General features: G+C 37.5%; 1 protein-coding gene, 1 non-coding gene and 1 pseudogene across 2 annotated transcripts; 2 read left to right on the top strand and 1 right to left on the bottom strand.

Moving 5' to 3' along the window:
• Positions 1-195,558: 195,558 nt before the first annotated feature.
• Positions 195,559-195,634, top strand: TRNAD-GUC (transfer RNA aspartic acid (anticodon GUC)). The gene has a single exon. It is a non-coding gene; the product is annotated as a tRNA-Asp (tRNA).
• A 33,283-nt stretch (positions 195,635-228,917) lies between these two features.
• Positions 228,918-1,120,199, bottom strand: THSD7B (thrombospondin type 1 domain containing 7B). The gene is made up of 27 exons (XM_066346150.1): positions 1,120,032-1,120,199; positions 910,010-910,820; positions 864,125-864,373; positions 816,240-816,409; positions 772,635-772,790; positions 762,908-763,105; positions 685,847-686,038; positions 683,598-683,832; positions 665,727-665,842; positions 634,051-634,180; positions 630,115-630,218; positions 510,572-510,766; positions 502,993-503,256; positions 461,739-461,917; positions 338,716-338,849; positions 335,085-335,235; positions 288,764-288,905; positions 284,579-284,694; positions 282,365-282,482; positions 266,861-267,006; positions 251,339-251,498; positions 249,667-249,840; positions 249,471-249,566; positions 247,142-247,224; positions 245,384-245,576; positions 241,886-241,973; positions 228,918-229,983 (listed from the first exon to the last, which is right to left on the bottom strand). The coding sequence occupies exons 1-27, from the start codon at positions 1,120,168-1,120,170 to the stop codon at positions 229,902-229,904; spliced, it is 4,821 nt and encodes a 1,606-aa protein (XP_066202247.1). The 5' UTR covers positions 1,120,171-1,120,199; the 3' UTR covers positions 228,918-229,901.
• Positions 1,005,217-1,006,511, top strand: LOC136378659 (procathepsin L pseudogene; annotated as a pseudogene).
• Positions 1,120,200-1,153,433: the final 33,234 nt, after the last annotated feature.

Below are 1,153,433 nucleotides of genomic sequence, written 5' to 3'. Positions count from 1 at the left end.
ATTCTCAACAAAATATTAGCAAACCAGATCCAACAATATATGGAAAAAATCATACACCATTATCAAGTGGGATTTATTCTGGGGAGGCAAGGCTGGTACAATATTTGCAAATCAATCAATGTGATTCATCACATAAACAAAAGGAAGGAGAAAAAACCACATGATAATTTCAATAGATGCAGAAAAAGCATTTGATAAAATCCAGCACCCATTCATGATCAAAACTCTCAACAACTGGGAATATAGGGAACATACCTCAACATGATAAAAGCCATCTATGACAAACCCGAGCCAACATCATACTCAATGGGCAAAAATTAAAAGCAATCCTCTTAAGATCAGGCACAAGGCAGGGGTGCCCCCTTTCACCACTCTTATTCAACATAGTCCTGGAAGTCCTAGCCACAGCAATCAGACAACAAGAAGAAATAAAAGCCATTCAAGTTGGAAAAGAGAATTAACACTATCATTATTTGCAGATGATATGATATTGTATATAGAAAACCCTAAAGTCTCAGTCCAAAACCTACTGGACCTAATTAATAAATTCAGCAAAATGGCAGGATATAAAATTAATACTCAGAAATCAGAGGCATTTTTATTCACAAGCAATGAAGAGTCAGACAGAGAAATTAAGGAAACAATCCTCTTCATTATTACAACCAAAATAATAAAGTACCTAAGAGTAAATTTAACCAAGGAGACTAAAGACTTGTACTCAGAATATTATAAAACATTGATAAAAGAAATCAAGAAAGATACAAACAAGTGGAAGCATATACCGTGTTCATGGTTAGGAAGAATAAACATCATTAAAATGTCTATATTACCCAAAGCAATTATAAATTCAATGCAATACCAATTAAAATACCAATGACATACTTTAAAGATATAGATCACATATTCCAAAAATTTATATGGAACAAAAAGAGAACATGAATAGCCTTAGCAATCTTAAAAAAGAAAAATAAAGGGGGAGGTATCACACTTCCTGATATCAAGTTACACTACAAGGCCATTGTACTCTAAACAGCCTAGTACTGGCATAAGAACAGGCATGTAGATTAATGGAACAGAACAGAAAACCCAGAAATAAATCCACAGCTCTATGGACAACTGATATTTGACAAAGGAAGTAAGGGCATACAATGGAGTAAAGACAGCCCCTTAATAAATGGTGTTGGGAAAACTAGACAGCTACCTGCAACAAAATGAAACTAGAGCAACAAATTACACCATTCACAAAAATAAACTCAAAATGGATAAAAGACTTAAATGTAAGCTGTGAAACCATAAGCATCTTAGAAGAAAACACAGTCAGTAAGCTCTTTGACATCTCTCACAGTGATATATTTGCTGATTTATCTCTACGGGCAAGTGAAATAAAAGACAGGATAAACAAATGAGACTATATCAAACTAAGAAGCTTTTGCACAGCTAAAGACAATAAGAACAGAATAAAAAGACAAACTACACAATGGGAGAACATATTTGACAGTTCGTCTGATAAGGAGTTAATAACCAAAATTTATAAAGAACTTGTAAATCTCAACACCAGAAAGAAAAATAATCTAATCAAAAAATGGGCAAAAGAAATGAATAGACACTTCTCCAAAGAGAACATACAGATGGCCAATAGGCATATGAAAAAATGCTCATCACTAATCATTAGAGAAATGCAAATTAAAACCATAATGAGATATCACCTCACACTGGTCAGAATGGCACTCATCAACAAAACAACACAGAATAAGTGCTGGGGAGGATGTGGAGAAAAGGGAACCCTCCTGCACTACTGGTGGGAAATCAGACTGGGGTAGCCTCTGTGGAAAACAGTATGGAGATTCCTCAAAAAATTGAAAATCGGGCCCTGGCCAGTTGGCTCAGCGGTAGAGCGTCCACAGGACGTGTGGGGGAACCGGGTTCGATTCCCGGCCAGGGAACATAAGAGAAGCGCCCATTTGCTTCTCCACACCCCCTCCTTCCTCTCTGTCTCTCTCTTCCTCTCCCGCAGCCAAGGCTCCACTGGAGCAAAGATGGCCCGGGCGCTGGGGATGGCTCCTTGGCCTCTGCCCCAGGCGCTGGAGTGGCTCTGGTCGCAGCAGAGCGACGCCCCAGAGGGGCAGAGCATCGCCTCCTGGTGGGCAGAGCCTCGCCCCTGGTGGGCGTGCCGGGTGGATCCCGGTCGGGTGCATGCGGGAGTCTGTCTGACTGTCTCTCCCTGTTTCCAGCTTCAGAAAAAATACCAAAAAAAAAAAAATGAAAATCGAACTGCCTTTTGACCCAGCTATCCTACTTTTAGGAATATACCCCAAGAACACCATAGAACTGTTTCAGAAAGATCCCCATGTTTATGGCAGCATTATTCACAATAGCGAAGATCTGGAAACAGCCCAAGTGTCTGTCAGAGGATGAGTGGATTAAAAAGCTTTGGTCCATATATACTATGGAATACTACTCAGCCATAGAAATGATGACATCCGATCATTTACAATAACATTGATGGACCTTGATAATATTATATGGAGTGAAAAAATTAAATCAGAAAAAAACTAAGAACTATATGAACCCATACATAGATGGGACATAAAAATGGAACTCAGAGACATGGACAAGAATGTAATGTTAACAGGGGGTGGGTTGGGGGGGTGGGGAGGGGGTGAGGAAGGAGAGAGAGGTGGTGTGGGGAGGGGAGGGGCACAAAGAAAACCAGATAGAAGGTGACAAAAGACAATTTGACTTTGGGTGAGGGGTATGCAACATAATCAAATGTCAAAGTAATCTGGAGATGTTTTCTTGGAACATATTTACCCTGATTTATCAATGTCATGCATTAAAATTAATAAAAATAATATAAAAGAAAGAAAAGTGGTACATATATGATATATATGATGGAATACTATTCAGCTATAAAAAATGATGCTATATTGTCATTTATGACAACTTGGATGGACCTTGAGAACATTATGCGAGGAAAATAAGTAAGTCAGAGAAAGCTAAGAAGTATATGATTTCACACATAGGTGGGATATAAAACTAAGACCCATGGACAGATACAAAAATAAAGTGGTTACGAGAGAGAGGAGGGTGGGGAAGAGGGGAGTCAAGAGGATTATTATATGGTGATGGAAATGATTTGACTTTGGGTGATGGGGGCACAATGCAAGGTACAGTTCAAAGGTTATAGAGATGTTTACCTGAAACTTAACTGTTTTTATGGACCAATGTCACCCAATTAAATTTAACTCCTAAATAACAATAATAATAATAAATAAATGATACAAATCTTGGCAACTGTGAAAGGCCTCATTTATTCCTTTGTACTTAGTAACTCTTTCTATTCAGTTAATCTTATAAGAAATTTTATTATTAAAACATTGAATATCTGAAAACGCACTGAGCTTTGAATAACTGATAAGTTATTTGGTATTTCTTTTTGTTTTTAAGTTTTGGATACAAATGTCTAGAATTCACACTTTGCTGTTGGTGTTTCTGGGTTAGGACTGTCCTCGAGACAATGCATTTTATTGCCCTAAGGAGTAAGAGGAGTAATTCAGCAAGGCTTGTAACTGATATATATCAATGTGCTAAAATTCCCATCACATACTAAAAGCAATTTACATGTCCAGGAATTGGTGAGAGTCATTATGTGTCCTCTAAATCACACATTTTTTTAACTTTCCTGAATATTTGAAAATTTGTCAAATGTAAAAACATGGGCCATTGGGGAAGGAGGAAAGAGTTCACAAAAGTGAGGGTGTTTGTTGAATGTCTACTGTATGCCAGGTGGCATGCTAGAAAATCTGTCCAAATTAAATGCAAACCTACATGGGCCAGGCGGCTATTGGCCTTTCAGGCAGGAAGAGAAGATTACCTTTACTTTTCACAGGCATGTTATCAGCTATGTTATTATAGATGCAAAGACAACAGACAGGCTCAATTAAGGTAAGCATGGACTTTGTTTAGAGAAAAATACCTTCCTAGGACATGACTACCCACCATGAAATGCTTTTACTTAGAAAGATTTTAGTTTAAACCATCTTGTGTGGTTACTTTAGGTCTCTGAGTTTGCAAGGCCATTGTTGAGCAAATGAATTTGTAAAATTTGTATTTTTTGAGTTGTTCACTTCTACTGTTAAAAAATGGCACTGGGCAGCCATGTGTGTGTTCGCCCTCAGGTCAGGGCAGTTGATTGCAAGTTGCAAATTACCTTCCTGCTTGGGAAGGGACATTGTTTTGCTACTGTTTGCTGGAGGAGGAAGTTTTGTGGGCCCAGGCAGTTTTGCAGGGAGAGCAGAGAGATTGCAGAATGCTGAGGAAGAATTCAAATAGAAGCAGAAGGAGAAGCATTGTGCAGAGGAGGCTTAGGGAGCCTTATTGAGGTTTTGGGGGCCTTTGATTCTAGGAGGAACCAGAGAAGATTCTCCTGGTTGTAGAACCAGAAAATGCATCAGGGTTTTGGGAGCCACTGAGTGAGAGCTAAGAGGTCTTCCCTGCCTGTTTGCTTGTCAGCTGGTATGAGACTTTAATAAAGGAATGGCCAATCATTTTTGGCTCTACTGTCTCTTTTCTGTCTGTCTGCTTTATCCTATACAAGACTTGGAACAAAGTATGTGCAGAAGCAAATGGCCTTTGTCAAACAACAACTATGTGACTTGTCTTGTGAAGCCTCAGCCTGGACCAAATTCCAGATGGCTGCAACTAAAATAGGAACACCTTTCTACCTCTCCTAAAGAGGATAACAGATGTATTTTAACACTGAAATAAAATGTTTTTCTAAACTGTTTCTAATTCTACCTATAATATCCAACTGTAAATAATACTAACCTCCAGAAGATACATTAATGTTAATATGAACTCATAACTTATACTCTACCATTTACGTTCAGAAGTGTCACTTGGAAAGTAGTACGTTTTAAGTTTGTGGAAAAGAGAACATATTTTGCCTAAAACAACCAATATCACTTGAAAATTGTACACTGCACATAAATCTGCTCTTAATGATGTGTATAATGATTAGTTTTAGGTGCCTTGTAAATATTCATCCCATTTTTTCTTTCACACTTTACAGGTGTAAATCCAAAGGTCCAGTTTATGGTGTACCCCAAACTGTGCTGTGCTTCCATTATGTATAAATAAAGTATACTGAAGTTCATTTAGATTGTTTCCCTGTTATACTTAGTTAAGAAAGAACAGCCAGTCACATGAGATAAATTCTTTGTAAAATTGCCGGATAACAATGTTAAAGTATTGACAAACATTGCTTTTCCTGAATAGCAGACCACTATGTAACACTAGCACGTACTCCAAAAATATAGTAACTTATGAGGAGTGATTTTTGTGCATTCTGTAAAGAGAGAAATGAAACAGTTTGACCTATATTGTGACTTATAAAACTCTGCATACTGTTGGTCTTGAGAAAATCCTAAAACCTACGGAATGTTTTGAAGATATGTTAAACTTTCTCTCTTTATTAATGGCTGAAATGACATGGTTGATCTCTTCCTTATCGTACTAACACTGACGCATGCTCCGCCTGCTAAGTGCCCTGCAGAATGCTGAACATATACCAACGAGAAAAGATGTGTATGAATTGAACGTTTGAAATGGCATCTGAATGGAAGCACAGCAAGATTTGGGATACACCAGAAACTGGACCTTTGGATTTACACCTGTAAAGCGTGAAAATAAAAATGGGATGAATATTTACAATGCACCTAAAACTAATCATTATACGCATCATTATGAGTACATTTATGTGCAGTATACAATTTTTGAGTGACATTGGTGTGTTTTAGGCAAAATATATTTGGTTTCCACCCATTTAATAGGTACTACTTTCCAAGTGACCTGCATGATATTCTGAAACTCCTGATCGGGAATGATAGAGCACGAGGTATGAGTTTACACTAACATTAGTATATCTTCCGGAGGATAGTATTATTTACATTTGACATTAAGGTAGATTGAGGCCCCAGGTGCAGAAGAAAAAGACTGGCCCTTTAAAAAAAAAAAAGAGAGATAGGGAAAATTAAAATACATGTTAACCATACTTTAAAATAAATGTAAAATATTATGCACTATAATGTTAAATTTGCACATATGAAACCAAACTTGGTGTCATTAGAAATAGTGTAAAAGTGGGGTTTTGAGGGGTCCTTCAGAAGTCAGGGTGCAGTGTGCGCATCCTGTGTGCCCATCATTAAATCTACCTCTTTTGTTTTGCCACTAGCATAAAAAAATCTTCATATCCAAAATTTTATTTTTACTTACTTGATTTTACAAAATAGATTTAAGAGTTTATTTATTTTAATTGATAGTATTAAAGTGAGGTGATAAATAATTATGTTTTATGTAACTATAATTCTTTGACTTTTAATTATTGATTCAATTCTTAACCATGAGGCAAATTCCACAGCCATTTTTTTTGCAATTTAATATAGACTCATTAATTTTTGTACTTATTTGTTGTAAACACTCCAAATTTTTATTACTTAGAAACTGCAGCACCTTAGTTTGATAGTTAAGTTTGAGAGAGGGACACTATTTAGGTGTGAAGCTTTTTATGCCAGCATAAAAAATTATGACTTACTTCTACTTGAGGCTATTGGAGTTATGATAGGTTAGGGAAACAGCATGAGATCATAAAGCACATCATGTATTTATGTGTTCCACATTTATACTCATTCAGGAGTAAAAAATATTATGTCATTACAAGTTATTTTAAGATATTGAGTATGCTATTAGTTTCAAACTTTTCATGATTACATTTTAGAGATAAAACAGGGAGAATATAATGATACTATTAAACACATACCCTCTTTTCTAATATCTGTAGCTTAATGAAAAGAAAATTTTTTAAATCATCACACGTAGCCTGAAATGTAGTTAAATGAAGTGTTCTTGCTTTAACAGAAATGAGAATCAAAATCTAGTTAGGGAATTAACATCTTTGGTTTTGCTCCACTCTATACGCCATCACTTTGACACCATATCTTTCTCTCCGAGTAGATGCATATGAGAAGCTAGATCTAAGAAGCTGATAAACTGGATTTTTTCCCCACAAATCAAAAACTGTAGAAGACATACCAATATTCTATAGATGTATCTTCTTGCCTAATCTTTCTTAGAACACTGTCGGCAAGACTTTGGGGCATATTCTCCCTCCTGACTTTTTATCTGTGCCTTTCCCGTTCTTCTCTCCCTATCTTCCCACCACAGTTGTGCCTCTCCTAAACTCTAAGTGTCTCCACAAGACTTGCAACCAGAGGAGCAATGGGCAATGGAAGCTCATCTTGGGCTAACCCTCTGAACCTGCCGCCAACTCCTCCTTTTTTCTGACTTCCCAGTGTAGTCTCATTCCCTTTCCATACAGTTTCTAGAGAGCCAAGGTTCTCTCCTGTTGCTTCTTCTACTCTAGGCCTTCCCTTGTTTTACTGTCTCCAGTTTTAATAAACTTACTCTTAGAAAACAAACAAAAAAGGCAAAAATTACCTTGGAGTATTTGTAATTTTGTTCATGTAGAAATGCTGGTAGACCTACATCTCTGTATAGTACTGTTCTAGTGTAGCAGGCTCCTTGCACACCTCTGGAGTGGGGAAAAATCATTCTGAAGAACACCCTATAAACAGAGTGGAGTAGAGATTTGCCATTGTTTGGTTCAGAGTAAACTTAGAGGACCTGCCTCAAAGACACATTCGTCTATACCTTTTAGACTAAATTTGTCTCCGTTTATCAAATAAGTGAAATAATTGCATAACTCCTAATTTTTGTGTATAGAACAATATTTTACTACAGAAAAAGTGAGCATCAAAGTAATTAACCAAATCTCAATAAGTTACATAAAATTAAAAGACCCACTTTTTCTTTAATTATCTAGGCATCAAGGCTTTTTATTTGTTCATTTTGCTTAAATTCTTCACATACCTGCTAATATTTTCTCTTTATTGTGTTATTTTTCCCTAACTCTATTAGTTAATATTAAAAATAAATGGTTTTATTTATTTGTTAAGAAATACTGAAAATAAATGCATAATTTGAGGAATAAAATTTGAAATTATAAAAATCAATTTTAAAACTTTAATAATTATATTCACATGTGAATAAATGCATTGTGCAGAATCAATAAAGATTAAGTAGATAAGTAAATAAGAATGATAATCATTTTATAGACATACCTTGGGGCTATTTCAGGTTTGATTTTAGACTACCACAATAAAGTGAGTCACACATTTTTTTGTTTTGTTTTCCAGTGCACATAAAAATTATGTTTACACTATATTGTAGTTTATAAAGTGTACAATACAGCATTATATCTAAAAAAAAAGTGTATATATTTTATTGCTAAAAATTGCTAACTATCAAGTGAGCCTTTATTTTATTTATTATTTTATTTTATTTTATTTTTCTGAAGCTGGAAACGGAGAGGCAGTCAGACAGAGTCCTGCATGTGCCCGACCAGGATCCACCCGGCACGCCCACCAGAGGGAGATGCTCTGCCCATCCGGGGCATTGCTCTGTCGCAACCAAAGCCACTCTAGCACCTGGGGCAGAGGGCAAGGAGCCATCCCCATTGCCCAGGCCATCTTTTTGCTCCAATGGAGCCTCGGCTGTGGGAGGGGAAGAGAGAGACAGAGAGGAAGGAGGGGGGTAGAGAAGCAGATGGGCGCTTCTCCTGTGCGCCCTGGCTGAGAATCGAACCCGGGACTCCTGCACGCCAGGCCGACGCTCTACCACTGAGCCAACCAGCCAGGGCCAAGTGAGCCTTTAATAAGTCATAATCCTTTTGCTGGTAGAGAGTCTTACCCATTGTTGATGGCTGCTAACTACTTAGGATTACAATTACTGAAGGTTGTGGTGATTATGGTCATTTCTTAAAACAACAGAAAAGTTTGCCATATCAATTGACTTATACTTTCATAAGCAAATTCTCTGTAGCATGCAATGCTCTTTGACAAAATTTTAGGATGTGAGGGCGATCTGGCTGTGACACCTGTCACCCCATTGATCACCAGGGTTGATTCGGCTGATCTGGCTGGCTAGGCGGGTGTCCCCTTCCTCCCTTACCCCTCCATGTGCGTCCCTCCCGAAGCTGCGCGCTCGGTCAAAGAGGAAGACGTTCCCCGCTAGAGGAGAGGACCATTCTTCGGTCAAGGGTATATGAGTAGCTGCGCTCCCCTGCTAGAACCTCCAAACATTTTAACAATAGAACTTTCAAAATTGGAATCAATCCTCTCAAACTCTGCTTCTGCTTTATCAACTAAATTTCCATAATATTCAAAATGCTTTGTTGTCATTTCAACAGTATTCACAGCGTCTTTACCAGAAATAGATTTCATCTGAAGAAACAACTTTTTTTCCCCACCCATAAAAAAAAACTTTTTATCTGCTACAGTATTATTATGAAATTATAGCAATTCAGTCACTTCTTCAGGATCTATTTATAATTCTTGTTTTCTTGCTATTTGCATCACATTCAAAGCCTGGAACTTCTCAAAATCACCCATGAGTGTCGCGGTCCAGCCATGACAAGTATATACCGGAGTCCTGAATGGGAAAAGGTATGGAATTAAAATAAATGATAGACAGGGACTTAAAGATACACACACACACACACACACACACACACACACACACAGGTTCAGGAGGATGCCACAGCAAATAGTTTCTACTGTTCCTGAGCCATAACACAACTGCTCCCAAAAGCACATCTGCCTTTATTCATGGGAAACATGTGGTCTATCAGCAATTCAATTAAGTTTCCAAGGCAACTCAAAGACAACCCACCCCATATCATTCAAAACCAACTTTACACTAATAAGAAATGAACTTCTAGCCTCTTTCGGAGAACATGGGTGAGACAAACGAGAATTAGGTGTAGTTCTTTGTTAAGTAGGCAGGTGAGGTGGGTGTTGGGCCCAGCACCTCTGTCCAGATTGCAAAAATACCCTGTTTATTTATTCGGTCCCCAATACATGAGGGTTGGAATCAATGTTTTTAAAACTCTTATTAATGTTGATATTTTTATTTTTTCCCATAAATCACAAATTTTCATAATAATATCTATAATAGTGAATCTTTTCCAGAAGGTTTTTAATTAACTTTGTTCATACCTGTCAGAAGAATCACTATTTATGACAGTTATAGCATTATGAAATGTATTTTTTAAAATAATATGACTTGAAAGTAAAAAAAAAATATTTTTTGATCTAGTAGTTGCAGAATGGGTGTTGAATTAGCTGGCATAAAAATATTAATTTCACTGTACATATCCATAACAGCTTTTGAGTGACCAGATACGTTGTCAATGAGCAGTAATATTTTGAAAGAAATTTTTTCTGAGTAGGTCTCAAGTATAAGCTTAAAATATTCAATAAACCATGTTGAAAACAGATGTGCTATCATCTAGACTTTGTTGTCCCATTTAGAGAACACAGGCAGAGTAGATTTAATATAATTCTTAAGAGCTCTAAGATTTTCAGAATGTTAACTAAGCATTGGCTTCAGCTTAAAGTCACCAGCGTCATTAGCTACTAAGAAGACGGTCAGCCTGTCATTTGAAGGCAGGCTTTGATCTTTTCTCTTTAGTTAGTTTCATCTTTTTTCTATATAAGGCTTCTCCATCCATATTAAAACTATGTTGTTCAGTGTAGGCACTTCTATTAATTATTTAGCTGGATTTGGATAACTTGCTTCAACTTCTACATCAGTACTTGCTGATGCTTCACCTTGTACTTTCATGTTATATAGGAGTCTTCTTTCTTTTTTCTGAGAGAGATAGATAGATAGATAGATAGATAGATAGATAGATAGATAGATAGATAGATAGATAGATAGAGACAGGAAGGGAGAGAGATGAGAAACATCAACTTATAGTTGTGGCACCTTAGTTTTTCATTGATTGCTATCTCAAATGTGCCTTGACTGGGGGTCTAGAGCCAAGCCAGTGCCCCCTTGCTCAAACCAGCAAACTTTGGGTTCAAGTCAGTGACCATAGTGTCATGTCTATGATGCCATGCTCAAGCTGGTGAGCTCACATTCAAGCCAGAGACTTGGGAGTTTTAAACGTTATCATTAGCATCTCAGGCCAATGTTCTATCCACTGCACCACCACCTGGTCAGGCAGAGATGTTTTTTCTTCTTAAAAAAAAAAGTAGATATTAACTTCAAATAAATATTCTAAGCTTTTTTTTTCACAGAGACTGAGAGTCAGATAGAGGGACAGATAAGGACAGACAGACAGGAACAGAGAGGAATAAGAAGTATCAATTCTTCATTGCAGCACTTTAGTTGTTCATGATTGCTTTCTCACATGTGCTTTGACTGGGAGACTACAGCAGAGCGAGAGACCCCTTGCTCATGAAAGCAACCTTTGGGCTCAAGTCAGCAACCATTGGGTTATGTCTATGATCCCATGCTCAAGCCAGCGACCCCATGCTCAAGCTGATAAGACTTTGCTCAAGTTGGATGAGCCTACACTCAAGCCGGAGACCTCGGAGTTTTGAACCTGGGCCCTCTGTGTCTCAGTCCTATGCTCCATCCATTGTGCCACTGCCTGATCAGGGCTTTCTAAGAAACTATTTCTATTCAAGGCAGTTTGAGAAAAACAACCAGTGCAAATTTTACTATGTCAGCATAAGAAACTTCCAACCCTATAACAGTATTTTATGAGTTTATTTCAGCCATAGTATCAACAATTGCTGGCAAACAGTCTCAACAGATTAAGGAAGTACTCTGGAAAATGGCAGTTTCACTACATTTTATACATCAGAATCAAAGGGGAAGAGGAAAGGGGGTTATACGAAATTGATTGGTGATTGTTGGGCAAATGAGTTTGTAAAATTTGTATTTTCTGAGTTTGCTCACTTTTGCTGTTATAAAATGGCGCTGTGCAGCCTCCTGTGTGCTTGCCCTCAGAGCAAGACAGTTGATTGTAAATTGCAGATTGCATTCCTGCTTGGGAGGGGCCATTGTTTTGCTAATGTTTGCTGGAGGAGAGGTCTTTGTAGGCCCCAGGCAGATTTGCAGGAAGAGTGGAGAGAATGCGGAGTGTCAAAGAAGAAGCCAGTTTTGCAAAAAGAGAGGAGTGTAGATGTGGAACAAGAGCTGTGAGGGGCTTTGTGAGCTCTGCTGAGACTGGTGGGGCTTTGATTCGAGTATAAACAGAGAAGATTCTCCTGGTTGTGGAACTGGAGAATGCATCAGGGCTTTGGGATCCCTGAATGTAAGGGAAGTGTTTTGCTTGTGTTTGCTCATTGGCCTGTACAAGACTTTAATAATGAAATGGCCCATTATTTTTTGGTGACACTGTTTCTTTACGATCTGCCCAAATCCAAAAAGTACCTGCTTGACCACAACGGTGGCAGCCACTGGACATACAGTGATGAATTAAGAAGGCACGAGAAAGCAAAGCAGGCAAAATCTCTGGGATTGGATAAAAATTAAAAATGTACATGTTGAAACATTGAGTAGTCAAATTTTAGTAATTTTAAATTGCAATTGGATTTATATAAACATATACAATTTATCTTTATTTTTAGCTCTTTTTTTCACCAAAGAAGAATGCCCTATTCTGCTCTTCAGGAAGTGTAAGGCCAATTGCTTTACTACCACTCTTTTTTGGGGTCAAGAGGGAAAGGCAAGTAGGAATTCTTCACTCTATATCTTGACTTTCACTTAACTCCATGCTATTTGCTTAATATTTTTACCCAATTATGTTTAGATGTATTGTTGTTCAAATAAGTTTGTAAATATGATGTGTATGTTTGTTCACTTTGGGTGTGGGAAACAGGTTGTAAGCCAGCAAAGTCATTATAGGCTAAGGCTTAGTTTTAAGACTAAGCCTTTCCCTCCCTTTTAATACTAAGATTTTCTCAACACTAAACTTTTCCCCACACTCTTGACTGTTGCATGATGTGGGGTGGTGCACTCTTATGAGGAATCCCATATATGCCTCAGAAAAGTGACTTTGTATCAGAGACTTCCTTATTTGTATTGATATATTGGATGAAAGGTTTTGATTTCTACACTATAAAATGGGACAGACCAGGGGCTCGCGCTCTCTTTTGGTTCCTGATATTAGCATTGCATAGGAGAGGCAGTCAAGATGGCAGAGTGCTGAAGGAGAAGCTAGTTTGTGCAGTTTGTGCAGGAGAAGGAAATGGGGAACAGAGGTGAATAAGGCTGGTGATTCTAGGAAACTCTGATGAGTCAGTGGTTTTGGGAGCCCTGCATAGAAAGGGAAGTGTTCTCCCACTGTGTGTATTTCATGCCCACCGGTGCAAGCTAGGATTAAAGCTAATGGCCCACCAGTTCTTGGCTCCATTGTTTCATTACTGTCTGTCCGAATCAAATGCGAACCTGCATGGGCCAGGTGGCTGTGATGGTGGCTGCGGCTACTGGCTTTACATGTAAATACACATTCACACACCTCTTCCTACTGTCAAATCTGGTCTTCTCTCTATATATTGAATATATTTATATGAATGAAAGATTACATAAAGATGGGAAAAAGCAGAGAGAAGCAAGATGGGGAAGGAATGATAAGATAGTTAAAATTACATTCTCTCTTGCATGATTTCGAAGAAGGGGGACCAGGTATTAGAAGGAGTCATCTGAAAGAGAACATTTCAAAAGTGTGTTAACCTAGATGTTGACCAACAAACACTGTTGGTCAAATAAGTTTTAAAATATGATATATATGTTTGCTCACTTATAGTTTGCATTGGGTGGGGGAGACAGGCTGTAAGCTGGCAAAGTCATTATAGCCTAAGGCTTGGTTTTAAGACTAAGACTTTCCCACCCTTTTAATATTAAGATCTTTTCAAAACTAAGCTTTTCCCCACACCCTTGACTGTTACATGATATGGGGTGGTACACTCTTATGAGGAATCCCATTTATGCCTCAGATAAGTGACTTTGTATCAGAGACTTCCTTGTTTGTATATTGGATTAAAGGTTTTGATTTCTACACTATAAAATGGGGCAGAGGAGTCCATGCTGGAGGAGTGCAGAGAAAGGCCACATGGAGCAGAGGAGAAGCAGTCTAGATGGCGGAGTATTGAAGGAGAAGCCAATTTGTACAGGGAGGAGATGGGGAACAGAGGTAAATAAGGCTGGTGAGGTAGAAACCTTTGATTCTGGGAAACTTGGATAAGTCAGAGGCTTTGGGAGCCCTGAATGGAAAGGGAAGTGTATTTCCATTGTGTGTATTTCTTGCCTGCTGGGTGCAAGCTAGGATTAAAGCTAATGGCCCACCAGTTCTTGGATCCATTGTTTCATTACTGTCTGTTCGAATCAAATGTGAACCTGCATGGGCTAGGTGGCTGTGATGGTGGCCACAGCTACTGACTTTAGAGTGTTCTGTTAATATAAGTGTTCCATCACTACATAAAATGTATATACCATTGTCTTAACTAGCGTTTATTTTTCTTATTTGGTCTATAACACTTTTTATTTCTTTTGTAGTACTTTCTTGATTTCTTTTGAGTTTTAATGATGTTTTGTTTTTGTTTACTTTGTGGATAAAAAGAAGAAAGAAATATGGAGCCACAGACTAAATCAGACAATCATAGGTGAGCCCTGCACAATGGCTGTATGGTCAGAGGCTGCCACAGTCATGCCCATGCAGGTTCTCATTGAATTTGGACAAACAGAAAAAAAAAACAGTGGAGCCAAAAAATGGTGGGCCATTCCTTTATTAAAGTCTCGCACCAGCTGATGAGCAAACAGGCAGGGAAGACCTTATCTCTCTCATTCAGTAGCTCCCAAAGCCCTGACACATTCTTTGGTTCCACAACCAGGAGAATCTTCTCTGGTTCCTCCTAGAACCAAAGGCCCCCAAAGCCTCCTCTGCACAATGCCTCTCCTTCTGCTTCTTTTTGGATTCTTCCTTAGCATTCTACATTCTATCTGCTCTCCCTGCAAAACTGCCTGGGCCCACAAAACTTCCTCCTCCAGCAAACAGTAGCAAAACAATGTCCCCTCCCAAGCAGGAAGGTAATTTGCAATTTGCAATCAACTGCCCTGACCTGAGGGCAAACACACACATGGCTGCCCAGTGCCATTTTTTAACAGTAGAAGTGAGAAAACTCAAAAAATACAAATTTTACAAACACATTTGACCAACAATGGCCTTTGCATACTCAGAGACCTAAAGTAACCACACAAAATGGTTTAAAATAAAAACTTCCTAAGTAAAAGCATTTCATGGTGGGTAGTCATGTCCTAGGGAGGTCTTTTTCTCTAAATAAAGTCCATGCTCACCTTAATTGAGCCTACTTGTAGTCTTTTGCATCTATAATAACATAGCTGATAACATGCCTGTGAAAAGTAAAGGTTGGCCCTGGCTGGTTAGCTCAGTGGCAGAGCATCGTCATGGCGTGCAGGAGTCCTGGGTTTGATTCCCGGCCAGGGCACACAAGAGAAGCGCCCATCTGCTACTCCACCCCTCCCCCTCTCCTTCCTCTCTGTCTCTCTCTTCCCCTCCCGCAGCCAAGGCTCCATTGGAGCAAAAGTTTGCCCGGGCACTGAGGATGGCTCTGTGGCCTCTGCGTCAGGTGCTAGAATGGCTCTGATTGAGGCAGAGCGATGCCCCAGATGGGCAGAGCATCGCCCCCTGGTGGGCATGCTGGGTGGATCCCGGTTGGGCGCATGCAGGAGTCTGACTGCCTGGCTGCCTCCCCGTTTCCAACTTCAGAAAAATGCAAAAAAAAAAAAAAAAGAAAAGTAAAGGTAATCTTCTCTTCCTGCCTGTAAGGTCAGTAACCACAGCCACCATCAAAGCTGCCTGGCCCATGTAAGTTTGCATTTAATTTGGACAGATCGTAGAGAAACAATTAAGCCAATAACTGGTGGTCCATTTTCCTTTATTCTAGACTGGCACTTGGCAAGCGAGTAAAAACACAAAGTGGGCAAACACTTCCCTTCCATTCAGGGCTCCCAAAATCCACTGACTCATCTGAGTTTTCCTAGAATCAAAGGCTTCCACCTCACCAATCTTATTCACCTCTGTTCTCCATCTCCTTCTCCACAAACTGACTTCTCCTTCCCCCATTTCACCATTTTGGTTGCCTCCTCCATTAGCCTTCCTGGCTTGCCTCAAAATGGGCCCTTCCTCTATACAAGAACATGGTCATTCTCTCTAAAATGGCCTCTTAGCTCCTTGTTTTAAAACTTTTTGGTGGGACAACCCCTTCCTTCAGCACACATTAGCATAACCAAGCCCCTTCCCATGCAAGAAGGGCAATTAGCTGTATCACGTGAGGGCAGCAGCCATCTTTAACAATAAGAGTGAGAAACAATAACCTATCTGCCCAACACCCCCCTCCCCAAACCAGGACAGGCATCCTACCAGAGCAGGAACCAATAGAACTCCTCATGCTGTTATTATCATGTTAATTAATTATTAACAATCTTATTCTTGCCTATGTAAAAGAAGTTTCAGTACACATATTTTTACTTTCTATCGAATCCCAGAGAACTCCCTTTGCTTTCTTCTGTCTCCCTAATTCAGGGGTTGGGAAACTTTTTGGCTGAGAGAGACATGAATGCTACATATTTTAAAATGTAATTCCATGAGAGCCATACAACAACCTGTGTATGTTACGTATTATCCAATAAAAATTTGGTGTTGTCCTAGAGGACAGCTGTGATTGACTCCAGCCACTCGCAACCATGAACATGAGCGGTAGGAAATGAATGGATTGTAATACATGAGAATGTTTTATATTTTTAACGTTATTATTTTTTTATTAAAGATTTGTCTGCAAGCCAGATGCAGCCATCAAAAGAGCCACTTCTGGCTCGTGAGCCATAGATTCCTGACCCCTGCCCTAATCTATTACCAATCAATTTTATGTAACCTCTTTATATCTTCTCTTTTGATTCTAATGTATAAAGTATGTGGAAAAACTGCCATTTTCTGGAGCACTTTCTCAGTAAGTTGAGACTTTGCTTCCCTATAACTATTGACAAGCTGGCTCAAATAACTCAAAAACTTTTTACAGGTTCAAAGGTTTCTTACATCAACACCTTCAATCTATTTTTTACCTTTACTAATTTTAAAGTTATAAACTGTATTTATATACTTTTTTTTGAGATTGTAGTAGCCCTAAGCTTTATCTCCCAGTTTTCATGCTCTTGAGGTCAAGTAAATTCCAGACTCTACCTCAGATTTAGAGGATTCCTTCAGGGAAGATATTTGTTTGGGTGTTCTCTTGAATCTTTGCAATTTACTTCTTTATCTCCTCAACCTTTCAATTGTTTTTCTAAGGCATGTTTTGAGAAGGTATTTTAAAATTTAACACATAATTTGTGTATATTTTTAACTGAGAATATACTCTTTATATACTTTACCAAGTCATTAAAAATAGAAAATTAATTATTATTTTTTTTATTAATTTTAATAGAGTGACATTGATAAAACAGGGTACATATATTCAGAGAAAACATCTCCAGGTTATTTTGACATTTGATTATGTTGCATATTCCTCACCCGAAGTCAAATTGTCTTCTGTCACCTTCTATCTGGTTTTCTTTGTGCCACTCTCTGTCTCCCCCTTCTCCCTCCCCCATAACTGCCACACTCTTGTCTATGTCTCTGAGTCTCATATTTTATCCCATCTATGTACGGAATCATATAGTTCTTAGTTTTTTCTGGTTTACTTATTTTGCTCAGTATAATGTTATCAAGGTCCAGCCACGTTGTTGTAAATGACCCAATGTCATCATTTCTTATGGCTTACATAGTATATATGTACCAAAGCTTTTTAATCCACTCATCCACTAACGGACACTTAAGCTGTTTTCAGATCTTTGCTATTGTGAACAATGCTGCCATAAACATGGGGTGCATTTCTTCTTTTGGAACAGTGCTATGGTGTTCTTGGGGTATATTCCTAAAAGTGGGATAGCTGGGTCAAAAGGCAGTTCCATTTTTAATTATTTGAGAAATCCCCATACTGCTTTCCACAGTGGCTGCACCAGTCTGCATTCCCACCAGCAGTGCAGGAGGGTTCCCCTTTCTCCAAATTCTGGCCAGCACTTATTCTGTGTTGTTTTGTTGATGAGGGCCATTCTGACCGGTGTAAGGTGATATCTCATTATGGTTTTAATTTACATTTCTCTAATGATTAGTGATGTTGAGCATTTTTTCATATGCTTATTGGCCATCTGTATGTCCTCTTTGGAGAAGTGTCTATGCATTCCTTTTGCCCATTTTTTGATTGGATTTTTGTCTTCCTAGTGTTGAGTTTTAGAAGTTCTTTATAAATTTTGGTTATTAACCCCTTATCAAACATATTGTCAAATATGTTCTCCCATTGTATGGCTTGTCTATTTATTCTGTTCTTACTGTCTTTAGCTGTGCAAAACCTTTTTAGTTTGATATAGCCCCATTTGTCTATCCTGTTTTTTATTTCACTTGCCCGTGGAGATAAATAGGTAAATATATTGCTACGAGAGATGTCAGAGAGATTACTATGTTTTCTTCTAAAATACTTATGGTTTCGTGGCTTGTATATAAGTCTTTTATCCATTTTGATTTTATTTTTGTGGATAGTGTAAGTTGGTGGTCTAATTTCAGTTTTTTGCAGGTAGATGTCCAATTTTCCCAACACCATTTATTTAAGAGGCTTTCTTTACTCCATTGTATGCTCTTACCTCCTTTGTCAAATATCAGTTGTCCATAATGCTGTGGGTTTATTTCTGGGTTCTCTGTTCTGTTCCATTGATCTATATAACTGTTCATATGCCAGTACCAGGCTGTTTTGAGTACAATGGCCTTGTAATATAACTTGATATCTGGAAGTGTGATACCTCCTGCTTTATTCTTTCTTTTCAAGATAGCTGAGCCTATTTGTGTTCTTTTTTGGTTCCATATAAATTTTTGGAATACATGTGCTATATCTTTGACGTATGTCATTGGTATTTTAATTGGTATTACATTGAATTTATAAATTGCTTTGGGTAACATAGACATTTTAATGATGTTTATTCTTCCTAACCATGAGCATGGTATATGCTTCCACTTGTTTGTCTTCCTTGATTTCTTTTATCAATGTTTTATAATTTTCCGAGTACAAGTCTTTAATCTCCTTGGTTAAATTTACTCCTAGGTACTTTATTTTTTTGGTTGTAATAGTGAAGGGGATTGTTTTCTTAGTTTCTCTTTCTGACAGTTCATTTTTGGTGTATAAAAATGCCTCTTATTTCTGAGTATTAATTTTATATCCTGTAACCTTGCTGAATTTATTTATCAGATCTAATAGTTTTTTGACTGAGACTTTAGGGTTTTCTATCAATATATACAATATCATATCATCTGCAAATAATGATAGTTTTACTTATTTTTTTCCAATTTAGATGCCTTTTATTTCTTCTTCTTGTCTGATTGCTGTTGCTACGACTTCCAGAACTATATTGAATAAGAGTGGTGAAAGGGGGCACCCCTGGCTTCTTCCTGATCTTAAGGGGATTGCTTTTCATTTTTGCCCATTGAGTATGATGTTGGCTGTGAGTTTGTCATAGATGGCCTTTATCATGTTGAGGTATGTTCCCTGTATTCCTAATTTGCTGAGAGTTTTGATCATGAATGGGTGTGGATTTTATCAAATGCTTTTTCTGCATCTATTGAAATGAACATGTGGTTTTTCTCCTTCCTTTTGTTTATGTGATGAATCACATTGATTGGTTGCAAATATTGTACCAGACTTGCCTCCCCAGAATAAATCCCACTTGATCATGGCATATGATATTTTTCAAATATTGCTGGATTTGGTTTGCTAATTTTTTTGGTGGATTTTAGCATCTATATTCATCAGAGATATTGGCCTATAATTTTTTTTCTTTGTGTTGTCTTTGCCTGGTTTTGGAATCAGGAGCTTGAGAGTCTTTCTTCCTTCCTCTTGAATTTTTTGAAATAGCTTGAGAAGGATAGGAGTTATTTCTTCTTTGAATATTTGGTAGAATTTACTTGTGAATCCATCAGGCCCAGGACTTTTCTTTGTTGGAAGTTTTTTGATAACTGTTTCGATTGCATTTGTTGTAATCAGTCTGTTTAGGTTATCTGATTCTTCCAGATTGATTTTTGAAAGATTGTATGTTTCACGGAATTTTTCCATTACTTCTAGGTTGTCTAGTTTTTTGGCATACAGTTTTTCATAGTATTTTCTTACAATATTTTGTATTTCTGTTGTGTCAGTATTTATTTGAATCCTCTCCTTTTTTTTTTCTTGATGAATCTAGTTAATGGTTCATTGATCTTGTTTACCTTTTCAAAGTACCAGCTCCTGGTTTCATTGATTTTCTGTATTGTTTCTTTAACCTCTATGTCATTTACTTCCACTCTGATCTTTATTATTTTCTTCCTTCTACTGCTTCTGGGCTTTACTTGCTGTTCTTTTTCTAGTTCTTTTAGATGCAGGGTTAAGTTATTTATTTGAGCTTTTTCTAGCTTCTTAAAGTATGCCTGTAGTGATATAAACTTCCGTCTCAGTACTGCTTTCGCTGTGTCCCATTAATTTTGAGTTGATGTATGCTCTTTATCATTAGTTTCTAGGAATTTTTTATTTCTTTCTTGATTTTATTGTTAATTCATTTGTTATTTAATAACCTGCTATTTAGTTTCCATGTGCTTGAGAATTTTGAGTTTTTCTGTTGTGGTTGATTTCTAGTTTTATAACATTGTGATCAGAGAAAATGCTTGATATAATTTCAATCTTCTTAAACTTGTTGAGGCTGCTTTTGTGCCCTAACATGTTGTCTATCAGGGGAATGTACCATGAGTACTTGAAAAAAATGTATATTCTGCTGCTTTAGGGTGAAAGGTTCTGATGATATCTATCAAATCCAGTTGATCTAGTGCAGGGTTCCCCAAACTATGGCCTGTGGGCCGCATGTGGCACCCTGAGGCCATTTATCCGGCCCCCACCGCACTTCTGGAAGGGGTACCTCTTTCATTGGTGGTCAGTGAGAGGAGCACATTGACTTTCTATCTCATTAGTCATAGGCTATAAGGACCCTGCCTGCTTACAGCCTGTCCCCCACACCCAATGTAAACTATAAGTGAGCAAACATATATATCATATTTATAAACTTATTTGACCAAGAGTGTATGTTCCCTGACTGGGGATCAAAGTGGCAACCTCTGTGCGTTGGGATGATTCTCTAACCAACCAAACCATCTAGCCAGGGCTTATGTGGTTATTTTAGGTCTCTGAGTTTGTAAGGCCACCAAGCAGGCCTCACCTGAGCTTGTCAAGTTTAGTATGTGACCCCTTCTTTTCATTTTTTTTTCTACACCTATTTTGGGAAGCCCACCTTTTATGAGCTATACACAATAGGCTACTCCAGAAGTTATATAGTATGTATATAACCTGGCATAGTATCTTACTTACAAGAGGCATTTTAAAATATTTTTTAAATAAATAAAAAAATAATTACTGATAACTATTATTATTGAATTTAAATACATATATTTAAATTGTGATAAGATGTCAAAAATTGCATAAATTAACTAGTATTTTAGAAGGAAGAGTCAGGCTTCTTGCCCCCTTCTTTCTGTGTAGAATGGAGGGAGAAGAATGTGAGAGCTTCCTGGCTTACAAGGACTTACTATGTACTGAGTTAAGAAACCCCCTTTTACTAAGAGGCTTAAAAGGCATTTTATGATTTAGGCCAAGTGTTCAGAGAGATTTTGTAAATATGATTTTTATATTTGTGTGTGATTTACATCAGCTCAAGATAGCTGAACACATTCCTGCTTAGGAAGGGCCATTATATTCTAAATAGAGAGGTTTTAGTATTAGCTTTTGAATGGAAGGAGGAAGGAGATTTGGACCTCCTCTCTTCCCCACACCTGTGAGGAAGAAAGTAAACAGCCAGCCAGGAATGTGGGAGAGGGAAAAAAAATTTAAGTAGCCCTTTCCTCTCCCCTTTTTTTCTCCTTAATGGGCGATTTACAAACACTTATTCTCTGACATCTTGTAAGCCCCTCCTATCCTGAAATCATGTAATTGATGTGTATACCTCTAGACAAAGGGATTGAGACCACTCCCCCTTGCTTGAAAAACCTGCATTCTGTAACATTTTATATGCTTTCTAATAGTCATCCCTCTTAAAATCCTTTATATGTATAAAAACTTGTATACTAGACAAGCGAGGACTAGCTTAGATTTCCAAGGGTGTTTTCATTTGGCCTTTCTCCTTGTCCTTGGCTGGCCATTTCTCTGTGGTGGCAGGGATGGGGGGTAGACATGAGAAGATTTGGGAATGACTTTTGATATGTAAAACAACATTTATCGCTACTGTGTTTGTAAGGTCGGTGGATAATGGGGGATGGTCACGTGGAGAACTCAGATCCACAGACTTTGGCTAGAACCACCCACAACCAAGCACGCCAAAAGAAACTTTGCAGGAGCCTTTTGGAAAAAAAGTAACCGTCTTCCAGCCAGTGAGATTTCACCACATCATATTAGCTCGACTTCCCTAGAGGGACCCCTTTAAATATCTCCCACGTGGTTTAATCCTGGCGACTTCCCTGGCCTTCATCTTTCCATGGGGACAGGGAACCTTACCAGGTGGGATGCATGCTCTGTACTCAATAGAGCCTTTTGTTATTCCACACTTGGTGGCTCAAACCCCCTTCCTTCCTTCTCGGTGGGGAAAAATACCTTACAGTAGTGTTTCCCAACCTTTTTTGTGCCAGGCCTCGCCTTAACCTTTCTAAAATTTTTATGTCCCCCCCTATGTAACATACATAATTTTTAACATTAAAAAATTGATTTGTTCACTTAATAAACATAAATGATAGGTTCTAGGAAGAAATCACTATGAAATTGTTAACAAAACACAGTAAGTAAAATTTCAAAACATATAATGAAAAACAGAAATTTAAATTCCAAATAATTTTAATACAGATTTTTCTATATTAATTTATTATTTTAATTTAGTGTGATCCTTGCGCTTGATGCTTGCTGCACAGAGATTTTATATTAGGTTCCAATTTGGTTAGCTTTAATCTCAAGTCTCCACGTTGTGTTATATCCAGCCGATTTCTTTTTTTTACCAGTAAATCATTTACAGCACTAAATCCACATTCAGCTAAAAATGAAGATGGAAATGGTAGCAATAGTTTTCTTGCACATTTGGTTGAATTTGGGTATTTGATTTCTGTTTCCTCACAAAGCCATGCCATCGCTTCTTTGATACTAAATAAAGCTTTAACTGACTCATCATTTTGCAATTCTGCAAGTTCTTCTTGATACTGCATATTTGATATATCAGACAAATCCACTAACATTGGCTGCATCATCCATGTTGGGAAATCAATTTGTTTTAAATCAGAAAATCTTTCTTTTAAATCAGCCGATAGAATATTCAAATGATTGACAATAACAAGTAAAGCAGTATCAGTTACTTCACATTTTTGGAGCCAATGAAACTGTTTAAAGTTTTTGTTGTTAATATGTTTCTGACATAACTCAATATTGGTAATGAAACCAAATATCTTTGCTTTTGCATCGACAAGAGTTTTATTTGTTCCTTGAAGTTGCTTATTTAATATATTTAGTTTTTCAAAGATATCAGCTAAATAACTCACAAATGCTTTACCATCTATTGTTAACAGATACTTCATTTCAGGTTTGTCGCTTAAAAAATCACTAAGAGTATCAAACAGTTTCATAAATCTTTTCAAACAGTTTCCTTTAGATAGCCATCTGACTTCAGTATGAAGTAAAAGTCTCACATGGTCTTCATTTTGTTCTTCACAAAATAGCTTGAAAAAACGCTCTCATTTGGCACTAGCTTTAATAGCATTAACACACTTTATTACTGTATGTAATACTTCATTCAGAACAGGCGAGATGTTTTTAGCTACCAAGTTTTCCCTATGAATAACACAATGCACAAGAATCATTTCTGGATTCGCATCTTTCATCAATTTTAAGCAGCCATTTTTCTTGCCCATCATATTGGGAACACCATCTGCAGCACAAGATGTTATATTTTTCATTGGTATATCATTGACCTCTAAGTAGTTTTTTAGCTTATTATATATATCTTTGGAGGTAGTGGTGCTTTCTAATCTTTTACAGAACAACATTTCTTCAGCAAAATGTCCTTTATCAATATATCTTACGTAAGTTATCAAGACTGCCTCATTGTCTCTCAAAGTTGATTCATCCATTTGCAAGGAGAATTTTCTTGTTTTCAGCTTTTCAATAAGTTGTTTTTCAATATCCTCACTCATTTCATCTATTCTTCTGCTAACAGAATTGTTACTGAGTGGCATAGCTTTTACATCTTTGTCATCTTTTTCAAGAACCGTTTTAAGAAATGCTGATATTGACGGTTTTATTAAATTCTCTCCTATAGTGTGATTTTCTCCAGTTTTAGTGATGAATAAAGAAATTTGATAACTAGCCTCAAGAACACGATTATTAGTTGAAGTATGAGCAGTAGAGACTTTAATGTTGTTCTTTTTTCAAAATTTTTCTTTAAAGTTTTAAAGTAACTCAAATCTGAATTAATATGAGCACTATGTTTCGCCTTCAAATGCGCCTCAAGATGACCTCATTTCATTGATTCGTTGGTCAAGCATTGCTGGCATAAAAGACAAAAAGGAATCCACTCATCGTGAATAGCAGGTATGAACCCAAATTTTAAATATGCTTCCAAATATTGATGAGTTTTTTTCTTGCTTGCACCACTCATTTTACTATGAGCTATAATAAAAATAAGATCAATTAAAAACTAATATTAAAATATGTGTTAAAATATATTCAATGTGACATAGAGTAAATGTATACTAAAAATTCATATTTATTTAAATGTATATAACACATTTACTACACTACCACCGCAAATCAAAAGGTGTCTATATTTTTTTCACTTGACAAAATTTTCTGGAAAGTTATGCTTCTAAAATTAAAATTGTTGTGCATGCACTAATATAGCCCCAATAATATTTATAAAATATTAGTGCTTTCTAGCTCCGATGCAAGAAGTACTTAATAAAGAGTTTAATATTGATAAAAATGAAATCAAATACTTACCAATTATATCTATACAATATATATATGTATATTTATTAAATCAACAAGCTTTTACAACAGTTTTGACTGACACTTATTTCAAATTAACACCAACTGAATGATGTGAAACACTACAGAAGTTGCGATGGGCCAATTAGGTGAGAATAACTGCGTTGTTTAGCGAGTTTTTAAAACGTCCAGGGTTCCCTGTGGCAGATGGCATGCTCCACGGTGATCCCAGGACGAAGTTTACTTGACGACGCCAATCACCCAGTTGATATTTTGGTCTCATCAAATGAAATTATACTTAATAATTATTTACCGCAATTATTTAAGAATTGCATTTTTTGTTAAATTTGGCACCGATATCTAGCATTGCATTTAAATGGCCCGGGGCGAAAGAGTTAAAGTCGTGTTGAGTCCATTTTCAAATTGCCCCCCTTAACTATCGAATTGCCCCCCTGTGGGGCGTGGGCCCCATGTTGGGAAACACCGCCTTACAGTGTTGATATGTAAAATGCCTTTTTTTACTGTTATGTTACCTTGTATGTTTTTTCCTTTCAATAGGTCCTGTAAATGAATGTTGCAAACTTGTTAGTAATTAACTATTGTGTCATGCTCCCTCAACCTGTATGTGATCATGTTTATTTAATTAGCCTCAGAGCTATGTTCCTCAGAGGGGAAGATACTTTACAGTGGCCATGCAGGTTTTCATTTAATTCAGACAGACAGTAAAGAAACAAACAGTAGAGCTAAAAATTGGTGGGCCATTCCATTTATTAAAGTCTCTCATCGGCCAATGAGCAAACAGGCAGGGGAAACACTTTCCTTTCATTTAGGACTCCCAAAGCCCTGATGCATTCTCTGGTTCCACAACCAGAAGAATCATCTCTGGTTCCTCCTAGAATCAAAGGTCCCACCAATCTCAGTGGAGCTTGTAAGGTATTTTTCCCCGTCAAGAAGGAAGGAACGGGCTAGAGCCGCAAAGTGTGGAATAATAAACGGCTTTATTGAGTACAGAGCACATATCCCGCCCGGCAAGTTCCCTGGCCCTGAGGAAAGAAAGATGGAGGCTAGGGAAGTTGCACGGATTAAACCACGTGGGAGATATTTAAAGGGTCCCTCTAGGGAAGTGGAGCTACTATGACATGGTGAAATTTCACTGGCTGGCAGACGATCGCTTCTTTCCAAATGGTTCCTGGGAAGCTTCCTTTGGCGGGCTTGATTATGGGCGGTCCTGGCCAAGGTGGGCAGGTCTGAGTTACCCACATGACCATGCCTCATTATCCACCAACCTTACATTCTGACCTTTTGTGTTAAATAGAAAAAGGGGCACCGTTTATTCGTCTGGCTACTTCCTGCTGAATAGGGGCGTCGTGGGGAGGGGGAGATCAGAAGGTGGTGGCTGTGACTGGAGAAACTTCACAGATGCGGTCCTGTAAGGATTTTTTAAAAAAAGAGAGGAGTAATAGGGGAATTTGCAGGGTCCAGCCTTTTGGTGAGCTGGAGATGGATGGAGTCTAGTGGTTCCGACTGCCAGAGGTTCTATAAGGAGGCAAGCTTGAGGCAAAACTGCATGTCAGGAGTGGCGTAAAAAGGGGAAAGGAAGAGGGTCCCATCCATTCCCATAACCGAAACCTGTGAGGGAACTAGAGGTCCAGAGTATGAAGGCAAAAACAGAGAAGGCAGCCCCCATGTCCACAAGAAATGAGATGGACTGACTTACCCACTTGTTGCAGAACCCTGGGTTCTCCAAGTCCAGGCTGTGTCCTAGGATTTCGAGTGATGCACCCACCTGGCTGGATTGGCCTTCCATTTGGGCGGCTTGTCCTCCACATAGAGGCGCTGAGGAAAAAACCTGTTGCCCAAAGGGGCAATCACTCTGCCAGTGACTGGGCTGCTTGCAGTCAGGGCAGGTCTCAGTGGGCAGCCACCAGCAGGGGCCCTGCCAGGACCAGTGGTCCTGCTTGCCACACTTAAAGCAAGATGCTGGTGGCTCTGCTGGTCTCAAGGTTGCCACAAGAGCTGGGGTTTGGAGCGTTACCATCTGCTGCATGCGGGGCCTGGCGGAACAGCTTTGGCATGTATTAGTTGGGACCATTAAAAACTTTAAATGCCATGTTCATAGGTTCCAGATAGGGGTTTGGGGGATTGGAAATAAGAGGAGGGAGCCCAGAACCCAGATCCTGCAGGAAACGCTGAAGCCAAAGGCAGGACAGGGCAGGAACTTCCTGCAAGAAAATTGGGGTTGGACTTCCTGAAAACCGGTGTAAGAGCCAATGCCAGGCTGAGAAAGGCCTGATGGAGGCGGGACTAGAGAACACAGTGAAGGGAGGGGCCCCTGGCCAGCAGGGGAGGAGAAAGAGAAGGTAGTAGATGGCGAATAAGAAACAGGTTTTTGCGAAGGGAGGGGAAAGAGAGTTTGGAGTCCGCGGAGAAGGAAAGATTAGGAGTAGAGGTTTTAGGTGAGGTTTCTCTGGCCAGAAAAATGCCTGTGTGGTGGAACAGGCAGCACAGAGATTAAGGACAGTTGCACAAATAATTAGGAGCCGTGAATGTAAGAGATCTCCAATCAGTTCCCAGCTTTTTTGGCGATAGTTAAATTGGTGAGGGTGTTAACACCGAAAGTCCCTTCAGGAGGCTAATTGAGTGGGTTCTGTGGCCTGGCCACAGCGGAGAAGAAGAACAGTTTCTTCTTCCTTAGGGAGGGAGATTCCTGTGCGCTTACAGCTGCCCTCAGTTCTCGGAGTGGTCAGACCTGAGCATTACGCTAATCCTAAAAACTCAAGGTTCAGCCACTGACGAAAGTGGATGTGCTTGGGGACAAGCACACGCACTCAGACGGAAAAGACTTCCCTGATGTAGCTACGGTTTCGGACAGGGAGTCTCGGAGGAAAGAACTGAGAGGAAAGCTGGAGGCAGGGGACTTACCGCACCGTGCGCCAAAGTGGGTTGGAGATCGGAGATCCTGGTTCTTTCTCGGAGGGGAGGAGAAAGGAGTGGTCCTTGCAGACTTCTAACTCCTCCCGGGTTTCGGCACCAAAATGTAAGGTATTTTTCCCCACCGAGAAGGAAGGAATGGGCTAGAGCCACAAAGTGTGGAATAATAAATGGCTTTATTGAGTACAGAGCACATATCCCACCCGGCAAGGTTCCCTGGCCCCGAGGAAAGAAAGATGGAGGCTAGGGAAGTTGCACGGATTAAACCATGTGGGAGATATTTAAAGGGTCCCTCTAGGGAAGTGGAGCTACTATGACGTGGTGAAATTTCACTGGCTGGCAGATGATCGCTTCTTTCCAAATGGTTCCTGGGAAGCTTCCTTTGGCGGGCTTGATTGTGGGCGGTCCTAGCCAAAGTGGGCGGGCCTGAGTTCCCCACGTGACTATCCCTCTATCCACCGACCTTACATTCTGACCCTTTGTGTTAAATAGAAAAAGGGGTGCCGTTTATTCATCTGGCTACTTCCTGCTGAATAGGGGCATCGTGGGGAGGGGGAGATCAGAAGGTGGTGGCTTTGAAGGGTGTCAGGAGGAACATCTGTGTGGCTGTGACGATCCCTCTATCCACCAACCTTACAGAGCTCACATAGGCCCTCAGCTCTGGTTCCCCATCTGTTGTGGACCATTAATGGCAAAAAGCCATTATAGATTCGAGGCTTGGCAGGGGGCTAAGTTCTCCCCCCTCCATCTCCATATTTGGCTTTGATGCTGAGTGTTTGCACCCACTCCACTTCCTTCCTTGGGTTGCAGGAAGCAATATACATGCCCTTCCTCTGACTCTTTGTTTCAGATGTTTATAAATTTCACTAATGTATCCTGTTTTTGCCTTGGGAAAGTTCCTGTCTTAGCCTTTGATGTGCAACTTTGTATCAGGGTCCTTGATTTGCATAGGTCTATATAATAAAGCGAACTGGGGCTGTGGGGCACTCAGATGCTGCCAGGCAGTTTGAGGAGTTCTCCCGGTCCCATCGGTTTTGTTCTGACAAAGTGTGTTTCCTTAATTCCGCACTGTTATTTGGAGCTGCGCTGGTCCGTGGCACCCATCTGCACACCATTTCTCTCTTTGCAAAAACTTGCTTCTTCTTCAGCATTCTGCATTCTCTTCGCTCTCCCTGCAAAACTGGCTAGTCCCACAAAGACTCCTCTTCCAGAAAACAGCAAAACAATGGCCCTCCCAAGCAGGAACGCAATCCACAACTTGCAATCACCTGCCCTGCTCTGAGGGAAAGCATACACATGTCTTCCCAATGCCATTTCTTAACAATAACAGTTGTTGCAAAGTACCGTACCTCACTTCTGTGGGTTTACATAGAGATACCACGTCCAGATAAATTTTGAAGGGTTTTATTAAAGGGAGGAGATTTATTAAATATGCTGGCCACATATGACTAACATGGGACATTGCAGACCCAAATCGTGCATGCCAAATACATCTCAGAGGCTGGTTATATACCCTTGACAACGCACAGGTTGGGGGGAGCATGACATCATGACACAATTATTAGCAAGCTTACAACATTTGTTTAGAAGATTCAAAAAAACATTAAAACTTTCAAAGTAATACAATCAAAGATATTTACAAACTTTTCAGTGTCTATCTCCCCTCCTTTGCCTAGAGGTATGTTACTCTTAAGATTCCAGGAAGGGAGGGAGGGCCAAAATCAGTGAAGGGTGGTATGTAAATTCTGTCTTTTACTGAAAGAGAAAAGAAGTTCCCCAGAAACCTTTATTTTTTTATTATTTTTTTACTTCTTTTTTTTAATTAATTTTAATGGGGTGACATTGATAAATCAGGGTACATATGTTCAGAGAGAACATCTCCAGGTTATTTTGACATTTGATTATGCTGCATTCCCATCACCCAAAGTCAAATTGTCTTCCATCACCTGTCACCTTCTATCTGTTTTTCTTTGTGCCCCTCTCTTCCCCTAACCCCCTCCCTCTCCTCCCATCCACCCCTAAAAAACCTCGAATCATTTACAACAACATGGATTGACCTTGACAACATTATATTGAGCGAAATAAGTAAATCAGAAAAAATTAAGAACTATATGATTCCATACATAGGTGGGACATAAAAATGAGACTCAGAGACATGGACAACCTTTATTTTTTAGTTAAAACTAAATGACTCATTGTCCTTGCAAGCCAGAAACTTCTACATTCTTCTCCCTCCCCTCCCCAAAGGAAGGACGAGACAGGAAAGCCTGACTTTTCCTCCTAGAATATCAATATTAATTTTGCAACTTTTTGGTACCTTACCACAAAGTGAGCAAACTCAAAAAATACAAATTTTATAAACTTATTTGTCCAACAAGGGGAAAAACTTCTATTACCTGTGGTGGTTAAACCACAGGGAAGGGAGGATGGTGCTGACTAGGTAAAGAGTGTTCAGAAAAATGATGGGAGATGACTAATTGTTAGAATGCCCCAGGGGTGGGTAGAGGTAATATATCAATTAGAGAGTCTCAGGATTACTGGAACTGCGCTGGCACGGGCCACTTAAAGTTTCACCTCATGAGGTTTTTGGTAGGGGTCCTGGACCTGGACCTAACACTAAGTCTCCAATTACTATTTTTTTATACAGTTTCAGAGACATGTTATCTATCACTAGTTTCAACAACTAGTAGCCACCACTCTATGATCCTGTATAGTTTTGTCAAATTTTTGTTTAAATGAAAAAAAGAATACCCTAACTTTTATAGTTTTTACAGTACAGTTTTGAATAAGTAGATGTAACCCATGTATTATATAATCTGATAGATTCTAATAGTTATTAATGTTTTAGTATTGTAGTATTCAAAATGTTTAAATAATGTCAGTATTTAAACAGGCAGAGTAAGGCCACATGGAGGAGAGGAGAGGCAGACCAGATGGAGGAATGCTGAAGAAGCCTGTTTGTGAAGAGTTTGTACAGAGAGAAGGAGATGGGGAACAGAGGTGAATAAGGCTAGTGAGCTTGAAACCTTTGATTCTAGGAAACTCAGATAAGTCAGTAGCTTTGTGAGGACTGAATGAGTGGGTTTTGGAGCCCAGTGTGTGTTTTTACTTGCCTGCTGGGTGCAAGCTAGGATTAAAGGTAATGGCTCACCAGTTTTTGGCTCCATTGTTTCATTACTGTCTGTCTGAATCTAATGCAAACCTGCATGGGCCAGGTGGCTCTGATGGTGGCTGTGCCTACTGGCTTTACATAAGGTATGTTCAAAATGCATACTTATTACACACATAAGGTTTAGCTGAATAGCTAGATTTTCTTTTTTACTCATGTTTTTTTTAAATATCCTACAATCACATAAAATAATAGAAATAATAAGCATAAAAATATATTTCTGGAAATGTATTCCAATGCTTAAAAACTATTGGATTTTGTTACTCTCAAATATTATTAAAGCATGCCACCACTTTTGAATGGAGAAAAAATTTAAAGTGAGTACTTTTGAAAATTATGTGTAGGTTTAGCATTTATTTACTTTATCAAAGAATCTTGCACATTTTTGAATATTTAGTTATGGTATTATCACTAAAAATTATTTTTTCCACAATAAGATAATTAGTAATACAAGTCTACTTATTGTGTTTACATTTGATAGAACATTGGTACAGTTTATTTTTTCTAGAACCTCACTGTATATTCTCCTGGATAAGGTATCTTTTGCAATCTTGAAAAGGCTTACTGTTCACCAAAATGCATTTGCAATACATATATTTTTTCCACTGTTGTTAAAAACAATAAGAAAACTTTTAGACATTCTTCAATAATTAAATTAAATTAAATTCAGTTTATAGAAACTTTTTCATCTTCCTCAGGCTTAAACACATTGAATTAAATGATTTTATAAAAATATCTTTTAGAATGACTGCTATATTGTGTTATAATTATTTGAAAATGATCCTGAGTACTCATAGAAGTAGATACAACTTAATTCTGGTATGTACCTTTCAGTAATTATCACAATGTCTCATGTACTTGGTGGTCAATAAATATTTGTTGAATAAATAAATAATTCAGTGAAAGAAAGGAAATAGAATATAATTAAAATTGATAAAGGGTTATAACTTAAATATTGCTAACTGAAGAAATAAATGAAGATATTTCTAGACAATTCAAAAGAGATAAAAGCACATAATTTATACATTTATTTTTATTTTAGGAAACTTAGATATCTTAGATGTAATTGTACTACTACACATATTATATAATCATATTATTACATAGAAAATACTATATATTATACATAATTATACTAGTGTGTTGTATAATGTACAACATAATATAGTATAAAGTATTACATAAAATAATATTTAATTTTGAGATTTGTTTCTCAGAATCACCTCCTATATTAAAGTTAAAATAACATTCCTGGCCAGTTGGCTCAGCAGTTCAGCACCAGCCCAGGGAGTGGAAGTCCTAGGTTGGATTCCCAGTCAGGGCACACAGGAGATGTGACCATCACTTCTTCATCCCTCCCTCTCCCATCTCCTTCTCTCTCTCTTTTTTTCCTCCTGCAGCCATGTCTTGGTTATATATATATTTATAAAACTTGGTTATATATATATAAAACTTCATTATCTAGTACAAATTAACTCATACTACAGTATAATTCCTTTTAGTATATTTTCTTTTTTTAAAATTTTTAATTCATTTTAGAGAGGAGAGAGAAAGGGAGAGAGAGAGACAGAGAGGAGAGAGACAGAGAGAGAAGGTGGAGAGGAGCTGGAAGCATCAACTCCCATATGTGCCTTGACCAGGCAAGCCCAGGGCTTCAAACCGGCGACCTCAGCATTTCCAGGTCAACACTTTATCCACTGCGCCACCACAGGTCAGGCTAGAAAGTATTTTTTTTTAATTTTTTTAATTCATTTTTTTTTAATTTTTATTTATTTATTCATTTTAGAGGAGAGAGAGAGAGGAGCAGGAAGCATCAACTCCCATATATGTCTTGACCGGCAAGCCCAGGGTTTTGTTTTTGTTTTTGTTTTTGTTTTTAATAATTTTATTTTTAATGGGGCAAAATCAATAAATCAGGATACATATATTCAAAGATAACAACTCCAGGTTATCTTGTTGTTCACTTATGTTGCATACCCATCACCCAAAGTCAGATTGTCCTCTGTCACCTTCTATCTAGTTTTCTTTGTGCTCCCCCTCCCCCTTTCCCTCTCCCTCTCCCCCCTCCCCCCATAACCACCACACTCTTATCAATGTCTCTTAGTTTCACTTTTATGTCCCACCTACGTATGGAATAATGCAGTTCCTGTTTTTTTCTGATTTACTTATTTCACTTCGTATAATGTTATCAAGATCCCACCATTTTGCTGTAAATGATCCGATGTCATCATTTCTTATGGCTGAGTAGTATTCCATAGTGTATATGTGCCACATCTTCTTTATCCAGTCATCTATTGACGGGCTTTTTGGTTGTTTCCATGTCCTGGCCACTGTGAACAATGCTGCAATGAACATGGGGCTGCATGTGTCTTTACGTATCAATGTTTCTGAGTTTTTGGGGTATATACCCAGTAGAGGGATTGCTGGGTCATAAGGTAATTCTATTTTCAGTTTTTTGAGGAACCACCATACTTTCTTCCATAATGGTTGTACTACTTTACATTCCCACCAACAGTGGATGAGGGTTCCTTTTTCTCCACAGCCTCTCCAACATTTGCTATTACCTGCCTTGTTAATAATAGCTAATCTAACAGGTGTGAGGTGGTATCTCATTGCAGTTTTGATTTGCATTTCTCTAATAACTAATGAAGATGAGCATCTTTTCATATATCTGTTGGCCATTTGTATTTCTTCCTGGGAGAAGTGTCTGTTTATGTCCTCTTCCCATTTTCTTATTAGATTGTTTGTTTGTTGTTGAGTTTTATGAGTTCTTTGTATATTTTGGATATTAGGCCCGTATCTGAGCTGTTGTTTGAAAATATCATTTCCCATTTAGTTGGCTGTCTGTTTATTTTTTTATTAGTTTCTCTTGCTGAGCAAAAACTTCTTAGTCTGATGTAGTCCCATTCATTAATTTTTGCCTTCACTTCTCTTGCCATTGGAGTCAAATTCATAAAATGCTTTTTAAAACCCAGGTCCATGAGTTTAGTACCTATGTCTTCTTCTATGCATTTAATTGTTTCAGGTCTTATGTTTAGATCTTTGATCCATTTTGAGTTAATTTTAGTACAGGGGGACAGACTGTAGTCCAGTTTTATTCTTTTGCATGTAAGCCCAGGGTTTTGAACCGGCGACCTCAGCGTTCCAGGTAGAAGCTTGATCCACTGCGCCACCACAGGTCAGTCTTTTCTATACACATTAATATAGAGGATATCAAATAGTACATACATTCTTGAATCTTGCCTTTATTTGACATTATCTCATAATATTTTCCAGTCTCATTCAAAACACTTTATAACATTATTTTAATGATTGTACAATATTTTCTTGTATGAATATTCACAATTACTAACAATTCCCTAATAATGGAAAATTTTAAAACTTTGAAACATTTTATTTTTAAGTGTCTTATAAGTAAAAAGTTATAAAGTAGTTAAAATTTAATTTATTTTTTAGATTATAAATTTAATACATGCTACTGTGGAAAATTTGGAAAATAAAGAAAATATAGCAAATTGAGAACAAATTTATCTCCACTTCTTTTCTTCCTAAGTAATCACATAACATTTTAGTTAATTTTACTCCAGATTGCAGACACAATCACACAAGAGCAAACTTAGTAAAATCTGGACTGTCTGTTTAGATATTCCTAGGTCTAAAATGCTAACATCTTGAGTTGGTACTTCTTAACAAGCCTAGGAGTAATTAGTTGTCTCTAAAACATTTGAACTAATTTATGCCTTTAAATGGATCACATTTTTCTCTGCTACACTTCGCCATTTTCCTCCGAGCATCTATCTTCCTTTGAATGCCTGCCACTTCTTTGTCTCAGGAAAGCTTAAATTTATTTCCAGTCGATTCTCTAACATTCACATGAAAAACACACATCTGCTTGTGTGTGATTCTTTATTCTCACATCTCACACTCTGCTTGCATTTTCCTGATGATTTATGGAAAAGTAAATATAGTTTTCAGTGCTATTCACCCCATGTAAATTTCTAATGATCCCAAATGCGAGGGTATGAGGGTGCCTATAACAATGAGGCCTTGGTAAAAAGCCAGCTGCTCTTTTCATTTGAGCAATAGTTTGGTATTATTCAGCTCACTGAGTGAACTTGCTTGTTACAACAGCTGTTGACTTCATTTCCCTCTCAATGGATGAAAAAAAAAGAGAAAAAAAGGAAATTCTTCCCTCCTCATTCCTTGCTTTGCTAACTTTTGGTAGGGTTCTTTACTAGATGGTAGACTTATCCATTGTTACAACCAGGATATTTGGGGCTAGAAGGAGTCGAATAAATTATAACTGTCAAGCACCCTCTTTGTGAAGTAGTTTTACAGTTGTTATGGCAAGTGTAATTAACCTCTTTTGGTCAGATAAGAAAATTGAGGCCAAAATCAGTAAGTAGCTAAGTGAGAATTTGAGTCATTCCTCTCATTCTCTCTCTTACAGAACTGTAAAGGCTAATGAACTTACTCAACTTAAGGTCTAATAACAAATAAAAGCCATAAAATAAATCTCTCATTAGCGGTCTATGCTTACATTTGTACATTTTGTTGCAATCCTCAAACAAGAAGCTACTGCCCTCTAGCAAGAGGATGTGAGCCCTTCTGCAGGCCCAGAGGATTCAGGGGTCCTGTGGTTCAAGCTTGTCAAGGGGTATATATGACATTCTCCAACTTGAAGTCTCAAGCTCTCATTCCTTCCTCATCAATGTCCTGACTGCTGCCTAGGAGACCTGCTGAGCTTGCAAACTCAGCTTCTCTTTAGGCCAACAATGCTCATAGTTGGTCCTGGTCTTCTGAATGTGCCATCTCTGGCTGTAGGAGGTTTGTTTTAAAAACTGTGAAAGGGTTTTCTGACATTCTCACTGTTTCTGAAGTTGACCAACTTGAGCCTTTCATTTTCTCTTTTCAGTGTATTGTGGAACCCATGCATAGTTCGTCCAAAATCAAGGGATCAACAAGGCTGTTTCTGAGGGCTGTGAGGGGGAATCTGTTCCTTGACTCTTACAGCTCCTAGCTGCTTCAGGTGTTCCTCGGCCTCCCTTCTCCTCCTCCTCTTCCTCCTCCTTCTCCTCCTCCTCCTCTTCGTCCTCCTTCTTCTCCTTCTCCTTCTCCTTCTTCCTTCTTCCTTTTCCTTTTTCTTTTTCTTCTTCTTCTTCCTTCTTCTTCTTCTTCTTCTTTTCTTCTTCTTCTCCTCCTCCTCCTCCTCCTCCTCCTCCTCCTCCTCCTCCTCCTTCTCCTTCTCCTTCTCCTTCTTCTTCTTCTTCTTCATGAGAGGAGGGGAAACAGTGAAGCAGACTCTCACATGTGTTCCAACTGCCATCCACCTGGCAACCCTGTCTGAGGCTGCTCCAGTACTGAGCTATTTTTAGCACCTGAGACTGACTGCTCAGAGTAACCGAGCTATCATCAGTGCCTGGGGATGATCCTGAAACTAATTGAGCCACTAGCTGTGGGAGGGGAAGAGGTAGAGAAGGGAGAGAGGGAGGGAGGAAGAAGCAGATGGTCATTTCTCCTGTGTGCCCTGATCAGAGTTGAACCTGAGACATTCATACACATGTACAATGCTCTATCTACTGAAATGCTGGCCACAGCCACACTTTTTCTTTTTAATGCTAGATAGATGTGGTAGTCTTTTGTTAAGGAAAAATCATCTTACTTTCTCTACACTGGTACAAAAAATTCACAAGACTCATAAGAAAGACTCAGTGGATGGAAAGTAACATAAAGAAATAGATTAAGTTGAAAAATAGTAAAAGAAATCAGAAAGGAGCAGAAAGAATTTGGAATTTACTTGAAAGTAAGTAGATCAGTGATATAAGAGAAAAGATTACATAAATTTTTCTCTTTGAAGTAGTAAGTATGCAGGAAAGGAAAAAACAGCAGTCAAAATGCTCCATGCAAAAGACTTAGGTATTCCTTAGGAATGAAGTCTTGGGCTGTAAATTAAATATATTTAAGAAAGCTGAGATTCCAAGGGGTAAATTAATTTTTCTCATAATTACACAGCTGAGGATTTTTCATCTGAAAAAAAAAGTGAAAAAAACCTAATAACAAATATAAATGAGAAATATGTGGTTTTTTTGGTAAAAGCATATTCTATGGCTAAATGTAGATTTAGGTTCTTATAATCCCAAACAGTGCTCAACTTCCTGCCACCTCCACTTGCCCATTCTTATTAGTAGTCCTTGTAAATCAAGCATTTTAATAAGATTTCTCTGGTGTATTTATCCAACACTAGCAAACAACTGCCATTTGAATTGCTTAGGCAAATTAGCATTAGTTATGCTACATCTGGGTAAATGTCCCTCCAATATCTGAGTTTTTAGCTCTAGAGTACTTGATGGAATGTGTCTTACATTTTGCAGCACTTTTGTCACTTATATCCTGTTAGGAGAGAATTGTGACCACTGACATGGGTCACAGCTTTCTCAGGGAGGCATTCAGGTGTGAGCCTGCTAACTTTGGAGCAGGTAAATTCTGGACTTGTGATTGGGATTGCTCAAAACTGCTGAAATAAAATTTATAACTTTTTTTTAACACGTGTGAATTTTACATCCTTAGAACCAAGACTAATATGCTTCAATGTAATACTTAAACCACAGAAAGCAGAGCAATTTAGGTCAAGATTGTGTTTGTCACTTTTCTGTTGTTTTTAAGAGACTCATCGGCGATTTTGTCTCATTGGATGAGGGCGCCCTCTCGTGGCCAAAAATCCCACTGGCTCAGTAATGAAGGTTGCAGGCTTTTCAGAAACTGAAGGTTAGACCCCAAAATATCATAAATCCTTTTACTATCTCTTCACACTTCGATTGCTGGAGCAGCTAACCTTACATTTTAACTTAAGCAAGATTGTGTTTTTTATACAATATTTCTTCAAGGACAGTTTTCATTATATTTTGACTAAGTTACATTGGAAAAAGACTGGCAAATGTTTGCTTTGGAGTGTTACCTGAAATACTGCTCCAAAGCTGACCATCGCTTGCCTGTGCCATGACCCTCACTTCATGACAAGGAGGGCAGTAAAGCTCATGTTCTATAAAAGTCAAGATTAGGTTGGCCTTTAATGAGAGTGGTTCCTGTATTTTGAAGTGTCAGCATTGATCAAATCATATTCACTTCCAAGTTTTATTCCTTTCTGCACTGTTTCTAAACAAGAATATTATTTTACAATTTATTTAAGTTATATTGTATTTCAAGATATTGGAATATGAAAAAAATCGAACCACTACAATCTCATCATCTACCGGCACTATTATAATTAAAATGTATTTAAAAAATTATTTTATTCAATATATGCATATATGTATATTCTTATAACACATTAAAAATTTATGATTATATACCTTATGTTACAATTATATACAATATATTATTTCATTATTGATAGCTTTTTGGTAATGTGGATCAATTATTACCTGAGTAAATAATATTCAGAGAATATGCTATTAAAAGCTTAATGTAATGCTAGTGGCACACAGGAGAAGTGACCATCTGCTTCTTCCCCTCTCTTTCTCTTCCTTCTCTCCCTCTTCCCCTCCCACAAACAGTGGTTCGATTGGTTCAAGCATGGCCTCAGGCACTGAGGATAGCTCAGTTGGAGTGCATCAGTCGCAGACACTAAAAATAGCTCAGCACTCGAGTATTGGCCCCATATGCAGGTTGCTAGGTGGATCCCAGTCAGGGTGCATGTGGTAGTCTGCTCTCACTATCCACTGAGCCATTGGCCAGGGCCCACCCTAAGGATATTAAAGTCTATTTTGGCCAACTGAGCAGCCCTCGGCAATTTGGGAACTACAGGACATTAAAAATCTCTGAAATTACTTCATATGCTGGAGGCAGAACCCTCTCCTGAGCAGGCTGGCTCCTTAGGGCAGCCCCAGAAGACACAAGGTAGGGCTGTTCTGTTTCTATCCTCTCCTCTCCATAAGAGAATGTAATGTTTTACACATCCGTTCTCAGTAGAGTACGTAAGCGTGTCAAAATATTGACATTGGTCACAAAGGTAAAGATAGATCATCTTCGGTTGGCTCAGTGGTAGAGTGTCAGCCTGGCATGCAGGAGTCCTGGGTTTGATTCCTGGCCAGGGCACACAGGAGAAGCGCCCATCTGCTTCTCCACCCCTCCCTCTCTCCTTTCTCTCTGTCTCTCTCTTCCCCTCCCGCAGCCAAGGCTCCATTGGAGCAAAGTTGGACAGGATGCTGAGGATGGCTCTGTGGCCTCTGCCTCAGGTGCTAGAATGGCCCTGGTTGCAACAAAGTGACCCCCTAGATGGACAGAGCATCGCCCCCTGGTGGGCGTGCTGGATGGATCCCGGTTGGGCACATGTGGGAGTCTGTCTGACTGCCTCCCTGTTTCCAACTTCAGAAAAATACAGGAGTGAAGTCACGGAAATGGCGCCGTGAGCAGCGCGTCCAACAGCTCTCCCCTAAATCACAACAAATTTATCAACTAGAAACAGAAAAATTTATCCTCGGAGCATTCCGGAATTCCACACAAACTGAAAGCGAAAGGACTGTTATCACTTGAATCTGAGAGACGAGGGTGTGGAGGAAGCTACCGCAGGGACGTTCATTCAAGCCGCGAGGAAGTGCGCCTGTGGTGAGTCAGCCCACACTCGGGAGCCGCGAGCAGCCGCGAGCCGCCGCGAGCCGCCGGGCGCGCGCCCGGTCCGGTTGCAGAGCGAGCACCGCTTACGTTCCCAGCGGCCCGCACACTACGAGTGAGAGTCGCCAGCCACCGGTGCCTGGAGCACCCCATTCGCGCGCGTGCCCTGGGCATTCCATACATCCAGAGCGCCCTACTAGCCCGCACACCCAGGGTGCACCATTATCCTGCACCTGGTGCGATCCAGCTGCCAGCGGCAGGGCGAGCGGGAGAGGCTTGGGAGATTCTCTCCGTGGGCGGGGCACCTCACCCAACCATTCAAGCTAACAATCAAGCGTTGGGGGAGGGGCGCGCAGGCAGCCTAAAATACCTTCGGGAGCACAGCTGCGACCCAATCACTGAAATTAGCTTAACCCATGAAATCTGCGCACCCTCGGTTCTAATTGATAAGATCTCTCTCAGTTCAGCGATCCAAGACAAGAGGCGTGATATTTTTTAGTGCCTCTCGCTAAGGGGCGGGGGCAACTTCTGATTGATAGAGCCTCCATATTCAGGGATAAACGCTAACAAGAAGGACTTGGCAGATAATAACATCTATACTACACTAGTCGCAAGCAGAGACTAGTGCCTCTTCTTCCCAGCAAAAACAGGCTACAAAGTGTGGAAAGCCTGGGTTGAGAGGTCCAACTGAATAATAGGCGCTGAACAGTCACCTTGACAACAATTGACTCCCACCCCCGCCTGATTGCACTGGAGGCCCTGACTGTCAGAGCCTTTCCCAAAGCCTTGCACTGAGTGGGGATAGAGTGGGGATTTCCCAGCTCTTTGAGCCTCTTACTCCCCAGGCAGAAGCAGTTGCAGCCTTATAGCTGGATCACCAGGCTGCTAATTCAGAAAGGGGGGACTAGGAGAGAGAATCCAGGAAAGCAAACTCTCTCATCGTTGGACCCTGCAAACGCCAACAAGCCTTGACTACCAGCAAGACTAAAGCCAATTATATGACATTGCCATAGAATCCCATCAACTGCAAATCCCTACCTAAGTGTGACACAGGGGCAGAGCCTGGGGTACAGAGTCACCGACCAGGAAGAGGGAGAAAAAAGAAAAAGGAAGAAGTTAACCTCTCAAAATCAAGAAAAATCCACAGACTTTACAACTTGTTTCACTAATTTTTTTTTTTGTTGTTGTTGTTTGTTTCTTCTATCTTATTGCCTTTATTTCCTCCACCTCGGTCCTTCTATTCTCTGCCCATCTTATGCTTCCCTTTTCTTGAACTACACTACCCATGAGTGTTACATTTTATTTCTCTTCTTCATCCTCACCCTCCTTTAAGGTTATACTCCAAAACACTTAACTCTCACTCTCTCCTCTTTTGTTTCTTTTTTGTCTGATTTATTTTGTTTTTTTCTCTTCCTATTTTATTTCTTCCTTTGTTTTTCTCTTTTTCTTATTTTTTCCTTTCTATTCGTTTTTTCATTTCTCATTTTACTTTCCGCCCATTTAATCCTCAATCACAAACAAATTAATTTGGGACTCAAGGCTTTTTTTGGCTTTATTTTTCTTTTTTGCTTTTGTTTTTATTTTTTTTCTTGTTTGTTTATTTTTGTGGCATTTTGGGTCCTCCCAACCCAAGGTCTCCATTGTATTTAGTCTTCGCTCCACTTAATACAACAGATTTTTACTTATTATTTTTATTTTTTTCTTCTTTATTATTCTTTTTTGGTCCTTTTTTCTGGTTCCCTTTTATCCCTCTCATTATATCTCTTAGTTGACCATCACTTACAAGCAAATCATCTTATGCTTGTCTAAGATTTTCTTTCTTTTTTTTTTTTTTTTTGCATTTAGTAGGTCCCTACTCCCTTTTTTTGCCCCTTGAACTCTTCACCCCAAATCAGGCCCTCCATTATAGGCATGATATTTCCCTGAGGAGGGGAGAGGAGGGAAAGAGAAGAAAGAAAAAGGGGGAAATAATAAATTATTACTGTTTTTTTTTGTGGGGTGTTTTACCTTTTTTTTTTTTTTTTTTTACTTTTTACTCTTTATTAATTCTAATTAGTGCTATCAACAAGACCACCCTCAGATGCCGATAAGAAAGAGGAAATCGAATATTATGGATACAAAAGAAAAAGAGGTAACACAAATAGAGGTGGAAAAATCTATGGAGAAAAGACTTAACATATTGGAAGCCTTGGAGCTAAATGACAGAGAATTTAAAATAGAAATCTTAAAAATACTCAGAGATATACAAGAAAACACAGAAAGGCAATATAGGGAGATCAGAAAACAACTCAATGAACACAAAGAATATATTACCAAGGAAATTGAAACTATAAAAACAAATCAAACAGAAATGAAAAACTCAATTCACGAGCTGAAAAACGAGGTAACAAGCTTAGCTAACAGAACAGCCCAGATTGAAGATAGGATTAGTGAAATAGAAGACAAACAACTTGAGGCACAACAGAGAGAAGAAGAAAGAGACTCAAAAATAATAAAAAACGAGAAAGCTCTACAGGAATTGTCTGACTCCATCAGAAAGAATAACATAAGAATAATAGGTATATCAGAGGGAGAAGAAAAAGAAAATGGAATGGAGAATATACTCAAACAAATAATAGATGAGAACTTCCCAAGCCTGTGGAAAGAACTAAAGCCTCAAATTCAAGAAGCAAACAGAACACCGAGTTTTCTTAACCCCAACAAACCCACTCCAAGGCACATCATAATAAAGATGACACAAACCAATGACAAAGAAAAAATTTTCAAGGCAGCCAGGGAAAAGAAGAGTACAACATATAAAGGAAGGCCTATTAGATTATCATCAGATTTCTCAGCAGAAACTCTACAAGCTAGAAGAGAGTGGACCCCAATATTTAAAGCCCTGAAAGTGAGGAACATTCAGCCAAGAATACTATACCCATCAAAGCTATCCTTCAAGTATGAAGGAGATATAAAAACATTCACAAATTCAGAAAAGATGAGAGAATTTATCAACAGAAAGCCCCCACTCCAGGAAATACTAAAGGGGGTTTTCCAACCAGATTCAAAGAACAAAAGAAAACAACACCACAAGTAACAGCTCCACCAAGAACACAATAAAACCAAACTTAAACTGTGACAACAAAGGAAAAAAAGGGGGGAGAGGATGGAGATTAACAGTAGCAAAGGACGATGAAGTGCAGAAATACTTATAAGATAGGGTACTACAATAAATATGGTAGGTACCTTTTTCATTACTTAGTGGTAACCACCCTTGAAAAAACCACCACAAAAACACTTGACTTAAAAGAGGTAGCAACAGAGGAAAGAAGAATGGAACACAAACAAACAAAAACAAATGATAGAAAAACAAAAGAGAAGAATCAAACTAGATACAAAACTAACAGAAAGCAATTTATAAAATGGCAGTAGGGAACCCACAAGTGTCAATAATTACACTAAATATAAATGGAATAAACTTACCAATAAAAAGACACAGAGTAGCAGAATGGATTAAAAAAGAAAATCCAACTATATGCTGCCTACAAGAAACACATCTAAGCAACAAGGATAAAAACAAATTCAAAGTGAAAGGCTGGAAAACAATACTCCAACCAAACAACACCCAAAAAAAAGCAGGTGTAGCAATACTCATATCTGATAATGCTGACTACAAGACAGAAAAAGTACTCAGAGACAAAAATGGTCATTTCATAATGATTAAGGGGAAGTTGAATCAAGAAGACATAACAATCCTTAATATATATGCACCAAACCAAAGAGCACCAAGATATATAAGACAGCTACTTATTGACCTTAAAACAAAAACTAACAAAAATACAATCATACTTGGAGACCTCAATACACCGCTGATGGCTCTAGATCGGTCATCCAAACATAGAATCAACAAAGACATAGTGGCCTTAAACGAAATACTAGAACACCTGGATATGATAGACATCTACAGGACACTTCATCCCAAAGCGACAGAGTATACATTTTTCTCTAGTGTACATGGAACATTCTCAAGAATTGACCATATGTTGGGCCACAAAGACAATATCAGCAAATTTAGAAAAATTGAAATTGTACCAAGCATATTTTCTGATCATAAAGCCTTGAAACTAGAATTCAACTGCAAAAAAGAGGGGGAAAAACCCACAAAAATGTGGAAACTAAACAACATACTTCTAAAAAATGAATGGGTCAAAGAAGAAATAAGCGCAGAGATCAAAAGATATATACAGACTAATGAAAATGAAAATACGACATATCAGAATCTCTGGGATGCAGCAAAAGCAGTAATAAGAGGAAAGTTCATATCACTTCAGGCCTATATGAACAAACAAGAGAGAGCCGAAGTAAACCACTTAACTTCACACCTTAAGGACCTAGAAAAAGAAGAACAAAGACAACCCAAAACCAGCCGAAGAAAGGAGATAATAAAAATCAGAGCAGAAATAAATGAAATAGAGAACAGAAAAACTATAGAAAAAATCAATAAAACAAGGAGCTGGTTCTTTGAAAAGATCAACAAAATTGACAAACCCTTGGCAAGACTCACCAAGGAAAAAAGGCACAGGACTCAAATAAATAAAATCCAAAATGAAAGAGGAGAGATCACCACAGACATCATAGATATACAAAGAATTATTGTAGAATACTATGAAAAATTATATGCCACCAAATACAACAATCTAGAAGAAATGGATAAATTCCTAGAAAAATACAACCTTCCTAGACTGAGTCATGAAGAAGCAGAAAGCCTAAACAGACCAATCAGCAGGGAGGAAATAGAAAAAACTATTAAAAACCTCCCCAAAAATAAAAGTCCAGGCCCAGACGGTTATACTAGTGAATTCTTTCAAACATTCAAAGAAGACTTGGTTCCTATTCTACTCAAAGTCTTCCAAAAAATTGAAGAAGAAGCAATACTTCCAAACACATTTTATGAGGCCAACATAACCCTCATACCAAAACCTGGCAAGGATGGCACAAAGAAAGAAAACTACAGACCAATATCTCTAATGAATACAGATGCTAAAATACTAAACAAAATACTGGCAAACAGAATACAACAACATGTTAAAAAAATAATACATCATGATCAAGTGGGATTCATCCCAGAATCTCAAGGATGGTTCAACATACGCAAAACGGTTAACGTAATACACCATATCAACAAAACAAAGAACAAAAACCACATGATCTTATCAATAGATGCAGAAAAGGCTTTTGATAAAATACAACACAATTTTATGTTTAAGACTCTCAACAAAATGGGTATAGAAGGAAAATATATCAACATGATAAAGGCCATATATGATAAACCATCAGCCAACATCCTATTAAACGGCATAAAACTGAGGACTTTCTACCTTAAATCAGGAACAAGACAGGGTTGTCCACTCTCTCCACTCTTATTTAATGTAGTACTAGAGGTTCTAGCCAGAGCAATCAGACAAGACAAAGAAATAAAAGGCATTCATATCAGAAAAGAAGAAGTAAAGGTATCACTTTTTGCTGATGATATGATCCTACACATCGAAAACCCGAAGGACTCCACAAAAAGATTATTAGAAACAATAAACCAATACAGTAAGGTCGCAGGATACAAAATTAACATACAAAAGTCCATAGCCTTTCTATATGCCAACAATGAAATATTAGAAAACGAACTCAAAAAAATAATCCCCTTCTCGATTGCAACAAAAAAAATAAAATACCTAGGAATAAACATAACAAAGAACGTAAAGGACCTATATAATGAAAATTACAAAGCATTGTTAAGAGAAATCGAAAAAGATACAATGAGATGGAAAAATATTCCTTGTTCTTGGATAGGAAGAATAAATATAATCAAAATGGCCATATTACCCAAAGCAATATACAAATTTAATGCAATTCCCATCAAAATCCCTATGAGATTTTTTAAAGAAATGGAACAAAAAATCATCAGATTTATATGGAACTATAAAAAACCCTAAATAGCCAAAACAATCCTAAGGAAAAAGAATGAAGCTGGGGGCATTACAATACCTGACTTTAAACTATATTATAGGGCCACGATAATCAAAACAGCATGGTATTGGCAGAAAAATAGACACTCAGACCAATGGAACAGAATAGAAAGCCCAGAAATAAAACCACATATATATGGTCAAATAATCTTTGATAAAGGGGCCAACAACACACAATGGAGAAAAGAAAGCCTCTTCAACAAATGGTGTTGGGAAAACTGGAAAGCCACATGCAAAAGAATGAAACTCGACTACAGCCTGTCCCCGTGTACTAAAATTAATTCAAAATGGATCAAAGACCTAAATATAAGACCTGAAACAATAAAGTACATAGAAGAAGACATAGGTACTAAAATCATGGACCTGGGTTTTAAAGAACATTTTATGAACTTGACTCTAATGGCAAGAGAAGTGAAGGCAAAGATAAATGAATGGGACTACATCAGAATAAAAAGTTTTTGCTCAGCAAGAGAAACTGATATAAAAATAAACAGACAGCCAACTAAATGGGAAATGATATTTTCAAACAACAGCTCAGATAAGGGCCTAATATCCAAAATATACAAAGAACTCATAAAACTCAACAACAAACAAACAAACAATCCAATAAAAAAATGGGAAGAGGACATGAACAGACACTTCTCCCAGGAAGAGATACAAATGGCCAACAGATATTTGAAAAGATGCTCAGCTTCATTAGTTATTAGAGAAATGCAAATCAAAACTACAATGAGATACCACCTCACTCCTGTTAGATTAGCTATTATCAACAAGACGGGTAATAGCAAATGTTGGAGAGGCTGTGGAGAAAAAGGAACCCTCATTCACTGTTGGTGGGACTGTAAAGTAGTACAACCATTATGGAGGAAAGTATGGTGGTTCCTCAAAAAACTGCAAATAGAACTACCTTATGACCCAGCAATCCCTCTACTGGGTATATACCTCAAAACCTCAGAAACATTGATACGTGAAGACACATGTACCCCATGTTCATTGCAGCACTGTTCACAGTGGCCAAGACATGGAAACAACCAAAAAGCCCTTCAATAGAAGACTGGATAAAGAAGACGTGGCACATATACACTATGGAATACTACTCAGCCATAAGAAATGATGACATCAGATCATTTACAGCAAAATGGTGGGATCTTGATAACATTATAAGGAGTGAAATAAGTAAATCAGAAAAAAACAAGAACTACATGATTCCATACATTGGTGGAACATAAAAATGAGACTAAGAGACATGGACAAGAGTGTGGTGGTTACCAAGGGTGGGGGGAGGGAGGACATGGGAGGGAGGGAGGGAGAGAGTTAGGGGGAGGGGGAGGGGCACAGAGAACTAGATAGAGGGTGGTGGAGGACAGTCTGACTTTGGGCGAGGGGTTTGCAACATAATTTAATGACAAAATAAGCTAGACATGTTTTCTTTGAATATATGTACCCTGATTTATTAATGTCATCCCATTACCATTAATAAAAAATTTATTATAAAAAAAAAAAGTAAAAAAACAAAACGGGAACAAATACAATATTTAAAATAAAGAACAAGTAAATTAAAAAAGAAAAATAGAAAAAAAAAAAAAAAAAAAGATAGATCATCTTGAACAAAATAGGCTCAGAGTCCCAATCAGCAGCAGAAATTACAGGAATTTCCTCATTACCTGGCACCCTTACTGTCAACTAGCAATGGGGAGTCTTTACTGGGACCTCTTCTGAAAGTGCATATACAAAAATGATTATTTCTGTATGGCTGAAAGTGTTTTTTTCTTTCTTTTGTTTCATGGAGAATATTATATTTTTTCCTCCCTCCAGAATTTTATAATTACTGTGGATGAAAGAAAAACTAAATGATGCTGAATTTGCTCAGTGCAAATCTTTCAAAATGTCACAGGTAAAGTTACCACAGAAACAGTTTCCCAATGTTTTTTTTCCCACCATTTTAATGAAAGAATTAACTGAAGACGTGCTGTCTGATGTGAAATTATGCTATTCTCAGAACCTCTTTCTCTCTGTGGTTAAAATTTATAATCCTTGTGTCCTAATTTAGTTTTATTACCTGCTATCTCTAAAATATATTTAAGCTAATGTGAATTTCCTTTCCCTATCTCATTTTCCTATTAAGATCTTTAATTGCTCTCATTTACTGAAACAAGTTTAAAAGTGGAATACACACGAGAGAACCATTAAGGAAATATCACAGTCATCATTGTATTATAACCAAACACTGTTTATGGAGCAATTACTAATTGCCAAGCTTTGTGTTAGGTGCTTGACATGCCTTCTTCATCTATTTATCCTAACACTCTATGAGCTAAGGATGAGGAGATACTTGTTTTGCTGGTGGGGAAACAGATCTAGAAAGCTCACTTATTCTTCTAACATCACTGTCCTGGATGTAGTGACCTATTAAAATTCAGTTCTGTGACTTCATATCCTGAGAGCTTAATCAATACCCTTTGCTGCCACCTGCATTCCATGTGAACAAGAGAGACAAGGCTCCAGATTCCTGTGTGCCTCCTCCTTGGTACTGCATGGTGAATGGCCTCTGGTTTGCCTTCCTCATTTATTCTGATCCACTCTGAACTGCCTAGCTTTTGGAATCCTGAGAGTTCTCTAAATCCACATTCCTCCAGATAATTCCATCCAATCTCATAGTTTTAAATATTAACCAAATGCTGATTATTTCCAAATTAACACATTCAGCCATGACTCCTCAAATTCCAGCTTTAGATATCTAACTACAAAATTACGACCTTCACTGGATGTTGAATAGACATCTAGATTTCATGTCCAAACAGAAATCTTGATTCCACCTGTCCCAAATCTAATGCTTCCCCTCACAATCTTAATAAATGCACCTCTAAGTACTCTTTTGCTCAGGCCCAAGATCTAAGAGTCAGCCTGGATTCCGTATTCCTCACATACCCCATGTCCAGGCTATTAGCCAAGCCCATTAGTTTCATTTTTACAATGCATCCTAAATCGAGTTCTCTCTTCCATAGCTACCATGCCAGGCCACACTTCCATTCCCTCTCTCCTAAATTACTAGGATAATTTCTGACATGTCTCTGTACTTCTATTATTTTTTTTTACCACCCCAATCCCAGGCTATTTTTCAAACAGCAGCCATACTGATTTTAAAAAAAAACACTTATCAGATCACATTTTCAGCTCAAATTTTATAATGTATTTCCATCACATGTAGAACAAATCCAGAGTCTTCACCAGTATCTGCTGGGCCCCAGGTAACCCAGGTCCTGGTTACCTTGGGCTTATGACATACACTTTAATCACTCTCCCATGTTTGTACTACTTTTATTTCTAGCTGTTGAACTATCCTAGTTCTTGGTACCTTTGGGTTTCTCATTGGCTATCTCTTATTTCCCCAGATATTGGTGTCTGTCTTTTGTTTCTTCCTTCATCTGTGAGCCATCTCTCTATGATACTGTCCACCACACAAGCATATGCCACTCTGTCTTCAACCAGACTTTACTTTTTCCACATAGGCCATACCACAACCTTCCCCTAAACCATATATTTCTTTTTGAACTTATTTACTCTCAATTTGCTTCATCAGAATAAAAATTCCACAAGAGTAGAGATTTTGCCTGCTTTTTTAATTCTTTATCTCAAATGTTTTAAAGTGTGCTTTGCACATATAGTTATTAAAAATAAATGATGAGGATTCCAAGATGGTGAAGGAGTATGCAGATGTTCCAACTGCCACCTCCCAAGACCAAATTGGATTACAACTTAATTTAAGAACAATCATCTTGAAAAACGAACTTTGGACTAAACAAAGAGGAGTTGATAACCAAGATCACAGAAAAAGCCACACTGAGACTTGTAGGAAGGGTACAGACGTGGAAAGGGCTGCCCTACACCTGGGAGTGAGCAGTGGCTGAGGGTCTTGAGGGACTCTCACTGTGAAGAGGGTTGCCCTGAGAAGTGTGGGTCCTCAGCCCCAAGCCTGGAGCCCCAGCCTAGAACCCCAAAGTCTAAAAGAGGCACCCACATAGCATTTGGCAGTGAAAAGAGCCAGGTTTCTGTCTGTGAGAAAGAGATGGAACTCTTGAGGCTCCATCTTAAAGAGGCCATGCAAAAAATCTCATTCACAGGCACTTACCCGGGGCTTCGTGGAGGGAGAGCTGAGAGAACTGGAGCTGCATGAGGAAAGTGTAAAGTTGGAGGCTCAGGGAAAGACACTGTGGGGGATGGCCACCAGAACCCCTGTGCTGAGTCATTCTTCAATACTGCAGTCACCATCTTTCTTAGGTGGAGTAGTACCCTCTGAGTGGCATTAGCCTAGAGAAAAGCAACTGCTCTACCCTCAGGAGTCTCTCTTTCTCCAGTCAGGGCAAAGGGTCATTCTGAGAAGCCAGGAAGCAGGGGACTGTCAGTGATTCAGTTTTTTGGTGCTGAAGCTGGAGCTACCCACAGCTGCCTGAACCCAACAAGCATGCAACCTGTAGAGGGTTTGGTTGGATGAGGCCAGTCTGAGCCCACACTACAGTCTTACTACAGAAGACTTTGTGGGAAGACCAGGCAGTTTCCAGAGGAGGTGGAGCAGCTGAAAAGCAGAGGAAATCTTACAGAGCTTGGGGCTTTTATGAAGCTGCTGTCATTTCTAGGCAGGAGAAAGCTAATCCTTATATGAAAGTTGGCCCCTCCCACACTACTCAGGCACAGAAAATGCAGACACATACAGTGAAAAGTACAATAGCTAAAGACAGGTAGCCCACAGTAGGCTACAAACAACAGCTGATGCCAACTGAAGAAGATCTAGAGCCAACACAACTGGTAGTGGGCGGCAGACAGCACTAATCCTAGACTTAGCTACATACACAAGCAGCACATCCAAAGGTGGAGTTTAGCGGGAACCAGACAATGTGGAGAATAAATATGCCCAACAGGACAGACATTGCACAGTGTATAATACACATAATCAAGGCTGACCCTTAGAGCCAGCCAGCCTAAAGGGATAACCATGCCCACGAAAGGGACAACTGCATCTAATACATACAACAAGAGGAAAAATAGTACTGTCAAGAAGCATTTCTAGAACAAGGAAAACACATGGCCTGAAGGTCAGTACCACCAAGCACATCTTCTTCTTCATAAAGAAATCATAGCTGAAAACTTCCCTATACTGATGAAGGAAGAAGTCACACAAGTTCAAGAAGCACAGAAAGTCTCATTAAAGAGGTACCCAAGGAGGCCTACACCAAGACAAATCATAATTAAAGTGCCAAAGTTAAGAGACAGAAAAAGAATACTAAAAGTTGCAAGAGAAAAGCAGTTAATTACCTACAGAGGAACCCCCATAAGGATGACATCCAACTTCTCAACAGAAACACTTGAGGACAGAAGCGATTTGGCAAAAAATATTCAGTGATGGAAAACAAGAACATACAATGAAGATTTCTTTATCTAGCAAGGTAATCATTTACAATTGAAAGAGAAATATAAAGCTTTCCAGACAAAAACAAACAAACAAACAAAAAAACACTCAAGGAATTTATTTCAACCAAACCAGTACTGCAAGAAATGTTAAAAGGCCTGCTGTAAAAAAAGCAAAGAAAAATTAAAATCTAAAAAAAGAAGATAGTACATTTAAAGAGTAAAATGGCAATAAATAAGTACATGTCAATAATAACCTTAAATGTAAATGGATTAAGTGATCCAATCTAAAGACATAGGGTAGGTGCATGGATAAGAAAACAAGACCTGTACATATGTTGTCTACAGGAGACCCACCTCAGAACAAAAGTTACACATAGACTGTAAGTGAAGAGATGGAAAAAAGTATTTCAAGCAAATGGAAATGAAAAAAAAGCTGGGGTGGCAATACTTATATCTGAAAAAATAGCCTTTAAAACAAAGGCTATAGTAAGGGACAAAGAAAGTCACTACATAATGATAAAGGGAGCAATCCAACATGAGGATATAACCATTGTAATTATTTATGGGCCTATTATAGGAGTACCTAAATATATAAAGCAGATTTTGATGGCCATAAAGGGTGAAATCAACAGCAATACTATAATAGTAGGGGATTTTAATACCCCACTAACATCAATGGATAGATCCTCCAGACAGAAAATTAACAAAGAAACAGCTGCCTTAAATGACATACTAGATGAACTGGATTTAATAGATATGTTCAGAACCTTTCACCCCAAAGCAGCAGAATATACATTCTTTTCAAGTGCACATGGTACATTCTCTAGATAGACCACATGTTAGGACACAAAGCAAGTCTCAACAAATTTAAGAAGATTAAAATCATATCAAGCATTTTTCCTAATCACAATGGCATGAGACTAGAAATCCAACTACAATAGAAAAACTGAAAAACATTCAAATACTTGGAGGCTAAATAGCATGTTATTAAGTAACAAATGGGTTAATAACAAGTTTAATAAAGAAATAAAAAATTTTCTTGAAACAAATGAAATGAATATACAACAACTCAAAATTTATGGGACACAGCAAAAGCATTCTTGAGAGGGAAGTTCATAGCATTACAGGCATACCTTAAGAAGGAAGAAAAAGCTCAAATAAACAACTGAACCCTGCATCTAAAAGAACAACAAATAAAGCCCAGGAGAAGGAGAAGGAAGTAAATAATAAAGATCAGAGCAGAAATAAATGACATAGAGGCTAAAAAAACAATACAAACAATCAATGAAACCAAGAGCTGATTCTTTGAAAAGGTAAACAAGATTGATTAACCTTTAACCAGACTTATCAAGAGAAAAAGAGAGAGGACTCAAATAAATAAAATTAGAAATGAAAAAGGAAAAGAAACTGACACCACAGAAATACAATGGATTATAAGAAAATACTATGAAGATCTGTATGCCAAAAAATTACACAAAGTAGGAGAAATGGATAAATTCCTAGAAATATACAATCTTCCAAGACTCAATCTGGAAGAATCAGAAAACCTAAACAGACTGATTACAACAAATGAAATTTAAACAGTTATCAAAAAATTCCCAACATACAAAAGTCCTGGACCAGATGGCTTCACAGGCAAGTTTTACCAAATATTCAAAGAGGAACTAACACCTATCCTTCTCAAACTATTTCAAAAAATTCAAAAAGAGGGAAGACTTCCAAGCTCCTTTTATGAGGCAAGCATTGTCTTCATTACAAAATGAGGTAAAGACACTACAAAGGAAGATAACTGTAGACCAATATCCTTGGTGAACATAGATGCTAAAATTCTCAACAAAATATTAGCAAACCAGATCCAGCAATACATTAAAAAGTCATACATTATGATCAAGTGGGATTATTCCAGGGAGGAAAGGCTGGTACAATATTTGCAAATCAATCAATGTGATTCATCACATAAACAAAAAGAAGGATAAAAATCACATGATTATATCAATAGATGCAGAAAAAGCATTTGATAAAATCCAGCACCCATTTATGATCAAAACTATCAGCAAAGTGGGAACACAGGGAACATACCTCAACATGATAAAGGCCATATATGACAAACTCACAGCCAACATTATACTCAATGGGCAAAAATTAAAAGCAATTCCCTAAAGATCAGGAACAAGGCTGGGATGCCCCCTTTTACCATAGTTATTCAACATAGTCTGGACGTCCTAGCCACAGCAATCAGACAAGAAAAAGAAATAAAAGGCATCCAAATTGGAAAAGAAATACAACTATCTTTATTTGCTGATGACATGATATTGTACATAGAAAACCCTAAAGTTACAGTAAAAAAACTGCTGATGTGATAAATAAGTTTAGCAAGGTGACAGGATATAAAATTAATATTTAGAAATCAGTGATATTTGTATACACCAACAATGAACTGTCTGAAAGAGAAATTAAGGAAAAAATCCCCTTCACTATTACAAAAAATAATAAATAAATAAAGTACCTAGAAGTAAAGTTAACCAAGGAGGTAAAGGACTTGTACTCGGAAAATTATAAGATATTGAAAAAAGAAATCAAGGAAGATACAAACAAGTGAAAGCATATACTGTGTTCATGGATAAAAAGAATAAACATCATTAAAATGTCTATATTACCCAAAGCAATGTATAGATTCAATACAATTCCTATTAAAATAACGATGTCATTATTGGTATTCCAAAAATTTATATGAAACCAAATATTCCAAAATTTTATATGGAATATTTCAAATATTTATATGGAACCAAAAAAATATCTATAGCCTCAGCAATCTTGAAAATAAAGAAGAAAGTGGGAGGTATCACACTTCCTGATATCAAGTTATACTACAAGGCCATAGTAATCAAAACAGCTTGGTATTGGTACAAGAACAGGCATACAGATCAATGGAACAGAACAGAGAACCCAAAAATAAACCCACACCTTTATGGTCAATTGATATTTGACAAAGGAGGTAAGAGCATACAGTGGAGTAAAGATAGTCTCTTTAATAAGTGGTGTTGGGAAAATTGGACAACTACCCGCAAAAAAATGAAACTAGATCACCAACTTACACCATTCACAAAAATAAACTCAAAATGGATAAAAGACTTAAATGTAAGTCGTGAAACTATAAATATCCTGGAAGAAAACATAGACAGTAAACTCTAATGTCTCTTATAGCAATATTTTTGCCAATTTATCTCCATGGGCAAGTGAAATAAAGGACAAAATAAACAAATGAGAGTTTATCAAACTAAAAAACTTTTGCACAGCAAAGGACACTATTAATAAAATTAAAAGACAACCCACACAATGGGAGAACATATTTGCCAATAAGTCTGATAAGGGGTTAATAACCAAAATTAATAAAGAACTTGTAAAACTCAACACCAGGAAGGTAAACAATTCAATTAAAAAATGGGCAAAATAAATGAATAGATACTTCTTTAAAGAGGACATACAGATGGCCAATTGGCATATGAAAAAATGCTCAACATCACTCATCATCAGAGAAATGCAAATTAAAACCACAATGAGATACTACCTCACACCCGTCAGAATGGTGCTTATTAACAAAACAACACAGAATAAGTGCTGGCATGATGTGGAGAAAAAGGAACCCTCCTGCACTGCTGGTGGGAATGCAGACTTGTGCAGCCACTATGAAAACAGTATGGAGATTCCTCCAGAAATTAAAAATTGAACTGCCTTTTGACCCAGCTATTCCACTTTTAGGAGTATGTCCTAAGAATACCAAATCACTGATTCAAAAAAAGATATGCACCCCCATGTTTATTGCAGCATTTTTTACAATAGCCAAGGTCTGGAAACAGCCCAAGTGTCCATCAGTGGGCGAGTGGATTAAAAAATTTGGTACATATACACAATGGAATACTCCACAGCCATGAAAAAGAAGGAAATCTTACCTTTTGCAATGGCATGGAAGGCTTGGGGATTATTATGCTAAGTGAGATAAGCCAGGCAGAGAAAGACAAATATCATATGATCTCACTTATATGTGAAATCTAAAGAACAAAGTGAACTGAGGAAAGGAATAGAGGCAGAGGCGGGGCCACAGGGAGCAGAGGGACAGCTGTCAGAAGGAAGGGGGATGAGGGGATGGGATCAGAGAAGGTGAAGCGGTTAGTGAAATTATATATACATAACACATAGATACAGATAACAGTACAACCAATCTCAAAGGGAAGGGGGATGGCATTAGCAGGAGACGGGCAAAGGAGGGGGTAATGGAGGCCAAGGGGGTGGGGGTCAGGGAGTTATATTGAGTGGGACACTTGAATTCATGTTAACACAATAGATTAAAATTAATAAAAATTAAAAAAAAATAAATGGTGACTAGTTCCTGGCTGGTTGGGTCAGTGAGTAGAGTGTTGGCCTATTGTGCAGAAATCTTGAATTTGATCCCTGGACAGGGCACACAAGAGAAGCAACCATCTGCTCCTCTTCCCTTCCTGGAGCCAGTGCTCGATTGGTTTGAGTGTCAACACTGGGCGCGGAAGATAACTCAGTGCATTTGAGCATCGGCACCTGCTGAGGCTTGTCGGGGCCCATGCAGGAGTCTGTCTCTCTATCTCCCCTCCTCTCACTTCAAAAAATAAATTAAATTAAATAAAGAAATAAACAAATGAACAAATAAATGATTAATAAAATTATTTAGACTTTTTCTCTAAGTTAAGCTTTTATATTTTCTATTCTTAGAACATGCTGAGCTCAACTGGTTTCTTTAAGGTTTTGTTAGAAATGCAGGTTGTGCCCATCTGTTAGAAAGTACACTTTGGACGCAGAAGTCTGATAGAGCGCATGGGAGGCTGGAGCTGACTATGGTCTGAGACATTGTGTTGAACATCTATGTAACAGCCATGTAACAGCCATGTAACAGGCTTTCCCACCATGTGTTAAGCCACTGCTAATTATGCTCTCCATATTTTTCTTCTACAATATATCCCTTTTTCCTTCCTTTCCTTTCTTCTTATTGAATACCTATTTGCAACTCAAAATGCAGTTAAATTTGACCCTTATCAGAACTCACATTGTAATTTTTCTTCTTCTTCTTTATATGATATATATAGTTACTTATATACAAATTTCCTATGGGATTTATTATATTATTGTAATTTGTTTATTAAATTCTCTGGACTTGGGGTACAAGCAAAAAGTAGCTACTTGATTCATTCACTAACTTTCAAATTCTACTTCTTTCCTTGTTTCTCCACATGTGGAGGGTAGGAAAACTGGCAGGATCTAATGTGTAATGTCACATTAAATGTGTATGGCCCAGTAAATCTGTTAGGTAGGTACCTGAGAGGAACAGGTGTACAAATATGTTCACAGCAGTTTTATTGATAATAATTATGGCCTGGAAACAATACATCATGAACAGTAGAATGGATAAACAAAGGGTGGTATGTTTACACAGTGTAAATCTATGCCACAGTAAGAGAGCAGTACCAACACCACCCCAGGGGAAACCCATAGACACAATTTTGAGGCAAAGATGGTTAAACACACAAAATATCATATTGTATAATTCTAGTTATGTAAAGTTCAAGATAACCATCTAAAGTGAAAGAGGTAAAGATAGTAGTTGTTAACTCAAAAGATCTGCCTGGTGGTTACACAAGTAGAGATATATAAAAGGTTATCGAGTAGTATGCTTAGAATTGTTCATGTTATATAAACAATTTATTCAAAAGAAGAAGAAAGAGCCAGCCAAGGCTGGTATAAAATACATTTCCAACTCCCTGTGCCCACCTTCCCCACCCGATCCTCGGAGCTTGATCTGAATCTTCCAGACTTGCAGAGTGGTAGGTTTCTTCTTTCTTATTTTTCATCCTCACCCACTCACTACTGGCACTCTTTAAAGTCTTGCATGGGAATGAGGAGGATTCGCAGAAAACTCCAAGTCTTCTTTGGTTGGGGCTTGTGTGACAGATGTATGCATTCTGTCCCTTTGTCTTTGTTGGGATGTGTGACAGGGGAATAAAAAACACTTGGCCAGCGTCTCACCCAGCAGTTTCCTAGCGGTCAGACTCCACGGTTCCCTGTCAGGCTCTTTACGATGGTTTTCAGGTGCAACTTTCACTGGTCTTTATATGGTAAGAGAGGCAGTTTGAGGCAAAGGAAAAGAATGCAATTTACTAACAATCATCTTAAAGGAAAACCTCATCATTCTCCTCTCCCCAAATTTCTGGCCTTCTCTTTACAAATACTTTTGTTTGGGGGTACAGAAAAAGCTAAGGTTTGCAGGTCCAGCTCGGGGCCCATCATAGGGGAGCCTGTTAGATGGTCTATCCTCTGCACCTTTCATCCTTATTGTTAAATCCTAGGAAAATATCAGAGACCACTGGAAAAAAATGCACTTAATATCTGTTATATTTTGATTTATTTATTTTAGGCATACCTATAATACTTTCCTCCTCTTCCCATATTCTCTACAGACTGAGAACAGAGACTAAAATGCTACATAACCATTGTAGATTTATAAGGGGGGTTTGCACGTCATAATCACGTGGGGTTCGGGCTGATGGCAGCTTTATTTCTATGCTTCCATGATCACAGACATAGGGAAAAAGGAAGCAAAATATGAATACTTACTGGTTTTGATTCTGCTTAGAAAACACATGCTAATTTCCCTAACATTTCATTGACCAAAGCAAATTGCAAGGTGTAGATAGATGTTGACAAGATAAAAAAGTCTAATTCTTTGCAAGAGAAGGGCACTAAATATTTGTGAACAGCATCACAATAAACCTATGGGATTAGTATTGCTATTGTCAGAATTTTAAAGTGGAGAAAAAGAATTTCTAAGCAGTTAGGTAGTTTGCCAAAACCACACAGCTAGAGGAAGACCAATGCTAGTTGCAGAGACTATACCTTAATCTCTAACTTTCTATGTATTTATCTATTTGAAACATACTATGTGATTACTATAGATAATTCTATATAGTATATAGTATATGTCTATGTAAGTGTTTAATATATGCCTCTTTTAAATTTAGAAGATTATAAAATGTTGCAATACTTTTTCTAGATTTCTGTCTTCATCTGGATCACACCTTGTCAGCATTATGAACTTGTTTCTTCCACTCAACATTATATTTTGAGCTATATTATTTGTTGATACATACACACCTAGTTTATTCAGTTGACTCATTCTTTTAATCACACCTTGAAGTTACTGGATCATATACTTGACTTCTCAACAGTCAAAAATTTTTATTTTTTTAATTTTGCTTACATTTTTTTGGTCTAAATTTTTTAGGGAGCATATTACATACACTCTATTCATATTTTCCTTTGGTTTAAATTATTTTCAAATGATTGGAGGATATATGTTAAAGTCATTTCCTAAGAATGCCTTTTGCTTTATATATAGTAATGATATGCTTAATATGCATAAATGTTTGTAGTGTAAACATACAAGTATCCATAATAAATCTTTTTATTCAATTTAATTATTTGGGTTTTAAGTTCTTTATTATACATACATTAATAATGATGCTCACTCATTTCTATTGATGCGTGTATGTGCCCATCCCTTCCTCCTCCACACTGACCTATAAAATCAGAGGGCCAAATTATGGCTTCCTAAGAATACGTAAAACGAAACGGTTGTATGGATGTGAGTAGCTACTTTTATCACTATAAGCAATGCTACTCTATTATGGTGAGAAGTTTGTAAGGAACCAAGTAAGAGGAGTTAATTACACATAATAGTATTCTGTTAAGAGAGGTAATTTATCTGCCTTCATGGTGACTGATTCAAAAAAGAAAAAATTGTTAAAGTTTTAAAGTTGAAGTTCTCTTTCCTTTTTTACCCCTTTGTGTTTAATTTTCTCTAATCATATTAAGAATTTGAGTCTTATATATAACATACTATAGGTTTCTGACCCAATGCAAAACAGATTCCTGAGGGATTGACTGCAGAACCCCGTTCCCTGTGTCCGAGGACTGAACCCCTGAATTACGAGGATGAAGTACCAGCTTCCGTTGGCCAGAAAACAGGACAGTTCTCAATGCCTGTTCCAACCAGAACCCCTCACATTCTTTTTCTTTCTTTCTTTCTTTCTTTCTTTCTTTCTTTCTTTCTTTCTTTCTTTCTTTCTTTCTTTCTTTCTTTCTTTCTTTCTTTCTTTCTTTCTTTCTTTCTGAATAAAGAATTTAAATTTTTTATTTTAATAATTATTTTGCGCTTTTTCCAAAACTGATTACACCTACATAAAATTTCTTGTTTTAGGTGGCACAATATGTTCATGTTTATGGTTATGATATGGTTCCTATCAGACTTCCTTGAATCCTAATATTTAAACACTTGGGTCCTAGAAAATCAGAGAATGGAAACATGTAGATTATAGTATTGTGAAATCAAATGACAAATTCATTTTTCTGTGATCCGTAAAAAATGAGACTTGATTGGAGGAAGCCTGTGGCATTGTACTGAAGTCATCCTATCCATGCTGGTTGTTGCAAACCAGAGTACCTGCAGTACTGCTTTTCTTCTGTAAGATCAGGGATGGCCTGGCCGGCACCTTCCCCCATTCCAGACAGACATACATACCCACATACAGCACGGAGTCCTGCGTCCCACAGTGAGGGCAAGCCCGAAGTGCAGCCATGGCTGGCATTCTGTGCACCAGCGCTGGAATACTACTTCAGAAGAACTGCAGAGGCTCATGTTTAACTCTCGCCTATTGCCCTTGCCCCTAGGCACCTATCTGCTGAACTGGGCGCATTACTCTCTACTGGGTATGTATTGGACTTTGACTTTCTCATGATGTTGTACCTGTTGATCATCCAACTGTTTCCTCATTCTAGCTCACCTGTACTGGATTTTTCAGCATCCACAAAATTTCCAGTATGTAGCTGGCACTTTTCCTTTATTTCCAATGTAGTATAAATATCACCTTATGGTTTTATAAATATCTCCTTATGGTTTTGAACCAGCTGGAAAGATGGTGGGTAGAGGAATTAAACGTACAAAGATCATTTGTCCTGTTATATTGAAATATGTCACTTAATTAATTTAGATGTTTAATTACCACATCAACCTTTTAATGAATATTGCTATATAGTTATAGGTGTATTGGGCTGAGACTAAGGACAGATAAACCTGTTAATAAGGTACCACATGATCTTACAAAAGCTACTTAATAGACCTGGGCTGCAGGTTTCTTACCTGAAATATGAGTTAAAAACTGCTGATCTCGAAACTCCTCTCGCTTCTCTTATTTCATGGCTGTAGATTTTCGCAGTGCACTTAACTTTAGCATTTTACTACAACTGTAGTTCAGCAGTCTGACTTTATGAGTTAACCTTCACATTTATATAAAAGTCCATTTCTAAATAAAAAGGAAGTGTCATGCCCTCTGAAATTTGAGTAGACTTCAGCAATAAAAACCAGCCTATGTGTGCCCACTTTATCTATTACATGTAATTGTTCATTCACAGTATTTTATGCTGTAGATATTTTAAGGATAGTTTCTCCTGGATGTTCTTGATGAAAAAATGTTATGCTTCATTACTTAACATTTAGAACTAATGCCTATTAGTCTAGCGTGTTGTCAGCCCGCTCTCACTTATATCTTAAAACTTATGATGACAGCCTGACCTGTGGTAGTGCAGTGGATAAAGCGTCGACCCGGAAATGCTGAGGTTGCCGGTTCGAAACCCTGGGCTTGCCTGGTCAAGGCACATATGGGAGTTGATGCTTCCAGCTCCTCCCCCTTTCTCTCTATCCCTCTCTCTCTCCTCTCTAAAAATGAATAAATTAAAAAAAATACCTTAAAAAAAAACTTATGATGACAAAAACATTTTTTGAAATCTTTTGAAAGATGTAAGGGTCAAGAAATTTCAGGTTCATGAAGTCTTTGTTCCCTGTCAATTTGTCAACAAAATATTTAGTTGCATCCCAGCTGATAAAGGGAGAAATGCTTGTAGTGAAGTGCTATTCACTAAGGAGAGAGCAAACAGGACTACCGCCTCTGAAAGGGAGGCAGTGCTCATTCTAACAGTCCACCCATCCACCCATTCATCCACTGCTTCCTGTCATGACAACTCATGCAAAATGTTCAGATGCAGAAAATGTTCTTTATGATTGGTATAGAAGATCAACTGTATGAACTAAATTGACAAACTAAGTTTTTCAAACACCTTAATTTTCTCATATCCCAAGTACTTTTTAAAAATAGTGGTTTGAAACACATTTGCCTACTGGAAGGGATCATCGATGTTACCTGAACACCTTCCTGGCCAGTACAGTCATGCAGCCCCACAGGGGCCTCTGGCCTTTGTTGAACATGTCTCATTTCAAAAAAACCTCTATTATCAACATAGGTATTTCTGTTTTTGAACAAGTTTTTTAAAAGTTAGATTTACTGCCCTAGCCGGGTAGCTCAGTTGGTTAGAGCATCATTCCAAAGTGCAGAGGTTGCTGGTTTGATTCCTGGTCAAGACACATACGGAACAGACCAATGTTCCTGTCTGTCTGTCTCTCTTATTCTCTCACTAAAAGTCAATAAATTTAAAAAAAATAATTAAGTTAGGCTTACTAATTTCCTCTTGGCTCAACCAATTGGTCCTGGTTTTTCACCTATACCCTCGCCCCACCCTGCCTCCTTACCTTTCACCTCATGCCTGCATAGAGCAAAAAAAGGTATTCTTCCTTCATTCATGCATGTGATCATCTAATAAGTCAATTAATGTATATATGAAGTTTATGTGTGTTCATGTGTGTGTTTCTATATTTCATACTAGGCTCCATGCCACACAGAAGAATAAAATAGTGTGCAAAGTAAAAATTGCAGCAGCCCTCAGAGAATTTTCTGGCTAGGAGAAACATGGACAAACAAACTGTTCATTTTATTATATGGTCAGTGCTTCAAATCTTTGTATACAAGTTTCAGGAAATAACTGTGCATCTAATAACCTTAGATGTGTTTTACCCTCTTCATCCCCATCCCCAAATTAGTAAGTTACAAATATATGTTACATTTGTAAAGTACTTATAATATTGCCTTGTATTTGCCATACTAATTACAACCCTTCTTAATAATAATCGAGAGTGTCATTTAGTAGTACTTTGATGTGTATTGTTATCTTGACTTTACTTTTAAGTTTAAGGAGACTGAGATTCATCCAGGTGACTTGTTCAATGGCACAGAATAATGGAGTAGAAGAACTAGACATAAAATCCAGTTCTCCAAATCATAGGCCTCTGCTGAGTATAAGTTATAGCAAGAAATCTTCCCTTTTGCATAGGTAAGAGGCATTTTTTACTTTTGAATCAGTCCTATAAAGTGTCACTAAACAGGACAAATGGCAAGCAGCCCCAACAGTAAAGTGGACATTTAGAAAGGACATGTATATATGAATCTTTATAAGAAAAGTGGTTTCAATTGATGCTCAGAGAATAGTGATAAATGATGATTAGAAACACAGCATTGCAGTTTTATATCTGAATAATTTTAAGTATGTTTATAAGAAATGAAGACAATTAATTAAATAGTGCTGGGAAGAAATATTGAGACTATCTACATTTACTGTCTCCATGAATTTCAGGCCTAGTCCAGTCAGTTAAGTCTACTATAAATAAACTGCAAGGACAGCTATAAAATAAATCTTTGTAATTTTCAGAGTATTATATTGACTTATTTTGAGAGTGAGTGATATCTGGTAAATACATATCATTGTGAACTGTTGTTAACGGCCAGAAGCAGCAAGGGCAAGTCAGTTAGTCCTAGGACATTCTACTGTACAGAGAGCTCTTCATCAAATTGTTTCTGTTAATGCAGACATGTGACCCAGAGGATGTTTTTAAGAAGTATATATATATTTATATAGACTGTTTTTCTGTAGAACCTCAGGAATAAAGGCATTTAAGATTTTTTTCTTAGACAGAGCTTACCAATAGCAGGCAGAATTCGTATTTAAATGTAACCCTTAATCATTATTTGTAGTTAATTTTAATTTATAAAATTTATGAAACATATGCACATATTAAATGACTTTGCAATTCTGAAAGTTAGAAAAAAAATCACAGAACTCCCTGAACATATTCATGGATTCATTGATTCTTTAAAGTTCACGTCTGCAGGTTCATTAAAATTTAGAGATGACTATAAAAAATCATAGAAAAGCACATTATTTTCCCCCAAAGACTTATTTTGAATATGTTATACAATGAATAGTATCATGATAGTTAAAGCAGCAACTTCAGAAAATTTGAGAGCAATAATTTACACAGTACTTACCTACATAATTCATTCACTCTGTATGATTCAGCAGAGACTATTTTGACTTACAGGGAAAAAATCCCAGTTTCTTTCCCTGTAAGTCAAGCAAATGCATCTGATTTCCTTTACTTCTCCTTTACATAATTCTGACTCTAAAACTGAGGATAGAAGGATGAGGAAGCTAGTCATGGTTGGAGACTTGATGCGTCTGTCTCTTTATTTAAAAACGTGATAAAATATAAAGTAATGAGTAGTTTATTTTTCTTATTTTATTGGATGTAGAGGACATGTTACACTATCTTGCATATTGTAAATCCTTTCTTTATTTATCAAAAGAATAACCTTCATTTTTTATCTTTTGGAGCTAAAGAATACATATCATCTATTAGTTACAGATAGTTCCAAAATGTATTCATTTAATATTGTGCTTCAACATGATTCATTTGACACTGACTGAGCAATTACTCTTCTACTTTCAAATTTCTGTAATCATAAAGTATAGGCATCAATAAGTCATTGTTATTTGTGATCTTTGAATGGAAAATGCTATATAGGGCCTAGAAAATAGAACTATCATATACCATATTACCCGATATATAAGATGTACTGTTTTTTGTAAAATTTGGGGTCTAAAAACCAGATGAGTCTTATACAGTGGTTGTAGTTTTTTTAATTTGCTTTTCCCGCTTTTTCGTGCTTGTTTTCTTTGCACTCACTGTTTTGCACTTGTTACCAGTATATATTATGGTAGATTACGTTTTGCCACGTTCTGCCCAGAAATGGCTCAGAAAAGATTTTGTACAGTGCTGAATTCAAGTTAAAAGTGATCCAGTTTGCAAAAGTGAATGGAAATCGTGCTGCTGAATGTAGGTTTGGTCCTCCTCCAACTGAGAAATCAATCCAAGACTGGCTATGGGAAGAAGAAATCCCACTGAAAACTCCATGGCAGAAGAAGGCCAGGAGAGGCAGCTCATCAAAATTGCCTGATTTAGAGAGGGAATTGAAGATATGGATTTAAGAACACAGGAACTTCCTAGGAAAATCAAGCCAGAAACAAAGACTACTTTATATATGAAGTTGACTAAAAGATAAGAAATGCCTTGGCCAGTTGGCTCAGTGGTAGAAAGTCAGCCTGGCATGTGAATGTCCCAGGTTTGATTCCAAGTCAGGGCACACAGGAGAAGCACCCATCTGCTTCTCCAGTCCTTTCTCTTCCCCTTTTCTCTTTATCTCTCTTCTCCTCCCACAGCCATGGCTTGATTTGTTGGAGCTAGTTGGTCCTGGGTGCTGTGGATATTTTTAGTGCCTGGGTGCTTGGCCTCAGGCACTAAAAATAACTCAGTTGTGATCATGGCCCCAGGAGGGAAGAGCATCCTCCGTAGATGGGGTTTGCTGAGTGGATCCCGAAAGAATCACATGTGGGAGTCTGTCTCTCTATCTCCCCTCCTCTCACTTGGAAAAAGAAGAAAAAGGAAAAAAATAAGAAATAACACAGCTTTAAGTTTGAAAGGCATTATTAACATTCTCTCAGTCTCTTACAAATCTAGACAATCAATAAAACAAAAAATCAAGCCCTAATTGTTCATGTTTGCCAATTCCTGTTGTATAAATTCTCTTGCCACTGGGAATTTTGAACTATCAGTGTGTCATCTTTTAACAGAGATTTGGAAAGAGAGTCACAGAGTTTATTGTTATATTTATAATATAGAAATATGAAATTTAAGTAACCTCAAGGATTGATAACAGTAAAATGTAGTAAAATAATTAAGGAATGATGAGTTTTTAATATTTCTTTTTGTTTTTAATATATTTTTGCTTAAAATTGTCTATTAATGTTTAATAATGACCATGGTTAAAACCAGCTTCAACAATTAGCTTCAGTGAGGAATTGTAAACTAAATTCCACACATTCCACTGCACCTTAAGAAATTTACTCCTGCCAATAACACTTTTCAGATTATTCTTCCCTCATTATTTTTAATATGTTGCTCAATTACCATTTCTTTATGAAATTTACTCTGCTCACACTGTTTAATGCTGTAGTTTGCTCCCCTCTTCTTTGTATACTCTGTTCTACTTACTGTACTACATTTATTTTTCTGTATAATTTCTCACCTTAACAAGATGATTTTACTTCTTTTCAATGTGGATATGTTTTATTTCTTTTTTTGCCTAGAACTTATAATGTTAAATAAAAGTGGCGAGAAAAGGGGCATTCTTACAATGTTCCTGATTGTAGAAGAAAGCTTTCAGTCTTTCACCATGAAATATGATTCTGGCTGTGAGATTATCATAGATGCCTTGTATTGATAGGTGGCTGAGTTTTTTTTTTATTATTATTGTTATTGTTATTATTATTATTATTACTATGAAAAGTGGTTGGATTTCCCCCCCATACTTTTCTGCATCTGTTAAAATTATTTTGTTCTTTTTTTTTTCTTTTAAACGAGAGAGAGAGGGAGAGAGAAAGAGAGGGACAGAGAGGCACAGACAGATAGGAAGGGAGAGAGATGAGAAGTATCAACGTGTTGCGGCACTTCAATTGTTCACTGATTGCTTTCTCATATGTGCCTTGACCAAGGGGCTCCAGCTGAACCACTGACCCCTTGCTCAAGCCAGCAACCTTGGGTCAAGCCAGCAACCCTGAGCTTCAAACCAGCAAGCTTTGGGCTCAGGCCAGAAACCATGGGATCAATAATGAGCCCATGCTCAAGCTGGTGAGCCCATGCTCATGCCCAGTACTGTTCAAATTCTTAGAAAAGACCTGAGAAGGCCCTAGCCTCTCGCTTCTGGCTGAACTTGAGGCTTTGCACAAGCAGGAGGTGAACACTAAAGTAGAGTTATGAACTGGCTGGCTTGGTGTTAAAGGCAAGACTGAACACATATACAAAATTCTTGGCAAAGACTGGGAGACATAGTGATTCCAGCTTAGTGGTAAGCTAATGATTGGATATTTTATTAAATGCCTAGTTGTTCTATCTATTATGAAAAGTAGATATTGTAGTTTCCACAGAGGCAAATTAAGGTTAGTTGAGGCCCTAGGCACAGAAGAAATATTTGGGCCCCTTACATTAGAAAAAAGTGTAAAGTTGGGGTTTTGCAGGGCCCCTTTGAAGTCAGGGCCCAGGGTGTGCACCTCGTGCACCCACCATTAAATCCGCCTCTGAGTTTCCAACTATTATTGTTGAAGTCTCCAACTATTATTGCCCTCACCAATGTGGGGAAGTGAAGACCTGAGTGGGGGCGTCAGAGGATTAAGGAAAACACAGAGACATAGATAAAGTCTGGGCCAGGTGGGACAGTGAGCTCTGATGGAGACACACTGCCTCCAAGCCTGTTTACAGGCTGGTGAACTCTTGGGGCTTCGAAACTGGGTCCTTTGTCATCCCAGTCTGACATTCTATCTACTGTGTCACCGCTGGCCCTGCTTTTGGAGTCAATGCCATGAAGAGCCTTCAAGTTGTTTTAGTGACCTGACCTGCCACGTCAAACAAGGCGGAGCAGGGCCCTTGCTCTGCGCTCAGCTGCACGTAGGCCAGAGACACTCAGATGCAATGGCTCTCTACAATTACAGTTGAATTGTCTATTTCTCCTTTCAGTCTGATAGTTTTTCTTCATAAATCTTAGGGCACCTTTATTAAACACATAATTATAATTGTTATGTCATAATTGCTGTGTCATATAAATTTGCCTCTTTATTATAAAATATACTCCTTTGTGTTTAAAAATAATTTGTCTTAAAGTCTATTTTGTCTGATATTAATATAGCACTATAGCTCTCTTTTATTTACTGTTTTCATGTTATATCTTTTTCCTTTCAAATTGCTTCTGTTTTTGTATATAAAGTATGCCTCTCTCTTATAGTTAATGTACACTTAGATCATATTTTGATCCATATCAAGATATGCCTTTTAATTGGAGTATTTAACTTACATATAATATAATTCATAATGTGGAATTCACACCTATCCAACTTTCTGTTTTCTGTACATTTAATGTCTTCCATTTCCTCTATTACTTATTTTTTTCTGTAATAAATAGACATGTTCTAAAGTACCATTTTAATTCCCTTGATATATATATATATATATATATATATATATATATAAAGTTTATTTTTATAATGGTGATCCTGATGATTATAATCTTTATCTTAATTTGTAACCATCTATTTTGGATTAATACCAATTGAATTCAATAATATACAAAAATGTTGCCCCTATATATCTTCTTTCCCTCCTGCATCTTTGTGCTGTAATTGTCATGCAATTTCCATCTTTATATATTGTGCATCCATCAACACATATTTATAATAATCACTTTTTCAGTTACCTTTTAAATTCAATTAAAGATAAAAGTGTTACAAAGAAAAATATGCAATTTTTTATATTTACATATGTAGTTAAGCTTCCTAGTGCTCTATATTTATATGTTATTTCTTTTTCTGGTCTGAGTGTATAATATTTGCATTTTCTTCTTTAATCCTTACCCATTGTTGAGTCTTAAATATAAAAATAAATATTCAGTGCTTTTTACCAATGGCTTTACCAAGTGTCCCCAATCACCTCATAAATGAAAAAAGTTTATCCACTAGTAACTTCTACAAAAAAATGCCTGAGAAAATAGTCATAGATTCTTAATGATTTGTAACTATTTTTATTCCTATAGCCTGATATTTCAAATAAAACTACATGCAATATAAAATTATTACATAATTTTTATTGAGTTTCTTGATTATAGTTCTTTATTGTAGTACTTATTTCCATGGTTTTCTTGATAAGTCTAATTTCTTTTTTCTTTTTTGACAGACACAGAGTGAGAGACAGAAGGACAGAGAAGGACAGACAGATAGGAAGGGAGAGAGTTGAGAAGCATCAATTCTTTGTTGAGGCACCGTAGTTGTTGATTACTTTCTCATATGTGCCTTAACTGGGCGGGAGCTCTACAGCAGAGCCAGTGACCCCTTGTTCAAGCCAAGGTTGTGACCTTGGGCTCAAGTCAGCAACCACAGGGTCATGTCTATGATCCCATGCTCAAGCCAGTGACCTCACGCTCAAGCCAGTGACCCCATGCTCAAGCTGGTGAGCCTGCGCTCAAGCCAGCAATCTTGGGGTTTCGAACCTGAGTCTTCTTGCATCCCAGACTGATGCTCTATCCACTGGGTCACCACTTGGTCAGGCTTGATGAGTCTAATTTCAACATAGTTTTTTTTTGTTTGTTTGTTTGTTTTGTAAGTGATTTTGTTCATTTGTCTGAATTCCACAGAATTTTTTATTTATCTTTAACATCCAATAATTCAGTTAGGAAACATTTAAGAGTTGATTATTCAGGTTTTCTATCAGGAACCTTTTTTGAATTATAGTTTTAACTATAGGTTCTCTTCCTATATATTTTTTTTCATAGACTCTAATATATAATGCTAAAATCTTCTTTTGCTTCTTTATCACTCTCACTGGAGTCTTTTAAATTTTTTTATTTATTTTGGTTTTCTTTTCTTTGCTCTTTTTATTTCTGTTATCTATAATACTCCTATTGAAATGTCAGTTGTACCTATTCCCTTGAGTATCTTATAACCCTTTTTCTTCTGATATGATCTTATTTCTTAGTTTATTTACCTATTTATCTACTTATTTATTTTAGATTCAGCCTTTATTTCAAATCTCCAGGATCCTGAGTTTTCAGATTTATGATTTGTGACTCTTATCCTTTTTCTATTGGTTGCTAGAAATAGTCATATTTTGGAGGCCTCTCTTCAGGTGCTTCCTACATTTTTTTTTTATCATTTGATCAAGGAAAACATTGCCTACAGCATTTCCCAAACCCAGAAATGATTTTCCCCAGGCTATCCACTCAAGTCCCTCATCCACTGGAACAGTTCTTCTTTCCCCTCCCCTCCAGTCGTCAGTGCTCTCACCACAAGGATTAAGGCCTAGTTTCAGATTTATCCACTCACTGGATTTCTTTGCTTATAAGGGTCGATCCTAATTGATTTGAGCTGTATTCTCTATGGGAACCCCATGCTTCATTTGTCTTTTGTGCAATTCACACCTGATTTGCCACAAATGCATGGACTCCATATCTAGCTCTAATGGTGTTATCTGTGCACTTAGAAATAACTTGAAGTTCTAGTATACTCTGTCTTCTAGTTATATGTGGGTGTGCACTCTGGGATATTTTATAGTTTTTCTGTATGATATTTTTGAAAATATGTGGTAAGATTTGAAATTAGGAGTCCACCATTTTTTCAAAATCTTTCTTCATGAGGAGGTTTTAAGATAATGAGGATATTTAGTTTAATTATTTTGTTCATTATAGGCCCTGGCCGGTTGGCTCAGTGGTAGAGCGTCAGCCTGGCGTGCAGGAGTCCTGGGTTTGATTCCTGGCCAGGGGACACAAGAGAAGTGCCCATCTGCTTCTCCACCGCTCCTCCTCTCCTTCCTCTCTGTCTCTCTCTTTCCCTTTCGCAGCCAAGGCTCCATTGGAGCAAAGTTTGCCCGGGCACTGAGGATGGCTCTGTGGCCTCTGCCTCAGGCGCTAGAATGGCTCTGATTGCGGCAGAACAACGCCCCAAGATGGGCAGAGTATCGCCCCCTGGTGAGCATGCCGGGTGGATCCCGGTTGGGCGCATGCGGGAGTCTGTCTGACTGCCTCCCCATTTCCAACTTCGGAAAAATACAAAAAAAAAAAATAATAAAAAAAATAAAATACATTTCTTTAATTATTTTGTTCATTATATTAAATTCTGAATTGGTGATTAAATTGAGTTAATAGTATAATAATAATGATAATGATGATGACGATAACAAGAAAATAGATAAAGCTTTATCTTTAAATTTTCCACAATGCTTTAAGACATTCTTTCCATTTTTTTACTTGTATTTTGTGTTCTTTCTTTTTCCAAGTGAGAGGAGGTGTGATAGAGAGACAGATTCCCACATGCACCTTGACTAGGATCCACCGGCAACCCTCTCCCCCCTACCCCCCAGCTAGGGCCAATGCTCTGCCCATCTGGGGCCATGCTCACATCTGAGCTAATTTTAGTGCCTGAAACAGAGGCTCCATGAAGCCATCCTCAGCACCCAGGGCCAATACACTGGAATCAGTGGAGCCATAGCTGCAGGAGCAAGAGAGAGAAAAGGAAGAGGAGGGGTGGAGAAGCAGATGGTGGCTTCTCCTTTGTGCCTTGATTGGGAATCGAACCCAGGACATCCACATACCAGGCTGATGCTCTAACACTGAGCCAACCAGCCAGGGCCTACATGCATTTTTATTTTTTTGGCAAATAGGAATTTAAAAAGTCTGAGAGGTAATGCTATTGTCATGATTCCCAAGCTTCAAATAAAGTCAGTAGAATCAATAATATACTCTATGATCTAACCTAATATGGTCCATTAGGCATGTTAAACAGCACATTAGCTTGTCAGAGAAAATAAAAAGAGAAGGAAAAGTAAGCCTTGCCAGTCAGGCTTTATAAAAATTTTTTGAGGTTGTATTTGAATTGCCATTTCATCTAATTTCAATTTTTTGGTTGAATAATTTATCATAGTTTTGATACTTCTCAGTCTCTTTGTCAATACCATTTTACAAGATGTTCACATCTAGTAATATTGGCAAATGCATCTGTAATTATCATTCCAAAGGTATGGAATTTAGATGATCAAGATGTAATTCAATACTGCCTTTTCAACAAAAATAAAAAAACTCAGATTTAAGAAATATAGGTAAAGCTCTCCTGTAGAGATTGGTACTTTCAATAACAGTGATCAGCTCATTTCTCCTTATTGTTACATAGACATGTACTATTAATTTTAAACATTTTATATGGAAGGAGTTAGTAATCCAAAACTTTGAGGAATATAATAACTAACCAAAGGAAAAATATTTAAAATTTACATTCAGCCCTGGCTGGAGAGCTTGCTTGGTTAGAGCATTGTCCTGAAGCACAGAGGTTGTCAGTTCCCTCCCTGGTCAGAGAACATACACGATCAGACCTATGTTGCTATATCTCTCTCCCTTCCTCTCTTGCTAAAATCAATTATTTTTTTAAAAAAATATACATTCAAATTTACTCTGACGCCTATGCAAAGTATTAGATGTCAGCCATATCTCAGATCCGTGAAGGGTAATAGTTTGAATCCACTGATAATTGGATATAAACAACATTAAATTTAATCTCTCAAAACCCAAGAATTGAAGAAACCCAATTAGAATGTTCTCATTTGTTACAATTATTGTTTAAAGTTAAAAAAAAAAGTATCAGGATGTACAGAAAATAATAAGGAAAATATTTACTAAACTGAAATCTATTCCTGAGAAAGCTAATGACTTTTGACCAAGGTTGTATTCCCTTTACCTCTGGTTAATTGTAACATGATTGGTAAAGTTGTTCATCTAACTGCAAGCTTCCCCCGTGTTTTTTTATTTAATTCAGTGATTTTAATCAGAAGAGTGTATTACCATTACTATAAAGATTTAAAAAATATATACAGCAACTAGAAAAATTGTTTGAAAAGCAATGTCACTGTCAAAATACAAATCGTACATGCCCTAGAACAGGCATGGCCAACATATGGCCTACGGGCTGGATCCGGCCCGCGTAATGAGTTTATGCAGCCTGTGATTAAATTTTTAATATTCTTCGCTACTTTAAAATCTCAGCTACTCAGAAGCAGAAGTGTCTTTGATTATTGGAAATTGAAATATTTAAGAAGACAGTGATATGCGGAAAAGAATTCCGCATGTGACTAATCTAGGGTTAACTTCCAAAAATTGGTTGAAGGGATTCATGACAGTTCTTTATTTCTTTAAAAAAAATCCATGATAAAGATTTACAACTTTTGTACTTGTCTGTACTCAATATAAACTGTTTGACGTTTAGCGGCAATATGAAATCCTCATTCTTTTAGGCGGAGTTTGCCAGTGCACACCCAAGGTCAAACAATTCGTTATTTTTGTGGTCAAGTGTGCTGAATCAGGTGACATTGTAGCATAGACAATAGCTGCAGTTGATAACTGAAAACATGTCTGGCTGTTTGTAAAATGAAATAATTGTTTTATTTGCGATATAACCCCTTCAAGCTCATTCTATTAATTAAATAGTTTCGATTGATTGTGATACAGTTTGGATATTTATACAGTATGTAATTATATTTTTATTAAAATATATTTTTATTAAAATAATATTGTATATTCAAATTTTTTCACTCACATTTATTTATAAACAAATTACATAATAAAATTTTGTTTACTTAAATGAGACATTTTTGTATTTAACATTTTTTAATTTTAATATTTCGTCCAGCCCATGAAAAAAGTTTTCTTTCTAATCTGGCCCAGGGGCAAAAACTGTTGGCCATGCCTGCCCTAGAAGGTAGCAGTTCTATTTCTACAAATTTGCTGACAGATATACTTGTAGACACGCACAGGTTTATGTGTAGAAATGTATCTAGAAACTAAAAAAATAGCTGTGAATAATAAATTGGTTAAATGCATAATAGCATAGATATGTTAAGGAATACTGTGCAGCTTTGAGAAAGTGGAAGAACCAACATAAAAACTCAATTTATATGCTGTAATTTCACTTATGTAAATATATATGTATGTAAATATACATATATGTGTATATATACATACACATATATGCATAAAATATATGGAAGTATACACATAAAATAGTAATAGAGCCTGACCAGGATGTGGTGCAGTGGATAGAGCATTGGACTGGGACGTGGAGGACCCAGGTTCCAAACCCTGAGGTCACCAGCTTGAGCACGGGCTTATCTGGCTAAAGGACTCACCAGCTGAAGTGCAGAGTTGCTAGCTTGAGTGTGGGATCAAAGACATGACCCCATGGTCACTGGCTTGAGCCCAACTCATTGGTTTCAAGCCCAAGGTCACTGGCTTGAGCCCGAGGTCGCTGGCTTGAGCAAGTGGTCACTCGCTTTGCTGTAGCCCCCCCCCTCCCCAGTCAAGGCACATATGAGAAAGCAATCAATGAACAACTAAGAGATTAAGGAGCTGCAGCAAAGAATTGATGCTTATTATCTCTCTCCCTTCCTGACTGTCTGTCCCTCTCTACCTCTCTCTCTGTCTCTCTGACTCTGTCACACACACACACACAGAAAGTAACAGAATGGTTATATGAGTTCAGAAAATTTATTTTGTATCTCATGTTATGCTTTTATAAAACAACATATATATCTTCTCTAATATTGATAACAATATTTAATACAAATACTTGAGCTCAATACCCAGAAATTCTATTGTGGTTCAATAACCTGAGGTATGGCCCATACACTTCTACAATTTTAGGACCTTCACAGCTGGATTTTATGCATACTACCCTTATTTTTTGAGCATCAATTATTTGATGAGAACCACACTAGCACTGAGTATACAAATGTTGATCAAAAACAGATATAACATGCACACATGAAGCTAATAAACTAAGGGAGTGTATTATTCAATTTCTCTGCAGTAAAACTTCCACCCCTAAATATTTCTGATTTACAACAATAAGAAGTTACAACAATCAGTAGGTCAGCTCGGGACCCAGTCTGACAACAGCTATCTGAAGTCTACTCTTCTCATGACAGTTGTCAGCAGTTTAAGTGAAAACAAGCGGATTCAGGAAAGATCTCTTGAAACATCTCCTCATTTTCACCCAGAATAAAAACCAAAGTTTTCCCATCAGCTAACAAGACCTTAAATGATTTGTTAAACAGATACATTATTGTCTGTGTATCTCCCTCTTACTCCTTCTACTGTACTTTCTCTAGTTCTTGGCTTTTAGTCAAATTTTCCATAAATGGTCATTTCTTGCAACTCTACAGTTACTATTCTTCTATTTGAGGCAATTACTCATTTTTTGCAAAAGAAATTCAAATTGAGAGAAGAATCTTTTATTCTCTGTTATTTTATATTAAAGTCATATAGGATGATATTTGGATTTATAACAAAATGAGTGCTTTTGAAAGTTAATCAAAATAAAATAATTTTCAAAATTTCACTTTCTCAAATCCAAAGAAAATTACAGTCACATAGTATCTTCCTAACTGATATTTAGGATTCCTGAAGAGTGCCTATTGGTTTATTCTACAGACATCATTTGAACTTTAAATCTAGTAATAATGTCTTTTACCCTCTAAAAATAGAAACAAAAACTAAAATAACCCTTGCAAAGCACAGCTATGGTTCACATATTATCTTCTTTATAAAGAGGAATAATGGGATAGCTGAAAATTGTTTCAGCCTCATGACAAAAATAGGAAAATTTTTTATGGTTTCCAACTATACTAGCTAAACAGACATGTGCATTCTCCTTGAGATATTCTAGTTTTTATAGAGCCTTTGCTTACAGTCTTTAAACACATAGTTAAGTCCACCTCATTTTGCATTTTGTTTCCTATGATATTTACATTACAATAGCAAAGTAAGATACAGCCAGAATACAAAGCAATGTTCTCAAATATCAGTTCATTTTAAAAGCACAGGTATCTAATAATTAAAGTATGCAATAGTGTTGGTCAGTGATTATCCCCTCAACCCTTTAATCCAACACTTGAATCATTTGCCCTTTGGATATGGGTTGTTGTCTGCAAGGGGGAGAAGCCCCTCCCTCTACCCTTCGTTACTCCATATGCTTAGACTAACAGTAACGTAATAAAACTGACACAAGACTAGATTAATGAGAAAAATCCCAATTTAATAATGTGTATGGGAGCCTGACCAGGTGGTGGTGCAGTGGATAGAGCGTCAGACTGGGACGCGGAAGACCCAGGTTCTAAACCTCGAAGTCACCAGCTTGAGCGTGGGCTCATCTGGTTTGAGCAAATCTCACCAGTTTGAGCCCAAGGTCGCTGGCTTGAGCAAGGGGTTGCTCGCTCTGCTGTAGCCCCCTGGTCAAGGCACATGTGAGAAAGCAATCAGTGAACAACTAAGGCGCCACAACAAAGAATTGATACTTCTCCTCTCTCTACTTTCCTGTCTGTCCCTATGTGTACCTTTCTCTGTTTCACTCTGTCTCTGTCACACACGCGCACACGCACACACACACACACACACACACACACACACACACACACACACAAAATGTGCATGGGAGAATCACAATGCAACGCTCAGATCATATAATGAGGCTCAAAGAAATGATGGAACTAGGCACCATTGAATGCGTTTTAGTCAAAGAAACAATAAATTTATGAGAAACTGACAGATCAAAAAATGTTAGTGTTCATTTGAAAGGAATGTAAACAAGGTTTAGGCTTAGGTAGCGAATTAGTGAAGGCTTTACAAGGTTTGGTTTCTACAGGCTTTCTAGACTCTGGTTTTATAGCTCTTGTGATTAGAGTGTCTCTCAGCCCTCAGAAGTAGGGAGGGCAACATCACACTGAGACCTCTTTTCTATCTTTAGAGAGACATAGAAGAGTCAGAGAGCTCCTCCTGCTCCTGCTGCTTCTCAAGTAATTTTACTTTTATTTATTTATTTTTATTTTCTTTAAATTTAGTGAGAGGAGGAAAGGCAGCGACAAGACTCCTGCATGTGCCTGGACAGGGATCTGCCTAGCAAGCCCACTAGGAGGCAATGCTCTGCCCATCTGGGACATTGCTTTTTTGCCACGGGAGCCATTTTTTAGCACCTGAGGTGGAGGCCACAGAGCCATTGTCACTGTGCGGAGCCAACTTGCTCCAATCGAACCATGGCTGCAGGAGGGGAGAAGAAGAGAGAGAGAGACACACACACACAGAGAGACAGAGAGACAGAGAGAAGCGAGAAGGGGAGGGGTGGAGGAGCAGATGGGCACTTCCCCTATGTGCTCTGACTGGGAATCTAACCGGGGACATCTACTTGCCAAGGCTGACACTCTACCACTGAACCAACGGGCTAGGGCTCAAGGGATTTTACTTTTAAATAATCAACCTACCATCCTGGGAATTCTTTTTTTTTTTTTTTTTTTTTTTTGTATTTTTCTGAAGCTGGAAATGGGGAGGCAATCAGACAGACTCCCACATGCGCCAACCAGGATCCACCCGGCACGCCCACCAGGGGGCGATGCTCTGCCCATCTAGCCACTCTAGCGTCTGGGGCAGAGGCCAAGGAGCCATCCCCAGTGCCCGGGCCATCTTTTGCTCCAATGGAGCCTTGGCTGCAGGAGGGGAAGAGAGAGACAGAGAGGAAGGAGAGGGGGAGGGGTGGAGAAGCAGATGGGCGCTTCTCCTGTGTGCCCTGGCCAGGAATCGAACCCGGGACTTCCGCATGCTAGGCCGACGCTCTACCACTGAGACAACCTGCCAGGGCCATCCTGGAATTTTTGGTACATCCTGTCCTGAGCCCTGACAGGCCAAAAGAGGGCATTGGTAAACCATGAGAGGTAGAAGGAGAAAGAGTTCTGTAACTTCAGGTTGCCTCTCACAGTTCAGCAAAGTCAGAGCTCCTGTTGGGCCCTTTCTTACAACTGCAGCTCCCACAAATTCTGGTAACCACTTATCCGCTCCCTTCAGGCCTTGGAGTGGTAATGGCTTCAGACTGCTGTATGCCTCTGTGCCTCAGCTCTCCTTGTTGGTTTCCTAGACTTGGCCTCCAGCTTTCTTTCTTTCTTTCTTTCTTTCTTTCTTTCTTTCTTTCTTTCTTTCTTTCTTTCTTTCTTTCTTTCTTTCTTTCTTTCTTTCTTTCTTTCTTTCTTTCTCTTTTTGTGTGTGTGTGACAGAGAGAAAGAGAGAGGGACAGACAGACAGGAAGGGAGAGAGATGAGAAGCATCAATTCTCTGTTGTGGCACCTTAGTTGTTCATTGATTGATTTCTCATATGTGCCTTGACCAGGGGCCTACAGCAGAGTGAGCAACCCCTTGCTCAAGACAGAGATCTTGGGTTTAAGACAGCAACTTTGGTTTCAAGCTGGTGAGCTGTGCTCAAACCAAATGAGTCTGCGCTCAAGCTGACGACGTCAGGGTTTCAAACCTGTTCGATGCTCTATCCACTGTGCCACCACCTGGTCAGGCAGCCTCGAGCTTTCTAGACAGTCCCCTCATTAAATTTCTATACCAAACTTGCTCCCCACACCATGTCTTTTCTCTCAGAGGTCATGACCCAACATTTATCATGCACTGTGTCCTACAATGGTTTCAAAATGAAAATGGTAAAGATGAGAATAAGTTATAGTTTTCCAACTATATATGGCATGTCTCTTTTAAATCATAAAAATGATATTCAACTAATCTAGCCTCTCTTTCTAGGAGACTTGTCCCCCATATTCTTCTGAAAACTGGGTGACATTAGTCTTGTTAATCCTCTTCCTCAATCTAGATCCCCAACCTTTCAGCTCCCCAGACTCCTCGGGACTGATGTGCACTGAGAGAAGCCATATGACTTATCTGCTTGTTCTTTTGTTTGTTTGTTTTTAGCATATTGGGATAATCTATAGTTTTTCAAAAAATCCTTCTGTATAGGTAAAGTATTTTTGCTGTGGCTATTTAAGAATACTAAGCCCCCTTTCAAATGATAAGAGTACTACATAGATATATTATTATTTTACAATAATATGAAAATACTATTTCAAATATTATAAAAGCTAGAAAGTGGAAATGTTGGAAGCCCTCTTTATTACCTCTCAATCTTCAGTCTTCAGAAATAATTGTTCTTTGACAATCAGCTAACATGCACAGACAAGCATGGAGAGTTTTCTGTCTGTCTGTTTGTTTGTTTTTTTAAGATTTTATTTATTGATTTTATAGAGAGAAGAGAGAAAGGGGGAGGAGGAATGAGAAGCATCAACTTGTAGTAGTTGCTTTTTGTATGCGCCTTGACCAGGCAGGCCTGGCATTTTGAATAGATGACCTCAACACTCCAAGTTGACACTATTCACTGAGCCACCACAGTTCAAGCAGCATAGGATAGTTAACAGTCAACAACACAATCATAATAACCATGAGGGGATTTGTGGTCTCTGCTCCGGTGGGGTGGTTGTGCACTGAGGGGGCTGGAAAAGATTGCTCTTACATTTTAAAGGTATGCTATCAGGTACTTTATTGTAGATGAAAAAAGACAACAGACAGGCTCAATTAAGGTAATCATGAACCTATGTTAAAGATAAATGCTGCCCTAGGACATGGCTACCCACCAAGAACTGTTTTTATTTAGAAAGTTTTCATTTCAGACCATCCTCAGGTCTCTGAGTCTGTAAGGCTGCCATGCAGGCCTCCCCTGAGCTTGTCAGGTTCAGTATGTGGCCCCTTTTTTGCCTACACTTTCTCCTTTTGGTCACAAGTCAATCCGAAAGATGCATTCATAACCAACTTTTTGGTTGGAAAATGTGGTCCCACAGTGCTAGGAATGCTCATTCCTAGGAAGTCTTAGTGTCAGCCTTTTCTTAAGGAATGACCATTGGAGATGAAGCAAAACCATAACTTTGGATGGAAGTCAAGGCCAAAAAATTATTAAAAGTGAAAGGGAGGCAGTCAGGTCCCATGTGCCTTCATTAGAAAAATATTTGGACCATTCTTTAATCTTTAAACTATTATGATCCAAGTTTTGCTGTCCTTTCACTTTTCTTTGAAAGTTTCTCATTCTTATTTTTTTATTAATTGATTTTAGAGAGAGATGAAAGGAGAGATCAAGACAGAAATATCACTCTGTTTCTCTATGTGCCCTGACCAGGGATCAAACTGGCAACCTCCGTGCATCAGGATGATGCTCTAACCAACTGAGCAATCTAGCAAGGGTTGTTCCACTTTTTTGTATTTTGCATCTAGCATAACATTTACTTATAATTTGAGAGCACGCTATACATCTCTTTAGTTTTTATGATTTGATGATAAGTTTCCATATACTATGTCCTTTTCACTTCCATTGGAAGGACTCAAGTGCTGTTATTAATCAGATTTCTGCTTGCTGTGCAACTGGAAACTGTGACTTTAAGTTTAAATTAGAACCTAAGCTATAATAAGAACACAATATTATAAATTACTATTACCATCTAAAAATTTCAGAAGCCAGGAGTACAGTAAGAGTTTCATAAGTAAATTTCCTGTGCCTTACTGGTAGCTATAGAAGGTCTTTTTAGGCCCTGGCCAGTTGGCTCAGTGGTAGAGCATCGGCCTGCCGTGCAGGAGTCCCGGGTTTGATTCCCCACCAGGGCACACAGGAGAAGCGCCCATCTGCTTCTCCACCCCTCCCCCTCTCCTTCCTCTCTGTCTTTCTGTTCCCCTCCCACAGCCAAGGCTCCATTGGAGCAAAGTTGGCCTGGGCGCTGAGGATGGCTCTGTGGCCTCTGCCTCAGGCGCTAGAATGGCTCTGGTTGCAACAGAGCGACGCCCTGGATGGGCAGAGCATCGCCCCCTGGTGGGCATGCCGAGTGGATCCCGGTTGGGTGCATGCGGGAGTCTGTCTGACTGCCTCCCCGTTTCCAACTTCAGAAAAATACAAAAAAAAAAAAGTCTTTTTAAAAAGCTACTTTAAGAAGCTGTAATTTTAATCCTCATCTCCTAATTCCATATCTAGATTTTTATATCACAGCTACAAAGATTGGAAGATATAAAAGAAATTCACTTCATAGATTATCCATAACAAGTGACTTTCAATGAACTGTGACTGCTTCATGAGAATTTTATTTAAACCTATTGTACCTCTAAAGATTGCCTAGGAGGCACGTTGGTGAGCCCAGTAACATATGGTGCCTCAGCGATACCTACTAGAATCATATAATACATTCTAAGGTTTCTCAAGGAGTTCATAGAGCTACATTTTCTTTAATCACTGAAGACTTCTACATTTATAATTTGTGATAAAGAAAATCGCTTTAAACCAAAACTATGTCCTTTATTGCTGTTACAGTCATAGCTATTCACTGATTTTCATAAAAATTACTGGCATTATTTAAAGTTTCATGTCAGAAGATCTCAGCCCACCAGCATTCATCTAAATACATGTTTAAAATAAATACTATCAACAAAAGACGTTAAAAATAATGACTTCTAATGTCGATAATTCTAGTTTTATAAATTCAATATCTTATGGACTCTCTGAGGTAGTAATCAACATTATTTTTTCTTAATTAGTATTTTATTTCTTATTCTTTGATTAACTATCAATACTTTATCTGGCCATCCAACTTTCCTTGCTTTTTTACTTTCATTTTTCCTTCTTTCCTTTGTATTTTATGTTTATGTTTTTTTCTTTTGTATTCAAAATGTCAACTTTTCTTGCACACTTTACAGATTTGTGGTTTTCTGTTTATATATTAAGAAAAGTTGGTGGGAATGTGGATTGTTACTTGATAAGAATAACTGAGGGAGCCTGACCAGGCAGTGGCATGGTGGATTAAGCGTTGGACTGAGACGTGGAGGACCCAGGATTGAAACTCCGAGGTTGCAGGCTTGAGCACGTGCTCACCAGCTAGAGTGCAGGGTCACTCACTAGCTTGGGTGTAGGGTCATAGACATAATCCCATGGTTGCTCGCTTGAGCCCAAAGGTCGCTGGCTTGAACCCAAGGGCACTGGGTTGAGCAGGCGGTCACTTGCTGTGCTGTAGCCCCTCGGTTAAGGCACATATGAGAAAGCAATCAATGAACAAACAATTGAGACTAAGGAGCCTCAACAAAGAATTGATGCTTCTCATCACTCTCCCTTTCTGTCTGTCTGTCCCTATCTGTCCCTCTCTCTGTCGCTATCTCTGTCTCTGTCACACACACAAAATAAAGAATCACTGAGGGAGAAGTATGTAGATACATTATCTCATTTGGGGAGGAAATTTTATTTATTTTTGTTCTCACATCTTTTTCACGCAGCACCTAATGCCCTTTCCCTCTAATAGCTGTCAATCTGTTCTCTTTATCTATGGGTCTGTTTCTCTTTTGTTAGTTTATTTTGTTCATTATATTCCACATAGGAGTGAAATAATATATTACTGGTCTTTCTCTGGCTGGCTTGTTTACTTAGCATAATAATCTCCAGGTCTGTCCAAGCTGTTGCAAAAGAAAATTTTAAATGATTAAAGTTAGATATATTTGAGCCAGGGCACCAATGTCCATAGTAGTTGAGCTACTTCACCAAATGGTATGTTTTAGTTACTGCTGTGTATTCTTATTTTAGAAACAAGAGAAGATAAGCATGTGATCAAACCACCATTTAGGAACACCTAATTTAACCCTTTTTGACACTATTTTGGGAATTGCTTTACTCAGGGGATATAATTACAAAACTTGGGCTTTGGTCTAAAATAAGCCCATGTTGTTTTATTTTTGTTAAACCAAAACTAACTTTTTCACTGGAGGACAACATGCTCTCTGGTTTTTACTGTTTCTCTTAGTGGTGGTACTGCTCCCTTACATCCCATTTTCAAACTCTCCTAGTTGCTCTTGTACACTCACCTATCTTCTAGAATTCAATTTCGTTTTATCTTGCATCGGTCCCTCATTTCCATTTCCCCTGGAGCCACTCTTTGATTGGACACCTAAAAGTTCTTTTAATAAATAAATCATGTTTGTCATAAATGTGTCCACACTTGAAGAAGATATAGTATATATAATCTAGAGCCAGGTAAAACCGGGTTCAAATCCTAACTTTGTCACTTATAACATGAATAAAATATGGAACTTATCCTCTGTAAACTGCTGTTTCCTTTTCTATAAAGTTGGGGCACTCATATCTCCTACCATAAAGGGTTTTGTGGGAGGTTGAATGAAATTAAAAAACACCTTACCCAGTGCTGAGATATATTAAGTACTAAAAAGTGTTACTTATGGTTATTTTTAAATTTTATTATCTGTTTATTTATTAAATAAAAAACTTTTATTTATTTATTTTTAAATTTTTATTTATTGATTTTAGTGAGAGAGGAAGGGAGAGAGAGAGAGAGAGAGAGAGAGAGAACATCGATCTGTTTCTGTATGTGCCCTGACCAACCGGGATCCAACTGGCAACCTCTGCATAATGGGATGATGCTCTAACCAATGGAGCTATCCAGCCAGGGCTTATTTGTTAATTTTTAAACATTATATTTAATCTAACATTCTTAACACATAAAGTAAGAATTACAGTTATTTCTTTCAGGTATTTTCTCTTTTGCATAGCATAGCCCCTCTAGATTCTTAATGACAAATCAATGGCTTTCAGCATTTTGCTCTATTTTTAACCTCTTGCAATCCACGCCTCACTTACAATCTAAAAATCCCAGATTTCTATAGTGGTTTTTTGCATGGCAACCTCATTCTGAGAAATCTTGATTTTTCTCCCAATTACCTGGATCATACAGCCGAGATGTCTTAGCTCATTTTCAATGTACTTTTATGTCTGGTCTCTATCTACTTTTGATTTTCCATTAATGTCCCATTATTTCTCTTCACTGCAATAAAAATCATCTGCTTATTATCTGCAAGTACACTAGTATGAATTCCTGTCCTTCTCCTTTTTCTAATAAAATGACCTAAATTATTCCTTGAATTCCTAATTCTAGTTTTCTATCCCGAATTGAAGTGTGAAATTTTGTTTTTTTACTTTTTTGACATGCTATGTAGTACTTTTATTAATTTTTTTTACAAATACAAGAAATATCTAAACCTAAAATTAGCCTGCCATATGGTGGTGCAGTGGATCGAGTGTCGACCTAGCATGCTGAGGTTGCTGGTTTGAAATCCTGGGCTTGCCTGGTCAAGGCTCATATGAGAAGCATCTACTATGAAGTGGTGCTTCCCACTCCTCCTCCATCCTTTCTCTCTCTCTCTTTCTCTTCTACTACTACTACTACTAATAATAATAATAAACTTAAAGTTAGGTACCAGGGCACCATTATCAATACATAGATGGCAAATAAGGTGAAGAGGACTATTTGTTACCGGGTGTTTAAAAAATTCACCCGTTTGGTGCAGCCATTCCAGTTGGCGAAATCTAGAGGGAAGAATTACCCCAAATGCAGAAAGTGTTATGCAGACAGATGTTCATGATGTTTGTTTACAGTTGCAAAAATTTCAAAATAACCTAAATGTCCAATTATAACAAGATCATTAATACATCATATTGCATTCATTTGGTGAAAAATACATACTGTTCAAAATTAGGCTGTACTCTAGCTGAAAAACATAGAAAAATACTATTTACATTTCTTACCATTTATCAAGTACTTACTCTATGCCAGAATTGGGTTAAGAGGTTACATATATTCATTAATTTCATTTTCTCTAAATCACCTGATGAAACTGGTATTCCTATGCTTTTTCTATTAATCTATTTACAGCAATGTTCTGCTCCCATGTTGTTGCCAACGTAGGTGTTCTAGTTTTTTCTAAGGACAATCACCTATTTGTAGAGCAGGTGATCTTCATAATGTTTAGAAACTAATACAGGATGGACCTTGAACAATAAGAATGGATACCACCCTAGCTAAGCAATAGACCATAGCTGTGCATAGTAGGTGAATGTCTGCCCTGGCAACGGGATTGGAAAGTTACTTGTGCAACTCTGTTCCTTTTCAGTCACTTTACAGGCAGACTCAAAACTATTAAATTCTTAGGAATCCACTTGTACTTCCCTGGGTGGCTGAGCAAAGCTTCAGTGAGACAGTCCTTTAGCACATTGAAAGCAGTTTTCTCACAAATCCCAGTAACCAAGATAAGTAAGGTTTCCAATAAGTTATATTGAGAATCTGTACAGAGTTCTTAATGAAGTAGCAAAGATAATTACAGACTTCTAATTGACTATTTAATTACTTTGAATTAGTAAATATCCCAGCTTGGATACTCTGTTTCTGTATGAATCTCAGTTTTGTGGTTGTCAAAATATATTCTTTCCAACTTTCTTTTCTATTATTCTTTCAGTGTGATTAACCATTTCCTTGTACCAGTGACCTCTTCTGAGAGACATTTAATTATTGTTAATCCTTACCCCTTGTTTTTAATTACCCAAAAATATAATGACTTTAGCAGCAATAAGCACCTTAGTTAGAACTGGGTCCATGTAAATTATAGAACATGGAGTTATGTGACCTTGAGACCAATGTAGCCTATTTTTTAAATAGATGAAAAACCATGCCAAACATCTAGTACTAGTGAAAAGAAAACAATAATTAATGCTTTATGACACTTTCTGAGATTTTTTATATGTTCATGCCTTTCTCCTCATCATCACCTTCTCATTATAGGAGACAAAAATTGCATCATAATGAGATAACTGAACTTCATCTTTAACCATGCTAATGAAGAGGAAAGCATTATGAATCTACCACAAAACAATCTTCTTTATTTACTGGAATTATTCACAGAAGCTTGGTATAAAGACCCACTGATACCTTTCTGCTAGTGCAGGAATGAATTATAAACAAAATTTTAATTCAATATGTTGATGAAAGAAATACATTCTTTTATAATTAATATATGACATGTAATATAAATGATCATATAGTTGTCCTTTCTTAATCTTATGGGTAGAATACATTATTCCATTTTCTCTTACTCTCTTCCACTGGTTATTTTGAACAATTATTGTATTTATTTCTTTATCTATCCTTTTATTGTTTTCCTTAATAAAATGTTCTTTATTACCTGGATGATCTAATTCAGAACAAAGGGGAAAGACAAGTCCCTAACCCATTACAAATACTTCTCTTATTAGACAATGCTAGGACTTTATAAAGCCTTTCTTTTTTAAACTCACATAAATTCTAATCTGCAAACAACCCACAAAGAGAACATTACATGCATTTTACAAATGAGGATAGTAAGGTTCAAGAAAGCGGCCCTGACCCTGGTGACAGGAACAGAGAACAAAGTAACAACTCTCTCACGGCAAATGTGAAAAAGAGAGAGGAAGCAGGTTTCTTCTCTCTGCTTCTCTTATTATTTTACTTAATAAAACTTTCTTTATTACATGGATGATCTAATTCAGAACAAAGGGGAAAGGCAAGTCCCTAACCCATTACATAACTCCTGTTAACAGTTCATCTGATGAGCAATCCAAAAGTGACCACTTTCTGAGTCACTTTCTACAACCTAACTGGGAGGGTCAGGAGGTGACCAAAGTTAGAAAAGGGACAAAGATGAACTGTATTTGAGAAGACTGACTAGTTGAATAAAAATTAGAAAAGTCCATCAAATATGTTTAAGACGTACCTGTTTGTTAACATATAGTTGGCTACTGTGTTCTTATGTACACAGAAAACAATCAAAGAGGTTAGCGATACAGGGGACTACCAACATTCTTCTTTACCTTCTATGTGAATTTGGGAAAGTCACTTGATTTCTTTAGGCCTCAGTTTGTCAGTGATTAATTCTTATAGTGTGGTTAATAAATAATGCATATATATTTCTTAGTAAGGTGCTTGCCGTTAAATATTAAATAAATACACTGCTCACAAAAATTAGGGGATATTTCAAAATGAATATGAAGTGATAAAATATCCCCTAATTTTTGTGAGCAGTATATTACCAACCAGTCCAATCTAAGTACTGAATTCACCTAGCTGCTTCCTTATAAAAGTTAAATTCTACATAATTTCAGTTTTCAGAAGGTTCCCAGTGAGTCACAAAGTAACAAAATATGATGAATTTTTGGGAAAACCCTTCCTAGGATGACTGACTGGGCTCTCTAACTCTTAGGCTTGTTTGTTTTGTTTTTGTTTTTTGTTTTTTGGGTGTTTTTTTTTTTTGACAGCGACAGAGAGAGAGTCAGAGAGAGGGAAGATAGGGGCAGACAGACAGGAACAGAGATAAGAAACATCAATTCTTTGTTGCGGCTGCTTAGTTTTTCACTGATTGCTTTTTCATATGTGACTTGACTGGGGGGCTACAGCAGAGCCAGTGGTCCCTTGCTCAAGCCAGCAACTTTGGGCTCAAGCCAGTGACCTTGGGCTTCAAGCTAGCAAACTTTGGGCTCAAGCTAGTGACCATGGGGTCACATCTATGATCCCACCCTCAAGCCAGCAACCCCGTGCTGAAGCTGGTGAGCCCTGCTCAAGCCGGGGACCTCAGGGTTTCTAACCTGGATCCTCCACATCCCAGTCCAATGTTCTATCCACTGCATCACCACCTGGTCAGGATCCCGGGCTCTTCCTGAATGTGGCCTTAGCTACCTCCACATGGACAGAGCTGTCTGTTACCCTGGCCTTGGCACTTACACTGAGCCAAGGATTAAAGACTTCTTGAATATAAAGCTCTGTAAATTTCTCTGAGAGAGGTGCTTGGAATTTACAACACCAACACACAATGTTCTTTCCAAAATACAGTGTCGCATAATTGACAATTTTCTCATTACCCAAGCTATGACCTCCTCCCCACCAAGTCAGTTTCAGCTTTTGCTGCATCAACTCAGATGGAAGTTGGGTTTCTCAGGCTGCCTTTGATGTTGTCATGTGGAAGTCCCTGGGATATAATGAAAGTTAAGCTTGTGCAAATCTGAGAGGTATAATCTTGATGCAAATTTCAGGTTCTCCAGTCATCACCTGAGGATCACAAAGATGCCCTCAGGAGTAGAGCTATAGCCATATCCAGAGTGTAGTGGCCCTTCTCAATGCTACCAGCTAAGTATGAAGGCTGGCAGAACCCAGGAAGGGCTAGTCATGGCCAGATCCTCCCCCTTTGCTCCAAGAGTGCCGAATAAGCTTGGAGGAAAGTGTTCTGTTGTCTGATGTTGGGGGAAACAAAAAGACCATAGAATAAAAGTAAAACTTAGATCTTCAACGTCCTTTTTATATTTTTAATGTACAAAAGAGCATTTCACTTCATAGTTTTTATGCTTAAAAAATTCATATGGCCCTGCCTGGTTGGATCAGTGGATAGAGTGTCAGCTTGGCATGTGGACAACCTGGGTTCGTCCCTGATCAAGACACACATGAGAAGCCACCATCTGCTTCTCTCCCCCTCTCCCTTTTCTCTCTCTTCCCCTCTCACAGCCTGTGGCTCGACTGGTTCGAGAATTGGCTCCAGGTGCTGAGGATACTTGGGTCTATTGACCATTGGCCCCAGATGGGGTTGCTGGGTGGATCTTGGTCAGGACGCATGCGGCAGTCTATCTCCCCTCCTCTCACTTAAAAAAAAAAAAAATTTATGCATTACAATCATAAAAGTTATGAAAAGTCCAAAATAAAATATACATTCAAAACATATCAGATGACACAAATTCAGAATTTTTTCAATAGCTGCAGAAATTACCTTCTCAGTGAGCATATTCTTAAATAAATTTGTTATTAAAGCAAGATTATAAGGCCTGCTTAAAAGCATAATTTTTTATAACTTAAATTTGTTGTTTATGGGTAGTTTATAACCAATGAACTTTTTTCATTCATTATTTTAGAACTTTTGCTTGAGAATAAATTTTAGTATCATAAGGAGTTTTTAAAAAAAATAGTTTTATTGCCAAAAATGTATTTCTTACCAGGGTTAAAGTAGGTTTTAGGTAACTCAATGGTATATACATATGGCAGCAATATACACACATGCATATCTGTGATTTATTATCTCATTTAACTTTAGGAAGCAAGTCAGAATGACTATTTTTTTTAATGTATACTCCTATACAATATATATTCACTTAGCTATTGACATAGGTATTCATGTTCTAGAAAATAAAGACTAGGAAAGAGTGAAGGGAACATTGCCTTTCTCTTCTGTGTTGTCTTTAAATGCACCCACACCTAAAGGTGTCTGACTGGGCAAATTCTCTCCGTATGTCAAAGGCACAATGGACGCCTGCCTGTCCACTTGAGAAGAGGGGTCTCACAGCAAAGCGTGCTGTGTCTATAATTTCACATATGAAATTTTATCTCATCCACTGGAAGTTAACTCAGTAAAGATGTCCCTTCCTTGCTCCCCAAGAATATACTGAAATTTTTAGTTAGGTGTTTAATTAATCTCTTTTTAAAGATCAAATGGAAAAATTCTCATTCCTAGAACTTGTTCTTTCAGACCATCTGGGATCCTCATGACATGTGTACTCTGCTAAGTGCTGTTTGGACTCTCTTTTATTTAACCCTACAACAGTACATGACGAAGATGTTATGCCCATTTTAAGAATGAAGAAAATGAGCTTAGAAATGTTGAGTAATATTCTCAGGTTTTTATATCTAGGGATGAATCTGTAATTTAAAGTTAATTTGTCTAAATCTATGCTCTTATCTACTATTAGATTTGACTAGCAGAAGTGAAGATAGAACCTCACAGGGATGTGTCCTCATGCACGGTCACAAGGCTTCTTGCTGTTTACAAAGGTGAGGAGTGGAGAGGAGTGGGGAGGAGTGGAAAGAAAGAACTCTGGGTGGGACTGGCTCTCTCTGTGCCACCACGACCAACATGTAACACTCCAGTTCAGATTGCCCTGCTCTTGGATGTTAAGGAAATGGAGTAATACCCCCCCCCCAATATTCATGTCTCAATCCTCGGAACCTCTGACATATATGTCACAATAGATGGCCAAGGGTATTCAGGTAGTAGATGAAACTAAGGGAATTAAGCAGATGAAATTAAGGTTACTAATCAGCTGTGCTTAAAGTTTAGACACTGGTTATCAACCTAGATCAATGGTATTCCACCTTTTCACACTTGGGGACCGATGAAAATAGAATTATTTATGGACTGCTAAGGCAGAAATTACCCTAAGCATAAACATATTTGACTAAGATCATTGAGTCTATAATCTTCACACAATATCAGCATGGTTAACCTTTTCAGTGGGTCAGCATGAAATTTCTGATGGACCAGCACCAGTCAACAAACCAGTTGAGAAGACTGCCTGAGGTTATCATAATGGGTCCAATGTTACCAGAAATTGCTGTTAAAATAGAAAAGGAATAAAAGAGAAAACAAAACAAAACAGTGAGATGTCCATGTGAGTCAGCCTGGGACCAATACTGCTGGATTTGAAGATGGAAGAAGGGGTCCAAGACTACAGGCTGTGTCAAGAAGCTGGATAGGCTGGAGATGCTTCTCCCCTGGAGCCTCCAGCAGGAATGCAGACCTGCTCACATCTTGAGTTTAGCCCATTGAGACCCACGGCAGAGGTCTGATTTCTAGCAATACCAGGATCATAAATGTGTTGTTTGAAGCCACTAAATTTGTGAGAATCTTTTACAGAAGCAATAGGAGATTAATAATACTCATAGATGTCTGAGACGCCTCAGAATGTATGATTTATAATGGGGTGACTCTTAGCTGTCTGTACCTTTCCTTTCCACAGTCACACAGACGCACTCAGCACTGAATAACTGAAGAGTGGTCTTAACTCCGGCAGTCAGCTCACACCTTTGTGCCCTGGGTTTAGAACCAGAACCAGCTCTGCCATGAACTTAACATAAAAGCCGCCTTGGATGGGATAGCAAGTTGTGCTTTTAGGTATGAACAATGATTAAAAGCAAGCTTATTAGTAATTTTTGTCTAAATTTCTCCCTAAAATTTTTGTCAAATTAAGGAATGCCAAAGGGGCACAGTTTCACTGAAAGGAGCTAGGAAAAGCTGTTTTCACGTGTGATTTTATCCAGTGCACGTTTGCAGTCATAGTTCAAGTGCTAATGGTACACCTAACTCTCTAATTTCTCTGCTACACGAAAGATGGCCAGGTAGGGTACATGTATGTCAGATAGGTGTACAGGAAGAGTATACACAGAATATGTTGGTGGGAGCAGGAAACTTATGTGGGTTTTGATAAGCTCACTATTTTAAAAGCAAATGTTAAATACCAGTTAATTACCAATACTCAAAAATTTTGACTCCAGAAATGTTCATTTCTATCATTAATTATTTTCCCACTAGATGGCAATATAGTGTAAGCAAAAAGAAAATCAAGCTCCTTGGCTTTGGGCTTGTCTTGCTGCTGGTAAAGGATGCTTTATTGCTGTCTTTAGAGGAGAGGAACATCAACCAGGTCAAAGCAATCAACTCAGGGGAGTAGGGCTTTTCTAGCCCGATTCTAAAGCAGTGGAGGCCGAGAGAGAGCGCCGGCCTTGCAGGGTCACAGCACCTGTGATCCCTAGCTCTGGGGGGGAGAGAGAGCACCGGCCTTGTGGGGTCACAGCACCTGTGATCCCTAGCTCAGGGGGGAGAGAGAGCACCGGCCTTGCAGGGTCACAGCACCTGTGATCCCTAGCTCTGGGGGGGAGAGAGAGCACCGGCCTTGTGGGGTCACAGCACCTGTGATCCCTAGCTCTGGGGCACAGCCACGCTGCTTAACGTCTCAGAGCCTCAGTTTTCACATTTGCACAATGGGTGGCAATATCAATGTCTTCCTTATAGGGCTATTATGAAAATAAAATGATATATATTAAAATATTCAGACATAATAGGCACTCAATTTTTAATAGTTTGCTCTGTCTTCTGGACCTTAAACTCATATAATCTCTAGGTATAATTGTGATAAAAAGAAGGGTCTTAAGAAGTAAGGAGAAATGACTCATTCTCTGCTCCACTTCAGTTTGCTAAAACTTTTCAAAAAGCAATGGCATAACCCTTGTGCATGCCCTCAAATGCAGTTGTTCTCTTTCTCATCCCTCCATTACAGTGAAAGTTCATCTTCCATGAGATCTGTCATGCTAGGCAGCCATTCATGGCCTTGACGTAGGCAGGCGATCAGAGTAGAATGCCAATGCTCAGCACTTCCTGCTTCATACAACCTGCAGCAGGTTGGCCTTCAGTTTGTGTGTGCACCAGGATGTTGCCTGTAGCAGAATCTGATGATGTACTGAATTGAATGGTGACCCCAAAAGATAAGATCACTTGTGGCTCTGGCTGGTGGCTCAGTAGTAGAGCATCAGCCCGGCATGTGGAAGTCCCGGGTTCAGTTCCCGGCCAGGGCACACAGGAGACGCACCCATCTGCTTCTCCACCCTTTCCCCTCTCCTTTCTCTCTCTACCTCTTGCTTCCCCTCCCGCAGCCAAGGCTCCATTGGAGCAAAGTTGGCCCTAACACTGAAGATGGCTTCATGGCCTCCACTTCAGATGCTAGAATGGTTCTGATGGCTCTGGTTGCAAAGGAGCAATAGCCCAGATGGGCAGATCATTGCCCCCTAGTGGGCATACCGGGTGTATCTTGGTATGCCCTCCCTCTCATGAGGGAGTCTATCTCTGCTTCCCCATTTCTCACTTCAGAAAAAATACTAAAAAAAATAAAAATAAAAATAAAATAGATAAGACCACCTGTAACCTGTGCATGTGATTTTCTTTAGATATAGGGTCTTTGCAGATGTAATTAAGAATCTGGAGGTGGATCATCTTGGATTATCCAGGTGGACCATAAATTCACTAACTGTCCTTAGAAAGGCAGGGGGAGATTTGAGATGTGTGAGATGGAAGCAGACTGGAATGATACAACCACACACGAAGGAATGCTGGAACCACCACACGCTGGGAGAAGCATGATGGATTCCTCGGAGCATTCAGAGGGAGTGTGGTTCTGTCCAAACCTCGATTGCAGACTCTGGTCTTCACAACTGTGGGAAAATAAATTTTGTTGTAGCAAGCCACCGGATTGTGGTAATTTGTTACTGCAACCCTAGGAAACTAATAATCAAGAACACATCTGTCCCCAAAATATTTCCAGGTTTTCTAGAAAATAAAATATATAAGGTCCTTGGGAAAGGTAATATATTTCAGAGAATTATTTTTGTACATAATATCTCCTGTGAATGCATGGTTTGGATTTGTAGAAAAGCACTGGGAATGCACTTGGAAGGAAGGAATTCTAAAGAGGTGAAGAGATTTGGCTTTAAAAGACCAGCTTGACTTACAAAGCAACTTATCTGGCATTTGGCCTAGTTAACTCTCATTATTTCAAAGGTCCTCAGTGAGAGAAGCCAAGATTTGGAGAAATCTCAAGCAGTATTGCCATCAAAGAAGACCCCACTCTGGACTAATTTCAGTGTGCCTTCGTTATGAGATATGGCATCCAGGAGGCCAATGAAAACATGTCTACAAAACTAGTACCTACCCTTCTCACACCATGATGCAGGCACCCAGAATTCCTTGCCCAATTCGTCCCAAGACCTTTTCCAAGTCTTCCTTTCCAGGTCTACCCTACCCCAGGTAGACCACACCAGCAGTGTGCACACTCCTAGGCTCGAGTGGTTAACATGGGAGGTGCTGACCAGCACAAATGGAGCACGGAGTGGAGAGAAGAGGCTTCTGGGGACCCAGGACTCATCTCTTTGGGTGCCTCCATGCTTGGGGCAAGAGTTTTAATGGTTCAGTACTCAGATATGGTCTTCCTGGACTTTATAAAGATATATTTGTCAAGGTGGAAGGATCAAACATATTTATTAAACAGTTTGTTAGTGAGGTATATAAATTAACTATTTAGACAAATGAATGTGAGTCTGCATCTATGTTGTTTTCCCTGAGCCCAGCAGAAGCTAGGGGGTGCTGAAAAGCACAGCACTTTAATAACACCCTGAAGGTGCAGTAGCAAGCCAACAGCAGTCCGTAGAAAGGACAGAAAGGCAGAATCACAGTGCTGGAAGTGCCCCGAGAGGAAGATGAAAGGAATGGGTGGTAGAACTTAAGAACTGCATCAGGCTTCCCCATTGCTTAGTTGTTCGATTTAGAAGAGATACTAAAAGTCTTTGAACTGCAATTTCTCCAAATAGAAAATTGAGATAATTAAGCTTATGCTAGAAGGTGACAAACAGAATTCAGAAAGGAGTAAACTAAAGTCATTGCTTTAAGTTAGGAAACATACAGAGGGCCATATTAATTGTAACTACCCTTGTGATGACAACTGACAATTTCTCTCATGATATTATAAGGACTTCCTAGATGAGAACAGACATGATGGATACAGCTTTGGAGAGCACACCTTACTCAAAACATCAAATGTCTTGGGAAAAGAGGCAAAACGGTCACCTGAACCTTAGTTGGCCCGAGCATCTAGCTAGGTATGGTGAAGGCGAGCTGCCTGACAGAACCTGTGAAGGGTTCCTTATCTGGTCTGTCCATTCTAAGCCCAGAGTAATAAATGTGAATCTTAACTGTGATTTCCAGTTTGCATTAGCTCAGACCAGATATTTCTTTGACATGATACAGAGGGAGAGTTATTATAATTAATCTTTAATAATAGGGTTTGTTCTAATTTATGACAAAATAGATGGGCTATTAAAAATAAAACTCTATGTTGGCCCTAGCCAGCTAGCTTAGCGGTACAGCATCAGCCTGGCATGTGAAAGTCCTGGGTGCAATTCCTGGCCAAGGCTCACAGAAGAAGCGCCCATCTGCTTCTCCACCCCTCCCCCTCTCCTTCCTTCCTGTCTCTCTCTTCCCTTCCCGCAGCCAGGGCTCCATTGGAGCAAGTTGTCCTGGGCGCTGAGGATGGCTCCATGGCCTCTGCCTCAGGCACTAGAATGGCTCCGGTTGCAATGGAGCAATGCCCTGGATGGTCAGAGCATAGCCCCCTAGTGGGCATGCTGGGTGGATCCTGGTCTGGCACATGCAGGAGTCTGACTGCCTCCTTGCTTCTCACTTCAGAAAAGTACAAAAAACAAAAACAAAAAAGGAAACAAAAAACTATATGTTATTTATTAAAAACAACTTCAGAATAATTACATATAATAAAAGTTATCAATAGCCCACACTTAAATTTCACTCTTTCTTTACTAATAACTGAGTCATAAGTCAGCTGGGAATACAACAGCAATGGCTTTTGTTTTGTGTTAGCTCAGAGTTCTTTACTTCTTTCTCTTAGCTGAACTTAATTTCCTTTGTGGCTGCATCTCTCTAGGTTGTTCCCAGATGGCTGGGATGATTGCTTCCTTGTATCAAGGTCTTTACTGTAATTTCAGAGATTTTCACTTTCTATAGCTACAGCCACTGAAAGTTCAGAGTTTAAGTAACAAAACCTTTACCAGGGGTTCCTAAGAGGGGACTTTTCCTCCACCATAGTCTGCAAAAAGCCAGCCTACGTTCTAGGGGTATTCAAGACTAGGAAATAATGGCTTCTCTCTCTGCTGTTTTGGGTCAGAATCCTTCCTCTGTCTTGGCCTCATGTATTTGCTCTGTCTGCCCACTTGATTCCATGTTGTTCTTAAAGCAGTGCCAGTGGTAGGATTTTAAGATTCATTGCATTTTTTTCTTTCTGTGTGCAAAAAGGAACTTTCCAATTAAATCATAGCTAAAAATTGATTCTCCATTAAGTGAAAGCATAAATAACATTTTATTTCTTGTGTAACACCACTAAACATCTTCCTTGGCTGCAGCAGGCCAAGTTTTATGATTTTTACTATTTCTTAACCAGTCAGTAGTTGTTTGGCTGCTGAAGCACCCGGAATAGGGCAAGGTGAGAACAAGAGAAGAGAATAGCTGATATTATACTGCTAGGCAAGAACACTGTAGCGGTGAAGGCAACCTCAATGTTAATTTTTAGGCACCATCCAGTAAGATCTTTCTTGGGAGCTTCTCATAGCTTAGTGATGTGAAAAGCTAAAAGATGGAGCTAATACACGTAAAGTCAGAAATCAGGAGATAATAATGATGAGCAGAAACCAACAATGTCAAATGCAGGATTGGTAAATGTAAATTTCTGCACTGAAGTTGGAAAACTCACCATCTGGTGCAGGCAGAAAGAGTTTGCCAGAGGCTCATTCTTTTTTTTTTTTTTTTTTTTTTTTGTATTTTTCTGAAGTTGGAAACGGGGAGGCAGTCAGACTCCCGCATGCGCCCGACTGGGGTCCACCCGGCATGCCCACCAGGGGGCGATGCTCTGCCTATCTGGGGCATTGCTCTGTTGCAACCAGGGCCATTCTAGCGCCTGAGGCAGAGGCCATAGAGCCATCCTCAGCACCCAGGCCATCTTTGCTCCAATGGAGCCTCGGCTGCGGGAGAGGAAGAGAGAGACAGAGAGGAAGGAGAGGGGGAAGGGTGGAGAAGCAGATGGGCACTTCTCCTGTGTGCCCTGACCGGAAATCGAACCCGGGACTCCTGCACGCCAGGCCGACGCTCTACCACTGAGCCAACCGACCAGGGCCACAGAGGCTCATTCTTTACACCAGCATTAGAGGTTGATGTGGCCATCAAAGTACTTCACACTGTGGCCTTTACCTCTCTGTCTAGCCTTATACGTGATGGCATTTTCCTCCAACCCAATAACTCTACACAGGGAGTTAAAATTTAGCTCAATATAAGGAAGAATTTTCTAACAACATAGCTGTCCAGAAATAAAATGAACTTTCTCCAGGAGCAACCAGTTCCCCCTGCAATAACAGGGGTTCCAGCTGAGGCTTAATAACCTTTTGTAAGGTAATTGGAAGGGGGATTGAAACAGTGTAACTAAGAAAATAGACTTTGAAATTAAAAAAAGTTCTCAAAGACTCTCCTTAAATAAATGCATTATTTTGGGTGAAATGTTAGTTTCTGGAGCTCAATGGCCGGGTGTTCAATGCCAATTACTAACAGTGTGACCTTGGCATGTCATTAAATTCTTGTGGCCTGAACTGTCTCATCTATGAAAGGTGGACAACAATAGTACCTTCCTCACAAATGCTATCCTTAGCATTACGTGAGGATTAAGCAAATAAACATATGTAAAACTCTTAAAACAATATCTGGCATACAGTATTGAAAATGTATTAATAGAAGTTAATAATAATTATATATAACTATTTAAACCTATGCTTTCTTTTTGTTAAAATTAAGATAATATTTACCTCTTAATGTTTTTTGAAAAGGAAATGAAGTATGATTAATATAATGTTTAACACATTAAACAGCTATGATTAGTAGTAATGAAATGTTTTATAGTATATCGTATCTAATATTTCTTATAAACCTGAGATGCTATGATTAAATGACTCTCCAATGGCCAGATAGCAGGGGAAATTTCCTGGCATGCACTGTGGGGGCAGATACCTATAACTTGTATATGGAAACAGAAAATTCTTCATTATATCCAATTTAATGTGTTAATGATGTGGGTGTGTGGGAAGGAAAAGGATGTAGGAGAAAGAAATAAAGAAAACAAAAAGTTAAAGATAAGAATTCTGACTTCCAATATTTCATGAATCACCCTATGCACAATTAGGTACCAAAAGAGAGATGAAAAAGAAAACTACACTGGAATCATACCCTTTCTGATAGGCAATGTAATTGTTAGTCCTCATTGTCATTGTATTTTAATTGAGTTTAAAAAATATTCATTTTTCAGGTTGAAGAATGAAAATCCCTACATAATTTTCCACTATATTCTAAAAACTATGAATTCCTTTTCAGTTTAATCACCTACAGTGAACTGTCAAGACATGTGAATTGTGTTTCTCCACGAATAATAATTTTTAAATATATTTCTTTAAATTGTGCATTTAATGATATCTCTACTACCCATCTTTTAACTTGTCTCTTCTATTCCAGTATTAAAATGTGGAAGCCAGTAGACACTTATTCTCAAAGTTTCAACACTCCTATGAATTAGAATTGAGCTCTCCCTTTAGCTGCTTTTATTGTAGTTTTCTGATTAGTTTATTTATACCTCTATGTACTAAATTGAGCCCTACAGAAAATACGAAGGAAGGATAAGCTTTCATCCCAGATTTTTAGGTTAATATACTGTAGTTGGGGTGGAGGAAGAAGGAGAAAGTAAGAAATTTATCTACAAAATAGTTAACCATTAGCACAAATAGCTGTTTACAAGGTGGATACTATCAATACTTTTGGGTTCAGAAATGTCTCTGGACTGACATGGGGGAGTTATTTATAAACGGTGCTGCTCCCAGGTGAGAACAAACCCTGGCTCCTGATGTCTCCACCCTGTGACAATGGGCAGAATAACCTCACTGAGCCTCGGGTTCCTCATCCTCAGAATGAGCATAATGATGCCTTTTCCCTTGCCGGATGGAAGAACTAAAGGTAACACTGGGGAACAGCTTTTTTCATTTTCTGTTGCATGAGGTTTTAGAACTGTTTCTATATATTTCTGCATCGTTGATTCCAAATCTAAAATCCATTTTTTGGTGCATGCTCTAGTTTTTATGCAATTTTAATTCATTTTTGTTACAGTTAATGCATTGGTTTTTAAATTGGAGTTAAAGGGCAACGACTCTTGGATTGAACATAAGCACAAGGCAATTAATGTTTTACAAACATCACTTTTACATAATTGTAATTGTTTTTAAATGTAAAAAATTATTATCTAATAAAAGCACCCTCTTATTTTGTTTTGAGATTGAATCATGGCTTCTTTGAGTAGGTGTAAATGTAAGAATAGTCCTGACACCTTCTGTTATATATGTGGCTGTTACACACTTCAACGTCAAAGGCGCAATATTCCACCATTTGTGACACATGCATATATTGCCTATTTTCAAGTTCCCCTTGGCGATCAACACAAGAATTGGGCTCCTCATATTGTGTGTCATAATTGTGAGGAAATGCTTTGTGACTGGACAAAAGGAAAACGCAAAGGAATGCCTTTTGGTATTCCCATGGTTTGGCATGAACCTAAAGACCACAGCAGTGACTGTTATTTCTGTCTGATCCATACAAAAGGCGTCGGCAAGAAAAAATGGCATATGATTGCATATCCTAATATTCCTTCAGCAATACGACCTATCCCACACTCTGAGATACTCCCGGCTCCAGTTTTCAATGGTTTTATTTCTTCTAAGGATGAAGAAAGTGAACATGGTGATCAAGTGTATTTTGATAAGATGCATGAGGAAATGGTTGTAGAATCTGAAGGGACTTCTTCTGATGCCAAGCAGTCATTAACTCCTCAGAAGTTTAGCCAACCCGAATTGAATGACTTAGTAAGAATGACATAAAAATTGTCCTCAATTTTCTGAAGTATGAGAAGCAAAACTGGATTATTTGTTTGGATCTTAAAATGGTAAATTTCTTGCTAGGACAACAGAGAAGTTTCACGAAGTCTCCTTGCTTTTTGTGTTTGTGGGACAGCTGAGCTTGGGAGAAACATTGGACACAGAAGGAGTGGCCAAAACGTGAATCTCTGGAAGTAGTGATGCAAAATATTGTGAATGAACCTGAAGTTAATCGAGACAGGGTCATTTTCCCCCCACTTCACATCAAACTTGCCTTAATGAAGCAGTTTGTTCAGTCTTTGAATAGAAAAAGTGAATGCTTACAACATATTCTTTCTGCTTTTCCTGCCTTGTCTTTCGAGAAGATAAATGCAGGTGTATTCGATGGACCTCAAATTTGAACCCTCATACATGATGAAGAATTTTCCAGGAAGATGAATGAGGAGGAGAAAACAGCATGAAGTCTTTTATGGCAGTTACAAAAAACTTCCTTGGCAACAAAAAAGCAGAAAACTATGAACTTCTGGTTCAAAGGATGCTGTTGGCTTTCTGCGACATTGGATGTAACATGAGCATTAAGATTCACTTCCTGAACAGTTACCTTGATAAGTTTCCTGAAAATCTTAGAGCTGTTAGTGATGAGCAGACTACTGCTGGAGCATCAAATGAGATTGCCATCAACAAGTACACAAACACAAGAGCTACAAATCAAATTTTTGCCTGAATAGAATTTAAATGTTTTGCGCAAATTTTATGATTAAAATAAGTGTTTTAATATGTTCTATTTTGAAATTGTAGATAAATTCTGATGCAATCATATCTTTTATTGTATTAGTGTATTTACTGCATTATATAAATTATTATATTTTCACAAAGCTGATGCCCCAGAAGACATTCTACTTCACTATGTTAAACTAAATATTGAAATTTTTACAATAAAATAAAAACCTAAAATCTTGAATTGCAAAAAATCTGTAGCTTACAGAGAAAAACTAATGTCAGATTTAAGATCAGCACACTTGAATTAGGTAAGAACAAGTGTTTTTGTGGATGCAACAAAAACTTTGTTCCCTAGTGTAATGTATGGATGGTTTCTATCATATGAAAATAATAAATAACTGTGAGATTGTTATCTTTACCTTGATGTGTAATGCAGCTAGCGTTCAAAAGGATAAATAGAATTTAGAAACACACAGAACTTGCGTGTCTGAGTATGTATGACACATTCAGAAGAAAAGGAGTAAACAAGAGTTGAAGTTTGATGCTGACAATGTTTGGGGGTTGGGAAACTTTGGGGAAAACATGAGCAGCCCAGAACAGAGAGCATTAAATTCCAAATAGCTGTATTTTTGTTTTTAAATATAAGCAGAGGTAGATCTATTTTTAAAAATGGAAACTTACATAATTGAGTGTTTTCATAAGAATTTTCACCCAAAATTAGGTACAAAAATGAGTGTTTATTTCAAATGAGAAAATAAGTCACAACATATTACAAATTTTTTTTTTAATAATTTTATTTTTTTAATGGGGTGACATCAATAAATCAGGATACATATATTCAAAGATAACAAGTCCAGGTTATCTTGTCGTTCAATTATGTTGCATACCCACCACCCAAAGTCAGATTGTCCTCTGTCACCTTCCATCTTGTTTTCTTTGTGCCCCTCCCCACCCCCTTTCCCTCTCCCATTCCCCCCTCCCCCCCGTAACCATCACACTCTTATCAATGTCTCTTAGTTTCACTATTATGTCCCACCTACGTATGGAATAATACAGTTCCTGTTTTTTTCTGATTTACTTATTTCGCTTCGTATCATGTTATCAAGATCCCACCATTTTGCTGTAAATGTTCCGATGTCATCATTTCTTATGGCTGAGTAGTATTCCATAGTGTATATGTGCCACATCTTCTTTATCCAGTCATCTATTGATGGGCTTTTTGGTTGTTTCCATGTCCTGGCCACTGTGAACAATGCTGCAATAAACATGGGGCTGCATGTGTCTTTAGGTATCAATGTTACTGAGTTTTTGGGATATATACCCAGTAGAGGGATTGCTGGGTCATAAGGTAGTTCTATTTTCAGTTTTTTGAGGAACCACCATACTTTCTTCCATAATGGTTGTACTACTTTACATTCCCACCAACAGTGGATGAGGGTTCCTTTTTCTCCACAGCCTCTCCAACATTTGCTATTACCTGTCTTGCTAATAACAGCTAATCGAAGAGGTGTGAGGTGGTATCTCATTGCCGTTTTGATTTGCATTTCTCTAATAGCTAAAGAAGATGAGCATCTTTTCATATATCTGTTGGCCATTTGTATTTCTTCCTGGGAGAAGTGTCTATTGATATCCTCTTCTCATTTTTTATTGGATTGTTTGTTTGTTTGTTGTTGAGTTTTATGAGTTCTTTGTATATTTTGGATATTAGGCCCTTATCTGAGCTGTTGTTTGAAAATATCATTTCCCATTTAGTTGGCTTTCTGTTTATTTTGTTATCAGTTTCTCCTGCTGAGCAAAAACTTCTTAGTCTGATGTAGTCCCATTCATTAATTTTTGCCTTCACTTCTCTTGCCATTGGAGTCAAATTCATAAAATGCTCTTTAAAACCCAGGTCCCTGAGTTGAGTACCTATGTCTTCTTCTATGTACTTAATTGTTTCAGGTCTTATGTTTAGATCTTTGATCCATTTTGAGTTAATTTTAGTACAGGGGGACAAACTGTAGTCCAGTTTCATTCTTTTGCATGTGGCTTTCCAGTTTTCCCAGCACCATTTATTGAAGAGGCTTTCTTTTCTCCATTGTGTGTTGTTGGCCCCTTTATCAAAAATTATTTGACTATATATATGTGGTTTTATTTCTGGACTTTCTATTCTGTTCCATTGGTCTGAGTGTCTATTTTTCTGCCAATACCATGCTGTTTTGATTGTCGTGGCCCTATAATATAGTTTGAAGTCAGGTATTGTAATGCCCCCAGCTTCATTCTTTTTCTTTAGGATTGCTTTGGCTATTCGGGGTTTTTTATAGTTCCATATAAATCTGATGATTTTTTGCTCCATTTCTTTAAAAAATGTCATTGGAAGTTTGATGAGAATTGCATTAAATTTGTATATTGCTTTGGGTAATATAGCCATCTTGATTATATTTATTTTTCCTAGCCAAGAACAAGGTATATTCTTCCATCTCATTATATCTTTTTCGATTTCCCTTAACAATGGTTTATAGTTTTCATTATATAAGTCCCTTACATTCTTTGTTATGTTTATTCCTAAATATTTTATTTTTTTTGTTGCAATCGTGAAGGGGATTATTCTTTTGAGTTCCTTCTCAGTTGTTTCATTGTTGGCATATAGAAAGGCTATTGACTTCTGTATGTTAATTTTGTATCCTGCGACCTTACTGTATTGGCTTATTGTTTCTAGTAGTCTTTTTGTGGATTCTTTGGGGTTTTCGATGTATAGGATCATATCATCTGCAAAAAGTGATACCTTTACTTCTTCTTTTCCGATATGGATGCCTTTTATTTCTTTGTCTTGTCTGATTGCTCTGGCTAGAACCTCTAGTACCACATTAAATAAGAGTGGAGAGAGTGGACAACCCTGTCTTGTTCCTGATTTAAGGGGGAAAGCGTTCAGTTTTGTGCCATTTAATATGATGTTAGCTGATGGTTTATCATATATGGCCTTTATCATGTTGAGATATTTTCCTTCTATACCCATTTTGTTGAGAGTCTTAAACATAAAATTGTGTTGTATTTTATCGAAAGCCTTTTCTGCGTCTATTGATAAGATCATGTGGTTTTTGTTCTTTGTTTTGTTGATATGGTGTATTACGTTAACCGTTTTACGTATGTTGAACCATCCTTGATATTCTGGGATGAATCCCACTTGATTATGATGTATTATTTTTTTAATATGTTGTTGTATTCAATTTGCTAGTATTTTGTTTAGTATTTTAGCATCTGTATTCATTAGAGATATTGGTCTGTAGTTTTCTTTTTTTGTGCCATCCTTGCCTGGTTTTGGTATGAGGGTTATGTTGGCCTCATAAAATGTGTTTGGAAGTATTGCTACTTCTTCAATTTTTTGGAAGACTTTGAGTAGAATAGGAACCAAGTCTTCTTTGAATGTTTGATAAAATTCGCTTGTATAACCGTCAGGGCCTGGACTTTTATTTTTGGGGAGGTTTTTAATGTTTTTTTCTATTTCTTCTTTACTGATAGGTCTGTTTAGGCTTTCTGCTTCTTCTTGACTCAGTCTAGGAAGGTTGTATTGTTCTAGGAATTTATCCATTTCTTCTAGGTTGTTGAATTTAGTGGCATAAAGTTTTTCATAGTATTCTACAATAATTCTTTGTATATCTACGGTGTCCGTGGTGATTTCTCCTCTTTCATTTTGGATTTTGTTTATATGAGTTCTTTCTCTTTTTTCCTTGGTAAGTCTTGCCAAGGGTTTGTCAATTTTGTTGATCTTTTCAAAGAACCAGCTCCTTGTTCTATTAATTTTTTCTATAGTTTTTCTGTTCTCTAATTCATTTATTTCTGCTCTGATTTTTATTATCTCCTTTCTTCGGCTGTTTTTGGGTTGTCTTTGTTCTTCTTTTTCTAGTTCCTTAAGGTGGGAATTTAAATGGTTCACTTGGGCTCTCTCTTGTTTGTTCATATATGCCTGAAGTGATATGAACATCCCTCTTATTACTGCTTTTGCTGCATCCCATAGATTCTGATATGTCATATTGTCATTTTCATTAGTCTGTATATATCTTTTGATCTCTGCACTTATTTCTTCTTTGACCCATTCATTTTTTAAAAGTATGTTGTTTAGTTTCCACATTTTTGTGGGATTTTTTTTTTCTTTTTTGCAGTTGAATTCTAGTTTCAAGGCTTTATGACCAGAAAATATGCTTGGTACAACTTCAATTTTTCTGAATTTGCTGATGTTGTTTTTGTGGCCCAACATATGGTCAATTCTTGAGAATGATCCATGTACACTTGAGAAAAATGTATACTCGGTCACTTTGGGATGAAATGTCCTGTAGATGTCTATCATATCCAGGTGTTCTAGTGTTTTGTTTAAGGCCACTATGTCTTTGTTGATTCTCTGTTTGGATGACCATTCTAGAGCCATCAGCGGTGTATTGAGGTCTCCAAGTATGATTGTGTTTTTGTCAGGTTTTGTTTTAGGGTCAATAAGTAGCTGTCTTATATATTTTGGTGCTCCTTGGTTTGGTGCATATATATTAAGAATTGTTATGTCTTCTTGATTCAGTGTCCCCTTAGCCATTATGAAATGGCCATTTTTGTCTCTGAGTACTTTTCCTGTCTTGTAGTCAGTATTATCCGATATGAGTATTGCTACACCTGCTTTTTTTTTTATGTTATTTGCTTGGAGTATTGTTTTCCAGCCTTTCACTTTGAATTTGTTTTTATCCTTGTTACTTAGATGAGTTTCCTGTAGGCAGCATACAGTTGGATTTTCTTTTTTAATCCATTCTGCTACTCTGTGCCTTTTTATTGGTGAGTTTAATCTGTTTACATTTAGTGTAATTATTGATACTTGTGAGTTCCCTATTGCCATTTTATATCTTGCTTTCTGTTAGTTTTGTGTCTTGTTTGATCCTTCTCTTTCGTTTTTCTATCTTTTGTTTTTATTTGGTTGTATTCCATACATTTTTCCTCTGTTGCTATCTTTTTTATCTCATGTGCTTCTGTGGTGGTTTTTTCAATGGTGGTTACCTTTGAGTAATGAAAAGGGTCCCTACCCTGTACTATTTTGTGAGTACTTTTGCACTCCATCGTCCTTTGCTACTGTTAATCTCCATCTTCTCCCCCTCTTTCTTTTTGTTGTTGTCACAGTTTAAATTTGGTTTTATTGTGTTCTTCTTGGAGCTTTTACTTGTGGCTCTGTTTTTTTTTTTTTTTCTTTGTATCTGATTGGAGAACCCCCTTTAGTAATTCCTGGAGTGGGGGTTTTCTGATGATAAATTCCCTCATCTTTTCTGTATCTGTGAATGTTTTTATTTCTCCTTCATATTTGAAGGATAGCTTTGATGGGTATAGTATTCGTGGCTGAAAGTTCCTCTCTTTCAGGACTTTAAATATTGGGGTCCACTCTCTTCTAGCTTGTAGAGTTTCTGCTGAGAAATCTGATGATAATCTAATGGGCCTTCCTTTAATGTTGTATTCTTCTTTTCCCTGGCTGCCTTGAGAATTTTTTCTTTGCTGTTGGTTTGTGTCAATTTCATTATGATATGCCTTGGAGTAGGTTTGTTGGGGTTAAGAAAACTCGGAGTTCTGTTTGCTTCTTGAACTTGAGGCTTTAGTTCTTTCCACAGGCTTGGGAAGTTCTCATCTATTATTTGTTTGAGTATGTTCTCCATTCCATTTTCTCTCTCTTCTCCCTTTGATATACCTATTATTCTTATGTTATTCTTTTTGATGGAGTCAGATCATTCCTGTAGGGCTATCTCATTTTTTTTAATTTTTGAGTCTCTTTCTTCTTCTCTCTGTTGTGCCTCAAGTTGCTTGTCTTCTATTTCACTAATCTTCTCTTCTATCTGACCTGTTCTATTAGCTAAGCTTGTTACTTCCTTTTTCAGCTCGTGAATTGAGTTTTTCATCTCTGTTTGATTTGTTTTTATAGTTTCAATTTCCTTGGACATATATTCTTTGTGTTCATTGAGTTGTTTTCTGAGCTCCCTAAATTGCCTTTCTGTGTTTTCTTGTATATCTCGGAGGATTTTTAGGATTTCTATCTTGAATTCTCTGTCATTTAGCTCCAAGGTTTCCAATATATTAAATTTTTTCTCCATTGATTTTTCCTCATCTAGCTGTGTTACCTCTCTTTCTTTTGTATCCATGATATTCGATTTTCTCTTCCTTAATGGCATCTGAGGGTGGTTTTGTTGATAGTATTAATGAGATTTAAGAAAGAATAAAAATTTAAAAAAATAATAAAAAAAATAAAAAATTGAAAAGAGTTGTTTTTTTTTAAAAAAAATTAATAATGAAATAAAGAAAAATAAAATAAAATAAAAATTTTTTAAAAAGGAAATTATTCCCCCTTTCCTTTTTTCCTCTCCTCTCCTCTCCCCTCTTTCTTGAGAAAATCTTGTGGTGAACTGTGAATTATAACAAACAATGCCTGTGATGGAGGGCCTGAATTGGGGAAAAGTAATAAAGGGGCAAGAAAAAACAAACAAACAAAAAAAGAGCGTATGGACCCACAAAAAGCAAATAAGGAAAAAATTTGGGTCAAGAATAAAATGATTTGCTTTTAGGTGTTGGTTGTCTAAGAGTTATGATGAGAAGAATAAGAGGAAAACGGAAAAATGGGGGGACAAATTAAAAAATTACTATTGTATTTAGTGGAACAAGAACTAGATAAAATGGAGAGCCAGGGATGGGAGTTAGTGAGTTAAAAAGGTGAAGTAAAAACCCCCCAAAATACCACAAACATAAGTTTGAGTCCCAGATAAGATAATTTGTTTGTTATTGAGGTTTGAATGAGAGGAGATGTAAAGGAGAAAGGAAGAAACTAATATAGAGGGAGAAAAGAAAGAGAGAGAGAGAAAAAAAAAGAGGGAACCACTAAAAGAAGAAAAAAGAAAGGAGAGAGAGAGAAAGAGAGTTAAGGGTTTTGGAGTGCAACCCTCATAGAGAGAAAGGAAGAGAAGAGAAAAGATAATGGGAGATGTAACACTTATGGGTAGTGTAGTTCAAGGAGAGGAGAGAGTAAGACTGGCAGAGAGTTAATCGGCCAAATTGGAGGAGGAAAAAAAGTATCAAGAATGAAGATAAGAGAAACAAACAAACAAATATAATAAAATGGGATAGGCTATAAAGTCTGCAGATTATTCTTGATTTTGAGAGGTTATCTTCTTGCTTTTTCTTTTCTCTCCCTCTTCCTGCTCGGTGACTCTGTACCCTGAGTTCTGCCCCTTTGGCACGCTCAGGTAGAGGTTTGCAGTTGATAAGTCTCTATGGCAATGTCATGTATTGTGCTTTAGTCTCGTTGGCAGTCGAGGCTCATTAGCATTTATAGGCTCCGACAGTGAGAGAGTGCGTCTTCCTGGAGCCTTTCTCCTAGTCTTTCCTTCCTCAATTAGTAGCCTGATAATCCAGCTATGGGGTTGCTGCTGCCTCTGCCTGGATAGTAAGAGGCTCAAAGAGCTGGCAACTCCCCACTCTATTTCCACTCAGCACAGGGCTCTGGGTAAGGCTCAGTCAGTCAGAGCTGCTAGCATAATCAGGCGGGCTTTCCGCCCACTCAAAGACCTCTGGCTCTGCCACTCTGTCCGGTAACCCAGGCGGGCGCCCACTTCCGGGGCGCTTGGAGGAAACTCTCACTCACTGGCTGCACGCGCAGACCAGGATATCCGGCCAGCAGTCTCACGCTCTGAGTGAAACCCCCAACCACAGGGAAAAGTTGCAGCGTTGGAATTGAGTCTCGCTCCGTCCCTGTGCACGGCTTTTGCAAGGCGCTGGGGCGGCCCGAGATTCCGCTTTGGCCCACACAAAGGCCCCTGACTCTGCCCCTCTGTGCGATAACACGGGCGCGCACTGCCGAGGCACTCGGAGGAATCTCTCATTCACTATCTGCACGCGCAAACCAGGATATGAGGCCGGCCACGTTACCCTCTGAGTGAAACCCCCTCCAGCACGGAAAATCTCCACCGTTGGAATTAGTTCTCACTCCCTCCCGTGCGTGGCTTTCCCAGGGCGCTGGGGCTGCCCAGAGACTCTGCCCTCGGCCCACAGAAAGGCGTCTGAACCTGCCTCTCCGTGGGGCAACACGGGCACCCACTCTCGGGGTCTAGGAAGAAATCTCTCGCCCACTAACTGCGCGCACGCCGACCAGGAGACCGGGTAAAATGGCCGCCCCGCTTGTCTTTCTTTGTTTGGGTTTGGCATGAGTGTTAGCTTGTATTGCCCGGGTTGCCACAGGATCAGTTTTTCCTTGGCTTGGATCTCCGTGCCACAGCCTGGTTCGGCCGTTTGTGCTGCGGCCTGGATCTATTCACCCCCTTTGCCCACCTCAGTTTCTATATTCACAGTTACCAGAGAAAGCTGCCCTGTTTAGGTTAGTGAGGAAGGCGGAGCATTTCTTACTCCCTATTTCCTTCAGGGTTTGGTTATATATTTAGCCTATTTTTCACTCGACCATACCTTTGGGTGTATTGCGAAGCATCTGGAGGCTCCAAGTATAGGTTTTTCTGTTTCTGGTTGAAGATCTTGTTGAGTTTTGGGGGAGATTTATCGGTATCGCTTCCTACCCCGCCATTACTCTACAAATTTTTAAAAACTGATAGATTCCAAAAACATCACAAAATTTAGGAAAATAGCATAACATGATTGCAAACCAAAAGGGATATATACCACTAAATTTAAAAAAAAAAAATGTATTCTCAACTAAAATTACTGTTACACAGATCCAAAATCAAAATGGCAAGACATGGCAATCTGAACTAATTTGGGTTACATAGCACACTTTTGTTGATTTTACAACAGCATATGACCACATGAACATTATGTGATCCTTCTTAATTCTGTGCAAACCTACCTCTGCAATGGAGGAACTAAGGGAAGTTGTAAGGCCAGTGGCTGCCACCGTCGTGGCCACGCAGGTTTACATTGTATTGGAGCAGACGGTAAAGGAACTGTGGAGCTTGAAAATGGAGAGCCATTCCATTTACCAAAGTGTCCTAATGGCAGATAAACAAACAGGCAGGGAAGATTGCTTCCCTTTCTCCCATCTCAGGACCCCCATCAGTCTCAGCACTCCCCAGCCAAACAGGCCGGTGGAAATTAGGACTCCTAAGCCCAACTTGACTCGGGTCTCCAATTCCACAACCCGGACTCATTCTCTGGACTCACGGGCCACCACCAGCCTCAGCACTCTCCAGCCAAACAGTCTGGGTGGAAATACCCTTTCTCTAGCGAACAATAGCAAACACTCGCCCCTCCCCAGGCAGCAGGCAGTCAGCAATTTGCAATCTGCCACCTTGAAGGCAAGCAGCAGCCTTCCACAGACTGTACACACATGGCACTGCCCCAATACAAGCGAGCAAACATAAAAATACTTGATACAAACTTATTTTCCCAACAGAAGTCATTGGAACTCTTGTTCTAGGAAGAGAATCTAGCGTTATCATAGCTAGAAAAGAACCTGAATGTGAGACCAGCACCTGGAAGTCAGAAAGTGGGAGACATCCGAGAGAGTATCAGCATTTATTAGATGACTAACAAGATATGGACAATGGCAGAGGTGGGTATGCCAAAGTGACAAGAATCTTGACCTCATATGACTGCGAAAATACAGGGCGGAGCAAAAGTAACTTTACAATGGTTTGTATGGAAAATAATACAAGAATTAATAAATAATAATACAGGAATAAACTCTGTTTCATGTACTCACAACTGTAAACCTACTTTTGCATAACCTTGAACACACTAGATGCTTTAGCTAGGAAACAGCTACTGTCTGTGAGAAAGTCTGTCTACCTCATATAGGCCATGGATATTAGGACGTGAGTACATCATGCGGTTTTGGAGAAAGGAAAGGGTCTCTTTCCAGCCTGACTGACCACATCAAACACAGAAATAGAAGGAATAATTTATTCCAGGGCTGATGGCGGTTAGGAATCAGAGAGAGATGGGGTTCCCCTAAGGCAGGACTGTAACCAGAGTCTAGGGATACCCAACTTAACTTAGATGCTCATAGCAAATAGAAGCCCATTGTTCTTGGTTTTTCTGGGGGTTCTCTGCAAGTCCCCAGTGGGAACTGTGGTAATGTGGGAGCCACTTTGTGAAGAACTCATGTTGCTCTGGTTAAAAGTCTTCTCCTTAAGCCTGACCAGGAGGTGGTGCAGTGGATAGAGCCTCAGATTGGGATGTGGAGGACCCAGGTTTGAAACTCCGAGGTCGCTGGCTTGAGCGCGGGCTCATGTGGTTTGAGCAAAGCTCATCAGCTTGAACCCAAGGTTGCTGGCTCAAACAAGCTCAGTCTGCTGTAGACCCTAGATCAAGGCACACATGAGAAAGCAATCAATGAACAACTAAGGTGATGCAACGAAGAACTGATGCTTCTCATCTCTCTCCCTTCCTGTCTGTCTGTCCCTATCTGTCCCTCTCCCTGTCTCTGTCACAAAAAAAAGAAAAAGTCTTCTCCTTAAATCCAATCCTGAATCCCAATCCCAGCCATAATGGGGAAGTGGAAGCAGACATACAGCAAGTGAGAGCGTGTTTGCCTACAGTGCCTCTACTGGGCTGGCCTGTGCAGGAGCCTGGGTACTAGCCTCACCTGATTTCCAGGTGAGACAGAGAATGAGCACCTAAATTAAGAGGGGGTAGCTGGCCAAACTCAGGTAAGAAGACCATTTCAGCCATGGAAAAGAGAAACAAGAAGGAAACCACATCCATATTCCATCTTCAGTAGGCAACTAGACTCAACCCACATCCTCCTGGACACTGACCTGGGGAATGAGTCCAATTCCTTCGCAGCAATTTACCTTCTTATTTTCTCATCTCATTCGATAACAGGCAAGCACTGTCCTTGACTTGACAGGTGACCCAGTGGACTGCAAATGTAGCTACTTCATGCAAAACTACATGGCTATAAAGCAAGGGCCAAGCCTGTAATAACGATACATAAGAGTATTTAAGTAGTTTGACTACGTTAGCTCATTCAATCATTGCCACAACCCCATAAGGTACTGCAGTTATTACTATCCCCAGTTTACAGAGAGGCCACTGGGTGTCTTGGTGAGGTCACACAACTTATAAGTGATGAAGCTGGAACTGAACAAGGACAATTACGTTCTAAAATGTATGACACTAACCATGTGCTGTTCCGCTTCAGCATTTCAAACTATGACTTCTGACTCTACCCGCAGTCATCCCTCTTCAGTTCACTGCACCACCCTGACCTTTACTTACAGCTGGATCCCCCTCACAGTCAGAGGATGACTCCATTTCAAATGCCGGGGGACAAATGAGGAGGAAGAAGCCATCGGGAACAGTGAGCAGTCCGTTATTAGATACACTAATAGAGGTTTGGGGATGTCCCCAAGGAAAGGAGCCTGCAGCGCCTTGTCCTAGAAACGTAGATTTGAGAGCCAGCAGCAGGAGGTAATAGTCAGAGCCATGAAATAGGATCTATTCATGTATAATTATGTAATTAAAATAATGATACCTTAGAGTCATTTAGTACTTTATAATTTCCAAAACACTTTTACATATACTATTACATTTAATCATATGCAATACTAAACTTGCTGCATATTATACAAATGTTTATTCCAGAGATAAAAGGACAAGATGGTAGAGGAAGGCAAGGTACCTGGAATTTACTGACCTCATGCTGTGTGCCCAGAAATGTGCGAAATGTTTAAGACATCATTTTACTTAATCCAACAACAGATTTTGAGAGCATATCACATCCCAACTTTGCAGACAGAAAAATAAAGCTCCGAAAGTTTATGTAAATTGCCCAGGGTCACACAACTAGCAGGTATTCAGGCCAGGTTCTCCCAGGAGTTTGTTCCCTTAAGCAATGCTACAAAGTGCTTCTTTTGCAAAGCCTTTCCACACGAGCGATGCCCCACGTGTCATCCAGCGGATGACACTGCCCAAATATATATTTTTAGTTTTCATGTTTTATGGTATTCACTTATTCAGTTCTGTTTGTTTTGGACACAGGTCACTCACATATTTATACAAAATGAATAAGTAGACTGAAGACTACAAAATCTGTGTGTCAACACATCCTCCCATGACCACCAAACTCCTACTCCTGCTTTGAGCCAGTTATCTGGTAGCAGTTTCCTTCTACATGAACAGCCTTTGTGTCAAAATCAAAGTGTATCCCCATTGATGTGATTATTTCTCATACATTTAGTTAAATTTGCTAAATTAACAGATTTTCTCTGCCTTCTCCATTCCTCTGGTCTTATTTACTGTCCACCTACTAGAACCTTTTAAACTCATAGTTTTGTTGTTGTTGTTTTGTGACAGAGAGAGGGACAGATAGGGACAGACAGACAGGAAGGGAGAGAGATGAGAAGCATCAATTCTTCATTGCAGCTCCTTTGTTGTTCATTGATTGCTTTCTCATATGTGCCTTAATGAGGGGGGGCTACAGCAGAGCTAGTGACCCCTTGAACAAGCCAGTGACCTTGGGCTCAAGAGAGCGACCATGGGGTCATGTCTATGATTCCAGGATCAAGGCAGAGACCCCACGCTCAAGCTGGTGAGCCTGCACTCAAGTCAGATGAGCCCATGCTCAAGCCAGTGACCTTGAGGTTTCGAAACTGGGTCCTCTGTGTCCCAGTCCAATGCTCTATCCACTGTGCGCCACCGCCTGGTCGGGCTAAACTCATAGATTTTAACACTGACAACTGCTATCTATGTCTTCTCTACTCAATCCCTAGCTGACCAAGCCTGACTGTTGGCTACTTTCCTGAGAGATTCAGGGGTCAGGGAGGCCATTTAGACAGCATGGCATACCAGATAAAGACAAACAGCCCAGCGTGCCAGTTTCCCTGGGAAGGCCCAGGTACACATTTACAGCTACTGTTCAAGCCTCTAGAATAGAGGTCTCGGTGAAGGGCAGTAGTGTGCCCTTGTTAAGACGGACTGGTTTGGGGTAAATATTGTGTTCGGATTCTGCCCCCGATCTTTATTTGTCTTATAAGTTTGAACCATGTTTTCGGGCCCTGGCCAGATGGCTCAGTGGTAGAGCACAGGCCTGGAGTGTGGAAGTCCTGGGTTCGATTCTAGGTCAGGGCACACAGCCCCATAAGGGGCTTACTGGGTGGATCCTGGTCATGCACATGTGGGAGTCTGTCACTGCCTCCCTGCCTCTCAGTTACATTAAAAAAATTAAAAAGAGCCCTGGCCGGTTGGCTCAGCGGTAGAGGGTCGGCCTAGCGTGTGGAGGACCCGGGTTCAATTCCTGGCCAGGGCACATAGGAGAAGCGCCCATTTGCTTCTCCACCCCTCCTCCGCGCCTTCCTCTCTGTCTCTCTCTTCCCCTCCCGCAGCCAAGGTTCCATTGGAGCAAAGATGGCCCGGGCGCTGGGGATGGCTCTGTGGCCTCTGCCCCAGGCGCTAGAGTGGCTCTGGTCGCAACATGGCGACACCCAGGATGGTCGCAACATGGCGACGCCCAGGATGGGCAGAGCAGCGCCCCCTGGTGGGCAGAGCGTCGCCCCATGGTGGGCGTGCAGGTGGATCCTGGTCGGGCGCATGCGGGAGTCTGTCTGTCTCTCCCTGTTTCCAGCTTCAGAAAAATGCAAAAAAAAAAAAAAAAAATTAAAAAGAACTATGCTTTCTAAGATATTTGAGATTCAGATCCCCTAGAAAATTGAAGAATACAGCGTACCTCAGGGTTGTTAATCAATTAATGAATAAAAACATTTGTTACCTAAGGAATACTCAATGGTGCTACTGCTACTATTAATAAATATTTTTATCAGTTAAGATTAAGCGTTATAAGAATAATATTTTTGAGATAAGAGTGAAATGAAAAGTAGCTTAGGGTAGAGGCAGCAAACTTTAGTGTGAACAAACTTACCTCACTAGCAAAAGGCAGTGAATTGAAAGGGTGAGTTCCTCAGTTCACAGAAGATCAACTGGAGGGACTAATGGAAGAAAACAGTGGAGAAAGGAGCTGGCCACAGGACTAGAAAGAGCCTTCCAGGACAGGCTAACAGGTTGTCCTAGCAAGGTGGACCACTTCTGGATTCTCATCTGCAATAAGCCAGGGAAGGCACAAAGTTTACCACTTCACAGGGTATGAATTAAGAAACTGGATTTATTAGTGAACCTTAAACAGACCAAAGATAAGCAAGGAAAAAGAAGCAACGGGAGCCCTGATTCATCCTTCATTCCACAGAGAAGCGTGCTGTGGTCAAGGCACAGTGCTGGGCTTGCCAAGCCATAACCAACAGTGCACTTTTCCTGTGAACTCCGGGTGGCACAGCCACCGGGAGCCTGTGCCGAACCATTCTCTAGTACCACAATCGCCACACAGGAACCGCTCGCTATTCCTATCTCTACGTCTCTCTCTTCCTCCCTCTCTCTTAAAAATAAATACATAAGTAAATAAATAAAAAGAAAAGAGAAAAGGAAGAATGATCAGAGCTCTCTCCATGTGCAGACACAGCAGGAAGGCAGCAGTCATCTGCAAGCCAGAAAGAACATCCTTACCATGAACCAGATCTAGCAGCATCTGATCTTGCAAGTCTCATCTTAAGCTATGAGAAATAAGTGTCTGTTGTTTAAGCTACCCAATCTATGCTATTTTTGTTGTAGCAGACCAAGGTGATTAAGATGGCTTCCTGTTTTAAACTATTAAAAATAATATAAATATACAAAGCAATAGTTTTTAGACATTAAATATCAATGATCTCCTAGAGAAAAGAAACAGACAAAATCAATCCTATTGTTGTCCCTACTGACTGAGTAGAATTTTGGGGTAACAATGTAAGGAGAGCAATCATAAACGGAGCTGGTAGCCTACCTGATTCAAGGAAAACACATTCGGATTCCAGGGAGACAAAGGAAACTAGACTTTGTGGGGCCTAGTCCTAGAGACAACAGAGCTTCACAAAGGAAGTTCCAAAGATCTTCAGAGAGTTTAGCTTTCCGTGTTTAGCTGAAAACTGATCAGTACACATGAACTAACCTCTGATACCTAGCAAAGAGCCATAAAAAATGCAGAAAGAATACTACCAGACACTCACACAGGCCAGGAACAGTTTCTATTTCCATCCACCAATGAGGAAATGTCTCTCTATATATGTGCATGAAGTGGAGCCTTCAAAAGGATACCACCTTATGCATACCTTGTAAAGAGGAAAAAGTAGCTTCCAAATAAATGCTGCTCTATCCCCAAACCAGCAAGTTTTAGAAACAAGCCTCAAAAGGGTAAAACTAGTGATTTAACTGCATCCCAGAACAAAGTTTCAAAATACTTAATGAAATTAAAAAGAAACAAAAATGCCAGCACCCACCAACATAAAATTTACAGTTTTGGGCATACACTGTGTCACATGTACCCTAGTTCTTTGGGGAAGGAAGAAACTTCTCTTTGAATGAATGAGGAGAGTGCTAGGTAGCTGTCCTTTTCTAATATTTTATTTAGTGAGGAGGACACAGCAAGGGAGCACTGAGTCTGTGAGCACAAATGCACAGCATCTATTGTTTTAGCCTTGATTTGACCTTGAAAAACACTAATATTTACATCTTTGTCACTTTTTATGAATAATCTATGGAGAGGGAAAATATATATATTTATAATCATTGTTTGAATTTCAATGAAAGGCAGGAACACAATATAACCAGTGGTGGAATTGAAATAATCTAATAGTCACTTCTCTGCCCTAACGACGGTTTTAAATATAGAAAAATAGTATACTGTAAGATAGTTTATTATTTCATGCATTTAATACTTACATAAGAACAATAAAAGAGGTACATAAAACTAGATTATAAGAAAGAGTTTTAAAATATTAATGAAAAAATATTAAATAATATCTGACAAAAACAATAAAACTGTTATTTAATATATTTCCAAAGACAGCTTGTCACCCCCTGATTGTTTGGCACATTTTTCTTTTTCTTTTTCTTTTTAAATTTATTTATTTATTTATTTACAGAGACAGAGAGAGAGTCAGAGAGAGGGATAGATAGGGACAGACAGACAGGAACAGAGAGAGATGAGAAGCATCAATCATCAGTTTTTCGTTGCGACACCTTAGTTGTTCATTAATTGCTTTTTCATATGTGCCTTGACCGTGGGCCTTCAGCAGACCAAGTAACCCCTTGCTTGAGCCAGCGACCTCAGGTCCAAGCTGGTGAGCTTTGCTTAAATCAGATGAGCCGGCGCTCAAGCTAGCGACCTTGGGGCCTCGAACTTGGGTACTCCGCATCCCAGTCTGACGCTCTGTCCACTGCGCCACCGCCTGGCTGGCACTTTTTTCTTTACGTTACATGTTTGAGTAGTGAAGTAATGAACATGAAGGAATTAAAATGTAGTATTTCATCATAGGTATAAGTTTTATGAAATGAATAAATAAATATTATAAGCATAGTTCCATCAAAAAAAATTTTTTTTACCTATGGGTGGAATGAACATTACTACAGGTGCTTAGAATATGCTGTTGCACAGATAAATGTTAAAAAGTACTAAGAAGTCCTGCCTGGTTGGCTCAGCAGTAGAACAAGTGTGTGGAAGTCCTGGGTTTGATTCTTAGTCAGGGCACACAGGAGAAGTGACCATCTGCTTTGCCATCTCTCCCCCTTCCCCTTTTTCTCTGTCTCTCTCTCTTCCTCTCCTGTATCCATGGCTTGAATAGTTCAAGCAAGTTGGCCCTGGGTGCTGAGGATAGCTCCTTGGCCTTTTGTCAGGTGCTAAAAGAGCTCTGTTGCCGAGCAATGGGGCAATGGCCCCAGATGGGCAGAGCAGTGCCCTGTAGGGGGCTAGCTGAATGGATCCTGGTTGGGGCATATGCAGGAGTCTTTCTGTCTGCCTCCGTGCCTCTCACTTAATTAGAAAAAAAGTAAGAAATGTAAATTTGTGATTTCCACATAGGGTGGTAGCCCAGGCACCCACCTTATAGAGAACCCTGATTACAAGTGCCCTTTTAACAAGTAGTTTGCCAAACTCAACAAAAATCTAGGTATTGGTTCTGTTGAACTGGTGCAAACTGGCTGAATCCCATCTCTGATTGTAACCCACTATTTATGCCACCAATAAGATACATTGAAAAATCTTTCCTGTAAATAAGATTTGTATGAATGTGTAAAATTCAAGTAAGATCTACTATTTCTTGTGCTGTTCTCTTATTTAAAAAAAAATACAAAACCCAAACAGCCAACCTGGTTTGTCTTGGCGCAGTGTATAGAGCATCAGTCTGGAATGCTGAGAGTGAAGCAACTATGAGTTGATACTTCTCACTCCCCACTCCTCCCTCTTCAAAAGCAATCAATAAAATCTAAAATAAAATAAAATAAAATTCAAACAACACACAATGCTACAGTATCCAGCTTCTGCCATTCGTTTAACATGCTATAAAGGAACTAGCAGGTGGTTTGAAGTGAGACACATCCAGAGTTGGTTCTAGTATTTATTATTCCTATGACTGCATGGTTTAAACTCCCTGAGCCTCCATTTATAAAATGGAGATTTTGATACCTCAGGATTTTGGTAAAGATTAAATTAAGTCATGAAAATAAGGAACTTCTCTCACTCAGACCCTGGTACTCAATAGGTGATCAACAGAAGTTAGTCATCTTTTCACCTCAAATATTATTATTGCCTAAATATCTTACTATAATTTAAAATTTTAATATAATAATGAGCATATTTATTCATAAAATAAATTTGCTTCCTGATCAAGATGGCAGGTAGAGACACATGCATGCTGAAATATCATTAAAATTAAAGTATGCAAGTACAAAAAGGAATTACTCCTTAATGGCACCAAGAATGGGAAGAATGATGCAATAAATAAGATATTTTGGGAAAGTGGATGGGATCACATTGACATATAAGCCAGAATACAGGAAAAAGTCAAAAGAAGGCTACATTAGAAATATGAGTTGTGCTTCCTTACAGATCCCTGGAGGACCACCAGCTCATAATCATTAAGCAGGAAAAGCAGATAGGGTTTTGGGATAATAAACTAATTTATTTAGAGACTGTCTATATAAAAACAAAATCAATTGACCCTTTCAATTCAAGTATACCTATGTACACCAAGAATCAATAAGCAGCGGAGTTTGCTTCCCTAATTAAATCATAAATAGTTTTCCGAAGATCTTGAACATTGTCTTTGTAAGGTTGAATTCTTACAAGAGTATGTGTACCTAACAGCAAAGAGCCTGGAAACCTCACAACAGCACATCCTGCCCAGTAACCCAGGACTTGTAGACTTGGGTCAGCCTTTCGATTTTTTTTTTTTTTTTAGCCCTTCAATTTTAAGTAGGGTTTTTGTTTGTTTGGTTTTGGCTTGGTTGTTTTAAGAACTAAGAGTCAAATTGTCAAAAGAAGCTTAGATCAACAATCCAATTATCTATGGTCATCTATCTCACTGATTGCTAATAAATATGAGAGAAAATAAAGACAGCTAGGCATATGAGGAAAACAAATGGCTTGATATAAGAGTACAAAAATGAATGCACAGCCTGACCTGTGGTGGCACAGTGGGGCAAAGCGTCAACCTAGAATGCTGAGGTCGCCAGTTCAAAACCCTGGGCTTGCCTGGTCAAGGCACATATGAGAGTTGATGCTTCCTGTTCCTTCCCCCTTTTCTCTCTCTCTCTCTCTGTCTTTCTCTCTCTCCTCTCTAAAAATTGAATAAAGTCTTTAAAAAATAAATAAACAGATTAACCAATTTAGAGAAAAATAGGTATAATACAGTAAAGATGAAATAACGTTAAAAATGCAAAGTTTTATCTTAAAAAGAATTGAGAAGGTATATATTTTCATTATAATAAAACTATTAGAAAAAAATGGCACTGAGAGAACAGAAAGTAATTGAACTTAAAATGTAATTGAAAAAAACAAAAAGATAAGAAATGAAGAAGAGTAAATCACACCGAACCTACACACTGTAGGCACTTAGGATTTGGACAGTTTATTTACACTATCATTTATTTATTTTCCAGTTAAAACTATGTGAGTCAAATTAAAGATATAATATATATATATAATAAAATCCAATATTATGAGTTATATAGCCTGCAAGGTTTAAGTTCAGACTGAAATGTAGGAAGGAGGAAGAAGAAGTAATTAAGAGGAAGAGAAGAACTAGAGAAAGCTGGAGGTGTGTCAGAACAGGCTCTGTAATACTAAGGTAGCAAATGACTTCACATGCTTAAGTTACATGCCCATCATGGTTTTACTATAGCTCTGTTCCACAATGTCTATACCACAGGACCCAGTCCCATCTCTAGATTATCACTGTTAGGTGATAAAAAATAAAAAAAGAAAAAGATAAAGAAAAGAATATATTACCCTGGCCACATAGCTTAGTTGGTTAAAATTTTGTCTCGAAGCATAGAAGTTGCCGGTTCAATCCCTGCTCAGGGTACCTACAGGAACAGATCAATGTTCCTGTCACCCCCCACCCTCTCCCTTCCTCTCTCTAAAATCAATAAAATAAACAATAACTTTTTTTCTAAAAAAAGAGTGTACCAAGAAGAATGTCTGAAGGATGAAAGTGGCCCTATTCATCCGGTATTATGACTTAAAAACCAGAAGATCTATTAATACACATCCACAAAATTATCTTTATATAGTTATTTTCTCAATTTATAAATCTTATCCTAGTTTTTCAATAGCCTTTATTGCAGTCTGATGTAACTCCTCTCAGGCCCTAGAGGAAATCATACTGCTTTTGACTATCATTTCTTTGGTCATTTTTCTGAAACAATTGACAAGGTGATGTCCCATTTAACTAGAGTATTATTTTTTATCAAACATCCCTTTCATTTAACCACATGATAATATTTGGTGAACCTGTTATGTGCCAGGCCTCATTCTAGGGACTAGTGATGGGTTCATTCCCACAGATGGCTATCAAAGACATACTGCCTTTGAGGGCTTACAGGCTCTCGGGGAGGAGGCAATTTCAGGACATTGTGGTAACTTTTTTTTTTTTTTTTTTTTTTTTCTTTTTCATTTTTCTGAAGCTGGAAACAGGGAGAGACAGTCAGACAGACTCCCGCATGCGCCCGACCGGGATCCACCCGGCACACCCACCAGGGGCGGTGCTCTGCCCCCCAGGGGGCGATGCTCTGCCCATCCTGGGCGTCGCCATATTGCGACCAGAGCCACTCTAGCGCCTGAGGCAGAGGCCACAGAGCCATGCCCAGCGCCCGGGCCATCTTTGCTCCAATGGAGCCTTGGCTGCGGGAGGGGAAGAGAGAGACAGAGAGGAAAGCGCGGCGGAGGGGTGGAGAAGCAAATGGGCGCTTCTCCTATGTGCCCTGGCCGGGAATCGAACCCGGGTCCTCCGCACGCTAGGCCGACGCTCTACCGCTGAGCCAACCGGCCAGGGCTGACATTGTGGTAACTTTAAGACAAAGATAAGTGAAGATATATTAACAGTACCAAAAAATATTTCTTAATCCAGCCAAGTGGGTTCTAAGAGGTGTCCCAGAGAAGTCATGTTTGAATTGCTTTTTAATGGCTAGCAATTGGTGGTCCAAATAGAGTGAAGAATTAGATTCAACTTTCTAGGTAGAGGGAGTACCAGGTGCAAATCATGGAGACAACAAACCAGACGGAGTTTCAGGGTAAAACTAAGTAGTATGTGTGCCTGGCCCAGAAGTTTTATGTGAGGGAGTGGAGGAGGATTAAGCCAGAGATGGACTTAGGGCAATCATAGAAGAGTTTATTTAGGAGCTACTGTTTCTGAGACCTTTCTATTCAGAGTCTTATTCAGGTTGTCTTTCCCTCATCCCAAATGGCATGCATTTCGTTGTTCCTGACTGAGACTCTGTGGTCCAGGAGATGGGGCTGTGGTTTGTTTGTATCTCCCATAGATGTTAACATTGTTCCTGGTATGCAGTGGTGCTAAATATATAGTTGTTGCATAAAAATGTTTAGCCACATATATATTAGATAAAGTGTGATAAATCTTTGAATCTAATTGTTAATATGTCAGCTAAATGGATAAACATGGTATCATTGTAGAGATATTTATTTCTTCCATATGAATTTTTGCAAATATGATTTTAGAATATTTTCTTTCTGAGGTTGCTGGGATTGAATGAGAAATGCAAATGAAATGCTATACTACTAACATCTTAATTTATTTTCATAATCCAGACTTTCCCAAGTTTAAAAAGGAAATGCCTTCTTTCATCAGAATAGGCCTACATATTTAAGAATAACATTCAAGAATAAAATGAATGTTAAAAATGGCATTTTTTATGTCAGTTTAGGCTAACAAAGTATTGTGGCATTTTTAGCATAGTCTAGATTCTCATTTTCAAATAAGGGCTTGATTTATCCTCTAAATTCTGTGCTATGTATCAGCTAGACACCTCATTAAAACCTGGGTTTATTAAAATCAAGACCATAGCAACTTCTAGCATTGCTTCTGTAATGTGTACTATCTATAACAAAGCCGACAAATAAAACTGGAATGACTATAAAGTAAGAAAATAAGTAATTAGTGAGATTCATTATTATGAAATAAAAAAGTTAGAAAATACAACATGAATAGTACAAGGCCAAAATATTTTGTAAATAATTACATGGAGACTCTAGGAAAATATCACACTAGTTTTAAATAATGTAAAGCATTGTGTTTCCCATGAGAGAACAGAGAAATGACTTTATCACTTTTGATTTAATTAACTCCTTTTACGATACAGTAAATTAAGTTATCAGTTATTTATTTATTTAATGAGTCTATTGGAATGATATTGATTAATAAAATTATAAAAGGTTTCAGATATACAGTTCTCTAATCATCTGTATAATTGCATTGTGTGCTCACCACTAGTTATTTTATTATGCAAAACAATCTTACTCTATGTCCTCATTTCTACGGTCTAGACCATATACTTGGCACATAGTATGTGTTTAGTAAATGTTTGTTTCAGCTTTTCTTAAAACAAAAGATGGGAAAGTCAAGTCAGAATAAATTATATCTTTTATTTTTAAATATTTACCTCCCTGCTGCCTACCTCATCCTTTTCAGGGCTGCTGTGCACCCGTATCTGTTACCTTTTCTGAGTAGCATCTCAGGTTCATATGGTTTCATAAGCTGAATTATAATGTGCCCTGACTATCCCCACTACAAACATTTTCTTTCTCAGTTTTCTCTGAAGAAGTTGTCCAACTAGGCACTCATTGCAATTATGATCTGTGGTCACCATCCTTAACCAGACTGTCCTTTCTATGTTTCTCTACTCAATTCTCTTCCATTTTCTTTAATCCTTCAACACTTACATCTGTAAGACTCACAACAGAAAATCCATCTGGTCTTCCATTTCTTGGAGTAAGCAAATGCTAAAAGAAGCAAACTATTTCACCTTTTTGTTATGAAAACCTCAAATCTTCCTGCCCTTGAACACACTCACTCCGCCTTGTCTCCTGTGGAAATGAAAGTAGCCCCACCTCCAGTCTGAAGCTCGTCTTCCTACCACTCTGAGGGCCATCTCAAAACTCAGGTTCTTTTAACTTCTTTCTTTTCTTTCAACCTCTCTTTCTCTATCAACTTGCATACACTAGCTTTTCAATAGTGTATGCTCCTGACTTCCCTATAAAAACAAACAAAAACCCCACTTACCCTACTTTTACTTCCAGCTACTACACTCCCTTTGCTCCCCTTTTTAAACAAGTCTCCTTACATTTGCTTTCTGGCTCTCTTTAGTTCGTTATCCTTTGTCTAACCCTCAGCCTATGACAAGCTAGCTTAGTCTGTCCTATGCATTTGTCCTACTTTAGGCTGTCACCAATAATTGTCACATTTAATCAGACTCTTTAGTCCTCTTTACCTTTAATACTCATAAACAGCATGTTACACTTCGACACTGTGAAAAAGAGACCAAAAAGCAGATCTGACTGCTTTTCCTTAAAAAGGCATGCTTGTAAGTTTGGCCCTTGGGAGGCATCTGAGGATGCAGATTTCAGGGTTCCTCCTATTTCCAGAAATAATAAGACAGGTTCCCTACACCCAAACTACCTGTGCAAACACAGGGTTTAAGCTGAACACTTGCTTTCTTTGGGGAATCTGGAATTTCTACACGTGGCAGGCAGAAACTGCTTGTACTGCAGCAGGAATAAACCCGACAGAGGTAAGACACTCAGATAACTTCATCAATGAAGGAAGGAGAATTGATTAAAAACCAGTGGAACATGTGGGCCTAGTAGCTCCAAAGACACATGTTCTTCAAGATTGATTTTTTTACAGGTTATATGTGTCCATGCAAGGGGCTCATGATTCCTTTGTCTAGAGGTATATGCCACTCTCATGACTCCAGGAGGGGAGGGGAGTTTTGGTGGGGTCAGCAAAGAGGAAGGGGGTTCCAGACCACTGGTCTCAGCTATGTACAAGTCCTGTCTTTCTTGCTTTGTGTCGAAACCGGCTCCAGGCAACCTTTCAGAGAACTATAGGAAGTAGTTAATCTATAACTGACTGACTCAGTTGCCCCTGCAAGCTACTTTCCCTTGCATTCTTTTTTTTTTAATTTTTTTAATTTTAAGATTTTTTAAATTTATTTATTCATTATAGAGGGGGGAGAGAGAGAGAGAGAGAGAGAGAGAGAGAGGGAGGGAGAGAAGTGTGGGAGGAGCAGGAAGCATCAACTCCCATATGTGCCTTGACCAGGTAAGCCCAGGGTTTTGAACCAGCAACTTCAGCATTTCCAGGTTGACTCTTTATCCACTGCACCACCACAGGTCAGGCCTCTCTTGAATTCTTTTCATTTTTTCCTTCTCAGGGAAGAGGGGGCCTGCTCCTCTTTCCTCAGTATGACCAGTAAAAACTCTGGCCACTGAGTCTTTAATGAGCTTCCCTAGTTGATAAGTGGTTTACTTATATTGTCACAACTTGCTGCTGGGCAGAGTAAAAGTGTCCTGTGTGACTCCCCCTAGGAGATTACACTTGGAAACTGGTGTCTAGTTTTCCTAAAACTTAACTCATGTGTCTTTTCTTTGCTGATTTTGCTTTGCATCCTCTCACTGTAATAACACATGGTCCTGAGTACAACTAAATGCTGAATTCTATTAGTCCTCCTAGACAATCATGGAACCTGGGGGTGGTCTTGGGGACTCTAACACAAACAACCATTCATTTCTAAAACCTGTCTCCAACTCCGGCAATACATTTTATCGGTTTTATTCCTGCCTTTCTGTCTCTTAATTCAATTTTTAGATGTCCTTTTATCCACCTGTCCATTAAATGTTAATGTACAATGGGCTTTTTCCTCTTGGTGCTACGTCATTCATTACAGCATCTCCAGTGACAGTTATAACCTCTGAATATTTCTTGACACTAGCTAGCATTATTTGTTCCAAGGCACAATTATAATCCTAGCATACCTGTGTTTCCATTTCTGTTCTTGATGTATGATCTTGTTATGGATTGAATTGTTTTCCCCAACAGTTGATATGTTGAAGTACTAATACCCATTGTGACTATATTTGGAGATGGAATTTTATGGATATCATTAAAGGTAAATGAACCCATGAAGGTGGGGACCTGATCCAATAAGACTAGCATACTTGTAAGAAGGGAAAGAGATACCAGATCTCTTGCTCTCTCTCTGTACATTCACAAAGAAGGACACGTGAAGACACAGTGAGAAGATGCCCATCCACATGCCAGGAAGAGAAGGTGTTAATCTTGCTGGTATCTTGATCTTGGACTTCCACCCTCTAGAAGTGTGAGAAAAATAGATGTCTTTTTTTTTTTTTTTCGTATTTTTCTGAAGCTGGAAACGGGGAGGCAGTCAGACAGACTCCCGCATGCGCCCCACCGGGATCCACCCGGCACGCCCACCAGGGGGCGATGCTCTGCCCATCCGGGGCGTCGCTCTGTAGCGACCAGAGCCACTCTAGCGCCTGGGGCAGAGGCCAAGGAGCCATCCCCAGTGCCCGGGCCATCTTTTGCTCCAGTGGAGCCTCGGCTGCGGGAGGAGAAGAGAGAGACAGAGAGGAAGGAGAGGGGGAGGGGTGGAGAAGCAGATCGGCGCCTCTCCTGTGTGCCCTGGCGAACCCGGGACTTCCGCACGCCAGGCCGACGCTCTACCACTGAGCCAACCGGCCAGGGCCAAAAATAGATGTCTTTTTAAGCACCCTAGTCTGTAATGTTTTGTTATGGTGACCTAAGCTGAGTAGTGCAAATCTATTCTCCATAAAATAATTAGAATAATCCTTAAAACTCTAATGCCTAAATATGTAATATCAGAACATATTACTTCCTATTTAAACTTTCAATGACATATTAGTGCTCAAATGAAATCCAAACTCTTTACTATTGCCTAGCAAGCCATGTGTGGTAAACCTCTCTATCTTGGATCATTCTCCCCTACCTTTTATACCTCAACCACTATGACTGTCTTTCATTTCCTCCAGTGTCTCAAGAGATTTTTCTTCTCTAGCCTTTACCCATCCTGTTCCCTTGGCTGGAATCTTCTTCATCCCATTCTTCACATGGCAGCCTTCTTCTTATCCTTCATGTATCAGCATAAGTTACAGTTCCTTAAAGAAGTCTCTCATATGACCTTATGTAGGTGTGTTAACATCTATTATACTCTGTCACTGTAAGAAAGTTGTCTTCTTCACTGAACTGATAAACTGTGTTGCATATTTGTTTCTTTGTCATATCCATTCCTCCACCTTCTGTATAAATTCACAACAGTAACCATGTCTAGTTTATTCTGTAACATAAAGCTAATTCTTGTTACTGTGCTTACCACATAATGAACATTTGATAAATATTTGTTAAATAATCAGAGAGCTGGATAGATGAATGGATGGATAGGTGGATAGATGGATACTTATCTTAAAGAAACTTCAAACACCAACTCTAAATTCCTTAAAACAACTTATAGGACCCTCTAAAATTTGACTCTTTGTAGCTAATTAGTGGACTTCAGTGCAAGAATATCTATATCTAATTAAAAGAACACCAATCAGATCTTAGAAACATTAACTGATTAATTTTTAATAAGTAATTATACTAGTTTTTGTGCTAGCTCTATCCATCCACAGTCTCTACTTACCCCTCTATTATGCTCAAATCATAATGAACACATTGTAATTCCACCAGGGGGTCAGTGCTCCCTTTCTCTTGCATTATTTTTCATATATACTGTTCTTGTTGCCCAAAATACTCTCTACAGATACTTTAATTTGGCTAATTCTATTTATCCCTCTGATTTTGCTTTAAACATCCATGTGGAAAGGAAGACCTTCTCTGCCTCTAGATTAGTCAGGCTTCTTGCTGTAATTTTCTTTATCTCTCTGAATTTTTTCATCATTACTTTCCTTCACAATGTCATCATTATTTTTCTAAACTGTTTTTCTTCCTATTAGATTATCAGCTCTATGATGTTATGAAATATGACACACTTGGGCACCATTGTATCTATAGGAGCTAACACAGTAGTGAGCTAATAAATGCCTGTTGGATTGGATTGGTATTATCTAAATTAATAAGGACAGATTCCAACTACAGGGCTTTCTGCTCAAACCTCTACTCACTGGTGGTTGTAAATATGAGGTTCCTACTTACCTAATTAACTTCAGAACTAATAGGTATTTATATCATGCTTTAAAAAAAGTCACAATATATTTTGTGAGAGGAGCAGTCTTCCTACCAAACGTACTTGATTTTCTAATCTTCATTCAATCCCTCCTTAAATTGATGGTTCTACTTCAGAGGCAATGGTCCTCTAACAGCCAAGAGATTTTATGAATGCTTAAATGAACACAAATCAGAATAGTCCCCATTTTCCTCAGTTTTTAAAATCTTTTGGCTCTTTACATAGCATTTAAATAAGCTAAGTGTTTTCTTAAGAAAGCAGACTTCTGTAGGCTCTGAAATTTTGCAAATTATTTCAATGTTAAATCAGACTGGTTGTTATGTTATCCCTGTAGCAGAATAAATATTTCACTAGTAAACCAAAGTTGCACTGAGGCTGGCTGATGGAAATTAACATTAAAGAGTATAAACTCAAGAGGCAGAGACTTTAGCTACTGGATACTAGTTGACTAAGACAACCCACAAGGAAGAATAACACAATGCAAAGCAGCTGGAACAACCTAATACATTTGGAGCCTTTATTGGCTTAAGACATCAGAAAGAATGCCTGGACTTAAGGAAGAGCTGTAGAACCAAGTCTCACCTTACAGAATAACACCAGGATTCAAATCCCACTACTGTTTCTATTGAATTCTCACTTTCAAGACATTTTCTCTAAATGGATAGAAGACATTTTCCAACAGTTTTAGATTTATATCACCAGTTTATTAATCCCAGTGGAAAGATGGCTTTATTCTCTTATATCTGCATATCAAAAATTAAAAAAAATGATTAAAAGCTAAATGTCAACAACAACAACAAACTAATAGAATATAACAAGTGGCAAGACTTGGGACATATGCCTACTCCTATATTGGGAGGAAAATAGATTAAGGACAGATGGTCATCTAGAGGGCATGGGGGAGACCAAAAATGGGTATACATTCTGATGTGCTGAAATAATACTGAGATAGGAAAGAGCTACTGACTTAGCCAATAACTAGCTGAATGGCTTACTCTCCTGCTTCTCAGTGTTTTTTTTTCTCTTCTTACCCAATAGATTTATGGTACTAAGTATAATGACCAAAGAGAGACAAACTAATTGAAAACTTTTAGAATATTAACATAATTAGAATATTAACATCCAAATTTTGTTTGTTGACTTTTAGCTTTTGATTGCTATTTTCTCCTTTGTCAAATAGGAGAACTTCTGCTATGTTGTTGTAACAGATTGTTGTATCACAAATATCATTAAGTAGTCCTGGAAGAATGCCACCCTTGCCTGTCCCAGGAGAGAGCTGAAGCCTGGTCATTTGCTCCTGTCTGTCAGAATGGTGACTGACTAGTCTCAGTTACCTTCTCTTAAGTGTGAGAAGTACTTTGCATCCTGGGATCCATAGCAGACTGGGCATAGCAACCAATATTCCATAAAGCAAGTACATCAAGACACCAATCGATACAAGATGACACAGATTGAAATCTGAGGGTTACATTAGTCAGATATCAAAGCAGAAAGCCAAGGAAGTTCAGAGAACGTATTAGAGGGCATAATATTCTTGCTTCTCTTCCTTACTTGTTTTTACACAATAATCTAACTTTAGATACATTCACTTATCCACACTTTTATGGCATTTTTTAGGTTCTTTATGGTTGTAAGTAGGATGTATAAACATGTTGCATCTGCTAACATATCTGTTTCAAAGACACTCAGAAATGTATGATTGCAAAGAAGTTCACTGTCTCATCCAGATGATTGTGGAGGCTTCCAGTACTCTAAGACCAGATGTATGGCAGGTTTATGGGAAACTAGAGAAATGTCTCAGGATTCTTCAGAAGTCACACTATAGGAATATGTGTTGCCTTCTCTCTGCACCCAAAAGTTTATTTCCACAAAAGCAAAACTGATATATTCTTTGGCCTCTATGCAAAAGAGCAACCCTACAGGGTAGAATTTTGTCCCAAGATATTTAGAGGTTCCTTTTCCTTCAAGTACTAATCTGTGACCAAAAGATTTAAGACTAAGAGAAAAGGTTTGCCATTATTTAATACATTGCCACAGTTGTTTACACAAGTTATTTTTTCTGCAAAAGTAACTAGGTTTATGGAAGAAATATGAGGATTCATAGTTCAGTGAATATCTTTTCTCTAATCCAGAAACCCAGATGTAATTTTCAAAGGGAATCAACCCAATATTTTATGCAGCCAATCACTCATTACTCCATGAATGAATATGACTTAAACATGCTAAGTACTGTTATATTTTAAAAATTGTAACAACAACAAACTAATATATTTAGATCTGCAAGCTTATAATCAGTGGAAGAAATAGATATATAGATTTTTATTATAATTTAATATGTTAACTGCTGTAAGAGATGCATAAATAGAATCTTGTAAAAATACAGAAGGAATGCAACTCCCTCTAGATGGACTCGAGTAGTCCAGTTATCTGTCTCCTGGAAAATCATTATAGAGCAAGTGAGGTACTATTTAGAACTATTAGCTCAAAACTAAATCTTGAAATAAAGCAAAATTTTTGGCAGTTTGGATGAGTCCAACAATAATGTATCTTGATATCTAATAAATAGATGACTATCTAATGTGTATTTAAGCTGAGAAAATTTTAAAAGGCAAATGAATTTTTTTTTAAATTACTGTATTTGTCACACTATAAGATGAATCTGACCAAGCCCTGGCCAGTTGGCTCAGTGGTAGAGCGTCGGCCTGGCGTGCAGGAGTCCCAGGTTCGATTCCCGGCCAGGGCACACAGGAGAAGCACCCATCTGCTTCTCCACCCCTCCCCCTCTCCTTCCTCTCTTTCTCTCTCTTCCCCTCCTGCAGCCAAGGCTCCACTGGAGCAAAGTTGGCCCGGGCGCTGAGGATGGATCTGTGGCCTCTGCCTCAGGTGCTAGAATGGCTCTGATTGCGGCAGAGCAACGCCCCAAATGAGCAGAGCATTGCCCCCTGGTGGGCATGCCTGGTGGATCCCGGTCGGGCGCATGCGGGAGTCTGTCTGACTGCCTCCTCGTTTCCAGCTTTGAAAAAATAATAATAAAAAAAGATGCATCTGACCATAAGACACACCTAGGGTTTTAAGGAGGAAAATTAGAAAAAAAAATTCTGAACCAAATGATGTATTAAAATATTTATGGCCTGGTGTGCAGGAGTCCCAGGTTTGATTCCTGGCCAGGACACACAGGAGAAGTGCTCATCTGCTTCTCCACCCCTCCCCCTTCCCTTCCTCTCTGTCTCTCTCTTCCCTTCCTGCAGCCAAGGCTCCATTGGAGCAAAGTTGGCCCGGGCACTGAGGATGGCTCTAGAGTGACTCTGGTTGCAATAGAGTGATGCCCCAGATGGGCAGAGCATTGTCTCCTGGTGGGCATACTGGGTGGATCCCAGTTGGGTACACGTGGGAGTCTGTCTGACTGCCTCCCCGTTTCCAACTTCAGAAAAATACAAAAAAGAAAAATTTAACAAAATACCTTATTTTTCACTCCATAAGACACACAGGCATTTTCCCCTCCACTTTTTGGGGGCAAAGTGCATCTTATGGAGCGAAAAATATGGTACTCAAAGATAGCAAGCTTGTCTTGAGGTATCTTCCCCCAGTTGCAGACTTGAAAAGAAGTCATTTATTTGGGGAGTTATCCCAGGAAGTGGGAGAATGAAGGTCTAATGCAAGGACATGAGGAAAGCCAATAATAGATACATGTCAAGTCAGTTACAACTATGGTCAACTGGGGCTCAATCTCACTGAGAAACTGTGAAACTCAGTCAATACATCAGAACTATCCTCCAAGGAGAAAGGAAGCTGGATTGTCTATTCTTCAACTTCCATCATTCATCGCTGGAGCTCCACTTCCAGAGGCATAAATAACTATACACTTCTGGCTTGCCTCTTTTTTGAGCCAAGAAAATGCCCTTATAGAGAAAGTCCCAAGTACTTTCCCTAGGACACTTTAGACATGAACTTGGACGTGATGCCAAGGTGAAAACCAGTAGCATCTGCTATAAGATGTTAACTAAGACCATCCCCCACAAACTGGGACATATGATCTCCTTGCAGATTTGGTACATGTTTGCGCATCGGTCTTTGAGTTGACTATGAATCTGAAAATTTCAGAATAATTAAATTTTAGGAAGGCAAATAAAACTTTCATCATTAGATTTCTGTTAAAATTTTTTTTTAATATCTGGCTTATACAATTCCACAACTACATAAAAGCTCACTGGGTTGCTGTGTTCCTTCATTCAATTACATTTGATCCATCTGTACTTGCTTGTGAAAACTCTCTAATTACCAAGTACACACTTAATTAAGCACCTTTATAGTCACTTAGCATAAAGCTGTGAAAGTTGTAAGAGTGAGAATTAGTTGTGTGAGACAAATAGCAAAAATATAATAGACCCACCTGTTTAAAATTGGTATAATAAAACTAATGTCTAGAGGATTAAATATTCTGAGGAACAACTTCTACTTTATTATTTTGCAAAATGCCTTTCAAGTCATCACTAATGCTCTCAGTAATTAATGAACACCAGATGAAATATGAAACAGGGCCACATCTATCAGGAGATGTTTTCTCAGAGTTAAATGAGCTAGAGCTTGGAAATTTTTCGTCACCTTTAGTCTTGGTTCAAAGATCCATTTTTACACTTTGAAGAAAATCTGGATGCAGGCTTTGATCTCTCTGATACCAGATATGAGTTACAGCACTTCTTTCTACTCACCTATTTCTAATACAAGATTCTGTGATCTGAACCGAAATGTTTTTGAGCAATCTTCCTTCTTCCCCACTAGGTAAAAAAAAAAATTGAGAATCTAAATAATGGGCAGAAAGAAGAGAAAGACAATTTATATCATGCCATGTGGCTAAATCACGAAAATGAATGAAACAGTAGTTACTCCGTGGGTCTCTGCTTGGGAAATGAGGTGCATATTTACAGCTGAAGCATGTCATCAGTAATCAGTACTTACACATAGTAATAAAAACAGATGTTCTGAGGTTTTCTAAGGTCCTGAAGGACAGGAAACTGGCATCAAATCTAAGGAACTTGAACATGCAAGAAGACAATTGAAGATCAGGGATTATGCGATAGGTGGTAAGAAGCAATAACTGTGTTCTGTGTTACAAGAGTGGAAAGATTATTTGTTCTTTAAATTTTTCCATAACTTTCTTTGTAACAGAAACTTCAGGAATTCTCAAAGGGAATGGAATAAATTCCTTAGTCTAGCAATGAAATTTCATTGGAAAAATAGCTTGTGAGGAAGCTAGAGGAAAAGAGAAGATCAATCAGAGGTTGTGATCAGAGATGAAGCAAAGGAGGGAAGCTCTACTAAAAAGTAACTAACACATAAATGCATGTGAATAGGTCTTGAATTCGATTCTTATCCAAACCAGTCAGAAAGTTGGAAATTGACATTTCACAAGTTAATTTTTTTTTTAATTTAGGCGTTAAATTTAATGGGTTGACATTAGTCCATAAGAACATATAGGTTTCAGGTAAATATATCCATAGCATTTGAACTGTTGATTAATGAACAAATTCTACCATTTGAAACTGCTGATATACTGAGACAAATTTAAAATTTGTCTATGGATTAGAGAGAGAGAGAGAGTGAGAGAGAGAGAGAGAGAGAGAGGGAGAGAAATCAACTTATTGTTTTTAGTTATTGCATTTAGCTGTGTACTCATTGGTTGCTTCTCATATGTGCCCTGACCGGGGTTTGAACCCACAACTTTGATGTGCTTGGTTGATGCTCTATTCATCGAACAATCCAGCCAGGGCCTTAATCCATTTTCTTAGTTGACCTTACTGTATTCACTTTCAAATCTGAGTTCCTGGTCATATAGGTCCCATTAACTAAATCAGCATTGCCTTTTGCCTTTGTTCTTTAATTCATTTTAATAAATGATTTTCAGCCTTTTTCATCTCATGGCACACAGAAACTAATCACTTCTGAAGCACACCAAAAATATATGTATTTTGCCAATCTAACAAAAAGAATTAGTATAATTTTGATGCATTTACACTGGATGGCTATTGCTGTATTGGCTGTTTTCATGTTTTTATTTGACAGTTTAAGGAGAAAAAATGTCAGTGCTTGACTAAATAGTCAGGTACTGCATATTTTAAAAACTCTTGCAGCACACCAGTGTGCCATGGCACACAGGTTGGAAATCGCTGATCTACAGTACTTACATTAAACCTAAGTATAACCCTCTCTAGGGAGATTTTATTTATCCTTTGAATTCACACTAATCTCTCTCTCTTCTGAAATATTTTAATAATCATGATCTGTTTCACCCAAAATGTCTGTTTCATGATTAAAATATAGTTGTTCTATAATGCATGCTATTATCTCATATATATAGCTTTATATGTCCAACTGGACTGACTATGGTTTCCTGCAGTCATAACTGTGACTTATACTTCTGTATAGCCATGACATTGAGCATAAAGTAACATGGATTCACAGACTGTTTGAGCTAGAATATATATTTTATTTAAAATCTCAGATTTAAGGATAAGACAACTGAGACTCAAAAAAGGAAAATAATATGCCCAACTCCTTTTGAGAGTTATTTACAGTGTCAAAACTGGGATATAAAATATCTTTTTTAAAAATTTATTTTAGGAAGAGAGAGGAAGAGAGAGAATGAGAGCGAAATATTCACTTGGTGTTTCACTTATTTATGTATTCATTGATTGCTCCTTGTATGTATCTTGGCAGGGGATCAAACATGCAAAGTTGGCAGGTAGGGATGATGGTCCAACCAACTGAGGTACTTGACCAAGAGGATATAAAATTTCTGACCCAAGTCTCATATTTTTTATTATGCCAATAACTGGCAAGATCTGATGGGTGACGGGACACATTTAATTACTTTAAAGTTCTGGGAATTCTTATGAATGCTCTAAAAAATACAAGGATCAGAGAACCAAGATGGCAGTGGAGTAGGCTTACACCACCAAACTGGATCACAAATTAATTTAGGAACAATCAGTGTGAAAAACCAACTTTGAATGAAAAGAACAGGTTTCAAAAACTAAGGAGCAAAGAAGAAGCCACACTGAGCCTGGTAGGGAGTACCAAAGAGCAGTAGGTCTTCCCTGCTTCCAGGAATAAAAGTGGGGTGAGACTGAGAGCCCAGAAGGGCTCTCCTTACAAGGAGAAGAACAGAGAATATTGCTCACAGCCACTTGCCTGGGGACCTGGGAATGAGGTGAGCTGAGAGGGGGGCTGGCTTGTCTTCCAAAAGGAAAATGGAGGAGAGAGAGAGACAGATGGTGACAGGCAGAGAACTGCATGTGATGACCTGAGAAACTGAATTATTCAGTGCGGAGGTAGCCATAGCTGGGGGAGGGGTTGAACCCTTAACAAAGCACAAACCTAAAATGGTTCTAGGTGACCCAACTCCAGAAAGCTCTCCAGCTTCAATCAGAGCAATAAAACACAGCTGAAAACAGGAAGTAGAGAGGAGGGGCAGTAACTCAGGTCTCCATGGAGATCTGAGATACATCTCCCCCTACTGAAATGGAGAAAGCACCCCATCCCCGGAGAGAAGCTGGTAGATCAGGACTTCAGAGTCTCAAGTTACACCCACTGCATTTCTGGATACATCTCCAAATAAGCCCCATGCTGAGATCAGTAAACAAGACTACCACTGAGTTTAAAAAAACTGAGAAGAAAACAAACAAATCAAGACTTCAAAGAGGCTCTACTAGGTAAGGATATCACAGCTAGAAGAAGCCTACAAGTCATAGAGAACAATGGGTAGGCAGAGAAGCATAAGTCATATGCTTCAAAATGATAAATCTTCTGATAAAGTCTTGCACGAATTGGAAGTAATCAAATGACCAGATGCAGAGTATAAAATAATGATTTTTAGGATGCTTAAAGATCTCAAAGTTACAATGGATGGATTTAATGAGCACTTCAGTAAAAAAATCGAAAGCATTACAAAGGACACAGAAATCATAAAGAAGAACCAGACAGAAATGACAATATCAGATGAAGACTACACTGAAAGGAATTAAAAGCAGGCTGCATGAAGCAGAGGAGCGAATCAGTGACTTAGAGGACAAGATAAATGAAAGCATGGAAGCAGAGCAGCAAAAAGAAGAGACTGAAAAAATCTGAGGAAACTCTGAGAGAGCTCTGTGACAACCTAAAGAGAAACAACATCCACATCATAGGGGTTCCTCAAGAAGAAGAGAAAGAACAAGGGTTAGAAACCTTGTTTAATGAAATCATAGCTGAAAACTTCCCTGTATTGATGCAGAAAAAAGTCACACAAATTCAAGAAGCACAGAGAATTCCATTAAAAAGAAACCCAAAATAATATATACCAGGACACATTATAATTAAAATACCAAAGCTAAGAGATAAAGAGAAAATATTAAAAGCTGCTAGAGAAAAAAAGTCTATTACCTACAAAGGAGCCCCCATAAGGATAACATCTGATTTCTCAACAGCAACACTTGAGGCCAGAAGGGACTGTCAAGACATATTCAAATTAATGCAGAACAAGAGCCTACAACCCAGACTTCTTTATCCAGCAAGGCTATTGTTTAAAATAGAAAGAGAAATAAAAAGCTCCCCAGATTAAAAAAACTTAAGAAATTTATTACAACCAAACCAATGCTGCAAGAAATGTTAAGGGGCCTGTTGTAAACAGAACAAAGGGGGAAAATAATATAGTAAAAAAGGAATATAACTTTAAAGAATAAAATGGCAATAAACAACTACATATCAATAATAACCTTAAATGTAAACAGATTAAATGCTCCAATCAAAAGACATAAGGTAGCTGAATGGATAAGAAAACAGGACCCATACATATGCTGTCTATAGGAGACGCACCTCAAAACAAAAGATACACATAGATTGAAAGTAAAAGAATAGAAAAAAAAATATTTCATGCAAATGGAAATAAAAAAAAGCTAGGGTAGCAATACTTATATCTGACAAAATAGACTTTAAAACAAAGACTATAGTAAGGGATAAAGAAGGTCACTACATAATGATAAAGGGAGCAATCCAACAGGAAGAGATAACCATTATAAATATATATGCACCTAATATAGAAGCACCTAAATATATAAAGCAGATTTTGATGAACATAAAAGGAGAGATCAACAGCAATACTATAATAGTAGGGGATTTCAATACCCCACTAACATCAATGGTAGATCCTCAGAAAGAAAATTAACAAAGAAACAACCGAATTAAGGGATACACTAGATCAACTGGATTTAATAGATATTTTCAGAACCTTCCATCCTAAAGCAGCAGAACATACATTCTTTTCAAGTGCTCATGGAATATTCTCTAGGATAGACCACATATTAGGACATAAAATGAGTATCAACAAATTTAAGAAGATTGAAACCATATCAAGCATCTTCTCTGACCACATTGGCATGAAACTAGAAATTAACTACAATAGGAAAACTGAGAAACACTCAAACAATTGGAAACTAAACAGCATGTTATTAAACAGTGACTGGGTCAACAATGAGATCAAAGAAGAAATAAACAATTTCCTTGAAACAAATAAAAATGAGCAAACAACAACTCAAAATCTGTGGGACACAGCAAAAGCAGTCCTGAGAGGGAAGTTCATAGCATTATAGGCATACCTTAAGAAACTAGAAAAAGCTCAAAATAACAACTTAATCCTGCAACTAAAAGCACTAGAAGAAGAACAGCAAATAAAGCCTAGAGGAAGTCAAAGGAAGAAAACAGTAAAGATCAGAGCAGAAATAAATGACATAGAGACTAAAAAAACAATGCAGAAGATCAATGAAACCAAGAGCTGGTTCTTTAAAAAAGTAAACAAGATCAATGAATGCTTAGCCATATTCATCAAGAAAAAAAAGAGAATGGACTCAAATAAATAAAATTAGAAATGAGGGTAAAGAAGTAACAATGGACACAGCAGAAATACAAAGGATTGTAAGAAAATACTATGAAGAACTGTATACCAAGAAATTAGACAACATAGGTGAAATGGACAAATTCCTTGAAAATGTAATCCTTTAAAAATCAATCTGGAAAAATCAGAAAACCTAAATAGACCCATTACAACAAATGAGATCAAAACAGTTATCATTAAACTCCCAACAAACAAAAGCCCTGGGCCAGATGGCTTCACAGGCGAATTCTACCAAACATTCAAAAAGAACTAATGCCTATTCTTCTCAAGCTATTTCAAAACATTCAAGAGGAGGGAAAACTTCTTAGCTCCTTTTATGAGATGAGCATAATTCTGATTCTAAAACCAGGCAAAGACTACACAAAGAAATAAAACTATAGGCCAAATATCCCTCATGAATTTAGATACTAAAATTCTCAATAAAATATTAGCAAATCGAATACAGCAATACATGAAAAAATTATACACCATGATCAAATGAGATTTATTTTGGGGAGGCAAGGCTGGTACAATATTTGCAAATCAATCAATGTGATTCATCACATAAACAAAAGGAAGGACAAAAACCACGTAATAATATTAATGGATGCAGAAAAAGCATTTGATAAAATTCAGCACACATTTATGATCAAAACTCTCAGCAATGTTGGAATACAGGGAACATACCTCAACATGATAAAAGCCATCTATGACAAACCCACAGCCAACATCATACTCAATGGGCAAAAGTTAGAAGCAATCCTTTTTAGATCAGGAACAAGGCAGGGGTGCTCCCTTTTACCACTCTTATTCAATATAATTCTGGAAGTCCTAGCCACATCAATCAGACCAGAAGAAGAAATAAAAGGCATCCAAATTGGAAAAGAAGAAGTAAAACTATCATTATTTGCTGATTGTATAATACTGTTCCTAGAAAACCCTAAAGTCGCAGTCAAAAAACTATTGGACATGATAAATGAATTCAGCAAGGTGGCAAGATACAAAATTAATACTCAGAAATCAGAGGCATTTTTATACACTAGCAATGAACTGTCAGAAAGAGAAATTAAGGAAACAATCTCCTTCACTATTGCAACCAAAAAAATAAAGTTACTAGGAGTAAATTTAACCAAAGAGGTTAAAGAATTGTACTTGGAAAATTATAAAACATTGACAAAAGAAATCAAGAAAGATACAAACAAATGGAAGAATATACCCTGTTCATGGATAGGAAGAATAAACATCATTAAAGTGTCTATATTACCCAAAGCAATCTATAAATTCAATGCAATCCTATTAAAATATCAAGGACATACTTCAAAGATATAGAACAAATACTCCAGGTGGTATCACACTTCCAGACATCAAGTTATACTACAAGGCCATTGTACTCAAAACAGCTTGGTACTGGCATAAGAACAGGCATATAGATCAATGGAACAGAACAGAGAACCCAGAAATAAACCCACACCTTTATAAACAATTGATATTTGCCCAGGGTGGTGATAGCATACAATGGAGTAAAGACAGTTTCTTTAACAAATGGAGTTGGGAAAATTGGACAGCTACCTGCAAAAAAATGAAACTAGACCACCAACTCACACCATTCACAAAAATAAACTCAAAATGGATAAAGGATTTAAATGTAAGTCTTGACAACATAAGCATCCTAGAGGAAAACATAGGCAATAAGCTCTCCTACATCACTCGCAGCAATATATTTGCTGGTTTATCTCCACGGACAAGGGAAATAAAGGACAGGATAAACAAATGGGACTATATCAAACTAAAAAGCTTTTATACAGATAAGACAATATGAACAGAATAAAAAGACAAACCACACAATGGGAGAACATATTCGACAATATGTCTGATAAGGGATTAATAACCAAAATCTATAAAGAACTTGTAAAACTCAACAGCAGGAAGACAAATAATCCAATCAAAAAATGGGCAAAAGAAATGAATAGAAAGTTCTCCAAAAAAGAACATACGGATGGCCAATAGACAGATAAAAAAATGTTCAACATCACTAATCATTAGAGAAATGCAAATTAAAACCACAATGAGATATCACCTCATACCAGTAAGAATGGCGCTCATCAACAAAACAACACAGAGTAAGTGCTGGTGAGGATGTAGAGAAAAGGGAACCTTCCTGCACTGCTAGTGGGAATGCAGACTTTTGCAGTCACTGTGGAAAACAGTATGGAGATTCCTCAAAAAATTAAAAATTAAACTGCCTTTTGACCCAGCCTTCCCACATTTAGGAATATACCCCAAGAATACACACATTTGAAAAGAAGAAATGCACCCCCATGTTTATGGCAGCATTGTTTACAATAGCCAAGATCTGTAAACAGCCCAAGTGTCCGTCAGTGGATGACTGGATTAAAAAGCTGTGGTATCTATACACAATGGAATACTATGGGGCCATGATAAAGAAGGAAATATTATTTTTTTGCGACAACATGGGTGGAACTGGAAACTATCATGTTAAGTGAAATAAACCAGGCAGAGAAAGAAAAATATCATATGACCTCACTCATATGAGGAATCTGATGAACAATATGAACTGGAGAGTGGAATAGAGACAGAAGTGGGATCAAAGGATCCAGAAGGAAAGCGGACAGAGGAAAAGGGGATGATAGGCTGATAGGATGGGACAAGAGCAGAAAAGCAAATCCTGGAGGGAAGGGGGGAGGGTTTTACTGGGCGGGAGAAAGGGGGATGTACTGGGGAACACGGGTGACATTAGAAAGTATGTAAACACAATAAATTTTAAAAAATACAAGGATCAGACCCACTACTTTTTAGGGGAGGGGATGCCCTTTAGAAGTTGGCAAATTGAAGTGTTTCCCACATGCAAAATAAGCATTTAACCTGTTTTCCTGGAGCAGAGAGCTTTAGTTTTTCTTACCACTGTTCCTGCTTATGGGTTCTACCAAATTATCCATAAGTAATGTCAAGTAAGACACTCTTTCTGACTTTAACATCATCTTTCTGTCTTCTTGAGCAGTTAGGAAGTCTATAAATTTGGTAACAAGTGCCAAGTGGAAAAGGTTTAGCTACGATTGGAGACTTCATCAAAATCTGTCTGTTCCTTATAGCAACAGATCACTCAGCATTTTCCCAGTAGCTCATAAACTTTCTTCCAAAGAAAAAGGAACAAACACACAGTGAGAGAAGGGAAAGGGCAGACCAAAACACCAAGGGACATGACATAGCAGTAAAGTCTCTCTTTTGCAAAGCTTATACTGCTTGGTATCCAAACTTGATGCCCAACCTCTGCCCAAGGTAAGGATGTGAGAACTGCCAGTCTACAGACACAGGTATGAGTTGAGGAAAATGAACACCTGTATTTCTTAAAATATGACAGCAAATATTAGCTTGAATGAGCTTTATGGGGACAGTGCTCATGGAGAATAGGGACAGAATCTGCTTGAAAATAGGAACAACGAGGACACACATGAGTGCTGTGAAATTAACAGTCAGTATACATTTTCCTTGAATCCTGAGCAAATAACACAGCATTAATCTTGGTAAAGGTTGGCTTGTTCTAGAATTGAAAACTTGTAGTTTTCCTAATCAACTTCTTGTTTTTAAAATTAGTCTGGATTTTTTCTCTCTCTGCTGGGCTAGGGATTTGTCAGAGCTGACTTAAAACACTCTCTCACATTTCTCTTTAAAAATGCGTTCAGAAAGTGGGTTTTCTGAAATGTCCTTACTTCTAAAAATTAATGGCCAAAGGTGAGAGAACACAAGGTATCTTTCATGTTTTGAATATCTCAGAAAGATAATTGAGACTATGCTAGACAACTAAAGGAAGCTGAAAAAAATTTCGATTTATGTCTCTTTAAAAACCACTTCTTCAACATACCCATAATTTCCCCCCTATTATGTTAAACCAAAAAGATTCCTGGAACCAAAGATGATAAAGAAATGTCCTACATGGTGCTCTCCTTTATAAAGAAAACATGTCTGACCCTATAGTTATGAAGAGACTTTTTTTGTGAATTGCTTCTTTCTGATTTGGGGGATAAATTTGAATGATTCCATCTATTCTCAGGCATCACTATTTGTGTTAGTAAAGGTAGTATGCATATGAGAGGGTGAGACTGATATTTATTAAAGATCTTATATATAATCAATCCTCTATTTAGCTCTTTATGTCATTTTTATTTTATACTCATACATTTGATGATGCCCTATATTTTTCAGAACTCTTCTGGTTACAGGTGACAGAAATACAGCTCAAAATGATTTAAGCCAAAAAGTGGTTTATAGGACAGGCTCCTATAACCACAACGGCAGGAGTAGGCTAGTTGCAGGCATAGGTGAAGCCAGAGACTCAGACACTATCATCCATACACAATACTATCTCCAACTCTGAGGTCTTGTTGTCCTGCTTAAGTTCTCCAACAGCTTCTCTAGTCATATTAACAAAATAGCTGCCCGCAGCTCTGGTCTCAGTTCTGTAGCTCATCAGTCCTGACTGAAAGTAAATTCATCCCTCAGAGTTGCTCCATAGTATCTTAGAATTGGTTCAAACTGGCTCACTGTGGGCACATGACCAACTTTGAGGAAGAAATAGTGACAAAGTGAGTATGGTGCTCGATTGCCCAAACCTGCATTCTATCACCTGTTTAGTGCTAAGTCTAGAGAAACCCTACCTGAAACATGTGGGCTTACTTTTGGAGAGTGTTGGTTTCCAAGAGGAAATGAGGACTTATCAGAGAACAGGAAGGTAGAATAAGCATAGAGTTGTTGGATAAAATATAAAATTTTTATTTAAAGTACAATTTTACATAAATGATATATATAATTTTAGTATAATTATGTCCCAAATATTGAAAAACTTTTAATATAAATATGCCTCATGCATTATTTGAGACACACATGCAATAAGAAATTATTCATTGTTAATTTGAAATTTAAATATGATGGGTGTCCTCTATTTTTTTTTTTAAGATTTTATTGATTTTACAGAGAGAGGACAGGGGCAGGGGAGCAAGAAGTATAGTTGCTTCACTTTAGTTGTTTATTACTTGCTTGTCACCTGTTGTTTGTGTCTTGATAGGTGCTGGGCAAACAAGGTTGTAAAGTGTGTTTAGGTTTGCTCGCTTGTAGTTAGCATTGTCACAGGTAGCACCACGTGTGTGTGGTCTGTGGAAGACTGCCTGTGCTTGCTCTCAGCGTGGCAGAGTGCAAACTGGGAAGTGTCTGCCTGCTTGGGAGGGGCCATTGTTTGCTGAAGAAGGGGTATTTTGGGGCCTGGCAGGTTTGGCTGGGAAGTGCTGAGGCTGGTGGGACCTGTGAGTCCAGGGAGTCTGGAGAATGGGTCCGGTGAGTCTGGAGTGCTGAGGGGCTTGGGAGCCCCGAGAGAAAGGGAAGTGGTCTTCCCTGCCTGTTTGCTCATCTGTCATTATGGGACTTTAATAAACGGAATGGCCCACCATTTTCTGACTCCACTGTTCCTTTACCATCTGCCCGAATCCAATGAGAACCTGCATGGCCATGGCAGTGGCCACTGGCCTTACAATGGGGCAAGCCCAGGGTTTAGCACTGACGACCTCAGCATTCCAGATCAACACTCTATCCACATGCCACCACAGGCCGGCGATTGTCCTTTATTTTTACTTGCTATGTCTGGTACTTAAATAAGAATAAATAGCAAGGATCCATTACAGAGGTCCTATTATTTACATTTTTCACATGAGGATGATTTAACCTGTAGAAACTGCACACCAAGCCCCAAATTACATATAGATTAAATATCTTGACAGGAGTTAAAGCCATGGCTATCTAATTATAAAATCTCTATTTATTCTATTTTCAACCTTCCTTATCCCATGCTCCTTGAAATAAGAGGTTTCAAGTGTTCACTAGAACTAAGAAACTGAACTTGGCTTTCAACTTGAAATTTAGCTGGGATGAATTGAAATGACCTCTTGACTCATCAATACTAACCTCAGTGGGATCAGCAAACATTTGAAGCTTCTAGTAATTCGAATAATTCAATTTAGCCAATAGTCTTTAAAATGTGCATTTTCCCACCAGGTTCTTTCTTAATCACCCAGCTCATTGAAGAAAGTTTTCCAAAACAGACTGAAAGGTGACCTGGGAAGGGACGCAGAGATTACACAGAAATTAACCTCTGGCACACAGTTCACCAATAAATAAATACAAAAGAGGTTTGGTAGTGCCTGGAGCCAGTGTGTTTATAGTGACAAGGAGAACTGACAACTTGTGCTCAGTCGAGGAAAAGGAAGTTAAAAACTTCACAGAAGATTTGCTTTTGTCTTCTCTGTCTGACTTAACAGAAATTTAAAGAGAACAAAATTCTGGTTTCATTGGCTTTAAGTACATAAAGCAAACAGCAATTTTAGACTTAGTGCTATCCCACCAGTGTTACCTGCTTTCTTGTCATTGCAAGAAGAAAAATGCAACTGGATTCATTTGATTTCCTGATACAATGTATTTACAATTTTTTATCACCTCACAAAAATTAGTATGTTAAGGCTAACTGAATCTTCTCTTTAAATTACCTACCTCTTGCTCTGCTTACAAAATTTCCTCTGAAGACAAACTACAGAGAATTTAAGAGCAGAGATGATGAAAGAGCCAAGAGCCTGCCCGTTACACCGACTTACTGGCTGTTAGGATGGAACAGCCCTTGTCCCTCATGGAAAATTGTCTAGATCCAACAACACCAAGTTGACATGACCAGTAACCGTGACAACTCTTATTTTACATTTTCAATGATGAAGGCAATAAATACTTGTATTTGCTTATTTAAAATTTACAACAATTACATCAGGTATTTATCTTCACATTTGGCATTTCAGGAGACAGTGATTCTAAGATAGATAATTGAACTTGTTTAGTGACATAGCTAGGGTTTCAACATGAATCTATTCAGTTTCTAAATCTATGACATTAACCACTGCATTATACTGCCTCTGTCAGCTGCATAATAGGCATAAAAGCAAGGTCTTTCCCCGAGTACTGAGAGAATAATTCAATCTGGTAAATAGTATAATAATTAAGAGATTCATTGAGTGGCCAGCGCTCTCCTGAGTCTAACATATACACTGGTCAAGCAATATTATGGTTAAATACCATATTTTTTCTTTTCATGGGTTCATAAGCATAGGTCCATCAATTAGTCAAATATGTTCATAACCATAAACCAAAAACTGAAAACCAGAAAGTCAAAACTGAAAACCAGACACCAGAACTTGAGAGATACCTCTAACTGTTATGCAAATAATTATAACCCCAGAAAAGAAAGTGCTTAACCAGACCAGAAAAGACACTCCATCAAAATGCAGTTCTGATGAGGAATGCCAAGGATGGAGTTGGACAAGTTCTCTGAATGAATGCACTCAGCAGCTGCTAGGGAAATTCCAGGTCCAATTCCAAGGGGCCCCTTTCTGGACAATTAACAGGACCGCCACCAGAAACTTACTCGAGAGCCTGCAATTTGTCCTATCTGGCTTGCTGGAAGAATGTTTTCAGAACAAGGCGGAATTTGAGTTGCTCATTGCCGTGAGTCCAGTTAGTTAGAAAAACAGGGATGAGTGGCATAAGACTGTTTTTTAATCAAGTTGCCAGCAACTTGAGAAGACAGGGAGCCCGCTATTCATTCCAATCCTGCCTTAGCAGTTTTGGCCGACTGACCAGTTTATATACCTTGGAGGAATCTTAATGATTCATTAAAGAGCATGCAGTTAGTCACAGAGCAGTGCACAGGAGGTAGGAGTCCAGTTTTCAGGAAGGTCTCCTTGGTGAATTCTTCTGATGTTAGTTAGCACAATTCCAATTAGCACAGGTCTGTCTGGCATCCTTGCTGCTGTCTCGGGCCAGCCAGGGCCTGGTGCCTCTGGGAGCCATTTGTGTCTCTGAGAACCACCTGCAAAAGAGACTCCCTGCTCTCCCTGGGAGACAAGATTTAAGATTTGTGAACTAAGTCCTAGTTATCTATTGGGCCTTAACTCCTTATAGAAAGGTTTGTGACCAAGCCCTTACGAGAAGCTACTGTCGTTTATCCTCCTTTCCTATTCTTTGGCTCCTCCTAGATGATTGCTTTTAAAGAGGCTTCCCAGGCCCTCGTGCAAAGATAAACTTCTTACTGCATTTCAAAGGGGAAAGCCAAGGAGCCACTTAGAAAGAATAGCAGGCAAAGTAACTATTTTTAACCCTTATTTATTATAATTAAAAGCTGCAATTACTGAAGCTGAATTTCTAACTTTTGTCCTTGCCCACGTTTTCTTTCCTTTCCTCTGCCTGTTCAACTCTGCTGCCTCCCTGTGGGGTCCTGCTTGGCTGTCTTGAGAACTGTAACAAACTTTTTTCAATCATAGCCATCTCCTGATCTGTTAACTTTACTGTAGTTAAATATATATATATATATATATATATATATATATATATATATATATATATATATATATATATATATATATATAATATTGTTGATCATGTTTCTTTATGAAAAAGTGCCTGACAGGTTCAGCACAAGGGCCAGGCTTATAGTAATAATGCAACAACTGATAATATTGTTGATATCTTTAATCAGGGAATCATTATTATCATGTAGTACATGTCTGGAAAGCGCAAACCAAACCTGATTCACCTCTGCATCTCTAGTGGCTGGCGTTCAAAGAAATGTTTGTTTAATTTCAAATCTTAAGGCATTTATTTTTCTGTGTCCTCTATGACTGATGTTAAAGATCTAATTGAGCTAACTTTCCTTTTTGACCAAGTTCTTTAAATTATCAGTATCTGTACAGAATGGCTGAGCAAAATTCTTAGTTCTTGGGTATGTGTCTGTTGACCTATTTATTTTCTAGGTAATTATATGAACATAATAGTCTGTTACATATAAAAAATAAATAAAAACTAGTCTTATAAATGTAGTTTTCTCTGTCCTGCCCTATACACTATTAAGAATTTGAAGCTTGGCGCCCCGGAAGTGGGCGCCCGCTTGTGTTACCGGACAGAGTGGCAGAGCCAGAGGTCTTTGAATGGCCGGAAAGCCCTCCTGATTATGCTAGCAGCTCTGACTGACTGAGCCTTACCCAGAGCCCTGTGCTGAGTGGGAATAGAGTGGGGAGTTGCCAGCTCTTTGAGCCTCTTACTATCCAGGCAGAGGCAGCAGCAACCCCATAGCTGGATTATCAGGCTACTAATTGAGGAAGGAAAGACTAGGAGAAAGGCTCCAGGAACACGGACTCTCTCGCTGTCGGAGCCTATAAATGCTAATAGCCTCGACTGCCAATGAGACTAAAGCACAATACATGACATTGCCATAGAGACTTATCAACTGCAAACCTCCACCTGAGCGTGGCAAAGGGGCAAAACCCGGGGTACAGAGTCACCGACCAGGAAGAGGGAGAGAAAAGAAAAAGCAAGAAGATAACCTCTCAAAATCAAGAATAATCTGCAGACTTTATAACCTATCCCATTTTATTATATTTGTTCGTTTGTTTCTCTTATCTTCATTCTTGATACTTTTTTTTTCCTCCTCCAATTTGGCCGATTAACTCTCTACCGGTCTTACTCTCTCCTCTCCTTGAACTACACTACCCATAAGTGTTACATCTCCCATTATCTTTTCTCTTCTCTTCCTTTCTCTCTATGAGGGTTGCACTCCAAAACCCTTAACTCTCTCTCTCTCTCTCTCTCTCTCTCCTTTCTTTTTTCTTCTTTTAGTGGTTCCCTCTTTTTTTTTCTCTCTCTCTCTTTCTTTTCTCCCTCTATATTAGTTTCTTCCTTTCTCCTTTACATCTCCTCTCATTCAAACCTCAATAACAAACAAATTATCTTATCTGGGACTCAAACTCATGTTTGTGGCATTTTGGGGGGTTTTTACTTCACCTTTTTAACTCACTAGCAGTGCTCCCATCCCTGGCTCTCCATATTATCTAGTTCTTGTTCCACTAAATACAATAGTAATTTTTTAATTTGTCCCCCCATTTTTCCGTTTTCCTCTTAATCCTCTCATCATAACTCTTAGACAACCAACACCTAAAAGCAAATCATTTTATTCTTGACCCAAATTTTTTCCTTATTTGCTTTTTGTGGGTCCATATGCTCTTTTTTTTTTCTTTTTTCTTTCTTTCTTTTTTTCTTTTTTTTTTTTTTTTTTTTTTGCCCCTTTATTACTTTTCCCCAATTCAGGCCCTCCATCACAGGCATTGTTTGTTATAATTCACAGTCCACCACAAGATTTTATCAAGAAAGAAGGGAGAGGAGAGGAGAGGAAAAAAGGAGGGGGGGAATAATTTCCTTTTTTTTTTTTTTTAAATTTTTATTTTATTTTATTTTTCTTTATTTCATTATTAATTTTTTTTAAAAAAACAACTCTTTTCGATTTTTTTAAATTATTTTTTAAACTTTTTATTCTTTATTAAATCTCATTAATACTATCAACAAAACCACCCTCAGATGCCATTAAGGAAGAGAAAATCGAATATCATGGATACAAAAGAAAGAGAGGTAACACAGCTAGATGAGGAAAAATCTATGGAGAAAAAATTTAATATATTGGAAACCTTGGAGCTAAATGACAGAGAATTCAAGATAGAAATCCTAAAAATACTCAGAGATATACAAGAAAACACAGAAAGGCAATTTAGGGAGCTCAGAAAACAAACTCAATGAACACAAAGAATATATGTCCAAGGAAATTGAAACTATAAAAACAAATCAAACAGAGATGAAAAACTCAATTCACGAACTGAAAAATGAAGTAACAAGCTTAGCTAATAGAACAGGTCAGATAGAAGAGAGGATTAGTGAAATAGAAGACAAGCAACTTGAGGCACAACAGAGAGAAGAAGAAAGAGACTCAAAAATTAAAAAAAATGAGATAGCCCTACAAGAATGATCTGACTCCATCAAAAAGAATAACATAAGAATAATAGGTATATCAGAGGGAGAAGAGAGAGAAAATGGAATGGAGAACATACTCAAACAAATAATAGATGAGAACTTCCCAAGCCTGTGGAAAGAACTAAAGCCTCAAGTTCAAGAAGCAAACAGAACTCCAAGTTTTCTTAACCCCAACAAACCTACTCCAAGGCATATCATAATGAAATTGACACAAACCAACAGCAAAGAAAAAATTCTCAAGGCAGCCAGGGAAAAGAAGAATACAACATATAAAGGAAGGCCCATTAGATTATCATCAGATTTCTCAGCAGAAACTCTACAAGCTAGAAGAGAGTGCACCCCAATATTTAAAGTCCTGAAAGAGAGGAACTTTCAGCCACGAATACTATACCCATCAAAGCTATCCTTCAAATATGAAGGAGAAATAAAAACATTCACAGATACAGAAAAGATGAGGGAATTTATCATCAGAAAACCCCCACTCCAGGAATTACTAAAGGGGGTTCTCCAATCAGATACAAAGAACAAAAAAAAAAACAGAGCCACAAGTAAAAGCTCCAAGAAGAACACAATAAAACCAAATTTAAACTGTGACAACAACAAAAAGAAAGAGGGGGAGAAGATGGAGATTAACAGTAGCAAAGGACGATGGAGTGCAAAAGTACTCACAAAATATTTCGCTACAATGAACAAGGTAGGGACCCTTTTCATTATTCAAAGGTAACCACCATTGAAAAAACCACCACAGAAGCACATGAGATAAAAAAAGATAGCAACAGTGGAAAGATGTATGGAATACAACCAAATAAAAACAAAAGATAGAAAAACAAAAGAGAAGGATCAAACAAGACACAAAACTAACAGAAAGCAAGATATAAAATGGCAATAGGGAACTCACAAGTATCAATAATTACACTAAATGTAAACGGATTAAACTCACCAATAAAAAGTCACAGAGTAGCAGAATGGATTAAAAAAGAAAATCCAACTGTATGCTGCCTACAGGAAACTCATCTAAGTAACAAGGATAAAAACAAATTCAAAGTGAAAGGCTGGAAAACAATACTCCAAGCAAATAACATCCAAAAAAAAGCAGGTGTAGCAATACTCATATTGGATAATGCTGACTACAAGACAGGAAAAGTACTCAGAGACAAAAATGGCCATTTCATAATGGCTAAGGGGACACTGAATCAAGAAGACATAACAATTCTTAATATATATACACCAAACCAAGGAGCACCAAAATATATAAGACAGCTACTTATTGATCTTAAAACAAAAACTGACAAAAACACAATCATACTTGGAGACCTCAATACACCGCTGACGGCTTTAGATCGGTCATCCAAACAGAGAATCAACAAAGACATAGTGGCCCTAAACAAAACACTAGAGCACCTGGATATGATAGACATCTACAGGACATTTCATCCCAAAGTGACTGAGTATACATTTTTCTCCAGTGTACATGGATCATTCTCAAGAATTGACCATATGTTGGGCCACAAAAACAACATCAGCAAATTCAGAAAAATTGAAGTTGTTCCAAGCATATTTTCTGATCATAAAGCCTTGAAACTAGAATTCAACTGCAAAAAAGAGGAAAAAAATCCCACAAAAATGTGGAAACTAAACAACATACTTTTAAAAAATGAATGGGTCAAAGAAGAAATAAGTGCAGAGATCAAAAGATATATACAGACTAATGAAAATGACAATACGACATATCAGAATCTATGGGATGCAGCAAAAGCAGTGATAAGAGGGAAGTTCATATCACTTCAGGCATATATGAACAAACAAGAGAGAGCCCAAGTGAACCACTTAACTTCACACCTTAAGGAACTAGAAAAAGAAGAACAAAGACAACCCAAAACCAGCCGAAGAAAGGAGATAATAAAAATCAGAGCAGAAATAAATGAATTAGAGAACAGAAAAACTATAGAAAAAATTAATAGAACAAGGAGCTGGTTCTTTGAAAAGATCAACAAAATTGACAAACCCTTGGCAAGACTTACCAAGGAAAAAAGAGAAAGAACTCATATAAACAAAATCCAAAATGAAAGAGGAGAAATCACCACGGACACCGTAGATATACAAAGAATTATTGTAGAATACTATGAAAAACTTTATGCCACTAAATTCAACAACCTAGAAGAAATGGATAAATTCCTAGAAAAATACAACCTTCCTAGACTGAGTCAAGAAGAAGCAGAAAGCCTAAACAGACCTATCAGTAGAGAAGAAATAGAAAAAACCATTAAAAACCTCCCCAAAAATAAAAGTCCAGGTCCTGACGGCTATACCAGCGAATTTTATCAAACATTCAAAGAAGATTTGGTTCCTATTCTACTCAAAGTCTTCCAAAAAATTGAAGAAGAAGCAATACTTCCAAACACATTTTACGAAGCCAACATAACCCTCATACCAAAACCAGGCAAGGATGGCACAAAAAAAGAAAACTACAGACCAATATCTCTAATGAATACAGATGCTAAAATACTAAACAAAATACTAGCAAATCGAATACAACAACATATTAAAAAAATAATACATCATGATCAAGTGGGATTCATCCCAGAATCTCAAGGATGGTTCAACATACGTAAAAAGGTTAATGTAATACACCATATCAACAAAACAAAGAACAAAAACCACATGATCTTATCAATAGACGCAGAAAAGGCTTTCGATAAAATACAACACAATTTTATGTTTAAGACTCTCAACAAAATGGGTATAGAAGGAAAATATTTCAACATGATAAAGGCCATATATGATAAACCATCAGCTAACATCATATTAAATGGCACTAAACTGAAGGCTTTCCCCCTAAAATCAGGAACAAGACAGGGTTGTCCACTCTCTCCACTCTTATTTAATGTGGTACTAGAGGTTCTAGCCAGAGCAATCAGACAAGACAAAGAAATAAAAGGCATCCATATCGGAAAAGAAGAAGTAAAGGTATCACTTTTTGCAGATGATATGATCCTATACATAGAAAACCCCAAAGAATCCACAAAAAGACTACTAGAAACAATAAGCCAATACAGTAAGGTCGCAGGATACAAAATTAACATACAGAAGTCAATAGCCTTTCTATATGCCAACAATGAAACAACTGAGAAGGAACTCAAAAGAATAATCCCCTTCACGATTGCAACAAAAAAAAATAAAATACTTAGGAATAAACATAACAAAGAATGTAAAGGACTTATATAATGAAAACTATATACCATTGTTAAGGGAAATCGAAAAAGATATAATGAGATGGAAGAATATACCTTGTTCTTGGCTAGGAAGAATAAATATAATCAAGATGGCTATATTACCCAAAGCAATATACAAATTTAATGCAATTCCCATCAAACTTCCAATGACATTTTTTAAAGAAATGGAGCAAAAAATCATCAGATTTATATGGAACTATAAAAAACCCCGAATAGCCAAAGCAATCCTAAAGAAAAAGAATGAAGCGGGGGGCATTTCAATACCTGACTTCAAACTCTATTATAGGGCCACGACAATCAAACCAGCATGGTATTGGCAGAAAAATAGACACTCAGACCAATGGAACAGAATAGAAAGTCCAGAAATAAAACCACATATATATAGTCAAATAATTTTTGATAAAGGGGCCAACAACACACAATGGAGAAAAGAAAGCCTCTTCAATAAATGGTGCTGGGAAAACTGGAAAGCCACATGCAAAAGAATGAAACTGGACTACAGTCTCTCCCCCTGTACAAAAATTAACTCAAAATGGATCAAAGATCTAAACATAAGACCTGAAACAATTAAGTACATAGAAGAAGACATAGGTACTCAACTCATGGACCTGGGTTTTAAAGAGCATTTTATGAATTTGACTCCACAGGCAAGAGAAGTGAAGGCAAAAATTAATGAATGGGACTACATCAGACTAAGAAGTTTTTGCTCAGCAAGAGAAACTGATAACAAAATAAACGGAAAGCCAACTAAATGGGAAATGATTTTTTCAAACGACAGCTCAGATAAGGGCCTAATATCCAAAATATACAAAGAACTCATAAAACTCAACAACAAACAAACAAACAATCCAATAAAAAAATGGGAAGAGGATATGAATAGACACTTCTCCCAGGAAGAAATACAAATGGCCAACAGATATATGAAAAGATGCTCATCTTCTTTAGCTATTAGAGAAATGCAAATCAAAAAGGCAATGAGATACCACCTCACACCTGTTCGATTAGCTGTTATTAGCAAGTCAGGTAACAGCAAATGTTGGAGAGGCTGTGGAGAAAAAGGAACCCTCATACACTGTTGGTGGGAATGTAAAGTAGTACAACCATTATGGAAGAAAGTATGGTGGTTCCTCAAAAAACTGAAAATAGAACTACCTTATGACCCAGCAATCCCTCTACTGGGTATATATCCCAAAAACTCAGAAACATTGATACGTAAAGACACATGCAGCCCCATGTTTATTGCAGCATTGTTCACAGTGGCCAGGACATGGAAACAACCAAAAAGCCCATCAATAGATGACTGGATAAAGAAGATGTGGCACATATACACTATGGAATACTACTCAGCCATAAGAAATTATGACATCGGAACATTTACAGCAAAATGGTGGGATCTTGATAACATGATACGAAGCGAAATAAGTAAATCAGAAAAAACCAGGAACTGTATTATTCCATACGTAGGTGGGACATAATAGTGGAACTAAGAGACATTGATAAGAGTGTGGTGGTTACGGGGGGGGAGGGGGGAATGGGAGAGGGATAGGGGGTGGGGAGGGGCACAAAGAAAACAAGATAGAAGGTGACAGAGGACAATCTGACTTTGGGTGGTGGGTATGCAACATAATTGAACAACAAGATAACCTGGACTTGTTATCTTTGAATATATGTATCCTGATTTATTGATGTCACCCCATTAAAAAAATAAAATTAAAAAAAAAAAAAAAAAGAATTTGAAGCTTGGGCCTGACTAGGCAGTGGTGCAGTGAATAGAGTGTTGGGCTGGGACTCAGAGGACCCAGGTTCGAAACCCAAGGTCGCCGGCTTGAGCATGGGCTCATTTGACTTGAGTGCAGGCTCACCAGCTTAAGTGTAGGATCACTGGCTTGAGTTTGGGATCATAGACATGACCAAAAGGTCATTGATTTGAAGCCCAAGGTCACTCGCTTGAGCAAGGGGTCACTCACTCTGCTATAGCTTCCTGGCCAAGGCACATATGAGAAAGCAATCAATGAACAACTAAGGTGCTGCAATGAAGAATTGATGCTTTTAATCTGTCTCCCTTCCTGTCTATCTCTATCTGTCCTTCTCTCTGTCTCTCTTTTTCTCTTGGAAAAAAAAAAAATTTGAAGCTTGGGATATAGTCTTTGAGGAAAAAAAATTTACATATTATTTTAAAATTAAACAAATAATAAATGGTCTTTCCTCGTAACATGGGTTTGCTGGGGACAAATGATTGCCATATTAAGTGAAAACAGCATGCACATCATAGCACAAAACCCTGGGGAAAGAGCAGAGCCACTCTCAGGAAGGCCTTGGACTCAAATGACAATTAGTGAGAAATGAGACGATCTGAATTTTTGTCCCATATGTGCAGGCTTTGATCTACCTCCAACATGTCATTGCCTCTGTTGGGGATACACTAGCACATGCACCAAGCAGGAAGGGTTGGTCTTAAAGCAGATGCTGTTGTGTCTGGACAAAAATTTCTCAGAAACCAAAATTCTCTGTAATAATTTCAAATTTTATGGAAGCTATGGGAGAAGAAACTATAGAGAGAAGAAATATGGTGCTCTAAAAAATATTTTAAATACGGTTAGCACTGATTCTGACTGACAAATGCCCTACATTGTGTAAGCCACAGAATACCCAGGATGGCCCCATCTCCCAGTCTTACCTCGCCAGCCCAGTCTGTGGGTTGATGTGACTGGTTTAGGAAGGAACTTTAGTTTTCCTCTTTCTAATCAGTCTTCTTCTTTTCTTGGTGGTTTGTCTTTTCATTGGTGTTGCAACATTTATTCTTTATTGGGAAAATCAATATCAATAACACAGGCCTCTTAATAATTTATGTATTGTTATGTGCTTTTAAGCCTGCTGATGTTACTTAGCTAAAATTTAATGGCCTGAAAAAATTCTATAAATAATATTTAAATCATCATTAATTGTGTACCTGTGCCAAATGTATTGCACTCTTTATCTATAATCCTTACAGAAATTCTCTAGGCTAGACATACTCATTTTACAAATGTAGAACCTGAGACTCTAACAGGTGAAATTGGGCAGCAAAGTCACTCAAATGTAAGTGGTGGCCTCGGAATCCAACAGTTCATATATTTTTCTGCAATAGCTTGTGCTTAAAATTACTATTCATTTTCAGTGAATTGCCAGTTTTACAAAATATTTATTTGATTTTTTTAACATAGAGTCCACATTATATTTGTTCTTTTTATATACATATATGTATATTCAGCGAGAGGACGGGAGGCAGAGAGACAGACTCCCACATGTGCCCTGACCAGAATCCACCCCACAAGCCCACTAGGGGACGATGCTCTGCCCATCTGGGGTGTTGCTTCATTGCTCAGCAACTGAGCTCTTCTTAGCACCTGAGGTGGAGGCCATGGAGCCATCCTCAGTGCTGGGGGCCAACTCACTCCAATCAAGCCATGGCTGCAGGAGGGGAAGAGAGAGAGAGAGAGAAGCAAGAGGGGGAAGGGAGAGAAGCAGATGGAAGCTTCTCTTGTGTGCCCTGACTGGAAATCAAACCTGGGACATCCACACACAGGGCTGATGTCTACCATAGAGTCATCAGGCCAGTGCCTATATCTGTTCTTGACCAGATTAAGAAACAAAGAGTAGGCCCTGGCCAGTTGGCTCAGTGGTAGAACGTCGGCCTGGCGTGCAGGAGTCCCGGGTTTGATTCCCAGCTAGGGTATACAGGAGAAGCACCCATCTGCTTCTCCACCCCTCCCCCTCTCCTTCCTCTCTGTCTCTCTCTTCCCCTCCCACAGCCAAGGCTCCATTGGAGCAAAGTTGGCCCGGGCACTGAGGATGACTCCGTGGCCTCTGCCTCAGGAGCTAGAGTGGCCCTGGTTGCAGCAAAGCGACACCCCAGATGGGCAGAGCAACACCCCCTGATGGGTGTGCCAGGTGGATCCTGGTCGGGCGCATGTGGGAGTCTACCTGCCTGCCTCCCGTTTCCAACTTTAGAAAAATACAAAAAAACAAACAAAGAGTAGATTTTTCAGGTTGATTCAGGTTTGTCTGATTCTGTAATATTTCTGTGGAATGTTGATCTTTTAGTCTTTGTCCAGCTTCCAAACTGGATGTCTGACTCTATGCTTTTTCCTTTCTTTCTTTTCTTTTCTTTTTTTTTAAGTGAGAGGAGGAGAGATAGAAAGACAGACTCCTGCATGTGCCCCAACTAGGATCCACCTGGCAACCCCACATCTGGGATTGATGCTTGAATAAACCAAACAATCTTCAGTGCCTGGGCTGACACTTGAACCAATCGAGACACTGGCAAGACAGGAGGAGAAAGAGAAGGCGGAGAGAGTGGGAAAGAGAAGCAGATGGTCACTTCTGTGTGCCATGACGGGGGACTGAACCTGGGATGTCTGCACACAGGCCAATGCTCTATCCACTGAACCCACTGGCCAGGAATGTTTTTTTCTTTATTTTGAGGAGTCCCAGGCACACACCAGACCCCCTCCTGATGTCACATTCCCCAAAGCTGAGCTAGGATGGCAGATGTTACCAGATTTCATGAAGACCTGGGATTAAGTGGGCCTTTTGAGGAGGCATTGTATTTGGACAGAAAAGCACTGCCGGGTTGTTGATAATGCCTCGGGCAGAGGATTATAATCATCTGATGTTGGAATGTTTGTTCTGTCCCGCTAAAGTGATTTCTTCAGCTTAGCATATAAAACAAGAATTATCAAACAGAAAGCTGCTTGAATGCCTGCAAAACAAGCACCCAGGACACAAGCTAAGTATAAAAAGTTTAATGAGTGTCACCCACTAAGAACTTCTCATAGGGACAAACAATGAAATCCAGGGCAGGGAGAGGTCCCCTCCCTAGGAGCCAGCAGACTAAAGGGCCCCAGCTGCCCGGTAACTCCTTTATCAGCGTCCCACACTGACCAATAAGTATTGTGGCTGTCCGACTCCCCTTTCTCTCTTTTCTCCTCTTTTTTCTTCATGGTTTAAGTCTTCGAGCAGACGGTGATTTTTATTTGTTTTTCCCCCGGCCTTATTGTAAGCGATAATGCTGAGAAGTTAGAAATCTCAGCACTCCTGTTCCTCAGTCGCCTCGACTGTTTGGGGGTGACAGCTGCTCTGTTGTGCTGCACATTGCAGACTTCACAGGAGAATTTCACTAGTTTAGAACTTGGCTCCTATGATTGCCCTTGTGTTTCTGTTGCTCCTGGGAAATAGGAAACAAAAAATAGAAGCAGATTGCTGTGGGAAAGAAGAAATGGAAATAGAGCAAATTGCTGAGCAGGAGGGACAGTTTGGCAATGAAGATTTGCTAGGGTTAGAAGAAGAGGAAGCCAAGGCCATGCAAACACATCTCGTGTTGGGTATGAGTGGCCTCAAGGTGCCAGGTCAAAGGGTTTGTTTTGTCCCCTGAGTTCTGAGACAACATCATCCAGAATGAAGAGAAAGCCAGGAAATCCAGGGTTAAAATGAATCATTTCATTAATTAATATAGTATAGTTTGTTATTAAATATAATAAATTTTAGAATCAGTGCCAGGCTGAGTAGGTTAAATAAAATTACCTAGACACTTTTTTCTTAATTTGAGAATCACAAATAAAAAAATGCGAAAGAAAAAAATCATATTTCTTAATGCAAATTAAACTGTTAAATTTTGACACATTTACTTTGAGCTACTTTTTTTCCCATTTAAAGTAAACATTTTTCAATTGTTTTTATAAAAATGGAAAAAAAAAACTCTCACAAAATTTTGAAACAAAGAAGCATGAAGGGCATATGAAAAGATGCTCCACGTCGCATGTCATCAGAGAAACATAAATTAAAGCAGTAATGAGACACCTCTACCCAGTTATTAGAATGGCCGAAATCTGGAACATGGATACCGCCAAGTGCTGGTGAAGACACGAGCAGCAGGACCTCTCATGTCACACTGGGGGGCCTGGGGGGTGCAAAGTGATACAGCCACTTTGGAAATTAGTTTTGTTGTGAAGCTAGAATTGCTCTAAAAACTAAGTCTTTTAAACCCCCTCCACACACACACAAATGTGAAGTGTTTTTAAAAAGAAACATAACTTTTACTTTGTACTTGACCTGTGCTGGTGCAGTGAATAAAAAGCATTGACCTGAAATGCTGAGGTTGCCAGTTCGAGGACCAGGGCTTGCCAGTCAAGGCATATTTGAGAATCAACTGTGGGTTGATGCTTACTGCTCCTCCACTCCCCTGCCTTTCTCTCTGTCTCTCTCTCTAAAATCAATAAATAAAATCTTAAGAAAAAAAGAAACATAACTCCCACAATCCATATACTTTTATTATCAACATAATTGGATATTATTCTCTAGATATCCAGATAGATGAATAATTTGTGAATAGATGAAGAATGATACACATAAATACTTGTATAAAATGAATGTATAAATTACATATTTTAATAAAAAGGTGTTGACTATTCCAGGTCTTTTGCATCTTCATATAAACTTTAGAATCAGTTTGTAGATATTAATGAAAGAAATTGCTGTTCACTTTGATTGGGATTGCATTGAATCTATATATCTAGTTGGAAACAACTGACACCTTGATGATATTAAGACTTCCTATTCATAAGCATAGAATATCACTTTATTTAGTTCTTTGATTTTGTTTATTAAAGTTTTGTGATTTTTTATATCAATCTTACATATAATTTGTTAGAGTTGTATCTAAGTATTTCATTTTGAGAGGTGCTAATATAAAGGGTATTATGTTTTTAATTTTAAATTCTACTTATTCATTGCTGGTATGTAGGAAAGCAATTGACTTTTTTAAGAAAGAAAGAGAAAGGGGTGCAGGGAGGGAAAGAGATGAGAAGCATCAACTTATAGTTGTGACACCTTAGCTGTTTATTGATTGCTTTCTCATATGTGCCGTGACCACTGGACTCCAACTGAGCCACTAACCCCTTGATCAAGCCAGCAACATTGGGCTCAAGCCTGTGACCTTGGACTTCAAGCCAGTGACCATAGGATCATGTCTATGATCCAACGCTCAAGCCAGATTCCATGCTCCAGCTGGTGAGCCTGTGCTCAAGCCAGATGAGTCCATTCTCAAGCTGGAGAATTCAGGATTTTAAACATGGGACTCCAGCATTCCAGGTCAATGCTCTATCCACTGCGCCACCACTGGTTAGGCAGAAATTGACTTTTGTACATTATTTTTGAATCCTGAAACTTTGATATAATAGCTTATTAGTTCTGGAAGTTTTGGGTCAATTCTTTTAGATTTTTTTCCCTAGACAATTACAACATCCATAAATAAAAACAGTTTTATTTTTTCCTTCCCAATCTGTATCTCTGATTTATTTTCTTGTCTTACTGCATTCGGCTATCACTTCCAGTACAATGTAGAAAAGGAGTGGTGAGAGAGGACATTCTTGTCTTGTTTCTAATCTTAGTGGGAAAACTTATAGTTACTTACCATTAAGTGTGTTTGCTACAGGTTTTTGAAAAGGTACTTTATCAAATTGAGGAAGTTCCCATTTATTCTAAGTTTGCTGAGAGTTTTTATCAAGAATGTGTGTTAAATGCTTTGTCATCTTTTGAACTAATGATACAATGTTATTATTAATTAAAATCCATATATTGTGTTTTCTATAATTACTATTTTTAATGCTACTTTGTTTCTGATTTAATCTCACCCTAGAGATTAATTTTTGCTTCTGTCTCATGGTTAGGTTAAGCAAATTAACTTGTGTTAATGTGAGGTTGGACTTCTGTGAAAACTACCTATTTCCAATTTACCTTTAGTTTAAGTGTGTGGCACTCTTAGGAGCTTCCAGTATGTGGTCCACTGGAATTGATTGCAACTAGAAATCTGGGATATATACCAATTCTCTTTCTCTTTGATCTCTAATTTTTGTCATTCATTTCTGTGAAATAGCTCAAATTCCTCTTCAGATTCTCAATTTCTTTACTTCTATTCAGATTCTCAGATTCTGTGCTACAACTTTGAAACAGCAAAGTCTGAAGTGGAAAAGTGGCATAAATATAAGCTTCACTTCTTTAAAATTCTCTTTCCTCTATGCTCAGCTCTGAGCTCAACTTTGGGCTTTGTTTTATCTCCAATAGATTTAAATATAATATACACTTAATAATGTATCTGTTTTGTTCATTTTTTCTATTACAGAAGGAGAGGGCGATTTTTGTTTTCTTTATTTTTGAATAACATTTTGGTTAGGTAATTTTTTTTGGACTCTAATTTTTTACTCAAACTTTGAAGTCATTGCTATTCTCTATGACATTGAATAATGATTAGAGAACTTTCAATCTCATCTTGATGATGATTAAGTCTTCTGCATGAATATCTAAATATAATTTTTATTTGTTCTTGGTTCTTTTTTCTGATATTTTACATATTAACTAGAGAATGTTTGAAAAAGCTTTTAGCAAAAAGATTTCTTTAAAAAATAAAATGATCTTTTAATAAGATTTCTTTTGTAATATTTAGAAATTAGAAATTCCCTTGTATTATATTTTAAATGTTTTATTTTTCTATTTTACTTGTGGTATTCTCTACTAACTAAAATTACAGTGTATTGTTTGTTGAATTTCTTTAACTTATTTTTACTATTTTTGTTTTTTTCTGTATTTACTGTGTTTTATTATGCTTTTTATCTATGTCAGTTATTTGAAAAACAGAAATGTTTATCCTCATAGTTTCTGTTTCTAACTTAATTCCATAATAGTGTTTTGGGTTTTCTAGGTAACTTTGTAGTTCTCTTTTAATATATCATTTTTTATCATGTTATTTTTGAGTTCCTGTAGCACTAAAATTTTTATTTAATTAATTGTGTTTACATAGATTCTAGGGTCACCCCAAATACATCCTCCCTCCCGCAAATTCCTCTCAATATCTCCCTTGCCCTCCTCCCCACAGCGCCCTTCCCCCTTCCCAGGTTTATCCCATCCTATCATTCCCTTTCCCTCTGTCCTCTTTTCCTCTGATCCCTTTGATCCCTCCTCTGTCTCAATTCTGTTCCTCAGTTCTCACTGTTCTTTGGATTCCTCAAATGAGTGGGGTCATATGATATTTTTCTTTCTCTGCCTGGCTTATTTCACTCAACATAATAGTTTCCAGGTCCAACCATGTTGTTGCAAAAGGTAATATTTCCTTCTTTTTCATGGCCCCATAGTATTCCATTGTATATATGTACCGCTGCTTTTTAATCCACTCGTCCACTGATGAACACTTGGGTTGTTTCCAGATCTTTGCTATTGTGAATAATGCTGCCATTAACATGGGGGTGCATTTTTTTTTTCATTCAGTGATATGGTGTTCTTGGGATACATCCCTAAAAGTGGGATGGCTGGGTCAAAATGCAGTTTAATTTTTAATTTTTTGAGGAATCTACATACTGTTTTCCACAGTGGCTGCATCAGTCTGCATTCCCACCAGCAGTGCAGGAAGGTTCCCTTTTCTCTACATCCTCACCAGCACTTACTCTGTGTTGTTTTGTTGATGAGTGCCATTATGACTGGTGTGAGATGATATCTCATTGTGGTTTTAATTTGCATTTCTCTAATGATTAGTGATGTTGAACATTGTTTCATTTGTCTATTGGCCATCTGTATGTTCTTTTTTGGAGAACTTTCTATTCATTTCTTTTGCCCATTTTTTGATTGGATTATTTGTCTTCTTGGTGTTGAGTTTTACAAATTCTTTATAGATTTTGGTTATTAACCCCTTATCAGACATACTGTCAAATATGTTCTCCCATTGTGTGAGTTGTCTTTTTATTCTTTTCATATTGTCTTTAGCTGTACAAAAGCTATTAAGTTTGATATAGTCCTATTTGTTTATCCTGTCTTCTTTTTCACTTGCCCATGGAAATAGATCAGTAAATATATTGCTGCGAGAGATGTAGGTGAGTTTACTGCCTATGTTTACTTCTAAGATGCTTATGGTTTCACGGCTTACATTTAAATCTTTTATCCATTTTGAGTTTATTTTTATGAATGGTGTAAATTGGTGTTTTAGTTTCATTTTTTTGCAGGTAGCTGTTCAATTTTTCCAACATCATTTGTTAAAGAGACTATCTTTACTCCATTGTATGTTCTTACCTTCTTTGTCAAATATCAATTGTCCATAAAGGTGTGGTTTTATTTCTGGGTTCTCTGTTATGTTCCATTGATCTATATGCCTGTTCTTATGCCAGTACCAAGCTGTTTTGAGTACAATGGCCTTGTAGTATAACTTGATATCAGGAAGTGTGATACCTCCCACTTTATTGTTCTTTTTCAAGATTGCTGAAGTTATTCGTGGGTTTTTTTTGGTTCCATATAAATTTCTGGAATATGTGTTCTATATCTTTGAAGTATGTCATTAGTATTTTAATTGGTATTGCATTGAATTTATAAATTGCTTTGGATAACATAGACATTTTAATGATATTTATTTTTCCTAACCACAAACATGATATATGCTTCCACTTGTTTTTATCTTCCTTGATCTTTTTTATTAATGTTTTATAATTTTCTGAGAACAGGTCTTTAACCTCCTTGGTTAAGTTTACTCCTAGGAACTTTATTATTATTTATTTGCAATATTGAAGGGAATTGTTTCCTTAATTTCTCTTTCTGACAGTTCATTGTTGGTGTATAAAAATGCCTCTGATTTCTGTGTATTAATTTTATACGCTGCCACTTTGCTGAATTCATTTATCAGGTTGAAGAGTTTTTTGACTAAGACTTTAGGGTTTTCTAGGTATAGTATCATATCATCAGCAAATAATGATATTTTTACTTCTTCTTTTCTAATTTGGATGCCTTTTATTTCTTCTTCTTGTCTGATTGCTGTGGCTAGGACTTCCAGTACTATGTTGAATAAGAGTGGTGAAAGAGGGCACCCCTGCCTTGTTCCTGATCTTAAGAGGAGTGCTTTTAATTTTTGCTAATTGAGTATGATGTTGGCAGTGGGTTTGTCATAGATGGCCTTTATTATGTTGAGGTATATTCCCTGTATTCCCACTTGGCTGAGAGTTTTGATCATAAATGGGTGCTGAATTTTATCAAATGCTTTTTCTGAATCTATTGAAATGATCATGTGGTTTTTGTCCTTCCTTTTGTTTATGTGATGAATCACATTTATTAATTTACAAATATTGTACCATCCTTGTCTCCTCAGAATGAATCCCACTTGATCATGATGTATGATTTTTTTCATGTATTGCTGGATCTGGTTTGCTAATATTTTGTTGAGGATTTTATTATCTAAGTTCATCAGGGATATAGACCTATAATTTTTTTTTCTTTATGTTTTTATTGCCTGGTTTTGGAATCAGAATTATGCTCACCTCATAAAAGGAGCCAAGAAGTCTTCCTTCCTCTTGAATTTTTTGAAATAGTTTGAGAAGGATAAGAGTTAATTGTTCTTTGAATATTTGGTAGAATTCCCCTGTGTAGCCATCCAGTCCAGGGTTTTTGTTTTTTAGGAATTTATTATAACTGTTTCAATCTCATTTGTTGTAATCAGTCTGTTTAGGTTTTTTGATTCTTCCAGATTGATTTTTGAAAGATTATATATTTCAAGAAATTTTTCCATTTCACCTAGATTGTCTAATTTTTTGTCATACAATTCTTCATAATATTTTCTTACAATATTTTGCATATCTGTTGTGTCAATTGTTATTTCTTCACTCTCATTTTTAATTTTATTTATTTGAGTTCTCTCCCTTTTTTTTGGTGAGTCTGGTTAAGGGTTTATTGACTTGTTTACACTTTCAATAGCAGCTCTTGGTTTCATTGATCCTCTGTATTGTTTTTCTAGTCTCTATGTCATTTATTTCTGCTCTGATCTTTATTATTTTCTTCCTTCTACTACCTCTGGGCTTTACTTGCTGTACTTTTTCTAGTATTTTTAGATGCAGAATTAAGTTGTTTATTTGAGCTTTTTCTAGCTTCTTAAAGTATGCCTGTAGTGCTATGAACTTCCCTCTCAGTACTGCTTTTGCTGTGTCCCATAAATTTTGAGTTGTTGTATGCTCATTATCATTTGTTTCTAGGAATTTTTTTATTTCTTCTTTGATCTCATTGTTAATGCATTCATTATTTAACAACCTGCTATTTAGTTTCCATTTGTTTGAGAATTTTTTAGTTTTTCTGTTGTAGTTGATTTCTAGTCTTATGCCATTTTGATCACAGAAAATGCTCGATATGATTTCAATCTTCTTAAATTTGTTGAGACCACTTTTGTGCCCTAACATGAGGTCTATCCTAGATAATGTACCATGAACACTTGAAAAGATTTATATTCTGCTGCTTTAGTGTGAAAGGTTCTGAAGATATCTACTAAATCCAGTTGATCTAGTGTGTTTTTTAAGTCTGCTGTTTCTTTGTTAATTTTCTTTCTTGAGGATCTATCCAGTGATGTTAGTGGGGTATTAAAATCCCCTACTATTATAGTATTGCTGTTGATCTCGCCCTTTATATCCATCAAAGTTTGCTTTATATATTTAGGTGCTCCTATATTAGGTGCATAGATATTTATAATGGTTATATCTTTCTGTTGGATTGCTCCCATTATCATTATGTAGTGACCTTCTTTATCTCTTACGATAGCCATTGTTTTAAAGTCCATTTTGTATATAAGTATTTCTACTCCAGCTTTTTTTCATTTCCATTTGCATGAAACATTTTTTTCCATTCTTTTATCTTTATTCTTTGTGCATCTTTTGTTTTAAGGTGTGTCTCTTGTAGACAGCGTATGTATGGGTCCTGTTTTCTTATCCACAAAGCTACCCTATGTCTTTTAATTGGATCATTTAATCCATTTACATTTAAGGTTATTATTGACATGTAGTTGTTTATTGCCATTTTATTCTTTAAAGCTGTATTCTTCTTTTGCTATATTCTTTTCCCACTTTGATCTGTTTACAACAGGCCCCTTAACATTTCCTGCAGCATTGGTTTGCTTGTAATGAATTCCTTGAGTTTTTTTTTTTCTTCTGGGAAGCTTTTTATTTCTCCTTCAATTTTAAATGATAGCCTTGCTGGATAAAGTAGTCTTGGTTGTAGGCTCTTGTTCTGCATTACTTTGAATATTTTTTTGCCATTCCCTTCTGGCCTCAAGAGTCTCTATTGAGAAGTTGGATGTCATCTTTATGAGGTCTTCTTTGTAGGTGATAGTCTTTTTTTCTCTAGCAGCTTTTAATATTTTCTCTATCACTTAGCTTTGATATTTTAATTATCATGTGTTTTGGTGTAGGTTTCTTTTGGTTTCTCTTTAATGGAGTTCTCTGTGCTTCTTGAACTTGTGAGAGTTTCTCCTGCATCAATTTAGGGAAGTTTTCAGCTATGATATGATTGAATAAAGTCTCTATCCCTTGCTCTTTCTCTTCTTCTTCTTCAGGAACCCCTATAATGAGGATGTTATTTCTTTTCATGTTTTCACAGAGCTCTCTTAGAGTTTCCTCAGACTTTTTTATTCTGTTTTCTTTTTTCTGTTCTCTTCCATGCTTTAGTTCATCTTGTCCTCTAACTTGCTGATTCAATCCTCAGCTTCATCCATCTGCTTTTAGTTCTTTCCACTGTGTTATTCATTTCTGATATTGTGTTTGTCATCTCTGACCAATTCTTTTTTAATATTTCAATGTCCTCTTTTATACTTGCAATCTCTTTATTTAGGTGTTTGTAATGACCATCCAGTGTTGTTCTAAGATCCCTAAGCATACTAACAATCTTTATTTTAAACTCTGTATCTAGAAGTTTGGTTATGTCCATATCACTCAGTTCATTTTCTGAAGGTTTCATTTGGATTGCACTTCTCTGTCTTTTCATTATGTCTTTGTGTTAGGGTGTGTTTGTATAGCTGGTTGAGTCTAGGCTTGGTATTGTCTGCCTCCAATTTTCAGTTGTGTTATTTCTAGGTCTTCTTGGGTTGGCATCAGCTGTTATTTGCAATCCACTGTCAGATTTGGCTTTTTTAGTAGAGCCGCTTTGAAGTCTTGATTTGTTTGTTTTTTTTCTCAGTTTTCTTAACAGGGTGGTAGTCCTGTTTACTGATCTCAGCAGGGGGTTTACTTGAAACTGTATCCAGGAATGCAGTGGCTGTAACCTGAGACTTTGAAGGCCTTATTTTCCAGTTACTCTTTTTGGGGGTGGGGTGCTTTCTCTACTTTTGTAGGGTTACGTGTATCTCAGATCTCCATGGTGACCTGAGTTACTGCCCCTCCTCCCCACTTTCTGTTTTTAGCTGTTTCTTGTTGCTCTGATTGGAGCTGGAGAGATGTCTGGAGATGGGTCACCTGGAACCACTTTAATCTTGTATTGTGTGGAAGGATCAACCCCTCCCCCAGCTATGGCCACCTCCAGCACTGGATGAGTCAGCTTCTCAGGTCCTTTCATGCATTCCTCTGCCAGTCACTGTCTCTCTCTCTCTCTCCACTTTCCTTTCGGAAGACAAGCCAGCCTTTCAACACACCTAGTTTCTATGTTCCCAGGCAATTGGCTGTGAGTGATATTTTCTGCTCTTTTCCTTGAAATGAGAGCCCTTCTGGGCTCTCAGCCTCCCCCCCCCCCTGTTCCTGTAAGTAGGGAGAACCACTACTCCTCAGCACTCCCTACCAGGCTCACTGTGGCTTCTTCTTTTCTCTTTGTTTTTTGAGAGCTGTTCTTGTAGTACAGAATTGGTTTTTCACACTGATTTTTCCTAAATTAATTTTTAATCTAGTTTGGTGGTGTGAGCTGGGAGTCTGTGCATCTGCCTACTCCACTGCCATCTTCAGGTCTCTTGCACTAAGATTTTATAATATGAAACAATTGAGATAAGTTTTCTTCTAATCCTTGATTTATAGTTTCATCTATCATGATCTCGTTTTCTGCATTTGCATGCATAGTCCATTTGTTATGGTAATGCTGGCTGCCCTGATAAAGACATAGAAGTTTCTCTCTTATATATATATGTTCCTGAGAGTAAGCAGCTCTCTGCCAAGTTTCTTTTCTAAGAATCCAAGCTCTTTATAGCTTGTGGCTCCACCATTTTCAATACTTAACTTTTAAAGTCAACATATTTGTTTGTATCAAGTTGGTAAAAGAGAAACAACCATATTGTGTTTCATGTGGAATGTAAAATTTTTTGATGGGTCACTTCTCTCTTTCTCCCTTTTCTTTCTTTCTTTCTTATTTAATTATTTTTAAGTTGGCCTAGTTTTTTCTTTTCTTTTCTTTTCTTTTTATTTTTGAGAGGAGAAAGTCTTAACCTACACATTCTATTTGACCTGATAAATTATAGTTAACTTTATGACTCTCTCCCTAGAAGTATATTGTTCCTTCTTTCTTTCTTTTTTCATTACAAGCTATAATGAGAGCTGGATACTTTATATTAATGTCCTTTTTCTACAGCCTGAGGAAATAGCAGAGAAATGGGTAAGACTCAGTTGAGGTGGTGTGTATGTTTAGTTGGAATAGTTCAAATCTGTTCTCTCTCCTGAGACTTTTGAGAGGGTAATGAAGTAATAAAAGTTATTACTCCTCACTGTGGTTAAGGTGAGCTGTTACATAGCATTTCGATAGGAACAGACCAGAGGGAATAGTTTTCCCAGAGTCATTGCACTTAATAAGGTGGGGAAGGATGGAAGACACTATTCTTTTGGCAACACACCTTAAACTTTAGCTCATATTTTTGACTTTATTGTATTGACCTCAAGACCTTATATTTCTCCAAGAAAGTCAGTTCTCTACTTTATTGTTTTTTAATTTCCTATTATAAGGAAATTTTACAGAATTCTTCCCAGTATTTTGCTATCATAATCCAGAATTACCAAAGTGTTCTCAATTATTCAATTGTACAGTCACATGAAGCAAAATAAACATGTCACCTGGTGTTCCCTCACTATAAATGGGCAACAAATAATAGGCTTCTGAAGATAAGAAACTACCTTCTTTTAAAAATAAATAAATAAATGTGCCACCAACATCCCTAACCAGGAAAAGTGATTTTTCAATCATCTATTGGAAATTTAAGTTTCTTGTTTGTTTGTTTTAACCAAAACCACATAGAAAACTTAGGACTTCCCCAATGAAAAATTGCCTTAGATGAATTGAATCAAACCTCTGATTAAGGGAGAATTTTTACCTCAAAGCTCCCTTTTTGGCAACTAATATTTAAGGATAAGACACTTATCACTCAATCAGATGTTTAATGAAAACAGCAATCACGTTCCCAGAGAAACAATTATTTAAGCAATGCTATTATTGATCATGGGAGATCATTAAGCTTAAAAAAAAATTAAATCATTGTAATTGACATAATAAAAACTATGATAAAATGTCTTAATGAATCTCTCAAACCTACAAGGTCAAATATAGTATCTATATTCTTCACCATTTTATCCTCATGTCTATTACAGTGTCTGGACTGAAGAAGCAAATAAATGAAAGGATAGATATGACTACTTTCCTGTAAGAAAATAGAGATAAAGTGGTAAATGCTCAAGTTTAATCAATTCCAATATACTACCATTTCCAAATAGAGGTCTGCATTTAAAAGACACAATATAAGATACTACACACTGGCTTATTTTTTCCCCAATGGAATTTAAAGTTTTTGAGTCTTCTTAATAAATTCAAGACTTTTAAAAATCTATAAAGGAATAGATGTTACATTGAAATTCTACCAAGTTCTAAGCAGCCATATTCTTTTTCCTTAGTTTAGCTCTTAATTACAATAAAATTTTAGCAAGTAGTTCACACATCGAAAATCCTGTGCTTTACTCCTCACTGATTCCCAGGATCCTTTAATCATCTCAGTACTGTCAGCTGTATGAACACAGAACATGGGAGGAATACCAGAGCCAATAAGAAATGGAATTGGCTAGCGCTGCTTTCATTCAAGCCTGAGTAGCAGACAGGATACAAAGTAAAGCATAGCCACAAAGCTTAGGTATCTTTTTCAAACATCTACTAAGATCTAGTGGAGGGGAAGGTTTTTATTAAGCTGAAGAATCAGAGAAGCTCCCAAAAATGTCTGAGACATTTTACTTTTAGAGGAGTCAGGACAGAGTACTTTTGAAACCAAAGGATGTTTAGGGCTTTGACTACATGGTCAGGTTTTTATTATTTTTTTTAACAGAGTCAGATAGAGAATCAGACAGAGACAGACAGACAGATAGGAAGAGAGAGAGACGACAAGCAACATTTCTTTATTGCAGCTCCTTAGTTGTTCATTGATTGCTTTCTCATATGTGCCTTGATGGGTGGGTGGGTGGGGGTGCTACAGCAGGGTGAGTGACCCCTTGCTCAAGCCAGCAACCTTTGACTCAAGCCAGTGATCTTGGGCTTCAAGCCAGAAACCTTTGGGCTCAAGCCAGCAACTGTGGGGTCATGTCTACGGTCCCATGCTCAAGCCAGTAACCCCATGCTCAAGTTGGTGAGCCTGCACTCAAGTCAGATGAGCCCATGTTTAATCTGGGAACCTTGGGGTATTGAACCTGGCTCCTCTGCATCCTAGTCCGATGCTCTATCCACTGTGCCATCACTTTGTCAGGCATATGGTCAGGTATTTTTAAAGTACCTATCCTGCAAAGATTCCTGTAAGATTACAAAGAGGGAGATAGAGAGACTCCTGCATGTCCCCCAACCACAATCCACTTGGCCACCTCTGTCTGGGGCCAGTGCTCAAATTATCTGAGCTATCCTCAGTACCTGAAGCCAATACTCAAACCAGTTTAGTTTTATTGACTGTGAGAGGGAAAGAGAGAGAGAAGTGGGAGAGGGAGAGTAAGAACAACAGATGATTGCTTCTCATGTATGCCCTGACTGAGAATCAAACCCAACAATCTGTACACAGGGCCAACAATCTATCCATTGAGCCAACTGGCCAGGGCCCATCTCAGTTGTTTTATATTAGCATACAAACTTTTATTGTACTATTTTATTTAATTATTTACTTGTGTGTGTGTTTCTGTAAGATTTGTCATAATGTATTCTCACTTATTTCTTCTTTTTCTTTATCTTTTTATTTTATTTTATTTTATTTTACAGAGACAGAGAGAGTCAGAGAGAGGGATAGATAGGGACAGACAGACAGGAACTGAGAGAGAGATGAGAAGCATCAATCATCAGTTTTTCGTTGTGACACTTTAGCTGTTCATTGATTGCTTTCTCATATGTGCCTTGACCATGGGCCTTCAGCAGACCGAGTAACCCCTTGCTGGAGCCAGTGACTTTGGGTCCAAGCTGATGAACTTTTTGCTCAAGCCAGATAAGTCCGTGCTCAAGTTGGCGACCTCGGGGTTTCGAACCTGGGTCCTCCATATCTCAGTCCGATGCTCTATCCACTGCACCACCACCTGGTCAGGCCTTCTTATCTTTTTTATTCAGTGAGAGGAGGGGAGGCAGAGACAAACTCCTGCATGTGGCCTGACCGGGGTCCACATAGCAAGCCCACTAGGGGTGATGTTCTGCCTATTTGGGGCATTGCTTCATTGCTCTGCAACCAAGCTTTTCTTAGCACCTAAGGCAGAGGCCATGGAGTCATCCTCAGTGCCTGGAGCCGACTTGCTCCAATCAAGCCATGCTTACAGGATGGGGAGAGAGAGAGAGAGAAACAGAGAGAGAAGTGAGTGGGCAGTGTGTGGAGAAGCAGATGGTCACTTCTTCTGTGTGTCCTGACCGAGAATCAAGTCTGGGACATCCACACACAGGGCTGACACTCTACCACTGGGCCAACTGGCCAGGGCCCTTATATATTTCTAATTCTAGTAATTTTAGTTTTCTATTCCCCCCCACCCCTTTAGTCAATCTAGCTAAAGGTCTGGGAATTTTGATAATCTTTTCAAAGAACCTGTTACTGATTTTATTAATTTTCTATATTACTATGCTTTTCTCTACTTCATTAATAAATAATGTTTATTACTTACTTCTTTCTGCTTGGTATAGGTTTAGACTTTTCTTTTATACTCAGTTGCTAACTTGAAGGTTCAGGTTATTAGTTGAGATGTTTCTTATTATTTAAACATAATTTTTCTCTAAGTACTGATTTAGCTGCCTCCCATACGTCTTAGTATGGTATGTCTTCATTTTCATTAATCTCAAAGTATTTTTTTAATTTATCTTTTTATTCCCATGACGGAATGCTTATTTAGGAGTGTGTGTTTTATTTCCCTAGTTTGATTGCCAGATTACTTTCTGTTATTTCTACATTTGTTATATATATATATTACCATAAGAAAGTAGATAGACAAATAGAATAAAATGCTGAAAGATACTGTATTAACTGAAAGTAGACAGCAGTAATGAAATAGTAATGTGGTAGACTTAAGAATCTATCATAGCAATAAATAAATTAAATATAAATGAACAAAATACTTCTATTAAGGCAGATGCTATCATACCAGATAAAAAGCAAAATACATCAACCCCCCAAATTAAAGACAGGGCAAAAAGGAAAATAGACAATTCCACAGATATATTTAGATATTTTAACACTTCTTGTTAATTGACTTTAAGAAAGCTGAAAAATAATTAAGTGTACAGAAGATTATAGTAACATTTGGGTTGTTCTATCTATTTGTTCCTAAGAAACAAATTTAGAGATGGATATTTTGCACAGGAATTTAATGAAGAATACTTCTGTGAACTTTAAAGTAATAAAAGCAGAACTGAACTGAAGGACAATTGAACTGCTTAAGTATAAAATTACATAATTTCAGTAAATATGAGAGTACAGAAATGATTAGAACATACTCAGTCAATAGATATTTGACATGATGCCAAGAGAATTTGAGAAAAAGACAGTCTTGTCAACAAATGTGACTTGAAAAACTGGTTATTTATGTAAAACAAATAGACACATACAGTTAGATATAGTATGGTAGATATAAAAATATGATATATAAACAACGATTTTTATATGTACATGAAAAATGTTTTTAGTCCAGAATATACAAATAACTCCTATGACTCAATTAAAAAAAATCAATCTAATTTAAAATGAAAAATTTTTAAAGAGGTTGAGGAGCTCAGTGTGGCTCTGGGACCCTATGCTCCTTGGGGATAACCTTTGAAGCTGAGATAGCCTCCTGATTTTTAATTGCCACACCATAGTTTTGAGACCTGTTTATTTTGTGTCACTGTACCTTCTCTCAGTCTCTACATGGCTTCTTTAGCTATAGGAATTCTTATCAGCTAGTCCTCAGATGTTTGTCAATGATGGCTGCTCTACAATTTAGCTGTAATTTTTGAAGTGATCTTGGGAGGAAGTGAGTGTCGAGTTTACCTACTCTGCCACCTTGACTAGAGGTGTGAAGTGTGTTGATAATGAAAACATTAAGGAAGAATATTACACATAGTGGTTGCTTCATAAATGGTTTCAAATCCTATACAGAGTTTTTTCTATAAGGTATAAGAACAGTGGAAAAGAGACACCAACAAAGGCAAGGATACACAATCTTACAAAAAGTGAATGAGTAAGAGAGAAAGCTAATAGCTTTCAAGGTTCAGAACTCATAAATAACTCATGTATTTTTCTGGAGCAAGAAGTGGGGAGGCAAACAGACTCCTGTGTGCACCCAACCAGGATCCGCCCGGCAAGCCCACTAGGGGGCAATGCTCTGCCCATCTGGAGCATTGTTCTATTGCAAACGGAGCCATTCTAGTGCCTGAGGTGCAGGCCATGGAGCTCCAAGCCAACTTTGCTCCAATGAAGCCTTGGCTGTGGAAGGAGAAAAGAGAGAGAGAAAGGAAAAAGGGAAGGGTGGAGAAGCAGGTGGGTGCTTCTCTTGTGTGCCCTGGCAGGGAATTAAACCCGGACTTCCACAGGCTGGGCTAACGCTCTACCAATGAGCCAACTGGCTAGGGCCAGAAGTCATATTTTTCTTCAAATGTATGGACTTTGTGGTTCTTTCAGTTTAACAATGTGTTCTTTGTTAATTTTATCAAACTTTTATGATGACAAATTACATTCTATATTGCCCCTTTCTATTATCCCTGTGTCGCACATCTCTGGTTAAATTCAGCTGCAGTATCAAATAATCCCCTAAATCTCAGTGACTTCAACAGAATTTTAGTTTTTGCTGTGTTGCACGTCCATCATGGATTGAATGCAACTTACCTTTATTCCAGGAAACAGGATAAATGAACAACCCCTATTTGGGACTTTTCCAGTCTTGTGGCAGGAAAAAAGGAAACAATGGAAGAAAGACATGATGGCTCTAAAAGTTTCTACTCATCAAGGGCATACATGATCCCTGCTCATATTATTGGTCAAAATTAGTTATGCTTATGACTGAAAGTAATAAATTTGAGTGTACAGTGGTCCCTCGTCTATCACAGGGGTTAGGTTCCAGAACCCCCACTATAGATGAAAATCCACCAAGTACAATCTTATATTTATTTTATTATTTATATATATTTTAAGGCTCTATAAACCCTCCCCACACTCTTATAAACCTTTCCCACACTGTTATTAACATTTCCCACACTCATAAACACTTCCAATGCTCTTAAATGCTTTCTACACTCTTAAACCTATGTAATTTTAACAACATATAAAATTCTATATGGGTACTTACCAGTAATACTAATATGTTTTAATTAATATTTTTATATTGTTTTCAAATTTTTAGTCTATAAAATGCTTATTTTACCACAAAAATAATTAAAATAATAAATATATAAAAATACCTATATATTGCAAAATCCTGCAACATAGCAAAAAATTCATGATATGAAATGAGATATGTACAAATTAAAAATCCATGCTACAGTGAGGCCGCGAAAAGTGAACCGCGATATGGTGAGGGACAACTGTATAATCCTCCCACAGGAAAGGGTAGAGATTATTTTGCATTATAATATAGAATAGGCTCCATTCTTTCCTCCTCTTCCATAAAAATCTCATGGATTAAATAAGTACTAAAATATTACAGAGAAAGTAAATACATATGTTACTCTGATTTTTGTTAGTAGTAAATTCCAGTATCTTTTTATTGTCAGGTATAATGTAAACAAATAGAATGCCAAGCATCTAGCTGATGCATCCAGATTCATAAAGGCTTCAACATTGCTGTTATTATGCTATCAAAATATTATCTTTAGTGGACATGGTTTCTTATGCTACCAATATTTGGATAACTATTGAAACCTAATTCTAAGGAGAATTTCTGAAGTCTAAAGCATGTAAGAGTTATGAAAAGAATTGAGAAAACTAGCCTCATTGGCTCAGCAGAATCATTGCTGACATCTACTAGATGGAAAATACTTACCCCCAAGATTAGCTTGGGAGAGCATGTGTTGCATTAAAAAAGCTTTCAGAACTAGCTATTAATTTTGTTAGCCATCCAATTATACATAAAATCATTAAAAATAAGATTTTATGATCATTGTTATATGACAGACTAATAGTAATATTTTACTGAAAGCTTTGAGCAATCTCTGTCAGTATATATTAAGCATCTACTATATGCTGAGCATTGTGACATAATGGGAAGTGAAATCTCACAGCTTCCAATATTAAGGTTATTCATGGTACAATAAACTACATTAACGGCTTATGTGTAATGTTACACCTTATCCTACTATCAAGAATTCTGAAGGTTCTGTGATTTTGCTCTTCATACAAGCTAACAAGTTATCCTGCCAGTTTCACAGATGCTGGTAGATTACATGATGCTCTTAGTTCATTTTTTAGTGTGTCCCAAGTTCCAATTCCCATGCAGCTATGTGAAAAGGACCAGAAAGCACTTACACATACTGTGAGTTGTGTTAGAAAAGAGGAACACTGTGATTCGAATCCTAATATTTCATAAGAGGCAATATGCCTGACTGTCTTTTGCTCCATAAGGAAATGTTATCTTTATTGTATTTGACAGCAGTAATATTTGCTTTCTGCTCTAGAGGGAAGCACTGTCTCTGTGTTCCAAGGCTGTACTTCTCTAACAAACATCCTTAAAAAGATAGTAAAAAAATAGAAGGAAGTAACTGTTTTCCTTAAATGATATACAAAAACATGAGAGAGCCCAACACTATCTGCCCATACTGCTACTGTCTGGACTTCTGGTGCATTTCCTCATGAGTATACCATTCTGCCGGAGCCTAAAAACCCCAAATAAAAAGCAGAAATTATCATCTACATAAAAAGTAAGACTCAACTATTTACTTCTCACTTGTGCTTGATATTCTCTTTGACTAGGCACACTATCTTAGGTAAACTTAAGTCTTCAATTAGTAGTCTGCCAATGTTCAGCAATAAAAAGTGTCAAGACCGAGATGAAGTCAGACAAGAATGCATTATTGTTGTTGATACTATTATTCTTATCACAAGAGTGCAGTTCTGAGTCCTAAAAAAGTGGAATTGGTAACAAATTGGATAGAAAATGGGCTGAAAGGGTAAAAAATGACTTTTGACTTATTACAGAGGCATTTTTAAATTTAACATTTTACTGAGAGACTTTTTTGTTAATTCAGTGGTTGTCATAAAGGAAGGACACATAGTTCTGTGTGTTTGATTTCCTTCGTTTTTCCCATTTGACTTCAATTAGGGACAAATGTGTTCCAGAATCAGAAAGAACATTAAATTATGAGACATGGTGGAACCTAATAAATTCATGATAGAAGAGTAATTGAGTTCCTAACAATTTTGTTCATAAAGTTTTTTTTAAGCTAAATTTCCCCTTCTGATACTATCAAAATGCTCAGCTGTCTCTTCCTACTTTTAAATCTTACTAGTTCTTACATGTGCTCTTATATGTAATGAAAAAGCTTTTCTTGCTGAGGGAGTAAAATTCCAGACACATAATTGAGTTATAGTACAAAGAGCCCATAGCGTTTCTGCCATCTCAACCCAATATACAGAGATGGCCAGGTTACTATATTATGAGAATCCAGAGTAAATTCCACACATATCAACTTCTGTTTCTCTTGCTTATTATTACATGATACCTAAAATCAAAGCTGCCTTGTTTTTTCCACAAAGAGAAATGTTTATCTTTAAAATCACTTTAGGAATCTGCCCAGATTGGGAGCACGCTGTTTCATTACCTTTACTTGTCTTTTTATTAGCTTGTTTTTAGTCAAGCTTCCTGGGAATATTTTCTGAACCGATTTTTCTTTAATGTCTATGGTGCTCCCACGTGTCAATTAGCTTTATAAACTCATAGCAGAACAAGAATTAGCCTCAAGGGGACAATATTCATGAAAAAAAGGCATAATCCAAATAAATCCCAACTGTCTTGAGGCAATAAGATATGAAGATATGAGTCGAAAGCTGAATGAAGATTGAACAAGTGACATCAAGTACACAAAAGACTACTCTAAGAAAGAAATACCCCCATTCTCCATCTGAGTACACGCAGTTTTAGACACTGAGGTAGTGATATACTAGAGCAGACACTGAAAGGGTGATAGGGTTACTGTATCTTCTGACAAGACACATTTTAAGTTTCAAAACATATATTGCACTGTAAAGTTAGCATGAAATAAAGTAATTTTATAATTATCCCCCCTTTCTAATCCTGCGAGATGTCCTCAGCTAAAGCAAAGGGACTTCACGTTCAGTGGTAAATATAAAATATTTTGAAAGGTCAATTTTTTCCTATAGAGTTTAAAAATACAGACTTATGTAAACTATATATTTTGAATAGTTACTGATTTTGTTTCTTCGGCTATGTTATTCTTCATTTGGGTGGAGTCTACAAGGACAGAATTAGCTTCATTAAGACTATATTCTATACATGTAGCTGCTTACCTGTTTAAAACCTTCAAAGCACCAGAATGTTGACTCAAATTATATTTGATGGTTTTCACTTATCTCCCAGCAATAATGAAGGGCTCTTTACCTAGGAAATGTATGAGAAAACCAAAGGAAGGCAATAAGAGCTATATAATATTGCATTTAAACACATAGTATAATGAACTCTAAAGTAATTCAGTGGGTTTTGATGTTATTTGCAATTCTAATTACCACAGAGCTAATAAAAATCATGTCTAAGGTCTGATCTTCATTGGGCTTTCTTTGGGTGTCCTCTGATGTCTGCTACTGTCTCTGGGTTGTAATGATTTATTTTGTTTTCACTTTTGCTTATGAGACAGGCTTTATCAATTGATTTCATAGAAGCTGCATTTTACTTCCACAGGTTCTGCTCAATGCTAGCTACCTGTTTTTTATATTATCAGAAACACTGCGGCCTCTTGCGTACCTCTCCTCTCTACCTGAGTCTTGCGGCTGTACTCTGTCACCTGCACCCTTTCTGTGAAACCAGTTATCCCAGTCAGGGCATTTCAGAACCACCTCATTGAGAATAGTTACAGAAAGGACAGAAAGGCAAAAAGCCCATCTCATTCCTAACCTAATCTCCTGACATAATTTTGAGTCTGTTTTACAGACATGGAGGAACCAGCTAAGCCACCTCCAGCTTGAGAGATACTTGCCATCACTAAAGATAATTTTACAACCTGCTGCAGCTGGCTAACTAAAGACACACACCATCCTCCCATGCCCAGCTGTTTAACAACAAAAACCACATCGCCCTTGATAAAGCTCAATGAACGCGAACTCCCCTCCTCCCTCAGGGCCGGAACACTCCTCCTGGTGTCTGGCCTTTTCTTCTCCAGGAAGTGAATCAACTTTTCTATTTCAGCCTTTTCCGTCTTTCTAAATTCTTTTACAAATCCACATCTCTGGCCAAACTAACAGTTATTTTCTGCCCAGACTTTTTAGAAAATGTTCTGCAATCTAGTTAAGCTAATGTCATATAGTTGTTCACAATTATCAAGTTCTTTCTGATAGATCCTGGAAAGCTCCAGTAGTTTAGAGGTAGTTGAGACTAATAGGTGTCTCCCTTAAAGTCTCTTTAGCAAGTAGAAGGTTACAATGAAAACAATTTCGTAACAGTAATCCCTCGCCATATTGTGGTTCACTTTTCACAGTCTCACTGTATTGTGGATTTTTAAATTGTATAATCTAATTTTGTATCATGAATTTTTCTCTATATCACAGGATTTTGCAGTATATAGGTATTTTTATATTTATTATTTTAATTATTTTTGAGGTAAAATAAGCATTTCCTAACCTAAAAAATTGAAAACAATATAAAAAATATCAATTAAAACATACTAAAAGAATATTACTCTATATTCACTGGTGAGAACCCATATAGAATTTTATATGTTGTTAAAATTACATAGGTTTGAGAGTAGAAAGTGTTTAAGAGCATAGAAAGTGTTTATAAGATTGTGGGAAAGATTAATAATAGTGTGGGAAAAGTTTATAAGAGTGTGGGGAGGGTTTATAGAGCTTTAAAATATATATAAATAATAAAAAAATATAAGGTTGCTAATTTGTGGATTTTCACCTACCGCAGAGGTTCTGGAAACTAACCTCGTGACAGACAGGGGACCACTGTATATGTGTCAAGGTTACTATCAAGCCCCAAAATAATTATTGGGCATGTTCACTTATATTAATGCAGTCCCAGCTCTGTCCATTTCATTGTTCCAACATCACATGATCATTGCAGACAAATGTAACAATAGTCTAGAGACAGCAGTGACTTAGTACCCATATTTCCCCATGAATAAGTTGCACCCTTTTTCAAAAAATTTGAGGTCTAAAAACTGGGTGCATCTTATACAGTGGTTGTGGATTTTTTTACTTGCATTTCCTACTTTTTTGTACTTGTCTTTGCGCTCATTGTTTCGCACTTGCTATTGGTATATTATGGCAGGTTACGTTTTGTCACATTCTGCCCAAAAATGGCTCAGAAAAGGTTTTCGTACAGTGCTGAATTCAAGTTAAAAGTGATTCTGTTCGCAAAAGTGAATGGAAATTGTGCTGCTGAACCTAAGTTTGGTCCTCCTCCAACTGAGAAATCAATCCGAGACTGGCTGCAGGAAGAAGAAACCCTACTGAAAACACCACAGCAGAAGAAGGCCAGGAGAGGCAAGTTAGCACAATGGCCTGATTTAGAGAGGGAATTGAAGATGTGGATAGAAGAGCAAAGGACAACTGGAATTCCTGTGTCCACAAAGGTGGTTCAGCACGAGGCAAGAAGAATTGCTGATGAAAAAGTAGTTACTGATTTCAAAGGAGGGCACAACTGGTGCTTCAGGTTCAAGAAACAGAATGGACTAAGCATGTGTACATGTACCAGACTTTCCCAAAAGATGCTTGAAAGCTATGAGCAGAAGGTCCTTGAAATTCATTGTTTTGTCATTCAATGTCAGAAGACACATCAGTTTGAGTTGGGACAGATTGCAAATATGGATGAAGTCCCCCTTCAATTTGATTTCCCAAGTAACAGAACTGTTGATAAGAAAGGGAGTGGAAACTGTAACTTGGAAGACAAGTGAACATAAGAAAAGCCATCATACAGTTCTTCTAGCTTGTTGTGCTGACGGAACCAAGCTGCCTCCTATGTTGATTTTCAAACACAAAACAATGCCAAAAGAAGACATTCCTCAAGGAATGATTGTCCACATTCATGACAAGGGTTGGACCGATCAGGATGGGATAAAGATCTGGTTTGAGAAAGTTTGCAGAAGGAGACCAGGTGGGCTCTTATGCAAACATGCCCTATTGGTGCTTAATCAGTTCAGGGCACACATAACAAAAAACACAAAGAAGATTGCTGCAGAGCAAAAAACAGAACTTGTGTAATACCTGGAGGCTTGACATCCCAGCTCCAACCACTTGATGTCAGCATTAACAAACCCTTCAAAGCTGCCATGAGAGATGAATGGAACCAATGAATGAAGTCTTCTGGGGACAATCTGACACCATCAGGAAGAGGGAAGAAACCAACTATAGGAGAAGTTTGTACCTGGGTAGAAAGATCCTGGGATAATACCAAGACTGAGATCCTTGTCAAGTCATTTAAGCTGTGTGGCATTTCAAATGCCATAGATGGAACTGAGGACGAGGCAATATAGGAAGACAGTGATTCGTCATCAGACACAGATGGGACAAACTAGTGGATGGGACAGTGATGAGGAGTTGTATGAATTTTATGATGAATAAAACTTGAGTTCAGTAACTTTAAGTAATACATTTTTTTTTCAAATTTCAGGCCCAAAATTAAGGTGCATTTTATACATGGGGAAATACAGTAAGTTGGAACAAATGTCAACATTTTTTGATAGATGCTTTTGATGTTTAATTTTATGTGCCAACTTTACTGGGCTTTGGGTGACCAGATACATAATGGTCAATCATTATTTTGAGTGTTTTTTTGAGGGTGTTTTCAGATTAGTTTAACATTTAAATCAATAGACTGAATAAAGCAGACTCCTCTTCATAACAACAGTTGAAAGTCAAACTAGAACAAAAAGGTTGGCCTTCCTCAAAATATGAGGAAATTCTTCCATCTAACTGCCTCTGAGCTGAGACATTTGTTTTGTACTGACTTTGGATATGAACTGAAACATTAGTTTTAGTTTTTCTTAGGTCTCAGGCCTGCTGGCTTTCAAACTAGGACTTACAGCAGGTGCTCTCCTGAGTCTCCAGCTTGAGTCTTGCAGATGTTAGCTCTTGTTCTCTTCTGTAGTTGCTTTAGCTTATTCCTTATAATAATTAAATATTATAACTTCTATTGGTTCTGCTTTTCTGGAGAATGCTAATACTGTGGTAAAATGCAAATCTAATTTCAGAATTCTAAATTAAATGGCACTCAGTTTACTGATGAAAATGCATTCTTTCATTCTGTATGTTTACTTTCAAGGACTCTGTTGATTGGAGATAAAGACAATTAATGCTTCTAGATTGGAGGCTTACAGTATTATAAACTGGTGTATTCCCAGTGAAGAAACTCACTCAGTGCCCCTAGGTTATAAAAATAACACATACTAATGTTGTCTGTCCTGGGATATTCTAAATTCAAGTACAGACAATATAACAAAACAGGCCCCTTACTGCAGGTACAGGGTAGCAAAAACCCTTTCTATGTAAACCAGTAATTTTCTTTCAAGAGAAGTAATTTGAAGCCTATTTTATTATTCTATATCCTATATTAGGGGCTATCCCAGAAAGATGACACTTTATATTTTGTTTAAGACCAAAACTTCAGATTCAGTTTCTATTATTAACACTTTGCAAAGTAATTAGAGACATATCTTTATGGCATAGTCTAACAGGCTTGGATTCAGAATCTCAATTCAAAAGCATTTCTGAAGATATACCATTTCATTGCCCAAGTATTAATGCATCTTGCAACATTTCCTAAAAGAAAATTTCATGGCTTCTGGGTTCCTTTGAATATATAAATTCACAGACACAAAACACAGTGTTCCATATTATCCCATATCTCTCGGTTGGATTGTTCTTTCTTGAAAACAATCTCAAATACTAAACACTCTTCTTCATATTCATATGTATTCCTTTGGGTAAGCAAGTAATAAATAATTCTCAGTCTTTTTCATTGTTTAAAAAATAGCACAGAGCACAGGGCTGGTGCCCATTGCCTCCTGATGGGATCATCTAGAAATAAAATCTTTTCCCTTTGATAATAGCCTTTGTGTTTTAATAGCCATTACTGGTCTTAATCCAAGGGGGACTCAGTTTAGCAATGCCATCAAGGCACTTAATTTGATTATTGCTAACCACTCGCTTTCTATGCTGGTTTTCAGTATCAAATGCAATGGTCAATTTTAAATTACAAACATAAGAAAAATACTATGTCAAAACAAAGAGCATATCCAAATGAATCTCTCCTATCAAGTTGGCTGTCAACACAAGACCGTGACCAATGAAGGGAACGTTCGAGTCTAACCAGAGTGCTGCTTGGGAACCGTTCTCCCTGCGTCCTTCCTGAGTCACCTCAGTTCATCAGGAGAGCTTCAGTTTCACTCTTAATGTGAACGTGTAATAACAATACACTTCTTAATTTAGATCGAAGCTTATTATTTGGGCAAAATTTGGGCCTTTTCACCTAAACACAGTCCAAAGTGGGAGCATTGAGCACCTGGTCCCCAGGCTCAGTCAACTAATGTGCAAAAATAGTTTTCATTTCTTAATAAGAGGCTAATTAGCTTAAAGCAACAAGCCAATCAGTTATTCAACTAAAATACCCTGTTACCTGATTGAATTTAGCAGCCTGTTTCTTAAAACAAGTATTCTAGAGATAAATTAAGTGGGAACCCTCCTAGTATATTAGAATCTACTGGTATCTCCATGGCCTGAGTAGATGACCATAGCACTTTCTAAATTTGATGAAACAAACAATGGAAAAGAAAACAGTGATCTTATGATTAATTTTGCTTTTGTGTTTTGCTTTCTCCAGAGTGATTTTGGAAAACTATGCCAAGTCCAAGAGACTACTAAAGGCTGTGAACACTAAATAGTTTTGTTGGGCAAGTTTTGGTTTTGTTCCCGTGGCCTGAAAGCCTAGAGGGTAAGGGGAGAAGCAGGCTACACTTTCAGATTGCTTTTACAACTGGGGCAAAATATGTATCTGGAAGCAAGATTTCTAGGGGAAAGGGGGAAGTGAGCATATTGGAACATCATGTGGGTAATAGGCAAAAATTTACCGGCAGAAGACAAAGAACACAATGACCTTGGGTTACTAGGTGTCATGCCAGTCACCCCCCAAAAATGACAGGGCTGAACTGGGTAGAAGAGATCAGAGCACCTGCCAGACAGGAGCCTCCAGCAGGGTGAGGCTCCCTTTTAATATCAGGTCAGCTGCTGCCTGTGCACTGTGATAAGGAAATGCTAATGCGACAGATTTAAGTGAGAGAATGATCTCGTCAACTGCCAAGTTCTAGTTGTCCTGTAAGCCTGGAGAGGATCAGCCTTTTAAGGAATACACTTCTGAAAATGCCAAGCAGAAATCTCAGGCCTCTCAGGCCGCTGAGAAATCTGTGTGCCCTTTCTGTATCTCCCACTTAAAGGAGCACTCAGCCTTGCAGTGGTCTGCTGGTGTTCAAGTGACCTAGCTGAACAAATGGGGCATAGCACGCTGAATTTCCAGGTCAGCACTTCGGAAGCCATAGTTGTATAAGTACCGCACGCTAACTGATTGCACCACTGGAGCTCCGGAAGCCATAGTTAAGACGTGTTTCATTTTGTTTTTCCCTTAAAGTCGCATTAATAACTGTTCAGAGGAGTTCTGGAGTTATATAGTATAGAGTCACATTCTATCTCAGATACCCACTAGTGACGCTGAGTAGCTTAATTTCTCTGCCTTGTGTTTACTCAACCTATAAAATGAAAGGACTAATGTTTCTGAGAGGATAAAGCATGTGATGAGTATGGAGGGCTTAGACCAGCACTTGGCCAGATGACTAATTCATCAACAAATGTTTGTCATAATTTCTCATGGCTCCCACATGCTGGTGTATGCCTCCACAGAAAGAAAAGCCTTTAAAATGGTGTGTTTTTGGCCCTGTCCTTTGGCTCAGTGGCAGTGTCTGTCCGGCATGTGGATGTCCTGGTTTGATCCCCAGCCAGGGCACACAGGAGATGAGACCATTTGCTTCTCCACCCTTCCCCTTCTGTCTCTCTCTTCCCCTCCTGCAGCCATCGGCCCCAGAAGGGTTTGAGGTGAGGCACACGTGGGAGTCTGTCTTTCTATCTCTCCTCTTCTCATTTGGAAAAGTAAGAAAAAATGTGCTTTCTTTTGACGATGAGAATGTACATGATTGCATGGTCTTTTCCACGTGCCTCTTTGAGTGAGGAATTGCGGTGGTTACTATAGGAAGGAAGACAACAAAGTGACTTCCAGGGAATGGTGACACCCACAGAAGGCCATTCACAAGAGAGTGAGGACTCCCTCATGGACAGGGTGGGAGACTGTTGCTCTTTCTGTCTTCTTTTCTTTCTATATTTAACTGAAGAAACAAAGATTATTGATGTCTACTCCTGGCGTTTTCATCACATGACTTTAGCGAGTTCCAGGTTTCACAACAGATTAATTTGGTGGTGCTAACATATTTCAAGAAATCTGTTTAAAAATGGCTTTTGAAGGAAAGAGGCTAAGCTTCTCAAACAACTAAAAACTGTTACAGGTGTTCTGAGAGGCATCAAAATCTTTTGCTAAATTAATGAAGTAACCAATTCGCCACGCGCAGCAGACATTGCCCTGTCAGGTTAGTTCACTTCCTTGCCTATTATTTTCCCTTCAGAATGCAAGTCTGCTGGAACTGAACTTCATCTCTTTTTGTTGAGGCACTTGCTTTATATTCATTCACTGCTTGGCATTTTTATGTCAAGAAAACCACATTTGATATCATGAAATAACCCTAAGGTAATAAACCATGAATTACCTTTAAAACCTGGAAAAAGACTTTGAAGTTATAAACAAGTTATAAAATAATTTGCAAGCACTGTTATTTCCCCACCGGATTTACCTAAAGAGTCTATTTTATGACAAGGTCAATTTTTTACTTATATCATGGTAAAGATGGCAAATGGCTATTTCTTTCTTTTTTTCTTTGCAAAAGAAAGGGAGAGGAAGAGAGAGAGACAGGAAAGGAGAGAAAAATCAACTCATAGTTGCATCGTCGCTTTAGTTGTTCATTGATTACTTCTCAGCAGTGCCTGGACTGGAGGGCTGCAGCCGAGCCAGTGACCCCTGCTCACGCTGGCAAGCTGTGCTTAAGCTGACAACCTCAGCGTTTCAAACGTGGGATCTCAGTGTTCCAGGTCGACGCTCTACCCACTGTGCCAACACCAGTAAGGCTGTTTCCGTTTTTATTTACTTTCAACTTGGGAAAAAACTATTGGTGGAAGGTATGGGGGAAGCTCTAATATCAAGTTCACTGAAAAAACTAGAGAAATAATTTTAAAGTAAGCAAGCACTTTCAAGACCTCACATATGTTTTATATAAGTATAAAGGTGGGAAAATTTGCTTTAAATCTGGTATGAATAAAATGTTGAAACTTTATACTTATGTATACACAGTAACATTTCATATCAGCAAGTATATACTATGAAAATCTTTAGCATCAAAGATGTTCCAAGAGGGTGTTTTTTCTCTGCCGGTAATAGGTGTTTATACTATTTTGTAACAAAACATTCTCTAAAGAACACTGATCAGTGCATCTAATGTATGTGTGTATACATTTATATGTGAATATATGTATATATATAGATGGGTGTGTGCATACATATATATCCAGTTCACTGGCACTATTAGTCATTTCATTTGCCTGCTAAACTGTTAACTTGCCTCTTCTGTATTGATAGTTTTTAATTTCAGAAACTCAAGTATTTGGGACATTTGAGAGAAGAACAGTTAATGCACTGTTTTTTTCTTTTTTAAGCTGAGCCGTTTATTGCTGTTTACAAAATTGGGATGTCACTACAGAAGGAGGTATGAGCGGTAGATAGGCACTTATCTTTGAATTACACAAATTAAAAATACTGAAGTTAAAATAACAGATGTAACCAGACTCTTTTTTGAGAGCGAGGAAGAGATGGAGTGTTGGGGATGGGGGAGAGAGAGAGGGCATCAACTCATTTTTCCACTTAGTTATTCCATTTTTGTTGTGCGCTCATTGGTTGCTTTTCCTATGTATTCTGACTGGGATCAAATGTGTGACCTCAGCACACCAGGACAATACTCTATCCACTGAGTATTCCTTTTGAAATACTCCCCAAAACACTAAGAAAAGTTGAAAAATTGACTTAACTGTAAATGAACACTTTACATGAATAAAATCTACTTGAATAAAAACTATAAAAGCCTTTGTATCAATGGTGTGGATATCCATAAATCTCTAGAAATACTTAGGAATCATTTGTAAGCAAAATCCCTTTTTTAAAAAAATAATATTTGGCCTGACCAGATGGTGGCACAGTGGATAGAGCATTGGACTTGGATGCCGAGGACCCAGGTTCGAGACCTCGAGATCGCCAGCTTGAGCATGGGCTCATCTGGTTTGAGCAAAGCTTGGACCCAAGGTTGCTGGCTCGAGCAAGGGGTTACTTGGTCTGCTGAAGGCCCGTGATCAAGGCACATATAAGAAAGAAATCAATGAACAACTAAGGTGTCACAATGCGCAACGGAAAACTAATGATTGATGCTTCTCATCTCTCAATTCCTGTCTCTCTGTCCCTGTCTATCCTTCTCTCTGACTCTCTCTCTGTCTCTGAAAAAAAAAAAAAGAATAATAATATTTGGCAGTATATAAAGGGGTATTATAATTATATGTTAAAATTAGTATGGCTTCATAAAAGAAAAATCCAAAATAACAGATAAAAACTTAAAACATAAGTATTTTTATTATTTTGTAACAAGTTCTCTTCAAAGAACACTGACCTACAAATAGATGTGTGTGTATATGTGTGTGTGTGTGTGTGTGTGAGTATATGTATGTATATGATTATTTGATGCATTACTCAGCAACCTAACTTCTAGTTTTATGTTCAAATATCTTTTCCACCGAGCTTTTATTTTCAAGGTTGCTTCATGGAAAAAGATGATTTCTGGGGTTTAAGCCATCTTAACTTCAATCAGGCAGTAAGAAAGGAGAATGAAAGACAAGGCTGTGGAGTTCAGACAATCCCCTTAAGCAATTCTCCTGAAAGTCCCATACAACACTCCTGCATACATCTTATGAGCAGTAATGAATTCACATGCCCACCCTTTTTTGAAAGGAAGGCTGTAAAAAGCAGTGGAAAGTTGATTATATTATGACTCTAAATAAAAATTGAGTTCTGTTTTTATGGAAGAAGTAGAGAATGGATATTGGGTGGCAATTTGCAGTATCTGCCACAGTGAGTTAAAACTATTCTACTTCCAGCAGTTATAAGGGTTCTTGACAGTCAATCAATAAATAGGGAAATGGCCATCCAGAGCAATACATGATTACAAATAGCAGCTTCATGGCACATAAAACACAGTAGTAAAAACAAAGACAAATGCTTTGGGTCACATGCTGGAACGTGCAGAACTTACAGCCTCTGCCCTTGTCTTATACTCATGTTCTGGCTGGCTTAGCATTTATTCAGCTGCCCTGACCCCCATCCTAACCCTAAATATCCACGTTTAAAAGATTTGCCGAATAATGCAGATATCAATGAAGTTTCGTGCGGGGTAAAAGATGATCACTTTGCACATGATGCAGGTAATGCCCCTGCACGCAACTTTAACCCACTTGGTCTTTCTTCATGAGTTTTCTCGTTCCGGATCCACATCTCTTCCCACTCTTTCAATCCCTTCTTCAGAAACTTCTCCTGACTTCTGTTTGAACAAAACCCTCACTCAATTTTCCAAAGCTTTCTTATCTCATCCACAGTAATACCTACAACAGTCCCAGAAGTCCTTCACATGAAGACCACATAGTATCTCTTATTTAATCTCAGTATCTATTGAATCTTGCCTATTACGTGTTATACAAATATTAAGTGTTTGCTATTAGCTATAACAAAGTTCTCGATTCTTAGCAGAGTACAAATGATATAAGGTACTCTCATGGGGCTTCAGGAATTCAATCTAGTGTAATATAATGTAGGAAGTATAAACACCGTGAGATCAGACTTGTTCTGCTTGTTTACCAGTGATTGCTCTGACCATCAGTGCAAACAATCATGGATAAGTCTCACGTCTATTTCTGTGAGGGCCCCACATACTTTCTTTGCAGCTGAGTGCTCCCTCCTTGTTGGCTTCTTTCAACAAATACCAATCTGGAGTCATTTTGCTCACAATTTTCTGACTGCTTTTTAATGAACATTAGAAACATAAACGTGGCTAATTTTTTTTGCATAAGTAGCAAAAAGTTTGCTCCCCACAGGGCTAATAAAAACAATTAACATTACCTTAACTTTCTGTGTACCAAGCACAGTACTAAGGGTCTTATGGATATTCATTTCATCCTCTAACTTGTTCTTTGAGCTAAGTATCTTAAACAGAATATAACTAAAATATTTGGGTAGACAGGGGACTAGAATACCCTAACTGAAATTTTGTAGTATTTTTACTCATACAAATAAAATAAAACCATAAATTATGTTTCACAATTTTAGATTAATTTTTATTTTGATAATTTTATTATAGTTTTGATGGTTAAAATACTTCCTACCTAATCTCTGGCCTGCCTCTTTTTCTAAAAAAATTAAATTTAGTGGAGTAATACTGATCAATATAAGTACATAGGTTTCAGGTGAACATCTCTATAGCATTTGAACTGTTGATTGAGTTGTGTATCCATCACCCAAAGTCAAATTATTTCCCATCACAGTATATTTGCCCATCTTTACACTACTCCTCCTAACCCCTTCCGTGATAACCATTTCATTTTTATGTCTGTCCATGAGTCTCAGTTCTGTATTTCACCTATGTGTTCTTAGCTTTTTCTGATTTATTCATTTCACTCACTACAATGTTCTCAAGGTCCATCCATGTTGTCATAATGGCAATATGTCATCATTTCTTATGGCTGAGTAGTATTCCATTGTATATGTGTACCATATCTTCTTTATTCAATTCTCTATCATGGGACATTTTGGTTGTTTCCATGTCTTGGCCACTGTGGATATTGCTGTGAAGAATAAGTGGGTGCATGTGTCTTTGTGTACCATTGTTTTAGAGTTTTGGGGGTAGATACTCAGTAGAGGGATTGCTGGGTCATATAGTAATTCTATTATTAACTTTTTGGGGTGTCTCCATACTGTCTTCCATAATGACTGTACCAGTTTACATTCCCACCAGAAGTTAATGAGGGCTCCTTTCTCTTCACAGCCTCTTCAATAGTTGTTATTACCTGTCTTGTTGATAACAGTCAATCTAACAGGTGTGAGGTGATGGTTTTGATTTGCATTTCTCTAAGCTAGCAAAGGTGAGCATCTTTTCATATATCTGTTGGCCATTTGTATGTCTTCTTGGGAGAAGTGTCTGTTCAGGTCCTCTCCTCATTTTTAATTGAATTATTTGCTTGTTTGTTGTTGAGTTTTATGAATTCTTTATATATTTTGGATATTAACCACCTATTGGAGCTGTTGTTTGTGAATATCAACTCCCATTTGGTTGGCTGCTTTTATGTTTTGTTGTCAGTTTCTTTTGCTGTGCAGAAGCTTTTTAGTTTGATACAGCCCCAGTCATTTATTGTTGCCTTTAGTTTCTTTGCCTTTGGGGTCAATTTCACAATGTTCTCTATGGCCAAGGTCCATAAGACCTGACTCTGAGAGCTTGAGAGCAGGTACCCCACTCTGTTCTCTGGTCAGCTGTACCTTACTTAAGATAATTTGTGAATTCTCAGAGAAGAAGGTGGATTTGCCCAATGTTAGGTAATTAGCAGGAAAACAGGAATTTAAAGTAAGAACTGATCAACCACAAAATCCATTTTCCTAATCATTATGCTGTTCAGTCTTTCAGATTCTTAATATTAGGAGAGTCTTTCCCATAAAAGAAGGATTAAAAACTCTTTGGGTTCTAACTTGGAATGACTATTCTAGTCATTAAAAAATATTCTAGTCTATTCATTAAAAAGACTGTGCTAGTAAATGTTTTAGAGCTAGTTTTCACCGACCCCCCCCCCAAAAAAAAAGCTCTAACTTTTAACATTTGCTGATTTATAAATGTTCCCTCCATAGCTTATTTCAAGTCACCAGTGCAGTACCATCAAAAAAGGCACTGAAAGAGATGAAGATGTGAGCAAAAGGCTCACTTCACCAGTATGAGCCTGCACATCACTGATTCTGTGATCATTAGTAACAATATCAGAGCCCTGCATTAACAATTAGTTAGATAATGAACCAATTTGTGTATTGAATAAGACAGCATGATTCGTGGGAGAAGACATATTTTCTAGCCAGTTCAATCAGAACTGAATCCTGGCCATACTGCTAAATAACTACATGGCCACGTGATTATAGACAACCTGTCTTCCCCTGAACTTCTGTTACTTTATCTCTTACATGGTGATAATGCCACTTATCTTAAGAGATTAATTGAATATTTAATGTAAAACTTGAAAACTGCCTGGAACAGGGTGTTAAGTATATTTAGTTCACAATTATTTTCATTCATTTTATTGGTAAGCATTTAATGATTAATAGACAAAAGAATAATTTTTGCTGGCTTCACAAAGTATATCTTTCTTAGATATAAAAAGCCATTTTATTTTACCTTTTATTTTCCAACTTTTCAGAGATTTTAATATAAGATTTAATATAAGAAATATTTTAATTTTCTTAATATTATCATTAGAGGAAAAATATTAAAAAAGAAAACTAGCCAATTAGTGACTATTACTTTGGTCTTGGGGAGGCATTAGGGAATGGTGGGGTCTGCCTCATCTAAATAGAGCAGCAGTTACTTAGCTCCTGCCAGTTACTATGAGACAACCTGCAAGCTCAGTATTGCCAGGTTATTCCATTTTTCTGAGAATCATAAATCTGAATCTTGTTGTGAAACCTCATTTTTATTTATTTATATTTTATAACTGAGAGTTTGTACCTTTAAATCATGTTAACTCATTCTGCCCACTCTCCCATCTCAGTTCTGGCAACACCAATCTGTTCTCTACCTATGAATTTGTTGTTTTATGTTTTTAGATTCCACATATAAGTGAGATCATATGGTAGTTTTTTTATGTTTGACTTATTTCATTAGCACAATACCCTTAACTTTCATCCATTTTATTGTAAATGTCAGGATTTCTGTCTTTGTATAACTGAAAAATATTTCATTATATAGACACACCACATTTTCTTTATTCATTTATCCATTAATGCATATTTAGCTGATTTACATGTCTTAGCTATTATAAATGATGCTGCAGGAAAAATATCTTTTTGAGTGATGTTTTAATTTTTTTTCAGATAAACACCCAGAAGTGGCTACATACATGGCGATTCTGCTGTTATGTTTCTGAAGAGCCTCGTACTGATTTCCATCGCGGCTGCACCAACTTATATTCCTACCCACAGTGCACAATGGCTCTCTTTACTTTCATCTTTGCCAACACTTATTTCTCGACTTTTTAAATAATAGCTAATGTAACAAGTGTGATGTGATATCTCCTTGTGATTTTATTTTGCATTTCTCTGATGACTACTGATGTTGAGCACCTTATCATATGCCTGTTGCCCATATTTATGCCTCTTATGAAAAATGTCTGTTCAGATCCTCAGCCCATTTTTAAAGTTTTGGGTGGTATGACTTACTTATATATTTTGGATATTAATCCTTTATTAGATAAAATTTGCAAATATTTCCTGCCGTTTGGTATTGTTGGGAAAACAGCTATGTTAGGCTTGCTTCTTGTACTTTACCTGATTAGTGCGTTAGCAAGTGGCAGCACCATGTGTGTATAGTCCATGTAAGGGTACAGGTGCTTGTCCTCAGGGTGGACGGCAGATCGATTGCTCACCTCTGCGAGGGGTCATTTTTGCTATTCGTTCACCTGCTTGCCGTGAGAAGTGGTTTTACCTGCTTGTTTGCTCCTCTGCTGTTTGAGACTCTACTAAACGGAATGGCCCACCACTTTTTGACTCCACAATTCCTCTACCATCTGTCCAAATCCAATGTGAACAGGGTGTTACATGCCTCGGCCACCAGCATTCCAGGTAAGTTGTCATTTTGTTAATGGTTTCCTTTACTGTACAGAAGATTTTTAGTTTGATGTAGACTTGCTTGTTCATTTTTTACTTTTACTTCCAATGCTTTTGGTTTTAAATCCAAAGAAATCACCAACAAGACCAATGTTAAGGAGCTCGTATATCTTATTCTAGGAATGTTATGGTGTTAGGTTTTATCTTCAAGTCTTTCATCCATTTGAGTTGATTTTTTGTACATGGCTCAATTTTGTTCTAATTTTTAAAGCCCTGGCCGGATAGTTCAGTGGATTGGAGCATTGTCTTGATACTCAAAGGTTGTGAGTTTGATCCTGGACAGGGCACATTCTGGAACAGATTGATATTTTTGTCTCCCTCTCTCCTCCCCTCTCTCTAAAAATCAATACATAAAAATTAAGAAAGAAATATAAGAGTAATCTTCTTTAAAAAAATAAAAATTTAATTTTTAAATGTCTTCTTTTAAAACATCATAAACATGTCAGAGCTGGATAGGCCAGCTCCGACAAATCTGTTACCAGTATGCAGCTTCTGAATTAATGCATGAGGGACTCGAGGGCAGCAAGAACAGTGAGGCGGAGAGCCTGAACAAGGTACAGAGGCAGGTGGTGTAGCGTAATTATCTGGTAATAGTTGAAGATAAATCTGAGACTGAAAAGAAGTGCATGTAAGTGTTTGAGAGTCCCATCCTCCGTCAGGCTTCCTGAGTTTGCTTCTGGCTCACCACTTGAGGATTGTTACTGTGGAAAAGACATTGTATCTCTCTAGGTCTCATGATAATAAGATTGTTGAGAGGATTTAATGAGTTACTGATTATTACATGTTCAAGTACTACCTAGTACATAAAAAACATTCAAAGCAATGTTAGCTTTTATTTAAATACTGTAAGTGTTTAAATAAAAGAAATGAATGGCAGACACATTAAGAGGTCACTATAAAATGCAGATGCAAATTGTTCAATGAAAGAATCAAAGCCATTGATGGCTTTGAAAAGAGAAGAAAAGAAAAATTTAAAAGTAAAGACTAAGTATTTTTTTTAAACTTGGCTAATAAAAAATGTCCTACCTTGACAAAAATAAGGAATTTTAAATGAGGAAACTTGCGATCAGGGATAGATGCAGTCAACTTTATTTTTTTATTTTATTTTTTTTCTGTATTTTTCTGAAGCTGGAAACGGGGAGAGACAGTCAGACTCCTGCATGCGCCCGACCGGGATCCACCCGGCACGCCCACCAGGGGGCGACGCTCTGCCCACCAGGGGGCGATGCTCTGCCCCTCCCGGGCCGAGGAGACATCCCCAGCACCCGGGCCATCTTTGCTCCAGTAGAGCCTCGGCTGCAGGAGGGGAAGAGAGAGACAGAGAGGAAGGAGAGGGGGAAGGGTGGAGAAGCAGATGGGCGCTTCTCCTGTGTGCCCTGGCCGGGAATTGAACCCGGGACTTCTGCACGCCAGGCCGACACTCTACCACTGAGCCAACCGGCCAGGGCCTGAAGTCAACTTTAAATGTAAGTAGGAATCGAAATAAAAAAAAAAAAGTGCTGTTAGCAGTTGAAAATGTAGAGCAAGAGGTAGATTGTAATTTAAATACATTTACTGAATAATGAACAATGCACAGTACCTTGTGTTTAGTGCATTAGAAGAAAAAGATATGTAAAACAATCTATGCCCTTCATTAAACAATATGCAGTTTATTTAACAAGGGAAATTTGACAAAGACACAAATGATTATTCTACCAGGTAAACATTAAACGTGGTGGCAACAAATACTCTGAGTGTTTACAAGAGAGAAGATCAAGGATGAGGATAGTTTAGCTGGAGTGTGGAGGTTCTTTGGTTATATTGTTGAAGTAGGAAAGATCAGTTAGGGGTATGTTAAAGACGGCCTTACTGTCAGGATAAGGACTTTTAATTCTTTTAATACATAAGATGAAGAGTGTGCACTGAGCATTTTGGCAGTGCAGTAATATAAGCAATTCCTGCTTTTGAAAATTAAGACTAAATAGACAGAGAAGGCAAGGAGTTACGTGAGGTACAGCCTGTATGATTTAGTACTGTGAAGGCAGTTAGCGCAAAGGAGACTAGAGGTGCCTTTAAAAGAAGCAGCATCTAAGTTATGCAAAACAGGTGGTGCCTGGGATAACATTTATAATTCAGAAAAGAGACTGGGTTTTAAATTCCAAATTTAACAATCGCCTAGAGATCATTGTTGGAACCAGAAAATAAATATGATTGTTAAAGGAACAAATTCACAAGGAAAGAATGGTTCTGTGTTAGAATCTCGGTGATACGTAGAAGGAGTGGGAGGAATGGACAGACAGAGAAAGGGGTAATTGAAGTAGAGGAGGAGCTAAAATAGTGTCCTGTCATGGAAAACAAAGACACATTACACATTATGTGGCAGCAGAGAGCCAAAATAATGACTGGGGATGACCTCCTGGAACTCCCTTGCTCTTCTCCTTCAAAGAAAAGAGAGTCTGTGGGAAAGGGTGAGTGTCCACTGAGCTCTGTTCTCCACTATAGGGGGCAGAATAAGACTAGCCAGAAAACATTGAGGAGTCCAAAGAATTCCAAATTACAACTAAAAGTGCAATGGAATTTCTTCAAAATTCATCTATATGACACGTGCCTATATAAATTGCTTAGATGTTTCAAAATTTGCCTACTTTTTTGTTGTTGTTGTGTGTGAGAGAGAAAAAAATCATCAACTTATAGCTGCATCACTTTAGTTATTTATTGATTGCTTCTCATATGTGCTTGATGGGGGTGGTTGGGAGGGGCTCAAGCTGAGCCAGTGACCCTTTGTTCAAGCCAGCTACTTTGAGCTTCCAGCCAGTAAATTTTGGGCACAAGCCAGTGACCACTGGGTTGTCTATGATTCCACCCTCAAGCTGGCAACCCCTGCTCAATCTGGTGAGCCTGCGCTCAAATTGGCAACCCTAGGGTTTCAAAACTAGGACCTCAGCATCCCAGCTGGATTTCTATCCACTGAGTCACCACCAGTCAGGCAAAATTTGCTTACATTGAACAGAAATGTCTGGTTCTACGTAGGCATATCTCGATAATGTAATTCTGAGAAACCATTCTGTAGCTCAAGATTTATCAACCTGGACACTACTGAGATTTTGGACTGTATATTTTGTTGTAGACTTGTAGGATGTTTAGTGGTATCCCTTTCCTTTATCTAGTAGATGCCAGTACCATTTTTCAACAGGACAAAAGTTTTGTAGGCAGCAAGTATCCTTTGGGGGGCAATATTTCCCCCTTCCCCTTCATTGAGAACCACTACTAAAGTTTAATAGTAGTGAGAGTAAATTTTTCTTTATTTTCTGCAAAAGGAAAGAAAATATACCTAGGCAATGAAGTTCCTTAAGTAATAAAATTATAGTTACCAGTTCTGTGACTTAAAGGTATGACACATATACCTATAAATATATATAGATTTCCAGAAAGAAAGAGAGAAATGTTATGTTTTAAGTATCTAACAAATAGAAACAGCTGAAGTTATAAAACCACAGATAAATTAAGCATTATATCTAAACAAATATGCCAGAGGGTAGTATTTTCATTTAGTGGCAAATACAATTAAACAGATATTTAGTTTCAAGCATATAAAGTCTTCCATATATCTGGTGGCATCTTTACACTGATATAAATTGCAGTGAGAAGCAATTTGAATAAATCACTATTATACTACAGAGAATGATATATATATATATAGCCCAAACAAATCTAATGTGACAGATGTTATAAATGTCATCATTATGGTTTTTCATTTCAATTCAAACAGTTCATAGACTTCCTCTGATTATAGAGTTTTTCTTGTCAAAGACAACAGCCTTGTCACATAGAAAATTTGCTCACCCAAGTTGAGCTCTTTTTGCTTTCCTGTGGATAAAATGGACTCCATGATATTGTTTTCAAAACAAATAACTTGCAGTAGGAACAGGCTTAGAATCTATCTGAAATCACAGATTAAGAAAAGCAAGAATTTTGTCAGTATGTAACCAATTTTAGATAAATCTCTATAGAAGAATGAATTTTACACTTTTTAAAATATTACTAAATATTAAAATGCACACTACAGGGGCATAGCAATGGTTCGAAAGGTCGCAATTTTCATATGCAGAGGCCATAAGAGCTGTCTTATAGCAGAAGCTTGCAATTACTTTCTATTCCTTTAAATGCAATGGATGATGTAGAGCAGAATTTATCTCTCTGTAGGTGTATGTCAACAAGGCTATTTATGAGAAATATTATTTCCACTTAAAATCTAGATCTTAGAAAAAAATCTAGATCTTCCCTAAAATAACAATATATTGCTATGTAACCTTAACGCCAAAATACAAACTTTATTTTGAGATCCATTTCAGAATCTTAACTAATACTTATATACATGAATATGTATATAAATAGTATATAATAATTTTATGTGTATGATCTACATAGAAGTAGCCCATGTGAAGTGACATTGAGAAAGAGGCCCTCTGTGAGCCAAGGAGAAAGACCTCATAAAATATCAAATCTGTCAATACTTTGATCTTGGGACTTATAGCCTCTAGAACTATGAGAAAATAAATTTCTTGTTTTTTATGCTACCTGGTTTGTGATTTTGATATTTCATTACGACAGCCTGAGCAGCTAAGTACACTAGAGGAGGTCATCTTTGCCTGAATTTCCCCAAACTTCTGCTCACTGCTACCATCTCTTAGACTTGTAAGAACAGATGGGCACTGAAAGATTCTGCCTCTGCAAAGAGCTCCAAAATTCTCTAGGAATGCATATGTGTTTCTGTCCACAACTCACAATTTGGTAAGACTTACTGTTCTTTCCCAGTGGAACAGCAATGGGCTTGTCAGAAAGGGCTCTAACCATTGGTTTTAAGGTTAATTGCCTAAAAATGTTGGGGCTACTGCCATCTTGGTCATTAGTCCTTGACAATAGTCATATAAAATCTGAAGAACTAAAAATAAATAAATAAATAAATAAATAAATAAATAAATAAATAAATAAATAAATAAATAATTCTGAAGAACTACTTGTTTTGAAGAAGCCCGGAACATTTACAGCTTCTATCATATTCCAGATGTCATTTGTACAGAAAAGAATAGAGCTATTCCCAATACCTATGTGGTAGTTGTTGAACACAGATCTAAAAGCAGCAAGGACAAAGCACCTGTCAGTATGGATCTCGTGATCTAGTGAGAAAACAGAAACTAATTATTTTGTCATGAAATGAGAGAATTTTTATGCAATTGAAGTATCTAACCTATTCTTGTAGGTTGGGGAGAGTTCTTGGTTCTTGGAAGAGCTGACGCAAGAATGATGAGTTACATCAACTACTTGAACAGTTAAGCGATGAACAGTGTTAGAGAGGACCTGAGGAAGCACAGAGGTGAAGGAACCCAGATGAGAGAATGCCTACAGGAAGTACTGAGTATGCACAATGGGGCTACAAAGGCAGGTGGGAGAAAACGTTGATAAGAATACACGCTAAGGAAGGAGAGTAGGAGACCTGATGCAACATGATGTCTTTAAACCACATTTTGTGTCTGGCAAGAGGGAAAAGAAAAATCTACTTTGTAATGCTTCCAGGTGATTAATTTTACTATATCAAATAATTATAAAACTAATTATCTTTAAGTGATGATTTAATATGTGTGTTGAAAGTAATTGAGCAGTCAGGTGAGATTAATTCAGTTGATTATAGAGAATATATATTTTTTGGAGCTGGTGGGAGGACTGACTGTTTTGGATCTGTTGCTTGAAATGTACACCTGTGGGAAGTAATTAAGTTGTTTCCAATGGAGCTAGAGATTCTGTCTGATATATGTAAAGTAATTCCTGATAAAAGTCTCCAATTGCTCAGAAGAGAATCAGTCTTAGTCTGTTGCAGCCCAAAGGTCAGCTGCCTAAAAATTATCAATCTTGAAACAAATTCTTTGCCAAAGCAGAGAGTTGCCCAGCGTTTCAGATTGCTGGGACCGGAACTTCCCACTGCTGCCGTATGCTGCACCATCAGCAGGAAGGCGAGAGTGTGTGTTTCTGCTTGTTAAAAGCCCATGTAGTCTTAGATATAAGAATTATATCTCTGATGGCAGGTCAACTAGAAAGTACAGTATATCCTAGCTTTACTTTATTATTAAGGAAATAATCATTTGTGTCAAAGTAACTTTTCAAAGTGTTAAACAGCTGGCACTTCAGCCACCATCTATATATTATAACCCAGGCTGATAATTTCAGCAAATGGGTCTTAAATGCAAATTGCTCGACAATGCTTTAAGCCTATAATTTATATCTAAGACACTTATTATTGTCTACCCCAGAGCTCTTGAAATTGCTTAAGATAGAAAAAATAGAAATGTATTTTAAAAAGGTAAGCTATGTAATTAGGGATGTCCTTCAAAACACCCCCTTCCCCAAGTAATCACTGGATTTATAAAGCAGAGATAATTGGTGAAATGAGACTGCTTTAAGTTTTTATTGTTGTTGAGCTACTTGGTAGTTCTGACAGCACAGATTTAAACATTGTAGATAAAACTAGTCTTGGTTTACCCCAATTTTAATCTCACCTATTTTCCTCCCAACTCTGCACTGAACTTTTGAACTTTAAAAAAAAAGAAAATGGGCCCTGGCCAGTTGGCTCAGTGGTAGAGCGTTGGCCTGTCATGCAGGAGTCCCGGGTTCGATTCCCAGCCAGGGCACACAGGAGAAGCGCCCATCTGCTTCTCCACCCCTCCTCCTTTCCTTCTTCTCTGTCTCGCTCTTCCCCTCCCACAGCCAAGGCTCTATTGGAGCAAAGTTTGCCCGGGCACTGAGGATGGCTCTGTGGCCTCTGCCTCAGGCGCTAGAATGGCTCTGATTGCGGCAGAGCAACGCCCCAGATGGGCAGAGCATCGCCCCCTGGTGGGCATGCCGGGTGGATCCCGGTCGGGCACATGCAGGAGTCTGACTGCCTCCCCGTTTCCAACTTCGGAAAAAATAAAAAAGAAAATAAAAAAGAAAATGAATGGCTTCTGGACTGCAAGCATAGTGCACCCTTCAGCAATTTATTAGTGAGCACCAAGTGTATATAAAACACGTACCAGGGGCTGACTGGGCCCCAGGGAGAAGACAAAGATGAATAAGAGAAACATTTCTGTCTCCAAGGGAATACTATTTAATGGAAGAGAGAGTAATATATCTTAATAAATGTATTACCAACTACGAACTGACAGGTGCCAGCAGTAAAAAATGAGAGAGGACATCAGTCTTTAGTGCCAGCAGATTGTGAAAAACAAGGAAAATGTAAAGCGATTAAAAAAAAAAAAAGCTAAATATATTTAATTGAAAAACCTGAACCTAATTCTAAGATAAAGGTCTTTCTTGATTTTTTTTTTTTTGAGATGAAGATAATTTTTTATATTATGAAAAGAGATGGTATCGATTGTAAGGTGGGATTTCCCATGATGGACTCAGACTCTCTACTAGCTGACAAGAAAACCTCAATTTGGAGATCTAGCATTCTGAGAACTAAGGAGGAGCAGTCAGTAGCTGTGGTTAAGGATGTCTTCATGAAGGAGGTGGCTGTGAGGCAAGTCTGCCTGGAATGGACTGCTCAGTCTTCTGATTTTGTTCTCCACTGCCCATAACAATCACTAAAGTATTAATCACAAAGTATTATTGATAGAAGAACACATTTAAGGATATTATTCTAACCACCTTAATATTCAAATAATACTGTAAGGAAATAATATAAGTCAAGGAAAACTGTAAACACTAAATACAAGAACCCATGAGTGTCCCCTAGAACCCAGAGGCAGGAGTACAACTATAACTAGGACTCAATGAAAAAACAAAAAAAGAAAGAAAGAAAGAAAGAAAGAAAGAAAGAAAGAAAGAAAGAAAGAAAGAAGGAAGGAAGGAAGGAAGGAAGGAAGGAAGGAAGGAAGGAAGGAAGGAAGGAAGGAAGGAAGAAAGAAAGAAAGAAAGAAAGAAAGAAAGAAAGAAAGAAAGAAAGAAAGAAAGAAAGAAAGAAAGAAAGAAAGAAAGAAAGAAAGAAAGAAAAAGAAAGAAAGAAAGAAAGAAAGAAAGGCCCTGGTCAGTTGGCTCAGTGGATAGAGCATTGACCCAGTGTGCAGACATCCCAAATTCGATCCCCGGTTGGGGCACACATGAGAAGTGAATATCTGATCTCTTTTCCTCTCTCTCCCCCTTGTCTGCCTCTTTTCTTCCCGCAGCCAGTGGCTCTATTGGTTTGAGCATCAGCCCAGGGCGCTGAGGATAGTTCTGTTGGTATGACCATTGGCAGGGGTGCTGAGGATAGCTCAGCTGATTTGAGCATCAGCCCCAGACGAGGGTTGTCGGGTGGATCCAGGCCAGGGTACATGCATGAGTCTGTCTCACTATTTGCCCTCCTCTCACTTAAAAAAAAGAAAGAAAAGAAAAGAAAAGAAAGCTGGAAGGCATAGTTACACCACAACTTTCAAATTTACTTTTACAATTCAAATGATCAATACGTAGAAACTAATATGACCTCTCACTGTTAATGCCATATTCCCAAAGAAGTGATCTGTTTGATGCAGCTGAAACAAGTGTCTACCTTGGTTAAATTCTATCCTGGTTTGAAAAGAAGAAAATGAACCCATGGAATTAGGTAATGTAATAATCACATGTCAGGTACTATTTTAAAAGCAGTACTTGGATCAGTATAGTATTCTTTAGTTGTATTGTAGTATTAGCATTGTACTTATTATTTAATCCACCTGGCAATTCAACAAGGAAGTATTAAAATTATCCTAAATTTGGAGGTGAGAAAACTAAGACCTACTGAGGCTAAGATCTTTGCTCAAGGTCCTACAACACTAAGTAGAAGAATTTTATGTAAACTCATGTAATTACGCTTTGTAACTCAAACTCTGTCATGTGACTGGATTAACGTGCTTGTGGAAAGGGGCATCATTATGACCGAGACAATATCTATAAAATATACAGAAGGCATTCTAACTGTAATCACCGGAAGTTGTAATCATCCAAATTTCAGGAAGAGTTTTTTTCCAGGACAACTTCAAATGAAAATTTAATTTTTAGAATATGCAATTAAAATATCCTATCCAGCATGTTAACAAACATGCTCTCATTTTGATCTAGTTATTCAAATATGTTCTACCTGACAGTAAAAGCAACAATTACTCAATAACCAAATAGGGGTAAGATAATTGTCATTGTGAATTATTTCTCATTGCAATAATACTTTATAATCTTTATTATCAAAAGGTAAAGATAATAACAACTTATAAAGATTTTAATATCTACATTTTAATAAAAACTGCTATTTTAGAAACTGGAATATATCTTTACCATATACCAGTTATAAAGATAAAATCATCTTAAATAACAAAAGACAATTAATATAGGTTATTGTAATTATAAATAACATCCAAGATGATCTGGGAAACTATAGAATTATTTTACAATATAAATTGGCATAAATAGATATTGCTTAGTAAATAATTCTGATCATGGAAAATAAGCTGACAAAGTTGAATTAGCTATAAAAAATGATGATGTACCTCAATAATCTAAATGAATATTGAAAGAAAAATAATTAATGAATGAACTATAAAGTAAAAGGAGTCAATTATTTCCTTTATAGAACCAAAAGTAGATTAAAAAGTAAGTTAAATATATAGAATAATATCAAACATTATTTTTATTATAAAATATTTGCCTCCCAAAAGAAAGAATAATAAAATATTCATAAGGAAGATAACATCAATATTAGAAAAGAGTGCGTATATCTTTTTGAATCAGTGTTTTAGATTTGTATATCAATATATACACACACCCAGAGGTGGAATTTCTGTATCATAAAGCAGTTCCATTTTTTTTCCTTTTTTAGAGAGAGTCAGGGAGTGAGAGACAGAGAGACAGAAACACTGAGCTCTACCCCTACATGCCCTGACTGGTGATCAAACCGGCAACCTCATCAGTTCGAAACCACCCTCCAAACAACCAGCATTTTTTATTTTTTCAGAAAACTTCATACTGGTTTTTATAGTGGCTGCACTAACCTGTATTCTCACCAACAGTACATGAGAACTCCCTTTTCTCCACATCTTCACTAACACCTACTCTTTGTTGGCTATTAATGATAGCCATTCTGACAGGTGTGAGGTAATACCTCACTGTCGTTTTAATTTGCATCTCTCTGATGATTAGTGATGTTTAGCATCTGTTCAAGTGTCTGTTGAACATCTCCATGTCCTCTTTGTCAAAGTGTTTATTCAAGTTATCTGTTCATTATTTAATTGTTTTTGCTTGATGTTAAGTTATATCAGTTCCAGATTGTAATAACTTGTGAAATTTTATTATTCTCCTAAAGTCAAGATTTCATCCAATAAATGGAACTCTTATGGTTGATTATTTCCTCTATGCTGAACATTACATCCCCATGAGTTATTTGTTTTATAACTGGAAGTTTGTGCCTTTTATTTCCCTTCACCTTTATCACCCAGCCACCTAAGCTTTTTCCCCTCTGTCAAGTTTGTTTGCCTTGTTTTGTTTTTTAAATTCCACATTTAAGTGAAATTGTATTTGTCTTCCTCTGTCTAATTTTATTTAGCATAATACCCTTTATACTCCTCCATGTTGTCACATTATATACATCTGCACACACACACACATATATATTTATATATATATATACACACACACATGCATACACATATATATTTATACATACATACATACCACATCCTTATTATCTGTTTATCTATTTTTGGACACCAAGGTTGCCTCCTTACCTTGGCTATTGTAAATGATGTTGCAGTGAACATAAGGGTGCATATATCCTTTTGAATTAGTGTTTTTAAGTGTCCAGAAATAGATTTCTGGTCATTATGGTAGTTCTATTTTAAATTTTTCAGGAAGGTTTGTAATCTGTTCCATAGTGTCTACCCAGTTTACCATCTTGCCAACAGTTCTTTATTCTCCACATTCTCTCCAAAACTTGCTATTTGTTGATTTTGTAATAATAGCCACTCTGACAGTGTCAAGTGATAACTCTTTAGGCTTTGATTTGCATTTCCATGATGATCAGTGTTGTTAAGCATCTTTTTACATTTGTTGCCGTTCAGGATGTCTTCTTTGGAGAAATGTTTATTTAGGTTCTCTACCCATTTTTTAAAAATCAGATCTATTTTTTTGGTATTAAATTTTATGAAGACTTTATATATTTTGAATATTAACCCCTTACTGGATATATCATTTTCAAATATCTTTTTTGCATTAAGCTGTCTTTTTATTTTGTTGATGGTTTTCTTCACTGTGTAAAAGCTCTTTAGTTTAATGTAGTCCCATGTATACATTTTTGCATGAGTCCCTTGCATGAAGAAATATATACAAAAAAAATTGCTAACAACTGTCAGTTTGCTGCTTATGATCTTTCCAGTAGTGTTATGGCTTCAGGTATTAAATCTTATACTTTAATACATTTTAAAATTTATTTTTCTATAGGGTACAAGAAAGTGGTCACAGTTTATTATTTTTTTTTCAAGAATATGTCTAGTTTTCCCAACACCATTTATTGAAAAGATTGTCTTTTTCCCATTTTATATTTCTGACTACTTTGTCACACATAGATTGACCATATAAGTGTGAGTTTATTTCTGGGGTCTCTATTCTGCTCCATTGAGATATGTGTCTGTTTTTGTGCCAGTACCGTACTGTTTACATTACTAGAGCGTTGTAGTACTGTTTGAAATTAGGAAGCATGATTCCTCCATCTTTGTTCTTCATTCTCAAATTTGTTTTGGCTATTCAAAGTCATTTTTGCTTCCATATAAATTTTAAAATTACTACTTCTAGCTTAGTGAAAAAGGCTTTAGGTATTTTGATAGGAATTGCATTGAATCCATAGATTTCTTTGGGTTATATGGACACTTTAATGATACCAGGTTTTTCAATCCATGAGCACAGTATATTCTTTCATTTATCATGTCATCTTTAATTTCTTTCATTAATGTTTTATAATTTCTAGAATATAGGTCTTCTACCTTCTTTGTTAAATTTTTCCTAGATTTTATTAAGTGAGAGAAGCAGGGGACATATGGACAGACAGACAGGAAGAGAGAGAAATGAGAAATATCAACTTGTAGTTGTGACACTTTAGTTGTTCATTAATTTTTTTCCTAGATTTTTTTAATGCAGTTGTTTTCGTAATTTCTCTTTCTGATAGTTATTGATGTAGAAACCCGTGATTTCTACATATATATTTTGTATTCTGAAACTAATAAATAGAATTTTTGGTGGAATCTTTAGGGTTTTTTATATATACTATCTTGTTACCAGTAAATAGTGAAAATTTTTACTTCTTTCTTTCCAATCTAGATACCTTTTTTTTTCCTTCTTTGGTTGCTTTGGCTAGATCTTCTAGTACTCTGTTGGGTAACTGAGCATGGGCATCCTTGTTTCTGATCTTAGAGAAAAAGCTTTTTAGATTTTACTGTTGAATATGATGTTAGTTTTGGGTCTGGCGCCTGGCCTTTATTGTGTTGAGATTTGTTCCCTCTATTCACACTTTGTTGAAAATGTTTATCATAAATAGATGCTGTATTTGTCAAATGATTTTCCATTGTTTATTGAGATCATAATTTTTATTTTTGTTTTGTTAATGTGATATACTATGATGATTGATTTGTGGATATTGATCCATCCCTGTACCCATAGAATAAATCCAATTGATAATGCGTATGACCTTTTTAATGTATTGTTGAATTTGGTTTGCTAACATGTTGTAGAGAATTTTTTCTTCTTTGTTCATTAGGGTTATTGAATTGTAACTTTTTGTAGTGTCTTTGTCTGGTTTTGGTATCAGAATAATGTTGCTTCATAGAATGAGTTTGGAAGCATTACTTTCTCTTCAATGTTATTGGGATAGTTTGAAAAAGATACGTATTCTCTTTATTTTTTATTTATTTATTGTTTTGGCATTACTTTTATTTAAATGTTTGATAGAATTACCTGTGAAGTAATATAGTCTTGTATTTTTGTTTTTTGGGTGCTTTTTTTATTATTAATTCAATTCTTTTTACTAGCTATTATCTTTTTAGATTTTCTGTTTCTTCCTATTCAGTCTCAGAAGATATTATGTTTCTAAGAATTTATTCATTTTTTCTATGCTGTTGAATTTTGTTCGTGTAGTGTTGTGTTGTTCATAGTATTTTCTTATGATCCTTTGTATTTTTGTGGTGTCAGTTGTAACTTCTCCTTTTTCATTTCTGATTTTATTTATTGAGATCCTCTCTCTTTTTTTCTTGATGATTCTGGCTAAGGATGATTAAATTTGTATATGTTTTCAAAGAACTAGCTTTTTATTTCATTGATATATTAGTCTCTTTTTTAATTATTCTGCTCTGATCTTTATGATTTTCATCATTCTATTAATTTTGTGCTTTGTTTGTTGTTTTTTTTATGTCTTTTAGGTATAAGTTTAGATTGTTTATTGAAATTTTTTTTATGTCTTGAAGTAATCTTGTATCACTATAAACTTCACTCAACATTTTCTTTGCTGTGTCCCATAGATTTTAAATGTACTTCCGTGTTTTTCTATCAATATATATTTTTTATTTTTACTTTTATTTCTTTTTTTAATCCATTGATTATTTAGTAGTATGTTGTTTAGCTTCTAGGTATTTGGTTTCTTCCATTTTTTTCCTTTGTAATTGATTTCTTTTTTTTTTACTGCTGGTGTTAGAAAAACTGTATGATAGTACTTTATTATTTTAAAATTGATTGAGAATTGTTTTTGTGGTTTAAAATGAGCTATACTGGAAGATTTATTCTTCTGTTTTTGGATTGAATGTTATATAAATATTTATTTAAGTATTCATCTCATTTGATGTTTAGAACCAATGTTTTCTTGGTCCGGATGATATATCCTATGATATAAGTCCATTTCTCTCTTTCCACTTGTTAATCTTTGCTTTATGCATTAGGTTTTTCTATTTTTGGAACATGGATGTTTATATATGTTATATCCTTCTGTTAGATCGATCCCTTTATCATTGTGTAATGGCCTTGTTTCTCACTTGTTACAGCGTTGCTTTAAAAACTATTCTAAGTATGGCTCTTATCTTTCTTTTTATTTTTTAAAATGTAGTATTTTTTCTATCCCTTCACTTTCAGTCTCTGTGTGTCTTTAAATGTTAACTGAGTCTCTTGTAAGCAGCATATGTGTGAGTCCTGCTTTTCTATTTTTATTCCATTTATCTACCCTATAGCTTTTGATTTGATCACTTAGTGCATTTGCATTTAAATATAAGCGTGTGTTTATTACCAGAAAGGTTTTTGCTGAAATTTTGCTGATAATTTTATGAGTATTTCCTTATATATAATTAGCTGCTTTTGTTTTGCAGTTTTTAAAATTCTCCCTTTACTTTTAACTTTTGGCATTGTAACTATGATGTGTCTTAGGGTAGGTTTCTTTGAGTTTATTTCCTTTGGACTCTGTACTTCCTGAATGTGGATCTATTTCCTTCAGCAGGTTAGGTAAGTATTCAGCCATTATTTCTTCAAATAGATTTTCTGTCTCTTTTTTCTCACTCTCTTTTCCATTGGGTACCCCTATTATGTGAATGTTAGTACATTTGACGCTATCTTAAAGTTCCATTATACGATCCTTTTCTTTCACCTTATTTTTTTCTCATTCCAATTAGGTTATTTTTAGTACCTTATCTTCTAGATAATGTATTCATTATTCTTCATTATGTAATATGCTATTTATTCCCTTTGGTGTAGTTGTCATGTTAGTTACTATTTTCTTCAGGTTAGATTAGATATTTATTTATTTATTTATTTAGAGATAGGGAAGGGAGACAGATGAGAAGCATCAGCCTGTGGTTGCAGCATTTTAGTTGTCCACTGACTGCTTCTCATACATGCCTTGACCAGGGGGCTCCAGCTGAGCCAGCAACCCCTTGCTCAAGCCAGTAACATTGGGCTTTAAGCCAGCGACCATAAGATCATGTTTATGATCCCATGCTAAGCTGATGAGCCTACACTCAATCCGGATGAGCCTGTGCTCATGCCAGTGACCTCAGGATTTCAAACCTGAGACCTCAGTATCCTACACCAATGCTCTATCCACTGCACCACCACCTGTTGAACTGATTAGATCTTTATTGTGCGTGTGTGGTTTCTATATCTCATGAAGTTCTCACTAAGTTCACTCATTCTTCTCTCATATTCATTGAGCATCTTTTTTTTTTTTTTTTTTTAATTTTTCTGAAGCTGGAAACAGGGAGAGACAGTCAGACAGACTCCCGCATGCACCCGACCGGGATCCACCCGGCACGCCCACCAGGGGCGACGCTCTGCCCACCAGGGGGCGATGCTCTGCCCATCCTGGGCGTCGCCATGTTGCGACCAGAGCCATTCTAGCGCCTGAGGCAGAGGCCACAGAGCCATCCCCAGCGCCCGGGCCATCTTTGCTCCAATGGAGCCTTGGCTGCGGGAGGGGAAGGGAGAGACAGAGAGGAAAGCGCGGCGGAGGGGTGGAGAAGCAAATGGGTGCTTCTCCTGTGTGCCCTGGCCGGGAATCGAACCCGGGTCCTCCGCACGCTAGGCCGACGCTCTACCGCTGAGCCAACCGGCCAGGGCTCATTGAGCATCTTTATAACTATTGCTTTATACTTTTTATTTTGTGTAAAGTGAACAACCAAACCACTGGAAAGACATGCCATCACTACTTTCTTTCCTTTTTCTCCATTTCTTCCTGGTTGTCTCTTTCACAATCAAATATTGTTTTTTCTTTACATTAATTGCTCATATAGTACTTTCTCTGAGGCCATATATAAGACGAGGAAGAGATAGTGAAGCAGCAGGAGCAGGCATTGAGGTCAGAACCACTTTGTGTGGTTTACCCTGCACTCTGGACCTGCTAGTGCTGAACTGCATGTTATTTCTACTTTGTAAAACAATGGCTACTGAAAAATGTTCTAATTTTATGATTTGGCAAATTAGATAACAAGTATATAACTGGAAATTTATATTGCAGAGCTACTTGGTACCCCATAGTTATATGTTCAGTTTCTTGTAGTGCCCAGTCTAGCGAGCCAGAAGCTTCTTTTCAAATGAAGTATATTTGTCAGATAAAGAGGGCAAAGAAATGTAACCCCATTCCAATGCCCTCAGGGTCGGCACTATGGTTCTTCTATCAAGGCTTACTAGATGTTTCATTCATCATCTCTCCAGAACAGTTATGTCCAAAACAGTATGTCTGTGGGCCATAAGTCCCAAATGACAGGCAGGCAACTTGCATTGAAGCCTGTAATTGCTGCAGAGAGTTTTTGCTTCAAAGCCCCATTCAAAATCAGAGGGCTTGTAGTTAACCCAGTAAACATCTTGAAGTAGCATGTGTGAATAAATTACACTTAACCCCAAATCTAAAATATCACTGTTACTGGGTCTCTTGCTTAATTGGTGAGCAGGGCAAAGAGTAGCAATTTTTTATTTGTTTGTTTGTTTACTTCCTAAAAGATACCCCAACATGTTACACATCAGTGGGTGCAGAAACGCTGATGTGGCAGGCCTCTGGAAGTTCATAGCCTCTGGCACATGCGTTACTTTCTACTCAGTAGGTACAATGAGGAAACTGTTATCAATATATGAACCAGCATAATGTTTTGTGGGCTATCAGGAAAATCAAGCTCCCTTTGGCTTACATTATGGACAGAGAGTCAGAAGGCTAATATAGTGTGCTGACAAGAACATAATAGTATACTGTTTTTCCTAATAGTAGGATAAAAGACTTCTAATTTTGCTGTTTGAAAAAAAAAAGAAAAAATATTCAAATTAATATTTGTATACTAGGTGCTAAGGGCTGTGGGCTGTGTTGTTTTGCTCCAGAAAAATACCACACCTAGAAAGATAGCTTTAATTGACATCACTATCTATGTTTGTACTGATATATACTAGAAGGTATCTGGTTTTTCTGCAGCTCAGAAAAAATAAAAGAAAATGAAAATCCCCCATTCTATAAATTTAAAGACTATAATTTCAGGATCACTGATCTAGAACACCCTGGTTACTTGAACCAATTGAATAAGGTTTTCAAATTATAATCCTCAGACTAAAAGCATTACTATCACAGTATCTTCCAGTGATTTTCAACCTTTGTTTCTCACGCACTCATAAACTAATTACTAAAGAAAAAGGGGCCCTAACCTCTTCTTCCTTAGTAACTAATTTATTTGTGCCATGAGATGAAAATGGTTGTATTTAGTCAGGGGCACTGACCTTAGTAATTAGTGTGTGCTTGTGCCATGAAAAAAAAAAAAAAGGTTGAAAATCATAGAATTGGTGGACTCCATCGGAGACCTATTAAAGCAGAGGTTTTGGACGTGGCACTTGTGTGTTTTAAAAATCTTCCAGGTGACTCTGGTATATGATATGGTTTGAAAAGCTCTGTGTTTTTTTTGTTTTGTTTTTGTTTTGCTTGTTTGTTTTACTTATGCCTAGTCTTGATTCTTGGGTAGGGTAAATCACCACAGGATATGTTTGAGCTTTCTCTGGACTCATTGTGAAATGGATTGGAGTAAGTGGTAAGTGGTTTATCTATCATCTGACTTCCATAAGTCTCCCTTTTTTTTGTATTTTTCTGAAGTTGGAAACAGGAAGGCAGTCAGACAGACTCCTGCATGCTCCCGATTGGGATCCACCCGGCATGCCCACTAGGGGGCGATGCTCTGCCCATCTGGGGCATTGCTCTGTTGCAACCAGAGCCATCCTAGCACCTGAGGCAGAGGCCATAGAGCCATCCTCAGCGCCTGGGCAAACTTTGCTCCAATGGAGCCTTGGCTGCGGGAGGGGAAGAGAGAGACAGAGAAGAAGGAGAGGGGGAGGGGTGGAGAAGCAGATGGGTGCTTCTCCTGTGTGCTCTGACTGGGAATCGAACCCGGGACTCCTGCACGCCAGGCCGACGCTTTACCACTGAGCCAACCGGCCAGGGCCCCATACGTCCCCTTTTTGATGTGTGAAACATTAATATTTTTAGTACCTAGGCATTAGGATTAATAAATAGCCAGTACCTAATTATGTCCAAAAGTTCTGTGTATTTCCTATTTTATGGTGCACAAAGGTGATGAGAAATGGCCACAGGTATCTTTGGAGAGTCTTATTTATAGTCATATTGCTCCTTTTTCTATGAAGGGACACTAGATCCATAAACTAACTTAGTTAGGTCTTAGTATTATGTAAGGGGCCAAATTTTCTACCATGGTGAGCCAGAACTTTGGGAACTGGTTACTGATTAGCAGTTACCACAGATCCCTATGGGTTAAAGTACTGAGATTACCACCATCTCTGTGAACTTTTGTTACAATTATTTCTAATTTTAGTTGCTATTTTTAAGTACAGCAACCTGATTTTTGTCATGTAGGATCTTAAAATTTTTATTAAAAACAAGGAACCCAATTCCAATTTAGCATCCTCCACCATCATCTCTGACCTACATAAGTCCCCCAAATCAGCCAAAGAGAATTTACCAAGAAAGCTGGTTCTTGTCAATGCATTTCTTTAAAATTTTTTTATTGTGATATAATTGACATACAGCACTGTAAAATTTATGTACAGCATAATGACTGATCTATTACAAAATGATTACCACAATAAAGTTGTTAACATCCAGTATCTCATACAGTTACAAAAATATTTTTTTTTATCTCCTTGTGATGAACACTTTCATGATTTACTCTTTAGCAACTTCAAATATACAATACAACAGGGTTCACTATACTCATTATGTTATAATAACCTTATACCTGAAAATTTATGCCTTTAACTACCTTCATCCAATTCTCCCACTCACCCTTTTGGTAACCAAAAATCTGATCTTTTCCTATGAGTTTGCTTTGTTTAAGATTTTATATATAAGTGAGATTAGATAATATTTGTTTTTCTTTGTCTTATTTTACTTAGCATAATCCCCCATATTGTTGCAAATGGCAGGAATTCCTTTTTATTAAATGCTTAATCGTGTTTTATCATGTGCACATGTATTTCTCTGCATATACCGATATATTTTATTTATTCATCTGGTGATAGACATGTCTTAGCTATTATAAATAATGCTGCAATAAACATGGGGGTACAGATATCTGTTTTTATATTTTTCAGTTTCAAGTCTATTTTTTATGATACAACTTTAGCTGTATCTGCATTTTTTGGTTTCCACACATTTTTTCCATCCTTCCACTCAGCAAGTGCTTTTAAAGCTAAAGTAAGTTTCTTATAGGCAGCATGTCATTGGATCTCTTTTTATTTTATTTTATTTTATTTTATTTTATTTTATTTTATGTTATTTTATTTTATTTTATTTTATTTTATTTTTGTATTTTTCTGAAGCTGGAAACGGGGAGAGACAGTGAGACAGACTCCCGCATGCGTCTGACCTGGATCCATCCATCCACCAGGGGGCGATGCTCTGCCGTGACCAGAGCCACTCTAGCGCCTGGGGCAGAGGCCAAGGAGCCATCCCCAGTGCCCGGGCTATCTTTGCTCCAATGGAGCCTTGGCTGCGGGAGGGGAAGAGAGAGACAGAGAGAAAGGAGGGGAGCGGGGGCTGGAGAAGCAAATGGGCGCTTCTCTTATGTGCCCTGGCCGGGAATCGAACCCGGGTCCCCTGCACGCCAGGCCGACACTCTACCGCTGAGCCAACCGGCCAGGGCCGGATCTCTTATTTTAAATCCATTCAGCTATTCCATGTTTTTGACAAGAATTTAATCCATTTACATTTAAAATAACTATTGATAGATAAGAACTTACTATTGCCATTTTGTTAATTGTTTATTGCTGCTTTGTATGTTGTCCCTTGTTTCTTATTCTGCTGTCTTTTTAGTTATTTGATTACTTTGTTACCAGCTTGACTTCTTTATCACATTTTTATATCATAAAATCATAATACCCTATTAAGAAAACCACTGATTGGGACTCTTACTTAAGCACTCCAAATAAGAACTCTGTCTGACAAGATCCGAGAGCGGTTGCTGCAGGTTCCTCCTTCCTTCTTTGTCACAGACTGATTCTCAGTGGTCAAGTCCTGTAGATTTCCCATGATATACATGAGGTGAAACCAAAGTGGGACTCCTGAAAAGTGACCCACAACACTGATGAGCTGGATATCTACACTCATGTCTCTTTTTTCACACTGGAGGACCCAGGGGGGCCTTTCAACTCAGTGCTATGCCAGCCTGGGAAAGGGACAATGAGGTCAACATCAGCCACTCCTCTTACCCTTCAAAATAAACCCTTCTCAGTCTCTGGGAGATAGGAAGTTGTTTCAGCTTCACCCTTGTTTTTGGATTTTCACAGTAGTGTCTTGTACATAAATAGTTGTTGGCTGTTCTTGTGAGGGAAAACATGGTCAGGGGTAATTTATTTGGAAGTTTGGGTGACATTACTCTCAATTTTCCAATGCATTTCTTTTAAATTTTTTTTAATAATTTTATTTTTAATGGGGCGACATCAATAAATCAGGATACATATATTCAAAGATAACAACTCCAGGTTATCTTGTCGTTCACTTATGTTGCATACCCATCACCCAAAGTCAGATTGTCCTCTGTCACCTTCTATCTAGTTTTCTTTGTGCCCCTCCCCCTCCCCCTTTCCCTCTCCCTCTCCCCCCTCCCCCCGTAACCACCACACTCTTATCAATGTCTCTTAGTTTCACTTTTATGTCCCACCTACGTATGGAATAATGCAGTTCCTGTTTTTTTCTGATTTACTTATTTCACTTCGTATAATTCTATCAAGATCCCACCATTTTGCTGTAAATGAACCGATGTCATCATTTCTTATGGCTGAGTAGTATTCTATAGAGTATATGTGCCACATCTTCTTTATCCAGTCATCTATTGACGGGTTTTTGGTTGTTCACATGTCCTGGCCACTGTGAACAATGCTGCAATGAACATGGGGCTGCATGTGTCTTTACATATCAATGTTTCTGAGTTTTGAGGGTATATACCCAGTAGAGGGATTGCTGGGTCATAAGGTAGTTCTATTTTCAGTTTTTTGAGGAACCACCATACTTTCTTCCATAATGGTTGTACTACTTTACATTCCCACCAACAGTGTATGAGGGTTCCTTTTTCTCCACAGCCTCTCCAACATTTGCTATTACCTGTCTTGTTAATAATAGCTAATCTAACAGGTGTGAGGTGGTATCTCATTGCAGTTTTGATTTGCATTCTCTAATAACTAATGAAGTTGAGCATCTTTTCATATATCTGTTGGACATTTGTATTTCTTCCTGGGAGAAGTGTCTGTTCATGTCCTCTTCCCATTTTTTTATTGGATTGTTTGTTTGTTTGTTGCTGAGTTTTATGAGTTTTTTGTATATTTTGGATATTAGGCCCTTATCTGAGCTGTTGTTTGAAAATATCATTTCCCATTTAGTTGGCTGTCTGTTTATTTTGTTATCAGTTTCTCTTGCTGAGCAAAAACTTCTTAGTCTGATGTAGTCCCATTCATTACTTTTGCCTTTACTTCTCTTGCCATTGGAGTCAAATTCATAAAATGCTCTTTAAAACCCAGGTCCATGAGTTTAGTACCTATGTCTTCTTCTATGCACTTAATTGTTTCAAGTCTTATGTTTAGATCTTTGATCCATTTTGAGTTAATTTTAGTACAGGGGGACAGACTGTAGTCCAGTTTCATTCTTTTGCATGTGGCTTTCCAGTTTTCCCAGCACCATTTATTGAAGAGGCTTTCTTTTCATCATTGTGTGTTCTTGGCCCCTTTATCAAAAATTATTTGACTATGTATATGTGGTTTTATTTCTGGGTTTTCTATTCTGATCCATTGGTCTGAGTGTCTATTTTTCTGCCAATACCATGCTGTTTTGATTGTCATGGCCCTATAATAGAGTTTGAAGTCAGGTATTGTAATGCCCCCAGCTTCATTCTTTTTCTTTAGGATTGCTTTGGCTATTCGGGGTTTTTTATAGTTCCATATAAATCTGATGATTTTTTGCTCCATTTCTTTAAAAAATGTCCTTGGAATTTTGATGGGAATTGCATTAAATTTGTATATTGCTTTGGGTAATATAGCCATCTTGATTATATTTATTCTTCCTAACCAAGAACAAGGTATATTCTTCCATCTCATTATATCTTTTTCGATTTCCCTTAACAATGGTTTATAGTTTTCATTTTATAAGTCCTTTACATTCTTTGTTATGTTTATTCCTAAGTATTTTATTTTTTTTTGTTGCAGTCGTGAAGGGGATTATTCTTTTGAGTTCATTCTCAAATGTTTCATTGTTGGCATATAGAAAGGCTATTGACTTCTGTATGTTAATTTTGTATCCTGCGACCTTACTGTATTGGCTTACTGTTTCTAGTAGTCTTTTTGTGGATTCTTTGGGATTTTCGATGTATAGGATCATATCATCTGCAAAAAGTGATCCCTTTACTTCTTCTTTTCTGATATGGATGCCTTTTATTTCTTTGTCTTGTCTGATTGCTCTGGCTAGAACCTCTAGTACCACATTAAATAAGAGTGGAGAGAGTGGACAACCTGTCTTGTTCCTGATTTAAGGGGGAAAGCCTTCAGTTTAATGCCACTTAATATGATGTTAGCTGATGGTTTATCATAGATGGCCTTTATCATGTTGAGATATTTTCCTTCTATACCCATTTTGTTGAGAGTCTTAAACATAAATTTGTGTTGTATTTTATCGAAAGCCTTTTCTGCGTCTATTGATAAGATCATGTGGTTTTTGTTCTTTGTTTTGTTGATATGATGTATTACGTTAACCGTTTTACGTATGTTGAACCATCCTTGATATTCTGGGATGAATCCTACTTGATCATGATGTATTATTTTTTTAATATGTTGTTGTATTCGATTTGCTAGTATTTTGTTTAGTATTTTAGCATCTGTATTCATTAGAGATATTGGTCTGTAGTTTTCTTTTTATGTGCAGTCCTTGCCTGGTTTTGGTATGAGGGTTATGTTGGTCTCATAAAATGTGTGTGGAAGTATTGCTTCTTCTTCAATTTTTTGGAAGGCTTTCAGTAGAATTGGAACCAAGTCTTCTTTGAATGTTTGATAAAATTCACTGGTATAGCCATCAGGGCCTGGACTTTTTTTGGGGGGGGGAGGTTTTTAATGTTTTTTTCTATTTCTTCTCTACTAATAGGCCTGTTTGGGCTTTCTGCTTCTTCTTGACTCAGTCTAGGAAGGTTGTATTGTTCTAGGAATTTATCCATTTCTTCTAGGTTGTTGAATTTAGTGGCATAAAGTTTTTCATAGTATTCTACAATAATTCTTTGTATATCTACGGTGTCTGTGATTTCTCCTCTTTCATTTTGGATTTTGTTTATATAAGTTCTTTCTCTTTTTTCCTTGGTAAGTCTTGCCAAGGGTTTGTCAATTTTTTTGATCCTTTCAAAGAACCAGCTCCTTGTTCTATTAATTTTTTCTATACTTTTTCTGTTCTCTATTTCATTTATTTCTGCTCTGATTTTTATTATCTCCTTTCTTCGGCTGGTTTTGGGTTGTCTTTGTTCTTCTTTTTCTAGTTCCTTAAGATGTGAAGTTAAGTGTTTCACTTGGGCTCTCTCTTGTTTGTTCATATATGCCTGAAGTGATATGAACTTCCCTCTTATCACTGCTTTTGCTGCATCCCATAGATTCTGATATGTCGTATTGTCATTTTCATTAGTCTGTATATATCTTTTGATCTCTGCACTTATTTCTTCTTTGACCCATTCATTTTTTAAAAGTATGTTGTTTAGTTTCCACATTTTTGTGGGATTTTTTTCCTCTTTTTTGCAGTTGAATTCTAGTTTCAAGGCTTTAGGATCAGAAAATATGCTTGGTACAACTTCGATTTTTCTAAATTTGCTGATGTTGTTTTTGTGGCCCAACATATGGTCAATTCTTGAGAATGATCCATGTATACTGGAGAAAAATGTATACTCAGTCACTTTGGGATGAAATGTCCTATAGATGTCTATCATATCCAGGTGCTCTAGTGTTTTGTTTAAGGCCACTATATCTTTGTTGATTCTCTGTTTGGATGACCGATCTAGAGCCATCAGCGGTGTATTGAGGTCTCCAAGTATGATTGTATTTTTGTCAGTTTTTGTTTTAAGGTCAATAAGTAGCTGTCTTATATATTTTGGTGCTCCTTGGTTTGGTGCATATATATTAAGAATTGTTATGTCTTCTTGATTCAGTGTCCCCTTAGCCATTATGAAATGGCCATTTTTGTCTCTGAGTACTTTTCCTGTCTTGTAGTCAGCATTATCCGATATGAGTATTGCTACACCTGCTTTTTTTTTTATGTTATTTGCTTGGAGTATTGTTTTCCAGCCTTTCACTTTGAATTTGTTTTTATCCTTGTTACTTAGATGAGTTTCTTGTAGGCAGCATACAGTTGGATTTTCTTTTTTAATCCATTCTGCTACTCTGTGCCTTTTTATTGGTGAATTTAATCAGTTTACATTTAGTGTAATTATTGACATTAGTGAGTTCCCTATTGCCATTTTATAGATTGCTTTCTGTTAGTTTTGTGTCTTGTTTGATCCTTCTCTTTCATTTTTTTATCTTTTCTTTTTATTTGGTTGTATTCCATACATCTTTCCTCTGTTGCTATCTTTTTTATCTCATGTGCTTCTGTGGTGGTTTTCTCAATGGTGGTTACCTTTAAGTAATGAAAGGGTTCCTACCCTTTTCATTGTAGCGAATTATTTGGTGAGTACTTTTGCACTCCATCGTCCTTTGCTACTGTTAATCTCCATCCTCTCCCCCCTTTCTTTTTGTTGTTGTCACAGTTTAAATTTGGTTTTATTGTGTTCTTCTTGGAGCTTTTACTTGTGGTTTTGTTGTTTTTTGTTCTTTGTATCTGATTGGAGAACCCCCTTTAGTAATTCCTGGAGTGGGGTTTTTTTGATGATAAATTCCCTCATCTTTTCTGTATCTGTGAATGTTTTTATTTCTCCTTCATATTTAAAGGATAGCTTTGATGGGTATAGTATTCGTGGCTGAAAGTTCCTCTCTTTCAGGACTTTAAATATTGGGGTCCACTCTCTTCTAGCTTGTAGAGTTTCTGTTGAGAAATCTGATGATAATCTAATGGGCCTTCCTTTATATGTTGTATTCTTATTTTCCCTGGCTGCCTTGTGAATTTTTTCTTTGCCGTTGGTTTGTGTCAATTTCATTATGATATGCCTTGGAGTAGGTTTGTTGGGGTTAAGAAAACTCGGAGTTCTGTTTGCTTCTTGAATTTGAGGCTTTAGTTCTTTCCACAGGCTTGGGAAGTTCTCATCTATTATTTGTTTGAGTATGTTCTCCATTCCATTTTCTCTCTCTTCTCCCTCTGATATACCTATTATTCTTATGTTATTCTTTTTGATGGAGTCAGATAGTTCCTGTAGGGCTATCTCATTTTTTTAAATTTTTGGGTCTCTTTCTTCTTCTCTCTGTTGTGCCTCAAGTTGCTTGTCTTCTATTTCACTAATCCTCTCTTCTATCTGGCCTGTTGTATTAGCTAAGCTTGTTACCTCGTTTTTCAGCTCGTGAATTGAGTTTTTCATCTCTGTTTGATTTGTTTTTATAGTTTCAATTTCCTTGGAAATATATTCTTTGTGTTCATTGAGTTGTTTTCTGAGCTCCCTAAATTGCCTTTCTGTGTTTTCTTGTATATCTCTGAGTATTTTTAGGATTTCTATCTTGAATTCTTTGTCATTTAGCTCCAAGGTTTCCAATATATTAAATTTTTTTTCTATAGATTTTTCCTCATCTAGCTGTGTTACCTCTCTTTCTTTTGTATCTATGATATTCGATTTTCTCTTCCTTAATGGCATCTGAGGGTGGTTTTGTTGATAGTATTGAGATTTAATAAAGAATAAAAAGTTAAAAGAAATAAAAAATTGAAAAGAGTTGTTTTTTAAAAAAAATTAATAATGAAATAAAGAAAAATAAAATAAAATAAAAAATTTTTGAAAGGAAATTATTCCCCCCCTCCTTTTTTCCTCTCCTCTCCTCTCCCCTCTTTCTTGAGAAAATCTTGTGGTGAACTGTGAATTATATTGTACTAAATAGAACAAACAATGTCTTTAATGGAGGGCCTGAATTGGAGAGAAGTAATAAAGGGGCAAAAAAAAAAAAAAAAAAAAGAAAAAAAAAGGGCGTATGGACCCACAAAAAGCAAATAAGAAAAAAAAATTGGGTCAAGAATAAAATGATTTGCTTTTAGGTGTTGGTTGACTAAGAGTTATAATGAGAGGAATAAGTGGGAAAGAGGAAAATGGGGGGACAAATTAAAAAATTACTATTGTATTTAGTGGAACAAGAACTAGATAAAATGGATAGCCAGGGATGGGAGCACTGCTAGTGTGTTAAAAAGGTTAAGTAAAAACCCCCCAAAATGCCACAAACATAAGTTTGAGTCCCAGATAAGATATTGTTCGTTATTGAGATTTTGAATGAGAGGAGACGTAAATGAGAAAGGAAGAAACTAATGTAGAGGGAGAAAAGAAAGAGAGAGAGAGAGAAAAAAGAGGGAACCTCTAAAAGAAGAAAAAAGAGGACAGAGAGAGAGAGAGAGAGAGAGAGAGTTAAAGGTTTTGGAGTGCAACCCTCATAGAGAGAAAGGAAGAGGAAAGAAAAGATAATGGGAGATGTAACACTTATGGGTAGTGTAGTTCAAGGAGAGGAAAGAGTAAGACTGGCAGAGAGTTAAACGACCAATTTGGAGGAGGAGTAAAAAATATCAAGAGTGAAGATAAGAGAAACAAACGAACAAATATAATAAAATGGGATAGGCTATAAAGTCTGCGTATTATTCTTGATTTTGAGAGGTTATCTTCTTGCTTTTTCTTTTCTCTCCCTCTTTCTGGTCAGTGACTCTGTACCTCGGGTTCTGCCCCTTTGGCATGCTCAGGTAGAGGTTTGCAGTTGATAAGTCTCTATGGCGATGTCGTGTATTGTGCTTCAGTCTCGTTGGCAGTCGAGGCTCATTAGCATTTATAGGCTCCGCCCATGAGAGAGTCTGTGTTCCTGGAGCCTTTCTCCTAGTCTTTCCTTTCTCAATTAGTAGCCTGATAATCCAGCAGTGGGGTTGCTGCTGCCTCTGCCTGGATAGTAAGAGGCTCAAAGAGCTGGCAACTCCCCACTCTATTCCCACTCAGCACAGGGCTCTGGGTAAGGCTCAGTCAGTCAGAGCTGCTAGCATAATCAGGTGGGGCTTCCGCCCACTCAAAGACTTCTGGCTCTGCCACTCTGTGGGATAACACGGATGCGCACTGCCGAGGCACTTGGAGGAATCTCTCTCCTACTATCTGCGTGCGCAGACCAGGATATCAGGCTAGCTGCCTCTCACTCCGAGTGAAACCCCCGCCCGCATGGAAAAGTTGCAGCCTTGGAATTGGCTCTTGCTCCGTCCCCCAGTGTGGCTTTTTCAAGGCGCTGGGGCGCCCCGAGATTCCGCTTTTTGGCCCACACAAAGGCCCCTGACTCTGCCCCTCTGTGGGATAACACAGGCGGGCACTGACGAGGCACTTGGAGGAATCTCTTGCTCACTGTCCATGCGCCGACCAGGATATCAGGCCAGCAGTCTCACCTGAGTGAAACTCCCACCCGCACGGAAAAGTTGCAGCGTTGGAATTGGCTCTCGCTTCTTCCCCGGGTGCAGCTTTCCCAGGGCTCTGGGGCAGCCTGGAGATTCCGCTTTCGGCCCACACAAAGGCCTCTGACTCTGCCTCTCTGTGGGATAACATGGGCGCACACTCCCGGGGTGTTGGAAGGAATCTCTAGCCCACTATCTGCCCGTGCCAACCCGGAGATCAGGGAAAATGGCTGCCCTGTTTGTCTTTCTCTGTCTGGGTTTGGCGCGAGTGTTAGCTTGTATTGCCCAGGTTGCCACAGGAACAGTTTTTCCTCGGCTTGGGTCTCCGTGACACAGCCTGGTTTGGCCATTTGTGCCGTGGCCTGGATCTATTCACCCCCTTTGCCCACCTCAGTTTCTATATTGTCAGATCCCAGTGAAAGCCGCCCTGTTTAGGTTAGTGAGGAAGGCGGAGCATTTCTTACTCCCTATTTCCTTCAGGGTTTGATTATATATTTAGCCAATTTTTCGCTTGACCATACCTTCGGGTGTATTGCGAAACATCTGGAGGCTCCAAGGATAGGTTTTTCTGTTTCTGGTTGAAGATCTTGTTGAGTTTTGGGGGAGATTTATCGGTATCGCTTCCTACCGCGCCATTACTCTGATGGCCCTCCAATGCATTTTTAATGCCTTGGTGAAGTCACTCTCCTTTAAGCCTTTCAAGAGTTCAAAGATAGTGAGTGACTGAGTAGGTTCAAAGAAAGTCCATTTAAACATCTTCATCTTCTTAACCTTCTTTTCTCTTTTCCCAGAGCATTTCCAATCCACCATTGAGTCCAGCATTAAATTAGCCAAACTTGATACTTATTAATATAACTCCTAGATGCTCAAGGCAGCAATTAAATCATGAATTCTAAGTGACTATATTTATGTGAATAAACTCAGGTTAATTGGTCTTGTATTGTTTTCCTTTTATTCTAACAGTCTTAGAATCTACTCAGATGATTGCTACTCAGATTCCTACCTAAACAAATTGGTAAATATTTTCATTGTTCTCAACAGACCTATACTTCAAATTGTGATCTAATTATTCTATAAGTCTACAGAAATAAGTATTGATGGTAGTTGATCTTGAGGAGAGATTGTATCTACTGTGATACAATTTTCTGAAGTTGGCTGGTTTGTTTGTTTTTTGAGAAAGGCAGGGAGAGAGAGACACGAATATCAAACTCCTCCTTTATGTGCCCTGACCGCAGAATCAAACCGGCAACCTCAGCACTCTGGATGATACTCCAACTAACTGAGCTGTCAAGGGCTTAAATTTTTTATTGATTGATTGAATTTTAGAGAGACAGAGAAACAAAGGGAGAGAAAGGGGAGGGAGAAGGGAAGCATTCATTTGTTGTTCCACTCAGTTGTGCATTCACTGGTTGTTTCCTGTGTGTGCCTTGAACAGGGTCGTTTCAAGATGACGCTCTTAACCAACTGAGCTAACTGGCTAGGGCCTTCAGAAGTTATTAGGCAAGAAAATTGCTAATTTCTTTAAAAAGGGGAGAAAGTATACCTAGGTTGGCCAAGGAATTCCAGAAGTGTTTGCTGGTTTAAGGTTTGCAGGATTATTTTTGTGTGTTCAAATGTCCTGTTCCATATCTTACAGTACCTCTACTTTCATACCAGTGGCTTTATTTTACTTTAAGATCCCTGCAGTACATTCACACCTTGGACTAATATTTCACTTATGATTGTCCTGAGACACTAGCTGCCATACAAATACTTTTCACCCCTGTTCTGAGTTGGCGTTTGGGGCCTTTAAATTATCCTTTGCTGGTTCATGCTGTCCTGAATTATTATAAATCTGTTTGTCATCAAGACCATAAGCAATCTTTCAATGTCTGGATCTGTTTGCATTCTATAACATTCTGCCACCTGTGTTAGTCTGGGTAATTGTGAATTCAGTGCATGCTATCAATGACTGGGGTAAGAAAGTAATTTCTTAGGGTCAATCTGGTATACATTACTTTAACAACGTGAGTTTAAGCAGCAAAATAGTGGCTTACTCAAACAGTTGATTTATTTGAGTTTGATAATGTATTTTTAAATAAATGTGCAAAATTAAGGAAAATCAACAGTCATAGGCAAGCATACCTTTTATGCACAGAGTGACAAAGGAAGAGAGACAGAGAGTAGGTACTGGAGGCCAGAGGGAACCTCCAGCTTTATAATACAAGAGAGCCATTTGACAGAAGCCATGGTCTTTATTAGAGAGGAATAATGAACGTATGACAATCCAGCAGGGAGGAAGTTGTTTGAATAAATATTTTTCTTTTGCCCTCTGATTGCCTGCCAATAGCTCTCACGGGCTGATGCCTACCAGAATCCAGAGTTCAAGGGGGGCTCATTGAAGTAATCCTGTTTTACTATTTTTCCAAAAATTTTCAACTGTCTATGCCATTTTGTCTTTGTAATTTACTTACAATTATGGTTGTACATGTTTTATCTATGCATGGAAACAACATACTTTTCAGAAAATACTCTTCTTCAAAGAAAGACTTGAATGCATCGTTTGGGAGATGGTTGTGGAAACACAAGCAAAGTCATGCTGGTCTAAAAGAGAGTGAGTTTGTAATCAGTTCACCCCAGAAAGCTTGATGGCTATCTGCGGGACAGGTACCAACAATAGAACCAGAATGAACAATAGTTGAGAAATATCTCAAGATTTGAGAACTGGATACAATGATGAGTGAGCATGTTCTGGAATGACGGCCTGAAACCCAGAGGATTTTTGATGCATTGTTTATATGGGATAGTCATTGCTTGCTATGTGTATTGAGCTGACATGTAAGTTTAGCAGCACTGAGACACACTGGGTTTTGTCTCTTGAGCTGCAGACCCGTGGTTTACTAGTGAACAGAATGGTGAAAGAGTCTGATGACAATTTTCAGCTTAAATGAAAAATAAAACTGGATTGACCTGTGTTGGCACAGTGGGTAAAGAGTCAACCTGGAATGCTGAGGTCGCCAGTTCAAAACCCTGAGCTTGCCCAGTCAAGGCACATAGGGGAGTTAATGCTTCCTGCTCCTCCCCCTTTTTCTCTCTCTCTCTCTCCTCCCCTCCTTCTAAAATGAGTAGTCTTAAAAAAATAAAATTCAAAAAAGAAAGATCTTAACTTAGAAAAATAAAACTAACCATTTATAGCAATGTAAACTCATACATATGGGAAGATCATAGCTATGAAAAAAATCTGTCAGGTGAAGCAGTTGTAGAGTCTTGGTGAGCATCAGCAAGAGACAATATTTGATGAAAGCCACATTTCTATTGCATTAAAACATCCATATTTATTTTGAAAAGCATAACTTTCTTTAATTTTTAAATGTGTTATTACAACATGTCACTTTACAACATGTAGCGAAATACCATTTTTGACTGACTGCTCTTGAATTTTGTATCACTAAATGACTTTCTGAAATTACATACACTAGGCCCTAGCTGTGTTGATCAGTGGATAAAGTACCATCCTGGTGCACCAAGGTTGCAGGTCTCATCATGCGTAAGGGTACATCAAAGAAGCAATCATTAAGTGTACAACTAAGTGGAACAATGAGTTGATAATTCTTTCTCTCTCCATTCCCATCTTCCTTCTCTTTCCCTCCCCACCTCTCAAATAAATGGAAAAAATTTAAAAATGTTTAAAATACATATAATAATATCTTCTTTGCTCACCAGCTCCCAGGGAAAAGTCTGCTTTAATTAACATACACATTACACAAATATCTTCTCATCTTAGTTTTCTATATAAGAGGGATTGAAATTTGTTCCACCAAAGAAGCAAATCAACACATTGAGAGGTTGGATGCAGGATATTAACATTTCAGAGGCGGAAGTGTCATACTGGCTTAACTAAACAAAGCTATAATGTACATTTCAGAAAACTGCCAGATAGGAAAACCAACTTTGTGTTTAAATTAAATCCAAATAAGCTCAGTACCATGAATTGGTACTATGCATATCCCTGCTAGGATTTTTACAAATTATTTGCAATCAAATTCTCAAACTTGCTTGAAAAGGGGCATGAATTTGTCTTCTTTTTTTTTTTTTTTTTTGAAGCTGTAATCGGGGAGAGACAGTCAGACAGACTCCCGCATACGCCCGACCGAGATCCACCCTGCACGCCCACCAGGGGCGACGCTCTGCCCACCAGGGGGCGATGCTCTGCCCCTCCAGGGCTTCGCTCTGCCGTGACCAGAGCCACTCTAGCGCCTGGGGCAGAGGCCAAGGAGCCATCCCCAGTGCCCGGGCATCTTTGCTCCAATGGAGCCTTGTCTGTGGGAGGGGAAGAGAGAGACAGAGAGGAAGGAGGGGTAGGGGTGGAGAAGCAAATGGGTGCTTCTCCTATGTGCCCTGGCCGAGAATCGAACCCGGGTCCCCTGCACGCCAGGCCGATGCTCTGCCGCTGAGTCAACCGGCCAGGGCATTTTTTTAAAAACTGAATGTTTTATCCTTACAGATTTATGGAAATATTTTGTCTTTAAAAATGATTAATGAAGCCCTGGCTGGTTGGTTCAGTAGCGGAGCATCGGCCCTGCATGTGGATGTCCTGGGTTTGATTTTCAGTCAGAGCACGCAGAAGTGACCATCTGCTTCTCTACGTCTCTGCCTCCCCTTTTTCTCTTTTCTGCCATCCTGCAGCCAGTGGCTCAACTGCTTTGAGTGAATCGTTCCTGGATGCTGAGGATGGCTCCATGGAGCCCTCCCTTCAGATGCTGAGGATAGCTTGGTTGATTGAACATTGACCCCAGACCATGGTTGCTAGGTGGATTCCAGTCGGGGTGCATGCGAGAGTCTGTCTATCTCCCCTCCTCTCACTTGAAAAAGAAAAAAAAAACAACTAATGTTGACCTGCTATTTTTTCAATTCCTATCTAGGTGTACTTACTAACATTTTAAACTTTAATTATGAGTTTACTCATTTTGGGGGGTGAGAAGGACTAAATGAATAGGTAGTGATCTATAATACCTAGAGTCAGATAAATCAATGGTAGTGAAGAAAACACACCAAATATTGAGTCACGTGCACATTTTATGTTTTCATAAGTTGATAGAATAGAATATTAGTCTTTTTAGGGACATCTAGGAAGCTAAGGATCTAGGGTTACTTACCATTTAGTAGTTAAAAGTTTTTTTTCATGTGTTTTGAATCTTAGGATGAGACAAGATGTTGGTGTGGTGTCATAGTATTTGAAAGATATATACTACAGAAGAAAAGGTGACAAATTTAAGATCTTAAAGTCATTCTATTTAAAGAATGGAATTAATAAAATATAGTTTTTCAGGTGAAAATCAATTTCCAGGACCTACTTTTTGCTGTTTGAGTCAAGCCTCTGTTTATTTGGTGTTCTAGCTTCAGTGTAAAATATACTCTTTGTTTAAAATATAAACTGTGATAAATTTTTCTTAGAAAATTCTAAAATTAGAGGCAATTATTCCAAATTATCAAACAAACTATGAATACCTTCAGGACTACACAGCATTGTAACTTCAGTTGGAAACAGTCACTTAGACAATATTGAAAATGGCAACCACCATTGTGCAACTAATAATGAACAGAGCTCCATGGCTAGGCAGTTCCTACTCTGCAGCCTCCAAAGAAGGCTGTGAAAGTTTCTTATCCTTTTTTCCTCTTTTAGTGTTTTTATTATTTTTCTCCTTTGGTGATGTCAATTGTGACTATTCCAAGAGAATGTTAGATTGCTTAACAAGAATAGTATTCATTTACTGATCACATGTACAATATTAGTTTCAGCATAAGAGTTAATTAAAATTTCATTCCAACTTCAGGATGCAAAAGAAACATTTAAAAACTTGTTTATCATTACGGGTAGCTGTGTACCCATTCACTCAAATGCACAAAGAGGAGAACTTGAAGCTTCACTTGATCTCTTCCTCTCTCTTCCTCTCTCCTTCACTCTATTGACAGCTCTTTAAATTTTCTTCTCCATTAATGGTATCTTCTCCATTCCTTTGGAAGTGATAGCCTTTTTGGCTTGTCCTGTCCTTCTAAGTTAAGATACAGTACAGACCATTAAGAAGGAATATCTCATTTTGTTAAAGATGAAAGAATCTGAGAGTAATTCTTAGGATTCTTCAGTGACCCTGTGTGGTACATAGCTACATGTTCATGTTTGACATCAGGAACAAATCTGTATAAAGATCTTAGTTTACAATATGATACCAAGTCATTCTTAACATCGGTTAAGTGGCAAGATGGCAAGCCAAAATCTGCCTGTTGGTTAAAAGATTACCGTAATTGCAGGCCTATTCTAATGAAATATCACTTACTGATGGAATAATAATCTCTTAAAGAATCTAACCTAATCTTTAAACAAAGGATAATAATTTATTTCTTGCCTACTATGAGTATCAATATATTAACTCTTAAGTGGTTTCAAATTTACTGTTGTTGGTCTTAACTTTGCATTACTTGAGGATATGTTTACAAATATATACACACAGTGCATGCACACACTTACATATGTGTATATGTATATACATACACATAATATATACTCAGACAATTCTACAGTCAGGAAAAAAACTTTCATAAATTTCTTTTTATGACAATGGCTTTGGGCCCTTTCAACTAATGATGTGATAATCAGTAGCTGAATATTTCTCTCTTTTTTACTCCTTTCTTTCCATTGTTTTGTAACCTTTTGCCATCTATTAGCTCTTGTTCCAGTTGCCTGTTCCTTGGTTATGATTTTCTAGTATATAAATTTGGTTATGTTGAATAAGTGTTAATGAGAGGTGTTTAGATGAAGGGCCTGGTCATAGAAGACTTAGTGGGGAACACCTATTACTTTATTTTAAAGGAATCCTCTGTAAAATAATATCTGTACAGAACATATTTGCTAGGGGTGAGTGGTCACACAGAAAGTCCATGACTACTCTCCTTGTGCTTTGAAATATGTAACGAAACGATAGTGTTTTATAGAACAATATTTGGAAATCTGAGAAATAAATTGAAACTGTATTTTTATGAACTAAAAAAACAACAAAAAATGAGACTCAAGTGGTTATTCATCCTTGAAATGACAAACAAGCTCATGGAAAACAGCCATGGGTATCTAAAACTCTATTTTAGTCATGGCCCTTCAGAAACACAATTCTAATTTACTGTATATCAAAAGTCTCTTTGGGATTATATTCACCAGGTATTAAATTTACAAGGAAAACACAGCAAAATGCAGTATCTGTCAGATATGATATGAACTACTATTTGAGGTACTTCATATTTCAACATAGACTGTACAACTTTTTTTTTATGATGTCACATTTTTTAAAGCCAAATTTTCATTGATTTTTGTGATCAAAATGAATGGTGCATAAAAATCAATATGGAATAGGAAATAAAGGTGACTAATCTGATTCCAAGGTTTAAGAAGTCCCACAAGCACAAATTTACTTAGTATATAACTGTGGCTAATTAAAATTTTAAAAATCTTTAAATTTATGTGTACTTTTTTTTAAATTTTATTTATTTATTTATTTTTTACAGAGACAATGAGTCAGACAGAGGGATAGACAGGGACAGACAGACAGGAACGGAGAGAGATGAGAAGCATCAATCATTAGTTTTTCATTGTGCATTGCAACACCTTAGTTGTTCATTGATTGCTTTCTCATACGTGCCTTGACCGCGGGCCTTCAGCAGACCGAGTAACCCCTTGCTGGAGCCAGCAACCTTGGGTTAAAGCTGGTGGGCTTTTGCTCAAACAGATGAGCCTGCGCTCAAGCTGGTGACCTTGGGGTCTTGAACCTGGGTCGTCCGCTTCCCAGTCCAATGCTCTATCCACTGCGCTATCCCCTGGTCAGGCAAATTTATGTGTATTTAAAAAAAATATTACTAAGTAAAGCACAAATTACTAAGTTGTTTGAGCCTAACTACTTCATAAACAGAAGGGTTAGATATTGCTCTGGCTATTGACCACATGAAAAAATTAAGTGAGAACCTAAGGGTCCTGTAAACTAAGAAGGTTTAGGAATCTCTGAATTACAGAGTTTCGTTGTTTGACACTGTTGAACTTTTTTAATCTGTTGACTTTTCTTTGAGAAATAATCAAGAAAGGCCAAGTGACATTCTAGGACAGGTTTTTGTTTTGTTTGTTTGTTTTGTGTGTGTGTGTGTGTGTGTGTGTGTGTGCATGTATGAGATTCTTAAAGAGTGCTAAATATTTCCAGGTCTCCAGTCTCTACCACGGTATTGAGGGGGAGTTTTCTTAATGAGGTATCTGAGTAGTATGGTCTGCTTTACACAATTCCTAATTCTGGTGTGAGATTGATGAGGCTATTCCATGCTAGACATGGGATAGCAGCCCTTTAGTAGGAAGACTCTTAGAGATTCAGCCCAACCATAAGGAGGTATAAATAAAAAAAACCTTTCATACTATTTGATGAAGGAATGGATATATCTCACTTGAGACTGATTCATTCTGGGACCAACCCAAGAATGTGAAAATTATCCTCACCTTGGTCTTACTCCAAAGAAAGGGAAATTTTTCTTAAATCTTTGAGGCAGCAATGCTGAGCCAATTGGCAGTCACCTTTCCCTCTACCCATCAAAAAGTGGGTAGCTCAAATTTGTTTCTTTTTCTTAGCTCTTCCTTAATTCCTCAAATGATATTTGCTAAGTCTTTATATGCACCAATTATATCAGTGTTCCTTATTGTTTATATGTGCTTCACTAAAAAAGAAATATTAAATCCTATTTCTCATTAAAAATAAAAATTTATTAAACATAGAAATATACTCAAGAAACCTTTATAAAATTGTCTTAATGAGCCTCAAAATTTTAGCTTCGATTTACCATTACCATATTTTTAAATATGAAAATTTTTAAATGACTTGTGGCAACTTTTAAACATATAACACGTCATTATTAACTATCATCACCATGCTGTACATTACAGCCCCAGGACTTATTTCAGAAAGTGTGTACCTTTTGACTGCTCATCCTTTTTGGCCACTCCTACCCCCACCTCTTGCCATACCAATGTGTTCTCTGTATGGGCTTGGTTTTTGTTTTAGGTTTCACATAAGTGAAATCATACGGTACTTTTCTTTCTCTGTATGACTTATTTAAATTAGCATAAGGGCCTTAAAGTCCATCCATGTTGTTCCAGTTTTCCCAACACTATTTATTGAAGAGACCGTCATTTACCCATTGTATATTCCTGCCTCTTGTTGTAGATTTACCGTATAAGTGTGAGGTTATTTTTCGGTTCTCTGTTCCATTAATATACTTGTGGTTCCATATACATTTTAGAATAATTTATTCTAGTCCTATGAAAAACGCATTCATATTTTGATAAAGATTACATTAAATCTGTATATTGCTTTGGGTATTATGAGTATTTTAATTATATTAATCTTTCAAATCCGTAAGTACAGTATATCCTGACATTTGTGTCACATTCAATTCTTTCATTAATATTGTATAGTTTTCAGAATACAGGATTTTACCTCCTAGACTAAATTTATTTCCAGGTAATTTATTCTTTTTGATGCAAATATAAATTAGATTGTTTTTTAAATTTCTCTTTCTAATCCTTCATTATTGGTATACAGATACACAATAGATTATTGTATATTAATTTTCTATCCTGAAAGCTTATTGAATTCAATTATTAGTTCTGGCAGTGTTTTGGAAGAGCCTTTATATTTTCTGCATACAGTATCATGTCATCTGCAAACAGTGACAGTTTTACTTCTTCCTTTGCAATTTGGATGCCTTTTCTTCCCTCCTTCCTTCCTTCCTTCCTTCCTTCCTTCCTTCCTTCCTTCCTTCCTTCCTTCCTTCCTTCCTTCCTTCTTTCTTTCTTTTTTCCTTTCCTTTCCTTTCCTTTCCTTTCCTTTCCTTTCCTTTCCTTTCCTTTCCTTTCCTTTCCTTTCCTTTCCTTTCCTTTCCTTTCCTTTCCTTTCCTTTCCTTTCTTTCCTTTCCTTTTCTTTCATAGAGTTTTTTTCTGGTTTTGTTATCAGTACAATGATGGCCTCATAAAATGAGTTGGAAGTGTTGCTTTCTCATAAGTTGTTTAGAATAGTTTTAAAAGAGTAGGTATCATTCATCTTTAAATGTTGGATAGAATTCACTTATGAAGCCATCTTCTCCTAGATTCTTTGTTTGTTGGGAGTTGTTGTTTTTTTAAATTCTGATTTAATTTTGTTATTAATAATTGGCCTATACTGAATTTGTGTTTTTCCTGGTTCATTTTGAAGGTTTATGTTTCTAGAAATTTATTTCTTTTAGGTTGACCAATTTGTCAGTACATAATTATTATTGAATAGTAGTATTCTTTCATGATACTTTGTATTTTTGTAGTATCAGTTGTAACTTCTCATTCATTTTTGATTATTTATTTGGGCCTTTTCTTTTTTTCTTGATGAGTTTGGTTAAAGGTTTACCAAGTCTATTTATCTTTCCAAAGAGTGAGCTCTCAGTTTCTTGATTCTTTTGCTATTGGACACACAATCGCAGGTATGGCTGCCTGCTGCAACAAAAGTTCAACTTACAAGGTAATTGCTGCAGCAAATGGAAAGGGGTTTATCCAGGTGATGTGACCTGGAGAGGATGGTGAATTCCTGTCTTAAAGACTATCTTGTTTTCCTGCTCCAACCCAGGATTCTTATAGGAACAGGGAGGAAAAGGCATTAATTTATTACTAGCCATTCGTCTTTCTCACGTTCCATGTGCTCAGCCCTATCCACTTACATGTCTAGCTTTTGGTGCACTCAGTGTATGAATCTTCCCTGCAGCCACCAGGGTCAATGTGGGAGGCTCCTCGGTGCTCCCTATCTACCTTAACACTTTTTATTGTTATTTTCGTTCCTACTTCATTTCTACTAGGATATTTATTATTTCCTTCCTCCTAATTATTTTGGGGTTTGTTCTAATTTTTCCAGTTCCCTAAGTTGTAGTTAGGTTGTTCATTGAGATTTTCCTTGTGTCTTGAGGTAGGCCAGTATTGCTATGAACTTCCTTCCCTCTTGGAATTACTTTTGCTGCATCCTCTAGATTTTGGAAAGTTGTGTTTTCATTTTCATTTGTCTAATTATATATACAGGGGGTCTTCGGGTTACGACACAGTTCTGTTCCTGCGGCAGTGACATAACTCGAATTTTGGTATAAGCCAAAACACACCCTAGCCTGTCACTTACCTATCCTAATACAGGTGTAAAATCATAATTAAGAACATAAAAACATAACTAAGCCACAGAAAAAGGAAAAAGACATAAATATACTATACTGTTCTGTAGTAACAGAAAAAATTACAAAGAATTAGTATAAAAAAGTCCTTTATCTTTATTTCTGTGGTTGGCTTGCACACTGGAAGGGGCATTGCAAAGTGGGAGAGAGTGACCTATTGGGAGGAGGAAGCTGGAGGGCAGAGAACCTTCAGAAAGTGCTGGAGATATGGGGTCAGGTGAATCAGGATTGCCTGAGGAACATGCAGGAGACCCTGGAGATGATTCTACCTGTGCTACAGGTGTCTCATCTTGGAAGCAGCTGATGTAGAGGGCTGCAGGCCTCTCTGTCTTCTTAAAGAATTGTTCCAGGCTAGTCTGGAATGATGATGACTTCTTCTCTTCCAAAGTCTGCATATAGCATTGTGAGGCATACATAACAGCTCTATAGACCTTACTGAATCTGTCATTGTGGGAGTCCTCAGCCTGAAATTTTGCCAACCCATCCTCTACCATAGAAAAATCTCTTTAACTACTGCAAACAGTGTTGAAACTTTAGCTAAAGTGGAAAAACAAAAGGACAGATCTAGGAGTTGTTTCCTCAACCACTATTCACAGAAGATACTATCATTTTCTCTTTTGTGTTAACCATTTAAGTGTTAAATGGTTAACAGAAGCCACAATATAAACACAAACATCTTCTCTCTGGCTCATTGCATCACATTTCTAACATTTCTATTTTCTGAGGTCTCTCAGATCATTTATATATCATCAGTTGCCTTATAGATGTTTGTTCTAATATTGACTGAGCTTTAAATACTCCTTAAAAGCTATGACATGTAATGATGGCTGACTCTATTCCATAGTATACTACTTAGTGTTGAGAATGTGGGGGAAGGTGTCTTTTTTCTGTCAATGTTTTCAATTGTCAACCTCTAAAACAGTGACACTGGGAAATGGTTATTAAAACTCTTTTGTCAAAGCAAGGGCACTTCAGAGATAAATAAATCTAGAACAGTCCATTTCTCAGTCTCTTGAACACTTTATTTGTTATAAATACAAGTCAATACCACAAGATGGCACCTTCTTACTTTCCACATCTACGATTACAAACAATTATCTTCATAAAATGGTTTCAGCTTTTGAATGTGGTTTAGATATTATTGAAACCTTATAAAAGCAAAACTTGCTATAAACAGGATTGGAATTTGATGTGTATTAAATAAGGTCAGATAATTAAATTCAAAAAAAGAATTTATAAATATTCAGATAAGAAAATTGAAATTACAAAAGCAGAGTTTGTCATCATTAAACTGAATTACAACTGTGTGATTAATTCTATATCCACATTGATAAGTTTTTGTTAAAATACAGTTTTAGTAATGAAATAAAAGACCTCATTCTCCAATATAACCACCTATTTCATTTGTACTCCTAACATTCAGTACATATTCCATTTAGAAAGCACCTAGCTTTTATCTAGTTCATCAATTATGCACACTCCATTTTTTTCAAAAGATGCAATCCACGAATTCCATCATCCCCTGGCTACAAAACAAAATACATTATTTAAAGGTAAAAACTCAGAGTTTCTGACATGGCAACCCATTCTCTCTCTCTCTCTGCGTTCATGAAAATAGGTGATCCAATTTGAGTCTCTGAACTAATGTAAACCCTAGAAGACTCAGTGCTGAAATATGAGAAGAATAAAGACTTGCACTAATATAGTGCATAACAATTCAGTGTCAGACTCGTCATTTACAGTGAATGCCTGGATTGGACTTTGCTCCAGATTGTCATCATGCTGCTGAAGAGAAAGTTTACTCAAGTCTGTGAGAATTTCATCATGTTTTCTTCCTCCCATTTCCAAACAGGAGGAGCAAGGTTTTCAGGTCCCTTAGGAAAATCAAAAAATTAAACACTCACACCCACAAACAACTTGAAATCAATATGGCAGACCAAATAATATTTGACTCCATGTCCAAATGAAGTTGAGGCAATATTACTTTTGCAATATTTGTATTCTGCCTGATATATCACACTGTGAGATTCCTCAAAAAACTGAGAAGTCTGGGAGCTACAAAAGAGAAAGCAGTTAAGGCAGTTGATGTCTACATTTGGATTTCTTTTTCAGGTTACATGTCTAAGTCTCCATCGTAGGCTAAGGTCAGAGGCTTCTGTTGGGGAGGTGTGCTTTTATGTGGTTTTGGCTTCTTGCTGCAAAGGGAAAAGAATTCCTGAGATGAATAAAGTTCACAAACTCTATTTCATCTGCCAAAGACAATTGTAAGGTTTAGACATTCAAGCGGTTTAATGACAAAGATTATTTTCTCTGAACTTGTGGTTTTCTTACTTGCATACTTTAATGCTATTTTTAGGAGATGCCATTGTGCTTTCAAAATGTTAAAATGGTTTAGTGGAAACAATGAATTTGTAGAGGGCTACTTTCCTTTCTTGTTCTTGTTTATAACTTAGTAATGTGAGCATCTACTCCTCACTAATTCCTAAGCTACTGCAACCTTCACATCACAGATGTTTGACATCAGAAGCCGCTAGAGTAGCTAGATTCTGGTGCCTTACCGTGGTCTTGTTTTTAAGTAAACACACTCTGCTCTAGCCTGAAACCTGAATTTGAGCTGCCAAGTCACCAGAATATGTCAGGAAAATTAAACTGAGTCTACCCTATGCAAAGTTATTTTTACTTGGTCTGTTTTTTGCTTTTTTAGATTTTATTAAATAATTTATTTTAGAGAGAGAGGAAGGGAGAGAGAGAGAGAGAGAGAGAGAGAGAGAGAGAGAGAAAGAAAGACAGGAACATGGATCTGTTTCTGTATGTGCCCTGACTGGAGATAAATCCAACAACCTCAGTGCTTCAGTACAATGTTCCAACCAACAGAGCTATCAGGCCAGGGCTCACCTGGTCTGTTTTACTTGAGCCTAACAAGTTGCCAGGTCAGGGAGGGTTAATATACTTTCTCACAGATAGAGAAGCTAAAAATCTGTATTCCCAGAACTGGGGCAAAATATCCTCCCTTACACTCTTTGATCCTTAGTAGATTAAATCTCAATTCATGTTTATGAATATTTATAGTTTAAATTATGCCACACGCTGTCCCACCATCCTGCCTCCCTTCCTCGCCAATGTCTTTGTTTCGCTCTGCCTCTAGAGTCCAGCTCTCTTTTGAGTTATCCTCCCTAACAGGGAGCCAGCTCACTCACTGCCTTCAAATTTCTATACTATTTATTTTACAATAATACCTATTATTAATTAGATGCATATTTAGTGCCAAGTTCTTTGATGGGCATTTTACATAATATTTCAATAAATCCCAGAACAACCCTGAGAGGTAGGCATTAGAATAATTGCTACTTTATAGAGCAGGATGAGAGAGGTTATTATCCTCCCCCAAGCTGCTGAGGGAGTGGCAGTGCCAGGATTCTAAGCAGGTCTAACAGCCAGACCCATGTGTTTAACCTCTTCAGCACTTCCCGTGCCTCTTCGCATGCCAGTAGTTAGGCACTTGGTAGAAACAACTTTCTTGTTCATCTATATGAATTAACTTTTATAGTCTGAGTGAATTTAAATTAAAAAACATTTTAATGTGTATAATTTAGTGACATTTAGGACATTCACAATGCAGTGTAAACATCCACACCCATCTAGTCCAAGAATATTTTCATCACCTCAAAGGGAATCTTTGCCCACTAAGCAGTCTCTCCCATTCCCTGCCCCGCCTGCCCAGCAACCACTCACCAGCTCTCTGCCTCTATGGGTTTGCTGCTGTGGATATTTCACACAAATGGAATTACACTGTATGTGGACTTCTGTGATGGTTAAAATGGAGAATTTTATATGTGAACTTCACCACAGTTTAAAAATGTTAGATAAAATTAAAATAGTTGTAGGGAGAATGTCCTAGTATAAAATGTTCATGTTCAAATTTTAAAAAAAATATATTTTTTAGGTTTGATGTATAAAGCAAATTATAGGAGCTAAAGAGGTAAATTAGAATGATTAAAAGTAGACTATAAAAGGAACCATGGCCCTATCACTGCCCCCACCCTGGCATGCAATGGGTGCTCAGTGACCTCTCCTCTTTTTTTTTCAATTACAGTTGACATACAGTATTACTCAGTTTCAACTGTACAACATAATGATAAGGTATTTCTATAACTTGCAAATCAATCTCCCTGATAACTCTAGTACTCATTTGACACCATACATAGTTGTTATGATATCATTGACTATATTTCCTATGCTGTACTTTATATCCCTGGGACTATTTTCATAACTGCCAATTTGTACCTCTTAATCACTTCACTTTTGTCAGCCTCCATGTGTTTGTTTCTATGTATTAGGTAGAGTCAGAGGTGGATTAAGGTCAGTTGAGATCCCAGGTACAGAAGAAAACATTGGGCCTCTCTGATTCTTTTGCAGATCTCAAAATGGCAGCCCAAGGTCTTCGAGAGGCCCTGATGGGCTGATGTCATAAACCAGCACGGCTAGTAATTCCAGGTCCCAGAAAAGAGGATGGGATCGGAAGGCATCTGCAATGCTGATGGCAAGATCAGAGCTGAACATTACTTTTAAAGTCTATTTTATCTGATATAAACATTACTATCACTGCTTTTATAAAATTTCCATTTGCATAAAATATATTTTTCTATCTCTTTACTTTCATCTGATGTTTATTTTTTTTATCTGAAATGGGTCTCTTGTAGGCAGTCTATATATAGATATTGTTCTTTTTTTTTTTTTTTTTTCCTGAAGCTGGAAATGGGGAGAGACAGTCAGACAGACTCCCGCATGCACCCAACCGGGATCCACCTGGCACGCCCACCAGGGGCGACGCTCTGCCCACCAGGGGGCGATGCTCTGTCCCTCCGGGGCGTCACTCTGCCGCGACCAGAGCCACTCTAGCGCCTGGGTCAGAGGCCAAGGAGCCATCCCCAGCGCCCGGGCCATCTTTGCTCCAATGGAGCCTTGGCTGTGGGAGGGGAGGAGAGAGCCAGAGAGGAAGGAAGGGGGGGGTGGAGAAGCAAATGGGCGCTTCTCCTCTGTGCCCTGGCCGGGAATCGAACCCGGGTCCCCCGCACGCCAGGCCGACGCTCTACCGCTGAGCCAACCGGCCAGGGCCTAGATATTGTTCTTTATGCATTGAGTCACTCTATGTCTTTTCATTGGAGCATTTAGTCTATTTACATTTAAATTAATTATTGGTAGGTATGTGATTACTGACATTGTTTTATGATTGATTTTGTAGTTCTTCTCTGTTGCTTTCTCATTCTCATGCTTTCTTCTTTAGTATGTCAATGACTTCCTAAGTGTTTTGTTTTTGGTTTTTTTCTTGTGAGTTAGTTGTAAATTTTTGATTTATGGTCACGGTATGCCTCATATATACTGGTCTCTTAAGTTCAAACATATTCTAAAATTTCTACAATTTTTCTCAACCTCTTCTATCTTTGTTTTTATCATTATTTGTTTTGTGGTGTGTTTGTTTTTGTATATCCCTTAATTTATTATTGTAATTTTATATGGTCTTCCTATTTTTTCCTTTTAACATTTGTATTTGTTTTATAGTTGGTTGATCCACTGCTTTTATCAATCATTTGCCTCTTACGTGCAAATTTTTTCTTTTCTATTTTCTTACTAATATTTTTTATTTTTTTATTTATTTTTTAAAATATATATTTTTTTATTTATTCATTTTAGAGAGGAGAGAAAGATAGACAGACAGAAAGGAGGAGCAGGAAGCATTAACTCCCATATGTGCCTTGATCAGGCAAACCCAGGGTTTTGAACGGGCGACCTCAGTGTTTCCAGGTCAACACTTTATCCACTGCGCCACCACAGATCAGGCTTTATTTTCTTTTTAAAGGAGTCTCTTTATCATTTCTTTTTTAAAAAATATTTATTTTATTGATCTTTGAGAGAGGAAAAGATAGAGCAGAAAAGAGAGAAGAGCATCTGTTCCTGTATGTGGCCTGACTGGGGATAGAACTGGCAACCTCTATACTTTGGGATGATGCTCTAACCAACCTAGCTATCTGGTCAGGGTTTATCATTTCTTATAGTACTGGGTTAGTGGTGATGAACTTCTTTGTCTTTTACTTGTCTGGAACATTCTCTTTTTCCCCTTCAAATCTAAATGATAGCCTTGCTGAGCAGAGTGACGTTGGTTCTAGGTCTTTGCCTTTCATCACTGAATATTTTATGCCAATTCCTTGGGGCCGCAAAGTTTCTGTTGAGAAATAAGCTGATATTCTATGAGATCTCCCTTGTCCATGACTGACTGCTGTTCTCTTGCTGCTTTTAAGTTTTTCTCTGTTTTTAACCATTGACATTTTAATTATGATGTGTCTTTGTTTAGGCCTCTTTGGATTCATCTTGTTTGGGACTCTTTCACTTCCTGAACTTATAGGTATGTTTTTTTTTGCCAGGTTAGGAAAGTTCCAGTCATTATAATTTTAAATAGATTTTTAATCTGGTACTCCATGATGTGAATGCTGGCATGTTGGTGGTGTCCCAGAGGTCCTTTAAACTCTTTTAACTTTTAAAAAAATTGTTTTTGCTGTTCTGATTGGGTACTTTATACTGTCTTATCTTACAAATCCCTGATTTAATCCTCTGCTTCATCTAATCTGCTGTTAACTCCTTCTAAGGTAGTCTTCATTTCAGTTATTGTACTTTTCATTCCTGACTCATTCTTCTTTTATGTTTTCTATATCTTTGTTAAAGTTTTTATTGAGTTTATCTATTCCCCCTCAGTTTATTAAGCATACTTACAACCAGTGCTTTGAATTCTGTATCTGATAGGTTGCTTGACTCCATTTTATTTAGGGTATTTTTTTTTAGTTTTATCCCATTCTTTATTTAATTTTTTATTTATAAAATTAAATTTAATCGGGTGACATTGACCAATAGGAGTACATAGGATTCAAGTAAATATTTCTATTGCATTTGAACTGTTGATTGTGTTGTGTGCCCATCACTCAAAGTCAAATTTTCTGTCACTGTATACTTATCCCTTTTTACTTCCCTCCTCCCCAGCCTCCACCATCAGTAATCACTCTCAGTTTTATATCCCACCTATGTGTGAAATCATATAGTTCTTAATTTTTTCTGATTTACTTATTTCACTTAGTATAATGCTATTAAGGTCCATCCATGTTGTCATAAGTGGCAATATGGCATGATTTCTTATGGCTGAGTAGTATTCCATTGTATCTATGTACCACATCTTCTGTCCTATTCTTTATTTTGAGACATGTTTGTCTCACCACTTTGTCTGCCTCTTTGTGTTTATTTCTATGTGTTAGGTATATCGGCTACATCTCCCAGTCTTGGCAGAGTGATAGTAGGTGTCCTGTGGATGCCAGTGCTGCATTCTTGGTCACCGGAGTCTGGTGTTCCAGGATTATCCCTTGTGTGTACTTTTCCATGGTAGTGGAGACTTGACTGCTGCTAACATGTTAATGGGTGGGATTGAGGACTGACTGAACTATAGTGAACAAGATGCTGTGTGAAGGTGACACCATTCAGATGGGTCTGCTCTAGCAGGGCTCTGATTTCTGCTGAGTCCACACTGGGGACTCGACACCAGGTATGTTGGTACTGGGCTTTCTTAAGAGGTACTCTGGTTTAGGCCATAATCAGCCATGGTATGTGCCCAGCCTGGGTCTATGTAGTAGAAGTTAAAAGGTCATCTGCGGTTGGTTGCCACCTATCCTGGGTTTGGAGGTGCTTGGGAGATGCTATTCTGTGAACCAAGGCAGGTTGCCACTAGTGCTAGTGTTGAGTCCACTTCACAAGAGGTACAGTACATGCCCAGGCCAACTGCAGCTTGTCTGGAGGTTTTGGACCTTTGAGAGATTTTAGGAAAGTCAGCAGCACAAGCTGAGACAGTCCACTTGTGTGAAAAAGCCCTTAAAAGTGGTGCAGGCCAGCCTTGATGTGCTTCCTCTGTATATCTTTAGTTATAGGACATTTGTTCAGTTACTTTTCAGATGATTCTCAATGATAGTTGTTCTATAATTTAGTTGTAATTCTAACGTGGTTGTGGCATGATGTGAGCACAGTATTTACCTATTCTGACATCTTTTTTATTTATTTTTTTATTTTTTCGAACTGGAAACGGGGAGGCAGTCAGACAGACTCCCGCATGCGCCCGACCGGGATCCACCCGGCATGCTCACCAGGGGGAGATGTTCTGCCCCTCTGGGGTGTCGCTCTGTTGCATCCAGAGACACTCTAGCACCTGAGGCAGAGGCCACAGAGCCATCCCCAGTGCCCGGGCCATCTTTGCTCCAATGGAGCCTTGGCTGCAGGAGGGGAAGAGAGAGACAGAGAGGAAGGAGAGGGGGAAGGGTGGAGAAGCAGATGGGCGCTTCTCCTGTGTGCCCTGGCCGGGAATTGAACCCGGGACTCCTGCACGCCAGGCCAACACTCTGCCGCTGAGCCAACCGGCCACGGCCTATTCTGACATCTTAACCCCAAATCTGCAGAAGATTTGTCTTTAGAGGCCCCTGCTCCCTTTCATTTCTCCCTTACAGATATTCATTATTCCTTTAAAATTAAATTTTTTATACATATTTTACCTCAGTTTTGGTATCAGAAAAGGTATGTTTACCTCACTCACTACATTAGGACCCACAAATGCCTAGTACATAGGCCACCACTGATCCTCTAATTCATCACACAACCTTAGCTGTGAGAGATAATAGACTGACACACTTAAAGTGACCTCTCTCATGATCATTTGCATCTTAGCAAAATATAAAGGTATTCAGCCAGAAAAGTGATCTCATTATGAACTGACAGGCAAGATGCTAGCACTTCTTAGCACTACTGAATTCAAGCCACAAAAAACTCATCACCAGGCCAGTGGAGATTAAATAGTTTGATGAAAGCCAGAAAATGTCATTTGTTTAAGCAGTTATTCCTGAACACTGACCCTCTGGTAGTGGGGACACCACTCTCAAACTTTGGCAGAATAAGAGTCAATTTACTGAGTTGTGCTGAGCAAGGAAGAATGGATGTCATTATCTGGAGTAACTTGCAGATACTATATCTAGATTAACTACAAGCTCATCTAGTGGTCATCCCCATTAATTGCCTCATGGATCTTTATTGCCAGGGAAGCTGGGACATCAGCAATATTTCAAAACCTTCAAACACTAACAGCAGAGGTACAGAGTAGTATCTGAATGAAGTACTCTTTAGAAAGACTATTTTTCTATATTTTCACAAAACCATTTCTAAATTTTATAAAGTACACACCTAAGACTTGACATATTGTTGCAGTTGTCTTGTTCTAAGCTTTTATTTTGGAGAGAAAATATAAAATCTTTCAAACTGTCCCCCTTTAACTCTTTTGTAAGCTATTTAATAGAAGTAACTGCTGTGATAGTATCTATTTGGGTTCTTAGGTAGCTCATAGCTAAGGTTATATGCTATTTGTTTTGATATCAATTTGATCTTTTCTCAGGTCTGCAGCTTAATTTGCTTGGAAAACAAGGAGCCTCTAAACAATATTAAAGTGGTAGACACTGCATTCTTCCTAAAGAGAATTTAGGATTACTCAATGGAATGAAACTATGGAGACAGAAAACCAGTAGAAAGAGCATACACTCTGAGGCTAGGCAAACCTGGAGTAGATTTTACCAGGCTGATGACTTCAGGTGTATTATTTAACTTTTCTGAGGATGATAATAACAACATCTCTTTAGATTATTGTGAGGACTGAATAAGGCAATTTATATTGACATATAAATATTAGACATTTTCCTGACATTTGTCCTTAAAAATAATGGGAAATGCATTATTTGTTTTACATAACTACTAGTTTATCCATCTACTTACTCATTTGTACAATACAGAATTACCAAACTTATACTCTGAAAAATATGTCAATAAAATATAGTTATTACACCTTTTCCTCTCCCTCCCACAGTGTCCTTGGTTGGTAGAGGAGGAACATGTTTACACAAGTAACTACAATACCAGCATGGACAAGTTATTTGAGATTGTTTGATAAGGAAATATTGACATTTGAGATTTACTGGGAAAAACTTGAGGAATGTCAATAGCTAATAATGAAATAATTCATTCTAGATTAGTGAGATATAATGTATAAGCCATGAAAGCAGAAAAAGCCTCCTTGTGAAATTAGAAGGTACTATCCTAAGTGCTCTAAATAAGTTACTTGTCCCCCCCCCAAATTATCCTACAAAAAGAAGCTGTAGCCTTATATTCAGCCCTTTTAAATCTTTCATATTATGAGGAACTGTCTTTATAACACAGAAAGTTGTTTTTTAAATGGTTACTATTTACATACATATGTACATACAGGGGTCCTCTGGTTATGACAGTCTCGACATACAACATTTTGAGTTTATAATACTCACTCCCATAAAAAAGTAAAAAAAATTTGCCCTGGCCGGTTGGCTCAGTGGTAGAGCTTTGGCCCAGTGTCTGGAAGTCCCAGGTTCAATTCCTGGCCAGGGCACACAGGAGAAGTGCCCATCTGCTTCTCCACCCTTCCCCCTCTCCTTCCTCTCTGTCTCTCTCTTCCCCTCCCGCAGCCAAAGATCCATTGGAGCAAAGTTGGCCCTGGTGCTGAGGATGGCTCCATGGCCTCCACCTCAGATGCTAGAATGGCTTCGGTTTCAAAGGAGCAATGCCCCAGATGGGCAGAGCATCACCCCTAGTGGGCTTGCCTGGTGGATCCCAATCAGGCACATGCAGGAGTCTGTCTCTCTGCCTCCCCGCTTCTCACTTCAGAAACATACAAAAAAAAAAAAACCTTAAGAAAATTGAGACATGAGTGTTTTGGCTTACAACATTAGCATCATACTTACAGATATGTGGGCAAACTAGTTTGGTTGTACGTGGCCAAAGAATACACAGTACAGTGTACAGAACAGTATATTTATATTCTTTTCCTTTTTCTGTGAGTCAGTTGTGTTTTTATATCCTAGATTATGATTTTACACCTGTGTTAGGATAGGTAAGTGATTTAGGCTAGGGAGTGTTTCAACTTACATCAAAATTTGGGTTATGTCAATGTCGTAAGAACAGAACAGTGTTGTAACCCAAGGACCCCTGTATATACAAACACACACATACACACAGACACATACACACATTTGCACAGTACAAATAAAATGGCCATATTCCCTAATATATGTGAATAGGTACTTGGGTCTTGGGATTAAACTTCTGAGATAACAACACAAACTGAAAGGAGTGCTATATCTCAAACCATCTGAATGAAAAGAAATACACTCAACTTGAAAAACTGAATTTGACTATGGAATGGGAAACTACAATAATGATGAAGTGTCTGATTGGAAAGATATATGCTAACTTTAAATAAAAGTTATGAAATTAGATAAAATTATATTTTAATAAAAATGAAATAATATATAATGTAGGATTATTGATGCAAAGTTATAACTAAGTACATTGGTTAAATACTATAGTAGAAAATTTACTATGTCATCAAAATAAAAAGTTTATTAATTAAATATTTTTCTTTTGTAAATAAATTTTCTTCAATAATAAAACAAGGACTTAAGTATATTTGAGAATATACAGTCCATCAGACTTTCCAGAGCATAGGATAATAGTAGAAGATAAAATTGAAAGAGTGGTTTGGGCTCAAATTGTGGAAGATTTGGTTGACTGGCTTGATAAGCCAAATCATAACATTCATTTTGCTTTCATGGGAAGTCACAGTTGGTGTCTGAGTAGGAGAGAGGCTGACCACCTCACTAAATTTTAGGAACATTAATCTGGCTGCAGACTGGAGAAAGGAGAATTTGTAATGGGTCTAAATATGGTGATACTGTGTTACTTCCCAAAGAGGGATGATCAAGACCAGGCACTGAAGATGAAAAAAAAATAGATATGAAAAATAGTGAATATAAATATTTATGTAATTTTATCACTGAAAATTGAAAGAAAATTCCACTGATATTTTTTATGTTAAACATCTCCAGAAAATTGTTTGTTATTGGAATTCAGTGATGTACCTGATTAATCCCCACAACCTACAGTCATGGAGGCAAGGACTCAGTAAATATTTATTTATTTTTTATTTATTTTATTTTATTTTATTTTTTTGTATTTTTCTGAAGCTGGAAACAGGGAGAGACAGACAGACTCCCGCATGTGCCCGACCGGGATCCACCCGGCACGCCCACCAGGAGGCGACGCTCTGCCCACCAGGGGGCGATGCTCTGCCCCTCCGGGCGTCGCTCTGCCGCAACCAGAGCCACTCTAGCGCCTGGGGCAGAGGCCAAGGAGCCATCCCCAGCACCCGGGCCATCTCTGCTCCAGTGGAGCCTCGCTGCAGGAGGGGAAGAGAGACAGAGAGGAAGGAGAGGGGGAGAGGTGGAGAGGCAGATGGGCGCCTCTCCTGTGTGCCCTGGCTGGGAATCGAACCCGGGACCACTGGACTCCAGGCCAATGCTCTACCACTGAGCCAACCGGCCAGGGCCCAGTAAATATTTATAACTGAAGAAATGGATTAAGGGTACAGTTTTAAGTTGGAGGAAATGAAGAAACATAAAAAGGCAAACTATGAGCATTACTAAATGTTAATTTTAGATCTCCTAAATATTCGAGGGAAGTAGGAGCCATAGAATCTGGAATTGTAAATGTAGCTATTAATAACTAGAACACATTCAAGCTTTCAAAGACTAGTAGATTGTCTAATTATTTTATACTTTATTAGTCCATTGCTTGAAGAGCAATTTCTTATTTGTCAAACCTCCTGTTTTTTTTTTGTTGTTGTTTTTTGCTGCAATTTAAAACTCGCCTCTTTTTCTAATCTTTTCTGAGGGTGAATACTTGCTATCACTGAACTTCATATAAGGCTTTCAACTTCACCTTTGTTCATTAAAACAGAATCTAGGAAATACTTACAAAATTTATCAATTCAAATATTTATAACTAGCTAAATAATTAAATTATAGTGTGAATGATTAACATAGGGAATTACTTTTTACTACAACCCTATGAAAGGAAAAATAAGTTGAAGAGGAATCCAATTTCTAGAAATTCAATTTCTATCACTATAGGTAGTAAAAAAAAATTAAAGTCATCTTTTTTCTTCTCTTACTTTTGCTGACCAAGAGCAAAGGTGTAAGAAGATGGAGAGCCCTGGAAACCAAATTTGAGGCTAAATTACAAAAGCTGGACTTGAATTGAGAATGAAACTGAGATGGAAATTTTCAAGGAAATGGTGTATGAATCAGCTGATGATTCTCAATTTGGAGAAAAAAGTAAAGTGACACTGATCTCATGAAAATAATAAAAATAAACCTTTAAAAATTATGCTTAGAAAACTAATAAAATATTTACTTGAAAATATCTATTTACTTCTACCTAGTTTCAAGAGAAGCTCATCAACTAAAATATATTTTATACAAAAATTTGATCATCCTTTTCTGAGAATAAATTTTCAGGAACTAGTAACTTACAAAGTGGGGTTCCTGGAATTGACAAATTCTCTCAAATAGTTTATTGATATAAATACTGGGATCTACAATTAAAAGGTACCAACAGGTTGTTTGAACTAACTGGTCCCTCTAACCTAACTGGTAAAAATAGAAAAATGTAAGAACAATACTTAAGAACTAGAATTATCTAGAGTAATTGTTCTCAGATTTAGCTGCATATTAGTATTACTTGGGGTACTTTTATACACATAGATGACCTGGCTACACATAAACCTAATGAAAGAAAAATCTCTGGGACTGGGACCCACACAGCAGTCCCCTGGAGGTGTCAGGAGATGAAAGTTAAAACAGCTGCCAGCTGAAACTGACTGATTCAAATCAAAATGCTAAAATGAGAAAGTCCTGAACAATGCTCGCTCTCATGTACTTTCTGATGTTATTTGAAAATCAAATAAAAGAATGTTATTTCAAAAGAGAACAGTAAAGATAATGATCTCTCATTCCAACTACCAGTATTCAACAATTTTACTGTTTGTGATCATTTGTGGGTTCAAGTGTCCTATTATAAAGGCCATTGATCCTGACATGTTTCTTTTTAGGATAACACAATACATATAAAAACATGGAGCAAGAACTAATAATTAGTACTTACCAAACAAGGTAGGAAGTAAAGACTAGCAAAATCATGATAAGAAAACCACCACCTGAAACACCATAAACCCACATTTTTACTCGGCCATCTGTTTAAAATAGAGATAAAACAACAAGCTTAGCATACAACATCTTTATTTTCTCATCTGAATTTATTTATTACTTATTTCTTATCTGAACTCTGAGTCTTCCATAAGTCATAAACAGAAATACTCCATTGTGACAGCTATCAAATATATGTTAGTCTATCAGAAATTTCACAGTGCTAAACAAACACTGACAATCACTACTTCATAAAATCTAACAGCTGGCCAAGCTCTCTTGATTTATTTTTGTGTATTATCTTACACATGTAATACAAAAGTATTGTAATACATGCTTTACCACATAAATAAACAAGGAAACAAACTATAGTTAAGAAACAACCCTGCATGCAAAGAAAATTATCATGATAATTTTTGTTGATTTTTCTTAAAGAATGTTGAGTGATAAAAAACTTAGTGACTAAATAAACTAATCTATTTACCAAATTACTGTAAAATTATAACCATGTGTGTAAAAATACACATTATTTTGGATTTGATATTTACTAGAGTTAAAGGAAAATATATTAGCTCAATAGTCTGATTAATTTTGTGACTTCTATTGTATTAGGAATAACTTGAGTGCATACATGTTTTTTCTTTATATGATAGAAATTTGACTTGTTTATTTAACTCCAGTGGTTTTTGCTTTATTTCTTGTGAGCATATAGTTAATTAAACTTAGAATTGGATGACAAAGGAACTTTATTTTTTTCGAAAGATACACACAGAAGGTTCACTATACTACATGAACGTAATTAACTGCAAGTCTAATAAACAGATATTAGCATCTTATTTTAAATGTTTTCATGGGATAAAAGAATCAGAATATGTTGTAAACAATATGTCTTTGGAATAAAATCATAATTACATTCAATTATATTATAATCACCTATAATAGTTTTTGTTTACAAGGCACTTTCAAGCCTCAGTCAGGTTTTAGAATGAGGTTTCAAAGTAGCAATGATATTTTTCTATGGTCAAAATCTTTTCAAAAAGTTTTGATTCTGATCTCTTTGAAACACTAATGATGAAATCCCCTAGGATGAGTTTTTTACATTGATAATTTTAAAAAGTCTCCCTGGGGTGAAAATGTCCCTTTAATCTTACTACCCCTAAATCTAACAGAGTTGAAGTTTTGGGAGAGTCCAGTGCCTTGAAAACTCCAGCAGAGAGGTATGTGACCTATGACTTTTAAGTATGTTAATTAAAAAAAAGGATATAACTTTTAATAATAACATAATGGATAAGGCCAAACTTCAAACTATAAAAAGGTATATACAAGTGGTGAAAAATACGTCTTCCTGCCACCCTCTCTCAGTCCCTGCCCCAGGAGCTATTATTACTCCTACCAGTTTCCTTGTGAATCAGTTCACACTTGTTTTTGCATATGCAAGCAAAATAAATATGGAGGCATATTTGTATGTACACACAAATATATACACAGCTTTTAAAAGACACAAATGATGCATATCATTTCCTTTCATTTGTACTCCTTTTCACTTAAAAATATATGTTAGAAAAATTTCAATTGTGGTTCATAAATGCCTATTTTATTTTTAAAAAATGTATCTATGATATACTGAATAATTGCATCATTTTTGTTTTCTCATTATTCTATTTATACACATTCATGTTGTTTCCACTCCTCTGCTATATAACCACAATCATGTAAGAAAAGCATTTATATATTTATTTTAGTATATGTGTATATATTTATATGATGAATTGCTAGGATAGAGATTTTAGGTCACAGTGTATGTTCTATATTACCTAAATGTTCTCCTAGAGGTTGATCGAATTTATACTCTCATCATGAAGACAAAAGTTATAACCTCTTTTCCTAGATTAATACAATACTGTGTGAATATATGTATGTATGTATATATATATATATATATACACATTTGTATATATACATATGCCTAGACACACATACATACACACATACCTAGACACAAACATTTATATTTATTTACATACATATTATTTATGCTTTACCTAGAACCCCAAAGGTTAAAGACATCAATTATGGATCTGAAGACTCATTTCTTTGGAAACTCATCCTAATTCTCTTCTGAAATATGGTCTACAAGCAACAAGTGAGCCTGGCTACATATCATTTATCCTTCAAAGTTAAATAAACTGCCAACTTAGTCACAACCTGAATAAGAGGTTTTTAAACAATTATGGCATACCCAGACCTATAGGGGAATCAAAAGTGAGTTAAGATATTGTGGTCATCCTTAAAGGTTTTGTGAGAAGTGTACATCAGGTTTCTCTCACCAGATAGGGTTCTTTGGGGTGGGGATCTGATTTTGCTTATTTAAGCACATCATCAAGGCACTTTTATTCTGGAAAAAGCTTAGAGTCTGTAAGGAAGTTCCCAGGGTATATATTGCTTGAGCGCTGTCTGTGTCTTCCCTCTCCCTGCCCCATCAGTTATGCCACTTTGCTCAGTCATTAGTAGCATTTCATTTCTTAGAAGAGGTATGTGTGATAGGCAGGGTATCTTGCTTTTATTTTCTGCCCACTTCACTAGGTGGGATGCAGAGACCAATGTTATGTAAAGGCTGTAATGACCTTCCTTTCAAACCTGGCTGTCACTTACTAGTTGTGTGACTTTGTTAAAATTCATTTGCATGGTAAATTTCAGACTCCTCATCTCTAAAATGAGAATAATAGCATCTCATTGGGTGGCAAGAACATAATGAGAAGATGCATGCAATATAAACAGCACAAAACCAAGAGATTAAAAGGATGCATTTAATAAATGTTTATTCCTGTGCTTAATAAGCACCAATTCCTGAGCCCTGCAGGCCTGACATGGGACTAATACCCAGACAGCCTGCAGGGTAGGTGACTCTACATTGATCTCACAGACGAGGAAACAGGTCCAGAGAGGTGAAGAACTTATACTCAATCACAAAACAGGCACATTCTGAGCCATGATGCGAACAGGGTCTGTCTGCCTTTGAAACTGATGCTCCCTATTGTTTCACCAGTGTTTCTCAAACCAGATAGGGTAAACGGACATGTCCTAAGGTATCTGCATGTTCCTGTGAACCTAGTCTACATTTTGCTCTTAATTTAAATTATGTACAAAATTCATAGTTGTAAAAGCATACACTGGTGCAGAAATAATTTACAATTATAAGATATTTTTAAAGGTTAACATTTTTGTTACTATAGTGTCTCGTAGACTAGGGTTGACAGACTTATCCTTAGCAATACATTGAAAAAAGATCGTACATTATCCAACACTCAAATTTGAGAAATCCTGAACTCGAAATAGTGCATCTTCACTTCTTTTTCCTTTCTTCCCTGCATCTTTGCAGCCATGAACATTGTTCACAATACGAACCCTAGTTCCCCATAAGAAAATTTACATTTCTTAACACATTACTGAAACACACCTGGATCAAGGGGTTGAAGAGACCATTCTTTAAAAATATCATGTATTTTTGAATTCACAGGTCTGTTTTTCCCAGCAAGATTTTTCACATGAGCTTTTTTATCCTCTGAGCCAGGTACTTTCATGCAGTAATCCAGAAAACCATTTGATCTCATTATCTCTGTATAACCCTTCTCACAACCACAGACTCCGCCCTACAACATAAAAATATATTTTTATGGCTACACAATGAATACTGCAGATAAGAAAATAATTTAAATGTTGGAATCACTTGATATTTGCTTATGTCATGGCAATTGAGGGATTTTCAGCAACTGACTTCCCAAAGACATGAGAATCCAGTAAGTAGTCCATCTTTCTGACTTCCAAAGTCAACCTTAAATAAATCACCAACTTTTTCTAATGGCTTACAATTCTTACACCTTCCAAATATCAATTACAATCATTTTGTCAATAGTGGGTGTTAACCACATCCTTTTCTCTCTCACAGAGATGTTTAAGGTATTTAATCAAATTATCCTTAACTTTTCCTCCCAGCTATTTCAGATTTCTGCCCTTGACAATGAGAAGCCAAGCAACAGGAATGAGGTACGTGTTTTCTCTGAGTTCTGTGTTCTTTGAGCTTTGTTGCTGCCCCAGATGCTGAATGCCTCTCTTCCCTGCTACTATTGATCAATAACTAGAATGACCTACTTTTCTGCTTGTAAACTTGGTTCTTCACTCAAGGAGGGCAACCCAAGGGGCAAAAAATAATGACTTCACCAAAAGTGCCCATGGAAAAGAAGAAAGCTGTTTAAGGAACATGACATAACTTTTTTAAAAACTACATTATCAGTGCCACTGATTAGAATACATTGCACATTTTGCATTATTTCCTGAGCTGTGGCAGATTGCATTAAGGGAGAAAAGGGAGAGAGAGTTCTGCTTAAAAATTTTATATGTGGGCCCTGGCCGGTTGGCTCAGTGGTAGAGCGTCAGCCTGGCATGCGGGAGTCCCGGGTTCGATTCCCCACCAGGGCACACAGGAGAAGTGCCCATCTGCTTCTCCACCCCTCCCCCTCTCCTTCCTCTCTGTCTCTCTCTTCCCCTCCGAGGCTCCATTCTGGGCGCTGAGGATGGCTCTGTGGCCTCTGCGTCAGGTGCTAGAATGGCTCTGGTTGCTGCAGAGAGATGCCCCAGATGGCCAGAGCATCCCCATTGCCCCCTGGTGGGCGTGCCGGGTAGATCCCGGTCAGGCGCATGCGGGAGTCTGTCTGACTGCCTCCCCGTTTCCAACTTATGAAAAATACAAAAAAAAAATTATATGTGTTTTTGTGTATACATAAATATATAATTTTTTATTTATAGGCATTTACTTAACTTATTTAAAGTGAACAAAAACTTACACTATAGTATTTGTAGTGCAGTTAATTTTACTAAATGACATTTAGCAAATATAAAAGTGCATTTATAATTTCAAAAATGTTCAGGTAGATGAAAGAGTAAATCAATGGAATATTTATTTATAACTAGAGCTCATATAAATTAGCTACCTGAAAAAATGATTTGCCTATAAACAGGTTTACAGAAAAAAAAAGACTGCTTGCCTTAATACCTGTCCCTGCAAAGAAATTCTTACTGTGATTATTCCTGCAAATGCCTCTAGATGGTATCGTGGGCACAGGGAACTGCCGCTGGGCTCTAGCAGACTAGAAAACATCCAACAGCATATGCGTAACAGTAATTAAAATACTGTAGGCGTCTTCGGCTAGTGACTCACCTGTGTACAGTAGGAGAAAGGTTTTCTGCAGGCCGGGTTACACTGTCGGATAGCAGCAGGACGTGCCTGAGGGGAGCAGCCTCCTACAAAGAAAATCCCACCATTGTTTGCAGATTTTTCTATGATGAACATTAAAAAACAGTTTTTTCCCCTCTCTGGTACTGGCCACTTTGTAATAATATTATTATTATTTTTTAAATCTATTTGCTGACCTGTGGCCCAGTCTTATTTTATTGATTACTCCAGGTGAATTGTTTGAGACAGGAGGCTCTGCCAACAGAAGCTATTTATAGTAGATTTTTTTATACCTGCTACTGACAATATGATTCTACCACATGGCTACGCTTGAGGGCAAAGTCTGTGAGTGCCAGCATCAGTAAAGGAATCTGTGAAATCTCAATTTAAGCTCAGGAGCATAAAATATATCTGCTCAAGACATTCTACATATAATTTCTTCCAGTTCTGGAATACCCCAACAGGCACCACACCAATTCCCAACAACCAAGTACTAAAAAAAGGCCATTAATCAATTTATAGGGCCAGAATATCCACTTTGGTAACATATTTCTATCAGGACACACACACACACACTGACCCCCACATATATTTTAAGAACAATGTAGAACCTCCAGGAGGGGCAATCATACACCTGACATGGTACTTATAGTACTTGACACAGTATTTAACAAATATGTTTGAGTTAGTGGATGAAATAATGCATCCACTATATGTTCTAAAAATCACTTACTTGCTTCCTGGATTCTAAGTAGTAAGCAAAGAAGTTGCATAATATTCAAGGGCAGTAGTAGTTAAACCTTATTTATAGTATTGGTTGCATTTATAGACTGTAGTCTTTGCCTTAATATAATTATTAACCAGTTACAATTTGATTTTGTAGCTAGCAAAAAGCTTTGTGCGTAAGGAAGTGTAGACTGAGAACAGTCAGATCTACACTCTTCCTGAAGATGAACCAGCCAAGTCCTCAGTTACTTGGAATAAAAAATCACACACACACACACACACACACACACACACACACACTCTAGAATTAGCACGTTGGTGTGAAGTTATTAATTTGGGCATTAGTGGCAATAACCATACTTTCCTGTTGCTACCAATTGTGTTTTTCACTTTCTAAACCAGTGATGTTCTAAGTGCAGTGTGTGGACCCCTGCAGGAGAGGATCTCTTGGGAACTGAGAAGAAAATATTTGAATGCACAGAGTTTATACAACATTTTTGTTTAAATTTTAAGAATGGAATGAAGCTCTAATAACAGTTAGCAGGTGGTAGTAGTAACCTGAGCTCATTCACCAGATGTCCACGAGTATTTTATGCATGAAGTACTCCATGCAGAGAATTTGATAGGGTAACCCACACCACTTTAACTCTCATATCGCAGAGTATACATGATGCTTTCTGTGTTCCTTGTCAGGTTGATTTACCATATATTTTGTTTTAACAACTTACAAAATGTACAATAAGCTTAAAATAAATTATTTTATGACTAAACTATGGATTAGAGGGAATAGCAATGATGCAAAAACAAACACACAAGGAGAAGACAAAGTTGACAATTCTGGTCCTATGGAAGAATAGAAATTCTTCCTAAAATGAGTTATTTGTTAGACCAGTAATAAGTTAAAAGAATAGCAATTTAATTTCCTCCAATAAAAGGCATAAAATCCTTTAAAATTATTGAGCTTATTTGTAAATCGAATTGTAACCACCATCATAACAAAGAACATTTTTCTCAGTTTATATTTAGATATTAAATAATAATCACGACTAGCACAATCTTCAAAAACTAGGCTTCTATTGAATAAATATAAGCAACTATAATTTGCATCAAATTTTTGAAGCATTAACAAATATCCAAATATTTTGTATATCCTAATAAACTCTTTTATTTCTATTTCTCTGTTTTATTATAATATAATATATAAGCATATAATATGGTATCTAAGTATGTATATATGTTGAGTTAAGCCCTCAAAAACTTTTCACTAAGAAGGTACATAATTTAAAATTTCAGAGACCATTGTTTTAAGCCGGAATCTGTCTTTTTCAATCTTTTTCTCAGTTTATGATATTTAAGAAAATTTTATTGTGTTTCAGGTTATTTCTTTAAGTTGTCTGATCTATTTGATCTTGAAATAAAATTGTTTGCTTTCTGAGATGCAAAGGTTTAATGACAATTTGACAAGAAGATCATCTAAAGCCATCTGTCCAGTTTTTCCTTGCTTATAATTCGTAAGCTAATTCTCCTTATAAACAGCAACATTCTGAGATCGTTTGCAAGTACCCACATGAAACTTAGGTAGGCATACCTGTTACATTAATGCCATCTGAACGTTGGCACCATACGGTTCGTTCATTATTGTTCCAAAGACTTGCTTTCCATGTGTACTGATAACATTTGCCTCCTGCAAGCAAATATGATAACAAGCAGTTCTATTACACCTGACACAAAATGAGAATAGGTTTAATCAATCAAAGGTGAGAGTTGAATAGTGCTCTTGGTACCTGTACAAGGACGTGTTTCCAGAATCTGCTGGGGGCAGCTGTCTTGGTTTTCAAAAGACTGAATTATAAATGTCCTTGACCTAGATTGGCGGCCCATAGTCTCAAAGCTTCTTCCATGGATGCAGGTTAATTCACATGTGCTCCATTCTGACCATTCCGTTAAGTGACAGTCTCCTGGATGATTGGACAGCACAAAGGGGGAAACAACATGGAAACTGGTACCTGACAACATTTTCACAGACAGCGTTCACATGAAATCTGTGGTGGTGGCACAGGGAGGGGGGTGGGTTCTAGATGCCATACATTCTATGTACCAATTTTCCAATTAGAAAGTACTCAGTACGATGAATTAATTTATGGTTTAATCTAGTTCAGGAAGAGAGTGCCAAAATGAGACTGGCATCACTTTGCTTCATTCATACCCATATCTAGAGAATGCTATGTGTCTACTAGTGATAATAAACTTTTTAAAAGGGAGATGAAAGAATGAAAGGAAGTTTTCAAAGAGTAGCATGATATCATAAAACTAATGTTCACAGAAACTATATAAAGAGAATAAGTTGGTCATTCAAATGGAATATCACTGAGCCTAAAGAATGTTGAATTTAATAAACTAAACACATATTTTTGTGTGTATATGTACATATGTATGTATATGTTTATTTACATGCACTTATATTTTACATGCCATACATAAGGATATATTAAAGTCACCTTAAACTTATGTCATAAACCCTAAATTATTAGAATTAAAATAAAGTCAAACATGTTATTTAACTAATAATGACCTTCACAATTATATACATAGAACATGACTGTTTGAAAGAGTGCTTTTTATAAACATACAGCCTTATTTGTCCACACCATGCCATCCCCCAGGTTCATCCACTCATGAATTCAGTCAACATTTTTTGAGTGCTGGCCAGTGTGCTGGGTGCTATCAGGTGAAGTATTAGTCATAGATTAACCATTGCACAAAGGGGTTAGACCATATGCCCTGGGTAAACCACCAGGGAAGTGATAGAGACAAGATTCTAACTTAGCTCTTTCATTTTCAAGTCTAGTATATATATTTTTTGTTGTTTGTTTGTTTTTTGTCTTGGCTACAGTGCCTCCATTGAAGCTGTAGATACATTTCAAATTTTTAACCACAATTAAAATAAATAAAAGTTAATTTAAAACTTCAGGTTTTTTGTTTGTTTGTTTGTTTTTGTATTTTTCCAAAGTTAGAAGCAGGGATACAGTCAGACTCCTGCATGTGCTGACCAGGATCCACCTGGCATGCCCACCAGGGGGCGATGCTCTGCCCATCTGGGGCATTGCTCCATTGTGGTCAGAGCCATTCTAGCGCCTGAGGTGGAGGCCATGGAGCCATCCTCAGCACCCGGGCCAACTTTGCTCCAATGGAGCCTTGGCTGTGGGAGGGGAAGAGAGAGATAGAGAGGAAAAAGGGGGAAGGGGGAAGAAGCAGATGTGTGCCTCTCCTGTATGCCCGAGCCTGGAATCGAACCCAGGACTTCCACACGCCAGGCCAATGCTCTACCGCTGAGCCAACCGGCCAGGGCCTAAAACTTCAGTTTTGATGAGATAGAGCTAATTTAGAAAAAATGAGGATACAAAATAAACAAGAAGATCACTGCAGAAAGCACTCCCAATGTTCAAAGTTGCATACCTGGGCAGGGCACAGAACACAGCTGTTTCAGGATGCTGTCCTGCAGGGGCATGTCTCTACACTGTGTATCATCTACACGCACAGCAGAGGTAGAGATGGAACCATTGTGGACCACACAGGAGAGGCTGCGGACCTGGACTCCTTCCCCACAGTCTCCACCCTGTGACAGGAAAGGATACTGTCAGAATTACCCAAGTAATTAGTGTCTCAGAGTTTTGATTCCTGTTACTTTTTGCTAAAATAAATAAGTAAGTAAGTAAATAAATAAATAAAGCCTAGTTGTATATTTCAGCAGCTTCCTCCTCTTGGGAGTTCTCTTTCAATTGTTGACAATAAAGCATCACTAAGCGATTCTCTGAGAGCTAACAGAGAAGCTGAAAAAGAAATGCAAATTTACGCCATGAATTTCTGTTCTCAGAATAGGACTGTCCGTTTTGAAACTCAGCCAGAACTGACTGAAAAAGGAAAACAATACATAATTTGTCTAGGTGTATGGGATAAAATGGCTTAATCTGTAATCACTCCCCCCAGGGAGCGTGTACAGCCACAGGACATAAATTTTTCTTTTATGTTGCTTGTTTTTCTCTCACAGTGAATTCAGTATTTTCTCATGTGGAATTTCCAGTGCAACCCTGATTTTCTCTATTGCCATGAGTCGTTTTCCCAGCATGCCTTCTAGGATGAATAATGTTCCTTGGAGATCTTTTTTCCTATTCAGATTATTCTTGAAAAAAAAAATGTGTAGTGTCTCACAGAAACAGAAGGTTTGAATTGAAAGGCTCTTGGTGGTTATCTGGCCCAGGCATTTGCCTGATGAAAGGTTTCCTACTATAATATTTTTGTCAGATACACATGAGATGAGTATTCTTTCCTCCCTTTTAGGTGCTCTTACTTCAAAAAAAGTCCATTGGATATTTTAATAACTTTGGACGATATCTTGGTTTTTGCATAAATATGTTAAAAAAAAAAAGAGCCTAAGGTAAGCATTTCCACTAAGGTGTTGAAATCCCAGGAAGGCAAAAGTGAAGGTGTATGAACTGAAGCAGGAATGGAAGGAAAGTGAATATAAGGTAGTGTTACCAAGCTGCTTCAACTTCCAAAGTCAACACAGCTGCGGTCCAGGTCACTTATCACATCTCTGGACAGGCCACGGGGCAATGCCATGCCTCAGTAGCATCCATGATGCGGCAAGAGGGGAAGAAGGGAGAAGCGTATGAGTGCCAGTTCCTCCTTGAATCTACCTCTCATTGATCAACTTTCATCCCACAGAGTGTTAAGTGCTCTGTGCAGCCAAGGTGTGATCCTCACTACCCACTAAGTTCACAAATTGGTGGAAAAGCTAGAGCCTTTATAACTACTGCTGATATGATTGAGGGAGGGGCAGGAGAGGGAGGGGGTAAGGGGAGGAAGGGGGGAGAGGGAGGAGGGCATAGCCTTTGCTCCTGCAGTCAGGAATGCTACCTGTTGCAGCCACTGATCCAGTCTTAGGTAACAGTGTGGTCACTGCTCTGCACTGGAAACTTGGGTTCACCTTCTTATCCCTTATCTACTGGAGGACTCGTAGACTGCATTGGCTAGGCCTTGGAGCTACGGTGTCTTTTGCAATGGCAGGAGTTAAAAAGGTCAAAGTGGTCAGCTAAAGCAGTCAGGACAGTGTTCCGGGACATGGATAAGGTGGGCCAGGGGTTGATGGATCTGCTGAGCACCACCCAGGTCAAGGCACAGTCGCAGCAGCTACTTGGTATCAAGTGCAGCTTGTAGACAGACCACTGGAGGGGCAGGATGGTAGACAGCGGCTGCTGAGAAAATTCTTTACATCAGGAAGTTAGGACTCAAGGACCTATTGGCAAGAAGGTGCGATGTGAAGGAGGTCCGAGGTATAGGCACTTAAAGACTAAAGAATCTGAGGAGGCTCATAAGTTGGGGCCACCAGATCCTCTTCTAGAGGTGTTTTAACAAGAACGATTTATTTGTCTAGCAGGGCACTTTCCACACTTGATTTATAAATACATTATAATTGCTCTTATCATTTCTCCAGCTTTTGTGAAATTGTCAAAAATGCACGCCAGTTCTGAACTTAAGTGCATTTTTTTTAAGATAAGAGGAAGTTCAAAACAGTTCACAGCAGATTCACTCAAAGCAAATGCTGTAGTAAATGTTACTTCCTGAAGTAGAAAACAACTAGTGTTAAGTTCAGTTTCCTTTCAGGGGAGGATTCTGTCTCTTATAACATTATTTTAGAGAGGGATCTAGGACTTGTCTCTAGTATCTATTTCCCTATATAGTTTCCAACTTTGTGAACTTGGAGAAAACAGACTGGAGATCCTCCACAGCATGTATGGAAGTTGAAAACACTGCCATCTGTAACCTCAGTAACAGAAGAGGCAATGGATTAGAGTTTTGTTTGACATTGTAGGAGATGGAGGATAAGGAAATGGCAGGAAACAAATTTACATCAGGGGCCACTTTATAAACCAAGACAAACTATAATATGCTCCTAGTATGTGTCCATTTTCAACCCTAATCTCTCATTCCTTTGACAACAACAGCTACAATATGAAAATAAACCAACAGACAAAACTAGTATTTGGTCTGTTTCACTCCTGAGACTTTATCCACTAGGGCCTGAGAACAGAGCCTGGCTTCTTAGAGCAAAATTGTTAACAACAAGAATTCTCTCATTAACTCTCCACTGTCCAGATCATTAATGGGCTTTTTGCATACTCTTATTTGGCATCACCAGATGTAGATAGGCAGATGGTGCTAATAATCATAATTATAGTTTTAATCAAAATTATAATAGCAATTATAATTTATGAGCTCTTTTTTCTGGAGGGGGGGGGCAGGTACTATGCTTAGTATTGTATATGAATTGTCTAATGCCTACCAAAAATCTCCAGCAAAATTTGTGCTATTGCTATTCCCATGATATAGATTAAAAAACAGAGGCTTGGAGAGTTTAGAGACTTTGTAAAAACTGAAGAGCTAGGAACTGGCAGAACGTTAATCAAAATTAGGCCTGCTAGACTAAGGAGTCTGAGCATCTAAAACAGATGGACCAATGTATGTGTGGATACATGGTATCAGCTGAGGAACTTGGAAAGAAAAAGTTAGAAAAACACTTAAAAAAAATGAAGAGCACCCTGACCAGGTGGTGACGCAGTGAATAGAGCATTGTACTGGGACGCGGAGGACCCAGGTTTGAAACCCCGAGGTCGCCCGCTTGAACGCAAGCTCATTTGGTTTGAGCAAAGCTCACCAGCTTGAACCTAAGGTCGCTGGCTTGAGCAAGGGATCACTCGATCTACGGTAGCCTCCCGGTCAGGGCACATATGAGAAAGCAATCAATGAACAACTAAGGTGCCGCAACAAGGAATTGATGCTTCTCGTCTCCCTTCCTGTCTGTCTGTCCCTATCTATCCCTCTCTCTCTGTCACACACACACACACACACACACACACACACAAATGAAGAGTGATGATAAATATTTCCTTTGCTAATCTCTTTCCATACAAGATAAGAGCTATTGTGTTTTCTGCAGAGAGCTCACAATTAGGCTTAAGAAAAAGCAGAAATTCAGTTTGAACTCAGGAAAAAGTCAAGTCAAATATCATCATGATTCCTTTTCTCTGTTTGCCTCTACTTTTTGTGGGTATGTTACCTTCTTGATTTTTTCTTGCTTCTGAGTGACTGGCTTTACCTACAAAGTGAGATAATGTGGCAGCCAACAGTTCCTGATACAGTATCTTTGAACAACTTCAATTCCATTCCAAATTCATAGAGAAGAATGCTGATTGGACTGGTATGAATAAGGTGTCAGAACAATTAACTACAGACTTGTTTCTTGAGAGCTTTGCCCAGATAAGGTTTAACTCTAAAGTTTTCTCCTAATGGAACATGTCAGTTACTGGAAATAACCTCATCTAAAAAACTGAGGATTTCTGAAGTTTCTGGATACACCTGTCTTATGGTCTCTGGGGCCTCTAAGTCTGGGTAATGCTGAAAGATGTCATAACCCCACATTTCTCACCAGCACTGCTACAGAGAATACTCACAACCCACCACTCTTGCCCCTATAGTTTATAGTTCTGCCAAAAGTTCAATGGGTAACAAACAACAAAATGAAAAATTACATTTGGCATTTCCCTATATAATCTTCCTATGGGAAAAGTTGGCAAACTTGTCTATTTAAAAAAAGAAAAAGAAAGCCTCCTGACCCCTGAGATGATAAAAGGGAAAGTACAAAAGAACTAGTAAGGCACAGAGAGTCCGGTGTGGCTGCAGAATTGATGAAAGCTACTACACTCACACTCTCTGGCCCCCAACCACATTTTCAGCTGAAACACAGAGCCCTCCACCTGAATAATCAACTGAAGGGTAGCTGAACTGAAATATTATAACCAGGATTCAGAAAAAGCAACATAGAGACTAGAAAAGGCTAGCCCCTGCACCCACGTTTGGTAGCTGAGAAGCAGGAGGGACATGTGCAGTGGAACTTCCTCTGCCCAGGCACGTGGAGTCTCAACCTCATGCAGGGATCTCCAACCCAGAACAGAGATGGGAAGAGGAGCCCTCATAGCATCTAGGGGTGAAAAATTGGTGGGGATTCAGTTGACTAGGAGAACAGATGCCACCTGCATAGGGACTGGCACTGCTATTATTGTAGCCATGCCAAGTCCTAGTAGTGCCTTCGGGGTATTCTCTTTCTGGGGAGGATTTTGGTGGAAACCCAAACAGTGACTAAACTGTGTGGCTCTGGATAAAGAACCGGTCTTTTCCAATTTAAGTACAGGGCTGGTGCCTCTGTCTCCACCTGTTGAATCACTTGATCAGGCCCCAAACTGCTGAATATAGCCACCCAGGGTGTTTGGAGTATAGCATAGAACCAGGACACATATGGTGTGTCACCAGAGAGCTTTTGTTCAGGAATCAAATGAGTGGGAGCTGGGGCAAGTGGTTGCTTTGTGAGTGGAGGGCAACTCTGTCTTCTCAGTGAGCTCAGCCCCCACTGCCCCCAGAAAGGGAAGAGGTGCCAGTTCCCTTCCAACAAGCTTGACGTCACCACCCCAACAGGAGTCTGCAGGGCCTTGGAAAGAGGGCAGCTGTTCCCACCTCTAGTGTACAGCCGCTCTCCTCCCTCCATGTGTTGTTGATTCATGTGGATGGGCCCTGAACTGTTGAATCCACCCAAGCAGGCTGATCTGAGTGCCTCACAGAGCCTCGACTCTTAGATCACATTTCTGGAGAGGCTTTTGTCCAGGAACCCATCAGCCAGGAGCTGGGGTCTGTGGCTGTACTGTGTGCGGGCGAATCCTGTCTCCTTAATGAGCTCAACCTGCACTACCTCAGGAAAGGGAAGAAGTGCCTGCCTCCCTCCTCAGGCCTTCGGGCTTCATCCTGCCCAACTGGCTTGTAGTTCTGATAGCCTAAGTACCAGTCCCTCAGAGGCTGTTGTCAGGGAACGAGAGGAAGTGCTTAGCCTCCTTCTGTGGGTTGGGCGGACATCACTCCCAATGGAAGACTCTTTTGATCTGTCCCCCTGAGACCAGTATCTCTGCCCAGCTGAAACTGCTCCTGCAGAACAAATGGCGGGCTATACCGAAGCTGAAGCTGTGGCTCACCACTCCTGGGGGGAACTGGAGTGGGAGACTCTGGCAGTAATTGATTGATTTGGCTGTGGAGTAGGGGCCTCCTTCTCCTTACTGAGTGCCTGACCACCACCCCCCCCCAAGGAGGGTACCCACTAGCCCTGTGCCACCCTCCCTGGTTGCCATACATTACTGAACTTACAACCTATGGAAATGTCTGTGGATCGAGACCACTCTGGGACCACTCTACAGTCTTTCTTCGGAAAACTCTGGTGGTTGATTGGGCAACCCAAGGGAAGGCAGACGTCAGGGAGCCTGAATCCTCTTACAAATATGTCCCCAGATCTGAGCTGGAAGATGTCAACCCTTATACACAGGTTGACACCTCCAACACACACCCAGGCACAGATGCAACCACAAACAGTGAACACAGAGGTAACTCCATATAGGCAGTCCAAGGCTGGCTACAAACGATGTTTGACATCAACTTGTACCTCAACCCCACCCAAGTAGACCAAAAATCAATACAGCCAATGGTAGACTTTAGTCCATACCAGGGCTAGGCCCAACTAGCCACATAAGCAGCATACTCAAAAGGATGTCCAGCAGGCACCAGACTCTGCTGAAAACAACCTGCTCTGGGTGACAGCCATTGCACAGCATCTCATACATACTGATTGAGGTTTACCTTTGAAGTCAGCCAGCCTACCCATGATAGGGCCAACAGCATTCATTATTCAAATACAACAGGAGGGTGCATATAACCCATAAGAAAATAAATATTCCTGGAGCAGAAGTTTAGATGATCTGGAAGTATGTGCCACTGAGCCCAGCAAGACACCCTCATCATCAAGACATAACATGTTTGGGAGTCATAGCAGATCTACATAATACACAGAGACAAAATGGGGATACAATGAAATATGTCCCAAATGAAAGAACAAGAGAAATCCCCAGAAAAATAATTAAAAGAAATACCAGATGCAGAGTTTAAAACAATAGTTATAAGGATACTCAATATCTTAGGGGAAGAACGGATGATCTTAGAACTTGAGCAAAGAGATAGTAAGCATTAAAAAGGATATGAAAACCATAACAAAAAACCAGTCAGAAATGATGAATACAATATCTGAAATGAAGAATACATTAGAAAGAATCAGTAGCAGGCTAGATGAAGCCTAGGATTAAATCAGCAATTTAGAAGACAAGATAAGAGTAAGCACCCAAGCAAAGCAGAAATAAAAAAGAAAACTAAGGAAAGTCTAAGAGATCTTTGGGACAATATCAAGCATAACAACATCTGGATCATAGTGGCACAGAAAACAAAGACAGTGAACAAGATATATTGAACCTGTTTAAAGAAATCATAGCTGAAAACGTCCTTAACCAGGTGATGGAAAAAGTCACAGAGGTTCAGGAAGCACAGAGAGTCCCAACCAAGATAAACCAAAAGACACCCACGCTAAGGCACATCATTATTAAAATGTCAATTAAACACAAAGAGATAATCTTAAAAGATGCAAGAGAAATGCAATTAGTTACATAAAAGGGAGCCCTCATAGGCCTGTCAGCTAAGTTCTCAACAGAAACACTACAGGCCAGAAGGAATTGGCAAGAAATATTCAAAGTAATGAAAAGCAAGGACCTACAACTAAGACTGCTTTATCCAGCAAGTCCATCATTTAAAATTGAAGGAGAAATAAAAAGTTGTTCAGACAAAAAATAAAAGAAAAGCTAAAGAATTTATTACCATCAAATTAATATTGCAAGAAATCTGAAAGGGCCTGCTTTAAGAAGAAAAAAGGAAAAAAAAATAAAAGAGGGTTATAAGTATAAAGAATAAAATGGCAATAAATAAATACATATTTATAATAACCACAAGTATAAATAGATTAAATTCTCCAATCAAAACAGGGTGGCTGAATGAATAAGAAAACATGACCCATGTATATGTACTCTAAAATAGACCCACTTCAGAACAAAACTGAAAGTAAAGAGATGGAAACACTATTCCATGCAAATGGAAACAAACATAAAAAGCTGGGGTAGCGTAGTTATATCTGACAAAATAGATTTCAAAACAAAGGCCATAACAAGAGACAAAGAAGGTCACAACACTAAAGGAATTGATTCATCAATAGGATATAACCCTTGTAAACATATATGCACTGACCACAGGAATGCCTAATTACATAAAGAAAATCTTGATAAACATGAGGAGAGATAGCAATACGGTCACAGTCACAATAGAGGATTTTTAACACCCTCCTTACATCAATGGCTAAATCTCCCAGACAAAAAAAAAAAAAAAAAAAAAAAAAAAAAAAAGAGGCCAAAATATAATATATACTTCTTACATTTAAAGATGTACCAAAAAGTTTTGGAAAAAACACTCTAAAGTGATAACTGTTTAATTTCTTTGAAGTTAGAAAACAGGTAACCTTTTTTCTTATGTACTGTTTAATTTTTAAGAAGCATATAAAAAACATATAATAAATTTAGAAACTCATAATCAGCAATATAAAGACTTTTTAATTTGGCAAAAAGAAAAAATAAACAAGGCAACAGCAGCCTTAAATGAGACACTGGGTCAGATGGATTTAATTGATATTTATAGTATACTTCATCCCAAAGCAGAATATACATTCTTCTCAAGGGCACATGGAACATTCTCAAAGATACATCACATGTTAGGACACAAAGTAAGTATTAATAAATACAGGAAGACTGAAATCATATCAAGTATCTTTTCTGACCACAATGGTATGAAACTAGAAATCAACTACAATAAAAAACCCCAGAAAAACATTCAAATGCATGGAGGTTAAATAGCATGTTATTAACCAATTTGGTTAACGATATCAAGAAAGAAATAAAAAAATTAACTGTAAACAAATTTTAAAAACACAATAAAAAAATCCATTGGACACAGCAAAGCAGTCCTGAGAGAGTAGTTTATAGCATTAGAGGCCTATCACAAGAAGCAAGAAAAATCTCAAATAATTTAACTCAGCACCTAAAAGAGCTAGAAAGAGGACAACAAGCAAAACCCAGAGTAAGTAGAAGAAAAGAAATAATAAATATTACAGTGGAAATAAATGAAAATGATACTAAAAAACAATACTAAAGATGAAATAAAACCAAGAGCTTGATCTTTGAAAAGACAAACATGAAAGATGAACCTTTAACTGGACTTGTTAAGGAAAAAAAGAGAGAGGACCCAAATAAATAAAATCAAGTAGGAAAAAAGAGTAAGTAACAACTGACATCAAAGAAATACAAAGGACTGTAAGAAAATGTTATGAACAATTATATAACAATAAATTGGGCTACCTGGAAGAAATGGATCAATTCTTTGAAACATACAATCTTCTAAACCTGAATCAGAAAGAATCAGAGAATCAGAATAGACAGATCACAGCTAGTGAAATTGAAGCAGAAATGAAAAAAAAACTCCAAGTAAATAAAAGTCCTGAACCAGATGGCTTCATAGGCTAATTTAACCAAACATTCAAAGAAGAACTGACACCCATACTTATTAAACTAATCCAAAAAATTCAAGAGGAGTGAAGATTTCCAAGCTCATTTTACAAGGTCAGCATTATTCTAACTTTAAAACCAGATAAAGACACTACAATAAAAAAAAAATATAGGCAATATCCCTGATGAACATAGATGCTAAAATCCTCAAAAAAATATTAGCAAACCAGACCCAGCAATACATTAAATAAAAAGAGCATACCTCGAGGACCTGAGGATGGTAGCGGAGAAGGCAGATGCACAGACTCCCAGCTCACACTACCAAACTGGATTATAAACTAATTTAGGAACAATCAGCGTGAAAAACCAACTCTGGACTACAACAAAAGCTCTCAAAAACCAAGGAGCAAAGAAGAAGCCACAACAAACCTGGTAGGGAGTGCCTGAATCTTCCCTGCTTACAGGAACAGAGTGGGGCAGTGAGGCTGAGAGCTCAGAAGGGCTCTCACTCCAAGGAAAGGAGCAGAAAATACTGTTCACAGTCACTTGCCTGGCAACCAGGGAATGAGATGTGTTGAAAGGGCCGGCTTGTCATCCAAAAAGAAAGGGGAGAGAGAGAGAGAGACAAATGGTGAGGGGCAGAGGAATGCAGGGGATGACCTAAGAAGCTGACTCATCCAGTGCTGGAGGCAGCCATAGCTGGGGGAGGGGCTAATCCTTCCACAAAACAAAAAACTAAAGTGCTTCCAGGTCACAGATCTCCTGACATCTCTCCAGTTCCAATCAGCACAACAAGACACAGCTGAAAACAAGAAGTGGGGAGGAGGGGCAGTAACTCAGGTCTCCATGGAGATCTGAGATACACATCTCCCTACTGAAGCTGAGAAAACACCCAGCCCCCAGAGAGAAAAACTGGCAGAAGAGGACTTCAGAGTCTCAGGTTATACCCACCACATTCCTGGATACAGTTTCAAATAAGCACCCTGCTGAGATCAGTTAACAAGACAATCACCTGGTAAGAAAACAAACAAATCAATACATCAAAGCGGCCCAAATCCGAAAGTGGATTACAAATAATAGCTGATGCCAACCCAAGAAGACCTAGAAATAACACAATTGAAAATTGGAGGCAGACAACACCAAGCCTAGACTCAACTGCTCTACAAACAACACACCCAAACACACATAGACATAATGAGAAGACAAAGAAGAGCAATCCAAATGAAACCACAAGAGAAATCTCCAGGAAATGAACTGAGTGATATGAAAATAACCAAATTTCCAGATGTGACATTCAAAATAATGATTGTAAGGATGCTTAGGGATCTTAGACAACAATGGATGGTCATTAGGACACCTAAATAAAGAAATAGCAAGTATAAAAAAAATTGAATATTAAAAAAGAATCAGTCAGAAATGACAAATACAATATCAGAAATGAAGACCACAATGGAAGGAATGAAAAACAGGATGGATGGAGCTGAGGATTGAATCAGCGAGTTGAAGGACAAGTTGAATGACTCATGAAAGCAGAAAGAAAAAAATAAAAGAGACTCAAGAAGTCTGAGGAAACTCTTAGAGAGCTCTGTGACAACATAAAGAGAAATAACATCCGCATCATAGGGATTCCTGAAGAAGAAAAGAAAGAACAAGGGAGAGAGACTTTGTTCAATCATATCATAGCTGAAAACTTCCCTAAATTAATGCAGAAGAAACTCTCACAAGTTCAAGAAACACAGAGAAACCATTAAGGAGAAACCCAAAGACACCTACACCAAGACACATCATAATTAAAATACCAAAAGGGTATGCAACATAATCAAATGTCAAAATAATCTGGAGATGTTTTCTCTGAACATATGTACCCTGATTTATCAATGTCATTGCATTAAAATTAATAATAAAAGATATAAAAATATATAAAATAAATAAAAAAATAAAAAATAAAAAGAGCATACCTCATGATTAAGTGGGATTCATTGCGGAGATGCAAGTTTTTACAATATTCACACATCAGTAAATATGATACATCACATAAACAAAATGAATAAAAATTGCATGATCATATCAATAGATTGAGAAAAAGCAATTGATAAAATCCAGCATCCATTTGTGATAAAAATTTCCAGCAAAGTGGGATTAGAGGGATCATACCTCAAGGCCATATTTGACAAACCTACAGATAAGATCATACTCATGGGCAATAACTGAACGTGTTTCCTTTAAAATCAGAAACAATGCAGAAATGTCCACTTTTACCACTCTTATTCAAAAAAGTACTGGAGGTCCTAGCTACAGCAATTGGACAAGAAGAAAAAATAAAAGGCATCCAAATTGGACAGGAGGAAATAAAACTGTCATTATTCACTGATGACTCAATATTGTACATAGAAAAACTTAAAGACTCCACCAAAATACCATTAAACCTTATAAATGAATTTAGGAAAGTAGCAGGATACAAAAGTAATATTTAGAAATCAGTGGCATTTTTATATACCAATAATGAACTATCAGAAAGAAAAATTAAGGAAACAACCCCATTTATTATTGCAACCAAAACAATAAGAAACCTAAAGATAATTTAACCAAGGAGGAAGAAAACCTGTACTCAAAAAATTATACGACATTGAAGAAAGAAATTGAGGATGATACAAATAAGTGGAAGCATATACTGTGTTTATGGGTTGGAAGAATTAACATCATTAAAATATCTGTACTACCCAAAGTAATCTATAGATTCAACACAATTCTTATTAAAATACCAATAGCATGTTTTACAGATCTAGAACAAATATTCCAAAAATTTATATGGAACCAAAAAGGATCTTAAATACCCCAAAAATCTTGAGAAAGAAGAATGAAGTTGAAGGTATCACACATACTACCTGATATCAGACTATACTACAAGATTCAACACAATTCTTATTAAAATACCAATAGCATGTTTTACAGATCTAGAACAAATATTCCAAAAATTTATATGGAACCAAAAAGGATCTTAAATACCCCAAAAATCTTGAGAAAGAAGAATGAAGTTGAAGGTATCACACTATACTACCTGATATCAGACTATACTACAAGGCCACTGTAATCAAAACAGCCTGGTACTGGCATAAGAACAGACATATAGATCAACAGAACAGAACAGAGAGCCCAGAAATAAACCCATACATTTTGTCAATTAATATTTGACAAAAGAGGTGGGAGCATAGAATGGTTTAATGACAGTCAATTCAATAAATGGTGTTGGGGCCCTGGCCAGTGGCTCAGTGGCTATAGCATAAGCCCAGCATATGGATATCCTGGGTTTGATTTCCAGTCAGGGCACACAGGAAAAGTGACCATCTGCTTCTCTCCCCTTCCTTGTCCCCCTTCTCTCCCTCTTTTCCTCCTACAGCCAATGGCTTGACTGGTTTGAGCATGGCCCTGGGCCTTGTGGATAACTCGGTGGGTGCATGACAGCCTCAGATGCTAAAAAATAGCTTGGTATTTGAGCATCAGCCCCAGATGGGATTGCCAAGTAGATCCTTGTCAGGGCACATGTGGGAGTCTGCCTCACTCTATCCCCTCCTCTGATCTAAAATACATACACACATATGTACATACATAAATGGTGTTGGGAAAACTGGACAGATATATGCAAAGAAATAGACCATCTTATACCATACAGAAGAATAAACTCAAAATGGTTAAAATACTTAAATATAAGTCACAAAACCACAAACTCTGTAGAAGAAAACATAGACAGTAAAATCTCAGACATTTCTCATAGCAGTATTTTTGGTGATATATATCTCCTAGGGCAAGAGAAACAAAGCAAAAAATAAACAAATGGGACTACAACCAACTAAAAAGCTTTTGCACAGCAAAGGAAACCATCAGCAAAATGAAAAGACATTCCACTGAATGGGAGAACGTATTCACTGATACATCTGATTGGGGTTAATATCCTACATTTATAAATAACTTGTAAACTCTATACCAGAGAGACAGACCATTCAATAAAAAATAGACAAAAGACCTGAACAGACACTTCTCCAAAGAGGAGATACAGGTGGCCAAACACATATGAAAAAATGTCCAATGCCACTTATCAGAGAAATAAATATTAAAACCTTACACCTTTCAGAATGGCTATAGTCAACAAATCAACAAACAAGTGTTGGAGAAGTTGTAGAGAAAAAAACACTTGTGCACTGTTGGTGGAAATACAGACTCCTACAGTCACTGTGGAAACAGTAAGATGCTTCCTCAAAAAAAAAAATGGATCTGCCCTTTGACTCAGTGATTCCACTTTCTGCAATATATACTAAGAATCCCAAAACATTAATTCAGGCATCCCCAAACTATGGTCTGCAGGCTGAATGCAGCCCCCTGAGGCTATTTTTCTGGCCCCCGCCGCACTTCCGGAAGGGGTACGTACCTCTTCATTGGTGGTCAGTGAGAGGAGCACTGCATGTGGCGGCCCTCCAATGGTCTGAGGGACAGTGAAATGCCCCCCTATGTAAAAAGTTTGGGGACCCCTGCACTAATTCAAAGGAATATATGCACCCTTATGTTCACTGCAGCATTATTTATAGTAGCCAAATCTGGAAATAGCCCAAGTGCCCATGAGTGGATGAGTGCATAAAAATGCTGTGTGTACGTTTATACAATGTAATTCTATACTGCTATAAAAAGAAGAAAATCTTACCTTTTGCAACAGCATGGATGGACCTACAGATATATGATCTCACTTATATGTGAAATCTAATGCACAAAATAGAAATAGTCATGGACACATGGAACAGATGAACAGCTGTTCGGGGGTGGTGGTGAGGGGACTGGATGAAAAAAGGTGAAGGGATTAGCCAAAAAACATATACATAACTAACTGACACAGACAACAGTGTGGCCATACCCAGAGGCAAAGGTGGGTGGGCGAGGTTGAGATGGGCCTGGGGTGGGGACAAGGGGGGTAAAGAGAGATTTTACTTGGGGTGGAGGGTGTACAATGTGGTATGCAGATGATGTTGTATTGAGAAGTACACTTGAAACTTGCATGGTTTTGCGAAGTAATGTTATTCTAATAAATTAAATTAATAAAAAATTAAATTAAATTAAAAGAGAGTGGAAACAAAAAGAACTAGTAAGGTATAGTAAGTGTTGTTCACCGCTCACAAAAATTAGAGGATATTTTATTGCCTCATATTCACTTTGAAATATCTTCTAATTCTGCTCACAAAAATTAGGGAATATTTTATAGCTTCATGTTTATTTTGAAATATCCCCTAAATTTTGTGAGCAGTATATGTCTGCTAAGATCTGGAGCATGGAGTTTGTCCGTCCTCCCTCACTCCCTCCCTCCTTTCTTCCTAAATTTCTTTTCTCTCTTTTCCCCAGCTATGGGTTCCTGAAGTTTTTGAGCTATTTTCTTCTACTCTGTCAACATTTATTGCAATTATAAGGAGAAATATTTCTTTCATTTTCTTAGCTGTAAGTGATTCCAAGCATTGTTTAAAAATTGCTGAAAGTTTAGGAAAGAGGATTTTAGACTAGTAGACAAAATATTCATATTTAAAGCCATTCATTTGGTGTTGAATTACTTAGCACAGTTACCTTATTTTTTTGTAAAAAGGAGACATAACAAATGTACCACATTTTTATTTCTCTGGGACTTATTACAATACATGGGCATTTAACTTCTGAAAGATAATGCAACGTCATCTGACAGGAACACTGAACATCTTTATTAGGATATGCTGTAGATTTCTTAATGTATAATCAAAATTATTCTTATCTAATTAAAATAAGCTTTGGAAAGTGACCTGAAGGTTAAACTAGTAAAGTAATAAAATAGGAAAAAGTGATGTGCTTTTCTATATAAGAAGGCAGAGAGAAAATGCAGTAGAGGATCTTTGCTGACCCAGCAACAGCTCTGGATATGTGATATATTATGATGTTTCCAGACATTGGTATTTCAGGCCAATAAGAAAGTAATCACTGAGGAAAATGTAGTAACCTTGGTCTGTGTAATACTGTTAAAATATAACTTTCATACACTTTTGGTTTTCTGCCCATATGCAAGATTTTGTCTCAGCCTACCTGTGCCTCTTTAAGAAATATAGTCTACAGCAAACAGTGCATTTCCGTAGCATCAGGTTTTGCCTAATTAAATAATATTTTGTTATTTTCAACAAGCCGGGAAGATAACAGAAAATTTTGCAGGATGCCAAGGAGATCAAAAGTCCTATGACCCAGCCTAATATAATCAGTACCTAATGAATGGCTATGTATTTCCCTAGTGGCATTACTCTGCTTGAGTCATTTGATTGTATTTTTCCATGTACTCCTTTGCATAAAAATATGTTGTGCCACCTCCCTACTTCTGTGAAATTTATTCCATCAGTTTGACTAAACAAGTGCTTTTTGACACATTAAAAAGCATTTCTGTAAGTGTCAATGCAAGACCTACCTCCAATTTACATGCAGACCAGTTGCTGAGGACCCAGCTGTAGCAGGGGGTCACTGGGCAAGTTTTCTGCTGCAGAAGCTCTGTGGGGCACGGCCGTCCTTCTCCTTGGGTTGGCAGCATGATAAATCGAGTCCGGCTCATTCGACCTAAAATGTTAAGGAAGGTGTCAGTTTTTCAGGTAGAATTTGGCTTAGAAGGAGAATTAAAGGATAGAATGGTGCCTTACACATACAAATCTTTATTAAAACACACTAAATGTGTCATGCCCAGCTTTCAGTATTTTTGCCATTTTAATTCAGGTTCCAAAAGAGACACACAGGTTATATAAGGTCTGCATAATTTTTAGGGACTGAAATTGTCTGTCTGCTACTTCTTCAGCATTCCCAAGTATAAACTCTGTACTGCTGCCAAATACACCAATCCTATAGATACTTGCAGAATGTTAATTCATTCAACAAATATGTATTTGCTAAGCTGCAGTATCATCCAGGTGTCCTGCTATGTGCTAGGGATACAGTAATGAAATTGCCAGATGTATCTTCGGTCAATACAAATTACCCTAGAAAATTCCTTTAAGAAAATGCTACCCTGAGGCCCAAATAGTTTTTCTCAATTAATTCAACATGGCTAATTCTTCTAAAGTTTAAAACTATTTTTCCCTCACTGATCACAAGATAAAGTTGTTGCCTTATCTGAAGGAGCCATGATGTTTAAAAAACATGTTCAAATCCTGGTATTCCATTTGATAATGAAAGAAAATTGGTTAATAAGAAAAACTGATGAAATAGAGCAGGGCTCCCTCCTATGTCAACTTATACCTACTCCTAGGCATCAAGTCATAAGCTCATTAAGTGCAATAGTGGAGGGAACTTAAGTGTCTGTGTTTCCTCCTCTTGATATCTCTCCCACTCACACTTTTCTTGACTCTTCTTTTACTTATAAGGTACTATGTGCATATACTTTCTTTTTATGTGTGTGTGTGTAATAGAGACACAGACAGAGAGACAGAAAGGGACAGACAGATGGAGGGAGAGAGATGAGAAGCATCAATTCTTTGTTGTGGCTCCTTAGTTGTTCATTGATTGCCTTCTCATATGTGCCTTGACTGAGGGGCTACAGCAGACAAGTAACCCCTTGCTCAAGTCAGTGACCTCATGATTTTGAACCTGGGTCCTCTGTGTTCCAGTCTGATGCTCTATCCACTGTGCCACCACCTGGTCAGGCCATATAGTTTCATTACTGTTATATCTGTGAATATAAGGCTCTCCCATTGTTATAAAATTAATTATATAATTATATTTGTGATAAAACATTCAAAAAAAAACGAGGGTTCTATCAGAGAATGTTATAGGGTTGCAGACCATTCTGGGATGGAATCAGAAAACATTTCCATAAGCAGTTAAACTTTAAGCAGAAATCTTACTAGTGCAAGCTAAACATGATATATAGTGTCCCATGCAGAAGAAAGAGCATGTGATGCGGTCACAAGATGAGAAGGAGTAGAACATCTTTGAGGTCTGGACAAAAAGCCAGTGTGGCTAGAACAGGGAGAGTCAGAAAAACAATAGGTTGAGGCAATGTTGGTAAAGGTATTAAAAATGGGGTCTTCAGTTCCAAAATTCTACATTTGCATCTTAAGAGAACTGGAAAGCTAGTGATGATTTCATTTTTATGTAGAATTCAGGCCCAGGGTAGGAACAATTCTCAGATGCTCTCAAGTGCAGAGACAAGCAAGGGTGAGTCACCCTTTCAGTGGACTAGACGTAATATTGGCCACTGGAATATGATTATAGATTTGGTGATAAACTAATGCTTTCTGAGAAGACCTTTGAAGAAAAAGCAGGAAGTCTAACCACCAAATTCTAAATTCCCTGAGGTTTGGGTTTCTGTCTGTAACATGGTATTTCCTATATATTAAGCATTAATTGAATATTTGATTAATTCACATATTCATGAATTATCTACATGCTATTATTTGGTATCAGAAAATATGTGATAATATAATACTACCAATACAATTACTGATCAGGTACCATATGCTAGGCAATATTCTAAGTACTTTATAGATACTGATTCATTTAATAATAACAATCATAGAGGGAACTTCTATCATATTTTCATATTATAGATGAAGGAACTAAGGCACCAGAGTTTAAATCACTTGTCTAAGGTTAAAAACTAGCCAGTTGCATAACAGAATTCAAACTCAAACTTTTGATTTCAGAGGATGCTGTATTAGTCATGTTGCTGGGTAGACACAGGAAAGACAGCAAGGATAGCACCAAAAAGATATAAACAAAAATTTGGATGATTTTGTAAAAGATAAGATGGCTTTGCTGAACAATAGTACCCACCCATTGTGCATCCTTGGGCTCTGAGAGGAATATAACATGTTTGGACAGATGTTCTTCCCAGCATCACTCAAATCGAATTATATAGGTCAAATATCACCTCGTTTATATGAAATGTTATTCCCGTTTGATGAACACAATTGGCTCAAGATATTATATGAATATTGCTTCTATACTATTCAGTATTATAATAGTCTTTGTGTTTGATTTCTTGATCTAAATATTCATTACCATAATGTCATTATAATTGCATTCTGTTTTAGATTCATCTTTGTAAGAATAATGATAATGTAGTGTTGCCTTTATTACAGCCAAAGAGGTTCTATTTCATTATAACCAAATAATTTCAAGCTTGGTCTTCAATTGATGGCAATTATTTTAGAACTAGTTTATTTATTTCCATTAAAGTGACATATCTTTTCCGGGACATAGGGGTGGAGAACACCCACCTACTGGATTCAATAGGGAAAAAAATGATGCTATTACTTTTTTGAAATAATGTAGTCTTAAAACCATTTGTTGAGCTCTGGCCAGTTGGCTCAGTGGTAGAGCATCAGCCTGGCATGCAGAAGTCCCAGGTTCGATTCCCGGCCAGGGCACACAGGAGAAGCACCCATCTGCTTCTCCACCCCTCCCCCTCTCCTTCCTCTCTGTCTCTCTCTTCCCCTCCCGCAGCGAGGCTCCATTGGAGCAAAGATGGCCCGGGTGCTGGGGATGGCTCCTTGGCCTCTGCCCCAGGCGCTAGAGTGGCTCTGGTCGCAGCAGAGCAACGCCCCAGAGGGGCAGAGCATCGCCCCCTGGTGGGCGTGCCAGGTGGATCCCGGTCGGGCGCATGCGGGAGTCTGACTGTCTCTCCCCATTTCCAGCTTCAGAAAAATACAAAAAAACAAACAAACAAAAAAACAAAAAAAAACCATTTGTTGAGAGCAGCACAGCCATATGATTTCTCTATCTTTTACCATTTAATCACAAAGATAAGATTTTCAAACAATGCCAATTACTATCATGAACATATTTTTAAAAACAAAAAGCATATAATAACTCTAAACTTTAAAGTACATTGTCATATTTAATTGTCTAATATTAAAGTTCAGTTAAAGATTGCTAATAGAAGCACAAGAGTCTAAAAGGTAACTCCTGGTCCTGATGTTTCTGTGGGGTACTTGATATCTTTTAATATGTTTCTTTTTTATTTAGTATGTCTGATTGTATAAATTAAAATCAGAGCTTGTACTTCTCAAATTAGGTGTTCATTTACAGGTTCTGAAACTGTAACTATAAAATCTAGCTATATACAACATGGATGGTATAACCAGGAGGCCTGCCATCTCCACTGATAGTGATCAAATCCTACCTGGGATTCCAGACATCAGACTGGATGAAATAGTCAACCAAGCTATCTCAGCAATAGTTACTTTAAAAGGGACCATAATGGCAAGAGCATGCAGGAATTGTTCTGGTGATAGTAAATTTTCATGTAAGGGGTGGGGAGAATAGTGGAGGTTGTTGTTAAATTAAAAAATTTTTTAAATATGATATAATATAGAGTTTAAAAGGAAGATAATTTTAAAATAGTTGATGTGTGGTAAAAAGAAATCTGGCCTTGACATTAAAATTCTCTAATTTGAAACAGTTCTCTCAAATTAACAGCTAGTAAATGATGTGACTGATTGAAAGTATTTTAATGCCTCTGAGCATAAATTTTCTTTTCTGTAAAATAAAATTAAGCATACAGAAAGTCCTTACCATCTGAGGATAATTCATGCTGGAGAAAATGCCACTTAAAAGTGAATCTATTTAAAATGGAATTAAATTATTTTAATTAATAATAAAAATGTCTAAATGGGACATTTTCTGGAACTAAAGAGTAGGCAACAGGTTTATTTGATCTAATATCAATTACCATGCAGATTATAATTGCAACTATGCACACATTATTAGGAAAAAAGAATAAACTAGCTATTGATACTTCTTAAATAATTTTATGATTATCCCATAAAAGATCCACTGTTTCATGACTGGTTTGAACAGTCTTATTATAACATTTTTGGTCTTTGAGTCACTTTTCATTAATTTTCTCAAGAGCTCCCTTTATTTATTTTTATATATTTACTTTTTCAGGGAAAGAGAGAGTGTAATAGAAAGGAGAGAAATGAGAAGCATCAACACATAGTTGCATCACTTAATTGTTCACTGATTTTTTCTGATATGTGCCTTGATTGGGGGGCTCCCGTCAAGCCAGTGACCCCTTGTTCAAGCCAGCAACCTTGGGCTTCAAGCCAGTGACCTTTGGGCTCAAGCCTGCAACCATGATATCATGTCAATGACTCCACACTCAAGCCAGATGAGCCCAGGCTCGACCTTGAGGTTTCGAACCTGGGACCTCAGCATCCTAGGTCATAGCTCTACTCCTGTGCCATCATCAGTCAGGTTCAAGAGCTTCCTTAATCTCTGGTGTGCAGATCACTCTATTTTGTACTCCTTTTGCAACTAAAGATTGACTAACAAATACCCTGATGGAGTATGCCCGTTGACTGAGGGATGGCTTTATGAGGGGTCAGTTCATTAGTGAATAGTTTGATATTTTGAGAGGTTTTGCTTTCTACAGGACTTACAATTATGATGATCCAGGTGAATAAACCTGAGATGGTATGGACTCCTTACACTTATCTCATACTGATTATATAATTAAAAAAATTATGAAGTACCTTATATCATACCTACAATATATTGTAGTAGGTGCTTGTTAAAATTTCTAATATTTTTAATTATTTATTTTAACAACTACTATTTCATACCAATTCCTAGAGCAAGCCTATGATGGATATAAAAGACTATACCTTTATTCTATTTGGTTTATAATGGTAAAAGCAAACAACTAAGAAATCCATAGTGATTCAGCCACTTTTAATCCACCAAATTTCTTATACCTTAGTCTTACTGCTTTTGCCCTCAAAGTAAGAGTAAAAGTTGTTGCCATAGATACCATCATGTTTCCAACCTGACGGTTTCCAACCTGGACACTGTCTAAACTTCTTGTGTTTGTGTTTATGTCTTTCAATAAAAATATAACATATAGGTCTATTTGGAGCCTGAATTCGATAATTGATATACATAATCTGTTTAATGAGTAATACCAGTGATTTGTAGAAAGAGAAATAGACTCTTTATTCATCTACTCTTTGGGCTATAAAAGAGAGAAGCACTTACTACAAAATATGTTTTCATTTAATAAAAACCCAAACTATGATAGGGTAAGTCTGTTACCAATTCTTCCTGAGCCTTTTTCTTTCCTCCTTTGGGAAATATTTGCAACTTATTATTAGCAACACTGATATTGGGCCTACTATTAAATTTGCGATAATTACTTACAAGAAAGGAAAAAGGATTGCTTGGTAAGACCTCCACTAAAAAAGAAAATAGACTGTGAGGCATACAAGTTGTAATACTCTCTCTCTCTCTCAAACAAAATTCAAAGAGAGGCCAATAGGTTTTAGCCTGCATATATATTTAAAGCATATTGGCTCAGATCACATTCCCATTGAACTCAGCTGTAGTCAGATTTCACACTGAGGCCTCAGTGACAGCAGGGACTTGGGAAATTTTAAGCAATAAAAAAATCGCAAAACTTGTTAAATACAAGTCAGTTTCTACAGTCAAGTAGCCAGCCACCATGCACCTTTACAGGGCCATGGTTTAAGCAATTGTTCTTCTGAGGGCCTGACAGATGATCAGTTGAATTAACTAAAAACTATGGTTTTGATAGCTCTGGACAATTTGACTATGACTCTGGCAAACAATGTCAAGTACGTATGTAGAAGAAAATACAAAAGGAATACAATAATAATAGACTAAAGAAGAACATACCTGTTCAGCCTTAAATAGTTCACTAAATAAATTGAAGGTACCTATAAACTTTAATGCACCATAGACACAAATATGATAATAGTATATGAATTGACTTTGAGCTTATAGCATGTTATTTAAATATTATTAATGGTTTTCTTTTTACCTAGGCATTATTTCTTCTGAATATGAGTTAAATTTTTAAGGTATATACACAATTGTTGGCCAGGAATAGCCTTCCAGAGCCGACATCTATCAGGGGTTGGTGATAGGGGTTGTACAATAAAGGATTGGGTTCAATATCACTAGCCTCATGTTGATGGTGGTCCTTCCTGATGTGCAACACAGAATCAGGTTATTGAATAAAATGTTTTAATTTAAAAATATTTCTTCTTTGCATTTATTCTTAAGCACTTGGTACCTGCTACCAAATATTTATCTGTAGAAAATACTAGACAAAAAAATAAGTGAAAAAGAAGCAAGGGAAACTAACAAAAATTAATTAATAGTTGGTCATGTCAATGTATTAATCAATTTTAATAACATATGTCTCTGTGGTTAAGGGAATTTATTGCATAACACCTTTTGTCATTCTAAAAGTATTTTCCATATGGAAGAATGAACTAAATTAATTGAGTGAATATAATTTACAATGATAATGAGATGATACAGGATATTCTTGCTAAATTCTTTTCTCTTTTTTATCTTGCCATTGGTCTCTTTCCTGAGAGTACCTGCTATGCCCATGCCTTTCAAATAAATCACTTCAATATGAATCCTGGTCACAGACTCTGATTTAGACACAGTTATTAATATTCTCATTTAATTAGTGATAAAATGAAGCTCCTAAAATAAAAAAATATTTGCAAACTCACACAGAAAATGGATTGGAACAAAGATTTGTCTTATTCTAAAAGCATGTGCTTTTCATAGACTTCAATCTCATTTGGTGAAATTAGGTATCAGATACTATGCTGCAGCTATTAGAGACTTGAACAATTTTGAGAAATTCACTTAAGACTACCTCTACAATAAATGTATTACCTATATTGACAGATTTTGTATTTACCTTTAGTAAATGTAATTAAAAATATTGTGCCAACAGCTTCTCTCTGTGATAAATCTTGGTTTGCTTTTAGGTACTTGTTAGAGAAACTTTCTGAAAGTACTAAAAAGCTTGATTTTTTAAAATAAAAAAGTTAATTTCATGTAGATTTTATGCAGGGTATTTTCTTTGTTACTTAAAAATTATATGTAATGGGATGACATAGATCAATAGGAGTACATTGGTTTTGTGTGACCATCTCTATAGTATTTGAGATGTTGATTGCATTGTGTGTTCATCTACCAAAGTCAAATAATTTTCCATCACCAGATATTTGTCTTTCTTTACACCTCTCCTCCCTTAGCTTCTCTCTCTTTAACTTCTGCATTGTTATCTGTGTCCATGAGTCTCAGTTTTATATCTCCCCTATGTGTAAAACCATATAGTTCTTAATATTTTACTGACTTAGTTATTTCACTCAATATAATATTCTGAAGGTCCATCCATGTTGTCATAAATGGCACTATGTCATCATTTCTTATGGCTGAGTAGTATTCCATTGTATATATGTATCACGTCTTCTTTATCCAATCCTCTATTGAGGGACACTTTGGTTGTTTCCATGTCTTGGCCACCATGAATAACACTGTGATGAGCATGGGACTGCATGTGTCTTTGTGTACCAATGTTTTTGAGTTTTTTGGGTAGGTATCTAATAGAGGAATTGCTGGGTCAAATGGTAGTTTTATTCTAAATTTTTTGAGAAACCACCATACAGTCTTCTATAATGACTGTACCAGTTTACATTCCATCAGCAGTGAATGAGGGTTCCTTTTTCTCCACAGCCTCTCCAACATTTGTTATTACTTGTCTTGTTGATAACAGCCAATCTAATAGGTATGAGGCGACATCTCATTGTAGTTTTGATTTGTGTTTCTCCAATAGCTAGTAAAAATAAGCATCTTTTTATTTATCTATTTATTGTTGTATATCTTCATAGGAAAAGTGTCTGTTCATGTCCTTTCCCCATTTTTAGTTGGATTGTTTGCTCCTGAATTTTTGAATTATTTATCTATCTTGGATATTAATCCTAAATCAGGGCTGTGGTTTGTGAGTATCACTTCCCATTTGGATGGCTGCCTCTTTGTTTTGTTTTGTTGTTAGTTTCTTTTGCTGTGCAGAAGCTTTGTATCTGATATAGTCCCATTCTTTTATTTTTGCCTTTACTCCCCTTGCCTTTGGGGTCAAGTTAATAAAATGCCCTCTACAGCCAAAGTCCATAAATTTAGTACCTATGTTTTCTTCTATGTAATTTATTGATTCAGATCTTATATTTAGGTCGATACATTTTGAATTAATTTTTTGCATGGGGCCAAACTGTAGGCAAGTTTCATTTGTTTGCATGTGGCTTTCTAATTTTCTTAGTACCATTTATATAAAGAGGCTTTCTTTTTCTATTGTGTGTTTTTGGCTCCTTTGTTAAAGATTATTTGTTCATATATATGTGGTTTTATTTCTGGCTCTTGATTCAGTTCCATTGGTCTGTATTTCTGTCCTTTTTTTTTTTTTTTTTTTTTGCGAGAGAGTGACAGACTGACAGAAACAGAGAGGCAGGAAGGGAGAGAGATGAGAAGCATCAGCTCATGGTTGTGGCACCTTAGTTGTTCATTGATTGCTTTCTCATATGTGCCTTGACCAAGGGGCTCCAGTTTAACCAGTGACCCCTTGCTCAAGCCAGAGACCTTTGCATTCAAGCCAGCAACTACAAGGTTTCAAACCTGGGTCCTCACCTGGTCAGGCAGAGGGACTTCTTAAAGCACCCCTACCTTTTGTGTTTCAATATGAGATTTATTTCTTTTGCCTATTATTAAATATACCTATGAACTCTCAGAATTTCTATAAAGTGATATAGCATCCAACCCAGGTCCATGCAAACACCAGGCATTTACATGTACTGAGTGCAGTAAAAGGGACCTATTGGAACAAATGGGGCTTAGAAATACTGAACCTGGGTTCAGTCCTCCACTACTTAAAAGCTATATGACCTTAAGCAGGTTTCTTAATTGCTTATCACCTCACCTGTAAAATTATAGCTATAGTTCATAGTACTCTTGTCAAAAATTACTAAAATACTTGTGGCATTAACGATTGTGCCTTTGACTAACAGATATTTTTTTAAATTCTAATATTTTATTATTTTACAGTTTTAAAAATAGTGCTAGTGAGTTCTGCAAAAACTAGCTCAAAGTCTTGCAACTTGAATTGGAAAAGCCAGCTCTAAAACACAAATATTCTCGTTTCTTGTCTATTCTCTTTTTTCTCCATTCTACCATTTACCTTCTTGTTCTCCCATCATAGAAACTCATTTATTAATACAGTAAATAAATTCGAACTGTTATAACTATTGAATTGTGCCTGATCAAGAACACCAGACTTATCACATTTTATACAGACACTAAAACTAAAGGTGACTGGCTCGTCACTGAAATCTAAAGTAGAATAAAAATAAATAAAAGCTGGAAATTTCAAAGTCGTGATGCTTCATAGTTAATATCAGATTATTTTTTCATTATGGGCTATAGTTGTCGAAAAATTATATGCCATCTTGGAATTCTAAGAGGCAGGCTGAGTTATATGGCAAAGAAAAATATGATAAATTCATATACTTTGAATTAAAAATAAAAAATAGGAGAAAAATCATAGTCTGATATTAAGAACATTTTTAGAATGTTAGTGGTTAAATAATATTTTTTAATAATTCATTCCATGCTACATTCTACTGAAGTTATGAAAATTTATCAGACAATAATATGACTAATCCAAGCTTTGATTTTTGAAATCTACCTAGAAAGACCCCTTAGTGGAAGCTTAGAATCAGTCTTTCTCTAACATAAAATAAATTGAATTCAAACTATTCTAACCTTAAAATCTTTAAAACAATTATAAAGAATATACAGTGGTACCTTGAAATATGAATTTAATTTGTTCTGTAACTGAGCTTGTAAGTCAGTCAACTTGTATATCAAACTGCCAATACTGGACCCATATGCCAATGTGCCAACTAGCAGCAGCTTGCTGAATCATGACTCATATCTTGGAATTTTGCTCTTATCTCGAACAAAAATATGGACCAAGGAGCAGCTAGTATTTTAAAAAAAAATTGTATGTTGGTCTGTTCGTATCTCAAGGTACTGCTGTATGTATGTATGTATGTATGTATGTATGTATATATATTATACACACACACACACACACACACATATATATAATATATGCTGAGTGTCAGGTATACATTAAAGAGGCAACCCAGATGATTAGAAAGTAAGTGAGAATTCATTTCAATATGTCCCCTCAGATCAATGTAGTTCTGCAGGTTTGAAGATGAAGTGTGGCACCTGGGGAGATATATCCAGAGAGTATCCAGCACACCAGGCTTTGCCAGACCACCCAGGGAATCCATAAACAGAGACATCAAGTGAGCTTTGATCTCCAATAAAGAAGTCAGCTGAGAGTCACAGTGCCACAGTCAGCTCCCATGCAATTTGCTTGCCCACTTTAATGTGACTCAGTAAACTCTACCTTCTCTTGGGGTCTCTGCTCCATTGCTACAACCGGGTGAAGGAAAGAAGGCAGCTGGTACAACAAGGCAGCTGCTGGCAGACTGTCTTTGAAGCAACAAGCTGCAGATGTTTCCTCATGATAGTTTCCAACCTTTTGAGCTCCAATTCTGGTCTCTTTTAAGAGACAAGTTCATCTGTGTCATACATTTCTGCTTTTGATTATCTCTTGTTTTAGGTTGTACTGTGTGAAGATTAGGGTAACACCACTATCTCCTAAGGGGCTGGTTATTGGAGAAGTGATGTTAGAAGATTGGAGCTGGAAGGCTAGGGGAGAAGTTTGGGGTTGGTAAAGGATAATATAATATTCTACAGAGGATATTTCAGCACAGTCCTGAGGGTAGATGCTTAAAATTTCAAAGGCCATCTGTCCTATTCTTTTTAATATTAAGGTTGGACACAAATGTAACTAGAAAAATACTCATTTTTATGTTTACGTCTGTAGGTCCTATCATAGAAACTTGAATGCTATAGATCATCAGGAATTCTTGTGAGATTGATCCCTGAACAGTTAGCAAAGCAAACAACAGTTATAAGAGCTACTGACCTTGTCATTCCATTTTGACATACATATCACCTCCTCGGCAGCCTTTCTTCTTGCATCCCTCAGTTCCCTGAAAGATACTTGTTCTACTCCATCACATAATCTGTTTTCATTCCATCATAACACTCATCAGTATCTGTTATCTCTGTGTTTATTTACTTGTTGATTTGCTATCTCTGTCTTGTCATCACCATCTAATTTTCCACTATAATATTACATTTATGACGTGAGGGAACTTAGTTCCATATACAGTATATCCTCAGTTCCTGTCACTCAGAAGCATCCAATGATTATTTACGAGATAAATTTCCTTTACAGTTCTGTCTTCATGAATGGAATCATTTATGACATTTCCACTCTTGACAATGAAAGGAGACACCATTAGGTGCTTAGATGTTAACTTTATAAATCTTTGTTGAATAAATAAAGAAAAAAACCCAGAATACATTGACATTTAAAGCAGAGCACTGGAGGGTTTGTCAGATATCAGAATTAAGGAATATCTTTTTAAAGGGCATTATTATATCTGATAACTAAGGAGATCAAGGCATCCAAGAGTCAAGAAAGGATCCCCAAGCAGTTATCCTACTAGAACATTAGAAATTAACTGGAAGTGATTTATAACTATGTCTTATCTATGTGCCAATGAATACTATTTTGATAATTTCCAAGTGTTTTATATAACCTAATTTCTCCAATGGTTAACATTTCTTCCCTCGTTCATGCATTGACTTTCACTAGGAAATCTTGGTTTTATTGTTCATTTTTTAGTATATATATATATATATATATATATAGATATATATATATAGATAGATAGATAGATATATATAGATATATATAGATATAGATATATACTAAAAAATATATATATATATTTAAGGCTTTATTTATTGATTTTAGAGACAGGAGAGAGAGAAAAAGATGGGGTACGTGCAGGAAGCATCAACTAGTAGTCGTTGCTTCTCATATGTGCCTTGACCAAGCAAGCTGGGTTTTCGAACAAGTGAAGTCAGCATTCCAGGTCAAGGCTCTATCACAGGTCAGGCTGATTGTCTATTTTTTTTTTATTTTAAAGATTAGAAAAGGTGAATTTAAATTCAAACTCTAATTGCCTAGAATTCTCCAATAGTGGGATCCAGATCTGAAAACTTGTTTTTTATTTTTCCAAAAGACAAATGGGGTCTGGTGAGTCCACATCACTAATAGAATTGTTTGAAACATTAAAGTAATATTTTAATATTAAACTTCCAATTTGGGATATAATCTTTAAACATGATTTGTTAGCATAAAATGGCATTCTGTCACCTTTCACTGATTTAGCACAGTGGCAGAATTTGAACTTTCAGGAAAATAATGACAGATTTTGTCTCTCCTTGCACTGGACACATTCTTATGTGATGGTGCTAAGACAGATGAGTTTGGTTTGGGGAAGAGGAAGACAGCACTGGCAGGGGCTGGCTGCTTTGGGACTTGTGATTCAGTCTGCAAGCTCTCATCCTCAGGATTTCTCCTAGAGTCCAGAATCACCTGTGCAATGACAAATATTAACAGAAATTTCTCCACTGTGCCAGGTCCTGCTCTTCATGGGACCTGGGGGATTTCACCCATAAAGAAACCAAACAGTGTGTTTGGCCCCTTAGACAGATAACCATTAAAATTTAACTCATGCAATGATAAAAGTAGTAAGAGGCAGTAGTGGGATTGATGGGGAGATGTTCCACGCAGGGAAAGGTGCTGAGCTGTAAGGGTGTACCCATTCAGGGATGTTACTGCAGTATGCGATAGTGGGGCACAGAGAGCCAGCTGGACAGTGGAAGGTAATGGGGACAGAGACAGGGATGGGTGAGATTCTGTAAATCCTGTGGACCATGCTGACAACACAGATATCATCCTTTCTCTACTTTTCCATCCTTTTCTTTACAACTGTGAGAGTCACACATCCCAGCAGAGGCCTATGCACACAAGACTACTGCGTTTATGGCTGTGGGAAAAGCAGGGTGGGTCACCATAGGGCAAGAGGGAGACTGGACCTTCTGATGAGAGACGTCACCAAGGTAAATAATACCTCTCACTTGTCTGAATCTTCAGTGAACTCATCAACAAACACTATTACCTATTTATTTAATTACCATTTTCTCTTGACTAGATTGTAAGCTCCCTGAGAAAAGGTAAATATCATTTATTCCTCTACTGCAGCAACCTCAACACATCAACCTTGAACTGGCACATAGATATCTGCTTAAAAGATAAGTAAATTGATGAATGACTCTGAAGTCAACAGGAAAACAAGCGTTCAGATTTGCGTTTTTAAAATTTATCTTAGGCTATGACTATAGCATATAGATTTTTGGTGAGGTAACAGGATAAGATGTGAGTGTGAGATGAGAGTGACTGAGTCTGTCAAAGAATTCTTAAAAGATACTAGAGAGCTTCTGACAATCCTTTCTACTACTGGTGTTTCGGAAGATGGAAATGGAACTTACCATGTGCTAAATTAACTTACTTGAGGTACTTTCATGTGCTTCACGTCGTTTAGTTCTTAAACCAAAAACAGTGCATAGATTTCATTTTATGGATGAAGAAGCTAAGACTCAGAAAACTTAAGTAATTGGCTTAAACAGCTGCAATATAAACCTAAATCTGCCCAACTTTAAACTGGGTGCCCCAAAGGAAATTATGCCACACTGCCAATCAGAAAATTTGAGGAACAATTTGAGGTCAATCCCAGAAATCTTGGTCCTAAACTTACCATTTGGTTTTCTGGGGTTCTTTGCAGGCTCCAAGTTGTGCAGAAAATGGCATATTTTTAGTAGATATTGTGTTCTTACATTTTCATTTTGAGTAATGCTCTTTGCAGAAATAGTTTCCTATTTCCTTATCCACATTTTCCTAATACATGTTCTTGCTACTGTTTTCAGCTCTGTGTTTTCCAGAATCTTCAGCTGAGTTCACAGATGAGCCTTTTTCCATGCTGCATTCTGTCTTTATTTTTTCAGATGATTGCAACCAAGGCAGAGAATTACCAACAGCCCCAGAACAATCATTTGTGCGTAGCTCAGAAATGAGCTCCTATTCTGGTGCCGGTGAGCCAAGTCACAGATTTTCAGACAACAGCTTCCAAATATCTTTGACAACTAGTACCAGGTCTTGCAGCCCCTCATTTTTCCCCAAGTCTATGATCCCTTGCAGTTCTTCTTCCCTTCCTCTCCCTTGCTTAGTGTCCGGCCATATAAGAGGGTTTCTCTCTAGGTCCCTAATGCACATTCCTGACATTTATTTGTGACAATTACTACTCTCCTCCAGGACTAGAGTTCTATCTAAATCCAGTTCTGTGTGTTCCTGTTGCATTCTTGTTGCACTCTGTTGCATGGGCACATGTTTTGGTCTCCTCTTTAGCCTGGTGGCTGGAGTGCTGTCTATGCTTCTGTCTGCGTAGTTTCTGAGTATTGATTGCCTTAAGAATTTCTTGTCATATGGAAACTGCATTTCCGGCCCTACCATCCTGCACTGAGCTGAGGACATGGGACTAAATTTTGTCTGGTAGAATATAGATGGGAGCGAGGTATGCTACTTCCAAACTGGTCCATAAAAATCTCCACAGTACAAAATGAATATAACCCTCCAGAGAAACTAGGTTATTTTAAAGTGGTACAGCCTCCATCAACCTGTATCTTTGATTGACATTGTGACACAGAAACTACTCCACCCTTTCTGTGAGTGAAAAAGTCTTAGTCTGCAAGTTTAAGACACTTCGATATGAGTGCTGGCTGACACAGCAGCCAGATTTACTTATATACAACATACTTCTTCCAATGACAACAAAGGCCAGTATTTCTATAATTGGTTGAGTTTATGACCTTTTATGTAAACACTGTCTCACATGGTCAGCAGCTCTTCTGGTATTGCCATTGTTACTAAGTCAGTTCTTCAATCTCTGGCTAATCACAAAGCACTGATGTGAGGTCAGGACCTTTCTTGTCTCCCCTGTGTCACCCTCATGTTGCCTCCAGCTTTCTACCCATTTGTCAAGCCACAGCATACTGAATGATATTTAAAACTAACATGTTCAGTGGGAACAATCATAGAGGACCCTCATACCTCCGTGGCCACAAGTCTGTGAACACTGCGTCCATGCCGTCCACTCCGAGAGCTGACAGTTGACCACACATTCCACCAGGCAGTGAGTGCTCATCCTCTGGGGCTTCTCCAAGTGTCTCTGCAGACGGAAATGAAATAAGGTTTTACTGGAGAATTCATGTCACCATCAAATCAAAACAGCCTTTTATGGGAAAGATTTCCCTTTATTCTATGGTGATAATATGTTTACATTTTTGTGTGGGAAGATACCCTTTCTATATAAATTGGTGGCAAATGTAGAAAATGGTTGCTCTTACTTCACAAAATCAAAACTTGTCAGCCAAAATTTCTTTTTATAAACTTTAGAATAGGCCTGCAATTAGGGTACTGGGAAAATAGGTGGTAACATGACAGAGAGATCAGCCTTGTCATTCAGCTGGCAGGGAACCAGGAGGATGCTCTAGTGCTAAATTCAAACACCTTGCACTTCCAGTGAGCCAATAGTACATAGAGAGCTCAAAAGAGCTAGCTAGGCTAAAACATAAATTAAAAAAATAAAATAAAGCCAAAATCAATAACCCATCTAAAGTTTATTTTAAAAGATCAATTACGTTAAAAAAACTTAATAATGGGCTTAATCATGGGAAAACTTGGTGATACAGTTCATTTTCCTCTTTTCCTCTCTGAAACCCACATCTAAGCAAAATTTATAAATTTTAAAATGATCAAGGTAGAAGAGGTCTAAGTGAAAGAATAAATCATCTAAGAAACACAAAGAATAATAAAATATTCTGTTTTATGAATCATACACTGTGTGCTTATTTAGAAAAACTGTGACATTCGACATGTTAAATGTTAGCAATGTCCATAGCAAAGTTAAAATTAATCATTATAGTACAATTACTTGACAAGTGGGCAAAATGGTAATTACCATATGAAATCTATGATTGACACAAGATACATGGATAGTCTAGTTAGGTCAATAATTTGGGACTTTTTTAATATTTTAAAAAATATTTGTTGGACATATGGTATTCAGAGAGCAGAGAAACTGGTTTTTCTATTAATAAAAACTTTATATATTTATTTGTATCAAAAGAAAATATTTATTATACATACTGAATGTAAGATTTTTCACTTATTTGGAGTTGTTGTAGGGATGTAGATTGTTGATTTATTTTTCTTGAGGCTGACAACTTCTTGAGAGGCAGATGAAATGAGATAAAATGTTAAAATAAACCACTGACTCTTGGTAGACAGAACTCTGCAATGTATTAACCAGTTTCTGAATTTTACCAAATAGGACATACAGTTTCAGATAGATGGTCTGGTCTTAGAGTTGGTGTTGGTCTACAGATATACTTTTGGTTTAGAGCATGGTGGTGTGACCGTACTTAACATGGTTAAATCAGGATAGATGAGGGGGTTTTGTTTTGATTTTAATTTCCACTTGTGGACTTCACCTACATTAGGAGAAATGGGACTTTTATTTTGCCAGTTTGTTAAAAAAGTTTCTGTAAAGATCTGAGTTAACTGGCCCCATAATTTCAATTTATCCCAAATAATGTTTAGTGATTTTCATAGTGTGGCATCATATGGTCATATTTATTTCTATTAAATTTTCCCCATAGTGCTTTTCACTTGTACATTGGGAAGGCGACACCAATTTTTTTGGAACAGCTTTTATCCAAATTCCATATAATTTGTCACAGGAAAAAAAGGGGAAAAAATTCTTAACTTACTAAATTTGAAATTTGGCAAGGAGGCATTTTAACTTTGTTAAAGCAAATAAATACAACTGTGCTAATTATCTAGCAATCAAACACTAAGAAAGTCAGGAGAGTGTTTTAATAGCAAGGGTCAGTATTCATCTTATGTTCAAGGCACAGTGTTTATCACAAATCCACGAATTACCTACCCAGTACAAAGAGTCATGTCTAAATATAGAGTCACCTGATATCAATAGTTTGTTGGCTAGCAAGTACATCTAAATATGTTCTTAAAAATCATAATATATGTGTATTTAATGAACTCATGACTCTGTGAAAAATGACCTTTCCCAGTTATTGTGACCAGGTTCAAACTAGTGAGATATAACTGTACTATACTAGTTAGTACCAATTGTTCTAACTGAGCATGAACTGTGATGAGAAATCAGTCTTTCATTTATATCAGGTATCCTGAGGGGAATGAAAACAAAGCCTTGGATGTGAAATACGAATATGAACAAATTACCTGCTCACATTGGTCCATGATGACTGGCTTGCCGTCACTGCGCACGCAGCTCAGAAGGCGGGTTCTGACCCCTTGCCCACAGGTTGCATTTTCATTCAGCTGGCATGTGCTCCATTCTGCAGGCATAGGATAACCAAAAAATGTTTCAAAATTGTGGTCATGTGAGCAAAATATAGCAAACCTTTGATCATCTGCATTGGTGGAGGAGGATAGTGTGCACATAATCTTAGACCCATTTCCAGTCGGCCTCAAAATCATCATGCAATTCTTTTAAAGAAAAGCAAGCAATCAAATTAATCAGAGTGAATTGCCCTCCTAAGTTTGTTTTCTCGAGATAAAAAGCCAAATATTTGTTAGAAACTATCTCACAGTTTCACAGTTGGCTGGGAGGAAAGGAAAGACACTAACCAGGATGACAAAGGAAAACAAGTTTGGCATCAGCTATTTGCTGGGGATAATTAAGAGAGAAAATAACCTAGAAATGAAGCTAGTCTTTGATGTAAACTTGAAAACGTTTTCAAGGAATAAATATAATTATCAAAACAATTTGGTATATTTGGTACAGTGAAGCCAAAAGAGGTAGCCAAGAAAGTAAAGAATTCAACATATTCACAACCATATGGACTGTCCCTAAAACTCTAATTTTTAAAATTCTTTTCTTATCAAAGACAGTTTTATAGATTTGGCTAGTTGCATTATAAAGCAGACAACGGGGAGTCAAAATAAATTCTCCCATAATAGATGCATAAATAAGTGGAATAGCAAATTGACATTTATCTCTCCTCTTTATCTCTCTCTAAAATCAATCAGTAAATAAAATTAAAAAAAAGAAAATAGAAAAATGTTTTAAAAATTCTTATTGTTAGCCTGACCAGGCAGTGGCACAGTGGATAGAACATCAGACTGGGATGCGGAAGACCCAGGTTCGAGACCCTGAGGTCGCCAGCTTGAGTGCGGGCTCATCTGGTTTGAGCAAAGTTCACCAGCTTGGACCCAAGGTCTCTGGCTAAAGCAAGGGTAATTCGGTCTGCTGAAGGCCCACGGTCAAGGCACATATGAGAAAGCAATCAATGAACAACTAAGGTGTTGCAATGAAAAACTAATGATTGATGCTTCTCATCTCTCTCCGTTCCTGTCTGTCCCTCTCTGTCCTTCTCTGTGACTCTCTCTGTCTCTGTAAAAAAAAAAATTCTTATTGTTAGTGTGGGTATAAAGGAAGATTCTTGATCAAATGCAGTGAGAACACTTTTAAGGAGATTTTCCATATTTGGTAGATGATCTAAAGAGTTTAATAGAAATAGCAAACTTATATAAATGAAATCAGTGTTTAAAAGAAATGTTCTTCCAGTAAAGCAAATTTAATTGTATTTCTGAAAAAAACACTATGAAATCCAAGGACCTGAAGCACCTTTAAATAAAGAAAAAGAACAGGAGATCATCTTTTACTTGTACAGACCATCGTTTACTACAAAGTTTTCTACATAAGAAATCTCAACATAATAGTTTCCAGGTTCATCCATGTTGTTGCAAAAGGTAAGATTTTCTTCTTTTTCATGGTCCCATAGTATTCCATTGTATGTACATACAACAGCTTTTTAATCCACTCACCCACTGACAAACAATTGGGCTATTTCCAGATCTTGGCTATTATAAACAATGCTGCCATAAACATAGGGGTGTATTTCTTCTTTTGAATCAGTGATTTGGTGTTCTTAGGATATATTCCTAAAAGTGGGATGGCTGTGTCAAAAGGCAGTTCCATTTCTAATTTTTTGAGGAATCTCCATACTGTTTTCCACAGAGGCTGCACCAGTCTGCATTCCCACCAGCAGTGCAGGAGGGTTCCCTTTTCTCCACACCCTCGCCAGCACTTATTATGTGTTGTTTTGTTAATATTGAATAAGTGCCATTCTGACTGGTGTGAGGTGATATCTCATTGTGGTTTTAATTTGCATTTCTCTAATGATTAGTGATGTTGAGCATTTTTTCATCTGCCTGTGGCCATCTGTATGTCCTTTTTGGAGAAGTGTCTATTTCTTTTGCCCATTTTTTGATTGGATTGTTTATCTTCCTGGTGTTGAGTTTTACAAGTTCTTTATAAATTTTGGTTATTTTTTTTTTTTTTTTTTTTTTTTTTTTTTTTTTTTCATTTTTCTGAAGCTGGAAACGGGGAGAGACAGTCAGATAGACTCCCGCATGCGCCCGACCGGGATCCACCCGGCACGCCCACCAGGGGGCGATGCTCTGCCCATCCTGGGCGTCGCCATATTGCGACCAGAGCCACTCTAGCGCCTGAGGCAGAGGCCACAGAGCCATCCCCAGCGCCCGGGCCATCTTTGCTCCAATGGAGCCTTGGCTGCGGGAGGGGAAGAGAGAGACAGAGAGGAAAGCGCGGCGGAGGGGTGGAGAAGCAAATGGGCGCTTCTCCTATGTGCCCTGGCCGGGAATCGAACCCGGGTCCTCCGCACGCTAGGCCGACGCTCTACCGCTGAGCCAACCGGCCAGGGCTAAATTTTGGTTATTAACCCCTTATCAGACATACTGTCGAATATGTTCTCCCATTGTGTGGTTTGTCTTTTTATTTTGTTCATATTGTCTTTAGCTGTGCAAAATCTTTTTAGTTTGATATAGTCCCATTTGTTTATCCTGTCTTTTATTTCACTTGCCCGTGGAGGTAAATCAGCAAATATATTGCCGCGAGAGATGTCGGAGAGCTTACTGCTTATTATGTTAAGTGAAATAAGCCAAGCAGAGAAAGAAAAATATTATATGATCTCACTCATTTGAGAAATCTAAAGAACAATGTGAACTGAGGAACAGAATAGAGGCAGAGGCGGGATCAAAGGGACCAGAGGGAAAGGGGATGAGAGGATGGGATCAGAGAAGGGAAAGAGATTGGTGAAATTATATATATATAAAACACAGCGTTATAGAGAGCAGGAAAGCAAATCCTGGAGGGAAGGGGGGAGGGCGTTCGGGAGAGGGGGGCAAGGGGGATGTTGAGGGGATCACAAGGGGTTGGGGGGATGTATTCGGTGGGACACTTGAATCTATGTAAACACAATAAATTTACATCAATTAAAAATAATAAACCACAGAACAGAGCAAAAAAAAAAAATCTCAGCAGTGCCCCTGTTATTTCAGTGAGGAATTTGTTTCAGAAAACAATACAGTTTGGCTCTGTAGGCATATGGCAGTATGGTTGTCAGTATTGAAGTCAATACTGAGATTTAACATGGTTCCACATTTTCTGGCATTTTGTATACCTGCTACTGCAGGAAATAGTGGGTAGCAGATCAATGTAACTAAACCGTCTTTAGTCTTAGACACTGAGCAGTGGCTGAATAATGAGGCTGTTATCATTCCAGTGCCTCTCAGAACTCCATGTCCAGGCAGGCCTACCATCCATCCTTATTAAGACCTATAGAGCAAGTACATCACAAGCTTGAATTTCTCAAAATAATAGACACTATTAAAAGGCTAAATTCTATGACAGAATGATTATATTCTTTCCTAAATGGTAAAATATCCTGACTTATTTTTTTTTAACAGAGACAGAGAGACTCAGAGAAAGGGACAGAGAGATAGGAAGGGAGAGAGATGAGAAGCATCAATTCTTCATTGTGGCACCTTAGTTGTTCATTGATTGCTTTCTCATATGTGCCTTGATGGGGGTTGAGGGGGGCTCCAGCTGAGCCAGCAACCTTGGGCTCAAGTCAGCACCCTTGGGCTTCCAGCCAGTGACCTTTGGGCTCAAGCCAGCGACCATGGTGTTAGGTCTATGATCCCATGCTCAAGTCAGCGACTTCATGCTCAAGCCAGCAACCTTGAAACCCTGGGTCCTGCATGTCTCAGCCTTAGGCTCTATCCACTGTGCCACTGCCTGGTCAGGCTCCCCTGATACGTTTTATTGTTTCAGTTTATCATGGCTTCATTCAGCTTTATTATTAAATTTCGCCAAATCTTTGAATTCAGAGATTCCAGGTGGTGTTGCCAATTCTACATGCTAAGAGTGGGCATTTCTTCTCGTAAAGAGGCTATAGAAATGTGAAACCCTCAGCCTGTTGTGCAATATATCCACACCTTCTATTGTCAGTCCTTAATCTGTATTATGAAAATACATGCAAACCTTCTTCTGTTATCAATGTTAAGGGAAAAGGTCATGGCTGCGGATTACAACTCTACCTGTCAGGTTGTAGTGGAACTGGAAGCAGTTTTCATTGAGGAGGCAAGGGCGCACCTGGGAGTCTTCAGCACATGTCCTTGAGCTCAGCGAGGGCCGTAGCAGATGGCGGGTCCTTCTCTGCATTGTGTGGGGATCACATGACTATGAAATTCAAAGGACAGGCAGAGTTAGAAAAGATCCAGAGTTGGCTGACACATTGTGACTACCTGTATACATTTAGAGATGCATACCATAACTACAGGCAAGAAATTGTTAAAAATGTTAAATATAATGTTTAGAATATAAAACCATCATATGATTCAATGTAAATAGTTTTTGGTTTTGTCACTTGACGATTATTTCTTTTTCTATGTTATGGTAGAACCTACATTTTTAATCTTCCATGTTTAATTAGGCACATGGAGAGTATTTTCATCAATTAAATGTATTCTGTATTCTCAAATACTCTGTCCCTTAGTAAGAGAATAATGCAGTTTGAATGTTTACATGAATGAAAAAAGGAAGACACTGTCTTTGTGTCCCTGTCTAGCCCAATAGAAATAATCACATAGAAAATTTTAATGAGAAAACTATTTTTTAAACCCTCAATGAAAAAAATTTTAATTTTTAAAATTATATTTTTAATACATAAAGAATTATGAAATCAGTATTGCCAATAGATCAGAACTTTCCTCTTATTTGGGAGGTCCACTAAGCCACTGAAGATGAGCCACTGTGTGCCACGGCTTCTTCAGCAGAAATGGAAATATCACTTTCCCTTGAGTCCACATGTTCTCTAATAGCTCATAGACGTCCATGAGCCAAGTAAACCTGCCTGCCATATCCTCTCCCACGGCGTTACCCATGGTAGACTTTCCACCAACTGTTCTACATCCTATCCTTCCCTTTCTCATATTCAGGCCTTCATCACTGACAGTCTATCTTTTACTAATGATAAATTCTTCTCCTCTTTCCACCCATGCTCAGAAATTACTCTACAGGACTTGCTCCTAAACATGTATACATACACATACATTTACATATTACACCAACCCTTATAATAATATTATTCTATATTAACATGACTTCTTCCTTTCTTTATAAACTCTTCGAGGGCTTGATCGACCATGGATTCTACCCTGATCACTCCCTGAAAGCCTGGTATATATTTTCCACAATGGTTTTTCAATAAATATCATTACATTTGGTCACAACAACACAATTCTAGACCCAGAAATCTAAAGTGGCACAGAGATCCTTAAACCACAGGAGAAATAAATATCTCTGACTTAAGGTCACCAAATTATTATTTCTATATTTGGTGTTTTTTTGGCAAGAAAGAGAGAGGTACAGACTGGACAGACAGACAGGAAGGGAGAGAGATGAGAAGCATCAATTCTTCATTGTGGCTCCTTAGTTGTTCATTGATTGTTCTCTCATGTGCTTTGCTGAAGGGCTCCGGCAGAAAGAGTGACCCCTTGCTCATGCCAGTGACCTTGGGCTCAAACCATCAAGCTTGGGCTTCAAACCAGTGACCTTTTGGCTCAAACCAGTGACCATGGCATCATGTCTATAATCCCACACTCAAGCCGGCAACCCTGTGTTCAAGCTGGTAAACCAGTGCTCAAGCCAGCAACCTTGGGGCCTCAAACCTGGGTCCTCAGCATCCTAGTCTGATGCTCTATTCAGTGCACCACCACCTGGTCAGGCTTATTTCTTTTCTATTTCTTTTAATTTTTAGATATTGTAACAAGAGCACAACCTGTAAACTGAATCTTCACCGTCAATCAAAATGATAATGTTCGATTGTGCTGAACTATGCAGAGAAACACCACACATTTATCTAATTTTAAGTGTTTGGAACCATTGAATGACATTTACTATTCATGTGATTTTATAGTTGGATAATTTGTCAATACTTGTAAGTTTATAATTTAATTGTATTGAGTGGTCAAGAAGGCACATTAAAACCAGTAATTATTCTTAATTATCTGCAAATAAATCCCATGTTAAATGCCTACCAATAGTTTATATTAGTTCACTAATTAATTTGCTTGTCCACATGAGAAGGAAAAATAACTTTAAAAATTTGCCAATGAAAGAAAATTAAGTTTTCCTGATAAATACTCCTGATTACTTTTTTTCTATCATATAAAAAACCAATATCTGAAGCAAGTGAATATGTGTAAAGACTTAAGTACCAGCTTACTAAGCCATCAAATAAAGCAAAAGAGAAAATAACATACAAATGGAATTTCTAAGTAACCTGAACAACTGACTTATGTACTCTGTATCTTATTTCCTCATCTAAACCAAGGTGAGAAAAGATATAATTTGATAACATTTAAGAATTTCTTCACAGTATATGAGTCTAGAGTCTCTAAGATGGGTGGATATGATTTTAAAATATTCTTTTGAACCTAACTTATTATTCATAACCATGTAGACATTGATAATCACTTTCTAGAAATTAACATGTTGGAAACCAACACTGTAGCTAATTCTCCTACTAACACTTTTTCCTAGAAATAGGCAAAGAGGGGAGCATGAGTAACTAAAATCTACAAACATAATCCAACCTAATCTTAGGCAACAGTTTCACATTCTGCCTTATAAAACCTGTTCTAGCACTGCTTACAAGCAATAAATGGGTTAGTGTTTCTCCTTATTTTTTTCATTCTGTTAGCCACTGACAGATAAAATGGCTATTCAGCTGCCATCCCGAGAACAATTCAGGCCCTAAAGAGGAAGAAGGGCACGAAACAGAACATTCTCATATCCCACTGTAAAATTGGTTAATTTTCTTGCTATTCTTTCTTAAGGGCTTCCTGGCCTCCGCTTTGAAATGCAGCAAGATGTTTGTCTTCACAGCAGAATCTGGGAAGTGTCCTTGGGAACAAACATTTGGGAGGAACCTGACCTTAAGGTTAGAAAATGAGACAGCCAGTCTTGAAAGGGGCTAAATCATGAATCTTAAAATCTTTATTTTGTATCGAAAGGAAAACAGAGAGTCTGTGTGCAAAATTTCACAGACAATTCTCTGAGGTGCCAGGACTCAGCTTTTCTTGGGAAATACCTGACCTTGGCTGTCTTGAAATTCACCAAGGACACCAGATAAGTGTATGCTGATTAGGCCTGTGCTACATCAGGCCTGTGCTATCATCTTCTCTGCAAGAAGAACTTGCGGAGAAGATGATAGTGCAGCTGAATCACTTACCTCCTGCTCATTGTCAAATCAGTAACCAAGGCCATAATCCAGGATATCCTAATCCTCCCCAGCCCCTATATCTACTGCTCCCTCCTATAGCTTGGGGCTGACACCCTTTGCTGGTCTCAGACCACTTGCACCTAGGCATTTTTAAAATAAATTTTCCTTTTGGAACATATTAGCCTTCTGTTTTTGGTTTGGCCCATGGTTTCTGCCTTTCAGCCACTTATAGGAAGTTCATAAAATAATGAATTGGTAAAGGGCTATGGGGATGGTGCTAAGAAAAAGAATAATAAAGGAGGCTCATTTCAGATAATTTCTTTAATGAACCAAAACTCCTCAGATATAAACCTGGATTTCCTGTTTTCTAGAACATTTATATAAAGACATGTTGCCAACCTTATAAATAAAAAAGTGAGAAAACAATGTGTGGATTGCTAACTTAAAGTCAACTCTGGACCAGTTTCATTATAAAGATAAATATAATATAGGTCAAGTTTATTTGCTAGGAAAAGAGATGGCCCCAAAGTACAAGAGTAGTGATGCTGGCAATCTGGATATGCCAAAGATATTTCTTTAAGTATAAAGGTATGTATACATAGAAATAAAAGATGGTTTATATAAGGTTCAGTATTATCTATGTTTTCAGGCATCCACTGGAGGTCTTGGAATATATCCTCTGCAGAAAAGAAATGACTACTATAATCATAGTGGTTTCAACCACTCTGTGGACCAGTGCTGGTCAGCCAGAAATTTGGTGACAGTCTACAGAAGAGTTAATCACTCTGATCTAGGCCTTCACCCTTAGTCCTAACCTGAATATTTGCATTCATCTATCAAAATTACATCACAGATCCCCTTTGTGATCCTCTATTGGCTTTCCTGCATCCCTATATAAGGAATTACCTCATCTGGTACATATATCCACTGCACTTGTATGTGTATTAATGTGTATAAATTTCTCCCTGTGGGTTACTTAAAGAAAGAGTCCATGCCTTAATTTTCTTGGACATTGAGAGCCTAGTTCTAGGTGTGGCATACAGTATGCAAAGAATAAATATTTGTTGTGTAGAATACTTTGGTTCTTTTGAGCAACATGACTGGATTTTTGAAAGCAGGCATTAATAGACAAATGGATTATGATCATTTTACCTGAATGAAAGGACTCCTTGTAGGTCTGTATACCTGAGGGAATAGAACCATTTCTCTATTCTCTTGAATTTTCTATAGACTCTAGGTGACAGCTTCAGAATAACAAAGTCAATCATTAAATTAATATTAAACTAATAAAGATTTTAATAAATCAACTTTATCCATAAAAATCACAGATAATTTAGATATTTTAAATAAATTCAAATAAGAAAGTACAATTTGATATTTTTCTCATTAACACTGAACTATTAACAATCACAATTTAATAAAAACCTGGCATAATTCCATGTACTGGTGTATTTAAGTCACTCTGAAAATTGCTTGTCTGGAGATGAGCATGACTCCAAGACCTGACCTTGTTGGCTTCCATCAGATGTGGGCACTCAATGCCTTTATTATATTACAAGGCTCATCTGATCATTCTGAGATGGTCCCTCCCTCATCTTGCTGATTAGCCTTCCTCTCAGTAACTCTGCTAGTTTTCTCTATATCTTTCATAAGGCAACAATGGATATATGCTATAAACTTTTCTTAGTTGGAAAAAATGGGTAAAACAATTCACAAAACACAATTGCATTCTTTGTAAGGAAATTTTCAATGAAATTGAACTCCTGTTTTCAAGGCTGACAAAGGATGAGAAAACATCTAGGATTGAAAATCGGAACATGAAGAATTGTTAGTCATACTCTCATATTTAAAATTTTTCTCAGATTTTCTGAGGGGATAATTACAGAAGTAAAAAAAAGTCCTTTGTACATTACATTGCAACAAGGACAGCAATGTAAAAATTTTATAGACAATATGCTGAGTAAAATTAAGTGACGAATTATCTCTACAAAACTCACACTATGAACAGTTGAAGCCAATGACTGAAGTTACAGCACTTCTGTGATATCAGCATCCAATAGGAGAAAGCAGAAGGTAAAAAAAAAAGGGGGAAAAAATAGATATCTGACATACTCCAGAACAAGGGTAGTCAACCTTTTCATACCCACTGCCCACTTTTGTATCTCTGTTAGTAGTAAAATTTTCTAACTGCCCACTGGTTCCACAGTAATGGTAATTTATAAAATAGGAAAGTAACTTTATAAAATTTATAAAGCAGAGTTACAGCAACTTAAAACATATAATAATAATTACCAAGTACTTTATGTCGGATTTTTGCTAAGTTTGGCAGAATAAATCTTTATAAAACAACTTACTATAGTTAAATCTATTGTTTTATTTATACTTTAGATGCTCTACTACTGTCCACCATGAAAGCTGGAACACCCACTAGTGGGCAGTAGGGACCAGGTTGACTACCACTGCTCCAGAACATCAAAATGGAAAATTACACCTGAGAGTCAAGAGCTTTTTAATACTTCCAAAATGGGTGAATATAAAGGTTCCATGGAGAGGTTTTGGGAGCTGATGCAGTCTGTGTCCAATGAACCTTTAACGTTAATAAGCCAAAGCTCCCTTCCAGGAAGACTTCCTGCAAAGAAACTAATGGGAAGAGTTTCCAATCTGAGCAAAACACGAAAACTAGCAATGAAGGAAAAGGAGGGGCCATTAAACAAAGCAGAGAAGGAAGAAATATCCAGTAAAATCTCACAAAATAAACTGGTATTTTTGGATAATGAGAGTGAGATAAAGAGAAAGAGAGACAGAGAGAACACTCTAGATCATGAAAATAAATGTAGGAAAAAAGAATTCTCAACTATATCTAAAAGTTCACAAAATTTGATTTTGCAGAGAAGTAAGCAAAGCAAGGGATCAAATCCAAATCCCGCAAAATAGTACTATGAGGAAAAGAGAATAAAGGCAGGAAATAACATCCCCAGAGATTAGAATCACAGAAAAAAGATGTACATGAAACTACTATTTCAAAATAAGCTAACAGTTATTTAGGAAATGAAACAAGATAAAAAAGATCAACATAAATAAGAATTACAAAAACCCAGAACTCAAGGGATAAGACTCAGGAAATAAAAAGAAAAGAAAAATCATTTTCAAAAGAAATAAAGATAAAATTAGAAAAAAACAGAAGAAAAAATACAACAAAATCATGCTTTCAGAAAATAACAAATAAAGAAAAAATTGAAATCAAGCAAATCTTTTTAAAAAAATTTTGAGAAAAACTGGTGAGTAGGAAATTGAGGCAAAACAATGCCACATGCATATAATAAGATTTTATGAGAAAGAAAACCTAAGAGAATAGAACACAAAAAAAGTTTCAAGACAATTTTTAAAAAGCCTGAAACTACATCAGAATCACTAATACCAAGACATAACCTAGTAAAATTAAGCTTTAAAGAAAAAAATACTCTGAGATGTTTTACAAAAGCAAAAGTAAGAATATGAGATGTTTTACAAAAGCAAAAGAAAATCAGATTATTATTAGACTTCTTGACAGGAAACCCTTATACCAGAAAAAAATGCATAACTATAATAAAGATACATAAAGAAAAAAGAACTATTCATGACCTAAGAATTTTATGTAGAGCAAAGATGACTATGAATAATATGACCACAGATAGACTGTTAACCACATACAAGAACTTAAGGAAAATCACTTCCATGAGTTCTAGGAATTCCCCAGGAATTCCCAGGATACTGGCAGAAAAGTGTGGTGGGCCAAGTTTACACATAGAATTTATATAATGGCTGTATACTCTAAATACACTAATAAAATACAAATGCAAAAGAATGACAAGGGTCTATGAAAAAAACTACAATATTTTTAAGTGCTTAGGATAGTGGTAGTATAGGTATTGTTATTCTGAGAACGTTTTCTGTATTATGTGGAATAAAGCAAATGTGTAATTATAATATATTGTATTTTTTAATCTCCCAGCCTTGACAAAATTGATTCTTATTATAGAAAAAAGAAGATATAGATGTAAGATTATAAATTCATGAAACAGTTGATCTTCAAAAGGAGAAAAACAATAGTATATATTTCAAAGCTCTGCCTACTGAAGTGTCCTAGAAATTGTGGAACCTAGTTGGCATGGACATCTCTACAGTTCTTCCTGTGGCATTAAAGAGCCCTTCTACTAATAGAGGCCAGCGCCTTTTAGAGAAACAAAGAAAATGTGCAAGAATAGCCTGACACATCTTATCATATCTGATACCAGGGAAGCTAACAACAACCACCAAAGTTTTTATTAAAATGTTTGTGGAACAAATAATCTGAGCATTAATACAGATGATAACTGAAAAACATTAAAACACATAAACTTTATTTAAATGTATGATTTCATAACTATACGAAAGTAGTCACATGCAGTGAAAGATACTAGGGAAACAACTCCTTGTTTTGAAAACTGGTAAATAAAGTACATGTCTCTTCTATACAGAATGGGTCAGTAATTAATTCAACAGCTCTTGGGGTAAAATTTCTCCTTATAGAAGTAGTTCCACAAGTAAGTGAGGAAGGATACAATTTTTTTTGTATTTCTTACATGATAAAGAGTCAAGGAACTGACCACCAGTGATAGTTAAACTCACAAAAAGAGATAGCCATACATTGTTTGCCTTCTGAGAAAGAGCCCATTTCTTATGGAGCCTTGGCCAAAGTAATGAAATCTGAATCGATTAGTCGCCTGTATCCAACGCCCAATTTACAGAAATTCAGGAACAGAGGAACATACTAAGCTTCACATGGGGATGAAATTTACTAGACTGACTGGTTACTTCTATAGGAAGGATTGCCTATTTTCTTTACCAATAAATTACTAGGAAGAAAAAAGACAGAAATGAGAGGAAAACTAGATAAAAAGATATTTTAAAACATTCTAAACCTAAGAAGAACTAAGCTAGTATGTCTAACCACTTGGGGTGTGTAGTTCTAAAGAAAAAGATTATCACAGAAGTCAATACAGAGTTTACTTTTGAGGGAAGTAAGGACCTTCTCATTAGGAAGATCCCATGAAGCTCTTTGTGGACAGCTGACAAGAATGGGTGTTCGATGACTAAACTGAACATTTGTTTCTTCTGTTTTTTCCATATGTGTTAAAATCAGTATTTTAAAAAGTTAAAATTTTTTCTCTTGTCATCCTTGGTTTCTTTACATTATGTGATTTGCTAGTCTCCCATTAACAAACTTTTCCAAAGAATGTTGGTTTCTACAGTGTGTTAATAGATCCCAAGGGAGAAGAGGGTTCCAAAACAAATGTATTTAGGAAATATTGAGATAAACAGTTCAAGACAAGGATTTTCACATAGCTTTTTACTATATTTGACAGTCTTCTATTAAGTCATTAAAATTCATTTTCTCCTTTCTTCTTGGCTATAGAATCGACCACATATCCCAGCCTTCCTTGCAGTTGGTGTAACCATGCAACTGAGTTCTGACAAATGAAAGGGAAGTGGGAATCTATGTTTGACACTCTGCTCCTGACCCTACAGTCTTGCTCATGTCTTCATTTCTTCTCCGCACCTTCTCCAGTGAGCTGGAATATGACAACTGGGATGACTCTGGATGCCAAGCCTAAAGATGGCAGACTCTCCCATTAGCCTGGGTCCCAGAATGTCTACATAAAGCAGCTTGTACTTTTCCCTTTGAGAAAACCTGTTTAGGACTGTTTTGTAGAAGACAAATAAAATTACACTCTATTTGAACCATTATAATTTTGGGTTATATGGTTTTGAAGATAATCTTCAACTACTACAATGTACATTATGACTCTGTAAGGGTCTCATTTTTATATATCAATTTAGAATTCCACATGACACATTTGGGAAATAATAGACTTACAGATTTAAAGATAAAAATGAATATGAAATCCTTTGTAAGTTATAAAGTGGTTAAATTATTATCTATGTGAATCAATTGCTCTCCTTGAAAACTCTTCTGGTAAGGTTTCCAAACAGTTTAAATAAGTAGTATTTTTTTTTGGAATACATTAAATGCAAGTCACTGCAGCAATGAATAAAACATTATCTCAGGGAGGATTTTCCTTTCATACTTTGTATTTTCAAGAGATCATACCTTATCTTTCCAAAAGACTTATAATTACATTTTAAAAGAACATGTTAAAAATTTCAAAAGAACATGTTAAGGGTTTAAAAATTTAAAAGGAATATTTCATCTTCCCTATAAAATAAAAGTATTTACTGAATTTGTCTTTGAGGAAGTTAAGTTTAATATACTAATTTCTGTGTGCTGGAAGGTTAGGTGACACATGAATGAGGTTGGTATTAGTCCTCCAAAGAAGTATATTTTTCAAATATCAAGTTGTGACATTATATCAATAACTAGTACTTTGATAATGCTTACTATGTGCCAGTCATTATTTTACATTCTATCAATGAACTCATTTAATTAAATGAGGTAGGTCTATTATTTCCTCCATGTTACAAATGGCACAGAGAACTTAAGTAATTTCATCAAGATCACACAGCTAGAAAAGGGAAGAGTCAAGATGCCAACTGCCAACTCCATCAGTTTTATGAGACTATGTTCTTTTTTTTTTTTTTTTTTTGTATTTCTCTGAAGCTGGAAACGGGGAGAGAGAGTCAGACAGACTCCCGCATGCGCCCAACAGGGATCCACCCGGCACGCCCACGCGAGGGGCAATGCTCTGCCCACCAGGGGGCGATGCTCTGCCCCTCCGGGGGGCGTTGCTCTGCCGAGGCCAGAGCCACTCTAGCGCCTGGGGCAGAGGCCAAGAAGCCATCCCCAGCGCCAGGGCCATCTTTGCTCCAATGGAGCCCTGGCTGCGGGAGGGGAAGAGAGAGACAGAGAGGAAGGAAGGGGGGATGGTGAAGCAGATGGGCGCTTCTCCTATGTGCCCTGGCCGGGAATCGAACCCGGGTCCCCCACACGCCAGGCTGATGCTCTACTGCTGACCCAATCGGCCAGGGCTGAGACTATGTTCTTAACTATGCTATCTTGGTTTTCAGTTTAGTGGGTAAAAAAACAGCACTTTTAAAACTGATAGAGCATAACATAGAAAATATCTATCTTATACTCAGAGTGAGAATATGTCCTGATATATATCCACAAGTAAATAACAGAGTATGTGCTCATTTGTGATATAAAATGTATTTCCTACAGTGCATCATGGTCAAAAATATTTAACAGCCACCAATCTAATAAAAAATGGTTATCAAAAGGATTTTTCCATTAGATAGACTGTCATGATGATAATTGCAAAACTGTTTTTATTATAAATATAAATTAGGTTTGTATTTTATTTTAGAAGCATAAACTGTAATTTTTTTAAAAAGGGTGGATGTTCATTTATTTAATTGAGTTTATTGGGTGACACTGGTTAACAAAATTATTCAGATTTATAGGTTTCAGGTGCACAATTCTACAACACAGCATCTGTGCACTATCTCGTGTGTTTGCCACCCCAAGTCAAGTTTCTGTGCATCACCATTCATCTCTATGCCCTCTTCCACCTCCTCCGGCAATCATCGCACTGTTTGTTGTCCATGTTCATGAGTTTTTTTGTGTCTTGTTATTTCCCCTTTTTTTCACTCAGTCCTCACCCAGACACCACTTCCTGCAAAGGCTGTCAGCCTTCGTTCTATTTTGAATTTGTCTGTATTTTTCTTGTTTGTTCATTAGATTCCACATATGAGTAAAATCATATGGTACTTGTCTTTTTCTGACTGGCTTATTTCATTTAGCTTAATACATTCCAAGTCCATCCATGCTGCTGCAAAAGGTAAGATTTCCTTTTTTTTTATTGCCAAGTATATTCCATTGTGTAAACATACAACTTTTTTTATTCATTCATCTACTGATGCACATTTGGGCTGCTCCCAAATCTTGGCTATTGTAAATAATACTGCAATGAACATAAGGTGCATATATTCTTTTGAATTAGTGTTTTAGGATTCTTTCTACAGTGGCTGCACCAATATAAATTCCCAATAGTGCATGAGGATTGCCTTTTCTTCATATCTTCACCAACACATGTTGTTTGTTGACTTATTGATGATAGTCATTTTAATAGGCATGAGGTGATATATCATTGTGGTTTTTATTTGCATTTCTCTAATGATTAGTGACACTGAACATCTTTAACATTTGTGTATTGGCTATCTCTATATCCTCTTTGGAGAAGTCTTTATTCAGGTCTTTTGCCCATTTTTTAATTGGATTGTTTGTATCTTTTTTTTTGGTGTTGAGTTTTATAAATTCCTCATACATTTTGGATATTAAGCTCTTATAAGTTGTATCAGTGAATATGTTATCTTATTCAGTGGGTTGTCTTTTCATTTTGTTGATAGTTTTATTGGTTATGCAAAAATCTTTCAGTTTGATGTAGTCTCATTCATTTATTTTTCTTTTGTTTTTCTTGCCCAAGGTGATATATTATAAAAAAATATTATCAAGAACAATGTCAGAGATTTAACTGCCTATGTTTTCTTCTAGGATTTTTATAGTTTTTAATTTAATATTTGTGTCTTTAATCCATTTTGAATTTATTCTTGTGTATGGTATAAGAAGGTGATCTAGTTTCATTTTGTTTGCATGTATGTATCCCATTTTCTCAACACAATTTATTGAATAGACTCTCTTTGCCCCATTGTGTGTTTTTGCCTTCTTTCTCAGATATGAATTGACTATAAAGGCATCGGTTTATTTCTGGGCTCTTTATTCTGTTCCCTTTATCTATATGTCTGTTTATATCCCAGTACCATGTTGTTTTAATTACTATGGCCTTGTAGTATAGTTTGCTATCAGGTAGCATGATTCCCCCAACTTTTTTCTTCTTTTTCAAGAAGTCTGAGGCTAATCAGGGTTTTGTGTTTCCATATAAGTTTTGGGGTATTGTTCTAGTTCTCTGAAATATGCCAATGGTATCTGATAGAAATTGCATTGAATTATAGAATGCTTTGGGTAGTATGAACATTTTAATAATGTTAATTCTTCCTATCTATGAACATGGTTATAGGCTTCCATTTATTTACATCTTCTTCAATTTCTTTCTTCAGTGCCTTATAACTTTCTGAGTTCAGGGTTGTTTATTCTTATTCTTATTAGACTATTTCTCTCTACCATGAAAACTATTTGTGTCTTTAAATATCAGGATTAATTTCAGAACAAAATAATTATTAAATTAAGTATGTACCTAGAAAATTCACATTTATTTTCAATACATTTTTTTAAGAATATACCTGTAAGAAAAATTAATCTCTTAAGTGCCTCTCTCCCCATAGGAAATGAATATGGGTATAGGTTGGTACCTGTATCCTATCTAGATAAATTGGGCCTAGCCAGAGGGGACACCAACAGAGGGGACCCTGTGTCAATTCTTCATGTATTGGAAGAACAATAACATTCAGAATATTTCCTTCCTCAGGGTTCTTCATGACAGAATAGGAAATAAAATCAAAATTCAAAAGCAGTGCTCACCATGTAGGCATGGGCTAATACACACCTACAAGTAGAAGACAGGGTGCCAAAAGGGGTACTCCAGCAGCATGGTACAGGAAACACTTCAGTATCTATGTTCGAACTCCTCTCATCTAATGATAAAGGCAGTCTCTTTACCCTAGCCAGCCTCTTCTATTGATACACCTAATACTTGAATAGCAGTTCTTCAAGTGTGGTCCCAGGGCTAGCAGCATAAACATCATCTGGAAACTTGATAAAAATGAAAATTATTGTCCCTCATATCAGACTCAGTGAATCAAAAACTCTGGTTAGAAAAAACCCACTGGGGTGGGATTGAGCAATGTATGATGTAATGAGTCCTCCAGGTGATTCTGATATACAAACTAGTTTTGGAACCACTGTCCTCAAACTATTGCTTCAACTTATATGTACAACAAAAAACTCCTAATCTTCCATCCCAAGAATCCTTTTAGTCTTTCCTAACTCTGTTAATGGCAACTTTAGCCATCCAGCTCTCAAGGAAATAACTTTGAAGCCATCATTGACCACTTTATTTTTCTCACACCTTACAACCATAACCTAAGCAAGTCCTTTCAGCTCTAACGTCAAAATGAACTTGATGATCTATCTACTTCTCACCATTTGTACCAGTCCTACCTTGATCAAAGTTATTGATCTTTCGCTTAGATTATAGCAATAACCTCATAACTGATTCTGCTCTTTCCTTCCTATGAATTATGTTGAACTCTAGGGCTAGAATTAACATTCTAAATAATGAAAATTAAATCACTTAACTCCCTTCTTCCATACTTCAGTGGTTTCCCAACATAGTGTGAATCTCAAGTTCGATCCTATGGCCCACAAAGTCCCACACAATCTGGTTCTGCACTATGTATGAATCTCACGGCCTTCTGTTGTCCTGCTTGCTCACTGCTCCACTCACCACTCTGGCCTCCTAGGTGTTCTTAGAGAACTTTAAGCATTTCCTTGTCTCTGGCTTTTGTTTTTGCTGTTCCCTCTGTCTGCAGTGCTTTTCTTCCAGGACCTGCATGATCTGCTCCCTTACTTCTTTCAGTCACTGCACCCTATTAGAGAGGCCTTCTTCGATCATGCGATTTAAAATATCAGTAACTCCTCCACGTCACTTTCTGTTCCTCTCCATTATTTCTTCTCCATATAACTTAATGCCAACTGACATTTTATATATTAAATTAATGCTTTTTTGAGATGTTTATTTGTTCAAAATTATGTATCTTTCTTCTGAGAATTAAGATTCATGAGGGCTAGAACTTGGTCTTGTTGATATTCCCAGTCCCTGAAATAGGCTCAGGCCCATAAAACATACTTTGATATATAGATTTCAACAGACAGTATATTAGTGAGGGACAACCCAAGAATTGCCAGTGTACTCTAGCCTTCTCATTAGCTCGGACAGAGAAAACAATGATCAGATAACACCCTGAAGACTTTGGGATTGCTAATGAGTTTAATGAGGGTAATAAATATAAGTACTCTCACTTTCTGGGAGTTTGGGATTTTATAAGTACAGTGAGTTTTTATTATTAAAGTATTTTGCACAGCTAAGAAGATAGCATATAATAAAGTAATATTACTATGATGTCATAGCAAATCTGATCAGAAGTGAATACAGTGAAAACTAAAGTGACTAGTGAATCAGAAATATGAGAGGTTAGATTCCTGAGTCCTATAGTGATAGGCTCTATTTCTTTCTACATTTTACCCTAGATTTGAGGCATCCGACAATTATGTATAAAAGTGTAGGTTCTTAGAGCTTCTGATTGTCATTTGAGAGTTTGAATGGATAATAACAATGGAAACTGAAAGCATATTCTGGATTCTGTCCTATATCCCGAATAATAACAACAAGCAACATTTTAGAGTATAAACGCATGCCTAGTATTGTAATGAACATTCTATTGGGATCATCTCATAAAGCCCTTGTCTCTTAATCTAACCTCCCAATAACCTAGCTGTATTTTTAACATTCTTGGTATTACATATGATGAAATTTATGCTTAAAGAATATACAGCTTTACAGTAGGTGCTCAAGTCAGAATTTAAACTTGGGAGCATTAATTTGCTCCTAAATATCTACAATTGTAGTGGTACTTGTGGAATATTTTGTGGTAGTCACAGTGGGTAAAACAATGCATGACAAAGCTATATTATGAGTGATATTTTACCTGGAAAGCACTTAGTATGGATAATGGTAATTAGAGATGGAACAGGAGAAAAAGAGAGCAGATGTAAGGAACTATGGCTTATTAACTAACCAAAAAGCAAGATAAATCACAGACTGCAGGACAGGAGAGTGAGCTTTGGACAGAGCAGTGAACGGACCTGCTGCCTGCCTTTGAGGAGCCCGCAGATGTTCCCAGTCTAGGGTCTGGCTTGTCAGGTTTAGGGAGTTAATTGAAAGCAGAAGTGCCAGCACATGTCTCAGTATAATGAGACTGACAAGAGCAGGGACATAAGCTATGATATCATCAAAATGATAAAATGTTTCTCATAAGGCTGTGCTGGCCTATTACTAAGAGGAAGTTAGGATGATGCATAAATGTCAGGAGACTGTTGCTCATCTAAGATGTTTGGGTTGAGATTTTATAATGGTCACAGACATCTCCACATACTCCTTCTGGTTGGTATTTTATGACACAAAGAGGGGATAAATGATAATGGAAGGAGACTTGACATGGAGTGGTGAACATACGATTCAGTATATAGATAATGTGTAATAGAATTATGCACCTGAAACCTATATACGTTTATTAATATTGGTCACCCCAATAAATTTAATATAAAGAAAAAGAAAAAAAGAAAAGAAGTGTAAAGGTACATATTTATAACCCAATCAGAGGTCTTGGAATGGATGAATGATGTATGGCATATCTGGTGAAAGAATTGGAGGTTGTCACCTCTTTATATTATTGTTGGGAATTGGGAAAGATAAAAGGACCCAAATAGAGGTCATAATACTGGCCTTAATTCTACAAAAATGTCAGAGTAATAAAAGAGAAAGGAAGACTGAAAAGACTAAAGAGATATGATCATTAAATGCAATGTGGTCTGGATCCTGCAATCAAAGGAATATGAATGCTGTAAAGGGCATTATTGGGACCATTGGGAACATGGGCATATGGCCTATAAATTAGCTGTGAGTATTGTATTAATGTTATATTTCCTGAATTTAACTGTGCTGTGATTATATCAGAAAATATCCTTGAACTTAGTAAATGTATATTGAATTATTAGTATTAAGGGTGAAAGAGTATGATGCTTTCAACATATACCCAAATGGTTCAGAAATAATAACAGTGTATGTAAATGTACACACATATACATTCTTTGTGTGTATGAGTGACTGTGTATGAGACTGTGTGTGACTGTGTGTGAGAGAGATGGTGTACATGTGTGTGACTGTGCGTAGATGGGGGCAGAAAGAGCTGATCAAGTACATGTGACAAACTTAAAAATTCAGTGAGCAAATGTTCTGTAAGTTTAAACTATTTTGAAATGTTTTCCTCAATAAGAGAGAACTGGAAATGGCACAGGCACAATGACATTCAGGAGACACTAATAAATGAGAAGAATGAAGTATGCATTCGTAACTATGTGCTACTCAAAGAATTCTTATGTGGCAATGCTTATTAAACTGCGAACACACTAACTTTTTAAATTATCGATACATTTATTGGGATGACACTGGTAATAAAATTATATATTTCTCAAGTATACATTTTATGATATATCAGATATATCATCTGTATATTGCATTGTGTGCCCACCATTGAAACTGAATCTCATTCCATCACAACAGATTTGACCCTTTCAACCTTTTACGACTCCTTCTACGCTCCCTTCCATCTGGTAACCACCATATGTTGTCTACGTCTATGAGCTTTTGTTTGTTTTTCTTGTTTGTTCACTTGTTCCTTTCAATTTTATATCCCACATATGAGTGAAATCACATGGTTCTTGGCTTTTTTTTTTTTGTCTGACTTATTTCACTAAACACACTAACTCTTAATTTCAGTCTTTCCCACTCTGTTCTTCTCTTTCTCTTGCTCCTTCTTCTATGTCTTTTACTTTACATGAGATGCTTACATTTCTTTCTTCACTCTAATTCCCAACCATTCAAGGACCAAATAAAAAGTCAAACCAAATAAGCAATACACTGCACTGGGGCCACCGCCTGTGCTGAGTCCCAAAATGCTGTCTGAAAAGAGGATCCTAGGACAAAAGTCCCACTCTCTATCAGCCATGTAGGGGTGCTGGGCCCCTCTTCAGACCTTAGAAAACTAAGAGTGTCACTTCTGTGATATTCTTTTTTTATTGTTTGTGCCTCTTCATATTCCTAATCCCCACCATAAACACTGCATCTAGAACGTCTTTGGGCTTTCACTCACCTTTTGCCTTTCCTTTCCCACCACAGATTATTGGGCCCCTTTTCACTCAGAAGAATCTCACTTGGGTTAGCCCTAGAGAAAGAAGTCTGATTAAGTTCTATTCCCAGGGTCTAACAATACAGAAAGTGCCCCAGGGTTCTCAGTTCTATGTTTATTCTTTCTACTCATACCATTGTTCTAGGCTCCCATTTCAATCTTTTTCTTTCTTTCTTTCTTTCTTTCTTTCTTTCTTTCTTTCTTTCTTTCTTTCTTTCTTTCTTTCTTTCTTTCTTTCTTTCTTTCTTTCCTCCCTCCCTTCCTTCCTTCCTTCCTTCCTTCCTTCCTTCCTTCCTTCCTTCCTTCCTTCCTTCCTTCCTTCCTTCTCTCTCTATTTCTTTCTTTCTTTCTTTCTTTCTTTCTTTCTTTCTTCTTTTTCTTTTCCCCCATCCCTTCCTTCCCTCCCTTCCTTCCTCCCTCCCTCCCTCCCTCCCTCCCTGCTTCCTCTCCTCTCCTCTCCTCTCCTCTCCTCTCCTCTCCTCTCCTCTCCTCTCCTCTCTTCTCCTCTCCTCTCCTCTCCTTTAATTTTTCTCCTTCCTCATTACTCCCCTACTCTTGCCTCCTCCAAGGGTTGAGAAAATGTGCCAATATATGCTCTCATGATACCCTGTGCTTTTTCCCTTTTAACATCTTCTGCTCTGATGAAATTTATTAGGAATTTTATATACTTTTCATAAAATTAGGTAGGTTTCTTCAGGACAAGAAATGTTCATTATCATAGCCCCAGTATCTAACATAGCATTTGTCACATAATAAGCACTAAATACTTGTTGAATAAAAAATATTTACTATTAACTTCTGTGCTTATGAGCTAGTCACTATGCTAAATGACTTATACATATCAATCTCTGCTTGAACTTCTGAGTTGTGCACTATTTTCCAAATTTTCTGAATTACTGAGGTTTTAGTAACTTGCCTAAAGTACCAGTGATAAGAAAGCAGACAGAAGAAAGAGAATGCAATCCGTTTTGGCTACTTATTTCTTTCTTTTTAAAATTTTACCTATTCACTTTAGAGAGAGAAGAAGGGAAAGAGAGAGAGAGAAAGACAGAAACATCAATCTCTTCCTGTATGTGCCCTGAGCAGGGATCGAATCCAGCCAGCTTTGCATATCAGGACAATGCTGTAACCAACTGAACTATCCAGCCAGAGCACATTTGGACTATTTTGAAATCTCAATATTATTTCCTTTAATTTTTACTCAGCATCACTACAAACCTAACAGTTACCTTTTAGCATGAAAAGTAGCATCTAGAAAATAAGCTGTGTAATTCAATTGCATTTTATCTGAGGGCTTTCTAGAACAGGAAAAATAATATGAGGAATAAGAATATAATCTCTATAAAATCTATAATTATAAACTAATTTGAAGTTAAAAACACCCATAGTATTTGTATTTGCAATTTCAAAACAATATTTGTCTATTAGTACCATTTAAAACTGAAAAATAAACCCTACTGATAAATATGAAAAACTAGGAAATATTAGTAGAATATAATAAATCTAATATAGTAAAATATATTACATTTTTCTTTAAGAAACTACAGTTTATGGAAAATTATTCATAGATATTTTTCAAGGTAATATGTATGATATAACCTAAATGGAAAGGAGGTTAAGAGTGTTAGAGGAACACATAAATTTTAAAAAGTTGAAGTGCGTACAACAAACAGCAAGAGACCTCACTGACTATTTTGACCCACCTGTCATGCCATTTTGTGGAGACTTTCCTTGGCAATCAATGTTATAAAGCACCATTTGCGTAAATGCATTTTTACATTATTTTTTCATACAGCCAACTTGAGGAATGAAAATGTTGCAACAAAGGACTAACTTTAAGTACTGTAAACATGTCTAAAAATAAAACTGAGGCCCTGGTCCATGGTCTAGTGGATATAGTGTCAGCCCAGTATATGGATGTCCCAGGCTTGATTCCTGGTGAGGGCACACAGGAGAAGTGACCATCTGCTTCTCCCCTCTCCCTGTCTTCATTCTCTCTCTCTTCCCCTCTCACAGCCAGTGCCTCGAGTGATTCAAATGTGGCCTGAGGCACTGAGGATAGTTCCATTGGAGCTCATCACCCTCAGGCACTAAAAATAGCTCCGCTCCAGATGGGGTTGCCAGGCAGATCCCAGTTGGGCACATGTGAGAGTTCCTCACTATCAACCCTCCTCTCACATAATAAGAAATAATAATAAAAAAGTAATAATGAGTAAAAAAGTAAAAATTTGGCCTTTTCTTCTTGGACATGAAATATATAATTGGGATGAAATAGAAATCACAAATAAAAGAGGATATAGACCACAAGGCTGAGTTCAAAGCTTAATATTTAGTAGTTTGATACTAACATTTTAAAAATAGCTATTGTAATAATGAAATATCATTGACAGTAAAGACAGAGCTCACAGAGATCAAAGAGAAATTAAATCATTTCCAAAAATTAAATTTTATATTTCACTATTAAAAGGTTGAAGTAGTCAGTTCTTTTATAACCCTTGTAGAACACTTTGTATCTCTTTTCTTAAAGCTATGAGCAATGAGAAACATTTATTATAAGTGAATTTAGGTTCACTCTCTGCTGTCTTATAATTTTCAGTATTACTCATTTATGTTTTATACATTTGTAGCTAAGAACTGCATAAAGTACTGTTTTTATATACCTGCTTTATAAGTAATGTTTTATCAATATTAATTCACTAGCAAGAAGAATAACTTTATTATTATAACAGTGGCTAATTAGTTTTCATTCCCCATTCTAAATTGTATGGGTGAGTAAAACCTTATAAATATACTAGGCAGTGATTTGGATGTTCTTATGTTAAAATTATCTTATAAGAATAATTACAGATTTCAAGAATCTATTTTAGCACATTGTGATTATGAAGGAGGCACTGACAGAAATCAATTTCCTTAAAAAACTAACGTCATTGCATCTAGAAATAAAAGTCATTTCTCTATGTCTCTGTTTCTTCACTAATAGATTTGCCCTACACAATTCACAGTGAAGACAATGGAATGAAATCAGTTTGAGATCACTTTGAAGAACAAAAAACATTTTATAAAAAACAAAGTGGTGTTGTTCATACTGTGATTACGGGGCATCAGGAGAGGGAAGGAGTTAATGCTGGACTGTGCCATGAGAGAGCAGTTCATCAAAGCGTCGTCCAAATGAAAACTAGGAGTCATCCAGTCTAACTCATCACCAATTACGCAAAGGTTGGAGCCACTCAGTCAAGTGCCACCAGAAACAAATTGAAAATTGGTGGAGCACAAAATAGATACCAGATTCTGGAATGCGAGTCACTGAGCCTGAGGAGGGCTAATGACCTGTGTAGCATCCCATTGCTATGGTTTTCCACTTCCTATTGACATGGACTCAGAAATAAATAATCTGTGTAAAAAAGAATTGGAAGGATATTCTGTTAAGAAGCATGGTGTGTTCCCTTAGCCTGGAGGCTCAGTGAGAATAAGCAGAGGCAAAAGAAAGCAATGGGCAAATGTGGACACTCCAACAGTTAATAGAGGCAAAATTTCATAGCATTCTATTGAAGAGACATGATGATGTTCCGTAAGATTAGAATAGTTTGCCACAGTTATGAATAAATAAGTCAAGCTAAAAGTATAGGATTGCTATCTTTTAAATTAGACATAATTTCAAATTCAAACCCTGCAATGTCAGGCATTATAAGTCTGAATAGTTATTTCACTTCAGTGTCTTTCACTTTCCTCACTAATAAAAAAGGGCTACTAATGCCATATGAATATCAAATATATAATACATACAAAATGCCTTACACAGAGAAACAAATGTTTGTTTGTTTTTTTAATTGGCTTTCACTTCTTCCAAAGGTGAATGTGTCTCTAATATGTCTTGAATGCTAATGAAATTGATGGTATTAGGAGTAGACAAAATGTGTCTGCTGTGTTCATATTTGATTTTGTGTATTGGTGGGAGAGTGGGGGAGAAGGAAGAAGAGAAAGAGGAGGAGGAGAAGGGAAAAGAGGAAAAAAGAACACAAGGGGGACATAAAGACATTGGAAAATAGTAATTTCTTGTATCCACAAACTAGAAGGCAAGTTCTGAGTCTTCCAGGAAGGACTGGTCAGTAGGGAAAGTGCTAAAAAATTCATAAGTGAAGAGCCAATTATGAGCAGTGAAGATCATCCATCTGCTTCTGGTAGAGTCCTTCTTGTTATTCATTAAATTATCTAGCTTCTAATGAATAGCAAAGCTTTATAAAAATATTCAAAATGAATTTCTTTGAGCTAGATGTTTGTTGACATCATAAGAGAAGAGAGGAATAAAAAACAAGAAAGAAACCTCTAAATTTGTCTTTAGAGGGTTGTAAATCATTGAATTATGAGATACACAGATATTCACAAGCTTGGCCTACATAGAGTATAGTAATCTATAAATGCTGTTCAAGTGATTTATGGCACAACTGTTCTAACACATTAACAATAGCAGGAAATGGATTTAATTTATTCTCAGGGATGCACATTTACATTATTCACGACAAGCCATTTATGGGGAAATGTTCAGCCCTTAAACTAAAGTGAATGCATCTCTAGTGGGTTTTGAACAGTTATAACTGTCTAATAAATGCTCGTATCATAACTTACTGTACAAGGCAATGTAAATGTTCACTAGCTATCCTGTAAGTACTTTATTCTGTAAGTTAGTGAACAGCTCAGGAATGCATGGCAGAACCTGTAGACTTAAGTTGTTTGAATCCTGGATGATAAAGAATTACGTACCTTGCTGAAATTTTGCAAGAGCATGAAAAAAAATCATCTTTTATTCCTGATCCTATATTCCAGATTTGTCAGATGTAGCAGGGTGATGATTTAAGGTGCTGAGGAACTCTTAGCATTTTTGGCTAGTGCTGGAAAAATGAACCACCTGGCAGACTACTGTCATTGGTCAAATTGCATTCTACCTGGATCAAGATAAAAATAATATTTTGGGCCTTTTTGGGTTCTTTATTAAAAAATACACATGTATACAGCTTGGAGACTGAAGTAAAGAAGAATGATAAAAGGAGAGACAGGAACAGGGATGAGAAGGAGGGAGAAAGTAGAGTAAGCCATGTAGGAACAGGGAGTCCCATGCTAAATTGCCAATGGTTTTATATCATTTATTTCTTTTGGGAACCCCTTGCGATATAGTTACCTAAATAACTATGTTATATGTGTGAAAGTTAGGGCTATTTCTCTAGTAGAATTGCAATTTGAATAGTCTATCTCTTACCAATAAACAGTGTATCCCCAATTTAAAATAATTAAACCAGAACTGCCCAAATGGTGCACCCTTTGTAGGTCCTAGCTGAGAAAACTCAGTGAACAAAATACTGTTCTTTTATAAATGTAGACATCTGTTTTATAAATTAGAATTTCATTATGTGTTTGAAACATAATATACTTCACTGACTTTGGATACTTTGTCCTTGATGTTGCCTTCCGTTTCTCTAACTTTATGCTCTCTCTCGGCTATTGGGCAGGTCATTCTTTGTGACTGTGCTGATTTAAGTGAATTAGAAGCCTGACAAATTATACTGTACTGTAATGATATCTACAAACAACCAACATCTTTTAAAAAACAACATTTTCCCCCTCTTTTGCACATTGGATCTTCCTGGGTTAGAAAATGACTTTGACAACTAGCTCACACAGCTAATGCAATTGTTTTAGTATCTATCCATCTACCTACTCATTTACTTACTTATTTTTGCTAAGTGAAATAAGCCAGTCAGAGAAAGACAAGTACCATATGATTTCACTTATTTGTGGAATCTAATAAAATTAATCTTAGCAAACAAAATAGAAAAAGACTCCTAAATATAGAGAACAGACTGACAGCTGTCAGAGGGGAAGGGAATTGGGGGCCAGATGAAAAAGGTGAAGGAATTAAGAAAAGTAAAAAAAAAGCTCATAGACACAGACAACAGTATGGTGATTACAGGGGGGAAAGTGGTAGAAGAGGTTAAGGAGGGAGACATGGTGGTGGGAGGAGACTTGCCTTGGGGCCGTGGACACACAATGCAATGTTCAGATGATGTATTATAGAATGGTTAATAAAATTATATAGGTTTCAGGTGTACCAATGTCACCCCAGTAAATTCAATTAAAAAAAAACTAGCTGGTGCCTTTCAAGCACACACTCAAAAAAACTGTTTTCAAGCACTGAAAGACCATACTCAGGCCCAATAGACACTGGAGAGATTCATGGTATAAAACTGGTTGAAAGCCAAGGAATCATAGTTTAATTTTACCAGGTTTTGATTATATAGACAGAATTCCATTATTCTAAATGCCATTATGACAGATTATCACACAGCACAATCTATTTCCATATACCATTCAGCTGTCCATGACATCAGTAATTTGTTGTATTAATTACAATGATGTTCTATTGCAAGAAATTTTAACAACAGTGTCAGCCCACTTCTTTCAAACTAAGGGTTATTCTCAATGAGAATAAAAATCAAGTGAATTTAGTAACAAAGTAATTCTTTTTACTCTTGCTTGGGAAAGGTAAAAGTCTGAGTAGGGAAGAGCAGAGAAAAGGTCAAAGAGTTTTATAAAAAATTAAAGTGCTATATGGCATTTTATTTAAAAGTTTTACCTTAATTTTTAAAATAACTCTTTAGAAGAAGGAAAAAAGTTAGTTTTGGTAATTGACTAGACCATTGATAGCTGTAGTACTCTACGAATAACTACTTAGCCCAGTATCCTCACCTACAATATGGGCATGATTATATCCGTACTAAATCCTTCATAGTATGGTTGTGAGATCATATATGTGAAGCTCTGCAAGTATAACAAGTATTTCTGTCACTTTGGATTTCCTCAGCATTCATCAGTGCATTCTGAAGAACCTAGTTTTTTTCTGTTTTTATATTTTCTCTGGTGACTGTATGTATGTATACATGTATAATAATCAGAGGGAAGAGACATTTATATAATTGGGTCATAGATTTTACCCTGTTTATATAATTCTCACTACCTCTAACCTTTTCAAAGTTGTGCTGAGATTTATTCTTAAATCACCCCTAACATTAACTATATCAAATGTAGCAATTTTCATTCTAATAAAATTTCAAAGCCTCATCCTACATAACCTCATACCCATGATTTTGGAACCTGGGCTACCATAACTTTTAGTTTCAAAATATTTTTTTGTGTGTGAAATACCACACAATAACTTAAATATTTATAAAACTAATGAACAAAAGTTATTGTGTCCTTATATTCTCTTGTTTCTATAGCAATATACACTCTCTAGCATCTCTCAAATTTACATATAATCTTGTTTTGTTATCTCATTTTAAACCTTTAAAAGTAATGTGAAATCTATAGTAACAGAAAAGTAAATGTACTTATCCATCTACTGTTACTGGACCATAGAAAGTAGTATTATTAATTTTGAAAGGGAATAAAGGAGAAGGAAGAGGAGGAATAGTAGAAAGAGTAAAAGGAGGGAAAAAAAGGGGAGAGAAAATGGTTGTTGTCATGTCTTGGCCACTGCAAATAATGCTGTGATGAACATGGGAGTGCAAGTGTCTTTGTGTACCAATGTTTTTGACTTTTGGGGGTAGATACCCAATAGAGGTATCTACCTAAACAACCACAGAGTCCCTTGATAGAGGATTGGATAAAGAATATATGGTTCATATATACAATAGAATACTACTCAGCCAAAAAAAATGATGACATACTGCCACCATATTGTCTTCCATAATGGCTGTACCAGTTTACATTTCTACCAGCTGTGGATGAAGGCTCCTTTTATTCTGCAGCCTCTCCAACACTTTTTATTACCTGTCAATTTTTTTCTTTGAGTGAGAAGGAGAGAGAGAAAGGAAGGAAGAAAGATGAGAAGCATCAACTCATAGTTGTGGCACCTTAGTTGCTCACTGATTGCTTCTCATACATGCCGTGACTAGAGGGCTCCAGCCAAGCCAGTGCCCTTGACCTTGGCCTTCAGCCAGTGACCATGGGATCGTGTCAATGATCTCACACTCAAGCCGGAGACCCTGTGCTCAAGCTGATGAACCTGTGCTCAAGCCAATAACCTCGGGGTTTCAAACCTGGGACCTCAACATTGCAGGTTGATACTCCATACACTGCACCACCACCAGTCAGGCATTATTACCTGTCTTGTTGATAACAGCCAGTCTAACAGGTGTGAAGTAGTATCTTTTTGGAGCCTTTATTTGCATTTTTCTAATAGCTAGCAAAGATGAACATCTTCTCAGATATATGTTGGTCATTTTTATACCTTCTTGGAGAAGTGTCTGTTCAGGTCCTCTCCCCATTTTTCAATTGGACTGTTTGCTTGTTTGTTGCTGAGCTTTGTGAGTTCTTTACATATTTTTGACATTTCTTTAATATTTCATTCGCATTGAATTTTTTCCTCGGGATCCAACTTGGAAGAACCTAACTGAAAACACTCTAAATCACATGACACATGCAAATTATGTGAGATGGAATATACAAATAAATGTGAAAACTAAACATATTAGAAGAAAATATAAGAAAATGTTCTTATATCCTTGAATTAGGCCAAGATTTCTTACAGGAAAAAAATAGATATTTATAATAAAAGAATAAATAGACATCATCAAAAGTAGAAGCCTTTGCTAAAACAAAACAACCCACTATAAAAGAGATAAAAAAGATAAGCTAATGGTTGAGAGAAGGTGTTCACAATGCATATACCTGTCAAAAGGATTAACATCCAGAATATATAAAGAACATATTTAAAACAAATTAAAAATAGGAGAGTGACATCAATAAGATGGCAGAATAGTTGGTTCTTAAGTTTAGTGCCCCCACAGAAAGACCCCAGCAACTGTAAAGAGGCAAGATGGCTTTGTGAAAACCCCTTCAACCAGGAAGTAAGACTGACACACCCTCTTGGTCCACAAAATCTAAGAAAAATTACATTAGAAGGGCAAGAGGAAGGTTTTATTTTGACTGCATTGCCGCTCCGCTAGGATGGCATGGTGCTGCATCCAAAGGGTGCCCCTGGGCCTATTTCTACAGTGGGTGAATAAAAAGAGCCCAAGATGAGCATCCAGCTTCCTCCATGTTATAGGGTGCTTCCCAGAGGCCTGCTTAGGTTTCACCTCCAGGGAGATGATCCGGAGAATCAGTGAGCGAGACTACTGGGAATCAGCTAGAAAAGGAGAAGGGGGTGGCACCTAGAGCAACCAGTGTGTAAAGTTGGCAGACCATGTTTCTGCTGCTGGTGGCACATAGCGGAGGTGTCAACCAGCAGCTCTGCCCATCTGCATAAGTGAGCTGGTTGCCCCATCCACCCAGGTAACTTGATCAGTAATTCTGCCCAGTCCTTGGTTGGGTCCCCAGCCAATGAGCCACCCAGGTTTATTTACAAACCCAACCTGAGAGTAAAGCAAGTCATCAGCCCTGACCAATTGCTGAGCATAGATACCAACCTATTGAATCAGAAATTCCTACCAGAAACCCTTGTCAGCCACAGTGCCTTATCCAATGGTCAGCCTAGAGCAAGTACCATGCCAGCAGTTCTGCATAATGATTGAGCAGAGCCTCCAGTCTTTCCTGGCCAAGCAGCCCAGCCACAGACCATAGGAAACTATGGAGGTCATCCTTCTACCATGTTTAGACAGGAAACCTAGCCAGCAGCTTTGCCCAAATGCTGAGCAAAACCTCTGACCCTGCCTGACTATGGAACCCAACAGTGACCATGAGCAGACTGGGAGCCAATCTATATTACCATCCTACTGTGGAGCTCAGCATATAGCCCCAACTGGCAACAGAATCCATCCTGTGACCCTGCCCAATTGCTGAGCACAGCTTGTGGCCTTCTCCAGACAAAATACCTGCCAACAATCCTTCCCAGCCTGAAACCCAACAAGTTACACTGCCTTTTGATGAAATACAGCCTATAATGCTATTCAAGCAGAGACCTCACTTGAATGTGGAGATCAGACAATAGCCCCTCAACTTCAGAGAATGAGCAACAGCTCTGCCCATCTAGAGACCAAAACAGTAAGCCTCACCTGCCTTCAGACATTATCAGCTGACCTGTCCATGACCCCAAACTGAACCGACTGGTAGTTTTTCCTTGCTGTAGGGAATCTCTAAAGGCTGGAAGAGGAGGTCAATTCCCCAAATGTAATGATACCAATGCTAAGATAATAAGATCACAGAGAATGTAGTCAATACCTGATTCTGAAGAAATGGAAATCTATAAACTGTCTGAAAATTTATTTAAGATAATCTTCTTAAAATGTTTAGAAGGTGCACAGATAAACAACTAAACAAAATTTGGCAAACAATGCATGAACAAATTTAGAAGTGCAACAAACCCATCTGAAAACCAAACAACAACCAAAATAAACAAAACTGCACAAATCCTAGAACAGAAGAATACACCAATGGAACTGAAAAATTCAACAGACAACTCTAACAGGAGACTCCACAGAACAGAAGAATAATCAAGAAGATGCAACTGCTATTAACTATTTATGCACTCAACATTGGAACACCTAAATATATAAAGCAATTGCCTACAGAAATAAAAGTAGAAATATAAAGCAATGTAATAATAGTAAGGGGCTTAATACCTCACTATAAACAAATGATAGATCATGCAGACAGGAAGTCAATAAAGAAACAGTGAATTTGAACAACCCTATAAACAAAATAAACCCAACAGATGTATAAAGAACATTCCTTCCAGAACTAGAAAACAGATTATTCTCAAGTGCACACAGAAAATTCTCCAGGATAGATCACATGTGTCAGTCCACAAAATAAATTTAAAAAAAAATTCAAGGATATTGAAATTATATCAAGTATTTTTTCCGACCATAGTAGTATGAAACTAGATACTAATAACAGGAGGAAAATTACAAAATGACAAATATCTAGAAATGAAACAACAACCACTCTTGAATGACCAATGGGTCAAGTAAGAAATCAAAAAAGAAATTAAAAGAAAACTTGAGACAAATGAAAATAGAAACAACATACCAAAGTTTATGGAATTCAACAAAAGTAATCTGTAGCTCTAAAAGTTCACATTACAAATGTATATATATCTCAAACATGTAACTCAACATTATGCCACAAGGAACTACAAAAAAGTTATTAACAAAATAAGTCCAAAGTTAACTGAAGGAAGAAAAAAATAAAGATTAGGGCAGAAATAAATAAAATAGAGCATATAAAAGCAATTGAAAATATCTACAAAAAATACGATTTGATTATTGAAAAGATAAAAATAATTACAAACCATTAGCTAGACTCACCAAGGGAAAAAAAGAGAGGACTAAAATAAGTTACAAATAAAAGAGAGGATAACAACTAATAGCACAGAAATACAGAGAATCATAATGGATTATGATGAACAATTACATGCCAATGAACTGGACACTTAAAAAAATGGATATATTCTTAGAAATAGACAAACTAATAAAAGTGAATCAAGAAGAAATAGAAATCTAAACAGACTAATAATTAGTAAAAAGATAGAAGCAGTAATCAGAAACCTTCCAACATAGAAACCCTCCAAACCAGATAGCTTTACCAGGAAGTCCTATCATTTCAAAAAGAATTACCACAGAGAAATGCAAATTAAAACCACAATGAGATACCACCTCACAACTGTCAGAATGACTCTCAATAACAAAACAACACATAATAAGTGCTGGCGAGGATGTGGAGAAAAGGGAATTCTCCTACACTGCTGGTGGGAATGCAGGCTGGTGCAACCACTGTGGAGAACTGTATCGAATTTCTTCAAAAAATTAAAAATGGAACTGCCTTTGACCCAGCTATCTTACTTTTAGGAATATATCCTAAGAATACCAAATCACTGATTCAAAAGAATATATGCACCCCCATATTTACTGCAGCATTGTTTACAATAGCCGAGATCTGGAAACAGCCCAAGTGTCTGGCAGTGGATGAATGGACTAAAAGTGTGGTACATATACACAATGGAATATGACACGGCTGTGAAAAAAAAGAAAATCTTACCTTTTGTGACAGCATGGATGGACCTGGAGATTATTATGCTAAGTGAAATAAGCGAGGCAGAGAAAGACAAATATCATATGATCTCACATATATGTAGAATCTAATGAACAAAGTGAACTGAGGAACAGAATAGAGGCAGAGAAGGAGTCACAGGACCAGAGAGACAGCAGTCAGAGGGAAGGGGGATGAGTGGATGGGGTTAGAGAAGGTGAAGGGGTTAGTGAAACTATATATATATAACAGAGATACAGATAACAGGATAGCAAATTCTAGAGGGAAGGGGGGAGGGAGTTAAGAGAAGGATGGCAAAGAGGGTACAAAAAGGTACACAGGGTAGGGGTGAAGAAGTTATATTCAGTGGGACACTTGAATTCATATAAACAGAATAAATTAAAAATGAATAAAAACTAATTAAAAGAATTATCACAAATTCTTCTTAAACTCTTACTAAAAATAGAAGAGGGAATACTTCCAACCATTTTACAAGTTAAGTAATACTTTGATGCTAAACAGAGTATAGCAGAAAAAGCCATTAAATTTAAAGGGCAACCCATAGAACAGAAGAAAATATTGTCTAACTATATATCTAATAAGGAGTTTATACAAACTTATGTAAAGAAACCCCAAAACATTCTATGAATGTGACCCTAAGGCAAGGGAAGTAAAGCCAAAAATAAATGAATGGGACTATATCAAACTAAAAAGCTTCTGCACAACAAAAGACACTAACAACAAAATAAAAAGGCATCCTACCAATGATGATATTTACAAACAACAGCTCTCATAAGGGGTTAATATCCAAAATATATAAAGAACTCACAAAGCTCATCAACAAAAAGCAAACAACCCAATTAAAAAATGAGAAGAGGACCTGAACAGACATTTCTTTCATGAAGACATACAAACAACAAATAGATATATGAAAAGATGCTCATCTTTGCTAGCTATTAGAGAAATGCAAATCAAAACTATAATGAAATACCATCACACACTTGTAAGACTGGCTATTATCAACAAGATAGGTAATAACAAGTGTTGGGCAGGCTGTGGAGAAAAAAACAACCCTCATTTACTGCTGGTGAGAATGTAAACTGGTACAGCCATTATGGAAGAAAGTATGGTGGTTCCTCAAAAAATTAAGAATATAGCCACCATACGACCTAGCAATCCCTCTATTGGGTTTCTACCCAAAAAACTTGAAACCACTGGTACACAAAGACACATGTACCCAATGTTCATTGCAGCATTATTCACAGTGGCCAAGACATGGAAACAACCAAAGTGTCCTTCGATAGAAGATTGGATAAAGAAGGTGTGGTACATATATACAGTGGAATACTACTCAGCCATAGAAAATGATGGCATATTGCCATTTACAACAACATGAATGGAGCCTGAGGACATTATAGTGAGTGAAACAAGTAAATCAGAAGAAGCTAAGAACATAGGTGGGATTTAAAACTGAGACTCACAGACATAGATAAAAGTGAAGTGGTTCTCAGGGGGAAAGGGATGTGGAGAAGGGGATGGGGGAGGAGAGTCTAGAGGGACAAATATATGGTGATAGAAAATGATTTGACCTTGGGTGATGGGTACATAACACAATCAACAGTCCAAATGCTATAGAAATGTTTACCTGAAACTTATGTACTCTTATTGATTAATGTCAACTAATTAAATATAATTTTCTAAATAAAATTATTTCAAAAACCCAAATAATCCAATTAAAATGGGCAAAAGACTAGACTTAAATAGACATTTTCTCCAATGACAATACACAAATGGTCAACAGGTACATGAAAAAATGCTCAACATTTCTAATCATTAAGGAAATGCAAATCAAAACCACAATGAGATATCACTTAACACTTGTTAGAATGGCCATCATCAAAAAGACAGATAAATATTGGCAAGGATGTTGAGAAAACCATTTTGTACTATTAGTGGTTTTATAAATTGGTACAGCCATTATGGAAAACAGTATGGAGATATCTCAAAACATTAAAACTAGTACTACCATAAGATTTAGCAATCCCACACCTGAATATATATTCAATGGATATGAAATAACTACCTTGAAGAGATATTTGTGCTCCCATGTTCATTGCCACATTATTCTCTACAGCCAAGATATGGAAACAGCCTAAGTATCTGATACATATATATGTAGTATACACACACACAAACACATATATAAATACTATAGAAATTATGCATCCATATAAAGAAAAAAATCCTGCCATTTGCAACAAAATAGATGAACCTTGAGGGCATTATGCCAAGTGAAACAAGTCAGATAGAGAAAGGCAAATACGTGTCACTTTTATGTGGCATCTAAAAAATTTGAATTCATAAACTATATTAGAATAGTGGTTGTCATAGCTGGGAGGTGGGGAAAATATGGGGATGTTGGACAAAAAATCAAAACTTTCAATTATAAAATGAATAATTTTTCACCGTGTAATGTACAGCATGTTAACTACAGTTAAAGATGCTGTATTGTATACTTGAAATCTGCTAAGAGAATAGATACTATATATTCTCACCAAACACATACAAAAGGTGAGGTGATCAATAGGTTACCTAATCTTATTGGGGTTATCATTCCACAATATATGTGAGCATCAAATTATCTCATTGTACACCTTTAAACTTTTGACTCTGCTATGCTCTTTTTTCTAGCATGTCTTATTTGTTTTACTTTTCTTTTTTTTTTTTTTTTTTGACAGAGACAGAGAAAGAGTCAGAGAGAGGGACAGATAGGGACAGACAGTAAGGGAAAGAGATGAGAAGCATCAATTCTTCATTGCAGCACCTTAATCTCCTTTGTTGTTCAGTGATTGCTTTCTCATATGTGCCTTGACCAGGGCGGGGGGGGGGGCGGCTACAGTAAAGCGAGTGGCCCCTTGCTCAAGCCAGTGACCTTGGGCTTCAAGCCAGCAACCTTTGGGCTTCAAGCCAGTGACCTTTGTGCTCAAGCCAGCATCCATGGGGTCATTCATGTCTATGATCCCATGCTCAAGCCAGAGACCCCTTGCTCAAGCTGGTGGACCCATGCTCAAACTGGTGACCTCAAGGTCAATAATTCTGGGTAAAAAAAAGAACACTCTTCTAAATAAATCCATGCAATTAAAAATTAAACAGGAAAAAGGCTTATATAGATTCTGTACAAATAATGGCCCATAGAAAATGAAAATTATTTAATATTATTAGTCATCAGGAAAGTGCAAATTAAAATCACAATGAGCCAGATCAGTGTTGGTAGAGTGGATAGAGCATGTCGACCTGGTATCTGAGGTCTCAGGTTTGAAACCCTGAGGTCGCCAGCTGGAGAGTGGGCTCACCCAGCTTAAGTGCAGGCTCACTAGCTTGAGTACAGGGTTGCCAGCTTAAGCATGAGATCATCAACATGATTCCGTGATCGCTGGCTGAAACCCAAAGTTGTTGGCTTAAACCCACAGTGACTAGCTTGAGTAAGGTGTCACAGGCTCAGCTGAAATCCCCCTCTCCCCACTCCATCTAGGCACATATGAGAAGCAATCAATGAACAACTAAAGTGGTACAATTTTGCATTGATGCTTCTCATCTTTCTCCCTTCCTGCCTCTCTCTTTCTCTCACAAAAACAAAACAAAACAAAACAAAAAAACACACAAGATATTACACGCCCTATTACATGCCCAATGGAATAGCTAATATTTGAAAATAACCCCCCAAACTTGAAAATATTAAATGTGAATGAGGAAGTATTAGAATCGGAATTCTCATATATTGCTGGAAATTATGCAAAATGGATCTACAACTTCGAAAATTATTTGAAAGTTTCTAATAATAAATGTATATCTAGCCTGTGACCTAGCTATTCCATATCTAAATATGTACTCAAAAGAAAGAAATAAGTGCAAATATCCAAAAAACAATTCACAAAATGGTCATGATAGTTATAGTCATAAGAGAACTAAAGTTAGAAATGACCCAAAAGTATACTAATAAGAGAATACATAAATAAGTAATGCTTTATTTCTACAATGATATGATATGTAGCAACATAAATGAACAAACTAATGACCTCAGCAACTCTCATAAATCTCAAAAACATTATATTTAGCAAAATCAGCTAGACACAAAAGAATATATACTCTGATTCCATTTATATAAATGTACAAGATAATATTAAGCTAATGAGATCAGACACAAAAGGATACAGGCATACTGTATTATTTCAATTACATAAAGCTCAAGTTCAAGGCAGGCAAAATGAACAGATATGATAAATATAAGACTAGTTGCTAACTTGAGTGAGAAAACTATCTGTATAAGCTGCAAAGTGATATCAAGGTACCTGTAGGTTGCTGAAATTGGCCTATATTTTGATCTGTTTGGTGGTTAATCAGATGTATAAAAGTACAAATGAATCAAGCTGTACCTTTAAGATCTGTGCATTTTAATGCATGAAATGTATATCTCATCAGACTATTGAATTTCCTAGAATTGGAAAGAGAAAATATACATATGATACTCTAAACCATAATACAGTGGTTAATCAAAAAAATTCAGGTTCTGGCTGGTTTGCTCAGTGGATAGAGTGTCTGCTTATTGTGTGGGCATTCCAGGTTTGATATCGGTTAAGGCATACATAAAAAGCAGTTGATCTCTCCTCTCTCCCTCTTTTCTCTCTATTCCTCTCTCACAGCCAGTAGCTTGGTTGGTTCCAGGGTCAGCCTCAGGCATTGAGGGTAGCTGGATTGATTCAAGCATTGGCCCCAGATAGAGATTTCCAGTGGATCCTGGTTGGGATGCATGAGGGAGTCTCTTTCTCTCTATCTCCTCTTCTTTCACTTCAAAAAATTCAATAAGAATAAGGATACATCCAATAATAGAAGATAATCAGAGGTGGTATAAAAATAATTATTATAGTATTAGAATATGCAAAAGCACTTGAATTTGCAATTTTGTCATAAGGAAGTAAACAAAGTCAAGGTGTCTTTACAACTTGCTGAGGTGGTATTTTCCAACTACAATATAGCAAATAAAGAGTACCATGTTCTTTTTTTTTTTTTCATTTTTTGAAGCTGGAAACAGGGAGAGACAGTCAGACAGACTCCCGCATGCGCCCAACCGGGATCCACCCGGCACGCCCACCAGGGGCGATGCTCTGCCCACCAGGGGGCAATGCTCTGCCCATCCTGGGCGTCGCCATGTTGCGACCAGAGCCACTCTAGCGCCTGAGGCAGAGGCCACAGAGCCATCCCCAGCGCCCGGGCCATCTTTGCTCCAATGGAGCCTTGGCTGCGGGAGGGGAAGAGAGAGACAGAGAGGAAAGCGCGGCGGAGGGGAGGAGAAGCAAATGGGCACTTCTCCTGTGTGCCCTGGCTGGGAATCAAACCCGGGTCCTCTGCACGCTAGGCCGACGCTCTACCGCTGAGCCAACCGGCCAGGGCAAGAGTACCATGTTCTTAATAGCAAAAAATGGTTTAAAAGAAAAAGAAAAAAGGTAACATTTTCTATGGAAATCTACACATAATATAAGATTGTGCAAGATAGAGAAGCTGACAAAAATAACCATGGTTAATATTTTCAAGCTATATTGGCAGAGATAGGAAGTTTAGAAGCTAAATGAAGCAAGCTAAATACCCCTGATATATAGTGTCCATATTTTAATGTTTTGTTTAGAAGTTTATAATAGAAAAAATATATGTTCAAGACTTTTTTTTTATAAAAATTAAAGATAATCAGTAGTAATATTAAATCACTCAAATGCATAGAAAACTACAAGGCATATTCCATAAAGCTATATAAAATAATAGAAATTTCAAGGATCCTTTTTTTAAAAAACATATAATCGATGCTAAGTATAAAAATTAAGATACATTTTAAATACTTCTATGAAAAGACAAAAACATTAATGTAGACTTGTAAAAACAAGTCTTTTTTTAAAGAAATATAGTGGGGAAAAATGAGTGAAGATAAAAATACACAAAAAAGAAAGTGAAGCAGACAGATCTGCATCAGACAAAACAGAATAAAATAGCAAAATTTTAATGAATAATGATCAACTAAAAATCACTGAAGCCTGACCAGGTGGTGGAGCAGTGGATAGAGTGACAGACTGGGATGCAGAGGACCCAGGTTTGAAACTCTAAGGTAGCTGGCTTGAGCGCAGGCTCATCTGGTTTGAGCACAGCTCACCAGCTTGGACCCAAGGTCACTGGCTTGAGCAAGGGGTCACTCAGTCTGCTGTAGCCCCTGAGCAGCCTTGAGAAAGCAGTCAATGAACAACTAAGGTGCCATAATGAAGAGTTGATGCCTCTCATCTCTCCTTCCCTTCCTGTTTGTCTGTCTCTATCTGTCCCTCTCTCTGTCCCTCTCTGTCCCTGTTACAAAAAAAGAACAACAACAAAAAAACCCCACCAGAATCATTGAAGCAAATATTTCTGCAGCTTATTGTGCAGAACAACATGGTATCAATTTATAGAAATTAATTATGATTAAAAAAGCAATGAGAATTTGACAGAAATACAATCATAATAGCATATTCTAGTAGACTGGTGGCAGAGTATCATTTTTCAAGTTGGCTAATGACAAATGTGGACAAAAATATTAAAATATATAATAAATAGAGATGAATTTTTCTATATATGTAAGATGAATTCTAAGAAAAAATAACTCTTTTTTCCGAATCATAGTGGAACGTTAACAAATATTGATCATACACCAATCTCTTAGCAAACCTTAATACACTTTAAAGAGCAAATTAAATTAATAAATAAAAAAGAGATTAAATAATTAAGAAATATTTGAAATTCAAAAACCTATATATACTTTGTAAAATAAATATTTAGGACACACTTGAAGTAGCCTGATGCCTGCCTTCCATAACTCTAGCTAAAGACTAAAACTTTCTTTTTTTTAAAGGGGAAAACAAACTTTCTGCTTTGGGGACACTAGGCACAGCTGAGCATTGAGCTACCATTTTGAAAAATAAAGAAATTAAAGTGAAAGACTTTAGATAGTAAACATAGAGACCTCTAGCATTTTTATTTCCTTTATTGTTCTTAGAATATTGTCAACCAGGATTATATAATCTCAGAAAATATTCTGAGGACTACAGCCAGAAATAAAATAATTTTAGCCACTACTTCTTTAAATATTTTTCTGTCCATTCTCCACTTCCCTGAAAGGACTCCAATTATGTTTATATTAAACCACATAATGTTCCACAGATCATTTAGTCTCTTCATTTTCTTTCAGTCTTTTTTTTTTTATTTGCCTTAGTGTAACTTCTATTACTATATCTTAAAGTTCACTTATCTTTTATTTTGCATGGTATAATGTTCTATTACTTCAATTGGTATATTTTACATCTCAGACATTGTATTTTATATCTTTAAAAGTTATAAGTGATTCTTTTTCCATATTTTCTACTTTACTCTTTATGTTCATATTTTTCTTTAATTCCAGAGCATACTTAAATATTTATGATAGCTGTTTTTAAGTTCCTTATCTTCTGTTTCTGCTTCTAGTGACTAGTATTCCTCTCGCTTATGGATTAGAGTCTGTTGCCTATTTAGACATACAAGTAATTGGGTATACTATACATATAGAAAAATATACATGTAATATTCAGGACTTTGCACAATGTGGAAACATTTATATAACTTGACCAGAACTCAAGAGTAAAAATATTACCAGAACTACCTAAGCTCCTAATATGTCTTTTAGTCACTCCTAGACATTGTGACTACACATTTATAAAATTTTTGTGTTTTCATGTCTTCTACTAAATGTGTTGAAGTTCATTTTGACAGAAAATAAGGTTAACTGTAGATCAGGTTGATTCTTCCAAGGTTTGTCTTTAATTTTTATTAGGAAAACTCTAGAATAGACATTTCTCTAGGACTTCCTAAGGAATAACCTTTTTGGTCATTATTAGATGGCCTGAGGGCTTGAAGAAGTATCTCTGTATTAGCTAAATGGAATTAAAATGTCTCCAAGGCCAGGCTGAACTTTGGAATGTTTATAACTAGCAGCAATCCAGAGGTCATTCTCTGCCTCTACCTGGAGTTTCACTCCATACATGTATAGATTAGAATGTGGATAAGAGCTTAAAGAAACTTTTATTTAGATATCTAGATTTTTTTCTTTGCCTAGCCTTACCTCTTCAGTATTTCACCCTTCATAGTTCAGCTTCCTCTTTTTTAGATCTCTGATCTCTGTCTCTTCCCTATGTTTTTGTCAGAACAAAACATCATCCTTTCCTGTTACCATCATCCAGAAAGTATCTCCATCTAGAAACCATGCTGATTATTAAGGCTCACTTTACTTGGTTTTTCTTCCCTAAGGATCATAGCTCCATGCTACCTGTTGTTCAATGTCTGAAAACTTGTTCAATATATTCTGCTCAATTTTTAGTGTTTACAATGAGAGTGTAAATCAGTCCAATCCAATCCAAATAAATCCAATAAAATTTCATTATTTCTTAAAGTGAAAATTCTCTGCCCTTTCCAATCTCATTGGACTATCCTTGCAATCATGCTGGTTTAATCATTAGTAAGTTAATTAATTTTGACATTTTATACGAGTCATATTTTTATTTTTTTGAATATTAAACTCCTACAAGGTATAAGAGTATTGTGGTTATGTTTTGCTGTAGCTGTGATTAGTCATTATCATTTAAGAAGTTATGTAGAAGTATTCATAGATACGATGATATGGTGAAGTGTGGGTATACTATACAGTCATCTATAGGAGAAGGAGTGAAACGTGGGGAAGAAGAAATACATAAAATTGTCTTATGTAGATAATTGCTGAAACTGGTGGTCCATGTTAAACTGGCTGATCAATTTATGAATTTTTTGAGAGGATTTCTACTATAAAGTAGAGATAAAGAAAGGTAGAAAGAGAGAGAAAAAGACAGAGTGAGGTTAAGAACAACGGAACCCTTAATTTATACTTCAAATAGGTCATAGTGAGATTCAAAGAAATTATGCTTCTTTTCTTTTTTGTATTTTTCCAAAGTTAGAAGTGGGGAGGTAGTCAGACAGACTCCTGCATGTGCCCGACCAGGATCCACCCAGTATGCCCACTAGGGGGCGACATTCTGCTCATCTGGGGGTGCTGCTCCATTGTGGCCAGAGTCATTCCAGTGCCCGAGGCAGAGGCCATGGAGCTGTCCTCAGTGCGGGGCCAACTTTTGCTCAAACGGAGCCTTGTCTGTGGGAGGGGATGAGAGAGATAGAGAGAAAGGAGAGGGGGAAGGGTGGAGAAGCAGATGGATGCTTCTCTTATGTGCCCTGTCCAGGAATCAAACCCGGGACTTCCACATGCTGGGCCAATGCTCTACCACTGAGCAAAATGGCCAGAGTTGAAATCATACTTCTTAAGAATGTTAACATATTGAATTTTAAAAATGGAAACAGTCCGACTGCTTTCTTCTGATTGTCATTTGCTGCCGTACTGTATAAAATGAGGCACCATTTCTGCAGGGCTCAACTCGCAAGTTCTAATTGGTTCTGGAAATATTAATAGAGCTAAGTGATATTAAACCTTACTGCACACAGGGATAAAACACTCCACAAGCCCTTGAACAATGAATTATTGGCTTCTGACAAGAACCAACATCAATTTAACAGAAACAACCGAAATTTTCAGTTCAGAATATAAAACATTTTAATCGTTCTCCTCTGGCTTTTAGTTGTTAGCCATAGAAAAGCACTAGACAGCTTGAGAGTCATGACCATTAGACATGCCCTCCAGAAACAAATACAGGTTGTCATCTGCATGCTCCAGACTGTGAGGATAGGTTGATGAAGAGACTGCAGCTGAGTACTAGTAACAGACATGAGGTTAATTTGCTTCCTCAGAAACATAACTTTCAGAGACAGCATTAAGGTGCTGAAAAACTGAGTCATCATTAATGAAATGTCTTTGTTGATGGCATTTACCAAAAATTGCACTGGATTTCCTTCATTTTGTAACAGTATGGATGGGCCTGGAGGTTATTATGCTCAGCAAAATAAGCCAAATACTATAAGACAAACACCATATGATTTCATTTATAGTGAAATCGAATGAACACGATAAACTGATGAACAAAATAGAAACAAAGGCTTGGACACACGGAGCAAACTGGTATGTCAGAGAGGAGAGGTTGGAGGGACTGGATGGAATAGGGGAAAGGGACTGCAAACAACATATATCCGTAACACGTAGATATACTCAACAGTGTGGTGACGGCCAGGGGCAAGAGGGTAGGGGCTAGGTGGAGGCGGCAGGTGTGGAAAAAATGGGGACAAAAAAGACATGGCTGGGGCAGAGGGCACACGATGCAGTGGGCAAAGAGTGGTTTGCTGAGTTGCACACTTGACACCTGTATGGTTTTTGTAAAGCAATATTATCCCCATAAATTCAATAAAATAAATAACACTGGAACACTAAGAAAAAAAGTATCTTTCTTAACCTCAAATTCTGGAGCACACATCAGAAAACTGGAGTGCATTTCTCTTTCTCTTTTAAAAAAGTGTCATTACTTGCAAGAGTAAAGGCAGTGTATATCTGCTGATATATACCCACATTGGCTTTCACTAGAGTATTCTGCTCTCACTCAAAAGAATTGGAATAAAATATAGAAATCAGATGTATTTTGGAAGCACAATATTAACTGCATGATAAAATTCATATTTTTTTATTCTTAAGCCATATGAAGTCTTCCTTTGTGATCCTTCTTCAGAGGTTGTCCTGGTGATAATGCAGAGATTTCAGTAAAGGTTTGACCATGAGGTTGCACTTGAACCACTGTGCATTGGATCTCCACTTTGAATGCAAGGCATTCAAAGTTCTAGGCAGCATTTGATGCATTCAGCTTGAAGTGAATCAGTAAAGTTGAAGGTTTTTTTGCTAAACTTGAGTCATCTTTCTGGAGAGGAATTACAAAAGCTTCCTTCTGTAAAGTATATTTCAGTTTGGAAATTCCTCTCCAAGACCCTCTTTGCTTTTTCCTATAAATATTATTGATTAAGAAATTTCTTTGTCAAACCTCCAAGGAGAGTCAGAAATAGATAATCTGTATTACTTAATGAAAATTTTCTATAGGAATTGCTGCCATAAATAAAGAGAACCATGTATTTGTTCAGATATGTCATGGGCTGGGCAGTGTCTGAATTCAGAAAATTATAAACCTCTCTTAAAGAATATATAATTCTATGGATTCTCACTAGTATCATATAATTTTTAAGTATAAAGAATAAACATAAAAACTCTAAAAATTAGATATATAAAAGAGTTACAGATAACAAATTATTAAATATATAAATAGTTGTACATGAGTTATGTTATATATACACATGTATATTTATACATACATATATCTTTTAAGAATGAACTCTGTTACAAGGGTTTTTATATGTATAATTCTATAAGTTTCTTTTTACATTAAAGCATGCTAGAGCCTGACCAGGCTGTGGCACTGTGGATAGAGCGTTGGACTGGAATGCGGAAGACCCAGGTCCGAAACCCCGAGGTCGCCAGCTTGAGCATGGGCTCACCAGCTCGAGCAAGGGGTCTCTGGCTTGAGCATAGGATCATAGACATGAATGACCCCATGGATGCTGGCTTGAGCACAAAGGTAGCTGGCTTGAAGCCCAAACGTTGCTAGCTTGAAGCCTAAGGTTGCTGGCTTGCGTCAAGGTCACTGGCTTGAGCAAGGGGTCACTTGCTTTATTGTAGCCCCCCCCCCCCGTCAAGGCACATATGAGAAAGCAATCACTGAAAAATAAAGGAGACTAAAGTGCCGCAATGAAGAATCAATGCTTCTCATCTCTTTCCCTTCCTGTCTGTCCCTATCTGTCCCTCTCTCTCTTTCTCTGTCTCTATCAAAAAAAAAAAAAAGTAAAACAAATAAAACATGCTAGAAAGGGAGCATAGCAGAGTCAAAAAGAAAATTTTACATACCCTGTATGTATATATATTATGAAAACAAGAAAAAATAAGTACATGAAAATAAGTGATACACATGTCTTTCCATTTTCTTCAAATTCTGCTGTGAATTTTGTTTGTTTTTGACTGATCCATTTAGTCTCCAGTTCTTCCCAATACAGTTAAAATAGCCCCAGTACAATTTTTAGTGTCTTTGTCTTGTTTGCTCTTTGGTATGTCTTGCAATTAGCAATTACTATAATGTCAGTAGCCTATTCAGTTAGCTTTCTGGTGTCTTATCTTGGAGGACTAGTCTTAAAGTAGGCAGAAGACATTTTTTAGCAAAGGAGGTGACATTTTATTATTGTAAGCACAAGTAGAAACTCGTTTTGTGTGGGGGAAAGGATCTCTCCTATAGGCTTAGAAACTGCATGGCACCTCTCAGCTGTTTCCCAACCACGTGCAAACAAGTACGGCGGATCTTTGATTTGTAGCTGTTTTTTATCTTATTTTTTTTTAACAAACCTGTATTAAATTATATTCTATGCTATTCATTTTATATGTATTGTATCAATCATTAAAAAATCTGAAAACACAGCTGTCATTGTCCTTATTTTCCTGGAAAGGAAACTGTAGCTCAGAAATTGAAGTAACTTGGCCGTGATCGCAGAGCCGAGGCGTTTGGCCAGGGCATTAGACTGCACCTTTTCAAGACTCCTTTCCTTTCCTTCTTTGGCAAGCTATTCGAATGAGGGAGGTTATTCAATTTTGAAAAATTTAACTTCACAAATCCATAACTAATGGAAAGCAGAAAGGAAACAACAGAGTTGACAATCTAATATTCTTGAGGACAGAAAGCATGGCTTCTATTTCTTTTATAGACTACCCGGGTTTAAATAGTCAATGTGCCTTTTTATTAGTACAACAAACTGCAGGTTAGTCCTGGCTGGGTAGCTCAGTTGGTTAGAGCATTGTCCGGATATGTCAAGCTTGCAGGTCCAATCTCCAGTCAGGGCACATATAAGAATCAACTTATTTAGCTAAATAAGTGGAACAACAAATATATTTCTCTCCCCTAGTCTTTCTATCTCTAAAAAAAATCAATTTAAAAGAAACCCAGCAAGCTACTAACCTCTCTGAAACTCAGTTTATTAATATATACATCGGAGCAATAACATTATTTAATAGTGGCATTCTACAGATTATGTGGGATAATAAATATAAATGCTAAATATATTGTCTGGTACATGAAAAGTATCTACCAATATAAGCTAAGTTTCCACATGACAAGTTGAGATTGAGAAAGAACATGAGTTGAATATAATGACCAAGAGCCTTATGACCCAAAGAGTATTCCCCAGAACAGCTGAATCCAAATCACCTGTAAACTTGTTAGAAAATGGAAATTCATGGCCCTAACCCAGATCTACTGAACTGCAATGTCTGGGATGGGACATAAGAGCTGTGTGTTAACACACATTCTAGATGATTCTTATATGTGCTAATGTGAAAATTGTTGCCCCAGAAGTTAGGGAGTTTACTTTTAATAATTTAAGATGGTGTCACTACGTTACTAGTGAACATTGTATGAACTATAAACACTGCTACTCAGCTAGTGAATCTTCTATACCTATGCAATATGTTTGTACAAAGATACTGAGGACTGTGTGCTCCTCAGTGGTCATGATACTCTGTTTTGCCTCTGAGCACAGGGCATATATTGGGAATTAAAAAACTAATCTTAATTGATTATTTTGTTTTGCTAAGCTTCTTTTAAGTAACTAACATATCTGCTTTTTTCAACATGTCTAAAAACAGATTAAGATGATTCACAGTAAATATAGATTTTATAATTAAATCCAAGTATTTTAGAGTATTTTTTAGGTATGTAAAACAAATAAAAATATGTTTTTGTCTCAGAAAAATTCTTAATTTTTAGTTATTTTTTATTTAGAAATCAAATTTAATGAGGTGGCATTGGTCAATAAAATACATAGGTTTCAGCCCTGGCCGGTTGGCTCAGTGGTAGAGTGTCGGCCTGGTGTGCAGGAGTCCCGGGTTCGATTCCTGGCCAGGGAACACAGGAGAAGTGCCCATCTGCTTCTCCACCTCTCCCCCCCTCCTTCCTCTCTGTCTCTCTCTTCCCCTCCTGCAGCTGAGGCTCCATTGGAGCAAAATTGGCCTGGGCGCTGAGGATGGCTCTGTGGCCTCTGCCTCAGGTGCTAGACTAGCTCTGGTTGCAACAGAGCGACGCCCCAGATGGGCAGAGCATCGCCCCCTGGTGGGCATGCCAGGTGGATCCCGGTCGGGCGCATGCGGGAGTCTGTCTGACTGCCTCCCCGTTTCCAACTTTAGAGAAATACAAAACAAACAAACAAACAAACTACATAGGTTTCAGGTAAACATTTCTATAGCATTTATACTGTTGATTGCATTGTATACCCATCACTGAAAGTCAAATCATTTTCCATCACCATATATCTGTTCTTCTTTACTACTCTCCCCTTCCACCTCCCCCCTGCTAACCATTTTACATTTGTCTATGTCCCCAAGTCTCAGTTTTATATCCCACCTATGTGTGAAATCATACAGTTCTTAACTTTTTCTGATTTACTTATTTTACTTAGCATAATATCCTTAAGGTCCATCCATGCTGTCATAAATGGCAGTTTATCATCTTTTCTTATGGCTGAGTAGCATTCCATTGTATACATGTATTATTATAGTTTACTTTTTGTTATGTTTGTTTCCTTGTCTACATGTTTGACTTTAGAGAACTGCCCTGGGTAAGAAAGAAGGAATTAAAAAAAACATAGTGAATTGGTTCCATTAACTTATGTCCCACTGAAAACTATCATAGGAGAATTTGGTAAAATAATGCCCAATATTATACTTTGATTCAACAGAGAATATAGAGAACAATTATACAATAATTGTTTCTTTTATCCCCAGAAAATGCTCATGAATGTGCTAATTAAACTTGAGGCACAAAGATCCAGCTTGTTAACTTCGCCATTATCATGATCATGATCATTGTCAAGTACTGTTTAAGCATCTATGATGCTAATGCATTACGCTAAAATCTTACATTTTTAAAAAATTATGCAACATACCTAAAGATAGAAAAAAATATAAGTTGTAAGCACTAACTAGCATTTTTTTCCCAATTTAAAGTCTTTATTTATACCATAGAACAGCATAAGGTCTGAGGAAGAACAAGGTCATCATGTTCGGGCAGACCTGAGTGACTATGGTTAATGTTTATCATAATATAGTGTTGTTATAAAACTCCAGCACAATGTTGGCTACCTAAGATATGCTCAATGAAAGTTATTATTGTTATTGTCATAGTTATTAGTATTGTTGCTATTATATTATTATGTAAATTAGAAAGTAGACAAGCAGTTGCAGGACAATCCTCTCAACTTCATGGTGACAAGCGAGTAACTATGTCACCCTCCAGACACATAAAAGAAGGTTCAAGTATTTTTTTATGTCTAATTTCAATAGACACTCCAAAAAATAGAGTGACTATTGTATTTTTCCTATGTCTAACTTATAAACAATTCAAAAACAGAATGACCATTTTTAGAAAAGCAAACTTTGAAGAAAACTATCTCTTAGAAACCTAAAGAAGCAAGCACAGGATGATAGTCATCCCAACCTTATATAAAATGCTCCCACAATAAACATTTTAGCTCAGTAGTCAGATAGTTTGACATAAGAGGGTAAAATTTTCATTGCAAAGTGATTACAACTTAATGGAGTCTGCTGTGAACAAATTAGAAAAAAAAGGAGTGAGAGAGATCATGACCTCTACATTTAATTAAACTTCTTCAGGTTGTTAATTCTTCTGCAAGTTGACTAATAAAGAGTGTACGCTACCACACTTCCTAACGTGTGAATACATGTCCTCAGTCATGGAATAATCATAGTAATTATTATAACTTACTAAAAATAACTCACTTTGTTCTTAAAATAAATGCTGCTCGTTGAAGAAAAAGAAATATTGAGTCCAAATGTACCCTAAGTCTTCCAACACAAGTGAACCAAGGATGTAAGAGCAATGACTCTGCCTGCATCGACAGAATAAGGTTCATTCCTAGTCTCTTCACTTAACCACTGTGGAACTTTGTGTGAGCTACTGAGCCTGCCGGAGCGTCAGTGTCTTCATCAGTACAGTGAAACTGATGACAGTATGTGCTTAGTAGGCTTGGTGCAAGGACTAAAGGGAATAATTCTTACATATGCCCTGTACACAGTAAATGCTCAATACATGTTAATATTCATTACATTTAAGTTACACACAAAATAAAGAACAGTCATAATGAGACAAACATTCTACATTTCTACAGATTACCCTAACTGATACCTCTTCATCTTATTGTGATATTATGTTGTCCTATCCCCAGCATCTCAACAAATAAAAAATAACAAGGGATTTCTTTTTTAGGAATATAATTATAGAAATGTGAAAGATAAGATTGCAATAATTATTAAAGAATCAATTGTTCAAATATAGGATATTAACTGATTTCAAACATATTTTCCATTTTCATGTAAAGATTTTACACAATCTTTCCACAAATGGTCAGTATCATTGAATTCAATGTATCCTAATTCTTTCCTTCTTAATGTTTGGTCCCATATAATATGTTTCTTATCCTAATTTTATTTTTTAGATCTTGAAATAGAAATACAAGTCTAAAACATCAAAATATATCTTCTGAGAAAAGGTGAGCCACACTACTTGAAGAACATTTATGTTGGCACATTTGGTTATGTTTTCATTTTTTTAGGAAAAAAACATGGCCTGAGAACACCTCATCATTAAAAACACAGCAAAAGATAAAAACAGATCATCGCTAACAGAAGCTAAATTACACAGTGGAATTAGGCTAGTAAGATAAAATTGACTCTGCCACGATAAAAATAGAAAGAACCAAGAGATTACAATGAAAATCATTTGGGTACGCAAGAGACTCCTTCTATAACAGGAGTGCCTTCGAATCCTAGTGTCATTACAGGCTCATTTTCCTTACTTGGTTCCCAGGATAAAGGCCTAAGAAAGAAGCACTGACATTTTAAATTGCTCAGTCTCAATAGCTGAATTTTATTTTCTTTCTTAGGTAAAAATATTTTCCCATATTACTAGATGAATGTTTTGAGTCTAGAGAACAACCATGGAAGCAGCATTGGAGGATTAGGGCATTGACAAGGGAGGAGAGATTACCTGTGGGCAGCTGCTCCAAGGTCCCCACTCGGACATGACGCATTCACTGGGGCACAGAAGAGAGCAGGGTCGTGTTGCCGCGTGCATTTCTGCCTGGTCACAGAGGCTGTTATTCACTACTCGACCTTCACTATCGGCAGTGTTCACACACCTGGAAGGCAAGATCACAAGATATTTTGATTATTATAACAGTAGAGAGTAAATTCAAAATAGTTATGATGTATCATAGTTCCTCACTCCTCAAATATAAACATAAGACCCAGGGAAACCAGAAAAAAAAATCCAGTTAGCCTTTATTGAGTGATAACTTTTTGAAGAACCTTTTATTCCACAGAGAAGCATAGAACAATGGGGACTAGAAACAACTATTGTCCCTGAATAACTCTCAATCTATAAAGCTACCTACAATATGTTTGCTCAGGTCCAGCACAGAGTAAATTTTTTTATTGTAGCTAATTGTGAAGACTCTCCTTCTCTGAATGAACCCCTTACTTCAAAATAGCTAGAGCCTTCAGAGTTCCTGAGATTCAAACAGACTTTTCCTGGACTTTTATCTCATTTCATAGCATCTAAATCCCCCTAATCTTTGTCTAACACATTTAGGTCATGACAACGTAAAGTGAAAATTAATTAATTAAACATTTTTTTTTCTTTTGGGTGTTTTCTGCATTTTGTGAAAGAGTTTTGGTATCATAAGCCAAAGGGCAAGGACCAAGCATTTTCACATAGCTGTTGAGCATGTGGTATAGACACACAGGTTACAGCTGTTTGGAGACCGGTGTCAGGCTTTGAGATAAGTGCTGGTGAGGGCTGGATAAATGACATGCCACTGATTCCATGGAATAAAATAAAGTCTTATACCACTATCTATACCCACCAGAATGGCTTAAATAAAAACATGAAAAATATCAATGGTTGGCAAGAATGTGGAAATAATAACCCTTCCTACTCTGTTGGGTGGAGCACAAACTCTTTGCTAAACTAGTTAGCAGTATTACTAAAATTAAACTATACATACTGTATAGCCTAGCAATCCCACTTCTGTATTCATCTGCCAAAGAAATGTGGAAAGAAGTGCACCAAAAAATAAAAGATAAAAATAAAAAATGACTGAACATGTTCATGGCATCACTATTCATAATCAACCAAACTAGAAACAGTTTGTCTCTAGAATATCTACCTAGCAACAGAGAAATAAATATGTTATGGTAAATTAGTCAAATTAAATGCTATAAAATGGTGAAAATGAATAAACTACTGTTACATAGAAGAACATGGGTAAATCTTACAAATACAATGTAGAACTAAAGAAGTTAGACACAAAAGAACATTTACTTTATAATTCTATTCATATAAAGTTAAGAAAGAGACAGTACACATCAATGGTCTCAGAAATCAGAATTCAGATTAACCTTGGGGGAAAGGTTATTGCCTGGTAGGGGCTTAAGTAATCCTGCTAGTATTTGGTTTCTTGGTTTCTGGGCAGTTACACAGGTATGATCACATTGTGAAAATTCCCTAAGCTGCATCCCTATGTAGTGAGTCATTTTCAATATTTTAATGTGGAATCATGTGAGCAACTATGTTATTATATTGCTTTATATAAAAATAACATAATATACTCATAACCAATTTGCTTTTCAGCTTATTTTAGAACTTAAAAGATGTTAATGACATATTTATTACTCACAGATCCATGTGTATGTTTCTACATATCTCAAAATTTGAGCAAAAAGAAAACATATTGCTAGCATATATTTTTAATATGCAGTACATAAAATGTCTCCATAAGTTATGTATTTACTTTGTATTTGGTACATGGGGGTAATAGTGAATTAGGTATTATATACACTTTATAATAAAATATAGAAAAGTTGTATGACACAAACACATCTCAAATATGCTTCCTCTTTTCTTAGAACACCTGTATTTTGCTGTCTTCTCAAAGACCAGATGAGAAAAAAAAGTACATTGCCCAGGAATCACATCAATGATGTTTTTCAAAGAGTGTAACTTCTAGTTGGTTATAAAATGCTACTCTGTTCACAAGACATAAAAGGGATTGCTGTATACTATTTAATAGCCACCAACGGCTTCTCAAAATAGATGTACTGCTGTTAGAACCCTGGTTCTCATTAATCCTCTGTCTATACACTTCACATTCATTTGGGTCTCTCCTCAAGTATTCTGCTGATCAACATCCCCTAACTAGTATCCTTCATCATTCTGACCCAATTTTATGTTTTTTCCTAAAATTTCATAGCAAAAACTGTTCAATATATTTATTTATATGTTTATTTATTTTTTCCTCTGTTACTGAACTGTAAGTTCTTTGAAGACAGGAATGTTTTTTTTTACTTGTTTCATCTCTAGTTCCTAGAACAGTGACAGTAATAGAAGGCAAACATTCAAAGATATTTCTTAAATAAATAAGTGATAGCAGTCATAGATGAACCAGAAAGATGTCCTCCAGTGTGTAGGTTTTAAGAAAGAGAACAGAGCCTGATTAGGAGGTGGCACAGTGGATAGAGTATTGGACTGGGACATGGAGGACCCAGGTTCAAAATTCCAAGGTTGCCGGTTTCAGTGTGAGCTCATCTGGCTTAAGCGCGGGCTCATCTAGCTTGAGTGCGGGTTCACCACCTTGAATACGGGCTTGCTGGCTTGAGTGTAGGATCACAGCCATGACCCCATGGTCACTGTCTTGAGCCTAAGGTCACTATCATGAAGCCTGAGGTCGCTGGCTTGAGCTAGGGGTCACTCGCTCTGCTGTAGTTCCCCGGGTCAAGGCACATATGAGAACACAATCAATGAACAACTAAGGAGATGCAACAAAGAATTGATGCTTCTCATCTCTCTCCCTTCCTGTTTGTCTGTCCCTATCAGTCCCTCTCTCTGACTCTCTTTGTCTCTGTCAAAAAAAAAAAAAAAAAAAAAAAAGAAAGAAAGAAGGAGAACAGATATGCTATTTCATTTATTATAACAGCATGCTATTAAAATCAATAGTGGTTTGGAATGTTAGATGCCTGGAAAATCTGCTTACGTATTTAAATGTGATTATACACATAAATCAGATAACACAGTGAGTATGTATGATTTAGCTAGTAATGTCACATCAAAATGCTACATGTTGTGTTGCCTAAACAACAGAAATTTATTTTCTCACACTTCTAGAAGTCTGAGACCAAGTTGTTGGTAGAATAGTTTTTTCCTGAGGTCTCTCTCCTTGGATTGTGGATGTCCATCTTCCTGTGTCTTCACATGTTTTTCCCTCTCTGGGTGTGTCTGTGTCCCATTCCCCTCTTCTTATAAGAAACATGGCAACACAATCAAATCTCCTAGTTCACAGGGATGGCTATGGGTCAGTAAAAGGATCCAGTCTGCTCCATGCAGTTGCCTTTCCCACCGAAGTCATTTGCAGGAAACAGAAAGGACTGTAGCTTCATTGCAGCGGAAATCCCACTATACCTATGGCAATTCAGGGCACATATGCTCCATGGATATTTAAAGATGAGCAAAAACTGGAGTGTATTGTATGAAAATCAATGTATGTGGATAAATGACACTGTTGTCTTTACAAAAATATATTAAGTTCCACTGTCCCATTCCCCAAATGTCTCTTGCCACACACCTGATTTTCCTAGACTGTGTTCCTCCTCCACAGCGCAGAGACCTCAACTCATTGTGGATTTTGCATGGAGTCCAGTGCTCTGCAACCCAGGCATACTGATTGCACTCATTGTAACATGGGACTGCCTCATGCACCTGTGAAGAACAGAGAAGAAAAATTATGTTAAACTATCCAAGTTATAGAAAAATTGCTTATCTTTTTGTAATGCCTGCTGAAATAACCTGAGAAATACACTCAGGTCCAAACAGTCAAATTGCATCCCCCAAAGCAAGATATATTTGGCTTCTCTGAAATTACTGACTTGCCTAAAGAAACATACAGGAGAAATCAACTAAAATGTGATGGTATGCCTTCACAGGAGAGAACAAAGGACAGTCATTTCCTATCAAGGAGAACAGGAATCCCATTACCATTTCATTTCCTCAAAGAGCTCACACAGCATTTATTAGATGGTTCAGCTCTCAATTATATACTATATTGTATTCTCAGATGTACTTTAAGATGTCAATTGAAGCAAATACATGTAAAGAAAATTTACTCTTGGACATAAGAGATTTTTAGAATGCATAAGAAACGTGATATTTTTGCACTGAAAATTTTGTTATGCCCCCAAATGCTCAACAGGCAATCATTTAGCCTCCTGGGTATTGTGGCTTCATATTTAGCTATTTGTAGGATGTTTTCAGAGCATAGATAAAATACACAGTGACACACACACACACACACACACCAAATACGGTTTGTGCATGATTATGGACTGTGAATATTTATAAGAATGCCATATATGAATTCTTAGGTTACTTCTTATGAATTTATTTGTGATAATTTTCCCCCTGAAATTGTGTCCCAGTGAGTAGTCATTTGAGTTTGTTTGCTTCTTTGAGATTGAATTTAAAATGCATTAGTCCTCAATACAGTGCAATATAGAGAATAATACGGTGCTCTCTCTTGGTAAAAAGATTAAAAAAAAACAAACCAAAATAAAATAAAACAAAAAACTGTTCCATTGCATGATATGTTACTCCAGACTACAATGATGTATAGTATAACACACTGATAAAGAGTGGTTCAAACTATACATTACCAACAGTTAATTAATGCCTTTTCCCCTTAAAAGGGAAATTAGGCCTGGGTCCTTTCCTCTCTTGCCTTTCTAATTCCATAAAATGGTAAATGATGAGTAGGCAGTGCTGTCCAAATAGAACCATTACTTCCAAGTTTCTAGTAAATGCAAGGGAAAGCACTTTGTAATGGGATAATCAGAAAACAAGATTGGAGCACTGTCAGCATGTTAGATGGAAATCAAATGAGAAAAGGTTATTTGCAAGACTACATCTTTGGAATCACAAATAATGCCAGAAACTATTTTTAACTGCGGGGTTCTATCTGGCTCTCATGTGGAGTGCTCAAGGATAAAGGAAAACCACGAAGTGAAAACTACGTGAGGGCAAAATGAAAGGAGATGGAAAATAGAAGTGGAAATAGGTGTAAGGAAAGTAGGGAATTAAGTAATAAAAGAATCACATTTCATACTGTGACTGCTTATAAGAATGAAATGAAAGGGTCAGAAGCAGTGCCTACATTAGAATAACCTGTAAGGGAGAAAAGTGCTGAAAAAATGTATAGGATACTAGAGGTAAGAGAAAAATCTATAAAAATGAAAAGAAATGACCCCAACTGAACAGACACTAGAAAACTAAGTTGATGACAGCTGACGGGTTGGCTGACCCAACTGTACCATGGAAATGAAGTTTCCACTAAATTAATAGATTTGTTCTATAAACTCTTTAATATGTGGCAAACAATTCAAAGAAAGTTCATTGGCTTGCAAATGAGATACAATAAAATCTGTCAAACCACTTTGCACAAAAAGGGGATAGAATAAAAAAAAAACTAAAAACATAATTTTTTCCACACCTCATGATGCATAAGTCTGTAAGCAAATGGATGAGATAGCTTAGTGAGATGAATCTATTTTTCTAAAGCTATCAATACTAAGCAGAGCTTATATTTCTACCCTCCCTACCATATAGAGCCCCAAGATCAGTTGAAAAATGAAAGACTGCTTAGTTGAATGTCCCTCTTATATAAACATTTGAATCCTTGATGCTATATTGGTTTAAGATTTATTCTTTGTACTTCAGTGATCTCCACCTGTGGCAGAATAGCTCACCTCAATGACAAGCTATTGGAAGGTAGGGAGCAGGTCTATATAGGAAGATATTGACCCACTTTCTTGATTAGTGGTGTAAAAATAGCACCTCCTAGAGAAGACTCTTCGATCACACGGATTTACTTGATTTCCCACCATATGTGTCTGCTATTTAATAGTGTTTACACTGTCACTTCTAGTTAATAAATCTCTAGCTCTCCTTCAAAGCACAGTAAATCACCACTGTGATTTACCACTTCCATGAGGCTTTCCCCACATTTCCAGTTGGTATGTCTTTGGCACTCAGTGACAGTCTCAGTTTTAAATAGACTTGTAGTAGCTACATTATAATGTCAAGATGCACACGTGTAGGATTGGAACAGTGGTGGTGGTTAAGCGCCACATGGTAGGTTGCTGGGGGGATCAAACACGCTTGAAAAAGTCATCACTTCGATTCCTCTATACGTCTCCTATCCTCTCATACTAATTTAGCCCTTTTATCATAAGTAATATTGAGAGGATATGCTCAGAGAAATAGAATTTGTACTTTTCATATCTACATATACTTCTGGTCAGCATATTTAACAGAAGTCAGATCTGTACCATCAATGTTTATTTATGTGTCTACTTAAACAAAAACATGAGTCTTAGGCAGGCAGGAACAACATTTCCATGGTGTTTGTATTTTACAGGACATAAGAGGAGGGTAATAATTTGTTGAATTAAAACTAATTTTTGAATGTGCCCAGGTTGCTAAATGGCTCTGAGTTAATTCTCTAGAAAAAACAGGTTCACTAAATGGACCATGTGAGAGGTAGTTTTACAAAGCTCAAAGGACAATAAGAAGGAATAAAAATGAAACTGTTTCTCTCCTTTAGGGGGCTTTGGTGAAGAATAGCAATCACTATGTTATCAAGAGGCACTGCTTGATCATTTTGTTATGGGGAAAAAAATCTGTCCCTTAAAAATTTTGAGAATTGTCTCCTTAGAGTTCTTGTCCATCAGATGAGGAATCTTACCTGGAGGAACAAAAACACCTGGAAGAGGCAAAACGGCAGCAGGCGCTCAGGAACAAAAATTAACTCCTCAGGAGCCCAGTTTCTTCTCTCGCCAGTCCTTTATGTTCTGCCTATTGCGTGTCGCTGTTCAGTTGGTGCTTATTATAGTTTTATAATGGAAATGTGTTAAAGCATGGACTTTATCAGGGAATCATATACAAATATTTTGAAGGAGAAAAATGAGCTACGGGAAAATTAAATGAAAATCATTTTTAATGGCACAAATTAGGAAGAAAATAGCAGAGGGTCATCGATGCTAAAAAAAATGCCATTGAAAAGCCAGAATTCTCTGAGAGGTAACATTACATTTCCTGGTAATGAGCCCTATTTATTACTTTTTCATTGGGGAGCTAAGTTTTTATAGTTTTGTTAGTTCTGAAGTCATATCACAAATGGATTCATGGAGTCAATCCTTTAGTATTTATTTAATAAGCTACTGCTCATGTTAATTGATCAAATTAATTAAGTATTGTTTTCTGATACCACTCTCCATTTGCAGACTGTCTCCCTTTAAAAAAAACCTGGAATCTATTTGGGCATCCGTGAATGTCATTATTACTATCAGAGTCTTAGGGTTCAAGGGCTCAAATAAAGCAAACAATCCAAAAATAACCAAAATAAAAACAAAGACAAATAAGAAAAATTGATAGTCTCCAATTTTATATAGTAATAGCCATTTGCTCCAGCAAAGCTGCCAATCAAGACAGAGGTAGAAAGCTTCAGGACTGAGCCCAAATCCTGAGCACTGTGGCTACTTTGTTCAAACTTGGAAGTTGGACCATTTTCAGAGGTTGTCCCATTGGAATGTGAAAAGAATCTATCTCCAGGAGTGGTGAAATCAACAAAGCATTAAGGATTCTCCTCTTCTTCCACCTAAGATGTATAAATTTGCCTCTGATTAGGTCTCGAGTCCTCATCCCCTATCCATGTATCCTCTCTTTTCTCCTCCAGGCCTCGCACTTAGCCTTCAGAAGGATCTTCTAAGCTATCGAACTTACCAAACTTACCAAAGTTCAGAAGGATCTTCTAAGCTACCAAACGTACCAAAGTTACCCCTCTTCTTATTCAATCAACAACTAAGTTATACTCTCCTCCATTAGGGTCTGTCTGACTGACTGGGAATGTATCACATTTACACAACTACACAATAACCTTCTGCTTACATTTTTTATTAATCATGCATTTATATCTGTCCATAGTGTAACATATGCAATTCACATGCTTTGCAATGTGCACATCAGCAGCAGTCCCTGGTCACCTCAATAATGTCTTATAAAAAGCTATATCTTCTATAAGACATTCTATGTCTTAGGTCTTGATAATCACAATCACTTGAATTAGACAAGATTGGTATGATCTCTGCTGACAGGTAAAATGCAACATTTGAAGGAGCTGAGTCAGTCTTTCATGGCTGGTACCAAAAACGAAAGCGAGACTCCCAACTGGGGATGCTCACTGTGCACAGGCTGCAGGCTCAGCTGGTGTGGCACAGCCTATGGTCCAGGAGACAAGCAATAACTTTTCAGCAGTGAAGATAACATTAATATTTCTAAATTCCCGAGGGGAAACCAAAACCAAGAGCAGAATTTTCAGAGATGTCTATGTAGTAGATGGTACCTATTACTTTATATAGTAAAAACAGTGCTTAGCAATGCATTCCTGGTGTTTGAATATAGAACTTGACTCTTCTTTCACAATTTCAAAAACCCAATAAAGTAGCTCATAAAACTAACTTCCATGTTTAAAGCAAGGGTAGGCCTATCTGATTACAATCCTTTGTGTGAAGATGGCAGGTTAAAATTTATACACAAGATTTTTATGTTGGTACTGTATTTCCCCATGTATAAGACATACCCTTTTTCAAGGAATTTGGGGTCTAAAACCTGGGTGCATCTTAGACAGTGGTTGTGCCATTTCAAATGCCATGGATGGAACTGAGGATGGGGCAGTATATGAAGACAGTGATTCGTCATCAGATACAGATGAGGACAAGTTAATGGATGGGAGTTTTGACAGTGATGAGGAGTTGTATGAATTTTATGATGAATAAAACTTGAGTTCAATAACTTTATGTAATACATTTCTTTTTTCAAATTTCGGCCTCCAAATTAAGGTGCATCTTATACATGAGGAAATGTGGTTTCTGTAGGAAAACGTTTATGCCTGTCATTGTGTGTATAGGTTGCCCAAGACTGTAGCATTTGGGGTAATGGTTTTTCTGGAGATCTTGGAGTCCAGTGATCCACACTCAAGGGTGTGAATAACTCAAGTTTCGCCCAGACACTCAAGTCTGAGGCCCTATGGCTGCCTTCCTTTCCCAGGCACTGTCACACACCAGCTGCTTAACACAGTGAACTACAGACCTCCTCAGAACTCTCTGAGCTCCTCTGTGTGGCTTCTTTGTGAAATTCATTAGTTTTATATATGCACTATATATTTTCTTTTCAATTTTGAGGTTAAAAATCTAAATTCAACCTAATAATACTGAGTCAGCTTTATCTTCAAAATTTATTGATAGGTAAATTGTTGAACTTTAGCCAATAAAACATTTATTAGAATAATCACGGTGGAAGATCCTTCTTCGTTTCTTACAACCTGCACTTTCAATGGAACGAAGTAGAGTAACAAAACAAATTTATGCTTCGCTTTCTCACTCCCTTCCCCTCTCTCCCTCCCTTCCTTTCTTTCCCTTCCTAAATATCACTATGATCTTTGAAACACAGAGTCCTCAAAATCAAAACCAACATCCAAGCACAGTGAAACCATCTGCATTACCCACATAGTCCTCCCTATTTTCCTCCCCATGATGGGAAAGGGAAGCGGGAGGCAGTGCTGAGATGGAACAGGACTACAAGCAATGCAAGTGCTACTTCCCCCTTCCCCATGTTTACTGCCTTCTTGAAGGCCATCACACAGCCTACCCACCATAGAAGGTATTTAATGGAGGGGAGCCCAAAGCCCTCATGGTTAAAGCTCTGTTATCTGTGCTCATATACTTTAGATTATTTACAGAGGCAAATGAATAAAAATGCCCTAGCTAAAGCATAATTTATTTTTCCTTATGGCAGATTTACACTACTTATAATGTGTTAAGTGACTATGAAACTAAACTATGGTCTTAAGTGCACTGCATCACTGCATAGTAAGGGACTCTCAGCAAGTTTGCTGATTCTATAAGTGTATGGAATTCTATAGTAAAGTTCTAATGAACAAATGTGAGCACACATGCACACAGGTACCGATTGGTCCCCTTTGTGCCTGGTATTACTACAAAACTGAGTGAACATACTGACACAGGCAACTTGGGGCAAGATGAACTGCACGGCCCACACTCAGCAACACAGCACTATGTAAACAATCATAACAAAACAGAAGGAGAGAAGGAAACTCAGTCCAGAATCTGGACTGCCTTTTCCAACACCCTAGGAGACACCACCCACTGGCATGCTGTGTCATGGCAAGACATCAGATGGAATTTTGGATAATGCTCAAAGCAGGCCATGGACTACTGCCATGTTCTTTGGATTCTCATAGAACAGGTCGCAGTTATCAGACAAGGTAAAGTACAAAAGTGCAACACTATGTCAATTATAATTAATGCTTCCAGAAAACTTTGGAAGAATTGAGCCCATAGTTCTTTAGAAAAGAGATTATAGGCCTGACCTGTGGTGGCGCAATGAATAAAGCATGGATCTGTGACACTGAGGTTGCTGGTTCAAAACCCTGCACTTGTTTGGTCAAGGCACATATGGGAGTTGATGCTTCCTGCTCCTTCCCCCCACCCACCCCCATTCTCTCTCTCTCTCTCTCTCTCTCTCTCTCTCTCTCTCTCCTATCTAAAATGAATAAATAAAAAGAAAAAAATGTTTAAGAAAAGAGATTATAGATGAGCCTCAAGGACATCATGCTAAGTAAAATAAGGCAGTCACAGAAGTACAAATACTACATGAATCCACTTCCATGAGGATATCAAACAGTCAAACTTACTGAAGCAAAGAATAGAATGGTGGTTGCCTGGTGCTGGGGAAATGGGCAAAGAAGGAGATGCTAATCGATGGGTGTAAAATTTCAGTTATGCAAGGTTAATAAGTTCTAGAGGTCTGTGGTACAACATTGCACCAAGAGATAGGAATGCTTTATTATACACTAAAGCCTGTTAAGTGTTTTTACCACAGTAAAATTTTAAAAAAATTTAAAAGAGGTATATGTCTCAAAGAGAGTTGGACTGCACCAGGGAAATGTCATGGAATGGGTGGGAATATCTGCCCTACCATCTAAGAGAAACCGTATTGGAGACTCGGCAAATATTAGATAGATAGGCAGTCTCCAGGTTACAAACGAGATAGGTTCTGTAGGTTTGTTCTTAAGTTGAATTCGTAAGTTGAAACAGGTACATTTACCTAAATACAATTTAGACTGATGTTTTTCTTAATATAGTATTTTTTTTACCATTCTGTACATATAAATACTTAAACAATTTCAAACCTAAAGAACTTATCTTGTTTGTAACCCGGAGACTTCCCATAGATAGATAGAGACTGGACGCCAAGATGTGACCACCAGAAAACAGGAAGTTTTCTTTCTCTGTTTCAGTAAAAAGGAGAATATGAAATGAAGACTATTCTTCCTTCTGGTAGATAAAAAATATTTTGTAAGTTATAGGCATAAGATGGGATGAAAGCAGAACTTAACAGATCCAAGTTCTAAGAAACAGATACCTGAAGGGTAAATAAATCAGAAAGGTCTATGGTACTACTAGGGGTTTGTTAAGAAATGGAGGAGAAGGGATACAAGCCTGAGGTTTGTAACACGTTATGTAAGTGTCAAACAGAATTGAAAGCTTTGGGGAAAACCTTTACTCTCCTTGTTGGCCTTTGCTAAGAGAGCTGTTGTATGGCTCCCACTTATTCTCAGTGGTTGAGAACAGCCATGTTATCCCTATATTCTAGGAAACATGCAACTCTCTCATCACTCAGTAAAAGCTAGAAACCTGTGGCTTCAAAAAGATATGTTTCGCAATCATGCCTAGAGAATCAATATAATTTGGATTATAAAAAAATGTATTTGTATAAAGAAGCACTATACCTTAAATCAAATACTTCTTAGATAGAGAAATCCTATGTCTGTGTGGCTAAACTATTAAATACAAATGCATAACTATGAGTAGCCCTTGTTAGGATTGATCTTACGTGAACTACTTTAGATGAGAGACTTGTCAATCAATCAAGCAAACAAAGCAAGATCTAAATCTGAATCTCATAAACTGTACACAAGGTCCCTGTGTGTACAGCATGAGGCCTGGAGACAGAGCTACCTGGGGTAAGAAGATGGGTAATTTGATGAGGTAGAATGTTATTTGTAGACAGTGGAAGCCACTAAGACTTATGAGATTTATATGAAGAAGATATGACAAATAAATTTGGGGAACCATCAGTCATACTGAATGTGAAGGGGATGAGAGTGTGTGAGTGTGCTAAGAAAGGCAGAAAGAGCAAAGGACTCGGTGTGAGGTTATGGTTATGAAATAATAATCAACTGCTATTTTCACAAAGCTTCCAACAGAACAATGAAGAAGAGATGCCAAGATTTGGTGGTGAAAACGAAAGAGCTAACCTTTTGGAATCATTTAAGATTATTATATTCTAGAACCTGGGGACATTAAAGTTTTCTCTTTTTTACCAGCAGAATTTTGAAGAAAAAAGCAAGGCATCAGCTTGCCAAGTGCCCTGAACTCCAAGGAGGTTTGCTAATGAGCAGATCAGCAGAAACTCTTGGGTATTTGCCAAGAAAACTTTTTCATAAGATATTTACCATCCCTTTTCATCTTACACTGGCTCATTCAGGATAAATTGGATGATGTGTGTGACTTAAAAAGCTGTCTAGTCTTTGGAAGGTTTGCTCAGAGCTTACCAAAATTCTCAGTAAGCAAGCACAGAACTGGCTTCCAGGACCACATCCAAAGGAAAGCCCATAATTGGTTAAAAAAAATTCCTTTTCACATGATCCTTATGTGAGGAGAGCTCTGGACTCACCATGCTCTTACTCGTTCCCACAGACAAACCTTTTGTACCCTGAACTGCATCAGAGGTCTCATGTATCATTCATTCCACAGTATTATAAAGTTTTAGGAAGTTAAAGAGGACAGACCGAAAGAAGGAGCCATGAAATATGGCCAGTATTCTTTCTAGTAGGACCAATATAAAAAGAAGGAGAAATATAAGAATTGTAGTCTGCAAACTTCATTCATAATTTGGCTAATTTTAATTGATACTATCATAACAAGCAGGAGGAAAGGGGGAGGTCACCATCTCTTTTTATCCAAGAAAAAAACAGATGTAATGATTAATTCTTTATAGTTTGGGGCAAAAGAGAAAATAAAATGTATTACCATAAAATATCCCTAAAGAGACTATTTGCCAAATACGTTATGTGTTACACACATACATGCAGACATAGTGATCTTTTTCTTCTTCTCTGGATAAATTTATGAGAAAGCAACTCATATGCTGCTTTGTGCTCTGGCACAGCACAGTGTGGCTTTATAAAATGTGACCTCTTGGTGTGAGTTCTCCCATAACCTGATATGTCCCGGTCTAAGTTAAAGTGAAATACAGAGCCACAGGTGATGTTTTATAACCAAGGATGACACAGCTTGAACTTTGCTAAAACATGTGGGAAGATTGATTGGATAATGGAATCCCTGCCATTCACTTACATGGTGATAAATTGGGATCTTGGCACTAATTTCCACCCTAGTTTCATCAGTTGGAGACTCTTGTTAGGGACTAATTGAAAACTGTTGCAATACGGAATAAAGAGTATTTTGTTGAAAACATACTTCCTCTGAAGTAGACAGTGAAGAAGAGACAAGGACTGACATAGACCTTCACAAAATAAAGACAGATGATGATTACGGAAGGAAAATGATAGTTAAGGTATACCTATACCTGGCCTTCATTTTTTTTTAAATTTATTCATTTTAGAGAGGAGGGAGGGAGGGAGGGAGGGAGGGAGGGAGGGAGAGAGAGAGAGAGAGAGAGAGAGAGAGAGAGAAAGGGGGGAGGAGCAGGAAGCATCAACTCCCATATATGCCTTGACCAGACAAGTGCAGGGTTTTGAACTGGCAACCTCAGTGTTCCCAGGTCGACGCTTTATCCACTGCAGCACCAGAGGTCAGGCATACCTGGCCTTCATTTTAAAAACCTTATATTGACCAAAGGAAAGACAGTTGATGGTAAGGTAGAAGTCATGTTTAACAAGAACAAATATTACTATAAGCAACATAAATAATAAACTATTCCTGGGTCTAACACAGGTTATTTGAATAATTTGACAATAAAGGAAAGCCTTAAAATGTGTTACAGAATGATCAGTCAACCCACTTCTACAAACTCAGCCTCGATGAAAAGTTAACACATAAAAATATGTGTGCATGTGCAACCAACAGCCTTCCTGAGATATTAAAGACTGAAAATTTCAGAAATCATATTTTCAGCAAACAGCCTTCCCCCCTACCAAGCAAAAGAAAGGGACTTTATACACCATGTCCCTGGTTTATACTCTGTGTTCAACAGATGTATATGGTCATAAATAATAGATAAATGACCGCAGAGATATTTTTTGCATATGTTTCCTAAAAAGCATACTTAGACCAAACCATAATGCTAGTATTACAGGAAGCTAAAAGTTTTGCCCTCTTTACAATTAATTTTTCAGGGATTTTAGTATCATGGGACAATAATTCAAATCCAACCACTTGTAATTATGCTCTAGTCCCAATAATTTATTTATTTATTTATTTATTTTATTTTTCAGCTGGAAATGGGGAGAAACAGTCAGACTCCCGTATGCGCCCAACCGGGATCCACCCGGCACGCCCACCAGGGGCGACGCTCTGCCCCTCTGGGGCGTCGCTCTGCCGCGACCAGAGCCACTCTAGCGCCTGGGGCAGAGGCCAAGGAGCCATCCCCAGCGCCCGGGCCATCTTTGCTCCAATGGAGCCTTGGCTGCAGGAGGGGAAGAGAAAGACAGAGAGGAAGGGGGGGGTAGGGGTGGAGAAGCAAATGGGTGCTTCTCCTATGTGCCCTGGCCGGGAATCGAACCCGGGTCCCCCGCACACCAGGCCGACGCTCTACCGCTGAGCCAACCGGCCAGGGCTGGTACAATAATTTAAATGTGGATATCCAAATGAATTCAGAGTCTTTCTGATATTTCTTAGATTTATGTAAATTCAAAATTTTCTCATTTCTTTTTTTTTGTTTGTTTGTTTGTTTTTGTATTTTTTCTGAAGCTGGAAATGGGGAGAGACAGACAGACTCCCGCACGCACCTGACCGGGATCCACCCGGCACGCCCACCAGGGGGCGACGTTCTGCCCACCAGGGGGTAATGCTCTGCCCCTCCGGGGCCTGCGACGAGAGCCACTCTAGCACCTGGGGCAGAGGCCAAGGAGCCATCCCCAGCTCCCGGGCCATCTTTACTCCAATGGAGCCTCGCTGGGGGAGGGGAAGAGAGAGACAGAGAGGAAGGAGAGGGGGAGGGGTGGAGAAGCAGATGGGTGCTTCTCCTGTGTGCCCTGGCCAGGAATCGAACCTGGGACTTCTGCACGCCAGGCCGACGCTCTACCACTGAGCCAACCGGCCAGGGCCAAAATTTTCTCATTTCTGATTCTCCCATAACAAACCATCAGAATATAGATGGCAATAGTACTTTATTTCCTTATCACAATTATGGACACCTTGAAGGCAGGTAGTATTCAAGGTGGTCAGTATTCACCATGCCTAAGTAAAGGCTGACCCTGCTGGCATGAAGAAGTCAGGCCCACAGTGACAACAAATCTCTCAGAAGATAGGGACCATATTTCTTATGTTGTATATAGCATCTGACATAGAGTGGGCCCATGACAGACTCATAATAAATGAACATCAAACTTACCTAAAATCTAGAAAGTATAGGGATAATGGTACTAGATCTGAGCTTACACCTCACTTAGTGGGGTTGTAAGTCTGTTCAAATAGTCCTCCTTAGCAGTAATCAGCACTGCTCTGGAGGAAATGGTGCCTGTAGTGTAATTTAGGAGATGGGCACCACCAAGTACTCTATGTGTATTGGATTTCTGCCCTCCATTATTGGACTCTTTGGTTGGATCCATTAAATAGATAATGTGGTCCTCTAAGGGGTGGCTTCATTTCAGTGATGGGTTAAGGGATCCTTTCTACTGTGTGAAAGATTATCTGTGGTCTAGTGAGCAGGGAAGTATGAAGGAAGCTGTGAAAAAGGGGTTTTGTGTCAGGTTCCGCCATTAATTTCCTGGCAGCTCACTTAAGGGACTCTTGGGGTCTAGTTTTTCTTTTTATAACCTGACATTAACACTGATTTTCAGAAGAAGTACACTATGGTACATGAGCTTTAAATACTCTAAAAGAGTATACTGTAATAATCAATATTTGTTTTGAATAAGGTTAGCATTGAGGCACGGAGTTGAAGAAATTTTGGAACTGGCAGTAAAATATATATGGTCATCTATTTCAATAACATAATTTTCATCAACATTATACCTCCACTTCCATGTAACTTAACCTAATAGACTATGAAAAATTGCTAACATTGCACCCAAACCTGGGAGCGGTGACAGTTTAAAAGAGACAAACAAATGCTTTGATGTTTTCACTGCTTTCTAATTTTCCAGAGCACCTACTGCATCGCTGAGAAAAAGAGATGCATCATCAGTCCTAGCTGAGCCAGCCAAGCAACCAGCGTCCCTAAAAATAGCCCTATTACTTCTGATAAAGACATAAAGGAATATTAACAAATTCCGTAGTCATGTCAGTCTTTGACATTCCCCTTGAGCAGAAAATGATTAGAAAAAGTCTCTCCTTTTATAGCTGAGACATAGAAAGTGCCCGGTGCTGAAAGACTTAATTAAAAACATTATTAATTTAGGAATAACTGACCACATACATGGTAGAGTATAAGATAATGGTAAGGAATAGAAAGAAAAGAGTGAACATCATAAAAATTATTCTTCATTAAAGATAACAACAGTTACAGATCTTTTAACAATTGGAGCTTTAACAGTTGCGGCTATATCTCTTATACTTACTAATTTACTCATGCATCAATTCCTGAGACAACTACTACCCTCCGCTATGTAAGACTCATAATCTCCTTAGATGCTAGACAAATAAAGATGACACATGGCCTTTTCTTTTGTGTAGATGTTGGCAAACAAGGGCCCATGGGACAAATTTGACCTTATACTTATTTCTCTGTTTGTTTGTTTTTTTGTTGTTTAAAATTGGGATATGATTTACATATCAAGTTCACTCTTGAAAGTATACCATTCAGTGCTTTTTAATATATTTGCTAAGTTGTGCAACCATCACCACTATTTTGAATTCATAGTATTTTCAAAGCCCCCTCCCCCCATAATGTTTCATTTAGCAGTCACTACCCATTCTCTCTTTGCCATGGCCCCTGGCAATCAACCACTAATCTATACAGTTTCTATGGATTTGCCTTTTCTAGATACTCAATAGAAACTAAACTATACAATACATGGTCTTTTGAGTCTGGTTACTTTTACTTAGCACATATTTTCTAAGCTTATCCATGCTGTACCATAAATAAGTACTATTATTTATGGTTGAGTAACATTCAGTTGTTTGATATCATATTTGTTTATACATTCTTCAGGTTGGTAGGCATTTGATTAGTTTCCAGCTTTTGGCTCTTATAAATAATGCTGCTGTGAACATCTGTGTATAAGTTCTTTGTATAAATACACATCTTGAGACTGTCACATGTTCTAATATATGACCTATCATGGGAAATGTTCCATGTACAATTGAGAAGAAGGTATGTTCTGCTGTTCTTGGATGGAGGTAACAACTAATGTTGTTACCTTTACTGGTACTCTCTATTTTCTCATATATATCTAAATTACTGTCTACTGCCCTTTCATTCATTGTGAAAGACTCCCTTTAGTATTTTGTGTCGGGCTGCTAGCAGTGTAGTCTTTCAGTTTTAGTTTATTTTTATTTGTGAGTTTCTTAATTTCTCCTTAATTTTTGAAGAATGTTTTTCTCTGTATATACAATTCTTTTTTATTTTTATTTTTATTTATTTATTTTTTTACCGAAACAGAGAGAGAGTCAGAGAGAGGGATAGAGAGGGACAGACAGACAGGAACAGAGAGATGAGAAGCAACAATTATTAGTTTTTCGTTGCGCATTGCGACACCTTAGTTGTTCATTGATTGCTTTCTCATATGTGCCTTGACCGCGGGCCTTCAGCAGACCGAGTAACCCCTTGCTCGAGCCAGTGACCTTGGGTCCAAGCTGGTGAGCTTTGCTCAAACCAGATGAGCCGCACTTAAGCTGACAACCTCGGGGTCTCGAACCTGGGTCCTTAGCATCCCATTCTGACGCTCTATCCACTGCGCCACTGCCTGGTCAGGCTGTATATACAATTCTTGGTTGAATCCTCTTTCTCAGCACTTTGAATGTCTCACTGCTGCCTTCTGTCCTCAAAGGTAACTGATGAGCACTCAGCTGTTAATACTGATGTTAATAATCACTTGTAAATTATAAGTCACTTCTCTTTTGCTGTTTTCAATGGTTATTTTAAATGCTTAACTTTTGAGTTAGTCCTATATGGAATTTGCTGAGCTTTTGAATATGTCAATTAATATATTTTTACCAAATTTGGGAAGTTTTGGTCCTTATTTCTTCAAAACTGTTTCTACCTCTTTTTGTGTTTCTTCTTTTACTGAGACCTCCATTACGTACATGCCTTTATGCTTGATAGAGCCTCACAGATTTCGTACACTCTATTTCTTTTTCGTCATTATTTTCACTCTTTTATCACTTTGTTCCTCAGATTATATCATCTCAATTGATATATCTTCAACTTTACTGTTTCTTTTTTAAAAAAATTTGCCACCCAAATCAACTGTAGGACCCCTAGCAAATTTTTAATTTTAGTGTTTATATTTTTTAACAATAGGATACCCATTTGGTTCTTTATTGTAATTTCTACCTCATTATTGATATTCTCTATTTGATTGACATCATTCTTATATTTCTCTTTAGTTTTTTGAACATACTTAAAATAGCTGATCAAAAATCTTTGCCTCGTAAGTGTAACACCTCAGCTTCCTCAAAAAGTTTCTATTGACTGCTGCCTGTTACAACCCATATTTTTTATTTGTACGACTTAGAATTTTTCCTTGAAAATTGGACATATAAAGTACTACAATATAGTAACTCAAGAGACCAGCTTCTTTCCTTCCTATAGTGTTTGTTGTCATTTCTAGTTGCTATTATTGTTGTTGCTTAATTTGTTTAGTGACTTTGGGAACATATACTGTGAAGTCTGTGTTATTTGTCCTGTCTAATGATGTATGACAGAGAGGCCCTTGAATGCTTGGCACCAGTGAGTCTTCCAGTCTTTGATAAGGGGCTCCATGTGTTTGTGTTTTTTTGTGTGTACTTCATTCAGCATTCAGCCAGCCAATGTACACTCTGCCTTTGTCTTTCCTTTCTGCTTGCACAGAGCCTCAGGTTCACCTGAGGTGCTTTCCTAAGGATGTGCAAGCCTTGGATTTGTGAATGGCCTTTTCATTCCCAAGAATATGGCAGAGTTTTCAAAAACTACTATGGACATCTCACTCCCTAAAGTTTTCCTTTTAGGCTTTTTGTTTTCCTGCTCTTTGCTCCAATTGTTAGCTATTATCTCGGGTAACCAAAAGTTAAATAATTGTCTCTACTTATTCTTTAACAAAAAGGAAAGTATTATTAATAGCAAATGGAAACCTTAGACCTAAAAAATACAACATCAGTATTAAGAATATTAGGAATAAAAATATCACGGGTGATTATGAGGTGATAATGGAGAACATCAGTGAATTTAAAGATCAATGTAAATGATTCTAAAGAAGAAAGTGAAAAAATATTTAACCAAAGCAAAGGGCAAAGCCTTTGGATGACAATGTCAAAAGGTCTTCACTAGAATCATTTTAACTGAATTTAATTTAGACTAATGTCTCCAAGGAAAAAGCTGTTCCTACTGGGCCAATTTGGAGTCTGGTCAAACAAAATCAGCCTTATGAGTGGGGTCTTCCAGGGAGCTACCAGACAGTTGAATAATGACAATTCTTTAAGAATAGGACTTTGAAGAAACTCCAACCCTGATCATACCTCTTTAATGGCTGCCAGGCTGATTACTGTTATTATTATTATTATTTACCATGATGTGGGCAGTGCCCTTCAAGGCTTCTATGAAACTGGGATTTGGGACATAGAATAAGCCTAGGTACAATGCAATAAAACTTTCCTTTTTAAGATTCAGCCACTTTTCTTTTCTTTTTTTTTTTTTTGGATTTTTCTGAAGCTGGAAATGGGGAGAGACAGTCAGACAGACTCCCGCATGCGCCCGACCGGGATCCACCCAGCACGCCCACCAGGGGCGATGCTCTGCCCCTCTGGGGCGTCGCTCTGCTGCGACCAGAGCCACTCTAGCGCCTGGGGCAGAGGCCAAGGAGCCATCCCCAGCGCCCGGGTCATCTTTGCTCCAATGGAGCCTCAGCTGCGGGAGGGGAAGAGAGAGACAGAGAGGCAGGAGGGGGGGGGGGAGAAGCAAATGGGCGCTTCTCCTATGTGCCCTGGCCGGGAATCGAACCCGGGTCCCCCGCACGCCAGGCCGACACTCTACCGCTGAGCCAACCGGCCAGGGCCCAGCCACTTTTCTTGAGTACATACTCCCCACATTGTTGCAGTCTTTGATTAATTTATACATTCTGAGAAACCTGATTTGGACTAATTTTGTCAGTGTCCTTTTTGCTTCTATGCAGGAAAGGATTTGGGAATGTACTTTTGCTACTATTTTCCCTGACATTGACTATTATTTAAAATCAACACTTACTGAGTCACAACTATGCTCATTCATGTATATATTACCTATGACTGCTTTTGTGATACTAGGACAGAACTGAGATGTAAAAGACATCTTATTGCCCGCAAATTTATATTTGCTTAACGTTTCTCTGCATTTCACAGTCCATTCTATGCATGACATCATAACTTTTTTAAATTAATTGTTTAGTTTTAATATTGTATGACCATATTGGAGAAGAAAATCTTAAATGGGATCTTTTTTGGTGTGAAGTTAAATTAAAAAATATATATACTGGCCTTGGCTAGTTGGCTCAGTGGTAGAGCATCGGCCTGGCATGCAGAAGTCTCAGGTTCGATTCCTGGCCAGGGCACACAGGAGAAGCGCCCATCTGCTTCTCCACCCCTCCCCCTCTCCTTCCTCTCTGTCTCTCTCTTCCTCTCCCACAGTGAGGCTCCATTGGAGCAAAGTTGGCCCGGGCGCTAGGGATGGCTCCTTGGCCTCTGCCCCAGGAGCTGGAGTGGCTCTGGTCGCAACAGAGCAACGCCCCGAAGGGGCAGAGCATTGCCCCCTGGTGGGCGTGCTGGGTGGATCCCGGTCGGGCACATGCGGAAGTCTGTCTGTCTCTCCCCGTTTCCAGCCTCAGGAAAAAAAAAAAAAAAAATATATATATATATATACACACACACACACACACACACACACACTAATGAATAAGAGAAAGGATTGATTCTTCAGAAAAAAATATGTCATAAACTGGAAGAAAAAATGTCTATGACCTCCCATCTAAAATAAGAAAATGTCTTGTAGGGTTAAAAGCTAAAATAATTCACCAACTCGTATATATCATGCAGTGTGTTATATACCCTTTTTAGCTAAAATTCATTATTCTTACTCAGAGAAGTTTCTTTAGGACTCTAGTAATTCATCTTCAGAAATTATTATAATAATCTTGAAATTTAAATATGACAATGTGAAGTGAACACTTAATTTTTATCAAATGCATCCTTTACCTAAACTGTTTATATATATATAAACATATATATATGTTTGGAGATATATATATCTCCAAAGCATGAAATGAGAAACAACTCTAACAGGTCATAATTTTATATACTGTCTGATGAAAAAAAGCTAACTCAAGCATGTAGGTGAAGGTTGGATACAAGGAAGTATGACACCATAAAATTCTTTAGATTTGAAAGTCCGCTACTTAACCCCCAATCAAAAGAAGTCTGGGTAGGTGTGGAGTTGTACATTTTATAGCCTCCCTAATGTATGGTATCCAAACTACCTAGGTTTTGTTAGTCCTTGTAAATCCTTGCACATAAAAAAACCCCCGATGCTCCTGTGACTAAACTCACTTTAGCTGTACTTAGCTTCGGGCCCTTTAGACACCATAAACATCATCTACTCTCCTATTCAGGGAGCCTCTAAAAATATTACTGATGTTTTCATTCATTATATGACCAACAATATTTCAAACAAAAATTGGGCTAGTCAGATAGCATGTGAATTTATTAAAACTATAAAACTGAAGAACTGAGGCTAATATGAGACATCGAAGTAATCTTGAAGAAAGATTAATGCCTTTAAAAAATAAGAAAGAGAGACAGAGAAAACTATTGATATTCTGAATGTCATTTGATAAGAATAGGAACCTGTGTACGGAATTCTCAATACTTAGTTTAGAGCTACAGAGATCACGCACAATGCCATCTAATATACTCTGAAAGTAGGGAGCAGACTTATTATCAAAAACATTTTCAGAGCCTGGTACATTCTGAAATCTCAGAGTATTGTTTATTTCATATCATAAAATAAGCCAGGCATGGCAAATTTAATCAATTTTCTTGGTTTCTGAAATTGTCATTTTGCTGATGCAAAGCAATTCAATCAATAACACCATATAAGAAACTGACTCTCCTCTGTGACTATTTCTTTCTTCCATGTGTGAACAATGTTTTGATCAGGATTTACAAAGAGAAAAAAAGCTGATTGGTGAAGTAAAACATCAAAGCTTCTTTTCACTAAATGAAAACAATAAGGATCAAAACAGATTGCAACACCAACCTGAGCCTTTGTAGAAGTCCATGTTGGCAGTGCATGACAAGCAAAAGGAAAGAAAATTATATATTCATTAGTTGAGCTGCTATTATAATGCAAAACTGAAAATAAAGTAGAAATCCTTTCCCCTGTTTATTCAAAATTAGTGGCTTACATTTCAGCTAGAAATTGAATGTTTCTTTCCCAATTCTTAATCAAAATACCCCTGTAAGTGGATATCAAATATATGACTCTGTTGGAATAAAGAATATATATGGATCTGAGAAAGTTGAGCTGATTTTCTCTGGCTGCCTTCTGGCTATGAGAGCTTATTTCTAAAACCAAGACTGAAGGAAATGTAATAGATCTCTGAAGCTTAACTCAAACTACCTAAAACGTCTGACAGTTGGAACTGATTAATCTTGGTCAAAAAAAAAAAAAAAAAAAAGACACAAGAAGTATTGTTCTTGAAGAATACAGCACATAAGAACAGACTAACTCTTAAAATTCCATGGCACTTGTTCTGTCCACTCCCACCGGCTGCCCATGTATCTTTACACCTTAGTCTTACCACACCTTTAATTTTGAACTTATCTGCCTTCTTACTTAGTTATTGTCATCTCTACTACTAGACTATGCTCCCTGAGAACAGCACTGCTATCATTTTGTTGTTGTTGTTGCTGTTGTTCATCATTATATTCTCAATAGTTATCTAGTGCATGGGATAAAAGAAATACTTCAAAAAATATTTGTGAAAAGATAAAAAATGTAGTTACAAGGAAATTTATAGTACAAATATTTAGATATATCTGAAAAATTATAACCCAAATCCAAATTCCATTTCAATTTCATTTCAAGTTTTACTCTTTTATGTAACATCAGAAATATTAACTTACAGAATAATAGACCCAAAGAAAATAAGCTGGGTTGGTCATTTAAACATCCATATTGCTGGCATTTTGGGAATTCTAATCACATTTCAATCAACCTTACATAACCATAACTTACAAATAATGATTGTTTGTAATCAGAAGTCACTGAGCCCATAGGGCTTTACAAACTAAGCAGGGTGACCAGACTTACTATCACTGTTTCAAAAATATTACTAAAATTGATACATTTTTCAGCTAAAATTATGTAGGTTAACCAAAAGAAGAACATCGTCAGCTTTAATTAAAGTATAAAAACATTAAAAATGTTTAATGATAAGAAACACGAGGAAATTTAGGATATTAGAGTCATATCTGTTTCATGATCACTGCTACATATAATTAACTGGGAGTTAAGTGATCAATGAACAATGTTCACATGACTTTATTGTACATTATTAAATCTTTGGAAATGATTTATTCTCAGGTTTAATATTACTATAAAATCTTGATGATTACTGTTCATGGTTTAAATTTAGATTAACAAACATTGAATTTGGGTATATCACTCTTTTTACCCCAGTTCTTGTGAAAACACTCCATGTTTTTGCCTTGTCCAGAGCTTAGAGGTAATAGGGTATTAGGAATATAGCTTCATCATTCAAGCGTTGCTAAAACTATATAATTTTCTTGAACTTCTACAAGAAATACGGACAGATATGTTTAAATATTGAAAGCATTATTAATATAAGTGAACAAAAATCCCTTCAATAAATAATAATGGGTAATTTTTAAATATAAGTGGTTAAATAAATTTCTATGAGGAAATAAATAGAAGCAATCAAAAAAACCTCTTTGCTATTCCTCATTAGATACTGAAGAAATTTTCTGAATCATTAATAATCTTATTAGATAAGAGAAATTGATGGTATTTTGATGAACTAAGTTGTTTGTTTCTTGAAATTACACGCATTATTTTTTCATTTTTGAAAGTCTTGGTGTCACAATTAATCTCTGGTTAAATATATACTTTTTGGATAACATTAATCTTCTATTCTTCTGCCTCAAAATACAGATATTTCAACCCCTTTTACCTATAATATGCAGTTTTCATTTTTTTTTCCTTGGCTTTAGTCAAACTTTTGTCTATTTCCATTTTAAAATGCTGCTGTTGTCAATAATTCACTAAATCTTTTTAAAATTTTTTAAATTTATTGTGTTGACATGATTTCAAGTGTCCCATTCAATATAACAGCCTCTCCCCCCACACATCGGGCCCCTCCATGCCCCATGCAGTCTCTTCCCACTCCCATATCACCTCACTTGTTACCCTCCTCTTACCTCCACCCCCTATTTCTGCCTATTGCCACCTTGTTGTCTGTATATATGTTTATATATATATATATATATATGATTTTGACTAATCTCTGCACCTTTTATGATCCTATCCCCTCTTGGTCTTCTCTCTGACAGCTGTCCATCTGTGCCCGGTGACCTGCCTCTGTTTTTGTTTTGTTTCTCAGTTTATTGTGTTCATTAGATTCCACAAATAAGTGAGATTATATGATATTTGTCTTTCTCTGCCTGGCTTATTTCACTTAGCATAATACTCTCCAGACCCATCTGTGTTGTCACTAAAGATAAGATTTCTTTCTTTTTTTTATGGCCATGTTGTTTTCCATTGTATAAATGTACCACAGCTTTTTTTATCCACTTGTATACTGACGGACACTTGGGCTGTTTCCAGATCTTGGCTATTGCAAACATCTCTGTGATGAATGTGAGGGTGCATATCTTCTTTTGAATTAATTTTTTGGGATTCTTAGGGCATATTCCTAGAATTGGGATAGCTGGGTCATAAGGCAGTTTCATTTTTAATTCTTTGAGGAAACACCATACTGTTTTCCACAGTGGCTTCACCAGTCTGCATTCCCACCAGCAGTGCAGGAGGGTTCCTTTTTCTCCACATCATCACCAGCACTTGTTTGTTGATTTGCTAATGAAAGCCATTTCATTAGCAATGAGGTGTGAGGTGGTATCTCTTTGTGTATTTAATTTGCATTTCTCTGAAGATTAATAATGTTGAGTATTTTTTCATGTGCCTATTGGCCATCTTATGTCCTCTTTGGAGAAGTGTCTATTAAGGTCCTTTGGTCATTTTTAATTAGATTGTTTGTCTTCCTGATACTGTTTTATTAGTTCTTTATAAATTTATTAACCCTTTATCAGATATATTAACAAATATGTTCTTCCATAGAGTGGGTTTTCTTTTTATTTTGTTAATGGTGTCATTTGTTGTGCAAAAGCTTTTTAGTTTGATAGAGTCCCATTTGTTAGTATTGCCTTCTATTTCTCTTGCCTGAGGAGATATATTGGCAAAAATATTGCTATGAGAGATGTCTGAGAGTCTACTGTCTGTGTTTTCTTCTAGGATTTTTATGGTTTTGTGATTTATATTAAAGTCTTTAATCCATTTTGAGTCTGTTTTTGTAAATGGTATAAGTTGGTGGTCGTTTCATTGCTTTTCATGTATATGTGTAATTTTTCCAACACCATTTATTAAAGAGACTGTCTTTACTCTATTGTATTCTCTTGCATCCTTTGTCAAATATCAATTGTTCATAAAGGTGTGGGTTTATTTCTGGGTTCTCTGTTCTGTTTCATTGATCTGTATGCTTGTTGTTATGCCAGTACCAGGCTGTTTTGATTACAATGGCCTTGTAATATAGCTCAATATCAGGATAAGGATAAGTGTGATACCTCTCACTTTGTTCTTCATTTTCAAGATTGCTAAGTCTATTCAGGTTATTGTTTCTGGCTCCATATAAATTTTTGGAATATATGTTCTAGATCTGTGAAGCATGCCATTGGTATTTTAATAGGAATTGCATTGAATCTATGGATTGCTTTGAGTAGTATGGACATTTTAATAATGTTAATTCTTCCTATCTAGCAGCATGGTATATACTTCCACTTGTTTTATCTTCCTCAATTTTTTTTAATGACTTACAATTATCAGAGTACAAGTCTTTTACCTCCTGCATTAAATGTATTACTAGATACTTTATTTTTGTTGTTGTTGTTGCAATAGTAAATAAAATTGTTTCCTTAATTTCTCTTTCTGACAGTTCATTATTGATGTATAAAAATGCCACTAATTCCTGAATATTAATTTTATATTCAGCCACTTTGCCTATTTCATTTATCATGTCTAATAGTTCTTAGGTGGAGACTTTAGGCTGAGACTTTAGGGTTTTCTATGTACAGTATTATGTCATCAGTAAATAATGACAGTTTCACTTCTTCCTTTCCAATTTGAATGCCTTTTATTTCTTCTTATTGTCTGATTGCTGTGGCTAGGACTTCTAGTACTATATTGAACAAGAGTGATGAAAGGGGACATCCCTGTCTTGTTCCTGATCTTAACAGGATTGTTTTTCATTTTTGCCTATTGAGTATAATGTTTGATGTTGGTTTGTCTTATATGTTTTTTATTATATTGAGGTTTGTTCCCTGTATTCCCACCTTGCTGAGAGTTTTTATCATTAATGGGTGTAGAGTTTTACAAAATGCCTTTTCTGTATCAATTGATATGATCATGTAATTTTTATCCTCCATTTTGTTTATGTGATGAATCACGTGTTTTTTTGTTTGTTTGTTTTTTTTGTATTTTTCCAAAGCTGGAAACAGGGAGGCAGTCAGACAGACTGCCGAATACACCCAACCAGGATCCACTGGCATACCCACCAGGGGGGCGATGCTCTGCCCGTCTTGGGGCGTCGCTCTGCCAAAACCAGAGCCATTCTAGCACCTGAGGCAGAGGCCACAGAGCCATCCTCAGCGCCGGGCAAACTTTGCTACAGTGGAGCCTTGGCTGCGAGAGGGGAAGAGAGAGACAGAGAGGAAAGAGGGGGGGAGGGGTGGAGAAGCAGATGGGCGCTTCTTCTATGTGCCCTGGCCGGGAATCGAACCCGGGACTCCTGCATGCCAGGCCGACGCTCTACCACTGATCTAACTGGCCAGGGCCAAGTTTTTTGATTTACAAGTATTGAACTAGCGTTGCCTCTCCAGAAAAATATGCCACTGGATCATGGTGTAGGACTGTATGGCTAGGGGCCACTGACATCACAGCCATACACACAGAAGTTCTCATTGGATTTTGGCAGACAGTAAAGAAACAGTGGAGTGGCCTGACCAGATGGTGGCGCAGTGGATAGAGTGACGGACTGGGATGCCGAGGACCCAGGTTCTAGACCCTAAGGTTGCCAGCTTGAGCGCAGGCTCATCTGGTTTGAACACAGGCTCACCAGCTTGGACCCAAGGTCGCTGGCTCCAGCAAGGGGTTTCTCAGTCTGCTGAAGACCTGTGGCCAAGACACATATGAGAAAGCAATCAATGAACAACTAAGGTGTTGCAATGCGCAACGAAAAACTAATGATTGATGCTTCTCATCTCTCCGTTCCTGTCTGTCTGTCCCTGTCTACCCCTCTCTCTGACTCTCTCTCTGTCTCTGTAAAAAATAAATAAATAAATAAAAATAAAATAAAAAAATCTTATCCTTTAGAAACAGTGGAGCCAAAAAATGGTGGGCCATTCCTTTAGTTAAGTCTCACACCGGTGGATGAGCTGACAGGTAGCAAAAACCCTTCCCTTTCACTGAGGGCTCCCAAAGCCACTGACACATTCTCTGTTTCCACAACCAGGAGAATCTTCTCCGGTTTCTCCTAGAATCAAAGGCCCACCAGTCTTAGAGGAGCTCGCAAAGCCCCTCACCTCTGGTTCCCCATCTGCACACCTTCTTTTTTCCTGCCAACATGGCTTCTTCTTCAGCACTCTGCATTCTTTCTACTCTCACTGCAAACATGGCTTCTTTTTCAATCACTCTGCATTTGCTCTGCTCTTCCTGCAAAATATGGCTTCTTTATGCCTCTTCTCCTTCCTCCCTCTTTCCTTTTCAAAACTTTCTGGTGCAGAAACCTCTCCCCCAGAAAACATTAGCAAAACAATGGCCCTTCCCAAGCAGGAAGGTAATTGGCAATTTCACAGACCATATATACCTGCTGCTGCCCAGCCCCCAATGCAATCTATAAGCGTGAAAACATAAAAATCATCTTTTACAAACTTATTTGACCAACAAGGACCTTTTGCTACTTTTAATATTTGATGTGCTAATATGTTGTTGAGAATATTAGCATCTATGTTCATCGGGGATATTGCCCTATAGTCTCTTTCTTTGCAGTGTCTTTATCCAGGCTTTGGAATTAAGATGATACATGTCTCAAAGTGTTCCCTCCTCTTGGATTTTTGAAATATTTGAGAAGAATAGGTGTTAATTTTTTCTTTGAATGTTTGGTAAAACTTGCCTGTGAAGCCATCTGGTCCAGGACTTACGTTTGCTGGAAATTTTTAAATAACTGTTTCAACTTTATTTGTTGTAACCAGTCTACTCAGGTTTTCTGATTCTTCCAGATTCAGTTTGGGAAAATTGCATGTTTCTAGGAATTTATTCATATTGTCTAGGTTGTCTAAGTTTTTGGCATATAGTTCTTCATAGTACTTGCAATCTTTTGTATTTCTGTGATGTCAAATATCCCTTCTCCTTTTTCATTTCTAATTTTATTTACTTGGGTCCTCTTTTATTCTTGATGAATCTCATTAAAGACATGTCAATCTTGTTTACCTTTTCAAAGAACCAGCTCTTGATTTCATTTATCTTTGTAGGTTTATTTAGCCTCTATATCATGAATGGAGAAAAATAATATAGACTTATACAGGGTGGGACAAAGTAGGTTTACAGGTGTTTATATAAAAAATAATTAATAATAGCCTGACCAGGTGGTGGTGCAGTGGATAGTGTTGGAAAGTCCTAGGTTGCTGGCTTGAACATAGGCTCATTCGGCTTGAGTGCAGGCTCACCAGCTTGAGTGTAAGGTCACTGGCTTGAGCGTGGGATCACAGATATAAAACTCTTTGGTTGCTGGATTGAGCCCAAACGTTACTGGCTTGAGCCCAACATCGCTGGCTTGAGCAAGCAGTCACTCACTCTGCTATAGACTAGTCAGGCACATACGAGAAAGCAATCAATGAACATCTAAGGAGCCACAACTATGAGTTGATAATTCTCATCTCTCTCCCTTCCTGTCTGCCTGTCCTTATCTGTCCCCCTCTCTGACTCTCTTGTCTCTGTCAAAAAAAATAATAGTAATGTAAGAATAAACTCTGTGTCTTGTGTACTCACAACTGTAAACCTACATTTTGCACCACTCTGAAGAAATTTGAATTCTTACTGAGGTAAATGTAAATCTGAAATATTAACTATAACCAAAAATGAACAGAATTGTTATCAACTCTTACATATTATTGTCTATAGTATTGCCTGTAATCATAACTTTTAATACAACCAAATACCATAAAGATAAATAAAATACTAAAGAATATATAAAATCCTCCTTAGAAAAAAATTAGAGAATAGGAATTTTTATGAATAAATAAGAAAGATTCAATAGACAAAAGCGAATTTCAGTCTGGAATACATAAATTGAATGTTTATTTTTTGAAACATTATAATTAAACCAAGACATGTCATGTGTAGTTATTTTCACTACTTTAATGTGGAATCATGTAAGCAACTATGTTATTATATTGCTTTATATAAAAATAATATGATATGCTCATAACCAATTTGCTTTTCAGCTTATTTTAGAGCTTAAAAGATGTTAATGACATATTTATTACTCACAGATCCATGTGTATGTTTCTACATATCTCAAAATTTGAGGTAAAAAGAAAATATATTGCTAGCATATATTTTTAATATGCAGTACATAAAATGTCTCCATAAGTTATGTATTTACTTTGTATCTGCACATGGGGGTAATAACGAATTAGATATTATATACACATTATAATAAAAGATAGAAAAGTTGTATGACACAAACACATCTCAAATATGCTTCCTCTTTTCTTAGAACACCTGTATTTTGCTGTCTTCTCAAAGACTGGATGAGAAAAAAAAGTACATTGCCCAGGAATCACATCAATGATGTTTTTCAAAGAGTGTAGCTTCTAGTTGGTCATAAAATGCTACTCTGTTCACAAGACATAAAAGGGATTGCTGTATACTTTTTAATAGCCACCAACAGCTTCTCAAAATAGATGTACTGCTGTTAGAACCCTGGTTCTCATTAATCCTCTGAAATCTCCCAAAATTAGTTAAGAAGGCAGAAAAATAAATGACTCTATTTTATGGTATGAAAACTAAAACTAGAGGATGAAAACAGAATCAAAAGCAAAAGGGGAAATGAAAAAATTAGGAAAAAAATCAGTGCTTCAAATTGTAAATTATAAAATTTAGAACAAAACAAACTTCTTTTCTAATATGACTGTGTGTTTGTGTGTGCATGCTTGTGCAGTAACATGGACCCATGTTTAATCATGTGTGCATAAGTAGAATTATTTTATGCTTTCCTTTAGATATTTGAATAAACACGAGTGATATTGGAGAGGGAAAGATCCTAAAATTGGATCTGCCAAATCAAGTGATTAAAGTTTTTTTTATCCTTCCCTTCATGTAAGAGAATCAACCAGGCAGTCAAACAACATCATCAGAGGAAAACTGCTGTTTCAGAGAGTCCCTTAATTATATGCAATTTTCTGAAATCTTAATGACCTAGAAGTCCCAGTGGCAGCCCATGCTAAGACCATTCATGCTTAGACTACATTGAAATACATATAATCATCTAACTAGAGAGTCATTACTGTTTCTTTCTTTTTATTAATTTTAATGGGGTGACATTAATCAATCAGGGTACATAGGTTCAGAGAAAACATCTCCAGGTTATTTTGACATTTGATTATGTTGCATACCCATCACCCAAAGTCATATATTCTTCCATCACCTTCTATCTGGTTTTCTTTGTGCCCCTCCCCTCCCCCACCCCCTCCCTTCCCCTCCTCAACCCCAGTAATCACCACACTCTTGTCCAAGTCAGTCCCTGAGTCTCATTTTTATGTTCCACCTATGTATGAAATCATATAATTCTTAGTTTTTTCTGATTTACTTATTTCACTCAGTATAATGTTATCAAGGTCCATCCATGCTGTTGTAAATGATCTGATGTCATCATTTCTTATGGCTGAGTAGTATTCCATAGTATATATGTACCACTGTTTCTTTTGCAGAGAGCTATTTACATAACATTTACAATACACTGCTTTGCATATCACTAGACTAGGTCCCTAAATAATGCCTTTGTTTAAATAGAAAGTTTAAAACAAGCAAACATGGCAATATTCTAAAGTAATAACTAACAACAATGATGTCTAAAGCTCTGGCTGCTTTTTTTAACTTCCTGGTATATGTCAGAATCACAACAATTTTAATTTTAAGTAGGGTGTTGAGATAACGAACAAGTAATCAACTGAGTTAGTGAATTAAGGTAAATCTGAAAGTTATAAAAAAATGACAAAAAGTTGTTTTTCATGTGGATACAGAGAGAAGAGGTAGATTTATGTAGTTTAGGAATGATAAGTTTTACACTGTATTATCCTTGTTTCCTCTGGAGAATCAGAGCATTCCTAATAGAAGAGGCCTAAGAATAATGTATTCTGGAGAAATTAAATCAGCAATAAGGAGTCATTTACACCTAAAAGCAATTTGGTGTGTTAAATAAAACAAGTATATTTTATCTTTTCAATCTAATTTTTTTAAGTAATGCTGTTAATAAAATAAGCTATTTCATTGTAATTAGTTGCATTATTATGTATTTACTTATAAATACTGTTATATGTATATTATAGAAAAAAATTACATAGAAATATATGTGCATAAATATGAATGTCAGATATAAATATACACCATAGATATACTAGATATCTATATCATGTATCTTTCTGAGCAAACATTATGTGGGTCAGATATATACTTCCACATTTGATATTTTAATATGTATGAATTAAATTCTTATATCAAAACCATGACTTACCTACTATTTTGATTTATCATTTGTCACTAGAATTATTTATCCTAATGACTCTGATTTTATCTTGATAGTCAATACATAACTAATTTACAGATCTTTTTCACAATTATCATAAATTTTATAAATTTCTCATTGTTAAAAAACACAAGGAAGAACATAAAACCCTGCTGATAAGAGCATAGTCTGAATAAGAAAAACAAACAAAGATGCAAGGAGTAAGCCAACCATACTCTGCATCTAGAGATAAACTCTGAAGGATATTTACATTATTTTGTCTCTATTCCCTCAACAAATAGTTTGTTTATAGTAAATTATTTAATTTCTAGCACTCCTAATAGGAAATCTTACCTCATAGATGTTTATTTTCCCTCAGGGGTTGTGATTCCAGCAAACTAAATCTAAATTATATGGCTATTTTTGTTTGGGGTTTTTTTTTTTTTAGAAATTTATTGTTATAAAACAGAAACAGAATCAATCTTTCTCAATCTAAAAGTTTTGCCTTTTCTGTAATTAGATTATCTCTGGTTTATTCAGTGATTAGTAATATCAAAGATCCAGAATTTCTTTTTTAGCAGCTGATTCAGAAATGGCTTTATGTGTTTTAAAAAATCCTATATTGGCATTTAAATGCAGAGACACCAGCAAATGCATTTGATCAAGACGGTGCTAATGCTATCCCAAGATGCAAATTTAAAATGATCCTAAAGTAATCATAAGGTGTGTTCATTCATCCACCAAACATTTATTGAACACCTACTGTGTTCTCGATATTATTCAATGTAATTAATTTGGTGAACCAGAGCCCCTAACTCACTTCTTTAAGATTCAACTCCAAAAATACAATTAAAATGACACTGTCTCTGTTTATTTTATAGGAGTCTAATCATCTCTGTTTGGCTGTGAGTCCTATAATGGCTCTCATTTCCCTGCCTGTGAGCAGAGTACCACAACCCACCCAAAGTCTCCACGTCGCTCAGGCAGGACATGTTCACTACTCAGAACTTAAAGCGATGCTGAATGAAGTATAAGGCACTAGGCAGTGGTATATTATCAATCACAAGAGTATTAAGGGAAAGTAGTCACAGAAGCTCTTTTGTCTTAAGTCGACCTTTAGCTCTTACAATTACCTGCAGGTGTACAGAATTGCATGCAGGTATAATTGCAACTGAAAGAGCTGACCGCAGCTGTAACTGGTCAGTTGCACTCTCTCCCAAGGGGGGCCTTGGTTAATTATACCAATTATTTAGGTAATTACTGGTATAATGATATAAATTTTGATGCAATTTTATTGCTTAAAAAAACTCTAATAAGATACAAACATATGTGTTCGAGAAATTTTCATTAAGTGAGAGTGTTTCTTGATGTAAAGCGCTTAAGAACTGAATCTTACGCTATCCGTTCGTAGCCTGGGTGCCTGCCTCTGGACTGAATCATTGTTTACTTGAACCGTACCTGTACCGTACTTTTTCTTTTTTTTTTTCTTTCTGAAGCTGGAAACGGGGAGAGACAGTCACACAGACTCCCGCATGCGCCCGACGGGATCCACCCGGCACGCCCACCAGGGGCAACGCTCTGCCCACCAGGGAGCAATGCTCTGCCCCTCCGGGGTGTTGCTCTGCCGTGACCAGAGCCACTCTAGTGCCTGGGGCAGAGGCCAAGGAGCCATCCTCAGCGCCCGGGCCATCTTTGCTCCAATGGAGCCTTGGCTGCGGGAGGGGAAGAGAGAGACAGAGAGGAAGGAGGGGGGGTGGAGAAGCAAATGGGCGCTTCTCCTATGTGCCTTGGCCGGGAATCGAACCCGGGTCCCCCGCACGCCAGGCTGACGCTCTACCGCTGAGCCAACCGGCCAGGGCCTGTACTTTTTCAAACAAAGTGACAAAGTGATGTGGCAAAGGTACATCTGTGTTAGGATATATATTTGGGTTCAGTATTAGGTCTAAATGGCATCACTATCTATAGAAAACATTTTACTTAGATAAGACTCTATTTCTGTTCTTCAGAGTCCAAGCTATATAAACTTTGTATAGTCCAAGATGGTTTTAGAGGACAGTGGGGAGGGGGGCTCACCAGGTGCATTGGATGATGCATAGGATGCCTATATTCCCCTAGTAAAATAAGTTTGCTTACTTTAATTTTATTTTATTTTCTGGCTGTGAAAATAATGAATTTGCAATCTATAAACCCACCATTTAACAAGAAGTTTCAGGCTACAAAAATTCTTTGTACTGAAAAACAAAAAGAGCAAATATGGCATGTTTGAACATTTGAGAAGTGATGAATCTTGCTGGTTATGTCAAAATCCAAGACTCGGGGTGCTTGCCCTCCTCAGTATCCTGATTCCAATAACTAAGCTCCTGCCATATTCCTGGGGGTGAAGCCCTGTCTCGTCGCAGTCCCCACAATAGGCCCCGCTCTTGCTCACATATACTTAGTCTGTTCTGTGCTTTGCAGACCTTGCCCGCTCTTTCCAGGCCTCCTGACGTCCTCTTCTGCATCCTGGCGCCTGAGATCAGGCCTGAAAGTGGGTCCCCAGTCCTCCCCTTCGTGTGGTCTCTTTGGATTTCTAATTTTACCTGCAGCCTTGTAGCTCATATTTCTGTCTTGATAAATAAAAGGAAAGAGCCTAGTGCTAAAACAGGTAACTCTCCAAGCAAGATCAATGACCAAGCTGACTTAAAGCTCTATCTTGTTGCTGTAAGGGTCACCTGACAAATTCATGAAGTATCATTTATTTAGTCATAGTTCAGCAGGTCACATAACCCTGTCCAGCAATATCCTATGCAAATCTCACAAATGGTTTAAGAGACCATATTGCAACATCTTCGTGGAGAAAAAAGAAAAAAGACTGAGAAAGACTGAAAATCTGTGAAATGCTCAACTTTTAAAGTTTTTTAATCAAACGTATTTATGAAACATTGTATTATATGTCTCAGTGTACATGTGTATATCTCCCCTTTCTTTCATAATGCACATTTAAATATCAGAAATTCTGAGACTTACAAGTATGTTTAATTTATTAAAATTAATTTATGTTTTTAAAACAGTTTAACTTGAAACGCTTTGGGAGCAGGATATGTGAAAACAGCCTATATACTCTCCATGGAACCAGCTCGAGGGAACACTGTTCAGAAGTTCCATTTGTACACATGGCTTACTCGTTTTGGATTCCTAGAACTTCATTATCTATCAATCAACAATTGACTATTGGAAAGGGTGGAAGGATGGGCACATACATGTCTATAGCTGACTACAAGAGTATTAGTGGGATGCTGATGTTTTTCTACAGATCTTCACAGCTTGTAGACTCTAATTGTTCCAGGTGCACAACAGGACATGTTGTTCTACTAACAGTAACTGTTTTTCAATTAACCATCAATATTTAGAGGGAGAAGTAAAAAGAAAAGATTTAAAGACTTCTTCCTACTTAATTTTTCCCACACACTCCTTGGAAGGCACATTCTTTCCTTTTTCAGGTTAATTGAAGCATCATCCACTTGTCACTAAAATTTCACATATGTGGTAGGACACTCCTGAGTGCTGCAGATAGTTAGGTGGCCACACCATAAATCCAGGTGTCGCTAGTCTCACCCCTCACCTCAAGCAAAGGAAAAGAACTGTGATATTTTTAAAAATATCCATCTCTAAAAGCTTAAACTTTAATTTGAATTTCGGAAGTTTCCTATGGTTTCTATAAAAACAGGTGCACTGTAGATGTCTATTTATTTTTATTTTTTGGATTACAAATCCCTTAAAATATCCAGCTTCCTTGAAGAATCTATACTACACTTGCCTGTCAAATGCTTGTGTATTCTTATTGAAGGCTCAACTCTTACCTTACATTCAATGAAATTATTTTGCCCTTCTTTTTTTGGACATCATTATTCCCTTACACATGCAGGCTTATGTTATTAAATAAATTTTAGCTGAAAGAGCTTATTCCTTAATTATATTGAAAATCCCCTCTTGCCTACACTCTATGTCATTGTATTCCTAATGCCTGTCACAATAAATCATTGATTCTTTCATTTAGTCAACAAACATCTATAGAATACCTCATTAAATAGTAATAATCATATCTGAATTGCTTATAGTCCAACGGAGGAAGTGAGGGAAGAAGGCAGGTGACAGTCATGTAAAACAAACAATCCACTATTGAAAGTGTCTTAGAAAAAAGGAATAACTCTACTTGGAGATGTGGAAGAATCCCAGAAGATTTCACCTAATCTTTATCACAGGAGATAAGTAGGAATTTCTTAAAAGGTGAAGAGAAAGATTTTCTGGTAAAAATAATTGCATGTAATGAAATTTTTAATGACTAAAGATAATTATATGCTTAAGGAATGCCAAGAATTTTTGGCATGGCTGGAACTTAGAGGGTGGAGGAAGGGCTAAATGGCAGAAAAATGAGTCTGAAAAGTCCCAGACCGTCAAGTACTTTGTGCGCCATCCCAGCCAGTGTGGTCTCTGTGCTGTAGACCAGGTCACAGACTTCAGCACGGACTTCGGAAACTCCTAAGGATTCTTATGAAGTAGGTCTACAGTGGAGTCCAGGAACATGTAATGTCTCTGGTGCTTCTGATATCAAAAGCCCTCAAATGAAATTTTGAGAAATGCCATGTGCATGCAGTGAGAACCCTACGGAGGTTATTAAATAGGCAACGTAGAGGCTGGATTAAACTAAGAAATCAATCCTCCACTTCCAGATGCTTTAGCACTAGATCAAGCAAGGAGTATCAATGATTATAAACAGCTTCCTTTGGTTAGTGAGTTGCATTGCTACAATTCTTGCATAAAACAAGACTGTATATGAATGATCCATAAGTACACTGAGAAGTAAAGCACTGTCATTAATGACACTGAAATGCCTTTTGATTCACAACATTCCAGCAGATATCCCTCTTCTTTTGTTACACAACCTATCATGCCAATTAAGCCTCAAAAATACTATGAGGTAGTCATTACTATTTCTACCATTGGGAGAAACAAGGGTTCAGAGAGTTGAAATGACATGCTCAATGTTATACACCATAAATATATCTGATTCTTTATTCTATACCATGCTGCCTGTGTGAATAACTACAAAGTAACTTCCAAAGTATGCAGTGAAATACAACATACTAATTTTTTGTACAACAGAGTTGAACAAGTATTTGATATTATTGAAAGTTAAAATTACAGATATCCACCTGACCAGACAGTGTCTCAAGGGATAGAGTATTGGACTAGGATACTAAGAACCCAAGTATGAAACTTCAAGGTTGTCCTCTTGACCATGGGCTCATCTGGATTGAGTGCAGGCTCACTAGCTTGAGCACAGATCACTAGCTTGAGTGTGAGATCATAGACATGACCCAATGATCACTGGCTTGAGCCCAAGGTCGCTGGCTCTAAGCAAGGGGTAACTGGCGTGGCTGGATCCCCACAGTCAAGGCAAATATGAAAAAGCAATCAATGAATAACTAAGGCACTGCAACTGTAAGTTGATGTTTCTCATCTCTCTTTTCTTGTCTGTCTGTCCCTGTCTTTCTCTCTCTCAAATAAGCAAAACAAAACAAAACAAAAATATACAAAGAAATACATGTATCTAATTAGCTTAAATCAGGATATTTTTAATGCAAATGACAAATATAAGCCCTAATGTTTAAAAGAAAATGGAAATGTATTGATTCTTATGGCTGAAAAGTCCGTAGTTGACTCTAGGTATCACTTGATTCTCAGAACTAAAAATGACCTTAGAAACCAGTCGTGCCCTCCCTAATTATTTGTTATCTCCAATTTTAGTTCCACCAGTACTGGCAAGATGGCTTCCTCCAGAGCTCCAGCCTCATATCCTCCAAACTTCACATATAATAAAACAGAGTACTTTTCCCTCCAGCAATCTCTGCTTAAAGATCATTTGCAGTTTTTACTGGGTCATGCCTATTTCTGAGTCAACCTGCAACCAGAGCTACTAGGTCCTCTGATTCTCTGTGTGGGAGTCTAATGTTAGCTTTGGATCTAGCATAGGGTCAGCATCACCTAAACATCACAGACTACTAGTGGGGGAAAAATAGTCTTTCAAAATAAAATTGAGTTAATGGTACCAAAACAGGGGGTTCAACTTAGAGACAGCCACTCTAGCAAATATACATTGTGTTTTGCTAAAGAAAACAGCAGGATAATTAGGCATGGCTTTAAATTATTATGGCAGACTATGTACAGTGCCAGGTGGGTTCTGGAAATATAGGTGGAACACATTGAAAGCATATGATTGCCTAACCACTATATTGTGCACCAGAAACTAATATAAAATAATATTGAGTAAAAGATAAAAATTGATGTTACTGGGAAAAAAAAATTATGACAAAATAAATTCAACTCACAGATGAATTAGATAATACTTTCTTCTAAATTTCCTTACTTCTTTATGATTACACATAACTAAAATATGAAAATTTATTTTAACCAGGAATATGTTTTGAGATGGTTTCTACACACATACAGACATACACAAACATACGGACTCTGATTCTACAAGACTACTTTGTTAATAATGATTGAATCTACACAAATTAGGTTATCCTGTAAACAACTGACTGAATTCTGTTATTTTGTTTTCAGAATAACCCATTTTTCAGTCAAATTCAAGCCCTTTAAAAAACAAAAGAAATTTAAACTAACTTGTGTGCACACATAGCTACAACAGTTCTTCAGCCAAAGTATATGAGTTGGTTCTTTTAATTCTTTAATCAATACTTCCTCCCAGCAGTTCCTATTTTTGTATTCCCTTTACAAAATCATTCCTTTTTCTGAGAAAGTGGAAGGTTTTCCAGACCTGTCACTTTGTGATTTCTTTCAAATTGGAGAAGCAGTACAAAGTTCCTGGGAATTTTCCTCTTTGGTGATATGTTATATTCTTTTGAGTGGATGTGTTCATTTTCACTCTGCTGATTGTTCAAACTATATTTCAAGCTTTTAAGACACCTGTCCTCTATGTTCCAAGAGCCTCTTATTCAAAACATTTATCACAATGTACCACGATTATTATAGTATTAATACTATAATAATAAGTTTTATTAGTTACAGGCAAAAACAGTAATTAATTAAACTAAAACAATTAGTTTCTTCCTTCATAAAGCAAAAACTCATTGAGGTCACAATGACTTGCAAATAATAACTGTTGGAAAAAAATAATAACTATTGGTTAAATAAATGAATGTATTATAAGCAGTCATATATGTGGTAAGTGAATATTTTATATATTCAAAATGTTGACTTTGCTCCACTCTTCTGGATGAAATGGTTAAGAAGGGAACATACCTGGTAGCCAGCTGTTCTGTTCCTGCCTGGCAGAGTCTGCAGGCAGGCAGCAAGCTACCCCTTTTTCCTTCTGACAGTAAGTATACTAGAAGAGGAAGGAGAAGGGAAGCAGAGAAAAGGCCAGATGGATGTCAGAGTGGGAGGAGCTGGTTATGTGCAAGTCCTGAAGCTGAAGTGTCAGAACTGGGAAACAAAGACCCAGGGTCAAGAGAAAGGGACAGATTAAGGAGGGGAGAGACTGGCTGGTGCACCAACTGCAGCTGAGCTGGTGAAGCTGGCTTTTATGTGACTCCAAATAGAGATGGATAACTATATTAAGAGCTAGGAACAGAAGGAATAAATTGGCTACATAGACACTTACTTACCCAGACCCCTCTGACTCATTAAATACTTATAAATGTGTCAACTCCCCATCAGGTCTCTGCTTACCAGCTTTATTCCCATTAGTTGCTACACTTTCTGACTATATTATTTTCATTTGTAAGCATGGTACATTATGAAATTTTGGTATTTATGACATTTAAACAAATTAAACTGTTCTATTATGTTTGCAAAGTGTGGCACACATTGATCAACGCCACAAATTACAGAAGTGAAGCACTACTTAAGCTGCATAATGACAGCATATTTTAACATTTATCCCTGGGTACCGGTTAGAAGTTTCAAGAGAAGAGAGAAAAACTGTACATGTCTGGAAAATGGATAAATAAATATAGTAACTAGTTCTTGAAAGAGAGCTTGCCTAATAAACGTGCCCCAAAGACACGCTAATAAGTTGCCTATAGAAGTATGGAAATGTTCATGCTACCAAGAAACTGGAAATCCACCCCTCACCTGTTATGGGGGTAGTGGTTCTCTTTTTTGATGTTAAGAGTTAGAATGAACTGAGATTTCTGGGGTCAGTAAGAGAAAGTACTAGAAGTTGTATGTAGTCTGTGTCTTTTATTTTCTCTTGGGCAGTCTGTGTTCGAACATTATCCCATGGAAATACATGGCTCATGTGAACATAACAGTCACGTGTGGTCCCGCTACCCTGGTACTCTGGATCTCCAAACTGAACAACAAATATTAATTGTATACTATCTTAGTGCTAAGCATATGGGGAAAGTAAATCAAACTCAATCCAATAAACAAACACTAAATGACAAGCCAACAACAAACTCACAAAACACAAAACATGAACTCTTCTCCTTGTCTTCAATATAGTTGCTGACATACATGAAAAGAAAGTAAGTGGCAAATTACCAAAGAGCGCTGTCCAACATTTAGGTGAAGATACATTTTAGAGCAGTGATGGTATTCAAAATATTTAACAACCTATATGACTGTGTGACATAATCAAAATATCTATTTGGTCTCTGTCCTTAGTTCCTGACATAAACAAGGACACTGCTACCATCTATTAGAATTATAGATGTTTCTATTATAGACTGTGAGGGAAGGTGATGAGGCACCTGCTACTACTCTAAAATAGCTTGGACCCAAAACTAGTAGTAAGCAGGAAAAAAAGAAAAGTTAACAGTGAGCTCTAACAAGAATGGGCCCCATACTTTGCCAGCCAAGCAGCAATTCCAGGGCCCAAGGCAAGGACAGAAAGATGGCAATTCCACATGAACTTTTTCATGGTTGGAAAACGTCTCTTAGTTGAACTGCAAAGCGTCTCCAAGCTGGGTTGGAATTTTCCAATGGATTATTGAATATCCTATTAGTATCTCAAGGCATTTTACTAAGAGATTCTGATGCCAAATTTTCTGACATTTTGACAGGCTACAAAACTCAAAGCAGCAGGACTCTCTGTTGTAGCTGTTGTTCAGGTTTCAGTATAGTAAACACATATGCACTTTCACTTAGTAGACTGTAAATAGGGTTGAATGAAATCCAGAAATTGATTAGTCTACTTTAATGAGAAAAATCCATAAAAAAACCTTGACTTGAAATGAAATCTCCTCTACCAATATATTTTTCTATACTAAGAGGCATGTGCTGAGAACTTACTTGTACAGAATATTCTATAGCAGTGGTTTTCAACCTAACATTTGGAATCATATAATGATCTTTAAAAAAAATAATGATGCTTGAGTCCCAACCTACAGCTTAAGAAAACAAAGTACCCCAGAAGTCCACAAGTAGACACTGTAAGAGCTAAGTCACAGACTGAGTGAAACAACACAGTGGAAAAACCATGTCCAGCTTAGCACCATCATGATAAACTCAGTGGAACAGGAGGTATAATTGACTGAACACATTGGGTTCTATGAGCATGAAAAAAGGAACGGAAGGAAGAATGGCTATTGGGTAGGCAGCTGTGTCTTCCGTCTACTCCCAGAATCTCAAATCATTCTGAGAAATTTTCTGAGTAAGATGGGAAACTTACCAGAGCATAGTTTGAAAATGATAGTATTTACCCTATCAATTTTTCTGGTACCCTTCCTGTTCTGTATGAGCACACAAAAGTAATTGACAATGGCTCAGGAAAATGTGGAACTGGATTAAATTTCTAAGCTTCTTCTTACCTCTTAAAGCCCATAATTCAAGACAATAAAATTGATATGGCAAAAATGAACTTTGAATTAATGATAAACAACACTATGAACAAAACAACAACTGACACCTGTAATCAGAGAACTGAACATTTGCATAGTCCAATTCTACATCTGTGAATCTGAAATAATATTTATGCTATAACATCAATCTAAGGAAACTGTACATTACTCCTTATAGCTCTTTGGGACTGCGGCATTTACAATTTCAAACACTAAACTTCCAGCGCATTTATTCAAAATACACATCAGTTTAGTAGCTGCTGTGTGGAGGGAGCATCCACTGCCATATGTTAGAAATATTTAAAGATGAATGAGATGCCATCAGACAGGTAAACAACTAGTTTGAATGCAATCATCCAGCTCAACCAGCAATAACAGAGTCTTAAATGCTGAACTGATCTATCTGGAATAAGTGCATTTTGTGTCAAAACATATCATTCTGAGTGCATATGTGTCACAACATATAATTCTAAACGCTCTGTTCTGCTGAGAGATTTCTAATCAAAATTTGCTTTGTTCTCACTCAAGTAGTAGATATTATTGCTATAAAAGTTTATCCTATGGAGCTGGTTTATAACAATGTCAATGAAATAATACAAATGACTGGAATGTCCTGAACAAAAGGAGATGCAACTAAGGTTCCTAACTGCTAATGGATTCTACCATTGCCTCTGCCTTTTTCTTTCTCTCCATTAACTTTAAAACAAACAAACAAATAACAACAACAAAAAAACCAGTTGAAATTGCTTTCTTTTCCTCACCAGCAATTCCTTCAACAAATATTCATCAGTCACTTATGTGGCAAGAAATATGCTAAACACAGAGGAAATAATCAAGTATGCAGGGCACACAGGTCTGGAATTTCTGGGTTGTCATCATTTTGTTTTTGAGATGAACTAATTGAGACGCAGTAATTTACTTAGTCATGTTACAAAAATATGTAAACAGTTAGAAATTAAGGATGGATCTTTTACATTGAAATGCTGTTCATACAAGGCACCCATGGGGGTGTCCTGGTTATAGCAAGGAGAGAGGTTTATCTGAGCTGGTCCAAACCTCAAGAGAAAATAGCCCCGATCATACAGTCTTCAGTCTGAGTTCAGAAGAAAGGCAGTTTGCCTTCATTAAGGAGGCTGTCTAGGTTTATTAAGTTCAGGGCCAAGCAAGACTTGTGGGATTGTGCTTCATGACCCCATGGGGAGAGATTTTTAGTATCTTGTGTTTGAAGATAACACAGAGCCTGGAGTGAGGTTAGCCCACATCTCAGGGCACATACCAGCAGAGCCTGCCCTGCTGTTTGAGTGTCCTATCACTGACAGGACCTCCTGTGCTCTACTGTGTGGCACAGTGGCCATATGCTGAAGAGCACCCCTGCTCTAATGGGAGCAAGATTGTTAGAGAATCCTCAAAAACCACACAGATGCTAGCATCCCGTCTACTGTTCCTGATCTACCAGAATCAGCCTTGCCAGATGGCATGCCTACCCCCTCCCAGCATACTCTGATCACAGAAAACAAACGGCTGAAACACTAATGATGCTGTCTCCTGAATCAGTAGAGCTCTGCCAGTAGACATGAATTAATGGGCAAGGGAAGAAGTCCAAAGAGAAGGCAGATAGGCAGGGAGTGAGAGTGACTGCTCCTTCCTCCAGGCTTCATTTCCTGATGCAAGCTTGCATTACATTCTGCATGGCCTATTATACTTTATCTACTGAGTAATCTCTCTATTCAGTAGACTTTCATGGTCACAGTTCCTATGTGGCACAAGAGTTGTATCAACAAATATCTGCTTTGCTATTTTTAAGAGCAATGCTATAGCCTGACCAGGCAGTGGCACAGTAGATAGAGCATCAGAATGAGACAGGAAGGACCCAGGTTCGAAACCCTGAGGTCGCTGATATGAGCGCGGGCTCATTCAGCTTGAGTGTGGGGTTGCTAGCTTGAGCATGAGATCATAGATGTGACCTCACAGTCTCTGGCTTGAGCCCGAAGGTCTCTGGCTTGAAGCCCAAGGTCACTGGCTTGAGCAAGGGGTCATTTGCTCTACTGTAGCCACCCAATCAAGGTACATATGAGAAAGCAATCAATGAACAACAAAGGAGACTAAGGAGCTGCAGTGAAGAATTGGTGCTTCTCATCTCCCTCCCTTCCTGTCTGTCTGTCCCTATCTGTCCCTTTCTCTGTCTCCTTGTCTCTGTCACACACACACACACACACACACACACACACACACACACGAGCAATGCTATAATAATTAAATGGGCTAGAATACCTATGAAATAAAGACTAAAATTTCTATATAATGAGGTCTTGAGATCCCAGCAACAGCTCCTTCTCACACAGGAATTTATATAAACTACACATCACCCATGGGCAATACCCAAATGGCTCTTCGCCTCTGTAGCAATTTTCCCTCATGGCTGCTCTACTGTCAGGTATCAGAGAAAACAACCTCAACTCCAGGCCCAAGGCAGAGGAATTACTAGAAATAAAGGGAGGACTAGTATTTTATTTCCATCTGACCACAGAGTTCATCCCCAATAGTTCACATGACATAATTTTCAAACAATTTGAAGATGGTAATAAAGTCCAAGTGCTGATGATTTCTCAGGACTAATCATACCCATCAAGCATATTATATTATCAAATGTAATTCTGTATAAATTTCACCATCCCCCCAGCACTATGAAAGCAATAATATATTATTGTGATTTAATAGGAAGCACTGCCATGTTTGTTTGTTTCCTACCACTCCACAAAGATGCTGAAAATAAAAGTTTCTTATACCAAAGAATAGCATACTGGTAAAATGAAATCAAACAATAAATGAACTTAGAATTTTACAAGTGCTCCTGCTCTAACAGTGTGTACCAAGGAGTCTACAGACATAAAATGTATCCAGTATTACATAAAATGTATCCAGTATTTAGATATTTCTTATACCGTTAATGCTTTTAATCGTGAGTTGACAATTACTTTTAGTTCAGAGTTCAGCTACCCTCACATAAGCAAGTCACAGGTTCACTTCTACCTAAATTACTCCTTTGCTAAGTAAGTATACGTCACACATTAACAATGATTATTGTGTATCTACAGCATTATTATCCAAGTCTCAAGCAAATCTTTAGCTTTCAAAACAATTAGATTTTATTAGTTATAGAAGATATTGCCATCATCATTATCATCCTTATCATTTTTAGATGGTATAAGCACAATAAAGCTAGATGAGATCTTGTATGATTTAACTAATTCAAACTCTCCTTTTTCTCTCCAGAAAAAAGAAGACACACTATGCTAACCAATGTAGCACCAAAGTCACCTGAACAATTTGAGAGAAAAATGAAAACAGGAATGCATCCTAACTCTAAGTCTAGAGTAAGTAAACTAGTAAGTAATATAAAATGTAGGCTAGGTTGTCGAGGGCATTGAAACAGGGCTATTTATTTCTTGGTGTCTCTGTTGCCAAGCTCCTGTGCCAACACTTCTCCTATCTCAGGGCTCCCTGTCACAAAGGAAGTGGGGATAAGCATTGAAAACTTTTCATATCCTTTTCCCAACATTCACTCATTCTCTGAGATATGTTTCCTTTAAAAAGTTGTAGTGACAAATAGTTTTTAAAAATATTTTAAACATTTATAAACATTTTAACATTTTTATTACATTTATTAGAGTGACATTGGTTAAAAAGATTATATAGGTTTGAAGTGTACATTTCTATGACACATGATCTATATATTGCATTGTGTGCCCACTACGCAAAGTCAAAGCATCTTCCATCACTACATTTCTGTCCTTCTTAACCCTTTGCTACTTTCTACCCCTTTTCCTCTGGTAATCACAAAACCATTGTCTGTGTGTATGAGTTTCAGTTTCATGTCTCACATATAAGAGAAATCATAAGATTTTTATCTTTTTCTGAGTTATTTTGCTTATCATAATATTCTCAAGGTCTAAACAAGTCACAAATAACAGGATTTCATCATTTCTTATGTCTGAGTAGTAGCCCGATTGTATATATGTACCACATCTTCTTTATCCAGTCCTAACAAAGAACCCTGTGGTCGTCTCCATGTACTGGTAACTGTGAATAATGCTGCAGTGAACATAGGGGCACATATATCTTTGTAAATAAATGTTTCTGAGTTTTTTGGATAGATACACAAAGAGGGATTATGGTCATACAATAAATCTATTCTTAATTTTTTGAGGAACCACCATACTGTTTGCCATAGTCATGGTACCAGTTTACATTCCCACCAGCAGTGAATGAGGGTTCCTTTTCATCCACAGCCTCTCCAACACTTATTACCTGTTATGTTGATAACAGCCAGTCTAACAGGTGTGAGGTCATATCTCATGGTAGTTTTGATTTGCATTTCTCTAATAGCTAGTGAAGCTGAATATCTCTTCATATATCTGTTGGCCATTTGTATGTTCTCTTGGGAGAAGTGTTTGTTCAGGTCTTCTCTCCATTTTTTAATTGGATTTTTTGCTTGTTCGTTGCTGAGTTTTATGAGTTCTTCATATATTTTGGCTATTAACTCCCTGTTGGGGCTGTTGTTTGCAAATATCATCTCCCATTTGGTTGACTGACTTTTTGTTTTTTTGTTAGTTTATTTTACTGTGCAGAGCTTTTTAGTTTAATATAGTCACATTCAGTTATTTTTGCCTTTATTTCCATTGCCTTTAGGGTAAAATTCATAAAATGTTTTCTATGACCAAGAACCATAATTTTCATACCTATGTTTTTTTTGTGTGTGTAATTTATTGTTTCAGAACTTATATTTAGGTCTTCTATCCATTTTGACTAATATATGTAAATATTCCTTTGCATGTGGCTTTCCAATTATCCTGGCACCATTTATTGAAGAGGCTTTCTTTCTCCATTGTGTGTTTTTGGCTCCTTTGTCAAAAATTATTTGTCGTTACACATGCAGTTTTATTTCTGGGCTCTCAATTCTGTTCCAGTGGTCTTTTTTCTACCAGTACCATGCTGTTTTGATTATCATGGCTCTGTAGTATAATTTGAAGTCAGGTAGTGTGATATCTCTGGCTTTTTCCTTTTTTTAAAATTAGAATTAATTTGGCTATTGGGATCTTTTGTGATTCTAGACATATCTGATTTTTTTCTTGTTCTATTTCTCTAAAAAATGACATTGGAATTTTCAGGGTATTGCATGTAATCTTCATATTGCTTTAGGTAATATGGCCATTTTAACTAAGTTGATTCTTTCAATTTATGAACATGGAATATCTTTACATTTCATTGTGTCTTTTTCACTCTCTTTTAATAAGGCTTTGTAGTTTTCAGTATATAGGTCTTTCACATGCTTTGTTAAGTTTATTCTCAGGTATTTTGTTCTTTTGTTTGCAATTGCAAAAGGAATTCCTTTTCTGAAATTTCATTGTTAGTATGCAAGAAAGCAATAAACTTTTGTACATTGATTTTGTATCTGGAATCTTACTGTATTTGTTTATTTCTGATAGTTTTTGGTGTCGTTTTTAGGGTCTTTAAAACTATTTCAAGAAGGCATTTTTCAGTAGATTTGAAAAACTGTAAGAAGGTCCAATTGTATAAAAATAGATTCCTAACTTATGACAGATGCTTTATTTTTGTTTCTTTTTAATATGTTTGACATTTACCTATTGAGTTTGAGGCCCAAATATGACCTTTACATTTACCTTCAAACTTCTGGGGTTACAACGCTGCTAACTAGAATTTTTAAGCCTCCGTGCTAGCAAGTCAGTGGTTGTATTCTGTTATTTAGAAGAATTTATACCAAATGGAAATCAGTAAAGATATTATGCTTCTGGAAAACCCTTTTGTAGTGGCAACAGCAGCAGCCTAGTGCACATACCATGCCATTAAGATGCTCAAATCAAAGTATCTCACTTTAGGTAAGCAGCAGCCCAAGATCTAATAATGAGGCATTTTAAAAGCAGCAGCTAGCAGTTCCATCAAACACAGAGACAAGAGCTCATGCTCACAGCCACCAGCCGTGGTTTCAGTGGCACTGAAGATGACTGCTCTAATAATCTTAGTTGCAAGATTGCTTTTATGGGTAATCAGCCCCAAAGATGGTAGCATCTTCCTGATGTCTGATTGTCTTCTTCCCCTTTTCTTCTACAGTTCTTCTAACACTTCTCTAAACTCTTCTACCAAAAATTTTTTTCTGACTAAAACCCAACTGATGCTGATTTTTCTACTGGACAATGACTGACAGATAAATTTTACAATGACTCTTCAAGCTGTGTTGTTATTTCCATGTTATAGATGAGGAACAAGAAAAGTCAAGTGACATGCTCAGGGAAATTTTCCATCAAATAAAAGAGCTAGACTTGGAGCCTTGATTACTCTATGTTGAGATCTCTCTATTTAAGCGTGTTGTAAAAAATTTAAATGCATTTGATTCTAATTTTAAAACAATACATGGCAAATTTATAAAGCTTGGAAAAATACAGGAAACAAACACTGCCTTTTAAGTCTCCAGATGAACTGAGCAGCATTCTGATCATTCCCTGTGGACTTTAATTGATACGACATATAATACGGAATAGGTCACCTCTCCTGTCTTATGTATGTCAGTAGTGGAAAGCGGGGATGCAAAGTCAACTGGGAGACACTTCCCCATTATCAGTTTCCAGTTGATGTCTGGTGGGAAAATACTCTCAATAATAAAAAGAGATAGACAGCCACAGAAAGGGGAAGAAAAAGGAATATACTTATATTATGAGGCAAAAAGATAGAAAGCAACTAACTGGCCACTTTGAGATGTAAATTGTATTTTACAAAGATAAAAGAAAATGATATAGTCAAATCTGTGTCTGACCCTGGTGCTGTCCCCTCACATTGCCTCTGGAGAACAGCTGTCTCCCAGTGCTCCAGCTTTGCCCACACAGATTCCCACCTCCCACCCTGGCCTCATCTGCAAACCCTGCTCCTTGTCTGGACAATCTCTGATTATGTGTCAGGCTGCACAACAGCCCTCTGCACGCTTCCTCTAGCTTTCCCTCTGGATCTGTTTTCTAGGATATATTGAATAAAACAGATGGCAAAGAAAAATCATTCTTAATGAAATATTTATCTATATTAAATTATTTGGGGTCAAATTTATATACTACAGGAGTTTTGTTATGTTTAACATGCGACTATATACTTTATAAGTTTGAAATGATCAATTTATAAATACATAACATATACCATAAATACATTTATATATTTCGGATATATAATTTTGGATCATAATTTTCCTAGAGAATGTTATCATTGCTTTCTCACTCTGTTGGTCAACCCTGATTTTTTTTTTTTTACAAAGACAGAGAGAGGCAGAGAGAAGGACAGATAGGGATAAACAGACATGAAGAAAGAGAAATGAGAAGCATCAATTCTCCATTGCAGCACCTTGGTTGTTCATTGATTGCTTTCTCATATGTGCCTTGACTGGGGGGCTGCAGCAGAGCAAGTGACCCCTTGCTTAAGTTAGTGACCTTAGACTCAAGCTAGTGGCCTTGGGCTTCAAGCTAGCGACCTTTGGGCTCAAGCCTACAACCATGGGGTCATGTCTATGATCTCATGCTCAAGTCAGTGACCCAGTGCTCAAGCTGGTGAGCTCGCACTCAAGCCGGATGAGCCTGCACTCAAGCTGGTGACCTCAGGATTTTGAATCTTGGTCCTCTGTATCCCAGTCTGATGTTCTAGCTACTGCACTATGCCCGGTAACCCTAGATTTTTATGTCATGCTGAATCCTGCACCTTCCATTTCCACCACATCCAATTAAAACATCAATCCTATAGCAGTCATCAATTTTTTAACAATTCACTTTATTATGCCCTTTCAAAGATGTTATGCATCAAAACTTTTTAGCTTGCCAAAATTCTTGGCCTCAAAAAATTCATGCAGAATTAAAATGTAACCTATTGCTTATTATAATTTAAAATGTGGGGAATGAATTAGAGAAATAATAATATTGTTTGAAAGAATACAACAAGTAAGCCTCAATGGCTTTAAGAAACTTGAGTTCTTTAATGTGGAATAGAATGAGGATGACACTGGGACATATCAGGGATTATATACCATTCTGAGGTTTTTAATGGTGTCACTTAGACATTTTCACCTTTAAAAAAATAACTATAATTCAGCTAATTACAAGGTAATTAACAGTTTCTGAAAACTTTTGATACTATCTGAGATGTTTGTCTAGTGATATGAATAAGAGATTATCTACAGCAGGGGTGTTATAAAAACAAAATAAATTACTACATATAAACAATTTACAATTGTGCTATCACTATATTAATCTTTAAATACATGATCTCTTTTATCATAGGCATTTCAAGGTCTTTTGAAACTCTCTAAGGCTCATTTAAAGTAAAGAGACTTATGTAATATATATAGCTCTATGAATAATTTATGAAAACACTTAATGAAATGAAAGAATTTTCCTTCTAATAATGCTTTGATGAGAGAGCTGTCTGATTATACTGTGTAGACAACAAGTTTGAAACTGGTCAAAATTATTTAAAATGATCATTTCATGACATTGAAAAATGACCAAAGTTAAGTGATGCATTGAGGACTGTTTATTTGTGATATGCTGCTAGTTCATCCATGAGAATAGTGATTTTTGTGGTCATCTTGCTGGACACATTCACGTTTTTCCAGCTCATGTGGTAAACTCCCTTTACTTTCCCAGTTGGTTTCTGCAGACTTGGTTCAGAGCAGGTGGCAAAGCAATAAGACATTTAATCATGGGTGTGGGAATGTGAGGAGACATAGAAACACTGAAATAACAAACTCTCCATATATCACTGGTCTAGTCTTAAGCTGTACATGCAGGTAGGGAATACCAGGGCTTTAAGTAAAAGATGAAAGTCTTGAAAAATTGAGGATTTGCTGTTAATAGATACCATTTGTCAACCAACATATAGTTCTGGTGACAGAAGATGGAACCTTACTCGATTGGGGTGTGTGAACATAACCTTTGCATATATCATTGGTCAACCATGAAACTCTACAAGGGAACCAGGTTATCAGACACTGACTAGTTAGTCATCACCGAGGACACACTGCAGGGCAGACAGATTTGTAGTTTTAGTCCAAAAATTTCACTGCCTGTTAAAACAGCACAACAACCATCAGAAAAAAAATGGACATAAAACTACAACATATCATTTACACTTTCCAATTTCTCACAAAACAAATTACCAGACATACAAAGAAACTAGAATGTTGCCAATTCATGTGGGAAAAGAACAGTCAATAGAAATTGACCGGTAATACATTTAGCAGACAAACTACAAAGTATCTATTATAAGTATGCTTAAATTTAAGGACACTATATACAAAGAAAAATATGTTCAAAGAATGAAAATATGTGGAAATAATGAGCAAATGAATTTGAGGATAAGTCAATACCCAATCCAAAAAACTGAAAGAAAAAAATGTTTATGAGATTAAACAGAGCTTCAGAGATCTATGATATGGTATCAATCATTACAATAATCAACAGTGTCAAGAGAAGATTAGAAAAGGAAAGGGGAAGAAAATATTTTAACAAATAATGGCCAAAAATTTCTCAAATAAGTACTCAATGTTAAGTATACACCCGAGCTGGTCAAGAAACCTCTAACAGCATAAACACAACTGAGAATTCACCTAGACATACGATAATCTACTGCTGACAGCCAAAAATAAAGAATAGTTCTTGAAAGCAGCAAGAGAAAAAGGACAAATCATATAAAAAGGAAAAAAAACCCTATGTAATAAATGGCAGAATTCTCTTTAGAAACATGGAATTAAGAGACATTGGAATGCCATTTGAAGCACTGACAGAAAAAAATAATCAACAAAGAATTCTATATCCAGAAAAACCATTCTTCAAAAATGAAGGTAAAATAAAGACTTTTCCATAATAAAGAAAACCAGAATGAATTTGTTGCTGGGAGAACTGTGCTATAAAACATACTAAAAGAAGTCCTTCATCCTGAAGAAAAATAACACGAAATGACAAGTTAGTTCCACTAGAGGAAATGAGAGGTACCAGAAATCATAAAAATGGGGTAAATATATAATATAAACACACACAAACACACACATATATTTTTCTCTTAACCCCTTTAAGACTTACAGTTGTAGAAAGTAGAATTTAAAATATTATATTTTGGGGTTTATAACATATGAAAATATAATAAATATACTTGACAGCAAAACAGAAGATGGGGGCTAGAGTTACATTTGTGTAAAGTTTCTATATTTATCAGAAGTCAGTGTTAATTTATACTACATTGTAATAAATTAAAGATTATATAATTCCTGGAGAGATCACTTTAAAAAGAGTAAATGAATATAAATAGAAAGTCAATAGAGACTGTGAAATGGCTATTAAAATACATAAAAAAGGACAGGTAAAATTATTAAGGGAATAAAAATAAATAAAAGATTAGAAAACAAGTAGCCAAATACCTTATCTAATTTCAACTGTATCAATTATTATATTAAATGGGAATTTATTGAACACATAAAACAGTAAAGATATTTGGACTGGATAAAAAACAAACTCTATATAATGACAGTAAACCATTTAAATTCAAAGACATAAATAGGTTGAAAAATAAATGGATAGAAAAGTTAAATGAACAAAATATTAAATAGAAGCAAGCTGGAATTGCTATATTAACTCCAGACAAAATAGACTTCATTAGAAGGAATATTACTAAAGACAGGAATAACATATTTAATGATAAAATAAGTTATAAGCCTGAAAAATATAAAAGTAGCAGCACCTAACCATAGAACTAAACTGCAAATGGGCATGAGGAAAATTTTGAGAATAATGAAAGTGTTCTAAAACTTGATTCTGTGAGTAGTCAAAACTCTCACTATATACTTAGAATGGCTGAATTTTATGGTACATAATAAAATAAAATAAATAAAATGAAATGAAATAAAATAAAATAAATAAAATAAAAACCTACACACAGAGAGAAAGATGATCTTAGATACATAGGAATGTGACAGGGTTGCAGAGCCCTGGGTAAACATTTCTGGTGATGTTTCTGTTCTCATGAGCAATTTGAGTAAAGCGATGCACATAAAAGTTAAGTAACATGTTTCTGTTTACACAGCCTCTTAGTGGTAACAGGATTTTACCCCAGGGAGCCTGGTTCAACAATACCTGCTCTTCATTATTTTGCTATATTAATTAAAACCTATATCTGCAGAATATGTATGGATTGAAGTAATGCTTTTAGACCAAATCATCTTTCTAAAAAAATCTCTCATCCAACATAGAAAAAAGAAAAGAAAAGAAGGAAAAAAGAGGAGGTAGGAAAGAAAGAAAAAATAGATTTGAATATAGCAAGAAGAATTCAGATTTGAAATTCATTTCCTTTTTGAAGGGAAATTAATATAACTTTTCAAGGAGTTTTATCCCTGTTTATTAGCTATTTCAGGCCCTATTAGAGTCACGGGGGATGGAGTGAGGATTTATGACTTCGTGGAGTTTAAGCCAATTGCCTAAAGTGGTAGAGCTAGCTAGTAACAGCAAAGCTTATTTTATCAAACTTCACTCCAGAATTTTCCTATCCCTGAACTCCAATGTAGGGGAATTTGTTGCTGAGAGGGAGACACTGGACTTTCTGGCATGATTTATATTCTGAAGATCCCAAGCCCATTATGTGTGATTGCCCTGTGACTTCCCTGGGGCTGGCAATTCTCGGACTTTGTGTGGAGGTAGCTCTATTTTCAGCAGTTTGGAGAGAAGCCAAAGGTAGGATTGTTACTTCTGGCACAGGAGTGAAAGCCATTTGTAATTTCCTTCCCATTACTAGCTGTCATTGTCAAATGATGGTTGACAAACAGGCTAGATTTTGGATGAATGAGAATACACTATTCCTGGAGGGATTACCTATTTTTCTTTCAAGGATATAATCATGAATTGTGCTGCTCTTTCAAATATCTTCAAGTACCTGGAGTTTGCCAGTTGAGTTTGTATTGTCATACTAAAGTAAATACCTTTCCAGAAAACATCAATTATGTGATTGTTATTTTGTTCAAGCCCTTGGAGATGAGTGTATCTGCTGAGTGTAAGGTTGTCAGTTCACCTTTCTTTAAATTTGCTATGCAGGACTTCTTTCTGATTCATGTATTTTTACCTCAGAAGCCTGCCCCAAGAGCCCAGGACATTCCCAGACCACAAAGGCCTAATAATGTCCATTAACACTGAATCAGGTCTTCATCCAGAGGTCATCACAAAACTCGAAGGAACACTCTAACAGAGAGCATTCTGGAGAGAAAGGTGTCCACTCTGAAGCTTCTGTGTGGTGAATGCTAAGGGATAGGTCTGTTCTTGGGCCTTCTTGACCCTCTCGCCTGACTATTTGTCTAGGACTCTCCACAACCCCTGTGCCCTCCACAAAGCGATGTGAGAGAAGTATAGAAAGTCAAAGGCAAGGTGATTCAGTCTTCTCAGAAAAATCAAAGTGTGACTTTAATTGGCTTATACTAGTTTAAAAATAAGGATTTAAATATGTTTTTATTCAGCAATATTAAGAGAAATATATATGAGTAGGGAAGAAAATGCTTATTTTGACCAGAAAATTGTTTTCTCCAGGGCACAAGAAATCTCTAGAGAAAGTCTTCATCAGGTATATACAATAATGCTTATGTTAAAGAGGCATCTGAGGACATTCGGTGAGCACAAGTTACTTCTGAAAAAAGCCACTGGCTCTATTAACCACAGTTCTAGTTTCTGTAAATCTGATATTTTAACACAGGGGTCCCCAAACTATGGCCCACGGCTGCATGCTGCCCCCTGAGGCCATTTATCTGGCCCCCCGCCGCACTTCCGGAAGGGGCACCTCTTTCATTGGTGGTCGGTGAGAGGAATATAGTTCCCATTGAAATACTGGTCAGTTTGTTGATTTAAATTTACTTGTGCTTTATTTTAAATATTGTATTTGTTCCCGTTTTGTTTTTTTACTTTAAAATAAGATATAAGATATGTGCAGTGTGCATAGGGATTTGTTCATAGTTTTTTTAATAGTCCGGCCCTCCAACGGTCTGAGGGACAGTGAACTGGCCCCCTGTGTAAAAAGTTTGGGGACCCCTGCTTTAACATCTGTCGGACATGCATCTGCCAGACATGCCTTGTGTTGGACAACCTGGCAGTATTCCTGAGTCACTCTGCCAACTTCCGGCCTTGTCATCTAGTCTAACCACCCTCAGGAGGAATGCCTTTCTGAGGGTGTGATTTTCAAATACAAACCAATCAACCCAGAGCCCACATCCCCAAGACCTCCTTTATCGGTCTCTCTCACTCCAGGTCACTACCCCCTCCTGCCCTAATTTCTTAGGGAAACAGACAACTAGAGACAGCTCCCATGTCCCAGAGCCTGCTGAAATGTTTCCAACTAGCCAGTCGTAAGCCTGCTTACCCTGCCTTACCCATTCCTTCCTGTGGAAATCAAAAGAAAGGCTCTTGCCATAGTCCCCATTCCCCCTCTGGCTCCTGCCAACCCTAGTGCTTTCCAGTGTGGTCCTGAGGCATGTGGTGTGCCCTGCACTTGGGATCTATATGTAACAAACTCTTTTTTCAATGGCAGACATCTCTTGATCTGTTGGTCTTACTGTACCTCCAATTGTCTGTTAATGCACAATATTTTAAAACATATCATGTAAGGTCTCCATACCTTGTACCTTATCTCAGAGAGCTGGGCATATATTATTTGTGTCTGGATGATCATGTGACATGCAGTAGCCCTGTATAGCCTGGACAACAGTCTCTAAGTTGGTCTGGTACAACCGTTTTATTGAACTGGCCTTGTCTGATTACAAGTGAATGGAGGAGCAATGAATCCACTCATGTAGACTGTTCAATAACTGAATGCTCTCTATCACTGCAACCCAATGTGGGGTCCTTGGACCAGTGGTAGAAATAGCTCCTGGGACCCTGTCAGAGTTGCAGACTCTAGGTCTTCTAAAGACCTACTGAATCAGAATCTGCCCTTTTAAAAAAATCTGTAGTGATTTGTATGCTTATTAAAGTTTGTAAAGGACCACTTGTGGTGGTCATGACATTGAATCTCTCAGTACCACACATTGCTGCTGAAATCCTCCCACGTGTTTGCATCAAGGTCAAGTTTCCCATGAATTGCTGTCAGCCCATTACTGATTGCAGTGGGGATACTACGCCCGACCATCCTTGGGAAATGTGGGACTCCCCTGACAGGTAAATTTGGCTCAAGGGCTCTCATGACCTTGCTGAATTTTCCTTAGCACTGTGTTCCAAGTTGTTTGCATTAGCCTTCTTTCCTTCTCTCTTTCACTCTGAAAAATGACCTGCATTGTGGTCCAATGTCTCTCCCAGTACTACTGCACTTTCCCTCACAGGCATTTCCCTCAATAAATTGCTTTCATCTTTAATTCTGGCCTGGAGTCTGCCTTTTGAACAACCTAGATTAACAAACAGGTCTAGACCATTTCAAGTGGCAGCTTTTTAGATCAGCAAAACTACAAAACTGACACAAACAATAACAATAACAAACAAAACAAAACTGGTTGAGTTGCAGCAATATGGATATAGATATACATCTTGTCTCACCAGCTAAGCAATAGTCTCATATACCCCTTCCTGAAGTTATCAGGCAAGAATGAATATCAGATAGATGTTGGACCCTGGATGAATAAAGGACACTTTCTAGATCTCTCATGAAGACTTACTTTTTGTTTGACTCAACTATATTTGTAATATAGCAATAGCCATCTTAAGATAGTAACAAAAATCCTTATTTAAAGGACAGTTGTTGCCCTGGCAATGTGGCTTGGTTGCTTTAGAGCTTTATCCTGAAGCACAAAGGTTATAGGTTTGGTCTTTTATCAGGACACATGCAGGAACAGGTTGATGTTCTTGTCTGTGTCTCTGTCTCTTTCTACCTTCCTATCTCTCTAAAATCAATCAGTAAAATAATAATAATAATAAAGGACAGATGTTAGGATTTTTTCTGTTAATTTAAGCCAGCTCATGAAGAAAAAATACTCAACCTAACAGATTAAGTGGGAAGGAAATAAGCTCACACCAAGCCTGGAACCTAATCTTTCAACAGTGCAATAGAGGAGGATGGCTAGGCATTAGATTAGAGAGATATAATAATGACTATTATTTTCTAAATATTACACAGAAAAAATATTTTTCCCGGTTACATATATGCTTTGCTTGGATTTCTTCAGTACACTAAGAAAGTTATAAATTCAACTCATCCTGAAAATAAACATTAGAAACTATGGCCCATGGAGTCAGAGCTGCTGCACAGGGCTGCCACTGACCACAGGAGGTCCCCACAGTTAAGAGGAATTTGAGGGTGAGTTAGGTTCAGCACCATGAACTAACTGCACAGGGTGAATCAGCCACAGGATGTCGTTTTCTCTTTTCTGCACTATAGAATTCGATTTCATGTCCATTAAATAGGGTAAGAAACCAGGGTTCACAGAGGTTATGTAACGTGAGTAAAAACTATCCAATAATAAAGGAAGTAATCTGGAACATAAAATCAGGTCTCTTTGGTATAAAACTTAGTCTTATTTTTAGTACTTGCCAGCTCTATTGCTTAATATTCTTACCATTAGAAAGACACAAATATAAAATTATATAAATATAGTATCTTCATGGGCAAAAATGTAGAATTTTCAAGTTACTTTCACATGTCTCTGTCCCCCAACAAATAGCCTGTTTATTAGTATTAAGTATGGTGACAAACTTAAAATCGGAAATATCTCTGATTTTTCACTCATATCCCCAGGGGCTCAAGCAAGAGTGATGGTGACTGGCAAAGAGCAGGAAGAAACACTGCTTGGCGTGAAATGCTCCATGTATGATGGGGTGGGAGAAATGAACTGTGCTTTGACAGGGATGATAATTGTATAAGTGTAAACATTGGTCACAATCCATCGAAAGGTACACTTAGAAAACATTTTAGCCTGACCAGGCGGCGGTGCAGTGGATAGAATGATGGACTGAAATGTGGAGGACCCAGCTCGAAAATGTGAGGCTGTGGCTTGAGCACGGGCTCACCAGCTTCAGCACAGGGTCACTGTCTTGAGTGTGGGATCATAGACATGACCTCATAATCACTGCCTTGAGCTCAAAGATCTCTGGCTTGAAGCCTAAGGTCACTGGCTTGAGCAAGGGGTCACTCACTCTGCTATAGCCACCCAATCAAAGCATATATGCGAAATCAATCAAAGAACAACTAAGGTGCCACAACAAAGAATTGATGCTTCTCATCTCTCTCCCTTCCTGTCTGTCCTTATCTGCCCCTCTCTCTGACTCTCTCAGTCTCTGTCAAAAAAAAGAAAAAGAAAAAAAAGGAAAGAAAAAGAAAAGCATTTTATTATATATAAATTCAATCTAAATAAAGTTTATTTTATGAGTAAAAAAGTTTTTAAGGTTATAGCAATTATATGCTCACAGATTATATTTCCGTTTAGATGGATAATATTGTACAAATAGAAATAATAAAGTTTCTGCTTAAAACTGTACATTTACCCATGCTACTCTGAAAAGATTTATTACTGTTCACAGCCTATTATGTAATGTATGTACTATATAATAATGATTCTTATTCTATAAAAATTACAGAGAAAAATGATTTTCTTAATTATACTGTATTCTATGAACATATACATTTTGCATGATTTTCTGCAGGATTTTGAGAATATAAATTCATTAACCTGAAAATAAACATTTAAAACCATGACCCATGGAAGCAGAGCTATCATATGGGGCTAACATTTGCAGAAGGGGTCTTCAAAATAAGGATAATCTAAATACAAGTTATGTCATCACTGGGTTAATCAAAGTGGAGACTATACCAAGGAGTAAAAAATGCTAATTCATTTACTTATATCCAGATAATATTTATTGCAGTCATAAAAAAAATGAGCTCCCCTGAATCAGCTGGTTTTGTTACATCAGTCTTAACCCACAAGAAAAGTCTTTGAAATGGAAGCATTTACTTAGCGCCAAAGGTCAAATTTATTAAAAAACTATATACATTGTATTCATTTTGCACTCAAGCTTTCATTAATAGAATCAATGTAAATTCTTTTTTTTTTCTTGTTATTGTATTTATTAGGGTGATATTAGTTAATAAAATTATACAGGTTTCAGGTGAATAAATCTACCACATATTATCTGTATACTGCTTTGGGTGTTCACCATCTCAAGTCAAGTTTCCATTTATCCCCCTAAACACTCCTCCTGCTCCTCCCACCCACCTCTTCCTGGCAATCACATGGTCTATGTCCATGAATTTTTCCTCTTTTAATTTTCTTTTTGGCTCAGTCCCTTCACCCCATCAACAAGCCCCTGATCTCTCTGTCCCTGACAGCTATCAGCCTGCTCTGTATCTATGAGTCTGTTGCTATTTTGTTTATTAGTTCATTTTGTTAATTAGATTCCACATATGATCAACAAAGAAGCCAAAAAACATACAATGGAGAAAAGAAAGCCTCTTTAATCAATGGTTCTGGGAAAATTGGAAAGCCACATAATAGAAAAAAATTTGACTACACCTTGTTCCCCTGCACAAAAATTAATTTGATCAAAATGGATCAAAGACCTAAATATAAGATCTAAAATAAATTACATAGAAGAAATATAGGTACTAAACTTATGGACCTTGGCTGTAGAGAACATTTTATGAATTTGACCCCAAAGGCAAGGAAATTAAAGGCAAAAATAAATGAATGGGACTATATCAAACTAAAAAGCTTGTGCACAACAAAAGACACTGACAACAAAACAAAACATCCAACCAAATGGGAGGCCATATTTACAAACAACAACTCCCATGAGGTGTTAATATTCAAAATTATAAAGAACTCTCAAAACTTAACAACAAACAAGTAAAGAATCTAATTTAAAAATGAGGAAAAGACCTGAACAGACACTTCTCCCAAGAAGACATACAAATGGCCAACAGACAGATGCTCATCTTTGCTAGCAATTAGAGAAATGCAAATCAAAACTACCATGAGATATCACCTCACACCTGTGAGATTAGCTATGATCAACAAGATGGGTAATAAAAAATGTTCGAGAGGCTGTGGAGAAAAAGGAGCCCTCATTCACTGCTGGTGAGAGTGTAAATTAGTACAACCATTATGGAAGAAAGTATAGTAGTTCTGCAAAAAATGAAGAATAAAATTACCATATGACTCAGCAATCCCTCTACTGGGTATCTACCAAAAAAACTTGAAAACATTCGTACATACAGACAAATGCAACCCCTTGTTCATCGCAGCATTATTCACAGTGGCCAAGACATAGAAACAACCAAAGTGTCCCTCAATAGAGGATTGGGTAAAGATGATGCGGTACATATATACAGTGGAATGCTACTCAGCCATAAGAAATATGATATATTGCCATTTACAACAACATGGATGGATGTTAAGAACATTATACTGAGTGAAATAAGTAAATCAGAAAAAGCTAAGCACTGTATGATTTCACACACAGTAGGGATATAAAAATGAGACTCATGGACATAGATAAAAGTGAAGTGGTTATCAGGGGGAGGGGTTTAGGAGAAGGACAGTAAAGAGGGACAAATATACAGTGATTTAAAATGATTTGACTTTGAGTTACAGGCACACACATAATCAAGAGTTTAAATGCTATAGAAATATTTGCCTGAAACCTATGTAATCTTTTTTTTTTTTTTGTATTTTTTCGAAGTGAGAAGTGGAGGTGGGGCAGGCAGACAGACAGACTCCTGCATATACCCAACCGGGATCCACTCAGCATGCCCACGAGGGGTGATGTGCTCAGCCCCGTTGGGGCGTTGCTCCACTGCAATGGGAGCCATTCTAGTGCCTGAGGCGGAGGCCATGGAGCCATCCTCAGCATCTGGGCCAACTTTGCTTCAATGGAGCCTTGGCTGCTGGAGGGGAAAAGAGAGTTAGAGAGAAAGGAGAGGGAGGAAGGTGGAGAAGCAGATGGGCGCTTCTTCTGTGTGCCCTGGCCGGGAATCAAACCTGGGACTTCCACATGACAGGCCCACACTCTACTGCTGAGCCAACCAGCCAGGGCCCTATGTACTCTTATTGATGAAAATGTGATGTGATTAGATTTAATTACCTAAATAAAATTTTAAAAAATATTTCAGATATGAGTGAAATCATATGGTACTTGCCTTTCTTTGACTGGTTTATTTTATTTAGTATAATAGTCTCCTGGTCCATCCATGCTGTCGCAAAGGGTAAGATTTCTTTCATTTTACGCCAAGTGGTATTCCATTGTGTAAATGTACCAGAATTTTTATTCACTCATCTACTGATGTACATTTGGACTGCTTCCAAATCTTGGCCACAGGAAAAAATGCTGCAGTGAACATAGGGGTGCATAGAGTCTTTCAAATTAGTATTTCAGGTTTCTTCAGATAAATTCCTGAGCTGGAATTGCCTGCCGAGTCATAAGGTAGTCTCATTTGTAATTTTTTGAGGTAACTCCATACTGCTTTCCACCATGGCTGTACCAATCTGCATGCTAAGCAACAGTGTATAAGAGTCCTTTGATTTTTCACACCTTCGCCAATACTAGTTGTTTGTTGATTTACTGATGATAGCCATACTGACAGGTGTGAGGAGGTATTTCATTGTGGTTGCATCGATAATTTGCATTTTTCTGCTGATTAGTGACATTGAGCACCTTTTCATATGTCTGTTGGCCATCTGTATGTCCTCTGTGGAGAAGTGTCTACTCAGGTTCTTTGCCCATTTTTAACTGGATTTTTTTTGTATTGACTTTTAGAAGTTCTTTTCCAATTTTGGATATTAGCAGATATATCAGCAAATATGTTTTCCCATTCAGTGGATTGCCTTTGCATTCTGTTGATGGTTTCCGTAGCTGTGCAAAAACTTTTTAGTTTGATGTAGTCCCATTTGTTTATTTTTCTTTTGTTTCCCCTGTCTGAGGAGATATATCAGAAAAAATATTCAGTAAGAAATATTCAAGATTTTACTGCCTATTTTTTCTTCTCAGATTTTTATGATTTAGAATCTAACATTTGTCTTTAATTCACTTTGAGTTTACTCTTATATATGGTGAAAGATGGTCTACTTTAATTTTTTTGCATGTAAATGTACAATATTCCCAACACCATTTATTTAATAGACTACCTTTACTCCATTGTATGTTCTTGTCTCCTTTGTCAAATATTAATTGACAATAATGCTAGAGTTTATTTCTGAGTTCTTGATTCTGTGTCATCGGTCTATATGTCTTTTTATGCTAATACCATGCTGGTTTAATTACTACAACTTTGTAGTATAGTTTGATACCAAGTAGCATGCTTTTTCCAACTTTGTTCTTCTTTCTCAAGATTGCTGTGACTATTCAGGTTATTTTGTGGTTCCATATAAATTTTTGGGATATTTGTTCTACTTTTGTGAAATATGCCATTGATATCTTCATAAGAATTGCATAGTATATATAGATTGCTTTGGGTGTTGTGGACATTTTAATGATACTGATTCTTTCTATCCATGAACACAGTCTCTTCTTCCACTTATTTGTATCTTCTTCAATTTCTTAATCCAGTGTCTTATAATTTTTTTTATTTAAGTGATAGGAGAGGAGATAGTGAGACAGACATCTGCCAGTGCCCCAACAGGGATCCAACCCGCAACCCTTTCTGGGGCCCATGCTCAAATCAGCTGAGCTATTTTTAGTACCTGAGGCTGAGTCTCAGACCAACGAGCTATCCTCAGTGCCCAAGGCTGACACTTGAACCAACTGAATCACTGGCTGTGGGAAGGGAAGAGGGAGAGAAGATGGAGAGGAAGGGGGAAAGAAGCAGATGGTTGCTTCTCTTTTGTGCCCTGATCAGGAATCAAATCTGGGATGTCCGTATGCCAGGCTTACACTCTATCCACTGAGCCAACCAGCCAGGGCCTATAATTTTTTGAGTATAGTCTTTTATGTTTATTTTTCTTTTGTGTTCTTTTATGTTAAATTTATTCCTAGGTGTTTTATTCTTCTGAATCAATTGTGAGTGGGATTGTTTTCTTAGTTTCCATTTCTGATAGTTCATTATTGGTATACAAAATTCAACTGATTTCTGGATATTTATTTTGTATTCTCTTAATTAACTAAATCTATTTATCAAATAAAGTAGTTTTTGCCTGAAACTTTAGGGTTTTTTATATACAGTATCATGTCATCAGCAAATAATGACAGATTTATTTCTTCCTTTTCAATTTGGATGCCTTTTATTTGTTATTTTTATCTGATTGCTATGGCTAGGACTTCCAGTACTATGTTGAATAAGAGTGGTGAAAGGGGACATTATTGTCTTGTCCCTGATCTTAAGAGGATTGCTTTTAGTTTTTTCCCATTGAGTATAATGTTGGCTATGGGTTGGTCATACATGGCCCTTATTATAAGGTCTACCGGAAAGTTCTGTCCGTTTCTATTACAACAAGTTTCGACACGTAGCACATGTTTATTTGGCGCATGTGTGCCTCTCTATTTTTATCACTTAATGTATACATACTGACGTAGCAAATTAACTAAAACAAAGTTGATTCACATTAGTCTTATGTGTGAAGTGATAGTGTTTAAAGTTTATTTATGCCACTGATAAAGTTTATTTACGCCACTGTAATTTTTACGAATTTCAACAAGGAAGAAATGCTACAGAAGCATGTCTGTCACAGCCATCATATTCCCCGGACTTAGCACCCTCCGACTATCACTTGTTTTTGTCCTTACAAAATATTTTGAAGGGCAAAAAATTCAAAAATGAAGAAGATATCAAACAAGCACTGGTTCAATTTTTCGCATCAAAAGATAAAACATTTTTTCAAAAATGGGATATACAAATTGCCTTCACGCTGGCAAGAAATCATTAATAATAATTGCAATTATATTATTTAATAATTTATTGACAGAAAGAAAAATTTGTATTTTGTTTTATTCTAAAAATGGACAGAACTTTCTGGTAGACCTTATACATTGAGATATGCAGCCTCTTTGCTGAACTTTTATCATAAGTTGGTGCTGGATTTTATCACATGCTTTTTCTGCATAGATTATATGATTATATAATTTTTATCCTTCTTTTTTGTTTACATGGTATAGCATGTTTATTGATTTGCAATTATTATTCCAGCTTTGCATTCCCAGAATAAGTCTTTCTTGATCACTTGTATGATCTTTTTAACATATTATTGGATCTAGTTTGCTAATATTTTGTTGAGAATTTTAGCATCTGTTTTTATAGGGGATTTAGGCCTATAATTTTCTGTTTTTGTAGTGTTTTTATCTGGCTTCGGATTTACAGTAATGCTGTCCTCATAAAATTAGCCTGGGAGTCTTCCCTCTTCTTGAATTTTTTGGAATAGTTTAAAAAAGATAGGTGATATTTCCTCTTTGAATGTTCGGTAAAATTCACCTGAAAAGCCACTTAGTCCAGGATTTTGTTGGAGTTTTTTTGATTAATGCTTCTATTTCTCTAGTTGTAGTCTGTTAATTTAGATTCTCCAATTACTCCTGATTTGCTTTGAAAAACTACATGTTTCTAGAAATTCATTCATTTCACCAGATTGTCTAATTTGTTGGCATATATTTGTTGGTAATATTTTCTTACAATCCTTTGTATGTCTTTGGTGTTTGTTATTACTTCCCTTTCTTATTTCTGATTTTATTTATTTACATCTTCTCTCTTTTTTTCTTGATAAGTCTAGTTAAAGGTTTGTCAATCTTGTTTATCTTTTCAAAGATCCAGCTCTTGGTTACATTGATTTTTTGTCACTTTTTTAGACTATATTTTGTTTACTTCTGCTTTGACTTTTATTATTTCTTTCCTTTCACTCACTTGGGCTTTGTTTGTTTTTCTATTTCTAGTTCTTTTAAGGATAAAGTTAGATTGGTTATTTAAGATTTTCTTGTTCCTTGAGATAGACCTATAATGCTATACATTTCTTTTTTAGGATTCATTTTGCTATGTTCCATAAATTTTAGGGTTGGTTTGTTCTCATTTTCATTTGTTTCAAGATATCTTTTGATTTCTCTCTTAAACTCATTGTTAACCTGTTCATTGTTTAGCAACATGTTATTTAGCCTCCTTGTCTTTTTTTTTTTTTTTGCTTGGGATTGATTTTCAGTTTTATACCATTATGAAGATACTTGATGTGATTTAAATCTTTAATTTTTTAAAACTTGTTTTGTGTTTTAACATGTGGTCTATCCTAGAGAATGTTTTACATGTATTTGAAAAGAATGTACATTCTGGTGATTTGGGATGAAGTGCTTGAAAAATATCAATTAAATTTATCTGATCTAGTGTGTAATTATGGCCACTGTTTATTTGTTGATTTTCTATCTGGGGGATTTCTTCACTGATGTTAATGAGATGTTGAATCCCTTACTATAATTGTATTATAATCAATTTTTCTTTTTATGTCTATCAAGATTTCTTTTAGTTATTTTGGTGTTCCTTTCTTGGATGGATAAATACTTACCAGAGTTATATCCTCTTGTTGGATTGCTCTCTTTATCATTATGTAGTGACCTTCCTTATCTTTTACTATAGCTTTTGTTTTAAAGTCTATTTTTTCAGATGAAGTATAGCTACCTCAGCTTTTTAAAAATTCTCTATGCATGAATTATCTTTTGTTCCATCCTTTTACCATTAGTTTGTGTCTATCTTTCATTCTGAGGTTATTCTCTTGTAGACAGCATATATATGGGTCTTGTTTTCTTATCCATTCAACTACCCTCTGTGTTTTGATTGGAGCATTTAAGCCATTTACATTTAAAGTGCTTATTAATAGTTCATTCTTCTTCCTTCATCTTTTTCACCTTCATCTCCTTCTTGCAGGCCATTTAACATTTCTTATAATACTAGATTGGTGGTAACAAACTTTTCTAGCTATGTATTATCTGGGAAGCTCTCTATTTCTCCTACAATTTTAAATGATAGTCTTGCTGTACAGCTAGTGCTCGACTTACAACCATGATTGGTTCCAACTGACTGGTTGTAACATGATTTGGTCGTAAGTTGAGTAGGCTATATGTACAGTACTGTGAAATGATGTTATAAAAATATTTAAGTCAAAGACAAAGACAATTTCCTCTTGGTAGACATCTTGGGAGGTGTTTGATAAAAAATAGCCAAGACACAAAACACAAATTGCTGTACTGAGTCTGGGATAACAGGTGCACATGAAGATGGTAGTGCTGCCGGAAGCTGGTCCGCACTGTCGTACGCCCAGTTGGGCAATGCTTGCGCTGCAAGACAAGGAGCAGTCGTGGCTAGAGATTGTGGTCATAAAGTCGAATGGTCGTAAGTTGCATAGGTTGTAAGTTGATCAATACTTGTATAGAGTAGTCTCTATTGTAGGTCCTCATTTTTTTATCACTAAATATTTTATGTCATTCCCTTCTGTTCTGAAATGTTTCTGTGGAGAAATTACCTGACAGTCTTGTGGAAGCTCCCTTGTAAGTAACTATCTTCTTTCTTCTTGCTGCTTCTAAGATTCTCTTTGTTTTTCTTTTTTTAAAGACAATACCCTTTAACACTGAATGATTGATTGATTTTATTTAGAAAGAGAGAGAGACAGAAACAACAATATGTTTCTGTATGTGCCCTGATTGGGATTGAACCAGAAACTTTTGCACATCAGGATGAGACTCTAACCAACTTAGCTATCCAGCCAGGACTTTCTCTTTGTCTTTAACCTTTGCCATTTTAATTATGATATGTCTTGGTGTTGGTCTTTTTGGGTACATTTTATTTGGGATTCTTTGCACTTCCTGGACTTGGGTGTAATTTTCCTTCATCCGGTTAGGGAAGTTTTGAGACACTCTGTCTTCAAATAGATTCTCAACCCCTCATTCTCTTCTCCTTCTGGTTCCCCATCTTGTGAATGTTGTTACATTTCATGTTGTCCCAAAGATGCCATAAATTATCCTCAGTTTAAAAATTTTCTTTTTTCCTTTTTGCTGCTCTGATTGGGTGTTATTTTTTTGGCCATGACTTTCAAATAGTTGATTTGATCCTCTGCTTCATCCACCTACTGTTTGTTCACTCCAGTGTACCCTTCATTTCAGACATTGTATCCCTCATTTCTGACTGTTTTTTTTTTTTCTGGTTTCTATTTCTTTTTTCATGCTGTTGAGTATCCTTATAACCAGAACTTTTAACTCAATAGCTGATAAATTGCTTGCCTCCATTTTAATTAGCTCTTTTTCTGGAGATTTCTTCTATTCTTTCATTTGAAGACTGTTTCTTTGTCTTCCTATTTGGCTGTGTCTTTCTTCTTGTCTATGTAATAGATAAATCTGCTATTATGCTCAATCTTTCTTGGGTGGCTTTTATATCCTGTGGTATCCTGTGAGGTCCAGTGGTACAGTCTCCTTGATCACCTGAGCTGTGATCCCTGCCCCCTGTGATGGTTTTGGTGGCCTTCCTATTGTAACTGAGTCTTGATTGCCATTGGCCCATTCCTGCATGGGACTGACCCTTAGGCGTGCTGACTGTGAGGTTCAACATGATGTTTGAGTTGTTATGCAGGTGCTGCTCAAACAAAACAGAATTTGCCTCAGCAGGGTTTGGTGCCTGCTGAGATCTCTCTTTGAATATGGTGCTTCTGAAGCTAATCAAATACTACTCTTGTTTTGCCTAAAGTTGGTCACTGGGTATGTTGGTTCAGGGTTTTTTGGGAGGGACTCTAGTGCCGGCTATTGCAAGACATCTATTGAAATTATCGTATGGTTTTTCTTCTTCTTTTTGTTTATGTGATGAATCACGTTGATTGATTTACGAATATTGTACCAGCCTTGCCTCCCTGGAATAAATTCCACTTGATCATGGTGTATGATTTTTTCCATATATTGTTGGATCCGGTTTGCTAATATTTTGTTGAGGATTTTAGCATCTATATTCATCAGAGATATTGGCCTATAATTTTCTTTCTTTGTGTTGTCTTTGCCTGGCTTTGGAATCAGAATTATGCTCACCTCATAAAAGGAGCTTGGAAGTCTTCTTTCCTCTTGAATTTTTTGAAATAGTTTGAGAAGGATAGGAGTTAGTTCTTCTTTGAATATTTGGTAGAATTCAGCTGTGAAGCCATCAGACCCAGGACTTTTCTTTGTTGGGAGCTTTTTGATAACTGTTTCGATCTCATTTGGTGTAATTGGTCTGTTTAGGTTTTCTGATTCTTCCAGATTGATTTTTGGAAGATTGTATGTTTCAAGGAATTTGTCTATTTCATCTAGGTTGTCTAGTTTTTTGGCATACAGTTCTTCATAGTATTTTCTTACAATATTTTGTATTTCTGTTGTGTCAGTTATTTATTTACTCTCATTTCTAATTTTATTTATTTGAATCCTCTCTCTCTATTTTCCTTGGTGAGTCTAGTTAAAGGTTCATTGATCTTGTTTACCTTTTCAAAGAACCAGCTTCTAGTTTCATTGATCCTCTATATTGTTTCTTTAGCCTCTATGTCATTTATTTCTGCTCTAATCTTTATTATTTCCTTCCTTCTACTACATTTGGGCTTTACTAAAAGACAGAATAAACTAATGGGACTATATCAAACTAAAAAGCTTTTGCACAGCTAAAGACAATAAGAACAGAATAAAAAGACAAACTACACAATGGGAGAACATATTTGACAATACATCTGATAAGGGGTTAATAACCAAAATTTATAAAGAACTTGTAAATCTCAACACCAGAAAGACAAACAATCCAATCCAAAAATGGGCAAAAGAAATGAATAGACACTTCTCCAAAGAGGGCATACAGATGGCCAATAGGGATATGAAAAAATGCTCATCATCACTAATCATTAGAAAAATGCAAATTAAAACCACAATGAGATATCACCTCACACTAGCCAGAATGGCGCTCATCAACAAAACAACACAGAATAAGTGCTGGCGAGGATGTGGAGAAAAGGGAACCCTCCTGCACTGCTGGTGGGAATACAGACTGGTGCAGCCACTGTGAAAAACAGTATGGAGATTCCTCAAAAAACTGAAAATCAAACTGCCTTTTGACCCAGCTATCCCACTTTTAGGAATATACCCCAAAACACCATAGAACGGCTCCAAAAGGAGAAATGCACCCCCATGTTTGTGGCAGCATTGTTCACAATAGCAAAGATCTGGAAACAGCCCAAGTGTCTGTCAGAGGACGAGTGGATTAAAAAGCTTTGGTACATATATACTATGGAATACTACTCAGCCATAAGAAATGATGACATTGGATCATTTACAATAACATGGATGGACCTTGATAACATTATACGAAGTGAAATAAGTAAATCAGAAAAAACTAAGAACTATATGAATCCATATACAGATGGGACATAAAAATGAGACTCAGAGACATGAACAAGAATGTGATGGCAATAGGGGTGGGGGGAGGGGGGAGGGGGGATGTGGCGAGGAAGGAGAGAGGGGTTGGGGGAGGGGAGGGGCACAAAGAAAACCAGATAGAAGGTGATAGAAGACAATTTGACTTTGGGTGAGGGGTATACAGCACAATCAAATGTCAATATAATCTGGAGATATTTTCTCTCAACATATGTACCCTGATTTATCAATGTCACTGCATTAAATTTAATTTAAAAAAAAGACAAAAAAAGAGAGAAAAAGACACTGCCTATGACTGGCCCTTGGCAACCTGTTTGGTGCTACAAGTGACCCATAGTTTGTGAGTGCCTCCATTAGGCCTGGATGGAAACAGGAGGGACCAAGCTATACACCAAAGCTGGCTTTTACCAGTACTGGCCCTAGGAGTCTGGTCAGCAAAAGTCCCAAGGCACCTTGAGATCTGCCTGCTTCCACCTCTTGGCTACTTGTAAGTCTCAGTCACTGAAACAGTCTCTGGTTGTACTCCTCAGCAGGGTTTATATTCCCCAGGGCAGAGCAAGATGGAGACCAGAGGGTGGGCTATTGCTCTTCCTCAAGCTAATGCTATAAGGAGGAGTGTGTCCCAACCAACAAAAATGGCATCTGTGTAATGAAAGAATAACTCAGCACAGGGATTCTGACAGCTGTCCCTTCAGCTTTCTTCCCAAAGCTACAAACCCCAGAATCTCCTCTTGCTATTCTAGTCCACTCCTGTCTCCCTCCACTGGAACCCAGGGTGAATGACTACAAATGTGATTTTGTGTGTTGGCCCTTTAAGAGTGTGCCTGTATCTCTAGCAGATTTTCTTCTTTCCCTGGCAGACAGAAACCCCACTGCTTTTCACAGATTTTTTTGGACACAACTTTTTAGATCTGATGCTCTGGGTTAGAAAGCCTGGCTTGGGGTTTAGACTCTAAACTTGTCAGGGGGAACCCTCTCACACAGCTGAGAATATCCCTCCAAGAACCTCCGTTGCAGCCAGAGGGAGCAAGGCCAGCCCTTTTCATGTCTCCACTCTTCCTACCAGTTACCAGTTTGAATGTGGCTTCTTCTGTAAATTCTTGGTTATAAGACTTCTCTTCAACTAGTCTTCAGTTAGTTTTTAAGGATGATTGTTCTATAATTTAGTTATAATTCCACTTTTGTGCTGGGGGGAGGTGAGTGTAGTTTCCACACACTCTGCTGCCATCTTGGGTCTCCCCAAATGTCCATCCTTTCAAATATTGAATTTGTTTCTTTCCTTTATTTCTTTCACACTGGCCCTCTTTCTGTCTCTTTGTCTATCCATATACATGTATATTTGTGCAAAGATACACATATATGTATGTATGTGCATAGCTATTATTAAGGATTTATGTCACAGAGTCTGACTTACTGACTTATAAAACTGCAAAGGTACAAAATCATTATGATGGAAGAACTTGAACATTGGAAGAATAATATCTACAAGTATTCTGGCCTCAATGTACAGAACTTAAGTTCATTATCATTAGTTTTATTATCTAATATATTTTCAGATTATAAAATGTTTCATTATGCATCATTTATTGATTTATGAGTTCCTTGTAGTATTTAGGCTTAGCATAATCACTGAGAGCCAACAAATCAACACTTTTAGTATGTGCATTAAACATTAGTGCCCATTTAATCCTTTCCTGTTTAAATTACTCAATTCATTAGCCATACCAGAGCTGCCAAAGCACTTCCAGTTGCATTCAGGGAAACTTAACATTCTTCATTGAGGGTATGCTTTTCTGTAACTACCTTCACAATTAGTCGCTAAATTTAACTTACCTCTGTTCTTCAGTAGCTTTAGAAATATTAATTTTTCTTGCTAATCTACAATTTCAGGAGTAAATCATAAGCAATTTTCTAAAAAAAAAAATAGTTGAATTAAATGCAGATTATTTGAGTGGTTCTTATAAGTATAATCATATTGGTAGTTCATCAACAACCCTTTCCTCTGTGGCTGAGGGAAAGATGTGACTAGGTTCTATCTACTCTAAGATAAATTCCCCATCTCTGAAGCCATGTAAAAGGGTATTAACTATTATGAGTAAAAAAAAAATAAAGTGATAAATGGATTCATTTTTATAATATGTCATAAGATAAAAACCAATCAAAACTTTTTTATAATGATATACAATATTTTGAGCTCTTTAAAAAATCATCTTTACCAAATTTGTTTTCTTTTAAAAGATGATGTAGAACTCATCGATGTAATATTGGAGTGAATGAATGAATTTATTCAGCACTCTATAGCTCTGGCTTTGCATTTATTGCAAATACTTTGTGGGTAGAGAGACACCATATTCTATAAAGAGAGGTCATTCTCCCCACCCCTTTGTAAAATCTTATCTCTAGTGTTGATTAAAGAGACACATTTCTTTGTATTGGTGGTATCCAATTCTAAAAGGATGGATGTAGTGAATCCTTAGTTCTATGATTTTAGGAAAGGGTGGCAGGCAAAGCAACATACTTCCCTTATAGAAATGACCTTTTAGCCCTGGCCGGTTGGCTCAGCGGTAGAGCGTCGGCCTAGCGTGCGGAGGACCCGGGTTCGATTCCAGGCCAGGGCACACAGGAGAAGCGCCCATTTGCTTCTCTACCCCTCCGCCGCGCTTTCCTCTCTGTCTCTCTCTTCCCCTCCCGCAGCCAAGGCTCCATTGGAGCAAAGATGGCCCGGGCGCTGGGGATGGCTCCTCGGCCTCTGCCCCAGGCGCTAGAGTGGCTCTGGTCGCAATATGGCGACGCCCAGGATGGGCAGAGCATCGCCCCCTGGTGGGCAGAGCGCCGCCCCATGGTGGGCGTGCCGGGTGGATCCCGGTCGGGCGCATGCGGGAGTCTGTCTGACTGTCTCTCCCTGTTTCCAGCTTCAGAAAAATGAAAAAAAAAAAAAAAAAAAGAAATGACCTTTTAAAGTAAATGTAACAATTCAGAGTGATTGTAAACATTAGCTGTCATTGCCAGTTTATTCTATCTCTGTGTAAAGTACTAGAATGTTTAATCCTACCACTCTAACAAAATTGAAAAATGTTTCTGTTTTATTCCTTCATAACATAAAAAAGTCACAAAACCTAAAAGGTACTATGCTTCTAGTCACAGTGCACATTTTCAAGGCACCAAGTGATGAACTTAGTGAATATATTATATTCACTTATCATGTGTGTTAAAATGCTTAGAGATGTCTTTAATGTATTTTATTAACACATGTATAAACAAAATAAAACATATTAATGGATGCTTACTAAATGTTAGAGTCTGTATTAGGGAATGTGCAGACATTTTGTTTAATCCTCATGAAAACCCTCAGAAATACATATTAGTATGTATATTTTACAGATTTAAAAAGTAGCTTCAGACAGTCTGAGTCTCAGGGTTGCACTGGTAGTAAGTGACAGAGCTGCACAGCAAACACAGGTATGCCTGACCAACCTTAGACCTTTCTCATTTCCCTCATTTGCTATGTTGATGTGGAAACTCTAGGCTCTGGGAACTCTAAAGAACAAACTTGGCAACATGTTAAACCAAAATGAGAACTCCATCATCAGCCTGAATACGCACATCCACAATATCTAGATCTGTGCTATTGAGTCAGAAACATGTGTCTGAATTAATCATATAATTGCTTGATTTTTATTTCTTATGGCAGATCTAGACATATAGTCAAAGTTTATACTTGGCTTATGTTGGATTGTAATATCATGCCATCTTATGCAATCAGATAGGTTTTGTTATTCAACATTTAATTCTTTACTCTGAGATTTCAAAATAAGAATTTTAATTAGGTCAGTATTTCACCGGTGACTAGTGATGGTTTTTTAAGGAAAGACTGTTTCAATTGGAAATAAGGGTTTTTGTCTGAACTTCCTATTTAAACAGAGGGTGTCTTGAAATCTATCTGCTTTTGTTAATTTTTTCTCTATATTATGAAGATTAGACACCACTACAATCTTTTATTATCTGATTTTTCTTCATAAGCTGCATTCCTTCTGAGTTAGAATATTTTATACTCATCCTCCCCCTACCCCCAGGATTTATATAGTTTGAATATTTTTCTCATTGATAACAGATCTTACCGTATTACCCAATCTGTTGCAATGTTTTCTTTATCTGAGAACTTCTAATAGTCTTCAAGTTGTGCAGGAGGGGCTTGGGGAGGAGCTATACCTACTCACTTTCTTGTCATTCAACACAGTTACCACATAGTGTTTCTGTCCCTCCTCTCATACCCCAGCTCATGTTCCCCACATAAAGGAGCTTTGCTAGTTTCATGCCTCATGGAGCCCTTGGGGAGAACACTGATAGCCACTGATAGGTATTGGTGTGAATATACATAATTCAATAATTGTTAGATGTAAATAACATCTGAACCATACGAAAACCCTTTGGTGCTGATAGGCTGATTGTCTATATAAAAAGCTGAAAAATATTAAGCAGATAATGAGACATGAATCTTCTAATGCAAAATTAAAAGTAGGTATAAAATTAGAGGAATGACTTGTAATGATAACAAAACATTGGAATGAGGAAAATGTTTTGTTGTTAATGGAAGCATTCAGTATAAGATATTTGTACTCTAGCCAGATTGAAAATATCTACATTCTTTTTTTCTGAAAGCTCCAAGATATATTTAAATGTATTTAAAATTTTTCAGGTTGGACAAATGATTGTAATCTCTATTTTATTTTATGTGCGCAATGAACAATCGAGACTAAACGAGCAATTGGACACTGGAATAAAATATATTGAAGAAGCAAATGTCCTCTTCACCTTCTTATTACATATATATAATTAGTTCCATTTCATCAAACATTAAGATTTCTTGATTGGGCCTTATCTGCTCATACCAAACCTCCACACTCATTTACCTCTCTTCTAGAAGAGGCTCTCAGCCTACCCTACTTTCCTGGTAGTTCTAGACAAATGTCCACAGATGCTTGTGAACCAAGCTCTCAATCACAGTCATACCCAGGAACTCCAGAATTTCTTTGCGCATATTCTGTACTTAGGAAGCCACCTAAGATAGCCTCAGTACTACCCCTGCTAGTGGTCATGATGATAGTGCCTATATTTATGCCATGTGTACAGTCTGCCTTGATGTTGAAGAGGACAAACATTAAGATTCTTGGTAGAAGTGGTAAGTATATCGCCTTTCCCCAACAGGGTACAACTAACTCTCATTTAGACCTGGAGATACTTGTGCTCTTTGAGTTTCACAAAGGCTACTCTTAATATAATTTCTTTAGATACAATACCTCTCTCCCCTCTTACCCACAACAAATCCAAGTAGCCAATTCCCATCTCTTCCCTTTTTTCCCCTTTGTCTCTGACTGAAAGATTTCTATAGGTGACTAAAAATAACCTACAAACAATTAAGAGCTATCCTCCCACCTACTACTTCTCTCTTCAATAACAAAATACACCCATCCAAAAGATCCAAAGAAAGGTAGGGGCCAGAGAAAGGTGTAAACTCCGAAGTTTAGCTTGGGGTTGATGGGACATCCTGACCTAGATTATTCAGCCTGAGAAGATATATGGGACCACCTGATTTGAGGTTTTTATTTAAGGATAAGAGATAGATCTAAAGACATGCTCAATGTCTCAGAGCTACTTGTTTATGAAATCAATTTAAGTTGTCTAAATAATAATAAACTCTCTACATGTAAAACAAGAATCCACTGTCTTTTTATAGAGATGAGATATACTAAACTCAAATCATCTTAAATCATCTTTGTATTTCCCGTGTTTAACATGATACCTTGGCACATAGGGATTACAGTAATACCTCGGTTCTCGAACGCCTTGACTTTCGACCAAATCGGTATTCGACCAGGAAATTCGAGAAAATTTTGTCTTGGAATCCGAACAAATATTTGGAACTCGAACGTCCGAGATTAGCCGAGTTGAGCCGAATGGCGTTCATTCGGCCGAGCGCGCCTTGCCTGCGTCATCAGTGTGAGTCATGCTTTGTCACGCTTTGTGGAGAGAGAGAATCACGTTTTTGTGGAGAGAGTCACGCTTTGTGGAGAGAGTCACGCTTTGTGGTGAGAGTCACGCTTTGTGGTGAGACTCACGCTTTCTGGAGAGACTCACGCTTTGTGGAGAGACTCACGCTTTGTGCACGCTTTGTACACTGAATTTAACCCTTAGACATGGGTCCAAAGAAAGCCAGAAGTGGTAATGCAGACAAAGGTAAGCGGAAAGCTGTGAGAACAACGATTGAGCTGAAAAAAGAAATCATTGCCAAATATGAACAGGGCACACGTGTTTCAGATCTGTCTGCTGAGTATGGCATGCCAAGATCTACTATCTCAACTTTCCTTAAGAATAAAGCTGTTATAAAGGCTGCCAATGTTGCCAAAGGTGTTACATTGTTAACAAAGCAAAGGCCTCAGATAATGGAGGAAATGGAGAAGCTGCTTCTTATTTTCATTAAAGAAAAAGAGTTAGCAGGTGACAGCATCAATGAAGTCGTTATTTGTGAGAAAGCACCAGTAAATAGGCATATTTTTGGGGCTTGGAACAAATTAATCCAGTTTCTATTATTTCCTATGGGTTTCATTGTTTCGGTTCTCGAACAATTTGGTTCTCGACCGTTCTCCCGGAACGAATTATGTTCGAGAACCGAGGTATCACTGTAGTTTAAAATATATGTCCTTGATGAAGTTAAAAAGAGAATATTCTAATTTCTAGATTAATTTCATCACATATTTATCCAAAAACACTTTAACAACCACAAGAAATCACAACATATATTAATTATCATTGTACCATTTTATATGTGACTGAGTCCTTTATGCTTTACATAATTCAAATTGCGATAAAAATGAAGCCAGTATTCTTTGGTATGATGAGTCCTTTTATGGTGCTTCCTGTTCAAATTGCAAGGAAAATAAATTACCATCAAATTTTAGTTCTCAACAAGGAGATTACATTTTGTTTCATCTTGGTGAAAAGTATTCCTTTGAGATTTTTGATACTTAAGAGGAAACCAGCTCTCCATGAAAACCAATATTAGTTAACTCTCTTAAAGTTGCACATGGGTGACTTTAAAAATGAGAACCAATGAAAGAGTCACAAACCTTTCATGAACCCTTTCTGCTATTTAATAATGCCTTTATTTCATGAGGGTAATCTTAGTCATAGGCTCTGGAAGTTGGAATTGTTATACTGCCATTAGGGATTTTTTTAAAGGTGTCAACAATTTTTCTCCATATGCCAGAGGAAATTCTTCATTCAGAAAATTTATTTTTTGTTATATTCTATCTAGAAAGGTTGTGTGCAATGGGCACATTTGAAAACCAGTGCAGTCTCAAAGCAGGGCTTGAATAACCATGGTTAATAATATGGAGTTCTAGGGAAATCTACAGTTTACCAACAAATTGAAAAAATACCATACTATTTCACTTATTTGTGGAGTCTAAAAAACAAAATAAATGAACAAGTAGACCAGAAACAGACTCATAGATACAGAAAACATTTTTATGGTTGCCTGATTGGGGCAGGTTGGGGGGTACATGCAAAAGGGAAAAAGATTAGAAACACAAATTGGCAGTTACAGAACAGTCACGGGGATGTAAAGTACAGCATAGGGAATACAGTTAATGATGTTATAATAACTATATATGGTGTCAGATGGGTCCTAGACCAATTGGAATAATCACTTTGTAAGTAATATAAATGTATAATCATTATGCAGCATAACTGAAACTAATTTACATCAACTGTAATTAAAACATTTTTTAAAAAATAAAGTCCACACTAAACATTTTTATGATCTATGGTTCTTTTGCCAGAAAGTAGTTGAAAAAAACACTAATTTTATTAAAAGTGATTGTGCCACCAATGTTCATAAACAGACCTTTAACTTAACAAGCAAAAAGAGGCTTAAGGAGAGAATGTGTGAGTGAGTATAAAATTTCACTTGTAAGAAGTCTAAAAAAGGAACCAACAATCAATCTGGAAGTCTCTACCTTCATTACAGTTTAGGCAAACGTTGACCCAGATGAGCATTTCTTAACCTTATTTTGTATAATAAACCCTTGTAGGATCTAATAAACGTTGTGACTGTTCTTTGCAGAAAAAAATGAGAGTGGACATACAAACGGTCACATAGAATTCTTCCTACAAATTCAGATGACTTACTGACTCCAAAAGAATACTTGAATTAGATGATTGCCATTCCTCAGGGTAGCTGCTAAGGGTATTATTTTACAAATCCCTAAGGTCAAATACAGTGTGTCTGTAAAGTCATGGTGCACTTTCGACCAGTCACAGGAAAGCAACAAAAGATGATAGAAATGTGAAATCTGCACCAAACAAAAGGAAAACCCTCCCAGTTTCTGTAGGATGATGTGGCAGCATGTGCACATGCGCAGATGATGACGTAACACCGTGTATACAGCGGAGCAGCCCACAGCCATGCCAGTCGAGATGTGGATGGTACAGAGGAAAGTTCAGTGTGTTCTGTGGCTCGCTAAATTCGAATCCGTGACCAAAGTGCAATGTGAATATCGGCGCATTTATAACAAAGTGCCACCACATAAGAATAACGTTACTCGGTGGGATAAGCAGTTGAAGGAAACTGGTAGTTTGGTGGAGAAACCCCGTTCTGGTAGGCCATCAGTCAGTGACGAGTCTGTAGAGGCTATACAGGATAGCTACCTAAGGAGCCCTAAAAAATCTGTGCATGAGCCCACATCGAACTGCACTGAATAGGTATGAAACTGGGAGAGTTTTCCTTTTATTTGGTGCAGATTTCACATTTCTATCGTCTTTTGTTGCTTTCCTGTGACCAATCAAAAGTGCACCATGACTTTATGGACACACTGTACATTGGTAGCACTCAAATATTTTGGCTGAAATAAAAGTAACCTTTCTGAAAAAAAAATAATGAGATGCTATAACTGTATAAATTGAAATTAAATTTTTAACTGCCCTTATTCACAAAGTATTGATATTTATAACATTATGATTATAACTCTATAAGAGTTTATCTTATAAATAAGTGAATCAGAGATTGATGCTGCCAAAAAATGATCAAATATTGTCCCCCTCCCCTTTTTAAGTGAGGAGAAGGAATAAAGTAATTGCCATAAAGATTATTTTACCTAAAAATAGTTTTAAAAGTCTGGCTGCATAGAGAAATCTGCAAATAATAAAAGCTAGAGCAGAAGAAAAACTATAGAACAAAAAGGACTCCAGTTGTGGGAGATGGGCCCATGAGTGGGAGCGGACACAATTTTGACAAAGAGCACTGATTAAAATATCTATGATTGTTTATCATTATAATGTGAGAAGAGATAGGTCTAGATTAGCGGGAGTGAAAAGAGTACTGATGTGGTTACCAGGGGGCCAGGTTTTATCTGTCATTCTTTGGCTATACAAGAAGACCTCAGGCAAGTTAGGGAAGAGCACTGGGACTGGAATCTATACATTACCCTCAAAATGAGGAGGCTCATTAACTGAGTTTGAAAGTCTTTGGAGATATTAAGAAAAATAATTTTGGTCTCTACTTGATGAATTTCAAAGACTCAAACTATATCGTACCAATTTCAATTTTTTTAATCAAGTTTTTGTGGCTCTGATTTTGGGCACATAATGTTTTAAAAAATAAGAATAAAGTACAGTGTAAATAATTAAGTCAAAATTGAAATGTGCCTGACCTGTGGTGGCGCAGTGGAAAAAGTGTTGACCTGGAAATGTTGAGGTCGCTGGTTTGAAACCCTGGGCTTTCCTGGACAAGGCAAATATGGGAATTGATGCTTCCTGCTCCTCCCCCCTTCTTTCTCTCTTTCTCTCTAAAAATGGATAAATAAAATCTAAAAAAAAAAACTTGAAATGCTATTCACTGGAATAAAAATTGCAGATTTTATTTAATATAGAAAATAGTAAAAAAAATTTGCAAATGCAGTAGGCTTGCAAAGGAGTAGAACTTTTATTTTATTAATGTTTGTAAGTTTTATCAAAATGTATCATTTAAAAGTTGATAAGCATATATTTGTCCATGTTATATATAAAAGTTATATTTAGAAAAAGAATTTCCCTGTTAAGAAATATACACATAATATATTTTTATCATTTTTTATTTAAAAATTAAATTTAATGGGTTAACATGGGTCAATAAGAATACATAGGATTCAGATATACATCTTTATAGACTTGAACTATTGATTACTTTGTGTGCCCATTGCCCAAAGTCAAATCATTTTCCATCACCATATATAGGTATTTGTCCCTCCTTACTCCCTTCCCCCTCACAGCTCTTCACTTTTATCTATGTCCATGAGTCTCAGTTTCATATCCCACCAACTGTGTGAAATCATATAGTTCTTAGCTTTTTCTGGTTTATTTATTTCACAAACTTGAAAACATTAGTGTACATGTACCCCCATGTTTATTGCAGCAATATTCGTGGCCAAGACACGGAAGCATATTAACTTTTAGTTACATAAGCACCCGCTGATCAGAGGCTATGGGGTCAGGAGCACTGGGGGAGTCTGGAAGGCAGTTGGGCTGTGAGAAGCCCTAGGCAAGCTCTTGAACTCATCATTGGGTATTTAATGAGAACTAAATTTTAGGTCTTTTAAATTACTAACTTACTCACTCTAGAGCCTGTCCCAAGGTCACCCTTGTGGTGTTGAATGTTTTGCCTTATATGTGTGGAAAAGAACACTTCTCTGAAAGCCGAGAAAGTTAGTAAACCCTGGGGGTGAATCTTCATGGACTTTAGAATTATTGTGAGTGAAAGATTAAGAGGTAAGCATGAGTTTCCTGCTAACACCAACAGGACAAAGTGTTCCAATGGGCCAACTGGCTGTAACATCTGGGGTTCAGAAGGCAGCAACTTCTAAGGCAAAGAAAGAAGGCAAGTTAAAGGGCCTATTATCTTATTGCCTGGTTACGTAAGTATTATACCTTCCACTTTCCCCCTAGGTATTATTTAATTTGAAATGGTACCCTCATTGAAGATTTTATGCATTCTCCCCATGCCCTACTAAATAGAAAAGATTACTAATTGGCTGAAATAAATTTGAGTACACAGTACTTAGCACTGCCTAATAGAGAGAGACAAAAAGCCAATAATTACACTATAATAAGTGATAACTAGTAGAGTCTGTCCCAGTATCCACAAAGTGCAAAGCAGAACTTGGTGTGGTTTGAGATGGACATGATGAACAGGGCAGCAATGTTGGAGAAGATGACACAAAGCATGGGCATTAATACATGGCAGTTAAAAAGTACAGACTAGAGAAACTGATCAGGTTGGCATCATCGGGAGTAAACAGAATTTACTGTTTGTGGGAAAGACAGAGGGTTTGGCAAAAGATAGCTGGCAGAACATTGTTCAGACAGGAATAGCACCAGATCATAAAAGCCATGGTCACAAAGCTACAGTGGTTAAACCTTCTCTTGATATAATAAATGGTACCTACAAAATGATTATGGAAGCAAAATATAGCTTACAATGTAAAAGCAGATACAAGGAAATAAAATATGCAGAAAGTGTGAGTAGTTAGTGGGCAGGTATGGTCAAGTTATGCTTAATATCTATCTTCCTATAAAAAATGAGATTATCATTTTGTTTTAATTTGCTAAACTAAAATCTTAAAAAGGGCAAAAAAATAAGGAGACAGGTTATATTCCCTGTCCACATATCACATTATTACAGGTTCATTTTTGATTCGAGTATAGACTAAACCTACAACAGGATCTCAACTAAATACTATCCTTATTTTTTTTCTGTAGTAAACTCCCAGAAGTAATGACAAATTTAAAAAAAAAATGGCAATAAGTACCAATTTATTTTTTAAATAGTAAATCTTAAGGAATGTTCTATAGTTGATACAATCCACTCTCCTACATCTTATGATTCTTCACCTACTATAGTCTCAAGTACAGAGAATTTGCCATTCATTACATTTAGCTTAACAGGCTCTAGTTCATAAGGCTATGAATTAGACTAATAATTTTAAACCTGTTTCAACAGCAAAGATAAAATTAGCAACTTTCTGTTAACCACAGCTTTAATTTTTTTTTATTATTAAATTTAATTCAGTGACATTGATAAATCAGGGTACATATGTTGAGAGAAAACATCTCCAGATTATATTGACATTTGATTGTGCTGTATACCCCTCACCCAAAGTCAAATTGTCTTCTATCACCTTCTATCTGGTTTTCTTTGTGCCCCTCCCCTCCCCCAACCCTCTCTCCTTCCTTGCCCCATCCCCCTCCCCCCCCCCCACCCCCCACCCTCATTGCCATCACATTCTTGTTCATGTCTCTGAGTCTCATTTTTATGTCCCATCTATATATGAATTCATATAGTTCTTAATTTTTTCTGATTTACTTATTTCACTCCGTATAATGCTATCAAGGTCCATCCATGTTATTGTAAATGATCCGATGTCATCATTTCTTATGGCTGAGTAGTATTCCATAGTATATATGTACCAAAGCATTTTAATCCACTCGTCCACTGACGGACACTTGGGCTGTTTCCAGATCTTCGCTATTGTGAACAATGCTGCCATAAACATGGGAGTGCATTTCTCCTTTTGGAGCTGTTCAATGGTGCTCTTGGGGTATATTCCTAAAAGTGGGATAGCTGGGTCAAAAGGCAGTTTGATTTTCAGTTTTTTTGAGGAATCTCCATACTGTTTTCCACAGTGGCTGCACCAGTCTGCATTCCCACCAGCAGTGCAGGAGGGTTCCCTTTTCTCCACATCCTCGCCAGCACTTATTCTGTGTTGTTTTGTTGATGAGCACCACTCTGGCTGGTGTGAAGTGATATCTCATTGTGGTTTTAATTTGTATTTCTCTAATGATTAATGATGTTGAGCATTTTTTCATATGCCTATTGGCCATCTGTATGTCCTCTTTGGAAAAGTGTCCATTCATTTCTTTTTCCCATTTTTTGATTGGATTGTTTGTTTTCCTGGTATTAAGTTTTACAAGTACTTTATAAATTTTGGTTATTAACCCCTTATCAGACGTATTGTCAAATATGTTCTCCCATTGTGTAATTTGTCTTTTTATTCTGTTCTTATTGTCTTTAGCTGTGCAAAAGCTTTTTAGTTTGATATAGTCGCATTTGTTTATCCTGTCTTTTATTTCACTTCCCTGTGGAGATAAATCAGCAAATATATTGCTCCGAGAGATGTCCGAGAGCTTACTGTCTATGTTTTCTTCTAAGATGCTTATGGTTTCACGGCCTACATTTCAGTCTTTTATCCATTTTGAGTTTATTTTTGTGAGTGGTGTAAGCTGATGATCTAGTTTTATTTTTTTGCAGGTAGCTGTCCAATTTTCCCAACACCATTTGTTAAAGAGGCTGCCTTTACTCCATTGTATTTCCTTACCTTTTTTGTCAAATATCAGTTGTCCATAGAGCTGTGGGTTTATTTCTGGGTTCTCTGTTCTGTTCCATTGATCTACATGCCTGTTCTTATGCCAGTACCAGGTTGTTTTGAGTACAATGGCCTTGTAGTATAACTTGATATCAGGAAGTGTGATACCTCTCACTTTATTCTTCTTTTTTAAGATTGCTGAGGCTATTCGTGTTCTTTTTTGGTTCCATATAAATTTTTGTAATATGTGATCTACATCTTTGAAGTATGTCATTGGTATTTTAATTGGTATTGCATTGAATTTATAGATTGCTTTGGGTAATATAGACATTTTAATGATGTTTATTCTTCCTAACCATGAGCACGGTCTATGCTTCCACTTGTTTGTATCTCCCTTGATTTCTTTTATCAATGCTTTGTAATTTTTCGAGTACAAGTCTCTAGTCTCCTTGGTTAAGTTTACTCCTAGGTACTTTATTTTTTTGGTTGTAATAGTGAAGGGGATTTTTTCCTTAATTTCTCTTTCTGACTGTTCATTGTTGGCGTATAAAAATGCCTCTGATTTCTGAGTATTGATTTTATATCCTGCCACTTTGCTGAATTCATTTATCAGGTCCAGTAGTTTTTTGACTGAAACTTTAGGGTTTTCTAAATACAATATCATATCATCTGCAAATAATGATAGTTTTACTTCTTCTTTTCCAACTTGAATGCCTTTTATTTCTTCTTCTTATCTGATTGCTGTGGCTAGGACTTTCAGGACTATGTTAAATAAGAGTGGTGAAAGGGGGCACCACTGCCTTGTTCGTGATCTTAAGGGGATTGCTTTTAATTTTTGCCCATTGAGTATGATGTTGGCTGTGGATTTCTCATAGATGGCTTTTATCATGTTGAGGTATGTTCCCTGTATTCCCACTTTGCTGAGAGTTTTGATCATGAATGGGTGCTGGATTTTATCAAATGCTTTTTCTGCATCTATTGAAATTATCATATGGTTTTTCTCCTCCTTTTTGTTTATGTGATGAATCACATTGATTGTTTTATGAATATTGTACCAGCCTTGCCTCCCAAGAATAAATCCCACTTGATCATGGTGTATGATTTTTTCCATATAATGTTGGATCTGGTTTGCTAATATTTTGTTGAGGATTTTAGCATCTATATTCATCAGAGATATTGGCCTATAATTTTCTGTTTGTGTTGTCTTTGTCTGGTTTTGGAATCAGAATTATGCTCACCTCATAAAAGGAGCTTGGAAGTCTTCCTTCCTCTTGAATTTTTTGAAATAGTTTGAGAAGGATAGGAGTTAGTTCTTCTTTGAATATTTGGTAGAATTCAATTGTGAAGCCATCAGGCCCTGGACTTTTCTTTGTTGGGAGTTTTTTGATAACTGTTTCGATCTCATTTGGTGTAATCGGTCTGTTTAGGTTTTCTGATTCTTCCAGATTGATTTTTGGAAGATTTTATGTTTCAAGGAATTTGTCCATTTCATCTAGGTTGTCTAGTTTTTTGGCATACAGTTCTTCATAGTATTTTCTTACAATATTTTGTATTTCTGTTGTGTCAGTTATTTCTCTACTCTCATTTCTAATTTTATTTATTTGAGTCCTCTCTCTCTTTTTCTTGGTGAGTCTAGTGAAAGGTTCATCAATCTTGTTTACCTTTTCAACAAACCAGCTTCTAGTTTCATTGATCCTCTGTATTGTTTCTTTAGCATCTATGTCATTTATTTCTGCTCTGATCTTTATTATTTCCTTCCTTCTGCATTTGGGCTTTACTTGCTGTTATTTTTCTAGTTCTTTTAGACGCAGGGTTAGGTTGTTTATTTGAGCTTTTTCTAGCTTCTTAAAGTGTGACTGTAGTGCTATGAACTTCCCTCTCAGTACTGCTTTTGCTGTGTCCCAAAATTTGGAGTTGTTGTATGCTAATTGTCATTTGTTTCTAGGAATTTTTTATTTCTTCTTTGATCTCATTCTTAATCCATTTGTTATTTGACAACCTGCTTTTTAGTTTCCATGTGTTTGAGAATTTTTGAGCTTTTCTGTTGTGGTTCATTTCTAGTTTCATGCCGTTGTGATCAGAGAAAGTGCTTGATATAATTTTAATCTTCTAAAATTTGTTGAGACCACTTTTGTGCCCTAACATATGGTCTATCCTAGAGAATGTACCATGAGCACTTGAAAAGAATGTATATTCTGCTGCTTTAAGGTAAAGGTTCTGAAGATATCTATTAAATCAAGTTGATCTAGTGTGTTCAATAAGTCTGCTGTTTCATTGTTAATTTTCTTTCTTGAGGATCTATCTAGTGATGTTAGTGGGGTATTGAAATCCCCTACTATTATAGTATTGCTGTTGATCTCGCCCTTTAAATCCATGAAAGTCTGCTTTATATATTTAGGTGTTCCTTATTAGATGCATAGATATTTATAATAGTTATAGATTCCTGTTGGATTACTCCCTTTATCATTATGAAGTGGCATTCTTTATCTCTTATTATATCCTTTGTTTTACAGTCCAATTTATCTGATATAAGTATTGCTACCCCAGCTTTTTTTTCATTTCCATTTGCATGAAATGTTTTTTTCCATCCTTTTACCATCAATCTATGTGTATCTTTTGTTTTAATGTGTGTCTCTTATAGACAGCATATGTACAGGTCCTGTTTTCTTATCCACGCATCTACCCTATGTCTTTTGATTGGGTCATTTAATCCATTTACATTTGAGGTTATTATTGATATGTAGTTGTTTATTGCCATTTTATTCTTTAAAGCTCTATTCCTTTTTTGCTATACTTTTTCCCACTTTGATCTGTTTACAACAGGCCCCTTAACATTTCCTGCAGCATTGGTTTGATTGCAATGAATTCCTTGAGTTGTTTTTTGTCTGGGAAGTTTTTTATTTCTCCTTTGATTTTAAACGATAGCCTTGCTGGATAAAGTAGTCTTGGTTGTAGGTTCTTGTTCTGCTTTACTTTGAATATTTCTTGCCATTTCCTTCTGGCCTCAAGTGTTTCTGTTGAGAAGTCGGATGTCATCCTTATGAGGGCTCCTTTGTAGGTGATAGCTTTTTTTTCTCTTGCAGCTTTTAATATTTTCTCTTTATCGCTTAGCTTTGGTATTTTAATTATGATGTGTCTTGGTGTAGGTTTCTTTGGGTTTCTCTTTAATGGAGTCCTCTGTGCTTCTTGAACTTGTGAGAGTTTCTCCTGCATTAATTTAGGGAAGTTTTCAGCTATAATATGTTTGAACAAAGTCTCTATCCCTTGTTCTTTTTCTTCTTCTTCAGGAACCCCTATGATGCGGATATTATTTCTCTTCATGTTGTCACAGAGCTCTCTAAGAGTTTCCTCAGACTTTTTGAGTCTCTTTTCTTTTTTCTTCTCTGCTTTCATGCCTTCACTCCAGTTGTCCTCCAGCCCACTGATTCAATCCTCAGCACTATCTGTCCTGTTTTTAATTCCTTCCATTGTGGTCTTTATTTCTGATATTGTATTTGTCATCTCTGACTGATATATTTTTATACTTGCTATTTCTTTATTTAGGAGTTCATAATGACCATCCATTGTTGTTCTAAAATCCCTAAGCATGCTTACAATCATTATTTTGAACTCCGCATCTGGAAGTTTGATTATTTCCATATCACTCCACAAGGATTCTCTTGTGGTTTCATTTGGATTGCACTTTTTTGTCTTCTCATTGCCTGTCATTTCTTTGTAGAGTTGTGTTGGGCAGATAAAATGTATTATGCTCACTTTGTTAAAGATGGTGCTGCCCATATGGAGGCTGTTGCCTACGTGATATTAATGTGTGTCTCTGTGGGCTGTGGGCAGGTAGGATCCTTGTAGCCTGGGGCTTGGTTTTGGGATTAAGCCTTTCCCACCCTTTTTAATGTGGGGTGGTACAATCCTATCATGCCCCAGATAAGTGACTTTGAATTAGAGACTTCTCTATTTTATATATTGGATTAAAGGTTTGGATTTTTACACTATAAATTAGGGGCAGAGCGGGAGGTTGCTCTCTTGGTTCCTGAGATTATCATTAGAGGAGAGAGCAGAGAGGAGAGCAGAAAGAGGCCATGTGGCCAGGAGAAGCAGCCAAGATGGCAGAGTGCTGAGAGAGAAGCCAGTTTGAGCAGAGTTTGTGCAGAGAGAAGGATGGAGATGGGGAACAGAGGTGAATAAAGTCTGGTGAGCTAGAAACCTTTGATTCTAGGAAACTCGGATAAGTCAGTAGCCTTGTGAGCACTGAATGTGAGTGGGTTTTGGAGCCCAGTTTGTGTTTTTACTTGCCCACCGGGTGCAAGCTAGGATTAAAGATGTTGGCCCATCAGTTTTTGGCTCCATTGTTTCTTTATCGACTGTCTGAATCCAATGCAAACCTGCTTGGGCTGGGCTGCTGTGATGGTGGCCCTGGCCCTGGCCCTGGCTACTGGCTTTACAAGTTGGTTGAATCTAGGCTTGGTGTTGTCTGCCTCCAGTTTTCAGTTGTATTATTTCTAGGTCTTCTTGGGTTGGTATCAGCTATTATTTGTAATCCACTTTTGGATTTGGGCAGCTTTGAAGTCTTGATTTGTTTGTTTTCTTAACAAGTGATAGTCTTGTTTACTGATCTCAGCAGGGGGCTTCCTTGAAACTGTATCCAGGAATGTGATGGGTGTAACCTGAGACTCTAAAGGCCTCTTCCACCAACTGATCTCTCTGGAGGCAGGGTATTTTCTCAGCTTCAGTAGGGGGAGGTGTATCTCAGATTTCCATGGAGACTTGAGTTACTGCCCCTCCTCCCCACTTCTTGTTTTCAGCTGTGTCTTGTTGCGCTGATCAGAGCTGGAGAGATGTCTGGAGATCTCTGATCTGGAAGCAATTCAGTACTGTTTTGTGGGGAAGGATCAGTCCCTCCCCCAGCTATGGCTGGCTCCAGCTCGGATGAGTCACCTTTTTTTAGATCATCTCCTGCATTCCTTAGCCCCTCACAGTCTGACCCTCTCTCTTTCCTTTCCACTTGGGAGATAAGATGGTCTTTTCAACACACCTCGCTCCCTGGTTGCCAGGCAAGTGGCTGTGAGCAGTAGTTCCTGCTCTTTTTCCCTTGTGTGAGATCCCCTCTGGGCTCTTAGCCTCACCCCCCCCCATTCCTGTAAGGAGGGGAGATTCAGGTGCTCCCAACCAGGTTTTTTATGGCTTCTTCTTTGCTCCTTGGTTTTTGAGAGCTGTTCTTGTAGTCCAGAGTTGGTTTTTTATGCTGATTTTTCCTAAATTGATTTGTATTCCAGTTTGCTGGTGAGAGCTGGGTGTCTGTGCGTCCGCCTACTCCACTGCCATCTTCAGGTCCCACAGCTTTAAAATTTAATAATAAATGCCCTCTTTTCATGCATATTTGTTAATCAAGAGGCAGGAAGATTGATTTCTCTTAAAAAATGATATACTGTTGTTCAACTTATTTACTAGTAAATATATTTAAAAACTTTATGTATCAAATTTCATTACTGAGGAGATAATTCCATTTAAAAAAGGGCAAAGAAGTATAAAAGGTCAGGATTTGAGTTAATGTTTTAACATTATCATCTTCCAAAGTATGCAGATGGTATAATACCCAACATTAGGTATATTTCCCTGAGTGATGGTAACACTTTTCTTAAATTACATACTGATCAAAATAGAAAAGGAAAATGATGTAGGAGCAGGGGATAACACATTTCTAAGATGTTACTATTCTCTGCCTTTTAGATGTCAGCCTAAAGATTTTCAGCAATTTACCTCACCTCTGTGTGGCTTTGTTTCTCTCTGACCCACAAACCAAAAGTAAAACTCAACTCACAAGCTGACCTTTGCCACCGGTCATTCTTTTATTTGAAGATGATAATGGATTTTTCTCAGAGTGGAAGTTATAAGCCATGAGTGCCCTCACCTATGTCACTGTCCAAGCCTGTAAAGTGGCGGCAGCAGAGAAGCAGGAGGAAGCAGCTCTTAGGACAACAGAAGACAGGTAGAGCTGCATCATGGTTTATTAGCTCCAGAATGTTATCTGATTACATATAATAAAGTTAATCTCCTGCTGACATTTAACCTGCATCTTTGTGGCCAAAATCATAAGACTCATTCTACTAGCTATGAGCTAAAGCAATTGTTAAAACTATAAAGAAAAGGCCTCAGTAAATATAGCTCATAAATTCCCATAAATCTCTTTCCAAAAAAAAAACAAGGAGAATTTGAGGAATACTATGGATAAAACACGAAAACAACAAAGAATAGCTGTTCAAAAACATCTTCCTTAGCTCATTGCCATAGTATTTGAAAGTACACCATTTTTAAGTGCTAATTTCTTATGTTATCTGTTAACTGCTATTTTATGTCAGACATTATGCTTGGAGTTTTAGAGATATCATCTAATTTAATCATGGAGGATTCCTGGAAAGCAGCCATTGTTAAACATTTTTAGACAGGAGGTAAACATTTGTAAACAGGAGGAAATAGGAATGAATGGAACTCAATGACTGCTAAGCTATCCTTGTTTCCAAATCTCAAACTCTTTCTGTTAAGGCCATTTACCTCCCACATCCTCTTTATTTAGCTTGAATAAGAAATTTTTCTTTGCAAAGCAAACCATCCTGTTCAGATGACAATACTATGCTGATCAGCCACTTATTCCATTATACCTTAGGGTGATTTATTTCAGTTCAGATGTCTTTCTCAGAGTTTGTTTGGATGGTGATAGAGTAGGGACAGGGAGACTGATAGAACTAAATTAGAGATGTAAGAGCCTCCTAGCAGGCGCATGAACACAATAGACATGTGGTGGATAGGGACGTTAAACCTGGTAAATAGGTGTAAGATGAAAAGAAAGAAAATTTTCAAAAGTTAAATTCATTATTTTGCTGTCAGGTAGTTCTGCTTAACTGGAGTTGAAATCTGTTCTGAAAGTTAGAAAATGAAATCTCATTTCCTTTCTGTTGCAATACTAGGTAGGTATTTGCACCCTGAAGTGGCAGAAAAGAAATTAAGGGTTAAATGTAAAACTCTAAAGGATGGATAGAGTTGAAAATAGAGCTAATCAAGAAATTGCTTTTGTCTTCTTTGTTGAAATGCAAAGATCAGCTCAGACCAGGACCAGATTAGAAGTAGTACTCAAAAAAATTTTAAGAAAGAAAGAAAAATAAATAAATAACAGGTTTAGATTTTGCAAAGGTCAAACAACACTGATTGTTTAATAAAATCAGGTAATCATGGCATATAAAATATCAGAAAAAATATAAAAATTAATGGAGTTGTTCATTAATCTTCTGGAGACCACTTAATTCATTTTCCTTATAGAATTTTTCCAACTTGTCATTCTTAAAAGGTTTACCTTTATTTCAATTGACATTGAAAGTAGGGAAGGCAAAACCTTTTAAAAATAACTAGAATAGAATTTTAACCAGTGAAGCATGAAACAGGTTTTGGCTCAAGTTTGTGGTTAACATATCAAGCTAGCTTCCAACAGCCTAGGGTGATGGTGCTTGTCAACAGCTAAGTCTTTAAGCCAATGTTGCATCCAAACTTGTATCTACATGATGGTAAAATAATAGACCATCTAATTAAAAATATTCAGATTGATGTTTCTGTTTCTGTCTTTCCCCCTTCTGTTCTCTCTAAAATCAATAAATAAAAATTAAGAAAACAAAAACAGAATAGGGGAGTAAAAAGCATCAGATAAATATATTGTGTGGCATCGTGTGAATAAAATGACTTGACTTTTTATATATTTCCTTTAGTTCCTAGCTGTTATATAAACCCAGATTAATGGACAGTGAGAAATAGTAATAGTCCTATAAAAAGTTGGCCACACCTATAATTCCTGATAGTCTTTACTAGTATTAGTTAATTTAGAGGAAAATTTTAATCTGTTTTCTCTTTCTCCCTCTTCACCCTTCCCTCTTCTCCTTTTGCTTTAAATCTAGTTAAGAGGGAAAAGTGTAACTATTTCTTGTGTGTGAGTGTATGAGCCCCAGAAATATGCACATGTATGTGTGTGTTGGGTGTGTGTGTGTTTTCTTCCTGCAGGGTCAAATGAAAAGCTTCCTCTTGGCTTAGTTATAAGGTACTAGCTTTATTAAAATGGCTTATGTGCTGGTAAATCTATCCTTGGAATAATTTGGGACAATGTGTCTCTAAATTAAAAATATAAGACCATACACAAACTCTGCTCCCATGCTCAATAAAGCATTATTTATAATAGTCAATATATAGAAACAACATAAAGAAAATGTGGTGTGTATAGACATACACACACACACACACACACACACACACACGCATGCACACAATGGAATATTAGCCTTAAACAGGAAGGAAATCCCACTATATGCAAGAACACGGATGAACCTTGAGAAAAGTAGGCTAAGTGAAATAAGCCAGTCACAGGAGGACAAACACTGTTTGAAGAACTGAAATAACAAAATTTACAGAAGCAGAGGTAGCATGGCCATTGCCAGGGACTGGTGGGAGGTAGAAATGGTGTGTTTCTATTCCATAGGCATGAAATTTCAGCTACACAAGAACAAGTTCTAGAGATCTGCTGGACAACACTCTACTTCTAGTTAACTGTACTGTGTTGTGCTCAGCATTTTATTAAGATAGTAGATCTTATGTTAAGTGTCCTTACCAGAATGGAAATAAAACAGGAGCCAACTGGTAATTCTGTCAACTCTCAATAGTCTATATATCTTAAATCAGATTTAAAGCAAACCATTTAAGAAATTACCTTTTATTAGTGTGACCAGAAACACAAAGGTAAATAAAGGTTCAAACATATCCTGTGTTTACATATAAAGGGTTTATTTGGATAATCCAGAATACAGATAAATTTATTATTTTTACAAGAATTATCTTTATAATTAAAGCAATCAAAAATATATGCATGTATAGTTCTTTTAAACAACTTATGGGTTGTCTGGATTCTGTTCATTATTTCCTGGGTTCATCAGACCCCAGATGCAAAAATTTAATATAGAAAATTAGAATATTTATTTCTTTCTTAACAACATTGCTGTTAAAATCTTCTGAGGAATAAAAAAATAAATAACAATAAAAAATTTTAAAAAGCTTCAGCATTCTATTAAAATATTTAACCTTTAACTTACCTTACTTCCTAACATCATTAGGAATGGATTTTTAAAAATAAAATCTTGCAGTCTTATGTATTTAAATTATGAATTGTTATCAATTTAAGACATAATTAAAATTTACAGTTGTAAAGTATATATTGTATGTCACCTAGAAAATTATATACCACAATTCATACCACCTAGCAAAATGAAAGTTCTGATAAGTCACTGTACTGACTGTCAATGACCCACAGGAACTTGCCCTTTGTTACTGGTTGGATATCTTTTGACTGTTAGTGGCCAAATGTGGAGACCAGGAAATACACAATTTAGCTGCACTTATTTTATTTACTATTATTTATAACATCATCATCCATCTGAGGCTGGTGATTACTCTGATTCCATGTTCTGTCCCATCAATTTGCATTTCCCCTCGGGGAAACTAAAATTATCATTGATTTGATTTTTCTGATGGATTTTTCTAATGAATACCTATCATTCTAGAGTTGCTCTATGTGATACCACACACTTACACACACACATACACACACACACACACACACACACACAAGAATGTTGTTCCATGGACTTCAAAACTGTGTTGTATCAGGTGGTATGCGTGAAGCAATGGAGGAAGGAGACAATAAAGGAAGAAGAGGTGTTCTCTTCAAACTATGAATGGCTTAAGATATGGTCAGTGATTTCAGGCTAGTGAAATATAAAAATATTCCATATTGAGATTATAGGTGTGATGTGTGTATATTTGTGTGTATTATGTGTACATATGTACACATCTGAAACATTTATAGGTTTTAATTCAAGATTTTCTTTTATTTATCCGCAGTTTTATTAAGGTATAATGATATAGAATGCATATGGTTTTTTTTTTTCTTTTTCTGAAGCTGGAAACGGGGAGAGACAGGCAGACAGACTCCCACATGCGCCCGACCGGGATCCACCCGGCACGCCCACCAGGGACAATGCTCTGCCCCTCCGGGCGTCGCTCTGCGGCGACCAGAGCCACTCTAGCACCTGGGGCAGAGGCCAAGGAGCCATCCCCAGTGCCTGGGCCATCTTTGCTCCAATGGAGCCTTGGCTGCAGGAGGGGAAGAGAGAGACAGAGAGGAAGGACGGGGTGGGGGTGGAGAAGCAAATGGGCGCTTCTCCTATGTGCCCTGGCCGGAATCGAACCCCCGGTCCCCCGCACGCCAGGCCGACGCTCTACTGCTGAGCCAACCGGCCAGGGCCTAGGCTGCATATGTTTGATGTATATACAATATGATGTTTGACATATGCATGTTATGAGTTTGCATGTGCATATCAACCCATGATATCATCACCACAAAGATATATATATATATATATATATATATATATATATATATATGATCTTCAGAAGTTTCCTGGTTTTAGTGGTATGAACCCTTAACATAAGAATCTACCCTCTTAAGTGCACAACTCTGTATTGTTAAAATTTTAAATGCATAACACTGTATTTAAAGGCACTATATCAAGATTTCCTATTTTTTAACCATTAAAACCATGATTAGTCTGGATCACATTTCCTACAGAGTGACTCAATAGTAATTTTTAAAGCTACAGTAAGGATTCAAATATACATATGATTTTACTTAAGTGAATGCAATTTATAAAACAAAACAAAACAACTTATGATCACTAAGACTAAATCGCTAAACACCAAAATATCAAAACCTAATGAACTCTATTTTATTTGTGATGATTTTGGGTGGGTTAAGATTTTCTTGAGAAGAAGACATATATGAGCTTAAATCTATGTCTTTTCTATTTGCAGTACTATAAGCTGCCTAGAAAAAAATGTAAAGTTCTTCTTTGGATCAAATATTAACAAATATAGAAAATGATGTTAACATGAGTGGAATTTCAACTTTATCCCTACAGTCAGAGAACTGAAGCAGCCGAAATAACTGCTGCTTTGGGAATCGAGGAAAGTTCATGCTAGTCCTGGATTTACCCGTCATGCTAGGAAAATCATTATCATACATCTGTGGCTCATGCTGCAAGAAAGGTAGGATTTTGTCATGGACAAAGTTCTGTCTTCACTAGCATTTTCAAATTTTATTCTATTCACTCACTTGATTTTTAATATTGTCTCTTTATCCAAATATTCTAAAAACCTGTTTCTATTTAGGGGGCTTTATGGTTGGTAAACTATAGCCCATAGGCCAAATTTGCATAGTAATTTGCAACTGTCCTCTCATGCAATGTGCAAGTGAATGTTTCTATCTCCAAAAATTGATAGAGCATACCTCAGTTTATCCATTTCATATTTGTGATTCTAAGTAATACATTTGTGTACATGTACACACGTAAAATGGAGAAAAAGAGAACGAGAAAAATAATATGAAAAGCAATCCCATAGAGATACAGTCACTTTCTTAATAGTTTTTAGAGGTCATCACAGATATATAGTGTGACAATCATCATTTTTTTTCCAAGAGTAACATTTGAGTCACTACCAATTTCATCATCAATCAGTAAAAATTCTATATTTATTTATTTTCTAATGAGAGGAGAAAAGACAGAGAGACAGATTCCCACATGTGCCCCAACCAAGATCTACCCAGCAAGCCCCCTACCAGGCAATGCTCTGCCCATCCAAGATTGTTATTCGGCAACTGAGCTATTTATAGCGCCTAAAGCAAAGGCTACAGGGAGCCATCTTCAGCTCCTGGGCCAACTTGCTGGAACCAATCAAGCCATGGCTGCGGGTGAACAGGGATATTGAGAGAGAAGGGGGAGGGGTGGAGAAGCAGATAGTCACTTCTCCTGTGTGCTCTGACTGGGAATCAAACCTGGGACTTCTATACACCAGGCGGAAACTCTACCACTGAACCAACTAGCCAGGGCTTAAAAATTCCCTATTTTGTATTATAAGTAGTTGATAAATATTAAAAAATATTGAGTTGATCTAATCTTAAATAAAGTCATAGCCCCAAATATCTACTTCTATATCAATGTCTTGAAACTTAAAGTGCCTTTTCTTATAGAAGGTATATATATATATATATATATATATATGTATATATATATATACATATATATATATATATATATACACACACACACACACATATTAGATATAAACAAAGTAGGGCAAAAGTAGATTTATAGTTGTGAGTATACAAAACACAGAGTTTATCATTATTATTGTATTATTTTTCATATAAACTATAAACCTACTTTTGTCCCACCCCATAATATGTATATATAAAAATATACATATTGTGATATTTATGTGTATACATGTGAAAACATCTTATCTAATTAATATTTATTTTATGCCATTCTTTAAGTAGTTATAATTTTATTATAAAAATTAATATTAGTTGAAATATTGCCCCTTTTTGTTCCACCTCAGTATTTAGCATTTTACTATGATTCAAAACTAAATACCCAACTATTAACTGGAAATCTTCAGCTAAGTTCCCTAAGGAACCACAAACTGAGTGTGTCTGGAGCTAATCACATCATATCCAGCCCTCAAGGAGCTTCTGTGCATTAATATTGTTAGCATCTCACCAACTAGCCAAGCTTGAAAGACGATTCCCCCTTAGCCTTCTCTGCCTCAAGTTTCAATTCATCAATACATCCTATAAATTGCATCTCTGAAATGATTCCTAGGGCTATAACCAATCGAACATGACAACTCACTGTTCCCTGCCTCCACCAGTGGTTATGGGCCTTTGTGCTTTCCACCGCCCAGAAGGCATTTTTTTTTTTTGTTTTCTATTTATTAAAATCCTCTTACAGGCTCAGCTCAGTTGTTACTTCTACTATGAAATCTCCCACAACTTCATCAGCTAGAATAAATTGTTCCCCCTTAAGTGCTTTTGAAAACCCACCTATGAAAAAATAGATAACAACTACAATTCAGTGAAAGGGGTGCTGAGTGTAAGTGTCCTCAGGGCAAGAGTTAGGTCACACCCTCTTCTAAGTGCTCTGCTCCTGGCACAGCACTCAGCAGTGTCAGGAACCCAGTGAAGCTTTCCATTGGGATCTGGGGCTTCTGCTCCCTCGGACCAGGTCATTAGAGTCAGGCCTTAGCTAAGACTCTGGAGACAAGGTTTCTTGGGCTTTAGTCATAGATTAAATAGGACAATTATCAATAGCGTTGTGAAGGTCACTTTTCTCTCTCTCTCTCTCTCTCTCTCTCTCTCTCTCTCTCTCTCTCACACACACACACACACACACACACACACACACACACACATAAAGGCATGATAGTAGTACCTTCTTCATAGAATTAATCTAAGAACAATAACAGATAATACAGGTGAAGCATTCTGCTCATTAGTTTGAGCTCTTAATGTTATTGTTCCCTTAAACAGGAGAGCTACCAGAACATCAGAAAAAAAATGACAGTTTGGTGCAGCATAGGACCAAGGATAGGAGCTGTAGGGTCTCAAAGCATCAGATTGGGGAGACTTCTCAGTCCCAAGTAGAACATTACATACTTTCAAAGTTTGACCTATAACTTCTGTCACTTAAGAACTTCCTACTCTTTCTCCCTCATCAAACCGTTTGGTAAAATCATAGCACCTTGCAATGTTTTTATGTTCCAGGAGTCTGAAATACAATTTATTTATTTTTTAGAAAACATAGGCTGTATTGGGCATAAAGATCTCTTTCTTATATCTTTCTTTGTTTCCCCTCATTCTTGTCACTTTTTCTGTTTTTGTTTTTTTTGGTTTTTTTTGGAACAAGGTGAGAAGTTGGAACATAATCAAGGTAGAAAGTACAGTTCTGAGAAGTACAAGAGAAGGAGAAAAAGCCTTAAATAGAGGCTGAAAAGAGGAACAGTTTATCTTTAGAAACTAATGAACCTTTCAGCTGGGAAGGCTATTTCCAGAGGGCCAGTCAGAACTAAAAATGCAGTTAGGCACATCTAAGCCCAAAACTATCTATCCTGGCATTTCTCAAACTATGTCTTTTGAATCTCCTGTGATTACTCAATGGGGGCAGGGGAGGTTCTATGATTAAATATGTTTAGAAAATATAACATAATCACCCAATTACCTGGAGATTTACACTGTATATTAAGTTTATAAACAAAAATGTAAATATGAATTTTAGTTTAATCCTGTGTTTCTGAAAGTCATTTGATGAACACAAAAAATTATATAATTGGATCTATCCTTAGAACATTGATGAACTTATTGGAGAATAGGTAGAATATAGTTGAAAAGGTAGTCTATACTAATAACCAAAGCAGCCAACAGTTTTATATGCAAAACAAAGCATATGGCTAAGTTCTTATAGAATGCTATTGCCATTATCCCAAAGGAACCATACTATCAATTTTAGAGGCATTGTTACTAAGAATCCTTCGGTGTGTGAAAATGCAAATAGGATCTGCTATTTCATTTATGTAATCTTTAATTTTTAATATTGTCTTTATATCTAGATACTACAAAAATCTGTTCTTATTTAGGGGGCTGTGTGGTTGGCAAACTACAGCCCATAAGCGAAGTCCTGTCCACTGTTTGTGTAAATAAAGCTTTCTGGGGCCCCAGAAAGACTAATTTATTTATTGTTTTCTGACTGCCTTTGCCAAACAGCAGCAGATCTGAGTAGTCCAGAGAGAGATCACGTGGCCTGCACAGCTAAAACATTTAGTAGCTGAACCTTTTTCAGATAAAGCTTGCTGACCTTGATTTCTAAAATTATTTTTTCCTTAATTTAGATGACATCTTTCTAAATGTAATCTTTTTGAATTTGTTATCCATATTAACTTGATCTGCAAAATGTTTAGTTAAAAACCTTATCTAATATCAGCACAAAACCTTAAAACGGTCACAGATATAAAACTAAATGATCAAAAATGGGTATTTCTGTAGAACCTGGAAAAGTTGTGGCATATAAAAAGCTTCAGTGTTTTGATGGGTAACTAAGAGTTGTATGCATAGTACTTCTTCAGGAAAAAAATTTTGTTTTTCACTATTTTATAACAGAATTTTATTTACTGATTTTTTTAGAGGGGGGGAAGGGGACAGAGACAGGGAGAAAGGGAGGAAGGAGCGGGAAGCATCATCTCATAGCAGTTGCTTCTCATATGTGCCTTGACCGGGCAGGCCCAGGGTTTTGAATCAGTGACCTCGGCATTTCGGATCGACACCTTACCCACTGCACCACCACAGGTTAGGCAATTGTTTTCAAAATTAGGACTTGATTTATAAATTTTTGCAAAATTGTCTGTAAAAATATAGATACTTCTCATGGTTGTCTTTCACATGGTTAAAATTTTAATCTTGTTAATTTACTAATACGCTTAAATTAGTCTCTTCTGAACACTAATGAAAAACTCTATTTGAATTATAATTAATGGAAAACTCTTGAAAATTGCAATTTAGCTTAATCAAAAGTGAAAATTCTGATCTTCTCTTGTAAAAGATATAACTTCAGAGTAATTGCTTACTATGTAGAACACTTCACATTTAAATTTAATAAAATAATCTAATACAGCTAACTTTTTTACTGAATTGAAGAATTTGATGAGATCTATATGAAGTATATGGTGAAGGTCTTGTGTTGATATTTTAAATTAGCACATTGTACTGGTAATCAAAATGAGTCTTTGAAAACCTATATGATAACATGGACACAAAGTTTTTGTAAATATTACGATAACTATAATTTTAAGTTGTTGATGTAAGAATGTACTGAGCATTTCTTTGCAGAATCAGCAGTTCTAATCTACTATGGTATTCTTATTTCAACTGTTAAAGAACATCCCAAAAGCACTTTAAAAGGGAAATGTATGTCTAACTATATATGAACAAAGACTCCAATATGACTGTCAGAAATGTACAGGGAGGTGGAAGGATAAAGAAAAAAAAAAGAAAGAAAAACCCAGAAGCTCATAGACATTTAAACAGTGTGGAAATTGCTGGGGTTTGCAGTAGAGAAGGTATATGGTGATAAAGGGTGAGGGACGGAGACTTGACTTGGGGGGTGAACACACAATACAATATACAGAGATGTGCTGTAGAATTGGGCACCTGAAACCTGTATAATGATGTTAACCAGTGTCACCTCAATAAAATTCAGAAATATAAAGAAAAAAAAACATCTCAACCTTAAAAAAAAAAAAGAAAAGAAATACACATAGAAAATAGATGACATCGCTCAAGAACAATGAGGGCACTGGCCTTTTTTAAAAAAGGTTGTTTCTCAGTGTCTCTGCAAAAGAATATCTAAGAGACATGCACTTGGACAGAATTATAAAGAGCTAAGAGAAAAAGTGAGTAGAAATGGAATATAAACCCTTAGAATTATTTAGTAACATTACTTTACAGCTATCATTTCCTGAGCATTAACGTAGCCATAAACAATAGTACATGATTTTTGTGTATTATTTTCTCATATGTGAATTCAATAATGTAGATATTATTATTGCCATTTGTAATGAGGATCCTGGGATTCTGTGAGTTTAATTTTGCCAATGAACAACAATAATTAATCAATTAGGAAATGTTTATTGGATTCCAATACCTACGATCTTATAACTGTGTCCTAAGACACTGATGGAGAGGCTCACTCCTTAGATGGACCAAGAAAGTACAATTATGTTAAAATCTTGATGGTTACCTAAGGTGTCTATGTTATGATCTGGAGTTACAAACTAACACAAAGCTTATGGGGTAAACAAAAGAGCACTTCTTGTGAGGTATCTGGCACCCATGCATCCCAGTCAAGTTAATATGTGTGGTTTCTATCTCGAACACTGAGGAAAGAGAGTGCTAGTGGTAAAGCTAGAAAAAAAATAGAGAAAAGCAGACCCAAGGGAATAGACTTTGACAAGTAAAACCTGAAACCATTCCATATCCTTCCCCAGGTCTGATGCCTTGAGACCTAGAATAAATAGGAAAGAATCCAGGAGGAAGGCTGATTAATGGCACACAACGTAAGTTTCAGGAACACCTTGAAGTTTCCAAGAAACAGAAGATTGAGGAACAACACAAGACCATTATTATTTTTTTTAATGTTTATTGTATTTTGCAGAGACAGAGAGGAAGGGAGAGAGAGGGAGAGACAGGAACACCGATCTGCTCCTGTACATGCCCTGACCAGGGATCAAACTGGCAACCTCTGTGCTTTGGGATAATGCTCTAATCAACTGAGCTATCCAGCCAGGGCAAGACTAGTATCTATATAGAGAAGAATTATAAATAGCACGGTATAAAAATATGGGCACACAGGTATAAAAATATGTATTAACACAGTGAACTTAAAGTTCAGTAGGAAGAATTTTAGTTACGAGGGAAGATAGCTTTCTGAAAGTGAGCAGCAGTAAGACTTTAGTAACGGAATTATTGTGACTAAGTAAGAAATCTAAGAGGAAAATGCAGTTTCATTTCTTTTTTTTCCCCTTCCATCCAATCCCATTTCCTGAGGTTCTATGCTCATCCTCCCACTTCTAAGGTAGTAATTTTCAAAGTATGTTTTGTGGACACCTAGGAAGTTCTTGACACATCCACAGGGTCTACCGAGCAAAACAATTTTCATAATAATACAGATATTACTGGCTTTTAAAAAATCACATGACATTTGTAATGGTGACATGAAAGCTATAGTGGGTAAAACTGCTGGTACCTAAAATGAATCAAGAAATGGCACTTCATTGTACTAGTAGTCATTGTATTCTTCACCGTGATGTGCATGATTACACGTTTTTACACTGTGCTTCATGCTTAATTTTGAAGTATGCATAAAGCACTTCTACTGCATACTGAAGTTTGATGGTTCTCACAACAAAAGGCACTTATGTGACTGAGTAGCAAGCTGACCAACTCCTTTGATCATGAAACAACATATTGCTTAAAAGAATATCTTACAGACAAATTACAGTTATACAGATTTCAATACTTAGCAGATAATTTCTCAAAAGATCAAGTTTGTCACTGAAAACAAGTAAAACATCTAAAGTATTTGGTGGCAATAATAAAATTCAAGTATCAAGAGAAAATAAAATTTCAAAACTTGAATTTGCCATCATAAGTTTGAGATTTTCCTAATACTTAGACTTTTCTGGGAAGATCAGTGGTAACATTAATAAGTGTGAATTTTTGATACTATGTGAAGTACTAACATTCAGGAATAAATTATTCAACAAAATGCTCCTAATATCAATGCATGAAGTCACAAAATAATGCATAAATTAATGATGTATTCAAAGCACCAGATAGGCCGGTGGATTTTAGTGTAACAGTATAAAAAGTGGACTACAATTTGATTTTACAATGCAAATAACTTTGAAAAACTACAACCTCTCAAGTTTTGGTACAGTTTCAAAGACTATCCAAGGTTATGTAAAAAGATCTACTAAAATAATCCTCCTTTTTCTGCCATATATCTGTGTAAGGCTGGATTTTCTTATATACCTCAATAAAACTGCCCATTGTAAAAGATGCCATGCAGGAGCAGATATGAGAATTCAGCTATCTTCTATGATGCCAGATATTTAAAAAAATGTAAAACAATGTCATTTTTTAAACTATATTTTGTTTTGGAATATAAAGTTATTTTTTATAAAAGTAATATAAATGTTAGCATGTAAAAGATTTCTATTTAATTACATACTTCTAAAATAAATCCTTTTTCAATTTCTCACTTTGAATTTTAGTACAGTAAATGTAGATAAATATAACACACCAAGAACAAAAGCTCTTTAGGATCCTCATTTTTTTAAGAGAATAAAGGACCCTGAAAAACAGAAAATTTGTTAATCACTGTTTTAATTGTTGTTGTTTTTTTTTGCATTCCTCTGGAGCTGGAAACGGGGAGAGACAGACAGACTCCCACATGCGCCTGACCGGGATCCACCCGGCACGCCCACCAGGGGCGAAGCACCAGGGGGCGATGCTCTGCCCCTCCAGGGCGTCACTCTGCCATGACCAGAGCCAGTCCAGCGCCTGGGGCAGAGGCCAAGGAACCATCCCCAGCGCCCGGGCCATCCCTGCTCCAATGGAGCCCTGGCTGCGGGAGGGGAAGAGAGAGACAGAGAGGAAGGAGGGGGGAGGGTGGAGAAGCAAATGGGCGCTTCTCCTATGTGCCCTGGCCAGGAATCGAACCCGGGTCCCCCACACGCCAGGCCATCGCTCTACCGGCCAGGGCCTTAATCACTGTTTTAAGGGCACTTTCCTTAAAAGCTTTTAGATGAAACTTTTCTAAATTCTTTCCTATTTCAACTGATAATTTAATAAGTCTTCTACAAATTTCACATTCTGGCATTAAGACAAGCAATTAATACTCATGAGCACCTACTTTGCACCATAAACCAGACCCTATAAAATGGACAGGAGAAAAATGACTAAACCAAGGACCTCAAACATCAACACCTGCAAATTCTAAGCATGTGACATAAATAAGTAAAATCATCTCTACTTAAGAATTAAACCCTTTTTATTTTCTTTAAACTCTCTACATTATTTTCTATCATTCATGTTATCATTTTTGATAGACACTCAAATTTCAAGAAAAATGCTTTAATCTTTTTTCTTTTTTTTTGTATTTTTCTGAAGCTGGAAACGGGGATAGACAGTCCAACAGACTCCGGCATGCGCCCGACTGGGATCCACCCGGCACGCCCACCAGGGGGCAACGCTCTGCCCACCAGGGGGCGATGCTCTGCCCCTCCGGGCATCGCTCTGCTGCGACCAGAGCCACTCTAGCGCCTGGGGCAGAGGCCAAGGAGCCATCCCCAGCGCCCGGGGCCATTTTTGCTCCAATGGAGCCTCGCTGCGGGAGGGGAAGAGAGAGACAGAGAGGAAGGAGAGGGGGAGGGGTGGAGAAGTAGATGGGCACCTCTCCTGTGTGCCCTGGCCGGGAATTGAACCCGGGACTTCTGCACGCCAGGCCAACACTCTACCACAGAGCCAACCGGCCAGGGCCGAAAAATGCTTTAATCTTAAAGCTACCATAACAAAGTGATAAAACAAGTCTCAGTCTAAATGGCCATTGACAGTATTGCATCTGGCTTTCCCCACCACACCCCCACCACACCCCCAGTGCATGGAAACCCTCTCTGGCCCTTCTCCAGCACCTCTTCCCTATGGGCAAATAACCTGCAGTGTAAGGGGACAAGTCCACCAGCACCTTTCTCTCTGCCTCTTGCTAGAGTCCATTAGACCCCATTCTATAATCCCTGGACCCCAGAATTCCTTGCCAAATTAGTCTGAGCTGTTTGCATGATTCCTGTGAGCCTCTTCCCTGGATCCGTCCTCCCAAGAAGTGGAACTGCACATTCCACCCCATGTTGAGTAACTGTAGGCCTTAAGAGTGGGCATGGGGTGTCTGTCCTCAGTGGGCAGAGTCTATATAGCAGGCTCAGGTGTCTGGGGCAGGGACGGGCTGGAAGAACAGAAGCTCAAAGCACAGGCTGGAGATTGGCTCTCCCTGGGGCAATACAGTCCACCTCAGAACTTTGAGAATCTAACATTTAAAATTAGCCTTTTTGATTGTTATGGAGGTGTTATTTGTTAAAGTAGGAGATAAAACATATTTATAATATAGTAATTTGTTCCTTTGATTTAAATACTAAAACATATGAAATGTGGGTATTCATGTGTATCCTCACCCTAGTTTACAAATATGAAGGGATGAGCCTGGCTACTGATGAATATAAGAGAAGGCTAGGGAAGGGAAGGAAGAGACTCATTTTACTGGTATTCTCACATTCACGTGAAACTTGTTAGACTTCTGGTATCAGAATCTAAACTTTAAAGCAAAATTTTCATATTTGAAAAATCTTGACAACAAATCAAAAAAAAAAAGATTAACATCTGGTAGCAAATAATGGACAGTCCAATTAATGTGCTCTGCAGTCTAGAGCTTGCCAACAGACAGACAGATGATAAAATCTGGACATCAAAACAGTTTATCACACGGTGGTGTCCAAAAACCTCCTCCAGGGATCCTCACTAGCATTGTTACAGTAGGCAGTGAGTTATTAACAAAAGAAAGAAAAGGGAACCTGCCTGATTAAGGAGGAAGAGGCAGCTTTTCCCACTCACCTTGGCTAGTTCACCTGATGAATGGGAAGAGGGAGGGAGGTAGAAAATGGCGCAGAAGAAAACATTTATTAAATTTATGTGCAATAGAAACAAGTGAGGAAGCAGAGTTAAGAGGCATGTTCAGGAGTAGCCAAAATGGTGGCCAAAAGGAGGAGGAAACTACCCTGGGAAAATCTGGGGAAAAGACCAGATAGGATAAGGGCTGAAACCCTGGGGGAGGGCACAACCATAGCTCCAGAAAAGCCAGGAGAGAGATTGAGTAGTTTGAAAAAAAGCCTGCTGCTTTTCAAACCCAGAGAATATAATTAAAGCTTACCAATGGCCCATCTCTTGAGTGGCAGCTGTGTGGGCCAGAGTCAGGCTGATTAGGCAGGGGCATTGTCAAGCTTTGGCAGTGGATGTACAGATGGGGAATGAGGCACAGATTAATTAAGTAACTTGCCCAAGATCACACAGCTCAGAATTTTGACACCTACTGGTAGCACAGACTGCCTAGGCTACTGGAGCCTCTGATGCCTGGGGTGGTGACATTGCAGCTCAGGGCCTTGACCCTTCTGGACCTTGGTGAGCACAAATACAGGCCTGTGCCCCTGGAAGTTAAACTGCTCCCGCGGGGAGACAGAGCTGAACCGCCTGGCATGGATGACTCATGGGGCGTTCTGCATCTGCGACCAGATCAACAACGTGGAACAGCTTCTGCTGTGGGATCCCCGGGAAAAGCCCTTTTTGAGCACCACACCTGGTTGAATTTGGCAGCCTTTTCAAGGGTGCACTAAGGAATGCTGCCACTGTTGCTCAATTCCGCCCTCGTGTGTGCCCCTGAAATGCTTTTTCTGCAACATGGCAAGAATATATTTCCAGACTGGTCTTCCTCAAGTAATAGCATCATGATTAATAATGATGTTATAAAAATAGCCATTTTTTATAGAATGCCTGATACACACTAGGCATTATATTAGGTCCACTGAACACATTATCTCAACAACACTCATATTTTCAAATGTCTTTTTACATTGATGGGAAAGACTTGGAACTTAACCATCAATTTTCACTTAGCCAGTCCCTCTTATTTTATGCATATCAAGAAATCTGTTTATACTTTTGCATGATGACTCGACTGTAGCTAGTATAATGTATGTACATGTGAATTAGAGCAATTTACCTGGTCTTAGGAGGAATTAAACTCTAGTACAGCTGTAAGTGAGTCAATCTGCTTCCCATATTGATTCCAGGGTTGTAATTCAGGAACTGTTCCTGGGCAAGTGAAACTTAAATGCTCCTGAGTAATATAGGCAGTAGGCATGAAACTCTTCTTTTTCTCTGTCAATAAAGTACCATCTCTATTACTTCTTTTACAGACTTTCTATAAAGCCTTTAAATGGTATTTTCAATGTCTGATCAAGTAGTTAATCAAAATAAAATAAAATTTGTACTCAGTACTAAAATCTAAATTAATTGTATATTTTCTCTCCAATCTAACCATTTTAATCTTCTGGTATCTATATATTTTTATATATTTCAGTGCTTCATTCACTCTAATGGTGATAATTTTAGCAAGTTGTTAAAACTGCTTTTTACTTCCTCATAGCAATCCAAGGGAGGCTGCTAATGTGTCAGCATCGAAGCATCTCTTACAAACTCATTAGTGAAACAACTGGTCCTTTTGTTTCATCATAAAGTAAAACAGAGCAGAACGTTATCATCTGCCCACTGCTAAGCAGACAATGAAACCACCGGACTTACTGTGAAAAAAGTTTTAAGTTTTCAAGAATCAAGGGCATTAAATACAGATAATTAATCTTTTCACTGCCACATTTTATATTTTTGCATATCAATTTTTATCAGCTGTGATAGTTTCTTTTTAACATCTGCTAGAGTGCAAAAGATGAACAGTGATTGTTCTTAAGCATAGTCATACTTTTTTAATGATTAAGGCCAACAGAATTATGAAAAGTGCATGATTTACAAATGATATAAATTATTATAAAGATTGAAAATGCTCATAACTTACTCTTAATTAAGTAATAAGGCAGAGCAGATTTTTCAGTACTTTTGAATAATGTACATTTTTAAAAATTTTATTTACTTATTTTATTCAGTGAGAAGAGGGGAGACAGAGACAGACTCCGGCATGTGCCCCAACTGGGATGCACCTGGAAAGCCCATTGAGGGGCAATGTTATGCCCATCTGAGGTGTTGCTCCATTACTTAGCAACCAAGTTCTTCTTAATGTCTGAGGTGAAGGCCATGGAGCCATCCTCATTGCCCAGGTCAACTCACTCTAATCAAGCCATGGCTACAGAAGGGAGGAGGTGAGAGAGGGAGAGAGAGAGAGAGAGAGAGAGAGGCAAGAGGGGAGGGGTGGAGAAGCAGACAGCTTTTCTCCTGTGTGCCCTGACCAGGAATCAAATGGGGACATTCATACACGGGCCTGATGTTGTACCACTGAGCAAACTGGCCAGGGTCAATGATGTGCATTTCAAATGACGGCAATAACTCATACAAGAGGATGATATATTGAGCTCAAAATATTCATACTTCATTTTTACATTCTAAAGCACTGTCTAGTCAATTTCTCTTAGTTCTCTGCCATCCCTGTTTAGTATTAAATAGCTAACTTGACCGATTGATTGTTTCTCCACAATTATTCAGTATCTTGTTTAGATATTTTTATGGTTTGTTTTTCTAAACACAGAGAACTTCAATTTTAATGTTTACAATTCCTGGGGGAGGAGGCAGAAGAATCCAGATAGGTCCATATAGGTTTATATTCATGTAACCAAATGTTCTAATTTTATGGATTATTTTTCCTGAAATTTTTTGAAATTTTTATTTCTTTAAGTTTTATATAAATATGGCTTCAGTCACTACATGTAAAAAAAAAAAATCACCATTTTTTTGGCCTGACCTGTGGTGGCGCAGTGGATAAAGTGTCGACCCTGACTGCTGAGGTCACCGGTTCAAAACCCTGGGCTTGCCTGGTCAAGGCACATATGAGAGTTGATGCTTTCTACTCCTCCCCTACTTCTCTCTCTCTCTCCCTCCCCCCCCTCTCTCCTTTAAAATGAATAAATAAATAAATAATGTGAAAAAATTACCATTTTTTAAAAAATGTGAACAAATATACAGAGTTAGCAATTCCGTTTTTATTAAGAAGCCACTATCACTTTTCCACCAAAAAGAGAAGAATAAAGCACACTGATACAGCAATGACTGAATCAAAGGCCCCTCTCACTCTAGTGGCTAGAGCTTGACTGTGCTGATCTAGTTGCTAGCTCTGAGTTATAAATTACGACACCATACAGAAGCCATAGGGCAGTAAATGAGGCTAAAAATGGAAACTGAACATAAAGTACCTAAATACATATGCTCACAATAACAAAAATAGCATGGAGTGGGTGGCTTATCAACAACAGAGATTTATCTCACAGTTCTGGGAGCTGGGAAGTCCAAAATCAAGGTGGTGGTAGATTCGCATCTGGTGAAAGCCCACTTCCTGGTTCATAGCCAGTCATCATTTCCCTGAGTCCTCCCTTGGAGGAAAGATCTAGGCAGCTGTCTGGGGTCTCTTTTATAAGGGCACTAAGACCATGAGTGCTTCATCCTCATGTTTTCATCATATCGCAAAAAGTCCCCCCTTCAAATACCATCACAATTGGAGATTAGGGTTCAACATATGAATTTTTGGCAGACAAAAACATTCAGTCTATAGCACTCAGAGTATTCTCTAGTGACTCAGAATTTACTCAGTCCAAAAAAATGCAACACTTTCACCGTGTCAGAAATTCTACCAACACATAAAAATCCATTTGCCTCTAAAACATTTTTTATTCAATTGTCAGGGCACATGAACTTTGAGTGACATGGTGACTGAGCAGTCCTTGGAGGAATTGTGATGGCAATAAGATAAGAAATCTACTTTCCAGCAGTCTCAACTCTCAGGATGAACCAGGAAAAATACATACCAAACAGAATATTAGTCAATAACTACTGAGTATACAGATACTAAACTAGGCCTAAGTGTCTGATGTCTCATTGCTTTGCATTGTCTAAGACTCCACCCTTAGCTATTCTGAATGTATCATGGCCCAGGAGCTTTTTAAGTATTGTATTTTAAAGCAATTTCTACCTAAATTTAAATATATAAATCTCCTTAAAGGAACAATTTTTACTTGTATTTCTTCTCCATAAATATAGGCTATTATTTCATTTTTATAAAAAATGTTACTCAGCTCCGCTTATCCCTGCCATTTACTCAAATTACTAAATGGTGTCACAACATGGAACAGTTCAGAGAAGGCTTACTTGGATTAAAACATTCTGGAGGAATCCAAAGAAGATATTAGATATGCCTTTCCTCATTAGTATTGGTAGAGAAACCTCACCAATATGAGCATAATTCCAGTATGCCTTTAAATTATTGGTGAAAACTAGAGAAAGTTTTTCATGGGCTACATAGAACAGAGAAAACAGAAGACATGTGGTGTATGAATACATCACTTACTCACTTGAAGTATGCTTATGTAGCATGTGGAATGAGACAGCAGAAGGTTGGTTATGCCAAAGGACTTACAAAATAGAATATAATCTCCCAATGAAAAAGAAGAATTTTGGAAGAGCTCTAGTTAAGGCAATTCAAATCCTCATAAGAAAAGCATTTGATCATAACACAAAAGAGACTTCCTGATATTCAATTAAAAACATCACTTAACTATTCTATCTCAAAATAAGACTCAAAATGTTACTGAAAACTAACAATGCTTTTATCAAATTCAATGTCAAAAAGAGAGAGTAAAATGAAGAGTATATATAGCAGACACTTAGGTTTACTCTTCAATATTCACTCCACCCCATCTAAGAAAGAGTCCCCCAACTGGTATATACATCAGCATTTCAAGGTGTAATCTGCAGACCAGCAGCTTTAGTACTATCTGGAAATGATTAAGATTGCTGTCTCTATTCCCATTTCCCCACATCTACTCAATCAGAGTCCATATTTTAGCAAGCTCTGTCACATGATTCATATGCACATAAAAGTTTCAGAAGCACTGCCCTACTGCACAGGTGTCTCCTATGTGAATTTCAGGAGTGCCTGAGACATAGATGTTATTACACAGAGCTTATGATCTCATATTGTTTACTCCTGCCAAGATCAAGTTTGAATGCACATCCCAATTTGGCAGAGAAATATGATAGATTTCTATATGTGTCATGAATTTAAAAGAAATAAAAATTTGGGAACTACTTATTTGAGCTAATCAAGTTCATCCCATGACTCCTTCTCAAGATTAGTTTAGGAATATATACAAAATCCAGCTTCAGCCAATGAGGTATGAGAAAAAGTCTTCTAGGGTACCAGAGAGACTCTGGGGATTTTTTGTTGTTTCTAAGATTACCAAGAGGCACTCTCTTAGTCTTTTGACCATTGCTCCTTCAAGAGGTTATACCTCAAACTGCTGCTGATGGTCATTTTGTTAACACTATGAGGATGAAGCCAATGCTGAAGATGAGAAAACAGAAAGACTGGAAAATGTACGTCCTTTATGACACTGCTGGGCCAAAGAAGCCACCAGCCTTAGAGCATACATTACCACTAGCTTGCTTTTTATATAAGGTAATGTATTCCTTATTGTTTCAGCCAATTTAGGTGGAGGTTTCTGTTAGTTGCAAATCATCTTACTATAGAAGAGGAACAGGTAATTTTGCTGATTGAGGCCAAACTGGTTTTGTGTATTTTTAAAAAGTGTAATGCAGTTCTGATACCATGAGCATCTAAAGCTTTACCATCCATACTTTTTTTAGGTGAGAAGAGGGGAGATAGTGAGGCAGACTTTCCCATGCACCATGACTGGAATCCACCCGGCAACCCCATCAGGGGCTGATGTGCAAGTATCAAGCTATTTTTAGCTCCTAAGGCTGATGCTCTCCAACAGAGCTATCTTCAGCACCTGAGACCACACTCGAACTAATCAAACCACTGGCTGTAAGAGGGGAAGAGGGGAAGAGGGGAGAAGGGAGGATAAGCAGATGGTTGAAGCAGATAACAAGGAATCGAACCCAGGATGCTCATATGCCAGGCCGATGTTCTATCTACTTAGCCACTGGCCAGGGTTGTACACTTTTTAACCTATCTAAGCAATCATTTGAGGCCCCAGGAATGCAAGCTTCCAGTGGAAACTCCTTGAGCAGCAGTTAAAATGAGCTTCATCAATATCTCTTGCTGGCACATAATTATTCTCAATATATTTGCTGAATGAATGGAAGCATGAATGAATAATAGCACAGGTGCACAGAATTAAAGTGGCCTTCCAAAACATTTACAGTTACCTTGAATTCCATTTTATTTCTACAGTATCTCTTTTTGAAAGCTACCAGAGCTCATTAATAAAATATTGCTGCTAAGAGCCCCTGTTCACATCATATATTTTCATAAGTTTGCCCACCTTATCACTTTTATATAGGTATCCCCCCATGTCCCTAATTATATAGCATGAGGATACAGATGTGCTATTCATCAAATATAAAACAAAATACGTTTACTACAATATTATATCACCTCAAACCACAGGTTCATCAGATACCTTATCTTTTATTTTCCTATGCATTCAGGAGTATTTGCACAATCACAGGAGGTCTTCTCAGGGGCGAGAAAAGGCAGTTGTTAGAGTCCACTTGTTCAGTTAAATCATCTCCCAAAAGAGGTCACTTGCTTATGGTAATTCCCATTTGTCTTTACAGTATAGAGAGAGCCATTGTCAAAGACATGTTGCAGGATGAGGTCAATGTGCCCTTACCTTTTTTCCTAAGAGAATAATTAACATGTAGTGAACATTTCTTAGGTAGTCATGCTCATTTGGATGGAAGAGGCACTCAGAGGATAGGAGGAGCAGTGCACTGAGAGGCAGGGCCCTGTTTAGTTCATAATCAGGTTGAGTCACGTCCCTGAGCTCAGTTACCTCATTTACAAGATGATGGGGTCAATTTGATAGCAGTTCTTAGCCCCAGTCATATATTAGGCAATCCTCACCTGAGGGTATTTTAATGCATAGATAACTGGATCCCACCAGCCAAAATTCTGATGTAGTTGGTCAATGTTGGGGCACCACAATGCAGTTTCTAAAGCAAATCTATTGTGAGGCCTTGACTGACAACAAGATTAGATAGTTTTAGGTTTCTTCCAGCTTCAACTGTCTGTTATTCTAGCATACAGTTATCCCAGCGGTTCTCAACCTGTGGGTCGTGACCCCGGCGGGGGTCGAACGAACAAAACACGGGGTCACCTAAAGCCATCGGAAAATACATATTTAATGTATTTCTATTTTACAAATCAGGTCATGATTTGGTCTCTGTACTCAATTTCCTCTTTCCCATCGCCTTGTTCCAGCTTCCATGAAGGGCATAAACTCAGTTTCAGGGGACGCCAGATGAGATTGTACAGCCATATGATTATCAATCTATTTTACCCCAAATGCAAACTACCTAAAGTCTATACCTATCTGACCAGTGGTAAAGATTATTTTTTACTGGAAAAAATTAGACTTATGATTATGACATAGACAGCACAGACAATATAATACTCCGAGAAAACATAACCAACTGAGCAATTTCAATGCCTGTAGGCTCTTTAAATCATGTAGGGATAATGCCAGTAGCAAACTTGCATTATGCTCTGGCCATATTTCAATTGCCAGTATCTGTATTTCTGTGCCTATGAGCTTTTTTCCAGAACTGAGGAAGACTACCTATTCTTAGCCCATAGAACACAGACTTAATGTTTGCCTCAAGCAAGAACTCCCAGAAATTTCCCCATGACTGTCCTGACTTACTAGCCTTTCAAGTCCAATAAATCTTGGGCATGTACAAATTACTTTGTACAGTCTCCCAGAGCTCCCCACAACCTTAAGCCTTGGTGACCACTATGAGACAACTCTTGGTGTTCCTTCCCTTTCCTATGGCACTTTTTACTTCTCTAATGGTGTTCCCTGTACTTGATAAATACAATTCTTGTTCTTGAATCTGACCTTAGGCTCTGCTTCCAGGAGAAGCCAACCTAAGACAACACCATTATCAGTTTTCAAGGTACTCATCAAGAACTGGGCAATCTAACTGCTTTGAGGGTAGCAAAGAGAGACACAGTCAAAAACTGAAACCAAAAGTAAATTATAAAATCATACAATAAAAAAAGGAGAGCTAGACCTGACCTGTGGTGGCGCAGTGGATAAATCGTCGACCTGGAACACTAAGGTCACTGGTGCAAAACCCTGCACTTTTCTGGTCAAGGCACAAATGGGAGTTGATGCTTCCTGCTCTTCCCCCCTTTCTCTCTCTCTCTCTCTCTCTCTCTCTCTCTCTCTCTCTCTCCTCTCTAAAAATGAATGAATGAAATAAAGTTTAATAAAAGAAATTAAAAAAGGAGAGCTAAGCAAGGGTAAAAGGAAAGAGTGGGATAGGGGAAGGCAAAACAGAGCATCAAATAGGTGATCAGATAGGATACACATAGAAGTAAAAAACATATATATAAACACCGTATGCAGTACCAAATGTTCTTTTAAATGAACAAAAAATAAAATTCTGTATCAATAATAACTTCAACTTAGTTGTGTTCCTTTGCTTCCAATACAGAACAATAGACAGCAATTTTACTCAGTCTCCTATTCTGGTTACTGACACATGGTCCCTGCTGGCCCCCATTTCAAAGAGTGCATTGCAGGGTCGGCTCAATTCAAACTTCTTTTCTAACACCACTACTCAAATTACTTTACCTTCTGGTGTAAGGGTGACAAGATTGTGTCTATTAGGTATAACATGGCTTTGTACTATCCTGCTGTTTTGGAATATTCTTTGCAAGCGAATTTTGCAATTGGTTCCATACTTGCTTTCAACTTAGATGATAAGCACAGTGTTCCCTGCCTTGTATCTAAGAGAAAGAGATTTCTCTTCAGGGAAAGAAGCAACAACTTCAAGCTGCCCTAGGCAATCTATACTTGAATGACAGTGTAGCATAATTTTAATCCAATGTAGAGATAATTTGTTAATTAGCTCCCACAGAAAGGGCATTAAAGTAAATCCAAATATCTAATTCCATTAAAAAATGTTTGGTGAATTGCAAATTAAAAGGCAATTTCTGTTTAAAAAACACCAAATTGGACATCAATCAATTGATTTAGAAGATTATCCTTATATCCTTAGAATATGAAATCATCATTCCTTTTTTTTTTTTTTTTCCACAGAGACAGAGAGAGTCAAAGAGAGGGCCAGACAGGGCCAGACAGACAGGAATGGAGAGAGATGAGAAGCATCAATCAGCAATTTTTCATTGTGACACCTTAGTTGTTCATTGATTGCTTTCTCATATGTGCCTTGACTATGGGGCTACAGCAGACCAAGTAACCCCTTGCTCGAGCCAGCGACCTTGGGTCCAAGTCAGTGAGCTTTGCTCAAACCAGATGAGCCCATGCTCAAGCTGGTGACCTCGGGGTCTTGAACCTGGATCCTCCGCATTCCAGTCTGATGCTCTATCCACTACATCACCACCTGGTCAGGCGAAATCATCATTCTTTTTTTTTTTTTTTTTTTTTCTCTATTAAAACTTTTTTTTTTTTTTTTTTAAATTTTATTTTTTTAATGGGGTGACATCAATAAATCAGGATACATATATTCAAAGATAACAAGTCCAGGTTATCTTGTTGTTCAATTATGTTGCATACCCACCACCCAAAGTCAGATTGTCCTCTGTCACCTTCTATCTTGTTTTCTTTGTGCCCCTCCCCACCCCCTTTCCCTCTCCCATACCCCCCTCCCCCCCCGTAACCACCACACTCTTATCAATGTCTCTTAGTTTCACTATTATGTCCCACCTACGTATGGAATAATACAGTTCCTGGTTTTTTCTGATTTACTTATTTCGCTTCGTATCATGTTATCAAGATCCCACCATTTTGCTGTAAATGTTCCGATGTCATCATTTCTTATGGCTGAGTAGTATTCCATAGTGTATATGTGCCACATCTTCTTTATCCAGTCATCTATTGATGGGCTTTTTGGTTGTTTCCATGTCCTGGCCACTGTGAACAATGCTGCAATAAACATGGGGCTGCATGTGTCTTTACGTATCAATGTTTCTGAGTTTTTGGGGTATATACCCAGTAGAGGGATTGCTGGGTCATAAGGTAGTTCTATTTTCAGTTTTTTGAGGAACCACCATACTTTCTTCCATAATGGTTGTACTACTTTACATTCCCACCAACAGTGTATGAGGGTTCCTTTTTCTCCACAGCCTCTCCAACATTTGCTATTACCTGTCTTGCTAATAACAGCTAATCGAACAGGTGTGAGGTGGTATCTCATTGCCGTTTTGATTTGCATTTCTCTAATAGCTAAAGAAGATGAGCATCTTTTCATATATCTGTTGGCCATTTGTATTTCTTCCTGGGAGAAGTGTCTATTCATATCCTCTTCCCATTTTTTTATTGGATTGTTTGTTTGTTTGTTGTTGAGTTTTATGAGTTCTTTGTATATTTTGGATATTAGGCCCTTATCTGAGCTGTTGTTTGAAAATATCATTTCCAATTTAGTTGGCTTTCTGTTTATTTTGTTATCAGTTTCTCTTGCTGAGCAAAAACTTCTTAGTCTGAGAAATCATCATTCTTTATGAGAAAATCTGTATGAGGCCAATAAGGAGATAGAAAAATAGAAGGGGCTTCTTCCTCCTGGCCCAGCAGCAGCTTCCCTGGCCCAAGGACCTTGCTGACTGAGTTCCGAGAGATGTGGGTGGGACAGGTCATGGACTCTCCTAAAAAGAGCATTATGTAGTGTGCACTTTATCCAAAAGTTAACAAGAGATCCAGGAAAGACTTTATGAATAAATAGGTGTGCGGTTTAGAAAGTGAACTGAGACTGCTCCGTGAGGAAGAGAGTTGGTGGCAGGGGGAGAAGAGGCAATCAGAAACAGAGGAAATAGTGGCTGTGATGGTTGTTCAGGAGAGAGGGGAGCAGAGGCCTGCAGAAAGTGCACGTATTTGTTCGCTTTGGGGACAGAGATATGGCTTGGGAGTAAAGGACAGTCACTGCTGTGTGGTGATATGAGAAGAGCTGAAACAAACGTTTAATGCAGCCGTATGGCTTTCACATTTCTTTTCCTGATGTCAGATAGGTCAGCTATCATGTCGTTATCTAGAATTATATACTATCTGTACATAAGAATACCTGTAATATTTTACAAGTTAAAATAAAATGCCAATTATCTGCCTAAGTTGAATTTATGCTTATCCTATGAGTTAGAAATTCTACTTTTAGGTATGTATGTGAAAGAAATGCTCTCATCTGAGCACCAGAGACATGTACAAGAATGCTCAGAGCTGTGTTATTTGGAATAGCCCAAACTGAGAGAAAAAAAAAATCAGATGTGATAGAATGAATCGGAGTTCGAAAGCCCAGTGTAATAGGCTTTATTGAGAGAAAACCTGCCAGGCTGTCTCGTAAGGGAGAGCAGCGCCCCCCCCCCCATAGGTAGAATTAAATAGAGGATTTGAGGGTGGAGGCTGGTAGTTTTTAAGGAAAAATGTCTCTTTCAGCGATTTATGTAAGATTAACCGTAAATAAGCTAGGGGACCTTCCACACCCGGGTTAGTCACCCGGATGCCTGGAGGAAGGCTATCTGGAACATCTATATAGTTTGTCAGTGTCCCTTTGTCCACGAGGAGGGGGTCATGGCCCCCACCTGCAACCCTATCAAGATGCTCATCCATCAACAACAGAAATAGATAATATGTGACATATACAAAAAAAAAAAGGGAATATACATGTAAAGCCAGTAACCACGGTCATTATCACAGTCTCCTGGCCCATGCGGGTTTGCATTTGATTCAGAGAGTTGGTAATGAAACAATGGAGCCAAGAACTGGTGGGCCATCATCTTTAATCCTGGCTTGAACCCAGCGGGCAAGTAAAAACACACACTGGGCTCCAAAACCCACTCATTCAATGCTCACAAAGCTACTGACTTATCTGAGTTTCCTAGAATCAAAGGTTTCACCTCTGTTTCCCATCTCCTTCTCTCTGCACAAACTGGCTTTTCCTTTAGCATTCTGTCATCTTGGCTGCTTCTCCTGACCTCCTCCATGTGGCCTTCATCTGCTCTCCTTTCTCTGCTCTCTCCTCTAATGCTAATCTCAGGAACCAAGAGAGACCAAACTCCCTGTCTGCCCTACGTTATAGTGTACAAATCAAAACCTTTAATCCAATATACAAACAAGGAAGTCTCTGATACAAAGTCACTTATCTGAGGCATAATGGGATTCCTCATGAGAGTGTACCGCCCCACATCAAAAACGTGGGAAATGCTTAGTACCAAAACCAAACCCCAGGCTACAAGGATCCTGTCTGCCCACAGCCCGCCCCCAACACACATTAATATAATCACGCCCATCTCAAGCAAGAAGGGCAACCAATACCATCACCTGGGCTACGGTCTTCGACGTGGGCAGCGCCATCTTTAACAAAGTGAGCATAATATATTTTATCTGCCCAACAATACACAAGGATATAACATAAAGAAATAAAAATAAACATCATATTGCTTCATCTTACAACCTGGCTAACTCTTACAATGTAGAGGAGAAAAAAAGGTGGACATAAGAGTATGTTGGTCAAATAAGTTTGTAAATATGATATGTATGTTTGTTCGCTTATAGTTTACATTGGGTGTGGGGGACAGGCTGTAAGCAGGCCTGGTCATTATAGCCTGAGGCTTAGTTTTAAGACTAAGCTTTTCCCACACCCTTGACTGATTACATGATGTGGGTGGTGCACACTCATGAGGAATCCCATTATGCCTCAGATAAGTGACTTTGTATCAGAGACTTCCTTGTTTGTATATTGGATTAAAGGTTTTGATTTCTACACTATAAAGTAGGGCAGAGAGGAAACTTGCTCTCTTGGTTTCTGAAATTAGTATTAGAGGAGAGAGCAAAGAAAGGAGAAAAGAAAAAGGCCATGTGGAGGAGGCCAGGAGAAGCAGCCAAGATGGTGGAATGCTGAGGGAGAATCCAGTTTGTGCAGTTTGTGCAGAGAGAAGGAGATGGGGAACAGAGGTGAATAAGGCTGGTGAGCTAGAAACCTTTGATTCTAGGAAACTTGGATAAGTCAGTGGCTTTGGGAGCCCTGAATGGAAAGGGATGTGTTTTCCCACTGTGTGTATTTCTTGCCCACTGGGTACAAGCTAGGATGAAAGCTAATGGCCCACCAGTTCTTGGTTCCATTGTTTCATTACCGCCTGTCTGAATCTAATGCGAACCTGCATGGGCCAGGCGACTGTGATGGTGGCCACGGCTACTGGCTTTACAGAGTACAAAGTACAAAATTCAATTATGTCAAGCTTTAGTATGCAGAAACTAATTTATAGTGTAAACACCAAAAATTGGTGCTACATAGTAAGAGAAAGTGGCAGTGAAGGAGATGGGATACGAAGAGAGCATCTGAGACACTGATCATGGACAATCTGCCCTCTATAGCCACAGGTTCCATATTCAACGATTCAACAAACCACCTCACACCAAAAATATTCGGGAAAAAAGTTTTGACATGTTGCTGACATGTACTATGTAGTTAGCCCTAGGATGGTTGCATTGGTACTGAACATGTACAGACTTTTTTCTTGTTGCTATTCTCTTAAAAAATATATTTTCACAACTATTTATATAGGTTCTACATTGTATTAGGTATTGTTAGTAATCTAGAGATGATTTAAAGTATATAGAAGGATGTATGTAGGTTACATGCAAATACTACACAATTTTATATAAGGGATTTGAGCATCCACAGATTTTGGTATTCTAGGAGAGTTTCAGAATCAATCCCCCTTGGATATTGAGGAATAACTATATCATTTCTTGACTTGGATTATAATTGGATGAGAAAGATCACTTTGTGAAAATTCCTAAAGCTCTAGTCATAATGATTTGTGTAACTTTTGGTTACACTCCTTAATAAAAACATTTATATAAAGACCCTAAGATTATTAAATTCATAAGAAAAGAGCTATAAATATATAAAAGTTATATTCCTTTTTGCCAGTAGAAAAAAAGTAGCGCAATGCCAAATAAGTTGTTTAGAAATAAATAAACAGATGTCCCAGAGAGGAAGCAGTGACATTAGCTTTTACTATGCTGCAAAGCTGAATTATTACAACTAAATTATTTGACTTTAAATATTTGAATAGATAAGTGTAAAAAGAAAAGCAGTCCATATATTTTAGTTCTATAAGGCAATATTCTATAGGTGAATATAAACTGAATTTGAAACAAATTAAAAGTCAGAGACCAAGAAAAAATAATCTTGCCTAATATTTATCAAGCACTTACTATATGCAAAGAAACAATATAGAAAATTCATATTTATTTTCATTTTATATTTACACAATAATTGTATGAGGTAGTTGCCATTGTTACACCCATTTCACAGATTACAAAACTGAGACTCAGGAAGATGAAATAATTTTCTTACATTTCCACAGCTAGTTGGTGGCTCGGTAGCATTTGATTTTAGACCTGATTGACTTTTAACCCCTTATTTCATCAGTGGGTGAAGTTAGACAACACTTAGCATCATCTCTCTAGCCTTAAACCCTTCTTCTCTAAAATGAGATGGGGTTAGGGTGCGGAGTTTCCCTCAGATTTTCTTTGACTGACAAACTGTGTTTGTGTGTATTGTTTAGACTGGAAAGGGCAGGCTAAGTCAACCAAAGAGCAAATCTTTCCCTGAGCTAAACTCACCAGAAGCAGTAGCCTCAGTGCTGAGAATCTTCAGTCTGGTAGGGTTCACCAACTTGCTCCATCAGAAGAACCAGCAAAACAACCTCTGTTAACAAATACACACTCCTGGGTCCACAGTAACCAGACTGACCAGTCTTCAGAGCAGGGCCTTGGGAAACTGCTTTTTATACCAACTTTTTTCCAAACCACAGTAATTTTTCTATTCTTACAATCAGTAAAAGTTTTGAAAAAAGTGAACTATGGTTTTCCAAAGATTTAGATACACTTCTCAGAGAGACTATTTTTTATCTTGACTCTTAAGTAGAAAATATAAATCATGATTCAGTAAATGCTTTTCTGCTGGGATCTATCAGGGTCTGGTCTGGATCAGGGCAATTTGATTTCTATGACCTAATATAGGGGAAAAGCTTGAAAATATAAAGGGTACACGTTTACAACTGGTAGATAAATCAGTCCTAGTGATCTACTGCAAGCACAGTGATGATAGTTAGTGATACCTTGTTATAAACTTCAATGTGCCTAAGAGACCAGACCTTACGTTTTCACCACAAAATGGAAACACTTCCAGGTGACCTGAGTGAGGCGTTAGATAATCCTATGATGGTAATTATATTATACTATACAAATGTATCAAACCAACACATTCTACATCTTAAACTTACATAATGTTACATGTTACTTATATCTCAATTAAAAAAAAGAATTAGCTTGGCATTTAGAAGCTTCTGTTGAAATAGGTCTTAAACAAGTTCTATTTTTAAGAAGTTGCTATACTCCCATCAGCCCACTATTTAAGTTTCTAACAAGAATGTTTAGTATAACCAAGAGCTTGTAGTGATGGTCACATCCATAGTCTTCTTTCAAGACATTAAAGAAGGAAGGACATGTACATTCTATATTCAAAAGTTTAAATGACAGGATGGTTCAGAAAATATATAAAAAGTAGGTTTTGCCAATATTTCTTTCTAGAAAAGTACTTGAGAATTTCTACTTGAAGCACTTGATTAAGAAGACAGTTTTTCAAAATTGCAAACACGAATGATGGGATTTTCTGCTAAAGCTGATGTTATCTAATATACTACATATTTCAGGAGTTCAAGAATTCAGGGCCTAAGGATAATATGAGATATGGAGCACACTGAGAGAATTCCAAAGACAAAATGTGGAAAAATGTGCCGGCTTTACAATGTCACAGCTATCCCTGCTGAGACAATCCTGAAAACCATGCTAGGGACAGCCTAGCACAGAGCCTTCTAGTTGTGCAAAGAATATCTTGAACAACTAAAAGTGAGTTTGAATACATGCAGAGTAGCAATATCTGTAGTTAAAAAGACAATTCAATGCAAGACAGAGTGAGTAGTTCGTACAAAAAAACTGCTTCTCATCAATGACTTAGGCAGCTCTCAAGAAAAATGATCAAAGTTTCAAAAGATTTTAAGAAGCCCGAGGGGCATTTGGAATGATCAAGAATAGGGGATATGTGAATACAAATGCAGGGGAGAGAAATCTCTTGAGAAGAAAAAAGTGTTTTTCTTAGGGATGGTGACAGGGCAAGAACAAAAAGAAAAATTGCCTCTCCTCTGAGGTCTACTCAGCTCCATTAGTACAATGTCTCAACTTGAGAGCAAAGTATGAGTTGGCAGACAGGCATAAAGGATACAAATGGAAGAACACTAGCCCTTAGGAGCTGTTTCATACTACCTCTGAGATGAGGTGTAGTGTACCTGGGCTTTGGGATAATAATTACTAAGTTGGAGAAAGGTAAAATGTTTTAGGAGTATCTGCCTCTATTAAATCATCTTAAATAACCCTGAGAAAAGTCACTCTGCATCCCTTAGCTCTATGATATATGATATTTCATACTTAAACCAAAAATGCAACCACCCCCCACCCCCACCGCCACCCATGGAAGAACAGCACACCTGAATGTACTTAATCATGAATAAGCTAGGGCTATCTCCCATATTAATGCTCAAGAAGAAGACTTCTTAATCCACTACAGTCTGGCGCTCCTGCCAAAGTGCTAAATCCAAAGTGATCAGTATTGTGCCAGGAATGATTTGGATTAGGTGAGAATAAGTACAAGTCTGGCTAGTTGAAAAGAGGAGGCCAAAATTGGTTAAATTGAAATAAACCTTAAGTGTCGCCACATTTTCTTGGGTAAACACACATTCAAATAGAATGACAGTTACCCTATTTCTCTATCCTAACATGCTGCTAATAATTAATGAAGCAGTTCTAAAATAAGCCAAAACTATCTTTCTATACAAATAACTTTTCATTCAAAAGCCTTCTTCTAAAGAAGAAATGTTCATGCTAAAATATATCTGTATATATTTGAGGAAAAGGTATTTTTTAAAACATTATTACCCTGCCATGAAAAGTAAAATGCTATAAAAAATAAAATGCATTATACTCATCATTTTCAAATATAGGCCACTTCTCTTCAGGGAGAAGATACACCTTGAAAATATCAATTGTTTCTAGAGATCACACATATTTAATGTGTACCCTCTCAGGCTGTTGCAAGCAGAATAAAACCTCTTTCAAAAATGTATTTACATAGATAGCATGCATTTCTAAAAGCATAGGAAATGAATCTCAGTCTAAGATTTTTATTCAAACATACTGTGAAAACATATTTGTAACATATAAACACGGTATAATTTTCTGGAATCTCTTGCCTTCAATTGTGTGAAGAACTCATAAAGGGAAATGTAAGTCCAATGAAGCATTAATATATCCATATTTAATCTTCTATTAAGCAGAATTCCAAAAGAAAAAAGATGACAAAAATATATAGTACAAGTGCACTTAAATCCACCCAACACATTATAGACTGTAGTAAATTAAAATGTATTATGTATTTTATTATACGCAGTAGTGTCAAGGGCATCAACCAGCTGATATGATGATCCATTAAACTATTTAGAAGACGTTTTCCACTTAGATAAGAGCTTTGGGTAAACTGCATGCTGTAGTTATTTAGCATCACAAATACTCTTAGCAGAAAGCTACTCAAGTACTTTGCTGTCATTTTGGCACTTCCAGAGAAAGAGCTATCATGTTGGTAGGTTTTGGTTTAAAAGGGAGGTGTTTTATGATAAATTATAAATATTGATTTTACTAACAGATTCAGAACAGTTCATGAGCTTGTGTATGTTAAGTAATACAAACTTTTCCACTTCTCTCACTGAGTTAGATTTAAGCGGGGATCCAAACACCCAGGATTTTTCAGGCAGGTCTTGAAAGACTCTGGGCAGTAAATATTTGGAGGTTCTTATTTCTTCCCTCTAGAATAGCTCATGTTTTTGAGAATTTGAATGAAATAATCACACCAAAAGAGACCAGAATTGTAATATAGTTTGTCTTTCTATGAACCTATCTAACCACTAATCCAGAAAAAAGGCTTCTTTAAAAATTAAACATCCAATGAATATAATTTGACAATGTACTAGGGGTTTGAATGCATTACAAAAGGATAAAGACAGCCTTTGCCCCCAAAAGACCTAAAGAGAAACAGAGGAGGAAAATGAATAAGCATATGCAGGTATACTACCATTGAAACAGGCATATGCATAATAGGCAATACATACACAAAAGAAGGTTTAATATTTTTATACAAACAGTATGTTATGCTCAATCTGACATATATTGAATTTTCCTCACACACTAAAGATATGTGCCTCATACTGATTGAGTTATACATATATTTAAGCTCTTATGGGTGAATGAATGATAGAGTAGTAATATGATTCCAAAAATAGAAAAATAAATCTAAATCTAAAAACCAATTGGAAAGAAGACAAATGTCTTATGGCCAATAGTAAAATTGAACTTTACAAAAGAGCCTCCAGTGGGTGCACCTCTAACTAGACCATATTTCCAGCTTAGAAAAACAAATAGCGGGCTCTCCTAAAGGAGAGTCGCCATAAATATCAGAAGCTTGGGGATAGTTCCTCAATAATGAAAATAACTCACAACCATATTTGTTTTCAAATGAATTAAGCGAATGTGGATAAATTCAAAATAATTCTATATAGATTAAGCGAATGTGGATAAGTTCAAAATAATTCTATATAGATGACATGACATAACACACACATGCAGGGGGTTGTACCACATATAAGAGAAAGGCACCACAGGTGGCTCTCCACAAATATACTTACAGGTCACTATGTGCCTGCTTTAGAAAAGAAATTGTTCTGAGGAGAGTTTCTTTTAAATTTGGGATTTTTCACATTAGTATCTTCCCTTACCATTAACAGACTTACAAGTGAGAGAGAGTGCTTATTACTTATTGCTATGATCAATGAACTTATGTTAAAACATAATGTATGGACTAAGGTGAAATATTTCTATTCAAATTTAATTAAGCCAAATACATACTAGATATCTGATACCTCTTTATATTAGAATATAGACCATTCTAAATTTCATTATTGATCATTAAATCTCAGAATTCATTTCTAGACATCACAACAAACAAATGTCTTTGGGATGTTATAATGCCTTTCTTAAAATTAAAAGAAACATTGCCTGCAGATAGGCCCACCTGAACTTAATTTTAATTAATGGAATTTATCTAAATTATTGTTGAAATTGGGGTTAATTTGTAGTTTGTACTACTTAAGGTTACAAGTTTTATATGTCAATGAAATGTTTAGAACAGGTTTTCTTTAAATCACAACAGAATTCCAATTATATTTACCTTATTTGAACTTTCATATTTGATAGACGAATTTCTGCAAATTCACCCTTGCATGCTGCAAATATTGTCTTAAAGTCTATGCTCAAATAAAGCTCTTTTATTCTTTTGATAATTTCTTATTTTATAAAATTAGCATTAAAATTAGTGTTTAATACTAGTGTTATAAAGATTTAGCTTCTATTGATGCTTTTGAGAAAAATATAAGAATTATCACACATTATTTATAATGATAAAGTCTTAGTAGTTATTTTCCATTTTATTTTATTTATTTATTTTTAAAGATTTTACTTATCCATTTTTATTGGAGAGACAGAGAGAGGGAGAGAGGAAAGAGATAGAACAGGGGGAGGAGCAGGAAGCATCAACTCCCATATGTGCCTTGACCAGGCAAGCCCAGGGTTTTGAACCGGCAACCTCAGCATTCCAGGTCGACGCTTTATCCACTGCGCCACCACAGGTCAGGCCTATTTTCCATTTTAAATGCCAGGAAATTCTCAGAAGGATGGTCAAATAATCTTCATACAGAGTATTTACTTGAAAGTCTTCCTTCTAACCATGAATAAACCTGTTACTGCTTTCTTTGTACTGAAGTAAGGTTTATCTCCTCAGATTATCTCTGTTCTACCTCCCTCCCATTAATCAAATCTCTTTACTAATCATCATTAATCTTCCCTTCCCCAAACTATTGTACCTGTGGAGCTTTTGCGCAAATTTTATGTTGACTTCATGATCTTTTGTCTTGTTTTCCCCAATAGGTTTACATTTGCTCTGAGGGAAAAATCTGGGTCATTATTTTGCCATGTAACCTTAAAATATGAGATGCATCACAGTCTACCCTGTTTTAGAACTTAAGTATTTTTGTTGGAATGATAAGTTTTCATTTTTGATGAGTTATGTGCCCTATGTCAAAACCTAAAATAAAACTAGCTAGAGGTATTGGTCTTGAACTGATAAAGGGTATGTAAATCTAGTACACAGGACTAGACATGCAATCCAAATTAATTATAAATAGATGCATGGCTTTCTCTTTCATTAAACAACCTATACAGAAAGTCTAATAAAAAATGGGGTTAAGGCCCTGGCCAGTTGGCTCAGTGGTAGAGCGTCGGCCTGGTGTGCAGGAGTCCCGGGTTCGATTCCCGGCCAGGGCACACAGGAGAAGCGCCCATCTGCTTCTCCACCCCTCACCCTCTCCTTCCTCTCTGTCTCTCTCTTCCCCTCCTGGAGCGAGGTTCCATTGGAGCAAAGATGGCCCGGGTGCTGGGGATGGCTCCTCGGCCTCTGCCCCAGGCACTGGAGTGGCTCTGGTCGCAACAGAGCGACGCCCCCTGGTGGGCAGAGCGTCGCCCCCCTGGTGGGCGTGACGGGTGGATCCCGGTCGGGCACATGCGGGAGTCTGTCTGACTGTCTCTCCCTGTTTCCAGCTTCAGAAAAATACCAAAAAAAAAAAAAAAGGGGGGGGTTAAGAGGACAGAAATTAATATACTAGAATAAGTAATAGAAACCTATGTAGCTATTCTGTTAAAGCAGTTCAGGAGTATAAAGGCTCTACATACCCTTATAAAACACACTTCACCTCTTAAGAATAATTAGAACTTTTGACTGTCATTATCTTGTTCTCCATCTATTTAACTAGATTAAAATATAAACATCAGCCTTAATCAGATAGTCAGTATGCAATTGTGGGATAAAATTTAGTTGTTATTTTTTTCTTCTTCTTCTTAGGTTTGTTTGTTTTTGTTTTTTTTTGTATTTTTCTGAAGTTGGAAACAGGGAGGCAGACAGACTCCCACATGCGCCCGATGGGGATCCATCCGGCATGCCCACCAGGGGCTGATACTCCACCCATCTGGGGTGTTTGTTGCAACCAGAGCCATTCTAGCACCTGAGGCAGAGGCCACAGAGCCATCCTCAGCACCAGGCCAACTTTATTCCAATGGAGCCTTGGCTGCGGGAGGGGAAGTGAGAGACAGAGAGGAAGGAGAGGGGGAGGGGTGGAGAAGCAGATGGGTGCTTCTCCTGTGTGCCCTGACGGGAATCGAACCCCAGACTCCTGCATGCCAGGCCGATGCTCTACCACTGAGCCAACCGGCCAGGGCAAAATTTAGTTTTTATTATAATTTTTAACTAAATCTTAGACTCTGTCATATGAGTAAAGTCAACTGAAATATTCAAATCCACTTTGATTGCTTAGGATGGCCCTTTATTAGACATCTATATGGAAGGGTATCCTTCAGGGTTCCATTTATGAAAGCATCTTTGACTTTCTGGGAAACAGGTAGAGAAATACCTCAGAAGAGACATAAAGAGCTATGGAAACACTGGCTAGGCTGAGAACAATAATTAATTAGCATAAAGAATTAGGTGAAGGGAATATAAAATACTCTTTTTTAAGTATGAGATCAGTAACTATATTTACAGCCATAAAGTAATTGATATTCTTTCAACATTAGTACATAGGTGTGTGTATGTGTGTGTGTGTGTGTACACACATCACTTTTAAAATATCAAAAATAATCAAATTATACTCGATTATTTAAAATCAATTGGATTTATTTTTTGTAAATATTATGACTGCTAATATCAACACTGAATTCAACATTACCTAGGAGTGGCCAAGGCTTCTATTACTAATTTATTATATTAATTTCTGTCTACTGAAGCCCTTTTTTGAACTTGTGATAGCCCTTTATGAGCTGCTTGTAACAAAAGAATGGCTTCAATTTCAATAGAAAATAATAAAATAAATAAATATTTAGCTTTGTATTTGCCTTTCCATGCACTTTACCTGATTCTTGAGATCTAATTTGGGACATGGACGACCTCCATTGTATGGTTTTTCTTTCAGCCATTTGGATCGAATTCTTACTCCAATCCCACAAGATGAACTGCAAGACCCCCAGTTGGACCAGTCACTTAACTTGCAGTCAAACGGGCAGGGGATGACACATTCTTCTTGAATATAACCTGAAAGAAAAAGATTCAAGAGAAAGGAGGAAAATCTGATAAAAATGCACTAATCTAATTCATTTCCTGTTCCATTATTTGAGCTCAAGTTTCTCAAAAATACTGACACTTTGACAGTTTTCTACTCCAATAAACAGACAAAAGTTCTCAGATATATATATGGTTACATCTGCAATCCAAATATGTGCCATCTTTTTACTTCATAGACAATTCTGGGATGGAAAGAGCAGGGAAAAGTGCACTGTTAGTCCTGCTTTCTGATAAGAAGAAATGAGTCAGTTCAGGGCTACTGAGACCATCTCTCTCTTTTCACTGGCCTTGTATCCCACCATTCCTATAATTCCATCTGGAGACAGAGCATGACAGAGTCAATCTTTGTTAGAGCCTGTGATCTGAAAGGCTTTCAGAAAGAAAGCTTTTAATTCTCACTTCCAGGTATTGTGACTTGGAATGGGGAGGACATGGAGTGGACCACAAATTAGAAAGAACAAGATATTATTGAAAGGAGAAAGTAGAGATGCAGAGAAAGATTGTCTAATGAGATAGTGACTAAAATCAAGCGATATGGGTTGGAATACAGACCCAGGTGTTCTAGCTTAACTTGTCTTTCTCTTGTACTCAGCTCAGTTCTTGCTACAGTCTTTTTCTAGATAATCTCATTATTTAACCAGCACCTCAAAGAATCACTATCAAACATATATTTTTAATTCTGATCTCTCTACTGATCCTCTCTACTCATCTTCTCTGATTGGATGTCCCCAATTATGCCCAAATTCAACATGTTTAAAATGAGGCTATTAATTTCCTCCTAAAACATTCTAACTTTTTTATATTCTTTATCTGAATTTACTGCAACATATCTGATTACTATACTGATGTCTATGCCTGTATTATCTCTTCCCCTTGAATTTGGGCAGGACCTGTGAATATGATAGGATGGCACTCCCATGATTAGGTTCCAGTGTGTGGCAAAGGAGAAGGGAACTCACAGATATAAGTACCAGGCCAAGTCGGTTTATTCTGAGTTAATCAGAAGGGAGATCATCCTGAGAGTGCTAGATAATCACATGGAAAACCTTAAAAGAGTGACTGGACCGTTTCTGTGGAGAAAGATTCTCCTGTGGGCCTTGTGAAAGAAAACAAGCATGCTATAAAATGCTTATGGAGTGGCCACATAGTGGGGGACTGAGAGCAGCCTCCAGAACCTGAGGGCATCCTGGCTGTTAGCAGCAAGAAAACAGGGGTCTCGGCCCTGTAGGCACATGGCGATTAATTCTTCCAAGAAGTCCAAGGGAGCTGAGAAGGGGAGTTTTCCCCAATCAAGCCTCTGCTGAAACCTTAACCTTGGCCCACGCATTGACTGTAGCCTGGCAAGACTCTTAAGCAGAGAACCTAGTGAAACCATGCCTGTACTCTTGACCCTTGGGAACTGAGATAATAAATATTTTGAGCTAAGTCTGAGGTAATTTGTGATGCAACTGAAAACTAACAGAATATCCAAAATAAAAAATCTCACAGTCATCTTTGACCCCCTTCCATTTTACACATATATTATTAGGTGTAATAACTTGTTATATTAAAGTGTCACAAAGACATCCCCTATCCTACAAGTCTTTTGTCAGTCCCTGGTTCGAGATCTTACTGCTTCCGGTCCAGAATACTGCAAGAGTCTCTCCACTAGCCTCCCTTGCCCTAAGCAGTCTGTTATAATTAGTCACTCATAGGAAAAGGTCATTCTTCTTAAGCTACATCAACTATAATGAAAAAATAGATTTTTAAAAATTATCTTAAAAAATATAAAATACATGATTTACCCAATTTATTTTAAAAATTTGCTGATTCTTCATTGCCTTGATAATAAAGTGCCAACTGCTTTGCAAAAACTGTAACATTCTTCACAAGAAGTTCTAAACAAGGGTTTTCAACTTGACTGTAAAATACATTCCCATTGCCCAGGTTACAATATAAACCAATCTGACCAGAATCTCAGAAGATGGGTCCAGGCACTGGTCATTTTCAGAGAGCCTCTGGGGAGTCTGAGGCTTAGTCAAAGCTGAGAACCACATTTCTAATTGTTTTGCTCCTGCCATTCCCTCTCTGTCTTGAAATCTGTCCACGTAGACTACTGATTTTCTCCAATAATATTTATGCCATTTCTCATGCAATCCTACTCTTTCTCTACCCAGCTTAGCCTTCCTGGTTCATTACTTCAACTACTCTCATGTCAATATAATTGACCACCTGGCTGCATTGTTTTTCTGCCATGCCAGGCTGGCAAAACTTCAGACCTACATCGGTCCAACTGTTTTCCTACTTTGTGCTTAACACTGACCGCTAAGCAGAGATGAAAATACAAATCTAATAAACACTGGTGATTGCACTGTGTAGTCTTTTCAACCAAGTTCTCATACTACCTCATGGTTCTTCTGTATTTTCTTCTCAGTTCCATTCCACATTAAAGCTTTTCATACCCTCGCAACCTGTCTTCAGACTTTTAAGACCCCCACCTCTTCTTTCTCAGAAAAAAAAGAAGAAAAATAACTCCTTCAATTTCCTAGGATTATATCTGTATACATTCCCATCTTATATCTTCTCTCTTCATACTACAATGGGAATGGCAGCCACTTTTCTATATAGGGTGCTTTTCACCACTTAATTTTCTCCAAATGTGTTCAGGACCTGGTTTCCTGAATGTCATGGGAGTTAATTCCACTGAATTACTGGCACTGCTCTTTTCAGTCAGTAGCAAATGGAATCATTTTGTGACTCAGATTCTCTGTAAAATTAAGTAACACCTATGGCCTCTATTTAATCCTATATTTGGTTTTACTATGTACTTAATACTTAATTCTAAAACAGTGATCAATATTCCTTAGAAATGACTGCAGAATTTCAGTTATGATAAACAGTAGATAATTCATTTTTTAACAACCTCAAGTGGAGCATTTTTTTTCAACTCCAGAAAGATCTTCCTGATGATTCTTAGATGTTTGTATTTTTGTTTTTCAATGAGTTATTTGGAGAATGTAAAGTCATTTTTATATTCATCTAAGATAAATATAACTATAAAATTATGTTTAATATAAAATAAATGTGTGTATACTCATATAACATTTAAATATATGAACGCCTATATAGATCCTATGTAAAAGCAAATTTTGTATTAAGTAGCCTTTTAATTCAATGAGATTTTAAGTTATTTTTATTATATTTGCATATTGAAGGATTTTAATTAAAGTGTCTTTAATACAGTTTTATTTATTTTTTCTTCTGATAAGACATAAACCCAGAGGGTCTCTATGAAAGTCAAGGTCATAAATTCAATGAGCACAAAATAGTTTTGAAATTCAAGAGGACTAAGCAACAGTGACATTTATTTTCCAAGAAAGTTGTATTCATGCTAGAGTATACCCCAAAGGAAAACCATTTTAATTGCATATTCTTGTGCTTATCTCATAACTGAAAGGATTAGTTTTTACCCACATACTTAATACTTACAATTTTTGGCAACAGAATATGATCAACTGTGGCAACATATAAGGTTAACCTGCCAGAGGAGAACTCAAATTCCTGACTATGGAAACTTCACTAATGTTTTAAAAATGTATTTACTGGCCTGACCTGTGGTGGTGCAGTGGACAAAGCATCAACCTGGAAACGCTGAGGTTGCTGGTTCAAAACCCTGGGCTTGCCTGGTCAAGGCACATATGGGAGTTGATGCTTCCTGCTCCTCCCCCCTTCTCTCTCTATCTCTCTTTCTCCCCTTTCTATAATGAATAAATAAAATCTAAAAAAAAAAAAAAAGTTTAAAAAAAATTTTGTCTTTACAGAAAATATATCACAGAATAGCATCTCTGGAAACATTCATAAATCTAAATCCAATTGCTATGTAAGAAGCAATTTTTCTACCAAAAATATTTATACTACATTCAATATGCAGAATACATTGCTTGGACCATCATATTACTTAGCCTGGGGATGTTTTCATGCTCTATTTTAGTTATCTGTATGCATATGAAGTATTTATTACAGAATTATCTATAGCACATATATCCAACATTATGATTTTGTAACCCATATACATTATACATAGTAGGTACTCAAATAGTATCTATAGATATTATTAATAAAGGCAAACTAATAAGAGCCATGTTTAGTATCTCTCTGTTATAACTGGAGGAATTTGTTTAGTGACATACCCATGCTGGCTGAAGCCCAAAGATCTAAAATGACTCTTCATTCTACATTGCTAACCCATAAATACTGCACATTAGGTTAGTGAAACAGACAAAGGTTAAAACACTGCTCCACGTATAAGGCAGTCTTATTGATAAAACTGCTGCCAAGGACATTACTTGCTGTGCATTTTCCTCCCCATCATTCAAGTACTAACACATTATTCCCTCGATAGGACCTTGTTTTGAAGGATTAGAAAAAAGAAAATATTGATATTAATGGCCTGAGGAAATAACCTCGATTAATTTACTTATATTTTCCTACTGTGTAAAGTAATGGCAAACATCCTATTTGACAGTGCATGTTCCACTGACTGACATTTTGCTAGAATAATGAAAAAACAACACTGAAAATAAGACAGAGAAAAGATGAAGAAAATGCTGATTGTCTCTTCTCCACTTCAAAGTGAAGCTCTGGGAGAAACTCCTGAGTTAAAATAATATATTTTCACTGCTCAGTATTTAAAGATCTACTGTTTTAATTTATATATTTTAGTGCTACTATTTATCTAGTAATGCACCATGCTAAAAAGTATCTGATGATTTAAATCAGAGTAGTTTAAAGTGTATATTTGTTTAGAAGAGGTGTGGAAAATGGTGGAAGGTGTTTCTGACATAGTTGCGGAAAGACAATTTGAAAAATTAGATCAATACTTTGACATTGTATTCAAAGCAAGACTGGAAGTATTAGAAATTTATTTAAAATCTCAATCCATTAGTGTGTGGAAACATCAACCCCAATAATGTTGCCATCTTGCTTTGGAAACTGTATATTTTGGCCTGGGAATAATGTCCATGAATAGCAGTTACATTCTTTCAAAGATGGCTCCCACCTTCTTTAGGCCTCTGTGAAATCTGAGAGGAAAGAGTTGGAAAGCATCTAATTTATCATATCTCTTCTTTTTAAATTTTATTTAAATAAATATTTCAAAAATGCCATTTACTAGTAGAAAAATATTTTTACTGCATATATAAAACCTAGTCAGCATAGACTCTGTAATGTTAAACATCATAAAATGATGTGTACTACATTATAAAATGTGGTACCATAGTACTACAGATAAGAAATTATCTTATTTGGACCTAAAACCTAATCAGATACCAGAAATAGTGCTGATTTAGAAATTATACAAAATTTAAATAATTATATTGACAAAAGATATTTTCCTGAATTCCATAAAACTCAAATATATTCCACAGCATAATTATTTCTTAAATTTTGTTACATTTACCTGAAAAACATCATCTAAGAATAAACCACTTTTTAAAAATTTTATTTAGAAAATTAAATTTAATGGTGTGGCATTGACCAGTAAGAATACATAAGTTTCAGGTAAAATTTTCTATTGCTTTTGAACTGTTGATTATGTTGTATGCCCATCACCCAATAATAATCAAAAATGTAATTTACTGGTGCATTTTATTTTAGATATTGATTCAAGGTCACTGGGGCCAAAAGCCTCATTTGATAGACTTGTCAGAAATAACAAAGGAACTGAAAACCAGACTTGACTGTGATACTCGGCTCATTATTAGGTAGATAAAAAAGTCATTATTATGGCCCCAGAATGTTCTCCTTAGTGCTGGATGACAAAGTAGAAAAATCAAACGCTCTTTTTAAAGAAATTTATATATATTTTGGAAGAGACTAGTCTTATTAATGAGAAAAAATGATACATAATTTGTTCTTTAAATTATATGATACAAATATACATAAAAATATATGACAATTTGAGGTAATATAAATGGATTCTGGCTCCAATTTTTTAAGTAATTCATGTGAAAATATTTACTGGCATAATTGGTGGTAGAAACAAGTTTTTGACTGTTTGACCTGGTTCACTTGCTATAACTAAATGTATCAATGTAAAATTAAGCAGTCAACCAAATCATATAAAGAACTGATATTTTAAGTTGAATTGTTCAGACAATTTCATCAAGAAGGTATCTCCAATTGTTCATATAGACAGAATTTCAGCCTGGTTTCTCCAGGCAGATAAGAAAGATGTTCTTCTCTTAGAAATACTGAGGCTATTAGGGACAAAGAGATCACTACACACAGAACAGTCTGCATTGCTCAATTAGGAATGTATATACTAAGTGGTTTCTATCATTACTGCAAATAAGTGCTGTTGAAATGAAAGTGACTGAATTCTTTAACCACATTATAAACTTGGCATTTGAAACATTACAAAGATATACAAATTGTTGACAAGCCAATATTACCAAGTGATTCTTAGAACGGTGGCTGTCAGAGCCTGCATGCAGTCCTCCCATTATATCTCCTTGAACTTAGAATATCTTAAATTATACAAAATATTCTCTACATTGCCTTTGGAAGTTTACAAAGCTGAACTTTTCTCAGAGCATGCATTATATTTGTCGGTGCTATCCCCCAAATATTTTAGGTTTTGGTTCTAGATACATAGTATTGATATAATTGCACTCCCTTGACTCTTAAGGTTAGGAATACAGGGGTCCTTGGGTTAGGACAGTCTGGACACACAATGTTTAGAGTTTATGATGCTCACTCCCATAAAAACTTTAAAAAAAATTAAGACATGAGTGTTTCGGCTTACGTCTTTAGTGTTGTACTTACAGACAACGTAGACGAAGTAGTTTGGTTGCATGTGGAAGGAAGAATTCACAGTGCACTGTACAATACAGAATATTTATGTCATTTTCCTTTTTCTGTGGCTTAGTTGTGTTTTTATGTTCTAGATTATGATTTTATAACTGTGTTAGGATAAATAACTTACGCTAGGGTATATTTAAATTTACACCAAAATTCAGGTTACATCACTGTCGTAGGAATGGAACTGTGTTGTAACCCGAGGACCCGCTGTAATCTTATAATTTGTTTTAGGCAATGAAATATGAGCAGAAATGAACTTGTTACTTCTAGGTGAAAGCTTTAAGAGCCCTAGTGTAATTTGCCATTTTTTCTTTCCTTATGCCTAGGAAATAGAAGTGTTTCAAAGAATGGCTGCTCCATCAGTCAGGGTCCCAGATTTAAACAGAGCTTCCAGCCAACCCAGTTTTGATAAAAGACAACTACAGATAGTGAGTAATCTTAGTGTCACTCAATCACTAACATTCTGACATTATCTGTTCTACCATACCTATTGCATAGTTTATGGGTCAACCATGGCAAAGTAAAATATATCTTCAGAAGAAGCAATGAAAAGCCTCATGAAATAAATATTTTAAATATTTTGAGAGTCTATATGATGCCCTGAAAAATTACGATTAAGCTGCCTCAGCAGTTAGCACAGTCTGAACAGCAACACCATCAAATTAGAATGCGACTTTGCAAAAGTTGAGCCTATGGATATATATTTCAGGAAAATTTATAATTTATTATTTAAAAAAGGACTGGCACTATGGATTATAAATCAAGATCTAACCTTATATGATCTGAAATAAAATTTTAAATCTCAATAATTCAGTTTCCTCATGCAAAAGTAAAAATGTAATAAATCTCTTCCTTTTTTATCTCCCTTTTATGCTGTAAGAACAAAAATATAATAAGCAGAAATTTATAAAAAATTTTATATATAAATGCTATACTAACATTTTTAACATTACTAAGAGGTATACTGCAAGGTATATATGTTTTTTTCTTCTCCTATTTTTAGCGCTAGTGATTGATAGATTATAATTCTGTAAACATGTTTTAGCAGACACATTGTAGGGTAATAATTATCATGTTTGAGTGCCCTTTCTCATTCCAGGTCATGTCCATGTAAGTTAAAGGCTATGATAACTTTGACTTTCTACAGGTTCTGTACTGTATCAGTGAAGCAGTTGCTGCTCAAGTCCATCTCTTTACAAGGCTACAGTCAGCAGCCAAGACCAGACACTCGTTACCTCTCACCTGGTTTATCTTAATGCCTCTTAACTGGACTCCACGTTCCCCATCTGTTCAGGTCCATTCCATGTCTAATCAACTGCTGTATTAATGTTCCACAATTGTAACTCTAATATATCATAGCCTAACTTAAAATAAATAACCTCTGAAGCATAGAAGAATTGAGAAAAAAAAAAGAAAAAAAATGGACACGAAATGGCAATCTAGCAGGAAAGATGCCACAAATTAAATTAAAAAGATGAAAATGAACCCAAACTGTTCACAAGTCAGTAGAGAACCTTCTGTATAAAACTTTGAGGTTGGCTAGCAGTACAAAATTGTCTAGGTCACATGGTACCACATGGGATGTCATGCTGAAAAGCTTGGAAAGTTGATTAAGAATCTGATATTAATACAGCTGTGCTGTTGAATGGAAGAAAAGACAGCATGAGAACAAGAGATAATTCACCTTCTTAAGAGATAATTGAAAAATTCAGAAGTTAAATGACTAATGGCTAGGCCTTAGGCTTAACGACCACTAAATGTATTATTTTTTATAGATACTGCTCACAAAAATTAGGGGATCAGGGAATGTGCAGATATTCCAGTACTTTCAGCCAATGAAATAAAAGTTGGTTTTGCATCTCATTTGCATAATCAAACAACTTTCTTTGACTTATCGTTTGCTTTCCTGATGTTTTTGTTTAATAAAAAAAAATCAAATGCTTTTTTTATTACTTCATATTCATTTAAAAATATCTCCTAATTTCTGTGAGCTGCTATGCATGTTTACATACATATATGTTATGCATGTATACATACATATATGTATACATTTTTATATATAGCATTTACTTATATTATTAAAGAAAATAATAAAACATGATAGAATATTTCTTATAATTAACTAGCTCTGACATGTACACATAGTAATACATTGTCTAAATAGAAGTTACTATCTTCAGAATGACCACTGAACCAACTCTTTTTTGTGTGTGTGACAGAGACAGAGAGAGACACAGAGAGGGATGGTTAGAGACAGACAAGAAGGGAGAGAGATGAGAAGCATCAATTCTTAGTTGCGGCACCTTAATTGTTCATTGATTGATTTCTCATATGTGCCTTGATCAGCAAGCTACAGCAGACCGAGTGACCCTTTGCTCAAGCCAGTGACCCTGGGCTTTACTCAAACCAGATGAGCCTGTGCTCAAGCTGGCAACCTTGGGGTTTTGAACCTGGGTCCTCCACGTACCAGTCAGGCTGGTCAGGCTCAAATCAACTCTTAAAGTAGCCACTTCGGTATCTAACTGTTGAGACTGTTTTAAGTGCAACTAATTCTAACAATGAGTAATGGCCAATTTATGAGTAGATAGACACTTCTAAGTACCTCATGGATTCAAAAGTATGTAAGCTTAGGAAAAAGTGTCTTTGTCCTTTTTACTTCATCTCAGAGCTCCTAAGGAAGCTCTGACCAGAATCCAGCCAGTATATTGGATTTATTTATTATCTATCTGTATATTTTCTTGTTTATTTATACATATTGAGGCAAAAGTAGTTTACAGTTGTTTGTATGGAAAATAATACAATAATTAATAAATAATGATACAAGAATAAACTCAGTGTTACATATATTCATACACAACTGTAAATCGATTTTTACTCCACCCTGTGTATTTATTTTGAGGCTAAAATTTCATTATTTGGGGATGTGTTGGGAAGATAAAATGTATTATGCTCACTTTGTTAAAGATAACAGGAGGAGGCCGTCGCCCAGGTGATATTAATGTGTGTTGGGGTGGGCTAAAGGCAGGCAGAATCCTTTAGCCTGGGGCTTGGTTTTGGGATTAAGCCTTTCCTACCCTTTTTGATGTAGGGCGGTACAATCCTATCATGCCTCAGAGGGTGACTTTGTATTAGAGACTTCCCTGTTTTGTATATTGGATTAAGGGTTTGGATTTCTACACTATAAAATGGGGACGGAATGAGAGTTTGGGCTCTTGGTTCCTGAGGTTAGCATGAGAGAGCAGAGAAAGTAGAGCCAGCAGCGGAAGGAGGCCACGTGGAGTAGGCCAGGAGAAGCAGCCAAGATGGCGGAGTACTGAGTGAGATGCCAGTCTGTGTAGAGTTTGTATCTGGGATAAGGACGGAGATGGGGAACTGAGGAGAATAAGGTTGGTGAGCTAGAAACCTTTGATTCTAGGAAACTCGGATAAGTCAGTGGCTTTGTGAGCACTGAATGTGATTGGGTTTTGGAGCCCAGTGTGTATTTTTACTTGCCCGCCGGGTGCAAGGTAGGATTAAAGGTTATGGCCCACCAGTTTTTGGCTCCATGGTTTCTTTACCGACTGTCCGAATCCAATGCGAACCTGCATGGGCCAGGCTGCTGTGATGGTGGCCCTGGCCCTGCCTCCTGGCTTTACAGGATGTCATATAAAAATAAAGATTTCTGTCTTCTCTTGAGAATGTGGAGGATCTGGGAACATCCAGGTCTTCATTCCAGCATGGCACCAACTGCATAGCAGGACTTCTTCAGATAAAATGTTTCTGCAGTCCTCTACCATTCTTTAGAGTGACAGTCTAAATATATAAAATACAAATTTATCTCCCAGCTAACACAGTAACAAAAACATAACTCATAGCCTGGCCGGTGGTGGCACAGCAGATAGAGCTTCAACCTGGGAAGCTGAGGTCCCAGGTTCAAAACCCGAGGGTCATTGGCTTGAACTTGGGTTTATCTGGGTTGAACGCAGCCTCACCAATTTGAGTGTGGGATCACAGACATGACCCTATAGTCACTGGCTTGAGCCCAGATATCACTTGTTTGAGCAAGCGGTCACTGGCTCAGCTGGAGCTGCCCCCAGCCTTGCCCAGGCATGTATGAGAAGCACTCAATGAACAACTTAAGTGGCACAACTATGAGATGATGCTTCTCATCTCTTTTCTTTCCTCTTACTAAAAAATAAATTAAAATGAAATAAAGTAACTCATATTTCCAATATAAAGACAAATGGGAGTGTTGCTTATATTGCCAGAAAGGGTAGAAGATACTGAGACCCACTCCCACTAGTCAGGGCTCACCCTAGTCATCACATAAAAGGATCTCTGAGAAGTCTAGCTAGAAATCTCCACTTGGAAAGTACACATGCAAGAAAGAATCCCTAAAGCTTAAGCTTCATTAGGTGGACCGAGTTCCACTGCCATCAGTATCCTGCATATTACTAATACCGGCATGACAAGATAATTTTTAAAAGGTGGCAACGAGAGACATCAACACGACCTAGAACATGTGGGTACCTAGAACAAGCTGGATCAAGACATTCTGCATTCAGAGCGAACCTCTTCTAAACGCTGAAGCACAGAACAAAGCTCATAAGGTGATCTGGTTGCATGGAACAATTCAGAAATAAAACTCCATTTTTTAAAAATTTGCTGGAATGTTAGGTCATCCTGACAATGATTTGTATTCATGAACAATAAAACAAGCTATTATTATAAATTCTAAATTATGGATTACATGAAGAAGAAAATGTACCTCTAAAAGTTTGCTTTTGCCGAAGAACTGTATCTTTCACAGAGCTAATGCAGAAATCAATGTACTGGAATAAATTCACAGTACATTAACTCCTTGTGAGTTACTGTAAAAACCTCTGAAATACTGCCAAGGTGTAAAGTTAAATACGATTCCCAGCCTTGATTTACACTGCATGCTGGTAATAGTGAATTTGTTTCACTAACCAATAAATTTCTTTCCTAATGGATTTTGCATCATCTAATCCAGAGATTTAACATTTAGGCTTCTCTTGCCTCTTGTAGCTAAACAGATATCTTATGATTTTATTTATGGATATACCTGCTAAAAAAACAAAGTTGCAGGAAGAGTGAGATATTTATTTTCTTCTAAAAAATTTAGAAGTCAACAGTCTCCTAATTACACTAATAGTGTCAAGAAATAGTAGATATGAATACTTTCAATTCACAGAGAGAACCTCTCACCAGGAAAAGAGCAACTAGAAATATCCTTCAAAAAAGAGAACCAAAAAAGACAGTTTATAAGTTTCCTAGGGCTGTCATAACAAACTGCCACAAACTTGGTGACCTCAAACAACAAAAGTAATTATTCTCTCATAGTTCTGGAGGCCAGGAGTCTGAAGTGAAGGTACTGGAAGAGCTGTGATCCCTCCAAAGTCCACAGGAGAAAACCCTCCCCTGTTCTTCCAGTTTCTGGTGGCTCCTGCATTTCTTGGTTTGTGGCAGCTTAAGTCCAATTTCTGTCTTTTCTCCCTCTGCCTCTATATCTCAAATATCTCTCTCCTTTCTCTTAGAAAGATGCCTGTTGCTGGATTTAAAACCCACTCCAAACCCACAATGATCTCTAGTTACTCAGATTCTTTACATTTGCAGAGATCCTACTTGCAAATCATGTCAAATTCAGGTACTGGGGTGTCAGGGCTTAAAGATATCTCTTGAGGGAACATAATTCAACCCACTAACGAGAGAAATCAAAACTTCGATAAGGAAGGCAATAGAACATATGGATGAGAATCTGGCCTTTGATAGCAAGCCAACCTAGGCCTTTATCTCACTTCAACAAAGCTGCCTAAATCCTCTAAAATTCAATTTTATTATCTACAACAGAGATAGAGATATTGTGACCTGCAGTTCAATTCCAGCCTCTGCCTGCTTTTGTAAATACAGTTTTGTTAGAACAGTCACACCCAGGTGTTTAAGCATTGTCTATGGTGACTTTTGCACTGTAAGAGCAGGGGTGACTAATTGCAATAAGACAGTATGACCCACAAAGTTTAAAATATTTACTTTCTGGACCTTTGTAAGGCCAGGAGCCACCATCATGGCCATTCACATGCAGGTTTGCATAGGATTCGGAGAGATGGTAATGAAACAATGGAGCCAATAACTGGTGGGCCATTACCTTTAATCCTAGCTTGCACCCAGCAGGCAAGCAATACACACAGTGGGAAAACACTTCCCTTTCCATTCAGGGCTCCCAAAGCCATTGACTTATCTGAGTTTCCTAGAATCAAAGGTTTCTAGCTCACCAGCCTTATTCACCTCTGTTTCCCATCTCCTTCTCTCTACACAAACTCTGCATAAACAGGCTTCTCCTTCAGCATGCCACCATTTGGCTGCTTCACCTGGCCTCTTCCATGTGGCCTTTCTCTGCTTTTCTCTCTGCTCTCTCCTCTAATGCTAATCTCAGGAACCAAGAGAGAGCAAGCTCCCGGTCTGCCCCACTTTATAGTATAGAAATCAAAACCTTCAATCTAATATACAAACAAGGAAGTCTCTGATACAAAGTCACTTACTTATCTGAGGCATGATGGGATTCCTCATGAGAGTGCAGCACCCTACATCATGCAACAGTCAAGGGTATTGGGAAAAGCCCAGTCTTAAAACTAAGCTTCAGGCTATAACGACCCGGCCTGCTTACAGCCTGTCCCCCACACACAATGCAAACCACAAGCCAGCAAACATATATATCAATTTGCAAACTTATTTGACCCACAACCTTTATAGAAGACACTCGCAGACTCTAATTTACAGAATTGGTATGATAATAGTTATCTATTGCAGAAGATTATTATGAGGATCAAATGAGAGCACTGAACAGTGCTGACCAGAGAGCAAGTGCTCAGTAAGTAAGCTGCTTCAATTAAACAGGCATGGTGCCATGATGGATCATAGAATGCACTTAGAAATAAGAAAGACCTAAGTTCAAAGTGAACCAAAACACTTATTACTAGTGGTCTAGTTTGTGCCTGTCATTGAATATTTTCAAGCCTTGATATTTTTGTCTGCAAAATGAAAGTAATTATTACACTTACTTCAAAGAATTTTTCTATAGATTAGAGGGTCTGAAACAAGAATTTAGCCATTGCTGCTACTATTATTATTCTCAAAAAATAAATAAATAAATAAAACAGGGAAGGTATAAGATCATCTTCAGTGTAAGAGATGGGGATGAGAAAAGGAAGAGGGTCCCAGGTTGAGAAATCCCACAGAGAAGCAGATCCAATATCTTGAGTCTTCTGAGGAGTGATACTTTCTCTTCAAGGCCAAAACTCATGTGGAATGCAATAATGGGTAGAGCACTCCTGTATAGTTTTGTCTATTTATTTATTAAACACATAGAGCAAGTAATGATAAGCTTTTGTTGGTCAAGTAAGTTTGTAAATATGATATATATGTTTGCTCGCTTATAGTTTGCATTGGGTGTGGGGGACAGGCTGTAAACTGGCAGGGTCATTATAGCCTAAGGCTTAGTTTTAAGACTAAGCCTTTCCCACCCTAAGTAACTTTGTATCAGAGACTTCCTTGTTTGTATATTGGTTAAAGGTTTTGATTTCTACACTATAAAATGGGGCAGAGGAGCCCATGCTGGAGGAGAGCAGAGAAAGGCCACGTGAAGGAGAGGAGGAGCAGCCAAGATGGCGGAGTATTGAAAGAGAAGCCAGTTTGTGCAGAGGTTGTGCAGAGAGAAGGAGATGGGGAACAGAGGTGAATAAGGCTGGTGAAATAAAACCTTTGATTCTAGGAAACTCGGATAAGTCAGTAGCTTTGTGAGCACTGAATGGAAGCCGTCGCCCAGGTGATATTAATGTGTGTTGGGGGAGGGCTGTGGGCAGGCAGGATCTTTGTAGCCTGGGGCTTGGTTTTGGGATTAAGCCTTTCCCACCCTTTTTGATGTGGGGTGGTACAATCCCATCATGCCCCAGATAAGTGACTTTGTATTAGAGACTTCCCTATTTTGTATATTGGATTAAAGGTTTTGATTTCTACACCATAAAATGAGGGCAGAACAGGAGCTTGCTCTCGCGGTTCCTGAAATTAGCATTAGAGAGCAGAGCAGAGAAAGGCCACGTGGAGGCCAGAGAAGCAGCCAAGATGGCGGAGTATTGAGTGAAAAGCCAGTTTGTGCAGAGTTTGTGCAGGGAGAAGGAAGGAGATGGGGAACAGAGGAGAATAAATCTGGTGAGCTAGAAACCTTTGATTCTAGGAAACTCGGATAAGTCAGTAGCTTTGTGAGCACTGAATGTGAGTGGGTTTTGGAGCCTAGTGTGTGTTTTTACTTGCCCGCTGGGTGCAAACTAGAATTAAATATGATGGCCTACCAGTTTTTGGCTCCATTGTTTCTTTACCGACTGTCTGAATCTAATGCAAACCAGCATGGGCCAGGCGGCTGTGACGGTAGCCACAGCCACTGGCTTTACACTCACCATTTTTTGGCTCTGTTGTTTCGTTACCATCTGTCCGAATCAAATGCAAACTTGCACAGGCCAGGCGGCTGTGATGGTGACCGTGGATACTGGCTTTATAGCTTTTGATACATGACAATTAATAGTTCCACTCTAACTAAAGCTGGCATATATATGTAGAATATTAAACAAATGGAGCTTGTACTAAAGATGGGAATTAGCTCAAAAGACCTTACAAAAATGCATTAAAATTATTACTACCCTCCCCCAAACCCCACACACCTATTCAATCATATCCCTTGTCCATGTAAGAAATTTCCAAACTTGTATAAACTTTTAATGAGTTCATTTAAGCCAAATTGTCAACAATTGCTGGGAAGGAAAATCTCAATGGCTTGAGAAAGTGCTCCAGAAAATAGAGGTTTTTACCACTTATTTTATACAAAGACTACAGAGATGAAAGGGGATTACATAAAATTGATTGGATTGGTGATAGATTTGTATCAGAGACTTCCTTGTTTGTATATTGGATTAAAGGTTTTGATTTCTATACTATAAAGTGGGGCAGACCGGGAGCTTGCTCTCTCTCCGTTCCTGAGATTAGCATTAGAGGAGAGAGCAGAGAGAAAAGCAGAGAAAGGCCATATGAAAGAGGCCCAGGTGAAGCAGCCAAGATGGTGGAGTGCTGAAGGAGAAGCCATTTTGTGCAGAGTTTGTGTAGAGAGAAGGAGATGGGAAGAAAGCAAGGCTGGGAAACCTTTGGGATTGGATAAAAAGTACTGAAACTTCTTGTACATAGGCAAGAATAAGATATGTAGTTCATAGTTAATTAACATGGTAACAGTAACAAGGTGGGTAGTTTTCGGTTCCTGCCCTGGTGGGACACTTGCCCTGAGGGAGAGGAGGAAAGATTACTGTATGTTATCAAGTACAATATTGTAGATGCAAAAGACAACAGGCAGGTTAGATTAAGGTAAGCATTGACTTTTGTTAGAGAAAAATACCTCCCTAGAACATAACTACCTGCCATGAACTGCTCTGAGTTAGACCGTTTTAATTTCAGACCATCCTGTGTGGTTGCTTTGCCTCTGAGTCTGTAAGGCCACCATACAGGCTCCCCTGAGTTTGTCAGGTTTCGCACATGGCTCCTGTTTCGTCCACACTCTCCTTCCATTTTCTCTATACTGCTCCTATTTTAAAATCCAAGCTCTTTGAAATAACTCACAGAGACTTCTGTGCTCTTTTGTTTCCATATCTCTCCACTGCATTAAGGGTACATGAAATTTTGTAACTTCACAAAGCTCAACATGTGGTAACTATTTCATAAAGTGGAGACAGAATTCAGGAAGCATTGAAGACAACTTTCTTTGTTTTAATTCATGCTCTACACAATCATCTTAGCTTTAAAGGGATCTTTTACAATCATTATCAGCTTAGGAAGTAGAGGCTATAGTTGTGCATATTTGAAATATAATTTCGACCCAGGAAAGTAATGAATTATTGCATCTGGAGTTAAAAGGTACTGCGTTCATCCTTCCTGTGTCTCAAAATATGAGTCAGAAAAAGAGATGAGATAATAATCCTCAAGTCTTATCATTCAAGGAAGTTGAGATAGTGCAAGTAAGCTATTTTAGGATGTAAATTTTTTGTTTTGCAGCTGTTGCAAATGATCAGGTGAAATCAATTTGTACCTGGATTATTTAAAATTCAGGGACAAAATATACAGATTGCAAAGCCAAAAATTTTGCTCTGACTTTAATTTTACACTGAGACTCAAAATCTGAGGAATTGTCAACAATACAGTTCTATATGTAGAGATGCAGAAAATAAAAAACAAAATAAAGAGTGTTGGAAGAAAACATTCTCATCATTTAAAGGTACCAATTATTAATATATTGGTATATTTCCCTTTTTTTGGTTAATGGGTTTGTTCTAGTGGTCTTTTTTGTTGTTGTTGTTGTAATATTATATTTATACTATCTTACTAGGTACCTAGTGATCATATTGCAGCAGAAGATGACTATTGGTCTATATATAACATCCTTAATTGACTGGCCAAGACTAGATGAAGCCTGGATAATTTATTACCATTGGAAAATAAATATAAAATGCTGAATATTAATAAAATATGGAATACTATGCAATTCCCAAAAAGAATAAAATAGACTACATATAGAAGAACAGAAGCAGTTGATATATTAAGAGGTATACTCTAGAATCAAATTACATTAATGAGAAAACAAATTCTGGCATTCCCAGTTGGGAAAGGGTTTGCAAATTTCTTAATTCCTCTGTTTCTTATCTGTAACATGGGAAAGAAAATAATACCTAACTAATCCTGTTGATAACAATAAAATGAGTTACTAGAGAGAGTGCACTTAGAGAAAGGTATGACATTTTATAAATGCTCAATAAATGTTGTTATCATGAAAAACATTAAAAATAGAATAATTTATGATCTAGGAAGTCCACAACAGATTATAACCAAGGGTAGTTAAACCACTATCTCAAAGGTATAGCTACATTCCTATTTTTGCATTCTTTACAATAGCCAAGATATGAAAACAGCCTAAATGGCTGTCAACAGATGAGTGGATAAAGAAACTGTGACACACACACACTCACTGGAATATTACTCAGTGTTGAGAAAGAAGAAATTCCTGCCATTTGCAACACCATGGATAAGCTTAAAGGATATTATGTTAAGTGAAATAAGCCAGAAACAGAAAGACAAATCACTTATATGTGTGACCTACAATAGTTAAACTCTTAAAGACAGAATAGAATGATGGTTGTCAGAGGCTAGGGGTAAAAGGAATGGAGAGATGTTGGCACAAAAGGTACATAGTTTCAGTTATACAAGATGAATGAGCTCTGGAGATCCACTATACAGCATGGAGACTATAGTTAACAATACTATATTATATACTTAAAATTGATAAGAAGGTAGATTTTAAATGTTCTCAATACACACACAATGCTAACTACATGAGGTGATAGATATGTTAACTAGCTTGATTGTAGTGATCATATGTATACACATCAAATCATCAGTTGTACACCTTAGAGATAAGCAACTTTTACTTAACAATTGCACTCCAAAAAAGTGAAAAAATAAATCTATATTATTAATGTAAATTAAAGCATAAGCAAAATAACTGCATATATTTATTTATATTATGCTTTCAGATTGCATGCACTTTAATATAAACAGATGTGAAAAAGATTGGAAGGTTTTTAATTAAATTTGAGGAGAGTTAATAAGATTGGGGATACAGAGTAAAATGAAAAATTATGACACTGAATTAAAAATAAAAGAAGGATGTGCATGAACTAAAGAGAGCATACAGCAACTCAGATCTCCTCTCCAGAAATTTTAAATGTCAGACAGAAAACAGTAGACAGGGGACGAAGGAAAAGGGTAGGGTGTCAAGCAAGACTCAGGAGACCAAGACTCAGTCACAAGAAAAGCGGAATCACACTGTGGGGGCCATAAATGGAGGCAGAACCAAGCACCAAACTGTACTTCCTTCTGAGAGGAAGGAGTCCTTATTGCTTCCTTAGTTCCCCGTGTACCAGCACTTTGTCCTACTTCTTTAAAATTAAAAAGAACCTAATAATACTCCAGTTCAACTGGGCACTCAGCAGGGAAAATTCCTCAAGGATATACATAATGAAGCACTTTTTTTCCACCTAAGACATAAAACATAAAGATACAGAAAACTACTATTATGACCTTCCAGATAACTTTTGTTATTTTTCTCCTGCTCAAAGCCCTGCAATGGACTTTTGGAAGAACAGCACCAATCGCAAGTTTATTTAATGTCTTTGGCACTGTGATCCATCTTCCCAATCCTTTCCATCATCTCAAGAACTTGAAACAACTTTAAATGTTTTAGTTTGTTCCAATGTGTTACCATATCGAAACTGGGCTGTGTGGACTCCAACATTCCATTCCTACTAAAGAGATGTTATAAAATAACATAAGCAAAGCTTCCAGCAGAGTGCCTAACATGAACATATACTTAAAATGCCAACACCTTGCCCTTCACCTTCCCTAAACATGACTCCAGTACCCAAGAAAAATCAGTTAAACTCATTAAATTAGTTGATTGCTACTGACATTAATAGGAAAGAATAAACCTGATGAGAAGTCTAGAAAATAGCTCCTGGAAATTCTTTTAGATATAAAGTTTAGTGACTTGGGAAAAATATAGGTGCTAATATGGCATTAAGTTTTGTAGGGGTTTTTCCCTAGAAGATGCCTTTGAGAAAGAAGAGAAAATGGGGATAGAGAGTAAAGTGTTTGTGAGTAATGAAGAATATGATTAAGTTTTTCAGATTATACATTATAATAGCCTTTTAGGCAAAAAAAAAAAAAAGAAAAACAAAGTCCTGATAGAGGAAGCAACAAAAAAATGTGTTGTGTTTTACAGACAACATGAACTGTAGGTTCACAAGCTAAATGCAAAGGAGAGGGAGGAAAAATGGACAGGACAAATATAAAACTGAAAACAAGACTAGAATCAAGAGTAGAGGAGGACTAAGTCCTTTTAAGGAGAAAATAATAGAATAGAAATGAAAGAATAATGATTGTAACCACTATAATCTGTAGACCAACCTACAGAATATGGAAAATAAACCAGGAAAGCAAAGACTCAGATCAAATCAGTGCAGGAAGCATACTCTGCAGCTGCGTCCCCACAGTGCGCTGTCTGCCTACTGAACAGCATCACTATCGGAAAGGAACAATCAGCTCTCAAAGGGTTCATTCTCTTTGGGTGCTGTGAAACTTGGCCTGGGTTTCAAGCCATTGAGATGTTACCTTTGTCCAGGAGGGCTAGGCCTAGCCAAAGGGGGTAGAACTATTGAAGGTTATCAGGAGGCTGTGGCAGTGCCCCATTTTGACAACAACAAAAATCCATGAACATACTATTAAAAAGGTTGTGAATATTTTAATGAAGAAGTGGGCAGTGGATATCAAATGGGCTTACTGAGATCAATTCCAGGCAAAGTAATATAATTTCATTCTCATGCATTTACTAGACTAGTAGAGTAGCAAGAAGAGGATGTTATAGGTAGAAACTAATCTAGCAAAAGCTTTCCTTATACCCTCATAAACAATTATAGGGAGCTAGATGGGTTTTTGTAGTTATATACAATGTTGATTAATGGATCAATATGTCTCCCTCTGGCTGAATTCTGAGGAGGGAATGCCTGGTCCTTTTCATTCAACATTTTGATTAAGAACTTAGATAAAGACACAGATGGTATGCTCATCAAATTTTGGGATGATGTAAAGCTGGGAGTTATCTCTAATATAGTGGATGTCAGAATCAAGATTTAGAATGTTTAAAAAGCTAGAATAATGAACTGCAACTCATTAAAATATGAAAGATAATACAGGGAAAAACACAGTTCTACAATATAGTACCCAAAAGGCAACTGAATGTCTATACTCAGAATAAGAGATACAAAATTTTATAAGTGGTTCCTATAAACAGGCTTAAGGATTTTTCTATTACTACAAACTGGAAATGCAATAAAAGTCACTATACAAAATAAATTATACATTTTGTTTATTTTAATGTAAATTTCTTCTACCAAAAAGTATTTGAGATGGTTTATTAAACAAACAAACAAAAAAACAATCTACACACAAAAGTACCATTAACATGGTCCACAGAAAGTGGGAGAATAGAATATTGGAAATACTGTACTCCTATTTATACAAGAAACATTATTTAAGTATCCACTCTGGCTGAAAGTATGTTACTTCCTATTACACACATACTCAGCCTTCATCTTTCAGATCCTTACAGTGGCCTGCTCTGATTCCCCAATTTGAGTGATCCCCCTTATTATTCTTCCATAGTAGCCTGATCCATTTTATCATAGCAATTAGGAAAACTTATATAATACCTGTATTATGTATTCTGTGTATATATTTTTATAATACTGTATCTCTCTCAACTACCACACTGCAAGCTCCAAGATCCATAAAGGCAAGGATCACATATGTTTTGTCTGACACTATATAATCAAGGTATGTCATAGTGTTTGGCACATAGGTGTTTAATAAATATGTCCTGAATTGGTGTATACATAAGCTAATGATTGGAGATGGGTAATTTGGAAAGGGAGAAAAACACACAAAGATATAAAGTCTAATAATATAAATCATGCTCTGCTTAAAAGTCTGACTACATTTCTGTGAGAGTGTAACACCAGTCTGATAGAGAAGTTAGGGAAAATGCTATCTGAAAAATTGAAGAAACTGCTTTGCTTTAGAGCTCAAAACATGAGTGGAAAAGTTCACCTTAAAGAGAAAAAGACACCAGACTGAGAGAAGAACATAGGCAAAGGAATGGAGTCATACAAGAACAGAAGGGGCAGGGGAACAGTGGAATGGAGTCATACAAGAACAGAAGGGGCAGGGGAACAGTGGGAGGAAGTCCAGGAGGCTTGCCACATCTGGTACTTGAAATGTGTGGTTTAAAATAACATTGGGACATCATGTTCCCCTTGCTATCATTTAAGTGCTTATTGCCAAATAAAAACATACTGGAGAAAAGAGAGCACAAAAAGGAAGGGACTAGTAACTACATGAAAGTCAGACTATAAAACACTCTGGATATTTAACCTGAAAAAGAAAACATTTATAAATTTGTAAATGTAGGAACATTACATGTATTTTCAGATCTTTTAAATGCTCTTATATAAGCAATATTTTAATTTGTTTTGGAATGGACTCATTTTGAAATGGAGCCAGAGCTGCCATGCCAGGGAACCAAACTGCACATCTTATACCTCTAGAATATTAAAACAGAGCAAAGTGACCTTTGGGCTGGGTCTAATGCAACTTTGTTTCCCAGAAAGCTGTTTGTAAGGATAACCAGAAAGGAGATATGACTATGGGACTGATGACAACCAGGCTAAAACGAATAACATTGTGTAGAATTAGTGTCACTATGTTAACTTATCTATAAATACCCCTTGCTTGTGTCTCCTAATCAAAAATTTACCTGGGCTTCTGCCTGAACCAGTGTTTCCTGAATAGCTATTTTTGTTGTTGCTGTTGTTGTCTGTTTGGGGGGGGGGGCAAATCTTAAATAAATGCTTGTTACTGCTCCCTTTGGTCTTTTATATTTAGGTTAACAAACTGAATCAAGTTCATTTGGAACCAATAGATGGAGGAAGCTACATTTAAAAATAAAAGATTTTATTACTTAAAAATAAAGATCTTTCCATGTTTAGAGCTGGCCAACTGACTAGTAGTGATAAGCTTCTATCAGTGAGGAGGTATCAAGCACAGGGTGGATGATACTTCTACCACCATCTCAATTAAAATTATTTCTTAGTGTTCTAAGGTCATCTCTTCCACTTGTCAACATCGTTCACACCACCTACCTTGTCACCTATGACTATTCCAAAATCTATATCCCAAATCTCTAGTTATAAAAACTTCTTTCTTCTCACTTTAATCAAATATTTTCAACTGTGCTCTTTTACATTTCTAATAATTGTTCTGCTCCCTCCACTCTGAAGCTCTCCCATACCTTGTTAGTGTCACCATTCATTACCAACTTAGATTTTAATTTTAATCTCTGATCCCAATCTGTTTGTCCATGGCGAATCAGTGTTACCCTCGACTATCAAATTTCTATTCTGACTGCATCCCCATGGAATATGTCTTTTTTTCACTCTTACAGGAGCCACTGCAACTTGATTCTGACTGGGTCTCTACCTTTAGTTTTTCATTACCTAATACAACATGAACCCTGAAGCCAAAATTATCATTCTAAAATAAACATTGAATCTTATTACAATAATCTTGGTTAACAACCCTACTTTCTAAAGCAGTAATGTCCTGACAGCTCAGGATTTGAAGGATCAGTGGGAAAGGGAAAGGGGGAATTGGGCAGGGGTTCTTGTGTTTCACATGTCTTATCAATTTTATCAAAGGGCAGCCCTTGGGGAATATTCACATCTGATGAGTATGCTAGGGAAACATTACTGGTAACCGTGTCACCACAAGGTGAGAAAGGTTGAGAACTACTGTCTTGAAGCTGAGTTAAGAGGTATGGCTCTTTGGCCTCTAAACATTCATAGATATTTTCAGAGAATAGAAAATTTCAAAATTTTAACATTTAAAAATTTGTGTCTCTTTCAGTATACCATTTCTGTCCTATAAACAAAAGGAGGCTATGTTTTATACTATGTTGATAGATATATAAGTAATTTTATTCTAAAAATAATTTTAGTTAACACTGTAGCTCTGTTAGATATGAATCCTTTAAAAAAAAGAAAAACAAGTTCAAATATCAGTCACACTTTAGAAAGAGTGCCTTGAGTAATAAAGTCTTTTTAGCATACAAGTTCCCGCACATGTTAACTCCAGCTGACATTTCTAACCTTGTTGTCTATCATCTACCTGTATCTTGGTCAAACAGTATTAGTTATCTTTGCAAAAACACAATGTACCCTTTCTTCTTCAAGAGCCAGATCAATTATCCTCTCTCTTCAGAGACACTGGTGCTAAAACCCTCCCAGAATTAGTTCATCGTTGTCTTCTCAGACTACATTGTTCACATTTCTCTTTGGTATGTTCTGCATTTAATTAAGTTTACATATTTACAAGTCTATTCCTGACATGAGATGCCGAAAATAATTTCTCCAAATGAGTCAAAATCCCTATATTTTAGATATATCTGTGAATATGTGTATATGTATAAACACATATACATGTATATAAAAACCTGTGTGTAAATATACATAGATATGTTACCGATATTTTGCACTGAACTGTTCTTTTGAATTATTACAACATTCTCTTTAATTAGATTTCATATATTTTTTTTTAATTTTGAGATAAAATTCGGCCCTGGCCGGTTGGCTCAGCGGTAGAGTGTCGGCCTGGCGTGCGGGGGGACCCGGGTTCGATTCCCAACCAGGGCACATAGGAGAGGCGCCCATTTGCTTCTCCACCCCCCCTCCTTCCTCTCTGTCTCTCTCTTCCCCTCCGGCAGCCGGGGCTCCATTGGAGCGGGGATGGCCCGGGCGCTGGGGATGGCTCCTTGGCCTCTGCCCCAGGCGCTGGGGTGGCTCTGGTCTCTGCAGAGCGATGCCCCGGAGGGGCAGAGCATCGCCCCCTGGTGGGCAGAGCGTCACCCCTGGTGGATGTGCCGGGTGGATCCCAGTCCGGTGCATGCGGGAGTCTGTCTAACTGTCTCTCCCCGTTTCCAGCTTCAGAAAAATACAAAAAAAAAAAAAAAGAGAGAGAGATAAAATTCACATACAATTCATGCATTTACTTATTTATTTACGCCCTGACTCGGGATTGAATCTGCAGCCTTGGAATGCTGGGACACTGCTCTAACCATTTGATATACCTGGCCAGGACACAACTCATGCATGTAAAGTACATAATTCAATGCTCTATAAATATATAGAGTTGTAAACCATTACCACAATAATTTTAGAACATTTTATCATTTTAAGAAACCACATATCCATTAGTAGTCTGCTATAGATAAAACTGTCCTCTTCAAATTCAGATATTGAAGCACTAATCCACAATGTGATGGTGTTTGGAGATGGTGCCTTTGGGAGGTAAGTTTACATAAGGTCAGGAGGGTAGGAACTGCATGATGATATCAGTGCCCATTATAAGAACAGATAGCATGCCTTCTGCCATGTGAGGACCCAGCAAGAATATAACCATCTGCAAGGCAGGAAGGGAACTCTCATCAGAACCAAACAATGATAGCATCCTTATCTCAGATGTGTAGCCTCCAGAGCTGTGAGTTAGTATATTTATTTTGTTTAAGCCACTCTAGTCTAATATTTTTGTGGCGACTGAGTTGACTAATATAGTATCTCTACTGTTCTCTCCCTCTCTGGCTTAGGCAAACACTAATCCACTTTCTATCTCTATGGTTTTGACTGTTTTAGACATTTCATGTAAACAGTTTTATATACTATGTGGTCTTTTGCAACTGACTTCTTTCATTTACTATAATAATTCTGAGGATCCAGGAATAATCACACAATTTGTGAGAACAGACTTAGCCTAACTTGCCACGAGGATCATGTTATTCACAGAGACTAAAACTTAGGTCACCTCTTCTGCCTTCAGACTGTACTTACCCACTCTCTCAGATTGATGTTCCACTGTAAATTTCATAGTAGTCCTGCTGTTGTTGTTTGTTTGATTTGGTTTAACAGTTATGGGGAATCTTGAGGTCTTCTCAGTTAGGCCCAGAGTCTTGTCTTTCAAGACTTTAGATATGGAATCATTAAAAATATATATATTTTAAAAAACGTTTTCATCTATGTTGTATAGTAGGTATCAATATGTCATTTTTAATTGTCCAAATATGTTTATTATATGCTATGTTACATTTTATTCAAGCATTTATCATTTGATAAAAATATGAGGTGTTCCCACTTTTCAGTTTTATGAGTAATGCTGCTAAATATCTGTGTATGTTTTATGTGAATGTGTTTTAATTTCTCTTCGGTATAAATCTCATTTCTGTTGTGTCATATAGTAACTGTACGTTTATCTTTTCAAGAAACTGCCAGTTTTTTAGAGCAGCTGTACCGTTTTACATTCCCTCCAGCCATGTATAAAGGTTCCAATTTCTTCACATCCTCATAAACACTTGTCTTTTTTATTGTAGCCATCCTAGTAGGTGTAAAGTTATCTTATTATGGTTTGATTTGTATTTCTGTATTGACTAATGATGCTAAGCATCTTTTCATGTACTTACTTATTAGCCATTTGTATATCTCTGGAGAAATACATATTTAAATCCTTTGATCATTTTCCAACCAGGTTGTCATTTTATTATTGACTTATAACACTTTATTATTATTATTATTAAGTGAGAGGCAGGGAGGCAGAGAGACAGACTCCCATATACACCTGACCAGGATCCACCTGGCTAGCCCCCAGAGGGGAGTGCTCTGCCATCTGGGGCTGCTGCTCCATTGTTCAGCAACTGATCTATTTTAGCACCTGAGGCGAAGCCATGGAGCCATCCTCAGCACCCAGGGCCAATTTTGCTCAAACGAATCGAGCCATGGCAGGGAAGGGAGGAAAGAGAGATAGAGAAAGAAGACAGAGGGGAAGTGGTGGAGAAACAGATGGTCATTTCTCCTATATGCCCAGACCGCAAATCAAACTTAAGACTTCTACTCACTAGGCTGACACTCTACCACTGAGCCAACCAGCCAGGGCTTGTAACACTTCTTTATATATTCTAGGTACAAGTCTCTTATCAGATATATTATTTACAAATATTGTTCCCTTTTGTAGGTTGTCTGTATACATTCATGACAATATCTTTTGCAGCACATAAGATTTTAATTTTGATGAAGTCTGTCTGACCTGTGGTGACTCAGTGGATAAAGCGTCAACCTGGAATGCTGAGGTTGCCGGTTTGAAACCCCTGGCTTGCCTGTTCAGGGCATATATGGGAATTGATGCTTCCTATTCCTCCCCCCTTTTCTCTCTCTCTCACTCTCTCTCTCTCCGCTCTAAAATGAATAAAATAAAAACAGTTGATGAAGTCAAACTCATCACTACTTTCTCTTGTTGGTGGTACTTATGGTGTTGTATCTAACATGACTTTGCTTAGCCAAAATCACTAAGATTTACAGCTGTTTAATTTTAAGAGTTTTAGCTATTACTTTTAGGTTTATCATACATCTTGTGTTTATTTTTGTGTATGGTGTAAGCAAGGGGTCAAAGTTCATTTGCACTTGGGTATTCATTTATTCTAGTACCATTTGTTGAAGAGATGATTCCTTCCCCATTAGTCTTGGCACACTTCTGACAAATCAGACAATCAAACATGTAAGGGTTTATTCATAGACTGCCAATTATTTATTTACCTACAATATATGGCTATCCATACATCAGTACTAAACTATCTTGATAACTATAGCTTTGCAGTAAGTTTTGAAATCGGGAAGTGTGGGTCCTCCAACTTTTTTCTTTTCTTTCAAAATTATTTAATTATTCTCAGTCTCTTGCATTTTCATATGAATTTTAGGATGTTTGTCAATTTCCATTTAAAATATTCAGCTTTTTTTGGGTAGGGATTGTAGTGATTCGGTAGACCACTTTGATGAGTACTAACATTTTAACAATATTAAGTGTCTGGTTTATAAACATGGTACATCTTTACACTTACTTTGTTCTTCTTTAATTTCTTTTAACAGTGTTTTAAATTTTATAGAGTATATATTTTTACTTCTTTTGTTAAATTTATTTTTTAAAATTTTGTTCTTTTTTATGCTATTATCAATATAATTTTTTTCTTAACTTTATTTTCTGGTTGTTTATTGCTAGTGTATACAACTACACTGGTAGGGTATATTGATATTTTTTCCAGCGTTGTAATAAAATTGATGGTATATTGATCATGTAGCTTATAAACTTGATAAATGGCTTTTTTTAATTTTTTTTTTTATTTTTTGTATTTTTCTGAAGCTGGAAACGGGGAGAGACAGTCAGACAGACTCCTGCATGGGCCCAACCGGGATCCACCCGGCACGCCCACCAGGGAGTGATGCTCTACCCACCAGGGGGCGATACTCTGCCCCTCCGGGGCATCGCTCTGTTGAGACCAGAGCCACTCCTGTGCCTGGGACAGAGGCCAAGGAGCCATCCCCAGCGCCTGGGCCATCTTTGCTCCAATGGAGCCTCGGCTGCAGGAGGGGAAGAGAGAGACAGAGAGGAAGGAGAGGGGGAGGGGTGGAGAAGCAGATGGGCGCTTCTCCTGTGTGCCCTGGCCAGGAATCGAACTGGGGACGTCTGCACGCCAGGCCGACGCTCTACCACTGAGCCAACCGGCCAGGGCATAAATGGCTTTATTAACTCTAATAGTTTTATAAGAAAATTCTTTAAAATTTTCTATTTACAAGATCATGTTATCTGCCAATTGATATAGTTGTACTTCTTTCTTTTTATAGATACTTTTTATTTTTTTATCTGCCTGACTTGTCTAGAACCTCCATTAGAGTGCCGAATAGAAATTAAAAGTGGTTATCCTTGTTTTATTCCTGATCATAGGGAACGGAACTATATATGTTTTAAAGAAATGTAGGCAAAGAGTGACCTTGTATTTCTTCATAAAAGATCTGCTTGTTTGCAGTAAAGAAAATAAATAGTATAAGACATTGATTCCTCAATTAAATAGCATTTTTTAGAAGTTATTTACTTTCCAATTTAAGATAAGACATGCTGCTTTTTATCTCAGTTTAGTTAAAGAAAGTTGTGCATGGATTTAATCATGGGCTCTTAATTTCTCCCTGAGAAGAATTATAACACACACTGCCTTTTCAGAAAGATATTTCAATCTAAGTCACTGATACAAGGTCATAGGCCTTAATGGTGCCTTCTGTCACTGTCCATCTCCAATCACCAACAAAGAAATCTTGCCTTATCTGGACATAATACTGGAAACAATGTCCAGATATTTGATGTCCTGAAATTTCTGTCCAATTGTATTTTTTAAAAAAACCCTAAAGTATAGTCTGACTCAGAGAGGGGAGATTATCCCAAATTTCAAAGTACCTCAAAACAGTCCTGTATTAGACTGTGAATATTTCCACCTAGTATTATTTATATATCTCTCTATACAGTTATATAGGAATAATGCTGATGAAAACCAGGAGTACCATAGATTTTTTTTTGTAGTTGTTTCGTTATTTGTTTTTTTACAGGGACAGAGAGAGAGTCAGAGAGAGGGATAGATAGGGACAGACAGACAGGAACGGAGAAAAATGAGAAGCATCAATCATCAGTTTTTTGTTGCGACACCTTAGTTGTTCATTGATTGCTTTCTCATATGTGCCTTGACCGTGGGCCTTGAGCAGACCGAGTAACTCCTTGCTCGAGCCAGTGACCTTGGGTCCAAGCTGGTGAGCTTTTTGCTCTAGCCAGATGAGCCCATGCTCAAGTTGGCGACCTTGGAGTCTCGAACCTGGGTCCTTCTGCATCCCAGTCTGATGCTCTATCCACTGTGCCACTGCCTGGTCAGGCCATAGATGTTTGTTAAGAGAAGAAGTGAATACTTAAACAGATGAACCAGTGTCCCCAATGGATTCCTTCATTAGGTGAGTTCTTAAATTGAGTGCCTCAAACATAGTCAGTAGCAGAATCCTCCCTTCCAAAGAGATTTTATCAGTAAGCCTTTGTCTCTAGGAATCATAAAATATGTAAAAATTAGAAATCAGAACATAAGAAATAAACAAGATAAAGCCAATATATGACCTGGAGACAAGAATATACCCCATACCCTACAAAAACAAACAGCAATGATTTCATATACCGTTGTTAAAGAATATAACTAAAAACAAGTTTTGCTTTCTTCATTACATTTTAGCCAATAACATTTGCCTAATAGTTTTCAGAATTATGCTACCAATCATTTAAATAAATACCCATCATATACAAAAAGACACCACATATATAAATACAAAATAATACTATGTGAATGCTTCATAACACTTGGGAGTTTTTAATTCTTTTTCATATGCACACCTTTAAAGTTTAGCTCAAAAATATAACAAGATTAATTGTGGTAGGCTGAACAATAACACCCAAAGATAAGCAGGTTCTAATCTCTATAACCTGTGAATGTTACTGTATCTCAAAAGAGACTTTGCAGTTGTGATTAAATTTAGAATATTGAGATGGAAGATTATCCTGAAGTATCAGCACAGGCTGGGTAACTCTAAGTGTCTTTATAAGAAAAAGGCAGAGGAAAATTTGACACAGTAGAACTGGCACAGAGGAAGAAAGTTATGAGACACTAAAGCAAGAAGCTATAGCACAGTAAGAGGCCATGAACCAAGGGGGGAGCTCTAGCATCTGGAAAACACCAGGGAAAGGATCTCTCCCCTTAGAGACCTGAAAGGTAGCATGGCCCTGACTATACTATACCTTGATTTCGATGCCATGAAACAAATTTTGTATTTCTGACCTTTAGAACTGTGATAGAATAAAATGTTTTTAATTCACCAAGTATGTGATTTTGTTACAGCAGTCACAGGAAACTAAGACACCTATACATATTAAAATTCTTTATACATATGCACAGATTTATATTCTGTGTTTTGTTAAATTATTGAGTATGCCTGATAAGCGACACTTTCCTGGCATTTGTCAGGATGGAAAGATGAAGTGAACATAGTCCCTCCCTTTGGAGCACACACACCCCTCTGTGGCAGGATGGCCTATCAATAAAGTAGGTAAATCAAACATGAGAAGACTAGGACTGGGACCTGCATCTAGAAAAGAAACATAAAGCAGCTGTGCTCAATTCCTGAAGGGTTCTAAGGGTCGGGAAGGGCTGACTGGCAAGACTGCCTGTAATTTCCCACAGGAGGTCATATGTCCAGTGTAAGTCCAGAAAGATAATTAGGACTCAAATAGAGAACTAGGCTGCAAGGAGAGAAAACGAAAGTCATAGCAGAAGTAAAGTGTACAGGTACAAAAGGCAAAAGCCCTGTGAGATGAAAGGCTATGCATGTCCTGAGATAAACAAGATTTGAAGGGAGCTGGAGTTCAGCATGGAAAGGAAAAGGATGAGGCTTTAGGGGTTAAAAAGGGTAAAGTCATGAAGGGCTGGTTGTACATGGTAGGGGATCTGGGCAATGGGCTGACAGCGAGCAGTAAAACTATGTGCGCAATAATCAGATTTGCCTTTTGGAAAGATTCCTCTCATTGAAATAAGAGAAAAAGATGGTAGGAGGACACACAGTGAGCACTGCTGATGTCAACCACTGCAATGAATACCAGAAAGAGGTGAGAGAAGTCTGAACTAAAAGAGAACCACCAAGATGGGAACACATGGAAAGAATGAAGATGTATCACTAAAGTAGTAATAGCATAGCAATTCTTATAGCAACACTCACATTAAAAAAAAAGTGAAAGGAGCAAAATCTCAACATTAGAAGCATAGAAACATAACCTTTATCTTGTCAAAGTTAAATTTCCTTCCCCCACAGTAGGCACTATTAATTATTCCTCAAGTGATGATGTGAAGGCCGTTGCAATGTCTCAAGAAACATGTAGAGGATTTAGGAAATGGGTTACTTGGCAAAAATTGCAGCTACTTAAAAAGTTCTTTTCCTACAAGAGAGGGTAGAATTGTTCAGTCCCTTCTGTGTGATAAACTTATGAGGACAGCTCACAATAGATATCAGAAATTTTAAAATAATTTAAAATTTAACTCATACAAAGAAAATATAAAGATTTTAAATTTACTAAGATTAAATTCAGATATTTTCCAATGACTGCAAATAAATGAAATAATAGTTCACTAAGTCACAAAGTGATCCTTTGTTATTTATTTATATAGCTTTGCCTGCTATCTATACCTCCTCCTTATATATAATAAATTAATAAAATTACTGCAACAGAGATAAGCACAAATGCTAAGTTATTTCTGGGTGAAATATTAATGAATATAATTAATTGCCTATCAAAATCAATCATATTTTATCTGGAATCAGATATATAACAGATGGCATTTTTACTAGATAATTTGATGAATTAAATTTAATTCACACAGCTAGCACTGGATCACTTGAAATATTGTTTTTCTACATTTTCCATTCTTTCAAGAACATTACTTGCCCTTTTATAGCAATATAATTTCATTTTCTCTAATCCCAAACTGTATATCATCTGCAAAATAGAATCCTATATTCTATAGTTTGTCTGACCGTGTATTGCACAGCTGATTTATCTATGGATCTGAACTCATTATACACAGCTATTCTACCCAAATAGCTGCTTAAACACACATATCCCATCAGATGATTGTACTAAATTAGACTCACTCTACTTTGCTTTGTCCCATAAGATTCTGCCTACTTCTTCAACCTCACTTTACACAGCTCTCTTATCATTCCCTACATTCAAACCAGATAACATCCCTTTGTTATGTTGGCCTGATATTCTTTCTTGCCTTACATTCTCTACACATACTTGGCCCACTAACTAAAAGTACGTTAAATATACTATGCTTGTTGTTGCCTGCCTCATTTTCACTCTTCATATCTCTGATCTATGTCATTTCAGTAAAGATTTCCCTCAAATCTAATATTTTTGTATGCATAGCTTCTTAAAAGTTAATCAAGACTTCACATTCATTTTTAAGTGTCTATATCCCATTAGACAATAAACTTCACCATTCCATGATGAATCCATAACTGTAATTCCAAATCATAGAAGAGAACCAGGTTGTTTACATAGCAGGTATTCAATACATAGGTTTTTATCAAATGAATGCATAAATAAACCAATATGTAGGTGACATGAGAATCATGGTAAAGTAAAGAATTGTTCTTTTCTCTTTCCTTTTTAAACAACTAATTAGATATTCATTACCAAACAGAAGTGCCTTTAGTGCTACACTGAGAAACTGAGATTTTTCTAGTTCATTTGTGCTCCTGAAAATAAACAAAGGGACCTAGTAGAGGCCTGTAATTGCAAGGGAGCTGATGAACTGACCACACCCATGCTCACATCAATCAGGAAAGAAAGAACCTGGAGAGTACAATATTGGGCAGATACTCAGGGGCAAGAGAGTTTTTGAAAGTTCAGCTTGCTTACGAGGTGATTATGAATGCCACTGCTGTAGGACAGAGAGGAGTGTGGATGCAGAGAAGACAAAAGTTGCCAAAATGGCTCCCCCTTCCTAAGGTAACAAGGCAAGAAGCTAGGCTTTTGGCATTGTCAGTGGCTACCTTTCTAGCAGAGGGTGTAGAGGGCAGTGACCTTTCCCACAGAAGAGGTGGTAACCAAATATCTAGAACAAATTCATGAAACAAAAAAAAGAAGAGATCAGGACACTGTGAAAAACCACCAATTTACAAAAGCACACAGAAACAGAAGAAAAAGAAACAATAGAGATAAACAACTAGAAGCCAAACAATAAGATGACAGTAACAAGTCCTTATATATCAATAATCACTTTAAACATAAATAAATTGAATTCACCAATCAAAAAGCAAAGAATGGCTGGCTGGATAAAAAATAAAACAAAAAACAAGAAACAAGACCTAACTATATGTTGCCTACAAGAAAGTCATCTCATCTCTAAAAACTCTTGGACAGGCTCCAAGTGAAGGAAGAGAAGAAGATATTCTCTACAAGTAGAAATTAAAAAAATGTAGGTATAGTCATACTAATCAGAAAATAAAAAATAGACTTCAAGCCAAAAGTAGTAACAAAAAACAAATAATGACATCATATAATGGTAAAGGGGTTAATACATCAAGAAGATTTAACAAACATAAATATGTATGTACCTATTATCCAAGCACCTAATATATTAAGCAAATACTAACAGATTAGAGAAAAAAAATAGTGATAAAATAATAGTAAAGGACTTCAATACCCCACTCTAAGCAACGGTTAGATTATCCTAACTGAACATCAATGAAGAAATGTTAGAATTGAACCAAAATGGACTTGATATTCATAGAATGTTCTACCCAACAGTGACAGAATGCATATTCTTCTCACTGCACATAAAATATTCTCCAGGATAAATCATGATTGGAAATGAACAAATCTCCTCAAATTTAAGAAGATTGAAATTATAGCAATTATCTTTATTGACCACAATGGTAGAAAAACAGAAATCAAGAAACAAGGTAAAAAGTCGAAAAATATGAGGAAACTAAATAACACACTACTGAACAATTAATGGGTCAAAGCAAAGTCAAAAGGGAAAAAATGTTATTTCAAAACAAAAATGTAAAGACAACATATCACACCTATGGAATGCTACAAAGGCAACGCTGAGAAGAAAGTTTATAATAAGTGGATAGATTAAGAATTTAGAAAGATTTCAAACACGTAAACAACCTAATTTTACACTTCAAACAACTAGAAGAAGAAAAAATTTAAACAGAAGGAAGGAAATATATAATAAAGATCACAGTGAAAATAAATGAAATAAAGACCAGTAAAATAAAATAAATAAAAGAATCAAAGAAACTAAGAGCTGGTATTTCAAAATGATAAACAAAACTGACAAATCTTTAGTTATACTAAGAAAAACAAAAAAGATGACTCCATTCATATTCATCACAGCATTATTCATAGTGGCCAAGACATGGAAACAACCAAAGTGTCCTTCAGTAGAGGACTGCATAAAGATGTGGTACATATATACAATGAAACACCACTTAGCCAGAGAAAAGGATAATATATTGCCATTCATAACAACATGAGTGGACCTTGAGAATATTATGCTAAGTAAAATAGATAAATCAGAAAAAGCTAAGAACTATATGACTTCACACATAGATGGGATATAAAACTGAGACTCATTGAAATAGACAAAAGTGAAGTGGTTACAGAGGAAGGGATGGGAAGGAGGGAAGTAAAGAGGAACAATCATACAGTAATGAAAAATGATCTGACTTTGGGTGATGGGCACACAACACAATCAACAGTTAAATGCCATATACAGATGTTTACCTGAACAATATGTATTCTTATTGACCAGATTCACCCCATTAAATTTAATTTCTAAATAAAAAAACAAACAAATAAATAAATAAAATGGCATACTCACACAAAGGGAGGGGACTCGAATAAAATGAGAAATGAGAGAGGAGAGAGTAAAACTGATACTACCAGAATACATAGGATCATAAGATATCTACTGGGAACAACTATATGCCAATAAATTAGCCTAAAAGAAATGAATAAGTTTCTAGAAACAAACAACCTATCTAGAATGAATCTGAAAGAAATAGAAAATTTAAACAGATCAATAACAGGCAAATAAATAGAATCAGTAGTCTAAAGCATTCCAACTCCGAAAACCCTAGGACCAGATGGCTTCACTGGTGAATTTTACCAAACATTTAAAGAATTAGTGTCAGTCTGTAAACTTTTCCAAAATAATTGAAGATGAGGAAACATTTTCAAACTCATTCTACAAGGCCAGCATTACCCTGATACAAAAGCCAGACATGGAAACTACATGAGAAAAACAAAAACAAAACAAACCAAAAACCTATAGACCAATATCACTCATATAGGCACAAAATTCTCTCCAAAATAATAGCAAACTGAATTAAATACATTAAAAGGTTTATACACATGACCAAGTGGAATTTACCCCTGGCATACAATATTTCAGCATATAAAAATCAATAAATGTAACACATTCCATTAATATAATTAAATATAAAAATCAAATGATCATCAGGATAGATTCAGAAAAAGCACTTGGCAAAATATAATATCCAATCATGATAAAAACAAAAGAAAAAACAAAACAAAAGCCAATGTCACCCCACTAAATTTAACCCCATATAAAACCTTAACTGATTGGGTATAGAAGCAACATACCTCAACGTAATAAAGGCTATAACAAACACACAGCTAACATTATACTCAATAATAAAATATTGAAAGCTTTCTCTTAAGATCAGGAAGAAAAAATATGGCCTAGTCTCACCACTCTTATTTAATATAAAATTGGAATTCTTTGCTAGAGCAGTAGGCAAACCAAAGAAATAAATGATATCCAAATTAGAAAAGGAGAGGTAAAATTGTCGCTCTTTGCAGATTATATGATTTTCTATATAGAAAATCCAAAAGACTGAAAGAAAAAACTGTTGGAACTAATAAAACATGTCAGTAAAATTTCAGTATATAAAATCTACATGAAGACATGCATTGTATACAATAATAATGAAATATCTAAAGTATAAAGAAAAATTATCATATTTACAAAACATCAGAATATAAATAAATAAAACACCTAAGAATAAATTTAACCAAGGAAATAAAAAATATGTACAATGAAAACTACAAGGCTTTGTTGAAAGAAAATGAAGAAGAAATAAACAAATGAAAAAACATCTGTGTGCATGAGTTAGAATAATGAATATAGTTAATATTTCTCTACCACCCAAAATCATTAATATATTCAATAAAAACTCTATCAAAAAAAATTTTTTTTTTGTATTTTTCTGAAGCTGGAAACGGGGAGAGACAGTTAGACAGACTCCCGCATACACCGACCGGGATCCACCTGGCACGCCCACCAGGGGGTGAGGTTCTGCCCACCAGGGGGCGATGCTCTGCCCCTCTGGGGCGTCGTTCTGTTGCGACCAGAGCCACTCTAGTGCCTGGGGCAGAGGTCAAGGAGCCATTCCCAGGACCTGGGCCATCTTTGTTCCAATGGAGCCTCGACTGCGGGAGGGGAAGAGAGAGACAGAGAGGAAGGAGAGGGGGAGAGGTGGAGAAGCAGATGGGTGCTTCTCCTGTGTGCCCTGGCCGGGAATCGAACCCAGGACTTCTGCACGCCAGGCCGACGCTCTACCACTGAGCAAACCGGCCAGGGCCCTCTATCAAAATTTTAATGGCATTCTTCAGAGAAACAGAAGAAATTCTAAAATTTGTATGGGACCCTCAATGGACCCTGAATGGCCAAAGCAATACTAACAAAGAACAAAGCAAAAGGTATCACACTTCCTGATTTCCAACTATATTAGAAAACTGTAGTAATTAAAACGGTATAAGACTAACATTAAAATACACACATAGACCAACAGAACAAACTAGAAACTTCAGAATTGAATCTCACTATATTAAACTAGTATTTAACAAGGAAGCCAGGAACAGCTGATGGGGAAATGAGATTCTTTTAAAAAAATGTGTTGGGAAATCTGGACCCATACATGTAAAACAATGAAACTGGACTCCCTCTTACACAACTCAAAAAATTAACTTGAAATGGATCAGAGGCTGAAACCTAAGACTTGATTCTATAAAACTATTAGAAGAAAATATAGACAAGAAGTTTTGTGACATTGGTCTTAGCTCCCTCTCTCTCTCTCTCTCTCTCTCTCTCTCTCTCTCTCTCTATATATATATATATATATATATATATATATATATATATATATATATATATATATATATATCACTTAAAGTATAAATGAAAGCAAAAATGAAAAAAACATTTGGGAATACATCAAATCCAAAAACTTTTGCACAGAAAAAGAACTAACAAAATGAAAAGGCAACCTATAGAATGGGAGAAAAATTTTGCAAACTAAGTATTGGATAAATGGTTAATATCCAAAATATACAAAGAATTCATATACTCAACAACAATAAAACAAAACAATCAAATTAAACAATAGGCTGAGGAACTAAGTAAACTTTTTCCAAAGAAAATATTTGAATCGTCAACAGGTACATAAAAAGATGCCCAACATCAGTCACTGGGGAACAAAATTTTTGTTGCATCCACAAAACACTTGTTCTTACCTAATTTGAGTGTGCTGATCTCAAATCTGACATTAGTTTTTCTCTTTAAGCTACAGTTTTTGTGCAATTCAAGATTTTAGGTTTTCATCTTATTGTAAAATTTTCAACATTTAGTTTAACATAATGAAGTAGAATGTCTTCTTGGGCATCATCTTTGTGAAAATATAATAATTTATATAATGCATTAAATACACTAGTACACTAAAAGATATGATTGCATTAGAATTTGTTTATAATTTTGAAATAGAATATATTAAAACACTTATTTTAATCATAAAATTTACGCAAAACTTATTTAAATTCTATTCAGGCAAAAATTTGTGTTTGTAGCTCTTGCGTTTGTGTTCTTGTTGAGGACAATCTCATTTGATGCTCCAGCAGTAGTCTACTCATCACTAACAGCTCCAAGATTTTCAGGTAACTTATGAAGGTGACTGTTCAGGAAATGAATCTTAACACTCATGTTACATCCAACATCGCGGAAAGCCAACAGCGTCCTTTGAACCAGAAATTCATAGTTTTCTTCTTTTTTGTTGCCAAGGAAGTTCTTTGTAACTGCCACAAGAGACTGCCATGCTGCTTTCTCCTCCTTATTCATCTCCCTGGCAAATTCTTTGTTACGTATGAGGGTTCAAATTTGAGGTCCATCGAATACACCTGCTTTTTTCTTCTTGAAAGACAAGGCAGGAAAAGCAGAAAGAATATGTTGAAAGCATTCACTTTCTCTATTCAAAGCGTGCACAAACTGCTTCGTTAAGCCAAGTTTGATGTGAAGTAGGGGGAAAATGATCCTGTCTCATTTAACTACAGGTTTATTCACAATATTTTGCATCCCTACTTCCAGAGCTTCACATTTCAGCCACTCCTTCTGTGTCCAGTGTTTCTCCTGAGCTCGGCTGTCCCACAAACACAGAAAGCAAGGATACTTCATGAAACCTCTCTGTTGTCCTAGCAGGAAATTTACCATTTTAAGATCCACACAAATGATCTAGTTACACTCCCCATACTTCAGAAAGTCGAGGACAATTTTTATGTCTTTACAATCTTCTCACAGATGAGTTGAATGACCAATTGGAACCGCTGAAAATAGGCAATATATGCACAAATGATGAAATATTGTGCCTTTGATGTTGAAGTGTGTAACAGCCATATATATAACAGAAGGTGTCAGGACTATTCTTACATTTGTGCCTACTCAAAGTAGCCATGATTCAATCTTACAACAAAATAAGAGGGTGTTTTTATCAGATAATAATTTTTTACATTTAAAAACAACTACAATTATGTAAAAGTGATGTTTGTAAAACATTAATTGCCTTGTGGTTATGTTCAATCCAAGAGTTGTTGCCTTTTAACTCCAATTTAAAAAACCATTAAGTATAACAAAAAGAAATTAAAATTGCATAAAAACTGGAGCATGCACCAAAAAACAGATTTCAGATTTGGAATCAGCTATGCAGAAATATATAGAAACAGTTCTAAAACCTCATGCAACAGAAAATAAAAAAAAAATTTGTTCCCCAGTGAAAAAGGGAATCTGATAACTCATCATATATGATAATCAATAAAGAAACAATAGTGTCATTTTCTGGGGAAGGCTGTTTGGTTGCTTGTGGTTGAAGTGGGGTCACAAGGGTATAGTTGTGTGTGTGTTTCTCTTCCTCTGTATCACTATTTGGCTTCATCTATGTCAGTGGTTCTCAAAGAAATGCAAACCAAAACCACAATGAGATCACCTCACACCTGTCAGAATGGGTAACATCAAGAAGAGATTAACAAGTTTTGGTAAAGATGTGGAGAAAAGAAAACCCTTGTACACTGTTGGTGGTGTATAAATCAGTTCAGTCACTATAGAAAACAATTTGAATGTTCCTCAAAAAATTTAAAAATATAACTATCATATAATCCAGCAATTTTACTTCTAGGTATATATTCAAAGAAAATAAGAATATGGAAGAGATAAATGCATGCCCATGTTTATTGCAGCATTGTTTATAATAATCAAGATACAGAAACAACCTAAGTGCCCATCAACAAATGAATGGATAAAGATGGGGTACACAATGGAATAAATTTCAGCTATGAGAAATATACACATCCTACCATTGTGACTACATGCACTGACCTTGAGGACATTATGCTAAATGAGATAAGTTAGACAGAGAAAAACATGCTGTATGTTATCACTTAAATGTGGAATATATAAAAGCAAATCTTGTAAAACAGTAAAATGGTGGTTACCAGGTAATGGTAAGACAGGAATTGGTGGATGGATAGGAAAAAGATTGTTTCAGAGTAAATCCTAGCAACAAGTATTAAGTCCCAGAGATGTAATACACAATATAGTAAAAATATTGTGTTATAATCAAACTTGCTACAAGACTAGAACTTTGTAAAATAGGTCTGTCACTTGCTTGTTAGGTATTTAATGTTTCTTTAAATCAAATTACTAAATACAATTCTATAGACTACCCTAGAAAGCAGAGCAATGATGGCACCAATTTAAAAACTCATTAAATTTTAAATTCCATTCATATAATGATATGTGTATATCTTAAGGACAAGCTAATACATTAGCAATAAAGATGAACTATCATTTACCTGATTTGTATGTTAGAACTAAATTCAATTTGTTATTTCCAGTATTATTGAGAAAGCTTATTTAGACCATAAGACCTTGATGAGAGACTGAAAAGCAATCATTTTTTTTCTTGTAGTTTGCTATTCAAACACAATTATTTTTCTTTCCATACCCTCTGTAGAATTCTTAACTTGCTCAGTCTCTTTTAAAAAGGTAGTAACCTCCACCCCCAAATAAAGCAGGAAATTCATAAACTCCATTGTAGTCATTAGTCTCAGTCTTTTTCATTAATATTTACCCCAAATGCATTTAATCCACATTCTTTTCTCCATTTACCCATACTTTTCAAATTTTCCTCAAGTTCAAAAAAAATCTTCTCAATAACCTGTTACAGATTGCTTTATTTCTTTTATTTTTCAGTTTTATTCTATTAGTCTGGGTGAATATATATGTTATATTGTAAAACATTTAAAATTAATTTTTCATTAGTAGTTTGTAGACTCCCTTAGAAGAGATATAAGGCTTGATTATATATATAAATATATGAATAATCAGAGCACCAATAAACACCACAAAATATACTCATTGGGCTTTTGCTTTTGTCAGTGAACTGGAGCATCACCAACAAACAGGTGGTCAAAGTGAAGCACAGAGTGAGGTGAGTAAGGATCCACAACACATACCAGATAATCGTGAGATATAGTTACGTGCATTCATATGTCCATATTTTCTGAGAGGCTGCATGTTATTGCCAAAGGAGAACTGAAACAATTACTAAAAAGCAAAGCTACTAACTTAGACCTTGGAGACAAACGTCCTGAGCTGTCTGTCAATGTTCTCATCTGTTATTCCTCATCCTTCTTACCAGAGCTGCTGCAGTGGGAGAGGTCAACAGGTCTTCCATTTTTATCAGAGCAGGCTATTGCTCTAAAGCGCATGCCCTCTCCACATTGTTTGCTGTCTCTCTGTGCCCGCAGTCCTCGCTGAGGTTCCCTTCTGCTTTCCGGAAGAACGCAATCTGACCAATTCCCATAAGGTTGAGATATAAAGATATCACAAGGACACAGCTCTGTTTCTATCAGAGGGTACAGGTCAGTATCCTGGCATTTCTCCTTCTTCCTGCTTTTTCCTGTTCCAACAAAAAATATTGATGTGTTAATTTCATATCTGCTGTTTTGTCAAATTCACTCACATTATTATATTTAAAAGCTCTTAGAATATTAGTAAGTCTTAAGTAAAATAAAGCCTTTCTTATTTTCACTCTTTTGTTCATGGAATTAAATCCTAGAACAATGAAAGCAACTCCCAGAGTAGCTGTGAAATTCAAGTTCATTTGACAAAAAAAAAAGGGGGGAGGTTTATAGTAGAGAGTGACAGAAAATACTTAGAAAATGTTTTTACAGTGGCTCAACAGCTAGACAATGTTTGTTAATTTATTTATTATTTTTCCTATATTTTCTTGAGAAAAACTGATTATCTTGTCACCATTTTTCTTGAAATTAATGGTCACTAGGAAAACTAACAAAATGGTACAGATATTGACTCCTTCTCTTTATTTTATGTGACTATTTAAAACCAGAGAAAACTATTTATTCGAGGAACAAAATAATATTCTCCCATACAATGAAGTAAGGATGGGTGTCACTTGGGTGTGATAGCAAAGTGGTATTTATTTTGGTTCCCATTATCAGATAGCTCCCAAATACTGACAGAAACAATTGATTGAAATAAAGGCTCAAATAATATTGGTTAACTTAATCTGAGAAAAAGCTATGACTTCTACTTTAACAGATCTTTTTAACTTAAGTATTCTAGAATATGACTTTACCTTGCCCAATGATTTTGGTAGATTTTTTTAGTTTTAATCCCAACTTTGAATAATGACAATGCAGAATCATTTTTCAGAGCTCTTGGTATTTGGTAATCATGTTAAATGGGTTCCCAGTTGGCCTGTTACTTGATTTAACTTTTCTGTCAATACACTTCTTCTACTAAAAGTTTTCTTAGATCTAGTAATTCCACTTTTTGTTTCCTAATGAGTGAGTCATTAGCTAGAGTCATGATTGATTATTAAAAGTATTCATCTTTATAGATCTTATGGCTGTTTTAGAAATACTTGATATAAGCTGACACATGGATTACTTTCTCCTTGTCAGATAGTTTACATCACACACAATTTTACAGTCATTACCTGATGATTGGCTCTATGAACTTCCCTGATACTTATAGCCACAAAAAAACAAGGATTCCTACAGGACTGTAAGATCTTGTAGAAGCTTCAGACCTACCACTGTCCCTCTGAGAGGCTGTACTCACTTGCCTCTTCCACTAGGGCACTTACCAAGATATGTTTGAAAAATCCCATCTCCATCATGGCTATGAGAATTTACTGATTGAGACATCAATCAATGGGTGGTGACTAGCTCCTTCCCATCAGCATTAAACTTATATCTAAGTCTCTGGTGTTTCCTAAATGTCCATAGAGGACTACTGTCTCCATCTCTTCTATTTCCACTCTCTTCTCAACACATATTATCCTGGATTCTGAGTCTAAATATTGCCTGAAACTACTTATTTCATTACTCACCAGAGTAATAAAAAAAAAAGCCCTAGAATATCATTTATCCCTTATATTTCATACTTGGTTGTTTAATGGTAGTTCAAAACATGACTTCACTATCATTCTTAAAATATCCTTCCCAAGTTCCATTACATCTGATTTTTGTTCCTTACCCCTACCCATACCCCCACAGTGTCCCTGGGCACACCTTATTAGTTTGCTTCTGAATTGATCTCCCTCTGTACCTCCCTTAACTTATGGGATGCTGGAGGCACTTCCCTAGATTCTCCTCTTTTCTGATTCTAAATTTTTACCTACACATAGTTTAAATAACCATCTAGAACTTTTAAATCCATCATTTTGGTCTTTAGTCCATATTTTTTGCTCAAGCTTCTGAGCCACAGACTAGAAATATACACCTAAAGGGCCAATCAGATTCAGCCTGGTGAAACCCACATTTATTCTCTTAATACCACCTTCTTGCTTTCTCCTCCTGTATTTCCCAATTCTATCAACTGAGATATCAAAAACTGGTATCTCATACTTGAATCATTCTGTTCTACCACCTATATCTGTTTAATGGCAAAGACCTATCATTTCAAATACCTGTATATCTCTTGAATCAGTCCATTGTTTCCATTTTGACCAATGCTACCGATATTTCACCAGTTAAATCACTGGAATGCCTCTTCCAAAATTGTATTGCTACTGTACCTTACTCCCTTCCATCTAACCCTCACATTGAAGTCAGAACCAGCTTTCAACGACTGAAATCTGATCACATCATTCATCTACTTTAAATACTGTAGTGATTTATCACAGTTCATGGAATGAAATCTGGACTCCTTACCATGGATATCAAGAATTCATAGTATCCGAGTCCAAAATAGTCTGTCTACTGACTGCATTGAGCAACCTCTGCCTCTGGCATGTATGGACAAAAAAGGGTGCTGTAATATATCATAAATTTGTAAGTGGACAAGTTGTGGTGGGGAGTCCTGCTCCGGGCCTGTAACCTTTAATGAAAGATTTTTAAGCAAGTCCTGTCCATTGTTCTGTGAATCTAGGTTAACACATCTTTGAAATGACAAAAGAAATACCCTGCAAAGGCACAACCACCTTTAAGAAAGCACATAATCTTGTAATCCAATCCCTGCCTTGCTTTTCCCACTTTGATGTAAATTTTCCTTGTTTCCTCCTTAATTTCAAATGCATAAAAGAAACTGCAAAATTTTTATCTTCCAGAGCATTTGAGATCTCGCTCCCTAGCATATGTTGCCAGTTTTAGCTCTAATAAACTCTTATAAAATTCTTTACAGGCTTGGATATTTCTTACATTGACACATGTTACAAGCTAGTAATACTGAGCACCTTTCAATTCCTAGAAATTAGGCTTCTGGCCTTTGCATGGCCTCCAGATATTCTCACCAGTTTTATCTTCTCTCTAAAACCTAGTTAATGCTTACATGTTCTTCAGATCCAAACTAATAGATTTTTCCCTTCAGAAAGTCATCTTGAACATACTCTTCATCTCAGGTCTAGAAGAAATGTTCTTCTCATGTAGTTTGTGGTAGGCAGAATAATGGCTCTCTAAGGATGCTTACATTCTAATCCCTGAACAGTAAACATGCTATATTAGATGACAAAATAAATTTTGTAGATGTGACTAACACTATATATAGACTTTGAGATGAGATTATTCTGGAATATTTGGGTGGGTCTAACTTAATCACATAGTCTTAAAATCAGAGAATCTTTCTCAGTTGATTAGAAAATCAGAGGAAATATAACAATGAAGGAATGGTCACAGACATGTAATGATGCTATATTTCAAGATGGAGGAAGGAAGAGCCCTGAGCCAAGCAATGTGAGCAGCCTGTGGAAGCTGGAAAAGGAAAGGAAATAGATTGCCCCATAGAGCCTCCAGAAAAACATTCAGTCCTATCAATATCTTGTTTTCAGCCCTGTGAAACCTGTGTCTGACTTGAGACATAGAGAGCTATAAAATAATAAAATTGTGTTGTTTTAAGTCAACAAACTTGTGGTTATTTGTAACAACAACAATAAGAAACCAACAAAGCACCCTTTTTAACAGCTATTTGGAATAGGGACTTCACAGTGTGGTATGACAGTGGTGCTACTTAGTTACTACACTGAGCAGGTGCTACACTAGTACAAATCTCTATCTTTCAGACTGTAAACTCGAAGTTAGGATTATATCTACTTAATTCTCTTGTAGGATTCTCAATTGAAAAAAAATATTTTTTAAATTAAGTGAGAGGTAGGGAGGCAGTGAGGCAGAGAGGCAGAGAGACAGACTACCACATGTGCCCCGACTGGGAACCACCCGCAAGCTCTCTGCTGGGGATGCTCTGCCAATCTGGGGCTGCTGCTCCTTTGCTCAGCAACTGAGCTATTTTAGTGCCTAAGGCAAGGCCATGAAGCTATCCTAAGCACCCAGGGCCAACTTGCTTGCACTAAGTAAGCCATGGCTGCAGGAGGGAAAGAGACAGAGAGAAAAGGGGGAGCAGGGATGTAGAAGCAGACGGTTGCTTCTCCTGTATGCCCTGACCGAGAATCAAACTTGGGATTTCCACATGCTGGGCTGATACTCTACCACTGAACCAACAAGTCAGGACCAAAAAAGAAAAATTTTAAGAAGAGAGAATGAAGGAGAAGAAGGAAAAAGAAAGAGAAAGTGAGATAAAGTGAGAGAGGAGGAAGAAACAAAATTTTCATCTACAAGGCAACCAAAAGTTATTGGCAAAACAAATGTACTGTACTATATAAATTTTCTCCACATTCATGATAGCTTTTGTAATTACTTGGCACCATTGTTTGAAGGATTTGAGTAAGTCAGCTAATGTAGAAATGGTTCTCACAATAAGGAACAAATTAGTCAGTGGTCCTTTACTTTGATTACCTTCTAGTCAAAATCAGCATTAACCTTTGGATTTGAATCAGCTACTACTAATTTTAAAAAAATCAATTCCTACAACTCTCAAGGCACTTTTTCCCCACTAAGTCAGATGGAAATTTGTGACTGATCCAACACAAACACAGAACTACAAGTAAGTTTTAAATATGTATATATTAATTATCCAGTTATTATAGATTTATTTTATATATTATATATTAAAATATTATTTTAAAACTTCTATGTAATGGATTATATACAGCATTATATATACAACTGCTTTAATTACCAGTCTAAAACCTGTGATGATCTATTTTAGGTACAATGCACAGGATACCCATATATTTAAGTCACCTGTTAAAAATAGAAAAAAAATAAACATCCTATATGGTTCCCTATTCAAAAGAGTGTCTGTGTTGCCCTGGCCGGTTGGCTCAGCGGTAGAGTGTCGGCCTGGCGTGCGGGGGACCCGGGTTCGATTCCTGGCCAGGGCACATAGGAGAAGCGCCCATCTGCTTCTCCACCCCCCCCCTTCCTCTCTGTCTCTCTCTTCCCCTCCTGCAGCCAAGGCTCCATTGGAGCAAAGATGGCCCGGGCGCTGGGGATGGCTTCTTGGCTGCTGCCCCAGGCGCTAGAGTGGCTCTGGTCGCGGCAGAGTGATGCCCCGGAGGGGCAGAGCATCGCCCCCTGGTGGGCAGAGCGTGGCCCCTGGTGGGCGTGCTGGGTGGATCCCGGTCGGGCGCATGCGGGAGTCTGTCTGTCTGACTGTCTCTCCCCGTTTCCAGCTTCAGAAAAAATACAAAAAAAACCCCAAACAAACAAACAAAAGAGTGTCTGTGTTTGTGTTTGTGTTTGTGTTTGTGTTTGTGTGTGTGTGTGTGTGCACTTCTCTATATTTGTTTGTATTAAAGAGTAACATTATTTTAAGGTCTAAGTTCAAGCCTTATTGTCATTCATGTTGAGGATTGCTTATTAGTTTACTAACAAATCACATAGAAGAAATAAAAATACAAGCATTATGTCACAATAAAAATAAGTCCTCCAAAGTTGAAAATTCTAATTCACTACCTTTTTTTTTTTCACAATGATACTAAATGATTTGTTTGACTGATATTTTTGCAAATCATGTATTTCATTAGGTTGACCAGTTGTTTTGGTGTATCTTAGATATTAAGGCACATGAAAGATCAATTACCCAGCTAAAAGCAAAGTATTTAATAATCTAGAGGAGAAATTATAAATAGTTTTTAGCATAAGAAATTATTTCTTTTTATTGATTTATTGGGGTGACATTAGTTAACAAAATTATACAGGTTTCAGGTGCACCATTCTACAACACATCATCAGTACACTCCACTGTGTATTCACCACCCCAAGTCAAGTCTCCATCTGTCACCACTTATCTCCCTTGCCCTCCTCCTCTGCATCTCACACCCCTCCCCTTAGCATTGAGTTTGCAAAAAAAAAAATATTCAGCAGTTCTTCAATATTTACATAAAAAGCATATTTTAAATAAATTAAATAAATTCAAGTTTTGACAATTCAGAACAAACTGTGCTGGTGTAGAATGAAAAATATATCCTAGGATTTTCAATAGTTTCTCAGTTTGCAAGTATAAAATACCATTTGCAAACTTTAAGACAAAGAAAAACTGGACACTAATTAAAATTATTTTCCCCTCTATAGGAGACTCTCACTCATTTCAGAGTGAAATGAGTAACTAGGATAATGGCTTCTAAAGTATTATGTGTGAACATACAAACCAAGTTTCACTTCAATTGTCCCCTGCACTTGCAATTATCCCTGTCATACACCTTGTATCCAATTATATTGTTTCATCTTAGAAACAAGCAATGTTGCTTAAAATTACATATGCAAAGAGTTTTTTAGAAGACAGAGCACAAGGTAGAGCATATTTCCTCTGATGTTCCTAAATGTAATTATAAGTTTCACCTACCCTTAAAATGGGTTCCAGAGTTGTATGCAGAACTACCCATTAAATAAATCTATTAGACTGAGTTAAATGCATCAAAACAAAAGGGTCTTGAAAATAAGAGAATTAGCCCTTGACCTGATGATAAAAACAAATAGACATTGTGCTGAGTTCTTTAATATCAATGCCAATTTTGTTATGCCAATGATTATTTTGGCATTTTTCCTTGGATTTTTCATTCCCTGAATTAAGTTTTCTATGTATCCAAATACATGTATGATTAAGAGAATTTCTGGCATATTTACCCAGACAAATACATAAGAAAATAGACTACTGCTTCAAGTATTTGTATATTACAGGTAAAAACTGATCCAGTACTTTGATTAAAATAATAATTGCTTTAATTTCCATTATATTTCATGGATACAAACAAAACCAATAATTAATAATACACCACCCTAGCAGAATCTATGTATGCAACTTGATTTTTACCTCACACTATTAAAATTTAAAAATGCTAAATTGCTTATAAGGTAATGGCAAAAGACAATAATATAGGTTAGATATACCTTTGATATTCTTGACAAATCAATGACTGCATTCAACCTTGTTGATATTCTGGCATAACCTGAAACTTATCTCTAGGAACAGTGGTTAATATATTGCTGTTTATGATGACAGGTTGGGGCAAAACTAGGTTTACAATCATTCTTATAGAAAATAATACAATAATCAATAAATAATAGTATAAGAATAAACTCAGTGTTTCACATACTCACAACTGTAAACCTATTTATATCCCACTTTGTACAAAGGTTATAAAGCTGTATAAGAAAGAACTTCATAGCTATAGAATGCTTCACATCTTTCATTCATGTGACAAATATTAACTGATTACCTAGTATGTGCTAAGCTCAGGCACAAAGGATAATAATGGCAGGGAGATTGGACACAATTTCTTTCTTTTCATTGTCCTTGGAGAGTTTAGGAGTGTATCATTGGTCTGAAGCTAAGACATGAAAGCACATCTTTACCTGTGAGCTGTCGCCGTCTGCTGCGGGTTGTTGCACAGTCTGTGGAGCAGGCCGTAAACTTGGACCAAGCAGTGAAGGTACAGTCGTCTCGACATGGGACTGTGCACTCTTGCACAAGAGGAGGCATGCTATTTGTCTGTCTGAGGCATTCAGTCATTTCTGCTGACTGGTTATGATCATTGATGCATGAAACAGCTAAAAAAATATATACACACATGGGTTATTTTGAGTAAACCAGTCTGCTGCTGGTTCTTTGACAAAAATAGCAAAACCCCCCAATGTTTGTTAAGTAGTTATCACGGTGATAGCAAAAGGTGCTCAACTCAGCTATCTTTATTTCTCTATGAAAATTAAATGTTTTTGTGTTGCCAGTGGCAGTATTTAAGGATTTATTTGGTTACATTATTAATCCAAAGCCTTCATTGACAACAACCAAAATAACTTTCAGTAATTTATTATATACTTCCAGCTTGTGAGCATCTATTCTCTAGGTATGACACAAAACTAGGTAAGAGAACCTGTAAGAGTGAGTAATATGAAGACAAAAAAAAAAAAACCAAACAAACAAAAACAAACCAGAAACACAAGAACAGTCATTTGAATTCCTAGATTTCCTTGTCAGTTTGCTTACATAAATGTCTCTTCTGGAAGTGGTCCTGTTTTCACCTCACAGTCCTTAAAAAAGACTCTCTGCTCTCAATAAATTAATGTTTTTCTCATTAAAATTTCAGGAACAGTTAATAACTTTAACTTTAGTTTCAAGTACAGGCATCACTTATTCAGATAATCCCAACAAGTATCCAACCAATTGCTGATAACTCTCCGAGGTTCCTCTCACATACTTTCTCAACTGAAATGTCTCTAGTCATACCATAAAGTAACAAAACATTTATGAAAGTTTGCTTATATTGGTTTGATTTTTTGACTAGTGACTTATTTATGAATGAACAAATATTTGTGTGCCTTTAATTCACCCTGATTAATTATGTACTCTCTATGTATATCTTTATATTCTCTAGACCAGCGTCTCTAATCTTGGCACTATTGACATTGTAGATTGAATAATTTTTTTTTTTGTGGGTACATGAATGTTTCTGGTGCATTGTAGAATATCTAGCAGCATCTCAGACCTTTACACATTAGATACTGGTAGCACACGTAAACTCCCAGTTGTGAAAAACAAAGATTTCTCCAGACATTGCCAAACATTGTCCTGAATGGGAATTGCAGTTCTAAGCTGATTCCTAACCATGAACGTCTATGGGAATACAGTGGTTCCATGACATGACTTCAGACCTACTGTATCAGCACTACTTCTCTGGGGGAGAAACCCCAAAATATTTTGTCTGTAAGGGCTCAAGGGGTTTTGATCAGCCTGTCCACTGACCACCCATGTCTAGCACTGTGTTTTGGACATATGTGTTAATGAATATTTGCTAACTTCATCATAAAGAAAACAGAGTGTAGAATTATATTTATTATAGCATTTTAAAATTTACAAAGTTACAATAAATAAATAGATTTTAGCTTAGGATCAACATGGTTAAAACTCTATATAAACTACTCCAATACAGGGTTAGTTTACATAGGGTACCTTTCAGTTGCCCATTCTTCTTACATTCTGAATTATTTTCTTTATTCTGAGTGCAACAAAGAACAAGCCAATCTGAGTAACACATTTTTTAACTGAGGAAAGTCACACCTATCTAATGCTTTAGGACCATGAAATTAGCTCAAATAACAATGGCTACACAAACAATCCTTCCCAGTCTGTTACATCTGCACTACAGAAGGTGGAGTCATTCATTCATTTTGACTAGTTTTGTTTTTAACTACATCCTGTGAATAAAACTCACCACACATCAAGCAACCATCACCTGCATTTTTTTAATTGAAAATATTATAGCTATCAATAATTAAGATAGTAAGGTACTTTCTTAACTAAAGTATAAGAAAATATTATTTGAATTGGTTGTTTAAATAAATAATTTGGATTCAATTTAGGGAATATTTATCAGACCAAGTTAATTTTCTTTTCCAGAATGACAATGCACAAAATAACATAAAGAATTTTAACTACTTTTTAAAAGCATTGTTATTTGGCCTGACCAGGTGGTGGCACAGTAGATAGAGCATTGGCCTGTGATGCTTAGAACCCAGGTTCAAAACCCTGAGGTTGTCAGCTTAACACAGGCTCATTACACTTGAGCATGGGCTCACCAGCTTGAGTGCAGGGTTGTTGGCTTGAGAATGGGATCATACACATGACTCCATGGTTGCTGGCTTGAGCTCAAGGTTGCTGGCTTGAGCAAGGGGTCACTGGCTTGGTGGGAGCCCCCTAGTCAAGGCACATATGAGAAAACAATCAATGAAAACCTAAAGTGCCAGAACTATGGGTTGATGCTTCTCATCTCTCTCCTTTCTTATCTGTTTTTGTATATCCCTCCTTATTTCTCTCTTAAAAAAAAATTAAAGCATTGCTTTTTAAAATTTAAACCTCTCTATATATACTGCTCACAAAAATTAGGAGATAATGAGACTAAGAGACATGGACAAGAGTGTGGTGGTTACCAGGGGTGGGGGGAGGGAGGACAGGGGGAGAGTTAGGGGGAGGGGGAGGGGCACAGAGAACTAGATAGAGGGTGGCGAAGGACAATCTGACTTTGGGCGAGGGGTATGCAACATAATTTAATGACAAAATAACCTAGACATGTTTTCTTTGAATATATGTACCCTGATTTATTAATGTCATCCCATTACCATTAATAAAAATTTATTTAAAAAAAAAAAAAAAAAAAGAAAAAATTAGGAGATATTTCAAAATGAATATGAAGCAATTAACAAAGAAGCATTTCATTTTTTTTATTACACAAGAACATCAGAAAAGCAAACACCAAGTCAAAGAAAGTTGTTCAGTTATGTAAATGAGATGCAAAGTCAACTTTTATTTTGTTACAAAAGGCTGAAAGTACTGGAGTATCTGCACATCCTATAATCCCCTAATTTTTGTGAGCAGTGTACATCTAAATGAAGACCTTTTCAATGATAATAAATTATTTTACAATATTCAAAATAAATTCTAGAAAAATGAAAGTTCAAAATTAAAATATTATGATAAACATTTAATGATATTTTGAAGTTCTACAAACTAGACTACAGTGAAATTATGATTGTTTATACTGTCATATTTTGCATTAATAAAAAAAGCATTAGAAATTAAGAAACAATAGCTAGAACATTTATTGGAATTAACAGACATTGTCAGATGGCATAAATGCAAATAAAAATCTAGACATTTGGGACTTATGTGAACTGAGATGTGCTACTTAAATTTCTTATGCTTTAGTCTCATCTTTAAAATAAGTATAATAAGAATACTTATGACAAAGGACCAAGAAAATTCTTAATGCAGTGTCTCTCACAAACTAAGGGATCAATAAATGTTTTCAATTATTATTATTCTTTATATTTGTTTTTAAATTTGTTTTAAATCAATCAGGCTGTAGTTCTCCTGCCAAGTCCATATCCAAACACTCTCACTCTCACTGCTTCATGTCTTTCTTGGCTAGCCTCAGAATCTGAAGGATAAAGGTGAGGAGAAAACTGTGGTTGAATCTCCTTCTGATCCAGAAAATCATCATTAGTCAACCAATATATCAGATAAACCCTTAATACATTCACTATATTAACAGCTACACAGGGCAAATCAGATTCATCGATCTTGTGCAAAGCGATGTAATAAACTAATTTAATGAAGACACTGGAGTTCTCTAAGTGCCACAGAATGCATTTGAAATGGCAGCATGAAGTTCAACAACACCCACATTAGTCTGAAGATCCCTGCTCTGTGTTACTGCTGATGATCAAATAACTCAAAGTTGAACAGCAACTGACATACTACAGATCATGCAGTCATTGATGTGGTCTAGGTGCCAAGGTTTTCAGATTTCTTCAAGTCCAAGATTCTGATTTTTATCAAATGTGAAAAGAGTAACAAAACAAACAGAAACAATCATAGATACAGAAAAGTGCTTATCAGAGAGGGAATAGAGAGGGCAATATGAAGTAGGTAAAAAGATCAAATATATATATGGTAACGGAAGAAAACTAGACTTTGGGTGGTACTCACACAATAGGGTACACAGATGTTGTACACTTGCAAATTACATAATATTATTAAGCAATGTTACCACAATAAATTTAACTACAAATCACTATAAACAAAAATTTGAACAAGTAAAAAAAGCAATTTTCTTCTTGGGAATGTTCTAGTATAAGGAATCATTTAATTAATAAACATTTGATGAATAGTAGACTAGGCATTGAACTTCACTAAAGGTTAGGAAAACACTAAATAAATAATGAGCAAGAAGACTGCATAATGCAAAGTCAGCAAAAGAAAGAAAACAGATACATACACAAAGAAAAGGAAAATTGAAGACAGAGAAAATAAAGATAACTGGTAGCCAGAGGTACAAAACAATTCAGAGGCCCCTTCGACGGGGCAGCAATGGGCAAAGAGTATTTTTAAAATATTACTTTTTGGCCTGACCTGTGGTGGCGCAGTGGATAAAGCGTCAACCTGGAACGCTGAGGTTGCCAGTTTGAAACCCTGGGCTTGCCCAGTCAAGGTACATATGGGAATTGATGCTTCCTTCCTGCTCCTCCCCCCTTCTCTCCCCCCCCCTCTCTTTCTCCCCCTTCTCTAAAATGAATAAATAAAATCTTTAAAAAAATAATAAAAAAATAAATAAAATAAAATATTACTTTTTATCCACAATATAGTTCTGTGACTAATACTGAAAGTGTATAGACTCCTTTATCCAGAGAACCTTTTTAGTAGAGTGTGCTGATCAAATTGTATGCCATGGTGTCAAACAAAAGCAATGGTGACTCTCGATTTTTACTTTTACCTTGGGCAAATTATGTAAACTCTTTTATAACTCAAATCATCCCATGGGGATGATAATGATATCTACATCATCTAATAAATTGATGCAAATAATCTATTAGGAGCAGAACTGAGCACTTAGTACTTTAGTACATGTGCTTTGAGAGTTATATATTATCATGAAGAAAGTTATTGAAAATGAAATATAAAGAGTGACATTAAAGAAGAATCCATCATTCCTTGTGTTGGTTCTTGACTGAGGAAGCTTTTCTAAATCTCACCAAACCCTTTTGACTCCTAAGATGTGGGACTGGGGCCTCAATTGAATTATAATGTTGAAGTCAGTAGCTTCTTCTAAAGACTGCATGGTCTTCCCAAGAATATTGTTTACATTTCCAAATTATGTTCTATGCATTATGCTTAGTGTCAACAAAACTTAGGCTACCATGTAAGCATGCAACTTCAGGAAAACTCAGAAACTGAAATCTAAGGCCTGTAGGAAATTATGCCCAGAAGTAACAAGATCAAGATCCTTAAACAAAGTTTAGCATAGCACTCAATGAAAGGAAAGTGAATACTGGTACAAAAGAGTGATGGCCATTTTGCATCTTTACATCTCACTGACTGAGATGGTCATATACAGCAGAGAAAGGTACCATGTTCCTCTGTGCTAAAGCTAAATTCATAAGCATTTCTTTTTTGTTTGAGAAATTGACACTCTGCTTTGGGTTTTATTTATTTATTTATTATTTAGAAATTAAATTTAATAGGGTGATATTGGTCCATAAGAACACATAGGTTCCAGGTAAAAATTTCTATAGCATTTGAACTGTGGATTGCATTTTATTCCCAACACCCAAAGTCAAAGACTCCGTCACCATATACTTGTCCCCTCTGCCCTTGGTGAACACTTTCTTTTTTTTTTTGTTGTATTTTTCCGAAGCCAGAAACAGGGAGGCAGTCAGACAGACTCCCGCATGTGCCCGACCGGGATCCACCCGGCATGCCCACCAGGGGGCGATGCTCTGCCCATCCGGGGTATCGCTCTGTTGTGACCAGAGCCACTCTAGCACCTGAGGCAGAGGCCACAGAGCCATCCTCAGCACCCGGGCCATCTTTGCTCCAGTGAAGCCCTTGCTGCGGGAGGGGAAGAGAGAGACAGAGAGGAAGGAGAGGGGGAGGAGTGGAGAAGCAGATGGGCGCTTCTCCTGTGTGCCCTGGCCGGGAATCAAACCCGGGAATCCTGCACGCCAGGCTAACGCTCTACCACTGAGCAAACCGGCCAGGGAACTCTTTCTTTTTATCTATGTCCATGAGTCTCAGTTTTACATCCCACCTATGTGTGAAATTATACTTCTTAGCTTTTTATGGTTTACTTATTTCAACTAGCATAATGTTCTCAATGTTCTTCCATGTTGTCGTAAGTGGCAATATGTCATTTTTTATGACTGAGTAGCATTTCATTGTATATATGTACCTCATGTTCATTACCCAATCTTCTATCAAGGAACACTTTGGTTGTTTCCTTGTCTTGGCCATTGTGAGCACTGCTGCAATGAACGTGTGGGTGCATGTGTCATTGTGCAGCAATGTTGTTGAGTTGTTCAGGTAGATACCCAATAGAGGAGTTGCTGGGTCATATGGTAACTCTATTAAATTAAAATAATTTTAACATCTAAGTAATATTTAGGGGCATCTATCAAAGTTTTTTTGACCATTGGGACTATTTGGGCTTCACTATTGATCAGAATAATAGTAAACATAAATCAGAAAAAAAGATAGCTTGTATCCTGGGATTGGGAATGAACCTTGTATGTACACTTTCTCTTCCTCTATGGTCATCTATATATGGACTTGAGTATATAAGACTTTGCTTATATACATGGATCATTGTTACTTCTACCTTCAGCCCTAAGAAACCTTTCTGAACTTGATCAATTCATTCATTCATCCATCCACTGACTTGGTCACAATAAAGAACTCTGACTAATTATAAAAGCACTTTGTGTCCACACATATAGATGTACATATAAATGATCAGTCTACAGGAGGCTAGGGTACTGGCTGTGACAGGCAGGTAGACAGAAAATAGTACCATATTGCCTTTCCCCAAGTAGTGATAACCAATGGGGGAAAACCTGGCACAGAGGAAATAACTATATACTTCAGTCTTGAATGGAAAGAATGTGTAATGTGCAGGCAGGAAAAATATGCCATTACCGAGAATTTTTCTGTCAGACATCTGCTATTTAGTTGAACTCTGAGTCGGGGTCTCTCAGATCATAGCAAACCACTTGCAGGCCACATCTAGAGAAAAGATTACTTTTTTGGTGCTTTTAGCATTTAACAAACTGTACTATAGTGGTGGGAAAGGTCTTTCCATTAGGAAGGAGAGAGGCAATTACTACTGACCCTTCTTGTCATATATTTCTACCTGAACTGAATTGTTCAAGAGAAGTGAGTCTCCAACACTAAATTATATTTTATTTATTAAACTTGAAATATTGTCATCTTTACTGGAGGAAAATTGTACTCCCAGGTAAAATTACTAGGGCAAAATTGTTCTCGCAAGTAAAATCACACTCCAGATTGTTCAAAGAGCTCCAGAACAATCTCATTGCATACTGTTTGAAATTTAGCTACACTAAGCTCTGGGCAGAAAACTGTTAGACTAGCTGCCTGGGACAGCTGGGTATTCTTGTTTAGGAATGATAGAGAAGCAGGTGTTTGGGCCAAGTCACTCAGACAAGAATAGTGACCTGGTAAATGAGTATGGTTAGGTCACCTGGAACCCTCCAAAAACCTTTATGAGGCCACAGGTCAAATTTTTAATTCAGTGTCTAGTAATTCACATAACACTTAGAATGGAGTGCAGCTACTTCTCTTAATTACTAGACTACTAGACACTTAATTACTTAATTACTAGACACTGAGCCTTGAGAAAAAATCACCAAGAAGAGAAGAGTTTCTCATTATTTCCCATCATCTGAATTTTAATTCCTGTAGTATGGCAAAACAATGTCCTGAGAATTTAGCAAAAGAAAGTAAAAACTTGTATGAATTCTCAGTGTGTCTCACAGTTAATTTTTTAAGAGAATCTGCTGTGCATGTGGGATAGTTAGACAGTCTTCTTAGTCCATGCAGAAAAAAAATTGGTAGATTATTAACTATAACTAAATGGCAAGTCTTTCCACCCCCTTCACCTCTAAACTGTGATCATCAGACATGCATGATGTGTGTGCCTTCTTTTCAATTATGCTATGAAGAGGGCAAAGGTTCCTGGCTTTATGATAAGAAGCTATAATTTCTGCCTGGATAAACTAAATGAATGACAGAGCCTGATGCTTCAGACCTCTCCACGCTCATCACCTTCACCAAGGACACACGCATTATTTTCTGAAGTTGCTCCTGAGCAGACTTCAACTCTAATAGTTGACAAGAATGGGTAGAAAGAATTTCTTTCAAGAGGTCATGATCTCCAGAGAATGGGGGTGACATGCTAGAAAGATAGAAGGACTCTATTAGCTTGCCATCCCGCAGTTCTGAACTGTTTCTGTTCAGGTACAGAGCTCAGTTTACATGCTTCCCTGTCAAGGAGCAGGGAGGGTGAGCTCCAGCCACTGGGCTCAACCACCATCGGACCACGTGTTCTCAAGTCAGGCCCTGCACTAGGTCAGGGTCCTTGCAAGGGCACAGTTCTGAGGCTTCGGGCACTGGGCAGTCAGAGGAGCCCTCCTAGGTGGCCCGTGAAGGAGGGGCAGCATGTACCCAGTGAAGACAGCAGGAACCAGGCCCGGGGTTTGGCACACCACAGGCCCGCACGGAGACACAGCAATGTGATGGGCTGGCTTCCTGCCCTTGCCCTTGCTGGGCACACCTCTAGGGCTCTTCAACTCCCCTTTGCTGAGTCATATGACAATTCAAATTACATGTTCCGTATCTGTGTAGTAAAGTTACTAACTTAATAACACTACTCCAGGCTGCCCCTCGTATGTGTGGAGTCCAATGTTAGAACACAAGAAGAGGCCATAATCCACAACTCTAAAGAGTTGTTTTAACTTAAATGAACACATGTGTAATAAATGGTTCTATTCTCCTGATTTAATGTACATATCTTCATAATGTCTTAGAAATCTAGGTTCCAGTATAAATTCTGGGAGGACTGGAGGTTCAGCTGGAATGTGGCAGCACCGGACTGTGGCCCAGCCGTGGGTCTCTGGCTTGCCCCTTTCTTCTCCATGATGTGCTCTACCCCAGGAGGACCTCTCGCACTGAGTGGGCACTGCAGTCAATCCCCCAAAGCTCAATTCCCAAACCAGCCCCACCCCACCCCACCCACCCTTCAGGCCTAAGTGTCCACATAGGTCCTGCCAGCTGTCTTCAGACCTTACACGCATAGAAGAAGTGACTGCTTGTTGTTGAGCAGGCTCAGGCCATTCAGGGAAGTCCAGGGTCCTGACGACCAAGCAGAGTTTAAATAGGGGGAGGGCAGGGAAGCAGGGGCTCCAGTGGGACTCCTCGCATGTGGGAAGGAACAGAGCTGGAAGCAGGCCAGAGAAAGGCCCTCCCAAGCTTGGAGGTCAGGAAGGCCACCTCTTGCTGAGTCTAAGGGCAGAATTGCACTCCACTCCAATGATTTCATTAAAATTCATATAATCATTCTTAAGAGCTCCCTTCCTAGTAGGCAATCAGAAAAGTTACAAATGCCATTAACACTATCTCAGTTTTGTCCACTTATTAGTTTCCTTCCTGTTTAAAATACTTTTTGTCCAGGTAAGTGCACAGTCCCACTCTTTCAGTCACTTTCCTGTCTGCTTTCCAGGAGGGCCTCTGGGTGTGTGGCAGCCAGCAATGGTCTCAGATCCGCATAAGGGTCCTTCTGAAGGTCTCTGGGTCTCTGCCAGTATCTGCAATGAGTGGCCCTTGTCCACTTGGTGACTGCTTGCCAGGGTGACATTCACTGTTAAGGTCTCATCTCAGGCTAAAAAACTCATGACAATTCTCAGCCTGCTGAGGTCTCGCCCTGTGTGGGGAATATTCGGCTGGGCTCTGGGGTCAGAGTCCTGAGAGATCCAGGGTAGGGACCCCTAGTGAGCCTGCCAGACAATGTCATCATGTAGGACACCCTCCTCAGAGCCAGGGAGAACTTCTAGAGACTCTCTGGCATAGGAAATTCAGGGAGAAAATCTGGGTAGGCATTAAGGCTCTCCTTCTGAAGTGGGGCTTCTATATAAGTCACCTCTTCCCAGAGTTCCAAACAGGACATGGAGCAGAAACACTTCAGCTGTTCTTTACCCTAGACAAACTCTCTACTTCTAGAATCTCAGCCCTGCCTGAGTCAGGGAGCCATGCCACACAATCCTTCTGCTCTCTCTCTCCCCCCACAGTCTCTTCCCTTTCCCTCCCTGCAGGGAAAACTGCTGTGTTCGGCTTCCGGGCTTGCTGGCTGCAAGCGCTTTGCACAATGAGGGCTGAGCATGTGGCAGAATGCCACGTGTCACCTATATAAGGCTGTGGGTATTTTCCCTCCCCCCCGGGTTGTTTGCCTGCCTGTGCAGGAGGCGATTTGCCTGTTTGCTCTCCCACCAGTGTGAGAAGAGGTTTTCCCTGCCTGTTCACTCGCCTGCCTCTGTGAGAATCCAATAAACCAGAAGGCCCAACTGCTTTTCCGCTCTGCTGCTCTTCTGCGGTCTGCCCAGATCCAGCGTGAACCTGCCTGGCCCGGGACCTGGCGCTGCAGCTGGTATAGTGACAGCACTCAGTTGAGACCAGTCTGGAACCAGCATTACATTTACTATCACCCCCTGGAAAGAAGAGGAGACTTCTATTTTTTTCCTGTCCAAAAGACTTCCACTGCATTGCATTGACCTCCTATCTAAAGTGGCGTTTATCCCTGTCCCTGAAGCCAGTGACGGTCACAATGCAGAGAGAGAATCTGATTGGATTAAGGATATAAGTAGAGAAGTATTTTAAAAATATGAAGCCTGTCATACACAAACCTGCTTTGCAGGTGCAGAGTCCCAGGAGTACTAAGCCTGTGGCTTGCTTGTATGCCCGCATATCTCCTAATAAGTGACTGACAGACATTAATGTGTCTCCAAACACTGGATGGATTCTTTCAAGCCCAGCATGGAGTAGGAGGCAGGGGTCACAATGTGTGTGAGGGAGAGCTCGGTGTCAGGCGCAGGACTCCGTGCTGTGCTGGTCCTTTAGAATGGACAGACCTCGGCCTATTGCCTTCACTTTACTGTACTTCATGGGTACAGTCTTCTACTCAAATTGAAAGCAAGACCTCCACCAGAAAACAGATTATAAACCATTTTATTGCAGAGGTCTGGAACCAATCCTACAATATCTTCAAGTATTGTGTTTATCGTGAAATTTTATATTTTTCTGAGTGCTAGTTTACTTTCAGCGTATTGTTTTTCTGTTGCCATTGTAACAGATTACTACAAACTGAGCATCTTAAGAAAACAAAACTTTGTTTTCTTACAATTCTGGAAGCCAAGAGTCCAAAATCAGTTTCACCAAGTTAAACTGGTGCCAGTGAGGCTGGCTCCTCCCAGAGGCTCGAGAGAGAGTCAGGTACCTCGTCCTTTCCAGCTTCTGGAGGCCCCTTTATCCTCCACTCCTAGAGCCTTCCTCCAGCTTCAGAGTCATGGATGTAGTATTTTACACTCTTTCTCTCTGTCCCTCTGCTTCCATCATTACGTTACCTCCTGCATCCCCACTTGTAAGGGATGTTGTGATTACATTGGACCCACCTGGATAATCTCCCCACCTAAAGATGCTTAACTTAATCACACCACCAAGGTCTTTTTTGCTTTGTAAGGTAAGATATTTACAGGTTTGGTGAATTAGAACTTGGGCATGTTTGCGGATTGTTATTGAGCCCACACAATGGGGTAAAGGTATTCTTCCCAGCCCTGAGGCACGCCTCATCCATTAGGATGAGACCCAAGCTCCTTTCATCCACTCTCATAATAGGAATAAAACAGATTTGACACAAGTTTACTGTGACTCCCCAATCCCTGATCTATCAACAGGCTAGTTCTGTTCTGTTTTAGTTCTTTGGTTTCCCTTAGCCACCAGGTTTCCTTTAGAACTTCTCTCCCTTACACTCTGCTGGGGTGTCCTTAGAGAAAACAAAGAAAGACTTCATTCATATTCAAGACCAAGCATAACTGAGAGTGTACATCAGCCCTGGCTGGTGGCTCAGTGGTAGAGCAATGGGACGGCATGTAAATGTCCCAAGTTCAATATCTGGTCAGAGCATACAGGAGAACTGACCATCTGCTTCCCAAGCCCTTCCCATCCCCCGCCCCTCTCTCTTCCTCTCCCACAGCCATGGCTTGACTAGTTCGAGTGCATCAGCCCTGGACACTGTGGAGCCTCTGTCTCAGGTGCTTAAGAATAGGCCAGTTGCAAGCATGGCCCCAATGGGCAATGGGCAGAGCAATGGTCCCAGACAGGGGTTGTCAGGTGGATCCTGGTCGGGCAGCATGCAGGTGTCTGTCTCTCTGTCTCCCTTCCTCTCACTTGGAAAAAGAAGGGGGGGGGGAGAAGAATATACATCTACATTAAACAAAAGTGCATTCCAATGATAAATACTAGTATGTGGATCAGTCTGAGCTATGTAAAATTCAAAGCCACCTTCTCCCTTCCAATTATATGCTTCAATTGTCAAATTCATAAATGACTAAAGGAAAAAAATCTCAGATTAGACTATCAACTGGAAAATCTCAAATATTCAGAGAAATATCAGGGTTGAGAAGGACATTAGAACAGGTACAAGTGAAAGAAAGCTCTATATCTGGGAAAAGAAGGCTAACTCTGTGCTTTCTTTCACAGAAAGCATGTGTTGTTGTGCTACTATGGGGACATGCTCTGAACTGTGCGCTGTGCGTGAAGGCGCCCCTTGGACACCTCCCACATCCAGCCCGGGCTCAAGGCCGGGAGCTGGGGACGTGCTCTGAACTGTGCGCTGTGCGTGAAGGCGCCCCTTGAACACCTCCCACATCCAGCCCGGGCTCAAGGCCGGGAGCTGGGGACGTGCTCTGAACTGTGCACTGTGAGTGAAGGCGCCCCTTGAACACCTCCCACATCCAGCCCGGGCTCAAGGCCGGGAGCTGGGGACGTGCTCTGAACTGTGCGCTGTGCGTGAAGGCGCCCCCTGAACACCTCCCACATCCAGCCCGGGCTCAAGGCCGGGAGCTGGGGACGTGCTCTGAACTGTGCGCTGTGCGTGAAGGCGCCCCCTGAACACCTCCCACATCCAGCCCGGGCTCAAGGCCGGGAGCTGGGGACATGCTCTGAACTGTGCGCTGTGAGTGAAGGCGCCCCTTGAACACCTCCCACATCCAGCCCGGGCTCAAGGCCGGGAGCTGGGGACGTGCTCTGAACTGTGCGCTGTGCGTGAAGGCGCCCCTTGATCACCTCCCACATCCAGCCCGGGCTCAAGGCCGGGAGCTGGCAGGGTGAGGATGCACATTAATACGGTCACGTGGGTGCTGTGTGGAATAGTCTTCCCAGCTTGCCTGTGTTTCGTTACTCTGGCCTCAGAGGAGAGGGAAGCACAGCCTAATCCTCTCCCCTAAGGGGCCAGCACTTGTGTGGGGAGGGCCAGGAGCCCTGGTCACACAAGCGGGGACAGAAAAGGTGGCCACTCAGCATCAGTATTTCCTAGGCATGGAGCCCACCTAACCAAGCCAACCTCTCTGTTTTAAAGAGGCAGGCCCTTCCCCTGGGAATTTCAATAACCTCAGCTCCATCCAGCAAGGACTCCATATACTCTAATCTACTCAGTGAACACCCTAGCGATTCTATCCGTGTGACAACTGTAAGCAGCAGAAAAGATGTTTCTACTTGCTATTATCAAAATGAGTCTATTTAGAAAAAGAAGCCAATTAGAAAAGCCAGTTCTCACCATATCCCAAGTGCTTTCACTTCTCCCTTTGTACTTCCTCTCGCCGTGCCCAGCGCAACGTTTGCAAGTCCCATTCTTCAAAACTAGCATTTGAATAAACTGTGCGCTTATTCTTACATGCTGACTGACATATATGCAACTTTTGAGTGGAACAGCATGAGTAGTAGAAATTGAATTAAACGATAAACCCATAATTGCTTGTTAGAGTGCTTTAATTGACTCATAAGTACCATATGCAGAGCTGCGTGGCTGCAGGAGCCCAATTATAAGCTTGCTTATGGAAAAATACAACTCATTTTGCATGTTGGAAATATATTCCCTAATTATTGTTGCCCTCTCAGAAAAAAAATCAAATAAATAAGAAATGCTTTGTAAGTTAATAATGTATACTTAGTCCCTATGTAAACTTGAAGCACTTTATTTAGGTTCTAATACTAGATCAGGAAATGCACAGTTAAAAATTCCATATGCTTTACTCCAGAGCATTTAAGTCCTGGAGCTCTGTGTGTTCTTAGCCAACCAAAGAACTGTACACAGGTAGGGCTCTTGGTTTCAAGTATGTACCCTTTAACTTAAAAACATTCACCAGAATAAACGCTTCAGGGAAAATGAGAAAAAAATAAAATTACAAATAAAATACCCCCGGCTCATAAAAAAGAATAGCTAATATATGTGTGAGTCACACAGGGGGAAGAGGAGAGATTTCAAACTCTGGTTGCTGAACTGTGTGTCAAATTCCAGAAAGGAATGCCAGGAATTGCGGTCATGTTACCCAACCCTCGTTGGAAGAAAAGTGATCAGGACCAGTGGTGGGTCTTGGGGAGTGGGTGATGAGTGGGAAACAGGAGATCCAAGTTGACTTCATAGTAAAATCAGAAAATCAGGAGGTCCCATACAAATAGAGTAGACAGCTTCGAACACTGAGTGGAGAAAAAGTGATCATTGGAAATCCTAAATCAAAAGAAGAAAAGCATTAAATTGTTCTTCTCTAGACACAGTGTAGCCTGATAATGATGTTTACATGAATGGGAGTCTTAGACTCCCAATGATCTCCATTAGCTACAATGAAACCATCCAAATAATATATAAATAAAAAGAGCAGTTTCCTGGCCTTATTTGGGTAGCTACATTGGTTAGAGTGTTGTTCCAACATGCCAAGGGTGCGGGTTGGATCCCTGGACAGGACACAGGACAAGAATCAACCAGAAATGGCATGAATAGGTAGAACAACAAATCCATGTCTCTCTATCTCTCTCCTCCACCCTTCCTTTCTCTCTAAAAATCAATAAATGATTTTATAAAAAAAAGAGTAGCTTGCTTGTTAATAAAACTGAAAGACAAGAATTTTAGTCTCCCAACCTCTCCTTCCCCTAAAACAGAACAAAAAAATATAAACTCTGAATAGAAGGAACATGCGATGCAAACATCAGCTTTCAAGTTCTTAGCGATCCCTTCCATTTAGATGGCCTGAGTCCTTTCTCCTATAGAGAAATATTGAAACCTATATTTAAAAAAAATCCACTAGAAATGCATATAAAGTGTTACATTCAGGGCCCTGGCCGGTTGGCTCAGTGGTAGAGCGTCGGCCTGGCGTGCAGGAGTCCCGCGTACGATTCCCTGCCAGGGCACACAGGAGAAGCGCCCATCTGCTTCTCCACCCCTCCCCCTCTCCTTCCTCTCTGTCTCTCTCTTCCCCTCCCGCAGCCAAGGCTCCATTGGAGCAAAGTTTGCCTGGCGCTGAGGATGGCTCTGTGGCCTCTGCCTCAGGCGCTAGAATGCCTCTCCTTGCAACAGAGCGATGCCCCAGATGGGCAGAGCATCACCCCCTGGTGGGCATGCCAGGTGGATCCTGGTCGGGCGCATGCGGGAGTCTGTCTGACTGCCTCCCCGTTTCTAACTTCAGAAAAATACCAAAAAAAAAATTAAATAAATAAAGTGTTACATTCAGCAAGATATTTGGCAGCGATCACTCTAACTTGTCATGACAATGAATATGAAGGAGTCATTATGGCAACCAAAAATTTTATACATCCCTGATCTTATAATAGCTTGAGTAGTGGCATTTGAGTCAGTTTTTTTTTTTAATTAAAAATAGTTCAATAGGGAAGAGTGTTAATGATGTAGCATTTCTTTTGGGGTGATGAAATACTCTGGACTTAGTTTGTTTTAAGTGATGGTTGCACAACTCCATGAATATACTATTGTAAAAACTAAACTGTATAATTTAAAGAGTGAAATTTTATCTCAACAAAACTGCTATAAAATTCTAAAACTCAAACAAATAAATGTAATTTTAGGAAAAGAGCTCAGAAGTCATGTTGAACATCATGCCAATTAGATGCTGCATTTCCAGAAACCCTAGGAATTGTAAGCATTTACCAGCTAGGAAAAAAATTATTCTCCCAAAAGCTATGCCCAAGACCACTTATATTGTCTTGTATAAACAAGAGTGTGCCCATAAATAATAAATTAAGATTTTTATCAGGAATGCAGTCTTTTTCCACATGTTTCTGATCTGCAAAGTGGTTGTTTTAATTGAATTTATTGGGGTGACTTTGAGTCACAAAATCATACAGGTTTCAAGTACATAACTCAACAAAACATCATCTGCACACTGCATTGTGCACCCAGTGCCCAAAGCAAAGTCTCTTTATGTCTTTCTCTCCCATCCACACCCCCTTTGCCCATCTCCACCCAGACACATCCTTGTAAAAGTTTTATTTTTAAAATTTTTACTGCAAAAGATACCTGCCTAGACTTTCAGTGGTGACATATTTACTAAATTAGAATTCTATAGAATGCTATTTGGAGGATATAGTCAGTTGTACCATGAAACATAACAGTAATATAAGACAGAATTTCTGCCGAAAAGGGCTCATAATCTACATGGAATACTCAACTGCCAGCCTGTGGGCAAAAAACACTAAATATATAAATATCTATGTACCCTCTACATTTAAATGTATACAGAATGCAAAAGCACTGTGTGGTGATTGGAGTTCATTTCTTACCACGTTATAAAAATCTGTCAGGTAGGAAATCATCTAACTTCCCTTATAAATGTGCGCTCTTCTTCTTTCCTTCTTTCTACCTTTCAGCCTCACTAGAGGTGTTAACCAATGACATACTTTCTAGTATTTCCAAGTGAATTTTCTCATAGCCACTAAAAAGACACCAGATCACTTTCCTCCAGTAATATCTCCTACAGCTAAATTTTGTGTCTGATGCTTAATTAAGTTCTCAATTTCAAATAGTATGAAAGATTTTTGACATTTTTTTTATATTTGAAATATAATGTATACACACTTCATTTTACAGAATATTACCTACAACTATGCAGTATGCTGGAAGCTTCATGCTCCTCCAGCCCCCACTCTGTGTGCATGTATGTGGGAAATGTACATTTGGCAGATGTGAAAGAATAAATATGCTAATTCACACACTGTATGAGAAGGTGATTTATTTCATTTTAAAAGGAATACAGTAGTATTTCCATAAGTCATGCCTTGTATATCTGTAAACAGCTGTTGTGCAACAACTTCCCAATGAAGAGAAGCAAGAGGTAGTTTTTAACACTTGCTCTGGGTTTGACAGATGGATCATGCCTTAGCTACCTGCTGCACATCACATAATGGCACAGGAAAAAGTGTGACCTATTTACTTCAGCAAGTAATTACATATTTTTAAAAATGTGCCCACTCTTGGAGTATAAGAGGTAAGATTCTTAAAAACCTGTGTAAAACAGAAATTTTAACTATTATCTACCAAGAAATAAGCTATGTTGATAATAAGTTCTGTATCATTTATCAGGAAGCTAAACCTTATGTCATATAATCATTGCAGTAACAGCGAGTAAGTAACAAATGAGATGTGAAACTGGAATTTAGAAATAATTTAGTATCCTCTATTGCAAAACAACTGCAAAGACCTAGGATATTAATTATCTCTTTGTTACAGAGAAACAATAAATTAGCATAACATCCACATTTTATTTCTCTTCCTCTCCAAAGTATACTGTATTTTCTCATGGATCTGTTTAAAACATCTTCTATGGGACCTCCTTTTTCTACAAATGGCTTCTGTTTTTAGCTCACTACAAGTAAAAATGCTTTACATGGAACCATAATCACTGGTATTATAATAAATTGTCTGTTATGAATAAAACTGATGTCATGTCAAGAAGACATTTGTGTTCATTTTTTGGGTCTCCTTTTCCATAAACTCTGCCAAGTTACTACTGAAATTATGTTTATTCATCCACATTTCTTCTTTGGTCCCTCAGGAGACCATGCATTTGCTACATCCTTTATGAAAATCTAATTTGTTATACTTTAATTCTGCTTTAGAACCTCAAACTTAATAAAACCCTATAATAAAAGTATGAATAATGGTGGATTCAGAGGATCATATTATAGTTCATGCACTATATCTATGCAATACTTATACAATCTAGTTTCTCTCACAAAAAAACTAGATTTTTAATAAAGAACAACTCAGTTCATATAATATGTAGATAGATTCCTGAAAAGTTGTATGCCAGAAATATGATGGAATGCACCTATTTTAAAGCAGCAAGGGAAGCCTGCTATTGAAAGATTTTCTCTCCAGAACAATGGGATTAAACCTGAAAGATTCATTTTTTTATTTTAACAACCAATATTGTACTCATGTGAAAGTGAATTTGTTGAAAGTGATATATATTTCAAAATCAAATGACCTTTAATTTTTGTATAATTTTTTTACCTGCTAACATTAGCTGAATTAAGAGTAAAACTGCCTTGCAATGTTTTATCAGTTATGAGTTAAGTCAAGGACTTGATCTGATTTTATCTCTAAGCATGGAGAAATAATGAATCTTAATATGACTAATATGCAATTCATATATTTAAATACTTTGAGATAGTACGGGCCACCTGCATGATTCAAATTATCAGGCTAATTTGGGCCCATAACCAGATCTTCTTCTGATAATACATTCTTTGACACATTTGCTTGAAGTCTTTATACCATGTAAGTGACACTTGTTTTTCAGTCTAACTTCCATGCTAAATTAAGGACTGGGACCCAAGCACACCGGTGGATGCAGCTTGGCCAGTCAGAAGAATGAGTCTAGCTCTGGGTTTTTCTGTAAAAGCTTCATGACTCACTGTGTGAGTCTCGCTGAGACAAATCTATTTATATGTAAAATGAAGGAGTTGGACCAGGATGACCTGAGTTCCTTCCAACTCTAATACTCTGTGATTACATTAGAGGAACAAACATGTACAACTCATTCTCACGAGTATCATTATGTCTTCTTTGGGGAATTTGCAAGATTAATATAGACAGCTGGTACTAAAGCAAGCATTTATGCTCAATTGTTTCATTTCACTAAGTGACACGTTGTTAAGCACACATAGCATGCTAACACATGAAAAACATTCTACACATTTGATTTTTTTAAAAATTCACACTTCATTTAGACGAGATCAGGCGCGTTCAGGGTGGTATGGCCGTAGACGCACACTTCATTTAGAAAGGCATTTTATATAACATATAGATTAGCTGAACTTCTAAGTAAAGATTACATAGTGGAAGCTTAAAGATACATCTACTTCCTTCTAAAACCTCATCAAAGCTTTGCACAACATTAAAAGAATGGAAAAGAACAGAATGGTGTCATAATTTTTGAAACTTTATATAGATTTATATCAATAGATGTAAGCATTGATCAAATCAAAGAAAATATTAAATTCTAAGGTGAAAACAGCAAAAGCCAAGGACTAATCTGCCATCACAGAATCTCTAGAAGTTTAATTGAATGAGGGAAATGAATGTGCTTAATAAATAGCCTAGAGTGTGTTTATAAAGCAGTCTGACCCCCAGTTTATTCCCTCTCAAACTCCAGTCTCTGCAAAGGACTAGCGGTTAAAAAGCATCTAGAGACCAAACCCTAGCTGAAAAGATTATTTGACCATTGTCATAATAACTGCTGAAACTCCACACCTTCCTCCCCAACTCAGTTCCCAGATAACTCATATTCAAGTCTTCCCTCTCCAGGCAGAAAATTTGAAAGTCTTCCCAGGGAAATCCAAATAGTAGGAGAGGAAAGAGCCAACGACTTTGACATGAAAAGTTTCCCAACCAAAGAGCCCAGCTAGATTACCCTATGCTCAAGGTAACATGGCCAGCCAAAGTCATATGATTCAACTTTATCACTACTAAAGAAAAAAATCACTTCCAAGAATCACCAAATACTGAGGAAATTTTCTGACATAAAAGATAGTACCCAATACAAACCATGAGATAAAAACCAAGTTGGAAAAACTGAACTATTATACAGTTAAAAACATTTTTATCCATGAAACTGGAAGTAAATACTATGAAAAAAATTGAGCAATAAACATCATTTACAGGCCCTGGCCGGTTGGCTCAGCGGTAGAGCGTCGGCCTGGCATGCGGGGGACCCGGGTTCGATTCCCGGCCAGGGCACATAGGAGAAGCGCCCATTTGCTTCTCCACCCCCCCCTCCTTCCTCTCTGTCTCTCTCTTCCCCTCCCGCAGCCGAGGCTCCATTGGAGCAAAGATGGCCCGGGCGCTGGGGATGGCTCCTTGGCCTCTGCCCCAGGCGCTAGAGTGGCTCTGGTCATGGCAGAGCGACGCCCCAGAGGGGCAGAGCATCGCCCCCTGGTGGGCAGAGCATCGCCCCTGGTGGGCGTGCCAGGTGGATTCTGGTCCGGTGCATGCGGGAGTCTGTCTGACTGTCTCTCCCCGTTTCCAGCTTCAGAAAAAATAAAAATAAAAAAAAATACAAAAAAACGCAAAAAATAAAAAAAACATCATTTACAAATTAAAATGAAATAGCAGGGAAAAAACTCAAAAGAGTGTAAAATAAAGTTGAGAAAATCTTTCAAAAATAGAGTAAAATGACACCATACATAGAAACTAAGAGAGAAAAAAGATTTAGAAAACCTATCCAGGGGTCTAACATTGGGATTTTAGGATTACTTGTCTTTAAAACATTCCCACCAAAGGGAATAATTGTTACTGAGCTGTGTGGAAAGATAAAATCTCTGGTTACTTAGAAGTTCTTGGTTCACTTTTCTTATTTATAACTACTCTGCCCTTTACAGGATATTCAAACTCTCCCAAATTACAGATTTAGAAATAATATAATCTCAGATTTATTTCTATATTCCTATTTCTCTATTAATAGAAGAGTAGTATTAATTTCTGTATTCCTTTATTTCACAAGCCACAAAGAAACTGCAATTCCAAGGGAGTCAACAGGAATTCTAGTATTGAGAGTGCCTCCACTCCTCCAAGCTCCTGCTTCTTTTTTTTTTTTTTTTTGTATTTTTGTATTTTTTTTTTTCTGAAGCTGGAAACAGGGAGGCAGACAGACTCCCGCATGCACCCAACCGGGATCCACCAGGCACGCCCACCAGGGGGCGATACTCTGCCCATCCAGGGCGTGGCTCTGTCGCAACCAGAGCCACTCTAGCGCCTGGGGCAGAGGCCAAGGAGCCATCCCCAGTGCCCGGGCCATCTTTTGCTCCAATGGAGCCTTGGCTGCGGGAGGGGAAGAGAGAGACAGAGAGGAAGGAGGGGGGGTGGAGAAGCAGATGGGTGCCTCTCCTGTGTGTCCTGGCCGGGAATCGAACCCGGGACTTCTGCACGCCAGGCCGACGCTCTACCACTGAGCCAACTAGCCAGGGCCGCTCCTGCTTCTTAAACAAATAATTCCAGAAATCAATTTGAGAGATTGCCTAGGATAATTCATAAACCCATGCCAAAATAACCTCATTTTATTCTCAGCCAAACAAACTCATTAGTGACTGTGAAACACTTGCTTCCTTCACAAAGGGTGTAGAGCCCTGTGGGGAAAAGGGATGCAGATGTGTAACATTGTCTGTGGGTTTGTCCTAAACTAAACAAAACAAAACAAAAATATTTTAAAAACAAAACCAACCAGGAAGAGTTTGTGAGCAAGTTCAAATCAAAACATCCAAGAAAACAGTTGGTGGCCTCGGTATGAAAATGGTAAAACATTTTTAAAATACTTGGCTTTAAAAGATTTGAGTGCTAGTGCTAACAAATCTCCCAGGAGTCTGTTCACATGAGAGAGGAATCACTGTAACAGAAACCAAGGTGATTCAGTGATGTGTCAAAATGAAACTGAATCTGAAAAACTATAAGCAGAATTCTAAAACTCTGTATTACCCAAATATGTTTGGGGATTCTGAAAATTTCATGACAGCAGTGTTTTTATGGTTCGAATTTCAAATGCAAGCAATGTACTGAACGTTTTCTGGGTAAGTGGGCACTGGGAATTAATGATTCAGAATAAAGCTGCAACCTTCTACCAAGGGTTAATGTAAATGTTTTTCTCTTCTTTCTCTCTCTTTCTTTCTTCCTTTCTTCCTTCCTTTCTTTCTTTCTTTCTTTTTTTTAATTTGTTTTTTGGTTTTTTTTAACAGAGACAGAGAGAGAGTCAAAGAGAGGAATAGATAGGGACAGACAGACAGGAATGGAGAGAGATGAGAAGCATCAATCAGAAGTTTTTCGTTGCGACACCTTAGTTGTTCATTGATTGCTTTCTCATATGTGCCTTGACCATGGGCCTTCAGCAGACCGAGTAACCCCTTGCTCAAGCCAGCGACCTTGGGTCCAAGTCGGTGAGCTTTGCTCAAACCAGATGAGCCCACACTCAAGCTGGCGACCTCGGGATCTTGAACCTGGGTCCTTTTGCATCCCAGTCCGATGCTCTATCCACTGCACCATCACCTGGTCAGGCTCTTTCTCTTTCTTTTTCTTTCTTTCTTTCTTTCTTTCTTTCTTTCTTTCTTTCTTTCTTTCTTTCTTTCTTTCTTTCTTTCTTTCTTTCTTTCTTTCTCTTTCTTTCTCTTTCCTTCCTTCCTTCCTTCCTTCCTTCCTTCCTTCCTTCTTTCTTTCTTTCTTTTTCTTTCTTTCTTTCTTTCTTTCTTTCTTTCTTTCTTTCTTTCTTTCTTTCTTTCTTTCTTTCTCTTTCTTTCTCTTTCCTTCCTTCCTTCCTTCCTTCCTTCCTTCCTTCCTTCCTTCCTTCTTTCTTTCTTTCTTTCTTTCTTTCTTTCTTTCTTTCTTTCTTTCTCTTTCTCTCTTTCTTCCTCCTTCCTCTTTCACTTCCCTCCCTCCTTTCCTCCCATCTTTTCTTTCTTTCTTTCTTTCTTTCTTTCTTTCTTTCTTTCTTTCTTTCTTTCTTTTTTTCTTCTTTCTTTAAGAAAAACAGACAGATAGGAAGCAAGAGAGATAAGAAGCATCAACTCATAGTTGCATCAGTTTAGTTTTTCATTGATTGCTTCTCATATTGCTTTGACTGGAGAGCTCAAGCCAAGCCAGTGACCCCTTGCTCAAGCCATCAACCTTTGGCTTCAAGCCAGTAACTATGGGGTCATCTGTGATCCCACATTCAAGCCTGTAACCCCATGCTCAAGCTGCTAGCCTATGCTCAAGCCAGATGAGCCTGTGTTCAAACCAGCAACCTCATGGTTTCAAATCTGAGACCTTAGCATCTTATATCAATGCTCTACCTACTGTGCCACCATCAGTCAAGCAGAGTTGATTTTTCTTTTAAGCCACTTTCCAAATGGTGGAAACTTAACTACATCTGCTCTTTACTTTTCTTTTCTCTCTCTCTCTCTCTCTTTTTTTTTTTTTTTTTTTGGTGACAGAGACAGAGAGAGACAGAAAGAGGGACAGACAAAAAGGAAGAGAGATGAGAAGCATCAATTCTTCATTCTTCAATTGATTGTGTTCTCTTATGTGCCTTGAGCGTGGTCCTTCAGCAGACCGAGTAACCCCTTGCTCAAGCCAGTGACCTCGGGCTCAAGCTGGCTAGCCTTGCTCAAACCAGATGAACCTGTGCTCAAGCTGGTGACCTTGGGGTTTCAAACCTGGATCCTCTGTGTTCCAGTCTGACGCTCTATTCATTGCACCACTGCCTGGTCATGTTCTTTATTATTTTTCAATTACAGTTTACCTTCAACATTATTTTGTATTGGTTTCAGATGTACAGCACAGAGGACAGACAATCACATATGTCACAAAGTGTCCTGCCCCCACACCTCCTGTGCCCACTCAGCACCAGACAGAGTTAACACAACACTACTGACTATACTCCCCTGCTGTACCTCATACCCCCATGATTAATTTGTAACTACCAATTTGTATGCCTTAATCCCTCCACCTCTTTTACCCAGCCCCCTAATTTTCTTTTTCAGCTCTGTGTCTTTGGGTCTGATGTTTTACTTTTTTTTTTTTTTTAACAGTGAAGTGTTCTTGGTTCTATAATCCTCACTTCATTTGTCTAAATGAGCACTGTAAAAATATGTCTGGAAAGTGAATATGACATCACTGGCAAAATGAATTTGTGTTGAAATCGACTGAATTGTTATGCTATCCCTTTACAAACAACTAAATTTAAGCTAGCTAGAGACTACAGAATTAATTTAACTAATATCCCCTCCTTTTTTTTGGTATTTCTTCTGAAGTGAGCAGGGAGGCAGAGAGACAGACTCCTGCAGGCACCTGACCGGGATCCACCTGGAAAGCCCACTAGGGGGTGATGCTCTTTGAATCTGGGGATGTTGCTTCATTGCAACCAGAGCCATTCTAGAGCTTGAGGCAGAGGCCATGGAGCCATCCTCAGCACCCGGCCAACTTTTGCTCTAATGGAGCTTTGACTGTGGAAGGGGAAGAGAGAGATATTGAGAAAGGAGAAGTGAAGAAGCAGATGGGCACTTCTCCTGTTTGCCCTGACTGGAAATCAAACCTGGGACATCCACACGCCAGGCTGACGCTCTACCACTGATCCAATGGGCCAGGGCTAATATCCCCTTTTTGATGACAGGAGAAACCCAAATGGTTAGATAAATGCCTGAATTACCAAGTCACACTTTTTATAAAGATTTCTTTTAAAGGGAGAAAAGAGAAAAAATAGCTCAGTTTTTCTATATAATTTTAGAATACAATTCTGTATTTTTTTAATCTGGCTATTTGGGTTAGTTTATAGATTTATTTTATGACTATCCTAAATCCCTTTGTCTTTAGAGGGCTTTCCTTTTTCTGTCATTAACAGAAACAGAAAACAGCTTATATTCTCTGCATAATCTTCAGATATATAAAAGCTTTTATTCATTCTTAATCATCCACTATCAAAGCAAAATGTCTCTGAGTCATTGAGATCTTTAACTACATAACCGTCCCTTTCCATGATTTTTAAGCAAACACAATGAATAGGATATGGTATGGACTGAACATTTGTATCCCCCAAAATTCAGTTGAAACCTTAACACCTAATATGATGATATTTGGAGATGAGGCCCTTGCAGGGGGAATTAGGGTTGGATTAGCTTATACTGGTAGGACCCTTGCCATGTGATTAAGTACCCTTCAGGAAGAGGAAGAAAAGAAAAATCTTTCTTCTCCTGCACATAGGAGGCCATCTACAAGCCAGAAAGTCCTCACCAGAACCTTACTGTCTGGCACCTTAAACTAAGAATTCCAGAAAAAAAAATTCTTTTGTTTAAGTTATCCATTCTCTGGTATTTTGTTGTGACAGCCCAAGCTAATACAAATTGTGACTATTACAGAATTTTAAAGCTGGAAAGGTACTCAAAGATAACTCATTCTAAGGATTAAAACTTCTTGGTCCTTCCACCTGACAAGGTAGTGGCACAGTGGATAGAGTATTGATGTGGGATGCTGAGGTCCCAGGTTTGAAACCCCGAGGTCATCACTTGAGTGTGGGTCACTTGCTTGAGCATGGGGTCGCCAGCTTGAGCATGGGGTCACCAGCTTGAGTGTGGGATAATAGACATAACCCCATGGTTGCTGGATTGAGCCCAAAGATCGCTGTCTTGAGTACAAGGTTACTGGCTTGAGCAAGGCATCACTAGCTCAGCTGGAAGTCCCCTGTACAAGGCATGTATGAGAAAACAATCAATGAACAACTAAGGTGCTGCAACTATGAGTTGATGCTTCTTGTCTCTCTCCATTTCTGTCTCTCTCTTTTTCTTACAATCAATCAATCAAATAATAATAATCAATAATAAAAATAATAATAATTTGTGATCTTTTAAATTAGCTTGCAGCTTGTTTTGTGGGTGTTCATAAAATAAAATAACCCAATATTTTAAAAACTGCGTTAGAGGTGATAGCTGTAATTTTATATAAGCCCCATCAGTAACTGCATTACTCCTGCCCTGACAACATATTTGCATAACTGCTTCATGCCTATGATTATAATTCCTGCCAACCTTCTCCTTTTAAACACAAAAAAACTGAAGTTCAGAGATGTAAGGGGAGGAGTTGAGTGATTAAATGAAAAAGCAATTAAAATAAAAAATGGGCCTAGAATCCAGATCTCTTGATACCTATCTGGTCTACTTCACAGCCCGCCTAAGGGATGTGTTAGGTAACTATAGCTCCAGGACATGAGAAAATAATAAGTAATTTGGCTCCCTGAAGCGTAGACAGCAGGGGAAATTATCAAGCAAAAGAAAATAAAAAGGTCATTTGTGTTTTATTTTATCTATTCATCTACCCATATGATTTAATTTTGAAAAAATAAATAGTAACTTTAAAGATAAAATATTATTACTTTGGAAATAAAGAGGCAAAACAAAAGTTTTAATACTATATTTCTTGAAGTAGTTCTATTAATATTGACCTCAGAAAGAATTTAAAGGGTTTTTGGTAGGAAATAAGATAGTAGAGATTATAGCAAAGGAAATAACAGAAAAAGAAAAATGGTTATAAAGTTCTCTAATTTAATGTTATATTAAAGGAGTAAAAGTATTAAGTGTTTTTATTTTAATCTAATTGCATTATATATGTGCTTCCCATAAATAGTAAATAATTAATGTAATTCATATCCTTAGATTTTTCTTTTCTGTATCTAGGTGCTACCTCTACTTGTGGTATTTTTTCTTCTCAAAATATACTTATGTTATACAATCAACAGAAGAGAAATAGTAGAAAAAAACTAAGCAGTGATAGGCCTTTCTCACAATTCTTGCAAAGATCCAAAATGCAAATAATCAAAAATCATTTCCTATATAATATGCCCCTGTGCTCCCCTAAATAAATGTGTTTATCAGTAAAAATAAAAGGTAACATTTGTATTATGTGAAAATTTACGAAGCATTTTCCATAGATATTCTTTTACTTGGTCCTTCCTAAAACTCCGGGAAGCAGGTAAGGCAAGGAATTGTCTTCACTGCACAGAGGAAGAGACTGAGGCTGAGAAATGCTGAACCTCATGTCCAACACAGTTAGCCACAAATTCCCTGCAGTCATTCTGTTCTGTGTTTCACATTGTAGGAGGCAATATATCTGAGGACATAGTTACATTCACTAAAAAAGTTAACAGATTTCAGCATATCCTTGTTTGGCAAGTTCCTTTGTAGTAGGCTGAAGAAAATGTAGCAGTTCTTGGTTGACATAGCCCTGCAAGGTATATTTTTAAACCCACTTTCATCCATATTACTGGATTTCATATTAAGATTCCTATACTACAAGTCACTTTCTAATTCATTGATTTATTCATCATTTCAATAAAAGCATTTTAAATACCAATTGCCTGGGGAATTTACGTGTTTGTAAATGTGAACTGGGAGATTAGTGGGAAAGGTGGGAAGATACGTATAAAACAAACCCAACCTTCCAGACAGGCCCTTAGAGTAGAACAAGAGAGGGATGCCATACACAAGTTCATGGTGCCCAGGAGGGATGCATGGTCTAGCAAGTGTGAAGGTTACACAACCCACAGGGTATAATGCCTCTTTTTTTTTTTTTTTTTTTTTTGTATTTTTCTGAAGCTGGAAACGGGGAGAGACAGACAGACTCCCGCATGCGCCCGACCAGGATCCACCCGGCATGCCCACCAGGGGGCGATGCTTTGCCCACCAGGGGGCAATGCTCTGCCCCTCCCAGGCTTTGCTTTGTTGCGACCAGAGCCACTCTAGCGCCCGGGGCAGAGGCCGAGGAGCCATCCCCAGCGCCCAGGCCATCTTTTCTCCAATGGAGCCTCGGCTGCGGGAGGGGAAGAGAGAGACAGAGAGGAAGGAGAGGGGGAGGGGTGGAGAAGCAGATGGGCGCTTCTCCTGTGTGCCCTGGCCGGGAATCGAACCTGGGACTTCTGCACGCCAGGCCGACACTCTACCACTGAGCCAACTGGCCAGGGCCTATGCTTCTTTAAAATGTAGGTCTGAAATAAATCCAGATCAGATACAGGCCAGAGGGCTGTCTGTGACATCCTCCTGCCCTTCTTCAATGAAAGCCTACCCCAAAACCACCCACCCCCATCGTGGGGGTGACACAGTTTAAACTTCCGTGCAATCCCTCTTGATTTCACCCCCTTTTCCTCAGTTCTGATGGCTTAGTACTGACTCCCCTTTGCTTTAATCTAACTCTCATACCATTTTTAGATAAAGCCGTGTTTTGTTTTTGTTTCTGTTTTTCCTGGTGCTAAGCCCATCTAGGTCTCTCCTTCATGCAGCTCATCAAAGTCTTGGTCCACTCCCCAGCGGCTGCTTCAGCCCAAGTCTGGACTGAGTGGTGACAGAGAAAACTCCCGAGGAGTTCCTTCTCAGGACCTTGAAGGATGCATATGATGGCTGATAATATGGGGAAGGGACAAAATGTACAGAGAGGAAATGACATGGCTAAGTTGCTCTCCACAAGCTAAACCCTAAGGTTTGTGTGGGAAGGGAAACTATAAAAGTAAGCACACGGAATATGGTAGAAGGCTTTTAAGGGCTTTGGTCTCCACAAGTAGTGGGATCTGTGACTATGTTTAGTTTACTTTCAGCAGGGGAATGCATGTTTTAGGGTATCTAATGAATGTCCAAAGGAAATGCCTTTGAAAAGAGCTGTAGGCACTCAGAGAACCCTCAGATCCATATATTTACAACCCAGACACTGATATAAGTGATTTATGAAGGCTGACAACCAGGTTGTGACACCTGGAAACCTAAAGTCACTACAGCTGCTCTGAAATAGTCACCCACTGAGTAAGTATTTACTAATAAGCACCTTCTCAGTGTGGGAGACTGTGCTTGGTACCAAAGAGCTCCAAAGTGTAAGACACAGCTTCCACTCTCAGTGGGTCTGCAAGCAGCTCCTGATCGCTCTGATTCCCTTGATCCTCCATATGGTGACATGACACCAAGAGGAGAATGCAGAAAGTCACTGAAGCTGCCAGTAGATTATCTGCCCGAGAGCCCTTTTCCAGAACGCATTCTCCATGTTTCCTGTGATGTTATCTGTCAAAAATCAGTAACTGCCTTGCTATTGTTTAAGATATGTTGTCAAATTAATTGGACATATTCATATCCAGTCTTAAATAAACATTTTTATAGTTGTTATAAGTTTACATCTAAACCATCGACTTTCTAAATGAGCTGCTTAATTATGACCATAAATGCTCTCGCAGATGCTATTACATGAGATGGAAAAGTCATCTCTATTTAGAATCAGTTTATAAAACAAGAGAAAGACACATAAGGTTCTTTTTTAGAGCCTTGGCTGGCAATTAATACAATGTGTCTTTTCAGGGAACATGTCCCTGAGGAAATTTCAGTGGAAGTCTCAGAATTCCTTTTGAAGGGCGGGGGGAGCCTTATAATTAAAGAGTCTCTACCTTCCAGGAGAATGCTGCTTTACCATGCTCAGAGCCAGAGGTTCAGATCAGTGCCTGCGGGCACACATGCTCACTTACGCAAGAAGAGGGAGAAAAGGGAATGGGAGGGGAAGAAGAAGAAAATACAAAGTCAGCAAAAAAACAACAAACAAAAAAACAGGCTCAGAGCGGAGACACAAGAGAATAAATAAATATTTTGCTCTGAAATGTGAAAAAGTGATAAGACTAAAATGCACACTTAGGGCCCTGGTTGGTTTGCTGAGTGGTGGAGTGTCGGCCTGGCATGTGGATGTCCCAGGTTCAATTCCCAGTCAGGGCACACAGGAAAGTGAACATCTGCTCCTCTACCCCTCCCACTTCCCCTTCTCTTTCTTTCTCATGCTCTTCCTCTCCTGGAGCCATGGCTCAAATGGTTGGAGCACATCACCGAGGGAACTGAGGATGGCTCCATGGAGCCTCCACCTCAGGCGCTAATAATAATTTTATTGTGAGCACAGCCCCAGATGTGCAGAGCATAGGACCTAGTCAGGGATTGCCAGGTAGATCCCAGTCAGGGCACATGCAGGAGTCGGTCTCTCTATCGCTCCTCTCACTTAGAAAAATAAAAAATAAATAATAAATAAATAAAAATAACAAAAATGAAATGGATTTATAAGGATACTATTTAAAAATGGGGTGAATCCCCACTCTCCATTTGAAATGTTCTAACAGGTTAAGAATGAGCTACAGGTCCCTGGGTGGTTGGCTCAGCGGTAGAGCGTTGGCCTGGCGTGCAGGAGTCCTGGGTTTGATTACCAGCCAGGGCACACAGGAGAAGCGCCCATCTGCTTCTCCACCTCTCCCCCTCTCCTTCCTCTCTGTCTCTCTCTTCCCCTTCCGCAGCCAAGGCTCCATTGGAACAAAGTTGGCCCGGGCGCTGAGGATGGCTCTATGGCCTCTGCCTCAGGCACTAGAATGGCCCTGGTTGCAGCAGAGCGACGCCCCAGATGGGCAGAGCATCGCCCCCTGGTGGGCATGCCGGGTGGATCCCAGTCGGGCATATGCGGGAGTCTGTCTGACTGCCTCCCCGTTTCCAACTTCAGAAAAAAAAAAAAAAAAAAAGAATGAGATGCAGAGTGAAATAACATAGCAGCTCTCCCCATAGTCATTATTACACAGACTGTTAAAATTTTATCACTATTCTTTGCCTCATCTTACAACATTGTTGATTAAGGTCTTGACATTTGGATGGAAGATTAGAGAGTGGGGCTTATGTTAGTGGGCTGCCTTGAGTCCTCAAAAGAAAGACAAGTTAAACTATCCATTTTCTTGAAATATCTTTTTTCAAACAAAAACTCTTTGCAGTGCTTTAACTAAAGTGTGTTCAGATGGCCTCAAAACTGGCAAAGTCAAAAGGCAGTTCGATTTTTAATTTTTTGAGGAATCTCCATACTGTTTTCCATAGTGGCTCCACCAGTCTGCATTCCCACCAGCAGTGCAGGAGGGTTCCCTTTTCTCCACATCCTCGCCAGCACTTATTCTGTGTTGTTTTGTTGATGAGTGCCATTCTGACTGGTGTGAGGTCATATCTGATTGTGGTTTTAATTTGCATTTCTCTAATGATTAGTGATGTTGAGCATTTTTTCATATGCCTATTGGCCATCTGTATGTCCTCTTTAAAGAAGTGTCTATTTATTTCTTTTGCCCATTTTTGATTGGATTGTCTTCCTGGTGTTGAGATTTACAAGTTCTTTATAAATTTTGGTTATTAACCCCTTATCAGACCCAGCTATCCCACTTTTAGGAATATACCCCAAGAACACCATAGAACTGTTTCAAAAGGAGAAATGCACCCCCATGTTTATGGCAGCATTGTTCACAATAGCGAAGATCTGGAAACAGCCCAAGTGTCTGTCAGTGGATGAGTGGATTAAAAAGCTTTGGTACATATATACTATGGAATACTACTCAGCCATAAGAAATGAGGACATTGGATCATTTACAATAACATGGATGGACCTTGATAACATTATACAGAGTGAAATAAGTAAATCAGAAAAAACTAAGAACTATATGAATCCATACATAGATGGGACATAAAAATGAGAGTCAAAGACATGGACAAGAATGTGATGGTAACGGGGGAGGGGGGGGACAAGGAAGGAGAGAGAGGGAGTGAGGGGAGGGGAGGGGCACAAAGAAAACCAGATAGAAGGTGCCGGAAAACAATTTGACTTTGGGTGAGGGGTATGCAACATAATCAAATGTCAAAATAATCTGGAGATATTTTCTCTGAACATATGTACCCTGATTTATCAACATCACTGCATTAAAGTAATAAAAAAATGTAAAAAAAAAAACTGGCAAAGTGTTGATGGGGGGCAGAGAGAGCACTGAATGTACTAAAGAAATACTAAGACATTGAGGACTCAACATTTCGCTACATATCTTAAAATTCATTATCTAATAAAACACCACATGCCTATAAGGTAATACAGTCTTAGGTTTATAGATGAAGAGCCTAAAGCACAGAAGAGCTTATCATGTTTTCTCAAATAAAAACTAGTATGCCTAAGCAGGTGGTGGCACAGTGGATAGAGCATTGGGCTGGGATGCAGAGGACTGAGGTTTGAAACCTCGAGGTTGCCAGCTTGAGCGTGGGCTCATCTGGCTTGAGTGTGGGCTCATCCAGCTTGAGTGTGGGCTCACCAGCTTGAGTGTGGGCTCACACCAGCTTGAGTGTGGGGTTGCTGATTTGAGCATGGGATCATAGACATGACCCCATAGTGTCTGGCTTGAGCCCAAAGGTTGTTGGCTTGAAACCCAAGGTCACTGGCTTGAGCACAAGGTCGCTGGTTTGAGCAAGGGGTCACTTGCTTTGCTGTAGCCCCCTGGTCAAGGCACATATGAGAAATCAATCATTGAACAACTAAGGAGCTGTAACGAAGAATTGATGCTTCTTATCTCTGTCTCTCTTCCTGTCTGTCTGTCCCTAACTGTCCCTCTCTCTGACTCTCTCTGTCTCTGTAATTAAAAACAAAACAAACAAAACCCCCCCAAAACTAGTACATTAAGGTACAAAATTTATACCTATTACTGTGGGTGGTCAAATTTCATACCATGTGGTCATTGCAGTGTACTTAGCAGCTTTTAGATAAGAAAACAGTTTGAAACATAAGTATATTTGAAGGTGTTTAGTTGTAAAGAAATACATTTTATGCTTTAACACTTTATGTATGTTTTTTAACATTGATTTTCCTTAATACCCAGCAAAATTTCTTCCTGTGTGTTGACTAAATAGTCTCTAAAGAAGTGAATTTTAGATGTATAGTATTAATAGTATTAATATAGGTTTTGAATAGTACAATTAGAAAATACATTTTCTATTAACACATAACGCATTTTCAAGCCAACTGTAGCAATGTGTGCTACCAAAGATAAACGTGTGCAAGTGTGTATGTGTCTTCACTCACAAGAGGTGTCTTCACTCACAGTGCTTTAGCTTGAACAGTGTGTGTATCATCTATCTGCCACTGCATATAAACTACCCAGAATAATCTTTTAAAATACTGTGGGCCACCTGGGCAGTTTTCCTTCTGGTTTTTCCTGGGCTTACTCATGGGGCTGCCTTCATCCTGAAAGTCAGAGGCCAGGCTGAGCTGCCACAGATGGGGGAGCTGGCCTCCCTTTCCCTGCAACATTGCACCCTCAAGGGCTGCAAGGCTCCCTCAAATGATGGTGGCAGCTGTCCAAGAGGGCAAGCTCCCAGGGAGAAATGCTTAGCAAATCTATGCTTGTGTCATCTTCGCTAATGTCTTCTTGCCAAAGCAAGTCACATGGGTAAGTGCAGAATCAATGTTGAAGGGATTACACCAAAGTACAGAGATAGCAGGTTCTGAGGATTATTAAAATAACGCTCTACCAGAGAAACCTTTTTGGACATGAAAACAGCTGTCCTTTGAGGGATGAGTGAGCAGCCTTGTAGTTCAGGTTTCTGAAAACATACAATTGGATGCTTGATTTTTGAGAATTTAAGAGGGAAAGATATCTCATTTTTAAAGTGAATTCCCCTATATATTTATTGCGGTATTACTCACGGTGTCCAAAACATAAAAACAACGACTGTGTCTTTTGACAGATGATTGTATAAAGAAGATGTGGTACACACATATTATGAAATACTGCTCGGCCATAAGTGAAGTAAGTCAGATGAAAAAAGCTAGTAACTATATAATTTTACTCATATGTGGGATAGAAAACTAAAACTCATAGACACAGACACTAGTATTGTACTTACCGGAAGAAAGGGGGTGAGGGTATAGTAAAGGGTTAAGGGAATCAAATAGATGGTGATGGAAGGTGATTTGACTTTGGATGGTGGGCACACAGTGCAGTATACAAATTATGTATCAGAGTTATATACACTTGAAACATATGCAATCTTATTAACCAGTGTTACCCCAATACATTTAATTTAAAAATGAAGTCTATTCCTAAAGAAAGAAGGTGGCAAAAGTTCTAGTCCAAGAGTCAGTAGATCATGAAATCAGTCCTGAGTGGAGGCCCTAGACCAGGTATAGCCCTGAGATGTGGATTTGTGCGGAAAATACAAGTTCTTAGCGTGGAGATAAGTAAAATTGGTAACACCACAACGCACTTTTGTGAGACTGTTTTTACACTAAGAACACTGGTGGCCCAGTGCTACTCAGTGAGAATTCACACCACAAAACCATCACAGCAGACTAGTCTCAGCAGCAGCCCCCTGCATCCCTGAGAAGCCAGGTGTACTTCACAGACAGGCATTTCTCCTGGTTGGATGTGCGCGGCAATCGCCATGTCTGTGATTTTCAAAAAACAACAAGATAAGGCAAATGGTCAAAAAAGTCTTAGAGTTAGCTAAACTTTAGAGTGTTTACTGTATTCCATGTACTATTCCACATACTCTACAGTTGGATCCTATTATCATTCTCATTTTATAGAAAAGGAAACAAAGTAAAAAAACAAAACAAAAACGGTCAATTAACTTTCCAAGCCCAAGGAGCTGTTATGTGGCAGAGCTGTGGCCTAAAGCCAAGCAATCTCTCTTCAGATCCTGGGTTGTCAACCACTGCCCATGTTGTCTTCACAGGAGATCAGCCAATTTTTAAAAAATAATTCATTTGATTATATTTACAACTCTTTGTTCATGCTGATTCTGATTTTAAAAGCATTCATAAATTGGGAATTGTCTATTAGTTCGTTTTAATCTTAACTGAATTTCTGGTCCCTTCCCAGATCCCTATGTCTGTGCAAAGATATATTTATTTTCCTCTATAGTGAAAGACATTTCTTATACATTTTTTCCTATTTTGAGATACTTTTAGAAGAATATATAGGTGTTACAATATATATTTACAAAAGAAATCCTTTATTTTTACTAAAATATTCCTGCTTACGATTGGGTGCTTCTTTATAAAATAAATATTAATCATATGTTATTACTTATTTTGCAACATAATTTTAATGGGTCATTCTGATCTTCTACCTTTGCAATATTTAAATGGCCATCTACATATCCATGTTAGAGTTGATGGTATTGGTTTATTTTTATTACTCTAGCTCCAGAAAAAAATAAAATCTACCATAATATCATGAGGCACTTAAAAAAAACTTTAAATTTGTGCCTTTCTTTTAAAAAGCATAAATATTTGAGGTCTGAAATTCATTCACAATTACGCCTTTCACAAACGATCAAAACTTGAATCATTCCAAATAAAGGTGTTAGAGACACAGTGGGTCCTTACTAAATGTTTTCATTTCATTGTTTCCTTTGCTAGACTGCCATATCTTTTAATATTATATTTTTCCAGTTTTACTGAGGAATAATGGACATACATTACTGTATAAGATTAAGGCATACAGCATGATGATTTACTTTACATATATTGTGAAATGATTACTTCTTAGGTTCAGCTAACATCTATCTTATCATAGAAATGTATTAAAAAATAAAAAGAAAGAAAAAACTGTTCTCTTTGTGATGAGAACTTTTTGGATTTACTCTTAACCAATTTCCTAGCTATCCTACAGCAGTGTTATTATAGTCATGTTCTACAGTACATCCCTAGTACTCACTTATCTTATAACCAAAGTCTGTTCCTTTTGTCACCGTCTTTCAATTCTCCCTTGCCTTAGTCTCTACCTCCATTAAACAAAAGTCTAATCTTTATTATGAGTTTGTTTTTTTCTTTCAGATTATACATGTAAATGAGGTCATATAGTACTTGCCTTTCTCTGTCTCACTTATTTCATTTAGCAAAATGCTTCAAGGTCCCTCTATGCTGTTGTAAATGATCAGATTTCATCATTTTTTATGACTGAATAATATTCCATTGTATATTTATTTCACAACTTTATCCATTCATCCACTGATGGACATTTATGTTGTTTTTATGTCTTGGCTATTGTAAATAATGCTGCTAAGAACATGGGGGTGCAGATATCTTTTCAAATCAGTGTTTTTAACTTTTTTTAAAATAAATACTCAGAAGTGAAATTTCTGAATTGTATGATAGTTCTATTTTTAATTTTTCGCACAACCTCTATAGTGGGCAAACCATTTACATTCCCACCAATGTGCCCAGAGTTCCCTTTTCTCCATATCATTGCCAACACTTGTTATTTGTTGTTCTTTTGTAACAGTCATTGTGACAGCAGTGAGAGCAGATTCTTATAAAATCTGTACGTACAGATGACCAAGAAAGGCATTTTATACATCTTCTTTGGAGAAATGTGTATTCAGGGTCTTTGCCCATTTTTAATTGGATTATGTGTGTGTGAGGGAGGGGTTCTGTTATTAAATTCTTTACATATTTTGGATATTAATCCCTTATCAGATATTTGGTTTGTAAATATTTTTTCCATTCTATCAGTTATCTTTTTATTTTGTTAATGGTTTCTTTTTGCTATACAGAGTCTTTTTATTTTGATGTAGTATTACCTGTTTATACTTGCAATTGTTGCTTGTGTTTTAGGTATCATATCCAAAAATTAATTCTCAAAATCTGTGGTAAACGGCCTTATTTATGTTTTCTTATAGGAATTTCTTTCATTGTTTCAGGTATTACATTTAAGTCCAGTTTCATTCTCTTACATGTGAATATCCTATTATCTCAGCAATTGTTATTAAAAACATAGTCTTTTCTCCATTGAGTATTCTTGGATACTTTGTGTCAAATATTAAATTACTGTATATGCTTAGGTTTATTTCTGGGCTCTTGATTCTGTTCCATTTGTCGATTTGTCTGTTTTTATGCCAGTATCATGCTGGTTTTATGACTATGGGTTTCTAGTATCACTTGAAATGCAAGTGTGATGCCTCTTGCTTTGCTCTTCTTTCTCAGGATTTCTATGGCTATTATGGTCTTTTGTGGCTCCGTATAAATTTTTTTTTCTGAAGCTGGAAACAGGGAGAGACAGTCAGACAGTCTCCCACATGCGCCCGACCGGGATCCACCCCGCACGCCCACCAGGGGGCGATGCTCTGCCCATCCTGGGCGTCGCTTGTTGCAACCAGAGCTACTCTAGCGCCTGAAGCAGAGGCCACAGAGCCATCCCCAGCGCCCGGGGCCATCTTTGCTCCAATGGAGCCTTGGCTGCGGGAGGGGAAGAGAGAGACAGAGAAGGAAGGCGCGGCGGAGGGGTGGAGAAGCAAATGGGCACTTCTGTGTGCCCTGGCCGGGAATCGAACCCGGGTCTTCCGCACGCTAGGCCGACGCTCTACCGCTGAGCCAATCCATATAAACTTTAAAAGTGTTTTTTTCTACTTCTGTAAAAATGCTATTGGACTCTTGATAGAGATTGAGTTAAATCTATAGATGGCTTTTGGTAGGATTGACATTTAAGTAACATTAATTATTTCAATCCATGAACACAAGATAATTTTCCATTTTTTTGTGTGTCTTCAATTACTTTTATCAATGTCTCATAGTTTTCATAGTAGAGACCTCTTACCTCCTTAAATTTATTCCCAAATATTTTATTGTTTTGATGCCATTGTAAATAAAATCAATGTATTCTTTCTTTTCCAGAAAATTGGTGGTTAGTGTATAGAAACAAATCTAGTTTTCACATGTTAATTTTAGATCTTGCAAATTTAATAAATTTATTGATTAGATCAAACAGTTATTGGTTTAGTCTTCAGAATTTTCTATATATAAAATCATGTCATCCGCAAACAAACTATTTTACTTCTTCCTTTCCAATTCTTGTATCTTTTATTTCTTTTTCTTGCCTGACTGTTTTAGTTGGACTTCTAGTAATAAGCTGACTAGAAGTATGACAGTGGACACCCTTGTCTTGTTCCTGATCATAGAGAAAAAAACTTTCAACCTTTTACAATGTTAACCATGTGCTTCTTATATATGGTCTTCATTATAGTGAGAGATGCTTTTATGACTAATTTGTTGAATCTTTATCATGAATAGATGTTGAACTTCGTCAAATGCTTTCCTGTGTGTATTAAGATGATTTGTTTCTTTCATTCTCTTAATATGATATATCACATTTATTTATTTATTTATTTATTTATTTATTTATTTATTTATTTATTGTATGTTGAACCATCCTTACATCCCAGGGATAAATCTCATCTGATTATATTGAATGATCCTTTCATGTGCTGTTGAATTTGGTTTGTTTGTGTTTTGTTGAGTATTTTTGCATCCAGATTCATCAGGGATATTGGTTTGTAGTTTTCTTTTCTAGTAGTATCCTTTATTGGTTTTGGTATCAGGATAATGCTGACCTCATAATATGAGTTTGGAAATCCTTACTTCTTAATTTTTAAAATATTGAGAAGGATTAGTATTAATTCTTCAAATGATTGAGAAAATTAACTAGTAAGGCTATCTGATCCTGGGCTTTTCTTTTGGGGAGATTTTTGATTACTGATTCAATGCACTTGGTCTAGTCAGATTTTCTACACCTTCCAATTCAGTTTTGGTAAGTGGCACATTTGTACAATTTTTCCATTTCTTCTAGGTTGCCCAGTTTGTTGGTACAGAGTTTTTCACAGTTGCTTTTTATAATATTTTGAATTGTTATGGTCTCCTTTTTATATATATATATATATTTATATATATTATATGTTATATATATATATATAAATATATATATATATATTTTTTTTTACAGAGACAGAGAGAGAGTTTAGAGAGGGATAGACAGACAGGAATGGAGAGATGAGAAGCATCAATCATTAGTTTCTCGTTGCGTATTGCGACACCTTAGTTGTTCATTGATTGCTTTCTCATATGTACCTTGACCATGGGCCTTCAGCAGACTGAGTAACTCCTTGCTCGAGCCAGCACCCTTGGGCTCAAGCTGGTGAGCTTTTTGCTCAAACCAGATGAGCCAGCACTCAAGCTGGTGACCTCAGAGTCTCGAACCTGGGTCTTCCGCATCCCAGTCTGACGCTCTATCCACTGCGCCACCGCCTGGTCAGGCTATGGTCTCCTTTTTAATGTCTCCTTTTACATTTATAATTTGGTGATTGGGGCCCTTTATCATTTTTTTTGGTTAGTCTAGCTAAAGGTTTATCAACTTTGTTTATCTTTTCAAAGAACCAACTCTTAATTTAATCTTTTTATTGTTTTTCAGTTCTCTGATTCATTTCTCTCTGCTCTAATGTTTCTTATTTTATTTATGCTGCTAACTGTGGGCTCAATTTGTTCTTCTTTTTCCTAGTTTCTTAAGATGTGGAGTTAGATTCTTTATTTGGAATCTTCTTTGCTTCTTTAAACTTTATTTTATTTATTCATTTTAGAGAGGAGAGGGAGTGAGAGAAAGAAAGAGAGACAGAGAGAAAGGGGGGAGGAGCAGAAAACATCAACTCCCAAATGTGTCTTGACCAGACAAGTGCAGGTTTTTTTTGTTTGTTTGTTTGTTTTGTATTTTTCTGAAGTTGGAAACAGGGAGGCAGTCAGACAGACTCCCACATGCGCCCGACCGGGATCCACCCGGCATGCCCACCAGGGGGCGATGCTCTGCCCATCTGGGGCATTGCTCTGTTGCAACCAGAGTCATTCTAGTGCCTGAGGTGGAGGCCATGGAGCCATCCTCAGTGCCCAGGCCAACTTTTTGCTCCAATGGAGCCTTGGCTGTGGGAGGGGAAGAGAGAGACAGAGAGGAAGGAGAGGGGGAGGGGTGGAGAACCAGATGGACACTTCTCCTGTGTGCCCTGGCTGGGAATTGAACCCGGGACTCCTGCACGCATAGCCAACGCTCTACCACTGAGCCAACAGGCCAGGGCCAAGTGCAGGGTTTTGAATCAGTTCCTTCAGCATTCCAGGTCGACATTTTATTCACTGCATCACTACAGGTCAGGCCCTTTGCTTCTTAGTGTAGGAGTTTATTGGTATAAACTTTCCATATAGAACTGTTTTTGCACCACAAATTCTGGTATATTGTGTTCTTATTTTTTTGGGACCATGGTCTTAACATTTTTACTTCCCTTTTAATTTCTTCTTTGATCCATTGGTAGTTTATGATATTTTTTTAATTTAACAGTTTCCCATATCACATAACATCTGCTAATGCTTTACTATTAATTTTAGGCAAAATAAAAATGCATTCAGAATGTTCCCTTCTGATTAGATGATCAAGGCTCAGAAAAAAATGGCAGATTGGTTACCTAGAGGGATCTGAAATTTGAACTTTATTCAAAATAGGATTTAGTTTATGAGCTTTGTTTTGAACAAAAGTAGTCCCATTTTAATCCTAAATTTCATAACTACAAAAAATGCAATATTACCATAGGTTTCCCAATATGATATATAGCCATAAAGCCAGTTGCTAAATGACTGTCACAGTGATGATAAAACCTGTAGGCAAAACTCATAACTTATTGCCACTTGTATTTATTTTATTTAAAAGAAAAATTTATAAAGTTATATTTTGAACATCTATAACAGAAAGAAACTACATGCAATAATATACTATTTTATATCACTTACCAGAGGTTTGAATGTGTGAACACTAAAAAAAAATCCATTCAATGACCAAACTATGAATATAATTATAAGTTACTAGCTCTTGCCAACAGTACCTACAGGGAATTTAATCAGTTTACTATTCTCTTTAAAAAAGCGAGTTTTTAAAAGTAAAGTATCATGCATTACACATTTAGCAGAAAAGATATCAAGGGTAAAGAGATCTTTTCTGACTGCATGAATTATATTTATGCATTCAACATCTGATATTTATGAGGCCATGTGAATGCAAAGGCAAGTAAGACATTACTACAGCCTTTAAGAAGCTCATTATCTCATGGGAAAAAGAAATATATAAACAAATAACTATAATAACAATGTAATAAAATCTTTCAGTAGAGATATGCACATAGTTGTCTGGAATCAGAGGGAAGAGAAATACTAGTTCTGCCCTCAGGGCCAGCCCTGTTGCTACAAACAGGATTAGTTGAGAGGGAGAATAGTATCAGTCAGACCCAGCAGGAAGACAGGAAAAGCAGGCCTTATGGCTGTAAGAGCTTTCTCAAATAAAAAAGTGACACATAGATTGATTGGAAAGTATTATATTTTTCTTTGGTAGCTATAGCCTATTAATTTTTCCAAAATACACATTTTGGAAATGTATATTTATTTTTCAACAAATAAAATCTTCTAAATTATATAAAAATAAGAATTTTGAAAGGTTTGAAGGAAAACTATGAGGTTGAAGTATCTATTATAAATGGCAGAAGATTCTTTTATTCATATATATCAATTTATATGTCTTTTTATAAAATAAACCTAGGTGAATTTAAAAGAATTCCAGACATAAAAACTAAGTATCTCATTTACAATGGGCTCTAGGAGATCTAGAAGAATGATAATTTAAGGAAATCCATGCCATAATCCTGACTGAGTACAGAGTGAACTACTGCTTAGAAGATATTTCAACTTTCAAGGAACAAGGCCATGGCAGTTACTTCAGTGAAGGACACACCTGGAGGCTGGGGTACAGGGATCACTTTTCATAACTGTACACCTGACCTTTTGGAGAACTGGGACCAATGTTCATCATCACTAAGAAGCTAACGGCAATAGGAATGATCTGACCTTAGCCCCAGTAAGTGACACATCTTGCTAAACTCTCAGGTACGATAGTTTCTTCCTAAATTAGCATTCCACCATATTCATTACTTATATTCTTTTTATTTTTCTTACTACCACATTTTCACTTAGTCCTGATTTCTTTCCAGCACTGAATTTCTGTCTTTCTAATAGTAAGAATCTTTCTGGGTCATTAATCATCTCAAATGAGCAGAATTCTAGAACTAGAGCAATTAACAGGAGCCTACCTACTCTCTTTTTGGCTGACTCACAATTTTTATTATATTCCAGGGGACACTAATTCTTGGTAATATTAAGCAGACTTTATTCTACCATTAAAAAAGCTAGGAAAAATACATAGCAATTCTACCTGTTAGAAACTCATAATACATTATATAAGGAAGGCTCTAGAATGTTCAAGTAAAAAAAACCCACTTTATTTCTGCTTAATCTTTAAAGAAATTTATTTGACATGTAAGACTTTATTTTTTCTGAACATTTTAATCTCTCTGAACATTTAAAACATTTCCACAACAAGCTTAATCTTAACTAGAGTTTGGGAAACATTGTTCTACTTGTGTTCAATTGGAGTGCTAATATGTGGTCTGTGAGTTGTGGGGAGATTGTCAAGGACATATAATGCATCTCAACAATTTATATGTCAGGAACCACTAAATGACATTTGCCTCAAGATGGATTTAATTATGGCAGGAATCTTATAAATTCCTCATCTGGGTCATGATCAGATGCTCAGTTGGTTAGTGCAGTGGTTCTCAAACTTTTTGAAGTTGGCACGCATTTAAAATCACAAATAATTGTAGGCACACTATATACAAATTTCTGAGAAATACATTTTAATAATTAAGTCAAATACTAAGGAAAAAATGTGTAAAGTCCAAGCGTGCTTTTAGGGTAATTAAACAAAATAAATATGACAAAATTAAATTTATTCTGACATTAAGAAACATTTTTATGTTACATTTTTAAGTTATGCTTTCTAGAATTTGTAAAAAAGAAGGGTTAAAAATAAAAAAAACTGACAAAATGTTATGCTTTTATATATATATATATATATATATATATATATATATATATATATATATATATTCATTCTTAGTAAGATTTAGTAAATTTGGCAGGTCCCAGCATGAATGTGTTAAGTTTTTTCATTTTTGTGTTTATGAGAAACACGAGCCTGATGTGTCCTAGCGATTTCTCCAATGTTTGGGCATATATTTGAAAGGCAAACTCTCATTTTCTTATCAATACATTGAAGAATTCCTCTCTTTTTACTCTTAATTGTGTTGAGTGCAGAAAAGCCCCACCATACATATCATCTTAACTTTACACCAAACAAAGGATAGAAGAAACTTGCCTCCACTCTTTCCGGGGAACATGGGGGGTAGTGTAAACAATCCAGCACCACAGTTTAACAGCCTTTTGCAACCTAATCAGGCAAGTGAGGTAGGGGGTTGGGAAGACTGTCAGCTTACAGCCAATTCCCCACACCTCTGTCCTCGAAAAATCAAATCTCCAAAAACCCTGTTGGTTTTTTGGTCCTAACAGGCACATATTTCTCTGGAATACCATAGTGCACACCTGGAAATCTTCTAGGGTGCACAAGTGTGTCCTGGTGCACACTTTCAGAACCACTGAGTTAGAGCATCATCTTGAAACACAGAGGTTGCAAATTTGAGCCCTAGGTCAGAGCACATACAGGTAACAGATCAATGTTCCTATCTCTGTCTCTCTCCCTTCCTCTCTCTCTAAAATCAATAAAATGAAAATAAACATGCAAAAAAAAAAAAAGATGATTAGAGTATCTATAACTGAGATTAAGTTATTCATCCAATAAGCCAGCTCAGGTTCCTGAATGTCCAACAAAACCAAACTATTTTTGAGTTAGAAGTAAATCAAGTTTTTGATCCTTGCTAAAAAGAGGTAAACTTAAGCATGTGGACTTCTGAAGCAATCACTATTTATCCATGCAAACCATTTCCCTGTTTACATCATGCAGTTAGATTAAAAAAAAAAAGCAGAATATCTATCTTATTTGTATGATTAGTATTTGGAATCCATCTTCCTTTAAAATTATGTAAAGTGGGTCTCTTTTTTTATTCTCTTCTTTCTTTTTCTTTTTTTTAAGTAAAGTGTTGCATTAGGGATAGAATAAATAATGCAACTATTTAATGCTTTCTGGTTTTAGGGAAGCATTAAAAATATCAATATCACTAAAAGGACATCTTTAAATAAAACCTGCAGTTAACAAAGTGTATCTCCTGCTCTTCCATCTCCTAGTTCTCAAAGTTACACCTTATGCTGCAGTAGTCCTATGCTATTGATCTTCTACATTTTATATATTTCCTAAACTATATCAAGATTCATTCAACTGGTGTCTCATTCTATCAAAACTCTATTTTCTCTTTAGTTAGAATTTATCCATTGTAGAAATGTCTGCTAAAGTGTTAACCTATTCTTTTATGCACAGAAAGTTGGGCAATCTTTAATTTTGCCAATATATAAATCAAAGTCTTAGAAGCCAAGACTTGCTTGAAATCTCAGAAATATTGTAGTGTCCTGCTGAAAATTGGATAGTGATAAAATAATATATTAAATGTATGACTTTAATGTTTAATGTTAAGCATATCTTTTTTTTTCTTTTTCTTAAGTGAGAAGAGGAGAGGCAGAGAGACAGACTCCCGCATGCACCCAACTGGGATCCACCCAGCAAGCCTACTAAGGGGTGATGTTCTGCCCATTTAGGGCTGTTGCTCCTTTGCAACCAGAGCCATTCCAGTGCCTGAGGCAGAGGCCATGGAGCCATCCTCAGTGCCTGGGCCAATGTACTTCAATGGAGCCCTGGCTGCGGGAGGGGAAGAGAGAGATATATATAGAGAGAGGGAGGGGTGGAGTAGCAGATGGTCACTTCTCCTGTGTGCCCTGACCAGGAATCGAACCCAGGATATCCACACACCGGGCTGACACTCTACAACTGAGCCAACTGGCCAGAGCTTTAAGCATATCTTGCTAATTACTTGTATAAGTTATTAAATGACACCGGAAACTCATACCGCATTCTGCCACATGAACTTTAAACGTTGGAGTTCCTCAGCGCTACATTTTAAGCTTCTTACTCTTCCTATCTGACATTCTCCCTCTCTCTTACACTAGCATTGCTGATCTCAACCCAAGGATACAGTTACCAATAGTGATGTCAGTGATACCTAGCTTGAATCTGCAACTCAACTTTGTCCATTTAGCTCTAGTTGTCTACTAGACGTCTTCCTTAGATTTTCTTTCCCAGGCTCTCCAAATGTGACATGTCCACAGTTCTCTTAGTGCTCTTTTCTGCATCCTGCTCCACTACAGTGCCTAACTCATGAGTGGCATCACCATCAGTGCTGTCATTGCTCAAGCCAGTAACCTGAGTCCTGTCCTGCATATTTCTTCATTTTTTTACTCCTATATACAACTAATTGTGTCTTCTACTTCTAACTATCCCTTCAGAACATGCTTTTCTCTCCATCTCCACTGGCATCTTGATAATCAAAGCTACTGACACAACTTCACAAAAGTAGCCTTTTCCCTGGTTTCCCTTAAGCTGGCTTTCCTCCCTTCCTCATGCTAGTCATTCTCTCTGCTGCCTCAGTGATTTTTTGAAAGTATGCACCTCATCATGCCACTCTCCAGCCTCACACTCTGCAATGGTTTCATTTCTTTCATCATAAAGTCTAAGTACATGAGCATGGCTTACATGCCCCTTTATAATTCTCCATTGCCCCCACTGAAACAGCTTTACTTTAACCCACCCTCTAACTCTCTCCATTGCTAGCTATAATTTAGTCATAATATTTCAAGTTTAATTATTTCAATGCACTGAACAACTTCCTTACATTCAGATTTACAAACAACATTCCCTTTATTGGAAATAACCTGTTTCCTCTTTATCCACTCTTGGCCTAAATTATGTTTACTGAAGAAAACCTTCTAGGATTCCTCAGCCTTATTATCTTCACTCATTTACTCTAAACTTTTTCTTTGTAACACTTAATCAAATAATAATTGATTATTTTTAATAAATATTTATTTAGAACATAACCACCAATTAAGTTATAAGATCCACAAGGGTAATATTGTGTACACCTAATTCTCTATACTATCCTTAGTACCCTGGTACATAGCAGGTTATCAAACAGTACTTTAAAAAATATATATTAATGAGAATATATATTAATGAGAATATATATTAATATTAATATATTAATATAAAATATATATTAATGAGAAATATATTAAAATATTAATATAAAAATATATTAATGAGAAACAACTAATATTTAAGTAATATATTTAGTGACACATGACAGCAATATCACTCTTTCTAGTCCCAAACTGCGTGTTCCATAGAAGTATGAGAAACTTAGTCTAGAAAACTGTTATTAACAATAATTGGCATACTTTATAAATTTTCTGTGATTTAGCAGACAAGATAGCTATCTTAAAAACACATTTATTGTTTTTAATTTCAGGTAGCTCTTTTGATGTTATGACTGTAGCATATTAAAGTTCTTATTGGCTAATCATTAAGCAAGATTTTGATAAGGCATAGGCTCATTTTAAAAATGAGAGAGAGAGAATAAAAATTTAAAATAACTATCACAAGCAACTCCCTGAGTATTCAAGAGTCAAGGAAAATGGTCTTAGTAGAGTGTTGAACACAGCAGGTGATATCAATAGCCTACTTTGAAACTCTACCTGGAAGCAGAGTTTGTTATAACTCTAAGTAGGTCAGACAGCTTTGTCCTCCTGGCATAAGTTTTTAAGGCAATTGAAAGGTTCATGAATTAAAGATAGACCTTCTAAACTATTACAAATCTATAACTATCACCTGGCACATTATTTAACAAATTGTTAAGGATGTTTATGAACTTTGCACATGTCAGGCATGATTCTTATAAACCCCATTGGGGTGCCATGTCCCAGCTGGCTCTAATCATCTAAAAATGAATGCAATCAGCATTAAAAAATTAATAATATTCCTTTTCATAATCATTTTCTTCCATAAAGATAAGACAATCTGGTAAAAAGGCTGTTAGAAAAATCACAAATAATGTATCCATAGGGAACAGAATTTAATTTGATTAAAAGATTCTAATGAATGCTTACATATGATTTCCCAAAGTAATACGCTTGAATGGATGCTTCTGAAGCCATTTCCCTTTTTGTAGAGTCAAATAAAGGATTTTATCATAGAGCAAAATGCATCAGTTTCCTTGCCTATGTTTATTCTAGTCTGTGGAAATTCACAAACACATATACACAAACACAGAGGAACACATGCACCCACACATGCATTCACATTCAGAAAATCACCATTTTAAATGGCAAGAAACATAGGCTGTTTTATAATATTGATCTTTTAAAACTTTCAGATTTACTATCACTTTATAAAGCCTTAAGTAAAAATAATATCCTGTAGCCAGCAATAGTCTATCTATATTCACAAATATGCAGCATTTAAATTCCAGTGCCTTAACTTTGACCTTGATTAAGTTAAACTTTGGTAGGTGAAAGCTTTTTCTCTAAGATCAAGAACAAAATCAGAATACCCAATCTCACCACTTTCATTCAGTGTAGTTTTGGAAGTCCTAGCCAGAGCAATTAGAGAGTAAAGTGATACACAAGGCATCCAAATTAGGAAAAAAGAAGTAAAACTGTCACTATTTGCAGGAACATGATGTTATATAGAGAAAAACTTAACAACTTGACCAAAAAACTGTTAGAACTAATAAATTCAGTAGTGTTGCAGGGTACAAAATCAAAATATATATATAAAAATCCTGTTGCATTCCTATATGCTAAAAACAAACTATAAGAAAAAAAATAAGAAAATGCCCCATTTATAGTGCATGGAGAAGAATAAAATACCTAGGAATAACTTTAACCAAGGAGATAAAAGACCTATACATTAAACACTATAGACCTATGAAAGAAACTTAAGAAAGCACAATAAGTGGAAAGATATTGCATGTTTTACACTGGAAGCATTAATATTGTTAAAATATTTGTATTACCCAAATCAATTTACAGATTCAATGTGATTCCTATCAAAATTCCATTAATATTGTTCACAGAAATAAACAAATAATTCTTCAGTTTGTAGGATACCACAAAAGACCATGCATAGGCAAAGTAATCTTAAAAAACAAACAAACAAAAAACCCAAAAAACAGGATGATGTTAGAGTAATGGCAGCCTAAGAGATACCCTTGATTTCTACTCTTGAAATTTCAACAAACTTAGCAGCTATAACTCAGTGAAGGAATCCCAGCTGTGCTCACAGGCTTGTCTGAAAGATCTGCAAACCAATGGACCCAAGGTGGGATAGGTGAGAAAAAGGGGATAAACAATAAGACACACTCATAGTTGGTAGAGGGGAAAGTCCCATGCTGTTCTAACTTTTGTATGCTGTGGTTCCAGAGAGGGGATAAACCCAGAGTGACTGAGTCTTCTTGTGCTGGGAGGAATGGAGATAATGAAAGGAAATTGGCATGATATTGAAACAAAGTGGCAGAGTATGGGATCACTGCGAGTGCTCCCATGATCTGCCAAATCCTGCACTCAGTACAGAGACACAAAAATACAAAGTGTGGTTCCCCCTAACCTCCCAGATGCAGCTTCCCTCCCATTGTGAGTACAGACAGTGGCAAATATTGAACCCACAGCTGAAAAACAGAGGTGTAATATATCTGGTCCTTGCTCTGCTCAGAGGCAGGGAGGAGAACACAGACACCTAAGACCTCTATTGCTAAAGCTGTAAAGCACTCACAAGCCCCACCCATTACTGAGACTGCAACCCACCTCCACCTTTGTGGCAGCAGCTTCTCAGCAGAATTCAGCCTGGGATTTCACAGAACTAAAAATTTTTAATATAGTGCCACCTACTGGAAAAGGATAAAAAAACTGCTTGAATTTGTTTTCCTAATTTTTTGTTTTTCTTCAGTTCTTTTTGTGGTTATTGTTTTGTTTTTGATTATTGTATTTTTATTTTTGTTTTTTGTAAGTTTTCTCTTTAATTTTAATTTAATTTAAATTTTGTCTTTATTTTTAGTTGTTATTTTGCTAGATTTTTAAACTATACCACTCTCAAATATCCTCAAGGCAGAAAAAAGGAATACCATGATTACACAAGAAAGAGACAAAGTTCTGAAAGAAAGTGAAAAATCTGTAGAAAGCAATCTCAATCACATGGAAACCTTGGAGGTAAAGGATAGAAAATTCAAAGTTGAAATTCTGAAAATACTCAACGAGACATGAGAAAACACTGATAGGCAACAAAATGAGTTCAGAGAACAAAATATTACCTCATCAAGGACATTAAAACTTTAAAAACAAAGATGAAGAACTCAATCCATGAATTGAAAAATTAACTACCAAATTTAGCTAACAGAACAGGCCAAATAGAAAAGAGAATCAGTGAAATCAAAGAAAGGCAACTAGAGATGATACAAAGGGAAGAAGAGAGAGACTCAAGAATTATTTTTTAAAAGAGATAGCTCTATGAGAACTGTCTGACTCCATCAGAAAAAGCAGTATAAGAATAATGGGTATTTCAGAAAAAAAGAGAGGGAAAAGGAAATGGAGAGCTTATTCAAACACATAATGAGTGAGAGCTTCCCAACTCTCTGGAAGAGGTAGATCCTTGAATCCTAGAAGTAAACAGAACACCTATCTATCTCAAACCAAACAGGCCTTCTCCAAAGCACATTGTAATAAAACTTTCAAAAATCAGTAACAAAAAAATAATAATCCTCAAGGTAGCTAGGGAAAAGAAGAAAATAACATATAAAGAAAGGCTAATCAGGTTATCATCAGACTTCTCAGCTGAAACTCTACAAGCCAGAAGAGAGTGGACCAAAACATTCAAAGTATAAAAAGATAAGAATTACCATCTAAGACTACAGTATATCCATTAAAGTTATCCTTTAAATATGAAGAATAAATAAAAACATTTCCAAACATACAGAAGTTAAGGGAATTTATCAATAGAAACCCCTTACTGCAGGAAATCTCAAGAAGGTTATTGTATTGGATACAAGGAACAAAACAAAACAAAACTGCAAGTAAAAGCTCCAACAAGCTTATAATAAAACCAAGGATAATTTGTGATGATAATAATATAAAAGGGGAGAGGATAAAGATGTGAAGTAACAAAGGATGATAGAATGAAGAAGCATTCATAAGACAAAGGACTCTTGTATATATAATAATTTTTCTCCTATGAATCTAACAGCAACCATGTAAAAAAACACCAATACTGAAATACTGGGAAAAAAAATAGAAGAAAGAAGCATGGAATACCACCAAGGAAAAACAATGAACAAAAACACAAAGGAAAAGAACAAAAGGAGACACAGAGCTAACAGAAAACAAAATATAAAATGGCTATAGGAAATCCTCAGTGTCAATAATTACCCTAAATGTAAAAGGATTAAACTCATCAATAAAGAGGCATAGAGTAGAAAACTGGATCAAAAAGCAAAATCCCACCATACACTGCCTTCAGTGGACACACCTAAGCTGCAGGCTCAAAAGTACATTAAAAGTAAAAAGTTGGAAAATATTATACCCAAAGAAAAGCAGGAATAGCCATAAATATAGCTGACAATACCAACTTCAAGACAACAAAGGAAACACCAGACAAAGATGGACATTTCATAATGATAAAGGGAACACTATATCAAGAAATCATAACATTTCTTCATATATATATGCACAGAATCAGGAAGCACAAAAATAAATAAAGCATCTATTAACAGACATAAAAAAAAAGGAACTGCCGCCTGACCAGGAGGTGGAGCAGTGGATAGAACGTTGTACTGGGATGCAGGGGACGCAGGTTCAAGACCCTGAGGTCGCCAGCTTGAGCGCCAGCTCATCTGGTTTGACCAAAGCTCACCAGCTTGGTTGGACCCAATGTTGCTGGCTTGAGCAAGTGGTTACTCTGTCTGCTGAAGGCCCACTGTCAAGGCACATATGAGAAAGCAGTCAGTGAACAACTAAGGTGTTGCAACGAGAAACTGATGATTGATGCTTCTCATCTCTCTTCGTTCCTGTCTGTCTGTCCCAATCTATCCCTCTCTCTGACTCTCGCTCTGTCTCTTTAAAAAAAAACAAAAAAAACTGCCAAAAACACAATTATAGTTAGAGATTTCAAAACATGATTGATGGCTTTAGACAGATCATCCAAACATAAATCAATAAAGAAATATCGGCCTTAAATGTAATACACTTGACAAAATGGATGTAATAGACATTTACATAATATTTCATACCAGAACATCAAATTATACATTTTTTTCCAGTGTGCATGGAACATTCTCAAGGATAGACAATATGTTGGGCCACAGAACTAACCTCAACCACCTGACCTGTGGTGGTGCAGTGGATAAAGTGTCAGCCTGGAACCCAGAGGTTGCTGGTTCAAAACCCTGGGCTTTCCTGGTCAAGGCACATATGGGAATTGATGCTTCCTGCTTCTCCCCCTTCTCTCTCTCTCTCTCTCTCTCTCTCTCTCTCTCTCTCTCTGTTCTCTAAAATAAATATATAAAGTCTTTAAAAATAAATAAATAATTTTTAAAATAACTAACCTCAACCAATTTAAGACAATTGAAATTATACCAAGCATATTTTCTGACCATAAGTCTTTGAAATTGGAATTCAACTGCAAAAAGAAATGAAAGAAATCCATAAAAGTGTGGAAATTAAATAATATACTTCTAAAAATGACTAGGTCATAGAAGAAATAAAAGCAAGAATCAAAAGATATATAGAGACAAATGAGAATAACAACATGACCTATCAAGACTTCTGGGATGCAGCAAAAGTAGTAACATGAGGGAAGTTTATATATCATTATAGGCTTATATTGAGAAACAAGAGAGATCACAAGTAAACAACCTAATATCACATTTTAAATAACTAGAAAAAGAAGAACAAAGGCAACCCAAATTTAGCAGAAGAAAAGAAATAGTAAAACTTAGAGCAGAACTAAAAACAAAAAAGAGAATAAAAAACTATAGAAAAGGTTAATACAACACAGAGTTGTTTTTTTAAAAGATCACTAAATTGAAAAAATCTTGGCTAGATTCACTAAGGAAAAAAGAGAAAGGATTTATATGAACAAAATCTGAAATGAAAAGGAATAAATTACCACAGACATTATATAAAGGATAATGCTAGAAAACTATAAAGATTATATGACACCACATTCAACAATCTAGAAGAAACAGTTAAATTCCTAGAACTATATAATTTTCCTAGCCTGAATTACAAAAAAATGAAAAACTTAAATTAACCTATAAGCAGAGAGGAAATAGAAACACTTATCAAAAACCTCCTCAAAAATAAAAGTCCAGGACCTACACTAGTAAATTTTCCCAAACAATCTACCTATCCTCCTCAAAGTCTTCCAAAAATAGAAGAAGAAGCAATACTCCCTAACACATTTTGAGGCCAACTTAACTCTCATACCAAAATCTGGCAAGGAACACACATACACACACACACACACACACACACACACACACACACACACACACACACCACAAGAGACCAATATCTCTAATGAATACAGATACAAAAATCCTAAACAAAGTACTAACAAATTAAATAAAAAAATACATTGAAAATATAATACATCACAATCAAGTGGGATTTATTCCAGGAGCACAAGGGTGGTTCAACATATGGAAAGTGATCAATGTAATACACCATATCAACAAAACAAAAGACAAAAATGACATGATCTTATTAATGGATGTAGAAGAGGCATTTGGTAAGATATCCATTTACCAGGATGTTTAAAACACTCAATAAGTGAAAAAGTAAAAGCTTTTTCTTCAAAATCAGAAACAAGACAAGACTGCCCATTCTCTCTACTCTTATTCAATATAGTACTGGAAGCCTTAACCAGAGCAATCAGGCAAAAGAAGGAAATAAAAGGCATCCATATTGGGAAAGAAAAAGGAAAGGTAGCACTTATGCAGATGACATGATCCTGTATATAAAAAACCCAAGACTCCATCGAAAAACTATTATAAACAATAAACAAATACAATAAAATTGCAGGACACAAAATCAATATATGATACAAAAGTGTACTACTTTCCTATATGTCAACAATAAAACTTTAGAAAATGAATTAAAAAACAATTCCTTTTACAATTGCATGAACAATAACAATAAAATACCTAGGAATAAACTTAACAAAGGATGTGAAAGACATGAGTAGTAAAATCTATAAAGCATCATTAAAAGAAATTGAAAAAGACACTATGACATGGAAAAAATGTTTCATCTTCATGGATTGGAAGAATCAATATAGTTAAAATGACCATATTATCCAAAGCAATATACAAATTTAAGACAGTCCCCATTAAAATTCCAATTTCATTTTAAAAAAAGAAATAGAACAAAAATCACCAGATTTGTATTGAACCATAAAAAAGCCCTAAAAAGGCAAAGCAATCCTGAGAAAAAAGAATGAAGTCAGAGTTATACTACCTAACTTCAAATTATACTATAGAGCCACGATAATCAAAACAGCATGGTATTAGCAGAATAACAGACATACAGACCAATGGAACAGAATCAAGAACCCAGAAATTAAAACCACACTTATACGGACAAATAATCTTCAACAAAGAAGCCAAAAACACACAATGAAACAAAGAGAGGCTCTTCAATAAGTGGTGCTAGGAACATTGAAAAGCAATATCAAAAGAATAAAATTTGTTTACACCTTGTCACCCTGCACAAAAATTAATTCAAAATGGAATAAAGACCTAAATATAAGATCTGAAACAATAAATCACATAGAAGAAAACATAGGTACTAAACTTATAGACCTTGACTAAAAAGAACATTTTTATGAATTTGACCCCAAAGGCAAGGGAAGTAAAGACAAAAATAACTGAATGGGACTATGTTAAAATAAAAAGCTCTGCACAACAAAAGAAACTGAGCACAAAACAAAAAATCAGCCAACCAAATAGGAGTTGCTATTCACCAACAACAGTTCTGATAAAGAGTTAATATCCAAAATATATACAGCACTTACAAAGCTCAACAACAAACAAGCAAACAATCCAATTAAAAAACAGGGAGAGACCTGAACAGAAATTTCTCCCAAGACATACAAATGGCCATGAAATGTATGAAAAGATGCTCATCTTCACTAGCTCTTTATGAAATGTAAACCAAAACTACAATGAAATACCACCTCATACCTGTTAAATTGGCTATTATCAGTAAGACAGGTAATAAGTGTTGGAGAAGCTGTGAAGAAAAAAGAAATCTTCATTCATTGCTTGTGGGAATGTAAACTGGTACAGGCATTATGGAAGACAGTATGGTGGTAATTCAAATAATTATGAATAGAATTACCATATTACCAAGCAATAGCTTTACTAGTTTTCTGCCCCCCAAAATCTCAAAACCATTGGTACACAAAGACACATGTGTCCCTATGTTCATCATAGCATTATTCACCATGGCCAAGACATAAAAATAACCAAAATGTCTCTCAACAGAGGATTAAAGAGATGTGCTACATATATACAATGGAATACTACTCAGCCATAAGAAATGATGACAGATTGCCATTTATGACAAATTGGATGGAAGCTGAGAACATTCCACTAAGTAAAATAATTAAATCAATAAAAGATAAGAAATATATGATTTCACTCATAGGTGGGAGATAAAACTGAGACTCATGGACATAGATAAAAGTGAAGTTGTTACCAGGGAGTGGAGGGCAGGGTGAAGAGAAATAAAGAGAGATAAATATACAAATATATATCCCACATAGGTGGGATATAAAACTAAGATTAATGGACATAGATAAAAATAAAATGGTTACCCAGGGGAGGGATGTGGAGAGGAGAGAAAAGAGGGAGAAATATAAGGTGACGGAAAAAGATTTGACTTTGGGTTATGGGCACATAACACAATCAACAGTTCAAATTCTATAGAGATGTTCACCAGAAACCTATGTACTTTTATTGATCAATGTCACCCATTAAATTTAACTTCAAAATAAAAAAAAATTAATATTTAAAAAGGAAAGAAAAAACAAATCTGAAAGCATCACTCTTCATGATTTCAAACTATGTTACAAAGCTACAATAATCAAAACATTACATACCATAAAAATAGAGACATAGGGCAATGAAATAAAATAGAGCCTAGAAATAAACTAACATATATATGTTCGAATAATTTACAACAAAGAAGGTAAGGATATACAATGAGGAGGAACAGTCTTTTCAATAAACAGTGTTCAAAGAACTGGACAGCTAGATGCAAAAGAATGAAACTAGCCTGACCAGGCGGTGGCACAGTGGATTGAGCATTGGACTGGGATGTGGAGCGCCCAAAATTGAGATCCTGAGGTCGCCAGCTTGAGCATGGGCTCATCTGGTTTGAGCAAAGCTCACCAGCTTGGACCCAAGGTTGCTGGCTTAAGCAAGGGGTTACTCGGTCTGCTGAAGGCCCATGGTCAAGGCACATATGAGAAAGCAATCGATGAACAACTAAGGTGTCACAATGAAAAACTGATGATTGATGCTTCTCATCTCTCTCCGTACCTGTCTTTCTGTCCCTATCCTGTCTTGGCAATGATATTTTGGATTCTACTTCAAAAGCAAAGTCAATGAAAGAAAAAATAAAAAGCAAAATTATTTCAAAATAAAAGTTTCTGCACAACAAAGGAAACTTATAAGAGGAAAAGGCAACCTACTTAATGGGATAAAATATTCCCAAATTGTATATTCAATTAAGGCTAATATCTAAAATATTTAAATAACTAGTATAACTTAATAATAAAAAACAAATAAATTCATAAACAACAACAACAAAAACAAACAGGTTTAAAAATGGGTAGAGGCTCTGAATAGACATTTTCTCAAAGAAGACATACAGTTGCCCAACAGGCATGTAAAAAAATGCTCAACATCACTAATCATTGGGAAAATGTCAATTAAAATCACAATAAGATATCACCTTACACCTGTTAGAATGGCTGTTATAAAAAAGACAAGAAGTAAGTATTGGGCTGAATATGGAGAAAGAAAGAACCCTCATGCAATATTGGCTGGAGTGTAAATTGGCACAACCACTATGGAAAACAGTATGGAGTTTCCTATAAATGATACTATCACATAATCCAGCAATTCCAATCCTGGGTATTTATCCATAGAAATGAAAATACCAATTTGCAAAGATATATACTCTATTTTTTTCATCACAGCATTATTTATAATAGCCAGGATATGGAACCAACCTAAGTATCTCTCAATGGATGAACTGACAAAATGTGGTGTGTATGTGCCATAAAAAGGAATAACATCTTGCAATTTCAAACAACATGAATGGAACTTGAAGGTGATACTAAGTGAAACAAATCAAACACAGAAAAATAAATATCGTATGATTTCACTTACATGGGGAATCTATAAAACAAAATAAATGATCAAACAAGATAAAACAAAATTCATAGATACAGAGAACATATTGGTAGTTGTCACTGGGGAGGGGATTAAGAGATACATGAAATGAGTGATGGGGTCATAAGGTACAAACTCATATTTATAAAATAAACAAATAATAGGGATAGAATGTGCAGCATGATGACTACATTTAATAATACTGTATTGCATAATTAAAATTTGCAAAGAGAATAAATTTTAAAAATTCTCATTACAAGAAAAAAATTGTAACTTTATATGGTGATGATGGTAACTAGACTTATTGTGGTGATCATTTCACAGGATATGCAAATATTGAATCATTAAGTTATACACTTATAAGTTATATAATATTATATGCCAATTATACCTCAATTAAAAATGAAGTTAAACTTTTGTATTCTCTCAGCCTTCAAGTAAAACTTGAAAGATAAAGATAAAAGGGTTTTTAGGGAAAAGATAATGAACTATTCTACACAGCTCATGAAATAATACTACTGTTTGAGATAAGGCATTTTGATTTAATGTGCATTGGCAGACAATTCAAAAATTATGGCTGAGCCCTTATGTGACAAACAAACTCGCCACAAAACTTGAATTACTCATTTGTTTATCTCAGAAAGCACAGGCTGGTGCAACATAAGGACATTTTTAGCATACTCTATGGAGACATAATCTGTAACTGTTTAAAATAATAAAAGGCTAACAAAATGGATTGAACACTGCATATCAAGGACATATGATCAACAGCATTCAGAAAATAAAAAACTAGAGAAAACAGAAGATATGCATGAGTCTGAACATCTGACACTAAAGTTATGGATACTGTCAGTAGGGAATCAGCAGCAAACAATTGCTTTTTTAGTTTCTAAATCATGCTTGGTTTTTGACACCCCCTTTTATAACCACCGAAAGAGTCAACTGTTGACATTTTAACCATATCTTTTGTTGAGTGTCTGCTTAAATTGGATATCCATAAAATTTTGCATTTGTTTTTCACACTAGCTTTTTTCCATATAAACTTTCCACATTTTTGAATTAAACACAAATAAAATGATTGATGGTTCAATTTAAGTGCAGCTACTATGAAACTCTGATCTAGATTCTCTCTGGTAATGTTATGTTTTTTTTTTTTTTTTAAATAAAGCTCCTACAACTCAACAGCAAAGAACAAATAACTAGATTTTTAAAAAATGAGCAAATGATTTGAACAGACATTTCTCCAAAATGCAAATATGGCCAAAAAGTAAATATGAAGATGTTCAATGTCACTATTGATTAGGGAAATGCAAATTAAAACTACAATTAGTTAACACCTTACACTCATTAGAATGGCCACTATATATATATGACCTAACAAACAAATAAACAAAACCTAGAAAATAACAAATGTCGGTGAGAATGTGGAGGAATTTGAACACTTCTACACTGTTTGTGAGAACATAAAATGATGCAGCTGCTATGGAATTTTGTCAAAAAATTAAATATTGAATTATTATATGATAAAGCAATCCTACTTGTGGATATATGTCTAAAGGAATTAAAAATAAGATCTCAAAGAGATACTTGAAGATCTATGTTCATTACAGTTTAATTCACAATATTCAAGATGTGAAAATAATCTAAATGTCCATCAACAAATGAATGGATAAACAAACTGTAGTATATACACATGATGGAATATAATTTAGCCTTAAATAAGTAGAAAATCCTCAAATACCGATGATTTCACTTACGTGTGTAATATAATGAATGAAATAAACTAAGAAATTAGAAACAGACTTATAGATACAGAGAACTAACAGGTGCAGAGGGGACAGGGGTTAGGGGACTAGGTGAAAAGGTGAAGAAATCCATCAAAGGAAAAAACACTTATAGACATGAGATAACTAAAGTTATCAAACTTCAAAATAGAAAGTAGCATGGTGGTTGCTACATGGACATAGACAAAAGTAAAATAGTTATCAGAGGGAGGAGGTTGCGGGGAGGGGAGTAAAGAAGGACAAGTATGTGGTGATGGAGAATAATTTGACTTTGGGTGTTGGGCACACAACACAATCAACAGTTTAAATGTTATAGAAATGTTTATTTGGAACCTATGTATTCTTATTGATCAATGTCATCTCATTAAATTTTCTTTTTTTTTTCTTTTTTGTTAAGTGAGAAGTGGGGAGGCAGAGACAGACTCCTGCATGTGCCACGACTGGGATCCATCTGTCAAGCCTGCTATCAGGTGATGCTCTGCCTGTCTGGGCCACTGCTCTATTGCTCAGCAACTGAGCCATTTTAGCATCTGACGCGAGGCCATGGAGCCATCCTCAGTGCCCAGGGCCAACTTTTCTTAAAGCATTTGAGACAAGGTTGCAGGAGAGGGAGAGAGAGAGAGATGGGAGGAAGGGTGGAGAAGCAAATGGTTGCTTCTCCTATGTGCCCTGACTGGGAATTGAACCTGGGACTTTCACAAGCCAGGCCAATGCTTTACCTGTTAGCCAACCAACCAGGGTCAAATTTAATTTTCTAAAAACAAAACAAAAACAAAAACAGGTGCTCGAGACTGAGAAGCAGCTAATGGCACCTAGCCCTAGACAAAAATCAAGGGCAAGTGCTGTGTCCACTCCACCACACAAGCAACTCAGGACACCTTATCAATGTGTGGGGTGCAGGTGTTTACTAAATTAATATATATATACTATATCTTGTTTAGATTTCTTTTCTTATACTGTTTCTTACTCTTTTGCCTATTATTATTTATTTTGTATCTGACGAATTATTCACATTGAACTTTCTTTCCTAATCTCAGAAAATCTCTAGTTCACGAAATCCACGTGTCCTCTTCTCCCTTTAGGTTAACTGACTTTAGGCCTGATGTGCTTCTATTTTTATCTGTTTTTCTTGATTTACTCTTCTTGGTCACAGTCATGATTTTTTGGATTCCATATTCATTTTCTCTCTACTGCTCCCTTTCTTTCTCTATTTTTTTTTTTCTTTCTCTCTTTTTAAGTTTTTAGCTCTTATTTTGACTGAGGATATCCTTAAGTAGCATTGTTTCTTATATTACATTATTTTCCTAAGTTATTATTTTTTTTCTGTGGCATATCTTTTAATTATTTTAGAAAAGCCTATGTCTAGAAAGCATAATAAGTTTCTGTATGTCTATATATTTGTAAGTTTTATTTTTTCCTCACACATGGGTAGGATAGTGAGCGTTCGGCATAAAATTCTAGGTGGAAGTTATTTTTCCTTAGTTTTCCAAGGGTCTTGATCCAGTTTCTGTGTGTAGCCAGAATGCTTAATCAGAAAAGCAGTATCCAAATCTGCTTTATTCCCAGAGTACTTCCTCAACTAACGTCTTTTCATAGTAGATTCTTTCATTCATTGTGCTTTCCTGCCTGGTTTTAGTGAAGCTGTCTTTCCTTAAATGTTGGGTGACTATTATTTGTATTTGTTTATAGTTCAGAATTTCAGTTAGACCCTCTGATATATCATTATATACTACATGTCTGAGGGTGGCAGTAGGGAAGGCAAGAGTTACTTCTGTGGCTTGTATTCACACCTGTTTTCAGAAGGAGAGGGTAGGGGATGAATGTGTAGTTAAAGAAGCCCTGGGATCAGTCCCGAAATAGGACATCCCCAATTCCACTTTGGCATCACTAACTCTTTTTTTCTATATAAGCTACCAAATATCAAGCTTGTCACAAGCTATACACCCATCACTGCTGCTTAACCCAAACTGGTGTAGGGAGGTTTGTAGGGAAACTTGTTTCTGTTCTATAAAAAGATTTTTTATTTATTCATTTTAGAGAGAAGAGAGAGAGAGAGAGAGAGAGAGAGGGAGAGAGAGGGAGAGAGAGGGAGAGAGAGAAAGAAAGGTGGAGGAGCAGGAAGCATCAACTCTCATATGTGCCTTGACCAGGCAAGCCCAGGGTTTTGAACCAGCGACCTCAGCATTCCAGGTCAACATTTTATCCACTGTGCCACCACAGGTCAGCTGTGTTTCTGTTCTACAAATAGTAAGTTTCCACCCTTTCGTTTGTCCTTAGACATCATCCTCATGGACTTTCTGCTCCTTATAGCCACTCCTTTGAGACATGGTATCCCATGCCTCTGCAGAAGTTAATTCCAACATAATAATTAGAGAAGTATGACTCTTTCAACTCATGGTGTTCCCTTCACAAGATGGCAGCTCCATTAGCTATAACACTCCTGGGTTGACTTCTCCTCCACATTGTCCCTCCCCTGGAGGACAGGTAATTGACTGGGTATTTAGAATAATGTAGATATACAAAATCTAGTACCCTGATTTTTTTTTAAATTGAAATGTAGGCCTGCCTGCAGAAATCATTAAGTGTCCTCTGCTCATCCATACAATGGCTATTGCGGGGGCAGCAACCACAGCTCAGAGTGTGTGAAGGCCTGTCTCACTCTGGTATTGAAATAACTAGCTGCTAAGTCTGTTTCAATCTTATACCCTGAAACTCATATGTCCCCAGAAGAAACCACATCTTCCAGTATCAGCTTATTTAATTAACACAGAAATATTTAATCACCTGTGGTTTTTTTTAATAAATAAATTTTTATTAATTTTAATGAGGTGACATCAATAAATCAGGGGCACATATATTCAGAGAAAACATGTCTAGGTTATCTTGTCATTCAGTTATGTTGCATACCCATCAAACAAAGTCAGATTGTCCTCTGTCACCTTCTATCTAGATTTCTTTGTGTCCCTCCCCCTCCCCTCCCCCTCTCCCTCCTTCCCTCCCCCCACCCCCCCGTAACCACCACACTCTTGTCCATGTCTCTTAGTCTCATTTTTATGTCCCACTAATGTGTGGAATCCTGCAGTTCTTGTTTTTTTTCTGATTTACTTATTTCACTCCGTATAATGTTATCAAGATCCCACCATTTTGTTGTAAGTGATCCGATGTCATCATTTCTTATGGCTGAATAGTATACCATGGCGTGTATGTGCCACATCTTCTTTATCCAGTCTTCTTTTATTTATTTATTTATTTATTTATTTATTTATTTATTTATTTATTTTACAGTGATTAAAGCCTTTAAGCAAACTCTTGGCCAATACAGCAAGAATCCATAAAAGAGTAGTGTCCTTAACATGTTCACCAAGTCCAAGTTGGCCCCAACACCATGACAAATCCCTGATAAATGCAACCCAACCCCAGTTCAGTCTGTTAGGAGCTGTCCCAAGGAGCAGACGTCCAGGAAAAGTCCACATCCAGGAAAAGTCCGCATGGCACTGGAATTGTTGTCACAATTCTATACTTTGCAGCTCACGTCCAAGTCCCAATGACCGCTGCTTCTAGCTGGTAATGATTCAGGTAGACTGGAAAAGCCATCTGCAGCATGCGTGGAGATGGAGCTTCTGTTCTCCTCTGCCTGGAGAAATGAGACCAGGTTGCTTTTCCCTGGAGCTCTGCAACTGTAATCACCTGTGTTTTAACCCATTATCTTTTTCATTAATTAACTCAGAACTCAGAGGAAAAAGGAACATTATTTATTTGGTCATCTCAAAACCTAATGTGTAGAGACCACTGTTTTCATCATCTAAAGTGTTATGTTAGAAATTTCTGGTCTTCCAAGGACCTCTTCAAAAGAAAGAAGTTATTGGGGGAGGGAAGGGGCCTAAAGAGGGACAAATACATGGTGACAGAAAATTATTTGATTTTTTTTGAAAATTATTTGATTTTGAGTGATGGGTTTATAACATAATCAACAGCACAAATGCTATAGAAATATTTTCCTGAGGCCTATGTACTCTTATTGATCAATGTCACCCTGTTAAATTTAAATTTCTGAATAAAAAAGTAATTAAAAAAGAAGGAAGTCATGCATTAGTTAAATTATCTTTTATACCATTTCTAAGGATTATATATGGGAGTTGTATACAGGGGGTCTTGGGTTACAACAATTTTGACATGTGACATTTCAAGTTTACGATGCTCACTCCCATAAAAACTTAAAAATATTGAGACATGAATGTTTTGGCTTATGCCGTTAGCATTGTACTTATAGACTGCATGGGTGAACTAGTTCCAGACTAGCCTGGAACAATTCTTTCAGAAGGTAGAGAGGCCTGCAACAGATCCTTTACCCTCTATATCAGCTGCTTCTTGAGATGAGACACCTGTAGCACGGGCAGAATCATCTCCAGCATCTCCTGCATGTGCCTCAGGCAATCCTGATTCACCTGACCCAGTGTCTCCAGCACCTTCTGCAGGTTCTCCTGCCTTTCAGCTTCCTCCTCCAAACTCTTTACCACCTTGCAATGCCCCTTCCAATCTGAGTGCCAACCACAGGAATAAAAGTAAGGAATTTTTTACACTAATTTTTTGTCATTTTTTTCTGTTAGTACAGTGTACAGTACAGTGTATTTATTTCCTTTTCCTTTTTCTGTAGCTTAGTTGTGTTTTTACATTCTAGATTATGATTTCACAACTGTGTTAGGATAGGTAAGTGACTTAGCCTAGGGTGTTTTGACTTACACCAAAATTCGGGTTATGTCAACTGTCATAGGAACAAAACTGTGTCATAACCCGAAGACCCCTGTATTATAGTATGCATTCAGGCTACCATCAAGAAACATACCCTTTCTTTTCAAACAAATACATATGTAGTCTATCCCAAAGGATCAAAACTAGGGGTAACAGGGTTCCTGTAGGTAGAATATAAAAATGAGAAGCATTGTGGTTGTTGCAATGACTGGTGGCATTTAGTATTGAGGGACAGAGAAGTTAAACATCCTGCATTGCCCAGAGCAGATGTGCACAACACAGAGTCATCCTGTCAAAATTACCAACATTCCCAAGATTGAGAAACAACTCAGCCCAACACATGGGTTAATTAGATAATTCTGTTCTGGGTTCATTTACATTCCTTGCATATGAGTATTGAGATATATACTTCAACTACAACTTGAAAGTTTTAAGGGAAGTCTAAATTTTCCTTAAATTTTACAATATGGAAAATATACCTTAGATTTATATTTATTTGTGTAAAGTTCCAGCTATAAGAACACAGTTCAGGATAAAATGTCTATAACAAAGGAAGTTATTTCAACCTGTATTAACTATTAACCACACTATTTCTACATGATGTGTATCTTCAATATAACAGACACTAAACCACTAAACCATTAAGTTTCTACATCAAAAAACCCTATAATGTAGTTATTACATCTTCATCTTAGAAGAAAGAAAATTAAGGCGAACTGCCAAATATCACCTGGTTAGTAACTAGAGAAATGGGGATAAAATCTCAGGTCTATCTGATAGGAAATTAAAACAACAATTCTGTTCCTTCAAGTCAATGCTGCCTCTCCACATTGTTAGGGAGCAAGGAGAGAGCTAAAGAGAGAGGTATGGGTAGAGTGACATCTTGATAATCATTTGCCTCAAAGCACTTTCCTTTATTACTCTCACTGAGAGACCAATTAATTAAGAACGGCTGACTTAAAAATACCAAAAACCTTAAACCGCAAATGAAGAGCCTTTCTTTTTTTAAAATTCAATTTAGAAATTAACAACCACTTTAACTCCAATTCCCAACCCAAGCCTTTACAGTACTACACTTTTCTCTCTGCTTCATCCATTCCTATGTTCCCAAATATGGGAAGAAAGCTTCTCTCTTGATATCTTTACTTTTCCCTTTCTCATGGCTCCCAGTACAGCATTAAGGCGCTCATGCGCCCTTGCTCCTATCTCGTGATTTTTGTGTCTACCTCCAGCACTGCTCCAGTGACTCCTGGAAGCGCCGGATGCCTGCCATCCGACTGGAGCAGTTGTGCTTGTTTGTCTGAGCAGGACTGCATTTCTAATGACACAGGACTCCAACTGATGACACAGTTATTGGGAAAGAAGTACCAGAGGTCAGTCCTGAATTTGTCTTTAAAAATATTTATTAAAACAAAAAGTTTGTTCTTTGTCAGTTTTTAAGAGAAAGTTCAGACTGATACTTCTGGTACTTGCTTACATCACAGAGAAATAGATTTTGAGCTCCAGGAGAGAGGACTACCTTGTGACTACATGCAAGTAGTTAGTCATAGAATTATAGAAAAGAACTGTTTGATACCAACAGACTTTAATAAAATCTAAAAACCAATTAACCTTCACAGAAATGAGTTTTACCCCTTTTCTGTACTCTTTCCCTTCCACCTCCCTCCACTAGCAATTGATTTCATGACTGCAGAATACAGGGTTTGGAATGAAAGAATAAGGTTTTGATGTGTCATATACATAACCTCCTTTAGAGTGCTTACTACCACATCCTAAGCAGAATTTCTATTTCAATGAAGCAACATCAACTATCTTATCAATTTAATATTGTTAATTAAAAATGTATGAGTGTTTTGGCTTTCATTGCATTTAACTTGTATTACTTTATAACTCAAAAGTACTGGAAGCATAAAGAACATCTTTGTATTTTTATGCATTTAGAAGTGTAAATGGCATTAAAATTAAACTAATGTAAATCAACACCAAAATTTGTAGCAGTTTGTCTCCTAGATGCCATCATTAGTTGCTTCTCCTCCTCCTGGCTGGCCATCCCCCCACTGAGATCAGGTCAGCCCTCCCACTCCTCAGCCTTGAGAGCACGGACCTGTTACTGCTTTGATAATAGAATGTAGCTGAAATAATGGTGATGGCTTCTGACGCTAGGTCATCAGGAGCCTTATAATTTCCCCTTGAGTCACTTGAAACACTTGCTCTGGGAGAAGCTACCTACCAGGGGAAATAGCCAACTATTCTGAATGCAACACTATGAGGAAGCCTCACCAGCCATTTGGAGGCACTATTTAGAAAAAGAAATACTTGACTGGCTCCAGTGTTTTCCCATAATTCTTGGCTGTGCTTCAAACAAGTAACTAAAGAAGCCTTCAGCAGTCTTAGCAACTGTTTTAACTGAAACTGTTTGAAGGATCCCAAGTGAAAAACACCAAACTCTGACAGCCAGTCCCCAGAAGCTTGAGAACTAATAATACAATATTACCTTAGGGCACTATGATTTGAGTTTGTTACATAGCATTCAGTAACCAGAAGTGCATCCATAAAAATATATTGTTTCATCTTTAACAAAAAAAGTTAAAATATGGAGTCAACCTTAATGAGTCCCCAATGGCCAAATTTGGAATAATTAGAGCTACAAAATAATGATAGTAATGAATTATAATTAATTAAATATAATAACTATCCATGAGTCCATACTGATATAAATGTTTGAATACATAAGTTAACAAGAGAGAAGAGATCACCCTTCCTGTCTATAGTATTCAAACAAAATATATAGTAAGAATGATGGAACTAGAAAATCACTACTAGACAAATACTACATTTATAAATTTTGCTGATAAGAGCTACTAACCGTTGCTAAAATTAATGGTTAAAAGAATAATGGGAAACAAGATATTTGGATTGTCTCAAAGTAAGCTTTCACAAAAATATTTGTTAGTTAGAAGAGAAAAATAGCTGCTTCATAATGGAGTAGTCAGCCAGATGCCAAATTAAGTGATCAAAATCAAGTTGTAATAAGACATCTCAATATCACATAACTCCTTATTTGATACCTTTTTCCCCCAAAAAAGTACAACCTAAATCTAAAGAAGAGAAAAATGTTAGATAAACCCAATCTGAGAAACATGCTATAAAATAAATGATTAGTGATCTTGGCAACTGCCAGGGTCACGAAAGAGAAAGACAGAAGAACTGTTCCAGATTGAGGGAAATGAAGGATGCAAACAACTAAACACAATCTATGATTCTGCATCAACTCTTAGACAAGAAAATCAAAACAAAATGAAAATAAAAATCCGTGGGACAACTGGTGAAATTTGAATATAGTCTGAAGAGTATTAATAGCATTATGTCAATTATACTCTCCTTGGTTAGGTAATAATTGTAGTATTATTTTCATATAAGATATTAACAACAGGAAAAACTGGCATACAAATAATCAGTACATTATTTTACAAGTTGTTTATAGGTCAAAAAATATCTTAAATAGAAAGTAAGTGTAAAATTGATACATTAAAACATTTGGAGCTGGACCAGGCAGTGGTGCAGTGGAAAGAGCATTAGCCTGGGATGCTGAGGACCCAGGTTTGAAGCCCTGTGGTTGCTGGCTTGACTGTGGGTTCATCCAGCTTGAGCATGGTGTCACCAGCTTCAGCATTATGTCATAGACATGACCCTATGGTCTCCAGCTTGAGTCCAAAGGTTGCTTGTTTGAGTAAGGGTTCACTGGCTTGGCTGGAGCCCCCTGGTCAAGGCACGTATGAGAAAGTAATCTATAAACAACTAAGGTGCCACAACTATGAATTGATGCTTCTCATCTCTCTCCTTTCCTGTCTGTCTGTCCTTGTTTGTCCCTCCCTATCTTTCTCTCTCTCTCTAAAAAGAAAAAAAAAAAAGGTAGAAGAGAATTAGGTAGAGGTATGACTACACAGATGCTTCATTTTATGAAACAGACATTTAAATGGCTATTTTAAAGTCATAGAAAACAAATGGGGAACTTTATGTATGAAATGCTTCAGTAAATAGTTCCCCAAATAGTTGATCTGTTGCTCAAGGTTGACACTCACAGCTGTGTGGTCTTCTGTCCGTAAGCATGGCTTAAGAACAGAATTGCCTGCCCCATAGTTTATCTCACTCCAACTCTTCCTGTCCCCAGCACAGAGCACAAGACCATGAAAAGATGTGCTGTTACTGCAATTGATAATACGGACAGTTTTACACAGTCTTGATTTTGCAACTCATTATGGAATTGGAAATGGAAAGAAAGGAATTCTCTAATACTATCTCTGCAAAGTATTTTCTGATGCACAGTGTAGATCCTTTCTTGTCACATGGACAGTACAAAATCCTGGCTCACTGAACCAAGAGTGGAAGGAACGAAAGCTGAACTTATGTGGATCACAAGGGGAGTATAACAAGTGCTGTCATTCAGTTCCAGCATAGCTTCCACAGACAGTAAAATAGAAGTCAGGGAGAAGGTCGCCACTTACAGGCTTTTCCTGCTATAGCTCTTTATATCGTAGCCTTGGCAAGCAGTTACGTATCTCAACATCAGATATAAATATTAAACTATAAGTAGACCTTAATTATTTAAAGTGACCTTGAATTTTATTAATGACCTAATCCTCATGATCAACTGATTCCCTGACCCTTCAGTATTGATAATTGAGAACTTTCTTCTCCTGTCTCAAGAAAGTAACACTCAACTTTAAATGGCCAAAAACCTTTTATACTTTTGTATTTCTTTTATATTTTTCTAATTAGTAAGCATCTTTGTTCATTGATAATTAAAGCTATTGAAAAATATTCATTAATAGTTCACTAGGGGAGGCCTGACCTGTGGTGGCGCAGTGGATAAAGCGTCGACCTGGAATGCTGAGGTCGCCGGTTCAAAACCCTGGGCTTGCCTGGTCAAGGCACATGTGGGATTTGATGCTTCCTGCTCCTCCTCCCCCTTCTCTCTCTCTCTCTCTCTCTCTCTCTCTCTCTCTCTTTCACTCTCTCTCCTCTCAAAAAATTAGTAAAAAAAAAATTAAAAAAAATAGTTCACTAGGGGAATATATCACCACCAGAAAAAAGCTATAAGAAAACATATAAATAAATAAATCAGTAAAAATAAAATACTACAAACAAAAGAAGAAAAGAAAAACAAATATTTCAAACTTGGAAGAAACCAATGCTGACTTATTTAGATGCTGTAAACATGGGCTATTAGCTTTGGTAAGAAAATTCAATGTGGACCAAAAAATAATTCCCTCTATAAGACGGAAATAAAAGGAAGGTTAAGATAAAGGAAGCAGGAATTGATGCATCATTGGCTAATCGGACCCTTCACAGACACAAAAGGAGAATAAAGATCAGACAGGCAGTGTTCAGGAAGCCCATGGAGAACACGCCTTCCCTGGCCATCAATTACTAGTGGTCAGCGCTTTAGTTACTTGATATGTGAGCACGCAGAGGGCTAACGTTAGGCAATTATTGGTTTGAAAAGGATTATGGGGTAATTTCTAATTTATAATTGCTTGTATTCTAGAAGTTTATTATGTTGAGATTAATTCAGTTTGAATCTCCAAACAACTACTTTATTTTTCCATGGAAATTAAATGCAATATTATAGAAATCTATTTAACCAAATTCTAATCATATATGTATGTACATAACAAAATGTAATGGGATAAATGGACTCAGAAATAACCTTGGAATGCAAGAGCATATGTCCTTACAAGATGTCCTGCCAGGACAGTCATGTGCTGGGTTAGTCACTGCTGCTGACCTGCTGGGGAAGGAGAAGAGGGGATTGGAGGTATAGGGAGAAAGAAAAGCATTTGTCAGAGGTGTACTGAGGAATTAATATTGGGCTGAAGGGTAAAGAAGAATTTTTCACAAGCCATTAGGGGAAGGGTGACAGAGACACCAAGGTTTTATAAAGTAGAATCAAGGCATAGAAAGATAAGTGAAGTTTACCAACCCTTTCCATTAATTTCCTACTCTCTCCCTATTTACTTCTAACTTCTGTGGGGATGATGCTCGGGTAAGCTGAGGAGGGAAGAAGAGAAGAGTGATGGAACAAAATGTACCAAATATGCTTCTCAGTTTCTTGTCTTTCTCTCTCTCTTTTTAACTAGAATCAAGCTAGAAAACAGATGGTATAAAACCGGTCTCAGCATTTGACCATAGCCTGTGGGTCAAATCTGGGCTGCTTCCTGTTTGTAACTAAAGTATGACTGGATGGAAGATATGCTCATATATTCAGGTATTGTCCACAGTTGCTTTTGTGCCAAATGGAAAAGCTGACTATTTATGGCAGAAACCATATAGTCCACAAAAACAAAAGGATCTACTATCTGGAGCTTTATAGAAAAAGTGTGCTGACTCTTAGTTTAGATCCATACTGCTGAATGGGTTTAGTGTGGATTAAGATAAATCCTATCAAGTGAGAGAGCTTTCCCATCTAAGCCTGTCTTCTCTTTCTCACATGGTCATCACTATGTGTGTCATACGACCAGCTACTCTGGCCTGGGAAGAGGCAGCAGACGGAGACCAGGGACAATACAGAAGGATACCAGGAAGACTAAGGGATTGGGGATAATGAAGGAGAATGAGCAGTGGTACAAAGTACAGACCACAAAGAAGAAAGGAAGAGAAAGTACCTGGCAGAACAGAAGGGAAGGAATTATCTCTAGCTGTTCAAGGAAAGCTACCCTTCTTACAAAAGGCTGAGTAAAAACTCCTTGTAACTCTCTTTTCTCTAGTTGTCTATGCTATTATTATGTTTCAGATTTTTTTTCTACTTTCTGGCTCTCTTTTTTAATTGACATAGGAATTTTATTTTCTCAAATGGGCAATACTTTTGTATATACAAGGACCGTATGTGTTGTATGCCTTTCATGGTGTCTGGCACAGTATAGAAACAGGCTGAATAACATACTTAAAATCTGACTGATTGATGGGTTTGGTACAGAAGCTGTTTATTCATGCAGATGCACTCAGAGACAAGAAAATACAAGATATAATTTAATGAGATGAACATCCTTAAAAATTCTGAGAATGTACTGATTAAAGAACCATTCTTTCTTACAAATCTCCAAATTTTCCTTAATTTCAAAAAGTTGCAACTGAAAAATAAATGCATTTTAATTAAACATTTTTGTTTCTTAGCCATTTTGGAAAATTATCCTTTAAGAAGACTGGCATTTTATCAGTATCTTTGCCTTTCAACATTGGCTCTCTATTGCATGCTTATTATACCATCACATATAATGTTCCAAGTGGTTCCACGATGAAGAAAAGACATGTGGAGACATTCCAGTGATAAAAGAGAGCCAGCTAACAGAAAGCCACACAGGAGACAGAGTCCTAAATTTTATAGCCTAGACAACAGAGAAAAGTAGACAAAATCCCAAATCCCAAATGTTAGAGTGTAGGCAACTAAAGAAAAGAGAGCAAGAAAAAATGCTCAATTCTTGATCTCTGATGGCTTTCAAGATCTTTAAGGAAATACTCATTAATAAAATGTAACTTTTAGCATCATACTAATTGTTCATTTAGCTAGCTGCCAGAAATTGCCCTTAAGGGAAACGATAATGTTGATTAATGTAATATCACCACAGAGCTAATAAGACAATAATGGCATAACATTCCTGGCAATAATTTTATTGATATATCATGTAATCTTTGAAAAAAATTTATTTAGAAAATTAAATTTAATGGGGTGAGATTGATAAATAAGAATACATAAGTTTCAAGTAAATATTTCTATAGCATTTGAACTGTTGATTGTGTTGTGTGTTCATCATCCAAGTGAAATCATTGCTTGTCACTGTATATTTGTCCCCCTTTATTACATAATCTTTATGTGTCACATTATTTTCCCTGTTGATAACTGAGTCTATGACTCATTATGCAACCAGACCAAGGTTACACAATTAAATACCAAGGAGGCCTAGACTGGAATCACAGTCTGCCTGTTACCAAAAACAGATCTCATGTCTACTATCATTTTATAGATATTTATTTATATATGCATAAACTAGAATCCCTAAGCATTATATTAGATACTGGAAAATTATAAGTAGGCACATCTGGTATGAATTTATAACTTGGTTATCCAGGAGTTTATAATCTGTTCTTATCATATCACTCATTAAAGAGTAGATATTAATCAACTAACCAAACACTTTCATAAATCAAAGTTGTGATAAGTGCTAATATGTCATGAGGTGTCATAGAAAGACTGTTGCAGTCTAGAGGACAGAGGAATTTCTCCTCCTGAGGTGATTATTCAGGAAGGTGGGAGAGACTTGTAAAGAGCTGGAGGTTGTAGAGAGAAGTCTCTGTTATAGGAGTTGAGAAAGACTGGTGTGGATAGAGCATGGAGTCAGAGGGAGGAAGGGCTTTCCAGACTTGGAAAAAAGCACAGACATTCAGGATTTTTCAACCACATTAAGAATTGTGCTTTTTCCCTAAGAGTAATGAAAAATCATTCAAGGGTGTTAAGCAAGTAAACGATGTTTAAAACATCACCTAGGATGCAGAGTAGAGAATGGACTGAAATGTTCATTTGAACTAGGGTAGTGGGGGTAGCAATGAAGAGCTCTTAGAAGGTAAATGTGTGAAACTTGGTGCTGGGCTGGAAGTGAAAGAGGAGAGATGCCAAAGATGCTTCTTCAACTCCTAGCATACATTAGCCTACCTCTCTACTTGCACATCTATTTCCTCTACCACAGCAGACCTTCCCCATATTTCCTTGGGCCACTTATGGTGAATTGATCAATATGACTTTTTAGTTCTTGGATACATATGATTACATGACCACCGGATTCATTCTGTTGCTCACTAAACCTTTCTGCATTAAGAGTATTTGGGAAGGAATGGTGGAGAACAAGTCAGGCATCACTAGACAGGATCCTTCTAATACTCCTTTGAAGAGAAGAAAGTAATTGCTACTAATATTTCTATGTTTCCTTTTCTTTCTTTTTTTTTTAAAGATTTTTTTATTTTACAGAGAGAATAGAGTGGAACAATAATTATCAACTCATAGTTGCTTCACTGTAGTTGTTCACTGATTGCTTGATGTATGTGCCTTGACAGGGAAAGCTCAGGGTTTCAAACTGGCAACCTCAGTGTTCCAGGCTGACGCCTTATCCACCGCAACACCACAGGCCAGGCCCTGCTATGTTTCTCAATTCATGCTTGAGGTTAAGAATAAAGGATTTTGTTTTTGTGTATCACACCAAAAAAAAAAAAAAAGTAATGGGATAATTAACAGTGTCCTGTTTAAGATATAAATGTTTTACATTAAATTTTAGAAGTGTTCTCCATGAAATTCAATAGAATTCACTTTAGAGGAAGAAGACAACCAAAGCCTGTTGCTACTGGAAACTGACTATTTTATTTGTTCATAAGCTTTCTGTTCAAATTATAGTAGAGAAACTCCTATAATATACAACAAATTCAATAAAACAATTAGCCAGTTTTCCAATTTATTTTTATAAAATGTTTTCTTTAATGATTAGATCTATCTCTGTTTACCTAAGAATAAGATGTTGAATGTTACAGAACTATGCCTCCCACTTATAAAAAGGGAGCACTGAAAATGCCAATTATTTGTAAATACCTATTTAGCAAGCAAAAATACCCATATCAATAAGGTAAAGACATTGCTGAAGCTTTGCTATTCTTTGCCTCAGTATTGTTTTTGAAAATTCATCCAGCTGAGAAAAATGTCAACTCAGACTTTTTGCTTTTCAAAATGTCAGCATACCTTCCACAAAAGGCCCCTGAAAAATAATCTAGAAACTCCAAAGGCCACATCTATAGAATTTGACAGCTTTTAATTTAAACTGATTAAATAATGCTGTTTAGTTACTGTGCTATCAAGAAATACATGCGTAGGACTAGAAATTTTAATTAATTTAATTCTGAAAGAGTTCTGAAATTGTTTCTTGAAAACATCTTTTTACTATATCTAGCTTTAACATTTCAAAGTTGGAGCTTAATACTACTTACTATCAATATAAATACTTGCCTCATATTTATTGATTGAGCTATGATAAGCTTCCAATAAATATTTAATAATAGAGAAAGAGGAGAAAGGAAAAAAGATGGGGGAAGAAGTAAGAATGGAGTGAAGGACTGTTAGAAGAGAAGATGGGAGTAGAGGAGGAGAAAAGTAAATGAAATGGGAGGAGAAAAGAGGACCAGTATATGGAAGATAAAGGAGAATGATATTATTAGAAAAGTTTCAGTAAGAGATTGAGTTAGCTAATCATAGTAAAACTATACTGAGATTTCACTACTTGGTATCATATTATAAGTAAAAAATAATAACACTATAATCAGGTACTTCTAATATTAACTATAATAAATCAAAACTAACCAACCAAATCCAGAATTCACTGTGTTTGTCATGGGCCAGTTCTCTTGGGTAAGATCAATAAGGAGGTGCAGTCTGCTCAGCAGATGTCTCTGAAAGTCTCAGGCTTGGCACTGGCCTGGCTTTGCTGGACCCTCACCTGGCTAGACCGTTCCACTGTCTCTGGTGCATGTCTGCTCTTGAGATAAGGAACTTCAGAAGGAGGAGATGAAAATGCTGCAAAAAATACACTTAGCTTTCATTTATAAATGACAAATAACTTGCTAACCACTAAAGGAAGGAAGGATGACTTAGGCAAATAGAATAAAAACCATTACATGTGTGGATAAATGTGCTTTCCAGGAAAGAACCAACAAGCTTAAATGTTCTTACATTGACCCACAGATTTTTATGCATTTATTATTTCTACACTTAAACATTTATCACAAAACACATTAGGCATGTCTGCTGTATGAAACTGCTCTCTATTTCTTACTCTTAGAAAGTCTTAAGTTTACAAAGAAAAGGATACATATAGACATACAAGTCAACAGGTTGACAAACAGCCTTTTAAACTATTTTTTTTACTGCATGTTTCAAGGGGGGCTCATTCTTCTGACATTCTTATATTGATTTGTGCTGCTTTACTTGCCATTTTCTGAAGACTCAAGTCATTTTCACTTGTGTACATCCAATTTCATCAGCTATTTGTTTCTAAGGAATGTTCATTCCAGTATCTTCTATTTATTTTGATGTCTCCAAGCAGCTCTGACTCTGGTAGACCTGAAATCAATGCTTTGGACTAACTGACAATTTTTCTTACTAAAAAAGACAGTGTAAAAGAATTGGCAGGCATGATTTTGAGTGGATTTTATGATTTTTAAAAAATAGAGCCACTGTTCCCCTTGTCAATTATTCAGCCTATCACTCTTAGGAATGTAAGTGGTCTTGTATAACCTACTATGAAATTTCTTTAGTTAAACTTACATTAAGCATCAATTACATTTCAGGCAAAGATATAGGCATGTTCACATATTGTTATAATGCTGTTTGTTTATTCTTCATTAATTATTCACTCTTCCCCTACCTGAGAAAACTCTAATTATCCTTTGGTTATCTATCCCTTCCAACCTATGACTATATATCTCAATAGAATTAAGCCCCTCACCACTGCCAAAGGTAGGTTTGAACAGTCCAAAGGCAATACTCCTTGAAATATAGATTGAATTAAGAGTGCAAACTTAAGCAAATCAGTTCTTGATAGTCCCATATCAACCAGATTAGTTCTGGAATGGGCTTGTGACCTAATCTAAGTCAATGGTACATGAGAGATTTCCAAAGGCTTCTTGGAGACATTTCTCTCACACTTAGGAGAAAGCACTGGGAAACTACTTTTCTTCTTCGGATGTCATGGCAATATAAGGATGTTAAGTTTAGAGTTGTTTGGCCATGGAGAACCCAGTGAATGAAAGAGACACAGACCAATCCAGAGAATCAGATAAAAACTGAGGCAGACACAAAGTCCTGACTTCTGGGTAGTAAGATAATTTGGGTAGAGTTTTAAATTACTTGCATCAAAATTATCCCTCCAAAAACATTTATGTAATTTTATTTATTCCTGCCAAATAAAATAAATGGGTATTATTCCCATTTTATAGATAATAAACTTAGGTAACATGTATTGAGTGCCAGACATGGTATGGTTTTGTTTTGTTTTGTTGTGGATTATTTCATTTACTTCCCAAACAGTTGTCTGATGTATGTCTCATCATTTTAAAGATCATGAGACATAATCATGATACATAATATCACCTCAGTTAGACAAGTAATACATAAAAAATGGAGGTCTGCCAGTTGGCTCAGTGGTAGAGTGTTGGTCTGGCGTGTGGAAGTCCTGGTTCAATTCCCAGCCTGGGCACACAAGAGAAGTGCCCATCTGCTTCTCCACCCTTTACCCTCTTCTTCCTCTCTATCTCTCTCTTTCCATCTGCAGCCAAGGCTCCATTGGAGCAAAGTTGGCCCGGGTGCTCCATGGTCTCTGCCTCAGGTGCTAGAATGGCTCCAGTTGCAATGGAGCAACTCCCCAGATGGGCAGAGCATCATCCCCTAGTGGGCTAGCGGGTGGTTCCCAGTCAGGCACATGCAGGAGTCTGTCTCTCTGCCTCTCGCTTCTCACTTCAGAAAAAAAAATGCTGGTTTGCCAAACCCCATTACTATGTTTCCTTCATTGTGTTAGGCACCAGGTATTTTTAACCTGCTTTAATTGTTGTCCTTGCTCTTTTCTATAGGAAGCAAAAATGGGAAATTAAAAAAAGCTATGGATGACAAACAAGCCAAAGTAGAGATCAACTGATTACTTTCGCTCCAGTTTGGAGCATTCCTTCTTGCTCTGTCTGTGACCAGACAGAGACACATCAAAAAGGTAGTGATGAGAGCTCAAATTCAGAAGAGGTGATTTCATATTAACCTGTATCTGCCTGCCAAGTAACCCCTTTTTTCACAACAAAATTTTGAATAGACACATCACTTAATATTAGTACCTATGGCAAAACCACAGTCTAGATTAGAAATAAAACCACTGAATTTGATAAAATATGTCATAGCATATCATGGAAACTGAACAATCTGTTGAATGCAATTAACTAAAAAATAGATTTGCTGACCTCTATCTGCAAGAAGGAGGCATGTATTGATCAAGTTGAGTCAATGTCTGAGGCTTTCTTCCTCCTGGGAGAAAACTTCTCAGAAAATGGTCAGTCAAATGGAGCTTGGATTTTGTTCTGACTCCTATTTTAACTTGTCTTCTTGGTCCTTTCTTTTAACCAGTCCCTTCCTTGATTTGATTAATTTTTCTCTTGGCTTATTTTAAAAAAAATACTTTCTATGTTTTATTCCACAGACCACACATTTTTCTTAAAGTTTCCATTGTTACAGAATGATATCATTAAGTAGCACTCCCTCCAATAAGTATATCTGTTCATAGTTGAGTCCCTTTTAATTATCAATATAATTATTTTGAGAGGATAACCTATAGAGGCTTTTTAGTTTTTGTTATTTCACAAGTTGTCTATTAATATTCAAAATAATAAATTAATGAATTCTGAAATACTCAGTAATTTCTCAGTGAGTGCAACAAACTTGATGAATTTTATTATTTGTTAACTTCAATTTTCTTCTTAGAAATATTAATTCAATCACTGTAGACATAACCATGGATATATAATTCATTAAGGAGGATATTTAATGTCATTAGTTTATTTTTTATCTATTAATTGAACAAACATTTGTTGAATGCTAATTATGTGTCTAACTCTAAAAGGCTCTAGGGCTATGTTGGTTAAAGGGGTTGATTTCTGCCTTAGGGTGTTTAGGACACAGAAAGGTAATTAAAAACTGCAACATAGTGTGATAAGTGAAAGAAAAATAGCACTATGTGTCAACTCCCCAGAGTAACCTCTCATTTTTTCCTCTGAATCATTATATCCCTGGGACTTTTGACAACAGAGGAAAAGATGATCTACGTCTCAAATGATGATGTCTCTTTTGTGGCTATTAGTGGTGATGAGTCTCAGAAAGTGATGTATTTTCCTACTTAAAATTCACGTTCAAAATGATTATAACCTAGGGAAAACATAGAAATAAATGAAAGATATTACTTCTGACAATAACACAGCATTTCACTTTGCTAGAATCAGGACATTTATTCTTGTCAAATAGAGTCCCATTCATCTTCCTAATTTTTTTTTCATATAAAATGATGAATATTCCTGTGTGAAATTTATAGAATTAATATCTTTCAAGATTACCAATTCACCACAGTTTGTTTCCAGTTTGGCTTGAAGACAAATTTGTCATGAGGTTTTCAGTCAAATTCATTCACATAAGCAAGAGACTAAACACTCACCTAGTCATTACTACTTAAGGAAAATAGTTCCCTTCACTCTTCTAATAGCTAATATGTGTCAAAGAAGAGATTCAAGCCCACAGCTGTGTGCAGCCAAAACTCTCTCCTTAATGCCACACATTATGCCAGCATACTCAGTGAAGGGTAAATACTTTAATTCAGTCTCTTGATTAAAAAAAGTTACTTATGATAGTTTAGTGGGGAGTGGGAGAGTGCTATGAGGTTATTTTGTCAGTAACTGAGGAGGAAGGATTTAGTGCATTATAAGAGGATACTTTGAACTCTAGGGTCCAGGGCAGCTAGAAAGCAAAGCGACTTCCCTTGTGCATGAGTTGACTAGTGTTTCTATCATGCCACTTCTGTCTCCACCTTCATATTTTTTCCAGTCTACTCTCTATGTCAACTATGCTGGGGTTTTTTTACTCTCCTATTTTTTAGATTATTTTAAAATCCATGATTTCTATTCATTCATAGTTTCATTCTAAATTCTGACTGAGCATGTTTCATCATGGCCTCTTTGAGTTTCTACTAAATTATATATATATATATATATATATATATATATATATATATATATATATATATATTATATATATATTATATAATGATGTGTTGACTGGCTTAGGCCAGTGAGATTGTTCAAAAGTCAGGAATGTGGAGCCAAATAGTAACAAGTGTGGCTGGATAAGGGCTGCCCTTTCAATAGGAGGTTTGAAATGACTTCTCTTTATAAAAATTTGTATCACACAGTATTTTTTATGTTTTTATGACAGAGATAATGAAACATCATCTCCTCCATACTAGTTAAACCTAGATTTCACTACGTGTAAGATAACAAGGTGAAGCTCTGTGATAAACAAAGATAGTCTAAGTCTGGAAGTCAGAATAAATGAAAGGGTTTTCTTAGGCATTTTTTATGTCCTACCTCCATTTATTATAAACATGCCTATGGTTATGACTAAGCAATATCTGATCAAATCTCAATTCTACATCAAAATATGCTCTTGCCTCAGCTTTAGTCAAAGATTAGCTATTATAAACTAACATTTATGAAGTAAAAAAGAACAGATAAATGGATGTCAACTCTGGAGTAAGACTACATGGGCTTGCATCCTGGTAACATACTTTCTTGATGAATGAGTTTAGCAAAGTTCACTTCTCTAGGATTTAGTTTCATCATACATAAAGACAGTCAGTAATAATACCCCCTTATAGAATTTCTTGAGCACTAAATATAATAATATATATAGTAAAACAGAGCTGAAAAGTAACTTCCACTAGCTGTTATTATTACTACATGCCAGGTGTCCTGCTATGTGCTTTACTCCTATAATTGCATTTTAGTCATCATAACAGCTCTACTGGGAAAGTGTTATTACCCATCTTGAAAAAGAAGGTGGTAGATCTGGGACTGGAATTAAAGTTTTCACAGAAAACTCTAGTCCAATGATTTGCAACTTCTAAAAGCTTCTACTCAAAATCAAGAAATGGTTTAAATAATGATCCCACATAAAGGTAGAAAAGGAAACTGTGTTGTGGAATGAGCAAATGACTTTTTAAAGTTTCAAAATTATATTCCCATAGTGGTATTAACATTTGACAAACTAAATGCTCAACAGCCTTAAAACCCTGCTTAACTCAATATATGAGGAGTAATGACAGTGTATATGTACCACAATGCATAGTCTAGAGTGCATAAAAAGCATCTGCTTCCCCATAATATCTCCATGAATCATTATGACAAACAGAAATAAAGCCAATGCATCTCACTGTATAGCTGATGCTGCTGTTCTGCTCACAAGGCACAGAAGTTAATTATTATGAACAGATGTGCTTAGATTGGACAAGAATTTATACTCCATGAAATTTAATATGAACTAAAACAACACAATATGGTCACTATATTTGTACTTTTTGGTGGCTGTTGAAAGGAATACGCTGCTCACAATCCTAAAGTGTTGATTTGAGTGTACTGAAGGCTTGATTTTCCTATTGTCAACCAGTTCTCATATGTTTTTCGCCAGAAGAATCCACTTTACACACTGCTTCATTGCTTCATTCTTATGGTGACTGTGATTGGTTAGCTATGTTGTTGATGTGCCAGGCTAATGAAGCCAGAATAATGGATCTCTTCCCTATCTGGGAAAGTTAACTTCATTCAGTATCATGGTAAGGCTGTTTCCCTCTTCCTGGAGTATGTGACCAGATAATGGCTATTATAAAAAAAGCAAGAGATAATAAAGTCTGGCAAAAATTTGGAAAACAGTCAGCCGGCCTGGGTGCTGGATATCCTGCCCTGCTGAGCTAGATTCCACAGGGGAAAGGGAAGGGAGAGAGGCTTGGAACATGGACACTCAAAGTGTGGGTCCCTGTGAGCTTATTGTTGGATCTGGTCAAGGGGCTTAGCCACTTTCTCGGGAGGAGGGGCACAGTCAGTCCCTGGAGAGGACTCTCTCACTCTTCCTCCCTGAGACCATGGTCTCACCAGTTATAAAAATTTCTACAGAGGGGACTGTTGGCCCCACTCAATCTGAAATTGCTACTCACCTTGTTGGGGAGAAATACAATTTGATTATCCAGCAATAGCTGATGGATTAGGCTCTGGAGTAGGGGCCAAATTCCCCATACTGAGCTCCTGACAAAGAGACCACAGAAGTAGGGGGTCCCATTAATGTTGTATTCCAAACCTCAGCTTCCCTAACCCACCAAGCTTGCAACTTGTAGAAGGGTTTGTTGGGTGAGGCTAGTCTGAGCCCACACTCCAGTATTTCTACAGAAGACTCTGTGGGATGACCAGGTAGCTTGAAAAGGAGATGGTGCCCCTGAAAAGTAGAGGCAAAGCTTATGGAGCTTGGGGCTTTTATGGAATTACTGTTATCTCTAAGCAGGAGGAAACTGATCCTTATACACAGGTTGGCCCCTCCCACACTACCCAGACTCAGAAAATGCAACACAAACAACAAAAAGAGCAGTAGTTGCAGACAGGTAGCCCACAGAAGGTTACAAACACCAGCTGGCACCAATCCAAGAAGATCTAGAACCAACACAACTGATAGTGGGTGGCAGACAGCAACAACCCTAGACTCAGCTAGCTACACAAGCAGCATGCCCAAAGGAGGAGTCTAGAAGGCACTAAGCACTGTGCAGAATAAATACCCCCATCAGGACAGATATTGCACAGTGTGTAATACAAATGGTCAAGGCTGAAACTCATGGGCAGCTAGCCTAAAGGAATAACCATACCCACAAAAAGACCAACTGCATTCAATACTCACACACAACAGGAGGGAAAATAGTACCCTCAAGAATCATTCCTAGAACAAGGAAATCAGGTGGCCTGGAGGTCATTACCACCGAGCCCATCTTCCTCATAAAGAAACCACAAAAATTTCAAAATCAGAGCTACCTAATACACAGACAAAATGGGCAGACAAAGAAATGTGACCCAAATAAATCAACAAGAGAAATTCCCAGAAAAAGAACTCAATGAAATGAAAGTAACCCAACTACCAGATGTAGAGTTTAGCAGTTTTTTTTTTAATTTTTTTTTAATTTTTATTTATTCATTTTAGAGAGGAGAGACAGAGAGAGACAGAGAGGAGAGAGAGACAGGGGGGAGGAGCTGGAAGCATCAACTCCCATATGTGCCTTGACCAGGCAAGCCCAGGGTTTCGAACCGGCGACCTCAGCATTTCCAGGTCGACACTTTATCCACTGCGCCACAACAGGTCAGGCAGATGTAGAGTTTAAAATAATGATTTTAAGGATGTTTAAGGATCTTAGAGCAACAATGGATGGCTATAATAAGCATCTAAATAAAGAGATAGCAAGCATCAAAAAGTACATTGAAATAATAAAAAAAAAGTCATAAATGACATACAATATTAGGAATGAAGACTGCACTAGAATAAATCAACAGCAGGCTGAATAAAACAGAGGATTGAATCAGCAATTTAGAGGACAAGATGTACATAAGCACATAAGCAGAGCAAAAAAACAAAAAGAGATGTAAAAAGACTGAAGAAACTCTAAGAGAGCTCTGTGACAACATGAAAAGAAACAACATCTGTATCTTAGGGGTTCCTAAAGGAGAGGAGAACAAACAAGGAATAGATAAACTATCCCTTTAAAGAAATTATAGCTGAAAATTTACCTAAATGGATGAAGGAAAAAGTCACACAAGTTCAAGAAGCACAGAGAGTCCATTAAAGAGGAACCCAAGGAGGCCTATGCCAAAACACATCATAATTAAAATGTCAAAGTTAAGAGACAAAAAAGAATACTAAAAGCTGCAAGAGAAAAGCAGTTAATTACCTACGGAAGAGCCCCCATAAGGATAACATCTGACTTCTCAACAGATACCTTGAGGTCAGAAGGTATTGGAAAGAAATATACAAAGTGATGCAAAACAAGAACCTAACAACCAAAGCTACTTTATCCAGAAGACTATCATGTACAACTAAAAGAGAAATAAAAAGCTTCCCAGACCAAAAAAAAAAAAAAAAATTCAAGGAATTCATTACAACTAAACCAATACTACAAGAAATGTTAAGGGGTCTGCCATAAAAAGAGGATAAGAAAAAAGAAATTGAGAAAAAGAGGATTATAGATTGAAAGAATAAAATGGCAATAAATAAGTGCATGTCAATAACAACCTTAAATGTAAATGGATCAAATGCTCCAATCAAAAGACATAGGGTAGCAGGATGGATAAGAAATCAGAACTCGTACATATGCTCTTTATAAGAGACCCATCTCAGAACAAACTATATACATAGACTGAAAGTAAAGGAATAAAAAAAGTATTTCATGCAAAGAGAAATGAAAAAAAAAAGCTAGGGTAGCAATACTTATATCTGATGAAATAGCCTTTAAAACAAAGACTATAGTAAGGGATAAGGAAGTTCACTACATAAGGAAAAAATAGAGCAATCCAAGAGGAGGATATAACCGTCATAAATATTTATGCACCTAATATAGGAGCACCTGAATATATAAAGCAGATTTTAATGGACGTAAAGGTCAAGATTGATAGTAGTACTATAATAGTAGAAAATTTTAATACCCCACTGACACCAATAGATAGATTCTCCAGACAGAAAATTAACAAAGAAACAGGGGCCTTAAATGACACACTAGATCAACTGGATTTAATTGATATTTTCAGAACTTTTCACCCCAAAGCAGCAGAATATACATTCTTTTCAAGTGTTCATGGTACATTCTTAAGAATAGACCACATGTTAGGACACAAAACAAGTCTCAATAAATTTAAGAAGATTGAAATCATATCAAACATCTTCTCTGATCACAATGGCGTGAAACTAGAAATTAACTACAAATAGAAAAACTGAAAAACATTCATACATTTGGAGGCTAAATAGCATGTTACTAAATAATGAATGAGTTAATGAGATCAAGGAAGAAATAAAAATTTTATTGAAACAAATTAAAATAAACATACAACAACTCAAAATATATAGAACACAGCAAAAGCAGTCCTGAGAGGGAAGTTCATAGCATTACAGGCATACTTTAAGAAGCACAAAAAATCTCAAATAAACAACTTAACCCTGCATCTAAAGAACTAGAAATAGAACAACAAATAAATCCAGAGAAAATAGAAAGAAATAGTAAAGACCAGAGTGGAAATAAATGGCATAGGGGCAAAAAACAAAACAAAAGATCAATAAAACTAAGAGCTGGTTCTTTGAAAAGGTAAACAAGATTGACAAACCTTTAATCAGACTCGTCAAGAAAAAAAAAGAAATCTCATAATAAAAAATTAGAAATACAAGTGGAGAAGTAACAACTGACACTGCAGAAATACAAAGAATTTTAAGAAACTACTATGAAGATCTATATGTGAAAATGTTGGACAACCTAGGCAAAATAATTCCTAGAAACATAAAATCTTCTAAAACTCACTCTGGAAAAATCAGAAAACCTAATCAGTCCAATTACAACAAATGAAATTAAAACAGTTATCAAAAAACTCCCAGCAAACAAAAGTCCTGGATTGGATGGCTTCACAGGCAAATTTTTAAAAACATTCAAAAGAGAACTAACACCTATCTTCTTTAGCTATTTCAAAAAATCAAGAGGAGGGAAGACTTCCAAGGTCCTTTTATGAGGCAAGCATTATCCTCATTTTAAAACCAAGTAAAGACACTACAAAGAAAGAAAACTATAGACCAATATCCTTGATGAACACAGATGCTAAAATTCCCAACAAAATATTAGCAAACTGGATCCAGTAGTACATCAAAAAGATCATACATCACTGTCAAGTGGGATTTATTCCAGGGAGGCAAGGCTAGTATAATACTCACAAATCAGTAAATGTGATTCATCACATAAATGAAAGGAAAGATAAAAATCATGATTAATTTAATAGATGCAGAAAAAGCATTTGATAAAATTCAGCACCCATCTATGATAAAAACTCTCAACAAAATAGGAATACAGGGAACATACCTCAACATGACAAAGGCTATCTATGACTAACCCACTGCCAATATCATAATCAATATGCAAAAGTTAAAAGCAATTCCCATAAGATCAGGAACAAGGCAAGGGTGCCCCCTTTCACCACTCTTATTCCACATAGTTCTGGAAGTACTAGCCACAGCAATCAGACAAGAAGAAGAAATAAAAGGCATCCAAATTGGAAAAGAAGAAGTAAAACTATCATTATTAGCTGATGACATAATACTGTACATAGAAAACCCTAAAGTCTCAGTCAAAAACTACTGGACCTGATAAATGAATGCAGCAAGGTGGCAGGATATAAAATTAATATTGAGAAACTAGTGGCATTTTTATACATCAACAATGAACTGTCTGAAAGAGAAATTAAGGAAATAATCCCCTTCACTAATACAACAAAAAGAATAAAGTACTTAAGAGTAAATTTAACCAAAGGAAAGACTTGTATTCAGAAAATTATAAGACATTGAAAAAAGAAATAAAGAAATATACAAACAAGTGGAAGCATATACCTTGGTCATGGATAGGAAGAATAAACATTAAAATGTCTATACTACCTAAAGCAATCTATAAATTCAATGCAATTCTTATTAAAATACCAATGGCATATTTCAAAGATATAGAACAAATATTCCAAAAATTTATATGAAACTAAAAAAGAACACGAATAGCCTCAGCAATCTTGAAAATAAAGAATAAAGTAGGAGGAATTATATTTTCCGATATCAAGTTATACTATGAGGCCATAGTAATCAAAACAGCTTGGTACTGCCATAAGAACAGGCATACAGATCAATGAAAATGCAACAGAACAGAGAACCCAGAAGTAAACCCATGTCTTTATGGTCAATTGATATTTGACAAGGGAGGTAAGAGCATACAATAAAGACAGTCACTTTGATAAATGATGTTGGGAAAATAGGAAAGGTATATGCAAAAAATGAAATGACCACCAATTTACACCATTATCAAAAATAAACTCAAAATGGATAAAAAACAAATGTAAGTCATGAAACTATAAACATCTTGGAAGAAAACATAGGCAGTAAACTCTCTGATATCTCTTGTAGCAATATTTTTGCCAATTTATCTCCACAGGCAAGTGAAATAAAGGACAAAATAAACAAATGGGACTATATCAAACTAAATAGCTTTTGCACAGCAAAAGACACCGTTAACAAAATAAAAAGACAACTCATAAAATGGGAGAACATATTCCCCCAAGATAAGGGGTTAATAACCAAAATTTATAAAGAACTTTTGAAACTCAAGACCAGGAAGGTAATCAATCCAATTAAAAAGTGGGCAAAGAAAGTGAATAGACTTTTCTCCAAAGAGGACATTCAGATGGTCAACAGACAACAAACATAAGAAAAAATGTTCAGTGTCACTAATCATCAGAGAAATGCAAATTAAAACCACAATGAGATACCACCTCACACCTGAGAGAATGGTGCTCATTAACAAATCAACACACAATAAGTGCTGGCGAGGGTGTGGAGTCCCTCCTGCACTTCTGGTGGGAATGAAGATTTGTGCAGCCACTGTGGAAAACAGTATGGCATTTTCTCAAAAAATTAAAAATGGAACTGCCTTTTGACTCAGCTATCCTAGTTTTAGGAATATATCCTAAGAATACAAATCACTGATTCAAAAGAAGATATGCACTCCCATGTTTATTGAAGCATTGTTTATAATAGCCCAGATCTGGAAACAACCCAAGTGTCCCGTCAGTAGATGAGTGGATTAAAAAGAAATGGTACATATACACAATAGAATACTATGCAGTCGTGAAAAAAGGGAAATCTTACCTTTTGTGATGGCATGAATGGACCTGGAAAATATTATGCTAAGTGAAATAAGCCAGGCAGAGAAAGAAAAAATGTCATATGATCTCACTTATATGCAGAATCTAATAAACAAAGTGAACTGAGAAACAGAATATAGGCAGACAGGGCTATAGGGAGCAGAGGGACAGCTGTCAGAGGGAAGGAAGATGGGGGGATGGGATCAGAGAAGGTGGAGGGATTAGTGAAATTATATATACATAGACAGAGAGATAGATAACAGGACAGTAAATCCCAGAGGGAAGGGTGGAGAGAGTGAGAGGGAGGGAAGGGATAAAATGGGGTGTAATAGCGAATATGGAGCTAGGGCAGGGGTCTCAAACTTGGGCCCGCGGGCCGAGAGTTTGAGACCCCTGAACTAGGGGGTGAGGGTGTTATATTGAGTGAGTCACTTGAATCCATCCATATTAACAAAATATATTAAAATTAATAAAAAAGAGAAGAATGTGGAAAAAAGGGATCGTTTGTGCACTGTTGGTGGAACTAAATTAGTGCAGCTCCTATGTAAAACAATAGAAGGTTATTCAAAATATTAAAAATAGAACTACTATATGATTCAGCAATTCTGCTTTTTGGTATTTATTCAAAGGAACAAAAACACTATCTAAAATGATATATTCACCTTCATGTTAATTGCAGCATTATTTACAATAGCCAAGCTATGAAAACAACCTAAGTGTCCATCGACAGATGAATGGACGAAGGCACACACACAGAATGCAGTAATATTCAGTCATCAAAAAAGAGAAATGTTAACCTTTGAGACAACATTGAGGAAACACAAAAGCATTATACTAAGTGAAATAAGTCAGACAGAAAGACAAATATTGCAAGATCTCACTTATCAGTGGAATCTAAAATAGAACTAAAAATAATTAGAAATAGCTACAGGTAACCCAGGATCAATAATTTATTGAAGCCAAGTGTTGTGAGTTAATAAAACTGTTTTACCACAAGCAGATTTGGGATATTTTTCCTCTCTAGAAATATTTTCAGATAAACTACAGAAATATTAGATTATAATGTTCTAGAATCTTTCTTTATTCATTTATTTTTGATGTGGCATCACTCAATTCTCTAAAGTAAGTAGTCCAATTACTGTATTTCATAAAGTGCCACTGTAGGTAATTGCAGAAAATATAGTCATACCATATCATGAAAAAAATTTTATGTATAAAAGACTCAATATGCAATTTCAATAAACTCTATCTGCACATCTTTCATTCATAAAGACTACTCTAATTTAGTATATAAAATGACTTGTCATGACTGTTCACAGGTGTTTGGGGGAAAATAAAAATAGATCCCAGGAAACTACTATAAAGGCCAGTGTCATTCTACTGATAAAAATAGTAGCTGATCAATATTCTCCCAAGATAAAGAAACAGAAAAAAAAATCAAGAATTAAAAAAACAAACAAAAAACTTACGTGTAAATATCACCTGAGAAAAACTCAGCTGCATTCAGGGGTCAGTGAAACACTGTGCATGTGATTTACATTTATAAATGATTTCAATTTATACTCTAAAGTCTACAGACTTTTTCCCCAATGGTTTACTTTTATTCTTGAAATACAGATTATGTCAGAACCTGCTAAGTCAGAGAATTAAAAAGCCTTAATTATCCACTGAGAGTAATAAATGTATATAATGTTAACAACACTCAATGATTATAAATTCTACTTTTACTCGCTCACTCTCTCCACCTAGCCTTTTCTCAGCCCAAGCTAAGGATATATAAATCTGATTCCTGTTTCTTCAAGGCAAATAGTCCTTATTTAGATGACTAATTTTGGTAAATCTAGATTTGTTTTGATAGTTTTGGAAATATTATATGAGAAATTGAAAGGCATAATCTCATCAGGGAAACTGCTAGAGCAAATTCTTAATAACTTTCCTTTTGGCTGTCAGAGGTTATTTTTAGCATAGGCTTGAAGACTGTGGCTTTCTGTTAAAATAAATCATTTGACCTTTACCATATTTTAGGGATTCATTCGAAGTGACCATTTGTGGTAATCTTTTCATCCATACATACAGCCTTTGCAAAAGCTATCAATTTTAACACATCTGTGATGACATACACTTCTTTGCTATAATAGCCAATATATTTCTACCAGATTTATTCTGCTGAAGCAATATGTTTACCCAAGGGAAAAATCTGAGATGATATCCAAGACCATGGTATACACACAGTGCCAAGCCTCAAATGTTAAAATAAGAATTTAATCAATGATTCAAAAATTCACATGTAAGAATAGTAAAATTTTAAAAATAAGTGTAAAATGGGAAAATGTGACCTATTGTTAAAACATATTATAACACTAGGGATATTGCAACAGGGAAACTACTAGTGCATGAATAAATGGATCAAAGAAAGAAAACAGGGAGCAAAAACAGACCCTTACATAGAAAAATTTGATAAACAACTTTTCAAACTATAGGGTAGTTGGGGGTAACTGGTTGGCTACTTAGGAAACAAAACATTTGATCCCTACCTTAATACTGTCCCCAGGTATATTACAATGTAACACAATAATTAAATTTTTAAAAATTAATGTAACAGAAAAAGGAAGTTTAGGTAGATATTCTTATAATCTTGGGATAGAGGTACTTTTCTAAAATAATACCAAATTTAGAAACGAAAAAATAAAAGTTGATAGGTACACCACCAGAAAATGTTTAAACATTATGTATATCAATCCCTGAACACTGTCCAATAACTTTTAAAACCACATAAAATATTCTAAACAATATTTTAAAATGCAAATATGAAATTGGGTACATAATTGAAATATATGCTATATTTATAATATAGCAGAGTAATTCTTTCAAATTTATAGGGAAAGACAAAATGGCAAACAGCCAGTATAAAAATAGACAATAAAGTTTGAGAGGCAATGTTTACAAGAAAATATAATTGCCTAAGAAATACTGGTAATCAAAGAAATACAAGTATAAAAATAAATGATCACTTATTTATTTGGACTGACGAATCCTAGCATTAGATAAAGGAGGAAAGGATTGAGCACTGTCCTATGCTGTTGTTGAGAGAATAAAATGATTCAAGATTTATAGAAGCCAATTTGAAATTATTTACTAAATTTTCTAAAGACACGTTATCTCTGACTAGCAATTTCACTTCTAGAAGTCAATCCTAAAATTAAGTGGACATATAAGTTGTAGTTCAGTATTCTTTCGAATAGAGAAATATCTTCACATTAGTCAATAAGAAATTGGTTACTACAAAATGCAGCATTCATATAATCAGTAGAACTTTGCATCAATAATAAAAAGACTCTTTGAAATGTCTCCTTTTATTAAGAATTATAAAAGCAGGTGTGTTTCTATGTATGTGTGTATAAAACATGATTGAAAGGTTGCTCACTAAAATGTCAATTGTGATTTCCTCAGTCTGGTGAGATTTCAGATAATTTTTAGGTGTCTTTTCTTTTTATTCAGAACTCTAAAAAGTAAGATTTTTTAAAAAAATACACAATATTTTTATAATCATAAAAAATCCATTGTATTTTAGAAACAAAATTATATCAGCACATGAAACAAACAAAAGAAAGAAGTTAGCTTCTTTGATACTTGTAGTTGACAACTATGTGTTAATGTGTGCTAGTGGACAATTTAGAGCTAAGATACATCAACTTTTATTAATGATTCTGATTGAAATCTAAAAGAGGCTTTTTTAAATGTAGCATATTATACAAAATTGTACTCCATCACTTATACAGCTCCTTCATAATTTAAAAGCAGACAACTGCTTCTGCCCGATCTCTGTTCCTTGATGAAAGAAGCCTAAACAGAAAATAAGCTGAATTGGAACCTGATTAGAAAGCTCAGTCAGTAAAATGAATCTTCACAGTGTTTCAAAGTGCCTGCTCTTTATTCCTAGTCATCTTTTCTTTTTGCAGCTCAAACAGAGTAGAGCCATTTCCATCACAGCTGGGGCTGGGGCTTGAGTTTGTGAGAGTGAATGCCCATGTGTGCAATAATGGAGGGGAGATGGGAGGAACCAGAGGGATTAATTTAACAACTGGAAGAAAGGATAATGGAAAGCTCCCATTCTTTACAGGGCATCACATACATTTATCAGATGAGACAGCAGGGACAGAAAGATACAGAGCTTATATGACAGAAAATGGTTGTCCTATTTGCAACCATTCCCAGGAGAATTCTTACCTCCCACTAGCAGGTGGTATATAGACAACGTATATAGTATAAAGCTACCACAGAAAAAAATAGTAGAAAAGAAGCATACAAAGAATAAAATAAAATTTTCACTGAAGAAACATGTATATCTTTACATTTTCCCCCACAAATATAGAATAAAAACAGAAACAACAAAATAATATCTTACTTTTACACCAAACTGTGTAGATGAGGATGAGGATGAGAATGAAGATGATGGTGATGATGATGATAAACACATTGGTGAATCCTTGTTAAATTTTAGAAGTTCAGGTTAAAAAATTTTAAAGATTTAGAGAAAAAGAAATAAAAGTTCACAAAAGCAGGCTACCTAAAATATCTTAAAAACCATGTGTAATGATTTTGTAGCATCCTAACGTCTAGTTGCCCAGAAATTTGGCTGCATTTCCCAGAAATCCCTGATTTGTATATTCAGGGTAGAGTGGGCCACAGAAAGATTCTTAGAGACTTTAAAGGGGGAAGGGAGCCTGACCAGGAGGTGGCGCAGTGGATAGAGCATTGGACTGGGATGCCGAGGACCCAGGTTCGAGACCCTGATGTCACCAGCTTGAGCGCGGGCTCACCTGGTTTGAGCAAAAGCTCATAGATTGGACCCAAGGTCGCTGGCCCGAGTAAGGGGTTACTCGGTCTGCTGAAGGTCCGCGGTCAAGGCACATATGAGAAAGCAATCAATGAACAACTAAGGTGTCGCAACGAAAAACTAATGATTGATGCTTCTCATCTCTTCTTTCCTGTCTGTCTGTCCCTGTTTATCTCTCTCTCTGACTCTCTCTGTCCCTGTAAAAAAAAGGGGGGGAAAAGGGAAGCGACGGCCATTATGTAGCTCTTAGACATTGTTTCTGATCTGCTGACTTGCTCCCATGGCATGAAGAAGCAGCTAAGCCTACCATTTTTTTACCTGCGCCTTATCCTCCTTTACTTTCTTTGACTCCTGGGCCAGGTTTGTGTTTCACTCTGACAAAGAACCCAGCTTCTGCCAGCTATCCTCATTATTAAGGTCAGAAACAGGCCTGAGTTTCAATCCTTGTGAGGTTCCAAATAGTGCTTGTGGTTTCCAGTCTACGTGTGATGGCTTTTTATTGACTACCGTGTAGACTTCAAACTTCAGCATCAGCTAGATCAAGCCTTACAGACAGGCCTAACTAGTTGCCACAATTGTATGAACCAGGTCCCTTAAAAAATTCATATCTCCTACTGATTCTGCTCTCTGGTTGACCCTGGACTGAAATAATGAGTGCCTGATTAGCATAATTTCTGACCTGCAGCCCAGGGCAGAGGTGTGGGATTATTTCAAAGCCAAAATGCTACACCCAATCAAACTGCCATTTTAGTTTGAGAAGAAAACAAAATCATTTTTGAACACATGAAAGCTCAGAAAATTTAACACCTCAGGACTCCTGAAAAATAAGTCAAGCAAAATTAAATGCAAATCCTAGAAATGGAATTAGAATTAAACTTATGTTCAAGTCCTAAAACCATAGTTTTATAATCATATAGCAGTCTAGGAAGCCCTATGGATATGTCTTCAAGAACACAACATTCACCATACGGCAGACTGTGTGCTCAGGATGTTCACAATCCAGAAACTATTACATAGTTGCTAAGAATAATTCATATACCTTAAAAAAATAAAAAGAAATAAAAGAAAACTTTAGGAAAAAAAATAAAGTCATGGTTCATAAATGAAACAAGCTCAATATGATATGACTTGAAGCAATTAACAATAAAGAACTTCATATCTAGCATGACCACACACACTTTATTCCCCACAGTCCACCATGGTAGTTTTTAGAGCTTGCATGCTTTCCCTGCATGTTCCCTGGTGCCTCTGTCCTCACTGGACTCTCTTGTTCTCTACTCCCCTCAGTTACTGCAAGAGCTCTTTTAATTTTTCTTCCCATACACACTGATTCTGTTACCTCTTACTTTTCCCATATTCAATATCAGATCAACCCATCATCACAAGCATGAATGTTTTTCCATGGGTTTCACTTTTTCTTTTTCAGCACATGCCTTCTTTATACAGCACTGATATCCTTGCATGAATTCTTGCACGTTTCCCATCTCTAGAGTTTCAGACAGTATAAATTGCATGCTAAGGGCAACTTATTCCCTCTACTCCACATAGAATTATTAATAAACGTTGTCATTTCATTTTTAATGTGGAAATGTCCTAATGGACAATTGTTGGATTTAAAAACAAATTTATCCTATAATCACTGGATCAAGTTGTGTCACTATGAATGTAGGTAAAACAGAGATGGGATTCCATATGATTATCATTCATTCCAATTATAAGGAAGGTAGGAAGAAAGAAAGAGAAAGAAGGAAAGAAGGAAGGAAAGAAAGAACAAAGGAAAGAGGGAGGGAGGGAGGAAGGGAGGGAGGGGAGAGAGGGAAGGAAGGAAGGAAGGAAGGAAGGAAGGAAGGAAGGAAGGAAGGAAGGAAGGAAGGAAGGAAGGAAGGAAGGAAGGATTTCTAAATTTTTCTAACATTTTATACATTACAAAATAACTTGCCCAGGTTAACTTCTTCATTATAACTGAATAAATGATATTGCTATAATCAGTATGGATATTTCAGTTGGAATAAATTAACTTATGTTTTCTTTCTTTTGATTTAGAAACTTGCAGAGGGCAAGGGAGAGTAGGAATAGGAAGCAATTAAAATAGTATTAAGTTGATAAATGCCAAGTATAATGAGATTCTTGATTTCCCTTAACACATAAAATATAGAAGAACAATTCCATCTATGAAACAGAATGTTGAAAAGTCATAATCAACCTCTACTTACTCCTATTCATTCAATAAAGTAGATAAAATATTTTTCATCAAGCACATAACAGTGAGACACAACAATGTTCTTGTAAGAAATATTGTTCAATATTTTATTGCCCAATTTAGAAAACAAATGTAAAGACTGCATATAATACATGTTTATGATTTAAAAGAAATTTCTCACCCTGGCCAATTGGCTCAGTGGATAGAGCTTCGGCCCAGTCTGTGGATATCCCAGGTTTGATCTCCGGTGATAACACACATGAGAAGTGACCATCTGCTTCACTCTCCTTCCCTCTCCCTTTTCTCCTTTTTCCCCTCCCACAGACAGTGACTCTATTGGTTCAAGCATCAGGCTGGGGGGCTGAAGATAGCTCAGTTGGTCCAAGCATCAGCCTCAGGTGCTGAGGATAGCTTGGTTGATTCAAGCATCAGCCCCAGATGGGGGTTACCAGGTAGATCCTGGTTGGGGCACATGTGGGAACCCCTCTCTCTATCTCCACTCCTCTCACTTAAAAAAGAAATTTCTTAAAGATATAACAAACCTATAGAAAGATAAAATTTTTCAAAAAATCACATATATCATTAACTTGTGCCAAATCAATTCCCATACTGAATAAAGAAAACCCATGATATAGTAGCAACCAATCAAAGTTTAAAATATATATAATGTTTAATAGTCATTTAAGAGCATAAGTTAAAATATTTTTATTTTATTTATTTATTTATTTATTTATTTATTTATTTATTTATTTATTCATTTTAGAGAAGAGAGACAGAGAGAGAAAAAGAGATAGGAGGGGGAAGGAGCAGGAAGCGTCAAGTCTCACAGGTGCCTTGACCCGGCAAGCCCAGGGTTTTGAATCGGCAACCTCAGTGTTCCAGGTCAACATTTGATCCACTGTGCCACCACAGGTCAGGCAAGTTAAAATATTTTTAGAAGTGTGAAAAAAGTATATTGCTGTTTTTCAAGAAAAGATAAGTTTCCCCAATCTTTCTGTCTGTTAATAAAGTACTTGATAGTTGCACTAAAATATTATTTTACAACTTTACCATCTTGGAATATTTGGTCTAAAAAACCTAAATGCAACCTTTCAATAGTACAAAATAAAATCAATAGCTCTTATAGTTCATAATATATTTATTCATGTTTAACAACTACAGCAAATTACTTTAGGAAAATTGCTATAGAATATGCTCTGTACTATAGAAGTTAGTCACTTTGGGTTCAGTCCAAGAGCATGAAAGAAGAAAATGATGTACTATACCAATGTCAAGGGCTTGTAATGTCATGATGGAACTTGGCTTTAAATATTAAAATTGCTTGTATTTATGGACTCAGCTTTTGGTGATCAATTCAGATGTTTCCTTTTAGATATCAGAATATTTCTTATCTGAAATTTGTGGCTTTAAAAAATTCTCAAATCTGATCAAGCTGAACTCAGTATGCTTACTTATAAGTTATGTATAAAGGCTGGGTAAGTGATGATAGAACAGTAGGGTAACCTTGCTACATATGTTGTGAGATCCACTCTGGAAAAGAAAATGCACAAATCCACACAACAAATAATAATAAAACAGTTCACTGGAGACAAAACTAGTAAAGGCAAAACAGTTCACATGAGCTAAATATTTGAGCATGTTATAGCAATTAAAGGGAAGCCAATTTGAAGAAGATGACTTTTTAAGTTGAGAATTAGCTGAGTGTCATAGAAAGCTCAAGCAGTGAATAAGGAAGCCACAACATCCACAGGGTCTTAGTCAATGTAGCTTGCCTCTAGGGACTAACTACTTGCAATGGTTAATTTTGTGTGTCAACTGAATTGGGCCATGTGCTACCCAAATATCTGGAGACATATTATTTTTAGTGTATATGTGATTTTGTTTCAGGATGAGAGTAACAGTTGTATCGATAGACTGACTAGAGAAGATTGCCCTCCCTAGCGTAGGTGGGTCTCATCTAACCAGTAAAAGAATTAAAGCCTGAAAAACAACAAGACTAAATAAGTGGGAATTCTTTCTCCATGTCTGTTTGAACGAGGATCTTTTCTCTTTTTTACTCCTCCTGGGTCTCAAGCCAGGCAACATTCAGATTGGAACGTAAACATCAGCTATCCTGAGTCTCCAGTTTGCAAATCTTGACACTTGTCAGCCTCCATAATCACATATGTTAATTCCAAATAACAATTTTTTTTTTGTTTTCTGAAGCTGGAAACAGGGAGGCAGTCAGACAGACTCCCGCATGCGCCCGACCAGGATCCACCCTGCCCACCAGGGGGCGATGCTCTGCCCATCTGGGGCATCGCTCTGTTGCGACCAGAGCCAGTCTAGCGCCTGAGGCAGAGGCCATGGAGCCATCCCCAGCGCCCGGGCCATCTTTGCTCCAATGGAGCCTCGGCTCGGGAGGGGAAGAGAGAGACAGAGAGGAAGGAGAGGGGGAGGGGTGGAGAAGCAGATGGGCGCTTCTTCTGTGTGCCCTGGCCGGGAATCGAACCCGGGACTTCTGCACGCCAGGCCAACGCTCTACCACTGAGCCAACCGCCCAGGGACCCAAATAACAATTATTTTTATATGTATTATACCATATCACCTATATTATATATTATATACATACACGCATATATCATATATGTATGTATTATTTTCTCCCCCAGAGAACCCTGACTAATTAAAGCTGGATGGCAGAAGCCTTATTCTGCTTCTGTATTTTGACTGCACCATATTTTGCAGCTCATTCTGTGCATTTATTGCTTCCTAAGATGACAACAAGAGATTTAGGAAAGTTCTTCAAAATATCTTCAGTTTTTATGGCCCTATATGTGAGAGTCAAAACTTATCATTTAGAATTCAAATGCAGTATTGGTGTTAATTCAATCATTACTAAATATAAGTTACACAAAGTGATTTAAAATCATATTGGAATCATAAGTTTAAAGTCTATGAATGCCACATGCTTTCAATTGAAGAATCTGAAGAGAGAATGAATGTCTTCTACCTACCTTCAATAACTCCAAGAAAGGAGTCTTACTAACTCAAATGTTAGCCCCTCACATTGTAAAATAGCTGTATTTTGTAGAAAGTTCTATGGTAATTAGAAAGCATACTGAGTCACTGTAATCAAGAAAGTAGCACTAAATGATTTTTTTAATGAGTTAAAAAAAAAGATAGCCCTTCATTGTAATGAGTGAAGCAGAACATCAGCAAAAATTCTAGTTAAACCTAGTAGAAATGACTTAATAAATTTGCAAACAACATGGAATGCATTTTCTTAATTGTCTAGGAGTGCTTCAATAGAGGACATTTAGAAGAAATTTGTGATATAAAATGTGAAAAAATGTCAATTTCAAGCAAAATGGAATTTTTTTCTCCCAAATAATCTTGATTCACTTACAACAGAAGGAAAATGGAATTTGACTTTTGATGTATGGGTTACCATGCTATACTTTGACTTACTGCTAGCCATAAAACATGTTCAAAAAAAAATTCAAAAGAAGAATTGAATTCTCAGTGAGTGAAAGAGGTCAGGTCGTGCAGTAGACTGATTTACAAAGCCTAATCTAGGTAGACAAACAAAGAATGAAATGTCTGGGCACTTCTACATTAATGGAAGCAAATTAGTCATCAGGAACATCAGCATTTAAAATAATACAAGCCAGGAAATTGCACTAATAAAAAGACTGTCTCACTTTAGTAGGGCAAGATGTTCTATTTAAGATGAATATATTTCTTCACTGTCCAATTGGCATTTTTGTATTGTTTGAGGGACCAAAGTATGATATTTAGAAAAGTTCAAAATTCCCAAGGAAATCTAATAAAGGCAACAGATGCAAAAAATAAAATAAAATAAAATAAAATAAATAGGTTTCTGTGTGTGTTAAATATGTTTTAGATAAAAGGACTAAGTATCTGTTATTCTAATACAGTACTATAAACTAAGCAAAACAAAAATAAATATGCAATTGACAAGTTGTTCTGTTTAAGCAATTTCTTAAAATCTGTTGTAATGCTGTTGCTGGTTGTTCTAGTGCTTTGGTTAAAACAGATGCTGTTGTTTTTCTATAGTGACTCCAGTGAGAAATGTAAAGAAAATGAAGATAATTACAAGCTCACTTAACTAATGCTATCTGAGACATGTGAGCAAATGGCAGTGATACTGAAGGAAGGGAAGAGGGAATACAGGAAACATGAAAGTAATATGTTAGTAATTATTTAATGTGGGTATACATATATGTATGAGTTGTATATTTGAAACTCAATAATAAAAAAAACAACTCAGCATTAGTTAGAATTTCATGACCACAGGGGAAGATAAGCCATATCATCAATTTTTTAGACATTTATTGAATGCCTAGTTGGGCCAAACAGTGTGCATAGTATTTATAGAGATGAATAAAACTCATTCCAGCCAACTAATAGAAGACAAGTAAGTAGACTGACAATTATCACTAACACTAAAAGAGCCTGAAATAAGGATGTCATGGGAGAAAAGAATCTCCTATTCAGAAAGCACAGTAAAGAGCCTGGGCAAAGAGAGAGGACAGCCCATCGGGGGAAAATAAACAAGGCCAGATGAGGTAAGAAATGAAAGTAGGAGCCAGACCATGAACTGTATTGTATGTTTTTGATATGAAAAGGGATGTATTAAAAGTGTTGAACAGGTAGTGACATGCAAGATATCAATTCTAGAATAATCATTTAGAAATAGCAAGCATATATTTGGAGAATAATATATGTAGTCCAGAGATGGTGATAAGGACTTGGATTACATTGGCCGTAGTTATAAGAAAGAAGAAAATATATTTGGGGGAAAATGTGTAGGATCTTACTCTTAATAATTAGTTAAGAATTGGGAAAAATCCAGAAATATTTTACAGTGATGCCATTTTTTTAAAATATGGAATACAGGAATAATAAATTGGTAATATTAATGTACATATTAGAGATTTTAAATTACAATAGAAAGAACTGATTCTAATTAACTTAGAGAGAGAGAAAGAGAGAAGGATATGCAGTATTTCAGAGAATAGGAGAAGCAAATTAATTCCACATCTCCAAAAAAAACTAGGGCAGTTCGTAAGTCTGAATAGCAAGAAGATTCTATTAAGAACAGCAGTATTGGTTCACGCAACTTAATATTCAAAACTCTTAATGCCTGGCTGGGAAATTATGTCATCTATACTTTGGCAAAGGAGAGGACACAAAATTTGAGCCATATATTCCCTAAGAAAGAATAAAATTCACTTTCTGGTGGACATAGGGAGTATTAATGTACAAATTTAATCTATAAGAAAAAATAAGTGAAGAGCAAGTCATCTCATACATAGAAAAGGCCAATGCAGACTGACATCATGAAGAAGTCATGATCTAGAATGATCTAGAGCAATTAGGATTAGATGAAATATGTAAATTATTTCTGGAAGTTAGAAAATGGTAAGGGTCTTTATGTCCAACAAATATAGATAGTTAGTACAAGAGGAATAAATGACTAAATATAAAAAAGATATTAGATATAGATTAAAAGAGTTGTGGAAACAAAGTCATTTTTATGGTAATATAAGAAAGAAAAAAGTGCTTAATAAATGCAAACTGTGTTAACAGTAGATTGAATTGTTACCATAATAGTACTACAAATCAAATTTAGCAGATTCTGAAATATAAACACATAATAAATTGCCTTCTATGTAAAGTATTATAATACCATTCACTCCAAAACCAAGACTTTTAAGGGAAGCTGCTGATAAGGTGCCACAGTACTCAAATTTTCAGTCAGCATGAATGTTTCAGAATTAAATTATGAGTTTGAAGTTCTGCATCTGTCGTATTACCATCTTTCATCCGATTATAAATATGGAAGTGCTCTGGAACCACATGTTGAAGGAATACTTTTTATTTTAGTTTTTTACTTAAAAATTAAATTTAATGGGGTGACATTGGTCAATAAGAGTACATAGGTTTCAAGTAAACATTTCCATAGCATTTGAACTGTTGACTGCATTGTATACCCATCACCCAGTGTCAAATCATTGTTCATCACCATATCTCTGTCCTCTTTATACCCTTCATGACCCTGTAACCACTTCACTTTTATCTATGTCCATGAGTCTCAGTTTTATATCCCACCTATGTGTGAAATCATATAGTTCTTAGATTTTTCTGATTTACTTATTTCACTTAGTATAATGTTCACAAGGTCCATCCATGTTGTTGTAAATGGCAATATTGGCAATTTATCATCATTTTTTATAGCTGAGTAGCATTTCATTGTCAGACCAGAAAAGCTAAGTAGCATATGATTTCACTCCTATGTGGGATATAAAACTGAAACTCATAGACAGAGACAACATGGTGGTTACCAAAGGAAAAGGTGGGATAATAAAGGTAAAGGGAGCCAAATGGATGGTGAGGAAGGTGATTTGACTGTGGGTGGTGGGCACACAGTGCAATATACAGATCATGGGTCATAGAAATCTATACTTGAAATTTATGTAATCTTTTAAACCAATGTTTAAAATATTTTATTTAAAAAAAAGAAATTGGTAGAAGTGAAGAGGGTAGTGTAAAGCCCTTAATTGTGAAACATTAGTGGCATTCAGAAGTGAAAATTCATATGAAATACATATGATGTATTATAGAATTGTATACCTAAAAGCTGTATAATTTTATCAACTCAAATTCAGGATTTAGAACAAAATAATATGAATTAATGTATATATATATTGCATATTTATTTTTATTCTGTGAAGGCAAAAGCAGAAATTATAATATATTAATATTACTATTATAAAATACTTTGTGCTTAAATCAAGTAATGGAAGATTGAACTCTGATTATGAACATTTAATCTCCTGAAGAGTAATGTGTATCAAATTTATAGTATGTGTATTTTACAAATTGCTTCAAAAATGTATTTCTACCTGACCAGGAGGTGGCGCAATGGATAGAGCGTCGGACTGGGATGCAGAAGACCCAGGTTCAAGACCCGAAGGTCGCCAGCTTGAACGTGGGCTCATCTGGTTTGAGCAAAAAGCTCACCAGCTTGTACCCAAGGTCACTGGCTCGAGCAAGGGGTTACTCAGTCTGCTGAAGGCCCGCGGTCAAGGCACATATGAGAGGGCAATCAATGAACAACTAAGGTGTCACAAGGAAAAACTAATGATTGATGCTTCTCATCTCTCCATTCCTGTCTGTCTGTCCCTGTCTGTCTCTCTCTCTGACTCTCTCTGTCTCTGTAAAAAAATGTATATCTAGTGGGAGATAGTGAGATGATGATAAAGTATCATATAACCTGATTCTTTGATGTCAGGATTATGAATTGAACTTCTGTAATTATCAGATGATTCCTTATCAATTTATGTGAAAGTAAGAGGATTTTGTAACAATGGGGGAAAAAGTATTGCGTTGCTTTCTTTCTTTCTTTATTTATTTTTATTAAATTTAATGCAGTGACATTGATAAATCAGGGTACATATGTTGAGAGAAAATATCTCTAGATTATTTTGACATTTGATTGTGCTGTATACCCCTCCCCCAAAGTTAAATTGTCTTCTGTCACCTTCTATCTGGTTTTCTTTGTGCCCCTCCCCTCCCCTAACCCCTCTCTCCTTCTTCACCCCCTCCCCCCTCCCCCAACCTCCCGCCCCTGTTGCCATCACATTCTTGTTCATGTCTCTGAGTCTCATTTTTATGTCCCTTCTATATATGGATTCATCTTAGTTTTTTTTTTTTTCTGATTTACTTATTTCTCTCCGTATAATGTTGTCAAGGTCCATCCATGTTATTGTAAATGATCCGATGTCATCATTTCTTATGGCTGAGTAGTATTCCATAGTATATATGTACCAAAGCTTTTTAATCCACTCGTCCTCTGACGGACACTTGGGCTGTTTCCAGATCTTCGCTATTGTGAACAATGCTGCCACAAACATGCGGGTGCATTTCTCCTTTTCGAGCCGTTCTATGGTGTCCTTGGGGTATATTCCTAAAAGTGGGATAGCTGGGTCAAAAGGCAGTTCGATTTTCAGATTTTTGAGGAATCTCCACACTGTTTTCTACAGTGGCTGCACCAGTCTGCATTCCCACCAGCAGTGCAGGAGGGTTCCCTTTTCTCCACATCCTCGCCAGCACTTATTCTGTGTTGTTTTGTTGATAAGCGCCATTCTGACTGGTGTGAGGTGATATCTCATTGTGGTTTTAATTTGCATTTCTCTAATGATTAGTGATGTTGAGCATTTTTTCATATGCCTATTGGCCATCTGTATGTCCTCTTTGGAGAAGTGTCTATTCATATCTTTTGCCCATTTTTGGATTGGGTTGTTTGTCTTCCTGGTGTTGAGTTTTACAAGTTCTTTATAAATTTTGGTTATTAACCCCTTATCAGACGTATTGTCAAATATGTTCTCCCATTGTGTAGTTTGTCTTTTTATTCTGTTCTTGTTGTCTTTAGCTGTGCAGAAGCTTTTTAGTTTGATATAGTGCCATTTGTTTATCCTGTCTTTTATTTCACTTTCCCATGGAGATAAATCAGCAAATATATTGCTCCGAGAGATGTCCAAGAGCTTACTGCCTATGTTTTCTTCTAAGATGCTTATGGTTTCACGGCCTACATTTAAGTCTTTTATCCATTTTGAGTTTATTTTTGTGAGTGGTGTAAGCTGGTGATCTAGTTTCATTTTTTTGCAGGTAGCTGTCCAATTTTCCCAACACCATTTGTTAAAGAGGCTGTCTTTACTCCATTGTATTTCCTTACCTCCTTTGTCAAATATCAGTTGTCCATAGAACTGTGGGTTTATTTCTGGGTTCTCTGTTCTGTTCCATTGATCTATATGCCTGTTCTTATGCCAGTACCAGGCTGTTTTGAGTACAACGACCTTGTAGTATAACTTGATATCAGGAAGTGTGATACCTCCCACTTTATTCTTCTTTTTTAAGATTGCTGAGGCTATTCGTGTCCTCTTTTGGTTCCATATAAATTTTTGGAATATGTGTTCTATATCTTTGAAGTATGTCATTGGTATTTTAATTGGTATTGCATTGAATTTATAGATTGCTTTGGGTAATATAGACATTTTAATGATGGCTTCACAATGGAATTTTACCAAATATTCAAAGAAGAACTAACTCCTATCCTTCTCAAACTATTTCAAAAATTCAAGAGGAAGGAAGACTTCCAAGCTCCTTTTATGAGGCGAGCATAATTCTGATTCCAAAACCAGGCAAAGACAACACAAAGAAAGAAAATTATAGGCCAATATCTCTGATGAATATAGATGCTAAAATCCTCACCAAAATATTAGCAAACCGGATCCAACAATATATGGAAAAAATCATACACCATGATCAAGTGGGATTTATTCTGGGGAGGCAAGGCTGGTACAATATTTGTAAATCAATCAATGTGATTCATCACATAAACAAAAAGAAGGAGAAAAACCATATGATAATTTCAATAGATGCAGAAAAAACATTTGATAAAATCCAGCACCCATTCATGATCAAAACTCTCAGCAAAGTGGGAATACAGGGAACATACCTCAACATGATAAAAGCCATCTATGAGAAACCCACAGCTAACATCATACTCAATGGGAAAAAATTAAAAGCAATACCCTTAAGATCAGGAACAAAGCAGGGGTGCCCCCTTTCACCACTCTTATTTAACATAGTCCTGGAAGTCCTAGCCACAGCAATCAGACAAGAAGAAGAAATAAAAGGCATTCAAGTTGGAAAAGAAGAAGTAAAACTATCATTATTTGCAGATGATATGATATTGTATATAGAAAACCCTAAAGTCTCAGTCAAAAAACTACTGGACTTGATAAATAAATTCAGCAAAGTGGCAGGATATAAAATCAATACTCAGAAATCAGAGGCATTTTTATACACCAACAATGAACAGTCAGAAAGAGAAATTAAGGAAACAATCCCCTTAACAATTACAACCAAAAAAATAAAGTACCTAGGAGTAAACTTAAGCAAGGAGACTAAAGACTTGTACTCGGAAAATTATTGATAAAATAATTTTGCATTGATAAAAGAAATCAAGGAAGATACAAACAAGTGGAAGCATATACCGTGCTCATGGTTAGGAAGCGTTGCTTTCTTTAGAGCAGCGTTTTTCACCAGTGGTGAATTTGCCTCCCTGGGAACATTTGGCAACATCTGGGGACATTGCTGGGGAGCTAAGGTTACAGCTGGTTTGCTTCTGGCATATCAACAGTGCCAAGGTTAAGAAATCCTACTTCTAGAATCAGAAGTATAATGTTAGCTTCACTTTCTCATAATCAAACAGATCTCATTTTAAAATACCTTTTCAACCCTGGCTGGTTGGCTCAGTGTTAGAGCATCATAGGTGTATGGATGTACCAGATTTGATTCCCAGTCAGGGCACACAGGAGAAGCAACCATCTGCTTCTCCACTTCTTCCCCTTCTTCCCCCTCCCTTCTCTCTCTCTCTTTTTCTCTCTTCATCTCCTGCAGCTATGGCTCAGTTAGAGCAAGTTGACCCCAGCCACTGAGGATGGCTCCATAGCCTTGCCTCAGTTGTTAAAGAAGCTCTGTTGCTAAGCTTTCAGGTATACAATTCTATAATACATCATATGTATTTCATATGAATTTTCACTTCTGAATGCCATTAATGTTTCACAGTTAAGGGCTTTACACTACCCTCTTCACTTCTACCAATTTTTTTTAAATAAAATTTATTTTAAAATAAAATTTCATTTTAAAAAGATTTTAAACATTGGTTTAAAAGATTACATGAATTTCAAGTATAGATTTCTATGACCCATGATCTGTATATTGCACTGTGTGCCCACCACCCACAGTCAAATCACCTTCCATCACCATCCATTTGGCTCCCTTTACCTTTACTATCCTACCTTTTCCTTTGGTAACCACATGTTGTCTGTGTCTATGAGTTTCAGTTTTATATCCCACATAGGAGTGAAATCATATGCTACTTAGCTTTTCTGGTCTGACTAAATTCACTTCGCATAATATTCTCAAGGTCCATCCATCTTGTCACAGTGGCAGTATTTGAACTTTTCTTATGGCTGTGTAGTATTCCATAGTATATATGGACCACATCTTCTTTGTCTAACCATCTATCTAGAGGAACTTTGGTTGTTTCCATGTCTTGGCCACTGTAAAAGTGCTGCAATGAATATAGGAGTAGAAATATCTTAATAAATTTTTTGAGGAATCTTCATACTGTTTTCCATTAACAACCTCTTTAACACTTGTTATTATTTGTCTTGTTGATAACAGCCACAGGTGTGAGGTGGTATTACATTGTACTTTTGATATTTATTTTTTTAAAAAAACAGCTACTGAAGTTGAGCATCTTTTTATATTATCTTTTGGCCTTTTGTATGTCTTCTTCAGAGAAGTGTATGTTCAGGCTTTCTGACCATTTTTTAATTAGATTGTTAGTTTGGTGTTGAGTTGTATGACCTCTTTATTTATTTTGAATATTAACCCTTTGTTGAAGCTGTTGTTTGCAAATGCAGTCTTCCATGCAGTTGGTTGCCTTTTTGTTTTGTTGTCAGTTTCTTTTGCTGTGCAGAAACTTTTTTATTTTGATATAGTCCTATTCATTTATTTTTGAATTTACTTCCCTTGCCTTTGTGTCAATTTCATAAAAAGTTCTCCAGGACTAATATCCATGAGTTTAGTACCTATGTTTAGTTTTATGTAATTTATTGTTTCAGATTTTATATTGAGACCTTTAACCCATTTTGAATTACTTTTTGTGTATGAAGACAAATTGTAATCTAGTTTCATTCTTTTGCATTTGGCTTTCTGATATTCTGAGAACCATTAAAGAGGTTTTTAGTTTTGTTGTTGTTGCTGTTGTTTTCTCTATTGTGTGTTTTAGACTCCTTTCTCAAAATTACTTGCCCATATACATGTGGTTTTTGTTATGGGCTTTCAATTCTGTTCATTGGTTCATGTGTCTGTTTCTCTGCCAATATCATATTGATTAGATTAGTGATTCTCTGTAGTATAATTTGAAGTCATGATACCTCCACCTGCATGTGTGTTTTTTTCTTAGTATTACTTTGGCTAGCCAGGGTCTTTTGTGGTTCCATACAAATCAGGTGATTTTTCTCTTCTATTCTTTTGAAAAATGACTGAGGTTTTGATGGGGATTTCATTAAATTTATGTAATGCTTTGGGTAATATGGACATTTTAAATATATTGTTTCTTTGAAGCCCTCAACACAGAATGTCTTTCCATTTCATTATATCCTTTTCAATCTCTTTTAATAATGTTTTATAGTTTTAAAGATATGGTCATTCATCTCTTTTGTTCAGAGTATTCTCAGGTATTTTATTCTTTTTGTTACAATTGTAAAATGAACAGTTTTTATTCATTTCTTTTTTATGAAATTTCATTGTTAGTATATAAAAAAAGCAATAATTATTTATTTATTTAATTTTTATTGATTTTAATTAATTGTGTTTACATAGACTCTAGTGTTGCCCCAAATGCAACCCTCCTCCCCCATATTCCCATCAACATCTCCCTTGCTCCCCTCCCTATAGTGCCCTCCCCACTTCCCTTCAGGTTTATCCCATCCTATCATCCCCTTTCCCTCTGTCCCCTTTTCCTCTGGTTGGTCCCATTATCTCTGTCTCAATTCCGTTCCTCAGTTCACATTGTTCATTGGATTCCTCAAATGAGTGAGGTCATAAGATATTTTTCTTTTTCTGCCAGGATTATTTCACTTAACATAATAGTTTCCATATCCATCCATGTTGTCACAAAAGGTAAGATTTCCTTCTTATTCATGGCCCCGTAGTATTCCATTGTATATATGTGCAAATGCTTTTTAACCCACTCATCCACTGACAGACACTTGGGCTGTTTCCAGATCTTCGCTATTGTGAACAATGCTGCCATAAACATGGGGGTACATTTCTTCTTTTGAAACAGTGCTATGGTGTTCTTGGGATATATTCCTAAAAGTGGGATAGCTGGGTCAAAAGGCAGTTCAAATTTTAATTTTGGGGGGAATCTCCATACTGTTTTCCACAGTGGCTGCACCAGTCTGTATTCCCAGCAGCAGTGCAGGAGGGTTCCCTTTTCTCCACATCCTCGCCAGCACTTATTTCTGTGTTGTTTTGTTGATGAGCGCCATTCTGACTGGTGTGAGGTGATATCTCATTGTGGTTTTAATTTGCATTTCTCTAATAATTAGTGATGAGCATTTTTTCATATGTCTATTGGCCATCTGTGTGTCCTCTTTGGAGAAGTATCTATTAATTTTTTTTTTGCCCATTTTTGGATTGGGTTGTTTGTCTTCCTGGTGTTGAGTTTTACAAGTTCTTTATAAATTTTGGTTACTAACCCCTTATCAGATGTATCATCAAATATGTTCTCCCATTGTGTAGTTTGTCTTTTTATTCAGTTCTTATTGTCTTTAGCTGTGGAGAAGCTTTTTAGTTTGAAGTAGTCCCATTTGTTTATCCTGTCTTTTATTTCACTTTCCCGTGGAGATAAATCAGCACATATATTGCTGTGAGAGATGTCAGAGAGCTTACTCCCTATGTTTTCTTCTAAGATGCTTATGGTTTCATGGCTTACATTTAAGTCTTTTATCCATTTTGAGTTTATTTTTGTGAATGGTGTAAGTTGGTGGTTTAGTTTCATTTTTCTGCAGGTAGCTGTCCAATTTTCCCAAAACTATTTGTTGAAGAGCCTGTCTTTACTCCATTGTATGCTCTTACCCCTTTTGTCAAATATCAGTTGTCCATAAAGGTGTGGGTTTATTTCTGCGTTTTCTGTTCTGTTCCACTGATCTATATGCCTGTTCTTATGACAGTACCAACTTGTTTTGAGTACAATGGCCTTGTAGTAAAACTTGATGTCATGAAGTGTATACCTCCCACTTTATTCTTCCTTTTCAAGATTGCTGAGGTTATTCGTGTTCTTTTTTGGTTACATATAAATTTTTGAAATATGTGTTCTATATCTTTGAAGTATCTCATTGATATTTTAATGAGTATTGCATTGAATTTATAAATTGCTTTGGGTAATATAGACTTTTTAATGATGTATATTCTTCCTAACCATGGTATACACTTTAACTTGTTTGTATCTTTCTAGATTTCTTTTATCAACGTTTTATAATTTTCTGAGTACAAGTCTTTAGTCTCCTTGGTTAAATTTACTCCTAGGTACTTTATTTTTATGGTTGCAATAGTGAAGGGGATTGTTTCCTAAATTTTTCTTTCTGACAGTTCATTGTTGGTGTATAAAAATACCTCTGATTTCTGAGTATTAATTTTATATCCTGCCACTTTGCTGAATTCATTTATCAGGTCCAGTAGTTTTTTGACTGAGACTCTAGGGTTTTCTATATACAATATGATATCATCTGCAAATAATGATAGTTTTACTTCTTCTTTCCCAATTTGGATGCCTTTTATTTCTTCTTCCTGTCTGATCACTGTGGCTAAGACGTCCAGAACTATGTTGAGTAAGAGTGGTGAAAGGGGGCACCCCTGCCCTGTTCCTGATCTTAAGGGGATTGCTTTTAATTTTTGCCCATTGAGTATGATGTTAGCTGTGGGTTTGTTATAGATGGCCTTTATCATGTTGAGGTATGTTCTCTGTATTCTCACTTTGCTGAGAGTTTTGATCATAAATGGGTGCTGGATTTTATCAAATGTTTTTTCTGCATCTTTTGAAATTATCATGTGTTTTTTCTTCTTACTTTTATGTGATGAATCACATTGAATGATTTACGAATATTGTACCAGCCTTGCCTCCCCAGAAAAATTCCACTTATCATAGTATATGATTTTTCTCATATATTACTGGATCTGGCTGCAAATATATTTTTGAGGATTTTAGCATGTACATTTATCAGGGATATTGACCTATAATTTTCTTTTATTGTGTTGCCTTTGCCTGGTTTTGGAATAAGAATTATGCTTGCCTCACAAAAGTCTTCCTTCCTCTTGAATTTTTGAAATAGCTTGAGAAGGATAGGAGTTAGTTCTTCTTTGAATATTTGGTAGAATTCACTTGTGAAGACATCACGCCCAGGATGTTTGTTTGTTGGGAGTTTTTTGATAACTCTTTCAAACTCATTTGTTGTAATCGGTCTGTTTAGGTTTTCTGATTCTTCCAGATTGATTTTTGAAAGATTATAAAATTCAAGGAATTTGTCCATTTCGTCTAGGTTGTCTAATTTTTTGTTATTCAGTTCTTCAGAATATTTTCTTACAATCCTTTGTATTTCTGTTGTGTCAGTTGTTATTTCTCCACTCTCCTTTCTAATTTTATTTATTTGAATACTCTCTCTTTTTTTCTTGGTGAGTCTGCTTAATGGTTCATCTATCTTGTTTACCTTTTCAAAGAACCAGCTCCTTGTTTTATTGATTTTCTATAGTATTGTTTCTTTAGCCTCTGTGTTATTTATTTCCTCTATGATCTTTATTATTTCCTTTCTTCTACTACTTCTGGGCTTTATTTGCTGTTCTTTTTCTAGATCTTTTAGATACAGGGTTAAGTTGTTTATATGAGCTTTTTCTAGCTTCTTTGCTATGCCTGTAGTGCTATGGACTTCTCTCTCAGAACTGCTTTTGCTGTGTCCCATAAATTTTGAGTTGTTGTATGTTCATTATCATTCATTTCTAAGAATTTTTTTATTTCTTCTTAGATCTCATTGTTAACCCATTTTTTATTTAATAACATGCTATTTAGTTTCCAAGTGTTTGAGTATTTTTTTCAGTTTCTCTGGTGTGGTTGATTTCTACTTTCTTACCATTGTGCTCAGAGAAAATGTTTAATATGATTTCAATCTTCTTAAATTTGTTGAGACCACTTTTGTGCCCTTGCATGTGGTTTGTCCTAGAGAATGTACCATGTCACTTGAAAAGAATGTATATTCTGCTGCTTTAGGTTGAAAGGTTTTGAAGATATCTATTAAATCCAGTTGATCTACTGTGTCCTTTAAGTCTGCTGTTTCTTGTTAAAATTTTTTCTTGAGGATCTACCTAATGATGTTAGTGGGGTATTATAATCCCATACTATTCTAGTATTGCTGTTGATCTTGCCCTTTATATCCATCAATGTCTGTTTTATATATTTAAGTGATCCTATATTAGGTGCGTAGATATTTATAATGGTTATATCTTCTTGTTGGATTGCTCCCTTTATCATTATGTAGTGACCTTGATTATCTCTTACCTTTGTTTTAAAGTTCATTTTGTCTGATGTAAGCATTGCTCCCCAGCTATTTTTAATTTCCATTTGCATGAAATATCTTTTTCCATCCTTATACCCTCAGTCTATGTGCGTCTTTTGTTTTAAGGTGTGTCTCTTGTAGACGGCATATGTATGGTTCCTGTTTTCTTATCCACGCAGTTATCCTATGTCTTTTGATTAGATCATTTAATTCATTTATATTTAAGGTTATTATTGATATGTAGTTGTTTATTGCCATTTTATTCTTTAAAGCTGTATTCCTCTTTTGCTATATGCTTTCCTCCCTTTGATCTCTTTACAACAGGCCCCTTAACATTTCTTGTAGCATTGGTTTGGTTGTAATGAATTCCTTGATTTTTTAATTTTTGTCTGGGTAGCTTTTTATTTCTCCTTCAATTTTAAATGATTGCCTTGCTGGATAAAGTAGTCTTGGTTGTAGGCTCTTGTTATGCATTACTTTGAATATTTCTTGCCATTATCTTCTGGCCTCAAGTGTTTCTTTTGAGAAGTTGGATGTCATCCTTATGAGGGCTCCTTTGTAGGTGATAGCCTTTTTTTCTCTAGCAGCTTTTAATATTTTCCCTTTATCACTTATCTTTGTTATCTTAATTATGATGTATCTTGTTGTTTCTTTGGGTTTCTCTTAAATGGGATTCTCTGTGCTTCTTGAACTTGTGTGACTTTTTCCTGCATTAATTTAGGGAAGTTTTCAGCTATGATTTGATTGAACAAAGTCTCTATCCCTTGTTTTTTCTCTTCTTTTTCAGGAACCCCTATGATGTAGATGTTATTTCTCTTCTTGTTATCACAGAGCTCTCTTAGAGTTTCCTCAGACTTTTTGAGTTCTTTTTGCTGCTCTGCTTCCATGACTTCATTTATCTTGTCCTCTAACTCGCTGATTCGATCCTCAGCTTCATCTATCCTGCTTTTCATTCCTTCCATTGTGGTCTTTATTTCTGATCTTGTATTTGTCATTTCAGACTGATTCTTTTTTATTATTTCAATCTTTTTATACTTGCTATCTCTTTATTTCAGGGTTTATGTCCATCTATTGTTGTTCTAAGATTTTGAGCATCCTAAAAATCATTATTTTAAACTCTACATCTGGTAATTTGGTTATATCTGACTCATTAAAGTCCTTTTCTGGGGATTTCTCTAGATTCAATTGGATTGCATTTCTCTGCCTTCCCATTTTGTCTCTGTATAACAAGGGTATGGCCCCTGGAGTCATTCAATGGGTTTGGCCTCTGTGTTCCCAAGATGTGGTCTGTCTACAGGCCCACCACCCCCTCGGCTGCAGCCTCTGGCATTTGGGTATGGGTGTTGCTGGTGCCGGCTGTCCGCGACTGTTGCTGCAGTTTCTGCCTTTCCTCCACAGGAGTGGCTGTGTTCACGTGCCCAGGTCTACAAGCCTCAGCTTTTGCCTCTCCACCAAGGGTGGGGCTGTGTGCCATGCCCGTGGCCACAAGGTTCTGCATCGCTGGCTGGGGTGAGCACCTTTACTAAGCAGTGAGTCTCCACCTATTCTTGGACTTTCACCCAGCCACGGTAGGAGGAGCTACACTCATGCTTCGAGCAGCAAGCCTCAGCCTCTGTGGGCAGGGTGGAGCTGCACACCTGTGCTCAGCTGTGTGTCTCTTCCTGTTCCCAGGCTTTCATCCCACCCCTACTGGTGAAGCTGTGCTTGCAAGTCCTGTGCAAGCCCCGGCTCTGTGGGTTGGCTGGGGCTGCATACCTGTGCTCCATTGTGGGTCTCTGCCTGTTCCTGGGCTTTTGTCCTGTCATCATGGGTGGAGTTGCACTTGCATGTCGGGCTGCAAGCCCTGACTCTGCGGAGCTGATGGGTCTGCATGCCAACTGTAAAGCCAGTAGCCAGGACTACCATCACTGCCACCTGGCCCATGCAGGTTCACATTGGATTTGGACTGACAGTAATGAAACAATGGAGCCAAGAACTGGTGGGCCATCATCTTTAATCCTAGCTTGCACCTGGCGGGCATGTAAAAACACACACTGGGCTCCAAAACCCACTCATTCAATGCTCACAAAGCTACTGACTTATCTGAGTTTTTTGGAATTAAAAGTTTCTAGCTCACCAGATTTATTCACCTGTGTTCCCCATCTCCTTCCTTCTCCTTGCACAAACTCTGCACAAACTGACTTCTCACTCAGCACTCCACAATCTTGGCTGCTTTTCTTGGCCTCCTCCATGTGGCCTTTCCCTGCTCTCCTCTCTAATGCTAATCTCAGGAACAGAGAGAGCTCTAGCTCCTGGTCTGCCCCACTTTATAGTGTAGAAATCAAAACCTTTAATCCAATATACAAACAAGGAAGTCTCTGATACAAAGTCACTTATCTGAGACATAATGGGATTCCTCATGAGAGTATACCACCTTACATCAAAAAGGGTGGGAAAGGCTTAGTCTTAACACCAAGCCTTAGGCTATAAGAATCCTGCCTGCTTACAGCCTGTCCCCCCACACACAATGCAAACTATAAGCTAGCACACATACATGTCATATTTAAAAACTTATTTCACCAACACACACACTCAGCCACAGGTTTCTGCAGATCCCAGGCTTTTGCCTTTCCCCTGCGGGCAGGATTGCAGATGGCCCACAGCTGGCTGGACAGCTTTCGTGCACCCATTCCACCCCCAACAGGTAAGACTGAGCTGATGCTGGGCCTCAGTGGTGGCCGGCCCGGCTTCTGCCCTCACGGACAGGACCACATGTCCACATCCCACTGCCACCTACCCTCCAGCAAGCCCTCAGCAGTGTGGTTGGGGGCACTGCACCTCAGACCCTAGCATTCAATACTGTATTTCTTAAGGCTCTCTCCTTCTAAGCGTCTCTGCTCTGAGTGCTGTGGAAGAGCTTATTTGGCTGGTGCCCTGTTTCCCTTTGCTGGTATTGCTGGTTCCAGGGAAAGATTCACTTCAGATTTGGGGAGTCACTCAGCCCAGGGGTTAAGGTGGCTGTCCCTCAAAGTGTTTCTGCTTGTGTCTCCTAGATTACACTCTCTTCCTGCTACTCTGGTCCTCTCCTCTCTCCCCTTCTCCTGGAGCCCCAGGTGAGTGGTTGTGAAAGAGGTTTTCTGCGTGGTCCCTTTAAGAAGAATCCTGGGTCTGAGAAATCTGTCTCTTTCTCACAAACAGTATCCTGACTTGTTTTGCAGCTAAATACTGTCCATACGCTTCTTCTAGGCTCTTGGGCTACAGGCTGGGGCTTTGTTCCTGGAGCCCAGGGACCGCCCCTCTCCATTAAACTCACTTCCTGCCACGCGAGTCTCTCCAGCCTGCTGTTCGCTCCTGGGAGCCGGGCAGCCCTCTCCATGTTTCTTTTTTTCCTACCAGTCTCAGTGTGGCTTCTTTGGTGTTTCTTGGTTAAAAAGTCCTCTTACTTTTTAGTCCAAAGTTGGTTTTTCCAGATGATGGTTCTTAAAATTAAGTTGTAATCCACTTTGGTTCTGGGAGGTGGAAGTTGGTATGTCTGTCCACTCTATCACCATCTTGCCGCCAAAAAAAGCAATGAATTTTTGTACACTGATTTTGTATCCTGCAACTTCACTGTATATATTTATTGTTTCTAATAGTTTTGTTTTTTTTTTGAGGAGTCTTTAGGGTTTACTATACAAAAAGGTCATGTACATCATCTGTAAAAAGTGACACTTTTACTTCTTTATTTCCAATTTGTCTTTCATTTCTTTCTCTTGCCTGATTACTCTGGGTAGGATTTCCAGAAGCATGTTAAATAAGAGTGGTGAGAATGTACCCTTGTCTTGTTCCTGATGTTAGAGGAAATGCTTTTATTTTTTCACCATAGATTATGATATTGCCTGATGGTTTGTCATATATGGCCTTTATTGTGTTGAGGTACTTTACTTCTATACCCACTTTATTGAGTGTTTTAATCATAAATGGATGTATCTTATCAAATGCTTTTTCTATATCTATTAAGAAAGTGATATAAATTTTTCTTTTGTTTTTTTAATGTGGTATAGTACATTGATCAATTTGTGTTATATTGTACTATCCCTGTCTTCCTGTAATAAAACCCACTTGTCTGTGATATTTTATATTTTTAATGCATTGTATTCAACTTGCTAGTATTTTATTTAGTATTTTTTTTGTCTGTATTTATCAGAGATACTGGTCTATGGTTTTCTCTTTTTGTGTTATCTTTGCCAGCTTTGGTATTAGATTTAAGCTGGTCACATAAAATATGTTAGAAAGTATTGCTTTTTCTTCAACTTTTGGAAAAGTTTGAGAGAAATAGGTATCAAATATTCTTTAAATGTTGGGTAGAATTCACTAGTGAATTCAAAACCTTTTATTTTGGGGGTGGTTTTTGGTGGTTGTTTTAATTTTCTCACAGTTGATCAGTCTATTTAGATTTTCTAGTTCTCCATGATTTAATCTAAAAAGGTTATGTATTTCTAGGATCTTATTCATTTCTTCTAGATTGTTGAATTTGGTGGCATATAGTCTTTCACAGTAGTCTAGTATGATACTTTGTACATCTATAAAGTCTGTGGTACTTTCTCTTTCATTTCAAATTTTGTTTATATGAGTCCTTTCTCTTTTTTTCCTTGGTGAGTCTAGCCAAAGATTTGTCAATTTTATTGATCTTTTCAAAGAACCAGCTCTTTATTCTATTAATTTTTTTCTATACTTTTTTTTGTTTATTCTGTATTTCATTTAGTTCTTCTCTAATTTTTACTATTTGTTTTTTTTCTGCTGACTTTGGGTAGCTTTTGTTCTTCTTTTTCTAGTTCTTTAAGATGTAATCTTTGATTTATTCCTTGAGATTTCTCTTATTTCTTGATACTGGCCTATAATGATATAAACTTTCCTTTTATTACTGCTTTCACTGCATCCCATAAGTTTACTATGTTGTGTTGACTGCATATATATTTTTTTAAAATTATTATTAAGTGAGAGGCATAAAGGCAGAGAGACAGACTCCCACATGCATCCCAACAGGGATCTACCCAGCAAGCCCCTTAGCAGGCAATGCTTTGTCCACCCATCTGGGGCCACTGCTCCATTGCTCAGCAACTGAGCTATTTTAGTGCCTGAGATGAGGAAATGGATACCAGGACTAATCTGCTCAAACCATTAGAGCCATGGCTATGGGGGGAACAAGAGGGGAGAAGAAGGCAGGGGAGGAGTAAAGAAGCAGATGGCTAATTCTCCTGTGTGCCCTGACTGGGAATTAAACCCCAGACTTCCACACTCTGGGCAACAGTTTACCACTTAGCCAACCAGCCAGGGCCTATATATGTCTTTTTTTTTTTTTTTTTTTTTTGTATTTTTCCAAAGCTGGAAACGGGGAGAGACAGTCAGACAGACTCCCTCATGCACCCGACCGGGATCCACCCAGCACGCCCACCAGGGGCGACACTCTGCCCACCAGGGGGCAATGCTCTGCCCCTCCGGGGCGTCGCTCTGCCGTGACTAGAGCCACTCTAGCACCTGGGGCAGAGGCCAAGGAGCCATCCCCAGCGCCCGGGCCATCTTTGCTCCAATGGAGCCTTGGCTGCGGGAGGGGAAGAGAGAGACAGAGAGGAAGGAGGGGGGGGTGGAGAAGCAAATGGGCACTTCTCCTATGTGCCCTGGCCGGGAATGGAACCTGGGTCCCCCGCACGCCAGGCCGACGCTCTACCGCTGAGCCAACCGGCCAGGTATATATGTCTTTTGATTTCTGACTTATTTCTTCTTTGATCCAGTATATTTTAGACATACATTGTTTAATTTCCAAATTTTCATGGATTTCTTTACTTCCTTTTTGCTGTTGAATTCTAATTTCAGAGACTTATAATCAGATAATAGGCTTGGTATAATTTCAACCTTCTTGAATTTGTTGAGGTTAGATTTATGGCCCAACATATGGTCTATTTTTGAGAATGTTCCATTTGCACTGGAGAAAAATGTATAATCTGAATGTTCTGGGATAAAGGGCTCTGTGACAATTATGTCCATTTGGGCTAATGTGTCATTTAAGGCCAATATTTCTTTATTAATTTTCTGTTTGGATGCTCCATCTAGAGCTCTCAATGGAGTATTTAGATTACCTACTATGATTGTGTTTTTGTCAGATTCTCCCTTTAGTTTTGTTATTGGTTGCTTTATATTTTAGGGTGCTCTTTAATGGGGTGCAAACATATTAAGGGTAGTGTTATTTCTTCTGGATGTAGTGTCTCCTTTATGATTATAAAATGTCTATCTTTGTCTATTATTACCTTAGTTATCTTGAAATTCATCTTGTCAGAAATAAGTATGACTAAACCTGCTTTTTTTTTAATGCTATTTACTTGGAGAATCATTTTACAACTTTTCACTTTGAGTCTATCTTAGTCTTTGCAGCTTAGATGTGTCTCCTGAAGGCAGCATGTAGTTGAATTTTGTTTTTTGACTTAATGTGCTACTCTGTGCCTTTTTATTGGTGAGTTCAGTTTACACTTAGAGTGATTATTGATGTATGATGATATCTTATAGGCATTTTACCTTTTGTTTTCTCATAGTTTTGAACCTCCATTGGTTCCCTTCCTTTGTGTTTCTATCTGTTGTTTTTGTTTAGTGGTTTCCTTTGTGTTTCTATCTGTTGTTTTTGTTTAGTGGTATTCCATATGTTTTTCTGTTTGTTTATTTTTTCAAGTTATATAGCTCAGTTTTTGGAGTTTACCATTAGATTTATGAAAAAGAAAATTTCATATTACAATAGTCCTTTTCTTAAATATATATATGATCCACATCCTTCTTTCAAAATTCAGACTTTACTCCCTAACCTTTAATGTTTTTGTTGTCACAAATTATCCCTGTTTGCTGTACATTTGTTGATAATCTTACTCTTAGTTTTGAGATATCCTGTTCTTTGTCCCAGGCAAAGTAACTTCCTTGAGCGTTTTCTGCAATGGAGCTCTTCTGATGATAAATCCTCTCAGTTTTTGTACGTTTGGAAAAGTCTTTATTTCTCCTTCATATCTATAGGATAATTTGATAGATATATTATTCTTGGCTTGTAATTTTTTCATTCTGTAGTTTGAATATTTGGTTCTACTCTCTATTTTAGATTGTAGAGTGCATGCTGAGAAGATGGATGACAAACATAATGGGTTTTCTTTTATAGGTTACATTTATTCTTTTCCCACGCTGCCTTGATAATTATTTATCTATTAAGTTTTGAGTTTTAATACAATGTGCCTTGTAGAGGCCCTTTTGAGTTTAGGTAATTTGGTGTTCTTTTTGTTTCTTGGATTCTAGGATCTAGCTTTTTCCATAGGTTTGGGAAGTTCTCATCAACTGTTTGATTAGGCTCTCTGTTTCCTTTTTCCTCATTTCTTTGTATGATTATTATTCTTATATTGCTCTGTCTGATGGAGTCAAATGGGTCTTATAATGTTTGTTTGTTTGTTTATTTATTTATTTATTTATTTATTTATTATTCAAGTCTCTCTCTTCTTTCCTCTGCATCTTTCTAGATTTCTATCTTCAATATTACTAATATTTTCCTCCATCAGGTCAGCTCTAGTCCCTACGCTTGCTAATTCATTCTTGATCTCTTTTATTGAGCTCTTCATCTCCAGAATTTCTGTTTGATTATTTTTTTAACTTTCAATCATTTTGGTAAAGTACTTGTTCTGTTGGTTTATTTGCTTTCTGAGTTCATTCAATTGTCTAAATTTTCTTGCGTCTTGCTGATTTTTTTTAGAACTGCAATCTTGAATTATCTGTCATTTAAATCAGTGTTTTTCAACCACTGGATAGTGGATTGAGATTGACTCAACAGAAATTTCAAGCCAGTCCATAAAAGAGTTAACTGCCCTGATGTTGTATGAACATCTTCATACAATATCAGGGCAGTTATCTCTTTTGTAGACCGGCATAAAATTTCTGGCAAACCTGAACTGACCTATGGACCAGCAGTTAAAAACCACTGATTTAGTCACATAGTTTCATGATTTTAAGTTTGTTTTCTGGAGGTTTTTCATTTTCTTTCTGAGCTGCCTTGTTACCTCGTTATTCACAATATTTGATGGATTATTTCTTTGTCTAGGCATTTGTGTATGAGTGGTATTACTCTAGTAGATTAATACAAAAAAAGTATTTCTATTGTCTTCCAGTAGGTAGCACTGAATAACAAAATGGCCTGTGTTCCCTTGTAAGTTGGATAATTTCCATGTGTTCTTGGCATCTCAGTCTTGGGAACCAATACCACAAGGGAATGGGGTGTGCAATGTGGCTCCAAATCTCTAAAATTCCAGTGCTTTTCTTCACAATGTAGCCACAATGCTACATCTGAATGGGGGTGAGCTGGAGGAACCAGGACACCTCTTTTGTTGCTTTGCTCTCCTGGCAATGGTGACCAGTAAACCTCCCCCTTCACCTCTACTTAAATTTGGAATTAGTCACAGAGACTCCTATCACTCAGGGGAAAAGTGATAATGTAGTACCAGTTTTTAGGATTATAGATAATGTGCTCTCAATTCCACCACAAAAGGTGAAAGGAAGCAAGCTCTGAGAGGTGAAGGGGTGACCGGGCTCCATGGCATTGTTTCACTGTCTGGAATGCCAGTTACCAGACAACCAAGACTGCATCTCTGTGCTTGGACCCTACCAGGTCATTGGGCTTAGCGGCAGGTAGTACTGTCCACTCTGCAGGAATGCTCACTAGATTCCATTGCTCCTCCTGGCTGAAGAGAGTGCCACCACACCCTGATTCTTCTCCTCTTCTGTCCGAGGCCTGCCATGAGCTCCCAGCTGCAGGGCTGCGTCCATGGCACATTTCAGCTTTTCTCCCTCCTTGCCTGCCTGGTTCACTCCTACTTGCTCATCTTTAGAAGTTTTAATGTGCAGATCTCTCACACATGTTTGTGTGTTGAGCAGGAAGTCTTTTGTTGAGTTATACATGTTCAAATTGTTGAAACTCCAAGGGCAGAGACCAAGGGGATCTTTTACCTCACCATTCCTTTAATGTCACTCATGCCTACCAATTTCTAACCCTCTTCCTTTTAAAAATAAAAGTGACTTAGAGCTTATTTTAAAAGTGAAATACTGTGAATAAAATAAAACCCATTGAACTGTACATATTAATAGGGTGAATTATATGGTATACAAATTATTTCTTAATAAAGTTATTATAGAAATTTAAAAAGTGAATTATTTTTCCTATTTTTTTTCTGGGAAGGATCTTCATTTTAAATGATTCTTTGTAAAGAAAATGAACAAATTTTATTATGAAAGGAGATAATGCCTTTTGAGGTGACAAAAATCAACTAAGGAATACAAAAGATTTCACAAAGATTAAAAATTTGTCTCCATTGGTCCACATACAGTGTTCAGTGAAAATGAACCAACAAAGAATGCAAGTATTTCATGGAAGTCAAGGAAATGTTAGACAGGACAACTTTGATATATAATACCTCCTCTGGTTTTCATTATATTGTTGGAGAAGTTAAGTCTCTAGGCTATGATAGTATATACTCACAAGCTTAAGAATGAGAAGAAAATAATACCCAACAGTAAAGTACTGGCAAGTCTGTTCAGCTCGTTTTTAAGAGGTCACTGTGAACAATAAATTAAGAATCAGACTGTATCTCTCCATAGACAGATTCACTCCTTCCTAGGAATTTTCAACATGTTTTTTTAGAACTGAAGTTTTACCCTATTAAAGGCAATTTCATCAAAGTATGTTAGAATATTTAAGTTTCTTCCTCTTATACTTCCATTTTCCATAAAAGCTGAGCTACCACTGTAGAGCAAATTAAACCTCAAACATTGCTGGAGACAAAAATGACAAAACCAAAACTGTCGTACACCAGGCACATCACAAGAATGCAGGATTCTTTGGAAAAGACAGTAATACTGGGAAAAATAGAATGCAGCAGGAAAAAAGGGAGACTAAATATAAGATTAATTGATTCCATAAAAAAAGCATTAAGCATAAAGAAAGCATTAAGCATAAAGAAAGCATTAAGCGTAAAAAGCTGAGCAGGGTCTTTGAGGACAGGGCATTGTGAACACACAGAGTGACTAGGAGTTGGACGATCGGACTCAGTGGTTCATTGTAATAAATACATGCACAACACATTCTTACCCCTAGTAAGCCATTAGTAAATTTTCTGCTTCCTGTCCCCATGATCTTATGCTCTGTGGGCCTATAAGTTTTAATTTCAAAGAGTGGAATGCTTCCATTAGGAAACACAGCAATGATTCCACTGAAGTGGAATTTAAGACTGCCACCTGGCCATGTTGGTTTCCTCATGCCTCTGAATCAACAAAAAGATACTGACTGTGCTAGCTTGGGATGATGATCCTGACTAATACAGTAGTCTATGAAACAGGAAAAGAAACTTAATTCTAAATATTCGTTTTAGAAGAATTGAAGAATTATGAAGCCAATATAATGCAGTTAGTCACACAAGGTTTGATTTTGTTACACACATGCTTTGAGTAACAGTTTTTGGATTTTAAGATTAAAGCGACTTTTATTAAAACTCATATCACTAGCACCTGAATTATAAGGGAAACATAAAAATGAGCAGTCTGATGAGTCTCTGTTTTCCAAAGATTTAAATATGCCACACCTTCTACACATTGATGATAAAAGACATTTTTACTCAGATCCAGAAACCTAGTCACAATGTCTTCTAGAAATTTTAATAGTTCCTTTCTATGTAATATATATATATATATATATATATATATATGATTTAAGTAATAATTATGAAGATTAGTCAATTCATTCAGTTATCCTTTCATTCACACACCAAATATGTAATTAGCACCTAACAAGTCAATGAATACTATTGGGTCCAATTTTGACATTTTCTTCACTCCTTGGCTAGTGTCCAACGTGCATGTGGAGGACCAGCACTGGGGAACGCTGATGACTGAGAACAGATACCTGCATACATCGCATTAGTTCTTAGATACACTAGCTGGTTATGGTTAAAATATAGTCTAATACCAGCATTAACTGATGTCAATCTTATACTCAGGCATTAACAAATAAGCCAATATAATAATGTTATAATGTATTCAAGTAAAAAAATAATCAAGAGTTTATAAGAGTGATATAATTTACAGTTGCATTCTAATATGAAAAACTGTTTGCGCAGCCTCTTACCTCTCGTCTGCACCCCTTTGCCACAGGCTTCACTGGTGCTCATTATTCCCTGCCTGATGGACTCTGGCACCAAGATACAAGGGCTCCACTTCTGTGGTTTCCACCTGTAATCACAAAGAAAAGCGAACTAAAAATTTCATCATGACAAACATACAAAAGAAATACTTAAAATGGATACATTTGAAATCCAAAAGCATAAAGATAGTCATTCAATAAAAATGGATTTGAAACCAATGTCATAAAATGGAGGCCTGACATGCACTAGAGATAATAGTCCACTCTGCCCCAGACTCATGGTTAACGCCTTCATTCCATTTTTTAAATTATAGGCATTTTGCACATAAACCTTAGTTCATATAGCAAAGTGGCAATAAAAAGTATTAGAAACACAGATCAAATCTAGAGGCTCAGTTCTTTATGAACTAAAACTGTTATGGAAAAAAGAGACAACTCTTCTGTCCCATTAGAATATTAGAGAATCAAGTTTTGAACACCTGAAAGTTTCAGGGGCAAATCTTCACACTTGATCTTCAGCTTCAATTTTTTTAAAAGGCATTTCCCACGACTTCGATGTAACTCAAACAACTCAGTGGGCTGCAGAGTGACAGGGCAGTGGGTGAAGCCTGGGTACCTATTTATGTGGTAGTTCATTCCGAAGATGAGAAATTGATCTGCAGCTGATGAATTACCAAGATTTCTATTCCTAGGAGGGTACAGTCTCTTAGGACACCTTTTGGCTTTCCCTTCTTTTTCCTTTCTCAGATCAACAAAACTCCTTATCTTTATGGCCCACATGATGGAGTATGACTTACATCCTTACAACTTGTCCCTTCAGAATGTGCTTCAAAATCCAAACCTTAAGTAAAACCACAGATTTTACTCCATTGCTTAGTATATTTTTACACTTTTTCATATAAGTAAACAACTCTGAGAAGAGGTGCTACTTCAAAGAATGAACAGGAGGAACATGAATTAAAATATCATTGCTCAGTTTTGAAAGACGAAAAACATCTAGAGATTTGTTGCACAATGATGTGCATAAGAGGGTACGTAATGGACACTTAAAATGGTTAAGATAGATAGTAAATGCCTTGTGTTTTTTACCATAATAGAAAAAGAATCTTAGAAAAAGAAAAGAAAATGTATATCAGAACATAGAATAGACTTCCCTTGTTCAGGAAAAGTCATTCTAAAGGACCCTCTTAGTTATATGAATACAGCTTGATATAGTGTTTGGAGATCACTCAGCATAGCCAGCTGTTAGAATCAGTACCCAGAACCTCTTCTCATTCCTTTAGATTGGGTCCCTTGGATAATTGGAGGTAAGTGAGGCAGAGGTGGTCTTAAAAGAGAGATAGAATACCATCCCGAAAAATCAAGCACAATACAATAAAATATAAACATGAAACAAATGTATCATTGACCTCATCCTAGTGGCTTCCATATTGAGAAGAATTGTAAAGAAATCAGGAAACAGCTAAGGAGAAAAACCTTCATTTTTAACAAAATCACATATTAATTTTAAGTATTCTAAATTTACTTTGTATATGCATAGACTCATTCAGTGTAATGCCAAAACACAGAAATTGAAACAGTAAAGGGTTTTAGTCTGACTTTCCAATTAGAATATGTCATTCATTCAGATCCCTTAAATTTATATGGACTTTCTAAACCAAAATGAGACCAAGAAATTCAATCTAGTTTTGTGTTCTGTACAGACTGAAACAAAGGGAAGAAATTTTCAGGACTCTTTTTTTTTTTTTTTTTTTTTTGACAGAGAGAGAGTCAGAGAGAAAGATAGAAAGGAGCAGACAGAAAGGGAGACAGATGAGAAACATCAATTTTTCATTGTGGCACCTTAGTTGTTCATTGATTGCTTTCTCATATGTGCCTTGACCATGGGGCTACAGCAAACCAAGTGACCCCTTGCTCAAGCCAGAGACCTCGGGTACAAGCTGTTGAGCTTTGCTCAAACCAGATAAACTTGCACTCAAGCTGGTGACCTCAGGGTCTTGAACCTGGGTCCTCCGCATCCCAGTCCGATGCTCTATCTACTGCACCACTGCCTGGTCAGGCCAGGACTTTCTTGTTACATTCTCAGTGTTAGAATGATAAACTGAGCTCGTGCTAAGTGACATGTTCCAGATTACACAATTAGGGTAGTCCAGTTTTCAGTCCAAATCCCTGAATATTGAGCCACAGGCTCCGTTGACAGTTCCATATAAAGATACTCAAGCTCTCTTCCTCTTTTGCCTACCAGCCGAACATGTTGAAAGATGCTCAAAGTCACAGGAATATTTCTATGAACATTTTGATTCTATTTTAATTTGGTAAATGTCACTTTAATGGAGTCAAAGAGAAGAATCGTAAGATAATGATAAAGGTCTACATTAACTTGCTTCCATAACATAGCAGTGATAGAGAAAACAAATACTAAGTTGGAACTAATATAATGGGAAATTCAAGGATATTTTACTAAGGAGTAGAGAATCATGCTGTTGACTTGGACATATATTAAGCTACACACATCTGGAGAAATGATACAATAATTCAATCCACACACAGTGGAACTGAATTCTGGGGAAAATGGCAGGAGGCCACTGATGGAAACTAGTTCAAACATGAGTGCCTAAACTGGTGTGCAGCAAGATGGGCGTGTGGACAGTAAAAAGGAAGAGCCCACTAATAGTTCCTAGGATTTTCTCTGATTACAATAGCCTTGGGTTCATAAAATGTGTAATAATATTTGGTTTGGATATTTTTTCAATTGGCAACTAGCCCTAAGAGATTTTTAGTTGGCTCAGAAGTCTCAGTATTTATATACATGGCACAAAAAGATGGACATTGACAGTGTTTCCACAATGGCCCTCTGGTGGATGAGGGAAAACTAGTAGTCTGGGATTGTTCCCAGTGGTTATCTACATCTTCCCCGACTGGTTACCGAGTAGAAACAACGGGAGTAAAAGGGGTGATAATATTGATAGTAATTTAGATTTCTTCAATGTTACCCTAAACTTCATCTAATGTAAGAAATCTTCCTAGAAGAAAAAAAAACAACTTCTATTTTTCTGAATAAATTAGCTCATTAATTTCATGGCTTTAAGATATAGTTTCTCAAATAATGCTGGGAGACACTAGGCATTTTTGCTAAAAGGCATTTTTAAGTGTGCTGATAACCATATGCTTCTTAAGACCATGAAATTTCTTCACAAATCAGTAATACTAAACTGAATTTAGTCCAGATGATCTTCAAAGCAATGTTTCAATCCAATGTGAAAAGAGTGTGGAAATTTATGACCAGACACAAACCTCAGGTGTTGTATTTTATAAATAGCTACCAAATTGCCAAGAAGAAAGATATAGACAAACTTTATAGTTTAAAAGTTATAATTTTTTAAAAAAAACAAATAAAAAAACCACATTTTATCCATTAGTTAAACTGTTTTTTTACTAAATGTTTCCATTAAAGTATATTAATAATTAAAATTGAGAATCAAAAATATTTTACTGAAAATACTGATTAAATTAGTACAAGTTTGATTTGTAGTTCCTGATGAAAGGATTTCTGATGAGGATAACATGAGGTAAGTTACGTGTGTGTGTGTGTGTGTGTGTGTGTGTGTGTGTGTGTGTTCCAGGTAAAGATCTCATCTTAAATCTCTTTGAATCCAGATCCTAAAAGTTGATTTTCTGAGTGTAGAATTCCAGGAGCTCATTTACAATCAAAACATGTTTGTTTCCTTTTTTCCTATAAATTAGACTCATATGCTTTACTCTCTCAAAATATATTCCAGATAGGAAGGAAACCCATAGAGCTATTTGAAGATAATCATTACCTTATCGTATCTCTCACTAAAAAATCATACATTATATGAAAGAAAATCAGTCATATTTTACACTGACGTTTAATGATTATTCAAAAAGGTAACTAATTACCGATATATAGGGCACAATGAGACGTCTTCACACTCTCGTTCTTCAAATAAGGTATCTGGACATTCTCGGCCTCCATTGGCTGCTTCTTGGTCGACAATCCTGTATCGAGACTGTTTCATTGTGCCATTGCCTGAAGTAAAGAAAAAATAAAACTATAGTGCCCTTTTACGTGGGTTTAGAGAAAAATACAGGGTTAGATAGGAATTAAAAAAAAAAGAGAGATGAAGTAAGAACATGTGAAAAGACTACCTGGGAAATAACAAGTGAAAACCAGGGGTTAATACTCAATCTTACTTGTAAAACTAGACACTTTTCACTTAATTGTGATTTCAAGTCTATGTGTTCTACAATGCTAGGTTTGTTTCCCACTGTCTTAATATACTCAAAGTTATCTGAATCCATATTGCCTATGGCATAAGAATAACATGAAATAATCTGAGAGGCCACAGAAATCCTCTTTCATCTCAAAACAATAGCTCAGAGAACTAGCATTTTGCTAGTAGCAAGTGATGCCTTCAGGTAAGGAATTTTCCTTTCTAGGCTACTTTTTACAATGCAAACAAAAAAATTACTACATTAGTATCATATTTATGGGTATTAGTTTCTCAGATTTCTTACTGCTCATAACCTGAGACAATATGTTTGTAATTGAAATTTAGAAAAGAGGCGCTAAAATTATGACAAAATATTGTTGACTTTATGGTTTTGCTAAGAAGCAGAAGTATTAATAGGCACCTCGATAAGAAGACTGTTGATGTTCACTTTAATGTGTTGTAGCATTCACTTCGTAAATTTACATGCCTTCTGAACCAATATCAAAAAAATCAATTTAATTATCAACTATTTCAATTACTATGTGCAACATATTACATTATTTGTGAAGATATGAACTCTTCAGTTTATGATTAAACAAGAGAAGGGGTCAATAGATACACAACTAGTTCTGGGTCATTATAAAATAAGTGTCGGACTGCAATGTAGTTAAGAGGATGCAGAATAAAGTATAGTCATTCCTGGTTCTGGACAGCAAAGACAGCTCATGAAGAAGGCAGAATTTATTCTGGGACTGGAAGGCCAAATAAGAAAAAAAAAACCAATGCTGAAGCCATTTCAAGCCAAAGTAATAGTTTGGAAAAAAGGCACTGAGACATAAAGGTCCATGGGATTTACAAGGAAAGACGTCACTGCATTCAGAAGGCTGATATGTGTACATGGCTTGTGTGCATGTGCACAAGAGCAGGTTTACAAAAAATATAGAGATGGGGACTATGAGAGAAAATGGAGTTAATTTGAAGGTTTGGGAAAGATAAAAGACTATTTTAAAAAGAAGGGTTTTAGAAAATCAGTAAACTAAGTAGAATGAAACAAAATGGAACAAAGAGAAGCCTTGATTTAATTATTATTCCCATGGTTTTTAAAAATACTATTATGAAAAGACATAGTGAGAAGCAACTGACCTACAACCCATTCCCTGTCCTCCTCCCCAAACATGATGAACTGTTTCAGTATTTAGTTCCTTTGTGCTTACCTTCAAATATATAAACAACATGTGTATGGTATTACTTTTTGATTTATTAACTTTAGACATTATCTATTGACATTCTTCTATAATTGATGAGAATTTACTTTGCACCACTGTTTAATTTTTTATAATTATATTGATATTTTGATGTGGCTACTAGTTATTTAAAACTTTATGTAACTAATTTCTTTTCAGTCCCACTGCTCACTTCTGTCTTTCATCAGACCAGCCACCAATGGAGTTACCCTGGGCAGATGGCTTCCTCTTCTACTGTCACCCATATTCCTGCTAAGTTAAGTCATGGCTTCCTGTGATGTCATCACCTTCTTGGCCCTTCAGTCTTTGTCCATTGTCTCCATAAATGAATTTAGATCTCTCATCTACAAATGGTCCTCTCTTTTTGTTTTTGACAAGGAATTAGGGCTTTTAAAATTCATGTCTATCATTTTAAGAGATTAAGGAAAAATAGGGAGACCAACACATCTGTACATTTCATGATCTTGAATTGGAGGTTAAATGTGTACGGAATCTTTTCCATCTCCTCCATTCATTGGCTGCCCTTCTTTAACCTGCTCTGTATCTCATAGAAGGAATGTATCATCCATCTGCTTATCCATTGGTTTCTGGCTGGGTTTGACCAATGGGGGACGGGACACACAGTGGAAGGGAAAAAGATGATGAGAGGAGAGAGGAAAATCTAGATTTCATCTTCTGGATCCCCACAGGTTGGCCCCTGTGCTATGAAAAGCCACAGGTCTGTCAGTGGCACTCTCCTACAGCTACTTCCTCTGAGTTCTACTGACTATTCCTGCCTCTATCAGCCAGCAGGATCTGGGCTGTCACTAGCTCAAAAACTGGAAGTTTCTATTCATCCTTCCATTGTTTTGTAAATAATTAATTGAATTTTCTCCAGTTGCTCCATTTGAATGAGTCATCTTTTTTTCCTGACAGCAAATGATTATACAGTCAAATGACAGATGTTATTAATATTTGACAGAGAGGAATTCTATAATTGGTTCCTTTTGAAATGTACCATATTTCCACATGCATAAGATGCTCCCATGTATAAGACACACCTTAATTTGGGGGCCTGAAATTTGAAAAAAAAAGTGTTATATAAAGTTATTAAACTCAAGTTTTACTCATCATAAAATTCATACAACTCTTCATTACTGTCAAAACTTTCATCCATTAGCTTGTTCTCATCTGTGTCTGATAATGAATCACTGTTTTCAACAATGAGTGCAAAAAAAAAACTGCAAAAAGGCAGGAAAAGCAAGTAAAAAAAATCAACCACCACTGTATAAGATGTACCCAGTTTTTAGACTCCAATTATTTTGGAAAAGGGTGTGTCTTTTACATGGGGAAATACAGTAGTTAAAGAATATAAAAAGAAGAGATTAAAAGGAATAAAAAGTATAATTAAAACATTTCTGCATTATATTAAAGATATATTCATTTGAGTAGGGACACTTTTTATAAATAATTATGTCTTTAGGAAAATTTCAATTCCCTGTCTCTCAGTTAATTCCAATTATATTGTACTTATTATGAAAATCATTGTTTACTGTTAAGATGTACACATGTGTGTGTGAGAGTGTGTGTTTGTATGTATGTGTGTGTTCTGTTCAAAGTGTTATCTTAGGAGATGAAAAATGAAGACTGAAGACAACAGAAGACGTGAAGGGATGCCTTTACTCCACACTGAGAGAGAACACGAGCAGTGTGCTTCTTCCTTACAGTGCATCCACACATGCACACCATACACACAAACCCACGCACAGTGCACTCACACACTGGCATTCTGCTTTATGGTGCAATTCCAGGTCAAGTAATTCAAACTTTGGAAAAAATAGTTGCATTATTTTCATGCTCTATAGATATTAAGGTGAAAGTTGAGAAGGGGAAGACAGTGTCTTTGCAGGTAGAAAAAACTTGTTTTACATATATATCTAAAATGTAGTGGAAGTTTTCAGGCATTACAACCTTAATCTACATCACATCCACTTATGGGCATTTTGCAGAGAATAGCTCATGTTATTATAACAGTTTATGAGGTTGATATTATTACTATCATTATTTTTATTCACATTTATAAATAGAGGGAGAAAGAGATAATTTGCACAAAGTCTTCTAACTAAGATTAAAACTGCAGATAAACAAACATCAAAACCCATGATTTTTTTTCCCAAGGGAGACTTCATAATAAGACAAAGAGAAAGAGAGAGGCATACAGGAAGGAATCCACATAGCAGGTCCCCTGTTATTCCCAAAGGGTATCTCTTCTTTCTAATAAATTCATCAAAAGCACCCTATTGGCAGAAGGCTATAGTGTCAAGAAAAACACAGATTTTGTGGGGCTTAGTGAGTGATGCTTCCAACATTATTAGGCCTATGAAAAAATAACAGTAAGTTAAGAGTATCTGTTTGAAAACATCTTCTATTGCTCAAGCATGATTATGGCTAATAAATAAATAGTTTAAATTCAATTTTGACTCATGCATATTTATCATTACTAAGTCTTCAGGCATAATTAAATTGTTATAGTCAAAAGAATATTTATAAAAGATGGCAACTTAAAGATCAAGAATTATATTGAACAGGAAATATATGAGTGGGCTACAAACGTGGAGGAATTTTAGAGATTCTCTGTGAAGGTCTAGCCAGGCTTTCTTGGAAAGAAGGTAGCAACAGTGGGGAAAAGCAGTAGGTAAGAAGCATCTTGGTGTGATTCATGGCCAGGTGAGCTGGAGTACACTGTACAGAATGATGAATCATGAGGATTGAACCCTCGTGCAAGGTTATTCAATAGCTATTTGAAGTACTGAACTGACTCCTTATGTTTCCAATTGATTTGAAATGTGAGAGCAGGGGAACAGCAAGTAGAGTATGGTAGAGCATGGTGAACATGAGCACGGAGGACAGGAGAAACAGGATTGGATATATACAGCCACGGAAGGATCTTAAAGGCAAGTGGCTGTGCAAAGTAGATGCAGATTGACATTTATCAGTAATGCATGGCAGCTATTTCAACACCAGTCTTCAGAATTCTGATGGTAGTCTTTTAATAATATGGCCTCTCTGCTTCTCCCTTGTTTCTCAAATATCTCCATTACTATTGGTTTAATAAATCTTAATGGTTTATTTTACTTCATGCACCAATATTCTTCTTGGCTTATTGCCTTGTAAGGTGCGGTTCTCACCTGTGCTCTGTTCTGCCTTCCTACTTGGTAACTTTTCCAGGTTATCATGAAACTAACAACATTTTAAAAATTTTGCTTATTAGTCCCCTCTCATTGATCTTGAAGCAAAAGGATGGCATCAATGCTATTTAAGACTGACAGCTGTCAGAAGGGATAGGGGTTAGGTTAGTGGGTAAAAATGGTTAAGGGATTAAAAAAATAAAGCCCCTCACAGACACAGAAAACAGTAAGGTTATTACAAGAGGGAAAGGGGGTTTGGAGAGATAGAAGAGGGTAAATGGGGGATAAATGGTGATGGAAGGAGACTTGACTTGGGGAATTGAACACATTACAATATATAGATGATGTATTATAGAAGTATACACTTGAAACCTATATAATTTTATTCACCAATGTCACCACAATAAATTTAAAAATATTAAAATATATATTCATGTCATAAAAACAACCACATATGAAATACTTCATAGAGTTGAGTTACAACCGTAGGACCTATAAGACTTCAGGCAATTCTGTTTATCTTGCTAAGCTCAGATTCTTTGGCTGTCAAACAGGCCAAATAAAAGTGTCTATTTCACCTGATTGCTGTATGAATTAAAGGAGTTACTGCTTGCAAAGCGTCTACCATTTGCGTGATACAGGAAATCTTCTCCAGCATAATATGAGTTCAGTAGAGATGGTGAAGAGAAAGATTTAAAAAATAGAAGAAAAGCTTCAATGGTTGAGGCTGTTTCTAATCAAAAGAAAAATATGACAAACTCCTATTCAGTGCTGGGTCTTGAGCATATTGTGAGTACCTAGGACACCATGAATTACGTAAAATAATACCATGCCCCTGGTAAAACTAAACTTCAATTGCGAGGCACTGGGTAGCATCCATTTTTTTATACCATTGGAGAGAAATAAATAGAGCGATCACACAACTTGTTTGCTCAAGGAAGTCCAAGTTAATGCTTGTTATGCTGGCTTGAATATTAATAGCTCATTCACTCACCTTCAGAGTTGCCTTAGTTTATATGAAACATCATATGAACCCTCAGAAAAGACCACCACAGCATGTGAATATAAGAATATACACATTTTGTTTTTCATTGCAGCATCGGGTTGCATTTCAAATGTGTAGAAAAGGTAGACAGCACTGCAGTTCTTAAAATTACGTATTCAATGTGATGATTACTGGGCCTTTTCATTTCTTGCCACAGAATTCTACTTGTGATAGTAGTTCATGCATCTAAAAAAGACTGTTGTATGTCCCAAGCACACTAGCTCCTGAATCATTAAATCAAAAATTAAAGGGAAAGAGAATATAGGGCTTATCTCAAAATAGTCAGCTGGAGCTACTTTACCTATTATTATGATAGAAACATCACAAATAAATACTATGTAACCAAAGAGAACTGGTGTTTACTCAAAGTGGAGTGAATATGAGGAGCAAACAACTTTCACTTGGCAAAAATCCCAAATGGTCATTAAGAAGTCTGTCTCTAAGTCAATTCTACAGACAGAGATTGTAGTAGGTTAGGCAGCCTGAGTTTCTTTTACATTAAATTCCCTAAAAAGTACATTTTCTCTACTCCCTAATTATACACAAGAGAATACCCTTTACTACTTTATTCACAACCACTATTAAGATTCAGAGTTGATTTTCTTTAGAAAAAAGGCATAAAACTAGGCTTATCCACCAGCTCAACTATCTCCCATTTAAATTTGGGAAAATAGATACTATGGCTGAGTTCTTAGAGGGAAGCACTTACCACATACATTGTTGTCATTGTTGATGAATATTTATCGGGTATCTCTTCCATGTAGGACACACACTTATGTGCTGTGTGTTATACAGAAATGTACATATATCATGCATTATTAAATCTCCCAGTGCAGCGGAAGTGAAACTTGATGGATGGATAACAATGTAGGTCTCTATAATTTTATAAGCATTCAGAAATGAAAATATAAACTTTGTATTTATTATCCAAAGGCCATCGACCCACTATGCTCTTTTTGTTCAAGGATAAAATAAGGGCTTAAGTGGTGAAAAATACATGTCCTAACTAAAACTGTGAGTGGGAAGTTTTCATATACTCCCTTTCTATTCATCTTGATGTTCTATATAGAGAGCAGATACAATGAAAACAGTCTCCTCCAGAATTCCTGCCCAGCCTAGACCTCCAAATACTTCAAAATGAACACTAAGCTTAACTAGACACACACACACATACACACACATACACACACAGATGGAATTAAACAAAACTGCATAGCTTTTCTGATAAACTCTCCAGGAATGTTGAAAATAGGCTCCAGGATATCCAAATACTTCTATCATTTCAAAATGTTGCCTGAAAAAAATGTATTCTATATTCTTAATTTTTCATAATCATCATTCATTTTGCAACACAGGCCAAATTCAGTGGCTCTGGCAACAGACAAGACCTCTGGGGCTCTGATTTCTAATCCTAGCTCATTACAGAACTGCTGTATGACCTTGGGCAATGCACTTAGCCTTTCAAAGCTCCAATTTTCTTGCTTGTCCTCTGTGGGTAATTCTGTGAAGCCTACTCACGGGACAGCTGTTAGGAATGCCTAATTAAATGGAATTTAAAGCATTTAGCAAAGGTAATACGTATACAACTAACTACTAAACTTAAAATTCTATATATAAAAGTCCTTAACATATACATATTTCAGAAGAAATAACTCATGCTTATATCTGCATAAACTACCCAAGATGACAGTTCAAGCAAATAAACATTTTCTTTCTGTGGCAGGTACCACACACAAACTGAAGTCAAGTCTATGCAATAGTTCTAATTGCTAGGGACTATCTCCAATATCATCTACTTTCTACCCTCAAACACTGCTGCTTTTAAAACATCTCCAATTTGGAGAGCTAACCTTATCAAATAGTAACAGTCTTTGAGTCTGGCCCTTCTTGTCTCTAAATATAATAACTGAAGGTTAGGCAGCCTGAGTTTCTTTTACATTAAATTCCCTAAAAAATACATTCTCTCTATTCTCTAATTATACACAAGAGAATACCCCTAACTGAATTACCCACAGGTAATCTTGAAGTCTACTTGACCCATGAAGAATTTAAGCATAGCTGCAAATTACAATCTCAAAGGAGGCTTTTATAGACTCATACTGGCAACCCAAACCATTTAAATCAAAATCTCTGGTATGTGAAGCCCAAGTATTGGTGTGTTTTAAAAATCTCCCAGGCAGCCTGACCAGTGGCTAGGATATTGACCTGAGATGCTGAAGTCACAGGTTTAAAACCCCAAGGTTGCCATCTTGAGCACAGGCCCACCAGCTTGAATAAGGGGTGTTTGCTGGAGCATGGGATCATCAACATAATCCCAGGATTGTTGGCTTGAAGCGCAAGGTCATTGGCTTGAGCCCAAGGTTGCTGGTTAAGCAAGGGTTCACTGACTAGGTTGGAACGCCCTGGTCAAGGCATGTATGAGAAGCAATCAAAGAACAACTAAAGTGACACAATTAGGAGTTGATGCTTCTCATCTCTCTCACCCTTCCTGTCTCCCCCACACCTCTCTCTCTCTCTCTCTCTCATGCATGCATGAATGCTAAAAAATAATAATAATAAAAATAAAGAATAAAAAAGTCTCCAGGGCAGAGGATCATTGATTTAGCACATTTAAAGCTAGCATCTCTTATTCATCCAATATGTGAAACAGGAAAAAGAAAATGTGGCATGGTTAACCAAGCAAGAGAAAACAAATGAGCACTGGCCAAATCATTACTGCTCTCAACACATTCAACACATTTAAAAAATGCAAACTGCCCCCTAGCTAAGTACATCATAATGGGTATAATTGGAAGTGTGTATTCTAAATGAGGAGGGTTAACAACACAATTTATAAAGACAAATTGCACTTGTCTTTTTTTCTTGCCAATGTGTGTGAAATGATGCATTTATCACCCCTCGCCCCCGCCATGCTGACCCCTTATTGTTTTAGCAGATGAAATGTCTGGTGCTGCCTGCTACAGGGCTCCCTAAGGCGCTGCACTCCATCATCACTGATACTGAACTATGCTGCAACACCATATCACAGTGTATACAAACAGATCTTTGAGGGCACAGATGTCATCTAAGATACAAGCTCAAGATATTGCCATCATTATTAGGCATGGATACTGAACTATATATTAGAAAAATCCTTTTAAATAACCCATGTTGTCATAATGTATTAATGCTTTATGTCTTCATGGCATGAAAAGATGCTATTCCTGCCAGCACTGAGCTGACAACTAGAGGACAGAAAGCCTTCCAGGTCGAGCTTACAGGTCAGAGCCTAGTGAGGACACAGCTCAGAAATGCAAGTAGAGACTTCAGATCCTCAGATTCTCTGTTCTCACAGGATATCGCTTGGCCATTTGCAGTATGGAGACCGCCATGTTCTAAATGTTCCACCAATCACAATGGCTCAACCTCATAAATCCGGATTTCTGAAACTCTTTACAGTGTCCCTTCCAGGATGTGTCAACATGTAAAAACTGGGGTGGGAAACCAGTCAGACACGGATAACACGGATGACACTAAAGTTTTTGATTAGGGGATAGTAGCATGGCATGTTTAAAGAAAATAATCTGTGCAGGCAAGCCAATTAAAATAAAGCTTTTCATTTCTAACTATAAATTTTATCACAATGTACACAAAGACTTTTATTTATTTATTTATTTATTTTAATTTTTTGTGACAGAGACAAATAGAGTCAGAGAGAGCGACAGACAGACAGGAAGGGAAAGAGATGAGAAGCATCCATTCTTTGTTGTAGCACCTTATTTGATCATTGATTGCTTTCACATACGTGCCTTGACTGGGGGGGCTACCGCAAACTAAGTGACCCCTTGCTCGAGTGAGCAACCTTGGGCTCAAGCTGGTGAGCTTTGCTCAAACCAGATGAGCCCACGCTCAACCTGGCGACATCAGGGTCTCAAACTTGGCTTTTCCGCATCCCAGTCCGATGCTCTATCCACTACGCCATCACCTGGTCAGGCAACAAAGACTTTTAATTATCCCTTTTATGCTTGAAGCACATGTTATTGCTGTCTTGCTGTCTTCACTTTTTTGCAGCATTAACATAAAGTCACTGGCTCTTGAAATAGCTTTTATGACTTGGTGCTGATAAAATCACATAACATTTTAGAATCAGTGACTCTGGAACCCCAGGTCTGTGAACTTGGAAACATTACTGAGCCCCGGGTGCCAAAAAGGGAAATAATTAAAATACCTTATTTGGGGCTTTGAGAAAAATAATTGGAATGGATATATATCCATTTATATATAATGTATATATAAAATAGTTAGTTCAGGGTTTAGCACCTGGTGAGTATATGAAATTGTTAGTTGACAGACAGTCAAGTGTGGGAATGGGTTAAGTGTGTTTTTACTCTCTCTTCATGGAGTTAATCCTATGCTTTCTCTGAGACTGAACAGGGGCCAAGTTTTTCCTAGTCTTTCCCACTCCATCCTCAGCCAAACAGCCCTTTTCCATGCTTCTCTGTCAGCAAAAATCTATGCTTCATTCTGTTGTCTTCTTCTCTTTTTCTGCCTCCAAACAGGATATATTACAGTTCATTAAACCTAGCCAACAACAACAAATGATTTTTGAATATATGAAAAGTCTACACCAATGAAAGTTATCATTAGATGAACACATAGCATATCATATATATATATGTATATATATGTATATATATGTATATGTATATTTATTTATTTATTTATTTTTTCCTTGAATGACAGTTTGGAGACATTAGTTTCTACCAATGAGGCAAAGTACCAGAGCATTGCTCTGGTAGGGGGCTTGCTGAGCGGATCCCAGTTGGGGCACATCTGGGAGTCTGTCTCTATGCCTCAATTAAACATGTCTATATTTTTTAATTGGGCTCTTTTTCTGTGTGCCATGACTGGAAATCAGATCTGGGACATGTACATGCCGGACTGACACTCTACCATTGAGCTAACTGGGCAGGGCCAATTTCAAACATGCCAAATGAACTCAATGGATCTGTCGATCTTCATCAATAATTACATGGCAAGCTCATTTCAGCTATACCCCTTCTTTCTCTCACACACACAAATTATTTCAAAGAACATTTAATTATCATATAAGTTTATAAGTTTATCCACAAATATTTTAGTATTGATTTATAAAAGAGCCCATTTAAAACATAACCATAGGAACACTATAATAATTATTAAAATATTAATACCAATTAACTTAAAATATTTATAATTACCCAGCAGTCATTGGGTTGTAATTTTGATCCCAGTTGTCAATTGGGTTACAATTGGTTGATATGACCAATTGGTTCCTCTTCATTTTCTTTTTGTTTCCTTTTTCAATACTCTTTGAAATGCTTTCAAAATATATTTTTAATTCATAACATAAAAGGAAAAGTAGAAAAATAAGAAATATTTTGGAACACTGGCTTTTGGGAAATTTTTTCTATTACTGGTAGTGAGCTCTGACTTTTAACAGATCTGGTTAAGAAATTAGAGACAAAGCCTGCAACCAGAAAGTAGGGCAAGGTTTGGTCAGAGATACCCTCTACACACACACACACACACACACACACACACACACACACACACACACACTCTTACACATACACGGCCTTTGGTGTAAAACTATAAAAAATCCTGCTCTGGGCCCTGGCCAGTTGGCTCAGGAGTAGAGCATCGCCTGGCATGTGGAAGTCCTGGGTTCGATTTCTGGTCAGGTCACACAGGAGAAGTGTCCATCTGCTTCTCCACCCCCATCTTATGTCTCTGTCTTTCTCTTCCCCTCCTCTACTCCTGCATCCAAGGCTTGATTGGAGCAAATTGGCTCTGAGTGGGTGCTGAGGATTGCTCCTTGGCCTCTGCTTCAGGCACTAAAAAAAAGAAAAGCTCCAGTTGCAAAGGAGCAAGGGCCCCAGAGGGGCAGAGCATCACCCCCTGGTAGGCCTTCCAGGTGGATCCCGATCAGGACGTATTCGAGAGTCTGTCTCTGCCTCCCACTCCTCTCACTAAAATAAAAAAATTAAAAAATAAAACATCCTGCTCTGAGAGAAAGAATGGGAGTGCTGTATACCTTGGCTTTCACTTTAGAAGAAACAGAATAAAAAAGAAAAAAGCCACCCAGAGATTTCCTAAACAGATGGCTCTATTAATTAATATACAGTGTGTGCAGCTATAATTCCCACTACTCTGCTTGAATGACGAATCCCAAGACATAACTGTTTATAAAGTGTTCTGGATTGTTATGGAAAAAAGAATGATGAAATTCTCTAAGGAGAAGATATTGGTCTAGAAAATGAGAATATAATACAACAAATGAAAAAAAAAAAGAAAAACATATATTCCTGTCCTCATTGGCTTTACATTCTAGTGAAAGGATAAAGACAATTAAAAGCAAAATTAAATATTTAGTGCTTTCTTTGGCAATTAAGTTTTGTGCAAAAATAAAACAAAACAAGTAACTCATGTTACCATAATGTATTAATGCTTTATATCCTCATGGCATTAATGTAGAATTGTAGACAGGACTGTTAGGGAGGTAGTGTGTGTGGGTAGAGAGGGGAAACTTGTGATGAGAAGCGGATATTTGAGCAAGAGCATGAAGGAGGTTGGTGGGTCATCTATGTAATATCTAGGGGAAGAAAATTCTAGGCAGAGTGAAAAGTAAGTGCAAAAGCCCATTTCAAATTCCAGATCTAGCCTTGGCTGGACAGCTCAGTAGGTTGGAGCACTGTCCCGAAGCACAGAGGTTACTGTTTCAATCCCCGGTCAGGGAACAAACATGTTCCTGTCTCTTTCCTACTCTTTCCCGTCCTTGCTCTAAAAATCAATAAAATAAACATTTAAAAAATTCTAGAAGTAAATGGTGAGGTTTTTTTAATACTACATGGAACCAAGCATTATTTACTCTCCAGAATATAATCATCAAAACAATAAACAAAACAACAAAAAACTGACTGAAGCACTCACCACGTTTTATTTACTTGTCAAGTGCTTTACACAAATCAACTCCTTTTATCCTCATAACATTTCTAAATCACAGGTAACTCTTGTCACTCCCATTCTGCAGGTCAGAGAATGGAGGCACAGAGAATTTTTCACCTTTTTCAAGGCACCAGTAGTGATTTAGAGGACGTTAAACAAGTACTCTGGGTCCAGAGTGTGTGTTCCTACTCAGTCTACCTCTCCTTGCTGCAAATCCCTCTGATCCTTGAAAGTTCTCAGTCCAATACAAGAAGAATTGTAATCCAAAAATCAGGATCAGTGTGCCAGTCAGTGGACATGGCAAATGGTCCCAGGAAACAAAACTGAAAGTTAATATGTACCCTGGCTCCTAGAGAAAGCCCATAAGGACCAGGACCATATGGGCATATAAGCTGAGCCAACTCACAGGGCCACGGAGCTCAGTGGGGCTCTTGGTTTAATATTCCGCTGCAGTCATCTTGAGATTCTTAATCATTTTTGAGCAAGGCACCTCACATTTTCATTTTCCACTGGGCCCTGCAAGTTATGTTGTTGTCCTGATAAGAACAGATGGTCAATGGGAAATGAAAGAGATCCTTTGGGCTTTGGGATATCTTTCCTTCTTGGAAGCACACACTCAGAGATATAAGAAGGAAGGGTTTGCTCTGTCCTGAAGTTCAGGCAGTTGCTGACTGCTTTTGTTTCTCTCTTAGCACTTAAATCCTTTGAGTACAAGAGACTTTGCATAATCACCTAGTTACATGAACTCCATTGGATGAGTGAAGAACCCAGTACATACCTGGTCATGGAGACATGCTATTAAGCAATGTTGAGATAGTAATTTATATGCTTAACTATGATGAACATTTTTTTTATTCAAGAAAACAGATTCTCCTCACTACTTGCCCAGCTAATTAAATGGCCTCATAATTTTTCCAGTAGTTTCTAATGCTAACCTCATTATTTTCTGTACTATGTTTTTAAATATAAATCTAGTTTTATCGCACCCATGCTTAACATTTAAATTGATTATCAGAATTCCAGATAATTTCCAAATGTCTTAGAATAGCAAAAATTTCTTCATAAGCTGGCTCCTGCATATTTCTCTAACTCTATTTCTTATTACTCCCTCATAATTTATTATGGATCCCAAGTGTCACAAGCTGACTGCCTTTAATTCATTTAATTAACATCTGCTCTCATACTGCCAAGCTTTTGCACACATGTACCCTATAATACCTGTGAGATACTTCCACCCTATGTTTACTTGGAAACTGCTAGAAAACAAACCTTACCTCCACTGACCACTTAGCTAGAGTAAGACCCCTACACTTTCTAAAAAAAAAAAGGTCATTCCTTATTAAAAAAAAAACTGTTTAGAGACTTGATCATCCTGTTAAAAAGCCCTATGAATTAAGTAACTTTGTTTTATTTATTTTACTGTTATTAGCAGTTGACACAAAAATTTGTATATTTTAAGCCCTAAAAAAACGGACTTACTAAGTTATTGATACGTTCATCTATTATCATTCATTCATTAAATGCTGAGGCACTTCCTTTGTGGCAGCCGCTGTGCAGTGCGGTGAAGCAGTGCAGAGCACACAGAGCTTACTTAGGGGACAATTACTGCTAGGAGGAAAATGACATGGGTAATGAGCAAAAAAGAGAATGAGGAGGCGGGGGAGTCCTAATAAGGTATCAGAGAAAAACTCTGAGGCGTGACATTTGAGCTAAAAACAAAGGGCTGATCAAAAGGCCCCTATGCCAAGGCCTGGAAGAAGAGCATTTTAGGAAGAAGGAGAAGCAAGTAAAAGGCTGAACAAGATGGTCAGAAGAAGGCCTTGGCTGGAAGAAGGCGAAGGAAGCAGTGGAAGGTAGGATGCGAGTCCACAAAGTTGAAAAGCTACAAACTGTGAGGGTGACGCCTTCCTGATTGTTCCTTCATGTGAAGGATGACCCGCTTCTGTCTCCCTCATTGACTCGGGACTCACAACCTCTCTCACTTGCTTCTCCTTTGGGAAGAATGAGCGGCATCTAAGTCATGACTTTGGGAGAAGAAAGTGGATCTCTGTGGCTTGTCTTTCCCTCTCCTCTTCTTTCTTTGGGTCACATCTGCTCAGAGGATACATATTGTATACATTCTGATCTTTTCCAGGCCATACTCCACAAGTCTGCAGGCGTACTACATGGGCATGTCTGATTCTGGAGTTAAAATTAGCTGGTATTTTGTTCTCTCTCTGCTGTGATGAATTTTCAACTGTTTCAGACTTCGGGTGGAGAGAATAGGTGGGATGGAAAAGTCCTCAATGCCCAACACCATTTATTAGTTTGTTGATTATACACTCTTACTCTAAGTATCTTTTCCTTATAAAGTAATAACTTCTATGGCTTGATCTTGAGTACTCATGTATCCTACTACAACTTATTCAGGGGAGGTAAAATATGAAATGGAAGACACGGTGAGATTTATCACATATTGAATCACTACTGCTGAGCTAGCCTCTACATGTAGGATAAGTAAACCCTAGGAAGTAAGTTGTCTCACGGATGCTACATAATATATCTATGTTAAAGATGAGTACAGGAGAAATTGACTAAATGGAAACAACAGGAGCCCATTATAGGTAAGTTAGATTCTATATAGGTCAAGCTCTTTCCATCATACATGCACAAATAAGTGAGAAGCTCAAAACAGAATATAATGAACTGCTATATTGAATCTAATCAAAGTTCAGTTCAAAAAGTGCTGTGGTCATTCAGCAGTGGGAGATAATATTGCTAGCTCAAGTACAAAATAAGTATACTTCCCACAGAACTTGTCATTGGATTCATGCAGTCTACACTCCTACTTTGGTTATCATTCACATGGCATCTAAATAAAAACGGAAAAAAAAGCTTATTTTAAGTATCAGGGCAAATTAAATATAACTTGGAAAGATCTCAAATGGCAGAGAATCTATTATTCCTAGCATATTGATTTTGGGATATTTTCTTCCATATCACTGAAAACATATCTATTAGTAGATATTCTACCTGAATCATCTCCATGTAACATTTAATTTTAAAGTAACTTTAAGGGACTAGCAGAAAGAATATTCAGTGATAACTGTTCTATGAGGAAACACTTAAAAGTTTTTTTGTCTAAACCTGAGTGATCTACTTTATTTTCAATATGAATAAACTATCTTCTTGATTTCTTATTTGATGTTGATAAGTTATTTGATGTTCTTATAAAATCTGAAGTTACAATTTGACATAGTATGATCCCAACATTTAACTCTAACTCTAGGCACTCCAAGCTTTGTTATAGTAATGCAAATTAATTAGCTTATAAATCTACCATCATACTAGCTAACCCAATGAGTCAAAAACCTCCTGAAATCAAATCTGATTTAGGATCATATTAAAATGCAACCAAAGTCAAGGAAATGAAACATAATATATTCTTTTTAATTGTAGAAGATTATTTAATAAAGTAACACCCTGCTAAATCAAAACTAATTTATTCTAGTTCTTCATAGGAAGTACACTGAAAGTCTAAAAATAAACTTCTAATTAGAATGGGTACCTTGGTTTCTGAAAGGCAACTCATTTACTTCTATAAGCAAATAAGGATTATATTGTATTGTACTGTATTGTCTGCAGAGAATTTTACAGATATGAGAAAAAAAACAGCCAGAAGTAAAAACATTTTGTAAAGAAAGAGCATTCACATCCAAAGAAAAACAGATTTTTGCCACTAAGGCTAACAATAAATCATTATAAATATCCATCTGAGCCATAGGATTTATTTATGGTAATGTAGCTTGACTGTTGAATAAAGAAGATTAATAGTGCTTTAAAGAAACTATTTGATGCAAACTAAGAAGACATAACAGTGGATTTCAGGTGTAAAGGACAGAACTTCATGCATTAAATCAACTTTTGTTTATTTTGTTTGCTTTTTTGTTTATTTGATTTTGTTTGATATGTTAGTTTATTTTATAAGACAATCAAAGCAACACTGTTTATGATAGTGTATTCCTAGGAGTGCCAGCCTAGAAATTTCAATAAGAATTCAAGCACACATAGACTGTATCTTTTGTTTGTTTAAACATCTGGCCCAGATCATGCACAAGGTGAGTCCTTTCTCTCTCCTCCAAGTTTCTATTCTACACGAAGACGTTACTCTACTGCCTTTATATTCCCTGAAGCTTTATTTTCCTTTTCTATATTTCTACCTTATTTACACATCTCTTTTCTCAAAGTGAAGTTCTACAGTGGCTTTTGCATTGGAAACAAGGAGGTAGGCTTTCTCTGCTTGTAAGTCAGTACCTGCAGGGACTGGTGGAAACATAAGGGAGAAAGTTAGTCATATTCTGAATTCTCTCCCAAAGACCTGAGCTGGGATGTCCTGGACGGGTCAGTCCCAGTGGTGAACAACCGCTCACCTTGTCTGAGGGGAAATACTCAGTACCTGATGCCTTTCTACATACTGTCCCCTTTTCCTTCTAGACAGGTCCTGATGTCAGGGAGCTGATCTACAGGCTGTCCGGTGATTGGGGAACCCATCTTAAATGGGGTCACTGGACTCTCTCACTTGGTAGGTTGAATAAAGAGCCTGAAAGGAAGTTTCTGTTAGTTTTGGGTGATTAGCTTAATTTTGTAGAGCAGGGGCTGGGACAGCAATTCTGCAGCTCCATATCTGCTAGCTATGAGCGTGCAGAGATTCAGAGCGAGCCCCTTAGAAGGGGCAGGATAGACGTGTGTACAGTGAAGCAGAGGTAGGGGAGGGAGGAGGAATCGCACTGGCTTCGAGAGCTGAAGAGGAGCATCAGTTCCTGTTTGCATTTCCAGTGCTCATACCAACCATGTGATTTTTCCCCTTTATATTTGAACACCTGTAAGAATTCCTGTTCAGCCTGACCTGTGGATAGAGCATCGACCTGGAACATTGAAGTCGCTGTTTTGACACCTTGAGCTTGCCCGGTCAAGGCACATACCAAATAAACTGTCAGTTGATGCTTCCTGCTCCTTCCCACCTGGCCTTTCTCTTCTCTTTCTCTGTCTCTATCTCCTCTCTCTAAAATAAATAAATAAAATCTTAAAAGGAAAGGAATTCCTGTTATAACTTTCCAACAAGCTCCATTTTACCTAATGTAACTTGAGGGGTTGGATCTTTGAAAACTAAAACAAATTCAATTAGAACCATATAGCATACAAGTTACACATTTCTTAAAGAATCCATTGGTTCATGGTTAAATAAAATGTTTCTATAGTCCAGTGATTCTCAAACTTTAATGTGTCTTAGAATTACTAAGGCAGTATTACTAAGGCAGTTTGTTTAAAAATGCAGATGTTGAGGCCCCAGTCCTGATTTCAAAATCAGAATCTCTTAAGGTTTTAGCAAACATCCCAGGGAATTCTGAGCTGGCAGTCCACGGGCTTAAGTTTTATGATGGGGTCATTCTAGGCAATTTAAAAGCTGCACTTGATCATAATTTTGCATTTTAACATTATCTCCTTTGGTTTCATTAAAAAATAATAAAGCCCTTTTCCTATTTCCTGTAGATATATTGCCTCAGTTGAGTCTGCTGAAATGTGAAGTTACAACAGAAAATGCTTTTAGGAATTAGCCATTGAATAGCCTTTGCTTCCCATGAGATACTCATAAGATTTCATTAAATCATCATAGACTGACTTTATTAAAAATAATAAACAAATCACTTAATTAATTAATATGTGAATGAGTAAAGAAATAAGTAAAAGGGAGAGACTGTGTTTCCCTTTTAACCATGTCTGCCAGGAAACCAGAACAAATCTGACTCTGAGTCCCACCTCTTCTATCTCCAGTATCATCATTGTCCTTAGAGGAAGCCACCCAAAAATGAAATTATCTTTTTTTATGAAAAAAAGATAATTGTAAAATTACAACATCTTTTTTTTTATGAAAAAAGATAATTGTAAAAGTAGATCATCTTTTTTTAAGTTTATTTTTTATTTTCTTTTTTTTAGCAGTTTGTTATGTTTGCTTAAGCATGTAGGATTTCACTGGCACCTGTTTATCTGACACAAGTTGACTGAATTCTCTTCTATATTAAGGTTATTACTACAATAGGTACTTTGGGGAATAAAAACTGAAAATGTTCCGGGCCTCAAGGACTTCATGTTCCTTCAGAAAAGAAGCAAAATACATTTACCAATAGCTAAAATGCAGCATTTTCCTACCGGTTATGGGTCTGAAGAGTGAAGAGTAGTTACTTCCAGCAGGAGGATCAGGGCAAATTCTGGGGAGGAGGAGAGGAATTCCATCCAGTAAAATGGGCAAACAGTAGAGATGAAGAGAAGGATATTCTAGACAGAAGGTAATTCTGATTTTCCTTACTCCTTCCCTCATAGCACCCTGAATTTCTACAAAGCACATACGACAGTTTGTAACTGCGTATTCGTTTGGGTGATTATATGTCCAATCATTCTCTCCTCCTTGACTAGACTGTACTCTCCATAATGTAGGGACATGTCTTTCAGTCACCATTCTATGCATATACACACAGTACCTGGCAAAGTGCCTGGACTACTGTGATTGTTCAGCAAATATTTACTTTTAATGAGTGGTTAAGAATCTAGGATTCCAGCCTGGCCAGTTGGCTCAGTGGTAGAGAGTCGGCTCAGTGTGTGTGGAAGTCCCGTGTTTGATTCCTGGTCAGGGCACACAAGACAAGCAACCATCTGCTTCTCCCTCCTCTTCCTCTTCTTTCTCTCTCTTCCCCTCTTGCAACCATGGCTTATTCAAGCAAGCTGGTCCTAGGCACTGAGGATAGCTCCATGGCTTTGCCTCAGGCACTAAAATAGCATGGTTGTCAAGCAATGGAGCAACAGCCCCAGATGGGCAGAGCATCACCACATAGGGGGCTTGCTGGGTGGATCCCGGTCAAGGCGCATTTGGGAGCCTCTCTGCTTCCCTGCCTCTCACTTAATAATAATAATAGTAATAATAATAATAATAATAATAATAATAAAATCTAGTATTTCATGTGGTTTTGCCATTTATTAGCTTTGCTATCATAGGCCTTATACTAAGCCTCTATGTCCTCATACATAATATGGGGTTATAATAATTCTTTTCATAATGGGTTGGGGTTAAATAAGATAATGCATATCAGTAAGTTATACCTATTATTAATTTGGTAGAAAGAAGCAGTGTTATGAAGCCAAGCCATGTTGAAGCTATAGCCAATTACTGATAAAAGTCTGAACTTGTCTAGCTTTGTTTTCTGTATTATGGTACAGTCTCACCAAGCAAGGCAATGTAGCAAGTTTAATTTGAACCAGGTATCTTGACCTGGTCTTTGCTTCTATTGAACCAGGTGATCAGGAATGCTTCCCTTGAAGATCCTCACATACACTGCAGGACTGATGAGACAGGTGTTCCTGTGTCATCAGTCCGTCCTGACAGGCAATGAGATAGCACACATGAAGGGAGTGTGGGGCCGATCTGTAAGTGCAGAGCCTATGTTACAGGATTGACAGCACCATCTTCAAATCTGGTTTTTAAAGTTAATGAATTTATTTTAAAATGATAGATCACATGCAATATTTTATTAGTTTCAGGTATACAACATAGTGCTTCAACATTTATATGCTTTACAAAGTAAAACTGCACTAAGTCTAGTAACCATCTGCCACTGTATAAAGTTAATACAATAGATTGACTATATATATTCCCTTGCTGTACCCAGCTGCAGATTTTTTTTTTTTAACAGAGACAGAGCAAGATTCAGAGAGAGGGATAGATAGGGACAGACAGACAGGAACGCAGAGAGATGAGAAGCATCAATCATCAGTCTTTCATTGTGGCACTTTAGTTGTTCATTGATTGCTTTCTCATATGTGCCTTGATCACGGGGGCGACAGCAGACTGAGTGACCCCTTGCTCAAGCCAGCGACCTTGGGTCCAAGCTGGTGAGTTGTGCACAAACCAGATGAGCCCATGCTCAAGCTGGCGACATCAGGGTCTCAAACCTAGGCCTTCCTCATCCCAGTTCGATACTCTATCCACTGCGCCACTGCCTGGTCAGGCTGCAGGTTCTTGAATTAGTCATAAACAAACAAGATGAGCTTTGCCTATAAATATGAGAAATAACTTGTTGTGGGTTGAAAAGAAGTGGGCCATGGAGTCAGCAAAATCTGGATGCAAGCCGTGGCTTTGCTTTAACAGGCTGGTGACTTTGGATCAGTTATTTTATATTGTTGAGCTAGGTGGTCCTCACCTGCTAAGTGATGTACAGTTAGACCTACTTCCTGAGGCCATTGTAGGAAGTCAAGAAAAATCCAAGCTTATTATACTGTGAATTCCAGGTCCTTGTAAACGTATATCAATTTCTGGCCCAGAAGGAAGGAAATAGGAGGAAGTGTGTGAACTGAGAATGCTGTCTGATCAGCTACGTTTGTACTGATATTTGCAGTGAAGAAGTGCAGTAATGCCAATCAGAGTTCCAACCTCTGAGCTGCAGTTCTTGTTTTCAGTGGTGTTCCTCCACACGTGGATGTGGTCATGGAATTCTAATAATATAAAATGTTTTCTTTTATTTTTGGGGGGGGGGCAAATTTTATTTTATGCCAAATCAAATCCAATTCCTACAGGGTTTTAGTAGAGATAATCAGAAGAAAAAAAAATGAAAGGAAAAAATTAAAAGAAATTTAAAGACTTATCTGTTTCTCCTTTTCAGCTATGAATTAAGAATGTGTCTTTTATGAATTTTATTAGCGGAACTTCTCAGTTTGGCAGGAGGATGGTGAGCAATGTAATCTCTTACGAGTTCAAATGTTTTTTATTCCTTTTACTAAATTTTCAGGAATATTTACTTAGTATTAGGAATATGTAATGACCTATGGGCTTTACATTATAAACTAAAGGATGCATGTCACTTACCGTGGAGCTTGTAAAATAAAGGCAATTACACATTGTATAATGGGGCTTGGGCTTGAGACATAGATGTAAACTACGTATCTTTTTCATTTTTCAAAGAACACTAGGAATAGATAACATCCAAAATTTACCGAGTTTGTAACTGAGACTTAGGTTAAGTCACTTTCTGAAGGAAAGTCATTAGATTATTATATTCTCTTCAACACTATTTTGAGGGCAGATGTTATAGGCCCCAAATTCTGATTACTTAAGCACAGTAGTAGACTCTGCATTATTTGGGAGTAAATTAGTACTTCTTCCTCCACTTTCCAAGGAGACAATAGTACAGACGAGTCTGTAGGGAGAAAGAAGTTATCATATGTGCCTAAAAGCAAAAAGTAAAGAGAAAAGATGATGATAGTATGCCTGTGAGTAGGAGGAATTCTCAAGTCCAAAAAAGGCTATGTCTGACCTATTTAAAATTCTAAATGACCAATATCTTTTTCCCTAATCAACTTGCATCCACCAAATAGCCCATTAATGCTGTAACTTCATCAAAATGACATTCATGGATGTGTTTCATTCTCAATCTTCATAACCACTTTGTGAAGTAGGTGCTAATATTAACTCATTTTGGAAGGGAGGAAATTGAAGCACAGCAAGTTTAACAGGAGTCTAAATTGTCTTGTATGACAAAAAAAGGAGTCTGAACCAAGGAAGTCTAACTTGAGAACCCATGCTCTTCACCACTAGACTCAGGCACTGAAAAAACATTACTACAGGGTGGGACAAAGTAGTTTACACTTGTTCATATGGAAAACAATAGAATTAATAAATAGTAATATAAGAATAAACTGTTTCATGTATTCACAACTGTAAACTTGCCTTTGTCTCAGTCTGTATATTTGATGTTGAAAACTCAAGAGATAAATCCAGGAGCTTTGACACTGGAGCAAAGGGTATAATACCAAAGGGGGTTTCTTATCAATTCCCAGCAGCAGTTTGCCTTTGGCCTTCCTGTTACTGCATCTCCCTTAGGGTGAAAGGTACAAGAGCTCCTATACCCTTTAACTGTTAAGATTGACTTGACAGGAATTAATTCCTCATTAGCTCCATGGTTTCTAGAAAGTTTGTAAAAAGAGCTATTACAACTCTACCACATTTTATCTTCCAGTCTAATGGACTATTTTCCCTTTCCATGGTAGCGGTATATACATCTGAGAATTATTTCAGAACAGTCCACTGGAAGGGGGAATAATGGTAGTAATCATGGACAAAACATGAGTGTCCATGATTTGATGATTATTTTTACTTGGTAATGGCTACACAAGAGTATATTCTATTAATCATTAATATTTTATATTAACAATGTATTAATTTGCATATATGTCTAAAATTTATATTAGTGAAGATCGAAAATATACAATGAATCCCTTTAAAGTCAGACTGAGTGAAATCTTGGAAAATCAGCACTCATCTGTGACTTTAAATCAGATGCAGTGGTAGTAAAAGCAGAGGCCAAGATAATTAATTTCCAATACTATCCAGGCACAAAATTATTATTGATCTCTTAGGTTAAAATGTATGCAAAGACACAGTGTAAACTATAAAGCACTAAATAAGTGTTTACCGTTCTTATCCCCTTATAAGAGCCACTTATAGGTAGTTGTTTTTTTAATTTTACTTTTTTCACTTTAAATATATTTTTATTTTTTAATTACTGTTGAAAAACACTATTATATTAGTTTTAGGTGTACAAACCAGTGATTATGCATTCTATAATTTACTAAGTGATCATCCTGATACATCTGGTGCCTACCCACCTGACAGCATACATAGTTATTATAATATTATCTACTCTATTCCCTATACTGTATTTTATATCTCATGACTGTTTGGAAACTACCAATTTGTGCTTCTTAATCCATTTAAATTTCTCACCCAACTTCCTTAAATCCCTTCCCATCTGGCAACTGTCAAAATGTTTTCTGTATCTTTGAGTCTGTTTCTGTTCTTGTTCTTTGTTTATTTTGTTTTTTAGTTTCCACATATCAGTGAAAGCATATGGCATTTATCTTCCTCTTGTCTGACTTATTTCACTCAGCACAATACCCTCCAGGTTTATCCATGTGATTGCAAATGGCAATATGTCATTCTCTTTTTATGGTTGAGTCATATTCCATGTATATATCCACCATTGCTTTATCCATTTATCTATTCATAGACACTTAGATTGTTTCCATATCTTGGCTATTGTTAATAATGCTGCAATGAACATATGGATATATATGTCTTTTAGATTCAGTGTTTTGGGTTTCTTTGAATACCCTAAAGTGGAATTGATGTGTTCTTCTTTGTCTCTTGTTATATAGCTTTTGTTTTAAAGTCTATTATGTCTTAGTCCTGGCTGGATAACTCCATTGGTTAGATCATTATTCCTATAAACCAAGATTGTGAGTTTGATCACTGGTCAGGATGCATATGAGCATTAACCAATAAATCTATAATTAAGTAGAAAAACAAATAAATATATTTATCTCTCTAAAATCAGTAAAAAAAAAAGTCTATTATGTCTAGTATAAGGATTGCCAGGTTTTTGTTTGTTTGCTACCATTTTTATGAAATATCTTTTCTATCCCTTTACTTTCAGTCTGTATGTGCCTTTCAATCTGAATTCTTTTTTTCCCCTTAAGTAAGAAGCCAGTAGGCAGAGAGACGGACTCCCACAAGAACCTCGAATGTGATCCACTTGGCAAGCTCAGCAACCAAGCTATTTTATATAAACATCTGAGGCGAGGCCATGGAGCCATTCAAGTGCCCAGGGACAACTTCCTCCAACCGAGCCATGGCTGTGGGAGGAGAAGAGAGAGAGATAGAGAGAGAGAGAAGGATGAGGGGGAGGGATGGAGAAGTAGATGGTCACTTCTCTCATGTGCCCTGACCAGGAATTGAACCTGAGACATCCACAACCCAGGCCAACATTCTACCACTGAGCCAACTGACCAGGGCCTGAATTAAGTCTTGTATACAGCATATGAAAATGACTTGTATTGTCTACTCAACCTCCATATGACTTTTGATTGGAGCATTTAATCTATTAACATTTAAAGTAATTATTGATAGATATGTATTTATTGCCATTTTATAATTATTTTGATCTTTTGTTTTCCTCTTCTGAAAGAAGACCCTTTACAATTTTTATAATATTGATTTGATGGTGATGGTGTCTGGGAGGCTCTTTATCTGCCCTTTGATTTTAAATGATAGCCTTGCTGGGTAGAGTAATCTCGGCGGTAGGTCCTTGCTTTTCATCACTTTGATTATTTCTTGCTAATCACTTCTGACCTGCAAAATTTCTGTTGAGAAATCAGCTGACAATCTTTTGAGAGCTTCCTTATAGGTAACTAAAACTGCTTTTCTCTTGCTGCTTTTAAGATTCTCTCTTTGTATTTAACCTTCGGCATTTTAATTATGATTGTCTTGGTGTGACCCTCTTTGGGCTCATCTTGTTTGGAATGCTCTGTGCTTCCTGCACTTCACTGCTTATTTCCTTCACCAGGTTAGGAAAATTTTCCATCATTATTTTTTTGCATAGGTTTGCAATCCCTTGCTATCTCTCTTCTTCCAGCACCCCCATGATGTGAATATTGATTGGTAAGCTTGAATTTGCCCATAGGTTCCTTATACTAACCTCATTTTTTCAGATTTTTTTTTCTTTTTTCTTTTCTAACTGGATGTGTTCTGCTTCCTTGTCTTTCAAATCTCTGATTTGTTCTTCTGCTTCATCTACTCTACTGCTGCTTCACTGAAATGTATTCTTAATTTCAGTTAATGTATGCTTCATTTTTGACTGGTTCTTTTTTATATTTTTTAAATCTGTATTTATGTTTCTTATCTCTTTGTTAAGTACTCACTAACTTCATCTACTCTTCCCCTAAGTTCTTTGAGCCGCCTTATAACCACTGTACTGAACTCTGCATCTGCTAAATTGCTTATTTCCATTTTGTTTAGATCATTTTCTGGAGTTTTGTTCTGTTCTTTCATTAGGGACATGTTTTTTGTCTCATTTTGGAAGCCGCCCTGTGTGTGTTTCTATGTATAAGATAGAGCTCTGCTACATCTCTCCGGCTTGGTAGGATGGTGTTATATAGCAGGTCTTCTGTAGGTCCCAGTGGTATAGCCTGCCTAATCACCTGAGCGGGGTACACTAGGTACACATCTGGGTGGACTGTATATACACCTTTCTGTTGTAGTTGAGGCTTAATCGTTGTTGCTGCTTCATTGGGAGGGATTTACACTCAGCTGCAGGGACAGACCATGACCACCATGGAGAATCAGCTGTGCAGTGGCTGACCCCAGAGCAGGACTCACTTCAGCAGAGCTCTGGTGCCTGCTGACGGTCCCTTGAGAGTGTCAGTTATGAAGGTGGTTGGGTGGTGCTTTAATATGGTCTGAAGCTGTCCACCATGTACACTGGGTCTGGGGTCTTCCAGGAGGTACAAACCAAGATCATCTGCCACCTGTACCCTTCCTGGGGTCACCTGGCATGAGCTACAAAGTAATGTGGAGATGGCTTCTACTTGTTCTTGGCCTGGAGGTGCCCAGAAGAGGCCAATCTATGAATTAAGGCTACTGCTAGTGTCAGTTCTAAGACCACTTAGCAAGAGGTATGGGTCACTTCAAGACCAAATGCTGCTTGTTTGAGAGATACATTCTGAAGAATGAGCCAAGACCTACATTTGTATGGAAAAACCACCAGAAATGGCTTGGGTGGGCATTCAGGTTGGGTGGTGATGGGTCTCAGAGAATCACCAAGTCTGGGTGAATAGTGTTAGTCAGATTTATGGAGAATCAGATATGGAGCCTTCCTGCTGACTCTGTGAGGAGATGGCTCAGCAAAAAATGAATGGCCTCTGCCAGCATTTCTGTCTGGGAGAAAGCTGCCCCCAGCTCTCGCCCTGATGCTGGAAAGTTCAGTTCCACCCTTTATCTCCCTGGTGCCTCTTAAGCTGATGTCCCATTGCTGGATCTCAGAGTAAATTAGTCTATGTAAAGACCCTTTAAGAGAATACCCAGGACTCCAGGAGCCCTTTATTTCATTCAACCCCAATTCCTGCTAGTTTTTACAGATAGAAGTTATGGGGACTCCTCTTCCTGACACTGCAATCCTGGGATGGAGTCCTGATGTGGAGGTCCTTGCTCATCAGAGGAAACCTCCACAGCTGAGATATTCTTCCTGATTTTTATCTGCCACATGTGGGTGTGGGTCCAGTTCATTTGGCATCTCCACCGCTCCTATCAGTCTCCATGTGGCTTCTTCTTTATATCCTTAGTTCTCGGACTTCTGTTCAGCTGATTTTAGGCGGTTCTCAATGATGATTGTTTTTAGTTTAATTGTAAATTTGATGTTACAGGAGGATCCATGTACTGCATTTACTTATGCCTGCCAACTTGACCAGAACCCTGTAGAGTTTTAACACCGCAAACTCACTTGAACATAAAAAGATTCTGACTAACATGGCTGAGGTAAAGCTTGACCATCTACGTACTGAAAAAACTCCATGGATCTCAGCACATCTAAATTAACAAACAATTGCTACTATTAAGTAAATAACATTTGATACTTCAGGCAGGTGCTTGCTTCATAGTGTAATGGAAGAATAGGAAAAAATAGCAAAAAATAAATAAAAAAGTACCAAAGAATGGTTCTTGATTATGTGGCTAATTTATTACTGGGACTTAAAAATGGAGAGACCACAACAAGACCACAGCGTGACAAATATCTGGTTAACTTAAAAGCTTGGTCTTTTGATAGGTTTGAAGTAGATTAGGTTTGGGATTCATATGATCCAGTGATTCCCTGGTCAAACCGAAGCTATTAAATCATAATATCTTGGTGTATTTTAGAGACCTTCAGGTGATTCCGCAATGCAGCCAAGTTTGGGAACCATGGATGTAAACTCTTCTTAATATTGATGACCCAACCTAAAAGCACAGCTATTTAAAAAAAAAAAAAGGAGTCCATTCATTCTCATTAGTAGAGGTTGTTACCTGCTCAGGTCCATTCTTCTCTTGATCTCTCAATTTAGGTTGAACCACTTTTTTTTTTACCCCACACCCTACCACACATATGTCCCCACCTGCTGGTCTGTCTCTAATCTATGATTCTTACTTCACAATCTGGACCATGTTATTGCTTTGCTCAGAAATTTCCACTGAACTCCCCCAACACACACACGCACCAGGGGTTTTCTAAGCTATGTACAGGTTGGGAGCTTGTCAAAAGATACAACTCCAGAACCTGTCCAGCTCTATTGACTTCGAGTATATTTCAATAAGATCCCTAGGGGACTTGTACAGCATTTAAAGTTGATAAGTACTGATTCAGGATACTATTTCCCAAAGTATCTTTTGAAGAACACTCTCTAGAACGGAAAATCTAGTTCCTGGATTCAAAGTCGCACCTTTCTCTCTCTTTAAAGGATATCTGTCCATTCAAAAAAATATTTATGGAGTGACAACTATGCCCCATATTCTGGTGGGATCCAGCAGTAAGGACAACACAATTGGTTCCCACATTCATAGACTTACAATCAGCAAGGGCAATGTTAACAAGGAAAGACAAGTAAGGGAACATCATGAAGGGGACATGCGGGATGCTGGGGGACATTTTAGGCATTGAGGTGGATGAAGCAGATGAGAACAGCATTCCTGAAGAAGGACTGTTACAGCAGGTCCCTGGGATGCATAAACTGAGGGCTCAGGAAGGAGGCGCAGCCAAACACAGTGCCAGCTTCACACATAGCCGGTGTAAAGGCTTAGAACTATAGAAATGCTTGCCCAGTACCTACTCCATAAAAGGTATTGTTCAAATGACTTTCCTCATATTTAGGTGTTTAGAGATGATGAAACTGAGGCAGAGAAAGATTATGTAATGTGTCCACTGTCACAGAGCAACCTTTGGACTGCAACACTGTCCATCTGGCTCCATCATCTATGTTCTTAGCCAACAACTCTGCAGCATTTGAGTTGTAAATAACATAATGCACTTGAGAGTCTGAAAAAGCAACCGTATATCCAGAGTTCAAGCAGATATCCAGATACATGTTTGCTCATGTAGCTATGGTCTTTTTTATCATAAGGGGGTGAATGCATCACCAGTTAGCAGCAGCTTCTTACAAATCAAACCTTTAAGCAGCATCCCATAATTACTGAATCAGAATTATTTCTGGCCATGGAGCTGAATATATTCATTTTAATAATGCTTCCAAGTGATTCAGAGGCAATAAAGATTGAGAACCATGAGTTTAGAGTTTCCATTTCCGTCAATAATCTCCTCCCTCTCATAGGCCCCCTCCCCACAAATAACACATGGTTACCTAATAATACTCAGGGGTGGGGAAAATAGGTCTACGTTGTTCATATGGAAAATATATCATACAAGAATAAATAATAATGCAGGAGTAAACTCTGTTTCACTTACTCACAACTGTAAACCCTTTTGCCCACCCTGTACTGGTCCAAGATATAAACTGAACATGAGAGCAAATAGAATTGAAGAGGAAAGCTAAGAGAAATCTGAAAATTGAATCTCTGCTCCTCCAGGTCCTCTGGCTGCCAGGCTGTGAAAGAATTATCTAGGCTTGAGAAATTGGAGGGAAAGAGACTACATAGGCTTAGAACTATTTTCCTTTCAATGCCAACATTTAAATAACTAAGTGAATTTCTTGAAATTGGAGTAAAAGTTCAAATTACTGGAAGAGCAATTATTTCACACGCCTATGATGCCTCCACCCTTAGCCAGTGCTAAGGGAGACCCTGAGGCAGCAGGAAGAGTTTTCTTGAATGTAGAATACACGTAATAGCAATTAGTGGCTGAAGTAATCCCTGGGCACAGGGTGGTCTGGCTCAACAAAACTAATCCACCTCCTCAGTGTCAGGGGACACTGACAGCCCCACCACCGATATCTGGCTGCTTGCAGGGTATTCTTTTTAACTCAATTTTTTCTTTTCTTATAACCATTTAACAGAGAAATTATTCTAATATTTCATGGGGAAGAAACTAAAAATAGTTGAACCTCGATACATTTCCTTTATCACAGATTATTTTCTTGAAGTTTTCCAATATTTATCTTTAAGAGCTGGAATGATTTTCAAGTTAATAACCAGTTTCTTAGCTGCTGCTTTTTAAACAGTTCAAAATATAGATCGTAGTTGTCCGTGCCACTCTGTCTGGAAGTGACATTACCCTGACTACTCTGAACAAACCCTGTTCATGAAGTCCACTTACTTCAGAACTTCATTCAGAACTTACTCACAACTATAAACTTATTCTCCCAAATAAGTTTTGAAGAATTTCAAAAAGAGGTTGTTGTTTTTACCCCTTGAAAGATCAGATTAATATTTCAAATCCTTTTTGAATTTAATATATTTATTTCTGATTCTAGCCATAAGCAAAATTCATTAGGTACTGCCTTCTGAATGCTGTGACAGAGGAACACCAGAAGGAGATAGCACCATGTAAGAACGTGGTACAGTGATCCACCACTGCAAACAGGCACAGGTGGTCATCATCTTCAACAGCTGTCACTAGTCCTGTGTCCATCACTGAGAGGTGCTTTGAAATGGCAGTCGGATCTGTGTCAGTGCTGGTCATACTGTCTGGTCACTCTCATGAGGATGTGGGACAGTCACGGTACATTTAGAGGATCCCAGATTCATAGGGCTGAATTTTTCAAAGGAAGGTGTTAATGACCTCAGTGTCTGAGGTGGATTCTCCCTTTTCAGAGCAGCACGCTCCCTTCTCCCTCCCTCCAGGAGGGAAGTGCCACAACAGGGAGGGGCCTGTCCTGACTGAGAGGACATGACTATCCAGAGGAGGCCAGGGATATGTGGATGAGACTCAATTTACTCTGGGCACTGAGGTTAATATTCTCTCCATCCTTCCTTGTCCTGGATGTGCCTGTTCTTATAGTGACAATGGTAGGAGCTACAGGATCAAGGTTAAGGTGTGAGACCAAGGAATGGGAATTTAATTATTAACACCTGGTCTTGCCTGATCAGGCGGTGGTGCAGTGGATAGAGCATTGGACTGGGATGTGGAGGACCCAGGTTCAAGACTCCAAGGTTGCCAGCTTGAGTATGGGCTCATCTGGTTTGAGCAAGGCTCACCAGCTTGAGCCCAAGGTCGCTGGCTCAAGCAAGGGATCATTCGGTCTGCTGTAGCCTCCCAGTCAAGGCACATATGAGAAAGCAATCAATGAACAACTAAGGAGCCACAATAAGGAATTGATGTTTCTCATCTCTCTCCCTTCCTGTCTGTCCCTTTCTCTGACTCTGTCTCTGTCACAAAAACAAACAAACAAACAAAAAAAGCAAAATCCACCTGGTCTTAGGCTTAAATGCTACTTTGAGGCTAAGAGTATTTATATCTCCATACAGACTGGCTCACCAGGGAACTGTGACAATTATGGAAGTAAAAGTGTCATTTTACCAAAGTGCTCCTGTGTGTTTATTAGGACTTGGTATTAGATATCCTGATCAGTCTTTCAAATACACCCAGGTGTATAAAGCACAACCATTAAAAGAAAAGAAATATAAATCATATATTGACAATTTCTGTACCTGTTCAACACTTTTAAAAGTATCTACCCTTGTTCTTACACAGGTTTATATTAATCAGTGACGTAAGCATAGTGCTTACGGCCCTATATGCTAATGTAGATAATTGGAGTCAGGCTCTAATCAAACAGGAGCAACAAAGAAGCTATGATGGTGATGATGTATATATATGCGTGGTTCAAAATGCCACAGCAGGGTTAACAGGAGATGAGTCCCCTATAATGCAAGCTGGTGAAATTATGGCCCATAACAACTAGATATGTTTTCTCTGCCTCGTTCTGATAGATCTGGAAATCCAAGACTTCGTTTATAAAATTTACAAACCTTGTTCTTAGAGTAGAATGCAGATAGAAAAAAAAAAAGGTTCTCATATTCCACAGTCTCTGACTTAATAATGGGTAACAGAATCAGGTGGTTAAGAAACAAAGCACTAAGAAAACAGCATCTACTCACCTGACCAGCACAGCCTCGGGCAGGGTGTCCACTCACTGAAAGCGGTCACAACACAGTCTTTCTTGCATGGGAGGAGACAAGGGCGTACTGTTTCGGGCCGAGTAGAATCTGAACATCTGTCAATGTGAAGAGACCATATTAATGCCTGCTGGAGATAGTCAGTGAATTTATATAAAATAGGATTTCAGAACAGAAAACATCACCCTGTCCTCTTCTTATATTGTAGATGAAGGAAGACAGACCCAGGGAGGGGAAGCTACTTTCCCAAAAACTCACAGCTGGATGCAGAGCAGGAGACCTCAGCAATCTAGGCCCAGGCACCATAATACCTTTCACTAGACAAGGAAAGAAATGATCCCTGAAACTAAATCAAGACAAAGTAAAAAAAAAATGTCTCCTCATCAACATCAATTCAAACACCATTTGATTTTTTTTTTTTCAGAATGAGCATATACTTTTTTAAAAGTGTTTTATTCAGGGTAATCTCTGAAATCAGTGATATCACCAAAAGAAAGAGGAAAGAAAATACAAGGCAATATATGGATAAATTGGAAAAAATTGAAGATCTCTTAAATATATTATACATCTTTGATTATTAACAGAATTTTACAATAGTTAAATGTTTGTCAGGTGTCTCTTTAGAGATTAACATGTAGATTGATGAGTTGGAGTAAAGAAGATATGACAGACTAAAAATAACACATCCTAACTACTATAGCATCAACAAGAGAAACACTTCAATTCTGTTATTTTGTTGAGAAATCATTTAATGCTCATACTTAGGAGGAAAAGTAATACAGTCAATAGATTCATATCACTTAAAGAACTAAAGTCTCAGAATATGGCAAACAAGTTTTTGTTTTCTTTATTATAAGTACACAGAGCTAAACACCACATTTATTATCTTCTAAAATAGCAATATGCCAAAAAGAAAAACAGAAAGTCACCACATAACATACATTTGCATTTTAAATTGTTTCCCACAAGTTTCTTATAAAGTACAAAGATACAGTACATATAAAACCTAAAGTGTGAGCTTTGGTATTAAAAATGCAAAGCTGAGTTATATATTGCCTTCATTCTTCCATTTATTCCTAATGACAAAGTGAAAGGCATTATAATCTTCATTTTCAGATGATGAACTGAGGTGCTAAAATAGTAAGTAATGGATTCAAAGCCACATGGTGACATAGAACTTGAGAAAAATGATAGAGAAAGCACCAGGTCAAGCAAGTTTAAACATAACTAAAGGTCTTCCAGTAGGGGAGAAAAGAAAATGTAGCAGATAATATTAACCAAAAAATAATGGCTTAAAAAAAAAAGAGCTGATGAGAATATGACAATTCAGATGAAAAGTGCACCAACTGTATATAAAATCACGAACATGCAAACACAGAGATAGTTCAAATTTCAAATACTAAGAAAAAGTAGGAGAAGACACAGTAGTTGGGGGAGAAGAAGAAGGAGGAGGAGGAAGAGAAGGAGAAGGGGGAGAAGGAGGAGGAGGAGGAGGAGGAGGAGGAGGAGGGAGGAGGAGGAGAAGGAGAAGAAGAATAGGTCATCTAAGAAGGGAGGATCTGACTGATGTCAGACATCATTGATTTACATAGTTATAAAAATTAAAACCGCCTGACCAGGTGGTGGCGCAGTGGATAGAGAGTCAGACTGGGATGCTGAAGACCCATGTTCAAGACCCCGAGGTTGCCAGCTTGAGTACGGGCTCAACTGGTTTGAGCAAAGCTCACCAGCTTGGACCCAAGGTCGCTGGCTCGAGCAAGGGGTTACTCAGTTTGCTGAAAGCCCGCGGTCACGGCATATATGAGAAATCAATCAATGAACAACTAAGGTGTCACAATGCGCAACGAAAAACTAGTGATTGATGCTTCTCATCTCTCCATTCCTGTCTGTCTGTCCCTGTCTATCCCTCTCTCTGACTCTGTCTCTGTAAAATAATAATAATAATAAATAAATAAATAAATAGCCTGACCTGTGGTGGCACAGTGGATAAAGCGACGACCTGGAAATGCTGAGGTCGCCGGTTCAAAACCCTGGGCTTGCCTGGTCAAGGCACATATGGGAGTTGATGCTTCCAGCTCCTCCCCCCTGTCTCTCTCTCCTCTCTCTCTGTCTCTCTCTCTCCTTTCTAAAATGAATAAATAAAATAAAAATAAATTAAAAACAAAAACAAACAAATAAATAAATAAATAAAACCTGTTCTTAGTCTTAAATCTTTAGAAACAATACACAGTCAAAACATGGGAGACTGAATTTGGCTGTGAACAGAATGTACACGATATTGTTCTTGCCTCCATAGGTGAAGACGCGTTGGCAAAGGACAGGAGATGGAATGGGCAGAAGAAAACGCATAGGCTTGGACGGCTTCATCTAATGAAGGAGGGGGTCAGAGAGCCACATAAAAATAAGAAATAAAGTCAACACGGAGGAGAGTCAGGGGAGGAGTTGGTATAATAGGGCTAGATTCATTGCATTCATGAAAAGAATCAATGAATGCACATATTAAATTGAGAAGTGGAGAGATTTATAAATGATTTGTGAAAAATATATCAAGTAGCTTTAGGAATCAAACCTCAGAAAGGGAGGTCAGATAAAAGTAAATATATATGTACTTGCTCTGCCCCGTATTGGCAAAAAGACACAGCAGAGAGATAAACTAATAAAGCAGCGCCAGTGGCAAGGGAGGGGTCGATGGGAACAGGGCTGGGTGAAGCCTGTTCGTTATTACAATACATCTTCTTGAATGTTGTTAAGATCTGTGAACCATGCGAAGGCTTACCCAGTCAAAATAAAGAGGGGAGTGGAGAAAAACCACGGCAACTATTAAGTAGTGGTTGTATTTGGGATGTAGGATTCTAAGTGAAATAGGGAATGTTTGGGGATCAATTGCTTTCCACCATCAGCAAATCAAATGTATTATATATTTTAGTTCTACTATGGAACAAATCAAATTTTGATGAAGATGAAAAATACATACACTCACAGAAAAAGAACTGCTCAATTATTAGTGGTATTATTACTCATCATGCTTAACACACACAAAAACCTGTCTATCAAATCAATGCAGTTCCCAAAACAATAAAAAGAAAAAAGTGTTCTTCGAGTGTCTTCATGAGGATGAAGTGTTATTTAAACAAGCTACTCTGGTAAGAAAAATTTATGTCCTACTTTAGTAAAGATAGCAAAAACCACTAAAAATCTTTCCAAGTCCTTTATTCATACTCTGAAATCTACTAAAATTAAATTGAACTGCTATTTATTCTGACGCTTCTGCAGCCTATCCAGGTACATGGCTGGAAATGGAAGTCCAACTTGAGTAAAGCCAACTGCCCGCATGCTCAGTGGGTTGGGAGAGCCCAGCCCAAGCCCGTTCTCGCTCACTCACATATTCACATAGAGCATAGAAGTATAAGTGGTGCTAGGTTTAGACTTTCTGGAGAGAAACTTTGTTTGCTTGAATTGGGAATGAGTGTTAACCTTTTTAGGGGACTGATATTGCCTAGTTTATTTACACTTTTTCAGCCCCACTCACAAGAAATACTCACTGAGCCTAACACCAACTCTCCACAATAAGGGCCACTTTGTCTCTGTGTTCTTGCACTAAGTCCATAAGAGAGAAATAGTATCATTCCCTCAATGACAAAGATCAAGCTCAGGTTATATTGCTTTTACAGAGGCCATGAACTGAGGGCTTTCCTGGAATGTGATTTCTGGTCTGATAGGAGCCGACTATTCCCTTGTCAATGAAACTGTCTTTTTGTTCATTTCTTCTGCCAGTAAGGTTGACCTTCCCTTCAGGTATTCAACTTCCTCTTCCTTTCTATATATTTACATGTTGTTTGCTACTTCAAGGATCATCACATTTCCAATTTTTATGAATTTCCTCTTTCTAAAAATATTCTCTTTGACTATTAGCAATTTATGTGTCTTCTCTTTCTAAAAACTACAGAAATGTTTTCTGTATTGTTGTACTGTCACTGACTGGAAACAGGCTTTAGACATTTTTTCTATGGCTGTTTTGTTGTGTGTGTGCAAATATGAACACATGCATATGCAAAATACAAACAATAACTTTAAATGCTTTGATGACAGAATTCCATTTTATATTATATCTTTAAAATGCCAGATCTTAGTGCACTGTAAATATTAGTAACAGTAAGTGAATGATTAACTAGTATTCCATTCCTTTAGAGACTAAAGACAAATTCCTGGGAATATTAGACAAATTTTATCCAGCCATTTCCAAAATAGAATTGAAGCCTTATAATTCAAGACAACATGGATTCACTTTTTAGTTAGTAAACCAAGTATGACCCCTTGACCTTTGTCTTAATTTATACTTCCAACTATCATGTAATGTTCTGACCCTACATTGGCAGTGCTCTTAATAAAAGGATGAAGTATTTCACTGGAGCATATATATATATTCCTGGATTTTCAATTAGTGTTTATTTGAAGCTTTGAATAATTTATATATATATATATATATTTGTGTGTGTGTGTGTATTTTTTCTGAAGTTGGAAACGGGGAGGCAGTCAGACAGACTCCCGCACGCGCCCAACCGGGATCCACCCGGCATGCCTACCAGGGGGCGATGCTCTGCCCATCTGGGGTGTTGCTCTGTTGCTACCAGAGCCATTCTAGCACCTGAGGTAGAGACAATGGAGCCATCCTCAGCGCCCAGGCCAACTTTGCTCCAATGGAGCCTTGGCTGCGGGAGGGGAAGAGAGAGACAGAGAGAAAGGAGAGGGGGAGGGGTGGAGAAGCAGATGGGAACTTCTCTTGTGTGCCCTGGCAGGGAATTGAACCCGGGACTTCTGCATGCCAGGCTGATGCTCTACCACTGCCACTGAGCCAACTGGCCAGGGCTATATATTATTTTTTAATTAAAAAATTTTTTTTTTAATTTTTATTTATTATTTTTTTACAGGGACAGAGAGAGAGTCAGAGAGAGGGATAGATAGGGACAGACAGACAGGAACGGAGAAAGATGAGAAGCATCAATCATCAGTTTTTCGTTGGGACTCCTTAGTTGTTCATCGATTGCTTTCTCATATGTGCCTTGACCGCAGGCCTTCAGCAGACCGAGCCAGCGACCTTGGGTCCAAGCTGGTGAGCTTTTTTTTTTTAGCTCAAGCCAGATGAGCCCGCGCTCAAGCTGGCAACCTCGGGGTCTCAAACCTGGGTCCTTCCGCATCCCAGTCCGACGCTCCATTCACTGCGCCACCACCTAGCCAGGCTTAATTTAAAATTTTAATGTATTGTGTTGACAAGTATCCCACTTAATATAATACCCTTTACACACCACATCATGCTACCCAATGCTCCATGCAAAGTCTCTTTACACCCATTTCACCCCGTTTGCCTCCTTCCCCCTACCTACACCCTCTTCCTGTTCCCTCTGGTTATTGCTACTCTATTTTCTGGTCCTATGTGTTATATATGTATATATATATATATGATTTTGACTAATTCCTTTGCTTTCTTTGATCCATCCCCTCTTCCCCCTTCTCCTTGAAAGCTGTTCATCTATTCCCTGTGACCCTGCTTCTGTTTCTATTTTGTTCCTCAGTTTATTGTGCTCATTAGATTCTACATATGAGTGAAATCATATGATATTTGTCTTTCTCTGCCTGGCTTATTTCACTTAGCATAATAATCTCCAGGTCCATTCATGCTGTCACACAAGATAAGAATTCTTTCTTTTCCATGGCTATGTAGTATTCCACTGAGTAAATGTACCATACTCATCCACTGATGGACAGTTGGGCTTTTTTCAGATCTTGGCTATTGTAAACAATGCTGCAATGAACACGGTGCATATCTTCTTTTGAATTAGTGTTTTGGGATTCTTAGGATAAATTCCTAGAATTTGGATATCTGGGTAATAAGGCAGTTCTAGTTATAATTTTTTGAGGAATCTCCATACCGTTTTCCACAGTGGCTGCCCCAGTCTGCATTCCCACCAGCAGTGCAGGAGGGTTCCCCTTTTCTCCACACCCTCACCAGCACTTATTCTGTGTTGATCTGTTGATGAACGCCATTCTAGCAGGTGTGAGGTAATAGTTCATTGTGGTTTTAATTTGTATTTCACTAATTATTAGTGACATTGAACATTTTTTCATATGCCTATTGGTCATCTGTGTGCCCTCTTTGAAAAAGTGTCTACTCAGGTCCTTTGCTCATATTTAATTGAATTTTATACCTTCTTGGTGTTGAATTTTAGAAGTTCTTTATAACTTTTGGCTACTAACTCCTTATCTGATTTACCAGAGAATATGTTCTTGCATTGAGTGAGTTGTCTTTTAATTTCCTTAATGATGTACTTTGCTGTTTAAAAACTTTTTAGTTTGGTATAGTCCTATTTCTTTATTTTGTCCTTTATTCACCCTGCCTGAAGAAATATATTGGCAAAAATATTGCTACAAGAGATGTATGAGAGTCTACTGCCTATGTGTTCTTCTATGCTTTTTTATGGTTTCACAACTTACATTTAAGCCTTTTATCCGTTTTGAGTTTATTTTTGTGAATGGTATAAGTTGGTAGTGTAGTTTCCTTTTTTTGTATGTTCCTGTCCAATTTTCCCAACACCATTTTTTAAAGAGACTTTTTTACTCCATTGTATACTCTTGCCTCTTTTGTCACATATTAATTGACCATAAAGGTGTGGGTTTATTTCTGGGTTCTCTATTCTGTTCCATTGATCTGTATGCCTATTTGTATGTTCGTACAAGGCTGTTTTGATTACAATGGCCTTGTAGTATAGCTTGATATCAGGATATGTGATACCTCCCAATTTGTTCTTCATTTTCAAGATTGCTGAGGCTATTTGGGTTCTTTTATGGTTTCATATAAATTTTTCAAAGATTTGTTCTAGATTTGTGAAGTTGCATTGAATCTATAGATTGCTTTAGGTAGTACGGACATTTTAATGACATTAATTTTTCCTATCCATGAACACTGTATATGCTTCCACTTGTTTGTATCATTCTTGATTTCTTTTTTTCAATGTCTTATAATTTTTTTTAGTATAATCTTTTACCTCCTTGGTTAAATTTATTCCTAGTTATTTTATTTTTTTGTTGCAATAGTGAAGGATATTGTTTCCTTAATTTCTCTTTGTAATAGTTTATTGCTGTATAAAAATGCCACAGGTTTCTGAATATTATTTCTATACTCTGCCATTTTGCTGAATTCATTTATCAGGTTTACTAGTTTTTTTGGCTGAGACTTTAGGATTTCCTATGTATAGTACTGTATCATGTCATCAGCAAATAATTGACAGTTTACTTCTTTTCCATTTTGGATGCCTTTTATTTCTTTTTATTTTTTCTAATTGGTATGCTTAGGACATCCAGAACTATGTAAAAGTGGTGAAAAGGGACACCCCTTTCTTGTTCCTAATCTTAAGTAGATTGCTTTAAATTTTTGGCCATGAACTATGATCTTGGCTGTTGGTTTGCCAAATATGACCTTTATTATGTTCAGGTATGTTCCCTGTACTCCCACTTTGCTAAGAGTTTGATCATAAATGGATGCTGGAAATTATCAAATGATTTTCTGTACCTATTGATAATATGTGATTTTTTCCCCTTCATTTTGTTTATGTGATGAATCACATTTATTGATTTGTGAATATTGTACCTGTGTTACCTCCCCAGAATAAATCCCATGTGATCATGATGTATGATCTTTTTTAATGTATTAATGGATCCAATTTACTAATATTTGGTTGAAATTTTAGCATCTATGTTCATAAGGAATATTGGACTACAGTTTTTTTGTTTTTGTTTTTTCTTTTTAGGTAGTATTTTTACCTGGTTTGGAATTAGAATAATGCATACTTCATTAAATCAGCTGAAAGTATTCACTCCTCTTGAAATTTTTGGTAAGTTTGAGAAGGATAGAATTTAGTTCTTCTTTGAATGTTTGGTAATATTCACCTGTGAAGTCATCTGGTCCAGTGCTTTTGTTTGCTGGGAGTATTTTGATAACTGTTTTAATTTCATTTGTTGTAATCAGTCTACTCAGGTCTTCTGATACTTCCAGATTCAGTTTTAGAAGATTGGATATTTCTAAATATTTATCCATTTCTCCCAGGTTGTTCAATTTTTTGGCATATAGTTCTTCATAGTATATCTTACAATCCTTTATACAGTGGTACAGTGGTACCTTGAGATATGAGCAGATCAACATACTAATTTTTTTTAAGATACGAGCTGCAACTCAGTTCGTATTTTTGTTCAAGATCTGAGCGAAATTCCAAGATACTAGTCGTGATTCAGGAAGCTGCCGCTAGTTGGAGGAACTCTCAACTGAGGAGTTGAAGGAGCGGCAGATGATGCAACATACGGAGCTTCTGCAAGAGATTAGTAGTGAGGAGGAGATAGAGTCAGAGGAAGTGATTTCTACAAGTGTAATTAAAGACATGCTGGCAATGTGGGAGAAGCTTTCAAGTTTCATTGAAAAGAAACACCTGGAAAAAGTTTCAACTAGTCATGTTTCAGCACTTTTTAATGACAATTGTTTGTCACATTTCCATAACATTTTAAAAGGTAGGCGAAAGCAAACCTCTTTGGATAGATTTTTATTCAGAAGTCCTGTAAGTGAAAGTGCCGAAAGTACAGCCAAAAAGGCAAAAACAGGTGATAATTAAATGAAAAGTATGTAATGTTAAGCTTAGGTTAAGTTTAAAGTTAAGAAATGATGACATCAAATCACTTACAGCAGATTGGTGGAATCTTGATAACATTATGCAGAGTGAAATAAGCGAATCAGAAAAAAACAAGAACTGCAGGATTCCATACATTGGTGGGACATAAAAGCGAGACTAAGAGACATGGACAGGAGTGTGGTGGTTACGGGGGGTGGGGGGAGGGAAAGAGGGAGAGGGGGAAGGGGAGGGGGAGGGGTACACAAAAAAAACTGGATAGAGGGTGACGGAGGACGATCTCTCTTTTGGTGATGGGTATGCAGCAGAACTGAATGACAAGAAGACCTGGAAATGTTTTCTTTGAATATATGTACCCTGATTTATTGATGTCACCCCATTAAAATAAAAATTTATTTAAAAAAAAAGAAAGTAGTTTTTACAATTAAGTTTTTGTAGTTTCATTATAAGTAAAGAAAGTGCAGTTTTAGTTTTCATTTAGTGTTAAGAAAGTGCAGTTTTAGTTTACGTGAATACAGTGCCTGCATCCCTTCCTCCCTCCCTCCTCCTCAGCCATTCACCTTCGTTAGCCGCACTCGTCTGTCTCCAAGGTAAGAATACAGTACTAAATAACACTTTTTTCTTTTATTTCATATATTTTGTTATGCATTGGTAAAGTATCCATGTGTGTTCCTTAATTAAAATGTCTTTATTCATAATTTAGGATGGTTTTGGGATATTTCACAGGGTTGGAACAGACTACATCTATTTCAATTATTTTAAATGGGAGACATTTGTTTGATATACAAGTTGACTGACTTACGAGCTCAGTTACAGAATGAATTAAACTCGTATCTCAAGGTACCGCCGTATTTCTGTAATGTCAGTTGTTACTTTTCCTCTTTCATTTATAATTTTATTTATTTGGGTCTTCCCCCTCCCCTCTTTCTCTCTTTTTTATTAATGAGTCTGGTTAAAGGTTCAACAATCTTGTTTACCTTTACAAAGAACTAGCTCTTAGATCCACTGAGCTTTTGGAGTCTTTTTTAGCCTCTATGTCACTTATTTCATCTCTGATTTTATTAATTTCTTCCTTCTACTTCCTCTGGACTTCGTTTTTTCTCCTTTTAGGTGCAGAGTTATATTGTTTGAGATTATTCTTGCTTCTTAAGGTATGTTTCTAATGCTATGAACTTCTTTCTCAAGACTGTTTTTGCTATAGTCCATAAATTTTGGGTTGTTGTATATTCTTTTTCATTTGTTTCTAGGAAGTTTTGATTTCTTCCTTGATCTCATTGTTAATTCATTCATTATTTAATAACATGCTAATTAGCCTCCAAGTGTTTGAATGTTTCTCAGTCTTTCTATTGTAGTTGATTTCTAGTTTCATGCTATTGTGGTCAAAGAAGATGCTTAATATCATTTCTTCAAACAAGTTCTTTATTTTTTCATTCTCTTCTCCTTCAGGAACTCATATGATGAGGATGTTGTTTTGCCTTATGTTTTCGCAGAGGTCCATGTGTGTTCCTTAATTAAAATGTCTTTATTCATAATTTAGGATGGTTTTGGGATATTTCACAGGGTTGGAACAGATTACATCTATTTCAATTATTTGAAATAGATGTAATCTGTTAGAGTTTCCTCACCTTCTTGAGACTCTTCTTTTTGCTGCTCTGCTTCTGTGCTTATGCTTATATGTCTTCTAAATTATTTACTTGATCCTTCACTTCATCCAGCCTATTGTTGATTCCTTCTAGTTCAGTCTTCATTACAGATACTGTATTTGCCAATTGTGTCTGGTTGGTTTTTGTTTTTGTTGTTTTTATAGTTCCAATGTACTTTTTAATGCTTACTATCTCTTTGTTTAAGTTCTCACTGTGATTATATTCTTACTTTGAAATCCTTGAGCATCCTAATAAAATTATTTTAAACTCTGAGTCTGGTAGTTTGATTAATATCATTTCATTTCATTTTTTTTCCTGGGGATTTGTTGATTCATTTGGGTCATATTTTTCATCCATTTTGTCTGTTTATTATGTAGCTATACTCTGAGTCCCAAAGTTTGTTGTGATGTCTTTATGAGAAAGGTGGGCTCAGTGATACTACCTTCCAGGGCACTTGAGCTCCTTGCTCTAGAAATTATTTTTAAGAATTATATGTACCCTCCTATTGTATGTGAATCCAGAATGCTGCTGGCCCTTTCATGAGTGGAGTTAAACATTAAGGTTAAATGGCTCTAAGGGTCAACCTTGATCACATGTATTAGATACTGTGCAGTGTCTGTCCAATGGGGCATAGTTATTCTCAGCAGGGTCTGAGACTCCTCCTTTGGGCGGACCACTTGTATGGATAGCTGAGTCTAGCATTGGTGCTGTCTGCCACCCACTACTGGTTGTGTTGGTTCTGAGATAACTTTGGGTATGGATTTATGTTGATGTCATATCATTTTAATTCACCATGGGCTACCTATTGGGAACTACCACTCTGTTCACTGTTTGTGTCTGCATTTTCTGTGTCTGGGTATGAGTGGGCGAAGCCAACCTGTGTATAAAGATCAACTTTTTCATACTTAGAGCTGACAACAGTTCAGTAAAAGGGCCCAAGTTCTTTGGGATTTGTATCCAGTTCCACCTCCTCTTGCAGCTGCCTGGTCTTCCCACAGAGTCTTCTGTAGAAATACTGTAGTATAAGCTTAGACTGGCCTCACCACACCAACCCCTCCACAGGTTACAAGCTTGGTGGATTAGGTCAAGTGGGTTAAGATAACAATATTAGTGGGACCCCTTACTTCAGGGGTCTCTTGGTCAGGAGCTCAGTAGAGAGAATGTGGCCCCTACTGCAGAGCCTAATCCTTTAGCCACTGATGGACACTTCAATTCCATTTTTCCCCAGTGAGGTAAGCAGCAGTTTCAGGCTGTGTGGGTCTGACAGTCCCCTCTTCAAAAGTTTGTTCATCTGGGGAACCCCTGGTCTCAAAAAGGAAGATTGAGAGAGTGTTCTACCGGGGCTGATTGTGACTCCCACCCAGAAGGTGGCTAAGCCCCTCAACAGGTCCCAACAATAGGCTCCAAGGAACTCACATTTTAAGTTCTATGCCTCTCTCCCAGCCTCCTGTGGATCTTAGCCCAGCAGAGCAGAATATCTAGGACTTGAGCTCGCTGACTGTGAAGCCCTACATTTTCCAATACAGGCAAGCTGCTGTTCAGGTGCTGACAACAGAAAGCAAAATTGCCTCAGCTGGGTTTGGTGCCTAATGAGCTCTCCTTTTGTATATGCTGCTAGGAAGAGTATTTGGGTCCTGGATGTGTCAGTTCTGGGCCTCTTCGAAGGAAACCTGGTGTAAACCACTGGGAGACACTGCCTGTAATTGGCCCTCAGCAATTCTTTTGGAGTTATAAGCAATCCAGAATTTGTGGCTGTTCTTCTGGGTTTAGGTACACATAAAAGGACCAAGCAGCACACCTAGACTGGCTTTTATCTGCCCTGGCCTGAGGGCCAGTCAGTAAAAGACCCAAGGTTCCCCAAGTTCTACCTCCTGTAGCCTCTGTCTCCTGGCTGCTTGTTGGGCTCAGCCCCTGAAAAAACCTCTGGTAGAGTCTAGAGCCTGCGGCTATTCAGGGATAAGGAAGGGTAGTGGGTGTGGCTCCCACCCCAGGGCCCCAGTTGTTAGTCTGTCCTGAATTTTTTTACTGACCTCAGTAGGATGTGGCCACAAGGAGCCCAGTGAGTGTGGCTTCTGAAACCCAGAGATTTGGTCTTCCCACAGTCTGGACAGTTTCTACTGAATCTCCCATGAGGTGGAAGCATCAGTCATGTTCTTGGGAGAGTACAAGGGAAAGCTCTGGTCTCAATGCCAGAAAACCAAGGCAGAGTCTTTCCAGCCCCTTGCTTCCTGGCCAAGGCTGCTTTCTTCTCAGCAGGGCCCAGTTTCCATAGGATGAGGCAAGAGAGATTCCTGAGGGTGGGGCTACTATTTCCCCCAGGCTGATGCTCCATGGAAGAAAGATGACTAAGTGTGATACTGGGGGATGATTCAGCACAGGGGATCTCACCGAGACTGCCAATTTCATACTCTCCTCACACTACTCTAGACCTCTCAGCTCTTCCTCTGCTGATCCCAGGGTAGATGGCTGCATATGAGATTTTCTATATTGGCCCTTGTAAAGCCAGTAGCTGCAGCCACCATCACAGCTGCCTGGTCCATTCAGGTTTAGGTTCGCACTTAATTCAGATAGATTGTAAATAAACAGTGGAGCCAAAAACTGGCGAGCCATATTCCTTTATTCCTACTCGCAACTGGTGGGCAAAAAAATACACACTGCGGGAAAACACTTCCATTTCCATTCAGGGCTTCCAAGGACACTGACTTTTTCTGGTTTTTTTCCTAGAATCAAAGGCCCTCACCAGTCTTATTGACCTCTGTTTCCCATCTCCTTCTCCTGCACAAACTGGCTTCTCCTTCAGCACTCCACCATTTTGGCTGGCTCCTCTCCTCCACGCGGTCCCTCTGCCCTGCTACAACATGGGCTCCTCTCCCAAAATGGCCTCCTAGCTCCTCCTTTTAAAACTTTTTTGCATGAAAGCCCTCCCCCAACACACATTAGCATAACCAAGCCCCTTCCCAAGCAAGGAGATAATCAGCAGCCCCATATGGGCAGTGGCCATCTTTAACAATAAAAGCGAGAAAAAAACCCCAGAAAATACAGATTTTACAAATCATTTGTCCAACAGCCCTTTAAGAGGGTGTCTCTGTCTCTGAGAACTCCTACCTCTTTCCTGCAGACAGGAAACTTGCCTCTTTTCACTGGCAAGTGCTATGTGGGTGCCTCTTCTAGGCTCTGGTGCTCTAGGCTGGGTGGCCTGGCCTGGGACTTAGGTCTATACCTCTCAATCAAAAACCTCCCAGTGGCTGCTTATTCCTGGGAGCTTGAGGGTGGGGGGGGGGGGGAGGGGGCGAGCCCTTATCACATCTCTGCCCTTCCTACCAGTCTCTATGTGGCTTCTTCTGAGAATCCTTGGTTACAAATGCTTCATTTAGTCCTAAATTGGTTTTCAGTAGTATTGTTCTTAAATTTAGTTATAATTCCATTTTGGTCCTGGGAAAAAAAATGAATGAAATATCTAGCCACCTATTCTGTTGCCATCTGGACTCTCACTGGAGTATTTTATAATGATTGCCTCTTCGTCACTCCTGTAAGCTAAATTATCTTAGAAACTCTGTGCTGAAATGCATTAAATTCAGCTATAAAGACCGGTCACTTCTCAGTCTGCCTCCATAATAAAGATGCAGAAAGACAAGGCTCCATCTTCATGAGCAGTCATCTTCCCAGGAGCCGACATTCCATCTCAGTCAGGTAAGGGGCAAACCTGACAACTTTATCAATATTAAATGTTTAACTGGAACTTTATATTCCTATATCTCACAAAGGTGTTTATACAGTAAAGTCAGAAAGTGCCTTATCGGGAACATTGGAAAGCTTTGAGCTGTGTGTTTTTGATCTTTGTTATTATGTTTTCTATATTGTAGCTGAAAAAAAATAAACCATTGAATTATGAAACAAGCCAAACAAAACTCCACAAATATACTAATGTACACTCACTTCTGTTTCAGTGTGCAGTAGCTAGTTTTCATTTTCTGATACGATCAGTTCTATTTCTCATACAATGGTAACATTCTCACCTACACAATTGCATGGGAACCAAACACCAACCCAGGGAAGCAAGACTTGCAGGGAACTCTCTGCATCCAGTGCAGTGCGCTTAGAGATAAACGACATTATGTTAACCCCTCATTGCATGGAGACAGACTTCTTTCATTCTACCTGAAGGCCACTCTTTTTTAAGGATATTTTCATCTCCTTTCAGTTTTCTGTTGCCCAACCCCACCTCAAGAATTTCACAAAGGGCAGATGATCTTTTTCCACTGCAATGGCTTTCACATAGAGAAGAACAAAAATAAGTATATTTTGCAAGGGCAGAGAAAAAGAATATTTTCTACTGCTGATAATATCACTATCGCACAATGTGCTTCACTGGACAGTAGGTATTATTTTCTTAGCTCAATTAATCTCATTAACCTCAAGAATTTTAATGAACTTTACTAAAGTCAATGCAGGCTCCTTATATTTAGCAGGATTGTTTAGAGACATGTTATAATTAAAATTAGGTTAAGTTTCCAGCCTCATTAACAGTGCAAAAGTAATTAGTAATATCTATGTGTGTGTGTGTGTGTGTGTGTGTGTGTGTGTGTGTGTGTGTATTAGAGAAAACATCTGTGCAATTCATTTTTCTGTCTTGGTACACTGAGCAAAACTGGAGGTTATTCACTGTAATAATAGTTTATTCTTACTTATGTAAATTTTCAAAGAAATGAATATTTGTGAATTATGCTTTAAACTATAAACTTTTGGTCATATGATTAGAGGGGGCATAAATATCATTAAGTTAACAGTAGAGTAAGCTGATTTGCTCAGATTTGAGAAAAACTGTCATTCAAAGTAATTTTGAGGATAGAAGAGGAAATAAAGGAGTATTTGAATATACAATCTAACTTTTCATGTCCAAATAGCCTTTAAAATATGATGACAATTTATTTGGTAGGTGTCTCTCTCAATTCCAATTCCCCTTTGCTAAGAAATAAATTGGCCCTAGACAGTTGGCTCAGTGGATAGAGAATTGCATCTGTGGACAGAAGTTCCAAGTTCAATCCCCAGGCAAGGCATACATGAGAAGCCATCATCTGCTTCTCTTCCCCTCCCGCTCCTCCTCTCTCCCTCTAACTCTCTTGCAACCAGTGGCTCAACTGATTCGAGTGTCAGCCCCAAATGCTGAGGATAGCTCGACTTGTCCAAGCATCAGCCTCAAGCACTGAGAATAGCTCAGTTGATTTGAGCATGGGCCCTAGACAGAGGTTCCTGTTAGATCCTGGTCAGGGTGCATGTGGCTGTCTGTCTCTCCGTCTCTCTCCTTTCACTTAAAGAAGAAATAAAATAAACAAATTGCATTCCTATCAGGTGGATTTTTCCGTTGTGATTCAGAACTAAGTTTTATTAAAGGTAGAAGATCAGACTTCAAGTATGCTGAGTTTTCTTATAACTATGAAGAATATAGTTACATATCATGTAAGATTTATTCCTATTATCTAGACATTTATTTTTATTTGTATATTAAAGCTAATATTTCATGTATCTTTTCTAAGCAGCTGAACATTTGCATCATAAAAATAACATAATCAAGGCTGCAATTCTTTTCAAAATAAAAATACCATAGTTCACTTACATAATACCTTTTTAAGCCATTTAGGATTTAACCATAAACCCAGGAATTAGATAATCACTTGAACCAGGTGATATGCAAACATTAATGTCCATGTTTGGCTAAACTCCCATTGACTTAATCAGTCCACATGGTGTTATGGATACCATTCAAGTCAAAACACAAAACTGACATAATTTGAGGTTATAAAACTATCACAAGCAATGTAGCATTGGATGCTAAATAGAAATAACATTTATGAAATAATAAGAGGAGAAAGTCATATATATGATCTAGTCACTATTTTTCAAGGCAGTCTCTCTTGCCAAAATTTATTATGGTAGAAAAAAATATATTTTGAAGCAAGGAATAAACATCATCTACTCTCAGTTTTCTTCAATTCATACTCAATACCTGGCAAAGCTTGTTATTTTCCCACACATAGTTCATGTTAATTCATAAATTCTAAAATGTTTATGGAACACTGAATACATGCCAGACACTATGCTAATTTCTGAGGTTCTTACTATAAAGAACATCCAATGCCTGTTCTTTGGAAGCCACAATAAGGAGGAAAGAGAGATGAGATCTTCCTGACTATGCTTTACTTCAAGTCATTGTTACATTCATTCACGTTTGCAGAAGCAGCTGCTCATTGCATGCTCCAAAACCAGCAGCATCTGGCCAGTCTGCACTATTTTTGACATCAGCAGTTCATTTCCGTTAACTGAGCTTCTCTGACTTTCCTTACACACAGTAAATGTGGTTTCTATGGCAGTGGGATAAGGCCCAGAGCCCTTCAGCATGGTGCCCCAAGATGAAATTAATCAGGTGTCTGAGTTGCCCATGGCAGCAACACAGATTGGATTGAATTAAGCAGAAGAGCAAATGTGTTTGCCTAGATTGCCAGGAAAGGCAGGGATATAATTAGGGTGGATACAACCAGGGCTTGATGCTGCCAAGATCCGTTCTGCTTTGATTTCTGCTTCTTTCTGAGCATCAGATTCACTCTTCTCTTCTGCTTTTACCACCAAGCCTCACCATGGCTACAACAACTCTCAGCTCATATACTTAAAGCATCAAGAATAGAACAAAGAGAGGATTCATTTTCCCATCTTGAAAATTCTTGAGAAACATCACAAAATTGCCTAGTTTGCACCAACCCATCCTAATGACCTGTATTGGGCTGAGTGGGGTCTTTCTGTGGCTGAGTGGGGTCCTTCATCACAAGTAGGGGACTAGTTTAAACATGGCTTCTTGAAAATTTCTATGAATAAACCAATTACACTGTCCTGTATACTGCACAGGCTTCTTGCATTTCTTCTCTATGAGCCTTCCCACATGGACTTGAGGAAAAGTTGTACTGGCTCATTTAGTCTTGAAAAGAAACTCCTACAGCTGAGCTCTCTACTCAATTACTCCTTTTCCTCAATCATTTGCAATTATTCTTGACATTTTTTTGATTATCTATATCCTAATCTCCATGTCTAAAATATCTTACTGCTTTTCTTAATGTATATCTTCATGTGCAGAATATAGTATGCATGAGATTATAAACCTGCTCAAGGACATGAATTAGTATATTCAGAATGGCTACAGAATAAATGGGATAAAGAAGAGTGTAACATAACCCTATCTTTTCAAAGTTCATAACCTACCTTCCTGTGGACTTAGTCTTTATATGATGAAGAAAGAGTAAAAAATACTGAGATCAGCTCTAGAAAATGATTACTCAAACAGATTTTTTATTTGTGGGTCTTATTTACTGTTATTCATTAACTAATGTACATACTATGACTTAGTAAAGTGTTTACCTATGTTAAGACATATTTTTCAATTTATGAGTCACTTTATCAGACTGAGACATATTCAGTGCTTGATGAATGCTTTTGGTTAAAAATATTTCACTATGCAAAAACCATATGCACTTTCACTAAATTATTGAGAATACCTTTTGTTCATCACTTGTCCCACATGACTCTTGACACAAAAGACCTTCCGTGTCTGAATGCCCACACCACACGTGGCTTCTCCATTCCATCCAATGGTTGCATTAAGGGCAGTAACCAATGTGTCTTCAGAACAGGGGCCCCAAGAAGATGTCTCCCAATAGAGTTGCATACAGGAATGGTCATTGCATAGGCGATATTCTTGGAGGTCCTGACTAGGGGGACATGGTTTTCCACCTGCAAAAATAAAAATAAAAACAATATATAGCTGTTGCTATTTTTAGTAACATGCTGTAGTTGCTGTTTTTATATGTGTTGATTTGCTGCATTTATGGTCTAGAAAAACAGATTTTGACATAGCTTTCCAAAGGCCTGAGCCCCTGTACACTTTTTCCCACTTTATGGTCATGGCTCTTTCATCCTGAATAACAATCTGAGGACAATATGTTGCACTGTTCTCTAAAAAACAGGGTGCAGTACATGTCAATCATATTTAAAAATAATAACTGATTTTCCTGCTCACCTCTGAGTCATATATCTCAGAGATAAACTCCAAAGTAGTCTGATTTTATTTTAACATTACTATGGCTACATAAATTAGATAAAATAGCCTAAGACCTTGATCTAATATTAGCTCAACCATATACACACACGCACAATGCCTATATATGGTCTTTCTTTCTTAAAAGAGTATTATTTTTATTGAAGTACCATTTTAAGACACACATTCTCCTTCAAACAGTGCATTTTACTTCAATTTGAGAAATCCAGAAGTCTTTCTTAAAGCCTGGCAAGAGCAAGCCCATCCTTAAGCTCTGAAATAATATGTGAGCATGTGTTATCCACTGGCTGGGGACCAGACAGATGTGGAGCCTTACACTCTTGGGTGACTCAGACAATCAAATTCCATTACTGTCTTTTCTTTCACATTTTTATTCCCATGTAAAAATTAGGATTTATCTAAGTATTGATTTTTATTTTCTGTTCATTCACACTCTAATGTTTTATTCAGTGAGCTAAATGCTCAGGAAGATTTGTGACTTTGGTTTTGTGACTCTTGTTATATTTTCCCCAATAAATACTATGGACTTTTCTTTTTACATCCTTCCAAAAAATAGAAAAGACAAGAAGGTGCAGCAACTGCACTTTAAGAATATGAAAATCTTCCATTTTCTTGACCCTGGTCTGCTCTCTCAGGATCAAAGAACAGAATCTTTTTTAAATAGAAGCTTCTCACAGCCTGTGGCCACACTGCCTTGCTGCTCCAGCTGAGCTGGAGGCAGACAAAGCCCAGGGAAGGCCTGGCAGAAATGACGCGTGCTGTCTGGAGACAGAGTCCATTGCTATAAATGACAGAAACAGCTGCTCCTCTAATTTTTTCTGATGCCACCGGTTTACATTCCCATCGCACATTTTAGCTTCTTTAAAGCCATTTTTACAGCCTTCATCCTTTCTTTGTCACTACATGCCAGCGTGACAGAACAGAAAATCCAGGCCTAGGGACCAGGTAGCTTGCCAATGTTAATGGCTGTTCCCAGTTAAGAAGCCATATCTCTTGATTCCTAATTTGGAGCTCTTTTTACCAGACACATTCTAGTTATGTTCCTAACTATAAGAGCTAGCTAAACTTGGATGTGTATTAACCAAACTTCGTTTTCTTCCTAAAAAAAAAAAGTACAAGGGGTCCCTCAGGTTACGACAGTCTGAACATACAATGCTTCGACTTTATGACACTCACTCCCATAAAAACTTTAAAAATTGAGATGTGAATGTTTCAGATTATGCCGTTAGTGTAACAGACTTTGTGGGTGAACTAGTTTGGTTGTGCATGGTGGAAGCATATGCAGGACTTTGAATGAGGGAGAACTTTCTGTGGCTTAGTTGTGTTTTTACGTTCTAGATTATTACTTTACAATTGTGTTAGGATAGGTAAGTGACTTAGGCTAGGGTGTGTTTCGACTTACACCAAAATTTGGGTTATGTCACTGTCATAGAAATGGAACTGTGTCATGACCTGAGGGTCCCCTGATGAAAAATGACATAGAATGGACTAAAAGAATTTATGTAAATACTGGAAACTAGCACAGATAAACTTGAGGATTAAAGAGAATAAAAGGAAAATGTTCATTTGGATTCAAGAAATATAGATATAGTCTATATGTGGTTACTTTGACGATATGACCTTCACAATAAAAAAAAAACAAACAATAATTGGGCAGTTGACTAAATTGCAACCTTTACTATTACTCACCTTCTCCAGCCAATGCCAGGATAGTCCTTGATCTAGTCTGTTTCCCTTCTGAGTTTTTATTTGAACAAGACTGGGAGCAGGATGACCACTCTGTCCACTCGCTCACCACACAATCCATCCTGCAGGGAATTTCACAAGCCATCCATTCAGGAGGAGGAGGCGTTGGGCAGAGATTCCCCGATACATCTTCTCCTGTAACCAACCAGATCAAGACAGATGCTGGTTAATGCTCAATTGAAGCCAGCCCAAGGAACATTTAGGTTCATTGCTTCCTCTATTACTTCAATTTAGCTTAGAAGACTTCACTGGTGTCCAAATCAATAAAGTGCCAAAAATGACAATTTCTTCAGCAATTCATAATATTTGTGTCAAGAAAACTTGCCAGGAGGTTATCTGGCATTTAGAAAGGTAGATACCACAGCAAAATTGGCTCTTGCCCTCCTTCACAGGGACAAAATGGCCTTCTTCCAGAAACAATTTAGCCATGGATAGCAGGAGACAGACATGATTGATGCATTATTGACAACCATATGTAACAAGTATATATTTTTTTGCAAAGCAAGGGCCTGAAAAAGCATAATTTATGTGGAGCATTCTATTCTACCTTATAAAAAAGAATGTCACCAATTTAATTTACTGGTCTGTGCTTTTACCTCCAAATGTGGAACCTTAAGCAAGATTATCACACCATTATTCTTTTATTCTATTTGTGCATAGTGGCAAATAACCCAAAACCACAACAGAAATAAATCCATGGCTAAATTATATGTATAATATGCTGAGACAAAAGTTGAAAGCCAGTCCAAAATTCTTCCTAATGCATTTATTATTCCCCCTTTGAATGAGCTAGTGAATTACTTAAACATATAAATATTTATATATATAGATTCTATATTTATAGTATAAATATATATTTATAATTAATAGACACTAAGACTAAGGAGATCATTGCTAAATTACTTTTTTATATCTCAAATGATTAGAATGATTTTTTTTTAAATCCTGTCTTTTAGGTTGTTTCTTTCTTGGTTTTATAATTAAATATTCCTTTTTATAGTCAATTCAGCTCTTCCTATTCCCCCTATTCACAGTCATCGCATTAAAAAACAGAAGACAAGAACAATAGTGACACCATTTCTAGTTTGAAGTAACAACATGGAATACAAAATAGCAACCATAAGAGAGAGGCTGTTTTGTGTGTATGGCTCTGTGCCTGTGGAATGCTCTTGTCATAATCTGACATAAAAAAAATAACTGCAAAGGGGATTAATATGTATAAAACGTCTCTTTGTGCCTGTCCTTGTAGGAAACTTTTAGAGGCAGGTGTGACCCATCTCATTTTATGGACAAGGAGTCAGTGGCTCTGGAAAGAAACCTTGGTCAGGGTCACACAGGCCTGAGGTGGGAATTAATTTAAGAATTTTTTGACTCCAAAACTTCTCCTTTCCCATTAACCACGCTGTGTCTAATTCCGAGAAGGATATTCCTTTTCTGCGGGAGTAAATAAGACATGCTGACAGGAGGCCAGACTGCCTGGAGAAGATTGCACACCACTAATATCTGCAGTCATATTTGTAAATGAGGCCAGGCTCATTACCCTTGAGGTGCAAATAAAACTTTTCAAGCATATTATGAAAAGGAATAGAGATTCCAACAGATAATCTAGCTGAAAGCCCAGTTCCAATCATTCTCTTTTTAGTCTCAACCTATTTTCAGGTTGAGTTCACACTGTATGGTACGTATACCCCCACACATGTGTGCACACGCACATACACACACACCGTATAGCTTATGGGTAGTACTTTTCTAAGTACAGGTGGAGTTCAGAAGGAGGCAGGCCAAACAAAGCCCAAATTATATTTTATCAAAATTCAGCTTTAATATTTGTGATTATTATTAGCATTATTTGTATACAAAACAGTCTAAAACAATGTTTTGCAAAAAACATTTTGAGGGATAAAAGATAAAACTGGCTTTAATTAGTAAAAAAGTCTTATTACTAAAGAATTCCTCAGAGTTTTAAAAATGCCAACATACAGTGTAAATTTCTTAGGGTGGAAATTGTATGTAGTATTATCAATTTTATTTTACCAATGGCCATTCTTTTTTGAGAAGCATCAGTCCCAGAAATGGTATTTTTATGAATATGTTTTGAGAAAACTCTGCGTTTAAGAATTATACAATTATCACCAAATGATGAGCAGGTAGTACGTCCATGGCATATAGATAGGTAAAAGTAACTATTGTTTACCCCACTTGAACTCACAGTTAATAACAGAGATGAGCTATAAACACACAGAAATAAAACCAGCTCCAAAAGGAAATGCCGCACTGCAAATGTGTGATTCGAACAGGAAACACTCCAGCAGTTCGGGGAAGAGAAGGACCTTGGGAGGGGGGTGGTAAGGATGACAGCAGAGGCTTTACACAGGGAGGAAGAGAGAGGTTGAGGATTTGTGGCAGTGAGGGTGGGTATTTCAGGCATCCGAGTGACAAAAAGGTGTAAAAGTAGAAAAACAACAACACAAGGTATTTGGAAGATAGTTAACACTGAAGCTACATGAGGAAAAGAGAATGCCCATATTGGAAGAGTTTTAAGACATCAAATTCTGATTGACTTGGATTGACACACGAGTTGTTTTATTTTTATTACTTTCTTAAATTTACAGTTGCTTAGGATTCCCACGACCCAAATTTAACATCTTCCCTAGATATCATTTGGCAACCCCATTATTTATTTTGGGTGCTTGAATACTTTTTAAAGCCTCAGCTTTCATATACACATACACATTTTTTTTTTTGGTACAGTTAGAGGTCAATACTCCACCAACATTTTGATAGCTTGTCTATACAGGCTAATTCAGAAATGTGAGCAAAGGGAAGAATCCTTCTTTAGGAGATAAAACTAATAGTCATAAGCATAGTCTGAAATATGTGTGTGAGCTGTTTTATATAAAATCTTTAGAAAGAAAAGGCTGCACAATGGGGATCCTCATCACAGTGTCATAATCTGACACAGTGCGGTGTTTGAAGGTGAATCTCATCATGAGTATATAATTTAGCATCTTTGAACCTCAGTTATCTCATCTTTGATAATGGAATAATATTAACCTTTCAGAGATACTCTAAGGATTAGAAAGCATTCATGCAATACACATAGCAAGGTGTCCAACACATAGAGGAGTCTAAATATATAAGAATCTTTTTAAAATGTCCATTGTGAAGACATATACCACAAAATTTTAATGGCCTTATTCATCTGAAAAAACCAATCTAGATGTTTATGCATAGCCATGGAAAGGAGTTACTTTACCATTTGTATATATGTAAAAATACCAACAGCATCATAAATTGGTTCACACAAAATATAAAAACTACTTATAATTTTCCATATTATTTTATTTATATGGTCAGCTAATCAAAATGATTTAAAAGCTAAAAATAAATCACTTGTGCCTGAATAACTTCACTGGCCCATCTACATTGGTATAATTATCTTTGCATTCCACAAAAGGAACCCATCTCCTAAGAGGACCATTATTCTCCCTTGTTTTCATCTTCTTGGATGGATCAGTGAGACCAACTGAAATCTCAGGCAAGCATGGAAAATAAAGCAGCACATGGCACAAAAACATAGTCCTTGAAAGTCATTTTAACCAGCTCTGATAATCTAATATCATAATAAAATAGAATATATTTAAGAGGGAAATTGAATTCATTTTTCAAGAAAACTATAAAATTACTCCTAGCCCTCATCAGCTGATCTGAGATCAATAAGGACAAACTCTACATTCTTTCCTCATGCAGTAGATGTATTATGATTCTGAGAATGTAGAATCTGATGCTGCTTCAATCTTGTCACTCAGTAGTTTTTATTTATTTTATTTCATTTTATTTATTCATTTATTGATTGACTGAGAAAGAAAGGAAGGGGGATGGAGAGAGAAGAGAAACATCAACTCGTAGTTGCTTCACTTTAGTTGATTAGTGATTTCTTCTCAGGCATACCTTGACTGGTGGCTCAAGTAGAGTTAGTGACCCCTTGCTCAAATCAGTGACCTTGAGCTCTAGTCAGCGACCTTGAGATCACATTGATGATTCTTCAAGCCACTGACCCCACATTCAAGCTGACGAGCCTGCGCTCAAGCCGGCAGGCAACCTCAAGGTTTCAAACCAGGGCCCTCAGCCTCTCAGGCCAATGCTGAAGCCACTGTACCACCACCACTTAGGATCAGTATTTTTTAAAATAATTTTAGGTTATTTTTATTTCTTAACTTTTTTATTTAGAAATAAAATTTAAAGGGGTGACACTGATCCAAAACAACACATACAATAAAATTCACATTACACAACATAAATCATTTGAGAATAAACACTTAGTGGCATTTAGTAAATCACAACGTTAAGCAAGCAGCACTTCCATAGAGTTTCAAAATATTCTCAGCTCTCTAAAGGAAAGCCCTTACCCATTAAGCACTTTCTCTGCATTACCATTCTCTTCAGTCTTGGCAGCCATATTTATGTTATGTCGCTATGGAGTCCCCACATTTTTTTTTTCAGTCACTACAAATGTATATATTACTTTTACCCTTAGAGTAGTAAGTTTTTTTCATGCTCGTTGACTCTCAGGAGTGAGTTTTTTTTAAAAAAGTAAAATTAGTTCCAGTTCCAGTTTTATTAACTTAAAGTCATGTTTGTTTGATAACTAATTTATGGAAACAAGAAGAACATATACTTGCCTTTTTTTAATGTTGCCTTATCCATTTTTAAAATTAAAATTTTCACACGATCATATTCTGGATGGTCAGGAGGCATGGGGACATAAGGACATTCATACAACTCAAGGGTTAAGTATAAATACTTGATGTCAAACATTCCATGGCTACTGGTCAAGCAATCATGTTAATTTAACACTAATATAGCTTTCACACTTCCGGCTTTCTACATCGAGCTAATGTTTAAATCACACATATGCTATATACTACATTATGTGGCATTTGTTGTTTTGTGACCTCTAAGGAACTAGAATCTAATACTATGAATTACTATCTATCTTTTATAACAACAGAACAAACAACTGTAATTCTTAGTTTTCTAACCTAGACTATAGGCATCCAAAAAGTAAAGAGATATAAACAAAAAGGAAAAAAGAAAGAGAAACCAAGATGTCCATAAATCTACAGTATAATTTGAAAAGTACACCAACATTATGCCATTATACAAACTCCAAATATTATATCCTTCCAAAAAAAATGCATTCTGGGTATTTTATGGATATTTCTTCTTATATACTATTATGCTACCTTTGAAAAATAAGAAACAGTTATTGAAAACACTCTACCTGTCATAAAATTTTATGTCCTATTTAAATCTCAGAAAAGAATGCCAATAAACATTGATTAAATGCTTGCTGGCAACTTAGTAAGATGTCCACAGACGGTATATAGTGTATTTACTTGAATTGGTATGTACTCAATTCCACTTTAAAAATTTAAATGTTATCTTCTTACAGGCAAGTAGCCCATGGCTACTTCTGGACAGAGACTCTAATCAGCTAAGAAAATGTTCATATTGCAAATCAATAAAATGTGAAACAAAGCTAAGGACAATAAATATTTCTGCTTGCTAATTTCATAATCTGGTGCTTTTTTGTCTATATAGTTTATACATATAAGAAGACAAATACAGAAACCTGATATTAAGTATTATCATATTCACAATAACAAAAAGATTGCTCTAAAATAAAATCAATATCAGAAATTTGGGTAAAAGCAGGCTATATTCTGTGCTAATCACAGTACAAGTAGTAGTTTAATGAATAGTTATAATAATATTATTAGTTAAGCACTGTTGTTTCACTGAAGCACAGAGAGGTTAAAAACACTTGTTCAGTTATATATAAGGTCTACCGGAAAGTTCTGTCCGTTTCTATCACAACAAGTTTCGACACGTAAGCACATGTTTATTTGGTGCATGTGTGTCTCTCTATTTTTATCACTTAATGTATACATACTGATGTAGCAAATTAACTAAAACAAAGTTGATTCACGTTAGTCTTATGTGTGAAGTGATAGTGTACCCATGGCTACTGATAAAGTTCATTTATGCCACTATAATTTTTATGAATTTCAACAAGGAAGAAATGCTACAGAAGCATGTCTGTCACATCCACCATATTCCCCGGACTTAGCACCCTCTGACTATCACTTGTTTTTGTCCTTACAAAGTTTTTTGAAGGGCAAAAAATTCAAAAATGAAAAAGATATCAAACAAGCACTGGTTCAATTTTTCGCATCAAAAGATAAAATATTTTTCAAAAATGGGATATACAAATTGCCCTCACGCTGGCAAGAAATCATTAATAATAATGGCAATTATATTATTTAATAAAGTTTATTGATGGTAAGAAAATTTTGTATTTTGTTTTATTCCAAAAATGGACAGAACTTTCCGGTAGACCTTATAGATAGTAAGTGTCTTGGCTCAAACTGGAAAAGCTCTCTGTTAGACATTACAAGCTATATTCTTTCCATTATGCTGTAACACTTCCTGGTTCAGATCTAACATGTATCATTCCCATTAACTTACATTTTACTGATGTTAAACCATAAAGAAGGGATTCTCTACAATTCATTGTCAGCTTCTTGTTAAATTTAGTATTGGAAAGAGTAAGTCAAAGGAGTGGGTTCCTTCATTATCTGGGAATTGCATCATGCATGGGATGAGGCAGAATGGGACAATACCTTATACAATATAGAACAGACAAACAAATGAAAAAGAGCTCAGAATGGACAGATGGAAGAAAAAAACAGAATGTAAAACCACATAGGAAGATGAAAATAGGGGCATTCAGCAACAAAAGTACAATATATGATTAGATGAGTAACACAGACACAAGCAAAAAATATAATAATAATGCAATGATGCTCACAAAGTGAAAAACAATAAAACTCTAGTCACTGGTTTTAAAAAAGGAAACACTATAAGAGCAAATACCAAAATAAATAGGCAGGGACACTCAAAAGAAATGTTAAAAAGAAAATAATGGGCAGGAAATAATAACAGCTAAAATAAGAAAGCAATCTTTCCATGGTAAATGTGTTTACAGGGGGCAGGAGTTCACTGAAATGTCATCGACATGGCATGTGAGGTATGGTTCAGAAGCCTGTGTAACTGAGTAGCTATTGTACATCGAGTTCCTTCACACACAGGAACATAATAAAAGCAGCTAATATGTGATCACATAGACTGTACCCAGTACAATATTATACTATCTAGACCTGACTCCAAGCTAATTCCTATTTCCTAGGGCAGTCAACACTTCCACATCTCACACTGGGACGTATAGGGATCACATGATCACCATCATGTCATAAATAAGCTGGGGGAAAGAGGTTGGGAGGATGCATAGAAACTTCCTCAGGTGCACTCTGTGCTTAAACACGGCACATCCTTGTCTCACTATCAAAATCCCCTCCCTTTATGTTAGGGTGTGGAGAAACCAGAGTGCACAGAGTCTCTTCTTGAACTCTCTAATGGGTATGAGGGACTAGCCAATCTGCTTTCCTTTCCCTTTAAACTATCGGAAATGTCCACAGTTTCTACTTCCCAGCCCAAAATTTCATCTGCAGAATGAGAGAGAGGCAGGGACCTGAATCCATGGACCTCTTCTCACATCCTCCATCCATAGGCACTAACATTCTGACCTAGGAAACTGGCCAAGGCAGGATCCTGGATTATGCAAGAACTGCATCCTGAGTACTTTTCTTGATCTCTGAAGAGGGTTATTTAAAACTGACATAACATTTTTCTCCCAGATGCTTGACTCTTGCATATGAAAGACTGGTTATATAGGATTATTATCTCTAAACTAAGCTTCAAGAATCCATTTTGAACACTGATGTGCTCTGTCTGTTTATATCTGAGGAATAAACCTAAAACGTTTTGGACACAGTGGATATCTCAGAAATCAATAAGAGAGTGGGATTCCTGTCCCAAAAGGCATAGAAGCACGCAATGAAAAAAAATTACACTGATATATCTCAAAACACAATCTGAACACATCTTTTTAATGTAGAAACTGTCTCTCCTGAGAATATTATAGAGACTACTCAATTTTAAAAAGATTAATCAAGAATGAAAATAATGGAATGAATGACCTTATTAATATAGGACAAACTTCCTCAATAGGAAGTATCTTGGAGGAAATAAACAGTGCATTATAATGAACAGAATATTTCATGAGGAGTTTTAACATCTGGATTGGTGTTATGACTTTAACACAGACCAAAATGTGACCTTACAAAATTGCTAAGCTTCTGAATATGTTAGACACTATTATCACCCTGATTATATTAGGGTCTGATGATGAATCAAAGAGACTAATGTAAAATAATACTTTAGAATTTGCAAAGCACCATTATATATAATGTGGCTTTTTAGTACTGGTGAAAATGGGAATAAAGAACATTCCCAATAGAAAGATTATTTGTGTCAAAGATATTTGTTCTACTCTCATTCTGTTTGTCTTAGCTAGAAAAATAAAAGAGGAACTGAAATAATTATAAAAGTACAAATAATATTGTTCATTTTAGTTTATCTATCTATCTATCTATATCTATCTATCATCTATAGCTCTCTGGCTATTCAGAAAAGAATTTGAACTTACTTGACTATGTAGTATATGTTTTAAATAGTGCATCAAGTTGTCTAGGAGTTTTTAAATATTTGAAAATCAATGTTTTCAAGTAAACTGGTTAAGTCATCAGAATAAACTGATAGTACATCAGTAAGGAATGATTATTTCTGTCTGTAATTAACCCTAAGAAACATATTTTAATGCATGTAAATTAGAAATTTATCTCAATCTATTTAATTACTTCACTATATTTGTATAATTAAGGTGTTTTTTTTCATTTCTCTGTGATAAATAATACTGCAAAAACAACTTTGACCATATTGTTGATTGCTTCCCTAAGAACACATTTCTAGAAATGGAAATACAGAGTCAAGGGATTCAAGGGGTGTGAACTTCATTAAACTTCTTATACAAAAAAAATGCTGCCCATTTTTTTTTCATTATCACTTTTATTTTAATTATTTGTCAAATTTTTAGATTTTTATACAATAAAATTCCTCTTGTGGTGTTTAGTTCAGTAGGTTTTAGCAAATGCATAGAGTCTTGTATCCACTACCAAAATCATGATACAGAAGAGTTCTGTCACCATGAAGATTTTCTTGCACTGCCCCTTTGGAGCAAACTCTTTCCCCCAATCCCAATGCCTAGAAACCACTCATCTGTTCTCTCTCCCTATAGCTTTTCTTTCTCCCCCTCAGAATTTCAGAAAAATGAAATTATACAGCAAGTAGTCTTTGTAGGAAAGTGCATTTGAGGTGCATACATGTTGTTGTATGTGTCAAGAATTCATTCTTCTCATTGCAGAGCAGAATTCCTTTGTATGGATGTAGCACATTTTGTCATCCATTACCCTAATGAATGATATTGTAATGTTTTCACATTTTTGTAATTATGAATAAAGCGATTTTTGTAAATATAAGTTTTCATTTCCTTTGCGTACACAACTAGAAATGATATTACTGAGTCAAATATTACTATAGATTTTATAAAGAACTGCTCTCACACCTCACAGAATTACTACTATCAAACAACAATAAATAAAAATGTTGGTGAGGATGTGGTGGAAAGGGAACCTTCATGCACTGCTGGTGGAAATATGAATTGGTATAGCATTATAGAGGTTGTACAAAAAATTGAAAATAAAACTATCAAACAACCCAACAATTCTACTTCTAGGGATTTATCCAAAGAAACAGAAATCATGAATTTGAAAAGATATATACACTATAAACACCTTATGTTTATAGCACACACTATTTATAATAACCAAGATATGGAAGCAATCATTGTGTGTGTGTGTGTGTGTGTGTGTGTGTGTGTGTACAATGGAATATTATTCTACCATAGAAAGAATAAAATCTTGCCATTTGGGACAACATGGATGGAATAGAAGGTATTATGCAAAGTGAAATAAGCCAAACAAAGAAAAATACCATATAATCTCACTTACGTGTGGAATCCAATAAAACAAAACAGAAACAGATCCACGGACAAAGAGAACAAAATGATGGTTGCCAGTGGGAAGGAGGATGTTGTCAGGGGTGAAACAGGTTTAGAGGATTAAGAAGTACAAACTTCCAGTTATAAAATAAATAAGTCAAGGGATGTAGTGTACTATATAGAAAATATAGTCAATTATACTGCAAAAAATTTATATGGTGATAGATAATTACCTGACCTATTGTAATGATCACTTTGAAAGATATATAAATGCTAAATTACTATGTTGAACACTTGAAACTAAAATAAGATTATATGTCACCTACATTTCAATTAAATAAATATTTTCCAACAGAAAAATATAAGAAACTGACAAACTATTTTCCAAAAAGTTCACTGTTATCATTCTGCATTCCTTTCAACAATGTATGAGAGTTCTAATTGCTCTGCATCTTTATTCACATTTAGTATGGTCACCTTTTTGTTTTTCATTTAGTTTGTATCTTTCTTACAGGGATATAGTGGTATTACATGGTCATTTTCATCTACATTTTACTAAAGACTAAGGATGCAAGGATGCTGAACAAATCTTTCCATGTGCTTATTTGCCATTACTGTATCATCATTGATGAAGTGTCTTTTCTAATTTGGAGTAGTGTTTAGAATGTATGTCCCTCTAAAATTTATATATCAAAGTCTTAAGCCCCAATGTGATGGTATTTGGAGGTGAGACCTTAGGAAGATAATTAGATTTACATTAGGTCATGAGAGTGAGCCCCTCATTATGAGATTAGTGTCCTTCTGAGAAGAGGGAGAAAGCACAGAGTAAGAAGACGGCTATCTACAAACTAAGAAGCAGACTCTCTGCAGACACAAATATGTAGGCACCATGACTGTGGAGCACCACAACTGTAAAAAATAAATGTCTGTTGTTTAAGCCCCTCACTCTATGGTATACTATAATAGCTGAACCTAAAGCGGGTTGTTTTCATATTGTTGAATTTTGAAAGTTTTTTTTATATTTTGGGTAAAAATTCTTTGTTGGACTTATGATATGCAAAAATATGCTCAAAGTCTGCAGATTTTCTTTTCATTTTACTTTTCTAATTAAATTTTATTGGGATGACACTGGTTAATATAATTACACAGGTTTCAGAAGCCCAATTCTGCAACACATCTCTGTATACCTTAACAGTATCTTTTGCAAAGTAAAACTTTTCATTTTTAATTAATATATTAATTTAAATCTAATTGCCAATTTTTCCTTCATGGATTGTGCTCTGATGCCATATCTAGATACATTTTAATGAATAGACCAAAAATGCATTGCCTGCTTCAAACAAAGATAAGGTTGAAACTTATATGTTAGGACAAAAAAATTCATAATTTTGGGTATAGTGAATTCTCCAGACAATGTGTCCCAGTGTATAACATGAATATAAATTGTTCAAATATGGTACTAAAACATGGTTTTTTCATGGCAAATATTTATAAATGTAACGAGTAAAGCATTATAACATAACTGATAATATGTGTGATGCAGTGGGAATTACTAGCTTCAGGCTAAAATTACACAGCATAATGCATGATCTATGAAAATGGAACTTTGTCATTTATAAAATTGTATCAAACATCTGGCACAATGTTTGGGGTATAATAGGTCTCAACAAATTCTTGATAAAAACATGAGTGAGATATAAAGGGAAATGTGTTTAGTCTGTTAAAGTGTGAACTCTCATATGGTTCTGTACTATGCACCCCAACCTTGCTACTGAGAGACATCTATGATGAATCCATATAGAGATGTCAGGCACTAAATAAGAAACAGGCCAGGTTTCTAACCCCAACATTTACTGAGAGGCAATATGGCATAATGCACTCTGGAGTCAGACTACCTGGGTTCAAATTCTACATCAGACACTTGTTTGCTAATACTTAACTTCATTGTACTTTAGTGTTCTCATCTATACAATGACTTGTATTTCATGGCGAGTTATAATAATAATAGTACTTTCCTCACAGCATTCCTATTCTGCTAGGTTATTGTAAAAATACAATCACTTGATATATAAAAAGCCCTAAGATAGCAGCCAGTACCATAATAGTTAATATAACAGTTATTGTGATACAGTTGTGATAGTACAATATTGAAAGCTATACCAGAGGTTCCCAAACTTTTTACACAGGGGGCCAGTTCACTGTCCTCAGACTGTTGGAGGACTGCCACATACAGTGCTCCTCTCATTGACCACCAATGAAAGAGGTGCCCCTTCCAGAAGTGCGGTGGGGGCCGGATAAATGGCCTCAGGGGGCCGCATGTGGCCTGCTGGCCGTAGTTTGGGGACGCCTGCTATAGACTATGATAAACAATTTTTATTACAACCAATTTTTAAGCTTAGGCCTCTCAGAAGATTGTCTTGGAATAAAGTACAATGAAGGCAAGATAAGATTGACTTTCTGAGTTGGTACATTCTTCTTTTCTGTCTAAATCACACACCTGCTCTTATAGAAACTATGATATTGCCAGTTCTTCCCTTCAGATCCAGCACAATTTCATATCTATGATGAATATGTAGAGTTCACCAAACTCTCCTAAAATTTTTCATTTTAGGAGAAATTCTACAAAAGCAGAATATTTTAAAGCAGTCAAATATCCCTGATTGTATAATTCTCAGAGGGCAACCTTACCGTTTCCCTTTAAAAAATCATTGCTGATGCCTTTTCCATGCTTGATCACCTGGCTATTAAACTGGTTATATCCAATTTTGCAGAACAAGGCAGGAGTCTAATGGCTACTCTGATACTATATTAAAGAAGTATAATAAAACACCAAATCATAAAAATATAATGAAGATTTACAGTATTGAATTTGTGGAGAATATACTATATCATTTTCTCATTGAAATGTTGCAAACTAATTAAGACCTTAAAGTAATAATTATATACTGCTTTTCCAAATTGTGTCACAAACTAAGTTCAGATATAGGATTCTAGTACCATAGATCAGAGGGCATACCAACTAATGCCCAAGAATGTTTCATTATCAGAATTTGAAATCCAAACAGAAAACAGTGCTTAAAAGTTTAGTTCAGTGCTTCATACAACCAGAGAGAGATAAAAAAATAAAATTTCCAAAGAAAAGTTAGGTAGCTAATAATTATCAAGATAAAATGGTAAAATAATAAATATTGATGTTTTATTAAAGTTCATATTCAAGTCAAGCTGATGTCAGCTAGAAATTGCACATAAAATAAACAAAAAATATTTTCATCTAGATCGGTATTTCCCAAAGTGGGGCCCACGCCCCACAGGGGGGCAATTTGATAGTTAAGGGGGGCAATTTGAAAATGGACTTGACACGACTTTAACTCTTTCACCCCGGCCATTTAAATGCAATGCTAGATATCAGTGCCAAATTTAACAAAAAATGCAATTCTTAAATAATTGCGGTAAATAATTATTAAGTATAATTTTGTTTGATGAGACCAAAATATCAACCGGGTGATTGGCATCATCAAGTAAACTTTGTCCTGGGTTCACCGCGGAGCGTGCTGTCTGCCGCGGGGAACCCCGGATGTTTTAAAAACTCGCTAAACAACGCAGTTATTCTCACCTAATTGGCCCATCGCAACTTCTGTAGTGTTTCACATCATTCGGTTGGTGTTAATTTGAAATAAGTGTCAGTCAAAACTGTTGTAAAAGCTCGTTGATTTAATAAATATATATATATTGTATAGATATAATTGGTAAGTATTTGATTTTATTTTTATCAATATTAAACTCTTTATTAAGTACTTCTTGCATCGGGGCTAGAAAGCACTAATATTTTATAAATATTATTGGGGCTATAATAGTGCATGCACGACAATTTTAATTTTAGAAGCATAACTTTCCAGAAAATTTTGTCAAGTGGAAAAAATATAGATACCTTTTGATTTGTGGTGGTAGTGTAGTAAATGTGTTATATACATTTAAATAAATATGAATTTTTAGTATACGTTTACTCTATGTCACATTGAATATATTTTAACACATATTTTAATATTACTTTTTAATTGATCTTATTTTTATTTCTTATAGCCCATAGTAAAATGAGTGGTGCAAGCAAGAAAAAAACTCGTCAATATTCGGAGGAATATTTAAAATTTGGGTTCATACCCGCTGTTCACGATGAGTGGATTCCTTTTTGTCTTTTATGCCAGCAATGCTTGACCAACGAATCAATGAAACGAGGTTGTCTTGAGGTGCATTTGAAGGTGAAACATAGTGCTCATATTAATTCAGATTTGAGTTACTTTAAAACTTTAAAGAAAAATTTTGAAAAAAGAACAACATTAAAGTCTCCATTTACTGCTCATACTTCAACTAATAATCGTGTTCTTGAGGCTAGTTATCAAATTTCTTTATTCATCACTAAAAATGGAGAAAATCACACTGTAGGAGAGAATTTAATAAAGCCGTCAATATCAGCATTTCTTAAAACGGTTCTTGAAAAAGATGACACAGATGTAAAAGCTATGCCACTCAGTGACAATACTGTTAGCAGAAGAATAGACGAAATGAGTGAGGATATTGAAAACCAACTTATTGAAAAGCTGAAAACAAGAAAATTCTCCTTGCAAATGGATGAATCAACTTTGAGAGACAGTGAGGCAGTATTGATAACTTACGTAAGATATATTGATAAAGGACATTTTGCTGAAGAAATGTTGTTCTGTAAAAGATTAGAAAGCACCACTACCTCCAAAGATGTATATAATAAGCTAAAAAACTACTTAGATGTCAATGATATACCAATGAAAAATATAACATCTTGTGCTGCAGATGGTGCTCCCAATATGATGGGCAAGAAAAATGGCTGCTTAAAATTGATGAAAGATGCGAATCCAGAAATGATTCTTGTGCATTGTGTTATTCATAGGGAAAACTTGGTAGCTAAAAACATCTCGCCTGTTCTGAATGAAGTATTACATACAGTAATAAAGTGTGTTAATGCTATTAAAGCTAGTGCCAAATGTGAGCATCTTTTCAAGCTATTTTGTGAAGAACAAAATGAAGACCATGTGAGACTTTACTTCATACTGAAGTCAGATGGCTATCTAAAGGAAACTGTTTGAAAAGATTTATGGAACTGTTTAATACTCTTAGTGATTTTTTAAGTGACAAACCTGAAATGAAGTATCTGTTAACAATAGATGGTAAAGCATTTGTGAGTTATTTATCCGATATCTTTGAAAAACTAAATATATTAAATAAGCAACTTCAAGGAACAAATAAAACTCTTGTCGATGCAAAAGCAAAGATATTTGGTTTCATTACCAATATTGAGTTATGTCAGAAACATATTAACAACAAAAACTTTAAACAGTTTCATTGGCTCCAAAAATGTGAAGTAACTGATACCGCTTTACTTGTTATTGTCAATCATTTGAATATTCTATCGGCTGATTTAAAAGAAAGATTTTCTGATTTAAAACAAATTGATTTCCCAACATGGATGATGCAGCCAATGTTAGTGGATTTGTCTGATATATCAAATATGCAGTATCAAGAAGAACTGGCAGAATTGCAAAATGATGAGTCAGTTAAAGCTTTATTTAATATCAAAGGAGCGATGGCATGGCTTTGTGAGGAAACAGAAATCAAATACCCAAATTCAACCAAATGTGCAAGAAAACTATTGCTACCGTTTCCATCTTCATTTTTAGCTGAATGTGGATTTAGTGCTCTAAATGATTTACTGGTAAAAAAAAGAAATTGGCTGGATATAACACAATGTGTAGACTTGAGACTAAAGCTAACCAAATTGGAACCTAATATAAAATCTCTGTGCAGCAAGCATCAAGCGCAAGGATCACACTAAATTAAAATAATAAATTAATATAGAAAAATCTGTATTAAACTTATTTGGAATTTAAATTTCTGTTTTTCATTATATGTTTGAAATTTTACTTACTGTGTTTTGTTAACAATTTCATAGTGATTTCTTCCTAGAACCTATCATTTATGTTTATTAAGTGAACAAATCAATTTTTTAATGTTAAAAATTATGTATGTTACATAGGGGAGGACATAAAAATTTTAGAAAGGTTAAGGTGGGGCATGGCACAAAAAGGGTTGGGAAATGAAACAGTGATCTAGATTAATTACTTGGATGGGTTGAGGTCCAAGAATCTACTGATTTCTACTATTATAACTTTTACCTACTATACCTCACCAGTATTGTCTTAAGATTGATATTCATGTTTTCTGGAAATTGAATTAATTCTCAAGGTGAACAAACCCTATTTCTATTGTTCTATCTTCCCCAAACCGATCTTCTCATTATAATAACTCAATCTGCCACTGCCATATTCCCCAAGCAATCTCAAAGAGCTAAAAAAAAAAAAAAAAATCAATAAATAAACTTAAGCAAAGTTTAAAGTCAAGTAAAATATGTGCTAAGTATTTCAAAATACCAAAAAAAAAAAAAAATGAACTTAAGCAAATATTTCAAAAACCCAAACATCACTTTATAACATTGCCAAATTCTCCTCCAAACTTCATAAAAGTAATGGTGATATTTGATTCAATCTGTATGCTTGGGATAATAAAAGATGAATAAAGACATTTGAAAGTAAAAGACACTTTTACTTCTGCACTGAGCCAAAAAGAAACATATTCTTATTTTATGAAATAAATATTATTCTATTGAATGTCTGTTTTACTTAAGAAGTCAATCCTTAATTGCATCATTAATAATTATGTTGACATTTATTGCCTGAAAGGCATGGTTTCTTTGGAAATACAGTAATTTAAGAACATTAGATATTTATGATCATATATCTTATTCCAAATGATCCACTGGTTAGAAGTATAATTTTCTAATCTTCGAGGCAGTGAAACTAGCAGTCATTAAGTTATTTTTACACAGGCAAGTTTTTTCCCTGAGATATAATAAATAGATACATCTGCTCAATAGATTTAAGGTTGTATAATGTCTTATGTCTTTACCTCATTATATTGTTTACTTGGCCAGAGAAAATGAGGTATCTTCTGCATTTCTGAATTTCCAATGCCTAGAACTGTATCTCAGTCATAGTAAGTATTCAATAAATGCTAATGGAACTAAAGTCAGTACAACCGAGCTGAGTAGATGTTTTGGAGTCTGAGACATTTCTGGCATCCATGGGGCTATAGCACAGATTGAAAAAATTTTAAAGAGCTTTGGAATATACTGACATCAATAGATCTGATCAATGTCTATTACTGTGAGTAAGGTTATTGGTTTAGAAGCAGAAAGCCTGGAGTTTGAATTTCAGCCTGTGCTTAATAGCTGTATGTCACTATTTAAGTGATTTCAATTCTCTACATACTGATTTCCTCATCTAAATACGTGAATACTGATTCCTACCAATATATCATAGAAGTTATATGATGATTAAATAAAGTAAGATTAAAGTAACAGGCATACAGTAAGTATTCAGTATGTGTAGGTGATGATGATGATTACATATGTCTACAAACCTCTATTAATGCCTTTAGATTTTGGATAAGTTCATTAAACAGCCAAATCTGTGAAAGATTATTCTAGTGCAGGAGAAGCATAAAATTCAGAAAATAATAAACATACCAAAAGGCAAAATTTGGGAGGCACCATCTGATTGGTTGGTTTGCTTGCTTTGGCAGTGATTTACCAGTCTAGGGCTTATATTTTGTTTGGGGTAATACTCCATTAGCATACAGTTTCTCATGATAAAATACTGAGAAACAGTGTTGTCTGGCAAGAGGAATGTGTCAAAAGAAGAATTTTACAACATGAGTTTTCATTTATGTAATCAAATAGACTGAAAGTGTTAAGAGAGAAGATAGCAGAATATTTAAGAAAGACTTAATTTCCCATCACACATACTTCTCCAGAAGATACAGCTCTGAGGCAGTCAAGGGAAGATAACCTAAACAGTGCCATTAGAGCACCCTTATAAATATGACACTTGCATTGGCAGCCTGACTACCTAATGTATTACTGTGCTTACAAACCTGGCCTCATGTGACTTTCCAATTTAGTTCATGGAGATCAGCCAAGGCTCAGGAAACCAGCTTTCCCTGTGAAATTTCACAAACTATGAAGGTTTAATTACCAACCTATTCCATATATCAAGCCAAAGATTACCTCAATTACAAGATCTTTGGTGGGCATGCCAACCTCATCCTTGGACATCTGGCTACCATCGGGCACTCCATGGATGGACCTTGGGAACTTTATACTAAGTGAAACAAGTAAATCAGAAAAAGCTAAGAACTATATGATTTCACATATAAGTGGGATATAAAAATAAGACTCATGGACATAGATAAAAGTGAAGTGGTTCCAGGGGAAGGGAGTTGAAGGAAGAGGAGTAGGAGGGAGGGGAGTAGGAGAGAGGGGAGTAAAGAGGGACAAATATACAACGATGAAAAATGTTTTGAGTATGGGTGATGAGCACACAATGCAATCAACAGATCAAATGTTATAGAAATGTTTACCTGAAACCTGTGTACTCTTATTATCAATGTCACTCCATTAAATTTAATTTTCTAAGTAAAATTAAAAATAAAGAAGTAACTGTACATTGTTGACCACCAGCTAATGACATGAAACTTCAGCAACATGGAAAGAGAAATATGTCCTGTTTCCCTCATGTATTGTGGTACCTAAAATTTCAAGAATGCAAAAATAATTGGACCCACTCTTTCAAACTGAGGTACTGAAATGAGAGAAGGGTATGTGTGATAATTTGCTTCAAACTACAAAGAACCCCAGAGTTAGAGAAAGCATTCTACAATATTGGAAGAGAATATTCTGAGAAGTGGCATTAGCATAAGTTTTTATACTTACACGTGCAAAGAAATAAGTATGTAAATACAGAAATATATTACAACTTTCAGTGTTAATCTATATTTCAATATCCAAGTATATCTTGACAAACTTTCAAATACAGAATGAATAAAACTTATAAAATATATATGTGTGATTACATTACTCTTTCTAATTTATATATTTTCCCCCTCAACAAAATTATGCTTTTGAATTCTTACTTATTTTGCTTTTTATTCAGTTGAGTACCTAGGCAGAAAATACAATAAAGCTTGCTAATTTTATAAAATATGGAAACACTGACACTACAAATAGAATTTCACTATCTCTATATACTTCTGGGTTTATCTCATAGTTTAATCTAAAAAGTTGGTTAAGGAATACATAATTTCCTAGACCTTATTTCTGAGAAATTACTTGCAGCATTTTAGAGAAGAAATATACAAAGTTCAGCAATAACATTTCCAACAGTGCAAAAGTAGTTAAAGAGCTAATCCATAAAGATCAAGAGATTACAGAAGATCACGAACAAGGCCAATGCTTTAGCATAATCTTTCCAAAGTGTCTCTCCTGCCCTCTTGCAAGGTCTACCTTTCAGTCAAAATCTTGTGAGAAAAGAAAGACTATTCTAGGTACTCATCTTTATTCATCAACATTTTAAAACTTATTGTACTATACGAACTGCCTAACCAACAGGTCTTCAGCTGCTGCAGGTTTATGGAGCTCTCTAGGCCAGCACACACTCCTTCATTCCAGAGGGCCAACTCCTTATTCCAAGTGAGTCTGCCTTCAAAGCGGACTTGACTATCAGTTTTCAGAATTCATATAACCTGCCTTGGAATACATAGCTCTTACAAAAGAAGGATAAAAAGAATTTCTTTTAAAATGTTTTTATCTCTTTATCCTCTATCAAAGGCATACATTTTATAAATCATATTTATTTTATAAGATACTACAGGTACTCGTTACAGTTTATATTCTTATTTTAACAGATTCATTTCCATTTGTTCCATGGTCCTTGATATCAGCCAACTTATATTCTAAATATTGTGAAGGTGGTAATAGAAGGAAAATCCATGAAAAAGCATATAAATGGGCACAGAAACAATGTTAAGTGCTTCTTATTACACCCCCTCAAAAAAATAACATAAAGGGAAAGCATATATACTACCATGAATACATACAATCTATAGGATAAAACTGTTAGCTAGAATCACAGCTGTCAACTTGTTAGTTTATTCACACTGACATGCAAATTCTAACTCAGAATAAAATATATTAGTTTCTATTTTATTATATGATATTGTAAATTTTACTACAAAAATATTTTAAATATCCTTTAGTTTTTTTTATGTTAAATCATTTTCAACATTCTTTCTTGTTGTTTTTTTTTCTATTATGTAAACTTGATCTTCATGAATTCTAGGAAGTCAAATGTAGTCATCCTATTAAAAAGAAAGGCTTACATAACATTCTTTAAAGGGCCTTGTAATATATATATATATATATATATATATATATATATACACACACACACATATATATATATATATATATAGAGAGAGAGAGAGAGAGAGATCGGTGATTTCATATATATATGTATGTATGTATATATATATTTCACAAATCCACCTTTATATCAATCATAGTAATTATGCACAACAGAAAGAACTTTAAAAATTGTGTTGTAATATATTTGTTTAAATAACACCTTATTTTTTGATGACAAATGTGAGCAAATAAAATTGTTTGAGGTATTTGATTTAACTTTGGTCTTTAGTATAACTTTTTTTATTTAAAAAGGATAGGAGTTCCTGGCCAATGGGGTCAGTGGATAGAGCATTGACCTGGTGTGCAGAAGTCCCGGATTCGATCCCTAGTCAGGGCACACACGAGAAGTGACCATTTGATTTTCTTAACCTCCCTCTCCCCCTTCTTTCTCTCTTTCCTGGTGCTGAGAATAGCTTGCTTGGTCTGAGCTCAGACTCAGGTGCTAAAAATAGCTTGGTTGATTTGAGAATCCACCCAATACGGGTGTTGCTGGGTGGATCCAGGTTGGGACGCATGTAGGAGTCTGTCTCACTTTCTCCCCTCCTCTCACTTAAAAAAAAATAAATTTGGTACTTTGTTTATACATTTAGAAGTTTAAAAGTTACTCTAATTTTAAAAGTCACTGACTTTAATTACATAAAGCCTAAATAAAGGGTGACTTTAGCCAGTAAACCCATAAACTAAACCTAAAAGCATGGCTTCAGTACATAAAAATTTCAACCTAATGCAGTAACTTGATTCTATACATTTCAGTTGTATAAAATATATTTTGCAGTATTATGAGACTAATGGAATGATTGGCATGCCTGAGCAGTTAGTTGGCTGGGTGCCCCCACCCACACTGGTATGGCTCTGTGACACAACTCCGCCTGCCACTTGTCCTCACCAGGAGCCGTTGTCTACTGTGGTTTAAATGGGGATGAGAAAAATTCCAGGTCCTAAGCCCAACTGAAAGCTTTAGAATCAAGATCAAGATTTTAAAAGGGGTTTTGGTATTGGTTTTGTCAGCCCAATCTGACTGGGAGAGACTGGGGATGAGGAATCAATGCCCTGCTTCTCTACTTGAATTGTTAGTATTAGTACATAATAAATTTGATGTATAATTAGATGTGACTATCTGTTAGTATACATATACTATACCATGAACTATATTATAGTATAATATAAACTGTATTATCTTATATCCTATATATATTATATAACTGAATATTAACTTAATGTTAAAACCTAAAAATAATTTATTATCTTATGTATATCTTTTATATTAGCCTAATAATATTAACTAATATTAAATATATTATATATTATACTATATAATTATCTGCTAATTTAGTAAAAAAAAAAATCAAATGGAGACAAAGAATTGGTGATATATAGCACCTGATAATATTGACTAAGTATTAGATATATATCTTATATTGAATAACTATCTGTCTATCTCTTTGGAATATAAATTTAAAAGTAGTTCACAGACAATTTTGACAGCACTTATGTGCTTATGTGTTCTGTCGAAGAAAAACCAGAGATGAACAGTAGTTAAAATGTAAAAACAGATTGAATAAAAGACTTCTCCAATAGAGGGAAAGAGAGCTTAGTATAGAACTGAGGTCCATTCTGAATACACACAAGAAGTGGGGTTTTATAGCCAAAGAGCAGTGGGTTCTAAAGCCAAAGAGTTGGTGGATGGAAAATTGTGAAAAAGATCATGTACTTCTTGCTAAACTGACCTAACAGAACCTTCTTGCTGAAGGTTGGTCAACATGATGGAGTATCATTTGGGCAATGATAAAGGATGTGGAATTTGGTCAGATGATGATGGTGATTACATATATGTATTGGGTGAGAATCCTCTCTAAACTGAGTTGGCAGAATTCTTGTTGAAAGTGGACTTCATGAGGGGGGAGCCTAGTCATGCAGAGGGCTCTGCAGAGCCTGACTAAAGTTTGGCCAAAGTAAAAACCTTTGTCAGTTCCTATTTATGTTAACATCCCTTAGCGTCTTTGAAATTACACTGCTCACAAAAATTAGGGAATTGGGGAATGTGCAGATACTCCATTACTTTTAACCTTTTGTATAGTGGATTTTCACCAAATAAAAGTTGGTTTTGCATCTCATTTGCATAATTGAACAACTTTCTTTGACTTGTCATTTGCTTTTCTGATATTCTTGTTTAATAAAAAAATCAGGCCCTGGCCATTTGCCTCAGTGGTAGAGCGTCGGCCTGGCGTGCAGGAGTCCTGGGTTCGATTCCCGGCCAGGACACACAGGAGAAGCGCCCATCTGCTTCTGCACCCCTCCCCCTCTCCTTCCTCTCTGTCTCTCTCTTCCCCTCCTGCAGCTGAGGCTCCATTGGAGCAGCATTTGCCCCGGGCGCTGAGGATGGTTCTATGGCCTCTGCCTCGGGCGCTAAAACGGCTCTGGTTGCAAAAGAGCAACACCCCAGATGGGCAGAGCATCGCCCCCTGGTGGGCATGCCGGGTGGATCCCGGTCGGGTGCATGCAGGAGTCTGTCTGCCTCCCCGTTTCCAACTTCAGAAAAAAAAATAAAAATAAATAAAATGCTTCTTTTTTTATCGCTTCATATTTATTTTGAAATATCCCCTAATTTTTGTGAGCAGTATATCTCACAGCTTCCTTCATATTCAGACTTTCAAAGATAGTACATACTTGATAAGATTTCTCTGTAACTTACTTTTTTTAGCATAGAGATGTTAGCTTATGAAGTTTGGGACAACTTTTGCTTAAGCAGATGCCATAAATCTGGGTCTGAGTTGAACTATATTCTGCTCCTTGAATCTTTATTTCTCTTTCAACTAACAAGAAGAATATTCTGGTTCTTATTTTGATTTTGAGCCATGATTTTACATCATTCGCTGTTTTTTCCCATGCTTTCCCTTTATATCTTTTTAGTTTTGTTCCTGGAGCTGTCCTCAATACTTAATGCATCTTTTTACATATTAAACATGCTCAGTTCTCAACGTGAAAATACGTTATGTTCATGACTTACTATAAAAGCACAGGCAGATGATGTAAAGAAAATGTTAATTTAAAGATGAGGCTTACCTTGTAGGATTTAAAATTACCATATGAGACCTGAATACATTCTACTTTGAAAGCCATTGGTCTCAATTCAGACTGTGCTTTACTTTGCTTTTAAATTATGCTATATACTATTTCATTTCAACACATTTTCAATTATCTAGTTTAACAAAAATCTTGACAGATCAAATTAGACCTTGAAAAGTTTTCAAGTGTTCTCAAATCTTGCCAAATAGTGGTCAAGGGATTGCTTGTGAAGTATTTTTTATAATTCTGATAAAAAATAGTTGATTCTGTCATTTAAGTGGCTCTAAAATTAGTGCAGTCATGCCTTTGAGAATAAAATTAAGAAAATGTCCACATGTTCCAAAATAAATTTAGCTAAACCTACCCATTAAAAAAATTGTGATATATTCTATAAACAAGCAAATGATTAAAACAGACCAGAATCAAAGGGCAGTGAATCAAAGAGTAACATAGGTTAACACAAGATGTAACTTAAAAAATATCTAATAAAATAAATATTTGACAAAATTGTTGACTTTGAAGAACATGTTATAAGAAATCAGTACAAATCCTTTTGTGGTTTTATATTTGTGTGATTTTTTTTTTTAATTTGGAAGTTAATGTTGCAATTCCTGTTTTATTTAGTTTCAAGATGACAGAATCTTTCCTATTTTTCTCAGCATGGAATACACATCCAACACTGAACCTAAAACAAATTATGCACTCAGTAAAGACCTGCAGAATGAATACATGTAGGCTTAACGAAAGACTGATTTTTCCCAGTGTTATTGAGGCATAATTGCATATGACATTGTATGTGTTTTACATGTATAATTTGATTCACATATATACTGCAAAATGATAACCACAAGAAGGTTAGTTAACAAATTGCTCACCTCACATAATTACTTGTTTTTCCGCTGTTATTTGTGATGGTGCAAACATTTACGATCTACTCTCTTAGAAACCTTCAAGTACACAATAGAGAATTATTAGCTATTTACATTAAGTTTCCAGCACTTACTCATCTCATAGCTGAAAGCTTGCACTACTTGACCTATTTGCTTATTGCCCCCAAGGCCTAGCCCTGCCAACCACCAATCTATTCTCTGTTATTATAATTATTTTTTTGTGACAGGGACAGAGAGAAGCAGAGAGAGGGACAGATAGGGAGAGAGAGGGACAGATAGGGAGAAACAGACAAGAAGGGAGAGAGATGAGAAGCCTCAATTCTTTGTTGCAGCACCTTAGTTGTTTATTGATGGCTTTCTCATATGTGCCTTGACCAGGAGGCTACAGCAGACAGAGTAACCCCTTGCTCAAGCCAGCGACCTTGGGCTCAGCTGGTCAGCTTTGCTCAAACTACTCAAGCTGGTGATCTCTGGGTTTCGAGCCTGGGTCCTCCAGGTCCCAGTCCAATGCTCTATCCACTGTGCCACCACCTGATCAAGCTATTCTCTGTTATTTTTTTACTTTGACCTTTTAATATCCACATATAAGTGAAATCATTTAGTATTTATCTTTCTCTCACTTATTTCACTTAGCATAATACCCTCAAGGACAACATGGAACTGCCTTTTGACCGAGTGATCCCAATTCTGGGAATATATCTTCAGAATCCCAAAGCACTAATTTGAAAGAATATATTCACCCCTATGTTCATTGCAGTGTTATTTACAATAGCTGAGATCTGAAAACAACAGAGGATCCAGGTTCGAAATCCCAAGGTCGCCGGCTTGAGCACGGGCTCATCAGGCTTGAGCATAGGGTCACTGGCTTCAGTGTAGGATCATTGACATGACATCACGGTCACTGACTTGAGCAAACGGTCACTCGCTCTGCTGTAGGCCCTCCCCCCAGTCAAGGCACATATGAGAAAGCAATCAATGAACAACTAAAGAGCGCAGTGAAAAACTGATGCTTCTTATCTCTCATCCTTCCTGTCTGTCTGTACCTATCTGTTCCTCCCTCTGACTCTCTCTCTCTCTGTCTTTGTCAAAAGAACCCTAAAACAAAAAAGACAATTTTACTTCTTTTTTTTTTAATTTGGATGCCTTAAGGCTGATTTTCAATTCTTAACTTTCATTCATAATATAAAAATTTATAGGTGATCATGTTAGTTTAAAAAAATAGACTTTGAAACTATGACCATAATTATGATAAAAATAACAACAGCAACAAAAAACTTGTGGAGCACTTAACTGTTTATCAAGCAATTTTCCATATGATAGAACCCTCATCATATATTAGTGGAGGTATTAATAATCTTATTTTAACAAGGAATCTAAAGCACAGAAGATTAATTGAGTTGTCCTAAGTTAGCTAATAAATGGTAGAGCATTATGTCAAGCACAAGTTTTTCTACTAATGTCATTTATAAACCTGATACTATAAGTTCATTTACATTATAATATTAAAGGCAAATAAAAATAAATGTACATAATATATATATCATCAAGTAGTTTAATGTTTTATAATTTTTCATATAAAATACTGGTTTTATTAGAAAATCTTGAGTTTAAGACACTGAGAGACAATGATGACATATTCCTGTGTGTGTGTGTGTGTGTGTGTGTGTGTGTGTGTGTGTGTGTTATGATTGTGGGCAATGTCTGGGTGAAGTTACAGAGAGGCAGTCAGAATTAAAATCTGGGTTAATAGGTTTAAATGGGTTATGTCCTATTATTCAATGTCAAATTTTGTGCTCAAAAATATAAAACAGTTGGATCACAAAACACTTTCTCTCACAACTGGTATCTAAATCTGTTTATACAAATCTTACTTCCTAAGCTGAAGTGAAAGTTATTGAGGTCATTTGACATCTTTGAAACATTAAATGCCTGGGAAGTACCTTGCTATGATAGAACTCTAAATTTAAAAAAAAAAAAAGCTAAAAAAATTTAGCTAAGAAGAAATAGTTATTGTTCAGCAATAAATAAACTCTGTTTAAAAGAAACAACTATAATATAAATAAATTCTTTTTCCCCAAATGAATTATTCTAACATCCTTTCAGAATAAATAAAAGATAAAGAGTTCAAAGCCCATATGACATAGAAAAGCCTGATAAACCAAGAGTGCTAAATTCTGTTTTCTGAAAAGACATTTTTAAACTTTAACTAGAACCTAATCTCATTAAATGACATAATACAAAAGTGAACATAAAAGTTGTACAAGAGAAATGTTAAAAACTTTCAGAAGAAATTAGTGCTTATTGGTATAGTCTTTGATACTCCTTTCACTTCTACTTAAATTTTGTTTAAATGAAATGTATTACTATACATCATACCAAGCCAGCCTAGTAATTTCTTATAAAATTCTCCCACTCAAAGCTTATAAAGATTTGACAATGACTTATAGGTATTTCAAAAAGAGATTTATCCCTGAATGTTTTCAGTGTTTTAACTTGAAAAGAAAACAATAAAGGCTCCTACTTGACTCTAAGAGCAAATGCTTCAACCTCAATAAGTGATTTTAAATAAATGCATATATTTAACATCATTTTAGAGTACTCCTTTTCCCTGTATATCGCTGTATCAATTATGCACATTTTTCCAGCTACATGTGGCAGAAGTTCTAATATTGCATGTCTACATGCTTCAGCATGATCTGCTTATGTTTATTGATTACTCAGTGGCAATAGCCACTTAAATGTCAAAAAATGAAAGCTGGATTGACTATGAAGAATTAGATAAGCAGCATAATAGAGAAGCTAATTAAATAGCACACTGTGTTACTTTGCTCAGGCTGCCGTAGCAAAATATCATAGACTGGGTGGCTTTGAACAACAGACATTTGTTTTCTTAGAGTCTGAGGTAGAAAGTTCAATGTCAAGGTGTTGCCAGATTTGGCTCCTTCTGAAGGCCTCTCTCCTTGCCTTAAAGAAGTCCATCTTTTCATGTCTCTTCACCTGGACTTTCCTCTATGCAAGCTCCTCCCTGGTGTCATTGGTGCATTCCAATCTCCTCTTCTTGAGAACACCAGTCACACTGGATTAGAGTTCACCCGAAAGATATTGTTGAAGGTCCTATCTCCAATTACAGTCACATTCTTAAGTGTTGAAGGTTGGGACTTCAACATATGAATACTGGGGAGCTATATTTCAGCCCATAACACATGCCAAGTTACTGCAACTGTAGCATTTCTTTTTTTTTTTTTTTTTTGCATTTTTCTGAAGCTGGAAATGGGGAGCGACAGTCAGACAGACTCCCTCATGCACCCGACCGGGATCCACCCGGCACGCCCACCAGGGGGCGACACTCTGCCCACCAGAGGGCGATGCTCTGCCCCTCTGGGGCTTCACTCTGTCGCGACCAGAGCCACTCTAGCGCCTGGGGCAGAGGCCAAGAAGCCATCCCCAGCGCTCGGGCCATCTTTGCTCCAATGGAGCCTCGGCTGCGGGAGGGGAAGAGAGAGACAGAGAGGAAGGAGAGGGGGAGGGGTGGAGAAGCAGATGGGCGCTTCTCCTGTGTGCCCTGGCCGGGAATCGAACCCGGGACTTCTGCATGCCAGGCCGACGCTCTACCACTGAGCCAACCAGCCAGGGCCTAACTGTAGCATTTCTTAAATTCAGATAACACTTTGTAACTTGCTTTTATCTCCCATGCTTGGAATTTCAGGTAAATTAAATAATTGCATTGGCCTTATTGTTGTGACTTGATCAGTTGCAGAAATTATCAGTATTAGCTCAACTTCTTAAATTTAAATATGAAACAAATGAGTTTACAGATCTGATGAGATTTTTAAAAGCAGTTAATAGGTATAATAGTAGTATTTACATTATTTCCAGGTAAGCAATGTAATTGTGACTTGGGTTTGAGCACAAATATGGCGTATTGAGGGACCTGGTAATAGTCACTAGTGAAAGCTAAGCTCAGTTCATTAATTTATCTATTTATTTTTTTCATCCATTAATTTTAATGAAAGAACACATCCTGTGCTAGGAACTATAAATTCAAGAATTAAAGCCTAGATCCTGCATGCATAGTCAGGGTGAAGTAACATAGAAGCAATCTGGGTTAATAGTTTTAAATGGATTATGTCCCATTATTCAATGTCAAATTTTGTGAGCAAAAATATAAAACAGTTGGATCATAAAATACTTTTTCTCATGGCCAGTATTATATGTGTTTATGCAAATCTTATCTCCTGATCTGAAGTGAAAGATATTCTAGGTCACTTGACACCTTTGTAACATTAAATAAAATGTACCTTGTAATGATAGAATTCTAAAAAATAAAATAAAAGAGCCAATGCCATCTGTGTACCCATTCTTACAGCTCGTTTTATTTTTTTCTCTTTCCACCTGCTTTTATGCTGCATGATTTATTGATATGCTTTTCTTTCTATAAATCATTTGCCTCATGCTCTGGTGGCCAAAGGATGAGCAGCAAAGCAATAGCTACACATTTGTCACCACCTATTTCTTCATATGTATTAATTCAACAGTTCCAGATGCATTGATGGCTCTTTATACATCCTTTCTATGGTGGTGGGGCTTCATAGAAAAGTGATGTAGTTTAATGAGCCACATTTTAGAACAAAAAGACCTAGATTTGAGCAATAGCATCATCCATTTCCAAACTTACGATCTTGAACAAATAATTTGAAATTACTGAGCCTCAACTTTCTCATTTGCAATAAATAAGATGTTGCTAATAAACTCTACCTGGTTGTTGACATATGAAAGCAGCAGAACACAGTAGGTACCGTGCCCAGTAGATGTACCATAGCTTCCACAACCTGCTCTTCTCCTCATTCCTGCCATCCTGCCCTAATCTACCCATTTAAATACCTCTTCCTTTCTAACATTGACATGCACCTCCCTGCTGAACTTTCTTTTCTAGAAAATTAGTGATAGCCTTCCTCAAGCCTAACCTGATCGATTCACATCCCTTCTTTGAACAGTACACCAGGAAAATGCATCTACTATTCTTCTTGCATTCAACTTCAAGTACTGGGTCTCAAGGAACTATGTGGCCATGACTAGTGACTGCTAATGAGTTAAACAAGACATATCTTCACCCTTACTCAGATACATTACCACAAAATATACCTCCTCTGAATACTCATAATGCCTTCCTGAGCAAAACTCTCCACAATTTTATTCTATTCAAACATGGGCCCTATTCAATTCTTATGTAGATAGCAGTATTTCTCAGCCCTGTTTGCATATTAAAATCATCTAGGAGGGCTGGAAGAGGGAAGTGGAGGGATAGAGAAAAAAAGGTCAAAAAACAAATAAAAAAAATTCTCATGGACACAGACAACAGTGTGATGATTGATGGGGATGGGGAGGTGGTGGGGGGTATAGTGAGGATAAATGGTGATGGACAAAGCCTTCACTTGGGCAGGTTGAACACACAATATAGTGTACAGAGATGGGTTGTAGAATTGAGTCCATGAAACCTGCATTATTATGTTAACCAGTGTCACCCTGATAAATTAACTTAAAAAATAAATAAAATCATCTGAGATCTTAAAGTATATTGACACTAGAGTTCAATACAAATACAATTAAATCAGTATGTGTGGAGATGAGTTCCACTCTAGTTTTTAAAAGCTAACCAGGGAATTTTAATTTGCAGTCAGGGCTGAGAACCTGTGAGTGGCAACTGGCTACATATGTTTGGGGCTTTAAACACTTTCATTTATGTTTATAGTTTTTCCCCTCATTAATTAAATTGTTGAACATTAAGTCTACTCTCCTGTGTAATTTGTCCAGGTAATAGATGCATGCCCTTAGGCAAGTCGTTTAACCTCTCATAACCATGCTTAATGGCTTCCATCCTCGCAAAACAACGCCGGGACAGGAGAGTGCAGTGTAAGGTGACTACACAGCAGTCAGCAGCTGCTTAAGCATCAGCCCCAAAATAAAAAGCCCTGCCTCCAAAATCACCCTCCACAAATACCTCTCTAGTACATAGAAAGGAGTATGAAAAACATGCAGATAAAAAATGCAAAAGGAGAGTCTTTGTTGAAAATATAAACTGTTTCCTTTGTCAGAATAAGCACAGATTTGTAATGTCAATTTCCTTTAGTCATAGAAGGAAATAAGTTAGTAGATACTATTAATATGAAGAACTACACTAGCAATAATTCACTGTTGACATCTACTCTTAACACGATGTTAAATATTATATTAAAAGAGCAAGTAAAGTCTGAATTAATGCAAACAACTGTAAAAATGAGTGCACAGCTGTTGTAGAATTACTATTCTGGAATTTAAGACACAGGTATGTTAAAAATAAAAATATTTAAATTCAAATGTAGGGCCCCCCCAGGACCCTAGGACCTTTTCCATTTGGAGCTATTTCTATACCCCTGCATTTCTGTAGAAAGGGGTGAACTGGGAGGAAAGAGCTACAATGAAGGTTCCAAGTCATCTAAAACCATAACATATGGAGACTTCGTATTCACTTAACTCATTTATAACAATAAAAAAAAAATAGGTGGGGTTTTTTGCCTCTATTGTATCAAAAACAAAAGAAAATAAATAAAAAAAAATACAATAATTTAAAAAATGGAATAGGCATTAAAGGATTGGGTTTAACCATCCATTTTCTTAATTTCCTGAAAACATCTTTAGCCAGTAGTGTATTATTACTTAATTTCTTTCCAGTGATAAACTTAAATCTTTATTATACTAACTAAATAGATTTCTTATAAAGTCCATTCAATTGTGGTAGAAGAATTTTAAAAATTTTCTGGAGTCCCCAAGTTCTACAGGGCAGACTTTGAAATGCCTAATGACAAATTTTATAACCCCCTAGAAACTTCTCTTAAAATCCTACAGTTTTTCCACTGCCACTGCCACTCTAATCTGCAATGAAACTGGCATTAGAGAAGGGTATTAGAGCCAGCCTGTTGTCTTCCGTCTGTTTGGATTTGGGCTGTGGGGAATCGAAATCCAGTTTACCCAGAGCCAACGAAGAGATTGGAGAGGGTGGTAGAGCTAAGACACTCTTAGATCATCCACTTGGGGTACTCCACAATGATGAAGGTTTTGGTCACATATTATAATGGCCTTTGCCTCTAGTTTTTGGTAATAATTTTTGTAATTTAACAAACACCTATGTGTTTTAGTGATTTCTTTTTCCTTTTAATAAATCTGCTAAAAGTCTATGTGAAATCACTATATCATGAGCTGTGAAAAATACTACATACCACAAGTCACAATTTTCAAGCGTAACAATATTTTTAGTTGATTCTTAATTTTCATACATATTCCAGGTAGGTAAGATGTCAGAACAAAACCACATGTATACTAAATAAATATGTGTATATAAATGTATTTTATATATGTGCTTTTAAAAGAAACTGTATCATTTTAAATGTTTCCTTTTTTAAAAACCCATCAACAATAGACTTTCAGAATTTCTCAAAAAGATGAATACTTTAACCTTATATTTCAATCACACATAGATGACTGAACGGCAGAAAAACTGACATGCAAAAGATAGTTAATAAAAATTCACAGCTTATACCACAGCACGGAAAACACTGAAACTGGAAGATCACAACACAAAAGGAAAACGACACGCACCATGGTTCTCCTGCCTCTACCAGGCCTTTCACCAGAAGACAAGTAACAGGAAACAATAATTCTGCTCTTGTGTCTCTTCCCCACGGTTCTCCTGCCTCTACCGGGCCTTTTCACCAGAAGACAAGTAACTGGAAAAAAATAAGTCTTCTCTTGTGTCTCTTCATTAGAAATATGATGTATTCCTATCTTAAATTTATTTTGAGGAATTTTGAAGCAACTTCTTCTAAATTATTTTTTCTTTAACTAAAAGTTTCAGCTGTAAACGAATGGAGTAGAATGTTATTTTCATGGTGTCCATCTGGGTGCCTTACTGCAGACTGCCTTTTCCCTTGAAGCCCCAGGGGCCTCAACAACACACCTCCTGTCTGTCATTCTATTCCAATTACCATCACTTCGCCAGAATTAGGAGGGCTGGATGTTAATTCCCTGGCAGCTCTAAACATTGTCTTTCCCTTGATCGTCTATGGTATCTTTCTCACACACACGCAGCTCGCACTGAAAGGCCTTCATCCTCCCAGCTGGTGAAGAAAAGGTTGTCTCTGAGGGTTGCATGCTACATAGTGGCATAGCTCCAGATTCTCTGGACATCAAAATTTATGTAAACATGGTGTCATAATCAACAGACTTTTCAAAGTTGCTGTTAATTAAATTCTGCTTTACTCTAATGAATAACAATCCATACTGAGAAATATAGTGCACAAGGTCTTATTTTCTGAAGTTCAAACATCTTATTTTTTAGCATACACACCCAAACACACATTTTATTCCTTCTTGATATGCTTTAAAGTTCCCAACATTATTACCAGCCATCTCAGATCTTAAGTGAATTAAGCAATCCTCATAGTTATTAATAAATTATACTTTTAACTATTAAATTATTCTTTAAATAATCCTTATCTCATATCTTAATAAAAATGAAAGATAGAGTGTTAGGCTAGAACCAGAAGCATGACCACAGTCTAGTTTATATGCTAATTCATTAAAACAAATAAATATAAAAGTAGATATTATTTTTCTTCCCACCACTGAGAACTAGAAAAACATACTTTTTAAAGTATGAATTATCTTTTACTTCTTTACATTCATCTTATTTTCAGAAAATAGAACATTATTATTTTCCTAACCAGCAAAGGACAAAAAAAAAAAAAAAATCTTTATTTTAGGCATTTGAAATATCAGTGGAGATGATAAAAGTTCTTGCTCTATTTGCTGCTTGGTATTTAACCAGGGAATACCTTATCTAAGAATTAGAAATAGTTATTATTTATCTTTCTAGAAAAAAGGAAATTTAGGAAAAATATGGGAAGAATTCCAATTTTTTAAAAAAGTTAGTTTACATCAAACTCCTGCTTTTGGCTATAATGGAATAGCTTGAAGCACACCAGTAATAATCCCACTAAGAACAAATGAAAAAAGCAAAATATAACACTTTGTCTGTCTACCTACCTATCACCATACATGAACTTCTGAGTCAAATCAGAATCTGGAAGCCATGATTTCAGAAAAATGGAATCATGGAAACTTGGTTAAACTCTGCAATCTCTCTGTCTTTAGAGTATTTTTTAATTCTTGATGTGAACCTGGACCAAATTCATGGACCATGAACTTGAGAAGCCCTATGAAACCTGTATTAGGGGTGCTGAAATATATTACTGTAAACTTGCTGCTTAAACCAACAGAAACTTATTCTCTCAGAATTCTGAAGGCCAGAAGTCCCAAATCAAGGTGTCAGGAGAACTGCTCTCCCTATAGAAGCTAGGGGAGGATTGTCCTTTCCTCTTCAGCTATTGGGAGAACTCAGCATTCCCGGCTTGTGCTCACAGAGCCCTTTAACCTGTGTCAGTCTTTTCACACCACCTTCTCCTCTGTCTCCTCTGAGTGTCCTCTCCTCCTGTCTCCTCTCCTCCCCCTCCCCTTCACTCCCCTTCACTCCCCTCCCCTCTCCTTTCCTTTCTGGTACTTGGGATGGCATTTAGGGCCCACCTGAGATAATCCAAGATTATCTCCTCATCTTAAAATCTTTAACTTAATCACTTCTGAAAACACCTTTTCCAAATAAAGTAACAGTTTCAGGTTCAAGGGATTTAATATGGATATCTTTTGGAGAAACAACCTACAAAAAAACTCAAGGAATATAAGAAAAACAAAAGTACAAATTAGTTTACTCAAAAAAAAAAAAAAAAGCAGAATACTTAAAAGAAAAAAAAATTTTTAATTTGCTACTTAGAAATTTTTTTAAATTTCTTTCTTCAAAAGAGTGTTATGAAGGGAAATTGTGCAATACACAATAAAGAATATGATTGTATGAAACAAATAATTCATATTCAGAATATATTGAGAAACAAGTACTCTCAGATATTAACAACAACAAAAAAAAAAAAGTAGAGAGGCCATCAGAAAAATGAGCAAAAACTTAAGCAGGAACTTCACAGAGGAGATATACAAATGGTTTAAAAAGAGAGGGAAAAGGGCTCAATCTCTATAGTTATCAAGGAAATGCAAATTATAACCTGAATGAGACACTGCTATTCCCCACCTGAGTTCCTGAAAGGAAAAGACCAACAATGGCATCAAGACTGACAAGGGTGTGTAAAACCTAAGGCTGCCATCCACTGACCCTGAGGCTTAAATGAAACAGACATACAGAGAAATAACCATCAACATAGAACAAATAAGTCTGCTAAAGTTAAACAGTGGATTGCTATTCAGCAATGAGAAAATGAACTTGACATTTAACACTAATATGCAACACGTTTGAATACTAGAAACATAATATCAAGGGAAAATGGGTTATTTCTACATAAAGTTCAAAAACGGACTGTGTTGTTATAAGTCCAAGTGAGAATTACCTCATTGAACAGCATGTGCAACTGGGAATGGGCACAAGAAAGGATTCTGGGTCTCAGGAATGTCCTATTTCTTAATATAGGTACTGTGTTCATGTGTGATTATACCTTTACAATTCATCCAAAGAACAGTGATTTACACGGATGTTGGGCAGATAAAATATATTATGCTCACTTTGTTAAAGATGGCACTGCCCACGTGGAGGCTGTCGCCCAGGTGATATTAATGTGTGTTGGGGACGGGCTGTGGGCAGGCAGGATCTTTGTAGCCTGGGGCTTGGTTTTAGGACTAAGCCTTTCCCACTCTTTTTGATGTGGGGTGGTACAATCCCATCATGCCTCAGATAGGTGACTTTGTATTAGAGACTTCCCTATTTTGTATATTGGATTAAAGGTTTTAATCTCTGCACTATAAAGTGGGGCAGACCAGAAGCTTGCTCTCTCTGTTCCTGAGATTAGCATTAGAGGGGAGAGCAGAGAAAGGCCACATGGAGGAGGACAGGAGAAGCAGCCAAGATGGGGAGTGCTGAGTGAGAAGCCAGTTTGTGCAGGGAGAAGGAAGGAGATGGGGAACAGAGGTGAATAAGTCTGGTGAGCTAGAAACCTTTGATTCTAGGAGAACTCGGAGAAGTCAGTAGCTTTGTGAGTGCTGAATGAGTGGGTTTTGGAGCCCAGTGTGTGTTTTTACTTGCCTGCCAGGTGCAAGCGAGGATTAAAGATGATGGCCCATCAGTTTTTGACTCCATTGTTTCATTACCATCTGTCTAAATCCAATGTGAACCTGCATGGGCCAGGCAGCTGTAATGGTGGCCGTGGCTACTGACTTTATAACAGATTTCTATATGTGCATTATACTTTATAAAAATTTTACTTTAAAAATAAATAAGATAAGTTCATTTAAAAAACCAATCCCTAATAAACCATGAAAGAAACAAAAATATAGAGAAAGGTCTAAAACAACTTAAAAGTATTTATGTAAGTTTAATGTACATAATGCCATAATAAAATAGGTTCAGATGGAGATTTCATCAAAACTGATGATTTAGTTCTCTTACTAATTAAACAAGCATTTATAGAGAGCATCCATATCATTCCCAGATGTGGTGGGAATGACTAAGGTATAAAAAATATACAAGAAGAAAAAAGGCACTTCCATGCCCTTGAATAATTTATTGCCATCACAGAGAAAAGATCTATATGTCTGAAACATCTGAGGAACAAGGCAGTGGTACAGATATAAGGATTTGAGCAAAGGGAAAATCATTAAAGGCTGAACAATATTCAAGTTTCCAGTGATCCTTGATGAGGTAAAACAACTTAATTATGTGAAGACTGTGCAACAGTTCAGTCAGAGTCTGAGGCTATTTCTCTGCAAATCTCAGTGTGTTTCTAGACATATTTGGCTACCGGTATTGTTTTCTCATTAATCACTCTAGCCACCTGGCCTTTGATAGATATTTTGCACTAGCTTCATATTTTTTACTGTCTCTATTAAAACTTACTTCCAAGTAAAGTTCAAAAGTGTAATGCAGGATTCTCATATTTGCATATTTCCCTTAGTTAAGCAAAAAATAAAGAAAAATTATTTTAAATCTGAGATAGGGAAATAAATCACCCTCATTTATCAAAAGCAAAGATGCAGTATGTTATATTTTTTTCTGAAAATTATTTTAGGCAGATTCATCACAGCATGATTTTTCCCACTATTTGGAAAAAGTATTGGAAATAGCTTTTGCGATCTTTTCAAAATGATCTAAAACTAAGTATATAAGATCTTTGAGAATCAACTAAAAGGAACTAGCTAATGTCTGTATTTCCATACATGACAAATGTAAACATATATATATATGAAAAAAGGTTTTTGAAACATATTAACCATGTTGTTAGTTACGGGGACTGGAGAGAGGGGCTGAATGGGGAAAGGGCTCTCAGAAGGGGAACTTTTATTTATATTTTCTAGAAAGACTTATTTTTAAGTATTTATAATGTGCATAAATATATATATATCATATTTTTAAATTTAAAAATTTAGGCATATTATATTCTCTTTCAGTAAGAAAAAATACTCTCATCAACTGGACTGAGCCAGAATGTGTTCGTTGGTAGAAACCTCTGTGGACACTTTATTTTTCCATGTTTCTGGGTCACCCCTGCCATCGTGCTCAGACATCAGCCAAGGATCCCAAGATGGTGATGGAGTAGGTGGACATTCCAACTGCCACCTCCCAGGACCAAATTGGATTACAACTTAATTTAAGAACAATCATCTTGAAAAAACAACTTTGTCTAAAGGAAGAGGAGTCTATAACAAGGATCACTGAAGAAGCCACAGTGAGACTGGTAGGAAGGGCAGAGACGTGGAAAGGGCCGCCCCAGTCCCGGGGCGAGTGGCGGTTGAGGATCCAGAGGGACTCTCACTGTGGGGAGGGTCACTCTGAGAGGTATGGGTGCACAGCCCCAGGCCTGGAGCCCAGCCTAGAGCCCCAGGGCCTAGAAGAGGTACTGAGACAGCATTTGGCAGTGAAAAGAGCAGGGTTTCTGTCTGCGAGAAAGAGACTGAACTTTCAGAGATGCAGACTCCATCTTAAAGGGCCCGTACAGAAAATCTCATTCACAGCCACTTACCTGGGGCTCTGATACAGGGAGAGCTGAGAGTACTGGAGTTGTGTAAGGAAAGTGTAAAGTTGGAGGCCCAGGGAGAGACATTGTGGGGGATGGCCACTGGAACCCATGTACTGAGTCACTCTTCAATACTGCAGTCACCATCTTCTGTGGGCAAAGCATCCCCTTTGTGTTGCATCAGCCTGGGAAAAAGCAACTGTTCTGCTCTTGGGAGTCTCTCCTACCCCAGTCATGGTGAGAGGTTGTTCTGAGAGGCCAGGAATCAGGGGGGTGCATCAGTGGCTCAGTTTTCTGTATTGAGAACAGAGTGGTCACCAACACGCTCCTGACTCTAGGACTGGTGCTTCCACCTCACCAAACACTCAGTAGAAACTGTCCAGAGTGCTGGCAGATGACACCTCTGGGTCTCAGAGGTCATACCCACCAGACTCCTGGGGCCACAGCCTACTAAACTCTGTGAAAAAAGTCTGGACAGACTGACACCTGAGGCCCAGGGGTGGAGCCACACCCACCACCCTTCCTAATTCCTGAATTGCTGCAGGCTCTAGATTTTAGCACAGGTTTTTTCAATAGCTGAGCCCAACAAGCAGCCAGTAGACAGAGACTGAGGATGCGGGACTCAGGGAAACTTGACCTTTTAAGCAGACATTGTCCATGCCCAGTGTGGGTAAAAGCCAGCTTAGGAGTGCAGCTTGATATTTCCACATATATGTAGTTCCTGCAGAGGCAGCCACAAACCCTGGATTGCTTATAGCTCCAAGAAAGTTGCTGAGGGCCAGTCACGGGCAGTGTCTACCACTGGTCTGTGCTGGATTCCTGCTGGTGAGGCCCAGGGCTGGCACATCCAGGGGCCTGCTGCAGAAATCATCAGTTTAAGACCTAACAACCCTTGTTAGAGTGGTATCCTAAGGAAAGGTGCCACACACCCAGCCCAGCTGAGACGAATTCCTTTCTGAGATTAGCACCAGCTCAGCGGCTCATGTGCATTGGATAGGGTGCAGCTTCACAGATAGCTTGCCTGAATGCTGGATATTCTGTCCTGCTAGGCTAGATTCCACAGGAGGAAGGAAGAGAGACTTAGAGCATGGACATTTAAAGTGTGGGTCCCTATGAGTCTATTGTTGGATCTAGTTGAGGGGCTTAGCCACCTTTGAAGGGGACACAGCCCCAGGAGAGGACTCTCTCAGTCTGCTTCCCTGAGACCAGGGTCTCACCAACTGAAAGAACTTCTGCAGAGGGGACTGGGGGCCACACTCAATCTGAACCTGCTGCTTACCTTGTTGGGGAGGAATACAATTTTAGTATCCAGCAGTGGCTGAGGAATTAAGATCTGGAGTAGGGGCCACATTCCCCATACTAACCTCGTGACCAAAAGACCCCTGATTTAGGGGTTCTCACTAACATTGTATTCTCAACCTCAGCTGCCCTAAACCACCACAGTGCAACCTATAAAGGCGTTGGTTGGATGAGGCCAATCTGAGTCCACACTACATTCATACTATAGAAGACTCAGTGGGAAGACCAGGCAGCTGTAAGAGAAGGAGCAGCTGAAAAGTGGAGACAAATCTTATAGATCTTGGGGATTTTACAGAGCTTCTCTGCTCTCTAAGCAGGAAGAAGCTGATCCTTATACAAAGGCTGTCCCTTCCCACACTACCTAGGCACAGAAAACACAAACAAAAACAGTGAAAAGTGCAGTAGCAGCAGACAGGCCACAGCTGGTTACAAACAACAATGGACGCCCATCCAAGAAGATCTAGAGCCAACAAAGCTGGTAGTGGGTATCATTCAGCACCAACCCTAGAATCAGCTACCTACACAAACAGCACACCCAGAGGTAGAGCCAAGCAGGCACCAGATACTGTGGAGAATAAATATGCACAACAGAATAAACATTGCACAGTGTGTAATACACATGATCAAAGTTGACCTTTAGAGCCAGCCAGCCTAAAGGAATAACTGTTCCCACAAAAGGACCAACAGCATTTAATACTCACATACAATAAGAGAGAAAATAGTACCATCAAGAAACATTCCTAGATCAAGAAAGAGGTGGTCTGGAGGTCAGTACCACCGAGCCTATCTTCTTTATAAAGATAACACAAAAATTTCAAAGTCAGACTGCACTATATAATGCACAGACAAAATAGGCAGACAGAGAAACATTACCTAAGTGAATCAACAAGAGATATCCCCATAAAAAGAACTAAATGAGATGGAAATAACCAAACTACCAGATGCAGAGTTTAAAATAATGGTTGTTAGGATGCTCAAGGATCTTAGAGCAACAATGGGTGGACATAATAAAAACCTAAATAAAGAGATAGCAAGCATCAAAAATGACATTGAAATCATAAAAAAAGAATAAGTCAGAAATAACAAAAACAATAGCAAAAATGAACACTGCACTAGAAGGAATCAACAGCAGGCTGGATAAAGCAGAGACTGACTCAGCAATTTAGAGGACAGTATAAATGAAAGCACAGAAGCAGAGCAGCAAAAAGAAAAGAGGCTCAAAAAGAATGAAGCCACTTTAACAGAGCTTTGTGACAACATGAAGAGAAACAACATCCACATCATAGGGGTTCCTGAATGAGAACAGAATGAATGAGGGATAGAGAATCTGCTTGAAGAAATCAATGCTGAGAAGTTCCCTAAATTGATGAAGAAAAAGTCACACATGTTCAAAAAGCACAGAGAGTATAATTAAAGAGGAACCCAAAGAGGACTACACCAAGACACATCATTATTAAAGTGTCAAAGTTAAGAGACAAAAAAAGAATATTAAAAGCTGCAAAAGAAAAGCAGTTAACTATCTACAGAGGATCCCTATAAGGATGATATCTGACTTCTCAACTTAAACACTTGAGGCCAGAAGGGATTAGCAAGAAATATTCAAAGTGATGCACAACAAGAACTTACAATCAAGATTTCTTTATTCAGCAAGGCTATCATATAAAATTGAAAGAGAAATAAAAAGCATGCCCCCAGAAAAAGAAATTAGAAAACTTACTATCACCAAACCAGTACTACAAGAACTGTTAAGGGGCTGGCTATAAAAAGAGCAAAGGGGGAAAAAATCTAGAAAAAGGGCATAGTAGATTTAAAGAATAAAAAGGCAATAAATAAGTACATGTCAATAACAACCTTAAATGTAAATGAATTAAAAGTTCCAATCTAAACACATGTGGTAGCTGAATGGATAAGAAAACAGGATTTGTAAATATGTTGTCTACAAGAGACCCAACTCAGAACAGAAGACACACATAGACTGAAAGTAAAGGAATGGAAAACAGTATTTTATGCAAAGAGAAATAAAAAAAAGGGCTGGGGTAGCAATACTTATATCTAACAAAATAGACTTTAAAACGAAGACTATAGTAAGGGATGATGAAGGTCACTACATAATGATAAAGGGAGCAATCCAACAAGAGAATATAATCATTGTAAATGGTCCTGTGCCTAATATAAGAGCACCTAAATATATAAAGCAGATATATTTTATTTATTTATTTATTTTTTTACAGAGACAGAAAGAGAGTCAGAGAGAGGGATAAACAAGGACAGACAAACAAGAACGAAGAAATGAGAAGCATCAATTATTAGTTTTTCATTGCACCTTGCAACACCTTAGTTGTTCATTGATTGCTTCCTCATATGTGCCTTGACCAGGCCTTCAGCAGACCAAGTAACCCCTTGCTGGAGCCAGCGACCTTGGGTCCAAGCTGGTGAGCTTTTGCTCAAACCAGATGAGCCCCTGCTCAAGCTGGCGACCTCGGGGTCTCGAACCTGGGTCCTTGGCATCCCAGTCCAATGCTCTATCCACTGTGCCACTGCTTGGTCAGACTCTAAAGCAGATTTAGATGGACATAAATGGCCAGATCAACAGCAATACTGTAAGAGTAGTAGATCTTAATACCTACGAACATCAATGGATAGATCCTCCAGACAGAAAATTAACAAAGAAACAGCAGCCTTAAATGACACACTAGATCAACTGGATTTAATTGATATCTTCAGAACCTTTTACCCCAAAACAGCAGAATATACATTCTTTTCAAGTACTCATGGTACATTCTTTAGGATATACCACATGTTAGGATACAAAAAAGTCTCAAGAAATTTAAGAAGATTGAAATCATATCAAGCATCTTCTCTGATCACAATGGCATGAAAAAAGAAATCAATTATAATAGAAAAACTAAAAAACATTCAAACACTTTATGGCTAAATAGCATGTTATTAAATAACAAATGGGTTAAAAATGAGATCAAGGAAGAAATAAAAGATTTTTTTGAAAGAGATGAAAATGAACATACAACAACTAAAAATTTATGGGACACAGCAAGAGCAGTACTGAAAGGGAAGTTCATAGCATTACAGGCATACCTTATGAAGCAAGAAAAAGCTCAAACAATTTAATCCTGCATCTAAAAGAACTAGAAAAAGAATAGCAAGTAAAGCCCAGTGGGAGTAGAAGGAAGGAAATAATAAAGATCAGAGTGGAAATAAATGACATAGTGCTAAAAAAAAAAAAAGTAAAAAAGATCAATAAAACCAATATAACCAACAGCTGGTTCTCTGAAAAAGTAAACAAGATTGACAAACCTTTAACCAGATTCATCAAGTAAAAAAAAAAAAAGAGAGAGGACTCAAATAAATAAAATTAGAAATAAAAAAGGAGAAGGAACAACTGACACCGCAGAGATACAAAGGACTGTATGAAAATACTATGAAGATCTACACACCAAAAAATTGGACAAATTAGGTGAAATGGATAAATTCCTAGAAACATACAATCTTCCAAGACTCAATCGGGAAGAATCAAAAAACCTAAACAGACCGATTGCAACAAATGAAATTGAAACACTTATCAAAAACTCCCAATAAATAAAAGTCCTGGACCAAATGGCTTCATAGGAAAATTTTACCAAACATTCGAGTTAGAACTAACAGCTATCCTTCTCAAGCTATTTCAAAAAATTCAAGAGGAGGAAAAACTTCCAAGCTCCTTTTATGAGGCAAGCATTATCCTCATTCCAAAACCAGATAAAGACACTATAAAAAAAGAAAGTATAGACCAGAGGTAGTCAACCTTTTTGTACCTACTGCCCACTTTTGTATCTCTGTTAGTAGTAAAATTTTCTAACCACCCACCAGTTCCACAATAATGGTGATTTATAAAGTAGGGAAGTAACTTTATAAAATTTATAAAGCAGAGTTACAGCAAGTTAAAGCATATAATAATAATTACTTACCAATTACTTTATGTTGGATTTTCGCTAACTTTGGCAGAATAAATTTTATAAAACAACTAACTATAGTTAAATCTATCTTTCTATTTATACTTTGGTTGCTCTAATACCGCCCACCATAAAAGCTGGAATGCCTACTAGTGGGCGTAGGTACCAGATTGACTACCACTGCTATAGACCAATATCCCTGATGAACATAGATACTAAAATTTTCAACAAAACATTAGGAAACTGAATCCAGCAATACATTAAAAAAGACATACATCATGGTCAAGTTTTATTTATTCTGGGGAGGCAAGGCTCATACAATGTTCACAAATCAGTAAATGTGACCCATCACATAAATGAAAGGAAGAATAAAAATCACATGATTATATTAATAGATGCAGAAAAAGCATTTGATAAAATCCAGCACCCATTTATAATCAAAACTTTCAGTAAAGTGGAAATACAGAGAACATACCTCAACATTATAAAGGTCATGTATGACAAACCAAGAGCCAACATCATACTCAATAGACAAAAATTAAAAGCAATCCCCTTGAGATAAAAAGGGTGCCCCCTTTCATCCCTTTCACCATTTCACCACTCTTATTCCACAGAGTTTTGGAAGTTCTAGCCACAGCAAGGAGACAAGAAGAAATAAAAGGCATCCAAATTGGAAAAGAAGAAGTAAAACTGTCGTTATTTGCTGATGACACAACACTGTACATAGAAAACCCTAAAGTCTCAGTCAAAAAACTACTACATCTGATAAATAAATTTGGCAAGGTGGCAGGATATATAATTAATATCCAGAAATCAGTACCATTTCTATACACTAACAATAAACTGTCTGAAAGAGAAATTAAGAAAACAATCCCCTTCACTATTGCAACCAAAAAAATAATGTACCTAAGAGTAAATTTAACCAAGGAAAAAAAGATTTAGACTCAGATTATAAAACATTGACAAAAGAAAGTAAAGAAGATACAAACAAGTGGAAGAACATACCACGTTCATGAATAGGAAGAATAAACATCAATGAAATGTCTATATTACCTAAAGCAATCTATAAATTCAATGTAAATTCTATTAAATACCAATGGCATACTTCAAAGATATAGAATAAATATTCCAAAAATTTATATGGAACCAAAAAAGAACAGTAATAGCCTCAGTGATCTCGAAAATAAAGAATAAAGTGGGAAGTATCACACTTCCTGATATTAAGTTATACTACAAGGCCATAGTAGTCAAAACAGTTTGGTACTGGCATAAGAACAGTCATACAGATCAATGGAACAGAACAAAGAATCCAGAAATAAAATCACACCTTTATGATCAATTGATATTTGACAAATGAGGTAAGAGCATATAGTGGAGTAAAGACATAAAAATGAAACTAGACCACCAGCTTACACTATTTCACAAAAAATAAACTGAAAATGGATAAAAGAGTCGTGAAACTATAAACATCTTGAGAGAAAACAAAACATAGGCAGTAAACTCTCTGATATCTCTTACAGCAATATTTTTGCTGATTTATCTCCATGGGCAAGTGAAATAAATGACAAAATAAACAAATGGGACTATATCAAACTAAAAAGCTTTGCACAGCAAGAAACAACATGAACAAAATGAAAAGACAATCCACACAGTGGGAGAACATATTCATCAATACATCTGATAAGGGGTTAATAACCAAAATTTATAAAGAACTTGTAAAACTCAACACCAGGAAGGTAAATAATCCAATTAAAAATAGGCAAAAGAACTGAATAGACAATTTTCCAAAGAGGACATACAGAAGGCCAATAGACATATGAAAAAAATGTCCGGCACCATTAATCATCAGAGAAATGTAAATTAAAACCACAATGAAATATCACTTCACACTTGTCAAAATGACGCTCATCAACAAAACAACACAGAATAAGTGCTGGCGAGGATGTGGAGAAAAGGGAACCCTCCTGCACCGCTGGTGGGGATGCAGACTTTTGCAGCCACTGTGGAAACAGTATAGAGTTTCCTCAAAGAATTATAAATGGAACTGCCTTTTGACCCAACTATCTCACTTTTAGGAATATATCCTAAGAATACCCAGTCACTGATTCAAAAGAAGATATGCACTTCCATGTTTATTGCAGCATTGTTTATAATAGCCAGGATCTGGAAACAGCCCTAGTGTCTGTCAGTGGACAAGTGGATTAAAATGTGTGGTACATATACACAATGGAATACACAGTTTTGAAAAAGAAGGAAATTTTGCCTTTTTCAAAGGCATAAATGGACTTGAAGATTATTATGCTAAGTGAAATAAGCCAGAAAGAGAAAGACAAATATCATATGACCTTATGTATATGTGGAATCTAATGAACAAAGTGAAGTGAGCCACAGAATGGAGGCAGAGGTGGGGTTACAGGGAACAGAGGGACAGCAGTCAGAGGGAAGGGGGTTGAAAGGATGGGATTAAAGAAAGTGAATGGATCAGTGAAATTACATATACATAACATAGAGATATAGATAACAGGAGAGCAAATTCTAGAGGGAAAGGGGAAAAGAGTTAGGCAAGGGGGTCAAAGGGGGTATAAAAAGGAACACAGTTGCGGTGAGGGAGTTATATTGAGTGGGACACTTGAACTCTTGTTAACACAATAAATTAAAATTAATAGAAAAGTAAAAAAAAAAGAAAGAAAAAATAAAAATAAAACCCTGATATTGTTCTTAACTTTGAATAGTACAAACTTTCATCTATGTCCTCATGCCTCTTAACCATCAGAGTATGATCAATTTATTTTAAAAATGTGTAAGGCAGTGGTTCTCAAAGTGTACTCCAGCGTGCACTGATGAGCACTAGAAGATTTCCAGATGTGCCCTATGCTATTTCAGAGAAATATGTGCCTGTTGGAGACCAAAAAACCAACAGGGTTTTTGGAGTTTAGATTTTTGGGGGACAAAAATATAGGGAATTGGCTGTAAGCTGACAGTCTGCCCAACCCCCCACCTCACTTGACTGATTATGTTGCAAACAGCTTTTTAAGCTGTGGTGCTGGATTGTTTACACCACCCTCCATGTTCCCGGGAAAGACTGGAGGCAAGTTTCTTTTATCCTTTGTTTGGTGTAAAGTTAAGATGATATGTATGGTGGGGGTTTTCAGCACTTGGTAAAATTCTTGGGTTGCCATGGAAACGTGACCAGAGATCTATTGATTTGTTAATGGCCTCACTTTGCCCTATAAATAAGAAAGATGCGGGTTGTGGGCACTCTTTTTCTTGCCAGCAGCAATTACAGGGTCCTCCTGCCCCGTATTTTCTTAATTCCGCACAGTTCCTACTCGGGACCTGGAATTACTAGCTGTGCTGGTTCATGGCATGGGCACAGATATAAAAATAAATATAGTTACTCTATTATACCATTTCATTATGGAAATACCACTCTTTTAATAAATAAATTATATTTATTATTAACACATCATTATATTATTTCTAGATAAATATACCCAAATAAAATAGATAGATTTCTCAAAAAGAAGCATGATATTGAAGAATCTGATTCTGGAAGTGAGCAAAAGTTAAGTGTAAATAAAATAGGACTTGAAGGCTGACGGGCAGAATTTAATTTATAGCATTTTCCATCACTTAACACTGAACAATACAATTGGATTAGAAACCCATTCGTGGAAGCTTCAAGTGATTTTGGTTTAACATTAATAGAAGAAGAACTGGCAGCTATATCCACTGATCACAGATTGATGATTAAACATAAGGAATTGTTTCTTGAAGCCTTTTGGATTTCTATAAAAGAAGAATATGTGGCAATATCTAAAAAAGCTTTGAACATTTTACTACAATTTTCAACATACTATTTATGTGAATTAGGATTTTCTACCCTCAACACAATTAAGGGTAAAAAGAGAAGAATTCTTCAATGTATTGATGAGGAAATGAGAGTTTGCCTTTCAAATATATGCCCTAACATTGAAGAAATGCTAGGATACATCAGACTCATGTTTATCATAAACATAAGAATGAAAAAACTTAACATATTTGCGCTGGAACATACCAAATTTATTAAGTTTAATGGGGTGACAATGCTTAATTAGGGCACATAGGTTCAGAGAAAACATCTCCAGGTTATTTTGACATTTGATTATGTTGCATACCCATCAAATTGTCTTGGACCCGAAGTCAAATTGTCCTCCGTCACCTTCTATTTGGTTTTCTTTGTGCCCCTCCTCTCCCCCCACCCTCTCCTTTCCCCTCCCCACCCCCGGTAACCACCACACTCTTGTCCATGTCCATGATTCTCATTTTTATGCCCCACATATGTATGGAATCATACAGTTCTTAGATTTTTCTGATTTACTTATTTCACTCAGGATAATGTTATCAAGGTCCATCCATGCTGTTGTAAATGATCTGATATCATCATTTCTTATGGCTGAGTAGTATTCCATAGTGTATATGCACCACATCTCCTTTATCCAGTCATCTATTAAAGGGCTTTTTGGTTGTTTCCAAGTCTTGGCCACTGTAAACAGTGCTGCAGTGAACATGAGGCTACATGTGTCTTTATTTACTAGTGTTTTTGAGTTTTGGGGGTATATACCCAGTAGAGGAATTGCTGGGTCATATGGAAGTTCTATTTTTAATAATTTTTTGAGGAACCACCATACTTTCTTCCATATGGTTGTACTACTTGACATTCCCACCAACAGTGAATTAGCGTTTCTTTTTCTCCACAGCCTCTCCAGTACTTGTTATTACCTGTCTTGCTGATTATAGCCAATCTAACAGGTGTGCGGTGATATCTCACTAAAGTTTTGATTTGCATTTCTCTAATAGCTAGTGGAGATGAGCATGTTTTCACATATCTATTGGCCATTTGTATTTCTTACTGGGAGAAGTGTCTGTTAATGTCCTCTTCCCATTTTTTATTAGATTGTTTGCTTGATTGTGGTTGAGGGTTTTTTTATTGTTGTTTGTTTGTATTTTTCTGAAGTTGGAAACGGGGAGGTAGTCAGACAGACTCTCGCATGTGCCCGACCGGGATCCACCCGGCATGCCCACTAGGGGGCGATGCTCTGCCCATCTGGGGCATCGCTCTGTTGCAACCAGAGCCATTCTAGTACCTGAGGCAGAGGCCACAGAGCCATTCTCAGTGGTCAGGCCAACTTTGCTCCAATGGAGCAGGAGGGGAAGAGAGAGATAGAGAGGAAGGAGAGGGGGAGGGGTGGAGAAGCAGATGGGCGCTTCTCCTGTGTGCCCTGGACAGGAATCGAACCCGGGACTCCTGCACACCAGGCCAATGCTCTACCACTGAGCCAACCGGCCAGGGCCTGTTGTTGAGTTTTATGTGTTCTTTGTATATTTTAGATCTTAGGCCCTTATCTGTGCTGTTGTTTGAAAATATCATTTCCCATTTAGTTGGTTGTCTGTTTGTTTTGTTGTCAGTTTCTTTTGCTGTGCAAAAGCTTCTTAGTCTGATGTAGTCCCATTCATTTCTCTTTGCCTTCACTTCCCTTGCCTTTGGCGTCAAATTCATAAAGTGCTCTTTATAACCAAGGTCCATGAGTTTAGTATGTATGTTTTCTTCTATGTAATTTATTGTTTTAGGTCTTATATTTAGGTCTTTGATCCATTTTGAGTTAATTTTAGTACAAGAGGACAAACTGTAGTCGAATTTCATTCTTTTGCATGTGGCTTTCCAGTTTTCCATGTATATGCGATTTTATTTCTGGGCTTTCTGTTCTATTCTATTGGTCTGAATGTCTATTTTTCTGTGAATACCATGCTGTTTTGATTATCGTGGCTCTATAATATAATTTGAAGTCAGGTATTATAATTCCCCCAGCTTTGTTCTTTTTCCTTAGGATTGCTTTGGCTGTTCGGTTTTTTTTTGGTTTTTGTGTTTTTTTTTGTATTTTTCTGAAGCTGGAAATGGGGAGAGACAGTCAGACAGACTCCCGCATGCGCCCGACCGGGATCCATCCGGCACACCCACCAGGGGCGACGCTCTGCCCACCAGGGGGCGATGCTCTGCCCCTCCGGGGCGTCGCTCTGCCGCGACCAGAGCCACTCTAGTGCCTGGGGCAGAGGCCAAGGAGCCATCCCCAGCGCCCGGGCCATCTTTGCTCCAATGGAGCCTTGGCTGCGCGAGGGGAAGAGAGAGTCAGAGAGGAAGGAGGGGGGCATGGAGAAGCAAATGGGCGCTTCTCCTATATGCCCTGGCCGGGAATCGAACCCAGGTCCCCCGCACACCAGGCTGATGCTCTACCGTTGAGCCAACCGGCCAGGGCTGTTCAAGGTTTTTTATAGTTCCATATAAACCTCATGTTTTTTTGTTCCATTTCTTTAAAAAGTGACATTGGAATTTTGATGAGAATTGCATTAAATTTGTAAATCGCTTTGGGTAATATCGTCATTTTGACTATATTTATTCTTCCTATACAAGAACAAGGAATATTTTTTCCATTTCATTGTATCTTTTTTTATTTCCCTTAACAATGCTTTGTAGTTTTAATTATATAGGTCCTTTACATTCTTTGTTATGTTTATTCCTAGGTATTTTATTTTTTTTGTTGCAACCATGAAGGAATTTTTTTTTTAGTTCATTTTCTGATGTTTCATTGTTGGCATATAGGAAGGCAATAGATGTTTGTATATTAATTTTGTATCCTGCAGCCTTACTGTATTGGTTTATTGTTTCTAATAGTCTTTTTGTGGAGTCTTTGGGGTTTTCAATGTATAGGATCATATCATCTGCAAAAAGTGAAACCTTTACTTCTTCTTTCCCAATATGAATGCCTTTTATTTCTTTCTCCTGTCTAATTGCTCTGTCTAGAACTTCCAGCACTATGTTGAATAAGTGTAAAGAGAGTGGACAACCTTGTCTTGTTCCTGATCTTAGAGGAAAAGTCCTCAGTTTTATGCCATTTAATATGATCTTAGCTTATGGTTTATCATAAATGGCCTTTCTTATGTTGAGATATTTTCTTTTTATACCCATTTTGTTGAGTGTTTTAAACATGAAATGGTGTTGTATTTTATCAAATGTCTTTTCTGCATCTATTGATAAGATTGCATGGTTTTTGGTCTTTGTTTTGTTGATATGGTGTATTATGTTAACTGTTTTACGTATATTGAAGCATCCTTGTGATTCTGGGATGAATCCCACTTGATCATGATGAATTATTTTTTAATGTGTTGTTGTATTTGATTTGCTAGTATTTTGTTTAGGATTTTATCATCTATATTCATTAGAGATGTTGGTGTGTAGTTTTCTTTTTTGTGTGTTGTCCTTGTGAGGTTTTGGTATGAGGGTTATGTTGGCCTCATAAAATGTGTTTGGAAGTATTGCTTCTTCTTCAATTTCATGTAAGAGTTTGAGTAGAATAGGAATCAAGTCTTCTTTGAATGTTTGATAGAATTTACTAGTATATAGCCATCTGATCGTGGACTTTTATTTTGGGGAGGTTTTTCATAGTTGTTTCTATTTCCTGGGTTTAAACAAACCTGATTTTAAGTTAATAAAACTGTAACTAGTACTAATTTCATTTTTGAAAAAAAAACCTCACTGCCAGGGGTCAACAAGCATGAAAAAAACTCACTACTGAAAGGGTTAAAACATGTTCTAAAAATCAGGTGTATAAAAAGGGTATATTCCCTAAGGGTCATCCCTCATTTCTTCTATCTCTTCCACTCAGTTTTTCCTGGCCCACTTTAGGTAACCAAGCGTAATCTCTGGGTTTTCTTTTCTGTGTGTCTAAATGTTTCTTATGTGATAGGTAACATAGCATAGTAACTTTGTTGCACTTTGTATCTTTCATTTAACAATAATTCCTGGAAACCTGTCTACATCAGGTCATAAAATATTCTTTTTTTTTTTTTTTTTTTTTTACAATTCCATATTACTTGAATGTGTGGATGTAGCATAGTTTATTCACTACTTTCCATTCAGTGCCTCTACTATGCGTGGGCATTAGAATTACTGCCAGTATTTTTCAGTCACAAAGAATGCCACAGTGAATAACCGTGTGCATATATCTCTTTGAACTTTTGGAGGCACATTTCCTGGATACATGCTTATAAGTGGGAATGCCAAAGCAAAACATAAAAGCATATATGATTTAAATAGTTATTTATACATTTCATTTCTTAAGGGTCATACTAATTTTTATTCTATATGTAAAGATGCCTATTTTTCCTTAATTTCACCATCAGAGTGTATTGTTAAAATTGTTAACTTATGTCAATCCAAAAAGTGAGCAATCATATCTCAGTGTAGATTTCATTAGAACTTTCATAAATAAAAATGAATGAATTTTTATGTCTGAAGGTCATATATGTAAATTGTTCATGCCTTAGGAAAGCATAAAGTTTGTTATACATATATTTATCTCAGCATTAGTTGTAATAGCCAGAAAAAAAGGAATTATCCTAAATATCAAGTAATAGGTGATTCCATAAATAAATCATGATATATTTGTCTAATGCTATACAATGAAGCCATTAAAAATTAAATAGAAAAACATACAACTGGTCATTATTCAGTGTATGCACTATACTGCATTTCTGCAAATCTAGGGCTGTGTAAAATTGTCCAGCTGTTGAAATGGCAGGATATTTGAGGTATCCAAACAAGTGAGGAACCACAGAAAGCTTCCTGGAGACACCTAGGCTGAGATGAGTGACTGTGTGCAGGTGGGAGGGAGGGAGAGATGGGGGTGTGATCTAGAACAGGCTCTAGGCGAGAGAAATGGTGTGAATAGGTAAGAAGAAGAGCTTATTAAACATTAGAGTCAGACACCTGGTAAGAGAGCCGCAGAAGCAGGACACACCAGGTTCCCTTCTCCTGTGCCAGGCTGGCTCAAACCAGAGAACCAGCTCCTCATCCTAGGCTAAACCTCGTACTTACTTCCCATGTGAGCCTTGAGGATGCAGCCAAGGAACAGTGAAAACAGTATAATTAGAGAATTCCTATAAATTTTTGAAAATAAATTGCATATGAACTATAAAAGAAACACAACAATATCTTGTCATAGTAAACAAACATGGAAAGGATGAAGTTAAGGAGAAAATCATAGTGTTTTGTTGAATAAACACTTGCCAGGTCAGTAGATAAAGGGACAAAGGACAGCAGTATTACTGTTTTTATAATTGCTTGCCTTTCTCAGGAAGAGTGACATCACCTGCAGAAGTGATCATAAGCACTTGTGAAGGCTGAGCAAACCCTCATTGAGAGAAATCCCCCCTGGTCCTCAAGCCTTTTGTAAGGACCATGACACACTGGAGCGGGCAGCTTGGCCTGCACGGTCTCCTTTCAGCTTCTGTGTAGCTGTGAGCCCAGCCTCTCTCGGCCCTGGCTTAGCCCCGTGGTAAGCGGTCTGCTTGGGGGGACACAGAAATCCCCTAGCAGCTCTGGCCACCAGGCTGTCAGTGGACATCTGGCTCCCAGAGCAGCAGTGACAGCTGATAGGGCATGTGCCCCATCAACTCTCAACATGAAGGGAAAGGTGAAATCCCCACAAAAGTCGCCCTAAAACCTACACTTGCAGAAATGTGATTTCCTGACACTGTAAACTGCAAATCATCTCCTCTATGAATTAAAGTGTCAGATATGCAAACATGCTTTCACCAGCCCCTGCAGAGCTTTATGCAGCATTCGGCCCAAAGTTGTCACTCTGACTTATGAAAGTCCAGGAAAAGATGACCGGGAAAGCCAGGCAGTACAAAAACCAAGGCCACAAACTCTTGAGGTTACTGTTGCAAAATGTTGTCAGAGTCAATGGGTTCATCTTGTCCCTTGTTATAGGTGGGCCTGGCGTAATCTCTGTCACCATGGCAATCCCAAACTCCCAGCCCTCTCAGCTATAGCTCAGAGTAGATGTCATGATGTTGATTCTATATCATATGCTGCCAAACTCAGACAACTTGCTCCAATTCTTCAAGCCATCTGAATACAGAATTAAAAACTGGAGATAAAACAACTGATATGTACGACAATATATAAATTTCTACTATGTCTCTGATTCTGAATAACAAATGACATATACACTGTCTCGTGTAATCATCACCTCAAACCTCAGAGGTTATAATCATCTCCATGCTGTTGACTATAAATACTGAGGAGAAAAAAAGGAAAGGCATTCCCCAGTCAGTCAAACCCCGAACAAAGGGTCAGGAACCGGGACCTTCCAGCCTTAATTGTCAGCTACACACCCTTACTAATCAACAGTTTTTCCTGGCAACTTGGATTGTCCTTCCACACATTGGTGACCTTGTGCAAATTGTTGGACATGTTCAAGGACTGAACTAATAATGTCTAAAATATCTTCTATGGTTTAAATCCTCCAATTTCATTTGAACTTTCTAATATGCTAGGCATGGCACACAATTTATAATCATTAAGACAGTTTGTGTTTTCAAGGAGCCTATACTATTTTATAGGATCTAAAATAAAAAATACAGTAGAGAAGTTAAGTGTAAAGCTGCATAGTAGTAGCTACATGTGAAAGAGGCGAGGAGAAAACAGTCAATTAGGGTAATGCAGTCAGAGAAGGCTGCACCTGAACACAGAACAAGACCCAGTGGCAAAAAGAGGAAGGGAATCAAATGACCAGAGGCCCCCAGGGAAGAATTCTGAGACTTGTGCAGATAGAGCACACCTGAACCTGGGCTCCAGATAGAGAGTGCAGGCCATGGATGATGTCAGGCTCATGGTCTCCTAAATGGTGAACCTGCAGACACAATGAGAAGGAGCATGGCCTATCTTGGGCACCATGTTGGGTGTGGACAGCACAGGCCTTCTGCCAGGGACTATGTTACAGGGCCTACTTGTTTCAATTTTTCTGATTACTTCTCCTCTAGGTTCTTAGCAACAAACATGAAAATCCTTTGGTAGGGAGAAATGAGTTTCCATGTCAAGAATTTTTGGATAGCTCACTCTGGCGGAAAGAGCTGGTCCCCAGGTTTTACACAGCTGTGACTCTGCATAATGTAGCTGCAGTGTAGAGAAGGGAGGACTGTATGTGGTGCGGGGGGCGGGGCCTGAATATGGGGGGGGCTGAATGTGGTGCGGGGGGGGGCCTGAATGTGGGGGGGGGGCTGAATGTGGTGTGGGGGGGCTGAATGTGGTGCGGGGGGGCCTGAATGTGGTGCGGGGGGGGGCTGAGTGTGGTGCCGGAGAGCTGAATGCGGTGGGGGGGCTGAATGTGGTGCCGGGGGGCTGAATGGGGTGCGGGTGGGGGGCTGAATGGGGTGCCGGGGGGCTGAATGGGGTGCCGGGGGGCTGAATGGGGTGCCGGGGGCTGATTGGGGGGGGCTGAATGTGGTGTGGGGGGGGCTGAATGGGGTGTGGAGGAAAGTCAAGAAGCAAGATGGGAAGGGAACTAGCTTCCAAAGGTTAGTATGAGCTTAAGAGAAACAGTGGCTAATGTGGTGGGATTGATTTTAAGAGCATAAACGTGTTCAAACCAGGACATTTCTGACACTGGAAAGGGGTAGCATTTGTGATTATAGAAGGACAATGGGAATAGACTGGGTTTTACTGAGCAAACAAGGGTGAATGGTCACTCTATGCAAAACCCTTCTTCTATCCTTACTATGAAAACTTCAGTACAATGTTTTTTCTCAGAAGTGCCTAGATGTGACTAATATCTTTGGGGTGGGAGTTCAGGTCTCATTTGGATTATCACGCCATAGAAAACAGCAGCATAGAAAACAAAAGTTTGCTCCCTAGAACAGCAGAGAACTGGGTCACACTTGGTGAACCCTGAAAGTTAGATGACGGCAATCCCCAAAATTATATCCCTGAGAATACAAAGTGTCAGTATGCACATTACAAATAAAGCCCTTAATGCTCCAACAATTTTAGGGAACTTCCAAGAAAAACCATTAATGAGTTTTGTTCAAAGGTGTTCTTGTTGGAGCGCTTTCCCTGGTAATGTGCCTTATGACTTTTTAAAAGAGAGAGAATGTAGGCAGCATTTTCTACTTTTGTTTAAACAAATCAACTATTTTTTTCAGTTACTCATTAGGAAGCCCTGAATCTAATGTCCTATAGTACAGGATTTTGTAAAATGCTCTGTTAAAAGGGATGAATTATATTCCCAGATATAATATCTGTCCACAATTCTCTAACTCAAAATCAGAAATATCAAAGTAGCCCTGCTTTGAAAAATGAAATATCCATTCGTTGTTAAATGGAGTGGTAGAAAGACAATTTGGCAGGCAGCAAGGTGAATGGATTCTAATCTCAGCTCTACCTCTTTGAAAAATCAAACGTTTTGAATCTCAGTATAATGGCAGGGTTGTATTTAATGCCTAAGAATCTTCCTGCTCATATATCTCATAAGTCTATGGTACTATTAGGTAGGCCTAGCATACCTCTCACTAACCGAACAAATATGAGTGCTTACCACATATCAGGCCCTGTGCTAAATTGTAAGGATGCATAATGAACAATGGGACCTATCTTGTAGTGTGTAGAGCTGCTATTTTTACTCCTTAGGGATTTCCCAGAGAAAGCAAATAAAATGTGCTTTTTTAAAATTTTGTATAAAAATCTTAGATTTTAAATATATACATTGTTAGGAAATGGTGTGAATACAAGGGGCACAGTTAAAAAAAATTAAAAATAATTAAAATGAATAACCCAAATTGAGAAACACTGAGCTTTAGATAGAATCACACAAGAAAGGAAATACCCACTGTACACTCTAAACAGCACAAGATATTATCTCACACAAAATAAATGATAGCCTACTTCTTTGGCCACAGCTCAGCTCCCCCTCCCAGGATTCCCAGGCTTTGTCCGGGGGATCAGATTCATGGTTGTTACTCTGGTGTTCATTTCAGGGCTCCCAAATCTCATTTCCGAATCTTGGACTTCTAACATCATACAAGCAGAGGGATCTGGAATATGTCTGCCTAAGCTTTGCACTGGTCTGTCACATTTAGTCATGGTTACTAATACCTTTTCAGGACAGGACTTCAGCCAGACAAAGGCATTTAGAATTCTAATCCCAGTCTAGACCATAGAAAGGTATTGCTGCTCATAAGCTTTGTGTACAGCTGGTGCACATGGTCTGTTTGTTGGGCCATTCATTGTGTAGAGCACACCAGTCTCCTGAATGGACCAGACTTTCCTTCCTAACATGCACCCATACTCTGGTTCACGCATCCACCATTCATTTTACCCTTTGAGTAGCCATGCTGCCCTTCCCCAAAGCCTGCCTCTCCCTTCACAGAGAACTGGCTAAGAGCAATAGCTATCCAATATCAAAGATTAAGCAATATACTACATTTCACAGTCACAATAATGACCTCTAATGTCATCCATAGTAAAAGAATTGGAAAATGGTCTGGGGAACTACGGCCTATACTCTCTTTACCCCATTTCTTAAGCCACCTGGATTTTCCACTAAGTTTTTAAAGGGCACCTAAGTTTTAAAGGATAACACTGTGTGGCCAGCCCTGTGGCTAGAACGTTGCCCAGAATTTCTTTTTAATGTGTTGCTTTGATGTGGGAAGCTTGTACTTTTCTGGGTAAGTGTTTGACATTTCTGGGACTTCTTTTTGGGAATACCTAAATATTTGGTCAAGCATCATTTCTGCTCTCCATGATGTAAGTCTACATAATTTTTTATGATGCACGAGTCAAGGGGGAGATGAAAATATAAAACCAAAAGCTAAAAGTTGGTTATTTGTGGTTATAAATAAGTACATATAATTCAAAAGAGAGCAAAGAACTCTTTCCAAATATTTCATTTTGGATGAGTGAAATGAAGTCTCATATCACCAAGTGCTTATCATCATCTCCAACCATATATATTTCTTAATTGAGAAGTGAGGAGGCAAGCCCACTACGGAGCGATGCTATGTTCATCTGGGACACTGCTCTTTGCTTAACAACCAAACCAGTTTAGTGCCTGAGGTGAGGTCATAGAGCCATCATCAGCACCTGGGACCAACTTGCTCCAACCGAGCCATGGATGCGGGAGGAGAAGAAAAAGATAGGATGAGAGGAAAGGGGGAGGGGTGGAGAAGCAGAGGTCGCTTCTCCTGTGTAACCTGACCAGAATCAAACTCAAGACATCTACACACTGGGCCAACTCTCTACCTCTGAGCCAACTGGCCAGGGCCTCTAAACATATTTCAAATTTGTTTTGGCCCATTTATGCTGCTTACAGCAGGTGTTCTATTATACTGCCTTCCCTTTGGATCCCTGATTCCCTGTCATCCTCTTCCCCAAGATATTAGTCTAGGGAATCAGAGTTTAATATGAAAGTAGAAACAAATATAGATATGATTATATAAATGATATAGACCTATAAATATATAGATGTAAGACAAGAGATACATTGCCATGTATATTAAAAACTATAGCTTAGGTTACATAAGGGATAGAAATGTAAGTCCATTTCTTAGGTATAGATATAGATACACATACACACACACACACACACACACACACACACACACACGAAATTTAACAGGAGCTGTCTGAAATCCCTGTTCCACACAGAATTCCAGGATTCAGTAGCTAAAACCTTGGAAATATATTGGTTTAGAAATAAGAAGACAACACAAGCATGTGCTTGTGGCTGCAAGCAAGCCAAACAAACCTCTCATTTTTAATCGCCTCTATTGTACAATGAGGATAAGCTACTAATTCCTGACTGTTATGCAGGGTTGTGGTAAGAAGTTTAAAAAAAAAGTGTAAAGTAGTATATAAGTGAAAGATACCATTATCATTAATCAAAACCACCATACAACACATGCGATTTTTTATCCTTTTCGCACACCATAAATATATTCAAACTCTACAAGTGATATCAGCCCAAAGTAAGATGTTAGGACTGACAGTGAGTTATTTTTCACAACAAAAAAATTGGTGTTTCATAGATCTCTTTCCTGTTGCATGTAAAGACCTTTCTCCATCTATGCCTAAATCTTTACCCTGTTTTGACATTAGGTATAATTATAGCTGATCACATAGTTGCTTGGTTCACGTTACTATCAGAGCCTGAGGCCCCTAAGTTTCCTCTTTATTACCATAGGCATGAGCCAGGATTTATAGTGAATTTTGCTGTTTCTTTAATTAATTAAAAAATAAAAGTAATTCTTTTTGAGAACATGATCTAAGCCTGAAACTTTAGCTTTGCATGGAAATTCTAGTTCAAAAGTTCTAAATCTTTTCTGGTCATTACTTTTAATCAATGTTTTCAAACATCAAGATAGACTGAAGAATACCAGACACTGTACTTTTGTGGACAAGAACATATTCTAGGGGAAAAAAATTGCTGCCTGATCCTCCATTAAGCCGTTATGTTATGTAATTTATCTCTTAAATCTAGCTAGATTGTACCAATGTTAATTTTTGGCTCTTGATAATTACACTATGGTTAATGAGATGTTAACAGTGGAGGAAGTGGTGGAGGGTATAAGGGAACTCTGCACCGTCTTCACAACTCAAATTTTTCTGTAAGTCTGAAATCAGCTTAAAATAAAAAGTAAAAGATAAAATAAAAACCTTGCAAAATAGCATTCTTATCCCACATTTCTGGATATTACGCATCTGATATATTAATCACTTGTCTAAAGTAAGTTATCATTTCCATTAACTTATACTACCAATTTATTCTTAAATATTTAAAGCAGCTTATTTACACAAAATGATATAATATCATAATTATAGGTATTAAAATTATTAGAGGTATTATAATTATTTTTATAGCAGTAACCACATGCCAGGAACTATCTTAAAAACTTGCTATAGATGAAATGATAACCTACATCCATCCTATGTTACAGGGACTATTCTAATTTTCATTTCACATGAGAAAATTGAGATGCCAAGAGATTGGGAACTTGTACAAGTTCAGACATCAAACAAGTGGGGAAATAATGCTGATACTCAAAATACAAGATGACATTCAAATGGCAAGCAAGAAAGGAACCCAGGATGAAGGTAAATACAGCTGTTCAGTCAACAGTACAATTTTCCAAATGTATTCAACAAAAGCCAACCATATAACCTGGAGATGAAGGAGCATGTTTGACTTAGGACCAGCCTGTGTTTCTCCTAAGGATCCTCATACAGGATACTGATATGTTCAGTTTAAACCACCCAACTCTCCTACCTTTTGAGAAAATGTTTCACAAAGACGAGTCTTATGATGACACACTATAGGCAGCTGATGTCACAGTGACAAATGCTTCTGTAAAAACAACACCTTAGGCTATGAACAGCATCTGCGCCAGGTACACCATTGCCCTCTTTTCTGACTGAAGTCAGGGAAAGTTTTCAGAAAATCAGTACTAATATTGTTCTCTCAGTTGCACTTGTGATCAATACTGGATGGAAATAATTTTGAGAGTGTTCCTGCCAGCTTTCCAAAGTACAGGGTTATATTTATCTCAATAAATACTGATCATTCCCATCTGCCTTTCTAACCCCCTAAAGGGGAAGTTACACTTTTCTCACCTTAACACCTAATCAAGTGAGAAACGTTATTTACCAGTCAGGGAGCTGACTGGCCCATCTAAATAAGTAAATTTCCTATTTACCTGAAATCTAAAATTTAACTTGTGGCATGACCTTATTGAGCAGTTTCCTTTTAATTGCAATGTATTCAAATTTGCTGCAGCCTGAGCAGGCGGTGGCGCAGTGGATAGAGCATCAGACTGGGATGCGGAAGACCCAGGTTCAAGACCCCGAGGTCGCCAGCTTGAGCGCGGGCTCATCTGGTTTGAGCCAAAAGCTCACCAGCTTGAACCCAAGGTCGCTAACTCCAGCAAAGGGTTACTCGGTCTGCTGACGGCCCGTGGTCAAGGCACATATGAGAAAGCAATCAATGAACAACTAAGGTGTTGCAAAGTGCAACAAATTTGCTGCAAATTTCTTTGTCTTAATTTTTAATTATTTAAAATAATTCAATTAATTAAAATTAATTATGGAATTAAACATAACGTTATCTTAATAACTTTGTAAAGATTCTGGACATCTCCTTGTTGGTGGTTTTCCATCAAAATCAGCCTGTGATTTTTTTATCAGGAGAAATCATCCTGGGGGTAACCAGAGATCAGTGGGGCCTCTTGGGGCTAACAAAATGATTAAATCACACAACTGATATTTACCGGGAGAACCAGAGATGCTGAACATCCTCAAATGCAGAAAAATCAAGGCACATACAGAATCATTCTATCCAAAATGGACATAAAGAATCTACAGTCACCCTCAACCCTGAGAGGAGGTTTCTAGTCTCTGTAAATACATTCAGTGACATGGGTCTTATGATTCTAATAACCATTGTTAGACAGCTAAAAAAGAACATGTATTTACATGTTAAGCCAAAATTAGTTTTATTTTAATTTCTATGTATTTACCTTCTAGAAAGATATGTCACAGGGAAGTTGTATCCTTTTCTTGATGAATCACTAAGTATACTTTAATAAACTTTGATGTAATAGTGAAGACTACTTTTGCAGATAGACTTTTCTTGCTTGTTGGCAAACTCTCTCACCTTCATGCTATGGTGTGATTAGCAGTTCTGTCTTTGCCTTCTTGTAGAAATGCTTTCATTGTGAAGAAGTGAAAAACTGCTTGTGCCTAAATAGCTGTGTTCCCCTTACTCTTTTGTGATTTCATATTATTTCCTTCCTCCGAGAATCTGCTTCTCTCTCTACTTCTAACACTGTCTGATGAATGAACTTTATGCTGTTTAGCTGTCTGAATACAATCAAGATTAGACCTAAAGTTGCCAGGGAAAGCAGACACTAAGTTCAATATATCTAACTCAAATGTACTTTGCACCAGAACAAAATGTGTGGGCTTTATGTTTTCATAGTACCTGGTGATCTCTCTCTTGCTGCCAGCTCTCACTAAGGGAAAGAAAGATAAAATTCTTAGTGTGCAGTTAAAAATGGGTTTCATTGTTTGGACCTATACCAGTCAGTTGGCAGCAGTTGCCTTTACTGTTGCAAAAGAGTAAATCTTGAGTCAAGTCTCACTTAAGAAAAAAATAACATCCTAACTAATGAAAGCCACCGCTTGGGTCTGAGACACGCTGCTGTCAGTACATGTGATATGCAGTTGCTTAGGTCCGTAAAGTAGAACAAGCATTGGTTTTGAACTCCTAAATCTGAAATTCAAAATTCTTGTGTTAGAACTTACTGGTTGAGTGATTTTGGTTTTTCAATATCTCTGGCTTACAATACGCTCATCAAAAAACTTGGAATAATAATTTTCAATTGGGCTGTTGGGCAAATCAATTGACATAACATTTTTTTAAGTTCCATAAACATTTATTGAGTACATCCTAATATAACAGATATTCTAGCATCTTGTGCCAAGAATAAAATGATAACTGAGTGAGGGTTTCTGCCCTTGAGAAGTTATGAGTCAAATGAGAAAACTAGACAAATGAGCAGATAATTTCAGTATAATGTGTTATAACACTGATAACTGAATTACAAAGTGTTATGAGAATACAGAAGAAAACACTCCATTAGGAAGATATCTGCAGCTGCTGGTATAAACTCTGATAGAAACTGGCTTTTACAATAAGATCTATTCTGAGCCAGGGCTCAGAATGTTAATTCAGGGGCTCAATAATGTCTTCCAAGACCCAAACCATCTTTACATCTCTGCTCTACTGTGCACAGCAGTGCCTTCATTCCAAAGTCACTACCTGTAAACTATCTAATGGATCATGGCAACAACTGAAACAAATTCCTTCATTGCTCATGTACCTCTTCTCATATCTTATTGGCTAAAACAGATGGAACCTGACACATTTCTGAACTAATCAGCTATAAAAGAAATTGCATTAGCATAATCAACTATGACAATCTGAGGTGGGTGGTAAGTATAACATTCATTGAGATTCTAGACCACTTTAAGTTAGAGTGAAGGAGTATTTTTCTGAAGGACAGCAATCCAAGATTTTAAAGGATAAGTAAGAATTAGCCAAAGGAAAAAGAAGGGGATGAGCATCTTAGACAGGGGAACATGAACATGACTGTGGAGGCAAATTGCCATGAAGGCAACAGACAGAAGTAGTACTTATTGTTAACTATGGGTTTCTTTGATGCTTGTTGGTGACTGAAATCTACCTATGGAGTAAGAAAAGTATCAAAGTCTTAAGCTATAACTAAATTAACTTTTGACACATTTTCCCTTTAGTTCATGTTTCTTTGAAATAAAATGTATGATTTCCTCACTCTTAATTTTTACTTTTACTTCTTAGATATTATCTCCATGGAAAATATATAATTTTTTGGGCATTGCAGACATTCAACTCAGTAAGCATAAAATGGACTTCATAGAATGTCCCCATTGACACACAAAGGATGTCTATTTAGAAGAAAACATGGGAAGATGTTATATCAGGAGTTACAAGCTACAGGGCATCTAAAACAACCAAATGCCACTTTAAAATTAATTTCAGAATGAGAAGACAAATGACTTCTTGTGACTAATGTTATAACTAATCCCTGTTAGTCACACTAGTAGAATGCACAATGGAGTAGAGTAACTCAGAGCATGTCCAAGAGGAAAGCTGAAAGTAATGCAAAGGTGAACTCTCATATTCACTCCCGTTAAAGGGTCGGGTTAATAATTTACTCATATAAACTACATTTTCAAGTATGAGTACAATCTATGATTCATTTTGCTTTTTGAAGCACATGGAATGGGAACAAGAAAATGGACTACTACCCAAAGAGACTTTCTGAAAAGATGAAAAAGGAGGCAGCCTTTCTAGGAGCAACTTAGTCACACCCAGGAAGCAATTTCCTCTAATCTACTTCTACATATTGAAACATGAAAAAAAAATCGACTATATTTAGTCTGATTGTGAAATACTGTTGAGGTAATAACATGAATACAATTATTTTAATCTCTAGTAAAAGAGAAAAAAGACAAACGTTGTCTTGTGATGTCTAGGTATATAAGAGAATGAAAAGAGGAAGTGATTCAAAATACAATACCTCTTATTGACAGCAACATACAGTGAATATATTTAAAACTGTATTGTAGTTCTTTTCCCTTTAGCATTTAAATTGATTCACCAGTGAGAAAACTGATTAGAGCAAGTCTCTATTTTTCTCTTTTGGATTCCCTCATTGCCAAAAGCATTATTAAAGTTCCACGTTTAATTTCACTGCAAGATGTCTAAATAAAAGGGAATGAGGGACTGGGCTACAGGAACTCTCAAATTTAATCTCCATTGTGCTCTGATTCCTGTGGTGTGACTGGCAAACTGATCTTACTGGCACTTTCAACTGCAATGTCAGGTTCATTTTGAAATTTAATACAATGCATGTGTCATCACCATACTTCCTTCAGTAAGAACACTGACAACAAACGGCTACCAGCTGGGGGTCTGAGAAAGAGAGCTTTCTGGAAATAAAAATTCTCTCCTCTAAACCTGAACAACTCATCTCATATATTCTGTGTCTCTGTCTCTATAAGAGTATACTATTGTTTTCCATTATTTGATTTTTTAAGTAATCCATCTAAGTAACAATAAAGAAATAAAAGACTCTTCATTTACTGTTTGCTTCTGGCAGAAAAGTAATATATTTCATGGATTTCAAAAATAACTTCTTCAGCAGGAAACAAGAAACAACAACAGATTAGTCAACATATTCTAAGTGAGAGAACTGCCTTTCATTGTTCTAGCCTACTTTTATTATTCACTGACATTATAATTCTGCCCATCAAACCCCTTCTTCTCAGAACAGTGTTTCTTAAAGTATGGACCCTGGCTAGACAAAACTCATCAGCATCACTCAGGAACTTGCTAGAAATACAAATTCTTGAACCTATGCCAGACCTACAGAACCAGAAACTCTGGAGTGGAGTCCAGAAATATGTGTTTCCATAATTCCTGGTTTAGAACCACTGATTGAGAACAGAAAAGGAGCAACATGTGCCTCAAACACTTCCAACTCAACTTCCCAAACAATTTCCTTAACTTTCAAAATATGTAGATCCTTTTGTTCTTATTAAGAAACATCCAATATTCTGAAATCCACTACAAAATGAAAATATGAATAAGCTAGTCCGCTCCTGAGAGTAATAAAGTGATTCAATTGTGGAAAACAAGACTCCTGAGTATGATATAAATTACTGGTGTTGCCAAACTAGGGGGAAAAGTGGATTCAATATTGTTTTTATCTTTTCAAAGGGAGAACAGAAACAGTATATCGAAACCCTTCAGGTATTACTAGATAATTGATAAATAGTGAAAGTTGTTCAAAATATTGAATGAGCTCTCATGAGAGACTGTATCATTTCTCCCTTGGAAAGAAATTCTGTAAATATTTTCATCAATATAGTATGATTGAATTGGATCCTGCATTTCTTAGATACAGGAGTGAATCCGCAACACTTTTTAAGCATCCATGTCTTTTTTTTTTTTTTTTTTTTGTAATTTTCTGAAGCTGGAAACGGGGAGAGACAGTCAGACAGACTCCTGCATGCGCCCGACCGGGATCCACCCTGCACGCCCACCAGGGGCTACGCTCTGCCCACCAGGGGGCGATGCTCTGCCCCTCCGGGGCGTCTCTCTGCCGCGACCAGAGCCACTCTAGCGCCTGGGGCAGAGGCCAAGGAGCCATCCCCAGCACCCGGGCCATCTTTGCTCCAATGGAGCCTTGGCTGCAGGAGGGGAAGAGAGAGACAGAGAGGAAGGAGGGGGGGGTGGAGAAGCAAATGGGCGCTTCTCCTATGTGCCCTGGCCGGGAATCAAACCCCGGTCCCCTGCACGCCAGGCTGACGCTCTACCGCTGAGCCAACCGGCCAGGGCAAGCATCTATGTCTTAATTTGAGTTGCACCATAACCAAAATCTGTGACAAAGATGCTTAGGATAGTAGTGTTTATTGGCAAGTAAAGTCAGGCAGCCAGTGCAAAGTCAGGGAGTGAAACAGGAAAGTGAAGGAGGCTGATAAAGATGTGTGAATTAATAAATCAGGACTGTAAGAGGAGCTTCATCTCACCAGACTTTAGGAAACAGGGTAGAACATACACCTCAAGGTTATTCCATTTAAGAGGCAAAGGAGTTGATATTTAAACACCAATTCTCAATCAATGGTTGAAAGCTGCTCCCTGAGATTGTCAATTCCCTGGCATTTCTGAATGCATATGTGGGTACAGAAGGCTGTGATGGTTAGAGAAATTCCTTAGGCAAAGAGATACAAGTGGTGTCAGTGGAATTTCAGGCTGACACGCACAGAAATATTAAATGGCCAAGGGGATCTGGGCAGGAAACAACAGTACGTGATAGTCTGATTATTCCAAAAGCCCATGATCTGAATTTGCATTGCAAATATAAAATGCATATCCATGTTTATTCTTCTCTCATTTGATTCCTCTGAACACTTGGCAATATAGTTCTAAGATTCCCAAACCTTATGCAAAGGTAAGTGAGGTTTCTTTTGTACTACTAAGAAAAGACAAAGAAACAAAACATTATAATATTAAGTGTATAAGAAGGAAATGACACTTTCTTTTTTAAAAAAAAATATATAGCCCTGGCCGGTTGGCTCAGTGGTAGAGCGTCGGCCTGGCGTGCAGAAGTCCCGGGTTCGATTCCCGGCCAGGGCACACAGGAGAAGCGCCCATCTGCTTCTCCACCCCTCCCCCTCTCCTTCCTCTCTGTCTCTCTCTTCCCCTCCCTCAGCTGAGGCTCCATTGGAGCAAAGATGTCCGGGCGCTGGGGATGGCTCCTTGGCCTCTGCCCCAGGCGCTAGAGTGGCTCTGGTCGCAACAGAACGACGCCCCGGAGGGGCAGAGCATCGCCCCCTGGTGGGCAGAGTGTCACCCCCTGGTGGGCGTGCAGGGTGGATCCCGGTTGGGCGCATGCGGGAGTCTGTCTGACTGTCTCTCCCCGTTTCTAGCTTCAGAAAAATACAAAAAAATAATAATAATAATAAAATACACACACACACACACACAAAAATATATATATATATATGGCCAAATTGCTACTATTCTTTCCAAAATGCACAACTTGATTAACTGAATAATTATTTCAACTCAGGTACCATTTCTCAAAACTTTTAGACAATTTGTGTTTCAAATTTATTATAGAGGCTCTGTGTTCACTGTGGTAGCTCTAATTTTGTAGTATGTCTTTAATAGGTTGATTCACTGCAGGAGTATATTTTGTGGCAAAAAAATACCTGGTGAATAATCTATTCTTTATTTTTTCTAAAATAAAAGATAGTAAATATTGTGCTGAGATAGCAGTAAGAATGTCTTGTATGAAAAATGAAAAATACATAAAGAGAAATAAAGCAGTAGTTATTGACCAAAATGAGATACAGCATGTTCAAAGGGTTTAAAAAATAATGACTTAAAAACACAAAAGAGGTTCTACTTAAAACTCTCATGAATCACAAAATATTTCAATATAAAACTTATCTGAATGGCTTTTGGTCTTTTTCTCACAAGTTAGCTAAAGAAGATTTCTTGAGATTTTAAGATAAAAACAAGGGATCCAAGATGGTTGCCTAGTGGGTAGAAGTTACACTCACATCCTCCCAGGACCAAACTGATATTATAACAAAATTACAACACAATTAACCTGAACAACAAACTGAACACTAGCTTAAGAAAAGGCTTATAACACAAAATTTATAGAAGAAGACACATAAAAACTAGTATGAAGGGCAAAGATGCAAAAAGTCCTGCCCAATTCCAAAAGTGTCAGCTGAGATTCTGGAGAGATATCTCAACTGCAAAGGTACCTCCTAAGAAGCATGGAGTCTTAACCCCAAGCTAGGTTCCCAGCTCAGAGCCCCAAAGCCAAGAAGAGGTGCCTATATAACATCTGGATATGAAAATCAGTGAGGATTCTGTCATCAGGGAGAGACAAAAGTCTGTTAGAGATGCAGATGTCCTCTTAAAGGGTCAAAGCACAAATTCACCTTCGCAGCCATTGACGGTGAGCACCATAGGAAGAAGGGCAGAGAAGAGTACAGTCTCAAGCAAAGAGACTGGTGTTTGTGTCTCTGACGAGAAAGCTAAAGGGACAGCTGACAGGACACCTGTTCTTTTTCCACATGACCGACACCATCTTTCTTGGGTGGAGTACTTCCCTCCAACCTGGGAAAAGTAAGAGCTCCATTCTCTGGACTCCCTATAGTATAGCCCATACTGTAGAGCTTGTGCCCTGCCTAGGTGTCAGCTACTTGAGCCAGAGTGTAGATGTCTGGACAGAATCAGGGGTGTCAGTGACAGAGTTGGGGTAAGAGCCATGTCTCCTACTTTGCCATAAACCTGAGTGGCACCACTCTCTTACATGAGAGCCATGAGCCAATTTTCAAGACTCCTGGAGGCCAAATCCTCTAGACTCTTGGTGTCTTGTGCCGCCAAATCTTGGCAGATTCTGATACAGAATGAGTTGTGTGGCTCTGAGACTGGGGACATTCACCCCACCTTTCCACAAGGCTGACTGGTACCTCTGTGTCACAGGAGATCCACTAAACCCATCCTCCTGATTCGCAGCTATGCTGCCCTGCTGAGATCAAAGAGTTGGAAGAATCTGAAACATAATGAGTTGTGTGGCTATAAAATAAGGCTCATTTTCCCCCTGTACACCTGAGCAATGCAGAACCCTATCTTTACACTGCCAAATCTTGATCTGCTTGGATCTGATAAACTTGCTGCTCTTACCCTGACAACTCCTTAAGTACCTGCCCACCATAAAGCTGTATGAGCACCCAGCAGGTGGCAATTAGTCTTGGTGAACCCTGAAATATTTTCCGAATGGCCTCAGACCCAGCACAGGCACTGAGTTTGAACATGTGTGAATCTGGTAAATACCGCTTGCCTCTACCTAGTGACTCACTGAGAACTTATTTCATGAAACTTGAGTACTGCCAGAGGCTCTTTTAGTGACTGAGTGAAACAGGCATCCATAGACAGAGGCAGGTAAAGGCTTCCTGCTCTTGGGCCCAGTACTGGTAAAAGCTGGCCATAGTGCATAGCTTGGTCCTTCCTGTGAACTCCATGCACAGCAAAGGCAGCCAAAAACTGTGCATCGCTCTGTAGCTGTAAACAAGTTTACAGGGCCAGTCATAGGCAGCATCTGATTTTACCCTGCACCAGAGTCCCTTCCAAGAAGTCCCAGAGATAATACACCCAGTGGCCAGTTTCAGATAACACCAGACCAAGATTCCTTTAGCCTCACAAATGACATATTCAAAGACAGATCTCGACAGGCACCAGCTGAGGTGAATTCTGCTTCATGTGCTTAGTACCTGCACACCAGCTCAACACTGGGTATGGGTCAATACTCACAGTCAACCAGGTGAGGGTCAACCACCACACATAACGAGGCCAATAAAAATAAAGACTCAATTGTAAGAGGAGCACCCACAAATGAGACATTGCTAAAGCATCCATGTCAGGTGATAACAATACTGTGTCCTGGATCCCACAGCACTCCAGCAACATAAGGCCACCCTACCAACACTGGAAGTCACATGAGATTTACATTATACATAGAAACCAGCACAAAAAGGCAACCAAAATGGGGAGACAAAGAAACATGCCTCAAATAAAAAAAAGAGATATCTCCAGAAAAAGAGCTACATGACATGATGGCAAGCAATTTAGCAGCAATAGAGTTCAAAAAAAAATGTTTATAAGGCATCTCAAGGAACTCAATGAGAACTTCAACAAAGAGACAGCAAGAATAAAAAGACACAAAAACCATAAAAATACAGTCAAATATGAAGAATACAATATCTGAAATGAAAAATGCACTAGAAGGAATACATAGTAAGTTGGATAAAGCAGAGGATCAAATCAGTGATTTGGCAGACAGAGTAGAAAACAACCAATCAGAGCAGAAAAAAAGAAAAAATAATTTTTTTAAATGGGGATAGTTTAAGGGACTTTGGGACAACATGATGTGTACAACATGATACAGGTACCAGAAAAAAAGAGAGAGAGCAAGGGATCAAGAAGAAATAATGACTGAAAACTCTTCTAACCTGGTGAAGTAAAAACACACACAAGTCCCAGAAGTGCAAAGAGTCCCCAAAAAATGAGCCCAAAGAGACCCACACCAAAACATAGCATAATTAAAAAGTCAAAGGTTAAAAACAAAGAAAAACTCTTAAAAGCAGCAAGAGAAAGACAGTTACCTACAAGAGAGCTCCCATTAGACTCTCAGCTGATTTCTCAACAGAAGAATTTCAGGCGAGAAGGGATGAGAATGAAATATGAAATATACAAAGTTATGAAAAGCAAGGATCTATAACCAAGACTATTTTAGCCTGACCAGATGGTGGTGCAGTGGATTGAGACCCAGAGGACCCAGGTTCAAAACTCTGAGATTCCTGGCTTGAACATAGGCTCATCCGGCTTGAGTGTGGGCTCACCAGCTTGAGCATGGAGTCGCTGGCTTGAGTATAGGATCACAGACATGACACCATGGTCACTGGCGTGAGCCCAAAAGTTGCTGGCTTAAAGCTCAAGGGTACTGGTTTGATCTCAAGGTCATGGGCTACGGGAAGGGGTCACTCACTCTGCTGCAGTCCCTCAGTCAAGGCACATAGGAGAAAGCAATCAACAAACAACTAAGATGCCACATAGAAGAATTGATGCTTCTCATCTCTCTCGCTTCCTGTCTGTCTGTCCCTATCTTCCTTTTCTCTGTCTCTGTCACAAAAAAATAAAAAGACTATTTTACTCAGCAACACTCAGCATTCAAAATTGAAGGATCAATAAAGAGTTTCCCAGATAAGAAAAAGCTAAAGGAGTTTGTTATCACCAAAGGGCCTGCTTAGAGGAGGAGGAGGAGAGGAACATACTGAAAAGGATAAAATGGCAATAAATATGTACCTACGAATAATCACTCTAAATTTAAATAGCTTAAATGCTCCAATGAAAAGATATAGGGTGGCTAAATGGATAAGAAAGCAAGACCCACATAAATTCTGTCTACATGAAACCCACCTCAGACCCACACAGATTAAAAATAAAGGGATGGGAAAAGATATTTCATGTAAATGGAAATTTTTTTTAAAAAGCTGGTGTAGCAATACTTACATGTGACAAAACAGAATCTAAAACAAAGGCTATAGAGTAAGAGACAAAAAACGACACTATATAATGATAAATGGAACAATATAAGAAGATCATGCACCCAAAACAGGAGGACCTAAGTATGTAAAAAAAAATAATCGACATAAATGGAGAGATTGACTGTAACACATAGTGGGGGTGTTAATAGCCCATTGACATCAATAGATCGATATTCCAGACAGAAAATCAATAAAGAAACAGTGGATTTAATTGATATCTTCAGAGCATTTCACAAGCAGCAGAATATACATTCTTTTCAAGTGCTCCTGGAACATTTTCTATGATCGACCACATGTTAGGGCACAAAACAAGTCTCAATAAATATAAGAACATTTAAATCATATAAAGCATCTTTTCCAACCACAATGATATGAAACTAGAAATCAGTCATGAGAAAAAAATAAAAAACATACGAAGACATGGAAGTTGAATAGCATCTTACTAAACAATAAATACATTAACAATAAGATCAAGGAAGAAATCAAAAGATGTCTTGAAACAAAGGAAAATCAGAACACAACAATTCAAAATCTATGGGACATAGCTGAAGCAGCCCTACCAGAGATTTTCATAGCCTTACAGACCTAATTCAAGAAATAAGAAATATCTCACACAGTTTAACATTACACTTAAAAGAACTTAACAATGAGTAGAAGAAAGTAATTATAAAGATCAGAGCAGAAATAAACAAAATAGAGTCTAAAAAGTAATCAAAAGATCAATGATACCAAGAGCTGGCTCTTTAGAAAGACAAACAAGATTGACAAACCTTTAGCCAGGCTCTAAGAAAAAAAAAAGGAAGGGAAGACCCAAATAAATAAAATCATAAATATAAGAGGAGAAGGAAAAACTGACACCAAATAAATACAAAAGAATGTAAGAAAATGTTATAAACAAATTATATACCAACATATTAGACAATCTAGACAAAATGGATAAATTCCTAGAAACATATAATCTTTCAAAACTGAATGAGGAAGAATCAGAGAACCTGATTAGACAGATTACAACTAGTGACATTGAAGCTGTGATAAACCTTCCCTCAAACAAAAGTCTTCAGCCAGATAGTTTCACAAGTGAATCTACCAAACATTCAAAAAGAACTAACACCCATCCTACTCAAACTATTCCAAAAAACTCAAGAGGAGAGAAGACTCCCAGCACTGGCTGGTGGTTCAGTGGAGACAGTGTCAGCCTAGCATATGGACATCCCAGGTTTAATTCCAAATCAGAGCACATAGGAGAAGTGATCATCTGCTCTCCCCCACTCTCTCCCTCTCCTCTTGCTCTCCCCTCCTGCAGCCAGTGGCTCTTTTGGTTTCAACATGGCTCCAGGAGCTGAGGATAGCTTGGTTGGTCTGAGCATATCAGCCTCAGGTGTTAAAAATAATCTGGTACTCAAGCATTGGCCCTAGATGGGGTTGTGCGTGGATCCCAGTCAGGGCACATGCAGAAGTCTGCCTCACAATCTCCCCTCCTCTTACCTAAAAAAAGTAAATGAAAAGCTTGTTTTATGAGGACAGCATCATCCTTGTTCCAAACCCAGATAAAGACAATACAAAAAAAGAAACGCATGGGCCAATATCTCTAATGAACATAAATGCTAAAATCAACAAAATATTTACAAACTGGATACAGCTATACATTTAAAAAATCATAGATCATGATCAAGTGGGATTTATTCTGGGAATGTAGGTTGGTACAATATTCACAAATCAATAAATGTGATACGTACCATAAATAAAATGAAAGATACTCTGCACCAGTGTAGGTATTTGTTCTCTACAAATGCAGAATTATACTGGCTTTTTTCTGAATAGTGTTTTTAGTGAAATATACAGACACTTGTTTTCTTCGAGACCTCCCACTAAGCAAATTATTGAGCCAAGTATGAGGTCATACCAAGGTCCAACCTCTCCAGCAGGTAGTCTGGTGTTTATCCAGTGACCTGTGGCATCATCTACTTTGCATATGGAGACATGAAAGATAATCAACAGTGGTCACTTCTCTGCCACTGAACCACTGCCCTAGCATTATGGGGATTTCCCCAATTTGCTCTTAGAAAATGCCATATGGTGGTAGACCTTTATCAATTGGCAGAGAAACTTAGATACAATGAATCAGTTACATGTTGGAGAAACAAAATTTAAAACACAATGAATTAACTTGATAAAGGAGAAATATATATGTCAAGCTTGCAGTAGACAGCAAAATCCACTTACTTTCAAATGACCCCTTTGAAAAACAGGAAACATAACTGTCAATGAGACAAGAAAAACCTATGCATAGTCTCTATACTCAGTAAACTTCTATTGATCCGTACGAATGATAAGATGTTGTACACAGGTGAGAAGTCAAAGCTGATCCACCAATGTAGTGCAAGTGATTCCAAATCAGAACACTCATTCAGGTAATCTATTACACAATTTTCTTCCTGAAAATAAATATTACTTACTGATATATTGCTTGCCACAATCATGGCCTGGGTGAGAAATAGAAACTTCAGGGAGACTGATTGGACAGTATTACTAATAAATCAAAGCAGCAAATGGGTCAAAGCACATCTACAGAGATAGCTGTAGAAATTCATAGGCAACTGCTTGGATCTTAGGTAGTCCAAAGTAAATCACATTTTTGAACTAACCTTCAAGTCTTATGTATATCAAATTGCTATTTCCAGTTATTTCCTGGCTTCAATGTCTCATAGATTGTGTTTGTCTGAAATTTTCAAGCTAATGTAGTCTGAATGACCTGTGAACAAAAATATGTCTTCTTGGTGGTGTAATACCCAAGAAATCACTGACAAAAGTCCTACAGAATCTTGATCATAGCTATGTAGAAATCTCTTCATTCGACAATCTGAATGAAATATAGATATTTTGCAAGAATGTTGAATGCTCTTTTGGTACATGGAATGCCTGGAGTGAGTCAATATGCACAAATCTAAAAATAAGAAACAAAGCAAGTTACCTTGCAAATGATAACAAGCCTCAAGTCTGACTAGATGTAATATGAGGGTTCCTTTTGTTTAATCAAAAGGAAGACATTTATTTTGGTCTTATCCATTTATCTCTGAATCATTCTGGAATTAAAGACTTATAAAACAATCTCAGAGTGATGAAAAGAGAACTACCAAATGTTGCAAGAAAAATAATGAGAGGATACTTATTAAATATATATATTAAGCCTTTTTTCTCTCCAAGCACTTAAATGAATGTCAAGAGTTCTGTCAAGTCTTATAGCTATGAAAAGACTATTGCAATATGTGAGAGTCAAACAGAAACACTTCTCTGAAAAACTTCTGCCATCAATCATCCCAAATCTGTTTCAGTTCAGAAGCTTAACCATGAAAAGTGCAACCAGACCATATTTTCAGTCCCTCACTGGACAAAGACTGTTTCAGCTATCAGGAGACAAGCATGTTCTCCTAACTATGACCATGGTTGCTGCCCTACAAATGATGGAGTCATTCACGTAGGTAGAAATAACAAAACACTTGACCTGAGGTGGCACAGTGGATAAAGGGTCCATCTGGAATGCTGATGTAGCCAGTTCAAAACCCTGAAGATACAGGCTCTAAGAGTGAGCTCATCAGCACAGGGTCTTTGTCTTGAGCGGGGGGATCATCCATAGGATCCCAAAGCTCACCAGCTTGAGCCCAAAGGTCACTGGCATGAAAAGCCCAAGGTTGCTGGCTTGAGCAAGGGGACACTGTCACAGCCCTGGTCAAGGCATATATGTGAAGTTCAATGTACAGCTAAAGTGAAAGTAACGACAAGCTGATGCTTCTCACCCTCTCTTACTCTCTCTCAACCTTTCTGACTTTGTCTCTCAAACACATACAAGTGCGCGTGCACACACACACACACACACACACACACAAGAATTTATGAACCTGATATGAACTATCAGTAATTCCTACTTCTCCTCATAAAAACTGAGTGTGAGATCACACTGAAAATTAGTCATTTCATAGGAAAAAGCAATAAAACTAGAACTCCTGTAGAATTGTAAATTCAATACTTCTGTAAAAAGGGTTCTGCAATCAGTTTCAATATGTTGTTATGTGTGTTGGGGTGGGGTGTATCTTACACAACACTAAGTAATTTTCTAATAGCAGCTGGGTGTCCTACCATTCAACTCAATTCTGACACTCCCTACCCAAAGATAGCTGCAGAATTCACAGGTAAAGGGCTCAACCTCATAAAACCACTCTCCCACCTCCGACACCAATCACAAGCAAGGTTGTTTACCTGTGCCTTTGACCAACTGACTGGAAGTCAGAGGTTCCCAAGACCCCTTCCTGGGTTCCATTAATTTGCTAGAGCAGCTCTCAGAACATAGCAAACCTGTTTTACTCACTAAGCTGCTGGTTTGTTATGCAAGGATAAAGCTGGATGGAAGAGATGCACAAGGCAGGCGATGGGAGAAGGAGCGGACTTCCATTTGCCATTTGCTGCAAATCTCCATGTGCTCACCCACCAAGAAGCTCTCCAAACCCCATCCTTTAGGTGTTCGTGGGGGATCTATTATATAGGCATGACTAACCCTTTTAGTAGTGAGTTTTTCTCGTGCTTACTGACCCCTGGGAGTGTTTTGTGGGTTTTTGTTTTTTTTTCATAAAATGAAGTTAGTTCCAGTCCCTTTTTTATTAACTTAAAATCATGTTTGTTTGATAACCAATTTATGGAAACAAGAAGAATATATCTTTGCCTTTTTTTAATGTTGCCATTGTACATATACTATCCCACTCTGGATGGTCAGGAGGCACAAGAACGTACATGAACGTTCTTACTACTCAAAGGGTTAATGAAACTGGCCACTGGTGATTGATTCCACTTCTAACCCCTCTACGCTCCCCGAAATTGAAGAGGTGGGACTGAAAATTCCAACCTCTCTTTCTGGTTGGCTTCCCTGGCAACTGCCACCCTTCTTAGGTGTTTCTCAAAAGTCACCTCATTTACATAAACCCAGTTGTGGCAGAAAGGGGCTTGTTATAAATTAGAAGACGCCTATTTTACCTTTATGAAAGCAAATTTAGGAACCAAGAACAAGAACCAAATTTAATAACAAAAGAGGTTTTTATTGTTATTAGTACCCAGGAAACTCCAAGGATTTTAGGAGCTCTGTGCCAAAAACTGGGACCAAGACCAAACGTATATTTCTGATTTTAAATCTGAACATCACACTCTACAATACTGCAGAAGGCACAGCACAAAATATGAATGAAGTCTTAAGCCTAATGGACATTATATACAATGACAAGCCTTCAATACCTGCTATTAAATGACTAAGTACAAGAGTCATTTGTTACTGGGTCTCAACCAAACAAATGATCTTGTTCCCATAGCTGGAGGATGGAAGGAAGAAGTATGGTTCTTCTAATCCTCATTATTATTTTCATCTATAAAAGAATAAATGCTTTTTGTACTATTCTCTCAGGACAGAGAACAGCAATGAGTTTGTATTACTAGTAAAATATGCTTATAACTTATTTAGAATGGTTGTGTGCCAGACACTTCACTGGTCACTTTATATAACTAATCAACTCTCACATTCTGGTCACGAGTGGTAAGTTTTATTACCCCCACTTTTCAGCTGAAAGAAAGGATGCTTCCATAGTTAAATAGTTTTCCTGAAGTCAACTAGCAGATGAGTAGCAGGTTTGAATTCCAACCTCTCTGACACTAGAGGCTCAATTTTAAGGCCAGGTTTTAAATCTCCATACTACTCTCCTGAATTCAAATGAAAGCAATATGAAAGTGATCGTACTTGCTTCTGTTAATAAATTACACATACGTTACAACAGTCAAAAATTATTTGGTAAGAATAGAAACCACTATTTGTTTTAACTATTTAGTCAAAAGTATGTTATTAGTTTCAAAAAAATAAGGAATGAGATAATCCAATGTGTCACTGACCTCGATTTAATTAAACAACCACGTGGTTTCAGAGGTTACTAAATATATCACTTGATAAAAATGTGTATTTGTATTATTACAGCATTAATTTAAAAAAAGTAAAAAGGAAGGACTAAGGGAGAGAAGAAGGAAAGAAAAAAGAGAAAAGAAAAAATGGAAGTGAAGGAGAAAAGGAGAGAGAGAGAGAAGAAGAAGCTTTAGAAATGCATTGCTGAATGTCAGGCCTGTGTAGATGTTAATATTCATTCTGAACTCACTCCATAATTTCTTTCTGTTCTATGAATTACTTCATTCCATAAGACAAATACTCTATTTCACTACACACACCAAGAGCATTACAAATGGCACTTCTCATGGCAAAGCTGATTAATAAACATATTCGGTATTCTTCCAAGAAACTGACTTTTTTTTAACTGTCACTTTTCTCATTTCCATGTGACTTGCTATTTTCTAAATCACACTCATTTCAGGCCTTGGCCAGGTAGCCTAGTGGGTTAGAGTGTCATCTCAATACACCAAAGTTGTGGGTTTGATCCTTGGTTAGGGCACACACAAGAAGTAACCAATGAATGCACAACTGGGTAGAAAAACAGATTGATACCTCTCTTTTCTCTCACTTTCCTCTCCCCCCAAAACAATTAATCAATAAATTTAAAAATATTTTTAAAAGATTTAAAAATATTACATTTCATTTCAAATTACCTCTGCACTAGACGCTTGGTGCTAAAGGAATGACACCATTAATAGTTTTGTAAATCCTGGCAACTTATATTTAAAAACGGTTCTTTAGAAAGGTTAGAATTATGTCTAGAACTGAAGCTAGTCTAATGCTATATAAATGAAAAATGTAGCTTGCATTTTTTCAGGAGTGGGAGCCCTGAATTCTTTACAAAATAGTATTTGTTAATAATATAAAAAAGCATGTTACATATTAACATCCAAAAAGTCACATAAAACTTGTTTTGTATTGGTAAGTTGAAGACTATCCAGGCAATTTCTGTATTTTTATGTCTTGATATATTAAAAACTTTAAAGAAATCTCCAAGTTCACTGTATTGCATTAAGGCAGAATTAAATAGTATTCTTTTGTCATGGGGTATGTGGCCCCATATTAAGTCAAGGCAGCTTGCTTTGCAGCAATATAGCACTTCAATTAAATATAAATCCTCAAGGATAGAAAAGACCCTTTTCCCCCTCAGGACAATTGGAGAATGGAGATGTTTCATTTGGCAGGTGTCACTTAGAAAACACTTGTGTTTATTCACATCTTACCTTGGTCATTCTGGCAGACAGCCTTCAGGATGCGATGTCCCAGGCCACATTTTCCATTATTGGGGATACAGAGCCCTTCAGACACCAGCCATTGGTAACACACTGGATCTTCACAGAGAACAGATTCAATCAAATGAGGGCAGTGTCCTGCAGGCCCTGTGGACTCCATGAGGACATGGCGCCGTCTCATTCTAAATCCTAAAAAAGAGAAAAACAAGAGCTTCACAGGGTTTTATCCTTCCCCAACAAAGGAAGAAAGCAGCAGCTAGCAAACAGATAACTTTCATTTGAACACCTAGCACTCTAAGACATGTATGGTTTTGATGTGTTTTCTTTTACAGGAAAAGGGGAGGATAAGAAGAGGAAAGGAAAGAAGTAAATGGAAAAGAAAAAGAGCAGGAAATCTGTCTTCCAAAGATTACAACCTAGGATCTGGTAAGCAGCATGTGTCCACTGGTGTCAATAAACAAGTAAAGCCTGACCAGGCGGTGGTGCAGCGGATAGAGCGTCGGACTGGGATGCGGAAGACCCAGGTTTGAGACCCCGAGGTCACCAGCTTAAGTGAGGGCTCATCTGGTTTGAGCAAAAGCTCACCAGCTTGAGCCCAAGGTCGCTGGCTCAAGCAAGGGGTTACTCGGTCTGCTGAAGGCCCGCGATCAAGGTACGTATGAGAAGGCAATCAATGAACAATTAAGGTGTTGCAATGAACAATGAAAAACTAATGATTGATGCTTCTCATCTCTGCATTCCTGTCTGTCTGTCCCTGTCTATCCCTCTCTCTGACTCTCTCTCTGTCTCTGTAAAATAAATAAATAAATAAATAAACAAGTAAAAATAAATGAACACTCACAGAGATAGCCTGAACAAGCATAAATCTATATTTTCTTTTTCCTGTAATTTTTTTACATTACTGTTACTCTGTATTAAGTCAAAATACATCTATAGTTTAGCATATCCCTGATGCCTGAGCATTCACACCTTCCTGCTCTGAGTGGGGTCTGTGGTGATATGGAGAAGGCGTCTTGCTCTAAAATGGTTGGTTAATCTTCTCTTCCATTGACTGTTGCTATGAGGGAATACAATTTTTTTTGTCAAAGCACTCAATTTTATCTAAAAAGTCAGAAATCCAAGTTATATTTTGTTTTTAGATGAAATCTCTCTATTTTTAAATAGAGAGATAGAAACTAATAACTAACTTTTAAAAACAAAGGGAGTTAAAGAAAAGTGACTGAGAACTAGATAAATCCCATTAGTTGGAGCTTTGTATCTATGGCCCTCATGATGTATCCCTTCAAAAGGCTATGCCTACCTTCCATGGATCTCATATTTTCTGTTCCACTCTGTAATCTACCAAATTCAATAAACTGATTTGATTTTTTAAATTCATTTTGTAAACAAAACAAATATCATGTTTAGGAACATTTTAAGAAATTATTATTCATTTATGCCTTATTTTAAGCAAAATAATAATAATAATAATAATAATAATAATAATAATAGTCTTTGGTAAGAAGATAGCATGAAAGCACTGGATTTCCAGAATGAGTTAAGATACCTCGTCACCTTTTCAAGAGGACAAGTTAAGAAGTGTGAGGGCTAACAAAGCCAGGTATATATATCCCCCATAGTGTTTCCAGGGCCATGCTTATTATTCCACCAGTAGTAATGAAATGGAAAGGTTACAAAGCTCAAGGTGCAGTTGGCAAAAAAGACAGACTCCTCTTAGCACAGCCCGGGAGGCTAGAACAAATTGACACCTGGTTTTAAGCCACCAGAGGGAGCCAAGCTTCCTTAGAATATGGCAGAGCTGGGTAAGTATTTTAAACAATCATAACTGCCGTTTTGGGGGGTTTTCCTGGTCTAGCATTAAACATGGCATCCTTTTTAAAAGACTCTTAGACTCTTACTTTAAAGATCAGCCACTTGTGGGGAGGCATCATTCAGCCAATCAGAGGACACCTTTTCACAGCATTGAAAATATTAGAAAGATTAAAACAATAGATGACTTCTGATGTTCCATACTTCCAGTCTGCATGAATTAGTCAGTTAAAAGATAGGTAGGGCTCAGCTCCCTTCCCGGGCCACCTTGAGAAGAAACGCCTGAAATATGCAGGGCTCTAGGTGACATTTAAATATCAAACTACCATAACCTCTGAGCTCTATTCTTACATGTAATGCCCATAGGCCATTTACTCACTGTCTATGTTTGTGCTTACTTTGTTTATATCTTTGAGTAAGACACAGCACAGGTCTTCATGATTTACACTGTTTGACAACAAGCTAAGAAATTGAGTGGCCTTTTTTTAGGAACTCGGTGTCCGACACCTACACCCTAATGCCATCTAGGGCATGTATAGTTTTCCTCTCTAAATCAAGTTGCATCCTTCTCAACAAAAATCTACAAATTACAACTCCTCAGTCAATAAATTCTTTCACTTTTATTTGTGCTGCCCTTCTCTTAACTCTAACTAGGAACAAATCATAGCACAAGCTCAGCATAAAACAAAAACCTTGGATTCTCTTGTTAGGACTTAAATTTAATCACACATCAGCGTTCATGCCCGCAATAGAAATCAGGCTTCTCCTGGGTGCTTCTGTTCTGAAAGAGACACGACTGCTGAGTCCATGGCTGGGACCAGCCAACAGTTTACCTTCATTTACTAAATTTCATATTAATCAGATAGCATCATTCCATAAACATGACTGCTATACGTAGATCACTATAATGTACTATGAGAAGCCACAGGTAGAACAGAAAACATAAATCTAATCTTCATAGGGCATGTAGTCCAATAAGAATGAAAGGCACATGCATTAATTAAGCATCTACCCTATACCAAGACTACAGTAGTCACTTTTCTTTTATTACCCAAAATTAATAAATCATCAAAGCTATTTCATCAATTACTATTCTCATTTTACATATCTAAAAACTAAGGCCTTCTTCAAAGGCTCATTACTGGTAAAACAGATATGTATAAAATTCAGCTAAGGTCTGTCATTACCTCCTCACAAGAGAGGATGCAAGTTAGTTCTTGTGTATGAGGCGCTTTAGCCCATTTCACAGAGTACACTTGACAGGTGTCATGGGCCATCTCCTGAACCTCTAGGGCACAGAGTAGGAAGTGGAATTTCAGTCACTGGATAGCAAGATGGAGCTTTAATAATCACATCCTGACCACAGATTTAGTTCACTTTTAGTGGGGCTAATATTTGTAGGGTTTTAATTTTTTGATGAACCTAAATATTTAGTGTAGAATCTACTAATTTAGTGTATATTCAGGATATAAATATAAAAGAATGAATTGCAGGTTGAGTAGTGAAAAGAAAAGAACAACAAATAGTAGAAAGGTCAATATTTCTTAACTGAAGTTCTGAGGACTATATTTCTTCATGTGCTAGTGATCCAAAAGTGTTCACAGAAGCTTCAACAAAGGTATCCAGGGCCAGCGCACTCTCTCTATGCTAACTCTACTGGCACAGACTTGAAGCAAGATCCAGCAGGGTCCAAAGATGACAGAAGACTACTGCATCATAAACGTTCCATTTGTCTTTATCTCCTTTAGTCTTGGGCATATTGACAACTTGGAGTCAAAGACTCCAAGTTATGCAGGTTAAATCTTTCATCCCAACTCTAGAAATCAAATCCTGCAGGGGTAGCATTCTATAGTATCATTAGTATTAATTTATACCATTGTGAATATAGAAAAGAAGAAGACACATTAATAGGGTGATCATGAGCATGAGAACATAATTGTTAGAATAACAAGCAGACACATCCTCACACTAGTTCCAACACCCTAGACACACACACACACACACACACACACACACACACACACAGAAAAAAAGAAAGAAAAAGAAAAAAAAACTTTCTTACTATACATATTATCTGTGACAAACTCAAATGATTTTATATACTTCTCATTAAGGTGGATTTACCTAGCAGATGAGAATAGAAAATGGAAATGTGCCCCATTATTATCATATAAGATCTAAAACATGTATTTCTCTACTTTAATCTGTTATCTAAATTGATTTGTTTCAGAGCATAAAAGACTGTCTTTGTAAAGATAGTCCTGGCTTCTCAGTTTCAAAATGCCTTTTCCTGTGGAGCCTGTTAGAGCTTTCAGTGCTGTGATTGGGGGGCAGTTCTGAAAGGGGGAAAGACGGAGTTCCTGACGTCCTACCACATAAGCAAGTATCTGCTGTGACATCACATAGGGGGCCTCCATAGGTTTCCTTCAGAACAACTTCTGTGGGCAAGGTGGCCTTTAGAAAATATAATATATCTGAAAGGGACAAGAATGTATGTCTGTATATCAAAAATAATTTCAGAAAATTCCTTGCCCCTATATGTAGGGTTTCTCCATCAGCAATTTTTTTTAGGTTATTTCTCATCCATGTATCTCTAATTATGTCTACCTGGGAAAGCATCAAAGATAAAGCCATGAGTGATAAAACTTGATGCAATTTAAATCCCTCTGAAAGGCATTCTAGCTTCACTTAACAAACACCAACCTGCGGAGCACTGTTCCCCTTGTCCGCCTGTCACAGATGGATGCGAGGTGCAAAAGCTGTGAACAACAGCTGACTTTCGAATGTACTCTGAATGGCTGACAGGTACCAGCCGTATTCCCGATTGAATGCTGTGTGCCTGACAATAGCAGCCATATGAAGGTAATTTCTGTAGTATCTAAGTTCTATTAGATACTAAAAGCTTTAATGCTTTCTTATCATTTTCTACTATTTTTTTTAAATGTGAACAAAAGGAACATGCTAAAGTTGTAACACCATGGTTGAGAAAAAGATTAGTGAGGAGAAGAGGTAATTATATCCAGCCTTCCACATTTATTTTCTAGCTGTGGTTTGTTTTTTTCCTCAAATCCTCCACCATGTATATAGATAGGAAGATGATATAGATATATACATATATATATACATATAAAAATATAGATATATATATATATATATACATGATATTGATATAGATAGATTAGCTTTAGACATATAATCTAGGAAATATGAATATTCTAAAATTTTGTTAGCAGGTCCACTGCATTTCATTAGGGTACAGCATTCAAATGTAAAGCTAAATATTCCAGATTACATGCAGAGTTCTGCGATGTTTAGTGCATTGACCTGTGCACTGTAGCCTCCCTGGGATTCTAAACCACATTTAGGTGGTGCCAGTGAGAGACTCCAGCAGAACCCACGGTAACACTATGAGACAGTCGTGGATTGAAAGTGTCTCAGACCTCATGCTCACAAGTCAGTAGAAATAACAAGAAGCCTACTTACTGTCATCATAATACACTTGGGCTCCTGGTATGCACAGAATCATTTTCCAAGAGTAAAAACTCCATTCTTTATTCTTCCCAAGAGGGATTACAGGCAGGTGGTACTGGCAGGTCTTTGCAAGACCTTAAAAATCAAAATTCTCTCTGCTCTAGGGAAGCATTTATAAAATAGCAAACTCCTAGACCTGAATAACAATCATTGTACTTACACTCCTTCCTGCCTATAATTACATAGTGCCTAGAGCAGATCATTTAGACTCTGAATGAGTCCTATAAAACAGAGTCAGATTCTTATCAACCCCAGCCTACCCCTAAACTCTGCAGGAGGCTGCAGTGACACGCAAGTGAGAAGTTCAACTGTCCCTACTCTTGTCTTTGAAAATTTGTTGTTTGGGGCACAGAATACACAACCTTTCTATTTGGTGCTCTCAAGCTGTGCTTGGCACACCTTCCCTTTCTCATACAGTGCAGTCTCTTCTCCCTCTCTCTCCAAATGCCATGCACATGTACAAAGAGGCATCCCAGAGCCCACACCTTATCTCCTACATTAGCTCAATGACTGGCTCTCAAGGAGAATTGTTCCTACTGGCCAATGTGGGGCATGTGTACCGAAGCCTTCTCTGCTAACCTCAGGGCTGATCCTGTGTATTGATTCAATAAGTTAGGCTTATGAAGGAAATCATAGAATAAGAAAAAAATAAAACAAACAGACAAATAAATAAACAAATGAGTATCTGAATATCTGTAGACCCTATGGCCCAGAACAAAGGGGACAAAGCATTTAATAAATGTCTATCAGCTCTGACCAAAGCATTGCTTCTACCTTCTTGCAACACCAGCTGATCAAATTTCCTTGAGGGGGTTGTTCTCTCCCACTTTCAGTCCATGAGGCTTGGAAGGAGCTGTGCCTTCAGTGGATATGGCACCTCCAGCCCACAGCCCCCAATCAGAGCAACTGGGCCAGGGAAGAGCATGTGACACTTGTTAGCCAAAGAGACTCAGTTCCAGGACTTCCCGGCAGTATTAGAAAGACCTTTCTTTCTGCTTTATTTACCACCTAAGAAGGAATTTATTTATTTATTTATTTGATGGTGATAAATTTAAGAGCTAATCTCAGCAACTTTCAATATACAATACAGTATTGTTAACTGTAGTCACCATGCCACACATTAGATCCTCAGAACTTATTCATCTTATAAGTGGAAGTGTATATGTATCCTTTGACCAGCATCTCCCTATTACCCCCCATCCAGCTCCTGGAAGCCACCATTCTCTCAGTTTCCATGATTCAGTATTTCCTTTTTTTTTTTAAGACTCATATAAGTGAGATCAAACAGAATCTATCTTTCTCTGTCAGACTTTTCACTGCATACTGCTCTCAAGGCTTGTCCATGTTAATATAAATGGCAGGATTTCCTTTTTATGGCTAAGTAACATTCCTTTGTGTGTGTGTGCTTGTATGCATGTGTGTTTGACTACAGATATGTATCACATTTTCTTTAACCATTCATCTGTTAACAGATACTTAGGTTGTTTCCATGTTTTGATTACTGTGAATAATGCTATAATGAGTAATGAATATGGGGGCAGGTACAGAAAGAGAATAGATCTTAAAAGTTCTATCACAGATACACACATATACATACACAAGATAACTATGTGAGGTGATATATATGTTAACTAACTTTACTGTGGTAAATATTTGGTAATATATGTGCACATCAAATTATCATGTTGTATACCTTACAATTATATAGCGATATATGTCAATTATATCTCAATAAAGCCAAAAATTTGATCATTAAAAAAATAATATGTCACTGTTTATAAGGCGCTATGTTGATTTTATTTCAATGTTTTAGAGAAAAAGATACATCCACATAATATGTACTTATTAATTTCATGACACAAGTTGATCTAGAAATGTAAAACATGAAAAAGAAATGAACCTAAGAATCAAGGAAACAAAATATTTAGCCTCATTCTCCAATACACAATTTGTAGACCATGTTGATGTTATTTTATGTCTGAAGTTTAAACGAAATTGAAAGACTTTCACAATCTACCCTAATGAAAGCATAAATGGAGTTTTAGTTATTTAAACAAATGTCCATTGGATACAATAATATTTGAAGGTTATGTTGCCCTCAAAAGCAAAGGAAATGATTAATTTATCATTGAAGTGGCTTAGAACATCTAATACTAGAGTTTTTATTAACCAATTCTAAGAAATAGATGTTTCAAACCAGTGTTTTTAATAGTTAGGACAATTTATTGGTAAGACCTTCTTCTTTGTAAGATGAACAATCACTAAAAGGCATATGATATGTTAACTAAATCTACCAACAAGAAGGACACACAATAAGAGCTTAGCAATTAAAAAAGAATAAGGCTGACCTTTACCCCATAAAGAGGGCCTGCCTTAAACTAAACTTAATACAGAGAAAGGTAGAACAAAATATGAAGAGATAGAAGATTTTAAAGTCAAGAAAAGAATAATAGAAGGCTGAGAAAGATTGAGACCTATACCCTCAATGATACCTTTGGATGCAGCCCTATATGCCATCCTGTTTTTTATTTATATATGCTATAAATTCCCTCCTTTTGTTGAAGTCACTTTGAATCATGTTTCTGTTACCTATAATCAAAAGTGACTCAAAAAAAGTTAAAGCCCACTTGGACTGGTGTAGGCTCTACAGCTTTCAAAACAAAGGAAGGCGACATTCAATGCAGCAAAGTTGCACCAGCATGGACAGCCACAGCCACAGTGGCCAGGGGGGCCTAAATCCAACCTCAAGTCATTTTCTAAACAGTGACCTTATAACAGAGTGGGACAGGTAGAACATAGATGGCCGGTTCTAATGACATGTAAGTCACCCTGGGAAGTCTCATATGCAATTATAAGAGACTAACACAGTCCAATCATACATGTGTGTACCACAAGACCAGGGATTATGAGTAAATCTTAGTATTAATGAGAAATTATTTGTTTCCATAAGCAAACAAGGCTTGGGGCTATTCTGGTTACATGTTAAATAAGGAAGTAGCACTAGCCACCACCTACCCCAGGTTCCAGTGACATCCAGATTTTTGGTGTTTGATAATAAAATTATGTCCCTGGCCAGTTGGCTCAGTGGTAGAGCATCGGCCTATTGTGTGGATGTTCGAGGTTTGATTCTTGGTCAGGGTACCCAGAAGAAGTAACCATCTACTTCTCCACTTTCCTCCTTCTCCCCCCACCCCTCTGTCTCCCTTACCTGGGGCCACAGCTTGACTGGTCCGAGTGCATTGGCCCTGGGCACTCAGGATTGCTCTGTGAAGCCTATGTCTTAGGCACTAAAATTAGCTCAATTGTGAGCATGGCCCCAGATGGGCAGAGCATAGGCCCCAGGTGGGGGTTGTCAGGTGAATCCCAGTTGTGGGGCATGCCCTTGAGAGAGACATGTCTGTCTCTCTATCTCCTCTCTTCCCACTTGAAAAGAGATAACAAAATTAATTAATTCTTGCCTTAGATTCAGTACACACCTTCTTCTTCTGCCTTACAATAGGAGAAAGTATGAAGGGAAAGCCCAGGGACAGGTGTGTGAACCTGGGTATACACATAATGTGCATTTGTGCATTGCAGGAACGAAGAAAAGGTCGGCTTTCACACGGACCTAAATTTCAGCTGAGAGTACCAGTTTTGGAACACTAAATGCTTGTCCATGTATTCTTTCTCTGCATGTGATAACTAGAATTAGCGCTTAGGAAGTGCAACCTAACCTCTAGAATGTCCTTGGATCACATCTGTCTTAATAAAGGGAACATTTTGTTTTAGCACTGCCGTTTAATGGAACATAATATTAATGCAAACTGAAGAGCCCATGAAAGAGAAGTCAAAATGTCACCTGAAATGAACTTTTGAAGATGAAGATGTGTATTTCAACAGTAAACAAAACAAAACAAAAACAAGATTAAAGAGATCTAAAAAATTAAACAAACACATAAAGTTTTAAGATTTTATTTTAAAGCAGAGGACATCTGAAAATAAATATATGCCTCTCATAGAAATATAAAATATAACATGACATTCAGCATGTAGAAATCTGAAAACAGACAGCAAAACCATTGTTTCCTGACATGTATACAGCAATCATACCTACTTTTCTCAGATTATTATATATATAAAACAGTAGGTTATACCATTTTTTGAGTAATAGTCACTTCACTAGCTCTGAGCCCAACTGGAAGGTCAATCAAGGTCAGAGACTGTGTTCCATAAAAATTTCCCCAATGGCCTCCTGAATAACTCAATGCTGTCAGGCTTGAGCTGTTATCTAAATTTTACAAACAAATATTGTTTTAAGAAGGTTTGATTGGCTACTTTGCTGCCAGAATAAACATGTGCGCCCTGAAAGCAAAGAAGCACGCATGAACCAGCCACTCACCTTTTCTCCCCTGAGGGTCGTGGCAGTTTTCATGGACGCACAGGCCCCAGGCAGACCAGGAGGACACAATACAGTCTGTAGAGCAAGGAACGCTGCAGAGCTGAGAAGCCACGGGGGCAGGTCCCACACAGAGTGTCTTTTCCACAGGTCTAAAGACTAAAGGGCAGAAAAAGAAAAAAGTAATGGACCACATCACATTCTTTGGTCATCCCTAAAACCGCTCCTATCTGTGTGCTTGCCTTGCCCACATCAGCTCCACGGTTAAAAGGATACATGGAACCGAAACATAAAACTCTCTAACACTTACTGCTTACTGCACATTATTAACATCTGGAGTGAGAAAAAGAAAAAAAAAAGGCAGCAAAAAAGGGCATGCTTTTGAGTTTCCTGCTTCACAGAGTAATCCCTGGGAGTCAAGAGTGGACTAAAAATATACATACAAATTATCTAGGCCTATGATTCAAAATAAAAATATTAAATGGCTTTGTGAAGCATTAAGATGAGTCCATCTCAACTAAATAAATGCCTGGGTTGCTGTGAAAGATCACAATTAAACCCCTGCGGTGGGGTGTTCAGCATAACCAATCTGCGGCTGTGGCTCCCCTGGGGGTGGAGCTTGTGAAGACACAGAGGAAAAATGGTTCTTAAAATAGGAAGAATAATCAGGATCTGTGACTAAAGAATTAGTCCCTGAATGTCAGTTTCATTAATAAGGCTTCCCAGAGGCACAAGGAGTGTCTAAGAGCCACAGGGACTGCCAAACGAGAGGCCTTTGAGCATGTCCTGGTGTGCACCCACACCCAGGGCACACCCAGAACTGGGTCGCTTCAGGAGACAGCACCCGTCTGCCAGCAGGGGCACTCACTCAGGGCACCGGAATATGCACAGGTGACGACGAGAGCATGAGACCCCGATCCTTGTGGAGTTTAAAGCATTAAAGTAGCTAGGATACCGATACCTAAAAAATGACAATCTAAAAGACACCAAATGCATAACTGCATTTGCACAGAATAGCCTCACGCTAAGGTCTGGAGCAATTTAGACTGTGTGAGCAAAATTACTTACATTCAGAAGGTTTTATCTTATCGACTGGCTTGTACGACTATCTAAATATTTCCTGTGCTATTTCCACCCCGTGAAGCAGATTAGAATTGGTTCAAAGGCAGAGACCAGTGTGAGAGGACCACTGGTGAATCATGCCATCCAGTCTGCCTCCTCACACTTTACGTGAGATGTGAGTTAAATTGGATGGAGATGGCAATAAATCACTGCTCTAGGCAGCAGAACTTTGAACATAATCCAAAACAATAGCAAAAAAAAAAAAAAAAAAAATTGAAAAAATACTGTCATGAAGAAGTTGTAACCCATGAGGGAAAAAGGGTTTCTAGTGAATAACAGAGCAGCCTGAGGTGATTAGGAGGGTGAATGAGAAAAATAAAACATTTCAAAGGAAAATAATAATAATTAATTATTTTACAGTTTAGCAAAAGGATTTGACTTGACCTAAAAAAAAATGCAGAGGAAAAGAAAGATTGCATATGTAAATATCAAAGGTGGCAAGCCCTTGAAGAGAGAGGGAAGGAGAGAGAACAGGTATGGGGGACGCAATAGGGAGGGTGAAGACAGATAACACTGGTGATGGTAACCGTGGGAGGGGAGGCTGGCGTGGCCAGGACTGGGGAGGAACACACGCCGCTGATGGATTGTGGGAAAAGACGAACCTGCAAGAGGGAGGGAGGGGTATGTGATTTCTTTCCTAGCAATGAGCAAGAGAAGACACACAAGACAGACAGGCACTGAGTAAATTACGCATTCATGCCAAAGCCACTGAGCACCCTCCCTCAGTCAGGCTCTCTTGAGTGGCATCCGCTTTCAGGGAGCGTTAAGTCAAGAAGGGGAAGTCTAGAAGCATATTAAACAAACTGATGGAAAGCAATGCTTCAGAGCTTCACATAAATGGAAGGCTGCAGAGACAAAAGTCTTAAAGCAGAAATAACATTTCCGTCCAGTCCCTTGTATCTTAGAATGTGTTCCCACAAACTCAAACTTTAGTTTCAAACACAAAACCTTGACAATGATGGAAAAGAAACTGGGGCATGTAAACCGATTCATTTAATTACTTAATAAACACATAGTGCATGCCAGACCCACTGATACATATCAAATCATTGAACCTGCGTAACTTCCCTTTGAGATATAATTATTATTTTTCCTAGTTTAAAAATGAGAAGATTGCAACACAGAAATATTTACTCTTTCCCACATTTCCAGTTAGTGAGCAGTGGAGCTGGGAATTGGATACAGGGGTCTGTCTCTTAACCACTGCACTAAGTGGCCTCTTTATCAGCCAGTCAGCCTACATTGCTAAGTGCCTGTTAGGTGCTGTAGCCAGAAGTGAGTGAAACAGACAAGGCTCTTGCCCTCCTGGAGCTCACATGCCAGTATGCGCTGAAAACAATCACGAGTCCATGCGTCCAACAACCAGACTGGAAATCAGTTACGGCTGCTTCTCTTTCCTTTGCCTTGGCTGTCTCCCTGAAACACCAGTCAGACAGACCTTGTGTTTGATGATCAATGCAGTGAAAATATCCCAAACAGCTCAGCAACAAGACCCATAAGACACTTACTGCTATAACCTCTGTGCTTGAGTTGAAACTAGTTAGTCCACCAGTGAATGACCAAGCACACAATAGGCCTGCATTCATTCTCTAGATTGTCTGTGTTGGTAATGCTCCAGGTCGGCAGTGCAATTGGGAAGAGATGGGGGAACTTGGCCTAAAGCTGTGTTTGGTTTTACAGATATTATGCTTAGATGGCTTATTTTTAGAGGGTGGCTGAGGATTATTGGAAGGTATGGGGTTAGATCCCCAGTAGTCCCCTTTGATAAATACTTAACGTCAATCAATTGACTATTGGATATTAGGGTTAATGGTACTACTGAGATTTGAAAATGGGCGAGAGGACCGTGGTGAGACAGAGAAGAACTGAGAGGGACTTCCCTGGAGACTACTAAGTGACAGAGCTGGAGGCCTGAGGGTAGAATTGCGGCCATTTGTCAGAGCCCTTATGCCTCTTCGGTACCTGCTGCTGCGACAGACAGATCTTTATCCCTATCAATAAATTCTTCCAGTCCCAGGCGACATGTATAAGATGCTTCATTTAGGCATTGAATCAATGTGCTTGGTCAACCTATCTCTTTCTGAGACCCCCTGGGCTACATTTGCTCTACAAATAAATCATGAGTAAGTCACAAAGCACTTACCAGCTTTGAACCACTTAGGTAGTCATCTTCCTGAGAACGGTGAACACGGGGTATTTCCACGCCTACTGACAGAGCTCGAAGGGAGCTTTTGAGCTAATTAATTTAGTTTAATTCATCAATTTTATAAAAAACTAAACTCCAAAGACAGTAGGTATTTTTCCTGAGTTCACTCAGCAAAACCAGAGAGGAACAAGCCCCCAGTCTTGCCCCAGGTGGTTGATTCACCTCCACCTGGCCCTCTTAATTTTCCTCCCTTGGAATGAAGACAGCAGACAGGGTATATGAGGTCATTTACACCAAGGATATTTGGTTGTGAATCACAATGACCAGAGCAGGAGGCAGCCAGTGCCAAAACAGATCTAAGGTTTCTATGCAGAAGGCTGCACCTTCCATTTAACCTTTAAACCAACCCCAAACCCCTCTCCTGCTTCACTGGTACTTTGAAACGCCGCTTCCCAGACTTTCTCCACTAAGCAGCAGGTAGTGAGACTGAAATTTGCTCCACCTGAAATGACTATTTACGTGTTTTACTGATATTTATTCCTGTAGTAATAAAATTATTTTGGGGTAGCTGGGGTGGGAACCATGCCCTGGGCCACCTGAAATTGGATGGTCTGTGCATTCTACTTTAATGAAGCACAATTTCTTCTTGGCCAAACCCTGGCCATAATGTCTGTTGGAAAAATTGCTGCTTTTCTACTTTCCTGCACCCCCTTCGCTGGATCTATGGACTGAAATGACTTTACTTCTATTTACTAACTCTGTCTTCTTTAATGCAATGAATTTTTGCTCTAAATCAGTGTGCCTAACAGTGCAGGGCTGTGCTTGTCCCTTGTCCCACTTTTTCCAGCTGCCTATAGTAGATCATATTAGCTTGAGGCCTTCTGCAGTTCCTAGTTAGCTAACTGCTAGACTAGGTAAGCAATTACCCAAATTCTTACAAGTTACTCAGCCTTTGTAGGCAGCAACAGTAGCCCCTCTGAAGGCCTCCTGTAGTCACACGGTGTTAGAGAGCCAAAATAACCTATAACTAGGATACATTAACATCATTTCATAGCGGTTGCTTTCTAAATGCTAGGGAATATATTACAATATTATAAGCAATTGTACATATGCAATAGTCATTAATATTTTAAGTAGTTTGTTACCTAGCCTGAAATTTTTTATCTTCAATAAAAAATTATTAAATTGACCTGCCTTACAAGAACTGTGAAAGTCCACTACTAATGAGTGCAAAGTCGCCTTAAAAAATGAATAACTCCATGAAGAGCATAATAATTAACAATGGGGAAAATATACTTGGTAGATGATATGCTGAATGCTTAGAAAAATTATTCTTAATTCTAGAAATGTACATGGTTCGTGATTTTCCTTAATCACAAGGTAATTTCATATGAGCATACTAATTCAATCAAAATGAATTGTAATTAAGAAGAAAAATGCCTGTTGTGATCATTAACATGTGACTGCCATTGTAAAGAAAAATGAGTTCTTTCACATTTTATTCTTTGAAACTAAATCAGCTCTAATTCAAACTAATATGAATTAATACAGCAATAAGTTGGCAAAGATTCAATAAGAATATATTACTCCCACCCCTACTGATGGCCATTTTGTAAGATCTAAAATTCAATGCCTTTTAACTGCTCAAAAATAAATTAAATTAAAACTGTATAATAATACCTAATTAATTATAATTAATAACCTGGCATCTCTTTCTAGTTTGTTTAAAAATGAGCTATATTTGCTTAAAGTAAAAAGTTATCATAGGAGTTAATGGCATTTCTTATTTTTTTAATATATCTGTTATTGAAAGAAAAACTTTCAAAATTCATAAAGTATTTGAGGTAATTCTGCTACAGTGTAATGGAGTTCACTTTTTCCTCTGGAAAGAAAGAATCATCCTGAAGATGAGCAAGGAAATAGTCACAAGACAGTGCTTTTTTCCTACTATTTTCAAAAAGATGAAAAGAAAATATAGGTGATGCTACTTCTTGAACTCTTAAAAGCTGGCTTATTTGCCTGCATTCTATCAGGGGTACTAAGTACTCCTACAAACATCACATCTCATCTTTAGTTGATTTCATATAACTTGATTTCCAGAACGACATCAACCTGCACAAAGAAGTTAGACAAAGATGTTAACTTGCTTCCAATTTCCCAAATCAAATGCAGGCACTATAAATGTCAAAGGGAATTCCCACTCAAAGCTCACGGCCCCACATTCTGCAGGATTTCTCCAAGAAATAGTCATAATGGAAACAGCAATTGCTAAAATTTAATTCAAAACTAATGAAAGAGCTTACTTATGTAAAAATTCTGCTTTCTAAATGATTTTTGAGAAACAATATTGCCTCTGACATATTCATTTACTGAGTATACTGATTTGGCAGAAATTCAATCTACCTCCCTGCTAACATAAATAGGCTTCTTCTACAGACTGAAAAAGTCAAGTGGTTGAAGGGGAAAGATAAATAATATCACAATTCCAACCAGAAGGTTATTTTCCTTCAGGAAGCTTCATGTATTATTATTCCAATTGCCTTTTGCCACTGGGATTTGAAAATAATGTATCATTCTTTTAACTCAGTGGATAGAATAAAAACAAATCTGTCTTCCAGCACTTATAGGCAGCATAAAGAATCAAATCACATCTCATCCTATTATACCTAATAAAGCTTAATTTTAGCCATATTGTAACTCTCTTGGCAAAGTACCGCACAATACAATTTGGCAGGAAAATGGGCGGGTATGTACAGTGAATTTAATATCTAAAAATAATTCTTGCAACTAGAAATAATTATGTGAAATTTGGCCACAGGTTAAAAAATTTTCTGAATTTCATTCATTTTGCATAGCCAATTAGAAAAGGTCTATCAACTAGTGATTTTCTCAGTGCTACAGAGTAACAGCACTAAAGACAAAGATGAAAAACAATATTCACAATAAAACTAAGACAAAATAAATAAAGTATGCATACAATTTTAGGAAGTAATCAGAATCAAATTCAACAATTATACAATTCAGGGACAAATATAGCAATTTTCAACCTTAAATTTATATATGGTATTTCTGTCATCAGATATTCTGTCCTCTGTTCCAATTTTGAGAATTTCTTGTCAGATGTCTTGCTAAAAGCTAGTACGGGGGTCTGGGAAGGCTGGAAAAAACAAGAGTTGACCTAAATGGCATTTTTTCTACGTTATAAAGATAAAAATATCATCAGTGATGAGAGAGAATGGAAAGGAGATAAATGAAAGATGGGGAAGTGGTAAGGCAAAGAGAAAAAGTGAAAAGGCAGAGAGAAGAGTAAGAGGGAGTTATCTCCAGAGAAGTCAACAACAGGATATGCAGTCAGAGACAGGCAACTACTAAAAGGGGTTTAGTTCAAGAGCCCTCTTCATACTCTGACTAACCTGAAGCATGGATTTACTTTCCCATACAAACAATTACAAGAGCTAAATGAGAGAATGACTGCAAGTGCTTATTCCATTGATTAATGATTGTAATAATAGCTAATACCTATTGACAGCCCACTTGATTCTAGGCACTGTGCTAAACATTTAAATACAATTCCTCATTTATTCATTACAATCACTTCAAGGTAATTACAATTATTGTTTCCATTTTATAAATAAAATAAATGAGGATAGATTACTTGCCTAAAACAACAAAGCTAATATGTGATAAACATGGAACCAGGGCTCATAGAAGCTGATGCACTTCAATACTATACTATATCTAAGGTGTTGCATTTATAATATATTTTATTTATTTATTTATTTATTTAGTTAGTTAGTTAGTTAGTAAGAGGAGGGGAGATAGTGAGTCAAACTCCTACATGCGCCCTGATCTGCATCCACCTGGCAACCCCATCCATAACTGATGCTCAGATACTGAGCTATTTTTAGCACCTGAGGCTGACTGCTGGAACCAACTAAGCCATCCTCAGTGCCTGGGGCCATGTTCAAACCAATCAAGCCACTGGCTGCAGAAGGGGAAGAGCGAGAAGGGGGAGAGAAAGAGAAAGAGAAGTTGATGGTTGCTTCCCATGTGTGCCCTGACCGGAAATCAAACCCAGGAAATCCATATGCCTGGGCTGATACTCTATCCACTGAGCCACCAGTCAGGGCCTACAGTAAGTTATGACAGAAAAATGTGCTGTAATAGTAATACTGTACCAGGAAAATAAACAAGTAAACATTGAGTACACTTCCAAAACTTTTTTCAAGTGAGATAAAATAGAAAAAAAATAGGTTTAAAATATATATATATTTACAGAGACAGAGAGAGAGAGTCAGAGAGAGGGATAGACAGACAGGAACAGAGAAAGATGAGAAACATCAATCATTAGTTTTTTGTTGCAACACCTTAGTTCAGGGGTCCCTAAACTACGGCCTGTGGGCCACATGCGGCTCCCTGAGGCCATTTATCCGGCCCCCCGCCGCACTTCCAGAAGGGGCATCTCTTTCATTGGTGGTCAGTGAGAGGAGCATAGTTCCCATTGAAATACTAGTCAGTTTGTTGATTTAAATTTACTTGTTCTTTATTTTAAATATTGTATTTGTTCCTGTTTTGTTTTTTTTACTTTAAAATAAGATATATGCAGTGTGCATAGGGTTTTGTTCATAGTTTTTTTTATAGTCCAGCCCTCCAACAGTCTGAGGGACAGTGAACTGGCCCCCTGTATAAAAAGTTTAGAGACCCCTGCCTTAGTTGTTCATTGATTGCTTTCTCATATGTGCCTTGACCGTGGGGCTACAGCAGACCGAGTAAACCCTTGCTTGAGCCAGCGACCTTGGGTCCAAGCTGGTGAACTTTTGCTCAAACCAGATGAGCCCGTGCTCAAGCTGGCGACCTTGGGGTCTCAAACCTGGGTCCTCCACATCCCAGTCCGATGCTCTATCCACTGCACCACTGCCTGGCCAAGCTAAAATACTCTTGATTAATCTTATCATACCCTAATCACACCTATACATCACCTTTATTGAGGGCATAATTTTATTATACTGATGACAATATTCTCCTCCAGGAAATGGGCATTACTTCTCCTTCCCATAAGGTTGCAAAAACCCTATTGTTAGGACTGAATTATTTACATATTTATATCTGAGAGTCAATATTACCATGTTTTTAGCAAGTGAAGTATCTACTGCCAAAAAAAAAAAAAGAAATTCAGGATTCTCTTTTCCAATAAGCAATTTTAAAGAATTTTTTTTTTTTTTTCATTTTTCTGAAGCTGAAAACAGGGAGAAACAGTCAGACAGACTCCCGCATGCGCCCGACCGGGATCCACCCAGCACGCCCACCAGGGGCGGTGCTCCGCCCCCCAGGGGGCGATGCTATGCCCATCCTGGGCGTCACCATATTGCGACCAGAGCCACTCTAGCGCCTGAGGCAGAGGCCACAGAGCCATGCCCAGCGCCCGGGCCATCTTTGCTCCAATGGAGCCTTGGCTGCGGGAGGGGAAGAGAGAGACAGAGAGGAAAGCGCGGCGGAGGGGTGGAGAAGCAAATGGGCGCTTCTCCTATGTGCCCTGGCCGGGAATCGAACCCGGGTCCTCCGCACGCTAGGCCGATGTTCTACCGCTGAGCCAACCGGCCAGGGCTTTAAAGAAATATTTTACTTAAGTTGAAAGGCTGGTAAGTATTCAAATAATAACATAAATTAAGTAAAATCCTCTCTGCAATACAAATTGCCCAGGAATCGGCCCTCTGTCTGTCCTGCTCAGCACTATAATTCAAGAGTGTCTGGGACTGACAAGTCAGCATTTAACAAATTTTAGATAAATACATAAAAAATTAATATGTTTATATGAGTTTCAACTTTAACCCAGGTATTAAACAGAAAGTGAGTTAGGTAGCAAATATTTGATGAACATCTGGAAGATTATGAGGATAACTGAAAATGCTGATATACAGGTGGTACATAGGGTTGCGTAAGTTGAGCCTACAAAAAAGTCACCTTGCCAACGGGGAAGTAGGGCTGAACTCCAGCCAGGTTCCTCTGGCCAAACCCCACCCTTTGGTTTATGCTCAAAAGGATAGCTATTTCTAATACACCTCCTTGAAGGGGGGCCTTTTCTAATTCACACAATGATGCAGTTATGCTGCTGATAGCCCTGCTCACGTTTGGTCTTAAGGAAACGAAGTGCCTGCAGAGTCAGGCTGGCTTAAAGGTGCCCCTGGAATCAAAGGCAGCCTTAAGGTCATAAATTATGATGAGTTGTTTTATAATTGAAAACTTTGAAAAAATAAGGACTTCATCAGAGATGGGTTTTTTAAAACTAAGAGATATTTATTTTCAAAAGGAGAAGAAATTTTTGGGTGGCTGATCAAGAAAAGAAATATGACCCAAACCAATAAAACATAGCAGATGGAAGAACTAATTGGTAACAGATTCTTAAGGTCTGAGATTAGCCAGTATAGTTTATTAGAAATAAATGAGACCCAGAATGAAAAATGGCTCGTAGAACTAAGAGCCAGGTTAATAGAAGCATGCATTAAAGGTCAGGATGTTAAATTTATTTGTTAGTGATTCATTCCCAAGTCCAAAGTTTTAAATAGAAGCATGTGACACAGTCCATATTAAGCCACTTCCCTTTGTTGACCTCTTAGCAATAAGCAGTGCAATTTTAAAAGGAAAGAATATATTCCTCACAAAATGAAATATCCTGGAAGCAGAAAGTACCTACTTAACACAAATCTCTGCCAGATGAAATATGCTAACTGAGCTGAAATTGCAGTATAATGGAACTACTAAATCTCTTCCTGCCCCACCCAACTGACTGCTTCAGGAGACAAAGCAGAGCATTAGCTCTCAGCCTTCTTCTTAGGCACTGCTATAGATTCCCAGACGAGCAATCACAGAATTTCATGTCTTGGCAACCTTATAATTTGATTAGAGGAATTAGGTTCAAACATAAAAATAAGGGACTATTATAAAACAAGTATCAGTTAGGTTTCCATGTGCCTAGTATCCACTGTACATGACATAAGTATTTCCAGGAGAAAATCAGCGTCTGATTAGCAAGTCTATAAAAAAACTTATAAAATAAAATTGTATTATAACAGGAATGTGCACAAATCCAAATGGTAATCATTCGAGAATATTCCTGTTTCTAATATGTCTGTGGTACTGGAAATTTAACCTAGCACCATGTTAAAACATTCAAAGATTGAAAATGTAAAACAGCAAGATGTTTTGCCCTAAGAAAGCAAAAATGGTTCCACATTGAGATAACTATTTATATAACTTATTCTATGAATTAAAAAACTAAAAATCTCATTTCAGTAAGTGTGTATGTATATATATACATATATATACATATATACATATATACATATATACATACATGTTTATATATAATGATATAAAATATATAATATATAAATATAATTTATCTATAACTTCTACAATTATCAATAATAAAACAATTTCAATTTATAAAACAAATAAACAAGCTTCCTTACTTAATAAATATCATCTGATATAAATCACAACCAAATCATTTAGAAGTGAAAATTTTTAAATATTAGGTGAGAAGTAAGGCAGGAATATCTGCTAACAAGTTATGATCTACCATTGTACTAGATTTTCTAACCAATGCAGTAAAATTCTGAATGCCATAAAATTATAAATTTTAAATGAGAAAATAAAAACATTATTTATATGTTATTATTGCTTGGATAATTTAAGAATACCAAATAAGAACTGTAAGAATTTATAAGACATGCCTGACCAGGCGGTGGTGCAGTGGATAGAGCGTCAGACTGGGATGCGGAAGACTGAGGTTTGAGACCCCGAGGTCGCCAGTTTGAGCGCAGGCTCATCTGGCTTGAGCAAAAAAGCTCATCAGCTTGGACCCAAGGTCACTGGCTCGAGCAAGGGGTTACTCAGTCTGCTGAAGGCCCACGGTCAAGGCACTTATGAGAAAGCAATCAATGAACAACTAAGGTGTCGCAATGAAAAACTGATGATTGATGCTTCTCATCTCTCTCCGTTCCTGTCTGTCCGTCCCTATCTATCCCTCTCTCTCTGACTCTCTCTCTGTCCCTGTTAAAAAAAAAAAAGAATTTATAAGACAGTATAATACACAAAGTTTTAACTATTGTTTTTAATTTCAAAGTATCACTCATGCTTACTTTATATTGTTACCTAATACATATTGTAACATTTCTTTCTCAAGTTAAAAATATTACTGGCCAATTATATGAAGTTTCATTTGTAAGGAACATATGAAAGGAAGACTATATGTAGGAAGTTTTTGGTAATAGTTTAAACAAATTATCTATGTCTTGATCCATAATAAAACCTGAATTCAATGTATCCACTGCCCAAGGGCTTAGCAGGCAAGAATGACAATAAACAGCATGAAACCTAAGTCTGTAACAGTGGGTACCAAGTGCAGTGCAGCAACCCACCCAGGTGGAGAATTATCAATGATCTTGCTAAGAACAGCAAGTTCTTGATGATACCTTTTTTACTTTTTATTTTGAAGTAATTATAGAGTCACAGGAAGCTACTTCCAAAATGTGCGGCTGTTGTGTACTTTTCTACAATTGTCCTCCATGGTAATTTCTTGCACACTAGAATTCAGTATTAAAACCAGGAAATGGACATTGGTGAGATCTACAGATCTTATTCAGATTTCATCAGCTTTACCTGCATTCGTGTGTGTGTGTGTGTGTGTGTGTGTGTGTGTGTGTGTGTGTGTGTAGTTCTATGAAATTTTTTCATCTGTATAGAATTGTGTGCCCAGAAACACAATCAAGATACAGAACCCTAACATCAGTACAGGCTCTGCTGTGCTAGCCCTTCGTAGCCACACTCACCCCCTTCCATCACTGACTAACCTGGCAACTACTAATCTGGTCTCTGTATTTTTCTGATTAGTCTTATCACAGCCTATACATTCTCTATAGACAACACATCTATATTGCCTGATGCAGGCAGGCTTACCATTTGCTTGGCTCTGCCACGGGGCTGTGATCACGTTCAAGAGAAAGCAGGCATCTCATCTCACCGGACGGAAGCCGGAAGGCTCGCTTTGGCCAGCCCGCCTGTGCTTGGTCTGGCGCTGCTCCAGGCCAGCTTCCCCTGCCTGCCCTCCTTCACTCTCTTCCAGGTGAGATCCTGTTTGATCAGGGAACAGCCCAAGCACACTGCTGCTCCAGGACTTCACACTTTTTCCTCTGCCTGGAACACCCCTTTCTCAGAGAGTGACAGTCTCACCCTCTGCCTTTACTTCAGTTTCTTGTTCAAAAATCACCTCTTGAGAAAGAATGTTTCCTGATGTTCCTACTATATTTAAAGCAATACATAATCCCACCTATGTCTTCATTGTCTTTTTCCTTAGCCTGCTTTATTTTTGTTCATAGGGCCTCTTATCCTCTAATATACATATATACTTTTGGTCAAATTATCTATATTTCTCTCTTTTCCCATCAGAATGTAAATATCATGGGAAAGACTTTGCTTTCTTTAAGCTCATATTGTGAGTGTCTAAAAACAGTTCACAGCATAAGGAAGATGCCCAGTAAATATTTCTTGGATGAATAAATTCTCACTAATGATTAGGGGGGCACTTTAAATAGAAAGACTACACTTTCTCATCCAGTTGGCAAAAATTATAATAATAAAAACAAATTAAATATTTAATACTGGCAAGAATATAGGAACAGGCAAGCTTGGACACTTGAACACTGTTATGAAATTTAAAATGCACAGCACTTTTGGAAGAAGTTTTGACAGTATCTATCAAATCTGAAATGCACAAATCCAACAATTCCACTTCTTGGAATCTTTTAAAATAGTCACAATTGACATTTGAACAAAACTAGGGTTACAACTGGATGTCCTCCACAACACTGAAGGATAGCTGTGTGTTCTCCTTGCATATTTGTTATAAGAAAAAAGAAGAAAGAAAAGCCCAAATGACCTTTTAATGGGAAATGGTTATATTAATTAAGATCATCTAAACCATGGATATTATGAAATATTATAATGAGAGATCTATCTATATTTACTTACAGAAAAATCAAGTGACAGAAAACAAGTTGCACATAATTATGGCTGGTATGATTTTTCTTAAGGGAAAAATATACATCTCAATGTATATTTAGGTAGACCTGTGTTTGTATGTTTGTTGTATATATACAAAATTAGACCGGGAAGTGTTGATACCAATTCATGTCCTATAACTATCCCCAATATTACTAAGGCAGGCTTGAGGGAAATTCTTAACTTTTTGCACTAAAAATCATTTATATAAATTTTTACAATAATATATTTCTTTTATAAATAAAAACTGCTCAGAAATAGTAAAAAAAAAATGGCATGTTATCTCTTTAAAGTAGTTTGGATGAGAGTGTCCTTGACATATAATGTTATATATTATTTGACAGAATGTGTTCTCTGATCACTCAGGACACTTTTATTTAAACACAGTTCCTAAGCCAAGGGACCAAAACATTAATAGCAGAATTTTAGCAAGAATATTTCTATTATGTAGGGCTTCCTAGAGCATCTCAAAATAAATCATGAAAGTAAATGCAATATTTTCATCAATCAAAATGCAATTTGATAGAATCTTTAATTCCTGTTATATTAAACACCCAAAATTGTGGCCCATTGACTCGCAAACAATTCAAAGCCTTGGAGTGGAGCATTTAGGATCCCATAACTAGCATTCAAATGACGACAAATAAGTAGAGCAAAAACTCTCCTCTTTTTCCTGTTCCTTAACCCCCTTATAGCAGTTGCCTGCTGTGACAGGGCCAACCCCTGGCCTACTGGATGGTCCCTCTGCAGCACTGGTCAGTGAGTGGACTCACACCTGTATTCCAGGCTCTACATTATATCCAAATTGCCTCATAAATGTGTTCCTTTAGATCCTGAATAGCAGATCCCCTCATTATTTAGCCTTTTCAAGCTAAAAATGATCATCCGAAGAATTTCTCAGATGTTTTGTTAGGAGAATGGCATGACTAAGTGTAATCTAGTTAACATTACTTGAAAATAATTCTGTGCACATACCCTACTGACCCTCAGTCAGCAGCAACATGTCACTACAGTAGGAACTGCATATTAACACAGCAGTCAACACTAATGAATAATTACAGGGTGTTCTTCAAGCTGAAAAGGAATGGAAAGGAACAAAAGACCAATATAAAACTGCAAAATGGAATAAATGAAGGATAGAATGTTGAATGATAACACAGATAAAAACAACAGTGGAAGAGATGCTCAGTAATACACAGTAGTAAATACTTGGTAACAGTCTAAAATAATACAATAATACCACTATATGGAATAAACTAGAAATATTATAGAAAGAGTTAAATAAGATATTGTAAATAACACCATTACTTTCTGGGCTAAGCATTCAACTAGGGTATAATAGCACATAATAAAACCTTAAAAAAAACCCTCAATTTGATATTAAAAGGAGGTAGGAAAATAGTTTCAAATTTTTAAAACTTTCAGAACATACTGGATTTGCATATACTTTCACATTAAATGTCATATCTATGGTCACTTGCTTGGAAATCACTGAATCTAAACCTATGGTGGGTAGCTCAAGGGAGTCACAAGAAATGGTGGAGGAAGAGAAGTAACCTTTGGGGAGAAAAGCCCAGACCACCTGCTGCATAACATAGACATTATTATTCTAGACTGAACACCTATCAAAACCCTTCCCCAGTGGGTGAAAGATACCAATTTACAAAAGAGATATACAATGAGCACATAAAAAAGATTTGGCATCATTAGTCACCAGGGAAATGCAAATTAAAACCACAATGAGATACCATAATACACCTAGCAAAACAGTCAAGAGTGAAAGAGATAAAAAACACTGAATGCTGGTAACAATATAAAGCAACCAGAACCTAATAGTTACATACATGCTGGATATTTGGGGGGGGGGAAAATAGAGAATTTAAAAAATAAAACGATATCCACCCACTATACAGAATTCCACCTTTAGGTATTTACGCAAGAGAAATGAAAGCATTTGTTCACAAAAGCCTTGTATAAGCTTTACAAATAGTAGTGAAAAACAACCCTGATGTCAATTAATAGGCAAATGGATAAATCATGCTATATTCACAAAGTAGAATATTACTCTGCAATAAAAGGATAACATGACCTGACCAGGTGGTGGTGCAGTGGATAAAGCATTGGACTGGGATGTGGAAAACCCAGGTTTGAAACCCCGAGGTCGCCGGGTTGAGTGCAGACTCATCTGGCTTAACTGCAGGCTCACCAGTTTGAGCGCGCGTGTCACTGGTTTGAGCATGAGATCATAGACATTACCCCGTGGTCGCTGGTTTGAGTCCAAAGGTTGCTGGCTTGAGCCCAAGGTTGCTGGATTGAGCAAGGGGTCACTAGCTCTGTTGTAGCCCCCCAGTCAAGGCACATATGAGAAAGCAATCATTGAACAACTAAGTTGCCACAACAAAGAATTGATGCTTCTCATCTCTCTCCTTTCCTGTCTGTCTGTCCCTATCTGTCCCTCTCTCTGTCTCTGTAAAAAAATAAAATAAATAATAACATGGATGCAGGTCAAACATGTTTTGCTGAGTGAAAGACAACACAAAAAAGTACATACTATCAATATCTGCCTCCATTTATATAAAATCCTAGAACAGAACAATCTAACCAAAACTCACAAAAATTAGATGAATGGTTCATTCTGGTGGAGGTTGGGGCTGGAATAGAATGAGAAGTGTCAAAAGGAAACTTTCTGGAGCAATGAGAATGCATGTGTCTAGATATGCCCTTTATCAAAACATACACTTATCATCTGAACATTCTATTATATGTAAGTAATTCCGCAGTTAAAAATTGTAAAGGTATGTTAAGGTAAAATGAGAATTTTAGCTATGCAAATACTTCATAAAAATTTCATTCAAATAAAAGCAGAGCACCTGTAAAATCTGACTGACAGTACGTTCATAGCTGAGATGACAAAGGAGCCAGGGAAAGGAGCTGCCGTGCCAGACAGGGTCTGCCAAATGAGAAGCTGTCTTCGGCAGTGCGGACAGGAGAGCGCGGCAGAAAGCACTCTGGGTGGGATTAACTGAGAGTCTCTCCCTATCGTCCCATTTAGTGGCAATATGTTGACACTATTTTTAACCCTCAGACTTGATTTGCTAAATGTAATATAGTTAATATCAAAAGAATTAAATGTTTTTTTTTATTTTCCACAATTTATTGCTTAATTGAATTTATTTGGGTCACATTGATTAATAAGATTAAATAGGTTTCAGGTGTACAATTCTATAACACATCATCTGGCTACTGTACTGTGTGTTCACCGCCCAGTCAAGTCTCCTTCCGTCACCATTTATCCCTCTTCACCCTCTTCTAATCACCATACTGTTGTCTGTCTCGAGGACTTTTTTTTCTTTGCTTAATCCCTTTACCTTTCTCACCCAGCCCCACAATTCCCAACCCCTCTACAGCTATCAGTTTATTCTCCATGTCTATGTGTCTGTTTCTATTTTTGTTAATTTATTCTTTATGGTCCACACATAAGTGAAATCATGTGATACTTCTCTCTCTCTCTCTGACTGGCTTATTTCACTTAGCATAATGCTCTCCAGGTCCATCCAAGCTATCACAAAAGGTAAGATTTCCTTCTTTTTTACATCTGAGTAGTATTCCAATATGTAAACACACCACCAATTTTTTATCCATCTATTGATGGGCACTTGGGCTGCTTCCAAATCTTGGCTATTGTAAATAACACTGCAATGAACATAATGGTGCACATATCTTTTCAAACAACTGTTTCTAGTTTCTTTCAATATATTCTGAAATATAATTTGCTCAGCACTGGAATGCTGGATTATGAGGCAGTTTTATTTTTAATTTTTTGAGATAATTACATACTGCTTTCCACAGTGGCTGCACCAAATCCACATTCCCACAAACAGTTTACTCTAAAGATTCAACATAATTTCTATCAAGATGTCAAATACTTATTTCACAGAACTAGAACAAATATTTGAAATATTTATATGGAACCACAAAAGACCCCCAAATAGCAACAGTGATCTTGAGAAAGACAAACAAAGTTGGAGAAATCACACATGACCTGATATAAAACCATATTACAAGCCAATAATAACAAAAATAGCATGGTCTTGGCATAAAATAAAAGGTGAAAGGATTAAGCAAAGAAAATATAGACAACAGTGTGGGGATTGCTGGAGGGAAATTGGGTGGGGAGAAATGAAGGAGGGTAGAGGAGGAATAGATGGTGATACAGAGAAACTTGACTTGGGGTGATGAACACATATAGATGATATATTATTGAATTGTAAACCTAAAACCTGTATAATTTTATTAACCTATATTATCCCAATAAACTCAATAAAAATTAAAATATAAAAATAAAAAAGACATATAGATCAATAGAACAGACTAAAGAGCCCAGAAACAAACCTATGGCTTTCTAGTCAATTAATATTTGACAGGCCCTGGCCGGTTGGCCCAGTGGTAGAGCGTTGGCCTGGGGTGCAGAGGTCCCAGGTTTGATTCCCGGCCAGGGCACACAGGAGAGGCGCCCATCTGCCTCTCCACCCCTCCCCCTCTCCTTCCTCTCTGTCTCTCTCTTCCCCTCCCGCAGCCGAGGCTCCATTGGAGCAAAGATGGCCGGGGCGCTGGGGATGGCTCCTTGGCCTCTGCCCCAGGCGCTAGAGTGGCTCTGGTCACTGCAGAGCGACACCTCGGAGGGGCAGAGCATCGCCCCCTGGTGGGCAGAGCGTCGCCCCCTGGTGGGCGTGCCGGGTGGATCCCGGTCGGGTGCATGCGGGAGTCTGTCTGTTTCTCCCCATTTCCAGCTTCAGAAAAATACAAAAAACAAAAAAAACAAAAAAAAAAACATTTGACAAATGAGGCAAAAACATACAATGGAGTAAAGATCATCTATTCAATAAATGGAATCAGGAACATTGGACAAATACATGCAAAAAAAATTACACTAGACAACTTCCTTACACCATACACAAGAATAAATTCAAAATGGATTAAAGATTTAATTTTAGACTTGAAACCACAAATATTCCAGAAAAATGTGGGCAGTCAAATCTTGGACTTATAGCAATATTTTTTCTGATATATCACCTCAGGCAAGAGAATCAGAAGAAAAAAAAACCCAAAAAACAAATGGGACTACATTGAACGAAGAAATTTTTGCACAGCAAAGGAAACCATCAACAAAATGAAAAGACAATCCATTGAATGGGAGAATATATTCACCAATATATCTGAGAAGGTGTTAATATCTAAAATGTGTAAAGAACTTATAAATCTCAACACCAAAAAATCAAGCAATTTAATTATAAAATAGGCAAAGCACCTAGATAAACACTAATCCAAAGGACATACAGATAACCAACAGACATGAAAAGATGCTCACTGTCAGAAATGCAAAATAAAACCACAGTGAGATATCACCTCACACCTGTCAGAATGGCGCTCATCAATAAATCAACAAATAAGTGTTGGCAAGGATGTGTAGAAAAGAAATCCCATGCACTGCTTTTTGTTTGATTGTTTGTTTGTTTTGTTTTTAAAAAAGAAAGGCATGGGTTTAAAGAAAAAAAAACAGATAAAGAAGCCAGCAGCAAATAAAAATTAGGTGGGTGATACTGAGAAAGAACAGTGAGTCTAATGACATACTGAAGACTGTTGTTAAGTTGTTGGATATAATATTTGTCTTTTTGTTTTTTTCCTACTTTAAACTTCCAGAAAAATATCATTTCTGGTTAAATCATTGTTTCATTGGAGCTCTATCTTCACATTGCAGTCAGAGACTAAGTCTTGCTCCAAGATGGAGAAGAATCGAGACTGGGACCAGTGGAGCTGGTTCTGGTCTTCCCATCCACACTTCCCCTCAAGTTTCTTGAGCGTCTGTGAGAGACACAGAGGGCTGAGCTAGCCTTGCTAGTTCCAAAGGTCACAAAGGAACTAGTTCAGACGTGCTAGTTCCAAAAATTTCATAGGAAAGTCATGGCTTAAATCTCTTAAGGAGTGTAAATTTAAGGTATAGGCTTCCCAAAAAGGAATTGTGATCCCTAAATTGCCAGGACCCCCAAGAGGAGTTCCAAGGGGTGCCACAGGGATCTCTCAACGAGCACATATTTTAGATTGCACAAATTTAGAAAGAAGGAAATAGCCAACAGCAAAAAGTAGTGACTTCAGTATGGCATTAAGATAATGTCAGAACTAATGCTTGAAATAAATTGGGCTTGTAAAAATGCAAAAGGAACCCAAAAAGGGAAAGGGCCCTTTAAATAGTTTATGGTAAGAAATGACTGAATGACTTTGCATTTCAGGCAAATAGAATAATAAGATAAAAGAGTAAAAATGGCAATGATAGTTAAAGATGTAACATTTGCAGAATATTTTCTAAGTGCCAGGTACTAAGCAAAGCATGTCATATTTACGATTTTATACAATGCTTACAAAGCCCTGTGAAGCTAGTACCATTGTTAGCCTTTTAGACTTACAAGTACCTGCAATTCATGGAGAGTATGTGACTTTGCTTAGGTCACAGAGCTATCAGGGAATAAGCCAGAGCCTGCCCTCATAAGCACCATGCAGTAATTTACTTTTCAAACTCTTGTTCTTGCTTTTACTACCAAAAACTCTGTCTACATAGGAAAAGGAAGAGAAATCAAAACTCTCCTGTAGGCAGAGAGAACATATGACTTTTCAAAATAAAACTAGCCACCTGTTCCAGGTAAACTATAACTTAGAACAGATGAGGAAATGTATACATTAGCCAATCTCCCTTCTTTTATCCAAGATTGAAAATATTAAATAAAAATTTTCAGAAATAAGCAATCCATACATTTTAAAGTGCCATCCGGAGTACATGATGAAACCCCCAGCCATCCTGCTCCATCCCGTCTCAAACTTGAATCATACTTTAGTCCAGCACTCCTTGCTGTATGGGCTTCCTGCCCTTAGTCACTAGTAGCCTCTCAGACGAGGTGACCCAGTGCTTTCATTCAATAACACTTATAGCAGTCTAACTCTACATCATGATGCCTACATCATTTATCTCAGGTCACCTCATTGTGTCGGCACCGTATCATCTCACATCGTCAAAAAAAGGGTGAGTATAGCACAATACGTATTGGGGGTGGGGGGAGAAACACCATAGTCACTAAACTTTTATTATAATATATTGCTATACTTCATTTATTTTGTTATTAGTTATTATTGTTACTGTCTTACTGTGCCTAATTTATAAATTAAACTTTATTATAGGCATATATGTATAGGAAAAAACATAGTATATACAGGCTTTGGTACTATATGTTGTTTAAGGCATCCACTAAGGGTGTTGGAACGTATCCCTCTTGAATAGGAGGGCTACTATATACCCAACACCTCACCTAATCTTGAGATGGTAGAGACGGGCTGTTGGGCAGATAAAATGTATTATGCTCACTTTGTTAAAGAGGCCGTTGCCCAGGTGATATTAATGTGTGTTGAGAATCCTTGTAGCCTGGGGCTTGGTTTTGGGATTAAGCCTTTCCCACCCTTTTTTGATGTGGGGTGGTACAATCCAATCATGCCTCAGAGAAGTGACTTTGTATTAGAGACTTCCCTATTTTGTATATTGGATTAAGAGTTTGGATTTCTACACTATAAAATAGGGACAGAGTGGGAGCTTGCACTCTTGGTTCCTGGGATGATTAGCATGAGAGAGTAGAACCAGCAGCGGAAGGAGGCCACGTGGAGGAGGCCAGGAGAAGCAGCTAAAATGGCGGAGTGCTGAGTGAGATGCCAGTTTGTGTAGAGTTTGTATCTGGGATAAGGAAGGAGATGGGGAACAGAGGAGAATAAGTCTGGTGAGCTAGAAACCTTTGATTCTAGGAAACTCGGGTAAGTCAGTAGCTTTGTGAGCACTGAATGAGTGGATTTTGGAGCCCAGTGTGTGTTTTTACTTGCCCGCTGGGTGCAAGCTAGAATTAAAGACTATGGCCCACCAGTTTGTGGCTCCGTTGTTTCTTTACCGACTGTCCGAATCCAATGAGAACCTGCATAGGCTAGAAGGTTGCTGTGATAGTGGCCCTGGCCTTGGCTTCTGGCTTTACATGGGCCCACAGCTGTTCTGTTTCCCTTTAATATACTAAACATCATCAAGCCCTCATCCCACCTAGCTATTCTCTGTTCCCTGGGAATGGGCTTGAAGATTCTCTCAGAATGCTAATTTGCCTTCTGATGCAGGTCTCGTCATCCTCTGGACCATTGGTGTAGCTGACCCAGGCAACTGTCACCTTGGGGCCTGCCACTGCAAGAGTATGAACCAGACATAGCCTTGCATCTTCACAAAACATACTTCCCACAGATATTGTCAGTAGGAGGCTGATGTGCCTAAGCCGCAGAAGTTAGCCAACACTACCAAAGGCTTAAGAATTCCATAAGTAAACTACATACATCTATCCCATAAAAAAAAAAAAAAATTGAAACTCAGCCTTAGTGTTTAGTGGCCTCAGCCCTCCAAAGAGAATCATCTCCCTGCCTTTCCTCCTTAAGGCCAGGCTTTGCTGCTCCCATTCAAGAACTGCTTCCGATTTATTCCATACGTAGGTGGGACATAAAAGTGAAACTAAGAGACACTGATAAGAGTGTGGTGGTTACGGGGGGAGGGGGGGAAGGGGAAGAGGGAGAGGGAAAGGGGGAGGGGGAGGGGCACAAAGAAAACTAGATAGAAGGTGACAGAGGACAATCTGACTTTGGGTGATGGGAATGCAACATATGTGAATGACAAGATAACCTGGAGTTGTTATCTTTGAATATATGTATCCTGATTTATTGATGTCGCCCCATTAAAAATAAAATTATAAAAAAAAAAAAAAAAAAAAAGAACTTCTTCCCTCAGGGGCTCTTAGCTATGGCTAAGAAGAGGGGCTCTAGAGTCACACTCTCCAGATCAGAATCCCAGCCCTGCCATTGTGACTTTAGACCAGTTCCTATCAGCTCAAAACTTCGCTTTCTTTATCTGTATACTGGAGATAATGTTGCTATGGATAGGAATGTTGTAAAGATTTTATGAGATGATTCAACTAAAGCCTTTATCTGACACATTTCACAGCAGTGCCATGCATATCTCTGTGCTATCCCCAGACTCTGGGAGAGCCAAATCTCAAGATCTAGAGCTGCACTGTCCAGTACGGAGGCCAGGAGCCACGTAGCCACAGAGAGCTACCGAGCAATTGAATGTGACTTATCCAATAGGAGCTGTGCTGTAAGTATAAAATATATACAAAATATATACAAAAAAGGAATTTAAAATATTTTTATTATTTTTATACTGACTGTATGTTGAAATGATAATATTTTGGATATGTTTTATTAAATAAAATACATTATTAAAATTAATTTCCTCTTTCATTTTATCTTTTTTCTTTTTGCCTTTTTATTGTCGTAACCAGTAAATTTAAAATTACCTCTGTGACTTGGAGATTTCTACTGGACAGCATTGTTCAAAGTATGGTCCATGAAGCAATGACATAGGTCCCTCCTGGGAGCTTATTTGAAATGCGGGATCCTCACCTCACCTCAGAATTCTGAATCACAATCTGCATTTAAAAAGATTCCCAAGTAATCTGCATGCTCATTAAAATCTGAGAAGCATTACTCTGGAGAAACACACATACACACACACACTGTCGGCATGGCAGAGAGGGAATCCCTTTACTTTATTAGAACTAGAAGTTGAGGTCAGACTCCAAATAACTAGAAGACTCATTAAAATCCCCACCCACTCCTACCCACCCATCCAAGGAACTCTGTTCCTTCAGGTTGTTTTAAAATAAATTATTTGGGGCCTCACTATGTAAGAAATTTTGGACATGGTAGTATAAAACAGATTTGGATAGTTGTTCCAAAAGGGAAAGAGGGTAGATTCCACTGTGTATTCAGTTTGATAAAAATCCCAGGCTAAAATTCAAAGGTTTATGTTAATAGACAGTAACCACAAAGAGGAAATCATACTTCATTATGAAATGATTAGAATTCATTAAGCATCCATTTTGATGAAAGAATATGAAAATATGATTCATGAGTAAAAGTTCAAGACTAGGGATGTTTCATATCGAGAGAAAAATGTAGACAGTATAGCATGACTACTTTTAAATATTTGAATTTTATATGAAAAATAGATTAATTTTATATAGTTCCTAAATGCAGAACTGAACTGGGAGTAATGGATGGAGATTAACAAGAAACAATTCAATATAAGAGAAGTCTGAGTAATAATTTGAACTTTACAGAGTAATGAGTAGTTATCACCAGCATGCAATCTGAAACTACACTCAGAGACACTTCAAAAGGAAATTACTGTGTCTGAGTATGGTTTGTATCAATCCACCCCCTTTCAAATTGCAGACATTATAACTCCGCTATCTTAGCTAATAAAGATATCAGGAATGGTCACAACACTGCTAAGGATATAGGTCTAGTCCTAGCCTTCATCTGTATACAGAAGAGAATGGAAGGTTTATCTCTGAGATAAGAGACATCCACTTAACTCTGAGCAGTTAATAAATGTTTGCTACTATGTTTTATGAACACACATAAGGAAGTTTTCTTATCTTACTAATAGAGAAGGTCTATTCTATTACTCCTCAGTTAAAAAGAAACATCCCCAAAAGCATGTGCACCTGGCTTCTTTTAAAAAAAGATGTGGATGCTAGTAATTAAAGAGACTGAAATGAAAGCACAGAACAACCCTTTGAGCAAGTGGGCACATAGAAACATTTAAGAAATTGGCCAAGCAATATGTGTCATTTCAGAAATTGTCCCACACAGGTCCTTTAAATCGACCTGGCCTGCCTATATCCAAAATTAGTTGTGGGCCCTCACCGTCTGCCAGTTTCATTCCCCACCCTTTGATTTCCCTTTTCCCAGCGTTCCAGTAAAACCCCCTCCCAAGTAGCTCCTTACTTAAGTTTTGAAGGACCTTTTGTTTCTCTTGGTTTTGACAATCCTCTGGATAAATATCAAAACTCTCAGACATATTCTGGTATTTGTCCTATAATATCAAATATCAAGTATTCACATTTGGAAATAATGATGAAGTACTCAAAAGTAGATCTATTCATAAGTGGAGGGATCCCCAGCCCCACCCTATGATATAAATGGTCAAAATGCACGTTAAAAATAGTGATTGATTTATTGTGAGTAGTATAAGGAAGCAGTTGTGTGAAGTTGAGTTCAAATATACTAATATGTCCAAAATAGGATTGGAAGAGAAAGAAATAAAGCTCCTCTAAGAAGTCTTCCATCTGACATTAAATAAATAAATAATAAATAAATAAATAAGAACACATTGAACTTTGATAGTGGGGTCTAAATTATATAACAAAGTGTTTTCCCTTCCATTAACGATTAAAGAGAAATCAGGAGAAAGTAAATAGGGGAGCCCAAAAGTGAGAAATTTGGCTTTTAGTTGTGTTGAATAGGAGATGTGTAAAGGGTTAGAAAATAGTTAATCTGCTTGCTATTTTCTCTAAGTGGCTCCCTGGCTTTTACTTTGAAATGTAGCAAAAAGTTTACCTTTACAGGAATTTAAGGGAAAGCTTACCTTGGGGAGGGACCTGACAATTAGGGGAGTTTAAATCAATAGTTTGTAAAAGCCTAGCCACAGGATTTACTGTGAAAAGTTAAGGCCTATAAATTAATTAGAAAAGTAGTTCACCAATCTTAAACATTTACTTTGTATCCTAAGAAAACAGAGTCTTTTCACAGCTAATTCCCAGATGCAGATGGTCCCAGAGGTGTCAGGTACCAGCTGTTCCTGGGAGACACCTGACCCCGGAGGCCTTGAAGATTTACCAAAGACAGCAGGTAGGACCATGCTGACTAGGCTTGTGCTACATCAGAAGAACTTGCGGAGGAGACGGTCCTGCAACTGAACCCCCACCTTCTGCACATTGTTACGTGACTAACTGCCCAGACTTCTTTTTAATTTTTGTGCCTCTTGTACCATTACTAATAGCCCCTGAACCCTATAAAAACTGCCACCACCAGGAGAGTGTTGAAAGAGATTTGTGGATGGATGACCACTGTCTTCTCAGGCTACCAGTTTCTCTGATTAAAGACACTCATATACAACTCAGTCCCCAGTTGGTGCTTGATCGGCTAAGTGCGATGGGCAACTCCAAACCCAGCTTGTTCTGGTAACAAAAATTGTAATAAATTGGACTTCAGAGTTTCAAGAATAAAGTAAGAGGACTGACACCTGGTATACAGTCACCATGCCTTATAAGCTTTAAATCCCATCTCAAGCTTTTTAGAAATTAAATTTTTAAAAAATCATCATCTTACTTTTTATACCAAATTGCAGATTTTTAAGGATCGTTGACATAGTATTAACACAATGGAAGTTTTCTGCAGGGTGATAAAGAGAAATCATGTAGCTTATATGATATATAAAAAAAATAAGAAAAAAGAAATCCATACAATCAAAGAAACAAATGGTGCTATCAAGTCATTACAAGGTTTGATGCTAAAGCTGCAAGCTGTACATCAGGGGTCCCCAAACTTTTTATACAGAGGACCAGTTCACTGTCCCTCAGACTGTTGGAGGGCCGTACTATAAAAAAAACTATGAACAAATCCCTATGCACACTGCACAATACTTATTTTTAAGTAAAAAAACAAAACGGGAACAAATACAATATTTAAAATAAAGAACAAGTAAATTTAAATCAACAAACTGACCAGTATTTCAATGGGAACTATGCTCCTCTCACTGACCACCAATGAAAGAGGTGCCCCTTCCAGAAGTGCAGTGGGGGCTGGATAAATGGCCTCAGGGGGCCGCATGCGGCCCGCGGGCCGTAGTTTGGGGACCTCTGCTGTACATTGAGCCCTGACATCCAAAGTCATGGTCATTGGAAGCAAGTTCCACTGGAGCTCTGTGATACCTAGGGCGGCTTTCCGATCCCTGGAAAGTGAATTGTTACCGAATTTACTGAGAAAGAAATGTTAAGAATAGTGAGTAAATAGTATGGTGAAATTATCAGTGTAATTTAGTAGAGATGATACAGAGTTGATAATCTCATTAACTTTTAGGCCAGGGTAATGGCCAGAAAGCTGGTTGAGGTGTTCCATGTCTAAAGTATGGGCATAAAGCCTACAACTGACCAACTTTGAGAATCAAGCAAGCTTCAAATACAGCACGTCTAAATTGACATATTTTAGTATAAAATATCAAATTGTGCCTTCTTCACTATAAAAATCACCTTTTTTATTATTATAAAATTTACAAATTTATTGGCCTACACCAGATACACTAAAGCAGAATGTTTAGAGAGGAGCCCAGGACAGAATGTGCTTGACAATACCATAGGTGATTCATGTCACCAGGTTTGTTGATAATTACTGCTACAATGGTATATGCATTTCCTCTCAGCTCTAAAATTTATTTTTTTTAAAAACTTGCTTCAAATAATAGTTTCTTATACTCTAAAGAGATGAATAGAGAAATGTACAATTAAATCAACAAATAATTACATTTTTAATAAAGTAAGTTTTAAAAATAATGTCGTTTTATCCAGTCTAAAAAAAAACACTACATGAATCTGACCAATTGACAGTATATCCTAACGAGCAAAAGGAGAATTACAGGTATAATATTTTAGGGAAATGATATACTTGTAGTGTCCCCAATCAATTCTATTTCAGTGAAAGAACACATTACACATAACAAGAAAAAGAGTATTAAATATAAAAATTTTTAATCAGAATATAACTAATATTTACATTTATATTTCCTCCTAATATTTAATACATTTATGAGAAGAGAGTGAATGAATTCTATTAGAATTACTTTATAAAACAATGAATTGAAGTCAAAATTTGGTAACTCATCTACCCAATATAAGTATTATTACTAGGTATAAAGAGGAATTTTAAAATCTGTTTACTTAAGGCCATGTTCAATAATTTTTTTCCACATAATTCTCACAATAAAATTTAAAAAAAATGTTTATTACCTTGAGATTAACAGAAGGCAATTTATAGATAGAAATCTTAACTTGTCTGGAGTAGAATTTTCAAAAAACTATCTCTAACAATCACCAATTTGGGCTAAATCATTTTAATTTCACATCTTAAAAAATCTACAGGAGAAATCAATCTGTTACATATTTAGTTTTTTAACCATAGTAAGTTCTTCTCATTGTATGTTGGATAAAACTACATATTAATAGCCCAATAGCTCTACAATATTTATTTGGTTCAGGGAAACGGAATACATTTCCCAAGAGCAATGTCGATGCTACAATTTTCAAGAGATAGGTCATTTTCTAAAGAAAATTACTGTGGCTTCTGGATTTTTTTCTTTGTTTTTGTTTTTGTTTGTTTTTTTATGGTTTTTTTTTAACTATAATAATTTCCTTCTCTGAATTAATGCCACAGGTAGGATATCAGTATATGAAGTTGCTTTCAGCCAATCAACAATGTTGAATAACAAGCATTTTATTATTTTATATAGTGGAGATAATATTTCCTGATTATAATTGTAAAACCAAAAGATCACTAACTATATACAATTATTTTTGTTACAGTTTTTTTTTTATGAAAAGACATTTACTAACCAATGTGTATGTGTGTCTGTGTGTGTGTGCATATGGGTATTGTTGTTTTGAGACAGTTTTTCCATGGACCGTAGTACGTATTTCTGCATTTCATATGATTAGAGATATTGACAGCTTTCATTCCAGACTATCTTTGCAAGGATGTTTATATAGCAAATAATCTTGAGGGTAAAAAAGGATAATATCACCCTATGTGGCAAAGGCTGTGCCATTTTGTTTTTAACCTCCTCATAAGAATTGTCTCTATAGCTCAGTGTTTCTCTACCAGCACACAACTCACTGTATGTGCAGGCATCATAGTAGGAACTATGGCTCAAGAAACAAGTACAAATGATGATAGTCTGCCTACTGACATTTATGTGTGTGACAAACTGATCTTTGTCCCTGACCAAGGGGTCTCATATTTTCTGCCAGTATCTGTGAAACAGTTTCAGGCCAACATCTTATATTCGAGACATTTTATGTTCTTGATATGTGTATATGTCAATTATTCACACTTGAACTTACAAGTAGCTCTTCATACAATGACTTTGCACAATTCCTTTAGACTTGTTTGTTTTCAGCTCTGTTTATTTGCTAAGAAATCCTGAATAGCCATTTTACGGCTGGTCATTTTAATTAAGTAACTAAACATCCTTGGGAAAATATTTTTAAAACATTAAAATTTTTGTTATAAGTTCTATCTAGTCTACCATTCAAAACTCTCACATCTACCTTTTTCTGTGTCAAATTGTTGCAATAGAATGGTTAAGTTATGGTCTGTGGACTTTGTCCATTAAAATCAAGCAGGAAGCTTTAAAACAGGGGTTGGGAACCATTTTGGCTGAGAGAGCTATGAACGCCACATATTTTAAAATGTAATTCTGTGAGAGCCATACAATGACCCATGTACATTATGCATTATCCAATAAAAATTTGGTGTTGTCCCAGAGGATAGCTGTGATTTACTCCAGCCAGCCGCAACCATGAACATAAGCAGTAGGAAATGAATGGATTGTAACACATGAGAATGTTTTATACTTTTAACGTTATTATTATTTTTATTAAAGATTTGTCTGCGAGCCAGATGCAGCCATCAAAAGAGCCACATCTGGCTTGCGAGCCATAGGTTCCCGACCCCTGCTTTAATAGGAATGCTGACTCCAATTCCCAAATTTCTAGAGAAGTATCAAATCTATTAGCAGGCAAGTCTGAATGCACTAATAGAGAACTCAGAGATTAGTGTCCTGTTCTCAGCGATTGACTAATCTCAAGTAGAGGTTAACCAAGAAGAAGTTTAGTGACCCTTTAGGCACGTGCCCTACCAGATAGGGCAATTAAGTGTCCAGGCCAGTGCCTGGGTCATGCCCTGCTGGCTGTTAAACATTTTCATTTTTCCTCTCTCAGAGAGAACAGATCGCGTAGCTTTATTACTGAAAGAAACTCTGCTATTAGTTCATTTTCCAACTTCTTAATTTTACAGATGAAAAAGCTGAAGTATTTGCATTTTAATAGAAACTTTAGAGTACATACTCTCTTCCTCTTCTAGATTACTTATTGTTTAATCTTGCCTTTGAAAAATTCCATTTTACACACCTAGAATACAATATTCATAACATTAGACCAATATAATTTGTTTTTGTTTCTCTCTCCAAATTTGCTTTGACCTTCTGATAGTAAAGATTAATTTATCATTCCTCTATTGTAATAGTATTTGATACAGTGTCTAGTACATATCAGGGCCTCAATAAATGTGTAAATGCAGCAAAAAACAAAAACTTTAGTATCTAGAAAATAAAATAACACCTTGTACTCATTGAGTATTAGCTATGTACAGGTACTATGCTCTGATTTTTCCTCCTTTAAATATAAATTACCTTGCCTGACCAGGCGGTGGCACAGTGGATAGAACATCAAACTGGGATGCGGAGGACACAGGTTCGAGACCCTGAGGTTGCCAGCTTGAGTGCGGGCTCATTTGGTTTTAGTGAGGCTCACCAGCTTGGACCCAAGGTAGCTGGCTTGAGCAAGGGGTTACTCGGTCTGGTGTAGCCCCACAGTCAAGGCACATAAGAGAAAGCAATCAATGAACAACTAAGATGTTGCAATGAAAAAATAATAATTGATGCTTCTCATTTCTCTCTGTTCCTATCTGTCTGTCCCTATCTATCCCTCTCTCTGTCTCAATAAATAAATAAATAAATATGAATTACCTCATTTAATCCTGAGAACTCTATTATAATCTCCATTTTACAGATGAGAAAACTGGAGACTTGGAGAAGCTGTGTGACTTGACGGACACCATTGAATTAGGAAATGAGGGAGCTGGTGCTCAGACACAACAATCCCCACTTCAGAGCCTAATTTCTTACGTACTAAACTAACTAAACCTCTGTACCCCTTCACTTCATATCACATAATCTGTATCAACATATGGACTATTCTCTTATTTAACTGTAATAAACTTCAAGATTCATTTTTTTCTAAGAAGAAAGAGAAGTGATTTCAGTAGGCAAAATAATAACCACACAAACATGTCTAAATCTTAACACCCTACTACTTGTAAATATGTAAGGTTACACGACAAGGGAAACTAAGGTTGCCCATTAATTAATCTTGAGATGAGGAGATTACCTGCACTATCCAAGTGTGCCCAATTTATCGACCAGGGTCCTTATCATTGGGCAAGGGAGTCATAAAAGCCACAGTTAGAAAACCATTTGAAGATGCTTTGTTGCTGATTTTGAAGACAGAGTTGGGAGCCATGAGCCAAGGTGTGAAGAAAGCCTCTCTGGGCCGGACAAGCGAAAAGAGCATCTCCCAAGCTTCCAGGGGGACCACTGCCCTACTCACGCCTTAATTTTAGCCCAGGGAGAAATATTTCTGACTTCTGACCTCCAGAACTGTAAAATAATAAATTTGTGTTGTTTTAAGTCATTACAGTTGTGGTCATTTGTTATAGCAGAAATAGAGAATCAATATAAGGGTTACAATTAACAGAAAAATAATGCCTATGGCAGAGCCAGCAAGGTGCCCCTCAGAGCTCTGTGCTTCCCTCTCAGAGTGTTCAGTTGTGGCTAAAAATGGCTGCCCAGCAGAGTTCATATTTTCCAAGGACCCCTAATCTTCCTAGCCCCATTCCTTTACATTGTGACTAGTGTACAACGAGTAGTCTCCCTAATGGCCAGTGGAAGCGAATCACTTCAGAGTCAAGATGTTTCAACTCTGGTTCCCTGATTCTCATGCTCTCTGCTGCCTGGGTGATGCAATGCTAGCTTCTGGCCACAAGGTGGTAACTCAAGCACAGAAAGGTCAATAATTTGACCAAAGCCATGATGCATGGCTGAAATAGAAGAAGTGAAAGGGACAGAATTGTAAGTGGAAACTAGGGAGGTAGATAAGGGCGAAATCACACATGGCTCTATGAATGACATCAAAAAGCTTTTAATTCAGAAGGAACCTTTCCAAGTCATTTCACATGGGAATGATATACTCAGGTAAGCTTTCTTGTAAGGTTGCTTTGGCAGGAGTTTGGAGAAGAAAAATAACAATAGCTAATAGTTATCAAGGGCTTTTTGTATAAGGTTCTGTTCTAAGTGGTATGTAAATGTGTGTGTCTCTGTTCATTTAACCATATAGCATTCCTTTAAGCTAGGTATTATTATCTCCATTTAACAGATGAGGAAACTGAAGATAAAGGATTTATTAACTTGGCCAAGGCTACACACCTTATAAGTTACCGAGTTGGCACTTGGGCAGAAGGAGTGCATGTGCGGAGCCCGAGTGCTGAGCCACATGAAACGTGCCCCACTCTACTCAGGAGTAGAAGAAGGAGGGAAATCAGTGTGGAACCAATGACGGTAGTGCATATGAAAAATAACGCTACAAGGAAGATGAATGGAACTAAATAAATAGAATAAATAGGTAAACTATATAATTGGAGGTAGAATTAACAGAATTTGGTGACAGATTGAACATGGAGCAAGAGGTAAATGACAGAAAACCTCAAAGACACAGCCCAGGTCTTCAGCCTGTCCCAGGAGGAGGGAACAATTCCTGAACTGTGGAGCCTGGAAAAGAATCTGTATTGAGGTTGGCAGAATAAAAAAGTCCAATATAGGGAACACTGAATTGGAAATGCTGTAGGTTATTCATATAGATATAGCTGTTTAGAATTCCGAGCTCCAAGCCTAGAAAGAACTGTAACAACTGAGATAAATTTCAAGAGTCAGATTTAATTGAAGTCTTAGAAAAACAGATCTTAAAAGAATAAAATAAACTACAATGACATATTCTGCACAGAGACACGTGGATCTTAGAAGTAGCATCACTACTTGACTCATTTTCCAGATCTTCTCTCCGTGTGGGAATTGATTCTCCTCCCCATGATGCCTGAGAAAATGGCCAGGAGATGGGGTAATTTAACCATTCCTAAGCGCATAGAGGTCTTACTGTGTCTTCTCTCTTGAGGACTGAAGACTGAACTAATGAGAAGTTCAAACTAGAGCATGGGAAAGATGCCAAAGGCTAGAATAAGTTGGTGAGTAACTTGTGAAACTTTCATGCAGGAAGATTTGGATAATAAGGTGATGTTTCTTCTATATCCTTTGCTAGGGCATTCACATATTCAACAAGCTAGAAAAAAAGATTTGGAAGGAATAACTTTGTTTCAGAAATTACACTGCCAAGAGGAACCACATTACCTCTTGGCTTGGTGCAAGAGAAAAATCTAATCCTGCTGACACAATAAAGTTTAGTGAGACACCCAACCAAAAACTGCAAATGCTCAAGTCTCAGCATGCTTTTCCAAACATAGGCTTCTAGTCTAAAAAGGAGAACTTAAGTGTTCGTTAATGAAGTGCAGGTGGACATGAGCAATGAAAATCAAGGGAAAATTTGTCTCAAAGTGAAAAGAAAAGGTTAACACTGAAAGGTAAGACTGCATGTGGGGATTATGCTCCTCAGTTCAAGAAATGCCTACTGAGCTCATGCTACCTGTGCCATCTGCAGCGATGTCTGTCACAGTTCCCAAACTGTTCTTGCTCTCAAGATTTGTGTCAGATGAAAAAAAAAAGAGGAAAAGAATGACAAAGGGAAAAAATACAAAAATTGTATGAGAAGGAGGAGGAAATACAGAAGAGGAGAAAAAAGGAGTTTGAGAATTAAAAATAGTAAGAAAAAGAAGAGTTGTTTACATGTCCCACCATATTTCAAGCTCATACTAGGTCTCATTAGACTAATAAATCTTTAAAAGAACTGCCTCTCTTTCTTTCTTTTGATACATATTTACTGAGTTTTATTGTAGCTGCATCCTCTAGAAAGCAGAGCCTACAACAAGAATTCAGGTATTGATATTTTGTTTGGGATATGCAAAGCGAAGAGGCAGTGTTAGGAGAAAACAGCTGGAATTAAGCAAGGGCACAACCCTGTGGTGTGCTATGTGCTGGCGAACCATTTCACATTCAGCCACAGGACATCTAGAAGATTTGCGTGTTTAAAAAGCAGATTTCTCTGGAAGAGTTGCAAAAATATACTGGCATAACAGGCAGGTGCATTGGGAAGAGCCTGGCTCCCTCTGAAATCACGTTTCACTCATCAAGGACCTGAGTATCCAGTTTCTGTCTTCAACCCCTCAGCTACTACTCAAGAAGCCAGACCATATGCCACAGTGTGGTATTTTATCCATGTCTGAAAGTCTACTGGCAACTGCATGCTCGCAGAGAACCAACCAGGAGAAAGAAAGCAGGTGATACAGAAATATGAGAAGGGGCAAAGCCTTGAATTCAGTATGAGCATCCTCTATGTGCTGGATACTATGCTAATTACTAGGGAAATGATAGAAAACAACACAGATGTTGTCTCTGACCTCATAGACCAGGCACAGGAGTGTGGTTAACACGGTACACAAATAAGCAATTATAATGCTGTGACATAAGTGCTTCAATGGCTGAGAGGAGACTCCATGCCAGCGGTTCTCAACCTGTGGGTCGCGACCCCGGCGGGGGTCGAACGACCCAAACACAGGGGTCGCCTAAAGCCATCGGAAAATACATATGTATTATACAATACATTCGATGGCTTTAGGCGACCCGTATTTGGGTCGTTCGACCCCTGCCAGGGTCGTGACACACAGGTTGAGAACCGCTGTGCTGTCTTCTGGGAAGTTTCTAAGTAGCAGTTATCTAGGAAATAGGTCTGACTCAAGGATTAAGTTTGTTAGGGTGAAGGAAAATGATGAAGATCTTCACATTGTGATCAGCAGTCAGAAAGAGACTGGCTCCAAAGGTATGGAAGAAAGTGCTCAGTCGTGTTGGACCTCAGAGTGTTGGACAGAGATGAGGAGGGCTAACTAGTTCAATCCTACCATCTCACGATCTGATCATCAGCAGACGAAAGACCATAGAATCCATAGCCCTTACCTTCATCCACCCCACATTCATGTCCAACATGACTACTGATCGTACTCCAAATATGTTCTTTGACTTTTGACTTCTGTGTCTTTACTCATACGGTTTGCTTCACCTGCCCCCTTGCTTCACCTGTCCCTCTGCTTCACCTGTGCCTCTGCTTCACCTGCCCTCTTGCTTCACCTGTCCCTTTGCTCACCTGTCCCTTTGCTTCACCTGTCCCTTTGCTTCACCTGTCCCTCTGCTTCACCTGTCCCTCTGCTCACCTGTCCCTTTGCTTCACCTGTCCCTTTGCTTCACCTGTCCCTCTGCTTCACCTGTCCCTCTGCTCACCTGTCCCTTTGCTTCACCTGTCCCTTTGCTTCACCTGTCCCTCTGCTCACCTGTCCCTCTGCTCACCTGTCCCTTTGTTTCACCTGTCCCTTTGCTTCACCTGTCCCTCTGCTTCACCTGTCCCTCTGCTCACCTGTCCCTTTGCTTCACCTGTCCCTTTGCTTCACCTGTCCCTCTGCTTCACCTGTCCCTCTGCTTCACCTGTCCCTTTGCTTCACCTGTCCCTCTGCTTCACCTGTCCCTCTGCTTCACCTGTCCCTTTGCTCACCTGTCCCTTTGCTTCACCTGTCCCTCTGCTTCACCTGTCCCTCTGCTCACTTGTCCCTCTGCTCACCTGTCCCTTTGCTTCACCTGTCTCTTTGCTTCACCTGTCCCTCTGCTCACCTGTCCCTTTGCTTCACCTGTCCCTCTGCTTCACCTGTCCCTCTGCTTCACCTGTCCCTTTGCTCACCTGTCCCTTTGCTTCACCTGTCCCTCTGCTTCACCTGTCCCTCTGCTCACTTGTCCCTCTGCTCACCTGTCCCTTTGCTTCACTGTCCCTTTGTTTCACCTGTCCCTTTGCTCACCTGTCCCCTTGCTTCACCTGTCCCTTTGCTTCACCTGTCCCTTTGCTTCACCTGTCCCTCTGCTTCACCTGTCCCTCTGCTCACCTGTCCCTCTGCTCACCTGTCCCTCTGCTCACCTGTCCCTTTGCTTCACCTGTCCCTCTGCTTCACCTGTCCCTTTGCTCACCTGTCCCTCTGCTCACCTGTCCCTCTGCTCACCTGTCCCTTTGCTTCACCTGTCCCTCTGCTTCACCTGTCCCCTTGCTTCACCTGTCCCTTTGCTCACCTGTCCCTTTGCTTCACCTGTCCCTTTGCTTCACCTGTCCCCTTGCTTCACCTGTCCCCTTGCTTCACCTGTCCCTTTGCTCACCTGTTCCTCTGCTCACCTGTCCCTTTGCTTCACCTGTCCCTTTGCTTCACCTGTCCCCTTGCTTCACCTGTCCCCTTGCTTCACCTGTCCCTCTGCTCACCTGTTCCTCTGCTCACCTGTCCCTTTGCTTCACCTGTCCCTCTGCTTCACCTGTCCCCTTGCTTCGCCTGTCCCTCTGCTCACCTGTCCCTCTGCTCACCTGTCCCTTTGCTTCACCTGTCTCTTTGCTTCACCTGTCCCTTTGCTCACCTGTCCCTTTGCTCACCTGTCCCCTTGCTTCACCTGTTCCTTTGCTTCACCTGTCCCTTTGCTTCACCTGTCCCTTTGCTTCGCCTGTCCCTTTCACATGGACTTGTCTAGTTCATGCCCTTCCTTTCAGGCTCACATGAAAGCTTTCTTCTTCCAAGGCAATCTGAGGTCCCCCACATTATACTGGTTTACTCTCTCCTTCCCCAAAATTCTTATTTTTCTCCTCTGAAGGAACTTTTCCCATGTCTGTAGTTATTTGTTTGACTGTCTCATCACCCCTCCCAGATTATTAAATCAATAGTAGCACAGAGAAATAAATAATTTTAAATCATTTGTTATTTCCATGATTTGTCTTCCCTAAAAAACAACAGAAGAACACATTTCATTATGAAAATTATGAAATTTATTCAAAAATCAACTATCAAGTGTCATGGGCCAAGACCACTGGGCAAAGCCATCATCTCATTCCCACCTAGTTTCCCTGGCCTGGTGGCCTTATTTGCTTTTTACTGTTGTACTCCTCCCCAATCTCTCCCCCGGGACCCTTTCATCACTCCATGAGCTTATATCTTCTCCTTTATCTGATTCCATTCCAGGTCCTCTCTAGACCACCTGTCTTTGGCACGCTGGTATTCATATAGCAGATCATTCTAGTTTTGTCAACAGTAAAATAATTTCTTACTCTATGCTACCCTAAAAACAAAAATAATTCAATGAAACTCAATACATCAATTTCTCACTTGAGGAGTTTCCTATTTTGAGTTCCATAAATGTGCACAATTTGCCATTTATAAGATGGTCACTGGTACTTAAAAATACAAAGAAAAATGTCCCCAGGCATAGTCTTCAAGGACTTTACTGCCTGAGAGTTGACAAGGATAAGAACATCAATGGCTAGAGATCAGTCAAAAAGTGATGTGTTCTTACAGTGATATGGATTTACTGCAATAATATTAGAGAAGCTCAAATATTACTGGTAAAACCATTGGAAAAAATTCAAACACATCTATTTCTTGCTCTTTGACAATCCAGCTCCTTCTGATGCCACATGTTTTAGTTTCAGTAGTACACAGCATTAAATTATCAATTTAGTTGTATTAATTTTGAAGAAATAAAATTAATTGCACAAAGAAGAACATGTTTCCTTTCTCTTTAGGACATCAAATTAAGCAAGATTCATGTGGCATCAAAAGGGCCATGTTTTGGCCCTGGCCAGGTAGCTCAGTTAGTTGGAGCACCATTCTGATACACCAAGATTGTGGGTTTGATCCCTGGTCAGGACACATACAATAATCAACCAGTGAATGCATAAATAAGCAGAGCAGGCCCTGGCTGGTTAGCTCAGTGGTGGAGCATCGGCCTGGCATGTGGATGTCCCAGGTTTGATTTCTGGTCAGGAGGGCACACAGAAGCAAACATCTGCTCTTCCTTCCCCTTCTCTCTCTCTCTCTCTCTCTCTCTCTTCCCTTCCTGCAGTCAGAGCTTGATATGTCTGAGTGCCTGGGCCCCAGGCACTGAGGATGGCTCTCGGGAGCCTCTGCCTCTGGTGGATGGCCCCAGATGGGCAGAGCACCAGCCCCAGATGGGGGTTTCTGGGTGGGTCCTGGTCAGGGCACATGGGGGAGTCTATCTATCTTCCCTCCTCACTAAGAAAAAAAGAAACCAAAAAAACTAAAACAACACGTTGATGTTTTTCTCTCTCTCTAAAATAAATTTCTAAAAGGTCCATTTTTCCTCAAGCAATATCCCCCCAACACACTCCACCCAAAGCTAGAATTTCTCCTGAAATATCCTGACTCTATAATTTTTTTCCAGGGCTGTTCTCTCCTGCTTTCATTTCAATCATATGAATTATACCTTGAGCAAAATAAATTAAGAAAATTTTAATGTCAAGAACAGCCTGATAGTTTAATGAATGCTTAAAGTAGAAACTCTTCAATATTTTTGCTAAGCATGGTGATTCAATAAACACTTGCTATTGCACACTAAGATAAGTTTGTTACACTTGATTAAAAAATCACTAAACTAAGATGCAAACGCAATGAAACAGAACCAGTAGAAACCAATCTTAATTTAAACTCCTAGTGACCTAATTGCCTCTAAGTATATAATGCTCCTTTTTTAAAAACTTTTCTCAGCTTTCACACTTTTGGAATTTTGGAGAGACTATCTAAACTATACAAATATATATGTTCCTATATATTCCCAATAATTGAATATGTTTTCCAGGTAGTAAGTTTCCAGTCCAGGGGTCTTCTGTTTCATAGTCTCAGGTGACCTGCCATCAAATATCCTGTTAATAATTCGCAAAGACTATTTCATCAGTTATGTCTGCTTCTCTGTTTGCAAAAAGTGAGAGAAAATGCTGTTGCCCCATTTAAACAGTCCCATTTCTCCTCTAATGGTTAACAGTAAGGGAAGTTCCAAGTGCATTATTTTGCTGATGCTTTATTCTCACACCCAAATGAGCTGACTGGTTTTAAAACCAGTTTCTAATGACAGGTAAAGGACAGTTGTAGGCCCTCAAATGACAGTGAAATATCTCCTTCAATTGCCCCTTAAGAAATTCACTCACCTGTTCATAATGTCAATTACTTTATTTCATATCTAAAAACTTCTTGGATAATAAGATTAGTTTGCAAATAGGACATGACTACTCATGAGAATTTTCTTAGTGTGCTGACATTTCCATATTTTTAGATACAACTAACATTATATTTATTCTTTGCTTAAAAGCCTGCAGTGGAAAAAAGGACTGCAATAGGTACCCATAATCTCAGAAAGTCTTAACTCCAGAATAGCCTAAAGGCCCAGTGCACATGCCATCCCTGAATATAAATGTCTCCATTCTTCTCTATTGCCCTCTCTGACCACTTATAACATTCTTTCCTGTTAATCCTCTAAACTCTCATTAAGCATTACCTTCTTTATGAAGAGTACCCTCAGGCATCATTATAACATGGGATTAACCATTACAGATGATACATAGATAGATAGATAGATAGATAGATAGATAGATAGATAGACAGCAGACCCTGGCCGGTTGGCTCAGTGGTAGAGTGTCAGCCCCATGTGTGGAAGTTGCGGGTTCGATTCCTGGCCAGGGCACACAGGAGAAGCACCAATCTGCTTCTCCACCCCTCCCCCTCTTCTTTCTCTCTGTCTCTCTCTTCCCCTCTGGCTTCCAAGGCTTCACTGGAGCAAAGTAGACCTGGATGCTGAGGATGGCTGCATGGCCTCCACCTCAGGTGCTAGAATGGCTCAGATTGCAGCAGAGCAATGCCCCAGAGGGGCCAAACATCGCCCCCTGATGGGCATGCCGGGTGGATCCCAGTCGGGCGTATGCGGGAGTCTGTCTGTCTGCCTCCTCCCCAATTCTCACTTTGGAAAAATACACCCACGCAAAAATATAGATAGATATTCACAGGATGTAGCAAAAGTAGGTTTACAAAAAAGGTTTACAAAAAAGTAGGTATGCAAAATAATACAATAATTAATAAATAATAATAATATAAAAATAAACTCAGTGTTATGCTTACTCATAACTGTAAACCTACTTTTGCCCTACCTTTTGTGTGTCTGTGTGTGTGTATATATGTATATTATATATATATATATAATATACATATATATATAAAGTGATTGTATTACTAAGACACAATAGACTAATTGTTAGTTCAATTGTTCCAATTAAGAGACTATAAATTAATGAGAGGTACTTTAATAACAAATGTCTAGTACATAGCTTAAAACATAGCTGGTACATAAAGTATTTTTAAAAAATTAATGTGTGCCCTGGCCAGTTGGCTCAGCAGTAGAGCGTCGGCCTAGCGTGCGGAGGACCCGGGTTCGATTCCCGACCAGGGCACACAGGAGAAGCGCCCATTTGCTTCTCCACCCCTCCGCCGCGCCTTCCTCTCTGTCTCTCTCTTCCCCTCCCGCAGCCAAGGCTCCATTGGAGCAAAGATGGCCCGGGCGCTGGGGATGGCTCTGTGGCCTCTGCCTCAGGCGCTAGAGTGGCTCTGGTCGCAACAGGGCGACATCCAGGATGGGCAGAGCGTCGCCCCATGGTGGGCGTGCCGGGTGGATCCTGGTCGGGCGCATGCAGGAGTCTGTCTGACTGTCTCTCCCTGTTTCCTGCTTCAGAAAAATGCAAAAAAAAAAAAAAAAAAAATTAATGTGTGATTGTCATCTACCTTTTACTCACCTCATCAATATATTTTAAACCAATTTAATGAATTAGAAGACTAGAACAGCCTTTATGTGGGTTATGAAAGTTTTGTACTAGTCAAAATTAAAACACAGAACCAAAACATATTAAGTCTTCACACACTAGTTATACCAAAAATATCTGAAGTCTTCATATGGTACTCAGCATTCCAGGACATTCCCTTACCTGATCGTGTACTCCCTCACCTGATTATGCAATCACAAAGCATCACCTTGGAGCACAGCTTGATAAAAACTTACGACTTTCAAGAACTACTGAATCTTACTGGAATGCAGGGGGTGAACTAATGTATTCAGCAATTCAAAGCTAAATAAAGTGTGCTCTACTTTTAAAATTGCTTTGTTCATTTCATGTCAAATAGTGAATCTGAAATATGAAAAGAAACAAACAGGTAATGTTCTGCTTAACTACAACCACATCAATACCTTTTTCCAATTATTTAATTTTTATGGGGTTTTTTTGTTTTATGTTTTCCTTTACCAATGAATATATTCCATCTCTATACTGTTTCACTCCATATTTGTTAATATCCCAGTCTCCAAGCCACATTGTCATAAATAGAATAAAATTTTCTCAGTCTTTATTAGATTGTAAAAGTATGTTTCTTATTTCAATGTTTTACCTTCTGAGAAATTACTCTTCAATACCAGAAAAGTGACTTTAATTTCATTTGAGAAAAGGGCAAAAGGAAAATGCCCTCACAAAATCCAGACTCTTAGATTTGCAGGCAAACATTGCTCTTGCTGCTTCTGCATTATAGAAGAGAAACACAATTCTCTACAAAAATAAGTGGTAAACAAAAGCATAAATACCCCTCTGTATTTTTATTCTCAATTCTATTGACTTGGCTACTAGTACTGGTAATACTTCTCCTACTGATTGTGATAGCATTTTTTTGTTTGCAGCTAAAACATCACATGAACACTGAACAATAGAACAGGATATTATACTATTCCTGTAAACATCACGAATTGAGGTCAAATGGAGACAGGGATATCAGCATGAATAAGTCACCATAGAACAAAATTCAGCCTCATCATCCAACCTCAGCAAGAGACGCGGAAGCCCTAGGGAAAGAATTAGCAGTCTTCCCTCCCTCCATTCTGGCATCTAGAAATTCTGTTGCATTCTAGTTTATGAAAGATCCACAGAAATGAATTTCTTCTGGCCCCTCGCCCCAACCCTAAAAATCATGAATTCTTCTATGATTGGGTTCTTAGAAAGAAGTGCATCTAAACCACAGTGAACGGTAGGATTTTATAGGGAAGAAAAGTCAAGCAATTCCACTCCAGAGACTGAAAAGACTATTCTGGAATCTATGTAGAAATTAACCTTGTGAGAAATTCAACAGTGACTTATGAAAAGAGTTTCCAAAAGTGATGCTATTAAAATTATTTCTCCCTCCAAAATCTAACATAATAATAAAAAAAGATGTTCACAAATCTTTTTGAAATCAATTTTGAAGAAATTCAAAATTGTCATCAATTTTGGCCTCTTTTTTTGTGTTAGCAGAGAATGTTAGACATATTTAAATTCTGTCACTTTAATTGGGCAAACACACTCATTGGTTCTCTGCAATGGCAACTCAGTTCTTCTCTTGTATTTACCTTGAGTCAGGAGGAAATTCTCATGTTGCCAGATGTGTCAAGGTATATCAACAAATGGTAACAGTAGGGAAGCAAATCATTTATAAAAAAAAAAAGGTAAAATAAAAATGGCTGAGCAATTTTTCTGCTTTCCTTCCATACAAGAGCAAAATAAAACCTTACTTAATGTCCACAAAGCTAAGTTGTCAGCTGTACCACGTCTTTAATGCAATTGTGGCTGCGCTGTATTTTCCAGATGCAGCAATAGTTTGACTCACTATATTCAATTCTGTACAAGGATACATGCTCTTCAAATAAATTGATGTGTTTACATCTCATCCCCACTTCTAAGGCTGTCCCACCCTCACTGAGAATGAGGCTACCAGGCACAGGGCTTTTTAAGTACATTTTGTTTCCATGTGAACCCATATATGAATCTAAAAGTATAAGTTGGCCTAAGATTTTTCCCCTCTTTTTAGATTCTTGAAGCAGATTGTAACAAGGTTTAATAGGTGGCTAAATCTATATTAAACACCCCTCCTCTATTTAACCATATTGGCTGCATGTCATTCCCCAATCTAGAATACCATATTTCCACCTTCTTCCTAATTACAATCTTCCTGCTCAGGATGTTTTCATTAGGAAAGCTGGAAATATTAAGGCTAAAGAAACTTTGGAAATAGGTGATCCATAAGCAAAGCTATTTTTACTACACCTTAGGAAGATGAAAATGTCAAGAGAAGATTAAAAGTTGAAGCTGAAAATAGATAGATCATAAATTCTATGTGTTGATCCCTGAATGCCCTAGAACTGTAGACACTAGTAAAAGGGGAGAAGGAGAAGGTAGAATCGAAAGATCACCAAGGTCTGAAAAATAAGCTGAAGCTTTTCATCTAAATTTTGTTTTTTCCAAATTGAGAGGAGTAAGCATAGTCGTGTTTTATCCTGGAATAGAACATGTGTAAATTGTCACTCTCCCAAAGTGACATTTAAATTGAACTATCACTTCTAAAATAACTGTAGCCCTGTAAATGTGGCAGTAACTTAAATTGTTGAAGCAAATGCTAAGGAGTCTGTAAAGACTATTTCTCTGATTCATAAGGTGCATGATCCAAGGTTAGGGTCACAGATGCCCTTGGAACAATGAAAGGCCATGTCAAAAAAAGGCACCCAGTATGAAAAGCTTTACAGGATAAAAATAAGATGCGTTTCCATAGCAAAAAAAGCTTACACCTTACCTCCCTAAGTTCTGTAGGAGAGAATTTATGAAGGAAACCTTCTCCCCTCGACCATTTCTGCAGAGGGAACGGCTGTGTTCTCCAGTGTAACTGGAACTGGTCACACCTTCCTCTCAAGTAGAAGTATCATTGTCTTCTCTTGACTTTTTAATCAACTGACTTAAATAAATCGGGGCTAGTTTTTCAGTCTCTTTATGCTATCACTGTCTCAAACTCTGACCCAAATGGACTAGTGCTGAGGTTGCACCTGCTCGGTAGAAAGCCTACCATGGAGAAACTTGCTTGTTTGTCCTCCTTTTCATAAAATTTAAATTGGTGAATTTGACAAAAACTTGACATTGACCTCAACATTTAAAAGTGATATGTCAATAGAAATTACTATGTTCACAAATTCACACACACAAAAACAACACTGTTGTGAAAAACAAAACAATACTACTACTCACTCATTATTAACTGACTCACTCCAGTCTCTCAGAATGTAGTATTCAGATTCATCTGAGCTACAGATCTTAAGTATATTGTCTCATTTCACTTTCATAATGATCCTTTGAGGCTGATGATATTTTTATTATTACTACTATTTTTAACTATTATAAATTATTGCACATAGCAGAATTTAGAAATGATTTACAAATAGTCACCAAAACAAATATTAAGTTTGTGAATGTTGAACACCCACTGTATCCAGAAGAATATGAGGAGACAGGGTTGGAGTTGATTTCCCTTCCAGTCAGTAGCACCATCTGTCTCTGGAACTGGCTGCCTACCTTCCTTGGCCCTCTGTGCGGTGGACCCTGGTGTGCTCTGGGCACAGTACACCTCCCGGGTCTGGATGCCACCTCCACACACGGCTTCTGTCACATGCCAGTGGAGGTCCTGCTGCTCCAGGAGGAGAGAGACTTGGCATTCTTTCCATTCAGAAGTCCTCCAGGAATACCTGTTTGGTTTGGTTTGTTTAAAAGAAGAAGAAGAAATAAGGAAAATATAAAATTCTAAAGAAAATTTAAGTCATGACACCAAGTATGTATAATAATCTCCCTTTCTAAAGCCAAATCTTTGCCTATGGATAAAGAAGTCTACTGGCTTTGAATACTAAATCCCTTTCATGTCCTAGAGAAAAATCACAGCAGCCTAACAGGATGAGAGGATTTAAGGAAGGAAATATGGATAAACAGCAGATTTTTCTCAGCCTTGAAGCTGAAAAAGAGTAAGAATTAGAAGGAAGAGTTGGAAACCAAATGAACATAATTCATAGCAGCTGAACTTGTAATGGGGTTTCATCTCACAAGATTCTAGACAGCTTTGTGTGAAATTTGTTCTTTCTCTTTTGATTAGAACTATACTGTCAAATGTGTGAAGTTGGGAATATATTAATTTAAATGGATTGAAATGGCCTACAACTTTTTTAACTTTCTTGATAAAGAAAAGTATTTCTTCCTGTTTGATCCCACTGGAAAAAAAGATATATATATGAAAAGAAGTTAATAAAGTACCCCTATATTTAATTGATGGGTACTTCTTTTAAAAAATATGCAAACATGCTGTTATTTACACTGACTAAGCAATATGTCTCCCTGGCTTATAACTCTTTAAGATACACACTAATAGAGAAGCACACATGTGTGGCCATACATACAAATAAGGAGTGAAAACCCATTGGAGTTTGCACACAACTGGGAAAAAACATAACAACCCTACCAACATTACAGTCATACCTGAAGAGTTATTTCAGGCAGAATTTCCTTTTGTGGGTTATTACAGCATTCCTCAAGCCCACAGTATTAATATAACTCTATGGCATTCATAAATATACCAACAGAGTCATTAACTTCTGAAACAATAAATAAAACCTAAAAACATGTTCATATCTGCTGTCCCATTTAATATTTCAGAAAAATTCTCAGCTTTGTGACTGTTTAAAAAAAAGCAAAAATAAAAATAAGCACATGTCACCAAGACTCCAATTTTATAGAAACTATAGAGTAAAATTAAAATCATGGCCCTGGCCAGTTTGCTCAGTAGTAGAGTGTCAAAGTCCTGGGTTTGATTCCTGGTCAGGACACACAGAGAAGTGCCCATCTGCTTCTTCATCCCTCCCCTCTCACTTCTCTCTCTCTCTCTCTCTCTCTCTCTCTCTCCCTCTCTCTCTCTCTTTTCCCCTTCTGCAGTCATGGCTCTATTGGAGTGACTTGGACCCAAGCATTGAGGATGGCTCCATGGCCTTTGCCTTAAGTGCTAAGAAGAGTTTGGTGCTGGGCAATAGAGCAGCGACCCAGATGGGCAGAGCATCACCCCCAAGTAGGCTTGCCAAGTGGATCCTGGTCTGGGCACATGCAGGAGTCTGTCCCTGCGTCCCCTCCTCTCGTGAAAGAAAGAAAGAAAGAAAGAAAGAAAGAAAGAAAGAAAGAAAGAAAGAAAGAAAGAAAGAAAGAAAGAAAGAAAGAAAGAAAGAAAGAAAAAGAAAGAGAAAATAAAGTAGCAGACCACAAAATCAGGAGGCAAATTTCTAAAAAACTTAATGGGGATCAAATCCCTCATAATAAATGTCGTCCTTCTAATAGGCTTGAATGAGAATCAATCTTCTTGTGAAAAGCCCACTGTAGAAAAAGATTAGGATAATCCTGTGGGGTTTGTTGTAACATAATCGTTCTCCCTCTGCCTCACTACTTCACTTTCATATGGTTTTTCCAAAGCTTAAAAAATGAGTGGGCTGGCCTAAAGTTTGGAGTACAGAGTTCAGATACTGCTTATGCCATAATACAGACAATACTATTATTTCTAATTCCTGGGCATGAAAGACCAAGAGAAGTTTGGTTCTTCCCAGAGGTAGTCTTTCTCTAGAGTGAAGACCCTAAGCTCTTTCTCCTCACCCAGCAATGTTTCCTTACTGATGTTCTCCACAGGCACTCAAGCACAAGGCTAAGTATCTTGCCTCTGAGTCTCAGGGCACAGGTGCCTTTGTATCCTGGGACAAGACACAATGAGGTTGGGGTGTGTTGGAATAGATGATTTCTAAGTCATTTCAAACCCTCTTCCTACAAAGCTTCCCTAAAAGAACAGCTCACTGACTATTAAAGAGGGGGTTATGTATAGGAGCTGGCTCCAAGGCTCCTATGACTGCAAATAAAGTAGGCAAAAGAGGGCATGATGTAGGCAAGAAGCATGCATCCGTTCAAACCACCCTGCACTGTGCTACTTACTTACTAGTCATGTGACTTTACCAGTTTTGGCTTCTCATCTGTAAAATGAAGATAATAATAACAAACGTTGAACCTGGCATGTAATAAATATTCAATAGATATTAATCCCCTTTCTTCCTATGTCCTTCTACATGTGCCTTTGCCCCCTTGCTCCCATAGAAAATGCACACACATATTCAAACACAACTCCCATTGTATTGATGAGGATTTCATTGATTTTTATCAAAAGTCCTAATATTAGAGATTCAGGAATGCAGTTGTATAACTTCCAGCAACCAAAGTTCAGCAAAGAACATAAAAGAAACAAAGTTTGGAAGTATAGCAAGTTACAGTAATTTGCTGCTTGTTTGGAAAGAATGGCCCATGCTGTAGGAATTGCTTTTTCAATTAATTTACCATGACCCTATAAGAATTAGCAATGAAGAATTTTGGAAGTCATTACAGAGAAAAATGGAAAGAAAAGTTAAATGACTTTGGTTTTATGTAAGGTAACAAAAACCCTGTTGGTAGCTCATTAAGCAAAGACACAGAAATTCCATTCCCTTACAAACAAAAAATTCTCGAAAGAAATGTAAGGCATTTATCAGCATCGCTACTGTTTACCACCTCAGAGAAAATATCAACCCAGCAAGTGGCAAAGGAAGAAGCACACCAGTAAAACACTTCTATATTCCTTTTAAAAAATGAGGGTCTTTTCATTGTCTTTTCTCATCCTTTTATCTTTATTTTTTCTAAAGTGCTAGCTAGCTGTTTTTAGTCACAAATCACCCAGCAGCCATGAAAACTGATCATCCTGAACTCTACCAACCTGGGAAAGTGTCTCTGGGATCTGACAGAATAAGAAATCAAAGGAGTTCACTCAACTCAACATTACTCACTTTCTCCTTTAGAAGTTGTTACAGAGATGGTCCTATCGCCTCTAACAACTTGGTTTCTGACAGCTGGCGACACTCTCTTTAATGGCTAAGTCCATGTCAAAGACTGGGTCTTTAACACTCTCTCTCTCCCAACCTTTCAGCACAACCTCATTTTGTCTATCTGCTTAGGAGGGAAATATGAGGACTCTGAAAGGTCAGAGTTCTACTTCCTCTGAGTGTGGTGCAATACTTTGAAATCAATGGTAGAAATAAATGCCTCAAGTAGAATAGACAGACATGAATTGAAGAATTTAGATAATCCTTGCAGTCCCTTATTAATGTGACTGTGTAGAATTTATCTGCTTTGTCAAAGGATCCAGCCAAACAATAGAGACAGGTATTAATTTATTGGGGATACTAGGGTATCATAACATATTTCCTAAATAATAATAATGACGGATATTTTTTACATGTTTACTTTGTGTCAGATAGTGCACTAACACATTTAGGTGCATTACTTTAATTAACTCCCCCCAACAACCCTATAAGAAAAATATTACTTCCTCTTTTACAAATGGGAGAATTGACATAAAGGAGAAGCAAATCTTTCACTATCACATTATCAAATAAGTGGAAGAGCAAGACTCAAAGTCATGCTTATCTGATTCTAAAGCACATCTACTTAAATGAAATGACAATGTGGTAGATTAAAATAGTGAATGGCAAACCAATGAAACTTGATCAGAGGATAGAGAAAGCAAATTCAGCTCTCAGCTTAGTCATTTTGAGCACAAGCAAACGTTGTTCTTGGTCTGAAGAAGTGTCTGCTAAACTGGAGCAAAAAAGAAAAAAATATTTGTTGGTAAAAAAGATATTGTCAGTGACAAATGACCAATAATATTTTGTGCTGCCAAGATTGTTCTTCCATTTCAAATACAAATAGAATTTGAGAGTATTTTATAACCAAGTATTTTATAATTAGAGCAACATGGTCACATAAGGTCAAATTTTAGTACATTCAGGAAAAATTTGCAAGTCAATATAAAATAAGCCAAATAAAAGCACCTATAATTATAAACCTGAAATTTCTACTAAAACCTACAGCAGACAACTGTTGAATAAAAATGCCTTTTCAAGGCCCTGTGGTCAGACTCCAGACATGTCTCCCTGGTTATTCTGATCTTAGGTACACCTGCCATCATCCATTCACACGATCAGAGCTCCAGTGTACTCACTGTTAGTGAGAGAGCATATAGTCAACCATTCTGGACAAACCTCTGAAAAAGGGAATATTAATGATTCAAATATTGAATATACAGGGAGAACAATCCATACAAGGACATTTTCATTAACATAAATATATGTAAGACAGTCTAAAGGCAGGAAAAAGGTAAAAGTCAGGGCTCTCTAGAAAAATAAATAGGCCTGCCCAAATAAATAGTAAGTGGATCATTTAGCTCAACCGTGCATTCATTCACCCTTTTTCCTTCCAGCAATTCTTGAGCTCTAACTATGTGCCAGACACAATTTCAGACAACAGAAGTACATAGCAGTGATCAAGACAAAGTCCCTGAACTTGGGAAGGTTACCTTCTACAGGGACAGTTGGAGAGAAATGCATCAATACATAATATGGTATCAGATAATGCAGAGAAGAGAGATGAAGAGAGATATTTCAGTCCATGACCAGGAAGTCCTCAGAATCCAGAATAAAATAATAGAGTGAGTATAAAAATAAATGGTCAAGGAGTATTCTGGGCAGAGAAGAGCATGTTCAAAGATCTGAGGAAGGGAGAGAGCTTGACATTTTCTATGAAAGTACAGAAACAGCGTGGTTGGGACAGACAAGTCAAGATGAAAGTGGGAGGTCACAGAAAATGAGGGGTAGTTGAGAGCCAGGCTACAGAGAACCTTTTAGGCAGTGTAAATACTGTTATTCCAAATACTTCCATCAAGAAATATAAGAGGCGTGGCAAGATGGCAATGGAGTAGGTGGACATACCAACTTCCACCTCCCAGAACCAAAGTGAATTACAACTTAATTATAAGAACCATCATCTGGAAAAAACAACTTTGGACTAAACTAAGAGGACTCTTTAACCAAGGAACATCAAAGAAGCCACAATGAGACTGGTAGGAAAAGCGGAGATATGGAGAGGGCTGCCCAGCTCCCAGGAGCAAACAGCAGCCCGGAGAGAATTGTGTGGTAGGAAGTGAGTTTAGTGGAGAGAGGAGGGTCCTGGGCCCCAGGAACAAAGCACCAGCCTGCAGCCCAGTGCCTAGAAGAAGCCTATGGGCAGTATTTAGCTGAAAAACAAGTCAGGATACTGTTTGTGAGAAAGAGACAGATTTCTCAGACCCAGGATTCTTCTTAAAGGGACTGTGCAAAAAACCTCTTTTACAACCACTCACCCAGGGATCCGGGGGACAGGGAGAGAGGAGAGGACCGGAGTAGCAGAAAGATAGTGTAATCTAGGAGACACAGGCAGAAACCCTTTGAGGGATAGCCACCCTAACACCTGGGCTGAGTCACTCCCCAAATATGAAGTGAATATTTCCCCTGGAACCAGAAATATCAGCAAAGGGAAGAAGGACACTAGCCAAAGAAGCTCTTCTGAGGCATCAGAGCAGAGTCGCTTAGATGGAGGGACCCTTAAAAAATACAGTATTGAGTGCTACGATCTGAAGTATAGTGCCCCAAACCACACTGCTGAGGGCTCGTGGGAGGGCAGGCAACAGCAGGATGTGGAAGCATGGTCCCATGTGGAAGCAGGAGAAGGAGCCTGCCATAACAGAGGCCTGGCGTGAGCTCAGTCTCACCCAGCGGGGGCAAAAGAAGCACCAAGAGTGGTCTGGCCAGCTGCAGACCCGCCTGCAATCCCACTGGCAGGGGAAAGGCAAAAGCCTGGGAAATGCAGAGACCCATGGCTAAGCGCAGGCACACAGCCTGGCCTGGCCCGTGGAGCCAAGGCTTGCACCCCTACAGGCAAGTGCAGCTCTGCCTGCAGGGGCAGGGCAAAAATCTGGGAACAGAAGAACAGTGGCTGAGCAAAGTTGCTCACCCCTGTCAGCAGTGCAGGGGCTTGTTGCCTGGGGCATGGCATGCAGCCCCACTGTGGGTGTGGGGTGAAGGCCAAGGCTTATAGACCTGGGCATGTGAACACAGCCCCTCCCGTGGAGGAGAAGTGGAAATCACAGCAACAGCCGCAGCCGGTGGGCAACGGCAATGCCCATACACTAATGCCAAGGCAGCAGCAGAGGGGGTGGCAGGCCTGCAGACAGACTACAGCTAGAAAACACAGAGGCCACACCCATTGGACTCCAATGGCCACACCTTTCTTATAGACAGACAAAATGAAAAGGCAGAGAAATAAAACACAATTGAATCATGAGAAATCCCCAGAAAAGGACTTAAATGAATCATATATAACCAAATGACCGCATGCAGAGTTTAAAATAATGATTGTTAGGATGCTCACAGATCTTAGAACAACAATACATGGTCATAACAAACAACTAAATAAAGAGATAGCAAGTATAAAAAAGGACATTGAAATAATAAAAAAGAATCAGTCAGAAATGACAAATACAATATCAGATATGAAGACTACAATGGAAGAAATTAAAAGCAGGATGGATGAAGCTGAGGATCGAATCAGCAAGTGAGAGGTCAAGATAAATGAAGGCATGGAAGCAGAGCAACAACGGCAACAATGGAGAATCAAAAAGTCTGAGGAAACTGTAAGAGAGCTCTGTGACAACATGAAGAGAAATAACATCCCCATCATAGGGGTTCCTGAAGAAGAAGAGAAAGAAAAATGAATAGAGACTTTGTTCAATCAAATCAGAGCTGAAAACTTCTCTAGTCTGACCAGGTGGTGGCACAGTGGATAGAGCATCAGATTCAGATGCGGAGGACACAGGTTTGATACCCCGAGGTCACCAGCTTGAATGCAGGCTCATCTGGTTTGAGCAAAGCTGACCAGCTTGAACCAAAGGTCATTGTCTCAAGCAATGGGTTACTCAGTCTGCTGTAGCCCAACAGTCAAGGCATATATGAGAAAGCAATCAATGAACAATGAAGGTGTTGCAACAAAAACTAATGATTGAGCTTCTCATCTCTCTCAGTTCCTGTCTGTCTGTCCTTATCAATCCCTCTCTCTGACTCTCTCTCTGTCTATGTAAAAAAAAAAAAAAAAAAAAAAAAAACTTTCCTTAATTAAGGCAGGAAAAAATCTAACAAGTTCAAGAAGCACAGAGAATTCCATTGAAAAGAAATCCAAAAAAATTTACACCAAGACACATCATAATTAAAATACCAAAGGTAACTGATAAAGAGACAATATTAAAAGCTACTAGAGAAAAAAAGGCTATCATCTACAAAGGAGACCCCATTAGGATGACATTCAAATTCTCAACAGAAACACTTGAAGCCAGAAGGGAATGGCAAGAAATATTCAAAATAATGCAGAACAAGAGCCTACAACCAAGACTACTTTATCCAGCAAGGCTGTCATTCAAAATTGAAGAAGAAATTAAAAGCTTCCCAGACAAAAAAACAAACAAACAACAAAACAAAACAAAAAAAACTCAAGGAATTCATTACAACCAAACCAATACTGCAAGAAATGTTAAGGGGCTTGTTTTAAACAGATATAATAGGGAAGAGAATATAGCAAAAGAGAAATACAGCTTTAAAGAAGAAAATGGCAATAAACAACTACATATGAATAATAACCTTAAATGTAAATGGATTAAATGATACAATCAAAGACATAGGGTAGCTGTGTGGATAAGAAAACAGGACCCATACATATGCTGTCTACAAGAGACACACCTTAAAAAGAAAGGATGCACATAAACTGAAGGTAAAGGGATGGAAAAAATATTTCATGCAACTGGAAATGAAAAAAAAGCTGGGGTAGTAATACTTATATCAGACAAAATGGACTTTAAAACAAAGACTATAGTAAGAGATAAAGAAGGTCACTACATAATGATAAAGGAAGCAATCCAACAGGAAGATATAAACATTATAACAATCTAAGGACCTAATAAAGGAGTACCTAAATATATAAAGCAGAATTTGATGGATATAAAGGGTGAGATCAACAGCAATACTATAATAGTAGGAGATTTCAATACCCCACTAACATCACTAAATAGATTCTCAAGAAAGAAAATTAACAAAGAAACAGCAGATTTAAAGGACACACTAGATCAACTCGATTTAATAGGTATCTTCAGAACCTCTCATCCTAAGGCAGCAGAATATACATTCTTTTCAAGTGCTCATGGTACATTATCTAGAATAGACCACATGTTAGGGCATAAAAGTGGTCTAACAAATTTAAGAAGATTGAACTAATATCAAATGTTTTCTGTGATCACAATGGCATGAAACTAGAAATCAGCCAAAACTGAAAAATACTCAAACACTAGGAAACTAAATATCATATTATTAAATAACAAGTGAGTTAACATTGAAATCAAAGAAGAAATAAAAAAAAATTTCTAGAAACTAATGATAATGAACATACAAAAATTCAAAATTTATGGGACATAGCAAAAGTAGTACTGAGAGGGAAGTTCATAGCATTACAGGCATACCTCAAAAAGCTAGAAAAATCTCAAATAAACAACTTAACCCTGCATCTAAAAGAACTAGAAAAAAACAGCAAGTATAGCCCAGAGGTAGTAGAAGGAAGGAAATAATAAAGATCAGAGCAGAAATATATGACATAGAGGTTAAAGAAACAATACAGAGGATCAATGAAACCAGGAGCTGGTTCTTTGAAAAAATAAACAAGATTGATGAACCTTTAACTAGACTCACCAAAAAAAAAAAAAGAGAGAGAGAGAGAGGACTCAAATAAATAAAATTAAAAATGAGAGTGGAGAAATAACAACTGACACAACAGAAATACAAAGAACTGTAAGAAAATACTATGAAGAACTGTACATCAAAAAATTAGACAACATAGATGAAATGGACAAATTCCTTGAAACATATAATATTTTAAAAATCAATCTGGAAGAATCAGAAAACCTAACCAAACTGATTACAACAAATGCTATAGAAACAGTTATCAAAAAACTCCCAAGAAACAAAAGCTGGGACCCGATGGCTTCACAAGTGAATTCTACCAAATACCCAAGAAGAACTATCTCCTATCGTTCTCAAGCTATTTCAAAAAATTCAAGAGGAAGGAAGATTTCCAAGCTCCTTTGATGAGGCAAGTATAATTCTGATTCCAAAATCAGGCAAAGACAACACAATAAAAGAAAATTATAGGCCAATATCCCTAATGAATCTAGATGCTAAAATCCTCAACAAAATATTAGCCAACTGGATCCAGCAATATATGAAAAAAATCATACACCATGATCAAGTGGGATTTATTCTGGGGAGGCAAGGCTGGTACAATATTCACAAATCAATCAATATGATTCATCACGTAAATGAAAGGAAGGAGAAAATCACATGATAATTTCAATAGATGCAGAAAAAAGCATTTGATAAAATCTAGCACCCATTCATGATCAAAACTTTCAGTAAAGTGGGTATACAGGGGATATATGTCAACAGGATAAAGGCTATCTATGACAAACCCACAGTCAACATCATACTCAATGGGCAAAAATTAAAAGCAATCCCCTTAAGATCAGGAACAAGACAGGGGTGCCCCCTTTCACCACTCTTATTCAACATAGTCCTGGAAGTCCTAGCCACAGCAATCAGATAAGAAGAAGAAATAAAAAGCATCCAAATTGGAAAAGAAGAAGTAAAACTATTATTATTTGCAGATGGTATGATATTGTATATAGAAAACCCTAAAGTCTCAGTCAAAAAACTACTGGACCTGATCAGTGAATTCAGTAAGTTGGCAGGATATAAAATTAATACTCAGAAATCAGAGGCATATTTATACACCAACAATTAACTGTCAGAAAGAGAAATTAAGGAAACAATCCCTTTCACAATTGTAACAACAAAAAATATAAAGTACCTAGGAGTAAATTTAACCAAAAAAATTAAGGACTTGTACTCAGTAAATTATAAAACATTGATAAAAGAAATCAAGGAAGATACAAGCAAGTGGAAGCATATACCATACTCATGGTTAGGAAGAATAAACATCAGTAAAATGTCTATATCACCCAATGCAATTTATAAATTCAATGCAATACCAATTAAAATACCAATGACATACTTCAAAGATATAGAACACATATTCCAGAAATTTATATGGAATCAAAAAAGAACATGAATAGCCTCAGCAATCTTGAAAAGAAAGAATAAAGTGAGAGGTATCACACTTCCTGATATCAAGTTATACTACAAGGCCATTGTACTCAAAACAGCTTGGTATTGGCATAAGAACAGACATACAGATCAATAGAACAGAACAAAGAACCCAGAAATAAACCCACAACTTTATGGACAACTGATATTTGACAAAGGAGGTAAGAGCATACAATGGAGTAAAGACAGCCTCTTCAACAAATAGTGTTTGGAAAATTGATCAGCTACCTGCAAAAATATGAAACTAGACCACCAACTTACAGCATTCACAAAAATAAACTCAAAATGGATAAAAGACTTAAATGTAATCCATGAAACCATAAGCATCTTAGAAAAAAAACATAGGCAGTAAGCTCTCCAACAGCTCTCACAGCAATATATTTGCTGATTTATCTCCATGGGCAAGCGAAATAAAAGACAGGATAAACAAATGGGGACTATATCAAACTAAAAAGCTTTTGCACAATTAAAGGCAATAAGAACAGAATAAAAAGACAAACTACACAATGGGAGAACATATTTGACAATACATCTGATAAGGGGTTAATAACCAAAATTTATAAAGAACTTGTAAAACTCAACCCCAGGAAGGTAAACAATCCAATCAAAAAATTGTCAAAAGAAATGAAAAGACACTGCTAAGGGGACATACAGATGGCCAAAAAGCATATGAATAAATGCTCAACATCACTAATCATCAGAGAAATGCAAATTAAAACCACAATGAGATATCACCTCACACCAGTCAGAATGGCACTCATCAACAAAACAACATAGAGTAAGTGCTGGCGAGAATGTGGAGAAAAGGGAATCCTCCTGCACTGCTGGTGGGAATGCAGACTAGTGCCACTGTGGAAAACAGTATGGAGGTTCCTCATAAAATTAGAAATCGCACTGCCTTTTGACCCAGCTAGTCCACTTTTAGGAATATATCCTAAGAACACCATAGCACTGTTTCAAAAGTAGTATTGCACCACTATGTTTATGGCAGCATTGTTCACAATTGCAAAGATCTGGAAACAGTCCAAGTGTCCCTTAGTGGATGCTTGGATTATAAAGCAGTGGTACATATATACAAAGGAATACTATGCGGCCATGATAAAGAAGGAAATTTTATCTTTTGCAACAACTAGGATGGACATGGAAACTATTATGTTAAGTGAAATAAGCCAGGCAGAAAAAGAAAAATATATGACCTCACTCATTTGAGGAATCCAATGAAAAATTTGTACTGAGGAACAGAATTGAGACAGAGGCGAGATCAAAGGGACCAGAGGGAAAGCGAACAGAGGGAAAGGGGATGATAGGATGGGATAAATCTGAAGGGAAGGGGGGAGGGCACTATGCGGAGGGAGGCTAGAGAGAGATTGAGGGGAATACGAGGGTGGGGATGCATTTGAGGCAACACTAGAATTTTTGTAAACATAATAAGTTAAAATCAATAAATAAAAAGAAATATAAGAGACAAATTCTGTATTAGAAATGTCTACTTCACACCCTGAAATTCTATCACCCAAGGAAGCCAGCTTTTTTTCCTGAGGGTGATGTTGTCTAAGCCAAGAACTCCTGTAATTAAACTACCTTTCAAATGGAAGTGAAGGGAGGCAAAGGACTAAGGGATTTATTAATTTCTGTGCAGTAATGAGCAGCAATGGCCTAAATTAGCAAACTCAAAATTAGAAAAAGAGGCAAATTTAGCAACTATTTTTAAAAGACTTCCATCCTACTTACATGAAATAAAATATTCTAATAGCAGAGTTTCAAGATGGTGATGGAGTAGACTCATGTTCCACCTGCTTCCTCCCAGGACCAAACTGGAGTTATAGCTAAATTTAAGAACAGTCATCCTGCAAATCCAATTCAGTACTAAAAGAAGAGTATTCTATAACCCAGAATTCACAGAGGAAGCCACAACCAGACTGACAGGGGAGAGATGTGAAAAAGGTTGACCCCCAATACCAAAAGCTGCAGCAGAGATTCTGGAGGGACATCACAGCTTGGAGGAGATGTGAGTCCTAATCCCCAGGCCGGTGCCCCAACCTAGAGCACCAGAGACTAGAAGAGGATCCCACATAGCATTTGGGTGTGAAAAGAGTTGAGGTTTTTGTCTGCCAGAAAGAGACAAGGTATCTCAGAGATGCAGGTACCCTCTTAAAGAGCCAATGCAGAAAATCTCATTCACAGCCACTTATCTTAGGCTTTGGTGGAGACAGAGCTGAGTGAACTCAAGTCACAAGAGGAGAGTGTGAAATTGGCAAACCTAGAGAGAGACACAGTAAGGAAACAGCCACTAAGAACCCTGTGCTAAATACAGAAGTTGTCATATTTCTCGAGTGGAACAATACCTTCTGTGCAACATCAGCTTGGGGGAAGCAACTGCCTTACCCTTGGGAATCTCTCTTGTCCTACTTTATGGAGATTGGGCCCCACTGAGAAGTAAGCAGTCTTGACCAGAAAGCATGGGGGTGAAAAGACTCAGGAGGTGACAGTGACTCAGTAGTCTGGTGTTGAGTCTGGAGCTTTCACCCTCAATTTCTGGAGAATACAAATGGTACTTCCACATCACAAGAGATTCAGTAGAAAGTGTCTGAGCTGTTGACAGATCAAATGTCTGGGTTTTAGAGGTCACACCCACAGGAATCCTAGTGCCCATTCCCTACTGAGAAAAAATTATGGAGAGATGATACCTGCAGCCTTAAGGTGAGAGTGACACACACTATCTTTCCTGATGCCTGACTAGCCCCAGAGTCTCTACTCTATCAGAGTTTTTTTTTTTATGGGTTTAGCCTAATAGGCAGCCAGCAGACAGAGATAAGAGGTGGGTCTCAGGAAACCTTGGGTGCTTTACTTACCTGCCCCCAGATGCGGGGCTAGTAAAAGCCAGCTTAGGTGTGCAACTTGGTCCTTTCATGTGCATCTAAGCCCAGGACAGTCAGCCACAACGTCAGGATCACTTATAGCTCCAAAAAGGTTGCAGAGGGAAAGTCACTAGTAGTGTCTGCAACAGATTCCCTCCTAAGAGGACCAGAAACACAACATCCAGTGGCCAGCTACAGATAACATCAGAGGAGGGTCCAACCAGCAGTACTAGCAGCATATCCAAAAGGAGAGCTCTTCAGGCACCAAACCCAGCTGAGGAAAATACCACTTTCTGTGCTCAGCACCTATACAGCCGCTTGCACACATTGGATGAGTTGGAGCCTCACAAGTCAGACATCCCAAGTCCCAAATACCCTGCCCCATTGAACTAAGTTCCACAGGGGGAAGGGAGAGAGGCTTAGAGCTCAGACATTTGGGTTCTTATGACTATTATTGTGCTCAGTGTAAAAAGATTTAGCCACCTCCTGGGGGGAAAGCCACAATCAGCCACAATGGAAGACTCAACTATTTTCCCTGAGACTAGTGGCTCTTCAGCTGAAAGGACTTCTGTAGAGGGAACTGTTGGCCCAACCCAAAATGAATCTGCTGCTCACATCTCTAGCAGAAATAGAATTAGAGTATCTAGCAGTGGCTGAGAGATTGGGCTTTTGAGTAGGGGCCACATGTCCTATACCGAGCACCTGACTAAGAGACTCCACAAGTAGGGGGGCCCACTACTATCCTCCCAACCTTATTATCCTCTCCCACCAAGTTTGCAACTTTTGGAGGGGTTTTGGGATGAGGTCAGTCTGAGCACACTTTACAGTATTTTTACAAAAAAACTCTGCGGGAAGACCAGGCAGCTGCAAGAGGAGGTGGAGCAGCTGAAAAGTGGAGACAAATTTAAGGAGCTTAGGCTTTATTATGGAGCTTCTCTCACATCTAACCTAGAAAGTCTATCCTCATACACAGCCCCCCCCACAGGCACAGAAAATGCACATACAAATGGAAAACAGTGTTAGCTCCAGAAAGGTAGCCCACAACAGGCTACAAACAACATCTGACATCATCCCATACCCAAAGCCCACCCAAAAGGACCAAGAAACAACACAACCAGTAGTATGTTGCAGACCATACCAATGCCATAATTCAACTAGACAAACAAACGGCATGCCAAAAGATGGAGCTCAGCAGGCACCAGACAACTACTGAGAATAACTATGCCCCAGAGGATGACACTGAGCAGCATCAAAAAGAAATGATCAAGGTTAACCCTTAGAGCCAGGCAACTTGAAGGGTTAACTCCACTTATGAAAACACCAACAGCATTCAAGATTCACATATAAAAGGGAGTTAAATATAACCCTTAAAAAACATTCTTATAGCAAGGTGCTCAGGTGGCCTAGAGGTTAGTACCACTCAGCTCAAATTCCTCATAAAAACATCAAAACAAATCTAGGAGTTAGAGCAGAGCTACTTAATACAGACAAAATGTAAAAACAAAGAAATATGCTCCAAATAAATCAATACAAGAGCCCCAGAAAAAGAATGAAATGAAATGAAAACAACCAAACTGCCAGATGCAGAGTTTTAAATAATGGTTAATAAGATGTACAAGGATCTTAGAGTAAGAATGTGTGATCTCAGTGAGAACTTAAATACACAGTAAGCATTAAAAAAGGATATTGTAACCATAAAAAAAAAACGGTAAAAAAATGGCAAATACAATATCTGAAATGAAGACTGCACAAGAAGTAATTATAGGGGAGTTAGACAAGTGGAGAATCAAATCAGTGATTTAGAGGACAAGATAAATGTAAGCACAAAAGCAGAAGAGCAAAAAGGAAAGCCGCTCAAGAAGACTGAGGAAAGTCCAAGAGACAGTTGCACCAACATCAAGTGAAACAACATCTGCATCACAGGGGTTCCTAAAGAAGAAGAGAATGAACAAGAAATAGAGAATTTGATTAAAGAAATTGTAGCTGAAAGCTTTCCTAAACTGATGAAGGAAAAAGTCACATAAGTTCAAGAAGCACAGAGAGTCCTATTAAAGATTAACCCAAGGAGATCCACAACAAGACACATCATAGTTAAAATAACAAAGTTAAGAGATAAAGAAAGAATACTAAAAGCTGCAAGAGAAAAGCAATTAATTACCTACAAAGAAGCACCCCCATAGGCTGGCATCTAATTTCTCAACAGAAACACTTCAGGCTAGAAAGGATTGGCAAGACGTATTCAAAGCATTTTAAAACAAGAACCTATGATCAAGACTACTCTATCCAGTAAAGCTATCATGTGAAATTGAAGGTTAAATAAAGAACTTCCAAGAAAAATAAAAGTACTCAAGGAGATTATTACCACTAAATTAGTACTGCAAGAAATGTTGAAGAGAAGATGTCAAGATGGCAAAGCAGTAAGCAGACATTCCAACTGCCACCTCCCAGGACCAAATGGGATTACAACTTAATTTAAGAACAATCATCTTGAAAAACCAACTTTGGGCTAAACAAAGAAGAGTCTATAATCAAGGATCACAGAAGAAGCCACACTGAGACTGGTAGGCAGGGCAGAGAATAGGAAAGGGCTGCCCCATTTTCAGGAGCAAGCAGTGTCTGATGGTCCGGAGGGCTGCTCACTGAGGGTAAGGTTACCCTGAGAGGAGTGAGTGCACAGCGCCAAGCCCAGATCCCCAGCCTACAGCCCCAGAGCATAGAAGAGGCACCCACACAGCATTTGGAGATGGAAAGAGTCAGGTTTCTGTCTGTGAGAAAGAGACAGAGCTCTCTTGGAGAGTCAGGCTCTGTCTTAAAGGGCCCACACAGAAAATCTCATTCATAGCCACTTATCTGGGGCCAGGTGGAGGGAGGGCTGAGAAGACTAGATTTGCATAAGAAGAGTGTAAAGTTAAAGGCCCAGGGAGAGACACTGTGGGGAAAGACCAATGGAACCCCTGTGCTGAATAATTCTCCAATACTGTAGTCACCATCTTTCTTGGGTGGAGCAATCCAACTGAGTGGCATCAGCCTAGGGAAAAGCAACTGCTCCACCCTCAGGAGTCTCTCCTACCCCAGTCATGGCAGAACATTTCTGAAAAGCCAGGAAGAGGGCACGCATCAGTGACTCAGTTTTCTGGTGTTGAGGCCAAAGCTTTCCCCCATGCACTCCCAATTCTAAGACTGGTGCTACCACCTCATGGGAGACTCAGTGGAAACTGTATGGAAAGTGGGCAGACCACATCTTTCGGTCTCAGAGGCCACACGCACTGGACTCCTCGGGCCACACTCTACTGAGGTCTGTGAAAAAAAGTTTGGATGGACTGATACCAGAGGCTATAGGCAAAGCCACACCTGTACCTTTTTAATCCCTGAACTGCCATAGGTTCTAGACTCAAACAGAGGTTTTTTCAGTGGCTGAGCCCAACAAGCAGCCAGCAGACAGAGGCTGTAGGAGGCAGAACTCAGAGAACCTTGGCCTTTTAATCAGATCTCCCCCCAGGCCCAGAGTGGGTAAAAAAAGCCAGCCTAGGTGTGAAGCTGGTATTTCCACATGTACTTGGGCCCAGCAGAGGCAGCCACAAACACTGGATTGGTTGTAGCTCAAAGAAGGTTGCTGAGGGCCATTCATGGGCAGTGTCTCCCACTGGTCTGTACCAGGTTCCTGCAAGGGAGGCCCAGGGATAGCACATTCAGTGACCAGCTGCAGAAAGCATTAGTCCAAGACCTAACAACCCTTGCTAGAGTGGTATCATAAAGAAGGGCTCCTCACACCTGGCCCAGCTGAGGAGAGTTATGCTCTCTCTGACCAGTACAGGCATAGCAGCTCATGTACATTGGATAGGGTGGAGCTTCACAGTCAGCCAGCCTGGGTGCTGGATATCCTAAATTGCTAGACTAGATTCCACAGGGAGAAGGGAGAGAGGTTTGAAATATAGTGAAACATAGATGTTTAACATGTGAGTCCCTGGGAGACTGTTGTTGGATCTGGTCAAAGGTCTTAGTCACCTTTGCGGGGGGCACAGTCAGCACCAGGAGAGGAATCTCTCAGTCTTTCTCCCTGAGACTAGGATACCACTAGCTGTAAGAACTTCCACAGAGGGAACTGTAAGCCACAATTGACCAGAACCTACTGCTCACCTTGTTGGGGAGAAATAAAATTTAAGTATCCAGCAGTGGCTAAGGGATCAAAGCTCTGGAATAGGTGCCACATTCCCCATACTGAGCTCCTGACCAAGAGACCCTTGAAGCAGAGGGTCCCACTAACATTGTATTCACAACCTCAGCTGAAAAAACCACCAAGTGTGAAACCTGTAGAGGGTTTGGATGGGTTAGGCTAGTCTGAACCCCCACTACAGTCATTCTATAGAAGACTTTGTGAGAAGACCAGGCAGTTGCAACGGAGGAGAAGCAGCTAAAAGTGGAGACAAATATTACAAAGCTTGGGGCATTTACAGAGCTGCTGTCATTTCTAAGCAGGAGGAAGCTGATCCTTTTACAAAGGTTAGCCACTCACACAGTACCCAGACACAGAAAAAGCAGACACAAACAGCAAAAGTGCAGTATCCACACACAGGTAGCCTATAGCTGGTTACAAACAAGAGCGGATGCCAACCTAAGAAGATCTAGAGTCAACACAATTGATATTGGGTGGAAGACAGCATCAACCTTAGATTCAGCTGGATACACAAGCAGGACACCCAAACAAGGAGTCTAGCAGGCACCAGACACTGTGGAGAATAAATATGCCCAACACATGATCAAGGTCGACCCTTAGAACTGGCCAGCCTGAAGAAATAACCACACCCATGAAAGGACCAACTGAATTCAATACTCAAATACAAGAGGGAAAATAGTACCGTCAAGAAGCATTTCCTGAACAAGGAAAACAGGTGGTCTGGAGATCAGTTCCACCAAGTACATTTTCCTCATAAAGACACCACAGAAATTTCAAAGTCCAACAGCACTACCAAATACACAGACAAAATGAGCAGGCAGAAAAATGCAACCCAAATGAATCCACAAGAGAAATTCCCAGAAAAAAACTAACGAAATAGAAGTAACCAAACTACCAGATGTAGAGTTAAATATAATGATTTTTTAGGATGCTCAAGTATCTTAGAGCAACAATGGATGGACATAATAAGCACCTAAGTAAAGAGATAGCAAGCATCAAAAAGGACATAGAAATCATAAAGAAGAACAAGTCAGAAATGACAAATACAATAGCAGAAATGAAGAATGAACTAGAAGGAATCAACAGCAGGATGGATGAAGTGGAGGATTGAATGAGCAATTTAGAGGATATTATAAACAAAACCACAGAAGCAGAGCAGCAAAAAGAAAAAAGACTCAAAAAGACTGAGGAAACTAAGAGATGTCTGTGACAACATGAAGAGAAACAACATTTACATTAGAGCTGTTCCTGAAGGAGAAGAGAGTGAACAAGAAATACAGAACGTGTCTGAAGAAATTAAGCTGAAAATTTTCCTAAATTGATGAAGGAAAAGGTCACACAAGTTCAAGAAGCACAGAGAATCCCATTAAAGAGGAACCCAAGGAGGCCTACACCAAGACACATCATTATTAAAGTGCCAAAGTTAAGAGACAAAGGAAGAATATTAAAAGCTTTCAAAGAAAAACCGTTTTTAATCTACAGAGGATCAGTTAACTATCTACAGAGGACCCCTATAAGGATGATATCTGAATTCTCAACTTAAACACTTGAGGCCAGAAGGGATTGGCAAGAAATATTCAAATTGATGCAAAATAAGTTACAACCAAGACTTCTTTATTCAGCAAGGTTATCATTTAAAAATGAAGGAGAAATAAAAAGCTTCCCAGAAAAACAAAAAAAAACAAAACTCAAGGAATTCATTACAACCAAACCAGTACTGTAAGAAATGTTAAGGAGCCAGCTGTAAAAATATCAAAGGAAAAAAAATCTAGGAAAGGAGGATTGTAGATTTTAAGAATAAAATTGCAATACATAAGTACATATCCATAATAATCTTAAAAAATTGATTAAATACTCCTATCAAAAAACATAGGGTAGCTGCATGGATAAGAAAACAGGACCTGGATATATATGGTCTACAAGGGACCCTTAAGAACAAAAGATACAGATAGACTGAAAGTGAAGGGATAGAAAAATGTATTTCATGTAAATGGAAATAAAAAAAAGCTGTGGTAGCAATACTTATATCTGACAAATTAGACTTTAAAATGAAGACTATAGTAAGGGATAAAGAAGGTCACTACATAATGATAAAGAAAGCAATCCAACAGGAGGATATAAACATTGTAAATATTTATGTACCTTATGTAGGAGCACACACACACACACACACATATATATATATAAAGCAGCTTTAGATGGACATAAAGGATGAAATTAACAGCAATATTATAATAGTAGAGGATTTTAATACCCCACTAAGATCAATGGATAAATCTCCAGACACAAAATTAACAAAGAAACAGCAGCCTTATATGACAGCCACATTAGGTCACCTGGATTTAATTGATATCTTCAGAACTTTTCACCTCAGAGCAACAGAATATGCATTCTTTTCAAGAGCTCATGATACATTCTCTATGATAGTTCATATGTTAGGACACAAAACAAGTCTCAAGAAATTTAAGAAGATTAAAATCATATCAAGAAGCCCTGGCCAGTTGGCTCAGTGGTAGAGCGTCGGCCTGGCGTGCAGAAATCCTGGGTTTGATTCCCAGCCAGGGCACACAGGAGAAGCGCCCATCTGCTTCTCCACCCCTCCCCCTCTCCTTCCTCTCTGTCTCTCTCTTCCCCTCCCGCAGCCGAGGCTCCATTGGAGCAAAGATGGCCTGGGCGCTGGGGATGGCTCCTTGGCCTCTGCCCCAGGCACTAGAGTGGCTCTGGTCGCAACAGAGTGACGCCCCGGAGGGGCAGAGCATCGCCCCCTGGTGGACAGAGCGTCGCCCCTGGTGGGCGTGCCGGGTGGATACCGGTCGGGCACATGCGGGAGTCTGTCTGACTGTCTCTTCCCGTTTCCAGCTTCGGAAAAATACAAAAAAAAAAAAAATCATATCAAGAATCTCCTCTGATCACAGTGGCATGAAACTAGAAGTCAACTACAATAAAAAAAAATGAAAAACATTCAAACAGTTGGAGGCTAAATAGCATGTTATTAAATAACAAATGGGTTAAAAACAAGATCAATGAAGAAATAAAAAATTTTCTTTAAACAAATGAAAACAAACATACCACAACTCAAAATTTATGGGACACAGCAAAAGCAGTCCTGAGAGGGAAGTTCATAGTATTACAGGCATACCTTAGGAAGCAAGAAAAAGCTAAATAAACAACTTAACCCTTCATCTAAAAGAAGTAGAAAAACAACAGCAATAAAGCCCAGAGGAAGTAGAAAGAAGAAAATAATAAAGATCACAGCAGAAATAGATGACACAGAGGCTAAAGAAACAATACAGAAGATCAATGAAACCAAGAGTTGGTTCTTTGAAAAGGTAAACAAGATAGATGAACCTTTAACCAGACTCAACAAGTAAAAAAGATAAAGGATTCAAATAAATAAAATTAAAAATGAGAGTGGAGAGTAGCAACTGACACAGGAGAAATACAAAGAATTGTAAGAAAATACTATGAAGAACTGTATGCCAAAAAATTAGACAACCTAGATGAAATGAACTAATTCCTTGAAACATATAATCTATCAAAAATCAATCTGGAAGAATCAGAAAACCTAAACAGACTGATTAAAACAAATGAAACTGAAACAGTTATCAAAAAACTCCCAAAAAACACAAGTTCTGGACCCGATGGCTTTACGGGCAAATTTTATTAAATATTCAAAGAACTAACACCTATACTTCTCAAGCTATTTCAAAAAATTCAAGAGGAGGGAAGACTTCCAAGCTCCTTTTATGAGGGAAGCATTATCCACATTCCAAAACCAGGTAAAGACACTTCAAAGAAAGAAAACTATAAACCAATATTCCTGACAAACATAGATAATAAAATTCTCAACCGAATTGGGCAATACATTAAAAAGATCTTACATCATGATTAAGTGGTATTTATTTAGGGGAGGCAAGGCTGGTTCAATATTCACAAATCAATCAATGTGATTCATAATATAACAAAAGGGAGAATAAAAATCACATGATTATATTGTATCAATACATGCAGAAAAAAGCATTTGATATAATACAGCACCCATTTACAATCAAAACCTTCAGCAAAGTGGAAATACAGGAACCATACCTCAATATAATAAAGGCCAACTATAAAAAACCCACAGCCAACGTCATACTCAATGGACAAAAATTAAAAGCAATCCCGTTGAGATTGTCCCTTTTCACCACTCTTATTCAACATAGTTCTGGAAGTCTTAGCCACAGCAATCAGACAAAAAGAAATAAAAGGCATCCAGGTTGGAAAAGAAGAAGTAAAACTATCATTATTGTACATAGAAAACCCTAAAGTCTGAGTCAAAAACTATTAGACCTGGCCCTGGCTGGATGGTTCAGTGGTAGAGTGTCTGCCTGGCGTGCAGAAGTCCCGGGTTCGATTCCCAGCCAGGGCACACAGGAGAAGCGCCCATCTGCTTCTCCACCCCTCCCCCTCTCCTTCCTCTCTGTTTCTCTCTTCCCCTCCCGCAGCCGAGGCTCCATTGGAGCAAAGATGGCCTAGGCGCTGGGGATGGCTCCTTGGCCTCTGTCCCAGGTGCTAGAGTGGCTCTGGTCATGACAGAGCGACACCCCGGAGAGGCAGAGCATCGCCCCCTGGTGGACAGAGCGTCGCCCCTGGTGGGCGTGCCGGGTGGATCCCAGTCGGGCTCATGCGGGAGTCTGTCTGACTGTCTCTCCCTGTTTCCAGCTTCAGAAAAATACAAAACAAACAAACAAGAAAAACTATTAGACCTGATAAATGAATTTGGCAAGGTGGCAGAATATAAAATTAATATTCAGAAATCAGTGACATGTATATACAGCAACAATAAACTGTCTTAAAAAAAATAAGGAAACTATACAATTTACTACTGCAACAACAAAAGAACACAGTACCTAGGAACAAATTTATCCATGGAGGTTAAAGACTTGTACTGTGAGAATTATAAGACATTGAAAAAGAAACAAGGAAGATACAAAAACGTAAAAGCATATATTGTGTTCATGGATAGGAAGAATAAATATCATTAAAATGTTTATATTACCCAAAGCAATCTATAAATTCATTGCCATTCCTATTAAAATACCAATGGCATACTACAAAGAGATTAAAAAAATATTCCAAAAATTTATATGGAACCAAATGAGAACACAGATAGCCTCACCAATCTTGAAAATGAAGAATAAAATGAGAAATATCACACTTCCTGATATCAAGTTATATGATACTACAAGGCCATAGTAATCAAAACAGCTTGGTACTGACATAAGAACAAGTATACAGATCAATGGAACAGAAAAGAGAACCCAGAAATAAATCCATGCCTTTATGTCAATTGATATTTGACAAAGGAGGTAAGAGCATACAGTGGAGTAGAGACAGTCTCTCTAATAAATGGTGTTGAGAAAACTCAACAGGTACATGCAAAAAAATGAAACGAGACCACTAACTTACACCTTTCAAAAAATAAACTGAAAATGGATTAAAAACTTAAATGTAAGTCACAAAACCATAAATATCTTGGAAGAAAACATAGGCAGTAAACTCTATGATAGGTCTCGTAACAATATGTTTGCCGATTTATCTTTATGCAAAGTGAAATAAAGAATAAAATAAACAAATGGGATTATATCAAACTAAAAAACGTTTGCACAGCAAAATATAGGATGAACAACATAAAAAGACAACCCACAAAATGGTGAACATACAGTATTCGTCATTACATCTGATAAGGGGTTAATAACCAAAATTTATAAAGAACTTCTAAAAGTCAACACCATAAAGGCAAACAATCTAACTTAAAAATGGGCAAAAGAACTGAATAGACACTTCTCCAAAGAGGACATACAGATGGCCAATAAGCATATGAAAAAATATTCAACAACACTAATTATCAGAGAAATGACAATTAAACTACAATGAGATATCACCTCACCCCTGCCAGAAAGGCACTCATTTACAAATCAACACAGAATAAGTGCTGGAGAGGGTGTTGAGAAAAGGGAAGCCTCTTGCACTGCTGGTGGGAATGCAGACTTTTGTAGCCACTATGGAAAGCAGTATGGAGTTTCCGCAAATTATTAAAAATAGAACTGCCTTTTGACCCAGCTATCTCACTTTCAGGAATATATCCTAAGAATACCAAAACACTGATTTAAAAGAAAGTATGTAGCCTTATGTTTATTGCAGCATTCTTTACAATAGGCAAGATTTGGAAACAGTACAAGTGTCCATCAGTGGATATGTGGGTTAAAAAGCTTTTGTATATATACAGAATAGAATATTACATGGTCATGAAAAATAAGAAAATTTTATCTCTTATGACAGCATTGATGGACCTGAAGATTATTATGCTAAGTGCAATAAGTCAGGCAGAGAAAAAGAAATATCATATGATCTCACTTATATGTGGAAGCTAATGAACAAAGTGAACTGAGGAATAAAATAGAGGCAGCAGCGAGGTCACAGGGAGCAGAGGGACAGCAGTCAGAGAGAAGCGGGGTGAAGGAATGGGACCAGAGAAGATGAAGGGATTAGTGAAATTATATATTCATAACATAGATACAGATAACAGGACAGAGGGAAGGGGGAAGGGAGTTAAGGGAAAAGGGGCAAAAGGGGGTGTAATGGGGGGCATGTAGTTGTCAGTGAGAATGTTATACTAAGTGGGACACTTGAATCCATATTAACACAATAAATTAAAATAAATAAATAAATAAAAGTTGTTTGATAAAAATGACTTTTAAAAAAAGAAAGAAAAGAGACACTATAAACACCAGTATGTCAAAAAATTAGATGACCTGGGTGAAATGGATAAATTCCTAGAAATATTCCATTTTCTATAACTGAATGTGGAAAAATCAGAATACCTGCACAGAGTGATTATAACAAATGGCATTGATACAATTATCAACACTCCCAGCAAACAAAGTCTTGGACCAGGTGGCCAATATTACCAAGCATTCAAAGAAGAAATAACACCTATCCTTCTCAAACTATTCCAAAAAAATTCAAGTGGAAGGAACACTTTACAAGGATTGCATTATCCTAATCCTAAAACATTACAAAAAAATAATAAAGAAAAGAAAGAAAACTATAATCCAATATCCCTGATGAATATAGATACTATAATTCTCAACAAAATATTAGTAAATTGGATCCAGCAATACATTAAAATGATCAGCCCTAGCCAGTTGGGTCAGTGGGAGAGTGTTGGCCCGGTGTGTGGAAGTCCCAGGTTTGATTCTTGGCCAGGGCACACAGGAGAAGCACCCATCTGCTTCTTCACCTTCCCTCTCTCCTTTCTCTCTCTCTCTCTCTCTCTCTTTTCCCCTTCTGCAGCCAAGGCTCCACTGGAGCAAAGTTGGCCTGGTGCTGAGGATGGCTCCATGACCTCTGCCTTAGGTGCTAGAATGGCTCCGGTTGCAACAGATCAATGCCCCAGATAGGCAGAGCATTGCCCCCTAGTGGGCTTGCTTGGTGGATCTCGGTCGAGTACATGTGGCAGTCTGTCTCTCTGCCTCCCTGCTTCTCACTTGAGGAAAATAAAAAATAAAAAAAAATAAAAACATTATACCCCATGATCAAGTGGGATTTACTCCAGGGAGGCAAAGCTGGTATAATATTCAGTAAATCAATAAACATGATTCATCATATAAAAAATGAAGAATAAAAATTACAAGATCATATCAATAGATGCAGAAAAAGCAATTGATAAAATCCAACATCCACTTATAATCAAAACTCTCAGCAAAGTGGGAATATAGGGACCACATCTCAACATTATAAAGGGCAATAATAGCACACTGATAGCCAACATCGTATTCAATGAGCAAAAACTAAAAGAAATCCCCTTATAATCAAGAGCAAGACAGGGTATCGCCTTTCACCACTCTTATTTAACATAGTACTAGAAATCCTAGCCACAGCAATCAGACAAGAAGAAATAAAAAGCACTTAAATTAGAAAGGAAGAAGTAAAACTGTCATTATTTGCTGATGACATGATACTGTACACAGATAACCCTTATGTCTCAGCCAGAAAATTACTAGACCTGATAAATGAATTCAGCAAAGTGTCAAGACACAAAATTAATATTCAGAAATGAGTGGCATTTTTATACACCAATAATTAACTGTCAGAAAGAGAAATTAAGAAACAATCCCATTTACTCTTTCAATAAAAACAACAAATATAAAGCACCTAGGAATAAATTTAACCTAAGAGGTTAAAGACTTCTACTCAGAAAATTTTAAGACAATGAAAAAAAAATTGAGAATTATATAAACAATGGAAGCATATACCATGCTTATGGATAGGAAGAATTAACATCATTAAAATGTCCATACTTTTCAAAGCAACCTATAAATTCAATGCAATTCCTATTAAAATACCAACAGCATACTTCTAAGATCTAGAACAATATTCCAAAAATTTATATGAAACCAAAAAAGAACCTGGATAGTCTAAGCAATCTTGAAAATAAAGAACAAAGTGGGAGGTATCACACTTCTTGATATCAGACATACATACTACAAGGCCATTGTAGTCAAAATAGCCTGGTACTGGCATGAAAATAGGCATATAGATCAATGGAACAGAACAGAGAACCCAGAAATAAACCCAGCCTTTATGGTCAATTAATATGTGACAAAGGAGGCAACTGTATACAATGGAGTAAAGAAAGTCTCTTTAATAAATGGTGTGGGAAAAACTGGACAGGTATATAGAAAATACTTAAACTAGAGCACTAACTTACACCACTAACAAAAAGAAATTCAAAATGGATAAAGACTTAAATGTAACCATAAAAATCCTTGAAGAAATTATAGGCAGTACATTCTCAGATATCACTCATAGCAATATTTCTCTGATATATCTCCTTTGGGCAAGTGAAATACTGAAATATAAACAAATGTGACTAATCAAACTAAAAAGTTTTTGCACAGTAAGGGACACTATTAACAAAATAAAAAGACAACAGAATGGATTAGAAAGCATATTCGCCAATACATCTGACTAGGGGATAAAAGCCAAAATTTATAAAGAACTTTTAAAATTCAACACCAGGAAGAATAACAATCAATTTAAAAAAAATGGGCAAAAAACCAGAATAGCCACTTCTCCAAAGAGGACATACAGATGGACTATAGGTATCTGAAAAGTTGTTCATTGTCACTAATCAACAGAAAAATGCAAATTGAAACCACAATGAGTTATCAACTCACACCTGCCAGAATGGCTTTCAATAATAAATCAACAAATAATTGCTGGTAAGGGTGTGGAGAAAAGGGAACCCTCCTGCACTGCTGGTAGGAACGCAGACTCATGCAGCCATGGAAAACAGTACGGAGTTACCTCAAAAAATTCCAAATGGAACTCACTGCCTTATAATCTTGCCACCCCATCTCTAGGAATTTATCTTAAAAACCAGAATGAGATACCTCCTCACACCAGTCAGAATGGTGCTCAGTAACAAAACAACACAGAATAAGTGCTGGCGAGGGTGTGGAGAAAAGGGAACCCTCCTGCACTGCTGGTGGGAATGCAGACTGGTGCAGCCACTGTGGAAAACAGTATGGAGATTTCTCAAAAAATTAAAAATTGAACTGCCTTTTGACCCAGACATCTCACTTTTAGGAATATATCCTAAGAACACCACATCACTGATTCAAAAGAAGAAATGCACCCCCATATTTATGGCAGCATTGTTCACAATAGCGAAGATCTGGAAACCTCACAAGTGTTCATCCGTGAATGAGTAGATTAAAAAGCTGTGGTGGAGGAAGACATCAGTGTAATGGCATGGTAGGAAGCAATACCGATAAATCTCCCCCAAAACTCAACAAGATCTTCAACCAGAAACAGAAAAACCTATCCTTGGAGCCTCCAGATGTTTCGCAATACACCCGAAGGTATGGTCGAGTGAAAAATTGGCTAAATATATAATCAAACCCCGAAGGAAATAGGGAGTAAGAAATGCTCCGCTTTTCTCACTAACCTTAACAGGGCGGCTTTCACTGGGAATTGAGAATATAGAAACTGAGGCGGGTTAAGGGTGTGAATAGATCCAGGACACGGCACAAATGGCCAAACCAGGCTGTGGCACGGAGATCCAAGCCGAGGAAAAACTGTGCCTGTGGCAACCCAGTCAATACAAGCTAAGACTCGTGCCAAACCCAGACAAAGAAAGACAAGTGGGGCAGCCATTTTCCCCGATCTCCTGGTCGGCATGCGCAGATAGTGGGTGAGAGATTCCTCCGACTGCCTCAGCAGGGGGCGCTCGTGTTGTCCCACAGAGAGGCAGAGTTAGGGGCCTTTGTGTGGACCAAAAGCGGAATCTCCGGACAACACCAGTGCCCTGAGGGAGCCACGCACAGGGAGGGAGCGAGAGCCAATTCCAATGCTGGAACTTATCCGTGCGGGAGGGGTTTCACTCAGAGGGTGAGGTGGCTGGACTGATATCCTGGTCAGTGCACAGATAGTGAGCGAGAGATTCCTCCGAGTGCCTCAACAGTGTGCGCCCATATTATCCCACAGAGAGGCAGAGTCAGGGGCCTTTCTGTGGGCGAATAGCGGAATCTCGAGCCGCCCCAGTGCCCTGAGGGAGCCGTGCATGGAGAGGGAGCGAGAGCCAATTCCAACGCTACAACTTTTCCATGCGGGAAGGGGTTTCACTCAGAGGGTGAGACTTCCGGCCTGATATCCTGGTCTGCACGCGCAGATAATGAGTGAGAGTTTCCTCCAAGCGCCACAGGAGTGGGTGTCCACCCGTGTTACTGGACAGAGTGGCAGAGCCAGAGGTCTATGAGTGGGCGGAAGCCCCACCTGATTATGCTAGCAGCTCTGACTGACTGAGCCTTACTCAGAGCCCTGTGCTGAGTGGGAATAGAGTGAGGAGTTGCCAGCTCTTTGAGCCTCTTACTATCCAGGCAGAGGCAGCAGCAACCCCATAGCTGGATTATCAGGCTACTAATTGAGGAAGGAAAGACTAGGAGAGAGGCTCCAGGAACACGGACTCTCTCACTGTCAAAGCCTATAAATGCTAATGAGCCTTGACTGCCAACGAGACTGAAGCACAATAAATGACATCGCCATAGAGACTTATCAACTGCAAACCTCTACCTGAGTGTGCCAAAGGGGCAGAACCCGGGGTACAGAGTCACCGACCAGGAAGAGGGAGAGAAAAGAAAAAGCAAGAAGATAACTTCTCAAAATCAAGAATAATCTGCAGACTTTATAACCTATCCCATTTTATTATATTTGTTCGTTTGTTTCTCTTATCTTCATTCTTGATTTTTTTTCTTTTTTTTCTCCTCCAATTTGGTCGTTTAAATCTCTGCTGGTCTTACTCTCTCCTCTCCTTGAACTACATTACCCATAAGTTTTACATCTCCCATTATCTTTTCTTTCCTCTTCCTTTCTCTCTATGAGGGTTGTACTCCAAAACCCTTAACTCTCTCTCTCTCTCTCTCTCTCTCTCTCCTCTTTTTTCATTTTTCTTCTTTTAGTGGGACCCTCTTTTTTTCTCTCTCTCTCCCTCTCATTCTTTTCTCCCTCTATATTAGTTTCTTCCTTTCTCTTTTACGTCTCCTCTCATTCAAACCTCAATAATGAACAAATGAACTTATCTGGGATTCAAACTTATGTTTGTGGATTTTGGGGAGTTTTTACTTCACTTTTTAACTCACTAGCAGTGCTCCCATCCCTGGCTCTCGATTTTATCTAGTTCTTGTTCCACTAAATACAATAGTAATGTTTTAATTTGTCTCTCCATTTTCCTGTTTCCCTCTTATTACTCTCATCATAACTCTTAGTTAACCAACACCTAAAAGCAAATCATTTTATTCTTGATCCAAATTTTTTCCTTATTTGTTTTTTGTGGGTCCATACCCCCTTGTTTTTTCTGTTTTTTTTTTCTTTTTTTTTTTGCCCCTTTATTACTTCTCCCCAATTCAGGCCCTCCAGTACAGGCATTGTTTGTTCTATTTAGTACAATATAACTCACAGTACACCACAAGATTTTCTCAAGAAAGAGGGGAGAGGGGAGGAGAGCAAAAAATGGAGGGGGGGAATAATTTCCTTTTTTAAAAAAAATTTATTTTATTTTATTTTATTTATTTAATTATTTTTTTTAAAAAATTCTTCGATTTTTTTTATTTTTATTTTTTTAACTTTTTATTCTTTATTAAATCTCATTAATACTGTCAACAAAACCACCCTCAGATGCCATTAAGGAAGAGAAAATCGAATATCATGGATACAAAAGAAAGAGAGGTAACACAGAGAGATGAGGAAAATCTATGGAGAAAAAACTTAATATATTAGAAACCTTGGAGTTAAACGACAGAGAATTTAAAATAGAAATCCTAAAAATACTCAGAGATATACAAGAAAACACAGAAAGGCAATTTAGGGAGCTCAGAAAACAACTCAATGAACACAATGAATATATTTCCAAGGAAATTGAAACTATAAAAACAAATCAAACAGAGTTGAAAAATTCAATTCACGAGCTGAAAAACGAGGTCACAAGCTTAGCTAATAGAACAGGCCAGATAGAAGGTAGGATTAGTGAAATAGAAGACAAGCAACTTGAGGCACAACAGAGAGAAGAAGAAAGAGACTCAAAAATTAAAAAAAATGAGATAGACCTACAGGAATTATCTGACTCCATCAAAAAGAATAACATAATAATAATAGGTATATCAGAGGTAGAAGAGAGAGAAAATGGAATGGAGAACATACTCAAACAAATAATAGATGAGAACTTCCCAAGCCTGTGGAAAGAACTAAAGTCTCAAATTCAAGAAGCAAACAGAACTCCGAGTTTTCTTAACCCCAACAAACCTACTCCAAGGCACATCATAATGAAATTGGCACAAACCAACGGCAAAGAAAAAATTCTCAAGGCAGCCAGGGAAAAGAAGAATACAACATATAAAGGTAGGCCCATTAGATTGTCATCAGATTTCTCAACAGAAACTCTACAAGCTAGAAGAGAGTGGACCCGAATATTTAAAGTCCTGAAAGAGGGGAACTTTCAGCCATGAATACTATAACCATCAAAGCTATCCTTCAAATATGAAGGAGAAATAAAAACATTCACAGATACAAAAAAAATGAGGGAATTTATGATCAGAAAACCCCCACTCCAGGAATTACTAAAGGGGGTTCTCAAATCAGATACAAAAAACAAAAAAAACAAAGCCACAAGTAAAAGCTCCAAGAAGAACACAATGAAACCAAATTTAAACTGTGACAACAACAAAAAGAAAGGGGGAGGAGAGGATGGAGATTAACAGTAGCAAAGGACAATGGAGTGCAAAAGTACTCACAAAATAGTGCACTACAATGAACAGGGTAGGAACCCTTTTCATTACTGAAAGGTAACCACCATTGAAAACACCACCACAGAAGCACATGATTTAAAAAAGATAGCAACAGAGGAAAGATGAATGGAATACAACCAAATAAAAACAAAAGATAGAAAGATGAAAGAGAAGGATCAAACAAGACACAAAACTAACAGAAAGCAATCTATAAAATGGCAATAGGGAACTCAGAAGTGTCAATAATTACACTTAATGTAAACAGATTAAACTCACCAATAAAAAGGCACGAAGTAGCAGAATGAATTAAAAATGAAAATCCAAAAAGAAAGCAGGTGTAGCAATACTCATATCTGATAATGATGCCTACTAGACAGCAAAAGTACTCAGAGACAAAAATGGCCATTTCATAATGGCTAAGGGGACACTGAATCAAGAAGACATAACAATTCTTAATATATATGCACCAAACCAAGGAGCACCAAAATATATAAGACAGCTACTTATTGACCTTAAAACAAAAACTGACAAAAATACAATCATACTTGGAGACCTCAATACACCGCTGATGTCTCTAGGTCGGTCATCCAAACAGAGAATCAACAAAGATATAGTGGCCTTAAACAAAACACTAGCAACTGGATATGATAGACATCTACAGGACATTTTATCCCAAAGTGACTGAGTATACATTTTTCTCCAGTGTACATGGATCATTCTCAAGAATTGACCATATGTTGGGCCACAAAAACAACATCAGCAAATTCAGAAAAATCGAAGTTGTACCCAGCATATTTTCTGATCATAAAGCCTTGAAACTAGAATTCAACTGCAAAAAAGAGGAAAAAAATCCCACAAAAATGTGGAAACTAAACAACAAACTTTTAAAAAATGAATGGGTCAAAGAAGAAATAAGTGCAGAGATAAAAAGATATATACAGACTAATGAAAATGACAATAAGACATATCAGAATCTATGGGATGCAGCAAAAGCAGTGATAAGAGGGAAGTTCATATCACTTCAGGCCTTATGAACAAACAAGAGAGAGCCCAAGTGAACCACTTAACTTCACACCTTAAGGAAGTAGAAAAAGAAGAACAAAGACAACCCAAAACCAGCCGAAGAAAGGAGATAATAAAAATCAGAGTAGAAATAAATGAAATAGAGAACAGAAAAACTATAGAAAATATTAATAGAACAAGGAGCTGGTTCTTTGAAAAGATTAACAAAATTGACAATCCCTTGGCAAGACTTACCTAGGAAAAAAGAGAAAGAACTCATATAAACAAAATCCAAAATGAAAGAGGAGAAATCACCACGGACACTGTAGATATACAAAGAATTATTGTAGAATACTATGAAAAACTTTATGCCACTAAATTCAACAACCTAGAAGAAATGAATAAATTCTTAGAACAATACAACCTTCCTAGACTGAGTCAAGAAGAAGCAGAAAGCCTAAACAGGCCTATTAGTAGAGAAAAAATAGAAAAAACCATTAAAAACCTCCCCAAAAATAAAAGTCCAGGCCCAGATGGCTATACCAGTGAATTTTATCAAACATTCAAGTAAGACTTGGTTCCTATTCTACTGAAAGTCTTCCAAAAATTTGAAGAAGAAGCAATACTACCAAACACATTTTATGAGGCCAACATAACCCTCATACCAAAACCAGGCAAGGATGGCACAAAAAAAGAAAACTACAGACCAATATCTCTAATTAATACAGATGCTAAAATACTAAACAAAATACTAGGAAATTGAATACAACAACATATTAAAAAAATAATGCATCATGATCAAGTGGGATTCATCCCAGAATCTCAAGGATGGTTCAACATACGTAAAACGGTTAACGTAATACACCATATCAACAAAATAATGAACAAAAACCACAGGATCTTATCAATAGATGCAAAAAAGGCTTTCGATAAAATACAACACAATTTTATGTTTAAGACTCTCAACAAAATGCGCATAGAAGGAAAATATCTCAACATGATAAAGGCCATCTATGATAAACCATTAGCTAACATCATATTAAATGGCACTAAACTGAAGGCTTTCCCCCTTAAATCAGGAACAAGACAGGGTTGTCCACTCTCTCCACTCTTATTTAATGTGGTATTAGAGGTTCTAGCCAGAGCAATCAGACAAGACAAAGAAATAAAGGCATCCATATCGGAAAAGAAAAAGTAAAGGTATCACTTTTTGCAGATGATATGAGCCTACACATCGAAAACCCCAAAGAATCCACAAAAAGACTACTAGAAACAATAAGCCAATACAGTAAGGTTGCAGGATACAATATTAACATACAGAAGTCAATAGCTTTTCTATATGCCAACAATGAAACATTTGAGAACAAACTCAAAAGAATAATCCCCTTCACAATTGCAACAACAACAAAAAATACCTAGGAATAAATATAACAAAAAATGTAAAGGACTTATATAATGAAAACTATAAACCACTGTTAAGGGAAATCGAAAAAGATATAATGAGATGGAAGAATATACCTTGTTCTTGGTTAGGAAGAATAAATATAATCAAGATGGTCATATTACCCAAAGCAATATACAAATTTAATGCCATTCCCATTAAAATTCCAATGACATTTTTTAAAGAAATGGAGCAAAAAATCATCAGATTTATATGAAACTATAAAAACCCTGAATAGCCAAAGCAATCCTAAAGAAAAAGAATGAAGCTGGGGCATTACAATACCTGATTTCAAACTATATTATAGGGCCACGACAATCAAAACAGCATGGTACTGGCCGAAAATAGACACTCAGACCAATGGAACAGAATAGAAAACCCAGAAATAAAACCACATATATATAGTCAAATAATTTTTGATAAAGGGGCCAACAACACACAATGGAGTAAAGGAAACCTCTTCAATAAATGGTGCTGGGAAAACTGGAAAGCCACATGCAAAAGAATGAAACTGGACTACAGTCTCTCCCCCTGTACTAAAATTAACTCAAAATGGATCAAAGATCTAAACCTAAGACCTGAAACAATTAAGTGCATAGAAGAAGACATAGGTACTAAACTCATGGACCTGGGTTTTAAAGAGCATTTTATGAGTTTGACTCCACAGGCAAGAGAAGTGAAGGCAAAAATTAATGAATGGGACTACATCAGACTAAGAAGTTTTTGCTCAGCACGTGAAACTGATAACAAAATAAACAGACAGCCAACTAAATGGGAAATGATATTTTCAAACAGCAGCTCAGATAAGGACCTAATATTCAAAATATACAAAGAACTCATAAAACTCAACAACAAACAAACAAACAATCCAATAAAAAAATGGGAAGAGGACATGAACAGACACTTCTCCCAGGAAGAAATACAAATGGCCAACAGATATATGAAAAGATGCTCATTTTCACTAGCTATTATAGAAATGAAAATCAAAACTGCAATGAGATACCACCTCACACCTGTTAGATTAGCTATTATTAACAAGACAGGTAATAGCAAATGTTGGAGAGGCTGTGGAGAAAAAGGAACCCTCATACACTGTTGGTGGGAATGTAAAGTAGTACAACCATTATGGAAGAAAGTATGGTGGTTCCTCAAGAAACTGAAAATAGAACTACCTTATGACCCAGCAATCCCTCTACTGGGTATGTACCCCAAAACTCAGAAACACTGATATGCAAAGACACATGCAGCCCTATGTTCATTGAAGCATTGTTCACAGTGGCCAGGACATGGAAACAACCAAAAAGCCCATCAATAGATGACTGGATAAAGAAGATGTGGCACATATACACTATGGAATACTACTCAGCCATTCGAAATGATGACATCGGATCATTTACAGCAAAATTGTGGTATCTTGATAACATTATACAAAGTGAAATAAGTAAATCGGAAAAAACCAGGAACTGCATTATTCCATACGTAGGTGGGACATAAATGTGAGACTAAGAGACATTGATAAGAGTGTGATGGTTACGGGCGGAGGGGGGAGAGGGAAAGGGAAAGGGGGAGGAGGAGGGGCACAAAGAAAACTAGATAGAAAGTGACAGAGCACAATCTGATTTTGGGTGATGGTTATGCAATATAATTGAACGACAAGATAACCTGGACATGTTATCTTTGAATATATGTATCCTGATTTATTGATGTCACCCCATTAAAAAAATAAAAGTATAATAATAAAAAAAAGAAAATTTACAAAAAAGTAAAAATAAAAAAATAAAAAGCGGTGGTATATATACACAATGGAATACTATGGGGCCATGAAAAAGAAGGAAATCTTATCTTTTGCGACAACATGGATGGACCTGGAAACTATTATGTTAAGTGAAGTAAGCCAGGCAGAGAAAGAAATATATCATATGACCTCACTCATTTGAGGAATCCAATGAACAATGCGAACTGAGGAACAGAATAGAGACAGAGGCAGGATGAAAGGGACCAGAGGGAAAGCAGTCAGAGGGAAAAGTGGATGAGAGGATGGAATCAGAGAAGGAAAAGAGATTGGTGAAATTATATATACATAACACAGCATTATAGAGAGCAAAAATAAAACAAATCTTGGAGGGAATGTGGGAGGCCATTGGGGGGAGGGGCAAGAGGGATGTTGAGGGGTACATGGAGATGGGGGATATATTTGGTGGGGCACTTGAATCCACATAAACACAGTAAATTTAAATCAATTAAAAATAAAAAGAATCCCTAATTCAAAAAAAGATATACACCCTCATGATCATTGCAGTGTTTACAATAGCCAAGATCTGGAAACAGCCCAATTGTCCAACAGTGGATGACTGAATAAAAAACCAGTGGTATATGTACACAATGGAATACTATGCAGCTGTAAAAAAAGAAGGAAATTTTACCTTATGCAAAAACATGGATGAACCTGGAGATTATTATGCTAAATGGAACAAGCCAGGCTGTAATAGGGAGTATAATGAACACAATAAACTGAGGAACAAAATAGAAAGAGGCAGGTAATGGGGAACAAATGGACAGCTGCCAGAGGGAAGGGGGATGAGGGTACTGAAAAAAGGTGAAAGTGTTAATCCAAATTCGGAGGGACCCGAAATATGGAAGACAGGAGCAAGGTCCATCGTTTACACATGAAAGTTTTATTGTCTAGCTTGGCCAAGCAGCAGGAACTCCGACAGAAATCTGACGGAGAGCGCGCTGGCCCTTTGTTCTACTTAGTTTTTATAGTTTTGTAAGTGGGAAGTACAGAAGCAAAAATTGCAATTAGGAGCCCCTTACCACTATTGGTTATAGTCATATGTCCTTTAACATGATAGGACCACGTTCAATTTGCAAACCATACATCATTTTGGAGAAAACAAAATTTACAAGTCAACACAATGGTAGAAAGATATCTCTTTACATATTAAAAGGCCTTCCTATATTTTCTAGTGTTCATCTGCCATCTCTCTGTCCAGAGTCAGACGTATTAACCACATGCATTTACATAAGAGAGGTAGTTTCCGTGGGGACAAACGCCCGCAAATGGCTCATAGTTATAAGAAAAGGTTTATTTTGGCTTTTCCCTTCCTGCACCTGGCTAGCCATTCACTCCTTTCCCCACAGGTGTGGTGGAATGTCAGGGAATCTATGCTTTCCTTCCCTTTTCATTTACAATACAATGGCAAGAGCCATCCTGGTTATGCTAATCACACAGTACAGAGACTATTCTCACAATTTCTCTGCACACCTTAACCCAAATTAATAAAATGTTCTCCAAGCCTCCTAAAATATTAATATTAATTCTGTAGCCTTTTGATACTTTACAACATCTGCAGGTGAAATGGCTCAGTGGCTCCTCAAAAGGATTATCTAAAAACATGTATACATAGCATATATACAGACAACAGGGCAGCATTAGCCAGTAGGAAAGGGGGGCTAAAGAGAGAGGGGTACTGGGTAGAATTTAGGACTAGAAAGTTACTTTGCATAGTGCATGGGGGCACAATGCAGGGTGCAGAGGGTGCTATACTGAGTGTGACACTTGAAACCATATCAACAGAATAAATTAAAAAATAAAAATATTATTCTAATAACAACAGGACAGCAAGACCATCAGAGTTTTATAGCAACCTCTGCCCTTTAGAATGCATGCTTGTCCTGGCCAGATAGCTAGGTTGGTAGAGGACTGGCTGAGGCGCAGATGCTGCAGGTTCAATCCCTGGTTGGGGCACATACAGGAAGAGATCAGTATTCCTGTTGTTCTCTCTCTCTCTCTCTCTCTCTCTCTCTCTCTCTCTCTCTCTCTCTCTCCCTTCCTCTTTCTCTAAAATCAATACATTAAACATTTTAGAAATGGGTTGCACACTTTGTCATCTTCATAAGGCTTAAAATTGTTTTAAAAGCATGATTTCTTCTTCTTGTAAAGGTTTAGAGCAGAGCAACATGAGGTAGAATCTTAAGTGATTTAATGATGACAGATTGAAAGAATAATTGAATTAGTTAATGGTAATGTTTTGACTGAGCACATATAGATTTGCAAACACACTTGGATTTGAAATACTGGTACAAGGTATTCAAATTAAATGTGTGCATGTTAAAAAATTAGTTACTGCAGCATGACTAATTTATATAATGTCTGTTGTCCTTTTCAAAGTTGTAAATATATTTAGAAAGAATTGTAATTTTTTTTTTTTTGCTGAACAGACAACCAGAATAAAGGGAACTGATCAAGCTTTATACATTTTATGCTCTAGTAATTTTTTATTGAGTAGAGTGGGACTATTGATTATGGAAAGCTACTCTGAAGTGCAAAGCTCTTTGCTCGTCAGCAGATGGCTTTGCTAGCCAAACTCCTCGTATGTATTATTAATAGAGTTCTATCACTATGCACAGCACTTAGCAGTACGTTAACTTTCTAACACTAACAGGGGAACAAATCTTCCATCCAGGAGGACTTAAAGTGGCACAGTGGGGACACATGAAAAAATATGCATCAGTAAAAGATAGACTCAATAAAAGACATCAGTTTCCTTCTGCTGAAACAATTTACAGATATTTTGAAACAGTTGTTTCTTTTCTAAAACAAATTCTCCTGAAGGTTCCAGTTCATGACCCATTTATTCCTCAAGTGCTGAAGAAAAGCTATTTAATTCAAACAATAAAACATGCCTTAAAGAATTCATTTGACAACCATTTATTAAGCCCCCATTATGGGCATGGTGTTAGGGGCTGCGGCAAAGGGAAGAAGATCCAGATGCAGTAGGTGATACATGCCATTCTGTCTGGAAGGCAAACTTTTCCAAATTCAGACCTGAATTCATTCCTCACCCTTTTGGGAGCTACTCTCATAGCCAATGACAACAGAAACTTATCTTAGCTGGCAAACCAGACACATGTTAGCAGAACCAAGAGGTCATGGGGGACTCCATTAAGCTTGGTGTGTCCATCACTTCTCTGAGTAGGTGTCTTTATTTGATTGATGATTTTGAATCCTCCACACATGTGTAACATAGTAAGTATAAGCATGAAATAAAGTATCCTGTGCACATTATTGTTCTAGAACTGCCATATATTTGAGCATCCATTTGTTCATCCATCCATTGTTTACTGAGCATTTACTATCAGCCAGATATTTTTATAGGTGTTAGCCATTCTAAAGTAGAGGGAAAATACAAATAAACAACAAAACCAGATTGTATGTATGGGGTGATGTATGGAAGCCTTATTAACTATTAAAAATTCTTGGAAGACATGGTTACCATGCTCTAGTTTTTTAAAAAGCATATTACAACAGATTCTTAACATGCGTAAACTAAGTGAGCACAAACTTAAAGCTTCGGTTTCCTGAATTGCACAGCTTCAGCCTGCAGCAGTGTCATGGCACAGCAACCCCAGCACTAACTTTGTTCCAATGGGCAAAGGAAGCCAATTATCAAGCCAGCTTTTACCTGCCATCATTTCCTTGGCTGTCTCACTGGCTTCAATATTTGTCTTAAAACATCCATCAACTAACTCCTAGAGTTTTCTCAAGGAAGAATGATTTTATCTAAAATTGGTTTTGGGTCCTTCAATCTTAAGGAGAAGTAGGCTGGTCCTAGGGGATTGTTTTACAAGGGAATTAAAGTGGATGGCAGGAGACTCAGATAGATCTCTTATTATGAGTCTTCACAGATGAACTTTTTTTGAAAGGTTATCCATAACAAGGACAAATTCATACATACTAGAGTCAAGGAAGTGTGGATTATAAAAGTTTGTCTATTCATTGTCAGGCCCGACTATTGAAACAAAGTTTTACAAATTGGCTTTTCTGTGTAGTAATATGTTACAGTCTATATACCGTAATGTAACACTATAAGCCAGGGGTCCCCAAATATTTTACACAGGGGGCCAGTTCACTGTCCCTCAGACCATTGGAGGGCCGGACTATAAAAAAAAACCCAACTATGAACAAATCCCTATGCACACTACACATATCTTATTTTAAAGTAAAAAAACAAAACGGGAACAAATACAATATTTAAAATAAAGAACAAGTAAATTTAAATCAACAAACTGACCAGTATTTCAATGGGAACTATGCTCCTCTCACTGACCACCAATGAAACAGGTGCCCCTTCCGGAAGTGCCGGATACATGGCCTCAGGAGGCCGCATGCAGCCTGCAGGCCATAGTTTGGGGACCCCTGCTATAAGCCATGCAGAGTCTGTCTAAAGATCTTTTAAGTTTTATTCTACACTGGTCACTGTCACCTTTTACTAGCGCCATCTTGTATTCTATTTCAATCTCTCAATAATCAGTTATAAGGTAGAACAGCTAGTTTTGCATGAAAGTTGTTGCCTTCTGGTGAGGTGGCAGAAGGTTCTGGTAGGTTATCTGATCTGCCACTTACAAAAAAGATGTGTGCAGCTGACGTTCTGTAATGTTCTTGTGTGTTATTGTGTCTTCAACCAGAAGGGGCTCTACTTAAACACATGAGATCTGGAGTAAGGGCTATTTCAACCAGGGCCTATCTAAGCTCTCTGACATTAAGCATTTAAAATATTACAGCCCTTCTGTCATTCCTTATGCTATTTACTAAATAGCGCTACCTTATCATTTATGGTCTTAGAAAGCTTTTCACCTTCCTCTAGTTGCATGGGGGTTGAATACTTTAGATGTTAAAGCAGAACGTAGGAAAGGACCAATGTGTCAAGGTACCTTTTCTTTCAACATTTTGAGGCAGAGAATAAAATAATGTCTAAGGTCTTAAAGGTCAATGATAGGAGATAAACACACCAAGAGAAAAGGTGGCAAGTGATATTCAAATTTATCCCCTCTCTCATTTTTATCTTAACCCCATATTAGACAATATAAACGCTTACTGTTATGTTGGAGAGGGGCATACAATTACAAGTAGACTGTGTAATGATGGAGGAAGGGTTCTCTTGGTTCTATATGTCTTGGTTTAAAATAGCAAACTCTTGAAACAAGTTTAAGTCTATACACAAAGCTAACTCCTTGGTAGTGCTAAACTTTCCCAAGTTAGCATAATGTAGACTAGACTGTCTCCTTTCAAGTTAAGGTTATTGTTCCAAAACAACTTCCAAAGTGTTCCAGTCTCAGGGAATGCTTCTTGGCTAAGTTTCTCTTGATCATAATTTCATTTATGAAATGATACCTTGGGACTGGCATTCAGAGTGTTGTGAGCTAAAGTGCTGGTCTGTGCAGCCCAGAGTGGCACCAAAGCTGTACAACTAAAGAACTTTTCTAAGCAATATTTATACACAGAAACTAGAACCCTTCTAGCACTATCCTGTTCTTGGAAGAATATCATTCCACTATATACCCAAATGGAAGATTTCCTCACTTCCTTCACGCCCTCTGCTATCTTTTCAAATGAGGCTTCTCTAATGATCTTATTTAATTCTGGACCCTGAGCTTTCTCCCTATCACAACATCCCAGAAGCCTCAGTCTTTAACCTACTCTAATGTTTTACTTTTTCCATAGCTGATACCAAAAAATATAGTTTATTTGATTGATTATATTTATTCAGTGTATCTTCACTTAAATTTAAGTCCTATGATTAAGAGGAAACTTTATTTTGTTCTCTATGATATCCCACAACTTACCACAGTGCTTGGCACATAGCAAGATCTTACTGTATGTTTCCTGAATGAAAGACCATGTCTCCTATAGCACAGAAGTGGAAGGGTAAAAGCCAAACCACATCCTGGAAGTTTTTAGAAACACTATGAAAAGTCACAGAAATGTACAATTTCCTGCTGGGGAGAAATGTGGTGAATGAAATTGCTTGATACATATGAATTGTTCATGAATTCTGGGAAAGGAAAAATGGGCATTTTGTTTCCTTAATAGATTTTTGTTTTCATTTCCCTTGCTCACAATAAATTTTAATCACCAATGTCAAACAAGAAATAAAACTTATACACAGCTTTTATGCTTTCCTGTGGTAGAGGCCACCGCTCAGAATGCAGACAAAGAAGAATGTCAGCCAGTGTTAATTTTGTCACTGTTATTTATGCATTCTCCTTTCTACTACCAAGTGGAATCATTAATTAACACATTATTCTCCCTAGGAAACACTGATTGGTATTCAGTCAATTTTCCAAGATTCTTATTGTCTACAAATTTACTATTTGAAAGGGTTATATTATATATATATATATATATATAATATAATATATGTCTTCATCTATATGTCAAACTCAATAAGATCATCAAATAGCAGAACTAGAGAGCCAGGTTCATCACCAATGAAATGTCTCAGCCTCTATCTCTTGATGTTAAGGTACAAGTAAATAAAGATCAATACAGAAAGTCATCGTGGGTATAGCTTGAATAATTACCATTCTCATTTTTGTTAAAAAAATAATACATATACATATATGAATGTTTATGTTGTGAATATTATTAAAGTCATTGGAATTTAATGGAAAGAACACTGACTTTGGAGCCAAATGGCTCTTACTTTGAATCTAAAAATGCCGATTTATACACCTTTTACTCTCAAAACTTCCCCTGATGAACTCTATGTTTTTTAATCTTTTTTAAAATTTTATTTAGACACCTAATTTTACTGGGGTGACATTGATCAATTAGAGTATAGATTCAGAGAAAACATCTCCAGATCATTTTGACATTTAATTATGTTGCATACCCATCACCCAAAGGCAAATTATCCTCCATTACTTTTTATTTGGTATTCTTTATGCCCTTCCCCTCCCCCACCCCCTTTCTCTCCTCCCTTCCTCTCACCCTGGTAACCACCACACTCTTTTTCATGTCCATGAGTCTCAATTTTGTGTCGCACCTATGTATGGAATCATACAGTTCTTAGTTTTTTCTGATTTACTTCTTTTACTCAATATAATGTTATCAAGGTCCATCCATGTTGTTGTAAATGATCCTATGTCATCATTTCTTATGGCTGAGTAGGATTCCATAGTATATATATACCACATCTTCTTCATCCAATCATCTACTGAAGAGCTTTTAGGTTGTTTCCCTGTCTTGGCCACTGTGAACAATGCTGCCATGAACATGGGGCAGCATGTGTCTTTATGTACCAATATTTTTTAGTTTTGGGGGTATATACCCAGTAGAGGGATTGCTGGGTCATAAGGTAGTTCTATATTCAGTTTTTTGAGGAACCATCATACTTTCTTCCACAATGGTTGTACTACTTTACATTCCCACCAACAATGAATGAGGGTTCCTTTTTCTCCACAGCCTCTCCAACCACTTGTTATTACCTGTCTTGTTGATAATAGCTAATCTAACAAGTGTGAGGTGGTATCTCATTGTAGTTTTGATTTTCATTTCTATAATAGCTAGTGAAAATGAACATCTTTTCATATATTATATTGGCTATTTATATTTATTCCTGGGAGAAGTGTCTGTTCATGTCTTCTTCCCATTTTTTATTGGATTATTTGCTTGTTTGTTGTTGAGTTTTGTGAGTTCTTTCAATATTTTGAATATTAAACCCTTATCTGAGCTATTGTTTGAAAATATCATCTCCCATTTAACTGGCTGTCTGTTTGTTTGAAAAGATCAACAAAATTGAAAAACCCTTGGCAGGACTAAGGAAAAAAGAGAAAGGACTCATATAAACACATTCCAAAATGGAAGAGGAGAAATCACCACAGATATTATAGATATACAAGAAATTATTGTACAATACTATGAAAAACTATATGCCACCAAATTTAACAATATAGAAGAGATGGATAAATTCATAGAACAGTACAATCTTCCTAGACTGGGTCATGAAGAAGTAAATAGTCTATACAGACCCATAAGCAGGGAGAAAATAGAAACAACTATCAACAACCTCCCAAAAAATAAAAGTCCAGGGTCAGGCAGCTATAATAGTAAATTCTATCAAACATTAAAAGAAGATAGGGTTTCTATTCTACTCAAAGTCTTCTAAGAAATTGAAGAAGAAAGAAACAATACTTCCAAACATATTTTATGAGGCCAAAATACCCTCATACCAAAACCTGGCAAGGACAACACAAAAAAAGAAAACTACAGACCAATATCTCTAATGCATACAGATGCTAAAATACTAAACAAAATACTAGCAAATCAAATATAACAACATATTAAAAAATAATTCATCAAGGTCAAGTGGGATTCATCCCAGAATCACAAGGATGGTTCAACATTTTTAAAACAGTTAATGTAATACACCATATCAAAACACCAAAGAACAAAAACCATATGATCCTATCAATAGATGCAGAAAAAGCATTTGATAAAATACAACATTATTTTATGTTTAAAACACTCAATAAAAAGGGTATAGAAGGAAAATATCTCAACATAATAAAGGCCATTTATAACAAACCATCAGCTAACATCATATTAAATGGCAAAAAACTAAAGACTTTTCCTCTAAAATCAGGAACAAGACAAGGCTGCCAACTCTCTCCACTCTTACTCAACATAGTGCTGGAAGTTCTAGCCAGAGCAATCAGAAAAGATAAAGAAATAAAAGGCATTCATATTGAGAAAGAAGAAGTAAAGGTTTCACTTTTTGCAGTTGATATGATCCTGTACATCAAAAACTCCAAAGACTCCACAAAAAGACTATTAGAAACAATAAACCAATACAGTAAGGTTGCAGGATACAAAATTAATATACAGAAGTCTATTGCCTTCCTATATGCCAACAATGAAACATCAGAAAACAAACTCAAAAAAATAATCTCTTTTACAGTTGCAACAACAACAAAAAATACCTAGGAATAAACATAGCAAAGAATGTAAAGGACCTGTATAATTAAAACTACAAAGCATTGTTAAGGGAAATTGAAAAAGATACAATGAAATGAAAAAATATTCTTTGCTCTTGGATAGACAAAATATAGTCCAAATGACCATATATTACCCAAAGCAATATACAAATTTAATACAATTCTCATGAAAATTCCAATATCACTTTTAAAGAATTGGAACAAAAAATCATCAGGTTTATATGGAACTATAAAAAACCCTGAATATCCAAAGTAATACTAAGGAAAAAGAATGAAGCTGGGGGTATTACAATACCTGACTTCAAATTATATTATAGAGCCATGATAATCAAAACAGCATGTTATTGGCAGAAAAATAGACACTTAGACTAGTGGAAGAGAATAGAAAGTCCAGAAATAAAACCACATATATATGGCCAAATAATCTTTGATAAAGGAGCCAAAAACAAACAATGGAGAAAAGTAAACCTTTTTAATAAATGGTGCTGGGAAAACTGGAGAGCCACATGCGAAAGAATGAAACTCAACTACAGTTTGTCCCCTTGTACCAAAATTAAATCAAAATGGATCAAAGAACTAAATATAAAACCTGAAACAATAAATTACATAGATAAAATCATAGGTACTAAACTGAAGGACCTTGGCCATAAAGAGCATTTTATGAATTTGATCCAAAAGCAAGGGAAGTGAAGGCAAAGATAAATGAATGGGACTACATTAGACTAAGAAGCTTTTGCACAGCAAAAGAAACGGACAATTCTATGTTATTTTAAATATTTTTAAAAAATCTTTGATATAGTCATTGGCCACCTGTAGGTCCTCAAAGTCATTATTTAACAATGTAAATGTGAGTCAACCTTCTCTGCATCATCAGAAAGACACCACCTTGACTTCCAAAAGAATTGTAATCGTTTTTAACAAACAAAAGAGAAAAGTGAGTAATGTCTATAAATCAATAAACTGTTCAAACAGCTGGAAGGTGTCAGTAGCCATTCTATGAAAGGAACAAAGAAAAGAGGTACCAATATCAAGGCCAACATGAAACCCAGATTTTATTCCTAGCAGTTTGCCATTGAAAACCTTTCTAAATTTTACCTCCATAGGGAATAAAAGATTTCCAAATCTTCCAGAAGATTTTCAGAAGAAATAAATTTATACCCCATGAAATTAGTAGAGTATGCCTTATAAGGGAAAAAGAGATTCTTTTTCTTAAAGAAATAAGTAAAACAGCAAATAACAACAATAAAGGTCACCATTCATGTAGTGCCTCCTATATGCCGAGCACTAGGACTGAGAGTTTACTTACCTGGTATGTACCTTTTCAACCTTCAACACAGGCAGCATGATTAGACATATTTTGTCTTTTATTTAATTTCTAAAAATGTATTGATTTTAGAGAGAGAGGAAGGGAGAGAGAGAGACACACACAGAGAGAGAGAGAGAGAGAGAGAGAGATTGACCTATTCCTGTATGTGCCTAGACCAGGGATTGACCCCACAAATTTTGCATATTAAGACAATGTTTTAACCAATGGAGCTTTCTGGCCAAGGCTAGACATGATTTATTGAAGACTTAAATGTCTTAGAGCAGGGGTTGGGAACCTATGGCTCGTGAGCCAGATGTGGCTCTTTTGATGGCTGCATCTGGCTCGCAGACAAATATTTAATAAAAAAATAATGTTAAAAATATTAAACATTCTCATGTATTACAATCCATTCACTTCCTACCGCTCATGTTCATGGTTGTGGGTGGCTGGAGCCAATCACAACAGTCCTCTGGGACAACACCAAATTTTTATTGGATAATGCGTAACGTACATGAGTCGTTGTATGGCTCTTATGGAATTACATTTTAAAATATGTGGCATTCATGGCTCTCTCAGCCAAAAAAGTTCCCGACCCCTGTCTTAGAGGAATTACATAGCTTGTCCAAGGACACATAACTAATAAGTGATGGTGATGCAATTTTAACCCAGGTCTATCCAAGTTCAAGAAGAACAGAGATCCAAGTTTTATGCTGTTTACAATTCTATTCTTTGCCCCCTAATTAGTGATTTGAAAGACTGGACACACCCTGGTTGGTTGGCTCAGTGGTAGATCATCGGCCTGGCATGTGGAAGTCCCAGGTTTAATTCTGGTCAGGGCACACAGGAGAAGCACCCATCTGCTTCTCTACCCCTAATCCTTTTTTATTGCTCTCTTTCTCTTTCTATCCCGTAGCCATGGATTGAATGGTTAGAGCAAAGTTGGCCCAGGGCACTGAGGCCTCTCCTCAGATGCTAAAATAGCTTGATTGCCGAGCAATGGAGCAGTGGCCCAGACAGGCAGTGTATCACCAGGTAGGGGGCTTGCTGTGTGGATCCAAGTCTGGGTGCATGAGGGAGTCTTTCTCTGCCTCCCTACCCCTCAACTAATTAAGCAAAAAAAAAAAAAAAGACTGGGCACATACTCAACACAAAGTTGGAAAATTCTGTAGAGAATATCTTAATCTGTAAAGGCTCATGAAGTGCACCTACTATCTCTGCTTTTGAGGTAAGGAACGGATAGGAATCTAAGGGGTTATCTTAGTAAAGAAAAGTGAGCAAGCAGTATATAAAGAGCATACTGAATCCACATTGATATCAATGGTGAGACGGAGGAAGTGAGTGGCTAAGAATCTGACAGGAGAGACCTGCCCTGCAATCCCCCCAAAACACACATCATTTCAAGTTTAAGAAACAGCCAGGTCCATCAGGAACACCTATTGAGTTTGTGACCCACTACCCTTCTCATAGTCTCAGATGATTTATTTCTAAAAGAAGCGATTTTTTGCCTCATTTCATTTTTTATTTTTTTGCTGGGAAAATGATTCCCCAATCTTGTGAACTATAAGAAACTACAGGAAAGGTCTATCGAAAATAGCTGCAGATTGAACAGATGTAGTTCAGGGCAGCTGCCCAGCAGGGGTTACCATAAATCTATCCCCAACAGACTTCTGAATAACCAGACCCGAATGACTTCTGTCATTATCAGACTGGGCTCATCGTGAGCCCACAACACAAAACAAAATATACTAGAGGCCTTGCCCAAGGGCCATATAGCCAAATATATATGTGTATATGTATAAAACCAATCTCAAGATGTTAAAATATAGCTAATAATCTACGGTAGCCTTTTGTCCAACATTCTCTCGCTCCCAGGGAGCACTGGATTAGAAACACTTCAAAGTGGAAGTTAGATCTGGAAACAAAACTGAATTAAAAAAAAAGGAGATACCATTCATTAGCGATGTAACCTCAATGATTTTTTAATCTCTCTGAGCAGTAATGTCCTCACTTGCAAAATACAGGTATGATGAATGGTTTCTTAGGTTGTTAAAAGTATTAGGTTTAATATGTCAGGTAATAATATCTAATGGTTATTAAGCATTTATTATGTGCCAGGTGATAAAGTACTGCCAGTAGATAATATAAACTTGATAATAGAATTAATCACTTGCCAAAATTTACATAATTAGACAGTCACAGAATTAGGATTAGGGCCCAGGGAATCACTACCAAAGCCCATGCTCTTAACCTAACTGTGCTATCCTACCTAGTGTGGAACTCTGTACTGAGCGAAGATTCAATAAATATGAGTCACAGCTCCTGTTTGGTTATAATTACCATCCCCATAGCACATGAAATGAGGTTATATGGAAAACTGAACACTCACACCACGGAACGCACAGTACCTGGGACATAGCTGCAGAAGTTCTCCTTCGACCATGCACGCCTGCTTCTCCAGAAAGTCAGGGCACTCTTTTCCCCCTCCAATAGCAATGTGCTTCACACTCCGGCTCCTGCTCCTAAATCCTGGTGACAGACTCCCTGAGTGACAGGTCTTGGAGCAGAGACTCCAGGAGGACCACTCGGTGGTCTCACAGTCTTTCGGCATGATGCAGGACTGGACAGTCAAAGGGAAGGAGTCTTTCATGCAAAGGCTAAAGGAACACAAGAAGAAACCAGACAGCCATAGATTAAACCAAAGCAACCAACATTATGAAGTGCTTATAATTAAAAAAACAAAAAACTTTGAAATCTGGTTTAAGTGTTCAAATTTGAGAATTTAAAAACATGTTAAAGGTATCATGATAAATAGAGAAGGATGTGCATTTAAAAATATGTGTTCTCTTTCATTTGAAACTGTGAACTTATTTCACTCTAGCAAGACATATGTAAGGTGAGTATACCTTATCCTCATAATGGAGGCTCTTCTGGAGTGTTGGAGTGTTTTTTCACCTACATGACAGCCTGCAGTTAGCGTTTATTGATGGGTCTCCCTGTGCCACACACTGCTGCACTTCACGGGCACTTTCTCTACACAATCTCTTGAGTTTACACATTATGATGCCCATTTGTAGATGAGAAAACCTTGGCTCAGGAAGGCTAAAGCATCGGTCTAAGGTCATACAAAGGTAAATGTAAGTTTTAGAGTATTCATCTAACCACTGTAGTAAATACTAGGCTATTAAAATATAAACAAATGTGATATTATGTTTCCCTACACCTTTAGGCTCTGAGCAGCAATTTCGTCCTCTGTAAAATTCTAGTGATATCAAATACTAGCAAACTAATTGGGAAACAGATAAAGAAATAAAAATGAAATAATGTGATAATGTGATGAACTCAATATAAAAGCATTTATAATGAATGATGACCACCTGGAAAGAAAGGGGTAGAGGTAGGGGGTTTCTATGAGAGGACATATGAGCTGGATTTTAAAAGATCAGTAAGAGTTTCTCAGGCGCAAAAAGAAGACTAAGTTAAGAAAACAGCATATTCAAAGACTTGATATAATTCCTTCTAGGGATAGGAACCAGAGATAGGCTAGATCTGGAAATACTATTCCAATAGAATGAGCTGTTAAATTTTCAGAAACTTACAAGCCAGTTGACTTCATGCAGCTCACTTAAAATTAGTCATGGTGGGAGTATTTATACCACAGCTATCAGCAAACATTACAATCAAGGCCCTGACACCTGACCCCTGAGGACTGGTGCTTAAACACTGATGGCATATCATGGCGGGGGGGGGGGGACTAAAAACCAACTTGTCTTGTCATAAATTGTTCAAACTATGAAGCATAAAGTGCAAAGAGGAAGGTGAATAGATATTAGGTATGTGGGTTCTTCAAAAGTATGTCTGGCCTGACCAGGTAGTGGTGCAGTGGATAGAACGTCAGCCCGGGACACAGAGGACCCAGGTTCAAAATTCTGAGGTCTCTGGCTTAAGCATGGCTCATCTGTTTTGAGCGCGGGCTCACCAGCTTGAGTGTGGGATCATAGACATGAGCCCATGGTTGCTGGCTTGAGCAAGGGGTCACTGGCCCGGCTGGAGACCCCACCTCCATCAGGGCACACATAAGAAAACAATCAAAGAACAACTATGGAGCTGCAACAAAGAATTGATGCTTCTCATCTCTCTCCTGTCCTGTTTGTCCCTATCAGTTCCTCTCTCTGACTCTCTTACTTAAAAAAAAAAAAAAAAAGTATGTCAGGAAAGGCTTTCTAACAAGGGCTATGAAATTCAGATTTAATTAAAAAGTAAATAATTTTAAGTGGAGTAATATCAGTTAGACTCACATAGCAAGATAATATTTCAAATACATATTGGAATTCTTTTCTTTTGTTACTTTCTTAGTGTTAGCCTATCCTTATTAAATCAAAGGTATCCTTTACTTTGGGGAGAAAAAATAATTATGACAGGATGTAAATCAAAGAGAGAGTCAATGTTCAAAGACTGACTTTCAAACTCTGGGCCTATGCTATCTTATGGAATAGTGAGCTATAGACAGGATTTGGTAATGGTTTCTCCATATGTGTCTAAAAAGAAGGGAAGTATTAAAATGATTCCAACTTTCTGACTTGGGAAAAATATATAGATAAGGGAACTACCAACAGAGAAATAGATTATAGAAGGTGGTGTGAAGAGGGAAAGTAAAACCTTCCCATACATGACCATATTGATGAACAAATCATAATGATACTTTCAATATTGATATCCATTGTGAAGCCATCAAAAGTTAGTATTTTTCAAAAGTCTCAATGATATGAGATAATCTTGTGGCTTAGTATTTTATTTTGAAATCTGTTTGAATCAAAAATTCCAAATGAAAAAGGCAATGCATACTTCACTACCATTACTCATTCCAATGTGACATTCTGGGGGTTCGAATCAAGGTATACTAGAGGAAACCTCTCCTAAAAATGCCTCATTTAACACAGAATGTGCAATCACTGTGTGACATGCAGGTGGGGGTGGACCTCTTTCTGTTATATGACAAAACAGAAAGTTGTTGATCAGCAAGAAATTTTTAGGTTTTAACTTTTCAGAAATTGTTACTGGTCTGACCAAGCTATGTCGCAGTAGATGCAGAGGACCCAGGTTCAAAACTTTCAGGTGGCAGGCTTGAGTACAGGCTCATCTGGCTTGAGCACAGGTTGCTGGCTTGAGCGTGGGATCATAGATGTGACCCCATGTTCGCTGGCTTGAATCCAAAGATGGCTGGTTTGAGCAAGGGGTCACTTGCTCTGTGTAGCCCCCAGTCAAAGCACATATGAGAAAACAATCAATGAACAACTAAGGTGCTGCAATGAATTGATGCTTCTCATCTCTCTCCCTTCCTGCCTGTCTATCCCACTGTCTTTCTCTCTCTGCCTTTCTTGCTTAAAATAAATAAATAAATAAATAAATTGTTATTGGCTGAGTGGTATTGCTCACCCCTCATATAATTATATGTTGAAGTTCTAACCTCCAATACCTGAGACGTGTCTGTGTATGAAGATGGAATCATTAAAGAGGTAACTAAGTTAAAATGTGAACACTAGAGTGACCCCTAATACAATATGACTGGTGTTCTTATACAAAGAGATGAGGACACAGACGTACAGAGTGGAAAGACTATGTGAAGATGCCGAGAGAAGATAACCACCTAAAAACCAAGGAAAGAGGCCCTGTAGACCAACCTTACTGACATCTGATCTCAGACTGTCCAGCCTCAGATCTGTAAGAAAAGTCATTTCTGTTGTCCAAGCACTCAATCTGTGGTAATTTGTTAAGGCAACAGTAGCAAACGAATACAAAATTTAATAAAGCTTTTCAATTTGTGTGTGTGTTTTAGAAAGAATTTCCATTTCTAAGGTGGACTTTCTTCTTCCTTTTATAAAGAAGGTTCTACATTACATAATTCTCTGTTTACAGCTGAACTGGGGGGGGGGGGGTTCTTCCCATTTACCAGCTTTCAGTCTCTGTTGTTCACCTTTCCTGAACTGACTTATGCCCTTAGACCAGTACAATGAATAAGACTCCAAGGAGTTGCAGGGATTAATCAGGTGTTCTTATGTTTTTGAAAAGGGCTCCTAATTCTTGGAATTAGAAAGGAGTTATGTTCTGTTGATTAGATATTTACTTATTTTTACTAACCAGCCTCCTTAGTTAAAAAAGTAATTATAAAAGATGCCACACAGGACTCTGGTCTAATTTGATCTGAGAGATTTCATTTTCCTAGGCTAGTGAATCAGAATTAAATTGTGAAACAAATATCTGAGTCCTGAATTTTGCATCACAATACATTAGCATGACCTTAGTCTCTTGGCTGCTTTGTTTCATTACTGCAGGAAAAAGAATAATGAAATGTGATCTGCTCACACCCGAGAGTTGTAGTGACCTTTAGTATAAGTAGAATCATCTTGTAAACTCAAGCCATAACAAAGATTCTGTCTACAGCCAGAAATGAGGCTCGATCTTTCAGAGAAGGTGCTGTACCTTTTTACTAAAACAAACATATACTGTTGATATGTATGTTTAAAAAAGAGATGCTATAGTAATTATATACTTCCTTCACATTTATAAGAAGTTTGTTTTAGATTTTATTTATTAATTTTGGAGAGAGGAGAGACAGAGTGAGAGAAAGAGACAGAGAGAAGGGGGAGAGGAGCAGTAAACATCAACTCTCATATGTGTTTTAAACAGGCAAGCCCTGGGTTTCGAACTGGTGACCTCAGCATTCCAGGTCGACACTTTATCCATATGTTAGGCTCCTTCACATTTATAGAGCATACTGTCATTCATAAATTACATTGCAAGTATTTGACTGTAAATGTTTTCATTTTCACAGAATGATTCTCACACACTATCGTCTGTAAGTAAAGGAATACCTTTTAGGCACATTGGACACATTTGTCCTCAGAGTTACTGACCATCTATAATTCTTAAGCATTCCAAGAATCTTTTAATAGAATGAAAGGAGCTATCCTGTAGTAACAAATAAACCTGTAATCTCAATGGTTTAACAGGTTAAGTGTTCACTTTCCTTTTGCATGCAGTTTGATGTAGGTAATTCAGCTCTCTGAGAAGGCATTCCTCTACCTACAGACTCTACTTAAGGATCCAGTTTGTATTCATCTTATAGATTTACCATCTAGAATACATGGCTTCCAAGTTCACCTTTAGAAAAGAAAGGCGGAGTAGTAGGATGGCCAAAGTGATTATGACTTTAGCCTCTAAGTTAGTGGTCCCCAACCCCCGGGCCGCGAACCAGTACCAGTCTGTGGGCCATTTGGTATGGGTCCACAGAGAAAGAATAAATAACTTACATTATTTCCGTTCTATTTATATTTAAGTCTGAATTATGTTTTATTTTTAAAAAATGACCAGATTCCCTCTGTTACATCCGTCTAAGACTCACTCTTGACACTTGTCTCAGTCACATGATACATTTATCCGTCCCACCCTAAAGGCCGGTCTGTGAAAATATTTTCTGACATTAAACCAGTCCGTGCCCCAGAAAAGGTTGGGGACTACTGCTCTAAGTGACTTACATTACAATTGCCCACATTTCATTGGTCAGATCTCAGTCAAATGCCCTCAATAAAACTGCAGAAAAGACAGTGAAATACATTTCTGCATGCTACAGAAGTGGTCAAGTGTGTTAAACAGTAGCTTTGTGTCTGTTGTGGTTTTGTCATTTAAAGTGACTTGCTTCTTGCAGGTCTTCCAAATGAAGGGGAGCTTTCAGCTTTCCCCTCTCTGCTAAGTAAATCACCATTCATCTATCTGCTTTCCAGCCCCCCAAATCTGTTCACATTTCTGATTAGTTGTTACAGACCTACTTATTACTTTTGTCATTCAGAGTATATACCTTCTTATTCCTTTACTTTTACTAAAGTGGGATTTTGGAATATAGCAGTAGTAAATAGTTATGTTCATTTTGCCTTATTTAATCAGAAACTTGAAAAAATATTTGACAGAAAAAAAATCTTTGCTAAAGTCATATAATGATCAACTTATAAGTCAAAGAATTCCTAAAGAGTTAAATTTACTGTACATTTTGAAAAAATAATTAAAAGTAAAATGTAATTTAAAATGTATGAGTACTGGATTGTGAAAGTTTCATTTTTATTAATCTTATTCTAATACGCAATATTCATTTCTAGAATTTAATACTTTCAACATATGATTTACAGTTAAAAAGTATTTTGGTTTTTTTTTTCAGTGAGAGTACAACTAAAGAAGTACTTTAGAAACCTTAAAAAAATAATGGACTGAGAGACAAGATGGTGATGGAGTAGGCGGATGTACCAACTTCCACCTCCCAGAACCAAAGTGGATTACAAACTAATATTAAGAACTATCATATGGAAAAACCAACTTTGGACTAAAATAAAAGGACTCTTCAACCAAGGAACACTGAAGAAGCCACACCGAGACTGGTAGGAAAAGTGGAAACACGGAGAGGGCTTCCCAGCTCCCGGAGCAAACGGTAGCCAGGAGAGACTCGCGTGGCGGGGAGTGAGTTTAGCAGAGAGGGGAGGGTCCTGGGTCCCAGGAACAAAGCCCCAGCCTGAAGCCCCAGAGCCTAGGAGAGGCGTATGGACAGTATTTAGCTGGAAACAAGTCAAGATACTGTTTATGAGAAAGAGACTGATTTCTCAGACCCAGGATTCTTCTTAAAGGGACCGTGCAGAACACCTCTCTCACAACCACTCACCCGGGGCTCCGGAGGATGGGAGAGAGGAGAGTACCAGAGTAGCAGGAAGAGAGTGTAAAATAGGAGGCTTAGGGAGAAACACTTTGAGAGACAGCCACCCTAACTCCTGGGATGAGTCACTCCCCAAATTGGAAGTGAATATTTCCCCTGGAAACAGCAATACCAGCAAAGGGAAGCAGGATACCAGCCAAACAAGCTCCCTGCAGCACTCAGAGCAGAGTCGCTTAGAAGGAGGGAGCTTTCAGGTCTACAGTAGTGAGTGTTAGGGTCTGAGCTGCAGCGCCCCCACCCAAAGGCTGAGGGCTCGCCTACAGACGGTGGCAGGACGCAGAAGTGCGGTTCTGTTGGTGAGGGCAGAAGCCGGCTGGCCATCACTGAGGCCCAGGTGTGACCTCAGTCTGCCTGGCTGGGGAGGAGGGGATGTGCAAAAGTGGTCAAGCCTAGCTGCTGGGAGCCTGTAATCCAGCCTGCGGGAGAAGGGTGGGAATGCCAGAAGGGGTGGAGACCCGCCCTTGAGCAAGGGCGCAGGAGCAGAGCCTTGCCTCGACCGTGGAACCGAGGCTTGTGGTCTGACTTGGGAGCCGGCTCCTCCCACAGGGGTGGAGTCAAAACCTAGAACAGGAGGAGTCCCACTACTGAACTGAGCATGGGCACGCAGTCCCACCCGGCCTGTGAAGCCAAGGCATGCAGCTGTCCCTCAAGCGGGCTCCTCCTGCAAGAGCAGGGCGAAAGCCCAGAATCAGGCAGAGACCCACAGCTGAGCAAAGGTGCTCACCCCTGCCCTCAGGGCCGAGCATAACACAACCCGCGGGGGCAGAGTGATGGCCAAATCCACCAAAGCTTGTATATCCGAGCATGTGATCATAGCCACTCCCGCGAAGGAGAGGCAGAAACCATAGCAACAGCCCCCATGGGCAGGCACCAACAACGCTCATTCCTGAATGCCCTAGAAAGCAACAGCAGAGGGGGTGGTAGGCCTGCAGACAGACCACACCTAAGGAACACAGAGGACACACCCAGTGGACTACAGTGGTGTAGTCCTTCTTTTACACAGACAAAATGAGAAAGCAGAGAAATGCAACACAAATGAATCAAGAGAAATCCCCAGAAAAGGACCTGAATGAATCAGATATAACCAAATTACCAGATGCAGAGTTCAAAATAACAATGTTAGGATGCTCAAATATATTAGAACAACAATAGATAGTCATTACGAACACCTAAATAAAGAGATAGCAAATATAAAAAAGGACATTGAAATAATAAAAAAGAATCAGTCAGAAATGACAAATACAATATCAGAAATGAAGAAAACAGTGGAAGAAATTAAAAGCAGGATAGATGAAGCTGAGAATCGAATCAGCGAGTTAGAGGACAAGATAAATAAAGGCACAGAAGCAGAGCAAAAAAAAAGAAAAGAGACTCAATTTAATAGATATCTTCAGAACCTTTCACCCTATAGCAGAAGAGTATACATTCTTTTCAAGTGCTCATGGTACATTGTCTAGGATAGACCACATGTTAGGGCACAAAAGCAGCCTCAACAAATTTAAGAAGATTGAAATCATATGGAGCACTTTCTCTGATCACAATGGCATGAAACTAGAAGTCAACCACAACAGAAAAATTGAAAAATATTCAACACTTGTAAACTAAATAGCATGTTATAAAATAATGAATGGGTTAACAATGAGATCAAAGAAGAAATTTAAAAATTCCTAGAAATAAACAATAACGAGTATACATCTACTCAAAATTTATGAGATACAGCAAAAGCAGTCCTGAGAGGGCAGTTCATAGCATTACAGGCATACCTCAAGAAACTAGAAAAAGCTCAAATGAACAACTTGACCCTGTATCTAAAAGAGCTAGAACAAGAACAGCAAGTAAAGCCCAGAGCTAGTAGAGGAAGGAAATAATAAATATCAGAGCAGAAATAAATGACATAGAGGCTAAAGAAACAATACAGAGGATCAATGAAACCAGGAGCTGGTTCTTTGAATGGGTAAACAAGATCAATGAACCTTTAACCAGACTCACCAAGAAAAAAAGAGAGAGGACTCAAATAAAGAAAATTAGAAATGAGAGTGGAGAAATAACAACTGACACCACAGAAATACAAAATATTGTAAGAAAATACTATGAAAAACTGTACACCAAAAAATTAGACAACTTAGATGAAATGAACAAATTCCTTGAAACATATAATTTTCCAAAACTTAATCTGGAAGAATCAGAAAACCTAAACAGACCGATTACAACAAATGAGATCGAAACAGTTTTCAAAAAAACTCCCAACAAAGAAAAGTCCAGGGCCCGATGGCTTTATAAGTGAATTCTACCAAATATTCAAAGAAGAACTAACTCCTATCCTTCTCAAGCTATTTCAAAAAATTCAAGTGGAAGGAAGATTTCAAAGCTCCTTTGATGAGGCAAGTATAATTCTGATTCCAAAACTAGGCATGACAACAAAAAGAAAGAAAATTATAGGCCAATATCCCAGATGAATTTAGATACTAAAATCCTCAACAAAATATTAGCAAACTGGATCCAGCAATATATGAAAAAAATCATACATCATAAAAAATAAAATAAAATAAAATCATATACCATGATCAAGTGGGATTTATTATTGGGAGGCAAGGCTGGTACAATATTTGCAAATCAATCAACGTGATTCATCACATAAACAAAAGGAAGGAAAAAAACCACATGATAATTTCAATAGATGCAGAAAAAGCATTTGATAAAATCCAGCACTCATTCATGATCAAAACTCTCAGAAAAGTGCAAAAACAGGGTACGTACCTCAACATGATAAAGGCCATCTATGACAAACCCACAGCCAACATCATACTCAATGGGCAAAAATTAAAAGCAATCCCCTTAAGATCAGGAACAAGGTAGGGGTGCCCCCTTTCACCACTCTTATTCAACATAGTTCTGGAAATCCTGGCCACAGCAATTAGACAAGAAAAAGAAATAAAAGGCATCCAAATTGGAAAAGAAGAAGTAAAATTATCATTATTTTCAGATGATATGATATTGTATATAGAAAACCATAAAGTCTCAGTCAAAAAACTACTAGACCTGATAAATGAATTCAGCAAGGTGGCAGGTTATAAAATTAATACTCAGAAATCAGAGGCATTTTTATTCACCAACAATCAACTGTCAGAAAGAGAAATTAAGGAAACAATCCCCTTTTCTATTGTAACCAAAAAAATAAAGTACCTACAAATAAATTTAACCAGGGAGATTAAAGACTTGTACTCGGAAAATTATAAAACATTGATAAAAGAAATCAGGGAAGATACAAACAAGTGGAAGCATATACCATGCTCATGGTTAGGAAGAATAAACATCATTAAAATGTCTATATTACCCAAAGCAATTTATAAATTCAATGCAATACCGATTCAAATACCAATGACTTACTTGAAAGATATTGAACACATATTCCAAAACATTATATGGAACCAAAAGAGAAAACAGCCTCAGCAATTTTGAAAAGGAAGAATAAAGTGGGAGGTATCACACTTCTGGATATCAAGTTATACTACAAGGCCATTGTACTCAAAACAGCCTGGTACTGGCATAAGAACAGGCATATAGATCAATGGAACAGAACAGATAACCCAGAAATAAACCCACAGTTCTATGGACAACTGATATTTGACAAAGGAGGTAAGAGCATACAATGGAGTAAAGACAGCCTCTTTAATAAATGGTGTTGGGAAAATTGGACAGCTACCTGCAAAAAAGTGAAACTAGACCACCAACTTACACCATTCTCAAAAATAAACTCAAAATGGATAAAAGACTTAAATGTAAGCCATGAAACCATAAGTATCTTAGAAGAAAACATAGGCAGTAATCTCTCCGACATCTCTCACAGCAATATATTTGCCGGTTTATCTCCATGAGCAAGTGAAATAAAAGACAGGATAAAAAATGGGACTATATCAAACTAAAAAGCTTCTGCACAGCTAAAGACAATAAGAACAGAATAAAAAGACAAACTACACAATGTGAGAATATATTTGACGATACGTCTGATAAGGGGTTAATAACCAAAATTTATAAAGAACTTGCAAAACTCAATACCAGGAAGACAATCCAATCAAAAAATGGGCAAAAGAAATGAATAGACTTCCCCAAAGAGGACATACAGATGGCCAATAGACATCATATGAAAAAATGCTCAACATCACTAATGATTAGAGAAATGCAAATTAAAACCACAACAAGATATCACCTCGCACCAGTCAGAATGGCGCTCATCAACAAAACAACACAGAATCAGTGCTGGCGAGGATGTGGAGAAAAGGGAACCCTCCTGCACTGCTGGTGGGAATGCAGACTGGTGCAGCCACTATAGAAAACAGTATGAAGATTTCTCAAGAAATTAAAAATCAAACTGCCTTTTGACCCAGCTATACCACTGTCAGGAATATACCCCAAGAAAACCATAGCACTGTTTGAAAAAAAGAAATGCACCCCCATGTTTATGGCAGCATTGTTCACAATAGCGAAGATCTGGAAACAGCCCAAGTGTCCATCAGTTGACGAGTAGATTAAAAAGCTTTGGTACATATATACTATGGAATACTACTCAGCCATAAGAAATGATGACATTGGATCATTTACAACAACATGGATGGACCTGATAACATTATACTGAGTGAAATAAGTAATTCAGAAAAAACTAAGAACCATATGATTCCATACAGAGGTGGGACATAAAAATGAGACTCAGAGACATGGACAAGAGTTTGGGGGTTACGGGGTAGGGGGGAAGAGAGGGAGGGGGTTGTGGAAGGGGAGGGGCACAAAGAAAATCAGTTAGAAGGTGACGGAAGACAATTGGGTGATGGGAGTGTAGCATAATCAAATGTCAAAATAACATATATATGTTTTCTCTGAACATATGTACCCTGGTTTATCAATGTCCCCCAATTAAAATTAATTAAAAAAATAAAAATAAATAAAAAATAGTGTACCATTAGAAAGCACAGTTATTCCAATGATTAGCAAAAACACTGCTATCTCCGTGGTAGCAGCTTACACAAGTATAGCATAACAACAAGGGAACAGTTGCTTCAGGAGCTTATGAAGTCTAATTTAAGGAGTGATTGCAAAATAACATCATGAAAATAACACCCGGGTAATAAAATGTGAATGAAGAAATGAAAAGAAATGGACCAGAACTAAGATAGGCTTTAAAAGAATAGATTTGGGAAATCAAATAAAATATACACTATTTATTTTAATGTTTTTAAGTCCAAACTGTCGGCATTTTTCTGCCACCAGTCAAATTAATAATACAGAGACAGAGAGAGAGTTAGACAGGGACAGACAGATAGGAATGGAGAAATGAGAAGCATCAATGATTAGTTTTTTGTTGCGCGTTGCAACACCTTAGTTGTTCATTGATTGCTTTCTCATATATGCCTTGACCGCAGGCCTTCAGCAGACTGAGTAACCCCTTGCTGGATCCAGTGACCTTGGGCTCAAGCCGGTGAGCTTTTGCTTAAACCAGATGAGCCCGTGCTCAAGCTGGCGACCTCGGGGTCTCGAAACTGGATCCTTCCGCAGCCCAGTCCAACACTCTATCCACTGCACTACCACCTGGTCAGGCTAAGAATAGCTTTTAAAAAATAAGAATAATAACCTGAAGAAGAAAAACATGGACACACCAAAGTTTATATGAATAACCTGGTAGCTTTAGAAATTTGTCTAAAAAGTGAGCTTCCTACTAAAAGATAAGAGCCACCAACTAAAGACATATGACTAAAGAGACTTTTTTTTTAACTTAGTCTAAAAGACAACTTTGAAAATGTAAGAAATGATTTAAAATATAATTTAAAGGCCGTGGCCAGATGGCTCAGCAGTAGAGCATGGGCCCAGGATGTGGAAGTCACGGGTTCGATTCCCGGTCTGGGCACACAGAAGAAGCAACCCTACACTTCTCCACCCCTCCTCCTTTACTTTCCCTCTCTCTCTCCCCCTCCCACAGTCATGACTCGAATGTTTTGAGCAAAGTTGTCCCCAGGTGTTGATAATGACTCCTTAGCCTTGCCTCAGTCACTAAATTAGCTCAGTTGCTGAGCAACAGAACAGCACCCAAGATAAGCAGACCGAGTAGGGCACTTGCCAGAGAGATGCTGGTCAGCTGGTCAGGGCACATGTGGGAGTCTGTCTCTGCTTCTCTGTCTCTCACTTAATTAAAAAACAAAGAAAAAATATATAATTTTAAATAACAAAAAATATTAAAAATTACTGGGAAATTTTAGCTGGAAGATTATGACTTTTATTATCTCCATAATCTCCTTGAGTGACAAAATTAAACTAATGTAATTTATGTCTTATTTGACAAAAATAATGTTATGTTAGGTTTAAATTTATACTCACTGAGGAAAACTGCTTGAGTTATGTAACATTTTTCTCTAATTCTCAAAAACATAAAACGGAGCTATTAAAATATCTCTTAACTTCTTTTTTGATGTACAGTGATACCTCGGTTCTCGAACGCCTTGACTTTCGACCAAATCGGTATTCAACCAGGAAATTCGAGAAAATTTTGTCTTGGAATCCGAACAAATATTTGGAACTCGAACGTCCGAGATTAGCCGAGTTGAGCCGAATGGCGTTCATTCGGCCGAGCGCGCCTTGCCTGCGTCATCAGTGTGAGTCACGCTTTGTCACGCTTTGTGGAGAGAGAGAATCACGTTTTTGTGGAGAGAGTCACGCTTTGTGGTGAGAGTCACGCTTTGTGGTGAGAGTCACGCTTTGTAGTGAGACTCACGCTTTGTGGAGAGACTCACGCTTTGTGCACGCTTTGTACACTGAATTTAACCCTTAGACATGGGTCCAAAGAAAGCCAGAAGTGGTAATGCAGACAAAGGTAAGCGGAAAGCTGTGAGAACAACGATTGAGCTGAAAAAAGAAATCATTGCCAAATATGAACAGGGCACACGTGTTTCAGATCTGTCTGCTGAGTATGGCATGCCAAGATCTACTATCTCAACTTTCCTTAAGAATAAAGCTGTTATAAAGGCTGCCAATGTTGCCAAAGGTGTTACATTGTTAACAAAGCAAAGGCCTCAGATAATGGAGGAAATGGAGAAGCTGCTTCTTATTTTCATTAAAGAAAAAGAGTTAGCAGGTGACAGCATCAATGAAGTCGTTATTTGTGAGAAAGCACCAGTAAATAGGCATATTTTTGGGGCTTGGAACAAATTAATCCAGTTTCCATTATTTCCTATGGGTTTCATTGTTTCGGTTCTCGAACAATTTGGTTCTCGACCGTTCTACCTCCCGGAACGAATTATGTTCGAGAACCGAGGTATCACTGTATACCATTTTAAACTTTTTTACAGTTTATATCCCTAAAAACATGTATTAAAGCAAAAATAAAAAAATAAAATTATATTTTAAATATGCTGTTCAGAGAGTGATGGTGCGGTAGGAAGCGATACCGATAAATCTCCCCCAAAACTCAACAAGATCTTCAACCAGAAACAGAAAAACCTATCCGGGGAGCCTCCAGATGTTTCACAATACACCCGAAGGTATGGTCGAGCGAAAAATTGGCTAAATATATAATCAAACCCCGAAGGAAATAGGGAGTAAGAAATGCTCCGCCTTCTTCACTAACCTAAACAGGGTGGCTTTCACTGGGAACTGAGAATATAGAAACTGAGGCGGGCAAAGGGGGTGAATAGATCCAGGCCGCGGCACAAATGGCTGAACCAGGCTGTGGCACAGAGATCCAGGCCGAGGAAAAACTGTTCCTGTGGCAACCTGGGCAATACAAGCTAACACTCATGCCAAACCCAGACAAAGAAAGACAAGCGGGGCAGCCATTTTCCCGATCTCCTGGTCGGTGCGCTCAGATAGTGGGCGAGAGATTCCTTCCAAAGCCCCGAGAGTGTGCGCCCGTGTTATCCCACAGAGAGACAGAGTCAGGGGCCTTTGTGTGGGCCGAAAGCGGAATCTCCGGGCTGCCCCAGCACCCTGGGAAAGCCGCACATGAAGAGGGAGCGAGAACTAATTCCAACGCTGGAACTTTTACGTGTGGGAGGGGGATTCACTCAGAGGGTGAGGCGGCTGGCCTGATGTCCTGGTCGGCACGCATGGAGAGTGAGCAAGAGATTCCTCCCAGCACCTCAGGAGTGGGTGCCCGTGTTACCCCACAGAGGGGAAGAGTTAGAAGCCTCTGTGTGGGCTGAAAGCAGAATCTGCGGGCCGCCCCAGCGCCCTGGGAAAGCCGCGCACAGGGATGGAGCGAGAGCCAATTCCAACACCGGAACTTTTCCATGCGGGTGAGGGTTTCACTCAGGTGAGACTGCTGGCCTGATATCCTGGTCTGCGTGTGCAGATAGTGAGCGAGAGATTCCTCCAAGTGCCTTGGCAGAGCCTGCCCATGTTATCCCACAGAGGGGCAGAATCAGGGGCCTTTGTGTAGGCCAAAAAGTGGAATCTCAGGCCGCCCCAGTGCCTTGAAAATGCCGTGCCTGGGGATGGAGCGAGAGCCAATTCCAACACTGGAACTTTTCCGTGCGGGTGGGGGTTTCACTCAGAGCGTGAGACTGCTGGCCCGATATCCTGATCTGTGCACTCAGATAGTGGGCGAGAGATTCCTTCAAGTGCATCAGCAGTGTGCGCCCATGTTACCCCACAGAGTGGCAGAGCCAGAGGTCTTTCAGTGGGCGGAAGCCCCGCCTCATTATGCTAGCAGCTCTGACTGACTGAGCCTTACCCAGAGCGCTGTGCTGAGTGGGAATAGAGTGGGGAGTTGCCAGCTCTTTGAGCCTCTTACTATCCAGGCCAGGCGTCCCCAAACTATGGCCCGCGGGCCGCAATGCGACCCCCTGAGGCCATTTATCCAAACCCACTGCACTTCTGGAAGGGGCACCTCTTTCATTGGTGGTCAGTGAGAGGACCACTGTATTTGGCAGCCCTCCAATGGTCTGAAGGACAGTGAACTGGCCGCCTGTGTAAAAAGTTTGGAGACCTCTGATCCAGGCAGAGGCAGCAGCAACACCATAGCTGGATTATCAGGCTACTAATTGAGGAAGGAAAGACTAGGAGAAAGGCTCCAGGAACACGGATTCTCTCACTGGCAGAGCCTATAAATGCTAATGAGCCTTGACTGCAAATGAGACTGAAGCACAATACACGACATCGCCATAGAGACTTATCAACTGCAAACCTCTACCTGAGCGTGCAAAAGGGGCAGAACCTGAGGTACAGAGTCACCGACCAGGAAGAGGGAGAGAAAAGAAAAAGCAAGAAGATAACCTCTCAAAATCAAGAATAATACACAGACTTTATAGCCTATCCCATTTTATTATATTTGTTCGTTTATTTCTCTTATCTTCATTCTTGATATTTTTTATTTCTCCTCCAATTTGGTCGTTTAACTCTCTGCCGCTCTTACTCTTTCCTCTCCTTGAACTACACTACCCATAAGTGTTACATCTCCCATTATCTTTTCTTTCCTTTTCCTTTCTCTCTATGAGGGTTGCACTCAAAAACCCTTAACTCTCTCTCTCTCTCTTCTTTTTTCTTTTTTCTTCTTTTAGTGGTTCCCTCTTTTTTCTCTCTCTCTCTGTTTTTTTTCTCCTTCTATATTAGTTTCTTCCTATCTCCTTTACGTCTCCTCTCATTCAAACCTCAATAACGAAAAATATCTGGGACTCAAACTTATGTTTGTGGCATTTTGGGGGGTTTTTACTTCACCTTTTTAACACACTAGCAGTGTTCCCATCACTGGCTCTCCATTTTATCTAGTTCTTGTTCCACTAAATACAATAGTAATTTTTTAATTTGTCTCTCCATTTTCCTGTTTCCCTCTTATTCCTCTCATCATAAGTCTTAGTCAACCAACATCTAAAAGCAAATCATTTTATTCTTGATCCAATTTTTTTTCTTATTTGCTTTTTGTGGGTCTATACATCCTTTTTTTTCTTTTTTTTTTCTTTTTTGCCCCTTTATTACTTCTCCCCAATTCAGGTGCCCCATTACAGGCATTGTTTGTTCTATTTAGTACAATATAATACACAGTTCACCACAAGATTTTCTCAAGAAAGAGGGGAGAGGAGAGGAGAGAAAAAAAGGAGGGGGGGAATAATTTTTTTTTTCTTTTTTTTAAAAAAAATTATTTTATTTTTCTTACATTATTTTTTTTAAAAAAACAACTCTTCAATTTTTTATTTTTAAACTTTTTATTCTTTATTAAATCTCATTAATACTATCAACAAAACCACCCTCAGATGCCATGAAGGAAGAGAAAATCGAATATCGTGGATACAAAAGAAAGAGAGGTAACACAGCTAGATGAGAAAAAATCTATGGAGAAAAAATTTAATATATTGGAAACCTTGGAGCTAAATGACAGAGAATTCAAGATAGAAATCCTAAAAATCCTCAAAGATATACAAGAAAACACAAAAAGGCAATTTAGGGAGCTCAGAAAACAACTCAACGAACACAAAGAATATATTTCCAAGAAATTGAAACTATAAAAACAAATCAAACAGAGATGAAAAACTCAATTCACGAGCTGAAAAACGAGGTAACAAGCTTACCTAATAGAACAGGCCAGATAAGAAGAGAGGATTACTGAAATAGAAGACAAGCAACTTGAGGCACAACAGAGAGAAGAAGAAAGAGACTAAAAAATTAAGAAAAATGAGATAGCCCTACAAAAATTATGTGACTCCATCAAACAGAATAACATTAGAATAATAGGTATATCAGAGGGAGAAGAGAGAGAAAATGGAATGGAGAATATACTCAAACAAATAATAGATGAGAACTTCCCAAGCCTGTGGAAAGAACTAAAGCCTCAAATTCAAGAAACAAACAGAACTCCGAGTTTTCTTAACCCAAACAAAACTACTCAAAGGCATATCATAATGAAATTGGCACAAACCAATGGCAAAGAAAAAATTCTCAAGGCAGCCAGGGAAAAGAAGAATACAACATATAAAGGAAGGCCCATTAGATTATCATCGGATTTCTCAGCAGAAACTCTACAAGCTAGAAGAGAGTGGACCCCAATATTTAAAGTCCTGAAAGAGAGGAACTTCCAGCCACGAATACTATACCCATCAAAGCTATCCTTTAAATATGAAGGAGAAATAAAAACATTCACAGATACAGAAAAGATGAGGGAATTTATCATCAAAAAACCCCCACTCCAGGAATTACTAAAGGGGGTTCTACAGTCAGATACAAAGAATAAAAAAAAAAAAAAGCCACAAGAAAAAGCTCCAAGAAGAACACAATAAAACCAAATTTAAACTGTGACAACAACAAAAAGAAAGGGGGGAAGTGGATGGAGATTAATGGTAGCAAAGGACGATGGAGTGCAAAAATACTCACAAAATAGTGCACTACAATGAACAGGGTAGTAACCCTTTTCATTACTTAAAGGTAACCACCATTGAAAAAACCACCACAGAAGCACAGGAGATAAAAAAGATAGCAACAGAGGAAAGATGTATGGAATACAACCAAATAAAAACAAAAGATAGAAAAACGAAAGAGAAGGATCAAACAAGACACAAAACTAACAGAAAGCAATCTATAAAATGGCAATAGGAAACTCACAAGTGTCAATAATTACACTAAATGTAAATGGATTAAACTCACCAATAAAAAGGCACAGAGTAGCAGAATGGATTAAAAAAGAAAATCCAACTGTATGCTGCCTACAGGAAACTCATCTAAGTAACAAGGATAAAAACAAATTCAAAGTGAAAGGCTGGAAAACAATACTCCAAGCAAATAACATAAAAAAAAAGAAGGCGTAGCAATACTCATATCTGATAATGATGCCTACAAGACAGCAAAAGTACTCAGAGACAAAAATGGCCATTTCATAATGGCTAAGGGGACACTGAATCAAGAAGACATAACAATTATTAATATATATGCACCAAACCAAGGAGCACCAAAATATATAAGACAGCTACTTATTGACCTTAAAACAAAAACTGACAAAAATACAATCATACTTGGAGACTTCAATTAACTGCTGACGGCTCTAGATCGGTCATCCAAACAGAGAATCAACAAAGATATAAGTAGCTTTAAACAAAACACTAGAGCACCTGGATATGATAGACACCTACAGGACATTTCATCCCAAAGTGACTGAGTATACATTTTTCTCCAGTGTACATGGATCATTCTCAAGAATTGACCATATGTTGGGCCACAAAAACAACATCAGCAAATTCAGAAAAATCGAAGTTGTACCCAGCATATTTTCTGATCATAAAGCCTTGAAACTAGAATTCAACTGCAAAAAAGAGGAAAAAAATTGCACAAAAATCTGAAAACTAAACAACATACTTTTAAAAAATGAATGGGTCAAAGAAGAAATAAGTGCAGAGATAAAAAGATATATACAGACTAATGAAAATGACAATACGACATATCAGAATCTATGGGATGCAGCAAAAGCAGTGATAAGAGGGAAGTTCATATCACTTCAGGCATATATGAACAAACAAGAGAAAGCCCAAGTGAACCACTTAACTTCACACCTTAAGGAACTAGAAAAAGAAGAATAAAGACAACCCAAAACCAGCCGAAGAAAGGAGATAATAAAAATCAGAGCAGAAATAAATGAAATAGAGAACAGAAAAAGTATAGAAAAAATTAATAGAACAAGGAGCTGGTTCTTTGAAAAGATCAACAAAATTGACAAACCCTTGGCAAGACTTACCAAGGAAAAAAGAGAAAGAACTCATATAAACAAAATCCAAAATGAAAGAGGAGAAATCACCAGAGACACCGTAGATATACAAAGAATTATTGTAGAATACTATGAAAAACTTTATGTCACTAAATTCAACAACCTAGAAAAAATGGATAAATTCCTAGAACAATAAAACCTTCCTAGACTGAGTCAAGAAGAAGCAGAAAGCCTAAACAGGCCTATTAGTAGAGAAGAAATAGAAAAACCATTAAAAACCTCCCTAAAAATAAAAGTCCAGGCCCTGATGGCTATACCAGTGAATTTTATCAAACAATCAAAGAAGACTTGGTTCCTATTCTACTGAAAGTCTTCCAAAGCATTGAAGAAGAAGCAATACTACCAAACACATTGTATGAGGCCAACATAACCTTCATACCAAAACCAGGCAAGGACTGCACAAAAAAAGAAAACTACAAACCAATATCTCTAATTAATACAGATGCTAATATACTAAACAAAATACTAGCAAATTGAATACAACAACATATTAAAAAGATAATACATCATGATCAAGTGGGATTCATCCCAGAATCTCAAGGATGGTTCAACATACGTAAAACGGTTAACGTAATACACTATATCAACCAAATAAAGAACAAAAACCACAGGATCTTATCAATAGACGCAGAAAAGCCTTTCAATAAAATACAACACAATATTATGTTTAAGACTCTCAACAAAATGGGTATAGAAGGAAAATATCTCAACATGATGAAGGCCATCTATGATAAACCATCAGCTAACATCATATTAAATGGCACTAAACTGAAGGCTTTCCCCCTTAAATCAGAAACAAGACAGGGTTGTCCACTCTCTCCACTCTTATTTAATGTGGTACTAGAGGTTCTAGCCAGAGCAATAAGACAAGACAAAGAAATAAAGGCATTCATATCGGAAAAGAAGAAATAAAGGTATCACTTTTTGCAGATGATATGATCCTATACATCGAAAATTCCAAAAAATCCACAAAAAGACTACTAGAAACAATAAGCCAATACAGTAAGGTCGCAGGATACAAAATTAACATACAGAAGTCAATAGCTTTTCTATATGCCAACAATGAAACATTTGAGAACAAACTCAAAAGAACAATCCCCTTCATGATTGCAACAAAAAAAAATAAAATACTTAGGAACAAACATAACAAAGAATGTAAAGGACTTATATAATGAAAACTATAAACCATTGTTAAGGGAAATCGAAAAAGATATACTGAGATGGAAGAATATACCTTGTTCTTGGTTAGGAAGAATAAATATAATCAAGATGGCCATATTACCCAAAGCAATATACAAATTTAATGCAATTCCCATCAAAATTCCAATGACATTTTTTAAAGAAATGGAGCAAAAAATCATCAGATTTATATGGAACTATAAAAAAACCCTGAATAGCCAAAGCAATCCTAACGAAAAAGAATGAAGCTGGGGCATTACAATACCTGACTTCAAACTATATTATAGGGCCACGACAATCAAAACAGCATGGTACTGGCCGAAAATAGACACTCAGACCAATGGAACAGAATAGAAAACCCAGAAATAAAACCACATATATATAGTCAAATAATTTTTGATAAAGGGGCCAACAACACCCAATGGAGTAAAGAAAACCTCTTCAATAAATGGTGCTGTGAAAACTGGAAAGCCACATGCAAAAGAATGAAACTGGACTACAGTTTGTCCCCCTGAACTAAAATTAACTCAAAATGGATCAAAGATCTAAACATAAGACCTGAAACAATTAAGTGCATAGAAGAAGACATAGGTACTAAACTCATGGACCGGAGTTTTAAAGAGCATTTTATAAGAATTTGACTCCACAGGCAAGAGAAGTGAAGGCAAAAATTAATGAATGGGACTACATCAGACTAAGAAGTTTTCGCTCAGCAAGTGAAACTGATAACAAAATAAACAGACAGCCAACTAAATGGGAAATGATATTTTCAAACAGCAGCTCAGATAAGGGCCTAATATCCAAAATATACAAAGAACTCATAAAACTCAACAACAAACAAACAAACAATCCAATAAAAAAATGGGAAGAGGATATGAACAGACACTTCTCCCAGGAAGATATACAAATGGCCAACATGTATATGAAAAGATGCTCATCTTCGTTAGTTATTAGAGAAATGCAAATCAAAACTGCAATGAGATACCACCTCACACCTGTTAGATTAGCTATTATTAACAAGATAGGTAATAAGAAATGTTGGAGAGGCTGTGGAGAAAAAGGAACCCTCATACACTGTTGGTGGGAATGTAAAGTAGTACAACCATTAAGGAAGAAAGTATGGTGGTTCCTCAAAAAACTGAAAATAGAATTACCTTATGACCCAGCAATCCCTCTACTGGGTATATACCCCAAAAACTCAGAAACATTGATACGTGAAGACACATGCAGCCCCATGTTCATTGCAGCATTGTTCACAGTGGCCAGGACATGGAAACAACCAAAAAGCCCGTCAATAGATGACTGGATAAAGAAGATGTGGCACATATACACTATGGAATACTACTGAGCCATAAGAAATGATGACATCAGATCATTTACAGCAAAATGGTGGGATCTTGATAACATTATACGAATTGAAATAAGTAAATCAGAAAAAACCATGAACTGCATTATTCCATACGTAGGTGGGACATAAAAGTGAAACTAAGAAACATTGATAAGAGTGTGGTGGTTACAGGGGGAGGGGGGAGAGGGAAAGGGAAAGGGGGAGGGGGAGGGGCACTAAGAAAACTAGATAGAAGGTGACAGAGGACAATCTGACTTTGGGTGATGGGAATGCAATAAGTGAACGACAAGATAACCTGGAGTTGTTATCTTTGAATATATGTATCCTGATTTATTGATGTCACCCCATTAAAAATAAAATAATTAAAATAAATAAATAAGTAAATAAATAAATATGCTGTTCTGTTACATTTGTGAAGTAGAGATTATTCTATAGATATGGGATAAGCATACATATACTGAGATATTAAATTTTTGAGGAGTGTTCTTTAAAGTGATACTATACCAAAATGAGGTGTTTTTAGTTTTTTGTTGTTTTTCTTTTCTTGTATTTTTCTGAGGTGAGATGCAGGAAGGCGGAGAGACAGACTCCCACATGTGCCCAACTAGGACCCACCCGGCATGCCCACCAGGGGCGATGATTTGCCCATCTGGGGCATTGCTCTGTTGCAACCAGAGCTATTCTAGCACCTGATGCAGAGGCCATGGAGCCATCTTCAGCAAAGTTGGCCAACTTTGTTCCAGTGGAGCCTTGGCTGTGGGAGCAGAAGAGAGAGATAGAGAGAAAGGAGAGAGGGAAGGGTGGAGAAGCAGATGGGCGCTTCTCCTGTGTGCCCTGGCCAAGAATTGAACCTGAGACTTCCACACGCCAGGCCAAAGCTCTACCACTGAGATAACTGGCCAGGGCCTGTTTTTAGTATCGTGATAATTTCTTGTTGATAAAAATTTTTATTGTACAGAGATATGAACTGCAGTGCAAGTCTCAGAATAAAATAAATTTTATCTTCTCCAAATTTCTTAGGGCACTAGGAGTGTAAATACTTAGAGATGAAAGCAATATAAACAATAATCTGACGGTTTTAGTCACTACTTTCATTTTACAGGGAAATAAACTGCTACCAAAAGTAATGTCATGTGATTCTCTAATGGACACACAGCAAAAATATACAATGACCAAGGCTAAAATTAAATTCCTGTCTTTTATATCAAATTATGTTTACAGTTAATCCATGTGACAGATCTTCTTAACACAGGGTCAAATTTATAAGACCTGAAAGTTGCATTAAGAAGGAAAAACTTATCTTGACTACCAGGTTTGGAAAACAATAGAAGTTGCCTGACCCTGAATTTCCCCTACTCCAAAAAAATAACATCAGTAAGAAGAGCAAATAACCACAATGGAGACAGAGAACATAAACATGAATGTACATATACACACAGACTTCTTCAAATCATCTGTAAGTAGAAAAAAACCTAACAGATTACACACTGCTGCCACAGATGCACCTTACTGCGGGTGTGGAAAGCAGAGAAGGGGCATCCTAAGAGAGTCCATAAAAAAGACTATGGGGAAGTTAAAGACTTAGGTGAAATACAGACAAATCACTTCCAGAAAGGTTAAGTTCACCAATAACCTCAAAATACAGAAAGTAGATCAGAACTTGAGAATTCACAGCACCAACACAGAGAAGGGCCTTGAACGTGTGCAGAACCGAAAGCGGCAGCTTTGGAGAAGCATCACTTTGGAGGATGATTATATGTAGAAAGAATAGCTGGTGGTCCTTTGAAATGAGGCAGCAAAGGACAAAAAAGGACCTAGTGAAATGAAATGAAGGTCTTGCAGAAACAAAGGTGAAACAAGACACTAATCTTCCCCCACCACCTCTCCCCGCAACAACATCCATAAAAGAAGCCTCACAATAGAGGATGAAGCAGACAGAGTGGATGCTTGTGAAATGAGAGTGTTCAAGAAATGAATAGGAACAGTAATAAAGCAGACGACAACCATTCAAAACTACAATGAAAAAATCAAAAAACGGAAAAGATTTTCTGCTGGTATGAGGTCTCTTCCAAACAACCAGGAACAAAGCAGAAAAATACTGTAATTCAACACACAAAACGGCAATAAAAATCTTCAAATAAACATTTGAAGATATATTTTTAAAATCTACCTTGAATCAGAAATATAAAAACTGAGACCACAATGAGAAAAAAAATGAGAATTGATTGAAGTCATAAAGAAAACAGGATAAAAACATTTCAAAGGTGAATACTAAATTATAAGATGCCCAAATAAGAACAAATTCAAAGCAAAACATAATTTGTGACTTTAAGGAAAAGTAAGAAAGAAAAAAAAGAAAAAAGATGAGATAAAGAAGTAAAATGGGTCAGAAAAGGCAGATGAAATGAACCAACATACATATATTAGATGTCCTGGGAAGAAAAAAACCAATACACTGGAACAAAATAACATTACAATATAACCGTCAAAATAATTTTGCCAAAATAAATGAAGACCTAAATAAATACACTAAAAGGACCCACCAGGTACCATGGAACTCTGACTCAAACCAGTCAAGTCTGAGACACACACTACTAAATATAATAAACTTTAAGATAAAGAAAAATAATGAGAGTTAAAAGATGAAATAACTTTCAAAGGCCAAAAAAATTAACTGGCAACAGACTTCTCAAAAACAACATATAAGTCAAAGCAGCACTGAAGTAGCAATTTTCAAAAACAGGTAAGAGAAAATGTGAATGAAGAATATTATATCTTGCTGAGCTGCTCTTTAGATAGTTGTTAACTTGTCAATTTCAGGAAATAATACGAATTGTGATTTTTGTCATAGGAATATGATAAAATTTGAGTATTATCTAACCAAAGACAATTTACAAGGCTTTGGCAAAAGAACCAAACTTAAGCATTTCATATATATTAAGTATAAAGTGAAGATAACAATGAGAATAACATATAAACATTTTATGTTCTGACTCATAGAAATAATTCACTTAGCCTGACCTGTGGTGGCGCAGTGGATAAAGCGTCGACCTGGAAATGCTGAGGTCGCCGGTTTGAAACCCTGGGCTTGCCTGGTCAAGGCACATATGGGAGTTGATGCTTCCTGCTCCTCTCCCCTTCTCTCTCTCTGTCTCTCTCTCTCTCCCTCTCTATCTCCTTTCTAAAATGAATAAATTAAAATAAATAAAATAAAAACAAAGAAATAATTCACTGAGCCCTGGAGAGTTGACTCAGTGGTAGAGTGTCGGCCTGGTGTGCGGATGTCCCAGTCAGGGAACACAGGAGAAGTGACCATCTGCTTCTCCCCTTCTCCTCCCCTCCCTCCCTTCTTCTTTACCCTCCTGCAGCCATGGCTAAATTGATTCAAGTGCATTAGTGAGGGTGCTGAGGATGGCTCTCTGGAGCCTCTACCTGAAGTGCTAAAAATAGCTTGGTTGTAAGCATGACCCCAGGTGAGGTTGCGAGGTGGATCCCAGTCGAGGCACATGCAGGAGTCTATCTCTCTACTCCCCTACTCTCGTTTGTAAAAAGAAAAGAAAAAGAAAGAAATAATTCACATAAAAGATAAAAAGGTAAAGGAGAAAAATAATGAGAAAGTAGGATAAGATTCTAAATCAAAAGTGGGAGTCATTTAAAACTGATAAAACACACTAATAGGTTAGAAACCTATAATGGATAATATGGTTTCTTCTTAAGTGCATATAGAACATTCATATTGATTATAGATTTATAGATTATAATACAGAGAAAACATCCATAGGTTCTATAAAGTAGAAATACTAAAAATAGCAATCAGTTTATAGTGCAATAAAATTAAAAATTTTTTAAAATGTCCTCCTTATCTGAAATTAAAATATTTTGCATCAAACAAATTTTGAGTGAAAGGAGAAATACAAAAAGTGTTCATAGAATTTTTTGAACAAAATAATGATTCTAAAAGAACTACATGCTTAGAATTTATTGGGTTTATTTAAAGCAGTAATTAGCTAAAAACTGATAACTCTAAACATGTATGTCAATACAAATAATGATAATTTAATAACATACTATTCAAAATATTCTACAGATTCAATGCAAAACCTATCAAAATTCCAATGGCATTTTTCAAAGAAATAGAACAAATAATTCTTATACTTGTATAGAACCACAAAAGACCCCAAACAGCTACAGTAATGTTGAGAAAGAAGAACAAAACTGGAGTCATCGTGCTCCCTGATTTGAAACTATACTACAAAGCTACAATAATCAAAATAGTCTGGTATTGGCATAAAAACATACACATGGATTAATGCAATAGAATAGTGACTTCAAAAATAAACCCAACCACATATAGTTGATTCACTTATGACAATCCATCCAAGAATATATATTGCAAAAAGGACAGCCTCTTCAACAAATGGGTGTTAGGACAACTGAACGGCCACATGTGAAAGAATGAAATTGGACCACTATATTACACAACTATCTACTCAAAATTGACTAAAGACTTGAATATAAGACCTTGCACTATAAAACTCCTAAGAAAAACATAGACAGTAAGCTTCTTGACATTGGTCTTGACAATGGCTTTTTTTTTTATACCAAAAGCAAAGCAACAAAAGTAAACAAGAAGAACTACATCAAGCTTAGAACCTGTGCCCAGCAAAGGAAATGATCAACAAAATGAAAAGGTAACTTAAATGGGAAAAAATATTGCCAAATTATATATTCAATAAGCGGTTAATATCCAAAATATTAAACAAACTCATAAAACTCAATAGCAAAAACAAACAAGACAATCAATTAAAATAAAAAGCAGTGAAACTGAATAGACATTTTTTTTAAAGACGTTCAAATGGCCAGTAGGTACATGAAAAAATGCTTAACATTACTAATCATTAGGGAAATGCAAATCAAAACCACAATGAACTGTTACCTCCCACTTGATGCTTGTTAGAATGTCTATTACCAAAATGACAAGAAATAACAAATATTAGCAAAAATATAAAGAAAAGGGATCTGCTATGCACTGTTGTTGAAAATGTAAAATGTTGCACCACTACGGAAAACAGTATGGAGGTTTCACAAAAAAATTAAAAATAAAACTACTACATGATCCAGCATTTCCAACTCTGGAAATTTGTCCAACAAAAATAAAAGCACCAATTTAAAACTACACATGCACACCCATGCTCATTTCTGCATTACTTATAAAAGCAAAGACATGGAAACAACCTAAGTGGACTCTGACAAATGAATTGATAAATAAAATGTGATGTATATACAATCTCCATAAACAAGAACATTGTAAGATTCAAATGTAAAAAAATAAAAAATATATGCACACAGTAGGAGAAACTAGTGTAAAATGCCTTCTAACATAACTAAAATTCCAAATTTTATATATATATAAATGTAGAAATTTTAATGTAATAGTTTTGACATAACAAAAATGCCCATAAGCAAAGTCAAACACAAGCTGCTAACTGAAAGACAATATGAGAACATATGTACAGATATAGGGCTAAAATCCTTAACTACAAAGATTTAAAAATGAGATAAAAGACAAAATTTCTTTAAAAACAGAGGCAAATAAGATAAACAGACAATTCATAAGATGATCTATATGTATACCCCCTAAAGTATGAATAAATGTTCAAATTCACACATATAAGATAAATGGAAATGTTAAAACTCTATTATGACGCCATTTGTCACATTTCAGGTTAGCAAAAAATTCAAATGCTTGACAAAACACTCTTTGTAAGGTTTCTGATGGCAAAGCTATGGCATTACTCCCATGAAGAAGTTGGCAGTATCTAACGTAATTTGTATGTATTAACCTTTCTGAGCAATCACATTTCCAGGAATTTATCTTGATATTACACCTGCAACAACATGAAAATTATGAGAAAAATGTTATTCACTGAAGAATTACTTGTGATGGCAAAAAGTTGGAAACTACCTATATTTCCAAGCATAGGCATTTGTTTAAGTAAGCTGTGGTGTGCACCCTCAGTGAAATACTAAGCAACTGTACGAAAATAAAGAGAAAGATCTTTATATAGATAGAGAGATTAATTTCTAGAAAATAATATTAAGTGAAAATCAATGCTAAAGAGATTATATATTATGTTACACTGTATAACAAAAAAGTAAAAATGAAAAAATATAAAAAACACAGAGAGGATAAACTGAAAAAAAAAGTGCATTATCTATAAGGCGTAGGAGACACAGAATGAAGGAAGGTATTTAAAAAGCTGTAACACTTCTTTGAATATAACTTTATGTACAATTTTGACTTTTAGAGACATGTTCATGCTCAATATACTTTTTTAAAAAGATAAGAAAAATAAAATCTAAAGCTGAAAGAAAACTGAGAAAAAAGAAAAAAAAAAGAAATGCTCATTCCCACCAACACAATAAAAGCAACAAAATATTCTCTACCACTATGAAAAAGAAAGTTTTTGTTTGGGGCCTGTATTTGTTTACATTTTGGTAGGAATATAGTTTCTTTCCAAACATACTTTGGTAAAAGGAATAAAAAACAAACAAATAACAATAATATTTGAGGTTTAACAGTAATGTTTTTAAATTGTTTATCAAGTTGAAATTTTTTATCTTTCAGGAACTCCTTTCAGGGGAAATGACTCTAATGGCCTGAGAATTAAGATATGTTTCACATACCAAAGGATCACAGCTCTTAAAATATTGCCCACGCTAAATGTTCTTCTACATTAAAATAAAAGTAAAATCTATAAAATTTATCTTAATTTTATTTATACAAAATAAATTAAATCACTTTAGTACTCATATAAACTGACTACCTATTTTACAGATCAGATTTCATAGTTCAGAACTACTTGTACTTAAAAATAAACAAAATTAAAAAACAAACATGGATGATTATTTCATTAATTTAAGGTATTATAAAAATTCAATACAGTGATCCCTCATCAATTGCGGGGGTTAGGTTCCAGAACCCCCTCTGCAATAGGCAAAAATTCACAAAGTAGCGACCTTATATTTATTTTATTATTTATATCTATTTTAAGGCTTTATAAACCTCCTCACACTCTTATAAACCTTTCCCAAAATGTTATTAACCTTTCCCACACTTATTTTGCTTATTTTATCACAAAAATAATTAAATAAATATATAAAATATATATTTATTATATATACATACGTATATATTGAAAAATCCCGTAATATAGTAAAAAATCTGCGATACAAAATTAGATATGTACAATTTAAAAATCCACGATACAGTGAGACGGCAAAAAGTGAACCGCAATATGGCGAGGGACGACTGTGACAGCATAACTGGTATCTGAGAAAGAATGATGACTAGGCTATAAGAAAGCTCTTTTAAAATGTAATATTGATAATAGAATCTCAGAGAAACTCCCATCAAAATAATAGAGAAAAAATACGATATGCAATAAGACAATTAAAAATAAGAGATCCTTAAATCCAATAGGACGATCAATGATTAGGGAGTAGAGGGGCACCAATAATAATATATCCGCCCACCACATTGCAAATATAACAGTAAAGGAAAAACTGCTTGAAGTAATTATAAAAAAGTTACAGTAATCAATGGGAGAGCTAGTAAAGGGCATTAATTGAAGCTCTCTGGTGTGCTAGATTGATAATGTGACTCTTCAGACAGGCACAATCAGGAGCTTTCATTATGAAAGTAAAGATAGTGACATTCTATTACAAATGATATGATAACCAGCCATTGCCCTAGTCAAAAAAGAGAAAACAGACGAAGAGATATTGATAAGAGTGTGGTGGTTACGGGGGAAGGGGGGGAAGGGAGAAGGAAAGGGGGAGGGGGAGGGGCACAAAGAAAACTAGATAGAAGGTGACAGAGGACAATCTGACTTTGGGTGATGGGTATGCAACATAATTGAATGACAAGATAACCTGGACTTGTTATCTTTGAATACATGTATACTGATTTATTGATGTCACCCCATTTAAAAAAATAAAATTATTAAAAAAAAAAAAGAGAAAACAGAATGCAACTTGTCTCTACAATGTCACAGCATCTACCAAAAGGAAAGTGATCTAAAGGTAGATATAATTTAGAACAATGTATTTTGTGTGTGTGTGTGTGTGTGTGTGTGTGTGAGAGAGAGAGAGAGAGAGAGAGAGAGAGAGAGAGGGAGAGAGAGAGAGAAAGACAGAGAAGAACACAGAGAGGGATAGATAGGGACAGACAGACAGGAAGGGAGAGAAATGAGAAGCATCATTTCTTCATTGTGGCACCTTAGTTGTTCATTTACTGCTTTCTCATATGTGTCTTGACCGGGGGGTTACAGCAGAGTGAGTGACTCCTTGCTCAAGCTAGTGACCTTGGGCTCAAGCCAGCAATCTTGGGCTTCAAGCCAGTGAGCTGTGGGCTCAAGCCAGCAACCATTGGGTCATGTCTATGATCCCATGCTCAAGCTAGCAAACCTGCACTCAAGCTGGTGAGCCTGTGATCAAGCCAGGGACCTTGGGTTTTGAACCTGGGTCCTCTGGGTCCCAGGCTGATGCTCTGTCCACTGTGCCGCTGCCTGGTCAGGCAGGAGCAGCCCAGAGAAAGAACTGTCCTGGAACTAGTACCAGCACAGGGAAGCTTAAACTGTGATGGACAGCTTGCTTGTAGACAAACATTTTAGTTAAAAACTTTGAGTAGGAGGAATCCTAGCAGAGGTCCCACAATTTTGTGAGTATCACCCCCAGATGCACTACCAGGTTTGCACAGTGAAAGAAAAACCTCTTTACGCTTCCAGCAGGGAAAGGGAAAGAAAATAGACCATTTAAAAAAATACCCAAAGAATTCCTTAAAAGGTTTGCCCTCAAATTATTCTACCAAAACCTAACCAGCTGGTATTTTACCATAGCATAAGTGATTAGGGGGAAGGAAAGTATCCAATACCAGCCCCCTCTAGCCTTCCTATATTATGTTAGTGGGAAGAGAAGACTAAGAAATATTTGTGAAAGCCATATCCCAGGGCATAGTTTTAATAAAAGAGTAAGACCTAATCATAAGACTATAAAACCCTTGTCCTCTCCTTAAAACTTAGAATATCAATAGGCTCCAGTAAAATAACAGAGAATTCCAAAAGAAAGAACTGCATGTCCCAGACTTCATTTAGGAAGGATTCTCTAAGGAAACCCAAAAACAATAAGAAAGAAAAAAGAAAAAGAAAAAACAAAGACGCCAGACCAATATTTAATATTTTAGCCTTTAACACCTATGCTATAGGAACCTAGCCTAAACCTCAGCCAGATAAATACAAAACCTCACACTAAAAGTCTATCTATCTCAGTTATTTTTACCTAGTACATTATTTCTGGCTTTTAACAAAATAATACAGGGCATACTAAAGGATAAAGCACACAAGTTGAAAAACAAAAAAAGGAAGCATCAAAATCAGACAAGATACAGCAGAAATTTTGGTATTATCACACTGGGAAAAAAAGTGTTAAGTGAAAGGAGAAGAGATAGAGAGACAAACTCTCGCTTGTACTCTAACTGGGATCTACCCAGCAACCCCCATCTAAGGCTGATGGTTGGACCAACCAAGCTATCTTCAGTGCCTGAGGCTGATGCTTGAACCAATCGAGTCACTAGCTACGGGAGGGGAAGAGAAAGAGAAGGAGTGGAAAAGAAGCAGATGGTCACTTCTCATGTGTGCCCTGATCAGGGATGGAACACAGGACTTCCACACACCGGGCTGATGCTCTGAACCAACTGGCTAGGGCCCACAATAAAAAATTTTAAAAGCTATGATTTATATGCTAAAGTCTCTAATGTAAAAAATAGACACTATAAAATGAAAGATGGGTATTAGGAGTAGAGACATGTATATTCTATGAAAGAATCAAAAGGGAAACAATATAAATTAAATCACTAAATTGAAAATGAAGACTGTCCTTTAATGGGCTCATCAGTAGACTGTAAAAAGCCAAGGAAAAATATCAGTGACCTTGAAAAAATATAAACAGAAATCAAAACTAAAATGTAAAGAAAAGAAAATTAAAAGAAGATAGTAGAATATTCAAGAACTACAATATTATTACAAATGCTATAACATTCATGTAATGGGAATACCAGAAGAAACAGAAAAATAAATGTTTGAAGTAATAATAAGTAGGAATTTTCCAAAATTCATGACAGACAACTACACCACAGATACAGAAAGCTCAAGGTATACCAGGCACAGGATAAATAATAAATTTAAATAAACTTAAAAAACTATAACTGGGTATACCATTTTCAAACTGCATTAAATGAAAGACAAAGAGAAAATCTTTAAAAAGAGAGATAAAGAGGGAACAATGGAAAAACACTTTATATAGAGAGAAGAAAGAATAAGCATTATATCAGATTTCCAAAACTATTTAAGCAAGAAGGAAGTAAAATGTTGGGGGTTGAAGGGAACTAAAACTGCCAACAGAATTTTAAGTGGTATTATCTTTTTTAAAATTTATTTATTGAATTTCGAGAGAGAAAAAGGAAGAGAGAGAGAGATAGAGACACAGACAGACAGAGAGACACAGAAACATTGATCTGTTCTTGTATGTGCCCTAACTGGTGATCAAACCTGCAACCTTGGCATATTGGGACAATACTATAACTAACCATGCTTTCTGGCCAGGGCAATATTATTTAATGATTTTTACAATTTAAAAATTATATTTTAAATGTGGAGGAATAGTCTTTCTCAAAGAAATAGTGAGGGAATTTGTCTCCAGTAGAATTGACTCGGGGAAATGTTAAGAGAAATTCCTTAGAGAAAAAGAAATAATCCATATAGGTCAGAAACTTAGATCTCTATAAATAGAAAAGACCTGTTGGAGGAGAAATAAAGAAAGTAAAAGACACTATTTTATTTTTATTCATAACTGATCTAATACATAATAATTTGTTCAAAATTATAATAACGCCCTGGCCGGTTGGCTCAGTGGTAGAGCGTTGGCCTGGTGTGCAAGGGGTCCCGGGTTCGATTCCTGGCCAGGGCACACAGGAGAAGCGCCCATCTGCTTCTCCACCCCTCCCCCTCTCCTTCCTCTCTGTCTCTCTCTTCCCCTCCCACAGCGAGGCTCCATTGGAGCAAAGATGGCCCGGGCGCTGGGGATGGCTTCTCGGCCTCTGCCCCAGGCGCTAGAGTGGCTCTGGTCGCAACAGAGCGACGCCCCGGAGGGGCAGAGCATCGCCCCCTGGTGGGCAGAGTGTCGCCCCCTGGTGGGCGTGCCGGGTGGATCCTGGTGGGGCACATGCGGGAGTCTGTCTGATTATCTCTCCCCGTTTCCAGCTTCGGAAAAATACAAAAAAAAAAAAAAAATACAAAAAAAAATTATAATAACAATGCATTCAGTATTCTCAATTTTGACTGAGTAAAACTAATACCAGCAATGTTATAAGAGGTGGGATAAAGAGACTAGGAATACTCTGCCATAAATTACTAGCACTATATGTGAGTGATATTGTGTTATTGGAAAGTGAACTTGGATTACTTGTAAATTTACATTGTAAACTCTAAAGCAACCACTGAAAAAGCTTAAAAAATTTATAATTGACATGCTAAAAGATGAAACAAAATGACATAATATAAAATGTTAATTTAAAATCAGAAAAATAAAAATTGTAAGTCTATAAATAAAACAGAGAATAAAGGCAATGAATGAAAAACAGTAATAAATGTGGTAGATATTAGTTCAATTATATCAGTGATCATTTTAAGTGTCAATGATATCAATGTATCAGTTAAGGGACTGAGACTGTCAGAGTGAATAAATAAACAAGACCCAACTTTATATTATGTACAAGAAACTCACACTAAATATAAAGACAGAGATAGATTAAAAAGTAAAGGGATAGAAAAAGATATACCATGATAACAGTAATCAAATGAAAGCTAAATTATTTATATTACTTATAGATGAAGCAAATTTTAGAGCAAGGAAATTATCAGCTATAAAATGAGGCATTCCATAACAATAAAACAGTTCTCCAAAAAAGAGCCATCCTTGCATGTGTATATGCCTAACAACAAATAGGAATTCAAAAAATAAAATAAAATAAAATAGAAATAGATGTTTCCTCTCATATAGCTGGAGCCCTCAACACTTCTCTATTAGTAATGGACAGAACCAAGAGGCAGAAAATAAGTAAGGAAATAGTTGAACAAAACTGCACCATTAATCAGATGAATATAACTGACATTTATAGAATATTTTATCCAACAAAACAAAATGCACATTTTCTCAAGCTTACACTGAACATTCACTAAGACAGACCACATTTCTGGGCTATAGAACATAAGTCAACAAATCTAAAAGAATAGAAATCATGCAAAGTATGCTCTCAAGGCACAGTGGAATTAAACTATAAATAAATAACCATAGATGGCTGAAGAACCCCCAAAATACTTGGAGATTAAACAACAAACTTTTAAAAATTTATTTATTAATCTTAAAGAGAGAGAAAAACATTGATTTGTTGCTCCACTATTGCGCTCATTTATTGGTTGATTCTTGTATGTGCATTGAGCAGGGATCAAACCCAAAACTTTGGTGTATTGAAACGATGTTCTACCAACTGAGCTACCCAGCCAGGGCTAAACAACACAGTTTTAAATAATACGCAGTCCAGAGGAAAGAATATCAATAAAAAAATTCAACAACATTGTGAACTAAACCAAAACTTAAATTTTTGGAATACAATGAAAGCAGTGCTAAGAGAAAAAGTTGTGGCTTTGCATTTTCATATTAAAAAAAATAATTATCTAAAATCAATAACTTAAACTTTTACTTTAGGAAACAAGAAAAAGGACAGGAAATTAAATCCAAAGTAAGCAGAATTAAATAATAAAAATTAGAACTGAAATCTATAGAGTGATGTCAGAGATATGGCGCCGTGAGGAGTGATACCAATAAATCTCCCCAAAATTTCAACAAATCCTTCAACCAGAGACAGAAAAATCAATCCTTGGAGCATCTAGAGGTCCCACACTGAACATGAAGGTATGATCAAGCGAAAAATTGACTAAATATATAATCAACCCCGAAGGAAATAAGATGGAGAAAGGAACACTCCACCTTCCTCACTAACCTAAGCAAGGGCTGCTTTCACTTGGAACTGAGAGAATAGGAGCTAAGGCAGGCAAAGGGGGTGAATAGAGCCAGGCTGTGGCACAGACATCCAAGCCAGACTGTGGCACAGATGTCCAGGCCGAGGAAAGTCTGAGCCTGTGGCAACCCAGCCAATGCAAGCTAATGCCCACGCCAAACCCTGAAAAGGACGGGCACGTGGTGGCAGACATTAACCTGATACCCTGGTTGACAAGTGTGGATAGTGTGCAAGAGGTTCCTCCTAGCACCCCGGGAGTGGGCGTCCATGTTCCTGGACAGAGGGGCAGAGTCAGAGGCTTTTGTGTGGGCTGAGACCAGAGTCTCGGTGTGGTCCCTGCACCCTGTAGAGCGGCACGCAGGAAGTGCATGAAAGCGAACTTCCCTACGTACGAACTTCTCTGAGTGGGCGGGGCACCTCACCCAGCCATTCAAGGTAACAGAACCATGAAGGATTAGCTTAACCCACAGTCTGCTCACCTCCCAACTGACCTATGTGACTCTAATGACAATATCTCTCTCAGTTCAGCAATCTACAAAAAGGGGTGTGATATTTTTAGTGCCTTTTGCTATGTACATAGGGGTGGGGCAACTTCTGATTGGCAGAGCTTTCATACTCAGGGCTATATGTTAAAAAGAGGGATTTGGCAGCTTGTAAGACCTCCTGTTTTGCAAACAGCGACTAGGGCATCTTCTACCCAGCTAAAACAGGTTACAAAGTGCAAAAAGCCTGGGGAAAGTGGTCCCACAGAGTGCTGAGGCATACCAGACATGCCTCAAGTCACATAGAAAGGCACCTTGAAAGCAATTGGCTCCCAGCTCTACCTAATTATGTGAGCGGCTCTGAAAGAGAGAGCCTTATCCAGAGCCCTGCACTGAGTGGAGATAGAGTGAGGATTTGCCAGCTCTTTGAGCCTCTTACTCTCCAGGTAGAGGCGGCAGCAACCCCATAGCTGGATCATCAGGCTGCTAATTCAGGAAGGAGAGACTAGGAGAGAGGTTCAGGGAAAACGGACTCTCTCATTGTTGGAGCTTGCAAATGTTAACAAGCCTCGACTGCCAACAGGACTGAAGCCTAATATATGACATCACCACAGAGCCTTATCACTGCAAACCTCTACCTAAGCGTGCCACAGGGGCAGAACCTGGGGTACAGAGTCACCGACCAGGAAGAGGGAGAGAAAAGAAAAAGCAAGAAGATAACCTCTCAAAATCAAGAAAAATTCACAAATTTTATAACCTTTTCCATTTTAGTTTGTTTGTTTCTTTCTTTCATCTTCTTGTCTTATTTTCTTCTTCTTCCACTTTGTTTGTTTTATTCTCTGCCCATCTTATTCTTTCATCTTCTTAAACTACACTACCCATAAGTGTTACATTTCCCATTTTCTTTACTTTCTTCTTCCTTTCTCTCTATGAGGGTTGCACTCCAAAACACTTAACTCTCTCTCTCTTTTTGTTCTTTTTTCTTCTTTTTCTTTTTTCTTCTTTCTTTTTTCTCCCTCTATATTAGTTTCTTCTTTTCTCCTTTACTTTTCCTCTCATTCACTCCTCAATCATGAACAAATTATTTTATTTGGGACTCAAATTTTTCTTTGTGGCACTTTTGGTGCTTTTTACTTCCTTTTAAACTCATTAGCAGTGCCCCCAACCAAAGTTCTCCATTTTATCTAGTTTTTGCTCCACTTAATATAATACAATAGTAATTTTTAAATTATTTCCCTTTTTCCTGTTTCCCTCATATCCCTTTCATTATATCTCTTAGTCGACCATCACTTACAAGCAAATCATTATATTCTTGACCCAAATTTTTTCCTTTTTTGCATTTTGTGGGTTCATACCTCATTTTTTGCCCCTTTATCACTTCTCCCCAACTCAGGCCCTTCATTATAGGTAGCTTTTGTTCTATTTAGCACAATATAATTCACAGCTAATCACAATTTTTTCTCAAGAAGGAGAAGAGAGAAAAAAAAGGGAAATAATAAAATTTCTTTTTTTTTACTTTTTATTCCTTATTAATTCTCATTAGTAATACAAAAAAACCACCCTCAGATGTCATTAAGGAAAAGGAAATCAAATACCATGGATACAAAAGACAGAACAGTAGCACAGATAGATGAGGAAAAATCTATGGAGAAAAAATTTAATATATTGGAAACCTTGAAACTAAATGACAGAGAATTTAAAATAGAAATCCTAAAAATACACAGAGATATACAAGAAAACACATAAAGCATTTTAGGGAGCTCATAAAACAACTCAACTAACAAAGAATATATTACCAAGGAAATTAAAACTATAAAAACAAATCAAACAGAGATGAAAAACTCAATTCACAAGCTGAAAAATGAGGTCACAAGCTTAGCTAATAGAACAGGCCAGAAGAAGGTAGGATTAGTGAAATAGAAGACAAGCAACTTGAGGCACAACAGAGAGAAGAAGAAAGAGACTCAAAAATTTAAAAAAAATGAGAAAGCCCTAGAGGAATTGTCCAAATCCATCAAAAAGAATAACATAAGAATAATAGGTATATCAGAGAGAGAAAAGAGAGAAAATGGAATGGAGAACATATTCAAACAAATAATAGATGAGAACTTCCCAAGCCTGTGGAAAGAACTAAAGCCTCAAACTCTGAGTTTTCTTAACCCCAACAAACCTACTCCAAGGCATATCGTAATGAAATAGGCACAAACGACAAAGAAAAAATTCTCAAGGCAGCCACGGAAAAGAAGAATATAACATACAAAGGAAGGCCCATTAGATTATCATCAGATTTCTTAGCAGAAACTCTACAAGCTAGAAGAGAGTGGACCCAAATATTTAAAGTCCTGAAAGAGAGGAACTTTCAGCCAAGAATACTATACCCATCAAAGCTATCCTTCAAATATGAAGGATATGAGGTTTATGTTGGCCTCATAAAATGTGTTTGGAAGTGTTGCTTCTTCAATTTATTGGAAGACTTTGAGTAGAAGAGGAACCGAGTCTTCTTTGAATGTTTGATAGAGTTCGCTAGTATAACTGTCTGGGCCTGGACTTTTATTTTTGGGGAGGTTTTTAATAGTTTTTCTATTTCTTCCCTACGAATTGGTCTGTTTAGGCTTTCTGCTTCTTCTTGACTCAGTCTAGGAAAGTTGTATTGTTTTAGTAATTTATCCATTTCTTCTAGATTGTTGAATTTAGTGGCATAAAGTTTTTTATAGTATTCTACAATAATTCTTTGTATATCTATGATATCTGTGGTGATTTCTTCTCTTTTATTTTGGATTTTGTTTATATGAGTCCTTTCTCTTTTTTCCTTGGTAAGTCTTGCCAAGGGTTTGTCAATTTTGTTGATCTTTTCAAAGAACCAGCTCCTTGTTCTATTAATTTTTTCAAAATTTTTCTGTTCTCTATTTCATTTATTTCTGCTCTGATTTTTAATATCTTTTTTCTTCAGCTGGTTTTGGGTTGTCTTTGTTCTTCTTTTTTTAGTTTCTTAAGGTGTGAAGTTAAGTGGTTCACTTGGGCTCTCTCTTGTTTGTTCATAAGGCCTGAAGTAATATGAACTTCCCTTTTATCACTGCTTTTGCTGCATCCCATAGATTCTGATATGTTGTATTGTCATTTTCATTTGTCCGTATATATCTTTTGATCTCTGCGCTTATTTCTTCTTTGACCCATTCATTTTTTAAAAGTAAGTTGTTTAGTTTCCTCATTTTTGTGGGGTTTTTTTCCATTCTTTTGCAGTTCAATTCTAGTTTCAAGGCTTTATGATCAGATAATATTCTTGGTACAATTTCGATTTTTCTGAGTTTGCTGATGTTGTTTTTGTGGCCCAACATATGGTTAATTCTTGAGAAAGATCCATGTACACGGGAGAAAAATGTATACTCTGTCACTTTGGGATGAAATGTCCTGTAGATATCTATCATATCCAGGTGCTGTAGTGTTTTGTTTAAGGCCAATATATCTTTGTTGATTCTCTGTTTGGATGACCGATCTAGAACCGTCAACGGTGTATTGAGGTCTCCAAGCATGATTGTATTTTTGTTTGTTTTTGTTTTAAGGTCAATAAGTACCTGTCTTATATATTTTGGTGCTCCTTGGTTTGGTGCATATATATTAATAATTGTTATGTCTTCTTGATTCAGTGTCCCCTTAGCCATTATGAAATGGCCATTTTTGTCTCTGAGTACTTTTGCTGTCTTGTAGTCAGCATTATCAGATATGAGTATTGCTACGTTTGCATTTTTTAGATGTTATTTGCTTGGAGTATTGTTTTCCAGCCTTTCACTTTGAATTTGTTTTTATCCTTGTTGCTTAGATGAGTTTCTTGTAGGCAGCATATAGTTGGATTTTCTTTTTTAATCCATTCTGCTACTCTGTGACTTTTTATTGGTGAGTTTAATTTGTTTACATTTAGTGTAGTTATTGACACTTGTGAGTTCCCTATTGCCATTTTATAAATTGCTTTCTGTCAGTTTTGTGTCTTGTTGATTTTGGTTTTTTATTTTTTGTTTTTGTTTGGTTGTATTCCATACTTCTTACCTCTGTTGCTATCTTTTTTAAATCATGTGCTTCTGTGGTGGTTTTTTCAAGGGTGGTTACCATTAAGTAATGAAAAGGGTTCCTACCCTGTTCATTGTAGTGCACTATATTGTGAGTACTTCTGTACTCCATCATCCTTTGCTACTGTTAATTTCTGCCCTCTACACTTCTTTTTGTATGTTTTTGTTGTCACAGTTTAAATTTGGTTTTATTGTTTTTTGGTGGAGCTTTTACTTGTGGTTTTGTTTTGTTTTGTTCTTTGTATCTGGTTGGAAACCCCCCTTTAGTAATTCCTGGAATGGGGGTTTTCTGATCATAAATTCCCTCATCTTTTATGTATCTGTGAATGTTTTTATTTTTCCTTCATATTTGAAGGAAAGCTTTGATGGGTATAGTATTTTTGGCTGAAAGTTCCTCTCTTTCAGGACTTTAAATATTTGGGTCCACTCTCTTCTAGCTTGTAGAGTTTCTGTTGAGAAATCCGATGATAATTTAATGGGCCTTCCTTTATATGTTGTGTTCTTCTTTTCCCTGGCTGCCTTGAGAATTTTTTCTTTGCCATTGGTTTCTGCCAATTTCATTATGATGTGCCTTGGAGTAGGTTTGTTGGGGTTAAGAAAACTCGGAGTTCTGTTTGATTCTTGAATTTGAGGCTTTAGTTTTTTCCACAGGCTTGGGAAGTTCTCATCTATTATTTGTTTGAATATGTTCTCCATTCCATTTTCTCTCTCTTCTCCCTCTGATATACCTATTATTGTTATGTTATTCTTTTTGATGGATTTGGACAATTCCTCTAGGGCTTTCTCATTTTTTTTAAATTTTTGAGTCTCTTTCTTCTTCTCTCTGTTGTGCCTCAAGTTGCTTGTCTTCTATTTCACTAATCCCACCTTCTATCTGGCCTGTTCTATTAGCTAAGCTTGTGACCTCGTTTTTCAACTTGTGAATTGAGTTTTTCATCTCTGTTTGATTTGTTTTTATAGTTTCAATTTTCTTGGTAATATATTCTTTGTGTTAGTTGAGTTGTTTTCTGAGCTCCCTAATGCCTTTTTGTATTTCTTGTATATCTCTGAGTATTTTTAGGATTTCTATTTTAAATTCTCTGTCATTTAGTTTCAAGGTTTTCAATATATTAAATTTTTTCTCCATAGATTTTTCCTCATGTATCTGTGCTACCTCTCTGTCCTTTGTATCAATAATATTTTATTTTGTTTTCCTTAAAGGCCTCTGTGGTTCTGTTGATAGTACTAATAAGACTTAATAAAAAAATAAAAAGTTGCCTGACCAGGTGGTGGCACAGTGGATAGAGTATCAGACTGCGATGCAGAGGACCCAGGTTCAAGACTCTGAGGTCACCACCTTGATCATGGGCTCATCTGGTTTGAGCAAAGCTTACCAGCTTGGACCCAAGGTCGCTGCCTAGAGCAAGGGTTACTTGGTATGCTGAAGGACTGTGGTCAAGGCACATATGAGAAAGCAATCACTGAACAACTAAGGTGTTGCAATGCGCAACGAAAAACTAATAATTGATGCTTATCTCTCCTTTTCTGTCTGTCTTTCTCTGTCTATCCCTCTCTCTGACTCTCTCTGTGTCTGAAAAAATAAAAAATAAAAAAATAAAAAATTAAAAAAATAAATAAATAAATTATTATTTCCCCTTTTTTCCCACTCTTCTCCTCTCTCCTCCTTCTTGAGAAAATGTTGTGTTAAACTGTGAATTATATTGTGCTAAATAGAACAAAAACTACCTATAATGGAGGGCCTGCTTTGGGGAGAAGTGATAAAAGGGCAAAAAAGGGGTATGGACCCACAAAATGCAAAAAAGGAAAAAATTTGGGTCAAGAATAAAATGATTTGCTTTTAGGTGCTGGTTAACTAAGAGATATAATGAGAGAAATAAGAGGGAAACTGGAAAAATGGAAAAAAAATTTAAAAATTACTATTGTATTTAGTGGAGCTAAAACTGGATGAAATGGAGAGCCAGGGTTGGGAGCACTATTAGTGAATTTAAAAAGTGAAGTAAAATACTTCCAAAGCACCACAAAGAAAAATTTGAGTCCCAAATAAAATAATTTGTTCATGATTGAGGATTCAATGAGAGGGAAAGTAAAGGAGAAAAGAAGAAACTAATATAGAGGGAGAAAAAAAGAAAGAGGAAAACACAAAAAGAAGAAAAAAAGATCAAAAGGAGAGAGAGAGAAAGAGTTAAGTGTTTTGGAGTGCAACCCTCATAGAGAGAAAGGAAGAAGAAAGAATAGATAATGGGAGATGTAACACTTATGGGTAGTGTTGTTCAAGGAGAGGAGAGAGTAAGACTGGCATAGGATTAAATGACCAAATTGGAAGAGGAAAAAATAATCAAGACATGAAGATAAGAGAAACAAATGAACAAATATAATAAAATGGGATAGGCTGTAAAGTCTGTGGATTATTCTTGATTTTGAGAGGTCATCTTCTTGCTCTTTCTTTTCTCTCCCTCTTCCTGGTCGGTGACTCTGTACCTCAGGTTCTGCCCCTGTGGCATGTTTAGATAGAGGTTTGCAGTTGATAAATCTCTATGGCAATGTCATATATTAGGCTTCAGTCTCGTTGGCAGTTGAGGCTAATTCGCATTTGCAGACTCTAACAAAGAGAGAATTCATTTTCCCTGAACCTCTCTCCCAGTCTTTCCTCCCTGAATTAGCAGCCTGATGATCCAGCTATGGGGTTGCTGCTGCCTCTGCCTGGAGAGTAAGAGGCTCAAAGAGCTGGCAAATCCCCACTCTATTCCTACTCAGCGTAGGGCTCTGGGTAAGGCTCAATCAGTCAGAGCCGCTCGCATAATCAGGCAGGGCTGGGAGCCAATTGTTTTCAAGGTGCCTTTCTGTGCACCTCTAGGCACGTCCTGAATGCCTCAGCACTCTGTGGTACCCCTTTCCCCAGGCTTTTGGCACTTTGTAACCTGTTTTGGCTGGGTAGAAGATGCCCTAGTCACTGTTTGCAAAACAGGAGGACTTACAAGTTGCCAAATCCCTCTTTTTAACATATAGCCCTGAGTATGCAAGCTCTGCTAATCAGAGATTGCCCCCACCCCTATGTGCATAGCATAACAAGAGGTACTAAAAAATATCTCCCCTCTTGTCTTAGATTGCTGACCTGAAAGAAATCTTGTCAGTTAGGGTAGCATAGATCAGTTGGGAGGCGAGCAGACTGTGGGTTAATCTAATCCTTCAAAGGTCTGTTAGCTTGTATGGGGAGTGAGGTGCCCCACCCGCCTGGAGAAGATCAAACGTAGGGAATCTCGTTTTCATGGACCACTCTTCAGGGTGCAGGTCAGTGACACTGAGACTCCGGTCACAGCCCATGCAAAGGCCTCTGACTCTGCCCCTCTCTCCGGGAACATGGGCGCCTACTCCCAGGGGATTCTCTCACCCACTATCCATGCTCGCCGACCAGGATATCGGGCGGGCTGCCTCTTGCCCTGGGTGAGGCTCCCTCTCTACCGGGGGAAGTTTGAGCATAGGGAATTTCACTCCCACTCACTCCCCGCGCGCCACTTTTCAGGGTGCAGGGGCAACCCTGAGACTCCGGTTTTGGCCCACACAAAGGCCTCTGACTCTGCCCCTCTGTCCGGGAACACGAGCGCCCACTCCCAGGACTCTAGGAGGGATCTTTTGCACACTATCTGCGCGTGCCGACCAAGAGATCAGGGCGGTTGGCTACCCCACTTGTTTTCCTTTGTCTGGATTTGGTGTGAGCATTGGCTTGTGTTGACTGTGTTGCCACAAGCACAGTTTTTCCTCGGCTTGGATGTCCGTGTCACAGCATGCTTTGGATGTCCGTGCCACAGCGTGCTTCAGATGTTTGTGCCACAGCCTGGTTCTATTCAAACCCTATGCCCACCTCAGTTCCTATACTCTCAGTTCCCAGTGAAAGCAGCCCTTATTTAGGTTAGTGAGGAAGGCGGAGTGTTTTTTCCTCCGTCTTATTTCCTTCAGGGTTGATTATATATTTAGTCAATTTTTTGCTCGATCATACCTTTGCGTTTAGTGTGGAACTGCTGGAGGCTCCAAGGATAGATTTTTCTGTCTCGTTAAAGATCTTGCTGAATTTTGGGGGAGATTTATCGGTATCGCTCCTTACGGTGCCATTTCTCTGACGTCACTCTCAGCCTCTCGGTAACTTTTTTTTTTAGCTTTAACACTAAAGAATGTCCCATGACAGAAATATTGGTAAATTGGACTTCATTAAGGTAAAAAAAAATTTTTTTCTAAAATACATTGTTAAGAGAATAAAAAGACAAGTCACACACTGGAAGATATTTTTAAAACACATATCTAATAAAGGACTAATATTCAAAATATTCAAAAAACCTCTCAAAACTTAAGAAAAAGAACAACTCAATAAATAGGCAAAAGATTTAAATAGCCACCTCAACAAGGAAGATATACAGATGGCAAATAAGCTCATGAAAAGATACTGAACATCATATTATCAGTAAGGAATTGTAAATTAAAACAACTAGATATCATTACATAACTATTAAAATGGCTAAGACGCAAAGCATTGAGAACACCAAATAAAGCCAACATATTAGGCAACCGAAATTCTCATTCATTGCTCTCAGGGATGAAATATTATACAGCTAGTTTGACTCTTTGGCAATTTCCTACAAACTAAACATACACTTACTATAATATCCATGAATCGTGCTCATTGGTGTCTACCCAAATGCATTGAAAAAAAATATGTCCAATTAAAAAATCTGCACATGAATGTTTATAGCAGAATTATATACAATTGCCAAAACTTGGAAGCATCTAAGATATCCTTCAATAAGTAAATGGATAAACACAATCGGACAGTAGAATACTCAGTGATAAAAGAATTGACTTATCAAACCATGAATCTGAAAAGTATATTGCCAAGTGAATGAAGCTTTCTTTGGAATACAAATACATTAATTAGTTCATATAGTTTTAAAAATAGCAAATTAAAGTGATCTTTTTTCAATAGTCATAAAGAAAAAAAGCATATGGTCATGTGAATGAAACTAAACAGAAAAGGCTATACACTGCATTAATCCAACCAACTCTATGACATTCTGGAAAAGGCAAAACTATGGAGCAGTGAAAGATCATCGGTTAGCAGGCATCCAGGGAGAAGAAGAGTGAGATTAATAGATGGAGGACAGGAGATTTTTAGGGCAGTGAAACTGTTCTGTATGACACAACAATGAAGGATACACGTCATTATATATTTGTACAAACCTATAAAATGTAATCACAAACAGTGAACTCTAATGTACTCTGGGCTATAGTAATGTATCAATGTTTGTTCATCCATTGTAACAAATGTACTGCACTAATGCAAGATATCTGCTTAAAATAGTGTATGTGCCGAGGGGAAGTGATGAGAAGGTACATGGGAACTCTGTATTTTCCATTCAACTTATCTGTAAATATAAAATTGCTTTAAAAACAAAGTCTATTAATATTTTTAAAAGAACATGGTAAAGCTAGAAATTAAAAAAAATATTCTATGTCATAACTTAATGTGGAATATTAAGTAAACAATGTTTTTACAGAATTCTATATACAAATTCAAACAATAATCACCCAAATCATCTACTTAATCTTTTGGGCTTCACAGAGGCAGGCAATAAAAGGCAGAAAATCACTCTTCAATGGTTTTGCAAATTGTACATGGTATAAATCAGAACGAAGCCTCCAAGATAAAATATGCTCATTTGTGAAGTCGATTGAAAATAAAAATAAAATCATCACACTACTTTGTTCTTGAATCGCAGAGGTAGTCTTTTGAGCCTCTCCCAGACAGCTGTGTATTCCGAGAAAAAAGTAAATGATGATAATGATTAATTCCAAAGATGAGTGTTTCATTATTTGGTAATTTAAATACTTTTGAAAGGTATCTTAATTTGGAAAAAAATGTGGCAATATACCAGTGCTTCTATTCAAGACCTTCTGGGGGAAAATTAAAAAAATACTACTTCCGACAGTTTTCTGGGTTTGCATCATGATATTTTTTATACTGCAATTTAAAATAAAACAATTACAAATAATCTTGAAACCTAAACTATTGCTTTTAAAAATTTTAGTTCATTTCCTTTATGAGTTGTTCAAGTTAATATTTTTATTAATCAATGCCAAAGAAAGCAGTCTTGGATTAATTTATTGATATTATTACTACTACAAAAATCCACAGCTCAAATACAAAAAAAAAATTTATGAAAACAAAACTAAATAAACAAAAACAAAATAACTTTAACAAACTTTATAAAAAATTATAACAAATTATCACAAATTTGAGAGTAAGCTTGAATATTTATCATATCTTTTATTACTATAGTAACAAAATGCTTTAACTGGTTGATACTTGTTAAATTGTGGAAATATTTATATATAACATCCAATATAGTTGCACTACCAATTATGAAAGAATTCAGAGCACTGTCTAGTCTACACTCAAATTTTTTTAATTGAAATTGAACACTTTTGAAATGAAACTTCTAAAACCCAAATCCCAAACCTGATTACAATTTTCTCTTTGTAGAAAAACAGAAGGAAATCTTATAACCTTACACTGTACAATATTTAGGTGAATCAAAGATATAAACACTGAAGTCCTCCTACCTTAACATAGCATTTTTCCCATCACTTCTTGTACACCAAACCTGCCGGGTTTGATAACCTATCTCTATGTCCCAGGGCTTGGCGTGGTGATGCGACTTGTAACTTTGATGTCTAAAGGTGACTTGCTCCTTTGAATCAGAGCTAAAATCCAGAACAGTTCTTCCACTTAGGTTAATTTCCTTAAGATGAGGCAGTCTGCATTTACTCCACGGCCCAACTTTAAGGCTAAAAGCATATTCCTCTTCCCCCAGAGGACAGGAATTGGGAGCATCACAGATTCTTGACTCAGTCAGGTTGGGACACTGAGAACCTCCATAGAGAGGCGGAGCAATGGCCAAGCGAGTTCGGTGCTGCAGTTGCTTGCCACATCCCGTACTACACTTGGACCATTGTGAGAACTCAGATACAACACAATCCCGGGGGCAAGGAATGAGGCAAGCTTGTTCTGTGGGGGGTTGAGGGGAAAAATGTTCACAGATTTCATTTACAACCACAGTTCTGTTCAACTTCTGAATGCAGCGCACAGTCCGGTGCTGCAGGCCATGCTGAGCCGTCACACACTCGGCAGCCCGAGGCTTGGCTTGGCCTAGGGAAGAAGGAGCAAGCACACAGTGGTGCCAGTCAGAAACCTCCCAATGGAAGAGGTCGCTGTGCCAGTCACAGACTCGAAAGCAGCTTCTTTCCTTTGGAGGCCTATTGTTCTCATCACAGTTAGAAAGGTGCGTTGTCCAACCTTCCAAGTGGAAGCACCACAGTGTGCGAGTCTGGACTCCTCCAGGCCCACAGTCTCCTGCACACCTTCCCCAGGGTCCTACAGGCAGAAAAACAGGTATGGGTTAATTAGAAACTCCAGGCCACCATCCACACAGAAACGGGGCAATTTGCACGCCTTCCCAACACAACCAGTGTGAAATCATGGCTTTTGGTGGGCAATATAATTTAGTGGTTAAGAATACGGTCTCTCCATGAGTTGACTTTCATATAATCTGCACTTTATTGCTCACCAGCAATGTAAACTCGGATGAATTACTTCAAATTTCTAAGTCTTAGTTTTATTAACTACACAGGGAGAAAATAAAAGGCACTGACTTACAGAGCTGTTCTGAGGACCAATGATATAATGGTGTGCCAAGCAGAAAACATACACTTAAATGATTGGAGTCATTTTAATTATTGTATTCCAAAGACTATATATCTAATTTAATATTAATAGTTTCTAGTTAGGCATTGTTTCATCAGGAAGAAAAACACTAAATCCAGGTATTAATAAAGTGAGATTTTTCATGTTTTCAATTCTTATGCTAATATCCCACATAGTTCAGAAGAGAAATATGTTATTTAAAGATAACCTGCCAATTTAGTACTCTAAACATATTTTCATTTTCTAAGTAGCTGTCCTCAATTTTGGTTTTTGCTTGCAAAGTTCATTGCATAAAAAAAGAAAAAATCTGATCTAGTGGATAAAAGTTGGGTAAAAAGGAATTCACACTGAATTGCCTATGGAAGCTCTGCTCCCATAACCCTTGAACTATGCCTGTTTTGATTATTGATAGGGATTGACTCCAAGTAAAACTTCCAACGTTACATTGTAATATGCCAGATCTTTAAATTAATGAATTGGTTTTTGTGGGAAAGAGTCAAAGAAATGGACAGATGAAAGACCTGCCCATTGATGTTTCTCATATGTTTTGTATCTAATCTATAGATATACCAGCTGGCTTGTCCAGAAGGCTAATAATATAGCTTTTCACAAGGACTCCAAGTAATCCCATTTTGTGTCAAAATATATTTCTCCCTTTCAGTGTACTTAAATATTCAATATTAACCTGAAAAAACATTTATTAGTTGAACCATGTAACCTTTGCCCTATACTAAGATTGTGATCATCATAAAAGCAATTCATACCCTGAGAATGTTTTAATTTACACAGGTGAGAGAGAGAAGATACAGTCTTTCTTTCTCCAAATCTGATCAAACATCCAAAATGCCCCTTAATTACTTTATGGAATATATTTTCATGCACATCTATTACATTTCTAGGAACAGTACATGTATACACAGTCACATGCATTTAACAAGCACATCATAAGTGGCCCCAGAGAAATGGGTATTAACATTTGGGGCCATATGCCGCAAGGAGAACAACAGTTAGAGGTTCGAATGTACACCGTCATTCCAGTTCTTCTCACAACTGGGCTCTGGATATGTAAACCTAGTATGCTAGGCAACACCATGCAGAGCCATAGTTTCAATGATTTGTTACTCTATGAGAAAGATGAACAAAGAAAATACCCTCTCTTCTTTTAGGATCTCCATGCTAGAGTCTCTTCTTGCTGAAATGGGCAGGGGAGGTTCACTGAAGGAAATCAACTCTTACTCACCAATGCCCTTGGGTTTGCATGTACTTTCCCAAACATGTCGTCCCAGCATTGTGCATGGTCCAGGAAACCAACAGGGGAAGTGGTGTTCTTGGCACAAACTGATTAAATCAACTGCACTCAAGTCTCATGACCTCCTTTTAGATTACCCACAATTTTAAACTTTGTATATTGAGATGTTCATTGTTACATAAAAGATACTTTCAAATTTGTGTGTGTGTGTGTGTGTGGGAGAGACAGAGAGAGTCAGAGAGGGACAGATAGGAACCGACAGACAGGAAGGGAGAGAGATGTGAAACATCAATTCTTTGTTGTGGTTCCTTAGTTGTTCATTGATTGATTTCTCATATGTGCCTTGATTGGGGGTGGGGGGTGGGGGTGGCTATAGCAGACCAAGTGATCCCTTGCTCAAGCCAGTGACCTTGGGTCCAACCTGGTGAGCTTTGCTCAAACCAAATGAACTCGTGCTCAAGCTGGCGACCACGGGGTCTTGAATCTGGGTTCTCCCAGTCCGACTCTCTATCCACAGTGCCACCACCTGGTCAGGCTACTTTCAAACTTAATACCATATTTCCCCATGTATAAGATGCTCCCATGTATAAGGCACACCTTAATTTTGGGGCCTGAAATTTGAAAAAAAGTGTATTATATAAAGTAACTGAACTCAAGTTTTATTCATCATAAAATTCATACAACTCTTCATCCACATGAAAAAGTGGAAAATGCAAATAAAAAAAATCTACAACCACTGTATAAGATGCACCCAGATTTTAGACCCCAAATTTTTCAAAAAAAGTGCATCTGGGGAAATACAGTATGTCCAGACATTCTGGAGCAATTTCAGTTTAATATGCCATCCCATGTCCATCATGCCAGACTGTGCATGCAAATTTGCATTATTACAGAAAAAAAAGATCACATAGTTACTTGGTAAAAAATTATTTCAAAGAATAATTATTGCAGCAAATTTTTATAATCTAAAATCAGCCTTAAATGTTATAAAACAGTTATTGGATAAAATTAAAAGAACCTTTTTTGTAAAGCACTGGGTTTTAAAATAATGGCTGTCAATTTATCTATATTTGTTTACATATGAAATATACATAATTTTTTATTTAGGATTATGTGTGTGTGTGTGTGTGTGTGTGTGTGTGTGTGTGTGTGTGAAGGTTAAAGTTTCTAAGAACAAAAAAGTTGAGTAAGGCCCTGGCCGGTTGGCTCAGCGGTAGAGCGTCGGCCTGGTGTGCAGGGGACCCGGGTTCGATTCCCAGCCAGGGCACATAGGAGAAGCGCCCATTTGCTTCTCCATCCCCCACCCCCTTCTTCCTCTCTGTCTCTTTCTTCCCCTCCCACAGCCAAGGCTCCATTGGAGCAAAGATGGCCCGGGCGCTGGGGATGGCTCCTTGGCCTCTGCCCCAGGTGCTAGAGTGGCTCTGGTCGTGGCAGAGTGATGCCCCAGAGGGGCAGAGCATTGCCCCCTGGTGGGCAGAGCATCACCCCTGGTGGGTGTGCTGGGTGGATCCCGGTCGGGCGCATGTGGGAGTCTGTCTGACTGTCTCTCCCCGTTTCCAGCTTCAGAAAAAAAAAAAAAAAAAAGTTGAGTAATTTCTAAATAATCTTGAAATGTTAATATTAAATTTAATTCACCTAGGACATTTTATAAAGTGGTCCATATTCTTATATTTAAAGTATTTAGTTAACACATTTCTTATTATTAAATGTTTTTCTTATAAGTTTTTCATCTACTTTCAATATTCAGAGGGTAGCTCATGTTAGTTATTTGAAATCATAATATTTTAAACATTATAAATTACTATTCTTTCCCTAGCTTTCTCATCCTCCATCTATACAGAATTTTACCAACCAGAAATTGTTTTCCTAGATCAATGGAGACAAAAGATGACTATCTAGAAATAATCCCTTGTCACTGGCTCAGTAGATAGAGTATTAGCCTGGTGTATGGACGTCCTGGGTTCGATTCCTGGTCAGGGTACATAGGAGAAGTCTCTTTCTCCACCTTCTATCCTTCGTCCCCTCCCACAGCTAGTGGCTTGGTTCAAACATGGCCCCAGGTGCTGAGGATAGCTCCTTTGGAGCACATCAGCCTTAGTTGCTAAAAATAAATCAGCACTAGAGCATTGGCCCTTGACAGAATTGCTGGGTGGCTCCCTGTCAGGGCACATGCAGGAGTCTGTCTCACTATCTCCCCTCCTTTTGTAAAAGAAAGAAATAAAGAGAAAGAAAAGAAAGAGAGAAAAGGAGAAAGGGAGAAAGAAAGAAAGAAAGAAAGAAAGAAAGAAAGAAAGAAAGAAAGAAAGAAAGAAAGAAAGAAAGAAAGAAAGAAAGAAAGAAAGAAAGAAAGAGAAAGTGAGGGGAGAGGAGTGGAGAGGAGGGGAGGGGAGGGAAGGGAAGGGAAGGGAAGGGAAGAGAAGGGAAGGGAAGGGAATATAAAAAGAAAAGACAAAGAAATAATTACAGCCATTTATTGAGGGCTAGCAGTGGTGTGTATACTTGGCTGGTACCAGGGGACTGTTAAATATTTAGGAATTTTACTAGGCGGCTGTTAAATTGTTCACTGTTGGAAATTGGCCATGGTGGGAGGATTTATACCACACTACAAATCAAGGCAAATTAAGATAAAAACAAAACAAAACAGTGAGCCAGGTTTATAGTACACCACTAATGATTTGCCAAGCACCTTCCTTTCTCTTTCCTTCCTGTTTTTGTTAAGTCTCATGGGATGGGGCTAGCGAGCACATTTTATCCTTGAGCAAAATGAACCTAAGAAAAGTTACAAAGCACCGCCAAGAGTACATAGTCAGCATGTGGTCAACTAGAAGGGGACTCCAGACCTGTTGGCTCCTAGCATAGGCTCTTGCCCTGCAGGTGAAAAGAGCCATTTCCAGGTTGTACCTTGCTACATGTGATCCTAAAATCACAGGCAGATTTGTTAGTAGCTTAGCTAGAATCTCTTCTATTTGCTAGCTAACATTCTTTTGAATATGAATAGAGCAAATAATCAATGTGGTAATGTAAACAATGATTTCCCCTCTTGGCCCTTGAAGTTTAGGATAGCAGCTCTTGCACAATAAAATATGCATGGGGTGGGGGGAGGGGAGGGGCACAAAGAAAACCAGTTAGAAGGTGACGGAAGACAATTTGACTTTGGGTGATGGGAATGCAACATAACCAAATTCAAAATAATCTGGAGATGTTTTCTCTGAACATATGTACCCTGATTTATCAATGTTACCCCATTAAAATTAATAAAAAAACAGATACATGCATGTTTGTACACATTAGTCAGTACATTTAGAAAAGCACAGTCGATGGAGAATAGTTTCTCCTTATGTTAAAGCAAACAACAACAACAAAACCATGTAAATAACAAGCAAATGTAAAGTGTATTGTGTTTGCTTGGACTAAATGAAAAACAAATTGCAAGCAACATGTATGAGATGGAGAGAAATCTCTCAGCAATTGACCTATAATAATTTTCCGTTTTCGGGCATGGAGAGAAAATGTGTTCCATGATTTATTCAGTTTGTTTGGTCATGAACTTTAAACACACACAATAGTGAAAATCACACAGCCCTGAGGGATTCTGCTATTTCAGAAAACATGCATATTACAGTGAAATGTGATCTGCAATTTGAGGAATCTTACATCTCTTGCTCAAGTTCAGAAATAAAAACATATGAAAACTTTGTACAGTTGTTTGAAGAAAAAGAGAATCACCTTTAAATGTGTATGTATATAAAATAGAATTACATTCAGAATATATATCTGAGATAAATACTCTAAAGAAAATATAAAATAAACTTCTGTTTTTAAACGTCAATCATTTTATATTTCTTAATTGAAATCAGGTTTCAAGTAATAAAAATAAAACAAAATTTAGAACAATTTAAGAATTTAAAGATTAACTACAGACATAATAAGGCTCTAAACTAAAACTCATACTGTGTTACATTTATAGAAAACATTTCAATGGTATAATAAGAATAGCAAGGCTGTAATTATATACTTGGATCAACATTATGTAAAAATCATCATCCACCTACAGCTTACTATGCTTTCTGTGAGACAGACACAGTTACCCTGGAATAAAGTGTTACATATTTTAAGGCATGTCGGTTTCAATTAACAGGTTAAAATTCTAGTGTAGAAGTAAATTATTTGCACTGGTGAACTCTTAGGTCACATTCCCATTTAAGACTGTGATTTCTCTCTTTTTTCTGCCAGTGTTTCTGCAGAAAATGCAAATACCTGAATGCTCTAATGTAATATTCCTTTAGAAGCAGATATGTGCTGGCAAATTTTATTTTCTTAATTAAGTTATCTTTAACTTGATTAGTTTAGATGAATGTATCCCCCAATCTGATTGTTAATTTAAGACAACCTGCTGGATGCCTGAATTTTAGGTGTATTCATTAAGATGCCTGAAAACATAAAATAAAATAAAATAATAAAATAAAATAAAATAAAATAAAATAAAATAAAAAGAGTTCTAGAGGACAAGACAGCAAAGAATGAACCAACTCCCTTTAGCTTCTGCACAGTTCTAGCCACTGTTTGAGGCAGCAATCCTGGTGTAATACCATCTATGCAGTAGGAAGAGATGTTTGCTTTATTCTTCATTTTTAACCACAGCTTTTATTATCCTGACATTGCTTTATTTTTAAGATCAGTGAAGGAATTGAAGAACGACATAAATGCCAATGCAGAGCTTAAGTATTTTAAAAAATTATTTGTAGATCATTACTACATCAAAGCACTCGTAAATCTCAGTTACCAAATACAAGATCAAACAACATAGTCTTATTGGTAATATGCTTCACCTCCAAGAAACAGCTTGAAATTTATGTGGTAACTTTTCAAAGAGCTTTCATATCAACCATGAGTTAATGGAAATTATATCTCCATCGCATAGTGGATGGACAATTATCTAAGAAATCACACTTTCTAAAATCCATCAAAGAACCCAAAGAATAAAAAAAAAAGTGTTGTCTGAGTATTCACTTATTAAAATAACAATTATTAATTACCTGCCACTTGAAAGGTAATGTGTTAGACTCTGGGAATATATAAATGAACGAGACATTAAATATCACTCAAAATCTGTGCACTAGATGGAATGCCAGTTTGCTCATGAAGAGAACTCTTGGTCCCTGCTTCAGGCCTATTTATACTTATTTTATACACAGGATTAACAGTCTAATGCTTTGACATCCTGGAGCCCATTAGATCTAACACCGTAAACTTGAAACTGGGAGAGAGGGCCAGAGACAGGTATGCCGACGGCAGCCTGAAGAGATGACAGTTGCCAAGACTACATTTCTAAATCTATCATGATAATTAAAAACCTTCACTAGCAGATGGCACACAAAGCCACACAATATTTACTCAAGTCCCAGAGAAAACATGTTTGTTAGTAAGAGCCATTAGTGAGTTATGCATCAGATCAATAGAAATACAACATAGAAAATGTAACAACCTAGAAAAAATGTTAAATGAGAAGGAATTCAAATCCTAACGTATTTTATTAAAAAAAATCCCATTGCACTTTTTACAGGAACCACAAATATCCTTTATTAATTTTAAAACTATGTCTAAAACATGATTGTGATCTGAAGGATATGTATGCTAAAATATCCCAACAATTCTCTTTTAAAACATTTAACAGCAACAATTACAAGTTTCCAGATATAACTTCCATTTTCATAGGTATAAAGATTTACTTTTGAAGACATTTCAGGATTCCATGTGAGCACATGACAGCATTTGGACTACTGTATTTTAACTCCAAAGCAAGCACAAGCATTGGTGCTCATATCCCAGACTCCTTCTGTGATTATGGTTTTGTGTGACACCTAACAGCATGTTCTCAGTTCATTTCATCACTGTGGACAGATACCTCTGAATAAAAAGCAAAGCATCTCTGTTACTTATTACTTATGACTGCCGATTCTTAGTTGTCAGTGGCTAGAACATCCATTAAAAGTATTCTGTCAGCAAAGCAGAGTAGAGATACAGCTGAACAACTCATCAGTTAATGTGAATACCACAGACAAAAAACTACCCTTTACAAATTGTTTATCAATATATTTGGTTTTAGTCCCACTTTCTAAAAATTCTGAAGCCAAAAAGAGACTCTCAAACCTCATATATTTCACTGCATTTCACAAAGTAGATCTTTTCAGATCACTAAAATCTATAAATCCTGTTAACTGCCCACAATGTGGGAATGAAAGGGAATCTTATAGCCCACATACAGTGTTTCAAGGAGGAAATAAAGCCCAGGTAAATTCAATCACTTGTCGAAAGTCACACAGTCATTCTGAGTACAGACGGGACTGACAATTCCATCCCTGACACCCAGTCCAGTGATGCTTATATCATACCACCCTGGCTTCCATCTGAACAGTTCTGAGACTACAAGGGAAGAGTAAGGACTCTGTCAACAGTTGTAATCCAAGGTGTGGGAGAAGGCAGGAAAAACAACAAAAAAGTGGAAATTACATAAAAACGCATAAAACATAAGCAGCAAACTGCCAGTTGATGCTGAGATCTTACAGTCTTTTGGACTGGCACCTGAAGCAGAGAGCTGCTGCCAGAGGCCCTTCACAGTGTGGAGGGTGATTCTTCTGCCTTTGCATGCTTAAGAACATGACTGAGCTCCTGTGCAGGACCATCCAGCAAGGTTCGGGGTTTCTGCACACCAAAGAAGTCTCAGGCTCCAATCAGGAATGATCCGTCTCTAAAATAACAACAGCTATATAAGTAACAGCTGCCATGTTTTTAAAATACCTACTGTCGTCTCAAGATCTTACATATATTATTTTTTTTTTTAATAAATTTTTATTAATGGTAATGGGATGACATTAATAAATCAGGGTACATATATTCAAAGAAAACATGTCTAGGTTATTTTGTCATTAAATTATGTTGCATACCCCTCGCCCAAAGTCAGATTGTCCTCCGTCACCCTCTATCTAGTTCTCTGTGCCCCTCTCCCTCCCCCTAATTCTCTCCCTCCCTCCCTCCCATGTCCTCCCTCCCCCCACCCCTGGTAACCACCACACTCTTGTCCATGTCTCTTAGTCTCGTTTTTATGTTCCACCAATGTATGGAATCATGTAGTTCTTGTTTTTTTCTGATTTACTTATTTCACTCCGTATAATGTTATCAAGATCCCACCATTTTGCTGTAAATGATCTGATGTCATCACTTCTTATGGCTGAGTAGTATTCCATAGTGTATATGTGCCACATCTTCTTTATCCAGTCTTCTATTGAAGGGCTTTTTGGTTGTTTCCATGTCTTGGCCACTGTGAACAGTGCTGCAATGAACATGGGGCTACATGTGTCTTTACGTATCAATGTTTCTGAGGTTTTGGGGTATATACCCAGTAGAGGAATTGCTGGGTCATAAGGTAGTTCTATTTTCAGTTTTTTGAGGAACCACCATACTTTCCTCCATAATGGTTGTACTACTTTACAGTCCCACCAACAGTGAATGAGGGTTCCTTTTTCTCCACAGCCTCTCCAACATTTGCTATTACCCGTCTTGTTGATAATAGCTAATCTAACAGGGGTGAGGTGGTATCTCATTGTAGTTTTGATTTGCATTTCTCTAATAAATAATGAAGCTGAGCATCTTTTCATATATCTGTTAGCCATTTGTATCTCTTCCTGGGAGAAGTGTCTGTTCATGTCCTCTTCCCATTTTTTTATTGAATTGTTTGTTTGTTTGTTGTTGAGTTTTATGAGTTCTTTGTAAATTTTGGAAATTAGGCCCTTATCTGAGCTGTTGTTTGAAAATATCATTTCCCATTTACTTGGCTGTCTGTTTATTTTGATATCAGTTTCTCTTGCTGAGCAAAAACTTTTTATTCTGATGTAGTCCCATTCATTTATCTTTGCCTTCACTTCTCTTGCCATTGGAGTCAAGTTCATAAAATGTTCTTTAAAACCCAGCTCCATGATTTTAGTACCTATGTCTTCTTCTATGTACTTTATTGTTTCAGGTCTTATATTTAGGTCTTTGATCCATTTTGAATTAATTTTAGTACACAGGGACAGGCTGTAGTCGAGTTTCATTCTTTTGCATGTGGCTTTCCAGTTTTCCCAACACCATTTGTTGAAGAGGCTTTCTTTTCTCCATTGTGTGTTGTTGGCCCCTTTATCAAAGATTATTTGACCATATATATGTGGTTTTATTTCTGGGCTTTCTATTCTGTTCCATTGGTCTGAGTGTCTATTTTTCTGCCAATACCATGCTGTTTTGATTATCGTGGCCCTATAATATAGTTTAAAGTCAGGTATTGTAATGCCCCCAGCTTCATTCTTTTTCCTTAGGATTGTTTTGGCTATTCGGGGTTTTTTATAGTTCCATATAAATCTGATGATTTTTTGTTCCATTTCTTTAAAAAATCTCATAGGAATTTTGATGGGAATTGCATTAAATTTGTATATTGCTTTGGGTAATATGGCCATTTTGATTATATTTATTCTTCCTATCCAAGAACAAGGAATATTTTTCCATCTCATTGTATCTTTTTCGATTTCCCTTAACAATGCTTTGTAATTTTCATTATAAAGGTCCCTTACATTCTTTGTTATGTTTATTCCTAGGTATTTTATTTTTTTGTTGTTGCAATCGTGAAGGGGATTATTTTTTTGAGTTCGTTTTCTAATATTTCATTGTTGGCATATAGAAAGGCTATGGACTTTTGTATGTTAATTTTGTATCCTGCGACCTTACTGTATTGGTTTATTGTTTCTAATGATTTTTTTGTGGAGTCCTTCGGGTTTTCGATGTATAGGATCATATCATCAGCAAAAAGTGATACCTTTACTTCTTCTTTTCCGATATGGATGCCTTTTATTTCTTTGTCTTGTCTGATTGCTCTGGCCAGAACTTCTAGCACCACGTTAAATAAGAGTGGAGAGAGTGGACAACCCTGTCTTGTTCCTGATTTAAGGTAGAAAGTCCTCAGTTTTATGCCGTTTAATATGATGTTGGCTGATGGTTTATCATATATGGCCTTTATCATGTTGAGATATTTTCCTTCTATACCCATTTTGTTGAGAGTCTTAAACATAAAATTGTGTTGTATTTTATCAAAGGCCTTTTCTGCATCTATTGATAAGATCATGTGGTTTTTGTTCTTTGTTTTGTTGATATAGTGTATTACGTTAACCGTTTTGTGTATGTTGAACCATCCTTGAGATTCTGGGATGAATCCCACTTGATCATGATGTATTATTTTTTTAATATGTTGTTGTATTTGGTTTGCCAGTATTTTGTTTAGTATTTTAGCATCTGTATTCATTAGAGATATTGGTCTGTAGTTTTCTTTCTTTGTGCCATCCTTGCCAGGTTTTGGTATGAGGGTTATGTTGGCCTCATAAAATGTGTTTGGAAGTATTGCTTCTTCTTCAATTTTTTGGAAGACTTTGAGTAGAATAGGAACCAAGTCTTCTTTGAATGTTTGATAGAATTCACTAGTATAACCGTCTGGGCCTGGACTTTTATTTTGGGGGAGGTTTTTAATAGTTTTTTCTATTTCCTCCCTGCTGATTGGTCTGTTTAGGCTTTCTGCTTCTTCATGACTCAGTCTAGGAAGGTTGTATTGTTCTAGGAATTTATCCATTTCTTCTAGATTGTTGTATTTGGTGGCATATAATTTTTCATAGTATTCTACAATAATTCTTTGTATATCTATGATGTCTGTGGTGATCTCTCCTCTTTCATTTTGGATTTTATTTATTTGAGTCCTGTGCCTTTTTTCCTTGGTGAGTCTTGCCAAGGGTTTGTCAATTTTGTTGATCTTTTCAAAGAACCAGCTCCTTGTTTTATTGATTTTTTCTATAGTTTTTCTGTTCTCTATTTCATTTATTTCTGCTCTGATTTTTATTATCTCCTTTCTTTGGCTGGTTTTGGGTTGTCTTTGTTCTTCTTTTTCTAGTTCCTTAAGGTGTGAAGTTAAGTGGTTTACTTCGGCTCTCTCTTGTTTGTTCATATAGGCCTGAAGTGATATGAACTTTCCTCTTATTACTGCTTTTGCTGCATCCCAGAGATTCTGATATGTCGTATTTTCATTTTCATTTGTCTGTATATATCTTTTGATCTCTGCGCTTATTTCTTCTTTGACCCATTCATTTTTTAGAAGTATGTTGTTTAATTTCCACATTTTTGTGGGGTTTTCCCCCTCTTTTTTGCAGTTGAATTCTAGTTTCAAGGCTTTATGATCAGAAAATATGCTTGGTACAATTTCAATTTTTCTAAATTTGCTGATATTGTCTTTGTGGCCCAACATATGGTCAATTCTTGAGAATGTTCCATGTACACTAGAGAAAAATGTGTACTCTGTCGCTTTGGGATGAAGTGTCCTGTAGATGTCTATCATATCCAGGTGTTCTAGTATTTCGTTTAAGGTCACTATATCTTTATTGATTGTCTGTTTGGATGACCGATCTAGAGCCGTCAGCGGTGTATTGAGGTCTCCAAGTATGATTGTATTTTTGTAAGTTTTTGTTTTAAGGTCAATAAGTAGCTGTCTTATATATTTTGGTGCTCCTTGGTTTGGTGCATATATATTAAGGATTGTTATGTCTTCTTGATTCAGTTTCCCCTTAATCATTATGAAATGACCATTTTTGTCTCTGAGTACTTTTTCTGTCTTGTAGTCAGCATTATTAGATATGAGTATTGCTACCCCTGCTTTTTTTGGGGTGTTGTTTTCTTGGAGTACTATTTTCCAGCCTTTCACTTTGAATTTGTTTTTATCCTTGTTGCTTAGATGTGTTTCTTGTAGGCAGCATATAGTTGGATTTTCTTTTTTAATCCATTCTGCTACTCTGTGTCTTTTTATTGGTAAGTTTAATCCATTTACATTTAGTGTAATTATTGACACTTGTGGGTTCCCTACTGCCATTTTATAAATTGCTTTCTGTTAGTTTTGTATCTTGTTTGATTCTTCTCTTTTGTTTTTCTATCATTTGTTTTTGTTTGTTTGTGTTCCATACTTCTTTCCTCTGTTGCTACCTTTTTTAAGACAAGTGTTTTTGTGGTGGTTTTTTCAAGGGTGGTTACCATTAAGTAATGAAAAGGGTACCTACCATATTCATTGTAGTACCCTATCTTATGCATATTTCTGCACTTCATCGTCCTTTGCTACTGTTAATCTTCATCTTCTCCCCCCTTTTTTTCCTTTGTTGTCACAGTTTAAGTTTGGTTTTATTGTGTTCTTCTTGGAGCTGTTACTTGTGATTTGTTTTCTTTTGTTCTTTGAATCTGGTTGGAAAACCCCCTTTAGTATTTCCTGGAGTGGGGGCTTTCTGCTGATAAATTCTCTCATCTTTTCTGTATTTGTGAATGTTTTTATATCTCCTTCGTACTTGAAGGATAGCTTTGATGGGTATAGTATTCTTGGCTGAAAGTTCCTCTCTTTCAGGACTTTAAATATTGGGGTCCACTCTCTTCTAGCTTGTAGTGTTTCTGCTGAGAAATCTGATGATAATCTAATAGGCCTTCCTTTATATGTTGTACTCTTCTTTTCCCTGGCTTCCTTGAGAATTTTTTCTTTGTCATTGGTTTGTGTCATCTTCATTATGATGTGCCTTGGAGTGGGTTTGTTGGGGTTAAGAAAACTCGGTGTTCTGTTTGCTTCTTGAATTTGAGGCTTTAGTTCTTTCCACAGGCTTGGGAAGTTCTCGTCTATTATTTATTTGAGTATATTCTCCATTCCATTTTCTTTCTCTACTCCCTCTGATATACCTATTATTCTTATGTTATTCTTTCTGATGGAGTCAGACAATTCCTGTAGGGCTTTCTCGTTTTTTATTATTTTTGAGTCTCTTTCTTCTTCTCTCTGTTATGCCTCAAGTTGTTTGTCTTCTATTTCACTAATCCTATCTTCAATCTGGGCTGTTCTGTTAGCTAAGCTTGTTACCTTGTTTTTCAGCTCGTGAATTGAGTTTTTCATTTCTGTTTGATTTGTTTTTATAGTTTCAATTTCCTTGGTAATATATTCTTTGTGTTCATTGAGTTGTTTTCTGATCTCCCTAAATTGCCTTTCTGTGTTTTCTTGTATATCTCTGAGTATTTTTAAGATTTCTATTTTAAATTCTCTGTCATTTAGCTCCAAGGCTTCCAATATGTTAAGTCTTTTCTCCATAGATTTTTCCACATCTATTTGTGTTACCTCTCTTTCTTTTGTATCCATAATATTCGATTTCCTCTTTCTTATTGGCATCTGAGGGTAGTCTTGTTGATATCACTAATTAGAATTAATAAAGAGTAAAAACACAGGCGCACTCCCTCCGCGGCTTGAATGAACATCCCTGCGGTAATTAACTTCTTTCAGTTTGTGTGGAACTCCGGAATGCTCCGAGGATAAATTTTTCTGTTTCTAGTTGATAAATTTGTTGTGATTTTGGGGAGATCTGTCAGACGCGCTGCTCACGGCGCCATTTCCGTGACGTCACTCTCCTACATATATTATTGATACTGGTTTGCTTTGCCAGATAAGACCATAAAGCATGAAGTCAAAGACCAATCAAGGAGCCCTGAGACTGGAATGTCTCCACAATTCTATCGACTCCTAACCTTTTCCACAACTGCAGTTTAACTGTTTTTAACAGCAATATCTCTTAAGCCAACGAAGCCTTGTAGAGCCCATAGGTAAAATATACAGTATTTGGAAGGGGTTCCATTCTGAGCATGGCTGGTATGAAGACCCAGAGCCCTGCCCCTCCTCTCTGGCGTAAAGCTCCTCGTCCTAGCTCAATGGCCTGGCTCAGGTGCTGGCCCCGGAACTCCTATGGCTCTGATATCTGTCAAGGGGTATTTATGGAATATTCTCATCCCATAAATGTGGCTCTACTCAACTGGACTTTACTTACAATAAACTCTTCTGTTAAGCCCTTTATGTTCCCTGGAGAAGTGGAAGAAAATCATTCACGTAGAGGCTGTCTTGGATCAGCTAAGTGGAAAAGGCAATGGAGACTAAGTCAGCAACAGGGTAAAGCTGAGTTGCTCACTATGCTATTTTGAAGGACTTTCTCCCCTAGCTTATTGACCACCCAGGCAGTGAACACACTTCAGGAGGCCCAGGAATCTGTTTTCTTTATCCTACACAGAAAGCCAACTTAAACTGTGTCCCTGACCATGAAAGAGAAGAAAGAGTGCTAATTCCACAGTGAATAATCAATGTACCGTATTTTGGGCTTGACACTGGAGGCCTGAGCATTGTCGATCAAAGGTTTGCTGGAACAGCAGCGGTGTTATGACCATGCACATAGTCTTTAAAAATACACAGAGCAAAAGCACTGGGTGGCGTCCACTCTGGTGGCCAGTAACAGAACTCCAGAATTAATTTCCCTTAGGATAAAATTTATACTAGAACGTATTGGAGATAATATTTTCTTCTCAGTAACTTTGATTTTCTAAGGGTTATATGGAGAATATCTGCTTCTCCACACATCTCTCCCTCCAGTACCAGACATTCATAATGGACAATGAGAGAGAACAAAACATAAGCTGCATTGTGGTGAACAGAACATCTAATCCATCTAATTCCTTTTTCAAAGAAATAATTATTCCTGTGTTGAAAGAGTAATTTTAAGACTATTTGAGACACTATTCTTCTGTTCTGAAAAATAATTTCCCAGTTACTGTATTTGAAAAAAAAAATATTTGAGAAACAGCAGTACTATAGTTAAATCACAGTATTTTTTTTCTATGTAGAAACAACCAAAAATTCCTATTTATCTTATATAGGCTAATGAGCATCCCAAAGGCTCTGTTTACAAACATCAAGTCCGATCAACCCCCATCAGCTTTCCCTCGCAACACAACCCAATCCAGCCATACTTTTTCATCCCCTCTGCCAACACCCTTGTCCCAACCACCACTTTATTTTGTAGAACTGGAAAGAGTAACCTCTAGTCTGGCCTTCCAGAATCTACTGCCCCACCCCACTCCACCCAGGATATCATTCATTTCTCCAGATTGCAGTCATATATCTTTGAATAACTAAAATTTGTACCACTTTGGGTGCAGCTTGACATCTATATCACTTCCATGCTTAAAGCTCATCAGCAGCTTCCTATTCCTCTCAGAATAAAGAAAAACAAAAATTTTAACAGGATGTGAAAGTGCCTCCCTTCTCCAGCCCGCCCATTCTACCCCACTGGATTCTGACTGCCTGGGCCACCCACATTCACTCACAGTGAACCCCAGTCTTACTGGCCGCCTTGCCGTTCCTCCAGTGCTCCAAGCTTCCTCTCATGCCTGGGCTGCAACATGGCTTGTCCCTTAAGCCAAACCACATGCTGCACCCCCTAGAGCTCAAATTAATTTCCACTCAATCTTCAGATTTTAAGTCCCCACCTTGGGGAACTCTTCCCCAAGCTCTGAGAGTACCTTACTACTCTTTTACAAAGCATTCATCACTCTCGCAATTACAAATCCAATTGTATAATCCATGGTATAATACTTGTCCCTCCCACTTGATTATACACCACATGATAGCAGAAGCATGTGGGTCCTGTTCACCACTCTATTCCCAGTGCCACCGTCCCTACAGAAGGTGGAACAAACAACATTGTAGGAATCAGGATCAGGTCTGAATATAACTAGGAGTAATATCACCACTGGAAACTCATCACACAAATAGGTTGATAGTTCTTCCCCAAAGAGGGGAAAAAAACTTTTTTTAAAATCTCCCTTTGCTTAAAGGAAGAAACCTCCAATATAATGCCCAACTGAATTCTTAAATACTGGCTTTCCCCAAGTTCACTTCTAATGTCATTGTTCTCTCTTTCACTCTGGGCTCTGCTAGCCAGGCTCCACAAAGTACGTGCATCCAGGGATGGGCGTCCAGTCTTTGAGGTAGCATGTTAATGTACTGAAATACTCAGTTCTACAGAAATACCTTTGATCTTACAGCTCTGATCTGAATGCCCTAACTGACATAGCAATTTAACTCAATCAAATGCTTTTTTTTTTTCCTAATAAAAAGAAAGAATTCAAATAAATAACAATGAAAATCATTCCTATCATCCTGGCCTTCCAATCACAAACTTAAAAACTGATAGGAGATGGAAATCACGGTAGTCAAAGGTTCGTTACGATGTCAGCAGCAGCTGTGGGCAGACTCTGCTCAACACTTCACAACAAGTGAGTCATGCAGTCCTCAACGCAGCTTTGCAGTTTCAAGAACTTCCAGATGCCTTAAGTTTCTTAGATATTTTCAGAAAAATTGGTAAAAAGTATTTTTTTTAAAAAGTGTGAATGTGATCTCTTTAGAGTTTGTTGACATAATTACATTTTTATTTTTTAATTAAGTGAGAGGCCAGGAGGCAGAGAAACAGACTCTTCATGCACACCAACTGAAATCCACCCCATAGGCCTCATACCAGGGGATGCTCTGCCCATCTGGGGCCATTGCTCAGCAACCTATCTATTTTAGTGCCTGAGGTGAGGCCATGGAGCCATCCTCAGTGCCCAGGGCCAACTTTGCTCCATTGAGCCATGGCCATGGGAGGAAAAGGGAGAAAGAGAAAGAGAAGTAGGAGGGGGAGGCGTTAAGAAGTAGATGGTCATTTCTTCTGTATGCTCGGACTGGTAATCGAACCTGGGACTTCCACATGCTCGGCCGACAGTCTACCACTGAACCAACCAGCCAGGCCCATGATTACATTTTAATATTCTGAGAAAAACACCAAAGAAAGGAAAGGCCTGAAGGGTGTGTATTAAGGCTGTTGACTTGGACTGCTCCTCACCACAGGAGGAAGCACCAGAGCAAGGGGAACCTGCCAGCGTGCAGGCTCCCAGCTAGAACCACGAGCATTCTGTAGAAAATGTCTTCCTGCTCACAGCCCGGCTGGGTGCTGAGTGGTATTGTTTTCTGAAAAGTGCAGTTTGAGTCAGAAACTCAGTACCCACCTATGTGTGGGGTTGGGGAAATGGGAGGAACATGTTTAAGAAGTATGTGTTATTGACAGAAACACAGAGATTTATTCGGAGAAGGTGATGGGAAGGCAATTTTGAAAATGAACGCAGTCTAACAGGCACCTGGTTTCTGTGTTGCCAGAAGTTCAGCATTAAGAAGGTTCTGTTGGGTGTTACTGAGGGTGAGGTCCTCCCCAGGCACACATCTACCAGCTCTACACAGAAACCTTCCTCTCTGGCACTTCTCCTGCCTGGAGCAAAACTGATCAGAATGGGAAGGGGAGAGGGGAAAGGAAGTGAGAGGGGGTGAGGGAGAGAGAGAAGGGGACAGCCTGGGATGTCCAGGCAGAGGGACTCAAGGTCACTGAGCCCCTTCTAAAAATGCAAGCGCTCAGCACAGCGGGAAAGCATCACAAAGGACTGAGAATGGCACACAAGTTCTGGACTGCCACCAGCCAGTCTATCAGGAATAAGGGTGGTACAAGTGGTGAGCAGTGTGGACTGATGGCTTAAGCAGGATCCCCCCCCCCCCAAAAAAAAAGAAGGATCTCCCAGAGAGAAACAAGAGACCCTGATGGCAAAGAAAACTCAACATAAATAATTGAACTAAGTTAAAGATGAATAAAAAAGATATTTTTAATACACCTAAATTTAGTTTTAGCTGAGATGGAAACCCACAGCAATAATCACCACTATATTTAATAATTAAAAGGAATGAGAGAAGTAACATTAAATACACCCCTCATCAGCCCGATGGCTGACAGCCCCACAGGACATTCAAGGCCTTCATTCAGTAGTGCACTGGGCAAATCTACCCTCATTAACCTTTGCTCGCTGGGTGAGCATGGGGCTGTGTCAACTCCTTTTAGCCTCCTCTTGTCCTCCCCACCTCCTCCCTATCCCTTTAATAATTGAAATTTCACAGAGTGCATTGTGGGTATTCGACCTAAAATGAAAAGAAATTGAAGAAATGTCAATTGAATTATGGGGCAGTTTATATTTACATAATAAAATAGTAATTATTATAAGGTACCATTTATCACTTGATAGACTTCATGCTAGTACACGAATGATTAGAAAAATATACTGAATTTTAACAGCTCCTGAGACAAAGAAGTAACTATACTACCTCCCTCTGCCTTTCCTGGTGGAATCACCCTCTCACTGGAACTGAACATAGCCTGGGGGGTGGGGGATTCCACAAATGTGTCCAGTAGAATGACTGCATTCTCTGAGATCAGTAGACAGGGAATGACTGTTATTAGGTAAATTTGTGAACAATGCAGAGTTAAAATCTAAAGTTCTCTTTTTTGTAAACTTCTCAAGGTTTTTTTTTTTTTTTTGTACTTTTCTAAAGCTGGAAACGGGGAGGCAGTCAGACAGACTCCCGCATGCACCCGACCAGGATCCACCTGGCACGCCCACCAGGGGGCATGCTCCGCCCATCTGGGGCATCGCTCTGCCCATCTGGGGCATCGCTCTGCCCAATCAGAGCCATTCTAGCGCCTGAGGCAGAGGCCACAGAGCCGTCTTCAGCACCTGGGCAAACTTTGCTCCAATGGAGCCTTGGCTACGGGAGGGGAAGAGAGAGACAGAGAGGAAGGAGAAGGGGAGGGGTGGAGAAGCAGATGGGTGCTTCTCCTGTGTGCCCTGGCCGGGAATCGAACCCAGGGCTCCTGCACACCAGGCCGACGCTCTACCACTGAGCCAACCAGCCAGGGCTCTCAAGGTTTTTAATACAGATATGAATCCCTAAGAATTTATTCCTAGGGTGCAAAAGTTTAGACTCCTGTCTCTGTTACTCTTTTACTGGAGGAAAACAAACAAATAAAAAATATTGTACCTGTGTGATGCTTTTCCCTTGGTAGATAAGTTAGTTGGTCCTATTTTATTAATCTTAATTAGTATAGATAACATAAAATTAAGCATTTTAACTTTAGGATCCACATCATAAATTGAAGTTAAAATACAACTTTCAATCCAAAGCCTATAATTACACCCCTCCCTGGAAACAAGTACACAAGAACACAAAGAAATGAACACATCAGAATGTCTAAGGTGGGCCACAAGTTCACAAGGAGTAAGATGGATATAAAACACACAGCAGGGACCCACGTGTTTGTTAGGTGCTAGCTGAGCACTTCCAAAGATCAAAGTGCATGGAATAGTGACAAGCCTTAACGTTGGAAAGGCATGAACCAATTCAGAACAATCATTAGATATGTTACTAATTTTCAGCCTAATTAAAAGAGTTTGTGTCTTCTAATCTTAGCTTTTCTATATTTCAAGCATAACTTGTGCTGTGCCAGGTTTTACTCCAGGATAAGACAAGATATACTTTACTGGCCTCACATTAGTGAATTATAGTTATACAATCATCAATTCAAGTTCAGAACACTGCTTTATTGACTAAGTATGCCATGTCAAGAACAGTATATAAATCTGAAATTCTGCAATAATATTAATAAACAGAATTGATTTATATATATTTATAAAATTATATTAACCTTATATTATATATTATATGAAATATATACTGTATATAATATTAATATTATATTAATGTATTGTATATATTTAATTCTTATGTTATATATTTAATTATATATGGGCCTGTTTCGATGAACACAGTGACTGGTGTGCAATTGTTATATAAATATATATTATATAAATTTAATTCATAAATTATATGTTATATTTAATTTAACATATTATATTTATTTATATTATATTTCTTATACATTGTATACCTTATATATTTTATTACAGATTTATTATTCAGTATATGTAAATATATAATAGTATAACATATTGTATATATACACACATACACATACTTGCATATGTATAGTATGTTACCAGTTGATTCTGTCAACCTCTAGCATATTTCCCTAGTACAGCTTAATAGCCACCTCTAATATACATTGCTTCTATGACAGAAAATATTGCTTTTCTGCATCTCCCATCTATTCCATCCTCAGTACCCTCCAGGAGATTTTCTGCTAGACTGTCTCCCTCAGTTAAGAACTGTGTTTCTGAATACAAACGTCAGTGTACTGCTTGCTATCCAATACGTAAGACATTTCAGTTCCTGCTCCACACGGAGACCACACTGACCAAACAAAGATATTTCTCAATCAACCACAAAATGATGAATTTACATCCATTGTCATTTTAGAGTGAATTGTCCTTTGTTATATCCCTGTCCTTCAAAAATCAATACTTAATTCATTCTCTAGATATGGAAATTTAATGTGGACCATAACATTCTGCTCCTTGGGCACTAAGTTACTATAACACCCTATTAAAGCTCTTGATCTCCCTTGTGATTTCAGGAATTACTCTGGGCACTGCTTAATTCCTACCTTGATGAAACACATTATCAGAGCCTCTACTGCTCTGAAATACAGTCGTCCCATTATCACCAGGGAACACGATCCGAGAGCCCAGTGGAACCTGAAACTACAGATATACCCAACCTTGTATGTACTATGCTTTTTCCTACACTAAATACCTATGATAAAGTTTAATTTACAAACTAAGCACAGTAATGTATGAACAATAATAACTAATAATAAAATAGAACAATTATAACAATATACTGTGTAAAAGTTATGTGAATGTGGTTTCTCTCTTTTTCTCTCAAGTTATACTGTCCTGGCTGACCTTTACACTTAACGGAATCACCTTCAGGTTTCGTCTTTGGCATTGCCAGCATCACTTGCTTGAGGCCATAATTAAGTAAAATGAGGATGATTTGAACACAACCTCAGTGATACTGCAACAGTCAATCTGACAAGCAGCAGTTACTAAGTGTTAACAGTCTGGGAGCATGTCTAGCATGAAGACACTGGACAAGGGCTGTCATGGCCCCAGGTGGACTGAGCAGTACCCCTGAGATTTTATCACCTTATTCAGAATGATGTTGTGGACAAAAAAGGGGCCACATGCTGAACATGACAAGCTCAGGGATCCCTGCAGGGTGGCCTTGCAGACTCCAGGACCTAAAGCAAGCCCACAGGATGGTTTGAAAGGGAAGTTTTTTAACTAAAAGCAGTTTATGGTGGGGAGTCATGTCCTCATGAGTTATTCTCTATCTGAACAAAGGTCAGTGCTTGCTTTGAAGCTGTCTGTTGCATTCTGCATCTATGATAATGTATCTGATAAAATACTTGGAGGTGTGGGGGTCATCTTCTTTTTCTGCCCCCTCAGGGCAGGCATCCCACCAGAGCAAGGACCAACAAACTCCTTGTTATTATCATGTTAATTAACTTACCTTTCTTATGTCTCCCTACATAAAAGGAACTTCAGTATATGCATTTTTACTTTTTATCCAATCCCAGAGATTTCCGCTTGCTTTACGTTCTCCCGCCTCCCTAATCTATCCCCAGTCAATTCGTGGAACCCCATATGTCTTTCCCTTTGATTCGAACGTATAAAATAAGTAATGAAACTGCCATTTTCCAGAGCACTTTCTCAGTGTATTGAGACTCTGTTTCCTGGCTATTGTCCACAGTATGGCTCAAATAAACTCACAAAAATTCTTAGAGGTTTGGAAGCTTTTTTGTTTGTTTGTTTGTTTGTTTTTTACATTGATGATATATAATTTGAAACTTATAAATTGTTGCTTTCTTCTGGAATTTTCCACTTAGTCTTTTCAGACCATGGTTGATCATGGATAACAGAAACCGTGGGACTCAAAACTGTGGATAAGCGGGGACTATTATTATTGAAGTCTACACTTCCTAACCTACATTAAGATTTACTTAAAGTTTTCTTTTACTCTGTTCATGACAGCTATATCTCAGCAGGAATCTCTTTCCTTGACTTTTTCCAGCCGATCATATATATCCTGGGATATGTTGGGCATCTCATCTACTGGATCCCCCAAAAAGATCACGCTACTTGTAAGGCCAGGGGCTGATTCAGGGAGGTTCCCATTGGATTCAGGCAGACGGTAAAGGAACTGTGCAGCCAGAAAATGGTGGGCCATTCCGTTTATTAAAGTCTCGTCTCCTGAAGGCAGACAAGCAAACAGCAGGGAAGACCACGTCCCTCTCTCCTCACAGGCCCTCACCAGCCTCAGCACTCTCCAGCCAAACAGGCCAGGCCAAAATATCTTTTCCTATACTCACTTAGGGAAAGAGAAGAATCTAAATTAGCTTTTAGACTCAGACTTGGTGGGGAGTGACCCCACAGCTTTGGTCTGCCTTTTCATTGGGACATATTTGAAACAATGTCTAGTCTTTGGAATTCTCACAGGAGAGTTCCTTTTGGGGGTTAAACACCACTATTCCTCTTTGACCTGCTTCTTATAACAATTGCTATAAGTAATGAAGGCAGAGCATCGCTTACAGTGCTGCCAAAACTTTTGCTCTATTTTGGGGTGATTGCAGATGTAAACATTTTGTCAGTGGTCTAGAAACCTGGCCTGAATACAGAGTGAGAGGAATAAAGAGACAATAGCAGCCAGCTACAACAGCTTCTTTGACCATCTGGGCTGTAAATAGACAGATACACGGTCCAGCAGGCAGGGCTCTGCTCAAGTATCTGACAAACTAGCCTTAAGTGCTTATGTTTATTTGTTCTTCCAAATATGTAAAGCCAAGAGTCAATGATAGTAACTCCTTTAAACTTTTTAACTACGAGAAGGTAGGTTTGTAGCAAGTACTTTGGAGCTATATGGGCTTTAGTCTAAATCTTGATTTTTGCCCTAATTTAGCACTATGTCACCATGGCCAGCACTTTTTGCCTTGATCTTTAGTCATTTCAAGCTGTAGGCTTGTGAAACAGAGATGATGTATATAAATCTCTTGATACAGTGACTGGCATACAATGAACCCTGAATGAAAAATAGGTCCATGTGGGAGGTGTTGTCTGCTACCATGTTCTTGATCTACACAAGTGTTGATCTCCAGTTTGGCATTTGACGTTCGGGACAGATAAGTCTTTGTTGTGGAGGACTGTCCCATTTATTATAGAATGTTTAGAAGTATCTTTTCCCTCCACCCATTAAATGGCTACCCCCAAGTGTGGCAATCAAAAGTATTTACAGACATTGTCGAATATCCCCTGGGGACATTGTTATAATTGAGAGTCAGTGATCTACACCAGTGATTTTCAACCTTTTTTGAGCCACGGCATATTTTTTACATTTACAAAATCCTGGGCACACCGCCTACCAAAATGACACAAAATGACACTCTAACACAGTACATATTATACATATAGTTAATAATATAGTTTCTAAATGTATTTATACTCAGTGTGAAACCTGGGCCTGTTTTAATGAACACAAAAGGGATATCCTGGCAGGAATGGTAGAAAGACACACACGAAGCTCTTCCTCAACAGTTCTCAGTCTCTCTCTGTTTTTAGTTTTTATCACAGTCAAACTTGAGAAGCTCAGCTCACATAGATATGTGGTTGAAAACAGGAGCAATGTCAAAATAGCTTTGTTGGCCAGAATGGGGAACTCCTTGGCAACAGATAACCAAAAACTGTCCAAAGGAAGATCACCAAACGTTAGCTTTAAAGTAAGATAACATTGTGATGCATTGTATATCACCCTCTGCAGGGGCCTCTTTTAAAAAGAAAAAGGTCAAATATCTATATACACCATCAGGATAGACATAACCAACTGAGGCTGAGGCTTCATCTAGTGGTGGCAACATTTACCTGCAGGTCTGACCAGGATTAGAAATCGGGACCATGGGGAGGAGTAGCAGCTTCAACTACTCACCGCAGCCACACAATGACAAGTGCCTGGCAGCCTAAGCAGGGACCTTCCTGGGTGTGGATGAGAGGCGGCCTACTATTGGTTCATCGCTAGTGGTCAGGATGAATCCTAGAAGGTGATTGGTCAGTGAGCGTTCCCTGTGACTCCACTCTTCCTGTCACTGATAGCTGGAGGGATTGTGAGGGGAATGTTTATGTTCGGATGGAGGCAGCTGGCAGTGGGCTGGATAAATAGCCTTCATGGGCTGTATCCAGCACTAGGGCCATAGTTTGGGGACCCATGTTTAATTTCCCCACGGCACACCTGACCATGTCTCACGGCACACTAGTGTGCCACGGCACTCTGGTTGAAAGACACTGATCTACACTACATCATTGAATTCTAACAAAAATCCTGGGAGTAGGTGACTTTTCCACTCCACGGAAGCCATATTACCTGTCCAAAATCCTAGAAGTAATGAGGGGGAGATGCAGGACAATGAACCAAGAGCTTGAACTCTCTCCGTGTTTCACATTTTTAAAATGTGTTTCTTAAGGAAGAATAATAGAAGCACCATAATGTTTACCAGCATTTTAAGTTTAGCTTCTGGATGTCTAAAGTAATATTTATATGATTGTGTGTTTCACCATCCATCCATTTTTTAAACCTTCAGTAAATAAATTTTCAGATCAAACCCACCACTTACATTTCAATTACAATTTACTGACATTGACTTTACTTTTCTCTCCTCTGCTATAAAAATAACCTAGACTTTGACATCAGACAGGCTGGACTTGAACTGTGGCTCCTTCACTCTCTAGTTATATGACTCTGGGCTCCTAAGCACTTTATTTCACCTTTCTATTCTACAGAAAAGCAAACCAAATTTTGTTGACTTCACAGTTGTGCCAATAGCCAACTCTGCAGTGCAGTCTGCTATGCAGAGCAGAGATACAAGGTGCCAAATGGCAGTTGTGAAGTGAAAGCCTTTCTCAGCTCTTTCCTACAAAGCAGAGGCAATGTGATTCTTTCCCTTCTATTAAAGGCATTCTGTGTATCCACATGCTCAAAGTCATTTTACTTTCCCCACAGAAACATAAATAATCAAACTTCCCTCCAAAACAGAATGCAAGCAAGTCCTCCACAGCCCAACTGCCCCATCTAGTCTAAACTTAAAACTGTGCAAATGGACCCAGCAATGGTGCATGCTAGCTATCAAGGACAGTGGTGGCTCTTGTCCAGGGATAGGGGCCAGTGTAATTGGCAGTACAAATTCTCCATGAGGGCACAGTAAAATCTACTGTCCAGCACAGACAAATGATTCCTTTTCATTGAATAAGTTTGAACATGACCTCTTGGCTTTCAACCCTTCCTTGTAGTGATTTTGAATCAGAAGGTTTTAAAAATATGCTTTAAAATATCATAGAGAGCCCTGGCTGGATAGCTCCATTGGTTAGATCATCACCCTGAAGCAAAGAGGTTGCCAGTTTGATCCCTGGTCAGGGCACATACAGAAACAGGTCAATGCTCCTGTCTTCTCCCTCTCTCTCTCTCTCTCTCTCTCTCTCTCTTCCTTTCTTTTTGGCTAAAATCAATAAATAAATTTAAAAATATATATTATAGAGAAAAATGTCAACTATTTCAATCACTTTCCACGACTATAACTTCAAAATATCAAGAAACATTTTTAAGAAAAGATATTTTTAAGGACACAGTCACTTAAATTCCAGATTGAGCAATAACTATCTGATCATTTTGAGCAAAGATGAGAATGAAACAAGAGTTCTATGTTGTTTTGAAATTCCACAATGGTAAAAATAATTGGTTCTCCAAAAAAAGAAAAAGACCAACAAAGCGTTTTTTGGGGGGTTTTTTGTTTGCTTGTTTGTTTGTTTTTTATTTTTTTATAATTTTATTTTTTAATGGGGTGACATAAATAAATCAGGGTACATATATTCAAAGAAAACATGTCCAGGTTATCTTATCATTCAATTATGTTGCATACCCATCACCCAAATTCAGATTGTCCTCTGTCACCTTCTATCTAGTTTTCTTTGTTCCCCTCCCCCTCCCCCTTTCCCTCTCCCTCTCCCCCCACCCCCCGTAACCACCACACTCTTATCAATGTCTCTTAGTCTCACTTTGATATCCCACCTATGTATGGAATAATGCAGTTCCTGGTTTTTTATTTACTTATTTCACTCCGTATAATGTTATCAAGATCCCATCATTTTGCTGTAAATGATTCGATGTCATCATTTTTTCTGGCTGAGTAGTATTCCATAGTGTATATGTGCCACATCTTCTTTATTCAGTCATCTATTGATGGGCTTTTTGGTTGTTTCCATGTCCTGGCCACTGTGAACAATGTTGCAATGAACATGGGGTGGCATGTGTCTTTATGTATCAATGTTTCTGAGTTTTGGGGGTATATACCCAGTAGAGGGATTGCTGGGTCATAAGGTAGTTAGTTCTATTTTCAGTTTTTTGAGGAACCACCATACTTTCTTCCATAATGGTTGTACTATGTTACATTCCCACAAACACATTTTATGAGGCCAACATAACCCTCATACCAAAACCAGGCAAGGATGGCACAAAAAAAAGAAAACTACAGACCAATATCTCTATTGAATACAGATGCTAAAATAATAAAATACTAGCAAATCGAATGCAACAACATATTAAAAAATAATATATCATGATCAAGTAGGATTCATCCCAGAATCTCAAGGATGGTTCAACATATGTAAAACGGTTAACGTAATATAGCATATCAACAAAACAAAGAACAAAAACCACATGATCTTCTCAATAGATGCAGAAAAGGCTTTCGATAAAATACAACACAATTTTATGTTTAAGACTCTCAACAAAATGGGTATAGAAGGAAAATATCTCAACATGATAAAGGCCATATATGATAAATCATCAGCTAACATCTTATTAAATGGCACAAAACTGAAGGATTTCCCCCTTAAATCAGAAACAAGACAGGGTTGTCCACTCTCTCCACTCTTATTTAATGTGGTACTAGAGGTTCTAGCCAGAGCAATCAGACAAGACAAAGAAATAAAAGGCATCCATATCGGAAAAGAAGAAGTAAAGGTATCACTTTTTGCAGATGATATGATCCTATACATCGAAAACCCCAAAGAATCCACAAAAAGACTACTAGAAACAATAAGCCAATACAGTAAGGTTGCAGGATACAAAATTAACATACAGAAGTCAATAGCCTTTCTATATGCAAACAATGAAACATTTGAGAACGAACTCAAAAAAATAATCCCCTTCACGATTGCAACAAAAAAAATAAAATACCTAGGAATAAACATAACAAAGAATGTAAAGGACTTATATAATGAAAACTACAAACCATTGTTAAGGGAAATCAAAAAAGATATAATGAGATGAAAGAATATTCCTTGTTCTTGGTTAGGAAGAATAAATATAATCAAGATGGCCATATTACCCAAAGCAATATACAAATTTAATGCAATTCCCATCAAAATTCCTATGAGATTTTTTAAAGAAATGGAGCAAAAAATCATCAGATTTATATGGAACTATAAAAAAACCTAAATAGCCAAATCAATCCTAAAGAAAAAGAATGAAGCTGGGGGCATTACAATACCTGACTTCAAACTATGTTATAGGGCCACGACAATCAAAACAGCATGGTATTGGCAGAAAAATAGACACTCAGACCAATGGAACAGAATAGAAAGCCCAGAAATAAAACCACATATATATAGTCCAATAACGTTTTTTGTTTTTCTTAAGCATTAAATACGATGAATATCTTAACACATACATAGAACATTTGGGGTTCTCCTCATAGGTAATAAAACCAAAACTGATTTCCTTTTATCTATTATCCCTGATTTCAAACATCTTCCTTAACATCCATAGAGTTATTTATAATGTCCTCTGAACACTCTTCCCCTACACTCCATAATAGATGCCGCTAGCACAAGCCACCATATTTATATCACTTGTGACACAATTGGGAGCATGTGAAAAAAAAGCAATTTTAAGATGCAACTTATTAGTGAAAAAACAACTTCTAGTCAGATAAGTCCATATTCGTCTCTAAGAAATAAAGATATAAGGGGAAAAAAAGCAAAACTGTGATTCTCCACCAACCAGGTCAAGACTTGTTGGAAAATAAAAATAAAACCATTCTCAGATACAGAAGTGTGAAATATAAAAACAGCAGACTGTTTATACATGGAAAAATAAACTAGATTCACAAAGACCTGTCCTTTTTAAAGAAAAACACAATATTCACATCACATACCCAGACACACACACACACACACACACACACAAAGTTCAAAAAGCATGAGCTCCATTTTCATACGGCTCTTCATGAGCCTAAGTGAGAGAACATAGTATCTCTATGTTCTCCCACTTTTAATATATAAGCATAAAATATCGAGGTGAAATAGCACACACAGCCTAACCAGGTGGTGGCACAGTGGATAGAGCGTCATACTAGGATGCAGAAGACACAGGTTCAAAATCCGAGGCCAACAGCTTGAGCACAGACTCATTCGGCTTGAGGACAGGCTCACCAGCTTGAGTGTGGGGCCGCTGGCTTGAGCATGGGAATATAGACATGACCCCATGGTTGCTGGCTTGAGCCCAAAGGTTACTGGCTTGACGTCCACAGTCACTGGCTTGAGCAAAGGGTTACTTGCTCTGCTGTAGCCCTCTGGTCAAGGCACATGTGAGAAAGCAATCAATGAACAACTAAGGAGCCACAACAAAGAACTGATGCTTCTCATCTCTCTCCCTTCCTGCTTGGCTGACCCTATCTGTTCCTCTCTCTGCCTCTATCTTTGTCTCTGTCATGTACACACAAAAAAAGAAATATTGCACACATACATAAAATATCCAATTCAGTATTAAGTACTATAAATAGTATTACAGTACTATTTCTAATACTCACATATATAAATTTAATTCAATTCAGTATTAACTTTCTTGAGAAAACAGCTATTATAAATATATCAGTGATTTCAAAATAGATATTTAATCTTTTATTTCTGCCTTCAGATTATTTAGAATCTTCTATGAAATAAAGAATTAACTAAAAGAATTCTAATATGAAGAGTGAGAAGTTACTCCAAACAATATATATAGGCTAGAGAAAAACTGGGTCAGAAAAATTATTCACTCAGAAAACTAGATGTTTCATGAAAAGCAAAGTATTAGAACTACATGCTTTTCTCAGAGAAGAGGCAAAAATAGGATTGATATGAGCAATTTTTGAAGAATTCGTAACAAATGCTTTTGATCTTTTCAATCTCAGAGAAAGGTTCAGCCCAGCCACTGTGGAATCCAGTTGGAATGAGTAATTGTCCCTCTAAACCTTCTGCCTGCTATTACACTATGCAAATATTTAAAGGTTACCTTGCATCTGTTATAGAGATACCTTTTCAATGATATTCTCCTATTCTGCTAAGTCCCTCTGGGAAAGGAATGCACACATGCACACACCATTCTGATTTAACACTTGCAGAATAATATTCTTCTACAGACACTATACAGAAGTTGGAGGTCTGAAAATAACCCTGTTTAAGCAAAAGTTGAGCTGTGACAGATATGTATTTTTATGCTTTTGCAAATCATATTTAAAAAGTTCTTCATTCAAAGATACTAAAATGAATAATTACTCTTTAGCAACACTGGTAATGATAACCTACTTCTATCATTTACAGTTAGTTATTCGTAAGTTTGGTAGTGCAAATTAGGCAGAGAAAAGAGGTGTGTTCTTTTATGTGAATATTATTACTTGCCATGTTGGTGATGTTAAACACAGATGTAACAAAAAGATGAAGTGTGATGACATTTCATTAAAATCTCTGTGGACATTAGTTAATGTCTCTTAAGGAACATCACAAAATGAAGATTACTTGTCAAAAAAAAGAAATCAGAAGGTAGCTCATTGAACATTTTGAAATGAGTAGTATTTCATGTGAATTAGTGGAAATGACTAAAAACTTCAGGACCTGTGACAATGTCTAAAAATACTTACAATTCCACATGAAAAACTCTGAACTATTTAATCATTTTTTTGGAAAGCACGCAGTCATTTTTTTAAGTGTTTGCACATTTTGAATATATGGAAGACCATTTAATGGACTGCCGCAGATGTAGTAGGTAGTATATCATCAAACTACAGCTGCAATACTTCTAAGGTCAAAGCTATTGCTTTTGGGTTTGAAACGTTTTGTGCATGATTTATGGATTAATTTTATGAAAAATATGTAAGCTATATGTCCCAAAAAGCATTTTATGGTATTATAACAATAAAACATTATAGTTATGAGACACCTTTCATCTAGGCATATCAAAGCCCTTTCCTGACATTAGTTAATCTTCATAATATCCCTCAGAAGCAAGGAAGTATTGCTTGCACTATATATTTTTTGAACACAGAAAGCACTAGGGATTTTCACAAGTCTACTTAGATTTAGAAATACTACAAATCATCCATGCATTTATTCATTCTTTCTGCCTTGCAAGAGCCCTAGGTCTTATGCTAAGAACTGGGGACACAAGAGCACCATCCCTATCCTTCCTATTAGAATTTACTGTGAAATATATGAAATGCTTTCATTTATGGCAAATAAAACAATATAGTAACATTTCTGTTTCCTATAACCTCACCTTAATAATCTGGACACACACCTCTGCAATATTTTGTAGCAGCAAAAAGCTATGCTTCCACGTTGTGAAAATATGTCACCAACAGGAGAGCTCCTCCTGCTATACGACTCTCTGAGAATTACTCTGACACATCCCTAACTGAGATTGGTCAACTGGTTTTCAATGAAGTGAGTCAAAGTGAAATGTGAAAAGAGAAGAATAAAATTAAGTGGCTGTGAGAAGCAGGTACATAACCAGCAAAGATAACACAGAAAACCTAATGACAAGAAAAGAGACATATATACCTCAAAATGCAAACTGTAGAGCTCCAAGTTTATCCCATTCTGAGGCCAATTAGCATCAGGGTCTGAGGATCTTGGAGCTCATTCTTTCTTGATGATGTTGGAATAGGTTGTTTTCAAAAAATATCCCAATGCTTTCTCCCCTCCCTGTAGCTGCGTCTGTAATCTTTGCATTATGACTTTTCAGCAATTCTATCAAAATGTGGAGTTTACTTCTCCAACCCCTGAAACTGAGGCTTACTTTGGCCATAAGAATGCAGTAGAAGTGATTGTGCCAGGTCTCAGGAGGCTTCGCACACTCCTGCCACAGCCACGTGATAAGCCTGGGCTAGTCTGCGGAAGTATGACACCACACAGAGCAGAAACCAATCACACCAGTTTTGACCATCTTACATCATCCAACTCCCAGCAGACCCTCTAACTTACTAGAAATGCAGCAGCAAGTCCAGGCCAGACTGGCAAAATCACCTAGATCAGTGCTTTCAACCACCAGTCTATAGACTGGTCCACCAGGGATTTCGTGCCAATCCACAAAGAAGTTATGAAGATTACAGATCCAATGATCTTAGTGAAATTTGTTTATGCTCAGCGTGATCTCTGCCTTAGCAGTCCCTAAAATAATTTTATTTTCACTGGTCACTAAGTGTAAGAAGTTTCAAAACCACTGACCTAGATTACCAGTAATGTTAATGTGAGTACACAAACAATAATAAAATTATATTGGTTTAGTCCACTGGATTTTGAGGTATTTGTTACCAAGTAATGAAAAACGAATACACGTATAACTATATTTTAGCATTAGCTGTTTCATAATGATAAACTTGTATCATTAGAAAAAATTAAAATTCTTCCCTGTATCCTCTATTAAATAAATCAGAGACACATAAACATTTTAGAGATATTTTCATCTGAAGTGGCCATTAAAAAAACATAGAGGAGATACTCTAAGCAAATGGTGCCCAGGGAAAAGTGAGTGTAGCTATACTTACAGCATACAAAATAGATTTTAAGAGAAAAAGGTAACAAGAGGTAAAGATGGACATCTTATAATGATAAAGGAGTAAATTCAGCAAGAAGACATAACACTTATTAATATATATGCACCCAACCTGGAAGCAACAAAATATATAAAGCAATTACAAGTAGACCTAAAGGGAGAAACAGACAAATACACAATTATAATAGGGAATTTGAATACCCCACTTACAGAAATGGATTGATCACGCAGAAAGAAAGTCAATAGGAACATACCAGCCTTAAGTGACATGTTAGAACAAATGAAATTAATGAATATTGGTGCTCTTGGAATGCTGTGTAAAAAGGGTTCTGAGACCTTTTTCAAGTTCACTTAACAGGATGCAATGGTTGGTCAGTGACACAGTACACAGGTAAGAGAATGTAATGCGGTGGTACAGGTAATTTTATAGCAAATATGTTTACCAAATAAGTATATTTTATTGTTCTCCTTTGTGAACACATTAAATAAGGTCCTACCATGAGCTAGGTATTGTGCTAATTGCTAGGTATGCACTGGTCACAAAACTTATCTATCCCTGCCCTCAGGGTGATTATAGTTGGCATCTGAGACAAAGTTGGACAAAATACAAAGGCTCCAGTAAAAATAAGAGACTACTTTCAATAAAGAGCTGGTAACAGCACATCAAAATTTTTTGCAACTTTAAATTTCACTCTAGTTTATCTGGTATGCAGGGATTGGGGCATAAAATTAAAAATAAAGATAATAGTAATGACAACAAGTATAACCTAGTGTTTAGTGAGCACTTACTTTGTGCAAAGTGCCAAAACATATGTCATGACTATATCATCACAACACACTGATCAGGACCCCTGTGGAAGCTGAGATTTAGCAAGGTTAAAGTATCAGTTCAACATCACACAGCTCCTGAGTTGTAGAGCTCGTTCTACAGCCACAACTTCTGCCTCACAGTTCAGACTCTCAATGAGTAGCCCATGTGATTTTGACTTACATCTGAAAATATTATGGATAAACTTAATCCAATATGGCATGTTACTAATGATGAAGAGCCCCAAAGCTGTGTTCATAAAATACTTTTCCTGTGAGAAGCTCTACGTAGACAGGATTTTATGACTAAATAACTTTGGGAATCATAATGTAGTGATATGCCTCCTCTCTTGTAGATTAGCAATGCATATTAGCATTTAGGCACCAAGAAATCCCACAATCAACCATTTCAATACTGACAAACATTTTGAAAAACCTGCTGGTTCACATAACACAGAAACACTCAAAACAAACAAACAAACAAATAAATAAACAAACCAAAAGCAAACTGATTCTTAGAAGGGCAAAAGAGATTTAATAAATGTCAGAAAATTCTACTTTTGCAGTAATTATATGCTCTTAGGATGCTGTGTGAGAAGGTTTCTGAGACCTTTTCCAAGTTCACTTAACAGAATGCAATGGTTGGTCAGTAATTGCCAAGGAAAATTGATTCTTCCTCAATTTTTCTCTATGGGCTGTCATCAGGAGATGTAGACTTTGCCATAGTAATGACAAATATATTTGCATAACTGTGAATGTCTTTAAAATAGAATCCGCGTGAATTTTAAAATAGTAAAAATTAAAATAATCTAAATATACAACAATGAGGTAAGGTTGGATTTATCCACAAGATTGGATCTATTTTAACCATTAAAATAATGTGTATAAAGAAACTGAAAAATATTTCTAATATTACTCTAAGTAACTAAACAGGAAAATATTTTCTATTACCGTATTCAATTATATAAAATTCATACAAAAATAGGGATAAAATAAACAGAAATCATTAATTTTTTTTGGTTTATGGGTATGGAAAATGTATATATACACTTATATTTTCTATACTTTTCAATATAATAATATAAAAAAAACTGTCAATTCTAGGCCATCGGGTAGACACACTTTTTTTGACCCAACTGGCTGCTACTTATTTTCTAGTTCTGAGTTTATGCTTGATTACCTCTGGGAAACATTACCCCATAACTTTAGTAGATGTCCTTCCTGAGAGTGTTCTTAAGCTGCTGTACTTATTCCTGTCATGGCACTGATAATCTGGTATACCGTTCTCTCACTTATTTGTTTATTTACCTTCTAGACCAGTGATAGTCAACCTGGTCTCTACCACCTACTGGTGGGCGTTCCAGCTTTCATGGTGGGCGGTAAGGAAGCAACCAAATGGTGCCGCAATTACATACTAACCAACTAACTGTTGACCAGTCAAGATCAGGACAGCGGTCAGACTCTGTTACAGGGCATTTGTATTGGGACCGCATCCGACCTCTTTCATGACCACTTGGCCCACATCCATGAGCGGCCAGGTACCTGACCCCGGGTCCACACCTGCTGCCCAATCTGGCAGGCAGTTTATGACCTCTATTGTCATCCAAAAACTAGCAGTTTGTCATTTTATTACCCCGTAGAGAAAGAACTCCATGGTTCGATGCTTCTTTCTATGACAGAAACTGCCAGACAATGGAGACACCAATTAACTCATATTTTTGTCTTAATTCCCAGATTTTAGGGTAATAAGGTGACATTCTAGAAACCCCCTCTTGAACTGCCAAAACTAGCAGATGTCTCACTACTTCACCCCCTATAGCAAAGAAGTGATGCTGTTGGCCAACACCCGCTACATAAAATTTTATAAAACGCAACACCATGGATACTCACTAACTTAGTATCATCTTGACAAACTCCCACTCAACTGTGACATTTGTAATGTCACGACCACGCAACAGACTTCAAGCGCATAAGTTTTGTTCACATTACATAAGTGAAGCTAAATTGTTAAGTAATGGAAACTAAAGTCAGTACATAGTTAGATTTCTGAGAGCAAGCACGTGCTTACAGCTTCAAACAAAATATTGTGAAATATCGTGAACCCATGTCTCAAAAAAAATATGCACGAGGCTATTCACCAGAGTTATCTGAAGATGAGTTTCATAGAATCTGTTGCAAATAAACAACATCCAATGTGTTTATTGTGCCATAAAACATTATCCAATGAGACAATGAAGCCAAGTTGATTGCAAGAACATCTTTCTACAAAGCATCCAAATGACAAGGACAAACCCATTGAATATTTTCAGGAAATATATAAAAAATTTCAAAATCGTTCAACTATCGTTGCATCATTTAAGAAACAACATACAGGCCCTGGCCAGTTGGCTCAGCAGTAGAGCGTCGGCCTAGCGTACGGAGGACCCGGATTCAATTCCCGGCCAGGGCACACAGGAGAAGCACCCATTTGCTTCTCCACCCCTCCGCCACGCTTTCCTCTCTGTCTCTCTCTTCCCCTCCCGCAGCCAAGGCTCCATTGGAGCAAAGATGGCCCAGGTGCTGGGGATGGCTCTGTGGCCTCTGCCCCAGGCGCTAGAGTGGCTCTGGTCGCAACATGGTGATGCCCAGGATGGGCAGAGCATCGCCCCCTGGTGGGCAGAGCGTCGCCCCTGGTGGGCGTGCCAGGTGGATCCTGGTCGGGCGCATGCGGGAGTCTGTCTGACTGTCTCTCCCTGTTTCCAGCTTCAGAAAAATGAAAAAAAAAAAAAAAAAAAAAAAAAAAGAAACATCATACAACAAATGAAGATGGATTAATTGCCACTTATTGCATTTCACAAATAATTGCAAAAAGTGGTAAAAGCTATAATATTGGAGAAACTGTAATAATACCCTCTATAAAAGAATTTATCTAAACAGTAATGCATCAGGATATACCTCAAATTTTAAAAACGTTGCCCCTAAGTGATAGCACAGTAAAGTGATGAATTGATGAAATGGCAGTTAATGTTGAAAACAAATTTATAAGTATTCTCTAAAACTCTTCATTTTCCATGCAATTGGACAAATCTACCATTGCAGATAATGATGCTTTATTGATGGCATGTGTACGCTATTTTAATGAAAACAATATATTATGAGAAGAAATGCTATTCACAATAAATCTCATCACAGATACAAAAGGATTATCTATTATATATTTAATACTGTGAGAATATACTTTACAAAAATAATATTCCTTTGAATAATATTATTGCATGCACTACTGATGGAACACCATCAGTGGTAGGTTGCTATCATGGATTTGTTGCTTATTTGAAGCAGGAAGTGCCAAATGTTTTATGTATTCATTGTGTGGTGAACAGACAACATCTTGTAGGAAAACATCTAAGTACAAGTCTCCATTCATCATTAACAATAATAATTCGAGCCATAAACATGATCAAATCCAATGCAAAGAATGATAGAATGTTTCCGCAGCTTTGCCAGGACAATAATGAAGATTTTATTAAGTTACTTTTGCACGCAGAAGTTCGATAGCTGTCAAAGGATACATCTTTGGCTAGATTTGTAGCATTATATGATCGTGCCATACAATTTTTTGAAAGTAATAATGAGACCAATCTGTGTCAACAGTTAAAACCAGTAAAGAATGATGTCTTTTACTTGGCAGATATTTTCTAGAGATTTAACAATGTCAATTTGCAGCTTCAAGGAGCTAATAAAACTCTTACAGGTTGCCAAAGTATTGTGCTATTATTTATTGACAAACTAGAATTTCATCAGTTTCTTCAATTATCATCTATAAAATATGATGTAACTCCAGAGGATATTGACAGATTCAGTAGCCACCTCAACAAACTTAAATTGGACATGGAAATACTATTTGAAATACTTTGAAATTAAAGGTATATGACTGGATGGAAAATCCTTTTACCGCAAATATTGAAGAGGCTGATACAACTTGCCAAGAAGAACTGTTAGAAATTAGATATGATGAAGAAAGTAAACATAAATTTGACAGTGGTGGATATGAAAACCTATGGCAAAATAAAAAAATGCCGGTCTTATGTCCAAATATGTGGAAAATGGTATTCAGTTTATTGGTACCTTTCCCTACCTCATATCTTATGTAATCAGGATTTAGTGCTGTTAATCATATTATGACGAAAGAAAGAAATCGCCTGAATACTTCCGAAAGGGGAGACCTTCATTTGTTCCTCACAAAAATTGAACTGGATACTCAATATTTAGTTTCCCAGCATCAGCCTCAGGGATCCCACTAATAATTCAATTAACTAATGTAATTTCTATGTATGCAAGTATAAATAAAAAGATAGATTTAATTATAGTAAGTTGTTTTATAAAGATTTATTCTGCCAAACTTAGTGAAAATCCAACATAAAGTACTTGGTAAGTAATTATTATTACATGCTTTAACTTTCTGTAACTCTGCTCTATAAATTTTATAAAGTTACTTCCCTACTTTATAAATCACCATTACTGTGGAACCGGTGGGCGGTTAGAAAATTTTCTACTAACAGAGATACAAAAGTGGGCAGTAGGTATAAAATGGTTGACTACTCCTGTTCTAGATGATTGCCCCTCTGTCTAGCTCATCAATGTAATCTCAGTGCTGACCAGTGATAGAAACTTGAAAGGTGTTAAATAAGGTTGTACTGATTAACTGAAAGATTGGATGTTTTCTCATTTCCTGAGTGTACCACATCAAGTGTAGCAAAGATAATGTAATATTGTTCTATACCAACAATAAAATTTCCCCCTTTAAATGGTATGTTTTATTAAGGCAGATGATTTTTTTGATAACTTGTCAATAATTTAAATTTCCCATGAAATGTTGTCGACAAGTCATTTCTTCCATACCCAGTGTAAAGGATAACAGGGGTCCCTGCCATTTCTTATATAATTTTGTCAGCATGACTAAGTACTATAAGGTACATATGATTTTATTTGAGACTCAATTTTCTTTAGGTTACAATATAGTTCTCTAAATTATGAATCTAAAACAATGAATTGTTTTAACATCAAATTCTCACTTAGGTCTAAAACAACCATTTTAATAGTGGAATCTGTTTTTAATTTTAGAAGTAACATTCTATTCAATTTACCTTCAAAATTTTATGATATGGTATAATTGTATAATAAAATTAGCTAACATTTACTGAATGTCATGATGACTATACTTACGATGTGCCAGGAACAACGCCAAGTGGTATATACACGTTATTTCCTCTAACCCTTACTTTATAAGGTTGATAATAAAATTTTACTTTTGGTGATGGGAAAATTAAAGCAACTACTTTAAGTTTACAATAGATGCCAGTCAGGAGTCCAATTTATTAATCATATTGTCATTTCTTCTACAAAATTGTATTAACTACTTTTATCAAGACATTGCTCCGTATCGTGGAACTATACCAATGAACCAACAGGAAGTCCCTAAGCTCATAGAACTTACATTTTAATCAAGATACTTAGGATAAACAGAAACTTAAGCACATGCATACATGTGGCAAAGATGGCTGGAAGTCCACAAATATATATATTTCTTCTTTCATAGAATATATTTGTCACTAGGAAGCAGTTGTTCAGCCAGGATAAAATGTATCAGCTCCCCTTGCATATAGATGTGGCCCTTTCACTACATCTTGCCAATAGAATGTTAGTTAAAGAGATTTGTGTCCCCTTTAAGCAAAAGGCTTCAAGAAGTAAGCTGTGGAGCATAATTCCCACTTCTCTTTGTCCTTCTGTGACCTAAATGGAAATAATAATAAAGTCCTAAGGAACAGAAGAGCCTCCACAAGGAAGTTGCATGGATCCTAATTCATAATTTGGAGAAAATATACCTGCTAATCAGGAAGATGTGCCCTGGACTGCTCTGTAAGTAATAAGTGATCAATCACCTACAGGGTAAGCCATTATATTATGAGACCTATTTGTTATCTAATACAATCCTAAACAATGTAGAACACAATACCATGATTGAGGTGTTGCTAAAAAAATAACATAAGTATGTGGCATTAATTTAATGGTCAGGCAGTGAGTGGCATGGAACTGATATCACAGGCTAGAAATATGAAGGCTTACATTTCAGTTACAAAATATTTGAGACACTGTTGCTTACAACAACTGGGAAGACTGGCGAAACTCCTACTTAGTCTGTAGTGACAGGGAGCTTAACTTTTGAGTTATTAGTTTGTGTCAGGTTATAGTTACTGTTTTTTCCAATGTATTGTGAGACACTAATAAGCTCAGGGGAATATGGACTACTTAGCAAACAGAAAATAAGGAACTCGCAGAGATAGAGAGACAAATGATAAATTACCATAAATATGAGAAGAAAAATGAGGACAGGTGCTTATTAAAATTATAATTTAAACAAACAGACTCAGCTGGAAACAAAAATAAGATTATAGGTGTTGCTTCCCAACTCACATGTGTTATTTCAGATGGCCATATATATAATATAAGGCTGACGGGGAGGTGCATGGGTTTCAGGAAGCAAAAATGCAGCTTCTCAGAAAGAAGGTGCAGCTGGTCCTCGAATAATGTCATTTCTTTCAACATAGTTCTATTATAACATGGCTGAGATGCTGAAGTAACTTAACTCTTATTTGTATCAATAAGCTTAGGAAAATCATTTTCCTTCTGTGTCATCGTGCTGCATTTCCTAGGACCTATCAATAATGTTAACTTAAGACTTACTGTGTAGGAAAAAACTGTGGACATATAAGGCTGATTGGAAGCAAATAGATTGTTGCTTGCTTGTCCCATGTGCCTTGACCAGGCAAGTCTAAGATTTCTAACTAGTGACCCCAGTGTTTCAGGCTGACACTTCATCCACTATGCTACCACAGGCCAGGAAGCAAAGAGATCAAAATGCTAGTAAGTTTTGAGGAAATTTTATTGCCAAAGAAACCATGAGCCTGGCCTTTAGAAAGCTGTGCATTCTCAAATCCTTAAAGCAATCATTGGTCTCCCAAAGTTTCATGAGCAGAAGGCAAGCTGCAAAAACTGTACAGCCTCTAAGAAAGACATACCTCACCGCAGATGTGGCCATAGAAGAAACCGAAAAAGAAAGAGCTCCTTAGAAAGCAAAGTAAAGAACCATGAAGAATAGTGAAGAAGCAAGTTCTCCCAAATGCAATTCAGATTCTAACTAGAAAAATTTTTTCACTGGAAAAGCAGTCTTCACAATGCCCATCCCAAACATTCCCTCACTGGTCTGGACTAACTTTAAGTGTTTCACAATTTCATATTCAAATTCCTCCTTTCTTTTTTGAATAGGGATTGTGTTATACATATGTTGCCCCTGTTGTACCATTTTATTATGGCGTAGGAGAGATCATTTTTCAATTAAATCATCTGAACATGAGGAACCACATCTGGTCCTGATGAAAAGAACTAAGAAACAGTCAGAAATTCTGGAATCTAAGATGAATGTAGAATCTGAAATGGGGCTTTGGGCTGTATAGCGTGGAGATGACCATAAGTGCATGCTCTGTGTGGAAAAAAAAACCCAAGTATTCATATACATTTGTGCTGAGAGGAGATGTGGAAGAATGTCTAATTTCCAACAGAATCTATTTATCTCCTCCCATGGTAGTATTGGTGATTAGTACTGTATCTTGACAGTTAGGAACTCTAAGCTCCAGTACCTCCACCTCCTTGCCCATAGGCGAGGCTATGTGACTACTTATTGCCAAAAGAATTTGAACAGATGTAATGCGTGCCAATTCTGGTCCAAACATGTTAAGAAGTGAGCACACTTCGCCCACATTCATTTCCCTGTTTTGGTGGTGTCAGACTCTAGAGAACAGCAGAGCCCCAAGGGGAAAGGCGTCTGGGACCCTAACTTCACACCTGGAGGAAAGCAGTCAGCAAACAGGAACACTTACCTTACTATCTCAGGAGCAATGAATACATTTCTATAGTGGTAGAACTACGATACGATCTGAGGTTCTTATTACTACCACTTACCTACCCTAAATAATTTACCATCACACATAAGATTGCAAATAGTGAAGTTCTAGAAGAAAAATAAAACAGGGTAATGGATACCTATATCCGATTCAGCTGAGCTAACTAATTGAGATAGAAATCAAAAGGTCTTTCTCAAGATGTTACATTTCAGTTGAGAAAGGTGGAGTCTGGCAAAATCTGTGGGACAAACACTTGAGACAAAAATTACAGTATCTAAAACTCAAGATATAAACCAATTTTATGCTTTCATGAAAGAGCTAAAAGGCCAGTGTGGAAGAAGTACAGAGAGAAAAGGGAGACAGGCAGAGGTTGCAGCTTTGTGGGTTTTATAGGCTTGGTGAGAAGACTAGGTGGATTATAAATTAAACAGGAAATTCTTGTAAAGTTTTAAGCAGTTCTTCCTTCTGGCTGCATGGAAAACGACTTAAGTAGGCAAGACAGAAGAGTGGGATCAGACAGGAAGCTATTGTGAGACTCTACGCATGAAATAATGGTGGCTTGCCTTAGAATGGTGTTGGTGTTGGTAGTGAGATGTGGTCAGATTGTGCTATATCTTAGAACTAGAGCTAAAAGGGCTTGCATATGGATATTGCAGATGAAGAACAAAGAAAAACAGTAATACTTATATGTTTGGCCTCAAAAGCTTAGTGAATGGTGATGTTACTTGTTGAGATGTGGAACATTGAAGGAATATTAAGTTGACTATGTGTGGGAGGACTAAAAGGAGAATAAATGTGTATTCTAAGATGGTGACTGTTGGGCAATTAAGTTTGTAAAATGTGTTTTTTAGGTTTGCTCGCTTATATTTTGCATTGGCCTGGGCAGCGCCATGTGTGTGTGGTCTGTGAAAGGCTGTGGTGTTTGCCCTCAGGGTGGAAGACTGCAAATTGCAGATTACCTTCCTGCTTAGTAGGGTCCACTGTATTGCTGATGTTTGCTGGAAAAGGGATTTTTCCCAGCCGGATTTTTCAGAGAGAAGGAGTGCAGAGGTGGAACCTGAGCTGAGGGGCGATGGGAGTTTCACTGAGGCTGGTGGGCCTTTGATTCCAAGAGGAACCAGAGAAGATTTTCCGGGTTGTGGAACCAGAGAATGTGTCAAGGCTTTGGGAGCTCTGAAAGAGAGGGAAGCGATTTTCTCTGTCTGTTTGCTTGTCCATCAGAACGAGACTTTAATAAACAGGATGGCCCACCATTTTTTGGCTCCACTGGTTTTTTTTACCATTTGCCTGAATCCAATGAGACCCTGCATGGCCACGACAATGGCAGCCACTGCCCGCACAGTGATGGAGTAGGCAAACATTCCAACTGCTACTTCTCAGGGCCAAGTTGGGTTACAACTTAATTTAAGAACAATCATCTTGAAAAACCAACTGTCAACTAGGTGAAGAGTAGACTATAACCAAGGAATCACAGAAGAAACCACACGTTGGTCAAATAAGTTTGTAAATATGATGTATATGTTTGCTCGCTTATAGTTTGCATTGGGCGTGGGGGACAGGCTGTAAGTAGGCAGCACGTTATAGCCTAAGGCTTAGTTTTAAGACTAAGCCTTTCCCACCCTTTTAATACTAAGATTTTTTCAAAACTAAGCTTTTCTCAACACCCTTGACTGTTGCATAATGTGGGTTGGTGCAATCACATGAGGAATCCCATTATGCCTCAGATAAGTGACTTTGTATCAGAAACTTCCTTGTTTGTATATTGGATTAAAGGTTTTGATTTCTACACTATAAAATGGGGCAGAGGAGCCCATGCTGAAGGAGAACAGAGAAAGGCCACATGGAGGAGAGGAGAAGCAGCCAAGATGGTGGGGTTCTGAAAGAGAAGCCAGTTTGTGCAGAGTTTGTGCAGGGAGAAGGAGATGGGGAACAGAGGTGAATAAGGCTGGTGAGGCAGAAAGCTTTGATTCTAAGAAACTCGGATAAGTCAGTGGCTTTGGGAGCCCTGAATAGAAAGGGAAGTGTTTTCCCACTGTGTGTATTTCTTGCCCACTGGATGCAAGCTAGGATTAAAGCTAATGGCTCACCAATTCTTGGCTCCATTGTTTCATTACCGTCTGTCTGAGTCAAATTTGAACCTGCATGAGCCAGGCGGCTGTGATGGTGGCCGTGGCTACTGGCTTTACATCACACTGAGGCTGATAAGAAGAGTTGAGACATCAAAAGAGCTCCCCTGCCAGGAGTGAGCAGTGTCAAGGGGTGGGTCTTAAGCTCCAGGCCTGGCACCTGAGCCAAGAGCCCCAGAACCTAGAAGAGGCACCCACATAGCACTTGGTGGTAAAAAGAGCCCAGGTTTCTGACTGCAAGAAAGAGATGAAGCTCTCAGAGACTCAGGGTCTGTCTTAAAGGACCCACATAGAAAATCTCATTCATAGCCACTTACCCGGGGCTCCAGCAGAGGAGGGCTGAGAGGACTAGAATTGTATGAGAAGAGTGTGAAGTCAGTGACCTAAGGAGAGACATTGTGGGGGATGGCCATCAGAATCCCTGTGCTGAATCATTCTCCAATACTGCAGTTGCCATCTTTCTTGGGTAGAGCAGTTCCTGTACTGGGTAGGGACCACATTCCCTGAGGCATCAGCCTGGGGGAATACAACTGCCCACCCCTGGGAGTCTCTCCCACCCCATTCTATGGAGACTGGGTTCTGAGAAGTAGCTCAGAGAGCAGGGGGCATGTCAGTGAATCAGTTTCTGGCATGGAGGCCGGAGCTTTCTCCCACACTCTCCTGAGAATATGACTGGTGCTTTGGCCCATGGGAGGTTCATTAGAAACCGTCCAGATTGCAGGCAGACCACATCTCTGGGTTTTAGAAGTCACACCCATTGGACTCCTGGGGGCCACACTCTAATGAGGGCTGCAAAAAAAGGACAGACTGACACCTGGGGCCAAGGAATTAGTGTCACACCCACCACCCTTCTTAATTTCTAAATTGCTCCAGGCTCTAGACTCTACAGAGGTTTTTTTTTCTGTGGCTGAACCCTACAAGCAGCCAGCAGCAGGAGGTGGGGAGCCTATGCCTTTTGCTGACTTGCCCCCAGGCCCAGTGTGGGTAAAGCCAGCCTAGCCATGCGGCTTGGTTCTTCCATGTGCACCTGGGCCCAGCAGAGGCAGCCACATTAGCTTATAGCTCCAAGAAGTTTGATCAGAACCGGTCATGGGCAGTGTCCCTCACTGATCTGTGCCAGGGTCCCTCCAAGGAGACCCAGAACCAGCACATCCAGTGGCCAGGTATGGAGCATGGACATTCAAGGTGTGGGTTCTCTAGAACTTATTGTTGGGACTGGTTGAGGGGCTTAGCCACTTTCATGGGGGGTAGGATTACAGTCAGCCCCAAGGAGGACTTTTACAATCTTCCTCCCTGAGACCAGGGCTCCCCAGCTAGAAGTATATCTGCAGAGGGGATTGCCAGCCCCAACCAATCTGAACCTGGCTTTCACCTCAGTGGGGAAAATAGAAGTGGAGTATCCAGCAGTGGCTAAGGGATTAGGCTCTGGAGTAGGGGCCATATTCCCTGTACTAAGTCCCTGACCCAGGGATTCCTGAAGTAGGTGGTCCCACTAACCTTGTCATCTCAACCTTGGCTATCCTAAACCACCAATCTTGCAACCTATAGAGGGCTTGCTGAGGTGAGTCCAGTCTGAGCACACACTACAGTCCTTTAAAAGAAAACTCTGTGGAAAGCTCAGTGTTGGGCAGATAAAATATATTATGCTCACTTTGTTAAAGATGGCGCTGCCCACATGGAAGTCCATCACCCAGGTGATGGTATTGGTTGCCCTTCTTGTTTGGGATGGGCGTAATTATATTAATGTGTGCAGGGGGTGGGCTGGGGGCAGGCAGTATCCTTGTAGCCTGGTGCTTGGTTTTGGGACTAAACCTTTCCCACCTTTTTTGATGTGGGGTGGTACACTCTCATGAGGAATCCGATTGTGCCTCAGATAAGTGATTTTGTATCAGAGACTTCCTTGTTTGTAGATATATTGAACTAAAGGTTTTGGTTTCTACACTATAAAGTGGGGCAGACTGGGAGCTTACTCTCTCTTGGTTCCTGAGATTAGCATTAGAGAGAAGAGCAAAGAAAGGCCACGTGGAGGAGGCCAGGAGAAGCAGCCAAGATGGTGGAGTTCTGAGGGAGAAGCCAGTTTGTACAGAGTTTGTGTAGAGAGAAGGAGATGGAAAACAGAGGTGAATAAGGCTGGTGAGCTAGAAACCTTTGATTCTAGGAAATTCGGGTAAGTCAGTGACTTTGGGAGCCCTGAATGGAAAGGGAAGTGTCTTTCCACTGTGTGTATTTCTTGCCTGCTGGGTGCAAGCTAGGATTAAAGGTAATGGCCCACCAGTTCCTGGCTCTGTTGTTTCATTACCATCTGTCCAAATCTAATGTGGACTTGCATGGGCCAGGTGGCTGTGATGGTGGCCATGGCTACTGGCTTTACACCCAGGCAGCTGCAAGAGGTGGTGGAGCAGCTAAAAAATGGAGGCACACTTAAGGAGTGTAGGCCTTTTCATGTAGATGCTGTCAGTTCTAAGCAGGAGGATGCTGATGCTTATATACAGATTGGCCCCTTCCACACACACCCAGGCATAGAATGCAGACAAAAACAGCAGACAGAGCAGTAACTCCAGAGAGGTAGCACACAGTGGGTTACAAACAATGGCAGACACCAACCTATACCTGAATCCCACACAAAAGGATCCAGAGCCAACACAACCAGTAGTGGGTGGCAGACCACACCAACACTAGACTCAGCTAGCCACATGAGCATCACACACAAAAGGAGGAGTCCAGCAGGCACTAGACACTGTGGGGAATAAACATACTCCTATAGGACAGACACTGCACAGTGTCTGATACATGTGATCAAGGTTGACCCTTAGAGCCAGGCAGCCTGAAGGGATAATCCCACCCACAAAAAAGTCAACTGCATTCAAGACGCATATAGAACAGAAGGGTAAATACAATCCCCAAGAAACATTCCTAGAGCAAGAAACTTAGGTGGCCTGGATGCTAGTACCACTGAGTCCATCCTCCTCATAAAGATGCCACAACAAAATTTGGGAGTCAGAGTAGAACTACTAATATAAAGACAAAGTGGGCAGACAAAGATATATAACACAAATGAGTCAACAAGAGAAATCCCCAGAAAAAGAACTAAATAAAATGGAAGTACCCAAACTATCAGATGTAGTATATATTATAATTATATTATAACTATATATAATTATATTATATATCCAGGAATAAATTCAACCAAGGAGGTAAAAGACTTGTATCAGAAATTATAAGACATTTATAAAAGAAATTGAGAAAGATACAAACAAGTGAAAACATATACTGTGTTCATGGGTGGGAAAAATTAACATCATTAATATGTCCATATTACCTAATGCAATCTATAGATTCAATGCAATTCCTATTAAAATACCAATGGCATGCATCTCAGATCTAGAACAAATATTTCAAAAATTTGTATGGAAGCAAAAAGAACCTGAATAGCCTCAGGTATCTTAAAATGAAGAACAAAGTGGGAGGTATCACATTTCCTGATATCAAGCTCTACTACAAGAACATTGTAATCAAAACAGCCTGGTAGTGGCATAAGAACAGGCATATAGATCAATGCAACAGAGCAGAGAGTCCAGAAATAAACCCACACCTTTATGGTCAATAAATATGTGACAAAGAAGGCAAGAGTATACAATGGAGTAAAGATAGTCACTGTAATAAATGGTGTTGGGAAAATTGGGTAGGCACACATGAAAAAATAAAGTTAGACTACCAACTTACACCATTCACAAAAATAAACTCAAAATGGATAAATGACTTAAAGGTAAGTCACAAAGTCACAAAACCCTAAAAATCTTGGAAGAAGACATAGGCAGTAAAATCTCCGATATCTCTCGTAGCAATATTTTTGCAGATTTATCTCTACAGGCAAGTGAAATAAAGAACAAAATAAACAAATAGAACTATATCAAACTAAAAGCTTTTGCACAGAAAAATATAGCATTAACAAAATAAAATGACAACCCACTCAATGGGAGAACATATTCGCTAATACATCTGATAAGAGGTTAGTAATCAAAATTTATAAAGAACTTATACACTTAACACCAGAAAGTTAAACTATCCAATGAAAAAAATGGACAAAGGATCTGAATAGACATTTCTCCAAAGAGGACATACAGATGGCCAATAGGTATATAAAGAAATGCTAAAAGTCACTAATTTTCAGAGAAATACCAATTAAAACCACAATGACATATTACCTCATATCTGCCAGAATAGATCTCATTAAAAACCAACAAACAGATAGAGACAAGATAGCAATGGAGTAGGCGGATGTACCAACTTCCACCTCCAAGAACCAAAGTGGATTACAAACTAATTTTAAGAACCATGATCTGGAAAAACCAACTTTGTTTTTTTTTGTTTTTTGTTTTTTTGTATTTTTCTGAAGCTGGAAACGGGGAGAGACAGTCAGACAGACTCCCACATGCGCCCTACCGGGATCCACCCGGCACGCCCACCAGGGGCAACACTCTGCCCACCAGGGGGCAATGTTCTGCCCTTCCGGGGCGTTGCTCTGCCACAACCAGAGCCACTCCAGCACCTGGGACAGAGGCCAAGGAGCCATCCCCAGTGCTCGGGCCATCTTTGCTCCAATGGAGCCTTGGCTGCGGTAGGGGGAGAGAGAGACAGAGAGGAAAGAGTGGGGGTGGAGAAGTAAATGGGCGCTTCTCCTATGTGCCTTGGCCGGGAATTGAACCTGGGTCCCCCACATGCCAGGCCGATGCTCTACTGATGAGCCAACCAGCCAGGGCCAGGAAAAACCAACTTTGGACTAAACTAAGAGAACTCTTCAACCAAGGAACACTGAAGAAGCCACACAGAGACTAGTAGGAAAAGCAGAAATGCGTAGAGGGCTGCCCAGCTCCCCGGAGCAAATGGCAGCTGGGAGAGGCACATGTGGTGAGAAGTAAGTTTATCAGAGAGGGGAAGGTCTTGAGTCCCAGGGGCAAAGCCCCAGCCTGCAGCCCCAGAGCCTAGAAGAGGCGTATGGAGAGTATTTAGCTGGAAACAAGACAGGATACTGTTTGTGAGAAAGAGACTGATTCTTCTTAAAGTGACCACGCAGAAAACCTCTCTCACAACCACTCACCTGGGGCACTGGGGGATGGGGAGAGATGAGAGGACTGAAGTAGCAGGAAGAGAGTGTAATCTAGGAGTGTAATCTAGCAGGAAGAGAGTGTAATCTAGGAGTGTAACATTTTGAGAGACAGCCACCCTAACCTTTGGGATGAGTCACTCCCCAAATCTGAAGTGAATATTTCCCCTGGAAACAGCACTACCAGCAAAGGGAAGCAGGACACCAGCCAAACAAGCTCTCCCATGACACTCAGAGCAGAGTCGCTTAGAAGGAGGGAGCTTTTGGGACTACAGAAGTGAGTCTTAGGGTCTGAGCTGAAGCGCCCCCACCTTCACAGCTGAGGGCTCGCAGGAGGGCAGGCAGCGGCAGTGGGATGCAGAAGCACCATTCTGTCAACAAGAGTGGAAGCCGGCTGGCCACCACTGAGGCCAGGGTATGAGCTCAGTCTTGCCTGGCTGGGGAGGAGGGGGCGTGCAAAGTAATCAAGCCCAGCTGTGAGCCGCCTGTGATCCAGCCTGTAGGGGAAGGGCAGGAGCCCCAGAAGGGGCAGAGACCCACCTTGAGCAAGGGTGCAGGACCCACCTTGAGCAAGCCTTGCCACGCATGCGGAACTGAGGCTTATGGCCTGACATGGGAGCCGGCTCCTCCTGTGGGGGTGGAGCCAAAAATCAGAGCAGGTGGAGTCCCACTACTGAGCGTGGGCACGCAGTCCCACCAGGCCTGTGGAGCCAAGGCTTGCAGCCATCCCACGAGCACGCTCCTCCTACAAGGGCAGGGCGAAAGCCTGGAATCAGGCGGTGACCCGGAGCTGAGCAAAGGTACTCACCCCTGCCCTCAGGGCAGAGCATAATGCCACCCTCAGGGGCAGGGTGAAGGCCAAGTCCACCGAGGCTTGTACACCCAAGCATGTAATCACAGCCACTCCCGTGAAGGAGAGGAAGGAACCACAGCAACAGCTCCAGTGGGCAGACACTGGCAACGCCCAGACCTGAACATCCTAGGCAGCAACAGCAGAGGAGGTGGTGGGCCTGCAGACAGATCAAACCTAGGGAACACAGAGGACACACACAGTGGACTCCAGTGGCCAAAACCTTCTTTTACACAGACAAAATGAGAAAGCAGAGAAATGCAATACAAATGAATCAAGAGAAATCCCCCGAAAAGGACCTGAATGAGTCAGACATAGCCAAATTACCAGATGCAGAGTATAAAATAACAATTGTTAGGATGCTCAAAGATATTAGAACAACAATAGATGGTCATTATGAACACTTAAATAAAGAAATAGCAAATATAAAAAAAGGTCATTCAAATAATAAAAAAGAATCAGTCAGAAATGACAAATACAATATCAGAAATGAAGAAAACAGTGGAAGAAATTAAAAGCAGGATGGATGAAGCTGAGAATCAAATCAGCGAGTTAGAGGACAAGATAAATAAAGGCACGGAAGCAGAGCAGAAAAAAAAAGATACTCAAAAAGTCTGAGGAAACTCTAAGAGAGCTCTGTGACAACATGAAGAGAAATAATATCCACATCATAGGGGTTCCTGAAGAAGAAGAGAAAGAACAAGGGACAGAGACTTTGTTCAAACATATCTTAGCTGAAAACTTCCTTCAATTAAGGCAGGAAAACATCTCACAAGTTCAAGAAGCACAGAGAACTCCATTAAACAGAAACCCAAAGAAATTTACACCAAGACACATCATAATTAAAATAGCAAAGCTAAGTGATAAAGAAAAAATATTAAAAGCTGCTATTGAAAGAAAGACTATCACCTACAAAGGAGCCCCCATAAGGATAACTTCCGACTTCTCAACATAAACACTTGAGGCCAGAAGGGAATGCAAGAAATATTCAAAGTAATGCAGAACAAGAGCCTACAACCAAGAATACTTTATCCAGCAAGGCTATCATTTAAAAATGAAGGAGAAATTAAAAGCTTTCCAGACAAAAAAAACCCCCAAAAACTCAAGGAATTCACTACAACCAAACAAAGGCTGCAAGAAATTTGTAAACAGAGCCTGTTGTAAACAGATTAAAGGAGAAAAAGAATATAGCAAAAGAGGAATACAGTTTTAAAGAATAAAATTGCAATAAACAAATACATATCACTAATAATATGAAATGTAAATGGATTAAATGATTCGATCAAAAGACACAGGGTAGCTGCGTAGATAAGAAAACAGGACCCATACATATGCTGTCTACAAGAGACACACCTTAAAACAAAAGATGCACATAGACTAAAGTTAAAAGGATGGAAAAAAAATATTTCACACAAATGGAAATGAAAAAAAAATTGGGGTAGCACTAGTTATATCAGACAAAATGGACTTTAAAACAAAGATTATAGTAAGAGATAAAGAAGGTCATTACATAATGATAAAGGGAGCAATCCAACAGGAAGATATAACCGTTATAAATATCTATGCACCTAATATAGGAGTACTTAAATATATAAAGCAGACTTTGATGGATTTAAAGGGCGAGATCAACAGCAATACTAAAATAGTAGGGGATTTCAATACCCCACTAACATCACTAGATAGATCCTCAAGAAAGAAAATTAACAAAGAACCAGCAGACTTAAAGAACACACTAGATCACCTCGATTTAATAAATATCTTCAGAACCTTTCACCGTAAAGCAGCAGATTATACATTCTTTTCAAGTGCTTATGGTACATTCTCTAGAATAGACCACATGTTAGGGCAAAAAAGCGGCCTCAACAAATTTAAGAAGATTAAAATCATATGAAGCACTTTCTCTGATCACAATAGCATGAAACTAGAAATCAACCACAACAGAAAAACTGAAAAATACTCAAACACTTGGAAACTAAATAGCATGTTATAAAATAATGAATGGGTTAACAATGAGATCAAAGAAGAAATTAAAAAATTCCTAGAAACAAAGGATACCGAGTATACATAAACTCAAAATTTATGGGACACAGCAAAAGCAGTCTTGAGAGGGAAGTTCATAGCATTACAGGAATACTCAAGAAGCTAGAAAAAGCTCAAATGAATAACTTGACCTTGCATTTAAAAGAACTAGAAAAAGAACAGCAAGTAAAGCCTAGAGCTAGAGGAAGGAAGGAAATAATAAAGATCAGAGCAGAAATAAATGACATAGAGGCTAAAGAAACAATACAGAGGATCAATGAAATCAGGAGCTGGTTCTTTGAACAGGTAAACAAGATTGGTGAACCTTTGACCAGACTCACCAAGAAAAAAAGAGAGAGGACTCAAATAAATAAAATTAGAAATGAGAGTAGAGAAATAACAACTGACACAACAGAAATACAAAATATTGTAAGAAAATACTATGAAGAACTGTACGCCAAAAAACTAGACAACCTAAATGAAATGGACAAATTCCTTGAAACATATAATCTTCCAAATATTAATCTGGAAGAATCAGAAAACCTAAACAGACCGATTACAACAAATGAGATCGAAACAGTTTTGAAAAAACTCCTAACAAAGAAAAGTCCTGTGCCTGATGGCTTCATAAGTGAATTCTACCAAATATTCAAAGAAGAACTAACTCCTATCCTTCTCAAGCTATTTCAAAAAATTCAAGAGGAAGAAAGACTTCCAAGCTCCTTTGGTGAGGCAAGTATAATTCTGATTCCAAAACCACGCATGACAACACAAAGGAAGAAAATTATAGGCCAATATCCCAGATGAATTTAGATGCTAAAATCCTCAACAAAATATTAGCAAACCAGATCCAGCAATATACGAAAAAAAATCATACACCATAAAAAATAAAGGAAAATAAAATCATACACTATGATCATGTGGGATTTATTCTTGGGAGGCAAGACTGGTACTATATTCGCAAATCAATCAACATGATTCATCACATAAACAAAAGGAAGGAAAAAAACCACATGATAATTTCAGTAGATGCAAAAAAGCATTTGATAAAATCCAGCACCCATTCATGATCAAAACTCTCAGAAAAGTGCAAATACAGGGTACATACCTCAACATGATAAAGGCCATCTATGACAAACCCACAGCCAACATCATACTCAATGGGCAAAAATTAAAAGCAATCCCCTTGCCCTGGCCGGTTGGCTCAGTGGTAGAGTGTCGGCCTGACATGCAGAAGTCCCGGGTTCGATTCCCAGCCAGGGCACACAGGAGAGGCGCCCATCTGCTTCTCTACCCCCTCTCCTTCCTCCCTGTTTCTCTCTTCCCCTCCCGCAGCCGAGGCTCCATTGGAGCAAAGATGGCCCAGGCTCTGGAGATGGCTCCTTGGCCTTTGCCCCAGGCACTGAGTGGCTCTGGTTGCAACAGAGTGACGCCCTGGATGGCCAGAGCAATGCCCCCTGGTGGGCGTGCTGGGTGGATCCCGGTTGGGTGCATGCGGGAGTCTATCTGACTGTCTCTCCCTGTTTCCAGCTTTAGAAAAATACAAAAAAAATAAATAAATAAATAAACAAAAATAAAAGCAATCCCCTTAAGATCAAGTACAAGGCAGGGGTGCCCCTTTCACCACTCTTATTCAACATAGTTCTGGAAATCCTGGCCACAGCAATCAGACAAGAAAAAGAAATAAAGGGCATCCAAATTGGAAAAGAAGAAGTAAATCTATCATTATTTGCAGATGATATGATATTGTATATAGAAAACCCTAAAGTCTCAGTCAAAAAACTAATGGACCTGATAAATGAATTCAGCAAGGTGGCAGGTTATAAAATTAATACCCAGAAATCAGAGGCATTCTTATACACTAAAAATGAACTGAGAGAAAGAGAAATTCAGGAAGCAATCCTCTTTTCTATTGCAACCAATAAAATAAAGTACCTAGAAATAAATTAACCAGGGAGATTAAAGACTTGTACTTGGAAAATTATAAAACATTGACAAAAGAAATCAAGGAAGATACAAACAAGTGGAAGCATATACCGTGCTCATGGTTAGGAAGAATAAACATCATTAAAATGTCTATATTACCCAAAGCACTTTATAAATTCAATGCAATATCAATTAAAATACCAATCACTTACTTCAAAGATATAGAACACATATTCCAAAACTTTATATCGAACCAAAAGAGAACACGAACAGCCTCAGCAATTTCGAAAAGGAAGAATAAAGTGGGAGGTATCACACTTCTGGATATCAAGTTATACTACAAGGCCATTGTACTCAAAACAGACTGGTACGGGCATAAGAACAGGCATTTAGATCAATGGAATAGAACAGAGAACCCAGAAGAAAACCCACAGCTTTATGGACAACTGATATTTGACAAAGGAGGGGCATACAATGGAGTAAAGACAGCCTCTTTAATAAATGGTATTGGGAAAATTGGACAGCTACCTGCAAAAAAGTGAAACCAGACCACCAACTTACACTATTCAAAAAAATAAACTCAAAATGGATAAAAGACTTAAATGTAAGCCGTGAATCCATAAGTATCTTAGAAGAAAACACAGGCAGTAACCTCTCCGACATCTTTTGCAGCAATATACAATATTTGCCAGTTTATCTCCACGGGCAAGTGAAATAAAAGACAGGATAAAATATGGGACTATATCAAACTAAAAAGCTTCTGCACAGCTAAAGATAATAAGAACAGAATAAAAAGACAAACTACACAATGGGAGAATATATTTGACAATACGTCTGATAAGGGGTTAATAACCAAAATTTATACAGAACTTGCAAAACTCAATACCAGGAAGACAAACAATCCAATCAAAACATCGGCAAAAGATGGCCGGTTGGCTCAGCGGTAGAGCGTCGGCCTAGCGTGCGGAGGACCCGGGTTCGATTCCCGGCCAGGGCCCACAGGAGAAGCGCCCATTTGCTTCTCCACCCCTCCGCCGCGCTTTCCTCTCTGTCTCTCTCTTCCCCTCCCGCAGCCGAGGCTCCATTGGAGCAAAGATGGCCCGGGCGCTGGGGATGGCTCCTTGGCCGCTGCCCCAGGTGCTAGAGTGGCTCTGGTCGCAACATGGCGACGCCCAGGATGGGCAGAGCATCGCCCCCTGGTGGGCAGAGCATCGCCCCATGGTGGGCGTGCCGGGTGGATCCCGGTCGGGCGCATGCGGGAGTCTGTCTGACTGTCTCTCCCTGTTTCCAGCTTCAGAAAAATGAAAAAAAAAACAACAAAAAAAAAAACATCGGCAAAAGAAATGAATAAACACTTCTCCAAAGAGGATATACAGATGGCCAATAGGCATATGAAAAAATGCTCAACATCACTAATCATTAGAGAAATGCAAATTAAAACCACAACAAGATATCACCTCGCACCAGTCAGAATGGCGCTCATCAACAAAACAACACAGAATCAGTGCTGGCGAGGATGCGGAGAAAAGGGAACCCTCCTCCACTGCTGGTGGAAATGCCGACTGGTGAAGCCACTGTGGAAAACAGTATGGAGATTTCTCAAGAAATTAAAAATCGAACTTCTTTTTGATCCAGCTATACCACTTTTAGAAATATACCCCAAGGACACCATAGCACTGTTTAAAAGAATAAATGCACCCCCATGTTTATGGCAGCATTGTTCACAATAACGAAGATCTGGAAACAGCCCAAGTGTCCGTCGGTGGACGAGTGGATTAAAAAGCTTTGATACATATAAACTATGGGATACTACTCAGCCATAAGAAATGATGACATTGGATCATTTACAACAACATGGATGGACCTGATAACATTATACTGAGCGAAATAAGTAAATCAGAAAAAACTAAGAACTGTATGATTCCATACAGAGGTGGGACATAAAAATGAGACTCAGAGACATGGACAAGAGTCTGGGGGTTACGGGGTGGGGGGGGGAGAGGGAGGGGGTTGTGGGAGGGGAGAGGCACATATAAAACCAGTTAGAAGGTAATGGAAGGTAATTGGACTTTCAGTGATAGAAATTCAGCATAATCAAATGTCAAAATAACATAGAGATGTTTTCCCTTAACATATGTACTGTGATTTATCAATGTCCCCCCATTAAAATTTATTTTAAAAAATTAACAAACAATTGCTGATGAGAGTGTGGAGAAAAAGGAACCCTCCTGCACAGCTCGTGTGAATGCCAACTTGTGCAGCCACTATGTAAAACAGTATGGCATTTCCTCAAAGTATTAAAAATAGAACTGCCTATGAACCAGCTATTCCACTTTTAGGAATATATCCGAATCATCCAAAAACACTAATTTAAAAGAAAATATACACTCCCATGTTTATTGCAGCATTGTTTACAATAGCCAAGATCTGAAAATAGCCCAAGTATTGGTCAGTGGACGAGTGGATAAAAAGGCTGTGATGCATTTACACAATAGAATACTAGGCATCCATGAAAAAGAAGGAAATCTTATCTCTTGCAACAGCATGGATGGATCTGGAGGTTATTATGTTAAGTGAAATAAGCCAGGCAAGGAAAGACAAATATCATATGATCTCACTTATATGCAGAACCTAATAAAAACAATAAACTGAGAAAAAAAGTAGAAACAGAGGTGGGGTTACAGGGTCTATATGTACAGCTGTCAGAAGGAAGGGGGATGAAGGGACAGAATAAAAACAGGAGAAGGATTAGCCAAATTATATATACATAACACATATTTACAGATAACAGAGTAGTATGTCCCAGGGGGAAAGGGATGATGGAGGTAGGGGGAGGGGGGGCAATAGGGGTGAAATGAGAATGGAAATTGTAAAGCCAGTATCCATGACCACCATTACAGCCACCTGGCCCATGCAGGTTCGCATTTGATTCAGACAGACGGTAATGAAACAACAGAGCCAAGAACTGGTGGGCCATTAGCTTTAATTAGCTTGCACCCGGAAGGCAAGAAAGACACACAGTGGGAAAACACTTCCCCTTCTATTCAGGGCTCCCAAAGCCACTGACTTATCCGAGTTTCCTAGAATCAAAGATTTCTGCCTCACCAGCCTTATTCACCTCTGTTCCCCATCTCCTTCTCGCTGCACAAACTCTGCACAAACTGGCTTCTCCTTCAGCACTCCACCATCTTGTCTGCTTCTCCTCTCCTCCATGTGGCCATTCTCTGCTCTTCTTTCTAATGCTAATCTCAGGAACCAAGAGAGAGCAAGCTCCCAGTCTGCCCCATTTTATAGTGTAGAAATGAAAACCTTTAATCCAATATACAAACAAGGAAGTCTCTGATACAAAGTCACTTAGGATGGGAAAGGCTTAGTTAAAACTAAGCCTTAGGCTTTAAGGACCCTGCCTGCTTACAGCCTGTCTTCCACACCCAATGCAAACCATAAGCGAGCAAACCTATATATCATATTTACAAACTTATTTGATCAACAGAAAGACTTTTCATCGGGAATGGGGGGCACAATGCAGGACATTGAGGGTGTTATATTGAGTGGGACACTTGTAACCATGTCTATGCAATAAATTAAAAATTAAAATGTAAAGAAAAAAGAGTGTGAATGTGTGTTTACCAGAATACCTAACCCAAGTTATATATTAAATATCAAATTTTAATACAGGTATGCTAATACATGTTTCTTGCTTTCAAGTTGTCCCTATTATGAGAGAGTGGTGCTTAATTTGTAAGGTTTTAGAGAGTCCCAATAAATATACTACATAACCCTGCTCTTCCTAAATTTAAAATCGACTAGGAAACAAATATAAGAATCAACTGCATAGAGACCTAAATATAACTTTTATAAAGGATGATGCTATTTAAAGAATATAAATATACAGATGACTACCACAGAATTGTAAACTTGAAACTTGCACAATTTTATTAACCAATATTACCCCCAACAAATTTAACTTTAAAAAACAAATATAGCCTGACCAGGCGATGGCACAGTGGATAGAGCGTCAGACTGGGATGCGGAGAACTCAGGTTCGAGACCCCGAGGTCGCCAGCTTAAGTGCGGGCTCATCAGGTTTGAGCAAAAGCTCACCAGCTTGGACCCAAGGTTGCTGGCTCGAGCAAGGGGTTACTTGGTCTGCTGAAGGCCCACAGTCAAGGCACATATGAGAAAGCAATCAATGAACAACTAAGGTGTTGCAACGCGCAACGAAAAACTAATGATTGATGCTTCTCATCTCTCCGTTCCTGTCTGTCTGTCCCTATCTATCCCTGTCTCTGACTCTGTCTCTGTAAAAAAAAAAAAAAAAAAAAAAAAAAAAAAAAAAAGAATATAAATTTAAAACCTCAACTAAGAAACCTTACAAGTACTAAGTCCCACCTCCTTCCCTATCTCAGGCAGCCCTGAACAAAAGCACGCCTGCACCTAGTGAGGTCCCTGAACACACAGTGGAGAGTGCACATGCCAATATACGCTTGTTAAGAAATGGGTGTAGAAGGTCTGAGACACATGCCTAGAGTCTTCCGCAAACCCCAATCAGCTAAGTCTGTCCCAGTCTCCTGAGATAAGACTGAGGCAATGAGTACATGAATATTATAGTTTTTTTTAAGATTTTATTTATTGTTTTTAGAGGGAGAGACAGAGTAGGGAGGAGAAGCAGGAAGCATCAACTTCTAGTAGTTGTTTCTATTATGTGCCTTGACCAGGCAAGCTCAGAGGTTTGAACCTGCGACCTCAGCATTCCAGGTCAATGCTTTATCCACTGTGCCACCACAGGTCAGGTGGAATATTAACTTGTATAGAAATACAAAGAAAAGGAAAAGGAGTTCTCCTCTTACAACAAATATGACTGTCAGAGATACCCGGAAAGCATCTATGCAGGATACAATGAGGAAAAAAGGAGAGACTTCAATAGATGGATATCATTTCAAAGATGAGTGAACATGTAATCAGTAGTCTTTACCTTTACACTTTAAAACCAAGCTTTTCCAACTCAGAAATGGATTGAAGCAAAATTGAAGTTTTATTTTATTTCAGATATTAAAAAAAAACAGAAGGAAGAAAAAAAATGTCTTGTCCATTAGCTGATTCTGAAGTGAAATTCTGTTTTCTATTTCCCAGACGCGTAGAGTATGGGTGGCTCGTACCCAGAGGCCTACCCAGAGGCAGAGCTGTCAGGTTTCCTCCAGCTACAAGCTGCCAGCTCCCATTCCATCACCACGGTCACATCGCCTGCTCTTGATGGTTCACTGACAGGACTGATTGCACCATCTGAACACTCCCAGCCTCGGGCCTTCTGTCTTATTCTTGACTGTCTTCCCGAAGGGATTCAATAATAAAACTACTAAGGAAGAACCCACGTGAAGGATGGGAATATGCTGCACAAAATGCTGTTCTTGGCCACCAGGCTAGCTTAAAGCTCCGTACTTCCCTTTAATTTTATACTTAATCTGTGGATTGAAAGAGCATTGCTCTCAGGCCCTTTCTCTGTGCTTCTGGGCTTAGCTCTGCTTTGCAGGCAACTCCACTTGAGATTCCCTTCCGGATGTAGGTTCACCACGGCAGGGCTCTGGTGCAGACTGGACCGGCAGAAGGCAGGGGGAAGCCTGGCAGCACCTGGATTTCCTTCAGCATCTGGATTAGTGACAGCCATTCCCTGGGCAGTCCCAGCCCCTGGTGGACAGCCTCCAGCATGGCACTGGCTTCCATCAGATGAACTCTGAGAACAAACACCCTCCTCCCATCCATTGTCCCTCAATGTAGGAGTGGTAGCATTTTCCAGTGGTTGCTAATTTCTGAGATGGTTCACCAGCCCCTGTTTAGCTTCTCAGCTCTTCCATCCAATACCCTATTCAATATCTTCTGTTGAAATACTGAAAATGGTTTCTTTTCTGTTGACTAGCGCATATCTGATACAGCCAAGGTGTGTGAGCTTTTTTGCTGTTCATATGTTTATATATATTATACCAGGAATAGGTAAACTATATAGCTTTTGGGCTCACTGCCTGTTATTATAAGTAAAGTTTTATTGGGACATAGCCATGTTTGTTCATTTAAATATCAGCTATAATTGGTTTTGTGCTACAACAGCAAAGCTGTGTAGTTGCAAATTCAAAAAGGGAAACTTTATAGCCCACAAAGTCTAAAATATTTACTAGCTGGCCTTTCTCAGAATATGCTTGCTGATTCCTGAAGTAAATAACACAAGGCCCTCCATTTAGAGGCTTGACTGAGCTCTGTGATCATTACAGTCTAGACCAGCAGTATCACACAGAAATATAGTGAGTCAACATATTATTTTAAAATTTCTACTAACCACATTAAAAAAAGGAACAGGTTGAAATTAATTTTAAGAATATGTGTTATATAAGCAATGTAGCCTAACATGTTATTGATATAAAAAACTATTGAAATATATTACAATTTTAGTTCTAAGTCTTCAAAATTCAGAGTGTACTTTATACCTACAGCACATTTTATTTTGAATGTTATATTTTCACTACAAATATTTGATTTGTATATAGATTTTATAAAATTTATCATTACAAAGGTATATTCATACTGCATACCTATCAAAATGGAAAAGACAAACAATAGCGACAACACTAAATGCCGGGAAAAGGCAGAGAAACTGGCTCACTCATATAGTCTGGTGGAACTGCAAAGTGCGACAGCCGCCAGGAAAACAGTCTGGCTATTTCTTATGAAACTAAACATGTAGCTACCATATGACTTTCCCTCTTGAACATTTATCCCCGTTAAATAAAAACTTATTTGTACACAAAAACCTATACACAAATATTTATTACAGCTTTATTCAGAATGACCCCAACTGGAAAAATTACAGATGTCCTTAAACAGATCAATGGTTACAAAAACTGTAGCACATTAGTACCATAGAACATTACTTAGCAATAAAAATAAATAAATAAATAAATAAATAAACATGTAACCATGTGGATGAATCTCAAATAAATTAAGTGAAAAACTCAGACTCAGAAGATGCTTACTATATAATTCCATTTATATAGCATTCTTGAAAAGACAAAATTATAGAAATAGAGAACAGCTTAGTGATTGCCGTTCAGGGATGAGGGAATGTGTGGGGTAATGTGAGTGTGACTGTTAGACATAAAAGGACACAGTGAGGGATCTTGGTGGTGATGAAAACGCTCTGAATCTAATGATATCAATGTTAATATCCTAGTTGTGATCACTAGAGAAACTGGGTAAAGGACACATGGGATCATTGTAATACTTCTTACAATTGCATTTAAATCTACAAAATAAAATGTTTAATTTTTTAAAAAGTGGATTCTGGCCCTGGCCAATTGGCTCAGTGAATAGAGTGTCAGCCCAGCATGTGGACGTTCCAGTTTTGATCTCTGGCAGGGCAAACACAAGAAACAACCATCTGCTTCTTCCTCTCCCTCTCCCCCTTTTCTCTCTCTTTCTCTTTCTCAGCCAGTGGCTCAATTTAAGCGTGGCCTGTGGAACTGAGGATAGCTCAGTTGGTCTGAGCATCAACCTCAGGCACTAAGGATAGCTTAGTTGATCCGAGTGTTGGCCCCAGATGGGAGTTGCTGGGTGGATCCTGGTCAGGGCACATGCTGGGGTCTATCTCACTATCTCTTCTCCTCTCACTTGTAAATTAAAAGAAAAAAGTAGATTTATACAGGCTGGGGCAAAGGTAGCCTTACATTATTCTTATGGAAAATAATATAATAATTAATAAATAATAATACAAGGATAAACTGTGTTTCATGTACTCACAACTGTTACCCAACTTTTGCCCTACCCTGTATAACCAAGTTTTTCTAACAACTGAAAGTTTTCTAATAACTGAATTAAGTATCACTTTTTGATTTTTAAAAATTAAAATTTTAAAAATTAATAATTGAGTCACTCTTGCCACATTTCAAGTGTTCCATAGCCACATGTAGCTAGTGGTTGAAGCATTCACAAAGTGACTCTAGGCCCTCTTTTTGGGTTAGAATGGCTAAAATATAGACACATTTGAGCCATTAGGTGAGAAAATGGTCACACAATACTTTCAGAAAGCATACTTCATACAAAGAAAAACATACTTTTACTCTAAAAACTCTGCAATTCCAAAAAAAGTAGTGAAACCTTTATGGTAGTAAAAACTAACCAATTGTGACAAATAGTTTGTAGAGATGCATTGTTCTTTAGACAGTTCCTCAGCCAGCTAACAAGATGTTGTCTCCTAGATAAGATGTACATTTCCTCCTTAAACACCTTTATTTTAAAAGAATGAATAAAATAAATAAAAGTGAATTGTTTTAGATTACAGCTTTTCCCACCAACCCTTCCATCTTCATGAACAATAGCATTTAGTATGATGAGTGCTGATGGCAATATTCACAATAGAGAAGCTAACGTTCAGCACAGAAGGCTCCTCTGTGTGACAAGTTGACAAATGAAATTGGAAGATAAAATGAAATTGTGGCTCCTCCAGGCACAGCTTGCCAACCACGCAGAAGGGCCACAGGAGGCAGGTGGGAATGGTCTCTGTTAATGAAACCCTGGAGAGGATTGTGGAGGGTTCAACAGTCCCACTCTCCTTGGTGACCACTGTGATTAGCTTCTCCATGAAATACTGTTTGGGGGAAGGAGACCGGCACAGTTTAACCTTCAGTGCTACTTACTGCTACTTACATTGCATTCCCATTGGTGGAGACTTGGATGAAGTATGCTTCTTTTGAATGTACAGCAATTGGATCACATTGGGAGGAAATCAGCAGGAACAATTTTCTAAGAGGATTGCTGCAGTGTAGCAGTTCTGGAAAGAGGTCAACAGCCAGCCCCTCAGTCTGGCACTCAAGACTCTCCACCATGTAGAGCTTTGTGCTCCTGGCTTCATCACCTCCAGCCTTTGCTCACATTGGTCTACTTGCTTCCTTCAGAACACTGCCTGGATTAACCTGTACCTTTGCTTAGGCCCTTCCCGCTGCCTACAGTGACACCTATTTCATTTCTTTTAACTAGGGTATTATTCCTCCTTTACAGTCCAGGTAAAACCTCATCCCCTGGAAATCCAACCTAGCTGTAAATGATGCTGACTTCTGCAGGATTCCCGCAGTTAATAACAACATCTGCCTTTCATTGGGAAACTATACATTCACACGTGTGCAGCTGACACTTCCATGTTCTCAACTTAATCCTCACAAATGCATTGGCCATGAATTATTATTCCCATTTTACAAGCAAATGGGGATGAGAGCTATTAAGTCTCTAGCCTAAGCTCAAATAGTGGGTAATCATCAGAACTAATATTCAAGCTAAATATATACTTTTTTCTGTCTCCAAAGCCCGTGCTTTTATCCCTTGTACTATTCTATTAACTCAGGACACAGTCATTTAATCAAACCGCATTTACAGAGCATCTGATAGATGTGAGGCACTGAGCTTAAACTCTGAAGAAATCAAAAAATAATAAATTAAAAGCATTCACAATATGTTCATAAAAATACATCTGGTAAGACACGTATATAGAGAAGAATTATAAGTTGTCACAGAAATATGACACTTATGGTGGGTTTGCAAGATGTTGAAAGTTTCCCAGGTGGAAAGGGACTGGTCAAAGGCATGGCACGGGGTGATGGGATGCGGGATGATACATTCGAGACAGAGGACTTGTATGTGCAAAGGCAACGAATTACAGGAGTCCACAGTGTTGAAAATAATTTAGCAGCTTGTGTTTTCGGAATGGCCAGATTTTGGAAACAGAAAAATCACCATGTTTGTAGAGAAAATGGTCTGCATTCAGTTTTGTACACAATCTGAGGAAACTGTTGATAATTCATAAAAAGAGGATTTAAAAGAAAGAAAATATTGGAAATGGGAAAACAGAATGTCAGATTATAGCACCATCCTTCTGATATTTTTTAATATTAATTATTACATTACTTGCCAATAATGGCAAATGTTAGGCCATATCACGTATCAACATAGAATGTTTGAGCTTACTAAAATAATAAATCCTTTTTTTTCCCCTCCATACGTGTCTTCCACAATGCAAACTAAATTTCCCACAAATTCGGAACCCACACTTAGAAATATATACAATGAAGTTTACGAGAAGGTACATTTTGTTTGATGACAGCATCACTCTGAGAGCATAAATGTATGCTTGTGAATCTTTGTGTTTTCCCCAATGTTTCAATGTCTATAATATATCGATAGGTATGTAAAACTCTGGAGTTTTTGTTTTCGGTACTTCTGCGGGGTTCACATGAAGGTTCTTTGGTTTTATTTGCTATAATTTTGAAATCTTATTACAAACCATATTGCATTGTTTTAAAATTTAAAAAATTTTCTCATGCCTATGTGGAAACACAAGACAAAGTAAGTATATATATATTAAATTTTTTAAATTTTTTATTTTATTTATTCATTTTTAGAGAGGAGAGAGACAGAGAGGGAGAGAGAGGAGAGAGAGACAGAGAGAGAGAAGGGGGGGAGGAGCTGGAAGGATCAACTCCCATATGTGCCTTGACCAGGCAAGCCCAGGGTTTCGAACCGGCGACCTCAGCATTTCCAGGTCAACGCTTTATCCACTGTGCCACCACAGGTCAGGCACAGTAAGTATATTTTATCTTATTTTACAATAATATCTTCCAAAATTAAAAAAATATATATTTCTGAAGTTTAACATTTTATGTTTTTTTAAATTTAATATTTTAAACTAAACTAAAATTATTTATATTGCATTTTCCTCATATTTAAGGATAAATCATTGTTTATTATTTTTACTTTTCATTTGTTTTTTCTTTTTATTGGATTTATTGCAGTGACACTGTTTAATAAAATGCTACAGGTTTCAGGTGCACAATCTATACATCTCTGTACACAGTACTGTGTATTCACCTCCCAAGTCAAGTCTCCGTCCATCCCCCCTTTCCCCCATGCCCTCCTCCACCTCCCGACCCCCTCTACCCTCAGCAGTCGGCACACTGCTGTCCTTGGCCATGAGTTTCTCTCTCTCTTGTTTTGTTTTGGCAAAATCTCACCTTCCATCCAGCCTCCCTCCAGTCCTGCTCCTGAGAGCTGTCAGTCTTCTCTCTGTCTATGAGTCTGTCTCTATTTTGCCAGTTAGTTCATTTTGTTCACTAGGTTCCATATATGAATGAAATCATATGAGACTAGAAATAGCTTTTTTTTAAAAAAAGATATAGAATTGAAGACTCACTTTCCTAGCTCACAGCAGCATTGATCTACCTCCAAAGATGCTGAAAAATATCAGCGTTCTTGACTGCACAAAGGGAAGAATCTACCTTGAAGAAAATTAAAATGCAAATAAGACAAAAAGTGTATTTCTCTCAACCCCATAGATATTCATGTCTCTTATCGCATTTTATACCCCAGAACCTTTGGAAATATATTTATATGGTGCAAGCTAAGGCACATCACTGATTCTGAATCCAAATCCTCAGAATTTAAAGAAAAGGAATTGGATATTCCATTTCGATAAGACCTTCAAAAGTTAAAAATGATTTTGTGCAACTTTCAAACTAGAAATGAAACAGCCATGGGAGGCCCTCGCAGGGTAAGCCATCGTGGTGCATTAACTGGAGAAGGGCCCACAACACCTGAGGGGCTACTGGAGGCTGTGCGGTCGGCAGAGCATAACGGGGGTCCCGAAAGCCGAAAGTTGGAGAATCAGGCATCGACTCCTCGGCTGCATCCTTGGTTGCACTTGACAATCTGTTCCACACATCAGCATTTGCCATTTCCAACCCAAATACTGTCTGCCTGACATTGAGCAGGTGACAGCAGCCCCCTGGGAGTCCAAGTCATCCACCCTGTGCTTCCACGCTGCCTCCTGTGCACGCACACCAGCCCACTGCTCACCCACGCCTCCTCTCCCCGCCTAGTCAACAGTTGGCAGTTCTTTCCTCCGGTTCTCTCACAGGTACATGTCTCGCTTCCAATTTCTTCCTCAAGTTGGTCCTATCCCTACTAATAATTTGTTCTTATGAAAAGAGAGAGCGGGGAAGAGAAAGTGAGAGAGAGCATAGAGCCCAATTGTTTCAGTTCCAGTTTTGCCTCAACCTAACATTTGATGTTAGTTTTGTTTTTGTTAAGAAGAGTGGATATATACTACAGCTTCATTGCCTCTCATCCAGGATTCTAATGTGCATAAAGCTATAAAAACAAAAGCAAAATTCTTTTGTAACTCATTTGAAAGCAAAACCTGATCTTCTAATTTGGCAGTAAATTCTGATGGAAACATACTAGAAGTGAACGGTCTTATATTTTGTTGAGGAACTATCACTATGATTGATTATCGTGAGCTGGGAGGCTATGTAACAAAGTATGTGAGCACTGTACAACATTTTCAAAACAACTGTATTTTGAAAATCACTGCCCCTAAGTACTCTGGGTAAAAGATTGTAAGCCTACATTATCTTTCATATTAATCTCAATATCTAGGAACAGTCACAAAAGTATTTACACTATATCCTTGATAAGGCAGAGGCTGATATGAAAGACCAACAGCTTCCGATGTACATTTATCTACAGGATAGTGGTCTAACTCACATTATAGGACTACATTAAGGTACATTAACATGTCTAGACACTCTTCATATACCATTTAATATTCTCAGAGAATGTATTCTGGTATAAGCTTAGGGAGTTGTTTTAATGAAATAAACCTTGAAAATTCCCATGAGAATCAAACAACAGATATAAAAAGAAAATAATATGGCCTCTCTCCCTGCCAGGAGCCTTGTCGAGCAGATGGATGTGTGCAGTGGGAAGTGGGTGTCACACTCAGAGTCCAGTGTTTGTCCAACTTACCAACTGTGTGCACTGTCATTCCAAACCAAGCTCAAAAACTGAAGCGTTCTAAAATATGTAGTTGGAGAGAGATGGTGACAGATGACACTTAACAAAAATATCTCCCAAAGCCTACTGGGTATTATATTCTTCTACACATTGAAACTCTCATGTTTAACGTTATTATTTTATTTTGGAAAATAAAAATACATTCTTATTATTAGTTGGTTGGGAAAGCTCTCAGGGGTTTTCTTTATCTAATTATTCCTCAACAATGCATCAGCAGTCGTTGGAAGGAAAACAACAGTGAAGGTGAGGGCGGGCTGGAGGGTGAGTGACTATGGCTTGGCTGCCCCTCTCCAGAACCTGTTTCCTCATGCATGCCATGATTACAAAGGGTTCTTCTGAGGATCCCATCGAAAGCCTTTATCACTGTGTCTCACACATAGTAGCATTCAACCAATGTTAGTAGCAAGATAGGAACATTCACACTCTTACTATACAAATGTAATTGTTTTGTTTACCATTCACTGTGGCAGTAGATGGAGAAAACACAAATACTTCTACTTCTCTTCATTTCCTGCGAGATTTTGATGATTAAGCCCTTTCTGTTAATTTTTGTGTGGCACCTGTTTAGATTCTAAAATTTGTAGGACATCTACTTTATTTATTTATTTGTTTGTTTGTTTATTTTTGTGACAGAGACAGAGAGAGGAACAGACAGGGACAGACAGGAAGAGAGAGAGACGAGAAGCATCTAGTCTTCATTGTTGCTCCTTAGTCTCCTAAACTGTTCATTGATTTCTTTCTCATATGTGCCTTGATGGGGCACAGGGCCTACAGAAGAACAAGCGAGCCCTTGCTCAAGCCAGTGGCCTTGGGCACAAGCCAGCGACCTTTGGGCTCAAGCCAGTGACCCTGCGCTAAAGCTGGTGAGCCTGCCCTCAAGCCGGAAAAGCCTGTGCTCAAGCCGGCATCTCGGGGTTTTGAACCTCAGTCCTCTGCGTCCCAGTTCGATGCTCTATCCACTGCGTCACCACCTGGTCAGACCCAACATCTACTTTAGAAAGAAAAAGAGAGTGGTAGTGTTTAGGGAAGAGATAAGGGATCTCAGAGAAGCAAGAGGGATAGAGAAGTTACCCAAGATTAGAAAAAGATTCTAAAGTAGGAATGATGGTACAGGCATGATTCTGGGATAACAAGGACTCAGCTCCTGTAACACAAGTAAGTAAATACGGGATGTCACAGGAGAATAAAATATATGTGCAATTTCTGATCAGATATGGTAGGTCAGGGGAGGTGAATTCAGAGCCTTGAAGGAACCATCCTTACCAAAGGTTCCATCTCATTCATGGCACCAAAGCTCCAGGAAGTTGCAGAGATAATGGATGTCTCAGCAGTAACCTCCATAATCACTTATTAAAGCTCTAATATTATGACACAGTTTTAAAGCAGAGTTCCCAAGTCTAACTCAGTTGAATTTACCAAAAGTCCATCAGAATAATTGAGTGAAAAATTATGTTTAATTTACAGCAATAAATAAGGGCCATATTTCTTATATACCTTATGCATAACAAGAGACTTACATTCTCTATTTTAGTTATCATTAGTATGGCTGTACCTTTATTTACAATAGACTCTGGGTAAACAATAGTGAGCAAGGGATGTGGCTATTGTTCCCTGGGGATGTATAACTTTCTTGAAGGTGGTTGTAATTTAATAAGAGATATATACTTTAAAATCAATTTTAAAACATGGTAGTGTTATGATGCAGGAAATATAAAATAAAAGTGTATTTAAGGGAACAGGATGACTGTCCTGGCCAGTTTTCTCAGTGGATAGAATGTTGGCCCAGTATGTAGATGTCCTGGGTTCAATCTCTGGTCATGGCACACATGAGAAGCAACCATCTGCTTTTCTCCCTCTCCCCCCTCCCTCTTCTCCTCCCACAGCCAATAGGTCAATTAGTTCAAGCATCAGTCCTGGGCACTGAAGAGAGTTCAGTTGTGCCAAGCGTCAGCCTTGGGTGCTGAGGATAGCTGAGTTAATTCAAGCATTGGCACCAGACGGGGTTGCAGGGTGGATCCCCATTGGGGCGCATGTGGGAGTCTGTCTCTCTATCTCCCCTCTTCTCATTTAAAAAAAGGAAAAGGGAACAGAATCAAACCTTGAGTTTAAGGAAGGCCCCAACAAGGAGATGTGAGGAAAAGTTAGGCAAGAGAACAGCATGCTCAAAGCTACAGGGACATGAAGAAAGAGCATGACGTAGTTCAGGAAATAAAAACAATCTAGTGAATTGGCACATAGAAAGCAAGGGAAGAATGGCTTAAATGAGGTTTGAGTGAGGCAGAGGATTGATCATGAAGGACTAATCTCTCTGAATAGCTCTGTTGAATTGACCAGGGCAGCTTACACTGGAGTCAGGGCAGCCTTGACGTCATGGCTGTGAAGGTAAAGCCGCTAAAGGGGCAGATGAGGAAGAGGCCAGTGCTCAGCAGCTTGGAGAAAAGCATGAGAGAACTAGACATGGTGTTAATGGATGTGCACTTGGCGGTGTCATTGTACAACTGATAAATTAATGAGGACATTCAATGGAAAACAATTAGGGAATATAAGCTATCTCTTCCTTACTGGACATTGAATAGGGTATTGTTATGCACTAAATGTTTGTGTCTCCCCCAAATTCATATGTTGAGTTCCTAACACTCAAGGCGAAGGTATTAACAATTGGGGTCTTTGGACATAATTAGGGTTAGATGAGGTCATAAGAGTCAGGTCTTCATGATGGGTTCAGTCCCCAGTGGGCTGACTCTCTCTGTCTGTCTCTCTTTAGACACTCAACCTCCTCATCCCCCTGTCATGTGATGGTAAACCAGAAGGCAGCCATCTTCTAGCCAGGAATGGGGCCCACACAAGTCCCCAAACAAACATGCAGACACCCTGATTTCAGATTTTCCAGCCGCTAGAACTATGAGAAAGAAACACCTGTTGTTTCAGCTACCCAAACTCTGGGTATTTTTTATAGCAGCATACGCTAAGGCATTTCAGTTTTTATGAACCAAATAAAGTGCTCCAGGGTTTACAATACTTGAAAACTCTAAGCTGAGGGATTGGGTTTCAGGAAGCAGACATGGTTTGACCAGTTGTAGAAAAGCAGCAGGAACTGTCGAGCCGCCTGCAGGGGAGGGAACGTGGGTCCCGCTGCATGCATGTTCAGCAGCGTCAAGGAAAGTGTCCGATCACAAGACCATTCACAACACAGCTAGTCTGCAAAATGGTTTGCAGCTCCACAAAACTGCACCATGCAAATAGTTGCAGAAGCATCTGAATACTGAGCACAAGGTTTAAATCCTGGCTTGGCCATGCCCTAGCTGCACTGTTCTGGATCCATTGCTGGCTTCTTTGAACTTTTCTTTTCTCACTAAGAAAACAGAGAAAGCAATTTCTTTCCAGGCTCTGTTGCTGGCAGAAACCCAGTCAACCAGTACAAGCAAAAGAAGACAACTTTTTTTAAGGATGAGGATGATGAAAAGGAGCCTGCTTATAGGACGGGTAGCCGGATCTCCCAGGGAAGGGAAACAGAAACTACAGAGCTTGTGGAAAGCAATCACTCTCTCCGTGCCTGTGATTTCCTACCCCTTCCTTGTTTCCTCGGCAGTCTCTGCTTTCCCGACACAGTGTGATGGACTGTGGCTCTCCATGACCACCAGCTTCACATTTAGTAACCAGCAGGAGTTAACTAGTTTCTATGAATCCTAATTTCTAATTCGCAAGAGAGTCCCTGGGTGGCCCAGCTTTGTCCCTAAGACAACAAGTCACATATAGGAGCCTGACCCTGAGAGCCCTCCTTGAGGGTATTGGGAAGTGGGGCTGGGAGGAATCTTAGAGAAGAGACAATGGATTGACAAGGACCTCCCAACGGGAATTCTCTCCAGAAAATTCTCGCAAAAGGTTGTGTTTAGTATTTATTGAATTTCTATATGTAGAGTAGCTAGCACATAAAATAATTTGCTATAATCTATGCAGGGTTATCCTGACTAAATTGAATCTATTTGAATGGATATAGCATTTGATCTCTGAATTCTTCACCACATGGGCATTTGGGCGTTCGTCTATACCCTAGAAAGTTAATATCCAGTTATTATATTGAGAACTAATACTATTCACTTTACAGTTTGAAAGAATTTATTTATGAGAAATACAGGATAGGCCCATGTTTCAGAAATCCCTACACTGTCTGCTAAATGTGCAAATGAAAGCAGAAAGATGACCATCAATCATAACTCAAGTGGAGTAACAGTGGGAGACTGGAGACGCGGCACGTCATGGAAGAAAGCTGTAGTTACCCTGCACTTCTCAGTGTCACTGAGGACCTTGAATTCAGCTCTCCAATGTTCAATTCTTACTTGAATGCCACATGAGTACTGAATTTACTGAACAAACAGTTATACTCTGAATAACAAATTGGATTCAGGCAGAGAAGAATTGAATACGCAGGATTTTTTTCCAGTGAGACCTATTAATCTTCCCTTCAAGAGTTACACAAAACCATCAGCTTCTAGAGAGATAGGTGTTTGATTTACCTGAATGGATGCCCTTTTCCCCTCAAAGGACCCTTTTACCAAAGATGATCAAGTTCATGGTGATCTATCTAATTACGGAACCATCTATTGCAAAGAGCTAACACTTAAGTGAACCATGTTGCTCAGTTGGAAGACCATTCTTTTTTTTTTTTTTGGAAGACCATTCTTTAAACTTCTCTGAATGTCCAACTCTGGAACACCCTACATTGATGATATCTTTCAGAAAAAGTAGTTCTATAAATCAGTTCTACTGATTATCAGTTAATGAAGCTTCATGGCACCTGTTACACTTAAATTATACATTGGGTTTAAAATGAGTATCCAGGACAATTGTTATAAACACTATACCATGTTAAGGATAAGGTTGTTGGTGAAATTTTGTGAATAAGATTGTTTATGCTAAATTCAATCCATTACTTAATGAACATACTTATTACAAGTAGGTTTTTGTTCTGGGAGAGAGAGAGGCATGAAGAGAGGGACAGGAACATTGAGCTGCTCCTGTGTGTGCCCTGCCCAGGGATCAAACCACAGGACAATGCTCCAACCAGCCAGATCAGGGCTTAACTTTTTTTCTTTAGGACAGAGACAGGAAGGGAAAAGAGAGTGGGAAAGAGAAAGGAAAGCATTTATTTATTGTTTCACTCAGTCGTTCATTCATTGGTAGCTTACTGTGTGTGCCCTGACCTGGGATCGAACTTGCAACCTTGTTGTTTTGAAACGACACTCTTAACCGACTGAGCTAACTGGCCAGGGCCTATTCCAAGAATATTTTAGATGCTCTATGAAGTTACAAAGGTGACCAAGGTATGGTCTCTCTTCTCAAAGAATTTATAATGTAGTTGACATGAAAAGATGTTAAAACCTTCAATAAATAATAGTGAGCTCAGTAATGGATGGAAATGACTGTGATCAAACAGAAAGACTTGCGATATGAATTCTGAAGGAAAAAAGGTGGAAGAGGCTGCAGTGCACAGAGGAGGCTAATACAGTAGAAAGTTGTAGTTGGGTCTTAAAGGATGGGTGGGATTCAAAGAGAGGAGCTCCTGGTGGTGCACAAGCAGACACAGTGGGACAGCACACCCCCTTGTGGAAACACTCTGTACAACAGCGGGGAAGACAGAAGGTCGTATAAGGCAGTGCCTCTCAGCTGAGGCTGATTCTAACCCTCAAGGGACATTTTTTTTTTTTTTTGCTTTTGCTTTTAAATTTAAATTTTACTTTTCAATTACAGTTTATATTCAATATTACTTTGCACTAGTTTTAAGTGTACAGCATCATGGTTAGACAATCAGATACTTTACAAAGTGTTCCGCCAGATATGTCAAGTACCCACCTGGCATCATACACAGTGATTACAATATTACTGACTACATTCCCTATGCTAGTCTTTATATCCCAGAACGATTTTGTACCTACCAATTTATACTTTTTCATCCTTTTACCTTTCTCACCCAGTCTCCCAATCCCCTCACCTTTGTCAACCATCAGTGTATTCTCTGTATAAATGAGTCTGTTTCAGTTTTGTTTCTTGGTTTATTTTGTTCTTTTTATTCCACATATAAGTGAAATTATATGGTATTTGTCTTTCTCTCTCTGACTTATTTCATTTAGCATAATGCCCTCTAGATCTATAGATGCTGTCCTCATGGTAAGCTTTTATTCTTCATTTATGGCCAAGTAATATTCCACTATGTATCTGTACCACAGCATTTTTATTCATTCATCTACTAATGGACACTTGGGTTGCTTCTAAATCTTGGCTGTTATAAATAATGCAGTAAACATAGGAATGCACATGATCTTTTGAATTAGGGCTTGGGGTTTCTTCAGATATATTCCCAGAAGTGGAAACACTGGGTCATATGGTAGTTATACTTTTAATTTTTTGAGGAAACTCCACACTGTCTTCCACAGTGGCTGCACCAGTCTGCATTCCCACCAGCAGTGCAGGAGGGTTCCCTCTTCTCCACACCCTCGCCAGCACTTGTTGTTTGTTTGTTCATTTACTGATGATGATCATTCTGCAGGTGTGAGGGCATATTTCATTGTGGTTTTAATTTGCATTTCTCTGCATCAGGGAACATTTCAATTGTTAGATCTGGAAAGGGAGAGCTACCAGCATCTCTCTAGAAGATACAGGTCAGAGATGCTGCTGAACGTCCTACAATGTACAGAACAGCCCCCACAGCAACATTATGCAACCCAAAGCATCAAAGTGCCAAAGCTGAGAAGCCATACTATAGGAAGAACTTACAGAAGATTTAAAGTAGTTTACTAAAGTTTTCTTCTTTATACCAAGCAAGAAAAAAAATGGGGGAAGGAATTTCTAAAAAACAAATAGTGCATATGTTTTTCTCTAAATTTAGAGGCAAAGCTTTATAGGATTCCTAATATGCAGACTGGCTAGGTGAAAGCCACAGGTTTTATTCATTGCATGGTCAAAATTGCCATGTTAAAGTGGGAAGTTCTATCCTAAGCCCCATTTCCTACTATTGGACTCAAGGGCAACCAGGTCAGCGGATGTAAATAATTTGGCATCACTATTAGGAAGATGAATCAAAGTACTGTACAAGTTCTACTAATGAAAGACTAATAGCATTACCTTGATGATAATGTTAATCATGATAATGATAAAACTATGACGTTAATTACTTCCTGAGAAGCCTTTCTTTGGACTCTATAAAATAGCCCCCTCCATCACTCTCATCTGATCTCACTATATTTTTTCATAACACGTACCCATTTACAATGGTCAGAAATTAGAAAGACAGATAGATAGATGATTAACAGAGGTTTCAATTCCTATTAACTGCTTGTCTCACCAGAATGTAGGCTCCATAAAGGTATACACTTAAATCTATTCTCTGCTATATGTAATTATGGATCTAGGAAGTGTTCCAACTGGGCTTTATAAAGTAGGCATTCATTAAATATGTTAAATGAATAAATTACAATTACTAACAGTTGTATAATGCATCATACTACAAATCACTTTCATTCCTTTATTTGAGGAGTAACATGTATCGGCACTGTGGCCAAGAGAGATCTGAGCCTGCCCTCACATACCCTACTGGCCGGCAAGAGTGGCAAACAATGGAAAATGTAATTGTAACCAAATGTGATGAGTATTCCAATACAGTATGTTGAGAGTCAGTTGTAAGAGCAGAGAAGAGATCCTTAGCAATAGCAGGGAGGTAGATATAACTGTTCTTTCAATTTCAGCAGTGAAACACAGCTGGCCAGAGAACTTAGCCCAATTGTCCCAAGTCATGCACAACAGTTGAAAAGTGAAGATAAGACTCTTGTAAATATATACTAACACTTTAGTTATGATGATTAACAGGATGTTAGTTACTATTTTAAAGCACATGCATGCATAACTGACGTAAGAGTCCTATCTTCACGCTGCTGATATCTAGTTTCTTCCACTTCTGCTGGTGTGAGTGTATCTGTGTGTGGCTCTGTATCTGATTGGAATGTACTAAATGACTCCTCAAATCAAGATGAGCTGAAGATGTCTACACAGTGAGATGATCTGCTGTTAGCAGTTTGCCAGCATCACAAAGTTACAAGTCCTTAAGCAGAGGCATGGGGAGGATGGGAGGATGTGGAGGAGGGGTGGAGAAAAGAAAGTTCCTGATTTTCTTCAGTTACCTAGAGAATTGGTGTTGGGAAATCAGAGCTATTTTACCACTTTCAAAATCAGCCAAACCCAGAACAAATTGCTGAATTCACTGTTAAGATGTATTTTGTGAAGCATAAATAACTGGACTTATTCATTCAGAAAATATTTACTAAATGTCAGTAATGTGCCAGACATTGAGCTGATACTTATCTGGAGACCTGGAGGTAGGATAGGGACCTAGAACCTAGAGGATAGAGGCCAGATATTGTTAAACAACTTACAGTGCACAGAAAATCCCCACTACATGGTATTATTCGGCTCAGAGTATCAGCAGTACCAAGGTTGAGACATCCTGGTGTAGATTTAAATATCAAAAGAAAATATTTTTGCCTTCAAAGACTCAAGACAGGCAAATGACAACCCAACATGATCAGCCCCATAGTGAATATCTAAGATGCCCTAGGAGTATGAGGAATGTAGTACTCATGTCATCACTCCTGAGAGAGTCACAGGGGAAAAGCATGGTTCTCTACCTACCTTTGCTCTCTGATAATCAACATCATTCCTATGTCATAATTAATCAGTGCTTTTAATTCTGGTGCCAGATATCACATCAAAGACTAAAAGAATTTATTCCCAATTGTTTTTTTAAACTTATTCTGTTCCTTTCTGTCTTCAGAAAACAAACAACAAAAAACACGCATGGCATTTCAGGTATACAGACTGTCAGAGCATTTTTATGTCAACCTTTAAAGGACAGACCAAACTGATGTTTCAAATAACAGATTACACTGTAGTTTGTACGGGGATTTGGAACAAAGAACTTAGTTCAAAAATGAAAGAATGAAAGGAGATCGCTTTTAAGGTCACTTAATCTTCACTGGTTAACAATAGGTAAAATTTGGCCCTGGCCGGTTGGCTCAGTGGTAGAGCGTCAGCCTGGCATGCAGGAGTCCTGGGTTCAATTCCTGGCCAGGGCACACAGGAGAAGCACCCATCTGCTTCTCCACCCCTCCCCCTCTCCTTCCTCTCTGTCTCTCTCTTCCCCTCCCGCAGCCAAGGCTCCATTGGAGCAAAGATGGCCTGGGCGCTGAGGATGGCTCTGTGGCCTCTGCCTCAGGCGCTAGAATGGCTCTGGATGCAACAGAGCGATGCCCCAGAGGGGCAGAGCATCGCCCCCTGGTGGGCATGCCGGGTGGATCTCGGTCGGGCACATGCGGGAGTCTGTCTGACTGCCTCCCCATTTCCAGCTTTGGAAAAATGCAAAAAAAAAAGGTAAAATTTATGAACTGTTGCTATCTTTTTCATAAACAATATCTTTATTATGGCCTTCCTCATTTATGTGAAACAAAATGTTCTACAAACCATGATATCCGTGCAAATAGAAGGGTTTCTACAAGACGTGCTTTTATGGAAAATTAGAGTTCTATTTCATAACATTAAATAGAAATACACACATACACACCCACACACACAAACACATACACACTCATCATAGAAATCAGCCACATTAAACAAAAGAACACAGCCAATATTCTGAGAGAATTTACTTCTATCTCATTAACTAAAGAAATATTCCAAGCACTTTGGGTTGCCCATTAGGACATACATTCAGTTTCATTAACAGCTAATAAAAACATTTTACAAGATGACATCTGAAGACACAATGTATCCTTTGGGCTGAATGATTTGTTTTAGTTTCACTTTAGTTAATTTCTTTCTTATTTTTTTAACTTCTTTTCAAAAAAGGGCTTCTTAAAATTTGTTTCAGTATGTTCAATTCACTGTCTGCCAAAGGACATTCAGATGCATTTCCCCCAACTCTATTGTGACATCATTTAACAAGGCTTACGTCTGGAGAGTAGAAATTTTGCAAATAGAAAACTTGCAAATCAAAATGTTCATTACAGTATATTTTCCTGATCCAGTCCATACTAGGATATAATCACTTGTGATAATATAAGACTTACTCATGCCTTCACTAATGGAATTTATTAAATATGAAACCATTAAATCTTATTGCCTTAACATCATAAAAAATTTATCTGGATATCTGAATCCTCCAATTAATTGTAGCTGAAATCAGGTCAACTATTATTAGTCATGCTCAGAAAAGTACTCTACATATCATTTCATATTCTATAATGGTTATTAGTTTCAGAGCTATCAAAAGAATTAATGATAAAATCAACTGACCTGAAAGGAAAGTGATATTTAGGTAGTTCACATATAAATAAAAAGATTCTGGCCTGAGCAGGGGGTGGTACAGTGGACAGAGCATTGGCCTGGAAGGCTGAGGACCCAGGTTTGAAACCCTGAGCTTGCCGGCTTGAGTGCAAGATCGCCGGCTTGAGCAGCGGATCACAGACATGACCCCATGGTTGTTGGCTTGAGCCCAAAGGTCACTGACTTGAAGCCCAAGGTCGCTGGCTTAAGCAAGGGGTCACTGGCTTGCCTGAAACCCCCTGGTCAAGGCTAACATGAGAAAGCAATCAACGGGCATCTAAGGTGCTGCAACTATGAGTTGATGCATTTCTTTTCTCTCTCTTCCTGTCTGTCTGACTCTCTTTTTCTCTCTTTCACTAAAAAAATTAAAAATAAAAATAAATAAATAAAAAGATTCTGGCCTAATGAATTCATCATATAGAGTTCTTTGTTCCAGTTTCTTATTGGCAATATGATCTCTATTGAAACATCACTTGATATTTGCATTAATTTCTGCTTTGTTATATTACCACCAATATGGCAAAAGAGTGTCTCTTTGAAATTTTATCTCACCACGCTGTACAAATAATGGTTCAAGTATAGAATTCAAGGTCTGACCAGGTCACAAATTTGATTTACCTATCACTGATGCAAATTTTACAAGCCATCTTTCATAACTTGCACTTTCTTTGTGAATGATTTATTCTCTGATATGGAAATATAAACAAGGCACCTCTGATCTTTTCCAGAACACTCCTGCCTTCATTGCTTTACTAGGCACTCATATATCTTGATTGGTTGTTAATGTGATTTAAGTCCACAGGGAACTTTTAATTGTTGAAATGCTTCATAGTATAATTTAAACATTCTTGTAATAATTAGTATATATTATAGTCATCTATAGTTTCTCAGATGTAATAGAAGCTGCTCACAATTCTTCCCTTAAAGTGACACATGTCTGATTTAACTATTCCCGTTTTTGCCACCTGAATATTTACCTTCTTAGAAATGAGACAGCCAACATTTAACATTTAGGACTGTCTGTCTGCATACAAATTTTTAATATCCATAACATATAATAACATGATAAAAAAAAATTTAAAGTAACCCTAATAGATTTAAATGTAATACATTCAAAACTAAAAGGACATTAAGATTAATTTGCTTGTCATCTATAGGCATCTAGGAAAGAAATATTTTGTACAATAATGTTTTAAATGAAATTTACATTTTTGTATGGAAAATTATTTTTAAATTATTTATATTCCAGTCTTTGAAATTACTGTTTAATAGAGTCCATGAGTTCTGTTTCAAAACCATTCAAAGTTATAAGATAAAAAGTATTTTTTAACTATACAGCTATAGGGAACATTGAAGATTAGATGACACAGAAATTGAAAAATGTAAAATGGTTGACAAATATGAAATGAGATGGACAATATTCAATAAATTCATATTTGTTGAATCAATACTAACCTTCAAGTGAGATAAGTATTTAAGTATTAAGTCTGTCCTGTTTATTTCTAAAAGAATAGGGGTGAGTTAGCCACTTGCTCTTTCAGCACTGACACTGGGGGGCGCTGCTGAGCACAGCAGGTGCTGGCAGCTAAAGTAGAATGAGGATTGCAGGAGGCGGAGCATTCTTCAGCAACCTTTACACAGATCCCAGGCCATGTCACAGTCAGATGTGCATACATCTCACAAACACCCTACATTTATTCCTTAAAGATAAAGACTCAGATGGGAATTCAGTTTGTACATTTTTTGAGGTATTCTCACTGCTTTAGTATTTAAAGGTGTGAAAATACTTCTCTAATATCATTAGCTCAGATCTTTTTTTTTTTTTTTTTTTTTTTTGGTGACAGAGACAGAGAGGTGAGGGGACAGATAGGGACAGACAGATAGGAAGAGAGAGAGATGAGAAGCTTCAATTCTTTGTTGTGGCACCTTCGTTGTTCATTGATTGCTTTCTCATATGTGCCTTGACTAGAGTCTACAGCAGACCGAGTGACCCCCTTGCTCAAGCCAGCGACCTTGGGTTCAAGCTGGTGAGCTGTGTTCAAACCAGATGAGCCTGTGCTCAAGCCAGCGACCTCAGATTTCGAACCTGGGTCTTCTGCATACCAGTCCAATGCTCTATCCACTGCACCATCACCTGGTCAGATCTTTCTTCTTAATAATTAAAAAAAAAACGGAAAGTTTATGATTTGTTATAAATGTGTACAATGACACACACATAAATATATGCACACACATATACTATTTCAAATGAGTTCTCTCCCTGCTCTGATAACACCCAAAACTATGTAATTTGGTCAATAATTTATTAGATTCAATTCTAAGGCAGAGATAAAAATGAAATTATTTGATGCTGAAACTTCAGTTAATGATATGATGTGACTGTGCTATTTGAAACATATATTAAAGAATCTAGAAAAATAGCTTTTCTTCCTCTTTTCTGTATAATGAAAAACCTAGATTATATGTTCATATTTCTCTACAATATAAGCCACATTAATTGGCTAACTTTAAATTCATGAAATTTGGCAATGGCAGAATTAATTATGACAGGGAGTAGCCAACGATATAGGCATACCATTCCTTCTACTAAGATGTCTCAATTTCTTCCTAAAGTAATTCTAACATGTGATTTCTGGTCTGCAAGCATTCTCACATCTCACAGCTTCACTGCTATGAAAAGTCACAAAGTGCCAGAGCCCCGAAGTAAAAGACGGGCAGTTGCACCGATGGCAGAGCAAGTGATTGCCCTAGGGAGAGAAGACAGCAGATGATATTTTCTGTATTATATCTTACATTTCTTTCCTTAGGGGATTCCAACGTAAAACAACAGACGCGCTCTGGCAGGCTTCAGAATCTTTCACCTCCACCAACTGACTTGCTCATCAACATTTGTTGTCTAAAGAGGAAAACTGCTGGTAAAGTGTTTGAGTACAGAAATCACATTTTATTTTAAAAAATGTCTGATAACAGGTCAACAATAGGGTAATACGGGTTGTTACTGACTTCACTCTTCCTCACAGTCAGAACAATGAACAAGTTTTCAAGAATGAGACACCACTGAGAGGATCCACCAGGGTAAGAGGGAAGTACCCCACTGCACCACTGAGACCAACACAGATGGCATTAGACAGGTAAGAGAAGGGGAACCTGCAGGTGGACTGCACTGCCCCTCCCCCTGACCACAAGGAGCAGCCTGCCTGAGCTTCTGTCCCTCCATGGAGAAAAAGAACCCAGGAGGAACAACCAGCACCCTCAGAATTGTGGGTACTTTTGCAGGAGCCCTTACTCTGACCCCATATACTGGGATTGTAGGGGAATGTGTGGGGCTCAACCACTTGGAATCTGACTGTGATAGAGAAGTGGAGAAGGGCTTGCAGTGAACTCGGCCACTGATCTTGGCGTACAGAGTTCATAAGCTGCAGTGCCCAATCAGTGGCTTTGCTCATCTGCAGAACCAAGTTGGGAGCACACTCTGACCAGAGAACTCAGTGGGATGCAGATTTTCCTGACTTGGATCCTCAAAAAAAGAGTTTTGTTGACCCTAAGCCCACTTTGCCCACACTCAGGCAAGAGAGATGTGACATAATCCCACCCCCTGTGGAGAGTATATTTTAGCTTCAAGTGACAAGAAGTGCTGTGACGACTCCTGGAATTTGTGTGGGCCACCAGCACTTGATAATTTTCAGAGCATACATAGTGGCCCTGTTCAGTCAGAGAACTTGGAGTACAAATCATCTTGAGTTAAACCAGAAAACACAAAGGTGAAATGGCTTTGGAGCTGCTTTTCTACTTATGCCTCAGCATGAAATCTAATTCACAGTCCTGCTCATTGCTGAATATAGCCTTCATTCTTCCCAACCAGAGCATTCTGGAAGCTGCACAGCCTGTTAAACAGCACTACATACAGTGGCACTTGAATTGGCCAGAGCCACTGCTCCCCCACCAGACCAGAGAATTCAGTGTACTGGCTTGATGTGGATCCCCAAACACTGAGCTGCACAGTCCCTGGGTCCAATCCCAGTGACTGGCCAGGGCAGAGAAGACAATTCATAGCCCCATCCACAACTGCATCTAATACCCAGTCCTGACCATTTAGTAAGCCTGACCAGAGAATTTAGACATTCCCAGGGCCCAACCTACAGACTCAGTTGAGTAGAAAACCAAGCCAGCAGTCCTATCCAACTGTTCTTAGCCAGTGGCACATCCACTCCATCCCCAACTTCTGAGCTCAAACAGCTGCTTTGTCCCAAAATAGACCACAATAGCAGGTTCACCTGCCTAAGGACATTACTAGCAGAAACATCTAGAAACTCAAGTTTGCTAAATGAAACTTGTAAAGTCTGAAAGAAAAGCCAAATTACTCAAATATGCAGACATCAATGTAAAGCATCAAGAATAATAAAAAAAAAAATCAGGTAAATATGACACCACCAAAATAAACTAATAAAGCTCCAATAACTGACCCTAAAGAAATGTAGATCTATGAATTGTCAAAGAATTTAGACTAATCCTCTTAGAGAATTTTAATGAACTCCAAAAATAAAAATACCAAACAAACAAACATACAAACAAAAAATACACAGACAACTAAATGGTAATAAGAAAATAATGCATAAAAAAATCCCTAGAAAATCAACAAGGAAATAGAAAAGAAAAAGAAAAAGAAAAATTCTAGAGTGGCAAAATACAAAAACGGAACGAAAGAATTAGTTCAAAGGCAGACTGAACCATGAAGAACAAAGCATCAGTGGCTTGGAGAATAGGACATTGAAGATTACATAGTCAGAGGAGAAAAAAAAGAGTGAAGAAAGCCTAAAGTAATTATGGGGCATAATGAAAAGAAACAATATTTGCATTTTGGAATTCCAGAAGGAGAAGAGAAAGAGAAATGGACAGAGAGTATATTTAAAGTAATAATAGCTGAAAACTTCCTAAACATGGGGAGGGAAACAGACATACATGTCCACAAGGCCCAAAGAGTTCCAAAGTGTTTGAACCTGAATAGAATTCACTGAGACATGTTATAACTAAATTCTCACAAGTCAAATACAAAAAAAAAAAAAAATTTAAGAGCAGCAAGAGAAAAGATAGAAGTTACATGCCAGGGAACCCTCATAAGACTATCAGCAAATTGCTCAACAAAAAAAATTTGGCCAGGAAGGATTGAGACAACACATTCAAATAAACAGCAATAACTAGCAGCTAAGAACTCTATACCCAGCATATAACCTTTAGAACTAAAAGAAGAATATAGACTTCCTTCAAAAAACAAAAGCTGAAGAAGTTCATTAACATCAGACCTGCCTGATAGTAATGCTTGCTAAAGGAAGTTCTTTGAGTTAAAGGAAAAGAATGCTAATTACTATCATCAAAATATAAAACAACACTCTAAGTCTCACTGGTAATAAATATATAATCACAGTTAAAGTCTGAAATATGGTATTAATGAGGCATAATTCACTTACAAACAAATTTAAAAGTTTTTTAAAAGTGTAGTAAAAATAACAATAACTACAATAATTTATTAGTTATACAATATATAAAAATGTAGATTGTGACAGAAATAGTCTAAAATGTGAGGGGGAAATTAAAAACATAAAGTTTATTAATTCTACTGAAGTTAAACTGTTACCAGTTGAAAATAGGGTGCTATAATTTTTTAAAAATTTTTTATTTTTATTTATTCATTTTAGAGGAGAGAGAGAGAGAGAGAGAGAGAGAGAGAAGGAGGGAGGAGCAGGAAGCATCAACTCCCATATATGCCTTGACCAGGCAAGCCCAGGGTTTTGAACCAGCAACCTCAGCATTCCAGGTCGACGCTTGATCCACTGTGCCACCACAGGTCAGGCTGGGTATTATAATTTTAAGGTGTTTTATGTATGTCCCATGGTAACCATAAGACAAAATCCTGTGGTAATCACATAAAATACATGATAAAGAAGTCAAATCACACTGAAATAAAAGACAGCAAAACACAAAAGGACAGCAGGATAAAAACAAGGAACAAGGGAACTACAAAACAAGCAGAACACAGTTAAAATGGTAACAGCAAGCCCTTACCTAGCAATAATTACTTTAAACAAAAGCTGAATAAATTATGTAAACAAAAGACAAAGAATGGCTGACTGTATTAAAAAAAACCAAGATCTAATAATATGCTTTCTACAAGACATTTCAAGCAAATGACAACAGCAAAAAAAGAAGAAATAAATAGATAAAAAGAAGAAAAAAATAGTTAGACAAAAGAAGAAAAAGATAGACAAAATCAATGTAAAACTAAAAATGGTAAAAAGAGACAAAGAAGGTCACTATATAATAATAAAGGGGCCCTATACACCAAGAAAAATATAATAATTTCAATTATTTATGCACCGAACATTGAAGCACTTAAATATTTAAAGCAAAAACTAACAGCTAAAACTTTTTAAAAAAGGAACACAATAATAATAGTTGGAGACTTAAATACTCAACTCTCAACAATGAGTAGATCATCCAGACAGAATCAATAAGGAACAACACTACAGACCAAATAAATATAACAGACATAAAAAGAGCCTTCTATTCAACAGCAGCAGAATACACATTCTTCTCATTTGGACATGGAACATTTTCTATAATAAGACATATGTTCAATCACAAAACTAATCTTAACAAATTCAAGAAGATTGAAATTAAACCAAGTCTGACCATAATGGCATGATACTAAAACTCAAAGTAAACTGGAAAATTTACCAACACATGGAAATTAAACAACACTCTCCTAAACAACCAATGGATCCAAAGAAATTTAAGGGATATAAGAAAGTTTGTTTAGACAAGCAAAAATGGAAACATAACATAGCAGTACTTGTGGTATGCAAGAAAAGAAGTTCTAAGAGGGAAGTTTATAGCAATAAATACCTATTTTAAGAAGCAAGAAAGATTTCAAATAAACAACCAAACTCTACATCTTAAGAAATTACAACAAGAACAGAGCAGAAGAAAGGAAATAAAGATTAGAGCAGAAATAAAAATAAATAAATAAACAAACATAAAAACAATAAAAAAGATTAATCAAACTAAAATTGTTCTTTGAATAAAACTGAGAAACCTTTAGCTATACTAACCAAGAAAAAGAGGGAAAAAAACCCCAAATCAACAAAATTATAAATATAAAAGAAGAAAGTAAAATGTATATCACAGAAAGTTAAAGGATCATAAGAGGCTCTTATGAACAACTACACCAAGAAACTAGACAACTTCAAAAAAACAGAAAAAAATTTAGAAACCACTTATCTAGACTGAATCAAGAAGAAAAAGAAATTCTGAACATATCAGTTATAGTAAATATATTGAATCAGTAATCTAAATTCTCCTAACAAAGAGAAGCTCAGGATGAGATGGCTTCACTGGTGAATTTTTATCAAACAGTTGAAGATGTATTAATACCAATACTTCTCAAACCCCTCTAAAAATATAAAAAGAAGGGAATACCCCCAAAAAACTATTTTATGAGGCCAGCATTATCCTGATCCCAAAAAGCAGGAAAGGATGCTACTAGAAAAGAAAAGTATAAGCCAACATACCTGATCCCTGATGAATATAAACATAAAAATTCTTAATAAAAGACTAGCATGGTAGAGTATTGGCCTGGCGTGCAGAAGTCCCGGGTTAGATTCCCGGCCAGGACACACAGGAAAAGTGCCCATCTGCTTCTCCACCCCTCCCCCTCTCCTTCCTCTCTGTCTCTCTCTTCCCCTCCCGCAGCCAAGGCTCCATTGGAGCAAAGTTGGCCCAAGTGCTGAGGATGGCTCTATGGCTTCTGCCTCAGGCACTAGAATGGCTCTGGTTGCAACAGAGTGGTACCCCAGTTGGGCAGAGTATCCCCCCCTGGTGGGCATGCCGGGTGGATCCCGGTCGGGCGCATGCGGGAGTCTGTCTGACTGCCTCCTTGTTTCCAACTTCAGAAAAATTCAAAAAAAAAAAAAAAAAAGACTAGCAAACCCAATTCAGAAGCACATTTAAAAAGATCACTTGCTATGATTAAGTGGGATTTATCCCTGGGATACTATGATGGTTCAGCGTGATACAGGACATTAATATAATAAAAGAAAAGAATCACATGATCATCACAATTGACAGAGAAAAATATTTTGACAGAATTCAACATTTATTTATGGAAAAAAACAAACAACAACAAACTACACTTAGAAGTAAAGAACTTATCTCAACATAAAGGGTGACAGCATTTCTATATACTAACAACAAATTCTCTGCAAAAAAAAAATTATTCTATTTATATTGCATCTAAAACAATACTTAAATTTAACTAAGGAGGTAAATAATGACTACTTTAAAAACCAAAACACATTGAGTCTATAGCTTCAATGCAATCCCTCTCAAGAATCCAGTGGCATTTTTCACAGAAATAAAAAATAACACTCCTAAAATTTACACAGAACTACAAAAGACCCTGAATAGCCAAAGAAATCCTTAGAGAAAACAAAACAGTAGACATCACACTTTGATTTCAAGCTATACTAAAAAGCTATAGTCATCAAAAGAGTATGGTACTGCCATAAAAACAGACAAACAGAGGAATGAAACAGAATTAAGAGCCCAGAAACAAACCTAAGTACTGTATATACAGTTAACTAATATATCACAAGAAAACCAAGAAAACTTAACAGAGAATAGATAGTCTTTTCAATAAATGGTTTTGGGATAATTGTATAATCACATATGAAAATGAAACTGGATCCATTTCTTATGCCACTCCCAAAAATTAACTCAAAATGGACTAAAGACTGAAATGTAAGACCTCAAATTATGAAAATCCTAGAATAACACATAGTAGTAAATCTTCTTGACATGGGTCTTAGCAATGATTTTTTAAATATGACACCTAAAGAATAAGCAAAAAACCAAAAAGTGAGACTAGCCTGACCATGCAGTGGTGCAGTGAATGGAACATCAGCCTGGGATGCAGAAGATCCAGGTTCAAAACCCCAAGGTCGCTGGCTTGAGTACGGGCTCATCGGCTTGAGTGCAGGGTTGCTGGCTTGAGCCCAAAGGTCACTGGTTTGAAGCCTAAGCTCGCTGGCTTAAGTCAGGGGTCACTTGCTCTGCTGGAGCCCCCCAGTCAAGGCATGTATGAGAAAGCAATCACTGAACAACTAAGGTGCCACAACCTAGAATTGAAGCTTCTCATCTCTCTCTCTTCCTGTCCATCTGTCCCTGTCTGTGCTTCTCTCTCTCTGTCTCTCTCTCTTAAAAAAAAATAGTGGGACGATATCATACTAAAAAGCTTCTGAACAGCAAAAGAAATCATAAGCAAAAAACCCCAAAAAACCTATAAAATGGAAAAAAATGTAAACCATATATATCTGGTAAGGGGTTAATATTCAAAATATATGAAGAACTCATACAACTCAACTGCCAAAAGAAAAAAGAAACAGCCAAAGTAAAAATCAGTAAAGGATCTGAACAGACAAGTCTCCAAAGTCAATATGCAAAAAGCCAACATAAAAAGATGCTCAACATCACTAGTCATTAGGGAAATCCAAATTAAAACTACAATGACATATCTCCTCATGCCTATTAGCGTGGCTATCATCAGATATGTAATTTTCCCTGTGAAAGGTCCTGTTCTTTTGTATTTCACTGACATTTTTTTTTCAATCCATTATAGGGAGCACATTGATAAACTTTAGTAACAACCACTAACCCCTAAGTCACCAATTACTCTCAAGAAAAATAGTGTGATTTACAGAATATAGAGCTATAGCAATTTTTCTTGAATAATGATTCTTATTTCACACAAACCCAACTTTGAATTCACATTATGACATGTTTTCTTCTGACTGATGACAAAAGTAATTTCTTACAAAATTATCAATTAATATTGGCTTTTCAAAAACGTTTGATCTTCTCACAACTGAGACACTAAAAGTTGTAACTCTGCAACTGAATGCATGATTACTTTCAAGGATGGACCTGGAAACTATTATATTAAGTGAAATAAGCCAGGCAAGGAAAGAAAAATATCATATGGCCTCACTCATTTGAGGAATCCAATGAACAATGTGAACTGAGGAATGGAATAGAGACAGAGGCAGAATCAAAGGGACCAGAGGGAAAGCGGGCATAGGGAAAGGGCATGAGAGGATGTGATCAGAGATTGAAAAGAGATTCGTGAAATTATATATGAATAACACAGCATTATAGAGAGCAGGAAAGCAAATCCTGGAGAGAAGGGGGGAGGGTGTGGGGGAGGGGGACAAGGGGAATGTTGAGGGGAACACGGGATGGGGGTAGCATTTTGGGGGACACTAGAATCTATGTAAACATAATAAATTAAAATCAATAGAAAAAAAAAGAGCACTGAGGAGTTGGAGGCAAAGGACATTTTTTTGGCAGACAAGTTAGGATTTTGTGACTAGCATTCAAAAACTCTATGATTTTTTTAATTTTTTTTTTGTAGTGAGAAGTGGGGTCAGGGAGGCAGGCAGACAGATTCTACATGCACTTGACCAGGATCCACCTGGCATGACCACTAGGGGGCAAAGTTCAGCCCCTCTGGGGCGTTGCTCCACTGCAATCAGAGCCATTCTAGTGCATGAGGCAGAGGCCATGGAGCCATCCTCAGTGCCCGGGCCAACTTTGCTCCAATGGAGCTTGGCTGCAGGAGGGGAAGAGAGAGATAGAGAGAAAGGAGAGGGGGAGGGGTGGAGAGCAGATGGGCACTTCTTCTGTGTACCCGAGCTGAGAATCTAACCTGGGACTTTCACATGCTGGGCTGATGCTCTACCACTGAGCCAACTGGCCAATCCTATGATATTTTTAATAACAAGAAGTAATGGAGAGGAGCGGCAAGATGGTGATGGAGTTGGCGGACGGACCAACTTCCACCTCCCAGAACCAAAGTGTATTACAACTTAATTTTAAGAACCATCATCTGGAAAAACCAACTTTGGACTAAACTAAGAGGACTCATTAACCAAGGATCACTGAAGAAGCCACAATGAGACTGGTAGAAAAAGCAGAAACGTGGAGAGGGTTTCTCAGCTCCTGAGAGCAAGCAGAAGCCCAGAGGAACTTGCATGGTGGTGGGAAGTGAGTTTAGAGCAGGAGTAGTCAACCTTTTTATACCTACCGCCCACTTTTGTATCTCTGTTAGTAATAAAATGTTCTAACCGCCCATCGGTTCCACAGTAATGGTGATTTATAAAGTAGGGAAGTAACTTTATTTTATAAAACTTATAAAGCAGAGTTACAGCAAGTTAAAGCATATAATAATAATTACTTACCAAGTACTTTATGTCAGATTTTTGCTGTTTGGCAGAATAAATCTTTATAAAACAACTTGCTATAGTTAAATCTATCTTTTTATTTATACTTTGGTTGCTCCGCTATCACCCACCATGAAAGCTGGAATGCCCACCAGTGGGCAGTAGGGACCAGGTTGACCATCACTGGTTTCGAGAAAAGAGGAGGGACCTGGGTCCCAGAAATAAAGCCACAGCCTGCAGCCCCAGAGCCTAGGAAAGGAGTACAGATAGTATTCAGCTGTGAAACAAGCCAGGATACTGTTTGCAAAGAAGACACAGATTTCTCAGACCCAGGATTTGTCTTAAAGGGTCTGCTCAGAAAACCTTTTTCACAACCACCCACCCAGGGCTTTGGGGTACAGGTAGAGCTAAGAGGAACAGAGTAGCAGGAAAAGAGTGTAATCTAGGAGGCACAGGGAGAAACACTTTGAGGGACAGCCACCCTAACCCCTGGGCTGAGTCACTCCCCAAATCTAAAGTGAATATTTTTCCTGGAACCAGCAATACCAGCAAAGGAAAGCAGGTCACCAGCCAAACAGAAGCTCTCCTGCTGAAGTCAGAGCAAAGAATCGCTTAGAAGCAGGGAGCCATCAGGGATACAGTATTAACTGCTGAGGTATGAGCTGCATCTCCACCCCCACACTGCTGAGTGCTTGCTGGAGGGCAGGTGGCATTTGGACATGGAAGTGTGGTCCTAGTTGGCAGGGGTGAAAGCCAGGGGCTGGATGCAGCTACAGCCTGGCCATAAGTGCAGTCCTGTCCTTGGGGGCAGAAGCCGAGGCCTACTGTGATTGAACCTGGTGCCAGCGCAGTTCCATCTGGTGGGGGCAGAGGCTGAGGGCAGCCCAGTGGCAGAAGGGGTACCCAAAAGCGGTCTAACCTCCAGCTGCAAGCCAGGTGCACGAGAACAGTTCCTCCTGCAGGGGCAAGGTGAAAGCCTGGGGACTGGCTGAGACTTGTGGCTGGGTGTAGGAGCAGAGCCCCACCTGCAGGACTGAGGCTTGCAGCCCCAGTGCTAGCATGTGGCCACACCATTCTTATACACAGACAAAATAGGAAGGCAGAGAAATGCAACCCAAGTGAATCAACAAGAGAAATCCCCAGAAAAAGATCTTAATGAGATGGAAATTACCAAATTACTGAAAGAAGAGTTTAAAATAATGATTGTTAGGTTGCTCAAAGATCTTAGAACAACAACAATGGACAAAATGAGCACTTAAATAAAGAGATAACAAGTATACAAAAGGATATTGGAATAATAAAAAAAAATAAGTCAGAAATGACAAATACAATATTAAAAATAAAGACGACACTGGAAGGAATTAAAAACAGGATGGATGAAGCTGAGGTTTGAATCAGTGAGTTAGAGCAGTGATTTTTTCAACCTTTGTTTCTAACGCACTCATAAACTAATTACTAAAGAAAAAGGGGCCCTGACCTCTTCTTCTTTAGTAACTAATTTATTTGTGCCATGAGATGAAAATGTTTGTATTTAATCAGGGGCACTTACCTTAGTAATTAGTGTGTGTTTGTGCCATGAAAAAAAAGGTTGAAAGTCACTGAGTTAGAGGACAAGACAAAAGGAAAGCACAGAAGCAGAGCTGCAAAAAGAAAAGAGGTTCAAAAAGTCTCAGGAAACTCTAAGAGAGCTCTGTGACAACATGAAGAGAAATAACATCCATATCATAGGGGTTCCTGAAGGAGAAGATAAAGAACAAAGAATAGAGAATCTGATGGAAGAAATCATAGCTAAAAACTTTCCAAAATTGATGAAGGATAAAGTCAGACAAGTTCAAGAAGCACAGAGGATAAATCCAAAAAGGTTCACACCAAGACACATCATAATTAAAATACAAAAATTAAAATATAAAGAAGGAATATTAAAGCTTTAAGAGAAAAGTAGTCAATGACCTACACAGGAGCCCCCATAAGGATGACATCTGACTTCTCAACAGAGACTTTAGAGGCCAGAAGGAAATGGCAAGAAATATTCAAATAATGCAAAACAAGAGCCTACAACCAAGACTTCTCTATCCAGAAAGGCTATCATTTAAAATAGAAGGAGAAAAAAAAATAGAAGGAGAGCCTAACCAGGCAGTGGCGCAGTGGATAGAGCATCGAACTGGGATTCAGAGGACCCAGGTTTGAGACCCTGAGGTCACCAGCTTGAGCGTGGGCTCATCTGATTTGAGCAAAAGCTCACCAGCTTGGACCCAAGGTCGCTGGCTCAAGGAAGGGGATACTCAGTCTGCTGAAGGCCCACGGTCAAGGCACATATGAGAAAGCAATCAATGAACAACAAAGGTGTTGCAATGCATAATGAAAAACTAATGATTGATGCTTCTCATCTCTCCATTCCTGTTTCTCTGTCCCTGTCTATCCCTCTCTCTGACTCTCTCTCTGTCTCTGTAAAATAAATAAATAAATATATATATATATAAAATTGAAGGAGAAATAAAAAGCTTCCCAGACAAAAAAACACTCAAGGAATTTATTCCAATCAAACCAACGTTACAAGAAATGTTAAGGGGCCTGCTGTAAACAAAACAAAGGGGGGGAATCTAGTAAAAAAGGAATGTAGATTTAAAGAATAAAATGGCAATAAACAACTATATATCAATAATAACCTTAAATGTAAATGGATTAAATGCTCCAATCAAAAGACATAGAGTAGTTGCATGGATAAGAAAACAGAACCTGTACGTATGCTGTCAACAAGAGACACACCTCAAAACAAAGGATACACATAGACTGAAAGTAAAGAGTTGGAAAATGTATTTCAGGCAAATAGAAATTAAAAAAAAGCTATGGTAGCAATACTCAGAAAAAATAGACTTTAAAACAAAGGCTATAGTAAGGGATAAAGAAGGTCACTACATAATGATAAAGGGAGCAATCCAACAGGAAGATATAACCATTATAAATATCTGTGCACTTAATATAAGAGCACCCAAATATATAAAGCAGATTTTGATGGGCATAAAGGGTGAGATCAATAGCAATACTAATAATAGTAGGGGATTTTAATACCCCATTAACATCACTGTATAGATCCTCAAGAAAGAAAATTAACAAAGAAATAGCAGACTTAAAGGACACACTAGATCAACTGGATTTAACAGATATCTTCAGAACCTTTCACCTTAAGGCAGCAGAATATACATTCTTTTCAAGTACTCATGGTACATTCTCCAGGATAGACCACATGCTAGGACATAAAATGAGTCTCAACAAACTTAAGAAGATTGAAATCATATCAAGTATCTTCTCAGATCACAATGGCATAAAACTAGAAATCAACAATAAAAAACCTGAAAAACAATCATACACTTGGAGACTAAATAGCATGTTAATTAAATAACGAATGGGTTAACAATGAGATGAAGAAAGAAATCAAAATTTTTCTTGAAACAAATGAAAATGAACATACAACAACTCAAATATATGGGACACAGCAAAAGCAGTCCTGAGAAGAAAGTTCATAGCACTACAGGCATACCTTAAAAAGCTAGAAAAAGCTCAAATAAATAATTTAACCTTGCATCTAAAAGAACTAGAAAAAGAACAGCAAGTAAAACCCAGAAGAAGTAGAAGGAAGGAAATAATAAAGATCAAAGCAGAAATAAATGACATAGAGGCTAAAGAAACAGTAAAAAGGATCAATGAAACCAAGAGCTGGTTCTTTGAAAAGGTAAACAATATTGATGAACCTTTAACCAGTCTCACAAAAAAAAAAAGAGAGAAAGAGAGGACTCAAATAAATAAAATTAGAAACGGGAGAGGAGAAATAACAACTGACACAGCAGAAATAGAAAGGCTTGTAAGAAAATACTATGAAGAACTGTATGCCATAAAATTAGACAACGTAGGAGAAATGGACAAATTCCTAAAAACATAAAATCTTTCAAAAATCAATATAGAAGAATCAAAAAACCTAAAAAGACTAATTTCATCAAATAAGATCGAAACAGTTATCAAAAAACTCGCAACAAACAAAAGCCCTGGGCCAGATGGCTTCACAGGCAAATTTTATTCAAAGAAGAACTAACTCCTATCCTTCTCGAGCTATTTCAAAAAATTCAAGAGGAGGGAAGACTTTCAAACTACTTTTATGAGGCAAGCATAATACTGACTCCAAACCCAGGCAAAGACATTACCCAGAAAGAAAACTGTACACCAATATCCCTGATGAACTTAGATGCTATAATTCTCAACAAAATATTAGCAAACCGGATCCAGCAATACATGAAAAAAATCATACATCAGAAGGAGGTGGGATTTATTCTAAGGATACAAGGCTGGTACAATATCCTCAAATCAATCAATGTGATTCAACACATAAATAAAAGAAAGGATAAAAAGCACATGATAATATCAATAGATACCAAAAAAAGCATTTGATAAAATCCAGCACCCCTTTTTCATCAAAACTCTCAGCAAAATGGGGATTCAGGGAGCAAACCACAACATGATAAAGGCCATCTATGACAAACCCAAAGCCAACATCATAATCAATGGGCAAAAATTAAAAGAAATACCCTTAAAATCAGAAACAAGGCTGGGGTGCCCCCTTTTACCACTCTTATTCAACATAGTTCTGGAAGTCCTAGCCACAGCAATCACACAAGAAGAAAAGATAAAAGGCATCAAAATTGGAAAAGAAGAAGTAAAACTATCATTATTAGCTGATGATATGATATTGTATATAGAAAATCCTAAAGTCTCAGTCAAAAAACTACTAGACCCGATCAATGAATTCAGCAAGGTGGCAGGATATAAAATTAATACTCAGAAATCAGAGGCATTTTTATACACCAACAATGAACTGTGTGAAAGAGAAATTAAGGAAACAATTCCCTTCACTATTGAAACAACAAAAAAAAGTGGCTAGGAGTAAATTTAACCAAAGAGGTTAAAGACTTGTACTCAGGAAACTATAAAACTATGATAAAAAAAAATCAAGGAAGATACAACCAAGAGGAAGTATATACTGTGTTCACAGATAGGAAGAATAAACATCATTAAACTGTCTATATTGCCCAAAGCAATCTATAAATTCAATGCAGTTCCTATTAAAATACCAATGACATACTTCAAAGATATAGAACACATATTCCAGTAATTTATATGGAGCCAAAAAAGAACATGAATAACCTCAGCAATCCTGAAAAAGAAGAATAAAGTGGGTGGTATCACACTTCCTGATATCAGGTTATACTACAAGGCCATTGTACTCAAAATAGCTTGGTACTGGCATAAGAACAGACATGTAGATCAATGGAGCAGAACAGAGAAACCAGAAATAAACTCACACTTAAATGGACAATTGATATTTGACAAAAGAGGAAAGAACATACAATCAAGTAAAGACAGTCTCTTTAACAAATGGTGTTGGAAAAATTGGACAGATACAGTTAAAAAATATAAAACTAGACCACCAACTTACACCATTCACATAAGTAAAATCAAAATGGATAAAACACTTAAATGTAAGTTGTGAAACCATAAACATCTTGAAAGAAAACATAGGCAGTAAACTCTCTGATATCTCTTGTAGCAATATATTTGCTGATTTATCTTCATAGGCAATTAAAATAAAGGACAGAATGAACAGATGGGACTATATGAAACTAAAAAGCCTTTGCACAGCAAAAGACACCATTAATAAAATAAAAAAACCGCCCACACAATGGGAGAATATATTCACCAATACGTCTGATAAGGGGTTAATAACCAAAATTTATAAAGAACTTGTAAAACTCAATACCAGGAAGATAAACAATCCAATCAAAAAATGGGCAAAGAAAATGAATAGACACTTCTCCAAAGAGGACATACAGATGGCCAATAGGCATATGAAAAAAATGCTAAACATCACTAATCATTAGAGAAATGCAAATTAAAACCACAATGAGATACCAAGTCACACCTGTCAGAATGGTGCTCATCAACAAAACAACACAGAATAAGTGCTGGCGAGGATGTGGAGAAAAGGGAACCCGCCTGCACTGCTGGTGGGAATGCAGACTGGTGCAGCCACTGTGGAAAACAGTATGGAGATTCCTCAAAAAATTAAAAATGGAACTGCCCATTGAACCAGCTATTCCACTTTTAGGAATATATCCTATGAATACCAAATCACTGATTCAAAAGAAGAAATGCACCCCCATGTTTATTGCAGCATTGTTTACAATAGCCTAGGTTTGGAAACAGCCCAAGTGTCTGTCAGGGGACAAGTGAATTAAAAAGCTGTGGTACATATACACAATGGAATACTACACAGCTGTGAGGTAGAAGAAAATCTTACCTTTTGCAACAACATGGATGGATCAGGAAACTATCATGCTAAGTGAAATAAACCAGGCAGAGAAAGAAAAATATCCTATAACCTCACTCATTTGAAGAATCAAATGAACAATGTGAACTGAGCAACGGAACAGAGGCAGAGCTGGGATCAGAGGGAAAGCGGTCAGAGGGAAAGTAGAAGAGAAGATGGGATCAGAGAAGGAAAAGAGATTAATGAAATTATATATATACATAACACAGCATTATAGAGAACAGGACAGCAAATCCTAGAGGGAAGGGGGGAAGGCCTTGGGGAAGGGGTATGGGGGGCTGAGGGGAATAAGGTGGTGGGGTGAGATATATTTGGTAGGACACTTGAACCTATGTAAACACAAATTAAAATCATAAATAAAAAAATATTTAAAAAAGAAAAAGAAAATACCCACCAGGAACAAAACAATCATTAAAAAAAAAAAAAAAGAAGAAGTAGTAATGGAGGGATTGGAGCTCCCTGGACCTGCAAGTACTGACTGCACATGTGCCGCTGTTCCCACTGCAGGTTTTAGAAATATGAATCCTTCACTATTCCTGACTGCCCTTTGCTTGGGAGAAGCCTCAGATGCTCTAAAACCTGGTCACAGTTTAGCTGCACAATGGCACCAGTGGATGGCAACACACAGGAAACTATATAACAAAATGAAGAAGGCTGGAGAAGATCCATGTGGGAGAAGAAGACAAAAATGGCCTGCACAATCAGGAAGGCAGCCAAGGGAAACTGCTTCACCATGGCACTGAGTGGCTTTGGTGACGTGGCCACCAAAGAATTCAGGCAGGTGGAGAATGGCCTTCAAAACCAGAAGCACAGGTCTGACATGTGGTGGTACAGTGGATGGAGCCTCCACCTGGAACCCTGGAATGTTGAGGTTGCCAGCTGGAAGTCCAAGACTAAAGTGGAGCAACTATGAGTTGATACTTTTCACTCCCCATCCTTCTCTTTCTCTGTAAAATCAATAGATAAAAATGATTTTCTTTTTTTTTTTCTTTTTAGGTGAGAGGAGGGGAGGTAGACAGACTCCTGCATGCACCCCATCTGACCCATCCTGGCTACCCCATCTTGGGCTGATGCTTAAATACTGAACTATTTTTAGTGCCTAAGGTTGATGGACTCCAACTGAGCTATCCTCCCGGGACCAAGTTTGAACCAATCAAGCCACTGGCTGTTGGGAGGGGAAGAAGGAGAAAAAGGGGAGTGGGAGGGAGTGAGAAACAGAGGGTCACTCCTCTTGTGTGCTCTCACCAGGAATCAAACCTGGGATTCCATATACCAGGCCAACACACTATCCACTAAGCCACCAGTCAGGGCCAAATAAAATATTAAAAACAAAAAACCCAATGCACAGGAAAGTGGAAGTTTTCAGAGAACTTCTTTTTGATGTTCCCCCCTTCTGTGGATTGGAGAGAAAAAGGCTATATAACTCCTGGGAAGAACCAGAGTCATTATATTTCTTATTGGGCTTTTAGTGCAACTAATACCCTTGCATGGCAGCTGTTCCAGAAAATTGGCAAACTTGTTTTACTGAATGAACAGAACCTGGAGGACTGCTCTCAATCTCAATGCAACAAGGGCTCCATTGGTGGCATAATGGATAATGCCTTCCAGTATGTGAGGACAACAAAGGCCTGGACTCAAGAAATACTATCTATATCATGCAAGTGATGAATCCTGCAAAAACAAGCCTGTTGCTTGTTGCTGCCAATGACACTGGCTTCATGGACATTCATAAGCAGGAGAGGTCTCTGATGAAAGCAGTGGCAAGTGTGGGTGCATTTCTGTTGCTATAAAACCAAGCAGTAGATCTTTCTAGTTTTATTTAAAAAAAGCTTTTATTATGAATCAAAATACAGCAACAAGACTTGAGTCATGTTAGTCCAGTGGTTGGTGATGTTTTGTGTGTGTGTATATGTGTGATAGAGACAGCAAGAGAGACAGACAGGGACAGACAGGCAGGAAAGGAGAGAGATGAGAAACATCAAGTTTTTATTGCAACACCTGAGTTGTTCATTGATTGCTTTCTCATATGTGCCTTGACCTGGGAGGCTCCATCCAAGCCAGTGAACCCTTGCTTAAGCCAGCGACCTTGGGCTTCAAGCCAGTGACCTTGTGGTCATGTCTATGATCCCATGCTCAAGCCAGTGACCCCACACTTAAGCTGGCGAGCCTGGGCCCAAGCCAGATGAGCCCACACTCAAGTTAGTGACCTCGGGGCCCTGGCCGGTTGGCTCAGCGGTAGAGCGTCGGCCTGGCGTGCGGGGGACCCGGGTTCGATTCCTGGCCAGGGCACATAGGAGAAGCGCCCGTTTGCTTCTCCACCCCCCCTCCTTCCTCTCTGTCTCTCTCTTCCCCTCCCACAGCCAAGGCTCCATTGGAGCAAAGATGGCCTGGGCGCTGGGGATGGCTCCTTGGCCTCTGCCCCAGGCACTAGAGTGGCTCTGGTCGCAGCAGAGCGACGCCCCGGAGGGGCAGAGCATCGCCCCCTGGTGGGCAGAGTATCGCCCCTGGTGGGCGTGCCGGGTGGATCCCGGTCGGGCGCATGCGGGAGTCTGTCTGACTGTCTCTCCCCGTTTCCAGCTTCAGAAAAATACAAAAAAAAAAAAAGTTAGTGACCTCGGGGTTTCGAATCTGGGTCCTCTGCATCCCAGTCCAATGCTCTATCCACTGCACCACCATCTGGTCAGGGTTGGTGATGGTTTTGAAGGAGCAAATTAAAAAACAATAAGGATTGAGTTGTCAAGAAAAGCTGGGGTAGCCTGACCTCTGGTGGCTCAGTGGATAAAGCATCAACTTGGAATACTGAGGTTGCCAATTTGAAATCCTGGGCTTGCCTGGTCAAGGCACACATGGGAGTTGATGCTTCATGCTCCTTTCCCTTCACTCTCTCTTTCTCTCCTTCCTCTCTCTTTAAAAATGAATTTAAAAATCTTAAAAAAATAAATAAACAATTAAAAAAATAAAAGAAAAGCTGGGGTACAGCTTGGGACATAGATGGCAACATAAAAATGGCCCAAGACTGGAACAACAACTTTGAAATTGCCACCTTAGCCAGCTATCCTATTTACTGTGTGAAATGATAGTGATAAAGAATGGTATTACAGGCCTTGACCAGTTGGCTCAGTGGTAGTCTGCTCAGCATATGGAAGTCCCGAGTTTGATTCCTGGTCAGGGCACACAGGAGAAGTGATCATTTGCTTCTCTTTCCCTCCCTCTCCCTCTTTCCTCTCTCTTTCTCTCTCTTCCCCTCCTGCAGCCATGGCTTGGTTGGAATAAGTAGGCTGGGTGCTGAGGATGGCTCCATGGCCTCGCCTCTGGCACAAAAATAGCTCAGTTGCTAAGCAATGGAGCAGTGGCCCCAGATGGGCAAAGCATCGCTGCGTGGGGGGGGGGGGGTGCTGGGTGGATATGGGTCAGGATGCATGCAGAAGTCTCTCTCTCTCTGCTTTCCTGCTTCTCACTCAAGAAAAATTAAAAAACAAAACAAAAAAATAAAACCAGAAAGATATGATTAAGAGCAGACTATCCAGAGGAGAAATTTTATCTTATAACCGATCAAAACTTATTATGTGGAATAAAACACTTGAATCACTGAACATCTAAACTATGATTTGAATTGCATGACATTTTATACTGGTAAAATACTACCACTTCTTTAATTATGTTATTAATTAATTTTTGCACAGTTTTATATGATTGACTTGTCTAATAACTTTCAATTTTGATGTTTTAAAGAATGTGCAAAGTTTCATCTTTTACAATAAAAAATTTCAAAGTAAAAATAAAAGTAATATATAACCTAGAAATGAAAATGCTGGAGTCAGAAAAATGGCAGATTGGAATCTCAGTTCTACCACGTGCATTGCTTAACCATGGGCACGTTACTGCACTGCTCTATGACTCTTCCCCCGGTCTATAAGATGGAACTGATAATGTTCCCCTCAGAATTATCTGTGATGACTGATGAGCTAATGGATGAACAGACAGGCTCAACAGAGAGTGGGCATATGTTAAATAGTCACATATAAAGAATATTTCTAGGTGAAGCAGGCCACCTGAAGATGGCACTTTTAAGAAATTCATATAAAAGTCAGAACGTTTTCAGCCCTGCAGAGAGAAAGACCCTTTCATTTAATAATTTTGTATCTCAATGACTGCCGTGTCAAGCCTTATATTTCTGCTTTATATCTAACAGGAGATTCTCAGCCATTGACTTCAAGAATTTGAACAACTCTTCTCCTATTATACCCCTATTATCTTTTTAATCTGCTCTTTAAATTGTGTTAAAGGCCAGGAAATACAGTAACCTGCTCCCTTTCTCCCCTCTAAGCATTTATTCAGGCCTTTCTCATTCCTAAAATGTCCTTAGCAAACCTTCAACCTCCCTCTTTTAAGATTTTTCTAAAGAAGCACAACTCCAAGACAATCAAATTATGTCTCTGAGTTCTGTGTGTTAAGCATTTCTAAAAAGCAATGTATGGTCGCTTCCATTTTATCAACACAGAAAAACAGCCTCTAGTTCAACTCTTCACATTAGGCAGATCACCCTAACTGACGTAAAATCAATAAATAATGAGATTTAGAGATTTAATAGTGAAAAATGTAAAATATTTGAAAAGTTCATGAGGTGGCTATAGTGAACTAGGTAACAGACTGAGTTAGTACATGGAAGGTTAATTTATCCAGGTGACTTTAACAATAATGAACACTCATGATATTGGTTTTTGCTGCCCGTGTACTAAAAAGAGATCCACTATCTACCTTTTATCTTCTAAATGAAATCTAAATATGATATAAGAAGTATAAAAAAATTTGAACCCAAACTGGAGAGTTAATATAATGCATAGAAATGTATTTTTAAATATATTTTTAAAATTAGTGGAAATTGAGGTTAAAGAATTAAGGCAAAAGAGAAGAAAAAAAGAAGACATGAGAATAGTGATATGGACTCAAATATATATAAATTTATATAAATTAAGGAAGGAAACAAAATAAAAAATGCTAGAGTGAGACTGAAAATAATGTTTAACCTAATATGGACCCTGTGGAGAATGCAATTTGTGTTAGATCTTATGGAGAATGATGAAACCCAAAGAGGAAAAGCCCAAAGGCATGGTCCCCGTTTTCCAAGAACTTATAAAGTAACTGAGGGGAGTGGGGAAGGGCACATCATGAAGAAAGTGTTAAAAAAAAATCAAGAGACCAAAGAGAAAATATATGTGCTGAGATGGTGTAGCTGAGAGGATAGGGCATGCATGAACTTGGAAATCTCCTAGGTCCTATTCTGACACTGAATGGCCTCATAATCTTGTAGCTCAAGTGACCCACTCTGAACCTCAGCTTTCTCATCTGTAACATGAGCAGATTTTACTACGTGATCCCGAAGATGTTTATAGGACTTTATATGATTTCAGTTCACTGAGGAGACATAGCTCCTAATCTTGATTTAAAACTTCTTGCAAGAAAAGAAGGAGGAAGTTAAAGGAGGGATATGAATGGATATTGACAAAGTGTTAAACAAGAAATCCCAGGCAAAGCAAAAGTCATGTACAAAAAAACCAAAGCTGGAAATGAAAGTCATAACTGCAAGGCAAAACTCATAGCCACTGGGTTGAAATGTGGACTTGGAGAAAAATAACAGTAATGAGATAGAAAAGGAGGTAGGAACTTGGAGACCAGTTGCTCAACTGAGGATGCAAAAATGCATGAGAATAAAATAATCAAGATAGTATCTGAAGAATGAGCAAAGTTTTTTTGTTCTTGTTGTTTTTTGTAATTTTCTGAAGTTGGAAACAAGAGGCAGTCAGACAGACTCCCGCATGCGCCCGACCAGGATCCACCCAGCATGCCCACCAGGGGGCGATGCTCTGCCCATCTGGGGCATCACTCTGCTGCAATCAGAGCCATTCTAACGCCTGAGGCAGAGGCCACAGAGCATCCTCAGTGCCCGGGCCAACTTTGCTCCAATGGAGCCTTGGCTGCAGGAGGGGAAGAGAGAGACCGAGAGGAAGGAGAGGGGGAGGGGTGGAGAAGCAGATGGGCGCTTCTCCTGTGTGCCCTGGCCGGGAATCGAACCCGGGACTTCTGCACGCCAGGCCGATGCTCTACCACTGAGCCAACCGGCCAGGGCCAGCCAAAGTTATTTTTTAAAGGAAAAAGGAAAAGGTTTGATAAAGGGGAGCAAAGACACTGAAATGCAATTAAAAGTCAGAAAAGTAGAAAAATCGCTCTTGAGTTGACAAATAGGAGACAAAAGTAAGTAGGAGTGAGAAAATGAATGAGTAGGAAGTTTAGAAAAAGTAGATTAAGGTTAGAACATAGATAAATGATCAACGATTTGAACATTACTGCTGAATTGGAGCCTTCAGCACTGCATCAAAGTGGGCATTTCAGGGTCTTTAAAGCAGCTGAGAGAGTTTGGCTTCGGCCTTTGCTTTAGCTGCCAAACTCAAAGCATCTATAAACAGGACAAGAGTAGAAGGGGGAGTGAAATCGATGGAGGATTCCAGTGAAATATTTCTTCCTCCCGAGGTCATAACCGATTAATTGGTCTAAAATTGGACTTCCAACAGTACTGAATGCAATACAACTCGAACAATAATTATTGTCTTTGCTAACATTTAGGGAACCTTCGATGCACTAGGAACCATGCTGTTTCACATGAATCATGTTAGTGATTCCTGTGAAAGTATAGGGAAAAAAATGTAAGTGGCCGGAAAGTATAATTCTATTCTTCTTATCCTTTCTTCATTTACATACAAAAGTCAACCCTCCTAATAAAAAAGACTATTAAAAAGCCAGATGCTGAGGGCAGAAGTATCCAGTTGTTGTCACACCGGGGAAGAACCTGCAGAAGTATCCTTACCACCTCACGCAGGGGAGTCCAAGAGCATCTACAGCAGTGAAAAGAAGTTAGGGAGATGTCAAACCAAAAAAGACTGCAGTGCATAAAAGTTACATGAGCCAATAAAATAGAACACATGCTCTTAAAATTTTCAGCTTCTAATTTTTATTCTCAAATGTAAACATAATATTACTACCCAGAAGGTGGATGAGGAACAGCTGAGGAGAATTTAGTTCTCATGAGGATTGAAATAAGGTAACATCACTCATACTTACAATTAACTAGATCATTTCTGTAACAACTATGGGAGAAACCTTTCAAAATGCAATGGCATGTTGTTGAGATGTCTTTCTCATTAAATAAATAGATAAATAAATAAATAAAAATAAAAACATCTGCAAAGGTATGCCTTGTAGTTCTCTAATTAATGATCAAAAATGCATTTACTTCAGCATAATTGCACATTTTCACATAAAGTCTTATTTGATTGTAATTAGCACAGACTACAAAACTTAATTAGGACTAATCATTTCTTAATGCAATCAGAATCCCAGAAGAGCAATATAAACAGATTTTTATTGGTATTAGTGATGCAAACTTGTAAAATATAGAGACAATTAACCTGTAACAATGCTTCCAAAATATAAAATAAAAATAAATGATGGGTGCATTGCCAAACAGTTTCATGAGTACACTACGAACATAATAACAGAGTTAATAATCAAACCCCACAGGATCAGTCTTCCTCCTTAAGTGCTAAAGAGGAGGAAGTTACAGTTGTGATGCTTTTTCAACATGCAACTTTTTTTTTTTTCTGTGACAGAGACTGAGAGACAGAGAAAGGAACAGATAAGGACAGACAGACAGGAAGGGAGAAAGATGAGAAACATCAATTCTTCATTGTGACACCTTAGTTGTTCATTGATTGCTTTTTCATATGTGCCTCGATGGGAGTCAGGAGCAGGGGGGTGAGGGTGGGGCTACAGCAGAGCAAGTGACCCCTTGCTCAAGCCAGAGACCAAGAGGTCATGTCTATGATGCCATTCTCAAGCCAGCAACCCTGCGCTCAAGCTGGTGAGCCCGCGCTCAAGCTGGAGACCTCAGGGCCTCAAAGGTAGGTCCTTTGTGTCCCCATCCAATGTTCTATCCATTGCACCACCGCTTACTCAGGCTACAACAGGCAACCTTTTATAATGACATTAAGCGACTTTCCAAGACACTACAGATTCTATGACACAGCTCCCCAGTTAGATTCTGAGAGCTAGGAAAATCTACATTTTCTAGATCACATAACAAAATTCTGTTTTTTTCACCTTATGTTTTGAAAAGTTAAACTTAGGAGAGAAAAGAGGGTATGAACTTAGTAAACATGTCTGCTTTGCAAGTTTCAGGGAATAAAGGCAACTGTTTTCTCTTATCTGTTTTTTTCTAACTTTCTATGTTTGCTCCTTCAACTTCATAAAATGGTTTTTATATCCCATGGAGAGAAACTGGTAGCTAGTATTTGCAGTTAAACACGCCTGTTACCATTTAAGAAAAGACAATAAATGTAATTTATCTTAACATAGAATTCTAATAAAAATGACTCCATTGAAGTTGGGATACACCCTAAAATACCTGGAATTCTTCATACAATTTAATTTGGAACTCCAACTGTTCTCTGTTTCCAAAAAGTGCCAACCTGACCACCTTAGCCCAGGATGGATTCTTTTGACTGAGCCTTGAAGCAAAAGGCAAAAGTACAAATTGGCGTACAATTTCTACTGTGCCAAAATTACTTCCCAGCTGCAATTTAGTAAAACCTGAATGGGAGGTACAATATTTGAAACATGTAGTCTAAACAGTATGCTCAGATTTCTTAAACATTGTGAGTTTCTCCTCACAATGTTGCAGAGTCACTGCAGCTTGCTGGTGAGACAGATGCCAAAATCGCATGCTGGGAGGGTAGGGGACAGACATTTGATTTGGTGACTTAACTACTCCCTTACCTATTGTCACAGCTCTTTAGTATGTCAGGAATGAGTCCAGCCAAGTTCATATTGATGAACAGATGATAAGTCCAAACTAGCACCATGCTTGAACAAATAACTAGATTTTTTTACTTAAATAATTCTCCACTTTTTCCCCACAACCTTTCCAGTTATTTCCTTTTTTTTTTCCAGTCAACAAAAATTAATCATGATCAGCATTTTTACTAAATATGACTTAACAGGCCTGATTAAAAGGATTCACCAGCAATTTCTAAAAGACTTGTTTATTTGGGATAGTTATCTGGTTTTCATTTTAGTTATGAAGTATTACTTAACTCCTTTGTGCTCAGAACAGTAGGGCAAGATCACAAGACGTGGCTGCGGTCTTTATGCTTCCTGAGGAAACACTAAGCTCTCTAAACTGTTCATGACTCTTGAGGTCAAATACAGTCAGTCCCTAACTAAAGAATGTAGAAAATAGACAATGAAAAGGTAAGAGACAGGAGTGTTTGGCTAAGATTTCAACAAGGAAGAGAATCTTGAACAGGATTTTTACCCAGTCTTAAGATTTGGATAAAAGGAAAGCAGGGTGTGTATGCATGCTGGGGGTTACTATTTCAATGAGCATACAAGAGCAGATGATGATAAAAATGAGTATCACTAATCACTTCTTTTACCCATCAACAAGTATGATGTTAAACTTCTCAAAGCTGTTGCTTATTTTTCTGCTTTTTGAAACAGATTTAGACTCAGAATTGGAGAATCTGGAACCTGAACTTTGTATTCTCCTGAAAGGAGTCACCACCAGCAGTATTTTGAGGGATTTAAATACTAAAAGAAAGCAGGTTTGAACACTGATGCTAGGAAGCTATATCTATTCTACAGCCAGCAAACTCTCATTCTCAAAGGGGTAAGTGTAATACAATACTCCATATAATGCGAGATTGTAACGCTTTGTGTTTCAAGTGTAATTCCTCAGCAAACTTTTCACAGCTCTTCCAGCCTCTGCCCTCCTACAAAAGGGGCGCCAGAAAAGAAGTGTCTGTCCTTGGACATTGGACTGGGAGTCCTGCATTAAAATTTAACATGTTACAATCTAATGTACAGGAAACATTGCCTAGCCCATGAAAGCAAGGAGAAAAAAAACAACTTAAATTTACTAATAAATGTGACTTCAACTTTTTACTTTTTTAAAAATCTTGTTCTGTATTCTTTCCCAAGATGATCAGTGAGGTGTGGCCACAAGAGGAAGCAGAGGAGAGTCTGAAGAAAAACTAAGTTTATTGTGGTCACAGGTCCCGGGAAGAGAGGCACTCACACCAAAAAGGGAGCACATAAAAGAGCACCAAGGGAGTGGGCTCAACCAAGCAGGTGAGAAACAAAGAGAACAGGACCCATGGCTGCTTTTATTTTGGGTCATGGTGGGGCACCGCAGAAAATGTGCCAAAGGATGTCATCCGTGCATTTGAGTGTCACTGGGTTGCAGTTAGGGTAGGTCTGGGATGAGAAAGTGTGGCAGCAGCCCCCCTCACCCCCCCCCAGTAGTGCACCTGGCCACCTGTGCAGGGTGCTAACGATCTGTCTTTTTAAGGCTGTTGGGGTAGCAGAAAAGTATGAAGCTTTACAGGTTACAATACTAGGTCTTTTAGTCTCTGTTTATAAGATTATTTTAGAAAGTAAACTCTGCCTTTTAAGGGTAAATTATAGGCTTTCAAGATTTCTAGTGCTTCTTCTTCCCAAAACACATCTTAAAGAGTAGCAGAAAGCTTAGGTGATGGCATGGGAATTAGGTGTAACCCTTGATTTTTGTGTGGGCTATTGGTTGGTGTCTTTTGCTGGTCTAGCTTAGCCTGGGAATCTTGTGAAGTTGCCTACTAAGGTGTGCCTGATGAATTCCTGGCTTTTTCCCTAGCTCATCCCATGTCCTGTACTCGACTTTAGCTTAAGCTCTGTACCCTGTAAATTATGTGGTACCAGGATCTGAGCTCAGCTTACTTCTACATGCCCTAAAGGTCACCAGAGAATATCTGAATCACTTCCAGGACATAAGCAACTAAGCTTTTATTTTGTGGTAACTGGAGGAAAGAGACTAGGACCCAAGTGTCAGATATCTCTCCTCTATTTTTCTACTCTGAGAGACTCGAGAATTTCCACACAGTTTCTTCCATCTTCTGGCGGTGCCTATGCACCTGCTTTGCTTTTTCCAAAGTGGCTGGAGTATAAAAATCAGTGGATGAAGGTAATAAACCACACTTGTTCAATATTTTCAAAATATTATACCCACTGCTGAGTCTAGGATATGACAACATCCATGCAAAATCAAGGATATAACTTGTATAAGATATTTTATACTTTGATTCCCAATTAAATAAATCTCCCATATGTAGATTTTGTCTTATATTTGCACTTTAAAGTTAGAAAAATAAAATATCAATGAAACAACTTTGTAAGTCGGATTTGACTACAGAAAGGAGAAAATATACGATAATAAGGAGATAAAAGAGAAGAAAGAGGAGGAAGAAAAGAGGAGCAGCTTTCAACACTAGGGATGTTTTCAGCTTGAAACAGATTCAGCAAAGTCAACTTGACTCCTCAATTTTGTGGGAAACCCCGATGCTGACTGACTAATTTGGTGGCACTGAGAAAGGATTCTGAATCCAAAGAGCTCTCGGTTACGTTATTAGACTCTGTTTCCAAGAAGACTAGATAGTATGATAGATTTTCAACAATAAGTATTTAAAGAAATGTTTTCTATCCCTACTTAGAAAATGCATTCAATACAGATAACCCAATCACTGTGTTCTGCAAAAGTTAAATCATAAATGTTTCAAATTCAGTCCAACATCAGAGAAAATACAATATTCTATTAATAAAGTAAAATGTTCTCTCAACCATTTGTTAGATGTCTTTGTTTTGGCATTCAACATGTTCCTTCCAAGAGTGCCCAATGAATTTTGATTTATTAATGATGAGATTATTTTTCTCACAAAATTGTGTTCTTGGTGTGTTTCTAAACTACATGTTAAAAACACAAGCTGACTCATTTGTTAATAATTTTTTTAATTAAGTAAGAGGTGGGGAGACAGAGATACAGACTCCAGCATGTACCCTGACCAGGATCCACCCAGCAAGCCCCTACTGGCGTAATGCTCTGCCCATCTGGGATTGCTACTCTGTTGCTCAGCAACTGAGCCATTTTAGCACTTGAGGCAAGGCCATGGAGCCAGCCTCAGCACCCGGGGCCAACTTTGCTCAAACCAATTGAGCCATGGCTGCAGGAGGGAGAGTGAGAGAAGAGGAGGAGGAGGCTTAGAGAAGCAGATGGTCGCTTCTCCTGTGTGCCCAGATCGGGAATTGAACCCAGGAGATCCATACACAGTGCTGACACTCTACTGCTGAGCCAACTGGCCAGGGCTTGTTAGTAATTTAAAACAGTTGTGATATCTCCTCTAAATTATAAAATAACTTCTTCCAGTCTGCTAGCTTTGCACACACACAGATCAGCAAAAACAGAAATTAATGCTATGGCAGCATCTATGCAGACATGTCAACACACAGGATTAATACCTTAAAAAAGTAACGCAACTTCACATAACGCTATTACATCTTTACTAAATTATTACATCTATACTAAATTATATGTTAGTATTCAGAGATACAAAATATTATGCCAGATGAAGAAAAAAAAGATTCCTTAAAAGCTTTAGGAAGAAAATCAGTTGGTGGATCAAGAGATAAGAATTGAAAAAGAAAATTCTAACTGGGGCACACTGCTATTGACTCTGATCTCAGTAACAACATGTACTCTGTCCTCGTTCCACTCATCATTAAATAATAGCTAACATTAACATGAATACATGAGAGAAAAATGCCTCAATATGGCAGGCAGAGTTCTACTTTAAACAAGCTTTTCTGTTTCCTCTCTCAAGTGAGGACAAAGAAGGCAACTAGCAACCAACCACCTTTTTTTTCTTAATGAGGTATACATGAGATTTTGTCTCCTTCGGATGATGAAGTTATGGGATTTAACTATAATTATTATTTGATTATTTAGCCATAATGTTTTTTTTCCCAAGTAAGGGGAAAATGATAGCTTCAATACTGATCCTTATCACCCTTCTCCAAGAAACATCTGCTTCAATGGGGTCATTCCATTTCAAGAAATATAAACATAGACTAGTTCAAATTAAAAATAGGTATTTACTGGAAAATTAGTAGCACAGAATAGAAAAATCAACAGGAAGAAGAGTTTGGTCTCTGAGAAGCAAGAAGTGAGAAAGTATCATACTACTCCCATTTCTCAGGGAGGGAGACTTGCTGGTCTATGCTTTTTTCTGAGTTTTGGGTCTATGGCACTCAATCTGTCCTTCTCCTCTACTCCAACACCCAAACCCATCTCAGCCATTGTTGCTTTGATGGCACATTATATTCAACACCCATTGGCAAATATTCATTTCCCACCTTTAATCAGAGTCACCACCAGGGTTTGCTCAGAGAAAGCCATTCACAACCATGAAGTTCTGGGTTGCATGAAATCAATCCTCCCCCTTTACTCCAGGTGCAAGCTTTCAATTGGTTGAGATATCCATTGCTAGAGCAATACACTGCTCTAAAACATTTAGCTAATTTGTAAGAAAGACTTCAGGGGACAAATGAGTAATGGGAGTAACCCACAGTCAGGCTAGCTCAGTCCCCATGAAAGGCACATGCTCAAAATCAAGCAGCATTTATCAACCTGAATTCCAATTAGGAAAGTCACACATAAATACACATTAATGCTTACTTTCTGGAAAATGCAGACTATATTTGCTTTAAAAACCTTATGAACAGGGCTGTGTGTATTCTGTATTTGAGTCTTAATACTGATGTGTGTTATTTCTTTAATCTGGATCAAGTTGTTTAAACTCTAGGTCTTTGTACACATGTATGTATAGAGGGGTATATTTTCCCCTTTCTAAAATGTTTCCTTCACACCATACAAAATAGTTGCTGAAGAAATGAGATAACAAAGGCAAAATACCTACCTTAGGACTCAGAGCCCAGGTACTATCAGTATATGCTGATTCTATTCTTTTTTTTTAATAAATTTTTATTAATGTTAATGGGATGACATTAATAATTCAGGGTACATATATTCAAAGAAAACATGTCTAGGTTATCTTGTCATTAAATTATGTTGCATACCCCTCGCCCAGAGGGTGACGGAGGACAATCTGACTCTGATTCTATTCTTAAAATACAAAATCCTTGCAAACCTCTCCAAACTCTCTTACAAAAATAAGCAGTTTAAATCTCTCACCTAATACCAAACCTATTTAATTATGGAGTTTCCTCTAAATCCACCTACTCATCAAGAAATCCCTCTTGCAAAAATCTTTTCCGATAAAGGTAAGAAGTCAGTGATGCAACAACGTCTGAGCTGGCCTTGAACTGAGAACATAATTGAAGTGGTAGAAGTATATGGAAGTTAGCTTCACTGTTGTCTCTACTCATCATCTTAGAAAATATATTTATTTCATTTTTTTCAACATGTTATGTATACATACATGCACACATACAAATGCATATGTATATATTCATCATGAGCACACCGGCTGATTCTATCTCCTCTCTCTCTCTTATACACACACAGACATATACACACAGACACACACTCTTCCACCTTTGGCAATAAAAGTCACCTGTATTCATACATCCCTCTGTGTTAGATATATCCTACTGAATTTGACTTACTTGCTTAATCTAGTCAATGAGTGTGTTTCATTTGGCTAAATATATTTGGGCCATATATTGTTTTAAATGTGTAAGAATTTCCTATTCATTTAAAACTTCTGACACTATCGCATGAACACCCCTATGGATACACACACTATGAAAAGTCTGATTGATCTCTAACACAGGGGCAACATCTCCATCATCTCCATATGACAACCTGTCCACTTAAGAGAGAGTTCAAATTCTCCATTTTAGTAAAGACCTTACCACTCATTATTACCCTCCTGACTGTGAGGCTAAACATTACTTACTATTTGTCATATTACACTGGCTTGCTTTCTACTCACTTCACCTTCATCGCCCTTATGGGCACTTAATTCTGTGTACTCAGGACTATGCTGTTATACTCATTTCAGTGGCTTATTCAGATTTTGGATTCCAGAGGGGAAGGCACACATTGGTTCGACTTGATTTTTACACTGCCTCAAAGTGTCATATTCAAATGGAAATATCTACTAAACGCGTAACATCAGTGATACGAGCACTACATAACTTGTTCTTCTATACAGCTAAAATATGTGAAGCATCCTCTTAACTGCACAGCCCTTCCTGACAACTGTTGATTACTCATGCTCTGCTTCCCCAGTTTATGAATCACTCAGGCCACTTTGTTCCTCTTAATTTCGCCCACCACCTAATTGCCTCTGTGTGTCTCCCCCAGTGCAAGAGCGTGAGTAGAGAGATGAAGAAGTCTCTTGATTAGACTATCGATGAGGGGGAAGATAAAAGTAATGGCTTTAAAAAAAGCCAAGATTTTAGGATTTAACCTTGCTCTCAATTCAGCAGATCTTCAGGTCATCTACAGTGTGACAAGCGCAGTATAGCAGGCACTGTCAATGGTCCACACATTGTTCTGGGACCATTCTGTGTGCTGGCATCAGGCTGACTGTCAATCACCAACAGCAGACCTGTGTTCCTGAATGAGGGAAAGGTGAGTTATCCAGAGGTGCTATTGTGTGGCAGGCCAGAGGTGCCAAGGACTTAACACCCCAGGAGCAGAGCTATCTTCACAAATGTCATGAGACTTAATGTGCAACTTTCTGATCTCCTCATACCTCAGTGTGTACTGTGCTCCCACTGTAATGCTGGTTAATAGTTTACCTTCTTTGGCTACATTCCCCTTCCTGTATCATTTCCCTGTTCCCTTTTGGGTTTTCCTTCACTTCCCAAGCAAACTTCTTTCACTCAATCCTGACCTCCAGATCTGCTGCCAGGAGATCTCTTCCACAATAATGTAGATGTATGTCAGAAATAGCTGGACTAGCAAGAAATAAACAATTAAATTAGTCCCCACAATTTCTACAGAACCAAAATCACACTTAAGATGGAAACTCTTCAGATCAGTGGCAGCTTTTAGTCAATAAAACTTTTGCAAGAGAACAAATTTTATCTGCCATACTTTCATCATTTCAGATAGGTCTTGGTAACTTTAGAAGAAAGATTATTATAAAGCAAAAACTGTTTAGTTAAGCCTTTTATCTTGGTTGATCTATCATGTCTTTTTATTGCTATATCAATCAACTAAATGATTTTTTCCAACTCTGAAATAAAATTATATATTGGTGTGTTGGGCAAGAGAGACAATAGAGATAAAATTTTAACTGGTTTTCATGAACATGCCTTTGTAGCTTATGTGACTGCTGATGGGGACTCTATAATTTTTATTATGGTAAAGTGACTAGTGGAGAAGGTAGAAGCCAAGTAAGTAATCCTATTTTAGGGCCAGACAAGTTTCCAAAAATTGTGAAAACAAAACAGTTGTGGTTTGGCATTTAAAGTTTATGGACCTGAGTTCCAAAATACTCTTGACAAATTTAATTTGGCTTTGGGGCAGTGGTGAGGAAATAAGAGAATTTAAAGGAAAGAAGTGAGGCAGAAGAAAAATTAATGGCTTGAAAGAATTGGCTATGAGGACAGAATGCAAAAAATAAGGCTCAATAGAATTCTTAATTCTTGCTGCCTTATAAATGAGCAGCAAATGAAAGGGCTTACAAACAAACTGATGTACTGAACTCAGTTCACCAGCTGGGAATCATCCAGCTTTCATTTAGTATTTTTCTATTCTGGAGCCAGAGAGATAATATAAGTATAGAACTCAAAAGTACTGCACAGCCAGGCATGAGGGACTGCCAACAACACAAAAGTATCCACAAGACAGACAGACAATTTTTTTTGGCAAATCTATCATTTAAATAACATATCTTTCTTAAGATCATGCTTGGCCCTGGCCAGTTGGCTCAGTGGATAAAGTGTCAACCAGTTCAGGGCACACAAGAGAAGCAACCATTTTCTTCTCTTCCCCTCCCTCTCCCCCTTCTCTTTCTCTTCCCCTCTCATAGGCAGTAGCTCGATTGGTTCGAGCATCGGCCCTGGGCACTGAGGATAGCTCGGTTGATTGGAGCATCAGCCACACACAGGGGTTACCGATCAGGGCACATGCAGGTGTATGTCTTTGTCTCTACCCTCTTCTCACTTAAAAAAAAAAAGATCATGCTTGAGCTTCACATTTTAACTTCTTATTCTCATAACCTTTACATTTTTAATTTCTTACTCATATCATAGACATTTATCATTCATGTGATCAAAACACTTTTTAGTTAGCTCTATTATTATAGCAGTTATGTTGGAATCTTTTTTTCAAAGTGAGAGGAGGGGAGATAGAGAGACAGCCTCCCGCATGCCCCCTAATGGGGATCCACCTGGCAACCCTCATCTTTGCCCATCTGGGCCATGCTTGCTAGGGAGATATTTTTAGTGTCTGAGGCAGAGGCTCCACACAACCATCCTTACCATCAGGGACCGATGCATTAAAATCAATCAAGCCATGGCTGTAGGAAGAGGAGAGAGAGAGAAAAAGAGAGAGAAGGGGAAAGCAGATGGATGGAGAAGCATATGGTCACTTCTCCTGTGTGCCCTGACCAGGAATCAAACTCAGGACATCCACACTCCAGGCCAATGCTCTACCACTGAGCCAACTGGCCAAGGCCAATAGAATTATTTTTTATATGTACTTTCTGACTCAGTTATGAGTGATTTGAGATTTCAAATCCTATCTTGTTCAACTTTTATAACATCAGAACTCAGAACTGCATTTGGCCTACAATAACAGTTCAAATTTTTTTTCTTGAATTAAAATGCTAAATTATCTACCTATAACTTTCTGATGAAAAAGTACAGCCTCTGTATTGAATATCATATTTGTTTAAGTTCCTTATATTTAACATTTAATTAATCTATTTTTAGTTGGGGTTTTTTTTTTGTTTTTTTTTTTTTGGTATTTGTGCCAACAGAGATAATATGAAAGTTTCAATGTCTTTCTCACATCTGATTCTCCTAATTTACCTGCTGATTTGTTACAAAATCACTTCATCTGTCATGTTATACGTTGTTTTGCTTCTGAATATTTTACTTTTCAGGGAATTCTAATTTGTGAAAATGCTCAAAGCTGAGAAGAAATGCCATCCTCCGGGGACTGTAGCATATCCTAATCGGTATCTCCATCTCAAACATGGTATTAGAAGAAGCAGATAAAACTGTAAATCTCTCCCTGGTTCCTCAATTTAATGCATTGAATGTGGTTATGAACTTGACCGTAGTTACAGCAAATGTCCTATAAAATAAGGCCATTCCCCCCATGTTTAGCAAAGCACCTCCATCACCAGTAATTAGCGTCATTGACAGTGTTACTCAACCGTGTTCCGGCACTGCCCATCTGCTGACTGTCCCTTAATGCCCGCAGACAGTCTCTGGTTCATGCTCCCCGCCTGGCGTTTCCCCCCTACAGTTCTGTCCATCTGCTGACTTCAATGCTCTGACCTTTTAAAGTCCTGTCAATTTGCTGCCTCTCTGCCACCCTTTCACAGGCATCTTGATCACCTTGGGCTGACACAGTGAGTGATCGGCTAAGCTGGCTTGTCTTACTAGCTCAGATCCCTTTGTCCATTGACCATTCCATCTAACCCCTACATCTCAGAATACTAAAATGTGTATATTTTATGAGAATATAAACCAGGCTGGACAATAGTGCAAGGAGCAGTTGATGAGAAACCTGGAGTCCTAAGTTCTATTCTTGGCTCTGTCACTAACTAGAGGTGTAAACTCAGACAAGTCCCTCATTTCCCACTTGATCTCAGTTGCCTCAATTCTGAAATGAGGGGACTTTACTATATTATCTCTAAAAAATATATATCTTACTCAATATTTAAATTATCCTCAATTTAGTTAAGATAATTCCATAAGGACTTGGCTTCAAACAAAATAAAAAAGAAATAAAGCAGAAGATATGTCATTAACAGGACAGATGCACAAAAAATGAAGAGAGAAAGCATCCCATTAAGTATCAGCATGTGCGAAACTACCAGGAGGCACTATGGTCCTAATACAAGACGCTGCATATCATTATCTTCTCCAAAGGGATGCTCCAGCTTCCTCCGGGTACTCCTAGATTCCACTTTACACACAGCACTTAGAAGTATCAGGTTAAACATAAATCAGATCGTATCATGACCTCTCTCCCCATGGCTTCCTATTGCACTTAGAATAAATTCTGAATTCCCTTAGATGGGCCCCTGTCTCTCTGACCTCATCTTAAATCACTCTCTCCCTTCTCAAGTCATATCCCAATGGATCTTGCTGTGCTCCTTCAAACACTCCAAGCTCATGCCCATCTACTTCTGGCAGTTGCTACACTGTCTGCTTGAAGTGCTCGTCTAGCAAACCCTCACATGGCTGGCTCACTGCATGGCTGCAGTCTTAGCTGAAATGTCCCTATCCTCATAGGGGTTTCCTCTGATCACCTTATCCATACAAACCCCACCATTCGGCATCACCCATAACTCCTATGCCAACACCCTGCTGTGATTTCTTTCTATATTGACCTTTGCCTGAATATACCTTATTTATTTATTTATTATTTTTCCCACAACTAAAATGTAAATTTTTGAGGAATAAAAACATTGTTTTTCTTATTCTCACTTGTGTCCTGATCATCTAGAACAATGACAATTACTCAAAATGACAATTCTTCTATAATGGATGAATGAGAGAGGGACAGTTATCAGGGCAGTGAAACTTTCTTGGAGATTTTAAATGACAGATTTGACATTGCATTGAGTAGAAGCAATTCATTTACATTTTGAATAAAAAACAAAGGATATAAGATTCTTCCTTCCAAATCTGCCTAGAGAGCTGAGCAACTTCTTTTAAAAAATATTTTGAACTTACTTAATTCTTTCTCCAGCAGCAGAATGACCTCAGATGATCTTGGGGAAGACCAGCCACCAGTGTTACATGAGTGAAAACTCACATACCCAGAGTTGGAAATCCATGAAGTTTTCCTTGAGGTTATAGAAAAGTTTCTTTGGAAAATGTCAGTATTTTCAGAGGATGAAGACAAAGTTGTCTTGCCTGCTGTCACTCCGAAGACAGTCTTAGTTGAAAGCTCCTCACACATGGAACCAGTTTATTCAAACATCAGTGAGACCAATCTGACCAAGTAAGGTCCCTTGAGGTCACAATCTGGCCAGAGTAAAGACTGAACATCCCAAACTACCTTTGAAAGAAGTTTCTTGGCTGTCATTGGCAGATTTGGAGGCAAATTCAGATTAGTTATTATTATATTTCTTCCGTTGCCCAAGGCCACTCTCTTGTACTGTAGGTAAAAATCAAAAGGCTTTTGTACAAAATTCAGACCATAGTACAAATATTGACCGACTTATGACCTATGCAGCTTATGACCATTCAACTGTATGACCACAATTGCTAGCCACGACTGCTCCGCGTCTGGCAGCCAAGCGTTGCCCACCTGGGCATATGACAGTGCGGACCAGCTTCCGGCAGCACTACCATCTTCGCGTGTACCATTTCAACTGTTATCCCAGACTCAGTACAGCAATTTGTGTTTTGTGTCTTGGATATTTTTCATCAAACCCCTCCCAAGATGTCTGCCAAGAGGAAATTGTCTTTGCAAATATTAAACCAGTTGTACTGGTAATGCAGTGTTTTACTTACACCTGATGAATGTAAAAATAAGAAACAAAATAAGCCTGACCGGGCGGTGGTGCAGTGAATAGAGCATTGGACTAGGATGTGGAAGACCCAGGTTCAAGACCCTGAGGTCGCCAGCTTGAGCGAGGGCTCATCTGGTTTGAGCAAAAGTTCACCAGCTTGAGCCCAAGGTCGCTGGCTCGAGCAACAGCTCGAGCTCAGTCTGCTGAAGGCCCGCGGTCAAGGCACATATGAGAAGGCAATCAATGAACAACTAAGGTGTCGCAATGCGCAATGAAAAACTAATGATTGATGCTTCTCATCTCTGTTCCTGTCTGTCTATCCCTATCTATCCCTCTCTCTGACTCTCTCTCTGTCTTTGTTAAAAAAAAAAGAAACAAAATGATGTAGAGATGATACAAATGGCATAAAATGAACAAAGAAAATTATGATATATAACAATAATGAAAGAAAATTATGATAAAATATGACTTAAAGATTTTTATAACATCATTTCACAGTACTGTACATATAGCCTACTCAACTTATGACCAAATCATGTTACGACCGGTCTGTTGGAACCAATCATGGTCGTAAGTTGAGCACTAGCTGTACCTGGGTTCATATTGGACATCACTACTCATATCTGAGGCTAGAGACACTGGAATCGAGTCTAAGAACTTCCTGGCTTAATTTGCTTTCCTTAAAATGAAGCCTGATTTTAAGACCTAAAGAACATCAGTGGCTTCTAGTGACTGGGAGTGGGAAAGGGGATTAAAAACAAAAGGGCTCCCAGGACCTCCCTGGGCTGCTGAATGTTCTAAAGCAGGGTTTTCGTGATGGCTGAACAAGTCAGCAAAGTTACTAAAAGTTATTAAACTGTATACTTAAAATGGGTGAATTTTATTCAATGTAAATTCTTTCTCAATAAAGTTTTTTTTTTTTTTTGGCTGGGTAACTCGGTTAGAACGCCATCTCAATACACCAAGGTTGGGGGTTTGATTCCTGGTCAGGGCTCATTTAGGAAGCGACCAATGAATGCATAAATAAGTGGAACAACAAATTGATGTTTCTCGCTCTCTCTCTTTTCTCCTTCCTCTCTGTCTCTAAAATTCAATCAATAAATTTTAAAAAGCTAAATAAAATATCTCAATAAAGTTTTTTTGCTTTTTTAAAATGAAGTCTTTCAATTTAATCAGCTGAGTTCCCCTGGTTTCCAGTTTCAAGGGGACAACATTTCTATTCCATGTAAAGATGAATTTTTCTCTTTTTGACTCTCAACATAATTTGAGGATCTGGGAAAGTCTTCGTTTGCTAGTGTTGCCAGGGGTTCTAAGAAAAAGTAGTTTCTACTCCAAATATAATGTCATTTCTTTTTAAATCCTTTTTGGGAAACAGCAAGTGTCTAGATGTGAAATCTTTGACACATATCTTATACTTGATTAAACACAAAAGCATGCAATTACTAAGTTATATGAAATGTTAACAGAATAATCCAAACCATGTTAAAATGATGCCAGTCTGGAGCTAAAGTCAGAAGCCTGTATTGGGTGGTGGAAATGCTGGTGGGAACGGCTGTCCCATCAAAATAGGCTTCCATGGCTTTTTCAGCAACTCCTTTGCCAACTTGATGTTTTCCTTTTCTATGGCTGCGTCATCCTTGTCTTCGCATACTGAAAATGTCATTATTTTCACCTTGAACCCATCCTTACCTGCCTGACGTCTTATCTATGTTGTTTCTATTCCATTCATTTCTTTTGATTCAGTTTTCACCCTATTTTTCACATTTTTAAAAGCATTTTTTTCATCAAGGCACTAAATGAATGAATATCGCTGGTGGTTTCCCACCATGAAATTGCTATAAGTGTAGCATAATTTCCCAGGAAGCACACACCAATCAATCTCTGATTCTGCAGCAATCACAGTCATCTCCCTGGCTAAGCAACTTTGCCAAATCAAAAGAAGACTGTCTTTTGTTTGCTCTCCAGAATATATTCTAAATGCCAGATGGCACAGACAGATCTAGATCTGGTACATATTGAAATGTTGCTTGCACCACTGTGAATCTAAGTGTTCTCATCTGAGAAATGGAGGTACTGAAAACTACCTTTCTGTGTTTCTGATAGGTAGGAAGATAACACCATGGTGCTCTCACAAAGTAGGTGCTGGATTTAGGGAGGGTAAATAACTCATAGTTAACATTTTTGCTGCCACCATCATCTCTGGACTCTAGGATGGCATCAAGTTACTCCCAAAGCTCAGTAGACAAATCTTTAGTGTGTCAAAAAGAACTGATTCTGTTTTGAAATGATAAGCTGTTAGCGTCATAGCTTCCTACCAGTAGGAGCTGCCAAAATGACAGAAATACACTTTCTAGAATGATGGTTAACAAATGCATACCTGTTTCTATTGGCAGGAAGGATTATCTACCATGTGATTCATATTCTCAGATAATCTACACTAATTTGATCTGAAAAAAATTATGGCAATACACATGTTTTTTGACATTTTCTTAAGAAGCCCAGGAGGAATATTCCAACTACTTCTGCATTTAGAAGCTTTTTCCACATCCCTGTTCATTTCACATCCTTTACAGCTAGCCTGCTGGGTGATATACCTCTAGGAGTTACCAGTGCTGGCCCCTTAGGGCCGCTTTTTGAGTTCCTAGGTTCTCAGAGTATCACCTCTTTCCTTTGTTATCCCAGTCCTGGAAGAGATAGCACTCTCTACAAACACCAATTTCTGGGTTATCTCCTTGACTACTTGATAGTGTCTCAGTTTCCCAGTATGTATATGAAATTCATTCTGATTTAGAAGTCTACAATATTTTCTATTTCTTGCATGAAGCCTGATTGACATAATATGTAATGTATTTTAAAAGAACAATTAGTTAATATATAAGACAAAGTGAGACACACAATCTTGTTCAAACTCATATTTGCCATAATTTGTGAATTATGGAAAAATTACATAATCTCTAAGCCTCCGCCCACATATATAAATTAAACATAATAGCAATATTTATTTAAGATATTATTATTAATATTGTTGTTTTGGTGAGGTTAAAAGAAAAAATACAGGTTTTTTTCTTCAACATAGTTTTGGCATGTGATACACATTCAGTAGATGTTTACATTATTATTATCATTATTACTATTCACCAAATGCTAGGTGATTGTGCATATTTTAAAAACATACTTAAATAAAAACATTTAATCAATATCTAATAAATCATAACACTAAAATTATAATATTCTATATAAACCCTGTATAAAACATCACAGAAAGAGAACTAGTCTATATTAACTCTTTTATATTTTAAAGATATTAACTATAAAATTTGCATTCAAAATAAACTCCAGTATCTTTAGTTGTCTAATGAGTAAATTTTACCTTAAAAAGTTATAGTCACCTTTCTACATAGATCTCAGTATAAACTATAATGAATAAAACTTAAAAATAATAAAATAGAAAATTTTGAAGCAAACCATATAAAAACATTTTAAGTCATATAAAATCAAAATAGGACCTGGCTGAGTGGCTCAGTGAATGGTGAGTCCACATAGAGCCTCAGGGATTGCAGGTTTGACCGCCAGTCAGAACACGTACGTGAAGCAATGAATGAGTACACAACTAACTGGAAGAACTAAGTGAAACAACAAGTTGATGCTTCTCTCTCTCTCTTTCCCTCCCTTCCTCTCTCTTTCTCTAAAATCAATGAAAAACATTTTTTGTGACAGAGACAAAGACAGAGAGAGGGACAAATGGGGACAGACAGACAGGGAGGGAGAGACATGAAAAGCATCAATTCTTTGTTGCAGCACCTTAGTTGTTCACTGATTGCTTTCTCATATGTGCCCTTACTGGGTGGCTACAGCAGAGTAAGTGACCCCTTGCTCAAGCCAGTGATCTTGGGTTCAATCCAGTGACCTTGGGTTCAATCCAGAGACCTTGGGCTTCAAGCCAGTGACCTTTAGCTAAAGCCAGTGACCATGGGTCATGTCTATGATCCCATGCTCAAGCCAGCTATCAGTGACCCTATGCTCAAGCTGGTGAGTCCACGCTCAAGTTGGTGACCTTGGGGTTTCTAACCCGGGTCCTCTGGATCCCAGTTTGACATTCTATCGACTGTGCCACCTGCTGGTCAGGTATCAATGAAAAATTAAAAAAAAAATACCAAAATACTATACATTACAACAAACAACAATGCAAAGAGCAAATGCTTATTAATTGCAAGATGAAAATAAATGTTATAAGTTTAGATGAACATTTATTAAATTCTTATAGAAATCATAATTAAAAAGCATAATCTGAATTATCATTACTTACTTAATACTTCCATTTAGTTTTTCATTAAAGTATAAAAATCTTTAAAATGTGTGATCATACAAAGGCTTATCTTATCTCATGATACTTTAGTTTTAAAATAATGTTTCCCTAACCAATACCAGTCATTGAGAATAAAACATCTGCCTTTATCAAAACTCCACATACTAACTAGTACTTTCCACAATGCCAGAGTTCAAAAATATTACCCTAAATACTAAAACTCAAGGGTATTACTTTAATGAACTGAATTATGCAAAACACCAAATGTAAGAATGTACTAACAAAACAGTGATTTGAAACAGCTGGGTAATTACAACAGCTTGCTACAGATGGCATAGCAGTTCAGTGTATCTATCAAGTTTGGTTTGATAAAAAAAAGTAATCTGAAACACTTTTCTACTGGTACAATAATAAAATGAATACTGTTGAAGATTTGGAAATTCATTTTCACAAATAATTTTTGAAAATAATGAATTTTGCTTGTCCTGTAATGACAAATACTATTAAAAAAAACTCCATTATAAGAATAAAACATGCAGTATAAAGAAGAACAAAAATATTGAGTCTTTAAGTTCAATCTATCTCCTACAATAGGATGTAAAAGTAGAAACGGTCCTCACAGGGAAAAGCTGGGGCCATTCAGGAACATGAAAACTCCAAATGTGAGGGGTGTAATAATAATGGACAAGCTACACTGCTCACAAAAATTAGAGGATTAGAACGTGCAGACACTCCAGTACTTCCAGCCTTTCATATACTGCATTTTCACCAATAAAATAAAAGTTGGTTTTGCATCTCATTTGCATAATTTTTTATAAATAAATTTTTATTTTAATGGTCGTTTGCATAATTGAATAACTTTCTTTGGCATGTCGTTTGCTTTTCTGATGTTCTTGTTTAATAAAAAAATCAAATGCTTCTTTCTATAATCACTTCATATTCACTTTGGAATATCCTCTAAGTTTTGTGAGCAGTGTATCTATTACCCGTGTGAAAGGAGAACAAGGTCAGTTAGGGAATTGCATAATTCCAAATGGCCAGTACTGATGGGACATCCTCTGCTCCAAGAGGAATGAGAGACTGGTTATAACACAGAGTAAGGGAAGAAGAAAACATAGCCCCAATTTTAACCTTTGTGCTTCCTAAGATTCCTTACCTGGAGACAAGGGGTGGGAGTATGAGCATAACAGGGAACACAAGACGGAAGTTAAGAGAAGATTGGAAGATAATAATCAGTGTAGGAGATTATATAATTATAATGTTGATTCAATTTATACCACAGACATATTAAATGTTTTAAAATGGGGGGGAGTGATGGAGAGTATAATCTCCCTAAACTCAGTGATTCTCGTCTCTAGGTATTCACTAGATCACTGGAAAAGTTTTCAAAATAAACCCATGTCTGTGTAGCTGCTTCATCCTGCAAAAATGTATGCTAGAGCATCCCTGCCAGTGATTCTTCTGTGATTCTTCATGTTGTGGCAGCACGTAACAGCAGCAGATTCTTAAGTGCTGCCACAACATGAAGAATCACCATTTATAGCCTTTAGTACTCTCTCCCTAACAATAACTTGTCTCACACCCAAGTCTGTTTATGTTTATAAGTATAGCTCAAGTATTATATAAATGGACCAAGGATCACTCTTCATGATTTGCAATAGCAAATTTTTCAATAACCTAAATACATTTTGATAAGGGATTGATTAAATGTCATAAAAAGCTGTAATAGTTAACCAATGTCACCACAATAAATTTAATTAAATAAAAAAGAAAACTGTGTAATGGAATGTTAGGCTGTTACTTAGAATTAAAATATTAGATCTATTAGTTATAGTTTCATTTTTAAATAATATTTTTATCAAATAAATACTTGAACATTGTTTAAAATATTAAATAATAAAAATATAATAAAGTATAAAAAGAAATGTTTCTCCCCTTCCTGCCTGTTCCCCAGATAAGTTGTTTTTATCTCTGTTGATAATTACCATCAGATTTCTAAATAGTACATTTATGTTTCTATACTCATCAGTGTTGGATATTATACAGTGACTTCCAAGGAAGATAAGGACATAGTTTTTCACTAGCCTTCAACAGGTCTTATCCTAAGTTGAGGAGAAAACGCTGGTTGTTTATCCACCACACCCTTGGTCTCAGACTCAGCCCTTCACAGTCCAATCTCCTTGACAGCGTTTTGGTTGTGGATGTGGGCATGTAACTAGTCCTGGCCATGAAGACTTCATGGGAAGGCTTTTGGGAAGGTACTGGGAAAGGTTTCCTAAGTCCCAAGAAAGAGACTTCAGCAGAGATGATTCGCCTTCTGTGTGGTCTTTATCATAACTGAATGTAACGCCTGAAACTCATGCATATATCTTGCTGTCTGTCTGAGGATAAAGACAATGAGAGGAGGAGAGAAACAGACACTGAATGAGAAGTGGAGCCCATGTCTTGGACGTTCTGTGGCAGTAACTTTCTGGCCTCAATCATGTGAAATGGTACATTTAAATTTTGGTGAAGTCAGATTGAGTTGGTATTTCCTATTACAGTTGAATGTGTGTATCTTCACTAATACCTTCAGTTACTCTCTCCAAATCTAATGCAACTTTGTTATTTTTGTTTTTATTTGTTTAACCAATGATTCAATGTTTTTATTTTGGATTTACAAACATTGTGCACTAACGACAATGATTACATTTGCTTTTCTATGCAGTTTAATGTTCTTGAAATTAAAAACCTACCTCAGTTTTCACATTTCCAGGTTGCTTTGTGCCTATGCTGTTTTTCTTCCTATACAATATGAGATTTTCAAGGCAATAGTTCACATGGTAGAATATGTCTAGGATGACCACTTCTGAGAGTGAAAGTACATGTTATCCATGATTATGCCGGAGCCGTAGCTATAAATCAGGATTGTACTAAGAAAACCAAGACATGCCATCTATACAAATATATCTAATAATCTATTAATGCACATTTTTATTAAATTTATTGAGGTGACACTGATTCCCCAAAACATATAGGTTTCAAGTGTACAGCTCTACAGAACACCATCCACACACTGAATCATGCACACATCACCCCAAGCAAAGTCTCTTTACATCTTTGTTTACCCCCTTTGCCTACCTTCACTCATCCCCCACCCCTCTCTCTATGCTATCACCACACTGTTGTCTATGTCTACGTACCATGCATATATGTTTCTTGGCTAATTCTTTCACCTTCTTTCATCCAGTCCCTAATACCCCCCCCCCTCTGAAAGCCATCAGTCTGTTCCATGTATCCATGTCTCTTTCTACTTTGTTCATCAGTTTCTTTTCATTAGATTCCACATGTAAATGATATCATAGGGCATTTGCCTTTTTCTGCCTGGCTTATTTCACTTAGCATAATAATCTCCAGGTCCATCCATGCTGCACAAAAGGTAAACTTTTCTTCTTTTTATGGCTGTGCAGTATTCTAATGTGTAAATGAACCACAGCTCTTTTATCCACTCATCTACTGATGGGCACTTGGGCTGTTTCCAAATCTTGGCTATTGTAAATAATGTTGCAATGTACTTAGGTTGCATATATTCTTTCAAATTATTGTTTCAAGATTCTTAGGATATTGTCCCAGAAGTGGATCAAAGGCAGTTTCATTTTTAACTTTTTGAGAAAACTCAATATATTTTTTTTCCATGGGTGTTGCACCAGTCTGCATTTCTATCAACAGTTCATGAGGGTTCCCTCTTCTTCCCATCCTCACCAACACTTGTTTATTGATTTATTGATGATAGTCATTCTGGCAGGTATGAGATGATATCTCTTTGTGAATTTAGTTTGCATTTCTCTGATGATTAGTGACATTGGGTGTTTTTCATATGCCTATTGGCCATCTGCACGTCCTCTTTGGAGAAGTGTCTGTTCATTTTTAAATTGGACTGTTTATCTTCCTGTTGCTAAGTTGTCTGAGCTCTTTATAAATTTAGGATATTAAACCCATATCAGATGTATCATTCTCAATATATTCTCCCATTAAGTGGGTTGCCTTTCCATTTTGTTGATCGTTTCTTCTGCTGTGAAAAAGCTTTTTAGTTTGGTGTGGTTCCATTTGTTTATAATTTTTTTTCATTTCTTTCCCTTGCCAGAAAAGATATATGGGCAAAAATATTGCTATGAGAAATGTCTGAGATTTTATAGCCTAGAAGGAGGCCCCTCCATGGGTTTTCTTTTCTTCAGCTAAAAACCAGAACAAGAGTGTAAATGTATTACCTGTAAAATACTGATACATTTTCCTTTTTATTTTATTTTATTTTTTTATTTAATGAATTGTGTTTATATAGATTCTAGGGTCACCCCGAATGCATTCCCCTCCCCCGTATTCCCCTCAACATCTCCCTTGCCCCCCTCCCCATAATGCCTTCCCCCTTCCTTTCAGGTTTATCCCATCCTATCATCCCCTTTCCCTCTGTCCTCTTTTCCTCTGGTCCCTTTGATCCCTCCTCTGTCTCAAATCCGTTCCTCAGTTCTCATTATTCATTGCACTCCTCAAATAGGTGAGGTCATATGATATTCTTCTTTCTCTGCCTGGCTTATTTCACTCAACATAATAGTTTCCAGGTCCCTCCATATTGTTGCAAAAGGTAAAATTTCCTTCTTTTTGATAGCCCCATAGTATTCCATTGTATATATGTACCAACCACTGCTTTTTAATCCACTCGTCCACTGACAGACACTTGGGCTGTTTCCAGATCTTTGCTATTGTGAACAATGCTGCCATAAACATGGGGGTGCACTTCTTTTTTCAGTCAGTGATATGGTGTTCTTGGGATATATTCCTATAAGTGGGATGGCTGGGTCAAAGGGCAGTTTCATTTCTAATTTTTTGAGGAATCTCCATACTGTTTTCCACAGTGGCTGCACCAGTCTGCATTCCCACCAGCAGTGCAGGAGGGTTCCCCTTTCTCCACATCCTCCCAGCACCTATCATGTGTTGTTTTGTCAATGAGCGCCATTCTGACAGGTGTGAGGTGATATCTCATTGTGGTTTTAATTTGCATTTCTCTGATTATTAGTGATAATTAAGAGTTTCTATTTTTAAAACATACTACAAATAAATGAAAATAAAGACATAAATGGAAAATAACCTGCATTATATATAACCACCAGAGGGCTATTCCCAGGAACATATAAGGGATCCCTAAAAAACAGTAAGAAATGAAGATAAAACAAAAATAGATAAATGGGCAAACAGACTGCAATAGGTATTTAACAAGAAGGAAATCCAAATGGCTAATAAACATAAAAAGATCCTCAACTCCACCACTAATCACAAAAATGAAAATAACAACAACAAATGCATGCCTTGAATACATGTATACTCACATACAATAAACAAAACAAATTTTTAACTTTAAAACACATATCATTAGGGTATGAATAATATAGATACCCATATAATGCGAAGACACATATAAACTGGTTTTGTCACTGGAAAAGGAGCTTGTCATTCAAGTAAATTAAATATATACATACCCAGCAAGTCCACTTCAACACACAAATCTCACAAAAGTTCATGCACATCTATATAATAATACATTCCTCAAATGTTGAGAGCAGTACTATTTGCGAGTAAACAAAGAAACAATCCAACAAGGTACTATATAGAGAAATCTCAGAAAAAAACAAGGGGAGAAAAAAAAATTACAGAAGATCCAGAGTATAATTTCATTTATATAAAGTTTACATAAATTCAAAACTAAGCTGTTTTCTTTTAGGAAGCATACATCAGTGGTAACTATAAAGAAAAAGAAATGAGTGCCTTTCCTGTAGTGGCGCAGTGGATAAAGCATCAACCTGGAAATGCTGAGGTCGCTGTTTTTGAAACCCTGGGCTTGCCTGGTCAAGGCACATATGGGAGTTGATGCTTCCAGCTCCTCCCCCCTGTCTCTCTCTCCTCTCTCTCTCTCTGTCTCTCTCTTCCTTTCTCTCTCCTCTCTAAAATGAATAAATTAAAAAAAATTAAAAAATGCTGTTGGGAATATCTATAAATAAAAATAAAAAGAAATGAAAACATTGAAACGTCAGGGAAATGCCCTCCTGTGGGTGAGAGAGCGGATGTGATAAGGACAAGCACACAAAGCAATGTTCTATTTTGTAGCCTAGGTTGTTGTACCATGGCTACACAAAAGTTATTCGTTAAACTTGCATCTACCTCTGTTTTTCTCTAAGTAGATCAACAAAAATAAAATAATATATAAATACTTTTAAATACACAAATAAGAAAAAAGACTGAGAGGAAAACATATCAAAAGCAGAGAAATGAGGAAGGGGTCATTGCAACGACCCAGAAAAAAGGACGTGAGGTCCGGAACAACAGCAGAAGAGGGGCCGAAACAGGTGAGATAATCATAGTAGAGGTAGATCTATAACATTTGGTGGCTATTGGATACAATAACAAAGAGAAATAGAGGAAGCAGTGATGTCTTTAAGATTGCATTCAGGTGACTAGCAGGATTGATACACCATTTAACAGGGAGAGGCAATAGAGCAAGAGGGGGCAGCTGATAGAAACAGGTGGGACATTTTGAGTTTAACAGCCTTGTGTGACATCCCTGTAGACATACAAAATAAGCTTAAAATACTGGTTCAGAATATAATTCCACTGCAATAATTTATTTCAAATAGCTAACCCCCAAAATAGCTTTTTTGAGTACCTCCCTCCTGCAAGGTACCATGCTGAGCACTGTAGAGACTACAATAAAATATAAGCTTCTCTTCCCCAGGAAGCTTACAATTTAGCCAAGTTCACAGGATGTATATAAAGGGAATGATAGCTAAATTAAAGACAAGGCTAAATGAGTTTCAGAGATGATAAGGAATAGAGAGTTTAGTAGAGGAGAAGAAAGGGTAGGTAAGTAGGCAGGCAGGTAGGTAGGAAAGTAGGTAGCTGGGTGGATCTATAGATAGATATACAGGTAAGACAGGGTACAGAGAGAAAACCATTTATAATTAGTGATTTCTTCTGATCTGTCTTGAAACATGTACAGGACTTAGAAAGAAGGAAAAAATCTTTTTAGACAGGGAAAGAACTTAATAGTATATTCAGGGGACACTAACCAGACCAGTCTGGGTAGAATTGGAGGACCAACAAAAACAATATGGAAATGGTTCAATGGAACCAAAATTTTTTCATCAGCTGAATAGGAATAAGATAACAGGCCCTGGCTAGTTGGTTCAGGGGTAGAGCGTTGGCCCAGCATGTGAATTTCCCAGATTCGATTCACAGGGCACACAGGAGAAGCGCCATCTGCTTCTCTCCCCCTCCCCTCTCACTTCTCTCTCTCTCTTCTCTTCCTGCAGCTATGGCTCTATTGGAGTGAGTTGGCCCTGGGCACTGAGGATGGCTCTTTATAGTCAATGCCTCAGCAATAGAGCAGAGGCCCCAGATGGGCAGAACATCACTCCCTAGAGGGCTTGCCAGGTGGATCCTGGTCAGGGCACATGTAGGAGTCTGTCTCTGCCTCACCTTCTCTCAATTAATAAAAATTTAAAAAAAAATAAAGATATGCCACAATGGCAAGTCAAAACAAAAAGATATAAGATCTGAGCTAAAAATATAGCAGTAAAAATAAAAATAAAGGAACTTAAAAAATATTTGTTTAGAAAGAGCTCGTATAAATTTATTTGGGAGTAGATAAAGCCAGCTCTGAGGTTTGAACTTAACAGTGAGATCCCTAAAACCACTGTGAGAAAAAGGTAGCCAGGAGAGGCGATTGTGGATAGGGACATGTGTTTAATTCTAAGCTCTGGGAGGATAATGAGACAGAAGCTGATTAGTCAAGTAAAAAAGCCCTATAGAGTCTTGGAAAATTAGAGGATTTACTAATGAAAAAAGTTGGTCTGCAGAAGAATGAGGATGCATCACAGAAAACTGAGAGTTGATGGCCTTGGCCAGCTGGCTCAGTGGTAGAGCGTCAGCCTGGCGTGCGGAAGTCCTGGGTTCGATTCCTGGCCAGGGCACACAGGAGAAGTGCCCATCTGCTTCTCTACCCTTCCCCCTCTCCTTCCTCTCTGTCTCTCTCTTCCCCTCCCACAGCCAAAGCTCCATTGGAGTAAAGTTGGCCGGGCACTGAGGATAGCTCCATGGCCTCTGCCTCAGGCACTAGAATGGCTCCGGATGCAATGAAGCAATGTCCCAGATGGGCAGAGCATCGTCCCCTGGTGGGTTTATGAGTGGATCCTGGCCAGGCACATGTGGGAGTCTATCTCTCTGCCTCTCTGCTTCTCACTTCAAAAAAATAAAGAAAAGAAAAGTGAGAGTTGAATCTAGAGAAATGATAAACATCTCCAATGAATTTAGCACAAAATTATGTATTGAGCACAAACACGTGATATACCATAAAAAGAATATTAAAAACAGAATTATAGAGAGAAAATGAAAGAAATTCACAAGTTTAACAAGTGAGAAGAAACAAACCACTAAAAGATGGCTATGATTAGCACCTCCCCATCTCCCCCTCCACTTAGGCTCTGGCAACCACAGATATAAAGTTTCTACTATGCAAGATGAATAATTTCTAGAGATCTACCATACAACCTTGTACCTATAGTTAGACTTAAAAAGCAGTTCAGAGTAAATCTTGTATTGTGTTCTTAGCACAATAATTAAAAAAAAAAAAGATATATAGTTGATCCTTAAAACATCATGAGGGTTAGATGCACCAACTCTCTAAGCACTCAAAAATCCATGGATAACTTTTGACTGTCTAAGATTTAACTATACCAGTTGTTCCTTGTTTTCTGGGGGGGGGGGGGGCAGGACCCTTCTGAATACCAAAATCCACAGATGCTCAAGTCCCCCATATAAAATGGCATAGATCAATGCATACAGTGGCCTTTATATCCATGGAATCCCAACCATTGATTTCAAACATTATTATATTTATTGAAAAACATCCATGTACAAATAGATCTTCACAGTGTAAATCAGTGTAGTTCAAGGGTCAACTGTATTCCAATATAATAAAGGACACATAAAAATCAGAAGTAAAAGGAAAACCAAATTATCTAATTTGGGCAGTAAAAAAAAAAAAAGTGGGTGAAGGAAGAATTATAGACCCAATACACAATGATACCAAGAAATAAACAGAGAAATGACCATTGAAATGCCAGTGATATTTTGAAGGGAATACAGAAGAGGGGGGATGCAATTGGGGCAACACTAGAGTCTATGTAAACACAATAAATTAAATTTTTAAAAAAAGGTAAAAAAAAAAAAGAAATGCCATTGAAAATTTAAAAGTCAATGGTGAACTTCTTGAAAGCAGGTTTATTAATGTGAAGCAGATAGAAGACATATTAGGAAGGGAAAGTTCTATACTTGTCCCTTCCACCCAGAGCTCTTCCCTTGTGGCTGCTCCTTCACTTCCTTCTGATCTTTGCCTAAATGCCATCCTCTTAATGAGACCTTCCCTAATACTCTGATTTAAAACTATAACCACTCCTTTTCTCTCCCCATACTCTATTTTCATCACAGCACTTACTACCATATGTTTCTTATTTATATTTGTCTATAAGCTGTCTTACTCCATATAAACTGCATGAGAGCAAGAATTTACGTTGTGTTCATAGCCCCATGCCTAAAATAGTGTCTATACAGAGGATGTCCTGAAAACCAAATAAAAGAGACATATCAAGAGGAAGGCATATTAATCAGACATGACCTTTCCTGTGACACAGTATGAGGACGAAGAACTGACAATAGGATTTTGGAAGATGGCCTTAACAAGGGCAATTTCAAATGAGCAGTGTGAAAAAATATCTGATTGAAGTAAAAGCATTAATAGGTAGTAAAGAAATAAAGCTATTAAGTGCAAACAACCCTTCTAAGGAGGCTTGCTATGGTGAGAAATGGGATGATAACTGGGAAAATGTCTTTGTTTTAGGATGGGAAATAACATACAGTGGTTTTCAACTTTTTAACACTTGGTGACCAGTGAAAATAGGAGAGTTACTTCAGGGATCACTAAGGCAGAAATCACCCTGAGCATAAACTCACTGACTATGATCATTGGTTCTATAATCTTCACACATCAGGATGGTTAATTCTTTTGCAGGCCGGCACAAAATTTTTGGTATACCAACACCAGTTTGTGGACTGGCTGTTTGTTGGAAAACACTGTTACAGAATACTTGTATAAGGATGAGAATGTTTCAGTAAAGAGGGAAAAAGTTATCAAGTCAAAATAAGGGGTATAGTTAGTAAAACGATGCCCTAAAGAAGTCAAGAGAGGGGGGATTCTGGCACATGGTTGGAACTGGCACTAGGAGAAGGAGAATGATCACCTCGTTGGGAAAGGCATGAGGCCTAGCACAGACACAAGGTGACTGAAGATGAGGTACATCTCTTGTGATTCTTTTCTTAGTGAAAGGAGAATTAAGTGTACTGAAGATTTAATAAAAGGAGACATGAAACAGGTGTCTTGGGCATGAGAAAACAAATATACTGAGGAGATGTGATAGAATCTCGAGGTACTACGCAGTGCCTATGAGAATTCTGTGGAATGGAATTTGAAGTGGGAACATTCAGCAACAATACTGGATTCCTCCCAGCTGTGTTCATTTGCAAAGGTACGGCTGTAAAGTGGATAAAGGGTTGAATTTAAGCACTCTGGCTAGCAATATTCTCTACCAAATGATAACATGGTGATACAAAGAGCTGTAACCCAAATAAATAGTAGTTTTCATGTGGTCTAGTCTCAACCTTTTAGCCCATTAATATGCACATACATAAAGTATAATTATAAAAAAGAAATTCCTTATTCACACTTCTTAAAGAACTTTGAGGAGATCCAGTTCGGAATACATTACAAATGCTTCCCTCCCTCCACTAACTCTGACGACACTCAAGAATACCCTTGAAACTTTTCACCACAATTCACATTTCTCCCAATCAAAAACTTTGTGATGCAAGGTCGACTTGAGCTCTGCTCTTCCCTCTTAATTCCCCTCCTCTGTTGCCTTCTACTTCTTCTCTTCTATTCCTCTTGAGTAAATCATGAGCCTTTCCAACAAAAAGTGCCTATCTTTTCTTCTCCTGTTCTGTCCTACTAATTACTGAGTTCTGCACAATAAATGGGAGAGTAGCGTGAAAGAGATATTAGTGAGCATGCAGTGCCACCAAGCCAGTCCAAAGTCCTCCGTGGAGAGTAGACAGGAAAGTAATGGTGAATATTCCTACATCCATCTTTGTTCCATACTTTGGAATACATAATTCTGACCTCAAAAAGCAAAAAACTATTGTCTCTATCTCTGGAATGTAACATTCAGAAATAATAATACAATCTCTATTCACCATTATATTAGAACTTCTTTGACCCTCTGTTGAAACCAACCCGAGATGAACAACAACAATATCTGTATTTCAAAATAAATGTTATGATCAAGATTGAAGAATTAGTTTTTATGCTTCTTTGTTCAAATTCTATGTGTGTTTTATAACTGGCAAAAAAAAATTATTCCCACAAATTTTTTATTTCCTTTAGCAGACTAAATAGATCACTCATCTTTATTAAGTTAAACTTATCAACAAAAATGTGTATTATTTTCTGTAGTGCTTTAACATCATTTTACTGAAAAGTTTTCCTCAAATGTCTTATCAGTATTTCTAAAGTCTCAGAGTAGATTTTGAAGCCCAGGGCAGCTCCTGCATCCTACCTTTCTTCTATTCAACTATCCTCAGAGACAGTGTCCTTTGTTTTCAGTGGCAGGCCTGGTGCATATTATTCTGGAAAAGCTGATTCCTCCTTTGTGCTCAAGATGGCCTGTGGAGTAAGGTACAGTCATACCAACTCTGATCCTTCCAAGGGCAAGGTTTTCTTTAACTTTTAGGATTTTTATTTACATAGAAAATATAATACCATGGAGAAACAAATTTTAATAATACAGGTAGCTTACTCATTTCCTATTGCTGTTATACCATATTACCACAAACTTGGTGGCAGAAAACAACACAAATGTATTTATCTTACAATTCTCAAGGTCAGAATTCTGTGAGGGGTCTCATTGGACTAAAATCAATGTGCCACCAGAGTTATGTTCTTTCTGGAGGCTCTAGAAAGAGTCTATGTTCTTGATTTTGCAATTTCGAGAGGCTGCTTGCTTTCCTTGGCTCATGGCCCCCTCCCATCTTTAAAGCCAGCAATAGCATTAGGTTGTTTTCCTGCTGCATCACTTTGACACATACCCTCCTCTCCCTCTATCTCTAGCTCACAAGACACTGGTAATTACATTGGGCCCATCCAGAAAATCCATATACTCTCCCATCTCAAGTTTAGCTGGTTAGCAACCTTAGTTCCATGTGCACCCTTCCACTTTGCTATGTAACATATCATATTATGAGATCTCAGCGATTAGGACATGGACACCTCTGGGTGGTGGGGAGTACTATTCTGCCTACCACAGTTGCTACCATTACAAAATCTAAGAAAATTTTTTAAATTCTCAAATTAATTTTCTTTAGTTCTCAATTCCCTTGCTGATATAGTAACTGAAAATTGTATGAGGCTTCTGTGCCTTTCCATTATTCTAAAAGATGGAGCTAACCACATTTTACATTCCTGAACAGCCCACATTGACTCCCCTCCTCCATGATTATTTGTCTTCTTTAAATATAAAGCTAAGAAAGCAACACATCCACAATAACGAGTTCTTCCTTGCTTCAAGTTGCGCATGCATGTTTGAAGACCTCCACAGCAGAAAGCACCGAGTTCTGTCAGGAACAGTCAATTCAGGGCACTCCCTCTTAGCTTGACTATTTACTTTGAAGAGCATATACCTAAATACCAATAGTGCTTGTAAATCAATGTGATAGCTTTCAGTCAAAAGCTGAAATCTTAACTTTTTACCTGAGAAGTTTCTAATCTTTCATGGTCTCCTATTTTCTAACATGTCATTGTTTTGACATGTTATGAACCCACATTCCATCCCATTCTTCTGTTTGGAGGACCATCATTGGCAGTGGCAGCTCTAAAATTTCTCTATATAAGGAGATTCAAGATAGGAAACTTGTTGGATGGGGAAGTCCTGATATTAGGGGCTGTTACAGCTGCTATTTGCAAAACATTTCTAAAAAATAACACTGAAGTTATCCATGTCAAAGAACAGAGTAAAACTGGAAAAGCTCATGGAAAGGTTAAAGGCACTCCCCACCCAAAGCTGTCCTGGAGTTACCAGCAATGATGGACAAAGAACACAGAAGCTGTAAATTTGGAAGAGACTCTTTTGTTGTTGTTACATTTTGTTTTGTTTTTAAATTAGAGGAGGGAAAATAGACAGACTTCTGCATGTGCCCCGACTGGATACACCTGGCAACCCCCATCTGGGACTGATGCAAGAATCAACTGAGCTATCCTCAGCACCTGGGACCAACACTCAAACCAGTCAAGCCACTGGCTGCAAGAGGAGAAGAGCGAGAGAAGGGGGAGAGGGAGGAAAAGAGATGCAGATCATGACTTTTCTTGTGTGGCCTGACCGGTGATCGAACCTAGGACATTCACATGCCGGACCAACACTCTATCACCGCACCAACCAGCCAGGACCTGTCTCCCCAGTCCAGGCCCAAATCTACTGAATGTTGTTCAATAAGTATCTGCGAGACGGTTCATCCATCCTGAAATATCACTTCAAACAAGCAATCCAGAACTCCCTAACTCAAAAGGGTTTTGGTTTCTGCTCTGTTCTGAACCTGGGCAATCTTCCCTCTGTACCCAGCATGCCCTCCGTCTGGTGTCCCGGTTCTTCACCCAGACTTACCCCGATCGCCACCTCTGAAGTCCCTCCATAGTCTCTTTCTTGTCAGGTCTCAATTCTTGTTGGGGGTAAATGTCAGGAGTACTTTAACCAAATAAACATAACAACTGCCCCGTCTCTGCAATATGTTTCTGGAGGAAACTGGTAGGGCTCTCAATGCCTCCCTCTGCTTAGCCATGTATTTTGTTTCCTGTTGCCCAGTTTTCACACTAAAAAACATTTGGCTTCAGAAAAATAATAGCTTTAAGAAACTTAAAGTTCAGCCCACCCTGCTAAAAATCAACAAGGAAACTAAACTAAAGATGATTCCTCTGACCAAATAAAATGTGTTATTGAAAAAAGTTTAAGAAAAGAGTGTTTTGACAACAGGCAATTTTAAGTCTGTGGCAAGTAGTAGGTTGCTACAGATGTGTGTTTAGGGGCAAAGCAAAGCAGTAAGCTTACAGAATAAGAAGTGCAAGGACAAGAAGATGTAGGACATCAGAATCCATCTTCAGCAATGCCCTTTGACAGATGTGCTAATTGGAATTAAAGGATGCTAGCTGTTATTCAAGAGGAGACAGCCGCAGTTTACCTGCTCTACTTCCCTCAGTGACCACAGGTTGGAGAAGCCTGGGAAGAAAGCTGTACTATCAGACAAAGAAGGAGGAAAATCATTAAGAAAGTCATAATGTCTGAAGCAAATTAGTTGAAATTGTATTCTGTCAAAGTAGCTCCTGCTCTAGGTTGTGCTAACAACCCCCAGAGAGTGTTTAATCTCTGAGGCTTCCTTATAACTCTGCGGCTGATACTACTTAAAACCAATTCCACTTGTGAAAGAATTTGTGAGAAACCCAGGCTGGAGGCAGTTTTAAAAAGACAGGCATAGGCCCTGGCCAGTTAGATCAGTGGTAGAGCATCAGCCCAGTGTATGGATATCCTGGGTTTGACTACCCATCAGGGCACACAGAAAAAGCGACCATCTCCTCCACCCATCGCCCTCTCACTTCTCTCTCTCTCTTTCTCTCTTCCTCTCCTGCAGCTATGGCTTGATTGGAGTGAATTGGCCCCAGGAGCTGAGGATGGCTCCATGGCCTCCACCTCGGGTGCTAAGAAGAGTTTGGTTCCTGAGTAACTGAGCAATGCTCCAGATGGGCAAAGCATCGCCCCCTAGTGGACTTGCCAGGTGGATCCCAGTCAGATTGCATGTGGAATTCTGTCTCTCTGCCTCCCCTCCTCTCACAGAATTAAAATAAATAAATAAATAAATAAATAAATAAATAAATAAATAAGATAGGCACACTTGCCACCCTCACCACTACCATCACTGCCACCTGCTTGACCAGCATTACCAGGCTCTGATCAGGGCTTATATGTCAGAAACCCACTCTGGTGGCAATCCAGCCAACATTGGGGGAGTTCTGCCCAGTAAACTGCTTGGTCTTGTAGTGTCCTCAAATCTGCCTCCAAAAACTTATACCCACTTTTGTTCTCCAACAAACTTGCTCACTCTCCCACATCAGTAGTATTCAAATATTTAGACAGTCATAGTCACCTGAGTCTTCATTCCTCCTAGGCAAACACCCCAAATCTCTTAGAGTGGCGGCAGGTCCTCTCTCCCAGGTTCTCTCCTTCCTCTGTGCCCCACCCATCTGTCAATATTCCCCAGGCGCAATGCCCAGAACACCTGGTTTCTTCAGATGTAACTTCATTACTACATAATGAGAGGTGACTATTACCTCCCAAGTTTGCAGTTTTGCATTTGGATGAAACCAGTCTACATCTGAATCAATGCATCCAAATGAACCATTTGGCAAGTACAGCAGGTTGTTAAATCATATTGTGCTTGCAATCAACTAAAACCATTAGATCATTTTCACCATTCTGCAGATAAAGCATACATCTCCTTCATTCTGTGCCTGTGCAGGCTGCAGCTTATTTGAAAGACATGACTATTGATCTTACTCAGAGAAGTCCTTAGAGATACTTTTTTGTGTGTGTGTTTGACAGAGACAGACACAGAGAGGACAGAGACAAACAGACAGGAAGGAGAGAGATGAGAAGCATCAATTCTTCATTATGGCACGTAAGTTTCTCATTGATTGCTTTCTCATTTGTGCCTTGACTGGGTAGCTAAAGCAGACCAAGTGACCTCTTGCTCAAGCCAGTCACCTTGGGCTCAAGCTGGTGAACCTTGCTCAAACCAGATGAGTCCACACTCAAGCTGGCGACCTCAGGGTTTCGAACCTGGGTCCTCCGTGTACCAGTCTGAGGCTTTATCCACTGAACCATCACCTGGTCAGGCAGAGCTTCTTTTGCATATAGTTTTTAGAAAATTGTTTCCATCCCTGGCCAGATAGCTCTGTTAGTTAGAGCTTTGGTCTGAAGCACAAAGGTTGCCAGTTCAATCCTTGGTCAAGGGACACACAAGAGCAGACCAATGTTCCTGTCTCTTTCTAAAAGAAAAAAAATAATAATAAAATAAATATATTATTTCTAGTCCATGTGTTCTGATAAATTCCAAAATATTTTTCATCTTATCTCTTCATTAAATACTTCTATACTTCAATTTGTTTCTGAAAGTAAATTAAGGTGAAAATGTTAATCTATTTTACTACACAAAAAATAGTGTAACTAATATAATAGACTTGACAATCTTACCAATGTGTACCATTATTTAAAAAAAATCAGAACTAAAAGTTCATTTGTGTATTTTTTTTTTTTTTTTTTAGTGAGAGGAGTGGAGGCAGAGACAGATTCTTACATGCACCCCAACTGTGAGCCACCTGGCAAGCCCACCAGGAGGCAATGATCTGCTTATCTGGGGTGTTGCTCCATCGCTCAGCAAAAGTTTGTTTGTTTTACAGAGACAGAGAGAGAGTCAGAGAGAGGGATAGATAGGGATAGACAGGAATGGAGAGAGATGAGAAGCATCAATCATTAGTTTTTCGTTGTGACACCTTAGTTGTTCATTGATTGCTTTCTCATATGTGCCATGACTGTGAGGCTACAGCAGACCAAGTAACCCCTTGCTCAATCCAGCGATCTTGGGTCCAGGGCCCAAGCTGGTGAGCTTTGCTCAAACCAGATGAGCCTGCGTTCAAGATGGCAACCTCGGAGTCTCAAACCTGGGTCCTCCGCATCCCAGTCCGATGCTCTGTCCACTGCGCCACTGCCTGGTCAGGCAACTGAGCTCTTCTTAGAGGCCTGAAGTAGAGGCCACTCAGTCATCCTCAGTGCCTGGGGCCAACTTGCTCCAATTGAGCCATGTTTGCAGGAGAGGAGGGGAAAGAGAGAGGGAGAGGGGAAAGAGAGAAAGAAAAAGAGAGAGAGAAATGAGAGAGGAGGGGTGGAGAAGCAGATGTGTGCTTCTCCTGTGTGTCCTGACTGGGAATCAAACCCAAGACAACCACACTCTGGGCTGATGCTCTACCACTGAGCCAACTGTCCAGAACCTCAAAGTTTATTTATTGCATACAAGTAACTATTCTAGTTATTGGAGACCTTTGCATATCCTGATTTAGATATGCAAAATAGTAATGATCACTTTTACCTTTGCATCCAATTAATAAATAGTCCTATTAACAGTTAACTACAGATGCTAAGAAAAATACTGACCCAATTTAAACTACTAACAGCCCTAAGGCACATTCTTAGCAACTAGTATCTGATTAATAATGCAACTTTAATCTTCACAATTCAAGTATAGTTTTCCTGTCAATCAAGAGTCCTTCAGGCTTTGGGATCAAATTTTTCATAATTTATTCACAAAGTGATGATATATAGTATCATCTGAATTACTGAAATGTACAAGGCCACATTAATTCATATATAGAGTGCTTTAATACAGATAAAAATACAGAACTCAGGAGCTTCTTTGCAACATAAAAACAAGAAAAAGTGAAATGCTTTAGTCAGATAAATAAAACTATATTTTCCAGGCCTGACCAGGCAGTGGCACAGTGAATAGATCATTGACCCAGGACACTGAGGACCCAGGTTTGAAACCTGAGGCCGCTGGCTTGAGTGAAGGCTCATCTAGCTTGAGTGTGGCATCATAGACATAACCTCATGGTCCCTGGCTTGAAGCCCAAGGTTGCTGGCTTGAGCAAGGGGTCACTCACTTTGCTATAGCCCCCTATCAAGGCACATATGAGAAAGCAATCAATGAACAACTAAGGTGCTGCAACAAAGAATTGACATGTCTCATATTTCTCTCTTCCTGTCTGTCCCTATTTGTTTCTCTCTCTGTCTCTGTCACAAAAAGAAAAAACAAAACAAAACTGTATTTGCCAGAACTCTTCTATAAGATTTATAAAGGAAATATTAATAATAATGATGATAATAATGATTAATAATTATGAACTAGTGACCTTGGCCAGTTAGCTCAGTTGATTAGAGCATAGTATCAAACACCAAGGTTGTGGGTTTGATTCTTGGACACAGCATATGCAAGAAGCAACCATGAATGCATAGCTAAATGGAACAACAAATAAATGCTTCTCTCTCTCTCTCTCCATACCTCTCTGTCTCTCTAAAATCAATCCATAAATAATAAAAAATAAAATAATAATGATCTAATCAAGACAAGAAACATAATAAATTGTATTGGTTCATGTACCTAAAATGTCTATAGTAGCCTCAGCAGGATTCTCGGCTCATAGAGTGTCTTTAGGACCTCGTCTCTCCCATCTCTCAGCTCAGCTCTGCTCTTCTCTACACTGGCTGCCCATGAGTGCAGATGGTTGCCAGCAGCTACCACACTGTATCGTCTCATAGAGTGTCTTTAGGACTTCATCTCTCCCATCTCTCAGCTTTGCTCTTCTCCACGCTGGCTGCCCATGGGTGCAGATGGTTGCCAGCAGCTACCACACTGTATCCTTGTCTCATAGAGTGTCTTTAGGACCTTGTCTCTCCCATCTCTCAGCTCTGCTCTGCTCTTCTCCACACTGGCTGCCCATGGGTACACTATGGTTGCCAGCAGCTACCACACTGTATCCTCTCTGACTCAATTCTGGATTGAAAAAACGTGTCTCTTTCTGTAACACCAGGCCAAGACCCAGGCTAAATGAACCAACACAGAAAGTATATAGCCACACATCAATTAATGGCATGGATGTGTTCTGAGAAATGCATTGTTAGGTGATTTTATCCTTGTGCAAATATTATAGCATTTATTTACACAAACCTAGATCATATTGCTACTACACATCTAGGCTATAAACCCACACAGTATGTTATTATACTAAATACTGTAGGTAATTGTAACACAATGGTAAGTATTTGTATATCTAAACATATCTAAACATAGAAAAGGTACAGAAAAAATATTTTATAAAAATTTTAAAAAGGGTACATCTGTATAGAGCACTTACCATGAATGGAGCTTGCAGGCCAGGTTGCTCTGGGTGAATCTGTGAGTGACTATAAAGACCCAGGACATCACTGCATGCTGCTATAGAGTTTAGAAACATTCTATACTTTGGCTACACTAAATTTATTTTTAAAAATTCTTTAGTAATAAGTTAAGCTTAGCTCACTGTAATTGTTTTACTTTAAAAACTTTTTAATATTATAAGGTAAAAAAGTTACAATAAGTAATTCATTGAGCTATGGATAGACATTACACCAGTTATGATGTCACTAAGCAATAGGAAATTTTCAGCTTCTTTATACTTTACAATCTTTTCAGACCACCATTGCGGAATAAAATGTCACCAGCAGTGCATAACTGTCAATGACACTAATGGGCCAGATCAAGTAATGTGCTTGTATCTGGAACCAGGGAGGGAAGTCCTTCCTGAACGCAATCTGAGGAAGACAGAGGAAATTTGAGCTATTGTCACAGGAAGAAGCGGCAACTGATGTTAGATGGGTCCAAACCTCAAAGGGTCACTCACTGCATAAGCCCAGTAAAATTCTCATGGTACACTAACCACGGGAGAACACTCTGTCAGATTAAAATAATTAAAAAAGGATAGATCTGCTATGGGTCAGATCAGTAGGCAAACTTGTAATATTTCCAGGCACGAAAGCGAAGTGGTTTCTCCCATATTTGCAAAACATGCTACCACACTTCCCACTTCAGCCAGTAGATCCATTCTTGCTCAGGGCCCAGCTGGCATTGTATGCTGCTAAATAATTTATTTTGCAGACACTAAGTTAAAAACCAGGCGTGTCTGCTTTGCCAAGTAAGTACACTTGAGATAAAATATTTAGTTCAAGATTCATGTGGCTAGCTTCTTTACATATTTAAAGCATTTAAGGTAAGTTTAATCTTACTCCACCCCTGATTTATTAATTAAATTTCTACTGACTGAAAGTAAGAAACTTAATGTTTTTTTATGTTCAAATAAGCATGTAGTTTCTATATTTCTCCTTTTTACTGCCTCCAGTGAATGAAATGCCCTCATTTTTTCTCTGCTTTTACATTCACTTATTGTATACACACATACACTAAGAAATTTCTACACCAACATAAAATCCGATTTGAAAAAATAAAAACACCTCACACCCTACACCTAGTCGATACCAACAATTTTTAAAGGGAACTGCAACTTTAAAGGAACACTGATGGCCAATTCTGTGACTGGAGTTCCTGAGGTGGCATATCTGTTTCTCTGAGAGTTTCTTATTTAAGAAACATGGGAAGCTATTATTAACACATAGGAAGAATCTATACAGAGGAGAATATGTTAGTCATATGAAATCCAACACCCTCTGGGGCCAGGCTAATTTAGCTAGGTGATTTTCTAAATTAAGTTACAACAATTTGATGTTTCAGGGTGAAACTTACTCAGTTAAAGATCTGAACAAACAACAGTCCTCTAAATTTTCATTTATACATGAACTCCATTGAGGTGACCCAATATATGTATTCCAGCTCATTGAAAAATCATCATAAATTGCACACATTTCTATTCTTAAATCTTTTCAAACAAGGGCAGAGTTCTCCCAAGCTGTGACTCAGTTAGGATCACCAGTAGGTGGTTCTCATTGCTACACCATTACTATGACTGGTCTGCCCCTCACTCTCCATTATAGGTTCTAGGATCCCTGGAATATGTCATTACAAATATGTGATCTTGAAGGATAATGAAAACTAAGAAAGCAAGATTACAACCTATTGATAAAAATCAAAATGATTTAAGTCGAGAGCCTTCTGAAAGACACAAAGAAATTACTACGAACAACCATATGGAAATGATCAATAAAAACAAATATCTGGATACCATAGGCTAAAGCTTGAAAATCCAGAAATGCATTCCTTCACAGTCTAGTAGAAAAGGCCAGAGCAACAATGGAGGATAAAGAAAAGGCAAGCTTTTATGTGATATCTTAAAAACAAGGGAGAAACTCTAACTGGTCAATACAACAAATGAAGAGGAAAATCACTAAGAGATGAGCTGACCAAGAAAAATTTGCAAAACATTCTTGCCTTTTTTCACCTGGCTACCTTTGAGAGATTTATTCCAAACTAAGTTGAACAATCATCTCTTCAGGGAGCCTTCCTCACTCAGACCAGATCAGCGCCCACTCCACCAAACTCCTACAGCGGCCCATTTTTCTCTTTTGAAGCACAATTCACAACCAAGACCCTATAATGAATAACATAATGATTTTTAAATATCTGATGACTATATTGCAACTCAATGACTTCAGGAATCACACTCATGTCCCCAGCACCTAGCCATGTAAATAAACGATCCAATAAGAAAGTTTTGAATGAGCCTAACCAAGTGGTGGCACAGTGGATTGAGCGTGGGACTGGGACACAGTCGACCCAGGTTTGAGTCCCAAGGTTGCCAGCTTGAGAGCGGGCTCACAGACATGACCTCATGGTCACTGACTTGAGCCCAAAGGTCACTGGCTTGAAGCTCAAGGTCACTGGCTTGAGCCCAGGGTCATTAGCTTAAGCAAGGGGTCACTTGCTCTTCAGTAGCCTCCCTGTCAAGGCACATATGAGAAAGCACTCAATGAATGACCAAGATGCTGCTACGAAGAATTGATGCTTCTCATCTCTCTCCCTTTCTGCCTGTGTTGCTATCTGTCCCTTTTTGTGTCTTTCTGTGTGTCTCTATCTCTCCCACAAAAAAATTAAAAAAGAAAAAAAAAGAAATTTTTGAATGAATAACTGAAAAAACCATCTAACTCTCACTCCCTAGACTGTCACTCAAATAAAATTCTAAAGCACATCACTATTTAGATGAGTTGGTGAAGTTGTATTTCTGACACATTTGTCAGTAAGTAAATCTCTTATATCTCTTAAATTTTAACTCTAGAAATATGGACAACTTTGACATCTCTCAGTACCTTAAAGGGACATGAGCATAGAAAACAAAATAATATCCAGGAAATCCTCAGGGGAGAATAAAAGAGCTATTTAAGGATTAGGAATTATTGCTACTTTAGGAATATATGCTTATTTGTAGACTTTGTGTTTGCATCTGTTTTAGGATTGATGAGATTAATTTACAAGCAAAATGATGTGTGGTTAATACATGAAGATAGCTGCCATGCTGCTCCATTTAAACCTGACCCATGTGAACGCTTACTAATGACGGTCATACATTTCCATGTAAGTGGTACAATAACGAAATAATCCTAGAAATAATCTACATGTACAAGTAAAGCTTAAGTATAAGGATATACAATTCTTTTTATTCTTTCTCTGTTTGAGTCCCTCATTACTTTAGTACTAAACATTATAGCCTAATGTGAAAAGAAGTTACTTAGGCTGAAAATAGCTGTTCTTTAAAATAGCTTAATGGGTCCTTTGAAACCCATAATCAGATTAAGCAGCAGCGTCCTCAAAGATGTTAGCTAGCTTTGAAGCCCAATAAAGAAGCTTGTCTTGCAACCTGCTGCAACCCTACACTTGTCTGTATCTGTAAGTCTTTTTTTCTTTGCTTAATCAGGAGGGAGAGGGGGAGAGGTAGTGATGGAGGGAGACTTGGCTTGGGGTGGTGAACACACAGTGTATTATAAAATTGTGCACCTAAAACCTCTATAATTTTTAACTAATGTCACCTCAATAAATTTTTTTTAAATCTTTGTTTTTCCCACAAAATTAATTAAGTAAATTTTCATCTTTACAGAGGGGCTTCAGTTGTCCATGCCTTCCTTCCCCAAGTACAAGTTAAACACTAATTGAAAGACCTCAATCATTCTTAATCTACTGATTTTTTTCCTCTACAAACTTTTCCTTTATTTTGTAATATTCTGTCACTTTTTATTGGCTCAGCAGCAAATAAAATATTTTTCTATGCTACCAATACAGTATTACGCTTATTTATTCACCTTGCCTGTATAACTTTAACAAAATAGCACATGATTTATCTAAAGTTGTTGGCCAAAGTTATAAATTACCATAGACATTTGTTTTGGAAGAATCCATATAAAATGGCCATTCTAAGTAGTTTATGAATTTTTTATCCCCACTAATAGGCAACCACAGATATACACAAGGGACAAGGAAACCCACTCTCTTAATGTTCCACAAGGTCATTCCTAGAGATTCAAGGTCAAAAGGTGAAATAGGCCAATGGTTTTCACATTTAATTCTAGAGAAGATGGTCAAGACAATGAAAAATAATACCTCTTTGTTAGTCATACTCAACATAAAATACTTCAAGACTATGAGGCTCTTTGAGAACCTCTTTACAAGTGCTGATACATCATGTATTTCACATAGTAATTCACAAAGAGTGAAAAATATTAAAATGGCTTTGGATCTCTTGGATGATTTACTGTCATACTCAGATGGGGGAAAAAACACCTCCAAATATCAGTCTTCGGCACTGAACAAACCTATATTTAAATCATCTCAGCTATTTCTAGGAAAAGGGATTCAATAATTTACACTAACAAGCAAAGAGTATTCACATGCAAGAAAGTATTCCACACAGATTATGTCTCTCGGTGCATTTATATTTTCATGAAAACTGAAAAATGGAAGCTATAGTACATTAGTCATATTCAAGTGCTGGAAAAATCATATTAAAACAATTACCTTGACAAAGAATAATCTAATATCCAAAGCAATTTTCATATCATGACCCAGTGAAATATGTTTAGTTGATTTAATTTCAAATCCATTATAAGTACTCTTTTTTTACTGGCCCATTTATTTTAAATATACTGGATATAAAAAATAATCTTTTAAACAATTTTATTGATTGATTTTAGAAAGTAAGGATCAGAGAGAGAAAAAGAATTACAGATTTGTTGTCCCACTGATTTATGCATTCATTCGTAGATTCTTGTCTGTGCCCTCACTGGGGATCGAACTTGCAAACTTGGTGTATAAGAACAACAGTCTAACCAAGTGAACTACCTGATCAGAGATAAAAAATAATCTTGATGATCAGTTAACCACACCATAATGGCAGAAAAAATCTGACTTATGATTTAGATTGAAATTTTCACTGTTCCTTTTTTCTGACCACCAAGGAGCAATGGTAATGTTTATGACTATTTCATCAGAAATATTCGAAAGCCCTTAGAAACTATCAAAGCCAAAGTATCCTCCCTAATAAAACATCATCTTGTAGCTCTGGTAGTCCCAGCAAAAGATGAAGAACAGAAAACAGGAAGGGAGTGGATAGAAAAAAAATTAATAACTATTGTCATATTTCAGATTCATTTGATCTATTTTATCACCATAAAACCTGCTACACATGGCTGTGTCTTCTCCCCAGACATAATTGCTAGGGATGAAATTTATATATACAATGAATTCTAACAGTATTTCTTTACAAAAAAAAATGTTTTATTAGAGTTAGCATTAAACTTAGTTTTTTACCTAAATACATTTCCAGAATACATTAATCAACAAACTACTTATATTGAGTGTATGCTCACATGTGTGTGTGTGTGTGTATGTGTGAGAGACAATAATAAGGAAATGAAAAGTGAGGAGAAAGAGAGAATATTCTATGATGTCTCCCAACCTTAAGTTACTTAACAAATCTCCTAAAGGCCAACTCTCAAGTTCATACTTCATTCCCAGGGAGATTTATCTCAACAATCACTATGCTACACATTATATCCCCAGACTTATTTATTATCTAACTAAAGTTTGTGCCTTTTGGCCTCTTTCACCCAAGACTGGATAAATTTTTGTGACTAAGATCGTACAATTAAACTTGCATAAATTGAATTCACACATCATGCGGCCCCACTGATTTTATAACACATTAGAGGGTTTGTTCTGCACTGTATTCCTATCTACTCATTCAAATTGAATTCAATTAGTACTACAGTCCTGGTATTGTTGCAAAGTTGAATTGTGTAAATGAGAGAGTACAATAAGGTTTTTAATATTTAATGTATTAAAAATAATGTAAATCAGCTGTGTATGCCTTTTTAAAATTAGCAACACTGAATGATTTCTAAGCCAGTAGACTCGGTGAACTGCAACTTATATCTATATTATTACCACATGGTCACTAAAGCCAAGATTTGTCGGGAGTAGTCTTAAAGTTTTCTACTATGCTAGGTCAAAAATTTCTCTCACATAAAACATGAACAACCATGTGGCCTATATGCTACAGTTGGTGTGGGGATTAAGTGAGACAGATGCCTACATAGCTCTTAGCACTGTGAGCGACAAATAGCTCAGTTTTTATTGTGTGTGTGGATGAGTGTGTGTCATATGCAAATTTTATTGTCACTTAGTAAATTTCCCTGATATCACTCCACTGGAAATAATGTTTTCCTTATCTAGCTTGTAACATTTTCTCTCAAATTATACAGGCACTATATATGACATACACATAAGAATATACGGGGTTGGCCAAAAGTAGGTTTACAGTCATGTATATGTGAAAGTTTATTCTTGTATTGTTTATTAATTATTGTGCCTGAGAGCAAACTGCTCAGAAGTGAGATGGTGAGTGGTAAATACAGTATGATAATAAGAGTTCTAATGGAGGGATAATATGCAGATGATGGCTCAGAAAGGAAATGGTCATGGCCAAAGGTCAGAAAGAAGGAAGGCTTCATGGAGGAGACAGAGATGAATTGCATCTCAGGAAGTGGCTGGTGACTGGGACTGTGTAAATCACCTTCACCGTAAAAGAAAAGATCCAACTGGGAGGGGATTATATTAGACCAGGGGTAGTCAACCTTTTTATACCTACCGCCCACTTGTGTATCTCTGTTAGTAGTAAAATTTTCTAACCGCTCACCGGTTCCACAGTAATAGTGATTTATAAAGTAGGGAAGTAACTTTACTTTATAAAATTTATAAAGCAAAGTTACAGCAAGTTAAAGCATATAATAATAATTACTTACCAAGTACTTTATGTCTGATTTTTGCTAAGTTTGGCAGAATAAATCTTTATAAAACAACTTACTATAGTTAAATCTATCTTTTTATTTATACTTTGGTTGCTCTGCTACCACCCACCATGAAAGCTGGAATGCCCACTAGTGGGTGGTAGAGACCAGGTTGACTACCACTGTATTAGACAATCACAGTGCATCCGATTGGTAAGGCCTTTTAGCCTTATGAGAATGAATGGGATTATTTACTCCAGGTAATGGGGGAGGGGAAGTTAAAAATCCCAATGGCATAATAACATATTAGTATCTGTGTCTGGGGAAAATTACTCCAGTATCTTCCATTCCAGAATTGACTAAAAAGGGAAAAATCAAGAGAGTGAACAATTTAGAAGCTGCTGCTTGGAGCTCCAGTGGCACAATCGGTTAGCGCGCGGTACTTATACAGAAGCTGCTGCTAGGGCAGTGGCAATAAAAATGCAAAAGTAATTTGAAGAGGTGAACATGGTGACTAATTGCCCTTGGGAGATGAGCGGAACTGAGCTAAGGCCAACCTCAGAAATGCAGGCCCAGGCAACTAGACAAACGATGCAATCAATAAAGGTAGGGGAAATTCGTTTTTAAAAGCAACCTGTTTGAAAAGAAAACACTTAGGAAAGATGCCATGGAATCTTGTTTTGCATGGCTAGGTGAGCTACTGGCCAAAATGGACTCAATGAATAGCAAAGGAATTAAGTAAAACCCTTCTGTTGGGCAGATAAAATGTATTATGCTCACTTTGTTAAAGATGACATGAGGAGGCCATTGCCCAGGTGATATTAATGTGTGTTGGGGGTGGGCTAAAGGCAGGCAGAATCCTTGTAGCCTGGGGCTTGGTTTTGGATTTAAGCCTTTCCTACCCTTTTTGATGTAGGGCGGTACAATCCAATCATGCCTCAGAGAAGTGACTTTGTATTAGAGACTTCCCTGTTTTGTATATTGGATTAAAGGTTTGGATTTCTACACTATAAAATGGGGGCAGAACAGGAGCTTGCGCTCTTGGTTCCTGGGATCATTAGAGGAGAGAGGAGAGCAGAGAGCAGAAGGAGGCCACGTGGAGTAGGCCAGGAAAAGCAGCCAAGATGATGGAGTGCTGAGTGAGATGCCAGTTTGTGTAGTGTTTGTATCTGGGATAAGGAAGGAGATGGGGAACTGAGGAGAATAAGGCTGGTGAGCTAGAAACCTTTGATTCTAGGAAACTCGGATAAGTCAGTGGCTTTGTGAGCACTGAATGTGAGTGGCTTTTGGAGCCCAGTGTGTATTTTTACTTGCCCGCTGGGTGCAAGCTAGAATTAAAGAAAATGGCCTATCAGTTTTTGGCTCCATTGTTTCTTTACCGACTGTCCGAATCCAATGCGAACCTGCATGGGCCGGGCTGTAGTGGTGGTCCTGGCCGTGCCTCCTGGCTTTACACCTTCCCAGTCACATTTCAAGCCACATAGACTTATCTTGATCTCTATGGCAGTATGGGCTGTTTCCTTTTCCTTTCCCTCCACATTAATTCTCTAGTGACAAAAGCCCTCCTGAGCACAATATTCTATTGATATTTCAGCAGTCACCTCTCTTATGCCACACAAAGTCAGATTGGTTTATTCATCAATTTACTCTATTATAGATGTGGACACAATAGGGGTCTCACCAATTCGGGTCCTCATTTTATATTTCTTTTCAAAGGCTGTGTCCACACATTGCAGCATCAAATTATAATCTTCCTAGTCATGTACCATAGTACAAAAAAAAGGGAAAATGTGTTTCAATACAAAGTCTCATATCTGCAACAACAATGGGAAAGAACATTATATTATCTTTGATGCCAATCTAAAGGGAAAGAACATTTATTTCAGATCCTACATATTACAAGTGCCTGAATAAAAGCTAAACACATAAAAATATGAATATATTTATATAGAATAATTTTTTAAATATCTAATTTGAGGAGAAATGGGAAGAGGTCAATATTAAGAACTTAATGTTAAATGAAGGAAAAGAAAAAACCAACAAAACAACAACACACTGACTTGCCTTTCCCCACTGCAGGACACACTCAAACTAAACGATGTCCTCTACTTTCCTCTGGCTCCTCAGTCTCCAGGTTCTGCATCTTTCTCTTCCATCTGCTTTCTGTGCCTTAGCGTTCTCCTTTCAACCTTGACTCCTCTCAAAACCTCACTCTGCTGTTGAGAAAGGATAGGACTTCATTCTCTCCTGGCATGATTTCTCTGGGTGTGGTCTACAGCGCTCCCACATCAGCACCCCCTTCAGGGCAGGCCACATACAGATTCCCAAACACAGCCCAGGTCAAGTTGAGTGGGACAGATCACCCCTTTTCACCTTTCATACTCTTCCGCGGGCTTCTTTCCTCTCTCAAAGAACTCTGAATTTTTTTTCTTTATCTTAATCCAGCCTGTATAAAAAGCAGATAGAAGCAGCATATATCTTGATATAAATCTTACCTGTGTGGTTGGCACATTCCTAAGGCCACATGCTCAAATACAGTATTTTACTTACTCAATCACAGAATCAAGCAACTTCTCTACTCAACTATTTTTTTAATAGTTAAACTCAAGATCTTTTTAACTGCAAATGAGGCTATAGCTTTTTTTATTTATTTTTTCTTGTTTTTAGGTGAGAGGAGGGGAGACAGCAAGGCAAAGTCCCTCAGGCTTCCCAAGCAGGATCCACCCACATCTGGGGCCAATGCTCGACCAAGCTATTTTTCATGCCTGAGACTGATGTGGAGCTATCCTCAGCACCCAGGGCCACACTAGAACCAACCGAGCCACTTGCTGTGGGAGGGGAAGAGGAAGAGAAAGGGGAAAAGCAGGGGTGGAGAAGCAGATGATCACTTCTCCTGTGTTCCCTGACAGGGAATTGAATCCAGGACATCTATATGCCAGCCCAATACTCTATCCACTGAGCCACCAGCCCAGACCTATAGCTTTTTCTAGACAAGAGCTATCTACCATTGGTCTAAGAAACAGAACTGTTTCATTATAAGAAAGTGAAAATGACTTAGAGCCTAATTTGAGCAACTATGTCAAGCTAATAAATAAATAAATAAATAAATAAATAAATAAATAAATAAATAAATAAAGACAAGAGTTAATATTAATTTGTGCTTTAAATTTCATAAAATCAACAAATATTTATTGAATATCAAATGCATATAAACCCATTAAATACTCTGTAGGATACATGTGAGTCAAGCATTCTATAATTAATATGAGAAAATAATATCAATATAAGAACAGTTAAATAAGATTTCAGGTTAAAATAGTGAAATAATGAGTTAATGTTTCTCTCACTCTCTCCCTTCTCTTTATTCTTGCACTCAAATCAATAAAAAGATTGTAAAAAGATTCATATACACAGTCAATAGTATGGTGGTTATTAGAGAGAAAGGGGTGGGAGGGTTGTCAAAAGTAAATCGGGTCAACTATATGGTGACAGAAGGAGACGTTTACTTTGGATGGTGAACACACAATACAATATTTAAATAATGTATCATAATATTGTACACTTGGAACTTATTTAGTTTTATTAACCAATGCACCCCAATAAATTTAATTTAAAAAGCAAAATAAATAAATAAAAGGGAGGGCAGATGGCTTTGATAATCATTATCAATCTAGGGGTCTTCAAAATGATCTCTTATATAATTATTCTAAAATCTAATAAATATCTCTTTATATACCAAAAAAGTCTGACCATCATTATCCCTTTGAAATCTGAAAATACATTGGAGTTTGTGCTGCGTGTCACCAATCCAGAGACAGAGATTGAATCTTTATGGGCGCTTTATTCCGATGACCGGCAAACTGGGGAAACGGGTTATATTTCCAAATCATCTCAGCTCCCTTTTCACAGCCAACCTTTTCTATAAGGGGAAGAAAATTGTAGGTAAAGGTTTTGGAATCCCAAGGAAGAGTTAATCAGATCAAAGAAGTACACCGGCTTTGCTTGCAGTACCCCTGGGGCACAAATGTGGATCACTCTCAAGTCTCTTAAGACCTGAGAAATCTGGATCACTTGCAGATCTCATTAAGTCCTATAGGCCTGTTCAGATATCCCAGTTCTTGGAACAAAGCTTGTACTTGCATTAACCATTATGCCCACTGACCATAACCAAAGCCACCATTACTCAAGCTGAAATTTTAGCTCTTAAATTCCTTCTATCACCTTCATTCTTCCTCCTGTAAATCTTCACAAAGTATAAAACCTTCCTTCTCTTCCCCCATGCTTTTATTTACTCTTAAGTATGGCACACATGCTTAGCATTCGACACAGTTTTTGAAAGAGTAAATAACATTAGTCACATGTGATTTCCTTATATTGGAGAAAAGACACTGAGCACACAATATATCTGAATCTCAACAGACTGCTGTTGTTCAGCACACTGGATGTTTTTATCTCATCCCTAAACCCATTCATTCTGTTGATATCCAAATGGGTGAAAGTAGCTAGTGGTTGGTGGATCCTAGAATATTTGCAATATATTCTATCTGGCTCTATCCCCTATATTATAAAAGAACAAAAATGATACAATAAAATATGTTAATTATGTTATTACTATTAGCATGTGCTAAATATTTCTTATTACATTTTTCTCATTAAATCCTAACCACAATAGTATAATGCAGGTTTAATGATCTCCATTTTATAGATAAAAAACCTGAGAATCAGAAAAGATTTGTGAGTTACCCCACTGCTAGGAGGGAGTGATATCAACGTTCATGAAGATCTTATCTGACCCAACACCTATCAAGAAATGTTCCAAAGGGGGAAACAGTAGAGTTCTGTGTAAGTACGAACATTAGCTTCGGTTAGAACATAGAAAAAAAGGCAGTTTCATATCTAAATCATTCCTTAAAAGTCTTCAGGTGCTTTTAAGTCTTAATATAAAACTCTAATGGCATTTAGATCCATGAGACTATTCTTATAATCATATTCTGTGCAAATACTGCAGTTTTATCTTGAAAAACTGTAAACATCTTCTACATTCATCTTAATTTAAAAAGTTTTTTGAGTGCTCTTGAAATAATGAATTATAAGTTAGTATTATGCTCTCTATTCACTCTAAAATTGTGATGTAATTTAGTAATGAAAATTTTAAATAAAAATTGAGCATTTTTATAGAATAAACTGGTAGAAATTCTCAGATAGGCTGAAATTATTTAAATTTAATATGCACCCAGAGGAAAAGAGAACTATATGCTAAAATACCAAAATGACTTAGGTATGCCTAATTTCTTTTTGTTACATTACATTTATTTTCTAAAGTTAATGCTGACTAATAATCTTTTCTTAGTAAAAGTAAGTTTCCCCTGGTGCACATACAACTGCTGTCTATCTTCACCCACAGAACATTTTGAGATTTACACTTCTTGCCAAACAAAAACTCTGTGGGTCTACCAATTTACTTGGCAATATTTGTTTACTTTATACAGTGATAAAGCAGTGAAGTTATTCATGTTTAAATGTAAAACAATGGAGGATATAAATTTAGTTTTACTGGAAATGAGAGTGTTCCACTGTTCTGCACAATCCATTAACTACTATTCCTAAACAAAATCTTTATAACGTTGTGTTTCTCATTCATGAATTTTTATAGCTAATGTGTTTTCAGTCAAGAATAATATGGTAATTAGAAGAGAGTTCAATAAGAATACGTGGCAATGCAATAAGTATAGAAGTTAGTGAATTTCTCAGTGACTAGAAAATAATTATTGATCACTAATTTTTTGAAAGCTTTAAAATTGATTTTTTTCTATAAAAATTTTCTAAGAGGTTTTAAAACTAATTAGATACGGATTTTCTTACTTTGCATGCTAATTTGTGTATTTACTAGCTCCTAATTTAATTAGACTAATGTCTTTTGTGTGAACATGGCTTGTAGGTAAAATGTACCTGAAAAACTGTCTGAATTTCTGAATTGGTGTTTCTCCAAATGCGGGGAAATTAATACACTTTTAGCTTGGGAACCTCAGTTAATAGCCTAACATAAGTAACTACAAATTTGGAAGATCCCTGTAGCTTCTTACTTCAGTAGGAGGTTAGAAATTGCTTAAACTTACAATTAGGTTCACTACCAATTAGACTAATGTATATAGTTTAGAATTAAAATATGAAAAGAGTAGAAGCTTCATTTCTGTGATAATGCTGAAGGGTGGAGGAACAGAGAGCAGAGAGAAAGACTGATTATAGAAATGAAAGGAATGTAATTAATATCTATCAATAACAAAAAATCCAGCTGGAGTCTCTTAACCAATCAATAATTTTCTATGACAACTACTAGGTAGTAACCACAATAGAGATGAGTTTATCCTTTATTTCCTGAATATAACCTTCTTGAGAATATATTAAAAATAAAATGAAATAAAAAATGTTAAGTAAAATAGAAAATGGATAATCTACTTAATGAATAACTGACCCCCCGAATTGAGTCTGAAATTAAGATGTTCCCTAGCAGAAACCAGATTTACAAATATCACATTTTCCTTCTTTTAACCATTTCAATGTTGCTTATGTTTATCTACACACCCCTCATCCTCTGGGCCCTCAGTGCTTCTCGGGCCAATGCTTGAATCAATCGGGCTATTTTTAGTGCTTGAGGCTAACACTCAGACCAACTGAGATGCCCTCAGTGCCTGTGCCAAAGCTCAAATCAATCGAGCCACTGGCTGCTGGAGGGAAAGAGGGAGGGAAGGGGGAGAGGGAAGAGGAAAGCAGCAGATGGTCACTTCCCCTGTGTGCCGACTGGGGATCGAATCCAGGAGGTCCATGTGCTGGCTGATACTTTATTCACAGAGCCAACCAGCCAGGGCCAACATGGAATATTTTATGGACTATAATATTGATAAAATAGGTCAAACCTGTTTAGTCAAACCTTGAGCTCAGGTTTGACTAAACACTCTTTGTGAAACTATCTCTAGAGGGAAAAGCTTTCCTCCATGCTTTGTACAACTGAGAATCCCATCAATGTCAATAACAAAATGTTACTTTCTCAGAGCACAGAGCAAAGCTACCATGGCCATGTTTGCTGAGAATACACCCTCACAGCATAAAGGAAAAAACAAGAAAGTGCAATTAATATAATTAGCATTCTTTCTAAACATGACCCTACACCACTGTGATGAAAGGCAGTTTCATAAGGAAAAAAGGGCCATAGTCTGAAACCAAACTTAGGCATCGATTCTCAACTACCATGTAAGTAGCTATTTAACCTTTACTAAATTGTTAGTTTCTCTGAACAACAATTTCATCATCTACTCAATGTGGCTAGTAAGGTTTATATATTCTAGGGCTATACTAATGCATGCACATATGTATGTGTAAGACAAATACATACACACACACACACACACACACAAAGATATTTCCCTCCACTCCCTAGTCATTGATCTTTTCACTACATTTTTCTGCTTGCTGGCTTTACTCTTAGGCTTGCTGTTTCATAAAGCTCTAACAACATGGCAGGGAGAAGTGGTGGAATAAATAGCTTCATGGGAATATAGGACTTTTTCTAAATAGAATAATCAGAAAAAAATTCTGGGCAAACACTTTATTGGCCCACAGTGAGTTAAATACTCATGACTAGCTAGCCATATTACTCTACCTTGGGAAATGCATTATTATGGTGAATCAGCTGGAGCAGGACTTGGGTGCACAGGTCTTGGCCAATAGAGGCTGGGTGGGCACCCTGAGAACACACAGATGCTAGCCTATTCACACACCTCACTGGCATCTGGAATTACTCATTTTCTAGAATTAATATATTCTTACATTTTTTTAAGTCACTAGTCATTCTTCATTCCTCACATAAATCTATCAACCTGGATGGCTCCTGTAGCTCTCTAGCTGGGTATATTTCTGGATTTACCTTCCTACCATTCTCCTTTCATAGTCAGTCCAGGCTCAAGAACCAACAATAATTTTGCATGGATTGTCAAAAAAAAACATCAAACTTCTGTCAGTTAGCCATAAAGCCATTTTAATGCCTAGTCCTTCCTCATACAGCCATCCTTATCTGCTAATATTCCTTAATATGATCCAGTACTTAATATTTTCTGTCATCTCATAATCATTCTCCCCCAAGCCTCTGACTATGCTAATCTCATTAGGTGAACTGGTATTCTTTCGCATTTCCAAATCCAATCAACCTTTACAACCTAATGTTCCAATTTTGTTCTTTTCTTTTGTGCAACTCATACTGATTCTGTCCTTCCTTGAATTCTTACAATCTAAGATAATAATAATCCAAGATAAATAATACTTTATTATTTCCTGATTGTTTTGCTATCTTCTAATCTAGGTTATCAGTGCTCCACGCGCAAAGACACATCATAGAAATGTCTTTCTCTAAGATCTCTTTCTAGAGATATCATCTTCACAGTGGTGGCCATACTGGGCACTGAGCAACAAAGACTTGATTGTCATGCCCTTTACACTGAACTTTAATACTCTAAACAGTTAACCCTAGGGTAAAAACAGACAAAATTGTTCTGTGATTAAACTCATTTATCTCATTCCTCTGTAGCTGTCATAAAAATGTTATGTTCCTAATTCAACATTTAAGTCCAGTTCTGGTACTAGATAAAGGTCACCTTTGGATGGTCATGTGATATACGGGGAGTTAGAAACAAGAAATGTGCATGTTTACAATGGGTTCATGGCATGAGACTACCGGGGGGAGACCTGGTGCTCTCATTCATAAACAGATCAGCAGTCTGCCTCTGTGGACCCCAGCAACCAGCTTCTAAAAACAGCTGAAAACCTTAACTCCTGAATCCTCAGTAGCCAATTCATTCTTACATCAAGCTGATAAGAAAAACACCATTTCTTCACATCTTGACTGAACCAATGTCCATCATAGCTATTTTCAGGAGTGATAAAAATTCCAACCTAATGGCTTCTTAAAGTGGCATTTCTTTTTTCTTTTTTAACTTATACATTCATAGTAACTAAAACCTTCTAAAAATTAGATGACAAAATTGACATTCTGAAGCAAATAGATCAGACTATAGAAAAACAAGATGTACATACTTTAGTGCTATTGATCTCTTTGTGTAGAAAGCCTCAGAACTGGGACTCCATCATGGGAGGGAATAAATAAGGGGAAGAAGTGCTGATTCAGTGATAAGTGTTTCAAAACTATTTCAAATAAACCAAAGCAACCATTCATTTTGTATACTTAAATGATTAATTTTTAGTAAATCTTCTGATGGGACACTATTTTTGGCAAAGCAGTAATTTATAAGAAACAGAACAAATGGGGAATATATCATATTTCATAAAGGATAACTACATTTCCCAGTTATCCATCTGGGTCCTTTTCATTTCAGTGCTTTAATTAAAACTCAATAGTATTATCAATCTGCTATATTTTTCATGGTGATGATTATTACATTTACAGTACAGCAGGAGTACAAATTAAAGTGAGAAGATGATAAATTTCATCTCCAAATTTCATCTCTGCTTCTTCAGTAACTAATATTCTGATAATATTTTTTTAACTCACTCATGTTTATAGAACAATTTCCATAATTTTTTATGATTAAAATAAAGGGGAAAAAAGAGAAGAATATTTATTTTTTAATAACTCTTTTTTCTTTTTGTATTCATTATATTTTATGACTCTTCTATCAATCCATTGAGTAGATATATTTGCATTGAGCTTCTGAAATATTTAATAAATTTGTTTTTATGACACTTTATTAAAATATTTGCTTTTTCTGAATAAATCTTTTCATATCAGACTTCTGTGAATTGAAATAAGAAGCATATCACTCAATTATGAATTCTAGGGATTTAAATTTATGTGTGAAATATGGTTAATTTCTGTATAAATCATTAACAAAAATAAGTGATTGCCTGTTCGTATTAAGGATGTCTCCTCAAACCCAGACCATTAAATATATATTCTTCAGGATGTACCAGAGATATAGTCACATAATTTTGTTAACATACGATTATAAATTGGTTTAAGATAACCAAACATAGAATGCAATACGTTACCCTGAAAAACAAATGCTATACAAATGCTTTCAAACTATTATAAACTATACAGCTATAAGCAAAGTTGTAAAAAAATCAGGATAAAAATGTGTACAAAATACCTTTTTCACTCCCCCATCTCCCTCTCTCTGAACCTCTCAACCTGAATAGAATGTGCATATTAAGAATGGATATAATCCAATGGGTCTTGACAGACAATAAAAATGGCTTTTACTACCCCTTAAGAAGAAAAAGTGATCATTTTGAAATATAGTATTTTTTACTCCATAAGACGTACCTAAGATTTTAAAGAGAAAAATAAAAAAATATTCTGAACTAAATAGTGTGTTAACATATTTAATAAAATACACCACAATAATAATGTAAACTCAGCAGCAGTATTAACAACCACTAGCACTGTTAATAACAAATAAGAAGAGACTTTAATATTTAAATACTCTTCTAGTTGTCTGGGAACCCCAGGAACTCATCATTGCTAGTGTCAGAATTTAAGAAGCTCAGTTGTTCACAATCACTGGTATCACTTTCTTCGCTATTTTCATATATGATACCATCTTCAGTGCCATCTAAGGCATTGCTAATGCCACATTTTTTGAATGACCGTACCACGGTTTCATTGTTCACTGACTGCCATGGTGTTTTCACCTGTTCACAAACTTGAGTGATGGTGGTGTCCAGTTGGTGTCAGATCATGATTACTAGTAGCCATCCATTTTGTCCACTCTTCTTACATAAAGACTTTAAACAGTTTGTTGATAGAAATGTCAAGAAGTTGCAACTGGCTGGTAAGACCCATAGGAATTACAGCTAGATGAGTCTTCACTTCTTAAAAGTTTTTTTTGTGGTTTTACTAATATGTGCTCTAAACTGGTCAAGCACTAATAGGGCAGCAAGTGATGTCAGCACCTCACACAGAACTCCAGCAGCTGTAGTGCAGCCCTCACCACTGCAGCGTGCCTCTCACGTCTGCCCTGGAAGATGCCAGATGAATGCACCAACACAACATCGCTCACCTTGCCTCCTGTGCTGCATGCAACTATGGAAACCAGAACCAGGAGATCACTCAGCAGATGCCAGGTCCTGCACGCCACTGTGGCGTGTATGATTACACTCCCACTGACACTCATTCTACATATGTTTACCGGTGTAGTATGCCACAGCAGCTAAAAAAAATAAATGAACATTCACTCCATAAGATGCACGTGCATTTTCCCCTCCACTTTTGGGGGGAAAAAAGTGCATCTTATGGAGCAAAAAATATGGTAACTGGTGTCAAATATTGATTTGAAAAATCTCCACTCTTGTTAACATTCCTACACATCTAAGTAATGGTTATTCCCTATCAATGTTTTACATCAGTGAGTCCTGACTGTCTACAGTCTACTTGTTTGGACCAAGATAGACTTCATTCTCTGTAGGCAAAATTTAGTTGTTCAAGTCAACCTTTCTTGGAATGAAACACCTATTTCCCAGAAATGCTAAGTAAATACTCTATAGTGTGTCCAACTTAAGCCCTATGCTACTTACACAGGTTCAATGTTGAACAAGGGCTCCATCTCTGAAGCCTATTATTTAATAAGGATCCCAAGACATTATCTAAATGTCAAAGATGTATATTCTATTGGAGTGGCAATAGAAAAAGTCTCTCTTGTTAGTATTCTAGATGTTAATTTACCTGAAACTCAAACCATTCTTACCAGTGAAAAAAACTTCCCCTGGAAGTTAGCATATTTGGGTTTTCAACTGAGGCACTCTTATTCTAACCAAGAGTGAGGTGAGTGATCAGAAAAGAGTTCACAGCAGGTAATGTTTTAGCTGTTATTATAAAATATTGAAACTATTACTAAATCTATTAAGACAATTTTATATAGATAAGAAAGTCAAAAATTGGGAGGTAGGAAAGAGGGGGAACAGGAGAGGGAGGAAAAGAAAGAGAGGGGCAAAGCTATGAAGGAAGAGAAATGCACTGTAAGGACAACAATTCCGTATTGCTGAAAACTGGGTGCAGTAAAAGACAGAATATAAAACTGAGGCAGAAGACAAATCATAAGGAGTCTTTTCAGTATAAACAGAAATCTAGATTCTATCCTAAAACTGGTAGAGAATTACTAAAGGCTTTTTTTAGGGAAGTGTTAGAAGCAGGTTTGTAATTTATAAAGATAAATTTGAACTAATTCAAAAGTTGAAGACAAGGATCCACTTAAGAACAATAGGCTAGCAATGTATTTTAAAAGTAAGAGGAAATAAGAAGAACATTTAATACAGAGAAAAGTAGAAGGGATGAAGAGAGTAGTGGGATAGGATGAGGAATTTTCTACAAGTACAGCAAACATGGCTAAAAAGATCTCACAGAAATTCACAGAAGTGGCAAGTAGAATGGACAGAAGAGGTTCCAGAGGTGCTGTTGAGCAGCAGTCTGGACCATTGAGTTTGAGGTGACTATGCAGCATCCAGGTAGATCTGCAGGCCATAAGCATGTGTGGATTTCACATGAAATTTGTGTGTATATCTGCTATACATATATTCTGAATCTCACATGAATACTTAAAATGGAGATGTACTTCTACATTCCAGAAGTCAAGTGGAGTGAGCAGAGGGAGAATGGAGCTGAAGGCAGGTGGGACCAGAGATGTGGGACGAAAATGAGAAAAAGGTCTTCAAAAGAGGAAACAATTTCTGTGTAGAAAATACTCCAGCAGTATCATGTCAAATACATTAGTGATGTTAAGAAAGATTAAGACCAACATGTATGTTTGGTAATCTTAATAATTACAACTTAATAAGGGAGGTATTCTTATGTTGTTGTTTTTGTTATGTTAATTTTAAATGAAGAGAGCAAAGGCTCTAAAAGTTTTCTGTAACTTGTCTAACATCACAAGTCAAATGAGCACTGGAGCAAAATTTTGAATTCACACTACTGTAGCACCACAACACAAGCTTGCTCTTTCTACTAAAGTCTTTCAAAATTTGTCTGTAGAAATACCAATGGTAAATAGAGGTATATGAAGGTTAAAGAGAAAGCATTTTTCAAAAGATGAAGAGAAAGAACAGAGAAAGAGAGAGAAAGACAGGGAAACAAAGAGACAGGGCCAATATAGGAAGAGAGTAAGCAGTTATTGGAGCAAGTTAATAAAGAGATTACCAAGTGGAGATTCAGGAGAAGGGATGTGACCAAAATACTAGGAGAGATTGACTTGCCTAAGATATGGCAAAAAGAGAGAATAATATGTATATAAGCAATTGCAGCAGCAAGGGTTGTTGTTTTTTTGTTTATTTTCCTGCTACAGTTAATCAAAAAGCTATTTGCAGAGAGAAAGGAGAGTAAGGGTATTATAAAAACATACAACATTCTGCCTAGCATTCTTTAATTATTTTACACTTTTACACTTATAAAGAAGTAATGTCATATCCCTTTCTTTCATGAATAAAAGCATGTCACTAAATTATTTTTTAATATCTAAATGGTAAGAGGACTGAAGCAGTAATCAAAACTCCCAAGAAAGAAAAGCCCAGGACAAGATGGTTTCCAAGGAGAATTCAAATAAACTCTTAGAAAGCAATTAACAACAGTTCTCCTCAAATTCTTACAAAGAATTACAGAGGAGATAACATTTCCAAACTCATTCTATGAGGCCATTATTGCTCTAATAGCCAAACCAGACAGAAACACAATAAGAAAACAAGAGATCAATATCCTTGATGAATATTGACGTAAAATCTTCAACAAATGACTAGCAAACCTAATTCAACAGCAGCACATCAAAAGGATTGTACACCATGACCAAGTGGGATTTATATGTGAACTGCATGGATGGTTCAACACACAAAAATCAATCAATGTAATATACCCTATTAGAAAAATGAAGCACAAAAAACACATGGTCATCTCAAATGGTGTGGAAAAGCATTTGACAATTTCAACATTCTTTCATGATAAAAAAACATCCAACAAACTAGTTAGTAGAATTAACTATCTCAACATAATAAAAGCCATATATAAAAAGCTCACAGCAAACAACATACTCAATGGCAAAAGACTAAAAGCTTTTCCTCTAAGATCAGGAACAAGGCATTGTTCCACTACTATTCAACACAGTAGGGAAGGTCTTGCCAGAACAATTAGATTTTTCAAAATAAATAAAAGGCATTCAAACTGGAAAAAAAGAAATAAGATTATCTCTGTTCATTGATGACATGGTCTTTTATGTCAAAAATTCAGGATTACATGGGGGGTGGAGGGCTGGTACAACCAATAAACAATTATAGCAAAGTTACAGGATACAATATTAACACACAAAATTTAGTTGAGTTTCTATACACTAACAGTGACCAATGTAAAAAATAAATTAAGAAAACAATCCCACTTACTAGGGTCAAAAGGGATAAAATAGTAAGTAGTACCCTTAAACAAGAAGTAAAATACGTGTACACTGAAAACTATAAAACATTGCTCAAAGAAATCAAAGTGCAAGTAAAGGGAAAGAGATGTCATGCTCATGAATTGGTAGACTTAACCTTGTTAACATCTCCATACTCCCAAAAGCAGTCTATAGAATCAATGTACTCCCTAACAAAATCTTAATGACATTTTTGCAGAAATATAAAAACCATCCTGAAATCCATATGGAATCACAAGGACTCCAAATTTGGAGCCCAAGCACTTCCTGATTTCAAAATATAATGCAAAATAACAGTAATTAAGATAAAATGAAACTGCTATAAAGACAGATATGTAGACCACTGAAACAAAATGGAGAAACAAGAAATCAACTTATATATATACAACCAGATGATTTTCCACAGCATGCCAAGAGTACACAATGGGGAAAGACAGTCTCTTCAATGAACAGTATTGAGGAAATTAGATATCAATGTGTAAAATATGAAGTCAGACCCTGATCTTACACTATATACAAAAACCAACATAAAATGAATTAAAGACGTAAATGTAAGCACTAAAATGATAAGACCTCCCCAGCCAAAACAGGGAAAATCTGCAGGACCTTGAATTTTACAATGATTTCTTGAATATGACATCAAAAGTACAGGCAATGATAACAAAAGTAAACAAATGGGACTATATCAAATTTAAAAACTCTGTGAATCAAAGGAAACAATAGAGTGAAAAGGCAATCAAACTACAAAATGGCAGAAAGTTTTTGAAAATTATTTATTGGTAAGAGGTTAATATATAGAATATATAAGGAAATTCTACAATTGAACAACAAAATAAATAATTTGATGTAAAAAATGGTAAAAAACCTCAATAGACAGTTCTCCAAAGAAAGATGGTCAACAAGCATATGAAAAAATGTTCAGTATCATTAATCATAAGAGAAATGCAAACAAAACTAAAATATATCAATTCACTCTCATTAGGATGGCCACTATCAGTTGAACAGAAAATAACAAATGTTGGCAAGGATGTGGAGAAATGAAAATCCTGTACATTGTTGGTGGAAATGTAAAATAGAGCAGCCATTATATAAAAAAAAAAGTATGGGGGGTTCCTCAGAAAATTAAAAATTGAATTACCAAGACCTGGTCTGATAGCTTGGTGGGTTAAAAGCATTGCTCCAATACATGAAGGTTACTGGTTGAGTCTCTGGTCAGGGCACATACAGAAACAGATTGATGTTTCTGTCTCTCTCTCTCTCCCTTACTTTCTCTAAAATCAATAAAATAAATTTAAAATAGAAAATCAGCCCTGGCCAGTTGGCTCAGTGGTAAAGCATCAACCCAGTATGTAGAATTCCCAGGTTCGATTCCCAGTCAGGGCACACAGGAGAGGTGATTGTCTGCTTTTCCTCCCCTACCCCTACCCCTTCTCTTTCTTTCTCTTTCCCTCCCGCAGCCATGGCTCGATTGATTCAAGTACATTAGCTCCAGGCACTAAGGATGGTTCCATGGAGCCTTGGCCTCATTTACTAAAATTAGCTCGGTTGCGAGCATGGCCCCAGATGGGGTTTGTCAGTTGGGGGGCATACAGGAGTCTGTCTCTTTATTTTCCCTCTTCTCAGTTAAATAATAATAAAAAAAGATCCAGGATTTCACTTCAAAACACTGAAAAGCAGACTCTTAAAGAGATAGCTGCATATTGATATTCATTATAGCATTATTTATAATAGCTATGGGTTAGAAGTAACTCAAATGTCCCTCAGAAGATGAATGGATAAAGAAAATGTGCAATATACATGCAATGAAATATGCAATCCTATAAAAGGAGGAAAATCCTGCCATATGCTACTAGATGGATGAACCTCATGGATAATTTACTAATCAAAATATGCCAGTCACAAGAGGATAAATAGTGAATAATTCCACTGATATAAAATATCTAAAATAGACAAAATCATAGAATTAGAAAGAATACAGGTGGCTGCTTGCCAAGAGCTGAGGGAAGGGTTGGAAATTAATGTTTACTGGTTATAGAATTTCAGTGTTGCAAGATGAAAAAGATTGAGGATCTGTAGCATAACAATGTGAATTAACACTGCTGACCTGTACATTTAAAATTGGTTCAGATCATAAATTTTATAATTTATGGTTTTTCTTAAATCATGGTAAGAAAAAGGAAAAATGAAACAATTATGAATCCACAGCACATAAACTGCATGAATGTACAGTGGAATGACAGTTGGATAAAATGAAGTAATGAGCAAATAAAAGGGCTAAAAGTTTGGCTTTCCTGTTTTAATAGAAAGGTAGGCTATAGCTAGCTTGATGCAAAACAGACACTAGTAATAGAAAAGAGGATTTCACAGAGTTTTATTTTAGAAGAATACATAATTCTGTCAAGATTGTCTACTTTGAAAATTAAATGTAGCAAATAAGGGTTCATTAGTTAAGTAGAGCAAACAGAAGATATGTCTCACACCCATGTTTCCAGCTCACTGGAGAAGCTGAAAACGTAAACATCTAGAGATAAGGAAGCTCACTACATTTTTTAAGTATTATTCTGGTGGATAGGTTGAAAGATTATCAACCGGAAATTGGATCATGGCCAACTAATTGGATGCTTTTCTCCAAAATAATGTATCTTTGTTAGACACACCTCCCTTCTCCTTTCCAACACCTTCAAAACCCTAGAAGTGGCAAGGTTTCTAGCCTAGAGGAATAAACTAAGGGAAAGAGGAAGCAGGAAAGTGTGGTCCATATAGAATTAGGTGGAGTAGAAGGGCAAAAAATAGGATACATAATTATATCACAGGTTGTAATACGATGTGTCATCAGCATATTCTGATCAAAGAATGGCTGAAGGGAGTTTCCACAGTGGGCCAGACAGACAGTGAGAATTCAGATAAAGGTGATGCTAGACAGTCACCTGGGACTTGGTTGCTCATGTCCACCAGAGGTAAGAACAGGTGCCCAAGAGCTAAGAGGCCATACGGTGAAGAAGAAATAAAAGAATACTGCAGAGAACATTGGGGCTTTTTATCCTTTTTCTAATGTGAATATAATCCTATCTGAGATTAGACAGTAAATACTAAAGAGAAATGAATACTTAAAAGGCCTAAAGCAATCCCAGGCTCCAAATTCTCTGACCTTACTTTACAGCCTGGTAAGTTTCTAAAGAAAACAGCCATCTTTGTGTGAAGTGATAGCCAGTCAGAAAGATAAAGGACATCTTGAGTTTCTTTTATTTATTTATTTAATTAATTGTGTTTACATAGATTCTAGGGTTGCCCCAAATGCATCCCCCTTCCCCCATTCCTCTCAACATCTCCTTTGCCCCCTTCCCTACAGCACCCTCCCCCCTTCCCTTCAGGTTTATGCCATCCTATCATCCCCTTTCCCTCTGTCCTCTTTTCCTCTGGTCCCTTTGATCCCTCCTCTGTCTCAATTCCATTCCTCAGTTCTCATTGTTCCTTGGGTTCCTCGAATGAGTGAGGTCATATGATATTTTTCTTTCTCTGCCTGGTTTATTTCACTTAACATAATAGTTTCCAGGTCTATCCATGTTGTTGCAAAAGGTAATATTTCCTTCTTTTTCATGGTCCCATAGTATTCCATTGTATATATGTACCAACCACTGCTTTTTAATCCACTCATCCACTGATGGACACTTGGGCTGTTTCCAGATCTTCACTATTGTGAACAATGCTGCCATAAACATGGGGGTGCATTTCTTTTTTTCAGTCGGTGATATGGTGTTCTTGGGATATATTCCTAAAAGTGGGATGGCTCGGTCAAAAGGCAGATCCATTTTTAATTTTTTGAGGAATCTTCATACTGTTTTTCACAGTGGCTGAACCAGTCTGCATTCCCACCAGCAGTGCAGGAGGGTTCCCCTTTCTCCACAAACTCGCCAGCACCTATCGTGTGTTATTTTGTTAATGAGCACCATTCTGACTGGTGTGAGGTGGTATCTCATTGTGGTTTTAATTTGCATTTCTCTAATGATTAGTGATATTGAACATTTTTTCATCTGTCTATTGGCCATCTGTATGTCCTCTCTGGTGAAGTGTCTATTCATTTCTTTTGCCCATTTTTTTATTGGATTGTTTGTCTTCCTGGTGTTGAGTCTTACAAGTTCTTTTTAAATTTTGTCTATTAGCCCTGGCCGGTTGGCTCAGCGGTAGAGTGTCGGCCTAGCGTGCAGAGGACCCGGGTTCGATTCCCGGCCAGGGCACATAGGAGAAGCGCCCATTTGCTTCTCCACCCCTCCGCCGCGCTTTCCTCTCTGTCTATCTCTTCCCCTCCCGCAGCCAAGGCTCCATTGGAGCAAAGATGGCTTGGGCACTGGGGATGGCTCTGTGGCCTCTGCCCCAGGCGCTAGAGTGGCTCTGGTCGCAACATGGCGACGCCCAGGATGGGCAGAGCATCACCCCCTGGTGGGCAGAGCGTCACCCCTGGTGGGCGTGCCGGGTGGATCCCGGTCGGGCGCATGCGGGAGTCTGTCTGACGGTCTCTCCCTGTTTCCAGCTTCAGAAAAAAAAAAAAAAAAAAAATTTGTCTATTAACCCCTTATCAGACCTATTTTCGAATATGTTCTCCCATTGTGTGGTTTGTCTTTTTATTCTGTTCATATTGTCTTTAGCTGTACAAAAGCTTATTAGTTTGAAATTTAACCAAGGAGGTTAAAGACTTGTACTCAGAAAATTATAAAACATTAATAAAAGAAATCAAGGAAGATAAAAACAAGTGGAAGCATATACCGTCTTCATGGTTAGGAAGAATAAACATCATTAAAATGTCTATATTACCCAAAGCAATCTATAAATTCAATGCAGTACCAATTAAAATACCAATGACATACTTCAAAGATATAGAACACATATTCCAAAAATTTATATGGAACCAAAAAAGAACACAAATAGCCTCTGCAATCTTAAAAAAGAAGAATAAAGTGGGAGGTATCACACTTCCTGATATCAAGTTATACTACAAGGCCATTGTACTCAAAACAGCCTGGTACTGGCATAAGAACAGGCATATACATCAATGGAAGAGAACAGAGAACCCAAAAATAAACCCGCACATTTATGGACAATTGATATTTGACAAAGGAGGTAAGGAAATACAATGGAGTAAAGACAGCCTCTTTAACAAATGGTGTTGGGAAAATTGGACAGCTACCTGCAAAAAAATGAAACTAGACCACCAACTTATACCATTCACAAAAATAAACTCAAAATGGATAAAAGACTTAAAAGTAAGTCATGAAACCATAAGCATCTTAGAAGAAAACATAGGCAGTAAGCTCACCAACATCTCTCACAGCAATACATTTGTTGATTTATCTCCATGGGCAAATGAAATGAAAGACAGGATAAACAAATGGGACTATATCAAACAAAAGGACATCTTGAGTTTCTACAATCTAAGCACAGGGGCAATTTGGCCCATAGGCTCTGCTAATTATAATTAAAGCTACAGTGCTCAGTTTTGCAAATCATGGCTTGCAAAAACAGAGGCTTTATGAATTCCATGATCTAATAATTTTTCAATAACATGCTAATTAATTTTGTAATTAAGAAAATGTTAGGAATCTTAAAAGCCTAGAAAATCAAAGAAATGCTGATTGGAAATTACTATCCAGTCTTTAAGGCAATATTGTCGATAATAAACATCTGGAACCAATTCCAAACAGTCCACCTTCTTTATAATCAAACTGTGCTTTCCACTTTCCTTAGCCTGACCTCATAAGAAAAATGCAACCCAGTATGTACTGTATGTAGAAGTAGTCTTGCACATTAGCAGAGTGAGCTGCTTGCCTCAATGGTTGTTTATGGGTTTCCAAAATGAAAAATCCCCTGAATTTCAATGTGGACAAGCCTGCCAGCCACAGTTATAGATTTAGTCCTCTAGGTTATAATATGGAACATTTAGAATAAATCTGTTGGGAGTAAGCATTCCTATGAGAATCAATTTACATTATAAACAATCAATAGCCCTGGCCAGCTGGCTCAGTGGTAGAGCGTCGGCCTGGCGTGTAGGAGTCCCGGGTTTGATTCTCTGCCAGAGCACACAGTAGAAGCGCCCATCTGCTTCTTCACCCCTCCCCCTCTTCTTCCTCTCTGTCTTTCTCTTCCCCTCCTGCAGCCAAGGCTCCATTGGAGCAAAGTTGGCCTGGGCACTGAGGATGGCTCTATGGCCTCTGCCTCAGGTGCTGGAATGGCTCTGGTTGCAACAGAGCAGCGCCCCAGATGGGCAGAGCATCGCCCCCTGGTGGGCATGCCGGGTGGATCCCGGTCTGGTGCATGCGGGAGTCTGACTGCCTCCCCGTTTCCAACTTCAGAAAAATACAAAAAACAAAACAAAACAAAAAAATAAACAGTCATTAACATAACTTGATCTGGGTCCTCAGACTGAAGCAAGCCAGGTTCCTAAAAGAGCAGATTGTTACAAGCTTGAAAGAATGTGGATGAGAAAAGGAGGGGAATACTGCAAGGGAAACTGCTTCCTTAGATACTACGGGGCTAGTCCTAATTACCAGGAAATAATCAAGCATATATTTTGGCAAAAGAAAAATTGTATTTCATGTATTATTGGCTTAAGTAACTATTTCTTTTGCAGTTGTTTTATGTGAGTGCCATCTTTTGTCAAGGGCTCGGAGGGAGTAAAAAAGACTAAAGCTATTAAATCGCTAATTATATACTACAGCTGTCCTAAGCTGCATGCATTTCTAAGAAATTTATCATTTGGGAAATTGTTTTGCTTTGGGGCTTGGGAAGCACTACTTTAAAGAACTAGGACCAAAGGCACTCTTTAAAGGAGTTCTAAATTGAGCTCAAAACAAGGAAGACCTGAGTTGTAAAGGCCTCTAGGTAGAAAATGCCGCTTCACACCAGCACTCCCTGTCACAGTATTCATACCCGGGGTCCTGCAGAGTTAGGAAGAGTTGTCTGCTTTATTTGCTCAGTTCAGAAGACCTGCACAGCATATACTAGCAAAGGAAGATATCAATTTGAAGAAACTAATGTCCCTTTTAACTCTATTGGTTGAGTCTAGATATCTTTCTTAAAAGGGGTAACCAATCTAAAGAGACACCTTGGGAAAAATCACTACAGAGGCCAGGTTCTCCAGTCCGGTCCCTGCCACTCAAATCCAGAACCCTGTAACAGAGCAGAAGCAAAGCTCTGCACACTTCCCTTGTTCTCCTTCCCTCCCAGTAGTGTGAGTTATAAAGCTGTTAGCAGTGGGTCTGTAACTATCAGACCTGTCACTTCAGGATGCCATCACTTACCAGTCCCCTCCTCCCCAACAATGTCTTTGTTATATGCATTCAGGAGAACTGAGGACAGGCTCAAGGAATAGGTCTCAACCAGACAAGGATGAGGACAGACAGAATGCAGCCAGGATATTTACCAAGGTGATCCAAGAAGAGGAAAGAGGATTCTTTCTCTGTTTCCAACTTCTTGAAACCAGAGTGAGAAAATGGACATAATAGGGATTTAGATTTTAATTCTTTATTAAAATAAGATTATGCAGGTGGGAGATAATGTAACAGAAGATTCTCCAAAAGGCAGGGGACTTGGATTCTGGTTCCAAACTTATGGACTTCAACTAGCCAATTTCTTTTCTAGACTCAGAGTTCACCATATACAAACTGAAGAGATTTTATAAAAGTAATTTCTGTTGTCTATTTCACTTTCCAAAAGATTCCATGCTAAATGTTTTTATAATCAAGCTAAATTCACAAATGAAAACAATAAAATTTGAACTTTTCAGAATCAGTGGAAATTAATGGAGTTTACAATTTTAAATTTCCAAAGAGGACAACTAGTAACACTGTTTTAGAACTGCATTAGTGTTCTAGAAATGTCTTCCATCTAATTCTAAGCCATTATATATTTCAGTGAAAGAATGTTAAGCTTTTGGATATTGTACTTGAGACTTTATGCCAAAGTGAGGAAATCGTTCAAAGGTACATTTCAATTTTTATGACTCTAACGATGTCAGTTCACAAGGTGGACTATTTCCTTTGAAAAATAAAGAGTCCTCCAGGGAGAAAAACAGACAGTGGGCCAGTTTTTACTTGTGGTTCAGGTTACATTGATGCTGCCCCTTAAATAATTTACATGATGTGATCATACTAGGGCCTCATCTGTGGAAACGGACTGAACTGAAACCAAATATGTCCCAATCTGTACACTAATCATTGTTCAATAGCAGAGATGTGGTGGAGAGTCCATTAGGCTACACAGAGTCTGGAGGCTCATGCTACTTAAGTACTGAACAGATGCTCAATTCTCATTCAAATGCCTGGTTCTACCTCACCCCCAGCTGAGAAATCAGTAAATGTAAACTGCCTCACTACTCAATTAGAGGAGAGTGGCTTTGGGAGTTCATAGAGCCATGCAGCAGTCAACCCCGTCTATTTCCACTGAGCAAACCCTCAATAACTATGCTATTTCAATAAGTTAAATAATATCTACAAACACTGTGGCCATGTGACTATATTTTCACTTACTAACAGGAACTGGGAAAACAGAAACAAAGTGAGAAATGGTAATATCACTATTTCAAATGGAAGATTTCATATAAATTCAAACATAGTGCTTCAAAGTTTGAGATTGGATAATGTCATCATTTATAAAAATTATACCACAGTCAACAATGTTTCTCATGAAAGTTAATTGGTTATTTATGCAAAGAGCCTCCTAGATGAGACCAATAAAACTAATCTCATATGTGAATGCTCTTTTTCTAGATATAATAATGTCACCTGGACTGTAGGCTGGATAACTCTAAGTGTCTATTTTATAGATAGGGGCCATGTGGTCTGTTCCAAGAAGTGCAACTCCACTACTAAAGAATGAAACCATTGCCTTATGAGAAATGGTATTAGGATTCAGGTTCTTTTCCACCATAAAGTAGTAAGTGCAATTTGCCTCTGTCATCCTTACTATGAGTGTGTAGCAAAGCCAGGTGAAGTGGCAAAGCAGTCTTCCCATAGCTGAATCTGCATGACAGGGAGGCAGAAAAGAGGGACGCCAGGAACACCACACCAGCTAGAAGCAGCACTTCGTGCCCAGCAAGAAGAAATGAGGACAATGCATTTTCTGTAATAGTCCAGAAAATGGACTATAACGGGAGGCACTAAGGGGTGGTGGAGAGGAGGCATCAGCCCCAGAGATCCAAAGTCAAAACTGAGCTCTGTTGTTCATGAGCTGTGTGACTTAAGCAAATTTTTGAACTCCCTATGCCTGGCTCTTCTCGCCTATAACACAGGGATAATGTGCCTTCTTCGCATTGCTGCTATAAAGAGATGAGAAAGTCTACATGGCATGTTAGGGCCTCCATAAATAACACTCTCTTACCACACCTACTGCCCGTAGCCACCAAGTCCCTTCAAGGCCACATTGTTCAATCTGAACCAATAGACCAATTATTTCCATTGACTATCATAGTAAAAGTTCATGCAGTCTTTGTAAACCCACTTCCCTATAGGCCACAGACAGTTAAAACAATCTCACATCTAATAGGCACATTGAAATTCTTTCTTCCACCCCTGGCCAGTTAGCTCAGTTAGTTGGAGCATTATCCTGAAGCGTGAAGGTGCTGATTTGATCCCCGGTCAGGGCACATACAGGAACAGATTGATGTCTCTGTCTCTCTCTCTCTCCCTTCCTAACAGTAAAAAAAAGAAAAAGAAAGAAAGAAATTTGACTTGACCAGGTGGTAGTGCAGTGGATAGAGTGTCGACCCAGAATGCGGAGGACCCAGGTTCAAAATCCTGAGGTCTCCGGATTGAGTGTGGGCTCACCAGCTTGAGCATGGGATCATAGACATGACCCTATGTTCACTGGCTTGAAGCCCAAGGTCGCTGGCTTGAGTCCAAGGTCACTGGCTTGAATGAAGAGTCACTGGCTCAGCTGAAGCTTCCTGTTCAAGGCATACATGAGAAAACAATCAATGAACAACGAAGGAGCCACACTATAATATGATGCCTCATCTCTCTCCTTTCCTGTTTGTTCCTGTCTGTCTGTCTGTCTCTCTCTCTCTCTCTGTCTCTCTCATCAAAAAAATAAAGAAAAAGAAAAGAAAAGAAAAGAAAAAAAAAGAAATTGTTCTTCCAGCACTTCGGGGGCAGGGGTGGGGGGGGGATCGGGGATAACCAGAGTGAATTAAAAAAAGAACTGACCCCTCTTTCTTCCCTCTAGCAAATTTTAGAACAAAAAGAAAGAAATTAAACAATTATCAAGCAAAGTAAAAGTGGCTCTTTATCTTCTGTTATATCTGAAGGAAAAGAAATGGTTGGTATTTCTGCAATTGTTTTAAAATGTCCTTCAAGTACACACACTTGATAAAAAGCTACAAACCTAAAATGAACTTTGAACAGAAATGAGTTTTTTTGCTATGCTTAATACTAGACTTTTATTATAACCATTTAAAAATATTAAGCACTTAAAAAGTTATGAGTTTAGGACCCAGGATCTGGAAACAAATAGGTTTGAATTTTGGTTCTATAACTGATGTGCAGTGTGACCTTGGGCTGGATACCTAGCCTCTCTGTGCTTTAGTCTTTAGATCAACAAAAATCAAGATCTCAACAATCCATGTGTGAGACAAAATAATGCAAAGCAATTGGAACAGTGACTGTTTTTTAAAAGTATTAGATATTAGGCCCTGGCCGGTTGGCTCAGCGATAGAGCGTCGGCCTGGCGTGCGGGGGACCCGGGTTCAATTCCCGGCCAGGGCACATAGGAGAAGCGCCCATTTGCTTCTCCACCCCCACCCCCTCCTTCCTCTCTGTCTCTCTCTTCCCCTCCCGCAGCCAAGGCTCCATTGGAGCAAAGATGGCCCGGGTGCTGGGGATGGCTCCTTGGCCTCTGCCCCAGGCGCTAGAGTGGCTCGGGTCGCAGCACAGCGACGCCCGGGAGGGGCAGAGCATCACCCCCTGGTGGGCAGAGCATCGCCCCTGGTGGGTGTGCCGGGTGGATCCCGGTCCGGCGCATGCGGGAGTCTGTCTGACTGTCTCTCCCCGTTTCCAGCTTCAAAAGCAAAAAAAAAAAAAAAAAAAAAAAAAAGAAAAACAATTAAAAAAAAAAGTATTAGATATTAGCAATTATACTTCATTATTATTCATGAATCTCACAAGTCTGTGAGAGAAATATGGTAAGTAAAGACTGGCTAGGCTAGGTAAACTCTTGAGAGTCTGAAGTAGCATTTCATAATAAAGTTGGTAAAAAATTATTTGATACTCATGTTGCCCACTGCTATCAAGAAAAACATCACATTCTATCACTATAGTTAAACCTGATAAAGGACACAAGGCAACTCATGATAAAGTTCTCTAAGTCTGGACTAAGTGCCCTGATTATTTCTACACTGCAAAAAGCTAACCAAGTTACTTGGCTTTGAAAAAGAATTTTTCAAGTCCCTAACTCAGTTCAGAGCACAGTGTGGTCCAAAAGTAAATAGCTCCTCCGTACGTAAATGTCTTTTAAAAGGCTGGTATACCACTCTATTGAATAAATTGGTCTCATTTTACCTAAGATCACACCCTGGAAATAAGACCATCTTCTGTTGGGGCATTTTATTGTCCAAACAGTCCAGCTTCCATCTGAGATAACAGAAAAGCTATATATATCTGTGTCCCCTTTAGCTAAGGTGCAATTATTTTTATCTTCAATTGTCATAATATAAATGGTATCTTAAATTTTTCATTTTATTGCTCTTATCGCTTTATCTTGTTTCAATTTACTCATAATATAGTTCCAAATGATATAGCTGCATAGTACCTATCATGTTATAGACTCTGAAAGCCATACTTTGCATAACTCATTTTCATCCTCACAGTCCAAGTAGGTCATAGCTATTATGACCTTTTCACAGGTGATAAGACTGAGACAAAGAGAGCTGGGTAAATTGCCCAGGGGTCCCACAGCAGGATACCCACAGCCTGAAACACACATACACATACCACAATGATAAAGTCTTTCATTCCCCCCTTCCTTTTTCTCTCTCCTCTCCCTCAGGCCTCCCACCATCCATCTGTCCATCTCCTCATCCTGCTATCAATCAAGCAGTAGAGGGGAAGGAAGAGGAATTAAAGCATATGCTTAGAAAGAAATTTGGAATTTAACTAATTCAAATGCATCAGTAGGATTTGGCGGCTGTAAAGTGCTCACTTGTAGTAGTAGGCTCAGTGTGGCATGAATTATTAAAGCAACAGTATTTTAAATGCCTGTCAGTTTCTCAAAATGTGCAGATTGGCTCTATTTGAGAAACCCAGAAGAGTTGAAGGGACACGTAAAATCTTACTAGATTGTAACCATGTTACTAAGATATGAACATTATATATAAAAGGAAAGACATAATCAACAATTGTTCCTTTCAGTAAGACGAAAGCTAAGTAGGAGTGTGTCTAAGCTATCTTTCCTTCCTTAATGAAACTGCTATTGATTTTTCATCTGAGTGAATCATTGCCTTAAAGCAATTTCTTTTAGCTGTAGGTTCTCACATTTAATTTGGATGTATGCTTAAGGGAGAGTTTATCAATAAAATCTCCAGAGGAACACCAAAAGTTTGTTATTAGAAAGAAACAGTGAAAGCAATTTTATCAATTTTGTTAAACAGAAAGATGATCAGAGAATTATTAATGAATGACATTTAAAGAGTAATTTCAATGTGAAATGGGTCATATCAACATAATCATCACTTTAAACATTCTCAGTGGGTATGAACATTAAAGATTTCCGTGAGCAAAACATAAATTTCCCTGCCTTTAGAGGTAAGAGCCATCTGTGCTTTCACGAAAAGCAGACCTAGAGTTGACTGCTGACCAAAATTAATGTCCTCCTGTTTGTTTAGCATCAGCCCTTAGTACATACTTGTTACTGGACGAAGTATGAACTATGTATTGTATGGGATCTTATAATTCCAGTACCATAAAGCCCAACTTATACATAAATAAAGTGAAGCATAGAGGACTTAAAAATTTGCCCAAAATTATATAATTACCAAATGGCAGAGCCAGCATTCAAACTCATGTTTGCGTGTTTCCAGAGCCTACATTATAACCCCTGAATATTTCATATATGCAAACGACATTGATTCTCCCCATATATAGTAAAGCATTTGAATAAATATTTTCATAACACTCATTAGTGCTTCAGGATCATTAATTTTTAGACTAATGAAGCTATATCTATACAACATCAGTAACTAGAAAACCCATGTGCATGTTGAAGACAAGACATTTTTAAAAAAGAAAACTTTCTTGAGGTTCAATTTATTTACTTTAGTTCCAATATATATTGGTATCATACAACCCCACATGGAGATGATTAAGTCCCTCTCAGAACATAACCCCTTATCCCTAGAAGTAAACCACGTTCTCAAATGACACCATCAGGCACAGGGCTACTTCCAGAACCATCTGAATATTGCCTTTTCTCAGTTTGTCCTCTTTGAACTCTCTCATCTTCTCTTGGCTCCTCTCCTGCTCTGAACCCTTGTTCAACACTGTGTTTTGTCTGTACTCAGCTCTAGATGTTTGTAGTTCAACTTGTTTTCTTCCTCCTGGCAGTTTCTCCACAGACTGACACATGATTTAACTTCTCTTCTGCTAGAAACTATTCCCCAGGGTCCCAAAACCCATCCCCCCCCCTTTTTTTAAGTGAGAGGAGTGGAGATAGTGAGACAGACTCCTGCATGCACCCCGACCCCGATCCACCCAGCAGCCCCATCTCAGGCCTATAGTCAAATCATCTGAGCTATTTTTAGCACCTGAGGCAGATGCTGGAACCAACTGAGCTATCCTTAGCACCTGGGGCCATGCTCAAACCAATCCAGCCACTGGCTATAAGAGAAGAAGAGGGAGAGAGAAGGGGGAGAGGGAAGGGAAGAAAAGCAGATGGTTGCTTCTCTTGTGTGCCCTGATGGGGAATGGAACCTGGGATGTCCCTACACTGGGCTGACGTTCTATCCACTGAGCCAACTGGCTCCTTTTGGAAGTATTTTTTTAAACCATGGGAAATACCTCTCCACAGACTCCAGAGTGGCCCTACCATCAATATATATACTTAAGAACTTGATTGCCTTCTCTGCCTGCCAATAACATTCCATCTTATGCTCTTCTCTAAGGGTTTCATGAAGTCATCTCATTATACCAGGAATTTGTATTCACTCCCAAGTAGGTCATGCAGGAAAATGAACAGTAACAATAACCAAAATCAAAACAAAACAATCAGTAACAACAAGGTCCCAAAACCTAGGCCTTTCTTCTGTTTTTTAAGTGAGACGAGAGAAGATAGTAAGATAGACTCCTGAATATACCCTGACTTAAATAGATTGGCCATATTAGTAAAACTAAAACATCACATAGATTCTACTGATTTATTCATTTTGAACATGGTTGAGATATGTTCACAAGCCTTCAATGAATAATGCCATCCGCTTGTAATTTTGGACTATATGTTAGATACAACCTGACTAGTATTCATGATTTCTCAAATAAATAGAAGCTCAAACTGGATGTTCCAAAGCCATGTGTATATTTTGTCTAGCAGCAGAGGCAGATTAAGGTTGGTTGAGGCCCCGGGTGCAAAAGAAAATATTGTACCCCTTAAATAAAAGAGAGAGACAGGGAAACTAAAAATAAATGTTAATCATATTTTTAAATAAATAAAAAATATTATATACTCTTAATGTTAAAATTGCACGTATGAAACCAAACTTGGTGTCATTAGAAAAAAGTGTCAAGTTGGGATTTTGCGGGGCCCTTCAGAAGTCGGGGCCCAGGGCACACCCAGTGCACTCGCCGTTAAATCCGCCTCTGTCTGGGTCATCCCTCTGTTCACTACACATTTATTGAGCTCAAAACTGAGCAAGAATCCAGAATCAGAATGGTGAGGGATGTAACGGAGAGTAAGAAAGAGTCATGTCTCAAAGGGTTTTTATTCCACGAGTGAAAACAGTGGAGCATTCATTGGTCCATCATCAGTGATGGACAAACATCGATGTGCTCTTGCTTCCTTTCCCTGTCTCACTTCTCACCCACCCCCTCCTTTCTCCATCCCCTCTGCAATCTCGCCATCTTGTCAGCATCTAAACTAGACATTTCATTACTGTTCTACTCTCTGGTACCATAAGCCAGTGACTTTCAACATTTTTCATCTCATGGGACACATAAACTATTGTAATTATTAAAATTCTGTGGAACACTAAAAAATATATTTTTTGCCAATCTGACAAAATAACATGTTTAGTTTTCTTTTGATTTATTCACACTGGGCAGCTATTGTTATGTTGGGTGTTGTCATTTGTTAATTTGATGAGCTAAAAGAAAAGAGATCCATGCCCCTGACTAAATAGTCAGATATTGCATGCTTTAAAATTCTTTGTGGCACACTGGTTGAAAATTTCTGCCACAAGCTCAAGGGACAATTCAGATGCATTTTCTAGGGAAGTTTCACTTTTAATTAATGTGCCCTATTTTTTTCATATCAAGATTACTTTTTAAGTGATTTTCCATTTTTATGTATTAGAAAATATAATCTACAATATCCATGCCACAAAATGTCCTACTTTTTCCCTATATAGAAAACTCTAATTCACTCACTCTTAGCAGCTTGTTGTTGATGTAGTCAATGCAATTCATTAAGGTGCAATGCCATTCATTCAAAACTCTGTTCTCCTTTATCAATCCATTCAATAAACGTGTATTATGGTCATATGTGTGCAGATTATCTCCTATGTGGACAATCTACAGACTTAGGTCTCCAGAGGAGGTAGTCTCCTTCAGATGAGGATTCATGATAGACCCTCATCTGAGGCTCAGTCTTGCATTCTTTTAAAGTAATTGTTCAGAAGCATAAATCTACTATTAAGAATACTCTAGTTAGACTCCAACTCTGTTATATACCTCAATGAGTGACTCAGGTTCCTCAAATGTAATATGGAGATAATTATCTCATAGGTATTTGTAAAGATTCAATGAAATAAAGCAAATATAAACAATCAGGATGTAATAACTGGTCAATCAACATAAAAACTATTATTGCTGCTATTGTTTCCTAGCACATTTTCTTGCCATTTTTATAAGATTTTTCTTATACATGAATAATTTTGTACATGACAAAGTATCTTATAAAGCTCTAGAAATTTTGAGCCTTGGAAGCAAATTTTGGCAGTCAATACTCAACATTACAAAAAATTTTAAAGTATTAAAAACATACAATGGTTTAAATCAAACCTGTATAATAAATTCCCTGGAAAATATTAAATGGAAGCTGAATCACTCAATTTTGAGAATTTAAGATACTAAATTTTCAGGCAAATATGAAAACGTCAGATAAATTGTTTTTTCACCTGATATCATCACCTATGTCAAATTTCCTCTACTCTTAGTGTCATCACTATCACCTAAAATGCTGCACTGAACGAGGCTTCCTGCTGCTTCACGTTGGTGACATCTATTTTCCAGCTTGAACAGAAAAACACAAATTTCTAAACTGAAATCTTTGCAGGCCAGTGAAATACAGCAGTTGTCATTTCAAAAGATGAAAACAAAAGACAACAGTTTAGTATTTGAGATCATAATTATTACTTGAGTTTCTCTTTAATAAAACAAAATGAAAATTTTCAGATTCTAAGAAGTAGATTTTCACTATTGATAGAACACCTTATGAAACTAAATGGTCTATTATTTCTAGGTATAAAAATTGTTTAGATAATAAATTTTAATGATTTAGACATTAAATCAATTACAATTATTCCATGGTTTTTGTTTATCATTTCACCATTTTCTTGTTTTATTTTATATTTTCACTCTCGGTTGTCAAACTTTCCTTTGGTCCAAGTTAAATAAATAAACAAGTGTACTGAAATGTACCCAGTAGTACAGACTTGAAAATGAAAATTTTAACTTTTCACTTAAAATGTAAAGAATACCATTTTCTACCTTTGTAACTGAGTCGATGAATAAATTTAGAATATTATTTAACTATATACCATGTTTCCTTTTTTGTCTATTTTTAATGAGAAACATATGAAAATCTTTTTTCTATTTTGTATCTAGAAAATGTCTGTATTTTTTTTATTTTTTTTTCACATATAAATGAGATCATACAGCATTTGTCTTTCTCTTTATGACTTATTTCACTTAGCATAATTTCCTCTGGACTCATTCATGTTCATGTTGTCACAAACAGCAAGATTTCCTTCTTTTTATGGCTTAATAGTATTTTACTGTGCATATACACCACATTTTCTTTATGCATTTGTTTCGGTAGCAACTTAGATGGTTTCTACGTCTTGGCTACTCTAAATGATATTTCAGTGAACATGGAAGTACAGATAGTCCTTTAGGACAGTGATTTCTTCACCGCCTTTGGATATCTACCCAGAAGTAAGACTGCTGGATCATATGGTATTACTACTTCTAATTTTTGGAGGAACTGCCATATTGTCTATTATGGTTATATGATGATCCCCAAAATCTCAGGTTTCTTTTATGTGACCTCACCCATTTTCCCCCACAAATAAATCCACCTTTCCTACAAGGAAGCACCCTACAAGTACAAGACAACCAATGTATACACTATCCCCACCCAAACACACCATTCTCCCTCTCCCCTCATAGAGACACACACATGCACACATTCTTATCTATCTACCTCTCTCTATATATATACTTAATATATATACACTTAATATATATAGATAGATATATGTATGTATGTATGTATGTATATGTACAGACACATACAAATATACATTCTTTTTCCTTCTTACCAATATTTAGAACATACTTTGGAAAACCAGGTGCTTTAAAGTTAGAAGGCTCTCATAGGGTATCTGCCTGCAGCTGAATATTAAGAATTCACCCCTAACCTTAGATTCTCCTGAAAATTCCCTCCAAACATGGGACATGGAAAAAAGAGAAAAAAAATTTTTAAATACCTCTATTGGGGAATGAAAAGAAAATGAGAAAAGAGATCACAAAAAGCTGAGCAGAGGATGAAGGTGAGAGGAAGACCAAAATAAACGTGCACAATGTTGACACTTAATTCCACCAGCAATTAAGTGACAATGTTCGTGTACACTTGCAAGGCTGCCCAGGCGAGCACATGGCCACAGATTGATTTGGCTGGTAGCTGCATCTCTCACTCAGAGCCGCCTATATGCCTCTTGCCCTTTCCCAATATAAGAAGCTCTGATGCTAGCCCCAAATGTTTTCTTCCATCTGACTTTTATTGTTTTCTGTATTTGCACAAGACTACATGCTCCCTCAATTTCAGGTTATTCATAATGATGATCTGTCTCAATATTATGCTGATTTTGTCTCATATTGGTTATGGTTGGTTTATCTGTCTACATCAAAAATTACACAATATCATATTAGACACCAGAACAGTCTATCAAAGCTTAGGGAAGCATACAGGTACTATCTTGATCAGGGAGGATGATTATAATCCTAGCTGTTAATTTAAGACCAATAGAACAGTCTTTCTGACATATAAACAACAAAATTCATGCTAAACAGATAGCATAGTGCCTGCTATACAGACGATTACAGCTCTCTTCCACTGTTCAAAGCAATATTTCTCATATAATCATTGTATTCTCAAAATGCTTTTGATATACGTTAGCTTTTTCCTGTAATTATCTCTTTATGTGCTACATCACCAACTAAAGGGCCGACTTCCTAGAGAATAAATAAGGAAATGATCCTTGTATCCTCAGGGTTTAGAATGCGGCATGCTCGGTTCCAGCCAGGTAGCTCAGCTGGTCAGAGCATTGTACTGATATACCAAAGTGGCAGGTCAAGGTCTAGTCAGGACACACATCAAAGTCAACCAATGAGTGCATAAATAAGTGGAACAACAAATCAATCTCTCCCTCTCTTTCTCTCTGTTTCTCTGTCTCTGTCTCTTTCTGTCTCTCAAATCAATAAATAAAATTTTAAAGAAAGAATGTGGCAAGATCTGTGGAAAATGCCTCATAAATACATATGACAATCAATTGAAGAAATGAAGGTAAAGTTTTGTGAAATTTCACAATTAAACTAAATAAAATAATGACGGGAGCACTCACTCACTTATCTGGAAAGCTTAATTTTGTTTTTACCTCTACCAATGGTTTCCTGCATTGTCTTAGGCAACCCATGTGGAATTGGAGAATAAAACTCATGTACAGGCCCTGGCTGGAGGTTCAGTGGATAGAACATCAGCCTGGTGTATGGATGTCCCAGGTTCAATTCCCTGTCAGGCACACAAGAGAAGTGAACATCTGCTTCTCTCCCTGCCCTCTCCTCTCTCTATCCCTTTCTTTCTCCCACAACCAGTGGATCAGTTGGTTTGAACATGGTCCCGAGCACTAAGGATAGCTCAGTTGGTCCAAGTGTGTCAACCTCAGGTGCTAAAAATGGCTTGGTACTAGAGCATTGGCCCTAGACAGAGGTTGTAAAGTAGATCCTAGTTGAGGTGCATGTAGCAGTCTGCCTCACTATCTCCCTGCCTCTCACCTTAAAAAAAAAAAAATCATGTACTTAGTTTAGTTTGTAAGGTTGCTATGAGGATCACATTGAATATATGTCAAGATGAAGGCCAATGAGTCAATTAAAGAGTCAAATTTCCCTCCCACAGATTGTTTTCTGAGTAGAAAAATGGGAAGTGATACCAGCTCCAGCACTGGATGTGTCTGAGGGATCCCCAGATTAAACTGAAGTTTTCAGGTATATGAAAACAAAAAAATTACATCAAATGAAATATACATGTGTTGGAAGCATTTCTTTTTCTCAAACTCCTTTTTCCAAATTATTTCATTTGTTCTAAAATTACTTCCTTGTGAAATCCCAGGGCCCATCACTGAAGGTCCCTGGAGGTCTCCAGACCACTCATTGCCTCTCTCCAACTGGGATACACCACTACTGCCTCACACCAGCTGTCCCACCCCTGAGCATCCTAGCCAGTCAGAGATGTCCTCTGCAACAGAGCAGAACAACTGATCAACGTGAGCCCAATTTTATCTCCTCTGGAACATTTAGTATACACCAGGCATGGTGCTAAGTACTTTAGCATATTACCCCATTTCATATTTGAAAAAGACTTCTGGGGTAAATATTAATAATCTTGCTTTACAGAATATTGTAAGGACCATAATAAATACTACATAAGCCCTGGCCGGTTGGCTCAGCGGTAGAACGTCGGCCTGGCGTGCGGGGGACCCAGGTTCGATTCCTAGCCAGGGCACATAGGAGAAGCGCCCATTTGCTTCTCCACCCCCCACCCCCTCCTTCCTCTCTGTCTCTCTCTTCCCCTCCCGCAGCCGAGGCTCCATTGGAGCAAAGATGGCCCAGCCGCTGGGGATGGCTCCTTGGCCTCTGCCCAGGCGCTAGAGTGGCTCTGGTCGCAACAGAGCAACGCCCCGGGGGGGGGGCAGAGCATCGCCCCCTGGTGGGCAGAGCTAGCCCCTGGTGGGCGTGCCGGGTGGATCCCGGTCAGGCGCATGCGGGAGTCTGTCTGACTGTCTCTCCCCGTTTCCAGCTTCAGAAAAAAGAAAAATTAAAAAAAAAAAATTAAAAAAAAAAAATAAATAACTACATAAGTGTTTATCAAGTGAACAGGGGAAAGAATTCAGAGCTGGGGAGAATTCTGATGCAAGGAGAGGGTGCACAGCCAGCTCAAACTCAAACACTAGTAAAAACAAAACCTCAGACACAAACCGTTTTCATCTAACTTCAAAATGCCTCTATGTATGCTGCACTAAACTGCAGGGCTGGCCATTCTTGGCATTGATGCTAAAATGAAGTTTTCTCCCACGTAAATATCTTTAAGTGGCTGCTTCTGTTCACCACGCTCCAGAGCTGCCGATGATGGTCCAGTCTCTCACATTCTCCTCTGTCTAATGATGGGAGCAGAACCCTCTATATTTTTTCATCGGCCTTTTCTCCTGAAATCTATTTGAATTCATTGATTTTAGCCTCCATTTTGAATTGTCTCCTACTATTCAGACTATACTAAGTGGAATGGGTACCACTAAAGCCCGCCCTCTGCTCCCGTAGAGCCAGGCTTGGTACTTTCCATCCTTGCCCCTCACAGAAGACAGTGAACTGAGTGGGAAATGCATCGAGGAGGGTGTGCTCAGAGGACACATGCCCCAGTTCCATCTCTGTTATCCCAACCTGTCTCCCCAGCCCTCAGCTTGCTCATCTGTTATTGAGAAAGCCAGGTTTAATAATTACAAGGTCCCTTTAAGCATGAAAATTCTTAGAAAACATCAACTTAAATACATGTTTCATAATGATCTAAACCAGGGGTCCCCAAAGGCCTGAGGGCCGCATGCGGCCCCCTGAGGCCATTTATCTGGCCCCCGCCGCACTTCCGGAAGGGCCACCCCTTTCATTGGTGGTCAGTGAGAGGAGCATAGTTCCCATTGAAATACTGGTCAGTTTGTTGATTTAAATTTACCTCTTCTTTATTTTAAATATTGTATTTGTTCCCGTTTTGGTTTTTTACTTTAAAATAAGATATGTGCAGTGTGCATAGGGATTTGTTCATAGTTTTGTTATAGTCCGGTCCTCCAACGGTCTGAGGGACAGTGAACTGGCCCCCTGTGTAAAAAGTTTGGAGACCCCTGATCTAAACAATTATAGTAACCTATGGCACTAACAAAGTAGTAAATTGTACATTAGCTGCTCTCCAGTGTCAGACTGACATGGGTGTTCAGACTGCTATTTTAATCACCTGAAAGCATAGTCCCTAACCATGCATTAAATTCAGCATATCCTGCATTTGCCCTCTCCTATTCTCCAAGCTCTAGATTCTTTAACATTCTCAGAATTTCAACTATGAGACTCATTCCAAATTAAAAGCACCATTAACTTCAACTCTTTGACATCAGAAGTAAAGACCTAAAGAGGAAAAGTAAATGAAATAAAATAAAATAAAATCAGACAGACATGAAAAAAGAAAAATAAGACCTAAAGGAAAATACATTACTTTTAGGTCAGCATGGGGGTATCAGATGTCAGAAACATAAATGCGACATCTGTTCACTAATTCATTCTGAAGACTGCTTCAATATGCCTTCAAATCTGATTCTGGGCTTTGGGTTCTGTAACAATTAAATCATTCTCCTGTGCTGAAAGCTAGCTCATCTGTTCCAAAATCAATGAAGGGCAAACGAATCAGAGATTCTAACAAAGATAGAATAAGATATATTAATCTTAACTTTTAATTAATGTATCACTGGCTTTAATGTTGAATACAAACAGCTTTTCAGAAAAAGAAAAAACAAAAGAAAAAAAAAACACCTTTTTGAAAAAGGTTTCCTTGATTTTTAAAAATCCTGGTGAGAACACAATTTCTTTCTTGAGTGTTACAAATATAACTCCCTGGAGGAATCTCTTCTTGTCAGAGTTCACCCTAATGGAAATGTCTTCCAATATCAGAAGGACTTAACAGAATTACAGTGACTTCCCCAAAATTTTTTAAAAATTTAACCTAAATGCTGAGGAGTGTTAAATATTCATAAAATTCTTCTCAAATGTCCCCTTTCCACTTATCTTGTTACCGCCCTTTATCAACCTGCTTGTCTATTTCATTATTTGATGACTAGGAAGCACTGGGGCTTTCTCAGATAACATTCTAGAGCTTTAAAAAAGAGAGAGAGGGAGGGAGAGAAGCACTGAGGAAAGAATATATTCTTAATGCATCCAAGGTTTTGCATCAATATAACTTAGAGGGAAATTCTTCTTGGGGTTCTTTCAACATGGATCTTTGAGGGCTGTGGTCTATATGCTCCTAGTTGGGAATCTGGAAATGGCCGCTCTCCTACTTGAAACAGCTGTGTCATGCTCTGCTCTGTAACTCTCATAACACAGCACCTGTCACATAGTGACACCCAAGGCCTCTTTGATGCATGAACATAATTATAACATTCAAGCAGAAAGGCAAGAAGAAGAACCTAAGATATTTCAGATCAAAACTTCTCTCTATCAAAACAATCAAGAAATCCCAGGAATGAGAACACTCCGAATTTACAGAAGCACTGCGGAAAAGTTCTGACAGTTTTCTAAGTAGTATCATGAATTTGTATGGTGCTCTTACTTCATGTCCTACAGTAGAAATTTGTACATGAAACACTTTTCGAAGGAGGGTGCATGCATTCTGTTTATCGAGGAATACACTCTTCCTCATTTACAGACGCAAAAACAAAACTCATTAAATTCAAAATCTATGCTAAAATAACAGCAGTGCATTCTTACCTTTCTTTCACTAAAATTTTAGCCCATCATTTTTGAGGTTTTATTTTTCTCTTAAAAAGTAAGTTTTCAATCACTTTTAAATTGTCTACAGGCTTGACCAAAGGAGAAGCAATGGATTGAGCATGGACTCTGGTCACTGAGGTTCCAGTTTGAAACCCTGAGGTCACCAGCTCGAGTACGAGTCTGTCTACTTGAGCTCGGACTTGCCATCTTGAGCATAAGATGGCTGGCTGAAGTGTGGGATTATCGACATGGTCCCAAGGTCATTGGCTAGAGCCCAAGGTCACCAGATTGAGCAAGGGGTCGCTGGCTTGGCTTGAGTCCCATGGTCAAGGTACGTATGAGAAGCAATCAGTGAACAACTGAAGTGAAGCAACTACAAATTGATGCTTCTCATCACTCTCCTCCCTCTCTCTCTCTTCCTTCCTATTTTTCTCTCTCTCTTGCTCTAATCAATACAATAAGTAAATATATAAATAAATAAATTGTCAAAAGTATTTAAAAAGTTACAGAATGCATGAAAATAAAAAAAGGTAGTATAGGAAAGATATGGTCATGGTAAAGTGTCCTTGGAAATATGGATTATCAAATATATGTTTAAGCTGATAAAACAAAATAAGCGCACACTTGATTTTTATGAAATGTAATAAAAGGTTTTTCTCTGTGATCACACTGCTTTAATATTCAAAATGTTTGCCACAATAAAATATAGAAAAGTTTTGTTGTGCACTATAGGTGTGTACTGTGTGAGTTGTAACTTAAATCCTAATTTTAAGGCAACCTTGGTTGTATTGATTAATAACAAGATACAACTCAAAGTCATCCCTAGGGTAAAGGAGACAAAGAGACCTCTTTAACTGTCACAAATAGCTTATTACAAAGACTGAGAAAGGCAGTAAGAACAGATACACTCACACACACATACTGCATTATGAGCAAGACCCAGTATTTTATAGACCAAGTAGATAGAGATCATCTTCTCAGCATCAATGGGACTAAGGGTACAACTCTCACTGAAAAAGATGTCAGATCTTCATTCATGGTGCGCCAATTGGATTCTCTTTGAACATTTGCCCTTTCAAGTAAAATTAATCAATCTCTTTATCACTCTCACTGCATCTGTAGCAATAATCATTACCCAACTGCTGAGAAAGAAATGAAACCACTAATCGCACAGGGAGTAGAGCTTAGTGTTCAGATGAGGAAAGTTTTTAAGTTCTAAATTGAATAGTGACTTTTTATGACAACTCATACGAGACATGTTACATGTGGGAAGCTGCACCACCAAAGCTGCCAACTAAGTATCCACCAGCATATTCTCAACATGTTAACAACTACAGAATTTATACTTTGTTTACATTATTCAATGATTGGATCTTAATGTCAATTTATAATACTTACAATGTAATAGTCTCTTCGGGAGACTAGAATTCATCTGAGTCTCTGAACTTATTATAAATGCTGGGAAATATAAAACATATAAATATCTAGGCATTCATAATCTTCAAATTTTCCAACCAGCAATTTCAGGAACACTACTTACAAATGTAACATAAACTCATTGAAACACAATGAACAAGACTCTCACTTACTTTTACTTTTTGAACTTTTAAAACCTCCCACTATTTCCAGACTGTAAATATAGCTGTGCTACGCTGGAAACTATAGGCATGTTTTTATATAAAACTGATTTATGTTAATTGAAATACATTTTTCAATAGACTTACCTTAAAAAATTGGACATCTGTTCCCAGAAGAAAAATTACAGTCCCAAAATAGAATTTTAAAATCACATTTAAGAATGCAATAAACACCTTTATGCCATTCCGTTGATTGAGCAATAGTAGTTGAAGTATATAATAATACACAATATTGATTAATATTAAAACAAAAACAAGAAATTTAATTCCCATGAGGCTAGAATTGTAGAGCACCAAGCCTAGGCTTTAGGGTTGATCATTAAACAGTTTTTTGAAAAACAGAATAATAATAGTTCTCAAACCAGGTACTCACAATAAGATAAGCTAAAAGACATTCACCAGGTTCTCCTCTGTCTTAATAGTCTATTTAACTAAGGGTGTTTTTCTTAACATGGTTCATTGGTAATTTAAAGGATATTTGTTCTATTGATTTATTTACCAGGAAAAAAAAATTATTGCCATGATAAGGCTCTAGGAGAGGCCTGCTGGACATAAGAAATAGCCTTGAACATTAAAAGGCTCAGTATCCAAGTATTATATCCCAACTAAGTTTTAACACATACCTTTTCTTTTAGTCAGGAAATTACTACAAGAAAATTTTATTCCTATATTTAATATCCAGAAAGTCCATAATATTTTAGCTAACTCCCTAGTATCATTAATTTTCTTTACGTGAGAGAGAGAGAGAGAGCGTGTGCAAGAGGAACAGACAGGGACAGACAGATAGGAAGGGAGAGATGAGAAGCATCAATTCTTTGTTGTGGCACCTTGGCTGTTCATTGATTGCTTTCTTATATGTGTCCTAATGGGGGAAGGCTACAGAAGATGGAATGACACCTTGCTCAAGCCAGCGACCTTGGGCTCAAGCCAGCAACCATAGGGTCATGTCTATGATCCCACGCTCAAGCCAGGGACCCCACACTGAAGCTGGAGAGCCTGCACTCAAGCTGGCGACCTTGGGGTTTTGAACCTAGGTTCTTAGCATCCCACGCTGACACTTTACTATGCCACCACCTGGTCAGGCTCTAGTATCATCAATTTTAAACCATGGACTAAGTTAAAATAGAGCGATACTCCATGTTTATAGATTAGAAGACTCAATATTGTTAAGATGGCAATTCCTTCTAGATACATTATGATCTGTATCAAAATTCCAGCAGGCTTTCATGCAGAAGTTGAAAATCTGATCTTAAACTGAAAATGCAAATGACTCAGAATAGCAAAAGCAATTTTTAAAATGAAAAAAGTTGGAGAAATTTCAATTCCCAATTTTAAAACTTTTTACAAAAGTAATCACGATAAGCCTCGGTTATCAAGACAGTGTGGGCCCTGACTGGTTGGCTCAGTGGTAGAGCGTCGGCCTGGCATGCAGGGGTCCCAGGTTTGATTCCCGGCCAGGGCACACAGGGGAAGCGCCCATCTGCTTCTCCACCCCTCCCCCTCTCCTTCCTCTCTGTTTCTCTCTTCCCCTCCCGCAGCGAGACTCCATTGGAGCAAAGATGGCCTGGACGCTGGGGATGGCTCCTTGGCCTCTGCCCCAGGCGCTAGAGTGGCTCTGGTCACAGCAGAGCGATGCCCCGGAGGGGCAGAGCGTCGCCCCCTGGTGGGCGTGCCGGGTGGATCCCGGTGGGGCGCATGCGGGAGTCTGTCTGACTGTTTCTCCCCATTTCCAGCTTTAGAAAAATACAAAAGAAAAAAAAAACAAAACAGTATGGTACTGGCACAAGGATGGCATAAACCAGGGAACTCAGCTCAAAATTCAGAAATATATTGATGGTTAGTTGATTTTAACAAACATGCCAAAGCAATTCAATGAGAAAACTGGTCTTTTCAACAAATGATGCTAATATCCACATGGAAAAAAATTAACTTAAGACCCTAGCCACATCACACAAAAAAATAATAATTTAAAGTATAACACTGACTTAAATTTAAGGGCTAAAATTACAAAAGTCTTAGAAGGAAATACAGAAAAAATCTCTGAGTACTCAAATAAGGCAAAGATTTCTTAGCTATGGGACCAAAAGTACAATTTATAAACTAGAAAATAGATAAAATGGACTTCAAAAATCAAATTCTTTACTTTTGCTTCAAAGACACATTAAAAACCAAAAAAGGCAAGCTACAACCTAGAAGAAAATATTTGCAAACCTCATATCTGATAAAGGACTTGTATCCTAAACATAAAAAATAAAAACTTGTTGAAACTCAGTACCAAAAAGATAAAACAACCCAGTTTAAAAATTCAAAAAGGTTTTGAATAGACGTTTTGCAAAAAAAAAAAAAAACAAATCAAATGTTTAATAAATACATGGCCTGACCAAGCGGTGGCACAGTGGATCGAGTGTCGGTCTGGGACACGGAGGACCCAGGATCGAAACCCTGGGGTGCCAGCTAGAGTGCGGGCTCATCTGGTTTGAGCAAGGCTCACTAGCTTGAGCCCAAAGTTGCTGGCTCAAGCAAGGGGTTATTCAGTCTGCTATAATTCCCCGGTCAAGACACATATGAAAAAGCAATCAATGAGAAACTAAGGTGCCACAACAAAGAATTGGTACTTCTCATCTCTCCCTTCCTGTCTGTCTGTACCTATCTGTCCCTCTCTCTGTCTTTCTCTGGCTCTGTCATATATAGATGATCAGATAGATGATAGATAGATGATAGATAGATAGATTAATAGATAGATGATAGATAGATAGATAGATAGATAGATAGATAGATAGATAGATAGATAGATGATAGATAGATAGATAGATAGATACATGAAACGGCAACACCATTATTCATTAGTGAAATGAAAATCAAAACCATGAGATACTACTTCACACCCACTAAAACAAATTTAATAAAAAATACAGACAATATCATGTTTGCAAGACTTTGTAAGAACAGGATATTTCTTTTTTTAATTAATTTTAATGAGGTGACATTAATTAATCAGGGTAGATATGTTCATAGAAAACAACTCCAGGTTATTTTGACATTTCATTATGTTGCATACCCATCACCCAAAGTCATATAGTCTTCCGTCGCCTTCTATCTGGTTTTCTTTGTACCCCTCCCCTCCCCCAACCCCTTGCATCTCCTCCCCCACCCCCTGTAACCACCACACTCTTGTCCATGTCCCTGAGTCTCATTTTTATGTCCCACCTATGTATGGAATCATATAGTTCTTAGTTTTTTCTGATTTACTTATTTCACTCAGTATAATGTTACCAAGGTCCATCCATGTTGTTGTAAATGATCTGATGTCATTATTTCTTATGGCTGAGTAGTATTCCATAGTATATAAGTACCACATCTTCTTTATCCAGTCATCTACTGAAGGGTTTTTTGGTTGTTTCCATGTCTTGGCCACTATGAACAATGCTGCAATGAACATGGGGCTGCATGTGTCTTTACGTACCAGTGTTTTTGAGTTTGGGGGGTATATACCTGAGTAGAGGAATTGCTGGGTCATAAGGTAGTTCTATTTTTAATTTTTTGAGGAACCACCATACTTTCTTCCATATTGGTTGTACTACTTTATATTCCCACCAACAGTGGATGAAGGTGCCTTTTTCTCCACAGCTTCTCCAGCACTTGTTATTACCTGTCCTGTTGATAATAGCTAATCTAACAGGTGTGAGGTGATATCTCATTGTAGTTTTGATTTGCATTTCTCTAATAGCTCATGAAGATGAGCATCTTTTCATATATCCGTTGGCCACTTTTAAGAACAGGATGTTTCAAATATTGCTTGTGGGAATATAAAACGCACTGATACTTCGAAAAATAGTTTGCAGCTTCTAAAAAAAGTTAAGCATCGATTTGCCACACAATCTAGTAATCCTACCCCAAGAAAAATGAATATATACATGTTCACACCAAAACTTGCACACATACATTCATAGCAGCATTATCCATAACAGCCAAAAAAGTGAAAACAAAGCAAATGTCCACCAATATGTGAATGGATTACAAAATGCTAAATCAATAAAAACAAATATGCAGTATTCAGCAACACAAAGCAATGAAATAGTGATATATGTTATAATATAAATAAAGTTAAAAAATGTTATGCTAAGTGATTGGAGCCAGTCACAAAAAATTACACATCCCTTATTATTGCATTTATATGAAATATCCAGAAAAGACTAATCTATAGAGACAGAGAGTAGATCAGTGGTTGCTTAAGGCTGAGGTAGGAACAGGAATGAACTCTAAAGTTGATCACAGTGATGGATGTATAACTTGGTAAATGTAGTAAAAAGAATTGCAGTGTACATCTGAAATGAGTAAAATTTTGGTACGTAAGTTATACTTTAATGAAGTTAAAAATAATCAACCTTTCATGCTAAAAATTACTAGTATTATAACAGTGGAGAATGCTGTAAAAGATTATTCCACTTAGAAAACATTTATCTGGATCATCAGGCCACCAAAATAATAACCAATTAACATGAAATCTGAGGAAATACAAAAAAAAAGTATTAATGTTTTTGGTTCATGAGTCTCTCTATTGAGAATGGCAACATCATAAGCAGTTCTCAGTTCAAAGTTTCTTTTTTTAATGAATAAATGAATAAATTTTATTTAGAAAATTAAATTTAATAAAGTGGCATTGGTCAATAAGAGTGCATAGGTTTATGGTAAACAGTCCTATAGCATTTTAACTGTTGTATCATGTGTCCATCACGTAAAATCAAATCACTCTCCGTCACCACATACTTGTCCCTCTTTACTCCCCTTCCCCTGGGAACCACTTCACTTTTCTTCATGTCCATGAGTCTCAGTTTTAAATCCCACCTATGTGTGAAATTACATAGTTTTTAGCTTTTTCTGATTTACTTATATTCAAAGTTTCAAAAGCAGAAAACTAAAGACCTTCCATAAATGAAGATTCAAGTAATGAAAGGGCACAAGGCTAGTCTTGGTTCTATCATTCAATATTTATACTATTCAAACTTGGTTTCTTTGTAGGATAAATTGAGATTCTTACCCTCCCTCAACATCTCAGGTGTTGTGAGGACCATGTAAGACAAATAAAAGAAAAGATATTATAATATAGTAATTTTTGCCCGTTGCCAAGTATAGAGGTGTTGCGTCCTTGCTTTTTCTCATTTCAAGTCTGAAGATGAAAAAAGTCAATGTTAGCGGCCCATCAAAACTCAAACTCAGGTTTGGTCAAACCGGCTACATGTTCTTGGCTCTTAAGAAATCTTTGCGATTGCATTCTGCCTGGTAATTGCTTTGATAGAATCCCACATTCCTTGCTTTGAAAACAGTAACATAGAATGTTATGAATGGAGATGTCAGGGGATAATATTAGAGATCCAATATTTGAAACAGCTAAGGTACATGAGGAATACCACTAGAAATAAGTAATAAAATGGCAATAATTATTTTAGAAAATAAATCTTAAATTGAAAAAAATCATATCAAATGATCTTTTAATAGAAATGATATTTATTATATGTATATATTTATATATTCAAACTAAATCATATTCTCCATGTCAGAAGGTGGGAAGGACTTATCTCTTAAAGTAGCAACCATTTAATAACAATACAAAGTAGAATTAATTGAGTACTTAATTATGACTTGATCATGTAATACTTACTTTGCGAATAGAAAATGCACTTTGAGTATGTATTCTAGAATATAAACTATGTTTTACCCAAATTTTCTCTTTTATCCCCAGTTCACTGACAGGTAAGCCAAGGCATAAAGTTGAGGTCACATATAGATTAGCTTAACAGTCAGGCAGTTCAATTGAGTGTTCGTGCTCTGAACTCCATGACTCCGCCTAGTATGAAGTGTCAGCATCTATATTGTTTATAGTTTCTCTGAAAAATACAGCTAACTAATTAAGTCTCAAATGGTTTTTTAAAATATATTTTAAATGCAGTAACTTCTTTTCAACATAGTGCATATGCTTAGCAACAAAAATTTTGAGCAGCTGCATTCAATTAAAAAATTATTAACCCTGAGGAAAAATGCATGTGCAAACACACACAAATCCATATCCATATGTTATTCTCACCATTGCTTATATTGCTTTTCTAGTGAAGTGTATCCATGAATGAAATTCAACACTGAGTAATAAAACAACTTATTTCCACAATAGTTTATTATTTTTTTCTTTTGGGAAAAAAAGTGATCAATAAAAAGAGGTAATAGCATCTCAGATTTCCTACATTACCCACAATATTGTTACCATAATAACTCAAAAAAGAAAAAGAAATATAAGGATGAGATGGTTAACTCATATTTATACTTCTGCTAAGAAAATTAGCTTTAACAATACATAGTATCAAAGAGAGTAGTGAATATAAGTGATGTAAGTATATATCTTTTGAGTTACTTTTCTTATTGAGTCTCAGCTTATCCATGCCACTAATGTTTGTAGCACAAATGCCATCTGTGGCTACAAAGTCTGGAGAACTTTGTTGAAATATCAAAATAATTGCATAAATTGAGTTAATTCATAATCAACACGCAAAAAGATACAATTTTTTTTCCTTACTTGATTCCAAACAAAATTATGCTATATGGTATCTCAGGTCATGATTGTGTAGATTTTCATAAAGTAAGCTTTTGAGGTTGCTTTATGACTTCACAAGTCTGTGTTTTAGTCTTCAATTTTTATTTCAATCCCATTTTGATAGATCCAACTTCTCTGTATCTATAACTTTTCTATTTTTTACACAGATTTCTATATTTTCCTAATTAAGAATAATTCAAACTTAAGTTTCATATCAAAATTCTGCCATAGAAGAAAAAGTGGACAGGAGCTATTTCCAGCTGGTCATAAAGGAATTGCATGACAGCCTGAGAGAAATAATTCCCATATCAATCACCAATCCAATAACTCAGTCGAACCACAGTCATATATTGCAACAACAGACATTTGAGTTAGATTTTTTAAAAATTGTTACACGAGCGAAGTTTGATTACTGCTTAATTTGATTATGGACAGATTTAGTAGCACATGTTCTGAGAGCATAATTGAGCCACTGACCACAAAATCATCATATTTCAATATCCCTTCCATTCCAGAATAAATAGCCTATAGTAAGTGTGATAGAAAAGTAAGTAAGAAGACTTCCCATTAACTTGGGGACATGACACTAATATATATTTCACTCCCTCTTTTTTTTTAATTTTTATTTATTTATTTATTTTTTTACAGAGACAGAGAGTGAGTCAGAGAGACGGATAGACAGGGACAGACAGACAGGAACGAAGAGAGATGAGAAGCATCAATCATTAGTTTTTCGTTGCGTGTTGCAACACCTTAGTTGTTCATTGATTGCTTTCTCATATGTGCCTTGACCACGAGCCTTCAACAGACCGAGTAACCCCTTGCTGGAGCCAGCGACCTTGGGTCCAAGTTGGTGGGCTTCTGCTCAAACCAGATGAGCCCACGCTCAAGCTGGCGACCTTGGGGTTTTGAACCTGGGTCTTCTGCATCCCAATCCAATGCTCTATCCACTGCACCACCACCTGGTCAGGCTATTTCACTCCCTCTTAATCTCCTAATATCCCACTGAAATGACAGTAAAGGCATTAAAAGATATAATTCAATAAGGGTCAAGAACCCAAAGCTAGAGGTAGAGACAGATAGCAATGTGTTCTGGAATATGAAGAGCAAATAGAGTAAGCAACCTGACAATAGATAGGAAGCTGAAGATCAGATGCCCACAGAAGAGTCTGGTAACAACAGCAGAGAAAACCAATTTATATTTGCAGAACTTGGAAAAGTTTTAGGACATAGAGACACTAGGAAGGAGAAAGGCTTATGGCTTGATGGGGAATAATTAAAAGTCTAAAATGGAATTAACCCTTCACATCCCTTCCTCTGTCTTTTTTCTCAATCTCTGCAAAAAAAAAACCAAAACAAAACAAAACAAAAAATCAGCAAACCCCAACTCCTCAGAGAACATTCTTCTTTTTTAGCATTTATTTTTTATTTGTTTTTTCATTAATTGAATTTATTGGAATGCCATGGATTCACAAAACCATTCAGGTTTCATGAGTACAACTCAATATAACACTATCTGCACACAGCAGCATGTGTCCATTGCCCCAGGAAAAGTCTCTTTCTGTTTTCATTTTAACCCCTCTTTTCCCACCTCTACGAATCCCAACCCCCTTTTTCATCTGGCTATCACCGTACTTGTCTGTGTCTATGTGTTTTATGTTTACATGTTTTTGGCTAATCCCTTGTGGAGCAGAGCAAATAAACTGAAAGGTTAAAAGAGGAAGGATAATAAAAATTTTAGAAATCAGAAAAATATGAACAAAAATTGGGAATATTTAAAAGTTGAGGATCAGTTAGAAAGGAGAAAAATCTGTTTAAGGAGTTTCAGAAGAAACAGAGACAATAAGGCAGAATCAGAAGAATATCAATCTCACAACTGCGGAACAAAGGCATAGATTGGAATATCCTCCTAACAGCTAAACCATTAAAGAAGAAAGGACTCAGCCAATTTAGGCGATCATGAAATTCCCTAATTTCATGAATTAAAAAAAAAATAAATGTCCAGAGAAGAAAACGAACAGGTAATATAGAAAGAGATGAGATCAGAATAACGTAAAACTTCTTAGTAACAACACTGGAGGCTAGAACACAGAATTTCGTTCAAATTTCTGAAGGAAACATCCTTTTTTACCTTGAACTCCATGCACAAGCTATCAGTCAAGTCGATGACAAGCACAGAGACCCTTTCAGACGTGAAAAATTACTTTTAACACAGCCTGTTTTAGCAGTTCTACAAGAAAAGTTTAGCAGTATCAGAAAATAAAGCAATGAGGCCCAAGATGAGAAATAAAGGGAGGTGCCAAAGATGAGAGCGGTGCAGCAGGCCAGACTGGATCAGGAGACAGGAGCTCTGAGAAGATCTCCCAAAGAAAACATACGACCGCTTGGAAGAGTGCATGACTATTTTTTTAGAAATTAAAAATGGGCATAAAGACTCAAAGAAGGTGAAACAAAAGAAAAGATTTTTTTTTAAAATTTTCTGTGTAAAGCAAAAAGCTGAAAAGAAAGAAGACAGAAGCATAGTACTCTGCTTGGCTCAGCAGAGAACAATAGCTATGTAGATGTAATAATATAAGCACTGCTCACTGATTTAAATATTTTGATGTAACTATTTTTGAAGAGAAGCAGTAAAAAGGGAAGTTGGTAGGAAGATGAGAGGTAAATCTTCAACTAACATAAAATCAATAGGAGATATCTAATATATTATAAAGCATGAAATATCAATAATGAGCATATCAGTTAGAAATATGGAGATGAACACCAGAATAAATAGCAAAATCAGTGAACACAAACAGACTGGGAGGTGACACACAACTACATGTCATTATAACATCTTTCCCAGAAATGATCAGAAATGTTACTGGAACAAAGCACTAAGAAAATATGGATGATCTCTTTTCATATTCACTGATTTATAAATTTGACTTTGGTTTACATTCATTGTATTGATATATTATCCCCAGAATATTTATTTAAAGTTCTAGAATAACAGGGATCATACTTTTTTGTTTAGTCTTATCACTTCTTTTTTTTATTATTGAATAGAGAGAGCAGAGATACAGACTCCTGCATGCACCCCCAACCCAGCAAGCCTCTTAAAAGTAATGCTCTGCCCATCTGGGCCACTACTCTGTTGATCAGCAGCCAGCTATTTTTAGTGCCTGAAGTAGAGACCACTAAGCCATCCTCAGCATCTGAGGCCAACATGCTCCAGGCATAGAACCATGGCTGCAAGATGGAAAGATGGGAAGAAGGGTAGAGAACAGATGGTTGCTTCTCTCGTGTGCCTTGACCTGGAATCAAAGCTGGGACATCCATATTCTGGGCCAATGCTCTACCACTGAGCAAACCATCCATGGCCTAATCTTTTTTTTTAATTAAATTTAATGCAGTGACATTGATAAATCAGGGTATATATGTTGAGAGAAAACATCTCCAGATTATTTTGACATTTGATTGTGGTGTATACCCCTCACCCAAAGTCAAATTGTCTTCTGTCACCTTCTATCTGGTTTTCTTTGTGCCCCTCCCCTCCCCCAACCCCTCTCTCCTTCCTCGCCCCATCCCCCCTCCCCCCACTTCCATCCCTATTGCCATCACATCCTTGTTCATGTCTCTGAGTCTCATTTTTATGTCCCATCTATATATGGATTCATATAGTTCTTAGTTTTTTATGATTTACTTATTTCACTTCGTATAATGTTACCAAGGTCCATCCATGTTGTTGTAAATGATCCGATGTCATCATTTCTTATGGCTGAGTAGTAGTATTCCATAGTATATATGTACCAAAGCTTTTTAATCCACTCGTCCTCTGACGGACACTTGGGCTGTTTCCAGATCTTCGCTATTGTGAACAATGCTGCACTAACATGGGTGTGCATTTCTCCTTTTGGAGTTGTTCTATGGTGTTCTTGGGGTATATTCCTAAAAGTGGGATAGCTGGGTCAAAAGGCAGTTCGATTTTCAGTTTTTTGAGGAATCTCCATACTGTTTTCCACAATGGCTGCACCAGTTTGCATTCCCACCAGCACTGCAGGAGGGTTCCTTTTTCTCCACATCCTCACCAGCACTTATTCTGTGTTGTTTTGTTGATGAGCGCCATTCTGGCTGGTGTGAGGTAATATCTCATTGTGGTTTTAATTTGCATTTCTCTAATGATTAGTGATGTTGAGCATTTTTTCATATGCCTATTGGCCATCTGTATGTCCTCTTTGGAAAAATGTCTATTCATTTCTTTTTCCCATTTTTTGATTGGATTGTTTGTCTTCCTGGTGTTGAGACTTAAAAGTTCTTTATAAATTTTGGTTATTAACCCCTTATCAGACGTATTGTCAAATATGTTCTCCCATTGTGTAGTTTGTCTTTTTATTCTGTTCTTATTGTCTTTAGCTATGCCAAAGCTTTATAGTTTGATATACTCCCATTTGTTTATCCTGTCTTTTATTTCACTTGCCTATGGAGATAAATCAGCAAATATATTGCTCCAAGAGATGTCGAAGAGTTTACTGCCTATGTTTTCTTCTAAGCTGCTTATGGTTTCACGGCCTACATTTAAGTCTTTTATCCATTTTGAGTTTATTTTTGTGAGTGGTGTAAGCTGGTGATCTAGTTTCATTTTTTTTGCAGGTAGCTGTCCAATTTACCCAACACCATTTGTTAAAGAGGCTGTTTTTACTCCATTGTATTTCCTTACCTCCTTTGTCAAATATCAGTTGTCCATAGAGCTGTGAGTTTATTTCTGGGTTCTCTGTTCTGTTCCACTGATCTATATGCCTGTTCTTATGCCAGTACCAGGCTGTTTTGAGTACAATGGCCTTATAGTATAACATGATATCAGGAAGTATGATACCTCCCACTTTATTCTTCTTTTTTAAGATTGCTGAGGCTATTCGTGTTCTTTTTTGGTTCCATATAAATTTTTGTAATATTTGATCTATATCTTTGAAGTATGTCATTGGTATTTTAATTGGTATTGTGTTAAATTTATAAATTGCTTTGGGTAATATAGACATTTTAATGATGTTTATTCTTCCTAACCATGAGCATGGTATATGCTTCCACTTGTTTGTATCTTCCTTGATTTCTTTTATCAATGCTTTGTAATTTTCCGAGTACAAGTCTTTAGTCTCCTTGGTCAAGTTTCCTCTAAGGTACTTTATTTTTTTGGTTGTAATAGTGAAGGGGATTGTTTCCTTAATTTCTCTTTCTGACTGTTCATTGTTGGCATATAAAAATGCCTCTGATTTCTGAGTATTGATTTTATATCCTGCCACTTTGCTGAATTCATTTATCAAGTCCAGTAGTTTTTTGACTGAGACTTTAGGGTTTTCTATATACAATATCATATCATCTGCAAATAATGATAGTTTTACTTCTTCTTTTCCAACTTGAATGCCTTTTATTTCTTCTTCTTGTCTGATTGCTGTGGCTAGGACTTCCAGGATTATGTTAAATAAGAGTGGTGAAAGGGGGCACCCCTGCCTTGTTCCTGATTTTAAGGGGATTGATTTTAATATTTGCCCATTGAGTATGGTGTTGGCTGTGGGTTTCTCATAGATGGCTTTTATCATGTTGAGGTATGTTCCCTGTACTCCCACTTTGCTGAGAGTTTTGATCATGAATGGGTGCTGGATTTTATCAAATGCTTTTTCTGCATCTATTGAAATTATCATACTTTTTTCTCCTTCTTTTGGTTTATGTGATGAATCACATTGATTGATTTACGAATAATGTACCAGCCTTGCCTCCTCAGAATAAATCCCACTTGATCATGGTGTATGATTTTTTCCATATATTGTTGTATACAGTTTGCTAATATTTTGTTGAGGATTTTAGCATCTATATTCATCGGAGATATTGGCCTATAATTTTCTTTCTTTGTGTTGTCTTTGCCTGGTTTTGGAATCAGAATTATGCTCGCCTCATAAAAGGAGCTTGGAAGTCTTCCTTCCTCTTGAATTTTTTGAAATAGTTTGAGAAGGATAGGAGTTAGTTCTTCTTTGAATATTTGGTAGAATTCAGTTGTGAAGCCATCAGGCCCCGGACTTTTCTTTGTTGGGAGTTTTTTGATAACTGTTTCGATCTCATTTGTTGTAATCGGTCTGTTTAGGTTTTCTGATTCTTCCAGATTGACTTTTGGAAAATTGTATGTTTCAAGGAATTTGTCCATTTCATCTAGGTTGTCTAGTTTTTTGGCATACAGTTCTTCATAGTATTTTTTTACAATAATTTGTATTTCTGTTGTGTCAGTTTTTATTTCTCCACTCTCATTTCTAATTTTCTTTATTTGAGTCCTCTCTCTCTTTTTCTTGGTGAGTCTAGTTAAAGGTTCATCAATCTTTTTTACCTTTTCAAAGAACCAGCTCCTAGTTTCATTGATCATCTGTATTGTTTCTTTAGTCTCTATGTCATTTATTTCTGCTCTGATCTTTATTATTTCCTTCCTTCTACTACATTTTGGCTTTACTTGCTGTTCTCTTTCTAGTTTTTTTAGATGCAGGGTTAGGTTGTTTATTTGAGCTTTTTCTAGCTTCTAAAGGTGTGCCTGTAGTGCTATGAACTTCCCTCTCAGCACTGCTTTTGCTGTGTCCCATAAATTTTGAGTTGTTGTATGCTCATTGTCATTCATTTCTAGGAATTTTTTTATTTCTTCTTTGATCTCATTCTTAATCCATTCGTTATTTAACAACCTGCTATTTAGTTTCCATGTGTTTGAGAATTTTTGAGCTTTTCTGTTGTGGTTCATTTCTAGTTTCATGCCGTTGTGATCGGAGAAAGTGCTTGATATGATTTCAATCTTCTTAAATTTGTTGAGACCACTTTTGTGCCCTAGCATGTGGTCTATCCTAGAGAATGTACCATGAGCACTTGAAAAGAATGTATATTCTGCTGCTTTAGTGTGAAAGGTTCTGAAGATATCTATTAAATCAAGTTGATCTAGTGTGTCCAATAAGTCTGCTGTTTTTTTGTTAATTTTTTTTCTTGAGGATCTATCTAGTGATGTTAGTGGAGTATTGAAATCCCCTACTATTATAGTATTGCTGTTGATCTCGCCCTTTAAATCCATCAAAGTCTGCTTTATATATTTAGGTGCTCCTATATTTGATGCATAGATATTTATAATAGTTATATCTTCCTGTTGGATTACTCCCTTTATCATTATGTAGTGGCCTTCTTTATCTCTTACTATATCCTTTGTTTTAAAGTCCAATTTGTCTGATATAAGTATTGCTGCCCCAGCTTTTTTTTTTCATTTCCATTTGCATGAAATGTTTTTTTCATCCTTTTACCTTCAATCTATGTGTATCTTTTGTTTTAAGGTGTGTCTCTTGTAGACAGCATATGTACGGGTCCTGTTTTCTTATCCACGCAGCTACTCTATGTCTTTTGATTGGGTCATTTAATCCATTTACATTTATGGTTATTATTGATATGTAGTTGTTTATTGCCATTTTATTCTTTAAAGCTGTATTCCTTTTTTGCTATATTTTTTCCCATTTTGATCATTTTACAACAGGCCCCTTAACATTTTCTGCAGCATTGGTTTGGTTGTAATGAGTTCCTTGAGTTGTTTTTTGTCTGGGAAGCTTTTTATTTCTCCTTCGATTTTAAATGATAGCCTTGCTGGATAAAGTAGTCTTGGTTGTAGGTTCTTGTTCTGCATTACTTTGAATATTTCTTGCTATTCCCTTCTGGCCTCAAGTGTTTCTGTTGAGAAGTTGGATATCACCCTATGGGGGCTCCTTTGTAGCTTTGTAGGTGATAGCTTTTTTTTCTCTTGCAGCTTTTAATATTTTCTCTTTATCGCTTAGCTTTGGTATTTTAATTATGATGTGTCTTGGTGTAGGTTTCTTTGGGTTTCTCTTTAATGGAGTCCTCTGTGCTTCTTGAACTTGTGAGAGTTTCTCCTGCATTAATTTACGGAAGTTTTCAGCTATGATATGATTGAACAAAGTCTCTATCCCTTGTTCTTTTTCTTTTTCTTCAGGAATCCCTATGATGCAGATGTTATTTCTCTTCATGTTGTCACAGAGCTCTCTAAGAGTTTCCTCAGACTTTTTGAGTCTCTTTTCTTTTTTCTTCTCTATTTTCATGCCTTCATTCCAGCTGTCCTCCAACTCGCTGATTCGATCCTCAGCTCTATCTATCCTGTTTTTAATTCCTTCCATTGTGGTCTTTATTTCTGATATTGCATTTGTCATCTGTGACTGATTTTTTTTTATACTTGCTATTTCTTTCTTTAGGTGTTATAATGACCATACATTGTTGTTCTAAGATCCCTAAGCATTTTTACAATCATTATTTTGAACTCCGCATCTGGAAGTTTGATTATTTCCATATCACTCAGTTCATCTCCTGAAGGTTTCATTTGGATTGCACTTTCTGTCTTCTCATTGTCTGTGTTTTGTTTGTAGAGTTGTTTGAGTCTAGGCTTGGTGTTGTCTGCCTCCAGTTTTCAGTTGTGTTATTTCTAGGTCTTCTTGTGTTGGTATCAGCTATTATTTGTAATCCACTTTCAGATTTGGGCAGCTTTGAAGTCTTGATTTGTTTGTTTTCTTAACAAGTGATAGTGTTGTTTACTGATCTCAGCAGGGGGCTTCCTTGAAACTGTATCCAGGAATGCGGTGGGTGTAACCTGAGACTCTGAAGGCCTCTTCCACCAACTAATCTCTCTGGGGCAGGGTGTTTTCTCAGCTTCAGTAGGGAGAGGTGTATCTTAGATCTCCATGGAGACCTGAGTTACTGCCCCTCCTCCCCACTTCTTGTTTTCAGCTGTGTTTTCTTGCGCTGATTGGAGCTGGAGAGATGTCTGGAGATCTCTCATCAGGAAGCAATTTAGTACTGTTTTGTGGGGAAGGATCAGTCCCTCCCCCAGCTATGGCCGCCTCCAGCACAAATGAGTCAGCTTTTTTTAGATTGTCTCCTGCATTCCTTAGCCCCTCATAGTCTGTCCATCCCTTTTTCCTTTCCACCTGGGAGATAAGCTGGTCTTTTCAACACACCTCGCTCCCTGGTCGCCAGGCAAGTGGCTGTGAGCAGTATTTTCTTCTCTTTTCCCTGGGGTGAGATCCCCTCTGGGCTCTCAGCCTCACCCCCCTCCTTTGTTCCTGTAAGCAGGGGAGATTCAGGCGCTCTCTACCAGGTTTGTTGTGGCTTCTTCCTTGCACCTTGGTTTTTGAGAGCTGTTCTTATAGTCCAGATTTGGTTTTTCATGCTAATTTTTCCTAAATTGATTTGTATTCCAGTTTTGTGGTGAGAGCTGGGTGTCTGTGCATCTGCCTACTCCGCTGCCATCTTCAGGTCCCCTGATGGCCTAATCTTAACTCTTCTTAACCCTCCTAAATACATACATACAAAAAAAACACACACACACACATAAACACCCTCATTCTACCAATATTTAATGCACTGAGAATATTTTATGCAACAGCTATTTATATTCTAGGTACTTGGAATTTATTAATAAATAAAATTGGCAAAGATTCCTTTCCTCAGGGAGTCTACATGATACTATTTAGGGGGAAAAGGGAGAGCAATTTACTTTATAATATTCAATATTACAAACTTTCTTCTGACTTACAAGTGGCATGATAAAATCAGTATTTATGGTCTCTAAGAAAAAATAATTAGAAATTTTAGCCATGAATCTTATGTCATATATGTCAACGCTTTTTGATATCACAGAAAATGCCACTGAGAGTTCATTATACACATGTGTCTAAGATAAATTAATATCCATAGAAATAATTAAAATGATTTTAGTTTAATCAAATTCCCGAAAGGACTTTCTATGAACTCTAGCACATATTCAAAAATTAATTCTCTACTAAAAGCATTTTATTTTTTTCTAAGATTCCTAAACTTAAAATATACCTGTATTTTATATATAATCTTTTTCTCAAAGTGTTTTCAACAATGAAAACATTATTATATAAGCTATAATTAAATATTAACTTATATAAAATCCTTTTTCCTTAATTTGTTATTTTTATAGTCTTTATTTTTTATTCTAAGAGGATTTATTCCAATATATCTACTTATTTCTCAGAACACAGAGCATTATTCTGACCCTCTGTATTCACTGTGAATAAACTATTGAAATGAAAACTTTCCAACAGTCTGTCACATAGAAAGTTTTAAATCTAAAAAATCAAGGAAGTTACTTATTACCATTTCTTTATAAAATCTATATACCTATCAGACTGATCTTTCTTTTTGTATGTCTAATAAGAAAAGCATACAAAAATTGTATAACATAAAAGCAAGAATATTGTAAACATCAAATGATTATACAATAATCACAAATAGTAGCTAACATTTACTGAGTAGCCACTATACACTATGTATCTCAGTATGTTATTTTACTTAATTTTCAAAAAAGTCCTCTAAAGCAGTGGTCCCCAACCTTTTTTGGGCCATGGACTGGTTTAACATCAGAAAATATTTTCACGGATCGGCCTTTAGGGTGGGACGGATAAATGTATCACATGACTGAGACAAGCGTCAAGAGTGAGTCTTAGACAGATGTAACAGAGGGAATCTTGTCATTTTTAAAAAATAAAACATCATTCAGATTTAAATATAAATAAAATGGAAATAATGTAAGTTATTTATTCTTTCTCTGCGGACCGGTACCAAAGGCCCATGGACCAGTACCGGTCCGTGGCCTGGGGGTTGGGGACCACTGCTCTAAAGTATGTCTTAGCCTCACTTTCAGATGGATAAATATAGCTCAGGAAGGAAAAATAGCTTTCTTTTTTTTAGAGACAGGATTTGAGTGTGGTTCTGCCTGTGTACTAGGAAGGCTCTAGATCTCTCTAGTGATCTCTCAGGATGACTTAAGACAATTAAAAGAACCTCTCACAAAGAGACAAATTTGGTTCTTTTTACTCTTCAGACCTTATTATTCATAGAAAAATGTGCTTTCCAGTCTTTTTTATAAACAGAATTGAAAATACACCTTGGAGTGATGAAAATGTTCTGGAACTAGAGAGTATATTTTCATCTCACTGGGAATATACTAAATGTCACCTTAAATTATATATTTTAAAATGGTTCAAATGGTAACATTTGTGTTGTGTGTATTTTACCCCAGTAACTTTTTAAATGTCATTTGGCCCAAAAGGAGTACACTGGGGACTTATCCCCTAACATGTACAGAACCATACATCTCAAGGCCACCACTTCATTTCTGAGGCTACACATTTAAAGTCTACCTCTTTGCTAATGAGTTACAGATTGACATTCCTGGCAGAAGCCTCTTTCCAGAATTCAGACCCATATATCCAATTGCCAGGTCAATATCTCCACATGAATTTCTAACAGACTCAAAGCTTTTACACATCCAAAATCAAGTTCCCAGTATTCCCTCCACACCAGCCTCTTCACTGTCAGTCCATATGAAACAATGACAAATCAACTCTTTCAGTGGCTCAGGGAAGAGCCAGAGTATCACTTTGTATCTCTCCCCCATGCACACATCAGTAAATCCTGATGGCTTTATCTTAAATCAAGATTTCGCAATCTAGCACTACTGACATTTTTGGGCCTAATCATTCTTTGCTGTGGGGGCTTTCCTGTGCACAGGACATTTAACAGCTTCCATGGCTTCTACTCACAGATGTCAGCAGGACATCCAGTTGTGACAATCAGAAATACCTCCAGATACTGCCAAATGTCCCTTGTAGGGGAAAATCACCCCTGGTTGAAAACCAAGGCCTTAAATATATCCAAAATTCAATTCCTTTTCATCACCTTCACTGCCATTGCCTTGGTTCAAGCTATAACCACTTCTCTCTACTTCTGTCGTAGCCTCCTCATTGGTCTACCCCTTCCACCATTCTCAACTGATTGGCCACAATGATTTTATTAAAATCTTACTAAAAAAAAGTCAGATCATGTCACCACTCTCTCAAAACTCTCCAGTGCCTTTCTATCCCAGAGCAAAAGCCAAAATTGTATTTTGACCTATGAAGACATACCTGGATTTGGGCCGCATTTTTCTCTGTCTGAATCTACTGTCACTATCCCCATGTTCACTTGGCTCCACATTCGAGCTCCCTCCCTGGTCCTCAATACCTCTGCCTAAGGGCCTCTGCCTTTGGTTTCTTCCATCAGGAATACTCTTCACACTGATATCCCCATGCTTGGCTTCCTCACTACCTTTAAGTCTCCACTCAAAGTCACTTCCTCAGTGAGGCACCTAAAGCCCACCTACTCAAAATTTCCACCTCTCACCTATCACTGTCTAGCTCTCTTCTTGCCTTATTTTTTTTCTAAGCACTTAACATGATTTAACATCCTTTCTACTTCTTTTTTTTAAGTGAGAGGGGGGTGGGGGGAGACAACCTCCCACATGCACCTCGACAGGGTTCCACCTGGCAACCCCTGTCTGGGGCCAATGCTTGGACCAACTGAGCCACTGGCTGCAAGAGGGGGAGAGAGAGAGAAGGGGGAGAAGGAGAGGAAGAGAAGTCGATGGTCACTTCTCCTGTGTGCCCTGACTGCGAATAGAGCCCAGGATTTCCACACATTGTGCCAATGTTCTATCAACTGAGCCAACTGGGCAGGGCTCTACCTAACTTCTTGATTGCATTTATTACCCTGTTTATTAAGACTAAGGATTTTTCTATTTTTTTCTCATATTATCTCTTATAACAGTACCAGGCATATCATAAGGATTCAACAAATATTAGTGGAATGAGCAAACCTCTTAGAACTGACATGGAGACAATTTTTAGGAGACCATTAGTTACTGTGACATCAGAAACCATGACTTGTTAATCTCTACAAAGTATGCAGACATGAATAGTTATACTTACTTAAAACAAACATCACTCCTTATCTGATATTCTTGCTGACATGATCCTTCTTTCTTGTCATGCAAGACAGATTGCCTGACACTATATATAAATCAGAGGATCTCATCCCAATGATGACAGGCATTCAACAAGCTTGCTAGATCAATGACTCTGCAGCCTACAGCTCTCCATCCTCCCCCTAAGTACAGACGTCCTTAGCAATATATATATGTATATCTTAGTATGTATCAATCCATTGTTTATCCAAAGGCAGGACTCACTTAAAAATGTCTCTAATTTGGATGAGGTTGACTAATATTTAACCTTTGGACTCAGGGGAAAAAAACAGACACTAGCAAAGAGCTTAAGTAGTTGACACTAAAATCTAAATCAGAGACTGGTATCTATGTTTCTAAAATAAAGTAAATTTTACTGGGTCTCCCTGGAAATCTGTTCAATTCCAGATTACATTGGACCTGAATTGCTGGATTTGATAACACACTCAAAAAAATTCAGCAAATTACACTGCAGTACAGTTAAAAAAAATCCAAATAAAATATAATAAACTCACCCATAAACAGGTAATAGAATCTAAAATATTGAGGATAACTTTGAAGGTGATAGGCCAGAATTGTTCTAGGACACATGACTCCTCAAATTGACTTCTTCGTATCCTTAAAATTATGGTGCTTTTATATTATTATTACTATTTATAATAGCAAAACACTAAAAAACACTAAAATTCCAAGCAATAGGGATAAAAAGATAAAGCAACAGCATTAAATAAATTATTAAATACAAATTGGTTAAGTAAATTATTGAATACAAATACAGAAAAATACTATGTTACCGTTAAAAGATGAAATTGATCCTATAAACTAATAAATAATATTCATTAAGACATCATTACATGATAAAAAGTGAACTGCAAAAAAGGATACAGAGCATTCTCTGATAGTATGAAGCAAAGTATGTATGTATGAATTTGATCTTTTTAGATCCACATTCCCCACCATTCTCCACCGTGCTCCCGGCCGGAGGCTGTCTGTGTGGGCTCCCACCAATGGCTTCTTGTTGGATTCAGCCAGTGGGAGCCCTGGCAGGAGATGTAGGACAAAGGCTGCTCATTTCCCTGGCCCACTTTCCACTTTTAATACAAGTTGAATATATCCTTCTAAAGGCCACAGCATTTGTCCAGCATCTTCTCCATAAAGTTTTGTCTCCAGATTCTAAAACCCACTTTCTTTCTTTGCCCCTGCAGACCCAGAAATCATAAAGATTAATACTAGCCCAGAGGCACTCCACAGTTATTTGTAGAAATAAGTTCTTAAACCATGCTCACACTTTCACATCATTGAAAACAATCCTCTTCTCAATTACTTATATTGCATATGCCATTTATTTTTTGGCAGAACCTTAATTAATAATAATAGTGATATTTGTGTATGTGCTTTGTGTGATGTATATAAACAAATAGGTCTGAACCTTTGTTTTTTGTTTTGTACCTTTTAAAATTTTTCCACTTTAAAAATGTCTGGTCAACTCTAAGTGATAATTGTATAATATAAAAGTTAAATGAAGTGGAAAAGTATATATATTTACACATATATGTTATTACCCTTTGTAAGACACATTCAGGAGGGAAAGAAGTAATGCATGTCAACAATGAAACCTCAGAAAAAGAACTCAAAAAGATAATCCCTTTTACAGAAGCAACAACAAAAAAATACCTAGGAATAAACATAACAAAGAATGCAAAGGACCTATATAATGAAAACTACAAAGCATTATTAAAGGAAATTGAAAAAGACACAATGAAATGGAAAAATATTACTTGTTCCTGGATAGGAAGAATAAATATAGGTAAAATGGCCATCTTACTCAAAGCAATATACAAATTTAATGGAATTCCCATCAAAATTCCAACATCATTTTTTTAAAGAAATGGAACAAAAAATCATCAGGTTTATATGGAAGTATAAAAAACCTCGAATAACTGAAGTAATCTAAGGAAAAAAAAACAAAGCTGGAGGCATTAAAATACCTGACTTTAAACTATACTACAGAGCCACGATAATCAAAACAGCATGGTATTGGCAGAAAAATAGACATACAGACCAATGGAACAGAATAGAGAGTCTAGAAATAAAACCACATATATATGGTCAGATCATCTTTGATAAAGGAGCCAAAAACACACAATGGAGAAAAGAAAGCCTCTTCAATAAATGGTGCTGGGAAAACTGGAAAGCCACATGCAAAAGAATGAAACTTGACTACAGTTTGTCCCCTTGTACTAAAATTAATTCAAAATGGATCAAAGACCTAAATATAAGATCTGAAACAATAAATTACATAGAAGAAAACATAGACACTAAGGTCATGGACCTTGGCCCGAGAGAATATTTTATAAATTTGACCCCAAAAGCAAGGGAAGTAAAGACAAAGATAAATGAATGGGACTACATCAGACTAAGAAGCTTCTGCACAGCAAAAGAAACTGTCAATAAACAAATAGTCAAATAAATGGGAAATGATATTTTCAAACAACAGCTCAGATAAGAGTCTAATATCCAAAATATATAAAAAACTCACAAAACTCAGCAACAAACAAACAAACAATCCAATAAAAAATGGGAAGAGAACATAAACAGACATTTCTTCCAGGAAGAAATACAAATGGCCAACTGATATATGAAAAGATGCTCATCTTCATTAGCTCTTTGAGAAATGCAAATCAAAACTACAATGAGATACCACCTCTCACCTGTTAGATTAGCTATCATCAACAAGACAAGTAATAACAAGTGTTGGAGAGGCTGTGGAGAAAAAGGAACCCTCATTCACTGTTGGTGGGAATGTAAAGTAGTACAACCACTATGGAAGAAAATATGGTAGTTCCTCAAAATAATAAGAATAGAACTACCATATGACCCAGCAATGCCTCTACTGGGTATATGCCCCTAAAACTCGAAAACATGGGTACATAAAGACACGTGGATCCCCATGTTCATCACAGCACTGTTCTTGGCGGCCAAGACATAGAAACAGCTGAAATGCCCTTCAATAGATGACTGGATAAAGAAGATGTGGTACAGATATACTATGAAATACTACTCAGCCATAAGAAATGATGACATCAGATCATTTATAACAACATGGATGGACCTTGATAACATTATACTGAGTGAAATAAGTAAATCAGAAAAAACTAAGAACTGTATGATTTCATACATAGGTGGGACACAAAATTGAGACTCATGGACATAGATAAAAGTGTAGTGGTTAATAGGGGGAAGGGAAGGGTGGAGAGTGAGGTGGATGGGGGAAGGAGAAAGGCTTAAAGGGAAATAAAATATAGGGTAAAAGAAGTACTGAACAGCAGGGCAAATGAGAGTGCTGACATCAGAGTTCATTTTCGACAATGCAATTTGTCTGAAGGGAAGGACTCTCACTCTAAAGTTTAAGTTGGACTTTTATCAAAGTATTCATTCACTGTAGAGTGGGTTTGTACTCCTGGTCTGTTGACCTACTTTTAGAAAGCAGACTTACTTTTAAAACAAGTCCATTTACTTAAAACATCTCCTTTGTCAACCAACGGTCATTGGCATCAACCTAACACTAACAAACAGTCCCCAAATTGAGTGCAGTGAAGAAGAAAACTTTATTCAGTGCAAAACAACTCAACTGTAATACAGCACAGCTGTGAAAACAGCATGACTGTTAGAATATATCTGGGGCCAGGAAACCCTGGGTCCAGACCCTTCTCTGGCTAGACAGCTCTGCTGCCCTCGGGAATGGTTTGGTCTGCTCTGGTCAGCTCCCTACCAGTCTGTTTTGTCTGCTCTAGTGAAACATCTTCAGTGTTTCTACAGCCAGGGATTCTCAGTTTCATTCCCTAGAAAAGGAAAGTGTGCTCCCTCATCCAGAGGGGAGCTGACTTATATGGACAGAAGTCCCTACCCCTGGTCCCTGACTGGTCCATCCTCATGTCAATGAGTTCTCCAAATCAATACAGTTTGATTGGTACGAAAGGCAATGTCCTCACTGGCCAAAATAGAGCTGCTCTGGTTGGGCAGAGCTGCACAACTCTGACTGAATGGGGGAAGCCTCAGTACTGGTGGCTGAAATAGGATTCCAGAAACTCCTTTATAGAGTTGACTCAGATGGCAGAAACACAGTGCAGGCAGGCAGTTCAGCCTCCAGTTCTCCATGAAGAGCAGTTTACCTGAGAGGCCCCTTTGTGGAAATGACTTCCTAGGCTGTTTGTTTGTTTGTTTGCTTGTTTAACATAAGCCCAGTTTGCCACCAGGAGTCCTTCTTAGTAGGTGTCTTTTTTTCTCAAGGTTCACACCTTTGTGATTCAGATTTGCTACTTTCCATTTTAATTGCACTTTTTTGAGAACTGTAGACAGGCATACAGTCATATACAGTAAAAGTACTTATTTCAATTTGATAAAATATTTAGTCTTTTGTGATTAAAAAACATAGCCCAAATCATAGAAATAAAGTATTGACTTTTAGAACTATTTCTAAAGCTTCCTAAAACTACCATGGTAAAAAATGCAAATTACTAATGTGATATTAAAGCCCACAATTAAATTAATTTATAGTGGCTTTAATGCAATTAAATTCCCCCAGACTGTATCTCTAATGGTGCTGGGTTTTTACTTAATATACTTTAAAGTATAATTTACTTTCATTTTGCAAAGTCATTTAAATATTATAAATATCTCTTTTATACATATTTCCATGCTGACACAATACATTTGCAGTCTATTTAATTTATAGATGATGAAACTAAAATGAAAACTCTTTGAGGACCATATATCTTCTACAACATTATATTTTCCCATTCCAAGATATTAAGTATGTAAGTTATCTGTATTTGCAAGAATGGGCTCATAAAATGGTAATAAATATTTTAAATTATCTGATTGTGGAACTTTAAGAAAATTAAAATTTAGAGAAAAGAAAAACATCAGTACTAAAAGAGCCAAGATTTCTGGGGTTCATAATTTAAGTTAATAAATTATTAGCTTTTAAAATTAAATTCAACAGATCTTTTCTACAGCCAAATTAAGAAAGTATTTAGAGAAGAACATAAGTTATATGAAAGCCTCTAAAACTCAATTCAACTTAATAATATATAAAACACATTAAGGTGACCTTATAGTCACAACTTAATAAGCCAAGTTGTGAAGATAATTTTTCATGCTCCCAAACCTAAATATCCAGGTTTACTAGAAAGCATTCAATAATAAATAAGTTAACTAGTTTGTATACCCTAAAAGAAAGAGACATAACAAAACTGGCCAAAGATACCAGTTTTCAGATATCAGTTTTTTGCTACAAGTGCTGCACAGTGGTGGTACATTGGACAAAAGAGAAGCAGATAGAACTACAGAAATCTTATCTTTAATTGACAACGATGTAAAAATTCAGAAAGATAATAAGATCAGGGGTGGAGGTGACAGTTATGCTGGAATAAAAATCAAATGTAAATTTTATTATAATGAAGAAGAACTATTTTTTCCTCTCTGGAGATTTCCCACTACTCCACAAATAAAAACAAGGATAAAAAGAATATTATTCTCATTAATGAAAATAGGGCAAAGGAACAGCCAGGACATTCCTACCTGGTTTCCAGATGAACTGATTATCCTTTTTGCCTTCCAAATGAGCTGCATGGGACAGCCAGAGAGAAAGGAATAGGAATAGCTTCCTCACGGTCCTCCATACCCAGCAAGTGGCAGCCAAGTTACCCTGTGGAAACATTCTTCAGAAGTTCAGCTTCTTGACTCACTTATTCCTAAAAGAAAAAAGACAATCAAATGTGATATCCATAGAGAAACTATAAAAACTCATTTTGGCTGCTAGAACTTTTATCAGGATGGCATTACAAGTTTTTCATTACTGGACGTGGCTGGTTGGCTCAGTGTCAGATCATTGGCCTGGCGTGTGGATGTCCCGGGTTCAATTCCTGGTCAGGGTGCACAGGAGAAGCGACATCTGCTTCTCCACACCTCTCTCTCCACTTTATCTCTCTCTTTCTCCTTTCCCCTCTTGCAGTCATGGCTCCATTGGTTCAAGTACAATATATCAGCTCCAGGTGCTGAGATTGGCTCCATGGAGCTTCCACCTCAGATGCTAAAAATAGCTCGGTTGAGAGCATGGCCGCAGATAGGCAGAGCATTGGCCCCAGATGTGGGTTCCCAGGTAGATCCCAGTCAGGGCACATCAGGAGTTTGTCTATATCTCTCCTTCTCTCACTTGGAAAAGAAGAAAAAAAGTTTTTCCATTACCATAAAAAGAGTACATATAATATTAAAATTTTAAGGTAAGCCGTGAATTAGCCATGTTTTCAATGCTTACCAAATGAAGACATTATTAATTCTAGAAAATCCACAACCCCCATTCAGTTTACTTTGACTTTTAAAAAAGGGTAGGCAGATACCTGGTATAGTACCACCTTCTATTCAGCCAAATTCCTTTAGGAGATCACAGTTTGAGAAGAAAATAAAAGCACACAACAAAATCCTAAATAGGGTGAAGACTGCTCTATCAGTAGTATGAAGAAAGTGAGATGGAAAGACTGAGGAGACAATAAATTCTTCTGTAGTCAGAAAAGAGAGAGGGAAGTCTCACACAAAATAAGATTTGAGAAGTGAATTAAGGAAGCATAAGGGCTCAAAGCTACCAGGAAGGGCATTTCAGGTCAAGGGAACTAGGTGCTGAAATGCATTTTGTGTTTAGGGACTGACTGGTGGTCTGACAGCTGCTGTGGAAGACACAAAAGGGGAGGGAAGAGTGGATGGAGGTGACGTTTAGAACATCACTTGGGGAGCAAATTATAAAGAGCCTTGAGAGTTCTGTGAAGGATTTGGCTCCTTCTGTATAAGAATTATTAGAGAGCAAGTCACTTTAAAAAAACTGAAATCAGTGTGCATAATGATTACTGGGGGATGATGCCGGAGAACCTGAACTAGTGAACTAGTCTAGGGAAGTACTGATGAATCAGGAGGAATCTGAAAGGCAGTGCTGAGGCTGGATTAAAATGATTTGGATGGGATATGAAAGAGAGAAGACAAAAAAAGACAGCAAGACTTGTAAACTTAGATGACTGGACCCATGGGACATCTTTACCAAAGACAAAAAAACAGGAAGAGGAGCAAGTTTGAAAAGGAAGACACACAAATAATTCCCTGTGAGAATATTAAGTCTGATGTGGCTACAAGGTATCCAGGTAGAGTTTTCCAAAAGATAATAGTTCTTCCTGGAGTTAGGAGCTCTGAAATAACTTGCCCCAATACATGTATTAGAAAAATATTTCAAGAGACATAGGTAAAAAGGGATAAAAGCATAAAATAATATCAAAGGCAGAAGTTATTACCCATAAATATTTAAGCACATATATGTTAAAAGTGGGGAACAAATCTGACTGTGAACTTCCTCCTGACCAAAGAAATGAACTAGCAGCTATAGCCATCATGTACGTAGAAATAAATAATATATTCTTCTTTTATCTTATTGTCTTAGAATAATACATGGCCCTGCTCTAAAGCACTGATGGAATCCACCATGGGTCCTCATAAATACAAATGAGGTTCACCAATAAACCGACGAGAGAAATCTGTATACAGTGGAGTCTCAGGGCTCTCCTAGAGCTCCAGGGTGCAGCGGCAAATTACAAATCAGGAAAACTGATTCTACAAGGAGTCAAGCAATTAAGTTCAAATATACAGCTCTCTGATGGCCTGCCTTAATGCAGACTTAGAGAGAATACTTGGAGATGCAACCAAACGCTTTTCTTCAAACTTCTGTATCACATACGAATATCGAGAAGTACAAACATGGAGTGTTCTAGCAGAAATGAAATAGGGTTCTCTCGCTTGAGTCTTTGTCCCCAAGGGCCTGTTAGAATATTTTATGGAACCTATGGGACATTACTGGACACAATTCAAAAACCTCTGGCCTAGAGAACTGAACTGGCCACATTTCTTTGTAGCAAACATGCAAGAGTGTGATTTACCACAACTGTGGTTTTGCCAAAGGTTGAGCAACATGGATGTTAATTTTAGTTTATTCTAAAGCCATTGCTAGGTTGTATGGCATTTCTGTGTAAATCTGGAACAGTAAAAACACCTTTTAAATGAGTATATTATTACACAACCTGAATTGTTCTGGCCATGAGACCTTTCCCAGAGCCCACTGGACAGCCGCTTAGCCCATAAGACACACAGGGAAACTTCACCCCCTTTGCACACATGAAGATTTACAGACATGCACAATACCACCAGGAAGCACAGCCTGTACTCTTCCTCTCACTCTCTAGGAAAGGCGACGGTCTTCCATTGAGAGCTGTAGCGGCAGGGAGATGGAGAAGTGCCTCAGAGACCCCTTACCAGTTAGAAATGGAGTGCAGCATGGCATGTCAGTGCCTGCGCTGCCGTGTGTACAAGGCCATTATGGATTCATGTAGGAAGAGGATCTCCTTTCCATCTGGAAGCCATGGAATCTCAGCACCCACCACCAACTCCCATGTCAGTCAGCCTCTGTTTACCATGCGCATTGGCCCCCTTACATGAGACATCTTTGTACACACACACACCCTAGACTGCGGATTATTTCATGTTGCTAATGTCAACCCATGTTCTTTAAGAAGCAATACAACAGATGTTTTTGAAATTGTATCATGATATTTTAAAGTCTCCTTAAGTCTTTCATCTCAATAGATAGTAACTTCACTTCTGCTAAAAGGTGAATTAAAGTCAGCTCATTAATTTCTTCAGAAACCAATATGAATTTTCTCCATGCACATGCTCATATGCTCACACATACACACAGGTGATTAATTCTTCACAATATAGATTTGATACGAAGTCTTTAATCTGGACATTTTTAGAAGACACCATTGAGGCAACTGAAAAATAATCTAACTATCACACCCATAAAGCCATATAACATACCAGTGAATCAACAAAACAAATTAGTTGAAAATATATCCCTGGGAAAGCAAATGAACTGGCCTTCTGTATAATGATGGAAATAAGTCACTGCAGTACTAGAGAAATTTTGATAAAAGTGATGACTTCTGTTTTTTGAGTAGTTGATCTTAAGCTATAATTATTATTATTAATAATGTAATTACTTAGCAGCACTAGCTCTACACTGAGGCCACTTCTTGTATGATGGGAAATCACTAGGGTATATGAGATGACTTTGTCCATTCTCATTATTGGGAGACATATAAAAACACATTCAAATCATTGAAATGTAAACTAAAGTGAAGGAAGACCACAAGCATATTTGCCGAAATATAAATGGCTATAGGTAGGAAGCCAAAAAGAGATTTAAAAGAATTAGGAGACCATATGTGAGCTGGAATGATTAGTCAAGAATTTATATATAAATATACTGCTTACAAAAATTAGGGGACATTGAAAAATAAATATGAAGCGATAAAATATCCCCTAATTTTTGTGAGCCGTATACTTTTAATTTTGACTCAATTTTTGGATTTTAACTGTTAAAAAAAGAACAAACCCACATCAAAATGACCTAAACATAGCCTGATATGAATGCTGGTCTCCTCATAGGTTTCCCCACTGGTCCAGAGCCATGTACTGCCTCTGCCAAGAGACCCAATGTCTTTATGGATCCTTTTGTGTTCACATAAGCCAGCCCCATCACTCCATGGAGGATCCCTGGGCAGAGTGCCTTGGAAACCCTACCAGACCGCTGTAATCACATCTCTCTCTCTAATCACTAGCAGGATAGTACCAGTAGAAACCCAAGACTGATTTTGGGGGAAAAAATATGAAATACAGATCTTAGAGAATGAACAAAAACATCTTACTTTAGGATGCTACAGCAATCCTACTCCTAAAAAACAACCGTACATTGTTAGTATATGTATTACCCATAATCCTATGTCTGATTACCTCCCTTTTCCCAAGTAGCTGAGGACAGAGGATGGAAAACCAAGTTTGATGAAGCTTCCACTGTTTGCCATGCTGCATGCTTTATATACATAAGCAAAATGAGACCCTCTGCTGGCCTGATAGAAAGTGCAGGGCAGAATTTGAACATAAGTTTGTCTTTCTTTACCAAACTATACTGCCTGTCTTTATTCCAAATGCCTCAAACTCACTAAATTACTTCTTGGAAGACACTGAGTCATTTTTCCATCCATTACTTGAAAAGCTATACAACAGTTAACAATAAACAAAATGAGAAAAAACAAAAAACAATTAGATTCCTCTTGTTTGTTTGTATAACACAAATGTAAAAATGCTGTAACTACTAATATATATATATATAATGCAAGAAATATGTGCTACCTATGGTGGCATGAATAATTTATAACACGAAGGTCGTTGAGTTTCCAAATCAATTTATTTACAATATATCTTAGCATCTAGAATTATTTGCAACATTATCTCTAAACTGATAAATACTCAGAGAAATAAAAAATACAGTTTCTCCTTTTAGCCTCACTTTTCTAACCATTTAAAAGGCCATTCAAACTATGAAAAAATGTATCATAAATTTCATATGCATTTCACTTGCCCTTAAACATATTCTTATCATTGAAATCCCTGAATGTTTAAAAGGCACAAAACTTAAAATAATAAGATAAAAACTGCTCCAATTTGCTTTCAGCCTGAAGGAAGAGCTACAAGTGGGAGAAAAGCAAACTCGGCCGTCTCTGTCCCCATAGTACCGTCTCATGGTAGCTGTGCAGACATCTCTGTCCCCATAGTGCCATCTCATGGTAGCTGTGCAGAGAAGGGAGCTCAATAAAGATGGCTGAGTAACAGGGGCTGGGGGTGAGGAGAACATCCTTTGTCCACCAACACAGGTGCCAGGATGGCGACTCCAACTACTGTACTTGCCAATGCAAGTGATTGTTAAGTAAGCACTGGATAAAGCACAGAGCATTTGTTTTTTCTCAGCTATCTGTCTAAGTTCCGGTAACAATGTGGTACATCCTACTCTAACCAAAGCTCTATAAAGTAATTATTCTTATTTCTCCCTATATTATAGAAGAAAAACTAAGGCATGAAAAGTTAAAAGACAAGTCCAAGGTCACAGAGGTAGCAAGTTGTTTACAAGTGATCTCAGTGGTCTTCCTCTGAAATGAGAAACTAATATTGTAACCCAATATCAACACAAGAAATGTTTCACAACCCTGAAACTATAGATCCTTTATAACCCATGTCTCTAAGAGGCTTCAACAAAGCAATTCACAAATCATTTTACTTAATCCTCATATAATACTCATATATGTGCGAGCAATTATTCCTATTTTTCAGATGTAAAGAGACTGATCATAAAGATGTTAAATAATTATTCCAAGGTCACCACAGCCACAAAATGTCAAAGCTGGATTACAAAACAAGCTGGACATAACAGCCCAGATCTGTTTACTGCATCACATGTGGTGAACTCTGACAGGTCACCTGGCCTTGAAGCCTCAGGGTCCTTATCTATGAATTCAGGAGGAAGTAATCCCATAATCCTTAGTGGGTAAGGATGGAATAACATAATGAATAGAAAGTACTTAGATGAGTGTCAGCCAGAGAATGAGTGTTCACTAAAGGGTTACCATTTTTACTATTGTCCCTATTCTCTCAAATTCAGAAAAACTCTTTCTTCCATAATATTTCAAGAAATAGTTTGATTACAATCTTCCCTGTAGCAGAGGAATGAGAAATTATTTTTTTAACAACCCAACCTTATCAATTTGTGCCTTATTTCTAAAGAGCTAAAAGCCCTCAGTACCAAGAGCCCCATTAAAGTTTCACACTGTCCCCATGAAAAAGAAAACAGGTATTAGCATCTCTATTTTATAAAAATAGAGGGAGTTACCTCTGGCCTCGCAATGACATGATGTTTAATAACTTCCTCACACCTTTTAACCACCAACCCATCCTCCATGCACCTCATTCTGCAGAATCCTAAATTACATCAATTTAAGCATGGGATACCTATAAGTATACCATAAAAATATATAATCTGATTGGTTTTGGTTACTGTATTAATAATTTCATTAGGTTTGCTTCATGTAATGAGGGCACAGAAAATTTTGCACAAAGTCTACACAAATATTTGACATCTAAACAAACTTTTGCCATAGAACATAATAGATAGAAAGAGGGCTTGAAACAGATTTGACAGACCTTTAAGATTACATCTTGGTGCTTGACCAGTGGGGATACAGTGGATAGAGAATCAACCTGGGACATTGAGGTCTCAACTTCAAAACCCCGAGGTCTCCAGCTTGAGTGTGGGCTCACCAGCTTGAGTGTGGGATCAATAAAATGATCCCACGGTCACTGGCTTAACCCCATGGTCACTGGTTTGAGCCCAAAGTCACTGGCTTGAGCAAATGGTCACTGGCTCAGCTGGAGCCTCCTTGCAACCCAGACCCCGTCAAGGCACGTAGGAGAAACAATCAATAAACAACCAAAGTGCCACATTTAGGAGTTGATGCTTCTCATCTCTCTCCCTTCCTGTCTCTCTTAAAAAAAAAAAAAAAAAAAAAAAAAAAAAAAAAAAAGACTACATCTTGGTAACTGGTAGACATTGCTATCTTCTTCCTTTTTTCTAGAGTTGTAACTTTTTCAGAATGTCCACCTGCTCTGATTAAATATATAAATATATGTGATATTTCTGTTTCTTTGCCACTAAAATGGTCCCATGACAGTTCTAGCCAATGGCCCCTTTGACAGATCTAGTCAGAGTGTCAAGAGATGAGTAAGGTGGAATGACTTCCCTTCTCAAAAAAAAAAAAAAAAAAAATTCCAAAGGAGAAAGCGTGAAAGTGTGGCTCTTCACTATTGGCTCTTTCCCACTGTCCCCACCTGGAAAACATATAATGCCTGGGGTACAACAGCCACCTTGAGAGCACGGGGATGGACGCATCCACTGAGAAGCGTGGAATAGGGCCACAGAAGAAGCCTGGGACCCAGAGGCCATCACAGAGGATCAGCAACGATCCTAGCGTCTCAATCTCTGAGCTTTGTGAGAAATATAAATGCCTTTGTTTTAAACCACTTTCTGAGGGTTTTTCTGTTATATGAGCTGAAAGCAACTAAGACTCCTACAGTATTCACATCCCTAGACATAACTAATCATATGAGTGTGCCTCCACACAGCTGCCAACATGATTCAAGCAACACATTGAAACTCTTTGCACACCTGGATGTGGATGTTGCTATGCTGAAACAGGTGAGGTGGTTCATGGCCTGTGTTGACTTCTTCAGGTAATACAGACATTACTTTTTTCAAAAAAGTAACTTGTCATTTTTCTATGCATCACTGCAGTAAAAAAAGGGTGCCTCGGGTACGAGAAACTATCAATAAAGAAGAAAGGTAGTGACGACTCGAGTTAGCTGTCTCAGATTCCTCAGTAAAAACAAACCCATTTACTGAGACCTAGTCTGAAATAAGAACATATTTATGCAGCTATCATCTATGCATGTCAAGCCCTCCCTGATTCTGAAGGCATTGTGGACATATTATTGTACGTTTAGAACTACCTTTTCATCACCTCATGGAAATCTTATTAACTCATGGAATCATATCCTCATTACCCATAGCATTCCTGGTTGGTGCTCAAATCTTCCACTATCTCTTTCTTAATCACTTTTTTTTAACAGAGACACAAAGATTTCCTCACTTTTTTACTTCTCACTGTCCTCTTCTTCTCAGCCTCCTTTTCCAGTGTTGACTCTTTGAATTTTGACTGCTAAATTAGTATCTTCTCTTACTTTGCTCACTTCCAAAGGGTTGGATTTAGTCCTCCAGCTTTAAATACCATGTTTCATTATTTTCATTTCTCCATATTCATTCCCATATCTCTAGTCCTGACCTGTTCCCTGAACTTGCACACTCAACTTACCACTGAACATTGTCACGTGATGTCTGCTAGGCAACTCCCATGTAGAGTGAATGACAGAGTTCGTGATTCCCCAGCGTAGCCTACTGCCCACTTCCTCCTCCTGTGTCCCTGTCTCAATAATGGCTCCACACTTCCTCAGAACAGACGTCAGGAGTTGCCTTGAAATCCTTTTTCTCACATCTGAAAACCATGCATCAGCAAACCTGCTTGGCAACCCCTTCACAATCTATGCAGTGCAGTACTGAGCCAGCCCCATCCTTTTTACCACTACCTCCCCAGGGCAATCCACCCCATTTCTCACCTGAGCTATTGTATCAGGCTCACTGGGTTTTCTGCTTTCATTCATGATTGCCTTTTATGTATTCTTTATAGGAAATCCAGCATAATCTCTAGGAAAGAAAAATGTACTTCCCTCCTTAAAAATCATCTCATGGCATTCCAACATGGAATAAAACTTAAAGATTTTGCTGCTTAGACTTTTGCTTTCTCTCCTTCTTACTATTTTCCATTCACTCTTTTACCCCAGGCACACAAGCCTTTTTCTTGTTCAAGGATATACCTTCTCAAGGTCCTTGTACAACTTTTCTTTAGGTATCCACGGGGTTTGCTTCCTTATTTCCTTACTTAGTTATTCTCAAATGCCTTCCCAGACCACCCGCTGTTTATCACAGTTGCAATCACTCTATCCTCTTGACATTTGTTTGTTGTTTGTTTGTAACACTTAGAAAAGATCAATATCTGACAATCTAGTATACATTGGTTTATTTGTTTATTTTCATCTCCTCAAGTATTATTAGCATACTTTATCTTGTTCACTGTTACATGCCCAGTACCTTATAATATTGTCTGGAAAACAATAGATATTTAATAAAGAATCACTAAAGGAATAAATGGATTACTGATTCTATATTTGTAAATATTTTTCTACTTTTCTCAATTTTGAACCATAAATTTAATGAAGATTCTTTAGCATATACATAAGAGACAGATGATCTAGAAAAGCCCACATCTCTGAAAAATTAGACTGCTTTGTATTACAATTTATGTATATAATCCTAACATTTGGGACATTTATAATATATTCAAACACACAAGTATAGGATCTTATCTAACACACAGAACTATCTGCTGCATAAGGTAGAACTAAAAGTACTCTCATTTTTTTAGTAAATTAAATTTCCATGTTTTTTAAATAAAATATTTTCATTTACTTTATTTTTTAACCAGCCTTTTATTTATTTTTTAATTATATGTATCAAGGTTACATTGGTTAATAAGATTATATAAAGTATAGATTTCCATGATACATGATCTGTATAGTGTATTGTGTGCTCACCACTCAAAGTCAAATCATCTTCTGTCACTGTATATTTGGCCACCTTGACTACCTCTATCCACTTCCCTCTGGTAACCACCATACTGCTGTAGGTCTCTAACAGTCTTAGTTTTCTATCCCATATATGAGTGAAATCATATGGTTCTTAGCTTTTTCTGTCTGACTTATTTCACTTAGCATAATATTCTCAAGGCGCATCCATGTTGTCACAAATAGCAGTATGTCACCTTTTCTTATGGTTGAGTAGTATTCCATAGTATGTATGTACCACATTTTCTCTAACCAATCCTCTATCAAAGAACATTTTGGTTGTTTCTATGTCCTTTCCACTGTGAAGACAATTAATATATAGGTTCTTATTGAATATTATTCTTTTCAAATAAATGTTTTCAAGTTTTTTGGATAGATGCCCAGAAGAGGGATAGCTGCATCCTATGGTAAATCTAGTCTTAATCTTTTGAGGAATCACCATACTGTTTTCCACACTGGCTGAACCAGCTTACATTCCCACCAGAAGTGAATGAGAGTTCCTCTTTCTCCACAGCCTCTCCAACACTTGTATGACTTGTCTTGTCAATAACAGCCAATTTAACAGGTGTGAGGTGGTATCTCATTGTAATTTTGATTTGCATTTCCTTGTTAGCTAGTAAAGTTGAACATCTTTTCATATATTTGTTGGGCATTTGTGTCTCTTCTTGGAAGAAGTGTCTGTTCATGTCCTCTGCCCATTTTTTCTTGGATTTTTTGTTTGTTTGGTGTTGAGTTGTATAAGTTCTTTATGTATTTTGGATGTTAACACCTTGTTGGAACTGTTGTTTGCAAATACCATCTCTCATTTGGTTGGCTGCCTTTTTGTTTTGTTGTTTATTTCTTTTGCTGTGCAGAAGCTTTATAAATATTTTTATTTATTGATTTTAGAGAGGGGGGAAAGATAAGAGAGAGAGGGAGAAAGATCATGGTTGCTTCATTTTAGTTGTTCATTGATTGCTTCTCCTATTTGCCTTGACCTGGCAAGCCCAGGAATTCAAACCAGCGACATCAGCATTCCAGGTCGACGCTCTATACACTGCACCACCACAGGTCAGGCATTGTGCGAAAGCTTTTTAATTTGATATCGTCCCATTCGTTTATTTTTGCTTTTACTTCCCTTGACTTTGGAATCACATTCACAAAACTTCTCTAAGACCAAGGTCCATAAGTTTATTGCCTATGTTTTCTTCTATGTAATTTATTGTTTCAGGTCTTATATTTAGGTTTCTGATCCATTTTAAGCTGACTTTTGTTAATGGGGCAAACTGTAATTGAGTTTTATTCTTTTATACGTGGCTTTCCAATTTTCCCAGCACCATTTATTGAATAGCCTTTCTTTTCTTCATTGTATGTTTTTGGCTCCTTTGTCAAAAATGATTAGCCCATACACATGTGGTTTTATTTCTGGGCTTTCAATTCTGTTTCATTAGTCTGTGTGTCTGTTTCTCTGCCAACATCATGTTGTTCTGATTATCATAGCTCTATAGTATAATTTGAAGTCAGGTAATATGATACCTCTGGCTTTGTTCTTTTTTTCTCAGAATTGGTTGGGCTATTCAGGGTCTTTGGTAGTTTCATTTAAATCTGATGATTTCTTTTCTATTTCTTTAATAAAATGACATTGGGATTTTGATGGGGATCACAATAAATCTGTATATTGCTTTAGAGAATGTGAACATCTTAACTATGTTGTTTTTTCTAATCAATTAACATGGAATAGCTTTCCATTTCATTGTGTTTTTTCAGTCTCTTTGAATAACGCTTTGTAGTTTTCAGTGTATAAGGTCCTTCACAACTTTTGTTAAGTTAATTTCTAAGTATTCATTTTGCTGTTGTTGCTATTGCAAAATGAATTGTTTTTATTTCTTTTTCTGAAATTTTATTTAGTATATACAAACTCAGGAGATTTTTGTACATTTGTTTTGTAGCCTGCAACTTCACTGTATATGTTTATTGGTTTTAACAGGTTTTTGATGGAGTCCTTGGGGTTTTCTATATGTAGAATCATGTTCTGCTAAAGTGACATTTTTACTTCCTCATTCCCAATCTGGATGCTGTTTATTTCTTTTTCTTGCCTGATTGCTCTGGCTACTATATTGAATAAAAGTGGTGAGAGTAAACATCCTTGTCTTGTTCTTGATTTCAGAGGTAAAGCTTTCAGTTTTTCACCATTAGGCATGATGTTGGCTGAGAGTTTGTCATATATGGCCTTTATTATAGTGATTTACCTTCCTCCCATAGCAATTTATTAATTTTTTAAATCATAAATGGATGTTGTATCTTATCGAATGCCTTTTCTGCAGCTATTGATAGGATCATATGACTATCTTTTGGTTTTTTAATGTACTGAATTATACTAATCGATTTGCATATGTTGAACTATCCTTGTGCCCCTGGAATGAACCCCACTTCATTGTAATGTATTTTTTTAATGTGTTGTTATATTCATTTTGCTAGTATTTTATTTAGTATTTTTGTATCTATATTCATCAGAGATAATGATCTGTATTTTCCTTTTTTGTTATCCTTGCCAGGTTTTGGTATCAGAGTTATGTTGGCTTTATAAAATGTATTAGGAAGTATTGCCTTGTCTTCAATTTTTTGGAAGAGTTAGAGAGGGATAGGTATAAAGTTTTCTTTGATTATTTGGTAGAATTCATTAGTAAAGTATTCTGGTACTGGACTTTTATATACATTTTTTAAAGCATAAAATGGCTTCCAAACATATAGTTTTTGCCTGTTATGAAAAAAAACTAGAATTATAAAATAAAAAATTTCTCTAAAACAAATGGTTTCTAAAATTCATAATATCTTACTTCTAATCTTAGGGCCTTCCTTGCACTGTTATTCAACAACCACTATCCCTACTTAATGTTAATCTGCTTCAATAAAAGATGTTGTCAGGATCCTAATCTTTGCATTTAAAGCAAATAAAAAATTGTTGATTAAAATGTATATGTGTCATTTCAACCTTTTTGCTTACACTCAAGTGAAAATTATTTAAATTGAGAACAGCAATAGGTTATCTCTCAAAAAACATTTAAGTTAGATTTTTCAAAGTTGAATGGTAAACTTTATAATGTCATGAGTTTCTTTTGGTTTGAGTTTCTGATTTTTCTCCTCAGTTCTCAATAAAATTAATTTAGTACTTGTGAAACCCTGAAAATCATTTGGGGGATGGTAAATAAGCTGAAAAATTTCTCTTACTTTATAAGCAAATTAAAAATACATCACTCTACCATCCCCAAAAGAACACAAGAATAGAAAGTTATTTCATCTAAACATTTTAAGTCTTCAAGTGGAGGACTCTTTTTTAATGAAGTAGAGGATAAAATGAAAGTGAAATAGTTTAATGAAAATAATATTAAAAATATACAGTAGCCACTAGAGAAAAAAAAATCTGTACAATCTGTTTGGAGGAGCTGGGGTTAATTATACAAAGAAAATACATTCAATTTATAGCATTGTATTCTAGAGAGAATAATAAAGTCAGTATAATCACTTCTGCAGGTATTCTAAGAAATAAAATAAATATCTAATGATAATAGTTTACTGTCCATTTTGCTTCAAATTACAGAGAAGGGTTTGATAATCTCAAGCAAGTTTTACAAATAAATATTTAATTATTCATAATATGTTTTATATATATATAATAGACATAAAATATTTTTCATACATCTGTATTCATATACAGATACAAATATATATTTATGTATAAATATATACATATAAAGGGAGAGAGTGGTTTTGGGGGGGCTTATACATAACAGTTTTTCTAAAGAGCTTCATAAGAAATTAGTATACCTAGAATATATGAACAAGATAATATTCCCTTCTCAAGCTATTGACTTTTGAAATTAAAATACTTAATTACTCATTAATATTTTCTGCAATGTTAGATTATAAATATTTAATGTCAAGAGAATTATCCAGATAAACTATATATACAGCTTTGTGTTCTCTTGATTAATTATGCATCTACTGTTGCAAAGGAACTTATTGAAAAATGTATCCACAGTTGACATAAAGATAATAGCATGTTTATAAGCCTATAAAAATTTCTAGAAATCTCTTCCATTATCTTTTATATGTTTTGTTTATTATGGTTGGGCATTGACCAATAATAATTTGCTTATTAGATTCAGGAGATTTATAGAATTGACTTTAATACTATCTCATCTCATTCTTCCCAAAAAACTAAAGTAATATCCAAAAGACAGCATTCCAAATTAAATTGAAATGCAGGAAATGTTTTTAGATTCTTTTATTGCATAAACTACAAGGAAAGTTGTAAGACATGCTTGACCAGTGAAAAACAGATTTTATTATTTCTACTAGCATCTCTATGGGTTTTTCTTTTTAAAAATTTTTTTTAAATGTTTTAAATAGATCCACAAAGCCTGAAGGCACTTATCTTAAAATATATTTTATTTAGTATTTTCCTACCTTTAAAAATGCAACACAGTCAATCAATGTTTCCTACTTCTAATTTGAAAGAAACAGAAATTGATACCAAACAAAAAGCCACTCTTCATCTTCATGTATGATATTGTGTGTGCATATGTGTACACACACACACACACACACAGATATATTAAAATGATAAAATGATCAAAACACAAAAGCAAAATTTTCAAAGAGTAATTTCTCTCAAAGAAAGCAGGCAAGTTCACTGGGCACTCTGGTAATTAGAACTTTAATTACAAACTTAGATAAGTGGATTAAAATGAAAGATATATCTAGCAAGGGAGCCCAGAAAGATGCATCATGATTGCATTAAAGAAAACACCAGAGAGAGAACTTTCCATCAACAGAAAGATTTTAATTAAATACCAATAGCATGGATCTCTTCTACGAAGTAAAATTATTATTACCCATAGTTCACTAAACTTATTTACTGTTAGATATATTACTTAAAGCCATTTCACTCTATAAGTATGCCTAAACCTTTTCATTTATGACATAACAGTAGAGAAAACCGTAGGTACGGGAGAAAAAAAGGTCTAAAGGTCTGTTGGTAAAATGTGAGAATAAAAAGCCATTTCTTTGTTTGCACGCTATACTTGGCAAACTGTGCCTGAACTAGCTCCATGTACATAGAGATCCAGAGGCTTCAGAAGAAGACAAATGCACCAACAGTGACCTCCAAAGCATCCACTGAATATTAGCAGTGATCCGACTGGGACAGCCTAGAGCAGAGGTCGGAACCTTTTTGGCTGAGAGAGCCAGGAACGCCACATATTTTAAAATGTAATTCCGTGAGAACCATACAATATGTTTAACACTAAATACAAGTAAATGTGTGTGCATTTTATGTAAGACCAACACTTTTAAAGTACAATAAGTCTCTAAATTCTTTTTAATAACATTGTTATGCTGTTGTTAACCAATGATGAATAAAGTATTTCTTACCATTAATGTGACTTTTGGTGCTGCATGGTTTTGCTGATGGCTTTGTAGTCTGGTTGATACGTGGTGAGGTTAAACTTCATGCAGGCATTGAGATTGAGACTTCCATCCATTAAACGTGATCGTAGGTTGGTCTTAACACTCTTTAAATGTGAGAAAGACTGCTCACATGCATACATAGAGCCAAACATTGTCAGGACAGTAATACCCACATGCTGCAGTGTGTGGTATGTGACGGGAAGCGTGTTCCAAGTTTTGACATTCAGCTGCTCTGTGGGTTGAAGTTTTTACATTTCTCCCCACTTGTGTTTGCTTGCCAACTCAGCTTGCTGTCATGTCTTTCCAAATCTTCATTCAGTGACTTGAAATTATTCACCCACATGTGTGAGGCCTTCAGGTCAGCAGCAGCTTGTAGCTCAAAATCTCTGACAGAGACACCGGGGATGTAACTCAGGTCGGCACTGTCCCCTGCACACTCGTGTGGATGGGTGATGAATTTAAAAAGATGAGTGCGCTCATGAAATTCTCCAAAGTGTGCTTTGAAGGACTGCAGGAGATTAGATGTGAAGCCCACTAGCTGTTGGAAATCACGATGTTGAACAGGGTCACTTGCTGTGCATGCATCTTTAAACTTTCTCAGTTTTTCAAAGTGTAGTAAATGATCTGTTTCAATGTCCGTGATGAAAAGTTCCAGCTTGTTTTCAAATGCAAACACTGCTTGTTGAAGGAATAAGACTGTATTTCCAAGGCCTTGCATTTTCACATTGAGCTTGTTCAGATGTTCAGTCATGTCCATGAGATAGTAGAACTTCAGGAGCCACTCAGTGTTAGCTAACTCAGGATGCTCAACGTTTTTCATTTCAAGAAAAGTCCAGATTTTGCTCAGATAAGCCGTGAAAAGGCTGAGTAGCTTCCCTCTTGACAACCAATGCACAATGCTGTGCAGAAGCAGACCAGGATAAGTCTTGCCAACTTCATCCAGAAGTGTTTTAAGCTGGCGATCATTTAAAGCTTGGGCAACAATAAAGTTGAACACCTGAATGACCAGCGACATCACCTCACCAAGATGCTCACCACCCATCTGACCACAAAGCACCTCCTGATGTAGTATGCAGTGAAAACTTAGGATGGGTCTCTTTTCATGTTCATGAAGAAGCACTACGAATCCTCTGTTTTTCCCCACCATGCACGGAGCACCATCAGTACACACCAAAATAAATTTATCCATTGGTAGATTTTTTTCTTTAGCGAGCTCAGTGAAAGACTTGAATAAATCCTCCCCTCTTGTTGTCTCTTTCATAGGCAAAACAGCAAAAGTTTCCCACGTAGTGTGTCATCGACAGCGTACCTTGCAGTCACACTGAACTGGGATAAATGGCTTACGTCTGTTGACTCATCCAAAGCAAGAGAAAAGAATGATGCTGCATTTACGTCTTTCACTTGTGTTGCCTCAATTTGATTTGCCATCATGATGGTACAATCGTAAACAGTTCTTGCCGACAGAGGCATGTCTTTTATTTGATTGATTATCTTGTCTTTATCTGAAAAGTCATCAAAAAGTTTATTGGCAACATCAGGCATAAATCTTTTGGCATACTCCCCATCTGTGAATGGCTTTCCACTTCTCACAATTGCTAAAGCACCAGCAAAGCTAGCCAAATTCCAGTAACCTTGTTGGGTCCAAACACGGAGTTGCTGCTGACTAGCTTGCACTCTGCACAGTAGCTCTTGACATGCTTTCTTCCTGCTGTCTCCCGCTGAATATTTTGATGCAAATGTAGTATGGTGTGTGTCGAAGTGTCGCTTTATATTTGACCGTTTCATTGATGCAATTTTATCATTGCATATTAGACACACTGCAGAACCTGCTCTCTCCATAAAGGTGAATTCCTCTGTTCATTCCTGCTGAAAAGTACAATACTCCTCATATTTTTTTCTTTTAGCCATCTTCTTCGTCAAAAGGGTTTCTGCAATTAGCTAGCTGACTACTTGATTAAAAGGAGGAAGGTTTACTTCCTGACCTCAGAACAACCTGTGTACATTACACATTATCCAATAAAAATTTGGTGTTGTCCAGAGGTAGCTGTGATTGGCTCCAGCCACCCGCAACCATGAACATGAGTGGTAGGAAATGAATGGATTGCAATACATGAGAATGTTTTATATTTTAATGTTATTATTTTTTTATTAAAGATTTGTCTGCGAGCCAGATGCAGCCATCAAAAGAGCCACATCTGGCTCATGAGCCATAGGTTCCCGACCCCTGGCCTAGAGGATAGCTGCGATTGATGTTAATAATGTCACATATCCTCACTTTTTAAAAAAAAAAAATTATTATTATTATTATTTTTAATGGGGTGTCATTGATAAATCAGGATACATATGTTCAGAGAAAACATCTCCAGGTTATTTTGACCTTTGATTATGTTGCATACCCATCACCCAAAGTCATATTGTCCTCTGTCACCTTCTATCTGGTTTTCTTTGTGCCCCTACCCTCCCCCCTCTCCCCTCCCCATAACCACAATCCTCTTCTCCATGTCTCTGAGTCTCATATTTATGTCCCACTTATGTATGAAATCATATAGTTCTTAGTTTTTTCTGATTTACTTATTTCACTCAGTATAATGTTATCAAGGTCCAACCATGTTGTTGTAAATGATCCGATATCATCATTTCTTATGGCTGAGTAGTATTCCATAGTATATATGTACCAAAGCTTTTTAATACACTCGTCCACTGATGAACACTTGGGCTGTTTCCAGATCTTCACTATTGTGAATAATGCTACCATAAACATGGGGGTGCATTACTCCTTTTGAAACAGTGCTATGTTGTTCTTGAGGTATATTCCTAAACATGAGATAGCTGGGCCAAAAGGCAGTTCAATTTTTAATTTTTTGAGGAATCTCCATACTGTTTTTCACAGTGGCTGCACCAGTCTGCATTCCCACCAGCAGTGCAGGAGGGTTCCCTTTTCTCCACATCCTTGCCAGCGCTTATTCTGTGTTGTTTTGTTGATGAGAACCATTCTGACTGGTGTGAGGTGATATCTCATTGTGGTTTTAATTTGCATTTCTCTAATGATTAGTGGTGTTGAGCATTTTTTCATATGCCTATTGGCCATCTGTATGTCCTCTTTGGAGAAGTGTCTATTCATTTCTTTTTCCCATTTTTTGATTGGATTGTTTGTCTTCCTGGTGTTGAGTTTTACAAGTTCTTTATAAATTTTGGCTATTAACCCCTTATCAGACATATTGCCGAATATGTTCTCTGATTGTGTAGTTTGTCTTTTTATTGTTTATATTGTCTTTAGCTGTGCAAAAGCTTTTTAGTTTGATATAGTCCCATTTCTTTATCCTGTCTTTTATTTCACTTGCCCGTGGAGATAAATTGGCAAATATATTGCTGTGATAGATGTCGGAGAGCTTACTGCCTATGTTTTCTTCTAAGATGCTTATGGTTTCAAAGCTTACATTTATGTCTTTTATCCATTTTGAGTTTATTTTTGTGAATGGTATAAGTTGGTGGTCTAGTTTCACTTTTTTGCAGGTAGCTGTCCAATTTTCCCAACACCATTTGTTAAAGAGGCTGTCTTTACTCCATTGTATGCTCTTATGTCCTTTGTCAAATATCAGTTGTCCATAAAGGTGTGGGTTTATTTCTGGGTTCTCTGATCTGTTCCATTGATCTATATGCCTGTTCTTATGCCAGTACCAGGCTGTTTTGAGTACAATGGCCGTGTAGTATAACTTGATATCTGGAAGTGTGATATCTCCCACTTTATTCTTCCTTTTCAAGATTGCTGAGGCTATTTGTGTTCTTTTGGTTCCATATAAATTTTTTGAATATGTGTTCTATATCTTTGAAGTATATGATTGTTATTTTAATTGGTATTGCATTAAATTTATAAATTGCTTTGGGTAATATAGACATTTTAATTATGTTTATTCTATTGGCAGAAAAATAAACATTCAGACCAATAGGACAGAATAGAAAGTCCAGAAATAAAACCACATATATATGATCAAATAATTTTTGATAGAGGGGCCAACAACACACAATGGAGAAAAGAAGGCCTCTTCAATAAATGGTGCTGGGAAAACTGGAAAGCCACATGCAAAAGAATGAAACTCGACTACAGCTTGTCCTCTTGTACTAAAATTAATTCAAAATGAATCAAAGACCTAAATATAATACATAGACCTAAATAAAGTACATAGAAGAAGACATAGGTTCTAAACTCATGGACCTTGGTTTTGAAGAGCATTTTATGAATTTGACTCCAAAGGCAAGAGAAGTGAAGGCAAAGATAAATGAATGGGACTATATCAGACTAAAAAGTTTTTGCTCAGCAAGAGAAATTGACAACAAAATAAACAGATAGCCAACTAAATGGAAAATGATATTTTTAAACAACAGCTCAGATAAGAGCCTAATATCCAAAATTTACAAAGAACTCATAAAACCCAACAACAAACAAACAAACAATCCAATAAAAAAATGGGAAGAGGACATGAACAGATACTTCTCCCAGGAAGAAATACACATGGCCAACAGATATATGAAAAGATGCTCATCTTCATTAGTTATTAGAGAAATGCAAATCAAAACTACAATGAGATACCACCTCACACCTGTTAGATTAGCTATTATCAACAAGACAGGTAATAGCAAATGCTGGAGAGGCTATGGAGAGAAAGGAACCCTCATTCACTGTTGGTGGGACTGTAAAGTAGTACAACCATTATGGAAGAAAGTATGGTGGTTCCTCAGAAAGCTGAAAGTAGAACTACCTTATGACCCAGCAATCCCTCTACTGGGTATATGCCCCCAAAACTCAGAAACATTGATATGTAAAGACACATGCAGCCCCATGTTCATTGCAGCATTGTTCACAGTAGCCAAGACATGGAAACAACCAAAAAGCCCTTCAATAGAAGACTGGACAAAGAAGATGTGGCACATATACACTATGGAATACTACTCAGCCATAAGAAATGATGACATCAGATCATTTACAACAAAATGGTGGGATCTTGATAACATTATACTGAGTGAAATAAGTAAATTAGAAAAAAACAAGAACTACATGATTCCATACATTGGTGGGACATAAAATCGAGACTAAGAGACATGGACAAGAGTGTGGTGGTTATCGGAGGTGGGGGGGAGGGGGGTGCAGGAGGGAAGGAGGGAGAGGGAAAGGGGGTGGGGGAGAGGCACAAAGAAAACTAGATAGAGGGTGATGGAGGACAATCTGACTTTGGGTGATGGGTATGCAACATAATTGAATGATAAGATAACCTGGACATGTTTTCTTTGAATCTATGTACCCTGATTTATTGATGTCACCCCATTAACATTAATAAAAATTTATTTATAAAAAAAATAATAATAATGTTTATTCTTCCTAACCATGAGCATGGTATATGTTTCCACTTGTTTGTATCTTCCTTAATTACTTTTATCAATGTTTTATAATTTTCCGAGTACAAGTCTTTAGTCTCCTTGGTTAAATTTACTCCTAGACACTTTATTTTTTTGGTTGTAATAGTGAAGGGGATTGTTTCCTTAATTTCTTTCTGACAATTCATTATTGGTGTATAAAAATATCTCTGATTTCTGAGTATTAATTTTATATGCTGCCACCTTGCTGAATTCATTTTTCAGGTCCAGTAGTTCTTTGACTGAGACTTTAGGGTTTTCTATATACAATATCATATCATCTGCAAATAATGATAGTTTTACTTCTTCTTTTAACATGTCCTCTCTTTTATTCTTGGTATTAATTCAATACTTACTTGTGATATTTGGCTGTTAAGTACATGCAGTTTCAAAAGACTCAATACCACAAGAAAAAATCCCAGTGATTACTGAATATGAAACTGAAGAAAGTGAAAATGAATTTCAATCAAACAAAAGAAAGCTAGATGTTCTGCTAAAAAAAAAATCATCTTCACAAATCTGGTATTAGGAATGAGTTTCCAATTACTGACACAATGGGGTATAATAAGATGAAGGGGCATTCCTTAGAATGTTGACCTGGTTGAATTTAGGATGAAAAAGAAGCAATTTTACAAACTTAATTGGTAAGTATTTAGATTTAACTCTGAAATATCTAGAATAGACACAAAATAGTTGAAAACAAAGAATGCCAATAAGGGGCTAATCTAATGACTTTTAAGCATTGATATGAAAGATGTCACCAAAAAACAGAAAGAAATTGTGATTTATGCATGGAATGAAGGAAAAATATAGATAATTCCAACCCTATACCCTGTGGTCATCTGTATACAGCTTACATATGAGGAAGGTAAATGAAGCTTCTTTTGATATTCATTTAGTACTTCACTGTCATGCCCTGATCCACCAAAGAAAAGCAACTATGCCTGACTTGTAGTGGCACAGTGGATAAAACAAAGATCTGGAATGCTGAGGTTGCCAGTTCAAATCCCTGGGCTTGCCTGGTCAAGGCAAATATGGGAGTTGATCCTTTCTGCTCTTCCCCCTGTCTTCTCTTTCTCTCTCTTTCTCTCTCTCTCCCTGCCTCTCTAAAATGAATAAATAAATAATAAATAAAGAAAAGTAACTATGTGAGGGGATGATGTGTTAATTAACCTTTTTATGATAATCATTTCACAATGTACATGTATATCAAATGATTATGTGTAAATTTTAAGTACATACAATTTAATTTATTGATTATACATCATTAAATCTGGAAAAAATATTTCAACAAAGACAAATGCGGTTTTCTCATAGCATCCCATTTTAATAAATATTTTATAATTATACTTACTATTATAAAACCTTAAAACAGACATACAAGACTCAACAATATTTTTGTGGCCTCTGTACTGTCTAGCCAAAAGTTTGTTCCTTGAAGTTGGAAGCCATATTTTCTTTATTCTTGTATTCCTAGCCTGCAGCCCAATATCTAGACTCAGTAGATACATGATTAATGTTGAATAAATGAAGACATGAATGGAGCAAATAGCTGCAGCAGGGTCTATTCTAGAGGAATAAAATCATCATGAACCAAAAAGAATTGGGCTAGGGAAGCCAGTAACCTCAAACATATACAAAATAATTGACTCCAATTAAGCTCCCCCTAAAAAAAAAGTGCAAAATTCCATTCCCACAGAGTTTCTTAGACACCTAACATTTAGTCCACGGAGGGCCATATTTCTGAGTGTAGCAGTACATGGAAAATGAAATTCTGAATAGATATTTTAATCAAACAAGTAAGCATTAGTTAATAATTAAGTAAAGTTTTTTTTAAAAAAATTAAATAACTCATGTCCCCTGGATTAATAGTCTTGAACTGTCAGATGCCTTATAATTTCTAGAAATAATCACTCATTTTTACAGGGTTAAGAGTGAATTTCCAGAAGCTTTCAAGGGACCTGAGTCTTTAAAAATAATATGTCTTAGCATAATAAATTTTATTAAAATTCAAAATATAACTTTCTATAGGTCTGCTATATCAGAACACTAGATATCAACAGTGACATAGACATGGCCTCTGACACCTAGAAAAAGAGGTATAGTGTTCAGGAATATAAAAGTTAGGAAGAGATGTCTGTAGAACAAAGTTGCAGTCCAAGAAAGAGCAAAGAAATACCAGAAATTTCTTAAAATCATTCAAACAAAAATGACACTTCCCAAATACATCAGTGCAAATGCAAATTTATTTTGCTTATGAAGAACCGGATAAAGGACAAAAATGAAACTAAAACAAGTATTTCCACAAATGTTTAAAAAGAATGTATCTCTTCTGTTCTTTTGAGAAAATCACTGTACCCACTTTGACAATCATACCCACTTTATTTGGAGAACCAGAGGTAAAACTCATCATTCAAGTTTATCAAATCATACTCGTGTGGACTTGTACATTAATAAGACAAGAAAACAATAATGTTTCACCTTGTGGGTTACTCAGCTCACTTTGTTATATGGCCACAGATGCACTTTAATCCTCCATCTGCTTTAGTAATGGATGTCATTGTCATGGGGTGGGGTGCTGGATAAGCTTGGATAAGGACAGATGGTGTACTTCAACAAATCTTTGTCACTATTTTAAAAAATAGAGGAAAATGATTCTTACTGTCTTATGAGAAGAATACTGGTTTTAATTGGTGATGACAGTTTCCACTGATGATATTATCCCCCACACACACTTTTTAAGAGACTAATTTTTGAGAAGTTTTAGGTTTACAAAAGGTACAGAGATTTCTTCCTGCCCCAACACATGCATAGCCTCCCCCATTATCAACATAACTCCCCAGAATGGTGCACTCTTTACAGAGGATGATCCTACATTAACACGTCATAATCACCCAAGGTCTATAGTTTACCTTAGTATTCGCTCTTGCTGTTATGAATTTGATGGGTTTAGACAAATGTATAATGCACAGGTCCATCATTATAATGCAATGATAATAGCAATTCTTAAATGATAATGTTATATTCCCACATCAATTTCCAATACATATCACTGTTTTTCTAAATCCGCCCCTCCTCTTCCAGTAGAACAATTCTTCTTGCACATTTTCTAGCTCACAAGCATAAGAAGAAATTAATGTCGAAGCAAATATTGAAACATATAAGAGAATAATGATAGCCCAGACACGAACACTTAAAGAGTCAAGGAATTAAAAGAATACTAGAAGAGATTTCCAACTCCAAGTTTCACTAATTCTCTTAGCTATAATTGAATATTTCCAATGACAGGAAACCCAATGTCCCCATAAAGCAGCACATTCCACTTTTGGATAGCTCCAGTTATTAGGATATGCATCTCAACCCGGATAGTTGTTTTTCTTTCTTTATCTAAAACTCTTGATCTATAGCGAAATTATATTTCTTGTGTCTGCCCTTGACAAAACTCCAAATTTTCTTTTTTATAGGCTAAACATGTTCAGCTCTTATAAACATTCCCCATTATTCATGGTTTCCATCTTTGTCAGGACATAACTCCAGAAGGTAGAGAGCAGTTCTCTGGAGAAGATATGATGCTAAGCCATTAGCAGCTTGATCATAGTCAGCAGCCAGGTAAAGGAGGTTTGGGTGAGACAGCAACTGCTCTAGAAGCAACCTTAAGTAAAGGGTGGGCTTGGAGGGGATGTGCACAGAAGTAGTTATTTCAGGACTTATTATTAATGTTAAATGGAAACATAGTTATGTTCATTAGAAAGACAGTATTCTAGGAATCTACGAGAAGGACATGATTAACTTTGTTATAGCCTCTCAATGGAGTCATGTGTAGCTATATTGTACAGTTACAAAGAGTATAAAAATATTTTTTAAAAATGTGTATATAATAAGTTGAAAAAACCCAGAATATTATATTATATGTGATTAAAATTATGGAGGAAAAACCTATGCCATAAATTTTTTGGAAAAAATACTAAGAATATTAGTTGTATTGAAGTACTAGAAACAGATTTTATTCTTTGTTTTCTTACTTATCCAAGATTTAAAATTTAATCTGAGTTTTTAATTCAAACTACCTTTATTTTACAGATTTTGTTTCTTTAAAGAAAAGCCAGAGACCACACTGTATGTACCCAACACAAAATACAGCAGGACTTGGAGCACACATTGATGCTTACTAAGCACCTGCGGCCCCCTCAAAGGTGCCAGCTCAGTGCGGCCATTCCACAGTGCTGTGTGGATTTTGGCAATTGGTCAGTGAAATGATGATTTTTCCCAGGAAGGAAAATAATATGCTGCAAAAGAAATTTTAATGATTACTTTGAAAAGGCATGGGTTCCCTATGTAGCCGTTCTTCTCCAAGTAGCAAAGAGGGAACGTGTTTTCTCCACTCTGTTGTGCTCTACAAAGCTCATCTAAAGACAGAGTCACTAACAACTTTTAATGGGAGTGCCTGGAGCAAGACAGAAAGCAGATCCTTGGGTTTCATGGTCCTTGTGAAAAAATAAAGGTTTGTTGCAGAATAACTTCTATATCTTTTAACATGAAAATGAAATTAATGTAAACAATTTTGCTCATTCAAGTTGGTTTACTTTCATTGAAGCTGCTTATGTGTTCAAACTGTGAAAGCCAAAAATCAAATACAGATCAAGATGTCTACTCCTGCCTTCCTTTCCCATTCTTCACAGTTGCACCAGCCGCAGAACCCTCTTCGCTAGTTCCCTAAGCCAACTGAAATCCACTGTAATATCTTATTTTCCCAACATTCTCTGCTCCAGTTGGCAGTCCATTCAAAGAAGACAAATTCTATCACAGTGATAGTCACTGCCTCAGCAAACTAGCAGCTTATCTCATTTAATATTATATTGATTTCTAGTGCAAAAGGATCTGACGTTCCTTTGAACACTGTTAAAATCTGACACACACCTAACTCCCAAATAATGAACAGAATCCCATGATTCTGCTCTTATTTTAATACATTTCATATCAAATATTGTCATCATCAAATCTTTAGTAAACACCAGAATGCAGAGACAAAGTATCATGCTAGACTCAGGTGAAATCGGAAAGAGTCACACATGGTTCCTCCTTTTAGAACGCTTACCAACTACTTGAAATTACTGGACATATAATAAGTACATTTTTAAATTTTATTGACTTTGTTGGGGTAACATTGGTTAATTCATTACATAGGTTTCAGGTATACGATTCCATAATACATCATCTGTACAATGAGCCTCACATTTATTAACCCAAGTCAAGTCTCCTTCTATCACTATTTATCCCCCTTTACGCTCTTCTACCTCCTCCGCCCCCCTTTTTTCTTCCTGTAATCACCACACTGTTGTCTGTGTCTATAATCTTTTCCTCCTTTGTTTAATCCATTTACCTTTTTCATCTAGCTCCCAACCACTCTGATAGCTATCAGTTTGTTCTCTGTATCTATGAGTCTGTTTCTATTTAGCTTGTTAATTTTATTCATTACATTCCACATGTAAGTGAAATTATATGGTACTTGTCTGTCTCTTACTGGCTTATTTCAATTTAGCATAATAATCTCCAGGTCCATCCATACTGTTACAAAAGGCAAAATTTCCTTCTTTTTCTTTTTTTTACAACTGCATAGTATTTCAGAGCTTTTTTACCTCCTCATCTACTGATGATCATTTGGGCTGCTTCCATATCTTAGCCACTATAAATAATGCTGCAATGAACATAGAAGTGTATATATTCTTTTAAATTAGTGTTTTGGGTTTCTTTGGATATATTTACAGAAGAGAAATTGCTACTAGGTAATAAGACAGCTTTTTTTTTTCTTTTTTTTTTAGGTAACTCAATACTGTTTTCCACAATGGTTGTACCTATCTACATTCCCACCAGCATGCACAGGAGTTCCTTTCTCCACAGCCTCACTACACTTTTTCATCAATGATTGCCGTTCTGACAGGTGTGAGGTGATATTGCATTGTGATTTTAATTTGCATTTATCTGATGATTAGTGATGTTGAGCATCTTTTCATATGTCTAACGGCCATCAATATGTCCTCTTTGGAGAAGGGTCTATTCAGGTCCTTAGTCCATTTTGTAATTGCATTGTTTGTTATTTTTTGTATTGAGTGTTATTTCCTTATAAATTTTGAATATTAAGCTTGTGTCAGATGTATCAGCAAATATATTCTCCCATTCAGTGGGTTGTCTTTTAATTTTCTCGACAGTTTCCTTTGCTATGCAGAAAGATTTTAGTTTGATGTAGTCCCAGTTGTTTATTTATTTTTTTGTTTGTTTCCCTTGGGTAAGAGAAACAATATATATATTAGAAAATAAATATATTTTTATGAGAAATGTCTGAGATTTTATAGCTTGTGTTTTCTTTTACAATTTTTATGGTTCTAACATTTAAGTCTTTAATCCATTTTGAGTTTATCCTTGTGTATGATGTAAGAAGGTGGTCTAAGTTCATTTTTTGCATGTATTTATTCAATATTCCCCACACTATTAATAGATTGTCTTGACCCCATTGTATGTTTTTGCCTCCTTTGTCAAATATTAATTGACTATTTAATTGGGTTTATATCTGGGCTCTCTAGTCTGTTCCCTTGATCTATATGTCTGTTTTTATGCTAGTGCCATGCTGTTTTGATTACTATGGCCTGTAGCATAGTTTTTGATATCAGTTAATACAGACTTAATTAAAGAAAATAACCTATGTAAGTGCCAATTTCCCATTACAGACCATGAATATTCTATTTCTTAGAATGACTTCAAAATATAACTTTGAAAAATAAGTAGATTTTAGACATGGTTGGAGAATGGGGCTACCCATGGAATTCCAAGAAGGCAATTGAAAGCAGTAAAAGCTCAGAGTGGGTATATTGCATTAAAAGTATATTGTACCTACAGGGTAAATGGTCTAAAATGTAAAAGCTTCTGATTGACTCACTAAGCAATGGTGAGGTGATCAAATGTTTCTCCAACAGGAGGCAATATGAAACTGTACTTCAGGATATAACTGATGGTAGAATATAGGGAATATTAAGAAATATCAGCTCAAAATAGAAGAGTAGGGCAGTACTTATGTGTAAAGACCTGGTGTAGATACAGGGACCACTGTGGAAATAAAAAAATGGAAAGACAGTAAGAGAAATAACAACTAAAAGAAGTGTGCACTGGAGAAAAAAGGATATGGTCAGAACAAACAGTGAGATCTTGGGCTGACCAACAGAGTTGGAAGGAGAAGCTAATTAAGAAAAATGACAATAATTTTTGCTTTGCCACAAGTTTGATGCAACGATGTAACATCTAAGTAAGAATGTCTATTAGAGAGAGTGAGAAGACATGGAATGGAGAGGACTCCAAGCTAGATTTATGATTTGAAAAACCAGGCACATTAAGTTGGTAGTTAAGTCCATAAAAGTAGAATATAGGACAAGCTCTCCAAGTGAGAGATTGAAGTATGACAAAAAGAGCAGAAGGCTAAGGGCTAAGCCTCACAGTCTGCTCATATTCAGGACAAGAAAGAAATAGATTTTGCTCATGCTAGCTCTTCTGGATAATAAGCTCCCTTCTATTTTATGGCTTTATAAACTTGTCTGCATCACTCTTCGGCTAGCAAAATGGTACCTCATCTGTAGGATTTTTTTCAAGCTCATCTGGGCAGAGTTACTGCTCAATTTATGATCCCAAAGTATGTTGTGCAATAATCATTTACACATCTCTCATCCATCAGACTGATAACCACACATTGATAAAAATTCTGCTTTATCAGTGTTGATGTTCCTAGTACAGTGCCTTAATGTTAAGGCTTATTCAATACATGATGTCCAGCAAAGTTGAGAAAAAAATGACCTGACAGGTTGGAAGGGACTTAAATAGCAAAATTTTGTGGAATATTAGTAATAACACCTGGACATGATATAAAGAATTGAATTCTTATACTGATGTTATAAGACTGGGGGGGTGGAAAGGGGGTGAATACATTTTCCATATGGGAAAGAAGAAAATTATTGGGGGACATAGGGCTTCACCTCTTGGTATTCACACCTTGTACAGTTCCTCCCACACCAAATAAGAATTTGTGAAAGTTCGGTGAGTGACTTCATAGACTAGGTCATAAAATACATTGCGGCTTTTGCCTTACACTCTCTTGCTCATTTACCTGCAACACCAAGTGCCATGTCATAAGGATACTCCTACAACTCTATTGAGAATCCACATGGCACAGAACTGAGACCTGCCTACAAGCAGCACTAATGTGCTAGGTATTTAAGCAAGTCCCCTTGGAAGCAGATCCTCCAGCCCCAGTCAAGCCTTCAAATAACAGCAGCTCCAACTGATGTCTTGACTGCAACTTCCTAAAGACTCCAGGCCAGATTTCTGACCTATAGAGATTGTGTGAGAGAATCAATGTTTATTACTGTCTTGAGCTATTAAATTTTGGAGTAATTTGTTACATAGCAATAAAAAACTAATACACTTAGGTTCTTTCTATTTCTCGAGTTCTCTTTTCCAAAAGGAATAAGACAATAAAGGATGGTCAATGATATAGACTCTCCCCAAGAAGATGTGATTATTTGGCAACTGAATTGTAGACTGCAAAGTGGAATGAACCTGATTCAAAACTAGAATAACCAAATTCAAGTCCTTATCTGTCACTGGCTTACTCTGTAATTCCAAAATAATTTGCAAGCATGGGAAGGCATCATTGCAGATAGGTAATTGTTTATCCTTTCAAAAATGATGAAATTACAGCTCATCAAGAGTAAGTGACTTCTCTAAAGCCATGATTCATACATAGTTAGGACTTATGACTCCTAGTTTAGTAACCTGTTAACACATCACAGTTAGAGAAATGACAAGTTGATTGATAACAGGTGTCAATTGTGAGATATTACTAATTTCAGAGGATATTAGTTTGTTGATGCATGGTAGCTGACATAATCTCACATTCCTTTCCACGTATGTGATAAAAACAGAAATTGTCAGCCCAACCCAAGTTTCTAAGGAAGGTCATAAGAATGCAGAGTTCAAATTGTATCTCTATTCCTATAATTTGTCCTTCCCTGCTGTCACTCCCATTATGCTTCAATTAACAGTGGAAGCCGGGAGCAACTTGATGAACATCTGTCACATCCACCTGGAAATAATTCAATAAGGGCACACCATGAGAAGATATTACAGAACGTCAGCCTATGTTTTTTTCCTATTTTCACACTGGGTGGCAAGAGCAATTCAGCTAATGGGAAGGAGAAGTGTACTTCATCACCTGGAAATATTAGGTCAATTTCCCAGTATAGCATTCTAACACATATTAGAAAGAAATACAAGCATAAAAACACAAAGGGATTGGACTTATGAAGCTACATATCACAATGGATCATATAAATAAAATACAGTGTTGTGAGAAGCTGCTGTCAAGCAAAGTATCACTATCTAAATAGTGTGCATTGTGTAAAAGAATATATTTGTGATAGACTACCTAAGCACTTCACATGATGCCCAAGGTTGATCTGGAAATGGGCAAAAAACTGAAGGACCATTAGCCTTATATCATGTGGAATGAACAGACAATAGACATAGCTATTTAAGATGAGCCTGGGATGAATCACATTTCTGCACGTCTGAAATTCCCAAACTAGACCCAGTCACCATTGGTTAGAACTAGATTCCTTTTTAAATAAATTTAAAAAATGAATCTCTCATACACACATTTTTGTTGATTTCTTCAAACTAGATATTTTCAATCTCCAACAGAAAAGATTCAAAAAACATACTGAAAATGTTACCTAAGCCTAAATGCTATTGACTTAACAATCATTACTTTTATTTTAATTAACATATTAAATAAAAAATCTGTACTACTTGGTTAAATAGTTCATCATTTTCCTCCAAAGCTGTGCCCCAATGTTATTTTTTTCTTCCAATGTTATGTTTTTAAGACAGCTGTTTGGAATATCCCACCCATCCAGAAAAAGAAGTTAAGCTATTAGGCTTAGGGAAAAAGGCTATAGGAACTACAAACATTTCAGAATACAAAGGAAGATAGACAGTGAATAAACATAATTGCCTCCTAGCAACACAATGGGTAGTAGGTAGGCAAGGGAAACCACTGTTCTTTACAAATGCCAAAACAGCAAGAAATGCGCTGAAGCTGAAGGTTCAGAAGACAAGATTTAGTTTGGACAGAGGAAAGATAATGTGTCAATGTTCAACAATGAAAAAACATTGTTATAAAAGACATAACTCCATCTTCCCCCTCAAATTACTTTAAAACTGTTTGATTGTAGCATGATATTTTGCCCTGTGTGAATTTAGCAACCCATCTCTTGTGGACTTCCCAATCATGTTCTCCAGATAGATGACACTGGCAAATTTCACATAGCTATAGAGATATTTCATAGACATTGACTAAGATGATCCAAGTGCAAAATTAAACAATGGAGGAAAAAGGATAGGATGTTTGGAAGAACGTGGAAAAAGGGACATTTGCTTTAATACTTTCAGGGTCAGGAAACAGAGAAACACAAATTGCGGTTGTTTTCAGCCACTTACTGATACATCTATGACTGGCCGACAGCTCATCAGCCCAGTGGGATCAGAGCATTTCCATTCCACAGCCTTAAGCACAGGGTGGACTTAGCAAATGTCACATAGACAGCCTGACTCTGGTAACTCAAGAACTTGTCATTTGTTTGTTGTTAAATTTTTAAACTTGGTCACATAATGTCATAAACTCACATTTCCACATTGGTGAAATATGAAACTCAAGGCTCTGGTAACTCAAGAATTTGTCATTTGTTTGTTGTTAAACTTTTAAACTTGGTCCCATAATGTCATAAACTCACACTTCCACATTGGTGATAATTTAAAATTAGTATAATCAATTTAAATTTTTATTTAATACTACTTATACAGCAAATGATATTTTATGGAGAATGAGCTCTGTTTATTAAGAGGAAATGACATTCCTCTTTAGAGCAATGGTATCTAGTCATCCTAAAAGCAATGACATTTTAGCAGCAGTGAACATACTGAGTATCTTGATTTGGTCTTAAAATACCATCCTCTAGAAGAAACAGCTGTTTCCAGGCTGGGTCAGAAAAGGTACAAAATGATAAGGTGAGCCTAGAACATCCTGTTATGCCCAGAAAGTAAGGAAGTACTCAAAGAATGAGGAGAATATGTTAAAAAGACATAAGCCAGCTGAAAATCTATCACAGGCTAATCTAGGACAATCTGAGCATCAAAAACAAAACCACAACAGAATGAAAACTAATGAGAGTATGGAATTTTACCATTAAAATAGGGATCTTTGACTCCTTGCTGATATAACTAAAATAAATGAATAAAAACACAAATATAAAATTAGAAAAAATTCTTTCTCACAGCAAAATGTTAAAGGATGAAACTATATAATCACCATTTGCCAAGCATGATAGTTAGTGGTAGTTAATGTAAGCAGTGATATGAATGAATATTGATAACGATCAGTGGAGGTTTGGCATAATATAGCAGTATCTCTTCCACAAAATGTTAATAAAACACGAAGGGAAATTGTCATTTTTAATGGGAAGAAACCTTCAAAGCATAAACCATCTTAACCAGGTAATTAAGGTTATCATCACTGTTGGTGATTTGGTGAGTCAACACCGTGTGTCTCCCGATTTTACACTCTGAAAGAAACAGAATTATTTGTATGGTATACTGTCTAGATTTCATGGCCTAAGTTCGGTCATGGGGAAATTTGGACTCTCTCTGACTGCCCTTCTGTTATTTATACCTTTTTTGCCTTCATCTTCTATCACATTATTCATTTTGAGCTGGAGAAAGTTCTCTGCATTTAAGGGCTCAGATATTATATTGGGCCCTTTGGATAGCCCAGGATCATTTTCTTATTTTAAGTATAATAACATTAATTAATTCTACAAATAGAACATATCCACAGGATTAGAGTGTGAGCATCTTTGGGGGGCTATTTTTCTACTACTATAGACATAAAAGACATATATGTTTGTTTCAGATTGTATTATAGATCTTAATTCTTCCTTTTCCCACATGGTTATTACACCTTTTGTCACTGACTTTGGAATTCCTCCTATAAAAGCAGAATAGATCTCTGCATTCCTTGACTTTGGGCTCAGCCAACATGATTACTTATTTAATAGAAAGAGGCATAAATCAGTGGTCCTCAACCCCAGGGCCACGGGCTGGTACCAGTCCATGGGCCATTTGGTACCAGTCCGCAGAGAAAGAATAAATAATTTACATTATTTCCATTTTATTTATATTTAAGTCTGAATGATGTTTTATTTTTAAAAAATGACCAAATTCCCTCTGTTACATCTGTCTAAGACTCACTCTTGATGTTTGTCTCGGTCACGTGATACATTTATCCATCCCACCCTAAAGGCCAGTCTGTGAAAATATTTTCTGAATATTTTCCCAAAAAAGGAAGGGACCACTGGCATAAATGACACAAGACTAAACCTGAAGAAATTTTGAGTGTTTCCATTTGTTCTCTTACTCCTGTACAATTACCATGAGAGGAACATCCCTCTCTGGTTTCTGATTCAAGAAAGATGAACCATGCAAAACAAGCCACCTCAGCTGAGCCCAGCCAAGATCAGCTGATTTCCAGTTGACTCACAGACAAATAAACAATAATAAGAGAGAATTGGTTTATGCCATTGCATTGGAAGATGATTTAGAGAGAAAGTAGCTAAGAATATGATGAAATAAATGCTAGTCTACACAGAGTAAAAAAAAAAAAATAAGCAAAAAAAATTATAAAAATTTACCCAGAATCCATTCAAAGACAAAGGAGAAATCAGCAACAACAAGGTGCAATTAAAAGACATGGATGTTAGGCCCTGGCCAGTTGGCTCAGTGGTAGAGTGTCAGCCCAGCATGTGGATGTCCTGG

Source organism: Saccopteryx leptura, chromosome 7 (assembly GCF_036850995.1).
Source record: "Saccopteryx leptura isolate mSacLep1 chromosome 7, mSacLep1_pri_phased_curated, whole genome shotgun sequence".
Taxonomy (NCBI): Eukaryota; Metazoa; Chordata; class Mammalia; order Chiroptera; family Emballonuridae; genus Saccopteryx; species Saccopteryx leptura.
Note: the sequence above shows the minus strand (reverse complement) of the source record. Positions and strands in the feature narration are given on the sequence as shown.

What these genes read in the sequence shown, in the direction of transcription:
- THSD7B (XM_066346150.1), bottom strand. Translation starts at nt 1,120,170, where the DNA reads ATGTTTCCACAGGGTAACTTGGCTGCCACTTGCTGGGTATGGAGGACC. An exon ending in TCAGTTCATCTGGAAACCAG is followed by an intron (nt 910,821 to 1,120,031) that starts GTAGGAATGTCC and finishes TTCTGCCTGTAG; the next exon opens with GACCCTGGGGAAGGTGTGCA. An exon ending in CAAAGGGGTGCAGACGAGAG is followed by an intron (nt 510,767 to 630,114) that starts GTAAGAGGCTGC and finishes ATATTTTTTTAG; the next exon opens with CTGTTTCATGCATCAATGAT.